This window comes from Bos taurus, chromosome 2, assembly GCF_002263795.3.
Source record: "Bos taurus isolate L1 Dominette 01449 registration number 42190680 breed Hereford chromosome 2, ARS-UCD2.0, whole genome shotgun sequence".
NCBI classification, from domain to species: domain Eukaryota; kingdom Metazoa; phylum Chordata; class Mammalia; order Artiodactyla; family Bovidae; genus Bos; species Bos taurus.
The window spans coordinates 41,488,110-42,641,542 of record NC_037329.1 but is presented as its reverse complement, the minus strand read 5'-3'; the positions used below and the strand labels follow the sequence as shown (position 1 = coordinate 42,641,542).

The following is a 1,153,433-nucleotide window of genomic DNA, read 5'->3' as shown; positions in this document are numbered from 1 at the left end:
CTTTTGATTTTTGCATCTACTTTGTTAAAGTTAATTCCAAGGAAAAACAGTCAGCAAGTGAGGGAAACAATAAGTGTCTTTCCCTTCCTCTTGTGTTTAAATACACTCTCTGGACCTATGACCTCAGGTCATCTGGTGACGATTGATTTCCTTCTCTGGGAGGAGTGAAGATTGTCCTTGTGCTCCACAGGTGACCTCTTTGAGTCAGAGTGTTCTTTCAGGGCACTGGCACATGGAGTAATAAGGTAAGTAGCAGCCACAATGTTCTCATCAGTTAATACCTTTTTACTGCTGTTGAAATAAAGGGCCAAGAAAAGCATGCAATAACTCATGCCCAAGCTTGATTAAAAATCCCTGACCACTGAACATGCAGAGAAGTTCTCGGAATGATACATTGTAGCCTGCAGCATCCTATTTTTAGATTTGCAGAATAGGCAGTTTTTGCCTCCACAGATTTTTTTATCATTATTTCATCCTGATAGTCTGCCCAATGTTTAAAACCTGCATGATTTTAGACTTTAAAGTGAAAAAGCTGCTCAGAGCCTTGAGTGTCATTGGTGCATCCCCTTCCCACATTAGAGAAATAGGGCCTGTACCAGACTCCAAACAGGGAGAAGCAGGTGGCTGCAAAGAGGCATGAAAGATGCAATCTGTCCAATTTCTCAGCTTCAGCTCAATTAATATGAGGCAGGATTATATCTTTCATTTCCATAGGACAAGTGTGTACTGTTTTCCTTGAACATATAAAAATATGAAGGAGAAATCAGACTGGAAGCGAAGGAAAACAAAATCTTTCCCATAGCATGTTAAATTTAGACTTTTGTATTTGAACTTAGAAGATTTATGTCTTCTGCAAATGTGTACACACAGTGGAAGGAGACAATGAAAGTCACCTATTTTCAGATAACAAGCAGGAGTGGTGGTTTTAGTATTCACACACTGATAATAGTGGCAAGAGGAGTCGTCCAACCTTACTGAACACACATCTGTGATTCTGCAGTGGAAAAACATATATCTTTAAAGACATTTTTAAAAGTCAGTGTGATAGATGTCACAGAGCAAGTCACTTACCAATATCACTGCTCAATTTCCTTATCTGGAATCCATTTTTCTTTACCCTCCCAAGATTTTTATGACAAATAATTAGTATATTGTTATGGACTATTTGCGATGGCACCAGTACTCTTGCCTGGAAAATCCCATGGACGGAGGAGCCTGGAAGGCTGCAGTCCATGGGGTTGCTGAGGGTTGGACACGACTGAGCGACTTCACTTTTATTTTTCACTTTCATGCATTGGAGAAGGAAATGGAAACCCACTCCATGTTCTTGCCTGGAGAATCCCAGGGACAGGGGAGCCTGGTGGGCTGCCGTCTATGGGGTCGCACAGAGTCAAACACGACTGAAGTGACTTAGCAGCATGGACTATTTAGGGGTAACAGAGAAGCCTGGTGGGCTGCAGTCCATGGGGTCGCTAAGAGTCAGACATGACTGAAGTGACTTAGCAGCAGCAGCAGCTACTATGGACTGAATATGTCCCCCTAGAATTCATATGTTGAAATCCATCTTATGATGGTTTTAGGAGGTAGGACCTTTGGGAGGTGATTAGGTCATGAGGGATGCGTCCTCATGAATGAGGTTCAGTTCAGTTCACTTCAGTCGCTCAGTCGTGTCCGACTCTTTGCGACCCCATGAATCGCAGCATGCCAGGCCTCCCTGTTCATCACCACCTCCCGGAGTTTACTCAAACTCACGTCCATCGAGTCGGTGATGCCATCCAGCCATCTCATCCTCTGTCGTCCCCTTCTCCTCCTGCCCCCAATCCCTCCCAGCATCACTTTTCCAATGAGTCAATTCTTTGCATGAGGTAGCCAAAGTATTGGAGTTTCAGCTTTAGCATCAGTCCTTCCAATGAACACCCAGGACTTATCTCCTTTAGAATGGACTGGTTGGATCTCCTTGCAGTCCAGGGGACTCTCAAGAGTCTTCTCCAACACCACAGTTCAAAAGCATCAATTCTTCAGCGCTCAGCCTTCTTCACAGTCCAACTATGAGGTTACTGCCCTTATTAAAAAAAAAAAAAAAAAAAGACTGTTGTTTAGTCGCTGAGTTGTTTTTCTGGTTCCCTGTGGAGTGGCTACTTTGACCCACTCCTTCTATGTCAGAAAAGGCTCTTGCTTATATTAGTAAAAGTATGGGTGCTATCCATTACTTGTAGCTGAATATAATCCCTCTTTGTTTTCCATTTTGTTTGATTGTACAGAATTAAAAATAAGTGCATTTTTCTGTGGAAAAAAGACTCCTTTCCACCATGTGAGGTTGTGTGGAGAATACACCCATCTCTGACCCAGGCAGAGGGCTTTTATCAGACACTACACCTGTCACTAATTTGATCTTGGACTCCCCAGCCTCCAGAACCATGAGAAATATGTTTGCTGTTTTAAGTCACAGAGTCCATGATACTGTTGTTATAACATCCTGAAAGGACTCAGACAAGAACTAAGAGATGCAGTCTCTGAACCTCCAGTAATTGGGAAGGAGGACCAGTTCAGTTCTGTTCAGTCTCTCAGTCGTGTCTGACTCTTTGTGACCCCATGGACTGCAGCATGCCAGGCCTTCCGGTCCATCACCAACTCCCAGAGTTTACTCAAACTCATGTCCATTAGTCAGTGATGCCATCCAACCATCTCACGCTCTGTTGTCCCTTTCTCCTCCTGCCTTTAATCTTTCCCAGCATGAGGGTCTTTTCCAGTGAGTCAGTTCTTTGCATCAGGTGGCCAAAATATTGGAGTTTCAGCTTCAACATCAGTCCTTCCAATGAACATTCAAGACTGATTTCCTTTAGGATGGACTGGTTGGATCTCCTTGCAGTCCAAGGGACTCTCAAGAGTCTTTTCCAACACTACAGTTCAAAAGCATCAATTCTTTGGCACTCAGCTTTCTTTATAGTCCAACTCTCTCATCCATAAATGACTACTGGAAAAACCATAGCTTTGACTAGATGGACCTTTGTCAGCCAAGTAATGTCTTTGCTTTTTAACATGCTGTCTAGGTTGGTCATAACTTTCCTTCCAAGGAGTAAACATCTCTTAATTTTCATGGCTGTAGTCACCATCTGCAGTGATTTTGGAGCCCAGAAAAATAAAGTCTGACACCTTTTTCACTGTTTCTCCATCTATTTCCATGAAGTGATGGGACCGGATGCCATGATTTTAGTTTTCTGAATGTTGAGCTTTAAGCCAAATTTTACTCTCCTCTTTCAGTTTCATTAAGAGGCTCTAGTTCTTCTTCACTTTCTGCCATAAGGGTGGTGTCATCTACATATCTGAGGTTATTGATACTTCTCCCGGCAATCTTGATTCCAGCTTGTGCTTCTTCCAGCCCAGTGTTTCTCATGATGTACTCTGAATATAAGTTAAATAAGCAGGGTGACAATATGCAGCCTTGACATACTCCTTTTCCTATTTGGAACCAGTCTGTTGTTCCATGTCCAGTTCTAACTGTTGCTTCCTGACCTGCATACGGGTTTCTCAAGAGGCAGGTCAGGTGGTCTGGTATTCCCATCTCTTTCAGAATTTTCCACAGTTTATTGTGATCCACACAGTCAAAGGCTTTGGCATAGTCAAGAAAGCAGAAATAGATGTTTTTTCTGGAACTCTCTAGCTTTTTCCATGATCCAACGGATGTTGGCAATTTGATCTCTGGTTCCTCTGCCTTTTCTAAAAGCAGCTTGAACATCTGGAGGTTCACGGTTCATGTATTGTTGAAGCCTGGCTTGGAGAATTTTGAGCATTACTTTGCTAGCGTGTGAGATGAGTGCAATTGTGCGGTAGTTTGAGCATTCTTTGGCATTGTCTTTCTTAGGGATTTGAATCAAAGCTGACCTTTTCCAGTCCTGTGGCCACTGCTGAGTTTTCCAAATTTGCTGACCAACAGAGACAAATACTTTAGACCATAGTTATCCTGGAATGTGAAGTCAAGTGGGCCTTAGAAAGCATCACTACGAACAAAGCTAGTGGAGGTGATGGAATTCCATTTGAGCTATTCCAAATCCTGAAAGATGATGCTGTGAAAGTGCTACACTCAATATGCCAGCAAATTTGTAAAACTCAGCAGTGGCCACAGGACTGGAAAAGGTCAGTTTTCATTCCAATCCCAAAGAAAGGCAATGCCAAAGAATGCTCAAACTACCACAAAATTGCACTCATCTCACACGCTAGTAAAGTAATGCTCAAAATTCTCCAAGCCAGACTTCAGAAATACATGAACCGTGAACTTCCAGATGTTCAAGCTGCTTTTAGAAAAGGCAGAGGAACCAGAGATCAAATTGCCAACATCCGCTGGATCATCGAAAAAGCAAGAGAGTTCCAGAAAAACATCTATTTCTGCTTTCTTGACTATGCCAATGCCTTTGACTGTGTGGATCACAATAAACTGTGGAAAATTCTGAAAGAGATGGGAATAACAGACCACTTGATCTGCCTCTTGAGAAATTTGTATGCAGGTCAGGAAGCAACAGTTAGAACTGGACATGGAACAACAGACTGGTTCGAAATAGGAAAAGGAGCATGTCAAGGCTGTATATTGTCACCCTGTTTATTTAACTTATATGCAAAGTACATCATGAGAAACGCCGGACTGGAAGAAGCACAAGCTGGAATCAAGATTGCCGGGAGAAGTATCAATAACCTCAGATATGTAGATGACACCACCCTTATGGCAGAAAGTGAAGAAGAACTAGAGCCTCTTAATGAAACTGAAAGAGGAGAGTAAAATTTGGCTTAAAGCTCAACATTCAGAAAACGAAGATCATGGCATCCGGTCCCACCACTTCATTGGAAATAGATGGGGAAACAGTGGAAACAGTGTCAGACTTTATTTTTCTGGGCTCCAAAATCACTACAGATGGTGACTGCAGCCATGAAATTAAAAGACGCTTACTCCTTGGAAGGAAAGTTATGACCAACCTAGATAGCATATTCAAAAGCAGAGACATAACTTTGCCAACAAAGGTTCATCTAGTCAAGGCTATGATTTTTCCTGTGGTTATGTATGGATGTGAGAGTTGGACTGTGAAGAAGGCTGAGCGCCGAAGAACTGATGCTTTTGAACTGTGGTGTTGGAGAAGACTCTTGAGAGTCCCTTGGACTGCAAGGAGATCCAACCAGTCATTCTGAAGGAGATCAGCCCTGGGATTTCTTTGGAAGGAATGATGCTAAAGCTGAAACTCCAGTACTTTGGCCACCTGATGGGAAAAGTTGACTCATTGGAAAAGACTCTGATGCTGGGAGGGATTGGGGGCAGGAGGAGAAGGGGACGACAGAGGATGAGATGGTTGGATGGCATCACTGACTCGATGGACGGGAGTCTGAGTGAACGCCGGGAGTTGGTGATGGACAGGGAGGCCTGGCGTACTGCGATTCATGGGGTCGCAAAGAGTCAAACATGACTGAGAGACTGATCTGATCTGACCTGATCTGTAGGAGAGATAGGAAGAACATCTAATTCTTACTGGACATTGGAAGAGTGGTGGAGAAGGATCAGTATCAGAGGGGTTAGCCAGGTGAAGAGTGCTCAACCCATCAAGGTGTGAGGAGGTGCATTATACTGTTGTGTATCTGCAGACAATTCTGTATTTTTGGGGTGCTGACAACTACAAGATGTAGAATGATTAAAGAGTGCAGAGAAGCCAGACCATGGAGGGCTTTCATGATGTATTATGGAATTTGGATTTCCACTTGTAAGCCAGAGGGGTACACTGAAGGGTTTTAAGTAGCAGAGACAAAAAGTCATAATTTATAAAGAATCTTTCCAGGCAGTGCTAAGGATGATTAAGGTAAATGAGCCTCCATGAAGAGTATATAGTCTGTGATATTAAATAAACCCCACCAGAGATGCCTTGTAGCCCAGTGACAGAGGTGGCTCTTCATTTCCAGAACTGCATTATGTAACTCACAGAAGACAGCATCCAGAAAATAAACATGCACTTTTGGTTTTAGTTTCTTCCATGGTGCTGGACGTTTTTGTGAAAGAGGATTTGTCTCTACAGTGAACCTGACTGAAATGGCCAGAGAAGGCATTTACACCCTTTAAACATCAGTTCTTCCTCTGTCGTGACTGCTGCTCTAGCAGTCTGTCTGCATTCAGCATGTCACGCACATTCGCAGTGCGCAGTAACTCTGAGTCCTCCCTGCTGGGGTGTTCTTTTAGGCACTACGTGTCTCTCAGCAACCCAGAGCCGTAATACTCTGCTTCAAGTGGAGCATTTGTGATGCTTTCCAAATATCTCTTCTTCTTTTTTTTTTTTTTGCAGGCTGCTGTATGACCCACTTTCACTTTGATAGTTATCAACCAGTTCCTTGTCCTTCTCAGCTAATGATGCCTTTGGTGGTTCATGAATCCATCTAGTAGTCTGATTGCATTCTGCAAAGCCTTTACTGGAGAGCCTACATTGTGTTTAACCTCTATGGAGCCTATGGAGTAGCATTACTGAACTTCATCCAAATTCTGGATGATATATCCAAAGCTATTTTCAATATTGGAAGACTTAGACAATTGAGAATCCCAAGAGGAAAAAAAAATAACAGAGCCTCATCCCATCCCTCTTTCAAAATTGTTAATCCCTAAATGTTAAATCGGAGAAGGCAATGGCACCCCACTCCAGTACTCTTGCCTGGAAAATCACATGGATGGAGGAGCCTGGTGGACTACACTCCATGGGGTCGCTAAGAGTCAGACAGGACTCAGCGAATTCACTTTCACTTTCCACTTTCATGCATTGGAGAGGGAAATGGAAACCCACTTCAGTGTTCTTGCCTGGAGAATCCCAGGGATGGGGGAACCTGGTAGGCTGCCGTCTATGGGGTCGCACAGAGTCAGACACGACTGAAGCGACTTAGCAGTAGCAGTAAATGTTAAATATCTCTTCTTGCCCCATATTATTATGTTCAAGGATTTTTTTTTTTTTGGATAGCACTTAGGCATTTAGAGAAAAATTGGTGGGGTATGCTTGCTTTTTCTTAATCTTAGCTTATATTTTATTGTTTCAGGGTAGACTGTCAATAGTAATTACCACATACAAGTGAAATTGCCTCCAAATGTATTTTCCCCCAGCTTTGTTGAAGTATAAATGACAAATAAAAATGGTATTATTTTTAAAATATACAACTGACATGATGTTTGGATATATGTATACATTGTGTACTGATTATCACAAGCTAATCAATAGGTCCAACTCCTCATATCATTACTGTGTTTTGGGGGAGGGTTGTGAGAATATTTGTGATCTACTCTTTTAGTAAATTTCAAGTGTTCAATATATTATTATTATTATTAGCTGGCGGCGGCCAAGACGAGCTACCCCGTGCCCAAGGTCAGGGGCGGCAGCCAAGAGGAGCAACCCCGCGTCCAAGGAGCAGCAGCTGCGTGGGTGCAGGAGGGCTGAGAGGAGCTACTCCATGTTCAAGGTCAGGATGGGCAGCCGTGAGGAGATATCCCTCGTCCAAAGTAAGGAGCAGTGGCTGTGCTTTGCTGGAGCAGCCATGAAGAGATATCCCACGCCCAAGGTAAGAGAAACCCAACTAAGATGGTAGATGTTGCAAGAGGGCATCAGAGAGCAGACACACTGAAACCAAAATCATAGAAAACTAGCCAATCTGATCACATGGACCACAACCTTGTCTACCTCATTGAAACTAAGCCATACAGTGTGGAGCCACCCAAGACGGACGGGGTCATGGTGGAGAGGTCTGACAGAATGTGGTCCACTGGAGAAGGGAATGGCAAACCACTTCAGTATTCTTGCCTTGAGAACCCCATGAACAGTATGAAAAGGCAAAATGATAGGATACTGAAAGAGGAACTCCCCGGGTCAGTAGGTGCCTAATATGCTACTGGAGATCAGTGGAGAAATAACTCCAGAAAGAATGAAGGGATGGAACCAAAGCAAAAACAATACCCAGCTGTGGATGTGACTGGTGATAGAAGCAAGGTTCGATGCTGTAAAGAGCAATATTGCATAGGAACCTGGAATGTCAGGTCCGTGAATCAAGGCAAATTGGAAGTGGTCAAACAAGAGATGGCAAGAGTGAATGTTGACATTCTGAGAATCAGCGAACTAAAATGGACTGGAATGGGTGAATTTAACTCAGATGACCATTATATCTACTACTGTGGGCAGGAATCCCTTAGAAGAAATGGAGTAGCCATCATGGTCAACAAAAGAGTCCAAAATGCAGTACTTGGATGCAATCTCAAAAACGACAGAATGATCTCTGTTCGTTTCCAAGGTGAACCATTCAGTATCACAGTAATCCAAGCGTATGCCCCGACCAGTAATGCTGAATAAGCTGAAATTGAACAGTTCTATGAAGACCTACAAGACCTTTTAGAACTAACACCCAAAAAAGATGTCATTTACATTATAGGGGACTGGAATGCAAAAGTAGGAAGTCAAGAAGCACCTGGAGTAAAAGGCAAATTTGGCCTTGGAGTACAGAATGAAGCAGGGCAAAGGCAAATAGAGTTTTGCCAAGAGAACGGACTGGTCATAGCAAACATTCTCTTCCAACAACACAAGAGAAGACTACACATAGACATCACCAGATGGTCAACACCAAAATCAGATTGATTATATTCTTTGCAGCCAGAGATGCAGAAGCTCTATACAGTCAGCAAAAACAAGACCGGGAGCTGACTTTGGCTCAGATCATGAACTCCTTATTGCCAAATTCAGACTTAAATTGAAGAAAGTGGGGAAAACCACTAGACCATTCAGGAATGACCTAAATCAAATCCCTTATGATTATACAGTGGATGTGAGAAATAGATTTAAGGGACTAGATCTGATAGACACAGTGCCTGATGAACTATCAATGGAAGTTTGTGACACTGTACAGGAGAGAGGGATCAAGATCATCCCCATGGAAAAGAAATGCAAAATGGCTGTCTGGGGAGGCCTTACAAATAGCTGTGAAAAGAAGAGAAGTGAAAAGCAAAGGAAAAAAAGGAAAGATATAAGCATCTGAATGCAGAGTTTCAAAGAATAGCAAGGAATGATAAGAAAGCCTTCTTCAGAGATCATGCAAAGAAATAGAGGAAAACAACAGAATAGGAAAGACTAGAGATCTCTTCATGAAAATTAGAGATACCAAGGGAACATTTCATGTGAAGATGGGCTCAATAAAAGACAGAAATGGTATGGACCTAACAGAAGCAGAAGATATTAAGAAGAGGTGGCAAGAATACACAGAAGAACTGTACAAAAAAGATCTTCATGACCCAGATAATCACGATGGTGTGATCACTCACCTAAAGCCAGACATCCTGGAATGTGAAGTCAAGTGAGCCTCAGAAAATGTCACTACAAACAAAGCTAGTGGAGGTGATGGAATTCCATTTGAGCTATTTCAAATCCTGAAAGATGATGCTGCAAAAGTCCTGCACTCAATATGCCAGCAAATTTGGAAAACTTAGCAGTGGCCACAGGACTGGAAAAGGTCAGTTTTCATTCCAATCCCTAAGAAAGGCAATGCCAAAAAATGCTCAAACTACCACAAAATTGCACTCATCTAACATGCTAGTAAAGTAATGCTCAAAATTCTTCAAGCCAGACTTAAGAAATATGTGAACCGTGAACTTCCAGATGTTCAAGCTGCTTTTAGAAAAGGCAGAGGAACCAGAGATCAAATTGCCAACATCCGCTGGATCATGGAAAAAGCAAGAGAGTTCCAGAAAAACATCTATTTCTGCTTTATTGACTATGCCAATGCCTTTGACTGTGTGGATCACAATAAACTGTGGAAAATTCTGAAAGAGATGGAAATACCAGACTACCTGACCTGCCTCTTGGGAAACCTGTATGCAGGACAGGAAGCAACAGTTAGAACTGGACATGGAACAACAGACTGGTTCCAAATAGGAAAAGGAGTACATCAAGGCTGTATATTGTCACCCTGTTTATTTAACTTATATGCAGAGTACATCATGAGAAATGCTGGGCTGGAAGAAGCACAAGCTGGAATCAAGACTGCCGGGAGAAGTATCAATAACCTCAGATATGCAGATGACATTACCCTTATGGCAGAAAGTGAAGAGGAACTAAAAAGCCTCTTGATGAAAGTGAAAGTGGAGAGTGAAAAAGTTGGCTTAAAGGTCAACATTCAAAAAACTAAGATCATGGCATCTGGCCCCATCACTTCATGTGAAATAGATGGGCAAACAGTGGAAACAGTGTAAGACTTTATTTTCTTCAGCTCCAAAATCACTGCAGATGGTGACTGCAGCCATGTAATTAAAAGACTCTTACTCCTTGGAAGGAAAGTTATGACCAACCTGCTGCTGCTGCTGCTAAGTCACTTTAGTCATGTACGACTCTGTGTGACCCCATAGACGGCAGCCCACCAGGCTCCCCCATCCCTGGGATTCTCCAGGCAAGAACACTGGAGTGGGTTGCCATTTCCTTCTCAAATGCATGAAAGTGAAAAGTGAAAGTGAAGACGCTTAGTTGTATCCGACCCTCAGTGACCCCATGGACTGCAGCCTTCCAGGCTCCTCCATCCATGGGATTTTCCAGGCAAGAGTACTGGAGTGGGGTGCCATTGCCTTCTCCGATGACCAACCTAGATAGCTTATTAAAAAGCAGAGACATTACTTTGCCAAAAACTGTCCATCTAGTCAAGGCTATGGTTTTTCCAGTGGTCATGTATGTATGTGAGAGTTGGACTATGAAGAAAGCTGAGCTCGGAAGAATTGATGCTTTTGAACTGTGGTGTTGGAGAAGACTCTTGAGAGTCCCTTGGACTGCAAGGAGATCCAACCTGTCCATTCTAAAGGAGGTCAGTCCTGGGTGTTCATTGGAAGGACTGATACTAAAGCTGAAACTCCAATACTTTGGCCACCTCATTTGAAGAGTTGACTCATTGGAAAGACCCTGATGCTGGGAGGGATCAGGGGCAGGAGGAGAAGGGGATGACAGAGGATGAGGTGGCTGGATGGCATCACCAACTCGATGCACATGAGTTTGAGTGAACTCTGGGAGTTGGTGATGGACAGAGAGGCCTGGTGTGCTGCACTTCATGGGGTCGCAAATAGTCGGACACGATGAGCCAGTGAACTGAACTGAACTGAATAGTCATCATGCTATACATTGGATCTCTAGAATTTAATAATATGTATTTCATAACTGAGAAGGATCTGGCAACCCACTCTAGTATTCTTGCCTAGAGACTCCTGTGGACAGAGGAGCCTGGTGGGCTGCTGTATATGGGGTCGCACAGAGTCGGACAGGACTGAAGCAACTTAGCAGCAGCAACAGCATCTTATAACTTTTGTTTGTACCCTGGATGGATTTTTCCCCATTTTTCCTATCCCACCAGCCCATAATAACCACTATTCTAATCTGTGTCACTGTGATTTTTTACTTTAAGATTGTATTATAAGTGAGATCATGTAGTATTTATGTTTTTCTACCTGGCTTATTTTTGTTAACATAATATCCTCCAGGGTCATTCATTTTGCTGCAGATGGCAGGATTTGCTTCTTTTCTTAGGATTAATAATATTCCAATGTATGTATGTATATATTTGTGTATATTTAACAATTTACTTATTTATCCATGGATGGGCACTTAGGTTGTTTCCGTATCTTGGCTGTAGTGAATAATGCTGCAATGAACATGAAAATGCAGATATCTCTTCAAGACAGTGATTTTATTTCCTTTCCTTTGTATATATACCCAGAAGTGGGATTGCTGAATCCCACTTTTTTTGAGGAACTTTCTTTTTTTGAGAAGCTTTCATAGTGTTTTCCGTAATAGCTATGCCAATTTATATTTCCACTAACAGTGCACAAGGGTTCCCTTTATGTTCTTGTCAATACTTGTTCTCTTTTAGCTTTCTGATAATAATCATCATAACAGGTGTGAGGTGCTATCTCACTATGATTCTGATTTGCATTTCCCTGATGGTTAGTGATGTTGAGCATCTTTTCACATATCTGTCATCCATTCATATGTTTTTTGACAAGTGTCTATTCAGGTCCTTTGCCCATTTTCTAAAAGATTATTTATTTATTTGCTATTGAGTTTTATGTGTTGTGCTGTCACTTCAATCATGTCCTAGTCTTTGTAACCCTGTGGACTGTAGCCTGCCAGGCTTATCGGTCCATAGGATTCTCCAAGCAAGAATATTGCAGTGGGTTGCCAGGATGCCTCCAGGGGATCGTCCCGACCCAGTGTTCGAACCCACATCCCTTAGGTCTCCTGCATTGGCAGACAGGTTCTTTACTACTAGTACCACCTGGGAAGCCCATTGAGTTATATGAGTTCCTTGTATATTTGAACATAAAAACCTAATCAGATATATGATTTTCAAACATTTTCTGCCATTCCACAAATTGCTCTTTCATTTTGTTGCAGGTGGCTCAGACAGTAAAGCATCTGTCTACAACGCAGGAGACCTGGGTTCGATCCCTGGGTCAGGAAGATTCCCTGGAGAAGGAAATGGCAACCCACTCTAGTACTCTTGCCTAGAAAATCCCATGGATGGAGGAGCCTGGTGTCCATGGGGTTGCAAAGAGTCGGACACGACTGAGCGACTTCATTTTCTTTATTTTCTTTCTTTCTTTATTGTGCAGAAACTTTTTAGTTTGATGTAGTTCCACTTATTTTTTATTTTGTTGCCTTTGCTTTTGGTATCAAATACAAGAAAAATCATTATCCAGACTAATGTTAAGGAGCTTAATACTTAAGTTTTCCTCTAGGAATTTAACAGTTTCAGGTCTTTGTTGAAGTCTTTAATACATTTTGAGTTGATTTTTGTGTACAGTGTAAGGATATTCTCATTCAGAATAGACCACATGTCTTCTGGTGTGCTTAACAATTTAAGTTAGAAAATCGAATTATTACAAATTAATCAGAGAGAAGGTGAGTTATAGAATAAATGGTGCTGTAATTTGTCTGGATTAAATTAAACCCAATTAGATCCCTATCCTATGTCATATATCAAAATAAAACCCATTCCATAAATGAATCATAATATCTAGACTCAAATACATACTTAAATCTCCTACATTCAAATGAGTTCTGTTCTGAGGGCATATTCATAAGTCCAGTTTGTTTGTTAAGTCCAGCAAAATTAGCCTTGGTACCCAACTTAACACAATCAGCTATATGGTACTGTATTATAATAGGTTTACAATACTTTTCACACAAATAATACATAAAAAACAAACAAAAATAAACCAATTTTAATGTTGTAGTGCAGTACTTGAAAATTATAGTAGTACAGTACAAGAGCTGGCATACAGGGGCTGACATCAAATGAATAGGCAAGAGTTACTGACTGGAGGAGGAAGAGGAGATGCGAGATTGTAGAGCTGAGGATCATCAGCAAGAGGAAAGAGAGGGCAAGCTGCATTTTCACTCTTCCCTAACAGTGATGGAATGCACGTTCATATTTCCGGAAGTTCACAACTTGAAGGTTTGTCTGTAAGGGACTTACTGTAAAGGGATTTCTAATAATAAAAGTAACAGAAAGTGAACAAATAGCATTTGACTACATTGAAACTACATACAAACAAATCCTCAGCACATTTTTTGACTACATTCAATGTAATTATTCTAAAAGTTAATTTAAAAGAATAATTTTACAATCACAGTGTGGAAATTGTAATGCCTCTCTAAATTAATCTGTGTCCGCATCCCTAGAACCTTTGAACATGTTACCTTAGATGGCAAAGGGGATGGTTGCAGATGCAAGTAAGGTTGCTAGCCAGTTGACCATAAAATAGAGGGATTATCCTGGATTATCTGGGTAGGATTAATGCAATCACAATGGTCCTTAAATGGGGAAGAGAGAGGCAGAATAGGTCAGAGTAATATGAAATGAGAACTTTTATCACTATTGCTGGTTTTGAAGATGGAGAAAGAGGGCTATGAGCCTTTAGAAGCTGAAAAGGACAAGGGAATGGACTCTCCCCTTCAGCTTCTAGAAAGTAAAACAAGCCTGCCAACACCTTGATCTTAGGCCTGTGAAACCCATTTTGGATGCCGAGGCCACATGATAACAAATTTATATTGTTTTAAACCATTAAGTTTGTCATTATTTGTTGCTTTGGTCATAAAAAATTATGATCTAGAGGTAATTTTCAAATTCATAAGAATATTGTCTACAGCTCTATGCAAATACAATTTAAAGGGTTGTTGATTTGTTATACAAATGTAAATTATCAAAATTGGCCCAAGAATTAAAAAAAAACCTCGCAGGTTTAAACTCAGGTACTATACTTGAAAGGTAATCAAAATTCTGCATTCAGAAAAGATATATGATCATTTTTATACACTAACAATGGAAGAGCAGAAAGACAAACTAAATAAACAATCCCTTTTACCATCACATCAAAAAGAATAAAATACTTTAGGAATAAACCTACCTTAGGAGGCCAAAGGTCTATACTCTGAAAACTATAAGATGCTGATGAAGGAAATTGAAGATGATACAAACAGTTGGGAAGAAATGCCATATTCTTGGATTGGAACATCATTAATCTTAAAATGGCCATAATACCTAAGGCAATCTATAGTCACAATGCAATTCCTATCAAAGAACTGATGGCATATTTGACAGAACTAAAACTAAAATTTAAAAATTTGTATGGAAACACAGAAGACCTCAAATAGCCAAAGAATCTTGAGAAAGAAGAATGGAGCTGGAGGAATCAGATTTCCTGACTTCAGACTATGCTACAAAGCTATAGTCATCTGAACAGTGTGGTACTGACACAAAAACAGACAGTATATCAATGGGACAGTATAGAAAGCCCAGAAATAAATCCACACATCCATGATCAATTAATTAATCTATAATACAGAGGCAAGGGTATACAATGGAGAAAAGGCAGTCTCTTCAATAAGTGATGCTGGGAAAACTAGACAGCTCCATTAAAAAAAGATTAGATTAGAATACGCTCTAACACCATATTCAAAAATAAACTCAAAATGGATGAAAGACCTAAATGTAAGAGCAGATACTATAAAACTAGAGGAAAATATATGTATGACACTCTTTAACATAAATTGCAGCAGTATCTTTTTTGATCCATCTCCTAGAGTGGTGGAACAAAAACCAAAAATCAAAGACTAGGATGTAATTAAAGTTAAAAGCCTTTGCACAGAAAAGGAAGCCATAAAAAAAAAGACAACCTACAGAATGGGATAAAATATTTACAAATGATATGACTGTTAAGGGATTGATTTCCAAAATATACAAACAACTCATACAGCTCAATATTTAAAAAAAAAGCAAACAGCCCAATCAAAAAGTGACAGAAAATTGAAACAGATGCTTATCAAAGAAGACATCCAGATGGCCAACAGGTATATGAAAATATCCTCAACATTGCTTATTATTAAAGAATGCAAATCAAAACTACGATGAATACAACTTCACGTCAGTCAGAATGGCCATCATCAAAAAGGCTATAAATAATAGATGCTGGAGAAGGTGTGGAGAAATGGGTTCTTCCTACAGTGCTGGTGGGAATGTAAATTGGTGCAACCACTATGGAGACCAGTAACAAACAAAGTGTGATCCAGTGATTCTACTCCTGGCCTATATCCAGGAAAAACTATAGATCCAAAAGATACATGCACCCCAATGTTCATGGCAGCACTATTTATAACAGCTAAGACATGGAAGCAAACCAAGTGTCCACCAACAGATGAATGGGCAAAAATGATGTGGTAGATTTACACAATGAAATGTTACTCAGCCATAAAAAACGAATGAAATAATACCATTTGCAGCAATGTGAATGGACCTAGAGATTGTTATACTGAGTGAAGTAAGTCAGACAAAGACAAATATCAAATGATATTGATTATATGTGCAATCTAAAAAACTAAGCTAATGGTTACCAAAAGGGAAAGAGGGGATACATTAGGATTTTGGAATTAAAATATGCACACCACTATGCATGAAATAGATAAGCAACAAGGACCTGGTGTATAGACACCTACTGTATAGACACATCTCTTGTAATAACATTTAATGGAAAAGAATCTGAAAAAATATATGTAACGGAATCATTTTCCTATATACATGAAACTATACATCATAAATCAACTGAATTTCAATAAAAATTTAAAAGCAACAGCAACAAATTTGAGGAATACTTGGAAGATGGCAAGAAAAGAAAGATACTGGCCCTCAACCATCTTACTCATGAATTAAATCAGGCTTCCAAGAAGCAAATGTTCTCATGCTCTATAAACTGTAAAGTCTCCTTATAGATTTTATAACTATGGCTTCACCATGATACTGTAAGCTTGGAAGAATAATATACCAAAAGTAAACCACATTCTAACCTTACTTAAGAATAAATACAAAATTATAAAGAAAATATCTGTTAATTCAACCGTATAGTATAATTCTATTCTCCAACAAATTATTATATTAGAAATAAGTGAATTAATACTATAAAACATATTAATATATTATATATTAATTTGTTATATAATATATGAATATGATTTTTCTTGTTAGGGGGTTACATGAAAAATGTCAAATGATCAATGTGCAATAATTTTCCTTTAACCCAGTGATAACTGATTATAATACATGGGAAATGAATCACTTCGTGACAGCAACGAAACATACCGTGCATAAAATAAACTTAAATGTGAAACTTTACAAAGAAGAACTTTAAAACTTTACTGGAAAACTTAAAAGAAAATTTGCATAAACAAATAATGTACCACATTCCTAGATGAGGTAGTTAATACGGTTAAAGACCTTAATTCTATCTAAATTCTTGTATAAGGTACAGGGTTATTTCAGTCAAATCCCAAAGGGACTTACTTTAATACTTATGAAAATATTTGAAATCATTCTGATAGTTATACTAATGAGCATAGACTTTCCCTGTAAGAACTGAACCAGTACAGTAGTAATGAAAAAAAGGCCAGAAGAGCATATAAAGAAACTCGGAAACAGATCCAAAGCATACTATGTTTATTTCTATATTAATTAAGAATTTCACATAAAAAATGTATTTATTATATATGGACCCAGGGAAACTGATTGTTTGGGGAAACATAAAATTCCTATTCTGATTTAAAAATAAATTATAAAAAGTAACTAAAATGATAAATTACACATAAAGGGAGAAATATAAGTAAAATGTTCAGAGGATTCTGGGAGGATGATGCTGATGTTAGTATAGTTTATGTATCTTTGCAAACCCCTCAATTAAAAGACACAGAACAACTTAGTGTATGAAAATCAAACCCTAGAGCTGTATTTACAACAAAACGAGGTGACAAAAATATCTCCATTAACTCTAAAATATAAGGCAAATCTCCGACAGCTGTAAGATGCTATACATTATCAGCATCTGTGTAGGAAGAAATTGAGAAAAGCAACAGAATATCTGAAGGACATGAGAACACCAAATTAACTCACAGGTACTCATCCAAAAGATCAGTGAAGCTGAGTGAAGCTAGTGCTTTAATTGGTTGGCTTGCAAAATCCAATAATGAGTGAGTACAAGTGGTCCACAGAAAACATTTAAGGAGCTAACAGGAGAGTCAGAGATCATGACCTCTCAGATGAATCAGCCAAATCTCCCATCCATGTCAAAGCCCTATCCAATAGGGAATAGAAAACAAATTGAGCAGAACAGGAGCAGCAAAAGAAAATGGAAACAATGTTCATGTAAAAATGGAGATAGTTATAGAGCTCAGTTCAGTTCAGTTCAGTTGCTCAGTCGTGTCTGACTCTTTGCAACCCCATGAATCGCAGCACGCCAGGCCTCCCTGTCCATCACCAACTTCCAGAGTTTACTCAAACTCATGTCCATCGAGTCGGTGATGCCATCTAGCCATCTCATCCTCTGTTGTCCCCTTCTCCTCCTGCCCCAATCCCTCCCAGCATCAGGGTCTTTTCCAATGAGTCAACTCTTTGCACGAGGTGGCCAAAGTATTGGAATTTCAGCCTCAGCATCAGTCCTTCCAATGAACACCCAGGACTGGTCTCCTTTAGGATGAACTGGTTGGATCTCCTTTCAGTCCAAGGGACTCGCAAGAGTCTTCTCCAGTACCGTAGTTCAAAAGCATCAATTCTTCGGTGCTCAGCTAAGAGAACTCAAAAAAATAAGCTGGAACTATTTTGACCAAACTGATGTTTATAGTGGCTCAGAGGGTAAAGAGTCTTCCTGCAATGAGCTAGACCCACATTTGATCCCTGAGTTGGGAAGATTCCCTGGAGCAGGGCATGGCAACCCATACCAGCATTCTTGCCTGGAGAATTCCATGAACAGAGAAGCCTGGAGGGTTACAGTCCATGGACTTATAGAGTTGGACATGACTGAGCGACTAACACTTTCACTTCAGTTCCCTTCCCTTCCCTTAATAACTATAGAATAGACTTTTCTTTAGGAGAAGGCAATGGCACCCCACTCCAGTACTCCTGCCTGGAAAATCCAATGGACGGAGGAGCCTGGAAGGCTGCAGTCCATGGGGTTGCTGAGGGTCGGACATGACTGAGAGACTTCACTTTCACCTTTCACTTTCATGCACTGGAGAAGGAGATAGCAACCCACTCCAGCGTTCTTGCCTGGAGAATCCCAGGGACGGGGGAGCCTGGTGGGCTGCCGTCTACGGGGTCGCACGGAGTCGGACACGACGGAAGTGACTTAGCAGCAGACTTTTCTTTAGTATATGTGATACATTCACCAACCTAGACCATATGTTAGGCCTTAAACTAATCTCACTAAATTTAAATATATTAAAATATTATAGACCATAGTTTCTGATGGTAAAACAAATTAGAATTTAGTAATAATGAAACATGTGTGAAAACCCCAAATATTTGGAGAATTCAGCAACCCACTTTTAAACAACCCATGAATAAAAGGAAAAATACAAAGAAGGTAAAAATTTCAAACTTAATGATAACAAGAAAGCAATATATCAAAATATGTGAGATATAGCAAAAGCAGCATTTAGGGAGACACATAACTTTAAATGTTGTTAGATAAGAAGGGCCCAAAATGAATAACCTGAAGTTCTACCAGAAGAAGCTAGAAAAATAAGAGCAAAATAATCCCCAAATAACTAGAAGGCAGGAAGTAATAAAGCTAAGAAATGAAATCAATGAAATAGAAAAGCAAGTGAACAGTAGGGAAAATTAACACAGAAACCTGGTTCTTTGAGGATATAAACAAAACTGATAAACTTCAAGCAAAAATGATCATTGTTTTAGTGAGAGAGAAATAAAATCATAATATCAGAAATGAAGTAGCGTAAAAATAATAAGTGGAAAATGAGAAAATGTTGTCAACAACTTTATTCCAAAAAATTTACAATTTAAATGAAATGGACAAACTCATTGACAAATACAACTTATTAAAATTGACATAACATGAAATAGAAAATCCTCCTAGGCCTGTAATTATTAAAGTGAATTTTTAAAATCAAAAGACCTTCTTATTTCAGGCAATTTCACTGTGGAATTTTGTCACAATTTAAAGAGGGGAGGAAAAAACAGTCCTAAAGAAAATCTTTCAGAAAATACAGAAGTAAAGAAAGAACACTTCCCAACTCTTTTTATAAGGCCAGCATGATCCTAATACCAAAAGCTGACAAGACATTACAAAAATAAAAACATTATAGACTAATACTCCTTATGAACATAGATTCAAAAATCCTTAATAAAATATTAATAATTCAAAGCTAACAATATATGAACAGGAAAATATATTGGGTCAAGTAGAGTTTACTTACAGGAATGTAAGCTTGGTTTTGATATATTAAAAACATTAATCAGTGTAGTTCACCATGCTAATAGAATAAGACAAAACAACATATTTTTGAGAGATATGTATAAAGTATTTGATGTCATAGTGTTCAGTTACCAATTTCTAATAAAAACTCTCAGAAACTAGGAATAAGAAGATACTTTCTCAATCTAATACAAAGTATTTACAAAAAACTCACAAATACCATTCTGAATATTTTCTCTTTGATTGGGAACAAGAGGAGCATATGCTCTTATTAATTTCTGTTCAAGATTTCACTGGCATTTTAACTCTCTGAAAGTTAACTTTAGCAAAACAGAGGTAAGCAGCATAGTGGGAGAAAATATGCATACCCAGAATATATACCAGAGAAGGCGATGGCACCCCACTCCAGTACTCTTGCCTGGAAAATCCCATGGGCAGAAGAGCCTGGTAAGCTGCAGTCCATGGAGTCAAAAAGAGTTGGACACGACTGAGCGACTTCACTTTCACTTTTCACTTTCATGCATTGGAGAAGGAAATGGCAACCCACTCCAGTGTTCTTGCCTGGAGAATCCCAGGGACGGGAGCCTTGTGGGCTGCTGTCTATGGGGTCGCACGGAGTTGGACACGACTGAAGCGACTTAGCAGCAGCAGCAGCAAATACATACAGTACTCTTACAAGTCAACAGTGAGACTGGAAACCTAATATAGATGGACAGAAGATTTAAATAGACACTTCTCAAGAAAATGTATCAGTGACAGTACAATGGAAGATTCTCAATATCTCAGCTGGGAAAATGCAAATTAAAACCATAATAAGATGCAACTATAAATCTAATCAACCAGGTGAAAAAATAGACACAACTTTACTTCATTTTCTTGATTATTTGGCTTTTCTTCTTCCTTTATTGTTATGGTTTAAATTTAAAAGGTGAAAACGCTAAATATTGGTGAAGATATGAATGCTCGTATATCATAAAAAGGACTGTACAATGGTACAGTTACTTTATAAATCTATAAAATGTTAGACATTCACCCACCATAGGATTAATCCAGTCATTTCCTTGGAATTTACCCAAGAGAATACAATATTTGTCCGTGAAAGGACTTATCCAAGGGTAATGCTGCTGCTAAGTCACTTCAGTCGTGTCCGACTCTGTGTGACCCCATGGGCTGCAGCCTACCAGGCTCCTCCATCCATGGGATTTTTCAGACAAGAGTACTGGAGTGGGGTGCCATTGCCTTCTCCAATCCAAGGGTAATAATAGTAGCTTAAGTCATGGTAGCCCAAACCTGGAAACAACCCTACTTTCCATCAAGATATAAAATGGGTAAATAATTCTTTTCTATATATACAGCAGAATGTCTCAGAAAAACAAAACAAATAGCCCAAAGAAACCTATTGATGCAAACAGCAAATTGGACAAATCTCAAAATGCTAAGTGAAAAAAACAATATATTTACAAAAGAATGCACAATGTTTGGTGTTGTTTATTTAACATTCTGGAGAATGCAAACTAATTCATAGTATCAAAAAACAGAACAGTGATTTCCTGTGGCCAGGAAGGAGTGATGGAAAGCAAAGGGGGCATCAGGATTTTTTTGTCTTGATTTTGTTTATGATGGCGGTTTTCTGTGTTTATACGTGTGTCCAAACTCACTGAAGGCTGACTTGATAGGAAGAATAACTTTCCACTGCGTGAAGTTTGCCTGAAGCAACCTTGCACAGAAGGAGCCGGAAAATAAATATCCTGACCTCACTCTTCTTCTTCCTTTTGTCTCTTGCCAGACAAGGCTCCCATTGACTAATAGCTGACAGGAAACCGGAGGTTGTGGCAGCCCTGTTGATGTTGTCCATACAGATCTGTCTTCAGCAGCAGAAAGCAAGGTGGTGAAGGGAGGGGAGTAGAAATGAATGAGGCAAATGGAAACACCCAGCACTGATGGTTTACCAATGTTCAGACAGGATTTTAGGGTTTGACTCTCCCCAAGCCTCATTAACAGATTGTTACAATCTATTTTTCATAACACTTCATAACATAATCTCTTTAGCTCAGCAAGTCCAGGTAAGCCACGGTTTCTCCTAAGACAATTCTTTTAGAAACTTTTCTTTTCAAGGAGCCCTAATGGCAAAAGAGAATCAATACTTACCTCTGGGAAATCTGTGCATATAGCTTAAAGAGTACAGTGCACATGAAATGTCTTCTGTTTCTTTTTGTTTCTTTCAGCTAAATAATTTATGTGGATTTTGAATCGTACTGCATAAAACATGCATTTGTTTTTACATCAAAACTACTTACAAAAAGGAAAAAAATCAAAATTAAACATACCATAGATTTCTAATATAGTCTTTTCAGATCTGTTAATTTCTGACATTAAAAATTAAGATCATGTTTTTTCATAAATCTATAAAATATTAAAAGCTGTAAATATTAAACCTTCACATTCCAAGCATCCACTGCCATTTCTTCTACTGCTTTTCAATAGAACTCTGTTCAGTGCAAGACTGGTGTTCCTTAAGAGGGTATCATTTGTTAAATAAGACATAAGAAGCATTGCACTCTCCTTTTAGAGATTTACAGCCCAAAATCACACGTTAAAAACTGAGAAATTCTAAAACTATGCTTCAACAAAAGCAACTTTTTAAATACTCAAAAATTTATCAGTCTTATTCAACTATGTGATTCTTTTCTGCTGAACACCTATTAACATCTCATAGAGCACTAACTGTGCTTTATAAATTTTGCTATTAGCTAAGGAAGGACATAGATGAGGAAACAGTGGAAACAGTGTCAGACTTTATTTTTTTGGGCTCCAAAATCACTGCAGATGGTGATTGCAGACTTGAAATTAAAAGACACTTACTCCTTGGAAGGAAAGTTATGACCAACCTAGATAACATATTGAAAAGCAGAGACATTACTTTGCCAACAAAGGTCCGTCTAGTCAAGGCTATGGTTTTTCCAGTAGTCATGTATGGATGTGAGAGTTGGACTATGAAGAAGGCTGAGCGCCGAAGAATTGATGCTTTTGAACTGTGGTGTTGGAGAAGACTCTTGAGAGTGCCTTGGACTGCAAGGAGATCCAACCAGTCCATTCTAAAGGAGATCAGTCCTGGGATTTCTTTGGAAGGAATGATGCTAAAGCTGAAACTCCAGTACTTTGGCTACCTCATGCGAAGAGTTGACTCATTGGAAAAGACTCTGATGCTGGGAGGAATTGGGAGCAGGAGGAGAAGAGGACGACAGAGGATGAGATAGCTGGATGGCATCACTGACTTGATGGATGTGAGTCTGAGTGAACTCCGGGAGTTGGTGATGGACAGGGAGGCCTGGCATGCTGCAATTCATGGGGTCGCAAAGAGTCAGACACGACTGAGAGGCTGAACTGAACTGAACTGAAGGAAGGACAAGTTATAAACCACCTCAAACATAGAAGGAACATATCTCAACATAATAAAAGCCATATATGATAAACCCACAGCAAACATTATCCTCAATGGTGAAAAATTGAAAGCATTTCCCCTAAAGTCAGGAACAAGACAAGGGTGCCCACTCTCACCACTACTATTCAACATAGTTTTGGAAGTTTTAGCCACGGCAATCAAAGAAGAAAAAGGAATAAAAGGTATCCAGATTGGAAAAGAAGAAGTAAAACTCTCACTGTTGGCAGATGACATTATCCTCTACATAGAAAACCCTAAACAGCACCAGAAAATTACTAGAACTTATCAATGAATATAGTAAAGTTGCAGGATATAAAATTAACACACGGAAATCCCTTTCATTCCTATACAGTAACAATGAGAAAACAGAAAGAGAACTTAAGGAAACAATTCCATTCACCATTGCAACAAAAAGAATAAAATACTTAGGAATAAATCTACCTAAAGAAACAAAAGACCTATATATAGAAAACTATAAAACACTGATGAAAGAAATCAAAGAGGACACGAATAGATGGAAAAATATACCATGTTCATGGATCGGAAGAATCAATAGAGTGGCAATCTATAGATTCAATGCAATCCCTATCAAGCTACCAATGTTATTTTTCACAGAACTAGAACATATAATTTTACAATTTATATGGAAATAGAAAAAACCTCAAATAGCCAAAGCAATCTTGAAAAAGAAGAATGAAACTGGAGGAATCAACCTGCCTGACTTCAGGCTATACTACAAAGCTACAGTCATCAAGACAGTATGGTATTGGCACAAAGACAGAGACATAGATAAATGGAGCAAAATAGAAAGCCCAGAGATAAATCCATGCACCTATGGATACCTTACCTTTGACAAAGGAGGCAAAAATATACAATGGAGAAAGACAATCCCTTTAACAAGTGGTGCTGGGAAAACTGGTCAACCACTTATAAAAGAATGAAACTAGAACACTTTCTAACACCATACAAAAAATAAACTCAAAATGGATTAAACATCTAAATGTAAGACCAGAAACTATAAAACTTCTAGAGGAAAATATAGGCAAAACACTCTCTGACATAAATCACAGCAGGATCCTATATGAGCCACCTCCCAGAGTAATGGAAATAAAAGCAAAAATAAACAAATGGGACCTAATTAAACTTAAAAGCTTTTGCACATTGAAGGAAACTATAAGCAAGGTGAGAAGACAGCCTTCAGAATGGGAGAAAATAATAGCAAACGAAGCAACTGACAAAGAATTAATCTCAACAATATACAAAGAGTTCATGCAGCTCAATACCAGAAAAATAAATGGCCCAATCAAAAAATGGGTCAAAGAACTAAACAGACATTTCTCCAAAGAAGACATACAGATGGCTAACAAACACATGAAAAGATACTCAACATCATTCATTATCAAAGACATGCAAATCAAAACCACAATGAGGTACCATATCACGTGAGTCAGAATGGTTAAATCTGGTTAAATGGTTAACCAGATTAATGGTTAAATGGTTAAATGGTTAAATGGTTAAATGGTTAAATCAAAAAGTCTACAAACAATAAATGCTGGAGAGGATATAGAGAAAAGGGAACCCTCTTACACTGTTGGTGGGAATGCAAACTAGTACAGCCACTATGGAGAACAGTGTGGAGACTCCTTACAAAACTGGAAATAGAACTGCCTTATGATCCAGCAATCCCACTGCTGGGCACACACACCAACGAAACCAGAATTGAAAGAGACACATGTACCCCAATGTTCATCGCAGCACTGTTTACAATAGCTAGGACATGGAAGCAACCTAGATATCCATCAGCAGACGAATGGATAAGAAAGCTGTGGTACATATACACAATGGAGTATTACTCAGCCATTAAAAAGAATACATTTGAATCAGTTCTAATGAGGTGGATGAAACTGGAGCCTATTATACAGAGTGAAGTAAGTCAGAAAGAAAAACACCAATACAGTGTATTAACACATATATATATGGAGTTTAGAAAAGTGGTAACGATAACCCTATATGCGAGACAGCAAAAGAGACACAGATGTAAACAACAGACTTTTAGACTCTGTGGGAGAAGGTGAGGGTGGGATGATGTGAGAGGATAGCACTGAAACATGTACATTATCATATATGAAATAGATCGCCAGTCCAGGTTCGATGCATGAGACAGGGCACTCAAAGCTGGTGCACTGGGATAACCTTGAGGGATGAGATGGGGAGAGAGGTGGGAGGGGGGTTCAGGATGGGGAACACATGTACACCCATGGCTGATTCGTTTCAATGTATGGCAAAAACCACTACAATATTGTAAAGTAATTAGCCTCCAATTAAAATAAATAAATTAATTTACAAAAAAAAATAGATGAGTTTTTTAACGAAGATGAGCTATATTTCTTTGGTGCCTGATGTCCATGGTTTAAATCCCTTCTGAGCCTCTTCTTCTATGCTCCCACAGGTTTTGTGTATAACTCCATGTTTCAATCTCTTGCTGCCTTTGACACATACAGAAGGCACTCAATATCTATATGTTAAGTTAGCTAATTTTTAATTTCTTTAACTCTCTTCCACTCCCAACATTTTGTAGAACTGGGACCATGTTTAGTCATCAAATCCAAACATTTCCATTCAATGTTAGAATTTGGGAAGGAGGGAGCTAATGATGAAAAGAAAAACTATAATGTTTTGTAGTTTAATGTATAAAATTGCTGAGGAAGTTGAAAAACTATTTTTATGGATGCAGCTGAACAAAATACCAGCGACAATGTCTGCTGTTTGGGAAAAACATCTTGAGATTATTTCGTACCTGTGCTAATATTGCCTGTAACAGTGGAAAAAAAAAAATCAAATTACAGCCAATATTTCAGGTCGTACAGTGACACCTAGTGTGTGTATGAGATAATATGCTAGATTCACATATCCACCTGACTCCCAAAAAGATAGAACTTTTAATTTTTTAACCTTTAAAGATTTTGTCCTAAAGTTGTAAAGGTAATGATAAGTTCTGTTAATAATCAAGAGCTTGAAACTTTCTGTGTAATTAGAAGATTTTAATGTACAGGCAGTAAATAAAAAGCCTGGATAAAATATTTAAAGTTTAGCAAATAAGTTGAGTAGACAGAATTCATTAAAAGTATAGTTGTAGATGGTCATTTAGTTGCCACCAGTTAAATAGGAGGTGTCAAATTTCAGTATTCAACATTTAACTCTGTGTGTGTGTGTGTGAGATCTTAGTGTAGCCAAGGGAGAAGCTGACTCTAATGGTTACTAATTACAACTAGTTCCTTCCTCTCTTGGGGTTATGCAAAGCTTTGGCCCCTAAGAGACGCACAGAATTGACTCTGGCAAAAGGCCTTTTCTTTTTTGGCTCAGAGGATTATAAAGTTTTTCAGGAAGAAGTCCAACTTCATTTCATTAATTGCAGGGGACAGGGGAGCTGGAGTTCTTGTAATTTAAAATTTTTAGTGCAGATAGAGGACTGAATTTGGGTTTTAGTGAGATTTTTTGCTATCCAATATAATTTCATTTTTATCTTGTACTATGTTATTTGATTTTACTTATATGATGACTGTTTTGGTATCAGTATCAAGACTTATCTCTTAGAAGCTATGGTTCTTTAGGGTTTTAAAGAATTTAAAGAAAAAGAGAGGACTTAAATGCAAGCAGAAAATGTTCCAGCTCAAGCGTGACTCAGAGAATACAAATCTCACAGTGATTTATTTTAAGCCACAGTAATATTTTTTTTTAGTCTTGTCCCAGTTTCCCCACCCAAATCAAGGGAATAATCCTAATGAAAGGGGCAAGGGCAAAGATTTCTGAGGTATATTGTTTCCAAAAGTCATGTGTGGTCTTCTGGTGTTCCATGACCTACAATAGCACCATATAGATTATGGCTAGAATCCTTAGCTTGCCAGCTGGACTCATTTGTTCAAAGAGTGATCACTGAGTGTCTACGATATGCCAAGAATCATTCCGGGCTTAGATAAAATATCCTGCCCTTGAGGAGCTTGTATTTTATTTGGAAAGAGTGAAACACACATACAATACAAAGATGGATAATTGGAAGTGTAGTTTGAAGGGATTCTTTGTCATGGCTCACTGGTTAAAGAATCTGGCTTCAAGGCAGGAGACACAGCAGAAGTTAGTTTGATCCCTGGGTCAGAAAGATCCTCTGGAGAAAGAAATGGCAACCCACTCCAATAGTCTTGCCTGGATAATCCCATGGACAGAGGAGCCCCGTGGGCTACAGTCTGTGTGGTTGCAATGAGACATGACTGAGCGATTAAGCAACAACAAGGGAAAACCTTGGTGATAAAATAGCATTCGAGTAAGTTGGGGAGATATTTGAGAGAAGGAGGTTCCAAGGGAGGTGGACGACCAAGGACAAAAGTAGGGGTGTACTGCCATGCTTTAGGAATATTACAATATTTAATGTGCTTGGAGTGGAAAGTATAAAAGAGTGTAAGGAGATGAGTTTGGAGTAGAAGCAGGGACGCACATTATAAAGGAGTTTAGGTGATTGATGCCATTAGTCTTCCTAAGGGATGGCAGGACATGATCTAAATAACATTATAAAAAGACCTAACTGTTGTCTTTGTGCAAGGGTAGAATCAAGAAGACCAGCTATAAATTAAGACAACAGTGCAGTAAAAGAAGATAAGGGCTAACAGAGTTTAACATGGAGAGTGGTGAGAAAAGTAACCACATCTAGATTTATTCTGAAACAGAATTGGCTGACAATTTGGAGATAGAAGAGAGAGAGGCATAAATGATGACTCCAAGATAACATTTACCTCTGTGTGAGTCCATGTAACTGGACAGATGGAATTGCTAGTTACTTAGACAGGGATGAGTGCAGGACACGTCACTTTGGGAAAAATATTTTACATCCACATGTAGATGGCAACAGGGAGTCATATACAGAATTCCAAGTTTCAGAGGAAAGGTTTGAGCTGCAGATATAAATTTAGAAGCCACCAGGCACTGATGGTATTTGAAGTCAGGAGGTTGGATGAGATCACCTAGGGAAGTATAGATGGAAAACAGTCAAGTTCTGAGATGGAGCCCTGGGGCACACCAGTATTTACAGCTGTAGTTCTCAGCCTGGCTACACATTGGAATCACCTGGGAAACCTTTAACAAAATTGCCTAAGCCGGTTACCTTGCCCTTTGAGATTCTGATTTAATTAGTCGAGATGAAGCCTGGGCATCAGCGTATTTTAAAAACTTACCAGGTGATTCTTATGTGCATTGAGAATTGAGAGGCACTGGTTTAGAAGCGAAAGAAGGTAGAGTGTATTAGCAAAGGAAACAAAGATAATGTGGTCAGTGAAGTAGCAAATGGGAGAGAGAGCTGCATTACAGGTTTTAGCCCAAGAAAATGTTTCAAGAAAGAGAGTAGTTACTAGTCAGACACTGCCCAGAACAGAGCCTTGGCTGGTGTACGTTATATAGCAACGAGGAGGTCACTGCTGGACACACAGACTTGTTGGAGAGGTAAGAATGAAAAATCTCTCTCCCTTTCCCCTTCCTTGCTTTCTCTCTCTTTTGATAGGAGATATTAAAGTATGTTTGTATGTTCGTGGGAATGATCCCACAGAAAGGAAGAAACTGCTGAGACAGAACAAAGGAGAAATTTCAAAAAGAATGTCTTTGCATATGGAAGAGGCGCTGGGATCTGGTACAAAAATAAAGGGAGTGACTGTAGCTTGGCGCTGAAGCAGGTCATCCATAGGTCCTAGGAGAGAAGACAGAATGTATGAGTACAGATTCAGGGGGCTTTCAAGAAACAGTGGAACTTCTCTTCAGATTATTTTTGTTTTGTGTTAATGAAATATTAATAGAAAGCCAGAGAGTGGAATGTGTCAGATGTCTGAGGCAAAAGAATAATATAACTCTAGGAGACAGGGAGTGAGAATGGACCAGGACTAGATGATATTAATGGCTATGTATTAAGTTTATGGTAGCTCGTGTGGTTGTATATTTTTCACTAGTCACTGTCGTCTATACCAGTACAGGTGCAGAGAACATGAAGTAAGTGAATTTATAAATGAAGTAAGTTGATTTTTACCAGGGTTGAGGGCTTGCCAAACACATAACAACAAAACGAGGTGAGAGCCCGAGTTTCCTGGGTGAATACGAAGTGTTGATAATGATGAAGCATTTAATCTAACATTGGTAAGAGAGAAGCTAAAACAGGAAGGAAATGTAGGAGCAAGAATAGGTGGTCAGTCAAATAAATCAGGTCCCAGTGAAGATGAAGAGTAATTGGACTCTGGGTACTAAAATTAGTGTGTTGGAAAGCTAAGAGGCTGTGGTCAGAGAGCAGGTTGCTTGAATAGGAGATAATGGAGGAGGTACAGTTATGGTTAATATATGCACGACCTACTGCATGAGCTAGGGTGAGAGGGGCTGAGGTATTGTGGGAACTGGGTGGTTGGAGGAATCAGGGCTAGCTGAACTGAGAGGCCAGGGAATTGGAGGGTTATCTGTGCAGACACTGAGAATGCTAAAACCCATCGCCAGGGTAGTAGTTGTAAGAATGGCGTGTCCAGGTGCTCAGTGTTCAAGGAAAGGAGCAGGACCGAGTATGGGGTTGATTGCCACAAAGCAAAGTAGCTTATGGTAAAGACTGATGTTTTGAACTTAAAAGTGGGTTTTTTGGGAAGGAGTGTCAGTTGTTTGGAAGCAACAATGAGAGGTGTGAAGAATACCTACACCTCTTTGAGGCATAATGAGCTAAGTCGGTGGAAGGATAAACAGTCGCCATTTGAGAGGGCTACAGATGAGAATAAGAGCAACCTTTGTGAATTCATTGACAGCCGGGATGTGCATGAGCTCTGGAGACTAATTGTTTATATTCCAGTCACAGCTGCTTTACTTATTAGCTTTGTGATATTAATGCCTTAGTGCCTTGACTCCTTCATCTATAAAACTGGGAGAATAACAGTATCTGTCTCACAGGGTTACTGTGCAGAGTAAATGAGTTAATACACATTAGCAGACTTAGGGTAACACCTGGCTCATGTTAAGAGCATGTGGTCGATAAACAGACATGATGATTACTCATTTTTAATTTGCCTTTGAGGAGCAAAAGAGATTATTATTGCTATTATTATTATTACTCATTCTTAATTTGCCTTTGGGGAGAGAAAAACAGATGCCGGGCAAAGGAGAAGTGAAATAGTTTTCTGCCCAGCTGAGTTTACTCCAGTGTTGTTTGAACATTTGGTCTCCATATGATATATATTAGACATCTGTAGCATCAGGCTCTGCAATATTAATTAATAAATCTCAACATATGTTATTTGTTAATTTAAAAAAAAATCTAAAATCTTCCGAGGAAAGAAATCCCAAAGAAGTAGGTGATCTATTGGAAGCTTGAACTTCGGACATAGTATTGAATTTTTTAAATAGCCACTGAATGCATACTGATAAAGATAAACAATTGAACAAATATACCGTTCCCCCTTTTCTATTTTCAGTCTCTGTATTCTTTTGGGTTTAATATATTTGCTAAAGACAGTGCACTGCTGGTCCTTTCCTCCTAATTTGAGAGTTTCTAATCTCATTTAGTTACTTTTATAGATTTATATTTATTGAAATTCATGCTTTCCTAAAACTTAGTTTTTCCATCCTATTGAGCGGATTTTATTTCCCATACTTTCTTTCTTTGAACAAATCAGATTCCTTTGCTTCTTACTAAATTTTTGGTCTAAGTTACTCAGATCAAAATTTTCACTTGTTTTCCCTATTAATCTCTAAAGCTTATCAATATCTATGTCTAGTAAATAAGAAAGTAATCTGAACAAATTTTCACATCCCTCAGAAAATTTCTACCCTTTAAAAAAACACACTTTATTGAGGCATAACCAACACATTAAAAAGCTGTACATTTTTAGTGTATATAATTCAATGAGTTTGGGAATAAGTATACACCTGTGAAACCCTCACCACCATCAAGACCATAAATATATCACCACCCAATGTTTCCTCTTTCATTAACTGCACACTTCTTTTGTCAGTTGGGTACCTGAGTTTTGGATGTGTTTATTTTTCCTTTGACCATCACTCATCTAGAAAATAAAACTTTTATTAATTCAGTTACTCCTGTACTTTCCAATGGAGAAGGAAATGGCAACCCACTGCAGTATTTTTGCCTGGAGAATTCCATGGACAGAGAAGCCTAGCAGGCTACAGTCCATAGGATCGCAAAGAGTCGGACACAACTGAGCGACTATTGCGTTTTACTTTCCAAATCTGTTTCTTCCTCCTGGACAACCCTTTCTTTGTGCTAGAGAACAACCTCTATATGTGTTTTTGTTTCTCAGAAAGGAGTTACTTTGTAAATTGCCCAAAACCTAATATACCAGAGAATATCTTTGTTTTACTTATGAGTGAAATGTTAACTCTAAGATGTGAATTCAAAGTCCTCTTCCTTTCAAGCTATGAAAAGAATACGCCATTAGCCTCTTTAATCTAGTTTTGTTAATGATAAATTTAGTGTCACTTTCCTTCTTAAGGGCTTCCCTGATAGTTCAGTTGGTAAAGAATCCACCTGCAATGCAGGAGACCCTGGTTTGATTCCTGGGTCGGGAAGATCCGCTGGAGAAGGGATAGGCTACCCACTCCAGTATTCTTGGGCTTCCCTTGTGGCTTAGCTGGTAAAGAATCCACCTGCAATGTGGTAGACCTGGGTTTGATCCCTGGGTTTGGAAGATCTCCTGGAGAAGGGAAACACTTACCCACTCCAGTATTCTGGCCTGGAGAATTCCATGGCTGTATCGTCCATGGGGTCACAAAGAGTCGGACATAACTGAGAAATTTTCACTTTTTTCCTTCTTAAGTGAGCTTTATCTCTAAAAGCTTTTAGATTTTGTTTGTGTGTGTGTGTGTGTGTGTGTGTGTGTGTGTATGTGTTTATGTTTGAATTTTATTTATTTATTTTTTTAATTTAAATTTATTTATTTTAATTGGAGGCTAATTACTTTACAATATTGTATTGGTTTTGCCATACATCAACATGAATCCACCACGGGTGTACACGTGTTCCCCATCCTGAACCCCCCTCCCACCTCCCTCCCCATACCATCCCTCTGGGTCATCCCAGTGCACCAGCCCCAAGCATCCTCTATCCTGTATTGAACCTGGACTGGCGATTCGTTTCTTATATGATATTATACATGTTTCAATGCCATTCTCCCAAATCATCAGGAGTACTGGAGTGGGTTGCCATTTCCTTCTCCAGGGGATCTTTCTGACCCAGGGATTGAACCTGAGTCACCCTAAGTCCATGGCACCCCACTCCAGTACTCTTGCCTGGAAAATCCCATGGTCGGAGGAGCCTGGTAGGCTGCAGTCCACGGGGTCACGAAGAGTCAAACACGACTGAGTGACTTCACTTTCACTTTTCACTTTTATGCATTGGAGAAGGAAATGGCAACCCACTCCAGTGTTCTTGCCTGGAGACTCCTAGGGACGGGGGATCCTGGTGGGCTGCCGTCTAGGGTCACACAGAGTCGGACACGACTGAAGCGATTTAGCAGCAGCAGCATCCTAAGTCCATAGTTTATGTTAGGGCTCACTCTTAGTGCTATACATATAGTTGGAATCATACAATAGTAGCCATTTTAGATTGGCTTTCACTTAGTAAGATGCATATAACTATCCTCCATTTCTTTTCATGGCTTGAAAACTCATTTCTTTTTGGCATTGAGTAATTTTTCATTGTCTGGAAGGACCACAGTTTACTTATTCACTCACCTACTGAAGAACATCTTGATTGCTCACAAGTTCTGGCAATTATTATAGATAAAATTGCTATATACATCCATGTGGAGGCTTTTATGTATATATAAGTTTTCAGCTTCTTTGGGTAAATACCAAAGAATGCATTTTTGGCTGTTTTAAAAATAAATGTACTATTTTATTTGTTGGTGTTAATGCGGCAGAGAGTATGTCTTCTATCCATTTCTACTGGATCCAGTTTATGGATCTTCCCACAATTGCTTGGCCCCTCCTGTTCAGTTTTTGGCTACTTACCTAAGGAACATCCTGGACTCCACTAAGCCTGATGGCTGTCTCAACCTTCCTGAACAAAGTCCAGAACTTCCATACAGCCTTGATTATGCCCACTGCTGTGGCTTTCTTGATCAGGGTTGACCTGATGGGACTTAGGGAGGCTATGAGTTTTCCCACTACCTATAATCTCAGAGTAAGTACAGAAGTGTAGGCAGCCTGGTTGGAGGGTAGGAGGGGCACATAACACAAGTCAGAAGTTCAGGGAAGTTTATGCCTTGTGAGGCAATGAAGTCAGAAAGCCGGAGGAGTTGGCAGATAAATCCTGTTCTCTGAGATGCTCACTTGTCTGGAGTATAATATATATAACCGAGCACCAAGCTGTGATTTATATTTGCAAAGCTGTGGCGAACTTGGAAAAACACCACCTTGTATCTGCTTTCCCTCTTTCTTCACTTCCCTTTTTCACTCATTTTTGCCACCCTTGAATTGCAGTTTCCAAAAACTCTTCAGCCTGTGAGTGTTGCTTTAAGTTCTGTTTTCTAGAGGATATTTATAACACTGCATTATTTTCAATCTAAGTTTTTTTTTATTTTTCTCTACTTCTAGGGAATTTTTTTTTTCATTATCTTCAAATAATTCTGTTTATTCTTACTCTGGAATTCTTTTAATGTTGACATTTTTCACTTAATCCTCATCCATTTTATTGCCATACTTCCTCCCTCTATCTTTTGCTCATTTCATTTTCAAGAGTTCCTTGTCCTAATCTTCCATCTTAGGAAATCATCTTTAGGTCTATTAAGTTACTAAATCTTTTTAAACACATCCATTGATTTCCTTACTTCAGTGACTGTATTTCCCAAGCTCACCATCACCAATTGTTTGTTTTCTTGCTTCATGTTCCTTCTTTATCCTGCCCATATCTTTCCCAGCTCTCTGAAAACAAATGGTTTTCCTATATGTTTACTTTTCTCTGTTCCATAGTTCTGCCACCTCTGTTTCAGACTTTTGTAATGACTGGACATCTTTTCAGCTACTTCTTGCTAATAAAGGTAACTTCAGGGGAAGAAAGTAAAAGCCTGGGCTTGGACTCTTTTCCTCCAGAAGAGTTGCAGGTTTTGGGGATGAGGGCCTTATAATGGATGAGCATTTCTAGAGTTAGAATCTCATTTCAAACCATCCCATCTCTTCTCCCAATTCCTCACCTCCACTCACTCCCAGGGAACTTCTGCTCCAGTCCTTGCTGTGTTATCCAGGGACAATCACATCTGTGTAGTTTTCCATGATTTGTAAAAAGTCAGGGTCCAGGATGGTCAGATGCTTCTTTGTGCTGTTGACTTCTTCGTTCATCCTGTTAGAAGATTATGATTCTGCTGCCTCTAGCAGATGCTATGCTCAGAATGTTAATTTCCTACCCAGTAATCCTGGTCAATAATCAGTCTAGGGCAATGTTGGAAAAGAAATGTTCGGTTGACCCTTCATCAGTTTTGGAGTTAGCTGACCCTCCCCTCAGTGAAAAATCCATTGTATCTGCAGTTCTTCCAAATCCTCTGTTCCTCTGCATCAGCAGATCCCACCCACCATGGATCATGAAGTACTGTAGCGTCTACTATGGAACAAGACGCACGTATATGTGGACCTGCCCAGGTCAAACGTGTTGTTCAGGGGTCAATTATACACGTACAATGCTTTTCCATGGCTATCCATTCCTTGACCCACATCTTCCTAGTCTCATGTCTTTTGGCCTTCTCTTAAAAGTACAGATCTTTTATCACCCCACCCCACGACCTAGGGGTTTCTAAATGTTATGGTTAAATGCCAGGTATCACCCTAAGATACACTGAGCTTTCAATCTTTCTGGTCCATTTCCAGGTTGGATTTTGGGAAAGGGATTGTAGCCCCAGCTTGTACACTATCTTTTCTTCATAAGCAAAATCAGAGGGGTTTAAACCCTTCATGACTTCCCATACACTCTAAAGTGTAAGCTGCTCAATAGATCTTTTTTTCCTGGTCTATCTTCTTTACAGCTTAATGCCCCTACTTCTCTGGCCCAGCCCCCTCTGCTCCATTAGCAGGGAATCCTTTGCAGTTCCTTGAACATGAGTTGCTGTTTCAGGCTTTGATGCTTTATACTTGCTAGCCCCTTATCTCTGGAAGTCTTCCTCCTTTATCCACATAATTCTTAGAAAATATTTACCCAACCATTCACAGCCAGCATAAAATGAACAACCCTGATCATCCATTTAGTTAGCAATATGTACCAAAAACTAACATATAAGACAACAATGGTCAGAAAGATGTTTCTTAGAATCTCATTTGGTGAAAAAAGGTGGCTTTTCATCAATATAAAGTAACGAATATAAAGTTGTAATACCATGTGATGTGTGCTACGATCAATATGTGATTCTATGGGATCACTTAGTGCTGGTGCCCAGTGTAGTATAACTACAATGAGTTAAGGAACCTTTGCTGCTCCAAGTAACCTAAATATTAATTAGGAGTTAGCTGGACAAAAGGGATCCAGATGATCCAGAGACAAAAAGAATATTAATTTATGTTCAAGGATTCAATGGTAAGAGGAAAAATAAGTGTCTGAGAAATTAAAAGAGCTCATTTTTTGGTGAGAATGTATGCTGGAAGAGTGGAAAGAGATTAAATAGATGTTCAAGTGCCAAGCCACTGTGAACCCTGGTAGGCACATTAAAGATCTCTGCCTGCATCTACAAAAGGCCCATGGCGATTGCATGACTAAGTTTATTTCTGAGGAATCACTCTGGTTACTACATACAGAAAGAACTGTGGTGTTGGGATGCCTAGGAGAAAAAGACTAATCATGAATCCATTGCATTCTAGTCCAAATAAATGATATGACTTGAATTAGGGTAGGAAGGGCAATATTCTCATTCCTTGATAATGCTTCTGACTAGAAATGTCCCATTATTATCATATTTAGAGCTTGGTGTCTTAAGTATCTGTTTACATATATGTCTTCAAAATTTATACTTGACCTGTTTAATATAGCTATTATGCTTTTCTGGACCATGACTTCTCAGTACTTAAAATATAATAAATCCTCAGGAACTATCTCTAGAATGAGAGTGAATTACTTTGCTGGATAATTAATTTGGTTGAATGAATTAGGGGGTGAAGGGTCTGAAGGCAGAGACCTTATCAATCAGGAGATAGAGAATTTGCAGTAGTTGGGAGATGGAAAAGGATGAGTGTTAGCCTTTCATAGAAATAGGGATGCTTTCAGTTCAGTTCAGTTCAGTTCAGTCGCTCAGTCGTGTCCGACTCTTTGCGACCCCATGAATCGCAGCACGCCAGGCCTCCCTGTCCATCACCATCTCCCAGAGTTCACTCAGACTCACGTCCATCGAGTCAGTGATGCCATCTAGCCATCTCATCCTCTGTTGTCCCCTTCTCATCCTGCCCCCAATCCCTCCCAGCATCAGAGTCTTTTCCAATGAGTCAACTCTTCGCATGAGGTGGCCAAAGTACTGGAGTTTCAGCTTTAGCATCATTCCTTCCAAAGAACACCCAGGGCTGATCTCCTTCAGAATGGACTGGTTGAATCTTCTTGCAGTCCAAGGACTCTCAAGAGTCTTCTCCAAGAGATGCTTTACTCATAGTAATAAGGTGAAAAGAGAAGTGTGAATATAGCTTTGGGTAGATTGCAAGTTAGGTGGTGGGCAGAGGAGGGATTTCCTGTCTAGTTGCTTCTGTTTTCTCAATGGAATATAAAGAGGGAGCATCAGATGGATATGGGTGTACATATGATATTTGAGATAGGAGAAATGTGAAATAGCCATTTTGGGAAGTGAGAACATATTAGAAAAATATGATAGAAGTGCTATTCATTAAGTCCTTTTTATGTTTGAGAAGTTGTTAAATAATCTAAATATTTAGACATGAATTCCATTCTTTATTCATATCCAGAGAAGAACATTAAAAGGGTCAAATTCAGGGCCCACAAAAATACTAATGGATTCCCTCGACTCTTCCAGTTCTCTTGTGCATAGTATTTAGGTGGGGATCTTTTATTTTCTTCCCACAAATAAACAACTTGTCTTCTTATGAGGTTTAATTGTGTCTTCTACTATTTTCTTAATTCTTTATTTTTTAAAAATTTAGTAATTATTCTCCTAGATTCTTGGCATTTTTCTCTACAACTAGTCTTCTCTGCCAAGGTTTTAATTCTAGGTAAAACGAAGGTGATAGCTGATCTGGATAAGAGACTGGGAGAGTCTGGGAAATGAGATAACTGGTTTGTTTTAGAGGATTGTCTAGCAGTGGGCTAGTGGTAGTAGCCGGATGTCTATAAAGATTTTCACCTTCATTTTTATCATGTTATAAAAATTGCAGACATTTCCCATGCCATTCAGGATCATGACTGTCAACCAGGAAAATGCACATGCTTACCTATGTAGCTTTTTAAAAATTCAGGTATGTAGGCTGCATCTTCTGGAGAAGGCAATGGCACCCCACTCCAGTACTCTTGCCTGGAAAATCCCATGGACGGAGGAGCCTGGTGGGCTGCAGTCCATGGGGTCTCTAAGAGTCGGACACGACTGAGTGACTTCACTTTCACTTTTCACTTTCATGCATTGGAGAAGGAAATGGCAACCCACTCCAATGTTCTTGCCTGGAGAATCCCAGGGACGGGGGATCCTGGTGGGCTGCCGTCTATGGGGTCACACAGAGTCAGACATGACTGAAGCGACACAGCAGCAGCAGCAGCAGCAGCAGCAGCAGCAGGCTGCATCTTCAGAAATTCAGATTCGATAGACCTTCTGTGGTTTCAAAGGCCCACGGGTGAATCTAATATGCACTCTGAATTACATATTACTTTTATTGTCTAATAAAAGGAACCAGAGATTCTAAGCAAAGTGGTTGGTTTCAGGTCTAGAACAGTAAAAATATAAGCCTTGAAACCTTTGTGGATCCAGATAACAAGGAAATGCTCAAAAAGATAGAGATTTGTCAAAACAACACAAGGAGGCAAAACTGGGCGGTCTAGTGGCCAAAGATGGAACAGTTTGATCAACAAAAAGCTAATGACAGTATTGAATTTTAACTCCTAAAATAAATTTCCATGAATCCTTATTAATATAGATGATTGAGTAAATGGGAGTTAAGAGCATTTCCTTGGAATAGAATTTCAATTAGTGAATGTAGGAAAAAAGAAAAATAGAAAATAACCATTAGGCAAGTACCACAGTAATAGATACTGCAGACAAGATCTGCCAATGGATGTTGAAATTAGTGGGCAAAGATCAAATGGGATTTGTATCATCTCCAAGTATCTCCATCAAGATAACTATCAAGTACAGAGGGAAAGTAGTAAATGTGCATAGAAGTCAGCCCGCACACAGCAACTTAATGATGTGATCAAGGTACACATCACTAGTAATGAAACATATAGATAATCTGAAATATTTGATATGATATACTGAAAAGGATACACCATTTTTAAATAATTTCTGAAGAAAATGAGTACAGTGATGAGAAAACATAATTCTGCAGTCATATGTTTTTTGTTGTTGTTGAATGGATTTTCTCTGTTTCCAGATACCTTCCCAACACACATACTTTGTACTCTTGATAAGATTGGTTCTCATTTTTCATTTCTGTTCTTCCACAATTTAGACATGTTCTTTGACTAACCAATATAAATATTTCCCTATTTTTTTTTTATCATAGTTCTTTCCTTGTAGTTCTTATGAGACTTACACTGTCTGTTTACTTACTTAGTGTCTGCACTCTGTGCTCCTTGACGGAAAGGACCCCTTTTGTTTTGTTCATTAAGGTATCTAGAATATATTTTTCTGTGAAAAATGCCTTTGGAATTTTTATAGGGATTGTTGTTCAGTCACTAAGTTGTGTCTTACTCCTCTTGACTCCACAAACTGCAACACACCAGGCTTCACTGTCCTCTACTATCTTCCGGAGTTTGCTCAGATTCATGTCCACTGAGTCAGTGATGCTATCTAACCATCTCATTCCCTGCTGCCCCTTCTCCTTTTGCCTTCAATCTTTCCTGGCATCAGTGTTGTTTCCAGTGAGTTGGCTCTTCACATCAGGTGCCCTAATTACTGAAGCTTCAGTTTCAGTATCAGTCCTTCCAATGAATATTGAGGGTTGATTTCCTTTAGGATTAACTGGCTATATCTCCTTGCAATCCAAGGGGCTCTCAAAAGTCTTCTCCAGCACCACAATTTGAGAGCATCAATTCTTTGGTGCTCAGCCTTCTTTATCATCCAGCTCTTCTATCCATACATGACCACTGGAAAAACATAGCTTTGACTATATGGACCTTTGTTGGCAAAGTGGTGTCTCTGCTTTTTAATATGCTGTCTAGGTTTGCCATAGCTTTTCTTCCAAGGAGTAAGTATCTTTTAATTTCAAGGCTGCAGTCACTCACTGTCTGCAGTGATCTTGAAGCCCAAGAAAATAAAATCTGTCATTGTTTCCACTCTTTCCTTCTGTTTGCCTCAAAGTGATGGGACTACATGCCATGATCTTAGTATTTTAGTGTTGAGTTTCAAATCAGATTTTTCACTCTTATTTCACTGTCATCAAGAGACTCTTTAGTTCATCTTCACTCTCTGCCATTAGAGTTGTATCATGTGTAGTTGTTGATATTTCTCCTGAAGCCTACAAGAGACTAACTTCAGCTTTTAAGGACACATGTGTACTTCAAGTGAAGTGATGGAAAAAGATATTCCATGCAAGTAGAAACCAAAAGAGAGCTGGGATAACTATACTTATATCAGACAAAATAGACTTTAAGCCAAAAACAGAAACAAGAGACCAAGTCAATATATAATGATAAAGTGGTCTATTCATTAAGCAGATATAATAATGAGAATATATATGCATCCAACACTGGAGCACCTGAATATATTAAGCAAATGCTAACATCTCTGAGGGGAGAAATACACAATATAATAAAAGTAATGAACTTCAGTCTCCTACTTTCATCAGTGGACAGATCATCCAGTCAGAAAACCAACAAGAAAATATTAGAATTGAACTATATTTTAGACCAATAAACCTAATAGACATATACAGAACATTTTATCCAATAGCTGTACCTACATATAGTAAATGCCTTATATGACAGATTGAAAGTAGCTCAGAGTGTCCAACTCTTTGTGAATCCATGGACTACACAGTCCACGGAATTCTCCAGCCCAGAAAACTGGAATGGGTAGCCGTTCCCTTCCCCAGGGGATCTTCCCAAAACAGGGATCAAACCCAGATTCCCTGCATTGCAGGCATATTCTTTACCAACTGAGCTATCAGGGAAGCCCCTGATATATGACAGACCCTCAGCTAAGATCATAACTAATGGTGAAAGGCTGAAAGCTTACCCTCTATGATAAGAGGGACAAGAGTACTATCACTTCTTCTATGCAACATAGTCACGGCAGTGCAAGTCAAGGCAGTTAGGAAGAAAAAGAAATAAAAGGCATTCAAATTGGAAAGAAAGACTTAAAACTGCTTTGGTTTGCAAATGATATGATCTTGCATCAAGAAAATCCTAAAAACTCCACAATAGCTGTTAGAACTAATAAATTCAGTGAAGTTGCAAACATACAGAAGTCAATTATGTTTCTATACACTAACAATGAAACATCTGAAAAATAAAATAATTCCATTCATAGTAGCATCAAAAATAATGAAAAATACTTAGGACTAACTTTAATCAAGGAGGTTAAAGATCTACACACTGAAAATTATCAGACTTTGATGAAAGAAATTAAAGAAGACACATTTAAATGGAAAGGTTATTCCATATTCATGAACTGGAAGAACTAACATTATTAAAATGTGCTACATACAGTCCATTTGATTGCCAAGAATCAGACATGACTTAGTAACTGAACAACAACAATAAAAGGGTACATATAGTTGGGGCATGTTTTTTAATCCACTTGTCAACTATCTATGCCTTTTGATTGAAGAATTCAATCCATTTACATTTTCAGTAATTATTGATAGTTAGTGACTTACATGGGGCTTCCTGGTGGCACAGTGGTAAAGAATCTGCCTGCCAGTGCAGGAGATGCAGGAGATGTGAGTTCAATCCCTGGGTCAAGAAGATCCTAGAGTAGGAAATGGCAACCCACTCCAGTATTCTTGCCTTAAAAATCTGTGGACAGAGGAGCCTGGTGGGCTAGAGTCCATGGGGTCACAGAGTTGGGCACTACTGAGTGACTTAAGGGCATGAGGGACTTAAGCAATCTTTTATATTGTTTTCTAGCTCTTTTATAGTTTTCTTTTTATAGTTTCTTCCTCTGGGCCATTCCTTTGTGAATTTATCTATTTTCATCATGGTACACTTTGATTCCCTTCTTTCAATCTTTTTAAAAAATACTGTTTGTCTTTGATTTGTGGTTCTAATGGACTTACATAAAACATCTTAGAGATAGGAGAGTCTATTTTACACTAACAGTTTAACTTCAGTGTAATATAAAAATCTATCCTTATACTCCCTCCTTTTATGTTTTTGATATCACAATTTATATCTTTTCTTTTTTGTAGTCACAAATTATTGTAGCTATAGCTATTTTAATACCTTTGTCCTTTAACCTATAGATTTAAGTGGTTAACACACCACCATATTACAGTGTTAGACTTCTGAATCTGACTCTATTCTTACCTTTACCAGTGTGTTGTATATTTTCATGTTTTCAAGTTAGCATCCTTTCGTTTTTGCTTGAAGAACTTCTTTTAGGATTTCTTATAAGTCAGTTCTAGTGGTGATAAACCCCTTCAGCTTTTGTTTGTTTGGAAATGTCTTTATCTCACTTTCATTTCTGAAGGACAACTTTCCTGGGTAAAGTATGCTTGGTTGGCAGTTTCTTTTAGCGCCTTGAATATATCATCCTACTCTCTCCTGGCCTGCCAAGTTCTCTGCTGAGAAATCTGCTGATTGCTTTATGAGGGCTCTCTTGTATTAAAAAAAAAATTTTTTTTTCTCTTGCTGCATTTAAAATTATCTCTTTGTTTTTGATTTTAGACTGTTTTATAATAATGTCTCAGAGAAGGCCATTTTGAATTGAAATTTTGGGATAACCTGTTGACTTTGTGTACTTGGATGTCCAAGTCTTTTTTTAGGTTTGGTAAGCCGTCAGCCATTATTTGGCAACCCACTCCAGTGTTCTTGCCTGGAGAATCCCAGGGACAGGGGAGCCTGGTGGGCTGCCATCTATGGGGTTGCACAGAGTCAGACATGACTGAAGCGACTTAGCAGCAGCAGCCATTATTTCTTCAAATACATGTTCTATTCTATTCTTCTGAGGCTAGAGACAATGGTGTGCACCTACTGAGCTGCGGGGTCCTGTGGCAGGTATTTGTGTATGTGAAGGACAGACACACATGTAGTGGTGGATGCCAGGGCAGATAGCATGGGCCAGGGCCAACTGTGGACTCACTAGCACCTGCAGAGGCCCTGGCTGTGGGCTTGCAGGCATGCGGCTTCTAGGATTCATTGAGGATGCATAGTATTGGAGGCTAGTGATTGGATTCAGGCTGAAGGTGCGAAGATACATAACTGGAGGGTTACTTGCAGGTGAACACAGTGATGCAAGCCAATGACAGAAGACAGAGACTGATCTGGGCCCACAAGCAGCTGCACTGGTTCTGGCTGTTGGTGTGATCTCCCACGGCTGCCCGGTCTCTCCTTGGGCAATTGCATGCAGTGGAGGCCAGTGATGGGTGTCAGGACTGACGCATACAAGTTCATTCACGGACTAGCTCCAGGTACACACACGGTGATGGCGGCAGCCGGAAAGGTCTAGGCTGGCATCTTGCAATCACATAGCCACAGAAGTCTGGACTAGCTGTCAGTTCAGCTCCTGGGCTCCAAAGGTAGTGGTGGGGGTGGGGAGGGACTCAGGTGGCTGTTCTTAGTTAATGTGAATACCTGTGGGTCAAAGCTAGTGCAATCTGCAGGGGGTCCATGCAGGCTGCTGGTCATTGGTTTTTTCAGTGTTGAAAGCTGCTGGGTTTATCTGTAGAGCAGGTCACTGTGGACCATGATTGTTTCTGCTGTGTGGCTGCTACTGGTAGCTCCTGCTTCTCTTCCTTGTTCATGTTTGTCTCTTTATGTCTTAGCTTTGCCAGTTCAGGTGGAAGCAGGATGTTTTGGGCAGTGCCCTAAAAGGCTATGGAAGCTCCTGACTCTTTTTGCTCTTCTTTTTCTGGTGAGAGGAGCACTTCATAGGTGGGAAGTTCGCTGATTGCATTGAGCAGTGCCAGATTAGATGATGCAGGCAAAATTAAGCTGATTTTCTTCTCTACCTGTGTGGTTATTCTCTGGCTTTTTCTTCCACATGTTGCTAAAGTCTCTTACCTGGACTCCAGAGCTCTCCCAGAGCTGTTTTTGTTCTTGGCTAGCTGTTTCATTATTGATATTTGTCAGGAGATGAAGGTTTCTTACACTGCCATTTTGGTGATAGCACTCTGGGGCTTGTTTTTCATATCATTTCTAGAGATGACAAATTGATTTCGTCTGAAGAAAGAGCTGTATTGAAAAAAAACAAAAAAGGTTTGATTTAGCTCAGAACAATTCAGTACTATAATTGGTTAGTGATTTCTGCCTTAGACACATAAGTGTGTATAATACTCATATGTTAACCAGATTATTTAGAGCCTTGCACTAAATGACTTATTTTGTTCCTTAATTTTATTAATTTTGTCATTCTATACATGTTAACGGAGAAGGAACTGGCATCCCACTCCAGTATTCTTGCCTGGAGAATCCCATGGACAGAGGAGCCTGGAGGGCTAGAGTCCATGGGGTCCCAGAGTCGAACACGACTGAGTGACTGGCACACACACACATACATGTTAAATTACTTATGTCTATAAGTGTCCCTTCGACATATACTTAGGAGTTAATAAGTGAGTCTATTGTGTCCAAGGCTCCTGTGATTGTTTGCTACCCATTTAACCTAACGTTACATTAAAGTGCTGCCAGTTAGTGCATTTTAACATCTAAATAGGACTCTTTTTATAAACTGTAAAATTGATATTTTCTAAGGTTTAAATGGCTTTGCTTAATAGTCCACAGGACTGATAATATGTTTATTATAAAATATTGAGAGTTGATATTTTTAGCAGTTAATCGATCAGTTCCGGAGGTTTTACAGTTTCCTTTGAGTCCTTTGCTTATTAGGGAAAAAAACTGGGTACAGCATGAAATGAACCACGATAAAAAGAGGAAAATTTCAAATAGAAAATTAGAGGTAAAGAGGTAAGTAAACAAGACAGCAAAAGTAGTTCATAAATTTCCAATGACTAACATTGGTGGATTCCAGCGCCACCTGCTGGTCAGAAGAAATGTCTCATTACTGTTTGGTGAGTTTGTTGCCCCTTGGGTTGTTCCATGTACCTTATCTAGGTATGTAGAATTTATTCTCATAAAATTTATTTTTCAATTACTTGAAAAATCAAGCTGTTCCAGTGCCAGCTCATTCTTGTTATAAATTATACAGCAATAGGCTTGAATGGAAAATATTTCTGTAACAAAAATTCTAAAACACAATTTCCCCCCATGTTATATCACAAATAGAATGCTACTGTCAGAAGCTAAAGTTGTGGGAGTTAGAAAATGAAATGACAAGGCACTGGCAGGATATATTACATTTGACTGCTCTGAGTTTCGTTGAGCACTTTTGTATTATTTCTTGGATAAATCTAGAATACCTAGAGTGTTCGGGATCTATCATAAATGATGCTTAGCCTCCCAGCATCACATAACATGCCTGAAGATCTTTGCTTTTTAGAGAATTACTGCTTTCATGGCTATTAATGCTGGCAGATGTCCATCTTTAACCTTTTTCCATGTTGGGATGGCTGCAGATGCCAAATTAAGTAAGTAAACATTGGATGATGTAAATATGAGCTGGACACCTACTTGTATTTCTAGAAAAAAGAAAACCCATTTAAAAATTATATGTAACAATGTATTTGAGCTATTATTTAGATTAATTATTTTTATAGGTATAGTGACTTAGGTTTCAGGCAGGAAGACAACTAAGGACTGGATAATTATAGCATCTCTGTCTCCAGAGATCATAAATAAGATGCACACTAAGACTGTGTGGAACACAACAAACTAGAAAATTCTTAAAGAGATGGGACTATCAGACCACCTGACCTGCCTCCTGAGAAACCTATATGCCGGTTAAGAAGCAACAGCTAGAACTGGACATGGAACAACAGACTGGTTCCAAATCAGAAAAGGAGTACATCAAGGCTGTATATTGTCACCCTGCTTATTTAACTTATATGCAGAGTACATCATGAGAAACGCTGGGCTGGAAGAAACATAAGCTGGAATCAAGATTTCCGGGAGAAATACCAATAACCTCAGATATGCAGATGACACCACCCTTATGGCAGAAAGTGAAGAGGAACTAAAGAGCCTCTTGATGAAAGTGAAAGAGGAGAAAGAAAAAGTTGGTTTAAAACTCAACATTCAGAAAACTAACATCATGGTATCCAGTCCCATCACTTCATGGCAAAAGATGGTGAAGCAATGGAAACAGTGAGAGACTTTATTTTGGGGGGATTCCAAAATCATTGCAGATGGTGACTGCAGCCATGAAATTAAAAGGCGTTTGCTACTTGGAAGAAAAGCTATGACCAACCTAGACAGCATATTAAAAAGCAGAGACATTATTTTGTCAACAAAGGTCCATCTAGTCAAGGCTATGGTTTTTCCAGTAGTCATGTAAGGATGTGAGAGTTGGACTATAAACAAAGCTGAGCACTGAAGAATTGATGCTTTAGAACTGTGGTGTTGGAGAAGACTCTTGAGAGTTCCTTGGGCTGCAAGGAGATCCAACCAGTCCATCCTAAAGGAAAGGAGTCCTGAATATTCATTGGAAGTACTGATGCTGAAGCTGAAGCTCCACCTTTGTGAAAGGTGTCCAGTTAATGCAAAAAAATGACTCATTTGAAAAGATCCTGATGATGGGAAAGATTGAAGGCAGGAGGAGAAGGGGACGACAGAGGATGAGATGGTTGGATGGCATCACTGGCTCGATGGACATGAGTTTGAGTAAACTCTGGGAGTTGGTGATAGGGAAGTCTGGCGTGCTGCAGTCCATGGGATCTCAAAGAGTCGGACACAACTTCATGACTGAGCTGAACTGAAGCAATTCAGGCAGGTTGAGTTGCTGATTTCTTAGGAAGATTAGTGGCTAAATTTAGTGACCTCAGGAGAGTCATTTGAAGGTCATAATTCCCCAAAATTTTCTGGTGACTTAAGAGTTAAGATCTTTTTTTCAAGCTTAATTTGGGTTCTCAAAAGCTTAGGAATTGTTAGCTTCATTGAGGATCTAAGGATTTATACAAAAATGCAATCAAAAGGAATCTGAACTCAGTCTATCCTCAGTAATGCTTCTTTTTTTTTTTTCTTCTCTAAGAGGAGAACTCATTAGTTGTTCCAGGGATGGGTTTCATCTTGATGCTTGAGAAATTAAAGTAAATACTGAAGGGCTGGCATAGTGGCTCTTCCCATTTCTGGATACTGCTACCCTACTGCTTTTCACTTTTCTTATTAAAAACTCATTTTAAAGACATTTTCTCTTCTATTTTGATAGTTTCCAAAACCAGTTTAAGAACCCTTTTAGTGGCACATTATTAGCTTGATCGGAATCATTAGAATGTATTATCAGAGTAATTCCCTGGCCATTGACAAAAGTATATGGACAGAAGACACCATGAGATGTTAGTAAATCACAAATAGGTTATTTTATTGATAAATATGAGCTCATTGAGATAATTGAATGGAAACTGCTGCTAAACTGCATATTTTTATCAGTGAATTTTTATGTCATCCATTATAGCTTCAAAAATTTCCTTTTGATGCACAACAATTCAATTATAATCCTGTTTTATACTCTTAAATGTGCTTATTTTCTCTTAAAGGAAGGCATATACATTTAGAAAGTATATCTATTAATGAAAACCACCATATAGAGGATATTTATAAAGATTATTTAGTATAGATAGGTATCTCAGTGTATAGTGCTTCTTCTGATAGAACTTCAAGCATTTTTAAAAAGTCTAATTAATTTATGCAGGAACACTATGCAAAGCGGATGCTAAATACTATTAGATCATGTTTCTAATAGAAAAGGTACAACATAAAACTTAAGTTCTCTGCCTAAGTTTATATAGTCCAAGGGCATAAAGTATATCAGTTTTTAAGTTAAACCACATATTTGCTTCTTATTTTTGTTTTTCATGATGATAATCCTTCCCACTTTAGTTTGTCATTTGTTTATTCAATTATACACTGAGCATCTAATCATATAGAACACTTCATTATGAAACAAGTGATAATTTCTACTGTTAAAGTATTTACATTTTGGTGGGAAGACAGACATTTTAACATAAGACATTTTAACAGTGAGATAAAGGTTTCAGTCCAAAGATAATTAATTATAAAATTGTGAAAATAAGACAATTATAAAAAATGTAAAGAAATAAAAGATAATATAATCACCTATGAATAAATACATACTTATGAAACAGTGTAATTAAGGCTCTGACAGTATTTTGCCTCCAGTGCTATGTTCATTTAGTTGAAAACTAACTGCATCTGACCGGGGAATCACTACACAAACTTTTTTTCCAGCTTTGAGAGATAATTGGTATAACATCGGAGGTGCATAATGAGCTGCATTTTGAAGGAGGGTGGGTTTTAGTGGGCACAGTAGGGGAAGAGCCAATCCAGTAAGAGAAACCTGTGTGTGTGAATGCCCAGAGGCGTGTGCTGTCTCCTGTATTCAAGGAAGCACATCTATTTCTCTCTGGGTACATGGGAGGAAGACAGGAGGCTGCAGGGGCTGAAAGGACATGAAGATGAACACTAAACTTGATTTGGGGGGAATCAGTGAAATATTTTTAGATCGTTCATGGCTGGGTTTTCCAAAGAGCACTCTGGACCCTGTTAAACACTGTTCCAACTGCAAGGTATAATAAGACTGTCAGAATGGGCAGCTGGCAGATCTGTTCACAGGACAAAAGCATTCACCTCTGTAGGATAGATTCTTTGGTAAGTGGGTGAATGTGGAGGAGGAGTGCATCCTTCATCTTGAGTGGCTGTTGAGTACCAGTGTCATCTGCCAAGTTGGGGAAGAGACTAAAAGGAATAGATTTGATGAGAAAGGTTATGATTTGTACCCATTGTTTGGAGAGGCAGCCAATATATTTTTTATTTTGCATATTTTTCACCTCACCAATAAAAATACATATCCAATACAATCCTGAGCTTGCATCCAACTTTATATACATTTATAATGATTTAAATACCTATAAATTTTGTGTGTAATGTGCATTTCATATAGAAATTGTAAAAGACTGAGGTTGAAAAATACCATAGATAGAAATTCTGATATTTTCTTCCAACATTCCACTGATGGCCTTGCAGTTTACAATTTGGAAACTGCTGCTTTAAAACAAGTCTGTAGATGAGGCCCCCAAGAATAATTATTGAATGAAAAGGATAGGGAGGGGAAGGTGGATGCTCAGCAGTGCCCACACCTAAGAATTTAGTTAAGCATTGAACAGAAGGAAAGGAGACTGACTACAAAGGAGACTGAGATGGTGTGGTCAGAGGCTCAGCACAGTCTCACAGAGGCTGAAGAAAGACAATGATTACCGTTTATTGCACCAATCCACACTTTATTAATGAGTGCGAGTTCCGTGGCAGAAACATTCAGAGGGTGAAGGGCTGGAGACTCAGTGTAAAATGAGAAATTGTCCTTGCCTGAGAGTGGCAAGAAGTAAATCAATGATAATATTACAGGGTAATAAGTACTTTAATAAAAAGCACATATTCTGCATTCTTAAAATGTATGTTAGGGAGGTGAGATGCTTAAGAAAGTTTCTTAGAAAAGGTAGTAGCCGAGGGGAGTTTTTTTTGTTGTTGTTGTTGCAGTTGTTGGGCAGGAGTTTGGCAGAGAAAGCTTCAAACATCTGTGACTTTGATCTCGGAGAACACAATTTTCAGTACCATACAAGGAACCATCTTCCTTGCTGTCTGTCATCATCATGAATACATGCAAGTACTGGCTCATTTATATTCCTAAAGAGTATTGCATTCTTGCAAATTGTTACAGATAACAGTACTCACATTTAAATGAGAAGTTTTAAATACCTTTCTCTATTTATAGCAGAAGGGAAAGAAGTTTCCCCCTTCTGCTCCCTGGAGGCGTTCATTAGGGGAAGTTTAATGAAGCAGGCAAACAGGTGCTTTTTATGTGCTTCTTATAAAGGGTTGCAACAGTGTCTTTCCCATCCCCTCAGCTTCCAACTGGGAGCACACGTCATCCGCTGAGCTAATAGCTCACAGCAGGGCTCTTTCCTGTGTTCCACATAAATATTCAGAGTTTTATAAGCCTCTGCCTGGTGATTGATCATAAGCACAATAGAAAAAAATGAAAAAAAAAAAAACAAACAAACAGAAAGATAAATCTAAATCTGTCTTAAATCTAAACCAGTTAGTTTTAGCACAGTATGATTTAAGAAATAGACCTTGAATTTGGGGTTCATGCTTGAGTTAATAAAAATGCTGCTGATTAATATTAGAGTTTCCTAAATCCCCAATATCCAGGGAGAAATAATTTGTTTGTGGCCCTCTCTCTCTTCCATTGCTTTTAGATCTCTTCCTCTTGCTAACAATTCATAAGTCTGTGGGCACTTATAACATTTACAACCATTCTTAACAGATCGGACGTTATAGTAACATTGCATAAACTCTATTGGTTTCACTTAAATCAGGAAGTTAACATCTTAATCACTGGGATGCTTGAATATGTGTGGAAGGACTGCTTCTTTCTAACATCCAGGGTGGAGCATCACTTTAATTTATTTCCCAGGTTCACTGAAGAAATAACTAGAATGAGGGAAATTAACAAAAATTACTGTCCAAGTTAGATAGCAACCTATGATTCAAGTGAGATATTTTTTATTTACTTGTAATTGACTTGGAAAAATTTCCTGAACCAATTCTACTGGATTACAAAAACGAAGTGGTGTGTAGCTGAGAATTCAATTTCTCAATAATAGGGGAGCCTGGGATACAGAGTTACATTTAGATGTCAGCTATTGCTGCCTCATTTCTGGAAAGGAATCGAATCTTAGTAAGAGCAATTACAATCCTGTTGAGTTCTGTAAGGGAAGATAAAGCTATGTTGTTCTTGTTGTTTAGTTGCTAAGTCGTGTCCAACTCTTTGCTACACTATGGACTATATAGGCCACCAGGCTCCTCTTTCCATGGATTTTTCCAGGCAAGAATACTGGAGGGGGTTTCCATTTCCTCCTCCAGGGGATCTTCTGGAGCCAGGCACCAAATCTGCGTCTCCTGCATTGCAGGTGGATTCTTCACCACTGAGCCACCAGGGAAGCCCAAGATAAAGCGATGACAAAGGGCAAACACTGAAGAATATCCTTCTCAAATAGTTTAAAGGCAAACGTTGTTGAGGCAGGGATACTGAAGGAAGATAATGGACGTTCATCTTCCCAACAAGGGTCAGTGGTGAGCACACAGCATAAATATTAGGCTGTACTTTTTATGCTGTGCTTAGGAATACAGTTTGGCTGTGAAAAAGAGATCCAGAAAAGAAAGGATTAAGTGTTTAAGTTGGACATCTGTTTCTCTGTTTCCTTAAAATGAGGTAGGCAGTCTACTGGTGAGGTGACTCTGTGACATGAAATCCTAAGAAACTCCATTCCTTTGAGCTTCCTGCTCAGTCATCCCTGAAGTATGGCCCTTGCTCTTGAGGTTCAGAATGACATCTGCAGATACAGATATCTGATCCGTGTTCCACACAGAAGAAGAAAAGACGAAGGATAGACACACACACTGATTCCATTCACACAACATTAGCCGTGACTTAGTCGCACTGTGTAATTAGTTGCAAGGCTGACTGAAAAATGCCTGCTACATCCCAGGTGTCATTCTGTCCAGCTGAAAGTCCAGGGTTCTGTTCCTGTAGGAGAAGAGGAAAATGGCCACTGGAAGACAAACAGCAGTCCCTATGCAGCTGCCTCTATGGAGAGGATGTGTTAGTAAGCAGAGCTGTGTCATGCTGTGGACCAGTGCAGTGCATAAGCCCCCAGGGATGAGTGCTAGGTTACTACTTCTCCACCCTCTGGAACCCAGCTCACCCAGCCTCCTCCTCTTTACCCCCACTGAGTCACTGCTGCCGGAGAGAGGGCTTGAGTGTGCGTGTGGGTGTGGCAAGGGTTGGGGTAATGACCTTGCATCACGGGAGCAGCCATCCCCACCCTGGTGTGGCAGCATCGCAGCCACCTCTCACCACCTGATCCAGGACTCAGGTACTCAACACTGATGTTGTGATGGGCTTGGCTGTGATGGGTTGGAGTGGCAGAGGCATATCTGGGGGAGAGTATGCGCCTGGTTCAACTTGCCCGCCCGGCCAAGGAGGAGCCTTTCAGTCTGGTTGCTGGCAGGAAGCAGACACCGGTTGTGGTCAGGTTCTAATATGTTAGCCCTGGGGTGTGAACTGAGGCTCTGGCAGTGGTGAGGTCTGTGCTGGTCTTATGAGTGTTCACATTGACCTTGGGGAACACTATTTTCCTGACTCTGTCTTGAGTTTGTCTCTTCTAGTCAGTTCCAGACACTCTCAAGGGATAAGCCACAAAATTAATTTCAGTATTCCTAATATGATTTAAGTGCTCTGTTAATGGCATTTAAAACTGGCATTTCATCAAACTATTACATTTGGAATGGATAAACAACAATAGCACAGGGAACTATATCATCTCCTGGGATAAATCATAACAGAAAAAATATTTTAAAATGTATATATGTGTATGGGCTTCCCAGGTGGCGCTAGTGGTAAAGAACCCACCTGCCAATGCAGGAGATATAAGAGATGTGGGTTCCATCCCTGGGTCAGGAAGATCCCCTGGGGAAGGGCATGTCAATCCACTCCAATATTCTTGCCTGGAGAATCCCATAGACAGAGAAGCCTGGTGGGCTACAGTCCATACAGTCTCAGACTCAGACACTACTGAAGCAATTTAACACACACACATATATAACTGAGTCACTTTGCTGTACAGCAGAAATTAGCACAGCACTATAAGTCAAATATACTTCAACAAAAAATAATATAAAAATAAAAATCTTTCATACAAAGATGAAAAAATGTTAATATTGTTTACTTAGAATGAAATTAAGTAGAAAGTACAATATCATGACAAATTGGAAGAGGGACTGAAAGATAAGAAAAAAGACTTACATTTTAATGCCTTTACTGGAATTCTCTCCCCTACCTTGACCTCTGCTTTTTTGAATAGTAAACTCCTCATTTTAAATTTTCACTTGGCCCCACTCATGTGGTGAGTTTCCCTACTGAAATATAAGAAAATTTTGCTTTTGGAGTTTTGAAGGCAAGTTTGTAAAATTTCATGAAGAGATTAATTAGAATAGCTACCCTTTGGCTGTGCAGGTGTGCCCTTCTTAACAGGTGTCAAACAAGATTATATGCTCACCTTCATTTCATTACCTATTTAGCCATTTACCATCCATAGCCAGTTGAGATAGTCTCATTAATGCCAATAAGACGTATGTGCAGATCAATTTGATATTAGTGTTAGATGCAAAATAGCTTTGTCAATAAATCAGTGTATACTGCCTCAATAACCACAATGAAATTTTCAGTATGTCTGATATAGATTTATCTCTTTTTATTATATTAAAGAAATACTGAAGATCTTCTGTGTTTTCCTAAGTGGTTTTGAGTAATTGTACCATTTCCTACCTCTTTCTAATTCTGACAGTTCCCATACATATAAAAGGAAAAGACAATTTCTGCTCTAAAAGATGAGATTATATAAATGAATTTATTCTCTGGTTTTCCTTGGGCTATGGCCCACCTACTCAGGGTTCTATTTATAAAGCTAGCTTTGCATGTAATTTGGTTGCCTAATGAAATGGCAGTGAGTAACAAGTGATACCACTGTAGAATAATCATGTGTAAGATGGATGAAATAGAATGTTTGGTTACAAGACTCCCTGCCCTATTGTCCCCCTGGGTAATACATCTTAACTTCTCCCGAAGCATACTGTACCACTGGCACGCTGCACATTTTTAGTTCTTGCAAAATACACCCACGTGCCAGTCCTAGGCTGATGTTTACACATTGATGTTTCCTAAGGAAAGAACAACTGACAAGATACATTTTTAGCCACAATATAGCTCCTTGAAGGTTGCAATGTGTCAAAACGCCCTGTGATAAGATGGCATGGTGAGGCACCACTGCCGATGTTTGACACTGTATTACTTCTATTTCCATTGAGGAGAAATGCCTCGGTGCCATAACAAACCAGCCATCCACATTCACACCACAGGTAAAGTCCAAGGCTGAGCAGTTGGAAGAGATAAGTAAAGATTAAGTTTTGCCCATTTTAATAAGCTAAAGTTTTGGTGCACAAATTAGTTTCCTTATTCAGGAAGTCTGGCAAGGGCTTAATACATGTTAGGTTCTATTCTAAAGACTGGCAGTGACAAGGATAAAAATCCTACCCTCATGGAGCTTTAGTTCTCATGAATAGGTAAAAGCATATGTAACTAGTTAAGGAAGTTTAGAAATTGTACAGAATAGAACTTATTTCTTTTTCTTCCTTTTTTATGAATCAGACTCTGGGACTACTCTTTGCATAAATTACTAGGAAAGGTAGAGTAATGGCAAAGAACGTGAGCTCTAGGACAAAATGAGCTGAAGTTTGACTCCTGGCTTTTTCTCTTAAAAGCTGTGGTTTCTGGTAAGGAGCTTGAAGCCTCTGAGCCTTGCTTCAGATATCTGTAGGACAGGGCAAAAGTAGTTGACTGCAATAGGATGGAATAACAAAAGGCCTGGAAAGCATGTGGCTAGTGCCTGAAGCACAGTTGATACCCAGTCATTATATATGTATATTATTTAATGTCTGTAATCTCCCTGATGCCGGGAAAGATTGAGGGCAGGAAGAGAAGGAGGCGACAGAAGATGAGATGACTGGATGGTATCATTGACACAATGGACATGAGTTTGAGCAAACTCTGAGAGATAGTGAAGGACAGAGAAGCCTGGCATGCTTCAGTTTATGGGGTCGCAAAGGATCAGACATGACTGAGCAATTGAACAACAAATTCACAAAAGACTTTGATCAGGAAGCTAGGCCTCTAGCTTTGTTCTGTAGGAGGTCAGTGAATTAAGATTGCTATATGGCATTGCTTCTCAAACTTTAATACACATGAAATTTCATGGGGATATTGTTCTAATGCAGGTTCCTATAAAGTAGATCTAGAGAGCCTGGCATTTCTAAGAAGCTCAGGGATAATGCATATGCTGTGGTTACTGCTCTGTGGATCATTCTTAGGTAGCAACATTATAGAGCACCTTGATTTGACAATGGTAAGAGGAATGCTAAGACCTGGCATTATGGGTTGATGTGAAGCACAGTGCGTGCCTCCAAACAACAGGGGATGTCAGTGGCCTCAGTTGTGAGGTATTCATAACACCAAAGGACAGTAAGAGAGACGCCTCGTTTATTGTAATAAGCCTGTCCATGTGGGTGGTGGAGTATGTAGAGGATTCACGGTCACGGGGACAGATGTCACTGTCCTCCGGCTTCTGCCTCTGGAGGATTGTCCTGAGCTTGGAGCACAGTAGTGAATTTGAACTTGCTGGGATAAGGGCTTTCAAGCTTTTCCATTTGGCTTGCCCTACTAGAAACAAATATAAAACTGAAATTTTATTATCACCTCAATATCTATAAGATATAGGAATGGAATTTTATTCTCATCTCAGTATCTATAAGAATGTATAAAACACATCAGTATGTCTCAGTCAAGCATCCATATAGTAAAAAATACTGACTATAAATGTATATCAAGACCTGACAATCCCAATTCCCATGTATACCCCAGAGAATTGAAAACATGCGTTCATACAAAAATCTGCAGACAAACGTCCATAACAGCATAATCATATTAGTCCCAGAGTGGAAGCAACTCAAATGTCCATTAACTGGTGAAGGGATAAACAAAACCTGGTATATTCATACAATAGAATATTATTCAGCCAAATAAAGGAATTAAATACTGTATACCCTTACAATATGGATGAACTCTGAAAACACTGTGGTAAGCTAGACACAAAAGGCCATGTATTATGTGATTTAATTTATATAAAATCTGAAAAAGGCAAATCCATAGAGACAGAAAAAAGATTAATGGTTGGGAGGGGCTGTGAGAGGGGAGAATGTAGAATGACTGCTAATAGGCATGAGTTTCTCTTTTGAGGTGATAAAAATCTGGAATTAGATCATGATGATGGTTATGGAACTCTGTGAATATACTAATAATCACTGAATTTCACACCTTAAATGGTGAATTTTATGAAATGTGAATTATATATCAATAAAAAAACGCCCAAAGTAAAAGAATATCAAATGCCAAATGCCTCAACAACTGGAGACCCACAAATAAAATACTTGGACTTTACTCATATTCTCTAATTCTGATTTAAAGGACCCAGTTTCATTATATAGGTTAATGGTAGGTTGAAAACACAAATAAATACATTGTGATTCCTCAACTCAAGCAGTGTGAGGTCTGTTTCCCCACTTCTTGATGCTGGAAAGGTCTCTTGGCTTGGCATGCCCTGTCTAATAGAATGTGGCAGAGACTGATATGTGAGAGTTCCAAGCCAGGGCCTCAGGAGAAACTATGCTTCCACTCTTGTTTTCTTGGATGACTACTGGCATGTGACAAAGCATGAGAAAGAGTGATAGGAGAAGAGTTTTAGTTTTCCCAACCATCCCAGCTGTCTTACCAAAATGGGATCGGCAGAGACAGACTTTCCATGCAAAACCCAGTTCAAACTGCCTGTCCATGGCTTGAGCAAATAAATGGTTGCTATGGTTGCTGTTTGAAAACGCTCAGTTCTGGGTCATTAGTAACAAAGCAAATTCCTATTTGATAGGATGACTATCATTTCTTAATAGGAGTTTGCTGTTGACCATACTGAAAAATAAGACAGACTAAAATATCTGGTAGCATCTGATCAGACTTTTCTTTATATCTTCTCTATATCCTCCTTTTTCTCTCCAACCTTGGTTTTGTAAGAGGTTTCTAGCTCCATCTTCTTCTGATTGCATAAAGGCCTGACCTCTAAAAGTGCACAGTGTTTTTAAGAGATTTCATGGGATAGGTCCAAATGGGCACCTGGCCTAATGCCAGAGAGAAGGATCTTGACTGAAAGACCTGGAGGTCATTCCTTTTCTGCTCCCTGTTTACTAGAATTTCATTTGAGAGCCTGGCTCTATAAGATGCCAACTAGCTAGTAACAGTGATTTATAAGTTTATTTTAGGCAGTTATTTCCATACATACTAATATTTGCAGGTTGACAATGTATAAAAGCAGTCTCGGTAACTTATTGGTCTCAACTTTTGACTTAGCCATTAAGGTCTGCAGAGCAGTATTCCCTGGTTCTTGGAGCATTCAGTAGGTACTACTATAATGCCCATCACTGTTGCCATTGCTAAAAGCAGGTATTTTGTGAGTGCTTGGTACTATAATGAACCTTATCTACATCCAACCTAGTCTGCAAATACATCTATCATTGGTAATGTTCAACTTCATGCAATGTATATAATTCCTTATCTTCAATGACAAATATATGAAATAATGATTCATATATAATTATATAAGTTATATAATTAATCTTAAAAATATTTATTGATTGACTACCAAGTTTGGCAATTTTCTAAATTTTCTAGACACAGGGGATACAGCAATGAATAAAAAGTTACTGCTTTTCTGAGGAATATACTCTAGTTGTGAGTGGAAGGGGATTACATATTAAATCTGTATATTAGAAGATATGCCAGATAATAAATATTATGGAGAAAAATAAAACTGAGGTCTAGAGAGGATTGTTGGTATGGTATTATAGTTTTAAATGAAGAAAAAAAATTATGATGCAGGCTCACAAAAACCTTGACCAACCTAGTTGGAGTCTCTGGAGCAAATACAGTCCATCAGAGTTGTCCCACTTCAGGCCAAAGTGACCCTGCTTTGCTTAGTCATTGAATGCAGGTGAAGTTGAAGCAGATCCTGAGGGAGTGACAACTTGAAGCTGCCCACTGACCACACTATCTACATTTGGGCCACACTTTGCTCATTAAATGGGATCCTGATAGTACATCTTCATGTTTATCCCATGAATCAGTAGGGCATTCGGGCAAAAGAGTAATGAAACATGACTGGTAACATAAAACAACACAATGGCTTTAGTGCTGTGAATAGACTGTAAGAAGGAGGCAAAGAAGCTGAGAGGAGACAGGGTGAACTATTTCATATGGGCAAGAGGTGATTATGGTTTGTATCAGGGGAGTAGCAATGGTGGTGGTGCAAGGTGTAAAGTTATCAGTTCAGTTCAGTCGCTCAGTCATGTCTGACTCTTTGTGACCCCATGAACCGCAGCACGCCAGGCCTCCCTGTCCATCACCAACTCCTGGAGTCCACCCAAACCCATGTCCATTGAGTCAGTGATGCCATCCAACCTTCTGTCATCCCCTTCTCCTCCCGCCCTCAATCTTTCCCAGCATTAGGGTCTTTTCCAATGAGTCAGCTCTTTGCATCAGGTGGCCAAAGTATTGGAGTTTCAGCTTCAACATCAGTCTTTCCAATGAACACCCAGGAGTGATCTCCTTTAGGATGGACTGGTTGGATCTACTTGCAGTCCAAGGGATTCTCAAGAATCTTTTCCAGCACCACAGTTCAAAAGCATCAATTCTTTGGCATTCAGCTTTCTTTATAGTCCAACTGTCACATCCATACATGACATTGAAAAAACCATAGCCTTGACTAGACAGACCTTTGTTGATAGAGTAATGTCTTGCTTTTTAATATGCTTTTAATATGCTTTTTAATAACTTTCCTTCCAAGGAGTGTCTTTTAATTTCATGTCTGCAATCGCCATATGCTGTGATTTTGAAGCCCCCAAAATTAAAGTCAGCCACTCTTTCCCCATCTATTTGCCATGAAGTGATGGGACCAGATGCCATGATGTTAGTTTTCTGAATGTTGAGCTTTAAACCAACTTTTTCACTCTTTCACTTTCCTCAAGAGGCTTTTTAGTTCCTCTTCACTTTCTGCCATAAGGGTGGTGTCATCTGCATATCTGAGGTTATTGATATTTCTCCTGGCAATCTTGATTCCAGCTTGTGCTTCCTCCAGCCCAGTGTTTCTCATGATGTACTCTGCATATAAGTTAAATAAGCAGGGTGGCAATATACAGACTTAATGTACTCCTTTTCCTATTTGGAACCAGTCTGTTGTTCCATGTCCAGTTCTAACTGTTGCTTCCTGACCTGCATACAGGTTTCTCAAGAGGCAGGTCAGGTGGTCTGGTATTCCCATCTCTTTCAGAATTTTCCACAGTTTATTGTGATCCACACAGTCAAAGGCTTTGGCATAGTCAAGAAAGCAGAAATAGATGTTTTTCTGGAAGTCTCTTGCTTTTTCAATGATCCAGTGGATGTAATGGATGCTAAAGTTTGTGCTGACAGCATTCACTGACAAATGTCAGATAAGAGAAAAGAAAGCAAACAAAAATAACTTAAACTTTGGCGTGCTGAACAAGTGAAAAATGCAGTTTCCTTTACTGAGATTAGCAAGTTTATGAGAGGGATATTGGAAATTCGGTTTGGGACACATTAAATTTGTGACTTCCATGCTATGTCACAGTACAAAGTTGAGTAAGTAGTTGGATATACAAATCTGCAGATCAGGGCATAACTGTACGCCACAGATGTCAGTTTTGGAGTCATTAGCATATAGATGATAATTAAAGGATGATTGACTGAATCAAGTTAGTGCAGATAGAAAAGAGAATACGAGGCTGGAGCCTGGGGTGAAGCACTACATAATGGTTTATGGAGATGAGGAAGAATTAGCAATGGAGCCTCAAAAGGAGAGTCCATGTTAGTAGTAAAATATCTAGGTCAGAGGAAGATCCTGAGAATCAAACAAAATGGTGTTTCAAAGAGAAATGGTCAGCTTTGTCAAATGTTACTTGTAGGTCAAATTCCAAAGTCATTTTCTATGTAAATAAAACAGTACTAAAATCTGTATGAAAGAAGAACAAAACTGGAGACTTTATTTCCTGATTACAAAACTATAGTAATCAAAACAGCATTGTACTTGCATTAAAACAGACACACAGGATAATAGAACAGAATTGAGAGCCCAGAAATAAACCCATGCACAAATTGTTAACTAATATTTGACAAGAGAGCCAAGTACACTCAATGAGGAAAAGATGATCTCTTCATTAAACGGTGCTGGGAAAACTGGGTATTTACATGCAAAAGAATTAAACTGGCTCCCTGTATTACACCACTCACAAAAATAACTCAAAATGGATGAAAGGCATTAATGTAAAACCTGAAACTATAAAACTTCTAGAAGAAATCATAGGGGAAATCCCCTTGAAATTAGTCTAGTGACCTAGTGCTTTTGGAGTATGACAAATACAAAAATAGACAAAAACAAACACCAAAATAAACATATAGGACTGCATCAAGCTAAGGGCTTCTGCAAAGCAAAATAAACAATCAACAAAATGAATAGGCACCCTTCCGAATGGGAGAAATATCTGCAAATCATGTATCTGATAAGGGGTTACTATTCAAAATATATGAGGAACACATAAACTCAATAGAAAAAAGCAAATATCCTGATTAAAAAATGGGCAGAGAAATGGAACACATATTACAAATGGCCAACAGTTACATGACAATGTATTTAAGAATTGATGCTTTTGAACTGTGGTGTTGGAGAAGACTCTTGAGAGTCCCTTGGACTGCAAGGAGATCCAACCAGTCCATTCTGAAGGAGATCAGCCCTGGGATTTCTTTGGAAGGAATGATGCTAAAGCTGAAACTCCAGTACTTTGGCCACCTCGTGCGAAGAGTTGACTCATTGGAAAAGACTCTGATGCTGGGAGGGATTGGGGGCAGAAGGAAAAGGGGACGACAGAGGATGAGATGGCTGGATGGCATCACTGACTTAATGGACATGAGTCTGAGTGAACTCCGGGAGTTGGTGATGGACAGGGAGGCCTGGCGTGCTGCAATTCATGGCATCTCAGAGTCGGACACGACTGAGCGACTGAACTGAACTGAATCCTTGGGGAAATACAAATCAAAACCACAAGGAGATATCACTTCATGTACAGTAGGATGGCTGTTGTCAAAAAGGTAAGAGACAAGTGATGGGGGATATGAGAGAAATAGGAATTCTTAGAGGCTATTAGTGGGAATGTAAACTGGTACAGCCTCTATGAAAAACTATGAGGGTCTTCAAAAAATTAAAAATAGAACTACTATATGATCCAGCAATCTAGGTATATATCCAAAAGAAATAAAATTCCTACCTTGAAGAGATTTCTGCACCACCCCATGTTTATTGCAGAATTATTTACCATTATTTACCATAGCCAAGATATGGAAACAACTTAAGTGTCTATGAAAGAATAGATAAAGAAAGTGTGGCATATATATATAATGGAATATAGTCTGTCTCTGTTAATTGCTCAGTCATGCCTGACTCTTTGCGACCGCATGGACTCCTCAGCCCACCAGGCTCCTCAGCCCATGGGATTTTCCAGGCAAAGATACTGGAATGGTTTGCCATTTCCTTCTCCATAATGGAATATAATACTGCCATAAAAAAAGGAAATCTTGCCATTTGCAACAACATGGATAAACTTTGAGAGAACAATGCTAAGTGAAATAAATCAGAAAAAGACATAATGCATGATCTCCTAGAGATGAATTCTTAAAAAATGAACTAAAAAAAAAAAAGATTGGTGAGTGCCAGAGGTGAGGAGAGGGTGGTAAGGGGAATGGGTGAAGGTTGTTAAAGGGTACAAACTTCCAGTTATAAGGTGAATAAATTCTGGGGGTCTACTCTATAACATGGTATCTATACAGCAGTTAAAAATACTGTATTGTTTATTTGAGTTGCGGATGGCAGAGTGGTGAAGAATCTGCCTGCTAAGCAAGAGACTCGGGTTGGATCCCCGGTTCAGGAAGAAATCCTGGAGAAGTAAATGGCAATCCACTCTGATATTCTTGCCTGGGAAATCCCATGGACAGAGGAGCCTGGTGGCCTACAATCCATGGGGTTGCAAAGAGTTGGACTTGACTTGACAACTAAACAACAAGAGGGCTTAAAAGTTCTCAGCACACAAAAGGAGTAACTATGTGAGGTTATGAGTTAATGGATATGGTAATTAATTTTGCTGTTGTAATCAGTTTGCAATATATACGTAAATCAAATCCTCATGTGGTACACTGAGAATTTACAAAATGCAGTGTGTCAATTATATCTCAAAAAAGCTGGAAAAAGTGTTTCTTGCTAGGTCAGATGTAATGATCAAAAAATTTACCACTGGATTTAACAACATGGGTGTTATTTGGAGACTCTGAAAAAGGTTTCAGTGGAGTGGTGGGACATAAACATCTGTTTAAATGGGTTCAAGAAAGAATGTAAGCAGAAAGCATTAACAGTATAACAGAATTCTCGGGGGGAAATTTACTATAAAGGATAGAAGAAAAAGAAGGCAACAGGTAAGGAAAATGTGGGTCAGAAACCATTTTTTTTTGTTTTTTTTTGCAATGAGAGATATTTCAACACGTTTATATGTCATGGAATGACCAGGTAGACAGGAACAAATTGAAGATGCAGAAGGGATAAAGAACAATTCCAAGAGTGGTGTAGTTGAGCTGGGGGGAAGGGGCAGAGCTAGGACTGAACACACAGGGGAATAATTCTGATACAGAAATAGTGAGCACTACCAGTTCCCCTGTAATGTCAAGAAGGTACTCAAGGTTTATAAACACAGATGCATACTGGTGAGCAGTGGTGCTAATGGGACTTTGTGAAGGTTTGTTAATTGATTTCCCTCATTTTCCTCCATGAAATCGGGAACTGTGTCACCAGTGAGGATGAGGATTATGGGAAGGAGGTTTGGGAAGTTGAGAGAAGGAATCGTATAAAATTGTTTTCTAGGGAGTAGAGAAACTGTGGTTAAATAGTTGTTGAATTAGGTGTTTTAAAATGACTGACTAGAAAAACAAGGATATAGTGGTCAGTGAGTAAGATGATGGAAACTAAGACATAGAGGTTATGTTTACTGGTAATAACAAAATTTAGATTGCATCAAGTGTGTGAAGCTGGATGTAAAGTCCATTGGAAGGGCACAAGTCAATTTATGACTAGGTGGTTTGCAGGATATTAAAATAACATCAAGAAATATGAGAATATTCTTGCATGTGTGTGCATGCTCAGTCATGTCTGACTCTTTGCGACCCTATGGACTGTAGCCCACCAGGCTCCTCGGTCCATGGATTCTCCAGCAAGAGTACTGGAGTGGGATGCCATTTTCTCTTCCTGGGGATCTCCCCAAACCCAGGGATCAAACTGTGTCTCCTGCATTGGCAGTCAGGTTCTTTATTGCTTAGCCACCAGGAAAGCACAAATATATTTTTGGAAGGTATGAAAGTGATTGTGGAGCTTGTCAAGGAATAAGGACAGGTCACCTTAATGGTAGAGTTTGAAAGGATAAAATTAAAACCATGGATTTTAGGGAAGAGAAAGTGCAAAGGTTTGAAAATGGATACAAGGAAATCGGGATGACAACTACCCACTTCCTGGGGTATGAAAGGAAGAAGCTTCATTTGAGAGGGCTCAGGTGAAGCAATGACTTTAGGGGAGAGTTAGGTTTCAGACAAGGCAAGCAGGTAAGGGTTTTCCAAGGATGCTGCAGGTACAGGAGGCTTTGTCAAGAATGGACCTAATCTACTGAAGTTTCCCAAGTTGGGGAGTAGATGGTAGTCCTGGCAATGAGGGATGTCCTGAGCATTGCGGGTTTCTTTAGAAGTTTGGCATATACAGAGGTACAGGGAATAATGAGGGCGAGCTGCTGGGTCTTCTGAGAACAAGCTTGAATATCGAAGTTTTCTGATACCCTCAAATTAAGAGGAAACAAAACCTGGTCTGCTGCCTCTAATGTGGTACTTTGTGCTACACAAATGAGAGAGCCAATCATGACAGAATCCATTTATGAATGTTCTTTCGCTCCTCAACTCGGTGTGTTTTTTGTAATTTTTCTGAGTTTTTCCAAAATATATTTGAAAGAAATGCTTGTAGAACTTAAACTAGTCCTTACATTATAAATCAAGCACTGGGTTAAACCAAATATCATTCAGATCAGATCAGTTCCTCAGTGGTGTCCGACTCTTTGCAACCCCATGAATCGCAGCACTCCAGGCCTCCCTGTCCATCACCAACTCCCGGAGTTCACTCAGACTCACGTCCATCAAGTCAGTGATGCCATCCAGCCATCTCATCCCCTGTCATCCCCTTCTCCTCCTGCCCCCAATCCCTCTCAGCATCAGAGTCTTTTCCAATGAGTCAACTCTTCGCATGAGGTGGCCAAAGTACTGGAGTTTCAGCTTTAGCATCATTCCTTCCAAAGAAATCCCAGGGCTGATCTCCTTCAGAATGGACTGGTTGGATCTCCTTGCAGTCCAAGGGACTCTCAAGAGTCTTCTCCAGCACCACAGTTCAAAAGCATCAATTCTTCGACACTCAGCCTTCTTCACAGTCCAACTCTCACATCCATACATGTCTAATAAAAAGGGCTTTTACCAAAACCAGAGGCCTTGGGTGCTGTGTACAAGTACACGTACACTTGTTTGTCTTCACACACACACACACTCTGTAAACTATGGACTGTATTTTTGCCTAACTTATTCAGAATTGAAGTGATATTTTCTTTCTGTGTTAATGCCTAACAGGAATCATGTCCTCCTAGTATACTTACATGATGCCCTATGTTTTCCTTTAATAATTTTCTTTCAAAATGTGAAATTATTGTTTGTGTGTGCATCTGAGAGAAAGAGACTCTGTGGGGGGCATGAGGCAGGTAGAGGGGAGGTTTATTTAATGTCTGTCTCATCAGAATATGAACTGTGCTGGGGCAAGTAGAGACTGATCAGTATCCCTAGGCATAGCGTATTGCCTAGCACATAGCAGATATCCAACAATATTTGGTTGACTAAGTGAAAAATGTTATTAAAATCTGTTGTGCCTTTCACAAAATGTCATTTTAGAGTGTTTCTGTAGCTTACATGAGTGGAATGAATGGCATTGTTCTCCTGTCTTGATCTTTTGGAGTTACTATAACAAAATATCACAGATTAGGCAGCTTATAAGCAACAGAAATGAATTTCTCACAGTCTGGAAGCTGGGAAGTCCTCCAAGATAAGGCTCAGGGAGATTTAGTGCCAGATGAGGACCTGCTTTCTGCTGCATTTTTGCTGTGTCCTCATTTGGTGAAAGAGGAGAGGAGTTATCTCCAGTCCTTTTGTAAAGACCCTAATGCGGTTTATGAACTTGATCCTCATGACCCAATCACCTCCCAAAGATCCCACCTCAGAGAACCATCAATCAGAAATTAGATTTTCAACAAGTGAGTTTTCAGAGGTCATAAACATTCAATCAATAGCATCACTCAGGTATATTTTGGTATCATCTTGCTTATAAATTTATTAATGGGAAACAGAAGCTTTGCCTTTAAATAACAAGAGAAGTAATCATAAAAGATAACAGGTGTTTATTATACCTAGATGTTATTCTGAGCATTTATAGTGATTAATTTGATTCTTTGACAACCCCAAGAGGTAGTTACCATTATTATCTCATTTTACATATGAGAAACCTGACACCTAAATATTAATATTTAAGTAGTTGGAAAATGACTGGACACTGGAACCCAGGCAGGTCTGGACCTTTATTGTGCCTGCTCTTAACTGCTTTGTTACAGTGCTTCTGAATGATAATTTTTAACATACTTAATTTTCTTCTGATTTATAATTCAACCACTATTAAAAATAATGGAGAATGGTGACTATATAAGAAGATTATTATTAGCATATAACTAATTTGAATACTCATTAATTCATTGCGTTAAACATAGCATAATGCCTTTGCCTAAAGCTAAGGAAAATAAATTTGTTGTGAAAGGACAAATGCCACTGTAAATTATTATAAAGTTTGCAGATGGATGATGATTCTTTGTCATTCTAATAACTCTTTCTGTAATTGCAGTAAAATAACTTTTTTCAGACAAGTGCTTCCACACATTTTCAATATTTTTCATCTTGTATCTTTTCATAGATGGTGATGCTTGAAATTCTATAATGACTTTCTACTTTTTCATAATTAGACCATGAAGGAATGAAGAATTATATATGATATCCTAATGAAACAATTTCTATTATATTTAAAGTTTAGGTTATTCTAATTAGAGAAAATGACAGTAAGATGCAGTTTAAATTAAAAAACTATATACATCATTTAAACATCTGCTTCTCCATTAGCCTATATATTTTGTATTCTTTGTTACATCAGAAAAAAATCATATATATTTATAATACATAAATGATAATTCAGATACTATCATATACATCTTTGAGTAAAAATATCATTTTCATAGTATAATTTTATAAATTTTTTCATGAAGATATTAATACTTCTAAAAAAAGATTTCTTGGCTAACCTTTCCTACTTCAGCCATTTTCTCATTCTCCTTTGCAGGCTTCATATGTCTCTACTCAAATGTCCTATATAAATGAAATTCCTGAAGACTATCCTACATCCTCTTCTTTATCAAGCCATATTGTGAAAACTCAAATGCCTTCAAAATCAGCAGATATTGCAAATGTGTTAAAATGGCTGAAGTGAGGGAAAATTGTTGAATTGGAAAATTCATGCAATATCTAAATATTGATACTTTTAAATTCAGAAAAATTTAAAACATTTGGCTGGTAAAAATTGAACAATTTTTAAAAAAGGAATCCTCCCTGTTGGCTTGATTCAGCTCACTGAGGGCCCTGTTCTCTACTCCCTCCCCTTAGTACATCTCATTTATGCCTCTGGCCTTATTTACCATCTGGCTAATGACTCTCAGATTTCTACACCTTTTTTAATATTTTAATATCCACTTGCCTGTTTGACATTTCAAAGAAGGTATCCTGTATTTAACATATCTCAGACCTATTTGCAAATATAGTTTTCTCCACATGTTCCACAAATTGTCTCCCATTTATTAAGTTGCACAAACAAGACATCATTAAAAAGTCTGCGAATAACAAATGTTGGTGAGGATGTGGCAGTTTCTCAAAAAAATAAAAACAGAGTTGCCATATGACCCCGAAATTCAACTCCTGGGTGTATATCCAGACAAACCTATAATCTAAAAATATATGCGTACCTCTATGTTCATAGCAGCACTATTTACAATAACCAAGATGTGGAAAAAAACCTAAATGTCCATTGAGAGACAAATGGATAAAGAAGATGTGGTACATATATACAGTGGAATGTTGGCCATAAAAAAGAATGAAATGATGCCATTTGCAGCAACATGCGTGGACCTAGAGAGTATCATATTAAGTCAAGTAAATCAGACAGAGAAAAATAAATACCATAGGACATCACTTATATGTGGACTCTAAAAAAAAATGATACAAATGAACTTGTCTACAAGACAGAAACTGACTCATAGGCAGAGAGAACAGACTTGTGGTTGCCAAGGGTGGAAAGGGGTGGGGGAGGAATACATTGGGAGTTTGAGTTTAGTAGATGCAAACTATTATATATAGAATGGATAAACAACAGATTCCTATTTTATAGCACAGAAAATATATTCAGTATCCTGTGATAAACCATAATGGAAAAGAAAAAAGAAATCTAGGGGCTCCCTGATGACTCCCTCTGCCTTACTTCCCTTCGCTTCTTTCACCTTCCCCAATCTAATCTCTTACCAAGACCTGTCAGTTACACTTTCTTAACATGTCTTTTCAGCCTTCTCTTCACCCCCACTGCCACCAACTTTGCTTCATTTTCTATAATCTCTTGCTTGGACATTGGCAACATCCATTTACAACCTTTTCATCTTCAAGTTTTTCTATAATTCATTCTCCACACTGAAACTAATCTTTTTAAAATATAAACCTGATCTTATTACCCCACTGCTTAATATCATGAGATGACTTTCCATTGCTCTTAGAATTCGAACTCCTTAAGGTGGCTACAGTGTTCTGTAGAGGCAGCTTACCTCGTTCTCAAACTGCATCATTCTCTTAGTTCTTTGCACCCTAGCCCATCTGGCCTCCTGGTGGCAGCAACTTGACTCCATCAGTCCCTTCTGCCTGAAAAGTTTCTGCTATGCTAACCCTGCCCAGAGCACACTTTTCTTTCAAGCCTCTGTTAAGTGTCATTCCCTAGGAAAACCTTTCTTGAAACCATCCAGCTAGAAAAGGATTCCCTTGATCCATTCTCATGAAGAAATGTCTTTCCTTATAACAGTTTGTGACTATGTGCTCATTAGTGTGATAATTTGGTGAAAGCATGTCTCTCTCACTTAGCTGGAAGCTCCAGAAAGCAGAATTTTGCTTTTGCTCAGAGATTACATGCATCATAAGTATTTTGAGTGAACAGATGTTTAAATAAAGTGTAACCGCTCAGTGCAACCAGTACTTAGAAAGACTTTCAACCTAGAAAAACTGTAGGAACACCTAATAAGCTGGCGAGCTCCTCAGGCACTTACTGTTTGGGGATGTGTTAGGGGATTCTGTTATTTTCCACTGCTCTGCTTGAGCCTAAGGCAATTGCATCTATCCTCTGTGGGTAGAGTTTGCAGTTAGACCTAACTGGGGCTCTCTGAGAACAGAGCCAGCAGTGGCAAAGGAAGAGTTGTTCTGTTATTTGCAATAGCTCCTCCAGCTATTGCAGCCCACACATCTTAGAGATAGCATTGTAATCATCCACTGCTGACCTCCTTACTGTGATTTCCAACAATGGTTTGTACCTTAAGCAGCAAATTGAGCTTTACTGTTTTCCCTTCCCAAATTCTATTGTAGGTTGACATTTGTAAGTCCTCACCCACTTCTATTGTTTTTAAAGAATAATCCTAAAACAGGTGTAGGAGAAATCAACTGCCTTCAGGCAATGGTCTCCTCCAAATGGGAAATAATTCTACAGAATTCCTGTATATGGATACCTTCTGTGAAATATATTTTAGTCATATATTTCTCAAAATATTGTGTTCTAGCCCCACTGAAAAATTGTAAACTCTTACAGGTCAACTGGTCATCAATTTCACTTTCATTTCTTTTCCAATAGACAAATGCAGTGTTTTAAACACAAACATATGCAATGTTTTGAACACAGTGGAAATTTCATAAATATAGATAACTGGAACATCAGGAACACTGGCCAATTATAGCAATAAGATATGATAGTCTGCCTGGGAAGCTGGCAGATATTGTGGCATATAGGAATTTCATATATTTTGAGGGTGATAAAAATTAATATTAGCAACTCTGAAAACAAGGATTACTGTGTTTTCAGGTCTATATTAGGGCAAATCCCAAACATTATATTAATTCACCCTTTAATATATGAGTATCCATCTCTAGTGAGAAAAAGGCACTTATTTTTGTAATATAACCAGCATTATTACAGCTAACAAAATTAACAATAATTTCCTAATGCTATTTACTACCAAATTTTTGTTGAAGTTTTCCTAATTGTCTTTAAAATGTCTTTTTTACAGTTGGTTCGAATATGGATCCAAGCAAGATACCATATTGCTTTTGATTTTTTATGTCTCTTAAGTATTTTCTGCTCTAAGAACCTTTTTTTCCTCCATGCCACAGTTTAGTTGGAGAAATTGAATCTTTTATCTTGTAGAATGTCCTACACCCTGACTTTGGCTGATTGTTTCCTTGAGATATCATTTACCATGTCCTGGCATCCCCTGTATTTCTTATAAAATTGTAGTAATATATGGGGAAATAACTGAATTCAGATTCAGTTATGACATGATGTAGGTTGTGCTCTGTACTTTTTAATTCATCACCTTAGGAAGCTTCACTTTTAGTGATTTTTACAGTTAAGTAGTAAAAGCCTGATTCCTCTGATAAAACATTCACAGCAACTTTTTTCCTAGTAATTAAAATCCTCGATTATTACTCATATCCATTATTTAATTAGTTTGCAAAATGGTGATTTTTCTAACTTTATCATTTATATGCATTTATTAACTATAGCTCTTCTCTAAAGAACTCATTTTATTTGGCTAGTATATTTTTTAATTTTTCTCTTTAAAGGTCAATTTTCAAGCTAATATCAATAAGTTGTATTATAGCAAGTTTTATTATATTTAATCAGTTAACATATTATTTCTGACTCAGAGGTTTTACTCTATCAAGTGTTTCAATACACTGCAGTTTTTACATGTCTGATGTTCAATCTCAGGTGACTTAGATCAGTGCAATGCCTCCAGGTTTGCTCTTGTAACCTTTAGATCTGGTGCCCTGGGATCATTTTCTGTATTTCCCACCTGAGACCAGTCATCAGCCATTTCTCCTAAGAACACTCTTTCCTTTTAGTGAGAAACAATATTTAGAGACTACAGTCTGGGCCCTGAAGGTATCCTTTGCTCGTGAGTTGACATTGCTTTCAGGCTTTCTCAGTGGACAGAGCTATGCTATGCTATGCTAAGTCGCTTCAGTCGTGTCCGACTCTGTGCGACCCCATAGACGGCAGCCCACGAGGCTCCGTCGTCCCTGGGATTCTCCAGGCAAGGATACTGGAGTGGGTTGCCATTTCCTTCTCCAATGCATGAAAGAGAAAAGTGGAAGTGAAGTCGCTCAGTTGTGTCCGACTCTTAGCGACCCCATGGACTGCAGCCTACCAGGCTCCTCCGTCCATGGGATTTTCCAGGCAAGAGTACTGGAGTGGGGTGCCATTGCCTTCTCCAGTGGACAGAGCTAGACAATGTAAATACATTAAGGGATTTTTTTTTTTTTTTTTGAGTGCATGTGAGGTTTTAGTATCAGGTATAAAATTCTCTCACTGAGTACTTTTTCATGATTTTCTTTGCTGACTATGGTCATTTATTCTTTTTATGAGCTTTATAATCAACTTGCCTTTTTTCCAAAGAACAATATCATGGTATTTGATGGGGCTTTGATTGTATTTACAAAACTATAATTGACACCTTTATAAAGTTGAAATTTCGTATTTACAAATATGGTATACGTTTCCATTTGGCCATATATCTTTAATTTCTTTGATGAGCATTTAGTTTTTCTTCATGTCTTTTAATGCACTTTTGAAAGTTTCTGCTTAAATACATCATCATCATCATCATCATTTTAATGTAAATAGAGCCTTCCTTTAAATTATGTATTGACAGTGGTTATTGCTATAGTTTGGGAATGTTAATTTTATATCTTGACACTTTATAAACTCTCTTGTGGTTTGTAATAGATTTTAATTGACTCTTTTGGGGTTTTAGTTGTAATATGATAACTTCTGCATGTAGTCCTCCAAATTCCTATGAGATAAACATACACATCCCAGCTGGGTTAAATAATGTCTCCAGTTTAACGTGAAACACAACTGAAGATGCTCGGTATTGCAGCATAACCTGTATTCTTGCAGACTTCATTGGTAATACTGCTAGAGTATTCCCATTAATTGTTAACTTCTGAATTGGAATAATAGAGATTTTATTATATTTAGGAAATTTCTTTTTAATTATGAATTTAATGAATTATGTTTTTCTTAGCTATACTTATATGTGTTATGTTAAATTTTCAAATTTTGATTCAAACATACATAATAAGAATATTTTGGTTATTCATATTTATTGACAAGGGTTTTCTGTTCTTCAGAGGGATGTTCCTGTGATGATGTGTGGATCAGGGTAACTTTATTTCTTGATAGCCCTCTTCCATCATACAGCATTAAAAATAGATCTTCCTTGTGTGACCATATCCACAGCTTTAAGAACTCCTTCCTGGGGTTCTTCTCCCATCTGCTACTCAGAATCTGAAAATTCTTACTCCTTTATTCCTAAGATTTTTTTCCTCAGTCAGTTTTCTAACTATTCACAGAATTTTTGTTTGTTTGTTTTTTACCCCTTTAGATCTCTGTTCTTCCATAAGAGAGTTTTGTTCAATAATTCCAAACTCCTTCATAGGCAAACTTAACTAGTGCCTCCTGATATTTTCCTTTTTTTGGAACTAGTCTCAAATTGGAGCCAGTATATCTTTATCCAACTTTCAGGAGTATCCCTAATTTTGGATGGCTAAAGATTCCAGAAAAAGAGTTCTTTCTTTTTGCATGTAATTTTTTTTTGAGGGGTAACTTATTGTTTCTCAGCTCTTACTACCACTGGAGTCCCTTTCTCTATACTATTAAATATCTTCGTCCCGCACAGATCATGTTACCAGTGATGGTTTGACACCACCAACTTGTATTCTCAGAAGTTGAATACAAGGAATAGGAATATTTTGTCACTAGATTCTTTTCAGATGTTTATGGATTTTTTTTTCTTTTCCCTATTCTGGTTATTTGTTTTATGGAAAGATTGGGGAAATTTGAAAAATATACTAATAAATGTCATTTTTACACTCTGCACTCTCAATTCTTTATCCTCTCCACTTTCACAAATTTCTGCAAATATTAATGCTGTACTAAAATAACATTCATCTTGGCTTTTAAAAGAAATGGAAAAGTAGAAGTATATCTTCATTGTCATTACAGAGAATTACTTTTTGGTATAATTTTTAAGCAAAAAAGTGATATTCTCATGAGATCCATGCTGGTTTTTGACAGCATCAATATTTTATAAAGTGCTTGTCAATCAAACTCGTGAAAACAGTAGATGTAAATATTTAAATGACCCTGTGGAGATAAAGTTCAAGTGGGGTCAACATATTAGCATTAGTTTCTTTTTTGAAGTTAAAAACATTGCTTATGATTTAAATAAAAATCTCAGTGGACTCTGTTTTATGGCTGAAGGTCAGCAATGTAGGTTGCTAGTGATCTTTGGAAAAGAGTTCTTAGCAAATTACTATCATACAGTGTAGCAGACACACCCTAAGTTGGTTCCCAGTGAATCAAATCCTTGTGCCAAAGGTTGTTCCCTTCATTAGATTATATTATATTGCCAGGTATGGAAATGTTCCTCCTATGGTTTTGTTTATGTTGTGTAAGATGCTGTGTTAGCAGAGTGGACCCAGAGATTCTTCTGCTGGATTTGAAGAAATAAACAGATAAATTGTGAACTGTCTATGGAGAGGGCCACATAGCTAGGAGCTGTGGGAACCACTGGGCGTGAGGGTGTCTCCCAACAGGCACAGTGAAATGCATTCTTCTAAGAGCTAATGGCTACATGCACATTCTTACCTAGTTGAGCTCTCAGATGAGGACCTGTGGAAGGCTGAGCAGAGGACCTTCCCAAAGTTGTTGTGCCTTGAATTCTGACCTATGGAAGTGGTGAGATAAAAGATGTGTGTTGTTTTAAAATACTAAGGTTTTGGTTGCTTCCTGTCCATCAGTAGAAAACAAATATATACAGCATTACAAAGAGAAAAAGTGAAGGGAGGGGAAGAAGGAAGAGTGAGAGAATAAAGAAAATATACATTGATATGAGTGCTTTGACTATGTGATCTCAGTAAGTGCTGGAACCTCTGAAATCCAATGGCTATTCTCCAAATATAGTAGAAAGTGATAGTGAACTTTCAGAATTAAAATTAATACGAAGTAGATGTATTTTCTTAGTGATTTTGTGCAATATCTCTTTCCTTACAGATTATTTTTTTGGGGAAGTCTTAGAGCCTACGACTGAGCGACCTCACTTTCACTTTTCACTTTCATGCATTGAAGAAGGAAATGGCAACCCACTCCAGTGTTCTTGCCTGGAGAATCTCAGGGACGGGGGAGCCTGGTGGGCTGCCTTCTATGGGGTCGCACAGAGTCGGACATGATTGAAGCGACTTAGCAGCAGCAGCAGCAGAGCCTAAAAATTGTGTGTTTGTGTGTGTGTGTGTATATGTAGATAAGAGCACCTATTTATATCTCTATTGTTGTTGTTTAGTCACTAAGTTGTGTCTGACTCTTTGTGACCCCATGAATTATAGCATGTCAGGCTTTCATGTCCTTCACGATCTCCCAGAGTTTGCTCAAACTCGTGTCCTTTGAGTCAGTGATGCCATCCAATCATCTCATTCTCTGTCACCCTCTTCTCTTGCCCTCAATCTTTCCTACCATCAGGGTCTTTTCCAGTGAGTTGGTTCTTCATATCAGGTGGCCAAAGTATTGGAGCTTCAGCTTCAGTTCTTTCAATGAATTTTCAGAGTTGATTTCCTTAAGGATTGACTGCTTTGATCTCTTTGCTGTCCAAGGGACTCTCAAGAGTCTTCTCCAACACCACAGTTGGAAGGCACCAGTTCTTTGATGCTCAGCCTTAAGGTCCAACTGTCACATCCATATATGAGTACTGAAAAAAAAACCAAAACAAAACATAGATTTGACCATGTGGACCATATGGGCCTTTGTTGGCAAAGTGATGTGTGTTCTTTTTAATATGCTGTCTAGATTTTTCATAGTTTTTCTTCCAAGGAGCAAGAGTCTTTTAATTTTGTGGCTGCAGTCACCATCCATGGTGATTTTGGAGCCCAAGAAAATAGAATCTGTCATTGTGTTGACTTTTCTCCCATCTATTTGCCATGAAGTGATGGGACCAGATGCTATGATCTTTGTTTTCTGAATGATGAATTTTAAGCCAGCTTTTTCACTTTCCTCTTTTACCCTCATCAAAAGTCACTTTGGTCCCTCTTCCTTTTCTGTCATTAAAGTGATATCATCTGCATATCTGAGGTTGTTGATGTTTCTCACAACAATCTTGATTCCAGCTTGTGAGCCATCCAGCCCAGCATTTCACATGATGTACTCTGCATATAAATTAAATAAGCAGGATTACAATATATAGCCTTGACATACTCCTTTCCCAATTTTGAGCCAGTCTTGTCTGGTTCTAACTGTTGCTTCTAATTCTGCATATAGGCTTCTCAGGAAACAAGTAAGATGGTCTGGTATTCTCATCTCTTTAAGGATTTTCCAGTTTGTTGTGATCCACACAGTCAAAGGCTTTAGCATAGTCAATGGAACAGAAATAGATATTTTTCTAGAATTCCCTTGCTTTTTCTATGATCCAATGGATGTTGACAAGTTGATCTCATTTTCCTCTGCCTTTTCTAAATTCTGCTTATACATCTGGAAGTTCTCAGTTCATGTACTATTGAAGACTAGCTTGAAGAATGTTGAGCATAATCTTGCTAGCATGTGAAATAAGCACAATTGTGCAGTAGTTTGAACACTCTTTGGCATTGCCCTTCTTTGGGATTGGAGTGAAAACTGATCTTTTCCTGTCCTGTGGCCACTGCTGAGTTTTCTAAATTTGCTGGCATATTGAGTGCAACAAAACATCATTTTTTAGGATTTGAACTAGCTTAGCTCAAATTCCATCACCTCCACTAGCTTTGTTTGTAGGGATGCTTCCAGAGGCCCACTTGACTTCACACTCCAGGATGTCTGGCTCTAGGTGAGTGACCACACTATTGAAGTTATTCCAGTCATTAAGACCTTTTTTGTATAGTTCTTCTGTGTGTTCTTGCTACCTCTTCCTAATCTCTTCTGTTTCTATTTGGTCCTTGCCATTTTTGTCCTTTATTGTGTCCATCTTTACATGAAATGTTCCCTTGGTATCTCCAATTTTCTTGAAGAGATCTTTGGCCTTTCCCATTCTATTGTTTTCCTCTATTTCTTTGCATTGTTCACTTAGGAAGGCTTTCTTATCTCTCCTTGCTCTTCTCTGGAACTCTACATTCAGTCAGGAATATCTTTCCTTATCTCTGTAAAAGATAATATATCTCTAATATATCTTGTGCACACCCAAGTATGTACCTACACATACATACATACATAATGAAAATTTCTGTTCTGCATGGTTTATTAATTATTTCATGCAAAAATAAATGAGAAGAAAGTACAAATTCAAAATAAAGATAGGAAGGTAATAAATGTATAGTGAAATACATGCAACTTTATTGTACTGATGCTTTTAGTATAGTTTTATCTGCCTTTTTATACTTTTTTATTTTATGGTTTCAAAGTTTATTCAGTACACATTTAATAATAAAATACTTCTTTTGCTATTTTAAACAAAATTATTTCATAATTTTGACAGAAAGAAATGAATGATAATTATAAACTTTAAAATAGCATGGTAAATAACATTTTTAAACAGAATTCTTTATTTGTAAAATATGTTTATGATAACATAGGCTCCTGGAGCTCTTATGATAAGTCTTGGTGCTGAACTACCTATGGTAAGTAAGATTCAGCCACTACTGAGCCCCACAAGTATTTAAAGACTTTTCCCAAAATAACAGGTAAGGTAAGTGTAGTATCTAGAACTGGAAGATACCTTAGACATTTCTATTAAAATAGAAATAAAATCACATTTCCTAGAAAAGAAAATGTCAGGTTAAGTCACTTATCCAAGGTACCACAGTAACAAGAAGCCAAAGTAGGATCTGAAACTGTCTTGATTTACTTTTGTGTCACTGTTCTTTCCATTATTCTGGGACTTTTCTAGTTAGACCAGAAGATCCAAAAGTAAATATGTGTGGTGGTAAATATTTATTGTGGGCCTTTTATGTTCTGAGTAATATCCTAATGGCTGCTACTGCTGCTACGTCACTTCAGTCGTGTCCGACTCTGTGTGACCCCATAGACGGCAGCCCACCAGGCTCCCCCATCCCTGGGATTCTCCAGGCAAGAACACTGGAGTGGGTTGCCATTTCCTTCTTCAATGCATGAAAGTGAAAAGTGAAAGTGAAGTCGCTCAGTCGTCTCCGACTCTTCACGACCCCATGGACTGCAACCTACCAGGCTCCTCTGTCCATAGGATTTTCAAGGCAAGAGTACTGGAGTGGGGTGCCATCACCTTCTCCAGAGTCAACCCTAATATTATCTGCATTTCGTAGGTGAGGAAACTGAGGCTGCTTGAATCTGTGTCTGATATCACATGATGAGTAAATGGGAAAGTAAGATTTAAAATATCTACCCAACTCTGGAATCCAGAGTCTTCACCATGGTTCTAGCAGTCAATTGTTTGTCCCTCATTTCCTTCTGACTAAGTCATGGACATACCCTAATTATTCTCCTGAACCTTATGACTTTAGTAAATAAATGAAATTTTACTCCCCTAAGTATAGAGAACTCCTGATCTAATTCAAGTAAACCATTTTAAAATAAGGAAACCAACATGGTTTAGTGATAAGTTCCAAAGTCACATGGTAAGTTTTGAGAATAAGTCAATGTCTAGGACAGTGGTTACTCCTTGGAAGGAAAGTTATGACCAATCTAGATAGCATATTCAAAAGCAGAGACATTACTTTGCCAACAAAGATCCGTCTAGTCAAGGCTATGGTTTTTCCAGTGGTCATGTATGAATGTGAGAGTTGGACTGTGAAGAAAGCTGAGTGCCAAAGAATTGAACTTTTGAACTGTGGTGTTGGAGAAGATTCTTGAGAGTCTCTTGGGCTGCAAGGAGATCCAGCCAGTCCATTGTAAAGGAGATCGGTCCTGGGTGTTTGGAAGGACTGATGCTAAAGCTGAAACTCCAATACTTTAGCCACCTCATGTGAAGAGTTGACTCATTGGAAAAGATTCTGATGCTGGGAGGGATTGGGGGCAGGAGGAGAAGGGGACGACAGAGGATGAGTTTGCTGGATGGCATCACCAACTCAATGGACGTGAATCTGAGTGAACTCCCGGAGTTGGTGATGGACAAGAAGGCCTGGCATGCTGCGATTCATGGGGTCTCAAAGAGCCGGACACAGCTGAGCGACTGAACTGAACTGAACCGAGGATAGCCAAAACCTGGCTTTTCATATTTTTTTTAAAGCAAAGATAAATGGATACACAGTGACTGATTAATCAGGGCAAAGCCAGAATAAGAAAATAGTGGAGAAAGTGGTTATAGCAGTAATATCTTCTACAAAGGTGACTTCAAAATAACAGCTGAATGAGAAGCAGCAGTGAAAAACTGCTCTGACATGTTCTTCCTTTTATCTCATACTCCTCTTTTTGTTTCTCACATTTTCTTTTGCTTTTCTCAGCTTTTCCTATCTTTTATTTCCATCTCAATGCCTTGATGCAAGCCCAGGTGGGTCAGGATTTGGAAAATATTGTCAACGATGGAGAATTCCAGGGTGTTTCTTGTCCTGTTGCATCCTCAGTGTGGCTGAGTCAAAAATAAATGTACTGTGTTCTTCATTTCTGTCACCTTCTTGCTGGAGTTTTCAGAAAGGTCTGGTTTAGATGGTTGTGACCCAGAGTTGAGAAGGATCCAAGGGCTTGTCATTCCTCTCAAAAGTCAGCAGTATGAGGGTTTCTAGAAGGTCAACGTATAATGCTTATCAGACTTTTGGGTGTCTTAGGATACCTTCTCATGTGAGGTGAGACAGTTGAAAAAGTTGGAAACTAGCATTGGTAGAAGTCCATGCAGGGACACAGAGGTCTGGTGAGGAGGAACAGGTGAATGTCCTGGCTTGCAGGCAAATCAGAGTTTCAGTCAAGGTTGGGAATAGGCAGTAGTAGTTCATTATCCAGGGACACACTGGCTATCAGCACTAAGCAAATCCAGTCAGAACCACACAGACTGTGGGCCTCTGGAGAATGGAAAGGAGAGTGGATCATCTGCTCAGAAAATGCCAAGACGGGAGGCAGCACATCAAGTAGGACGCTCCTGGACAGATCACACCAAGCACAGCCAACGAGAGGGAACTGGGTTACCAGGGGAGAATTGTTTCACAAGGAGAAGGCAAGAGCTGCTTATAAAGACAGGTTGTATGTTAATAAAAGAAGAACAATCTGTAAAAAACAAATAGTGCTGGCCTAGTGAAATATCAAGAACTACAGGACTGGTATTATCAAACTGCTGAACTCCTGGATAGGACTCTTTAAAGATCTCCCTACATTTTGACTCTAAAGATTTCCCTACATTTGATTCCAGGATCTGTGGCAAGCCAAGCACGTAGGTCACAGAGCTTAATTCGCATTTGGTATGGGCAGGACAGAGAAGTGCTTCAGCCTCCTTAAGTCTTTTGCTGAATTGTTGTCTCTAGTTCTAGCCAGGTGGTTTCTGTCATTTCTAACTACACTGAAGGAAATTTTCAAATGGTAAATTGGGCCTGAAATTCAAACTTTGGATTTAGTCTCATGAAGGCAAGGTTTAACTTTTGATATGCTTCAAATCCTAAGCATAGATTGTGTCAGGAGGCCAAAGTATCATTATTTGTTTCTTTGAACATGCTATTTTGCATATTAACATTTAAATATTTTATCAAGGCTTTTATTAACAAGATATGTCTCACAATAAAAAGCTAGCCCTATTAATCTAATATTGTCTATTTCTTACTAATAAATATATTCTTCAAGTCTAAATTTTTCTCAGTACCATTTGAATTTCATCCATAATATTGAAAGAAGCTTATAGTTCATTTATTCACATTGTTGTGTAGTATTTCATTTGACAAATATGCCATTCATTCATTTATTTGGGTGAACATTTGAATAATTTCTGACTTAGGGCTATTGTGAAAAGTGCTGCTATGAGCATTTCAGTGTATGTTTTTTGGAAAACCTGTAAATGTATTTCTGTTAAGTGGAGTGGAATTTTGGGTCATATATTATGATCTTGTTCAGTTTTAGAGGAAGCTTCCAGATAAGCATTGCTTGAGAGTGTGAGTTTTTCTATATCCTTGTCAATACTTATTTTCTGTTTTTATCATTTTGGCCATTCTGGAACCTGTTTACTAATGTTTGAGGTTTTAACCTTAATTTTTTTGATAACTGGTGAACTGAGCAGCTTTTTATATGTTTATTAAATAGTTGAATCTACTCCTTTTTAAGTTTGTCTGTTTTAGGTTTCTTTTGCATTTTTGTTTAGTTGCTTTTTATAATTTTGAGGTTTTTTTGCAAAATTGTATATGCATCTTTGTTGAATATACATGGTATAAATGTCTTCTGACACTCTCTGAGGTTGCCTTTTCATACTTAGAGGTGTTTTTTGATAAGCAGAAGTAATTTTAACAGTTAAATTGATCTATTTTTGGTCATTGTTGGTGTGTTTATATCCTATATAAGATACCTTTGTTTACTGTAAGGTTCAACAGATGTTCCCTGTTTTTCTCTAAATGTTTCATTGACTTGCTTTCTACATTTACACAGGAAAACCACTTTGTATTTATTTTTCATAAATGGTAAGAGGTAGCGGGTCAAGATATTTTCACACACCTCATATGAATATTAATTGCCTCTGAGCTATTTATTAAAGACACCGTCTTTTCCCCACTGTATTGTACTGGTATATTTTCTCATCTCATTTCTAGAGAAATGTTTAAAAGAAAGACATGTTCAAGGCACATGCCATTACCTTTCCCACTGATACTTAAAATTTTCTTTGACTTATCCCAAGTTTTATATTGCAACCAAAAAATAGTCTTGTAATGTGGCTTAAAATTTTAAGGCCATGGTATCAACGAGTTGCTGGATTGTTTAGCCTTTAGAAGCCAAACATCCTTTCTTTCTTAGACAGTCTGTTTCCTTATTACTGATCTTCCAGTCAATTAATTAATTTTAGTTAATTTGCTTTTCTAACTCACAGAATAATTACTTCCTTTATCTGAAGCAGAAAAAAATTAAAAAATATATAAATATCCATATTAAGCCCTTAAAACAATTTCTTTTTTTGTATTCGTTTCCTCAGTTTTCCTTGAATATTACAAACTCCCTCTCTCTCTTTATATACATACATACATATATTTACAAAAGATGTTCTTGTTTTAATCATCAGAGAAGCTCTGTTTTAATCATAGTCTTGGACAAAATTGGACTGGTAGATTCAGGCCACTATTTCAAACACAACATTTCTTTCATAAAATACTGCATCCTTGTAATGAACAAAATATTTTTTGAAAAGTCAAAATGTCTTAAAGATAAATCTAAGATGTTGTGTAGCAATGTCTGAAAAATTTTACTTAAATATATTAAGTAAAGGCATATTGATTGAAATTTATTCTATACTTTAAAGATAGTGAAAATCCATCTCTATATATCTTTCTAATCATACATATGTTCACACATAAGTACATATAAAAGATTCTTTATTCAACAAAATTGTAACCAAAATGTATTTCTGTGCATAAATTTACATACAATTTTATACCTATGTATATTATTTTCTAAGTATTCATATGTCTTTAGAGTCTATTAAAAATGTTTTAAACTCTAAATTCCTAAGGAAATCTGGCTTTAAAATAGTTCTCTTTGCACATTTATCACAACACCAATATATGTAATAAGTGATTTTTATGTCAGTTCTTGAGGTTAAGCCTCAAGTTTAGGTCTATAACTGAGTCGATAAAACATTTTTACTTTCATGCTAGATTGTTATAGTTTAATTTTATCTCAAGGAAAATAGTATATACAAAAGTAACTTTAATCTTGAGCCTTATTCCAGTATATAACCTAAAATTGAAATTCATAAGATGTAATATCAACACTAAGAAAACACATTTGGCATAGAGTGATTGTAATAGCAGACAAGGAGATTTGATAGCATTAGACCATGAGGAAGTCAAATTACTCAGAGTAGAAAATGATGCATCACTTGTTAAGTCAAACCTCTTCTCCAGCTGAAAATTTACAAAGGGAGAATGAAGTGCATGAGGAAGACTGATTCTCAACAAGATTGACTATAGACCTGTCAGAGTAGAAATAAAGACCTTATGATTCTGAAGGCACAAAGCTATAGCTGTTTAAACCTAACCAGAAGACACAGGATGAGGACTAAATTTGACTGTTATTTCATCTTAAGAGATGAGAACGTTTTTGTTTGCAGCATTGCAGAAATCCAGGCTTCCCTGGTGGCTCAGATGGTAAAGAATTGACCGAAAATGCAAAAGACTGGTTCGATCCCTGGGTGGAGAAGATCCCCTGGAGAAGGGAATGGCAACCCATTCCAGTATTCTTGCCTGGAGAATCTCATGAACAGGGGAGCCTGGTAGGCTACAGTCCAAGGGTCGCAAAGAGTCAGACACGATTGAGCAACTGACACACACATGTGTACACACACACACACACACACACACACACACAGGGACTACAAGTCAGCAGAGCATGATGAATGTGGTATGGTCTATTGTCGTGGTCAGTAAGTGATATTTTATAAACACACAATTGCTAACATTGGCCAGGTGTGTGAAACACATGGACATCACTCCTGGGATTATTAGCAGTTACCCACAATTAAAATGGATTAAAGACCTAAATGTAAGACCAGGAACTATAGAGCTCTTAGAGGAAAACATAGGTCAAACACTTGATTACATAAATCAAAGCAAGATTCTCTATGACCCAGTTCTAGAATAATAGAAGTAAAAACAAAAATAAACAAGTGGAACCTAATTAAACTTAAAAGCTTTTGCACAGCAAAGGAAATTATAAACAAAGTGAAAAGACAACCCTAAGAATTGGAGCAAATAATAGCAAAGAAAACAACTGACAAAGGATTAAATTCCAAAATATACAAGCAGCTCATACAACTCAATACCAGAAAGACAAACAACCCAATCAAAAAGTGGGAAAAAGACCTAAACAGACATTTCTCCAAAGAATACATAAAGATGGATAACAAATACATGGAAGGATGCTCAACATTGCTCATTATTATTAGAGAAATGAAAATCAAAACTTCAATGAGATTTCATCTCATACCAGTCAGAACAGCCATCATCAAAAGGTCTACAATCAATCAATGATGGAGAGAGTGTGGAGAAAACAGAACCATCTTGCTCTGTTGGTGTGAATGTAAATTGTTACAGCCACTATGGAAGACAGTATGGAGATTCCTTTAAAAACTAGGAATAAAGCCACCATCTGACCCAGCAATCCCAATCCTAGGCGTACACCCTGAGGAAACCGAAATTGAAAAAGACACATGTACACTGATGTGCATTGCAGCACTATGTACAATAGCTATAACATGGAAGAACCTAGATGTCCATTGACAGATGAATGGATAAAGAAGCTGTGGTACATATATGCGATGGAATATTACTCAGACATAAAAAGGAATGCATTTGAGTCAATTCCAATGAGGTGAATGAACCTAGAGCCTATTATACAGAGTGAAGTAAGTCAGAAGGAGAAAGATAAATATTGTATACTAAGGCAAGACTACACAGAAGAACTGTACAAAAAAGAGCTTCATGACCCAGATAATCACGATGGTGTGATCACTCACCTAGAGCCAGACATCCTGGAATGTGAAGTCAAGTGGGCCTTAGAAAGCATCACTACGAACAAAGCTAGTGGAGTTGATGGAATTCCAGTTGAGCTATTTCAAATCCTGAAAGATGATGCTGTGAAAGTGCTGCACTCGATATGACAGCAAATTTGGAAAATGCAGCAGTAGCCCCAAGACTGGAAAAGGTCAGTTTTCATTCCAATCCCAAAGAAAGGCAATGCCAAAGCATGCTCAAACTACCGCACAATTGCACTCATCTCACATGCTAGTAAAGTAATGCTCAAAATTCTCCAAGCCAGGCTTCAGCAATACATAAACCATGAACTTCCAGATGTTCAAGCTGGATTTAGAAAAGGCAGAGGAACTAGAGATCAAATTGCCAACATCCGCTGGATCATGGAAAAAGCAAAAGACTTCCAGAAAAACATCTATTTCTGCTTTCTTGACTATGCCAAAGCCTTTGACTGTGTGGACCACAATAAACTGTGGAAAATTCTGAAAGAGATGGGAATACCAGACCACCTGACCTGCCTCTTGAGAAACCTATATGCAGGTCAGGAAGCAACAGTTAGAACTGGACATGGAACAACAGACTGGTTCCAAACAGGAAAAGGAGTACGTCAAGGCTGTATATTGTCACTCTGCTTATTTAACTTCTATGCACAGTACATCATGAGAAAAGCTGGGCTGGAGGAAGCACAAACTGGAATCAAGATTGCTGGGGGAAATATCAATAACCTCAGATATGCAGATGACACCACCCTTATGGCAGAAAGTGAAGAGGAACTAAAAAGCCTCTTGATGAAAGTGAAAGAGGAGAGTGAAAAAGTTGGCTTAAAGCTCAACATTCAGAAAATGAAGATCATGGCATCTGGTGCCATCACTTCATGGAAAATAGATGGGGAAACAGTGGAAACAGTGTCAGACTTTATTTTTCTGGGCTCCAAAATCACTGCAGATGGTGACTGCAGCCATGAAATTAAAAGACGCTTACTCCTTGGAAGGAAAGTTATGACCAACCTAGATAGCATATTGAAAAGCAGAGACATTACTTTGTCAACAAAGGTCCATCTAGTCAAGGCTATGGTTTTTCCTGTGGTCATGTATGGATGTGAGAGTTGGACTGTGAAGAAGGCTGAGTGCCAAAGAATTGATGCTTTTGAACTGTGGTGTTGGAGAAGACTCTTGAGAGTCCCTTGGACTGTGAGGAGATCCAACAAGTCCATCCTAAAGGATATCAGTCCTGGGTGTTCATTGGAAGGACTGATGCTAAAGCTGAAACTCCAATACTTGGCCACCTCCTGCAAAAAGTTGACTCATTGGAAAAGACCCTGATGCTGGGAGGGATTGGGGGCAGGAGGAGAAGGGGATGACAGAGGATGAGATGGCTGGATGGCATCACTGACTTGATGGACATGAGTTTGAGTGAACTCCAGGAGTTGGTGATGGACAGGGAGGCCTGGTGTACTGTGATTCTTGGGGTCTCAAAAAGTTGGACACGACTGAGCAACTGAACTGAATTGAACTGAACACACACACACACACACACACACACATATATATATATATGTGAAATCTAGAAAGCTGGTACTGATGAATTTATTTGCAGGGCAGCAATGGAGAAACAGACACAGAGAACAGACTTATGGACATGGGGGGATGGAGAGGAGAGAGAGAAATATATGGCGAGAGTAACATGGAAACTTACATTACCATATGTAAAATAGATAGACAATGGCAATTTGCTGTATGACCCAGGGAACTCAAACAGGGGCTCTGTAACAACCTAGAGGGATGGGATGGGGAGGGAGGTTCAAGAGGGAGGGGATATATGTATACTTTGGCTGATTCATGCTGATGTTTGACAGAAAACAACAAAATTCTGTAAAGCAATTATCCTTCAGTTAAAAACTAGAGTTATACGAGAAACCATAACACAGATGTAAATGCTACGAGCATTACATAATACAGTTTTCATTGGTAACATGTCAACTAAATCAGATAATTAACAAAAATTTTCTTGGCTGTGCTAGTTATTTGTTTTTTTTCTTTTTCCCCTAGTGCAGGATTTCAAGTTCTTATTTGCCAATATAGGCTTCCAAGTCTTATGACTTCTGTTTTAAATGAAGATGATTATGAAACATATTGTTAAACCATTAATAGAAGTGAGGTTAATCAAATATAAAAAGTCATATGTCTTCTGAGGAACAACTTGGCGAGGGAATATGCTACCATTCTGATTACAATGTTATTTTGAATAATTTTTAATTTATAAAATAAACAAGTGATCTGTAAGGCATAATGCAAGATGATGGAGTATAATTTGAGACAAGAAGTAGGATGGCACAGATGTTTTCCTGTTTATTCTTTACAGGATTTTTCATAATTTGTTGACTTAAATCTAGTGAATTATAACCCACTTCCATCTTTGTCATTTCTTGAGATAGGGAAAGCATGCTATCTCGAGCACTCAAGGAAAACTCCCATATATTTTAACTTAGCTCAGACACAGACACTCTTGGCTGTGCTATTTATCTGTCTAACAAATCCTAGCGAGTCTCAAGTAACAACTTTAACCTTAAGGTTCTACTGACTTCCAGGGTCTCTTAGGCAAGTTGGTTTGTACTGAGTGGGAAGCAGGGCAATGGCAAATTTGATTTTTGGTCTTTTCTCTTCTCTTCAGGGAAACAAAGTGTCATAGTCACATGAAACACAAAATGGGAGGTAAAATGAACCATTTAAGTAGATCCTAAGTTTTCTGCCAAGTAAGGCATCTTACAGAAGACCTGAGTCCTCTGTAAGTTATTTCATTTTGTAGAAAATTTCATGGTTGCAGAGAAATTTCTGAACTAGCCAACTTGAAAATGCTAACAACACATAAATTTATTTGACCAAAAACAGTGCTGCTGGAGATAAGCCACACCATCTTGTTTCCAGTTCTCATTGGAGAACTGAGGGAATAATCCATAGGCCCACCTGGAAACTCAACTCTAGCTGAGGGACTCCAAAACATCTGCTTATATATTAGGTAAGAGAACCAAGATAATGCAATATGGACAATCAACTTTCTGCTAGAAAAATCTAAACTTAAGTGGACAATTGATGCAGGAAGAGTGAGAGGAGGCAGAAGGGAACATAAATTTCAAAAGACAATACAGAAAAGAAGAAAATGAAAATTATTTTTTTCTGGTTTTATTGAGATATAATTGACATATTTGTTTAAGTTTTATAATGTAATAATTATACATACATACATATATATGGCTAAATGATTATAAGTTTAATATCTGTCACCGTGGAGGCGTTTTTTTTTTGTAATTAGAACTTTTAAGATCTAAACTTAGAAAAATTCAAATATACAATATACTATTGTTAACTATAGTCAACATGCTATATGTTACACCCTACAACTGAATTGTCTTATAACTGGATTTTGTACTTCTTGAGTACCTTCACCCATTTCCCCCACCTACTCCCTGCCTCTGCTGCTGCTCCTGCTGCTGCTAAGTCGCTTCAGTCGTGTCAGACTCTATGCGACCCCATAGACGGCAGCCCACCAGGCTCCCCCGTCCCTGGGATTCTCCAGCCTCTGGTAGCCATCGATTTGTTCATTTTTTATGAATTTAGTTTTTAATATTCCATAGGGAAGCCTGGCACGCTGCAGTCCATGGGGTCCCAGAGAGTCGACACGACTAAATGACTGAACTGAACTGAACTGAGTGAGATCATATAATATTTGTTTATCTCTTACATTTCATCTAGCATAAAACTATAAATGTCCATCCAGGTTGCAAATGGAAGAATTCTTTCCTTTTTATGGCTGAGGAGTATTCCATTGTGTGTGTGTGTGTGTGTGTGTGACATTTTAATCTATTCATGCATCAGTAGATAGTGGTTTCCATGTTGTGACTATTGTAAATAATACTGCAGTGAACATGTGGGAACTGAAATCTCTTTGAGAAAGTAGTTTTGCTTCCTTTTTTTTTTTTTTTGCAGATGCAAACTATTTTTTTTTCTCCTTTTTTTTTTTAAATTTTTTATTCCTTTATTTCTCATGTGTTTCCCATCCTGAACCCTCCTCCCTCCTCCCTCCCCATACCATCCCTCTGGGTCGTCCCAGTGCACCAGCCCCAAGCATCCAGCATCGTGCATTGAACCTGGACTGGCATCTCGTTTCATACATGACATTTCACATGTTTCAGTGCCATTCTCCCAAATCTTCCCACCCTCTCCCTCTCCCACAGAGTCCATAAGCCTGTTCTATACATCAGTGTCTCTTTTGCTGTCTTGTATACAGGGTTATCGTTACCATCTTTCTAAATTCCATATATATGCGTTAGTATACTGTATTGGTGTTTTTCCTTCTGGCTTAGTAGTTTTGCTTCCTTTGGCTATATATCCAGAAGTGAGATTGCTAGATCAGGTGGTATTCCTATTTTAAATATTTTATGTAGCCTCCATACTGTTTTTCATACAGGCTGTGTTATTTTACATCTCCAACAATGGTGCACAGGGTTTCCAATCCTCCATATCCTAACCAGCCCTTGTTATCTATCTTTTTGATAATAGCTACTCTTGTGAGTACAAGGTAATATCTCATTATGGTTTTGATTTGCATTCCAGAATAATTAGTGATGCTGAGCTCTTTCCATATACTTGTTGGCCATTTGTATGTCTTACTTGGAAAAATATTTATTCAAATCCTCTGCCTATGTTTTAAATAAGATTTTTTTTTTTTTTGGTATTGAGTTGTCTGAGTTTCTTGTATATGAATCATTGTCAGATGTAAAATTTGCAGATATTTCTCCCATTTCGTATGTTGCCTTTGCATTTTGTTGATGGTTTCCTTTGTTGAATAGAAGTGTTTTAGTTTGCCATCACTCTGCATGTTTATTTTTGCTTTTGCTGTCTCCACTTTTGTGTCTAATTTAAAAAAAGTCATTGCTAGGACTGACAACACAAAATTTACCTAAGTTTACTTTTTGTAGTTCTACAGTTTCAGTTCTTATACTTAAGTCTTTAATCCATTGTAAGTTGATTTTGTGTATGGTATGAGATTAGAACCCAATATCATTCTTTGGCATGTTGACTGTCCAGTTTTCCCAACACCATTTATTGAAGAGATTATTTTTTCCAAGTTGTGTATCTTGACTACTTTGTTGAAAAGTCATTGACCATATATCTGTGGACTTATTTTGGACTCTGCATTCTGTTCCATTAATTTGTGTGTCTTTTTAAATTCAAGTAGAGTTAATTACAATAGTATATTAGTTTCAGGTGTATAGCATAGTGAAATGATATTTTTATAAACTATACTTCATATAAAGTTATAAAATATTGTTATATTCCCAGTGCTGCATATTATTATCATTGTATCTTATTTTAGACCTAGTAATGTGCACCTCTTAATCCCCTTCCCCTATCTAGCCCCTTCCTCCACCCCTTTCCTGTTGTAAGCATGTTTGTTCTCTGTATCTATGAGTCTGTTTGTATTTAGTAATATTCATTCATTTTAATTTTTGATTCCACATATAAGTGAAAACACATGGTATTTGGCTTTCTCTGTATGACTTAGTTCACTAAGCATAACCCTCTAGGTCTGTTTATGTTGTTACAAATGGCAAAAATTTATTCTTTTTTATTTCTGAGTAGTATTCCATTGTGTATAATCTTTTTGTATTTGTATTGTTTTTATTTTTTATTGGCATGTAGTTGGGTTTGCAAACACTTTCTCTCTTCAAGAAGAAGTTAGAGTTGGAAGTTCCCTCCTGACTGCATGTTGCTGTGCTGGGGATAGGGTTTATGGCAAGAGTGTGTCTCAGCCTCTCCAACTGTTTTGATGTGGGTGTTTTCTTGTTGATCTGGTGCTTATGAATCTTTCAGCCAGTTTCTAGACTTCTTTCAGAAGGAGTTGCTCCATGTGCACGTGTAGATATGGTGAGCCAATAGGAGGAAGCAAGTACAGGAGAAGATCCCCTGGAGAAGAAAATGTCAACCCACGCCAGTATTCTTTCCTGAGAAATCCCATGAACAGAGGAGTTTGGCGGCTACAGTCCATCGATCGCAAAGAGTTGGACATGACTTAGCAACTGAAAATGCACGGTTATTGTTCAGTCACTCAGTCATGTCCAACTCTTTGTGACCCCATGGACTGCAGCATGCCAGGCTTCCCTGCCCATCACCATCTCTTGGAGCTTGCTCAAACTCATGTCCATTGATTTTTTTTTAATTTAATTTTATTTAACTTTACAATATTGTATTGGTTTTGCCATATATCAAAATGAATCTGCCACAGGTATACATGTGTTCCCCATCCTGAACCCTCCTCCCTCCTCCCTCCCCATACCATCCCTCTGGGTCGTCCCAGTGCACCAGCCCCAAGCATCCAGTATCATGCATCGAACCTGGACTGGCGACTCGTTTCATATATGATATTATACATAGTTCAATGCCATTCTCCCAAATCATCCCACCCTCTCCCTCTCCCACAGAGTCCAAAAGACTGTTCTATACATCAGTGTCTCTTTTGCTGTCTCGTATACAGGATTATTGTTACCATCTTTCTAAATTCCATATACATGCGTTAGTATACTGTATTGGTGTTTTTCTTTCTGGCTTACTTCACTCTGTATAATAGGCTCCAGTTTCATCCACCTCATTAGAACTGATTCAAATGTATTCTTTTTAATGGCTGAGTCCATTGATTTTGATTCATTGATTCCATCTAACCATCTAATCCTCTGTCACCCCCTTCTCCTCCTGCCTTCAATCTTTCCCAGCATCACGGTCTTTTCCAATGTCAGCTCTTCACATTAGGCGGCCAAAGTATTGAAACTTTAGCTTCACCATCAGTCCTTCCAGTGAATATTCAGGATTGATTCCTTTAGGAATGACTGGCTTGATCTCCTTGCAATCCAAGGGACTCTCAAGAGTCTTCAACACCACAGTTCAAAAGCATCCATTCTTTGGCACTCAGCTTTATTTTATTTATGGTCCAACTCTCACATCCATACATGATTACTGGAAAAACCATAGCTCTGACTATATAAATTTTGGTTGGCAAAGTAATGTTTCTGCTTTTTAATATGCTGTTTATGTTTGTTGTAGCTTTTCTTCCAAAGAGCAAGTGTCTTTTAATTTCATGGCTGCCATCACCATCTGCAGTGATTTTGGAGCCCAAGAAAATAAAGTCTGTCACTGTTTCCATTGTTTCCCCATCTATTTGCCATGAAGTGATGGGACTGGATGCCATGATCTTTGTTTTTTGAATGTTGAGTTTTAAGCCAGCTTTTTCATTCTCCTCTTTCAGTGTTATCAACATGCACAGACAACAGTAAAATGAATATTGTAGTAGTAATAGCAATTCCAGCAGTAGAATATTCTCCAGTCTCTTCTGTTTAGGTATATATTTGGTTGCATATAAACGAGTTATTTTGGTTACTTTTTTTCTGAATTATTAAATATTGTCCAAATGAAACATTCCTACAATCATTCAAGGCCTAATTTCAAATGACATCTCAGCTCCTGACTTCACTGATCTAATCCAGATCCTTCCCACTTAGGAATCCTTCTGCATCCTCTATTTTAGTGTTCAAGCGTTCTTGTGTTACAAGTCATTGTTACATGTCTTTGTCTTCCTCATATTTTATGTCATATTTATGACCTTTCTTAATGTCTTGTTTGTATTTTCAGTATTTGGGCAGCGTATGGGACATTGAGTTGCCTAATAAATATTCATTAGGTTATCAAACCTATTGACAAAGGACTCTTCTCTAGACTGGCACCTAACTTTTTAATAATTCTCTTTTTGACTCAGAGTCATTTATTAGTGAATAAATATTAATTCAGTTCAGTTCAGTCAGTCAGTTGTGTCTGACTCTTTGTGACCCCATTGACTGCAGCACAACAAGCTTCCCTATCTGTCACCAACATCCGGAGCTTACTCAGACTCATGTCCATCAAGTCGGTGATGCCATCCAACCATCTCATCCTCTGTCAACCCCTTCTCCTCCTGTCTTCAATCCTTCCCAGTTTCAGGGTCTTTTCCAATGAGTCAGTTCTTTGCATCAGGTGGCCAAAGTATTGGAGTTTCAGCTTCAACATCAGTCCTTCCAAAAAATATTCAGGACTGATTTCATTTAGGCTTGACTGGTTGGATCTCCTTGCTGTCCAAGGGACTCTCAAGAGTCTTCTCCAATGCCACAGTTCAAAAGCATCAAATCTTTGGCGCTCAGCTTTCTTTTATACTCCAACTCTCACATCCATACATGACTATTGCAAAAACCATAACTTTGACTACATGAACCTTTGTTGGCGAAGTAGTGTCTCAGCTTTTTAACATGCTATCTAGGTTGGTCATAGCTTTTCTTGCAAAAAGTAAATGTCTTTTAATTTCATGGCAGCAGTCACCATCTGTAGTGATTTAGGAGCCCCCAAAAGTAAATAAAGTCTCTCACTCTTTCCATTGTTTCACCATCTATTTGCCACTCAGCAGTAGCCACAGACTGGAAAAGGTCAGTTTTAATTCCAATCCCAAAGAAAGGCAATACCAAAGAATGCCCAAACTACCACGCAATTGCACTCATCTCACATGCTAGCAAAGTAATGCTCAAAATTCTCCAAGTCAGGCTTCAACAGTATATGAATGGTGAACTTCCAGATGTTCAAGCTGGATTTAGAAAAGGCAGAGGAACCAGAGATCAAATTGCCGACATCCATTGGATCATGGAAAAAGCAAGAGAGTTCCAGAAAATCATCTACTTCTGTTTCATTGACTACGCCAAAGTCTTTGACTGTGAGGATCAAAACAAACTGGAAAATTCTCAAAGAGATGGGAATACCAGACCACTTGACCTGCCTCCTGTGAAATCTGTATACAGGTCAAAAATCAACAGTTAGAACTGGACATGGAACAACAGACTGGTTCCAAATAGGGAAAGGAGTAGGTCAAGGCTATATTTTGTCACCCTGCTTATTTAACTTATATTCAGAGCACATCATGTGAAATGCTGGGCTGGATGTAGCCCAAGCTGGAATCAAGATTGCTGGAAGAAACATCAGTAACCTCAGATATGCAGATGACATCATACTTATAGCAGAAAGCGAAGAAAAAATAAATAGCCTCTTGATGAAAGTGAAAGAGGAGAGTGAAAAAGCTGGCTTAAAACTCAACATTCAGAAAACTATGATCATGGCATCAGGTCCCATCACTTCATGGCGAATAGATGGGGAAACAATGGAAACAGCAACAGACTTTATTTTCTTGGGCTCCAAAATCACTGCAGATGGTGATGGCAGCCATGAAATTAAAAGACACTTGCTCTTTGGAAGAAAAGCTACAACAAACATAAACAGCATATTAAAGAACAGAAACATTACTTTGCCAACAAAAATTTGCATAGTCAGAGCTATGGTTTTTCCATTAGTCTTGTATGGATGTGAGAGTTGGACTATGAAGGAAGTTGAGTGCCGAAGAATTGATGCTTTTGAACCGTGGTGTTGGAGAAGGCTCTTGAGAGTCCATTGGACATCAAGGAAATCCAACCAGTCCATCCTAAAGGAAATCAGTCCTGAATATTCATTGGAAGGACTGATGCTGAAGCTGAAGCTCCAATACTTTGGCCACCTGATGTGAAGTACTGACTCATTTGAAAAGACCCTGAAGCTGGGAAAGATTAAAGCAGGAGGAGAAGGGGATGAAATGGTTAGATGGTATCACAGACTCAATGGACATGAGTTTGAGTAAGCTTCAGGAGTTGGTGATGGACAGGGAAGCCTGGTGTACTATGGTCCATGGGGTCACAAAGAGTCGGACACAACTGAATAACTGAACTGAACTGAACTGATGTGACTGGATTCCATGATCTTAGTTTTCTGAATATTGAGCTTTAAGCCAACTTTTTAACTCTCCTCTTTCACTTTCATCAAGGGGCTCTTTTTTGCTTTCTGCCATAAGTATGGTGTCATCTGCATATCTGAGGTTATTGATGTTTCTTCCATCAATCCTGATTCCAGCTTGGGGTTCATCCAGCCCAACATTTCTCATGATGTACTCTGCATATAAGTTAAATAAGCAGGCTGACAATATACAGCCTTGATGTACTCCTTTCTTGATTTGGAAACATTCTGTTGTTCCATGTCCAGTTCTAACTGTAGCTTCTTGACCTGCATACAGATTTCACAGGAGGCAGGTCTGGTGGTCTGGTATTCCCATCTCTTTAAGAATTTTCCAGTTTATTGTGATCCACACAGTCAAAGGCTTTGGTGCAGTCAATAAAGCAGGAGTAGATGATTTTGTGCAACTCTCTTCCTTTTTCCCTGATCGAACAGATGCTGTCAATTTGATCTCTGGTTCCTCTGCCTTTTATAAATCCAGTTTAAACATCTGGAAGTTCATGGTTCACATACTGTTGAAGCCTGACTTGTAGGATTTTGAGCATTACTTTGCTAGCATGTGAGATGAATGCAATTGTGTGGTAGTTTGGACATTCTTTGGCATTGACTTTCTTTAGGATTGGAATGAGATCTTACCTTTCCAGTTGTGTGGCCACTGCTGAGTTTTCCAAATTTACTGGCATATTGAGTGCAACACTTTCACAGCATCATCTTTTAGGATTTAAAGTAGCTCAACTGGAATTCCATCACCTCTACTAGCATTGTTCATAGTGATGCTTCATAAGACCCACTTGACTTTTCATTCAAGGTAAGTGATCACACCATTGTGGTTATCTGGGCCATGAAGGTCTTTCTTATATAGTTATTCTGTGTATGTTGCTACCTCTTCTTAATATCTTCTGCTTCTGTTAAGTCCATACCATTTCTGTCCTTTATTGTACCCATCTTTGCATGAAATATTCCCTTGCCATAATTAATTTTTTTGAAGAGATCTCTAGTCTTTCCCATTCTAATGTTTTCCTCTATTTCTTTTCATTGATCCCTGGAGAAGGCCTTTCTATCTCTCTTTGCTATTCTTAGAACTCTGCATTCAAACAGGTATATCTTTCCTTTTCTCCTTTGCCTTTTCCTTCTCTTATTTTCATAGCTATTTGTTAAGGCCTCCTCAGACAACCAGTTTGCCTTTTTGCATTTCTTTTTCTTGGGGACGGTCTTGATCACTGCCTCCTGTATAATGTCACAAAGCTCCGTCCATAGTTCTTTTTTTTTCCACTTTAATTTTATTTTTAAACTTTACAAATTGTATTAGTTTTGCCAAATATCGAAATGAATCTGCCACAGGTATACCTGTGTTCCCCATCCTGAACCCTCCTCCCTCCCCATACCATCCCTCTGGGTCGTCCCAGTGCACCAGCCCCAAGCATCCAGTATCGTGCAACGAACCTGGACTGGCAACTCGTTTCATACATGATATTATACATGTTTCTATGCCATTCTCCTAAATCTCCCCACCCTCTCCCTCTCCCACAGAGTCCATAAGACTGATCTATACATCAGTGTCTCTTTTGCTGTCTCGTACACAGGGTTATTGTTACCATCTTTCTAAATTCCATATATATGCATTAGTATACTGTATTGGTGTTTTTCTTTCTGGCTTACTTCACTCTGTAAAATAGGTTCCAGTTTCATCCATCTCATTAGAACTGATTCAAATGTATTCTTTTTAATGGCTGAGTAATACTCCATTGTGTATATGTATCACAGCTTTCTTATCCATTCATCTGCTGATGGACATCTAGGTTGCTTCCATGTCCTGGCTATTATAAACAGTGCTGCGATGAACATTGGGGTACACATGTCTCTTTCCCTTCTGGTTTCCTCAGTGTGTATGCCCAGCAGTGGGATTGCTGGATCATAAGGCAGTTCTATTTCCAGTTTTTTAAGGAATCTCCACACTGTTCTCCATAGTGGCTGTACTAGTTTGCATTTCCATCAACTGTGTAAGAGAGTTCCCTTTTCTCCACACCCTCTCCAGCATTTATTGCTTGTAGACTTTTGGATCGCAGCCATTGTGACTGGCGTGAAATGGTACCTCATAGTGGTTTTGATTTGCATTTCTCTTATAATGAGTGATGTTGAGTATCTTTTCATGTGTTTGTTAGCCATCTGTATGTCTTCTTTGGAGAAATGTCTATTTAGTTCTTTGGCCCATTTTTTGATTGGGTCATTTATTTTTCTGGAGTTTAGCTGTAGGAGTTGCTTGTATATTTTTGAGATTAGTTGTTTGTCCGTTGCTTCATTTGCTATTACTTTCTCCCATTCTGAAGGCTGTCTTTTCACCTTGCTTATAGTTTCCTTTGTTGTGCAGAAGCTTTTAAGTTTAATTAGATCCCATTTGTTTATTTTTGCTTTTATTTAGACACTCTATCTATCAGATCTAATCCCTTGAATTTGTATGTCACTTTCACTGTATAATCATAAGGGATTTGATTTAGGTTATACCTAAATATTGATTAAGTGTCTAAAATTTCAGGCATGCTGCTACTCCAGTGTGTTCACAGTGAGTATCTTTGACGTTTTTCTTATCTCTTCTATTTATTTTTCTTCCACAGTTCTTTTACTGGCAAATACTGAGCTGTTTATTTGTACTTTGTCTTAATTCATATTCTCTTTGTGGTAATGGCGGTTTAGTCACTAAATCATTTCTGATTCTTTTACGACTTCATGGAATGTAATCCACCAGGCTCCTCTGTCCATGGGATTTCCCAGGCAAGACTACTGGAGTGGGTTGCCATTTCTTTCTCCAGGGGATCTTCCTGACCCAGGGATTGAACTTGCGTCCCCTGCATTGTAGGTGGATTCTTTACTGACTGAGTCACCAGGGAAGCCTTTATTTTACTGTTAGTCCTTTTGTTATTAGTAATTCTGTATCCTCTTTACAAATTTGCATGAAATAAGTGCCCCAAAAGGAAACTAAAAGCTAATACTTTTCAAAAATAAGTATTAGAACCTAAGACTTTCATCTTCTGCGTGTGTCTCTGTGTATCTCTGTGTGTTTTACTGTTTTCTTTTGTAGTATCTATAAAGACTGAATCTATTATAATTAGAAGTAAGATTCTGAATATTCTTTAGATAAAAGTAAAAGGTTGGGATATAAGAAAAACGTTGGATCACCTTCACTTCATTCATTTAACAAAGATGGTGGCATGCAAATAGCCTAGGTTTTGTTCTCAGAGATCATTTGGTTCCCTTCCTATCTCTTCTGCAATAACAGGATATAGAATAATTTTGGTTCCGTTTATTTATTTACTCACTGCTTTGGCCTTCACACATCTCTTCATAAAAGAAAATATTTAGAATTTATTGTTTATAAAACTAAGTACTGGAAGAACATTGAGTCTTCTCTTCAGCTGTCACTTATAAGGCAAAGCAGAGCCTCCAGTTTCTGTGAGGTGAGGGAAGTTTATTCTATGCACCTTTTAGAATCAGTATGTTTATTTGGTGGGAACCTCTAGAATATTTGGGAAAGTGCTCAAAGGTTTCTGAATATTTGCCAAAGTATTTCCAGTTTCATTGCATGCTTACCATGCAATGCAGAATCAGTCAGCCATTTTTCAGCTTACTCAAGATATTATTTATAGTTCCTAAACCATTAGTTGCATTCAATTTTCACTTGGCTTGTTTAATATTCTACATTGATGACTGTCTCAGGAGTAAATACACACTTGTCTTGTCTGGCATATAGTGATTTCTAAGGGATTTTATTTATACATGTAAATAATTATTCTATTATATGCTATTGAATTTTGAACCATTCAAATACCTGAGCAGAGTGTTTTTAAATTAGTCTATTAGAATTGATTATAACTGAGTAATAAGGAAAACTCAGGTAATACAGTAATTCAGAAATTCAGTTTCCAAAAACCATTTAAAGTTTTGGCCGGAAGAAATATACTTACCCTGTTTAAAATAAATCAGAAACTTATTTTAAGAAGTATTCTATTACAGAAATTTCAGCAACCACTTTCTACCATCTTAAACATATTTATAAGAATAGGGTTTAAATTATTCGTATGTCTCAAAATTGGGAAATTCAATGGATAGAAGAAACTGGTGGGCTACAGTCCATAGGATCACAAAGAGTTGGACATGAATGAAGTGACTTAGCACGTAAAAATTATTTATGCCTTCAGAATTGCTATCTTTGATAGCAGGATCTATAAATAACTGTCTTTTAAATTCAAGTAACTATATCTCCTTGAAATAAAAAATAACAGAAAAATAAACATCCATTTTCTTTTTTTTTTTTCTGAGTTAAATTCAATCATCTTTTTTTTTTCTTCTTTTTTTTTTCCAGTATGTTTTTAAATTTTTATTTTATTACTAAGAAGCTTGAATATACATGGTACTTTAAGCTTTTTCTTTATTATATTGTAGTTTGTGACTTTAATAGGTAAAAAATTTTAAGTGCAGAATACATTTATTGACTATAGAAAGAGTATTTTGTTTTTTAAGATAATTCATTTCATGTATCTCACAATTATTTGACACATGCTACAGGCCAGACGTGGTGCTGAAGATAAAACAATAAACAAACCAAACATGGTTTCTGCTTTCATGTTTCTTTAAGTTTAATTGACAAGTCAGACATTTTTAAATAATCAGAAACATAATTTTAAAATTATAGCTGTTCTACCTGGCAAAGGAATGTGTTTGAATATCCATAGTAGAGAGATTTCATTTATGGAGGTTGCTGAGGTCTGAGTGTTTGTGTTTCCTCAAAATTCATATGTTGAAACCTAATCTCTAACATGAAGATAATTTCAAGTGAAGACTTTAGGAACTTTTTAGGTCATAACATTGGATCCCTCATAAACGGGATTAGTGCCCTTATAAATGAGGTTCCAGAGAGATCCCTGCCCTTCTGCCATGTGAGGACACAGAGAGAAGTCAAGAGTCAATGACGAAACAAGCTCTCACCAGACACTGAATCTGTCAGTCTCATGAATTTAGACTTCCCAGCTTACAGAACTGTGAGAAGTAAATGTCTGTTGTTTATAAGGTACCCCGGTTATGATATTTTTGTGATAGCAGTACAAATGGATTAAGATAGAGGTCAAGGAAGGCTTCTAAAAACAGATCAGTCGCTCAGTCGTGTCGGACCCTTTGCGACCCCATGAATCGCAGCATGCCAGGCCTCCCTGTCCATCACCAACTCCTAGAGTTCACCCAGACTCACGACCATCGAGTCAGTGATGCCATCCAGCCATCTCATCCTCTGTCGTCCTCTTCTCCTCTTGCCCCCAATCCCTCCAAGCATCAGAGTCTTTTCCAATGAGTCAACTCTTCACATGAGGTGACCAAAGTACTGGAGTTTCAGCTTTAGCATCATTCCTTCCAAAGAAATCCCAGGGCTGATCTCCTTCAGAATGGACTAGTTGGATCTCCTTGCAGTCCAAGGGACTCTCAAGAGTCTTCTCCAACACCACAGTTCAAAAGCATCAATTCTTTGGTGCTCAGCCTTCTTCACAGTCCAACTCTCACATCCATACGTGACCACAGGAAAAACCATAGCCTTGACTAGATGAACCTTTGTTGGCAAAGTAATGTCTCTGCTTTTGAATATGCTATCTAGGTTGGTCATAACTTTCCTTCCAAGGAGTAAGCGTCTTTTAATTTCATGGCTGCAGTCACCATCTGCAGTGATTTTGGAGCCCAGAAAAATAAAGTCTGACACTGTTTCTACTGTTTCCCCATGTATTTCCCATGAAGTGATGGGACCAGATGCCATGATCTTCGTTTTCTGAATGTTGAGCTTTAAGCCAACTTTTTCACTCTCCTCTTTCACTTTCATCAGGAGGCTTTTTAGTTCTTCTTCACTTTCTGCCATAAGGGTGGTGTCATCTGCATATCTGAGGTTATTGATATTTCTCCCAGCAATCTTGATTCCAGCTTGTGCTTCTTCCAGCCCAGCATTTCTCATGATGTACTCTGCATATAAGTTAAATAAGCAGGGTGACAATATACAGCCTTGATGAACTCCTTTTCCTATTTGGAACCAGTCTGTTGTTCCATGTTCAGTTCTAACTGTTGCTTCCTGACCTGCATACAAAGTTCTCAAGAGGCAGATCAGGTGGTCTGGTATTCCCATCTCTTTCAGAATTTTCCACAGTTTATTGTGATCCACAGAGTCAAAGGCTTTGGCATAGTCAATAAAGCAGAAATAGATGTTTTTCTGGAACTCTCTTGCTTTTTTCATGATCCAGTGGATGTTGGCAATTTGATCTCTGGTTCCTCTGCCTTCTCTAAAACCAGCTTGAACATCAGGAAGTTCACGGTTCACATATTGCTGAAGCCTGGCTTGGAGAATTTTGAGCATTACTTGACTAGCGTGTGAGATGAGTGCAATTGTGCAGTAGTTTGAGCATTCTTTGGCATTGCCTTTCTTTGGGATTGAAATGAAAATGGACATTTTCCAGTCCTGTGGCCACTGCTGAGTTTTCCAAATTTGCTGGCATATTGAGTGCAGCACTTTCACAGCATCATTTTTCAGGATTTGAAAGAGCTCAACTGGAATTCCATCACCTCCACTAGCTTTGTTCGTAGTGATGCTTTCTAAGACCCACTTGATTTCACATTCCAGGATGTCTGGCTCTAGGTCAGTGATCACACCATTGTGATTATCTTGGTCATGAAGATCTTTTTTGTACAGTTCTTCTGTGTATTCTTGCCATCTCTTCTTAATATCTTCTGCTTCTGTTAGGTCCATACCATTTCTGTCCTTTATCGAGCCCATCTTTGCATGAAATGTTCCCTTGGTATCTCTGATTTTCTTTAAGAGATCTCTAGTCTTTCCCATTCTGTTGTTTTCCTCTACTTCTTTGCATTAATCGCTGAAGAAGGCTTTCTTATCTCTTCTTGCTATTCTTTGGAACTCTGCATTCAGATGTTTATATCTTTCCTTTTCTCCTTCGCTTTTTGCTTCTCTTCTTTTCACAGCTATTTGTAAGGCCTCCCCATACAGCCATTTTGCTTTTTTGCATTTCTTTTCCATGGGAGTGATCTTGATCCCTGTCTCCTGTACAATGTCATGAACCTCCGTCCATAGTTCGTCAGGCACTCTATCCATCAGATCTAGGCCCTTACATCTATTTCTCACTTCCACTGTACAATCATAAGGGATTTGATTTAGGTCATATCTGAATGGTCTAGTGGTTTTCCCTACTTTCTTCAATTTAAGTCTGAATTTGGCAATAAGAAGTTCATGGTCTGAGCCACAGTCAGATCCTGGTCTTGTTTTTGCTGACTGTATAGAGCTTCTCCATCTTTGGCTGCAAAGAATATAATCAGTCTGATTTCGGTGTTGACCATCTGGTGATGTCCATGTATAGAGTCTTCTCTTGTGTTGTTGGAAGAGGGTGTTTATTATGACCAGTGCATTTTCTTGGCAAAACTCGATTAGTCTTTGCCCTGCTTCATTCCGTATTCCAAGGCCAAATTTGCCTGTTACTCCAGGTGTTTCTTGACTTCCTACTTTTGCATTCCAGTACCCTGTAATGAAAAGGACATCTTTTTTGGGTGTTAGTTCTAAAAGGTCTTGTAGGTCTTCATAGGCTTCTAAGAGGAGGTATCATTTACACTGCAATCCGAGAATTAATAGAGTCCATGGGAGCTGATAGCTCCATCTTTACATTCTTTCAATCTTATACTCCCTAATAAGGGAGACTTTCTCAATTAGAATTTAAATATGAGAGCTTTAAGTTCTGCTGCCTTAACAAATTCATTGTTTCAAGACAATGGATGTATCACACATAAATAATTAATTTTCTTATGCAGCCTCTTAGATGGTAATAGTGAGGTACTATTTGGGAGAGAACTGAAAAAGTAGATATTGAAATAATTATCTGTGATATGGTTCAGAGAGGAATTCCAGCTGAGAAGGAGGGAATTCTAAAAGTATCCAGATCTAACTTAATTGTTTGAATTATTCCAGATAATCCTCCATGATTCGATCATTATAGCCAGAAACATGAAACATATAGACAAATTGACCAGGCTTAATGCATCTGAACATCATCGACTGGATGGCTTAAACTACAGAAATGTATTCCTCACAGTTTGTGAGGCTTAAGGTTCAAGATCTGGGTGCTAGCATGGTCAGGATCTTGGCTTGCAGATGGCTACCTTATCTCTCTGTCATCACATGGAACAGAGAGAGGGATGGTTCTCTCCCTTCCTCTTCTTATAAGGATGCTAATACCACTGGGGGAACTCCACCCTCATGACATCATCTAAACTAATTAGCTCCCTAATGTTCTACTCCCAAATAATATCACACTGGTGGTTTGGGTGTCAACATACAGATTTAGAGAGCACACCAACATTCAGTCGGTAACAATCAGAAAAGGAGTCAAAACTAGCCAATCATAAACAGATTGTGAAAGGAGAAATAATGGCTTTGGGAAAGAAATACAAGACATTGCTAATTAGAGAATAGAAAAAGATGTTGAATGTTAAATAGGACAATAAATCTTTACCACACCATATTTAGATGTACTCAGTGTCTTCAAAGTTACTTCTTTCTTAGGCTTTTTTATTCTGCCAATTTATAGTGCAGTTAGAAATTTCTCTCTAAATCAAGAACTATTTTAAGTGCTTTGCCCAGTGAAGAGTGTTTATGCCATAATTTCAATATTACATATTTCTGAAACAGTTTATATTAGTGATTATGGCAACATATTGTCTTCAGTGATTTGAGACTATACCATACGAAAAATATATATTATACTTAAATAAACTATAATAAAAATAGGTTGCAAAAGATGCTGACAGTTTTAATTGCTAAGAAACTTGATATATATGCTTTTTGCTTGAGGAGAGAGCAAAAAAATGGCATTTTTTCCTTTGACAAAATTTCACTGTTTTTCTTTTCTTTAACTTTTCTTTTGGTTTCAACACTCCCACATATTTCCTTTCACTTCATGTCAGATGCAATTTCTCAAGCTGAACAGGAGTAAACTCTATTCATTTCCACATTGTCACTCCTGTTCAGTTTGGTTATAAATGAAATGAAAGCATATTGTACAATAGACCCTTACATCTGCTGTAATGCCAGAAAATGATTTCAATGCACAGAAACAACTGTTAGGTATACTTAGGCCTTATATTACTTTTTAGTATCACATGGGCACACACAAGATGCTCCTTACTCTAAAGAAAATTGCAAAAAAGTCTCCACCAAATAATAGAAGACAGAATGTAGATTGAAAGAGAATATATGTCAAACAGTCTTAAATATCTAGGCAAGGAAGAGCTGTAGAATGCTGCATTATTTCTATGTAATCAAGGGACTTAACCATGCTGAATCACTTGATTCATTCAGCCCTGTGTAATAGGTCAATTAAAATGCATAGGGATTCCTAGGTAGCACGGTGGTAAAGAACCTACCTGCCCAAGCAGGAGATGCCAGAGACACAAGTTTGATCCCTGAGTCAGAAAGATCTGCTGGAGTAGGAAATGGCAATCCAGTCCAGTACTCTTGCCTGAAAAATTTCATGGACAGAGGAGTCTGGCAGGCAACTGTCCATGGAGTTGCAAAACACCCACTAAAATGCACACATTGGTAAATTGTCCAAAGAGCAAATATTTAGTCTGATATGGATCCATATCCAACTGATATATTATTAGCACATATATAAAACAAAATTAAGAAAAGGCAAAGAGCAAACTGAGGCAAATTATAAATTAGTAAGTCTCCTTTAGTTACGGATCTGACATAGCAAACAGAAGGGTAGATATGAGGAGTTCACACAGGTCATGTTTTATGCTTTTTAAGCTAAGATATAAAACATGTTTTTAATAATTTTATGCATCTTCTATGTTATAAGTACTACTATAGGCACTAAAGATGAGTAAAATCTTCACCCCCTGAATATCCTGCTTTCCTGGTACTTATTTGTAGTTTGAGAAAACAGAAAATAAACCAATTACATCTTATCAGTGGTAGTTGGTGAAATGGGCTTGCAAGAAAGGGGGATTTAGATTATATCATGGGTGAACGGCTAATTTTCAAATAGTTAACACCCTACCAGAAGGTGACACTGGAGAAAGACATGAACAGGGTAAGGGAGTTAACCATGCGAATATATGGGGCAAGAAGTTTTGAGGAAAAGAAACAGCAAAGGCAAAATCACTGAGGTAAGGATATTCTTTCTGTGTATAAGGTATCAAAGTAAACAATTGTGGCTGACAGGAGTGAGCAAAACCTCAGAGAACTAGGGCATGAGAGGAAGCGATAATGGGCAACCTGATTTGATAAGTTTTGGAGATCATCAGTTCAGTTCAGTTCAGTCACTCAGTCGTGTCCGACTCTCTGCGACCCCATGAATCGCAGCACGCGAGGCCACCCTGTCCATCACCAACTCCCGGAATTCACTCAGACTCATGTCCATCGAGTCAGTGATGCCATCCAGCCATCTCATCCTCTGTCGTCCTCTTCTCCTCCTGCCCCAGCATCAGAGTTTTTACCAATGAGTCAACTCTTCGCTTGAGGTGGCCAAAGTACTGAAGTTTCAGCTTTAGCATCATTCCTTCCAAAGAAATCCCAGGGCTGATCTCCTTCAGAATGCACTGGTTGGATCTCCTTGCAGTCCAAGGGACTCTCAAGAGTCTTCTCCAACACTACAGTTCAAAAGCATCAATTCTTCGGCGCTCAGCCTTCTTCACAGTCCAACTCTCACATCCATAAAAAAAAAAATAGCTTATTTTTCTCCAATCAGAATGTCTGTATGAAAAGGAAGAGAAGGATATATTCCCTCCCTAGAAGACATTTCCTTGAAAATGCATACGGTACTTCTCATGTTCTATTGATCAGAACTTAATTATAAGATTACACCTGACAATAAGCATAGCTAGGAATCATGGTCTTTACTGTAAGTGGTCAATGACACTGTAAATATGTGAAATAAGGGAGAAGGCTAGAAGACTATAACACAACCCTTATATTTGAGATGAATCATAAATATGTTATTAAACTACCCAAGATATAATAACTGCATAGCTAAGACAATCAAGACATATTAAATATAGACCTATTTTTTAAATGTTAACATGTGAACCCATTGTTTAGGTCCTTGATTAAAAGATGACACTAATAATGCTGGGCTGGATAAAGCACAAGCTGGAATCAAGATTGCTGGGAGAAATATCAATAACCTCAGATAGGCAGATGATACCACCCTTATGGCAGAAAGTGAAGAGGAACTAAAAAGCCTCTTGATGAAGGTGAAAGTGGAGAGTGAAAAAGTTGGCTTAAAGCTCAACACTCAGAAAACTAAGATCATGGCATCTGGTCCCATCACTTCACAGCAAATAGATGGGGAAACAATGGAAACAGTGATTTTGGGGACTCCAAAATCATTTCAGATGGTGACTGCAGCCATGAAATTAAAAGATGCTTACTCCTTGGAAGGAAAGTTATGACCAACCTAGACAGCATATTAAAAAGCAGAGACATTACTTTGCCAACAAAGGTCGTCTACTCCAGGCTATGGCTTTCCAGTAGTCATGTATGGATGTGAGAGTTGGACTGTGAAGAAAGCTGAGTGCCAAAGAATTGATGCTTTTGAACTGTGGTGTTGGAGAAGACTCTTGAGAGTCCCTTGGACTGCAAGGAGATCCAACCAGTCCATCCTAAAGGAGATCACTCCTGGGTGTTCATTGGAAGGACTGATGCTAAAGCTGAAACTCCAATACTTTGGCCACCTCATGCGAAGAGTTGACTCATTCGAAAAGACCCTGATGCTGGGAGGGATTGGGGGCAGGAGGAAAAGGGGACGACAGAGGATGAGAGTGTTGGATGGCATCAGCGACTCGATGGACGTGAGTTTGAGTAAACTTCAGGAGTTGGTGATGGACAGGGAGGCCTGGCGTGCTGCGATTCATGGGTTCGCAAAGAGTCAGACACAACTGAGTGACTGAACTGAACTAAACGGCACAGAAATGAAGAAAATAGCTGGAATCCTGATGAATTTATGAATCAAACCTGACATATATATGCATCAAGATGAATTCTAACTTTGATTCATTTTGGAATGGGTATCCAGATGTCACCGTATGTTTGTGTGTGTAATCAGTTTTTAGAAAATAGTGATGTGTCTTACGATAATAATAACCCTCATCTTTTTATTTTTGTGTAGATGTGATCACAGTATTGTCTACAGACTAAAAATTTTCAAGATTTCATTTATTTTCAATTTTTGCTACCATAGACTTTGCTATGAAAGTAATTACCTCTCAACTTTTCCTGTTAGCCAAGAGAAAAGAATGTTCTCTGTTGCATTGTGTTGTATCTTGACTACCCAAATTTTCCTTTAGGCTATTTTAATATTTTAAATTTAAAAAGCTTGAGGTGAGACTATACTTGATGTAGAAACAGTAAAGGAGCTTCACGCTGAGGTCTCAATAAAATCAGCAGGTGGTTGAGGGTCTTGTTTCAACTTGTAGTCCCACATTTAAAATGCTGGATAGAAGAACATTCAAAGGAAGTCCTTGAGTCTTCTGTGTATTCATCATTATCTGTTGTATCTTTGTTAGGAGAATTTTCTTATCAACACAAATGACTTTTATATTTGTCTTTAATATCATTTCATTGGTAAAATGGTTGAATCACCTTCACTCTCAAACATCAAATGAGTTATTTGTAATGTAAGGGTAGCCAGAAGTCAATTGGGGCCAGAAGCCAATATCATTGGCTAAGAAGAAGGTGTAGCATTTGCTGAGATTTTCCTCTTTCCTTCTGCAATTGTCTCCTCTTGCTAACTTACATTCTGACTGTCTTGGGGCCATCACTATATATCCATAGCCTTTGGTTATACTAAGTGTCACAAATGACTTAGCAACATACTCCATCTCTTTGAAAGGGGAATTAGTATAAACTGAAAATTTGTGAAAAATAAATAGCATGTCTATTATAGGCATGTGAATCTTTTATGAAAATATCATTTTTACTACTCCCCACCCCCATATCTGGATGGGACCTACAGAGAAAAAAATACTATTAGACTTCAGTGCAACAGATGATTTGGTCTTATCTTTTGTTTATTTTGCTTTTGACCATTTTTAATGTTAAAGTTTCAGCTGAAACAAATTTCACTTCCTGAGTAAGATGTCTTCTTAAATTATATCCAGACAAAGCTTCTGGAAAACTATTCATCACACTTACTAGTTAGAGTCTATGTCAAAGTGCTATTTCAATTAAACTTAATATCTCAACTTATGTGTGGCTACTTCAGTTATGTAAATCTCAGTTGTCCAACTCTTTATGCCCCCATAGACTGTAGCCCCTAGCTCTGTCCATGGAATTCCCCAGGCCAGGATACTGGAGTGGGTGGCTGTTCCCGTCTCCAGGGGATCTTCCCAACCTAGTAATCAAACCAAGGTCTCCCACATTACATATGGATTGTTTGTTGAGCCACAAGGGAAGCCCAAGAATACTGGAGTGGGTGGACTATCCCTTCTCCAGTAGATCTTCCCAACCCAGGAGTCGAACTGGGGTCTCTTACATCAGGTGGATTCTTTACCAACTGAGCTATCAGGGAAGCCCTAGTTCAGTGTATCCTCTCAATTTATTTTAATAACTATCTTAATCTTTAGAATATATATGAATAAGCATGATGCTTTTCTCGTAGGAGAAATGTAACAAATAGTTTTTCTATTCACATAAGAAGTATTTATTGGATGCCTGTTGTTGCTGGGCCCCTTGCTAGTTACAGAAGCTAAAGAAGGAAACTTGTCCTTGTTTTCCTGAGGCTCATAGACTAGAGCTTAGAGACTATCTAATTCAATATTTTTTCATTTTTATGGTTGAGGAATACAAGGCTGAGGTAAGTTAAATGACATTCTTGAGATCATATAATTAGCCAGGACCAAAAGACAGATCTTCTAACCACCCGTTTGCCCAGTGCAATTCTACTTCTACAGTATTTTGGCTTCCTCTGTCCAATCTGGGTGCTTTAAAGCAGGTATCCCCGACCTCTGGTATTCAATGCCTGCTGATCTGAGCTGGAGTTGATGTAATAATAAGAGAAGTAAAGTGCACAATAAATGTCATGCGCTTGAATCATCCAGAAACCAACCCCACCTCCCACGCATCCTTGGAAAAATTTTCTTACACAAAACTGCTGGTGCCAAAATGGTTGGGGACCACAGCTTTAAACCACAGGAAAGAAAAACTCTATATGCTCAGTCCATTTTCCTCCATTCCTGAAATTCCAAATAGCTTTTTGGCAGCTGTCTATTCTGCTCAGTCTAAATCCTTTTCTTTTTGCTATCAGGTAGCAAGTAATAGATAGGCTCTTTACACAGAACTGGTAATCACTTCTTGATTGACTCCAGACCAAAATTAAACTCTCCTGCTAAGCAAGCTCATCTGGCTTTATGGACAGAGACTTTTCAATTATCCAAGACCATCAGACCTGCTCCTAAAATTGTCTTGTTTTCTCTATTGTTAAGAATTGCTTCGGCATGCAGTAGTGAATTATTAGCAATAAAAAAAAAAAAAGAAAAACTTTTAGCTTCTTATATGTAAGGATCCTCTTTGAGAGACTATGACATATTTGGTGAAAGTTTTTTAGTAGATTTTTTTCCCTTGACTGGTTCAGATTCAAATAGTCTAAAACCAGTTCCTCTGGAGCCACTTGTCATTTCTTGTCTTCATTTTAGCAATGCGAGTGAGCATGTGTCAGACTTTACTTTTACCAGAGTTAAAAAAAAAAAAAATCAGTTATCAGTTCTTGGCCTTTCTTCCACTGCTGTATAAAAATAAATTGCTCTATCCACACATTTAAGGAAAACTGTCTCCAAGAGATGTTTGGTCAGAGTTTTGAGGATATGGTAAGTAAATATATTTCTGTGTTTAGACAATTCAGAATACTTAAGCTGTTCTGAGTTAAACCAAAACCCCTTTGAAAGAAGCTCAGAGGAGAAGAGGGAGCCAAATTTGCATTCATGCTGAGATTTCATGCAGCATCCTTATAGATCATGTACTTGATGAATTCTGACAGTAGAGGGTCTGTGAGATGTTGTCAAGGCCCTCATCATTAGAACAATAATGAGGATGAGGAAGAGGAAAAAGAGGAGGGGAAGAAGGCAACCAGAGGCCAGTTCTAAATCAGGCAATATTCAGTTTCTCATATTTATACTGTTACATCCCTCTGTTGAGGGCAATAATAGTGAAGGAGTTTCATGCAAGAGCCATCAGTACCCATTAGATCCAAAGTAGGACATGCTTATTGTATGTAGAAGACATCAATAAATACTACCCAATGATGAAGGAGTGAAGGAAAGGAGGCACCCTTGAATTTACTCTAGGGAGGTTGTCTAACCTCTGATGTCACTCACCAGAAAGAATATATATTACACATGACATAAATTATATAATATGTACTACACATAATATATATTTATATATGTATCAAATATGTATATATGTGTTTTATATATATATATGTAAATTATATATACTATGCATATAGTCAAAGCCTTGGGAATCTATTGAAGATATTGTTTCTATAGGCTATTTCTGGTTATTGGAAACAGGCTTTTAAGAGAAGTCTGCTGCATCAGTCAATAAGCCCTACTATAAGATGATATTTTGGAGACCAAGAAGATATGACTTTGAATTTTCAAGCCAAACTGAATGTGCCTAATGGATTTCCCATTGTGAACCCTAACCTAAACAATCTTCAAATTGGTGTGACTGACTAGTCATGTGGTCCAGACTTGAGTCCTCTCTTCCTCAAGTTGGAGATCTGGCTCCAGGTCACCTGTGTAGTCTCCCTTTTAATTTCTCTCCTCTTCACAGTCTGTTCTCCAGACTTATTGAGCTACTTTGTCAGTTTTCATTCCAATCCAAAAGAAAGGCAGTGCCAAAGAATGCTCAACTACCGCACAATTGCACTCATCTCACACGCTAATCAAGTAATGCTCAAAATTCTCCAAGCCAGTCTTCAGCAATATGTGAACCGTGAACTTCCAGATGTTCAAGCTGGTTTTAGAAAAGGCAGAGGAACCAGAGATCAAATTGCCAACATCCGCTGGATCATGGAAAAAGCAAGAGACTTCGAGAAAAACATCTATTTCTGCTTTATTGACTATGCCAAAGCCTTTGACTGTGTGGATCACAATAAACTGTGAAAAATTCTAAAAGAGATGGGAATACCAGACCACCTGATCTGCCTCTTGAGAAATTTGTATGCAGGTCAGGAAGCAACAGTTAGAACTGGACATGGAACAACAGACTGGTTCCAAATAGGAAAAGGAGTATGTCAAGGCTGTATATTGTCGCCCTGCTTATTTAACTTATATGCAGAGTACATCATGAGAAACGCTGGACTGGAAGAAACACAAGCTGGAATCAATATTGCCAGAAGAAATATCAATAACCTCAGATATGCAGATGACACCACCCTTATGGCAGAAAGTGAAGAAGAACTCAAAACCCTCTTGATGAAAGTGAAAGTGGAGAGTGAAAAAGTTGGCTTAAAGCTCAACATTCAGAAAACGAAGATCATGGCATCCGGTCCCATCACTTCATGGGAAATAGATGGGGAAACAGTGGAAACAGTGTCAGACTTTATTTTTCTGGGCTCCAAAATCACTGCAGATGGTGACTGCAGCCATGAAATTAAAAGACGCTTACTCCTTGGAAGGAAAGTTATGACCCATCTAGATAGCATATTCAAAAGCAGAGACATTACTTTGCCAACAAAGGTTCGTCTAGTCAAGGCTATGGTTTTTCCTGTGGTCATGTATGGATGTGAGAGTTGGACTGTGAAGAAAGCTGAGCGCCGAAGAATTGATGCTTTTGAACTGTGGTGTTGGAGAAGACTCTTGAGAGTCCCTTGGACTGCAAGGAGATCCAACTAGTCCATTCTGAAGGAGATCAGCCCTGGGATTTCTTTGGAAAGAATGATGCTAAAGCTGAAACTGCAGTACTTTGGCCACCTCATGTGAAGAGTTGACTCATTGGAAAAGACTCTGATGCTGGGAGGGATTGGGGGCAAGAGGACAAGGGGATGACAGAGGATGAGATGGCTGGATGGCATCACTGACTTGATGGACGTGAGTCTCAGTGAACTCTGGGAGTTGGTGATGGACAGGGAAGCCTGGTGTGCTGCGACTCATGGGGTTGCAAAGATTCGGACACGACTGAGCGATTGATCTGATCTGAAACATTCTGTGTGATCTTTCTACAAGTATTTTTCATATACTAGTGGGTTCTGTCTCAATGCCCTGCATCAACCACTTCTGTTGTCTTTCTCATTTCACCTGAATAATACCTATGTGTGGTTCTAGTGGTGAAGAACCTGCCTGCCAATGCAGGAGATGTAAGAGATGCTGTTTTGATCCCTGGGTCAAGAATATCTCTTGGAGGAGAGCGTGGCAACCCACTCCAGTATTTTTGCCTGGAGAATCCCATGGACAGCGGAGCCTGGTGGGCTACAGTCCATTGCGTAGCAGAGTTGGACTGAAGCAATCTAACACACACATGATTCACATTTCAGTGTGTGTATCCAATTCCTCTGGCCTAGTGTGTGAGGCATCTCTCAGCATTCTCCCATAATGCTTAGCACAATCTCTGTATGTGCAGTTACTGAAGTTGTTTGTCAGACTTTTATCCACTAGGACCCTATGTTCCATGGCTTCTTTGTCATTAAAGTCTCAGAATTAACAAATTGTAGTCATCATGACTCACTTGCTGAGTGACACTACAAGTTAGGCAAGTCCTTAAGTGGCTCAATTCCTTCATCATTGATACTTATTGGTGTCTTGTATACACAAAGAATTATTCTAGGCACTGCATAAATGATGATGACTAAAAGATAACATCAGATAGACAGTAAAGCAGACTGCCTTCATGATATGTATAGCCTTGTTTTCTAAATACAGAAAATCATCAGATAAAATCATATTGAATGAATTATTCTGTGGTTTAAGAAATTTTTGCCTTGAATAATACACAGCAAAGGTTCAAGTATGACTAAAGCCAGAAAATATTCAATAAAGTAATTCTTATAATCACAACAGCACCGCCAAAAGAAGATTAAGAAAACTATTGTTATTTTTCATTTCAACTGAAGTATTATAGTATTATCTAAAATTTAAAAAAAAATTCCTAGAAAGTACAACATTGTGGACAAAGCCTAAGTTGAATATAAGTATATATTTTCTTTGAAATGAATAAAACTCTGTTCCATTTCTTTTAATTTAATGAGCTCAGCTATCACGTATTTTTGGCAGGAAAAGGTAGTGATGTTTGATATTAATAAAACTATCAAATGATTATTTGTAACTTTTGTAGTTATGATCTCTATAGCTCTTAGACATACCCCAATATGGGGGGAAATCTTCATGGATATTTCCATCATAATTTAAAAGAAAACTGTATTATGGTGTTGGGAACCAAACATATGAAACAAATGCCCCATGAGGGGATTCCAGAAAAAGCGTTATGAACACTTATTGGAAAGGGAAATACGTAGAATTTGAAGTCATTATCTCATTTTGATCAGGCTAAAAAGATGTTTTTTTTCAGTTCATACATATATGAGTTCTTGTTTAAGGTGCTAAGAAGTAACAGATTTTATTTTCTTGGCTCCACAATCATTGCAGACAATGACTACAGCCATGAAATTAAAAGACACTTTCTCCTTGGAAGGAAAGCTATGACAAGACTAGAAAGTGTATTAAAAAGCAGAGACATTGCTTTGCCAACAAAGGTCCATCTAGTCAAAGCTATGGCTTTTCCGGTTGTCAGGTATGGATGTGAGAGTTGGACTATAAAGAAGGCTGAGCCTCGAAGAATTGATGCTTTCAAATTTTGTTAATGCAGAAGACTCTTGAGAGTCATTTGGACTTCAAGGAGATCAAACCAGTTACCCTAAAGGGAATCAATCCTGAATATTCATTGGCAGGATTGTTGCTGAAGCTGAAGCTCCAATCCTTTGGCCACCTGATGCAAAGAGCTGACTTACTGGAAAAGACTCTGATGCTGGGAAAGATGGAAGGCAAAAGGAGAAGAGGATAGCAGAGGATGAGATGGTTAGATAGCATCATCAACTCAATAGACATGAATTGGAGCAAACTCCATGAGATAGTGGAGGACAGAAGGCCCTGGTGTGCTGCAGTCCATGGGGTTGCAAACAGTTGGACACAACTTTGTGACTGACCAACAACAAGGAGTTTAACTAGAGTAAATAGCTAGATGTGCTTTATAATATAGCTGTTATTTAAAGAAAAAGCCACACATATTTAACTAGACGCACTAAAGTTTTATTTTGTTTGTATCCAATACATAGTTTTCTTTTTAAAAAATGTTTTCCCTTAGCAGCCTACCAATGGCACCCCACTCCAGTACTCTTGCCTGGAAAATCCCATGGACGGAGGAACCTGGTAAATTGCAGTCCATGGGGTCGCTGAGGGTCGGACAGGTCTGAGCGACTTCACTTTCACTTTTCCCTTTCATGCATTGGAGAAGGAAATGGCAACCCACTCCAGTGTTCTTGCCTGGAGAATCCCAGGGATGGGGGAGCCTGGTGGGCTGCCGTCTATGGGGTCACACAGAGTCAGACACGACTGAAGTGACTTAGCAGTAGCAGTAGCAGTAGCAGCCTACCATCAACTCTCTTTCTGTTCTTAAAGTGGAAATGCAGCTACTGGGAGGAACAAGGACTGTTTCAAACAAGCACCAGGGTCTTTAATCTGAAATGTTTATGGCAGATAGTCAGATTCTTAAAGCCTTCTAGATTGTTCCTTGTTCAGTGACAATATGCTGCAGAAGAGGTTAAGAGATTAATAGCAGATGAATCACATTTTAAATATCTTCTTACAAACTGTATTTAAGCTTGTGTCTGCTTCTATAACGTATATAAAGGTGTTTCATTTCTCTGAAGGATTAATAAAAATAAAAGTGACAAGTGTTAATTTTTAAGTCCCACAACTTTTATCTCCTACATCCCAAAATGTACTGAAAATAGATTGAGAAAAAATAAGATTATATGGCGATTTCAAAACAGGTCGAAAATTAAAAGGGAAATAATTTTTTTTTTTAAACATATTCACACTCAGTGTTTGGTTTAGCTGCTTCTGAAATTCTAAAATGATACCTGAGTACCCATCATGATGATAGTTCTTCTGATTTAGCAGCATTTGTGTAAAGGGTTTGAAGATAATTATTTTAGTGCTACCTTATTCATATCCGTGTGTGTATATATGCATGTGTGTACATGTATATATATATGTATATATGTATGTATATATCTATATATATATGAGAATACATATTCATATTAATGTATTATTCATATATAGATGCATGAATTTGAAAATCCCAGAGGTACATATATCTTCTTTGTGGCTCAGCTGGTAAATAATCTGCCTGCAATGTGGGAGACCTGGGTTCGATCCCTGGGTGGGGAAGATCTTCTGGAGAAGGAAATGTCAACCCACTCCAGTATTCTGACATGGAGAAATCCATGGACTGTACAGTCTATGGGGTTGCAAAGAATCAGACATGACTGAGTGACTTAAAAATATATATGTATTATTCATATGTAGATACGTGTATCTGAGAATCCCAGAGGTTTACAAGAACAACAAAATATTTTTTAAGCCATGCTAAGTTCTGGGTCTTGGATTACTTTCCTTTACTGAGAAAAGAGTGTTAGGGTAAATGGAGTGATGATTTTACTCATAACCAGATATATTACCTCTTCTTCCAAAGCTTTCCTGTGCTACACTGTAGGAGTATAACCAAATTTTTTATCTGATGTCTATTGTTGACTGATGGGAGTGAGGTGAAAGTCCCATGGAAGGTGCTCGTAATCTTATCATTCATAGTGAGGATTAGTTAATAAATACTGTCAATGTTAATGAAAAATTAAGATTTTAAATCTATTATATAAAGCTAGTACTATAGCTAGTCGGAGAAAGCAATGCACCCCACTCCAGTACTCTTGCCTGGAAAATACCATGGATGGAGGAGCCTGGAGGGCTGCAGTCCATGGGGTCGCTGAGGGTCGGACATGACTGATCGACTTCACTTTCACTTTTCACTTTCATGCATTGGAGAAGGAAATGGCAACCCACTCCAGTGTTCTTGCCTGGAGAATCCCAGGGACGGGGCAGCCTGGGGCTGCCGTCTATGGGATCGCACAGAGTCGGACACGACTGAAGTGACTTAGCATGTAACATAGCATAGCTAGTAGAATTAAAACCAGATGAGAAAGTATCTAAAATATCATATTGTCTAAACAAATGCAAACAGACACAGGAAACAAAACAAAACAAAAAACCCTTCATTTATTAAAGGAAAGAAAACAAAAGATTAGAAACAGAAAACTTGACATTAAAGAAAGTATTTTAATATGTATAAATAAACAGATGGGGTAAAAAATCAAAGCCCAACTGTAAGCTTCATATAATAAATGTAGCTAAATAAAATGTTTCAGACACGTATAAAGTAAAACATTATAGTGAGAATAAAGACATACTAGGAAAATGTCAACAATAATGTGAATTGTATTGTTAATATTAGAAAATGTCAGTGCCAAGATTAACTTTTTTCAATGACAAAATGAGGAAAAGAAACTTTGTAAGAAATTACCATCCACATTGGGCCTCAATCAATTTTCTTGGACAAAAATGCATAGTTTGAAAATAAATGAAAAACTATAGGAAATACAAGGAAATGAGACAAATGGAAAGGCCAGAAACACATAATTCAGATAAGGAATGCATTTATGATAAAGATCACATTTTAAATCAGCAGGAAAAGAATTATTATTTGTCTTAGTGGTTTGGGGACAATTGACTGACCATTTGAAAATAAAGAGTTATCCTCCTAAGTTGTATTCTGTACCAAATTAAATCCAAATGAATTGAAATTTTACCTGTAAAATATGTGATAAAAGTACTAGAAGAATAGTCAAGTATTGTGAGTTATAAGTAACTTGATATTAAGTCAAAATGAATTTAACTGTTCTAAATGACACATGTAATATTTAGCTGACTGGGATTTGAGCCTAGGCAAACTGGCTCCAGGGTCAATGCTTTTAAAGTATATTTTGGGTAAAAAAAAATAGACCAAGAAACCATATGTAATCCTAGCATAGAAAGTGCATTTTAAGAGTTACATGGAAGATTGACTCTATGAGGAAAACTTGATGGATTTAACTCCATGAAAACTGCAATCCTTCTTATGTGAAAAAATACAGAACAAAATTGAAATTCAACTGAGAAAATAGTTACAATATGTATGAAAAAATGTTAATATCCTTAACACATTAGAGGTCTTTTGTTAATAGGAAACCTGAAGAAAAATAGGCAAAGTACATGCAAGAAAATATACAAATGGTTTAATAATTTTTGTAGTCACAAAATTGACAGTCAGTAAGAATGACCTTGTGAGACTTCATTTCATGGAAAGATGAGCAACCTACTGTTAAAAGAAAAATGGCAGGCTATGGAAATAATAGGATAAAATTTATGCATTAATATTATCCATGCTATATATACATATATGGCCTAGAAAAATTAGTGTATAATTTTTTTAACTTTATCTCTCCTTGTCTCCTTATAAAGGTTTTCATTTGCTTGTAGGATCTTTTGTAGGACCCCAGGTAGGAGTGGTGAATAGTGAGGTATTTCAAGAATGAGAGAGAAGCTAGGTAGACAGGGAAGGTAATAGCTGCTAATGGTTTCTTACTTGAGTATGTTTCTTCTTCTTTCTGAACAAATCAACATTTTGTCAGGTACTACATGGGCTCTTCGCCAACCTCGTGACTTGACCAGCTAATCATAGTTATTCCATTCCTCTTGTTGTCGTTTCGTTGCTAAGTCATGTCCAGTTCTTTTGTGACTCCATGGACTGTAGCTCCTCTGTCCATGGGATTTTCCAGGCAAGAATACAGGAATGTGTTGCCATTTCCTCCTCCAGGGGATCTTCCCAACCTAGGGATCAAACCCACATTTCCTGTGTCTCCTGCATTGGCAGGTGAATTATTTACCACTGAACCACCTGGGAAGTCCTCCATTCCTCCTTCCTGTGGTTAATTTATTCATGAGTACATGTCAAAATCCTAACTAATGAGACATTAGAATATTAGTGGATATTTCTGAGAAAATGTACTTTATTCTTAAAAAGGGTCATAAATAAGGGGCTGAGTCCTAGTTCTACCTTTAGATGTTTTGATATAAGAAGGTAATATTTGGAGTTGTTGCAACCATCTTATTGCCATAAAAAAAAAAAAAAATTGCAGACCAACCAAACTGAAAGCCTCACATTGATGAGCTGTTAAATAACCACTGTGCCCTCATCTTGCCTCTACTCTTTTTATGTATAAAGGTAAATTCCTCATTATTTAAGTGATTCTTGTCTAAAATTATATTTATTTACTTGCAGCTGAAAGCATCCTGATACAGAAAGGAAGATACTCATGCAAAAAAATTAATTTGGAAGTTAAGAAGAAGGAGAAATTGAAGAAGAAGGAAATAGAATTAGCACAGATTTGAGATTTTTCTAGAGCATTTTGAAGGCAAGAAAGCAAATAGATTTTTTTAACAGATAGCATGGGAATTTGACAGAGTACACCAACAGTGTATGGAAGTTTTAAATCAACTTTGTTGTATGTAAATTTAATATAATTACCCCTCTGCTATCAATTTTAGAGATTTAGTAAAGCCATGCATTACTTTCTGAATATTAAGTTTGGATTTATCTTTCTATTGGGTGTAACACTGCATAACAGAGTGGCACTCAATAATTCAGCCTTATTAGGGTTATTATCTCTTATGTGAGATGAGAAGGCATTTTCCTTTTAATAATAAACCTAAGACATTTTCTAGGAAGAAAGATTTCATAACCAAATTAGTTCAGGAAAGTATATATACTATTAACTTCTTAGAACTTTAAAATGTTCATCTTTTAGAAAAAAAAAAATAAGAAATCCTGACATAAGAAAAGCATAACCAAGAATTTGACAAATTTAAAAATGGTTATTACTGAAGAAATTCCAGGAACCATTATATGAGTGATTCGTAAATGGGGATAAAGAATGAATGAAGGGGTAATTATTCTTTTACAGTGATTTGCAAATACTCACTGTCTAGGACCTCTACAGATGACCAGTGCCAAATCAATAATAGCATTAGAGTGAAGTCCTATGTCAGCTTTGAAGACATTATGCGTAAAATGGAATTCAAACAATCCTTACTTTATAGGATTGTTGTGAGAGTTAAATTGAATTATTATGAAGATTACAGGAAATATTTCATTTAGGAAGTACTTACTACTACTACTAAGTCACTTCAGTCGTGTCCAGCTCTGTGCGATCCCATAGACGGCAGCCCACCAGGCTCCCCCATCCCTGGGATTCTCCAGGCAAGAATACTGGAGTGGGTTGCCATTTCCTTCTCTAACGCATGAAAGTGAAAAGTGAAAGTCAAGTCGCTCAGTTGTATCCGACTCTTAGCGACCCCATGGACTGCAGCCCATCAGGCTTTTCCGTCCATGGGATTTTCCAGGCAAGAGTACTGGAGTGGGGTGCCATTGCCTTCTCCAGGAAGTACTTAGCCCATTATAAATATAAATTATTATTAATTATTACTACTATTATTATAATTATCATTTGTGAAGAAACTAGTAGAAGAATGTGGCTTTCTCCAGAGTAGTGGGGAAAGTGATTTAGCATCCTCTAGAAGATTGGAGTTGATGCCTTAAGTCAGAGGTCAGGGTTCTACCTTCAACTTGAGTATAGGCACAAGGACTTTTGGAATCTTTGTTTCTAATTTAATTTTATGCTAATTATATTGTTATTTTCTCAAAATGTTTTTGAATTTCTGTTTTGGAAATGCTATCAGTCCTTGACTGCATTGGTCTTGGATAGTAATACAGAGTGAAACCTTAATTTTTGGAAACAGCTTAATTTTAATTAGAAGTTAGTCTGGTAAAATGTGAGTGATAGATTGGACATACCATTTTTTTAAAGTAAAGTATGACTATAAAGGATTCTTCCCTGATGGCTCAGTGGTAAAAAGTTTGCCTGCAGTGCAGAAGACCCAGGAGATGCAGGTTCAATCCCTGGGTCAGGAAGATTCCCTGGAGAAGGAAATGGCAAGCCACTTCAATATTCTTGCCTGGGAAATCCCATGGAAGAGGAGCCTGGCAGCTACAGTCCATGAAGTTACAGAGTCAGATATGACTGAGCAACTAAACACACACATGAGTAAAAAGGGAAACCCAAAACTAATGAGTATTTACCCTGATATGGCTAGTGTTTTGAAAAAGGTAACATCATCAGAATTCACTTAAAGTGTTTAAGGTGACAGCTTTTAAGAATAACACGGATATGTAAGTTCTAGCATATTAATTATAAATAAATATTACTACTTTTTAAGACACACACACACACACACTAAGATTTTATTGTGATATTAGAAAAAAAATGTGACAAATTTCAGAGATCAAAAGTCTTATTTACCAAGATTTTAAATGATTTTGGCAGGTAAGTGAGTTATATTAATTTGTAACTAAGAGGTAAGAGTAAGGTCATATTTTAAGATATTCCTGAGACCTGCTAAGGTAGTTGCTTGAATCATGAAGCATTAAAATAGTCATGAAAGCACATTTTATGGCATTTCTTTAGAAATTGAGTGAGCATGTCCTCTCAAGGTTGAGGTGAGGCAAAGATGATTTGTGTATTTAATTTATGGTCTAGCCAGAGGGCCAAGGCACTGTGATTGTTGGTGCCACAGACATACATAATAGATATGAAAATGGACATCCCATAAATTTTCCTAGAAAGATCCAAATATCTCAGGAAAATCCAAGCACAATGTCCTTTATCAGCCTTCTGGTGACCATATTCATATTTATTATGCATTCCCAGAATTGTACACAAAATGTAAAAGTTCTTATTAATAAAAGTTATATCTTTAATAGATAATGTTCAGCAGTCTGATTCTTCATAAGTTTCTACAATGAGCTTATTGCTAAACTATATTTTGCTTTTATCTTTACCTTCAATGATAAAGTTGCATTATGTGGCAGATAAATAATAATAATTTTCTTAACCTTATATGTGAAATTAACAGATGTACTTCGCCCTCGGAATGACTTCTTGGTAAATAAATGAATGATGTGGCCGTTTCTGTTGCAAATAGAAAAGCTTAGGGAAATCGTGAGTTCTATGATAATGTAAATTTTCTAGTTTCTATGTTTAATATGTGCATTGAAATGATGTGGGTACTGTGACTGTTCTCTATTAATTTTGATGCTCAGCTACTTAAATTGGTATTCCCCACTGAAATAGGTTCTTGTGACAGAGGCTATTTATCTCTGCAATAGAAACACTATAATATGAGTGAGTGGTTTATAATTTCTATTATTCTCTTTTTCTCTATAATCTATTAGGGCTTTATTCCAAGATCTACTTCGGACTTCTTTGACATTGGGCAAATTACTTTATACTCTTCCTCACCTTGCTATCCCTCATCTGTAGAATGAAAATACTTAGCTCTACTTATCTCAACAGGAAATGTATTTTATTAAAGGCTTATTAACTTTTTGAAGTATAAAATTATAGTTTCGGTAGAGTTTGCTTTACAATGGCACTTGGCATCAAATCTTTTGAAATCTTTCTAAATGGCTCTCTCTGTACATGTACTTTCCAAGGACAAATGGAAAGTAGTTTGTTCTGCTACCAAAGTAGAAACTGCCTTTCTTCTAACAATATCTGAACCTAAGCCAGTCCCTTCCAAATGATGGCAAACACCTTTTTAGGCCTTTAAATTAAAATAAAAGTGGAAAAACTTATATAGAGAGAATAGGATTAAATATAACTGTTATAGAAACACATCACCTGAATGATAAAGAATAATATGCTTTGGTTTATTAAAAATGTTGTTTAACTTGGAGATTTCATGTAAATAAGAAATATTTGAATTTCTAGGGAGAGGTATATGTAAGGGATGATTTAAAGATCAGAGACAATTTTTATATACCCTTAAAAATGAATTTCCTTCTTGTTTTTTTACATCTTTACTAATATTCTTATTTAGGATCTAATGAGGCAGGTACTTGTTTGATAGATGAGCAATTGTAGAAATTTCTTTAGGGATAGTACACTCCACAGAGTTCATACACAAATGGGCCTAATTATAACACCTTCTGCATATGTTATGTGGATGTCATTTAAGAAAGACAACTACAGGTCTTCAGCTTTCTGTTTCAATCATGAAAATACCTTTATCTCCTCTAATGAAGATAGTGTAGAAAACTCAGGTGAAGGAGATGATGTGGATAGCAGAAGAAGAAAATGAACTATTTAACTTACTTTAGATGCTATCTTGATTATTTGAGCACTTTATTCCTAAAGATTACAAAGGTAAATGAAAAACGGAAAGGCTTATTGTGATTCTTTCTATCCTATTTGAGAGCTTTTCTTATGATCCAGGGAGTAACTCATTCATGAAATGTACTTCTTACAAGGAGCTTCCTGCTACACAGCATTTTTCTGAAACTATATTACGTTGTATGGGGCTTCCCAGGTGGCTCAATGGTAAAGAATCCGCCTGCCAAGCAGGAGATGTGGGTGCCATCCCACGTCAGGAAGAGCCCTTGAAGGAGGAAATGGCAACCCAGTCCAGTATTCTTGCTGGAGTAATCTCATGGACAGCGGAGCCTGGCAGGCTACAGTCCATGTAGTCGCACAGAGGTGGACACGAAGTAGTGACTAAACAGCAACAACAGTATTAAAATGCAGGGATTTCCCTGGCAGTCCAGTGGTTAAGACTTCACCTTCTAAAGCAAGGGCTGCAGGTTTGATCCCTGGTTGGGGAGATAAAATACCACATGCCCCACAGACAAGAAACCAAAACATACAACAGAAGCAATATTGTAACAAATTCAATATAGTCCACATCAAAAAAATTTTTAAAAAGGTGTATTCACTCCCTCTCTTTACCTCTCCACCACCTATTGCCCTGTGACCAGGTCCCTCCCTCTGGTGGGACATACTTCCCTGTCCTCTTACGGTGATGGATATAAACACATATGACATAGGTTTTGAAAAAACTTTCACGGTTCATTTTAACCTCTTTCTTTGGCCTGCTGCCATAAAAGCATGTCCCAGGCAGGGAAGATATCTCCACAGTGAGTCCAGAAATGAGAGGGCCCACAGTAGAATCAACCAGAATTAAACACTGACACAGCAGCCATAGCCCAACCATAGTTTGCATGTAACGTGAGAAAAACAAAATGCTTATAAGGCAATCCATTGAGCTATGGGGGTTATCTGTTACAGCAGCAGAAGTGTTCAGTTGAGCAAATAGCTGCTAAACCTTGTGGGCTGCTGTAACAAAAATGCCTAATGTATGTGATAAAGCTTTTTTTCTGGATGCTGGAGGAAGAGAAACTATTATTGGAAACTGGAAAATTGTTATACAGTGCCAAAATGTTCTGTAACATTTTTGTTTGAGATTGTTTGGAAGGCAGCTGATATACCGTGAAGGGCTATGGCTTTGGGGAAAAAGGTTTCAAAACAGTACATTACTAGCATGAATTGGTTGTTATTAGGTGCATTTGAGAAAGCACTGCAAGAAAGCTGAGGTTGGAAAAGAATTGATGTTTGAAGGTAGGGATGAAAGGAGATACAGATCCCAGCATTTCTGGAACTTGCAGAATTGTAAAATGGAATGGTTCTTTAATGCCCATCAGTAAAACATAAAAGTTAGGAAATCTCTTGAACTACAGTCTAAATACCAATCATGTCCTTGTTATGCACCATGTTATGATTTTTGAGTAGATTAAGGTGGTCTTTCTGGTGGACTCTGAAAATTGCTCTGCTAAAAAGGACATAATTCCACCAAAATCTGATAGTCTCAAAGCATGGAAATTAAGTTAGGAGAAAGAACTATGTTGAAAAGAAATTGTAGAGGAGTGGTTATGGAGCTGACTGTAATAAAATATAATTTTATTTTTTATTTTTTTAGAAAGACCGTTTTTGAAAACCTTGTATTGTCAAAATAAAAGAAAAAGCCTGGAACAAAGACCCTGTGACTATTCAAGATATTAGTAAACCTTTGATCCTCCAACTTTTATCTTTATTATATCATCATCATCCTTGGCTACATCTAAAGAGCATAATGGAGAATCTCTAAATATGATTTCTCGATTCATCTTGGTCTTCTCTTTTGTCCTCTGCCATAAAATCAAAACATCCCAGATAAGGGCTTTTGCTTCAGTCTGTATTCCAGAATGAAATGATGGTGAATAGCTGACCAGTCCCAACACAGGCATAGTCTGCCTTCAGCATACATGTCACACAGGTGGAAAAAATGATCATGTAAAGCACCCCTGAAATCCTGGGGTTGCTTCTTGTCCAAAACTGATTAAGGTGTCACATCTCTTTAGGACCTCCCTGGTGGCTCAGAAGGTAAAGCGTCTGCCTGCAATGCAGGAGACTAAGGTTCGATCCCTGGGTTGGGAAGATCCTCTGGAGAAGGAAATTGCAACCCACTGCAGTACTCTTGTCTGGAAAATCCCATGAATGGAGGAGCATGGTAGGCTACAGTCCATGGGGTCACTAAGAGTCGGACATGATTGAGCCATTTCACTCATTCATCTCTTTTATTCATAAACTAACTTACATATATGTACTCTTTCAACTTTCTGAATTGGAAACTTGTTCTAAAGTGAAACTACAATCTTTCAAGGGTATGATATATGCACCCTCATGGGAGATGTGGACCATGGAGATGCCACCCTAACTATTCCACCAAGATCACAAGCTCTATAATGCCACATAAGGAATTGGTTCCTGAATGCATATACAAAGATTGTCCCAACTTGCTCAAAGAAGAAATGTAAACTTACTCATGGAGCACACTGAAGGTGAATAGTCAAAAGAAAAAGAACCCAACAGAAAGAAAAAGTGTTATCATAATAGAAACACATAATTATTCACACAGGCTTCAACATGAAGATAATCAAGGAATGCATGCTATTTGAAAAGAAGAGCTAAATAAGGAACATTCTTCTGAATATGAGCTTTAAAACAAGATTTCTGGGTGCTACTTCTCTTCTATAAGGAAGCTCTGAAATCTAAAGATTCACTGTACTCAGTGATTTCCCGTAATTATATAATTACTTTCTCAGTGTAGTACTTCTTGTCAGAATAAGAACCTGGCTCACTTATGCATAATTGCAGTCTCCATGCCTGGCACATAGAAAATGCTCAATGATTATTTGTTGAATTGAATTATGTTCATGATAAAAACATAAAACATAGTATAGTTTATCATCATTATTTTTGAAAGCCAGTTTTTGCTCAGCCTTAAAGCTATGAGTATTTTTTACATTTTTAAGGAGTTGTAAAGAAAAACAAAACACAAAAATATGCAATAGAGACAGTATATGACCTGCAGAACCTAATATGATTGCTTTCTTCCCCTATACAGAAAATGTTTGCTGACTTTTGGTCTAAATTCAAAGAATATTAGCTGGACTTAGTCCCAGACATAGGGAACCTATGCAATGACATGCATATTTTTATTTCAGGTGATGAAACAATGTTGCAAATACAAGAAGATGCATAAAGAGGAAAATGCTGAAAAGTTACTCTCAGGCTTAAGATGGGACAAAGTGCAGTCTTTCTTTTATTATTGTGTGGGGATATAATGCTTTAGGGTACTTGTAGCCATCTTGAGACCATGAGGAGACAAGCCTATTGATAAAAGCCAACACATTGAGGATTGTAGAATGGAGAAAATGAAGAAAACCTGGGTCCTTAATAGTGTCATTAAACCTCAGAATTCACCAAACCTAGAAGAATCATAAGCATGTATCTTGCTATGACTAATAATTTCTCCCTATTGTTTGTCAGTCCATTCATATTTTATGTTCCTTGCATCTCAAAGTATTCTGAATAATAACTATGATTGAAATCTGGTTGTAAAGTATAAGTCAGACATTCTTTGAAATAGCCATTTAAAGTTTGTAAGCTACTTAGATAATATCAGATGGCTAATCAGGAAAGCACCTCAGGTATTTTAGCTTATCAAGGAAGACTCAGTGTGATTTATTTAATTGTTGTCATGTTCTTATAATGAGCAAGTAAAAACAGGCTCAGTAATGTGTAAGCCATGATAATCCCAATTAAAATGAATGATCAGAAAATATAGGCCATTCTTGGCAAGTCCACTCTATAGCAATGTTTTGGAAGACAGAAACAAAACTTTTCCATGACCACAAAAATGACTTGAACATCCCCTCTTTTAACTAACATAAGTGACTACTGCTTCTTTGCCAATGATACCTATAGACTAGCTTTAATCTTCCAGCTTTTGGAGTAAAAATTATTCATATGCTTGTTGTTCCTACCTCTGACAGCATTCAAGCCCAAACTGACCATGGCTTCTCTTGTTCCTCTTTAAAATTAACAAGCTCAGTCTTATAACAAGCTATTCCCAAGACCCTAAAGTTTCTCTGGTTTATGTTTTCTTGCTATAAAAAGTGAATTCTAAAGTTTTTTTTCCTTTTTCTTTTTCTTTTTTTTACTACAAATCTTTTCCTGGTGGCCTTTTCTTTATTTTTTAATTATTAGAGTGTATTTTTAGAGTACTTTTAGGTTTACAGGAAAATGAAGCAGAAAATACAAAGAATTTCTATATACTCTTCCTCATCTGTCTTAGGTTCCCTCCATTGCTAGCATCTTGCATTGGTGTGATATGTGTGCTACAAATGATGAACCAATATTGACATTGTTAACTAAAGTCCATAGTTACGTGAGGGTTAACTTTTGTTGCACGGTTTGATAGATTTTGCCAACTTCATAAGGTCATGTGGTCACAATTACATTATCCTACAGAATAGGTTCACTGCCCTAAAAGTCCCTGTGTTCTACCTATTCATCCCCCACCGCTACCATGTGCCCTGGAAACCACTGATATTTTTTAGTTTCTGTAGTTTTCCCTTTTCAAAAGTTCACACAATTGGAATTATATGGCATGTAGCCTTTTCAGAATGGCTTATTTCACTTAGCAATATGCAAGTAGGGTTATCAGCCTTCTCATGACTTGGTAACTCATTTCTTTTTATCACCGAATAGCATTCAATTTTCTGAATGTACCCCCTTTTATCCATTTATCTACCAAAAGACATTCTGGTTGGTTCATGTTTTGGCAATCATGAATAAAGTGACTGTTGTAAATATTCTCATGTAGATTTTTGTGTGAATATAGGTTTTCAAACTAGTTGGATATACACCAAGGTGTATGACTGCCGAATCATATGGTAAGACTGTGTTTAGCTTTGTGAAACCTGTCAAAATGTTTTCCAAGGTGGCTGTAGCATTTTGCATTCTGTTTTGCGGTCCCTGTAGCAATGAGTAAGAAATTTTGTTGTTCCATACCCTCACCAACATTTGGTGTTGTGTTTGCTGGAATTTAGTCATTCCAGAAAATATGAAGTAGTTTATTGTTGTTTTAATTCACAATTCCCTAATACCATATGATACTAAGTATCTTTTCATATTCTTATTTGCCCTCAGTACATCATTTTGGTGAGGTATCTGTTTAGAAATTTTGTTCACTTTTTAATTGGGTCGTTTGTTTTCTTGAAAAGTGAAAGTCGCTCAGTCATGTCTGACTCTTTGAGACCCCGTGGGACTATACAGTCCATGGAATTCTCCAGCCCAGAATACTGGAATGTGTAGCCTTTCCCTTCTCCAGAGGAATCTTTCCAACCCAGGGATTAAAACCAGGTCTTCCACATTCCAGGCAGATTCTTTACCAGCTGAGCCAACAGGGAAGCCCAAGAATACTGGAGAGGGTAGTCTATCCCTTCTCCATTGGATCTTCCCAACCCAGGAATCAAACCAGGGTCTCCTGGATTGCAGGCGGATCCTTGTTTTCTTACTGTTGAGTTTTAAAAGTTCTTTTTATATTTTGGATGCAAGTCCTTTATCAAATATGTGCTTTGCACTTGGTGGTCTTTTTGAAGTGGGCTTTTAACAGCAGAGAAACTTACTTTCTGAACAAGCAGATGCAGCCAAAATGGAGAAATTGTTTAAAAAGGACTAGAATTGGAGGTGAAGAACAAAGGATGTTTTCAAACATTATATCATCACAGAAACAAATCTAAAAATACCTCTCTTCATTATTCCTATATTTCTAATGGAGATCTGCTTGAGTTCTTCTCGGGTGATAGTTTCTTGCTTAATGAAACTTCTTATGAGGTTTTTGATTCTATTATTAATAACACTCTCCCTTTCTGTCTATTCTAGAATTGTAAGAAAATCAGCAGGGTACAAAATAGCTGTGTTGATTTGAAAGAGTGGTCATGCCTTTTGCTTCTCATCAAGCCATCCAACTGAAATTCAAGGAAATTGCTAAGTATAGTTTTAATTTCCAACATATATAAAATAGGAAATATAAGCTTTGTCATCCCCCACAAGGTTGAAATTGTGTACAGTTCAATTCATATTTGTAAATTGCACAGCTGAGAACATAAAATATTTTTGGAAGAAATAAATGTGTTTAAGCTAGAGGAAAAAAGGCATTGTCTCACCAAGTGGTCTTTTTTTTCTCATTCAATTTATTTCCTTTCATCATCGCAGATGATAATAAACGAGTAAATATTAGTCTTTTTCCCTTGAAGTTTTTAAGACTGTTCCAATTACAGAGAGACTAGAAATATATTTGGACTTTCTTTTATTTTTAGACACTCTAAAACCATAGCTTCCAAAAAATGTCTTCTTTTTGTTTGCCTATTACAATATCACACCGCCCTCAGCGCTACCAGTAACATTCATCACTTGGTGCTGAGTAACCTACTGCGGTTTCTTAAGAAATTGGTCCTCTTTGTCATGTTTTTGAAGAGTGATTAAGTAATGGATCCAGTGGGTAATCTGTTTGTAAGTATAGTGCTCATTGCTTATTTGTAGAATACACCAATTTTTTGAATTCTGTTACTGGAGATTTATGAAAGGCTTTAACATTTCCTTGGCATCCTATATAAAAGCCCCTGAAGTCTCCATAGCAAAATATTTAGAGTACTTTTTTCCCTACTGTGTGGGCTTATAAATATCTTGTTGTAATCAATAAAGTCTGTAGACAGAACTGTCAGTCTCTTTTCTTTTAATAATTCCCAGTGTCTGACTTTTAAATTCTATAGAGCCTAAAGATTTGAAAATCTAATTAGCTATCTTTTGAGTGCTGTTGACATAAAGATCATGATTTTCCATCGTTTCACTGAAAGATGTCACATGCAATGTGGAATAATTTCTATAAGTTTGTGTGGTATATTGACAAATTGTCAGAAAAACAAACAGAAGTTATATAGGGGCTTAGTAGTCCAGAACCACTGGGGAAATTAAGTAAAAGTCATATTTTAATTGTAAATTTTATGATTTTCCCTGGGAGAAACACATGTTGAGCACAGTTAAGTAACTAAGTATAAATAATTAACCACACTAGAATTTTTACCTTGTATGTTACCTACAATTATATATCCAGAAGGGCATTTTTGTTGGAAGTAGCATGAGTGTTCAAAGCAATAGAACGTTGTAGCTGTCCATTCAACTCTAACTGTTCTCTGATAATAAATATACTGTTGGTACATTTTTATTAGTGTTCTTTATGGTACCCACTCCAAGAGGTAAATACATAAAATCTCTATAAGACTCTCTTCTTCATCCATATATCCTTGAGAAAAATCCCACATTATGTCACTAACTTGTGAATATGATTTAAGGATTAGAAAGCAAAAATAAAGTTCTTTACTGAGCATAGATTATACACTAAGCACTGTGATAAATTTCTCACATACATTGTCTTGTCTTGGTGTTATCTTACCTCTGGGAGGCAGGCATCTTTAGCTCCTATTTGGAAGTGTGAACATTGAAGCTGAGAGACATTAGGTGCTAAAATAGAGTGATTTTTGAAAAGCAGATTTTCTAGGAAGCATGAGACTCACAGTTACTTTGGAGGAGAGCGGATATTGAAAGAGAAGAAAAAGTAATTTCTGAGAAAGGGAATGGAGGTGAGACTCTTGAAACAAAACATATGCTTTATTATTTTCCTTTGTCTAGTCCTTTGAGACACCCAGGTCTGGGTGTCTACCCAGCTGAAAATCATTTTTTCTGAGAACTTTCAACACTCCTCAAGTGGTGGTCATTGAGCACAATATTCTTCACAATATTTTTCTTTTGCTTTGAGTAGCTTGAAGTGAGTTCCTGGTATTTTAACCAAAGAACTTTATACAGATTTTTTTTTTTTTTTCCTTTAACCTTCTACCCATAGCATTGCAAAAAAATTTTTATTTTCATTTTACTTTTTCAGCCTTCAAAAGCCAACAAAACTATTATTTTGGATGACTAAGCTAGGGCAAGAAGTTGGAAATGGAGATGTTTTAAAATTTATTCCAAAATATTTAGGCTAAGGATGAAGTTTGAAGAGATAAAGATGTACCTCTCACTCTCTTAGGAGTCATTCATAATCTTTGCCATGGAAAGGTCTGGTGGTTCTGTTGCAGGAAGGGGGACCCCTTCCAGGGCCTGAAACTGGGCTCTTGTCTAACACTCAGAAGTGACTTGTCCAAGGAGACACATGTGCTGACAAAGCAAGAGATTTTATTGGGAAAGGGTACCTGGGTGAAGAGCAGTAGGGTAAGGGAACCCAGGAGAACAGCTCTGCTACAGTCTTGGGTTTTATGGTGATGGGATTAGTTTCTGGGTTGTCTTTAGCCAATCATTCTGACTCAGAGTCTTTCCTGGTGGTGTATGCCTTGTTCAGCCAAGAGAGATGCCAGAGAGAAAGATTCTGGGAGGTAGTCAGACATGTGGTGTCTCCTTTTGACCTTTCCTGAACTCTTCCAGTTGGTGATGGCTTATTAGTTCCCTGTTCCTTACCAGGACCTCTTGTTGTAAAACAACGCATGCAAATGGTTACTATGGTGCCTGGCCAGGGTGGGTGGTTTCAGTCAGTGTGCTTCCTCTAACAGTTCTGTTCGTTTGTTCGTTGCCTGCTCTGCCCAAGGCTCTACTAATTTTATGCTACTAACTAGAGATCTGTGAATTATGTGCTTCTACAGTTTCCATATCTTGTAGGTCAATGAACTTCAGTGGACTCAAAGGACTCAGATTATTTGTGGGGGTGGGTGGGGGGATGGAGGGTGTCTAATTTGTTTCTAGTATTTATATCATGCGTGTTTTAGAAAATGAGTTTTTTAAATATCAAATGCCTTGAGACAGGGAGAAAAAGAAACGAGGAATACTTCATTTGAATAACATATTAAACAGAAACTAAGTGTGTAAACACGAGAGGGGTGTGTGTGTGATGGGAGGATTGTAAAGAGGAAACTCCAGACTCTGTGCATTTCTATATCACATTTGGTGATTACATTTTTAGCATGCTGGGAAGAAAATCATCCACAAAATACCCATTACATAAGGAGATTTTTTTTCTTTCTAATTCCCCTGCACCCTGCTGAATACATACCCATTTATGTTTAATTCCACACAATTGAAATATAGTCACATCTTGAATGGGAAAACAGTTTAAACAAAGACAAGCAGTTAACTAGTTATCTTTTTATATTGTTCTCTCCTCCCTATTACTGTCTTTAATGAAGAAATGAAGAGCATAATACACATTTTAAAAAATTAAATATGTCTTAGTAAATAAGTTCAAAGACTCAGATTTTATATGATAATTTGCAACTCTCCCCAAAACAGAAAATTAGTATTCAGATATTAGTGTGTAAAAAAGCCTCCTGTGGCTTTTATTTAATTGGCACAATTTCCCTTTAGTCTACGTTTAGCAGGAAATACAACAATATATAGTTACAAAATGTTTTATATTTCAAGAAGCATTTTCCTACTCCAAAGTCTCCATTAGATAAAATGGGATGTTTCTCTGGTTTTTAAAACTTGTAAAAGTTAAGACTCAGGGAGGTAAGTGCTTTGCCCAAGGCAACTCTAATGAGTAATTGAAATTGTACTACAATCCAGGCCTTTCATCCCTTAGGTCAGGGCTCTTACTACTTCTCATTGTGCATGATTTAGACCCTCTGAAATGATATGTCCAGTTATGTGTTCCTAACTATCTAGAAATTTAAGAAAGAAAAAACAGAATTTAAGGAAATTATTATGAAAGAAAGTAAAATCTGTGAAGGAAAGATGGAGCAGTTGAGATCATTTAGCCTGGAGAAGAGAAGGTTGAAAGGTGACTTGATATGTATGTGTCTTTAAGTAAAATGCTCCTGTGGAGAGGTGGTTTATGTTTCTGTCAAGGAGATGGTATAAATTACAGTGATGAACTACTGGGTCACATGTAAGATAACATCTATGGACAACGGGTGAATTAAATTCAAGAATAGGCAAGAAAAGGAGTGAAACTTCCTTTTACATTGAGGTAAAGAAAATATACTCTTAGAATCCTTTTTACTTGATTGTATTACAACACTGTGGTTATTCAAGCTTGCCATATTATTTCTGTGGTCATATGCCAAATTACTGAATTTCTAAAATGCTTAAATCTTATGTATACAGATATCTATATGGTGTGTTAATTCATTTTGAAGTCCACATGGCCTCATCCCAGTTGAATGAATATTCCAGCTGGAAGGAAGCTCAAGATACTGGAATCTATTGCATGATGTTTAGTTAACCAGCAGTACCTCAGAGTAAGTCCAAAAGATCTGCACACGCAGTAGGAATTCCAATTCTGATTTCCCTTCTTCTGCCTGTTTTCTCTTTTTGCTTCAGTTGTTCTTCTTCCACATTTCATCACTGGTAAGCTCCTCTCTGGATGATAGGATAGAACACAGTAGAATTGAGAATTCAATATTTCTTAATGAGATTACTTCTTAATTGACTTTGCTTTAAAAAATAGCAGGAAGAAGAGAGGGAAACAAATATCACATAAATATCACAAAATAAACAACAATTTGTTGCGTTTTCTTGGTGCTTTTAGATCCATGCCATCAATGAGTATTTTAACCTATATACAAGATTTTATGAGCTTCTATCAGTAATTGAGCAGTAATTAAAGTACTGTGGCAAATATAAATCTAAAATATGGTCTCCATGCATGAGAAGTTCTTAGTAGTAACTATTGATAAAAAATAACCTTATAATTAAATGCTGACATGATACATACATGATACAGACTTTGTTATAGATGCTTGTAAGAGGACAGGATTGATTGCATCATGCAATAACATTTGAGCACATGCTGTACCTATTCATTCATTCATTCACACATTCAATAAACTTTTATAGAGTGCCTACTAAGTGTCATGTATAATGGACAGAGCTATGACTTCTTATCAGGAAGCTATAATTTTAATAAAAGTTGAAGTGATAAAACATATAATAAGGGCTTCCCTCAGAGCTATTAGTAAAGAATCCTCCTGCAATGCAGGAGACCCTGGTTTGATTCCTGGGTCGGGAAGATCTGCTGGAGAAGGGATAGTCTTACCCACTCCAGTATCTGGGCTTCCCTGGTGGCTCAGCTGGTAAAGAATCTATCTGCAATGTAGGAGACCTGGGTTTGATCCCTGGGTTGGGAAGACCCCCTGGAGAAGGGCTACCCATTCCAGTATTCTGGCCTGGAGAATTCCATGGACTTCTTATCAGGAAGCTATAGTTTTAATAAAAATTGAAGTGATAAAACATATAATAAACATGCAAATAAATAATCGGATATTAGTGAGTGTTATAAAGGAAACTAAAGTAAATTAAGAAAACTGGGGAGTATTATGGGATATGAAAGAAGGTCGCCATTTTATGTAGAAGCTAAAAGAACAAGTCTTTTAGATAGGTTGACAGGGTCATTCCAGAAAGAAGGAATTTAAAGGCTTAGAGACATTGGAGGTGATTGGAATAGAGTGAATTTGGATCAGAATAGAAGAGGAGATGTGAGGGGTACTGATGGGCAGCTCATCTGAGTCCTTGTAGATCACTGTAAAGACATTGGCTTGATTCCTGTGTTGGGAAATCATTGGAGGAATTTAAGTAGATAAGTAAGATCATCTGACTTATTTGTAATACAGTCATTTTGTGTGTTCCATTGAGAATGGGCATTGGCAACATGAGAGGGGAAAGGAAGCACGGAGACACATGAGTTTACTGTAATAACCAGGCTGAACAAACTGATTACCTGGACATTAACAGTAGCATTGGCAATGGTTAAAAATGGTTATGTTATTGCTATATTTTAAAGTTAGGCCTTCCCTGGTGGCTCCAGATGGTAAAGAGTCTGCCTGCAATACGGGAGATGTGGGTTTGATATAGATTGTGAAGTAGGAGAAAAACAATGAAATAAAAAATAAACCTCAAAATTTTTCATGTAGTTAAATAAAAATATGACATTTCAATTTTTTGTGTTTGGGATAGTGGTATGAGGATCAGATTGTGGCTGGTGGAAAATCAGAAATTTGATTTTTTGAAATGTTTAGATTATGATACCTACTAGCCATCCAAGGAAGGATATTGAAAAAATATTTGTACATACGTTTTGAGTGAAGAGGGAGATATAGGCTGGAAATATAACTTTGAAAGCCATCAGCTTAAAAATAGCTTGTCAAACATAAAACTAAAAAATAAAACTACATGATTTTATTAATATAAAAGGTTTGAATGTCGAAAGAGAAGAGGTATATAGACTGATAAGTGCAGACAGAAAAGACCCCACTGAGGTAGGATGAAAACCAAGAGTGTGGCACAGAAGGGGAGAAAATATTTTGGTGAAGATAATTTATTAAGTCCAATGTTGCTGTTAAGTATATAGGATGAAGACTGATCATTGAATTTAACACTATTAAGTTCATTGTTTACCTTGAAAATATGTGTATTTTTTTGTGTGTGAATCAGTAAGAGCATACATTTTCTTGAAGTTTGAAAGAGAATAAGGATAGAGGAATTTGAAACATTAAAACCCAAACAAACATTTTTGACCAACCCAGTATAAATGCTTGAGAAAGTTTGATGAAAGGGGGAACAGAGAAATGAAGTGGTACCCAGAAAAGAGCTTAGATTATATTTTTGGTCAATGGGAATAATCGCTAAAGAATGAACAACTAATGAAGTAAGGACCAGAAAGAATTTCTGAAAGAGTAGATCTTTGCATAGGTGAGAGAAGATGAAATCTAGTCACAGGTTGGGGGTTGGTTATGAGTAGGGAAATGAGCAGTTCCTCCATACTAAGAACAAAGGTAAGAGGACAGTTTGTAGCCATAATTTTAACCTTAAACCTCAATTATGTGACTACAGTGATCGAGAGGTGGTTAGGTATACTGATGGGATCTGTAGATCTTCTCTTCTATTGTCTCTGCCTTCTCAGTGGAGTAGGAATAAATGTAATTCCCTAAGGTAAAGTTTGGCTAAAGATACTAGTGATTTGGAGAAAATGCAAAATGTGCATTTTTCCTTAAAGAGAATGAGAGAGTAAATGTACTAGTACAGTGAAGCAGGATTGTTGAGCAACATTAAGAGTAACTTGAAATTTTGATCATGAAATGAATGTAAACTAGAGAATACATTTATCTGCTTTTCTCCAGTCATATTTAATTGCATATGTCTAGATAAAGAGTCAGAGAAGGCGAGGGCACCCCACTCCAGTACTCTTGCCTGGAAAATCCCATGGATGGAGAAGCCTGGTAGGCTGCAGTCCATGGGGTCGCTAAGAGTCAGACACGACTGAGCGACTTCACTTTCACTTTTCACTTTCATGCATTGGAGAAGGAAATGGCAACCCACTCCAGTGTTCTTGCCTGGAGAATCCCAGGGAGGGGGGAGCCTGGTGGGCTGCCGTCTATGAGGTCACACAGAGTCAGACATGACTGAAGTGACTTAGCAGCAGCAGCAGCAGATAAAGAGTGCTTAGAGAATTAGATTTAATCAGAATTGTATTTATGTCAGGGACTATTGTAAAGAGAGGAATGCTGAAGGCAGCAATAAATAAAAGTGGGTGATTGTAATTATGGTACATGGTTTTTAATGAGTGAAAAGGAAGGACATGAGGGTGACTAGGGCCAAAGAAAAGGAGCTTAGGATCAATAGGTCTGTATCTGGGTCTAATTAAACACTTACTGGAATTGAACAACAAAACTGAGTTAGCTTGAAGGCAGTGAAGTGACAGGTAGATGAATCAAAATGCAATACATTATCATTTTGGAGGGAATATAGTAATATAGATAACGCCAAGATTTGTAAGAATAGGATTGTGAATGTCTGATCCAGGGTGAACAACTAAATTTTTGGAAGAGAAAAAGTCAGGGATCTGGATGGCCAAGAATTTAAATTACCACATGCATGAACATTGAAATCACCAAGAATAAAACAGGGGTGTTGTTGGAAAGAGTGACAGCAATATACAAGGGACTTAAATTATCAAGAAGTGAGAGAAAGTGACCATGACAGCTCTGCCAGGAGATTCAAAGCTAAGATGGTATAGAGTTGAAGAAGAATGCTCTGCAAGTGGCAATGAGGAAGAATCCATTCCACCTGAAACACTGGAGACAGGAAAGGTGAGGGTATATTTTCCCTTCTTAAACTGATTTTGGTTAAATAAGAAATGGAAGGAAACCTTCAGAAGGGTTGGAGGATGTGGGAGATTCTGCTGATGACTGGCCACCAGTTAAGAGGATCCAGTTGTGAAAGTGTTTCAGGAGGTGGATGGGTTTAGAGGATGGAGGCAAAAGAGTTGATGGCAATACAAGGCAATCTGAGGATTAGTTTTGAGGATGAGGGATGACCTGGGAATTCTTAGTTTCTGATAATGAGGATACATTCAGGGATAAGGGGCAAAATGGGATTGTCCTCATGATCTCAAGGCAGGCACTGATGGAGAGGCTTGAGAGCTGATAGGAGGGCAGCTGAGGCAGTTTCAAATTATACTGTGTTCCAGGGGCCTGACTTCATCTAGTAATGGTGACATGGAGATTGAGAGAATTGATCTTAAATGGTGCATCAAAAGCTCTGTGGCTCCCTCTTGTCTCTAGCTCTGGAAGATGAGGAAGCTGGAGAAAGGCAGTCTGTAGCAAAGCTCAAAGGGCACCAATATTCCTTCTTGGCTCCTTCCAATGGAGACCAGGTGGCCACAGTAGGGTTACTATATCTTTAGCTCACGGACCACTCCAAAGTACAGGCAGGGATAAAAGGTGGGATGGGAAATAGCCAAGAAAGATAAGTGCTCCACCCTGATTTTGAGAAAGTGTTCTTCAGAAATTATTCAACTAAAAAAAAAAAAAGAAGAAGTTATTCAACTGAGCTAATATATATATTGACCATTTGGGGATATAAAAATTCAGTATAATTCAATGAGGAGACAGTAATTAAAGGTATTGTGGGAATATGAGAAGTTGTCAGATGCAAGATGGTCTTTGTTTCAATGGAAGACATTTATTGCCAAGTTGTGGAGAATGATGTTAGCTTAAGAACTTTCTGGACTTCCCTGGTGGTCCAGTGGCTAAGACTCCAAGTTCCCAATGCAGGGGGCCCGGTTCAATCCCTGATCAGGGTTAGATCCCACATGCCACGACTAAGACCTGTACAGCCAAATAAATAAATACTTAAGGAAAAAAAGAAGTGGCAGTGTTCATATTAATCTTGAAAGATTACAATATGTAGAGAGAACAAAATAGCATTATTTCTTTCCAGCTCTTTCTTGTCATGACAGGAGACAAAAGACTGTAGGAACTCTCTTTGGTGTAGTCTGAACTGTATAACTTTGTGTATATCTAGTACAAGAAGAAAAGTGAAGTGTGTGAGATGGCAGCGCTTCAGATATTCTCTCTCAAATAATCTTTTCTTGTATCTAACCTTGTATTTGAGTAATCATTCCTTACAAACTTAATAAGCACTTCAAATATTATCTACTTTAAATCTTAATGCTCTGAGTTATTGTACAGTTTGGAAAAGTAAGGGTCTACCCTAATATAAATGTCATAAGAGCTGAAACTCTTATTTATACCATATCTTGTGTCTGATAGTGTCTCACAACTGCTAAGTTCCTTATAGATATTTGTTAAATGAATAAAATTTATTCAAATTTATCCAAACTGACACACAGAAAATAAAACAGCATACAACTTTCCATGGATCATTATTGATATTTTTATGATCTATTAAAAAATATCACTGTCCTGATAACTTTGTCTATTTCATCTCTTCCTAATTCTCACTCATTCTCTCCACCCTATTTGTAATTGCCCCAAATAGGAAAGAAGAGTTACAATTTTTGTTAGTTGAATGTAATGTCAATACTTGCTCTGTATTTACTTGTGATAGGGGCTATTGTATGTTAAAAGATTACGCTTATGGGTTTAGCTCTGAGAGAGATGGTGAAGGGCAGGGAAACCTGGTATGCTGCAGCCCTTGGGGTTGCAAAGAGTTGGACGCACTAAGTAACTGAAAACAATAGCTCTCAGAGCAACTCTGATAATTTATACAGTTTCCTTTTTATACATGTCATCTTCTAGTTACATCATTTTCTTAATGGTTACTTAGATACTCTTCACAAATCTAAAATCTATTTGGGAATATCGACTGAGAAAAAGTACAAATAAAATTGTATATTTCTTTTTAATTCATTAAACAGTTATTCCTGTTATATTTTCCAGCTATCATTTATATTATTCTTTTTATAAAATTTATATCACAGTTATTCTACTTAATAACATTTCTGGAGAACTAATATTTTCTTCAATCATATAGATATTTAGGGTTTGGGGATAGAGTTTTTGTTTTCTTAAATTGGCTAGGTTGTTTATTCTGGTGGGAGTATTAAGGTATTTAAATTATTTTGTCTTCATACTACACTTTAAAGTCTGTGTTTTCAAACCCTCAATTATTATTATTTTCTCAAAATTTCTTAGCTATTCTAGCTGACTAATTCCTGGGCTTTTAATAATTTTTAATAAATCTTTAATGTTTTTCAAGTTTATTCTTATTAAATTGAGGTGGCCTTATTTTGTGTTTTTATGTGTATATTCCCTGATGGCTCAGTAAGTAAAGAATTTGCCTGCAGTATAGGAGCCACAGGAGACACAGTTTTGATCCCTGGGTCAGGAAGATCCCTTGGAGAAAGAAATGGCAACCTTCTCTGTAATTTGCCTTGGAAATCCCATGGACAGAGGAACCTGGAGTCCAGGGGGTTGCAAAAAGTCAGGCAAGACTGAGCATGACCACATGTTAATTGTGATAAAACTCATTTTACTCTAATTCTATATGTTGTTTATAAGAGACATTGACTATACAAGAATGTGGAAACATTTAAATAAAAGAGTGAAAATAGATACTGCAGGAAAATACTATCCAAATAGCAAGTACCAGTTTTAATCAGATTAAATGCTGACAAAGTCATTCCTATAAAACAAAACTCAATTCACTACAAAATGATGAAAGTTTTTAATTCTCTAGAAAGATACAGCAATTCTGAAATTGTATGTACCAAATAGCGTATCTTCAAAAGCATATACAGCAGAACTTCACAAGACTACAGGGAAGAAAACACAAAAATACCATATAGGAAGAGATTTCCCCAACTTTCTGTCAATTATTGAAATAACAAGCATTCAATAATTATTGAGTAACACAGTAACAATTTTGCCTTAATTAAAGCTAAAATTAAAACATATATGATTTTATTATATAACTGAAGCCTTTACAAAAGTTTCTCATAAACTAGGTAATAAAGAGAGTTTCAACAAAATTCAAATATAGATATAATCACACCTGTTCTCCAATCAAAAGCATTTGTATTAGAACTAGATAAAACATATATAAAACCATATATATTTGTTAAGAAACACATCTAAATAATAGACCAAGAAATGTAATATAAATTTTTTAAAGTATTAGAATTTACTAGTAATTTAAATACTACCCATTGTAACTTGCAGAGTAAAGCAGTCCTAAAATTAAAATGAAGTTAGAAAAATGTAATGACGTAAGCCCAAAGAAATTAGAAGTAAAGATATGTAAAATTTAACAGCAGAAATAGTAAAATAGAAAATAAAGAAAAGATCAAGTAGATCTACAAAAAAAAAAAAAAAATCTCTGTAAAGACTGGTACAATAGACAAAACTCAAGTAGGATTGATTTGGAAAAGATGGAAGAAGCATAAATAAAAAATTCATTATGATTTTTAAAGGGACCATATCTATAAATATATCAGCAATTAAAGAGTCAATCAGATCAGATCAGTCCTCAGTCGTGTCCGACTCTTTGCGACCTCATGAATCGCAGCACGCCAGGCCTCCCTGTCCATCACCAACTCCCGGAGTTCACTGAGACTCACGTCCATCGAGTCAGTGATGCCCTCCAGCCATCTCATCCTCTGTCGTCCCCTTCTCCTCCTGCCCCCAATGCCTCCCAGCATCAGAGTCTTTTCCAATGAGTCAACTCTTCGCATGAGGTGGCCAAAGTACTGGAGTTTCAGCTTTAGCATCATTCCTTCTAAAGAAATCCCAGGGCTGATCTCCTTCAGAATGGACTGGTTGGATCTCCTTGCAGTCCAAGGGACTCTCAAGAGTCTTCTCCAACACCACAGTTCAAAAGCATCAATTCTTCGGCACTCAGATTTCTTCACAGTCCAACTCTCACATCCATACATGACCACAGGAAAAACCATAGCCTTGACTAGACGAACCTTTGTTGGCAAAGTAATGTCTCTGCTTTTAGCTATATATCAATGATACTAAAACAGAATAACTGGAAACATTCTTTAAAGCTATAATTTAGCAGGAGTGACTCTTGGTGAAAAAGAATGTGTATATAATTTTATAAAAATTAGATGAAATGAATTTGCATTTAAAATCTTAGCCCAAAGAAACTACCAGACCCATATTCTATCAAATTTTCAAAGAACAAGTAACTCTGTTCTTATACAAAATTTCTACATTATAGAAGAGTAAAGTTCTTGAAATTACTCTAAGATATTAACATTCCCTAATAATGGCTAGAAAAATAAAAGAGGATGGAAATTTTAGTCTAATTTCACTCAGAAATATAATTAAAACACTTAGAAATATTAGCAAACTGTGTCTAGGGTATTTCAAAAGATAAATACATCAGAATTAATTTTGGTTTATCCTAACACTGAAATGGTAGTTTGATATTACACTGAATTTATTGTATTAGCATGTCATCTCAGTAAATGCAAAAAAAGTTTGATAAAATTCAGTGGTCACTCACTATAAAATATTTTGGCTAATTGACAGTAGAAGAAAATAGTTTAAACTTCATAAAAATATCTAACAAAAACCTAGAACAATCATTCTTAATAGTTTTCTGTATTGTTCTCTTCAATATCGGGAAGAAGGCAGGAACGTCTATTGTCAACATTTCTGCTCACTGTTTTGGAGGAGATCTTAGTAAGGTAAGTCCTTAAAAGAAATGAAAACTATGAGCGTTGGAAATGAGGGAGAGACACTCAGTATTTGTAGATTATGTGATTGTTTAACTAGAAACAATTGTTAATTGTTTAACTTAGAAAGCTAAGGTAGCAACAAAAATTGTTAAAACCAATGAAAAACTTCAATAAGCTACTGGATATAAAAATATATATATAAGGTATATTTCATTTTTCCTACATAATTAATACAAATACTACGTTAAAGCAGAGAGCATCCTATCTAATATATGCAAAATACAGGAAATAAACATATTCTAAATAATGGTTCTTTAACTTTTCCCTCCTGAACCATGAGAATGCATTTTTTTTTTTTTTTGGCCCTTTCACTGTTTAATTTGATTTTATTAAAATCTTTTCCTCTTCTCTGAAGCTTAAAGCCTGGTTAATTTTAAGACCAGTTCAGTTATCTCTCAGACTGAGGTAAGTGGAGAGAAAACTGGAAATCTGAGCTGTACTAGTAGGATTTCCAGAATTTTGGTGTCCATCTTCCTCTCTTAACCCTCTCTATGACTGTTACCTAGGCTCCAGGGCCATTATATATGAGTCTATTAGTCCAGGGCTTCCTTGATAGCTCAGTTGGTAAAGAATTTGCCTGCAGTGTGGAGACATGGGTTTGATCCCTGGGTTGGGAAGATCCCCTGGAGAACGGAAAGGCTACCCACTCCAGGATTCTGGCCTAGAGAATTCCACGGACTGTATAGTTCATGGGGTTGCAGAGTCAGAGATGACTGAGTTTCACTTTCACTTTCACTTTCCACTCTAGAAGTGAGGTGTAAAACTATCTGACTTCCCTTCTTCCAATCTTGGCAAACCTGAGCCTACCACTTGACTCGCTGATTGTATTTTCAGTCTTTCTGGTCCTGTAGAGTTTTCTGACGTTAGATTCCAATATTGTATTTAACTATATTTTCAAGATCAGGCAAAGTGTATGAAAATTCTACATTCAGCCAATGACAGCACCAATCTGTCACTATGAAGATTCACTTCTTGGGCTTTTAATACTCTTTCTGTCCACTTTGCTTCATGAACAAATGTATCCATGGGGCAAAATCTGTTGGCATGATATTCTATATGTCCCTTTGCTGTGCTCACATTCCCATTTTTACTATTTCAACACTACTGTGAAGTGTTTGTCAGTGTGCTTCTTTTAAAATTCACGTCAGAGAAAAAACTCTATCTGCATGTGGTAAGTGCCCAGATCCTTACTCTTGTGAAACATTTTCCTTAATTAAAAACATTCATAAAAATTAACTCTGAAGAGTTAGAGGCAAGGTTACTTCAGATTATATCCTATAAAAATATGAAGAAAAATTGTGCTTCATGGTATAATGCTCTCTGCTGAGCAAGAGGCTAGATGTGGCTTTGCTCAAAGCTTGAATTATATACTTAATTTTGCACATTAAAATTTAATGATATTTTAAATGTAATAAGCCTTTCCCAAACAGAATTTCTTTCTTTTCCAATAGCCTAAATAGTATTGTAGGAATAATATTTTGGACCACAGTCGAAAGTTTTTTCCCTAGTATAACATTAATATTTTTCACTGATTTTAAAAAAGCCTTTTCTTTAATAGCACTGCAATTTTTTCCAGTTCTGCAAAAACTCTGAAACAAAATGGTTTAAAGCAGAATATGATGCCTCTTTTGGGTAGGAAAAAATTTTAGATTATGCAAGTACACTACTTTTCATTGACTCATTAAATCTATCATCATATGTACGTACAGAGCTATTTTCATTCATCAAAATTTATGGGTTTTGTAAATTAAGATAGCCTTGTATTACTGAACGCTTATTTGAAAAAAGTTCCTCCAGAAAACTTCAGGGACAACTATCAATAGATAAGGAAATGTATTTTAATAGGCGGTGGGAGGAAAGCTTATTTCACAATAGCAAACTTATTTCCAAATGTTCCTAGCAAGACTTTCATGGGCTCTTAATTTTACATTTCTTTCTCCTGTGCATTTTTTCATTTCCCACCCAACAAATTAAGTAGTGAAAAAAGGTTATAGAGCAGCAGGGAGACCTGTTGTTGCACTAAGTATCTAGGCAATGAACACCATCTAGTGTTTCACACAATGTGCTACTAAAATCTTGAATTTGTGGACAGTGCTTTACACTTCACAAGGTGGGTTCACATAGGTGTGATCTCACTTGACCCCTGCCTTGTGAGGTATGAAGGAAAAATACTATCTTGTTTCTATTTAGTAGTTAACATTGCAAATATAGAGTAGACTGAAGCTGTTTCAGATATTATAATGAAGATAAAATTTGTCCCAGGAATCCTGATTCCATATTCGTTCTTCCTTTCCCTCACTGCACACAGTCAACTTTCAAATAGTTGTTGGCTGATTGATTGAATAAAAATAGACTACTTTGTCACAGCTTAAAATCATGCACATTTTAAGAAAATTTTAATGGCCACTGAAAAATATTATTCACTAGAAGATTATAATCTAAAGATTTTGGAAGCACTTGCATTTCCAATGAAAGTATTATTTACTCTAATAATAAAGAAAAATGTTCAGCAACTAAAAGAAAAAAATCTACAAAATGAGATAAGGTAGAACTCTGGATGAATATTAAGGTCACAAGGTTTCTTAACTGAAGAACCATGTTTAAACTGTTTTGAACAAAGTGCTTATCCCACTCAGTTTTAAGTATTATAAGATTAAATCTTGGGTGTGGTGTGCATTCATATTCCCCATGGTCAAATTTGTACTATTGAGACTGGCTTGACCGATATCCAGAGTGAAAGTATTAATCTGACTTAAGTGAGATAACAAAGTGTTCATGCGAATAAAGAAAGAGAGAGAAGAAATGCTGGGGTGTAAAAGAGGAGTCTGGAGAATTGCTAGGAACTGGAGGAGAGGATCAAATTTATAGGAAAGTGTCTGTTTCCAGTTTAAGAATAAAGATTTAATTAATGTAAGGACAAATTGGAAGGAAGAAACCAGGGATAATGCTTGATTATGGGTAGTAACTTTTGACCCTTGAAACAGGGCTATTGTAACTGAATGAAAACACCCTTCAATGCTCAGGGCAGAATAGTCTGGAGAATTGCTAGGAACTGGAGGAGAGGATCAAATTTATAGGAAAGTGTCTGTTTCCAGTTTAAGAATAAAGATTTAATTAATGTAAGGACAAATTGGAAGGAAGAAACCAGGGATAATGCTTGATTATGTGTAGTAACTTTTGACCCTTGAAACAGGGCTATTGTAACTGAATGAAAACACCCTTCAGTGCTCAGGGCAGAATAGACAATACTTCCCCCAATATCCTAGATGGCATTCTCTTTCCATGGTAAAGGTTATCTTGACTCCACCTGCACACAACTCTTAAATTTTTTTTTTTAATTTTTCTTAAATCGGCAATTCTCTTGAAGTGGAAAGCATCTATTAGGTGGGAAGGATAATCTTCACCATTGGAGTGAGCATTGGAGCCGACTGTGGTACTGGTGAAATAGACTGTTCCTAATACTGCATTCTTTTTCCTTGTAACAGATTTTAGCAAGGGTTGAGAAATGGTATGTGAGGAAAGTAGGCTTCTCTGATGAGCAGAATAGACAAATGCCACTAGGTTGATAGTATCCATTACTGAAAATATATTAGGTGGTGGTCTTACACTTTTATCAAGGGAGAAGATATAATATCAGTATATCCTTTATTTGTATATTCACTTCTGGTTACCAACACCAATATAACTTTTGCATAACGTTTCAGGATGAGTTGGTGTCTTCCTGAGCAAATGACCCATAAGCTTTCCAGTATTATCTAGATGATGGGGTTGCAAGTTGTGAAAAAAAGTGACTATTATAACCAAAGACAGAGGCAGCAAGAGTCATCATTTCAAAAATTTTTTCTATCTCTTTCAGTTTAGTCTATAATAAATGACATTTTTGCTGTATGTGTCACATAGGTCTTGTACAAGGCTTGACATGCTAAGCTTTTCATTTTGGTGATATCTTGAGACTCTAAGCAAATACACTTTGTAATAAACCTATACATTCAAATAACTAAACCCACTGTAAAATTTGCGAAAGTATTTTACAATGAAGTTGAACTTGATAATTTATGAAAAAGACACATAAATTTATAGGCAAAAACCCAGTGACTGTGACTGATATGCGTTCCTTTGTACTCTTGCTGTTAGTTTAAACATGAAATTCAAAATGATACCAGGTCTTCTAAATGTAATTAGTCCAATATGCATTTTGAAATTCCGTCAAGTTTCTTTACCACCTGAAGCTGAAATTCTGATATTCTAAAATAGGAAAAACCTAGATTCTGATTAATACTGTGTTATCAAGGAATTCATGATGAGGCAGTAGAAAATTCATAGAAAGGATAAAAATGTTCACGTTATTTTTCTCTTTAAAAAAATTGTGGGTGTAGCTATTGGTAATAAAAATAAGGTAGTCTAAGCTTTACATACATTTATATGAATTTAATATGAATTTATAGACTAGCAGTACATCAACAACAATGCATATAGTAGGTAGAACATAATTTTGAGAGATTATTCTTGCAATTGGATCAGATAGTCAAGCAGTTTGAGGGTCAAATTCATGGAGTATTTGTGCCATAGTTTGGTTCCCTGAAAGCAGATGCTGAAATAGCAATTGGGGTGAAATATGTTTATTAAGGATCAATACATGTGAAAGGAAGGAGAAGCCTGACTGGACAGAGGGAAAAATGAATTGATTCATGTTCAACAAACTCTCCATTAACCCAAAGGGAGCCTGTGAAGACAAAATTGCCCTTTAGAGAATCCCACAATGAGATAAAGTGGCTGAACCTTTATAAACTTTTCTCATTTCTGTCATAAGATGTGAGGAATTATTGTGAAATTATTTGGTTCTAAATATTGTGCTTATGTTTGAAAAAGAGTCCTTATTTTTAAGAGATACTAAGATATTTATGAATATAATAGCATGTTGTGTGACATTAAAATAAAGTTGAAAAATTAGAGAAAGATCAACTTCAAGTGTTTTCCAAGGACCAAAGAGGAGACTATTTGAGAATGCCACCCCGCCCAAAAGACCACAAAGTATCAACATACCTACTTATATATTTTTTCATAATAATATTTTAAAAACACATCATATTGAGAGTTGGTTGCACCTACTCATTATTTTGAAAATAAATGAAACAACCTAGCACTTTTTCTGCCTCTCTTGTACAGATATATCTCAGAGTAACCAAACATTTGAGAAAAAAAAAAAAAGATATTTTCAGGTAATTTCTTAAGGAGGAATGGTCAAATTGGAAAAAAATTATCATTTAGCAACACAATAAAATAGTGGATTTAGGAAATGCTCACCAAGGAATGCTCAAACATTAGGAGAAACATTGATAGAGAAGCTAATTGATGAAACAACTGAACCAGCCACTCAATCTTACCCAGATGGACAAATATATTCTTCCTGGCAAAATGCATTAAGACACACATGGCACCTCCTATGGAGTAGCTCCACCAATAATTAATCCTGTATCTGATTAAGTCTCTAATTGTGCTTATAGGAAATATGGGGGATAGAGAAGCCATACAGATAACAGCCAAATACTAAAGCAAGAAGGTGAAAAATATTATAAGACAGTTTTTTTTTCAATAAGTAATTGATATGAAAAAATGGAAAGAATTGTTATAAATTTAAAAGCCTTTTAAAACATATAATCCAGAGGCAATTGTGCAAATCTTGTTTGGATCTGACTTGAACAAATCAACTATATAGACATTTTATCATGGAATAAGTATTAGATGGTATTAACAAAATATTGTGAATTTCAGAAATATGATAATGTCAAGAATGGCATTGAAACATGTATAATATCATATATGAAATGAGTCACCAGTCCAGGTTCGATGCACGATACTGGATGCTTGGGGCTGGTGCACTGGGACGACCCAGAGGGATGGTACGGGGAGGGAGGAGGGAGGAGGGTTCAGGATGGGGAACACATGTATACCTGTGGCAGACTCATGTTGATATATGGCAAAACCAATACAATATTGTAAAGTTAAAAAAAAAGTCTTGCTTATTATAAATGTACACTGAGTTATTTTTTCCAGCTTTATTGCCATATTATACACCAAGTTATTTAGGTGCAAAGATATAAATTGGTGGAGAGGAGGGGAATAAATAAAATTACATTGGCAAAAGTTGAAATTTGTTGGAATTGACTTACAGATAACAAGCACATGAGAATTATTGTAACATTCACTTTTCTACATGGTGGAGAATTTATTTAACTGTTCAACTATTAAGCTATTTGCATTAACATATAGCAGACATTTCTTATGAAAATAATACACCAAAAAATGTCATATGACACAAACTATGTTGAATGACAAATCTGGTTCAAAGGAATCTTGGCAATCATCACTGTAAGCTAAATCCCACAAAATAAAATTTAACATGAATAAATGCATTGCAAATTTTTGGGATGAAGGTAAGTAATTTAACTGGAATTTGTGAAAAAGAGCAAGCCCACGTTATTTGAAATGGATTACATCATGTCTCATATTGAAGATTTTTTAAGTCAATGTGAAGAAGTAACTTTTATTTTGTTCTTATGTTGTAATGAGATTGCTTAGTTCTGCAATTTTAGTTGGTATGATTAATGAGCTTGAAAATTCTTATATTTGCTTTCTTATCTCTTAAATAGCATATATTGGGCAAAGTTTATATACTGTCTTGATGTCTAACATCATCATGGCTCATTAATGTACTTACTGATATGTGACAATCCCTTTGGACATTGAGTTGGGTAGAAAAATTTGCTTTACTGTAGCTAGTTCTGTTACTCTTACTGCCTCCTTGGCTCATATCTAAGTTCTCACTGCTTAGTAGTTTAGCTCCTTGGGTTCAGGTCATACTCACTCCCCAAATGCCCAAATATTTGATAATGGAGTAATCCAGCTCTACTTTTCCAAGTCAAAGTTTAGTTTGAGTATAGTTCTCTTTCACAAGAGTAAGTAAACTAGGTATTCTTTGGGAAGGTTGTATTTTTTTCAGTCTCCCTTTTTCCCCTGAAAAAATTTTATCCAGCTAGCTGGAGTTGAGAAAAGCAAACACCTCACTTGAACACAAAAAAACAAGGGGTAGTGAAGCCCCATCTGGGCTTCCTAGATGGCTCAGTGGTAAAGATTCCACCAGCAATGCAGGAGACCAGATTCAATCCCTGTGTTGGGAAGATTCCCTGGAGAAGGAAATGGCTACCCACTCCAGTATTCTTGCCTGGAGAATCCCTTGGACAGAGGAGCCTAGTGGGCTACAGTCCACGGGGTCACAAGAGTTGGAGATGACTTAACAACTGAGCAATGACATTAGTGAACATAGTAATTATTTGCACTGTAATACATTTTTTTTTTCCCTATTGGATTTAAGTCTCTGGAAGTTCAGTCCTTGGCTTAGAAAATCCAAGGGTTGAGAGCAATATTTGATACTTGCCAGTCAAGATTTCCCAAACTTGAGTCATTAGTATAAAATTCTTCACAATTTTTTGATAGATAGATACAAGTATATATAAAATATACTTTATTAAATTAAATCCATTTGTAACATAAATTTATTTAAATGGAGAAATGATTATCAGCACCATGATTTTGACCTTTTTTTTTCCTTGCATTAACAAAGTGTTTTGAGATATTTACAATGAGAAAAAAAATTCAACTGTATGCTACCTAAAATTATCTTTTTACTGCAGCTAGTAAAACTTTAGTAGATTCATGTGATACCTGGATTTTTGCCACCGCCATATTACATATAAATTTCTGCTGCTAGAGATATTTTACTCTAGTTCTCAATAACCTTAGCCTGCTATTTAGATTACATTAGGACTCAGTACGGAGAAGGCAATGGCACCCCACTCCAGTGCTCTTGCCTGGAGAATCCCATGGATTTAGGAGCCTGGTAGGCTACAATCCATGGGGTCGCTAAGAGTCAGACACGACTGAGTGACTTCACTTTCACTTTTCACTTTCATGCATTGGAGAAGGAGATGGCAACCCACTCCAGTGTTCTTGCCTGGAGAATCCCAGGGACGGAGGAGCCTGTTGGGCTGCTGTCTATGGGGTCGCACAGGGTCAGACACGACTGATGTGACTTAACAGCAGCAGCAGGACTCAGTAAGTGCTTTTTTTTTTTTTTTAGTAAGTGCTTATTAAATGTTTATTGAATGAATAAATGTACATAACTGAGGATATCATAATTTGAAAATCCATGTTATTACCAACTGTGATAAACTTTCAGTTTGAGGAGTGGCATTATTGAAATAATTGTCTTCTACATCCTTTCTCACCAAATTCCTAGATTATTCTATTGGCAAACATTGCTCCGTGTTCCTTTGAGAAATAACACAGATTTAGACTATAAAGTTAACATCTTCATACATATAATTCATCTACCCCAAAACACTTGACATATTAAACATTTTTGTATGTGTTAGGAGAGAGAATGTAACAGTTGCAGAAAGCAGATAATTTCCTCACTACTGAAAGTATTCAGTAGACTTTATGATCCCACAGGTATATTTTTTCCTGTAAAAGTTATGTTTTTAAATTTTGGTTTCCTCTAACAGCAAATTTTGACCCTTTGATTTAAGAGATTTACAGTTTTTGGCCATTAAATAATGTTGAAATGGTCATAAAAAGGAGATTTTTATGACTACCAATAAGTAGATCCAAATTATGAATTCATATTCATAATAATTATAGATAGCTATTGATTTGGAAACTACCACCCTAAATATCAGGAAATATGGCCCAAGTGAAGGAAGAACAGGGCATGTAAAGTTATTTAGAATTATTAGTGCTTTGAAGATCTGGGAATAGACTATTTGTGTATTTATGTCCAAGAGGAAATTAAAAAATCATTATAGAAGCTGAGATATTTAGAAGCTGAGAGCTTTTAAATCCTATTTTATATAAGAAAAAATTTCACTCTTATTAATAGAATATTTGATAAGTATTCATTTTCTTGTAGTATTAAGTCTGATTGATGGATGGGGAAGGGTGACTGAAATTCAAGAGGTGAGATTAAGGTAGATGCCACAAATTTGAGCAAAATTATATCCAAGGAGTATGTAATATAATTTGAGATATTTTAAAGTAAGTCCTTTAATAGGTGCAATGATTTCATATATAAACATTTTCTATCAGTATTCCATTTAATCTTTGTCATTGGAAGAACTTGCTTACTATATTGAACAAAATATAAATAGTAAGTTTTAGCAATTGAATATTTTAATTAGATTATGAATTCAATTTAAATGTCTTAGTAGTAAAGAGCTAATTTTTAAATTCTACCAACAGGTTTATTAATTCTGCATGTATTTATTTAGCAGCTAATTTACAGAGATGCTCTGCCAGATGATATAGAAAATAAGATGAATAAGACAACTAGACAATGTGTATACAGGTTGACCACAGTGACTGTCACAGTGCGTTGTGATTGCTTTTTTGCACGTTTGACCACCTTTGTTTTTTCCATTATGTGTGTGCATGTGTGTATGTGGTTATAACGTAAGAAAGTATTCTACCTTGGCAGTAATTAAAATTACGTTTGAAAAATATTGAACTTAACTGAGCTGCCTCAGAACAGAGAACTGTGTGCTGTGAGAAGAGAAACTTTCCTCTGTTTCTAGCACAACCCACAATAAAGCTGGAGCTTTATAGACCCTCAGTGTTTGCTTAATCATAGGCAAGAGGAAAAGGGGACACTGCTTTTGGAACAATGATAAACTTCCTTTAACCATCAAACCTCAAGACAAATGATGCCATACAAATAAATTTAGATTATTTTTGTTATAAATACCAGCTGGGTAATTTTAAGGCTTCTATATAGGGGAATGAAATGTCAGGGAGAAAATTCCATCATGATTGTTGTTGTTCAGTCACTCAGTCGTGTCTGATTCTTTGCAATGTTATGGACTGCAGCACGCCAGGCTTCCCTTTCCTTTGCTATCTCCCAGAGTTTGCTCAAACTCGTGTTTTTTGAGTTGATAATGCCATCCAACCATCTCATCCTCTGTTGTCCCCTTCTCCTCCTGTCCTTGGTCATTCCCAGCATCAGGGTCTTTTCCAGTGAGTCACTTCTTCACATTAGGTGGCCAAAGTATTGAAGTTTCAGCTTCAGCATCAGTCCTTCCAGTGAATATTCAGGACTGATTTCCTTTAGGATTGATTGATTTGATCCTCTTGCTGTCCAAGGGACTCTCAAGTTTTCTCCAACATCACAGTTGGAAAGCATCAGTTCTTTGGTGCTCAGCCTTCTTTATGGTTCAACTCTCACATCTGTACATGACTACTGGAAAAACCATAGCTTTGACTAGACAGACATGTGTTGGCAAAATGATGCCTCTTCTTTTGAATATGCTGTCTAGGTTGATCATAGATTTTCTTCCAAGGAGCAAGTGTCTTTTAATTTCATGGCTGCAGTCACCTTCCACACTGATTTTGGAGCGCTAGAAAATAAATTCTGTACTATTTCCATTGTTTCCCCATCTATTTGCCATAAAGTAACTGGATGCTATAATAATCATTTTTTGAATGTTGAATTTTAAGCCAGCTTTTTCACTGTCCTCTTTCATCTTCATCAAGGGGCTCTTTACTTCCTCTTCACTTTCTGCCATTAGGGTGGTGTTATCTGCATATCTGAGGTTATTCATATGATGGAGAATTTTTTTGGAATGGATTGAAATTTATTGAGGAAGTGGGCAACAGTTGGACCTTGGGATGAAGTTTAAGTGAGATTAGAACCCTGGGATACAGGTGGACCAGGATGTGCAGCTCCTGGGCTAAGTGACCAGATGATGAGATTTAAAAAAATTGAGAAAAAATGGGTAAGGGGTGAATGAATTTTGTGGTGGGGTTCAGGTAGTAGTGATCCTTCAGATGAATCTCCATGAAGTTATTGGCTTTGAATAGCCAACACAGAGCCTATTGAGAAAAATTTAAGATGTGTCAAGTTAGGTTCAATGAGGATGTTCTAGAAAAATGTACACCAAAGGCAGGTCTCAGGAACTCTAGGGTAAGGAAAGGATGAAGTTATTACTAGACATTGGGGGAGTTATTAATTTTTTTGAAAAAAGATTTAAGATCAGAAGTGTACCTTATGACAGTGTCTAGAATAAACAGAAGAGAGAAGAGAATTAAGATTGGAGTGGTAGGGAACTGTTGCAATAGTAGAAATTATAACCTTTGCTATGTGACAGGCAGAATACTAAGCACTTTATGTGTATTACTCTCATTTGATCTCACAATAATCTTATGAGGTAGATAATAATTTTAACCTTCATATTATAGTTGAGAAACCTGAAGCACAGAGAACCTATGTGATACACAAAGCCGAGAAGCCAGTCACTCCTATGTGATGCACAGTCCTAGAAGATGAGAGAGTACAATTAGGAAGCAGTGTCTCTTTGGGTATTAAGACTGAGCTCTTAATTACAAGCCACATTACCTCCATGGAGAGCATTCTACCTCCAGAAATCTATTCATTATGCATTTTAGAACTAAATAGCTCTGTGAATCAAGTTTTTCACAGTTTAACATATTTTTTAATCTCTAGTTAGGCTCTTATAGCTTAAACCAATTAGGCATATGTTTGAGACCAATTTGGCAGATTTCATGATAGTGTAACAAGCCTGGGCTCTTATTATCCCTTTCATGCATGTCCTTTAGAGCCTTAGATACACCCTCTGGCTGACTTTGGATATTGATTCCATTATGCTGCCAACATCCTTCAACTGATGTAGAAGATCCAGGCTGATCTATTAATATACCCAAGTCTACCTTCTGCAGCACAGACTTGAAGTTAATTTTTAAAGAATGTGCTTGCAGGCAGCTGTATTCTAGACCTTTCAAACATAGGATCACCTGCAACTTATTGTCCAAAAATACAGCACTAGTCTTATTCAAGAACCCTCCAGAATTTTATCTTATAAAACTCCTCTAGCTACATCTACTGTTATTTTATATCATTTTTTCATTCTATCATTTGACCTGCTACTGCTGCTGCTGCTAAGTCGCTTCAGTCATGTCCGACTCTGTGCAACCCCATAGACGGCAGCCCATCAGGCTCCCCCGTCCCTGGGATTCTCAAGGCAAAAACACTGGAGTCAGTTGCCATTTCCTTCTCCGATGCATGAAAGTGAAGAGTGAAAGTGAAGTCACTCAGTCGTGTCCGACTCCTAGTGACCCCATGGACTACAGCCCACCAGGCTCCTCTATCCATGGGATTTTCCAGGCAAGAGTACCGGAGTGGGGTGCTATTGCCTTCTCCATCATCTGACCTAACCACCCTCTATTCTTTAAAATGCTTGAATACTATGTATCCTTTTTACTATATTCATTGTATATCTGAATCCCACTCATTCCTTCAAAATCACCATCACATCCCACCTCTGTTGGTGACCAACTACCTAGGCTCTGGTGTTACCTCTCTATACACACAGCACTGATTAGAAGTAGCATTTATCAGTTATTTCATCCTTGATTCCCTTATATCTGTTTTAGTTCAGTAGATTATAGGCAACTAGAACAGAGTCTTGCCTTTAACATACATTTGTATTTTTGAATACTCTGCTGCTGCTGCTGCTGCTGCTGTGTCGTTTCAGTCGTGTCCGACTCTGTGCGACTCCAGAGACGGCAGCCCACCAGGCTCCCCCGTCCCTGGGATTCTCCAGGCAAGAACACTGGAGTGGGTTGCCATTTCCTTTTCCAGTGCGTGAAAGTGAGAAGTGAAAGTGAAAGTCGCTCTGTTGTGTCCGACTCCTAGCAACCCCATGGACTGCAGCCCACCAGGCTCCTCCATCCATGGGATTTGCCAGGTAAGAGCACTGGAGTGGGGTGCCATTGCCTTCTCCTTTGAATACTCTACAACACAGTAATTGCCCCATAGACCTCCAATAAGTGTTTTTATTTTATTGACATCTTTAAAAGTCATAAATTTAATATATTTTATTATTAAATAGCAGCATAAATTGTATACATATTGTTGAAATCCTAGACTCAAAGACAAGATAGATAAGAGTTTAGCAAGTAATTTGGAAATTACATGTTTTACCTAAGATGGAAAAGAGTACCTTATAGGGCAGACTATTCTAACATCAGATCAGATCAGATCAGTCGCTCAGTCGTGTCCGACTCTTTGCGACCCCATGAATCACAGCACGCCAGGCCTCCCTGTCCATCACCAACTCCCAGAGTTCACTTAGACTCACGTCCATAGAGTCAGTGATGCCATCCAGCCATCTCATGGCTGTCGTCTGTCGTCCCCTTCTCCTCTTGCCCCCAATCCCTCCAAGCATCAGAGTCTTTTCCAATGAGTCAACTCTTCACATGAGGTGGCTAAAGTACTGGAGTTTCAGCTTTAGCATCATTCCTTCCAAAGAAATCCCAGGGCTGATCTCCTTCAGAATGGACTGGTTGGATCTCCTTGCAGTCCAAGGGACTCTCAAGAGTCTTCACCAACACCACAGTTCAAAAGCATCAATTCTTCGGCGCTCAGCCTTCTTCACAGTCCAACTCTCACATCCATACATGACCACAGGAAAAACCATAGCCTTGACTAGACGAACCTTTGTTGGCAAAGTAATGTCTCTGCTTTTCAATATGCTATCTAGGTTGGTCATAACTTTCCTTCCAAGGAGTAAGCGTCTTTTAATTTCATGGAGTACATATTCAGTGTTACAAGATGTTTATTTTTCAAAACAATCCAGAAATCCATACTTTTATGATACATTTTTTCAATGAATATTTGCTGAAATAAGTTTTAAATATCATGCAAGGCAAAATAAGCACATCTTTTGGCCCATCTATTAGCCCACATGTTTGTGCCTTCTAATGTATGTGTATCTGAAATTTCAATATCATATTTAGAAACTGTACTCACAAGCATAACCATTATAATTTAATGCATTAATATACACTATTTATTCCTACAAACCAGAATGTAATCTAAAATAAAGCAGCAGTATTAAAAAAGTCCATCCCATGCAAATATTTCAACAAGATTTGAGGAATACTTTCCTATCTCATTGAAACTCAGCAGTGATGGGAAATGCAACCATCAGTTCTAGCATGAATTACTATACCATTTATAGAAGAATTATTAATACAGATATTTGTCAGGCCCTATAGCAGTTGCCAGATTCTATATCTACAACAATCAAACATCTTTTTGCGGAAACCTAAGAAAGTATATTTATTGCTCTCTTTTATTTTTTTCTGAGTTTAGATTTCAGTTCAATTCAACTAATATATATTGAATGTCAGCTTTGAGTGAGACCTCATAGCAGGTGCTGTACAGAACATAACAGTGAGTGAAATGATTTGCCTTCTGTGCACCTTTGTTCTCATCTTTTTGGCCTATCTAAATTCTGCCTACTTCCTCAAAACCCGGATCTAATCCAATATCTCTTGGGTCTAGTTAAGGGGCAAGACCAATACTCAAATAACTATGCAAAAGACACTATGGCAAGTTCTTTAAAGGAGATAACAAAAGTTATCTGTGTCTCTAAACATTTTAGTATATGAAAATAAGATAATGTGCTAGAAAGTAGCAAGAACTGAAAGCAACATTATTTGGCTTGGTCATACAAACTCTTTTTGTGGAGAAGGTATTTGGGCAGAATTCTAGTAATAAGGGGTTAACCAGATCTGTTATCAGGAAACCAGGCATAGGACACAAGCTTCACGTATTCTATGAACAGAAAGAAGACAAGTGGGACAAGAATCAGGGTCAGCAAGAAGGAGACTGGTAGGAAATAAAGGTAAATCACATGCGGTCTTGTTGATGAGCAGAAAGACTTTGGAAGTCCTCTGAAGTGTAACGGGCAGCCATTGATGGGTTTTAGGCAAGGAACCAATATGATATAATTTGCATATTTAAAAGTCCCCTTGGCTTAAGTGGGCTGAGTAGATGGCATTCATTTATTGAGATAGAAAATGTTGGTGGGAGCAACAGCTATAGAGTGTATTAATTTTTCTGTGATAACAAACCCCAAAATGTCTGTGGTTTACCAAACCATTTCTCAACCACATTGTCTGTCAGTTGCTGCTGTTCTGTTGTATGGATCTGCTCTTGGTGCCTTTTTATCACTTGGTCAAGTTGAAGGAGCAACCTAATTGGGACATGTTAGTCTCAAAACAGAGAACAGAGAACAAGAGGTGGAGCCTAATTTTGAAATTGCCCTTAAAGTTTCTGCCCAGATGTGTTATAAACACATTCACTTCTGTTGGCCAAAGCAAGTCACATGGCCAGGCATGACCACAGGCTCACTGTCTTCTTCTCTAGGGAGGCAGGTGCTGCAGGTCAATCAGCAAAACATGAGCTTATATTACAAGAGAAGGGAATAAATATTTGGATATACATGGTAGTAACATAATCCTTTACAACAGGTAAAGGGGATAGGTTTAAGTGGGGAACTAAAAAGGTGTTCATGGGAATACAGATGAGTACAAATGTCCATGTAACAGGAGGAAGAGTTACCTGGGATCTAACCTTGCTAACAAACTTGTGACCCTGAGCAAGTCATTTAACCTACTTGCTCACTTTAACCTTGCTAACTAACAAACTTGTGACCTTGAACAATTCATTTAACCTACCTGGGCCTTATTTTCTTCATATGTAAAATAATAAAGTTATATTAGATTTAGGGAAGAATAACTTGACTTTTGAGAGGCTCATCTCCCCTAATATTGTGGTATATAGTTATCTTTTTATGATACTATCTGACTATTTACATGTTCTGTGAAAAGAATGTTCAGGTAATCAAAACACTGGAACCTGAAGAAGGGTATAAACAACCAGGGGAAAATGACTTTTAATATTTACAGTCAACTTTTAAAACATTACTTACATACCTGATGAGACACATAGGATCCCCAAGGTTAATGAATCTTTTTTTTCCATTTCCATCTTTTTTTTTTTTTCAATTAAAGCATGTTGATATAACAAGAAAACCAATACAAAGAAACAATTAATAGTGTCTTAACAACCAGTGAATAATTGATATTTACCCTCTGATATGAATCTTTCTGGGTTTCTCTGGTGGTTCAGACAGTAAAGAATCCGCCTGCAATGCAGGAGACCCAGATTCAATCCCTAAGTCTGAAAGATCCAATGGAGAAGGGAATGGCCATTCCAGTGTTCTTGCCTGAAAAATTCCATGGACAGAGGAGCCTGGCTGACTATATACAGTCCATGGGATTGCAAAGAGTCAGACACGACTGCACGACTAACACTTACTTATGAATACTTCCATGTTATTTTCCATGAATGTGGAAGCATATATAGCCACTTTTATAATGCATAATTTAAAGTGTGCTTACTTCTTACAAAACAGATAATGCAAATAAATTTAAACCAAACATTTCCACAACTTTCTTCCTACTATGTAACATATTGTGAAGATCCTTTTAGAGTAGAATATATTATATACTAATTTATCTTCACTAGCTTTATAATTATTCATGGTGTGAATGCACTGTAATGCATTTGACTATCCACCTATTTAAGCACATTAAGATTTTCTTCATAAAATTTTTATTATAAAAGCATTATAAAAAGATATATAAATATCTCTACATATAGTTCTTTACATGTTACTGCCTCTATGTTTTTATGATAGATCCTCCCAAGGATTGTGTGCCAATGGTGTGCACACTCTCACTTGTTGCAATAGTGAATGTCATGATTCATTGCACAGGTCTCCCCTCTAGGACTATGGCATTCATTTCCCAGCAACTGGGAATGTTGGTGGCTAACTTCTCTCAGGTGAGTTCCTCTCTGGATGAAGAGAGTTGAATAACCCCAAAATTATTGGACTATGACCCCAAAGTTATTCAGTTTTGACAGGTCATTCCCCTATCAAGAGTGCATTTCACATCTAATGACTGGTTGATGCAGAGATATAAATGTCTAGTCTTCTTGCCCCAAACCGGAATGAGTTTAAAGGGCAATCCCAGCTCTATCTCCCAATATGACTGACTGGGTCTTTGCTGTAATTGCAACAAAGTTCAACTATTCCTTCTGCCTAATTTGGCTTCCTTCATTCCCTCCCACATACCTATACTGTGAGTATTCTTCAATAGATTGCTGCATGTTAATCCCACTAATCTGTATCTCTGCTCCCCAGGGAACCCAGCCTGTGACAGTGGCACACTGGTCTGAACAATGACTACTTATGTCTTTCTGACAATCAGGAAGTCAAGACTATAACATTGCTCTGTTGACTTATTAACAAAGCATAGTTACCATAGGAGGGCGCATCCTGTCGCTCGACTTCCTCAGCAGCTATTTGTCTACTGATTTTACTGTTTTCTCTAATGAAAGCCCACTGCCACAAATGATTTGTTCACTTTGTTCAAATAATAATCATCTTCTGTAATCAAAGTGCCTAGTTAAAAGATATTTATGTAAATCATTTGTTTTATATCAATTGTCAGAAAAATAAGGGTTTACTGCTTACAATAAATGAGGCAAATGTTTACAAAATATTTGCAAACCAGAATTTATATTGATTAAGTATACAGATCCAAAAGACAAAGTTTTTATATTTACCTTCATTTTTCTGTGCACAGCTAGATTTCAACCATTTTGTTTCAAACCTCAATACTATTTCCCAGAGCCAGATTGTTAAGTAGGAACTTGCATGCCACCCATTCCCATAGCAACCATTTCGAGGTGTCCCCAGCTCTCCTTTCAGTGATACGCACAGACCTGCACAGGGAGACTTGTGGAAGGAAGATGGAAGGAAAATAGCAGGGTGGGAACTCTTCAAAGCAACAATAAACTCTGGGATTGCTTTCTCTGTGAGACTGAATATCTAGCAGTAATTTTGTCAAAATATTTGACATTTCAATAGATATACCTGATTTGAGAAGTATCTATAACTATTAAGTTTTACCTTTCAAAGTATAAAGATAATATAAAAAAAAGTGTATCCAGAAGCATATGAAATGTGCCCAGTAAAATCAGCAGAAGAGTATGGTAAATATAATAACTAAAATGTTGTAAAGCTAGGCGTTTCAAGATTTCCTTTAAGTGGGTAAGAAAGGGCTGATGTGGAAAGACTATACTTTAAGTTTATAAGCTTCCTTGCAGTGTATTGACAATAAATCACTATTTCATTTTGGCCATGTCAGAAAAAAGTGAAAAGAAAATGTTTACTGAGCTTTAAGCTATTCCATGTACTGCACAGAAATACAGTAGATCGATTTCATTACCTGAAAGTAGATGATTGACATTTTGAGGGTCAGTTTGAAATGTGACTGCAACAAATATCATTCAATTAAAGAACTCCCCCCCTGCAAAGAACAATCTTCTGTAGCTCTATACTGAAGGACAGCATTGTGCTTATGATAATAACCTAAATGGCAGCAGCTGAGAGTAGAGTGTTCCACCCTTACTGTTGACATCCTGCCCTGCTAATGAGCTTAATTTCACCCTGGGAGAGCTGTCTGTCTGGGGCAGGGAAGTTACTCTTTCTCATTGCCAGCTTGCTTCTAATTCCTTCCTGAAAAGAAGTGCCAGTCATGCTTAATTGCATTAAATTAGGTGTGATAGTTTAAAACAGCACCAAGTCTTTTTAAGGCTGGACAAAATCACTCAAGTTCTCACTTCTTTCTGAAGTCCCAGGTTGGTATTTTAAGTCATGTCTCAGAAGTATAGCTGGGAATTAAACAGCATATGCGTCCAAGGTCACCTAACTTATCTTCTGACCACATGTCATAAGCATTGTCACGAGGAATTAAATAACACCAAGTGTACGGAGCTCTCCAAGGAGCAAGCAGAGCAACAGAGGCCTTGACAGGGCTCCTTCAAAGAATTCTAAACCAGACAATATGGTCGATCACACACAAGTGTAGTGATGAATAAAATGTCTTTATTAATTTAAATTTGATTCCTTTGGAATCACTAATCATTCATACCACAAATTTTATCTCATCTTTAAAGAAGGAATTGCTAAGGAAAGTTAACAACACAAAGATTTCTCAGAGCAAGCTTACCTACATAAAGAAATATGCCTGTATTCATTTTTGCATTCATTTATGTGTGAATTCATTCATACAAACTTAGTTCTAAGTATTTATAGAATGCCTTCAGTGGTCACATAGGGATGGTAAAGGATCTGAAATGATACGCAGTAAGGTACAGTGAAACAACTATAGCTTTTGAGAAGCTGGTCATTTAGTTAGAATTTACAGATATTTGTTGTTAATAAAACTGACTTGAACTAATAGAACATATCCTTTCAAAATTTTTCATATGTTTACATTTAAGTTTAAAGTTTAGTTTTGCAGAATAAAGCGTGTTTTTTTTTTAACCTGAGATGCTTCATTCCAGCTGATATTCACAATTAATTCCAAGAGAAGTATTATTACAATGTTATCTAAATTTGACAGACACAGTTAACAGATTCTGAGATAAACGACATTCACAAAAACTAAATATGCATTATATACCCATCCAAAAATAGGTATGCATAGATTCTAAGAGCATTTATCATAGTACCAGGCACAAAATATGCATTCAGTATGTTAATTTACCCAATAAAATTTTGAAAGAAAAAATTATTTCAGTATTGCAGTCAACTAGCTCAGCTTGACTTATAGAATTCTTCAAGACTTTGAACTTTCTCAGAATTCTCATTTCATTTTATAGCCCAGGCTCCCTGTACCAGGCTCCCTGTACTCTTACACCTGAAAGAGACGTGAGTGTCAGGAAGGGGGTCATTGCAGCATGTAACTTCTATACTGTTGGTAAAGATATTCTATATAAGTGAGGCTTTATGCTACAGTAGAAAAAGTAAAGCCACTTTTGAACTTAATCCATTTCTGCATAATTAAGGCATTAAAGGATGATCTTAATATTTACTGTGATAAGTTAAAATGAAGTCATTATATTCCTCTATTAGTTCATCCAGCTATCAGCTACCTGTTTGTCCACCTGTCTTGCCAGACAGCCATCCAATCATCTAGCTGTCTATGCCACTAATAACTTCTGTTCAGTAAAATGTCATAAATTTAGGGGTATAAATACAAGATATATTCACTGCATTAAAAAATATATAACAAGTACAAGAAAAATAACATGACTCAGACTTGCTGAGATTTAAGACAGTAGATAGGACAATTTAAGGTTAATGAATAGTTTGATGACTCAAGAAAGGGAAAAATTTACCTTAGGAAAAGGCATTTGAATATGCTTTTTGAAATCTGAAGCACCTTAATATTTGTTGAATGAATGAAAAAATAAAGGAATGAATTAGAATTAAAGCAAAATCTAAAAATAGAAAAATCTTGGTAGGAAAAAACACAGGCTTAAGATGTTATTGGAAGACAAAGCACAATAAGTACTACTGCTCATACTTGAAAAAAAACACACAGTTATTGGAAAATTGTGAGTAGTCCAAATGAACAGAAGTCTATAGAATGTGAAAGGAATCAAAATCCATTATCATAGTTTTTTTAAAATATGATCCCAGGTTCTTCAACATTCTTCCATCAGAAGTTAGGGTCAGGATGGGGAACACATGTAACCCGTGGCGGATTCAAGTTGATGTATGGCAAAACCAATACAATATTGTAAAGTAATTAGCCTCCAATTAAAATAAATAAATTTAAATTAAAGTAAATAAATAAAAAATAAGTTAGGGTCAACACACCCTTTTCTTGAAACAAGTCAAGCCTGTGTCTGCTTTGACCAGTAAAGTGGAATTAATGATATTTAACTTCTGAAGCCAAGCTGAAAAAGACCATGTAGCTTCTTCCTAGTTTTATTAGGATATTCACTCTGGTGGATGCTAGCCACCATGAAAAAAAATATGATCACCTAAGACTGCTGAGCAGAGGGTGGATAGGCACTGGAGTTAGCCCATCTGAATTCCAGTGTCAACTTCCAGTCGTGTAAGTAAGCCATTCTTTATAATCATTGCTCCAGGCAGCACACTGACACCTGTGCCAACAGCTGACTACAACCTAATGAGAATTTCCCAAGTGGGCCCTTTCCAACTTATGGTGAGCAAAATAAAATAAATAGTTATTATTTTATACTACAAGGCTGTGCACTTTTATAGGCAGCAATAGTAACTACAATAAGATTTTGATACCTAAAATTGGATTCAGACTCACACAAGTATTGACTACCTGGCCAGTTTGAGCTTCTCATACCAGTCTATCAATAGGCAAGGAAGAGGGATGTTGGATGGGTTGACTTATCCTGACATTTAAGGAAAAACCAGGTTGCCTCACATACTGGAATTAGGGAGGAGAATGTTTAGAATAAATATCCTCTGAAGTCTCTGCCCTTGGTTGTTGTTGTTGTTCGGTCACTCAGTTGTGTCTGACTCTTTGTGACCCTGCGGACTGCAGCATTCCAGGCTTCCCTGTCCTTCACCATCTCCTGGAGTTTGTTCAGACTCATGTACATTGATTCAGTGGTGCTATGCAACCATCTCATCCTCTGTTGCCCCCCATCTCCTCCAGCCCTCAGTATTTCCCAGCGTCAGAGTCTTTTCCAATGAGTCGGCTCTTCACATCAAGTATTGGAGCATCCACTTCAGCATCAGTCCTTCCAATGAATATTCAGGACTGATTTCCTTTAGGACTGACCAGTTTGATCTCCTTGCTGTCCAAGGGACTCTCAAGAGTCTTCCCCAGCACCACAGTTCAAAAGCATTAATTCTTCCACGCTCAACCTTCTGTATGGTCCAACTCTCACATCTGTACATGACTATTGGAAAAACCATAGCTTTGACTGTGTGGATCTTTGTCGGCAAAATGATGTGTCTGCTTTTTAATATGCTGTCTAGGTTTGTCAGAGCCTTTATTCCAAGAAGCAAGTATCTTTTAATCTCATGGCTGCAATCATCATCTTCAGTGATTTTGGAGCCCAAGAAAATAAAGTCTGTAACCATTTCCACTTTCTCCACAACTATTTGCCATGAAGTGATGGGACTGGATGCCATCATTTTCATTTTTTGAATGTTGAGTTTTAAGCCAGCTTATTCACTCTCCTCTTTCGTCAAGAGGCTTCTTAGTTCCTCTTCTCTTTCTGCCATTAGGATGGTGTCATCTGCATATCTGAAGTTATTGATATTTTTCCCAGAAAGCTTGATTCCAGCTTAAGCTTCATCCAGCCCAACATTTAGAATAATGTACTCTGCCTAGAAATTAAATAAGCAGGGTGACAATACACCGTCTTGATGTACTACTCTCTCAATTTTGAATTAGTCAGCTGTTCCATGTCCAGTTCTAACTATTGCTTCTTGTCCTGCATATAAATTTCTCAGGAGGCAGGTAAGATGGTCTGGTATTCCCATCTCTTTAAGAATTTTCCACAGTTTATTGTGATCCACAGTCAAAGACTATAACATAGTCAATGAAGCAGAAGTAAATGTTTTTTCTAGAATTATCTTGCTTTTTCTATGATCCAGTGGATATTGGCAATTTGATCTCTGGTTCCTCTGCTTTTTATAAATCCATCTTATACATCTAGAAGTTCTCAGTTCATGTATTCTTGAGGGCCGGTTTGAAGGATGTTGAGCATTACCTTGCTAGCATGTGTGAAATGAGAACAATTGTGCAGTAGTTTGAACATTCTTTGGCATTGCCCTTCTTTGGGATTGGAATGAAAACTGACTTTTGCCCAGACCTGTGACCACTGCTGGGTTTCCAAATTTGCTGGCATATTGAGTGCAGCACTTTCACAGCATCATCTTTCAAGATTTGAAATAGCACAGCTAGAATTCCATCACCTCCACGAGCTTTTTTCATAGTAATGGTTCGTAAGGCTCAGTTGACTTCACACTCCAGGGTATCTGGCTCTAGGTGAGTGATCACATCATTGTGGTAATCCTGGTCATTAAGAACTTTTTTGCACAGTTCTGTGCATTCTTGCCACCTCTTCTTAATCTCTTCTGCTTCTGTTAAGTCCATACTGGTTTTATTCTTTATTGTGCCATTTTGCGTAAAATGTTCCCTTGGTATCTCTTTTCTTGAAGAGATCTCTAGTCTTTCCCATTCTATTGTTTTCCTCTAATTCTTTGCATTGTTCAATTAAGAAGGCTTTCTTATCTATCTTTGCCTCTCTTTGGAACTCTGGATTCAGATGGGTATATCTTTTCTCCTTTGCCTTTTGCTTCTCTTCTTTTCTCAGCTGTTTGTAAGGCCTCCTCAGACAGCCATTTTGCCTTGTTGCATTTCTTTTCTTGGTGATGGATTTGGTCACCACCTCCTGTACAATGTTATAAACCTCCGTCCATAGTTCTTCAGGTATTCTATCAGTCAACAACAACAAAAAAGCTACAGCCCCAACAGGCAGCACTATTAATGTCCCAGACATTTAAGAAATTAGATTTTGGGTCACCTTACCTGACAAGAAACTGTGATCAGCTAAAGTGCTTCCTGAAAGAAAAGAGAACTTACAATGGGTAACAGAAAAAGCAAATGATAAATATCAGATCAACCACATGATGAGTTGTAAAAACCAGGATCTGCAATAGTTATGAATATTTCTTCATTTTTATAATAATATATGTGTAATATGAGTCTACTTTCTTTCTCTAACACATCCTCCTATTTAACATAGACTGTATTAACAATTGCCAGCATCAAATATCTTCATTTAAATTACAGATATCAAAAGAGAAGAATGATTCACCTAGAAAAAGAATAAGCATTGTCCAAAGATGGATAAATGGACCTGATAATCTTTTTCTTAGGGGGAAGGGTCAGATGTTTTTGGTTGTATATGGCATACTTGCATCTTACTGAGTGAAAGCATACTTTGGCTCTTGTGTTTATTTGGAAATCTTAGACATGATTAAAAGAATTACTTAAGCTCATATAGTGCTGAATTGTCAAGGATAGACTGTGGTGGCTTTGTGTTCTGTTAACTTAGCTAACTTGACGCAGAAGGCAATGGCACCCCACTCCAGTACTCTTGCCTGGAAACTCCCATGGATGGAGGACCCTGCTGGGCCGCAGTCCATGGGGTCGCTAAGAGTTGGACATGACTGAGCAACTTCACTTTCACTTTTCACTTTCCTGCATTGGAGAAGGAAATGGCAACCCACTCCAGTGTTCTTGCCTGGAGAATCCCAGGGATGGGGGAGCCTGGTGGGCTGCCGTCTATGGGATCGCACAGAGTTGGACACGACTGAAGTGACTTAGCAGCAGCAGCAGCAGCAGCTAACTTGAAACTACATTTTTCAGAATTCCCGTCCTGTTTGTTTCCTAGTAGGCCACAAGAGAAATTAACTCAGGGCTTGGGAAGTGAAAGTTAAGCAGCTGCCAACTCTTTATGCTCAGTAGGTCAGGTTAGAGCCAAATATGTATCACTGAAACTCATGCACTTTGCCAGGTCTGCTGGTTCACCTAGCTTATGTGGGGGCAGTGTTTGTGTCATCAGCTTCCTAGGTTCTGTTGCAGCTCCTCCTGTTGGATCAGCTTCTCTGAATTCTGAGCCAAGTACATGACCAGTTATGGAGGAAAGAGAGCCAGCTTATCATGTGTACCATCTGCATCACTCTAATTGGAGGTTGTGCAAGAGAGACGTGGATACCAGTTTGTCTTTGGGGGTTCCTATTTGTTTTACTCAGGAATTCTAGCTTTTCCTTGTTTCCCTCTATGCACATTACATTTCCTTCCCAACCTCCAGCCTTGCTGATGACGGGAAAACACCAGCTGTATGTGCAACAGCATTACACTAGATTGCCTAAGTAGCTCATATGACTGCATAGAGATTAATTTCTACAATAAATCTTACAATCTGTAATACCCATAGTGATTCTGCTTCTCTGATCCAACCCTGACTGTTCAAACTTAAGAATCATATAACAACAGTTTGATGAAGAAGGCTCAAAACATATATTTTTCTCCTGTCTGCATCACTGACCCTCTAAATACATCATGGCAAATATCTTTACCCAATTTCTTAATCTCTAAAATGAGAAGATAAGCTAAATTCATCACAGAAATATGTGCATTTTATGCATAATCCATGTCATTCATTTTTATATCTTCAGTTTTGATAAATCTGAATTTTGGAATTGGATAATTCCTGTCCTTTTTTGAGACTATCTTCACCTGGTTATCCTTTCCACAACTTAAACGTAGTATGACCCAAAACTAAATTCAAGATCTTCCTTTTCATGAGTTTTCCCTCTGCCTTTTTAAAGAATGAAGTATAGGTTTCATATAATATATATTAGTTTCAGGTGTACATCCTAGTGATTTGACATTTATGTACATTACAAATTGATGATGACAATAAGTTTAGTAACCTTCTGTCACATGCAAAGTTATTGCAGAATTATTGACTGTATTCCCTATGTTGTAGTATGCTACCTCTCTGTAACTTATCTATTTTTTAACTGGAATTTTATCCCTGGTGGCTCAGATGGTAAACAATATGCCTGCAATGTGGGATATCTGGGTTTGATCCCCGGGTTGGGAAGATCCCCTGGAGAAGAGTATGGCAACCCACTCCAGTATTCTTGCCTGGAGAATTCCATGGACAGAGGAGCCTGGTGGACTACAGTCCCTGGGGTCTCAAAGAGTCAGACACGCCTGGATGACTAACACTTTCACTTGTACCTCTTCATCTCCTTCACCTATTTTGCCTGACCTCTCACTCCCCACTCCCAACTCCTCTGGCAACCGTCAGTTTGTTACCTGTATTTGTCAGTCAGTTTCTGTTCTATTTTGTTTGCTTGTTTGTTCTGTTTTTTAAGATTTCATGTATAAATGAAATCATATGGTATTTGTCTTCTTTTGACTTATTTTACTCAACATAATACCTTCGATGTCTGTCTGTGTTGTCACAAATGTCATGATTTCACTCTTTTTAATAGTTGAGTAATACATCATTGTGTGTATGTGTATGTGCTTCACATCTTCCTTGTCAATTCTTCTACTAGTGGAAACTTAAGTTGCATCCATATCACAGCTATTGTGAATAACATTTCAAACAACCTGAGAGTTCAGCCATTTCTTCTGGTCTGTGATATTTCTGTGGGAAAACTGACTGATAGTCTATTGTTCAGTCACTCGGTTGTGTCCAACTCTTTGTGACTCCTTGTGTCACAAGGACAAAAAGATGTCCTTGACCATCTCCCAGACTTTGCTCAAACTCATGTCCATTAAGTCAGTGATGCCATCCAACCATCTTGTCTTCTGTTATCCCCTTCTCCTCCTGCCTTCAATCTTTCTCAGCATCAGAGTCTTTTCCAAAGTGTTGGCTCTTCGAATCAGCTGGCCAAAGTATTGGAGCTTCAGCTTCAGCTTCAGTCCTACCAATGAATATTCAGGATTGATGTCCTTTAGGATTGACTAGTTTGATCTGCTTGCAGTCCAAGGGACTCTCAAGAGTCTTCTCCAGTACCACAGTTCGAAAGCATCAATAGTCTTATGGGGGTTCCCTTATACATAACAAGCTATTTTTCTCTTGCTGCTTTTAAGGTTCTCCCTTTATCTCTAATTTTTGATGTTTTAATTGTAATATGCCTTGATGTGCATCTTTTTGGGTTCATCTTGTTTGGGATTCTCTGCATTCTCTGGACTTGGGTGTTTGCTTGGCTGGGTTAAGGAATTATTCAGCTGTTATTTCTTTGGGTAGGTTTTCTTTAGTTTTCTCTCTCTTCTCCTTCTGAGATATCTATAATGTGAATGTTAGCACACTTGATGTTTTCCCAAGGTCCCATACAGCATCACTTTTTTTATAAAAAATACTTTTTAATATTCTAATTAGGTAATTTCCACTACCATGTCTTCCAGATCACTGATGATTCTTCTACATTCTCTAATCTCCTATTGATTCACTGTAGTGCATTTTTATATCAGTTATTGTGTTATTCAGTTCCAGTTTTTTTTTTTTTCTGAAACTTTATTGAAGTTCTCACTGAGTACATCCATTCTTCTCCTGAATTGAGTGAGCATCTTTATGACCATTACTTTGAACTCTTTATCTGGTAAATCATTTATCTCCATTTTATTTCACTCTTTACCTGAGGTTTTATCTTATTCTTTCCATTGGAAGATGATCCCTTGTCTCCTCATTTTGCGTAATTCTCTATATTTGTTTTTATATATTAGGTACATGATCCCTACCCCTCCTGTCTATGAGTTGCTGTTGTTTAGTTGTTAAGTTGTGTCCGACTCTTTTGTGACCCCATAAACTGCAGCCTGCAGGGCTCCTCTGTCCGTGGGATTTCCCAGGCAAGAATACTGGAGTTGATTGCCATTTCCTTCTCTAAGGGGATCTTCCCCACCAAGAGACTGAACTGCATCTCCTGAATTGGCAGGCAGATTCTTTACCACTGAGCCACCAGGGCCATCATACAACTCATCTATGAGGCCTGGATCCAAATGGTACAAGTGCATTCTTTAATGCAGGGTTGGCTCTTTTTCCAGCTGGCTGTGACTTTGTAGGGTTGCCTTCTGGGTAGGACAGGGTGGTAGCCAATTTGGAAGGGCAAGTCCTCAGGGGAGTGCTGAGAAGGGGTGGGTGCATGGTATTAACTAGGATGATGAAGAGTGAAAGAAATGGCTCCCACCAGTACTTGGGTCAGCTAGGTGAAAGGAGATTTAAAAAAATTTTAAATGGCACTGGTCTCAGCCTATTCTCAGAGCAAATTCTATGAGTTCCCTGCCCTTCCAGAAAATACCCTTAAACTCTTCAACAAGTCTTCTCAAGTGGCCCAAGTACTTTTCAAGCTGTTGCCTTTATGCTGGGACTTGGAGTTACGTGAGTTTTGTTCACAAGCCTTATAAGAGTAGAGTCTTGATTTCCCACAGCCCTCTGGCTTTCCTTGGCATTCTCTCCATTGGTTTTCAAAGCTAGATATTATGGAAGATCATCTTCCTGGTGCAGGATATGGAGCTTGCCAAGCATCTGGACCCCTTGCTCCTAAAGGGGATCTCTGCAGTCTGTGATATTTCTCCCACTTGTGGTCACTGCACTAGAAGTGCCTAGACCCTATCCCTGCCACTTGCTTTGACCTTTCTTTATGTCCTCAGCTGTAGGAAATCTGTCCTGCTAGTCTTCGGGTCATTCTCAGGACACAGGTGTTTTATGTGTAGTTGTAGTTTTGTGTATCTGTAGGAGGGGGTGACGGAGAAGACAATGGCACCCTACTCCAGTACTCTTGCCTGGAAAATCCTATGGACGGAGGAGCCTGGTAGGCTGCAGTCCATGGGATTGCTAAGAGTCAGACACGACTGAGTGACTTCACTTTCACTTTTCACTTTCATGCACTGGAGAAGGAAATGGCAACCCACTCCAATGTTTTTGCCTGGAGACTCCCAAGGATGACAGAGCCTGGTGGGCTGCCGTCTATGGGGTCACACAGAGTCAGACACAACTGAAGCGACTTAGCAGCAGCAGCAGCAGGAGAGGGTGAGCTCAGGATCTTCCTACTCTGCCATCTTGACCTGTACTTTAGCCTTTTGCTAAAGCTGTTAATAGTGTTATTGTTTTACTAGTAGTCCAGACTTCAGCAGATCATTTTAATACTTTAAATCATTATAAGTTTCATTCTACAAATCCTTTGAATTTTGGATATGATATGACTGCTTCTCATGTATTCTTTCCCACTTATCTTGTATCCCCACACTCAGTTCTTCAATCTCAGTCTAAATTCAGTTCCTTTAAAGAATTTTGCTTAAACTTTCTCAAGACATACCCTTGCCTGCAAAACAATTCCACTCTAATGAAATCCTTCATTATTCTTAGCTTTATGATAGTTTTTCTCTTGTAGAATTTATCATCTCACCAAGATTTTATTGTTTCATATATTTATCTCTTGTCCTCCTACCACCATCCCCAAAGGCTATGCATAGAGACCATGTTTCATCTTTAAGAAAACACTAAATAGATAATTTTTGTTGAACAAATGATTGAATAAATGAGTAAATATAGGAAAAGATATGGAAAAAGAAAAGTTTAAAAACAAAATAAGTGGAGGACGTTATGAAGTGGGTAAATGTTGTATCATGGCATGTGATAAATGAGAAACAGAGTTATAAAAAGGTAGTGGCTGTTTTATCTCTTGTCCTGTAGGGAGAGAAAATAAATGTGCTTATTTCTACTACCCCAAAGGAAATTAATAAAAGGATTTACCCCCTACCTGGAGAAAAAATGATTATAATTTTTTAAAATGGAATACAATAAACAGCAGGAAATGTGTGTGTGTGTGTGTTGTGTGTGTGTGTGTGTATATATATATATATAAAATGAGAATTTGAATAACAGTGGAAATACACTCAATGTGTAAATGTGTAAGTGGTAAGAATACAGAAATTATGGATTCCTCTCTCCATGTAATGCATAACCAATTTCAAAGAATAATAGAATGCCCATTGAATGTCTTAAACTTGATCATCTCTGATTTAAAAATGAATAAAATCTTTTTTGGGGATTCCCTAGTAGCTCAGCTGGTAAAGAATCTGTCTGTAATGCAGGAGACCCCAGTTTGATTCCTCAGTCAGGAAGATCCCCTGGAGGAGGGCATGGCAAACCACTCCAGTATTCTTTCCTGGAGAATCCCCATAGACAGAGGAGCCTGGCAGGCTACAGTCCATGATGTCTCAAAGAGGCAGAAATGACTGAGTGACTAAGCACAGCACAGCATCTTCAGACTGCTGTTTACAAATTTAGTAAGAGTGACCATGAAAATTCTAATTGCCTTTATGGGATTTTTTTTTTTTTAACCTCTCTGCCCATGTGACCCATATTCTGTATTCCTAGGCCAGCCACTTTCTTTCATTTAAGATTCTGTTCAATATTGTGTGTTGGCTCGGATGGGAGAGAAGTTTGGGGGAGAATGGATACATGTGTATGTATGGTTGGGTCCCCTGCTGTTTATCTGAAACTATCACAGCATTGTTTGTTAATCAGCTATACAAAATAAAATAAAAAAGTTACAAAGATTATAACATTTGTCCATCCTGTGGGAGGGCAACTGTTTATGGATATCTTATCACATTGCTCTTTTCACTATGAGTCCACACCATTAAAACAACATAAAACCCAAATACAATTAGCATTAGTTTGCTAGAAATGGCCTTTAGTGAAGCTAGATTTTTTTTTTCCTAGCATCTTTTTTTAACCTCCCAGGCCTTTAACCAAAAGCCAACCTCTGACCCTGTGAAGATAAGGTTGTAAAGATAAGTCCTCCTACAAATTTGGTTATGTAATATCACCAAATTTCCTGGGGACATTGACTGCAGTAAATCCGAGGAACTAAAAAGACCTCTTAATGAAAGTGAAAGAGGAGAGTTTACAAGTTGGTTTAAAACTCAATGTTCAGAAAAATAAGATCATGGCATCTGGTCCCATCACTTCATGGGAAATAGATGGGGAAACAGTGGAAACAGTGTCAGATTTTATTTTGGGGGGCTCCAAAATCACTGCAGATGGTGACTGCAGCCATGAAATTAAAAGACGCTTACTCCTTGGAAGGAAAGTTATGACCAACCTAGAGAGCATATTCAAAAGCAGAGACATTACTTTGCCAACAAAGTTCTGTCTAGTCAAGGCTATGGTTTTTCCAGTGGTCATGTATGGATGTGAGAGTTGGACTGTGAAGAAAGCTGAGTGCCAAAAAATTGATGCTTTTGAACTGTGGTGTTGGAGAAGACTCTTGAGAGTGCCTTGGACTGCAAGGAGCTCCAACCAGGCCATCCTAAAGGAGATCAGTCCTGGGTGTTCATTGGAAGGACTGATGCTAAAGCTGAAACTCCAGTACTTTGGCCACTTCATGCGAAAAGTTGACTCATTGGAAAAGACTCTGATGCTGGGAGGGATTGGGGGCAGGAGGAGAAGGGGACGGCAGAGGATGAGATGGCTGGATGGCGTCATCAACTCAATGGACATGAGTTTGAGTAAACTCTGGGAGTTGGTGATGGACAGGGAGGCTTGGTGTGCTGCAATTCATGGGGTCTCAAAAAGTCAGACACGACTGAGAGACTGAACTTAACTGACTGAAAGTTGGAAGACAGGCTCCATCCTGTCTATCATAGATAGAGTCATTTTGTATAGCAGGAAATGAGAACAAATCCTCTGTCCTGCAGGGATTACACTTGATATAAATTGGGAAATTTTCCTGATAGTGATGCCTTTAAGAGATAACCTGTAGGTTATCTCCTATAACTAAGTAGATACAGGATTCTGTGCTGAAAAGAACTGAATGTGACCTTGGATTATGCCATGGTGTTATGAGTCTTAGAGATCTCTGCAGTTTTTTGTCATTATTGTAATCTTCTCTGGAATACTATTCTATCTATTACTTCCTGTCTTCAATACTTTGCTCTTCAGTACTAAGGACATCCCTTCAATCTATAGATAAGCTCATCCCCTCACTCCTCATCATTAGAAAAAAAGAGAGAGAGACAACCAAATTTTCCTCTTCATGTACTGCCACCATTCTCAATTCCCCTTCAGTGTCCTCCTCAGAATAATCTTCATTCACTGTCTCTGTTTCCTCATTCTGCTCCTCTATCACCCTCCCTTTGACACTTTGCAACTTGTTCTCTATTGTCAACATTCTACTAAAAATGCTCTTTTTATCAATCACATTGTGATATCCGGTGAAACCTGGTGGCTATGTGATGAGATCTGAATATCTTCCAAAAGTTCACATTTAAGCGATGTATACCAAAGGCATGATGTCAGATTTTCCTTCATAAGACAAAACGGTCTAGCCTTAGAATGCCACAGGGCATAGAGTGCTTATTCACATATGCACAAGTAAGTTACTAGCATGGAAACCTCAGTTTCAGGAGATAATCCTTGATTCTATCTTTAAGCTATTTCTCCTATGCACCAGAGTTGGATGGCGTGGACCACTTTCTGTGGAATAAGGGTTTTAGACATTCTTGCCTAGCATCTAAGCATCATCTCAAATGTTCAGTGTTATAGTTTAGACACTGGTATGTATCCCATGCTGTTTCTCTTTAGATAATTATATTGAGATCATCAGAGTGTATTTTTGGAGACTTGTCTATAGATGCTCCATAAACTCTTCTTTATCCCTGTTTTGCTTTTTGCCATATTTGTGACATTTGCTTAAAAGTGGAAAGTATACTATTCCCTTCTTTTAGTCTCTGTTTTCTCTTCTTTAAACTTCTCTTGTTACATATGATCACCTAGATTTCTGTAATATCCAAGTAACATTTACCTGTTATTTTATACTCACCTCCTTGACTATTTTGTAATTCAGCCATCTCCCTTATGCTGATTTCTAGCTAAGTCAGTATCTTACAAATGTCTTCCCTCTTGAACTCCAGCTTAGGTTTCCAACTGCTTGCTTGAATTACCCACATACATATACTACTATTCGTGCAAACTATGTGCACTTTTCTATCTTCCAAAGGCAATGAGAAAACCTACCCTCACATAAGCACATGTAAAACAAATTAACAAGATAGTTCCTTAGAAATGTATATTCAACATTTTCATCAGTAATTGAGACCCCAAATGACTTTCTTACAAAATCTGCAGATGGCAGGTAATGTACTATTGTTATGCATATTAAGTTTTGTCTTGAGATATTTAGCAGGTTGAAATCATTTATGTGTATAATCATATAAAATGTAATTGGGAAAAAGTTTAAATCTTACTCTTGGTTCTGAAATATACACATGCACACACACAACAGAATATGTTGTCATTTTTGAACAGCACGGTTCGGTGTTCTAAAGTAACAAGATTCCTGTCCAACTTAATTAGAAATGAAGTGACTAGAAGGGAGAGCATGACTTTCCCTATGCCGGATCAGTTAGAACACATCTATATTATTATTATTCAGTTATAGTGCCTACACTTAAAGATCGTGCACAAATGGAAAGAAGAATTTTGTGAAAGACATGTAAATTATTAGAGAAAAAAGAAAAACAAAGCTGAGTATACTTTGCTTGAGGGAGCATCACAAAGGCTCCATTAACTGATTTCAAATATTTAAAGGGTCTTGGTATAGATCAGAGAGACATGTAGCATACTAAATAACGCTGAAGTTCTGATAGCAAGCAAATTTGGATTCAGATCTTGGCTGTAGCTTCCAAATTTGTATAAAATTTGAGCAGTTCATTTAAATCTCCAACCTTTAGCTCCTACATCTTCATTAAGTGATTGGTGGTTTGATGGTTTAGTTGCTAAGCTGTGATCCCATGAACCGTAGCCTGCTCGGCTCCTCTGTCCATGGGATTCCCCACACAAGAATACTGAAATGGGTTGCCGTTCCTTCTCCAGGGGATCTTCTCGACCCAGGGATCAAACCTGTGTCTCCTGCATTGCAGGTGGATTCTTTACCAGTTGAGCCACCAGGAAAGTGGTTAGAAGCATTAAAATGAAAAATACAAGTGAAGTGCTAGGCATAATGCTTGACACATATTAAGTGGTCAATAATTATTTTCAGGTGAGTGAAAACTAGAAAACCAATTTTAGCTTTAAAAACTTTTCATAAAAATGTCTAGTTTGTATGTACATAATTGGAAAGTTTAACTTCAAGAAATTTCTCTTGATAAAGTTCAAGGTTATCTTCATCTCAACACTTAGTGCTTTTAAGGGGATTAATGAATTGTACTATATAATGTCTAATGTCTGTTATAATCCTAATCCATTATGATTCTCCATTGTTATTTATCTGCTATGACACTTTTTTTGGGAGGAAAGCGTAGATAAATATATTAACAAACCCAGTGAGAGAAGTGTTCTTTTGATGCCTGTGAAATTGTATCACTGCTCCAAGGAGGCTGCCAGTGCCTTCAGGTACAATCTGCTGACATAGGCCTTGAACTAAATGGAAAAAATATCTTTTGCCAGTTTTCATCTTTTTAATCTTTTGAGAATAATTGCTTTTTCTAGGATCTCTATATCCTCAATGGTAAATGTTTTGACATCTCCTAGGAGCTTTTGTTTTTTCACTTCAAATCAGTGATGTTAGAAAGAAGCAAATAAATGGATAAAAGTATATTATAAGAAAATATTACCCCTCACATTCAACTAGCATTGTCTTTCAGAAGCTGGAAATCAGAATTTTAAAAATCACCTGGTAGGAGTTTTTGGTGAAATCATCAACTCTTACTGAAATATCAATATTTCCTCTTTATGATAAGAATACGTATATATCACAGGGTAGTAAAATAGTCAAAGTATTTATAAAGTTTTACATTTTACAGATAGCCAGTGGAAAATTAAAATTTGATATAGATAACACAGAAAAATAAGTGAGATATTGGGAGCAATGGAATGAAATTTATTATGATAATTATTATCGTGAATTTATATGTATGTTCTTTTCATGTTGTTTTCACACTGTTCATTGTTCCTGGTCTATTTCCATAAGAGTTGTCCGGGGTATTGTGTCTGTTTTATTCCTCTTCTGACTATCATTATTCATGAACTGCTCCTTGCTTCATAAGGGAAAGTGGGCCATTTTATCCGAACTAAATGCTACAAAAGAGATAATTAACCTCTTTTTTTTTTTTTTTTCTGCTGGAGAATCAACTCAAATTACATACGAAATTATTTGACTTGGGTATCAGAAATCTCCATTAGGCATTCAACCATGAGGAATAGTGACAAATGGTGTGAAGCATCATTATGACATACATTTATTATGGCCTCAATAATTCTCTCAAATTATTTGCTTGTTCTTGATTGATTTCATTGTTGATAGTGTGAGAGGAAGAAATATTCACCTCTTCTTCAGAATTCTACGTTAATTTTTTTTTTTCTTATTATGGAGCTTGGCACTCACTCATGAGTATACTGTTTTCATCTGCATAATAATTCATAGTAATTTACTAAATCCTGATGTAGCTTTAATAATTCTGTAGTGCAGTAACTTGGAGCCAAGTAAGAATACCAACCCTATAAAAATCAATATAATCATAGTATATATAGAAGAATCTCTCTGATCTTCCAAATATAAATATCTTAGAAAATATCCCCAAAGCACAGATTATCTTTAAAAATTACAAAAAATGGGAAGTAGGAAACTTATCAAAAAAAGACAATTTGGGGTATATTTTTTACATATCCTTTCACATTCTGGTTTATGAAAATTAACAGCTGCTTTTCAAGATCTCATGTTTACAAAAAATCATAGGAGACACTAAGGTAAATACTGATTTGTTGTTGTTAGTGTCCAAGTCGTGTCTGACTATGACCCCATGGACTGCAGCATGCCAGACTTCCCTGTCCTTCACTATCTCCCAGAGTTTGCTCAAATAATGTCCATTGAGTTAGTAATGCTATCTAACCATCTCATCCTCTGCATTCCTTTCCCATTTTGCCTTCAGTCTTTCCCAGCATCTGGATCTTTTCCAATGAGTTGGCTCTGCATCAGGTGGCCAGAGTTGGAGCTTCAGCAATAATTCTTTCAATGAATATTCAGGGTTGATTTTCTTTAAGGTTGATTGCTTTGATCTTCATGCAGTCCAATAGACTTGCAAAACTCTTCTCCAGTACCAAAATTAGATAGCATCAATCCGTTGATGCTCAGTCTTCTTTGTGGTCCAGCGCCTACATCCACAAATGACTATTGGAAAAACCATAGCTTTGTCTATACAGACCTTTGTCCACAAAGTGACAAAGGTCTTTGCTTTTTAATATGCTCTCTAACTTTGTCATAGCTTTCCTTCCAAGGAGCAAGTGCCTTTTAATTTCATGGCTGCAGTCACTATCCACAGTAATTTTGGAGCCCATGAAAATGTTAAAATCTGTCATTCTGTCGACTTTTTCCCTTTCTATTTGCCATGATGTGATGGGACCAAATGCTATGATCTTAGTTTTTTGAATGTTGAGTTTTAAGTAAGCTTTTTCACTCTTCTCTTTTACCCTCATCAAGAGTCTCTTTAGTTCCTCTTCACTTTCTGACATTAGTGTGGTATTATCTGCATATCTGAGGTTGTTGATATTACTCCCAGCAATCTTGACTCTAGCTTGTGATTCATCCAGCATTTTCCATGAGGTACTCTAAATAGAAGTTAAATAAACAAGATGACAATATACAAGCCTTGATATACTCCTTTCCCAATTTTGAACCAGTCTAATTCTAACTGTTCCTTCTTGACCTGCATACAGGCTTCTCAGGAGGCGGGTCAGGTGGCTTGCTATTCCCATTTCTTTAATAATTTTCTCCTGTTTGTTGTGATTCAAACAGTCAATGGCTTTAGCATAGTCAATGAAGCAGAAGTAGTTTTCCTGGAATTCCCTTGCTTTCTCCATGATTCAGTGAATATTGGCAATTTGATTTCTGGATTCTCCTCCTCTTTGAAACCCAGCTTGTACATCTCTAAGTTTTCAGTTCATGTACTGCTGAAGCCTAACTTGAAAGATTTTGAACATAACCTTGCTAGTAAGTGGAATGAGCCCAATGGTATGATAATCTGAACATTCTTTGTCATTTCCCTTGTGTGGGATTGGAATGAAAATGGACTTTTTCCAGTCCTGTGGCCACTGCTGAGTTTTCCCAATTTGCTTACATCTTCAGTGTAGCACTTTTTAACAGCATTATCTTTTAGGATTTGAAATAGCTCTGTTGAAATTCTATTACCTCCACCAACTTTGTTTGTAGTAATGGTTCCTAAGGCATAGTTGACTTCCTACTCCAGAATGTCCAGGTCTAGGTGAGTGACCACATCATTGTGGTTATTTGGGTCACTAAAACCTTTTTTTATATAGTTCTCCTTTGCATTTTTGACACCTCTTCTTAATCTCTTCTGCTTCTCTTAGGTCCTTAGCATTCTGTCCTTTATCTTGCCCATTCTTGCATGAAATATTTCATTGATATAGTTATTACTCCCAAATGTTAAAAATATGCCAAAGTAATCACACAGTTGTTTTGTTGCTTTTAATTGCAGTAAAATTCAGATTATTTTCAGGATGTTTCTTCCTGAGAGTAGAAGGTCAGCAAATCATGGCCTACCACCTGTTCTTGTAAGCAAAATTCTTTGGAACATAGCCTCATCCATTCATTCACATATTATCTATGGCTGTTATCCTGCTGTGATACAGAGTTCAATAGTTGCAAGCGACTGCATGACCTTCAAAGCCTCAAATATTTACCATCTGGTTCTTTATAGGAAAAGGTTTGCTGATCTTGTCTGGAAACTTGTGATGGAATAAAATGTTCCTAGAATATGAATAACTTGAGGGACCACCATGTTATCTAACTTTAACAGGATAGTAGATTCTCAATATTAGTAAATAATTTTTCTCTATCTTAAATTTTTTAAATGAGATTTTAGTGAAATTTCTATTGAAACACACACAACAAAAGGGCTGAAAATGAACATGGTAGCAATGATAGAGAATAAGTGTTGGTGAGGACATGGAACAGCTAGAAATCTTATATGCTGCTAGTGGTCATGAAAATTAGCACAACCACTTTGGGGAAAAAAAAAATGTTTGGCAATATTTAGTAAATCTGAGCATATACATGTTCCATGAGCCAGAAATTGTGTTCCTAGTTATATACTCAACAGTATACTGATATTCTCCAAAAGATATGTCTTAGAATGTTCATAGAAGTGCTATTTGAATTTGCCAAAATTAGGAATGATCCAAATGCCCACTAATAGTAGATTGTAAAATAACACATAATATATTTTCATAATGTAATACTGCTACTGCTAGGTCACTTCAGTCATGTCTGACTCTGTGTGACCTCATAAATGGCAGCCCACCAGGCTCCCCCATCCCTTGGATTCTCCAGGCAAGAACACTGGAGTGGGTTGCCATTTCCTTCTCCAATACATGAAAGTGAAAAGTGAAAGGGAAGTTGCTCAGTCATGTCTGACCCTCAGTGACCCCATAGACTGCAGCCCACCAGGCTCCTCTGCCCATGGGATTTTCCAGGCAAGAGTCCTGGAATGGGATGCCATTGCCTTCTCCGAATGTAATATTACACAACAATAAAAATTAAAGAACTACAACTCCACATAAAAGTGTGAGTAAATCTCCCAAGTAAAATATAGGGTGAAAGAAGCAAGATACAATAGAGTACATTATATATTATTCCTTTTATATAAATGACATAAACAGGTAGAACTAACCTATTTTGTTAGAGTGAGGATGGTGGTTACCTTTGGGGTTGGTAGTGACTGAAAAGGAGCACAAATGAGGTTTCTGAGATGCTAGTACTATTCTGTTATCTGACAATCTGGCAGCTGGTTATATGGTGTGTTTGTTCTTTAAAATTTATCAAGATGTATACTTATGTATAATTTTTTAAATGAAAAAAATAGTGTATCTCTAGAAATATCATAGATTGGTGTCATCTTCAAAGACTTAAAAACAGTATATATGATGATTCTTTTTGGCCAGTACAGAAGAAAAATAGGTTCTTGGAGAGTGACAGTTTATTATCATAATAAACTAGATCAAGTCTTGCTACTATTTCAGATATTGTTTCTTTAGGTGGACTAAATCAACTCGGGCTCTGGTTCCTGGTCTGCAGCTATTGATCTGGCAAAAGCTATTTTCTCTGTATTGATTAGCAGAGACCACCAGAAGCAATTTGCCTTCATCTGGCAGGCAGCAGCACACCCTCGTTGTATCACCTTTGACTCTTTGTATTAATCTAGTACCCAGTGACCGTGAGCAAACTGCCATCCTACATGTACTGGGAACATATATTTGTTGTCTTACCTCTGGCTCTTTGTTTTAATCTAGTATTCAGCAAGCTTAATCAACTTGCCATTCCACATCTACTGGGGACATATGTGTGGTCTACTATATTGACATTTTACTGTTTGAAAATGATCAAGTTTCCTGTGTGTAAGAGGGTAGAGATGATTATGCCTCATGAAGACTCTTGCATTGCTTCCTTGGGAAATTTCTAGAGCTCCAATGGCAAGGTTTATGTTGCAATATCACCTCCAAGGGAAAACAATGTTGCACCCTGCACCCTTTCTCAACACTGAAAGTTTGGTGGACACTTTTTAATATTAAAGGTGATTTGAAGGATGTCTGAATGTGCTCCACAGTTTGCTTAATATTTAATTCAGCTTTGAGAGGATGCAAGAGCAAGAAAATGCTCTGAATCTGGTTCTACACTAGAATTTTCTGACTCAGCATATCCAATGGTACTTGAAATTGTTATGGTAGTTAGAAATGCCTACTAAAATATCTTTCAAGCCCCAATAGTAGAATTATAACACAGACCCTTTGGATTTGGTATGGGGAAAGTCATGCCTTCTTCAAATAACTATTCTATTTTTGTGAAAAGGATAAAGCTTTACTGCTGAGCCCTCATTCTAAGAAGCTCATCATCAGTGGGTATTGTCCTTCTCATTATTCCATAAAATTGGCAGGTATAGCAGCCTGAGATCAAATACATCTTAAATTGTGCTAAGCAGCTCCTCAAGGTACAAAGAAGTTGCAAGTGTGGGTAAGTCTAGGATCCCATGTACCTATGTGTTTTGCTTTGTCTGTTCTTAAACTCCATATATGACCTCAGAAGAATTGCCTAAGATCTGTTGAAAGAAATTTAAAAACTAGTGCTACATATAGTAATATATGTCAATCACACAGATATAATGAATAAAAGAAGCCAGATACAAAATGCTATATACTGTATGATTTCATTTGCAAACTTTTAAGAACAGACATAACTGTTCAATGAAGTTAGAAGTCAGAACAGTGTTTAACTTTAGGAAAGTATTGATAAGATCAGTTCAGTTCAGTTCAGTCACGCAGTCGTGTCCGACTCTCTGTGACCCCATGAATTGCAGCACGCCAGGCCTCCCTGTCCATCACCATCTCCTGGAGTTCACTCAAACTCACATCCATCGAGTTGGTGATGCCATCCAGCCATCTCATCCTCTGTTGTCCTTTTTTCCTCCTGCCCCCAATCCCTCCCAGCATCAGAGTCTTTTCCAATGAGTCAACTCTTCGCATCAGGTGGCCAAAGTACTGGAGTTTCAGCTTTAGCATCAGTCCTTCCAAAGAACACCCAGGGATGATCTCCTTTAGAATGGACTGGTTGGATCTCCTTGCAGTCCAAGGGACTCTCAAGGGTCTTCTCCAACACCACAGTTCAAAAGCATCAATTTTTCGGTGCTCAGCCTTCTTCACAGTCCAACTCTCACATCCATACATGACCACTGAAAAAACCATAGCCTTGACTAGATGGACCTTTGTTGGCAAAGTAATGTCTCTGCTTTTGAATATGCTATCTAGGTTGGTCGTAACTTCCCTTCCAAGGAGTAAGCATCTTTTAATTTCATGGCTGCAGTCATCGTCTGCAGTGATTTTGGAGCCCCCAAAATAAAGTCTGGCACTATTTCCACTGTTTCCCTATCTATTTCCCATGAAGTGATGGGACCAGATGCCATGATCTTCATTTTCTGAATGTTGAGCTTTAAGCCCACTTTTTCACTCTCCGCTTTCACTTTCATCAAGAGGCTTTTTAGTTCCTCTTCACTTTCTGCCACAAGGGTGGTGTCATCTGCATATCTGAGGTTATTGATATTTCCCCCAGCAATCTTGATTCCAGTTTGTGCTTCCTCCAGCCCAGCTTTTCTCATGATGTACTCTGCATAGAAGTTAAATAAGCAGGGCGACAATATACAGCCTTGACGTACTCCTTTTCCTATTTGGAACCAGTCTGTTGTTCCATGTCCAGTTCTAACTGTTGCTTCCTGACCTGCATATAGGTCTTTATAGATCTTCCTTCTTTCTAATGGGCTAAAAATGTAGGACCTACATTTCTCAGACTTTCTTGTCTCTAAGGATCTGAATTCTGCCATACTTTGCCAAGGAGATGTACTCTCATAAGAACTGACAGGGGAACAGGGGTCAGAAGCCATTTTCTGAAAGTAATAGCATAGATTTATGGGCTCTTGCAACTGTGAGGATTTGTAGAAGACTTTATGTGTTTCCTTGAAGGTAACCTGCTCTGTTTCAAGGGTATCTGATTGCAGGGGTAGCTCCCACAATTCTAACTAGCATAAGAACAGCGATTTCTTTCTTCTAGGCATCACAGTGATGGTGGTAAATTGCAAAGGCAGCAGTGGTCTCTTCTGTCTGTTTCTCCTCTAGCACTTAACATTGGTTTTGTAAAAACCTAGTCCCCTACATTGGGCCTTCCCTGGTGGCTCAGATGGTAAAGAATCTGCAGGGAATGCCGGAGACCTTGATTCGATCCCTGGGTTGGGAAGATTCCCTGGAGGCGGAAATAGCAACCTACTCCGGTATTCTTGCCTCCATGGACAGAGGGAAATAGCAACCCACTGCATTATTCTTGCTTCCATGGACAGAGGGGCTTGGTGGGCTCCAGTCCATGAGGTCGCAAAGAGTCAGACACAACTGAGCAACTAAGCACGATGCCCTACATTAAATTCTTTCTGCTTATAAAGCCAAATGTGGGTCTGCTTTACTTGATTTTCTGTCTATGTTTCTTTTTTTTGATTATACATTTTGGAATCTCGTGCCTTCTTCAAATCAACACATTATTCTGTATTTACCACAGCAAGAGAAAAGAAAGATAAGAATGTCATATAGGGCTTGACTGAGAAATGGCATTACTTTCACTTACATTTAATTGCCTATAAATAGTTACATGCTACCCTTTGCCCCTCAGACAATAGGAGCCCAATGAGGTGTAAGCTTCAGTATGCTCAGAAAAGAATGGAGAACTAGATGTTTATGAACATGACATGTGAATATGTGAGGAGAAAAATATTCCAGATAAAGTAAAGTAAATTATTAGGAACTTTAGACAGGAAAATAATGAGTGTATTCAAGAAGCGGTGAGGATGCCAGTGTGGTTAGAGTAACAGGAGATAAAGTCAGGGGTAATGGTGTGTTAGATCACAAAGTAATTCAAAGATCTTAATGAAGATTTAGACTTTGAATCTGAATAACTTGCAAATGTACTGGAAAGTTTTAAACTAGGAATGGCATAATCTGACTTCTATTTTAAAATTGATTTGCATATGTCACTCTGGAAGGAGACAAGTTGTTTGGAGTTTACTGGCATAATCCCAGTGAAAGATAATGGCTTATACCAGGGTGTTAGCAGCAGTAAGAAGTAGTGTGCTTCTGTATATATTTTGAGTTATGTAGTCAACAGGATTTAATTGATAGACTGGATGTGGTATATGAGAGAAAGGAATGAATTAAGGGTAACTTCAAGTTTTAGGCCTGAACAAAAGCAGGAATAGAGTACCCATTCAATTGGATGGTATAGTCTTCAGAGGAAGCAAGTTGGGGGGATATTAGGAGCTTGGTTTTAGATGCGTAAAGTTTGAAATTAAAATTCCAAGTAAGACAGTTAATACGTATGTGCAGGACTAAGATCCATTTTAGATGAGGCTGTACCAGCAAAGATACTAAGAAGCAGAGGCTGGTGAAAAAGAAGAGCAAGGCAAGTAGAGTATCCTGGAAACCAAGTGAGGGAGATGATTTGATGGGGAGAATGAATGGATAAGTAAAATGATGCTGCTAGTGAAGTAACAGGAGGCTTGAGAATTGACTTTCAGCTCAATTTGAACATCTTGATAATGGCGATTTCAAAGAAATGGTGTGAGTTAAAAACACGATAACAGTTTTCCATACAGTTTTGTGATTTCCAAATATCTTACCATGATTCTTTTTCCTCTTCATTAAAGAAGTCACCTTAGTTTCTTCTTCTAGGTGACTGCCTGTGCTCCTACTGTATCTCATTTATTATTTCTTAATGGTGTCATTTTTGTCTTAAATTTTCTTTATTCTTTTATTCTTGCTTCATATTCTTTACATTCTTTTCCATTCCTAAAGGAATGGAATTGGCATGAATTTTTCTTCTATTTCCTGAAGGTCTGTTTCCAGAACATACTCTTTTATCTTTCCTTTCTTCCTTCTTCCTTTTGCTGTTATTCTGCTTGCCTGCCTTTCTTATTGCTTTTGAAGAGTTGCTTTTTGTAGTACTTAGCTTGTTCATGAACATATCTAGTAGAATTTTTATTTGCCTGAATGTAGGGTGGTTAGATGGTATTAAAATCTGTTTCCTCTTTGTCCATCTTGTCTGGGCCTTACTTACTTTATCTTCATCAATCTAAGATGAAAGTAAAGTCAAGTTAATTTTGTCTTACACTTCCTTTCATAGCGGCTATCAGAAAAATAGCTCACAGACACCAGTATACACTCTGCTTAGTTAGCAACTGTCAAATAATGGAAATAGCATGAGTGATACTACCATGGAGGAGCACTCAAGTCACACGAATCGCTGTGGCACAGCTTTTCCAAAGTGAAATAAGGTATTAGACTCAATCACTTTTAAAGCCGCTCCAGATGAAAATTTCTGTCTCTAGTTACTTAAACATATTCCTTGACATAGAATGGAATTTTTCATTTTTTAATTTCACAAATGTTTTATTACATTTTTCAATATATTAAATCTTAAAGACACCAGTGTACTTTGTTCTGGATAAAAACTTACTTTGCAGAGATATTAATATAATAAGAATTAGAGAAGATAGCTGACTTTTATATATAAGGCAATATAACACCCCAAGCTTTCTTTTCTTTCATCACCAAAGCATTTAAGCAGGAATAACATTCAACAGCTTAACTCATAGAGGTCAATTTTTTAGTTTAATTACAAAACTTTCTGATTAAATGCTAAAGCATTTATAGATGCATTAAGTGGGTTATTATTTTTTTTTACTTAAAAAAATTATATTTAAGGAAATAAGCTATCCACTTGACTGACACTACAGCACAACTGTATGTTTTGAGCATTATATTAACTTTTCCTTAATACCTTCAAAAACTACCACTGATTTTATTCTAATTCTCAGGACACAGTGAGTGACATGAGTGTAATTTTCTCAGTGAAAACATAATGTATTTTCCTCTCAGTGTACAAATGCACCTCAGTTTTCAATACAGCAGAGTAAAACCTCTCTTCCCAAAGCTTTGGAGTTTATTGCAATTATAATGAAATAGGTAAAGTGGTTTATGTTTGAGTGCACATGTGAAAAGTTCTTTGGAGAACTGCTTTGGAATGAATAATATTTTCATTTTTCTGCTTCTCAACAGTAGCTACCTTCTTTCTGGGATATAAATGCCACTTGAACTTTATGATTTATTTCCAAACAGATAGCAAATGTAGCCTGAATTTCTTGCAGCTAGGTTAATAGAAAGAAACCCAAATATTTTCATCAGATTACCAACACAGGGGTTTATTGCAGCATGAGAACAGAGCATTTATTCTTTGCAATATTTATTTTTAAATATAATAAGCAGATCCAGGTGACTGCCACCAAATTAGCCCTTGGATCCATTCACTAGTCCTATAATAAACACTAAAGTAAAGCTAGAATTGTGAGGAAATTCAATAATCTCATTTATACTGATTGAGTTAATTTTGGAATGATCATGTCAGCCACTGGAATATTGCATGCCTCAGTGTTCTTTAGAGTATCCAAGTATGTTAAATGTACTAAATGTTTTGCCATATGTGCAGATTTAGCAGAAGATGTTGATTTACTGCAGAAATGTGTTTTTGTACCATGTACCTAACACAAATACTGACAATTAGTAGGCTTTTGAGGAGAGCACTGAATTGGGAGTCTAAAGTTGGTTTTGAATTTTGATTTCTCCACTAACTAGTCTTGGGAGAGTCACTTGACTTTCCTCAGTCTCTGTTTCCTCCCCGTAAAATATAGATTATAATACTATCTGTCCTAACTAACCCTTAAGGTGTATTGATGAGAGCCACAACAGCACTTCCAGGTGAGTTTATGAAGAAAAGTCTAATCTTTGATGGATGCATCACGTTAAACAAAGAGATGAAACTATTACCACTGATACCATAGCCTACATTAAATGACATTAAAATGCCAGACATTCTTTGATATAATGGAGAGAAAGGAATCTGCAGATACAGGGAGAAAGATAGGAGTAGATTGGAGTAAATTCAATATGATGAAAGAGTTCTTTACACCCCGCTTTTTCCCCCTCATAGAGGGAAATCTGGTTTACTTGTACATTTTCAATTCTGTATCCTGAATAAGGTACTCCTTGGACAATCTTTATTTTGAAATGGAAAAAAAAATAAAGTAATTTCCATTAAAAGAGAGGTGTAGACTAGAGGACAGAGGGCCTCCTGCAGCAGCTGGTGTCATGTTTGCTCTCTGTAGAAAAGAGAAAACGCATGGGTAACAGCAAGGTATGAGTCCCACAGTCTTCTCAAGGGTCTAAAAGCTGCTTTCTTCTGCCAGATAATCTTACTCTTGTGGAGCATGTGTGTGTGTGTGTGTGAGACTGAGTATAAAATGAAATTATTATCTATTCTTACCTGTTATACAGTACAGTGACAATTAAGCATTTGATTATGTGTGTACCAATTAGTTTCATCTTATGTACAAGCAACTCAAAATCTATCAAATCATTCGGCCTTCCAATTTCATGACTTGAAAGAATATCTGCTAATAACCTTTAAAAATGGAAGGACTGTTAGATTTAATGTAAATCAATGGTTCTCAGGATAGCTTTACTTACCTCACCTAAATTTTTTGAGGACTCAAAGAGGTTTTGTTTATACAGTTTTGTCTATTCATATTTATCAATCAGAAATTAAAACAGAATTTTTTAAACCACAGAAATACAAACATGTACATTCCATTTGCTATCACAAAGATGGTATTATCATGTATCATATAGCCTCTAGAAATTCCATGTATACTCGGAAAGAAAGAGAAAAAGGAAAATATCTTGATGTTATTATGAAAATATTTTTGAACCTTGTGGATCCTTTAAAAGATCTCAGTGACCCCTAGGAATTCCTGAACCACACTTTAAGAACAATTAGTGTAAATGATCCTCTTTATCATCTGAACTGCACACATTAACCTTAAAAGGGGAAGGAATATATATTTTGATTTCTCAATTAGATTATAGCTCCTGGAGGAACTATTTTTGCTTTTTCTCTACTGCACAATATTAAGCATCTAACCATCCAACAATCTATGGTCCATTTACTCTGCATGCACTTCTTGAATGCTGCTATCAATTTGTCAATAAGATGATTATCATAGACACTGGAAACTATTTAAGTGACCTTGATGATAAATGAATATATCTGTTATGATAACAAGTTCATTCACTTCCTTTCTTATTGCCATTGTGAATTTGATTACTTTTAAGAATCAAGTGGTCTCCAAGAGTAAAATTTCCAAAAGCAGCACCATCGTATGCTAGTCACTGTTTTCCACTCTATTTGTATTCTTAATCTGTTTCTTTTAATAATAAATGTCTTGGAAATTGGACTTGATGTCAATCAAAAATAAACAAGAAACATTTGTACTATGAGTGAAAAGACCTGCCCTTAAAGCAATATTTTAAGGTCCTTTTTTTCTGAGCTTTTCCATGGGAACTTTGTTGTACAATTACTCAGCTCTAAACACAGCTCTCTCAACCATTTGCAGTCACTACCAAAGCCAAGTTTTTGAAGGAACCATTTATCAAAATTACTAAGCTCAGGATGCTGAAATGGATTCATAAAAATTGCTATTATAATTTGGCCTAAATCTGTAGCTGCATAACATTCATAGTGTGCATGGGGTTACATTAGTGGAAACATTAACTAAAAACCTGGCCTCAAGTTAGAACTTGATGTCATCATAAGTAACCTGAAATAGCTTAAGCTACAGTTTGCTCTAGAAGGTAATTATAATAAAAGCTGCCATATATTGTGTAGCTTAATAAAACTCACTAGCAACTGTGTTCAGTTCTTTATATGTCTCCATTGTAATTGATGCTGCCACCTTGGGATGTAGCTATCATTATACATATTTCATAGATGATGAAATGCAAGTTCAGAAAAGTTGAGAATCATAGCAATAATACCCAGGTAAAAGGGCAGAATCAGATTTGAACTCCTGTTTGAACTTAAAGTTCTGTTTTCATATAAATGCCCAGGTGCGAAGTTAAATAATTATACTGAGTGGGAGACTTCAGTTAGTAGTTACAAATAAACCCAAATTTATAGTGTCTGCAAAGCAACTGAAGTTGCTCATGCTACATATCTCTCATGGGGCAGCTGTGGTCTCTTCTCCTTGTTCTTACTCAGAAATGCAAGTTCACAAGGTTCTACCCTTTGGATTATCAGTGTTTGCTGTGCCAGGGTAAAGGGACATGGAAAATTGTGAACTGGCTGTTAATTTTATGTGCCAGGGCAAATGTCCATACCTAACTTTAAAAGCCTCTTGATGAAAGTGAAAGTGGAGAGTGGAAAAGTTGGCTTAAAGCTCAACATTCAGAAAACGAAGATCATGGCATCTGGTCCCATCTCTTCATGGGAAATAGATGGGGAAACAGTGTCAGACTTTATTTTTTTGGGGCTCCAAAATCACTGCAGATGGTGACTGCAGCCGTGAAATTAAAAGACGCTTACTCCTTGGAAGAAAAGTTATGACCAACCTAGATAGCATATTCAAAAGCAGAGACATTACTTTGCCAACAAAGGTTTGTCTAGTCAAGGCTGTGGTTTTTCCTGTGGTCACATATGGATGTGAGAGTTGGACTGTGAAGAAGGCTGAGCGCCAAAGAATTGATGCTTTTGAACTGTGGTATTGGAGAAGACTCTTGAGAGTCCCTTGGACTGCAAGGACATCCAACCAGTCCATTCTGAAGGAGATCAGCCCTGGGATTTCTTTGGAAGGAATGATGCTAAAGCTGAAACTCCAGTACTTTGGCCACCTCATGCGAAGAGTTGACTCATTGGAAAAGACTCTGATACTGGGAGGGATTAGGGGCAGGAGGAGAAGGGGATGACAGAGGATAAGATGGTTGGATGGCATCACTGACTCGATGGACATGAGTTTGAGTGAACTCCGGGAGTTGGTGATGGACAGGGAGGCCTGGCGTGCTGGGATTCATGGGGTTGTGAAGAGTCGGACACGACTGAGCGACTGAACTGAACTGAACTTTAAGGAGTTAGGCAGGAATATGCCTCCTGTATACTGGGAAGGAGGAAAACCATAAACACAGTACTCGTTCGGAATTTTTGAGTAAAATGCATGACTTCTCCAAATGTCACTTCTTTTGATACCAGTAGAAATAAAGCAGAAAACTGTCTGCTGGTTTGTGATTATTTTTGAGGTGATAGACTGTTATACTTAAAATTGTTATTTTCCCCCCTTCTTTAGAAACTTCATGGATAAAGTATCTATTAATAGAAAATATCATAAAATATCCAGAGAAATAATTAGTAATGCTTATACCTCCAATTTTTATTAACAAGTTTGGAAGTACAATATTTATATTATTTCAATATGATAATTACATTATTGCACATGACATTCTTAGAAATCTTGGCTTGCCTTTTGAAAGAAGCTACCACTTTCTTAGTCCTTCAAAGAAAAATAGCCTCATTGTGATTTAATAAATCCATTTCTTTATGTTTCCTTTCTCAGCCCTTAACTAATATAACTTCAGTCTCTATCCAGTCTACCCCTCAGTTCTTATCAAAGCTCACAAATCACTGTAACAGTAAGTGTTTCATCTACAAAAAAAGGAATCTCATTATATCCTTGAAGTTGTAACTGCACTCATTTATTTATTATAATTAGAGAATAAGTTATTGGGTTGAAAAGAATGGATAGAACGTGGTGCTAGCATGGAAAAGCCTCGGGCTTTTTGCCTGGTGATTTGTGTTAAAACTTGTTCCTCTTGCATTCAGAGAGGTGAGGGGGGAACAGAGGCCTGCCACCCCAACACCTGATTGTTTCTGCGTGTATTCACAGGCAACTTTGAGGTACACTATATGGAAATGATCTTTTTTAAGTGTCACAAAGACTGCTTTCACGCATGGCCATCTCCTCTACCATCACTTTTGAAAACGATCATCAGTGACAGATAGTTTGTATCTAATCATTGGAGCTAACTTTTGAGAGTCAGTCCAGGCAGAGCCATGTTGGCCCACCATTTTGAAAAGGCTGTCCCATGCTGCCCCACAGGGGAATTTAAACAAATAGATTCACTTCAGCCTTCTTGTAAAAGGATGTGTGGAGGCCAGCACAATAAACAATCTGTACTGTGGAAACTTGTTTTCCAAATGTGCAGAAGTTCCTACCAAGGCTGACACAGAGATGAGTCCATCCAGGTATTTTGTTAATGGCATGAACTGAGATTTATGATGGATAGAGAATTCAAATTGTAGAGATACATAAGTTAAAGATTAGTTGGTAAAATAGCAGCATTTCTGAGACCAGAATAAGTACTACAATCAAATATTTTTTTCAGATAAAAGATAAAAATATGTCTTACCATTCAACTTTATATGAAATAGATGCTACTCTGATTTAGAACCTTTGGACAGATGGGCCTGAGAGCACAAAACTTGATCAGCCATGTCTGGGCTACTGATGCCCCACCATCCACTCAGGAACATCACTGCTGCTGCTGCTGCTAAGTCGCTTCAGTCGTGTCTGACTCTGTGTGACCACATAGATGGCAGCCCACCAGGCTCCCCCGCCCCTGGGATTCTCCAGGCAAAAACACTGGAGTGGGTTGCCATTTCCTTCTCCAGTGCATGAAAGTGAAAAGTGAAAGTGAAGTCGCTCAGTCGTGTCTGACTCTTAGTGACCCCATGGACTGCAGCCTACCAGGCTCCTCCGTCCTTGGGATTTTCCAGGCAAAAGTACTGGAGTGGGGTGCCATTGCTTTCTCCGCAGGAACATCACCAGAGCTACAAATACCCTGATTCCTGGGTTTCGTCCCTGTTGGTATCTCAGTGTCTCTCACACTGTTATTTGGCTGAAGTCAGTTCTTTTCTACCAGTCACTGTCTGTCTCTCATGGCTCTGTGATTTATTCTACCACAGCTTAGACCTCCAACTTCCCTTCTTGCCAAAATAGTCTCATTTACTGCCTCTTCCATTTCCTGACTAATGTCATCTTTGAAGAGAGCTACCTCTTCTCCAGCAATCGATACTGCCCTAAATAACTTGTTCTCTCTCCTCCAAGTGACCAAACTTTAAGACCCCATCCCCAAATCTGAGGAAAGTTTCTAGGGGCTAGGAATAAGGCATTGAATGACACCACTGTTGTATTGGAACATCAATCCCCCCTGTAATTCCTATATCCTAAACAAATCCCTTAAATCTACCCTACATCATGATGAGTTCTTGCTAACCTGGGACCCTCCTCCAGAGATTTAGACACATAGGTTGCTTTTTTACTTATGTTGATACTTCCACTGAAACAGAAGATATCCTTTCAAAATCCCCATGACTTTTTCACCTGGGAGAGCCTTCACATGCAAAAGAAAAATATGGAGGTGTGTTCTTTATCACTGAGTTTTTACAGTAAGTTTTGATTATGTAATCAAATATAACACTGTATAGGCATGTATACAGCTATCATTTTTAAAATAATGAATGAAGTCCTGCTTTTACTAAACCAACTATTTCACCATAAACTTATAACATTTTCCCACTATTTTGCAGTATTCAAGAGGTCACATTCTAATGTACAGCCCTGGGCTCTGAAGCTATGTTTCCCACTATTCTAAAAGTAACAAATATATCATAGCCATAGACCTTTTTTTAAAAAAAAAAAAAAACATTGGAACTGTTAAGCTTAAACAATTCACCATGTTATATAAGGAAGTAGAAAATAGGCAATGATCAAGTAGTGCATAAAAAATGCTTAATGTGTCTATGCAATCTTTCCAAGAGCCCCCTCCAGTCTAGATGAAGCAAGGCAAAGTGAAAATGGCAAAGGCTAAAATCATGGGCCTCTGCACTTTGAGTTCTAAGGCTTGTCTATTTCATTTTACTATTTAGTCTACATATTAATTGTCAAGGAAAAAAAAAAAACTGGAAATGCTACTTTAAACTCAGCCCTTGTCTCCCTCATTATGCCTTTTCTTAAAAGCCGGTAGTACAGAATATTGCCATAAGCTGTTAATTGAGAGCTAATTAAAATTTCAAGTGCCAATGGGAAGTTTCACATTCCTTATTTCTTTAGTTTATCCATGAATATAAAATACATGTCTGAAGTAGTTCATTTTCTCTGTCATCATCTAACTTCTGTCATTCTATTCTGCCGTGGCTCTAGGGGGCAACACTTTTATTGAAGGACCAGCTTTCAAGGAATAGGAGGGCTCAAGATTTCACACTGGTTTCACTCAAAATACGTCAGTTGTAAACTTCACTGGGATGTGTGCAGTTTATTATTTTAACTGATATATAAGGGCTAATTGTAATCAAGGGTATTTTCATGTGCCCACTAAGTGTTAATTGTCACCAGTGGCTCTAGTAGTGATTGAATCCAGGAATAAAGTCTAGAACAGTCAGTCTTTGGAAGCATAGAGGCTCAGAGGCAGTAGCTGATTGCTCTGCAGCCCTTCAGACTCCTTAGCTCCCGTGGGTTTCTGCTGGCTATGGTCCTTCTACAGTGTATTGGCAGCTCTCTCAACTGTGACTGGTGCACTGCCTTTTTAACAGCTTTAAAGGGTAGATGCTAATGACTTTGCAATCTTGCAGTTCTCCCAGCAGGTTTTGGCCCCTTGTATTATTTTAAACACAATGTACTTTGAAAACATACATAAATTAAGTCTATAATTCCATCTCCAGGCTTTGGCATGTTTTACTTGTCAACTTTTCAAAACACAAATGACTGATGTAAGGCAGCAGACTGCGGTCGGAGTATTTCCTCCCTCTACTTCCCAACTATGTCCTGGACTTTCAATCTTTAACCCATCTATTGCTCTTTTCTTACCCTATGTTTACACCCTCAGCTCAAAATTCAGTCTTTTTGTTTTGTTCTTTACCTTTTAACTACACCTTTTCTTTCTCTTTGTTTTATCTGATTCATGGCTTGGCTCTCAGAGCTGAAAGCGGCCAGTTTCACACTGGTGTTTTCCCGTTTTACACACATATAAGGAAAGGGGTCAGGAGATGGTTTCCTGGGCAAAGGACTTTGAGATACTGATTATTCTTTTTATTCTAGTAACATAGAAAAGGCAGCAATAAGTGTTTCACTGGTAACAGAGTTTTGAGAATTAAGAAGTGATAGGGAAGGTGCAAAGAAAACCCTTGCTCTGTTGAGTATCACTTGGGCTGGATACTTTCTCATCTGTGGCAGTACATACCACCATTAGGTAAAGAAGTGAGTGGAGACCAGAGAGAAAATGAGATGGAACTTAACTATAGGGAGGAGCTTTGGTCATCCTGGATATCTCAGATCCTTTAGAGTTTCTCAATGGGGAATGGTAATTTCCAGTCAGCCAAGGTAGCCAATCATGACATTTAATTCTGAAGTTCAGAAATAATGGTTTTTATTAAACCTCTCTGTGCAGGAAATATTCTGTATTGAATACAGTTCATATTAAAAATTTTAAGTAAAGTATTGCATTATTGTGCATCAGCCTCCATTGAAGACCTAGGTTGCATAATGACTGAATCTAGGGAACATTACAGTGACAACCAGAGACCTTTTAATGGCTCACTAATGATTTATAAATTTTGAATGCTGTACCAACACTACAAAAGAACTGCTATGTCTAATAAACAGGACTGTGAGTAGTAAAATTACCCCAGCTCTATTGGAAAGAGATCTGTAAAATAAACAGCGTCAAGCTTTTCTGTTCCTAAACCAACCAAACAGGAATGCCTCCTACTCAAAACATATAGTAGAGGGTAGTATTTTCATGTTCTTCATAAAGAGACTCTGTTCTTTTCAAGATGATTCCTAACCACTGACTCCAAAACATTGATTTGCCATCTCATCTACCATTCTCTGAACCACACCCTTGTCACTTTATGTGTAAGAGTGAAGATTAAGGACTAAAAAGTGTTTTAATAACTTTGCTCAATAATACCAGGGAACCTTGGAAGCCATGAAGCTTCCTTTTCTGGGTGGCAGTGTTTATTCCCCTGACATAAAAGCATTCCCTGATGAACCTCTCAAAATAATAAACATTCTTCTTTGCCTTTTTCTCCCCCTGCTCTTGGCTGTTTGTTGTTTCTAATTGCTAGCAACGTTTCCACTTACAGGAAATACAAGTGCATGTTAGTAAGTTCTGCTTCCATTTTGTAGGAATTCCATTTCACTTCAGCATTCTTTCAGAAAACAAGTGAAGCAGACTTTCTGCTATTACCGTGGCATTTTTAGTAGAGATTTAAGCATCTACAAATGAGATAACTTCTAAATTATTCTACAACATCAATTTATGCATTTTAGGTAGGATTTACCCATTTTAGGTTTGCCTCATAAATTATTTGTTTTTTTGTTTGTTTGTTTTTTGTTGTTGTTGTTGTTTTTTTTTTGGTGGACACTTGAACATGATGTTATGCAGAGAAAGAACACAAGAAATAATAACTTAAAGAATCATGACAACATTATCATTATATAACAATAGTGCCTGCATTTAATCTTTACAGTTAATTCTTAAATTTTTACATGTAAATTTTAAACCTTTGTGCTCTAGTGGAAAATTTCATAGCAAAAAAAAAAAAAAAAAATGAGGAAGGAGCTCAAATGTTTAATATTTCAATAACATTTGAATATTTAAAGATGGAGGCTTTTGTAATGACTGTTAAGCTAATCTAATGCCAGTCTCTTAACTGGCTTACTCTGAATAAGAATTGAACAAATTGTATAGCAAGAAGCCAGAAGTCACATTTAATCATCAAGTCAAAACTTTCTCAACATTTATCACTGGGTTATCAATTATTTACAGTTAGATTTACTTACAAAATTCTCAAACCTAGAAGAGGTAAGAGAAAAAATACCTAAAAATTAGTAATTTTTTTACTCAAGGCCACAGAAGGTCTATACAGTCTTCTTTTGGTGTTTCTCTGGAATCATTTGAAATTATGAGAATACTGCTCACCTCAACTTTTCCCTTAACTACATCAATAAGACTCAGTTTTTTTTTTTAACTTACTGAAAAATTATGTGATTTTCAAAAAATACATTTGAAAATAAATGCAATTATTATTACTGTCACATTTCAAATCTAACATAAATGCTTACAAAATAAGCTAAGAGATCATATGAGAGGTGAAGAGATGAAAATGATTGCAAAAGCAAAACAGTCAAATGCTGAACAAAATAAAAATCAGAACTGAGACTGATCAAAAGCTAGGACCAGGACACAAAGTAAGATAAAAACATTTGTTTTCATTGTCCTTCAGTGTCTCGCAATCCTGTGGAAGTTCTGTAATCAAATCCCCATGGCCTTCAAAGTCAAATTCCCTGGGGGTTCTCAGTCCCTTTGCCTGATCCCCAGGTTGGGCCATCTATTGTGGGCCCTAGAACTTTCGCAACAGTGTGAGAACTTCTTTGGTATAATTGATCTCCAGTTTGTGGGTTACCTGCTCAGCAGCTCTATAGTGCAGCTAGTGGCAACCTCTTCCAAGAGGACTTATACCACATGCCACACCTCCTAGGACTTCCGCTGCCAGAGGCCCTCTCCTCGCAACAGGCCACTGCTGACCCGTGCCTCCTCAGGAGACATTCAAATGTTCACAGGCAGATCTGGCTCAGTCTTTGTGGGGGTCACTACTCCTTTTCCTCAGTCCTGTTGCACCCAAGGTTTTGTTTGCACCCTTCGAGAGTCTCTGGCAGGTATGAGGTTTGATTTTAAAAGAGATTGTGACCCTAATACAATCTTGTTGCAGCTTCTCATTAGCCCTTGGACTTGGGGTATCTTTTTTTGGCAGCATCCAACATTCTCCTTTTTCATACTGTTCATACTGTTCATGGGGTTCTCAAGGCAAGAATACTGAAGTAATTTGCCATTCCCTTCTCCAATGATAGGATACTGAAACAGGAACTCCCCAGGTCAGTAGGTGCCCAATATGCTACTGGAAATCAGAGAAATAACTCCAGAAAGAATGAAGGGATGGAGCCAAAACAAAAACAATACCCGGTTGTGGATGTGACTGGTGATAGAAGCAAGTTCCGATGCTGTAAAGAGCAATATTGCATACAAACCTGGAATGTTAGGTCCATGAATCAAGGCAAATTGGAAGTGGTCAAACAGGTGATGGCAAGAGTGAACATCGACATTCTAGGAATCAGCTAACTAAAATGGACTGGAATGGGTGAATTTAACTCAGATGACCATTATATCTACTACTGTGGGCAAGAATCCCTTAGAAGAAACGGAGTAGCCATCATGGTCAACAAAAGAGTCCAAAATGCAGTACTTGGATGCAATCTCAAAAATGACAGTATGATCTCTGTTCATTTCCAAGGCAAACCATTCAATATCACAGTAATCCAATAATGCCCCAACCAGTAACTCTGAAGAAGCTGAGGTTGAACGGTTCTATGAAGACCTACAAGACCTTTTAGAACTAACACCCAAAAAAGATGTCCTTTTCATTATAGGGAACTGGAATGCAAAAGTAGGAAGTCAAGAAACACCTGGGGTAACAGGCAAATTTGGCCTTGGAATATGGAATGAAGCAGGGCAAAGGCTAATAGAGTCTTCCCAAGAGAACACACTGGTCATAGCAAACACCCTCTTCCAACAACACAAGAGAAGACTCTACATACGGACATCATCAGATGATCAACACTGAAATCAGACTGATTATATTCTTTGCAGCCAAAGATGGAGAAGCTCTATACAGTTAGCAAAAACAAGACTGGGAGCTGACTGTGGCTCATATCATGAACTCCTTATTATCAAATTCAGACTTAAATTGAAGAAAGTAGGGAAAACCACTAGACCATTCAGGTATGACCTAAATCAAATCCCTTGTGATTATACAGTAGAAGTGAGAAATAGATTTAAGGGCCTAGATCTGATAGATAAGAGTGTCTGATGAACTATGGAATGAGGTTTGTGACATTGTACAGGAGACAGGGATCAAGACTATCCCCATGGAAAAGAAATGCAAAAAAGCAAAATGGCTGTCTGGGGAGGCCTTACAAATAGCTGTGAAAAGAAGAGAAGCAAAAAGCAAAGGAGAAAAGAAAGATATACCATCTGAATGCAGAGTTCCAAAGAATAGCAAGAAGAGATAAGAAAGCTTTCCTCAGCGATCAATGCAAAGAAATAGAGGAAAACAACAGAATGGGAAAGACTAGAGATCTCTTCAAGAAAATTAGAGATACCAAGGGAATATTTCATGCAAAGAGGGGTTCGATAAAGAACAGAAATGGTATGGACCTAACAGAAGCAGTAGATATTAGAAGAGGTGGCAAGAATACACAGAAGAACTGTGCAAAAAAGATTTTCATGACCAAGATAACCACGATGGTGTGATCACTGATCTAGAGCCAGACATTCTGGAATGTGAAATCAAGTGGGCCATAGAAAGCATCACTATGAACAAAGCTAGTGGAGGTGAAGGAATTCCAGTTGAGTTATTTCAAATCTTGAAAGATGATGCTGTGAAAGTCCTGCACTCAATATGCCAGCAAATTTGGAAACTCAGCAGTGGCCACAGGACTGGAAAAGGTCAGTTTTCATTCCAATCCCAAAGAAAGGCAATGCCAAAGAATGCTCAAACTACCGCACAATTGCACTCATCTCACACGCTAGTAAAGTAATGCTCAAAATTCTCCAAGCCAAGCTTCAGTAATATGTGAACCGTAAACTTCCTGATGTTCAAGGTGGTTTTAGAAAAGGCAGAGGAACCAGAGATCAAATTGCCAACATCTGCTGGATCATGGAAAAAGCAAGAGAGTTCAGAAAAACATCTATTTCTGCTTTATTGACTATGCCAAAGCCTTTGACTGTGTAGATCACAATAAACTGTGGAAAATTCTGAAAGAGATGGGAATACCAGACCACCTGACCTGCCTCTTGAGAAACCTATATAAAGGTCATGAAGCAACAGTTAGAACTGGACATGGAACAACAGACTGGTTCCAAATAGGAAAAGGAGTATGTCAAGGCTGTATATTATCACCCTGCTTATTTAACTTATATGCAGAGTACATCATGAGAAACGCTGGGCTGGAAGAAGCACAAGTTGGAATCAAGATTGCCAGGAGAAATATCAATAACCTCAGATATGCAGATGACACCACCCTTATGGCGGAAAGTGAAGAGGAACTAAAAAGCCTCTTGATGAAAGTGAAAGCGGAGAGTGAAAAAGTTGGCTTAAAGGCTCAACATTCAGAAAACGAAGATCATGGCATCTGGTCCCATCACTTCATGGGAAATAGATGGGGAAACAGTGGAAACAGTGTCAAACTTAATTTTTTTGGGCTCCAAAATCACTGCAGATAGTGACTGCAGCCATGAAATTAAAAGACGCTTACTCCTTGGAAGAAAAGTTATGACCAACCTAGGTAACATATTCAAAAGCAGAGACATTACTTTGCCAACAAAGGTCTGTCTAGTCAAGGCTACAGTTTTTCCAGTGGTCATGTATGGATGTGAGAGTTGGACTGTGAAGAAAGCTGAGTGCCAAAGAATTGATGCCTTTGAGCTTTGGTGTTGGAGAAGACTCTTGAGAGTCCCTTGGACTGCGAGGAGATCCAACCAGTCCATTCTAAAGGAGATCAGCCCTGGGTGTTCTTTGGAAGGACTGATGCTAAAGCTGAAACTCCAGTACTTTGGCCACCTCATGCAAAGAGTTGACTCATTGGAAAAGACTCTGATGCTAGGAGGGATTGGGGGCAGGAAGAGAAGAGGACTACAGAGGATGAGATGGCTGGATGGCATCACCGACTCAATGGATGTGAGTTTGAGTGAACTCCAGGAGTTGGTGATGGACAGGGAAGCCTGGTGTGCTGTGATTCATGGGGTCACAAAGAGTTGGACACGACTGAGTGACTGAACTGAACTGAACATTCTCCTGTCAATGGTTGTTCAGCAGCTAGTTGCAGTTTTGGTGTTCTGCAGGAGAAGATGAGCACACATCCTTCTACACCACCATCTCTGCCTATCTTCAGTATCCTTGCCTTGAGAACCCCATGAACAGTATGAAAAGGAAAAAAATGACACTGAAAGATGAACTCCCCAGGTCGGTAAGTGTTGCAATATGCTACCGGAGAAGAGTGGAGAAATAGCTCAAGAAAGAATGAAGAGATGGAGCCAAAGCAAAAATGGTGCCCAGTTGTGGATGTGTCTTGTTGTGAAAGTAAATTCCAATGCTGTAAAGAACAATATTGCATGGGAAACCAGAATGTTAGGTCCATGAATCAAGGTAAATTGGAAGTGATCAAACAGATGGCAAGAGTAAACATTGACATTTTATTAATCAGTGAACTAAAATGGACAGGTATGGATGAATTTAATTCAAATGACTATTATATCTACTACTATGGGCAAGAATCCCTTACAAGAAATGTAGTAGCCCTCATAGTCAACAAAAGAATCTGAATTGCAATACTTGGGTGCAATCTCAAAAAATGGCAGAATGATCTTGGTTTGTTTCAAAGGCAAGCTATTCAAAATCACAATAATCCAATTCTGTGCCCCAAACACTAAGGCTGAAGAAGCTGAATTTGAACAGTTTTATGAAGACCTACAAAACCTTCTAGAACTGAACCAAAAAAAGTTGTCTTTTTCATCACAGGGGAACTGGAATACAAAAGTAGAAAGTCAGAGATACCTGGAATAACAGGCAGATTTGGCCTTGGAGTACAAAATGAACCAAGGCAAAGGCTAGCAGAGTTTTGCCAAGAGAAGGCACTAGTCATACCAAACATGCTCTTTCAACAACACAAAAGACAACTCTACACATGGATGTCACCAGATGGTCAGTACCAAATCAGATTGATTACATTCCTTGAAGTCAAAGATGGAGAAGGTCTATACAGTCAGTAAAAAGAAGACCAGGAGCTGACTGTGGCTCAGATCATGAACTCCTTATTGCCAAATTCAGACTGAAATTGAAGAAAGTAGGGAAAACCACCAGACCATTCAGGTATGACCTAGATCAAATCCCTTATGATTATACAGTGGAAGTGACAAATAGTTTCAAGGGATTAGACCTGATAGACAGAGTGCCTGAAAAACTATGAATGGAGGTTGGTAACATTGTATAAGAGGCAGTGATCAAAACTATCCCCAAAAAAAGAAATGCAAAAAGGCAAAATGGTTGTCTGAGGGGGCTTTACAAATAGCTGAGAAAAGAAGAGAAGCTAAAGGCAAAGAATAAAAGGAAAGATATACCCATCTGAATGCAGAGTTCCAAAGAACAGCAAGGAGATATAAGACAGCCTTCCCAAGTGAACAATGCAAATAATAATATAATGGGAAAGACTAGAGATCTCTTCAAGAAAATTAGAGATACCAAAGAAACATTTCATGCAAATATGAGCACAATAAGGGACGGAAACCGTATGGACCTAACAGAAGGAGAAGATATTAAGAAGAGATGGCAAGAATACACAGAGGAACTTTACAAAAAAGATCTTAATAACCCAGATAGCTATGATGGTCTGATCACTCACCTAGAGTCAGACATCCTGGAATATGAAGTCAAGTGGGCCTTAGGAAGCATCACTATGAACAAATTTAGGGGAGGTGTGGAAATTCCAGCTAAGCTATTTCAAATCCTAAACTATGATGCAATTAAAGTGCTGTACTCAGTATGCCAGAAAATTAGGAAAACTTGGCAGTGCCAAAGGACTGGAGGAGGTCAGTTTTCACTCCAATCTCAAAGAAAGGCAATGCCAAAGAATGTTCAAATTACCACACAGATGCACTCATTTCATGTGCTAGCAAAGTGATGCTCAAAATTCTCCAAGCTAAGCTTCAACAGTATGTAAAATGAGAACTTTCAGATGTACAAGCTGGATTTAGAAAAGGCAGAGAGCCAAAGATCAACTTGCCAACATCTGTTGGATCATATAAAAACCAATACACAGAGGAGAATTCCAGAAAAACATCTACCTCTGCTTCATTGACTATGCTAAAGCCTTTAACTGTGTGGATCACAGCTATGGAAAATTCTTAAAAAGATGGGAATATCAGACAACCATAACTCCCTCCTGAGAAACCTGTATACAGGTCAAGAAGCAACACTTTGAACCAGACATGGAACAAGGGATTGGTTCAAATTGTGAAAGGATTACATTAAGGATATATATTGTGACACTGAATATTTAACTTATATGCATTATACATCATATGAAATGCCAGGCTGGATGAAGCACAAACTGTAATCAAGATATCTGGGAGAAATATCAGTAACCTTAGATATGCAGATGGTAGAAAGTGAAGGGGAACTGAAGAGCCTATTTTTGAAGGTGAAAGAGAAGAGTGAAAATGCTGCCTTAAAACTCAGCATTCAAAATCAAAGATCATTGCATCTTGTCCCATCACTTCATGGCAAATAGATGGGGAAACAATGGAAACAGTGACAGACTTTATTTTCTTGGGTTCCAAAATCACTGAAGACAGTGACTGCAGCCATGAAATTAAAAGATGCTTGCTCCTTGGAAGAAAAGCTATGACAAACCTAGACAGCATATTAAAAAGCAGAGCATTATATTGCTGACAAAGGTCTATCTAGTCAAAGTTATGGTTTTTCCAGCAGTCATGTGTGGATGTGAGAGTTGGACCATAAAGAATGCTGAGCACTGAAGAACTGATGCCTTCCAACTGTGGTGCTGGTCAGAGTCCCTTGGACAGCAAAGAGATCAAAGTCATTCAACCCTAAAGGAAATCAACCCTGAATATTCTTTGGAAGGACTGATGCTGAAGCTGAAGCTCCAATACTATGGCTACCTGGTATGAAGAGCCAACTCATTGGAAAAGACCCTGATGCTGGGCAAGATTCAACTCAGGAGGAGAAGGGGGAGATAGAAGATAAGATGGTTGAATGGCATCACTGACTCAATGGATATGAGTTTGAGCAAACTCCAGGAGAGAGTGAATGACATGGAAGCCTGGCTTGCTGCAGTCCATGGTGTCACAAAGAATGGAACTGACTGAACGACTGAACAGCAGTGTCTCCCATTAACTGTCTTTCTGCTAAAAGGTGTTCTGGTATAAGGATAAAATTTTTGTTTTATCTGATTTAACACGTTATTCCTAAGAAGTTGGAAATCTGTTAAACTCCCTAAGAATGAGTCACTGTTCTGGAGTTTGAGGCTCACAAAGGTAATGGAGTTGCTATCTGCAACTATGAGTCTTCTAGCTTTCCTCCAAAGCACATTCCATAGACCCTCTGCACATTCATTTATGTCCATGAGATGAAAAGGCAATGAAATGTGGTCAGGATGAGTATGAGAAGGGATCCCGGGTGGAGGATTTGTTTTCATTCCTCACCAGCTGTGAGAACTTCTAGTGTCTACCTCTATGAACCCTGTGTAGTGGTTTAGTGGCTAATTTAGTGGCAAATTAGCCACTCTTGCAACCTCATGGACTGTAGCCTGCCAGGCTCCTCTGTCCATGGGATTTCCCATACTGATGTGGGTTGCCATTTCCTTCTCCAGGGGATCTTCCTGACCCAGGAATTGAACCCAGGTCTCCTAAATTGTAGGTGGATTCTTTACTGACTGAGTTATGAGGGAAGCTGCCCTGTGCCCCCTAGCTTTCTCATCTATATGTTGTCAAGGATAATAACATCTATTCTGCTGACCTTGCAGAACTGTGAGGATCAGGATTAGAATGTATTTTGAAAAGCAAAAGGCACTATATACACATAATGTGCTGCTATTGAGCAGGATATTTAAATTCTGTATCTAAACCATATGTCTTTATACTCAATGTCTCATTAAGTTCTAGCATTCCATCTTTATGAAAGAAGAAATGCCAATGGAAATTTCCCTTGAGTTCCAGGGAAGTATTGTCTATTGATTGTAATTAGACCAGGTTAACTCCCACTGGGACCCCTTCTCTGTTTTTATTCTACTGAATGTCTGATAAAGATGGCAGGGAGCGTGAGCCTTAGTTTTCTGTCTTTACATTTGGTGCGGATACTATTAGGGTGATTGCAACCATCTGATCAGTAGTGGTTTAAAAAAAACTGAGACTGTTTAGCTTGGAAAAGGGAAGACCAGGATGATATGTTGAGATAGAAATTATGTTTTTGTGTTATGTTATTCAAGGTTCTCCAGATAAATAGAACCAATAATATATATACAGACACATATGTGTGTGTGTGTGTGACAGAGAGAGATTTATTGGAGGAATTGGTTCACAAGGTTATGGAGGCTGAGAGGTCCCACAGTCTGCTGTCTGCAAACTGGAAATTCAGGAAAGTGGTATAGTTCAGTTGAGTAAGGCTTGAGAACAGGGTAGTGAGGTTGGGAAGGGGGCACAGAGATGGATCTTTGTCTACGTCCCAGGGACCAGCAGACTGAGCACTGGGGACTCTGATATCAGAGGGCAGGTGGGGATGTTCCAGCTCAAGGAGAGAGAGAATTATCCCTTCTTTGTTCCATTTGGACCCTCAAGAGATTAGATGATGCTTGTACACATGGGTAAAAGGGGACTTTATTCAGCCTACTGATTCAAATGCTAACATCTAATCTTTTCCAGAAGCATTCTCAGAGACACTCCCAGAAATAATGTTTTACTAGCTCTTTGGACATCCCTTAATCCAGTCAGGTTGACACATAAAATTAACCATTGCAGATGTTATCAAATGTTTGAATTCCTGTCACACGAAAAGAGATTGGATTTATCTTCCATCCCCTCCAACTCATTAGATTCTGCATTTAAGCGGCTAGCTTGCAAAAGTCCTTTTTTTGAGGGCTTAATTGACATTGACTGAAAGGTACCTCTTTAATGTGTAATTGATGATGTGGAGGTATTTGCTTCTGTATTTGTCCAAAACCCCTTTGAAAATAATATGACTAAGATGCAGTTTCTCTGCCTTTAAAATCCAAGATAATATAAAGTCATGGAAAATTTTCAAAAATGCATGGTTAAAGGTAGGCCAAGAAAGTTCAAGGAGACTTTTTTGGGGGAGGGTAAAACATAAAGCTTATGATATTCTACCTCATAGTGTCCAAAAATCTGGTCCCATGCTGCCAGCCTCACAGATGTTACTTTTGAGGAAGATGGATGCCACTGGCAGTTGGTTCAAAAAAATGTAATTTGGAACTTTAATTGGCATTCCTAATGTGCTACACAGCTTAATCACATGAAAAAGGGGTATTTTTTTGAATTTCCACTCTACAGAGTGTTAACTTAATGCTTAATATTTAAAAGGTCCTTTTTTCCCTTTTGTTTGGAGTATATTATAAAACATTCTTTGTACTATCTTTTGTGTGCGAATGTGGTAATCTTAATTAGCAATAATTTTTTAGGGTACTGTGTTAATAGGAAATGCTCAGAGCCTCTATTTTTTCTTTAACAATCTCTTTTGTATTGATATGGAGTTTGTTATTCTGTTGAGGAGGATTTTAATCCAAACATAATAAATCTAAAAATGTTTTCTAAGGAAAATATTAACATATTTCATGTCTATTTAAAATAGCTTTTATAGAAACTCTCAAACACACATACTACAAACATACATGGAGAAACTATCCAAGTGTGGTATTTATCTTCACGTACATGGTCATCATATGTTAGTTATTCTAAATCATAACCTGAGCCATTTGTGAAGGTTCAATTAACATGACTGATTGGAATGACAAGTCAATGTTATGTTTAGTTACTCTCACAGACATAACTTGTGTAGGTTTTAAAAATGGCAATTTTTTTTCCATTAGAATCAATACTTTAGACAACCTTTGATGCAATCATAATTTGTATGAATGAAATATGGCTTAGAGAGTCATATTGCATAAAATTCCTGTGAAAAGTAAATTTGATAAGGGATACTCCAAGCTAGGTGTTAATAGGCCAAATAAAACTCATTCATACAATGAAGGCCCAAGTTTCTGCCTCTTCTCTTTTCCACATCAGAAATTTAGTTTAAAGTTACATACAACCAAAGCACAGCATTTAGCTCACATGCTTCCCCCACCTTTTTTTGCGTTAAAGAAATAAATGCACATTAAATAGCTTGTTTCTTTTTTTTAAATTTATTTATTTACTTTGCTGTGCTGCTGCTAAGTCGCTTCAGTCATGTCCGATTCTGTGAGACCCCATAGATGGCAGCCCAGGCTCCCCCATCCCTGGGATTCTCCAGACAAGAACACTGGAGTGAGCTGCCATTTCCTTGTCCAATGCATGAAAGTGAAAAGTGAAAGTGAAGTTGTTCAGTCATGTCCGACTCTTAGAGACCCCATGGACTGAAGCCCACCAGGCTCCTCTGTCCATGGGATTTTCCAGGCAAGAGTACTGGAGTGGGGTGCCATTGCCTTCTCTGAATTTATTTATTTTAATTGGAGGCTAATTATTTTACAATATTGTAGTGGTTTTTGCCATATATCAACATGAATCAGCCATAGGCACACAAGTGTTCCCCATCCCATCCCTCTGGGTCATCCCAGAGCACCAGCCCCGAGCACCCTGTCTCATTCATCGAACCTGGACTGGCAATCTGCTTCACATATGATAATAAACACATTTCAATGCTACCCTCTCAAATCATCCCACCCTCGCCTTCTCCCACAGAGTCTAAAAGACTTCTTTACACCTGTGTCTCTTTTGCTGTCTCATGTATAGGGTCATCATTACCATCTTTCTAAATTCCATATATACACATTAGTATACTGTATTGGTGTTTTTCTTTCTGAATTACTTCACTCTGTATAATAGACTCCAGTTTCATCCACCTGATTAGAACTGATTCAAATGCATTCTTTTTAATGGCTGAGTAATATTCCATTGTGTATATGTACCACAACTTTTTTATCCATTCATCTGGTGACGGGCAATCTCTTTAACAAGTGGTGCTGGGAAAACTGGTCAACCACATGTAAAAGAATGAAACTAGAACACTTTCTAACACCGTGCACAAAAATAAACTCAAAATGGATTAAAGAGCTAAACGTAAGACCAGAAACTATAAAACTCCTAGAGGAAAACATGGGCAAAACATTCTCTGACACAAATCACAGCAAGATCTTCTATGACCCACTTCCCAGAGTAATAGAAATAAAAGCAAAAATAAACAAATGGGACCTTATTAAACTTAAAAACTTTAGCACAACGAAGGAAACCATAAGCAAGGTGAAAAGACAGCCTTAAGAATGGGAGAAAATACTAGCAAATGAAGCAACTGACAAAGAATTAATCTCAAAGATATACAAACAGTTCTTGCAGCTCAATTCCAGAAAAATAAACAACCCAATCAAAAAAAAATGGGCCAAAGAACGAAACAGATATTTCTCCAAAGAAGGCATACAGATGGCTAACAAACACATGAAAAGATGCTCAACATCACTCATTATCAGAGAAATGCAAATCAAAACCACAATGAGGTACTACTCACGCCACTCAGAATGGCTGCCATCAAAAAGTCTACAAACAGTAAATGCTGGAGAGGGTGCAGAGAAAAAGGAACCCTCTTACATTGTCGGTGGGCAGGCAAACCAGTACAGCCACTATGTAGAACAATATGGAGATTCGTTAAATAGCTTGTTTCTTGTTCAAAAAATAGTAGCAACTCATGGGGTCCCTGCTGCTGACCTGAAATCATACAATTAAAGCTTCTTAACCATAATATTGCAAAGAAGGCAATGGCAACCCACTCCAGTACTCTTGCCTGGAAAATCCCATGGACGGAGGAGCCTGATGGGCTATAGTCCATGGGGTCGCTAAAAGTCGGACACGACTGAGCGACTTCACTTTCACTTTTCACTTTTATGCATTGGAGAAGGAAATGGCAACTCACTCCAGTGTTCTTGCCTGGAGAATCCTGGGGACAGAGGAGCCTGTTGGGCTGCCGTCTATAGGGTTGCACAGAGTCGGACACGACTGAAGAGACTTAGCAGCAGCAGCAGCAGCAGCAACCATAATATTGAGCTCTGTGTAACATTACTATTATCATATGAATTTCAGTTATTGGATAGATTCTAAAGCTTACTTTTCACAGAAAACTGTGATTAAAAAAATCACACCTAAGGTTATTTTGAACTCATTTATTTATTTTGCACTTTCTTAAATCCTGCTCCATTGCCAATATTAACTTGGTCATGGGTAAACAGTACTCTGATTTCTAACAGAAGACATAGTTTTTTTCTCTATAGAAGCTTTGCACAATAGAATTGCAAGTTTATTGTTTCTGGATTCTTTTGCTAAAAAATAGGTTTATGATATTTACCATTGTTTTGTGCATAGTTTTACATTATTCAATCTAATTTTTGTATATTAGTTCACTTTTTTGTGAATAGGCCATGATTTATCCATTCAGTTGTTAGATACCTGGTAGTTTTTTTTTTTTTTTTTTACTTCCTTTGACTATTGCAGATAGAGCTACTATGAACATTTGATATTCATTTCTGTTATGACTGAGTGGAATGGAGTTGCTGGTAATAGTGTATTCATATTCAATTTTAAAAATACTGTCACAAAGTCTTATAAAACAGCTTCACCAGTTTCCACTTGTACCAGCAGTTTATGAGTCTGAGTTTCTCAACAGCTTGACAGTGAGTATTTTCTGTATTTTTCATTTTCACTAGTCTATTCACTAGGTATGTAATAGTATCTCATTTTAGTTTCAACTTGTATTTTCTTGTTTCACATTGTATTTTACAATGACTAATGTAAGTTGAGCACTATTTCTGTGCAGTAAGCATACAGTAGGGTCATTTGGATATTTTCTTGTAGTGAGTATCTATAAAAACTTTTTGCCACTTTCTTAACTGGATATTCTCACCATTTCTTACTAATTTGTAAAAATTAAGGTATTTCAGATATGAATATTTTGTCAGATGTATGTATTATTATGAATATCTTTTTCCTTTTATGAATTGACTTTTCACTCTCAATATTACCTGTAAGAACATAAGTTCTTAATTTTAATATAATTTATCATTTGTAATTGTATAGTTACTGTTTGTTGGGTCCTGTTCCAGAAATATTTCTCTGTTTCACTATGAAGTTATGTTTGTAACTTAAAGCTTTATGTTGTTACCCTTTATATTTAGATCTGCAGCCCTCTGGAGTCAACTTTTATATAAGGGTGGGGAGTGGATTAACTTTTTTTCCAATGAATTAGTGTTAACCCAACACCATGCATTAAGATTAACCTTCCTCCAGTGTACTGCAGTATATCTTATTCACAAATCAGATGTATATATTAATATCATGTGTTAAATACATAGGGCTTCCCTCAAAGCTCAGTCAGTGAAGAATCTGCCTGCAATGCAGGAGACCTGGATTCGATTCCTGGGTTGGAAAGATCCCCTGAAGAAGGAAATGGCAACCCACTCCAGTATTCTTGCTTGGAAAATCCCATGGACAGAGGAGCCTGGTAGGCTACAGTCCATGGGGTTACAAAAGTCAGACACGACTTAGTAACTAAGCCACCATTAAATACATAGTGTTGATACATGTATCATATACATATATATATGTTATATGTAATTTTAAAAATTATAGATTGTATTTTCTTTTTCTGGTCAATTATCTATGCCAATAAGACACTATCTTAACCATCATATTTTATAAAAATTTTTGTTCTTTGGTAGAGAAATAACCCAGGTTTGTTCTTCAAATTTCCCTTGACTGTTCTTTTTTTTCTTGACTTCTACTCTTCTGTGAAGGTTTTAGAATCAGATTTAAAAATTCTACAAAACATTCTTTCAAGGTTTTACTTTTATGTATTGAATCCAAAGAGCAGTTAATTGAAGACTTCCAATCTATGAACGTGATACATTTTCATTACTTGTTTTCTTTAATTTTTCTCGTTTATAATTTTCAGTATAAGAATTTGGTTAACTTTGAACCATGTTTCCAATGCATATAAGATCTCTCAAGTAATTAGCCCCGGTGAATTGAATTTTGAGTTAAAACAACAACAAAAACCAACTGACCTAGGTACAAGAATTGGGTTTTAGTTTTAGATTTGCTCCCAAATTGCAAGGAAGTCATAAACAGTCCTCCTCAACTACAAAACTAGGTCAAACCTGAAATCTTGTCCAGCTATATGATTTTAAATATATAAATTCAGAATATTTATATGAAGCTGGGAAGGTATATGGATGCTGTTTTATTAAGTATGAAAATATTGGAATTATTTCTTATTTAGTAAGAAATTCATTCCATGTCATCCAGATTGCCCTATTCATGTCTAAACATGGTAGAATCAGATTGGGGACTGAGTTTAATATCAGAAAAACATGTGATTTCAGTGGTTTCATTACCTTACCCATTTGCCAGGCCCACACATGACTGACAGTGACGCATGGCATTGCTGAACTGTGCTGTATAAATAGAGAGTGACATAAATATGGATTCAAAATTCACCGTGGAGGAAGCCAAGTCTATTTTTATTGGTTAAATCTATTTTTAAAATAATTTTTAATTGTTACTGTGACACTAAGATTTCAAGCTAAGGACTGAGATTAGGAAATGATATACACTTGTCAGTTTCAAATTTGGCATCATTTTGTCTGCAGTGTGGAGCTATTCTAAACCACTGTGAGAAAGATACCCTCTAAATAAACTGGAGATTTGATTTCTTGATTGGTGAAGAGACTAAATGCACATAACTATTTGGCATTGTTTGGTTTTGTTGTAAGCAATGTGCTTTACTGAGATATTTATCTGCCACCACTGACATTCCCAGTGCTAATAAATAGTGATAGAGTCATGAACTGCTCTTTGAAATGAACAGAATACCTTTTTTTCTCATTTTAGAAATAAGAAATATATCAAGTCCTTGAATTATCTGTTACTCTATAGACGCAACACAATGAGTTGCTTCATAACAGCTCAGGAAAATTTATCTTTTTTAAAAAAAAATTATTTTTTAATGGAAGGATAATTGCTTTACAGAGTTTTGTTGTTTTCTATAAAATCTCAATGTGAATCAGCCATAGGCATGTGTGTGTATATGTATGTATGTGTGTATATATATATATCCCCTCCTTTTTGAACCTCCCTCCCATCTCCTTCCCCATCCCACTGCTCTAGGCTGATACAGAGCCCCTGTTTGAGTTTCCTGAGACACACAACAAATTCCTGTTGGCTGTCTATTTTACATATGGTAATGTAAGTTTCCATGCATGTTACTCTTTCCATACATCTCACCCTCTTCTCACTCTCCCCATGTCCATAAGTCTGTCCTCTATGTCTGTTTCTCCATTGCTGCCCTACACACAAATTCTTCAGTATCATTTTTCTACATTTTGTATACATGCATTAGTATATGATATTTATCTTTCTCTTTCTGATTTACTTCACTCTGTATAAGGCTCTAGGTTTATCCACCTCATTAGAACTGACTCAAAGGTGTTCCTTTTTTGGCTGAGTAATATTCCATTGTGCATATGTACCACAACTTCTTTATTCATTTATCTGTTGATGGACATATAGGTTGCTTCCGTGTTCTACCTATTGTAAATAGTGCTGCAATGAACAATGGGATACATGTGTTTTTTCAATTTTGGTTTCCTCAGGTTATATGCCTAGGAGTGGGATTTCTGGGCCATATGGTGGTTTTATTCCTAGTTTTTAAAGGAATCTCCATATCATCTTCCATAGTGGCTGTATCAATTTACATTCCCACCAACAGTGTAAGAGCATTTCGTTTTCTCCGTACCCCCTCCAGCATTTATTGTTTGTAGACTTTTTGATGATGGCCATTCTGACTGGTGTGAGGTGATATCACAATGTAGTTGAAAATTTATCTTTGTAAAGGTTTTTCTGGACTAAAAATATCACTGGATGGTGTAGGAATTTAGATAAATTTATATATGCTAAATTGTTAAGTGGGGTTCAAGGATACATCCCTAAGTTTTTGAGACAACATTATAAACAGAGCCAAGAACATCCTTTTGTTCCATCATCTTCTGATTTCATGTTTGATAGTTTTGAATCCTTTGCCTAGCTCATGTGAGCATATGAATGTGTACATTAATTCTACTGAAAGAAAATGAATAGAGAATTGCACATTATAACTGAGTTTGGGAATGTTGTCACAGTTGGTTATCATAAAGGTTAATGAGGCAGAAGGTGTGTGTTTAATTTTTGGATAGACCAGTTTTTGTGTTGTATTATAACCATGAAATCCACCCTAGCACCTTTCAGACTTGAAAATAAGTACAGTAGCTGAATCAAGGTCCATGTAAGAGGGTACAAATTTATTTTCTATATGGATAGAATAATTAAAACTGTATATTTTTCTATGAGTAAATGAATGGGGACATATTTGTATAAGAGAAACACATACCACTTAAAGTCTGCAAATGGGTATTAAACATACAAAATCTATGGTTGCTTATCCAAGTAATCCCTCCTTCTGCAATAAACAAACCCTGATTATTTCTTTAGTTATATGTGTGGAGGACTGAATTTCAGGAAAGGTGGATTTAGTCGCCATACTGGGGATAGGTTTTTGACCTAATCTAGCCAATAAAATATAAAAGAAAAACTGTCAGCTGGAAATTCTGGGATATTTTTCTTCTTAGTGAAACCATATTGATAGAAAAGTTCTTTCTCAGTTGTGGCCATTTTCCTACCCTTTTTATTCTGAGGTGTTGTGTTACTTAGAGTTGTAATAGCCATGTTGTAACCATGAGGCAACAAGCCTAAGGATAAAAAGTCAACATTTAGAAATGGCAAAGTAGAAGAATGGAAAGATGTTGGGATCTTGAATCATTGAGGAGATGAACCTCAATGTTATTTGAGGTTAAAGGAGATGTTAATTGCTACTTACTTTCGTATCTCTTGTAATGCAAGGGAAATTGAATCCTTGTTTAAGTAATGAGTTACTATGGGTGAAAGCATTCCTACCAAACAAAATATAACCATTGTTGTATTGCTGTTGTGTTGGTCACTTAGTCATGTCCGACTCTTTGTGATCCCATGGACTGTAGCCCATCAGGCTCCTCTGTCCATGGGATTCTCCAGGCAAGAAAGAATACTAGAATGGATTGTCATTTCCTTCTCCAGGGGATCTTCCTGACCCAGGGATCGAACCTAGGTCTCCTGCACTGCAGGCAGATTCTTTATCATCTGAGCTATCAGTTCAGTTCAGTTCAGTCGCTCAGTCGTGTCCAACTCTTTGTGACCCAATGAATCGCAGCACGCCAGGCCTCCCTGTCCATCACCAACTCCTGGAGTTCACCCAGACTCACGTCCATCGAGTCAGTTGTGCCATCCAGCCATCTCATCCTCTGCCGTCCCCTTTTCCTCCTGCCCCCAATCCCTCCCAGCATCAGAGTCTTTTCCAATGAGTCAACTCTTCGCATGAGGTGGCCAAAGTACTGGAGTTTCAGCTTTAGCATCATTCCTTCCAAAGAACACCCAGGGCTGATCTCCTTCAGAATGGACTGGTTGGATCTCCTTGCAGTCCAAGGGACTCTCAAGAGTCTTCTCCAACACCACAGTTCAAAAGCATCAATTCTTCGGTGCTCAGCCTTCTTCACAGTCCAACTCTCACATCCATACATGACCACTGGAAAAACCGTAGCCTTGACTAGACGAACCTTTTTTGGCAAAGTAATGTCTCTGCTTTTCAATATGCTATCTAGGTTGGTCATAACTTTCCTTCCAAGGAGTAAGCGTCTTTTAATTTCATGGCTGCAGTCATCATCTGTAGTGATTTTGGAGCCCAGAAAAATAAAGTCTGACACTGTTTCCACTGTTTCCCCATCTATTTCCCATGAAGTGATGGGACCAGATGCCATGATCTTCGTTTTCTGAATGTTGAGCTTTAAGCCAACTTTTTCACTCTCCACTTTCACTTTCATCAAGAGGCTTTTTAGTTCCTCTTCACTTTCTGCCATAAGGGTGGTGTCATCTGCATATCTGAGGTTATTGATATTTCTCCTGGCAATCTTGATTCCAACTTGTGCTTCTTCCAGCCCAGAGTTTCTCACGATGTACTCTGGAAGTCCCATAACCATTATCACATTGCAGATAATCTATCCTCTTCATCCATCTTGCGTTCATTGACGTAGAACAGACTATGCAAGAAATTGAGCTAGTGAAGTTAACCTGCCTTTCATGTTGCTCTGTAAACTTCAAGAAGGCAGGACCTGTGTTTGTTTATTCATATTCAGTTCCTGATAAAGTTCCTTACAGATAAAAACATTTTAATAACTACTTGTAGAATGGTTTTCTTTAAGGCACAGTGATCTGTTAGGTGCAGCTCCTCTTTTTCCTAATTATCCCCTTTCATATTCGGTACTCATATGCATACATATTTGCACCTTCATGCTGCCATGTTTCTTTCCTGTATAAAAGGGCTTATTTCAGCAAACTTGGAATTCAGCTCTTTTCAGTGAAGACTTTTAGAATGAATATTATTAAATCTCCCAAGTAGTTTCCTCTCTGTGTAAGGCATTTGCAGCTGCTACTGAGCAAATGGTTATTGGCAATATCATGGGGGTCTAAAGTAGAAGCCACTGCAGGCATGTAGTGGTAAAGTGTTCATTTCATAGCAGGTAAACTGGTGGAATAAAGCTTAATGTACGCTAAATCATTGTGAGTAACACAAGAGTATGAACTCAGGGCCTTCAGTGGATTTTCCAGCAGACTGTCCATTTAAAACATATAAATCCCTTCCCTTCTGTAACAGTGTTCTCTTAGATTGCTGAATTCATCGTAGGGCCATTTCTTTTCATTTCTTCAACGTCTATACTTTCTTCCTTTTCAGGAAGGTCGTAGGTTGTTTAATTGTCTCAGACACTCTGGCATACCACAGGATCCTGTTGGATGTCTATTTGATTGCTTTGAAGGATGCTGTTTCAGTCACAAAGGCTGGTGACTGCCTTAAACTATGTAAGCCGGAAACCGTGTTTTAAGTACCTCAATTAAGTTTACTGGCCTCTCTTTGCCTCCATGTGCACCCCAAAAATGTGCTTGTTTTTTGTTCTGTATGTAGAGGCTTTTTCCATAGCTCCATAAAACATTTACCAGAAAGAGGTTTTAAATTTTCAGTTTCATAATGTGTTGTAATTAACATACCTTCACATAAACAATTGTTGTCCCTTTTCTCTCATGTGTGAGTTCCTTGTGATACCCTCCACTAGAAAAATTATAGCTTCTACTGAGAACAAAAAGACAATCATGAATTGTTTGACTTACTGACTTATCAAAACACAACTTTGCAAGTCTTGTCTCCTGAATTTACTGTAGAAAAATAAAATCGAAGTGCAATCCAAAGGGACATAAGCAAGGGGTCAGGGATAGGTTTGCCCACAAGAGCAGCTTGCTTAAACTGCAGGCTGTTAATAGATGTGCATAGTCAATTTCAGGCACATCTATTAACATCCTAGAGACTGACGAGTTGCTTTTTCTATTTTATTTTTTAATGTAAACATTTGTATTTTATATTGGGGTATAGAAATTAAAAATATTGTAAGTTTCAGGTGAACACAGAAGGGACTCAGCCATGCATATACATATATCCATTCTCTCCCAAACTCTCCTCCTGTTCAGGCTGCTAAATAACATCGAGCAGAGTTCCATGTGCTATGCAGTAAGCTAATTGTTTTAAATACACCAGTGTGTACATGCCCATCCCAAACTCCCTAACTGTCCCTTTCCCCCATATTTCCCTCCGGTAACCATAAGTCCTTTCTCTAAGTCTGTGAGTCTCTTTCCATTTTGAATCATCTGTATCATTTCTTTTTAGATTCCACATATAAGGGATGGCATATGATATTTCTCCTTCTCTGTCTGACTTACTTCACTCAGTATGACAATCTCTAGGTCCTTCCATGTTGCTGCAAATGGTATTATTTTATTATTTTTTAATGGCTGAGTAATACTTCATTGTGTATATGTACCAAATCTTCTTTATTCAAACCTCTGTCCAGTGCTGCAATGAACATTGAGGTGCAGCTATCCTCTCAGACCATGTTTTTCTCTGGATATATGCTCAGGAGTGGAATTGCCGGGTTGTATGGTGGCTCTATTTTTAGTTTTTTAGGGGACCTCCATACTGCTTTCCAGAGGACTTTACTAGTTTGCATTCCCACCAACAGTGTAGGAGGGTTCCCTTCTCTCCACACCATTTCCAGAATTTATTGTTGTGGATTTTTTGATGACAGCCATTCTGGCTGGTGTGAGGTGACATCTCATGGTAGTTTTAATTTGCATTTCTCTTAATTAGCCATGTTGAGCCTCTTTTCATGTATCTATTGGTCATTTGTATGTCGTTATTAGAGAAATGTCTATTTAGGTCTTCTGCCCATTTGTTGATTGGGTTGTTTGTTGGTTACAGAAGGGATGGAGGCTAACCAGTGACTAGGGCTACTACTTTTTTAGTAGCAACCATGGGGCTTACATCTACATAACATTCATTTCTCTCTAGGCTATAGCTCTAGATACAGTTGTATTCTGTGCTGCTTTTGAGGTCAGAAACTATACTCAGATGAAACTAATATACTTTGGCCTAAGTCAGAGTTAAATATTTCTGGGACATTTTGTTTCTTTGTTTAAAATTTTACATACACAATTTGTTAATGTGGTGTATTACATTGATTGATTTGCGGATACTGAAGAACCTTTGCATCCCTGGGATAAAGCCCACTTGGTCATGGTGTATGATCTTTTTAATGTGTTGTTGCATTCTGATTGCTAGAATTTTGTTAAGGATTTTTGCATCTATATTCATCAGTGATATTGGCCTGTAGTTTTCTTTTTTTGTGGCATCTTTGTCAGGTTTTGGTATTAAGGTGATGGTGGCCTCATAGAATGAGTTTGGAAGTTTACCCTCCTCTGCAACTGAATTGAATTTTGAACAGTAGCTTTTGAATTTTGGAGGATAGTTTAGTAAGGATCCACAATCAAGACCTGTATTTTGCTTTTCATGTGCACCTCCCTGAGTATCTGGGGATGTAACCTTGAACCAAGAATCTCCATCAGTCTCTGAAGCTCCTTGGCTATCCAGAGGTGACAGAACCACTTTTTGATATTACCTGAGGACAAAAGACAAGTGTCACAGCTGCAAGGATTCTTTACAGTGTGTTCTGTGTCATATTCAGAAATGCATTTCTGAATTTTTATTTTCAGAGAATTTAATTAAGATCCATAGGCATGCCCTACCTGCTTTTATTTCTGAGACCAATTCTTGCTTAATGGAATTTTTTAAATAAAAGCACTTTGAATTTGATCTCAAGGGCTCATTATTATTATTATTTTAAATGGTTTTACATTGTTGTTCTACCAAGAGAATAGACTTTCCCCCCAAGCTCCCATGTATCAAAAGCATTAAGTTGTCAAGTTGCCAGATACATAGAATTTTCTGAGTGACACACAAAATAAGCTGCCTTTTTAAGAAACTGCAATTTAAAAATAGGTAAAATTGATGTTTCTGGAAAGAAAATCTAAATATATATTTTTTCATATTGTGATAATACCTGTAGGCCATCTCAATGATGACAGGCATTGAATTTGCCTTTAGTAATAACTTTGATCCAATCCAGGTTCAAGTGCTCTGTTTTGTTGTCATGTCTTTTTAGTCTCCTTCAGTCTCGAAGAATCTCTCAGGGCCCCATTTGGAACAAGTTTAGATCACAGGGTAATAATTTTGCAGAATGTCCCTCAACCTGAATTTTCTGATGTTTCTGTATGATTAGATTCAGACCAAGCATTTTTGGCAGAGATAAAACAGAAGTGATGCTCTGATCACTGTGCTGCTTTTTTAGCAGGTAATGCATGGATTTGATTTGTCCCATTGCTGGTGATATTATCTTTGATCACTTAACTTCAGTTGATGATTGCCAAGTTACTCCATTGTAGTGTTTTTATATTTGAAATTAATAAGCATTTTATGGGGAAGTACTTTGAGATTATCTACACATTCCATTCATTATCAGACTTTCACCTGCTAGTAAAAGTATCCATTACTTTTTGTTTCTTGGTTACCAAAGATGAGTTTCCATTTTTACTATTATTTCTCTTGTACTTGTTGTTTGGTATCCATCACAAGCAAAAGCTTTGTCTTCTCATTCATTTATTTATCCATTCATTTCAATCAGGATGAACTCATGGATTCTCATTCTACTCATTGGCTTTTAATCTATTGCTATGATTATTTCTTTTGATGTCCAAATTATCTCAGATTTGGTCAACAGGAGCCACTTTAACAGAGCTCCTGTGTCCTTTTGACATGCCCTACCAGTCTGTTACAAGTTCACCCTGTTCGCTTCCCTTCTCCAACCCTGGAATCAAATATTTCTCTCCTAAGAACCTTGGTTCCTCTTAATGTTGAATTGTGTTTGAAAACCAAGATCTAGGAACTAGATGTGTTTATTGCTATTAGGATATTGCTGCTTGTATGTCCTGTCAGTAGACAAAATTTGGGACTATGTGTATAGGTTTATATATTCAAAAGAAAACACCAACATTCTTATGCCTCTCTCTGTCTCTGTCACACAGATACACACACACACACACACATCTCTTTAGAACTTTAGTTTGATACTTATATATCCAACTGTAACCCACCTCCATAGGATTCATTTTACACTTCATCTTTCCAGCTACTCACATATTTTCCTGGTTTATCTGACAGTGACAAATCTGTTACATTGTTTTACATCTCTCTGAATGTAAGTCTGGGCCCATTACTGCTGTCATTGATGCCATGTGCTGCCATGTAGATGCCCCTGTCATCACATGTAGCCTAGCTCTGGGCCTGCTGTCATTACTGTGTCCCTCTCTATGTGGATTCCTCTTTACTCCCATAACCTCTGACATCCTATCCTGGGCTTCTGTTATAGTTTCATTATTGCCCCCTCAATACTGTAGGCTGATTCTTTACCCACTAAGCTTTCCCAGTGGTTCAGTGGGTAAAGAATCTGCGTACAATGCAGGAGACACAGGAGACGTAGGTTCAATCCTTGGGTTGGGAGGATACCCTGGAGGAGGAAATGGCAATCCACTCCAGTTTTCTTGCCTGAAAAATCCCATGGACAGAGGAGCCTGGCCGGCTACAGTCCACAGGGTTGGAGAAAGTCAGACATGACTAAGCACATACCAGGCACTCATTGCCCTCCCAGTGGGAAAGTCCTCCTTCAACCCACTCAGTATTCAATATCCCTTGCTGGGATATTGTAATTTCTGCCATCCTCTTCATCCTAGTCAGGCTCTAACATCCCACACAGAGCTAGGTCTTCCTTCCAGGCATGTACTCTTAAAGCTGTGGATTAATTTATTCAGGGAGGCAGGAAGGAAGTCATACAGGAAGGAAGGGAGACAGGGTGACAGAAAGAGAAGAATTTTAAAACATTAGGAAAGTTGAGACCCAAGAAATCTTTACAAAAGTATTTTTACATTTTTAATGGCTTGTTAGGGGGAGTTCCAATTTTTATTTTTCTACTCTTAATAACTATGTTCAATTGTGTTGTTTTTCAGGCTTTCTATGTATTCATCGGAATGTATTGGGTCTTTTCATTTTAGGTGGTCTAACATATTTTCAGTGTTTTGGACATTCCTCATTAGAGTTTGAAAATAAAACACATTTTCTGTTTTCATTGTATAAAATTGATAAATATCTATGAGGTTTTATTTATTCCTTAGGATTTTCAGATTTTATTCTTCCTTGCTTATCTACTATCAACTCTATTTAAGACTTTAAAAAAGTATCAAAGTCTTACATGGCATTTCTATTTCAATTTCTCTTTTATATTCAAACAGTTTTGTTTCTGTATTACTCGGTTCAGTTCAGTTACTCAGTCGTGTCTAACTCTTTGCAACCCCATGTATTGCAGCACGCCAGGCTCCCCTGTCCATCACCAGCTCTCGGAGCTTGCTCAAACTCATGTCCATTGGGTCAGTGATGCCATCCAACCATCTCATGTTTCTGTATTATGAAACGATATTATTTAGCATGTGAAGATCTAAGAAAATTTCCCACATTGATTAAGAGCACAGAGTAGAAGTCACATTTAACCACTGTATTACTTAAACTCTACAGTTTCCTCATTTGTAAAAATCAGAATAATACTGGGTTGGCCAAAATGTTCATTCAGTTTTTTCGATAAGATTGCTCTAGTAGTGCTTAGTTGTATAAATTCATTTGAAATAATTTTGTCAGATTATATTGACAGCTGTGATATCAGCATCCATTAAAAAAAATAAAGTTTTTGAATTTTTGTATAGCCATTTTAATATTGAAGATGAAAGGAGGAAAAGCAATGTTTTCAGTATATTATGCTTTATTGCTTCATTAAAGGGAAAAACACAGCTGAAATAAAAAGATTTGTGCTGTGTATGAAGAAGGTGCATGACTGAATGTATCATAAGTGGTTTACAAAGCTTTGCGCTGAAGATTTCTCACCGGATGATGAGATGGTGGGGTAGACCAGTTGAAGTTGATGGCAATCAACTCGAGACTAATTGAGAACAATCAACATTATACCATGTGGGAGAGAGCTGACATACTCAGAATATCCAAATAAAGTGTTGAAAGTTATTTTCACCAGCTTGGTTATGTTAATCACTTTGATATTTGAGTTCCACATAAGTTAAGTGAAAAAAGCCTTCTTAACCATATTTCTGTATGCGATTCTCTCCTTAAACATAATGAAAATGTTCCATTTTTAAAGTGGATTCTGTATAATAATACGGAATGGAAAATGATCATGGGGCAAGCAAACTTAACACCACTAGTCACACCAAAGGCCAGTCTTCATCTGGGCAGGCAAGCACATATTTCCTAAAACGCTTAGCAATTCTCATCACATTATCAGATTTCCTTAAAGAAACCTCTAGCCTTTCGTATTCTATTGGTTTCCTCTATTTCTTTGCATTGTTCACCAAAGAAGGCTTTCTTATCTCTCTTTGCTATTCTTTGGAACTCTGCATTCAGATGCATATATCTTTCCTTTTCTCCTTTGCCTTTTGCTTCCCTTCTTTTCTCAACTATTTGTGAGGTCTCCTCAAACAACCACTTTGTCTTCCTGCATTTCTGTTTCTATTTGTAAACTCATTGAGCTATATTATTCAAATTAAAATGGAAAATGGCTGATTTTGATATCCAATGATATAATACAGACAAGTTTGATTTTATACAAGTGTTTAATGGATAAAAGTTACAAGGAGCTGGATGACTGGAAAAAAAAAAAAGTGCCTGAAAAATATAAAAGGACAATAGAAATAAAGTGTAGGGCACTGGGCACATATTTTGAATTTTTGCTGAGAAAGGCCTACCTGTGGTCCCTGAAGAAATGAAACATAGGTCTGACAACTTTGACTAAACGTTGTAAAAACACTGATCTAGAATAGAAGACTTAGTCAATGGTGAGTTCTAAAATTATTTGGCTGGAAAACAGAAAAGGACGTTGAAATACAGATAAAATGTTCTTCTTAGTTAGGAAAATACATGCCCAACATTACTGAAATAAAAGGAAGGTATTTGAAGCATGTTTTGTTTCTTTCTTTTGTAGTGTTTTCTGTTTATTTTTTTTTTTAAGGAAAATCTTACAATGTGATTTAAAAACAAGCTCAAGTTTAAATAAATTAAGCTGATAAAATGTCAGTTACTGGTCTTGTTAAGTTTTACTTCAAGGAGACCAAAGTAAATTGAAATGCATTTAACTTTATGAAACAATTATTGCCACAAAACGTGTCACCTTGAAATTGATTCATTTAACAAAGCAAAGCATAGCATATAAAGACTTAAATTAGCATATTTATTGACATGGCTTATAAATATGCTTTCTTTGTCACCAAATTATTTTTCCCTTTTTGGTCAAAACAAGGCAAAATATTTATTTTGATAATCGCCTTTTCTATAAAAAACATTCAATTGATCTCAGTAAATGATTTATGTATGTGATCTTATTTATACGATTGCCCTCCAAGGATAATGAATGCTTTGTACTATTAAATGCTATTTAGTTCTCAATTAACTTTAAGAACTTAAGAAATATAAAATGTATATTTATCAAACTTCTGCAATTTTATTGTATAATCTTTTAACTTAATTTTTTTGCTTGTTAAATTAAAGGTTTTTGTAGGAGCATACTTTTCCAACAACCTGCTTAAAGATCATTCTCTGTTGGAAATGTGGTAGAGAATAACAGGAAGCAACTTCTTGCAAAATCAATATGATACAAACATTAATCAGGAATAATCACTTAAGGCCACAGGAAGTACCCATTACTCTATCCTCTGGAGAAGTGGCTAAGTGGAAGATGACGATTTGGGCACTTATTGTAAGATATTTTAAAATAACCAACCACAATAAATGTAGTCCAGTTAAATAAAGAAATAAAATTTGAATATTCATCAAACCTAAATTGCTAACTATGCTCTAGGGAAAACTGACAAACCCTATTTCTGGAGAAAGTTATGATATAGGTGCAAAGTCATAATTTCCCTTTATAAAAGAGCTTGAAATAAAGATAGGAAAATAAAATACAACAGTAACACTGAAACTAAGCAATGGTTCTATATTGACACTATAAAGTGTAAGAAACATTAGTTGGCTATACATATTGAATTCTTTACTCAACAAGAAGAATATATTAAGCATTGACCATGTTAATTGAATATTAGGGGGTAAGAAAGACTGAGAAAAGAAGATAACCATAGATGTTCTGCAAAACCAGAGTACAAAAGATGGATTTTAAAGTCTAGGAATCAGAATAAAATTATATAAATAATTATATATAACAACTGTTACATATAAAATTATATACAAATATTATTAAAAATAACAATTTTTAACAAAGGTCCATATAGTCAAAGCTATGGTTTTTCCAGTAGTCATGTACAGATGTGAGAGTTGGACCATAAAGAAGGCTGAGTGCCAAAGAATTGATGCTTTTGAACTGCTGTGCTAGAGAAGACTCTCGAGAGTCCCTTGAACAGCAAGGAGATCAAACCAGTCAATCCTAAAGGAAACCAACCCTGAATATTCATTGGAAGGACTAATATTGAAGCTCCAATCCTTTGGTCATCTGATGTGAAAAGCTGACTCGTTGGAAAAGACCCTGGTGTTGAGAAAGATTGAGGGCGACAGGAGAAGGGGGTGACAGAGGATGAGATGGTTTGTTGGCATCATTGACTCAATGAACATGAGTTTGGGTAAGCTCTGGAAGATAGTGAAGGACAGGGAAGCCTGGCTTGTTGCAGTCCATGGGGTCCCAAATAATAGTCAGACATGACTTAGGGACTGAACAACAAAAATAATACCTCAATGAGTTTTAAAAAATATTTAATATTAAAGCCCTGTGGTATAGAATATAAATTTCCCTTATGCAAGTAATTTCAACTTTCATGAAGAAATCTCTCTGATTTCTCTTCTTTTTCTTCTTTTCTTCTTACTTATTCTTTACTTTGCATTTCAAGAGAAGAATGGCACTTACAGCATCTATAAGGTCATGAAATGCAAGTGGCTGCCTCAATATTTAAAATTCTCAGATAATTGAAAAATCAAGTAAATTAAATATAAGACAATATTTTCATTTAATCTTTTTCAAGACAGTGTTGCTACTTTCAAAGTTTAGTTAGAATATCTAATCAAACTTGTGGAGAGTATTGCAACTTAATAGGCTGCTGAAGAAATGTAGAGTGTTTGGAGAAGACTTCAAGGCACACTTTACTCTGTTTGACAACTATTATTTATGGTGTGTTTCTTTCCACTAATCTTAACCCTTACCTTATTCCAAAACTTAATATAAACTCACATCCACACACTTTTGGGTAACAATTCTGGGCCATAAAACCTAAATCTAAAATAATCTAAAAGCAATTTTAATACCAAACTATGCTGTGCTGTGCTGTGCTTAGTCACTCAGTCATGTCTGACTCATTGTGATCCCATGGATAGTAGTCCGTCAGGCTCCTCTGTCCGTGGGGATTCTCCAGGCAAGAATACTGGAGTGAGTTACCGTGCCCTCCTCCAGGAGATCTTCTCAATCCAGAGATAGAACCCAGGTTTCCCACATTGCAGGCAGATTCTTTACAATCTGAGCCACCAGGGAAGCCCTACCAAACCATATACAACCTTAATTTTTAATTTGACCCTAATGTTAATTGTTTTATAGACCCAACTCTAACTCTACTAACAAGTACTAATATTAATGCATACTTAAATCTAGAAGTAATTTAGAATACCCAGAGCCAGGAACACCAAATGTATGTGTAATTATTCCCTTATTTATGCCTATTGCTATTAGTTAATATAATTGATGATAAATAATAGATTATTAATTTTAATTAATTATATATTGCCACTGGGATATATATTATTTTTAAGCAACATTCCTGGAAAAGTAATTGAAATACATAGTATTGACTATTATGTTAAAGTATATATACTAACATATACTTACAGCATTTAAATTATATATATATAAATAATTTTAAATAATAGTGAAACTAATCATAACCTATCTAATATATCATAAATAGGTATGAATAAATCATGATGAATGTTATCTTGAAAAAATGAAAAAAAATTCTGAAATATGACAAATTTGTTTAGTGGGCAGCACTGAATACTGGGCTTATAAGTGATGTTTCTTTTTCCCTCTCTTTCTATTTTTTCTTTTATCCAAATTTTCTCTAATATGTATAAATTAATTTCATAATAAAAACATATTTAATAAACGATGCTACTATAATTATCAAAAAAAATAGAAGGTAAGTTATAAATTTAGTTATATCTAACATAACAGAAGTTCTAAATGCTTTTTAGGTGAATATAGAGTTTATTTGATTCAGCAAAGATTTATGAAGGTATAAAATCCAGATTTATACTTTTCCATAATCTCTTTGACAGGAAAATTCCTTTTGTGAGAACTTACCCATGTTAAAACTTACTGAAGAAATAAAATAAATTATCATAATTACTTCTGATCAAATTCTGCAAATGTGCAAGCATTTTTTCTGGAAGTAGAAAGCATCTAAATTGTGTGTAATTTTTACAGAGATATAATTAATTAATCCAAAGAATTTTTACAAAAAGGAATATTGGTTTACCGAATCAAATAATATATAATGTTATTTTTAAAAATAAATAAGTGCAGGAAAGTTTCTCTTCTGTTTAGGACACCTTATGCATTACTAAACTAACATGATGCAGAGTTTCAAAAATAGGCCACAACGCTTTCATTTCTTAAAACTTATTAGGACATCAATTTGGATGCAATACATTGATAGAAACAAAGTCAAATATTGATACAGAACATAATATTACTGAATAAATATTGATTGATTTACTATGGCAAATTTGAAACCTAGTTTTTAAAAGTATTATCAAAATCAATAGGGAGGGTACACAGTAACCCGCGCTGCCTCATTCAGTTGTTGACATAGTCTACTGACTTTTCAAATTTCTATTAAAGGAAAGATTCACAGTTATTAGATGCAAAGCACTCATATTGTCATACGAACTATTCACTTACTAATAATACCTCATCTCTTCCTTGTAAACTTTCTTCATTCTTCTCCCAGATGTGAACCTATTCTGGACCAAAATATATTATTTCCAAGAAAGGTTAAGAACAATAACATCTTTTTTCTTCATCATGTACTCTGTTTGTATCATACTACTTATATTTAATTTCATCCTGTTTTAAAAATATTCCAAAATGGTACATTTATCTAAGACCAAGAATCATTATTTTTCCTCAAACACCATGAAGTGTGCTGAATTATACTGAATGATAAGTCCTGTCCAATTGCCAGAAATTGTCCATACTAAATATACATCTCTACTATTTCTTTGAGGTTTTTCTTCTTTCCTTTTTTAATCTATTCTTTGCTTGTACCTTTAGTAAAATCTAGGATTATTCATTAGAAAATATATTCATAATATAAATTATGAAATCACCTTTCAAATGAAGTGACGACTTCCTAACTGAAAATGCACATGATTGCATAGGAAACAGGAGAAGAAAAATCTTATTATAGATACTAGCATTAACATAAGGAAAATCTATTCTGCCCATTCAAGCACTTTGTATTTAATACAGAACTTCTACATAGGTATGATTATTATTGTGGAAACCAAGCAAAAGAAAAAGATGTATAAAATCTACCATTTCCTTTCAAGTATGCTTTAATCTGAGAAAGTAGTTAAGGACAGAATACTTTTAAAAGTTCGTATCTAAACATTGTTAAAAATCAAGGTGGAAGAAGGGGAAGCTGTTTGTGTTTTACTTCTCACAACTGGTTGTATGCACTTATTCTAAGATGATCTATCCTTTTAAAAGCTATAAAAATTCTCTTGAAATACATTCTGTAAAGCTAAAAGAGCACCAAGACTTTGGGTCCCCCCATGGCCCATTTTATCCTCCCCATAACAATCTGTTGGGCTTCTCTGGTGGCTCAGTGGTAAAGAATCCATCTGCTAATGCAGGAGAGGCAGATTCAATTCCTGGGTTAGGAAGATCCCTTGAGAAAGAAATGGCAACCCCCTCCAGTATTCTTGCCCGGACAAGAACCCCATGGACAGAGGAGCCTGGCAGGCTACGGTCCATGGGGTCACAAAGGAGTCAGACAAAACTTAGCGAGTGAAAACTACAAGCAGTCTGTTAGTTTTCTCCAAGGACAAAACATACTCAGTGCTTCACTGAAGCTATTAAATAACTTTTTGAGACTCCAAAATGTCAATTCCAGCAAAGCATTAACATCTAAAAGAAACTTCTTTCAATTGCTACTGCCTTTTATTCCTGATGCTGTCTATCCCAAAGATTCCTGGACTAACTACCTCTAACTCACACATTACACATTTACTGAAAACAGTTGTAAAGAGAATGCCAAAAAAAAAAAAAAAAAAGCCTGTCACCCTCCATAAGCATCTTTGTAGCTTCCCTTTGCTGTGCAGCCCTGACATTTCAGTAATTGCTTTAACCTTAGTGCAGCCGGGCTTTGTGCCTTCCCTAGATGAAACATTTCCTAGACTACTTATTTTAGAAGTTCTCTGCTTTGATTACTAAGGCACTAACTTTCTCCTCTGCCCTGGCCAACGCTGCTTTTAGCCTGTCAACATGTCTTAATCAAGTTTTGTTTTGTTTTTTTTTTCAGTGAAAATGGAGTACCCATGGTGAAAAGTGGTTTCATCATTTCCTGTCTTCTTTTAAGGCTCAGTCTGGTAGACTAAATTTACTTTATGAAGCTGATTGGCATTTTGCAGTAACTGCAAATTTAGTGGGAAAAGATGTTTATAACAAGTACCTATGAAAGTAGCTTCTTTATAAGGTTTGTTGACAATCAAGATTGTTTCAAATTGAAATAAACCATGTAAGGTATTATAAACACTTTAAAAAATTGTCCCTATTATCTTTGTTTCAGGGCACCAAACACTTTTCAGTGTTTCTGAGTGTTACCTGTTCTCGTGAGAGGTGGTGGCATACGGAGGGGAGTGGAGAGGACTTAGATCATGTACATTTTAAAGAGTAGTAGTTTTTCTAGAGCAATCTAATACAATCCTCAAATAAGTTTAAAAGTAATAAAAGATGAGATCAAGATACTAGTTAAGCAACTAGTTACTTGGTTAAGGGCATGGTTGCAAAACCTCTAATGGCGATAGTAATTTAAAAAATTTAAAACTTTGAAATCCTTAGAATATTTTTTCATACTACTTCTTCATTGGGAAATGGCCCATAATGTTACTGATGGTGTTAAATGGGACAGTATTGTAATTAATACTCCCGTGTATTTCCTCTTATATTTTATTTTTATTCATGACTATTTTCACATGCAATCAAGTAAGTGCTTCTGCACCAGGTTTCAGGGAAGGGATCATGCTATAAAAGAAAGAAGAAACAAGAACAGAGATCATTCTTGGGTTTTGAATTTGACAGTCTATGGTACAGACAAATAGAAATATCCAAGCTATAAGCAATAGATTTCAGGTGCCATAAAGAACACTAGCAAAGTTCCCCTGGCATGAACTCTACTTCTTATTCTTAGTTTATACTAGGTAGTATTCTTGATTATAAGGGGAAATAGATTGAGGGCTAGTAAGGATGGAGAACCTTACTTACAACCCACTCCAGTATTCTTGCCTGGAGAATCCCCCTGGACAGAGGAGCTTGGTGGGCTACAGTCCGTGGGTTTGCAAAGAGTCGGATACGACTGAGCGACCAAGTACACACACACACACACACACACACACACACACACACAGATGGAAAAAAGAGCTAAAATGCTAAATTTAATGATTCAACTTATGTTCTAAGCTTGTGTACTAAGGTGTGAGCCCAGAAATTACCACATGGTATTTCCAAACAAAAGGGGCCTGAGGCAGCCTCTCAGAATTCCTCTATACCCTGGCATTGCCCAGGACCAGTAGGTCTATTCTCGTTCCTTTAAAGGTGGCAAGTTAATAGTGCAGTAATTCCTGCCCTCTTCTGTTATACTTGTGAAGAACAGAAGTATAGGATAGAAAAAGATTAGACTCCAAGATGGCTTAAGATCCAAACTAGGGACCACCCAGCTTGTACTTTGTGAGTTTCATTGGTCAGCAGTGAAGATACAAAGATAAACCAGGTATGCCGACCCAAATTTTGTGCTACCTAGCCCACCTCTTCACCTAAAACCCTAGGATTTAAAGATGAGTAAATGGTCAAGTGAGGCAATTTTAAAATGGTTTGATTAAGAATCCTCAATCCAGTGAAAGTTGAAGTGAGAACTCATACTAAAAATTAAGAAGTGTTATCAGAAAATAAAGTTATATTTTCTTCTCTGAGTTAGTGAACTAAAACTACATCATCATTTGTTTATAGAGTGGCAAGCAAAATTTCTTGGCATGTGTGTAATATGTAACCATTATTACATATTGTATTTAAAGCCAAAACAGAGAGACTATTCTAAGAATAAGCTTAATATGAGAAGATAAAAGAAAAAAACTTTATATAATTTTCAGAAGCATGGAGTTATTATATTAGATTCACAGCTAGTCCTAGTCTAACCAAAGAAAATATGATAGCTTTTTTTTTTAATTTGGCAAGCATTTGAGTTCACAATAGATAAAGGAGTCAGAAATGCTCTCCTCTTGTACTAAATCTCCTATTCTTCTTTCCAACTCTATTTAGCTGTGTAAAACTGCAGCAATAAAGTGTAATAGTCATGGTTTTCTATTTCCTCCTTATTACTGCTTTCTTCTCTTCCTTAGTTGTTTTTATTTCTCTTGCATTTTCTATGCATAATCTTTATCTTACTTCCTGCTCATTCAGTTTCTGCACTTCTCTCTTCTCCCTCCTGTCTTCTCATAAATCAAGATAAATGTAAAAATATAACATAGAGCAAAATGAGTTTAGATACAAGACCATTTATTTATTTTTTAATAAGCTAAATAAACCTTCTCCACTTACATTAATTACTTTAAATAAATGATAAGAAATTATGAGCAAATTGTCAATAAGATTTTAAATGAAAACAATCTTATTCATAATTTAAGGAAAAAAATCAGTGAAAGATATAAAATTTCACATACCGGATTTGCAAAATTTTAATTGGTGAAATTATATAGGTAAAGTAATTTAAAATTTTATTTATCAACATATCTGTCTCAATAAAACTGAAAAAAAATTGGCAAAACCTAGTTCAGGTTAAGTAAGGGATGGAGAAATAGCTATACACACATGCTTTGGTAGAAGAGTAAATGGATGCAATGTTTTTTGGCAATAGCTATCCAAATAATGAAAAATGCAGAAAATCTTAAATTCAGCAACTCCAGGTGTAAGAATTTAACCTGAAAGACACATTTTCAAATTAATGACAAGGTATATGAAAAAGGGTATATTATAATATTGTTTTATATTGCAAAACTAAAAACTCCAATATCCTCTGGTAGAGCACTGGTTGAATAATATGCTTGGTGACTTTCTAAAGGTGAGATAAGTGCTGATATGGAAACTTTTCAGAGTTATTATTAAGAGAATAATAATTGAGGTATTATATTTATATGATATCATACCTTTCAAGTACAAATAATATGTATGCTAAATACTTCAGTTGCGATGCCCTCCTCCAGGGGATCTTCCTGACCCAGGGGTTGAACCCGATTCTCTCACATCTCCTACGCTGGCAAACAGGTACTTTACCACTAGCACCACCTCGACTATCAAGAATATATCTAGCTTTCCAAAACTACATGTAGAATCTTTCTACTATTCATGTAGAATACTAGAATAAATATTTACTGTTGTAGTCTGCTATTTTCATTTAGTATTATACTAAGAGTGGTTTTCCATATCAATAAATATTTTCTTTTTATATTTACAAAAAAAAAGAATATATCTATATGTATATCTAGGATTGTGTAATATAAACTTAAAGGAAGATAGACACAGAGTTAGAATGTTAAATGACAATAATTTCTCAAAAAGATATATAAGAATTGATTTCTGTGTGTGTGTATGTTGCTCAGTCGTGTCAGACTCTTTGCGACCCCATGGACTGTAGCTCACCAGGCTCCTCTGTCCATGGAATTCTCCATGGTAATATACATGTTTCAATAATATTCTCTCAAATCATCCCACCCTCACCCTTTTATCCACACCTTCTCCAGCATTTATTGTTTGTAGACTTTTGATTAACTGTTTAAATATTGGGACATGTGTATTTGTCTCTTTTTCCTAACAAAAGGTGTTTTCTGGGCTGGGACATTAATACATGTTCATATTCATTTTATGCTTTTCTGTACTAAACAAAACCACATACATGTTATTTTTTAAATGGAAAGATAACCAGTTTCTACCTCACATCTCTTATCTACTTTAAAGTATAAGGTTTTAAACAATAGAATCTTTAGTACAATCTCATTTGGGGCCCTGCACTGAAATTAACTTTAGGGTTTTCAACACTCTTCTTTTTATCATTCTTTTAGATTCTTTAAATATTAACCATTTTTTAGATTCTTCCTGCCCTCATTCAGACCTGGAGTTGCTCAGACACTTATACCACATGCCTGCCTAGTATTTACATGAAATTACTGTTAGCTACAAGTATTTGATTACACTAAATTGTCAGTAATTGATCATTTTTTATAACATCCTTACAAAAGTATTTGTACTTTAAAGACAAAAATGGTTAATAGAACATTTTGTCTTTTATGGTAGAATATTAGATATGATTTACGTGTTAAAAAGATATTCTTTAGAAAGAATTCCTATTTTCCCTGAAATAGGGGCATATAAGAATGGCAGTCAGTTTAGGGTTAACAGGGTTTGTATAGGTCAGGATGGGGTAAGGTTTTGCTAAGGTAATAAAATGTAAAAATCTCACTGGCTTAATACAATAAAACATGTCAAATAAGTTCCCTTGACAGTAATGGCAAAAGAATGGACTGGAGAATTGAGCCAAAATAATTCCGTGTATCCATAGACAAAACTGACCCATTTCTATCCACTTCACATTTCACTGGCTAACACAGTCACATGGCTTACCTAAGTCTAAAAGGCATGGAAGTGCAATTTTCCCTCCATAATGAAAAGAGAACAGGATATTGGAAACAGTAGAATTGTTCCAAAAGTGGGCTTTTATTTAGCCTATCAAACTCTATTTCCAAGTATTTGAAAACTACTAGTAGAAGAAACAGCACAAAATTATTATATTAAAATAATTTTCACTTTGCTAAATAATTTTAGCACTTCTCAATCTCTGTTGTTGTTGTTGTTTAGTCACTAAGTCATGTCCAACTCTTTGTGTCCCCATGGACTGCAGGGCAACAGGCTCCTCTGTCTTTCACTGTCTCCAAGAGTTTGCTCAAATTCACGTCCATTGAGTTGGTGATGCTATCTAACCGTCTCACCCTCTTCCTCCTCACTTCTCCTTTTGCCTTCAATCTTTCCAGCATCAGTATATTTTCCAAAGAGTCACTCTTTGCATCAGATGGCCACAGCGTTGGAGCTTCAGCTTTAACATCAGTTTTTCCAAATGAATATTCAGGGTTGATTTCCTGTAGGATTAACTGGTTTGATTTCTTTGCAGTTCAAGGAACTCGCAAGGACCTCCTCCAATACCACAGTTCAAAAGCATCAGTTCTTCACTGGTCAGCCTTCTTTAGATCAATTATCATATCCCTACATGACTACTGGAAAAACCATAGCTATGAAAATACAGACTTGTCAGCAAAGTGATCAGATCAGATCAGTCGCTCAGTCGTGTCCGACCCTTTGCCACCCCATGAATCGCAGCACGCCAGGCCTCCCTGTCCATCACCAACTCCCGGAATTCACTCAGACTCACGTCCATCGAGTCCAGTGATGCCATCCAGCCATCTCATCCTCTGTTGTCCCCTTCTCCTCCTGACCCCAATCCCTCCCAGCATCAGAGTCTTTTCCAATGAGTCAACTCTTCGCATGAGGTGGCCAAAGTACTGGAGTTTCAGCTTTAGCATCATTCCTTCCAAAGAAATCCCAGGGCTAATCTCCTTCAGAATGGACTGGTTGGATCTCCTTGCAAATTGATGTCTCTGCTTAATACACTGTCTGTGTTTGTCATAACTTTCCTTCCTAGGAGAATGTCTTTTAATTTCAAGGCAGCAGTCACCAACTGCAGTGATTTCTAAGCCCAAGAAAATAAAATCCGTCACTGTTTCCACTTTTTATCTTCTATTTTCCATGCAATGATGGAAGTGGATGTCATGATCTTAGTTTTTTAAATGTTGAGTTTTAAGTCAGCTTTTTCACTCTCATCAAGAGGCTCTTTAGTTCCTCTTTACTTTCTGCCATTAGATTGGTATCATCTGCATATATGAAGTTGTTGATATTTCTCCCAACCATCTTGCTTCCAGCTTGTGCTTCATCCAGCCTGTCATTTTGCATTATGTATTCTGCATAAAAGCTTAATATTAGGGTGACAATATACAGCCTTGTCATACTCTTTTCCCTATTTGGAACCAAACAGTTGTTTCATGTCCAGTTCTAACTGTTGCTTCTTGACCCACATATAGATTTCTCAGGAGACAGGTAAGGTGGGCTGGTATTCCCATCTCTTTAAGTATTTTCCACTGTGTTGTTTTTTTGTTTTTTTGTTTTTTTTAATCCACACAAAGTCTTTAGCATAGTCAATGAAGCAGATGTAGACTTTTTCTAGAATTCTCTTGCTTTTTACACGATCCAACAAATAGTGTCAGTTTAATCTCTGGTTCCTCTGCCTTTTCAAAACCCAGCTTGTACAGCTGGAAGTTCTCAGTTCATGTATTGCTGAAGTCTAACTTGAAGGATTTTGAGCATAATCTTGCTAGCATGTGGAAAAAGTGCAATTGTATGGTAATTTGAACATTCTTTGACATTGCCCTTTTTTGGGACTGAAATGAAAATTGCCCTTTTCCAGTCCTGTGGCCATTGCTGTTTTCCAAATTTGCTGGCATATCGAGTGCAGCACTTTAGAGCATCAACTTTTAGGATGTTAAAGAGCTCAGCCAGGATTCTGTCACCTGCACTATCTGTGTTTGTAGTAATGCTTCCCAAGGCCTGCTTGACTTAACACACTAGGATGTCCAGCTCTAGGTTATTGACCACATCATCATGGTTATCTGGTCATTAAGACATTTTTTTCTATAGTTCTTCTGTGAATTCTTGCCGCCTCTTAATGTCTTCTGCTTCTGTTAGGTTCTTACTGATTCTGTCCTTTATTGTGCCTATCCTTGCATGATGTGTTCACTTGGTATATCCAGTTTTCTTGAAGAAATATCTAGTCTTTCCCATTCTATGGTTTTCCTCTCTTTCTTTGTATTGTTCTTTTAAGAAGGACTTCTTATCTCTCCTTGCCATTCTCTCAAACTCTGCATTCAATTGAGTATATCTCTCCCTTTCTCCCTTGTCTTTGACTTCTCTTCTTTCCTCAGGTATTTGTCTTTGACAACCACTTTGCCTTCTTGCATTTCTTTTCATTTGAGATCATTTTGGTCACCACCTCCAGTGCAATGTTACAAACCTCAGTCCATAGTCCTTCAGGCAGACTTCCACCAGATATAATCCATCAAATCTGTTCTTCACCTCCACTGTATGAGCATAAGGGATTTGATTTAGATCATACCTGAATGGCCTAATGGTTTTCCCTACTTCAATTTATGCCTGAATTTTGCAGTAAGGAGCTCATAATCTGAGCCACAGTCAGCTCCAGGTCTTATTTTGGCTGCCTGGATAAAGCTTCTCCAACAAAATCAATCTGATTTTAGCGTTGACCATCCGGTGATATCCAGCTGTGGAGTCATCTCTTGTGTTGTTGGAAGACGGTATTTGCCATGACTAGTGCATTCTCTTGACAAAACTCTATTAGCCTTTCCCTGCTTCATTTTGTACTCCAAGGCCAAACTTGCCGGTTATTCTGGATATCTCTTGACTTCCTGCTTTTGCATTCCAATCCCCTATGATAAAAAGGACACCTTTTTGGTGTTAGTTATAGAAGGTGTTGTAGATCTTCATAGAACTAGTCAACTTCAGCTTCTTTGACATCAGTAGTTGGGACATAGACTTGGATTACTGTGATGTTGAATGATTTGCCTAGGAAATAAACAGATCATTCGGTTTTGTTTTGTTTTGAGGTTGTACCTAAGTACTGCATTTTGAACTCTTTAATTTACTATGAAGGCTACACCATTTCTTCTAAGGGATTCTTGCCCACAGTAGTAGATATAATGGTCATCTGAATTAAATTTATCCCTTTCCATTGATTTTAGTTCACTGATTACTAAGATGCTGATGTTCATTCTTGCCATATCCTGCTTGACCACATCCAATTTACTTTAAATCATGGACTTAACATTCCAGGTTCCTCTGTAATATTATTCTTTACAAGATCAGCTTTTACTTTTACTACCTGACCTATCCACAACTGAAAGTCATTCCTGCTTTGGCCCAGCCACTTCATTCTTTCTGGGTCTATAGTAATGCCCTCCTCTCTTCTCCAGTAACATATCGGATACCTCCACACCTGGGGGCTCATTTTCTAGTGTCATGTCTTTTTGCCTTTACATATTGTTTATGGGGTTCTTATAGCAAGAATACTGGAGTGGGTTGCCGTTTCTTCCTCCAGCAGACCATGTTTTGTCAGAACTCTCCAGTATGACCTGTCCATTTTGGGTGGCCCTGCATGGCATGGCTCAGCCCATAGCTTCACTGAGTTATGCAAGCCCTTTTGCCATGACAAGGCTGTGACCCATGAAGGGGTCAATCTTTATTACAAAGTCTATTTCTCAACTTTTAATTAATTTTCCTTCATATCTTTCCGAACTTCTCTTTGAAAGCTAGAAGTTAATCCATAGAGCAAAGCAAGAACATAGAAAAGTAATAGGAAACCAAGTATTCAATACAGAGCTAGACTCAAATCTCAGCTCTAAAATTTACTAGCTGTGTGGTCTTCGACCCATTAATTAATCTTGGAACTTGACTTTATCAGCTAAGTTTTGGAATGACATATTATTAGGGTTTTACAAAGGCCAGCTAATGTTTATGTGTTAACTCATTGCCCAGTACGTAGGAAGTACTCACTAAATGAATTAACTTCAGAAAGGGGCACGTATATAAGGCAAAGACATTTTCCTCTTGCTTTCTCTGTAAATAATTCTATGCATAGAGAGAAAGAATGCAAATGCATTTATGCTGTTCATTGAAAATTTAACCTGAGTCTGTGAAGAGTTGCTAATTAACTGTTAAAGTGTTAGAAGTGTGTTATCTTTCTATTAAAAACTGAACCAATGGCACTAACACAATACTGATGTTATAGTTTTGCTACAGTTGCTGCAATGACACCAATTCAGATTCTCAGGTGTCTCTTTTTAAACATTCACTGTTGCAATTCAATTCTTAAAGTGCACATGCCATGTTATTAGTAATTGGATTCTAAAACTTCAGTAAAATGGAATATAAAATGCAACTCAAATAAAGTATCCTTTAACTTCATCTCCCATGATATAGAAGAAAGATTTTTTAATAGTACCTTTATTATTTCAGTATATTCTTATGAGCACGGCTTTCAATGTTAGTCCCCAATGCATCACTGTGTTCCATTTTTATATCAGAAGATAATATAGAAGGCAAAGCTGATCTGTATATCTCCAGACTCACAGTAAAATGAGGTGTAATTTCTCATGAGTGATGATTTTACTAGAGACTGCAGTTTTCATAAAACATCTGGATTACAATAGCGAAACTGGTTTTGATTTTTCTTAGATGTAAATATAATATCCATATGTAGCATAACAAGATTTTCAGCTTTTCTCTTTTTGTCAGCCCCTGTAGTTGTTGAATAAATCAAGAACTGTTTACATTTTGTTCAACGTTCAGCTTCATTTCCATCTAGTGTAACATGTGTGGTGAATGTAATGTATTCATTTTTCAAGAAAATTTTCTATTCTTCTGACACCATGCATGATTCAGCAAGACACCATCAAAGTCAATGATAGCTTTGCTGAACTGTCCTTCTATCACAATCTGAATACCATAATAGTCCTATAAAGTAGCTAACATTTTTTCTCTTCCATACCAGTAATCCATTATATAATGTTTCCATATAGCTCATATCTTAAATCATGCCTTCTTTACTAGCATAATCTTCTTTTGGACAGACTTTTAACATTTATACCTGTGAAGCTATCTTGCTGCACATCTGACCTTAATCTAATTCCTCTTAAACCTCACTTTAACCTATTTCTCAAACAACCAAAGTCATTTAAACTATCAGTGTGGGCTACTGCTGATCCATCAGTGCTGAAAATTGTAATCACACTGGGCAGTCCTTGCTTATACCTAACCTCTTATTGCTACAAATCTTACCCAACTTCAAACTTTTGGTTCTGTGTTCCCAATTTTAATCATATTTCTGGTTCTTGGGATTTAGTTCTTTGTTTTTAGTAACCAACTCATATAAAAGAATCTCTTGTTCTCTCTACATATAATATCTTCTTGATGCTTACAGAGCCAAAGCTTAACACCAACCATTATATAATACCTTATTAGTTAGAGAAATTAGAGAAATAACTCTGTGTGGGAGGGCTATAGGACATGCAATCAGTGCTCATTCAGGGGATATTTCCTTTTTTAATGATATGCCCAAAATATTGACCACTTTTCACCCAAATTTGAGAGCAATGAAAATACTGCCTATGCATTTGTTGCAAAAGTTTGAGATCCTGTTGTGTGCCAACCAGTGAACTAGTGCCCAGGATACAGTGATCACTAACAGAGACGTGATTTCTGCCTCCTAGTTCACAGTTTATTTGGAAAGATGGATAATTAAGTGTGAGATTACAATATGGTATGATAAAACCCAGACTCCCCTTGGTGGCTCAGTGGTAAAGAATCCACCTGCCAATGTAGGAGACATGGGTTTGATCCCTGGGTTGGGAAGAATCCCTGGAGAAGGAAATGGCAACCCACGCCAGTATTCTTGCATGGGAAATCCCAGACAAAGAAGCCAGGCGGGCTATGGTCCATGGGGTCACAACGAGTTGTACATGGCTGAGTGACTAAACAGAAGCAATAGTGACAAACTTACTTGTTGGTGACAACATGAAACACTCAGACGAATGTTCCCAAAGTACAAAGGTAAGCTCTGAGAGATAATTAGGTGTTAGCTCAGTGAAGCAGCAGTGGTATGAGCATTTCTGAGAGAGGAACCATCATGTGCAAAGGGACTGAGGATTTTTGTTCACTTGCTTTTGCTTTCTACAAATTGAAGCCTTGTTGCATAAAACACTAGAATCATCCCATAGCCTTAATATTACATTTTTTCTACTTTGGAGGGCAGCCTATTGGATTGAAAGCAATCACAGTGTCAGAAACTATAAAGTTGTCACATTAGTTCTGCCATTCGGCAGGTTCAGGAGTGTGGCATGACTTTCTGTGGCCTCATTTTCCTCATCCTCACCCTGCCATCTTGTACTGTTACAAGAAAATACACTTACAGACTTCTCGGTGTCACAGAATTAGAATGAACACACCTGTAGAGAATTGATTTGTTTTCTTTCTAGTTGAGATGTACAACATGCACTGGATGATGAAGCTTTGGTGTGCGTGCCAGGCAAGAATAAATAGGCAGGTACCACCCAGAGCATGCATTCCTCTTGGTGGCTAGGAAAACTGCCATTTGAAAAGGAGCCTTTCATTTAGCCAACATATGAAGCTAGATATTCTTGATTTTCACAGATCTCAGAAAGAATACTAAAAATGGGGCACTTTTTTTTTTTTTTTTTTGCTAGAAAAACCGCCTTCAAATTTTAAAAAAAGCCAAAAAGCCTAAATCTAAATGGAACAGGGTATCAGATCTGACATTCTCCGTTGTCCCAGAATTAGTCAACAGGAGTCAAAGCTGAGACATGGGGTGACAGTTACTACAAATTCTACAGAGAATTAAAAACAATTGGGATTAGACACCACTTCTTATGAATAAAATATGGTGAAAGTGACAGGGTGTCACACCCCAAGTTTTGGCTGCAAGAAGACTCTGGCTTATGTTTTACTTACTGTCTCAATTTTTATCTTGCTCTCTATGAGGGAAGCTAGCTACCTAGTTGCAAGCTGCCCATAGACAGGCCCTCAAGACAAGAATCTGATATCTGCAGTCAACAGCTAGTGAGAACTTGAGTCCTGAATTGTGTCCCCTCCCCAAACTCATATGTTGAAGAGCTAACTCCAAGAACCTCAAATGTGACTGCATTTCGAAGCAGAGTCTTTTCGGAGGTAATTAAGTGAGGTCATTAGCATGGGCCTAATACAGTGTGAACCAAGTCCTTATAAAAAAAGGAAATTTGAATACAGGTACAGAGGGAAAAGGAAGTGAAGACAACGGTAGAAGACCAAGGGCTGATACAGAGCCTCCTCACAGACCTGGGCAGGAACCAACTCTGCCAACGCCTGGTCCTCAGACTTTCAGCCTCTAGAACTGTGAAAAAGTAAAAGCTTTTGTTTAAACTACCAAGGCTGTTGTACCAAAGAAACTAACAACACCATCCAACAACCATGTGTGTGTGCTTGTCAGTAGATCTTTTGTGGCCTGTCAAAAGTCAGAAGACTGAATTTGGAAGAAGGTCCCCCCTCAGACTGAGACTTGAGAAATTGTTACAGATGTATTGGAAATAGGAACGTCAGGAAAGGGAATCTAGTGTGTGGTGAAAACGATGTATGTATTAGGTGTGGTATAAAGATGGAAGTGATTTCACCCAAAGGCATCATGGATATTTGAGACTGGACTTTAAGAGTGAGGTCCCTTCACAATGGTAGAAACATCTCTACCTTGAGAATATATTACATATTTGATATAGAAAATATATAGCTGATAATATCAATGTGGAAATAATAAAACTTTGGAAAATAGCATAAAAATGGAAGAGAGGATCTTCCTCTCTTTAATGATACAGGAAAATCACTTTAATGACCAAGGAAGAAAAGCCAAGAAAGGAAAAATCCTACAAGTGAGATAGCTACAAATGTGTCTTGAAACCAAAGGGAGATGACCAAATTTGAAGCTACAGAAAAAGCTGAAAATAGATTTCTGTTTCTTTCTGTAGTTGGGTATATATACCAGAATCTTCTCCACTTCCCTTCTTTCATTAGTAGTCTTTGAAGGTTCCTCCTTATTACTTTGAGGGTGCATTTTAACCTCAACCAGAATTTCTACCCCTCCTATCAATTGGCCAAAGCCAAGTCCCATATCTGCTATGTGTATGTCATCTCTCTGCTCTGTCTCATTATATCTCCTTATTACCTCCTCTTACGTACAGTTTGTGCGTGTGTGCTTACTTGCTCAGTCGTGTCTGACTTTTTGCAACCCTATGGACTATATCCCACCAGGCTCCTCTGTTCATGTGACTTCCCAAATAAGAATACTGGAGTAGGATGCCATTCTCTTCTCCAGAGGATCTTCCTGATCCAGGAATTAAACCTGCATCTCCTGCATTGTAGGTGGATTCTTTACCATCTGAGCCACCAGGGAAGCCTATATATAGTTTACTATTTCTAATTCCATGGGCTTCCCTCATAGCTCAATCAGTAAAGAATCTGCCTGCAATGCAGGAGACCCAGGTTCGATTCCTGGTTCAGGAAAATCCCCTGGAGAAGGAAATGGTAATCCACTCCAGTATTCTTGCCTAGAAAATCCCATGGACAGAGGAGCCTGGTGAGCTACAGTCCATGGGATTGCAAGAGTTGGACATGACTTAGTGACTAAACCACCTAAACCACCACCATTTCTAATTCCATACCTCAAAAAAGTAATATATGCTAAATTTGAGTGTGTGTCATTTGTATCATTTTCTGAACATTTCTGTGTTTGAAATATTTTATAATTTATAAACTCAACCAACGTAAAAAGTATTTAGGAGCCATGGGAAATAATGAATATTTTTTTATAAAAAAGGAATTGTTCAAATTCTACTATCTGTTGGGAACCACCATAAAATGTTGGCAAATATCTTTTCAGCCTTTTTCTATATATGTCTACATATAATTATTTTATTGAGTGTTTATAATATTTATGTTGTGATTATCCTTTATAGTGTAGTACAACCTACTTTTCTCATGTAAAATTCATACTGAAACATTGTATTTTTTATAAATATTTTGATAAATATTTTCTGAGCATGGTCTTTGAAGGCTACATGTTAAATCTTTGCGTGCCCGAGTTTATATATTGAGTCTGCTACTATTGGTCAGTCTGCAAGGAGATCAAACAGTCTGTTCTAAAAGAAATCTGTCCTGAATATTCATTGGAAGGACTGATGCTGAAGCTGAAACTCTAATACTTTGACCACCTGATGTGAAGAACTGACTCATTGGAAAAGACCCTGATGCTTGGAAAGATTGAAGGCAGGAAGAGAAGGGGACAACAGAGGACGAGATGGTTGGATGGCATCACAGACTCGATGGACATGAGTTTGAGCAAGCTCCAGGAGTTGGTGATGGACAGGGAAGCCTGGTATGTTGCAGTCCATAGGGTCTCAAAGAGTCAGATACAACTGAGTCACTGAACTGAACTAAACTGACTATTGGTCATGAAAGTAATCTTCCTGTGTCATAGAAACGTTTATTTGTATCACACTTTGTCTTTATTTTATTTTATTTTTTTGTCTTGTCATCTCTTAACTGATTTTTTTTAATTTAATTTTATTTTTAAACTTTACAATATTAGTTACAGTGTTAGTTACAGTATTAGTTTTGCCAAATATCGAAATGAATCCGCCACAGGATTCATTTCTATCATTGTCCCATCCTGGATGGGACATTGTCCCATTCAGGATGTTCCCCATCCTGAACCCTCCTCCCTCCCCATACCATCCCTCTGGGTCGTCCCAGTGCACTAGTCCCAAACATCCAGTATCATGCATCGAACCTGGATTGGCAACTCATTTCATACATGATATTATACATGTTTAAATGCCATTCTCCCAAATCTCCCCACCCTCTCCCTCTCCCACAGAGTCCATAAGACTGTTCTATACATCAGTGTCTCTCTTTCTGTCTCGTACACAGGGTTATTGTTACCATCTTTCTAAATTCCATATATATGCGTTATTATACTGGATTGGTGTTTTTCCTTCTGGCTTACTTCACTCTGTATAATAGGCTCCAGTTTCATCCACCTCATTAGAACTGATTCAAATGTATTCTTTTTAATGGCTGAGTAATACTCCATTGTGTATATGTACCACAACTTTCTTATCCAACACTCTGTCTTTAAAATAAATAACTAGAAGAGGATAAAAATGTTTGTAAGAAATTTATTTGTCAGATAGTTCTCCGGAAAAGTTGTATAATCAATTTGGGAAGAATTGGCATATTAACAATATTCATGCTTCCTGGCAGAAACATGGTAGATTTCTCCAATTTTTTTATTTGACTTTGGTGTTCTGAGGTATTATTTTATAGATTTTTACACATGTTTTATACAGTTTTTCTGTGAATTTTTAATATTCCTCTTCAAGATAGAATTGTCCTTGCATTTTCTCTCTACAATCAAAACCCAAGACATTCTTCAGAAAATGAACACAGTGTTCTACAATAGATAACTTAGCTTATTAACCCTTTAACTGTAGAATGTTTCTCAACTGTATTTCCTCAAATGACAAGCTATACTACTTCCTACTGCTTTTTCTCTCTGCTTTCTCACTTCTGGAGTCAAAGCTGTAAGACTGTATAAAAACTGTGAAAGAATATTTTGAAAATACTCTTCAAACATTGGACAATGGTGTTAGTTTTCTTTATTCTTTGCCTTCCTGTTTGACATGTTATATATTGAAGGAAATGTCACATCTTTGGATTTAAGGATGAATAATCTAAGCCAGAAATAAAATCAAAAAAGAGCATTTCCTTATATTTTATCCCAACAGTATTCCATGCATCTCCAAAAAAAGCTAAAATACAAGCAGTTAAACAGATGAATGAATACTCTAGAAATTTAGTAGTTACAGGATGTAATTTCCCACAGCATACATGGATATTCTCTTATAAGGAAGTTGATTCTGTTAATGCTATACATATTGCAGTACCTCTTAGCAGATTACTTTGAATTTTCAAAAGGTGAAAGAAATGTCCTTTTTACTTCAAAATGTCTGTTTTAGCAGTCAGTATCAAACTGTTGAGTTCCATTTCAAACTTAAAGACAGGAAACAAAGATCAGTAGCTTCAATCTTGAAATTTAAAATTACTCATCAAAAAGGACTTTCATTTCACTGTCTTATGATCTAAGTTATTATAATAAGCTTTCAAATTAAATCTCATCTAAAATTCAAAAGAATTTTTAAAAAGATCTTAAAATTAAAATATTAGTTGTAATTTAGTGTCTTACAAACTTATTTTTAATTTAGAGAATTTCAATGGAAGTTTTTTAAAATGTCTCTCCTTTAAAATTTTTTATCTTTTAGAATTAGTTTATTCAGTTATTCAGAAAGATCTCTAGCACCATAAAAAGTAATTTAATATAGCAACCTGCAGCTAAAGATAACCATGCTTAATTTTTTTTAAACCAATACATATTAGTTTAGTTTGTAATCATATAATCTTTTAAGTATATTAGGAAAATTTTACATTAAAACAATATATCAGAAATTTTTCAAAGCATAAATAAGATGAATTTAGGCAATGACAAACATAGTAACAAGATTTGTTATTTCTATTTCTGGTAAGGAGTCCTTTCACTTATCAGCAAAACAATGCTTCAGCATAGTTTCTTCCATTTTGTTCTTACCATAGTTTCAAAATACAAGTGACATGAAAAGGAAGGTAAGAAAAGACTAAAGAAACCCAGCAAGTATGGCTTTTATCTGAGGGCACTGCTGAGTGGCCTGAATTGTGTGTTGGAAACTTTCCTCCCTGTGTTAGTTTGTATTCATTTCTCTTTTAAATAATTGCATTGCTAATACCTAGTGCTTGATTGACAATCTCTTATAGTACTATAATTTATGGACAAAATAATGCTCCTGCATTATTTAAACTCTTTAGTTTGGTTGGGAAAATAGCCAAAAATTGAATCCACCTGGAGGAAATTATAGCCCAGGGGCTAATTTTGCAGAAACCTTACCTACAAAGGTAGTAGGAAATGTACTCCCTGTTTACTACCATCAAAGCTGAAGGGATTATTCTCAGTGGAGAAAACAGTGACCTGAATGACCTGACTTGGGACCTGCTGCACACCTGCCAGTGATCATGGGACCTACCTGATGAACTCCTGAATCCAAAACAAGAAATATATTCAGAAAAACAAATCTAGTTAGGCATCTTTTTGTCCCATTCATAAAAACAAATCTTTGGTAACTTCCTTTATGACTTCATAAAAAATACACATAATTTCTTCTTGGATTCCATCCAGTTTAAGGTTTTAATTGATTCCTCAAAAAGAGCCAGTTGTGGATATTCACTAATGGGCAAGATTGTTTCATGCTTTTGTTACCAGGTTTGTTTGCTTTATTACAGTTGGTTTAAGGTTACTCTCAGTGTCATAAGCTTCTTAGATTCACCTGCTATGTCAAAGATGAAAAGGATGCCACAGGCAGTCAATTCACAATTATTTCCTTAAAATAAGCTACTGGTGGAGCTTTTATACCCAGTATAGAGCATGGAGGTTGAAGTGCTCTCTCCTAAGCATGATTGCTTTCCTCCACTCTTGACTGAGTGCAAGAAAAAAGAGAGGCCTTTCTTACACACCATTGATCAGAGAGTACAAAACTCACCTCGACTCCTTTCTTGCACACATGCAACTTTAGTAATGAGAGCACTTCTGTGCAGATGAGTTTATGTAGATGATGTGTTTCACACAAGAAAGGACTCATTGCAATGCACAGCATCAGTGTTGTCCATTCAACCAATGACTCATGGTCAGGCAGATTTTGAGATGTAGCAGATTGGGAACATATGAGACTAGCTGTTGTGGAACAGAGGAGAGAAGGGAGGGTAGAGTAGAAAACATTTTCTCCCTAATATAATGTGAATCTAAAAAAAACAAAAAACAAAACACACACAATTACCTGTACTGTGGTCTGCACTATGCATTATTTAATAAGACAATTTATCATAATTTAACAAACTCCAGTGTTTATATTCTACAAGCAATCTAGTGACACTCAAGTTGCTCATATGGAGTAACTAATTTGAAGCTCTGGCTTATCAATTGCCATGGCAAATGATCTTTTACAACAACGATGATCAGTTAAGCATACCAGAGTTATATCATGAATTTAGTACACTGAAATTTAAAGAAAATATCTTTGGCTCTATAAAATGTTTGAAATTGAATGTGTGTTTCCAAGTAAACATAGAAAACATTGCTATAAAAAACTTTTTTTGGTCAAAATGTTGTGTTTCCAATGTAATGATGTATCTACTTATAGAATTTATTGTAGTATCTCATGAAGGTGAACGTGACCTTGTTGTCTCTCAGTATTTTCTTTGGTGCCATGATTTTTTTAAGAAAATTATTGTCTGGCCTTCCTCTCATGCCTATTTGATTACTCGGCCCTTTCATTGTAAACAAAAAATATATTTTATATTTTCAGCAAATAAATGTAAATCACTAAAGGGAGTAAATTTATCTTGCCTTACCTGTTTTATGCAATGAATTAAAAGGTTTATTTTTTATTTTTACCATTATTTCATTTTAGTCACATTTTTTGACAAATGGAAAGAGATGTTATAAGCTTTAGTTTTGTATGATCTTGTGATATCAAATGGAATAGTTAATAATGCATTTGATGAGCATTAACATGAAAGCCAGCACACTGTCCACAATTAAAGCTTACCTCGTCAGCAGACACGAAAAAAAGGTGAATAGCAGAGAGTCTAATGGCAAGTCTGTTAAGTGTGTTGCGGACAGAAGGCTTTAAAAATTTTTTTAAAACAGTAAAAGCATCTGGTACCCAGTCTGAGAGAGAAAAATGTCGAAAAGCATTGCCATTAGGCTATAAATCACTCTTGGAAAGAGTTAAGCTGTGTTTCCATAAGTGGTTTTAAAAAATGACTTGGGTGATGTTCTTGGCCTTTTAAAAAGTGTTAGGTTATCATCTGACCAAAGGTCCTTTTTGAAACACTCTCTGAACTGACAAAATAGCATCCACTCTACACAGTTTTCAGACGATGAACTCTCCTAAGAATTAATCACGTTGGCTGGCATGTTAAAGCTCACAGGATCCCTGTAAGACATTTCCCGTGAGTCTGCTTCCTATTTCACCTCCAGTCAGCAGGTGTAGAAATGAGAGGCTTACTATGTTTCCCTGAAGAGCCCACCAGTTGCATTCTTTTTGGTCACTGCTGCTGATGCTGCTGCTAAATCGCTTCAGTCATGTCCGACTCTGTGCAACCCCATAGACGGTGGCCCACCAGGCTCCCCTGTCCCTGGGATTCTCCAGGCAAGAACACTGGAGTGGGTTGCCATTTCCTTCTCCAGTGCATGAAAGGGAAAAGTGAAAGTGAAGTCGCTCAGTCGTGTCCGACTCTTCGCGACCCCATGGTCTGCAGCCTACCAGGCTCCTCCGTCCATGGGATTTTCCAGGCAAGAGTACTGGAGTGGTCACTAGTAAGTGCTTTATAAAAGCATTAAAATCTTCCCCTTGCAGTCACAGGTAGGACTCCTATGGGATTCAGTTATACCTTCAGTCAAGAATCTTTGAAATAAAGTAAAGATAAAATTACAACAAAGACAAGTAATGCAAAGGACTGCTGTTTGACCTTACTGAGACCCGTATCCCATTGCTATTGTTGGCCTAGGTTTATTGAAGTATTCTTGTAAATAGATTAGAAACACACATATTTGGCCTCAAGCTGGTGGAAGTAGGTGGTGTTGAGTATCAGAATTCTGGAGTAATTCTGACATAAGTTCTAGCATCATCTAGGACCTGGCTACTGGTGAACCACAACGTTGGAATTATATGGTATCTTGTTAGAAATGAAGAATCTCAGGCCCTTCCCAGACCTATTCAACCAGGACATGTATTCTAAAAATAATAATAATAATAATATCCCCCAGATATTTAAGTGCACAATGAAATTTTAGAAACCGTACTCTGTATTGTCCCTACTTGATTTAAATGAACACATAACTTCCTCTATGCTAGCCAAAAGCTTCTTTTAATATTACAATTCAGAATTTCCTGTGCCTTTTCTCCTATTGCTTTTTAATTTTCACTGAATGCATAGAAGGGTTTCTCTGATAGCTGAGTTGGTAAAAATTACTTAAACAATTTTTTTTTCAATTAAATTTTGGGGACTTCCCTGGGGTCCACCCTTATGGCAGAAAGTGAAGAGGAACTAAAAAGCCTCTTGATGAAGGTAAAAGAGGAGAGTGAAAAAGTTGGCTTAAAACTCAACATTCAGAAAACAAAGATCATGGCATCTGGTCCCATCACTTCATGAGAAATAGATGGAGAAACAGTGGAAACAGTGTCAGATTTTATTTTGGGGGGCTCCAAAATCACTGCAGATGGTGACTGCAGCCATGAAATTAAAAGACGCTTACTCCTTGGAAGGAAAGTTATGACCAACCTAGAGAGCATATTGAAAAGCAGAGACATTACTTTGCCAACAAAGGTCTTTCTAGTCAAGGCTATGCTTTTTCCAGTGGTAATGTATGGATGTGAGAGTTGGACTGTGAAAAAAGCTGAGTGCCGAAGAATTGATGCTTTTGAACTGTGATGTTGGAGAAGACTCTTGAGAGTCCCTTGGACTGCAAGGAGATCCAACCAGTCCATTCTGAAGGAGATCAGCCCTGGGATTTCTTTGGAAGGAATGATGCTAAGGCTGAAACTCCAGTACTTTGGCCACCTCATGCGAAGAGTTGACTTACTGGATAAGACTCTGATGCTGGAAGGGATTGGGGGCAGGAGGAAAAGGGGACGACAGAGGATGAGATGGCTGGATGGCATCACCAACTCGATGGACGTGAGTTTGAGTGAACTCCGGTAGTTGGTGATAGACAGGGAGGCCTGGCGCGCTGCGATTCATGGGGTCGCAAAGAGTCGGACACGACTGAGCGACTGAACTGAACTGACCTGAACTGGGGTTCCAGTGGTTAAGTGGACCTGGGGGGTCCATGCTTTCACTGTAAGGGACACAGGTTCAATCCCTGGTTGAGGAAAAATAATTTAAAAAATAAATTTTGAACAAATTTTGCTGTCTTATAATGATCTGTATAACAAAATTAGAGTAGAATGATTAGAGATAAAGCAGAACATATAGGTGAAATAGATTTTTGAGTTATTTCTGAGAGTGTGCATGTGTCACTGTTTAATCCTGTGTTTTGTGTGCACTTATCTCCTAAGATAGTTGCCATGTTTACTGATGATGATGCAGTAGTAGTAAATTGGATTACAAAGTCTTCAGAACTAAACTAGGACTTTAGCTAAGAAACATAAACATGTCTTGTTAGATTTCATAGAAGTATATTTGTAATCAGTTAGCTCCTGTTTCTTAGTGGATAGAGAATAATTAAATTTAAATAGAGAATAAATTAAATTAAAAAAAAAAGACTCCTTGAAGAACCAGTTTTAAGGGGAAAAGTTCACCATAGTATTGTTGTGTAGGGAAAGATTCTTCTACCTAAGTTGTTATAACAGTTGTATTTATCTTCAAGTGGGACTCAAGAAAAACTAGTGTTTGGTGTCTGTCCATGGTATCATTAAATTAATAGTTATTTAGATTTTACTATATTTTACTTAAAAATAGTTAAACTTATTTTTCCACATTTCTATATGTATAGCATTGAGTGTATTACTGCTGAGGTTTTGAAGTGGATATTATAAATGTTTGTGAATAAGCATGTATGTACATCTGAGAAGTACTTGTAGATTATTTTCACACCATATAAACACCAATTCTATATTTTTTTAACTGTTCCTGACAGGTTTTAGTTTTCTAGAAGGCAAAATGCCAACTCATAAGTCCACCTCATCTACTGGGTGACTTAATAAGGTGAGAAATGAGGATAACGGAGAAAAACAAGGATAATGAACCCAATAAGAAGAGCCAAATACATTTATAAATAAAGTAAAAATACCATGGATATTTTCTGCTAAAAGTCATATATATTTTGTCAAGTTGAATGCTGTTCTTGTTAAATTTAAAGCATTAGTCTTGCTCCGTTTCCTGAAAGGATGAAAAGGGCAGCTGCATAAACCAGAACTACTTGGGGCTTCTTAATACCTTATTTAGTTGGCTCCAGACTCTGTTTACCTCCCCCAGCCTCCCTGACCAGAAAGGCACCTAGATTTGTTAGAAATTTTATTATCTTCTCCATACTCAAACCCTGAAAGCATTTGTATGTGCTAATAAAATGGAGTGATGCAAAGGAACTAGACAGATACCCAGGAGTCTCAATGACCACCAAGTCAAACCTCCTCCAGAATCAAGAATTGTCAAGTAGATATCCATTGTTTCCTATTCTATTGCACTGCCATAAAAGGTAACTGTCCTCAATTATCAGTTATATTATTGTTCCAAATTACTTACAGTCTATTCCTATGAGGGAAAAAAAAAAAAGAAAGAAAACTTGTATTTTCCTGCCACATATCCCTATATCAGCCTTGATTATATGATTTAGTTTGGCCAATGAAATGTGAGCAAAAGATGACAAACACTATTTCCAAACTCTCTCTTTAGAGGATATAAATGCTCTCTCGCTCTGTTTTCTTGGCCATGAGAGTGTACCTGAGTTCTAGAATGAAGAAATGGAACAAAGCTACAGCTAGAGTATTACTTATGTTGTACATAATGTGAAGGAGAAATAGGCAAATTTTTTGTTAGACATTGAAAATTTGGATTGTTTGTTATAGTAGAATGATCTTGCCTACTCAGACTGATAAGGACAGCTATTCTCTATCACTGTCAACTAATTTCTCTTCCCTTTAGTACTCTCCTCACTCTTGCTCTCATGTGTTCTTTCTTTTATAAATATGTAACATTTTCAGTTCAGTTTAGTAGCTCAGTTGTGCCTGACTCTTTGCAACCCCATGGATTGCAGCATGCCAAGCTTCCCTGTCCATTGCCAACTCCCAGAGCTTGCTCAAACTCATGGCCATTGAGTTGGTGATGCCATTCAGCTGTCTCATCCTTTGTTGTCCCCTTCTCCTGCCTTCAATCTTTCCCAGCATCAGAGTTCATATCCTACATGATCTGTTTGCTCCATAAGAGCTGTCTTCAATGAAAGCACTACTATGTGTCAACAGGCAGTGTCCTAACATGCCCTGTATTGCAGAGACCGTGTGTAACAGTGCAATGCAAGATAGATGTGGAAGGAAAAGAGAGTCCTTTGATTACATATTTGCCAATTTGGATTGTAAATCAAATTTTCAGTTCAGTTCAGTTGCTCAGTCATGTCCAACTCTGCCACTCCACGGACTGCAGCAGGCCAGGCTTCCCTGTCACCAACTCCCGGAATTACTCAAACTCATGTCCATCAGTCGGTGATGCCAACCAGCCATCTCATCCTCTGTTGGCTCTTTCTCCTCCCACCTTCAAACTTTCCCAGCATCGGGGTCTTTTCAAATGAGTCAGTTCTTCACATCGGGTGGCCAAAGTATTGGAGTTTCAGTTTCAACATCAGTCCTTCCAATGAATATTCAGGACTGATTTCCTTTAGGATGGACTGGTTGGATCTCCTAGCAGTCCAAGGGTCTCTCAAGAGTCTCCTCCAACACCACAGTTCAAAAGCATCAATTCTTCAGTGCTCAGCTTTCTTTACACTTCAACTCTCACATCCATACATGACTACTGGGAAAACCATAGCCTTGACTAGATGGACCTTTGTTGGCAAAGACATGTCTCTGCTTTTTAATATGCTGTCTAAGTTGGTCATAACTTTTCTTCTAAGGAGCAAGCGTCTCTTAATAGCATGGCTGCAGTCACCATCAACAGTGATTTTTGAGCCCCCTAAAATAAAGTCTATCACTGTTTTTACTGTTTCCCCATCTATTTCCCATTAAGTGATGGGATCATGCGGGATGCCATGATCTTTGTTTTCTCAGTGTTGAGCTTTAAACCAACTTTTTCACTCTTTCACTTTCATCAAGAGGCTATTTAGTTCTTCTTCACTTTTTGCCCTAAGGGTGGTGTTAGCTGCATGTCTGAGGTTATTGATATTTCTCCTGGCAATCTTGATTCTAGCTTGTCCTTCCTCCAGCCCAGCGTTTCTCATGATGTACTCTGCATATAAGTTAAATAAGCAGGGTGACAATATACAGCCTTGACATACTCCTTTCCCAATTTGGAACCAGTCCATTGTTCCATGTCCAGTTGTAATTGTTGCTTCCTGACCTGCATACAGATTTCTCAAGAGGCAGGTCAAGTGTTCTGGTACTTCCATATCTTTAAGAATTTTCCAGAGTTTGTTGTGGTCCACACAGTCAAAGGCTTTGGCATAGTCAATAAAGCAGAAGTAGATGTTTTTCTGGAACACTCTTGCTTTTTTGATGATCCAATGGATATTGGCAATTTGATCTCTGGTTCCTCTCTCTTTTCTAAATCTAGCTTGAACATCTGGAGTTCACAGTTCATGTCCTATTGAAGCCTAGCTTGGAGAATTTTGAGCATTACTTTACAAACGTGTGAAGTGGGTGCAATTGTGCAGTAGTTTGAGCATTCTTTGGCATTGCCTTTCTTTGGGATGTAACATTTTACATACACATATATTTTTATTTGCCACCTGACAAAGAGCTGACTCATTGGAAAAGACCCTGATGCTAGGAAAGATTGAAGGCAGGAGGAGAAGAGGGAATCAGAGGATGAGAAAGTTGGATAGTATCATTGATTCAATGGACATGAGTTTGAGCAAATTCCAGGAGATAGTGAAGAACAGAGGATCCTGGTGTGCTGCAGTCCATGGGGTCACAAAGAGTTGAACAGAACTTAGCCACTGAACAGCAACATTATTTTTATTGTTTCTGCTTATGTATATAATGTTATGACTTCTATTGAGACTTCAGTTTTGTTTTTATTTTTTGTTTTGTCTCCTATGTCTTTTCCCTTCTAACAACTACTACCAGTCCTCTGAGTCTCATTAAAATTCCCAAGAGTATATCATTTTATTATCCTTATTGAATGGAATTCTCATGCCCAGCCAGTTAATTGGCTACTAGTCAGCCTTTGTATTGGTATATATGAGAAATCTGCTGTGGCATGCCATTTACTATGTGGATAATATTTTGGTAGCAACTTCCATGATTGAAAAAAATGTTGCATACCTTTAACTGTTCTTAAAAATAATGAATATTATTATTTCTCTGTCTTGAAGGCTTTTTCAAAACATTAGTATCTATTAATGGAGTAATTATACTATAGTACCATGGAATTTATTAAGGAAATCCAAAAGTAATCAGAAGCTATAATAAAATTGCTATGTTATGAATCCGTCTAATCCTTAAAACCACCTTTTAGGTTTACAATTCTTAAAACTTCAGTAGATATGGATGCCAATTTCATGAAACATCCTTGAGAATAATACATCCTGAGTTATTTTTGTAACTTAGAGTATTCATCCTGCAGAAGAAAAAATAGCTTCAGTCTTCTTTCATTTCTGTTCAATTTTCACAAATTAATATTCCTTTGCAGGCCTGTTTCATTTAGTTTCAGCATTACAGAAACCAAAGACTCAAAATACTTTTAAGAAAAACCCTCAGAAAAACTGTGAAGTTTATAATGGCAGCAAAGGGAGTAGGTGTGTGATCTTCACTTCTCTGAATTTCAGTGCTCAAAACCATAACACAAATTAGATTCTGTACTCAGTACAGCTGACTCTTATTTTGATGACATCCTATATTCCCCTAATTCAATGTCTACAATTACAGGCTAACTCTGTAAACTTAGTCTTCCTCAGGAGCAATTTTAGCCTATTAGACTGAACAGTGTCTTATACTTTTCATCTTAAACTCATCATTCCCTTGCCCAAATATAGATGGGTATTTTCATTGTCATATTTTTTGTTGCTCAGTTGCTCAGTCTTGTCTGACTCTTTGTGACCACATGGACTCTAATCTGCCAGGCTAGTCTGTCCATGGGGTTTTCCAGGCAAGAATACTGGAGTGGGTTTCCATTCACTTCTCCAGAGGATCTTCCCAACCCAGCAAATGAACCTGCGTCTTTTGCATCTCCTGGATTGGCAGGTGGATTCTTTACCACTGAACCACCTGGGAAGCCCATGTCATTCCCAACAAAACCATTACCCAACTAAATGCAATCCAATCTTAGTAAATCCTGATCATGCATAGTTTACTCACTTCAGTACTTTTTCATTTCTCATACTGAAATGAGAAATGTCTTCTTTTACTGAAAACACATCCTACTTGCCTTAAAAATTTTTTCACATTAAGTTACTTTTTCTGTTGACAAATTAGTAACAGAATAAGGTCTTATTTTATGTCTAATAAACCTAGGTACAACAGAAGTATACTTAACACAATGGTTCTAAGGACATGTTTAGATTAACAGATAAATATTAATACCAGGTATTAATTTAATATGTCATACTTAAGGAATGAGTTTATTTCATTGTGCTAATGCTATGGACTGAACTGTGTTCCCATTATTTCATATGTTGAAGCCTTAACTCCCAACATGACAGTATTTGGATATAGGGCATTATGGAGATAATCATAGTTAAATGAAGTCATAAGAATAGAGTCATAATCGATAAAATTGGTGGTCTTATAAGAAAAGGAGGAAAGAGAGATTTCTGTATCACCAAACACACAAAGAGGTCTTTTGAGCACATAGCAAATGGGTAACCACCTACAAGCCAAAAAAAAAATGAGGCCTCAGAATTAAACCTACTTTATTGTCATATTGATCTTTTGGATTTCCCAGGCTCCAGAACTATAAGAAATAAGTCCCTATTGAAGCTACTTAATCTATGGTAATAATAATTTGCTTCCCAGGTGGCTCACTGGTCAAGAACCCACCTGCCAAAGTAGGAGATGCAGGAGACATGGGTTTGATCCCTTGGTCAGGAAGATCTACTGGAGGAAGAAATGGTATGCCATTCCAGTGTTCTTGCCTGGGAAATCCAATGGATAAAGGAACCTGGTGAGCTTCAGTCCATGGATCCTAAAGAGTCAAACATAACAGCACACACTCACAAGGCAGCTTGAACTGATTTAAATAATTAATCACTACTCTACCTTTCATCCCCCTTATACACAAGCAGCTAGAGTGAATGCGTTTGCTTTGGTGGTGGTGGTGGTGTAGTTGCTAAGTCATGTCTGACTCTTGCGACCCGTGGACTGTAGCCTGCCAGGCTCCTTTGTCCATGGGATTCTCCAGGTAAGAATACTGGAGTGGGTTGCCATTTCCTTCTCCAAGGGTCTTCCCAACCTAGGAATTGAACCCAGGTCTCCTGCATTGAAGGCAGGTTCCTCACCAACCGAGCTACGAGGGATGCCCCAAAAGTCTCTTTGCTGCTGCTAAGTCACTTCAGTCATGTCCGACTCTGTGCGACCCCATAGACTGCAGCCCACCAAGCTCCCCCGCCCCTGGGATCCTCCAGGCAAGAACACTGGAGTGGGTTGCCATTTCCTTCTCCAATGCATGAAAGTGAAAAGTGAAAGTGAAGCTGTTTAGTCGTGTCTGACTCTTTCTGACCCCATGGACTGCAGCCTACCAGGCTCCTCCATCCATGGGATTTTCCAGGCAAGAGTACTGGAGTGGGGTGCCATTGCCTTCTCTCAAAAGTCTCTGTAGACATTCTTAAACCAATGACATGCCAAAAATAGAATGTCTTGGAACATGTAGGAGGATACAAATTCGTGTTAATATAGAAACAATAAAGGAGCAGATATAAGATTCTGCCAACAAGAGGTATGTGTCACTAGTGACAAGACTTATGTGAAAAACCCTCAATCTGATGATTCTCCTGTTCTCCTTCCTTGGTTTTCAAAAAAAACTAGTGACTAGTTAGAATGGAAAAGGAAGAGTATATTTCTTTCTTAATTTTTTAAAGAAAACGTTTGATATTTTCCCTCTAGTCTGATGAAGTTCTGGGTAGATGATATAGAAATAATTAGAAGAAAATGTAATTATTTCATGTTAAAATGAATGACAGAGAAGTATAATGTCAAAACCCACACATTTTTCATAATATAAAAGAATGGATCAGAATGACATCTACAGAGAATAAAGTGAACCAGAAAGATATATGAATATGAAAAGTTTCACATTTTATCTTTTAATGAGTGGAAAGAAATAAAAAATATTATAAAATAAAAGAAATAACTTTAATAAGAATTAGAAAAACTTGCAAAATGAATGACAGGATTTAAGAAAAAATAGCATACAAAAGAAATTATTATTTAGAAACTAGATTAAAACACAAGAACAGATGAACATAAATTTGGAATATAAGTATATATATATAATTATGCAATATGTATAATATAGCATTGAAATATAATGAATAATGTATGTGAATTAAAAAGTAAAATATTAAAAGGAGAAAAATCAAAAAAGAATGGAAAGGGATGAGAAGATTAAATTAGGAAATGACAGCTATAAATAAGTACAGAGAAGCAAATATATGGATAATAGAAATGGCCCCCCAAAAAAGCAAGGGTATAAAATAAATACTAAAATATAGCAAGTATACTGAAAAGAAAAAAAAAGTATATTGTCATTAAACTTTTCCATTCCAGTGATTTATATCAAGAGAAGACTGAGCTGTATAGTAAGATACTCAACAAATGAAAAACACGAGCACTAATTTTACAGCTAGCACACTTACTTTTTCACATAAGGCAACAGACTTACTGCTGTTGACACATTTAAACTTGGAAATTTTTCCCTTTTTAGAGAAATCTATTAGAGGACAATCATCTAATAGAAAACCAAAATGACTGCATTGACATAAGAACTCATAATGAACAGTACACATAGCTATTTGTAGAATTAATTTTAAGTGAGACTTAAAAGGGAGAGCCTATGATATATTCAGACTGTCTAGTTATACTAAAAATGAGCAGAGAGTATGTGAATAATATATGCAAAAATATTTTTTTGAGATTTATCAGTGGAAATGATTTTAATAGTGCTATTATAAAACTTTAGTATATGTAACGTGTGGGGGAAAATAGTCTAATTGTTTTTTTTTTATTTCTATAATAATTTTTTATTTCTATAATTCCCTATGTTCTTTAAATCAGAATTCTAATCCATGCTGCGGAAGAAAATATATTTGGATTAGTGGCAATGGCACCCCACTCCAGTACTCTTGCCTGGAAAATCCCATGGATAGAGGAGCCTGGTAGGCTCCAGTCCATGGGATCACTAAGAGTCTGGCACGACTTTGCAACTTCACTTTCACTTTTCGCTTTCATGAATTGGAGAAGGAAATGCCAACCCACTCCAGTGTTCTTGCCTGGAGGATCCCAGGGACAGGGGAGCCTGGTGGGCTGCCGTCTATGGGGTCACACAGAGTCGGACACGACTGAAGCGACTTAACAGCAGCAGTACAAATAATTAATTTTAAAATCTTATAGTACTAAATTTGAAGTGGAAGTATGAAATTAAGAGTATTTATTCTGATACACATTATATGTATATATGTAATATTTACATGCAAGATATATATATATAATGTAATATGTACATACATATTTATAGTATGTCTATGTGTATATATATATACACATACATACATATAAATATAAGTGAATTATGACTTTACCACCGAAAAGCCTAGAAACAATGACCAACTCAGAAGTAATGAGAAGCTTTACCACCTAGCATGTAGGTTGTAGTCTTGAAATACCACTTACCGTCAAAGTACTAGAGGTGCTTGGACAAATATCTGAGTGGAGTCTGGAGCATATGTCCCAGCTAAACCTAGAACACTTTATTACAGTGGCTGGTAATGAAGCACCAGAAATTACTAAGTTAGTGTATAACACTAGGATTACATCAATTTGAAGAAGCTCCCACTGACTAAAGACAGGCTAATTTATACTTCAATAAGGATAATAAATTTAACTTAAATTTATTGATAAAATATTTTTTAAACAGTTAAACAAGGAGAAAGTATATATCTTGTACCACTGAGTAACTAAATAATAGACGAAGAGTATCTCTTTTAATAATATTTCAACTAAAAATAAGCAATAAATGATGGAATTGAAATATTACTAATTTGGCAGCTTTTCGATGACTATATGGTGTTTCTTAGTATGATCCTATAATTATTTACTTTAATTATTTTATCAAATACTGTGTATTTACAAGGGAGAAGGAACTGGCAACCCATTCCAGTATACTTGCCTAGAGAATTCCGTGGATGGAGGATCCTGGTGGGCTGCTGTCCATGGGGTCGCACAGAGTCGGACAGGACTGAAACGACTTATGCATGCATGCATTGGAGAAGGAAATGACAACCCACTCCAGTATTCTTGCCTGGAGAATCCCAGGGACGGAGGAGCCTGGCAGGCTGCTGTCTAGGGGGTCACACAGAGTCAGACATGACTGAAGCAACTTAGCAGCAGCAGTAGCAGTGTATTTAAAAACATAAAAATATGAAAGGTACAACAAAGACTTGTGTTCTATCCCCAAGTTTAAGAAATATGTCAATAACTTTGAAATTCTCTATATGTCAGATGTCCCATTGTTTCTCATGGGTCATTTCATAGGTAAACTTGGCTGTTCTCAAAGTTTCTTGTTCTGTGCTATCTGCAAGATTTTATTTGATTTCTTTACGTATACTTATATATAGTTCTTTTAAACTCTGTGTCTGAAAATTTCAATATCCAGTCTTGAGGCCTTGACATTATATGTCTAGTATTTCCATTTGACCATGAGATCTTCTTGTAGATTTTGTCATTTTTTTTCTCCCATGTGTCCAAAATTTTTGTATCTTTATTTATGAAAATGCAGTTTGAACCTTAGTTTAAAGGTGAGTCTTTTCCTAAAGAAAATGTGCCTATGCTTGGAAAGATATCTGGCTAAACTATTAACCTGGAATAATTTTCAAATGAATTCTCAGCTTGAGGTTTTTAAGGCTACACCACAAAGGTGAATTTTCTTGTCACTGGCTCTTCAATGTCTACTTAAGAGTACATGGAACAAAGGAAAAATCAATACAAACAGCCAAAAGAGCTATATTGAATCCTGTGGTTGGCACTTTAAAATGTGAGTTACAGGGATATGACTATGTTTTCTTGCCCTATAATACTGACAGCCTTCTTGTGCTTTATACTTTATCTCATTTTATCCTCAAACTACTCTAGACAGTCAACATCAGCGACATCTATTCTAAAAAACTAAAGTCATAGAATTTAGCTAACTTTCCCCACAGCATTCTCGGTTTGTGCCTGGTTTTTCTGTCACTTCCCATTCCTATAGGGCTTGGAGGTGGTGTGGTTTCTACTTAATTCTCATTACCATTTTCAGCAGATTTCTCCTTTCTGCTTGCATTTTTTTTTTAAAGACAGTCCTTCAGAGTGCCTGATTTCAGACTAGGTCTCCTATTAGTTCTCCATTTTAAAACTTTTCAAGGTTCTTTTCTTGGTTAGTAAAAATCTTAGTCCCTAGTCCATTCCCTTTTCAACTTTTTGCTTGTCATTTTCCCATGACTTTACCCTCCATTTTATTGATATGTTCAGTATTTAGCCTCTCAAAAATGTTATATATAAGCACCCTCCTCTGGCCACTTCTATGATCTCTTTCCAATTCACTTTAGCTTCTTCTCTCCAATAATTATTTTGCCTCCATTGAAACATCCTATCCCTTGACCCAAACTATTCTTCACTGTCATCTGCCTTATCTTCCTCTCAATTTTCTCTTTAACCATGCTAGCTTCCATGATTAATCACTCCCTTGTAGAAGCCCTCTACTCCTTTGCTTTTCTCTAGTGCTTTTAGAATTTGCCTGGCCAAATGCCAAACCTGATTAAGCTCATAATTCTGCTTACTCTGTGCATGCACCTGAATATTTGAACATGCCTGGAGAGAAAACAGAACCACGCTGACTTTTTCACACTTTAAATTCATAGTCACTAATCTTCAGGGCACACTTAAAAGTGCTAAGCAATCCTATAATTCCCCAGTAAATTTACTTGTCTACTCATCAAGTTGATTCTTTCTTATTTCCCTCCTCTCAAACATCTTAAACCCTCTCATTTTCCTCGTGGACAATCAGTAACATCAATTCTTGCTTTGCTGATAACACAGAAGCCACTAGGAGACAATTCCTTTGGCTTTTTATCATCAAATCTTTCAGACTACATTCACATGCACCCAATGCTCATTGAACCTGTTAGGATGCTTTAACAGCAAGCAGCAAAGCACTAAAATGTTAAGATAGGGTTTTTGACATTTCATTAAAGAAAATCAGAGATATGTGATTTCAGGAATGGTTAATTAAAAGTCAACCCACCCATTTACCTGCTGAATCCCATCTCCTTTTGTTTATTCAAGGATCTTTATCTGTCAACTAACCCCTGTTTCCTTTGCATCAGCAATTTCCCCCTTTCTAATTAATTATTTCCCTTAACATTACAACTATGCTATAGTATTACTTAGTTGAACAATTCTTCCTTTTGACAGGAAGATCCCCATCAATTACACCAAAGAAATAAAAATTTTGGAAAGTGTTGTATATGGTCACTGTCTTCACTTTCTCTTTATTCCCTTTAATCAGATTAAGTTATTACTGACAATCTACATTACATCTTATGAACTTTTATCTAATTAAAATTATTATATTATTGTGGTTTACTCTCATCAGAAGTGTTACAAATGTGTTTACTAAGTTCCATTGACTTTCTCTTCTTACTTGCATCTTTGTTATTTTACAATAGCATCCATTATTTCACTTAATACCAAATGGAATAAAAGAGGGCTAGGGAAGAGAATTAAAGAATAAGGAGAGGATAAATGAGTTTTGGGGAAAGATCAGCAAGATCCTTGGAAAGGTATAGGAAAAGATGGGTGAAGGGAAGACGTCTTATGAGGGCCTGTCATGGCCATCAGCTTCAGAGTCATTACCTTTTGTTAACACAACACAGAATACTGTTCACATCTTTATGGACTCCAGTTTGTCCAGTAAAATGCCTTGTTTATAAATAGCTACAAAGTAGTTACTTTTCCATTTAAAGTTTTCAAATTGCATTTTCAGAAAGATTAACCAAACATCATATGTGATTTGCACAATCTCTTGGTGAGGTTGGGGCTTCCCTGGTGGCTCAGTAGTAAAGAATCTGCCTGCAATGCAGGAGTCGTGGGTTCAACACTTGGGTTGAGAAGATCTCCTGGAGGAGGGCATGACAACCCACTCTGGTATTCTTGCCCGGAGATCCCATGGACAGAGGAGCCTGGTGGGCAACAGTCCATAGGGTTGCAAAGAGTGGACACGACATGTGACTGAGCATGCATCCATGTTGGTGAGGTACACTAAAAAAAATAGTAATTTTTGTTTTACTACATGTGTGATTTGAGGCCAATCATTTAACCTCTCTGCACTCTAATTTTATCATCAGTAAAATGAGTAAACTGTTGATACGAACATGGTAGCATTAGTGAGGATTGAATTAATTTAGTACCCAGCACATAGCAAGGGTATTTATGTTATCTTCTAAGATGATTGTCATTATTATTTTAAAGAAAGGAAAACTGATGTCCATAAAGGTTAGAATTACCCAACTGGAGAAGAGAATGATGAGTTCTGGATCAAAATCCATGTATTTTAATTTTTCAGTGATCTACTTTACCCTATTGTTGAATTCAGAGGATATCACTTAGCATGGGTTTAAACATAAATTCAATTCCAAGCAAACTTTTATTTCCTTTAGGAGACTGATATTTGTCTTTCCTGACAACGAGAATTAAAAAACTGATTAGCTTTACCTCTGTTCACTGGCTGCTGAGAAGCTGAATCAAATTTAAAGTGTAATCATTGCAATTATCTGTCTTTATTGCCTTTATCTTCATTGCTTTTATCCATGTCTTATTTGTATTCTGCTTTTCCCTGGTAATTACTTTTTATATATGTATTTTTTTATTAGCTGTCCTTCTGAATTTCTTAGAAGAATTACTTACCATTGTTGAACAAATAAATCTTCTACTATTGTTGGAAGTTGTGAGGAAGAGTTGCCCACATGAGAAGTAGATAAATTGCAAGCCAAAGCCTACAATTTGAAGCTTCCACCCTTGTGGCTCTTTATTTAGAGCTCATAATTGAAGCCACTATTTGTTTTCTCTGTCTGTGATGTCTTAATATATGCAGAATAGTTCTTCCAATTGTCAGTTACACAAGCCTTTTTTGTTTCTCGGGCTCAGCTGCTCTGGGGGACAACAGTCTTTCTTTTGAAGTGCTCACACCAGGGTTCTCCGAAATTAACACATTTGCCACAGAACTTCTACCTTTTTTCAATCCTCTGTCTCTTTCTAAATTGAGATACAATATACAGGGTAAAGTGTATAAAGTATATTACTCAATTATGCAGTTTAAGAATTATTTGCATGTTTACATCCTTTTAACCACCACTCAGATCAAGATATAAAATATTTCCAGCACTCCATAAGATTCCTTTGTGCCTATCTTGTCTACACCACTGCCCCCAAGAGGTAACCACTATTCTGAGTTCTATCATCATCAATTAATTTTGCCTGTTCTCGAACTTTCTGTAAGTGAAGTCATGCATAGACTATAGACATTTTTGTGCATCTAGCTTTTCCCCCCACTTCACCTATCTGTGAGATTCATTCCTGGTTTGGTTTTGTTTTTTGTGCCTGTGTTTGGCAGGTATTGTTTGTTTGCTTGCTTGCTACACCTAAATAGCTCTATTCAGCTCATACAGCAGATTATTTTATTGTTATGTCCTAACCCATTGTATGAAAATACCTCAATGTATATTTCCATTCTCCTTTTGATAGGCATCTGGCTTGTCTCCAGTGTGGGATTATTATGAATAAAGCCACTCTGAATACTGTATATTGGCTACAAATCCACCTGGGCACTTAGATGATGTAGAAGAGGTAAAATTATAGAAGCATCCATCGTTTCCATCTCTCCCGAGTGTTTGTTATGAAACTCCTCAGTTCTTTGTGAAGCTATGATAAAGAGACAAGTCTTACAAAAGAGGAAGAGAGGACCTAAAATATCAGTTAGAAGGATAGAATAGGAAAATTTCACTTGTTATGAAAAATATATCTCCACAATTCCTTTATAATCACAAAACTAATGGGCATTTTAGTGTTCTTTACACCCTGTTTTACTTTGTACCCACAACATAATAGAGGAAAGAAAAGGTTTATTTAGCAGTGGCCATCTCTTATAGATTATTTTCCTCCCCAGTCCTAATTTATATTCCTTTCTCTTTAATATTGACCCTTACTCCTCTGCTTATCTGAGGCAGAGGTAGAGGATACCCAGTGGTTTTCCTAATCTGATCTTATCTGGGGCGCACTGGTAATTTCTCTACTGTTTGTACTGTATTCTCTATGCACAGAAGTTGTTCCCCTTCTTATCTTATGTAAACGGTGACATCTTACAGGAATGTGACTTTAAAAAATCCTACAGGTTTTCTTCATCCTTACAAATTTATCTGAACCATTTTACATACATATTGTTATTTTGTTATTCACTGATACTGCTGATAGATTAAAACACATTAAAAAGAATTCAAAATGGTTTTCCCCTTTCATCTTACCTTTTCTCTTTTTATCTAGACATACCATTTCTTATCAACGTTTTACAGAGATCTGATTTCTTATTGGGTTCATCATCACAATATAATTCTTTACTTACTTTATTTTATATATGAGTTTTGAATTCTTATCTATTTTTTTTTACAGGGATTCAGAATCTAGCATATAGTTCTCTGTTACAAACCAGTGGAAGAATATCACAAAGTGGAGGTAGAGAGGTGTGAACTTATGTAACACTGTTTTTCAGGATCTGGTAAAACTGAAGCATTTATATGTTGATAAACTTATTATGATGTAACATAGTTGCATTGCTACTTACAATATATTTTAAATATGTATTGGCTATCAAGAGAGTTAGATAAGTATCCTCAGTTCTCCTAAGTCTTATACCTAAGCAACTCTGAGTAAATGCTGGAATTAGAAAGAAGCAGATTACCCAGACCATTTCCCCTGCCTCAGTCAACTCAGGCTGCTGTAACAAACTACCAAAGTCTGGGTGTCTTAAACAGCAGAAATCTATTTCTCACTGTTCTGGAGAATGAGAAATCCAAGATCAAGGTACCAGTGAGTCAATATGGTTCCTGGGTGAGAGCTCTCTTCTTGGCTTGTAGACAGCTGACTTCTGGCTAGGTTTTTACTATGTTCTGACTGGCTATATTCTTACACATCATCAGAAAAAAAGAAAGAGACAGAGAGACAGACGGAGGTAAAAAAAGAGAGAGAGAGAAATTTCTTTCTCTTCTTATAAAACTACAAATCTCATTTTGAAAACTCTACAGATTAGAGCTGTTGCTCTAAGTGAATATTGTCATAGCGGTCATTCACTCAGCTGCATTGATGGGCAGCCTGGCTGTGCCTGAAGCCCCACAGAGGCAATTTGGTGCTCCCCCACATTATCTCTCTTTCTTTGCAGTGTCTCATCCTTTAGGAGTGTCTACATGGCTCTCACTCCAGCAGACTAATCTGTAGCTCCCTGTAGCATGGCAGCCACCTTCCAGAAGAGAAGACAGAGCCACCAGGCACCTTCATCCAGATCCAGAACAGGCACGTCATCACTCCTCTACATTCTGTTTATTGAAACAAGTCACTAGCCATCTAAATCAAGGGGTGGGAGGGGGATAATAGAAACAGACTCCATTTCTGGATGAGAGGAGCCACAAATTTCATCGCCAAATGTGGCAAGACAGAACATCATTGCAGCCACCTTTGGAAATGCTCTGCTGCATCCAGAATGTAATAAAGTCAGCCAGGACCACCTCTTCTCCCTTACAATCTGCCAATCAATGTTCCGGATTGTTTTCATTACAATCTTTTCCTACCCAGTTGCAATGACCTTAAGACTCAGGCCTTATGAGATTATGAATGAATTCTAATCTTGATTTTTAATTCTGGCCCCAATGAATTTTTAATAATGTATTATTAAACTTTATTTTTTAGAGCAGTTTTAGGTTCATCTCAAAATTGAGTGGAAGGTACAGTGATTTTTCTTGCTGCCACCCATGCATACCCTTCCCCATTAACAGCAGCACCACCAGAGTGACACATTTGTTACAGCTGATGAAGCTACCCTGACATATCACTATGTTTGAACCCCAAAGCCATAGTTTACATTAGGGTTCACTCTTGGTGTTGTACATTCATTGAGTTTGGACAAATTTATAATGATGTGTGTCTGCCGTTATAATATCACCTGGCCCAAATGAACTTGGTAAACATTTGTATTTTTCTGAAGTACAGTTTTGCTCATTCTTTTAACTGCCTGAGGTTGAAAATCCCACTTCACTGAGAGGAAGTAGGGAAGAATTGAACAGTGTTGTCAGAAGGATTCTGCACAGAGTGACTACAGTTCAACTCTCTGTAAATATTGCTAATTGTTCTCAGTGCTATATATAAGCTTTGTTTAAGAATTAAACACTGTTAGCATGCTCCCATCTAAACTTTTGCTTGCTCTTTGCTAAACATCCCTCTCCTCTGCTATTAATGCCAGTCTTCATTAGCATGACCATTCTCTTACCTGTGGACTTCATTTAGCTGATATATCTCATAATGGGTGTACAGTTCATTTGAACGGGCTGGGCAGTGCGAAATAGATGGTATCATCAATGCCCTCGTTCTGGACGCCATAAGTCTATTGACATTCCTGTCTTTGTTTAAGCCTGTGAACAAACAAAAATTCTTAGGCTTTGTTCACAATTTCTGTTCAGTTATCTCTCCCTCATCCTAGAGATAATATATCAATTTTGTTGTGTATAAACTTAAGTAAAGTGTCTAGGGACATTTGAAGAACTACTGAAAATTTACTTTCACCTCACTCTGTTCAGATAGAGAACAAAAAAAAATTAAAAGTATATAGATTTTCTAATAAAACTTATAAGTGAGAAACTCATAATTTTAAATACTGCTAAGATTTACTCCTTCAGACTCATTACTCTCCAAATATACAAATCTTGAACACTGTTAGGTAATAGCTATACGCTACTTCATAATGGAGACAGTACAGATCTGGTTGTTAAATAAGGTCATTAACTCTGCATGTCTTAAAATAAGAATGGTTCCATTCTTAATAAGTTTTTGCTAAACATAATGGAGCATTTAGGAAAGTGTTCTCAAATAGTTACTTGTCATAAAACCCTGAGGTAAGATTTGGTTATAGGTCTCAGCTCCTATTATTGTGTTCCATTAAAATGTGCTGATGGTTTATTCTTTTGTATTAAGAAAAGTCTTCACACCTGGGATTCTTTATTCTGATACCCACCCAAGTTTTTAATCATACCCGCTAAGATACACTTATTTATTCAGTTAAAATGTCAGTTTCTTCTTTGTATAAAATGACTACCCATGATCATACCTCTATTTCCTTCATTGTCTCATTCAGCACCTGTGCTAGATGGAAGGCATATACCAGTGACCCGGGCAGGCATGTTCCATGATTCTGTGGAACTTACATTCTTATGGGGAAAAACTAGATAAAAAGGTGCAGTATGCCACTGGATTGCCAGGATTTTGGAGGCCATCAAATGATGTAAATAGATGAGGAGATGTTGTAAACCACTCACTTAAATCTAAGACATTAAGAAGCTGGCAACCAAACCCACAGGCCTTGAGAATTTGACTCTCCATGAATTACATGTATTCAAATCATCCAGGTATATTTTGGAAGACTTTTTAGAAAACTCAAGAGGTTCCTGGAAGCATGGAAAGCAGGGCAGTGTTATTTCTTCCAAGTTGTTTTAGTAAAACTCTATTAAAATAAATGTACATGAATTGACCAGAAAAAATGTGTATTATAATTTTAGATACCAGTTCTATAAAGAAATTAAAAGGAATCAGAAAGCAATGCAGAGCAAGGAGAGGTGAAAGGAAGGAAGAAAACCTACAGGGCAGTGGAACAAGGGCTTTCTGAATCTGTGGTGGTGGCATTTGAACAGAGACCTGACTCCTGAGGACATAGTCTGAGGAGATGTGCAGTCATTCAGGTCAGAGGCACAGAATATGAGAAGGCTAGAAGGTGGGTCAAATTAAGGAAAGGGAGAGTGGTAGGAGCTGAGGTTGGGGAAGTGAGGAAGGATACGTCATGAAGTGATTTGCATGCCATGAACATGTTGCTCAGCTTTTAGTTTTGAATACAATGGAAGTTATAGCAAAATGGCTGGTGCTACACTTAGAAGTATTCTTTGATCTATTTATCAGGCTACTCAAAAGACTGCCTTTTTGAGCAGGATCTGCAACAAGAAGCAATTCTGTGACAAATTCAGATTGTGGTACAAGCAGTTTTGCCACTTGATGCATAAGTTATGGCAAATTCCAGAGTTCTTTAAGCATCTGTGGTAAATAATAGTAACGTATTGAATCTTGGGGAACACCCAGGAAGAGATTTCAAAACAAAATCTTTAGGTTCTGAAGCAAGATTGGACAGTATGCAGAAGAGAAGCCTACACTGTTCAAAAATCATCTCCTGCCATGGTATTGGACCCTGGTGGAGAAAGTGCCTGACCGTAGCATATCAAAAGTCTATGCAACCAGAGTTTTCATCATAAATTAGTTATTTTCACTCATCAAGTTATAAGGTCTGGCAGGAACAGCAACAATCTACCATACAAGAAAAGGTCTGCATTTGGGATCATTCCTGAACAGACAGCTCAGAACCCAATGACATTCCTTGCACCAGTGACTCTGAGTATAATTACACTTAGGATTTAATAAGGTATTTATTAAGTTTCTGTCTGATAGAGAAGGAAAAACCTGGCCAGGTTCAAAGGTTTATCAAGCCACACAAAAATTTGTATACATCAATGTTCATAGCAGTATTATTTATAGAAGCCAAAAAGTGGAAACAATCAAAATGGTATCAACTGATAAAGAAAAACATGTGATATATTCATAAATGGATATTATTCAACCATATAAAGTACTAATACATGATACAACATCGATAACTCTTAAAAATATTGTGTTAAGTGAAAGAAGTCAGTTACAAAGGACCACATACTATATGATTCCTCTTATACAAAATGTCCAGATTAAGCAAATTCACAGAGACAGGAAGCAAATTAGTGATTGCCCATTACTGGGTATAGAAGGTTTGGAGGATGATGGTTAGGAAGGAGGGTCATTAAAATGTGCTAAAATGAGTTGTGTGATGAATGCACAATTTTGCGAAAATATGAAAAGCCATTACATTGTATAATTTAAATGGGTGGGGCAATTGTATGGTGCATGCTTTATATTTCAATAAAGCTGTTTTAAAAGAAGATGTATTGGCTTGTTAGCATGTCAAATGCTTAAAATTGGTTACTAATACATTACAGCTCTACATAGCAATGCTCATGAAAGACAGCAATGAGGGGGAAATCCTTTCAATTGTCAGAACTTCAAGCAGGTCTCCTAGGCATCAATTTAGAGGGGAGAGAGAAAATGTTGAAATTAAGAATATATACAGATTCTTCATCAGTGGCAAATAGTTTGGTTGTTTGGTCAGGGACCTGGGAGGAACAAGTCTTAAAGCTACAATGCAGTAAGTTCTGAGAAAGGAATATATGGATAGATCTACAGGAATGAACACACAATGTGTGGATCTTTTTATCCCACATTAACAATTACCAGGAACATCCACCATACTTAAAATCAGTGGATAGAATGATCATCCCACAGAGCTTCACCAAATGCTACCCTCACCCACTTCATTGCTTGCACAACAGGCCCAAAATGGAGAGGCCCTGGGAGCAAGGACGGAAAATATGTGTAGGTCCCCAACTGAACTAGCTACTGTCGTTACTGAATGTCAAACTAGCATTGGAAAAAACTCTGAGATCCCCATTAATCCAGGAGATTAATAAGTAACTTGGAAAACATTGATCACATCAGACCTACCTCTTCCATCTTTGGAGGGGCATCAGTTCATCATTATTTAGATACAGATTATGAATATGGGTTTATCTTTCATGCCAATAGTGCCTGAGCTAGCATTGCTATTAAAGGGTCCTGAGTGTTTATCAGATAGGATCCAGCGTAACACAGCTTTGGACCAAGGAATCCACTCTTTTTGAAGGAAGTATGATGATGGGCATATGACCTTGGACCCCATTGTTTCTGCCTTATACCATATCATGGTGAAGCTAAAGATTGATAGAAATTTGGAACTGTTTGATAGTCACAATTTTAAGATATGTCCCCAAGAGTTTGATCCCCTGGTATATACATATCTTTGCCCTGTTATTCAAACACTAATCTAGTTTTTCAGTAGAGGGATTTACTTTTGAAATTAATATTCCAAATCAGTTGATCTTAAGATAGGGTGACCATCTGGATCAATCTATCGCATGAGCCCTTAAACACAAACAATTTACTCTGGCTGGTGACAGAAGGGGAAATTAAGAGATTCAAAGCAATGGCATGATGTGGTGTACTGTTGCTGATTTGGAGATGGAAGGGGACACTTGGCAAAAGAATTCAATCACCTTTGATGAGCTGAATGATCACCCTAATATCTAGCAAGGACTTCACAGGGGACTTTAGTCCTAAAACCACAAGGAACTGAATTTTGCCAACAACCTGAATGAGCTTAGGAGTAGATTTTTTTTTTTGTCCCTGAGCCTCCAGATGAGAACTAACCAAACCAACTCTGATTTCAGCCTTGTGATACCCTGAATTTAGTCAAGCTGTGCTGAACTTCTGACCTATAGGAAGTGAGTTAATAAATGGGAGTGGTCTTCACTCACTAAGTTTGTGGTAATTTGTTACTCAGCTATAGAAAACTAATACAGGTGGCCTCTGAACTGTACACCTAGAAGGCCAGGCTTATGGAATTAGAGCATTTTCTTTCAAGCTGCAGTATATATTTTGAATTATCAACTATTATATGATGTTATGTCCCACCAGGTAGAATAATTAGGTCTGGGAACAGAGAGGTGGAAGTCAGGGTGGACTATCTCATTGTCACTTTGTACTTTTCCTCTCCACAACTTTAGGCTCATTTGGACTAGAGATCCTGGTTCCAGCCATGATGTGATGGGGCCTTCCACCAGGAGATGCAGGTAAGGTTCCCCTAAACCTAAGGCTATGATGGCCACCTGGTCATTTATTGATCCTCACACCAGTAAGTACAGGTAAAAAATGAAATTGTTTTACTGACTTGAAGAAATGAGCCTTATTTTCATGAAGAAATAGTGATGCTATGTAATGGAGACAGACATGATTATGCTTGGAACTCAGGAAGTCCCATAGGGCTCTTCCTGGTTTGGGTCTTTTTCACTCCCAGTAATAGCCATGATTAGGCAATTAATCAAAAGCCATGATTAGGCAGTTAATCAAAAGCAACAGCTCTAGCCTGTCAGATTTAGCCTGACAAGCGTATACTAATGAGATGTTCAGACCCCAAGAGTTCAAGGTAATGATGATCCAACAGGCTATTCACCTAGTGATTTTCAGCTTGGAGAAGGGGTAAATTTCCCCCACTGGGGTGCATTCGGCAATATCTAGAGACGTTTATAATCACAATTTTGGGGAAGAAGGCTATGGTTTTTCCAGTGGTCATGTATGGATGTGAGAGTTGGACTATAAAGAAAGCTGAGCACAGAAGAATTGATGCTTTTGAACTGTGGTGTTGGAGAAGACTCTTGAGAGTCCCTTGGACTGCAAGGAGATCCAACCAGTCCATCCTAAAGGAGATCAGTCCTGGGTGTTCATTGGAAGGACTGATGTTGAAGCAGAAACTCTAATACTTTGGCCACCTCATGCGAAGAGCTGGCTCAGTGGAAAAGACCCTGATACTGGGAAAGATTGAGGGCAGGAGAAGGGGATGACAGAGGATGAGATGGTTGGATGGCATCACCAACTCAATGGACATGGGTTTGTGTGACTCTGGGAGTTGGTGATGGACAGGGAGGCCTGGTGTGCTGCAGTTCATGGGGTCACAAAGAGTCGGACATGACTGAGTGATTGAACTGAACTGTACTACTGGTTTCTGTGAGTTGAAGTCAGGGATGGTACCTAACATCCTCCAAGGCATCTCCCATAACAAAGAATCATTTGTCCCAAAATGTTAATAGTGCTGAGGTTGAAGCATTCTAACTTAATTCAACAGAAATACTGACCAAAGTTAAATGGAATGTAGAAATATTGATAGAGATAGATGATAAATATTTGGGGAGTGTTGAAGAGGAAAAGAATAGCTGTATTGCTTTGCCAGGCAAAGGGGGCCACAGTGGGCTAATGCTCTCAAAACTGTGCCCCCAAGGAAAATGATAAATATTTATCTCCACCTTGAGATCAATTTCAGGAATGGACTTATATTGTACCATCTGAGCCACCAGGGAACTCCATTGTATTCTGTATGTATATAACTGCTACTGCTAAGTCACTTCAGTCGTGTCCAACTCTGTGCAACCCCATAGACGGCAGCCCACCAGGCTCCCCCATCCCTGGGATTCTCCAGGCAAGAACACCGGAGTGGGTTGCCATTTCCTTCTCCAGTGCATGAAAGGAAAAGTGAAAGTAAAGTTGCTCAGTCGTGTCCGACTCTTCTCGACCCCATGGACTGCAGCCTACCAGGCTCCTCCATCCATGGGATTTGCCAGGCAAGACTACTGGAGTAGGGTGCCATTGCCTTCTCCCATATGTATATAAAGAATATAACAATTCAGTTTCTTGAGATTAAGTAAGTTGTGCATGAATCAGAGTGGCACAAAAGGTGCACTGTCATTTAGCTCTCAGGGTTCTATCCTTGATGGGCCTTAACTTTCCTAGGCCCTCAGACCTGCCTTCCAGTTTCCAGTGTCTTTTACTTTGGGCTTGAGTGCACTGTCTCTGCCTCTTGGTCCACTCGAGGTGTTACACATGAATGAGTGGCAGGCCAGAAATGCTGAGGAATTAATGCCTGTGGTCCCCACCTGCCATCCCTTGTAGGAACAACCTCAGCAAATGTCTAAGAGGAACTGACTTCTTTGTTCATGTAAGCGGGATTCCTTGAGGCACATGCTATATGCTGACTTCTAGAATTCCCTATGGGATTCACTTGCTCATAGTGGCAGTTTGCTTGATAACACATTGTTTATGACTTCCCTTTCTCTGTGTTATGTCCCATCTGACTGATGTTCCTTGGGATCAGCTGTCAAATAAACTCTTTATACCTCAGTCCACACCATGGTGTGATTCTGGGGAAACCTAAATTAAAACAGAAATTTTTGGAGATGTTTAAGTCAGAGAATGACATCATCTAATTGATATTTTTAAATAGCTCCTGTAGCTGTTTTATAACAAATGTGTAGTTGAGAGGGCGAGCAGTTTTGAGAAATGCTGAGGGCTTGAACTCAGATAGGAGCATAGGTTTGGATTACAACTGGGTATATTAACAGTAGAATTGAAGATAGAGAAAAATGTGAAAATTTGGCCTGAATAATTAGATGTGTTCTTGAGAACATGTGGAAAAGAAAGCTGCTGATGCAGGGGTGCTGATGATATAGAACAGGGCAGAGGGAATAAAAATTTATTTCTTTACATATACTCATTTGGTGAATTCTGACTTCTAAGGTTACGTGTTAGGTAACAGTTAAATGTGTAAATCTGGAGGTCTGAGAATTCAGAAAATTAAGTTGGAAGTAATAAACATATGAATGGCATTTCTCCTGTTACATAACAGAAAAAAGTAGAATTTTATGATTAACATTTGACAAGTGCTACAAAAAATGCTTATACATTATTGAACTTAAAAGAACTGGAATTTGATATTTAGAGAAGTCTGAATTATTTTATTTTACTATTATAGAAGTCTCAAGGCACTCCAGTTATAGTTTGGGGGATAATGAGGAAATCTATTGGATCTGAGAATGATGTCCAAGCTCTGAGTAAATATTTCCTTCTTATATGAAAAAAAACAATTATACTTCAGCAGTAAGATTTTATAAATGGCAACTTTTAAAACATATTTTAAGAAGTAAAATGATCACAAATCATGTTACCATAATGAAAAAATAAGTATTAATTTTTGTACAATATCTATTAATGTCATAACCAAAACACTATTTTGTTTTTAATTTTTACTTTGCATGTCTTGAAAGATTTCTGAGTTTATCAAATGTTTATTTTTAGAACATGATTTTCAATCACTACAACTCATTTCATCATATGGTTTTAAGACAATTTGCTTATAGTTAGACATTGAGTTTATTTACAATATTGTATTATAATAATGTAGTACACACTTACTAAGCCTTTGACTACATGATCATTTTCTTTGGTTACATACCTAGAAATGAGAAAGTTATTTAAGGTTGCATGGCATATATTGTTATCATGTATTCTAAGTAGGCTGTGCCAATTTAATACCTGCTGTGCCAATTTTATACCTGTCCTTATTATTTGCCAGCATTAAGGATTGCCTTGGCCAATTTGAGATATATATATACATATATATAATATCAAATATATATTTGTGTGTGTATATACAATGGCACCCCACTCCAGTACTCTTGCCTGGAAAATCCCATAGACGGAGAAGCCTGGTAGGCTGCAGTCCATGGGGTTGCTGAGGGTCGGACACGACTGAGTGACTTCACTTTCACTTTTCACTTTCCTGCATTGGAGAAGGAAATGGCAACCCACTCCAGTGTTCTTTCCTGGAGAGTCCCAGGGAGGGGGGAGCATGGTGGGCTGCCGTCTTTGGGGTCGCACAGAGTCGGACACGACTGAAGCGACTTAGCAGCAGCAGCAGCAGCAGCATGTATACATATATACATATAAAGTTTTTATTTTATCTGCATTTCTCAAATTACTAAAGAGTATTAACTTTTTTTATATTTTTGCCATTTTTATTTCTTCTTTCTCATTACATATTCAGATAGTTTGCCCACTTTCCTAAGGAGAAATTTTTGTAACTATCATTTATTTGTAAAAATTTGCTTGATAAGAACTGTATCTCTTTTTTTCTACAAATTCACAAAATTGTCCCTATGTACTATCACTCTTTCATTTTTGCATACAATGACATTGTTTACAAAAGTTACATATTATGTATAGTCAGTGGAACTCTTCCTTCGATGTTTTCCTTTCTTTGTATGCCTATGTTTTATTTCCATACTCTGAACAAGTAAACAGTAAACATTATTTTCTTCTATTTTTTTAGTGTCCTCATTTTATATATTGATACTTGAAATTTTAATCCAACTGATAATAAATTTGGTTTCAAGTAGGATACATAAATGATATCTAAGATTTCTTTTTAATGCCATATATTGATTAATCATTACAAATTTGAAGAAATAATAATCGATTTCTCAACAGTTTATTTTATTTAATTAATTTCACTATTTATATTTTGGAATGTTATTTGGACTAGTGCTTATCATGAATTTTCATTTTCATAATATAAAATCATTTTTATTATGTTTGTTGATTATCTTTGCCAGTTTTTAAAAAATTACTATTAAACTTTAAAATATTTTAAGTCACCATCATTCCGCTACCTGAACCACTTATCTATAAATGTACTTGGTGAAAGTGGACATCTGTTGTGAATTTACAGTGCTGTGCTACACCCTGCCTTGTGATGCTGGAGCTCAGGCTCCACAAGCCACACTTCCTCTTTGTGTCAGGTTCCTGGAGGGACTCTATAGGCAGAAGCAGATCAAGGAACTAGCTCCTTCTTATCTGCTTCCTGTGGACTTGGGTAAATTTCTATTCCTGTGAGCATCTCCCTAGGAATACTTCTCCACTTTGGTAGTAGCAATTTCTTTCTATAAAAGCAACTGTATTCATTTTACAGATTTTCCAGCCTTCATACAATCAGCCTAATCATGTCCTCTCAGAGATTCCAGAACCAATTGCCTGTGTTCCCTTCTCAAAGTTCTTTCAGTTCTATGAGACCTCTACACACTTCAAAGTATTAATGAATCCAACTTTTTCCCTTTGTTTCCTCATCCCTAGGAGTGGTAACTGCTTTTGAAATTGCTATCTTTGTGAATTACAGAGTTCTCTTTTTACTTAAGTCATCTGGTTAAGAGCTTTATACCTTTCTCTTTTAATTGGGTTATTTTCCTCACTGGACTCTTAATAACTGGAAAAATGTATTTCTCCCTGTATTAGTCAGGGTTTTCTAGAGAAACAGCACCAACAGGATATATACTTACATGATTATATACAGTGATGAGATGGGCAAGTGCCAAGATCTTCAGGGTGAGTCAGCAAGCTGAAGACCCAGAAGGGTTGCTAAACTCACACCGGTTTAGTTCCTGTGTGCAGTCTGGCAAGCTTGAGACTTAGGAAGAGCCAGTGTTCAGTTCAAGTCAGTCAACTTTTCTGTTCGTATCTTCACTGATAAGAGGAGCCACACCCACACTGAGGGTCAATTTGCTTTACTTTGTTACTTGCAAGCAAAAGGGCTTCCTCAGTGGCTCAATGGTAAAGAATCTGCCTGCAATGCAAGAGATGCAGATTAAATCCCTGGATCAGGAAAATCCCTGGAGGAGGGCATGGCAACCCACTCCAGGATTCTTGCCTGGAAAATTCCATGGAAAGAGGAGTCTGACAGGCTACAGTCTATGAGGTCACAGAGTCGGACACAGCTGAAGTGACTAAGGACGCACTCATGCACTGATGCAAAAACACCCTCAGGAAAACACCCAGAATAAGGTTTGACCAACTATCTGGGCTGGAGAGGGCCATGGCACCCCACTCCAGTACTCTTGCCTGGAAAATTCCATGGATGGAGGAGCCTGGTAGGCTGCAGTTCATGGGGTCACTAAGAGTCGGACATGACTGAGTGACTTCACTTTCACTTTTCACTTTCATGCATTGGAGAAGGAAATGGCAACCCACTCCAGTATTCTTGCCTGGAGAATCCCAGGGACAGGGGAACCTGATGGGCTGCCATCTATGGGGTTGCACAGAGTTGGACACGTCTGAAGTGATTTAGCAGCAGCAGCAGCAACTATCCGGGCAACACAGTGCCTAGTGAAGTTGATATATAAAATTAACCATCACATCCACATTTATTGACTTCTTTTAAGAAGAGTTGACTCATTGGAAAAGACTCTGATGCTGGGAGGGATTGGGGCAGGAGGAGAAGGGGACAACAGAGGATGAGATGGCTGGATGGCATCACCGACTCAATGGACGTTAGTTTGCGTGAACTCCGGGAGATGGTGATGGACAGGGAGTCCTGGCATGCTTCGATTCATGGGGTCACAAAGAGTCGGACACGACTGAGTGACTGAACTGAGCTGAATTGAAGTCTTTCAACAGAATGTCATAGTTTTATCTATATGTTCTATATTACACATTCAGAGTTAATTATGATATATTTTCAATTCAGCTCAGTCGCTTAGTCATGTCTGACTCTTTGCGACCCCATGAACCACAGCCCGCCAGGCCTCCCTGTCCATCACCAACTCCCGGAGTTCACCCAAACTCATGTCGATTGAGTTGGTGAGATATTTTATACCTTGTTATTTGTGTGCAGGGAGTAGCTTTTCAATATACTTTCTAGCTGATTATTGCTGAGATAAAGGAAAATTTTATTTCCATTTTCATATTAAGTGTTTTCTTCTTCTGAAGTTAAAGAAAGAAAAGAACTATATATTGAAAGGATAATTATGTTTCTAACAGTATATATTAAAAGCTTATGCAAGCATAAATTGAAACTATCTGAAACTTTCATTTGAAATTGAAACTTTCAAATTGAAACTTTTCAAATTGAAACTTTTGTCAACCCTTGAGCAACCTGACTGTCTAGGTGAAGGTCTATATCCTAATACATATCCACCAGGAAAAATGGGGAAGGCATAGTGGAGACTACACGAAAGACAGGAAATGTCACAGGAGGCATTGCTAAAACTGGCAATTGTTTCCAAAAGAAATTCTATTTATAGGTAGATACAAATCTTATTATAGATGGATGTGATGTGTGAAGGCATAAAATAAAATTTCATTTTTTCAGTATGAGATTCTTGATTGGTCAATTTTGCTGTGATCAAAACAAGTTTAAAAATAAATGGTATTATTATGGGGTGTTAAGTTGTTCAGAGAAGTATGTATAGAGATGTGAAAGATCTTTATTTTGACCCAAATGCTTATCCAGATGAGTGTGATTAACATAATATAAAATTTGGGGGTCTTAGTTACAGAATGGCAGAGTTGGTTGTTTGCTAACAGATTTCAATGTGAATAAATTCCATTGGTGATAGTGTTGTTCTTCATTTCAACCGAAGTCAAAATGAGGTGATTAAACTGAGCCAGAATTTAGATGAGAGAGGAGAACTTGAATTAGAATGGCCAATTTGTGATATATTTATATAACATATTAATATTTGTAATGCATTTATTTAGTATGTCTGTCATTAGAATTGGGATAGACAAGCTTTTTCTGTGGAAGTGTCTGATAGTAAACATTTTAGGCTCTGGGGACCAGTCTTTGTCACAGTTACTCCACTCTGATGTGTTAAAGCAGCCACAGACAATAATAAACAAATGGACAAAGCCGTGTTCCATCAAAACTTTGTTTACAAAAACAGGCAACAGGCCAGACTTGGGCCCTGGGCTGTAGTGTGCCAATGCTAGCTTTAGAAGACTAAAAGCAGAGAATGTACAATTGACTTGCCAGGGAGAAATGTTTGAGGGTTTCTCTATCAAAATATGGTGAGAGTTCAGAGCTTTGCACCACCAAGTTTTCTAGTCCATGTGATCCCCTTCCAAGGCTTCTACTAGGTGGCTGCACCCTACAGTCTTCTGACATACTGGCCTGGAAAAGGTTGTATGATTTCTAAGTCATGTTACTGAGAAATGTTGTTGAATCTTCCTCCAACAGAATTTTTCTTTTGTTATATAAACATGTGCATGCAGGTGTTCTAAGCCGCTTCAGTCATGTCCAACTCTTTGTGACTCTATAGACTGTAGCCCACTAGGCTCCTCTGTCCATGGGATTCTCCAGGTAAGAATATGGGGGTGGGTTGGCATTTCCTCCTCCAAGGGATCTTCCTGACCTAGGGACTGAACCTATGTTCTTCTATTTCCTCCATTGGTAGGTGGGTTCATTAAAACTAGTGCCACCTGGGAAGTCCTCAGTTCAGTTCAGTCGTTCAGTCGTGTCCGACTCTTTGCGACCCCATGAATCGCAGCACGCCAGGCCTCCCTGTCCATCACCAACTCCTAGAGTTCACTCAAACTCATGTCCATCAAGTCAGTGATGCCATCCAGCCATCTCATCCTCTGTCGTCCCCTTCTCCTCCTGCCCCCAATCCCTCCTAGCATCAGAGTCTTTTCCAATGAGTCAACTCTTCACATGAGGTGGCCAAAGTACTGGAGTTTCAGTTTCAGCATCGTTCTTTCCAAAGAAATCCCAGGGCTGATCTCCTTTAGGATGGACTGGTTGGATCTCCTTGCAGTCCAAGGGATTCTCAAGAGTCTTTTCCAACACCACAGTTCAAAAGCATCAGTTCTTCAGTGCTCAGCCTTCTTCACAGTCCAACTCTCACATCCATACATGACCACTGGAAAAACCGTAGCCTTGACTAGATGAACCTTTGTTGGCAAAGTAATGTCTCTGCTTTTCAATATGCTATCTAGGTTGGTCATAACTTTCCTTGCAAGGAGTAAGCGTCTTTTAATTTCATGGCTGCAGTCACCATCTGCAGTGATTTTGGAGCCCCCCAAAATAAAGTCTGACACTGTTTCCACTGTTTCCCCATCTATTTCCCATGAAGTGATGGGACCAGATGCCATGATTTTCGTTTTCTGAATGTTGAGCTTTAAGCCAACATTTTCACTCTCCCCTTTCACTTTCATCAAGAGACTTTTGAGTTCCTCTTCACTTTCTGCCATAAGGGTGGTGTCATCTGCATATCTGAGGTTATTGATATTTCTCCCAGCAATCTTGATTTCAGCTTGTGCTTCTTCCAGCCCAGCGTCTCTCATGATGTACTCTGCATATAAGTTCAATAAGCAAGGTGACAATATACACCTTGACGTACTCCTTTTTCTATTTTGAACCAGTCTGTTGTTCCATGTCCAGTTCTAACTGTTGCCTCCTGACCTGCATATAGGTTTCTTAAGAGGCAGATCAGGTGGTCTGGTATTCCCATCTCTTTCAGAATTTTCTACAGTTTATTGTGATCCACACAGTCAAAAGTTGAATGTGATCAAATTTGTTTTCATTATAATGTTAATATACTGATCTGCCTATCCTTACCCTCTTGCAAGGGAAATTCTATCACCTTTGTCTGTGTATGTGTTAGTCACTTAGTTGTGTTCAACTCTTTGTGATCCCACAGTCTGTAGCCCACCAGGCTCCTCTGTTTATGGAATTCTCCAGGCAAGAATAGTGGAGTGTGTTGCTGTTCCCTTCTCCAGGGGATCTTCCTGACCCAAGGATTGAACCGAGGTCTCCTGCATTGCAGTCAAATTCTTTACCATCTGAGCCAGCCTTCTGTTAATAAGGTAGATACATTACCTGTTCTAAAGTTACCCTCACTTTCAGGATCAGGAGAGTATGGTTTATTTTACAGAAGCTCAGTCACAGAATGGTGTTATGATGTACCTTGTGTGCCAAGATGAGATAAACCAGGAGATGCAAACTGGAAAGCTCCCAGAGGCCAGGCAGATAATGTAAAAGACAGAAGGAAGCCAGGGTAATCAGCAGTTCACTTCCTGCTGCTTAGAAGCTCTCCTCTAAAACAGGTCAGTGCGTAAAGGCAAAGGTAAAAGACAAAAGAATTTCAGCTTAGCATGGGTCACAACTGGGAGAGCTGGGAACCTCTATCTAGGAGGCTATAGCTAATCAGCCCCAAGTCATTCTTACAGTGAAAAAAAAAAAATGTCTAGTGTTGCTGGAATGTCTTCCCCTTCAACCCCACCCACCCAAAGGATAGTAGAAATTATTATGATTATTGATAGAAGTTTTCAATTTTTACATGTTGGGATTTAATTCAACTGTTTTAAACCCTTTGATGGGATCAACAATATTTGAGTTTAAAACAAAACAGATCAAGATGGTTTAAAATAAACCTCGAGTTATAATTTACAACTTCTATAGCAAAGAGTAATTTTCTTTTTGGAGAATTTAAATTTGCAAACATAAAGAGAGATAATAGGCTTCTATAAGACTCATAATATGAAGAAAGAAACTGACAGAAAATGAGACAGAGTTGAGGCCAGAGCAAAATGAAATCATCTGTACCTAGAATACAGGCAGTGCCTAGTAAATATTTGCTTTTCAAATTGAATACATTGAATAAACAAATCTTCAAGTTAAATATTTGAGCTACCATAAAGTATGAGTAAGCAGAGTAAGTCAATTGGCAGTAAGTCAACTGAGAGAAGATCAGAGAAGAAATGCAAAGAAAAATAGAAACTCAAAAGGAGATCATTTGCTGTATGAGAGAAAAAGAAAGAGAGTCGAGTCACTGGAGTTACTTCTTTTTGTGATGCTTTTTCATTCTAGTTCTGGACCTTTACCATAGGTAAGTTTACATAAAGTCTTCTTACCCTGGGCTAAATTCAGTTGATTTCTTTGTAACTTAAACTATCTTAACCAAGCATATAACATTATTGAGTATCTCTGCTGCTGCTGCTGCTGCTGCTGCTAAGTTGCTTCAGTCGTGTCCAACTCTGTACGACCCCATAGATGGCAGCCCACCAGGCCCCGCCGTCCCTAGGATTCTCCAGGCAAGAACACTGGAGTGGGTTGCCATTTCCTCCTCCAATGCATAAAAGTGAAAAGTGAAAGTGAAGTTGCTTAGTCATGTTTGACTCTTAGCGACCCCATGGACTGCAGCCTACCAGGCTCCTCCGTCCATGGCAGGAGGAGCATTTTCATTTCCTCCGTCCATTTTCTAGGCAAGAGTACTGGAGTGGGTTGCCATTGCCTTCTCCGTTGAGTATCTCTAGTTGCTGTAAAATCCATGAATATAGGATCATGGTGGTTAATATTCATAGGATCCAAAGACAGTAGATAGGCAAAATATAATATATGTGTAACTCCTAAACATAAGAATTGCTTATCACCCAATGATGTACACTGCTGTCAGTTCATTTAAGATTCACTTCAGTTCAGGTCACTAAGTCATGTCCAGCTCTTTGTGACCCCATGGACTGCAACATGCCAGGCTTCCTTGTCCATTACCAACTCCCAGAGCTTGCTCAAACTCATGTCCATTGAGACTGTGATGCCATCCAATCATCTCATCCTCCCTTGTCCCCTTCTCCTCCCGCCTTTTATCTTTCCCAGCATCAGGGTCTTTTCCAGTGAGTCAGTTCTTCGCATCAGGTGGCCAAAGTACTGGAGTTTGAGCTTCAGCATGAGTCCTTCCAATGAATATTCAGGACTGATTTCATTTAAGATTGACTGGATTGATCTCTTTGCAATCCAAGGGACTCTCAAGAGTATTCTCCAAAACCACAGTTTAAAAGCATCAATTCTTCAGCACTCAGCTTTCTTTATAGTCCAACTCTCACATCCATACATGACTACTGGAAAACCATAGCTTTGACTAGACAGACCTTTGTTAGCAGGTAATGTCTCTGCTTTTTAATATGTGGTCTAGGTCGGTCACAGCTTTTCTCCCAAGGAGCAAGTGTCTTTTAATTTCATGGCTGCAGTTACCATCTGCAATGATTATAAAGCCCAAGAAAATGAAGTTTGTCACTGTTTCCATTGTTTCCCCATTTATTTGCCATGGAATGATGGGACTGGATGCCATGATCTTAGTTTTTTGAATGTTGAGTTTTAAGACAGCTTTTCACTCTCCTCTTTCACTTTCATCAAGATACTCTTTAGTTCCTCTTCACTTTCTGCCATAAGGGTGGTGTCATCTGCGTATCTGAGGTTATTGATATTTCTCCCAGCAATCTTGATTCCAGCTTGTGCTTCATCCAGCCCAGCATTTCACATAATGTACTCTGCATATTGTTGTAGCCACGCGTTCTGGGAAACAAACTCACTGAGAAGGACAATGCAGATAGTGAAGTGCAGTTTGTTACACCGGTGGGCCCAAGGCAGAGTCTCCGCTTAGCCAAGGACCTCGACCAGTTTTTGTGAAAACCTTATATACCCTAAGTGTACTAGCTCAAACTCACCTCCCCAAATTCCTTGAAACTAGTCTAGACAAGGTAAAAGAGAGATACGATCAAAGTTAATCCATGATACATGTGTCACAAGACTAGATAAACAGTGGACATTTATCAATAGGACTGTGGTCATATCCGGATAAACATAATGGAATTTACAACTTTGTTCTGTTACAGAGATAATTAACATATTCTTTTAGGCAACGGAGAGTCCAAGTACAAGTCCTGAGGCTCTTTTATCCAGGGAGTCTGGTTTCCCATTGGTATGCTGCTTCTATAGACACCAGGCACAAAGTTCAGAGTCCATTGGGAGGGTGACCATGCGTAGCCTAATGTTCGCAGCCTGGCCTAAGATGGAGTCCAGCTCTGTCTGTTTCCTCCTTCAATATTAGTTAAATAAGCAGGGTGACATTATACATCCTTGATGTACTCCTTTCCCAATTTGGAACCAGTCAGTTGCTCCATGTCCAATTCTAACTCTTGTTTCTTGACCTGAATACAGATTTCTCAGGAGGCAGGTAAGGTAATCTGGTATTCCCATCTCTTTAAGAATTTTCCAGTTTGTTGTGATCTATACAAAGGCTTTGATGTAGTCAATAAAACAGAAGTAGATGTTTTTCTGGAATGATCTTGCTTTTTCTTTGATCCAACAGATGTTGGCAATTCGATCTCTGGTTCCTCTGCCTTTTCTAAATCTGACTTGAACATCTGGAAGTTCATGGTTCATGTACTGTTGAAGCCTGGCTTGGAGAATTGTAAGCATTACTTTGCTAGCATGTGAGATGAGTGCAATTGTGCAGTTGTTTGAACATTCTTTGGCATTGCCCTTCTTTGAGACGGGAATGAAAACTGACCTTTTCCAGTTCTGTGGCTACTGCTGACTTTTCTGAATTTTCTGGGATCTTGAGTCCAGCACTTTCACAGTATCATCTTTTAGGATTTGAAATAACTCAGCTGGATTTCCATCACCTCCACTAGCTTTGTTTGTGGTGATGCTTCCTAAGGCCCACTTGACTTCTCATTCCAGGATGTCTGGCTCTAGGTGAGTGATCACACCACTGTGGTTACCTGGGTCATGAAGATATTTTTGTATAGTTCTTCTGTGTATTCTTGCCACCTCTTTTTAATATCTTATGCTTCTTTAGGTCCATACTGTTTCTTTCCTTTATTGTGCCCATCTTTGCATGAAATGTTCCCTTGGTATCTCTGATTTTCTTGAAGCAATCTCTAGTCTTTTCCATTCTATTGTTTTCCTCTATTTCTTTGCATTGATCAGTGAGGAAGGCTTTCATATCTCTCCTTGCTATTCTTTGGAACACTACATTCAAATGGGCATATCTTTCCTTTTCTCCTTTGCCTTTTGCTTCTCTTCTTTTCTCAGCTATTTTTAAGGCCTCCTCAGACAACCATTTTGCCTTTTCCATTTCTTTTTCTTGTGGATGTTTTTGATCACTGCCTCCTGTACAATGTTATGAACTTCTGTCCATAGTTCTTCAGGCACTCTATCAGAAATATGAAACTTACACTGTATAATCATTTAAGATTATTAATGTCATTACCTGTCATTCAGACTCTGATGCAATCTTTGGTGCAAGTGAAACTTTTAATAATTAGAAAATAATCCATAGAAAGAAACAAGTTCTGGGAAAAAAAATAATGAAAGAGATTTTGGTTACCCAATAAAAGAATATATTTTAAATATTATAATTTCTGGCAAACTGAAATCTTCAATTTTTTTTTCATTTTAAAGATATTATATTTACTTTAAATTGAAATTCATTAATTAGAATCTTGATTTCAAAGAATATAAATTCTTTATTATCCAATAAGTCTAGACTTCATGATAGAAAAGAGAATATTCAGCGATCACATATATTTATATCATCATTTTAGCACTATTATTTCATGTCATATTAAAATATATTAAATATACATTTCAAGAACAGATTTTAAATTTATGGATGTTAGTGCCAAAAACTCAGCCGCTGTGCACTGGTGCCAAACCAAATCTAAGTTACAGAGTGTTTGATGAAGTAGAAAAAAATAACTTTGTTGTTTTGCCAGAAAAAGGGGGACCAAGTGAACTTTTGCCCTTGAAAACTGTGTGTCCCCACCTAGGAGGATTTGGTAAGGGGTTGTATAGCTGTAGTTCAAGGGCAGTCCTGCTAATGAGATTAGGGTGTGCCCAGGGCTTGCACCCTTTAATCTGGCCTCAGGTGATCTCTTGATGAGCTTCTCTGGTCCCTTTAATCTGGCTTCAATTGGTCTTCTCTGGAGTGAAGAATGTTACATCTTTCATGGGGTGGATGTGGTGGGGGCAGGTTGTTCTATAAAAAGGCTTCCCTGGTGGCTCAGATGGTAAAAAATCTGCCTGCAATGTGGGAGACCTGGGTTCCATTCCTGGATCAGAAAGATCCCCTGGAGAAGGAAATGGCAACCCACTCCAGTATTCTTGCCTGGAGAAGCCCATGCACTGAGGAGCCTGGAGGGCTACAGTCCATTGTTTTATGTATTCCTTGAAATGGAACCAGGACCCTGCCCAATTGCCCTATTGTTTCCGGCTGCTCCTCCCTTGTCTCTGTATTCCCTCCTTTTTCTGATTAGCAACTGTTGGAATCTGCCTTTTGGAACTCAAGGAAGTTGTCCCTGGAGGGAACTGGAGACTACTCCCTACAAGAAACAGGGGACACAGGGAAGAACCAACACAATATTGTAAAGCAATTATCCAACAATTAAAAATATATTTTTTTTTTAAAGAAAGAAGTAGGGAACACTTCCAGACTCCCCTGCCCAGGAATACCACAGGGTCCTGCTCAGTTTCAAAACTAACAGATTAAATCAGATTTTGGTGGGTAATGAGGCTACTTGTTCCACATTAACTATAGTATCAAGTATTAGTCGCTCAGTGGTACCCAACTCTTTGCGACCCCACGGACTGCAGCCCACCAGGCTCCACTGTCCATGAGATTTTCCAGGCAAGGATACTGGAGCGCATTGCCATTCCCTTCTCCAGGGGACCTTCCCAACCCAGGGTTCAAACCCTGGTCTCCTACACTGCAGGCAGATTCTTTAATGACTGAACTACAAGGGAAGCCCCAATGACTTGAGGCAATTTGGCTACTCTAAGGTTGAATATGGGATTAGTCTACCCTTAATCCGTTTTAGTCATGCCACTTTTTGGAATAGTGAATTTAGCAAGAGCATTGAATTTGCTTTAATGTGGGAACCAGAATAAAGCAATATAGATTGATCTTTTATACCAGTCCTTGTTTAAGATAATGTAATCTTAAAGACTTTAATTTTAGACTTTCACTTCCAGTTGGAAAATTATCAAAAAATATCTGGAGAAAACATGCAGTTTTAGCTATGGCTTCAAAATCTGAATGCAATGAAGCTGAGATAACATAAGAAGAATTTATTGATGTTCTAAGATAAGGCCTTCCCTGGTGGCTCAGACAGTAAAGCGTCTGCCTACAATGTGGGAGGCCCGGATTCGATCCCTGAGTCAGGAAGATCCCCTGGAGAAGGAAATGTCAACCCACTCCAGTATTCTTGCCTGGAAAATCCCATGGACAGAGGAGATTTGTTGGCTACTGTCCATGGGGTCCCAAAGAGTAGGACATGACTGAGCGATTTCACTATCTAAGATAAGAACGGGTATATCTGAAGGAAAGTTACAGGGCTCAAAATATCCTGGAGTTAAAACCCCCCTCCAGGTCCTCCCCACCATTCTATGCAAAACAAAGAACTCTCTCACCCGAAGAAGAAAAAAATTAAAAAATGGACATTAGGTTGAGAGCTCACAGCTGGTCCAGCCTTTAGGGGATCTCCAAAATTCCTTGCCCCAGCCATCTAAGAGATAACTACTCCTAACAACCTTGGCTGTATATTGTCACCCTGCTTATTGAACTTCTATGCAGAGTACATCATGAGAAATGCTGGGCTGGAAGAAGCACAAGTTGGAATCCAGATTGCCAGGAGAAATATCAGTAACCTCAGATATGCAGATGACACCACCCTTATGGCAGAAAGTAAAGAGGAACTAAAAAGCCTCTTGATGAAAGTGAAAGAGGAGAGTGAAAAAGTTGGCTTAAAGCTCAACATTCAGAAAACAAAGATCATGGCCTCTGGTCCCATCACTTCATGGGAAATAGATGGGGAAACAGTGTAAACAGTGTCAGACTTTATTTTTTGGGGCTCCAAAATCATTGCAGATGGTGATTGCAGCCATGAAATTAAAAGACGCTTACTCCTTGGAAGGAAAGTTATGACCAACCTAGATAGCATATTGAAAAGCAGAGACATTACTTTGCCAACAAAGGTCCATCTTGTCCAACTATGGTTTTTCCAATAGTCATGTATGGATGTGAGAGTTGGACTGTGAAGAAAGCTGAGTGCCAAAGAATTGATGTTTTTGAACTGTGGCGTTGGAGAAGACTCTTGAGAGTCCCTTGGATTGCAACGAGATCCAACCAGTCCATTCTAAAGGAGATCAGTCCTGGGTGTTCTTTGGAAGGACTGATGCTAAAGCTAAAACTCCAGTTTTTGGCCACCTCATGTGAAGAGTTGACTCATTGGAGAAGACTCTGATGCTGGGAGGGATTGGGGGCAGGAGGAGAAGGGGACGACAGAGGATGAGATGGCTAGACGGCATCACTGACTCGATGGAAGTGAGTTTGAGTGAACTCCAGGAGTTGGCGATGGACAGGGAGGCCTGGCGTGCTGAGACTCATGGGGTTGCAAAGAGTCGGACGTGACTGAGCGACTGAAATGAACTGAACTGAGCAAGACAACCTCAAAGAAGAACAGGCCCCCTTAAGACAGTAGCTTTCCACATACATACCTATATATACTAACTCTTTTCTTGGGTAAGGGCAGCAGCTCACTAATCTGACTACTGCCCCTTCTCACCTCATTAAAGGTGATCTGTTCCTGTAAAGTGCTGGTCTCGTTCTTATTCTGAACCTTGCCTTCTCTAACTCTGTACCCTACAATATCTTTCCTTTTCTCCTTTGCCTTTAGTTTCTCTCCTTTTCTCAGCTATTTGTAAAGCCTCCTCAGACAACCATTTTGCATTTTTGCATTTTTTTTTCTTGGGGATGGTCTTGATCACAACTTCCATCCATAGTTCTTCAAGCACTCTGTCTATCAGATCTAATTGCTTGAATCTATTTGTCATTTCCACTGTATAAGAGATTTGATTTAGGTCATACCTGAATGGTGTAGTGTTTTTCCTTAATTTCTTCAATTTAAGTCTGAATTTGGTAATAAGGAGTTCATGATATGAGCCACAGTTAGCTCCCAGTCTTGTTTGTGCTGACTGTATAGAGCTTCTCCATCTTTGACTGCAAAGAATATAATCAATCTGATTTCGATATTGATCATCTGGTGATGTCCATGTGTAGAGTCTTCTCTTGTGTTGTTGGAAGAGGGTGTTTGCTATGACCAGTGCCTTCTCTTAGCAAACACTCTTAGCCTTTGACCTGCTTCATTTTATATTCCAAGGCCAAATTTGCCTGTTACTCCAGGTTACTCTTGACTTCCTATTTTTGTGTTCCAGTTCCCTAAAATGAAAAGGACATCTTTTGGGGTGTTAGTTCTAGAAGGTATTGTAGGTCTTCATAGAACCATTCAACTTCAGCTTCTTCAGCATTACTAGTCAGGGCATAGACTTGGATTACTGTGATATTGAATGATTTGCCTTGGAAACGAACAGAGATTATTCTATCATTTTTGAGACTGCATCCAAGTACTGAATTTCTGACTCTTTTATTGACCATGATGGCTACTCCATTTCTTCTAAGGGATTCTTGCCCACAGTAGTAGATATAATAGTCATCTGAGTTAAATTCACCCATTCCAGTCCATTTTAGTTCACTAATTCCTAAAATGTCAATGTTCACTCTTGCCATCTCCTGTTTGACCACTTCCAAGTTGCCTTGATTCATGGACCTAACATTCCAGGTTCCTATGCAATATTGCTCTTTATAGCATCAGACTTTACTTGCATCACCAGTAACATCTACAATTGGATGTTGTTTTTACTTTGGCTCTATCTCTTCATTGTTTCTGGAGTTATTTCTCCACTGATCTCCAGAAGCATATTGGCCACCTACCAACCTGGGGAGTTCATCTTTCAGTGTCTTATCTTTTTGCCCTTTCATATGGTTCATGGGGTTCTCAAGGCAGGAATACTGAAGCGTTTTCCATTCCCTTCTCCAGTGGACCACATTTTGTCAAAACTCTCCACCATGACTCGTCCATCTTGGGTGGCCCTACATAGCATGGCTCATAGTTTCATTGAGTTAGACAAGACTGTGGTCCATATGATCAGTTTGGTTAGTTTTCTGTGATTGGTCTTTTCATTTTGTCTACCCTCTGATGTATAAGGATAAGAGGCTTGTGGAAGCTTCCTGATGGGAGAGACTGACTGAGGGGGAAACTGAGTCTTGTTCTGATATGTGGGGCCATGCTCAGTAAATCTTTAATCCAATTTTCTGTTGGTGGGGAAGGCTGTGTTCCCTCTCTGTTGTTTGACCTGAGGCCAAACTATGTTTGGAGGTAATGAAGATAATGGCAATGTCCTTCAAAAGGTCCCATGCATGCACTGCTGCACTCAGTTCCCCCGACCCTGTAGCAGGCTACTGCTGACCCACACCTCCACCAGAGACCCCTGGACGCTCAGGGGCAAGTCTGGGTCAGTCTCTTGTGGGGTCACTGCTCCTTTCTCCTGGGTCCTGGTGCACACAAGTTTTTTTGTGTGTGCCCTCCAAGAGTCTGTTTCCCCAGTCCTGTGTAAGTTCTGGCAGCTCTATGGTGGGGATAATGGTGACCTCCTCCAAGAGGGTTTATTCTGGAGAAGGCAATGGCACCCCACTCCAGTACTCTTGCTTGGAAAATCCCATGGATGGAGGAGCCTGGTAGGCTGCAATCCATGGGGTCGCTAAGAGTCAGACACGACTGACGGACTTCACTTTCAGTTTTCACTTTCATGCATAGGAGAAGGAAATGGCAACCCACTCCAGTGTTCTTGCTTGGAGAATCCCAGGGATGGGGGAGCCTGGTGGGCTGCCGTCTATGGGGTCGCATAGAGTCGGACACGACTGAAGTGACTTAGCATAGCATAGGTCTGCTGCACCCAGAGCCCCTGCCCCTGTGGCAGGCCACTGCTGACCCATAGCTCCACAGTAGGCACTCAGGCACAATTTTGGCTCAGTCTCTGTGGGGGTCTCTGGGTTGTGGTGTGCACAGGTTTGTTTGAGCCCTCTGAACATCTCTAGCATGTATGGGGTTTGATTCTAAATGTGATTTAGCCCCTCCTACCATCTTGCTGGAGCTTCTCCTTTGCTCATGGATGTGAGGTATCTTTTTTTGGTGGGATCAACATTCTCCTGTCAATGGTTTTTCAGCAGTGAGTTGTAATTTTGGAATTCTTGCAGGAGAAGATGAGCACAAATCCTTCTACTCAGCCAGTTGACTTACAAATGTCTCTCTAGCCAAAGCTATGGTTTTTCCAGTAGTCATGTATGGATGTGAGAGTTGGACTATAAAGAATGCTGAGTGCTGAAGAATTGATGCTTTTGAATTGTGGTGTTGGAGAAGACTCTTGAGAGTCCCTTGGACTGCAAGGAGATCCAACCAGTCCATGCTAAATGAAATAAGTCCTGAATATTCATTGAAAGGACTGGTGCTGAAGCTGAAACTCCAGTACTTTGGCCACCTGATGTGAAGAACTGACTAATTGGAAAATAGCCTGATATTGGGAAAGGTTGAAGGCAAGAGGAGAGGGGGACAACAGAGGATAAGATGGTTGGATGCCATCACTGACTTGATGGACATGAGTTTAAGCAAGCTCCAGGAGTTGGTGATGGACAAGGAAGCCTGGTGTGCTGCAGTCCATCGGTTCGCAAAGAATCAGGCATACCGAGTGACTGAAGTGAACTAAGAGAAGAAAAAACTGTTATAAGTTTTTAATTATGAAATCATCTTGCAATATTTTTGAACTTTAAATCCATGTATCTAACAAATTACTCATAACTTGTAGCTTTATTCTATGATGAACTTTTCCTGAACTATATTGAAATGTACATTTTTAATATTTTTGAAATTAATGATAAAATTAGAAACTGGAAAATATGGACATATATTAGATGTACTTTCTCTTCAAGATCACTATGGAGTCTTCTAATGTTTATGAACTAAAAGACTCATGACTTCAAGACAAGGAGTAAGGAGTAGATAAAACACAATTTTAAAGTTAGTAAATATACTGAAACAGTCATGAAAATATGGCTCTAAAAGAGTCTAAATTTGCCACTTGAGGATCTCTTTAGAATGAAAATAACATAAAGTAAGATTTTTTTTTTTTTCAAAAAGTGGCTACTCTATTTCTTCTAAGGGATTCTTGCCCACAGTAGTAGATATAATAGTCATCTGAGTTAAATTCACCCATGAGGGGAAGGTACTCTTGGTATGACTATGCTTATTTTTCTCTACTGACAATTAATGTGGTTGGCACATATAGCTATTGTTCATTTACTTGCATTTTTTTCTGTGTAAATTTGCCCCACTGTATTGAAGCACTTTAATTATAAACAAAAATAATATACAAATAAAGTAAAAAATGATATAAATCTATTGGCAATAGTATTTTGTTGAATCATTTTGAACACATTATTTTACTCCGGGTTTTCAAAATGTTTCGCATTATGCAATTATTATCCTAAAATATCTGTTTACAGAAATTTAGTTTCACAATTAAAACTACATGTTAAGAAACAAAATTAGGAATAGGTGACATTATACAAGAGTGATTGAATTTATGAACATACTTGAGAAGTAGATCATTCTATATAATCTGTGTAGTAATTTTCAGCAAGATTGTTATCTGATCATATTGAGAGCAAAAATTGTTGAGTAGAGAACCACAAAACTCTAAGCTTTCAGTTGTGTGTAAACAGAAAATAGATGAAGCTTGCAACTGGATAATTAAAAAAATATAAAAAAGCTTAGTAAAAGGAAGAACAGAGGTAAACCACAGGTATAGTGTGGCACCCTAAGGCTTATAACAACAGCTGTTAACAGCTATGTGGTGAAGACATCCTGGCATAAAATATAACCTTAAGGAAACAATGTGAGCACAGAGTGACCATGAAGGGAGCTGATGCAAAGATTATATTCCTTGACCTAACTTTCCTGCCCTCCTCTAGCTCCTGATAATGTTGCCCTTTGGGTAAAGTCAACTAGAAGCCTTTCAAACCACAGTGCAAGACACGGAAGGATGGAGGGTGCAACTGAAGAAGTAGATCAAAAGTATTCAACACAGATTCTAATCTTTTATACTTCGGCCTTTGTATGTGTGTAACCTTCAAAACTTACTTAACCTTTCTATGTCTGATAATTCTTATCTTTTAAATACCATCCCTTACTTTTCTAAACTATCATGATTCTCTGAATATAACTTCAGAATCAGTTGTTTTAATTTGCAAGGCTTTATACTAAAAATTTATTTTAAAAATATATTTTAAAAATCTCATTACAACTTAAAGGTTAGTAGTTGCTTTCAACTACTTCTAATTATTATATGCCTTTATAACCCTGTTACTTACTCTTGGCAATTAACCTAACCCTTAAGCACAAAGGCTTTCCAATAAGAAATTTAGCTATTTAATATTTTTCCTTCCTATAAAGGAATTCTTTTGAACCTTAAATCATCTCTCTTTTATAGAAACTTTTACCACCTTTAAATATTTGTTTAGGTTTACCTTAAAATAATCTATTCCCTTATCATTTTAAAACCCAGAATTCCAGCATAATTGTAATTTATTCCTAGATACTTTTACTTAGCATGAAAAATTATTTCCAAAGAATATGAATAAGTGACTAATATTTGTTGAGCAGTTTGAGTCATGCAAATTTTATTATACATATTATACCTATTGTTTCATTTAAACTTATAAAATCCTTATTTTACATATGTATTAAAGGCTGATTTGGGATTCCCAGGTGGTGCTAATGGTAAAGAACCTGCCTGCCAATGCAGGAGACATAAGAGACATGGGTTCAGTCCCTGGGTCAAGAGGATCCTTGCTGGAGTCCAGCTCCAGCAGCCAGGGAATCAGCCTGAAGGGGTGAGCCCTGTTGGTGGACGATGATGTAGTCTCTGACTCATAGTACAGAACTACATGTTTATTTCAAGCTTCTCTTCTATACTTTGACAAAAGCATTAGGTCAGAGGTTTGATGTTTTTAGTTTCCCCCACCCAGATTTACTGTACTTAACTTGTGATTACACTGTAACTCATGCTACATTCTTCAGTTTATTTCTTATCTTTCTAAATCCTGTTTGCCCCTAGTATCTTAAGATCACTATCTCCTAAAAAGGCTTCTATCTATTCTTAACTATTCCTAAACCCTAAACTCAGCAATCTTCTTTTGCCACAATTATTTCCCTCACAAACAGGTCTCAGATAACAATCCTTCCCATGACCTCAAGCTGCGGCCTAGGTGCTCAATCTGGGATATTCTTTGTAAAAATCCTTGAACAAATGTCAATGGTTACTTTACAGATTATTTACTCGCACAACTGCAGAAGGCTTTGTGCTTTCTCATGCTTCCCTCAAGTACCTTAACATTCTTTCCAGCCAACTCAACTGAAGAAAGGAAAGAACAAATCAGAATCACAAGGCCTAACTCCTTCATCCTGGGACCGTGCCTGCGAGATGAGGAGAGGGGGTTGGGGCTGTGCCTCCATTTTGTCAGTAATGCCTAACGCGGCTTCCAACAGATCCTCTGGGGTAGGGGTGGTGGGGCATGGAGACCCACTCCAGTATTTTTGCCTGGAGAACCCCATGGACAGAGGAGCCTGGTGGGAGATAGCCCATAGCGTCACAGAGTCGAATATGACTGAAGCAACTTAGCCTGCACAAACACTGATTTAACAGAAAAGGAAACTGAGGAATAAAGACATTAAATCCTTGGACACATAGGTAATAAGTAATCAGCCAGGATTTGAGTATATATCCATTTCATCCCAGAGCTGAAACACTTCCTGAAATATTCAGCATAGTATTTATACTTTTCCCCAACTTTCTCTAATAATTTTTACTATAAAAGACATGTCTATGGTTTGAGAAAATCTCATGAGCATCTGTGTTATGGTTAGATGTAAAGTTCAAAGCAGAACATCTGTTAAGTACAGAATTATAATGAGGTCCTTGTTTAGTAAGCAGTCTGTGTCTATAACAATGTATTTTTGAGATCTAAAGAGTTCAGTCAACACTAAAAACAAAGTACACAAAAGGTGGTGTTTACATTTTTTAATTTTCATTGTTGATGTAGTTCAGCTTTAAGATTTAAGCTTGTTGATCTAAGGGAAAACAAATGAGGCAAGTACAAAAATCTTAGGGGATGTGTTTTCCTATACAAAAGAAAGTACAGTGGGTATGGAGGTGGAGGGTAGAAGTTTAAAGAGATTACATTTCCAATAATAGTAAAAGAGCTTGTTGAGGGACATCTTTGCCACTGAGAACAGCTAGAAAAGATGAGTCTTATGGACTCTGTTGGAGAGGGAGAGGGTGGGAAGATTTGGGAGAATGGCATTGAAACATGTATAATATCATGTATGAAACAAGTTACCAGTCCAGGTTCGATGCACGATACTGGATGCTTAGGGCTGGTGCACTGGGACGACCCAGAGGGATGGTATGGGGAGGGAGGAGGGAGCGGGGTTCAGGATGGGGAACACATGTATACCTGTGGCGGATTCATTTTGATATTTGGCAAAACTAATACAATATTGTAAAGTTTAAAAATAAAATAAAATTAAAAAAAAAAAAAAAAGATGAGAAAACAAAAACAAAAATCTGACCCACATCAGAGAACTAGCAAGATAGCCAGAAGGTGGAGAAAGGGAAATAAATTGAAATAAGCCTGACATTTAATCCCATTTAAAAAACAAAAATTCTTTGCTAATTCATATCATACAGAGCTGAGAGACCAAGAGGTTTTAGAGAAAAAGGCACCTGGTAGGTGAGAAACTCCACAGATTTTCAGACGTCTGATAACTTGATGAGACAAATATTGCAGAACAGAGACTATCAAAGAGAAGAGGCCTGGAGAGTACGTTTGGGAACCTGCAAGTGTCACAACCTGACCACAAGGGTGACCTGGAAACACAACAGCTTTCACAAAGGACTGAAAAAATCTTAAAACTAGCTCAGTCTCCAACTGGATGATGGTGTATTCCAGGAAGATGTAGACTTCTAGGCACTTCAACCTCTCCAAAAATCAAGGTAGCTTATGTATTCCAAAGGGAATCCTTTAGGATGGTCTCAACTGCAAGCCAGAAACTGGGAGATTCAAAGGTATTTGAGAGAATATATGTACCATAGAGGAGGGATTTAAGCTGCTCTGCTCTTATGAATCTTCATGGATGATGTAGTTTCAGTATCCTGAATTCTCTGAGAAAGATTATAGCTATACACTGTCAGCAACAAAGAAGATGAAAAGTAGAAGATGGTTATATAGCACCGGTAAAATGAATACGAGAGGATTTGTGCGAGACATCGATGGTATCCACCAGTTACACTGAGACTGAAAGTTAATCTCTAAGATTCCATCTCAAGAAGTCAGAAAAGTATAAGTAAATTAGATGTAAATGCTGTAGACAGACAAAAATAGTAAATATAAAAATACAAATTAATGACTAGAAAGGAAATATGAAATAGAAAAAACCAACTAGGCCAAATATGGCTTCTTAGAAAATGCTAGTGAAATTAAAATCTGGAAATATCAAGAAATTTGAAGAAATAAAAATTGCTAGTATCAGGAATTTTAGAAGAGGTGAATATCATTTTAGATATTATAGGTAATAAAAACATAAGAAAATAATGAAAAAAAAACTGTACCATACAAATAAAAATTTAGAGAAATATAAAAATTCTTGTAGCTCAGCTGGTAAAGAATTCATCTGCAATTCAGGAGACCCTGGTTAGATTCCTGGGTTGGGAAGTTCTCCTGGAGAAGGGATAGGCTACCCATTCCAGTATTCTTGGGCTTCCCTGGTAGCTCAGATGGTAAAGAATCCACCTGCAATGTGGGAGACTTCTGTTCGACCCCTGAGTTGGGAATATCCCTTGGAGGAGGGTATAGTTACCCACTCCAGTATTCTTGCTTGGAGAATCTCCATGGACAGAGGAGCCTAGAGGGGTACAGTCCATGGGGTCATAGAGTCAAACATGACTGAGCGACTAAGCACAGCACCGCCTAAATGTAAAGAAACCCCAAATGGAAACAATATGAAACAATCTGAAGTAAAGTAATCAGATCTACGTTTTAAAACCTTCCTAAAGAAATTACTGGCTCAGATGGGTTTATTGGTGAATTTGACAATATATGTAAGAAAGATACTGTACTATTCTGAAAACTCTTTTAGAGAATAGAAAAAATTTGTTTTCCAAAGCCAGCAAAATCTTGATCTCAAAACCTGACAAGGACATTAGAGGAAAGGAAAATTACAAGTTATTCTCTCTTATTTATTTTGCTATAAAATTATTTAAATACAATATCAGCAATCAAAACCAATGAAATATGGGAAAAATAACTATATCAAGATCAAGTTGGATATATTCCAGGAGTATAAGATTGTTTTAATATTCAATAGTCAATGTAATTCACCACACTAACAGAATAAGAAAGTAAAAATTATATTGTCATTGCTATTGCAGCATTCTATTGCTGCAATAGAAGCAGCAAAAGCACTTGAAAAGTTAAAACATTCAAGATAAAACCAGGAGTAGAAAAAAGTACCTTAAACTGAAAGAAGAACATCACAAAATTCTGCAACAAAAGTCATACTAAATAGTAAACTATCTGGAGCTTTCCCTTAGAGGATAGGAATAAGACAATAATGTCTACTCTTTAGCCTCTTAAGTCAATAATGAACTGAATCCAGTATTGCATTCTTGCTTAGCAGTAAAATGAGGCAGAAAGGGGAATAAAAATAAAAGGGTTAGAATTCTGCTTCCAGCAAAATGTATGAAAAAACAGTTTTCAGACAATGATGATTGAGCAATGGAAGATACTGATCACTGAGAAAGCAGGAAACAACAGGGTGAGTTCTATAATTACCCTAGATTGTGACCTTGACAACCAAAGCTATGGTTTTTCCAGTAGTCATATATGGTTGTGAGAGCTGGACCATAACAAAGCTGAGTGCTGAAGAATTGATGCTTTTAAACTGTGGTGTTGGAGAAGACTCTTGAGAGTCCCTTGGACTGCAAGGAGATCCAACCAGCCCATCCTAAAGGAGATCAGTCCCGGGTGTTCATTGGAAGGACTGATGTTGAAGCTGAAACTCCAATACTTTGGCCACCTGATGCGAAGAGCTGACTCATTTGAAAAGACCCTGATGCTGAGACAGACTGAAGGCAGGAGGAGAAGGAGATGACAGAGGATGATGGTTGGATGGCATCACTGACTTGATGGACATGAGTCTGAGCAAGCTCCAGAAGTTGGTGATGGACACGGAAGTCTGGCAAGCTGCAGTCCATGGGGTCACAAAGAGTCAGACATGACTGAGTGACTGAATTGAGCTGTGACCTTGAAAATGTAGGGAGGGGAAACCAAGGTAGATCTCAGTGGTCTCCTTGAATTGAGGGGGCAGAACTAAGAGTCCAGGGAGATAGGAAGGCCAGGGTGGTAGTGTTTGCAAGGCAAAAATGTGGAGAGCTGCATAGAGAACCATAGAAATATGTGCTGGGCTCTTTAAATATTCAGCTGATACCAATAGCACATATGCATAGACACTACCTGGGACTGCAAAAGCAGAGAGAAGTCCTTGAAGTTCACACAGGTCTGGGAATAGATTCTGTTCCTTTTAGTAGGACACAGGATCAAGTCATCAGAATGATTTCATCTCTATAATGGGGAAAAAACCTAGCATAAAAGCTCTTCTAGTCCAGCCTAACAAAACTCAACATTTAGCTTCAAACTATCACCAGAAAAATTAGCTGTGATAGAACAAAGTCAAAGTAAATGTGCATGCATGCTAAGTCGCTTCAGTTGTGTCCAACTCTCTGCAACCCTATGGACCGTAGGGTCCTCTCCTCGTGGGATTCTCCAGGCAAGAATACTGGAGGCGGTTGCCATGCTCTCCTAGGAAGCCCTCCAAGGAAATGTATAGAAATTCAAAAATATCCAGCATTCAGTGTCTGTCAACCAAGGAAAAATTGCCAAGATAGAAGCTAGAAAATATAAATCGTAATGTGAAAAATCCATCAGTAGAAATAGACACAAAGGAGAAATTTATGATAAATAATAGACATGGACATTAAAACAATTTTTATAACTATATTCCACTTATTTAGATGATAGGGAAAGATTGGGCATGATTGGAAAATGCAAATATACAAAAAATTAACCAAATCAAACATCTAGAGGTGAAAAATAAAATTTCTGAGATGAGAAATGCACAGAATAACATTAACTGCAGATAAGACATTGTAGAAAAAATTTAGAATAATAACAGAAACTAAAAATAATGATACAGGAGATGAAAGACTTAAAAAACTTGAAGAAGCTTTAGTATCTGTGAGACATCTTTGAGTATCCTTAATGTGAGTAGAGATCCCAGATGAGAGTGGAGGGAGGTGATAGAGAAAATGTTAAGAAATACTGACAGTTTACCACATTGGATGGAAACTACAAACTCATAGTTCCAAGAATCTCCATAAGAAAAAAGAAGAAAACTACATTCTAGCTTATCATAATCCATTTGCTTAAAATAAATAATAAAATCTCAGAAGTCCAAGAGAAAAAAAAAAAAAAACATACTACATTTAGAGCGACAAAAATAAAAATGACAATGTAATTCTTATTGGAAACAACTCAAGCCTAAGGGAGTGAATGTCACTGAAATGCTGGGGAGAAAAAAAAAAAGCAAAAAAGCCCACAAGCAATCTTGAATTCTTTATCCTTATCATATATAAGGGAAAATATCTTTTTAAAATGTAGCTAAAATAGGGCTTGTAGAGACAAAAAAGCTGACAGAATTAGTTGCCAGCAGACTGCCAGTATAGCAAATTTTAATGAAAGCTCTTTAGGCAGAAGAAAAGTGATGTCATATAAAAATCGGTATCTATACAAATGAGCGAAGAGCATAAAATATGTAAATATGGTAAGTAAATATAAAAGACCTTTTTTCTTGATTTTAATATCTTTTTAAAGATAATAAACTATTTAAAGCAAAAGTAATAACAATGTGTGATAAAATTTACAACCTATAAGGAAATAAGACATATAACAATAGCACAAGGGCTAGACGAGGAGAAATAAAGTATACTCTTGTAAGGTTTACTCTATATGCAACCTGAATATATTATTACCTGAAAGCATACTATGGTAAATTAAAGATGCATGTTGTTAATCTTAAATTATTTGTCAAAAATAACAGAGTAACAGCTAATAATGAAAAAAGGGCTATAATGGAGTTATAGAATTACTCAGTCTAAAAAGAATAAGAATAGAAGAAAAAGGAAGCAAGTAATAAATACACAGAATAAATAGAAAACGAAGTGCGACATGATAGATTTAAATCCAACCATATTAACAGTCACATTAAATGTAAATGGTCTAAACACAAAAATTAAATGGCAAAAAATACCAGACTGGATAAATTGTTTTTCAAAAAGACTCAAATATACACTGTCTACAAGAAAGACACTTTAAATATGTACATGCAAACATTCAGTGGCTGTAGTAATACTACATGAAGTAGATTACCTAGTCAATAAGATTTTCAGAGTTTCAAAATATATAAAGCAAACTGCAAAGAACTGAAAGGAAAGATAGAAAATTTACGAATATTTAAGGAAGAGTATAAATCATAGCATCATATAGAATACTATACTGCTTTGTTAATTAATGATCTACTTGCAACAGAAGGATACATTTCATAAACACAAAAATGAGAGAAAGAAACCATATGTGAAACAGTGTATATGATTACTTTTTATTAAGGTTAAAATATAGATGTTAGAAGTCAGATCATCTTTGGGAAAGGAAAATAGTGATTTGAGGGAGAAACATGATAGGGTTTCTTGGGTTTTAGTGATATGTTGCAATTGGCTTGCATCCACTTGCAGGAACTGATTGTTAAATTTTTGAATTTTGCAAGCTGGTTGGCATCAAGTTGGTAGCTTCAAACAGGCCTTGTTGGAAGTAGTCACATTATAGAAATTATATTTTTTCAATGTGTTTTTGATTTTTGCTTTGTTTTATTTTGAGGTGAAGGGACTGGTTGTAATATATTTAATACCATAATCTTGGTCCAGGATGTGTTCCCTTTGTGAAATCCAGTTATGCACATGTGAGTTGTGAACTTTATGTTCTACTTCAAAAGAAAATTCATATTTCAAATGAGAAAAAATGGAAGTCTTTATAATTTAAAACAAATATCTTTAGTATAGATTAATCCCAAGAGTTTGGGTGAACTCCGGGAGTCAGTGATGGACAGGGAGGCCTGGCGTGCTGCAATTCATGGGGTCGCAAAGAGTTGGACACAACTGAGCAACTGAACTGAACTGAATTGAACTGAATCCCAGTTAAGAGGAGGTGGAACAGGAGAGCTAGGTAGACAGCTGAGGGAAACAAAGGGGCCAAAGCACTGATACAATCATTGATTTATCCTTTTTTACCACTTAGGTCAAGGGTCATGGCCTTCTATTTTTAAAGGTCAGACAAGTAATATAAAAGAATGAAAATAGAGTCTGAGTATTTATTCACATAGGAATATTCTGCACCTCCACAGATAAATGTCTCCTTCTATTTTCCTTGAAAATCACATACCTCTTCTTGATATATTTGTAACCTGATTACTACGATATTGAGCCCTTATATCGCACTAACAAGGTTTGAATATAGCCTTTTTGTCTTTTAGATTTGTGATCTTGGACGAATTATATAATTCTAGCTTCTAGTTCTGTCATTAGCAAAGTGGTGAAAATAATCATACCCCATCACTTAATTCATTCAAAGAAATAGGGCTATGTGCCAGATATGATTCTTCGAGAATGAGATATAGCAAAAGTAATATGCATTGGGTTGGCTGAAAAGTTTGTTCAAAGTTTTTCTGTAACATCTCATGGAAAAATCCAAATGAACTTTCTGGCCAACCTGCAAAGATTCTTTATCTAAAGTTGTTTCTATTATAAGATGGGCACAAAATAAATAAGTAAGTAATATTTGTATGTGGTGATAGCTGTGAGGGGAAGTCAACTGGGAAGGGAAAATGGGGTGTCAGTGACTTAATATTCAATTATGTGGTTGGTTTTCACAGAGAAGATGACGTTTAAGTCAAAACTTAAGTTACAAAAGGGCATTATAGGCCAAGGGGGAAATGCACAATCATGCCTGAATTATTTGAGAAATATCAAGGAGGCCAGTATGACTGGAGTAGAGTGAGAAAGTATCAGAGAGGTGGGCCACCATGAGAATTTTGAGAGGTGAGAGTGTGCAGAGTTTTGAACAGAATATTGATGTATCCCAACGTGGGTTTAATGGGATCAGTTCAGCTGCTTTCTTAATAGGTTCAAGGAAGGCAAAAATGAAAAAAGAAGACAGTTATAATATCCACATGGGAAATAATAGCTTCTTGGTCTAATGAAGTAGCTCCATTTTGTATTTAGCAAAGTAGGTTCAATTTTCCTAGATCTTCTAATTTTTAAGATAAGCCACATATCAAAGTTTTTAGTGAAAAATATCCTAATTTTCTAATATTGAAATAATTTTTTTGTTTTAATACATGAAGACACATATACAAAAACCCATATCTACAGATGTTTTACTGGAATCATTGCATCAATGGAATACTGCTACTAAATCTCATGACTGCTGTTTGTAGCTAGGTCTTTGCTATATAAACATGTGATTCTCCGATCAGATTCTGGCTTGATGTTTCTCCTTATTTATTGCATACTATTGGGTATTGGTTTTCAGATCCTGTACTTAATCTTTTTTAAATTTTCTTTTTGCTTTGGCTGCGCTGGGTCTTTGTTGCCGTGTGCAGGCTTTTCTCTAGCTGTAGTGGTTTCTCATTGTGGTGGCCTCTCATTGCAGAGCATATTATAGGGCACACAGGCTTCAGTAGTGGCTGCACATGGGCTTAGTTGTCTGGTGACATGTGGGAATTTTATTTGCTGGACCAGGAATTGAACCCATGTCCCCTACATTGTCAGGTGGATTCTTAACTACTGGGCCACAAGGGATGTCCCCTGTATTGAATCTTGAAATATGACACATTATTAGAGAAACGTATCCCTTACTAGTAGAAACAAGAAACTGACTAGTATCCTTTTAGCCCTAGGGAGCTATTTTTGGCAGTATTTTTCTGTGCTATTTATCTCAAAATATGAGAGGTTAAAAATTGACAAAGTAAATAGATGACTAAAACACTATCCAAATACTAATATTGAAAAAAAAAAAAGCAACAACATAGATTGGCTCTGAACCTTAGCTATTTATTATAAAATGCAAATTGGGGAATACTTTCTAATGTTATTGACATATCATCCAAATTTCTATTTAAAAGTGAGTATTTTTACATCTAAAAGTCATCATTTCAGAACTTTATAATGGAAGAGTTTGCAAAACTTCATGGTAAATACTGCAATATTATTCAGTATTTATAGAATAATTGGCTTAGAATCCAGTTCAAATAGCTCTGTAGCACATAGTTTCTCACAGGGAAGTTCATAATTAGTATGTATAAAATCAGCTCCTCTTTCCATTGGCACTGATAGCAAAAAACTCAATAGTTTAAAGGAGGATTAAAAAAGAAGGGAAAAGAAGCCCTAGATCATCCACTTCTCAACAATGGGTAAATAAATTGCATTCAAATACATGAATTTGTTCAGTGATTTTATACTTTTTTCTGAAACTTTGGAAACTGGGCTGTCAAAAGGTAAACTATTGTGCTAAAATGAAAGTTATCTTTCATAATTCTTTGCAAAGAAAATTTCTGAATTTGCAAAATGTTGGAGTTATTATTATCAAAGTACCTTGGGTCCTGGAAAACAGATCCTGTCTCTGTTCTTGTTTCTTCTTAAAAGCTTCCTACACTTTCACACTAGCCAGTTTTGGACATCTTTGTACTTGCTACAGTTAACTATGCAAGTTCAGTTCAGTTCAGTAGCTTAGTCATGTCTGACTCTTTGTGAACCCATGGACTGCAGCACGCCAGGTCTCCCTGTCCATCACCATCTCCTGGAGCTTGCTCAAACATGCTCAAACTCATGTCCATCGAGTTGATGATGCCATCCAACCATCTCATCCTCTGTTTTCCCCTTCTTCTCCTGCCTTTAATCTTTCCCAGCATCAGGGTCTTTTCTAATGAGTCAGTTTTTCACATCAGGTACCAAATTATTGGAGCTTCAGCTTTAGCATAGGTCCTTCCAATGAATATTCAGGACTGGTCTCCTTTATGATTGAGTGGTTGGATCTCCTTGCAGTCCAAGGGACTCTCAAGAGTCTTCTCCAGACCTAAATTCAAAAGCATCAATTCTTCAGTGCTCAGCTTTCCTTATAGTCCAACTCTCACATCCATACATGAATACTGGAAAGAACATACCTTTGACTAGATGGACCTTTGTTGGCAAAGTAATGTCTCTGTTTTTTAACATGCTGTCTAGGTTGGTCATAACTTTTCTTCCAAGGAGGAAATGTGTTTTAACTATGCAAACTTCAGGCCAAACTAGGAATATGAGATAGAGTTACCTGCTTATTTCAGTTCAGTTCAGTTGCTCAGTTGTGTCCGACTCTCTGTGACCCCATGGACTGCAGCACTTCAGGCCTCCCTGCTGCTGCTGCTGCTGCTGCTAAGTCACTTCAGTCGTGTCTGCCTCTGTGCGACCCCATAGACGGCAGCCCACCAGGCTCTGCCATCCCTGGGATTCTCTAGGCAAGAACACTGGAGTGGGTTGCCATTTCCTTCTCCAATGCATGAAAGTGAAAAGTGAAAGTGAAGTCGCTCAGTTGTGTCTGACTCTTCTCGACCTCATGGACTGCAGCCTACCAGGCTCCTCCATCCATGGGATTTTCCAGGCAAGAGTACTGGAGTGGGTTGCCATTGCCTTCTCCGCCAGGCCTCCCTGTCCATCACCAAATCCCAGAGTTTATTCAAACTCATGTTCATCACATTGGCAATGCCATCCAACCATCTCATCCTCTGTTGTCCCCCTCTCCTCCTGCCCTCAATCTTTCCCAGCATCAGGGTCTTTTCCAATGAGTCAGTTCTTTGCATCAGGTGGCCAAAGTATTGAAGTTTCAGCTTCAGCATCAGTCCTTCCAATGAGTATTCAGGACTGACTTCCTTTAGGATGGACTGGTTGGATCTCCTTGAAGTCCAAGGGACTTTCAAGAGTCTTCTCCAACACCACAGTTCAAAAGCATCAATTCTCTGGTGCTCAGCTTGTTTTATACATCTGTGTACAAATATGACCTTAATCCTTGTACAGGGATAAACCACCCTGTGAGAGAGGTAGAGAGAGGGGAGCAGGTCCTTTTAAAACATCTGCATTTGAGGGTTAACAGAGACAGGGGGTGAGCCACAGGAGGGCAGAGGGCACACTGTGGCCTCTCAAAGACCAGAGGGAATGAGTTTCAAGTAGGAGGAGGTGGTCAGTGGGATGGAGTGCTTGGAAGAAGCCCAAGCTTGGGCTAGACCAGGTTTTGGGGCACCCCTCGCTGCAGTCTTAAGGATGCAACAGAATGCAGGTGCAAGGGGTTCAGAAGAGAGGGGTTGATGGGCAAGAAGAGGTGTCTCTGTCCTGAATTTTGGCCTTTAGAAGAAAAAGAAAACTGGAGAGAGGTCAGCAGAAGCGAAGGATGTTTTCTTTTTTGGGGGGGGGGCTTCCTTTTGTTTGGTTTAGAATGAAGAGGCTGTGTATACCTGTAGGCAGGGGGAGGAATAGGTTGAGAAAGAGAAATAAGAAAAAACAGAGAGGACCTTTTCCCACAGAAGGTAATGCCCTTGGACATACTGTATATTTATTTATATACCTGCTTATTAGTCCTAAATTGGTTGGATTATATCTTCTTTTATGTGCAAAGTTGTGAAGAATTCATCAGCTGGTTGTAGGCAAGATGATCTTCAGAGAAGAGCTTTGCTGTTGTTTAGTTGCTTAGTTGTGTCCGGCTCTTTTATGATCCCATGGACTGTAGCCCACCAGGTTTCTCTGTCCATAGCATTTTCTAAGCAAGAATACTGGAGTGAGTTGCCATTTCCTACTTCAGGGGATCTTCCTGACCCAGAGACTGAACCCATGTCTCCTACATCTCCTGCACTGGCAAGCAGATTCTTTACTAATAAGCCACTTGGGAAGCCCAAGTGCAAAGATGGCATGTGCTTAAGCAGAAGAATGTTCTTTTTCTTTGTAATACATGCTGAAAGAAATATTTGGGGGATATATATAGTGAGAGAGTGAGAGGACAGAAAACAAATGTCGCAAAAATTTAACAATTGGTAAATCTGGTTGAGTTGGTGAATGATTCACTACATTCTACTCTCAACACTTCCATAGACTTAAAATTTTCAAAATGTGAAGAAAACTGTAGACCTTGAATTTCTACACACCTAGGTTTTAATCCCAGTTTCACCATTTATTAGTTGTATAATCATTAGTAAATTAGCCTAACTGAGCCCATTTTCTATTCTATTGTTAGTTACTCTTGTTAACCTCTTACTATTGTTGTATTGTTGTTTAGTTGCTAGGTCGTGTCTGACTCTTTTGTGACACCATGTAGCCCACCAGGCTCCTCTGTCCATGGGATATCCCAGGCAAGCATATTAGAGTGGAAGGCCATTTCCTTCTCCAGGGGATCTTCCAGACCCAGGGATAGAACCCATATCTCCTGCATTGACAGATGAATTCTTTACCATTGAGCCACCTGGGAAGTCCCCTATATGTGATACATGCTATTTGGCCCTTATTAAGTGGCAGGCACTCAATTCTGTCCACTGGGACATTTCTATGACAATGAAGACAAAGTCCATGGAGCTTACATTTAAAAGTGGGAATCTGTATGCATATGTGTGTTGAAATATGGTTGTGTGTGTGATGCTTGCACATGAGCACTTATGCAAATGATGGGGTATTAATTAATTCTTATCAATTATTCACAGTATGAATGTTTATTCTGATTCTGGGTTCACTTCAGTTCAGTCGCTCAGTCGTGTCCGGCTCTTTGCGACCCCATGAATCGCAGCATGCCAGGCCTCCCTGTCCATCACCAACTCCCGGAGTTCACTCAGACTCACATTCCATCGACTCGGTGATGCCATCTAACCATCTCATCCTCTGTCGTCCCCTTTTCCTCCTGCCCCCAATCCCTCCCAGCATCAGAGTCTTTTCCAATGAGTCAACTCTTCACATGAGGCGGCCAAAGTACTGGAGTTTCAGCTTTAGCATCATTCTTTCCAAAGAACACCCACGGCTGATCCCCTTTAGAATGGGTGGTTGGATCTCCTTGCAGTCCGGGGGACTCGCAAGAGTCTTCTCCAACACCACAGTTCAAAAGCATGAATTATTCGGTACTCAGCTTTCTTCACAGTCCAACTCTGACATCCATACATGACCACTGGAAAAACCATAGCCTTGACTAGACGGACCTTTGTTGGCAAAGTAATGTCTCTGCTTTTCAATATATCTAGGTTGGTCATAATTTTCCTTCCAAGGAGTAAGCGTCTTTTAATTTCATGGCTGCAATCACCATCTGCAATGATTTTGGAGCCCCAAAAAATAAAGTCTGACAGTTTCCACTGTTTCCCCATCTATTTCCCATGAAGTGATGGGACCAGATGCCATGATTTTCATTTTCTGAATGTTGAGCTTTAAGCCAACTTTTTCACTCTCTTCTTTCACTTTCATCAAGAGCCTTTTTAGTTCCTCTTCACTTTCTGCCATAAGGGTGGTGTCATCTGCATATCTGAGGTTATTGATATTTCTCCCTGCAATCTTGATTCCAGCTTGTGCTTCTTCCAGCCCAGCGTTTCTCATGATGTACTCTGCATATAAGTTAAATAATCAGGGTGACAATATACAGCCTTGACATATTCCTTTTCCTATTTGGAACCAGTCTGTTGTTCCATGTCCAGTTCTAACTGTTGCTTCCTGACCTGCATATAGGTTTCTCAAGAGGCAGATCAGGTGGTCTGGTATTCCCATCTCATTCAGAATTTTCCAGTTTATTGTGATCCACACAGTCCAAGGATGAGTCCAACTCATGTGAAGAGTTGACTCATTGGAAAAGACTCTGATGCTGGAAGGGATTGGGGGCAGGAGGAGAAGAGGACTACAGAGGATGAGATGGCTGGATGGCATCACTGACTCGATGTATGTGAGTCTGAGTGAACTCCAGGAGATGGTGATGGACAGGGAGGCCTGGCGTGCTATGATTCATGGGGTCGCAAAGAGTCAGACATGACTGAGCGACTGAACTAACTAACTAACTATGTATTTCAGGCTTATTAATGAAAAATCATAATACATGTTCTCATTTTACATTTATATTTAATATGAAGTGTAACATGGACCACTACTCTTTCAAAATAAAGTGAAGTATATTTTTATTTAAGCTTCATAAGTTCCTCACTATTAATTGTAGTCACCTTTCTCTACTAAATGGTAGTCATTCTTCTGTTGTTTAATGTTGAAACAGCTGCCTCTTCAGATAAATTTGGCAACACAGATGGATTTAAAGTGAAACAGATTCTCTCCTTTTTATCCAGTTTCTAACAAGCTATTTAGATAGAATTCAAGACAAAAATTTGTGACACTTTACTTGATACTTTCTACTTCCTCTTCCCTGTTATACCTTAAAGAATTATGAACTTGACTATTTTATTGTCCAATATACATAAGTTTTTTTGCACATTGTGTAGGAACATAAATAGTTTTCTTTGAATAGGATAGCCAAAGAAAATGAGGCCAAGAAAGAAAACCTAATGTGATTCTGGGAATCGCTTATTAAAACATTTAAAAATAGTGGCTTCAATACTTTTCCTTGTCCCTTATATCTGACTTTAATTCTGTAAGACAATAGTTTTTAAATCTGTGCATTGATGAAATAAAGAGCTATGGTAGCTTCTTGTTGGCTGAAAGATTCTGTGGTTGTTACATTAATGTTATATTAATGTTACTCATACTGGACTTATGAGTAAAGCATCAAATAACTAATTAAAGTACACTCGAAAAGTCTTCATTGCAAGAGGGTGATGTTTTAAAATATAACTTTAAAATATGAAAATCAACAAAGTTTACCTGCTATATAGTTTTTTTTAATAATAAGTGTTCATATTCAAATTTTAAAGTGACTATTAGATTCTTAGATGTGAAAATAATTTTGTCAATATAATGTATTTTTCCTGACCTTTAATTAGCAAGTGAAATATTATTGACAAGATAATGTAACTTAGTACATGTATTTAATGAATATGTGCTAATGCTTGTTATGTGCCAGGCACTGTACTCAATCCTGGGAAGCAGTGATACAATTCCTGCTTTTCAGTAATTTATCTTCTAAGAAGTGTTATGTCCATATGGTATATGGAGGTGAAAAACTCTTGAGGTTGTGGATATGTAATGGTTTCAAGCTCTTTGATCGTACTTAACATTTTACTTTATATTTGCCTTTGGATTTAACAGAGAAAGAGAGAGGTTAAATGATAGCAAACCCATATTCCCTTAAGTGAATGCCAGTGCTTTTCCACATTGTTCTGCTTTTTATCTATTTATTTATCTCTTTTTAGGAATTCCTAATAGTGGCTTAGTTAGTCTTTGCCACATGTCCTACTTACTATCTATTTATGTATTCTTGTCAATTTATGTTAAATAGTAGCATAGTCAGACTAGAGTGACCACAAAGTTGATTGTGAGAGACTCATTTGCCGCTCTCCATGGTGCTGAAAGATTTTCGTGGGCTAAAAGTTTCTTCTAATTTTTTCCCTAATTTTTTGGCACGAATGGTTACTGCCCAATCAAGAATTCAAAACAAGGAGGGAAAAAGTAGTGAGGAAAGGGAAGATAAAAAAGATAAAAGTTTATAGAAAATGCATAGCTGTTGATTAAGAGGTGGTTGGATTGATTTATTCATTAACAGAAAAAGTTTTCTGTACAACAGGCACCTCACTTGGAGTGAAGTTACAATAACTCCCTCCACCCCCACTGCCACCTTATAAACTTAAACTGTGAGCTGGTGTATCCCATATTATATTGGAGAAAACAGGCATTAATCACACAAATATGGACAACTGTAAGTTTGCAACTGTCAGGTGCTAAGAAGGCCACAGGGCTTTATGGATCATGAGATAAATAGAGCAAATATTAGTGTATTAATATGGAGCTTGGCCAAAAGTTGATTGAATTTTATTCACACTATTAAATTATTATATAAAAATAATATGTGAAAAAAAAGATAAGACCTACAAAATTGTTTCTTTCCAATAAAATCTTCAAAAATATTTTAATGAGATATTGCTTCCATGAACTCACCTTTATATTAATTGATTCTATACTTGAAATAGGTATAAAATTTCCTGATCATGACATTTTCAATGATGATATAATAGTTGGTCAACACCAAAGGTGAGAAAACTTGTTTGCATAAGTAGGTGAAAATATTTTAAACATTTACTTTTATGACTAAACATTTATATCAGTTAAATTGCTATTTTAAAAGCATCAGCACTACTTTTCTTTCATTAAAGTTGTGATTTTAAATTTTTATGTATATAAATGGATTTCAAATATATTCAAAATATTTATCAGAAAAAATAAAAATTATAAAGGCTGGAATTTGAAGAATGCCCAAGTATTATTAGAATAGCCAATCTGCAGCTGACATAGCTACCACAAAAATAGCAAATTAGCAGCATACAGAATAGGATTATCTGATATTTATGCTGAAACTTTGGGTCATTAACTGGAACTTTAGATCATTAATTGGAAATATGCTCACTAGAAGTTCCTGCCAACCTCCTTGCATCCGATCTACAATGGTGAATGTGATGTTCCTTCATCATATGATATTCTTTTGCTCCTGAAAAAAAAAAAAAATCTTCAAACTATTCCATGAGCCCTTGTCAGTTGTCTGCAACTGAATGTTATAGCAGATGTCCAGAAGTAGATACCTGTTTATGTATGCCACAGGAAGAATTGGACACACACTCACATAACACTTGCTTAGGCCATTCTCCATAGAGGCCTGAACAAGTCTCTTATGATCAGAGGCTGCCTAGCTATGGACTCTGGCAATCTGAGGCCACTGTACTTGGTCATTCCTGATGGGTAAGGTGATCAATATATTATGTGACATGTATAAATGATTTGTGGCAAACTAGTTTGAAAGCTCAGCTCTTAGCTTGTTTCAGTTTTCTTCTTAGAATTTGTTACCTCCTGACAGAATTACATACTTATTTGTTTAGAATATAGCACAACAAAATGTGGCATTCGTGAAAGCAGTCATTGTCTTTTTGCTCACTGTTGTAAATCACGTTGCACGATGTAAGTATTCTACACATATTCACTGGGTGGAGGATTAGACTCTAAGTTCAATGGGGCTGTCTTTATTCTTTATCTTCAGTGCCTACCCCAGTGTTTAGCTCATTGTAGGTAATAAGGAGATAACTAGGGACCAGATTATAAATGTCTTGTAGGTCATGTTAGGAATTTTAGACTATTTACTAAAAACAATAAGAAGCCACTGAAGTATTATAACTAAAAAGATGTATTATTAGATTTTCACTTTAAAAAATAAAATTCTTACTTTCTGTTTCTCTTAACAGAGAAACTATTGGGCATCACCTTTCTCCTACTCATCCAATCTTAACTCTCTAAGTTATATAACACATTTCCCCCTCTTCTTCACTGCTAATAATTTGTCCAAACCTGTCAATTTATTAAATTAATTTAATTTAATTTAATACATTTGTCTGTTCAGTCACTCAGTCCTGACTCTTTGCAGCCCTATGGACTGTTGCCTGTCAGGCTCCTCAGTCCATGGAATTTTCCAGGCAAGGATAGTGGAGTGGGTTGTCACTTTCTACTCCAGAGGATCTTCCTGACTCAGGGATTGAACCTGAGTCTCTTGTGTCTTCTGCACTGGCAGACAGATTCTTTGCTAGTGCCACCTGGGAAGCCCAATTTTATATATACATACATATATATATATATATATATATGTCTTTTTTTGTAACTATAGGATGGGCAATTATACCTGATAAACTCATATTCATGTCTTTTATTATATTCTCCATCTAGTCACTTTATGCCTTATAACTAATTAATTGTGCAGTGTTGGTCATCCCATTTATCTAAATAAATACTTGCAATAATTCCGGATTAATTATGCTTCTAGTTTATTATTTGAAAAAAGTACAGTATAATTTTTACTATATTTAATACTCATTCACATTAATTGTTGTATCTAACCTTTTTGTTTTTCCTTCCATTTGAAAGAAAAGAAAAAGAAAGGAAGAAAAAGAGAAGGGAAGGAGGAAGGAAAAGGAAAAGAAAACAGCAAATGTTGGCAAGAATGTGGAGAAATCAAAATCCTTGTGTATTGTTGGGAATGTGAAATGGTGCAGCTGCTGTGGAAAATGGAACGAAAGAGTAAAAACAGACTAACCATAAAAACTAAAAAGTAGAATTTCCTTATATTCTTTCACCAAATTTAACTGTTAAAATAATTTTTTTTTCTGTAGGTGTTTCTGAATCATTCTGAACAAATTGCAGCCACTACGCCCTTTTTACTCCAGAATAGTTCATGATAGCAATCACAGCAAAATTATCAAAACCAAGATGTTTAATGTTGATATAAAATCAGTTGTAATTAAACATAGATAAAAACCTAGAGATGAGATATTTTAGAGTTTATTCATATTTTGCCTATTGTCCCAATGTCCTTATAGTTATGTGTTTTTTTCCAGTTGTGTTTTCACTTAACATTGTAGTATATGTTGCATTTAGTCATTGTGTCTCTTTAATATCCTTTAGTCTGGACCAGTTCTTAAGTCTTTTTTTTTTTTTTTTTGACTTTCATCACAGTGATATATTTGAAAAGTACACGTATTTTGTGGTTTCTCTCAGTGTAGGTTTGTCTTTTGCTTCCTTTTGATTATACTTGATTATGCTTTTATTTTTTGGTCTGGAATACTATTAATAATAAGTTCTATTGTGTACTTCTTAGTTCATCACAGCATGAAGCACATGATGTCACCTGATCCCATTATTGGTGATGTTAATCTTGATCACTTGGTTAAGATGATAACTATCAGATTTATTCACTATAAGGACTTTTAAAATTCCCTTGTCATTAAGAAGAATCTGAAAATTACAAAAATGGCCTTATGTGCTTCTTCCCCCTCGAGCGTGCGTTCTTCTTTGCAATACAGTTTTGCAGTATCTCCCATCAAGGACATGGAGTATGTTATTTCATCCTTTGAATCTGGGCATGGCCATGTAGCTTCGTTCTGTGTTTTAGCAGAACTTTGGAAAGTACTCTACATTGGAGTCTACACTCCATTGTTGCTTTTCAGAATCCAGCAACCACCGGTACTCAAGGATACAGGACTAGCCTGTTGAAGGATGACAGACAAACAAAGACAGACAAACATCTTAAACAAAGATGATCCATCCCAGCTGAGTCCTGCCTCCAATTAGCTTGCCAACCAGCAGACAAGTGAGCGAGGCCATTATTGACCAGCCAGTCCAAATTGAGCCTGCCAGAGCAGAAACCACCCTGACAACTCATATAACCTTGAGAGTTTATAGATGTTTATTGTTTTAAACTGCTAAGTTTGAGGATGATGTGATAAATATCAAAACATAATTCTCAGGGAGATATTTTGAGAGTACATACATAACTGAATACATGTATAACTTTTACCTACTAGTTTTATGATTCTCGTCCTGGTTAAATATTACTACAAAGGTTGCAAAATGGTGTTGCTACCTTTTTTAGAGACGAAGAATGTAAGAACTGGGGCTTATGTGTTTTGCAAGCACATATGACAAATAAGTGGCTGTGTCAGCCTTAGAAGCTTAACCTTTTACCTGGTGGTCCATAACTTTTCTCAATATGCCATGGATATGTGAATGACGTGATAACAGAACTGACAAAAGCAAGCAATAGAGAAAAAGACCAGTGTCCTTGGTGTTAAGAGTGGCACCCTGTGTCCTCACACAGGACAGAAACACTAATTGATGAGGGTGGAAGTGCTGCCCAGGGTGGACAGTGTAGGAGGGAAAATTAAATATAGTTATTATCATACCAATTTAGGTAATCATTGATTCATGAAAAGATATAAAGATAATGCCTCTAAAAATTGCCTTTCGTGGATATAATCAAGAATGTCACTGATACCCTAGATTATAATTAATAATAGACATTTATGCAACATGACTCAATATTTTTGGAGTAACTCTTATATCCTCCTCTAGTTTTCCCATATAAGCTAAGAAGAGGGAGCTAAGATAACATGAGGTGGCCTACATTATCCCTCTTAAAATTAAGAAAACTGAAACGGTATTAAAAACCCTAACTAACCAGGGGTCAACAGTGAATAAATGGCAAAACATAAACCTGAACTCAGCAATCCCAATTTCCCAGAAGAGTCCCTCCCACATGGCAGAGGGGGTTAGGTCCCAAGTCTTCAGATGCTAATAATATCTGAGTCTTAAGTTCGTGCCTCTTTCCATGCACTATTCTAAAACCCTTACAGATAATTTAATTCACTCAGTCTCATGGACTTTCTACGACACTACACATTAGCTTTACACTGAAATGCAGACATTCAGGTGCTTCAGTGTATGTGTTTTTGCTGTTAGAGACCCTATCTTCTTGACTAAGAAAGGAATTCAGAGCCTTGCTTTTTTCTTTACCGCTCCCTGAAAAATTTAAGAGCACAAGGAAGCCTTTTGCATTTCCAGGTCTCTTACAATGATTTCGGTGGCAGCAGCTGTCTCTAGCCAGAACACTAGGATCCTGCCAGGGTAAACGAACTGTTATGGACAAGAGGCCAAACTCTTGTCTGTCCTTTCTAATTCAGGGAGCCTAAACCTCAAGTTCCCTGCAGCTTATCTCCAATGGAGAGCCGACAGCTGGGGTGGGGTTGCTGGAGCTTTCCTGAGGACAGTCTGCACCCCAGCACCCCTCTAGAAGGTTATCCGGTGCTCTGGGCTAACACAGTGTACACAGCCTGTTTTCGCACAGTGGGACCCCAGGCCGGCCAGGGATCGCGGGGCGCTCTGGGGGGAAAGGACCCGACCCCTCGGTTGCTCTTGGGGGCCGTGACTGCCAAGTATCGCGGGACTTGTGCACATCGCAGGAGCGGCAGCTCCAGGAGCAGCTGGAGCGCGCTCTGTGCGCACCACCCCAGCCCGGGGAGGAGCGGGAGCCGGGAGGGAGGAGGGTTCGGGGTGCTGGTTACGTAAATTATACTAGCCCAGTGAGAGGCCTCCAGGCTGGGGCTACGGGAGGAGGAGGAGGGCCCGCGCAAGGAGGAGGGGCTGAGAGGCAGCGGGCCGGGGTGGGAGGGGGGCGGGGGCCGGGGGCGAAGTGACCAGGCGGTGGCGGCGGCTCTGCCGAGGTGACAATGTGTTAGGAGCCCTCGCTCGGTCTCTTGCGGCTCCTTGGCCTTGGCGCCCGCTCTCGAGGAGCCCTCCAGCCCGCCGCTGCGCTATGAGGGCGCCTCTCCAGGGCTGGCCGAGGCCGGAGCCGGCTCGCTCTTCTCCCGGGGAAGTGTGAGCAGAGAGGCGCGGGCGGGAAGTGGGACTGCGCGCGGCGCTCGCGGGCCGGCGCGGGTTCCAGGTGAGCACGGGATCGGTGTGCCCCACACTCGTCGCAGCCGGCCGGCACCTGCCGGGTTGGGTCGGAGGCTAAATTCCGTGCGTGGACCGCCGTTCCCTCTTCGCGGGATCCCTGGCCACGACAGCAGGTCTCCGTCTCTCTCACTCTCTCTTGCTTCCCCTCTGATTGTCTGGGAACAGTCCTCTTTGGGTGGCCCGAGTGCCTGGGTGGGCGCCTCGAAGTCCCGCAGCGGGTGGCAGCGCACGGAGCCGAGAGCTCCGAACCAGTCCCAGGAAAGGGGCGCCGGCGAACCCGGTACACCGGCCTCTCGGGCTCTCGAAGCGCGCTTGCTCGCCGCTGCAAGTGCGGAGGAAAGACCGCCAGGCGCGGAACTTTCTACCGCTGCCCGCCCCCTACCCTGCTCTCTCTGCTCCCCGGCCAAGCTGGGGGGCGCCGGCCACCCTCTGCGCTTCACTGGCGCTCAGCCCCGGGGGGACATGGCCTTCCAGCCCCAGCAACTTTCTCCCACCAGCTGCGGGCGGTGTGGCGCTGCGGTGCTCTGACGCTTCTACACCGGGCTTTCAACACCGGGGACGCGCTGGGTCTCGGGTGTCGTCCTCGACGGTTGCCTTCCTCTATATTTCTGCCTTCCTTTGCGTCTTAGTCTCTACTTGTCCGTGTCTGAGTCAGTTTCTTTCTCTAATTCTTGATCTGGCTTACCGCATCCGCTCCGGGTTTGTCTCTCTCTCTCATTCTCTTTCCCCCTGTTTTTCTTGGGATGTTCCCGCGTCTCCGTTACTTTATCTTTTCCGCTTTCTCTCCGTCTTACCTTATTTTTTTATGTTTTTTTCCCTCTCTCTGCCTCTCTCCTCTCATCTCTCCTGCCTCGTCCCCCCGAACACCACCAGCTCCCATATTCCGAGACTCCTTGTCCGGCCCTCCTGGGCACCTCCAGGTACAGAGACCTCCTTTCTCAGAGCCGGAGGAGACTTGGGGATGGAAGCGGAGTGCTCTTGTCTGGGCTGTCGTGAGGGGACTGAATGAGAGTCGCAAGGGCCGCCTCCCCGCCCCGGGTCCGAGGGCTCTGCGCTGCTGAGAACCCGGGCTCACGAAGGCTGCTGTTTGGACAGCGTTAGCTGCGGGTGCCCCTCCTCTTACTCCGTTCTTTGCCTAGAATCAGTTGAATTTCCAGGTGGAGAGTCTACATCTCCACTCTTTACAGGCAGCCACGGGAGGAGACAGTGGGCAGATGAATACAGAAGCTTCGGGATCCAGGGACATCTAACCTGGAAAGGGTGGAAGCTTTCCTGAGGCAAAGGTGTTGCTGTCTGAGGAGCACTGGGGACTGCCTGCCTTCAACTGTCGTAACACTCAATCCGTGAGCGGTTTCTTTCGGAGAGACAGCCGTCACTCTTCCCTGAAATGCATCATAGGGATTTTATTTGCAGGGTTAAAGACACTGACTGCCCCAGCCCCTTGAAATTTCGAGTATCCTTGGGGCCCCGGATCTTCAGCTTTATATGAAGACTGCTTTTGCTCAAGGTTGCTCCCCCCGCCTCAGTGTGTGTGTGTGTGTATGTGTGTGTGTTTGCGTTCCTGCCCTCTAGTGTTAGAGAAACCTGCTGGTTTGAGAATATTGAAAAGTAAGGTGAACCTATTGGTGACTTACTTTTGATCTCTCCCCTTCTCAGGTCGTTCTCCTTACCTTCACCCATCCTTTCCTTTTCTTCATCTTGACTTTTTTGTTGCAGTAGTAATCTTTCCTTTGCCCTGATCTCAACAAACTCCTCTCCTGCAGAATTAGAACCTCAATATTGAAACATCATTTGAGTCCTTAAGAGGTGGATAGATTTGGAGAATTTTCATAGCCTAAAGCAGGCTTTCAACATAAGAAAACATGCCATTTTTCTGCATCGTTCAGTGCAAACCAGGATTTCACATCTCTTCCTTATGCCCCTGCCCACATTCAACTCCACTGAGAATTTTCCCTGGCTTCTCCTCCTTGTTTAAATAAATGCTTTTCATTCACCATTTCTGTGATGCTCATCCCATTCTAGGGCTTAAGCTGATTGCTTAAGTAGAGGCACTAAGCAGTTTTGGGAAGAAGAAAAGAAAGGTTTTCCAAAGGAAACAAAGTGCTTCTGGTATAGATTAATTCTGGATCCCAGTGTCCAGAGTGGGGCCAGGTGCTGTCTCAGATATTCAGACCCTAGCACAGTGTAGGAAAACTAGTAAATGCTTCCCAGAAACTTACTGGTTGATTGATTAGCATGGAGCTAATCATAGGCTTTGAAGTCACCTAGCTATGTGAATGTCTACATACAAGAAGTTGAATTCTACCTCTTGTTTGTTTGTTTCACTTAGTCTTTTATGAATGGGAATTGAGGACTAGCAGAAGGTGAAACATGAGTCCTCTGTGTCCTTAACCCATTCGCTACTTGAATTTGACCTTCTCTGCAAGTCTTTAACTTGGCTGATGTTCTTTAATAGTCAGTGCAGAATTGAGGAAATGAGTTTAGAGGCTCTGATGGTGGCATCTCTCAGCCTTCTTACCTAAAAGTAAACTAGAGCATGACATTTGTGAGTGAATACTTTCCGGTGGTTTTCACACGTGAAAAGTTCTCTTTTTTTAATGTAAAGAACAGATGTATCAGCTTAAAATATTTGGGGCCCATAAATTAATCTGCAAACTCAATCACTAAATAATTTATAGGTTCCTTTATTGCTTGAAATGTATGTGAGAGTGTGATACTACATGTGTATGAGAATTTGCAAAGTACCTGGAAATGTAATGCCTCCTGATACAAGTTTCTAGTAGGAATCCCTGTGCTGCTGTATTGTTTTCATGATGCCATGACAGTCACCTCTTAAAATAGTTGAGGATTTACCATGAATATTGTTCTGGAGCGTGTTCAAGGCCATTTTGCTTTTAAAACATTACTTATAAATCAGCTCCTACTCTATCCAGTTTTTCATATTTAAAAATAGCAAAGACATAGTGAAGATGGAAATTCTAATATTGGTTGAGATACATTCTGATCTCTTAAGAATATTGAGACACATTTAACTTTTTAAAGATGTACATTACTTTCAGGTTTAAGTTATGTCAGAGTGAAATACAGTGTTTCCATTTTGCCAACTTGATTCTAAGAAGTGGTAGTTGTACAAGAACATTTCCATCTAATAGAGATTTTGTAACTTTTTAAAAATTTTGGCGTTTTAGGAAGAGGGTGCGAACAAGGAATAAATGGATACTTTTATTCTTTCTGGTTAGGAAAATGAAGAAGATATTGATATTTCTGAATAAAAAGAAAATTATAGAAGATGATTGAGAGTAAAGTATGAATAAAGTCCTGCCATGTGAAATAAATAACAATGCTACATGTCTCTGATAAGTGTTTTTGTGCTTTATGAAAATGAGCAGATCCTATAGTTTTGTCCTTTAATTTGCTTTATTAAGCATCCTATTTTCAAGATGCAGCTCCTGCAATAAGCAACAAATTCTTGATTGTGACTTTTAATACATTGCCTCTTGGGGCTTGTGTTGATATCAGTAGGAAAAACATGTAGCCCTCTTAAATCTAATGAAATCTAGCAGGATCACTACTTTGGAGTCTGAGTGACCATATGCCTAATTATCCAAGAATTTTAACTGGCCTTTGTTTTTTTAATCCTTCCTGTCATCAGAGTAAACATATGTGGAACATCAAATCAAGACTTATATATATATACATATATATGTATATGCTGCTGCTGCTAAGTCGCTTCAGTCCTGTCCGACTCTGTGCGACCTCAAAGACGGCAGCTCACCAGGCTCCCCGGTCCCTGGGATTCTCCAGGCAAGAGCACTGGAGTGGGCTGCCATTTCCTTCTCCAATGCACAAAAGTGAAAAGTGAAAGTGAAGTCGCTCAGTTGTGCCTGACTCTTAGAGACCCCATGGACTGCAGCCTACCAGGCTCCTCCATCCATGGGATTTTCCAGGCAAGAGTACTGGAGTAGGGTGCCACTGCCTTCTCTCTCTCTCTCTCTCTCTCTCTATGTATATATATATATATAAGAGAAGTGCTACAACTACCACTTCTTAAACTCAAGTTGAAAAAATAGAAACATTGTATTCCACTCATATAACTTTAACCTGAAAGTAATGTACGTTGTTAAAAAGTTAAATGTGTCTCAATATTCTTATCATTAGAGATCAGAATGTATCTCAACCAATACCAGAATTTCCACCTTCACTATGCCTTTGCTATTTTTAAATTTTATATATATATATATCTCTCGGAGAAGGCAATGGCACCCCACTCCAGTACTCTTGCCTGGAAAATCCCATGGACGGAGGAGCCTGGTAGGCTGCAGTCCATGGGGTCGCTAAGAGTCAGGCACAACTGAGTGACTTCACTTTCACTTTTCACTTTCATGCATTGGAGAAGGAAATGGCAACCCACTCTAGTGTTCTTGCCTGGAGAATCCCAGGGATGGGAGAGCTTGGTGGACTGCTGTCTGTGGGGTCACACAGAGTTGGACACGACTGAAGCGACTTAGCATAGCATACTGTATATATATATACTGAGTCTGACAGTCTACTTGATGATATTTCATAATATTTCCTATGCTGCACTACAGACACACTAAGCATATATCTGAATACATAAATCACATTTAAAGATCCTATACTGTCTGCTTTGATAAACCATTTTAACATTTTAAGTCATTTTAACATTTTAGACTAATATTTACAATTTATATATTAAAGCACATTGTTTGGTTAAATTTTTCTGCCATTCAGTTACAGACATACATATTTTTGAAGAGTCCAGCTTCCCATTGTGAAATTTAGTACTTAGAAAATTCACAGAAATTTGTGAAAATGAATATACACATGAATTTACTAGTAGTTGGTCATCGTTTGGGGCATTATAAGCAATTATCTTTGGGAACAAAGTATAATAAAATCGATTTTATTTATTTGATATTTATTTCTTTTTGATTAAGATTTAGACCTATGTGTATGTTCTCAAGGTAGTATATTTACAATAATATGTTTAATTGGTCTGAGATAGTTATCAAGAAATTATTACAAATGGCTAAAGACATTTATGTGATTAATATGTGTTCTAATGTCCCTTTTAGATACAGTAGCTAAAATTCATTTTTAGCTATTAGTTTTCCAATTTTATTTATCTTTAATATATTTAGGGCCTATTTAAGCTGAAATTCTTAATTTTTAAAAATTATTGCTACAGGTTATTAAGAGATTGCTGGCATCTAACTTTCCTCTGAGGACCCAAATATCCAAATAATTATAAATCTCATAAACTATCAGGTTCTCTTTTAATGTTTGTTATTATTATCCTCCACAATTGACCTGAAACAAGATGCAAAATATTGGTTGTTAAACATTGTTCCATCTTAATGGTTAACCCTCCCAACATGGCTTGAGAGGGATGTAGGGGAAGTGGTGACTGTTACCATCATCGCAGGAACATATTTGTGATCCGCTTTTAGGTGAGAAGATGTAAAACACTGTCCAGATAAATATTCACGCTTCTTTGTTTTTTCTTCGAGAAGTACTTACTATTAAGATAGATGGGAACTCTCCAAGATATTCCAGGGTTTCTACCATGATGTAGAATTAATTGGGATTCTATTTAGTACATTAAACTACATTGAATTGTCACTTAAATCTTGTTTAAGATCTTGTAGAACATTATAAGAAGAGTGTGATTAAACTGTTGTTGGTACTCTGGTGAACAATACATGCGCTGAGTAGCCACTGTAAACAGGAGAATTTCAGACAGAGCTTGCACATTCAAAATCATCTAAATTATACCTCAGAGACTGTAGCAAATGTCAACTTAGTCTCTTGCCTAATATTAATTGCTTTGCTATTATAAGCTCAGTGCCATTTTTTTTGTTGTTATAAATGAATTTTGACATAGGAGGAGGATTATCTTCTTGTAGACCAGAAGCATAACAATTTAATTTCCTTTTGAGATTTTTATTATATAATTAGTTTCAGATAGAGAGGATGGGATTTATATGACTATCAAGACCCCTGTGCAGTACCACCATTAGGCTAATGAAAACAAAATTGGGAACAAATACTTGGAAACAAATATATGTAAAGGTTGTAGCCATTTTGATTTATTGATGAGGGAGTTAAAATGATGAAGAGTTACAAAGTGATAAAATAACTAAAATTTATTGGATACATACTTTGACTTGTATTGTGAGTAAGTAAATATCTAACAGCTCGTACTATAGTTTATCCTCAAAATACTATGAATTATATGTAGTATTACTATCCCCACTGATAAATGAGGAAGCACATATGCAATATCACACAGCTGATCTGTATTAGGGGCAGGGATCACATCAGTTATATCTATCTCTGAAGCCAGTGCTCTAAGAGTTCTCAAAATGACATTTTCACTAATAAAATTTTTTTTTAAATGAGTGTCAACTTCCATGTGGACATTTTCTTTTTGCACAATGAGAATAATTTTTAAGTCTATTTATATCACAGTCATTTTATCAAAGAATGGACATTGTAACAACAATAAGATGGCAGAACTAAATCACAAAATATAGTCCTTAAAGTAGAATAAATTTAGCTTCCTGTACTTTCTACATTGCATTTATTTTTCTAATTTAACAAAGACTGAAGAAAATTCATCACAGTCTGGTAATTTATTTCACCACATTCTGTAGCCTGCGATTGGAACCCTCCTTAGTCTGAGCCACTCAAATATACTGCTACCCAGTGGGTCCCAAGCACCCATGCAACACAGGCCAGCGTGGGTGTGATATCTGTGACTTTGTCCTTATAGTTATTCCTTTCTCTTTCTAGTTGCAAGTCTGGGCAATACGATTTGTATCTAGGAAGGATGGTAACAGTTACCCTAAGCCTCAGTTTACTGCTTCAATTTTTTTTTGAAAAAATTAGAGAATTGGAGGCAATTTGATCTTTTGTGGTAGTTAACCACAAATCATTATTACTAAGACAGTGCCAATCTGTGTCCTTGGATAAAGAATGAATACTGGGCGAAAACAAAAGGAGCATGTCTCAAGAACTTATTCTATCCTCTTTAACCAGTATGTCCCAGTCTTTAGGGCTCAATTTGATCCCTTTTTTTTGCATGTTTATTTTCCTTGATGAGGACAAAGCAGTTTTGCTTTAGGTAAGAAAGAAAATTCCAAAGCTAAACTTCTAACTGCTTTTGTAAAACTGACTGATGCTATTAAACCCCAAGTTGCTTTGGACAGTGACTGTTGTGGCCATGGAAGGGGAAGTGGACACTGGTGGACTGTGTGGGATATAATTAAATTGACTTGAGACGTTGTTTAATGTCATTGCCAGCAAACCAGTTTGGAAACTGAAATTATCTCAAGAGGTTTTGTTTGTTTGTTTTAATATAGGTTGTCAGATTCCACTGATACATATTCTCATTTGCCTGGGGTAGATACATAGGGATCTATCTTTATAAATATTTTTCTAGATAAGTTTGATGTACAAGGTTTCAAGCAACTGAACTACTTCTAGAACACGTTTCAGATTTAATAATTTTTAGTCAATTAAACAAATATAGAAGTTACTATGTCCTGGACATTATTCAGAATACTTAACAGATATTAATTAATTCATTTAATCATAACAACCCCTGAAAGTAGGTTTTATTAGTATCTCCATTTATAGACAAGGAAATTGAGACACAGAAAGGTTAAGTGAGTTGCCCAGGGGAAGTTGCTGAATGGTGGAGCATGGACTATGCTATTTTGATGAAACAGTTAATGGTCTGCTTTAAGTCACAAAGCTTGAAGCAATAGAAATGAAAATGGAACCCAGATTTCTGTGTTTTGTTTCCTATTTGAAGAATTTTTGCCTTTAAAAGTAAAGGAAGAAAATCTGATGAACAAAGTCAAAAACAAAACATGTTTACCCTTTAGAAGTCATAGCACCAGATTAATAAAGAAATTTAATTATGAAAGATAATAAATGTGGAAAAACAGTAGCTTTCTTCAAGTAGATTTATTCTTGACTTTTCTTCGGTGCAGACCCACCCACCCTCTCCCCACCATCCCTAGCAAAAAAAAAAAAAATGAAAAGAGCAAGAAGTTAACACAGAGATGTAGACAAAAGGAAAAAACCTGTAAGAGGGATTTCTATATAGAGATTTCAATCTATAACTAAGATCTACCTTAGTTAAAATAAAAAATACCTTATTGTCCTGCAATTACTGTTCATAAATTATTTAGATTACACTAGGAAATATTAATATTTTAAAAAGGATTGGGGAAATCCTGCTGAAAAATCTTGATATTTTTCTTAAATAAGTTTTGTGAAAGCTTTATATAATATAGAGTATCTATACTCATTTGTAATCACTGTTAATTTATAGAGAATTGATGTATTTATCTTTGAGGAGGTGCTCCTTCTGATATTTGGTTGATTTTTAGCAACTTTCTATTATCTATTCTTGTTTAAAGAACTTATGTAGTATTTAATGAGCTTTCTTCAGTTTTAAAAATATTATTTTAAATGGGTACTTGATTAGATTGTTATAAATTGTTTAAATTAGATACCCCAGTAATGAGTCATTCTACCTGCCTGGTATTTTAAAACGTAAAAATCTACACTTAAAAACAATTCTGTTTTCAGATTCTGTAAGTGAAGTGAGAGGTATGAGATTACTGACTGAATTTTAAAACTCACTTCTACAGTCTTCTCTCTTTCTCTCATGGTAAATTCCACCTCTTTTTCTGAATCCTCAAAGCTCATATTTCTTTGATTCTCCTGATAATTCAGTCTCAAATGGGACTATACATCACTTGTCCTGAAAAATATTAGAAACCAGCCTGTGCCTAATCATGGTTCAGATTTCACTCATATCCTGTAGATTTTCAGGGGAGCTCTGTCTTTCCTTCTGAAATAAATACTGTTTCATAATTTCTCAATATGCTTTTTCTTCTGTATTTTTTCCTGGCTCCTCTCTTCCTTCTTCATGATGCTCTTGACTTTAAATTGTCCTTCTTCTGTGGCTTAATACATCCTCATAGAGCAGGGCTGGACTTATCTATTAGCTTTTTTTTTTTTTTTTCCTTTTTTGATTCTATAAAAATGTAAATAAAAAAGCTTCTGTTCATTTCATCATCTAGTCCCTGAGTAGGTAAGAGACAGACGCTCTAGCTCTTGCATCTGGGTCATTTAGCAGGAGGCTTGGGATGCTAAATTTGCATCTCATTACCTTTGTCTACTTTTAGAATGGTGTGCCTGGGCCCTGTGGTCAGTTGGCAGTATGCAGCCCTGGCTCCAAGGGAATGCTATGATACTTGAGGGGATGCCAATTTCAGTTGCCATCCAGTTCTCACATTCCTTGGTCCGATTTTCCTTATAAGATTTCCAATATATGTTTTATTATTGACTCTATACTATTGACTTCATGTCAGAAATTCATTGTGATATTAATCGATAGGTTATGATGAACAACTTTTATAATTTATATTCCATGGCTTCTATTCTCTGACTTCGGGATAATGTTTTTCCTATTAGGTAAACCTAGAGCAGGCATTTTGTCACAGATTTTTTAAGAGTTTTATTGTTGTGTCCTATGTTGAGATGAATTGTAGGTAATTGGATGGTGCAGCTGAATTAACACATTGAATTGCTGGTTATGAGACACTTCATTTGCTGTTGCAGACAACAATAGGCCCATTTTGCTTCTACAATGCACAAATTCTTATTATCTGTATAAAATTCTAATTCTAGTAGAATAACATGTATGCATCATTTCCATTCCTTTTGTGAGGGAAAATAACTTCAACGAATGTAAGATATTTGCCACTATTTCATTAAATAATTTTGAATTTCAATACAGTTTTTGTTTGAGAATGTTAATCAGTTGCCCACAAAAATGACCCCTCAGAACATGAAATCAGGAGTCCCACTTTTACCCTGCATACCCTAAAATGTGTGGAGGTGTGCAGTTTGCATTAATTTTTGTGGAGAGCCTCACTTGAATGATTCTGAACAGCATTGCTGTCATCAGGAGTATGGTGATATGCAACAGTGTCATTTTTAGGCTTCTTACAAGCATAACAAGAATTACGTTTGTTCTTGGGTTTTTCTTCATTTTAGGTGTTTTAGGGGCAACTTCTCTAGGGAGGATGGAGACATATCTTTATCTAAACTTTCTCCTGAAAACTCATTAACTTAAGCATTAAATTAAGGAGTTAAAAAGATATCAAACTGTTACAAAGTGTATGAAGTAAAGCCAGGCAGAGGAAAACTGCTGAAGATGTGGGGAAGAGGGTGCTGCTTTGTTCTGAGTAAGCCCCAAAAGGCTTAAGTGAGAGACTAGGGCTGAAACAAAGTAATCAGCTGGAATGCGGGCACGCGTGCTAAGTCACATCAGTTGTGTCCGACTCTGTGCAACCCCATGGACTGCAGCCTGCCAGGCCCCTCTGTCCATGGGATTCTCCAGGCAAGAATACTGGAGCGGGTTGCCATGCCCTCCTTCAGGGGATCTTCCCAACTCAGGGATTGAACCTGTGTCTCTTATGTCTCCTGCATTGGCAGGCAGGTTCTTTACCACTAGTGCCACCTGGGAAATCCTAGTATTAGTGGTTCAGTTGTGTCCAGCTGTTTGTGACCCCATGAACTGTAGCCCATCAGGTGCCTCTGTCCATGGAATTCTTCAGGCAAGAATACTAGAGTAGGTAGCCATTCCCTTCTCCACTGGATCTTCCCGACCCAGGGATTAAACTCAGGTCTTCTGCATCAAAGGCAAATGCATTACTGTCTGATGGGATAGCTGGCCTTTTCTTCACTAATTCTACTTCCTATGCAAATATCCTTGTAGCAAGTTTTTTTTTTTTTTTTTTTCACTTTCTCTCCTAACTATCCCGCTTTACATAGACTAATGGAATTATATGAGCTGCTAAAAGACAAGAGGGGCAACTCAGGATAAAGCATCTTACAACTGTGGAATAAATTCCCTTTTATTTTGACACTTGGGATCTTCAAGCCTAATAATCAAATCCTTGCTTACCCAAAAGCAAAGTCTTCTAAACAGCAAGACCCACTTAAGTACAGAAGGTTCAGCCATTTCTGTTCCTTTATTGTTAAATAGAAAGCATCAACCAAGTATCACCAGACATTTAAGAAGTATTTTATGAAAAAATATTAGTAAAAAACTGCAACACAAATGAAACTAAGAAAGCTGAAAACCAGTGACCAATGAAATGACCTTGCATGGACCAGATAATTAAAAAATCATAAAGGAGACCAAAAAGTAAAATTTTTGAAGCGTTTCTAGAATATATTACATTCATAAAACAAGAAGATGATAGGGAAGAGACACAATAAATGAACAAGAAAAACTATTGGAAATTAAAGATTTTCAGATCAATAGTTTAAGGGAACATTTTTAATTCAAATACACAAAAAACCTGAGCAATGCAAAGGAAAAGAACAAAAAGGTAAAAAGAATCACTATAAATCTCCCTGAAGCATGACTTCCTGCTAATTGGAGTTCTGATTATGAGAAAACAAAATATATAGTTAGAACTATTTTAAAAATTAATAGAATCATTCTCAAGTTTATGAAGGAAGATGATTTGCAACTCAAAATTCCATGTCCAATATCCATTCAAAATATCAATCAAGTGCAAGGGTAGAATTAATACATTTTCGGGCATCTAATGATTAAATATGCTTTCCTCAAATATAATCTTTCTTATAAAATTACTTGAGGTTGACCCCCATCAAAGTATAGTTAAGAGAAAGAGAAAGATACACCATAAAAGCTATGAAGTAATCCTATAAGGCAAATGATTCATATTACTTTAATCTGATACAGAGTTAATGCAAAAGAAGTAGAAAGCTTTGTCTGGTGGGAGGCTCTAGGATAAAGGGGGATATTATGCAACCTTTAAAGTCCAAGAAATATTTGAGAAGACAAAGAAAAATAGTGTAAAAATGAAAAAAGAAGTGTAAACTCCATCCAAGAAGAACCAAAATATATACGAGAAAGGAAAGTAACCATAGAACTCTAGTTGGCACTGAAATGAATAATATTTTTATATTACTTAAATATAAGTGTTTTTTTAACTTTTTTTTTTTTTTACTGATTTTCAATTTTCAGTATCAATCTTTAGCTAAAAAGTGGAAGAGAATCATAATTATAGACAGAATGCAAATATTAGCAATGGCATTGCCACAGTAAACATACAGATGGAAGAGGTTGGGAAGTAGGTATGATGCTTGGAGAAAACAGAAGGAAAGGACAGAAATTGGAAGATTAGCGTATTACAAAATAGGGGTCAAGAGATGGTACCTACAGTTGCTGCAAGTTAATTTTACATTCCTTAAAATTAAAAAAAAATCTAAGAGAAGGAATAATAATATTAATAAAAATATAGAGAAACGTGGAGTGTGGTATGTGAGATAATTTAGATAATGTCTGAAATATTTTGGGTCCGTTTGTTTGGTCAAAATATGCTTTAATTTTTTTTTTAAATGTAGTTGCTTTTGGTGTGTCTCTACTCTCCAGATTTTCACAGATACCAATCACTCTCTGTTAAATCACCTTGATCTGTAAAGACATTTAAATTTAACCATTTTGTTTTAGAACTAATACATAATTAAAGATGATTCCCTCTGGGGAGAGGAATAGTTTGGAGTTAACGGAGGGGACTCCAAGCTATAAAGAAATAGAAATACTTGGAAATTTTATTATTAAACACAGTATCAGTCATCCCTTACAGTATTATAAAAATTATGGGACTAAGAGGAGAGAATTGGATTATGGTCATGGTAAAACCCTTAATAAATTCTGTAGCATGTCATTTTAAATTCTTTGGATCTCAGTTTTCTCATCCTTGAAATGATGCAACTGGTAATACAAAAACAAAAAGCATGATATGACTGTATTCTAGTGTTTATTTATTTTCCAAATGTAGGCCTATCATTTTCTTTGAAAATGAAAGAACTATATGTTTTCTAGGTCTTATTTTCTTATAATTAAAAACAAACATTTTTTGTGATGTAAACATGCAAAGCATTACCAAATGATTCTCCAGAAAATCCTATTTCCATTCCACCTCTGTTTTCCTAAACATTTAATAGCTAGCACTCAACAATAATTTTAAACAACATTTTGTAGTGGTTTCCAGATAGAGACTGTAAATTTTATAGTCCTCTGTGTTATTAAATTGTACCAGTTACTCTGATTACCTGATGTGTCTGCAGATTCACAGAGGAATTGAGAGATGAAGGATGGCTGTTTCAACATTACACAGATGTGAGAATATTGCCGTCTTAGATCGGCAGCTGCTCTGGAAGTTCTCATTGCTTCTTCTTATTTGGGCTAACACTTTAATTTTGTAGCTAATCAGAAATAGTTGCTTTAAAGATGCTAGCTATTCCTAATGAATGTGAGAACACAGATGTGTCCCATAAGAAATGTCTAACCTGCTGATTGTTAGAAGATTTCTGTGTGTGTGTGCTTTAGCATCTTTTAACTGTGAACATTTATTCAACAAACTAAAAGAAAATTGTAATAACTTTCTATAGATAGATAGAAATAAAGACATTGGCAGAAAGAGAGATAGAGACCAGAGGCAGACAGAGAGAGAAGAGAAATAAGGAGTAATGAAGGTTCTGGTCTCTCCATATGCCCCCACTCTGCAGTTTGGGCCTTGTATAACGTAAAAAGTAGTGAAAACTGAGAACACAAATTACATATTAATTAATATGTTACAATCTAGTATTTTTATGATATGGAAGGCTAGGAGATTCTGAAGTGAGAAAAAACAGGTCAACAGTGAGGCATTCTTTAAAGCTGTAGGGGTCTGGTTTCTGTTGACAGGTTGTAATTATAACCCCTTGGGTCACCTCTTTTCACTGTTTTCTGAGTGATCTGGCTTTTGGACAGTGACTGGGGGAAGTGAAGAGGATGCTTTGTCCCTTTATCTCACCTGGTTCGATGAATCAAAGGTCTATTAAATTTACTTTTAAAGGTGGAGTTCTTGACAATGAGTTTGAGCAAGCTTCAGGAGTTGGTGATGGACAGGGAAGCCTGGCATGCTGCAGTTCACGGGATCACAAAGAGTCAGACATGACTGAGCAACTAAACTGAACCAAACCCTTGGCAATTAATTATAACCTTTAGCTTATGAATCATACCTTAATTCTTAAGTAAAAAATGCCGAGATTCGAGTTTGCAAGAGGCAGTGGAACATGTTTGTGTTGAAACTACAAGTTTAAGACTGTGGTGCCTGCGTACATGTAGTTCAGAAATTTTGAACTATCCAGTTGCTTAAGCAGGTTAACAAAGCACAGTTAGATAGCTTCTGTGGGATTTAAGTATTTCATCTTTAAAATGCAAGTGACAGCGATCGTGACTAACACTAATACAACCCAGGTTTGTAATTGGTTATAAGGATTTCTTTTAGGCGCTTTATGTAATATTGGCACATTGAATTCTCACAATTCTAAGAACCAGATGTTTATTTTCATCTTCCTAATAATTATAACTGCTTTCATGGGTTGAGGTGATTATGCATGTAATGTACTGATTACTGTCCCTGGCACTTAGGAAGTGCTTAACAAATGCTAGCTGCTATTAGTGTATTTCCCCTTCTAGGGTCCTCCACTGGCATGTAGTATGTCAGGTGCCTAGAAATCTGATCTGCTTAACCGATTTCCAAGATAAAATTCTCAGACCTGCAAGAGTTATTGTGCAGAGTAACTGTAAAATCAGATCCCAGGAGGCAATAAATAAATAGCAGTTAAAGATAGGATTGAAGCCAAGCAAAATAGAAACCCAGTAAAACTGTTTTAGTGAAATATTTAGAAATCTTATTTAAGAGAGAATTGAAGGTAAATGAAGGTAGGAAAAGAAATATCATATCATGATGAATTGATCATAATATTGTACAAATTGTATCCAGTACTAAACCCTGAAATGCTGCTTTGCAGAAAGTGTATCTAGCTTAGAAAAAGGGTGATAAGCTTCTATTCCTTTTAACTTTATTTGGAAAATTTTAGCTTCACTGCTGATTTTTGTGAGGTGTTCTTGGCTAAGTTGAGCAGTCATCTTCCATTTTCCCCTTAGTTTTTTGATCAGCTTTGACTGTATTATTTTGTCTTGGCTGATTCTTAGAGTAATTGAAAGATGAGTGCTTTTTCTCTGTGTGAATATGAAAAACAGTAACCATTTGAAAACATATTACTATTCTAGCCTTAGTCCTTTGAGTGAAAAAGATGAAACATTATTGTTATATTTTTGTTCTTTAGTGACACAGACTTCATTTTAAGTATGTGATGTCTTATTTTAATGATTTTTTCTAAGTGCTTAATTGAAGAGTCTTCATTTTTTAATGTAGAAAGACACATAATTTGAGATAACAAATTGTAACTGATTTCTCATTTAGAAATATTTGAGTTCCAATTCTCTTGTCTTATCATATGAGAATAATATGTTGTTTTCAACACTGAGTTTGTCAATTCCTTCACAATAATTTGTACACATGATAATTATACATAAATTAATAAACTGCTGGTGGTAATCTAATGATGCATCATGCTGTTTCTGATTTATTTCTGAATCATTTGTGGTCTATTGAAATGTACCAGGACTAATTATTTAATGTAACCTGTAACTTCCTCAACTCCAAAAATATGTTCTGTAAGATAGAATATTTATTTTTAAAAAACGATGAAGGAAAAGCTTATGTTATGTTTAGTAAGAGTTTATTATATAAGAAATGGTTATATAGGTTGCTGCTGCTGCTGCTAAGTCATTTCAGTCGTGTCTGACTCTGTGCGACCCCATAGATGGCAGCCCACCAGGCTCCCCCATCCCTGGGATTCTCCAGGCAAGCACTGGAGTGGGTTGCCATTTCCTTCTCCAATGCATCAAAGTGAAAAGTGAAAGTGAAGTCGCTTAGTCGTGTCTGACTCTTAGCGACCCCATGGACTGCAGCCTTCCAGGCTCCTCCGTCCATGGGATTTTCCAGGCAAGAGTTATGGAGTGGTTATTAAATAGCAAATGTGTTTTATTTGTGTTTGAAAATCATTTTCATACTAAAAATAATGAAATTACTTAAATGAGCTTTTACTACTTTTCTTATTGTGATCCAAACAGTTTTCTAGAGCTGCCTAAAATAATGTGGGATCATTAGTTTACATTTGCTTAGTCTTCCTGTTGCCTTCCATACTGAAGTTTTGTGTTTGAATATATTTTACAAGTAATTAAAAAGAAAAGTTTAGTCCAAATTTCAACAATCTTGTAAGGAATTTCTCTGTGAGAAATAATTAAAATCAAGTAATAATTCCTGCTGTGTCTGAGAATCATGCATGAGGTTAACTCTTTTCAACCAAGGTTGCATTAAGTCACAGACAGACAATTGATTTTGTTGTATTGTTGCATCTATTTGCCAAAATATTACACCATTCGTGTAGTATGATAGTCCATTGATAACTAACCTTGTAAATTCACTTTGTGACTAGTTTTCATTTTATTTAACAATGATTTGGGAGTTAGTACTCACAGAAAATATTCACTGTAGTTATAAATATAAAAACAAGATATAGAAATATTTAAAAATATGATTGATTTTGCAGTACATTTTTTGTAGTTCTTTTTTTAATTAGAGGATGATTACTTTACAATATTGTGATTGTTTTTGCCATATATCAACATGAATTGGTATTAAGTATACATATGTCCCCTCCCTCTTGAACCCTCCTCCCACCTCCGTCCCCACTGACTAATACTAAACCAAAGATATACTGTTTGCTTTCAGAGGACAGGACTGATGCCCACCAAATATGTGTATACATGTGTGTGTGCGTGCATGTGTTCCCCAAAGGGTTTCTACTGAAAGCTGAGTTTTTATTTTTATGTGTTTCTTAGGTATTTATCTATTTTTTAATGGGAGAAGACTCTTGAGAGTCCATCCCTTGGACTGCAAGGAGATCCAACCTGTCAATCCTAAAGGAAATCAGTCCTGAATATTCATTGGAAGGACTGATGCTGAAGCTGAAACTCCAATACTTTGGTTACCTGATGCAAAAAACTGACTCATTAGAAAAGACCCTGATGCTGGGAAAGATCGAAGGTGGGAGGAGAAGGGGCCAACAGAGGATGAGATGGATGGCATCACTGATGCAATGGACATGAGTTTGAGTAGGCTCCAGGAGTTGGTGATGGACAGAGAAGCTTGGCTTGCTACAGTCCATGGGGTCACAAAGAGTCGGACATGGCTGAGTGACTGAACTGATGGTTGATTTCCTGGCTTCCCAGGTGGCGCTAGTGGTAAAGAACCTGATTGCCAACACAGGTAGATGTAAGAGACGGAGGTTCAATCCCTGGGTCTGGAAGATCCCCTGGAGGAGTGCAGACATACAGATATGTACAGCAGCCCACTCCAGTATTGTTGCATGGAGAATCCTCATGGTCAGAGGAGCCTGGTGGGCTACAGTCCTGTGGGTCACACAGAGTAAGACATGACTGGGCAAGCATGTCCTACTCATGACTAAGCACTGGAGTACTACCATGGTTGATTTATAGTATTGTGTTAGTTTCAAGTGTTACAGCAAAGTGATTTAGCTATACTTCCATATATATGTCTACACATACATATTATTTTTCAGGTTCTTTTCCATTGTAGGTTATTATACGATATTGAATATAATTTCTTGTGTTATACAGTCATTGCTTACTATGCAGTAGTGTGTATTTGTTATATAGTAGTGTATATCTGTTAATCCCAAACTCCTAATTCATCCCTCTCCACTCTTCCCTGGGCTTCTCTGGTGGCTCAGCTGATAAAGGATCCTCCTGCAGTGTGGGAGACCTGGGTTTGATCCCTGGGTTGGGAAGTTCCCCTGGAGAAGAGAAAGGCTACCCCTTCCAATATTCTAGCCTGGAGAATTCTATAGACTGTATCGTCCATGGGGTTGCAAAGAGTCGGACACGACTGAGCAACTTTCACTCACACCCTTCCCCTCTGGTAATGATAAGTTTGCTTTCTATGTCTGAGGTTCTGTTTGTTTTGTAAATAAGTTCATTTGTATCACTTTTTTATATTCCACATAAATATAAGTGATATCATATAATACTTGTTTTTCTCTGTAAGACTGACTTTACTTAGTATGATAATCTCTGGATCCATCTATGCTGCTGCAAATGGCAATATTCCATTCCTTTTTTATGCCTGAGTAATATTCCAATGTGTATATCTACCATGTTATCTTTATTTATTCCTTTCCTAATGGACATTTAGGTTGCTTGCATGTCTTGGCTATTTTGTAAACAGTGCTGCTATGCACACTGGGCTATCTATATCTTTTCCAATTAAAGTTTTCATATTTTCTGGATATATACCCTAGAGTGGGAATGCTGGATCATATGGTAACTCTGTTTTTGTTTTTTTAAGGAAACTCCATACTGTTTTCCACAGTGACTGCACCAGTTAACATTCCCATCAACAGTATTGGGGGATTCCCTTTTCTCTACACCTTCTCCAGCATTTATCATTTGTAGACTCTTTGATGATGGCCATCCTGACAAGTGTGAAGTGGTACCTCACTGTAGTTTTGATTTGCATTTCTCTAACACCTAGTGATGTTGAACATCTTTTCATGTGCCTCTTGGCCATCTGTATGTTTTCTTTGGAGAAATGACTAATTTAATCTCCTGCCCATTTTTTGAATGGTTTGTTTGTTTGCTATTGAGCTATATGAATAGTTTATTTATTTTGTAAATTAAGCTATCATCAGTAGCACCATTTGCAAATATATTCTCCAATCCCATAGGTTGTCTTTTCACTTTGTTTATGATTTCCTTTGCTATACAAAAGGTTATAAGTTTGATTAGGTTCCATTTGTTTATTTTTGTTTTTATTTCTTTTGCCTTGGTAGAATGATCTAAGAAAATATTGTTGTGATTTATGTCGGAGAATAGCTTGCCTATGTTCTATCTAGGATGTGTATGTTGTCACATATTATATTTAAGTCTTCAAGCCATTTCGAGTTTATTTTTGCATATTGTGTGAGGGAGTGCTCTAACTTCATTGATTTACATGATTTAAATTGATTTACACATGATTTACATGTTGCTGTCCAGTTTTCTTCAGGGTATTTTTTTTTTATATATATAACATTCTTTTTTTTTTAATTTTATTTTATTTTTTAACTTTACAATAAAAGTGTGAATCTTCACAATCTCTTGAGTATTGCTCAGATTACTTCTTTTATGATAATGCAGATTTATTCTTGACTTTGAGTTGTTTTATTAACTTTCTAGTCATTTTGACCATTTGTTGGACCATATTAAGTTTTGGTTCAGCTTTTTTTGATGTCCCTATCTAAAACCTAATCTTCAGTATAACTTTCTTTTCAATCTTAATTTAATGGTTTTGAGTTTTTAGCCAACCTTCAATTTAGAAATTTTATGAATTCCTATCTTTTTTCTGATACCCATAGATAGAGCTCCCTTTGCAGAGCCAAGTAAGTTTATCAACATGGCCTGACACCAACACCATCAACTCTTCCCTTTCACTGTTCTCGCTCCTCTTCACAGTAATACCCCTAAAACTCCATCATTTAGTCATTTTTAGCTGATTTATTTTTTGTCCTCTATTTTAATAGTATAAGTATTTGATGCTTGCCAAAGAAAAAAATATTATGTGATTTTAGTCATTTTACACATCTGTGTTTTATTTAAGTGAAGATGAAAGTCCCTAAGTCATGTCCAACTCTTTGCAAACCCATGGACTATACAGTCCATGGAATTCTCCAGGCCAGAATACTTGAGTGGGTAGCCATTCCCTCTCCAGGGGATCTTCCCAACTCAGGGATTGAACCCAGGTCTCCTGCATTGAAAACAAATTCTCTACCAGTTGAGCCAGCAGGGAAGCCCAAGGATACTGGAGCAAGTAGCCTATCTCTTCTATACCGGATCTTCCCAACTAAGCAATTGAACCAGTGTCTCCTGCATTGCAGGCAGATTCTTTACCAGCTGAACTACCAGGGAAGCCCTTCTAAATAGCCATGTACTTTTAATTTGCCAAAGGACTACATCTCACAATAACTTGATGTATAAAGTTGTGGGCCAGCAAAATATTACCATATTTTAATACAGAAGCATACTTCCTTGGTGGGTGAAGTGATTCCTACTTAAGTAGTCAATATATATAATCAGTTAATAAATAGGGCTAGTGGTTTGGGGATCTATTTGGTTTAGGGCAGTATGTAAATGCAAGGTCAGCGACATGTACATGTTGGTATATTTAAAATGGAAAACCAACAGGGACCTACTGTATAACACAGGAAAGTCTGCTCAATGTTATGTAGCAACCTGGATGGAAGGGGAGTTTGGGGGAGAATTGATACATGTATATGTATGGTTGCATTGCTCTGTTGTGAACCTGAAACTATCATAATACTGTTAATTAGTTATATTTTAGTATAAAATAAAAAATAAGACAAAAAAAACCCCAAAATAAATAAATACAAGATCAAGTGCTTCCAAAGTCTCATTAACAGACACATACCTACAAATGAGTTTTTAGCAGTGGGTTCTTGTGAAACCCTGGGGGTCCATGTGGTGAGAGCCGTTTTTCTTTTTGTCTGCCCTACTGCTTTCTTTCTGTCATGTCTCTTCCTTACTGAAGTCTCATGCTGTTAAAGAGAGGATTTTTCTCATTTCTGCTTCTGGGGATTATACCTCATTCAAAATGAACAACATCTGCAAACTAGAGCTACATATTTTCATAAGGCTAAGCCATTCTGTCAAAAAAAAGGGCCTCTTATGCCATGAAAAATATAAATGTCATCTTTCTATATGAACAATATTACAAATTTATGAATAAGAAGCACATTTCTACATGTTATCCTGTAGAGTTTTTACTTTTTATTCTCTGTATCTTTCAGCAAATTCACCCACACTGTGTTATCTGTGGCTGTATTTTACAGGAAGATGTGTGCCTTTACCACTGTGCAGGGGCTTCAAGGACAGTGGGTTTCTTCAGTGTCTAAAGCTCTTATCTGATGATATACTTGGCTGATTGCCATCAAGCAAGCCGTTCAGAGGACTTAAGAATTCAGATTTCACACAGCGTGCGTCAGTCTCAGGGATAAAATTGAAACTTCTTCACGTGTTACTCTCTCAGTACAGGTTCACACCTTCAAGTCATTAGAAATTTCATGAATGCCTACCTTTTTGAAAGGTAGATCCACATATAGGTCCATGCACATATAGATCTCTCTAGTCAGGGCCACGTGGCCCAGAACCAACACCAACAGCAGCACAAGGGAAGGAAGGAAAGAAAAGGAACTTGTGTCTCTAGATTGGTGCAGTGTTGTGGTTGACCTCTTCCTCCCTTCAAGCAGCTGCAGTCATGTGGCTTGTTGTACCTTGGACTTCTTGTGTGACCTTGGCTTATAGTGATGTCCAGTCTGAACAGGGTAAAAATTTCCATTTTCCTCCCAGCCAGTTTCAGGTGTGAGATCATGTCACTGAAATTTATCCTCTGACATTCGGCTCCATTTCCCCTTGAAATGGAACTGATCAAGGAGTTGTCCCGCTCATTATTGATACTCATGAAGTATTTAATATAAGTACCTACATTTTTGTCGGTTTCTGCAGTTAATAAATCCTTTCTTTTATCTTCCCAAATTGTAGATGTATATCTACATCCATCTGTCTTTAAAAGATCATAAAATCCACGAAGGCAGTCCAACATGGTTTTTTTTATGCTGTACCTAGCAAAATGTCCTACACAATTATGTCTTTCCTACACACATTAATTAGATTGCACATGTACAGATAGATCCCCTAGGCCTTCCAAAGCCAGAGACGCTACTTTGGAAAATGATGCAGGCCAAAAAGGATTTAGGTCAGTCAAATTTTTATCTGGCTCTCCCAGAAGGATAGTTGAAAATGCCTTTCTGCTGTGCTCTATTAATCTCTTCCTTGTGATTTTTTTCCTTCTCACATTCCATTGTCAGCTCATCAGAGATTGTGGATTTCCTGTACTTCTTATCAAGCTCATTGGGTATTTGAAATGGCAACGTCTTTGTGATATTCACCAGAGTGGCCCAAGAGTTCTTCCACATCTGTCATTAAAAAAAAAAAAAAAAAATTATCTGCAATGTGTTCCCTTTGCAAGAGGCATAAGTCACAGAGTTTAAGATGGAAAGGGATCTTGAGGGGTGATCCTGTCAGCCCACCCTCCCTCAGTCTAGGCTATGCCTAATCTAAACCCAAAGCTGACATGTTTCTTTAAAATAAATTTACTCCACATTGTATAGTCCATTACCTACTCCACATTGTTGGTAGAGGGATCTCACTAAAAATAGTTCTGGGCATGTAACTCCTGGGTATAAAAACCTTTGAAAGCCCTACTGGTTAAATTTCAAAATTTTCAGCATGTCATTCAAGACCCTTTATAGAAATCTATCCCAGTGAGCTCACTTCTCATTTATTACCCTCTCCTGATCTATTTTAAGAATTCACTGTATTAATTTGTTACCTAGGCATGGTATAGATATCTATGACTATTTCTTTGCTTGTACTGTTTTGTAGCCTTGAAATACTTATCTTTTCATTTCAAAGATCAGCTTAAATTCTACCTCTTTTTAAAAGATTTTCCCAAATTTTCAAGGCAGAAGCTTTATATTCCTTTTTCCAGTTTCCATAGTACTCTGTTTCTATTGTTGTTGCTGACTTACACCATGTTATCTTAGTTGTATCCTCCTCTGTCTCCCACTTTAAATTATAATCTTTTTCACAGTGGAGGCATCACATTCCTCATTGTTCCCTGGAGGCCTACCAAAGTCCATAATATAGCTAGTTATTCAATAAATGTCTTGAAAAATTGTTAAATATTGATTCAGTAGGAGAAAGGGCTGTGAATTTAATGATACTCTATTGAATGAATTTTTGTGACACTTCTCATGTCTCTGTTTCTAGAATATGATAAGGATATAAAATATTAGCTAGTCCAAATATATATATATATATATATATATATATATATATATATATATATAATATAGTCCAAAGTTAATCACTGCAAATTTATCAAAAGTGTGGGTTTAAAAGGGTATTTAAAAAACTTTTCATTCCAGCAACCAGTAGAACTTGAAGTCCCTTTCAGCATTTCTGGAGAATGAACCTTCAACTTCTTCTTTCACTCTTCATTTGGCCCTTTTTTGGGAAGCCCATTCTGTTTTGTCATTCTTTGCAGTAAGTCATTTTCCTTATTCTGAGCTTAAATTTGATTTCTTGTGATTTTTCTCATTGGTCTTACTGGTCTTCCTTCTCCTTTGGGGGAGCACAGACAGCAAATTTAAACTGTTTTCCACACTGTCAGTTCTTCACATAGGAACAGCATTCAGATTTATGCTGTATGTTCAGTTTTACAGGTTGAGTGGCCCTAAACCACACTGTGTGTGTGTATGTGCATATAAATACATATACATATATACACATGTTTCATATATGTAATTAACTCCTGTGTTAGTGCACAACCAGTCAGAAAACAGTTGAAAATCATTTTAACTGGATATAAGATAACTTGCATAGACACATGTAGAGATAGAGACAGAAAAGTAGATTACCATATAAACAATTCACATTCTGGTCAATGTGATTTATATATATATAATTTTAGATTTTACATAGATAAAAGGTGCTAGATATTACATTATACTTCTAGATTTTGAATTCCAAGATAATCAGATTTTTTGGTTATTTTATTGCCATGCAAGAAATTATCCATAAATTTAGTGGCTTAAATAAAGCCATCGTAATCTCTCATAGTTCTGTGGGTTAAGGGGGCTCAGCTGGGAGATCCTCACTTGGGAGCTCTCCTGTAGCTGCCATCAAGTGGTGTCCGGGACTGGAGTCACTAAAAGCTGAATGAATGGGATGTCCACATGTGAGTATCCTTTACTCGCATGTCCCATGCCTTGTGCTCCACAGCATGGCTGGCCTCTCCAGCAGAGTGACCTGAAATTTTTCCATGGCAACTGAGCGTGCCAGGAGGCAGAAGACAGAAGAGGCTAGGCCAGTTAAGAGTTACTCCTGGACTGGTACCCTGTTGCTTCCAACCTAGCCTCTTGGTCAAAGAAGTCCTAGCCTCTGCTCAGATTCCAGGAGGGAAAGAAATAACTTCATCTTTTGATGGGTAAATGTCAAGGTCACGTTGCAGAAGTCCATGCAGGATGGTCATCTTTGGAAGATCCAACCTGCCACACCCTATGTTTGGAAGATATAGTAAAGTTAAAGATGCACTTTCTTTTTTTTTTTAATTTTAATTTTATTTTATTTTTAAACTTTACAATATTGTATCAGTTTTGCCAAATATCAAAATGAATCCACCACAGGTATACCTGTGTTCCCCATCCTGAACCCTCCTCTCTCCTCCCTCCTCCCTCCCCATACCCTCCCTCTGGGTCGTCCCAGTGCACCAGCCCCAAGCATCCAGTATCGTGCATCGAACCTGGACTGGCAACTCGTTTCATACATGATATTATACATGTTTCAATGCCATTCTCCCAAATCGCCCCACCCTCTCCCTCTCCCACAGAGTCCATAAGACTGATCTATACATCAGTGTCTCTTCTGCTGTCTTGTACACAGGGTTATTGTTACCATCTTTCTAAATTCCATATATATGCATTAGTATACTGTATTGGTGTTTTTCTTTCTGGCTTACTTCACTCTGTATAATAGGTTCCAGTTTCATCCATCTCATTAGAACTGATTCAAATGTATTCTTTTTAATGGCTGAGTAATACTCCATTGTGTATATGTACCACAGCTTTCTTATCCATTCATCTGCTGATGGGCATCTAGGTTGCTTCCATGTCCTGGCTATTATAAACAGTGCTGCGATGAACATTGGGGTACACGTGTCTCTTTCCCTTCTGGTTTCTTCAGTGTGTATGCCCAGCAGTGGGATTGCTGGATCATAAGGCAGTTCTATTTCCAGTTTTTTAAGGAATCTCCACACTGTTCTCCATAGTGGCTGTACTAGTTTGCATTCCCACCAACAGTGTAAGAGAGTTCCCTTTTCTCCACACCCTCTCCAGCATTTATTGCTTGTAGACTTTTGGATCGCAGCCATTCTGACTGGCGTGAAATGGTACCTCATAGTGGTTTTGATTTGCATTTCTCTGATAATGAGTGATGTTGAGCATCTTTTCATGTGTTTGTTAGCCATAAAGATGCACTTTCAATCAGTTTTTCTTGTCAGAAGAGGTAAATACAAATGTGGTACATTTAAACAATGGTGTAAAACATGAAGAAAGCACCAAAATTGACCATAAAACAATAGAAAGCTAACTCACATCTTCTACCTGAAGTTCATCACATATTTACACCACATTTCTAATTGAATCTCATGATTTGAAAGATCTCAGTTCTAAATTTAGGCTCAAAAGAATCTTCACTTAAAAAAAAAAGAAATAACTAGTATGAGATAACTAGATTACTTAATCTTAGTTTCTGGAAATTCATCTCTGGTGTATAATATAATCTCTTCTGCTACTACTACAAATTAAAACAAATTTGTTACTTGGAAGCTAACTCTAAAAATAATCCTTCATACAATTAAATAAAACTAAACTACTAGATATTTCCTTTTATGAAATATAGATTTTTCTATTTGAGCCATTTTAAATATTTTTAATTTCCTGAATGTTAATTCTTTCTATTCCTCTCCTCTGAATTCCTTTGAATTTTTCTTCATTTTAATTTTTGCTTGACATATGAACCCTAATATCTGCTATTAATAATTTATCCTGGTCAAATAATCATTAAACCCATGACAGAGAAACAAGCCATATTTACAATAGAAAGTGTACAAGGCATTGGCTTAGGGCTCTTAAGGGCCAATGAAAATGGGGAGACAGAGAGAACACATTAGAGAAGACTTTAGAAGTTATAGATCAATCAGCTTGCTTTGATATCTAGGAAAATAGGGGAATAAATCAAAGAGACATTTGATTTTTCATACACCTCAAAGAGGAGAACAAATGTGGGTAACAACCAACATTGCTTTGAAAGTATTAAATCACTGAGTTCATCTAATTTTATTCTCTGACATCATGACAGGACTTAAATATGAAGGGAAACAAAAGAATTCATATATCTTCACTTCAGCAAGGTTTAATTTTTATCTTGTATGATGTTCTCATCAGCCAGTTAAGAAAATGCAGTCTTGAATAAAGGAAGGCATGGTTTGTTTTGTGTCATTGAATCAGTGACCTGCCAGGGCAGACCAGTTGAAACTCTCGAAGGGGTTGATTGGATGTTTATAATGAATATTATTTGTATTAATCTCCAGAACTTAATAATACAAGATATGAAGTCTATGGACTAGGAAAGTTAAATTTAAAGCTAAATCTATGTGAATTTGAAAGAATACAAAGTATAGATAGGAAGAAAAGTGGCTGAAGTATCTTGAAGTTTGACGAAAACCTCCAATTAAAGTCGCACTTAACATGCTAATGTCTAATATAGTAAAAATGTAAATGGTAATATCTAGGCATACTGACACACTGTTGCTATAAATTAAAAATAAGACTTGGTAGAGGGCTTGGATTATCCAGAGCGGTCTGTAGCATTTCCTGTCTTTGCTTGCATCACTTGTCACGTAGTAATCAATCCTCTGGTCTGTTTTCAGTTACAAGACTGTAACACATTTTCATCTATCCTCTTTAGGTCCTGTAAAACATTTGACTCTGCAACAAAATAGGAAGTGTTAATTTCTCAAAAAAAAAAAGCTCTTTTACTAAAGTTGCTTTGTTTCCATGCTTTTCCATTTAAACAGTTTTATTTCAGTGTCATATTTTTGGATAACCTCTTTGAACATATTTTAAAAGGTAAACTCAACATTTGTAACAACAAGAATGCATAAAACTCAATTCAGGACATGACAATATGAAGACCTAAGGGCCAAATCAGGCAGCAAACACTATGTCATGGCTGCAAATGGATGCAGTGACTGTAAAAATATAAACTGGTTGTGGGGTTGCTCAAATACGGAAATTGTGTACATCTGTGTTAATAAGATACAGTTTAGCAAATTTTAAAAACCTCATGCTATTTGATCCAGGAGTTTGCTTCTGGATATTTTATCCTGAGGAAACAATCTTGCTGTGGCAGAAGATATACTCAGAAGGAACTTTACAGTGGTTTTTATTTTTTGGTAGCTGATATTTGATAACAAGTTATAGATCTTTAAATGATGGCATGTATGGGATGCCAATCAGTAAAATTATTTTGCATTGTAATGATAAACATAATATTGAAGAAATGAAGGAAAAAATAACCTAATTATGAAAGAATTTATATTGTACAATTCTTTAAATAATGGTTTGGAAATAAAAATAGTAAATATATTGTTTGAAATTAAATATGTTGTTTTAAGAATTAAGGGAGATTTTTATTTATGTTTCATTTTTTTTTTGGAATTTGAAAAATGGAAGTTGATAATTCTGATTAAGGAAATAGCTATATAAAGAAAAAAACCACTGATGACCTTTAAGGACTGTTTGATAATCTTTTCTTTTTTAATTGCTGATAAATTTTATTTGTGAATGTCACTTCATTATTTAACTTTACATTGCTGTATTCATGGACTATAGTATTATTGTATGGCTTATTTAAAAGTCCAAAGCTAGATTCCATATTTACTTTCATTCTCCTTTATTTTATGGATTTAATATGCTTATATAAATATGTTATTAAAATATAATATCTTTGATTTAAATATATGCATATTAATGTATAAATTATACATACACATATATAAAATAGAGAAGACTGTATTTATATACTGTATATATCAGTTCACTTCAGTTCAGGTGCTTAGTCATGTCTGACTCTTTGCAACCCCATGGACTGCACGCCAGGCTTCCCTGTCCATCACCAACTCCCTGAGCTTGCTCAAACACATGTCCATCGCATCGGTGATACCATCCAACCATCTCATCTCATATATATATGGAGTTTTGTTATTTTAGTTGTCCAAGAACATTGAACAATGATGCTGATTTGTTTTTTAACTTCTTAATGTTTTTCTTGATTTGAAACACTTCACCGATTATCTCTTTGGCTATTTTTCTGTGATTCCAAAATATCTCAATGAAAGCAAGACATTTATTTATTTCTACCTATTTTCCCTAATTTACAATTTTGGTATAGCTTCAAACATACAGAGAATTTGTAATTATTATACTTAAGAATCCTGATTACTCTCTGTCCAGATTTGTATTTACATTTTACCCCTGTGCATTATTATTTCTGCCTGTTCTTTCTCTCTCCATATATTTTTATATATATGTATATATATACACACACACACACACACACCCCTGTGTAGGCATTCTATAACTGCATAATTATATATGCATATGTATGTGTACATATAGATAATATTGCCCTGAATCTTTTGGGAATAAGTTATAGACATCATGCTTCTTTTTTATTTTTATTCATTTATTTTTAAAATTAATTTAATTGGAGGATAATTACTTTACACTGTTGTGATGGTTTTGCCATAAAGCAACATGAATCAGATCCAGGTATACATGTGTCCTCCGTATCCTGATCCCCACCCACCTCCCTCTCCACCCTGTCTCTCTGGGTTGTCCCAGAGTGCCTGCTTTGCATGCTTCTTTACTTGAAGTACTTTAGTGTGTATTTCCTAAGAATAAGTACATTTTCCTATATAACTATAGTACAATTTTAACCATTAAGAATATCATTTTAGCAAAATGCTATCATGTATTAATAACTCACAGAACCTCTAGGATCACACGTGTATTTGGTTGTTATGTCTTTTTTGAACTTCAGTTTTTAATGACTTTGATGAGTTCAGGTCAGATATTTTTAGACTTTCGTCAGTTTGCATTGGCCTGATATTTCCTAATGATTGATTCAGTTTGCACATTTTTGGCAGACATACCACAGAAATCACGTTGTGTCCTTCTCAAGTGCATCATACTTGGAGGCTTGTTTTGTGGGTTTGTTCCATTTTGATGATTTTTCCTTGATTATTTATTTAAGGTGGTCTTGTTTCTCCATTGAAGGTTACTGTTTTCTTGATTGTAATTAATAAGTGATTTGGGGGAAGATACTTTAAGACTATGGAAATATCCTGTTTGTCAACACCCTTTCACCTACAAGTGCTAATCCAGAGATATTTTCCTGACTTAATCAGTTAATTATAATAATATTAATAATATGTGTTTAATGTTGATTTTCTAACTCTAAGGTGTATTCTGTGCAAGGAAAGAATTTTCCAATTCTTCCTTATATACTTTATTCATGTATTTTATTTATAATTTATATTCTGTAATGAAGTTTAATTCTTTATGATAATTATTTATTCTGGTTTTCCAACTTCCCAGATTTGATTTGTGAGAATTTCTTTAAGCTGAGGCCAGGGTCCTTTTGAAATAGCCCTATCATTTATTTTTTTCCTATTTTTTTGGCTGCTCTGCACATGGCATGTGGGATTTTAGTTCCCTTACCAGTGATCAAATGCATGCCCCCTGCAATGGAAGCATGGTGTATTAGTGACTGGACTGCCAGAAAAGTCCCAGCCCCACCATTTCAAAATGCCTTACTCCTCTCTGAGGAAAAAACAAACAAAAGAAGGCATCACCTTGAATTCTATATCTTTTTAAATATTCTCCCTATCTTTGTGTTCTAATCTGTCAGGATAGTTTTTCAACACTATCAGAGTTTCAGTGGACTTTCAGCTGGTGAATTTTATGTCACTCTTAGGATCTTTGTTTTCTTTGCTTCTCTCCCTCAGTTTCTAGACCCTTTAGATCACTGTCGTACAGCTTGAAAGATACTTCTGTTAGAAATTGGTGTTTAATTTTCTGTTTACTGGTAATCTGACATTTTTATTGTCCTCCAACTTCTAGTTATGCTGAAGGCCTAGAATTTGTGTGTTTTTACTTGTTTTTGTTGGCTGTATATTTTACAGTATGTGTGGAAAGTTTCAGATTTAGGTGGCTATTATTACCACAACTACCTCAAATTCCAGGCCCATATTTTTTAAGCATTCCACAAAACATATTGGTATTTTAAGTTATTTGCCATATGCCATGATGTAACCAGACTTTGTGGCTGCATTGCCTTACCTTTAGCGGTCATCGTTCTCTTAACCTAGATTATTTAAATTGAAGGCTTTTTTCTTTATTCTTATAATTATTTTATTGAATAGCACACCTCTCAACCCAGGAGTTGTCTCTCTGAAAAATGTGTCCACTGTAAACAAAAAAATTATGATTTGAGATGATTGAAACTTACGATTATGTACCAGCCAATTGTATTTTAAAAATTTCTCCTTTAGATTTAAGATTTATCAGCTATGTATTTAAATACCTGGAAATTCAACCCCCTGACTTTTAAAAATGTATATGTATGTAGAAATGAGGTATCTAATCAATAACATCTGATTATGACAATATTGTGAAATGTAGTTAGAAGCAGTCACTTAAACTAATGAAATATGCTCTTGGAACATATTTAATATCATTCTTTCAGTTTCACTGCAAAGAGGTCTGATCATGGTTGGTAGGTAATGGGGGTTTGGATCAGGAGCAAAACATTCTGATGTTTGAAAATTACAGAGTAGGACAGAGTTTGCAAATTAGGAATTAGATGAGGCAGGAGGCATGTCTCATGCAAGAGCAGCAATCATTTTTCTGCTTTCTGGAAGCTGTGAACCCAGACTTAAGATATATTTGCTCTTCCAAAAAAAAGATAGAAATTAGGACTCTTATGAGAAATTTCTTGCTTTTGAACATTTTTTAATATTTTAAAATCATGGTGTAGAATTTTAAAAAAAATTACCGTACACCAGTTTTGGTTGTTATGCTCCAGTTTGCAGCTTCTGCTCTGCATGAGGTGTAGGGACTAGTAGGTGTTGTAGTGAGAAGAAATTGAGGTTGAAAGTGGCTGGCTCTACGCCCAGGATCACTGCTTCTTAGCTGTGTCAAATTGGGCAAGTCATGGGATTAAGGTTAGTTTGAATTCTCTTGCCTAGGAGGATGACTATGCTACAGCATGAAGGAATACACAAATCTGCCAGTTGTTATAACTTCGTAATTCTATTGAAACAATATGTGAATGTGAGTTTGTATCAGTCTATTCTATTTAAACTCTGAGTTTTAAACTTAGAAAAATGAAATTTATAAAAATACAGGGTTTCATAAAATTTCTTGATTTACTTTTGACATTTACCTATGAACTCAGTAACTATCTCTCAGTTCAGTTCAGTTCAGTTCAGTCCAGTTGCTCAGTGGTGTCCGACCCTTTGCAACCCCATGAATCGCAGCATGCCAGGCCTCCCTGTCCATCACCAACTCCCAGAGTTCACTCAGACTCACGTCCATCTAGTCGGTGATGCCATCTCATCCTCTGTCGTCCATTTCTCCTCCTGCCCCCAATCCCTCCCAGCATCAGAGTCTTTTCCAATGAGTCAACTCTTCGCATGAGGTGGCCAAAGTACTGGAGTTTCAGCCCCAGCATCATTCCTTCCAAAGAAATCCCAGAGCTGATCTCCTTCAAAATAGACTGGTTGGATCTCCTTGCAGTCCAAGGGACTCTCAAGAGTCTTCTCCAACACCACAGTTCAAAAGCATCTTTTGAACTATCTCTAGTTTCATCTTATTTGAGAAGCTCCCTGTTGAGCATTAGTACAATCATTCGTTCCTGTGCAAGGCAGAGGCCAGTGCCATCCTCTTGTCTTTCACACACTAGAAGATCGATTAATTAGGTGTTCTACTCATAATGCCTGTTCTGCTTGTTGAACTGTTGATTTGTTAAGCCAGTGTTTCTGCTTCATCCTACAAAGCACCAAATCTCTGGGCAGAAATTCTACTAGCTGCTAAGAACGAATGTCTCTCTAAAGATGCTTGCTACTTAATTTTTATTTGTATGGGTCTATAATGTGTTTGAACTGTTGGAAACAACACATTGTACTTTGAAGGGTTACTTTAATTATCATTAAGTTGTGTTTTGTTTTATTTCATTTGAACAGTTCTTTTATAAAACAAAACAGCATACCCAGAAGCATAAAATTCACTTAAGTTTTGAAATATTTTGTACTTCGAAATTACTGTCCTTTCCCATACATCTTTCCTTTAAACAAACACGTTAATTAATGAAATCTGATTAAATAACTTTCTCCTTATAATTGGCTTTCTGAAAAAAAAAAAAAGAAATGTTTGTTTATTTTTGTGAGGTGTGCAAGTGGCATGTCTGTGCTTTTCTCAGTACCTAGTTTTCAATTAGAATTGAAGCACATTTACAAAGTGAATCAGTGTAATTCTCTGAATAAATCAAGCAGAATTCTCCTTTGACTCAGGGATTTTCATGTATTAGACAGAAGTACATTTTCAAAACTTGAATTATGTAACAACCACCTAAAAACTACAACTAAATTCACTTACAAATACCTCATATTTTTGAATTGCTCTTACGTTATTCTGGCTCATTCTGGGGGCCTGTGTTTCTTACACGGATTTTGAAAGTCCACATGCAGACTCATCTCAAGAATGTCCTCCTTGACTGATGTGTAGGAAGATTTGCATATAGTTGGGAACATTTCTGTTTTTAAGCCTACTATAATATGCTAGATGTATAATCTATATTTTGCAAAACCTTATTTCAGTATGTTAAAATATGTGATGTCTGAATGAGTGTTGGTCTGGATTAGAGTTTCTGTGACCTTGGCAAATTGCTTACTCTTCTGTATTTCTTTCTTTTCACAGATGCATTTTGTAGGAGTATTCTGAGGATGAATGTTTGCAAATCATTCTGAAATTGCCAAGTGCCACATACAGTAAGTAATATGTATTTTTATTTTTCCACTCAATTGCAGTCATGCTGAATAAATTTGGCACACAGTCATAAAAGAATACATTTCTATTTACAGTTCTTGATATTTGTGAATACTGAGGAAAACTGTATGTAAAGGAGAAAAATTTGAGCTATTTGCTAGTCTCAATTAAGTTGCATAATTTCATGATTTCTGATGATTGATTTTACTTTTGTTCTATGTACATAACTGGTACATAATTTTTATCACTTATTATTTAAGTGATTCTTTTCCCTTTTAATCATAGCTTGAGAAGCATGTAGAAAAAAAATAGTGTTATTAGCCAGTGTTGCTATGGAAATTTTAAAGAGGAGTATTGAATTAAATATTTGGATTTTCTAAGGATTAAGATTGGCTATGTATCAGGCAGTTTATGTATTTTGTCTTAATTCTTCCCCAATTAAAGATCACTATTCTTATTCCCATTTTATAAATGAGAAAATTGAGATCCAAGATGTTTTAATACCTGCCCATTATCTATTCAAAGTGAAGTCATTGGCTTTGATGAAAACACAGGCTTTTCAAAAAATATTACCTTCACCAATAACTTAGAAAAAGTAAAATTAATTTTAGTTAAGAGTCTGAATATTTAAGAATACAAATATTTTGTAATTATTTCTTTGGATTTTTGTTTTGTGTAAGCAATATCACAGAAGTGTTACAGATTTTTTTTTTTCTGTATTATCTATCATGTCATTACTTCCATTTCAAGTAATGCTTCCAATTCCTGACTTAGATTGCTTTAACTAGTAGGAAATAAGTGAAAAAACTTGATTCTGAAAGGAAGTTTATAAATCATCTAAATTATTCTTTGATGAAAAGTGTTCAGAATTAGACTTCTGAAGCTCTCTGAAAGTCCTATTTCATATACTGAGAAAAAAACACGCGTGCTCTTATATTATTATTTTAGAGTTGAAAAGAAGCATAAGATCATAGAGTCCTAGCCTCTGTGAGCTCAAATTCCTTGTTTGATGAACTGGGATAATCTGGTGTATGATTCAAAATAAAATTTCCGAAAAATGGAGAGACAATAATGGCCACATTGATATATGTATGTTGTTTTGCAGTATAACTGCTTTTTTCAAGAAGGTGGCATAGTGTAGTGTTTTAAGAATTTTGACTCTGGATTCAGACCACCTGGATTTAAATTCTGGGTTTATCACTTATTCAGTGTTTCAGCTGTGTAACTTTGAATAAATTACTTAATGTATCTTTAAAATGGGTAAAAATTCAGTTCAGTTCAGTTTAGTTCAGTCACTCAGTCATGTCCGACTCTGTGACCCCATGAATCACAGCACGCCAGGCCTCTCTGTCCATCACCAGCTCCTGGAGTTCACTCAAACTCATGTGCATCGAGTCAGTGATGGCATCCAGCCATCTCATCCTCTGTCGTCCCCTTCTCCTTGTCCCCTCAATCTCTCCCAGCATCAGGGTCTTTTCCAATGAGTCAACTCTTCGCATGAAGTGGCCAAAGTATTGGAGTTTCAGCTTTAGCATCAGTCCTTCCAATGAACACCCAGGGCTGATCTCCTTTAGGATAGACTGGTTGGATCTCCTTGCAGTCCAAGGGACTCTCAAGAGTCTTCTCCAACACCACAGTTCAAAAGCATCAATTCTTTGGCACTCAGCTTTCTTCACAGTCCAACTCTCACATCCATACATGACCACTGGAAAAACCATAGCCTTGACTAGACAGACCTTTGTTGGCAAAGTAATGTCTCTGCTTTTGAATATGCTATCTAGGTTGGTCATAACTTTCCTTCCAAGGAGTAAGCGTCTGTTAATTTCATTAGTGCAGTCACCATCTGCAGTGATTTTGGAGCCCCCAAAAATAAAGTCTGACACTGTTTCCACTGTTTCCCCATATATTTCCACTGTTTCCCCATCTATTTCCCATGAAGTGATGGGATCAGATGCCATAATCTTAGTTTTCTGAATGTTGAGCTTTAAGCCAACTTTTTCACACTCCTCTTTCACTTTCATCAAGAGGCTTTTTAGTTCCTCTTCACTTTCTGCCATAAAAGTGGTGTCATCTGCATATCTGAGGTTATTGATATTTCTCCCGGCAATCTTGATTCCAGCTTGTGCTTCCTCCAGCCCAGTGTTTCTCATGATATACATGATATACTTTGCATATAAGTTAAATAAGCAGGGTGACAATATACAGCCTTGACGTACTCCGTTTCCTATTTGGAACCAGTCTGTTGTTCCATGTCCAGTTCTAACTGTTGCTTCCTGACCTGCATTCAGGTTTCTCGAGAGGCAGGTCAGGTGGTCTGGTATGCCCATCTCTTTTAGAATTTTCCACAGTTTATTGTTATCCACATAGTCAAAGGCTTTGGCATAGTCAATAAAGCAGAAATAGATGTTCTTCTGGAACTCTCTTGCTTTTTTGATGATCCAGCGGATGTTGGTAATTTGATCTCTGGTAAAAATTAGGAACTACCTAATTTATGGTGAGTTTATACATGTAAACTATAGCACAGTTCTTATTGCCTAGTTAATGATCAATAAATGTACATGGTTATTATATTGGGACTGATTCATTTGGATATTTCAAGTATGTATGTTAATAAGTGTCTTAACTTCATGATTATGTCATATAAAATACACAACAAAGTTTCTCAGTGAATACTGTCAGTTGACGTGCTCAGAAGGAAACTAAACTTTAGCCTTCTTCATACACAAATCAAGATGCTTTTAGTAGCTACTTTTCCTCCTTTGAACTTTTAGTGAAGAAACAAACTATTTAGTCAAACAGAATGTATGGCCTATTCTGTGATGGTTGCAAATCTAGGCCCAAAGCATGTTTGTGCGCTCTTTGAATATGAGAGGTGGGGAGTTTTGTGTTTATTGAATCTTAAATGCTTGTTTTGAAGGAGCCCAGGCAAACTTATAGATACAGATAAAGAAAATTGTTAAAACAATTGTCAAATAATTGGGAAAATTTTCATCCAATGTTTTTTTTTAAAAATTCATGGAAATTGAAGAGCTATGGGCAAGAAAAAAAATCCATATTAAGTATCAATTCTAACCCTTGTACCTTACATTCAATATCTCAGTTAATCTAAGCAATGATATAATGAGGTAGGTATGTTATTACCTCTATTCTTCATACAAGGGAAATGCAGCACAGAAAGTTTAATCTATCATTCATGGGAGCAAAGCTTGAGGTTGATCTAATTTTGTAATATAAATTTATTTATTTATTCATATTGGCTGTGTTGGGTCAACAAAAAGCAAGGGCTTTTCTCTGGTTGCGGTAGCAAGGGCTACTCTTTAGTTGCAGTGCACAGGCTTCTCTCTGCAGTGGCTTCTCTTGCTGCAGAGTGGGGACTCTAAGACGCACAGACTTCAGTAGTTGTGATCCACAGGCTCAGTAGTTGTAGCTCCCAGGCTCTAGAGCACAGGGTCAGTAGTTGTGGCCCTGTGACATGTAGGATCTTCCCAGACCAGATATTGAACGCATGTCTCTTGCATTGACAGGTGGCTTCTTTACCACTGATCCACCAGGGTAGCCCTGATCTAGTTTGTTTTATTGAAGCATAATTGGCATAAACATTGTATCTGTTTCAGGTGTACAATATGATTCAAATATTTGTATATATTGCAAAATGATCACCACAGTAAGTTTAGTTAACTTCTATCACTATATATCCTTATAAATTTTTTTTCCTGTGATAAGGACTTTTAAGATTTATTCTCTTAGCAAGTTTCAAATATGCTATAATTTTGTTAATTACAGTAACCATGCTGTACATCACATTCCCATGACTTTTTTATTTTAGAGCTGGATGTTTATACTTTTGATCCTTATCACCTGTTTCTCCCACCCCTCATCTTCTCTTCTGGCAATCACCAATCTGTTCTCAGTATCTATGAACTTGGGTTGTTTGTTTTTAAATCACACATGTAAATGAGATGTTATGGTATTTATCTTTCTCTGCCTGACTTAATTCACTTAGCATAATACCCTCAAGGTCTGTTCATGCTATTGCATATATTTCATTCTTTTTCATGGCCAAATAGTATGCCACATATATGGCATGTATATATACATATACACATAAGCATCACATATACACCACATCTTCTCTATCCATTCACTCATTAGTGGATACTTGTGTTGTTTTCATATCTTAACCATTGTAAATAAAGCTGCAGTGATTGTGGGCCTGCATATATCTTTTTAAGTTAGCAGTTTTATTGATAAATACCCTGAAATGGAATTGCTGGAGCGTGTGGTATTACTATTTGTAATTTTTTGATAATCTTCCATGCTATTTTCCACAGTGGCTGCACAAATCTACATTTTCACCAACAGTGCACATGGGTTTCCTTTTTTCCAAATTCTTGCCAGCATTTATTATTTCTTGTCTTTTTGATAGTAGCCATTCTAATATGTTTGAGATGATACCTCATTGTTGTTTTGACTAGTATTTTCCTGATGATTAGTGATGTTGAGCATCCATTCATGTGTTTCTTTACCATCTCTATGTCTTCTTTGAAAAAATGTCTATTTGAATCTTCTGGTTTTTTTTTTAAGAGGTTGATTTAATGCTATAGCATTTTTTCTTTATCCTCTTAATCCAATATTAAGCACTAAAATTCAGTGACTGGTCTTTCTTTATTTGCATAAAAACCTTACTCTTCAACCTCAGATCATAGATAGTAATTCTTTAGTAAATAAGTAGTTTATGATTGAATTTCAACCAAACAAATAACAATTGCCTTATGCTAAATGTTGGTAGGACCACTCAGCAACCCAAAGCTGCCTTGAAAAAATGCTGTTTGAGTAAAGAAATCCTGGGGGGGAAAAAAAGTTTCTTCCCTAAGGCTATAGACCTATTTTATGCTTCTGTTAATCTTACTTCTTAGAATTTGAAGTTACTGGCCACACCCTTTTCTTGCAGTTCTTCAGCCACTTCATACAATACAGAGAGGTTCAAATTGGAGAGTCCATCTTGACTTAATCTTCCTCGCTATTCATCATTTTCAGGTGTGTCTGAGCTCAGGCACATCCTTTACAGCACACCAGCCACACTGATTCCCTTTCACTCATTAGTGATCTTCATCTTTTGCCATTTTAGTCATCTACCAATCCCAGTGCCTTTACACATCACCTCTTGAAATGAACCATTAGCAGTATTTTACCTGAGGGATATTCTCAAGCTTCTTAGTATACAAAATATTTGTACTCTAAAAATGATTGAGTCAGGTCTTTGGTTGTTCTCATACTCATCTTGGTTTTGAGCAAAGGATTTAGAGAATATGTCTACTTTTGTTTTCCAGAATTGGTCTCTGAAAGACAAAGCTAGTGTTCAAATTTAGTATTTTTATTTAATTTAACTCAATAAATACTTGTCACATGCTACTATAATATGAGAGGCACTGTGTTGGTTACAAGAGTAGGTGCTTGTTGAGTATCAGTTTAGTCATTCAGTCGTATCTGACTCTTTGTGACCCCATGGACTGCAGCAGGCAGGCTTCCCTGTCCATCACCAACTCCTGGAGCTTGCTTAAACTCATGCCCATCAAGTTGATGATGCCATCCAACAATCTCATCCTTTAGTCGTCCCCTTCTCCTCCTGCCTTCAATCTTTCCCATCATCAGAGTCTTTTCAAATGAGTCAGTTCTTCACATCAGGTGGCCAAAGTATTGGAGTTTTAGTATCAGTCCTTCCAATGAATATTCAGGACTGATTTCCTTTTAGATTGAGTGGTTTGATCTCCTTGCAGTCCAAGGGACTCTCAAGAGTCTTCTCCAACTCGACAGTTCAAAAGCATCAATTCTTTAGTGCTCAGTTTTCTTTATGGTCCAACTCTCACATCCATACATGACTAATGGAAAAACCATAGCTTTGAGTAGACAGACCTTTGTTGGCAAAGTAATGTCTCTGCTTTTTAATATGCTATCTAGGTTGGTCATAGCTTTTCTTCCAAGGAGCAAGCGTCTTTTAATTTCATGGCTTCAGGAGGAGACAAAAAATGACTTTCAAGAAAATTCTGTTTGTAATTTGAGGAAATAAGATATACCCAGGCATAAAGAAAGCAAAGGATGTGGTATTAAGATATGATATCATCAAAGTAGTCTAAATTAGTCAAATTAATAAAGTCATTTCAAATAATTTAAGGAATAATCAGAAAGGTTATATAAACATTAAGGAGATTTAAGAAAGGAGATACAATTCTAAACTGCACTGGTTCAAGATTTCACCCTGGAGATTGTTATAGATATTTATGCAGGTGGACAATACTAACAGAGAAGTCAAGGCAGTAGTATATCCAGGATTGGGTGTGAAAAGGCATGCTTCACATTCATTGAATGGCTAATTAACTAGTTTGACAACAGAATAATTTTTTTGTCTTGAACTGAAAACAGATAACACTAGAAAAAGAGGCTGAAGCACATTGGTAGGAGATACTGATCATTGGAATTAGAAAGTTGAGTCTAATTAGTAGACAATTGACAAAACAAAGAGAATATTTCGTAAGGCCAATCATGTGAATAAAAGTTTCTTATTTGAATATTAATCTGGTGTTCTCTTCACAATGGATTCCAGTTGTAGTCAGAAGAACAATTTGCAGAAATATGTAGCACTATAAGAAGAACGAGATGAGGGTGATACCAAGGTTGTTGCAGTGGGAATGGAGAGAAAAGAATAGATGTGGGTGAGGTTTTAAAGGACATAGGGTCAGGGAGTAATAATAGTAGTTAACACTTGTATAGCGTTTGCTGTGGGGAAGCCTGGTGGGCTGCCATCTATGGGGTCGGACACGACTGAAGCGACTTAGCAGCAGCAGCAGCAGCAGTCTCTATTTTGGGCTTCCCCAATGACTCAGTGGTAAAATGCGGGAGACATGGTTTAATCCTTGAGTCGGGACCATCCCCTGGAGAAGGAAATGGCAACCCAATCCAATATTCTTGCCTGGGAAACCCCATGGACAGAGGAGCCTAGTGAGCTATAGTCCATAGAGTTGAAAAAAATCAGCCATGACTACAGCAACTGAGCATGTACGTAGGCAGGCTCTGTTTTGAATGACTTGTATTTATTATTTAACTTAAACTTCAAACAACCGTGAATGAGAGACACTAATGTCTTCCCCATTTGCACAATAGAAACCAAGGCAGAATCTTAAGTAAATTGTCCCAGGTCAGATAATTAGAAAATAGCAAGGCTGGCACTTAAGCCTACCGAGTTAAACATCAGAGGATCTGCAGTTAACCACTGTACATCATTTCTCTAAAAAATAACCGAGATTTCCAGATTGAATTGGAAAGTGACATTACCAACAGTCAAAGAAACAGATTTTTTTTTTTTTAAGAGTTTACCTTTTGTTTAGTTAAGTCTTTGGTAGGGAGAAAAATATTCTGACCTTTGGGGAAGAATTTCCCTATGGAGAGTGATGAATCTTATGTACATTTTCACTTCTATGCTGGGCAACAAGAACAGTGTAATTTATGATATTGTTCAATTATAAATTAGAATAGTAAATATGTCATCTTAATGTGATTTGTCTTCCTTCCTTAACAGAGCTTGAAATGAAACAAGGATGAAGTGCTGAATTAAAGATTTAGTATCTTGAGCCCATCAGATCAGTATTTCAGACTTAGTTTACCAATCATGCTAAACAATAATTTTGACAAGAGAAAAAACTAACACCCAGCATAGGGAGTATCTCTCTTTTTCTATATTGGAGAAGTGGCATAATGCACTACTTAAGAGCCTATGGACTCCAGAACCATACTAGTGCACAGGTTCAGATCTTAAAATGAGGCCTTGAACTGTGTGACTCCTGTAAACTACATAAGCTGTCTCTGCCTCAGTCTTTGCACCCCTGAAATGTGACACTAATGCCTTTGGAATATGTAAAGATTAACTAAGATAAGGTACTTACAGTGGCTCCTACCAAAGTAAATTCTCAGTAGACATTAGTTATATTCATTGAACTTTATCTCATATACAGTTGACCCTTGAACATCATGAAAGGGAAGTTAGATGTGTCCATTCCCATGGAGTTGCAAATCTGCCTTAAAAATAAAGGACTTGATAAATGATTCAACCAAAGGCAGGAACTTCAAACAGTTTGTATTAACAATCAGGACTCAAATACTGGTTCTTTTAATTTTATGTACTATGATTTCTGATGGAATACAAACTGTTTTCCATACTTAGTTAATTTAAAAATCTATGAAATGAAAATACAAGTACTATATTTATTTTAAAAAGTCTATGTAATTTATATATAGTTCAAACCTATGTTGATCAAGGCTCAATTGTATATTTTCAATTTATAAACTTTAATTATAGAATTATTGCTACTTTAAAATTTTTTTGCTGTGAATTTTTATATATTAAGCATAGAAAACAATAGCTTTTATAAGCAAAGACCCATGCTTCCATCATACAGATCAAGAGATAAGACATTTTCTGCATTCCAGAAACTGCTTTTTCTGCTCCTGAACATTAACCTGTTTTCCATCAATTGCCTGACAAATAAGTTTTGTAATTTTTGCAGTAATTATTTCCTTGCTTTGCATGATAGTTTTAACCTTTCATTGTTGTTATTGTTGTTCAGTCACTGTCACGTCCACCTCTTTTGCAACTCCACGGATTATAACCTGCCAGACTCCTCTGTCTATGGGATTCTCCAGGCAAGACTACTGGAGGGAGTTGCCATTTCCTTCTCCAAGTGATCTTTCCAACCCAGGCATCAAATCTGTTTCTTTCATTGGCAGGTGGATTCTTTACCACTGAGCCAGTGAAGCCAACCTTTCATTATGGTCCCTAAATATAGAATTTTAAGTTAGCATGATTTATGTACCTACATACAATATGTAGTCCTTTGTGTTTGGTTTCCTTTCCTGAACATGTATTTCTAAGTTTTATTAATATCTTTTGTGGTTCATCAATTCTCATTGCTACATGGTATTCCATTGTATAAAAATATTCAGAATATAAAAATATTCAGAATGTGCTGTTGATGCACATTTGAGCTGTTTCTAGGTTTGGGAAATTATGAATAATGCTGCTGCAAACATTCTTTTAAATGTTTATTGCTGCATATTTACATGCATTTATATTGGATGTATATTCTCCAGTGAAATTGCTATATTTTATGCAAATTTTTTAAAATTTAAATTTATTTATTTTAATTGGAGGCTAATTACTTTACAATATTGTATTGGTTTTGCCATACATCAACATGAATCCGCCACGGGCGTGTACACGTGTTCCCCATCCTGAACCCCCCTCCCACCTCCCTCCCCTAATTTTTAATTTTAGTAGATATTGCTAGTTTTCCCAAGTAGTTATACTAGCTATACTCCAGTCAGTAGTATATGAGAATTCTGTTTCATCCTTACCAATACTTGATTTAATCAGTCCTTTTAATTTTAGCCATTCTGATGAAAGTAGAGTTTATATTTCCTTCTTGAAAAAGGCAGTCATGTTATATGATTTAATTGCCATATGGTTATAATTGCCTATAAATTGTCTGTCCAGATGCTTTTGCTTATTTTTCTACTGGTTTCATTTTTTAAAAAATAGTTATTATGCAGAAATTAGTTATATTTGAATTAAACACTGTATAAATTAAATAACTTTTCCTTCTCTGTGACTTGCTTTTGCAATTTCTTAATGGAGTTTTTGATGAGGAAAAGTTTTAAATTTTAATATTGATTATATTTTTACCTCTTTACATTTATATTTTTCCAGTTCAGTTGATTTTCATGAATGGTTTAAGGTAGAAGTGAAATCCTGTTTTCCTTCCAAACAGATATCTAGTTGTTACAGAATCATACTGAAAATTCTCTCCTTTGCCTACTACTCTTCATTGCCAATATCATAGATTAAATATCCACATATCTGTGTTTTAGGGAAATTATTCTTTTTAATTGCTCTATTAGTCTCATCCTACTACTTATGACAGCATTTTAACTATGGCTACTTTTTAATTATTCCTGTTATCTATAAAACACATTCCCTGGCTGATTTACTTGGCCTAAAACCCTAAAGTTTCATTGATGTTGTTGAAATATATGTGGAATATAAGAAAAATGAATACATGAACAAACCAAATCAAAACCAAACACATAGATATAGAGAATGGAGTAGTGGCTACCAGAGGGGAAGGGAGGCCTTAGGGGAAGGGGACATGTGTAAAGGGGCTCAGGAGTGTGGTCGCTTGTGGGACTAGACTTTTTAGGTGGTGAGCACACTTGTGTGTACAGTGTGTACAGAAGTCAAAATACAATATTGTACACATGAAACACAATTTTACATATCAATTAAAAATATCATCCCATCATATTTTTATTCAAGGAATCTTGACTTTGCCATATTTCATATGAATTTTAGAATTATTATGTAAAATATGACCAAAAAGTTAGGGTTTTGGTTGGGATTGTATTCAGTCTATTATTAAATGAATTCCTGAAGATTCAGCATGATTACAATATGACTTGACTCCTTTAATCTATGAATATATATATAAAGTACTGCTGCTAAGTTGCTGCTAAGTCGCTTCAATCATGTCCGACTCTGTGCGACCCCACAGACGGCAGCCCACCAGGCTCCCCTGTCGCTGGGATTCTCCAGGCAAGAACACTGGAGTGGGTTGCCATTTCCTTCTCCAATGCATGAAAGGGAAAAGTGAAAGTGAAGTCGCTCAGTCGTGTCTGACTCTTCGCGACCCCATGGACTGCAGCCTACCAGGCTCCTCTGTCCATGGGAGTTTCCAGGCAAGAATACTGGAGTGGGGTGCCATTGCCCTCTCCGATATAGAGTACATCCTTTATTTATTTAGATCTTTTTGGTTTTCCTTGATCATATTTTCTGGCTTTCTGCATAGAAGTCTTACTCATTGTGGTTAATTTGTTCCTAGAAGTTTTATACAGCTTAATATTATTATGTATTACATATTTTTTAAAACTTAATTTTCTTTCTGCTTTTTATATAAAGAAATGTGATTTTTGTACTGACCTTGCATACAACAAATAGTAAACTCAGTTATTAATTCCAATATTTTTTTAACAGATTCTTTTGGATTTTCTACATAAAGAATTACACCGTGGTCAAAGATAACAGTATTTAATAGTTGTCAAGTTTTATACTTTTTTCACATCTTATTGAATTGAATAGAATGTTTAGAACAATGCTGAATGAGAATGGAAAGAAAAAATTGTTGTTATTCTCAAATCAAAGGGAAAACTTTCACCATTTTACTATTAATAATGATCCTTATTATAGTGTCTTTTGTAAATATCATACAGCAGGTTAAGAAATTTATTTTAATTCTGATTTTGCTGGGATTATAAGCAACAACTGAGTTTTTCATTTCATCAGATGCTTCCTCTGTATCTGCTGAGATTATCAAATGATTTTTCTTGTTTTGTTTGTTCATCTAACTGCTTACAATGAAGGATTTTTTTTAAGACTTCCAATTCCAGCAGTAGTACTGTTGTTTCCTTGTGCTTCGTGTGGGCCTAGAGGGCCAGAAAATTTTTCTCAGCATTTGTTCTCTGCCCTCCTAACCCTTGCAAAGCAATTGTTTTCATCCAATCACTCAGTAATGTCCGACTCTTTGCAACCCCATGGACTGCAGCACACCAGGCTTCCCTGTCCTTTACCATCTCCCAAAGCTTAAGCCTCTTGATGAAAGTGAAAGTGGAGAGTGAAAAAGTTGGCTTAAAGCTCAACATTCAGAAAACAAAGATCATGGCATCTGGTCCCATCATTTCATGGCAAATAGATGGGGAAACAGTGTCAGACTTTATTTTTTGGGGCTCCAGAATCACTGCAGATGGTGACTGCAGCCATGAAATTAAAAGGCACTTACTCCTTGGAAGGAAAGTTATGACCAACCTAGACAGCATATTGAAAAGCAGACACATTCTTTGCCAACAAAGGTTCGTCTAGTTAAGGCTATGGTTTTTCCAGTGGTCATGTATGGCTGTGAGAGTTGGACTGTGAAGAAAGCTGAACGCAGCTGAGCGCCGAAGAATTGATGCTTTTGAACTGTGGTATTGGAGAAGACTCTTGAGAGTTCCTTGGACTGCAAGGAGATCCAACCAGTCCATTCTGAAGGAGATCAGCCCTGGGATTTCTTTGGAAGGAATGATGCTAAAGCTGAAACTCCAGTATTTTGGCCACCTCATGTGAAGAGTTGACTCATTGGAAAAGACTCTGATGCTGGGAGGGATTGGGGGCAGGAGGAGAAGGGGACGACAGAGAATGAGATGGCTGGATGGCATCATTGACTCGATGGACGTGAGTCTGAGTGAACTCCGGGAGTTGGTGATGGACAGGGAGGCCTGGCGTGCTGCAATTCATGGAGTCGCAAAGAGTCGGACATGACTGAGTGACTGAACTGAACTGACTGAACTGAAAAGCTTGCTCAAACTCGTGTCCATTGAGTCGGTGATGCCATCCAACCATCTTGTCCTCTGTCGTCCACTTCTCCTGCTTTCTATCTTTCCTAGCATCAGGGTCTTTTCCAACAAGTCGGCTATTCTCATCACATGGTCAAAGCCTCAGCTTTAGCATCAGTCCTTCCAGTGAATATTCAGGATTGACTTTCTTTAAGATTCACTGGTTTGATCTCCTTGCAGTCCAAGGGACTCTCAAGAGTCTTTCTCCAAAACCACAGTTCAAAAAAGCATCATTGTCCAGCTCTCACAGTCATACATGACTACCGGAAAAACCATAGCTTTGACTATATAGCCCTTTGTCGGCAAAGTGATGTTTCTGATTTTTAATGCACTGTTTAGGTAGGAAGCCTCTTGTCCCATCTTGTCCCTCCCCCAGGGGTAGACTGCTGGCTTGTTACTTGGTGCCATACTCCTGGTGGGGATGGGAAGGTTCAAGGATACTTTATTCCAGTGTTAAGGTTACAGTGTTCTGTGCATCTGGGCCTTAGCCATGTAGCTTTTTCAGTATCCCTCCCCATTCCTCTCATGATGTTCAAACTCTTACTTGACTCTGGAGTTCTTTGGTGGGGACACGTGTCCTGCTTTTTCCCTAGTGGGAGCAGATCTCTGCTTTGTGTCAGTGTGAGATTCTGGGCCCGAGAGAGTGACCATCCCTCCCCGTGGTCCCTAGGACTTTTGCTCCTACCTCTCTCCCAGATACTGTGCATCTTTTCCAGGGCCCTCAGGAGTACGAGGGTTTTCTGTCTTAAAAGGTGTTGTGTTAGACAACAGAGTGGGGAAGCAGAACTGGTTTTGTGCCTTTGTGATACCAACATGCTCTCTCTGGCTTCCTGCCCTCACCTTAATCTTTCTGATGAGCTGCCAGGAAATGCCTTAAAAAGAAAAAAGAGCTTCTGAATGAGTGTATATCCCTTTGTGTCTGGGGGATCCCTGGGTGTCTGTACTGTTCTGTCAGCCCCTTCTGGCTGACAGAAGAATTTGTTACCATTTTAGCTGTTTTCTTCTTACCCACTTCCAAAATGAGCACATGTCCCTCTCATGAACTGTCAGAAGTGAAATGGTCCCTATGTCCTATCTCTCCTCAGAATGGCTGTTACCATTTGAGATTTAGTTAATTTCTTTGCCTTGTGACCCCAGGTCTCTGATAAGCTCAGGAAAAGTTATGATTTTATAGCTTATCTGACCTTTTCTCATTGTTAGGATAAGTGTGATATTCTCTTCTGGCCTTTGACCTAAGTGGTAGCAAAACTGCAAATTTTAAAAAATACACACACACACACACACACACACACACACATATATTTGTCCCAGCTTTTTAAGTTTCCCAAAGAAAGATCAGTTGATTTTTTTTTCTCTCTCTCTTCATGCATTACCTAGTCTGCACTTGTCAGAGCTAGAACACTTGAGTCAGTATTATTTTTAGTAGTCTTTACAAACAAAATTAATTGTTGCTCTAACATTTTTGTGAGCAACTGAGGCTCAATGGATTTTATATAACATAATTTCATTGCTTTCAACAAGGTAGAGTTCAAGTTTTCTTCTGCATAAAGAAGTCTGGTAACTGGCATATGGGGCTGGAATTGTACTTTGATCATCAGGGAATTGTTTCTTTAGTTCTGTTCCAACACTTTAGCAGAATGACTTCATCCTCAAGGATTTTCCAACAGCTAAGCTGATGCCTGGAGCCTAGCCATCTTATTTGTGTTCTGTGCAGCAATAGCGAACAAACAAAATGCAATGGCAGAGGTCATGCTACCAGCAGGTTTGTTGTTGCTGTTCAGTCGCTAAGTTATGTTTGACTCTTTGCGACCCCATGGACTGCAGCATACCAAGCTTCCCTGTCTTCCACTATCTCCTGGAGTTTGCTCAAATTCATGTCCATTGAATTGGTGATGCTATCTATCCATCTTATTCTCTGTTGCCCTCTTCTCCTTTTGCCTTCAGGTTTTCTCAGCATTAGGGTCTTTTTAAATGAGTTGGCTCTTTGCATCAGGTGGCCAAAGGATTGGAGCTTCAGCTTCAGCAACAGTCCTTCCAGTGAATATTCAGGGTTGATTTCCTTTAGGATTGACTGGTTTGGCCTCCTTGCAGTCCAAGGGACTCTCAAGTCTTCTCCAACACCACAATTTGAAAGCATTGATTCAGTGCTCAGCCTTCTTTATGGTCCAGCTCTCACATCCATACATGACTACTGGAAAAAACATAGCTTTGACTCTACAGACCTTTGTCAGCAAAGTAATGTCTCTGGTTTTTAATATGTTGTCTAGGTTTGCTATAGCTTTCCTTCCAAAGAGCAAGTGTCTTTTAATTTCATGGCTGCAGTCACCATCTGCAATAATTTTGGAGCCCAAGACTATAAAATCTGTCACTGTTTCTGCTTTTTCCCCACCTATTTGCCATGAAGTGATGGGACCACGTGCCATGATCTTAGTTTTTTGAATGTTGAGTTTCAATCCAGCTTTTTCACTGTCCTCAAGAGTTGCTTTAATTTTCTTCACTTTCTACCATTAGAGTGGTATCATCTGCATATCTGAGGCTGTTGATATTTTTCCTGGCAATCTTGATTCCAGCTTGTGCTTCATCTAGCCTGACATTTTGCATGATGTACTCTGCATATAAGTTAAATAAGCAGGGTGACAATATACAGCCTTGACATACTTCTTTCCAAATTTTGTCCAGTCATTTGTTCCATGTCCAGTTCTGTTACTTCTTGACCTGTATAAACTAGCTGGTTTAACCCCCCTCAAAAATGTTCTTCAGAAACTACCCAATATTTTCTTCCTGAGTACCATTTGTTTGTTTGTTTCAAACGAAGCTGTTATGCATAGTGTTTCTGTTGCACACATAAATCCTCGGAATGTGTCACTAGTAGGGAAGGGGAAGGTTAGTATTGGGTAGGTTCTTAGCTGACTCAATAGAAAAGACCCTAATGGGAAAGACTGAAGGCAGGAGAAGGGGACAACAGAGGATGAGATAGTTGGATAGCATCACTGACTTAATGGACATGAGTTTGAGCAAGCTCCAGGAGATGGTGAAGGACAAGGAAGCCTGGAGCACTGCAGTCCATGGGGTCACAAAGAGTTGGACACAGCTGAGAGACTGAGCAACAATAGGCTCTTAGCAGTCTCAGTCACAATTAGAGGATGGGGACTACATTTAAGTAATCAGATTTCTAAGGCAGGATGGTGTGGGTTAAAATACACAGGATCTATCATGAAACAGAGCTGGGGTTTGATCTCAGCTGTGCAAATTACTAGCTACGTGACCTTGAGCAAGGTCCTTATCCTAACTGGTCCTACTTTCTCAGCAGTAAAAGGACATGATATTAATAGTGACTTCTTGAAATATTTTTTGTGAAAGATATATGCAAAGGGTCTATTACATAGGAGAAGATTAATAAATGATATGTTTTATTTCACCCACCTATATTAATATAAATTCAGTTATTTAAGGGAGGGAAGGGTCTATTCATGCCTAGTACTGATCGAGAGGGTAGAAAGGCAGTTTGTGTTATTTCTTCTGTGTAAAGCTTTTTCTCTTAGAGGGGATGGACAGTCTCAATTTCTATCCTTAAATAGATCAATTTTATCCTTTGAACTATACTGAAATATTGCTCAAAATTTAGGCTTAGGATAACACTTTATATAATATCAAAGCAAGAAACAGATAAAAGGAGTTCCAGTTTGAATTTTACCACTGGAAGTTATGAAACTTGGGAAAGTCATCAGAACCTACTGGATCTCAGTGTTGTCAGCTGATAAATAGGTGGTCCAACCTTAGCCACCTATTGTGTCTTAAACCACCACAATTCTATGCAGTTTTATTTGCCCTAGACAAATAGTTCTTCTTGTCAAAAGAAATATCCCAAAGTCTAGCAAATATGTGATAAATGTTTATTTATTTTAAACAAAGTTGAATTTTTATAGGAACTGCCTTTGTGTAGAGGCTTTGCCTAGTCCTGAAATGAAACAATAGGATTCATTAAACCACATGGTGTTGTGTGTTAGAAAACTGGCTTCACATTCTGGTTGGGAAGATTTCTGGCTTAGACGAGTGTGTCATTTGGGGCAAGTCACTTAAACTCTCTGAGCCTTAGATTGGACAATATATTTTAAAGCCATGATGAGCAGCAAATGAAATAAGAAAATATAAAAGTACTTTTAAAAACTGTACAAGTTTAATGCTAAGCTCTTTAGAAGGTCCAGCAGATAAAGTATAGAAAGTAACCTCATTCTTTGGCATGGAGATTGTATGGTTTTATAAATAAAATACAGTAAAATAAAATACAATAAAATAAAGTAAATAAGTAAAATAAAATAAAGTACAATAAAGTACATCAAATAAAGTACAATAAAGTACATCAGATAAAGTACATCAGATAAAGTACAATAAAATAAAATATATTTTATAAATAAAATGCAGTAAAAATAAAGCTACTAAAGACCATTGCTTTAAAGTTTGTGTTAGATTTCCCAGTCAATTTTTCTGTCCATGTTATGTTGTAGGAAGTGCTGGGTCTAGTGTAGCCCACAGAGGCCAGAACAGTGTATACTTCATGACTCTGTATATGAAGTCTGTCCTTGAGGTGAATTTCCAGATGTGATCTTTCTCTGCATCCAAAGCATTCTGCTTGCAATCCGGTAAGGCTGGAACAAATAGCAAATCATCTGCAATGCGTGGCTATTAGGGCTGTCTGCTCTCCTCAATGTGCTCAGCTGAATTGACAGTTAAGCCTCCTTCTCTATAAAAAGCAAGTTATTAGTAAAAGCATGGTTGCCATATGACAAAATCGTCTCTATTGTTAAACTAATTAAATGTAACTACAATGCCTGGTCTTTAAGAAGATGTTATGTTCTTTAATGACAAGCTAGAGATCATTTTGGCTTTCAAACATACATCAAGGTTATATAGCCCCTATTTCTATATGTTTATTTACCTTGTCAGCACCTTTTAAAACTAGAAGCATGCCACGTTTATGTTAAATTGTGCCCTAATATAAGTATACAGATTGATGGATTTTTACATAGTTATGCACTGTGTTTTTACTACCCGGATCAAGATACAGAGCATTTCCAATCCCCAACAAGTTCCCCTTTATATCTTCTCCCCATCAATAACCTTTTGGTTTATCATATTCTTTAAAATTTTGGCTTTATGATAATGAGCATCTGAAAAGGTAGGAAGTTTTCTGAAGGGCAATCCAATCTCTTGAAAAATTTGGGAAATATTGATAATTGTTTCAAAAAAGAAAAGCCTCTGAACAATGATGAATAGTGCAATAAACTATATTAATAATATTGAAGGCAATCAACTATATACTCACTGGAAACAGAATTGCAATGTGAAAACCTCATGATATTCTACCCAAATCTCCCACCTGCTAACCAAAAAATAGAGCCACCACGCAGCCTGGTGAGTGTTCCATCAGTCATGTTGCCTGGCAACCTCAGCTAGTATGAGAGACACCCAATTGAGCAGCAGAGAGTCAAACTGGAAGGTATCTTGGAAACAGTAGGGTCCAGCTGAAAAAGAGGGAGAGAGGATGATAGAGAGAGGAATAAAAAAGGAGTAACTTGACCATTGATCCATGTTAGTCATGACCATGAACAGTTGTTGTTGTTTTTTTTTTCCTTTTCTCTCTAGTAACATGCAACTAGCTTAGAGCAAAATCCTTTGGGTTTCTTCTTCCTTTACTGAGCTTTCCTCCTCTGCTGTGTCTGCCGGTATGAGTGCAAAGGTTTGGCAAGATATATCATTATTAATTTTTTAGGAGGGAAGAATGTTAATAGTCATTTTCAGCACATTCAAACCATGTTAACTAAGAGTTCACTGAGATTTGCATCATATGCAGTATTCTGTTTGCTTCAGTCATACTTAATCTGGTTTTTAAATTAATATACTTTTGCTAAAAAATGAAAAGTAAAGGAGATCAAACCAGTCAGTTCTAAAGGAAATCAACCCTGAATATTCATTGGAAAGACTGGTGCTAAAGCTCCAATACTTTGGCCCCGTGATGTGAAGAGCAGACTCATTGGAAAAGACTCTGATGCTGGGAAAGATTGAAGGCAAAATAAGATGAGGGTGGCAGAAAATGAGATGGTTAGATAGCATCACCAACTCAGTGGACATGAATTTGAGCAAACTCCAGAGATTTGGTGATGGAGAAGGACAGGGAAGCCTGGAAGCTGCAGTCCATGGGGTCGCAAAGAATTGGACACAACTTAACAATTGAGCAACAGCAACAATAAAATAAAATACCTTCCACCTAGAGTAAACCCCTTTCATGGATAGAGAGGGAGACATGCCTCAGTCCCTCTAGGGGGACATCAGAAATGATATACACCAGGCACACAGAGTGAGAATCTGAGATGACAACTTTAGCTGAGGCCTCTACTTTGAGATACAACTTTTATGTATTTTTCTATGTATATCTTCCATCCTCCATAATTCGGTATAAAACCTTTGCTGCTGTCCTGTGCTCTAACCCCACATTACTCTCCTTCCTTCCTTCTTAAAAGATGACATGCAGAGAAAATAGCATCTGTGGATTACAAGGTTCCTGCTAATTTACCTCTGTCCATAAATTCTTTCATTTTTCCCTCCCAGTGCGTCTTCCTCCATTAGACAGTGCCATCACACATGCTCCTGACCTTATACCTGTATGTGTCCTAAGAGTCCTGACTCAAATGAATATTTTCTTCCTCTTCTGTATCTTCAGTTTTCTCCCTGTCTCCAAATTTCCTTCATTGGCATTAAAGATGTCAAAATATTTTTCTGCTTAAAAGCAAAAGAGTATCTATTCACAAATCCTCCCTTCATTCCAAGTCCACCTTTAGCTGCACATTACCTCTTATCTCTACTCAGAGTTAAATGTTTCTAAGAATTGTCTATATTCTTTGTTTTAAACCTGAGTCCTCCATTCACACCTCAACACACTGAGCCTTGCTTTCTCAGCTTGTCTGAAACTGTTCTTTCTTAGGTCACTGAAATTAGTCCTGGAACTGTGTATTGTCTACAATTCTTTGATCTCTTAGCATGATTTTGTACCATTAATCATGCTCTCTATTTTTCAGTATTATTTTTATTGGAATTATAACACTATACTCTCATTATTTTCTCTTCTCTTGATAGCCCTTGCCCAATTGAACTTGTGGGCTTATCTTTCTTTAAATTGGACTCTATAGGATTCTTTGTGGAAATTTCCATGGCTTTAATTAACATTGGTTTGCAAACCCCCTCATCTTTTACCTCTCCTAAAATTCAACTTCTATATTCACCTGCCTCTGGGAGTCCCAGTTTATGTCCCATGAGTGTATGCATGCCAAGTCACTTAATTGTGTCCGACTCTTTGCAACCCTATGGACGGGTGCCTGCCAGGCTCTGCTGTCCATGGGATTCTCTAGGCAACCATACTGAAGTGGGCTGCCGTGCCCTCCTCCAGGGGGTCTTCCCAACCCAGGGATCGAACCCGTGTCTCTTAATCTAACCTGTATTGGTAGGTGGGTTCTTTACCACTAGTGACACTTGGGAAGCTCTTTATGTCTAATAGGTGCCTCAAAATCATCAAAGTCTACTGATAAATTTATGAATGCTCCTAATTTTTCTATAAAAGACTTATTTAAGATATATAAAAAGATGGAATGCATAAAGAATAAAATAAAAATAATAAAATTGATACTCTTATCAGTGGATCTGCTCTTAACAGGTCTTTGATTTTATCTGGAAATATCCAACATTTTTGTGGATACAGAAAAACCCAAGCAATGTTTTGGCCAACCAATATTATATTAAAAGCTCTGGGAGGTAAAATGCCCCAAGCATCTAGCAGAGGGTTGAAAGCCTTTAGGTACTTAAATTTGCCAGATAAATGAAGTAAATAGCTTATATTTGAATGAATCTTAAACACTTTTCTCTTTCTGAGTTGTATGAACAATTTTGCTCATTGTAATACTGATCATGATAGTAGCAATGGCTAAAATGTACTGGTTAGTTGTATGTGCCAATTCCTCTGATTCTCATTTTATGGGCATACTCTTTACCATGACTTTTCAAGTAGGGAGAGCTCTTATTATTTTGTAAACCTGAGAGCAACCGGGCTTAACTGGCAAATTAACCTTTCCAGTCAGTCAGTCAGTTCAGTCGCTCAGTCATGTCCAACTCTTTGCGACCCCATGAGTTGCAGCACGCCAGGCCTCCCTGTCCATCACCGACTCCCGGAGTTCACCCAGACTCACGGCCATCGAGTCAGTGATGCCATTCAGCCATCTCATCCGCTGTCATCCCCTTCTCCTCCTGCCCCCAATCCCTTCCAGCATCAGAGTCTTTTCCAATGAGTCAACTCTTCACATGAGGTGGCCAAAGTACTGGAGTTTCAGCTTTAGCATCATTCCTTCCAAAGAAATCCCAGGGCTGATCTCCTTCAGAATGAACTGGTTGGATCTCCTTGCAGTCCAAGGGACTCTCAAGAGTCTTCTCCAATACCACGGTTCAAAAGCATCAATTCTTTGGCACTCAGCTTTCTTCACAGTCCAACTCTCACATCCATACATGACCACTGGCAAAACCATAACCTTAACTAGATGGACCTTAGTATCTCCAAATTAAAGTATGGCAGAGATGGGACTTGAATTAAAGTCTATCTAATACCCCAACCATGCTACTAATGCTTAATTTTAAGAAAAAGCAACAGCTTATATATTTCTGGCTCTTTCACACAAATGTTCATTGTTCTGATATTTTTGCTGTTATTTGGCATCTTCAGTGTCTTAGTAGTGGCACATGATTACAAATACTGTCTTTCTTACATATCATCAATTGTAATTTTGGTTTTGATTGAAATAAAGAAAGAACTTAGAATATGTATTCAGATGCTGAGTAAGAAATGGAACTTCTGTAAAATGGCAAGTAGAGATTATGGAGAAATTTTGGGATGGTCAAGAGAGAGTGATGGTGTTTTCTGCATAGAAGAGGAAGAAACTACAGGAAAGCTGGAAAAAAATGGGAAAAATAATTGACATGTGGAAAAAATGACTGACAAATATATCCTACAAAGCCAATTGTAAATTGAAATGAAAAATCCTGGTTAGATGACTTTTCTAATTAGAAAAGGAGGAGACTATGGGGAGAAAATGAGATGAATGAAAAAGGAATATAAGAAATATGATTAAGAATACTATGATTAAATCTGATCAAAGAGATATAATTTAATAAAGTGAGAGAGTGTGAATAACCAGGAATTAAAATTGACATAAAGAAAAAAAATTCCATGCTTTAGTTAATGGGTTTCATTGATTCAGATTGCTGCCTTTATAACTATCTGCTAGAAATGTAAAGCAAAAAGAAAAATAAAGCATTGATTGCTGTTCTGCTGGGGTGGTGCTGAATAGATGTAGGAAATCTGAGAATTTTCATACTGATTATGGTTTTTTGCAAGAGAAGAATCATACCAATATTTTCTTTCTGAGGTTGAACACTGTTTCATTCCACAGAAATTAACAGATAAGAGATTTTGGAGCAGAGGACACCTACTGATTTGTTCAGATGTCAATCACTAGTTGGAATTATTTATTCTGCTTATCAAAATCAAAAGAAAATATTATAGCTATTCAGCTACATAAACAGTGGAGCTTTTCCTTGGACTAACAGATGTTATTGATCTTGATGCTTTATATTTTTGCTGTTTGAGCTATGAAACTATAAAGCCTTTGCAAAAAATTTATGAGTAGTTTGCTTTCAGAATTTGAAACTTAAAAATAAGCTATAATAAGAAAAACTGTCTATTTACAACATTGTTTCTCGCTGCTATGATATAAACTATAAAAATACCATTTATAGAAAGGAATCTAACCATTGAGGTTAATTTGAATAGGGTGATAATCACTTTTCTCCTGCCCCTTTCTACTCCCCAGTCCCCTACCATATTCCCATTGCTAATATCTGGTGAATAACATGGAAAGAAAAATTGTTTCCAGAAGTTGGTTTAATTGCCAACAACAGGAACAATGTGATACGTGAATATATATTATTTTGGTGTCCCAGAGACATAATGTTATATAATTATTGCCTTAAAATGATAATTAGGGTAACTTATGATAGTATTTTTGGATTGGACATTTAAAAACTGTAGTATAGATTATATTAGTTGTATACTACATCTGTTATTTTTCTTGTGGTCTCTGAAAAAAGAAATATGCTGGGGTGCTTGCTTTTAACAAGGAGGTTTTCTTGCTCATGGTAATTTGATTTTCAATCTAACCATTTTTGGTTAGATTATTATCTTAATAATGATTTTTTAAAAATTAAAATATACTTTTAATATTGATACGAAACTGCTTTTCTATAGCAGTAATCACTGCACTTCTCAGGTACTTCAATTAGCATGCCATTTTAATCTAAATCATGTATAAGGGAAGAGCATTTTAGGATCTGAGTAGGTATGTCTTCAAAATATTACAATTTCTTTACACAAGTGAAATAGAAAATCCATTTGTGTCGTCTCTTTTGTAAAAATATAGTTGGATTTGATGAAATACAGGCTGCGACAATGAGAGTGATTAGAAGTGAATAGTCTTCCCCACTTTGTGTGCATGAGTGCGTGCTCAGTCACTTCAGTCGGTCTGACTCTTTGTGACCCCATGGACTGTAGTCCACCAGGCTCCTCTGTCCATGGGATTTTCCAGGCAAGAATACTGGAGTGGGTGGTCCTGTCCTTCTCCAGGGATCTTTCAGACCCAGGGATTGAACCCAGGTCTCCTGCATCTCCTGCACTGCAGGCGGATTCTTTACCATTGAATTGCTTTTAAATATTGGTCCTGATGATTTTGAGTGTATTTATTTGGAAGAAGGTCTACAAATACAAAGAAACAAGCAAAAATAGTTCCTGAATCTTGGGTGAGACCCCAGGTTTGAAAAGTTAGCCACTTTTAAAAAAGGAATGTGGAGTTTTAATAGAATATGGCATGTAGGGTGAACTTTTATCTTGCACATAATTCTGTAATACTGTAGACTAGCTGAAGAGAAAAATTCTGAAACAGAATCCTTAAGTCAAGCTTTATTTTTAATGAAAGGTTCTGCCCTCCTTTTCTTATTTATTCCATTTTGTGAATAACTTTTGACAATCCTTTGGGTCTATTTGTTGTATTTTATCATAACTATGCATTCCTGTATACCCTATTTATAAATTATGCTGCCATAATTGTGCACAAACGTTTTCTTTAGTATGGGGTTTTTTAACAAAGGAGTTTTGCAGTGGAGAAATCACTAGTTCAAAGTACAGGATTTTTTAAGAAAGCAGGTCAAAGGTCATTTTTAATAAATCACATTTCTTTCTAAAAAAAATTTTGCCGATTTACATTTCTACCTGTAAGGACCCATTTTATCCCATTTTTAAAATAGTTTTATCAAAAACAGTATTTAATTTTAATTTATAGTTCTTTAAGTGGTACAATCCCTAATTAAAGGAATTTTCATATTTTCCCCAGATAATAGGGAAAATGTAGCCTTGTTTTCCACTTGCCTTAATATGTGCTTCTTAGATATAATGGTAATCTCTGCTCAACTTTAGAATCTTGTAAAGAGGCATGTTTTTCTCTTTCTCATGTGTTTTTGGCAAATAACTTTACAATATTTCCATGTTTTCTATTATCAGATTATATAGTTCATTATATTAGATTGTTTTATATTGATTAACAAGTTACAGTTTTTAACAATTTCAGATAACAAGGTTACTTTGCTAATAAGAAGATGAACTTTGATGCTTTAGGGATTTAATAATTTCACTTTAAATTAATTGGGGGCTAGTTATTCAGTATTCTGATTTTTAATTCTTTACTTCTTCCTTCTGATTGTCTACCTTTTGAGGCACTTAATATATGATTAAAAACTTCACCAGGAAGGGTGCAGGAAAAAAAAAAAAAAAGAAACACCCGAAAACTGAAGCTGCAAATCAAACTATTATGTAGGGATACTGTAGTTTTAATAAAGTGTTTTTTTTTTTTTTTGAGTGGAAGAAGTTGAATATTTCACTTGTTAATATTTTTAAAATCTTAAGACAGGTATGTCTTTCTCTCATGTATTAACTATGGTAAAACTTTTACTAAACGGAGATGACAAATAAACTTTTATTTATATTTGTGTAATTTTAGGGTAGAATTTTGGAAAGCAGCTTTAGTCGGTTTTACTTTTGGAACTTTCTGTGACCAAGTCCTCTGTATCCTCTCCTGTGTGCTGTTGGAGTCCTTTTGTGCCCTAGAGCTCTGGGGTTTTGCTTCATTATACTTCACTTTCTTTCCATCTCCCACTAATTGCCTGCTGGAGCAGACTGACTCTGATGTACTTTTATAAGCTAATATGATATTATTCTTCTTTATTTTCTACAAATAAACATTTGGAAGAATGTCTAGACAAGAAATAGCCATACTACCGTGCATATTTCAAAGGAGGAACACTTGTAATTCATTCCTTAATCTTTTGTCGTGAATAAATCAGAATCCTTAAGACCAGCTAAGAAGTAGGAAGCTGAGGTTAAGATTTTCTAATGGTTTACTGTCTCAGTGGCATTATTTATTTTCTTTGTAATCATGTTATTTATGGCAGAAGATGGCTAGCTTGCTGGTAAATGTCAACTGGGAACTGTCTAAATCCCCTACTGCTCTCTTAAATCTCTGGGTTTTACATCCAGATGAACATTTTGGATTCCTGTTTTCCTGTCTCATCAACTATTAATGAACAAGCTTAATTCACTGGTATATCATGTTATAAAATGAATACTGTGAGTGCTCAGTCGCTTCAGTGTGACTGCCTCTTTGCGACCTTATGGACTGTAGCTCACCAGGCTCCACTGTCCGTGGGATTCTCCTGGCAAGAATATTGGAGTGGGTTGCCATGCCCTCCTCCAAGGGGTCTGTCTGACCCAGGGATCGAACCTGCATCTCATGTGTCTACTGTACTACAGATAGATTCTTTACCTACTGAGCAACCTGAGATGCCCAGAATGAATACTGAGCAGGTATTAAATACCTAAAACAAAGAAAAGATGAGCATTTTTTAGGTGGATGAATATAGTTTTTAAAACTTAATACAGTATACTAATGCATATATATGGAATTTAGAAAGATGGTAACAACTGTGTACAAGACAGCAAAAGCGACACTGATGTATAGATCAGTCTTATGGACTCTGTGGGAGAGGGAGAGGGTGGGAGATTTGGGAGAATGGTATTGAAACATGTATAATATCATGTATGAAACGAGTCGCCAGTCCAGGTTCCATGCACGATACTGGATGCTTGGGGCTGGTGGTGCACTGGGACGACCCAGAGGGAGGGTATGGGGAGGGAGGAGGGAGGAGGGTTCAGGATGGGGAACACAGGTATACCTGTGGTGGATTCATTTCGATATTTGGCAAAACTAATACAATATTGTAAAGTTTAAAAATAAAATAAAATAAAAAAAACTTAATTTCATTACTTTTTGAGGGTCATATATTGCTTTTTGTGAGATTTTTCTGGAGGACTTAATTTCAAGGAGATCAAACCAGTCAATCCTAAAGTGAATCAATCCTGAATATTCATTGGAAGGACTGACGCTGAAGCTGAAGCTCCAATACTTCGGTCACCTGATGCAAAGAGCTGACTCATTGGAAAAACTCTAATGCTGGGAAAGACGGAAGGCAGGAAGAGAAGGGGACGACAGAGGACGAGATGGTTGGTTGAAACACCAACTCAATGGACATGAATTTGAGCAAAGTCCAGGAGATGGTGAAGGACAGGGAAGCCTGGTGTGCTGCAGTCCATGGGGTTGCAGAGTTGGACACGACTAATCAACTGAACAGTGACAAGGTGGCACTAGTGGTAAAGAATCCATCTGCCAGTGCAGCAGACTCAGGTTCAGTCCCTGGATGGAGAATGTCCCCTGTAGGAGGAAAAGGCAACCCACTCCAGTATTCTTGCCTGGGAAATCTTGTGGACAGAGGAGCCTGGTGGGCTACAGTCCATGGGGTCGCAAAAGAGTCAGACATGACTGAGTGCCTGAGTGACTTAACACACATTGCTTGTAGAGTCTCATTAACATATATTTCAGACTTTAATATTCACAATATCATCATAGAATGGTTATTCATATACCCAAGAGTGACTTAGAAGACCAATATGTAACAAACTGCCTTGAAAAATAACGTCTATCTTATACACATTCTCTGTAAAGCTTCATCTTTCTTTCAACCTCTATGCACAATTATTCTATTGCTGTATTCTCTTAACATTAATAGTTACAGATTATAATTATATGTTGAAAAGAGTTCCACATCTTGGAATCACTCCAAATATTTCACTTACATCTTTTCTTATCCCTACTCTGATGCTCTTGTCTGTCTCCCCTCCTGGATCCTAAATAAGAAGGAAGAGATTGTATCTTTTTATCTGTTTTATCTTTAGTACCTAGCATAGGTGTTGGCATCTGTATCGATAATCAATTTTATCTGTAGGATAAATGAAGGGTGTACATTACTTTTTTATAATTAAAGTGATAGTTTTATTCTGGAAGTAATACATGCTGTTATTAAAAATTCAGTACTACAGAAGACTATAAATCAGTTCTACTCCTCAGAGATTATAAAATTTAGCCAGTGTATCCTTTTAGAAAAATTTCTGTATGTATGAAAATGCACACATACGGACTTGATTTTTTCTTTGTGCAATGATTTCAGGTCTATGAAGGGCCTCAATTTGATTGTACTTAATGAAAAACTGTGCTTCCCTGGTGGCTCAGATGGTAAAGAATCTGCTAATAAATTAGCTTGTTACTGGTTCACAGAGGTTGGCAGAATAGACTCCTATGTCAGAGAAAAGGGCATTTTTAGTCATGGCACGGCAGGTTCTTAAGTTTCAACATGTTTGTACCAGCTCCCCTTACCTACCAGATCCCCTGGAGGTAATATGGACTGCCCCACTGCATACTGACAATATGATGAGGTTGAATTTCAGGAAAAGAACAAAAACCATAGCGAATCCACCATTTTATATAAAGCAGTAAAAGGCTGCTCTTGGTCCTAGAGAAAAATCTCATCTCATTCTTTACATTGCTCACCGTAAACACAGCCCTGAGAAATGGCCTGGGTGAAGAGTGACGGGGACCTGAATCTAGGCGAGTGCGAGCCATCCTAAGGAGGAAGGTCTTCCAGTGATAGCTACCCTGGGCCTCCCGTCATTTTGGCTTCTGGTGAAATTTCACATGAGTATGCCATTCCATTCAATGACTTGATTAATCTGACAGAGGCTGAGGATAATTTTCTTCAATTTTTCTCATACCATATTTACTTGAGGTTATTATAAATAGGACATAAAGCAGCAGGATTAGGTGAACCTGCAGTATTGCCTTTAATCAGGTCTCCCAGATCATGGACTCAATCATTGTAAATAAGTCTCAGAGGATTTCAGTATGTCTTATTTTTATACAGGCCAGATGTAGTCTAGGCCACCTTATTATCCATGTGACTAGTGCCAGGGAATTTAGCCTGATGTGCTGATCCTTGGTTTTCATTGCAAAAGACAATCAAGTACCTCAGTACCAATTGCAAGATAGTCCATGGGCCATCCTGCTCCAGCTACAAACAAAGTCTAAAGGGGCATGGTTCACTCCAGTTCAATGTTTTTGGTTAAACTTGATTTGGATCACCACTACACTGATGTGGCTAAGCATGTGCCATATCACTGAAGATTTCTAGCCTGGATTGCCATATGGAGCATAACCCAAAGCTTCTCAGAGAAGTAGAGAAGGGATCCCTTTTTGGAAACTTCCATTGAAAATCAGGCACAGCAGAGTAGTTAAGGACTGGTCTATATAACTTTTCTGTTTTATAGCACATGGATAAGGTGGGAAAGAAACAGTAGGTCAGATTGCCAGCTGCAGAAGCTGCTTCACTGAGGTAGGCCATGTGATTATCCTGCCAGGCTCTAATGTCGGGGTGACCAAGAGGACAACATGAATTAGTCTCCCACTCCTTCCTTACACCTCTTCAGACACGATTTGCTTCCTCCTCAGATATCAAGGTTGCCAAGTTCCCTCCATAGCCATGACGTTTGTGTGTCCCAGTCTAATAAATATAACATCACCTCTTTTTTCAATCATCTTTTACTCAGACCCAGATCTTTCATAGAGGAGAGTTAAATATGAGTGGGACAAGGGCATTTTTACAAAACATTACAAATATCTTCTAGGTTGACCCACGTGGAATATTGTAGTGGGATTTGGTTAACAATGTACGCAACCAAGCACTTCTTATCCTCATGGTCTAGGACCATGTCAATTCAATAGAAGAGTCCAGGTGGTGGGGTCAGAATTAACTTTTAATACTCTAGGCCTCCTTTTGGCTTCACTGTCAGCTAGAGGCATGCCATCTGGGCTGGCTCGAGATTGTTGTTGGGGAAAGAAAAGTCCACCATGTTCAGGAATGGACAGGGTGGAATCTGTGTTTTCAAAATTAATTTTATAAAATTCCCTACCAATTTTATCCTGATCATTAGTCAGCAGGTAGCCAAGAGAAGATGAACTTTCTTTTGGGAAGGCCAAATTCAATAAACCGATTCTCTTGCTTAGATGGGTGTACCAGGAGGTGATTAGAAGTTTGGTCATATATCTTTTTCAGTTTTTAAAGAGATCATTCCAATATTCAACAAAAACTTTGAACAGTAGAAAGTATGGGAAATCTAATTGTTATTGTTCAGTCTCTGAGTTATGTCTGACTCTTTGTGACCCATAGACCGCAGTACACCTGGCCTCCCTGTCCTTCACTATCTCCTGGAGTTTGCCCAAGTTCATGTCCATTGAATCTGTGATGCTCTCCAACCATCTCCAAGGAAACTATATCCAACCATGGAAAATCTAATACCTTGATTGTCATTCCATTGTTGAATGGCCTTTGTGACAAAAGACACACAATTGTCAGACTGTAGGTGGTCTGGAAATCAGAAAACATGACTCAGGTTAGTTCCATGGATCACATATTGGAGGTAGTTTATTGGACTAGAACAGCAACAGTGTAACCTAAGACTGGGTAGTATGATGACTTGAGTGCCTGTACCAAACAGAGCTGTACTCACACAGAGCTGTAGGATATATACGAACTTCAGTCTGCTCTGTTAACAGGCTACTTCAGCTTCACCCTTAATTATGTTTTTGTCTTAAAGCAGTTGAGGTTTGGGTAGAGGAGACCAGAAGTATCAGAGGGCATGGAACAAGAGAACAGCTTTATGTAGTGAACAATTATTTTCAGTTTAGAGGACCATTCACCCACAGCTCGAACAAATGAATGTTTAATACAGTGTTTTCAGTTTTCATTATTATTATTACCAGGGTTTGTATAATTTTCTCTGCGTTTTTACCAGACCTTTTACTTCTCAGTCCTTCTTGCATTGATTCATTCAACAGATGTTGATCGAGCACCGATTTTGTGCCAAAAAATGTTTTTGGTATCTTAAGGATATCACAGAGAATAATAGATGCAATTCCATGGTGAGAATCAGGCAGTAAATAAATAAACAAGTCCTAGTGATACATATTCTGAATCAACCACATAAGTATATTGCATAGATGGTGGAAGGGCATTATCTTAGATAAGTTGGTCCAGAAAAGAACTCCCTGGGGATACTTGAGCAGTGATCTGAATAGAGAAAGGGTGAGAGATTGTTTGATTACTTAGGAGAACAGTGTTCTAGAGAGTACTTCAGGCATGAAGATTCTGGAGTGCATTAAGTAAAGGAAAGAGTTAGAAGATGAAATCTGAAAGGCAGTCAAGGTCCATATTTGGTTGTTTTATAGGCAAAGTTAGGGAGTTGGAATTTATTTTATTGATATATGTAATAAAAAGCCATTGGTCAATAATGATCAGAACTTAGAAAAGATCTGATTAAAATTTAATTTTAACATGACCAAATTTCCTTCTGTGTGGAGAATAGGTTTTATGGGAATGTATTTAAGAAAATTGATCCCACTCTTACATATATACTCAAGAAACACATATGTCCATAAACACATATGTCCATATGTATTTGTCCATATATCAAAACTTGTACATGAATGTTCATCACCAAATTATTCATGGTAGCCAAAAAGTGGAATTAACCCAAATGTGGATCAACTGATAAATAAAACCTGATATATTCATGCAATGGATATTATTTGTCAAGACAAAGAAGTGAAATACTGGGATGTACCATAGCACGGATAAAATCTTGAAAACATTATACTAACTGAAGAAGACAGTAACAGAGGACAGCATATTGTATGACTTTATTTATGTGGAGTGTTCATAATAGGCAAACCTATAGAGATAGATACTCAGTTAGTGGTAACCTAGACCTAGGGGCAATGGGAGGATTGGAGGGTTACAGTAAAAAGGAGTTGTTTTCTCTCGAGGAAATGGAAGTGTTCTAAAGTTGATTGTGGCAATGGATGCACAACTCTGTGACTATACTACAAGCCATTGCACTGTACATTTTAAATGTGTGGATTGGACTGAATAGTATGTGAATTCTATCCCAATAAAGCAGTTTTTTTTTTTTTTTTTAAGTTAAAGCAGTATATCAAGTTGGTGATTGGGTAGGTTAAATCTATAGGTAGAAAGTGAAAGTGTTAGTGGCTCAGTCATGTGTCCAACTCTTTGCAACCCCTGTCTATGGAATTCTTCAGGTAAGAATACTGGAGTGTAGATGGAGCCAACAGAATTTGCTGCAAGGTCAAATAGGGGTGTGAAAAAAAGAGCTGTCAGAAAATAGTACAAAGTATTTTGGCTAAGTTATGTCAAAACCTGCTTAGGGCTTATGTAAGATAATGACTGAGAACTGACCATTGGATGGCCATGACTGTCTCAGATAATGGTGGGAGCTAAAGACTGTTGGGTTTAAAATAGAATGGAAGGACAAGGATATGGGATGTATAGGCAATGATTATACATAGTTCTTTCCAGGAGTTTTGCATTCAAGATGAGCAGAGAACTGGAAGCATAGATGAAAAGAGATGTGGAGTCAAATTAGTTTAAGATGATTATTCACATAGCATCTTTGTACTGATAGAAATGACTTATTCAAGGAGGAAAAACTGAGGCAGAAGAGACAAGTGTATCAGTAAAGCCCATGAATGTGTGGGATCAGAGGATGTTATACTCCTTAAAAGATAGTTCATACATCATCACACTCAGACTTGCAGATTTAGGCGTGGCAGTCATAGGAACTAGCAAGTTAATACACTCAACATGGCATTAAGCAAAATCCTCTTCTGATTGTTTATATCTTCCTGCTAAATGTACACATGTAGTGATGAGCTGAGAGAAAACAGTGTGGAGATGACAGTCTAAAGGCAATCAAGGTGCAAAGTTATCTGAGGAATGGAAATTGATTTGACTAGAGCTTTTGTAGGATGGCTCTGAGGCACTGCAAGTCCAGTATGAGTTCATAGATTTAAAATGAGAACAGGCAGCATATTTTTGGGGTTTCTTTCTAGTCATGTTCATCTGTTTGCATGTAGGAGTGGTGTAGGGGAAAGTTAAATTTAACCAGTATATTGGTATGCTAAGGCTGCCATAACAAAGTATGACAGACTGGGTGACTTAAACAACAGAAATTTATTTTCCAACAGATTTCAGAAGTCCAAATCAGTGTGTCAGTAGAGTTAGTTTCATTATGAAGCCTCTTTCTGTGGTGTGCAGATGATTGCCTTCTCTGTCTTCACGTGGCCTTTTTCTGTGTTTGTGTCCTAATAACGTCTTCTCATATGGATACCAGTCATATTGGATGAGGGCTCCTTTGTATGACCTTATTTTAACTTAATTACCTTTTGAAAGGATCTATCCTCCAATATAGTCACATTCTAAAATACTGGGGGTTAAGACTTCACATATAAATCTTCTTGAGGAGGGAGGCACACAATTCCACACATAACAACAATGCTGGAGTTTTAAAATTTAAATATATTTTTGAGGTGAGAGAGGGCATATGTAAAATGTGCAATCTGGTTTTCAAGGAGTTAATTATTTAAGAAAAAGAGACAAATGATAAACAAACATTTTCAAAAGTACATTTAAAAAATATGTTAGGAGAGTATTAATAGGTACCAAGAGTAAAATAAAGTGAGCTAAGGAAATACAGAGTGATTAAATTGTGTGCTATTTATAGGTTGATAGGAAAGCTCTCCGGATTTGACTAGAAAGTAAGATTTGAAGGAAGTTAGAGCAGGAAGCCATGACTGTATCAGTGGGCAGAGAACACAGCATATGCACAGCGCTGGCGCAAGATAGTCATTGGTATGTGTGAGGAAAAGCCAGGAGACCCAAGTGACTGGTATGGAGAACAATGGTATGAAATGAGATCAGAAGGTAGTATCTGATGCAGTTGGACTATAATTTCTTTAGTTGATAAAATTTTGAGTAAATCAATGAATCATGCAATAGGGACATAAATATTTTGGTTTCACCTTTAAAAAATGAAATATAATTTACATAGAGAGATGCACAGATCCTAAGTGTACAGTTCAATGAGTTTTAACAACTGTAAAATCCTGTGTAACTCATATTCCATCAGCAACTACATCTGTTAAATATATGTCTAATAAGTAAATATAAAATATATTTCAGTTCAGTTCAGTCGCTCAGTCATGTCCGACTCTTCGCGACCCCGTGAATCGCAGCACGCCAGGCCTCCCTGTCCATCACCAACTCCCGGAGTTCACTCAGACTCACGTCCATCGAGTCAGTGATGCCATCCAGCCATCTCATCCTCTGTCATCCCCTTCTCCTCCTGCCCCTAATCCCTCCCAGCATCAGAGTCTTTTCCAATGAGTCAACTCTTCACATGAGGTGGCCAAAGTACTGGAGTTTCAGCTTTAGTATCATTCCTTCCAAAGAAATCCCAGGGCTGATCTTCAGAATGGACTGGTTGGATCTCCTTGCAGTCCAAGGGACTCTCAAGAGTCTTCTCCAACACCACAGTTCAAAAGCATCAATTTTTCGGCACTCAGTTCTTAAATATATTTCAATATAATATAAATATTAATATATTTGTAAATACTGAACATATCTGTGCTTCTCATCCTGACTCCTGACCTCCTGAACACACACATACTGAATGTGCACTGCTTCTCTAAGGATTAGGGAAGAGAATTCTCATTCATTTTTTCTTGTTCTTTCAATGCTATTCATGATGACAGTAACTATTACTGTTCAGTTCACTTCAGTCACTCAGTCATGTCCGACTCATCGCAACCCCATGAACCACAGCACGCCAGGCCTCCCTGTCCATCACCAACTCCCAGAGTTCACCCAAACTCATGTCCATTGAGTCCGTGATGCCATCCAGCCATCTCATCCTCCATGGTCCCCGTCTCCTCCTGCCCTCAATCTTTCCCAGCATCAGGGTCTTTTCAAATGAGTCAGCTCTTCACATCAGGTGGCTGAAGGATTAGAGTTTCAGCTTCAACATCAGTCCTTCCAGTGAACACCCAGGACTGATCTCCTTTAGGATGGACTGGTTGGATCTCCTTGCAGTCCAAGGGACTCTCAAGAGTCTTCTCCAACCCCACAGTTCAAAAGCATCAATTCTTTGGTGCTCAGCTTTCTTTACAGTCCAACTCTCACATCCATACATGACCACTGGAAAAACCATAGCCTTGACTAGATGGATCTTTGTTAGCAAAGTAATGTCTCTGCGTTTCAATATGATGTCTAGGTTGGTCATAACTTTCCTTCCAAGGAGTAAACGTCTTTTAATTTCATGGCTGCAATCACCATCTGCAGTGATTTTGGAGGCCCCCAAAATAAAGTCTGACACTGTTTCCACTGTTTCCCCATCTAGTTCCCATGAAGTGATGGGACCAGATGTCATGATCTTCGTTTTCTGAATGTTGAGCTTTAAGTCAGCTTTATCACTCTCCACTTTCCCTTTCATCAAGAGGCTCTTTAGTTATTTTTCACTTTCTGCCGTGAGTGGTGTCATCTGCATATCTGAGGTTACTGATATTTCTCCCATCAATCTTGATTCCAGCTTGTGCTTCTGCCAGCCAGTGTTTCTCATGATGTACTCTGCATATAAGTTAAATAAGCAGGGTAACAATGTACAGCCTTGATGTACTCCTTTTCCTATTTGGAACCAGTCTGTTATTCCATGTACAGTTCTAACTGTTGCTTCCTGGCCTGCATACAGGTTTCTCAAGAGGCACTACTGTGCCTCAAGTACTGTTATTACTATTAACAATTGCTATTACTACTATATATTGAACTCCTCCTATGTGTCAGGTACCATTATAAGAACTTTGTATGTAGTAACTAATTAGATACTCAGAGCCTTATGAGGTAGCTACAAAAAATATACATTTGGTTATTCAGATGACCATAATACATTTCTCAGCTATATTTTGGGGCTTCCCCAGTGGCTCAGTGGTAAAGAATCTGCCTGCATTGCAAGAAATGTGGGTTTGATCCCTAGGTTGGGAAGATCCCTGTAGAAGGAAAAGGCAACCCCCTCCAGCACTCTTGCCTGGGAAATCTCATGGACAGAGGAGTCTGGAATGCAGTCCATGGGGTCTATGAAAAGTAAGATATGACTGAGTAAACAACTACCGTTCATATTTTGTGAATATAAAAAGGCATAGAACATTTAGGTATCTTGAATTAAGTTATACAGTAAGTGAGTGTGGAACTCAGATTCAGATTATGGCATCATAACTCGGCAGGTCTTATGCTTGGTTTCCTACTAATAGTCAAATTTGATGTTATGAATATGTGAAGTTTCCTTAAAGGCAAGTGAGGGCATTTTTCTCATTTTTTTCCACTATCTTTCCACATAAGGCATTCATTTAACATTATCATTGGCTGTTTCTTTGTCTCTTACTGTATCTTTCCTTGTGGCATGGTTTTTATGGTTTACAGTATTTTTTTACAGTGCACTGTTTGATTTAGGCTATAGGTAGATTCCCCTAGTCCACCTGAATTTTAGATTTTCATTTATGTGAAGACCAGTCTTTCTGTCAATAAGAACTGTAATTAATTCGGGGTAACTTTTTCAAAGCTTACTCACTATAATTTTTAGTCATTAAATCAAAATGCATAATTGTCCAGTCATCAGCTCCCAGAAGTTCCTGCCTAACTACTTAAAACATTTAAAGTGTGTTGGTAGCCAGAATGTTCTGGAAGCACTGCCAAAAGTTTTCCATGAGCTTCATTCATCCTTTGGGAGCCTCATAAAATAGATTGAATATATTTGCAGCAATTATGTAGTTTTCTACAAAAGAAAACATTTGACTAGAGATAAAAATGTATCTAACAGCAACTAAAGTAGACAACCCCCCCCAACCCAGGTAAGTGATAACCTTATAATTAAAAAAAAAAAAAAAGTCTTTCTTATTTTAAAAACATACTTACCAAACTTCTAAGCATTACTTAGATCTTATTTTTTTTTATATTTGAAACCCTTTTTTATAGAATAGTAAAATTGGTGCATGTTTTCAAACAAAAATTCTGTAATATCTCAAAGTCTATGGCTAATACCATTATTTAGTGGACAAGAAGAAAAAAAAGGAAAAACAATATGATTAGCAAGATGATACTTGATAGCTCTCTAACTCCTGATTTTTTTACTATCTAGAGAAATATTTTAAAGAGGGGAATACTGTGTTCAAAACTTTGAAACAATTAGAAAAGAATAGAGAGCCTGTAGTTGATGCAATGTTAGCCATGTTCCACATTGATTTGGCAAGCCAGAACTTGGATTTGGCTTGAGAAACAGAGTAGTGTTTGTAAATAAATAGGGTCTTACTGGAATAGAACTGTAATACAGATGCTGATTCTCTTAGATAAACTTGGGACACCAATTGTGCTTATGTTGGTTAGTGTTAGCACAAGCTGGAATCAAGGTTGCCGGGAGAAATATGAATAACCTCAGATATGCAGATGACACCACCCTTACGGCAGAAAGTGAAGTGGAACTAAAAAGCCTCTTGATGAAAGTGAAAAACAGTGAAAAAGTTGGCTTAAAACTCAACATTCAGAAAACGAAGATCATGGCATCTGGTCCCATCACTTCATGGGAACTAGATGGGGAAACAGTGGAAACAGTGGCAGACTTTATTTTTTGGGGCTCCAAAATCACTGCAGATGGTGACTGCAGCCATGAAATTAAAAGACTCTTCCTCCTTGGAAGAAAAGTTATGACCAACCTAGACAGCGTATTGAAAAGCAGAGACATTACTTTGCTAACAAAGGTCTGTCTAGTCAAGGGTATGGTTTTTCCAGTGGTCATGTATGGATGTGAGAGTTGGACTGTAAAGAAAGCTGAGCACCAAAGAATTGATGCTTTTGAACTGTGGGGTTGGAGAAGGCTCTTGAGAGTCCCTTGGACTGCAAGGAGATCCAACCAGTCCATTCTGAAGGAGATCAGCCCTGGGATGTCTTTGGAAGGAATGATGCTAAAGCTGAAACTCCAGTACTTTGGCCACCTCATGCGAAGAGTTGACTCATTGGAAAAGACTCTGATGCTGGGAGGGATTGGGGGCAGGAGGAGAAGGGGATGACAGAGGATGAGATGGCTGGATGGCATCACTGACTCGATGGACGTGAGTCTGAGTGAACTCCAGGAGTTGGTGTTGGACAGGGAGGCCTGGTGTGCTGCGATTCATGGGGTTGCAGAGAGCGACTGGACTGAACTGAACTGAACTGAACTGGTTAGTGTTACTTTGTATATTGTGCCATCCTTCTGCTCAATCTGTTTTGTTCTTAAGAAGAGTATTGAAACAGTGTATGTGATTACTATTTTACAAGTACTAGCAGATAACAAGTGATAAAATTTAGTATGTTTTCAAGGTAGAGGTATTTTCACAGTAAATAGAATTAAAAACTTGATATATATAAGGAAAGATTGTTTCATAAATTAAAATATTTAAAGAGCAACTTAGTTTTATCACATAATATAGTAAAGTTAGAGTTTTCTCAGTGTTAATATCTTGATATATAGATCTAGCAGGGTATGAAATTACAATAATTTGAATAATGCTTGAAGTGGTAATAAGATGTGATTTTCACTTTCTATTATAGTTAAAGTTTAAGTTAAATTCTCAATAACCTCAACTATTAGGCTCTTATTAGGAAATGACTTATCTTAGACATTTTAATGTTTAATATTAAGTGATTTCAGATTTTGTATTATAATATTCTTTATATTTCTTTTTAAAAAATGTTCTCATACATTATCTTGCTTAAGTATCACAATTTTGTGAGGTAGATGGGGAAGGAAATATAAGTAAAGAAAATGAAGCACAGAGAGGCAAAATGCTTACTTAAATTCATAATTCCATTTTATGACAGCTAGTCATGGTTCTTTTTATGTCTTTTATTATAGATCTTTATGATAAAAGATCCTATAATACATAGATCTTATATAACGTATAGATTTTTGTATTATGGGATGTTTTATTTTAAGGTTTTCCTTCTAAATCTGGGAATGGGCATTTAGCTACCATCAGTGTAATATATACTTTTACACAGGGCTCTTTTCCTACAATAAACTAAAGGAACCTGCTCCATCTTATGTCCAAAGAAAGACAGAAAATTAAATAGGTTGAATTGTTTCAAATCTCATATTCAGTGACATACACATAAAGTAACAGGAAATATATATGTGGGAATCCTTCCCTTGTTGTCAGGTTTCAAGGCTGAGTTCCAATGTTTACTTGTAATTTTTACAGAAAAATGAAGTTAAAATGAAACAAAATAATTAGCATGCTTTTTTTCAAGAAAAACAACCAGTGTCAAATATTATGCATTCCTTAGGTTTGTATATGTTCTATTTTTTAAAAATATTTGTTGAATAAATGTAAATTTTATGTAGATGTTGAAAGTAGGCTCTGTTATAATAATTTTTTAAATTGTAACCTTATGTAAGCTTTGAATTGTTCCTACTCTGATCAGATTGTGATGGACAATAGCATGTGTTGCTTTTGTTGTTGCTTTATGAAGCAAGGTCAGCTGCCATTAATTTAAACAACTTCTGCCTCAGCAAATTGTACTTTGATGTTTTTATTTTGAGACAAGTATTTCTGAGATGGTCCAAGTATCTTTGTATTTAATAGCTGTTCTCCTCAAATATCTGTCAAAATTGTTACTTATCTTATTCACATAAATAAATTTATATTTCAGTTTCTATTATTTTAATGTGGCCAATGATATGAGACTATTTTGTGTTGATATAATTATTCTATAGATAGAAATAACAAGGTAGTTATTATTGTTCTATATAGTATAAATAAAACAAATAAGTATATGTTATTAATTCCACATTTATTTTAAGTATATCTTAATAATTGCACCTACATGTCTTTGTTATGGCTTTAGAATTCTTGCTCTAGTTATTTTCTTTTAAATCACTTTACATTTAATGTATTATTCACTGATAATTTTATGAATGTGTGCTAACCTTTCTCAAATGCATATCTGTAGTGGTTATTTTCTATGCAGATCAGATGGGTTTTTAAGGATAAATAACTGATGACTTATTTCAATTAATTGCCTTTTTGTCAAATATTTTTTAAAATGTCTTAATGTTAATGACTGTATTCTGCAATAAGGTTTACAAGCATTATAATTTTTGGTCCTCATAGCAAATCTTTATTTTTGGCACTGTTAGTTTCATTTTATAGATGAGAAAACTGAGGTTTACAAAGTCTCCCCTATGTAGGAAGTGAATAAGTCCAGGCCTATCTGTGTAAAGACCAGCTCTTAGCCATTGCAATATATAATAACTCAGGATGACTCTAGTTCAGCAACACTGGCTCCTTAAAAGTGCTGATTCATGGTAAATTCAGAACTGCACTTTTTATAACCTAGTGCTTTACAGAATATGGTGATAGAACTTTAAGCAAAAGGCAATACAACATGAAGAAAGCAAGTGGTTCCCAGGGCCCCAGCAAAATAGTGGCAGATCTAGGATTAATTGTTTCAATTTAAGCCCCTTGGCTTGCTTACAACTCTCATTTATTTGGACTTTTAATTCTGAACTTGAAGGCCAAATGCTGATATATATGAAAGCATTAAATGGTCATATGTTTCATGTTATATCACATTTATGCAAAATAAACTGTGAGACAATTATTTTTTCTTCTTCCTTTTTTTCCCCCAAATACAGTGGGATGCATCCTGCTTTTATCCGGGAGTTCACCTCTGTGGCTTGGATTTGTCACAGCCGTGTCTGTCTTTGATCTCTGTGTTAACTAGAAATCAAGGGAAGATATGAGGAGGTTTGTTTACTGCAAGGTGGTTCTAGCCACTTCACTGATGTGGGTTCTCGTTGATGTCTTCTTACTCCTGTACTTCAGTGAATGTAACAAATGTGATGACAAGAAGGAGAGGTCCCTGCTACCTGCACTCAGGGGTAAGTACTTATGAAGCAGACATTTCTTTTATGCAGATAAGAATGGTGGTGACTCATGATAAAACATGACATTTCAAAATAAGAGTTCAGTTTATTGACTTATTTGGCAGAACTGTTGAGGTACATTTAGCCATGGGAAAGCTACCATGGGAAAGCTACTTTACTTTTCTTGGCCTCAAGTGTTTTGTTGGAAGAAATGAGGAATTACCTCACCTCTAAAGTACTTCCAATTCTAATAATTCCAACATTTTGTGACTGTACTGAGCATGTAAATTGGACAGAATTTTAAATTTAGGCTTTCAGAAGCATAAGCCTTTAGAGATCGAGAACATAATGTAAAAAAGGAAAACTACTGAAGTGAGATGGTGAGCAAAGTAGCAAAATGAGACTACATTACAGCCCTCAAAACTTCCAAAAGCAATAAAAGAAGGACACTTTTTAAAAAGCAAAACATGTTGGTGGCTAGATTTAACTTGTGGGCTATCAGCTTGCCGCCCTATCTTAAAGGCAAAAGATAATTTTAAGTGTATTACAAACTCATTTTCACTCAATATTCCCTCTTAAGGAACCAGTGTCAGTGACTAGATAAGCATGAATGCTGAAGAAACATAATAATTTATATAAATGGTGATTTATTAAATATAGTGATTCATTTCCTAAAGTTATTTCATGTAATTTTTCTGTTTTCTTTTGGCTTAAATGTCATTAATTTATTTCTGAAATATTCCTAGTGAATGAGTGCTTCTAAAGTACTTGAGCATGCTTGAAATTAGTTTTAGTTATTGTTTTATTCAGTTGCTAAGTCGTGTTTGACTCTTTACAACCCCATGAACTGCAGCATACCAAGCTTCCCTGTCCTTCACTATCTCCCTGAGTTTGCTCAAACTCATGTTCATTGAGTAAGTGAAGCCATCCAACCATCTCATCCTCTGCTGCCCTTTCTCCTCTTGCCCTAAGTATTTGCAACATCAGGCTCTTTTCCAATGAGTTGGCTCTTCCTATCATGTGGCCAAAGTTTTGGAGCCTCAGCTTCAACATCAGTTCTTCCAATGAATATTCAGGGTTGATTTTCTTTAGGACTGACACCTTTGATCTCCTTGCTGTCTCAAGAATTTCCTCCAATACCACAGTTCAAAAACATCAATTCTTGGACACTCAGCCTTCTTTATGGTTCAACTCTTACACCCATATATGACTACTAGAAAAACCATAGCTTTGGCTCTACAGACCTTTATTGGCAAAGTGATGTCTCTGCTTTTTAATACACTGTCTAGGTTTGTCATAGAATTTCTTCCAAGGAGCAAGCATCTTTTCATTTCCTGGCTGTAGTCACCGTCTACAGTGATTTTGGAGCCCACAAAAATAAAATCTGCCACTGTTTCCAATTTTTCCCCATCTTTTAGCCATGAAGTAATAGGACTGGTTGCCATGATCTTCATTTTTTGAATATTGAGTTTTAAGCCAGCTTTGTCACTCTATTTCACCTTCATTAAGAGGCTTTTTAGTTCCTCTTCACTTTCTGCCATTAAGGTGGTGTCATCTGCATATCTGAGATTGTAGATATTCTTCCATCTTGATTCCAGCTTGTGAGTCATCTGTGCTGGCATATTACATGATGTGAAAATTGTGAAAATGAAATTGTTAGTCATTTAGTCGTGTCCAGCACTTTGCGATCCCATGGACTATAGCCTGCCAGGCTCCTTTATCCATGGGATTCTCCAGGCAAGAATAATGGAGTGGATTGCCTTTCCCTTCTTCAGAGGATCTTCCCAATCCAGGGATCAAGTCCAGACCTCCTGCATTGTGGGCAGATTCTTTACCATCTGAACCATCAGGGAAGTAAGAGTACTATAAGAAAAAAGTTGCAAGAAGACTGGAATGGGTTGCTGTTTCCTTCTCCAGGGGATCTTCCCACACTGGTAATTGGACCCACAACTCCTGCATTGGCAGGTGGGTTTTTTACCACTGAGCCACCTGGGAAACCCCTTCACATGATGTACTCTGTATTTAGGTTAAATTGTCAGGGTAAAAATATACAGCCTTGATGTACTCCTTTCCCAGTTTTGAACCACTCCATTGTTCCATGTCCAGTTTTAACTGTTGCTTCTTGACCTGCATATAGGCTTCTCAGGAGACAGATAAGGTGGTCTGGTTTTCCTACCTCCTTAATTTTCCACAGTTTGTTATGCACATAGTCAAAGCCTTTAGTGTAGTCAATGAAGCAGAAGTAGATAATTTTATTCTCCTTGAATTTTTTTCTTAACATTTTTTAAACTTTTTTCTTAAAATCTAGTTTATATTAATTCCTTACTTAGCAAAAGTTTTCTTTATAAGCATGACAAAAGGTAAATTTTGAAGCCCAGTTGATATATTTGTACCTTTTGGAAAAGTGAATCTAATTTACTGACTTGAGGTTTCCATTCATTTAATGAATGTATTCTGCTTCTAATATATAGATTTTTTGAGGTTATTTATTAATCAAAATATTCTAAGAAAGAGAATTTCATTGATACTATCTCATTGTATGAGTAGGAAAATTCAGAAAAGCATTTCTAAAAATTAATTTTTTGTTGTGTGATTTTGTTGGACATCTTTAGTTTACTTTGTAATTATACTCTGGTCCAGCTGGAGAAATTATGATTATCTTCTTTTCAAAATGAGTCTAATTCTTTCAGTAGAGTTTCTGACTAGCACAAGAAATTGAGAGAAAGTAATATGAAAGTGACTGAGCCTAGACCCATTTAGTTTATATACATTTTTTATGCTCTTTTATTAGAATTATTCAAAGAGGAAAACTTTATGAGTCCATCAGTTTTTGATAAATGAGCATGGGGATTGATTTGCTGATCTTTGGTTAAAATCACAGAATAAATCAGCCTTTTCTGCTTCTTCGTTAGAACTGGTTGAGCTGCTGCTTGGCTGAAAGTGGAAATGTGATTTGATGGATCACGTCAGTTTAGTATGATCACTTGGTCATTTGTTGAATGGAGACATCTAGATTGGTCACAAAAAATTTTATGATCTGATTCAGCAAAACTATGACAGCCTTTTCTGGAAGTACCTAAAGAGCAGTTTTGCTGATTTAAGTTCTTAATGTTCAGTTTCAAATCTCAAAATGTAAAATTTGATGATGCAAGGCAAAAATAGTAATTTTTCCTTGTACTTAAAATGTAAAATTAAACTATATTCTCTTACTTTTAATACTTCTTTAATGTTATACATTAATATTTGTCTTGAAAATGTGAAAATTAGGCTTTATAGTTTTAGTTTCATCTTCTATTGTTACTCATTATTTCAGAATATTACTTTATTTAGGAACTCATACTGTGTATTTAAAATATTTTATTTACATGTAGATGATATTGTACAAAGTGCACGTGGCTGGAATTCTCAGGTTCTAGATATGTTAAAAACAGGATTTTTTGACCAAAAATGTTTATATTTCTGGACGTTTTTATTAAAATAAAGCTTTGGACTAGGTAGTTTCTAAGATGTCTTCTAGTTCTAAATTTTAAACCACTTGTAAATACCCAATATTAGCAAACACTCTGAATTAATTTTTGAGATACGTTCATTCATTTACCAAATCATTAATTACTTAAGTGCTTCTCAAGTTAACATGTTGTATATCTTAAACTTACACTAATTATACACTTAGTTATAAACTTAAACTTACACTAATTATATCTTAGTTATAAAAAAGAAGAACATAGTCTGGTAATGGGCAAAAAATAAGAAGCAATCCCGAGTATCAGCACCTCAGACTTCACAGGGGGCATAACAAGATAGATCACCCCATGGTTAAAAACCCAGCTTTATTGACTAATCTGGTCCTCAAGTCCTCCCCTGTGAATTATTAATAGCTGTGTGACTTTTAGCAAATTCCTTAACAAAATCTTGGTGTTCCATTTAAGATGAGAACCGTAAAGTCAATAAATTTTATTTCACAGAGCTGCCTTGAGAATTAAACCTGATGATGTGCTAAGCCTCTTAGTGGAGTGGTAGCTCATTGCTGACCCTTTATCAGTGTCTGCTAAACATTGTGAAAGTCATTAAAGGTCTGAATGAGACTCCACCAGACTCTGCTGTCCAGGTCCACAGCACGGGGCAGTTATTCTGGGTATAGCCCCCCAAAAGGAAGTAACTCTTCAAGAAAAATCATGGACTATGAGCTAAGACCTGGAGATCCAAGGGAAACAAGGTCTCTGTTATCATGCAGCTTATTTGTTGTTGCTGTAGTTCCGTCACTAAGTCATGTCTGACTCTTTGTGACCTCATGGACTGTAGCATGCCAGACTCCTCGGTCCTCCTCTATCCCCCAGAGTTTGCTCAAATTTATGTCCATTGAGTCAGTGATGCTATCTAACCATCTCCTCCTTTGCTGCCCTCATCTTCTTTGCCTTCAGTCTTTCCCAGCATCAGGGTCTTTTCCAACAAGTTGGCTCTTTGCATCAGGTGGCCAAAGTATTAGAACTTCAGCATCAGTCCTTCCAGTGAGTGTTCAGGGTTGATTTCCTTTAGGATCGACTGCCTGGATTTCCTTGCCCTCCATGGACCCTCAAGAGTCTTCTCCAGCTCATAGTTAATACTAAAAATTTCTTTCTCTCTCTGTCTCTTTCAGTAAAAATGTCATTTAGAAATGATTACAAAGCACAGAGAGTATTAGGATGAGGAAGAACAATGCTCTGAGTAGAGCATCTAAGGTATTAGAAATGGATCTCGGGTACTAGCTAAAACTTCTTAAAAGACTGTGGCGCTTAAACTGAGGTCTAAAAGATAAAAGTAGAAAGTAAATAGTTAAAGAAGAAAACACTAATTTTTATGGAATTATAAAGATAATGGAATACCCAAGATACTTCTGAAGGGAAAAAATACAGAGATCTTACAAAATTTGAGTAATCAGGACTGTAATATTTGCACAAAGGGTGGCCCAAGTCCCCAGAGGAACAGAATAGAGACCCTAGAAGTACACTCACATGTTTGGAACATTCAATATATGACAGAGGAAGCACTGCAAATCAGTAGGGGAGAGAAGAGCTCTTCAATAAATACAGTGAAAATCGTGGTAATATGCATGGAAAATAGATGAAACTGGATGCTTCACTCATGTCATAAACCAAGATACGCTTTGGAAGTATTAGTGTCACAAGAAAACTTTACTTTTAGCAGAAAATAAAATAGGCATTTTTAGGACTCTGAATTAAGGGACAATTCTGAAATACTATACAACATGATTGACCATAAAAGATACTATTGATAAATTTGACTATATTAAAATTCAGGAAGTTGGTTCACTTGCATATACCTTAAAGAAAGTAAAAAGAGATTAAAAACTGTAGAAGATGTTCAAAGAACATGTAGCTGAAAGATTATTGTCAAATATATATAAATAACTCCTATTAATAGTAAGGAAAACCCACATAGTCCAACAGGAAAAAAATGGGCAGGAAATAACATAAATACACATTTCTAGGAAAAAAAGAAACACATATAGCAAAAAAGAAAGTTATGATAAAATACTGAACATTGATTGTGAGAGGGAAATGCAGATCAAGACTACAATGATATATACATTCATCAGCAAAAATTAAAAAGGCTGCTAATACCAATTGTTAGAGGTGATGTATCTTCACATCTTTTAATAGTAACTTCAGATAATGGTTTGACATTGCTGCTGATATCTACAAATTCATGAATGAACCAGAATCCATAGTCATATACTTATAAAAATCTTTCCACATAAGCAAATATTTTACAGTGCTATTGTTCATAAAAATAAAAGTTGAAAATAATCCATAGGCCAATTAATGCAAAATCTGATGAATGAATAGATGTATGGAATATAAGAGAATAATATATTTTAGTCAAAATGAATGAGCTATAGCAATTTGCACCAATATGAATTAATCATGATAATACAATAGTAAATTAAGTATAGAAGTTATATCTTTCAGAGATGATATACAGCATGGTACAGTTTGATAAGTTAAAATCAACTTAGTTTTTCAAATGCATTCTTTAGAACTGTATAGAGATGCATCAAGACTTCATATAAAGCAAGTAAAGCTAACTGTGATCATAAGATTGTCGGACGTTGATTGACATGTGTCGGGGCAACAGGTGCATGGGGTGGGAGTATTTTGACTGACTATGGGGCATTCCTAGGGTCCTAGGTGTGTTTTGGATGTGGGTTTGATGTGTCTGTAATATAGACAACTAAAGTGAGTGAATAAGAACCATTGAATGGATTTGAAAAAAAGGGGAAGCCACTGAATGAGTTTAGAATACAGCAGACATGATTAGCTCTGTGTTGTGGAAAGTTCATGTGTGGACTAGATCGGGGAATAGACAACTCTACAGGGAGGTGGGGTAGGTGGTGGTGGTGGCCTTTCATGAGTTCTGTGTGGGAAGTAAGTCCTGCTTAGAGCATAGTAGTGCCAGTGAGATGTGACAGAAGTGGGTGAAATAAAGAGGTATTTGAGATACAGGATTAAGAGACCTGGGTGCTTGACAGACTCTGGTGGGTGGAGGAGATGGAAATGTCAAGGACACGTTTCAAGTTTCTTGCAGGACATTATTTGATCCAGTTTCTTGATAGGTGAGATGTAGGAGGAGTTGAGGTAGCTACTGAGTCTATTTTGTATGTGTTGAGGTTGAGACATGTGTCAGGCAACTGAATGGAATTGTTCAGTAGGAAGTTGACTACATTAATAAACTCTTAAATACCAGACTTAACACCATCATTTTTTTTTCCTAAGGTGGATTACATTCTTTTTCTTCCTTATTAAATGGAGTATATGGAATAGAATTGAATCTTTGCTTCTGAGTCAGCACTGTCATTTTATATATCAATTATTGAGTGATGCTATAAAATTTATTATTTTGAGGGACTTCCTGGGAGCACAAAGACTTGTTCTAATATTAGATACAGAGCCATGAATCCTTTTGCTATTTTCTAAAGGAGTACCTTTGGGTGACATAAGTTCTTGTTAGGGAAGTATAACTCTTTTATGCCACTCTGGGGCCACCTAGAGCTAAAATGCACTGAAGGATATTTCTGACTCCTAACTGGTGTGGAATACTAAGTGATGCTGCTCCAGAGTTGGAGGAGTTAGAATAGCTATTTGAGAGAGTAGATATTTAAAAGACCAATGTTGCTGCAGTGCACCTACAAATGCTTTGGGAAAATTTGAGGTTACGTGGCCAGTCTGCATCATCTCTGTCCTCTAGCTCCTTCACTAAGAGCCCATGTCCTTAGGCAAGTTAATTTGTCTCTCTGGGCCTCAGTCACCAGGTGTAAAATGAAATGAATATGAATCATGGTTTTCATTCATGAAAACATGTTCTTCAGTTGTATCTGACTCTTTGTGACCCCGTGGAGCCTGCCAGGCTCCTCTGTCCATGGGTTTCTCCAGGCAAGAATGCTGGAGTGGGTTGCCATTTCCTTCTCCAGAGGATCTTCCTGATCCAGAGACTGAACCCGGGTCTCCTGCTTTGCAGGCAGATTCTTTACCATCTGAGCCACCGGGGAAGCCCTGGTTTACATGCTCATTTCCAAATGAAAGATTATGTTTCTAGCCATTTTTTCTCAATAAAAGTATGGAAAAGGAACTATTTTGTTCAGTCCGTGGAAAATGTATTGTCTGCTAGAAGAAGTGATGATGTGGAAGTGACATGGGGAGAGAGCTGCTTGGCAACCCCAGGAGAGCCTTCTCATCACAGAGGACAAAGGGATATAAAATTATGATATTCAAGGAAGGAAGGAACCTTCCATTCTTTACCTGATCCTGAATATTGAACATATTACACATACTTAGGAAATGAAATAAAACTTACCTTCAAAGAAAGGGAGATGAAAGAATATTTAAGAAAGACTTGTTGCTGGTATGTAAACAAAGATAAGTATATTAGCCAATAATAATAAAAATAAGTCTAAACTATGATTATTCTAAATTATGTATACGTTCTAGCTTAATTATCACACAAAAAAATGTGGCGACATTTTTCTTCTTTTACGAGGCAGAGTGAGTGTATGAGGAAATCACTTCCATGTTTTTCTTCTACTCATGTGCACAATATTTCTAACACCAGACGTGTTGACTTTTCCCCAAACAATTCTCTGCAACACCAACTTGGTGTTCTACAAGTCTGACACTGTCTACCTGGACTGAGCATCAGACGCCACAAGTTAAGGACTCAGTCCCACAAAGCTGCCACCACTTCAGACACCAATTTAAGATCCCATCTCATCCTCAGTACTTCTGACCAACCAGCTATAAATTGGCACATCCACTGAGTTTGATAATTTGCTAGAATGCCTCCCAGAACTTATGGAAACACTTATTTACATTCACCAGCTTATTATAAAAGTTATAATAAAGCCAGATGAAGACTTTTGCAGGTTGAGGTCCAGAAAGGCACCAAGTGCAGGAGCTTCTGTGTCCTTGGAATTGGGATATGTGACCTTCCTGTCATGAAGATGTGTTGAACATTGTAGAAACTCTCTGAACCCCATACTTCTCAGATTTTTATGGAGGTTCCATCATATAGATATGTTCAGTATCAGCTCAGTCTCCAGCCTGTCCCTCCTTCCTGGAAAATGGGAGCTGGAACTGAATGTTTCAAGTGTCTAATCATGCCTTGGTCTTTCTGATGACAAGCCCCATCTCAGAGCTATCCAGGAGCCCAAACTGAATCATCTCATTTGAACAAAAGATGCTCCTATTACCCAGGAAATTCCAAGGGATCTAGGGGCTTCATATCAGGAACCAGGATCCAAGACCAAACATCAGATGCTTCTAGTGTATAACTTAGGAAATTATAAGGGTTAGAGTAACTCTGAGCCAGGAATTGGTGGCAGAGACCAATGCCTGTATCTTCTATTGTTTCACAGTGTGGTCAAGAGGAAGTGATGGAATTTTAACAACCAATAGGACAGAATTTGGTTATTGTAGTGTAAGTGTAATAAAGGACTTTGTTATCACTTAATGCCAGTTTTCATTGGAATTCAAGTGCCATGCTTTCACTCAGATACCAATATGGAGCACAGAGTCTGAAAATTTGACTTGAGGGTTTTGTCTTCGCTCTCAGAGGCATCCTAGACTTGACCAAATCTCCCTGGCTAGTATATATATATATATAAATCACGGTCAGGAAAATATTTCCTAGGTACCCTTCTTGTTTCAGATCATTTATGAAGCAATATTGCCATATCTGGCATTTTAAGGTTTTGCAAAGTTACTTTCATGCCCTTGTGTCCCCCAAGACCTCCTTGCTGCTGCTCTGAATTGGAGAGAATCAAGAAAATTAATGGAATTGTTGACTGCAATCTTAATTCCGTCCCTCCATGTTTCCCTTTAGCTCTACCTGGGAGACTCCCTGGTCTCTTCTCATAAATCTGGGGATACAGGTAGCCTTGCAGGATCTTAGTTGTTTGACCAGGAATGGAACCCCAGCCCTGGCAATGAAAGCACCTAATTCTAATCACTGGACCACCAGGGAATTCCCTCTTTTGTTTCTTTCTAAGTGATCTCTTCATAACACTAACATCTTGCCTTGTACTCATTTACTAAATAGAAAATGCTTGTTGACCTTGTTTGATTAATCTTTAGTGCTTTAAGGGAGAATTCTCTGTGTAGGTGTGAGAGGAAACTGAAAAGTAGTAAATTAAAGTGTTAAAACTAACATCACTTTTTTCTTGTTTTTTAAAAACATGGCTTCACCTTTAATGGGGGAGGGTAGAAGAGCGTAAGTGATTACAATGTATTGGAATTGTCCTGAATAAATTTTGATGACTACTGGGACTTTCAGGTGATAATATTTATAGTCATACAAAAGGTAGGACATACAGGCTCAGTCAACTTGGAATAGGACATATATATGTCCCAGGTAATTTTCAATCGAGTTTATAAATAGTATTCAAAAATTAATAGACTTTATAAAATTTTGACCTTTGATGTTCACTTTTGCCTTCCATGGTTTTGTTCACAATTCATTCTGATCCCTTCTCTAATCCAGACAGACACATCAGTGTCAGGAAGAAAAATACATTGTAATAATGAACAATTGTGAGGTTTACTGTGGCAGCTACTTTGCATATACTGGTTCATTTAGTTCTCACAGGTGCACTGAGTGTAGATATGATTGTTACTCTCATTTATATATAAGAGCCTGAGATATGAAAGAGTTAATTAATTTCCCCAAGGTCACAAAACTGACAAGTAGGAAGAAAGGGCTCTCAGCCTGCTTTGTCAGACTTTTGAGCTCAGACTTTAAACCACAATGTTATGCTGTGTCCCTGACTCAAGTGCCTAGACCTCTTTAAGGCAAAATAATCATATCATTTACATACTATTTATAAAGTAATTACAAATATTGGAATATTTCTGGAGGAAAGAGAAGGAGGTGGCCACTGACCTTGGGTAATAATATGTCTTATTTAATTATAACTTAGGAGAATAGTAGTCTGGCAAACTTACCTGTCTGAAAGGTAGGCTTTCAGACTTTAGCAATTTTGTATTTGTTGAGTTGTTACAGTATACTGATTAATTTAGGTTGCAATTTTCCTTAGCAGTTTCCTTTGGAGCCAAGCCTCTTAAATCTTACAAAGAATGATTAAAAGTTGTGAACAGTAGTGAAGCACTATTTTTTCTCAAAATTTTAACAAGAATGATTGAGATAATCTTTCATCCATTTATTTGTTAAAAGTACTGGTGTAGGAACTATGAAATATACAAAGCTTAATTAAATAGAACATCTGTCTTGAAGAATCACACAGTCTACCGGAGACATGGCATGTACATAAATAACTACATTACAAAATAGGAAATGGTAACTGCTATAAGAGAGATACCAAGTAAATTGCTGTGAGAGGCCCCAAAGTATATTAATTATGTGGACATGTGTAAATTGGGAGGGAGTAGGTATCCGGAAAATAAATTATCAGGAGAAGGCTATTGGCTTCCTTAAAATGAGGATATAAGAAATCAGTGAGTTGGTTGATTGAGGAAGAATCAGACATAAAGAGGATTTACAGATTTTAGGTTGAAAGTTAAGATAAAGAGAGATTTTAAAGGACTTTAAGTGCTGGGGAAATGAATTTTAATTCTCTTCTCTAGGAAATGGGAAATTGTTGAAGGTTTCTGGAGAAGGAAAGATGTGTTTAGCATGAGATGGAGTTCAGAAGGAGAATGCAGTGTTGTTTAGTACATGTGCAAGATAACACTAAGATGTTTTTGGCCACCAAAATTTTATTCATTAATTAAAACCATTTAAATTAGATGGCAATTAAAACCAATTGAATATTAAGTCATTTAAATTCTTTATTCTGAAAATTAATTGGTAAAAACAATAAAGTTTTCTGTTTTGTAAAGTCAAGTTTAAAAACAGTTTGAAGAAGTAAATACTCATATCTTTACTTATTAGTATGAAATAAGATGAGCCAATTCACTCAACACACAATTTGAAGGCTTGATTTGTGTCAGAGCTGGAGATAGGAAGGTAAGAATCACTCTTATTTTAGAATGAAATGTCAGCATATAAATACTGTGCTATCAGGAGGAGATGAAATATACAAAATAAAGAGAAATACATCATTAAGACAATACTTATCTTTTGAGGGCAAGCTCTAATTTTCAATTTCATAAAGATTAGAGTTGATTGAATAGAGAATGAAGGACAAAGCTTATTACCAAATAGTCCATCAATAAAATGGAAATGGACACATTTTTATCTCTACCCATTGGAAATCATGGGCACTAAAGGGCTGTGTTGAGGCAGAGACAGCTGCACATCGTATATGCTCAATTAATAATTGTTGAATGAATAAAACAATTAAGGCATGATCAGTGTGGCAGATTCTGTTTTCATAATAGACTATCCAGTATAGGTAGATGATTAAGAATCTTGAAACAACTGTATTATCATGGCAAACATATTTTTATTGTTACTCTTTCCACCTAGAGTCCAAACTTTGTCTTTTATCTTTCATTTTCTCATAAAATTTGATCTCACACACTAGCAAAGTAATGCTCAAAATTCTCCAAGTCAGGCTTCAACAGTACATGAACCGTGAACTTTTAAATGCTTAAGCTGGCTTTACAAAAGGCAGAGGAACCAGAGATCAGATTGACAACATCTGTTAGATCATCAAAAAAGCAAGAGAGTTCCAGAAAAACATCTACGTCTGCTTTATTTACTATGCCAAAGCTGTTGACTGTGTTCAGTTCAGTTCAGTCGCTCAGTCGTGTCTGACTTTTTGCGACCCCATGAACCACAGCATGCCAGGCCTCCCTGTTCAACACCAACTCCCGGACTTTAGACAAACCCATGTCCATTGAGTCGGTGATGCCATCCAACCATCTCATCCTCCATCGTCCCCTTCTCCTGCCTTCAAACTTTCCCAACATCAGGGTCTTTTCACATGAGTCAGTTCTTCGCATCAGGTGGCCAAAATATTGGAGTTTCAGCTTCAACATCAGTCCTTCCAATGAACACCCAGGACTGATCTCCTTTAGAATGGACTGGTTGGATCTCCTTGCAGTCCAAGGGACTCTCAAGAGTCTTCTCGAACACCACACTTCAAAAGATCAATTCTGCACTCAGCTTTCTTTATAGGCCAACTCTCACATCCATACATGACTACTGGAAAAACCATAACCTTTACTACATGGACCTTTGTTGACAAAATAAGGTCTCTGCTTTTTAATATGCTATCTAGGTTGGTCATAACTTTCCTTCCAAGCAGTATGCGTTTTTTAATTTCATGGCTGCAGTCACCATCTGCAGTTATTTTGGAGCCCCCCAAAATAAAGTCTGACATTGTTTCCACTGTTTCCCCATCTAGTTCCCATGAAGTGATGGGACCAGATGCCATGATCTTCGTTTTCTGAATGTTGAGCTTTAAGCCAACTTTTTCACTCTCCACTTTCACTTTCATCAAGAGGCTTTTTACTTCCTTTTCACTTTCTGCCATAACGGTGGTGTCATCTGCCTATCTGAGGTTATTGATATTTCTCCCAGTAATCTTGATTCCAGCTTGTGCTTCTTCCAGCCCAGTGTTTCTCATAATGTACTCTGCATAGAAGTTAAATAAGCAGGGTGACAATATACAGCCTTGATGTACTCCTTTTCCTATTTGGAACCAGTCTGTTGTTCCATGTCCAGTTCTAATTGTTGCTTCCTGACCTGCATATAGGTTTCTCAAGAGGCAGGTCAGGTGGTCTGGTGTTCCCATCTCTCAGAATTTTCCACAGTTTATTGTGATCCACACAGTCAAAGGCTTTGGCATAGTCAATAAAGCAGAAATAGATGTTTTTCTGAAACTCTTGCTTTTTCCATGATCCAGCAGATGTTGGGAATTTGATCTCTGGTTCCTCTGCCTTCTCTAAAACCAGCTTGAACATCTGGATTTCACAGTTCACGTATTGCTGAAGCCTGGCTTGGAGAATTTTGGGCATTACTTTACTAGCGTGTGAGATGAGTGCAACTGTGTGGTAGTTTGAGCATTCTTTGGCATTGCTTTTCTTTGGGATTTGAATGAAAACTGACCTTTTCCAGTTTTGTGGCCACTGCTGAGTTTTCCAAATTTGCTGGCATATTGAGTGCCGCACTTTCACAGCATCATCTTTCAGGATTTGAAATAGCTCAACTAGAATTCCATCACCTCCACTAGCTTTGTTCATAGTCATGCTTCCTAAGGCCCACTTGACTTCACATTCCAGGATGTCTGGCTCTAGGTGAGTGATCACACCATCATGATTATATTGGTCATGAAGATCTTTTTTGTATTGTTCTTCTGTGTATTCTTGCCACCTCTTCTTAATATCTTCTTTTTCTGTTAGGTCCTTACCATTTCTGTCCTTTACTGAGCCCATCTTTGTATGAAATATTGTTTGACTGTGTGGATCACCACAAACTGTGGAAAATTCTTCAAATGATGGGAATACCAGACCACCTGACCTACCTCCTGAGAAATCTGTATGTAGGTCAAGAAGCAATGGTTAGAACTGAACATGGAATAACAGACTGCTTCCAAATTGGGAAATGAGTACGTCAAGGCTGTATATTGTCACCCTGCTTATTTAACTTATATGCACAGTACATCATGAGAAATGCTGGGCTGGATGAAGCACAAACTAGAATCAAGATTGCCAGGAGAAATTTAAGATATGCATATAATACCACACTTTTGGCAGAAAGCAAAGAAGAACTAAAGAGTCTCTTGATGAAAGTGAAAGAGGAGAATGAAAAGTTTGCTTAAAACTCAACATTCAGAAAACTAACATCATGGCATCTCATCCCATCACTTCATGGCAAATAGGTGGGGAAACAATGGAAACAGTGTCAGACTTTATTTTCTTGGGCCAAAAATCACTGCAGATGGTGACTGCAGCCATGAAACTAAAAGATGCTTACTCCTTGGAAGGAAAGTTATAACCAACCTAGACAGCACATTAAAAAGCAGAGACATTACTTTGCCAACAAAGGTCCATCTAATCAAAGCTATGGTTTTTTCAGTAGTCATGTATGGATGTGAGATTTGGACTTTACAGAAAGCTGAGCACCAAAGAATTGATGCTTTTGAACAGTGGTGTTGGGGAAGACTTTTGAGAGTCCCTTGGACTGCAAGGAGATCCAACCTAAAGGAAATGAGTCCTGAATATTCATTGGAGGACTGATGCTGAAGCTGCAACTCCAATATTTTGGCCATCTGATGTGAAGAGCTGACTCATTTGAAAAGACCCTGATGCTGGGAAAGATTTAAGGTGGGAAGAGAAAAGCCCAACAGAGGATGAGATGGTTGGATGGCATCACTGACTCAATGGACAGAGTTTGAGTAAACTCCGGGAGTTGGTGATGGACAGAGAAGCTTGGGCTGCTGCAGTCCATGGGGTTGTAGAGTTCGACATGACTGAACGATTGATCTGAAAATTTTATTTACAATTCAAATTGGCAAATACATAACCAAAGGACTCTTTTTGCCTTCGGAATCTGTCTTCCATTGCACTGTTACACACTGTCTCTGCAATGCAGGGCATGTTAGGACACTGCCTGTTGACACGTAGTAATGCTGTCATTTAATTGAGCTCTTACGGAGCAGACAGATCATTAGGATATGAACCAATACAAGGAGGACCCAAAGGAACATTTATGAAGTTAGACTGAAGAATATTGAAAAAGATGCACATGTGTGGTAGATTTTATTCGTCTATGAAAGAAGATAAGGAAGATGAAAATGATGGAAAATTAATAAAAGAAAGTCATGCTGAACAGTTTTAAAAGTGAAATAATGCAATAAAAAAAGAAAATTACCAAGAATAAAGTGATGGAGTTGTAGAAGAGGACCCATGGTTAGTCAGTAAGTTAGGCTCTATATAAATATATCTTTGGGAATGACTGAGGATATTAGTTAGATAATTTAATGAATGTCATTTCTCAATAAATTTTGTTGAGTTGTAACATTAATGCTCCCTTTTAACTGTGCAGTTTGATGAGTTTGACAAATGAATCTCAGGGTTCAACCTCACAAGGATGATCCCCTCTAAAATATCCCGTATACCCCCAGGCAGTCCAATCCCTCTAATCTAGCCCCAGACAACTACTGATTGATTTTTTGTGACTGTTGGTTTTGCCTATTGCAGAAAATGTGATGGATGACTATGCGTTCTTGTGTGTCTGGTTACTTTTGCTCAGCATATGGGTATTGAGATTAATCCATGCTCTTGACTGTATCAGAGGTTTTATTGCTGAGCAGTACTCTGTTGTATGTATTTACTACAGTTTATCTTTTCACCTGTTGATGGATATTTGCATTCTTTCCAGGGTGGTTGTGAATAACATTGCTACATTTGTACATAAGTATTTGTTTACATATGTGGACATATGTTTTTACAACTCTTGGGCAAACATCAAGAAGTGGTAGTGCTCAGTCATTGCTAAGTGTGTTTTAATTTTGTAAGATCCTGCCAGTCTGTTTTCCCAAGTTGCTAGACTATTTGGTATTCCCATCAGTAACATAGGAGAGATTTAGTTACTCACATCCTGGCCCACACTTCCTAGTCAGTGTAATTTTAGCCGTTTTCATAAGTTTGTAATGTTTCTGATGATGGTTTTAATTTGCATGTCATAGTAACCAATGATAGTGAGTATTTTTTCATAGTTTTTTTTTTTTTTTTTTTGGCCATCCTTCTTTTATAAAGTATTAGTCATATTCTTTTGGCTATTTTGTAATTGGGTTGTTTATGGCTTGCCTTTTATCTATTTATTTATTTTTTTGTATAAACATAAGTTTTAAATTCTATTCTGGGAAATACCACAGAATTAAAATGCTGGGTTGGATGGTAGGTATATTTTTAACAAGAGACTACTAAACCATCTTCATAAGTAACTGTACCATTTTTTGCTTGCACTAACAATGTATTATAGTTCCAGTTGCTACTTTTATTTTTAGCACTTCCTATTTTCAGGTTTTTAATGTGCCATGTTGTTTAATAGATGTGGCTAATTGCTTATCAAAGATATTTACACATACATATGCATGGGCTTCCCAGGTGGCTCAGTGGTAAACAACCTGCCTGCTAGTGCAGGATATGCAGGAGACATGGGTTTGATCCCTGGATCCAGAAGATCCCCTAAAGGAGGAAATGGCAGCCCTCTCCAATATTCTTGCCTGGAAAGTCCCATGGACAGAGGAGCCTGATGGACTACAGTCTAGGGGTTGCAAATAATTGGCTGCAATGGAGCACACACATGTGTCCTGGAAAGAAATTAAGTGTTAATTCCCCCCTCCAAGATTGATATGGCTTTATATTTGTTTAGTTAATACAGCATTATCTAGTTATTTATTTTTAATTTCATTGGAATGTATTTGCTTTACAGTTTTAAATGGTATCCTTCAAAGAACAGAGATTTTTTATTTTGATGAAGTCCAGTGTATCTTTTCTTCTTCTATTGTTCTTCTGGTATCCTACTTAAGAAATCTCTGCCTATGCCAAGGCCACTCTATATTTTCTCTAGAAGATTTATGGTTGCAGTTTATAAGAGTTGAGTTAATTTCTGTGTATGAGGTGAAGAGAGTCAAGGTTACATTTTCCAAAATAAAAATCCCACCATTCCAGAAACATTTGTTCCTTGATGGTAAAAAAGGAGAGGGTTTTAGAAATAAGAGCAATGCTTTAATATAATATTTCTTAGTATGAATCTGTAAGTTTTTCTATTGCTTACATGTATGATTTAGTTATAAATATTTGAGTTTACTTTCTAAAATTCATTGCACATTATATTTAATTGGTATAAAATTTGTTATGTAGCTTGAAAAGTATCCAAATGTTACTAAGCAAATCTTCTTTAGATATTTTGACTTAAAAGGCAAATGAAAATCTAATTTAGAGCATTAACATGAAAAACTTTTTTTCTGATAATAATAAATACCTATTGTAGTAACATGTAAAATACAAATAAAAATAAAGAAGAAAAATAACTTGAGATGCCACCCAGAGATTTCCATATACTTAAATAAAATTTACTATTTAAACTGTTATGACCAGTACATCATGAGCACTTTTTCCTGCATGAGATATTCTTTCAAAACATAGTTTTAAAGCCTGAGTAATATTTTATTATGTGTATTTATCATAATTTCCATAATTAGCTACTTTTCATTAGTTTTCATGTATATTACTGCTAAGTTTTTTTTTACCACATAATAATGTTATGAACATTTTTAGGAAGTTATTTTTAAACATGTTGCTGATTATATGCTTAGGCTAGATTCTTGGTTATGGAATTTAGTTTTTAAAGGTGTACATATTTTTAAAAGGCTCTTGATAGACGTTTCTAATGACTTTCTGGAAAGCTCATTAGTCCTTATATTTCATCACTGATATATGAGGATACTTATCTTACCATGTCATTTATAATTTCATTTAAAACACATTTGATAATTAGAGTACTTTCTAATCACATATTTTAAAGCATTTTTATGTTTTATTATTCTTACATTAAAATTTTACTATTAAATACGGAGCATAAATACATACTGGCTTCATGTTCAGAGTTTTGAATATAAAGATAAATGGATGATGGCTTAAAGGATGTGATGTATTAAACATTGTATAATATATTAAGCAATTACAGAATTTGGGTGTTGGTAAAATTCTAAGTATATCACATTTATTGGTACCAGTAAACTCTGTAGGAACAGGAAGATAAATATGAAACTTTTGGCTGTAATTTAGGGGAAAAACCTTCAGGACTGAACTGAGAGGTACATGTCTTCACAAATTCTTTGAGGTTTTCTGTTGTTAATTTTTTTCACATTAAATTATTTGATCTATATGTAGCTTATTTTTTGTAATAATGAAGATGTATATTTTCAGTAATTACTTGTGACACATCTTTCCTGTCATTGCTGATTTATAATATTGAAATCGCCAGTCTAGGTTTGATGCAGGATACAGGATGCTTGGGGCTGGTACACTGGGATGACCCAGAGGGATGGTACGGGGAGGGAGAAGGGTGGTGTGTTCAGGATGGGGAACACGTTTACACCTGTGGCGGATTCATGTTGATGTATGGCAAAACCAATACACTATTGTAAAGTAATTAGCCTCCAATTAAAATAAATAAATTTAAATTTAAAAAAAATTGCTGTTTTTGTTCCTCAGTTGTGTCTGTCCAACTGTTTGTACCTCCATGGACTGTAGCAAGCCAGGTTCCTCTGTCCATGGAACTTTCGAGGCAAGAATACTGGAAGCTGTTGCCATTTCCTTCTCCAGGGGAACTTCCTGACCCAGGGATTGAACCCACATCTCTGATGTCTCTTGCATTGTCAGGCAAATTCTTCACCACTGAAGCCCAGTGTTAAAATTAACATATAGAAAATCTTTATATCTACCAGGGTCTTCATATGGTCTATTTATTTGATTCTTTTGGTTCCTTTCCATATGATTAAAAATGTTATGATTTTCAATTGTATTTGAGTTATTTTAATTATTTAACTTTATATTAACTGACAAATAACTTGACAAGTTGCAAACTGCTCTAGTCTGGAAAATGAGTACATTATAGTTCTAATCTTGGCTTTGCTACTTTTAGTGTGTATCCTTGTATTTTTTTAGTGTGTCTCCTCTGCCTTATTCTATAAAACGAGAGGCTTGGAGTAGACCTACTCTTCTGTATCTAAATTTCATGATTTTTTTCATGATAAATGAATGTAAAGTACTGTTATCATTGAATCTTGCCATATTTCTAAATAGAATCAGGATGTGGAATGTGCCAGAATATTCATCTTAAAACTATATTTGGCATTACTAGAACCATTATTCTTTATCTTTTTTCTTTCTTGCTTATTGGAAGTACTTTCAAATGAGTTTTCTTATAGATCTGTCACCCTGCTTCTATGAATTGGTATAATGAGTGGGAAGTGGGAATATTGGATATAAAATAGTATAGTGGCAAGAACACCAGTGCTATATTTGGAAGATCTGGACTTTATCGTGACTCTGACCTTAACTAGACATCTGATCTAAACAGAATCTCACTTTCTCCGCCTTTTGAAGGTTAAGTAGATGTAGTAGAAAAATAGGTATCACAACAAAACTCTACAAAAAGAAATTAATACAGCCTCCCCCCGATATACCTGAAGTTAATGGTTCTCAAAATCTTATTCCTTTAAATAAAAACACTTTAAAAATACAGTTATTATTAAAAATCTCTTAAATATAATACATGCTTCCTTCTTTGGAAGATTAATTCTTTCTTTCAAGTTATGGTAACACACAGTCTTTATTTAAAAAATATTCTTTCAGTGTAGAAAAATATAAGAAAGGGTATAAAAGAACCTAGAAGGCAACCATATATAAGTTATTATAATTAAAGTTTTGGTTTATTTCTTTATATCTCTAATAGGGATCCTATTTTATTTCATTTTTATATTATGCTTAGTCTTTGAATTTATACTTTGGATATTTTCTTGCATCAAATATTCCTTAAGATAGTTTTACTGGCTGTACATTATTCTATGTAATACATCATAATTTTTTCCCTCTAACTTTTAAAATGAGGATAAAGGAGTATAAAAAAATCTTCATAACTGTCTTTATTATTTGCCACTGTATGGCACCCCACTCCAGTACTCTTGCCTGGAAAATCCCATGGACGGAGGAGCCTGGTGGGCTGCAGTCCATGGGGTCTCGAAGAGTCAGACATGACAGAGCAACTTCACTTTCACTTTTCACTTTTATGCACTAGAGAAGGAAATGGCAACCCACTCCAGTGTTCTTGCCTGGAGAATCCCAGGGATGGGGGAGCCTGGTGGGCTGCCGTCTATGGGGTCGCACAGAGTTGGACATGACTGAAGTGACTTAGCAGCAGCAGCAGCAGCAGTATGTCTCTATTGTAGTTTTCTCTTTTTCTTTAGAGTAACTGATAAGTTATAATTTATTTCATTATTAATGTACCTATTTCTGGTATGTCTCATTCTGCTTATTGTTTATTACACAGGAGATAGACTGGATCTCAAAAGATAGATTCCTGGATGTGAGAAATGGTTGTTGAGGAGATTGACACTCCTATAGAATTACAAGGTTCTGTGTGTATTGTTAACGACATCTTTATCATCATTAGAGCTACTACTAATTGTCTAATGTATGCTAAGCCTCCACTCTACCATGTACTATATCATTCAGTCTTCAGAAATCTCTATGAAGAAGTTAAGAGGAAATCATCCTGATAGAGTTTTCTGAACTCAGTTTTCAATTAAACTACTCCAATCAGTTTCCTTCCACTATGACTTTACCAAAAAGACTTTTTATGAAGACTACTTACATCCTCCCTTATAGTAAATCCAATAGCCAATTCTCAGCTTTTATATTACTGACTATGAATAACATCTGAAATGCCTTAATCATTCGTATCACCCTGCAATACATTAGTGACTTGTCTTAGAGGTAACACACTGTCCTGAATTTCTACCTCATTGACTACTCCTTCTCAATCATCTCTTCAGGTTTCCTTTCTTCATGTCACCTTTTAATATTGAGGAAGCTCAGGAAATGGGATTGGATTTATCTGTTCTTTATCTATGCATATGTGCACACTGAGTCACTTCAGTCCTGTCCAACTCTTTGTGACCCTATTGACTGTAACCCACCAGGCTCCTCTGTCCATGGGATTCTCCAGGCAAGAATACTGGAATGGGTTGCCATTTCCTACTCCAGGGGATCTTCCCGACCCAGGGATCGAACCCAAATCTCTTATGTCTCCTGCATTGGCAGCCAAGTTCTCTACCACTATTGCTACCTAGCAAGCCCATTTTTATCTATGCTCACTATCTTAGTGATCTCATCTGATCTGATTTCATTGCTTTATATGCCATCTCATAGTTTTAAAACTTGCAAATTTTATGTATCCATCTTACACTTATATCTTAAATTTTGGACATGTGCAATCGAGGCTTACTGTATATGTTCTTTTAGATTCTTAGACAGCTCAGACACTGTTTTCAAAACTGAACTTCAAATCTTCCACCAAAGACTTCTCAACGTGCAGTCTTCTCTGCCTCAGTTTTAGCAGCTCTGGCATTGCAGTTGCTTAAACCAAAAATCTTAGTCATTCTTAAATTTTCTCCTTCTCTTCCATTTTATACTAGCAGATACCATTTTTCTTCCTTTAAATATATTCAGAATTCCAGCATTTCTTACCAATTCATTGGCCTCCCTGTTTCTACCCTTGCTCACCTATAATCTGTTCTCAATAGTTCAGCCAGAGTGATTCTTTAAAACTTATGTCAGATCATGGCTTTCCTCTTCTTAAGCCACATCACTGGCTGTCACTCACTCAGCTGGAAGCAAGATTATTTTTTCTTTTCATATAACTTTATAATATTAATAAAAATTTGCACATTGATATATATATATGCTAATTTTATATGAATCGGTAGAATATTTCACAACCACTTTAATAGGCTGAATAATGTCTGAAAAAAATTCAGGTTCTCCGGGAACCTTAGAATGTCACCTTTTTTAGAAATAAGATCTTTGTAGATATAATTATTTAAGATGAGATCATATTGCCTTAGGGTGGACCCTAAAGGCCATGAATGATGTCCTTCAAAAAGAAAGAGTAGATAGAGAAACAGAGGAAGGAGAAAACCAAGTGAAAATGGAGGCAGAGACTGGACTTATGCTGCCAAAGACAAGGCATGCATTCCAGAAGCTGGAAGAGGCAAAGAAGGACTCTAGAACTTTCGAAAGGATTGTGGCCCTGCTGACAACTTGATTTTGAACTTCTATCTTCTAGAACTGTAAGAGAATACATCTCTGTTGGTTTCAAGCCACCAAGTGTGTGGTAATTTGTTATGGCAATGCTAGGAAATGAATACAACCACTAAGAACCATTCTTAAAATGTTCCCTAGTCATGAAAGCATGGAAAGAGTGAAGCATGACTTGTCCCAAATCACATAGTAGCTCAGTCGGGATTCTGTTGGTGATATTAAGAAGTCTCTATCAGTAATTCAAGGTTCTATCTCAAATGCACTTCTCCATCTTTCTAACTTTAATATCAAGATTAGAAATATTTTAGGGTACTGTGGGAATACATATTTCAGAAAGTCACCTCTGTTAGAAAAGAGTTAAGAAAAATTAAGACTATATATACATTTACCAGCTTATATAAGCAGGCTACTGGAGTGATTGTTTTATTTCATAGTTTGAAGTTCTCATTTCTCATGACAGAGAGAGTTGGAAATGAGTTGGAAGCTATGTCATGATATGTGCATGCAACCTTTTAGCTACACAGAGTAAAACTTTCTAGTATGGATTACTCACTGTAGTCCACACAATGACCTTGTTGATAGAATTTATATCAATATAACATTTTAGAATTGATACCCATATGACAAAAAGCATGTGAGATAGGGTTACTGGTCAATAGGCTTTTTTTCGCAAACAAGAAATGAATATCCAGGGAGATTATATTAATTATCAAACTTAAAAGAATAGTAGAGGCCAATATAAACCTACTGAGAACCTGATGATTTTAACCTAGAGCCATGTTTAAAAATTAGAGTGACCATGAAAGGGCCTGTAGAATTTTCAACCTTGCTGTCGGCCTCTTGGGTTTTATAATGTTCCTTCCAGAAATGCATCACTATTGTTATACCTGCTGTACCTAGTACCATTAAAATTTAATTTTGTTTACCAAGAATCAAACACAAAATCCATTAATCCGTTATTCTGGATGCACTTTGGTGTAGTATATTTTATCCTCAGTTACTAGCAATTCACAGAAGATTTCTACAGTCCCAAATATAAGGAAATCCTTTGGTCCTCTTAATTCACATGGTACTTTATCTAAGTGTCTTTCATTATAGTCTCTTTGTTTTCAGACTCTTTATGTGCATTTTGTTTTTGTTATTGTTGTTCTTACTAAGGGCACTTTGTATTCAAAGTTAAGATGCATTTGTGACTCAGTTAATAATCCACCAATGTGTTTTTCATAAGTCAAGTACGGAATCAATATTTGATAATGAATAAGCTTTGATCTAGTCTGGATACCCTTTTCTGCTTTCACTTTTATTTTTACTGTGGTTCTTTGAAGATCTTTCAGTTTACCTGTGCTATTCACATGCCCACCAAGTAGAATGAAATGGGCATGCCCATGTATAGATGATCTTGTCTTCTTACTTGACATAAAATGTTTGATAGACCATGTTGATGACTATTGTGTGCCCTCAATAAATATTTGTTGAATGAGCATTTATAACTGGTCTGCATTTCGAAGGTGAAGAATAATTTGCTGTTACCAGTGATGTATAGACTTTATTTTGACTAGTTCCTGAAATTATCTGGACGCTGTACTTTTTTCTTTGAACTATCTTGCTGCCTTGATATTCTTCTCCTTCCTATCTGTTCTCTACAATGATAGCAGATAAATCTTTTTGAAACACTACTTTGATGCTGTTACTTGCCTGCTCAGTGTCCTTCAATAACTTCCAACTAATGGCAGCTCAAAGTCATAACTCCTTGCTCTGGCACTAGAGGCTGTCTACAGTCTGATCACAGCACAAACATCTAGTCTCAGCTTCAAATGCTATACTGAAAATTAGTGTGTAGTGTTTAGCACACACAGACTTTAGGGTGAAAAAATAAGCATTTTAGTCCTAAACTTATTATTACCTAAAGATATGTCCTTGTACACTTCATTTACCATTTTGAGCCTTAGTTTCTTCATCTGAAAAACAGGAATAATGACTACACCTACTTTCATTCCATTCTTCCATAAGTATTCATTTAGTAAAGTTCCAACTATGTGCTAGGCACTTCTCCAAATGTTGGGATAAATCAGTAAAAAATTAGACTAAAAATATTGTGGAGCTTACATGCTAATGGGGAGGATAGTCAAGGAATAGAATAAATGAATACATAGCTTAAATTAAACATAAGAAACCTTATTTCAGAGGTATTTCAGCTTTGAAAAAATGTTGGTAAGGAATTTTAAGAATTGAGAAGAGGTGACAATGAAGAGAAAGGATTGAAATCAGTTGTGGAAGTACTGAGGTATTTTTCCCGTCTTACTCTTCAGAAATCATGGAGCTACCAGAAGAATTCAGATTTTGGAGATAAAACTGATTCAAGCTTCCTATTACTTGTTTTGCCAGAAGGTCCAAGGAAATTGGAGTTATGTGTCAGGAAAAGAAGTTGGTTTTGACAGTTTAATCTTCTGGGGACTTTGTAACATAAAATAGTCTAGATGAAGAAAAAGTGATTTTTTTCTTATGTGGTGAGAAACTTTCAGAATTCTTGACTAATATGTTAATATGGGCATCACTATTAGAAAGAGTAGAAAATATTTTATAACATTCTCTGCTTGGCATATGACCATCTTTATTTTTTCTGTGTTTGAGTATAAATATACAAATTAGGTAGAATGAAAAACACATGGTGAATCTGGGCAAAGTATTTATTCTGAATCTTAATTCAAGACTATATACATCTTCATGTTATTATTGATTTCCCTATAATAACTCCATCATGGCATTTCTTGGTGATAGACTAAAACCAAAACTCTTATTGTGCCTTCAAGTATGTGGATCATCGGTTCTTAATCTGGAGGGCTTGAAAACAAACGCTTTTTGTATACCACTTCTCCCACCCTCTGCTGCTGAGGCTTCTAGTGGGGCATAGACACTGGTGCTTTGTACAGTTCCTCAAATGACTTCATGTGCAGTCTGACCTGAGAACAGCTCATTAAACTGATCTAGGTTCTGCCTCTCTTCAACCTCATCTCCTACTATCCTACTATTCTCTCCATAATTTACCTTTCTCTGGACAGAGGCCTTTTTTTCCATCTCCCCAAACTGCAAGTTACACTCATCTCAGGGTCTTTGTATTTTCTACTTTACTGAAAATGCTTTCCCACAGATGTGTTCATTTAACATTTCAACAAATATTTATTGATCACTTTCTCTTCCTCCTGTGGATAAAACTGAAAAAGAATCCCTCCTAGCTTGTCTGCCTCTTTCTCATTATTGAATAATTCAATTTAAATATCAGATCCTGATACACCTTCCCTAGCCAGTTCTGAATTATTCTATGTTTCTCACCCTTTTAAATTTATGGCTCTTATCTTATGAGTTCCAGGTTTGTCTTACCTATTCACATACTATTGTGTCTCTCATCCTCGGTCATCCTCTTCTCCTCCAGCCTTCAATCTTTCCCAGCCTCAGGGTCTTTTCCAATGAGTCAGTTCTACGCATCTTACTGACCATGAAGCTATTTAAGCATAAGCTTTAGGGTCCATATGATCAGGAACAATTTTCAATTTTATATTCTTTATAAAGGGTTCCTCCAAAATCAATTTGTTTCAAGCCTTGTAAACCTTGATGTCACTTACATCTCAACTTAATATTCTTCCAAACTAATCAGGTATTAATTTATTAGAGCAATATTTGTATTACCTTAATTACAAAAGTAAAATAATTCTCCTTTAAAGAACAGACTGTGTTTGTATCATATGCGGTGAGTGAATAAAGATTTGGAACCAGAAATAAATGTTTGAGGTAATAGCTTGCTTTGGAAAATAAGAATTCATTTTAGCTTTTATTTCAGAAACAAGTTTTTCTGTCAGTCTTCTATGCTGGGCTATTTACAATAACTTAGTAAATATATTTAATTTCATACTGTTAATTAATTAATTGTGGCAGAGCATTTGATATTTGCATATTAGATAGTTTTGGTAAAAATAAATGACATGGAAATAGATGAATTTGCAGTCTTCAATGCCTGATTGAAAGTGATATGGTACTTATATGAATGTTAAAATTTTAGAAGTAAAGTCCAATTTTTAAAATTGTAAGTGTTGTTCAAGATCACATTCACACCTGTACCTATTGAAGTCTTTCCTGAATCCTCTAGAGCAATGTAATATCTCTAACTTAGGAATTATTATAATTTTTTAAAAATATTATATTTTTTAAGCCTTTAACTCCTATTATTTGTATAGAGATTTCTTTCTTGAGGATGATATTCATGCCTAAATCATTCCCTAGCAAAAGGGGTTTCATAGATTTCCTAAAAGTGTTCTGTCAGTAATATCTATGCTTCCCAGAGCATTGCAAATGGACTACTGAATTTAGTGCAAAATAAATTTCTCTGAGGTAAGAAGACAGAGCATTACCAATAAACTCCATAAGCTGTTGATTAATCACTGACATTGCTGGTTCTGAGTGGGAAACTTTTCATCTTTTCCCTCCTTGACTAAGATGGTAATGGAGGAAAGCAACGCTGAAGAAGCTCCCTGTATTTTCATTATGGCTGAGACTCTATAGTTATGCTTAGATGATTATCTCTACTTGCAATGAGGTACCCTGGGTGTGAATTTTTCCTCTGTGTGATTTTTGGCAAGTGTATTAGTTTTATGAGTCTTAGCTTCCTCATCTATTATATAGACTTAATAACAGTACAGTAATATACTACTTCATAAGGTACTTCATAGAGTTATTATCAAGATTAATTTATGTAATATCTGCAAAAAATTTGCATAGTCCTTAGAACATTTTGAAATAACTATTGTTATTTTAGTAGTAGTGGTAGTATTTTATTATTTTAAATCCAGGTTACTTTAGTGTAGCTATCTAGGGAAAACTCTTAAAATTAATTTATATTCACCTTTAATAAAATTACTCAAAATCAATGGTTTTGAACTTTAAATATGGATGATTTCATGAACCTTATCAGTAATTCAGCTAGCCACACATTTAAATAATTGCCAGGTTGCTGAGGGGCAGAGGATGAAAAATTAATGTAGTAATAAAGGCTTCTTTGCTTTTGAACAGATCAATATCTGTAAGTGAACTAGAGGCACTTACAACTAAATATCCAGGAATGAATTAAAAATAGATTCACTGTTATTGAATGGAGCTAGGGATCCAAGATTATGGTCTCTGCCAAATCTTAGTGGCCTGAATACATATTTCTCTGCTACCATCTCCCTTTCTGTAATTCTTATTAATTTCAATACTGTTGATATGCTTGGATGCTTAAAATTATATTAAAGAGTCAAGTTCCTTAATCAGCAATAGCTTTGATAATACAAATGCAAATCACAATCATTCTGTAGTAGAATCTTTGTACCTACAATCATACGCACAAATAAAACATCTGTATGTATGATTCTGGGCTTCCCTTTTAGCTCAGCTGGTAAAGAATCTGCTTGCAATGCGGTAGACCTGGGTTCAGTCTCTGGGTTGGGAAGATCCCCTGGAGAAGGGAAAGGCTACCCATGCCAGTATTCTGGCCTGGATAATTCCATGAACTGTATAGTCCATGGGGTCTCAAAGAGTTGGACACACTGTATGATTCTAGAGATTCTTCAACTTCATTGAATATATAAGATAGTGGACATAGAAAAGAGCAATTTCAGACTCTAAAATGAGGCTTTTTTTTTAAAAGAGCCTAAGAGGATTTAAAACTTTAACTCTTATCAAAAGTCTATAAAAATAAAATTAAAGATCAGTTGTACTCTTTTCCAGATCTCAGATTATCACTTACTAATTCAACTGATAGAGACTCATGAAGCTCTACTCTGTGCAAGACAATAATGCCACGTGCTGGGATATAAGTGTAAGCCAGATAGTCCAGTCAATGTGGAACATAAACTTTAAAAACAGAACTGTATGTTGATTTGTAGTCGTGATGAATGCTTCTAATCCAAAGTGATATGACAGCATTTAAATAAATGACCAGGTCTTATCTGTATAAAGGCCCAGCGGCAAGGAGGAACTGACAGATTTACAAGACTGTGAAGATGCTAGCTAATATTGCTGGAGGACAGAACCCAAGGAAGCTCGTAGTGTGACCAAGTCATTCTAGGTTATATTAAGATGTTTGCTTTTAATTTTAAAAGCAGTAGGACACCTCTGAAGGATTTTAAACAGGGAAGACCTAAGGTCATAATTAACTGCTATGTAAAAAGATAGATTAAAGAGCTTGAGAAATGGCTGGGAAGGAAGACCTATTGGGAAGTACTGAAGGAGACATAATGGTAGTTTGAATCATTTTAGTGGCACTAGAGATGGAGAGTGAGAGAAATAGATAGACTTGAGAGAGAAGGATTTAAGAATAGAAATGTGCCTAGCTTTGAGATAATTAGAAATGAGGATGAGCAAGAGGGAGAGTGATGAGAATGATAACCAGGTTTCCTTCCTGAGCTAGTACCTGAGTGATTGTGATCTTTGCTAAGAAAGTGAGTTTAGTCTTGGATTTGTTGCACTTGAGATGCCCTTGAAGGATTCATCGGAAGTGTTGAGCAGGCAGTTGGATATATGTTTCTGAGGCTTAAAGAACTAAGAGGCAACTTTAAAATTTGAAAATTATCATTTTAAGGCAAATAAAAGAAATACCTCTATACTCATCATATAAATGTAGGAAGCCTATCATTTTACTTTTCTTGAAATGTGAGTAGGAAATAGGAGTAGGTTTCCAAAGGATTCAGATGCATGTAATGGTTTGCAAGTTTTTTTCTTTTCCCCCTCAGAACCATAATGTACTATGCAGGAGCCTCAGAGCATCTTGTGTACTAAGGTGGTATCTAGGCATAGAAAACTAGACCCTTGAGCTCCTTTTCAAGGCAGTGAGTTTTGCTCTTATTTAAAATGTGAGTTGCAATTTCAAATAATACTATACTTTTAAAAGGACTCATTTTTTAACTTAAAAAAATACTTACATTCCGGATTGGAAATGCTCTGATATGTTATTAAAGATGAGTGAGGACTCCCAGTTCACAATCCTAACACATGAGGATGAAGTCTTGAAGGACAACTACTCATACTTATCTCCCAAATTATTTTTTTGGAGACTAAATATTAGATTGGAAAGACTGTTCTTTTAGCCTCATTCAAACTTCTTTTCATATTTCTGATATTTATAAAAGATTATTTCCATAAACAATAAGGTGAGAGTTGCATCAATTTTCAGTTTCATATTGTGAGTTTTACCTTATCACCTGAGATCAACAATTGGGTGAACCAGACTATCTCCTTTCATCTGGCAGATTTTTTTCTAGTTGCATGGTTTATAGACTGGTGGTCCAATCCAGTGTTCCTCTTAATGAGATGGAATGGCCTGAGATATATCTTGTTTTGTACAGTTATTTTTTCTATACTCTTATTATTAATTTAATATACATTTTATCATGTCTATTACTGTAATGTCATTTGCAGGGTTAGTGGGTAGTCATGCCCATTTTCTGGCTACAAAGGACACTTAACATGCAAAGAATGCCCCTTTACTATAGGAACTGTAATGGTGTAATGTCAGCTTTCTGATGTCCTTTCAAACTGACACTCAACTCTAACAAATCTATGCTGGCAGAAATTAGCATTTCTTTTTCTCTCATATTTCACTACAACCTGCAAGAACAAACAGAGTTTCAACAACTGATCATTTTAGGTCACTGAAATGTTAGAAATCGAAGTGACAGGCTCAGAGAGAAATTATGTTGTGGAATTAAACTTTATGATCCATTTGCATGGATGAAATGTATGTGGCTCATTTTAGTAAGTAAATACTGTGAAATTTATTTAAATATTGATCTGTTTTCAGTGGATGGATTAAATGAATTTCAAAATGGGGAGGTTATAAATATATGCAAAACATTTTCGACTGTGATACAAATTCTGTGCTGTTTCCCTTTACAAGTCTGTAAATAGATTGCTGATAACTGCAAATTCTGTTGTGAGTTACAACCATCATCTATTACCAAGTGTCCATGTTAAAGTCAGTGTTTCTAAGAAAAAAGGGTGACGGACAGATTAGTTTCTTCATAGCATCTGTCAGTGTAGATAGCTAACTCATTTTATAGGTGAAAAGCTTAACTATCTTTAGCAGGTAATATAGGACTGACTCTAAGATTCACTCTCTATTTCCTTTAACAAGTTGCATGATAAAGCTATAACTTCTAACTTGACTTTCAGAGATATGTTGAATTATCTTAACCAAACCTTATGTTTCATTTTTCAGGACAGTTTGTAGGGTTTTTCCAGTAGTCACTTGTAGATGTGAAAGTTGAACTATAAAGAAAGCTAGGCACTGAAGAATTGGTGCTTTGAACTGTGGTATTGGAGAAGACTCCTGAGAGTCCCTTGGACTGCAAGGAGATCCAACCAGTCCATCCTAAAGGAGATCAGTCCTGAATATTCATTGGAAGGACTGATGCTGAGGCTGAAACTCCAATACTTTGGCCACCTGATTTGAACTGACTCATTGAAAAAGACCCCGATGCTGGGAAAGATTGAAGGCCAGAGGAGAAGGGGACAACAGAGGATGAGATGGTTGGATGTCATCACCGACGCCATGGACATGATTTTGAGTAGGCTCTGGGAGTTGGTGATGAACAGGGATGCTTGGCGTGCTGCAATCAATGGGGTTGCAAAGAGTCGGACATGACTGAGTGACTGAACTAGTGTAACTTTATACAAAAGAATAAAACAAACACCACACAGACAACAATAGCTACAACAAAAGCCCCAAAACAGATAAAAGTAGTTTTTAATCTGCCTAGAGGAAAAAATAAACAGTTTTAGTTTTTTCTGTATTAGGGTGTTGAGTGTATTTAAGGTACTAGGTATATTTAAGATGCTGAGAATTTTTGTTAGCACTTAGAAAGAAAGGAAACAAGATTAAATTTACTTAATTTATTAAAAAGAGAGTTATTTCTATGTAGAAATGATTTAGGCAATAATAAGATACATTTTCTAGAGTTAATTTTTTGATATGTCTATTTTAATCTATAAACTGTCTAATTTTCTCAGTTATGTGCAGAATGAAATTTGGTATCAAGTTTGATTTAGTGAAATTTACTACAGTTTTCTGCATTTTTACTGTTTTTAAAGCAAATACACGTTACTTTAATCTTTACCAATTCTGAGCTTTGAAATACTATCTCCAAATTATATAATTTTAAGTGAAAAAAGGATTTCCTATCAAATATATATCTTATTTATACCTAAAAAATAAGATATGTTAATCAGGCTACTGTAGATATTTATTTACAAACTTTGTAAATATGAGAAACTACAACTTAGATTATAAATTTTGTTGTTGTTATTTTTCAGTCTCCGTGTCGAGTCTGACTGTCTGCAACTCCATGAACTACAGTACACCAGGCTTCTCTGTCCTTCACTTTCTCTCTGAGCAAACTCAGAAAATTCATTTGAGTCAATGATGTAATCCAACCATCTTATCCTCTGTTGCCTCCTTCTCCTCTTGCCCTAAATCTTTCCCAGCATCAGGACCTTTTCCAATGAATTGGCTCTTTGCATCAGGTGGCCAAAGTATTGGAGCTTCAGCTTCAACATCAGGCCTTCCAATGAGAATTCAGGGTTGATTTTCTCTAGGATTGACTCATTTGATTTCCAGCTGTCCAAGGGACTTTCAAAAGTCTTCTCCAGCACCATAGTTCAAAAGCATCAGTCTTCTAGCGCTCAGCTTTCTTTATACTCCACCTCTCACATCCATACATGACCACTGGAAAAACCATAGCTTTGACTAGACAGACTTTTGTGGGTAAAGTGATGTCTTTGTTTTTTAATATGCTGTCTAGGTTTGTCACAGCTTTTCTTCCAAGGAGCAAATGTCTTTTAATTTCATGGCTGTAGTCACTGTCCACAGTGATTTTGGAGCCCAAGAAAATATCTCTCACTGTTTCCACTTTTTCCCATCTATTTGCATGAAGTGATGGGATCAGATGCCATGGTCTTAGTTTTTTGAATGTTGGGATAAGCCAGCTTTTTCACTCTCCTCTTTCACCTTTATCAAGAGGCTCTTTAGTTCTTCTTTGCTTTCTGCCATTAAAGTAGTATCATCTGCATATCTGAGGTGGTTGATATTTCTCCTGGCAATTTTGATTCTGGCTTTTGCTTCATCCAGCCTGGCATTTTGCATTATGTACTCTGCATATAAGTTAAATAAGCAGGGTGACAAAATACAGTTTTGACACTCTCCTTTCCCAATTTTGAACCAGTATGTTTTTACATGCCCACTACTAACTGTTGCTTCTTGACCTGCATACAGGTTTCTCAGAAGGCAGGTAAGTTGGTCAGGTATTCTCATCTCTTTAAGAATTTTCCACAGTTTGTTGTGATTCACACAGTCAAAGGCTTTGGCATAGTCAATAAAGCAGAAGTAGATGTTTTTCATGAACTCTTTTGCTTTTTCGATGATCCAGTGGACACTGGCAATTTTATCTTGTTCCTCTGCCTTTTCTAAATGTAGCTTGTCCAACTGGAAATTCTCAGTTCCACATACTGCTTATTCCTAGCTTGAAGGATTTTGAGCATAATCTTATTAGCATGTGAAATAAGTGCAATTGTATGGTGACTTGAACATTCTTTGGCATTGTCTTTCTTTGGGATTGGAATAAAAGCTGATCTCTTCCAGTCCTGTGTCCACTGCTGAGTGTTCCAGTTTTGGTTGCATATTGAGTGCAGCACTTTAACAGCATAGTCCTTTCGGATTTGAAATACTTCAACTGGAATTCCATCAACTCCACTAGCTTTGTTTGTAGAAAATACTTCCTAAGACCCACTTGACTTCACATTCCAGAATGTCTGGCTCTAGGTGAGTGATCACACTATCATGGTTATCCAGGTCTTAAGACCTTTTTTCTACAGTTCTTCTATGTATTCTTGTCTCCTCTTCTTAATCTCTTCTGCTTCTGTTAGGTCCTTGCCATTTCTGTCCTTTATTGTGATTGGGCCCATCTTTGCATGAAATGTTCCCTTGTTATCTCTAAATTTCTTGAAGAGATCTCTAGTCTTTCCCATTCTATTTGTTTTCTCTATTTCTTTGCGTTGTTAACTTAAAAGGCTTCTTATCTCTCCTTGCTATTTTCTGGAACTCTGCATTCACTTGGGTAAGTCTTTCCCTTTCTTGTTTGCCTTTTGCTTCTTTTCTTTTCACAGCTATTTGTAAGCCCTCCTCAGACAACCACAATGCCTTCACCCATTTCTTTTTCCTTGGGGATGGTTTTGGTCACCACTTACTGCACAGTGTTACCAACCTTCATCCATAGTTCTTCAGGCATTCTGTCTACATCTAATCCCTTGCATCTATTCATCACCTCCACTGTTTAGTCATAAGGGATTTGATTTAGGTCATACCTGAATGGCCTAGTGGTTTTCCCTACTTTCTTCAATTTGAACCTCAGTTTTGCAATAGGGAGCTAATGATCTGAGCTACAGTCAGATCCAGGCCTTGTGTTTGCTGACTGTATAGAGCTTTTCTATATTTGGCTGCAAAGAATATAATTAGTCTGATTTTGCTATTGACCATCTGGTGATGTTCATGTGTAGAGTTGTCCCTTGTGTTGTTGGAAGAGGGTGTTTGCTATGATATGACCAGTGCATTCTCTTGGCAAAACTCTGTTAGCCTTTGCCCTCTTTCATTTTGTACTCCAAAGTCAAACTTGCCTGTTATTCCTGGTGTCTCCTGACTTCCTACTTTTGCATTCCAGTCCCCTATGATGAAAAGGACATCTTTTTTGATGTTATTTCTAGAAGGTCTTCAGGTCTACATAGAATCTTTCAACTTCAGCTTCTTAGCATTAGTGGTTGGGCATATACTTTGATTACTGTGATATTGAATGGTTTGCCTTGGAAATGAACCAAGATCATTCTGTCATTTTTGAGACTGCACCCAAATACTGCATTTTGGACTCTTCTGTTGATGATCAGGGCTATTCTGTTCCTTCTAAGGGATTCTTGCCTACTGTAGTCAATATAATGGTCATTTGAATTAAATTTGCCCATTCCTATCCATTTTAGTTCACTGATTCCTAAAATGTTGAGGTCATTCTTGCCATCTCCTGTTTGACCATGTCCAATTTACCTTGATTCATGCATCTAACATGGCAGGTTCTTATGCAGGATTGTTCTTTACAGTATCGGACTTTACTTTCACTCCCAGACATATCCACAACAGGGCGTCATTACTGCTTTGGCTCAGCCTCTTCATTCTTTCTGGAGCTTCTTCTCTGTTCTTCCCCAGTAGCATACTGAACACCTACTGACTTGGGGGATCATCTTTCAGTGCCATATCTTTTTGCATTTTCTCACTGTTCGTGGGGTCCTCAAGGCAAAAATACTGATGTGCTTTGCCATTCCCTTCTCCAGTGGACCATGTTTTGTCAGACCCTGCCTATCAGGGACATGTCCTTCATGCCTTTCAGCTGCTGCATGTAGCCAGAGGTCATTCCTGGTGCCCTGGTTGTCCCACTTGGGTGTGTAAACCTGCATCAGTCACTGGGTGTTGATCCACGTGCTGCCTGGGGCTTCGGCAGGGGCCCTGGTGGAGTTTTTGGGGCTGATCAATGTTGGAGGATGCTCAGAAGTAGAGGATTCCTGGCCTGTCTGCTGCTGCTGGCTGTCCTAAATTAATTACATAATGTAATTTAGTTCCCTTCACCCTCTTTTCTTCATTTAAGTTTTGTGTTGTGTTAGATTATATGATAAAGTTGGTCTGTGATAATTTACTGAAGTGTCCATCGGATGGTTTAAGTTGACAGTAATGAAAGATTTAGGCTTTAAATATTGTCCCAAACTGATTTCCAAATACGACAAAATAAAATGAAGTATCATTTACATAAGGAAATAATAAGAAAGGTTTTGATTGAGAGTTATTTCATTGCAACCCTTGATGTCCTTGACAGTCTGTTTTAACTTTTAATGCCCATTTAACATGTGCCATTATGGATGGTCTCAAGGAAATAAACACATTTGTAGCCTGATATACTGGCCATTTAAAGAAAGGTGGTGTCACGTACCTTGTTTCCTTTAGAGAAAATATTGTTACCTCCTAAAGGAAAGGATATTCATAAGGACAGAAATGGTATGGACCTAACAGAAGCAGAAGATATTAAGAAGAGGTGGCAAGAATACACAGAAGAACTATAAAAAAGATCTTCATGACCCAGATAATCACGATGGTGTGATCACTCACCTAGAGCCAGACATTCTGGAATATGAAGTCAAGTGGGCCTTAGGAAGCATCACTATAAACAAAGACAGTGGAAGTCATGGAATTCCAGTTGAGCTATTTCAAATCCTAAAAGATGATGCTTTGAAAGTGCTACATTCAATATGCCAGCAAATTTGAAAAACTCAGCAGTGGCCACAGGACTGGAAAAGGTCAGTTTTCATTCCAATCCCAAAGAAAGGCATTGCCAAAGAATGCTCAAACTACCACACAATTGCACTCATCTCACATGCTAGTAAAGTAATGCTCAAAATTCTACAAGCCAGGCTTCAATAGTATGTGAACTGTGAACTTTTAGATGTTCAAGCTGGATTTACAATAGGCAGAGGAACCAGAGATCAAATTGCCAGCATCTGTTGGACCATCGAAAAAGCCAGAGAGTTCCAGAAAAACATCTACTTCTGCTTTATTGACTATGCCAAAGACTTTGAGTGTGTGGATCAGAACATACTGTGGAAAATTCTCAAGCAGTTGGGAATACCAGACCACCCGACCTGCCTCCTGAGAAAACTGCATGCAGGTCAAGAAGCAACGTTTGGAATTGGACATGGAATAACAGACTGGTTCCAAATCAGGAAAGGAGTACGTCAAGGCTGCATATTGTCACCCTGATTATTTAACTTATATGCAGAGTACATCATGAGAAATTCTGGACTGGATGAAACACAAGCTGGAATCAAGATTGCTGGGAGAAATATCAATAACCTCAGATATGCAGATAACGAAGAAGAACTGAAGAGTCTCTTGATGAAAGTCAAAGAGGAGAGTTAAAGAGTTGGCTTAAAGCTTAATATTCATAAAACTAACATCATGGCATCAGGTCCCACCACTTTATGGCAAATAGATGGGGAAACAGTGGAAACAGTGACTGACTTTATTTTTTTGGTCTCCAAAATCACTGCAGATGGTGACTGCTGTCATGAAATTAAAAACGCTTACTCCTTGGAAGGAAAGTTATGACCAACCTAGACAGCATATTAAAAAGTAGAGACATCACTTTGCCAACAAAGGTCCATCTAGTCAAAGCTATGGTTTTTCCAGTAGTCATGTATGGATGTGAGAGTTGGACTAAGAGCTTAAGAAAAGAAAGCTGAGCACCAAAGAATTGATGCTTTTGAAGTGTGGTATTGGAGAAGACTCTTGAGAGTGCTTCGGACTGCAAGGAGATCCATCCAGTCCATCCTAAAAGAAATCAATCCTGAATATTCATTGGAAGGACTGATGCTGAAGCTGAAACTCCAATACTTTAGCCATCTGATGAGAATAACTGACTCATTTGAAAAGATGCTGATGCTGGCGAATTGAAGGAGGGAGGAGAATGGAACAACAGAGGATGAGATGGTTGGATGGCATCACCAACTCAATGGACATGAGTTTGAGTAAACTCCGGGAGTTGGTGATGGACAGGGAGGCCTGGCATTCTGCAGTCCACGGGGTCTCAAAGAGTCAGACACGACTGAGCTACTGAACTGAACTGAACTGAGCTGAAAGGAAAGGAAAGATAACATGAGACTAGAAATAGGGACTCAATGGACATTAGTTTGAGTGAACTCCAGGAGTTTGTGATGGACAGGGAGGCCTGGTGTGCTGTGATTCATGGGGTCGTAAAGAGTCGGACACAACTGAGTGACTGAACTGAGAAATAGGTAACTCTTTAATCATGTCACAGAATTGCAATATTGCAGTTTAGCTTAAGAAAAGCTCTATCATATTTGATTATATCTGTTATCTTTAATTTTAGTTTTAGTTTTTATAGTAAAATGCTTCTTAAAGGAAATTCATTGAATGCTAATTTTTTATTTATAGGAACTACATTTAAAAGTTTAATGATATGCCTAAATTGTAAACTATAATGTGGTCAGAGGTGATTTCTAATAACATACTGCTTTATTTGTGTCCTTATGCCTTAGGATTTTTGTGGAATTTGAAATTTTAAAAAATCAAGGCCAGATTTATGGAAACCTTATATTATTTGTGTAATTGAATACTTAGATCACCAGCAATAGTTCTGATATAGAACACAATCAGTGTGTTTCATCCCAGATACTTGAATGTGTATTTGGAGGCTTGTATAATAAAAGGTAATATACTAGTTCCAGAAGCCTTTGATATACTGGCTGCACCTAGAGGTTACATTCACCTAGATATATACTTAAAGAGAAATTTAAGCAACAATTACCTTTAATATAACCTAAATATTGCTAGTAATATTATAAATATTAACATTAATACTAGTCATGTTGTAGTAATATTAGTTAATATTACTATTAAATTAATAATGAAGTGAAGTGTAGTGAAAGTCACTCAGTCATATCCAGCTCTTTGCGATCTCATGGACTATAGCCTGCCAGGCTCCTCTGTCCATGGAATTCTCCAGGCCAGAATACTGGTGTGGGTAGCCATTACCTTCTCCAGGGGATCTTCCCAACTGAGGTATCAAACTCAGGTCTGTTGCATTGCAGGTGGATTCTTTACTGTCTGAACCACCAGGAAGCCCACCTTTAATAATATAGAACTCAGTATGTAAATTACATAAATTTCAACTTTTAATTTCCATGAGTTGTGTCACAGTCTTTTTTTAAGTCAAATGGTGAGTTAACTTCTTCTGTTGTTTTTTTTTTCTTTAATCAGCTTACTAAAGTATACTTTATAAGCAGATATATTCATCAGCTTTAAGGGTGCAGCATGGTGAGTTTCAACAAACATATACAGACAGTCACCAACACTGTCTTTCCCCTCACCCTGCCCCCTGGAAATCACTGACCTGGTTTTGTTAACTACAGTTTATTGTCTAACATATCACTGCTGCTTCTGTTTTCTTCTTAAGGTGTTTTCTTTTTCTCTATTTGTTTCATTTTGGACAATTTGAATCACTATCAGTTTCACTGTTGTCTTCTGTAATATTGAAACTCTTCTTGATTCTACCCAGTTTATTATTTGTATTATTGTATTTTCCAACTCAATAAGGACTTCAGGAATAAAATATGCATATTTTTTTCAAACAACTATGTGGCATCAAACGCTATCTCTGATGTTTGACCTTAGGATATTTCTTTTTTTTTTTTTAAGATTTATTTATTGTGTTTTTTGACTGTGGTGGGTCTTCATTGCTGCTTGCAGGCTTTCTCTAGTTGTGGTGAGCAGGGGCTGCTCTGTGTTGCCCTTTTCAGGCTTCTCATTGTGGTGGCTTCTCTTGTTGCAGAGCACAGGCTCTAGGCATGAGGGCTTAGTAGTTGTGGCTTGAGGGCTTCATTGATCAGCAGAATTGAGATCTTCCTGGACAGGGATCAAACTGGTGTTCCTTGCATTGCAAGGCAGATTTTTAACGACTAGACCACCAGGGAAGCCTGGGGTCTTTCATTTGTAAAATGAAAAAAAAAATATATATATATATATATGCTTCATAATAAATGCAATTACATATGTATAGCTCTGAACAGTAAATAGGAAACTTTCCAGGGGTATTCTCCATGTTATTTTTACCAATATTTAGTATTCATGACTAATACTACTTGGAGAAGGAAATGGTAACCCACTCCTGTGTTCTTGCCTGGAGAATCCCAGGGACGGGGGAGCCTGGTGGGCTGCCGTCTATGGGGTCATACAGAGTCGGACATGACTGAAGCAACTTAGCACAGATTCATGACTTACTAAATAGCAATTCTTAGATAACTAAATATGTTTCTAGTTATTTCTAGTTGAGAGCTAAGAACATCACTTTCTAAGAAAAGGCCCCTTGCTTCCTAGTTAACTCTTCTTTCCAAAGTTCAAATGTTAATTTCTTTGAAAAGTTAATTTCTGTTGAAGTTCAAAAGTTAATTTCTTGACAGCATTTTGCACAGACTACTCTCCTCACATACATACAATATACCTTCCCTGCTGGTGCTTGGTGGCAAAGTAATGTCTCTGCTTTTTAATATGCTGTCTAGGTTGCTCATAGCTTTTTTTCCAAGAAGCAAGTGTCTTTTAATTTCATGGCTGCAGTCACCCTCTGCAGTGATTTTGGAGCCCCCCAAAATAAAGTCTCCAACTGTTTCCATTGTTTCCCCATCTATTTGCCATGAAGTGATGGGACCATATCCCATGATCTTAGTTTTCTGAATGTTGAGCTTTAAGCCAACTTTTCACTCTCCTCTTTCACTTTCATCAAGAGGCTCTTTAGTTCTTCGTTTTCTGCCATAAGGGTGGTGTCATCTGTGTATTTGCAGAGAAGGCACTGGCGACCCACTCCAGTACTCTTGCCTGGAAAATCCCATGGATGGAGTAGCCTGGTAGGCTGTAGTTCATGGGGTCACTATAAGTTGGACATGACTGAGCGACTTCATTTTCACTTTTCACTTTCATGCATTGGAGAGGGAGATGGCAACCCACTCCAGTGTTCTTGCCTGGAGAATCCCAGGGACGGAGGAGCCTGGTGGGCTGCTGTCTATGGGATTGCAAAACGTCTGGACATGACTGACATGACTTAGCAGCAGCAGCAGCAGCAGCAGCAGCATCTGCGTATCTGAGGTTATTGATATTTCTCCTGACAATCTTGATTCCACTTGTGCTTCATCCAGTCCAGCATTTCGCATGATGTACTCTGCATATAAGTTAAATAAGCAGGGCGACAATATATAGCTTTAACGTATTCCTTTCCCTATTTGGAACCAGTCTGTTGTTCCATGTCTAGTTCTAATTGTTGCTTCTTGATCTGCATATAGATTTCTCAGGAAGCAGGTCAGGTGGTCTTCCCATCTCTTGAAGAATTTTCCATTTTGTTGTGATCCACACAGTCAAAGGCTTTGGCATAGTCAATTAAGCAAAAGTAGATATTTTTCTGGATCTCTCATTACTTTGCCAACAGAGGTCTATCTAGTCAAAGCTTCGGTTTTTCCAGTAGTCATGTTTGGATGTGTGAGTCATGTTTGGAGGCTCAGTTTCTATAAAGAAAGCCGACTGCTGAAGAATTGATGTTTTTGAACTGTGGTGTTGGAGAAGCTTCTTGAGAGTCCCTTGGACTGCAAGGAGATTCAACCCGTCAATCCTAAAGCAAATCAGTCCTGAATATTCATTGGAAGGACTGATGCTGAGGCTGAAACTCCAATACTTTGGCCACCTGATGTAAAGAACTGACTCATTGGAACAGACCCTGATGCAGGGAAAGATTGAAGGTGGGAGAAGGGGACAACAGAGAATGAGATGGATGGATGGCATCACTGACCCAACGGACATGAGTTTGAGTAAGCTCCGAGAGTTGGTGATGGACAGGAAAGCCTGGCATGCTGCAGTTCATGGGGTCACAAAGAGTAGGGCACGACTGAGCAACTGAACTGACTCACTGACTAACTGGTGCTTGAGTTTTGTGAAGAATTCCATTCGTTTTCACTTGGTATTCTTTTTTATATCACTTTTTATACTAAATGTGGATTTTTTATGAATTCCTCTCCTTTGGACTGGGAACTCCTGGAGAAGTTGGTTTTCACTTTACTTGTATTTTCAGTATAAAACATAATATCAAGCATAATAGTTATATAATAATGAAGGGAAATATATAAAATAATAAGAAAATTCTGGAAAAAATTAATTTTAACTTGTGTCATTTTCATTTAGGTAGTTTTGTTGGACTATATCAACTTCACATGTCAATGGCCTTCCTTCTTACCTATTATGAAAAATTGTAGAATATGAAAAATTTCCCCTAGTAGCTCCTTGATAATACTTGAAAGCATGTCCTCACCAGATGTCTCAGGAAGCATTCCAGGCCTGTTTGTCCAATGCATTTCTCTTTATCAAAATGATGAGGAAAAACAACTTTTTCTTTTGGAGACTTTTAACAGTTTTTCTTCATTTCTAAGTCCTCTCATTCATTTCAGTTGCTCAGTCATGTCCGACTCTGTGACCCCATGGACTGCAGCAGCATGCAGTGCTTCTCTATCTCCTGGAGTTTGCTCAAACTCAAGTCCATCAAGTCAGTGTTGCCATCCTACCATCTCATCATCTGTTGCCCTCTTCTCCTGCCTTCAATATTTCCCAGCATCAGGGCCTTTTCCAATGAGTCCTCTCTTCACATCAGGTGGCCACAGTGTTGGAGCTTCAGCTTTAGCATCAGTACTTCCAATGGGATACTGTTTCTTTACTTATTAAAAAGCTATTCAAGAGGCCAAATTTGGCGATAGTTTGCAATGCTGTATTTATTGGAAATCTTTGGTTTTATGTAATTTCTTTGGTGTAAGTTGTTATGTGATCTCAGCACAGATTAGACCACTTCTCTAGGCAATGGCACCCCACTCCAGTACTCTTGCCTGAGCCTGGTAGGCTTCAGTCCATGGAGTCGCGAAGAGTTGGACAGGACTGAGCGACTTCACTTTCACTTTTCACTTTCATGCATTGGAGAAGGAAATGGCAACCCACTCCAGTGTTCTTGCCTGGAGAATCCCAGGGATGGGGGAGCCTGGTGGGCTGCCATCTATGGGGTCGCACAGAGTCGGACACGACTGAAGCGACTTAGCAGCAGCAGCAGCTACTGTGTTAGTTGTGAAATTGGCCCTCAGCCAGCTTATTAAGCATTATCAGCAAGTAATATGAAGTTGCTGGGTAGCATTTCCAATGATGATGTATTGATACACTGAGCAGGTGCACCTGGGAGCTAGCTTTCTCCTACTCTTTGATTCTGGCAATGAAAAAACAACAAAGTATCTGTGACTTTGCCTCTTTTCCAAATCATTAACTTACATTTGCTTTTTATAGTAAATAGTTGGCTTCCAAATATCAAATGCCACAAGCATTGGTATGGAGGGTGGTTTATTCTGGAAGAGTGTCACTTAGAGATTATGATATTTTCTTTTTGACTTTCAGCTTTTAAATCAGAGGAAAAACAAAACTAAATTTACTTAATTTATTGACAGGAGATCTATTTCTATCTGGAAATAATTTAGGTAAAAAATAAGATACATTTTCTAGAGTTAATTTTTCAGAAACATAAAAAGCAGTTTTATGTTTAAGCAGATATAGATCTATTTTATCTATAAACTGTCTAATTTTCTCTATTTGTTTATACATATTTAATAAGATATGTATATATCATATTAAAACAAAAGAATATTGTTACTGTTCCAAATTATATATTTTAGCTTTAATTGTGTTCAGTCTCTTATTAGTTTCCAACTTTCTGTGACCCCATGGACTGTAGCACACCAGCCTTCCCTCTCCTTCACTGTCTCCTGGAGTTTGCTCAAATTCATATCCATTGAGTCAGTGATGCTGTCTAGTTATCTTATACTCTGCTGACCCCTGCTCCTTTTGCCTCAGTCTTTCCCAACATCAGGGTCTTTTCCAATGAGCTGGTTCTTCACATCAGGTGGCCAGTTTTAATTAGTGATAATTCATGAGTACTAGATTACAATAGGAGAAGGCAATGGCACCCCACTCCAGTACTCTTGCCTGGAAAATCCCATGGACGGAGGAGCCTGGTAGGCTGCAGTCCATGGGGTCGCTAGGAGTTGGACACGACTGAGCGACTTCACTTTGACTTTTCACTTTCATGCATTGGAGGAGGAAATGGCAGCCCACTCCAGTAATCTTGCCTGGAGAATCCCATGGACAGAGGAGCCTGGTGGGCTGCCATCTATGGGGTCACGCAGAGTCGGACACGACTGAAGCGACTTAGCAGCAGGAGCAGCAGATTACAATAATATATTTGATCATAAAACAAACATCAACCACGTAAATGTAAGGATTGGGCTTCCCTGGTGGCCCAGATGGTAAATAATCTACCTGCAATCTGTGAGACCTGGGTTGGATATCTGGGTTGGGAAGATCCCCTGGAGAAGAGAATGGCGGTCCATTCCAGTATTCTGTATAACTGTATATGCTTGTTGAAACCCATAATGGTGCACCCTTAAAACTGATGAATATATTTGTTTATAAAGTATATGTCAGTAAACTGATTAAAGAAAAAAAATACAGAAGAAGGTAAAAACACCATTTGGCTTAAAAAAAGACAGATACAACTCATGGAAATTAAAAGTTGGAATTTATGTAATTTAAATAATAAAATTGTATATCATTAAAGGGGTTCCCTGGTGGCTCAGTTGGTAAAGAATCTGCCTGCAATGCAGGAGACCCAGTTCAATTCCTAGGTTGGGAATATCCCCTGGAGAAGGGAAAGGCTACCCACTCCAGTATTCTGGCCTGGAGAATTCCATGGACAGAGGAGCCTGGAGGGCTACAGTGCAAAGGGTAACAGAGTCAGACACGTCTGAGCAACTGAGCACACACTCATGGAGGGAAGCAAGAGTAGAAACATGAGGACCAATAACTAGACCATTACAGCAATCCAAGGGAAGAAAAGATGGTTTGAACTTCGGAGGAGGAAATGGAGATGGAGAGAAATCGGTGAAATTGAGATTCATTTATACACAAATGTGTGTTGATAATATATTGGATCTGAAAGATGAATGAGTGGGAAGAATGAGGATGAGGTTCACATCTCTGGCATAAACAATATATAAATGCTGAAGTCATTGGAATATAAATTGGACAGTTTTATTTGTGGGAAGAAAAATTGATTGAGAGTACAAGGAGTGAGGGTGTTGTGAAAGCCCGGTTTGGTGTTGGCTATTGGATTTGAAAGTTTCATAATCCATCCAAGTGGAGTTGTTAGGTAAGTGGTAGAAAAATTAGTCTGGGATTCAGTAAGGATACTTTGCTGCTGCTACTTAGGAAACAAATACTTCACAAGAATGAAATGACCTATCCAGACATGAAAGGGGATAAATATTATTAGACAGTCTTTGTATTTAAAGATCTTATATTTTAATTGGAGAGATCCAATATACATATATGTTTAAATAGTCCCAGGATAGAGCCTATTCTTGTGCTTATTGTGAGGAATTTGGGCATTTTAGCTCATGCCAGGGCAAGACATAGGGATTATATAAGTGTAAAATTTCTTTGAAGAAATCACGCTACAAAACCAGGTGCTGAAGGTGAAAAGACAGCCTTCAGAATGGGAGAAAATAATAGCAAAAATGCAACTGACAAAGAATTAATCTCAAAATATATAAGTGGCTCATGAGCTCAATACCAGAAAAATAAATGACCCAATCAAAAACTGGGCCAAAGAACTGAACAGACATTTCTCCAAAGACTTACAGATGGCTAACAAATGCATGAAAAGATGCTCAACATCACTCATTATCAGAGACATGCAATGAAAACCACACTGAGATACCATCTCGTGTTGGTCAGAATGGCTGCTATCAAAGTGTACAAACAATAAATGCTGGAGAGGGTGCGGAGAAAACAGAACCCTCTTACACTGTTGATGGGAATGCAAACTAGTACAGTCACTATGGAGAACAGTGTGGAGATTCCTTACAAAACTGGAAATAGAGCTGCCATACAATAGAACAGCAACCCCATTGCTGGGCATACACACCGAAAACCAGAATTTAAAGAGACATGTGTACCCCAATGTTCATCACAGCACCATTTACAATAACTAGGACATGGAAGCAACCTATATGTTCATTGGCAGATGAATGGATAAGAAAGCTGTGGTACATATACACAATAGAAGATTACTCAGCTACTAAAAGCAATTCATTTGAATCAGTTCTAATGAGGTGTATGAAACTGGAGCCTATTATACAGAGTGAAGTAAGTTAGAAAGAAAACACCAATGCAGTATATTAACACATATATATGGAATTTAGAAAGATGGTAATGATGACCCTATATGAGAGACAGCAAAAGAGACACAGAGATAAAGAACAGACTTTTGGATTCTGTGAGAGAAGGCGAGGGTGAGATGATTTGAGAGAATAGCATTGAAACATGTATATTGCCATATGTGAAATAAATCACCAGTCCAGGTTTGATTCATGAGACAGGGCACTCAGGGCTGGTGCACTGGGATTACCCTGAGGGATGGGATGGGGAGGGAGGCGGGAGGGCGGTTCAGGATGAGGGACACATGTACACCCATGGCTGATTCATGTCAATGTATGGCAAAAACCACTACAAGGCTGTAAAGTAATTAGCCTCCAATTAAAATAAATAAATTAATTTAAAAAAAAAAACCCAGCTGCTGAAAGATAAGCTCCAAGACTTGGCTGCATAGAAAATCATAGAAATAGGATTTATCCCTTAATTTCCTGGGCATACCAGTTGGAATGGAACTCACCTTGAGTTTGGGGATAATGACTTTAAGCCAATGGAGATTTTTTTTTCAGAAAAGATAGTTATGGAATCATTCACTTGTTTTTCTGACCAACTCTATCACCCTTCTGCAATAGAATTAAATGGAAAAGATTTTGTCAAATAAAAGTTTTGTAATACTAACGGCTCTTTGGCAATCCATAAAGTATGACTAAGCTCTTTAAAGGAGAAGGACATGGCAACACACTCCAATAGTCTTGCCTAGAGAATCCTGTGGACAGAGAAGCCTGGTGGGCTGCTGTCCATGGGGTCGCACAGAGTTGGACACGACTGAAGCGATTTAGCATGCATGCATGCATTGGAGAAGGAAATGGCGACCCACTCCAGTATTCTTGCCTGGAGAATCCCAGGGACAGAGGAGCCTGGTGGGCTGCTGTCTATGGGGTCACAAAGAGTCAGACACGACTGAAGCAACTTAGCAGCAGCAGCAGCAGCAAGCTCCTTAAAAACATTATAAGAAGGAGCATTATGAAGCAGGAATTAAATACATGGGCAATGTTGGGAAGAAGCATTAGCAGTGATGACTGAGTCACTGACATCACATGGTTGTGAGCAGCGTGGACATTGGTGGTGCTCTGAGTAGTATGTGTCTACCCTTACCCCTGAGAAAAGTTGTAAAATTTGAGAGGACGAATTCAGGCTGAGGACCTAAAGCCTTAATATGTAGTGAAAGCTATATGTATGTATACACACACACACACACACACACACACACACACATACTTTTAAATCATTGAATTACTTATTTATTACCTTTTTTTATTTTTTTACTGAATCCAGGTGACTAGTTGAAGTGGGTAATGTGGTTTATGCAAAAACCAGGAAACATATTGAATCTATAAAAGAGTAAATGCTAGAAATGATAGTGATAATAGAATGATCCTCTCTCCCTGAGAAAGTTATTGTGTTGGATTTAAACTGAACCATGGAAGATGGGATAATTTACATTAAATTTGATTAATTCTGGCCATGGTATATGCTTGCAATGATAGATAGAGGTACAGTTATGGAGTAATTATTTGATGTTATTGGTAAAATAGCTTTACCAGTGTATCTGAAATTCTTGAATCTTCTCTAAATCAGTTTCCCAGAAATTTTGTTAGGAATTAATGCATAATAATTCAAACCAAGGCAAAGCAATGCTTTATGAAGATAGGTTTGGTTCTGTTGAAAACTCTATAATCTTATTTATGGCCTCAATATTCTATACTCAGAGTACAATGATAGGTCTGCAGTGTGTATTTTAAGCTCTAAGTATAAACCTAAGTTTCAAATCATACTTCTCTATTGCTTGAAAAGGCCACATCCTTTAGGGCTAGAAGTTAAGAAGCATAAAGTGGAGAGTGCTTAGTCTTTGCTGATTATTTATATGCCTTCCTCTGAGCCATCAGTTATTAAATATATGTGGCCCAATTATGATGATAGAAGTCAACTCATTAATTTTTCTCCTGTGGTGTGGTGTGCAAGGAAGCATGGATATAAAGTGGTGAGGACACTCTTCTCTTTGAAGCAAACTGATGGGTAAATTTTGGATAGCTGTAAAGTTTTAGAAGATCTTTGCAAGGTAGATTGTGTGAGGAAATGTGTACGAATGTGGAAAGTCCAGGACAGTTTCTGGGAGAGAGTGAATATCACAGAGAACTCTTTTTTGATCATTTTACATATCTGTTAATACTATAAAATACTGTAGCAGTGAAATGATGCACATCCTTTTTCCTGCTCTTATATGCCTTAGGAAAAGTCTAGAGGTAAATAAACTTGTCAGAAGACAATGGAATTAGTTCCATTATGAGAAGCATGATATCTGTAGAAAGAAAATTAAACAAAAAAGATCAACAGTGTATCAAAAAATGCTCATTGAAATGGAGCAATACATGAGAGTTTAATCTTTCTTGATCTAGAGGAAGTATACTATTGTTAGCAAAATAAGTGGCATTATTTAAGGCTTCTAATGGACAGTTCTATATAGCATGAGCATTATTTTCTCTAGCTATAGGTTGGTGCTTCACTTCTTCCCTATTTTTTAGATATATAAAAAAATTAAGTCACACAGAAGTTAAACTTGTACAGATCATACAATTAGTAGTAGAGCTGGCATTCTCAAGGAGTCAGCTATCATTTAAGAAAAGATTAACAGGAAAAAGATATAAAAATGTGGCAAGCTATCACAAGAACAGGAGAGAAGATCTATTTAACAATTGTTCTTCATATCATAATTTGTACTTAGACTTTCCACACTTAATTATATGGATTGCCAATGTGCTGTTGTGGCTCAGATGGTAAATAATCTGCCTGCAATGCAGGAGACCTGGGTTTGATCCCTGGGTCAGGAAGGTCCCCTGGAAAAGGGAATGAGAATCCACTCCAGTATTCTTGCCTGGAGAATTCCACAGACAGAAGAGCTTGGCGGGCTACAATCCATGGGATCACATAGAGTTGGACATGAATGAGTGACCAACATTCTCTCTCTCTCCAGTGTTAGAATCCTAAATCTCTGTGTTATATGGCATACTCAGAATAAATAAATGAGTAACTAATATGTACTTTCGGTTTCTGATAACAAAGTTTTTCCACATTTAATGTAGAAATGAAAATGAGTCACTGGAGGATGATAAATTTTAGAGATCTTTGTTACAAGGGAATTAGGTTCAGTTAGTCATATTTTAAAAATATGTTTCAGAGTCTAGTATGACATTCATTACATAGAGTGGTGCTCTGTTACTTTGGAAAGTAATAACAATAGAGTGGGCTTGAGAATATGGAATGAAAAATGTCCCAGAGCTGTGCTAAAAAGCAGTTTAAATGAATAATCTGATGTGTACTTTTCTAGCCATACAGCTTACAAAGCAGAACTTAGAGCTTTCTTCTGAAACTTTGAGGTGGTTCAGACTAACATTTTAGAAAATTGGTGTACAAATGGCGATAGCTATTGTCTCAATATTTGATGAACAGACAGAAACATAAAATCGGCTATTAGCCTAAAGCTTAAATAATTTTTAGGAAGGGGAAAACTAACTGAAACTAGCCAATTGCTTTCCATTTGAGATGGGTGCCCTGGGTTCTGATTAAACTCCTTTGTGGTAACTTTGAGACATACGTTCAACTGACCTTTAGAAAATGGAGAAAAGAGAGGCAGGACAGATTTGTATAAAACCACCGTCAGAGTTTTACTCAGCAAAACTTTCTCCAGGATAGTCAACCAGAACAAATCATCACATACATTTCATAGAAATTGAAGCCTAACTCGGAGAAGGACAGAAGCATTCTTCCATAATGTTGGGAATGGTGTGCAACTCATTCCAATAAGCCATCAGCTGGGTCTGGATTGTGGTGACAAAGATTGTGAGAAGGAGCTGATTCCAGGCTGAATGGAAAGGCTGGGAGTGGAGAGGACTGAGGGTGAGCCTGAATAGGTTAGTAGAGAGAGACCAAGAGTACAGAGGATCAATCCAAATCAGATACGTTATGAGACCTGAGACCCGCTGGAGCACGTGGGCAATATTCAGAAGACAAAAGGTGAACTTTGTCCCAAGGTCCAAGTCAGGGAGGAATCTATGGGCAGGGGAGTGTAAAGCCGAGGTCCCCAACCTCAAGGATCTAATGCTTGATGATCTGAGGTGCAACTGTGATAATAGTAATAGAAATAAAGGTCACAGTAAATGTAATGTGTTCAAGTCATCCCAAAACCATCTCCTGCGCCCCAGGACATGGAAAAATTGTCATCCCCAAAACTCATCCCTGTGCCAAAAAGGTTGGGGACCTCTGGTGTAAAGAGCATTTCTCCCTCAGAGGCTGCTTTTCACTCTTCAGAGAATAAGCTATAATTCAAGAACTGTTGGGTTAAGCTATAAGAAAAGAACGGATCTGGTGTAGTTCATGCTGTTGAAGCCAGTGGTGAATATAGATCTATAAACATAGAATTACCATATAATGCGTTAAACAGAGACATTATGATATAGTGGCAAGGAAATAGTTTTGACCTTTCGTTTGATTCTTATTTCTGCCACTCCTGGCCAAGTTAATCTTGAGGGATTATTTATTTTTTAAACTTCTATTTCTACGTCTTTAAAAGGGGTTAATAGCATTACTGATGTTGTTGGGCTGTTGTTGTGGATCAGTATGTTGAAGATTATCAAACTCTTCTAATTCACTAGGAAAAAGATTAGACAATGCTAAAGGTAAAAGTAAATACTGTGGAAGACTGATGGCATCAATAATGTTTGAAATAATGTGAGAGTGAAATTACACTATTGAAACATTAATTTGATAATTGTTACTCTCCTTTGGAAAACGAAATCTTTTAGAGAAATGATAATGTCTGATTATTTTTTCCTAAAATTTGATGAGTGAATTAATCATCATTGCTAAATTTTTATGCTGTGCTTTCAATCCATGAGTTCTTCTAAATGATGACATTTTTAAAATAAATAAATAAATAAATAAATGATGACAGGAAGTATCAACCCTTTTGTTTATTTAAATATTTGAGTATCATGAGGTAAAAGAACTCAAAAATGAAGTAATGATTAATACTGATAATTAATTTTAATATCTAATATGTATGCTTGCATTTAGTGTGCTAAGATAACATGTACTTGTTCATTTGACTGATTTCTAAAGGAAAAGTTCCAGCACAAACCATGCTTTGATGAAAATAACAGTGAATGTCAGTAATATTTAAAGCTACTCAGAATGCATATTACAACCCACCTCAGTCTGTAAAAACAAATGGAATTAAAATAGAGTAGGACCCAGTAATTTAATACTAAATTATTCATTTCATATATAATTCATTGAAAAATACATGCATGGGCAAAGTTGGATTCAACCTGAACACTGAATGACTTGACTGTACAACTTGGTTTTGGGTTCCTAGGGTCACAGAACAGGTTTCCTAGTAATAAGGGTAATTCTGGAATAAGTGTATCTGTTTCTCGTAACTCTCCTAAAAATCAAAATGCATTCGTAATATGTTGTCCTGGATTATCATTTGAGTTTGGGAAAACATAATAGTACTCATAATTGTTTTCTAAACATTTTAGAAAATAAAGATGGAATAAAAACACAGAAAACTCCTGGCAGCACTAAGAGCAAACCAATGTGCTGTAACTGCTGCTTCATCACTCATCCCTATTAGGCAAGTTAATTTTTCTCCTTGTGGCCCATAGAAGTAAACTAATTTTCATGATTGTGTTTCTTGCACATTTTATATATTTTCCTACTTCTCAATTTTCTCATTTCATTAAAACTTTAAAGCCTTACAAATTTCTACTTTATAAAAAAAATATACTGTGAAATCAGACATGATATATAGTCTGGGCAAGTATTTACTTGATTAGGAAATGTCAGTCCAAGCTTCTCTTTACAGAGTAATTTTGAGAAAACCAGAAGGTGCTATCTTAGGACTAATATATTCTATAGTCTTACCAAGGGCAAAAAGTCAAGTTTTAGACACTCACCAAGAAGTTTAGACAATTCAAACACCAGAGTGTTGAAACAATTAAATATTTTAATTTGCTATATTTAGCAACTATAGATTTTTGCAATAAATTAAATATCTAGTTCATGCTAAATAGATGGACAAAATTTTTAAATGGCTATAAATTCACTAAATAGAACAGATTAAAATATTGATATATTTAATATACTGAATTTGATAATAGCTATACTAGAAAAAAAACAAATGAGTTTATTCCAATATTCACAGTAGAAGCCAATATAATTAATATGGTTATATTTTATTAGCACTTTAGAAGAAATGCTGCAAAAATGCAAACATTTTGTGGTAATGATTTTTGTGCTTTTGATTTTCAAAAAATGTGTGTAAGCCCATTGTGTATCCATTATCATATTTTAATTACTTAGAATAAAAGAATATAATTTCTTATTATTTAACTCATGTTTTTTCAAAAAAACATTTACTAGTATTATAAAATATCAAATCATTTAAAAATGTTGAGGTCTTATGGAATGAACCCATATATATCTAAGATAAAGAGTATTGTCAAGGATACCTCTTAGGTTAGGATGATGCTTTTGAATTATTGTGCATACAAAAATTATATATCAACTTTGAAATAGATTAGTTATAAACACTTGCTTATCTGTTTGAATCTTTTCATTTTTTAAAGTTCATTTATATATTTTACAATTTTAAGACACATACATTGATAACTTATGTAAAATATACAAATCAACTCATGAATTGCTTATGTGGTTAAAAAAAAACTTTAAAGAACTTTCACCTCATTTTAACTAAAATACATTTCATTTTACTTTACTCTTCCAAACTTACTTCTGTGTCAGCTATGTAAATAAACAACTGCATACTAATGTTGGAATCAATGAGGGTTTTTCAATAAATTAATAAGCCATTACTGTTCCTTTAAACTGACTTACAATCAACTTAGACATATTTTCAGTCATTCCATAACTAACATTTTAATTTTATTTTAATCATGTTGAACACAAAGTCTTGTTATCTACCTTTGATTTGTTTTTCCACAGGAAAATTATTATTGCTAATTGTTACTAGTTTTATTTGTAATTGCTGCTAGTTTACTATAGAGTCTCCAGATACTTTATTCAGTTTCCCTGAAATTCTAAACAATTCACTATGGACATAACTTGATATAATGGAGTTAAATATAGTACTTTGAAAATGAGATTAGTTTCTGACAGAACATGGCCCTTAAAATAAATATGGGTCAGCTTTTCTCAGTGTTAATATGTAATGGGTCAACTTTTCTTATGATATAGTGTAAATTGATCTTTCCAAAGTGTTTTTATTTGCTGCTACTGTCTCAGTGGGTCTGTAGATTAGTAGTTATCTTTAGTGGTACCCATGCAACAAAAATTGATCTGCTTTTGCTCAATTAGCTCATAGATGGTATAAGGTGAGCAGGTATTACAACTGTTTCATTGATGTGGAGCATACTTCTAGCATAATAATGTTTCAAATGTATATTCTTGATTGTGAAGATAATAAATCTTTACAAATGCTAATTAGCAAATAAATATACCAGGTGGATAGTGGCTCTGGGTTTTCTGTATTATTTTATTGCTTGTAGTTTCAGGAAAACATTTAATCACTGAAGAGTTATATTTCAGGTTAGAGGAGAATGGAATGACAAATTTAGTAATTTTAAATGCAGGAGTTAAGAATTATATTTCAAGTTAGAAAAAAATGGAATGGCAAATTTAGTAATTTTAAATACAGAATTTACATAATATGTAGCTTTAGAATTTAGTCACTATGAGGGAAGATGATCATAATCTGTGCATATTTCATTTTTGAACTTTACTGTTTTAATTTTGGTGAATACTATGTATTTTTGAATTTTGTCATTTTAGGTCATTAAAAATATAAATCTTAAATTTATATCATGGTTTTAGATAAAATGATTTAAATTGTTGTTTGATGAAATGGCTAATTCATGTTGATATTGATATACAAGCAGTAATTTTCTTACCTTTTAGAGGAATTTTAAGAAAGATACTACTATATCATAGTTTGGAATCTTGATTACTTATTTTTTTTTTATTGGTTGCAAATTTTATGTTCAGGGTTATGCTTTTATTCTCTGAGAGTCTTGGTGTGTTAGAACCTGGTGCCCACTGTTATATTTTTTTTAAAAATCTACTTTAAACTCCTCACTACATAATCTCCAGGGCTGAAGTGCTATCTCTGAATTATTGTTCACTTGTTTGCACTATGACAGAATTTACAGCCCCAAACCATCATGTGAAAGTGAGAAATAACATCTGAATCTACATTCAGTCTGGGGCCCTTTGCCTTGTGTCCCAGAGGTTTATCCAAGCCTGGGGTGGATTTATTATCCTCTTCCTTCTTGATGGGACAGCTTATAGACTAATACAAAGATGGGCACACACCTAAGGGGGAAATTCCACACACGTGCTTTGATCTCTTTGTTTTGTGGTTGTTAAAAATTCCATCTATCAAGATGAGCTAGATATATGCGTCTCAAACTTTAGCATGCCTCAGTATCACATGGAGAGACGGGTAAGACACAGATAATTTAGCTCTAACCCCCAGAGATTCTAATTCAGTAGGTGTAGGGTTAAGTTTCTTAAGCTCAAAGGGATTGCTGATGTTGCCTGTTCATAGACCGCTTTGAGTAGCACTGATGTGGATAATGTTAACCAAGCAGAGATATCAACCAAATGTATAAAACTTTGAGGAAAATAAATTACATTTATTAATTAGGCACACAGAAGCATCTTCCACATGTTTGAATGATAATAATTAGCAGAACTTTAAGTGTTCAAATTTGGTGGTAATTATGCTGAATGTCTATTTTGTTTCATAAAAATTTTACATTAAAATAATCCTGTGAGAGTCTTAATTCCCAAAGCTCACTGGATTAGTTTAAGCATCAAAATGAAAGCTGCTTCTTTGATCACTTATCAAAGAAAAATAATAACATGCAAGTTATTGATTATTTTTAAAATATTTTTAAAAATTATTTTTGATGCATACATTGAAAATTTTGGTTAATGTCCTTGGTGGTGTGAAGTATTATCAATAAAATTTACATTTAAGTAAATGTTTAACATTAAGAGATGATTTTAAAAATTATTTTCTAATTAATTTATCACAGATGTTACTGATAAAAAAGAGGTTAGCTTTATGTCAAACTTTACCACTTGCTAGCTTATTATTGGTGTGCTTCATCTTATAAATTCCATTTGCAAATAAAATCTTACAAGATACTTGAATAATCAATTTTGGGTTCCAGTGATGGTGAGCCGTCTTGTTGCAGGTTGTCAGCATTAACAAGAAGGAGCAGAAAACATGGATGCTACTTTAATAAATACATTTAGTTAACATGCGTTTGAAAATCAAGCCAAACAGGGAGCACTCAAGGGGCCCAGAATCCTGCAAAGAAGGGAAGCTGAGATGGGAGTCCAGCATTCAGAGTTATTTTCCAGGTAATTGCTAATTTGTAAGTGATAGTTACTAGACTAGAAAACAAAAGCAGAGCTTCTGATCTTCCAGGGCTATGGTATGTACCAAGCATCCCAAGGAGGAGCGGTGATAAATACCCAAAGTTTCCACTTGAAGCATTGAAGGGCCCACATTGAATATAGGGGGTGTGCTAGGCAGAGTTTTAAGAAGGCTCCATGACTCGGCAAAATTCTAAGGTAGCCTGAATGGTGCACATCCTTGGATCAACCCCCTTGTCTTGAGGGTTAGAGGAACTCCGAATATGAGCTATCACCCGGTGATTAGATTTACCTGTGATTAATTAGAAAAAGGTGAAGAGAATTTGCAGCTGATTTTGAGTTAATCACGTGGAAACTTTAGGCCCTTCCTAGTCAGAGACATTCTTCTACAGGCCTTGAAGTTCAAAGCAGCCATGTTTTGAGGGCTCCTTGGCCTCTAGAAATTAAGAACCACAGGCAAGAAAGCGGGGACTTTATTCTTATAACTGCAAAACACTCAGTTTTGTCTACCATCGTGTGAGCTTAGAGAAGGATCTTAAATTCCAGAAAGGAACATGGCCTGACTAGCAAACTTAATTTCAGCCTTTTGAGGCCCTGAGCAGTTGGCATAGTTCTACTTTTCCCTGGACCACTGAGCCGCTGGAGACTGTGAGAATCTTCAAAGGTCAGATGAAAGGTTTTGTTTAAGTAATTTATATTAGAGCTTTTCATTTCTAAACGTTGTATTCCCCAATTGTGTTAATGTTATATCCTGAATTGAGGTTTTTAGAATGGACTCTGCCTGAAGAGATTTGTACTTTGTTTCTTTGAAAAGGATTTTGTTTACCTAGGAAAAGCTCTATGAAAAAAAATTTGCCAAATTCTTAACATTTGATGCTATAGTGCCTATATTAGGTGTAGGATTAGAAAGTGCTGGATGGATGGGAAAAAGCAAAGAAAACCCTAGCATTTTCTTTATGCTCTTTTATACTTTTTTTTGTTTCAGGCTTGTTTACTCTTCAGTTTCTTGCACCCTGATATCTGATACTCACATTAGAGCCAAAAATTACCTTCCATATGCAGTCCTGAGGAAATCCATTACTAACTATAGCCTCACCTAGACTTAATGATGGTGGGGAATTCATTCTGTGTTCAGTGAAAAGAAAGAACCTTCATGTTACCTCTTCCTCCATATGCACTTCTTCAGTGCTTCCAGATTCAAATCAGTTTCATCAAATTTTGGTCTCCTGATGTCCAACCTCAGCTTATAATTTACTTCATTATTCTTTATTAGAATTTTATATTTGGTAGAGTATAATCCAGAATCTTTCTCTCAAGAGAGAATGAAGTCTACTCATTTTATCCCCCTTTAGGGAAATTAGGTTTACTCATTATCTTGCAAAAGAAATGCCATATTATTTTTCTATCCGACCTTAGTATATTATTACTTGTGCTGAAAATTTATCCCTATTTGGGGTCAATTTTCTAGTTGTTTTTTTCTGAAACTTTTTATCTAACAGTTACCTGTTATCTACCTGACTAAATATACCTATTAAAAAATATGTAATTTCCCTCTATTGGCACATGTATGAAATAGAAAAACAACATGCACATACTATGTACAGAAAAATGTTTATCCAATCTTTATTTATACCAGGAAACAAGTGTTCATGTATGTCAGCACAGAAAATTTAAAAAGGAAGATAATAGGTACTGCTTTTCTAACACCAGGGTTTGAGTGCTTCAATTTTTACAGTACTTTAAGATTTGCTGTACTAACTTAAAATATAAATTATGCCATCAAAAGAAATCTAACTTAGTAGATTTAAGCATTTTATTTTCAAGTTATGAGTGGAGAATGAGGGAAAAAAATAATAAGATTACTTACTTCCTGATACTAGATAAGACCCAAGGCATGTCATCACTGATTAATTTTTTAAGAAATTCCTTTGCTGAAGTAGGGGTTTGCAGTTAATAAATGGGATTCAGCTATTTATAAAAGTACTAGGTATCTGTAAACTGTGGCTGTTGACATTACTATCTCCCCTTTTAACAATATCTCAGTGGTTTCTCAATATTCCTCTAAAAGAAAGCACAACTCTCAGTGAACAGCTTTCCTTATTCTGGATTTTAAAAACTAATTTTTTAAACATTTCTACTTGGAAACATGTTGCTCACTACACTAGTCACTCTGAGGCTTAAAGGAAATGAATAAAAGCTTAAATTTTAAAAAGATAATGTCTACAGGGAGGATTTTACTCAGATATTCTGAATTTTACTCATTACAATCAGGCTTTTTTCCTCCAGGTTTAGCTAGTTAGTGTCATGCTTTTGTACTCTACTCCCTGAGAAATAAATCCAATGTTGTTTATTTAAACTTTTAGATCTTTGTAGTCTCCCCAACAACTCACATAACAAAAAGCAAGTACCTGTTACTATGTAAATTCTGATGTGAAAAATGTGAAAATTTTAGATACAGCCCGAAGTGCCAACCAAAATGAAACTAATCGGTATCTATTTGTTTTGGCAGTTACCATTGGCAGATGTAGCAAATTAGATTATTCTTTGGCTTAGTATACATTGTTGGCCTCAAGTAAATAGAAAATTTACTGTCAGGTATTTCTCCAGCATAGATGAGTTTATTTGGGATAAGCAGAGAATTGTAGTTCAGAGTCTGCAACTAAGAAGTCATGAGCAAGTCCCCTCAGTATAAGGGAGGGAGAATCCTTTTATAGAGAAAAGAAAAAGGAAATCGAGAGGGCTATAGTAACCAGAGTTCAAAATTATATGGTCGCACTCTAGAGAAATACCTGACAGACAGACATGAAGCCCTTGAGAAACATATGCCTTTGAAGTAGAAATTTGAATATTATAACTATAAATTAGCTTACTACATTCTAAATAATTGTAGATGGCTCGCTCTCAATTTTCCATGAATAATTGTTCTTAGTTGCCAAGATTGGAAGCTGGGACAAAGTGAATGAAACAGAAATTCAGTTGTATATAGTATTATAGTATTGGGTATACAATAACGTAATATTGGATTATTCATTCATAAACAGAGAGACAATATTTACAGATTTAGTTTTTGAAATTTAAGTTTTTAGTGTTAGCCTCCTCAGAAGAGATTGGGCAGATTATCATTCTGCCAGATCCTTAAATCAACAATCAAGACAACCAGATAATTTGAATGACTTATATGAGACAATGAGAAAATTGAGTAACAGTAATAATTTCTACTTTTAAATGAGATGATAAATCAATAACTGAATGCTAAAGAAAGGAAATGAAAGTGAAGTTGCTCAGTCGTGTCCAACTCTTGACGACCCGATGGACTGTAGCCTACCAGGCTCCTCTGTCCATGGGATTTTCCAGGCAAGAATGCTGGAGTGGGTTGCCATTTCCTTCTGCAGGAGAACTTCCTGACCCAGGGATTGAACCCTGGTCTCCCATATTGTAGGCAGACACTTTATCATTTGAGCCACCAGGGAAGTCATGAATGCTAAAGGGTGTGATGTAAATGATCATTATTGAAAGGAAAAAGTCGTAAGTGAAGGGGAGGTTTTTCTTAACGTGCTAGAGTTTAAAGGATGAAGAAAATGTAGTTACTAAGAATTTTCTGAGAGTGTAGGAAAGTACAGACAGAGACTTGAAGGAATTGTATAATGTACTCATATCTGGCAGGATTATCACACACATAATAGAAGACTGATGGGGAACCCATGGTCTTGGGAAGAACAAAGAACGGTGTATACATAGGCAGCGTGGTATCCCATAAAAAGCACTACTAGGGATTCAGAGGCCTCCTTTTTTATTCATAAAGTGGGAATTGTTGATTCTGTTTAATAAAATGTTGTGAGTGCACTTTTAAAATTGTAAGTTATATGAATGTTATAATTATTATTGTTGCTTCCCTGGTGGCTCAGATGGTAAAGAATCCACCTGCAATGTGGGAGATCTGGGTTCGATCCCTGGGTGGGGAAGACCCACTGGAGGGGAGGGCATGGCAACCCCCTCCAGTATTCTTGCCGGGAGAATCCCATGGACAGAGGAGCCTGGTAGGCTACAATCCATGGTGTTGCAGCGAGTCAGACACGGTTAAGCATGCACATAATAGTTATTAAACGTGTATTGACTGTAAGCTGAAATTATATCCACGTGTACTTTTAACTTACCTTTATAAGTAGAAATGAGAAATGTGGAAGTACTAGTTTGGAATCTTACTGTGCTTTTTAAAAAACCATCAAAAGCTATTCTCTTCTTAAATAAATCATTGATTGCTATGATGATACTGTGTAAACTGAAGAACACTATCTGAGGAAATAACAAACATACTACTCTAATTATTATTCAAAGCTTTGTTATTTATAAATACTAAGGTGTTATTTGTGATAGTAGCATTCAGAAATCTACATAGTTTAAAAGTAATTTGGCAAGGATATAATGAGTAGTATTTTACTCCCCAGATGCACAAAACTCAACATGATATATATGACAAAAGTATTTAGAATTTCCTGCCAAGCAGGAGCAAAACCAGCACTTTTCTGAAATAATAGGATTAACTTTTTTCTCTAAATAACCATTTTTAATATTTTTGAATCTTACTCTGTTTGTATCTTGCCACTGCGAATTGACATGTACAATGTGGACTTCGATTCTTCATATGGAGGATTATAACTGCCTTCTGAAGTGCCGAAATGAGCTTTACTTAGGTTACATACTGCCTTCATATGCTAACTTGTATTTTTAGTACCTACAAGTGAAAATGAGGCTATTTGTTGACACTTGGCATTGTGTATGGCTCACATTTATGGCCCTGAAGTGTTTTTTTTTTTTTTTTTATCAGTGTACCTTTATCCCACTTTAGTTTTAATAGCAATACAAAGATATAATCATGCCATATTTCATTCTTTCCCTCTTGCAATTGAGGAAACTGCTGGTTAGAGAAATTATTGGGTTTTATAATTGCCACATATATTTTAAATGGGAAAACTGAAATTAGACTCAGGTTCTGATGTCATGCCTGGTGGTTTTTACTATGTATCTCTCTAATTTGTTATTAATATAATGAAATTGGAAGATTTTAGAGAATTAGATAACTGTGTAGTCAAGTGGAAGACCAAATAATGTATACTGATAAACCACTTTACGTTTGCAATATTTGTTCTATTGTTTCTGCATTTTTTAAAGTGAAGTATAATTGATTTACATTGTTAGTTTCTGGTGTACTGCAAAGTGATTATATATACATATATATATATACACACACATATATGCTTTTCCACTGAGGGTTATTACAAGATATTAAATGTAGTTCCCTGTGCTATATAGTAGGACCTTGTTGTTTATCTATATTATATAGTAGTGTGTGTCTGTAAGTCCCATTTCCCAATATATTATTTGCCCATCCTTTCCCTCTGGTAACATTAGTTTATTTTCTGTCTAAGGAGTCCATTGTGAATAAGTTCATTTGTAACATTTTTTTTAGTTTTCACACACAAGTGATATGACATTTTTCCTTTTCTGACTTAATTCACTTAGTGTGATAATCTCTAAGTCTATCTATATTGCTGCAAATGTCATTATTTTTTTTTCATTTATGGTCAAATACTAATCTGTTGCGTGTGTGTGTATGTGTTTGTGTGTTTGTGTATACATGTAAATATGTATTGGGCAGATTCTCATTGTGCCAGAAACTTACATATGTATACATGTATTGTTGTTATTCAATGGCCCAGTCATATCCAACTCTTTGCAACCCCATGGACTGCAACATGTCAGGCCTCTCTGTCCTTCATATCTCCTGAAGTTTGCCCAAGTTCATGTCCCTTGCATTGGTGATGCCATCCAGCCATCTCATCCTCTGTTGTCCTCTTCTCTTTCTGGCCTCAATCTTTCCCAGCATCAGACACTTTTCCAGTGAGTCAATTGTTCGCATCTCTTGACAAAAATACTGGAGTTTCAGCTTCAGCATCAGTCCTTCCAATGAGTATTCAGGGTTGATTTCTCTTAAGATTGACTGCTTTGATCTTCTTGCTGTCTGAGGGGCTCTCGGGAGTCTTCTCCAGCACCAGAGTTCAAAGGCATAAATTCTTCAGCGCTCCGCCGTCATTACAGTCCAGCTGTAACCATACGTGACCACTGGGAAGACCAGAGCCTTGACTTTTGTTGTCACCTTTGTTGGCAGAGTAATGTGTCTGCTTTTCAACCTACTGCCTAGGTTTGTCATAGCTTTCTGCCATAAAGCAAATGTCTTCTGATTTCATGGCTGCAGTCACCATCCACAGTAATTTTAGAGGCCAAGAAGAGGAAATCTGTCACTACTTCCACCTTTTCCCCTTCTATTTGCCATGAAGTAATGGGGCCGGATGTCATGATCTTAGTTTTTTAATATTTAGTTTCAAGCCAGCTCTTTCATTGTCTTGCTTCAGCCTCATCAAGTGGCTTTTCAGTTCCTCTTTGCTTTCTGTCACTAGAGTAGTAAAATCTGCATATCTGGGGTTGTCAATGTTTCTACCAGCTATCTTGATTCCAGCTTGTAACTCATCCAACTCGGCATTTCTCTTGATGTACTCAGTGTATAGATTAAACAAACGGGGTGACAGCAGACAGCCCTGTCATACTCCTTTCTCAATCTTGAACCAATCAGTTGTTCCATACATGTTCTAACTGTTGCTTTTTGACCCGCATACAGGTTTCTCAGGAGACAGATAAGATGGTCTGGTATCCCCAGCTCTTTAAGAGCTTTCTACAGTTTATACACAGTCAAAGGTTTTGGCACACTTGATGAAACAGAGGTAGATTTTTTTCAGGAATTCCATAGCTTTCCCTTTGATCCAGCAAATGTTGGCAATTTGATCTCTGGCTCCTCTTCCTTTTCTAAACCCAGCTTGGACATCTGGAAGTTCTTGGTTCACATAATGCTGAAGCCTAGTGTGCAAGATTTTAAGCATGACCATACTATCCTGGCAGATTTATGCAAGTGTCTGATGGTTATCACATTCTTTGGTACTACCCTTTTTGGGAATTGGGATGAGGATTGACCTTTTCCAGTCCTATGGCCACTGCTGGGTTCCAGATTTTCTGATTTATTGAATACAACACCTTGATGGCACCATCCTTTAGGGTTTTGAATAGTTTTGCTGAAATTCCATCGCATCCACTGGCTTTATTAATAGCAATGTTTCCTAAGGCACTTGACTTCACTCTCCAGAATGTCTGGCTCTGAGAGGTTGACCCCACCATCATAGTAATCCGGTTCATTTGGATCTTTTTGTACAGTTCTTCCTTGTAATCTTTCCATCTTGATCTCTTCAGCATCTACTAGATCTCTACTGTTTATGTCCTTTTTTGTGCCCATCTTTTGGCAGAATGTTCCCTTGATATCTCCAGTTTTCCTGAAGAGATCTCTAGTCTTTCCCTTTCTTTTGTTTCCCCTTAGTTTTATATACTGTTTATTGAAGAAGGCCTTCCTGTCTTTCTGTGCTGTTATTTGGAAATCTGTGTTTAGTTGGACATATCTTTTGCTTTCTCACTTGCTTTTTACTTCTTTCTTTAGCTATTTGTAAGGCCTCATCAGATAACCACTTTGTCTTCTTGCTTTTCCTTTTCTTTGGGATGGTTTTGTTCACTGCCTTCCATACAGTATTATTGACCTCTGTCCATAGTTCTTTAGGCGCACTGTTTACAAGTTCTAATCCCTTGAATCTATTTGTTACCTCCACTGCATATTCATAGGGGCTCTAAGTTGTGCCTGCCTTGCCTAGTGGTTTCCTGTACTTTGTTTAGTTTAAGCCTGAATTTTGCTATGAGAAGCTGCTGATCTGAGCCACAATAAGCTCCAGGTCTTGTGTTTGCTGACTGTAGACAGCTTCTCCATCTTTGGCTAAAAAGAATGTAATCAGTTTGATTTTGGTATTGGCCATTTGGTGATGTCCATGTGTAAAGTCATCTCTTGTGTTGTTGAAAAAAGGGTATTTGCTATGACTAATGCATTCTTTTGGCAGAATTCAGTTAGCCTTTGTCCTGCGTCATTTTATTCTCCAAGGCCAAACTTGCCTGTTACTCCAGGTATCTCGACTTCCTACTTTTGCATTCCAATCCCCAGTGATGAATAGAACATCTTTTTTTTTTTTTTTGGTATTCGTTCTAGGAGGTCTTCTAGGTATTCATAGAACTGATCAACTTTAGCTTCTTTGGCATAGGTGGCAGGGGCATAGACTTGGATTACTCTGATGTTGAACGGCTTGCCTTGGAAACAAACCAAGATCATTCTGTCATTTTTGATGTTGCACTCAAGTACTACATTTCACACTCTTGTTGATTATGAGGGCTACTCCATTACTTGTATGGGATTCTTGCCCACAGTAATAGATATAATGGTCATCTGAATTAATTTGCCATTCCATCCATTTTACTTCACTGATTTCTAAGATGTTGATGTACTCTTGAGAGTTCCTTGGACAGAAAGGAGATCCAACCAGTCCATCCTAAAGGAAATCAGTCCTGAATATTCATTGGAAGGACTTATGTTGAAGCTGAAGTTCCAATATTTTGGCCACCTGATGTGAAGAACTGACTCACAGGAAAAGACCCTGATGCTGGGAACAATCAAGGGCAAGAGGAGAAGGGGATGACAGAGGATGAGATGGTTGGATGGCATCACCGACTCAATGGACATGAGTTTGAGCAAGCTTTGGGAGTTGGTGATGGACAGGGAGGCCTGGTGTGCTGTAGTCCGTGGGGTCTCAAAGAGTCGGAGACGACCGAGTGACTGAACTGATGTTTATTCTTACCATCTCCTGCTTGACCAATTCCAATTTACCTTGACTGATGGACCTAATAGTCCAGGTTCCTATGCAATACTGTTCTTTGCAACATGAGATTTTGCTTTCATCACCAGACACATCCACAACTGACAACAAATCTTTTAATTCATCTGTTAATGTATGCTTCAGTTACTTCCATGTCTTGGCCATTGTAAATAGTGCTTCTGTGAACATTGGGGTGCATGTATATGGAGTTTTCATCTTTTCTGGACATGTGCCCAGGAGATGGATTGCTGGGTCATATGGTAACTCTATTTTTAGTTTTTAAAGGAACTTCCATACTGTTCTCCATAGTGGTTGCTGTTATATTCCTATGAATAATGTAGGAGAGTTCCCTTTTCTCCTCACCCTCTTCAAGTGTCTTCTAATTTCATGGCAGCAGTCACCATCTGTAGTGATTTGTAGCCCGAGAATAATAGAGGCTGTCACTGCTGCCATTTTCTCCCCATCTATTTGCCATGAAGTGATAAGCTAGTGGAGGTGATGGAATTCCAGTTGAGCTATTTCAAATCCTGAAAGATGATGCTGTGAAAGTGCTGCACTCAATATGCCAGCAAATTTGGAAAACTCAGCAGTGGCCACAGGACTGGAAAAGGTCAGTTTTCATTCCAATCCCAAAGAAAGGCAATGCCAAAGAATGCTCAAACTACCACACAATTGCACTCATCTCACATGCTAGTAAAGTAATGCTCAAAATTCTCCAAGCCAGGCTTCAGCAATATGTGAACTGTGAAATCCAGATGTTCAAGCTGGTTTTAGAAAAGGCAGAGGAACCATAGATCAAATTGCCAACATCTGCTGGATCATGGGAAAAGCAAGAGAGTTTCAGAAAAACATCTATTTCTGCTTTATTGATTATGCCAAAGCCTTTGACTGTGTGGATCAAAATAAACTGGAAAATTCTGAAAGAGATGGGCATACCAGACCACCTGATCTGCTTCTTGGGAAATTTGTATGCAGGTCAGGAAGCAACAGTTAGAACTGGACATGGAACAACAGACTGGTCCCAAATAGGAAAAGGAGGACGTCAAGGCTGTATATTGTCACCCTGCTTATTTAACCTATATGCAGAGTACATCATGAGAAATGCTGGACTGCAAGAAACACAAGCTGGAATCAAGATTGCTGGGAGAAATATCAATAACCTCAGATATGCAGATGACACCACCCTTATGGCAGAAAGTGAAGAGGAACTCAAAAGCCTCTTGATGAAAGTGGACAGTGAAAAAGTTGGCTTAAAGCTCAACATTCAGAAAACGAAGATCATGGCATCTGGTCCCATCACTTCATGGGAAATAGATGGGGAAACAGTGGAAATGGTGTCAGACTTTATCTTTTTGGGCTCCAAAATCACTGCAGATGGTGACTGCAGCCATGAAATTAAAAGACGCTTACTCCTTGGAAGGAAAGTTATGACCAACCTAGACAGCGTATTGAAAAGCAGAGACATTACACTGCCAACAAAGGTTCGTCTAGTCAAGGCTATGGTTTTTCCTGTGGTCATGTATGGATGTGAGAGTTGGACTGTGAAGAAGGCTGAGCGCTGAAGAATTGATGCTTTTGAAGTGTGGTGTTGGAGAAGACTCTTGAGAGTCCCTTGGACTGCAAGGAGATCCAACCAGTCCATTCTGAAGGAGATCAGCCCTGGGATTTCTTTGGAAGGAAGGATGCTAAAGCTGAAACTCCAGTACTTTGGCCACCTCATGCGAAGAGTTGACTCATTGGAAAAGACTCTGATGCTGGGAGGGATTGGGGGTAGAAGGAGAAGGGGACGACAGAGGATGAGATGGCTGGATGGCATCACCGACTCGATGGCCGTGAGTCTGGGTGAACTCTGGGAGTTGGTGATGGACAGGGAGGCCTGGCGTGCTGCGATTCATGGGGTCACAAAGAGTCGGACACGACTGAGCAACTGAGCTGAACTGAACTGATAGGACCAGATGCCATGATGTTCGTTTTTTGAATGTTGAGTTTTAAGCCAGCTGTTTTGTTTTACTCTCCTCTTTCATGTTCATCAAGAGGCTCTTTGGTTCCTCTTCACTGGACTTCCTCCTTCCTGGACTGCCAGGGAAGCCTCTTATTTGTATAATTTTTGAGGATTGTCATCCTGACTGCTGTGAAGTAGTGCCTCATTGAGTTTTGACTTGCATTCCTCTAATAGTTCGTGATGCTGAGCATCTTTTCACATGCCTGTTGAAGATCTGGATTTTTCTTCAGAGAAATATCTACTTAGGTCTTCTGCCTGTTTTTTGATTGGGTTGTTTTTTTCTTGTTATTGAGATGTTTGAGCTGTTTTTTATGTTTTGGAACTTGCACTCTATTTATCACATTGTTGGCAAAAATTTCCTCCCATTCTGTAAGTTATCTTTTTCTATTTTTATATATAAGTATCCAAAGGTGATAACAACCTGAGCACTGTCCTTTTGGAGATCTCTGGTACAGTTCCAGTTATAAATTCATAATCCTGGGAAATATATGAGTGAAAGTTTTTTTTACATTTTCATTTGTTTTGCATTTATTGTTTAGAATTTATTCTCTCCTATAAACCTGCTCACAACTATAAGGGGAAAAAAATGGATTTGTAAAATGTGTTAGCCCTTCCCCAGCAACCTAGCCATAGCTGATTTGCCACACATTACAAGCTGGGCCAGTCAGATTTCTTTCAGAAATTTAGAATTGCAATTCTCTGATGTTAATCTCTATAGTCACTCAAACTAAAGTAATATAAACTCATAATGCAAAGGTTCAGCTTTGCTTGGCCTATGTGTATAAAAAAGCAGAGAAATTCAACCCATAGAGGGAGTGAGGAGAGGGGGAAATTCCAGGACAAAACCAAACAAACAAACGAAAAAAACCCAAAACAGATATATGGAGAATAGCATGATTAAGAGATTAAATATCCTCAGAAAAATAAATGTCCAGGTTGCAAACATCTTCCCCCCACCCCCCCCGACTCTAGTTTCCAGGATCTTGGCTGAACTTTTGCTCTTGCCTTCCCTGTGTTGCACCTATATTGTCTGTTCATTTATTTTGCTTCATTCTTACAACACTAAGAACCTTGTGTGTGTGTGTTAGTGTCTCAGTCATGTCCAACTCTTTGTGACCCCACAGGCTTCTCTGTCCATGGGATTCTCCAGGCAAGAATACTGGAGTGGATTGCTGTTCCTTTCTCCAGAGGATCTTCCCGACCAGGAATCAAACCCTGGTCTCTGGCATTGCAGGCAGATTCTTTACCATTTAGGCTACAAAATAGGCTACAGGTTACTGTTTAGACCTCAAGAACTTTGACTAAGACATAAATCAAAGATTTTGTGCCTTATGACCCAGCAATCCCACTGCTGGGCATACACACTGAGGAAACCAGAATTGAAAGAGACATGTGTATCCCAATGTTCATCACAGCACTGTTTATAATAGTCAGGACATGGAAGCAACCTAGATGCCCATCAGCAGATGAATGGATAAGAAAGCTGTGGTACATATACACAATGGAGTATTACTCAGCCATTAAAAAGAATACATTTGAATCAGTTCTAATGAGGTGGATGAAACTGGAGCCTATTATACAGAGTGAAGTAAGCCAGAAAGAAAAACACCAATACAGTATACTAATGCATATATATGGAATTTAAAAAGATGGTAATGATAACCCTGTATGTGAGACAGTGAAAGAGACACAGATGTGTAGAACAGTCTTTTGGACTCTGTGGGAGAGGGAGAGGGTGGGATGATTTGGGAGAATGGCATTGAAACATGTATAATATCATATGTGAAATGAATTGCCAGTCCAGGTTCGATGCAGGATACAGGATGCTCGGGGCTGGTGCCCTGGGATGACCCAGAGGGATGGTACGAGGAGGGAGGTGGGAGGGGGGTTTAGGATGGGGAACACGTGTACACCCATGGCGGATTCATGTTGATGTATGGCAAAACCAATATAATATTTTAAAGTAATTAGCCTCCAATTAAAATAAATAAATTTAAATTTAAGAAAAAGATGTAAAGATTAAGATTTTGTCTTTTAAAAAATTTTTAAAAAATATTTAAGTCTATTTGCTTTTTAAAATATGAGACTGGTAAATCTTTGAAGAACCTTGACTAAGACATAAAGATTTACCAGTCTCATATTTTAAAAAGCAAATAGACTTTTAAATATTTTAATCTTGTTTAATATTTTACTTTGCTGTAGAAATAAATTTATTTTCATATTTTAAAATACATTTTTAATAAGAAAATTGCTTGTAACCCCACCATCTGGAAGTAGCTTCTGGTAATGTTTGATATATTTCATTGTAATCTGTATATGCCAGCATGTACTTGAGCACGCACACATATACACACTGAATCATAATCAACAGCAAGCATAGTTTTGGTTTGCTATTTTTATTTAACAAAATGATATTTGGGGGTGGTTTTTATTTACTGTAACACCATTTAATGAACCATTTCCTGTTTATGATCATTCTGTTTTTTAATTAAAAAATATTAATTGTAGTTTCTTTGGTTCTTTGATTTTTTTTCTTATTCAGCAAATCTATATTAAGTGTCCACCATATATCAAATATCTTTGATACAATTAGCTCATAAGATATGTTTCCTTACCTTAAGGAAATTAGAGCCTTAATGTAAAAGAGCAATATATTCATCAAATTTAGATCAGTCAGTTCTTTGAGGGAAAAGAGGTTAAGTGCTTGTTAGTGGGAAATTGGATTTTGGACTGAATATTGACATATGAATAAATATCTAGAGAAAAGGGTACATGTGAAGCAGCAAGAGTTAAATTAGAAAAGCAAGCAGGGCACAGATCATGGTGAAGGGAGACTTACTTCCCATTATATAAGAAATGGATAAAACTGATAGTTTCAAGGAGGAGGGGTAGCTTGGGAGATTTGCATTTTCAATTGATTATATGGCAGCAGAAGATGGATTGCTCAGGTGTAAAACTTGATGTGAGGAAGCTACTGGAAGTGAGAAATCTACTGAAATAATCTATGTAGAAAATGAGATCCAATATCACTATATTAGGAATGGAGAGAGATTAAGTTATAGATATATTGAAAAGATAGTTTATGGTATTTGATGACTGGTGGGCTGTCAAAAAGTGAAGAGTGAGGAGAATCCCAGATTATTCTGTCTTCTGGCTTGCTATGATTATTTGTTACATAGAATACAAGAGAAGGGGCAGGTTAGCAAAAGATTATGAGTATTAATTTAGATATATTTGTCTTGAATTTCCTATTGGACATCTAAGTAGAGATCATCAGTACTCAGCTACTGCGCTAGTCAGTTCAGGCTGACTATGAAACATACCATAGGTTTGTGGTTTAAACAATAGAAATGTATTTCTCATAGTTCTAGGGGCTGAAAGTCCAAGATCATGATGCCATCATGGTCAGGTTCTGGTGACAGCTCTCCTCCTGGCCTGCAATGGTCCCTTTCTGTCCTCACATGGTGGAGAGAGAGAAGGCAAACTCTTTCACTCCCTCTTCATCTAAGGCCACAGTCCTCTCTGATTAGAGCCCAGCCTTTATTACCTCATTTTACCATAATTTATCTCCTAAAGATCCTATCTCCAGATACTGTCATCTTGGGGCTTACGGCTTTAGCATATTAATTTGGGTGTGACACAATGTAGTGCTTAGATGCTAGAAATAAACCTGAAATTTAACTTTTTGTAAGTGGAGAGATAGTTGAGTTTGCCTTATGAGAATAGATCAGAGAAGGCAATGGCAACCCACTCCAGTACTCTTGCCTGGAAAATCCCATGGATGGAGGGGCCTGGTGGGCTGCAGTCTATGGGGTCACTAGGAGTCGTACACGACTGAGTGACTTCACTTTATTTTTTCACTTTCATGCATTGGAGAAGGAAATGGCAACCCACTCCAATGTTCTTGCCTGGAGAATCCTAGGGATGGGGGAGCCTGGTGGGCTGCCGTCTATGGGGTCGCACAGAGTCGGACATGACTGAAACGACGCAGCAGCAGCAGCAGCATGAGAATAGATGAGTCTGCCCAGATTGGGCATTCAGAATAAGAAAGGAAATGGATCAAGAACTCAAAGATTCATGAATCTTGCTTTCTATGATTTTGTTACATTGTCTGTAATGAACAATGTTATCAGCACAGCATTAAACTTGCCTACTTTGTAGAATGTTGTTGATGTCTACTCTTCCATAATCAGTATATAACAAATGTAATGTTAGATCTTTAAAAAAAGATCCTTGATTAAAATTTGCATGGGATTAGTAGAGGCTGATTATTAAGTAGACAGACTTATATCTAAGTGAAGAAAATCTATCACAGATAAGTCCCCCTGCAGATACTAAACCATGATGGTTCTCTATTTGTAGTCATTCAAATGATACATGAGATCTATAACTCATGAGCTGAGAACTGTTCAGCATGAACTTTCCAGAAAGAAGTAAATATTTTAAAAAAGAATTGCTGTTTTCAGAAGGAAATATATTGAGAATGTTGACAGCTTAACGTTATTAGTATTAAGAAAAAATTTTAGGAAAAGATTTATAAAAGAAATTCTGTATAATATTAGAAATATAATGAGGGAATATATATGTAGGAAATGGGAATCTGTCCCAGATATTCCACAGAACAGTTTGACAACAGCATTTCCATAAACTTAAATTGAACATTATTTTGAATTAAAAAAATAAGAAATTAAACAGTAGTTTTTGCAAAATTGCATCTCATGTTATTAGGTATGATATATCAAAATTTTATGTAAATGACATGAATCTTCTTTTTTTGTAATCTTTGCCTATAAAATTTTGGTTTTTGCCATCAAACATGAGCCTTGGTCATCACATGTTAATAACCATATCTCTAGAGCATTGTGTCCCAAGTATGACAAACTTTTAGGTAACGCTGAACCTCTAGCCTGTGAGGGCATCTGGGGTGCTAACAGTGGTATGAACTGAAAGGAATACTGACTTTGTCCTATATATTATTTTCTGGATTTTTAAGAATGCTGAGGGAAAATCAGAAGCTATATAAAGTCACAATATACTGCAACTTATTATATTGTCTGTGCTAGTTTGCTGGGGAAATAAATTTGATTAGTTTAATTTATTCTTCCCAAGGGCATGATGATTTTTTTAATTCAGTAGCCTGTAATTTTATTAATAGCTTGCAAACTGATTTTTTGTTTAGTATACAGTATATTTTCATAAATATACAAATGGAGAAGGCAATGGCACCCCACTGCAGTACTCTTGCCTGGAAAATCCATGGACAGAGGAGCCAGGTAGGCTGCAGTCCATGGGGTTGCTGAGGGTCCGACATGACTGAGCGACTTCACTTTCACTTTTCACTTTCATGCATTGGAGAAGGAAATGGCAACCCACTCCAGTGTTCTTGCCTGGAGAATCCCAGGGACGGGGGAGCCTGCCGTCTATGGGGTCGCACAGAGTTGGACACAACTGAAACAACTTAGCAACAGCAGCAACTGTATGTATTATACAGTATTATACAGTAAAAAACCAGTATATTTTACCAGTATACTGTAAAAAACCAGTATATTTTCAAGCATGAAACTTTACATTAAGATCCCTATCAACTGGGGTATTATGCTTTGATTTACTTCTTTCTACATAAACAGATGGCTTTAAGAAATGTAACATTGCCCATTTCCAATCTTCTAACATCTTAATGATATTCCATGCATTCTAATAAATAATAGGTTAACTGTTCTGTGATTGTATTTACCACTTCTTTCAGGTAATTAGAGCTTTGCCCAGAGTACATAAAATTCATTTATACTTTAACCTGACATGTCTTTATGAGAATTTTCTTATACTTTAGTCATTGCTTTTAATTCTGATGCATTTTAAGGGACATGATGATTATGCCTTTATAAAGACATATAATACAGTGTATGGGTTAATAAGTAAATAAGAAACCTATAGTTTCTGCTTGGGATGTAACGCTCTGGAAGGGGCATTACTGTCACCTTTAAAACAGCAGTAACAAAAAACTGGAGCATCTGCAAATTCAAAATTTTTCTTAAACACATCAGGGAGCTGAGGTGATAGGGCAACCAACTAACTCAACTTTTAACACAGGGCAGGATCACTTTTTTGGCTGGGGCAGATCCCATCAGCCATCAGTAATGTAAGATACCACTTGTATGTGGAATTTAACTCAAAATAAGAGAGTACAATGGTGCTTACCAGAGGCTGCAGGCTTACAGGAAAGGGAGAGATGTTTAAGTGTATGAATTTGCATCATGTAGAAAGTAAGTCCTGGAGATCTAGTGCTCAGTCTAGTGAATAGAGACAGTTGTAGTGTAATAATCAGACATTCTAAGAGCCTAAACTTAATGATTCTAAGCACTAAGAAGAGACAGTCATTATTTGTGATAGAGGTGCTAATTATTGCTGTAATAGCAATTAAATTGCAAATATAAATGCCTCACATTAATGCTATACACCTTACATTTGCAGTTATGTCAAATATATCTCAATAATAAATTTAAAAATGAATTTAAACTTTATTAATAAAGGCAGTGCAGGTTAGAAAGAGAATTTAGTGTCTAGAGGCTGCGGATATAAAACAGGCATTTTTGTTCACTTGTGTACTTTTCTATATGGATCTCATGGGATGCTCATGGAGAAAAATAAAGATTGGCTAGAGTCTTCAGAAAGCAGCTCTTCTAGCACAGACTTAGTATAGAGTACTGGAGCCACTCTGGGAAAGGCAGGAGATGCCATCTGGATTTTTCCATTCCTCCTGAAAAGTTTTAAACTGCTAGGGGAAGGATGAACTGTGACTCTTAGGGTCCTATCTGAAAACCCACTGAAGCAAGGGAAAGACAGCAGAAAACACCCCTCTTTCATTTAAAAGGCAATGCGAATATCTCCTCATCTCAGATCTGTAGCTGGACGAAGATTGACGTGCTAAAAGGACCCAGAGCTACAGAATCTAGTTAAGACTGAGAGTCAATCAAAACAAAAGAGAATGAATATCCATCATCCTGGTCTGCCACCAGCCAGGCTAACAAGCTTCAAATAAAATAACAGTGGAGCACTACTAGGTGAGTAGAATAACATGCAGAGAGCCTTTTCAGAAGCACAGAGCAAAGGAAAGACTAAAGTTGAGGGTAGAGAAGCTTGAGAAAAATCCCTCAATCCAACTAGTCCCTACCCTAAACATAAGATAATACAAGAAGAATATGATTCCTGAAATACAGACAATAACTTTGGTAATAGCAAATCTCAAACCTAGCTCAAATCCTGAGTAAATTGATTCAAACCCTGGCACTAACAGAAGGATAGTCACTCTCATTTAAAAGCATAAGAACCATTTGCTCAGTCTCTAGTGTCCAGCTTTAAGCAAAATTTATGAGGCCTACAAAATGGCACAGTAAAACGGACAGACTGCCAAGAAAATTCAACCGACTAGACATATGACCCAGATAATAGAACTATCAGACACATTTTAAATAACTATTATTAATATTTTATAGACCCTAATGTAAAAGGTGGATACTATGCATATCACATAGGTAATTTTAGCAGAGCTGGAAACCATAAGAAAGAATCAAACAGAAGTGTTACCGATGAAAACCACGGTAATGGAGTTGACGAATGCCTTTAATGGGCTCTTCAATATGCATGGTACAGCTGAGCAAAGAATTACTGTACTTGAATGTAGGTCCACAGAAATTACTCACAATGAAAAACCAAGACAAGTTTAAAACATAGAAAAATCAGAAAAAAAAACAAGAGTTATGTTACAGTATCAACTAGTGTAATTGAAATACCAGAAGTAATTTTACATATGTGTAATTATAATCCAATATGGAAAAGACAGAATGCAACCAAATAAAATTTGAAGAAATGATGGCAAGTATTTTTTAAAATTAGTAAGGAAAACATTGAGAATTTAATGAGAAAAATCAATGGGAAACACCAAAGCATGGATTGAAGAAGCGTAAAGAACAAATTACAATCAAAAGATAAATTAAGACAAATAGAAAGTATTGAAGACATCCAGGAAAAAATGCATATTATACACAGCTGACTTCTCATCAGAAATAATCCAGAAGACAAAAGAGTTGAAAGTCAAACACCAGTATTTAGTATAGTCTACAACTTTAAATTGCCCCAGAACTAGGTTATTTCACCTACACTGGTTAATGTCATGCGACTTGTTTCTCTATCACTGAACTGTATATAGTAAGAACATTAGCAGTTGTCTAGCATGTTGTGATCAAACAAATCTTAAAGTAGGAAAACTATTTCAAAGGGGAATGGTTTAAACTACTAATTGATTTTTTTAAACAGTATTTTGATCCATGAAGGCAGATATTTTGATCACTATTATTTATTAATACCTGCACCAGTGATTGGAATATAGTAGATATCTGATGTTTATTTGTCAAAAAAATTGTTGAATAAATTAATCTATAATGCTGTTGCTGCTGCTAAGTCGCTTCAGTCATGTCCGACTCTTTGAGATCCCACAGACGGTAGCCCACCAGGCTTTCCCGTCCCTAGGATTCTTCAGGCAAGAACACTGGAGTGGGTAATCTATAATGAGAACACATCATAACTAAATATAACAAAACCATTTTTCTAAAGCATGCTTTAGGAAAATCTAGAATCTATCTATCTATAAAACACGCACATACCTAGAACATGTTTTAGGATTTTAGCATTATTGTGTTACAAATGTTAATTGAATATTAAAAAGTTGGAATGAGGAGTGAAAAATTTGCTTTGAGACAAAGACCTTCCATGCCCAATAATTTTTGCTGTTGATAGACTTAAAAACTTGGCTTTCTATTATGTACTGATTTCATTTTTCTTTTTTCTGATATTTCTAATTTGCCCTTAATAAGAGTTGAATGGTTATTTCTCCTTAAAATCTATGCGCGCACACATACACATATATATTAGAAGAATTATTAAGACAAATTTTTCCCATTTATTGATGCACTTTGCCACATCTTAGTGTTCATCTTTGGAGAAGGCAATGGCACCCTACTCCAGTACTCTTGCCTGGAAAATCCCATGGATGGAGGAGCCTGGTAGGTTGCAGTCCATGGGGTTGTGAAGAGTCGGACACGACTGAGCGACTTCACTTTCACTTTTCACTTTCATGCATTGGAGAAGGAAATGGCAACCCACTCCAGTGTTCTTGCCTGGAGAATCCCAGGGACGGGGGAGCCTGGTGGGCTGCTGTCTGTGGGGTCGCACAGAGTCGGACACGACTGAAGTGACTTAGCAGCAGCAGCAGTGTTCATCTTAAAAACTGTTACAGCAGCAGTGACTTCTCTAGAGATCTTCAATCTTAAAGTGAGAATAGTTAACATTATAGTTCCTTTGTTTAAATTTATCAATACTGAAAATAGCAGAATTGATCCCTTGATATATACTAATTGCCTAGAATGTGACCGCAAATTCTGCATTGCAGGTACCATCATGGTAAATGCTGTTTAACTTATGCAAAATTTATAGAATGATGACAAAACAAAAGCTTCTGAGAGAATAATTGTTTCCCCACAAGGTGAAACATCTTAGACTCCATTCCTAAAGTGAAAATCAGCCTTGACTTATCTATTGACTCATTTGATGCATACAAGTAATGGCAAGATAATATACAGTATTAAGATATATTCTACCCTTCATGGCCTGGGTGTATGTATGTGTGTGTAGGTATGTCTGTGAGTGTGCATGTATGTATATATGTATGTACTTATTTTCATATACTTTCTTTTAACTAACTTTTTCATTTTCCTTTACATCATCATGTGTTGTTGCTTTAAACTTTACAACCTGAGTCTGCCCTCTAATTCAATAAGGGAAGAAAGAAAACACTGCAAGAGTCTACAAAAATTCAGAAGGATAGTCCACAAAATTGGCTGCTTGTTGAAAACACTTGTGGATTTCTAAAGAAATATTGATGTCTTGGTTACAGCCCCGGAGATTCTAATTTAAAATTTATGGTGTGTAAATGGGATATTAGGATTTAAAAAAAAATCAGCTCCCCAGATGTGCCTTATACGCAATAAAGTTTGAAAACCACTGCTCTAGAAAACGTAGTTTATATAAGTACGTTTATATAAGTACCTAATAAGCAAAGATTCATGTGTAAATTAAGTAACCATTTTATTAACCTTTTATGATTTTAAAAATCATAAAAGTGTGCTGAGGTTATTTTTATTGAGACTTAAAGTGATTTGATGTACTATATCAATCTTCAAGAAGGGGTGTGTTCTTTTTGTGGAGTGTATAGAATTACCCTCATTAAAAGTCAGAAAACATGGATTTAAGTGGTGATTCTATTGCTTCCTAAGTATACTGCCTTGACTGGACTTCTTACGAAACTTCCTTATGTATCAAGTGCAGACAGTATTTTATTCCATATGGTGTTTTGCAAATTCAGTGGAGTATGTGAAGGAAATTCTTAATAAACACAGTGCAGATTTTGAATGTAATTGTTTCTAGCCTTTTTGTATACAGTGTATGTTTTTGAGATCATTTTACTGAATAACATATTTACTATTAACTCATTCACATGTTTTCATTAAGTAATCCTTTATTCAAATGCCTACTATGTTTTTCGGACACTTGCTAGTAGATACAGAGCCACACCTAGTTCCTGTCTTTCAAATGAATCACTAATACAGAAGAAATGCACACACACATTTGTATTTTTGATGAGAGGAAGCTAGAATTCCAGGATATGCTTCAGTAAAACATAAATGCCACATCAAGGTCATTTTATAATTTTTTAAAGTCCAAACAAAATGCATTCATGTATAAGACATTTTTCTAATACCTCTTGGGCATTGACATTTTGGTGCATTGAGTGGAATACATTGTGATTTAAAAATGTGTTTATTGGGAGGTAGTATAAATTATTAATGGATAAAGGTTAGCTCTGAAATCATATTGTCTTGGTTTAAATCTTTGCTTTACTGAAAGTCAGCTGCACAACCTCGGGCAGATTTTTAAATTCTGTGTTTCACTGTCCTCATCTGCAAAATAAGATAGCAGTGCTTACCTCTAGGAATTGTGAAAATCAATGAGATAGCACCTTTGATGTGTGGCACATGGGGAATGGGCATTATTCACAATTTATTGTAAAATCGCTTTGATATTGCTTAGTCAGGGAGAATATCCTTTTTGTTTTTTTACACATCAAAATGTTTAAGTGGAACTATATTGTACTTAAGGTATGTGCTAGGCATTACAGAACTAGAGAAAATGTGATTTCATTAGCCAGAAAAAGGAAAAAAAGTTGGCAAACATGAAATATTTTATGTTAAGTCAACATATCAATATTTTCTTTTTCTGCTTTATGGCTTAAGCCTATTATTCATCAGACATTCATATCCTTTATTATGCCTTGTAGTAATTTTAAAGAGAACATCTGTTTTTGTAGAAAGTCTGCTATGAAACTACATCAGTAGAAAAAGTAGTAAACCTAATATAAAAAGTTGAGGACTGCTGCTAAGGCATGGGATTATATTGATTTACTTTGTCTTCTATTATGTGTAGGACACAATTATAAACTAACCATACATTTCAGATGAGTTGGTATTGTAAATTCAGTGGTTATTTTGTTCTTTGATAAAAATCTATAGATTTTAGGGTTTGTGAATGGTCTTATGAAATGTGGCTTCTTCCATGGCTGTATTGTGTCATAGAAATTACTCCAGCTAACTTAAATGGGGAACTCTCTGGATATTTTTAGTCTGAGATACTTTGCTTGTTTTTCCCAATAAGTACACTGTGACTTTTAGGCATTAAACCTTTGCTTTGCTTCTTTTATATATATACACATATATATCTATATACATGTGTATATCTATATATAGTTATGTTTGCATATATGTAATGGATATATTTATATTCATATATATATGTGTGTATATATACATATATTTAAGAGGGAGTCTCTGGATTCAGATAATACAAATTTTTCATTGCCTATTAAGTATTATTTTTATCTTAGAAAATGCTATGGTTTTCTTTCTGGGTTGATATGACAGAATGGGTCAAAACCAATGTAAACACAATATTAACTTTATGAGAAAAGTACACCAATATATAAATTGAAGTATATAAAAAAGTATGTAAATTGATGATTGATTTATATATATCATCAAGATAGCCATAAAACCTATTCACAAATGAGAAGTTCAGAATTCCTGCAGCCTGGCTTATCCTGTTAAGAGAACATATATTTTTAAACAGACATAAGAATTTATATACAGGGTCCAGAGGGAAGCCCTTCTGTTACAGTATAAAATACGCTTTGTATACTGTTACTGCTGATATAGGAAGCTTCTAACATCTTCCCCAAATCATCATGATGTTGGAGATGAGCTTTATAACATACCTAATTCGGATATAGATTTTATTGCTTTTTTCCTTTGTTTCTAAACCATGTGATATACTGATCAAAGATAGAACTGAACTAAGGTTGGATTTTTTTCCTGATTGCAAGGCTATGTCTAAGACTTACTATTGGTGGTGGTGGTTTAGTTGCTCAGTCGTATCCGACTCTTGCGACCCCATGGACTGTAGCCCGCCAGGCTCCTCTGTCCATGGAATTCTCCAGGCAAGAATACTGGAGTCGGTTGCTATAATCACCATAATTTTGTGTACAGCCACAGATCAGCTATTGATTTTACTTTTTTTTCCTGAATTTTACAAATAAAGACAGAGAAAAAAAATCAGAATAGGTGAAACAACTTTATCAATTTGACAGGAAACACCTAGCTTACTCAATTAAACAGTATATTGGTTCTTTTCCCTTGCATTATAAGCTTCAATAAGCCTTTTCAGGCTAAAGCTTGTGTGTGTTATTTTGTTCTGTACTTGAACAGCCCTTTGAACTTTTGAATGCTGCTTCTCCTGTGTTCATCAAACTTCATTCCTTAGATTGTTGTTTATAGTTAGTTTTTCTCATATTTGTCTCCTAGACTAGTTTTTCTCATATTTGTCTTTCAGACTAGTTTGTAAACCTCATGACAATAAAATATTTCTTTCCATGGCATTGTATCAAGTAGGTGTTTGGTGAATGCACTGAATAGATTTAAACCTAACATTTAAACCTGGAATGTTTTGTAATTGATTTAAACAAATTACAATGCAAGTGATACTCCTTCTATATAATAACTATCTTCATCTATAATAAGCAAAATAACTATGTGACTTGATATAGAAGACTTGTTGGCTATATATCATAGCTCTTAAAAGAAGGAGCAAGATCAAGATTTTGATGGGTGAAAGACTGGAGAAGGAACTCAAGTAGAACTTGGGTTCTGCTCAGAATATCCATTATGATTTAACTTCTCTGGATCTCTTACCTTGCACTTAAGTTGAAAATGATCACATTTGCACCATTAATCACATAGTTGTTTTTTTTTTTCCTCAATCACTTTAGAAATACATACTGAGCACTATTATATGCTTCCCATGATTCTAAGTACTGTGGATTTAATCCCTACTTTCAAAGAATGATCTTACACTCAGTGGGGTAGACAAACTAGCAGACTCTTTTACTACAGGGTTACATGTTACAGGGCTTCTCTAGTGGCTCAGATGGTAAAGAATTTGCCTTCAATTCAGGAGACTCGTGTTAGATCCCTTTGTTGGGAAGATCCCCTGGAGAAGAACATGGCAACCCACTCCAGTCTTCTTGCCTGGAGAATCCCATGGACAGAGGAGCCTGGCAGGCTACAGTCCATGGAGTCACAAAGAGTCGTATATGACTGCACAACTAACATTTACATGTTACAACATTATTATTTGAGTCTTATTGTTTGGTGACAGCTTAAATGGCACATCTTCAAAGAGGAGATACCTGACTTACCCACCCTGTCTAATGTTTATCCCCAACAGTATCATGATCATCTTTAAAGTGAACAACACTCTCTAAATCTTCTTTCCAAACAGTCTATTTTGTTTCTCCCAAATGAAATGTCAATCCTGTGACAACAGATGCCATTTTATTCACTTCCCCTCTCCCAGTTTTAGTGAAGAATAATTGACTACATCAGTGCATAAGTTTGAGCTGTACAGCATAATGGTTTGATTAACATACATTGTGAAATGCTTACCATAATAGGTTCAGCTGACATCCATCTTCTCATCTATTTTTTTTTTGAGAAAACTTATTTATACATTTATTGCAAATGAGTGAAATCATATTAAAATATAAAAATCATATAAAATATATATTCCATACCTTATTTTTTCTCAGTAAATTCAGTGACCAAATAACATGCAATAGTCAAGGGATTCTGTTTGTTTCCTACTAAAAATAATTGGCTTTCAACTGTGATGGTATACAAAGGACGTATTGTAATGTGAAATTTAATTTAATAAAGACCTTATTATGTTTTGGCTTTGTTCAGAGACAGTCAAAAGAATATAATTTTATTCCCATTGTGTAAAACATAGAGCACGTCTAACCAAGCTAAAGGCTAAATTTTTTATTTAGTCATAGTTAAAAGGACTATAAGCACAAATTTTATTTTATATGGAAGATTACTGTATACTGAATAGTGGAGCCCATCTGTCTTTCTTCATTTCCTCTTTTCTTCCTTCTTTTTTTTTTTTTCTAATTTTATTTTTAAACTTTACATAATTGTATTAGTTTTGCCAAATATCAAAATGAATCCGCCACAGGTATACATGTGTTCCCCATCCTGAACCCTCCTCCCTCCTCCCTCCCCATACCATCCCTCTGGGTCGTCCCAGTGCACTAGCCCCAAGCATCCAGTATCGTGCATCGAACCTGGACTGGCAACTCGTTTCTTACATGATATTTTACATGTTTCAATGCCATTCTCCCAAATCTTCCCACCCTCTCCCTCTCCCACAGAGTCTGTAAGACTGTTCTATACATCAGTGTCTCTTTTGCTGTCTCGTACACCGGGTTATTGTTACCATCTTTCTAAATTCCATATATATGCGTTAGTATACTGTATTTATGTTTTTCCTTCTGGCTTACTTCACTCTGTATAATAGGCTCCAGTTTCATCCACCTCATTAGAACTGATTCAAATGTATTCTTTTTACTGGCTGAGTAATACTCCATTGTGTATATGTACCACGGCTTTCTTATCCATTCATCTGCTGATGGACATCTAGGTTGTTCCATGTCCTGGCTATTATAAACAGTGCTGCGATGAACATTGGGGTACACGTGTCTCTTTCCCTTCTGGTTTCCTCAGTGTGTATGCCCAGCAGTGGGATTGCTGGATCATAAGGCAGTTCTATTTCCAGTTTTTTAAGGAATCTCCACACTGTTCTCCATAGTGGCTGTACTAGTTTGCATTCCCACCAACAGTGTAAGAGGGTTCCCTTTTCTCCACACCCTCTCCAGCATTTATTATTTGTAGACTTTTGGATTGCAGCCATTCTGACTGGTGTGAAATGGTACCTCATAGTGGTTTTGATTTGCATTTCTCTGATAATGAGTGATGTTGAGCATCTTTTCATGTGTTTGTTAGCCATCTGTATGTCTTCTTGGGAGAAATGTCTATTTAGTTCTTTGGCCCATTTTTTGATTGGGTCGTTTATTTTTCTGGAGTTGAGCTGTAGGAGTTGCTTGTATATTTTTGAGATTAGTTGTCTGTCAGTTGCTTCATTTGCTATTATTTTCTCCCATTCTGAAGGCTGTCTTTTCACTTTGCTAATAGTTTCCTTTGATGTGCAGAAGCTTTTAAGGTTAATTAGGTCCCATTTGTTTATTTTTGCTTTTATTTCCAATATTCTCATCTATTAATAGGTACAATAAAAAGAAAAATGGAAAACTCTTCTTATAATGATGAGAAAACTTAGTATTTACTCTCGTAACTTTTCTATGTGTCATACACCAGTGTTTGCTACAGTTATCAGGTTGTACTTTATATTCTAGTACTTATTTATCTTATAATTGCAAATTTGTATCTTTTGACATCTTTCCTGTATTGTTCCCTCCCTCATCCTTCCCTTCTGGTAACCACAAGCCTAATTCCTTTTTCTCTGAGTTTGGTTTTTATTTTAAGTGAAATCATACAGTATTAGTCTTTATTTGACTTATTTCACTTAGCATAATGTCTTCAAGGTCCACTCATGTTTGTCACAAATGGTAGTATTTTCTTATTTTTAATGGCATAATATTCCCATGAATATTTATACAACAACTTCTTTATCCATTTATACATTGATGGAAACCTAGGTTGTTTCGGTATCTCACTTATTGTAAATAATGCTGCTATGACTGTGGGAGTGCAGATATTTTTCCAGTTAGCATTTTTCTTTCCTTTGGATATAATCCCAGAAATGTAATTGTTTAATTATGTGGTGGTTCTATTTTTAATTTTGGGGGAACTTTCATACTGTGTTGCATAGTGACTCTACCAATTTACAAGCCCATCAGCAGTGCACAACGATTCCCTTTTTTCCACATCCATACCAGTGTTTTTATCTCTTGTCTTTTTGATGATGGCTTTTTTTTTTTTTAACAGATTTGAGTTGATATTTCATTGTGGTTTTAATTTGCATTTCCCTAATGACTCGTGATGTTGAGCATCTTTTCATGTACCTGTTGACTTTTTGCATATCTTTTTAGAGAAATGTCTATTCATGTCCTTTGCACTTTTTTAAGTTGGGTTATTTTTTGCTATCAAGTTGTTTGAGTTCTTTATATATTGTGGGTATTAGCCCCTTATCAGATACATAGTTTGCAAATATTTTTCTATTCCATAGGCTGTCTTTCACTTTGCTAATGGGTTCTTTTGCTGTGCAGAAGCTTTTTAGTTGCATGTAGTCCCACTTGTTCATTTTCTATTTTGTTGCTTATGTTTTACATGTCATATCCAAAAAATCATTACCAAGGCCCATATCAAGAAGATTATTTTTGTATTTTCTTCTACGATTCATTTTATCTATGTTCATTGTTTTGGATCTTACACTTAAGTCTTTAATCCATTGCAAGTTAATTTTTGTGAGTGATGCAAAATACGTAAGTTCAATTTCATTCTTTAAATGTGGACATGCAATTCTTCTGCCATCACTTATTGAGGGGACTTGCTCCATTGAGTACTCTTGACTTGCTAGTGAAATATTAATGAACTGTATATGCTTGGGTTTATCTCCAGGCCTTCAGTTCTGTTGTGTGGGTTTATCTGACTATTTTAACGCCGGTACCACTATGTTTTATGGCTACTCTTCTATAGTATAGCGTGAAATCAGGAGAGTTCTTCCTGCTTTGTTCTTGTTTTTCAGGGTTTCTTTGGCTTTTCTGTGATTCTATATAAATTTTAAGAGTGTTTTTCCTACTCTGTAAAAAAAAAAAAATGCCATTGGAATCGTGATAGAGATTTCACTGAATCAATAGATGACTTTCATTAATATTTACATTTTAAAAATATTCTTCCAATCCATGAACATGGAATACTTTTTCGTTTCTATGTGTCTTTATTTTCCTTCATCAATATGTAGTTTTTAGCATAGAGATCTTTTGTCCTTAAATTTATTCCTAAGTATTTTGTTGCTTTTGATGCTATTGTAAATGATTTCAGATAACTATTGTTAAGTGTATAGAAATACTACTGATTTTTGCAAGTTAATTTTTTATCTGCAACCTTATAGAATTTATTGATCAGATCTGGCAGCTTTTTGGTTTAGTCTTTAAAATTTTCTATATATAAAATCATGTCACTTGCAAAGAGACAATTTTACTTCTTCCTTTCTGGTTCTGATTACTTTTACTTTCCTTGCCTGACCTGATTGTTCTAGCTAGGACATCCAGTACTTTGTTGAATAGGACTGGTGAGAGGTGGCACTGTTGTCTTATTCCTGATCTTAGAAGAAAAGCTTTCAACCTTTAACCACGAAGTATGATGTTAGCTTGGGCCTTTATTATGTTGAGATATGTTCCTTCAGGCCTACTTTGTTGAGAGTTTTTATCATGATTGGAGATTGTTTTGTCAATCTTTTTCTGCATCTATTGAGATGATCACTTGATTCTTTTCTTTCATTCTATTAATGTAATGTTTCACATTGATAATTGTATGGTGACTTTCTTTGTCTCTTTTTACCAGTTATAATTTAAAGTATATTTTGTCTGATATAAGGATAGCTATTTTTTTTTTTTTTTTGGTTTATCATTTGTTTGAAATGTCTTTTCCCATAACTTCAGTCTCAGTCTGAATCACGCACCTGAATCTCTTATAGGCAGCATGTTGCTGGATCTTGTTTTTTCAACAATTTAAGCCATTCTGTGTATTTTGCTTGAATATTTTCATTCATTAAAAATTAAAGCAATTCTTAATAGATGAAGACTTACCGTTGCCCTTCTGTCAAATGTTCCTGGTTGTTTTGTACATCTGCTATTCCTTGTTTCTTATCCAGCTCTTTTTTTGTGTGTTTTGATATCTTTTGGTATCAGTATGTTTTGACTCCTTATCATGTTCTTTATATAATCAGTACAGGATTTTTTCCACGGTTACCATTAAGCTTACATAAATATCTTAAACAAATGAAGATTTTAAATTGATAACAAATTAACTTCATTACAATGTTACACTTTTCCTTCTGCTTCCCTTCACATTTTAGGTATTGCTGTTACATTTTTTATATTATGTAGCTAATAACAAATTATTGGAATTGTGGTCACTTTTACTACTTAGAAACCTTTTAAACTAGAGTTTTGACTTATCCATTGCTTTTAGCATCACTTTGGCGTTTCCTGTAAGGTAAGTCTGGTGTTAATGAACTCCCTCAGTTTTTGATTGTTTGGGAATGTCTTTATCCCTCCATTGTTTCTGAATGACAGCTGCACTGAATATAGAATTTTTGGTTGACATTTATTTTGTTTCAATATTTTGAATATTGTCATCCCATTTTCTGGTCTGAAGAGTTTCTGTTGAAAAATCTGCCACCAATCTTATGGAGTTTCCCTTGTATGTAGCGTTTCTCTTTTCTCCTGATGCTCTTAATTTTTTTCTTAGACACTTGATAATTATAATGGATCTTGGTGTAGCTCTATTTAGGTTCTGCCTACATGAAGTATTTATGGATCTGAGTGTCCATTTTTCTCCTCAGGATTGATAATTTTTTGCCATATTGCTTTAAATATACTTTCTGTCCCTGTCTCTTTCTCTTCTCCTTCTAGACATTCCATAATGTGATTTTTTTCATTGTGTTTCATAATTTCCATAGGATTTCATCATTCTTTTTGATTCTTTTTGCTCCTCTGACTGGGTAGTTTCTAATGTCATATATTCTAGGTCACTAATTCTTTCTTCTGATTAAATCTACTTTTTTGATACTCTATTGAATTCTTCAGTTCAGTTATTGTATTTTTCAACTATAAGGTCTTTGTTTTTGTTTCATATTTGACTGTTGAACTCATGCATTGTTTTCCTAATTTTGTTTAGTTGTCTATTCTTGTAATTCACTAAACCTCCTTTGCCTAATAGTTCATAGATACCCATTTCTTTAGGGCCATTTTTGGAGCTTTCTTAGTTTCTGTTCATGTCATATTTATATGACTTTTCATGATCCTTGATTTCTTATCTTGATATCTGCCCATTTGAGTAATGGGGCTCCTTTTCCAAACTTGACCAGTTTGCTTTAGGAGAGACCGTTCTTCACCACATCAGCTCAATTTAGGTTTCCGGGTTTGTCTGCCTAAGGATAGGTGAGCTTTGCTAGTATGGTCTATTTTGGGACAAGGGAACCTTTTGAATTCTGCAGCTAGAGATGGAAGGTGTAGCCTTGACTAAGAATGTTAGATAGGACTACTGTCCTGGTTTCCTACCAAGTGAGACTGCAGGATATGTTCTGTGGTTGCCTGGATTCTCTAGTTCGACTGACTAGATGGTCAGGACTAGATGCTATATTCAGTAGTAGATGGGATTGTGAGTAACTTCTCTGCTCTGGCAGGGCAGCAGGCCAGGACTTAGGACCTGTACAGCTCATTGTTTGGGAACCTGAGTCAGGCCTGAGTGTATACTGAATTCCCTGATCAGGTAAGGCTATCAATTTTATTCTGCAGATGAGTCGAGCTACCTGCCGTTCTCTCTGTTCAAGTCACTGTATGTAGGGCTGTTGAACGGGCTTTGCAACTTCCCATGTGATCTGCTAACATTCCCTCAACAGACACATTATAAACTGTATTTAGCAATGAGTAAGGATATGGATACAGTAAGAGATACAGATACAATATTCTGCCTGGATACAGTAAGAGAAGCAGCTCTAAAACCAGAGCTCTAAAACCAGCAAAGCACTTTGTTGTCTTAACTCAAACTGACCTGCACTCCAAATTTCTGGATGAACAGGGGTACTGGCTTTGCTCTACAAAACTACTGAGTCTGCCTGCCTTTTTCTCAGCTTGAGCTCTGCTGGGCCTCATTTATTTCAAGTATATTTGCAAATAGATGAAGACACATAAGGCAACTTTATTCATTTGATGAAAATTTATTATGCGTTGGCTATGTCTCAGGGTTACCCCGGTAGATCAGTCAATAAAGAATCTGCCTGCAGTGCAGGAGACCATCTGCAGTGCAGAATGTGGGTTTGAACCCTGGGTCCAGAAGGTCTCTTGGAGAAGGAAATGGCAACCCACTCCGGTATTATTGCCTGGAAAATAGTCCAGAGTGGCATACAACCGTATAACAAAATACCTAACCTGAGAGATCAGAGCCTTTTGAGAAAGTTTCATTTGGGCTAAAACTTGAATGATTTGTTTGTACCACCATGCAAGGGTGGTAAGGCTTTCATATGCAAAGGCACTGTGGTGGTGACAAGTGAGGTGTTTTAAGAAAGTGGAAGAGTTATGGATGAATGCTTCACAGTACATGGTACAGTAGGAGTGGTGTGACTAAGATGCTGAACCCAGAATGTGTAAAGCATTTAGTTCCATATTAATAGTTAATATCAAAAAGCAAAACGTATATGGCGGAAAGAACATAAGAAAAGGAAAACACACAAAGAGCAATACATAGAGGCCTCATTCTGAGCTGTAAGAGGATTACTTTGAAAATCAACATTTTCAAAAATCTCTTCTACTTTATTGTAAGCATTTTAAAATTGTTACAAGTATACCCATTGCACATAGAAATAAGAAATCTATGAAACAGTTGTCAGCATTTTTTTGCTAGTCACTTGTTTTGAAATGGATAAATCTTTAAAAAGCTATCTGTCCAACTGAAGTAAAGTGAACTGTAAAATATGTCTATAATAAAAAAGAATAGAAAATTGAAAATGAATTTATCAATATCACTTCAGTTGGTCAGTAGTGTCTGACTCTTAGCAACCCCATGAATCGCAGCACACCAGGCCTCCCTGTACATCACCAACCCTCGGAATTTACCCAGACTCATGTCCATTGAGTTGGTGATGCCATCTAACTATCTCATCCCCTTTCGTCCCCTTCTCCTCCTGCCCTCAATCATTCCCAACATCAGGGTCTTTTCAAATGAGTCAGCACTTTACATCAGGTGGCCGAAGTATTGGAGTTTCATCTTCAACATCAATCCTTCCAATGAACACAGAGGACTGATCTCGTTTAGAATGGGCTGGTTGGATATCCTTATAGTCAACGGACTCTCAAGAGTCTTCTCCAACACCACAGTTCAAAAGCATCAATTCAAAAAAAAAAGCATCCATTCTTCCATGCTCAACTTTCTTTATAGTCTAACTCTCACATCCATACATGACCACTGGAAAAAACATAGCCTTGACTAGACAGACCTTTGTGGACAAAGTAAAGTCTCTGCTTTTTAATATGCTGTCTAGGTTGGTCATAACTTTCCTTCCAAGGAGTAAGCATCTTTTAATTTCATGGTTGCAATCACCATCTGCAGTGATTTTGGAGCCCAGAAAAATAAAGTTGGACACTGTTTCCACTGTTTCCCCATCTATTTCCCATGAAGTGATGGGACCGAATGCCATGATCTTAGTTTTCTGAACATTGAGCTTTAAGCCAACTTTTTCACTCTCCTCTTTCACCTTCATTAAGAGGCTTTTTAGTTCTTCTTCACTTTCTGCCATAAGGGTGGTGTCATCTGCATATCTGAGGTTATTGATATTTCTCCTGGCAATCCTGATTCCAGCTTGTGCTTCTTCCAGCCCAGCGTTTCTCATGATGTACTCTGCATAGAAGTTAAATAAGCAGGGTGACAATTGCAATCTTGACAATACTCCTTTTCCTATTTGGAACCAGTCTGTTGTTCCATGTCCAGTTCTAACTGTTGCTTCCTGACCTGCATATAGGTTTCTCAAGAGGCGGGTCAGGTAGTCTGGTATTCCCATCTCTTTCAGAATTTCCCACAGTTTCTTGTGATCCACACAGTCAAAGGCATTGGCATAGTCAATACAGCAGAAATAGATGTTTTCCTGGAACTCTCTTGCTTTTTCAATGATCCAGTGAATGGTGGCAATTTGATCTCTGGTTCCTCTGCCTTTTCTAAAATCAGCTTGAACATCTGGAAGTTCACAGTTCATATATTGCTGAAGCCTGGCTTGGAGAATTTTGAGCATTACTTTACTATTGTGTGAGATGAGTGCAATTGTGTGGTAGTTTGAGCATTCTTTGGCATTGCTTTTGTTTGGGATTGGAATGAAAACTGACCTTTTCTAGTCATGTGGCCACTGCTGAGTTTTCCAAATTTGATGACATATTGAGTCAGCACTTTCACAGCATCATCTTTCAGGATTTGAAATAGCTCAACTGGAATTCCATCACCTCCACTAACTTTGTTCGTAGTGATACTTCCTAAAGCCCACTTGACTTCACATTCCAGGATGTCTGGCTCTAGGTGAGTGATCACACCATCATGATTATCTGGGCTGTGAAGATCTTTTTTGTATAGTTCTTCTATGTATTCTTGCCACCTATTCTTAATATCTTCTGCTTCTGTTAGGTTCATACCATTTCTGTCCTTTATTGAGCCCATCTTTGCATGAAATGTTCCCTTGGTGTCTCTAATTTTCTTGAAGAGATCTCTAGTTTTTCCCATTCTGTTGTTTTCCTCTATTTCTGTGCATTGATCACTGAGGAAGGCTTTCTTATCTCTCCTTGCTATTCTTTGGAATTCTGCATTCAATGGTATATCTTTCCTTTTCTCTTCTCTTCTTTTCACAGCTATTTCTAAGGCCTCCTCAGACATCCATTTTACTTCTTTGCATTTCTTTTTCTTGGGGATGATCTTGATCCCTGTCTCATTTACAATGTCACAAACCTCCATCCATAGTTCATCAGGCAGTCTATCAGATCTAGTCCCTTAAATCTATTTCTCACTTCCACTGTATAATCATAAGGGATTTCATTTAGGTCATACCTGAATGGTCTAGTGGTTTTCCCTACTTTCTTCAATTTCAGTCTAAATTTGGCCATAAGGAGTTCATGATCTGAGCCACAGTCAGCTCCTGGTCTTGTTTTTGCTGACTGTACAGAGCTTCTCCATCTTTGGCTGCAAAAAAAAAATGATCTGTCTGTATTTGATGTTGACCATATGGTGATGTCCATGTGTAGAGTCTTCTCTTGTGCTGTTGGAAGACGGTGTTTGCTAGGACCAGTGCGTTCCCTTGGGAAAACTCTATTAGCCTTTGTCCTGCTTCATTCTGTACTCCAAGGCCAAATTTGCCTATTACTCCAGGTATTTCTTGAGTTCCCACTTTGCATTCCAGTCCCCTATAATGAAAAGGATATTTTTTTTTGGCGGGGGGGTTGGGGGGGTGTTTGTTCTAAAAGGTCTTGTAGGTCTTCATAGAATCTTTCAACTTCAGCTTCTTCAGAGTTACTGGTTGGGTCATAGACTTGGATTTCCATGATATTGAATGGTTTGCCTTGGAAATGAACAGAGATCATTCCTTCGTTTTTGAGATTGCATCCAAGTACTGCATTTTGGACTCTTTCATTGACTGTGATGGCTACTCCATTTCTTCTAAGGGATCCCTGCCCACAGTGGTAGATATAATGGTCATCTGAGTAAAATTCACCCATTCCAGTCCATTTTAGTTCGCTGATTCCTAGAATGTCGATGTTCACTCTTGCCGTCTCCTGTTTGACCACTTTCAATGCCTTGATTCATGGATCTAGCATTCCAGGTTCCTATGCGATATTGCTCTTTACAGCATCAGACCTTGCTTCCGTCACCAGTCCCATCCACAACTGGGTATTGTTTTTGCTTTGGCTCCATCCCTTCATTCTTTCTGGAGTTATTTCTCCACTGATCTCCAGTAGCATATTGAGCACCTACCGACCTGGGAGTTCATCTTTCAGTGTCCTGTATTTTTGCCTTTTAATACTGTTCATGGGGTTCTCAAGGCAAGAATACTGAAGTGGTTTGCCATTCCCTTCTCCAGTGGACAACATTATGAATTTATAAATAAGTCCAAATATATATTGATATCTACTTGGAATGTGTGCTATGTGCTTAGTCAGTCATGTCCGACTCTCACAGCCCCATGGACTGTAACCTGCCGGGTTCCTCTGTCCATGAGGTTTCTCCAGGCAAGAATACTGGAGTAGGTTGCCATGCCCTCTTTCAGGGATCTTCCAAACCCAAGGGATCACACCCATGTCTCTCACATTGCAGGCAGATTCTTTACCATCTGAGCCACCAGGGAAACCCTACTTTTCATAGAAGAGATAAAACACCTAGTTCTACTTTCAAAAAATCCACCAAGAGTTAAAACTTAAATAAGTGAAAAGTATCTTAACAAACACAAGGCTAATGCATAATTTAAAAGGGAGGAGATGAGTGAGATCTGGTAGTTAAGTATTTAAAGCTTTGCAGGGGATTAGATTTGGATTCAATTTGGAAGAAAATGTATATTAATGAATAAGTGGAGAGAATGGGGAAAATGTTAATAACAAAGGCACAAGATCCAATTCATAAAAATAAGAATTAGCAGGATATGTAAAGTTTACACATAGATTGATTTTTTTTTTATGAAATAGACAAAAAAGTTAATTTTATTTTTCTTTTAAAAAGTATTATATGCACATGGTTATATATAAAAAAAGAAAACAACCTAAGTTGTAATTTGGCCCAACATTCTGAGGATTCCTGATTCCCTTATCTTGTTTTCAAAGTAATGTTTATATTGAAAATCCTTGAAGTATCTATTTTTGACATTTTCTTTTAATTTCTATTATGAAAAATGAATATTTAACGAAAAAACTAAGTTCAGGAGTATAAAAACCAAAACCTTAATAAAAACCTATCTTGCCAAAATATTGTAATGAAGTAGATTTTGCACTATGAATTACCAAGAGAAAATAATTCAGCATTAGTAAAATTCTAGAAAAAGTTGCTTAAAAGGCTTTCTAAAGCATAATATTATCATTTATGTATTAATTACAACTGTGAGTTATCTTTATGTGTAATATAAATTGATGTCCCTTAAAAATATTGCCTTCAAAATAATTTTCCTGTTTTGAGATAAACACCTTTCTTTTTTCATGGAATTGCTTCTTACTTAACACCCTAAATTTTTATTTTCAAAATTATTGAGCATAATTTTTTCTAAAACACAGGTTTCATCATAAGGCTTTTAAAACAACAAAATATTGCTTTTGTTTTGAATTTGTTACAAGCTAGTTATTCACTGATGTAGTGGGTATTGGTTTGCTACTAATTTTATATCTCATGTAACTAAGATCATGGCATCTGGTCCTATCACTTCATGGCAAATAGATGGGGAAACAATGGAAACAGTGGGAGACTTTATTTTGGGGGGCTCCAAAATCACTGCAGATGGTGGCTTCAGCTATGAAATTAAAAGACCCTTGCTCCTTGGATGAAAAGCTTTGACCAACCTAGACAGCATATTAAAAAGCAGAGACATTACTTTGCCAACAAAGATCCATCTAGTCAAGGCAATGTTTTTTCCAGTGGTTATGTATGGATGTGCGAGCTGGACTATAAAGAAAGCTGAGTGCCAAAGAATTGATACTTTTGAACTGTGGTATTGGAGAAGACTCTTGAGAGTTGCTTGTGCTGCAAGGAGATCCAACCTGTTAATGAATCCTAAAGGAATATTCATTGGAAGGGCTGATGCTGCAGCTGAAACTCCAATACTCTGGCCACCTGATGTGAAGAACCAACTCATTGGAAAAGACCCTAATACTGGGAAAGATTGAAGGTGGGAGGAGAAGGGGACAACAGAGGATGAGATGGTTGGATGGCATCACTGACATACTGGACATGAGCTTGAGTAGGCCCCAGGGGTTGGAGATGGACAGGGAAGCCTGGTGTGCTGAAGTCCACAGGGTCGCAAAAGTCAGACATGACTAAGCGACTGAACTGAACTAAAAGGTAAGATATTTTCTTCTAGGATTTCCATGGGATATTTCGTAAGGCATCATGTCACATGTAGTAACTCATAGTTTTTGTTTAAAATATTGTTAGAGTAGTATACTCCTATACTTTTTAACATAAATCATAAGATACCAAGTCTTACCCTTTTCTTAAGGCTTAGAAATTAAGTAATGCTTTAGGTTTTTGAGTAAAAAATCAGGATTACTTTCACCTATACAAGTAGTTTTGGAGAAGGCAATGGCACCCCACTCCAGTACTCTTGCCTGGAAAATCCCATGGATGGAGGAGCCTGGTAGGCTGCAGTCCATGGGGTCACTAAGAGTCAGACACGACTGAGCGACTTCACTTTCACTTTTCCCTTTCATGCATTGGAGAAGGAAATGGCAACCCACTCCAGTGTTCTTGCCTGGAGAATCCCAGGGATGGGGGAGCCTGATGGGTGGCCGTCTAGGGGGTCGCACAGAGTCGGACACGACTGAAGTGACTTAGCAGCAGCAGCATACAAGTAGTTTGTGGATTTTTAAAAAAAAATTCTTCCAATCAGTATGGTTTCCTCTTATAATAGTTCAAGCAGTAATGTAGGGGAATAAAAGTGAGTGTTGAGAGCTGTGATGTGGGAAAGAGGAAAAGGAGATGTAGGAGTGTGTATAGGTTGATACTGAAACTGGAGAAGTTGCAAAAAAAAAGGAAGGATGGTAGAAGGTTGACAGCCATGTTCCCAAAATAGGTGGCTCATGATGGTGGGAGTGGGGCTTGAGTTGACCAGAATTTGGAGTCAGTATGTGAGGCAATTTTTTTCCCTCTTAATTTTTCTAAACATGTTTAAGGCCATCCCCCAAATTGTTGGATGTCACTTGTCTCTACCCCCATCCCCAGAAAAAATGTTAACTGAAGTTGATGTTTATTTGAAACTCTGTGAATTTTAACTTAGGTAAAGCCTGTCTTTCATTAAACTTTTGTTGAGTACATTCTTTTTAGAGATTGGAGCTTGTGAAAATGACTATGGATTCAAAGGTGACAGTTTTATACTGACCTTTGCAAAGTGTTCACACAATTTTGCTTGGGAATTGGGCTTTTGGTGTATCCAATCATTGCAATAGTATTTGTTGCTTATTCTTAACAACTTTGTTTTATAAACTGTGTTTGGTAGCAGATCTTAGAAATTACTAGATTTCTACAGACCCTAAAATACCCATGTACTGGGTAGAAATATACTGAGAAAATTCAAGGAGAAATACATCTTATATGATTTGAGTTTTGCTTGAGTAAAACTTAGAAAACCAATAAACTTTATTTTCTTTTTCTTATCATTTATTATTGTCATAGAAGTGATCTATGAAAGCTAATGAGCTTCAGTGATCAGAGGATGTTAGCAAAAGTCATAATGTCCTCACTTGGATTTTTTTCTTTAGACATGACACAATGCTAATTTCCATAGACCTGTAATTTTGTAAACTATACAATGTATTACCTATGTTACATATTAATTATATGAAGAATATACATTTTATTTCATCTTTTCCTGAACCAGTGTCCAAGACAGTTTATAGGAAATTACTTGATCAGAAATATCAATGAAACTATGTTGTAGGACTTCTTAAAAAATCTATCACTTCATATGAAAATTCAATGTCAATTTAAGTACAAGTCTTTTGATTTTTTTAAAAATTATTTATTTATTTTTTGGCTGTGCTGTGCCCTTGGAAGTGAAAGAATGAGGTCCTAACCACTGGACCTCAAAGGAATCTGAGTCTTCTGATTCTTAAATTATATGTGATATACACTGTTGTACAAATTTCTGTTATTACTACTCTGATAACCATTGTAATTTTACATTAAAAAACAATATGAATAAATATTTCTAAAGGTGTCAAGTCTTGATTTCTAAAACCATGCAGTATGGATTCTGCTGTTTCATTTGAACTTGCCTTTCTCACATTTTTGCTTTTTCTTTCCATCTGTTATTTCTCACGTAGGTAATTTTTTTATAGTCAGAGAGAATTGAGTTGAGTAACTTTCCCTGAGGATACTGTCAAACTATTCAATTAGTATTATTTTGGAACTCCAGAGTACGTATGTTACAGTCAGTAATTAAACATTTTTTAAGTGATAGTGATTTCATCCATTTGAAACAGCAGAGCTCTGAGGCTCAGAATAATTGTAATCATGTACACTAAGCCTGTGAGTTTTATTCAGGAACTACTTACTGGAATAAAACACATTTTTCAACCCCAGTAGAGTTGTTTATGTAATTTTATTTTTTTTTTAGCCCACAGATTACAAGATTGCAAGATCGGCCATTAGAGTTAGGCACACTGACAACTTAAGTGTCATCTTATTTCAAGGCTATTGAAGAAGCTCTATTAAGTATGTGAAACTTTAAAAGGCAGTGTCATTACATGGAGACGTACAGTCCTATAATTATTAACTTCTGAGGGAATCACAGTGTTGTAGATCGGGATAGCACTGGTCTGTCACAGTGATGATGTTAATCAGGAATAAATTTTACTCTGTGTACTGTGTTTTAGGAATTGAATTAAGAAATTGATATCTTTTTAGAAGATTTTTATGAATTGTTTAGTCGCTAAGTCATGTCCAACACTTTGCAACACCATGAAGCACTCCAGGCTTCCCTGTCCTTCACTGTCTCCCTGAGTTTGCTCAAACTCATGTCCATTGAGTCAGTGGTACCGTCCAACTGTATCATCCTCTGTCATCCACTTCTCCTCTTGCCCTCAGTCTTTACTAGCATCAAGATCTTTTCCAACAAGTCAGCTCTTTGCATCAAGTGGCCAAGATATTGTAGCTTCAGCTTTAGCATCCGTCCTTCCAATGACTATTCAGGGTTTATTTCCTTACTGGTTTGATCTCCTTGCTGTCCAAGGGACTCTCAAGAGTCTTCTTCAGGACCACAGTTCAAAAGCATCAAATTTAAGAGTAAATGTTTTCAAAGCTTTGTTAATAAATTTCAGTTTTCTAGAAAATTCACTTAAGAGAACTCCTCTGATATCAAGAAAATGGTGCTGGCTGTGTATAGGCTTTGTTTTATTTTATTGCTTTATCTTCTTATTTAATATTTCAAGAGGTTACTTCCCACATAAGAGTCTATTACATTTAATATTTGATAATAGTAGTAATTAAACAATTGTCTAAAGACTAGCACATTTGTTGATGAAGGAATTTTCAGAGCAGATAATTAGAATTTGTAATTGACCTTTCTCTATGAATCAGGTGTATAGTTTTGAATCCTGATGGTAATAGTGAGTCTCCGTTCTTAGCGCAGCTGAACATCCTGAGGTGAGAAGTGTTTATTTCTGTTTTAGATTTTCTCTGTGGCTTTGCTTACCTTCTCAGCCTCTTTTAGCCTTCCCTGGTAGCTCAATTGGTAAATAATCTGCCTGCAGTGCAGGAGACCTGGGTTCGATCCCTGGGTCAGGGAAGATCCCCTGGAGAAGGCAAGAAAACCACTACAGTATTCTTGCCTAGAAAATCCCATGGACAGAGGATCCTGATGGGCTACAGACCATGGGATCACAAGAAGCAGACACAATTTGGTGACTAAACCACCACCACCATAAATTTATTAGGTGACTAATAGTTATCAGGCATCTGTTTGATATCTTCTGTGGAATAATTTCCTGATATATTCCGGGAATATATACATGAAAAAACTGCATTACTCCCAACCTTGCCCACTAGCCACTTGCTAGAATAATGTACAAGGAATACATGAAAAGATTACCAATGTCAAAACAGAGTTTGTACAAAATAGAATTTTGGAGATGACATGACCAGGTCTGCCCATGAAGTCAGGGAAGACTTCTTCAAGCTTTAAACTGCTTGAAACATGTTTAAGAATTTATGTGAAAGATAATGAAAGAAAGGCATTTTAGATTGTGGCCCTCCCTGTACGAAAACTTAGAGACATTCACCATTAGTCATGGGCCAGGAAGATATTGCTGGCTTGGGGATGTCATAGTGGTGGAAGCTGACCACTACTCCAGAGTCTAGATCGAGATGGGCTTTGGTTCCCATGCTACAGAGCTATAGTTTGGTGAATTAAAATAGGATGAAGTGACACTGAAGAGGGTTAGGAAACTAACACCCTGGGCTAGGTGAGAGATGGTGAATAATGTGATAAAGAACACAGAGAGACAGTACTAGATATGAAAGAATTTTAAAGAGATATTTCAGTCAGGTTTAATGAATGACTGGATGCAGGGGAGAGTAGAGGGGAGGGACAGTGAAGGTTGATTCTTAGGTCTCTCTTGGCTGAGTATATAAAAGAAACTCTGGGGGCAGGAACAATTATTTTTGGAGGCAAAAATGAATTAAATGTTATGTTTAATCTGAGATAATTTTGAGAGATACAAGGTAAGATATTCAGAAGGTATATGGATTGTTAGCTTCAGCTCTGATGTTATCCTCTCAGAAGCATAAGTTGGAAATGGACTATGGACTGGCTACTAGCTAGGTTTCAGCAGATGAGGTGTTGGCACTTCCCTAAGGGCCTAGTGGTTAAGATTCTGTGCTTCCACTGCAGGAGATGTGGGTTTGATCCCAGGTCAAGGAGAAGACAATGGCAACCCACTCTAGTACTCTTGCCTGGAAAATCCCATGGGTGGAGGAGCCTGGTGGGCTGCAGTCCATGGGGTCGTGAAGAGTCGGACACGACTGAGCAACTTCACTTTCACTTTTCACTTTCATGCATTGGAGAAGGAAATGGCAACCCACTCCAGTGTTCTAGTCTGGAGAATCCCAGGGATGGCAGAGCCTGGTGGGCTGCCGTCTGTGGGGTCGCACAGAGTCGGACACGACTGAAGTGACTTAGCAGCAGCAGCAGCAGCAAGGAGGTAAGATCCTACATGATGCAGTGCCCCCACCCCCTCCCAAAAAAAAAGAGAAGAAAAAAACTAAATCAGAAGATAATGTGTCTATGGTCAGTGCAAGGGGAAAGGGAAGATATTTTAGGCTGACTAGTGACAGGATCTTGGAATAATGAGACTGGCATTACTTAACTCGGTGTGTGCTGAAGTAATGAATAATAAGGGTGGATCACGAATCCGCAGGGTGAGGCCAAATTGTGGAGAAAAGTAACAGTAATTAAGAGTTTATGTCCTTTTTAATTGAAGAGACTTAGAAAAGGGGAATGAAATCACATGGTGAAAGTGCTGTTTAAGCATAAGTAATCAAGTTGAGGTTGAACGGGGAGAATTTATTACAGTCAAACCCATGTGAGTTTGGGTTCCTGCGGTTAGACGAGATGGCAGAAGACCATTTTAGATGTGATATAGGAGACTAAGAACAGGAATGAAATGGCAAATTACATTAGAATGACAGTAGATTGATAATTGTATTACTGATTTGCTTATTCTTAACAAATATTCTTTAGTTATCATGCTTCTTATCTTGTTCCAATTAGCCCTTTTTCTCAGAGAACACTCCTCTGTGATGCTTGCTTCAGTCATCTCTCCATTTGGTCTTTATCTTCTATCCTGCTTGACTCTCATATTTTCTTCTTTGTTTTTACTGTCCTGCTGAGTAGACAGACAGCTCTGGAGGCAAGTTGTGTTGCTTCAAGTACGAGGGAGAAAAACATGTCCTGCAGTCATGATCTTGCTTTCTTGGCAGGCACAGAGAAACAGGCTTTAAATTCTAGTGAGAAACACTGCCTTAGACTCAAGGCAGCACTTCTGATGTTCCTGTGGGTTTACAGGGGGAAAAAATGCAGGAAGAAACAAGCAAAAAAGAAACCTAACTAAAAGCAGAGGGACTCCAGATTGCACTTAACTCTTCCTCACCTATACTAAGATCCAGTACACTTTGACTATCAATGCATTTTGGCTATTGCAACCTTTCATTTATTTATTCTTCTGTGTAGTAAATGTAGAGAAAATGTTACAGGGCTACTGATGAGACCATGACTACCATGTATATACACAAGCAGATTTCAATATGGGTCTGGGAAAAGTTGAATCTTGGCCATCCCCTTTAGGTTCTAGCACCTTGAACTGACACAGTGCCATCTATTTTTATAAGTCTTCTATAGATTTTCCCTAATATCTGACAAACTGTTTGTTTAGTCCTCCATGAGAATTCTAGGCAGGCCCCATGTCTTTTTAGTAATTGTTCTTGGCATATATTTAGCATAATTATGTACCAGTAAAATCTAGTGTTGAGGTCCTAACCTCCAGTACCTTAGAATGTACCTTATTTGGAATAAGGTCTTTAAATAGGTAAAAATGAGGCTGTTAGTTTGGGGCCCTAATCCAATCTGATTGGTGTCCTTTTAAGAAGAGAAAGTGAAACAAAGGTTGTGAACACAAAGGAAAGGCCATGGGAAGGCACAGCAAGAAGACTGCCATCTGCAAATTAAGGCAAGAAGCCTTAGGAGAAAACAAACCTGCCAACACCTTAACTTGGACTTCTAGCCTCTAGAACTGTGAGAAATAAACGTGTTGTTTAATCCACCAAGTATTTTGTTCTGGCACTCCTAGAAAATGAATACACCATACTTTCCAATTAGTAAGTTTGTATTATTCCTGAGAGGATTTTTGGTAGCTGTAATTCTCTCTGCTATACTGAAAATGTGAGACCTCCTGATGATTTGATGAGCCTTTCTCTTATTTTAACTTGCTTTTACACTTGTAATATTATTCCAGAGCTAAGTAGTTTCTGTTCTCATTTTCTTGTTAGTGTGATGTGTTTCACTTAATTGCATTTTTCATTCTTCTTGACATTTTGAATACGTTTACTAAAGCTGAAATGAGAATTTCGATAAATGAATAAATAATGATTTACTGACATCTGCAGTGTCTTAAACTTTTATCGATCTTCAAACATGAGGTTTTCTAATACAGAATAATACATCAGAGGTTTCTATAGATTTTATTAAATGTGATACATTTTAAAAAACCTATATCAGAAAGCATGTTCTCAACACAAAGACAGTAGGGTTGACCCTTGAACAATGAGGAACAGAGGCACTAACCCTCTGTGAAGTAAAAAATCTGAGTTCAACTTTACAGTGGGTCCTCTATATCCACAATTCTGCAACTTCAGATTCAACAACTTCAGACTGTAGTTTCTAGTATATATTTAGGAAAAACAAAATCCATGTGTAAGTGGACCTGTGCATTTCAAGCCAAAGTTGTTCAAGAGTCAATTGTATAGTGATGTAGTCAAGAGTATATGATTTAGAGTTAACAGGCTATGGTTGAAATCTTATCTCAACCTCTTGGAAGATAGGTAACACTCAGCAATAAAATTACGTTAAAGTCTCATTTTGTCATCTGTAGAATAAAGTTGATAAATAGTGATGCTTAACGCATAGGACTGTGGTCAGCACAGATAAGTGAATTAATAAAACAGCACCTGGTTCATGGCTAATACGCCCTACATCTGAGCTATTATTTTCCTGAATCTTATTGCTTGCTGGTCTGAAAAATCATCTTGTATTAATTTTGTTCTTATTAGAACCTTATTATGATATTAATTTCAGGCAGAGTTTCTTATCCTTGGTTCTGTTGACATTTAAACCTGGATAATTCTTTACTGTGAGGGCTATCCTGTGCATGCAGATTGTTTAGTAGCATTCATGGGCTCTATTAGATTCCATCAGTCAATGGTCCCTAGTTCTGACAACTAAAAACATTGCCTTGACACGGTCAGATGTTCTTGGGACAAAATTGTCTCCTGTTGAGAATCACTGGGAAATATTTGACTAAGAAAAAAAAACTTGATTTGGAAAATATTATACCTATTGCCTGTTGTTTAAGTAAGCTAATATGATGCTTGGTTTATTCTAAAGTGTTAGGATTTTGTAAGATAATTTTTCTTTTAAAATACAATTAAACTATGCTAGCTGAAATGTAACACAATTTCTTTTATTGTGGCATAAGGTTAAAATATCTTGTTATGTCTTTTTTCTAAAATAATGTATAGTAATGGAAAAGTATAATGGACTTAAAAATTGATCACATACATTGTCATGAAGACCTCTATTCAGATAAAGCAAATTATACCTACTTATTATCAGAGTAAGCTCAAATATTATCAATAATGGAAGTAACTACTGTCTGATGTTTCTCATGTACTGTAGAACACTTTGACTAAAGTAGCATTGAGTGTAGGAGAGAGAAATTTAAATATTTATCAAAGTGTGCTACCATGTTTCATGGTCAAAAGTGTAGAAAGATGAAGTATGTGGGGAATTTTAAAAAGTATAGATGTATTATTGTGTTAGAGACATAAAATACATGGTGGTTATATGGATATGAATAATTACCACCCTACCACATTACAGTATTAGTGTGATGTTCTTGTGTTTTAAACAGTAGAACCCATAAAACAATGGAAAGCTTTTTTTTTTTTAAGTTCAGTGCATTTGTATAAATCTGTCTGTATAATAAATGTATCAAATCTTATCTGACATTTATTTGGGATCAATCAAATGATTAACACCTGTCAATTACCATTCCTTACTCCTTTGCTCCTTGCAAGATGGGATGTATCATTACTGATATACTGTTCCATAGAATAGTATATTCCACATATTATATATTATAAATATAAGTATCCTATAGTTTTTATCATTATCAGAATTTTATATTTACTTCTTCATTTTCATTTTCTTGGGTATCTTTTCTTTTGGATCAACTTCAGGAAGTCTTTCCAAAATAAGACTATAGCTCAGTCTAAACATATCTTCATTCCTCGGTTATCTTAAATGTTTATTACTGGTTTTTTCCTCAGTGTGTTATTCTAATTGTGCCACCAAAAAATTAGATGCAAAGTTTTTCAATCCTATGTCTTTTCTCTTTTCTTCCTTTTGTCTTACAAAGTCAATGTTGCAATCGATAATGGAAAAATTAAAGATTTTAAATGTAATAACAGTTTGTATAATTTTGCCATACATGGCAAAATTAAAAAAAATTTTCATAGTAGTGCAGTGATGCAGATGTAATTATTTGTGGTGGAAAAACTTGAGCCTGTGGATGGAACAAGGCTTAGCAGGTGTAAGCAGTAAGAGGCAGAAGTTGATTACTCTGACACAGTAGCCAGTGCTCTTTTGTTCCATCACAGGGTTTGCTGGATAAACTTCTCTCACACTTGTTGCTGAGAAAATAAACTCGAATTCCTTATTGTAATGTGTAATTCCTCTTGGTAGAGCCTTTGAAAGACCAATAAAGAGAGCCACAAACTTGGAGAATGATGAAGTACTATTCCGCATCTCCCTTTTAATTTCACTTTACAAAGCCTTTAGGATCTCTCCTTTGCTGAAAGACACAGCAGCCAGTTTACAAGGGAAATAATATTGAAATATAAAATATGCATTTTAACAGTTAAATATCAGATATGATGGCATGCTCAAAGCAGCAGCAGTAGATTACTGCTTTCTTTTCAAGGTTTAAGAGCATTAGGAAATATACGTGTAAAAAAAATATGTATATATATATATATGCTGCTGCTAAGTCACTTCAGTCGTGTCCAACTCTGTGCAACCCTATAGACGGCAGCCCACCAGGCTCCCCCGTCCCTGGGATTCTCCAGGCAAGAACACTGGAGTGGGTTGCCATTTCCTTCTCCAATGCATGAAGGTGAAAAGTGAAAGTGAAGTCGCTCAGTCGTGTCCGACTCTTAGTGACCCCATGGACTGCAGCCTACCAGGCTCCTCCATCCATGGGATTTTCCAGGCAAGAGTACTGGAGTGGGGTGCCATTGCCTTCTCCATATCCAACCAGTCCATCCTAAAGGAGATCAGTCCTGAGTGTTCATTGGAAGGACTGATGTTAAAGCTGAAACTCCAATACTTTGGCCACCTGATGCGAAGAACTGACTCATTTGAAAAGACCCTGATGCTGGGAAAGATTGAGAGCAGGAGGAGAAGGGGACAACAGAGGATGAGATGGTTGGATGGCATCACTGACTCGATGGACACAGGTTTGGGTAAACTCTGGGAGTTGGTGATGGACAGGGAGGCCTGGCGTGCTGTTGTCAATGGGGTCGGACATGACTGAGCAACTGAACTAAACTGAACACATTATGTCATCTGATATGATATATGATATAATGTGTATATATACACATTTCTGATATGTATATATGATATACTGTGTATATATACACATTTCTGATATATATATATGATATAATGTGTTCAGGACTGATCTCCTTTAGGATGGACTGGTTGGATCTCCTTGCAGTCCAAGGGACTCTCAAGAGTCTTATATGATATATAGATATATATACTTTATATTCCACATATAGTAGACAGAAAAGTGAGGTGTTTTACTTCATGGGATCTACTATAGTGAAATGTTTTAATGCTTAATATTTTTGTCATTGCATTGTCCTACATACTCATCATCTTCAAAATCAATCAATCATCATTTCAGAAATACTGTGCCCTTATATTGTAGTATACTGGAAAATCTCTGAATATGTCTTAAAGTTTAAATGAAATCACATGTCATTTGTTTCAGTAACCAAAGCTGAATATTTTCTGTCTGTCTGGTAGCACAGACACAATATTTGACCCCCACTGTGAGGACAGAGGACATTATAACCTCCAGAACAGAACGTCTGTCGGAAACTTTGGGAGCATTGTGTCAGACTGAGGGGAGGTGCTCAGATAAGAGCCAGCAGTAGGTCTAACTGTTAGTAACAATATCTGTCCTATCGTCTCATGAATCGGACATTGTCTGAGTGGAAATCAGAAGATATTGCCAAGGAGACATCAAATGTGCAGAATGTTCTGTTCTGTGTAGTGCAACTTGTTAAATTTCACTCCTGTTTATATTTCAATTACTGAAAAAAGCAGGTGGGGGAAAAACATCTCATTCCTTCTTGAAGTTGAAGCTCTTAACAATTACTTATTAGCTGGGGTTTGAATTTAGTTAAAAGAATCTAATTTGGTTTCTTTAAATAGTACATATTCACTGCTGCTGCTGCTGCTAAGTCGCTTCAGTCGTGTCCAACTCTGTGTGAGCCCACAGACGGAAGCCCACCAGGCTCCCCCGTCCCTGGGATTCTCCAGGCAAGAACACTGGAGTGGGTTGCCATTTCCGTCTCCAATGCATGAAAGTGGAAAGTGAAAACTGAAAGGGAAGTCGCTCAGTCGTGTCCGACTCTTAGAGACCCCATGGACTACAGCCTACCAGGCTCCTCCATCCATGGGATTTTCCAGGCAAGAGTACTGGAGTGGGGTGCCATTGCCTTCTAGGAGAAGTATTTTTAGATGAATGGATATCAGTAAGATGTACAGATACAGGATACTCTCCTTTTTTAGATAAATATAGTTTAAATTCTACTCCACCAAATGAACTTTATGATCTACGTGTAAACCATGTGCTTCTCCTATTTAGCAAAACATTTGATTCAGTATACTGTCACATCCAAATACTAAACTTCAAAAGTCTATTTAGAAATGAATTTCATTTACAAAACATTATATGTTTCTCATTGTTCACACTTTTTAGCCAAATCAAAGGATGCAAGACAAAATAGTTTGATTTTTTTTTTTTACTTGTATTCCTCGTTATATTCCTCTACCATCCCACCTCCCCAAACTAGCCTGACTGCTTGAAAATCTTCAAAAACAACCATTGCTTTTTGAGTAAAGTCCAATTCCTAAGCCTCTGTACTCTACCTCCATGAGGGCAGTCACTTTGTGTGTCTTATTTGGGGCTAATATTGTCAGTACTTGCTGTCACACTTGTCTTTTCATAGGTACTCAGGAAATATTTGTCATAGCAAGAATTAATGTCATAGAAAGTGAAGTGAGTGTAAGTTGCTAAGTTGCAATCATTACTGCCCTAAATAACTTGTTCTCTGTCCTATAAGTGACCAAACTTAAAGGCCCCATCCCGAAATCTGAGGAGAGTGTCTAGTACCAGGAGTAAGGCATTGAATGACACCAAAGCTGCACTGGAACATCACTCCTCCCTGTAATTCCTGTATCCTAAACAAATTCCTGAAATCTATCCTGCTTTATGGTGTGAAAGTGAAGTGAAAGTTGCTCAGTTCAGTTCAGTTGCTCAGTCGTGTCTGACTCTTTGCGACCCCATGAATCGCAGCACGCCAGGCCTCCCTGTCCATCACCAGTTCCCAAAGTTCACTCAGACACACGTCTATCGAGTCGGTGATGCCATCCAGCCATCTCATCCTCTGTTGTCCCCTTCTCCTCCTGCCCCTAATCCCTCCCAGCATCAGAGTCTTTTCCAATGAGTCAACTCTTCGCATGAGGCGGTCAAAGTACTGGAGTTTCAGCTTTAGCATCATTCCTTCCAAAGAAATCCCACGGTTGATTTCCTTCAGAATGGACTGGTTGGATCTCCTTGCAGTCCAAGGGACTCTCAAGAGTCTTCTCCAACACCACAGTTCAAAAGCATCAATTCTTCAGCACTCAGCTTTCTTCACAGTCCAACTCTCTCATCCATACTTGACCACTGGAAAAACCATAGCCTTGACTAGACAGACCTTTGTTGGCAAAGTAATGTCTCCGCTTTTGAATACGCTATCTAGGTTGGACATAACTTTCCTTCCAAGGAGTAAGCGTCTTTTAATTTCATGGCTGCAGTCACCATCTGCAGTGATTTTGGAGCCCAAAAAAATAAAGTCTGACACTGTTTCTCCATCTATTAGCCATGATGTGATGGGACCAGATGCCATGATTTTTGTTTTCTGAATGCTGAGTTTTAAGCCAACTCTCTCTCTCTCCTCTTTCACTTTCATCAAGAGGCTTTTGAGTTCCTCTTCACTTTCTGCCATAAGAGTGGTGTCATCTGCATATCTGAGGTTATTGATATTTCTCCCAGCACTCTTGATTCCAGCTTGTGTTTCTTCCAGCCCAGAGTTTCTCATAATGTACTCTGCATAGAAGTTAAATAAGCAGGGTGACAATATACGGCCTTGACGTACTCCTTTTCCTATTTGGAACCAGTCTGTTGTTCCATGTCCAGTTCTAACTGTTGCTTCCTGACCTGCATACAGATTTCTCAAGAGGCAGGTCAGGTGGTCTGATATTCCCATCTCTTTCAGAATTTTCCACAGTTTATTGTGAACCACACAGTCAAAGGCTTTAGCATAGTCAATAAAGCAGAAACAGATGTTTTTCTGGAACTCTCTTGCTTTTTCAGTGATCCAGCAGATGTTGGCAATTTGCTCTCTGGTTCCTCTGCCTTTTCTAAAACCAGCTTGAACATCTGGAAATTCACAGTTCATGTATTGCTGAAGCCTGGCTTGGAGAATTTTGAGCATAGTCGTGTCCAACTCTTTGCGAGCCCATAGACTATACAGTTCGTGGAATTCTCCAGGCCAGAATTCTGGAGTGGGTAGCTGTTCGCTTCTCCAGGGGATCTTCCCAACCCAGGGATCGAATTGCAGGCGGATTCCTTACAAGCTGAGCCATGAGAGAAGCCCAAGGGAAGTCATAGCAAGGCACTGCATTATTTGTTCTCAGTCTACTTTTCCAAGCTTATCTTCCATCACTTATCTCCACATATTCTATGTTTTAACTCAGTGAGTTTATTTTCCCTGTTCCCTGAATATACACCACTTTCTCCATGTATTTTAAGTGCTTCTTCTCCTTAACATGGCATGTTATCATATCTGCTTCTTGTTCTAAGAGCAACCAGCTCAGGTGTAGTCTGTTCCTATGGTTTCTCTGATCTTATCTAGATTATTTTTGTGTTCTTAAAACTTCTTTAGTATATTGCTTGCATTTCTTTTATTATTTTTCTTTTCCCTTTCAAATCACAGTTATTGGATATATCTTTTCTTTCCTCCCTGAAGTACTTGAGTGTAAGATATAAGAGTATGTCTTAACTCCTTTTTCTTCAGTGGTACCCAGCATAGACCCTTCGATGTGCTGATGCTCAGTGAATGGTTGTTGATTGAATGGACACATGGCTTCCTTCTCCATACTTCACTAAAAAACTGATTAATCTTTTAGTTGTTGCTTTTTCCCTAGATATCTTAAAAACTTCCCACAGATCATGTGATTAATTAGGAATTCAATAGAACTTGGCTCTTAGAAATAGCTGAATAACTTTTGACTTGAGATGCATGACAGGATTGAACATTGAACTGGGAGGAAGAATCTTGACTTCTGTGATTGGCTTCTCTATAAACTGATTGTATAAACTGGTATCAGAATCAATGATTAAAAATAACTAATATCACATGCAAAAACACCTAAAGTATATTTAATAATAATATGTAATAATAGGTGGTCAATAAATGTTCATTTTTTTCATATTCTATTATTCTTTTCCTCACTTTCCTATTTTCTTCTGTCATCATATTTAAAAATAGTAATTCTCTTAAAGTTTAACCCTTTTAAACTTCTGTTTGAAAACTTTTATTACCTTGGTTTTCTATCAATTCATTAGTGCCTTTGATTTCCCATATGTAAAAACTGGAAAAAAAAATCTATTTGCTATGTATTTATTGTATAATGCAGAAGACTAATGAGACTATAGTACTCCTAGGATGAAGTATTTGAATACAGCTATTTTAAAAAGACATTATTTGTGGGCAATATCTAGATATATTACTAGCATCTATCCTCTAAGTCTCCTTCAGAATGAGTTTGTTTAAATAGAGAGGTCAGATGTAGACTCACATATATATGGTCAATTGATTTTCAAAAAAGGTGCAGAGGCAATTTACCCAAGGAAGTAAAATCTTAGTTTTACCTGAATGCCTGTATGCAAATGTGTGTGTATGGTGTGTGTGTGTGTGTGTGTGTGTGTGTGTGTGTGTGTGTGTCTCTTTGTGTGTGTGTGCTCAGTCATGTCTGACTCTTTGCAACCCCATGTACTGTAAGCCTGCCAAACTCCTCTGTCCATGGGATTCTCCAGGCAAGATTACTGGAGTGGGTTGCCACTTCCTCCTCCAGTGGCTCTTCCCAACCCAGGGGATCGAACCCATGTCTCTTGCATCTTCTGCACTGGCAGGCAGATTCTTTACCACTGAGCCCATGGCATTTGGTCCCATCCCTTTATGGCAAGTAGATGGGGAAACAATGGAAACAGTGATAGACTTTATTTGGGGAGGGGCTCCAAAATCACTGCAGATGGTGATTGCAGCCATGAAATTAAAAGATGCTTGCTCCTTGGAAGAAAAGCTATGACCAACCTAGATAGCATATTAAAAAGCAGAGACATTACTTTGCCAACAAAGGTCCATCTAGTCAAGGCTATGGTTTTTCCTGTGGTCATGTATGAATGTAAGAGTTGGACTGTGAAGAAAGCTGAGCACCAAATAATTGATGCTTTTGAACTGTGGTGTTGGAGAAGACTCTCGAGAGTCCCTTGGACTGTAAGGAGATCCAACCACTCAATCCTAAAGGAAATTGGTCCTGAACACTCATTGGAAGCACTGATGCTGAAACTGTAGTTCCAATACTTTGGTCACCTAATATGAAGAATTGACTCATTGGCAAAGACCCTGATGCTAGGAAATATAGAAGGTAGGAGGAGAAGGGGATGACAGAGAATGAATGGTTGGATAACATCACTGACTGGATGGATATGAGTTTGAGCAAGCTCTGGAGATTGGTGATGGCAGGGAAGCCTGGTGTGCTACAGCCCATGGGGTCGCAAAGAGTTGGACACAACTGAGTGACTGAACTGAACTGAGCTGACTGGGAAGCCCGTATGCAGATAGAGCAACTCTGTTCCCAATCACTTGCCAAACACCCAAGTGTCCTTCAACTAGTGACTGGATAAATTAACTGTAGTACATCCATATAGTACTATACTTCTCAGCCACTGGTCAGGAAGATCCCTTAGGGAAGGAAAAGTCAATCCACTTTAGTATTCTTGCCTGGGACTTACCATGGACAGAAGAGCCTGGCTGGCTACAGTCCATGGGGTTGCTAGAGTCAGAAATGAGGTAGTCACTAAACCACCACCACTGATAAATGAAACAAAAAGCTTTCACATTCATTATGCTGAGTGGGAAAACTGGAATCAAAAGACTCTAAACTCTATGATTATTTTTATATGATATTCTGGGAAAAAAAATTATAGAGACAGGAAACAGATCTTTCATTGCCAGTGGAAGGGAGTAGAGAGTGAAATTTTCTACACAAGGGCACGAGAGAGTCTTGTGGGGTAATGAAACTGTTTTATGTCTTGTGATGGTAAGAAACACAGTTTGGAAACAAACTGTGTTTGTTTACCAGAACAGATAGAACTATATACCAAAAAGGGTGAATTTGGGGCTGGTGGAACTACTATTTTATATATCTGTTTTGGTGGTGATTACATGGCTGTAACTCATAGAACTATACATAAAAAAATGGTAGGTTTTGCTGAATGTAAATTATGCTTCAGTTAAATACAAAATTCTTTCTTAATCATTGGGAGAAAATTCACTTTTGCATACCTTGGGACCCAAATTACATTAGTCAATGCTGGGTGAATTCTGGTTTAAATAAATCATTAGAGGGCAGGGACCAGTGTTGGCTTAACTGATGCCATTTCTGGGCCTTATTTTGGATATTTCTACCTCTGCTAAGATATCCAAGAGGTTAAGAGTTATTGGTGGTGGTGGGTGTTTTTATTTGATGCAAAGATTGAGTAGGCAAAGAATATTGACTGGAAGAGCTTGCAGGAGGTATGCTGGCCTTGGCCGATCAAAATGAAACTTTCTCGCTATGCGGGTTCCTTAGTGAATGGACAGAGTCAAGTCTTGCATGGCTTCCTTTTTATATTTGTGAATTCAAGAAGAGAAATGTTCTATCCTCAGAGACAAGTACATGTGAATAAACATGAAGTAGAAAAAAGAAAGCATATTTTTTAAGAGAAAAGATCTCTTATATCATCATATTGCTTCATAGGATGACTCACTCAGTGGTGCTACTTAATTCAAGTTGATTTTGTTTGAAAACGAGATAATTTAGCTATTGTGAAAAATTTAAAGTAATTTTTAAAATAAAGGGAAATTGAGGCATAGCAGAAAGGCTGAATAGTTACCTGTGGTCACATTGCTAATTAGTTGCCAGGTCAGCCCTTTAACATAGGATGATTCAAGAGTAAAACTCAGCCTTATGAGTTTTCCCACATCAGTTTTACATTCTTCTTACCTCCTCCAACCTATAGGACTTAAATACCTTGGGCAGATTACTTAACTTTTTTGTACCACAGTTTCTTGAAATAATTATAACAGATGCTCTTACCTCTTAGAATCATTATGAAATAATGCTTGTAAATAATAGTGTCGACAAATTATTAAATAAGATTTCTTCTTTTTCATTAAAAAAGTTTTCTTTATACAGGACTATCTTGCATCCCTGCCCGAGACAGCTAGCATATCTAACATCAAGTTCTTTTTCTATTAGAGTACTTAGATCTTATGTCAAACAGTTATGGTGGTTCAGTTGCTCAGTCATGTCCGACTCTTTACTATTCCATGGACTGCAGCACACCAGGCTTCCCTGTCCTTCACCATTTCCCAGAGTTTGCTCAAACTCATGTCCTTTGAATAGGTGATGCCATCCAACCATCTCATCTTCTGTTGTCCCCTTCTCCTCCTGCCTTCAATCTTCCTCATCATCAAAGTCTTTTCAATTAAGCAGCTCTTTGCATCAGGTAGCCAAAGTACTGGAGCTTCAGCATCAGTCCTTCTAAAGAATATTCAGGGCTTATTTCCTTTAGGATTGACTGGTTTTATCTCCTTGCAGACCAAGAAACACTCAAGAGTCTTCTCCAACACCACAGTTAAAAAGCATCAGTTCTTTCATGCTCAGTCTTCTTTATGGTCCAACTCTTATATCTGTACATGACTACTGGAAAAACCATAGGTTTAACTATATAGACCTTTGTTGGCAAAGTGTTGTCTCTGCTTTTTAATATGCTGTGTATATTTTTCATAGCTTTTCTTCCAAGGAGCAAGTGTCTTGTAATTTCGTAGCTGCAGTCACCATCAGCAGTGATCTTGGAGCACAAGAGAATAAAGTCTGTCACTGTTTCCATTGTTTCCTAATCTATTTGCCATAAAATGATGGGACTGGATACCATGATCTTTGTTTTTTGAATGTTGAGTTTTAAGCCAGTTTTTTGACTCTCTTCTTTCACCTTTGTGAAGAGGCTCTTTAGTTGCTCTTCACTTTCTGCCTTAAGGGTTGTGTCATCTGCCTGTCTGAGGTTATTGATATTTCTCTGGGTAGTCTTGATTCTCAGTTCGTTCAATCACTCAGTCGTGTCCAACTCTTCATGACCCCATGAATCACAGCATGCCAGGCCTCCCTGTCCATCACCAACTCCCGGAGTTCACCCAGACTCACGGCCAACGATTCAGTGATGCCATCCAGCCATCTCATCCTCTGTTGTCCCCTTCTCCTCCTGCTCCCAATCCCTCCCAGCATCAGAGTCTTTTCCCATGAGTCAACTCTTCGCATGAGGTGGCCAAAGTACTGGAGTTTCAGCTTCAGCATCATCCTTCCAAAGAAATCCCAGGGCTGATCTCCTTCAGAATGGACTAGTTAGACCTCCTTGCAGTCCAAGGGAATCTCAAGAGTCTTCTCCAACACCACAGTTCAAAAGCATCAATTCTTCGGCGCTCAGCTTTCTTCACAGTCCAACTCTCACATCCATACATGACCACTGGAAAACCATAGCCTTGACTAGACAGACCTTTGTTGGCAAAGTAACGTCTCTGCTTTTCAATATGCTGTCTAGGTTGGTCATAACTTTCCTTCCAAGGAGTAAGCATCTTTTAATTTCATGGCTGCAGTCACCATCTGCAGTGATTTTGGAGCCCCAAAAAATAAAGTCAGACACTGTTTCCACTGTTTCCCCATCTATTTCCCATGAAGTCATGGGACCGGATGCCATGATCTTTGTTTTCTGAATGTTGAGCTTTAAGCCAAATGCTTCACTCTCCTCTTTCACTTTCATCAAGAGGCTTTTTAGTTCCTCTTCACTTTCTGCCATAAGGGTGGTGTCATCTGCATATCTGAGGTTATTGATATTTCTCCTGGCAATCCTGATTCCAGCTTGTGTTTATTCCAGCCCAGCGTTTCTCATGATGTACTCTGCATAGAAGTTACATAAGCAGGGTGATAACATACAGCCTTGACGAACTCCTTTTCCTATTTGGAACCAGTCTGTTGTTCCATGTCCAGTTCTAACTGTTGCTTCCTGACCTGCATACAGGTTTCTCAAGAGGCAGGTCAGGTGGTCTGGTATTCCCATCTCTTTCAGAATTTCCCACAGTTTCTTGTGATCCACACAGTCAAAGGCTTTGGCATAGTCAATAAAGCAGAAATAGATGTTTTTCTGGAACTCTCTTGCCTTTTCCATGATCCAGCTGATGTCGGCAATTTGATCTCTGGTTCCTCTGCCTTTTCTAAAACCAGCTTGAACATCAGGAAGTTCACAGTTCACGTATTGCTGAAGCCTGGCTTGGAGAATTTTGAGCATTACTTTACTAGTGTGTGAGATGAGTGCAATTGTGCGGTAGTTTGTGCATTCTTTGGCATTGCCTTTCTTTGGGATTGGAATGAAAACTGACCTTTTCCAGTCCTGTGGCCACTGCTGAGTTTTCCAAATTTGCTGGCATATTGAGTGCAGCACTTTCACAGCATCATCTTTCAGGATTTGAAATAGCTCAACTGGAATTCTATCACCTCCACTAACTTTGTTCATAGTGATGCTTTCTAAGGCCCACTTGACTTCACATTCCAGGATGTCTGGCTCTAGGTGAGTGATCACACCATCGTGATTATCTGAGTCATGAAGATCTTTTTTGTACAGTTCTTCTGTGTATTCTTGTCACCTCTTCTTAATATCTTTTGCTTCTGTTAGATCCATACCATTTCTGTCCTTTATCGAGCCCATCTTTGCATGAAATGTCCCCTTGGTATCTCTAATTTTCTTGAAGGGATCTCTAGTCTTTCCCATTCTGTTGTTTTCCTCTATTTCTTTACATTGATCACTGAGGAAGGCTGTCTTATCCCTTGCTATTCTTTGGAACTCTGCATTCAGATGCTTATATCTTTCCTTTTTTCCTTTGCTTTTCACTTCTCTTCTTTTCACAGCTATTTGTAAGGCCTCCCCAGACAGCCATTTTGCTTTTTTGCATTTCTTTCCATGGGGATGGTCTTGATCCCTGTCTCCTGTACAATGTCACGAACCTCATTCCATAGTTCATCAGGCTTTCTATCTATCAGATCTAGGCCCTTAAATCTATTTCTCACTTCTACTGTATAATCATAAGGGATTTGATTTAGGTCATGCCTGAATGGTCTAGTGGTTTTCCCTACTTTCTTCAATTTAAGTCTGAATTTGGCAATAAGGAGTTCATGATCTGAGCCACAGTCAGCTCCTGGTCTTGTTTTTGTTGACTGTATAGAGCTTCTCTATCTTTGGCTGCAAAGAATATAATCAATCTGATTTCGGTGTTGACCATCTGGTGATGTCCATGTGTAGAGTCTTCTCTTGTGTTGTTGGAAGAGGGTGTTTGCTATGACCAGTGCATTTTCTTGGCAAAACTCTATTAGTCTTTGCCCTGCTTCATTCCATATTCCAAGGCCAAATTTGCCTGTTACTCCAGGTGTTTCTTGACTTCCTACTTTTGCATTCCAGTCCCCTACAATGAAAAGGACATCTTTTTGGAGTGTTAGTTCTAAAAGGTCTTGTAGGTCTTCATAGAACCGTTCAACTTCAGCTTCTTCAGCGTTACTGGTTGGGGCATAGACTTGGATTACTGTGATATTGAATGGTTTGCCTTGGAAACAAACAGAAATCATTCTGTCGTTTTTGAGATTGCATCGAAGTACTGCATTTCGGACCCTTTTGTTGACCATGATGGCTATTCCATTTCTTCTGAGGGATTCCTGCCCGCAGTAGTAGATATAATGGTCATCTGAATTAAATTCACCCATTCCAGTCCATTTTATTTTATTTTTTATTTTTTTTAATTTTATTTTATTTTTAAACTTTACATAATTGTATTAGTTTTGCCAAATATTATTTGAATGTCTACATTCACTCTTGCCATCTCTTGTTTGACCACTTCCTATTTGCCTTGATTCATGGACCTGACATTCCAGGTTCCTATGCAATGTTGCTCTTTACAGCATCAGACCTTGCTTCTATCAGCAGTCACATCCACACCTGGGTATTGTTTTTGCTTTGGCTTCATCCCTTCATTCTTTCTGCAGTTATTTCTCCACTGATCTCCAGTAGCATATTGGGCCCCTACTGACCTGGGGAGTTCCTCTTTCAGTATTCTATCATTTTTGCCTTTTCATACTATTCATGGGGTTCTAAAGGCAAGAATACTGAAGTGGTTTGCCATTCCCTTCTCCAGTGGACCACATTCTATCAGATCTTCCACTATGACCCGCCCGTGTTGGGTTGCCCCATGGGCATGGCTTCGTTTCATTGAGTTAGACAAGGCTGTGGTCCTAGTGTGATTAGATTGACTAGTTTTCTGTGAGTATGGTTTCAGTGTGTCTGCCCTCTGATGCCCTCTTGCAACACCTACCATCTTACTTGGGTTTCTCTGGGCGTGGGGTATCTCTTCACGGCTGCTCCAGCAAAGTGTAGCCACTGGACGAAGGGTATCTCCTCACTGCTGCCCTTCCTGACCTTCAACGTGGGATAGCTCCTCTAGGCCCTTCTGCGCCCATGCAGCCACTGCTCCTTGGACCTGAGGTTGGTCCTCCCAGCCGCTGCCCCTGGCCTCGGGCATGGGGTTGGTCCTTCTGGCCCCCACCCCTGGCCTTGGGCATAGGGTAGCTCCTCCCAGCCACCGCCCCTGACCTCGGATGCGGGGTAGCTCCTCTTGTGCTGCATTCAGCTGGGCATTTTGCATGATGTACTCTGCATATAAGTTAAATAAGCAGAGTGACAATATGCAGCTTTAATGCACTCCTTTCCCAATTTGGAACCAGTCCGTTGTTCCATGTTAGTTCTAAATGTTGCTTCTTGAACTGCATACAGATTTCTCAGGAGGCAGATAAGGTGCTCTGGTATTCCCATCTCTTTAAGAATTTTCCAGTTTGTTGTGATCCACACAATCAAAGGCTTTAATCAATGATGCAGAAGTAGATGTTTTCCTGAAATTCTTTTGCTTTTTCTGTGGTGCAACAGTGTTGGTAATTTGATGTCTGATTCCTCTGCCTTTTCTAAAACCAGCTTGTACATCTGCAAGTTCTTGGGTCACATGCTATTGAAGCCTAGCTTGAAGGATTTTGAGCATCGCCTTGCTAGCATGTGAAATGAGCACAATTGTACAGTAGTTTGAACATTCTTTGGCATTGCCCTCTTTGGGACTGGAATGAAAACTGACCCTTTCCAGTCCTGTGACCACTGCTGTGCTTTCCAAATTTTCTGACATATTGAGTGCAGCACTTTCATAACGTCGTCTTTTAGGATTTGAAATAGTTCAGCTGGAATTCCATCACCTCCACTGTCTCTATAGTAATGCTTCCTAAGGCCCATGACTTCACACTCCAGGATGTCTGGCTCTAGGTGAGTGATCACACCATCATGCTTATCTGGGTCATAAAGCTCTTTTTTGTATAGTTCTTCTGTGTATTCTTATCACTTCTTCTTAATAACTTCTGCTTCTGTTAGGTCCCTACCATTTCTGTCCTTTATTGTGCCCATCTTTGCATGAAAAGTTCCTTTGGTATCTCTAATTTTTTTGAAGAGATCTCTAAAGTCTTTCCCATTCTATTATTTTCCTCTGCTGCTTTGCATTGATCACTGAGGAAGGCTTTCTTACTTCTCCTTACTAGTCTTTGGAATTCTGCATTCAGGTGGGTATATCTTTCCTTTTCTCCTTTGCCTTTTGCTTCTCTTCTTTTCACAGCTATTTGTAAGGCCTTCTCAGACAACCATTTTGCCTTTCTTTTTCTTTGAGATGGTTTTGATCACCACCTCCTATAGAATGTCATGAAACTCCATCCGTAGTTCTTCAGGCATCTATCAAATCTAATCCCTTGAATCTATTTGTCTTTTCCACTGTATAATTGTAAGGCATTTGATTTAGGTCATACCTGAATGGTCTAGTGGTTTTTCCTACTTTCTTCAATTTAAGTCTGAATTTTGCAATAAGGTGTTCATGATCTGAGCCACAGTCAGCTCCAGGTCTTGCTTTCACTGACTCTATAGAGCTTTTCCATCTTTGGCTGCAAAGAATATAATCAATCTGATTTCAGTATTGACCATCTGGTGATGTCCATGTATAGAGTCTTCTCTTGTGTTGTTGGAAGAGGGTATTTGCTATGACCAGTGCATTCTCTTGGCAAAACTCTGTTAGCCTCTGCCCTACTTCATTTTGTACTTCAAGGCCAAACTTGCCTATTATTCCAAGCATCTCTTGGAGTGTCAAGGGAATAGATGTTTTTAGATATTAGAGTATTGGTTTAGTCCTTTAGAAAATTTGTGGTTTCGATTCTAAAGAAATAGGATTTAAAGAGAAGAAACTTGTAGTTTGAATCTGGGCTGAGAATGGATCAAACCAACATTGGGAGTCACTTTGAAGTAAATGCTCTTTTTTGTTTTCTTTTTCTGACTTTTCTTATAAAATCTGAGAGTATATGTGTTCTATGTTTTAGGTGATGATAACATTTAACAGAATGGATAGATTTTCCTATTAGTGTACCTACAGGGAAACACCAGGTTCTTGACACTTCACTTTCTCCTTTTATCACTTTCTTTCATAATCACAGTATTTTTCTTTGCTCTTATTCTCTTTGCATGAACATAGTGCATCATTTTTGCATGGAACATTTTTAATATTCACTTTTAATATTTTGTCATTTGAATTTCTATTACACTGATGGGAAATTTTCTATGTATGATTATTTCCTTTTTATAGTGCAGGTTCAGTGTCTATATATATTACATTTATATTCATATTTATATAAGAGTTTCAGGTATACAGCATAATAGTATAATTTGGCATCTCGATGCACTGCAAAGTGATAAGCACAAATGTAGTTACCATTCATCATCATAAATCTGACCTCCGTCACCCATTTTTCACACCCTCCAACCCCTTTCCCCTCTGGAAACCACAAATCTGTTCTCTGTATCTATGAGTTTTTTGGTTTTGTTTTTTTTTTTAATTACACATATGAGTGAAATCCTATGGTATTTGTCTTTCTCTACAAAGCTAGTGAAGGTGATGGAATTCCAGTTGAGCTATTTCAAATCCTTAAAGATGATGCTGTGAAAATGCTGCACTCAATATGCCAGCAAATTTGGAAAACTCAGCAGTGGCCACAGGACTGGAAAAGGTCAGTTTTCATTCCAATCCCAAAGAAAGGCAATGCCAAAGAATGCACAAACTACTGCACAATTGCACTCATCTCACATGCTAGTAAAGTAATGCTCAAAATTCTCCAAGCCAGGCTTCAGTAATATGTGAACCGTGAATTTCCTGATGTTCAAGCTGGTTTTAGAAAAGGCAGAGGAACCAGAGATCAAATTGCCGACATCAGCTGGATCATGGAAAAGGCAAGAGAGTTCCAGAAAAACATCTATTTCTGCTTTATTGACTATGCCAAAGCCTTTGACTGTGTGGATCACAAGAAACTGTGGGAAATTCTGAAAGAGATGGGCATACCAGACCACCTGACCTGCCTCTTGAGAAATCTGTATGCAGGTCAGGAAGCGGACATGGAACAATAGACTGGTTCCAAATAGGAAAAGGAGTACGTCAAGGCTGTATATTGTCACCCTGCTTATGTAACTTATATGCAGAGTACATCATAAGAAATGCTGGGCTGGAAGAAGCACAAGCTGGAATCAAGATTGCCAGGAGAAATATCAATAACCTCAGATACACAGATGACACCACCCTTATGGCAGAAAGTGAAGAGGAACTCAAAAGCCTCTTGATGAAAGTGAAAGAGGAGAGTGAAGCAGTTGGCTTAAAGCTCAACATTCAGAAAACAAAGATCATGGCATTCGGTCCCATCACTTCATGGGAAATAGATGTGGAAACAATGAAAACAGTGTCAGACTTTATTTTTTGGGGCTCCAAAATCACTGCAGATGGTGACTGCAGCCATGAAATTAAAAGATGCTTACTCCTTGGAAGGAAAGTTATGTCCAACCTAGATAGCATATTGAAAAGCAGAGACATTACTTTGCCAACAAAGGTCTGTCTAGTCAAGGCTATGGTTTTTCCAGTGGTCAAGTATGGATGTGAGAGTTGGACTGTGAAGAAGGCTGAGTGCCAAAGAATTGATGCTTTTGAACTGTGGTGTTGGAGAAGACTCTTGAGATTCCCTTGGACTGCAAGGATATCCAACCAGTCCATTCTGAAGATCAGCCCTGGGATTTCTTTGGAAGGAATGATGCTAAAGTTGAAACTCCAGTACTTTGGCCACCTCATGCAAAGAGTTGACTCATTGGAAAAGACTCTGATGCTGGGAGGGATTGGGGGCAGGAGGAGAAGGGGACGACAGAGGATGAGATGTCTAGATGGCATCGCTGACTCAATGGTTGTGAGTCTGAGTGAACTCCGGGAGTTGGTGATGGACAGGGAGGCCTGGCGTGCTGCGATTCATGGGGTAGCAAAGAGTCGGACACGACTGAGGGACTGAACTGAACTGAAGTTATTTGACTTGTTATATACTTCAGGGTCCATCAGGTTGTTGCAAGTGACAGAATTTCATTCTGTTTGATGGCTAAGTAATATAAATATTCAGACATTCTTTATCCATTCATCGGTCCATGGGCACTTAGGTTGCTTCCAAATCTTTATTGTAAATAATGTTGCAATAAATACTGAATATAGTGGTACATATGTCTTTTCAAATTAGTGTTTTTGTGTTCATTAGATAAATACTGAAAACTTGAATAGCTGGATCATATGGCTGGATGGCATCACTGACTCAATGGACATGAGTCTCAGTGAACTCTGGGAGTTGGTGATGGACAGGGAGGCCTGGTGCTGCGATTCATGGGGTTGCAAAGAGTCGGACAAGACTGAGTGACTGATCTGATCTGATCTGATGGTAGATCTATTCCATAGTTTTTTTGAAGACTATCCATAGTGTTTTCAATATTGGCTGCATCATTTTACAGCCCTCACCAATTGTGCATGAGGGTTTTTTTTCCTCCACATCCTCTAATGCTTGTTTATTTTTTATAATAACCTTTCTAACAGGTGTGAGGAGATCTAATTGTGGTTTTTATTTTCATTTTCTTAATAAGTAGTAATGTTGAAAAGTTTTTCACGCGTGTGTTGGCCATCTGTATGTCTTCTTTGGAAAAATGTTTATTCAAATCCTCTGACCATTTTTGACTTAATTGTTTTTGTCATTGAATTGTATGAGATGTTTATATATTTTCATTTTTAGCCCCTTATCTGATATGGTTTCCAAATATCTTCCCCCATTCAGTAATTTGCCTTTTTGTTTTCATCCTTCTCTGCAGAAGCTTTCTGGTTTCACGTAGTCCCCTTTGTTTGTGTTTGTTTTCCCTTGCCTTTACATTCAGATCCATAGAATCATTGGTAATTCAAATATCAATAAAGTTACTGCCTGTGTTTTCTTCTAGGAATTTTTTGGTTTCAGGTACTACACTGGAGTCTTTAATCCATTTTGAGTTAATTTTTTTGTATAATATGGGATAGTGGTCCAGTTTCATTCTTTAGTATGTGGTTATTCAGTTTTCCTAGCACTGCTTATTGAAGAGACTATCCTTTTTTCATTGTATGTTCTCTTACCCTTGTTGTAAATTTATTGTCCATATATATGTGGGTTTATTTCTGAGCTCTGAGTTCTGTTTCATTGTTCTGTGTGTCTCTCTTTTGTTCCAGTGCCATACTGTTTTGGTTATGGTAGATTTGTAGTATAGCTTGAAATTATGGAGCATGATACATTCAGCTTAGTTATTTCTCAATGTTGTTTTGGGTATTCAACATTTTTTTTCTTGGTTTTCTGTTTGGTTCTCCCCCTTTCCCTGTGAATATTTTCTGTGCTTTTTTCCGTACTTTTTTTCCAGAATGCTTTCTGAAAAAGCATGTCATGAATTTTAAGTAATATACTTTTATGCTCTGAGGTGATATTCTATGTCTCCACTATTGTCCATATGAGAAAAAAAAAATAAGATGAAGAGTAATAAAATAAACTCCACTATCAAAGTTACTGCCAGTTGATTACTTATCTAGTGTTTGAGATTTATTCATGAAATATTTTGTATTTCACTTCAGAAACCCATGTTATATTGGAAAAATGCATATATTCATTTTAAATTTTAAGGTATAAATTGTGTGCAGGCATATGCATAATTTCTTAAATTGTGTTTGTGTACAAATATTCACAAGAATGATTTCCCCTTTCTTTGACTCCCTTCTTTGCAGACAGGAACCTAAATGCTTTGTGTGTGTTAGTCACTCATGTCATACTCTTTGTGACCCACAGACTATAGCCCACCAGACTTCTCTGTCCATGGGATTCTCCAGGCAAGAACACTGGAGTGGATTGCCATTCCCTTCTCCAGAGGATCTTCCTAACCCAGGGATAAAACCCTTATCTCCTGCATTGCAGGCAGATTCTTTACCATTTGAATAAATGCCTCATTCTTCCTTTTATAACATCCTTTGAGGAATGTATGTTGGTACCCAAGAGAGCAACATCTTTGTAAGAGGAAAAACCAGTCAGGCTGATCAAATTCACAAGAATTTTTTGGTATAATTTTCTTTACAGGAAGCTTTATGAACTGAAAACTATATCCATAATAAAATAAATAATTAGAAATTATGGGATCATCTTAAAATGGTCTTAAAGTGTCCTGTATATTTCAGTGGGCTGTATGACATATTCAGTGTCTAATTATATTGGTAAAATGTCATGTGAAACAAATTTTGTTAAAAGCAAAAGAATTTCTATTCTAACTCTTTGCAGATGTATGCCAAATTACTGTGCTTAGGCAAAGTTAAGTGGAGGCTTGATCAAGGATCTAGACTCTGGGTCACTAAATCCCACATAAATCTTCATCTAATTACATGGTTTCTCTTATAAGTAGGAATTTTTGCCATATAACATTTTCTTTTGCTGCTTATGTAAATACAGCTATTTCTCTGAAGTAGTAGTTCTCCATATAAGAAGGCAAGATAGTATCTGTGATAAGTTTATCCACAGCAGGAGTCCTTCTTGAGCCACATTTTCTAGCCTGTAGCTCTTTGTTTCCTTTTTTTGTTTAAGCCAGTGTTGTTCATGGAAATACAAGCTGAAATAAATATAATGCCTTTTTTATGGGAGTGAGTGTGATCAGTCCCTTAGTCATCTAGTATTTATTTTCTGACCACAGCATTCACAGTAGTTTAAACATATTCCTTCCTCTGCAACTTGTACATTTTCAGGGATAAAACAAATGTTTAATTATTAAAATGGGGATAAGCACATAATTCAAGATTGCACTGAGTTTTGGCTATAAGAAGGGGAGTGACTATTTGGAGGAAGTATCCTACATGCAATTTTACAGAAGAAAGTGCTCTGGATAGGAGGAAGAATTCTGTTCTGTAGAATTAAGACAGCCTGAGTAGAGGTGGTTTGCTTTGAAAAATAAGAAGGTAGGGCCTTCCCAGTGGTCCAGTGGTTAAGACTCTCTGCTTCTAAGCAGGGGACGTGGCTTCAATCTCTAGTCTGAGAACTAAGATCTCATACGCTGCAGAGATGCCAAATATAAAAACAAACAAGAAAAGGAGCTAACTACAAAGACAGCACAAAGGCAACTACAAAGATACAAGAGTGTCTGTCTTCATAAACATATGCTTGTTAAATTTCCACAGTTTCAGATTCATTCTCCTTAAGAATATTGCCTTTCAAATAGGCTTTTAGAGGCTTGTAACCTCACCAGAACAAAAGCAATAGGGTATGATCTAATGGTCATTCTCCAAATTTAACGGATAATATATCTTTCTACTGGATCAAGCATTCTCTATTCCCTCAGACAAAGGAAATTAACTGAAATATAAATTTGGTTGTTAAATAAACGAATAGGTTTTATCTTTTTAGTTATTATACAATTCTGTGATAGACTTTTCTTCATGATAGAATTACTGATTCCCCATAAAGATAAAAGCTTAGGTAAGAAAAATGTGTTAAACTGATTTTCTCACTATTTTTTTTATAACTGTGCATCTTTTTCTAGTTGAAAAGAAAAAAAAAAAAAAACACAGCTATTTTTCTGGATAAAATAATTGAAAAACATGTTGGCTAAAAGTCAATACAACCCTTAGTTTGTTCTCCAAAAATGCCCTCCAGTAAAAAAAAAAAAAAAAAATCCTAGGTTGATGGTACACTGTATTTGCCTATAATGATTTAAGTGTTACTAGAGACTCAGGTTTATTGTATTCATCACAGCAATATCTTAGTAGCATCCTTACATTTTTTAATCTAAGGCAAAATATTGATCAGCCTATCCTAGGATGTAGTTAATACATTAGCTGATCAATTTAACTGTCTTGATAGCTTCAGATTCATAGATCAAGTGCTTTTTATAGTACTTAGAAAACCTTGAATTCTTGATATTTATGCTCAGATTAATTTTCAGCCTTTCTTCTTACAGTACTTAAAGTTATTGTTGGTAGAGCCATCATTAAATGGGAATTTGAAATCAAGCCCACAGCTGACACCGATGATAAGAATTGCTCAAATTTTAGTTAAGCTCTTAACATGCCTTTGCTTAGAGCTCCATGACCCAGGTTCCCTGAATTTGTTATAAACTCGTATTTTTTTTTTTATGGTACTCTAGGGATTATCGGAGAAGGCGATGGCACCCCACTCCAAGTACTCTTGCCTGGAAAATCCCATGGATGGAGGAGCCTGGTAGGCTGCAGTCCATGGGGTCACTAAGAGTCGGACACGACTGAGTGACTTCACTTTCACTTTTCACTTTCATGCACTGGGGAAGGACATGGCAACCCACTCCAGTGTTCTTGCCTGGAGAATCCCAGGGACGGGGGAGCCTGGTGGGCTGCCGTCTATGGGGTCACACAGAGTCGGACACGACTGAAGTGACTTAGCAGCAGTAGCAGGGATTATAGAGTGTCAAAATAATAAAAGTGTTAGCATATTTATGTAATGTTTTGAAAATAGTTAATTACCTATGTGTAGTAAAGCTAAAGCATTAGAAAAATTAATTCATTTTAGTCTTAGGTTGAGTTTTCATTCTTTTTTTTCAGGATTTTATATACTAAGTCTTTGACTACTTACAACTGAAGAAAACTTTATGAAAAAGGCAAGAAGTAAACTTATTTTTCTCAAATTTAAAACAATTATATATTGACAGGTTGCACAAAAATGTGCAGGGAGGTCTGTGTACTTTCTTACTCTTTTCTTTTTCTTTTTATTTATTATACATTTATACAGTAGTGCCTTTAAGTGTTAGGGAGACTCAGGTGAATGCAATAGACATAGCCCTGGAAAACTTCATAATTGACTGTGGAATATAGAAATGTTAAGAGATAACCTCAATCAAATATATTAAATGTCATGCTGGAATAAAGAGAAATAGAACCATGTAATTCAGCTTTGGAGCCAAGATGGGATTAGTGAGCAAATATGATGAGATAAATCTATATATTCTTGTTTGTTTGAAGCAAATGTATAGAAATATTTGAGTAGAATTACTCAAATTAGAAAATCTTTTTTATGGTAAAATGTTAGTATATTATGATTTCAATACCATGTGGATATTCAATATCAATAACCTACAGAATAAGTGTTTATTAGAAAAAAATACTTTTAAGGTATCTAACAGTTTTGGAAACAAACACTCAATATATTTCTTTTGCATGTACTAATGCATCAATTCATTCACCAAATATTTATTAAATATTTGCTTAATTCAGTCATTTCATTTGATTTATAGGAGGCCATAAATAATATATGGAATACATAAATGATATGTAAAGTTTTAAGACAGTAATTCTTGTGGCACAAAGAAAAAAAGAGTGGGTGATAGGGAATGGTTGGATGAGGGACATCTTACAAATGCTAAGTAGAGGTCTGGGTAGACCCCTTGAAATGGTAACAATTAAGAAAATATATATATAGTTTGTTTTGCAGTCTTTTAAAGTTGAGAATTCCAGGCAGTGAGCATAGGCAGTGTAAAAGTGGCATCATGCCTGCTGCATTTGTGGGGTGGCAAGGAAACCAGTTTGGCTAGAGGAGAGAAAACATGTTGAAAAATGATAGGCAGTGAGTTTTGAGAGATAATGGGGAAAAAAGTCACATAGGGCCTTTTAAGCAAGTGTAGACTTTGGTTTCACTCAAAGTAAAACATATTGCAGAGTTTTGAGAAGTGTAACATAGTCTGCCTTACTTTTAAAGGGATTGCTCTGGCTAGTGTGTTAAGAGGTATTGAGTGACCAGACAGAACCAACAGTGCCATTTGGAAGGCTATTATAGTAATCTAGGTGAGAGAAGGTAGTTCAGATGAAGATGGAGCAGTGGAGGAGGTGACGAGTAGTCAGATACATTTGAAGTCAGAAGCAATAATTTTTTGCTGATAAATAGGGTTTGAGGTGTGAGACAGGGATAGACTTTAGGATGACTCCGAGATTTTGAGACTCGCAAAGAGTTGGACATGACTGAGCAACTGAACAGAACTGAACTAGAAGATGGAGTTAAAATAAACCAAATTAAAGAAAATGTCCCCTTTTGCCTAATCCACTGATATTAATATTCAGTGGTTGAATTCAGGTAGATTTTGTTAAAGAATATAAACAAAATAATTTGAGGAAAATGGAGGTAAGATAAAAATTAGGGAAAATAGCAATGTTTTGTATTTAAATTGCTTTTAGATACTTTGACCCTTTCTTTCCCTTGCATGATCTTTAGTATATTAACCATGGCTGAAAGGAGAGTGATAAAGTTTGAGTGATATGCTTTAAAATACATATGATCAGAAATAGCGTAGGCTTTGTTTTGGTCTTAAGGTATTGCTTCTGACATCTATATATAAATATTTAATCCCTACCTAACTATAGATGCACTGATACATCATGCTACCCTAGAGAAATCTTTCGAGAAGACATATGATGCTATCTTCACACAGTAAAATTAGTTTCATTCATTTTTTTTTGTCTGTGAAACTGCCCATGTAGATATTTCAAAATGATTAATGTTTCATACTGCTTGAAACTGACTGTAGCTGACTTTTGGCTCAGATCATCAGCTTCTCATAGCAAAATTCAGGCTTAAACTAAAGAAAATTGGGAAAAACAATAGGCCAGCCAGGTATGACTTAAATCCCATATGAATTTTCAGTGGAGGTAAACAATAGATTCAAGGGACTAGATCTAGTGAACAGTGGGCCTAAAGAACTATGGACAGAGGTCATAATATTGTATCAGGTCAGATCAGATCAGTTGCTCAGTCGTGTCCGATTCTTTGCGACCCCATGAATCGCAGCACGCCAGGTCTCCCTGTCCATCACCAACTCCCGGAGTTCACTCAGACTCATGTCCATTGAGTCAGTGATGCCATCCAGCCATCTAGGAGATGGCAAATAAAACCATCCCAAAGAAAAACAAAAGGAAGGAGGAGACCTTTATCTGAGGAGGCCTTTACAAATAGTGGAAGAATACAGAGAAGTGAAAAGCAAGGCAGAGAGGGAAAGGTACATCCAATTAAATGCAGAATTCCAAAAATAGCTGGAAGAGACAAGAAGGCCTTCTTCAATGAACAATGCTTAATAAAAGAAGAAAACAAAAAAAGTTGAGAGGCTAGAGAGCTCTTCAGGACAACTGGAAACATCAAAGGAGCATTCCGCCCAAAGACGGGCACAATAGAGGATAAAAATGGTAGAGACTAGAAGACACTAAAGAGATCAGGATGGAAAGAATTCATGGAAGAACTATATAACAAAGTTCTTAATGAACTGGATTACTATGATGGTGTGGTTAGTCACCCAGAGCCAGATATTCTGGAGTGAGAAGTCAAGTGGATCATAAGAAGCACTGCTGTTAATAAAGCTAGTGGATGGGATGAAATTCCAGCAGAACTATTCAGATCACTAAAGGAGGATGCCATCAAGGTTTTGCATTCATTATGTCAGCAAATCTGGAAGATCCGGCAGTGGCCACAGGAGTGGAAAGGTCAGTCCTCATCCCAGTTCCCAAGAAGGGTAATACCAAGAATGTGCTAACTGTCGGACAATTGTACTCATCTCCCATGCTAGTAAGGTCATACTTAAAATCTTGCATGCTAGACTTCAACATGATGGGAACCAAGAACTTGCAGATGTCAAAGCTGGGTATAGAGAAGGAAGAGGAACTAGAGATCAAATTTCCAACATTTGCTGGACTATAGAGACAGCAAGGGAACTTAAGGAAAAAACATCTACCTCTGTTTCATTGACTATGCTAAAACCTTTGACTGTGTGGATCATGACAAACTGTGGGAAGCTCTTGGAGAGATGTGAATACCAGAACATCTTACCTGTCTCCTGAGAAACCTGTATGCAGGTCAAGAAGCAACAGTTAGAACTCTGTATGGAACAACAGATTGGTTCAAGACCAAGAAAGGAGTATGACAGGGTTGTGTGCACCACCCTGTTTGTTTAACCTGTAAGCTGAGCACATCATGAAAAATGCCGAGCTGGATGAGTTACAAGCTGGATTCAAGACAAGTTGGAGAAATATCAACAACCTCAGATATGCAAATGATACCACTCTAATGGCAGAAAGCAAAGAATAACTAAAGAGCCTCTTGATGAGAGTGAAGGACGAGAGTAAAAGAGCTGCCTTAAGACTAAATATTAAAAAAAACTAAGATCATGGCATCCAGCCCCATTACTGCATGGCAAATAGAGGGGGGAAATGTGGAAGTATGACAGATTTCCTCTTCTTGTGCTCTAAAATCACTGTGAATGGTGACCACAGCCATGAAATCAGAAGACAGTTGCTCCTTGGCAGGAAAGCAATGACAAACCTAGACAGTGTGTTGAAAAGCAGACATTACTCTGCTGCCAAACGTCTGTATAATCAAGGCTATGGTATTCCCTCAGACTTCCCTGGTGGCTCAGATGGTAAAGAATCTGCCTTCAATATGAGAGACCTGTGAGAGCTGGACTGTAAAAAAAAAAAAGCAGAACGCTAAAGATTTGATGCCTTTTAACTGTTATACTGGAGAAGACTCCTGAAAGTCCCTTGGACAGCAAGGAGAGCAAAACAGTCAATCTTAAGGGAGATCAACCCTGACTATTCCCTGGAAGGACTGATGCTGAAGCAATAGCTCCAGTATTTCGGTCAACTGATGCAAACAGAAGACTCATTGGAAAAGTCCCTGATGCTGGGCAAGATTGAGGGCAGAAGGAGAAGAGGATGTCAGAGGATGAGTTGGCTGGACAGCATCACTGATGCAATGAACATGAACTTGGGCAAACTCTGCAGATGGTAAGGGACAGAAGGCCTGGTGTGCCGCAGTCAGTGGAGTTGCAAAGAGCTGGACACGACTTGGCAACTGAACAACGATGCTTTCTTAACATAAATTAGTTTCATCCATTTTTCATCTGTGAAACAGTCCATGTAGATATTTTAAAATGATTAATGTTCCATACTACTTCACTGCTTCTGTTAATAATTGTTTTTGTAATATACATTTTTCAAAATATTTTCAGTATATAAGTATATTCCATTTTTTGTAGGTTTTTTGTTTTATGTGAGCATTATGTACCAGACAGGATCCCTGAAAGAAAGATATAACACACTCAAAAAAAAAGAATGACTAGGGAAAGCTTAAAAAAGGGACTGTTTATAAACGTGTATGCAAGGTTATTTTTTGGGCTCCCAAATCACTGCAGATAGTGACTGCAGCCATGAAATTAAAAGACACTTACTCCTTGGAAGGAAAGTTATGACCAACCTAGAGAGCATATTCAAAAGCAGAGACATTACTTTGCCAACAAAGGTTCGTCTAGTCAAGGCCATGGTTTTTCCTGTGGTCATGTATGGATGTGAGAGTTGGACTGTGAAGAAGGCTGAGTGCCGAAGAATTGATGCTTTTGAACTGTGGTGTTGGAGAAGACTCTTGAGAGTCCCTTGGACTGCAAGGAGATCCAACCAGTCCATCCTGAAGGAGATCAGCCCTGGGATTTCTTTGGAAGGAATGATGCTAAAGCTGAAACTCCAGTACTTTGGCCACCTCATGCGAAGAGTTGACTCATTGGAAAAGACTCTGATGCTGGGAGGGATTGTGGGCAGGAGGAGAAGGGGACGACAGAGGATGAGATGGCTGGATGGCATCACTGACTCGATGGCCGTGAGTCTGGGTGAAGTCCAGGAGTTGGTGATGGACAGGGAGGCCTGACGTGGTGCGATTCATGGGGTCGTAAAGAGTCGGACACGACTGAGTGACTGAACTGAACTGATGCACGGTTAGAGGAAACCAGCTGGGATAGTGAAGCTTGGGCAGTAGGCTCACAAGACTAAGGTTGCTGTTACCTACCTGAAGCAAGGGACAGGAACATTTTTGCAGGTTCCTGAAGATTGAGTTGTAGCTTTAAGTACAGTCATATCCGTTCAGGTGTGCATATATGGTAAGTCATGTCTGACTCTTTGCGACCCCAGGGACTGTAGCCCACCAGTCTCCTCTGTCCATGGGATTTTTCAGGCAAAAATATTGGAATAAGTTGCCATTTCCACCTCCAGAGGATCTTCCTGACCCAGGGATTGAACCTGTGTCTCTTGAATTGCAGTTGGATTTTTTATTGGTGAGCCACCAGGGAAACCCCTAATCTGTTCAAGGACACCACTTTAAAGAAATAGTAGACTTAGCATCCGTGTGTGCTAAGTCACTTCAGCCATGTCTGACTCTTTGCGACCCTATGGACTGTAGCCCGCCAAGCTCTTCTGTCCACAGAATTTCTCAGGCAAGAATACTGGAGTGGGTTGTTATGCCCACCTCCAGCGGATCTTCCCAATCCAAGGATCGAATCTGCATCTCTTACAGCTCCTGCATTGGCAGGCAAGTTCTTTACCACTCGAGCCACAGACAGTAGACTTTAGTAGAGGAACAAAGCCTGGAACAAAGCAAGTTTGACCTGAAATTTCACACATGATGATCCTCCTTGCATTCTCATTGGCTAAACACAAGAGAATACTTAAAGAAAAGGGAGACCATTTGTACAATCATAAAGGTCAGTCTCCAGAGAAACATAGTGACTGTGGAGAGCCAGAGACTAGATTTGGAGGAACAGAGAAATTTATTCAACATGAAATTATGTTTTGTAAGGGAGGAATTGGTTTATATTGAGAGCCACAAAAATATCAAATATCATGATCCGCATCATGCTCCCCAATAAATACCTTTTGCAAATAATACTGCTTTCTTAGTTTATACATATTTTTGAATTTTTCTTAGAAAATGTCTTCAAACTTACAGAAAAGTTGCAAAAATAAGAGTATTACAAAGAAGATCTGTATATCCTTTAACTAAATTTCTTCTTTGTAAGCATCTTACTACTTTTGTTTTACCATATGCTCTGTTCCTCTTTCTCTAATAAATTTTGTTATTCTATCCTAAGAATGTGGACAGCCAGTAAGACCTGTGTCCTTGACTTACAGCTTCCCCAAAGACTGCTGTGCACTGACATGTACCAAGTCTGATGTGGGCAGCCTTCTGCCACGAGGTCCTGAAAGATCACACACCAGAATTTGGCCAGACTCTTCAATACTTTGTCACAAATTATAATTTCACGAATGTTACTTTTCTACCTGTGAGTCCACCTTTGTTTTAGTCATAATTCTAAACATAAATGTATGGAATGCTCACCATCAGTCCCTGTGCAAGTTTTTTCATTTCTCTTTTGGTTGGATGAAGCTCATGCCCAAGTAGACTCTTCAGGAAGTATACATGTGTACAGTACTCCCTGAGTCCTTGCACATTTAAATTTGTTTTTCAGTATTCTTGATAGTTTAAGGTTTAGACTAAATATATTTGGTCACACTTCTTTAATTTTCTTGAAAATACTACTTGCTTTATGTTTGTTTTTGAGAAGTCTGTTAAGGATCTAATTCTATTGAATTTGCATTTCTTTGCTGAAAGGTTCTGAGGACTTTGTCTTTAAACTTTAATAGCTTTGATAGATACGTACCAGAGTTTAGTGTGCCAATCGACTGAAACTGTTTGCTATTTCAGTATGTGGAGTTCAGGTATTCTTATTTTCTGATCATCATGGTAAATATTGAAATGTCAATTTCCTTTCATTCTTGTGATTTTCCTTTCCATGGACTGTAATTGTATGTGCTTTGGACTGTTGTTGATTATCTTCCAATTCAAACACTTGCTCTCTGACTGTTTTTACTTATTTTTAAATATCATTTTTATTCTCCTGGTGATTTTGCTTCTTGTATACAATGGCCTTTATTAAATTTTCATTTGAACTTCTTTTCCTATCAAAATCTTTTCCTTCAGTGCTTATTTCTGATATGTTATTCTTTTTCTTCTGTTTATTTAGTGAGTTCATTCAGTTCTCTTGCCTTTTCTTCTTGTTTGTCCATTTCTGGTATTAGTTTTTGTACATATAATTCAAGGTGTTTTGTTTTTTTTCCATGACCCCAAATACATGTTTTAGGATATTTGGTTCAATTTGGAATGCTTTTGTTATTTCTCTTAGCTTCATGTTTGTTTTTTAGGACATAGTTTTCACCAGTAGAATTGTTTTAGTCACAATTTAAAACTTTAACAACCATTTCATATTGATATTATCTGTTTTTTCTATTATTCTTTGAATAGGATTCCTAACTTAAAAGTAGAGTTTGTAATTTTTTGCTCTTTTCTGCTCTGTTTTTAAAAGAATAGTGTTGTTGATGGTGAGGGAGAGAGGAAGAGTTGGTGTTTTGTCACATCTTTTCCTGCAATAAATATGATTTTCCCTGTTATTTTCTCATTTTCCTTCATGCCTCATTCTAGCCCCTCTCTGTTTCTCCTCAATAAGCAGTACTTCTTCAGGCTGCCACTGACAATCCAGCTTATTGCCAAGTCCTCTATAGCTAATGCTATATTCAACCACAGTTTACTTGAATTTATTATTTTGAAATACAATGCTGCAGTTTGGAGAAGGCAGTGGCACCCCACTCCAGTACTCTTTTGCCTGGAAAATCCCATGGATGGAGGAGCCTGGCAGGCTGCAGTCCATGGGGTCGCTAAGAGTCCAACACAACTGAGTGACTTCACTTTCACCTTTCATTCTCATGCATTGGAGAAGGAAATGGCAACCCACTCCACTGCTCTTGTCTGAAGAATCCTAGGGACGAGGGGGAGCCTGGTGGGCTGCCGTCTATGGGGTTGCACAGAGTCAGACACAACTGAAGCAACTTAGCAGCAGCAGCAGCTGCAGTTTTGTTTTAGGGAATGATTTGGTCTGTTTCATCTATGTCCTCTGTTTCCTTCACAGTTTTTCTTGGGGGTCTCATGCCTTTTCCATCTTACTTTTCATACCCACAGGCATAGCATCAGGTGACTGGTGAAAACTCTGCTGGAATTTTCTTTGCACTCTCTCTCTTTTTTAAGATTGTTGTGTTTTGTCTCTTAGTGATGTTGAAGTCCTGGGTTAGTTTTGGATTTACTTGCCATTAATGTTATTTTTATGATTTGTTTGGAAGATGTGTGTGGAGGTAGAGTGTCAGTTGGCCATCTTTGTTCTCCAAATCTAGCAATTCTAATTTATTTTTATTGTAAATAACACAATCAGCAGCAGTAGACTTCAAAAAATTTTGGTTATTTTTTTTAAATAATCATGTAAAGTATTACTATTAAATTGCTGATTTTGAAATGAGACAGTTCAGTTCAGTTCAGTCACTCAGTCATGTCTGACTCTTTGTGGCCCTGTGAACTGCAGCACGCCAGGCCTCCCTGTCCATCACCAACTCCCAGAGTTTACTCAAACTCATGTCCGTTGAGTCGGTGATGCCATCCAGCCATCTCATCCTCTGTCATCCTCTTCTCCTCCTGCCCCCAATCCCTCCCAGCATCAGAGTCTTTTCCAATGAGTCAACTCTTCGCACGAGGTGGCCAAAGTACTGGAGTTTCAGCTTTAGCATCATTCCTTCCAAAGAACACCCAGGACTGATCTCCTTTAGAATGGACTGGTTGGATCTCCTTGCAGTCCAAGGGACTCTCTGGTTTCAAAAGCAAGGGATTTTTTTGGGGGGGCAGATATATGTATTCTATAAAAAAGCAGTATAAAAATCTCCCTTCAGCACTGACAAGTGACCAAAGGCATCCTTCTTTAGAATTTTATTCTAATGACATTTAAATATATGTGACACAAAGCTAATCTGCTTAGTTGTGATATACTTAATCATGAATAACATTAAGGATAGATGTTCAGTATCTAGAACTTATTTGCAAAGTTCCTGAAAAAATGTTAAGTATTCTAATTTATCTCTTATTTTTTTCTAAAACAGTTGACATATTTACTGTTTTGACTACATTGACAGGGCATTTAGTCTTTCTACCAGTTTGATAGACATTTTAATGTAATTAGCCACTTTGAATAACATTATTATAACATAGAATATTTAGAAGTCAGTACGATCTAACTTTAATGACTGTCAAAAACTGAATATCAATTTAGGTAGATTGTTCCCACCTTGAAAAAAAATGAGATAACTTTTAAATAAATTTCCCGTTTGGTAGAATGAATTTGATGATAGCATGCCATTGTTGTTACTGAGAAAAGTTGGGAGAAAAATGACAGTTATATTACAGATTCCTCCTTTTAAAGGTCAGCAGAAAGCTATGAAAGCAAACAGTAGTTGGGTTAAAGTTTCAAAGAGTTTTTCTCAGGTGTCTTGAAACTACTGTTGTTGGCTTTTCTTCTCATTCACTTTCTCTCTCTCTCTCTTCCTCCTGCCCATGCTGGATACAGGGTGAGTTTAGGTTAGACAGAGTAAGTCTAGTGGAGAAAATGAAATATCAGAGGAGTTGTTCCTGTTTTGTTATGTCACATGTTGAAAAGTAGAGGATAGCCAAATGGCAACTCTACCTCGTCCCTCCCTCATGAGCATGTGCTGAGTTCTGGTAACATAAAGAAGAGTAGGTTCTTGGTTAGGAAAGTCAGCACGACTTCCCTTGTTATAATGGTGCTTGGGAAACAAAGTCCCACTAGAAAGAGGAGCCTGAAATAACCGCAATACACATTTTATCTTTCAGATGATTGAAAATAGAGTGGGCTAAGTGTAAGTAAAGTTCTAACCCAGCTTCCACTCAGCTTCTAAGCTACCTGCTTAACAGAACAAATACAACCCACTTAGGGAATTATTGTAGGAATTTTCTCTCAAACTTTGTTTTTGTTGTTGTCCAGTCGCTCACGCTTGTCCCGCTCTTTGTGACCCCATGGACTGCAGTACACCGGGCTTCCATGTCCATCACCAACTCCTGGAGCTTACTCAAACTTATGTCCATTGAGTGGGTGATACCATCCAATCATCTTGTCCTCTGTCATCTCCTTCTCCTTGTGCCTTCAATCCTCCTTGTGCTTTCCCAGCATCAGGGTCTTTTCCAATGAGTTGGATCTTCTCATCAGGTAGCCAAAGTATTTTAGCTTTGGCATAAGTCCTTCCAGTGAATATTCAGGATTGATTTCCTTTAGGAAGGACTGATTTGATTTCCTTGCAGTTCAAGGGACTCTCAAGAGTCCTCTCCGACACCACAATTTGAAAGCATCAGTTCCTCAATGTTCAGCCTTTTCTATGTCTACTCTCACATCCATACATGACTACTGGAAAAAACCACATGGACCTCTGTCAGTAAAGCACTGTCTCTGCATTTTAATCCACTGTCTAGCTTGGGCATAGCTTTTCTTCTAAGAAGCAAGTGTCTTTTAATTTCATGGCAGTAGTCACCATCTGCAATGATTCTGGAGCACAAGAAAATAAAGTCTGTCTGTTCCCATTGTTTCCACACCTATTTGCCATGAAGTGATGGGACCTGATGCCATGCTCTTAGTTTTTGAATGTTGAGTTTTAAGCCAGCTTTTTCAATCTCCTCTTTCACTTTCATCAAGAGGCTTTTTAATTCCTTTTCCCTATCTGCCATAAGGGTGGTGTCATCTGCATATCTGAGGGTTTGATATTTTACCCAGCAATCTTTTTCTAGCTTGTGCTTCATCCAGGCAAGCATTTCGCATGATGTACTCTGCATATAAGTTAAATAAGCAGGGTGAAAATGTGTAGCCTTGACACATTCCTTTCCTGATTTGGACCCAGTCCATTGTTCCATGTCCAGTTCTAACTGTTGCTTCTTAACCTGAATACAGATTTCTCAGGAGGCAGGTAAGGTGGTCTAGTATTCATATCTCTTTAAGAATTTTCCAGTTTGTTGTGATCCACACAGTAAAAGGCTTTAGTGTAGTCAAGGAAGCAAAAGTCTTTCTGAAATTCACTTGCTTTTTCTGTAATCCAATGGATGTTGGCAATTTGATCTCTAGTTCCTCTGCCTTTTCTAAATCCAGCTTGAACATCTGGAAGTTACTGGTTCACGTACTGTGGAAGCCTCGCTAGGAAGATTTTGATCATTACTTTGCTAGCGTGTGATATGAATGCAGTTATAGGGTAGTTTGAACATTCTTTGGCATTGCCCTTCTTTGGAATTGAAATGAAAACTGACCTTTTCTAGTCCTGTAGCCACTGCTGAGTTTTCCAAATTTGCTGGCATATTGAGTGCAGCACTTTCACAGCATAATCTTTTAGGATTTGAAATAGTTCAGCTGGAATTCCATCACCTCCATTAGCTTTGTTTGTAGTGATGTTTCCTAAGGCCAACTTGACTTCTTCGTCCAAGATGTCTGGCTCTAGGTGAGTGATCACACCATCATGGTTATCTGGGTCATTAAGATCTTTTATGTATATTTCTTCTGTGCATGTGCGTTCTTGCCACCTCTTCTTAATATCTTCTGTTTTGTTAGGTCCATAATGTTTCTGTCCTTTAATGTACCCATCTTTGCATAAAATGTTCCCTTGGTATCTCTTATTTTCTTGAAGAGATCTCTAGTCTTTACCATTCTATTGTTTTCCATGTCTTTATATTTTTCACTTAGGAAGGCTTATCTATGCTTGCTATTCCTTGGAACTCTGCATCCAGATGGATATAACTTTGCTTTTCTCCTTTGCCTTTTGCTTCTCTTCTTTTCTCAGCTGTTTGTAAGACCTCCTCAGACAACCATTTTGTCTTTTGCTTTTCTTTCTCTTGGGGATGGGTTTGATCACCATCTCCTATACAATGTTACAAAGCTCTGTCCATAGTTCTTCAGGCACTCTGACTACCAGATCCAGTCCCTTGAAAATGTTTGTCACTTCCACTGTATAATTATAAGGCATTTGATTTAGGTCATACCTGAATGGTCTAGTGGTTTTCCCTACTTTCTTCAATTTAAGTCTGAATTTTGCAATGAGAAGTTCATGATCTGAGCCATAGTCAGCTCTCAGTCTTGTTTTCACTGACAGTATAGAGCTTCTCCATCTTTGGCTATAGGGAATATAATAAATCTGATTTCAGTATTAACCATTTGGTGATGTCCATGTGTAGAGTCATCTCCTGTGTCATTGGAAGAGGATGTTTGTGTGTGTATGTGTGTGTGTGTGTATGTGTGTGTGTGTGTGTATATATATATATATATATATATAAAGTAGATGTTTTAGAACTGAAAAATACAATATATGAAATTAAAGATTTATTGAATGAGGATTAAGTGCAATCTTGATAGAATTTTGAACTCAAGTCAGGCCAATGGAAAATATGCAAACTGAAGCCAAAGTGGAAAACTGAAGAAAAAGGAAATATACAGTTGGAGAGATTTATTGTGCCATAAAAAGGGAAAAAATACAAATGGCTAAAATCTCATAGAAAAGAGAGTCACAATGGGACAAAGCAATATTGGAACATAATACCCGGGATACTTCTGAATCTACAGCTTTAAGAAATTTGTTGTTGTTCAGTTGCTAAATCATTTCTGACTCTTTGAGTGACCCCGTGGACTGCAGAACATCAGACTTACCTGTCCTTCACTGTCTCCTGGAATTTTCTCAAATTCATATCATTGATTTGGTGGTGCTATCAAACCATCTCATCCTCTGTCACTCCTTCTCTTGCCCTCAATCTTTCCTAGCATCAGGATCTTTTCCAATGAGTCAGCTCTTCACATCAGGTAGCCAAAGTATTAGAGCTTCAGCATCAGTCCTTCCAATGAATGTTCAGGGTTGATTTCCTTTAGGATTGACTGATTTGATCTCCTTGCTGTCCAAGGTCTCCCAAGAGTCTTCTCCAACACACTAGTTCGAGGGATGGTATGGGGAGGGAGGAGGGAGGAGGGTTCGGGATGGGGAACACGTGTATACCTGTGGCGGATTCATTTTGATATTTGGCAAAACTAATACAATTATGTAAAGTTTAAAAATAAAATAAAATTAGAGAAAAAAAAAAAAGCATCAATTCTTTGGTGCTCAGCCTTCTTTATATTCCAATTGTCTCATCCATGCATGACTACTGGAAATTTAACAATCCCTAAATGGTTCAGATAGAAAGAAAACACTGCCATGGCATAGCAGAGCCAAATATTTGGTACCAAAAGTTGAAAGAAAATCTTGAAAATAGAGTTAAAATTTTTTCTTTTAAGAGCAGCAATAAGACTGAAAGCTGACTTTTTCATTTTACAATGGGAAAACATGATATTTTAAACTTCTAAAAGAAGGGGAAAAGTTAAGGGTTATATACTCAACTGAAATATTCCTCAAAAATGTATGCAAAATAAATTCTTTTTAAACAAAACAATGTGTCTATAGTAACTTTTACTATAAGAAATGATAAGGAAATTTCTTTGACTTGAAGGAAAATAACTCCAAATGGAAGCACACAACTACAGAAATAGTAAAACAGCTCTGGAGTGGTCAATTATAGGTACAGGTCAACATATAAAACTCCCTTCTACTTTTATATACTAGTAAAAAATAATTGCAAAAATGAAATTTTAAGAATGCTATCAGTGACATTATAATAATAAAAGCACAAAATACCCAGGAGTGAACTTCATAGATGTGTGAGACCTCTATATTGAAAGTCTTAACAATATTTAATGAAGAGTTAAATGAGAATATAATTCATCCATAGACTTATTACTATATATCTAGGTTTAGTTTTTCATTTTGGTGGGTATTAACTAGATAACTTTAATGTTGGTGTGGAAATTCAAGTTTGAAGCATAGCTTGAATGATGTTTAAGAATAATACATGCTATGAGATTTCATAACTCATCATAAAGTTTGAGAAGTTAATAGAGTAAAGGATTACTGCAGGGTTCAACAGGTTAACCAGTAGGATAGCCTGGAGTATAGAAATAGACTAACACATATGCATTTGGGAAAGGATAATCTCTTAATGAAAATTGTGGTTCTTTCTTACATAAAATTAATGAGAATAGCAATTGACTGAAATATAAGTATCATTCATATTCTATCCCAGGTAACTCACACAGTTCAAGATACATATCGATATTGAATAAATAGTTGATAAATTAGTAGCACAACATAAACATCATTAAATTTTATTAGAAGTCTTAGGATCAGCAATCTGACTGACCTAGGGTTTAGGATCCTGGAACCTTCCTTATTGAGGGTTGGAGGAATAAAAATGAGGGCTGTTCCTTCAGGTGTTTGATGTATGACCTCAGGTTTAACTTAAAGTGATTCATAACTGAATTGTCATCCAAGGATTTATAGTTTTGCATTAAGTGAACCTATCACTAAGCAGAGTTCTTACTTGCTGTTGAAGTAGAGCAAAGGAAAAATGGAAGATGGTCTTTGGCATTGCTTCTGTCACTCAATAAGAGAAACTTCTTCATATAAGATTATTTCTTAAAGTTGTGAGACTTCACATGATATTATCATACAGTTACACATACTGATAACTCCATACAAATTATTTGACTGCTGCTGCTGCTGCTGCTGCTGCGTTGCTTCAGTCATGTCCAACTCTGTGTGACCCCATAGACGGCGGCCCACCAGGCTCATCCGTCCATGGGATTTTCCAGGCAAGAGTACTGGAGTGAGGTGCCATTGCCTTCTCCATTTGACTGCAGAAGATTTAATCTAAATTAGCGTGAAACCAGATAAGGAAAATTAATATGGATGAAATAACTTGGGACTGGTATCTTTTAATGAAAGGTATGAGAGGACTTTACGTACTGTTCATGGTGCTCTCAAGGCAAGACTACTGAAGTGGTTTGCCATTCCTTTCTCCAGCTGAATTGGTTCTGAATTGGGAAAGGAGTATGTCAAGGTTGTGTATTGTCACTCTGCTTATTTAACTTATATACAGAGTACATCATGTGAAATGCTGGGCTGGAAGAAGCAAAAGCTGGAATCAAGATTTCCAGGAGAAATACCAACAACCTCAGATATGCAGATGACACCATCCTTATGGCAGAAAACAAAGAGGAACTAAAGAAGCTCTTGATGAATGTGAAAGAGCACAGTGAAAAAGCTGGCTTAAAACAACATTCAAGCAATGAAGATTATGGCATTCGGTTCCATCACTTCATGGCAAATAGATGGGGAAACAATGAAACAGTGACAGACTATTTTCTTTGGCTCCAAAATCACTGCAGATGATTACTGCAGCCATGAAATTAAAAGATGCTTGGTCCTTGGAAGAAGAGCTATGATAAACTTAGACAGCATATTAAAAAGCAGAGACATTACATTGCTGACAAATGTCCATTTAGTCAAAGCGATGGTTTTTCCAGTAGTCATGTTTGGATGTAAGAGTTGGTCTATAAAGAAAGCTGAGCGCTGAAGAATTGATCCTTTTGATCTGTGGTGTTGGAGAAGACTCTTGAGAGTCCCTTGGACAGTGAGAAGATCAAACCAGTCCATCCTAAAGGAAATCAGCCCTGAATATTCTTTGAAAGGACTGATGCTGAAGCTGAAACTCCAGTACTTTGGCCACCTGATAGGAAGAGCCAACTCATTGCAAAAGACACTGATGCTGGGAAAGATTGAAGGCAGGAAGAGAACAGGACAACAGAGGATGAGATGGTTGGATGGCATCATTGACTCGATGGACATGAGTTTGAGGATCTCTGGGAGTTGGTGATGGACAGGAAAGCCTGGCTTGCTGCAGTCCATGGGGTACAAAGATTTGGACATGACTGAGCAACTGAACTTAAAGAGAAGACTTAGAAATAAAGAAAAACTTAAAAGTCTCCCCCCAAAAAGTTATTTTTCCTCTTTATTTTGATAAAGCAAGATTCAAGTGTGAGATAAGAGAAGCTGTGGCATTTAGATATTATTAAGGGATATTTAAATACTATGGATGATTTAAAATGGATAAAATGAAGTTTTTCTATAAATGGTATTTCTACATTTGATTGCCTTTTCTAAAACTTCTGGAATTAATCATGGTCAGGTAAATGCTAATTTTCCAAAAATGAATTTTCAAAGTAGAAACATTTTCTGATTTATGACTTTTTTATTCAATTTGCCATTTTTCTTTATTAATTCAAGCATCATAGCTTTTATACCAATATTTTATTCTATACTAAAAACTGAAAAATGAAAGTGTGAAAGCGTTAGTTGCTCAGTTGTGTCCAACTCTTTGTGACCCCATGGACTGTAGTTTATCAGGCTCCTCTGTCCATGGGATTCTCCAGGCAAGGATACTGGAGTGGGTTGCCATTTCCTTCTCCAAGGGTTCTTGCCAACTCAAAGACTGAACCTGGGTCTCCTCTCTTTGTAGACGGATTCTTCACCATCTGAGCTACTAGGGAAACCCACTAAAAACTGCACTGATGCTAATAACTGCAATTTATTTTTTTATTGGACTTATATCAGGCATTGATACATTTGGATGAGAGCCTGTCATTAAAACTGTCCGGAATTTCTTGGTTTTTAATGTTCCATCATAAGTAACAAGATATTTTAATATTGTTAATTGTAATACAGTGTGAAATATCTCTAAACATTAGAAATTTATAGGTGAACACTCATTTCTTAAAGGAAAAACAATATACTTGCAGTTTCATCTTTCTATTCTTAATTATATCATTTTCATAATTACAAATACCCTTGAACTTTACATGCTGTATAAGTACAGTCAGCTCTCATTATTTGTGGATTTTATATTTGTGAATTTGCCTACTTGCTAAAATGTACTTGTAACCACAAAAATTAGAAGTGATGGAAATTTTATATTTATTCTTGCACATATTCAGAGCAGCAAAAATTTTAGTTGCCCAATATACACATTCCTAGCTGAGAAGGTAATGGCCTGCCTTCTTTTTTTAGTTCTTACGCTTTAAAAATTCATCCTTTTAGCAGTCTTTCTAGTCATATTTTTTGCTGTTCCCCTCCCCCCATGGGGGGTTTTCTGTTGAAAATAGCCCTCAAACATAGTGCTGAAATGCCAGTGTTCCTATGTGCAAAGAGGTGTGATATGCCTTAGGGAGAAAACATATATGCTAAATAAGCTTTGTTCCCATGAGTTATAGTACCGTTGGCTCTGAGTTTAATGTTAGTGAATCAACAATATAGTCCATCCAGAAAAAGAGAAAATTCACTGATCTCTGCATGGTCTCAGCCACTTTACAAAGTGGTAAACTAATGGGTAGTACATGGTGAAGCTATGGGAAAGACTGGAGAGTGCTATACCTGTGTGTTCATGAGATGATGGCCAATTGAAAGCATATTGAAGAACATTATTGTGAGGCTGATCGCCAAAAAAACTTACAATCATGTTACCCAGTGTCAGGAAAATGCTAAACACTTCTTGGCTACTGCTGGTGAGTTTGCTCATTTCAAATGGTGATACAGAAAGATGTTGTTAAAGGTCCAAGTGTGGCAGGTTCTGCAGATAGTAGGCTGGAGAACAATTTTTAAAAACCTGATGAATATTATACAGGATAAGGCTTATATAGAAGAGTGAATTTTCAAGGCAGATGTGTCTACCTTATTTATAAGGAATTTAGCAAACAAGTCTATATGACCAGATAGTGTTTTGAATGTCAAAAATGTTGTGATCACAGGCTTGCAGGAACCCAACTCTATTTCCTCTGAGAGGAATACTTTGGTATTAATTTAATATTCACAGAAACTCTGTAGAACATAACTACTGCAAATAACGGGGAACAACTGTACTTCATCCACATATGTGTGAAGTCATCATGTTTGAGCATCAGGCTTCTGTATGAGCATCAAGCGTCTGCTATTCATATTGAGGGTGGAAAAATTTGGCATATAGCTTACAGTCTGTTATTCACTTTCAAAGAGACTGAAGCTAGTTGCAACTTTTTCTGTGTTTTCAGGATGACAAAAATTACAATCTAGCCCTAATAGTTCATAACTGTTAGTAGTTTATCAGAGCCCACTTCTATACTTCCATGTTTAATGTTTCCTCATCTACAGTGTTTCACCCAAGGGATTATGTAATGCCTTAACAGACTCAGTTGAGCATTGTTGCCTTTTCATAAGTACAAAAGACTGAGCTACACATCTGTCTACCCCTGTAATCCTTACAGCAGGTGGAGGTGGGTGTGCAGCTTCAGAATGTAAAGTTGATGTGGTGAGATTGCAATGTGCTAACACATTTTTTATTGGAAAATTATTTACTGGCCATTAGGAAAACAAAGAGTTAAATGAATACAAGAGAAATTTATTTTAGAAGATTAAAGCAAAGTGTAACAAATTCCGTTCAAACCTGAAACAGTAAGAATATGTTAAAATTTGCATGACTCTAGGACTAGACTATGTTCTATGTTGGTGATTTTCAACTTGTGGTCTGTGGACCTCTGGAGATCCCTGAGATCCTTTCAGAGGATCCATGAGGTCAGCATTTTTTTTAAATAATAATATTAAGATATTCTTTGCTCTTTTCATTTTGTTGAATTTGTTTTTATGGAGATAACACATGGTGAGTAAAAGTGGTGATACATTCACAAACATGAGTTCAGTGTCTATATAAATTAATGATAAAATGGAAAGTAAACATAAAACATTTTTTTATAACTCATACTGTCTATATAGTGGCTATCTAGAGTAAAATCTCTGTGCAGTTGCTTGAATAGTAAGCTGAATTAACTATTCTTTTCATAGCATCATTTTTAAACGGAAGGATGACAGAGAAGCTATGAGTATTCCAAGTTAGGTAATGGGAAGATATTTTCCTTGAAAGATAAAGTGAACCATTTACCTCAGGGAATACAAATAGCAGTATTTATTGCCAGTGATAAAATTTGAGATTTCAAGTGAAAATTAGAATTTTGGAAAACTTGTATTTCTTCACTGTGTACTTGATAGTTCTCTAATATTTAAAGGCTTTTCAGAGGAGATCAGTGATGATATAAGCAAATGTGATATGTATATGAAATATCCCACATTTGGAAGATATGAATAAATCAATAAACCAATATTCCCCGTGCATAATGTTACAGTGCATAATGTTATTAAATTATTCATAGATAAAAAACAATTCAAAGTTCAAAGTAGACCAATAAATTTATTCTACTCTAGTGTGAAATATTCATTATTATGGCTTCAATTTCTTCATTGCAAGTAATCTTTAAGAAACTATTACTTCCAGTTTTTTAAGGAATCTCCACACTGTTCTCCATAGTGGCTGTACTAGTTTGCATTCCCACCAACAGTGTAAGAGGGTTCCCTTTTCTCCACATCCTCTCCAGCATTTATTATTTATAGACTTTTGGATCACAGCCATTCTGACTGGTGTGAAATGGTACCTCATAGTGGTTTTGATTTGCATTTCTCTGATAATGAGTGATGTTGAGCATCTTTTCATGTGTTTGTTACCCATCTGTATGTCTTCTTTGGAGAAATGTCTATTTAGATCTTTGGCCCATTTTTTGATTGGGTCATTTATTTTTCTGGAGTTGAGCTGTAGGAGTTGCTTGTATATTTTTGATATTAGTTGTTTGTCGGTTCCTTCATTTGCTATTATTTTCTCCCATTCTGAAGGCTGTCTTTTCACCTTGCTAATAGTTTCCTTTGATGTGCAGAAGCTTTTAAGGTTAATTAGGTCCCATTTGTTTATTTTTGCTTTTATTTCCAATATTCTGGGAGGTGGGTCATAGAGGATCCTGCTGTGATGTATGTCAGAGAGTGTTTTGCCTATGTTCTCCTCTAGGAGTTTTATAGTTTCTGGTCTTACATTTAGATCTTTAATCCATTTTGAGTTTATTTTTGTGTATGGTGTTAGAAAGTGTTCTAGTTTCATTCTTTTACAAGTGGTTGACCAGATTTCCCAGCACCACTTGTTAAAGAGATTGTTTTTTCTCCATTGTATATTCTTGCCTCCTTTGTCAAAGATAAGGTGTCCATATGTGCGTGGATTTATCTCTGGGCTTTCTATTTTGTTCCATTGATCTGTATTTCTGTCTTTGTGCCAGTACCATACTGTCTTGATAACTGTGGCTTTGTAGTAGAGCCTGAAGTCAGGTAGGTTGATTCCTCCAGTTCCATTCTTCTTTCTCAAGATCGCTTTGGCTATTCGAGGTTTTTTGTATTTCCATACAAATTTTGAAATTATTTGTTCTAGCTCTATGAAGAATACTGTTGGTAGCTTGATAGGGATTGCATTGAATCTATAAATTGCTTTGGGTAGTATACTCATTTTCACTATATTGATTCTTCCAATCCATGAACATGGTATATTTCTCCATCTATTAGTGTCCTCTTTGATTTCTTTCACCAGTGTTTTATAGTTTTCTATATATAGGTCTTTAGTTTCTTTAGGTAGATATATTCCTAAGTATTTTATTCTTTCCGTTGCAATGGTGAATGGAATTGTTTCCTTCATTTCTCTTTCTATTTTCTCATTATTAGTGTATAGGAATGCAAGGGATTTCTGTGTGTTGATTTTATATCCTGCAACTTTACTATAGTCATTGATTAGCTCTAGTAATTTTCTGGTGGAGTCTTTAGGGTTTTCTGTGTAGGGGATCATGTCATCTGCAAATAGTGAGAGTTTTACTTCTTCTTTTCCAATTTGGATTCCTTTTATTTCTTAATCCCACTGCTGGGCATACACACTGAGGAAACCAGAAGGGAAAGAGACACGTGTACCCCAATGTTCATCGCAGCACTGTTTATAATAGCCAGGACATGGAAGCAACCTAGATGTCCATCAGCAGATGAATGGATAAGAAAGCAGTGGTACATATACACAATGGAGTATTACTCAGCCATTAAAAAGAATACATTTGAATCAATTCTAATGAGGTGGATGAAACTGGAGCCTATTATACAGAGTGAAGTAAGCCAGAAGGAAAAACACCAATACAGTATACTAACGCATATATATGGAATTTAGAAAGATGGTAACAATAACCCTGTGTACGAGACAGCAAAAGAGACAGTGATGTATAGAACAGTCTTATGGACTCTGTGGGAGAGGGAGAGGGTGGGAAGATTTGGGAGAATGGCATTGAAACATGTAAAATATCATGTATGAAACGAGATTCCAGTCCAGGTTTGATGCACGATACTGGATGCTTGGGGCTAGTGCACTGGGACAACCCAGAGGGATGGTATGGGGAGGGAGGAGGGAGGAGGGTTCAGGATGGGGAACACATGTATACCTGTGGTGGATTCATTTTGATATTTGGCAAAAGTAATACAATTATGTAAAGTTTAAAAAAAAAAGAATGTGGTTGCAAAAATGCTTTTAATAAACAGATACGCTGAGTAATAAAAAAAAAAAAAAAAGAAACTATTACTTGTTGAGTTTTGATGTAGTATCCAAGCAGGGTATCCACAATTATTGCCGAAAAGCTATAAAAATACTTGCATTTTCTGAATATACATGTGAAGCAAAAAACATATAACCAAAACAATATATTGCAACAAATTGCCTTCAGAGACGATATGAGGCTTCAGCTGGCTTTTTTAAAAGATAGACGTTATAGATTTTTTTTTAATACATGACATATCACTCATAGTTTCTGGAAAATATAATGATTTTACATTATAATATTATGTGTTAACATGTTTACCAGATTTATTATTTTTACACTCAAAAATAATTTTTCAAATGGGTAGTCTTAATTTGTTATACAGTCAGTGTTGATAGCTATGACACAAAAATATGCTCTTTGAGTCTTTAATCATTTCTCAAAGTAAAGGAGTACTAAAAGCAAAATATTTAAGAGCTGCTACACTTTGTATTGGAGATATCTCTCTCTATATATAATTTTTCATATGTACACACAGATACACACACAGAGATATATATATATACACACACATACATATGACTAAATGAATCAAATAGTTAAAGCTATCATAGTGAGATGTATCAGAGAAGGCAATGGCACCCCACTCCAGTACTCTTGCCTGGAAAATCCCATGGATGGTGGAGCCTGGTAGGCTGCAGTCCATGGGGTCGCTGAGAGTCTGACACAACTGAGCGACTTCGCTTTCATTTTTCACTTTCATGCACTGGAGAAGGAAATGGCAACCCACTCCAGTGTTCTTGCCTGAAGAATCCCGGGGACAAGGGGGAGCCTGGTGGGCTGTCGTCTATGGGGTTGCACAGAGCCGGACACGACTGAAACAACTTAGCAGCAGCTGCAGTTTAGCTTTGGGGAATGATTTGGTCTGTTTCATCTATGTCCTCTGTTTCCTTCACATTTTTTCTTGGGGGTCTCATGCCTTTTCCATCTTACTCTTCATACCCACAGGCATAGCATCAGGTGACTGGTGAAAACTCTGCTGGAATTTTCTTTTCTCTCTCTCTCTCTTTCAAGATTGTTGTGTTTTGTCTCTTAGTGATGTTGAAGTCCTGGGTTAGTTTTGGATTTACTTGCCATTAATGTTATTTTTATGATTTGTTTGGAAGATGTGTGTGGAGGTAGTGTCAGTTGGCCATCTTTGTTCTCCAAACCTAGCAAAACTAATTTATTTTTATTGTAAATAACACGATCAGCAGCAGTAGACTTCAAAAAAGGGGTCGCACAGAGCGGGACGCGACTGATGTGACTTAGCAGCAGCAGCAGCAGTGAGATGTATAATCCTTTCATAAGGAGGGCAACACAATCACAGTCATACTTTCAATGACTGACTGACTGACTGAAAGTTGCTCAGTTGTGTCTGACTCTTTGCAACCCTATGGACTATACAGTGCATGGAATTCTCTAAGCCAGAATACTGGAGTGGGTAGCCTTTCCCTTCTCCAGTGGATCTTCCATCCAGGGATTGAACCCAGGTCTCCCGTGTTTAAAGGTGGATTCTTCAGCTGAGCCACAAGGAAAGCCCAGTGGGGAAACAGCTTTCAATGGGGAAGGAAAAATATTACCTTTTTCATAAGGAGGGGTGGCAAATATTTGGGAACAAAAATATGATCTGTCACATTAGATACCATGATTTTCCACATTTTTATGGATGAGAAAAACAGTTCTAATTATTCTAATATTGAAAAACAGCATGTTTAAGTAACTTGTCCTTACTCAGAGATTTAGTGAATGATGGATCTAGGGTGCAAGCTGAAGCACTCTGACTTTAGAGACTATGCTCTGGGTCCAATAGTACACAATAAATTACATCCAGTAAAAATTACCTAGCACCTCATAGTATTTTATAAATATGGCAATCTGTAATTTATTGTTCAAACCTGGGCACGTTATTGATAAATGCTTAGCTGAATGGTATGCATATACCAGTTTTAACCTAAAGCTGTCCCAAGGAAAAAAAGATGAGTGGTTATACTGGAAACAATTTTTATAAAACATTGTAATACTATTTGGCAGTAATTAAGGGCTTTGGCACATTAGATAAGGAACACTAATCCTGTAAACAACAGAGATTGTGAAATACATGAAGTAATAGCATTCAAGGCATAGTAAATGTCTAAGTTGGCTTTGCTTCTTTGATGTACACTGTGAGTGAAACTTACTAATCTTTGTAGGCACTAATCTTTTCTAATATAGGCACTAAAATTGGTTCTATTTTAGCTCATTTTAACTACTCTCTGAAGTAATAAATATCCCTAAAGGATGCCAAATAATAGTTCTAAAGTTTTAATAGCTAGAGTAGAATGAATAATAAAACTTAAGCTAAGAATTGATTAGTGTAACAGTGAAAAGGACCTGAGATTCTGTGCGTATTACTTTGTGTGCTTGGTGAAGGGATTTATAAATGTAGCTGAGTATACAAACTGCAAAAGCTTATTAATTTTAACATTGCTTATTCATGTACTAGAAACCTTTAGAGGAGTTTTGCTTTGCAAGCTTTTATAAGCTAACCAGACTCATTAATTGTACTGGTATAACTTTTATTTATAAGATTCCTGTTGACATATATAACATTTGAGATTTGAAAATTTTAAAGTAAAATATAAATCCCACATAGAGAACTGATCTTAGTACCTGAAGTAAGCAGATTACTCCTAGAAGAAATAGTAAACAAACAAATATGTTTTATATCACTTGTGCATTATTTATGAATACTCCTTTAAGTTAAAATGAAGACACTATTTTCATCTACCAAGTGGGCAAAGATTAAAAAATATAACGTTCAGTGTTGGTGAGGCTGTGGTCACATGATCATTCTCATATACTGCCATTGAGAGTTTAAATTGACACACCTTTGTGGGAAAAAAGTCTGAAATACTAGTAGAGCAAGCTTTTATAAATATTTCTGGACATTGACAGCAAGGAATTTATCCTTTGCACATACTCATAAATTTAAAAACATATTTACCACCATTATTTATAATATTAAAAATCTGGAAATAGTAATGGAAGGTAAAGCAAATCATGGTTTTAGGAAGTTTCAGTCATAATTTTATCAAATATACTTTTGATCCTATTCTGTCTGTCTTCTCCTTCTGGGGCCTTGCCCCCTGCACCCCAATGCAAAAATCAGTATGTTTGTTGTTCCAGTGGTTCCTTAAGCTATTCTCATTTTAAAATTAGTTTTCCTCTTTGCTGTTCTGATTGAATGGCTTCCATCATTTTGTCTTCCAGGTCTCCTCTGCCTTCTGTGTCACCTAAGCTGCTCTCCATTTCTTCCAGTGTGTTTTTCATCCCACTTATTGTATTTAGCAGCTCTGATTGGATCTTTTTTTTATTACCTAGTTCCTTGTTAAAATACTCAGTTAACAGTTTTATTACTGATGCTTTGAACCCTTTATCTGGTTAATTATTTATCTCTGTTTCATTAGTTTTTTTTTTCTTCAGTTTTTTCTTATTTTTCACTTGAAACACATCTCCTTGTCTTCTCATTTTGTTTAAATTTCTCTGTCTCTGTGAAATTCTATGAAAAAGTTACCTATCCTGGTCTGGAAGGGGTGTCCTGGTATGGGAGCATCCCTATGCAGTCTGTGTGTGTCCAGTGGATTTGGTGGGAGAGTTAGATATGAAGTGAGCACTGGTTGGGTCTTCCCCAATGGTGTGCTGGCAGTTAGTACCTTGGTGGGATGTGGGGCTGGACATGAAGGGGCTAGAGTCAGGGTCAGGTGTTAGCTGAGGCTTCTTTTATATCCAGTGGACATCACCACCCTATCAGAGGTGTGGTTGTGTCCCATAGCGCTGAAGCAGAAACCACGAAGGTGGGATCTCAGCTGGCGCCACTGTTCCTCTAAGTGTGCACTCTTCCTCTCCCAGCAATGGCACCTTTACCCCAGAGGGAAGCAGAGATGAAGCAGAAGGGGCTTGAAGGAACTCCTGACGCAGGCTAGGTCATGCACTGGGTCAGTCCCTGCATACCAGCCAGAGTTCTAGACAGCTCCAGATCCACTGCCTCCCTGAGTACTGTAATCGCCACCCTTACCCTGTTCAAAAAGCACTGCTAAATCCAAGCTGGCCCCGTCCCTCCCAAGTGTGCACTGTCCTGGGAAAAGCAACTTTTAACCTAGTGGGAGCTATGCTGGAGTCAGAGGGCCAGAACCCTGGGCAGTGTCAACTGCTTCCTCCACGATGTTTGTAGGAGTAAACAAGCATGTCTGTGCTCGTCACAAGCTGAGCCTCGGTTTCTTATAGCCCTCTTATAAGTCCCAGTGATTCCCAAAGCAGCTAAGGGAACTCATCTTCCTGGTGTCTTCCTTGGACTTGGGTCTTCACTATGTGGTTAACACCCCTCACTCCCCAGGAAGGATCTGCAAGCTGGTGATATCCTTCTCCTCTTCTGTGACTCCTCCCAGGAGGGCGAGTTCTTACTGACTGCTTTGCTCCCTTCCTACCTGACTGTGTGTGAACTTTTCTTTACAGTCTTCGTTGTGGAAGAGCCATTTACCGGTCTCTAGTCTGTTTTCAGAGAGAGAGCATCTACATGCTCTATATGTAGATGTATTTTTTACTTGCTCATGAGGGGAGGTGAGCACAGTGTCCGGCTCCTCCATCTTTTCCCCTCCCTTTTTGTGTCTTTTCCAACTACCAAATACATTGCACGTGTGAGATAAATGATCGAGAATAAATTACTAACACGTGTTTGCATTCGTGCAGCCAGGCAATATGTAGCGGTTTAAAGAGCAGACTCTGGATCCAGCTCTTTTGTGTTTGAATCCCAGCATATATTACTATGTGACCTAAGGAAAAGTACTTAACTTCTCTGCCTCAGTTATCTTGAGTACACTGATATGGGGAAAACAATGCTAGCCTTCTTCAGAATTGAGAGAACTGCATGAGTTAATGCTTACAAACACTAAGAATATTGCCTGGCACATAGTGTGCTTAGTTATTATAATTTCCTTTCTCAATGACTACAGTGATTGCAGTACAAACATAAATGTATTCAAATCTTGGAATAATTTGTTGGGAGCTCTACTGTTTTATGTAGGGATATTGAAGATAGTCAACATGTAGGCTGGTCATCAAGAGATTTTTGGGTATAGAGAAATGTGTGATAACCTGAATGTTTTTGATTAATTTATAATTATATAAAAATTATGAATGTTATGGGATGTTATTAAAGAGATTTTAGAGGAGGAAAATCTTACAGCATGTTGATAAGTATTGGTGAATCAGGATAAAAACAATATTGATAGACATGCAAATAGTTTTCCTTAATTGAAATTTTCTTTTTTTAAACTTAGATAATTAAAAAAAGAATACTTTGAAATACAGAAAATAACCTTTTAACTCATTTACAAATGTAAGATGTTACAACTTATTAATAACTATCATTATAAAATATAAAAAATGAAAGCAAAATTAAATAACTTTGATCCCTCTTTAACAACACAAAATACTGAGAAGAAATATTGAGCTGAATGAACATTACATAGTACTCTTTTATTTTATTTTTTTTTAGGTAATCAGTATTATGGACGTGAGAATATTTAAATATAATGTGTCCCCAAAATACTTTGGACCTTCTATACTTCTGTTTTCTTAACAACCTTTAGTTAATAGAATTGATGATCTCTGCAAGCATCATTTCAACAAAGGGTGCTAGGAAGAATTATACTTTGGAAACCTTTAACTAGACATCTTGGCTACTTTACCTGGCATTATTCATTTACTCCATAAAAATTCACTGGATATGAACTAGAATGGATTTCTAGGTGGTTCAGTGGCAAAAATCTGCCTGCCAACACAGGAGACACAGGTTCAATCCCTGGGCTGTTCCCTGGAGGTGGAAATGGCAACCCACACCAGCATTCTTGCCTGGGAAATCCCATGGACAGAGGAGTCTGGCAGACTACAATTCATGGGGTCTCAAAGAGGCAGACACAACTGAGCTACTAAACAGCAACAACAAATGGATTAGAATACAGGCAACTCTCATCCAGTCATAACTGAATGAAGCTAAGTGGGGGAAAAAAAGAATTAGGGATGATCTTGATGACCAAGGTATTGGAAAGCTTGCTTTAGAACTTAATTAAGAGAACAGAGAGTTAAATAGCAATAAGGAAAAGTTAAAATTCCGTCTGGGTTAGGATGTCAATCTGTAAATATAATGAAATTCTAGAACCAACGATCAATAGAAGGAAATTTTAAGATTTATTTTTTAGGGTTCTTTAAAAACATGATTTTCGTATAAGGAGGTGGAAAGGGGAGGAGTATTTACTTGATTTCTAACTTGGCACCCTCTTTAGCATCTCCTGACATATTACATTGGCAAATTCCTGCATATCCAGAGTTCAAAGCACCTTTCCATACTTTACAGGCACCTCTATATTTGCTGTCTCCATAATCCTTTGAGTATTCTAATGCTGTTATCAAAGTATGATGATTTCAGCTCTTTGTGAGTTGGGACCCTTGGTTAGCAAAAGTATATCTGTCATCACACTAATTTTTAGAAATTTTGCAGTTCCTCAGGTAAAGTCAAACATTATGATCTCTAAGCAGAACATTATATTTATTCTCTGAGAAAGAAGATCAAAAATGTTGGATTTTGAAGTTTATTTTTTAATGCTTTTCATGGTGTCTAATATATCACCATGTTATGTAATCATTTTGAAGCATTTGGTAGTATATTTTATGTTGCTGTGCATATAGGATTCCCTAATATTTCTCATACATACTGAGTTTTATGCTCTTGCTGCCTGGGTGTACCTGGGGAACGCCTGTAATCCAGTTGATTTTTAATATAAACTCCACAAAGAAGTTATAAAGCCTGCAGACTCCTCCTCTATCTAAATCTCTTTCACTTCTGGATATTGATCTCTACCCCAGTACCTTTCTCTTGACTTTTTCATTTTTAATTTCCTTCTACAGTCTTTTCATATTTTATACCATGTCAATATTAGCATGCAGACCTCTTTTTGAAACAGAAACAGGCATTATTTTAGGCTTCTTTGTCTGCTCTCTGTTCCATGGCTGCCTCTGTTCAGGACTCACCTTCTTCTATTGACTCGTGTCAGTTTTAATTAAGCAGTGTCCTTGTGTCATCTTACCAGAAATCCACATCACTGCCCCTGAGTTCCTTTTATGCGGCAGTACCAGCAAGTCTGTTTTAGTCCTTGCTGTGAGTGAAAAATCATACAAAAATGCACTCTGATGGACCAAGCACATTCCTACCCAAAACTGAGGTCATAGACACATGAACACACTCTGAAATACTTGCTACTGCTATTCTACCCCAAATTCTACCCCTTAAGCCCACACTGCAATGATTTTTCTATTACTACTGAGCAACTTCCCATGAATATGAATGCTATCAGAAACCAAATGCAGTTCGCTCTGAAGGTAGACCATTGTCAAGTGACCATTGATTTATCTTATTCATGCTTGGATAATATGTCTGGTGTTTAACAATATTAAGTAGCCTCAAACTTAAATGGACACTTGTGGTTGAACCACAATAAAGCAGTGTGCTTGAGTCTTGGGTTCTCTTAGTCTCTGGACTGTAATTCAAGCAATTTCCTGTCTATACAACTAAAAAGATTCTTTAAATATTTTGTGCATGTGACAGATTGCTTCTAAAATAACATAGGTAATTAGTACCTCGTTCCTGAGTAAAATCCAGAAACCAGTTTACTATTCCCTGTTCAAATAGATTCCCTGGGTATAGGACTGTTAATCACTAGGAGTCTCTCATATCCATGAATGTAAAGAAAAGAACACAATCATGGTTTTACGAGTGACATTTGTTCAAGTATTGTGTCTTCAAAGCTAGAAGTTTCCTCTACTTTAGGTTACAGAGCAGTTGAAGTTTCTATATGGCATTAAAAATATTTGTATTTATTTCATGAACTTTGAAGATTAATTTGACTATCGATTATATTAATGCCCTTTATCTTTGTTTCCTCACTTCTTATTTAAGGTTGTTGAACACAGTGGTGTCTAAAGATCTTTAATGCTCTCACTTTCTGCATTAGCAGGGAAGTTTGTGTGTTGAATACACCTTATATTGATCTGTTGTTGTTTAACCACTCAGTTATGTCTGACTCTTTGTGACCCCATGAATAGAAACTTTCCAGATTTCCTTGTCCTTCACTATCTCCTGGAGTTTTCTCAACCTCATTGTCCATTCCTCTCCAGGAAGAGAAGGGGATGACAGAGGATGAGATGGTTAGATGGCATCACTGACTCAATGGACATGAGTTTGAGCAAGCTCCAGGAGATGGTGAAGAGCATGGAAGCCTGGTGTGCTGCAGTCCATGGGCTCGCAAAGGGTCAGATATGACTGAGCAACTGAACAACAACAACAGTGTGTCTACTGAGTCGATGATGGCATCCAATCATCTCATCCTCTGTCGTCCCCTTCTCCTCCTGCCCTCAATCTTTCCCAGCATCAGGGTCTTTTCAAATGAGTCAGCTCTTCGCATCAGGAGGCCAAAGTATTGGAGCTTTGGCACCAGTCCTTCTAATGAGTTTTCAGGGTTGATTTCTTTTAGGATTAACTGGTTTGATCCCCTTGCAGTCCAAGGGACTCTCAAGGGTCTTATCAAGTACTACAGTTCAAAAGCATCAATTCTTCAGTGCTCCGCCTTCTTTATGGTCCTACTTTCATATCTGTACATGACTACTGGAAAAACCATAGCTTTGACTAGATGGACCTTTGTTGGCAAAGTGATGTCTCTGTATTTTAATATGCTGTCTACGTTTGTTATGGCTTTTCTTCCTAGGAGCAAGCATCTTTTAATTTCATGACTGTAGTCACCGTTTACAGTGATTTTGGAGCCCAGGAGTGTAAAGTCTGTCACTTTTTCCATTTTATTCCCCATCTATTTGCCATGAAGTGATGGAACTGGATGCCATGATCTTTGTTTCTTGTATGTTGAGTTTCAATCCAGCTTTTTCTCTCTCCTCTTTCACCTTCATCAAGAGGCTTTTTAGTTCCTCTTTGCTTTCTGCCATAAGGGTGGTGTCATCCATACATCTGAGGTTATTGATCTCTCTCCCAGAAATTTTGATTCAAGCTTGTGAATCATCCAGCCTGGCATTTTCCATGATGTACTCTGTGTGTACATTAAATAAACAGGATGACAGTATACTGCCTTGATGTACTCCTTTCCCAGTTTTGAACCAGTTCATTTGTCCATGTCTGCTTTTAACTATTGCTTCTTGACCTGCATGCAGGTTTCTCAGGAGACAGGTAAGGTGGTCTGATTTTCCCCTTTCTTTAAGAATTTTCCAGTTTGTTGTCATCCACCCAGTCAAAAGCTTTAGCAAAGTCAGTGAAGCAGGAGTAGTTTGTTTTTTTTTTTTAATTCCTTTGCTTTTTCTGTGATTCAACATATATTGACAATTTGAACTCCAATTACTCTGCATTTTCTAAATCCAACTTGTACATCAGAAAGTTCTTAGTCACATACTGTTGAAGCCTAGCTTGAAGGATTTTGAGGATAATCCTCCTAACATGTGAAATGCTAACAACTGTATGGTAGTTTGAACATTTTTAGCATTACCTTTTTTGTGGGGATTGGATTGATGACAAATCTTTTCCAATACTTTGATCACTATTGAGTTTTCCAAATATGCTGGCATATTGAGTGCAACACTTTAACAGCATCATCTTTTAGTATTTGAAATAGCTTAGCTAGAATTCTATCACCTTCACTAGCTTTGTTCGTTAGTAATGCTTCCTAAGGCCCACTTGATTTCACATTCCAGGATATCTGGCTATAGATGAGTGACAACAACACTATCATGGTTATCTGGGTCATGAAGATGTTCTATTTTATAGTTCTGTATATTATTGCCACTTCTTCCCAATGTCTTCTGCTTCCATTAGGTCCTTGCTATTTTTGTCTTTTATTGTGCCCATCTTTGCATGAAATGTTCCCTTGGTATCTGTAATTTTCTTGAAGAGATCTCTATTCTTTCCCATTCTATTTTTTCCCTTCTATTTCTTTGCATTGATCACTTAAGAAGGCTTTCTTTTCTCTCCTTGCTGTTCTCTGGAACTCTGTATTCAGTTGAGTGTATCTTTCCCTTTCTCCTTTGCCTTTCACTTCTCTTCTTTTCTAACCTATTTGTAAGACTTCTTCGGACAACCACTTTGCTTTCTAGCATTTCTTTTTCTTGGGGATAGTTTTGGTCACCACTTCTTGTACAATGTTATGAACCTCCGTCCATAGTTCTTCAGGCGCTCTGACTACCAGATCTAATCCCTTGAATCTATTCATCACCTCCACTCTGTAATCATTAGAGATTTGATTTAGGTCATACCTGAATGACCTAGTGGATTTCCCTACTTTTCTCAATTTAGGCCTGAGTTTTGCAATAAGGAGCTGATGATATGAGCCAGTCAATTCTCAGTCTTGTTTTTGCATACTATATAGAGCTTCTCCATCTCCATCTGTAAAGAGTATTACATGTATCTCTTGACTTCCTACTTTTGCATACCAGTCCCATATGATGAAAAGGACATCTGTTTTGGGTGTTGTTTCTAGAAGGTCTTGTAGATCTTCCTGGAGCTGTTTGACTTAAACTTCTTTGGCATGAGTGGTTGGGGCATATTATGTTACTGTGATATTGAATGGTTTACCTTGTAAACAAACTGAGATCATTTTGTTGTTTTTGAGATTGCACCCAAGTACTGCATTTGGACATGGAACAACAGACTGGTTCCAAATAGGAAAAGGAGTATGTCAAGGCTGTATAGTGTCACCCTGCTTATTTAACTTATATGCAGAGTACATCATGAGAAATGCTGGACTGGAAGAAGCACAAGCTGAAATCAAGATTGCCGGGAGAAATATCAATAACTTCAGATATGCAGATGACACCACCCTTATGGCATAAAATGAAGAGGAACTAAAAAGCTTCTTGATGAAAGTGAAAGTGGAGAGTGAAAAAGTTGGCTTAAAGCTCAACATTCAGAAGATGAAGATCATGGCATCTGGTCCCATCACTTCATGGGAAATAGATGGGGAAACAGTGGAAACAGTGTCTGACTTTATTTTTGGGGGCTCCAAAATCACTGCAGATGGTGACTGCAGCCATGAAATTAAAAGACACTTACTCCTTGGAAGGAAAGTTATGACCAACCTAGAGAGCATATTGAAAAGCAGAGACATTACTTTGCCAACAAAGGTCCATCTAGTCAAGGCTATGGTTTTCCAGTGGTCATGTTATGGATGTGAGAGTTGGACTGTGAAGTAAGCTGAGCACCGAAGAATTGATGGTTTTGAACTGTGGTGTTGGAGAAGACTCTTGAGAGTCCCTTGGACTACAAGGAGATCCAACCAATCCATTCTGAAGGAGATCAGCCCTGGGATTTCTTTGAAGGAATGATGCTAAAGCTGAAACTCCAGTACTTTGGCCACCTCATGCGAAGAGTTGACTCATTGGAAAAGACTCTGATGCTGGGAGGGATTGGGGGCAGGAGGAGAAGGGGATGACAGAGGATGAGATGGCTGGATGGCATCACTGACTCGATGGACATGAGTCTGAGTGAACTCCGGGAGTTGGTGATGGACAGGGAGGCCTGGCGTGCTGCGATTCATGGGGTCACAAAGAGTCAGACATGACTGAGCAACTAAACTGAACTGAACTGCATTTTGGATTTCCATTGACTATGAGGGCTATTTCATTTCTTCTAAGGGATTCTTGTGCACAGTAGTAGATACAATGGTCGTCTGAATTAAGTTCACCAATTCCAGCCAGGAATTCACTAATTCCAAAAATGTTGATATTTACTCTTGCCATCTCCTGCTTGACTACATCTAACTATTTTGATTCATGGATCTAACCTTCCAAGTTTCTATGCAGTATTGTTCTTTACAACATGGGACTTGACTTTCACCACCAGACACATACATAGGTGAGCATTTCTGCTTTGGCTCAGCCTCTTCTTTCTGGAGCTATTTCTCTGCTCTACCCCTAAAGCATATTAGACACCTACTGACCTAGGAGGCTCATGTTCCTATGTCATATATTGCCGGGAGCCGGCATATTGCATATTGAGTGCATATTGCATATTGAGTGCAGCACTTTTCAGGATCTGGAATAGCTCAACTGGAATTCTATCACTGCCGGTAGCCAGCGTGAGGAACTCCGCCCATGACAAAGGTCATGAGGAAGGAGGCTTGGCATACGCAAAGGCGGGATCAAGCCTCAGGAGTCTCCCTGGAAATTCTCGAGCAATCTACCCCCAAAACCAGAGTCTGCCTACTTTCTGCTTTGTGCTTTCACCTACACCTCTGACTTTACGGGGGGCTGTCCCCCACTACCTCTCTGAAAAAAGTTAGCTTACAGCTCCAGTTAATAATTCCTGGGTGTGACAGTGTTTAACCTACAAACTCCTTTGGAAATCCTCTAGCCTGCCTGAATAGGTTTTTCCGGCCACATGTGATTGTTCAGAGCCTCCCAACTGTGAGAGGCAGGAGATGTTCTAAACTGTCTAAACACAGATTCTTTTGAGTAGTTAAAAGATTGATTAGAAATTGTATTAGTGAAGGGATTTTCACTTGTTGGGCCAATGTTTGCTGCTAAGTTTCCATATCCCTTACCTGCTGTGTCCCTGGCAGTGTATTGGTTAATATAATTGGTGTAAATAGTAGCTTTAATGTTTGTAACCTGGGACCCTTGAGTTAATTCTTTTTGTAGCCCACCACACCTTTGCGCTGTACGAATGCAACTTTATCTAATGCTTTTGGAGGGTGGCTCCTGACCAATCACCTTTAGAGAAAAATAAGTTTTCTGAAGAAAAGGTCTTAAAATGTTAACAGGCCTCCGGGCCAGAAGATGATGCAAATCACCTAAGCTTTTGCATATGATAAGTTTGCAGGAAGAAAGCCTGGTTTGCTGCAAGACTCTACCCCTTCCCCCATTATCCTCTGTGCATAACTTAAGGTATAAAAACTACTTTGAAAAATAAAGTGCGGGCCTTGTTCACCGAAACTTGGTCTCACCATGTCGTTCTTTCTCTTACCTTCTGGCTGAATTACTCAGCCTCTTTTCTCCACTGAATTTCCTCACTGAGCTATCCTCATTCTATTACTCTTTATATCCTTAATTAACGTTTAATTAAGCAGTTGTTTCCTGATCTTCGCCTACGCCGTCTCTCCTTCGAATACCCTGGTTCAGCCGGGGCTGGTCCCCGGCAATATATATATTTTTTTTGCCTTTTCATTCTGTTCATGGGGTTCTCGAGGCAAGAATACGGAAGTGTTTTGCCATTCTCTTCTCCAGTGGACCACATTTTGTCAGAACTCTGCACCATGATCTGTCCATCTTGCGTGGCCCTGCATGGCATGGCTCATGGCTTCTTTAAGTTACATAAGGCTACGATCCATGTGATCCTTTTGGTTGGAGAGAATTACTCTATATGTAAATAGACTGCCTCTGGAATACTATAAATATATATCTTTCTGTTTTTTTAATTGAAGAGATTTAAATGCTATCTGCTGGTGGCTATTTTTAGAGTCCCAATCAGTAATGGTTCGAAAGTAATACTGAAATTGTAAATGTCACTTTTTATTATAATAGATTAAAGCATAATACAAAATCATTTTTATTAAGTTCCTTATATCTGTGTGCTTAGGAATTCATTATATAATCTAATTATGAATTTATTGTGGGAAATTTGTTGCTGAACTGGTTAACAAAATTTTTGGTTTATGTAGTTCCTACTTTACAAATAATACTTGGATTTTATTAAAAAAGATTGGGTGATATATTTGAGTAGGAAAAAGACTGTTTAAAACTAAGTTCAATGCATAAAATAGTTACAGTAGTAACTCTAAGGTAATCTCACTGTTTCATGAAATTAAATATGGCATCCCTAAATCATTTGAATATTCTTAGGTCACATTATGTTTAAATCTATGATAATACTAATGCTTTCAATTGCCTCTATCATAAATGCTGAAAATCCATATATTAAAACAAATTCATCTTTTATGCCAACTTATAACTAAGGTGTTTATTTTACCTAAAATAATAACAAACCTTGCTCTTAATGTTCAGAGAAGACTTCATATACTGCCAGTATGAAGATAACTTCATGTATTACAAAGAATTCCTTCTTCATTCATTTCATAAAAGAATGCTGTTAATTTTTTTACTCCTTGACATAGATCAATTATTAGTCTCTTTGTATTTAAAATTGTTTAGAAATCTTTTATACTTTGAGTAATTTACCACAAGCATCAATTTTGAACATTCACATCAAATTTTGAGGTTAAAAAGTAATTCCTATATTCTCTGTCACTGTTTTTTTTTTTCTTTTGCTCACTAATGCAGTTTAATTGCTTTCAAGTAATTTCAAGGTCATGCTTAATTATTGATCCTGTGTGTGTTCCTACAGAAGATTTTCTATAATGAAAATGCCAGAGAACCCAGTTCCACACAATTGATTTATATTTATATTCCTGCTGAGCTCTGTTAGTCTCCCTTCACCCACCCCTCCACTTGCTCAGGAAATAGAAATATTTGGCAGGACTAATTCTCAGAAGATAAAGACACTCTAATGGAAGAAAGATACCAATTTAGATAATTTGTTTGAATAAAAATAACATTCCTTATTTCCTTGCTTAGGTTTGGAATAGTGGCAACTGAAAACTGGATTGGTACTAATTGTTAAGATAGTGAACAGTCATGATTTAAATATAAGCTGAATGCCTAGTATGTGAATGACTTTCTTTGTTTCTGTAAACCTTTGTTGTTTTCAGGAGCAGCATAGCCTCACAAAAGCTAGTTGCAGAAATAACTAGATCCAGATGAACGAATTGGGAAAAATGCACTTAGAGGCTTCATTCAGAATTCACTGACTTTATGAGAGACAGGGTAGTATGAAAGTCTGCCCTAACTGAGTGCAAAGGAGGCACTAAAGCCTGGACAGTTCCAGTGTCTTGGGTTTGATTTCTGCTTCCATCATTTAATTGAAGTAAACATCAGACAAATTACCTAAATTGTGAACCTCACTTTCTCGTTGATCATATAACAGAGTTTCTATGAGGATTACATGTAATATATTTCAAGCTTTAGGCATAAATAAGGTGCATCTCCCACCTTCTGATTTTGTTCAATGAAGATTCATTCATGAAAATTTTATCAAGTCCTTTGTAATTTCGTTAGTTTAATTTTATAGTGCCATGATTAGTCTACATTGAAAGTTATTATACTGTGGTTGTTACTTGTTTTCAGTAGACAGACTTTCAGCAAGCTGTAGTGTGGAACTGACCCTTCTTCCCTTTTTTTCATGAAATATGTTTTTCTTTGCACAGAAAAATCTTTTTATATTTACTATTATGAGTTTATTTCAACTAAAGATATGAGTACTTATGGATTTATAAATGTAATCAGTATTCTACACACTCAACTACATAAACTTTTGATTGTATGAATTTTTATTCAAAACACTGATTTTATTTTTCTGTCAAATAAATATAACTGTCCACAGAGGATTTATCTTTGAATTTGGTTTTGGTGATACCTTAAACTTGGAAATTATTTCCTAAAGGTAAAGGTATCAGTTCAGTTCAGTTGCTCAGTCATGTCCGACTCTTTGCGATCCCATGAATCGCAGCACGCCAGGCCTCCCTGTCCATCACCAACTCCCGGAGTTCACCCGAACTCATGTGCATCAAGTCGGTGATGTCATCCAGCCATCTCATCCTCTGTCGTCCCCTTCTCCTCATGCCCTCAATCCCTATCAGCATCAGGGTCTTTTCCAATGAGTCAGCTCTTTGCATGAGGTGGCCAAAGTATTGGAGTTTCAGCTTTAGCATCATTCCTTCCAATGAACACCCAGGACTGGTCTCCTTTAGGATGTACTGGTTGGATCTCCTTGCAGTCCAAGGGACTCGCAAGAGTCTTCTCCAACACCACAGTTCAAAAGCATCAATTCTTCGGCTTCAGCTTTCTTCACAGTCCAACTCTCACATCCATACACGACCACAGGAAAAACCATAGCCTTGACTAAACGGACCTTTGTTGGCAAAGTAATATCTCTGCTTTTTAATATACTATCTAGGTTAGTCATAACTTTCCTTCCAAGGAGTAAGCATCTTTTAATTTCATGGCTGCAATCACCATCTGCAATACCCATGTATATTTCTAAATTTTATCAACATAATATAGTGGAATCCAACAGATTTATAACCTCAAGGAAGTAACAATATTCCTTAAAGAAGATGGAAGTCATTTATAGGTATACTATTAAACATAATTGAAACAGCTTTCTAGATGGAAAATAACAAATCTAGTTTGTGATGAAATAGGTGGCATTAGTTCACCATATATACTCTATCATCATCATTTGTTTTTCATGAGGAATTTAGTTATTTATATAGAAACCTTAACTCTTCATCCACATAAATGCTCTTCTAACAGTATTACCTATACCTTTGGCTCAATTGGCTAATTTTTCAGAAATTGTACAAATTAGTGGAGTCTTAAACACTATGATACATGATTAAAAAAAAAAACTCTTTGAATCATGCAAGTCAAAATACACTGCATATTAACTGAAGGCACATTGTATGTGGAATTCATAGCACTTATATTCTGATTGTAAAGAGACTTTGTTTTTTAAAACCTGGTTCTTTTTTCTTTGACATTTTTAAGTCTACCTTGGAGTTTCTTCAAGTTCTTTTTATTTTAATGAGACTGAATTGATTTGCTCTCATAATCTATTGCAAGTTTACTTGCCTGGATCCTGCTGTCATTTTGTCGCCACCACTTCTTGAATCTTTATTCTTCTAAAACGTGATTATATTTGACTAGTAATCTTCAAATATATTTATTCGTGTGCCCCAAAAAATAACTGAAAAATTTTGTAAATTTGATAATATTTTCAGCTTCATCAATTCAATTTAGGATGCCACTTTACTTACGGAGCATTTTCCCGTCATGATTATACAACATCCGCAGAACAAGGACTTGGAGATGTTACTTTCAGACCTCAGTGCTGGAAAAGACTGACCTTCAGAGCAGCAGTATAATTTTGGGGGGCTAAACTGTGTAACTAAAGCTATTCATGTTTTTCTCTTTTCTGTCAAAAAAGAGTCAGAGCTAAATCTGTATCTTGACTTCACAGTCAAGATATTTTGAATATATTATTTGAAACTTATTTTTAAAGAATTATTCATGGCTTTATGCTACTGATTTTCGCTTTCCGTTAATGCTTTTGTTTCAGAGCATATTCAAAGTTTTTCTGTAAATTGCCTTGTATCCTTTTTGAATGAAGTAGATTATAAGTAAATAATTGTAGACATATAATTATAATACAGTGTGAAAAGTTTTACCATTTGATGAAAATGTATTTACAGAAGCGGTCACAGATTTTGCCCCTTATACTATAACTTTTTACAATGGCCTGGAGTCTCTAATTTTGTAGAAGTAACCATGGCTTTCATCTTTTATGTTATAACCTATATATTCTTTTTTCTTGTTTCATCTTTGGTAGATATGAAGAAGAAACTATTCTATAGTTTAACTGAACTAGATTCAGACCGTATTTTATTTTGCCCGTTAATCCGATTTTAATCTTCCATATTCTATATATGTTAAAAATTGATACACATTTCCTAGAAAAATGCTCTATATACAGTTATTTCTGTATTCAGTTTACAAGTAGAGGGTAGAAGTAACAATATTTGTTTTAAAATAAATATCAGGACAATTTGGGGAAGCATTTTTACACAGAAATACCAATGCTCTTTATGCTCTTCAACATCAATTGCCAACTGATTGCTCTATTGTTTTCTAAAATACATGGGAGTATAAATTGCTCCAGAGACTGTCCAATTACACTCTTCGCAGAGGTAATGTCAGAGACTAGTCTCCGAGGTGTGTTCTGAGCCCAGGAGAGCTCTTGTCAGTTTCTTTTTCTGGATACCAGCCCCCTCCAGTTCTCACTTCCACACACCCCATTGTTAGAGAATGCCTTTAGGCTTGATTTTCTTTGTACTTGTCCCAAACAAAATTGCTTCCTTTGGAAAGAACTTTGAGCTCTCTCTTTCTGTGTAAGCCAGACCTGGCCAGAATCTCTGTGCCTCTGGGCTCCAAAGCTGAGGGAGGGACAGAGGTCTACTTTTCTTAGAGACGACACTCCTCCTTCACAAGAAAGATAATGATGGAGATGGTAGCTTTTGATCTTAGCATAGATCTTTTGGCCTATGAGTGTGTGGTGAGGCAAATGTGATCAGAACCCCAGTATTCTTGGTCACTCAGGTGTTTTTTTCTCCTTGCCATACCTGGGTATGACATGACCAGGCCTCTCAGCCCTTGTTGTCTGGAATAGAGCTGCTGCAGCACAGACCTGGGGGTGGGGAGATAAGAATGTTGTTTGTCTGCAGTTTAAAATTTATTTCATCAATGCAAGCCCCAAATACAAGCTCATTAAAAATAGCAAACTCGATTTAACCATTCTATCCTTTTTGAAAATCCAGATTTCCTATTCTACAAAGTGTACCTTCAGCACTTTTCCCAGTCTATTTAAAAATAACCTCTGTGGTTGAGCTTATTCCACAGTCTCAGGAAGCTGTTCCATAATGCATTTATTGTTCATAGCCAGGAAGTTGCTCTGGATATGAAACTCAAATTCCCTTTACTGTTATAAGAATAAGTTTTCTCAATTAGAAAGCTTTATATTTATTCTACTCACTTATATGCCTCTATTTCTTTCCTCATTTTGCATAAACATTTATATTATAGTTATCCAAAAGAAATATCTATATCAGCACTATTTAAAGTTTTAAAAAGTTTAAATGCAACATTAAAGAATGTAATGTACCTTATAGGATAAGATCTCTTTGCTGTAGGAAGAAAACAACAAATATTCTCCTTATAATCTTTTGCATAATGATTTGGGTTCTTAATTTGATGAGCCAGACTAAATATTAAATATACAGTTATCAATATTATTATCAGGGATGAAAGGGATAATTCAGTAAGAACCAACTGTTGTCATAAAACTTGCTTAAAATGATTTAACTACATAAATACACTATAACATTGTAATGATATGCAATAATCCTTTTCCTCTTTTATAGCTAAGGTTATATTTGAAGTCTAGTGCTCAAAATATTTCATGAAGCCTCTCAATATTCTTGCTGAGAAGTTCTTCACTTTAGAATAGAGACAATGCAATATATCCTGAATGACATGTTTATGTAGGTTTATTTACCTACGCTTACATAGGTTTAACTTGTTTACCTGTGATAATTTTATTTTTAATATTTATATAATTTTGTATACGTTTATAGATGTATAAGTAAATTTTATTTGTATTCAGTTTTTATTCTTCTACTCTTATCACTGATTAGAATGACGATAAAAGGGAATGTTTATCACATGTATATAAGACGGTCAACTTGGGGAAGAGTTGGTTATAATGGCCCAAAACTCAAGACTCAAAATAATCTTCACAAGCTAAAGAAAATGGTCATATCTATGTACACATACAGTTTGTGTTAAACATTAAAATTAAGTAAAAGGGATGATCTTACCTTTTACCATTTTTATAGCATATATCATATTTTCTGATTATATGTTAACATTAGACTTGCTTTCAACAGTTTTAAATGAAGAATTGAAGATTATTAATCAAAATCTGTATTTTCAGCATCATTTGTAATAGGGAATTATTATATTAAACCATTTGAAATAATCTAATTTATATAGAAAAATATTCATAAATCCTTTCCTCAGAATTACAAGCATTTCTGTCAGACAATGACATATAATGCTAAACTGAAAAGTTTTATTTTTCACTCTGTTGAAGTGATGATGCATATTTATTGAGATATTAATTAATGGCTTAATGAGACCGAGTGACCAGTGAAGTTTCTATAGTCAATAACTAAATGAATCAGTTAGATTACAGAACTGCTTTGAACTAATCAAATATTTAATGGTATTCTGAGAGTTTATTATCAAAATTTAGATAGGCAGAAGTCATGCCTGGCAAAGCTGTTATCACAAGCTAAGTATAGAGGGTCTTGCTGCCAGTGGATGCATTTCATGCTTCATGTCTCTAAAAAATGCTGTAATTCAGTTGTGTATGGTTGTTCTGATGGTTTCAAGTTGGTGCTTTGACTGTCTAAGTTCCAGCTGCTTAGGCCTGTGAGTCCTCCTGTGAAAAATTATAAACTCTCAGCCAAATTAACTGCAGTAATTTTTGATAGATTTCATTTATATTAGTAGGGATTACTCTACACTGCTCTCTTTAAAACTAATTTGTTTCTAAAATGAGAGACAATTAAAATTATTACGAAGAAAATTGAGGCAACATTTGACGTTTTGTATGCATTAGAAGGCCCTGTCTTTTCCGTGAAGGTGTTTTGCTAGCTAAATGAGATATGCAAAATGTCTCCTATAATATGCATATTTTGGAGTTTAAAAGCAACAACCCAATTTGAAATGCAGGCTCCATGTAGGCTATATCTTCTGGAATGCTGAAAATATCTTCTCTAATTAACTTAATTAACTGAAAATAACCGAAAACTGTCACTGTTGGAACTGCACTGGCATAGTCGAGTACTTAAAATGTACAGTTATTCTTGCTAAATCAGAAGTTGCTTTAAGAGGACCTAGGAATGTACTTAGTATCAAGACTAAGAAATTTATGGTTGTACAGAAACATCGTTTATTCCATAATCAGTGCTAACAATGGTAACTGAATGTGGTTAGGTTAGCACTTGATTTTCAATGAGAAAAATAAATTGTGTGTATTTGATAAATCACAAGCATGAAATAAGAGTACAGGGAACATTGTAGGATGTAGGCAGCTAAAGGTACGTCTTAGGTTTAAAGAACTCCTTGTAGAGAAAAATGATTAATTTCTGTGCTGTACCCAAGCAAATATCTGGATTGTGTTCCACTGCTTGTTCAAAAAATATAGAATATTCAACACATCTACTTTTATAGCACTAAGCAGAAAAATTTTAAATATAAATTCAAATACTTAAAGGCTCAAAAGATTTCATGTCTCATTAAATGAAAATAATCCCACTTACATCTCAGTAGAATCTAAATTGCAGAAGAAATAAAATAGTATGAATAAAGAAAATGAGATGTGAAATAGCTTGTAAATGCTGAATATTTCTTTTAAACTGTATTTTTATAAACTATTCACAGGTAGATAATTCTTTTTTTCTTGGTGCCTTTTAAAAGTGATATTTATAACCAAAATATTAGTGATTATGGAGATTAAGAGAGACCGAAAATATAGTTAATGCTATCTGAAGAAGAATACCCTTAAGCATTAAAAAAATTAATTTTAGTTTAATGCAATTCATCAGTATTTGTTTAGCATCTCTGATATACTATGCTGTGCCAGTACAAAAATGAATAGTACACAGTTGCTGTGTGTTTAGTGAGGAAGATGAATTAGTTACTCATTTGCACTAGCTACAAAAAGAACATCGAAACTGGGGAGACTTGTTGGAAGAGTTGCCACAGTAAAGGTAAAATAATTAAATAAAAATGAATACAGAAAACCATTTATGAAATATTTAAATAATGTTTCCACATTGCTTGAATCTCATGGAGATTCCAGACATTTCACAGGTTAGTTATTTGACTCATTTTGCAAATGAGAAAATTTCTTGTAATAGGATGAATATCCTTGCCCAATATTCATATACTTCCATATACTATTAGTATATCAGAAAGATTAACTCCAGCCCAGGAAATCTTGTTCTACATACTTCATCGACCTCTGCTCCAAACTACATGAAGCTGTTTGTTATACTGAATAAAAATAGTATATCTATACAGCTACATGAGGAAATAAGCAGAACTGCCTGTTGACATGTTTTAAAAGCAAGGTCCCTTGATGTGATGATTTTGTAGACATTCACTACATGTAGAATCTGTCACTGTTTAGAGTTTGGCATTCAATTTTCCCAAGATGTGGCATATGGACTTCCCTGGTTGCTCAGACGGTAAAGCGTCTGTCTACAATGCGGGAGACCTGGGTTCCATCCCTGGGTCGGGAAGATCCACTGGAGAAGGAAATGGCAATCCACTCCAGTACTATTGCCTGGAAAATCCCATGGACAGAGGAGCCTGGCATACAGAGTTATCTCATGGTTCATAAATGTAACGTGTCTTTAAAACTGGGCTCATGTCCGAGGTAGAGAAGTTATTATTATTGTTTTTCTCAAGCTTGTCTCTTCTGTATAAAATTCAATGCTATTGAGCATCCACTTAAAGCCAGCTGGACAGGTTCCTATAAAACTAGGCCACAGTTTCCAGGGTTGAAAAGTGTAGTGGCTTCCCAATGAGAAGAGCAAAATGTCTAGTCACGGAAAGAAATATTTAGGCAATGAGGTTCCCTTCTGTGAGTTTGTTGGCTGGGCTCAAAGCCTTGATGTAATGCTGTACACCTTCAGGATTGTATATTCTGATCATCCTTTATTACCCTGAAAAGTGAAAGTCATTCAGTTGTGTCCGACTCTTTGTAACTCCATGGAGTGTATAGTCCGTGGAAATCTCCAGGCCAGAATACTGGAGTGGGTAGCCTTTCCCTTCTCCAAGGGATCTTCCCAACCCAGGGGTCGAACCCAGGTCTTCTGCATTGTGGGTGGATTCTTTACCAGCTGAGCCACCAGGGAAGGCCAAGAATACTGGAGTAGGTAGTCTATCCCTTCCCCGGGGGATCTTACCAACCCAGGAATCTAAATGGGGTCTCCTGCATTGCAGGCGGCTTCTTTACCAACTGAGCTACAAGGGAAGACTTAGATGCCTATGATTAATAAGGCATTGATTTTAAGGCACAATAGGATAACAAAGTATACAAATTATTTGCCAGCAGTAATCGGAGAAGGCAATGGCATCCCACTCCAGTACTCCTGCCTGGAAAATCTGATGGACAGAGGAGCCTGGTAGGCTACAGTCCATGGAATCGCTGAGGGTTGGACACGACTGAGTGACTTCACTTTCACTTTTCACTTTCGTGCACTGGAGAAGGAAATGGCAACCCACTCCAGTGTTCTTGCCTGGAGAATCCCAGGGATGGGGGAGCCTGGTGGCTGCCGTCTATGGGGTCACACAGAGTCGGACACGACTGAAGTGACTTAGCAGCAGCAGCAATCCTTGTCTTAAAATTGCCACTTAAACTCTGAAGACATATTTTGTTGAAGCAAAAATGTATCTTTTCAAATAAAAATTAAGATAATTGATTTTAATTTTTACATATAATCTTGTAATCAATTTTTCTTTCTCTGTCTCTCCTCCCTTTTCTCCGTCTTTCCCTTTTTCTCTCTTTCTTTATCCCCAAATACATTCCAGTATTTAACTTGGAACTGAGTAGTTACGTACAGTAGTTAATTGTCAGACGGGCGTCACTTTTGAAGGAAAATATTACTCATTTAACATATTCTTTTGGTTTACTTGTTAACTATTTCTCTGCCAGTTAATTATCTTGCTTGCCTTCATCTTCAATATTTCTGTTTTCAGAGATTTCAGTCTTACATAACCTATATCCATAAAACTAATTTATTTGTTGTATTAAGGAGAAAGTTGAATAAAATAATTTTATGTTTAAAATAATACAATGAATATTATTATTTTTTGTCACCATTCAATGCTTTCTATCAGTTAATTTCCCAATACCTATACCAATTTCATTGAATCTTGGTCCATTTTAAAAAGCTGAACATTTTTGAAGAATATGAGAAAGAACATATATGTGTGTGTGTATATATATATGTATGTAATGTATGTGTGTGACTCAGTTTTATATATATATATACATAAAACTTTGAAATCACCAGAAACTGACACAACATTGTAAATCACATATTTTCAGTTTTTTTTTTTAAAAGCTGGACATTCTTTTGGTCAATAGAAAAGAAATATTTATGGAAGATGAATGTCTATCAGCACTACCTGATGCACAATTGTCTGTGAGTAATGTTTTTTGAAGTGAGAATTCCTATTGCACATGTCTAATACTTAATAAATCTACCATGTATTGTTCATATATAGCTAATGTAATGTCATAGCAACAGTTTTAGTGGTTAGAACATTTTTGCAGTTCTTTCAGCTCTTTGCTTCTTATCCAGATGTTCTGATATCTTTAGGTATCATTTAGTCTCATCTCTACTTCAGAATAGGAGAAGGCAATGGCACCCCACTCCAGTACTCCTGCCTGGAAAATCCCATGGACGGATAAGCCTGATAGGCTGCAGTTCATGGGGCCGTGAAGAGTCGGACACAACTGCAGCAACTTAGCATGCATGCATGCCTTGGGGAAGGAAATGGCAACCCACTCCAGGGTTCTTGCCTGGAGAATCCCAGGGACGGCGGAGCCTGGTGGGCAGGCTGCTATCTATGGGGTTGCACAGAGTCGGACATGACTGAAGCACCTTAGCAGCAGCAGCAGCTACTTCAGAATTATTGAAGACAGTAGATTTGCTACTTGGTCATGATATATGATGAGTTATCAGAGAAGAATTTATGTTTGCTATATCACAAGTTTGCTTTTTTAATATTTTACTATTTTACTATTGTTTTATTATACCCTTATATTTTATTTTATATATTTAAAACATTAATCTGCAAAGAACTATAAGAACTTCACTGGAATGCCAAATTGCTATATGGAACAAATGAAGGATGATTACCCCTATTTTTAAAGGTTTAATGTAATATTTACTTTCAAATCATTGAAAAAACAGACTAATTTTTTGCACTCCACTTCCAACTCATTCTGTCTTCAAATTTCTTTCTTTATTCATAATGCATATGGTCTCTCTATAACAAGAGAGAAGGAAAATAATAGCCTTTTCTTAATAGCTGAATAGGAAGTATTTCTATTTATTTAGTTCTATTTTTCATGGGCCATATCAAAAAATGTTCTATTTATTAAACTTAGAATTGAATAGCAAGGATTACTTATGAGATTATTTAGAATTTGCATATTTTTATTTAAATTTTAGAAAAATAAATATATTTTAAAGGGTACTGGTTTTAAAATTTATAATATTGAATGTAATAGTTTTGATTTTGTAAATTATGAAATGTTTCAGTATTAATCATGAATCCCTAAAAGTCAAACATTGTCTTTTTCAAAGTATGCCTATCAACTCCTACAAATCATAAAATATGTAGATTCAATAATTAATTTATTCTCTCCAGATACCACATCTATAAAACATGGATGATAGTGTTTATCTTCTTGGTAGTGAGGTGCTAGACATGGGAATGATTTGAAGTTTCTCTCAGATATGAGAACAGGTATTTTATTCTGTATGAAAAAAAAAAAAGTGAAAGTGTTAGTCATTCAGTCATGACCAACTCTTTGGAACCCCATGAAGTGTAGGCTACCAGTCTCTCCATCCATGGAAATCTCCTGGCCAGAATACTGAAGTGGGTAGCCTTTCCCTTCTCCTGCGGATCTTCCCAACCCAGGTCTCCCACATTGCAGGCAGATTCTTTGCCAGCTGAGCCACAAGGGAAGCCTAGGAATACTGGAGTGGGTAGCCATTCCCCTTCTCCAGGGGATCTTCCTGACCCAGGAATCAAACCAGGTCTCCTGCATTGCTGGCAGATTCTTTACCATCTGAGATACCAGGGAAGCCCATACTATTAGTTAATGTATAGTAAGGAAAAATTAGTCCCTTGGACTGCAAGGAGATCCAATCAGTCCATTATGAAGGAGATCAGCCCTGGGATTTCTTTGGAAGGAATGATGCTAAAGCTGAAACTCCAGTACTTTGGCCACTTCATGCGAAGAGTTGACTCATGGGAAAAGACTCTGATGCTGGGAGGGATTGGGGGCAGGAGGAGAAGGGGATGACAGAGGATGAGATGGCTGGATGGCATCACTGACTCGATGGACGTGAGTCTGAGTGAACTCCAGGAGTTGGTAATGGACAGGGAGGCCTGGCGTGCTGTGATTCATGGGGTTGCAAAGAGTTGGACACGACTGAGGGACTGAACTGAACTGAACTGAAGGAAAAAGTATATTTATCCTTAAGATATCATTTTATTAACATTTTTATTAAAATGCATAATTTTAGACAAGCAAATTGAAACAGAATTTAAAGTTTTTCAACAGAATTTATGTTGTGTATTAAAAGAAAATAAAATCACAAAATAGTGTTTTTCATCCCCATTCCTTATACCACTCTTGGCATTAGGTATATACCCACTTTTCTTCTGTCTTTAGAACATAGAATGGAGAAAAGAGACAAATAATTTTGTTATGAATCATGAATTCATAAGAGACATGCCATCTTTCCAAATGGCTGTGGGCAGTGACATTGAAATGGCTGTAGTAATCTCAAACTGATCTAAAAATAACAAATATGTCTCAACACTGAAATGTTTCTCAAGCCTCCACTTCTCATATATGCAGTGACTCAGACTTGAATATGCAGAGATGATTATCACTGCTTACAATATTTTCTCAAGTGATATTCTTGCTTCTCATTTATATCATAAACTACCATTCCTTTTAGTAACACTGATAAGGTATAAAATACATTTACATCATGTAGTTCAAATACTGTTAATAACTTCTTACTGCCTCTAGGATAAATCCAAAATTAGTAGCATAGTTATCAAGTTCTTGTGGGCAGTGCCTGTGGGGAGACCAATAAATAGTGACCCTCTTCTCCTGCATGGATTCTAAAAAATTGAAAAAATATTTAAAATATGTTAATAGTTGCAGGTTTGTTAAAACAGGACTTCTATTAATGATAAAGATTAAATTGCAAGACATCACTTAGTATGAGAGCTAAATGGTTCTATTAAATGAATCAGAGAATCAAACAGACCTTTGCAATATGACCCAGGCTACTTTGGGAGTACCTATTTTATGCCATTAAATTAAATAAATGAATAAGAAAACAAATCTTTTTTAAAGCCTTAAAACACATAGCAAGTCACATCCTGAGTTTCTTATGATTGTCAGTATTTTAACAGGAAATTTGCCATACATTTACACATTTTTATTCTATCAAATGAGTATTAGATTACTTCATTAAAATTTTACTAAGTGCTTACTCTGTTGAAAGCATTATACTAGGTTTAATTGGGAAAAAGAGACTAGGAAAGTCTCTGTCCTCCCATAGTTCTTAAACTAGTGAGCAAGGTGGATGAATAAATAAAAACAATAACACAAAACCTCTGGGATGACAGCAAATATAGGAAATCCTATAATATGTGAGTGATGTGCTATGACAATAGGAAGGAAAAAGTTAAATTTCTGTTCACCAACAGATCCTACTTAAAAGAAAAAATGTTCTAAATAAATCTGAATTAAGAAAAGGCTTGATTCTATATTTATCTTGATAAACTTAACATGGAAGATAATACACCGTATTCATTACAATAATCAACTTTTTGGAGCATCTCCAGAAATATTTGGAAATTTGAAACTATAGTAACTATACCATTATGACCCTTCATCAAATACTGTAGACTAATATATAGTATTTGTTAAATATGCCTATTATATTAACTGTTAGGTTGTGAAAAGTGCTTCAAAGGTAGATTTTGCTTAGAAAAAAAAATGTAAGAAGCTTAAGAAAATCTTATTTTATATATATATATATATATATATATATTTATGAAGAACTTGGACAGGATTTTAAGTTTCATTGGACAGTCTAGAGAATCTAGACAGTGCTATCCCATAGAACTCTCTGCAGTGACAAAAATAGATATATTTTAACATTCTCACTGTCCACTAAGCACCTCCTAGCCCCATGGAATCTTGAGTACTTGATATGTGATTGCTGCAACTGAATGACTGAATTTTTATTTTATTTCAATTAATTTAAATTAAAGTAGCCACACATGGCTATTCAGAACAGCTTTAGAGTGTATTTATGAAAACTATCTGGGGTGCTCGTGAGTAATTGATGAGGAAAGGAAGCCATAATGACAAACCAAGGTAAAAACCAGTGAAGTTTACCTAGTCTCTGAAGCCCATTCAGTCCTCACTCTCCTCTTTCAGTGCAAAACTCATATAGTAGGCCTCCCACTTGATATGCTGCTGCTGCTAAGTTGCTTCAGTCGTGTCTGACACTGTGGGACCCCAGAGATGGCAGCCCACCAGACACCTCCATCCATGGGATTCTCCAGGCAAGAACACTGGAGTGGGTTGCCATTTCCTTCTCCAATGCAGGAAAGTGAAAAGTGAAAGTGAAGTCACTCAGTCGTACATGACTCTTTGCGACCCCATGGACTGCAGCCTACCAGGCTCCTCTGTCTGTGGATTTTCCAGGCAAGAGTACTGGGGTGGGTTGCCACTGCCTTCACCGCCACTTGATATGAAGAATAAGTAAAGGGACAAGTGATTCAGAAAATTGGAATCATGAAAAATCATGCATCTAATAGGTGGCAAAGTGAAGCCACTTGCACCAGGAAATCTACAGCTAATGAATTTCATAGTTTTCTTACCTATGTACATGTCCAATAGGAAACACTCCATTCTTTGCTGAGTAGATCATTAAGCAAAGTGAATTAACTCTATACTCATAAAGTGAAGGTGAAGTCACTCAGTTGTGTCCGACTCTGCAACCCCATGGAGTGTAGCCTGCCAGGTTCCTCAACCATCCATGGGAATTTCCAGGCAAGAGAACTGGAGTGGGTTGCCATTTCCTTCTCCAGGGGATCTTCCTGATCCAGATATCAAACCTGGGTCTGCTGCATTGTAGGCAGACTCTTTATCTTCTGAGCCACAAGGGAAGCCCATAAAGGGGTAAATAAATGAGAAAGATTGCAAGTAGAATGAATAGCATTTGGCAATTAATTAAATGAAGCAGCTTTGCAGAGATTGGTTCAAAATTGACCACAGAGGAAAATTGGGTGCCATTTACAGAATACCTAGGGAAAAAAATTTGCTTAAAGAACAAGATGATACCATGGAATTTACTTGAAGGGCATAATTATGTTGGTCTACTTTGGTAATGTTTCAGTCAGTCAGTTCAGTTCAGTCGCTCAGTTCAGTTCAGTCGCTCAGTCGTGTCCGATTCTTTGTGACCCCATGAATCGCAGCACGCCAGGCCTCCCTGTCCATCACCAACTCCCGGAGTTCACTCAGACTCATGTCCATCGAGTTAGTGATGCCATCCAGCCATCTCATCCTCTGTCGTCCCCTTCTCCTCCTGCCCCCAATCCCTCCCAGCATCAGAGTCTTTTCCAATGAGTCAACTCTTCGCATGAGGTGGCCGAAGTATGGAGTTTCAGCTTTAGCATCATTCCTTCCAAAGAAATCCCAGAGCTGATCTCCTTCAGAATGGACTGGTTGGATCTCCTTGCAGTCCAAGGGACTCGCAAGAGTCTTCTCCAACACCACAGTTCAAAAGCATCAATTCTTCGGCGCTCAGCCTTCTTCACAGTCCAACTCTCACATCCATACATGACCACAGGAAAAACCATAGCCTTGACTAGATGGACCTTTGTTGGCAAAGTAATGTCTCTGCTTTTTAATATGCTATCCAGGTTGGAAATAACTTTCCTTCCAAGGAGTAAGTGTCTTAATTTCATGGCTGCAGTCACCATCTGCAGTGATTTTGGAGCCCCCAAAAATAAAGTCTGACACTGTTTCCACTGTTTCCCCATCTATTTCCCATGAAGTGATGGGACCAGATGCCATGACCTTCATTTTCTGAATGTTGAGCTTTAAGCCAACTTTTTCACTCTCCTCTTTCACTTTCATCAAGAGGCTTTTTAATTCTTCCTCACTTTCTGCCATAAGGGTGGTGTCATCTGCATATCTGAGGTTATTGATGTTTCTCCTGGCAATCTTGATTCCAGCTTGTGCTTCTTCCAGCCCAGCCATTTCTCATGATGTACTCTGCATATAAGTTAAATAAGCAGGGTGACAATATACAGCCTTGATGTACTCCTTTTCCTATTTGGAACCAGTCTGTTGTTCCATATCCAGTTCTAACTGTTGCTTCTTGACCTGCATGCAGATTTCTCAGGAGGCAGGTCAGGTGGTATGGTATTCCCATTTTTTTAAAGAATTTCCACAATTTGTTGTGATCCACATAGTCAAAGTCTTTAATGTAGTCAATAAAGCAGTAGTAGTTGTTTTTTTGGAACTCTCGCGCCTTTTTGATGATCCAACAGATGTTGGCAGTTTGATCTCTTGTTCCTCTGTCTTTTCTAAATCCAGCTTGGACATCTGAATGTTATTGGGTCATGTACTGTTGAAGCTTGACTTGGAGAATTTTGAGCATTACTTTGTTAGCATGTGAAATGAGTGCAATTGTGTGGTAGTTTGAATATTCTTTGGCATTACCTTTCTTTGGAATTGGAATGAAAACTTACTTTTTCCAGTCCTGTTACCACTTCGAGTTTTCCAAATTTGCTGGCATATTGAGTGCAACACTTTCACAGCACCATCTTTTTGGATTTGAAGTGGCTCAACTAGAATTCCATCACCTCCACTAGCTTTGTTTGTAGTGATGCTTCCTAAGGCCCCCTTGACTTCACCTTCCAGGATGAAGGTGTGTGATCACACCGTCATCATTATCTGGGTCATGAAAATATTTTTCTATAGTTCTTCTGTGTATTCTTGCCACCTCTTCTTAATATCTTCTGCTTCTGTTAAGTCCATACCATTTCTGTCCTTTATTGAGCCCATCTTTGCATGAAATGTTCCCTTGACATCTCTGTTTTTCTTGAAGCGATCTCTAGTCTTTCCCATTCTATTATTTTCCTCTATTTCTTTGCACTAATCACTGAGGAAGGCTTTCTTGTCTCTCCCTGCTGCTCTTGGAAGACTTCATTGGAAGTCTGCCTTCAAATGAGTATATCTTCCCTTTTCCTCCTTTGCCTTTAGCGTCTCTTCTTTTCTCAGCTATTTGTAAGGCCTCTTTAGACACCATTTTGCCTTTTTGCATATCTTTTTCTTGGGGATGGTCTTGATTACTGCCCCCTGTACAATATCATGAACGTCCATTCATAGTTTTCAGACACTCTTGTCTATAAGATCTAATCCCTTGAATCTATTTGTCACTTCCACTGTATAATCGTAAGGGGCTTGATTTAGGTCATACCTGAATGGTCTAGTGGTTTTCCCTACTTTCTTCAATTTAAGTCTGAATTTGGCAATAAGGACTTCATGGTCTGAGCCACAGTCAGCTCCTGGTCTTGTTTTTGCTGACTGTATAGTGCTTCTCCATTTTGGCTACAATGAATATAATCAATCTGATTTACACATTGACCATCTAGTGGCGCCCCTGTGTAGAATCTTCTCTTGTGCTGTTGGAAGAGGTTGTTTGTTATGACCAGTGCATTCTCTTAGCAAAATTCTGTTAGTCTTTGACCTGCTTCATTTTGTACTCCAAGGTCAAATTTGTAGCCTTTAGGATTACCATTGTTGTGTTTTATTTAACAATTATGAGGTACACAAGGTGAAATAAATACATTAGTTTTCATAGGCAGAACAATAGTGGAAATGAAAGTATTCGTGGCTCAGTTGTTTCCAACTCTTTGTGACCACATGGATTCTAGCCCAACAGCTTCCTCTGTCCATGGGAATCTCCAGGCAAGAATACTGGAGTTAGTTGCCATTTCCTTCTCCAGGGGATCTTCCTGACCCAGGGATCTAACTCATGTTTCCCACATTGCAGACAGATTCTTTACCATCTGATTCATCAGAGAAACCTGATAATACCTTAAACATTAAAATGAGAACTTTTATTGTTTAAAGGAATCATCAGAAATCAATTATGTACATTAATGGGCTGATAGAGCATTCAAGAACTCTTCCCAAATATATATGTGTGTTTATGTATATGTGCATATATATGTATGTGTATATATATATATTTATATATATATATATTATACACTCAGCCTGTATATAGGAACCTCTCAATATCTTTTTTTTTTATATCTGACACCATATATTTCATTTATTTATAGAGAATGTAGGAGTGTAAATCTTTTCCCTTCTTCATGGCTCTTTGGCTGATTTAATGATTATATTGGCATAAAACAGATTAACAAGAAAAATTTAATTTTGTATGTATGGAAGCCTCATAGAAAATATGAGACTTAAAGAAGTGACTGAGGTATGCACCCTTTATATGTTTTAAACAAAGAAACAATACATTTGTGAAGAACTTACAAGACAAAGTAGTTTGGGTGTGGGGTAATAAATTAGTGAGGATGTAGCAGGGTTTATTTATGTAGCCTCCTTCCCCCTAAATTCCCTATCTCTTGTGAGAAGGATGTCTCTCTTCTTTCTGTTACAGGAGGATATCTTTTACGTGGGAAATTTATTTTCTCCTTTTGGGGGAAGAGAGAAAGTTCAGAGTGTCCTTCTTGCACTGGCTGTTTCTCAAACAACTTTAATTCAAAATAATTCATATGCTAAAAAAAAATAATAATTCATATGCTAAAGTGGTAACTTTGGGGGTGCCATATTTTGCTTACCTTCAAAAAAAAGGATGACAACTTTTCATGGAAATAATATGTAAAATAATGCATGTTAAGCTATCTTTAGTAATATATCTTAAGCTTCGTAAAATGATTTTGCATTGTTAGCAATCTCATTTTGGCTCAGTGGGATAATAGATATATTGAAGTAGACTTGAAAAGGATGTTTGAGAGAATGTTATATATATTTATTTCTGTTAAGTTTCTGTGAAATTTTGATTGAATCAAATCGAGGCTTGTGATGGTGCTTTGGTCAGAGGTTATGTTGTTTATTTCATTGTTACCAAGGGATAAACTCTGGGTCAAGGCAGTGTTCAGAATTGAATCATTTAGCACTTCACATAATAAGTTCAAGCTGTTTATATTGCAGTAGAAGTACTATGAGAAATGAAAAATGTATGGGTAGAAACAAATACACAAAATTATGAGGAAACTAAAGTCTGTTTCTCTAGCTGAATTTGTCTTTGGCAAAATAACTAGAATCAGTAAAATGGTAAAATAATATGAATTACTACTATAAAAATAAATAGTGTAATGTAATTACAAAAATGTTGCTCATGAACTTTGGTGACTACAAATAAATCTGTAAACATTCACACATGGGTTTTTATGTGAACAAAGCTAGTGGAGGTGATGGAATTCCAGTGGAGCTATTTCAAATCCTGAAAGATGATGCTGTGAAAGTGTTCCACTCAATATGCCAGCAAATTTGGAAAACTAAGTAGTAGCCACACGACTGGAAAAGGTCAGTTTTCCTTCCAATCCCAAAGAAAGGCAATGCCAAAGAATGCTCAAACTACCGCACAATTGCACTCATCTCACACGCTAGTAAAGTGATGCTCAAAATTCTCCAAGCCAGGCTTCAGCAATACGTGAACCATGAACTTGCAGATGTTCAAGCTGGTTTTAGAAAAGGCAGAGGAACCAGAGATCAAATTGCCAACATCCGCTGGATCATGGAAAAAGCAAGAGAGTTCCAAAAAAACATCTATTTCTGCTTTATTGACTATGCCAAAGCCTTTGACTGTGTGGATCACAATAAACTGTGGGAAATTCTGAAAGAGATAGGAGTACCAGACCACCTGACCTGCCTCTTGAGAAATCTGTATGCAGGTCAGGAAGCAACAGTTAGAACTGGACATGGAACAACAGACTGGTTCCAAATAGGAAAAGGAGTATGTCAAGGCTGTGTATTGTCACCCTGCTTATTTAACTTATATGCAGAGTACATCATGAGAAATGGCTGGGCTGGAAGAAGCCCAAGCTGGAATCAAGATTGCTAGGAGAAATATCAATACCCTCAGATATGCAGATGACACCCCCCTTATGGCAGAAAGTGAAGAGGAACTAAAAAGCCTCTTGATGAAAGTGAAAGAGGAGAGTTAAAAAGTTGGCTTAAAGCTCAACATTCAGAAAACGAAGGTCATGGCATCTGGTCCCATCACTTCATGGGAAATAGATGGGGAAACAGTGTCAGACTTTATTTTTGGGGGCTCCAAAATCACTGCAGATGTTGATTGCAGCCATGAAATTAAAAGATGCTTACTCCTTGGAAGGAAAGTTATGACCAACCTAGATAGCATATTGAAAAGCAGAGACATTACTTTGCCAACAAAGGTCTGTCTAGTCAAGGCTATGGTTTTTCCAGTGGTCATGTATGGATGTGAGAGTTGGACTGTGAAGAAAGCTGAGGGCCGAAGAATTGATGCTTTTGAACTGTGGTGTTGGAGAAGACTCTTGAGAGTCCCTCGGACTGCAAGGAGATCCAACCAGTCCATTCTGAAGGAGATCAATTCTGAGTGTTCATTGGAAGGACTGATGTTGAAGCTGAAACTCCAATCCTTTGGCCACCTGATGCGAAGAGTATAGAGCTATGTGTAATAGATATAACTATAAAATTTGTAGGAGAAAATCCAGTGACTTAAGGTTGCTAAAACATTTCTAGCAGAACACATATAAGCAAACAATAAAGGAAAAAGACATTGATAAATTGGACTTGATAAAAATTTTGAATTCTGTTTTTCAAAAGATACTGTTAAGGAAGAAAATATCACAAAGTGGCAGAAAATATTTGCAAAACAGTATCTAATAATGGGCTTTATCCAGAGTACGTAAAGAGCCCCTATAATTTTATGAGATGACAGAATACCCAAGTGAAACAAATGGCAAAAATTTTGACCAGCACTTCACAAGAGAAGATCATTTAATGGCACATAAACAGATAAGCACATAAACAGATGCTCAACATAATACCATTAGGGAGGTTCAAGTTTTATTCAAAATAAAAACATACATGTACTAAAGTGGCAGAAGTCAAAAGACTAAAAATACCAAGTTCTGACTAGAATGCAGGGCAAATAGATATTTCATTATTTGCTGGTGAAGATGGAAAAAAGACTCATTTTGGAACTTCTTGTAAATTTAACCGTATACTTACCATATTTTCTACCAATCCGGTTCTTTAATATTTTATCAGGAGGTTGTGTCCACACAAATACCCATATGCAGATGTCTATATCTGCTTTATTTTTAACACCTAACAACTGAAAATGATCAAATGCCCACTAACTGGTGAATGAATTAAATTTTGATATGTACTTAGAAATACTACTTAATAAATAAATACACAAAGAAACATGGATAAATATCAAAAACATCATGTAAGATAAAGGCAGACACACAAAAATAGAAAACTGAATAGTGTGCAATTCTATTTTATATGAAATTCTAGAATAGTAAAAATATAGGAACACAAGACAATTATAGTGGTTGTTGGGCTGGAAGTGAGAAGCAGATTTTCTGCAAATGAGCACTTATGAAACTAATTGAAATCCAGACTTCAGAGTAGTCTATATTTTGATTTTGGTGGTGATTATATCTGTATGTTTTTGTGGTTGTTCACTCGCTCAGTCTTGGCTGATTCTTTGAAATCTCATGGCCTGCAACACAACAGGCTTCCCTGTCCTTCACCATCTCACAGAGCTTGCTCAAACTCATGTCCATTGAGTTGGTTGTGCCATCCAACCATGTCATTTTCTGTTGTTCCCTTCTGCTCCTGCCTTTAATATTTCCCAGCATCTTGGTCTTTTCCAATGAGTTTGTTCTTCGCATTAGGTGGTCAGACCTTTGGAGCTTCAGATTCAGCATCATTCCTTCCAGTGAATATTCAAGGTTGATTTCCTTTAGGATTGACTGGGTTGATCTCCTTGCAGTCCAAGATACTTTCAACAGTCTTCTCCAACACCACAGTTTAAAAGCATCAATTATTTAGCACTCAGCCTTCTTTATTGTCCAACTCTCAAATTCATACGTGACTACTGGAAAAACGATAGCTTTGACTATATGGACCTTTGTCAGCAAAGTAATGTCTCTGCTTTGAATATGCTGTCTAGCTTTGTCAATGCTTTTTTTCCAAGGAGCTAATGTCTTTTAATTTCATGGCTGAAGTCACCATCTGCAGTGATTTGGAGCCCCAGAATATAAAGTCTGTCACTCTTTCCACTGTTTCCCCATCTATTTGCCATGAAGTGATGGGACCAGATGCCATGATGTTCATTTTTTGTATGTTGAGTTTTAAGCCAGCTTTTTCACTCTCCTCTTTCACTACCATCAAGAGGCTCTTTAGTTCCTCTTCATTTTCTGCCATAAGGATGGTTTCATCTATATATCTGAGGTTATTGATATATCTCCTGGCAATCTTGATTCCAGCTTGTGCTTCATCCAGCCTGGCATTTTGCATGTTGTATTCTGCATATACTTAAATAAGCAAGATGACAATATGCAGCCTTGATGTACTCCTTTCCCAATTAGGAACCAGTCTGTTGTTTCATGTTCGGTTCTAACTGCTGCTTCTTGATCTGCATACAGGTTTCTCAGGAGGCAGGTCAGGTGGTCTGGTATTCCTATCTCTAAGAATTTTTCACAGTTTGTTGTGATCCACACAATCAAAGGATTTAGCGTGGTCAATGAAACAGAATTAGATGTTTTTTTTTCTGGAATATCTGTATACATTTGTCAAAACTAATCTTAATAAGGATGAACTTTATCACATGTAAATTATATTAATATATCTGATTTAAAAATCTTTAATAGGATAAACGGAATAAGCATCAAACAATCCAATTCTTGACCAAATTATCATAACTTCTCATAGTAAAGCCCTATTTAGTTCAGTATTTATTACCCTCTACAAGGTTTGCAAGAGAAATATCAACAATCTCAGATATGCAGATGATACCACCTTAATGGCAGAAAACAAAGACAAACTAAAGAGCCTGTAGGTGACAGCTTAAAACTCAGCAATCTAAAATCTACAATCATGGCATGCAGTCCCATCACTTCATAGCAAATAGAAGGGGAAAAAGTGGAAACAGTGACAGATTTTATTTTCTTGGGCTCCAAAACATCACCGTGGATGGTGACTACTTGCTCCTTGGAAGAAAATTGATGACAAACATAGACATAGACATCACTTTGCTGACAAAGTTCTGAATGGTCAAAACTATGGTTTTTCCAGTAGTCATGTATGGATGTGAGAGTTGGACCATAAAGAAGACTGAGTGCCAAAGAATTGATGCTTTTGAACTGTAGTGCTGAAGAAGATCCTTGAGGGCTCATTGGACAGTGAGAAGATCAAACCAGTCAATCCTAAAGGAAATCAGTCCTTCATATTTACTAGATGGACTGATGCTGAAGCTCCAATAGTTTGGCCACCTGATGTGAAGAGCTGACTCATTGGAAAAGACCCTGATGCTTGAAAAGGTTAAGGGCAGGCAGAGAAGGGGGCGACACAGGATGAGATATTGGATGACATCACTGACTTGGACATGAGAGTGAACAAACTCTGGGAGATGGTGAAGGAAAGACAGGGAAACCTGGTGTGTTGCAGTCCTTGGGGTTTCAAAGAGTCGGACCCAACTTAGCTAGTGAACAACAACAAGTGTGCCTTTCAGCAAAAATTTGTAAAGCATGTCAAAAGGCAAGATAAAACACAGTCTGAACCAGTGTCATCATTAGAATCAGACTGAGATATTTATGATATTGTATCATACACCTTAGTGGAAAAAAGTAGATAGCATGCAATATCTCTTCGATAATGTCAGCATATAAAAACTGTGACAAAAATTTAAAAGGAGATATTATAAATTAAAAACACAGTAAAAGAAGAGTGCATTTAATGTGCTCCTAGTAGACTTAACCAAAGAAACAAAGAATAACCTTGAAAATAGGACACTAAAAATTACTCAAACTGAAATGCAAAAGAAAAAAGTTAGGATAATCTTAAACAAAAAAAGAGAAACTGTGATGGCCAAGACTGTAAGACCAAGTAAAAAATGCAATACTTGTGTAATTGGAATGACAGAAGGCAAAGAAAAGGAAGACAAACAGTTAAAATATTTAAATATTTTTCCATAAACCACAGATACCACAAACTTAGAGAACACAAACAGGATAAATAACAAAAAATACATACCTAGGCGTTTTATATTAAAATTGCAGAAAACCAAAGAGAAACAAAATTTTGAAGGCAGCAATAGAGGGGGAAATACATAATAAAGGATTAAGACTTGCAGCAAACTGCTCATCAGGAACCACATTAGAGTGCAGTGAAATCATTAGTGTTGGAAAAAAGTAGAAAAAACAAAGTAGACTTCTGTATCTAATGAATTATCTTCCAGTAGTGAAAGTGAAATAAACATTTTCTCAAAAACATTGGAAATTGATTGCTTACAGACTTGTAATGTAAGAAATTTTGAAAAAAGTTCTTCTAAGGAAGTAAAATAACATGTCAGAAAGTTGCTTCTACATAAAGGAAATGTGTCAGAAAAGAAATAAATGAATATCAGTATATTGATAGTGTTCTACAAGCAAAAAATCTATTTTTATAAATGAAGACCATGAGATAGAGGTGGTATCTATAGGAACATCTGAGATTTCAAGAAAAAAATCAGTTGAAAATGGGACCATGATTAAGTGACACATGGAGATGCATAGGTCAGCTTGGATGATGTCAACTTATAGAAAGCAATTTTTGTCATGTGAATATAAAATGTATTTCCATAATGTCCTCTATTGAACTGTGTAGGGGACTGAAGGTAATTGTTTCCTTTTTGGTGCCCCTACAAAACCTCATTGTAAGCTCAGCTCTTTGCCAGATAGAACTCAAAATAACAAATATAACATTCATAGTATTTGACTAAATATTTGTAGTTTATAAATCAATATTGAATTCTCAAATGAAATATATTTTCCCCTTAGAACTTCCTTGTATCTCAGATTGTAAAGAATCTGCATTGCAGGAGACCCGGGTTCGATCCCTGGGTTGGCAAGATCCTCTGGAGAAGGGAATGGCAATCCGCTCTAGTATTCTTGCTTGGAGAATCCAATGGACTGAGGAGACTGGTGGGCTACAGTCCATGGAGTCACAAAGAATCGGATATACCTGTGCAACTAACACTATTATTACTACTACTTAGAATAAACAGTGGGAGAAGGCAATGGCACCCCACTCTTGCCTGGAAAATCCCATGGACGGAGGAGCCTGGTAGGTTGCAGTCCATGGGGTCGCTAAGAGTTGGACCCGACTGAGCAACTTCACTTTCACTTTTCCCTTTCACGCATTGGAGGAGGAAGTGGCAACCCACTCCGGTGTTCTTGCCTGGAGAATCCCAGGGACCGTGGGGTCTGGTGGGCTGCTGTCTCTGGGGTCGCACAGAGTCGGACACGACTGAAGCGACTTAGCAGCAGCAGCAGCAGCAGCAGCAGCAGCAGAATAAACAGTACAATGAGATACATAATACCCATTTTTAGGGCCAAATCAAAAAGGATAAAACATCTAGTAGTGGTGAATATGTGGGAAAACTGGAACTCGCATACTCTGCTGGTAGGGATATGATTTGAGGAAAGGTTTGCAATTTCTTATCAATTTGAAAATACTCTTAGCATACAATCCAGCAGTTTTCTTCCTAAGTATTTACTAGAGAGAGATGACTACTGATACACTCAACAATACAGATGTATCTTAAAGATCTGCTGAGAAGAGGGGTCAGACACAAAAAGGCTACATACTGTATCATTTTATTTGTACAGATGCTACAAAAACAAATCTGAACTCTAGTGACAGAAGACATATAAGTCTGAGCATCTGTGACTGGAAGGAGCACATGGCAACTTTGAGAATGATGGGTATTCTGTGTTTTGACTGGAAGAATGGTTAAATAGGTATATACATTTGTTATAATTCAATGAACCGTACACACAATGAGTGTATTTTATTGATTTAAGTAATATTTCAATAAGATTAGTTTTGAAAAATATATCTTAACTATGGGGGGGAGCAAGAATTAACCTTAAAACTAGTGGCATTTCTGGATTTTCTTTTTTCCCCCCTTTTAACCTAAGTATCGGCATAATTAGAATCTAATTCATTATCTTAAGAGATATTTATCATCTAAAGGAGGGCAATCTCTTTTATACAGGTGATAGGGAAGCTAGCTATATTTGTATATAATAAGTATATGGATATGATTTTAAAAAAAGAGATACAGCATTCCAGGTTTCTAGTCAGGAGGAATATGCTCACGGGATTGGATCAAAAGATTGAGCATAAAATTCAGGTACATGTGTCATTATGTACTAAACTGATTTACCTACTCTGATGCAGTAAGGTTTGCTTTTTTATATTTTGTTATAGGTCTGTGCCCAATTAGCAATATGCAAATTAAGCCGCTGTGTAAAGGGACTTTATGTTTCCTGCAGAAGTCATTACATAATTATTAGAATCATTTGTAAGGATGAAATATTTGGACGTATTAACTGCCTGTGCTTTGTCACAAGCCAGAAAAGTCATGACATTTGGAAGTAGTCAAATATATACACTATTCTGTTGATACAATATATCTCTCACTTGTAGAGAAAATTTATTTTTCTACAGATATGAATTTTCTGATTTAACATGAAGAATGATCAGTTCAGTATGAAAGAGGACCATTTTAAATCAGTGACCATGAGATTAAACTGATTAAGAAAGGGAGAAATACTGTGCTCTCAGAATTATTCAGTAGAATTTGATGCCTTTAGATTGATTTTAAATATACAGCATGTGTGCTGTGTTTAGTCGCTCAGTCATGTCCAGCTCTTTGCGACCCCATGGACTGTAGATCTCCGTGCTCCTCTATCCATGGGGATTCTCTAGGCAAGGAATACTGGAGTGGGTTGCCATGCTGTCCTCCAGGGGATCTTCCCAACCCAGGGCTTGAACTCAGAACTCCCACACTGCAGGTAGATTCTTTACTACCATGTGAGCCACCAAGGAAGCCCAACATACAGGTAATTTCAGCCAAATGTGAGATTCTGATTAAATTTTGGATTGCTCTGGTTTCAAACAAATAATTAAAGTAACCACATTAAAAAGAATGTCATGTAAACTTTTATGGAAGATTTTGGGCTAATTAGCTATGCGTGTGTGTGTGTGTATGTGTATGTATAAATAGCACAGTCTCTGAGGTTAAGCTGCCTGGTTTGGATCAGGACTTATGAACTGGTCAAACTTTGACATTATTTAAGCTTTCTGTATTACTTCTTCCATGAAATTGGAATGGTGATAACTAGTGTACATTTTATTAACTTGTTATGCAGATTAAGTGAGTTAATGTATATAATATGCTAAGAACAGTGCCTAGCACATGAACACAGCTTATGTTAGGTGAAAGCACAGAATGCTTTCACTTAGTGATACCACATTCTTACTTATAAGGAAGAAAATGTACCATCTTCACCATTGCAAGGCCTGTTTTGTTCTTGTTTATATTAAACAGTAACACAACTTTCTGAAGAAAATGTTCTAGTGGTACTGGTAAGAAAGATATAATAGAGAAAAATGAAAACTCTTGGTTGGAGAAGCATAACTGTGGAATATATAAGATTAAAGAAACACTAGGGTAGAATTTTTTTTCTCTATTCTTCATTGACATATGCCAGGCATCTCAAATAGAACCTGGCATATTAAAGTCAGTAAATGTTTGTTGAATTAAATTGAAATGAATATGAGGAGATGGGTTTGTCATATTTTGCACTTAAAAGATTTAAACATTTAACTGTATCAGAACAATTATAACTCAACATGCAAGACACACAAAATAGAAATTGTTTAATAAAATACCATCCCACATTTAAAAAAGGAAATCTGTATGAACCTTATAATTTGTAGGTAGAAAGGAAGACTACAAAATGTCTTGATAAGTCTTTGGGAATCTCACAAGACAAAGAGAAATTAATGGTAATTCACATTACATGAGAAAAAATGGGGGGAAAGGAAAAAACTCTAGGGAGAAAATTTTTATTGATCTATGAAGTTCCCAGTGTACTCTATGGGAAATATATCCTGAACCTTGCACAGTTAAACTTGACAAAATTTGGTTCCATATACCCTGCTTCCTTTTTATTTCTAATCTGCATAGTTTAAAATGATCAATATGAATAGAGATTACTATTAACTAATTATCTAGTTAATTATTTAACTAATAATTAGTTAACATTTAGTTAATTATTAATTAATAATTAATTTAGTTAATAATTAATTAATAATTAATTTAGTTAATAATTATTTAACTAAATAATTAAATAGTAATCTTTATTAGTTAAATAGAGATTAGTTAATAGTAATCTCTATTAATTAAATAATTAGTTAATAAGTATAGCTCTGCCTTGCACTTCTACTTAAGCTTGCTTTAAATTCATGGAAATATCTTTTAATAAGATCAGAATGCTTTCACCTAATGATGCTATATTCTTTCTTATAAGGAAGATAATGTACCATCTTCACCATCTCAAGCTGTGGACCCTACCTAAGTAGTCTTCAATGACTGAATAAATTCTGTCAGTTAATGTAAGGCAATGATAAGTTGCTGCTATCACATGATTCTGCTTTGTTGGATGTGATATTAAATATGTGAAGGAACTTTATTGCATTACTCTACCTGCTCTATTTTCTCATCAATCTATTTTTCTTTTTCTTGAGACACTTTTTATCATAGTATCATAAAATATCAATAAGATCATAAAGGTGAACTTGCAACACATTTGCAAGCTAAACTCTGTTTTGAAACTTGAATAAGTGAGGTAAAGAAAATACTCTGGCTCTAAAGAATTCTCTGTTGAAAACACTCTTGTGCATTCAAATTTCTAACCTTGAGCTATTGTGAGTCTTAATTTTATAATATATATAAGTGTCTGGAATGAATGCAAGTCAATATAGCAAAACAGATGATACATATAAGCTATCCAGATTAACTTTTTTCACCCAATTGGTCTCCCATTTGAGACTGTTTGAATTAGTGCAATATAGGGGGAAAAAATAAAATAAAATAAAACAGAGGCCAGAATGAAGAAACAGAGCTGGAAGGAACAATATCTAAAGGATAGTGAAATGATTTTTGCTGTGCTGCTATGGAAGATGAACTAAAATTTGATCAATAAGCAATCTCAAAGTCCACTTATTAAAAAACTCATAGCTTCACTTAAAAAAAGGAAGCAAAAAACCCCACTTCATTTCAAAATCACTAGGGTAATTTACTTCTTTGAACTATAAAATAAGAACGGTAATAATTCAAATCAGTTCATTCATGCAGAGGAATAAATATAAAATGACTGAAAATAAAACAATATAATGATACATATGAAAATAATTGCCCCTTCCCAGTAGAAGGAATAAAAACCTATTAACCAAAAATCACAATGAAATTGCCTATTGGATGACATTAACTTAAAATAAACAAATTTTAAAGTTTTTTCCTAAAATGACTGCTATTATTCCTGTAGAAAACTGGATCTATTACAAATGTTGAAGGCAGCAATGCCAGAGTAAACTTCTTTTCCTTCAGGTTAAAATAATTTCATGGGAAAAATTACTCAAGATTCATAGTTACCTCAAAACTCAAGTCTTAGTGCAAAATCTCCATAAATAAATTCTAACTTCAGGTTTGTAAATAGTAGAGGATTAAACTAGAAATGTGTATGTAATGAAAATTAAACTCTTTGATAGGTAGTCATGAAAAGGAGATAATGAAATTAAATATGAAAGAAAAAAGTGTTATCGGTAAATATATTTTTAAAATGACCATTCCCCCAAATCTGTATATATGTTTATGGGTATGCATGCTGCTAAGTCACTTCAGTCGTGTCCAACTCTGTGCTACCCCATAAATGGCAGCCCACCAGGCTCCTCCATCCCTGGGCCTCTCCAGGCAAGAACACTGGAGTGGGTTGCCATTTCCTTCTCCAGTGCATGAAAGTGAAAAGTGAAAGTGAAGTCGCTCAGTCACGCTGACTCTTAGCGGCCCCATGGAGTGTCCGTGGGATTTTCCAGGCAAGAGTACTGGAGTGGGTTGCCATTTCTCCATTGGGTATGCATATGTTTGCACAAATATATACGTATATGTGTGTATATGCATACATATATATACTATATATTATATACAGTCAGGTAGAATGTTAAGGATTTTAAGAGTAAACTATAAAGAAATAAGAAGGAAGGGGGTCATTATTGTTTCTCATGCTCAGATCACTGTCATTTTTTTATTGGTTCACTCTTTTAATCTGTAGCTCATCCAGGGGACTAAACATCCACAATTTGCCCTGGACATTATGATGTGACCAAAATTTTCTTTAACTAAAAGTTTAGATAATAAAAGCCAGGGTATATTTGGCAATATTTCATATAGATCTGATGAGTTTTAAGAAAGAAAGTGTTCATTTAAACATGTACCTTACTGGTGGTTGAACATTAGGTTGATTTTTATAATAGCCTTTAATTTTAAAGTTACCGTATATCTTTGGCACATACAGTAAATGCTTATTAAATGAGTGTTGATTTAGTCCTTGTGTATTTTGAATGGTGAGTTCCTGTAATATGTGGATACTTGAAAATATTTGCAGTGTATGATAGATTTCTGAAACTTTCATGTGAAATGAAGTGAAAGTCGCTCAGTCATGTCTGGCTCTTTGCAACCCCAAGGACTATACAGTCCATGGAATTCTCCAGGCAATGATACTGGAGTGGGTTGCCATGCCCTCCTCCAGGGGATCTTCCCAACCCGGCAATTGAATGCAGGTCTCCCACATTGCAGACAGATTCTTTACCAGCTGAGCCACAAGAGAAGCCCAGGAATACTGGAGAAGGTAGCCTATCCCTTCTCCAGCGGATCTTCCTGAGCCAGGAATCATACTGGGGTCTCCCGCATTGCAGGCAGATTCTTCACCAACTGATCTATCAGGGAAATGTTGATAACATATTTGCATTATTAAACCATATTGCATTATTAAATATATGAAATAATATATTCAATTTAATTATATTGACTATTAAATAAGTCACCCTTTATTAAAGTATATTGTTAGTGTTTTGATTGTTTTTTATTATTATTAACCTACAGAAAATGCCTGGAGACAATGAAAAACTCACAACTTAGAAAATTAATGCTAAGCAATAAGATTTATAATATCTGCAAATAAATGCAAAGATCAGCAGCTGGTTTATACAGATGGCCAATAAAATGCTATAATGCCCAAAACATAAGCAGTGGAGGCATGAGACAGGTAGTGATTAGCTGTGTGATCAGTTAGCTTTTAGTTTGGGTAGAATATTGGACTTCTTTTTTCTTCTACCAGAAATTGTCTCCATAAAAATAATTATCAAAATATTACATTTCACATCATGGTGCCTCTTGCAGCAAATTTACATCAGTTTATTTTGATGGCCTGAAATTATTGCTGGAGCTTCTGAAAAAAAAGATCTGCTTTAAAAATCAAGTAACCATTTAGGTAATAGGAAATTTGAGTTCATTACTTAACAGCTAAATTAAAGAACTGACATAATTTCATTTTTCTGAATTTACTGATAAAAATGTGAGCTTCCTCTCAGGGTAACATCTGATCATTCTTACATGCAAACCTTACAAGCCTTCAATTTATCCCCATGATGTTTTTAGTGTCATAGAAATTGGCACTATTTCCTACTTCAAGGAATACATTTTGATTAATACTTTAAATAAATGAAACAAGAAATTTTACTTTCATGATTTGACTGTATGTGCCCCACCATTCTAATCTTCCTTTCTTGGTTTTTCTCCTCCCCCTACTCAAGCCCACTTACCATTCCACATCAGAATGCACACATATATACACTATGTTAACACACCTTATTCCAATAAATGTGACTGTGGTTTTCAGCAAAGGCAGCAGAGCATGTCTGTCATTTGAACTTAATCCATATATTTGCCCTAAGAAACCCTATCCAGTAATTTTATATTTTTCTTGATATTATACTATTAAGGCTAATCAGTAAGAAGGTCAACCCCATGCCTAGTGTCAAGATGTGAGTACCAAAAATGAAGTAGAACTTGCATAACAACCATCCAGTGATCACAACAGACAAACTTTTTTGACATCAAAGTGTCTTGAGACCAGAAGAAATGCCTGTTACCACCACTGCATCTACAGTAATTTCCAAAATGTGTTGTACATACCCTATGTTACTTCATTGGAGTGAGAGAAGAAAATACTAGAATTTTTCTTTATTTTTTGTGTTACTGCTAATGTTTTAATTTGGTTTACTATAATATCTGTGTCAATCATCAACAAAAAATATAATTTATTGCAAATATATACTCATGCATTTTTTAAATTGATTGGAGAACATGATTGAAAAAATGTTGAAGACTGTTAAGAAAGTATATTATAGAGTTAAAGTGAAATTCAATCCAGAGAAAATGATAGGTTGAACCATAAACTTTGTCATGTAAGTGGGGAATTCACTACATCTCCCACATACCTTTTTAAACTTTAATCAGCAGGAAACAGATGACACTTTCAAGCAAGCCACCAAGGAGAGTATAATACAAGAGTTGTTTTCAAAAGAATCAACAGAGTTTGGAGAACACAACAAAAGATGGTTGTATATGGTGGCTCTTATCAGGGGTTAAGTCGCTACCACTTTGGACTTTAAGTGGAGGGGAGGAAGCGATTATATGAACTGATTAAAAAGTACATCTTTAGTTTGAGTACAGAGTCATTTGTACCTGTGACACAAGGGAGAAGTGAAGGAGTAAATGACTTAATTTTATTTTTGTCTAACTGTTCATCTTCTTATTGCTTACTTTCATTGGCCAAATTCAATCTGAGGCCAGAGAATTCCACAGACCTAGTCCATTCAAATCACCCTCCTGGGGCAGAGTTGGAGAAAGGTTAAGAGTTGAGTGTGAATCTGGAAGAACAAATGGAAAAGTTACTGCATTCCATTTCTTTTTTTTTTTTCCCCCAGCATATGAGCTTTTTTAGATGAAAAATATATGTCCCAAGTATAAGGGATATGTAAATACCATCAACTACCATATTCTTATGAATTGATGTTCTATCATTTTCCCAAACAAAATCTAATATGTTAGTAAACCTCAGTGCTCCTTGTAAAAGGTAATCTAGAAAAAAAGTGTAGGGAAATGAATTAACATAAAATACAGTTGTTATAGTCTTATGATATAGAGCTGCTCATGAAGTCTTAGATGATAATTATATATCCTTTTAGCTACAATTATTCTATATGTATCCTAAGCTGTGTCAATAACTAGTCTGTACAGTATTCTATACCTGATGGTATGATCCTGTGTGATAAGCCTTGTTGATCTGCCTTTATTGTGTGCTCAGTTGCTCAGTCATGTCCTGACTCTTTGCAGCCCCATGGACTGTAGCCCGCCAGACTCCTTTGTCCATGAAATTTTCCAGGCAATAATAGTGGAGGGCATCGCCGTTTCCTATTCTAGGGTATCTTCCTGACCCAGGAACCAAACCCACGTCTCTTGTGTCTCCTGAATTAGCAGGCGGATTCTTTACCATTAGCTCCACATGGGAAGCCTCTACCTTTATTGTGTTGCTCCTTTATTCTATTACCCAGCCTATCACAGAAATGAGACACTCCAGAGTAACCTCTAGGTTCAGAAATTGTTCTCTTACCCACCGCTTATGTGGCGGCAATCTCATTTTCTATTGGTGAATAACATCAATCACTTCAATCATGATGTGTTTCCTTTCTCTGCAGAGAAGGTTCAACAGCTTAAGGAGCTCATAAAGAGGGCAGACTCAATTTCAAATTTTGCAGAGCCTTGATTATGTTCTCTAGTGGAAGCATTTCCCCCCCCCCCCATGGAAACTAGTATCCTTCTCCCCATAAAAGCTGGATTGTAGTGATAGAAATATTGCATCAGCGACTTTGCTAAAAGAGGCCATTTTTACATCCTCCTTTGGTTCCTGGACCTGTGCATTCTGTTTTAGGAGATACGACATCATGCATTGAATAGTGCTTTAAGGCACATGACATCCTGAAGGATGCCATCCCTAATCCACAAGATTTTGTCTCAGCAATGTTGCTGTCATAGTCTTTAGCAGATTATTCCATTCTATCAAGTCCATTGAGAGCTTGGGAGCAGTCAGTTGTTTTTTTTTTTTTTTTTTGCTGGACCCATAGTCATGTTTTATTTTCCCCCCATAAATTATTTTCCCCAGTCTATGGTAAGATTATGTCAAAACCCAAGGAAAATAAAGATTTTGAAAGTCTACAAATGGTGGCACTGACAATATCATGACTGGAGAAGGCAGATCCCAGATATCTGTTTCTCCCTTTGAGAAGACATTTTTTTTTTCCTGCAGTGATGAAAGCGATCTGATAGAATCTACCTCATATAAGTGGGGTCTTCCCAGGTGGTGCTAGTGGTAAAGAATTCTCCTGCCAGTGGAAGAGACCTAAGAGATGGATTTGATCTCTGGGTTGAGAAGATCCCTTGGAGGAGAACATGGCAACCCACTCCAGTATTCTTGCCTGGAGAGTCCCTTGGACAGAGGAGGCTGGCGGGCTACAGTCCATAGAGTTGCACAGTCTGACACGACTGAAGCGACTTAGCATACGTGCATACAAGTTGGTCAACAGTGGTGCCATATAAATGGCTTATATTATTGGCAAGTTGGGTGGTCATATCATATCAACAGTGTTGAGAAGTTCGTGTTATCAAACCAGTGTGCAGTCTTCATAAGTGTCATCATGACCTGTTAGTACCTCTCCCATTGAGCAAGCACTGGATTAACTGGGGGGAAAAAAAGTGACAGCTATAGGAAGGATAATTCTGTCCATGTGATCATTGAGAGGCTCCTCTGCCATGGAGGATTCTCTGGAGGATTCCATGGGACCTGAATCTTCATCTCATTTGCACATTTCAAGGGAACCACTCATATACTCCTCCATCAAACCTCTTTGCCATTGATTTTCCAGTCTTGGTGTTTTTAGTCCCCTACAAATTGTCCAACTTGTTAGCCACAATTCATAAATGAATGTAGATTCCTAACTCAAACCATCTCTCTGTCACACAGTATTCAGCCAAATTTCCTCTCTGACTTTTTGCCTGATAGGGGTTTTCCTTTAAGTGAAGGTCGCTCAGTCATGGCCTACTCTTTGTGACCCCCTGGGCTATAGAGTCCATGGAATTCTCCAGTCTAGGATACTGGAGTGGGTATCCTTTCCATTCTTCCCAACCCAGGGATCAAACCCAGGTCTCCCACAGAACTGACCCTGAGTAGATGTGAGGTAACAGCTTTTAGCAAGTACCAGTAGATTCTTAGTTAATCTAGGCTTGTACCAATTTTTCCTTTATTAACTGGTCATAGGGCACTCCCCATGAAGTAAATTATTGTTGAGAAATGAGAGAACCAACTATCAGCAATCCCACAGAAAGGAAACCAGGGAAACAAATACCCCCGACTCATCCATCTCCTAATCCCTAATATCCCTCCATCTCCTATTCCCTAATGTCTATCCATTTCCTATTCCATAATATCCTTCAGTGCCTTCCCTACCAGACATCAAAGGACAAGGGAACTTGGATGATGTGAGAGGTCAGCCACCCTTGGCACATCAGGCTGGAGTTGGTGTAGAGGAAGGCCGGTATGTATATATGTGCTCAGTTGTGTCTGACTCTTTGAGCCCCATGGACTTTAGCCCGCCCTGCTCCTCTGTCACGGAACTTCCCTTGTAAGAATTTCAAGGCATTGACTTTTCCAGGAAATTTCTAGGCAACAGTACTGGGGTGGGTTGCCATTTCCTAGTCCAGGAGACGTTCCCAACCAAAAGATCAAACCTGCGTCTCTTGCATCTCCTGAATTGGCAAGTGGGTTCTTTACCACCAGCACACCTGGGAAGCACAGAGGGAGGCCTCGTGGGCCAAATAAAGACACTCAACAAAATTGCAATAAAAAAACCCCACAATCCAGCAGGTGATGTAATTTTATGACTTAAAATACTTTAGGGTATTTGAGATAATCCATTTTTCTGCTCACAGTATTTTATAATTTTTAATTGCAGACCTCTATGAAGGATTTTTTTTGCTTCTAACATATGCAATCATAAGAACCTACCAAGTAATATTTGCCTCACATTTTCTGTGACTAATAGTAGCTAATAAATTTTGAGCATTATTGGACATCTTATACAGCTTCATAATAATTAAAATGTTACATTCAGAAATTATTTTAAAGACATGTCTTTACTGCCTCAATTAGATGCACAGTCAATGAATGCAGTGCTCTTTCATTTTTTGGCTAAAGTGGGTATATTTTTGTGCACTTAATGAATCACACATGTGATGATATATCGCATGCTGAAAGTTTATTATTGTGTATCTTAGGAATAATTGTAATGTTTGGTAACCCAGGGGGCTTCTTTAAAATGGTCATTGGTCCACTGCAGTTTCACCTTACAAAGGGGGGTTTAAAGCCAAAATTGGTGCTTTTGTTTCCAAAGATTTTTATTTATTTATTTTTTTTGCCATGTAGAGAGAGGTGGGAGGATGGGGAAATTTCCTATTTAAAGCTGAAAGTTAGGCTATTACTAGAGCTATTGCAAGCTGAAGGCAATTTAAATACTGTGAATGAGGAAGCTCATTTTTAATGCAGGAGGAAATAGTTTCATGTTTCAACATTATTTTATCACTTTAGTGAACATTTTAAAAGTTGGATCCATTGCTTCCAGGAAACATTTATGACTAACATATGCCTAACAACCTCTTAGCTGTACATAAGAATAGACATGTCGAGTGTTTTTTAAGGATGACTGTGAAAAAAAGAGGAAAATATTGATACTAATATAAAAATTTGCTTCTTCCTAAAAAGGAACCAAGAATTTTGCTATTTGTCCCTATATGTATGTGGGTATGCTCTGTTGTGTCTGACTGTTTGCAACCCCCTGTAACTGGCAACTGTAGCCTGCCAGTATCATCTGTCCGTGGAATTTTCCAGGCAAAAATACTGGAGTGGGTTGCTATTTCCTTCTCCAGAGGTCTTCCTGGCCCAGGAATCTAACCCAGTGTCTCCTGAATTGGCAGGTAGATTTTTTGCCACTGAGACATTTGGGAAGCCTTTTAATTTTATTTTTTGTTCCTGCTCAGCTGCTCAGTGTTTCCCTTAATTCCTTAACTGTAAATTGTAGTGAAGCTCCTATGAGGAGTTTTTCGCTAAAACAACCATCATTCTTTGATACTCTTCTACCTGCTTGTCATCTTATGTATATTAAGTAGCTTTCCTCCCTTCAGAAACTCCACTCAACACTGATCCCTTCTTTTTCATGCCCCTAATATCTACTAACAATTTCAGTATCTGTCACTGTAAAAGCCATGTTATATCAATCATCACTGAAACCAGAGTTTTGGTTAATGCATGGCTGCAATCACCTTATTAGGTACAGTTGAACTGATTTAAAAATAACGATGATACTAAAGAAAAAATGTAAAAGGTTTTCTAATGAACTACTGTTAGTCTCCCTTGACATATGTTTATATGTCACATAGATTTTTTTATATAGAAATTGGCTTATTTTGTAACATTATTTCATGACCCGTTTCTTAAGTATAATATGAATATCTTTTACATTATTAAGTGTTCTATAGCATAATTTTAATTACCTTTTGTTTTCTGAATGTGACTATAACAGTGTATTTTGCATTTAAATATATATATTATTTAGCATAGTCCATATGTAGTACACACAGTATTTAACACAGTCTATCTATATGGAGAGAGAGAATTTGTACATTTTCTCCAGCATGTAAAAACACAAGATATTACTTTAATCATCTATGCCAGTAAAACTTTGTACATATCTTTATTTCCTTAGAATGTGTTCTTATACAAGAATTCAGAGAAATAGTTTATAAGCTATGTTTGATTGTCTTTTACAGGATATTACACAAATGAATGATATGGGTATCTACTATAGTACATATAAGCATTGGCATATAAATTCCATTTATACAACACTAAAGTTATTTAAATATTTTATTTGTAGTTGCTCAGTTATGTCTGATTCTTTTCAATCTCATGGACTGCAGCACCCCAGAATTTCCTGTCTTTAACTATCTCCTGGAGCTTGCTCAAATCATGTCCACTGAGTTGGCAATGCTATCTAATCATCTTATCCTCTGTCACTCCCTTCTCCTCCTGTCTTCAATCTTTCTCAGCATCAGGGTCTTATCCACTGAATCAGTTCTTCACATCAAGTGGTCAAAGTATTGAGACTTCAGCATCAATCCTTCCAATGAATATTCAGGACTGATTTCCTTTAGGATTGACTGGTTGGATCTCCTTGCTGTCCAAGGGACTCTCAAGAGTCTTCTCCAACACCACAGTTCAAAACCATCAATTCTTTGCCACTGAGCCCTCTTTATGGTGCAGTTCTCACATCTGTACATGACTACCGTAAAAACCATAACTTTGATTATACAGATCTTTGTCAGCAAAGTGGTATCTCTGCTTTTTAATACACACTGTGTAGGTTTGTCATAGATTTTCTTCAAAGGATCAAGCGTCTTTTAATTTCGTGGCTACAATCACTGTCCTCAGTGATTTTGGAGCCCAAGAAAATAAAATCTGTCAGTGCTTCCACTTTTTTTCACATCTATTTGCCATGAAGCGATGGGACTGGATGCCATGATCTTAGTTGTTTGAATGTCAACATTCAAATATTTAATAGAAGAAGAATTATGGATAAGAAAGACAGATGCATGATTATAAGACTAATAGCTGCATATATTTAAGCAGTCATGCTTTGTATTAAGTTACTATCTAGAACCATTTGTAATAGTTAAACTGCTCTTTTTATTAAAAGTTACAATTGGGATTTGAAATAGATTAGTTGCATACTCTGCTTTATTTAAATGGTTTCCTTAACAGTCTGCTTAGGATCTAATTTGTAATCTAATGAAACACTCTTCAGGCCATATTCTTTGCACATTTTAATTGTGTACCACTATCAGTAGGAATTTCTGAACCTGTGTTAATGTATCTAAATTTATTTATAATGCATAAATATAATATTCTCAACCTAAATATTAAATGGTAGTGAGGACTAATTTTTAATACAAAAGTAGATATGAAGTAGAGATTTTACATTTTTCAGTACCACATGGATAATTTTATACATCAGAGTTCTCTGTCCGTGGTATTCCCCAGGCAAGAATACTGGAGTGAGTTGCCATTTCCTTCTCCAGGAAATCTTAACCCCAGGATAGAATCCATGTCTCCTGCATTAGCAGGCAGATTCTTTTACCACTGAGCCACCAGGGAAGCCTGATCTCTCACTTAGCTGGTGGAAAATGCTATCTTATTAATATCTAACAAGAGGCACTATCCTGTTGGATAGTAGCTAATATCTGCTGGACTTGACCCCATTTAAGCTTGCTATTTGCAACATTTTTACTGCATAAAAATTTAGTTACTGAAATTTAATTGGAAAAAACCAGAACACCACATATGGCCAAGGTAAAAATTAAAAAAAAAAATATTGGCAGATGAATCAGATTTTTAGAAATGCATGGATTTTTCCAAAGGTGTAATAAATGAATTACTATTTCCACATTAAATAAAAAAAATATATATATATTAAGCTATGTATTATAATATTGATACTATTATATTGATATTTGAAGTCTATTATGGCTTTCCTGGTAGCTCAGACTATAAAGAATCCTCCTGCAATTCAGAAGAATTGGGTTTGATCCCTGGGTCAGGAAGATCCCCTGGAGGAGGAAATTGAAAACCATTCCAGTATTCCTGCCTAGAGAACTCCATGGGCATAGAAACCTGGCTGGCTACAATCCATGGGATCACAAAAAGTCAGACATGACTGAGCAACTAACACACAAGAGAAATGGGCCAAAGCAAAGATACACTGAGTTCCTTTATTTTAACAAGAATTATCCTTGATAAACTCAGTATCTGTGGCTTGACAAAAGAGCATGGGCCAGATAACACTGAATGGAAGGCAAAATGGTTTGGATAGTGAGACAGTGTCCCCAGTGCTAGCGTGATTCCTCATCTTCTGACTCTGCTACAAACACATTTATGATTGACAAGATGAAAAGTATTGTCTTAAGGAAATGATTTATTAGCAATGAAGTATGAATATTCAAAGATGAGAGAAATTAAAAGTCAAGATACTACATTTATTTCAGTTGACTATTTCAAACTGATAAAAACTAGAGAAGAGCTGGAGTGTATACAGAAATTAACAACTGAGTAGATCTGCAGATGGAAATACAATTTGAAAAAATTTGTTGGAAAGTATGCTATTCAGGATGACATTTAGATTTTGGTCCAATGTCATGCTTTTACCAGTATGCATCATATATTACTATGTTCTTTAACATAATAAGTTTAAAAATGACCTAAATTTTTTTACTCAAGTTTTTTCTTTTCCCCCTAAATACAAGAATCTCTTTTTATTCTTTTCAAATAGACAGTGCTTGTTGTTAATTGGACATTTCTTCAACTGAAAAAGTGTTCATAATGCAATGTACATAAGCAAATATTGCAGTTAATATGTTCCTTTTGGTAGACTGATCAGTTGGTTGATTTATATTTTGGGGTTTATCATTTTTATCAATGCAAATTCTATGATAAAATAAATCAAATTTAATCTATACAGTATGCACTATGTTAAAGAAAATGAAAAATATGTTATATATATATGTGCATATATAATGATTCTGCTTTTATATTTCAACCAGTTTTGTAGTGTCATTTTGGGTCAAGTTATCATTTAAGTGATTTAATCTTATAATTAGAAAGGATATAACTTCTAGCATAGTACTTAAAAAAATTTAATTGGAGGATAATTGCTTTACAATATTGTGTTGACTTCTGCTATTCAACAAGATGAATCAGCCTTAAGTACATATATGTCCCTTCCTTCCTGAACCTCCTGCCTCGACCCCATCCCTCTTGCACTGTTGGTGGGAATGTAAATTGGTAACAGCTACTATGGAGAACAGTATGGAGGTTACTTAAAAAACTAGGACAAAAACTACCATATCACCCACCAGTCTCACTACTGGGCATTTACTCTGTGAAAATAATAATTGAAAAAGACACATGTACCCCAGTTTTCATAGCAGCACTATTTACAATAGCTAGGACATGACAACATAGTATATTAATCTGTTTATACAGTCCAAACCAGGTTTGGAATTGGGCTATTTCCAATCATATTTAAGTGAAGTCAAGATATAATGTAGATTTAGTTGCCTTCTCTATTATATTTGCCTACCAAGACTTGAAAAGTAACACCAATACTTCAGTGACAGTTCTTTTTGTTTTTCGTTTTGACTGTGGAGGAGCATGGTATTTGGTGAGTGTGTGGGTGAATATTTTTTTTTCTTTAAACTATGTAGAGGAGAAAAATAAACAGGTGAGAAAAAAAATTGAGGTTGGTATTTAAAGGTACTGGAGATACCTCATACTAAATTGCACAGTCTTTTCTATTTTTTGTTTATATTATTTGAAGAAGAAAAAAAAAACCTGTTTATTCTAGAAAGATGTATTCTGCCAGGTAAGAGCAGGAAAAGAAAAAGGCTTCTTCCACAGTATAATCACTTAGCATTTTTTTCTTGAGCAAGGTGAAAAACACCAATAAGTCTGCTCATGCATTAAAAAAAAATTGTAAAATGTCAAATATGCATTCATTAGAGGCTATTATAGAAAAATATATTTAACTTTGGGGAGGAGACACTTAACCTGATACACATTAAGTTGTCATCTACATTTCACTAAGAAGCTGAGAGTAATTAAGGAGAATGTTAATATGTGCTTGCAAACTAGTTATAGGAATAAGGATCCTGTTTGTGATGATTTTATTTTTATTGATAGCACTGCAAGATTATACACTTACTCTGTCACTGACAAAACTATAATTTTCCTAATACTCAGCAAGGACATGGTTACAGCTTTGAATATATTACAAAAAACAAGTACTTCTATGTGCTGTAACTTGATCTTCATGCTCCACAATGATGTAGTTGAGCTCCATGATTTTCTACATAGACTAGAAGTCAATCCTATCTGTTTCATAGTCTTGGTAGCATTGCATTGATGCTATTTTCTACAATGTAATATATTTTTGTTGGAATTTATAGAGGACATTTTAAAGACCTGTGAATGGTAAATGAATTACTTCCTTAACTTCTAAAAATTATAATTTTTTAAATCTCAAATTCTTTAAACTCTTTAATGTAATAAAAATCAAACATCCTTTTTTCCAGAAAAAAAAACATTGACCCTATATTTTCTGACATTTAAAGTTATAGACCAGAATATGTAAAATATCTATTTATCTATCTCTACCAAACTAGATTGAGAATCTATCTTCTTATAGATACATATAGTTATAGATACAGATACAGACACATACATAAAATATCTGTTATCAAGGGGTATCATATAGCCTGATTAAATCCTTTGCTTCAGAATTAGATTCCTAAGGAAACTATAGAAATTCCTAATAATTTCTATGCAATCAAAACTTAAAAAAATAAATCAGAGAAATGAAAAGTACTTGGAGACCTATCTAAGTCCACAGTCTAATCAGCAACACAACTTCACCCAAAGCCAGCTCCAACAACTCCATATGATTTTAGTGACAATAAACTTACTAACTCCCGAGGAAACATATTGCAGTTACAATTTTAATTGAACGTGATATACTTTTTCATAAAATTCCTGTCTTCATATCTACTTTTGCTTGTTAAAGTGAATGGAGTCTTCATTAGCTATAAGGTAATTTGTTTAATAGTTTGAAGTTGCATACAGATATCTTTTTCACTTTAAAATTTCCCAGTCCTTACCATTTTTCTACATATAAGAGGATTTACAGGCTAATCACCTTCCTGATACCGATACCTGAAGTTCCCCAGAGTGCCTAATCTCTTTTATAGTTTGGCTCATGGCATTACAAAGTCAGAGTAACCTTTCACAGAAAGTAATTGACTTGAAAATGTATTGTATATTAGCACCAGTAATATTAGTCTTGATGTTTTATAACTACGGTCAAATCAGAAAAAATTCTCCTTGTTGTGTTCTACCCTAGTTTTCACTGTATTTCATTATTTTATAACATTTTATAAAATGCTATAATTTATGGATTATTTCCACATACTTTGTATTCTTTAATTTTTTTTTATTAAAATATAATTGATTTACAATATTGTGTTAATTTTAGCTGTCCAGCATAGGGATTCAGTTTTTGGTTTTTTTTTTTTTGCAGATTATATTCCATCTTAGGTTATTATAACATTGGGTATAATGTCCTATACTCTACAGTAGTCATTGTTGCTTACCTGTTTTATGCATCAGTTCAGTTCAGTCTCTCAGTCGTGTCCGACTCTTTGCGACCCCATGAATCGCAGCACACCAGGCCTCCCTGTCCATCACCAACTCCCGGAGTTTATTCAAATTCATGTCCATCGAGCCGGTGATGACATCTAGCCATCTCATCCTCTGTTATCCCCTTCTCCTCCTGCTCCCAATCCCTACCAGCATCAGGGTCTTTTCCAATGAGTCAACTGCATAGTAGTTTGTTAATCCCATAATCCTAACTTGTTCCTCTCCTCCCCTGTTACCTTTTTAGTAACCCTAAATTTATTTTCTATGTCTATGAATATGTTTCTGTTTTGCATGTACAAGTTATGACCAACCTAGATAGCATATTGAAAAGCAGAGACATTACTTTGCCAACAAAGGTCCATCTAGTCAAGGCTATGGTTTTTCCAGTGGTCATGTATGGATGTGAGAGTTGGACTGTGAAGAAAGCTGAGCACCGAAGAATTGATGGTTTTGAACTGTGGTGTTGGAGAAGACTCTTGAGAGTCCCTTGGACTGCAAGGAGATCCAACCAGTCCATTCTGAAGGAGATCAACCCTGGGTGTTCTTTGGAAGGAATGATGCTAAAGCTGAAACTCCAGTACTTTGGCCACCTCATGCGAAGAGTTGACTCATTGGAAAAGACTCTGATGCTGGGAGGGATTGGGGGCAGGAGGAGAAGGGGAGGACAGAGGATAAGATGGCTGGATGGCATCACTGATTCGATGGCCGTGAGTCTGGGTGAAGTCCGGGAGTTGGTGATGGACAGGGAGGCCTGGCATGCTGCGATTCATGGGGTTGCAAAGAGTTGGACACGATTGAGCAACTGAACTGAACAATTGTATTATTTTTTAGATCCAAGATGTGATTAATATCATATGGTATTCATCTTTGTCTGTCTTATTTCATTAAGCATAGTATTTTCTAGGTGTATCTGTAATTTAGCAAAGGCAATATTTCATTCTTTTTATGGTTTAGCTATATATATGTATGCACATCTTCTTAATCCAGTCATGTATAGATGAGTACTTGGGTTGCTTCTGTCCTTTGGCTCATATAAATAGCACTGCTAGAACATAGGGGTGCATGAGTCATTTCAAATTGGTATTTTAGTTTTTTCAGGATAAATAGCCAGGAGTGGAACTGTTGGATCACATGGTATTTCAATTTAAAATATATTTTAAAGTAATCTGGGACCAAATCTTTGCCTTTTAAAATATATGGAAATTAAACTCAGTAAGATTATATTGTAATATAGCAAAATATAATAATATTTTATAGATAAAAATGCAAATTTAAATTATTATATAAAATTAACATTTTAAAATATTTTAATTTTATATAAAATTTAATTACACTAATATAAAATAATATAGAAAATGTTATATATTATGTATATATAATATATTTGCTATAATATAGCAAAAGGATGGAAGAGTCAGAACCACAGCTACATTTCTTCACAGTACCTGGTTTAATATCATTGTGAAAAGTAAATCAAGGGTAGATTAGGTTAACTAGAACCTCGTCATCTTATTATATGTTAACATACATACAGATATATGTATGCACAGGCCTATACATACACACACTGAGTCATGTATTTTATACCTAGAAGGGACATTAGTGTGGTGGTAACTTGGAGGAAATGCAAGAACATTAGCCTGTGTGTAGATCCTTAAGGTCTTAATAAAAACACTCCAGCCCAGAATACTTCTGTGAAATTTCAGTTATGAAACATGTAGCCTCCAAATCCAACTTGACATTTAAAATTGTATGTCACTGCTATGAAAGTTCTTTCTACTTATTTGAAAATGATTTGACAAAGGAATAAAAGGCTGATGGGGATAAAACATTCTCAACCTTACTTGCTTTCATAAAGATATAATGGCAATAGATATTTGAAATAACAAAAATTTTAAGTGAATGTGAAAATAAACTAATCTTGGTATATATTCAAAATTTCTCTTTCATTATTTTGCACAACGTAGTATGCCCAGAGTTCAACTTCATCCTCTCTAATAAATGTATTAAAAAAACATGAAAGAGAAGTATGAAGTTTTGGTATTTTGTGTTGCTTATTTATTAAATCTTAATGATTAGTTAGATTATATAATATGTGATAGATTTGAAGGACAACATGCAGCATTGAGTTAATGAATTAAAATAAGTTGTTTCTTTAGAGTATGGCTTGTAAGTAGCAATAGAGACTTGACAATTGTATTATTAGGCCAGTTTATAAATAATACACTTTAGAATCTGATCCAACACAAGTTTGTATATTCAGTTCATTATCTGTATGTTTGTATGTATATATGTACCTGTGTGTGTCTTACAGCTGTTATTTCAAGAAACCAAGAAGGGCCAGGAGAAATGGGAAAGGCTGTGCTGATTCCTAAAGATGACCAGGAGAAAATGAAAGAATTGTTTAAAATCAATCAGTTTAACCTTATGGCCAGTGATTTGATTGCCCTTAACAGAAGTCTGCCGGATGTAAGATTAGAAGGGTGAGTTTACATTTGTTGTATAATCTAATATACTAGCAATCTCCAAAGTTTAGAATATCTTGAAAGTTCAGTTAACTCAGATTATTTGAATCTAGAGCTATATGGTTCTGAATACCTATGCCACCGCAGGAATTAACTGTGTGTGCATATGGTAAGAGATATGAACTGTGTCCTTCTCTGGGAGAGCAAAATATCTTACTTGCAATGGCATTGCAGAATATACAACCGAACAGGACTTTTTTGCCTTCATTAAATATCTTTTTATTTTGTTTTGCTTTATTTTGCCAAAAACAGAGCAAATGTGATCTGTGATAAATTGTTTTCTTGTCTATGTAGAAAGCTCTTACATTTGCTTTTAAAAAATATATGTTTTGCTATTTCAGCATAAAAATAACCTATTGCCTGTGTGATTATTGACACTTTAAAATGATTTATTGAGGATTCTTTAGCACTTTATGATGTTATTTATAATTAGAATGCTCAGTTATCAGCCATGGAGGATATATACTCATTTAGAAATAATACTGTATGAAAAATTATGTTGAAGATTCCAACACTTATGTGATTAACTGTAAGCCATGCTTTATGTAGTTGAACATATTTTAAATGGATGTAGTAAAAATCATATTTAGTGACAGTATTGTCATCCTTATATATAGTCCTAACAAAGTAAGCTATTGGCACTTAGAAAAGAAAATCTCCAAGTTTACAAATATCCTCCAGAACACACTTCTTTTTATAAAGAAGTTGTTCTTTAGGCATGTAATGACTTTGTCTATATAAAATAAAATCATAATTAATGCATATTTTGCTACATTTAATGAGTTATGTTACATTAGGGCTATGGTGACATTAATATATTTACTAAGTATGAATTTTTTTCCCTTTCTGAATTATTTCAAGTAAGATCAAAATAAAGTAACTCAAGTCTTACTGATACACTAGCCTAGGTTTTCAGAAGATTCATTTGATAGCCAAGTATTAGTAACTGGTTTTGTATACCCTTGTATGCTTTTGAAATGTCTCTCTCAGCAAATCACAAATAACTACTTATTATGGATGTTTTGGATTCCTAGCAAATTGCTAAAATGTCAAATTTAACATTTGTGCATTCCAGAGGATTTTTACAGGTAGTTCTGTCCATATTTGTAATGTATTTGTATATGTGTAGATATATTTGAATTTTTAAAGATATACAATGAGCATATACTTTTAAATAATTTTGAGTATTTTATATGCTGAGTTCATGTTTTAATTTTGCATTTATTACCTTGTTTTATTTTGATAAAATTGGTAAATGTGATACTTAAAACCATGTATTCAGTAAAACCATGTACACACTATTTCAAATTTTTTTAAATCAATTTAAAGATTTAATATAATATATAAGTGTAAATTACATATCAGATCTGGAATGATTATGGTAAGAACTATTTTAATACAGAACTCTCACTTAAAAAATCATTACTGAGCATCCATTTAAAATATTTGTGGCCAGTGGTTTTTACTTCTTTTAAGAATTACTTAGTGAAGACAAAGGCACCCCACTCCAGTACTCTTGCCTGGAAAATCCCATGGATGGAAGAGCCTGGTAGGCTGCAGTTCATGGGGTCGCTAAGAGTCAGACACAACTGAGTGACTTCACTTTCATTTTCACTTAGCATAATAAGTACTAGAAGAATTAAATCTTAAACTTATATACAGTCTGTGGAACAATTCTTCATTTAAAACAACTGTTTGATTCAAATTGCTCAGTATAAAACCTGTAAAAGATGCCATACCTACTATAGATATTTTTGCTTGAATTTTCAAATTTTGCAAATAATAGTAGTGAAGTAAATCATTTTATGTTTTATTTTTGTGACATCACAGTGTATGCAATTAGTAAAGTAAAAATAAATACTATCCACAATTCCTAGGCAAATCATAAAGTGTATATGAAGTTCACTGGGGACATTTGCAAGTCATTTTGAATGACTCAATTTTGTGACTGCCTGGGAATAACTACTTTTTAGAAACACACTATGAGTCAGCTATCCAAACATTTTTAAAAATGTAAAAAGCTGTTAATACTCATTTGATGTAGAAAACCATTTTCCAGTTTTGGTATTACAGTTCAGTTTTTGAACAGTTATATCTCAAGACATATGACACATTAAGCTAGTTTCAGTGATGATTGATATACCAAGATATTAAAAATGCAATTTATAATTTACAAAGATCTTTATTTTAGTGAAAAATTGAGTTGATATTTATTTAGAAAGGGTTTGAACTGCCAAACAGTGGATTCATTAAAATATCTCAGACTATTTTACTAGAATATATCTTTAAACTAGCTTGACTGAATTCAGAAAATTGTCCAAAAAGTTTAATGTTGTGTTTGACCTTAATATCTGTCTACAAATATTTGAAGATATATTCAGTGTTGGCCTGAAACAAATAGACTGCCAGATATTTCTCCAGCAAAGATGGGTTTATTTAGGATCAACAGAGAATTGCAATTCAGTGTCAGCTACCCTGGCAAGCCACAGGCAAGTCCCCACATAGCAAGAGAAGAACACTTTTATAGACTGAAAGAGGAAGTCAGGAGTCAATCCTAACTTCAATCCTGGTCTCCCACTTCATCTTCCCACGTACATTCACACATCCATTCTCTATGTCTGCATCTCTATTCAATTCAGTTGCTCAGTTGTGTCCGACTTTTTTGTGACCCAATGGACTGCAGCACACCAGCTTCCCTGTCCATCACCAACTCCTGGAGCTTGCTCAAACTCATGTCCATCGAGTCAGTGATGCCATCCAACCATTTCATCCTCTGTTGTCCCCTTCTCCTCCTGCCTTCAATCTTTCCCAGCATCAGGGTCTTTTCCAGTGAGTCAGAAAGCCAGACTCTTTGCATCAGGTGGCCAAAGTATTGGAGCTTCAGCTTCAGCCTCAGTCCTTCCAATGAACATTCAAGACTGATTTCCTTTAGGACTGACTGGTTTGATCTCCTTGCAGTCCAAGGGACTCTCAAGAGTCTTCTCCAACACCACAGTTCAAAAGCATCAAAATGTGACAAAACGTGGTCCATTGGAGAACGGAATGGCAAACCACTTCAGTATTCTTGCCTTGAGAACCTCATGAACAGTATGAAAAGGCATCCCTATTGCTGCCCTGCAAATTAAGTTCATCTGTAGTTTTTCTTGATTGTACACATGTGCATTAATGTACAATGTTTGTTTTCCTGACTTCACACAGTGTGACAGATTCTAGGTTCATGCACATCTCTATAAATGATGTATAATGTTGTTCTTTTTATGGCTGAGTTATAGCCCATTGTGTATATGTACCACATCTTATTTATTCATTCCCCCTTTGATGGACATTTAGGTTGCTTCCTTGTACTGGCTATTATAAATGGTGCTGCAATGAACACTGGGGTTCATGTGTCTTTTTAAATTATGATTTTCTCAGGGTGTATGCCCAGTAGTTGGATTTCTGGGTCATAGTGTAGTTCTATTTTTAGTTTTTTAATAATGATTTTTAAGAGAAACAAATAGACCTTTGAAATATTGGAGTATCTCTGCTTTTAGCAGTTGTGACTCTAAAGAAGCAGAAGTCAAGTGCATTGAGCATCCTTTCACTATCTCAAAAGGTGACGATGGCAAATACCGTGCTGAGTATGCTACCATCATTTGTTTTGATGGTGCTGAGGCAGCATCTTTAATCTGTGGCTACTTCAGCTCAACGGGATTTAGTTTTCCTTTTGCAAATGAAAAATGGTGAATTTGGGATATAGAAGAACCAACACAGTGCTTTTGGACAAGATATTTGGAGGGCCTCTACAAATTTTGTCAGTTGAGTCTTAATGATGGAATTAGATTACTCATCTTAACCAGAAAATTGGTGCAACAATCCACACCAGTGTGAATGTCATAAAACCAGCCAAACAGCAAAGACTTGTCAAAGTACCTAGCCAATAAAATAGATTACTCAAATACCATGAAATTCAAGAAGAGTTCTACTAGGAAGGAATCATCTTTCCTAACTTTAGTCACAGAAAAGACAGTAACCAGTCTACAGGAGAACATTTCAGTCCAGTGTGGAAACATATAGACTGTGACTGAAACATTTATATCTATTAGAGGAAATTGTATGAAATCCAGTTGCCAACCTCATATAGACCATTTGCAAAATACCAGAGAGCAGTAGGTATTTGAATACCTGAGAGTAGTAGAAATAGACTTCCCTGGCTTGTACTTGGACAAGTGGGACAGTGAGGTAGGCACTGCTTGTGGTCTTGTTAATGTTTCCCTACCATATTGATTCATGAAACTTTTTTGGTCAGTAGACCAATGGTTTAATGCACGTACAGTGGTGAGGAGTGGGTATGTTAGAGTCTCAGGTAGGACTGGGTTCTTATTGGTCCAAACTAGAGCTTTCTCTTTTTATCAAACCAATAGTTGGTGCATTTCCAATCTTATTTTTTGCTTTTCGGAGGCCAGTTGCTGGACTCTCTAACCAGTTTTACTAAATTATAATTTGGATAATTTGGAAATACCTTTTGAACCATGACAGATGCTTGGCTACTGTTGGTCCTTTTAAGGACAACATTCCTTGCAGAAGTATCAGCAAGATCATTCCTCTTAGCTTCAAGAAATTTAAGTTTAGAATATACCAAACTGTTAATAATCGCTAAAGTGGCAGGTAGGATGTTTACATGCAATAATTCCTGACCATCAGATCCATTATAAATTTATTTCCACTGGAAATAAGGAGGCCATGTTGCTTCCACAACCTTCCAAAGTTGTGAGCCACTTCAAAAGAGTTTCTACTGTTAGTATAAGTATTGGCAGTTTTGTCCTTGGCTTAGGTTCAAGCTCATGTTAAGAGCATGTAGTTCATCCTGTTGAGCTGAAGTAGCCACAAATTAAAGATGCTGCCTCAGCAACATCAAAACAAATTATGACAGCATACTCAGCACACTATTTGCCATCGTCATCTTTAAAATAAAAACCATTGGTGAACCTTGAAAAGTCAACATTATCCAATGGAATTTACTGTAGATAATTATGAGGGGACAGGAGGTGGTGCACCAGTGTTAAGCAGTCATGAGGAGCCTTGTGGGTGATGGAGGGGGAAAAGAGTAGCCAGGTTAAGGTTATCATAACAGAAAAGAGTTCTGTGAAGGGCAGTTAAGAAAAGGGCTTCATAGAAGGTAAGATGAATGCATTCAGGAGAGGATTCAGGAGAGCTTCTACTGTATCAGATACAAAAATGTTTAAACGGATCACACAAACATTTTCTTGGTGGCCTTAACCGAATGGACAGTAGTCTGTACGGCATTAAGGCAAGGCAGTATCCTAGTGTCCATGGTCTTGTTGCTAGCTTTAATACTTTATAAGTTGGTGATTGGGGTCTGTGTTTTGGGTGAGTAATCCAAAGGTGTTCCCTTCCTTTTCATTTGCAAAAAGGAAAACTAAATCTGACCGTTCTGATGCCCAAGGGTTGGTGACTTCATCCAACTCTCCTTTAGGACCTGAAAACTGTGTCTTCCAGTCCATCCCCTAAATTGGATTAAATTGAGTTGGGATTATTTTATTTATTTTTTTATTGTGTATAGTTGCTTTACAATGTTGTGTCAGTTTCTGCTATACAGCAAAATGAATCAACTCTGTGTATACATATGTTCTCTCTTTTATGGATTTCCTTCCCATTTAGGTCACCACAGAGCATTAAGTAGAGTTCCCTGTGCTCTACATCAGGTTCTCATTAGTTATCTGTTTTATACATAGTGTATATATGTCAGTATATGTATGACAATACCAATCTCCCAATTCATCCCAGCGTCCCTTTTCCCCATTAGTGTTCATCCATTTGTTCTGTATGTCTGTGTCTCTATTTCTGCCTTGCAAACAGGTTCATTTGTACCGTTTTATAGATTCCACATGTGTGTATTAACATATGATATTTTTCTCTTTCTGACTTACTTTACTCTGTATGACAAGACTCTAGGCCCATCCACATCTCTACAAATGACCCAGTTTCATTCCTTTTTTATGGCCAAGTAATATTCCATTGTAAGTACCACATCTTCTTTATCCATTCATCTGTGATGGACATTTAGGTTGCTTCCATGACCTGGCTATTATAAATAGTGCTGCAATGAACATTAGGTCCATGTGTTTGTTTTTGTTTGTTTATCTTTTTTCAGGTCACCTGCCCAGTAGAGGGATTACTGGATCATGTAGTAAATCTATCTTTAGTATTCTAAGGAAGCTCCATACTGTTTTGCATAGTGACTGTATCAATTTACATTCCCACTGACAGTGCTAGAGGGTTCCATTTTCTCTACACCCTTTCCAGTGTTTATTGTTTGTAGATTTTTTTATGGTGACCATTTTCACTGGTGTGAGGTGATATCTCATTTTAGTTTTGAATTGCGTTTGTCTAATATTCTCTAATAATTACTGATGTTGAGCGTCATTTCATACGCCTCATGCCTTTTCCATAATCATTTACTGGTCTTAATCTTAAAATCATATTTTGCAGAAAGGCAATTTTAGGCTTCTTATAACATTGGAAAGCCTCATAATACCAATCAAAATAAGTATTCCATCACTTCTGGAAATTTTTAAACCAGTTCAATTTTAAGGAAATGAAGTTTGGGGATTTCAAAAGTTCCCCATCCTTGCCATTGAGATTCTATTTAAATTGCCTTTGGTCAGCTCTGTCTATTTATTTAGAAATGTACATGAGGAAGGACCCTTGTTTTTAAACATAAAATCAACCAGAGACCCTGTAGATAAAGCACTCTCAAAATATTAATAGTTAAGTGACTGGGATCCCATTTCCTGAGGATTTTCCTCTAGAGCAAAGAAAATTTTCAAACAGTTTAAACAGTTTGAAACACAATTGGTTTAATTCAAAAAGCTTACAAATCAGGCCTTAAAAGATAGCTTGGTCCTGACGGAGCTAGACTGAAGGCTTTGGTTTTTTAGCCAGTCTTCAGAGGACAGCCCCCAAAGGAATAGGCCAAAAGTTGAAAAACCAGAAGTTTCATCTGAAGCAGTCCCGTCCTGAAAGAATTGATCCAAAGGCCATTTTCAGCCAGCTTCAGTTGAAATAGTCTGATCTCAAAATCAGACCAAAGTGTCAAAGGAGTAGTCACATACAGAACAAAACATTAACCAGAAAGGACAAAACCTTTAAATAGATCCTGGAGAAAGCTTGCAGGGCGTCAGACGCTAAAGGATGTGAGCTCGAATCCAGGGAAAAGATATACATTCAAACTCCAGGGTTGGCGAGAAATGCAGTGAATGGCAATGGGCTTAATTGTGGGTACCACGCTTATTTGTTCACCAGCCCTGGAGCCATAGGGAGTCTCCTCTGGTTTCTGAAAGAACCACCAGAATTTTGACCTGAAAGAAATAGACTGGCAGTTATTTCTCTAACAGATGGGTTTATTCAGGATTAACAGAGAATTGCAATTCAGTCTACAACCATGACCAGCCACAGGCAAGTCCCTGCACAGCAAGGAAGGGGTACACTTTTATAGAGAAAAAGGAAGCTGGGAAGGCAAGGACAAAAAGTCCATGGCTTTTCATTGGCTGAGTTGTTGCCATGAAAGAGAGTCAAAAAAAAAAAAGCAAAACTTAATTTTATTGTGGAGTTTAGCCGGTTAACAATGTTGTGATAGTTTCAGGTGGATAACAAAGAGACTCAGTCATACACAGACATGTATCCATTCTCCAGAATGGGAATCTTTCATCTTCCTGTTGGTCTCTGCTGTCAGTGTAGGGTGTGAGAGCTCTCCCTTCTGCTGTCTGACTCTGCTTAATCGAGGTTTCTTTTTATTAATTTTTTTACAAGAGGAATAAATCTAAATATCTCATGTTTCCAAAGAGAAGAAACTAAATATAAAATGTGTTTTATTGAAGGCAATTGTGATGAAACATCAGGACAATTTGGAATTAAGTTTGAGAATGTCCATCTTTGGAGATGTTGAAATTTTTATATCAATTTGTTTATTTACTTAATATATTTAACTTATTAAATTGTATAATACATTTATATATTATGTTCATTTATGGCCATAAATAATAGAATCACAAATGATTATGGTATTTGATATTTTAAGTACAATCAAGGCTGAATGAAGCAATAATAGTGAAAGTCACTCAGCTGTGTCCGACTCTTTGCAACTCCATGGAATTCTCCAGGCCAGAATACTGGAGTGGGTAGCCTTTCACTTCTCCAGGGGATCTTCCCAACCCAGGGATCGAACCCAAGTCTCCCACATTGCAAGTGGTTCTTTACTAACTGAGCCACAAGCAGTAACCAAATTTATTACTTTTTTTTTTTTAAGGCTCTCAGGTTCTGCGATTCTTATGTTTGAATTGATATAAGTATAAATAAAATTCCAGACAGCTGTAACCAGCCCTTTCTCTTCTTTGCCCATCCTCCATAAATTAAAAAATAGTACAGTGTCATAAAATTATATTCAGAACTTTGTGAAAAATGACTAGCAACTTGTGTTGATGGATCAGCATTAGGGATTTGTTAGCATGTTTCTCAACTGTTATGGGTCTAATACTTTGTAAATTGATATAGTTTGAATTGAAGAAATGAGGCCTACATATTTCTGCTTCAGAAAGCAAGCAAATAGGTGTCATTTTGTTTGGTTTTCTATCTAAAGGTTTAAAAATAATATTTAACTAAGAGAGAAAGGGAGAGGGACAGAGAGTCTTTATAACCAAACTAAGGAAACCCATTAAGTGATATTAAACACATTATTTTAGCAATTAATATACTGATGTATGCCAAATACTGTTCTGTGTGCTGAGGATATAGCAGTAAACCAAACTAAGCCTCTGCTTCATGAAACTTAGAACAAATAAAAGAATGAAGAATGGTAAGGAATAAAGAAAGATTAATAAGAGAAATCCTTTTTAAGACACTTGTATTTGAGTGACTTAAGTGGACCTTAAGCACCTAAATGTTATAATTTCATTTTCCTAATACACAGAGCTGTAACATATTTTCTAGAATCTTGAAACAGACCATGCCAGAAATATAGCAGACATATGGTTGTATAAAACTCCATGAAGATACAAAAGCAAACGTGTAGATGTATGTTTGCCTGTGCCTGTGTGCATGTGTGTGTAATTGTATCATTGTTTGAAAAGTGTTCAAACTGTATTTCCGTGAAATGCAGCAAAAATCACAACCTGGTTTGCAAAAGTCATCAGTAGTCAATGCTATCCTCTAGCGCTAGGCTTTCCTGAAATAGAGAACACAATATGGTCATGATTAATCAGGTACTGACTCTATTCCATTATATGTAAAACAAATAGGAGGAACAAAAACCCAACTTTGGGGACATTTTTCAAGTAATAAGGGGGAAAATCTCTAGGTATGGAGCCAAAGAACATAGGTTTAAGATCTGACTCTGTGGCTTCTTATTGGATCTTGGGTTTAAGCGATTAATTTTCTAAGCCTCAATTTCCATTCACTGATGAACTCAGGTTGTGGTTTTTCTGTCGTTCAGTCACGTCTGACTCTTTGCACCTCCATGGACTGCAGCATGCCAGGCTTAACAGTCCTTCACTATTTCCAGAGTTTGCTCAAACTCATGTCTGTTCAGTCAATGATGCCATCCAACTATCCCAACTTCTGTCGCCCCCTTCTCCTCCTGCCCTCAATCTTTTCCAGCCTCAGGCTCTTGGCATCAGGTGGCCAAAGTATTGGAGGTTCAACTTCAGTAACAGTCCTTCCAATGAATATGCAGGTTTGATTTCCTTTAGGATTGACTGGTTTCATCTCCTTGCTGTCCAAGGAACTCTTTAAGAGTCCTTCTTCAGCACCACAGTTAAAAAGCATCAATTGCTAAGTCCTCAGCCTTCTTTATGGTCCAACTCTCACATCAATGCATGACTACTGGAAAAACTATATCTTTGACTATATGGACCTTTGTCAGCAAAGTGATGTCTCTGCGTTTTAATATCTGTCTAGGTATGTCATAGCTTTTCTTCCAAGGAACAAGTGTCTTTTAATTTCATAGCAGAAGTGACCATGGTCAGTGATTTTGGAGCCCAAGAAAATAAAGTCTGTCACAGTTTCCATTTTTTTCCCCATCTATTTGCCGTGTAGTAATGGAGGTGATGGAATTCTAGTTGAGCTATTTCAAATCCTGCAAGATGATGCTGTGAAAGTGCTGCACTCAATATGCCAGCAAATTTGGAAAACTCAGCAGTGGCCACAGGACTGGGAAAGGTCAGTTTTCATTCCAATCCCAAAGAAAGGCAATGCCAAAGAATGCTCAAACTACCACACAATTGCCTCATTTCACATGCTAGTAAAGTGATGCTCAAAATTCTCCAAGCCAGGCTTCAGCAGTACATGAACTGTGAACTTCCAAATGTTCAAGCTGCTTTTAGAAAAGGCAGAAAAACCAGAGATCAAATTGCCAACATCCGCTGGATCATGGAAAAAGCAAGAGAGTTCCAGAAAAACATCTATCTCTGCTTTATTGACTATGCCAAAGCCTTTGACTGTGTGGATCACAAAAAACCGTGGGAAATTCTGAAAGAGATGGGAATACCAGACCACCTGACCTGCTTCTTGAGAAACCTATATGCAGGCCAGGAAGCAACAGTTAGAACTAGACATGGAACAACAGACTGGTTCCAAATAGGAAAAGGAGGACGTCAAGGCTGTATATTGTCATCCTGCTTATTTAACTTATATGCAGAGTACATCATGAGAAACGCTGGGCTGGAAGAAGCACAAGCTGGAATCAAGATTGCTGGGAGAAATATCAATAACCTCAGATATGCAGATGACACCACCCTTAGGGCAGAAAGTGAAGAGGAACTAAAAAGCCCCTTGATGAAAGTGAAAGAGGAGAGTGAAAAATTTGGCTTAAAGCTCAACATTCAGAAAACTAAGATCATGTCATCTGGTCCCATCACTTTATGGGAAATAGTTGGGGAAACCGTGGAAACAGTATCAGACTTTATTTTTGGGGGCTCCAAAGTCACTGCAGATGGTGATTGCAGCCATGAAATTAAGACACTTACTCCTTGGAAGGAATGTTATGACCAACCTAGATAGCATATTCAAAAGCAGAGATATTACTTTGCCAACAAAGCTCCATCTAGTCAAGGCTATGGTTTTTCCAGTGGTCATGTATGGACGTGAGAGTTGGACTGTGAAGAAAGTTGAGTGCTGAAGAATTGATGCTTTTGCACTGTGGTGTTGGAGAAGAATCTTGAGAGTCCCTTGGTGCAAGGAGGTTCAACCAGTCTATCCTAAAGGAGATCAATCCTGGGTGTTCATTAGAAGGACTGATGCTAAAGCTGAAACTGCAATACTGTGGCCACCTCATGTGAAGAGTTGACTCATTGGAAAAGACCCTGATGCTGGGAGGGAGCAGGAGGAGAAGGGGACAGCAGAGGATGAGATGGCTGGATGGCATCACCAACTCGATGGACATCAGTTTGAGTGAAGTCCGGGAGTTGGTGATGGACATGGAGGCCTGGCGTGCTTCAATTCATGGGGTTGCAAAGAGTCGGACACGACTGAGCAACTGAACTGAACTGAATGGGCCCACATACCATGATCTTCGTTTCTTGAATGTTGAATTTTAATCCAGCCAACTTTTTCACTGTCGTCTTTCACCTTTTTCAATAGGCTCAAGTAATCAAGTAATTAACCCACCAATCCCTGTCATTTAGCTAATATAGGCTTAGCCTTGAGAACAAGAAAATGGATATAATATCACTAACTGTAAGAAGTAAAAAGAATATATTTACATAAACAATAATTATAATATTGTATGGACACATCAAAAATGATGAAGGATAAAATCGTGCTGAGTTCCTAGTGTAATTTTTATGTTCATTATCATTCTGTAGAATTCTTTCATACCCTAACCTTTTTTTTTTTTTTGACTAAGCAAGGAAACTTTTCAAGCTCCTGGCTTCTCTCTTTACTCTGCCACTCTTTTTGAATAAGAAATTAACAGTAATTATTGGGTGAATATTTATAAAATAGCTGTAGGCAATTAAAACAAAATGTTAAGGTTCTTTAGCATTTACTTGTATTCAGACATTTAATAGCACTTTAAGTTCTGATATTGAGTTATTTGAAGGTTATAATGCAGCTGGCATTTAAATATATTTCATCAGGGGAAAAATGAGAAAATAGGAAATTTATTTCAGCTATTTATAGCTCAGACCGAATAGCTGCTTCTTATGTATGCGTACTTGCAAGCTGATAAACAGAAAAAGAGTCTAGCACACTTGCATTATTAGTGCAAAGATGCTGTACCATACAAATTTTGAATAAGATGCTCTCAAAGGACAAAGACTTTATTTACTTTATCACACAGAAGTAAACCATAGTATATATATTTTTAATGTGGTCAATCTCATAAGTGTACCTGTCCATTTATATCGATTGCCTTTCCCATGAATTAAAATACAATAAATGTAGCATTGATTGCACAAGTAGACATAGAAATGAGAATATTAATTGGATTTCTGATCTCTGTTCCATATCTTTTCAATTTGAGAATTGCTACAGCTTTCATATGCTGGCAAAATTTTTGCCTGTGAAGATAATAATAATAATTTCTCTAATACTTTGATTTATGTAATGTGTTCATGTGTAGAATTAATTTCACTTCCCCAATTAGAAGTAGTGTGTAAGTACTCTGTCTGTGTGTTTGTATATGCATGTAAATATGTATACATATATTTGTATATTAGAAGAAGTTAGAGATAACCAGTACTGTTACTTTCCTTTCCAGTAAGAAATAACTTTTCTTTCAAGTAAGAAAATTGAGTAAAACATATCTAGGTATGTTTTCAGGGACACATTTGTATACTACTGTAGGCAAAAAGCATGCTGCATAATTCCATTTACACCTGAACTACCCCTTAACAGTTTCCTTATTTAATTTTCTAACACACTCTGAATCTTTAAAAATTATAGTAAAATATATAAAACATAAAGTTGACCATCTTAACTGTTTTTAAATGTATAGTTCAATAGTATTAATTATGAAGGCAGTCAGATGTGCCATATTTAAATATACCACTTTGGCATGAAAATTATTTTGAGCTAAAGGCAATTGAGGGAAAAGAGACACAGGAAAAGCTCTCTTCTCTCCCTCATCTGCCCCAAAGAAAGGCAGGTTTCCCTTTTGACCCTGTGGTGCCCTGTCTCTTGAGCAAGAAAGGGAACACCAGCTTTTATCACTCATGATGGAGATGGCACTGAGATGACTCTGCCTAAACTCAACCTTATTAAATAACCCTTATCTTCCATTAGCTCCCCCCATATATTTGTCTTCCCACCTTTTATCATCCCTTCAAGCTCAAATACTTTTTCCTTTGTCTTTTTTCCCTTTGTTAAAATGACATCTTAAGTCTTTGAATCTAACCACTTCTTTTCAGTGGTCTTCTTTTATTTCTAAAAGACCTCCATATACATAAAAACTAAAACATTAACGTCAAAATAAAACTTAGATGCCTTTTCCCAAGTTATTCTTTTGTCAGTTTAATTTGCAGTCCTGGTTTATTAACCCAAGAGGAATGATCCAAAATTTTTCACTAGCCTACAAATATATTCACACTGTTGTGAGGCCAATCTCCAGAATTCTTTTTGTCATGCAGAATTGAAGCTCTGTAAGCATTAAACAGCTCCATATTCTCCACTATCCCTGGACACTGACAATTGCCATTCCAATCTTTGTCTCTCTGAATTTGGGTACGCTTTATATATAGTTGAAATCATACATCATTTGTCCTTTGACTGACTGACTTAGCATAATGTCCTCAAGGTTCATCCATATAGCAGCTGCTGCTGCTACTGCTAAGTCACTTCAATCGTGTCCAACCCTGTGCGACCCCATAGACGGCAGCCCACCAGGCTCCCCCATCCCTGGGATTCTCCAGGCAAGAACACTGGAGTGGGTTGCCATTTCCTTCTCCAATGCATGAAAGTGAAAAGTGAAAGTGAAGTCACTCAGTCGTGTCCGTGTCCGACTCTTAGCGACCCCATGGACTGCAGCCTACCAGGCTCCTCCATCCACGGGAGTTTCCAGGCAAGAGTACTGGAGTGGGGTGCCATTGCCTTCTCCACCATATAGCAGCATATGTCAGAAATTCCTAACTTTTTTTAAGGTAAATAATATTCTACTATATGTATATACCACCTTTGTTTATCTGTCGAGGACACTTGGTTTGCTTCTGCCTTTTGGCTACTGTGAATTATCCTACTATGAGGATAGCCAGCTGTGCAAATATCTCTTTCAAATACTGTTTTCAGTTCTTTTGAATATACTCTGAATAGAAATGCTGGTTCATATTCCAATTCTGTGTTTTGAGGATGCACCACACTGTTTCCTATAGAAGTTGTACCATTTTGTCTTGTTTTTATTAAATTTTGTTGACATGAAAAAAGTCCATGACTTATTTTTAAATGAGAAAAACAAATTGCAAGGCAGTTAAAAATCAAAAGACAAGTGAGGAAAGTAAAATTATTGATCACTTCTAGCTTAGAAACAGAGGCCAACCTTGTCTCATCACCTCTGTAATATTTATTTAACTCCTACCTCCAATTGGACCTATATACTGAATTTTTTGTTACAGTGAAGCAAATATCTCATTATAGGTATGTGGAAAAAGTTCTCCAGAAGTAGCTGAGCTAGCTTGGTTGTGAAAGCCTTAGTCCAAAGACCTAAAGATCCCTGGTTTGCTCCCAGGGTTTGGTAGTTGTTTTATTATTTTTATTTATTTGTTTTTTATTGAAACATAGTATACAATATCATATTAGTTTCTGTTACACAGCATAGTGATTCAGTATTTTTATAGGTTATGTTCCATTGAAAATTATTACAAGATAATGACCATAATTCCCCATGCTATATAGTATAGCCTTGCTGCTTATGTGTTTTATATACAGTAGTTCTATCTCATACCTCTAATGGGCCCCTCCTCTCTTCCTTCTCCTCACTAGTAACAACTAGTTTGGGTTTCTAGTCTATTTCTATTTTCTATATACATTCATTTCTATTATTAGCAGGGCTTCCCTTGTGGCTCAGCTGGTAAGGAATCCACCTGCAATGCGGGAGACCTGGATTCGATCCCTGGGTTGGGAAGATCCCCTGGAGAAGGGAAAGGCTACCCATTCCAGGATTCTGGCCTAGAGAATTCCATGGACTATATAGTCCATGGGATCGCAAAGAGTCGGACACTACTGAGCGACTTTCACTTTCACTGTAAGTGATATCATACAGTATTTGTGTTTCTGGGAATTTTTCACTAAGCATAATATTCTCTAGGTCCATTCATGTTGCTGTAAATGGAAGAATTTCATGTGTATATTTATATACATATATATAGAATATATTATTTTTTCCTATATTCTGTCTCTCGTGAATAGTACTGCTATGAACATTGGGATACATATATCTTTTCAAATTTATGTTTTTCCTTTTTCAAGCTATATATCCAAGAGTAGAATTTTGATAGTTCTATTTCTCATTTTCTGAGAAACCTCCATATTGTTTTTCATAGTAGCTGCACAAATTTATATTTCCACCAAAAAGGTTAAAGGGTTTCCTTTACTCCGCATCCTCTTCAGCATTTGTTATTTGTAGATTTTTTGATGATGGTCACTCTGACAGGTGTGAGACAATACCTTATTCTTGTTTCAATTAGCATTTCACTAATGGTTAGTGATGTTGAACATATTTTTCATGTGCTGTTAGTCATCTGTATGTCTTCTTTGGAAAACCATCTGTTCAGGTCTTCTGCCCGTTTTTGATTGGGTTGTTTATTTCTTGATTTTGAGTCCTATGAGCTGTTTCTATCTTTTGGATATTAGCATTTCATGTATTTTCTCCCATTCAGTAGGTTGTCTGTTCATTTTGTTAACAGTTCTCTATGCTGTGCAAAAGTTTTGACGTTTAGTTTGGTCCCATTTGTTTATTTTTGTTTTGTCTCCTTTGCTTAGGAGAAAATGGTGTGATTTATTTCAAAAGATGTTCTGCATTATCTTCTAGGAGTTTTATGGTTTCAGGTCTCATATTTAGGTCTTCAATCTATTTTTAGCTTATTTTTGTATATGGTATGAGTAAATGTTCTGATCTCATTGTTTTATATGTAGCTGTCTAGTTTTCCCAGCACTATTTATTGAAGAAACTTTTCTTCATTGTATCAATGTATTCTGGACTCCTTTGTCAGATTAATTGCCCATATGTGTGGGAGTCTATTTCTGGGATCTCTTTTTGGTTCCATTGATCTATATGTCTGTTTTTATGCCAGTACTGTGCCATTTTGAATCCTGTAGCTTTTGTATAGACTGAAGTCACGGAGTATGATATCTCCAGCTTTGTTCTTTTTTCTCAAGATTGTTTTAGCAGTTTGGAATCTTTTACAATTACATATGACTTTTAGGATTATTTGTTCCAGTTCTGTGAAAAATTTCATGGATATTTTGATAAGGATTGTTATAGATTACTTTGTGTACTATGGCCATTTTTAAAAGTAGCACAAGACATCTTCCCATTTTTCTGTATTTTTATATTCAATTTCAAAATTGTATGTGTTTTCAGAATATAGGTCTTTCACCTCCTTGGTTAAGTTTATTCATAAGTATTTTTTTAAATTTTATTTTATTTTTAAACTTTACAATATTGTATTGGTTTTGCCAAATATCGAAATGAATCCGCCACAGGTATACATATATTTTTAAATGTGATTTTATATGAGATATCTTTTTGCTTTCTCTCTATGATAGTTTATTATAAATACACAGAAAAACAACAGAAATTCTATATATTAATCTTGTATCATAAAACTTTGCTGAATTCATTTATTAAGTCTAAGAGTTTTCAACTTTTATTCTTTGAGTATGGTATTAGTAGAATTTGTCATAAATAGACTTCATTATGTTGTTAATCCCTGCATGTTTGTTCTTGACCATTTTTATTTTTGTAATTGGTTTTTAGTTTCATATTATTGTAATTAGAAAAATGCTTCATATAGTTTCTTTTCTCTTAAATTTGTTGGGACTTGTTTTGTGGCTAACATATGATATATTGTGGAGAATGTTCCACATGTACTTAAAAAGAATGTATATTCTGTTTTTGAATGTAATTTCTGCGGATATCTATTAAATCCAAAAATTTTATTGTGTCACTTAAAGCTATTGTTGCCTTATTGATTTTCTGTCTGAATGATCTGTTCATTGATGTACATGGAGTGTTAAAGTCCCCTACTATTATTTTAGTATTTTCATTTTTTCCTTTTATTCCCACTATTTGCTTTATATATTTAGTGCTTCAATATTATGTATTAACCAATGTAATAGCCTCTTCTTGTATTGATTCCTGTATCATTATAAAATACCCTTCTCTGTCTTTTCTTATAGTCTTTGTTTTAAAGTCTACTAATATCTTGTCTGAAAATAAGGATTGCCACCCTTGCTTTCCTGTTGTTTCCATTTGCATCAGATATTTTTCCATCCTCTCACTTTCAGTCTGTCTTTAGCTCCAAAGTCAATCTTTTGTAGGCAGCATATAAAAAGATCATATTTTCTTTTATCCAGTCAACTACCTTTACCCTATGTCTTTTGATTGAAGAATTTAGCCCATTGGCATTCAAAATATTAATTGATAGGTATGTACTTATTGCCATTTTATAAATTTTTCCAGTTGTTTATGTACTTTTCTGTTCATTTATTCTTCTTTTGTGGTTTGATTTTCTTTGATAGCATGCTTGTGTTCCTTTCTTTTCAGTTTCTGTGTGTCTATTATAGATTTTCAATTTATGATTACCATGGGGTTCATATTTGTTGACTCATAACTATATCTACTTGTCTCAAACTGGTAGTCATTTAATCTTGCTTGGTAGAATATTCTATGCCACAGGTTTTTCCCTTTCAGCATTTTGAGTATATTAGGCTACTGCCATCTGTCCTGCAAAGATTTTGCAGAGAAATCAGGCAACAGCCTTAGGGAGGTTCCCATGTATATAATCCTTTGCTTTTTTCTTGCTGCCTTTAAAATTCTCTCTCTAACTTTTGCCATTTTAATTATGGTGTATCTTGGTGTGTGTTTGGGTTCATCTTGTTTGGAGCCCTCTGTGTTTTCTGTATCTGGATATGTTTTTTTCTTTTTTCTTTCCCCTTTTTTTCTTCAGGTTTAACATTTTCAGCCATAGTTTCCTCAAGTACATTTTTGATCCATTTCTTTGTCTCTCTTCTGGAACCCTTGTAATGTGAATGTTGCTACACTTAATATTTGAGATCTTCTAAATTGTTTTCACGAGGAGATCCAACTAGTCCATTCTGAAGGAGATCAGCCCTGGGATTTCTTTGGAAGGAATGATGCTAAAGCTGAAACTCCAGTTCTTTGGCCACCTCATGCGAAGAGTTGACTCATTGGAAAAGACTGATGCTGGGAGGGATTGGGGGCAGGAGGAGAAGGGGACAACAGAGAATGAGATGGCTGGATGGCATCACTGACTCGATGGATGCGAGTCTCAGTGAACTCCGGGAGTTGGTGATGGACAGGGAGGCCTGGCATGCTGTGATTCATGGGGTCGCAAAGAGTCGGACACGAGTGAGCGACTGATCTGATCTGAAATTGTTTTCAACTTCTTAGAGATGTCTTAAGTTGTTTTCAGTTTTTATAAATCTATTTTTCTTTTGGCTGTTCTGATTAAGTGAATTCTATATTTTTGACTCCAATATCACTTATGTGCTCTTCTGTATCACTTAGTCTGCTATTCATTCCTTCTAGTTCCTTGTAAAAGTGCTCACTGTATGCATCATTTTCCTCCTAATCTTATAACATTTTTATTAGCAATGTTTTGAATTTTCATCTGGTAAATTATTTATGTTTAATTATTTTTTCAAAGGTTTTCTCTTATTTTTTCAATTGACAGTAGTTCCTTTACCTTTTCATTTTGCTTAACTTTCCCTGCCTCTTTAAACTTAGGTTAAACATTTAGTAATTGTGATCTTGATGGTGAGCTCTTGTGTGAGAGCATCCCTATGCAATCTGCATATGCCAAATGCCTCTGATATGAGAGCTGGATTTGATGTGGGCCTGGAGATAGGTGGGCTAGAGCTGGCACTGGGTGTGAGCTGGGACTTCTTTGCTCAGTGGCCATCACCACTCTATAAAGGGTGAGGTCTGATCTCAAGTTGCTAGAGCAGAACCCCTGAGGGATGAGTCTCCTTTAAGTATGTATTTTCCCCTTTCCCTGTACTGGTTCCTTGCCTCAGAGAGTAAGGGTACATAAACAAGTAGAACTCATGTAGACACTGAGCTTGGTTTGGCTGCAGATAAAGTTCTGCTTCACTACTTGTACAGGTGACCATGGCTCTGCTCAGATGCAGCCTTGGATCCAAGTTCCTTTTGTCCTTTACACCTGCTCTCAGCCTCCACTGCTGCCACCCTTTTATAGAACTGTTCTGCAGGGTGAGTGGGGCCTTGTGGACTCTCAATGTGCATGGGGCGATCTGCAGTTTAGTGGCTGCCATCAGAGATCTGGGCTGCTTTTATTGCACTGTTTGAGTAATCTTCAACAGCAATGGTATGCCTCCCCATTAATGCTAAGCCCTGGGACCGAGTCACATCTGTGTCCCACAGTCAAATCTTCTCCCTCTTCATGGCTGCCCCAGATCCAGTCCTGCTCTGTGATGTGGAGTGGGGCCAAAACTTTTGTCCATCTTGGGCTGAAGTGTGCTGTGGGGAAGTCTCAAGAAACTCAACAGCTTTTAGAGAAGACCTCTCTCCTCCCTGCCTCTGGGGTAAATCAATGTGTGTACTCCCTATGAGTAGGGTCTGGGATCCCCACAGTCCTTCTGTTAGTCCCAAGTCCTCCAATCAGCCAAGGAGGCTTGTCTCTTCCACATTGGACCCCAGGACTGGGGTGTCCAGGATGTGGTTTGAACTGCTCGCTCCTCAGGGTGGCTGTCCCCACTCTCTTGTAATCTCTGTTTTCCTCTGAATCCTGTCCCAGGGGCACAGTTCCCAAACTGATTGCTTTTATTCCCTTCATCTTTCTTAAAACCTTCATTGTACAGGAGTTCATCTGGCAGTCTTCAGTTAGTTTTCAGTGAAAGCTGTTCCACATGTAAATGTATTTTTGATATATTCAAAGTGGGAGATGAACTTCATGTCATCTTACTCCATTATCTTGATCAGAACCTTGGGACTGTAACATGTGACATCCCAGTGCACAAGGGTTCCACTTTCTCCACATATTTGCCAACATTAAATATATATATATATATGTATATATATATGTGTGTGTATATATATATAGTAACTATGCTAATAGGTGTGAAATGGTATCTTGTTGTAGATTTGATTCGTGTGATTAGCAATGTTTAACTTCTTATGTGGTTTTTGGCCATTTGTGTATCTTCTTTTTTTTTTAAATTTTATTTTATTTTTAAACTTTATAATATTGTATTAGTTTTGCCAAATATCGAAATGAATCCACCACAGGTATACCTGTGTTCCCCGTCCTGAACCCTCCTCCCTCCTCCCTCCCCATACCATCCCTCTGGGTCATCCCAGTGCACCAGCCCCAAGCATCCAGTATCGTGCATCGAACCTGGACTGGCGACTCGTTTCATACATGATATTATACATGTTTCAATACCATTCTCCCAAATCTCCCACCCTCTCCCTCTCCCACAGAGTCCATAAGACTGATCTATACATCAGTGTCGCTTTTGCTGTCTTGTACACAGTTGTTACCATCTTTCTAAATTCCATATATATGCGTTAGTATACTGTATTGGTGTTTTTCTTTCTGGCTTACTTCACTCTGTATAATAGGCTCCAGTTTCATCCATCTCATTAGAACTGATTCAAATATATTCTTTTTAATGGCTGAGTAATACTCCATTGTGTGTATGTACCACAGCTTTCTTATCCATTCATCTGCTGATGGGCATCTAGGTTGCTTCCATGTCCTGGCTATTATAAACAGTGCTGCGATGAACATTGGGGTACACGTGTCTCTTTCTCTTCTGGTTTCCTCAGTGTGTATGCACAGCAGTGGGATTGCTGGATCATAAGGCAGTTCTATTTCCAGTTTTTTAAGGAATCTCCACACTGTTCTCCATAGTGGCTGTACTAGTTTGCATTCCCACCAACAGTGTAAGAGGGTTCCCTTTTCTCCACGCCCTCTCCAGCATTTATTGCTTGTAGACTTTTGGATCGCAGCCATTCTGACTGGCGTGAAATGGTACCTCATTGTGGTTTTGATTTGCATTTCTCTGATGATGAGTGATGTTGAGCATCTTTTCATGTGTTTGTTAGCCATCTGTATGTCTTCTTTGGAGAAATGTCTATTTAGTTCTTTGGCCCATTGTGTATCTTCTTTAGAGACATGTCTATTCAAGTTCTTTCTCCATGTTTTAATTGAGATTTTGTTGTTGTTGTCCTTGAGTTCTATGAATTCTTTATATATTTTGGATATTAACCCTTTATCAGATATATAATTTGTTCATATTTTCCCCATCTATAGTTCTTCACTCTGTTGATTTTATCATCTGATTAAAAACAGAAGTTATTTTTAAATAGTCCAGTTTATTTTTATATTTTGTCTGTACCTTTGAGGTCATATATAAAAAATATTGCCAAATCTAATGTCATGAATCTTTTCCACTATGCTTTGTTCAAAGAATTTTAGATCCTATGATTAGGTCTTTGATCTACTTGAGTTAAGTTTTTGTATGTGATATAAGGTAAGGGTCCAACTTCATTTTTTCAGCATGTATATATACAGTTTTACTGAGAGTTCTTGAAGAGTTCTGTCCCCATTGTGTAGTTTTGGCACTCTTATCAAAAACCATTTGACTCTATCTGTACGGGGTTACTTCTGGGCCCTCTTTTTATGTTCTCTTGGGCTATGTGTCTGTTGTTATGCCACTGCTAGATTTTTTTGATTAGTAGCTTTGTAATAAGTTTTGAAATCCAAAAGTGTAAGACTTCCAACTCTTGAACATTTTTTTTAAAGATAGATGCTTTCTTCCCAGAATTTGCAGTTAGAATTTTCAGCTTTCATTCACAGCCTCATCTTTGTATACATCAAATTAGTAAAATTATTTTATATATTTGCACTTATAAAGATCTAATTGTGTGACCATGAAAATGAAATGATACAGTTCTCCATTAGATAATGTTATACATACATGCTAGAAAATGTGCTAAAAGGGCAGTATTGGGTTGGCCAAAAATTTCATTTGGATTTTCCATAAAATACCCAAATGAACTTTTTAGCCAACCCAATTCATGGAATTATGAGTTTTAAAGAACCATTGTGTGGAGGTGAGGTAAAGGAAAGCTTTGTAAAAGGGTGTATTTGGAGTCAGGCTGTACAGGGTAGGTGTGTGTGGAACTGCATTAAATAGAAAGTAGATAACTTTCTGGGAAGGAAGAAAAGCATATTGAGGATAAAGCCAGTTCTGATAAGAACAAAGATGTGAAACTACTTATTAAAAATAAAGATTATAAGCAAGCTTAGCTTTATATCTGGATATTATGTCATTTTTACTCTTAAGAGTTTATATATTTAATCTGGCCAAATACAGTTTTTCCTTTTGTTTTATAAATTCTGACTGAGAAAGCAGAGAAATTAATTATTATATTATAAATCTAGCATAGTAATTGTATTTTTATTTACATATTTTTCACGTAATTTAGTACTAAAAGGGTTTTTATACTTACCTATTTCATGGCTGTTGATGTTTTCTTATGTGTGTGTATATATACACACATACATATATTTATATAATTTTCTACATATGGATTTTCCATGATTTGGGGCAGAATGTGTATTTTTTAAACTTCATTATAAATTAAAGCTCATATCAATAAAATGAGATAGTTTTTGTTTTGAAAAAACTAAAATTTTAAAAGGAAATGAGGAAAGAAATTTTTTAAATGCAGAAATTTTGGATAATTAAATGGAAGAAGGTGATATAGTCTAGACTGAAACTGTATGAGGCTTTGTTAGGCTTTGTAAAACTAGAATGGAAGTTGTAACCAGCCATTCTGCATTATAGGCCTAGAGGAGATGACAAAGAATCTTAAAAATATAACCTCTGCTTTTTAGACATGTCATAGTAGGCAATTTGGAGGTGTTGGAAAAGAAATATGCCATGAATAAAACAATACTTTAGGAAGAGGCATATCTGAAGTTTTATATAGCAGACTTTATAGATAGGAGAAGCTTGAATTTAGCAAAGAATTCCTTGTTGGCTATTATATTCACATAGATATGATGAGATAGGACATTGATGATAGCAGTTATCTTAGAAATATTAATGATGAAGACCAAATTCAGGATAGCTTCAGGAGACATGAACATGTAATTAAAGTTTTAGTCTATGTGTGTGGATGTATTTTAAACCTGAAGTAGATAAGGAGCAGGGACAAAAACTATAAGTAGAGATGATCCCAAGTATATTCTGAAGTGATATTTCCAAACTGGTGACTGACTGAATATAAGGCAAAAGAAAACAGAAGCCAAGGATGACTCTATTGTTTCAAATCTTAGTGACCAGGAGATGGATGGTATAGCTGATTTCATACACACACATAATCCCATACACACATACACTCTTTCACACATATGGAGGCATACATAACACTTTTAATATAGGTAGTGAAATTAACACGTACATATTATATAAAACCAGGTGTTGCAGAAACTTACCTTTAGAGGCAGAGTTTCTGCCAGCATCTGAAATCTGTACTAATTCTTAAATTAAAAGGAAAAGATATGTAACTAAGATTAGAAGTCCAATTAGTATTCTCACTTTATATTTATATTATATATATTTTTATATTCATAATATATTTATAATTATATTATATTTATATTATATTCTTTGTGAAATCATTGCTACATTTTATCTGTACAATGTTAGCAAAATTGAGTAAAATATAAATTAAGAAAATTTTTAGATTCTAATATTTCTAAAATTGCAAGTCAATAGAGGGCGATGGCACCCCACTCCAGTACTCTTGCCTGGAGAATCCCATGGACCGAGGAGCCTGTTTAGGTGTGCAGTCCATGGGATCGCTAAGAGTCGGACACGACTGAGCGACTTCACTTTCATTTTTCACTTTCATGCATTGGAGAAGGAAATGGCAACCCACTCCAGTGTTCTTGCCTGGAGAATCCCAGGGATGTCTGTGGGGTTGCACGGAGTCGGACATGACTGAAGTGACTTAGCATTTCTCATTAAAATGTGCATTTTTTTCTTACTACATGAAAAGAATGTGATTTAAAAAGAAAAGATAGTTTCTTAAGAAACACTTGCATATTGATTCAACTTAAGGAAGTACAAAAAAAAAAAAGAAAGTATGTAGTTTAGTTCTGCTATTGCTAGAAAAATCCTATGCAAAATGAATAATGACTTATATTTTAAAATATTCCTATTTTTCCATGGACAGATATTTTCTGTACATATATTAGTGCCTTGAAAGGAGGCTAAATTGTTCTAATGCCAACTTACAATGTGATTTTGCTGAGGAAGAATTTGATTTCATAGTTAATATAATTTAACCATGAAAGTGAGAGAGTTTCATTGACATGGAGATGTTAACAGGTCTAAAATCCACATAATAAATTGTAATTGATATTTTCATGACCTTGAAAAGTCTCCTATAGAAATAAATCCATTTTCTGCATGACAGTTGCCATACAAATAAGACAGTTTGTGTTTGGTCTTTGAATTTAAATGCTTAATATCTTAATTTCTATATAACTTTGTTGTATTAAAACATATTGAAAACAGTCTCAAAAATAGATTTTATGTACACTCCAAGTTCAAGTTGAACTATATGGAACATATGTAATGATTATAATTTTAAGATAAGGAAAGATATGTGTACAAATACATTTCCCATATACCTTTATTTATTGCATTTAATGCCTCTTGCTCTATTTTTCCCTTGAGGAAAGGCATTTTTCCTTTTTGGTCTTTTTCTTTCTTGGTAGTAAAAAAGTATAAACAGAGTCATTGTCACTAAAATGTCATAGGAAGTTATTTGATTCTGCTTAATGAGATTACTTTCTAAGATTGTATTCTAAGAAATTCAAATGGAAGAATCCAGTATAAAGTAATTATTTTATCATTGTACTAAGTAAGATAAAGTTAAAATTTGCAATATAAGTTAGTAAGTAAAATTCAGCTTCATAAACACCTATCCAGAACCTCCTTTCTGATCAGTATTTTGTGAGAAATTATATAAGCAAATATAGCTCTCCATCTCTACCCTTATGAGCTTATTAACATATTGGTTAGGGAAAGATATTTTCATCCATGAATTAATTAATATACATGAATTAATAAATTCTGTAATAATAGTGAATGTAGTTAGTAGTCAATATTTGTTTAATTTTTATTACCTTGCAAACATTATATTAAGTAGTTTAACTGCATTCTCTCATAGAATTCTCAGTAAAAGTTCCATGAAATATATTGTATGTTTTATGGTGTTTGTCTTCTGGATTTAGAAACATACCCAAGAGGTGAAGGAACTTCTCCCAAGGTCATGCAGCTGACATCTGAATTGAGGCAGTAGAACTACTATTATGTGTTCTCAACCACCAGAGAACATCCGTGAATGTCACACGGAAAAGACATGATAGGTACCTGACAAAAAGCTTCACAGAAAACATGAGCCATGGGTTAGCCCTTGAATAATTATGTACAGATATGTACAGATAATTTCATACAGATAATGAAGGAAAACAGAAAAACTCCAAGGGAGGAAGAGGAGATGGACAAAATAGAATGACTATAATATGTGCTGAAGCAAATGATCTAATACAATAGTGAGATCCTCTAAGGATTACACAGATAATCATGCTGACTACGCTTAAGGAGGCCCCTAATGATGTCCATCAATTATATAAAACTTCCCATGTCTATTTTCTCTTCCACTTTGTGATTTATTATTTCATTATTTCAGCACTTCTTTCACACCTTCAGTAACTCTTCTTCAATCCTCACTATCAGCTTATGATATCACTGCCTTTTTAATTGAGAAAACAGAAGGAAATAGAAGAAAGTCTCCTCTAGTGCCCCCATAGCATCCACTCCCTTACTTGCATTCACAGCCCTGTTCTCTGTCTTCTCTCCTGTTATTGTGAGTTAATGACAGTCAGCCCATCCACTGCACTCTAGGTGCCCTCCCCTCTTACTTACTCAAGTGCATTGTTCCAACAACTCTGTTCACCCCTTCAGTCATCAATCCTTTTTTCTCTCTTGGGTTATTCCTAGCATGCGAACAAACTGTTTATTCTTCCTTAAAAACAAAACATATAAACAAAATACTTCTTGAGACAACACTTCTCCTTGTAGATATGTCCACTTCCCTTCTTGTTGAAGGGATTGTCTATGTCTTGAAAGAATTGTCTATGCTCACTGTCTTAAACCTCTCCCCATCTCCATTTTGTCCTAAACCCACTTGAGTTAACTTTATTCTTCATAATAGCAGCACTACTGTTCTTGCCAGAGTCGAACCCAGGTCTCCCACATTACAGGCAGATTCTTTACCATCTGAGCCACCAGCGAAGCCCTTTTAAGACATTATGCTGTCCTAATTTTCTCTTACCTCTGTGGTTAGTCTTTCTCTATGTTATTTACTAGTGCTTGTTTTTTCCTCCCTAAACTCTACACGTAGGAATGTCCTGAAGACATGTCCTTGGAGATGGCCTATTTTCTCTCACTCACTCCCCTGGCAGTTTCCTTAGTGTCTTCATATTAAATATCCTCTCACCCTCCAATCTAGACTTCTCCTCTGACATCCAGAACTGAACGTCTAATAGTGATATCTTCAGTCGAATATGTAACACTCATCTAAAACCAAACATGTCCCAAACTCAGCACCTGATAATTGCCAAAAAGCCGCCTCCTTTCATGAAGTCTATCATCTTAGGAAATGATGTTAAACCTTGGAGTCTCGTTTGAGCTCCCTTTCTTGCAACCCATGTCTGACACATCAGCAGTTTCCAAGCATTAGCTCTTCTCATCATTTACATTACTGCCATCTTAGTCAAAGTTACCAATATTTTCACCTGAATTATTGTAATAATCTCCTAAGTGTTTTTTGTTTGTTTTGCTTTTTGCATTTCCTTTGGTTTACCCTATAGTCTCTAATTAAATATAATGCTCAAAGTGATCCTATTAAAATTTAAGCTACTTTTTGCTGCTACTTTGTTTAAATCTCTTCAATGCCTTGCATCTCCTTCAGTGAAAAAAACAAAATCCTTTCAATGTCCTATCAAGCTCCCATTACTTCTCCCACATCCTGTGTTAGTATTTATGTACCTTCTCAGTTGCAGGTACCGTGAACACTGGAACACATGACTAATACTCCGACTGCAGGGCTTTAGAACTTTGTATTCCCTCTGTCTGAAATGTTTGTTCCCTGAATATGCTTATGGTTTGTTTCCTTACCTTCAGGTCTTTACTCAAATGTCACTTTCTCTCTGGAATCTTCCCTGGCCACATTATATAAAATTATACACCTATGACACCATCTATCTTCTTTCTCTGCTTTATTTTTTTTATATACTACTGGCTACTTAATATAGAGCATGTTTCTTTATTATTTGCTTCAAACACTGGAGGATAAGTTCATTGAGTGCAGAGATCTTTTTATATTTTATTCACAGCTTTATCCCCAGTTCTGAGAAGAGATTTTGCTGTATGGTGGGTAGTCAATAAATACTTGTTGAGCAAGTATTTATAAATAAATTAATTAAATTTATAAATTTAAAATATAAATTTAAATTGTGAGTTAATGTCAGTCAGCCCATCCACTGCACTCTAGATGCCCTCCCCCCTTACTCAAGAGCATTGTTCCAACAACTGTTCACCCCTTCAATTATCAATCCTTTTTTCTCTCTTGGGTTATTCCTAGCATGCTAACAAACTGTTTAATAAATTAAATGATATGTATTCTGGTGGTATATAGAGGATGTGATGGGGGAAAAGCTTGACCTTGATTTTGTAATCATGAAGAGAGCTGTTACAGGTTTTCAGAGGGAAACTGACATGATGACAGAGGTATGGATCTGCAGTGAGCTAAGCTGGTATTTTTGTCATCTTTTCTTCCAGCAGAACAGTTACCTAGAGCAGAATAAGAAAAAAAAATGAAAATTAGAAATAGTTCCATGCTCAGAATACTATAATGTGCTCTATAAAAAAGATCAGAAAAAACTGAAGTAGCTGGAATTTAGTGGTAGCTAAGAGAGAGCTGACATTGTTAAATTTAAATTTGAAGTGTCCTCCTCTATTTTTAGCTTCAATTTATTGAGAAACTATTGGGTACATTTGACTATACTCAGTGCTTATAAGCTCTCAGCTTTTAGTCCTCATTTCCAGTTCTCCAATTAGGCTGTAAAAGTAAGTAAGTGGCACTATTCCCATTTTAGAATTATGGAAACTCAGGGGAGAAGATACATTTGTTTGGACTAAACTACTGGAAATGGCTTTCTTCCATAATTTCCTCTAACCTTGCTGCCAGATTTCTCTTCCCAGTTTTGGATGATTGCTTTATCTGCATCTTCTGGGTATTTTCAACTAGTACAAAGGTCACATTTCCAAGTAGTAATGGTGTACCCTGGTTTCGGGGTAAAAGTAGGTGGTCATCACATTTGCCAGTGTGGTAGACATCCACGTTTCCATTTTTAGTGAGGGGCATTTTGGAAACTTTGTCACTGAACAGTTGCCAGCATGGACCAAGGACTCCTAGCTGACATCTTTCTGTCTCCCTCCCCAGTGTAGGATTCTGCTTCAGACAATAAAACACCCAAAGACTTGCTTCTGGGGCTTCCTACCTCAGCAGACAGCCCCACAGAGTAGAACCTAATCGAGAGGACTTGAACCCAGCTACCTTTTACTCTGTCCACTTGGAAACTGAGGCTCCTTGCCACAAGAAGGAACTTCTTCACCCACTGATACTTCTTTCCACCCAGTCCTTTACAGACTCTTCTAGGATACTTCCTACCTTATATATCTCTAATCATCAAGGAAATCAAGTCACAGTTCCCCAAGTAACTTTCATATTTTTAAATTAACTTATTTTTTATTGAAGGATAATTGCTTTACAGAATTTTGCTGTTTTCTGTCAAACCTCAGCATGCATTATTTCAGGTTACAGATTCACAGTCAATAAATATCTATATAAAAGTGAGGTACTGATCTCTAAAAAGCAGTCACAACCTCTGAAAAGAAATCTCTTGGTATCCCTGTAATTTGGCTTGATAAGTGCAAAATATCTTTCTCCTTTAACCGAGAAGTAGGAAATCCCACCACATACCTAGTGACTTTGAATTCCCTTACTTCATTGACTCTTATTCAACTTTCTAATTTCCTCTAATAGAGGCAGGAGGTAGATGATAGAGATTTAGAGTCACAGTATCAGTATCATCTGATATCCTTCCAGCAGCTTTTTTTTTTTTTTTTTTTTGGAATCACCTATCACTTGCTGGCTTTAGAGACTTGCTGCAATTCCCGAAGTTATTTTTCCTATCCTACTATCATTTATCTGTTACCAGTAGTGTATACATTGCAAAGTCAGAATCTGTACAAGGATCTCTGACACCATAGTGGTGTCCTTCCTGATATTCATTACTTGTGTTCCTTGAGAGGGCAGAGGACAAGGAAATATGTGTAGAGAAGTGAGGGGGCAATGGTGAGAAGATTGAGATTCTAAGGACAGGCATACATTTGCAAGGCTGCAGTGTACCTTGTTCAATGAATGTAAACTTGAGGACCAATTAATGTGTTCTGTGCTATTGATGAGTAGTCAGCTAGAATGGGTATGTCTGCATTTAAGGCACCTAGAAGTTCATGCCAAATGCATCTCAAGACCAGATGATTTAAGTGGACTCTGGACTAGAAAGGAAAATGAATGTCAGTCCTACAGTGGTATGATTTTAAGGAACCCAAAATTGATATGCATTGTGGTGGGAGGGGGGACAAGTGAAGAAAGGAATGATTAAGTGGGTGTCTGAGACAGATGGTGTGGACTTCAAATAAACCCGCAGGGTGGTGGATAAATAATGATGAGAGCAGCACTGGTGAGTAAGGAAAAATTGGACAACCCCATCCCAAGAATTTGGGAGGTGTAGGATGAAATAAGACCTTTAAATGTTTACTCCCTTTGGAAATAAAAAAATTGTGCAAGATCAAATAACACTTGGAAAAACATTTTTTTAGTGTTTTTGTTATAACCTCTCATTATAGTCAAGAAGATCAGATAAGAAAAGATAAGACTGAGCAACATATCAGAATCAAGTATTTTTTTTAGAAAAAATTGTTTTTCCATCCTAACATAAATACTCAATCAGAAACAATAAACAAAAAAAGCTGAATTTGAATGAGAAGCTGTCATATACCTGGAATTTAAGTAATAAATAAAATTTTATTGGTAGAAGAATTACCAATTTGGATATGTGGGGAAATGTTCATTTTACAGTGAAATTTTTGTCATGTACAATTCCAAAATAACATACTAACTTTAAAAAGAAAAGACATTTAGTGCCTTTCATAAACAGTTTCAGTCATCTGAGAGTCAGTTCAGCTGTGAGTGATTTTAACAAGTAAATTGTTTCAACTGTGTGTTTAATAGACTGTGTCACAAAACTGCAGCCCAAAAACAGGAGGCTGGGAGACAGGAGGTAAACGTGAGATGTGTATGTTACAGCCGTAGCCTGGCCGTAGCACATACTTTTTGGGAGAACCTGACTGGGGTACCAATCTACCATATTTTCATATTTATTCTTGACAATAGGGGTGATAGACATAGATAGGGTCTACCTAGTAAAGCATATTCATTTTTATATACGCAAGAAATATTTGTGTCTTATAAAGAACACTATTAGAGAAAGAAAGTTAAGTAACACAAGGTACCTATATCACTATGCTTAAAAATGGCAACCTAAACTACTGGTAGATGATTCTTTTTCCCTTTATGAAATTATAATGATGAAAGTTTTAGTTTGGTGCCACCTTAAACATGTGAATAGACTTCACACTGCCCATATTGTATTTATAGTCACCCTTTTGGACAATTACTGTGATCATTATTGTGACTTATATTTCCCACTCACATGTTTTATTATACTCCGTATACAAAACGTCAGATGACTTAGTTCATCACTTTTAGTGGCTATCTGAGTTTCCCAAGGCTGTTGATGAAAAAAGGTCCATACTGTGTCACAACCACAGTCTTTGAATAAAGCAAGTATTCCACTTTTCATCTCACTGCTGTTGTCCATTTGACACCCAGACTGCAGCAACCATGTGATCACTGGGGCAGTTTTCCTTTGGACATTGAGTACCTGGAGTGGCTGTGCATTGTTTGGGAGAGAACACACCAAACTAATTCAGTTAACTCGTTCACTAAATACATATTAGAGCTGACCACATGCCAGGAACCAGCGCCAGATCCTATGATTGCAAATGAGTTAGACATATTCCCTGCCATTGGATTTTACTTTCTAGTTGAGGAAAGCAGAATCATACTCAAGAAACACCTTGTACATTAGAAAATGTAGCATGATCAGTGGATCTGCTTCTTAAATGCACACATTTTTAAAGGCTGTATTTTTCAAGGGCTGATAGAGGAATTCTAGTACTAAGGGAGCTTTTGATGATTAAGCAGCTTTAAGGAATTAGTTTAAATGTCTCAAAGTTTCAAAAGAAGAGGCAACTTTTGAATGAGATTTTTGAGAGTGGTCAAAATGACAGCATTCAATGTAAAGCAAAGGCTTTTTTTTTTTTTTTTCCCTTTCTCCTTTCCTGTTCATTCCTTTCTCTTCCTGAACATTTGGTCCAAAAGCCATTATGTGCAGCTGAACATAGGAGGAGAACTGTTTTCAGTCAGTCAGTCAGTCAGAAGCCATGCAAGATGAGAAGGGGGTCCTAGTCAGCACTGGGTATCAGAACCTGTAGGGTACAGGACAAGCAACCACATGAGGATCAGAGTCCAAACAGGGTGAGAAGAAAGGCATCATAGCAAAGAGCACTTGTATGGGCTATCAAGAGCTGTGTAAGTCTAGATGGCAATCCCAGGGAAGGTGGCCTGGAATAGCATCTCAGAATATGAACAGCACTAAGAAAACATCATCCCCATAGGAGAGCTATCAAGAATGGATAGCGTCTGAGTGAAGGGAAGGGTCCTTCACATGGGGGCCAGCCTGTTTAAGGTTTCATAGCCAAGTCAGATCTTCAGGATATCAGTGTATGAGGAGAGTCCACGTGGGATGAGTAGGTTTCTATGCAGGAGCTGGCTTAGGGCAGGATGTTGGATCCTCAGTAAGTTGAGGGGGCCACAGGACTAGAAAAGGTCAGGTTTCCAAAGAAATCCCAAAGAAAGGCAATGCCAAAGAATGCTCAAACTACCAATTGCACTCATCTCACATGCCAGCAAACTAATGCACAAAATTCTCCAAGCCAGGCTTCAATAGTATGTGTACTGTGAACTTCTACATGTTCAAGCTGGATTTAGAAAAGGCAGAGGAACCAGAGATCAAATGTCCAACATCTGTTGGATCATTGAGAAAGCAAGAGAGTTCCAGAAAAACATCTACTTCTGCTTTATTGACAATGCCAAAGCCTTTGACTGTGTGGATCACAACAAACTGTCATAAGGACCACTGGCGTAAGTAGGCTTCTGCCTCTTCCACTGACCACAGTGGCCACAGCCTACGGGCCACCACCCCAGCGGTGCCCTCACCTCCCACCATAGTGGCTGTCTTGGACACAGAGGCCCCCAGCTCCCAGGCTGGTCAGCACAGCTACCTCCAGGCTAAGGGCCCTTCCTAGACCAGCTACCACCCAGAAGCCTGACATCTCTGAGAAGAGCACCCTGCCCCTGGGGACCACTGCCCATGGACCCATGGAGGTGGCTCAGACCCCAACTCCAGAGTCCTTCCCGACCACCATCCGGGATAAGCCAGAAATGCCAGCGAGCGGGGGACCCAGTGGGGACTTTGAGCTGTCAGAAGAAGAGACCACACAGCCAGACACAGCCAATGAGGTGGTGGCTGTGGGTGGGCCACAGCCAAGCTATCACCTCTACCTGGGATGCTGCCCGAGGGTGCCCACCCAGGCCCTGGCCTCCTGGACAGTGTTGTTGACTCAGGCAGCTCAGGGGCTCAGCTTTCCCAGAAGAGCATCCTGGAGTGGAAGAAGGTGCTTGTAGCTGTGATCATGGGTGGGGTTTTAAGTGCCCTCTTTGCTGCCTTCCTGGTCACACTGTTCATCTGTGGCATGAAGAAGAAGAACAAGGGCACCTACACGTTGGAGGAGCCCAATCAGGCAAGCGTCACATACCAGAAGCCTAACAAGCAAGAGGAGTTCTATGCCTAGTGGAGCCAGAGTACCTCCCTGTAGCCTCAGGGCCACCCCTAATCCAGTCCCTGGCCTAGCACCACCAGCCCTGGCCTGGGACTGGGCCTAGGGGACATCCTGGCCCCACTTCATCTATGCCACCCTCCTGAGGTCTGCTCTGACTGCCAGCCTCACACAGCTCTTCCCCAATGGACAGGGGGCACTGCCATCTGCTCCAGACTGTGCCCTTAGGAGCTCATCACTTGTTCCACATACTCGTCCCCCAACCACCAGCTTGGGGCTTTAGGACCTCACATCAGATGGACAGGAGGAAGGGAACTCCTGATTTGCTGGTAGATGAAGGGGTGGAATTTCAGCCCCAGCCTGGCCCGACAGGGCTGCCTGAGGTTTCCTTTTGGAGGCAGAGAGGCACTCGGCTGGTTTCCAGGACAAGCATTTGGCAAGCTCAGCCCTTAAAATCACTGGGACACTGCACCCTGGTGCTCCTGTCCCAGGCTCACTCTCTGCCTGGGTGAGACAGCACCCCTCACCCACCAGCCTGTTTTGTCCTGGCCTTTCTGGGATTGTGGGGTCATTTCCCTCACCTCTGCTCAATGCATACACAACCACAGGCTTCAGTTCCTTCCTGGTCTACCCCAGCTTCCTGAGAGTGGCTCTGGCAGCCGCTTGTGAGAAGGGGCTTGCACCTCCTTCTTCCTAGTAGATTCTGCACAGACACCTTCTCTCACATGGTTACACATATTGTCACACACAAAGAGAAAAGCACACAATAACAAAATCACATGCAATCTTGACCACCTAGCTAATCCAGATATGTCACAGACACATTCTTCCAAAGATGTTTATTCTCATATATTTATTATGTGCCCCCTACAAATGCTTATGGAAATGCAAGTACTAATCACCATAACCTAATGGTTAAAAAAAGAAAAAAACCCCTGAACATTCAGAAACTAAGATCACTGCATCTGGTCCCATCACTTCATAGCAAATAGATGGGAAAACAGGGGAAACAGTGACAGACTTTATTTTGGGGGGCTCCAAAATCACTGCAGCCATGAAATTAAAAGATGCTTGCTCCTTGGAAGAAAAGTTGTGACCAACCTAGACAGCATATTAAAAGCAGAGACATTGCTTTGCCAACAAAAGTCCATCCAGTCAAAGCTATGTTTTTTCCAGTAGTCATGTATGGTTGTGAGAGTTGGACTATAAAGAAGGCTGAGTGCTGAAGAATTGATGCTTTTGAACTGTGGTGTTGGAGAAGACTCTTGAGTATCCCTTGGACTGCAAGGAGATCCAATCAGTCCATCATAATGGAAATCAATCCTGAATATTCACTGGTAGGACTGATGCTGAAGCTGAAATTCTAATACTTTGGCCACCTGATGTGAAGAACTGACTAATTTGAAAAGACCCTGATGCTGGGAAAGATTGAAGGCAGGAGGAGAAGGGGACGACAGAGGATGAGATAGTTGGATGGCATCACCGGCTCAATGACATGAGTGCGAGTAAACTCTGGGAGTTGGTGATGGACAAGGAGGCCTGGTATGCTGCAGTCCACGGGGTAGCAAAGAGTCAGACACGACTGAGTGAGTGAACTGAACTGAAGGTGATGGGGGGCTGCTGGGTGGCAAGGTAGTCCAGAACTGCAGGCCAGAGCAGGATAGAATGACAGGAAGCTGGCCACATAGGGTTGGGGAGGCACCCTACGCTGAGTTTCAGAAATCATGTGTAGTGGGGAGAAGATGGCAGAGGGGATGGAAGATTGGTTTCATACAGTGGGATTGATTGAGCAAATCAGGATACTTGCTGTCAAAAAGGAAGATAAAACATGGAAAGGAAATTTTAGAATGAACCCTGTGGAATTAAAATGGAGCTGGGAATATCAATATTGACTTCTAAGTTCTATTATAGAAAGAATAACAGATTAAAACATTTTTAAAATAGTGTTTCCACGCATTATATATGTTTGAGTATGTGTACACACACATACCACACACACAGATATTCCTATACTTCTGTCCACTGAGAGGGCTTGGAAACAATGACATCCCAATAACAGTGAGCACTCCTGCACCTATATCTTGAATTTCTTAATAAATCTACTGGAATCAGATCCTTAGAGAAATGCCTGATTGCTATCTTGGGTCAGTGGACATATGAGTGACTTTAGAACATCTTGTACCTGAGAGCATAATGAATGATGGAGGATATAGAAGCCAAGGTACAGGGGCTCCAACAAACCAAATTTGGGACAAATTGAGCATCAAAATAAATAATGATGTGGATGAATTACAGACTAATGAAAAATAAGATTCCATTAGTCTATATTGCTATGAATAAATGAATGAGAAACATTTTGGTGAGCAATGGGACATCTAAACAGCTTTAACAGTCTTCTGAACAAAGATAGTTAATTACAAAGCTAAAATAAAGGACACTGTCTTAAGTGATAAAAGTGAACACTGTCAGCAATACAATGAGTCAAAATCCTGCCCCACCTGATACTGTGTAGCATCTTATTCGATATTCCTGACAGAGATGCATAATTTGAATCTAATCATGAGAGACATTAAACATATCTGCACTGAAGGACATTCAGCAACAACATCAACAACAAAAACTGGTCGGTAAACTTGCAAATGTCAAGGTCATGGAAGTTGAGGACTGGCAGAGTTTGAAGAGCCTAATGAGACATGACAGTCACATGCAACTCATGCATTTGAACTTGAGCCTTTTGCTGTAAAGGCATTACTAGAACAATTGGTGAAATCTGACTAGTCTGAGGATTAAATGGTAGGAATGGATCAATTCTAATTTATTAATTTTAATTGTTATATTGTAGTTTTATAAACTACATATCCTTATTTCCAGAAAGTTCTTAAGTATTGAGGTTGATGGCTCATTATGTTAGTAACTGAATTTCTTTTGTGCTATTGTGTTATTTTTAATTACATTTTATTGGAGTACAGTTGCTTTACAATGTTAGTTTCTGCTGTACAGCAAAGTGGACCAGCTATAAGTATACATATATCTGCCCCTCGCCATTTGCATTTCTTTTCCATTCAGGCCACCATAGAGCATTGAGTATTATTCAGTAGGTTCTCATTGGTTACTTATAGAGTTTTTGAGAAAGTAATTTTTTAAAGTCTGAATTGAAGATGGGTTGTTTTTACAGCAGGTTTATTAGTGAGTATTCTTGGGATTTGTATCTTTGGGCAGGAAGAGAAATAAGCAGGATTGTGCAGATGGAAAATCCCAGTAGTTTGCTGATAAATGTTTAATATATGGTTCTCTGAAATAATAATGATATTTTTAAAGTCCTGATTTATATTGTTTGTTCTTTCCCATAGTGAAAATACTCTTATTGTGGCAGATTTTAAGATACATACTTGGCATCACTGACTGTAATGCACAGATCAGCTCTAATATGCTGGTACCAACCAGCTCCAGCACGTCATTGAGTTGAGCTGTGATGTCTGAATAGAAGCTTCAGGCAATCCTATGGGGGAGAGTTTGAAGATAGAATGCACGTTTAAAATGGTCCCAGATTGGCACAAGTGGGCCGGGTCACTGACCCATGGACTGACCCACCACTGGATACAGGTACCTTAGGAAGAAGGCACACCACTGAGAAAATTATCTCTCTTCCCTCAACACAGTCTTGAAAGCCAGCCTGGCAATTGAGGTGTTTTCTGGCCGCACTCAAGTGGTTTAGATGTTTGTGTATTTGCTTCCTGCCCTGGTTGAAGAATCTAGGGAGTGCGTCATAGCACCCATTATGTTCAGTGATGAATCCTCATACCTGGTTTTTAACCAGATTCAACCAACCTCATATTTGGTTCTTAACCAAATTCATAAGAAATTGCTTCCCAGGTGGGGCAGTGGTAAAGAATCCACCTGCCAATGCAGGAGACATAGGAGATGCAGCTTCCATTCAATCTCCTAGAATAGGAAATGGCAACCCACTCCAGTATTCTTGCCTGGAAAACTCCATGGACAGAGAAGTCTGGCAGTCCATGGGGTCATAAAGAGACAGAGACAACTGAGCACACACACACACACACACACATGAGTGTGTGTGTCTTTAAAAATCTCATTCTCAACTCTGTATCTGCTCACACCATATCAGGCCTTCCAATAAATTTTATTTAAAACTCTTAACTAGTCATTAAATGAAGTTAAAAACAAAACAATTATGAAAGATAAGTGTTAACTTCTGATGAATCTTTATAAGTATAATGGATAATCTGGAATTTATAGAAAAAACAATTTTGTTTCTGTTTGGAAGTAGCTTTTTCCAATGATCTTTATGTCCATAGTGTTTCATTAAGTTATATTCCCCTGTCTGTCTGTATGTATGTCTACATCCAAATCCCCAGAACCTGTGAATATCATCTTGTATAGCAAAAAGGACTTTGTGGATGTAATTAAGTATATATTGAGATGGGGAGATTATCCTGGATTATGTGTGTGGTCCCAGGGTAAGAGGGTGCAGGAAGAGTCAGAGTGAGAGAGGAGGCCATGTGATAATGGAAGCAGAGACTAGAGGGATGCAGTTTGACTGTGGAGGGAGGTTTACAAGTCAAAGACTGCAAGACCCTTTCCAGGCTAGAAAAGGCAAGGAGGTGGGTTCTCCCCGCAGAGTCTGCAGAAGAAGCCAGCACTGCTGACACCTTGACTTCAGCCTAATAAAACTTAATTTCAGATTTCCAGCTTCCAGAACTCTAAAAGGATACATTTGTGCTGTTTTAAGCCACTATATTCATGTGATTTGTTACAGTAGCCAAAAGACAATGAAAATACCAACTTACCCTAGTTCAGTTCAGTTCAGTTCAGTCGCTCAGTCGTGTCCAACTCTTTGCGACCCCATGAATTGCAGCACGCCAGGACTCCCTGTCCATCACCAACTCCCAGAGTTCACTCAAACTCACGTCCATGGAGTCGGTGATGCCATGAGTCCCAAAGGTGTTCTTCTAGGTTTGCAAAATCTGTTTAAGGTTTACAAGGACTTGAGATGCTGATTGTAGCTGATACACAACTTTCATGGTATAGAAGCAGTTCTCCAGGTTGACCTTTGTACCAACAAGTTTTCTTTGGTTTCAAGGATGAGAAGCCATTTATAACTGAAATAAATGGTAAATATATTTATAGTATATGAGGTAACGCACTCCATGGGAAGAGGAAGAAGTGAATGTCTGAATGTGTAGGAACCCAAGTGTATCTAGAGATCTGGGGAGCAGAAGCAAAACTTCTAGAATGAATGAAGTCACCTAACTCTTGGGCAATCCAAGATTCAGACTCCAAAAACCGTTTTTTGTATTGTCTGACTTGAGTCACAGAAAAGCTGTAGTTTTCTTTGCTTATTTTTTTAATTAACTTTTATTGGAGTATAGTTGCTTTACAATGTTGTGTTACTTTCTACTGTACAGAAAATGAATCAGCCACATAAGTACATATATCCCCCCCTCTTTTGGGCTTCCTTCCCATTCAAGTTGCGACAGTTCATTAAGTAGAGTCCCCTGTGCTATACAGTATGTTTCAATTAGCTACCTATTTTATACATATTATGAATAGTGTATATAGCCAAGACATGGAAGCAACATAGATGTCTATCACAGAGGAATAGGTAAAGAAGATGTGGTATGTACACAATGGAATATTACTCAGCCATAAAGAAGAACAAAATTGGGTCATTTATAGAGATGTGGATTAACATAGAGAGTGTCATACAGAGGGAAGTAAGTCAGAAGGAAAAAGATGTATTTTTAACTGATAGGTCCCCAAGAATATGATCAATGAGAATGTATACGATATTCTGGATAGCTATCCACTTGGTTAATGGTGGCCAAATATTTGATTGACTCAAGTCTATACCTACTGCCTGGAATAATTATTAACAGCCCAGTATGGACAATAAATCTCATAGTTATTATAACTCTACCACCCCTGCCAGAGAGGCAGCATAGCATAGTGGCTAATGACACAGATTTTTTCTCTCATCTGTAATATGAAAATAATAATAATGCCTATATTTTAAGATTGTGAGGAGATCTGAATGAGCTAAATATGCAAAAATAGATATACTAAAGTACTGGAACAATATCTGGGTATTATTACATTTTCCTTGTGATGTCATTTTATATTTTATAAAAACATGGAGAAGGAAATGGCAACCCAATCCAGTATTCTTGCCTGGAAAATCCCACGGATGGAGAGGCCTGGTAGGCTACAGTCCATGGTATCGTAAAGAATTGGACATGACTGAGCGACTTCACTTTCACTTCACTTTCTGCTTTATTGATTGCACCAAAGCCTTTGACTGTGTAGATCACAACAAACTGTGCAAAATTCTTAATGAGATGGGAATACAAGAACACCTTACCTGTCTCTTGAGAAATCTGTATGCAGGTCAAGAAGCAACAGTTACTTCTGTTGCTTGGACGTAACATGGACATGGAACAACAGAATGGTTCCACTGGGAAAGTAATATGTCAAGGCTGTATATTGTCACCCTGCTTATGTAACTCATATGCAGATTACATAATGAGAAATGCAGGGTTGAATGAAGCACAAACTGGAATCAAGATTGCCGGGAGAAATATCAATAACCTCAGATATGCAGATGACACCACACTTATAGCCAAAAGTGAAGAGGAACTGAAGAGCCTCTTGATGAAAGTGAAAGAGGAGAGTGAAAAAGCTGGCTTAAAACTCAACATTCAAAAAACTATATCATGGCATCCAGTCCTATCAGTTCATGGCAAATAGGTCAGGAAACAACAGAAACAGTGACAGACTTTATTTTCTTGGGCTCCAAAATCACTGCAGATGGTGACTGCAGCCATGAAATTAAAAGATGCTTGCTCCTTGAAAGAAAAGCTATGACCAATCTAGACAGCATATTAAAAAGCAGAGACTTACTTTGTTGACAAAGGACCATCTAGTCAAAACTATGGTTTTTCCAGTACTCACGTATGGATGTCAGAGTCGGACCATAAACAAAGCTGAACGCGGAAGAATTGATACTTTTGAACTGTGGTGTTGGAGAAGACTCTTGAGAGTCCCTTGGACTGCAAGGAGATCCAACCAGTCCATTCTGAAGGAGATTAGCCCTGAATATTCATTGGAAGGACTGATGTTGAAGCTGAAACTCCAATACTTTGGCCACCTGATGTGAAGAGCTGACTCATTTGAAAAGACCCTAATGCTGGGAAAGATTGAAGGCAGGAGGAGAAGGGGACAACAGAGGATGAGATGGTTGGATGGCACCATCGACTTGATGGACATAAGTTTGAGCAAGCTCCAGGAGTTGGTGATGTACAGGGAAGCCTGGCATGCTGCAGTCCATGGGGTCGCAAAGTGTCAGACACAGCTGAGGGACTGAACTGAACTGATTATTACATTTTCCTTGTGATGTCATTCTATATTACCCCTAAATGATTAAATAATAAAATGACCTTGTAATAAATTCCGACATAAAAATATCCAGCACAGAAGGTTAAAAGGAAGAAAAATTTGATTTAACAGATGACAGTTGCAGAACAATTTGTGTAGTTTTGTTGGAAAATCTTTGGATTCAGAGGCTTTTTTCAACTCCAAAATGGAACAAGCAGTAGTTGCACCTTGGGTATTTTACTTCAACTTTCTTAGCCTCTCTTTTCTCAATTGTTCAGTTGTTGATCAAAAATAATACTTTAAATCATAAAGTATCTGGTTGGCCTTCTTAGACACTCAGCTATGTTAATTTCCTTTTCCTGGCTGAAAGAAGTGACTACTAAGGTTAGAAATTCTTTGCACAATGAACAACTATATAGAGGGCTTGGAAGGAGTCTTCTAAACTTTCCTTCCCATGCAGAGGAACTCCAACCACTCCTTAAAAAATTCTCAATCACAGAGTAGGATGAGAAGAGTTAATCCTATACCTGCTATTCTAGGAACTTGTCCTCAATCCCACTTGCCTCCTACCATTTCTCTATAACTTGAAACATACTAATGTATAATATCTACTTTGTCATTTTCATGCTTTCAGTCTATAAAATGGTTCCACAAGCTATATTTCAAAGGAATTTCAAAACAGCACACCAGTTCCCAAGTCAGATAGCAATCCCATTTCACAGATGGGAGAACCAAAATTCAAAGAGGTTAATTGACTTGACAGATAATATAGTGTATAACTGGAAGATATGGGCAGGCTATGAAGCTATTTTCTTGACTCCAAAGTGTCTGTCTATTTTGAACACTCTGAGGTCCTTGACTTTGAAATAGAAGCTTATGTCTTATTAAGGCAAGCACCAGTGAAGTAGGAACACGTAAGTGCTAAACTGTTTCTCAGCTTCACAGCTTGTTTTATCAGCTATTTTGAGATTATTCCACTTGACAGTTTACTTCTGGCCTGCTATGAATCACTAATTATATAATCCATTTGTGGAAATGATAGTAAATTGTGGGTGATGATAACTTTGCTAGAAGTTTCTTATTAATTAGTTGCCCTCACTTTCCATCTGATACTTCATTGTTTTAGTAGACATTATATTTGTGTTTAATACACTGTGAAATACACAAATGCCTACATATACATACAATGTTAAGCAAATGAGTTTTTACTTTACTTAACCTCCAGTTTGAGTATCAACTATGAATCTGGATTCCTAAAAGTTGTATTTTATATAACTTAAAATAATTGTTTGGGTCAGTTTCAAATGACCATTCCCAATGAAAATCTTCTTTGAACTTAAATTAGATAGGCCTAACTGGTACAAGTTCACAGTGTATGATTTTCTTAGCTTGTCATATTCAGGAAGGGAATTTAAGATACCTTGAAACTGTGCAGACTCAGTATCTTCACTGATAGATTGAATGATTGAAGGGTAGCTAGATGATACATCAGTATCTGCAAAACTTTTATCACATACTAGTGTCCATGTTAAGGGGATGTGGAGTGGGGCAGTTACAATCAATGTCTGAGCTAGGATGCACAGCCCAAGCCTAGAGCACATCTGTGGGGCCACACAGAAAGCAGATACCAATCTGTAGTGTGAAGAAGGCTGAGAAATAAGGGAAATATGGGATGTAGGGAGTACTATTAAGTAAGAAATTCAGAGAAATAAATTTTAGGACTGTCTAAGCTTTCATACAGTTCTGTGGGCATGTTGGAAAGGATTTAATGGAGTAGCACACGTAAAACTTGAAAACTTGTCTAAAATAATCCTTTCCAGTCAAAGGATGTTTTTAACCAAAACCAGTAAAAATGTTTGGCTTTTATTAGATTTCCTTGATGGCATAACTTACATATTTTATCCTCTATGTAAGGTGACTTTTCCGGTACAAACGTTTTAGATTTGAGATTGAGAATAAAGCTGAAACTTTTGGGAAATTCTAAGCAATTGTGAAAATGAGATTTTATTTTGTTCTTTATATCTCTCATTTTTTATTATTGACTATAATATATCATCACCATACTTTTCTGGCTGCATATCTATTATCATAAGGAAATGTTTTTAGTCTTGGGGAAATAAGATTCTTCTTGTCATATTACTTCCGATACACTTGAATAAAAAGTCTCTCCTTATTAAAAAGATATTTATCATGAGTTCTTATGAAAACTTGAGCTGATATTATTTGATTTTAATTTGGTTGTAATAATGATTACCTTTTTCCTTAGCAAATAGTGTTAATATTTCCTATCATTTTGTTAGTTTGACTAGAGAAGTTGTAAATTCAGTATTTGAAAAGAACTCGTGAGCCAAACTTCTGCATATTCATACCAAAAAAATCTCTGACATCATTAGGAATTTAATAATTTGAAACTTTTTACTTTTAACTTCTCACTTTTTGAGGAAATTTGTTTTATGCAGTAAATATATCTGGGTGTGGAATAGCTAACCTGTTAATATTAGTTATTCTCCTGATCAGTACTCTGGTCAAATCAATCCCTATAAAGGGACTCACATTGTTGATATGGGCATGACACCTTGACATATGGAGGTTCATTCAGAAAGACCTGGGTCTATTGTCTGAATAGTCATATGTCTAAAGTACACACCAAATATAAAAGTAATCAAACAGCAGGAATGAGAACTATTCTAGATGGAATATTTCAAGACAGTGGATCCTTTGGGCTAACTTGGAACAGGAAAAATATTTTTGCCAAGTTCTTAGGCTTTCTTAAACTTGAGGTATCAAGGATTCCTTTGGATATCTGGTTAAACACATGGGTCCTTTCTCAGAATGTACAAAATATGAAGAGGAAAAAGAAGTCAGTTAGATAGAAAAATACTCACCAAACTATTTTAAAATAAATTTTGTAATAGGATAATATGTGCTGCCATATTACTACTGTCTTAAGATACTTTTAATAAAACTACCACAATTTCAAAATAGTGCTAAGTATAGATAATTCCAGATACCTGCAATTATGATAGGCTTATGAAAGTATTTGTGAGTACTATTAGTGTCAAAGTCACAGGTACTATAATATGTTCATAGTTTGTTACTTATATTTATGATTAGTAAATGCTGGGTCTCATTTGGAAATGTGCATATCCAAGTTTATGAACCTCTGATTTATATCCATAGACTCCTTTTGGAGTAATAGAAACCCACAATAGGAAACTTTGTGTAAGTTATTCCTCTGAGAGGTGGTTCAGTCACTCAGTCATGTCTGACTCTTTCCAGCCCCATGGACTGTAGCATACTAGGCTTCCCTGTCCTCCACTGTCTCCTAGATTTTGCTGTAACTCATATCCATTGAATTGGTGATGCTATCCAACCATCTTATCTTCTGCCATCCCCTTTTCCTCCTGTCTTCAATCTTTCCAGCATCAAGGTCTTTTCCAATGAATCAGTTCTTCACATCAGGTAGACAAAGTACTGGAGCTTCAGCTTCAGCATCAGTCCTTTCAATGAATATTCAGGGTTGATTTCCTTTAGGATTGACTGGTTTGATCTCCTTGCAGTCCAAGGGACTCTCAATAGTCTTCTCCAGCACATTTCAAAAGCATCAGTTCTTAGGCGCTCAACCTTCTTTATGGTCCAGCTCTCACATCTGTATATGACTACTGGAAAAACCATAGCTTTGACTAGATGGACCTTTGTCAGCAAAGTGATGTCTCTGCTTTTTAATACGCTGTCTGTGTTTGTCATAGCTTTTCGTCCAAAGAGCAACTGTCTTTTAATTTCATGCCTGCAGTCACCATCTGCAGTGATTTTGGAGCCCAAGAAAATAAAGTCTGTCACTGTTTCCCCCTATTCCCCATCTGTTTGCCATGAAGTGATGGGACTGGATGCCACAGTCTTAGTTTTTTGAATGTGGAGTTTTAAGCCAGCCTTTCACTCTCCCCTTATATCCTCATCAAGAGGCTCTTTAGTTTCTCTTTGCTTTCTATCATAAGGATTATGTCATCTGTATTATCTAAGGTTATTGATATTTCTCCTGGCAATCTTGATTCCACCTTGTGGTTCATCCAGCCCAGCGTTTCTCATGATGTACTGTCCATATAAGGTAAATAAGCAGGGTGACAACATACAGCCTTGATGTACTCCTTTCCCAATTTTGAACCTGCCCATTGTTCTATGTCCAATTCTAAGTGTTGCTTCTTGACCTGCATACAGTTTCTTGGGAGACAGGTAAGGTGGTCTGATATTCCTACCTCTTTAAGAATTTTCCAAAGAGATATTTTCCAAATTATCTCTTTAAGAAAATTCCAAAGAATTTTCCAAAAAAAGAAGTTTGTTGTGATCTACACAGTAAAAGGCTTTAGTGTAGTCAATGAAGAAGTTTTTCTGAAACTCCCTTGCTCTCTCCATGATCCAAGTTGATCTCTAGTTCCTCTACCTTTTCTAAAACCAGCTTCTGCATCTGGAAGTTCTTGGTTCACTTACTGATGAAGCCTAGCTTGAAGGATTTTGAGCATAACTTTGCCAGCATGTGAAATGCCAGCATATGAACATTGCCATTTTGGGGGATTAAAACGAAAACTGACCTTTTCCAGCTGAAGTTTCCAAATTTGCTGACAGATGGAGTGCAGCACTTTAACATCATCACCTTTCAGGATGTGAAATAGCTCACCTGGAATTCCATGACCTCTGGTAGCTTTGTTCCTAGTAATTCTTCCTAAGTCCCACTTGACTTCACACTCTAGGATGTCTGGCTCTAGGTGAGTTACTGCAGCATTGTAGTTATCTTGGTCATTAGGACATTTTTATATAATTCTTCTGTGTATTCTTGCCACCTCTTCTTAATCTCTTCTATTTCTGTTAGATCCTTACCGTTTCTGTCCTTTGTCATGCCATCCTTGTGTGAAATTTTCCCTTAATATCTGCAGTTTTCTCAAAGCGTCTTCTAGTTTTTCTAGTTCTATTATTTTTCTCTATTTCTCTGCATTCTTCATTAAAAAGGCCTTCTCATCTCTCTTGCTGTTCTCTGGAACTCTGCATTCAGTTGGGTATATCTTTCCCTTTCTCCCTTGCTTTTCACTTCCTTTCTTTCCTGCTGTTTTTAAAATCTCTTTTGAAACCACTTGGCCTTCTCGGCAAGAGCCTTTGCTACACCAAGGCTGTGAGCCATGAAGGGAAATTGTGTGAATGGTTTTGTATAAAATGGAATAGGGGAAATGATTCTAGTGATGTTTCTTTATTCTGTAGTGCTTCTATTACAGTTACTGTTGTATTCATAGTCCCCTAAAAAAAAGTGGATGTTGTAAAGTAGTGTCCATTGTGTCTCATTTAACATATCAACTCAAGCTAAGGAAAAATCCTTCATGAAAATACTGTCAGTGAGTTAATGTTATCTAAAAATTTTTCATAGGCTGTGTTTATGGTTTGGATAATGTAGACCAATGTTAGTCAAATTGTGGGCCAGGGACCAGCAGCATGTGCACTGACTGGACGAGTGTCAGATAGGTACGTTCGTGAGCTTCCTTATGATCTATTGAGTCATAATTTGGGGGAGTACGACCAAGGAATCAGTGTTTTAATAGATGCAGAGAATGGCAAACAACAGTAACAGCAATTAGTTAACAGTATTTAACCAATAAAAAAATCTTCACATTATAATTACATAGAATTTTCGTCTTTTGAAAAAACCAATTTTCTGTGTTACATCCAGGCAACAGAGTATTATTCAGTGATAAAAAGAATGAGCCCTCAAGCTACAAAAGAACATGGAAGAATCTTAAATGCATAATGTTAAATTGAAGACAGCAATCTGAAAAGGATATGTATTATATTATTCCAAGTACTTGACATTCTGGAAAAGGCAGAACTATGGAGACAGTAAATATTCAGTGGTAGCCTGGGATTAGGGGATAGGGACGAAGGGATGAATAGATGTAACATCAGGCTTTAGGGCCATGAAACTCTTCTACATGATTCTGTAATGGTGGATACATTTCACTGTACATTTGTTAATAATGATGTCTATAAATTGGTTCAGCAGTTATAGCAAATGTACCACACTGATACTTTGGCCATCTGATGTGAACAGCTGACTCATTTGAAAATACCCTGATGCTGGGAAAGATTGAAGGCAGGAGGAGAAGGGGACAACAGAGGATGAGATGGTTGGATGGCATCACAGACTCAATGGACATGAGTTTGAGTAAACTCCGGAAATTCGTGTTGGACAGGGAGGCCTGGCGTGTGTAGTCCATGGAGTCGCAGAGTCGGACATGACTGAGTGACTGAACTGAACTGAACTGATGCAAGGGGTTAGTGATAGACACCATGAGTGAGTGTGTGGAGAGTGTTGGGACTGTAGAGGGAACACTCTATCTTCTGCTCATTTTTTTTTCTGCAAGCTTAAATCTAATTTAAAAAGTAAAGTTTGCTAAATATATATGTAGACACTAGACCAAAAAATGATCTGGCAACACTGGGCTAGATTTTTATGTTGATATCATCATACCCTGTATCTCAGTAATATCCATTCTCTTCTGAAGAGTCCAGAGACATCAGTTTGCCTCAGTGCCCAACTTGCCATTTTAGGAATTTGTTGTGTATACTCCCAGCCCTCATATCATAATCATTCATGTAATTCAAAAGCAATCTTTAAGAGTATAATGTTCATTAAGGTCATTCCGTAATTGACACCCAGTGCTCTTGAGAAATCTCAGTTAAATGACTTGCCACCATATCTGTTACTCCTCCAGCTAGATATGGTTGGTCATTCCTTGGATGGACCAGGAAAATGCCTTGCTTGTTCAAGGTTGTTTACTACTCTTGGGTTAACCTCTATGAGTTTGGTGCTAAAAGACGAAACTGAATTCCTTGAGGTCCTAGGAGCACTAAAAGGAAGTGGTAGTAGCAGCTGTCTACCTCCCTACCAATAGACAAAGCCAGTGCTCAGTATCACCAGCCTTGACCAAAATGTCCCTGACAATTTCTGGATTTGACAGGGTTGACAAGGATTTTTTCAAATAGGAAGTAGACTACAAAATGAGGAAATAATGTCTAAAACATGGGAACTGCTAAGTGAGAAATAACTCAGAATTTTTAATGTCTTCCCTATCAGTCACCCTGAATATTGATAGTCAGATCAGTCAGTCCGTTCAGTTGCTCAGTCGTGTCTGAATCTTTGCTACCCCATGGACTGCAGCACGCCAGGCCTTGCTATCAATCACCAACTCCCAGAGTTTACTTAAACCCATGGTCATTGAGTGGGTGATGCCATCCAACCACGCATCCTCTGTTGTTCCGTTCTCCCACCTTCAGTCTTTCCCAGTATCAGGGTCTTTTCAAATGAGTCACCTCTTAGCATCAGGCAGTCAAAGTATTGGAGTTTCAGCTTCAACATCAGTCCTTACAATGGATATTCAGGACTGATTTCCTTTAGGATGGACTGGTTGGATCTCCTTGCAGTCTAAGGGACTCTCAAGCGTCTTCTCCAACACCATAGTTCAAAAGCATCAATTCTTCAGCACCCAACTTTCTTTATAGTCCAACTGACACATCCATACATGACTACTGAAAAAACCATAGCCTTGACTAGATGGACCTTTGTTGGCAAAGTAAGTCTCTGCTTTTAATACGCTGTCTATATTGGTCTTAACTTTTCTTCCAAGGGGTAAGCGTCTTAAACTTCATGGCTACAGTCACTATCTGCAGTGATTTTGGAGCCCCCCAAAATAAAGTCTGCCACTATTTACCCATCTATTTCCCATAAGTGATGGGACCGGATGCTATGATCTTACTGTTCTGAATGTTGAGCTTTAAGCCAACTTTTTCACTCTCCTCTTTCACTTTCATCAAAAGGCTCTTTAGTTCCTCTTCACTTTCTGCCATAGGGTGGTGTCATCTGCATATCTGAGGTTACTGATATTTTTCCTGGCAATTTTGATTTCAGCTTGTGCTTCATCCAGGCCAGATTTCCCATGATGTATTCTCCATATAAGTTAAATAAGCAGGGTGACAATATACAGACTTGATGTACTCCTTTTCCTATTTGGAAACAGTCTGTTGTTCCATGTCTAGTTCTAACTGTTGCTTTCTGACCTGCATACAGATTTCTCAGAGACAGGTCAGGTGGTCTGGTATTCCCATCTCTTGTACAGGAAATTTCCCACAGTTTATTGTGATCCACACAGTCAAAGGCTTTGGCATAGTCAATAAAGCAGAAATAGATGTTTTTCTGGAACTCTCTTGCTTTTTCCATGAACCAGCAGATGTTGACAATTTGATCTGTTTCCTCTACCTTTTCTAAAACCAGCTTGAACATCTGAAAGCTCACAGTTCATGTATTGTTGAAGCCTGGCTTGGAGAATTTAAGCATTACTTTACTAGCATGTGAGATGAGTGCAATTGTGTGGTAATTTGAGCATTCTTTGGCATTGCCTTTCTTTGGGATTGGAATGAAAACTGACCTTTTCCAGTCTTGTGGCCACTGATGAGTTTTCCAAATTTACTGGCATATTGAGTGCAACACTTTCACAGCATCACCTTTAAGGATTTGAAATAGCTCAACTGGAATTTCATCACCTCCACTAGCTTTGTTCGTGGTGATCATTCCTAAGGCCCACTTGACTTCACATTCCAGGATGTCTGGCTCTAGGTGAGTGATCACACCATCGTGATTATCTTGGTCATGAAGATCTTTTTTTGTACAGGTCTTCTGTGTATTCTTGCCACCTCTTAATATCTTCTGCTTCTGTTAGGTCCATACCATTTCTGTCCTTTATTGAGCCCATCTTTGCATGAAATGTTCCTTTGATATCTCTAATTTTCTTGAACAGATATCTAGTCTTTCCCATTCCTTTGTTTTCCTCTATTTCTTTGCACTGATCACTTAGGAAGGCTTTCTTATCTCTTCTTGCTATTGTTCTTTGGAACTCTGCATTCAAATGGGTATATCTTTTCTTTTCTCCTTTGCTTTTCACTTCTCTTCATTTCACAGTTATTTGTAAGGCCTCCTCAGACAACCATTTTGCCTTTTTTGCATTTCTTTTTCTAGGTGATGGTCTTGATCCCTGTCTCCTGTGCAATGTCAGGAACCTCATTCCATAGTTCATCAGGCACTCTGTCTATCAGATCTAGTCCCTTAAATCTGTTTCTCACTTCCACTGTATAATCATAAGGGATTTGATTTAGGTCATACCTGAATGGTCTAGTGGTTTTCCCTACTTTCTTCAATTTCAGTCTTAATTTGGCAATAAGGAGTTCATGATCTGAGCCACAGTCATCGCCTGGTCTTGTTTTTGCTAACAGTATAGAGCTTCTCCATCTTTGGCTGCAAAGAATATAATCAGTCTGTTTTCAGTGCTGGGCTTCTGGTGATGTCCATGTGTCGAGTCTTCTCTTGTGTTGTTGGAAGAAGGTTTTTGGTATGATTCGTGTGTTCTCTTGGCAAAACTCTGTTAGCCTTCATCCTGCTTCATTCTGTACTCTAAGGCCAAATTTGCCTGTTACTTCAGGTGTTTCTTGACTTCCTACTTTTGTATTCCAGTCCCTTATAATGAAAAGGACATCTCTTTTGTTTTTTAGTTCTCAAAGGTCTTGTATGTCTTAATAGAACCGTTCAACTTCAGCTTCTTCAGCATTACTGGTTGGGGCATAGACTTGGATTACCGTGATACTGAATGGTTTGCCTTGGATAAGAACAGAGATCCTTCTGTCATTTTCGAGATTGCATCCAAGTACTGCATTTCGGACTCTTTTGTTGACTGTGATGGCTATTCCATTTCTTCTAAGGGATTCTTGCCCACAATAGTAGATATAATCGTCCAATAGTAGATATAATCGTCCTTTGAGTTAAATTCCCCCATTCCAGTCCATCTTAGTTAGCTGATTCCTAAAATGTCAATGTTCACTCTTGCTGTCTCTTGTTTGACCACTTCCAATTTGCCTTGATTCATGGACCTAACATTCCAGGTTCCTATGCAGTATTGGTCTTTACAGCATCGAACCTTGCTTCTGTCACCAGTCCCATCCACAACTGGGTGTTGTTTTTGCTTTGGCTCCATCCCTTCATTCTTTCTGGAGTTACTTCTCCACTGATCTCCAGTAGCATATTGGGCACCTACTGACCTGGGAGGTTCATCTTTCAGTGTCCTATCTTTTTCCCTTTTCATACTGTTCATGGGGTTCTCAAGGCAAGAATACTGAAATGGTTTGCCATTCCCTTCTCCAGTGGACTACCTTTTGTCAGAACTCTCTACCATGACCGGTCTGTCTTGGGTGGCCCTACACAGCATGGCTTATAATTTCATTGAGTTAGACAAGGCTGTGGTCCATGTGGTTAGATTGGTTTGTTTTCTGTGATTGTGGTTTTCAGTCTGTCTGCCCTCTGATGGCAAAGGATAAGAGGCTTATGGATGCTTCCTGATGGGATAGACTGAGGGGGAAACTGGGTCTTGTTCTGATGGGCAGCTCCATGTTCAGTAAAATTTTAATCCAATTTTCTGTTGATGGGTGGAGCTGTGTTCCCTCCATTTCCCTGGGGCCAAACTATGGTGGAGGTAATGAAGATAATGGTGACCTCCTTCAAAATATCCCATGCTTGTACTGCTACACTCAATGCCCCCAACCCTGCAGCAGGCCACCACGGACCCACGCCTCTGCTGGAAACTCCTGGACACTCACAGGCAAATCTGGGTCAGTCTCTTATGGGGTCACTGCTCCTTCTCCTGGTTCAGTTTGTGCCTTCCGAAAATCTATTTCCCAGTCCTGTGTAAGTTCTGGCGGCTCTCTGGTGGGGTTAATGGTGACCTCCTCCAAGAGGGCTTATACCTTACCCAGGTCTGCTGCCCCCAGTGCCCCTGCCCCTGTGGCAGGCCACTGCTGACCTGTACCTCCACAGGCGATGCTCAGATGTCCTTAATTCTATCAATGACATGGTCCTCAAGTTTCTCTCTACTTTTCCAGTTGCACTGCCCTCATCATTTGCTGCCTGAGGGTTTGCAGTAGCTCCTTAATTTATCTCCCTGTTGTCAGCTTTGTGGTCAACTCTCTTCCCCATTCAGCCAGCTCCAATTTCTTTCACAAATCTGGTAGAATTATCTTCTAAATGCAAATATGGTCATATGGCTCCCTACCTAACATCTTCCAGTGACATCCTAGATGAAATGCCTTGGCATAATTTAAAACTCCTTCAGACAGCCTTTCTAAGTTCATCTGCAGCCACTGCACCAAAGGTGCCTTATGATCCAGACATACAGGACACACTTGGAGTTTTTAAACAACTCAGGTTTCCTCTTGCTAACATAACCCTTTCACTATGTTGTTCTCTCTTCTAGAATGTCCTTTCTCACCAAATCTGCCTGATAACCTCTCACTCATCCTTTACCACCCAACAGTCATCTCCCTCTGAAACTTTTTCTAATTCCTTCTACCCCCTAATTCACCACTTACATCTTTTTAATAGCACTTATTATGCTATTAAATCATAGTTCGTTATTATGTAATATAGCAACAGTTCATTATGATTTTTTTACATGTCTATTTTCCCACACTGCAGTTCAAATCAGGGACTATAGGGAAAACAGACATGTAAAAAAATCATAATGAACTGTTGCTATATTACATAATAACAAACTATGATTTAATAGCATAATAAGTGCTATTAAAAAGATGTAACTGTAGTAAATATTTTGAAGAAGGCGATGGCACCCCACTCCAGTACTCTTGCTTGGAAAATCCCATGGGCATAGGAGCCTTGTAGGCTGTAGTCCATGGGGTCGCTAGGAGTCAGACACGACTGAGCGACTTCACTTTCACTTTTCACTTTCATGCATTGGAGAAGGAAATGGCAACCCACTCCAGTGTTCTTGCCTGGAGAATCCCAGGGATGGGGGAGCCTGGTGGGCTGCCGTCTATGGAGTCGCACAGAGTTGGACACAACTAAAGTGAGTTAGCAGCAGCAGTAAATATTTATTAACTGTTCAGCCAACAGATACATGAATACATGGATGAATTAATCTGTGTGTGAAATACGTAATATTATTTTTTTAGCCTGATTTCATTACAATTAATTTACAAAAAGGGAAATTTTGTGGCAGATTGCACATATGATTTAACTTCTTGTAGATTTTCTCATAGTCATTTTAAAACCAGAAGTGTGCGTAAGGTTTTCCAAAGTGAGAGAGGATAAAGAGAAATTATATAAAATGTGGAAGATAATCCTTTGAAACAGAGTGATTTTTCCAGGATTGTAAGTTTGAGTGTCAAATGACTTTACTAACACACTTGTTTTTTTTTTTTTTTTCCCTGAAATAAGCCATGAAGGCATACTCAATGTTAATTTTTAAGGGTTGTTCCTTTCATCTGACATTTATAACTTAAAGAGGCTTCAGCAATACTTTCATATCCAGGCAAAGCAGCTTTTCAAGAAAAACATTTAACTGTCAGTGTTGTTGGGTTTGCAGCTCTCTTTCATGATGAAAATTTTGAAGAGTGTTTCAGCTAACTCTGACATAATTCTATTTGTTACTTGACTGCATATCCAATTAGATACTTTGGGAGGCAGATGTTTTTGGACACACATTTCTCTATAGCTGACTTAGAGTGAATTTTATTATGTGCTTGATTTGAAAACAAATTTCACAGCAGAATTTACAGAAATACGCTGCTTAGTTTGTAGTGCAATTCACATACTCAGCATGAATACTCAATTTATGAAGGTGTCATCAAGCTGTTTAAACCAACCCAAACACACATAATACAGATGGCACTGAAGGCATCAGTGCCTGAAAAATAATTTGTGACATCTGTAGCTTTCTCACAGTCATTTCAGGTTTTTGTGCTTTTTGTTCAGTGACTATTTTAAGCTATCTCAGATACATAGACACTCATAGCAACATGGAAATTGTTTTCCTGAGTATTAAAAATTAAAAAAAGAAAACTCTATATCATTATTGTTCTTTAATCTTCTATTACTTTAACTACTGTATAAAACATGCTTTGCTGGTTCATTTTCTTTCTTTGTTTTGTGTGTGTGTGTGTGTGTATTTGTGTGTGGTTTTATTTTTCATCAGCTCAGCAAACCAGTTGTCTTAAAAAAAATCAGTGTAAATATTGCTTTTAAATATCTACAGCTATAATTTCTTAATGAAAGGTACACATTTCTATTACTATGTATTTTTTGAAGCAAATGGATTTAGTTGATTTCTGCTTATAATTATAATAAGGCATTTTTCCAGAAAATTATAACCACATATTAAAAAATCTAAACATTACCACCCAAAATAAGCATAAACATTTGCTATTCATGATTCCAATCTTCTTTCTCTAAACTAATATCCTTATATAACTATCTCTATCTGTATATATGATTAGGCAATTTATCTATGTATTACTTAAGCAGATTTTATGAGTATATTTTAAAATTTGCTCTGTACATTTAATTTCCTGGCTATCTTTCAATATCCACTGTAAATCTTCATAAGTATGATAATAATAAAACAAGTATTCAACAGATACACTATTTAATCTTATATTGTTGTATATTGAGAAATTTTATGTTTTTATAGACGATATTGACAATAAAGGATTTAATAGCAGAATAGATTTTAGAACTAAGATCAGAAAGCAGGAGCATATTAACAAAATGAGAGTTTAGTCTTTAAAAATTATCTTTCCTTTGATGAAAAAACATTTTTGGACTTACCTACCAGTAAAGCATTTGTTTGATGCTAATATTTATAGCATTTCTTCTGTTTACATTAACATTTTCCTTTCTGGTAGGTACTTTAGTGAAATAATTTTAGGTTTTATTACTTTATTTAAATTTAATATGTGCTTTTCCCAAAAAAGATAATTAAAACTTGAAAATGAAGCAGTGTCATTTTGCTTTTTTAAAGCCAGTAATTTTGATAACTTTTACAACATGTGATATAGCCTTCAAAGTTTTAGCTACAAAACACTTTTTCAGGTCACTATTAACAGCTACTGGATTTCATAAGTAAAATATAAATCATTTATTTTCCTATGATCCAGGATTGATGCAAGTTACATTTACATATCTCTTGGAGATTGTCAATAACTTTTGTCACTTTTAAAAAGCCTTTACAGGGAAATGCTTAACATTAAAAGTATTTCACCATTTTGGTCATCCCTTTAATATCTAAACTAATATTCTGAATCTCAAAGTCCACTAATTAGTGTGTTCTTTAAGAACATTTTCAGATGTCTTTTTTTACTCTTATGTATATTAGTATCTCTCCTCTCCCAGAAAGTCTTTAAATCTGGAAACCTAATAAGAGTAGCAATAATAGTGATAACATAACAAATACAATTTAGAGGATTCTTACTGTGAGGTGTTATGCTTAATATCGTATATGCATTGTCTATTATATCTTCTTAGAGCTATTGAGGTTGGTACTCTTTGCTTATAAAGAAGCAGACATATTATGTACAGGTTAAATAAGTGGACCAGACTGACAGAGCTAGTAAATTGAGAAATTGTTTGAAACTCAAGCTGTCTGACTTCCAAAGTTGTGCCAGTCATTTGACTACCAACTCATTCGTTGACAGTGTTTTATTTCCTCCATGCATATCTATTTACGTAAATGGGAAAAGCACAGAGTACTGCAATTGTTTTATGAGTATGGTGGCAGAATTTGTAGATGTTTAAAATCTTTCAGCCTACTCTACATACCATGATCAGAACTAGTCTGAGCGTCAAGGGTTGCTCTTGTCTACAATGATGTTGGGTCTATTCTAGAGTCATTAAAGGATCCTTCTTTCCCAATATCAATGTGAGGAATAAATGAATCCCAAACTTTAATCTTAAAAATTGTTATGGAATCCTCAAATTGTTTATATAGAGAGAGTATTACAAACAATATTTATTGTAATATAAAGCAGAAAATTTTAAATATATATTTGATTCATTTAAAATAACAATAAACCCCATTATTTGTTGAACAAATATTTTTATGAAAAGTTTTTTATTTTGCAAATTTAGAAACTGAGTAGTATTAATCTCTTTAATGTCTGTCTTAGAAAACTGTGGAAGTCTTATATCTGCTTGTGCATTCAGTCTGTTAGAAATGTTAGTTTGGTTTAGGCATATGACGAATATTAGAGTTCACAGAGATGTATAGTTGGAAGGGAAGATATATTTTAATAGTCCTTGAAGATAAAAAGTATGGCTATTTGAAATTTGATACTTTACCCAAACTCAAAGATACTGTACCAAAACTTTAAGAAAAATTGTTTCTGAAAGATCACTTGCAGTACAGCATCTGAAACAGTATCAGTGAACTTTCTATACTCTGCTATATTTAAGTCTGTTACTCATGCAACACCTGGTAACATTATTTATTGTTTATTGGGGAAATATCTGTTCACTGAATTATGTTTGTTTTCCAAATTGAACCCCTTGCCTATTATACAGTTAGACAGTTTTACAATAGCAAAAATATTTAATTGGTTAATATCACAGCTGGCCATATCAGATAACTTACATAGCTGTTAAGTTCTTTATGAAATTCTCAAGTTCCAAGTGAAGGATCTAAGTTCTCCAAAATTGTAATTTTTGCCATCTCTTGACTTTTTATCACAGACAAAAATCTACTACTGTCAATTGTCTTCCTTAATAAAAACGAAATCATTTTTGTTAATTTTCAAGAAAACATCATGCAAAACCTCAAAATGGTAGGTTCTTAGTTGTTTCTTCAGATAACAATAGTATTTCAAGAAGCAAGCAGCTAGTTAATTTGCAATTCAGATGATCTCAAAATTGCTTTTCTTTAGACAACCATTAAATGTTGGGATGTTGCAGGAGTGCTTTAGGCATTATAGTCCTGGTTTGAGGCCTTTAGGCATTCAGTCCTGGTTCTCCAGAGAAGGGACCCAGAGAAGGCGTGTGTGTGTGTGTGTATGTGTACAGAGAGAGAGAGAGAGGGAGGGAAATATTTATTATAGGAACTGACCTAATCAAATATAGAAGCTGAGAAGTCCCACTGTCTGCTGTGCGCAAGCTAGAGAACCAGGAATAGGAATGTGGGTGGCATAATTAACTCTGACTAAAATTTGAGAATGGGTGTTGGGCAGAGAGGTGGGGGGATGGATAGTGAGTAATGGAGGCATATGGTGTAAATTCCTATCTGAGTCCAAAAGCGCAAAAAGACCCAAGAGTCTCTTGCCCAAGGGCAGGATATCTTAGCACAGTTCAGTTCAGTTCAGTTCATTCGCTCAGTCATGTCTGACTCGTTGCGACCCCGTGAATTGCAGCACTCCAGACCTCCCTGTCCATCACTAACTCCCAGAGTCCACCCAAATCCCTATCCATTGAGTCGGTGATGCCATCTGACCATCTCATCCTCTGTCATCCCTGTCTCCTCCTGCCCTCAATATTTCCCAGCATTAGGGTCTTTTTAAATGAGTCAGCTCTTCGCATCAGGTGGCCAAAGTACTGGAGTTTCAGCTTCAACATCAGTCCTTACAATGAACACCCAGGACTGATCTCCTTTAGGATGTACTGGTTGGATCTCCTTGCAGTCCAAGGGACTCTCAAGAGTCTTCTCCAACACCACAGTTCAAAAGCATCAATTCTTTGGCACTCAGCTTTCTTTATAGTCCAACTCTCACATCCATACATGACCACTGGAAAAACCATAGCCTGGACTAGATGGACCTTTGTTGACAAAGTAATGTCTCTGCTTTTTAATATGCTGTCTAGGGGTCATAACTTTCCTTCCAAGGAGTAAGCGTCTTTTAATTTCATCTGCAGTCAACATATGCAGTGATTTTGGAGCCCAGAAAAATAAAGTCAGCCACTATTTCCACTGTTATCCATCTATTTGCCATAAAGTAATGGGACCAGATGCCATGATCTTCATTTTCTGAATGTTGAGCTTTAAGCAAACATTTTTACTCTCCTCTTTCACTTCCATCAAGAGGCTCTTTAGTTCTTCACTTTCTGCCATAAGGGTGGTGTCATCTGCATATCTGAGGTTATTGATATTTCTCCTGGCAATCTTGATTCCAGGTTGTGCTTCCTCCAGCCCAGCATTTCTCATGATGTACTCTGCATATACGTTAAATAAGCAGGGTGACAATATACAGCCTTGACGTACTCCTTTTCCTATTTGGAACCAGTCTGTTGTTCCATGGCCAGTACTAACTGTGGCTTCTTGAACCGCATATAGGTTTCTCAAGAGGCAGATCAGGTGGTCTGGAATTCCCATCTCTTTCAGAATTTTCCACAGTTTATTGTGGTCCACACAGTCAAAGGCTTTGGCATAGTCAATAAAGCAGAAATAGATGTTTTTCTGGAACTCTCTTGCTTTTTCCATGATCCAGCAGATGTTGGCAATTTAATCTCTGGTTCCTCTGCCTTTTCTAAACCAGCTTGAATATCTGGAAGTTCACAGTCCATGTACTGCTGAAGCCTGGCTTGAAGAATTTTGAGCATTACTTTACTAGCATGTGCTATCCCAGGCTATGCTAAGTCACTTCAGTAGTGTCTGACTCTGTGCAACCCCATAGGTGGCAGCACACTAGACTTCCCCATCCCTGGGATTCTCCAGGCAAGAACACTGGAGTGGGTTGCCATTTCCTTCTCCAATGCATGAAAGTGAAAAGTGGAAGTGAAGTCGCTCAGTCATGTCCGGCCCTCAGCAACCCCATGGACTGCAGCCTTCCAGGCTCCTCCATCCATGAGATTTTCCAGGCAAGAGTACTGGAGTGGGGTGCCATTGCCTTCTCCATTCTAGCATGTGAGATGAGTGCAATTGTGTGGTAGTTTGAGCATTCTTTGGCATTGCCTTTCTTTGGGATTGAAATGAAAACTGACCTTTTCCAGTCATGTGGCCACTGCTGAGTTTTCCAAATTTGCTGGCATATTGAGTGCAGCACTTTCACAGCATGATCTTTCAGGATTTGAAATAGCTCTACTGGAATTCTGTCACCTCCATTAGCTTTGTAGTGATGCTTTCTAAGACCCATTTGACTTCACATTCCAGGATGTCTGGCTCTAGGTGAATGATCGCCCCATCATGATTATCTGGGTCATGAAGATCTTTTCTGTATAGTTCTTTTGTGTATTCTTGCCACCTCTTTTTGATATCTTCTGCTTCTGTTAGGTCCGTACCATTTCTGTCCTTTATTGAGCCTATCTTTGCATGAAATGTTCCCTTGGTATCTCTAATTTTCTTGAAGAGATCTCTAGTCTTTCCCATTCTGTTGTTTTCATCTGTTTCTTTGCACTGATCACTGAGGAAGGCTTTCTTATCTCTCCATGCTATTCTTTGGAACTCTGAATTCAAATGGGTACATATTTCCTTTTTTCCTTTGTTTTTTGCTTCCCTTCTTTTCACAGCTATTTGTAAGGCCTCCTCAGACAGCCATTTTGCTTTTTTGCTTTTCTTTTTCTTGGGGATAATCTTCATTCCTGCCTCCTGTACAATGTCATGAACCTCCATCCCTAGTTCATCAGGCACTCTGTCTATCAGATCTAGTCCCTTAAATCTGTTTCTCACTTCCATTGTATAGTCATAAAGGATTTGATTTAGGTCATACCTGAATCGTCTAGTAATTTTCACCAGTTTCTTCAATTTAAGTCTGAATTTGGCAATAAGGAATTCATGATCTGAGCCTCAGTCATCTCTTGGTCTTGTTTTTGCTGACTGTATAGGGCTTCTCCATCTTTGGATGCAAAGAACATAATCAATCTGATTTCAGTGTCGACTCTCTGGGGATGTCCATGTGTAGAGTCTTCTCTTGTGTTGTTGGACGAAGGTGTTTGCTGTGACCAGTGTGTTCTCTTGGCAGAACTCTATTAGCCTTTGCCCTGCTTCATTCTATACTCCAAGGTCAAATTTGCCTGTTACTCCAGGTGTTTCTTGACTTCCTACTTTTGCATTCCAGTTCCCTATAGTGAAAAGGACATCTTTTTTGTGTGTGTTAGTTCTAGAAGGTCTTGTTGGTCTTCATAGAACTGTTCAACTTCAGCTTCTTCAGCGTTACTGGTCGGGGCATAGACTTGGAATACTGTGATATTGAATGGTTTGCCTTAGAAATGAACAGAGATCATTCTTTTGTTTTTGAGATTGCATCCAAGTACTGCATTTCAAACCCTTTTGTTGACCATGATGCTACTCCATTTCTTCTAATGGATTCCTGCCCACAGTGGTAGATATAATGGTCATCTGAGTTAAATTCACCCATTCCAGTCCATCTTAGTTCCCTGATTCCTAGAATGTCGACGTTCACTCTTGCCATCTCTTGTTTGACCACTTCCAATTTGCCTTGATTCATGGACTTAACATTCCAGGTTCCTACGCAATATTGCTCTTTACAGGATCGAACCTTTTCACCAGTCTTATCCACAACTGGGTGTTGTTTTTACTTTGGCTCCATCCCTTCATTCTTTTTGTAGTTATTTCTCTACTGATCTCCAGTAGCATATTGGGCACCTACCAACCTGGGGAGTTCATCTTTCAGTGTCCTATCTTTTTGCCTTTTCATACTGTTCATGGGGTTCTCAAGGCAAGAATACTGAAGTGGTTTGCCATTCCCTTCTCCAGTGGACCATTCTGTCAGACCTCTCCACCGTGGCCCATTCATCTTGGGTGGCCCCACACAGCATAGCTTTGTTTCATTGAGTTAGACAAGGCTGTAGTCCATGTGATCACTTTGGCTAGTTGTCTGTGATTGTGGTTTCAGTCTGTCTGCCCTCTGTTGCTGCCTACCATCTTACTTGGATTTCTCTTACCTTGGACGTGGGGTATCTCTTCATCGCTGCTCCAGGAAAGCACAGCCGCTGCTCCTTACCTTGGATGTGGGGTAGCTCCTCTCGGCCGCACTTGTGCGCTGTCGCAGCCGCCACGCTTAGCACAGAGAGAGAGCAAATTATTCCTTCTTCTGTTTTTTGTTGTTGTTGTTCTACTCAGGCCCTCAGGAGATTAGATGATGCTCACCCATGTTAGGTAGGGCCATCTGCTTTACTCAGTTCACCAATTAAAATGCTAATCACTCCAGGAAGCATTCTTATAAACCCAGAAATAGCATTATACCAGCTATCTGGATATCCCTTCACCCAGTCAAATTGATACATGAAATTAACTATCATAGGCGTACTTTCCATTTCATCACATGGAATATTTAAAAGGTATTTGTCACTGTTGGTGTTGCTTGTTTGCTGGGAGGTGTGTTTTTGTGCTTTTCACTGGCAAGTGTATTGAAGAATTTAATGATTCTTGTACAGTTTGGTGCTGAAGGAGCCAGTAGTTCATTTTACACAATCAGTGCAAATGTCAGCTCTGAAATAAAGGCAAATAATATCTTAGTTTTGTTATGAAATTATTTGAGAGGCACTGCAACAATCCATCCACCTTTATTGATTCTCCTTGAAATTAGCTATGGATATTGGTGAGCTAAAAATGTAAAATTGTTTTTCCATTTTAAGAAGATTTGCAGTTTAAACCTATGACTTTGATCCTGAATGCACAGGACAACTAATTTAGAATAATGGATTTCATTATTTGTGGTCCCTCTTTTTTTCTTTTAACTTAACCTAAACCATATAGGAAGACAGATGTCAAGAAAGTGTTCCAAGATCTCTTCACAGTTTATGTATAACGAACTATTTTTTAGGAAAGTGCTTTCCTCACTAACCACTGTATTATCCTGAGTAGATGTAAGATGCATGATAAAATAACAGGACCAAAAGACACTTAGTCTATTATGAAAATGAAATTGCACCTAAGTAGTATTGCAATATTTCTAGCTTTATACATTTTATAATACCAGGACTTCCCTGGGGGCTTACTTGGTAAAGAATCTGCAATGCAGGAGACACAGGTTTGAGCCCTGGGTCAGGAAGATCCCTTGGAGGAGGAAATGGAAACTCACAGCAGTATTCTTTTTTTTTTTTAAGTAATTAATTTATTTTAATTTGAGGATACTTACTTTACAATATTGTGGTGTTTTTTTGCCACACAATGACATGAATGAGTCACAGGTTCACATGTGTTCCCCCATCCTGAACCCCCCTCCCTCACCCCTCCCCACCCCATCCTTCTGGGTTGTCCCAGAGCACCAGCTTTGTGTGCCCTGCTTCATACATTGAAATTGCACTGATTATCTGTTTTACATATGGTAATATTCATGTTTCAATGCTTGTCTGTCAAATCATCCCACCCTTGTCCTCTCACACATAGTTCAAAAGTCTGTTCTTTACATCTATGTCTCTTTTGCTGCCTTGCATATAAGATCATCGTTACTGTCTTTCTAAGTTTCATATAAATGTGTTAATATATTGTATTGGTGTTTCCCTTTCTGACTTACTTCACTCTGTATAATAGGCTCCTGTTTCATCTACCTCATTAGAACTGACTCAAATGCATTCCTCTTTATGGCTGAGTAATATTCTATTGTGTATACATTCCACAACTTCCTTATCCATTTGACTGCTGATGAACATCTAGGTTCCTTCCATGTCCCGGCTGTTGTAAACAGTGCTGCAGTGAACATTGGGGTACATGTATCTCTTTCGATTCTAGTTTCCTTGGTGTTTATGCCCAGCCATAGTATTTCTGGGTCTTGTGGCAGTTCTATTTCTAGTTTTTTAGGGAATCTCCACACTGTTCTCCATAGTTGCTGTACCAGTTTGCATTCCCACCAAGGGTAAGTGGGTTCTCTTTTCTCCACACCCTCTCCAGCATTTATTGTTTGTAGACATTTTCATGGCAGCCATTCTGATCTGCATGAGTTGGTACCTCACTGTGATTTTGATTTGCATTTCTCTAATAATGAGTAATGTTGAGCATCATTTCATGTGTTTATTAGCCATCTGTATGTCTTCTTTGTAGAAATGTCTGTTTAATTCTTTGGCCCACTTTTTGATCGGGTTGTTCATTTTTCTGGTATTGAGCTGTATGAGCTGTTTGTACATTTTGGAGATGCTTTGTCAGTCATTTCATTTGATATTTTTTTCTGCCATTCTGAAGGCTGCCTTTTCATCTTGCTTATAGTTTTCTTCATTGTGCAAAAGCTTTTAAGTTTAATTAGGTCCCGTTTTTTAATTTTTGTTTTTATTTCCATTACTCTGGGAGGTGGGTCATAGAGGATCTTGCTATCATTTATGTCAGATTCTGCCTATGTTTCCCTCTAAGAGTTTTATTGTTTCTGGTCTTTTATTCAGATCTTTAATCCATTTTGAGTTTATTTTTGTGTATGGTGTTAGTAAGTGTTCTAGTTTCATTCTTTTACACATGGTTAACCAGTTTTCCCAGCACTACTTGTTAAAGAGATTATCTTTACTCCATTATATATTTTGCCTTTTTGTCAAAGATGAGGTGTCCATATGTGTGGACTCATCTCTGGACTTTGTATTTTGTTCCATTGATCTATGTTTCTGTCTTTGTGCCAGTCTTGATGACTGTAGCTTTGTAGTATATTCTGAAGTCAGGATGGTTGGGATTACATTGAGTCTATAGATTGCTTTGGTTAGTATACTAATTTTCACTATATTGATTTTTCCAACCCATGAACATGTTATATTTTCCATCTATTTGTGTCATCTTTGATTTCTTTCATCAGTGTTTTATAGTTTTATATATATATATATATATATATATGTCATTTGTTTATTTAGGTAAATTTATTCCTAAGTATTTTATTCTTTTCATTGCAATGTTGAATGGGATTGTTTACTTAATTTCTCTGTCTGCTTTTTCATTGTTAGCCCATACCACTATTCTTGCCTAGAGAATTCCATGGTCAGAGGAGCCTGGTGGGCTACAGTCCAGGGGCTCACAAAGAGTCAGACAGGATTAGGTGACTAACACTTTCACTTCACATTTTAAACAACAATCTAAATTAGTGAATTTACTGTGTAACAGAAAACTGTCATGTTTTATGAAGAAGAGCAAATTCTGGACTACCAGTCTGTGTTGCTTGCTCGAGACATTTGTTGTTATTTTTTACTCATTAAGTCATGTTCCAACTTTGCAACCTCATGGGACTGCAGCACATCAGGCTTCACTATCTCCTGGAGTTTGTTCAAACTCACATCAGTTGAGTTGGTGATGCCATCCAACCATCTCATCCTCTGTCACCTGCTTCTCCTCCTGCAAGTGTCAAAGTCTTTTCCAATGACTCGGCATTTTGCATCCAGTGGCCAAAGTATTTGAGCTTCAGCATCAGCAACAGTCCTTCCAATATTCATTCAGGGTTGATTTCTTTAGGATTGAATGGTTTGACCTCCTTGCTATCCAAGGGACTCTCAAGAGTCTTCTCTAGCACTACAATTCAAAAGCATCAATTCTTCAGCACTTAGCCTTCTTTATGGTCCAAATCTCACAGCCATACGTGACTACTGGAAATACCATAGCTTTGACTATATGGACCTTGGTCAGCAAAGTGATGTCTCTACTTTTTAATATGCTGTCTAGGTTTATCATAGCTTTCCTTCCAAGGAGCAAGTGTCTTAATTTCATGGCTGCAGTCAACATCCACAGTGATTTTGGAATTCAATAAAATAAAATCTGCCACAGTTTCCGTTTATTCCCTAGGCATATGCCATGAAGTGATGGAACCAAATATCATGATCTAATTTTTTTGATTGTGGAGTTTTAAGCCAGCTTTTTCACTCTCCTCTTTCAACTTTATCAAGAGGCTCTTTAGTTCCTCTTCACTTTCTGCTGTTAGAGTGGTATCATCTGCATATCAGAGATTGTTCATTTCAACTAGTGATTCATCTAGCCCATCATTTCACATGGTGTAATCTGCATATGTTAATTAAGCACGGTGACAAATACAACCTTGGTGTACTCCTTTCCCAATTTTGAACCAGTCCATTGTTCCATGTCCTGTTCTAACTGTTGCTTCTTGACCTACATATAGGTTTCTCAGGAGACATGTAAGTTGGTCAGGTATTCTCATCTCTATAAGAATTTTCCACAGTTTGTTGTGATCCACATAGTCAAAGGCTTTAGTGTAGTCAATGAAGCAGATGTTTTTCTGGAATTATATTGCTTTTTCTATTGTAACAGATGCTGACAATTTGATTTCTGGTTCCTCTGTCTTTTCTAAAGCCAACTTATACATCTTGAAGTTTTCAATTCACATAATGTTGATCCCTTGCTTGAAGGATTTTGAGCATTACTTTGCTAGCATGTGAAATGAGTGCAAATGTATGGTATTTGGACATTCTTCTTTTGGACTGAAATGAAACTGATCCTTTCTTGATGCTTTGTGTCAAATATTTCTCCTGGGAAATCTGTATTCAGGTCAAGAAGCAACTGTTAGAACTGGACATGGAACACCAGACCGGTTCCAAATTGGTAAAGGAGTACATCAAGGCTGAATGTGGTCACCCTGCTTATTTACCTTATATGCAGAGTACATCATGCAAAATGCCAGGCTGGATGAAGCACAAGCTGGAATCAAGATTGCCGGGAGAAATATCAATAACTTCAGATATGAAGATGACACCACCCTTATGGCAGAAAGCGAAGAACTAAAGAGCCTCTTGATGAAAGTGAAAGAGGAAAGTTAAAAAGCTGGCTTAAAGTTCAACATTCAGAAAACTAAGGTCATGGCATCTAGTCCCATCATTTCATGTCAAATAGATGGGGAAGCAATGGAAACAGTGAGAGACTTTATTTTCTTGGGCTCCAAAGTCACTGCAGATAGTGACTACAGCCATGAAATTAAAAGACACTTGGTTCTTGGAAGAAAAGCTATGGCCAACCTAGACAGTACATTAAAAAGCAGAGACATTACTGCCAACAAATGTGTGTCTAGTCAATGCTATGGTTTTTCCAGTAGTCATGTATGGATGTGAGAGTTGGAATATAAAGAAAGCTGAGTGCTGAAGAATTGATGCTTTTGAACTGTGGTGTTGGAGAAGACTCTTGGGAGTCCCTTGGACTGCCAGGAGATCCAACCAGTGCATCCTAAGGGAAATCAGTCCTGAATATTCATTGGAAGGACTGATGCTGAAGCTGAACCATCAATATTTTGGCCACCTGATGCAAATAACTGACTCATTTGAAAAGACCCTGATGCTGGGGAAGATTGAAGTCAGGAGGAAAAGGGGATGGCAGAGGATGAGATGGTTGGATGGCAACACTGACACAATGGACATGAGTTTGAGGAAGCTCTGGGAGTTGGTGAAGGACAGGGAAGCCTGACCTGCTGAGGTCCATGGGGTCTCAAATTGTCAGACATGACTGAGTGACTGAACTGAACATATACCTGGTTTCAATTATTTAAACATAATTTTAATAACTTTTTTGTTTAATCATTCTTAGAAACTTCTTAAATAGATGAGTAAATGAATAAGGATGAGATAGAAGAAAAAAAAAATCTTGAAACATGTGTAACTCTCTGAAGGAATCAAATTTGAGGGCCCTGAGCCAGACCAAACATGTAGTATGTCAGTGCTCACTTCTTGGTGATTTTGGATATCTCCCTCTTTTTGAAAATGCAGATTTAGGCTAGTAAGCCCAGTGGAGCATTCATAAATGTATAAGTGTATCCTTTATAATTACCATAGTACATAACTCAATAATCATACAAAAACTTAGTTACATAGCTTAGTAATCATACTAAAAATTCCAGTTGTCTCTAGAGATTAGTTATATGAGTTCAAAACTGGTTGAAGACTTGAACAGCAGCCTGAGATGACAGTTAGAAATTAAAACCTTAGAGTGGGGAAAGAAGTGCCAGTAATTTGAAGTATGAATTCAATATATCAATATGGAATTTTGTTTATATTACAATTAAAAGTAGTAAAAATCTTTTCCTATTTCATTTTTTTAACTTCTTTTAAGTAACAGAAACATAACTCATACTATTTCAGCACAATGAGGTAAATAATGTACATTGTTGTTCTCTATTAGTGTTAATGAGAAGAATGTCTTTATTTTACAGAATAATTAAGCCAAAGAAAGAGCAGTGATACAGTTGAGAATCGGACATCTTTCTCTGTTTCTCATTTCTGCTCTTTTCTCTGCATTAACTTCATATGTTCACACTGTTGTGAAAGGTCGCCAAATGGTGGAAAATATGGCTTTCCAAAATCCACCTTAAAGTCACTTGACTCCTCTGGACAGATGCCCAAAAATGAACAGGGAAGGGACTCATTGGACCACTTTTTGTCTGAGGAATACTCTAGATATCATAAATAAATGGAGTATAGGATGATGACAGTCCCCAGTTAAATGATAGTATTGTCCCTGGAGAACTGAGTAAGTACTAGGCTGAAAAAATAAAGGTGTGCACTGCAGAGATTCATTGTAACAAGGTTTTTTAAGTTTGTCTGTATGTACCTAGTCACTCAATAGTGTCCGACTCTTTGTGACCTCATGGACTGCCAGGATCCTCTGTCCATGAGGATTCTCCAGGCAAGAATACTGGAGTAGGTTGCCATGCCCTCCTCCAGGGGATCTTCCAAACCTAAGGATGTAACCCAGATCTCCCACATTGCAGGTGGATTCTTTACCATCTGAGCCACCAGGGAAGCCCAGTCTATTAAAAGTTATTATAAATTAAAGTATAAAATATAGCAATTTGAATAAAAATAAAATCCACTACTAGGCTGATTACCAGCTGGGGAAAACAAAAAGCAACCAAAAAAAAAAAAAAAATGTGATTATTAGCCCAGCTGAAGCTTTCCATGTAAGTTAATTAGTACTTATTAATGTTAAAGCAGGAAGGATAAGCATATTAATCTCCTAACAGCAAAGAACATTTGATAAACAGCAGGCTATTTCTAAATTAGGTTGGTAAATGTTTCATTTGTACTTACATATAACAAATGGAGTAAGATGTAAGTATTATTATTTTTGTTTACTTTTGTGTTGGAAACAAAAAATCATCATAGGGAAAAAAAATTTCATTCTTAAAAGTACAAAGTGTTATCTCACACACAAGATATGGATTTTCATTTTTCTGAATGTTGTTCCAAATTAAAATTATTTTAAGTCTCTTTCTCTACTTACTAACTATAATTGTCTTGAAGCAATTATTTACATGATTTGCATGTAGTATGCCTCAGTTTGCTGATATAAAAAACAGATCTAATAATCCTATATCATAGGGCTTCCCCAGGAGGTAGCTCAGCGGTAAAGAATCTCACCTGCCAGTGCAGGAGACATAAGAGAAGCAGGTTCGATCCCTGGGTTGGGAAGATCCCTTGGAGGAGGGCATGCCACCCCACTCCAGTGTGCTTCCCTGAAAAATCCCATGGACTGGGGAGCCTGGTGGACTGTGGTCCATGGAGTTGCAAGTAGTCGGACATGACTGAAGCAACTGAGCATACAATCCTATATCATAAAAGTTTTTTTTTTTTAATCAGATGATGTAAAGGAAATATTTTGAACTGGGATAATTACAATGTTTTTTTCCATACATAAATCTTCTGACCTCTTTTTTTTCCTAACATTTTTCCTGGACCTATATATAGAGAAAATGGGAACATTCTCAGTCATAAATAAGATGTATAAAACTAAAAAGTGTGATAAGAACTAGTTGATTTAGAAAAATATTGAGTTGAAATGCATATGATAAGAGTGATGCAAACTTACATCTTACCACCCACATCACCTACTCTTACTGAGGTGGAGTGTAGGGAGAATGCTTGGTGGTAAGTAAAGCTGTTTTACCAACTTTAGCAAAAATATATTTATTTTTAATATTTTTACCAACATTAGCAAAACAATATATATATTTCCTCATCTTGGAGGGAAAAAAAAGAGAAAGATACTATGTTTATAACTGCATCTGTTCTGCTTAAATTTTTCTATCATTATTTTTAACTTGAAAAATGCAAGTGGTTATCAAAACTATAAAAATAAAAGTCAAATAAGCCAAAGTGTCCAATCATAAAAGAAACCATATTGGCTGTTCTTCTTGTGTGTTTTTCCTTTCAGTGTCTTGTTCTCAGTGAAATTCTCTCAAATGTTCCTTAGAGGCAGCGTGCTTGCAGCAGGTTTCATGATGCGAGAGGACTGTAACTCAATTTTCTGATTTAATAGTGCAGGGCTATTCAAGCATGAAATTACCTCCTTCATGTAGAGCAATCCCCTTTGCCTGACAAGTCAAGGCTCAAAAACTTGATGTCTACTGTGATTACAGCTGTTGACCCAACCAATTGTTGCTGAAATCAGAGTTAAGCTTTTCTGTATACTGTACTGAAGAAAATATGCCTCTTCAGGCAGTTAAAAGGTGAAAATAGATATGGGGCTTTTATTAGAATCTAAGCACTATGTGATTAAAATGTTGGGTTAAAAAGAACCAGATTTGATTATAGCATGGATGGAAACTGTTGTATTTTTTAAATTGACTAGAAAATGCTTTCATGAGATATACACATTCCTTTAATAAAAATTCTAACAGGTTTAAAAATTATGAAGGAGGCAGAGTCTGGCTCAGCTTTATCTCTGACCATCTGCTATTCAGTAAACAATCAATTTGTTTTTTCCTCATTAACTTAATCGAACACCCTAAGTGCTATTTTTTTTTCCCCCTACTGAGGCCTCTGAAGTCTAAACATGGTAATAGTGTACAGAGCTGTTTAGTACTAATCTAACTTTAACCACAAATGTGAGATGTATATGCACTTTTATTTTTCTAGGCAGTCACTTTTTGAAAGTGAAAAGAAACAAGTGAAACTAATTTCAATAGTATATATTTCAATTTATCCAATATATCAAGTATATGAACATTTCAGCGCAATCACTAACAACATTTAATGAGAGATTTTAGATTTTTTTTATGTACCAAGTCTGGTTATAGTTTATACCTATTGCACATCTCGATGTGGAGTAGCCATATTTAAAATACTCAGTAACTTCATAATTCTGTTATTGGGTGGTGTAGGTCCATCGTCCTTAAAATTCTGAAGCAATCTGGACTCAAGGGTAATTGGAACACTGCAGTAAGTGGCAGAACTGGAGATGTGGAGTGGTTGAGAGGATTGACAATGATAATTATAGTTGGGGCTTTTTCAATATGATAAGGCTATAAAGGATGTTTCATTGAGTAGGACAAGGCTGTGGTCCATGTGCTCAGATTGGCTAGTTTTCTGTGATTGTGGTTTCAGTCTGTCTGCCCTCTGATGCCCTCTCTTAGCACCTACCATCTTACTTGGATTTCTATTACCTTGGACATGGGGTATCTTTTCACTGCTCCATCAAAGCGGAGCCACTACTCCTTACCTTGGATCTGGGGTACCTCCTCTTGGCCATGGCTACACCACATAGCTGCTGCTCCTGTGCCATGGATGAAACTAAGCCACGCAGCGTGGGGCCACCCAAGACTGCTGGGTCATGGTATAGAGGTCTGACAGAATGTGGTCCACTGGAGAAGGGAATGGCAAACCACTTCAGTATTCTTGCCTTGAGAACCCCATGAACAGTATGAAAAGGCAAAAAGATAGGACACAGAAAGATGAACTCGCCATGTCAATAGGTGCCCAATAGTGAAGTCGATAGTGAAGTCACTCAGTTGTGTCTGACTCTTTGCAACCCCAAGGACAGTAGCCAATCAATCTCCTCCGTCCATGGGATTTTCCAGGCAAGAATACTGGAGTGGGTTGCCATTTCTTTCTCCAGGGGATCTTTTCGACCCAGGTATCGAACCTGGCTCTCCCGCATTGTAGGTAGACACTTTACCATCTAAGCCACCAGGTAAGGCTGGAGATCAGTGGAGAAATAGCTGCAGAAAGAATGAAGGGATGGAGCAAAAGCAAAAACAATACCCAGTTGTGGATATGACTGGTGATAGAAGCAAGGTCTGATGCTGTAAAGAGCAATATTGCATAGGAACCTGGAATGTCAGGTCCATGAATCAAGGCAAATTAAAAGTGGTCAAACAGCGGATGGCAAGAGTGAACGTCCACATTTTAGGAATCAGTGAACTAAAATGGACTGGAATGGGTTAATTTTACTCAGATGACCATTATATCTACTACTGTGGGCAGGAATCCCTTAGAAGAAATGGAGTAGCCATCACGGTCAACAAGAGTCTGAAATGCAGTATTTGGACGCAATCTCAAAAATGACAGAATGCTCTCTATTCATTTCCAAGGCAAACCATTCAATATCACAGTAATCTAAGTCTGTGCCCCAAGTAATGCTGAAGAAGCTGAAGTTAAATGGTTCTGTGAAGACCTACAAGACCTTTTAAAAGTAACACCCAAAAGAGATGTCCTTTTCATTATAGGGGACTGGAATGCAAAAGTAGGAAATCAAGAAACACCTGAAGTAACAGGCAGATTTGGTCTTAGAATACGGAATGAAGCAGGGCAAACACTAACAGAGTTTTGCCAAGAAAATGCACTGGTCATAGCAAACACCCTCTTCCAACAACACAAGAGAAAACTCTACACTTGGATATCACCAGATGGCCAACACCGAAAATAGATTGATTATATTCTTGGCAGCCAAAGATGGAGAAGCTCTATACAGTCAGCAAAAAGAAGACAGGGAGCTGACTATGGTTCAGATCATGAACTCCTTATTGCCAAATTCAGACTGAAATTGAAGAAAGTAGGGAAAACCATTAGACCATTCAGGTATGACCTAAATCAAATCCCTTAAAATTATACACTGGAAGTGAGAAACAGATTTAAGGAACTAGATCTGATAGACAGAGTGCCTGATGAACTATGGAATGAGGTTCCTGACATTGCACAGGAGACAGGGATCAAGACCATCCCCTAGAAAAAGAAATGCAAAAAAAGCAAAATGGCTGTCTGAGGAGGCCTTACAAATAGCTCTGAAATGAAGAGAAGTACAAAGCAAAGGAGAAAAGGAAATATATACCCATTTGAATGCAGAGTTCCAAAGAATAGCAAGGAGAGATAAGAAAGCCTTCCTCAATGATCAGTGCAAATAAATAGAGGAAAAAAAAGAATACAAAAGACAAGAGGTCTCTTCAAGAAAATTAGAGATACCAAGGGAACATTTCCTATGAAGATAGGCTCATTAAAGAACAGAAATGGTAGGGACCTAACAGAAGCAGAAGATATTAAGAAGAGGTGGCAAGAATACACAGAAGAACTATACAAAAATGATCTTCACAACCCAGAAAATCACAATGGTGTGATCTCTCACCTAGAGCCAGACATCCTGGAATATGAAGTCAAGTGGGCCTTAGGAAGCATGACTATAAACAAAGTTAATGGAGATGATGGAATTCCAGTTGAGCTATTCCAAATCCTGGAAGATGATGCTGTGGAAGTGCTGCACTCAATATGCCAGCAAATTTGGAAAACTCAGCAGTAGCCACAGGATTAGGAAAGATCAGTTTTCATTCCAATCCCAAAGAAAGGCAATGCCAAAGAATGCTCAAACTACCACACAATTGCACTCATCTCACACACTAGTAAAGTGATGCTCAAAATTCTCCAAGCCAGGCTTCAGCAATATGTGAACTGTGAACTTCCAGATGTTCAAACTGGTTTTAGAAAAGACAGAGGAACCAGAGATCGAATTGCCAACATCTGCTGGATCATCAAAAAGCAAGAGAATTCCAGAAAAACATCTATTTCTGCTTTATTGACTATGCCAAAGCCTTTGACTGTGTGGATCACAATCAACTGTGGAAAATTCTTCAAGAGATGGGAATACCAGACCACCTGACCTGCCTCTTGAGAAACCTGTATGCAGGTCAGGAAGCAACAGTTTGAACTGGACATGGAACAACAGACTGGTTCCAAATAGGAAAAGGAGTATGTCAAGGCTGTATATTGTCACCCTACTTATTTAACTTATATGCAGAGTACATCATGAGAAACGCTGGACTGGAAGAAGCACAAGCTTGAGTCAAGATTGCTGGGAGAAATATCAATAACATCAGCTATTCAGATGACACAATCCTTATGGCAGAACGTGAAGAGGAACTAAAAAGCCTCTTGATGAAAGTGAAAGAGGGGAGTGAAAAAGTTGGCTTAAAGCTCCTCTTTCAGAAAACTATGATCATGGCATCTTGTCCCATCACTTCATGGGAAATAGATGTGGAAACAGTGTCAGACTTTATTTTTGTGGGCTCCAAAATCACTGCAGATGGTGATTGCAGCCATGAAATTAAAAGGCACTCCTTGGAAGGAAGGTTATGACCAACTTAGATAGCATATTAAAAAGCAGAGACATTACTTTGCCAACAAAGGGCCATCTAGTCAAGGCTATCGTTTTTCCAGTGGTCATGTATGGATGTGAGAGTTGGACTATAAAGAAAGCTGAGTGCCGAAGAATTGATGCTTTTGAACTGTGGTGTTGGAGAATACTCTTGAGAGTCCCTTGGACTGCAAGGAGATGCAACCAGTCCATTCTAAATGATATCAGTGTTGGGTGTTCATTGTAAGGACTGATGTTGAAGCTGAAACTCCAATACTTTGGCCACCTGATGTGAAGAGCTGACTCACTTGAAAAGACCCCGATGCTGGGAAAGATTGAGGGCAGGAAAAGAAGGGGACGCAGAGGATGAGATGGTTGGATGGCATCACCAACCCAATGGATATGGGTTGGGTGGACTCCAGGAGTTGGTGATGGACAGGGAGGCCTGGCGTGCTGCAGCTCATGGGGTTGCAAAGATTCAGATGTGACTGAGTGACTGAATCAAACTGGTAAAGGAAGTTTCCTTGCATGTGCCATGGAAACAATAGCAAGCATTCATAGGCACACACACACATACATACATACACATATACACAGAGCACTTATTTCCATGACTCACTGGCTTTTCTTGTCTTTAGCAAGGTATGGATTAAGAAGCTTTATTTAGAGTTTAAAGGTTAGAAAACTATTGTTTCAGAATAAAAGACAGATGGAAAGGGTACAGTGGGAAGCATGAAAAGTGTCATTGTTGGATGAGGTTTAGCAAGATGGATCAGAGATGTTGAAGGAAGAGAGAATTTCCTTGTGAAGTAGAATGCAATCCCTCTGGGTTATTCATTCCATTGCCTCTGGTAAAGATTTAAATCACTTTTCAATTTCATGAGATGTTGAATTAATGGTTTTAGAATGTGACTTGATACCCAGGTAGACTATGAAGCTGGCTAGGTTTATTTGAGTTACATTTGTACTCACAGAGGTTAAGTGACCAGTGGTTTGTGTGCATGCTAAGTGGCTTCAGTCGTGTCCAACTCTGTGTGACTCTATGGACTGTAGCCCACCAGGCTGTTCTGTCCATGGGATTCTCCAAGCAAGAATAGTGGTATGGGTTTCCATGCCCTCCTCCAGGGTATCTTCCCAACCAAGGGATCAAACCCACATCTCCTGCGACTCCTGAGCCACCCAGGAGGGGTTAAGTGACCAATGGAATAAGTTTATTTTTAAAAAATGTTTAGTCTGCCTATCACCAGTTAAGTAGTGTATAAACTTTATAGAATAGTATAATTATTAAACCATGTCTGACTCTTACAATCTCATGGACTGTAGCCCACCAGGCTTCTCTGTCAGGATTTTCCAGGAAAGAATATTGGAGTGGGTTGCCATTTCCTTCCCTAGGGGATCTTCCTGACCCGGGATTGAAACCATGTCTCGAACCCATGTCTCCTGCATTGCAAGCAGATTCTTTAACTCTGAATCACCAGGGAAGCCCTAAACTGTTTATACTTGACAGCAATGTGAATTAAAATTATGTGTTTCACCTTTTTGTCATTGTGAATGAACTTGACACAGCATTTTACATTGCTCTTTATAAAATTTGCTTTTTCATTATCTTTCTTAGCCAGAAATTAGGCTGTTTTTCATAGAGTTTTCTAATAAACAGTTTTCATTTGTTTATGTCAAATATATGAAATTTTCACAAATACTTTTTAAACTTTTTAAAGACCGTACTTGGAAGCCTAGAAATTTTTAAGTAAATTCTATTAAGTTGTAAGTTTGTTGTTTTGTGATTTACTTTAGACTTATGTATAGCTTGAATAAAATGTTAAAATATTTTTGTTGTCAAGGGTTAATTTCAGTATTTTAGAAACAAAGTACTTAAAAGTTGCATTAATAATTCTGATTAATAACTCACATTCACAAGAGTTGAAATGCAAAAGTTGAAATTTGTCAAGTTCTTTAAATTGGCTCTAAGTTCCATTTCTTGAATAGAAGAGCTATTGACAAACATTAATTAAAATAGAGTAAATATCACACATGTACTAAAACATTTTGACAAAATATTTTTGTGTGCATGTATGTGTTTCTGAACAACAACAAAAAAATAAGCATGCAAGTGTTTTGCTTCAGCTCACAATAATAAATCATATCTCTATTTCTGAACAATGTTGACAGATAATTTTATTTGAAAATACCTATAAAGAATCTATAATCCTTACTCACAGAATTAAATGAGCATAGGTATGTGTATATATGATTCACCCCATCTTCTCTCCAACAACTTAGATGGTACTGATATCTCTAACTGGTTGTTTTCCCTTTATCAGTAAGTAGAACTCATGGACTCAGGCTGGGAGGCATCCAAGTTTGTGTTGTTCGACTGTTATCTCCAGAGTTAGGGCAGCCATCTTCCTGGGAGAGTTGCTGGCCTTCCTCGGGGCTGACCACTGTGATCTAGACAGTTCCTGAGGAACCATGGCCATGACTAAATATCACTTGAATGTTGGAAGTGTTCTTCCTTCTACACCTTTCCTCAGGGGATGTGATTTCCTCCAGATATCTGTTTCTTAATCACTCACAATCCTGATCTTGATAAGGTCTGACAGAAACCTGTTGCTCTATGCCAAGAAGCCCCCACTGTAGTGCTGTATAAAATTCCCCTTGGACAGAAAGATAATAACTAATGATAATTTTCCTCACCTAATTTACCTCCACTAATTCCTTGAGGGTGAATGCCAGAAGTTTGCTTTGCTTTCTAATATTTCCAGGAAATAAGTTGCCTCTGGAGTCAGACTTCATGATTTTCAGTCTCAGCTCCACTTCTTATTAACCATGCTGCTAGTAACCTTTCTTTGCCTCAGTCTCCTCATTATGAAATGGAATAATAATAGCAACTGGCCTTTTAGGATAATTGTGAGGATAAGATTAGTTGAGGGTGTGTTAATTCACATAAACTACACTGAATAGTGCCTGGCACTTAATAAATGGCCAGTAGGTCATGACTATCATTGTAGGATAGTGATATGTTCTCAGAGCAGTGACTTTAGATTGCACATCAGAACTACTCAATTAAAAAAAAAATTCATAGTATTTTAGCCTCAATCTAGACTTACTGAATTAACATCTTGAGAAGTAACCCCCCTCCATGTTTTCTTTTAAAAAATCCAACCTAGATGTCCATCAGCAGATGAATGGATAAGAAAGCTATGGTACATATACACAATGGAGTATTATTCAGCCAGTAAAAAGAATACATTTGAATCAGTTCTAATGAGGTGGATGAAACTGGAGCCTATTATACAGAGTGAAGTAAGCCAGAAAGAAAAACACCAATACAGTATACTAATGCATATATATGGAATTTAGAAAGATGGTAACAATAACCCTGTGTACGAGACAGCAAAAGAGACACTGATGTATAGAACAGTCTTATGGACTCTGTTGGAGAGGGAGAGGATTGGAAGATTTGGGAGAATGGCATTGAAACATGTATAATATCATGTAAGAAACGAGTTGCCAGTCCAGGTTCGATGCACGATACTGGATGCTTGGGGCTGGTGCACTGCGACGACCCAGAGGGATGGTATGGGGAGGGAGGAGGGAGGAGGGTTCAGGATGGGAAACACATGTATACCTGTGGCGGATTCATTTTGATATTTGGCAAAACTAATACAATATTGTAAAGTTTAAAAATAAAATAAAATAATTAAAAAATCCACAAGTGTTTCTGATATGGAACTATGTAACTGACTACTTTATGGAAACATTATCATTCTAATGAGTGTTCAGGTTTGAATAGTTATAAGCCAGTCATGTACTAACAGTGACTGTGCTGTGTTCTGTTGTGGAGAGCTCATGTGAGAGGGTGAGATGAATGTTATCTATGCCATACACGTGCCATGAAAACAGTGGGATTGGAAAAAGGAACAGAAGGGGTCAGTCAGTGTTTATCCATAAAAGAAAATGTAGACAGAGAAATCCAGATTTCTGTTAAGCTCCTTGGAATAAACCATTATTTCCTGGGAGATTGGTGGTAAACTGATTGGGTCTATTTGAACCAGATGGTGCATCTGAAACTATCTTTGTTTTCTCCAAGATGTCCCATAGTCCCTTCCAGATCACAATTGCATTCTATTCAGGATAAACATCTCAAGTTACCTCCATTATTACTATTACGTAAGATTTACTAAAGGCAGTCAAGCACTATTTTTGTTGTTGCTATTTAGCCGCTCAGTCATGTCTTATGCTTTGCAACCCCATGGACTGCAGCATGCCAGGCTTCCTTGTCCTCACCATCTCCTGGAGCTTCCTCAAACTCATGACCATTGAGTCAGTGATGCCATCCAATCATCTTGTCCTCTGTTGTCCCTTTCTCCTCCTACATTCAATCTTTCCCAGCATCAGGATCTTTTCTAATGAGTCAGCTCTTCACATCAGGTGACCAAAGTATTGGAGCTTCAGCTTCAGCATCAGTCCTTCTAATGAATATTCAGGATTGATTTCTTTGCGTATTGACTGGTTTGATCTTCTTGCAGTCCAAGGGACTCAAGAGTCTTCTCCAGCACCACTTGTTAAAGAGATTGTCTTTAATCCATTGTATATTCTTGCCTCCTTTGTCAAAGATAAGGTGTCCATATGTGCGTGGATTTATCTCTGGGCTTTCTATTTTATTCCATTGATCTATATTTCTGTCTTTGTGCCAGTATCATACTGTCTTGATAACTGTGGCTTTGTAGTAGAGCCTGAAGTCAGGTAAGTTGATTCCTCCAGTTCCATTCTTCTTTCTCAAGATTGCTTTGGCTATTCGAGGTTTTTTGTATTTCCATACAAATTGTGAAATTATTTGTTCTAGCTCTGTGAAGAATACTGTTGGTAGCTTGATAGGGATTGCGTTGAATCTATAAATTGCTTTGGGTAGTATACTCATTTTCACTATATTGATTCTTCCAATCCATGAACATGGTATATTTCTCCATCTATTAGTGTCCTCTTTGATTTCTTTCACCAGTGTTTTATAGTTTTCTATATATAGGTCTTTAGTTTCTTTAGGTAGATTTATTCCTAAGTATTTTATTCTTTCCGTTGCAATGGTGAATGGAATTGTTTCCTTCATTTCTCTTTCTGTTTTCTCATTATTAGTGTATAGGAATGCAAGGGATTTCTGTGTGTTGATTTTATATCCTGCAACTTTACTATAGTCATTGATTAGTTCTAGTAATTTTCTAGTGGAGTCTTTAGGGTTTTCTATGTAGAGGATCATGTCATCTACAAATAGTGAGAGTTTTACTTCTTCTTTTCCAATTTGGATTCCTTTTATTTCTTTTTCTGCTCTGATTGCTGTGGCCAAAACTTCCAAAACTATGTTGAATAGTAATGGTGAAAGTGGGCACCCTTGTCTTGTTCCTGACTTTAGAGGAAATGCTTTCAATTTTTCCCCATTGAGGATAATGTTTGCTGTGGGTTTGTCATATATAGCTTTTATTATGTTGAGGTATGTTCCTTCTATTCCTGCTTTCTGGAGAGTTTTTATCATAAACGGATGTTGAATTTTGTCAAAGGCTTTCTCTGCATCTATTGAGATAATCATATGGTTTTTATTTTTCAATTTGTTAATGTGGTGTATTACATTGATTGATTTGCGGATATTGAAGAATCCTTGCATCCCTGGGATAAAGCCCCTTGATCATGGTGTATGATCTTTTTAATGTGTTGTTGGATTCTGATTGCTAGAATTTTGTTAAGGATTTTTGCATCTATGTTCATCAGTGATATTGGCCTGTAGTTTTCTTTTTTTGTGGCATCTTTGTCAGGTTTTGGTATTAGGGTGATGGTGGCCTCATAGAATGAGTTTGGAAGTTTACCTTCCTCTGCAATTTTCTGGAAGAGTTTGAGCAGGATAGGTGTTAGCTCTTCTCTAAATCTGGTCAACCACTTGTAAAAGAATGAAACTAGACCACTTTCTAACACCATACACAAAAATAAACTCAAAATGGATTAAAGATCTAAACGTAAGACCAGAAACTATAAAACTCCTAGAGGAGAACATAGGCAAAACACTCTCCGACATATATCACAGCAGGATTCTCTATGACCCACCTCCCAGAATATTGGAAATAAAAGCAAAAATAAACAAATGGGACCTAAATAACCTTAAAAGCTTCTGCACATCAAAGGAAACTATTAGCAAGGTGAAAAGACAGCCTTCAGAATGGGAGAAAATAATAGCAAATGAAGCATCCGACAAACAACTAATCTCAAAAATATACAAGCAACTCCTACAGCTCAACTCCAGAAAAATAAACGACCCAATCAAAAAATGGGCCAAAGAACTAAATAGACATTTCTCCAAAGAAGACATACAGATGGCTAACAAACACATGAAAAGATGCTCAACATCACTCATTATAAGAGAAATGCAAATCAAAACCACTATGAGGTACCATTTCACACCAGTCAGAATGGCTGCGATACAAAAGTCTACAAATAATAAATGCTGGAGAGGGTGTGGAGAAAAGGGAACCCTCTTACACTGTTGATGGGAATGCAAACTAGTACAGCCACTATGGAGAACAGTGTGGAGATTCCTTAAAAAACTGGAAATAGAACTGCCTTATGATCCAGCAATCCCACTGCTGGGCATACACACTGAAGAAACCAGAAGGGAAAGAGACACGTGTACCCCAATGTTCATCGCAGCACTGTTTATAATAGCCAGGACATGGAAGCAACCTAGATGTCCATCAGCAGATGAATGGATAAGAAAGCAGTGGTACATATACACAATGGAATATTACTCAGCCATTAAAAAGAATACATTTGAATCAGTTCTAATGAGGTGGATGAAACTGGAGCCTATTATACAGACTGAAGTAAGCCAGAAGGAAAAACATAAATACAGTATACTAACGCATATATATGGAATTTAGAAAGATGGTAACAATAACCCGGTGTACGAGACAGCAAAAGAGACACTGATGTATAGATCAGTCTTATGGACTCTGTGGGAGAGGGAGAGGGTGGGAAGATTTGGGAGAATGGCATTGAAACATGTAAAATATCATGTAAGAAACGAGTTGCCAGTCCAGGTTCGATGCACGATACTGGATGCTTGGGGCTAGTGCACTGGGACGACCCAGAGGGATGGTATGGGGAGGGAGGAGGGAGGATGGTTCAGGATGGGGAACACATGTATACCTGTGGCAGATTCATTTTGATATTTGGCAAAACTAATACAATTATGTAAAGTTTAAAAATAAAATAAAATTAGAAGAAGAAAAAAAAAAAAAAAAAGAGTCTTCTCCAACACCACAGTTCAAAAGCATGAATTTTCCTGAGCTCAGCCTTCTTTATGGTCCAACTCTCACATCTATACATGACCACTGGAAAAACCGTAGCTTTGACAATATGGACCTTTGTTGGCTAAGTAATGTCTCTGGTTTTTAATATGCTGTCTATGTCTTTCATAGCGTTTCTTTCAAGGAGCAAGCATCTTTTAATTTCATGGCTGCAGTCACCATCTGCAGTGATTTTGGAGCCCAAGAAAATAAAGTCTGTCCATGTTTCCACTGTTTCCCCATCTATTTACCATGAAGTGATGGGACCAGATGCCATGATATTCGTTTTTTGAATGTTGAATTTTAAGCCAGCTTCTTCAGTCTCCTCTTTCATTCTCATCAAGAGACTCTTTAGTTTCTCTTTGCTTTGTGTCATAAGGGTGGTGTCATCTGCATATGTGAGGTTATTGATATATCTCTCAAACACTATTGGGAATCAAACATTGTCCTGTGGGCTTTGTATGATTTTATCACAACAGTGCAATGAACTGGGAACTGCTAATATCACCCTTTTACCTATAAGGGACCTGTGATCAAAGAGATAAGCAGCTTACCCAAAGGCACACAATTTATAAGTGATACAGCCAGGATATTAAACATTTTAACCTTAAAGAGTCAACCCGAGAGACACATTTATAACCACTGCTGTGTGCTATTGCTCCCTCAACTTCACCTCTTCAGCAAGATCCTTTGAAATAAATACATCCTTTTATATAAACAACTGTTTCAAGAAATAAAAATATTCTTACCTAAAAATTTCTTTCTCTCTTCTGACTTATGTCTTCAGCTCCTAGATTTAGATACTACCAAGCCTTTGACTGTGTGGATCACAATAAACTTTGGAAAATTCTGAAAGACATGGGCATACCAGACCACCTGACCTGCCTCTTGAGAAACCTGTATGCAGGTCAGGACGCAACAGTTATTGTGCATCGAACCTGGACTGGCGACTCGTTCCATATATGATATTTTATGTATTTCAATGCCATTCTTCCAAATCATCCTGGATGCTTGGGGCTGGTGCACTGGGACGACCCAGAGGGATGATATGGGGAGGGAAGAGGGAGGAGGGTTCAGGATGGGGAACACATGTATACCTGTGGTGGATTCATTTCGATATTTTGCAAAACCAATACAATATTGTAAAGTTTAAAAATAAAATTAAAAAAAAAATAAGGAAGCAACAGTTAGAACTGGACATGGAACAACAGACTGGTTCCAAATAGGAAAGGGAGTACGTCAAGGCTGTATATTGTCACCCTGCTTATTTAACTTTATGCAGAGTACATCATGAGAAATGCTGGGCTGGAAGAAGCACAAGCTGGAATCAAGACTGCTGGGAGAAATATCAATAACCTCAGATATGCAGATGACACCACCCTTATGGCGAAAGTGAAGAAAAACTAAAGAGCCTCTTGATGAAAGTAAAAGAGGAGAGTGACAAAGTTGGTTTAAAGCTCAACATTCAGAAAACTAAGATCATGACATCTGGTCCCATCACTTCATGGCAGATAGATGGGGAAATAGTGGCTGACATTTTCTGGGCTCCAAAATCACTGCAGATGGTGATTGCAGCCATGAAATTAAAAGACATCTACTCCTTGGAAGGAAAGTTATGACCAACCTAGACAGCATATTAAAAAGCAGAGACACTACTTTGCCAACAAAGATCCATCTAGTCAAGGCTATGGTTTTTCCAGTGGTCATGTATGGGTGTCAGAGTCGGACTATAAAGAAAGCTGAGTGTCGAAGAATTGATGCTTTTGAACTGTGGTGTTGGAGAAGACTCTTGAGAGTCCTTTGGACTGCAAGGAGATCCAACTAGTCCATCCTAATGGAGATCAGTCCTGGGTGTTCATTGGAAGGACTGATGCTGAAGCTGAATCTCCAATACTTTGGCCACCTGATGCGAAGAGATGACTCATTTGAAAAGACCCTGATGCTGGGAAAGATGGAGGGCAGGAAAAGAAGGGGACGACAGAGGATGAGATGGTTGGATGGCATCATTGACTCGATGGACATGGGTTTAGGTTGGACTCCGGAAGTTGGTGATGGACAGGGAGGCCTGGCGTGCTGTGGTTTATGGGGTCGCAAAGAGTTGGACATGACTGAGCGAATGAACTGAACTGAAACCTCCTTAAGCTGAGATTGTCATGCTTAGCATTTCAAGTTAAAATATTACTGAGAACTGTGTTCCATTTTCTTCCAAAAGCTTACCGTGGGAAAAAGACAGCCATTTTCCCTTCAGGGTTCTTTCCTCTAGACATGATTAAATAATCTATATCAATAAATGTACTGAGCCAGGTGAAACAGAGAATTCCTAAGACACCATAATTCTCAAAAGTTTTAAGGCTGCTTCTCACTTCAATTTGTTCAGATAAAATACTTCACCTTAAATTCAACTTTGATCATATCTTTCTAATATTCTCTGCCCTTAACACTTCTCAGATTTCAGCACTTTGGTCTGACAAAGCATGTTTTATATATGTTTCTTTGTTTAGCGCTCAAGGCATTCCAACAGATGGGGAATATAGTACATAGCTGCTGCTTACCCATAATTAAACATGAACTTCTTCAAATTTTGAAAAAGCCACAGCTATTGGACTTAAATGAATTATTCTTTTCAACTTTTAGTCTAGTGGATAATTATATGTGCAAACAAACCCTGCACAACTGAGCTCTTACAGGGAAATGATTTTGCTTCTGGCAAGCATTCTTCTTGCTGCCCATCCACTTCATGGTACTAGAACCCCTATTTCACTCTGAAGGACTGTCCTACTTCTATTCACAGGTCTGTGTTTTAGGTAATACTGACCCAATCAGTCTAGGAGCTGAATTTGTAAAGTCTGTTCTCCTACTCACGTTCATTTTATCAGACCTGGGCCTGTGAATGAGTCAATTTGAACCAATAGGACGTCACAAGTATCTGCTGGTGTCCACCCAGGTGGCGCTAGTGGTAAAGAAGCCACTTGCCAGTGTATTAGATGTGGATTCCATCCTTGGGTTAAGATCCCTTGGAGGAGGGCATGGCAACCCACTCCAGTATTCTTGCCTGGAGAATCCCATGGACAGAGGAGCCTGGCAGGCTCCAGTCCATGCGGTTGCACAGTGTTGAACATGACTGAAGCGACTTCATGTGCACTAAGTACGAAGCTTACTCTTTCCTCTGACAGCTATGGGGAAATATGGATTCTTTTCTTTTGGATATTAGGATATAAGATTTTAAAACCTGGGACTTTTGCAGCTATTTGCTATAGAAAGAGTAAAGTCATTCTTAGAAAGAATATGATATTCATGGAACACAAAAAAAATATCTCTAAAGCCACTGCAAGATTTCAGATCAAACATATGGGAAGTCAGAGAATTCTGAACTGCTCATTCTTACAGGTGTGTTGTCTGGGATTTGGGTTACAACATAAAAAGTCCTAATAATAATTCAATTAAGAAGAGTTCATTCTTGAATTATAGTCTTTACAGTAGTTCTTTTGTTTTTATTTATTTATTTTTTCAATCTACTAGTGTTGGTGGCTCAGGTGGTAAAGCGTATGCCTACAATGCTGGAGACCTGGGTTCAGTCTCTAGGCTCATGAAGATCCCCTGGAGAAGGAAATGGCAACCCATTCCAGTACTCTTGCCTGGAAAATCCCATGACAGAGGAGCCTGGTAGGCTGCAGTCCATGGGGTCGCAAAGAGTCGGACACAACTGAGCGACTTCCCTTTCCCTTTAGTGTTAGTCTAACAAAAGACAAAGGGCAGTGAATTTCTTATCCTATCATAGAGTCAGAGGTAACATCAAGACAGAAATGTATGAGTCAGTTCAGTTCAGTCACTCAGTCATATCCAACTCTGTGACCCCATGAATCCCAGCACGCCAGGCCTCCCTGTCCATCACCATCTCCCGGAGTTCACTCAAACTCACATCCATCAAGTCGGTGATGCCATCCAGCCATCTCATCTGCTGTCGTCCCCTTTTCCTCCTGCCCCCAATCCATCCCAGCATCAGAGTCTCTTCCAATGAGTCAACTCTTCGCATGACGTGGCCAAAGTACTGGAGTTTCAGCTTTGGCATCTTTCCTTCCAAAGAACACCCAGGGCTGATCTCCTTTAGAATGGACTGGTTGGATCTCCTTGCAGACCAAGGGACTCTCAAGAGTCTTCTCCAACACCACAGTTCAAAAGCATCAATTCTTTGGCGCTCAGCTTTCTTCACAGTCCAACTCTCGCATCCATACATGACCACTGGAAAAACCATAGCCTCGACTAAATGGACCTTTGTTGGCTAAGTAAAGTCTCTGCTTTTGAATATGCTATCTAGGTTGGTCATAACTTTTTTTCCAAGGAGTAAGCGTCTTTTAATTTCATGGCTGCAGTCACCATCTGCAGTGATTTTGGAGCCCCAAAAGATAAAGTCTGACACTGTCTCCACTGATTACCCATCTATTTCCCATGAAGTGATGGGACCGGATGCCATGATCTTAGTTTTCTGAAAGAGGAGCTTTAAGTCAACTTTTTCACTCTTTTCTTTCACTTTCATCAAGAGGCTTTTTAGTTCCTCTTCACTTTCTGCCGTAAGGGTGGTGTCATCTGCATATCTGAGGTTATTGATATTTCTCCCAGCAATCTTGATTCCAGCTTGTGCTTCTTCCAGCCCAGCGTTTCTCATGATGTTCTCTGCATAGAAGTTAAATAAGCTGGGTGACAATATATGGCCTTGACATATACCTTTTCCTATTTGGAACCTAGTCTGTTGTTCCATGTCCAGTTCTAACTGTTGCTTCCTGACCTGCATACAGGTTTCTCAAGAGGCAGGTCAGGTGGTCTGGTATGCCCATCTCTTTCAGAATTTTCCACAGTTTATTGTGATCCACACAGTCAAAGGCTTTGGCCTAGTCAATACAGCAGAAGTAGATGTTTTTCTGGAATTCTCTTGCTTTTTCCATGATCCAGCAGATGTTGGCAATCTGACCTCTGGTTCCTCTGTCTTTTCTACAACCAGCTTGAACATCTGGAAGTTCACGTTTCACATATTGCTGAAGCCTGGCTTGGAGAATTTTCAGCATTACTTTACTAGCGTGTGAGATGAGTGCAATTGTGTGGTAGTTTGAGCATTCTTTGGCATTGCCTTTCTTTGGGATTGGAATGAAAACTGACCTTTTCCAGTCCTGTGGACACTGCTGAGTTTTCCATATTTGCTGGCATATTGAGTACAGCACTTTCACAGCATCATCTTTCAGGATTTGAAATAGCTCAACTGGAATTCCATCACCTCCACTAGCTTTGTTCATAGTGATGCTTTCTAAGGCCCACTTGACTTCACATTCCAGGATGTCTGGCTCTAGGTGAGTGATCACACCATCGTGATTATCTTGGTCATGAAGATCTTTTTTGTACAGGTCTTTTGTGTATTCTTGCCACCTCTTCTTAATATCTTCTGCTTCTGTTAGGTCCATACCATTTCTGTCCTTTATCAAGCCCATCTTTGCATGAAGTGTTCCCTTGGTGTCTCTAATTTTTTGAAGAGATCTCTAGTTTTTCCCATTCTGTTGTTTTCCTCTAAATGTATAATATAACTCAATTCCTGTTTAGTTTAAGGGCTTTGATTAAATCAGCATAATGATCAGTGTGTATATGAAAACAGTGATGAAACTCAGAGGAAACTGCTGCTGGTCATTTTTGGTAATTTTACTTTTAATATCAGCTTTGTGATAATTACAAATAAAACCATGTTTGAATAGTCACATTCTCATTTTAAATGTGGACTTCCTAAAAATAAGGTTATTGTTTTTTGATGGTTTTTGACTTCTGATTTAAAATAATTAAATTCTCTTAAAACTATCATTTCACGAGCTTTATATTGAATACCTTTGGCAATGTAATTGCAAGGGGGTCATCATGCTATGTTTAAGTCCCATGAGTTCTAATTTTGATTACTTCTGTTTTTCTCCTGCTTTCTACATCAAAACATGAATTATTACATTGCTATCCCATTCCCTTGTTGCCCAATAGAAATTCTATTTACACATGAAAGCCTTTTAGCAATTTAAAGATATCTTTCCTAACTGTCTTTTCCCCAAATTTCTAACATCTTCTTCAAGATAAATTCCCTCAACATCCTCCAGTTTGTTTGTTTGTTTTTTTTTTTTTTGATTTTCAATGTGTTATAAGTATAACAAGGTATTTTCTCACAATCATTTGACTACCATCTTGGAACAGGAAATTGGGATGGAGAAGGTACCTGAAAGTGATTTTAACTTCCTCCTCTTTTATGGAATGAGATTTACAGGTTTAAGGGATACTTCTGGTCATGGAGCCTTTCTCATCGGGATTACAGAAAAGAATAAAAATGTTATTAACCTCAACAAAATAAACAGTAAAAATGACAGCAATGGGAAGACAGTGTGGGGTAGAGTTCAAGGGTTGAGGAGTTAATATGCTCATCTTAAAAACTGAAAAATCAACATATACCCTTTTTGGTTGATAGAGCAAGAAATAGAAATTTAGATATGGTATTTATAAATATACAAGTACCACTAAGAGTAATTAAAACTGTATTGTTAAGAGGAGCATGATATAAATGAACCAAATATTAACCTATTATAGCTGAATTTCAATAGTTAATGTTAAATAATCCAATAAAATTGAGCATATATATTCATTTTAAAAAATAATAGTTTATTGTTTACAGTTATGGAGTGATAACAATAGAAAGGGCCTCCAAGTGTACACATCTGAGGAGGTTGACATAGAGTTGGAAGTCTAATCAGGAAATTGCAACTTTTAATTATAAGTTCCTCTATAATTTCTTTAACCATTTTCATATATTAATTTTATTAATAAAATCATTTTGTTAAGTTTAGAACAGTGACTTTGTTCTGCCACTTATGACTCTCTTAAATATGTGTTTATCTAAATTTTAATATTTTTATTAATGGAACAATGTACCTATTATAGGATTATTGTATGGAATATAAGGGAAAAGGGGGAGTGTTTTCACTCTAAGAAGTAGGATAAAATACATTATAAAAAATGTTTTTAGGTTTAGTATATTTGAAATAGATTCCACCTAGCATTTAGGAATGGAGAAGGCAATGGCACCCCACTCCAGTACTCTTGCCTGGAGAATCCCAGGGACGGGGGATCCTGGTGGGCTTCCGTCTCTGGGGTCACACAGAGTCAGACACGACTGAAGCGATTTAGCAGCAGCAGCAGCAGCATGCTTCCTTCATAATCAAACACAGGCACAGAATGTGTATGTTAAACTTCAGGAAGCTTCAGATTTAGTCATTTTTCTTAACACTTTTTCTAATATCACAACGGTTTACTTAATTTGATTTTTAAGTTTTATGTAATTTAAGACAAAGTAGTTAGATAGTTTTACAATTGTTTAACAGTAGAAGTTAAACAAGGTATGTCTGAGTGAAGTAAGTTTTGCTTATTTATTTATTAGTGTAAAAATAATAAAATAATCAGCCTTATAATTTTGCCATAAAATTTGATAAGGAACATAAAACTGAGATTGTAATATTGTTTGAATTTGGAGACTGCAATTTTTTTTTTTAAATCACATTTTGGAATGTGTCTCTTTTGGATTCCAAACAAGATATTTTGACCCTAGGTAAGAAATCTTTCATCTGAGCTCTGTCTTGAATTTTCTAAGATTTGTCATAATCAAGACTTGGACTGAAAGCATAAAACATTATTCAGATATGCATTATGTCCTTAATCTTGTAATTGAAGAGCAAGAATCCTAGAGAAGCGCAGAATTGCTGTATTCCACATAGACTCCTCAGAAATCGTATCTTCAATATATGTAAAATTTTTCCTACTAGCAAGACAATTTTGGCCAAAGGTGGTAGAGGGATCAACTCCAAAAAACTTAAATATTTAGGCATTAAAATTTCTATAAATCATTATCCTTAAAACTTTTCTTTTAGAAATCAGTATGCTATCAGTGAGCATCGAATTAATATGACCTTGCATACTGAAGTCATTTCTCTAGATATTATTAAACTTATGCATGAAAAAGATTTTTTCTTACCTCCTTTACTTCTTTAAAAAAATTTTTTTTTTCCCCGCTATGCTGGATTATAGTTGCAACATGCAGGATATTTGGTTGCAGCCTGCAAATTCTTAGTGATATGTGACATATAGTTCCCTGACCAGGAATCAAACCCAGGCCATATTGCGTGGTATATGTGTAAATAATATGTGTTGTATTAGTTCTTGAGAGCTATTATCAAGTTCAGCTGCCTAACTGAAGGAAACATGGTCAGCTTATGAGGAGTTGTCATAGGTATTAATAATTTAAGCTGATTGACTGTTCAGTGATGAAATTATAATAACAGTAATTAATAAAGACAATAGAAAGTCTTGCATAAATGTATATTGATGGCAGTATGGGAGAATAATTCTCTCTAGTGCACTTTGAAACCCTGGCATGTCATATAAGCTTTGTCTGCTTTGTTAATATTGCTTCCATGACAGAAATTCAATTTAGGAAGGAAGTTCTAAGACCAATGCATCTGTTACCTGCTTTGTGAAGCATGGCATTGAAAACTCTCATACCTATTAGCCATCATGATGAGAAGACATTCCCGATGATAGCATACATGTATATCATCAGCCTCTGACTTCATTTGGAGTGACATGGGATTGATCCCCTCAAATAACTGTCCCAAATGAGCTTAGATAATTTTTCCACTTAAACACAGAGATAATCAAAACCATAAGTCATAAAATGTTGCTCTTTAGATCACATTTTTTTAAGCATCCTTCATTACCTGCTCCTTTTATAGATTTCTTTTATCTTCGTTTCTGTTCTGATAACAGTAAGAGTCAATACTACATGGCTTTTTGCCATAAGCATGTGTACTTGAGAATTCTTTGCTTTTCACTTACAGAACTGGCTTCTAGTTGAGCAGATATATGCAAAAAGATTGATTTGTCTGGCAGTGTTTTCCCTTTACCTGAGTTGTTGTTCAGTTGGATTAACTCATAAAGATGGATACTGGTGCTGTCCGTGATTTGCCCTTAACATCTCCAAGACTCTGAAGGATTCATCTAACTTTATTATTGCTGTTTGCAGTTTATCTCTTGACAATCATATTTTCACAACTAAGCTGCATTGAGGAAAATAACCTTCCAGCATTTATACTGCTGACTTCTTTCCCTGAGATTTAATTCAATCTAGAATGCTTTTATGAAACACCTACTATACATCTGGCTGCAAGAAAAGCTGTTTTGTGTCTAGCAGGGAAGACAGATTGATAACTACATGACAGAAAAAAAAAGCAGAAATGTATAAAGTTTTAATGGAGTATCTATAGTGGAAAAAATGAAAACTTGACTCTTTCAGTGGAAGAGGCTCAATTAGGGTAGTCAAAGAAACCCTAGTAAGGTAATATTTGAACTAGACTTTGAAACATGCATGTATTTTACCTGTATATAGTGAGTATTGCATGTTACCTGATTAAAGATCTTTATTTCCAGGGAACATGACATCTCTGAATGTCCTTGAAAGTACAAGTCTGTTTTTGGATTAACATAGTGAATGGAAGCAGCGATTTTTAAATACAGATACTACAGGTGAACTCTTCACAGACTAGGATGAGGGCTAACAGGATCATCTCTCTTTAACCAGGGTCTAGGAAACCCAGAGTAACTTAAAACCATATGATAAAGTAATAGATTATTCACCTGAGAGAATTTAGGAGTTTTATTGGCTTTCTGATATCCAATAACAAGGTCCAAGCCTCCATCACTGAAATATTTACTAATCTCATATTTGTATCCATCTTTCCCCACCATGACATTATAAATAAAGAGTTTCTTTCTGTTTAGAGTCTAGACTCTTGATATTCCAAATAGGCTAAAACCATATTCTTTAATACTTCAGAATATATATTAATAATCCCAGTTGACCACTGTGAGTGATTTCAGCCTCACCAGGCATCAGGTTTATCCACAGAATTTTTTTTTTTTTTTTTAATTCAGAACCTTGAGCCTAACATTGAATATTTTGCTGTAGTAGATCTGGGGAAGAAAAATAAAGCAAGGTGTTTGAATCACCTAAATTTCATATTCAGGTTGGCAGCCTGGAAACCATTGATTTAGATTTTGTATACTAGTGGGTGAAATATTCCTTTCTTACATTTTCTAGTCTGTGCTTTTGTTTTCAGGGGCTGTGATTAGCTCCCAAACAAAAATATCTCAGAACTTAAAAAACTTACTGCATCCCAGTTAGGGGTGAGGAGATACTTTATAATGAAATTCTTCATGAGTACTCAGAACCAGTCAGCCATTTTTGCCTTGAGCAGCCCTGGCAGAAGTTGATGGAGGAGTAAATGTGAATGTTTGTATTCCTCCTTGTTCACTTCCAATTCTATTTTCCTGTTAACATCTGGATGATTAATACCTTATTAATATTCTGCCATAGGAAGTTCTTAATTTATCGAGCTTGCTATCAAACTATAGCAACACCTATAGTTTGATAACAACTTGTTATCAAACTATCAGGATTGGCATCCCCAGTTGTAACTGAACTGTCTTTTCTGTGATATGTCTCATGTCACATTTCTATATTTTTAATATCAGTTTTCTTTTGCTTCAGAACTACCTCCAAGTCATGTAACTTCTTTCAAACTCATTTACACTAGAAACCTGAGGCTCACCCTAATTCCTAAATCCTAGAGGACCTGCTTCATTTTTTATCCTCCAGTCTTCGCTATTGTGAGTGAGTGACAACACCTTCAACCCAGTGCTTTGGGAAAAACTTCAGGAGTTGTTCTGGAGATTTCCCTTTCAGTTCTAGCCCACCCTCATTTTCAGCTCTCTGAAACCCTTATTCATCCGACTCTGAAATTCATCCTGAGTCAATCCTCTTGTCTCTGACTCCTAGGCAGTCAACTTTCACTGCTATTGACATTGATGCAGTATCTCCATCCCTCTATCCACAAAGTAGCAAGAGGGACTTCATAAAAAATATGTATACTAATGGCACTACTCAGTAACAATTTCCCAGTAGATTCTAATTGCATTAATTGAAACAAAAAATCATTACCTAGTAGGTAATCAACAGTATGACTTCTGTCCACCTCTTTTACCATATGTACCACATTCCCACAAGCTCACTAAGATCAGGCATACAGGTCATAATACTGTTCTTGGACACTGAAGTTCATACCCTCTGGACCACTGACCTTTTATCCTCTGAGGTACTTAACTCCTGACTGACTCCTTGTTAATCAAGTCTAAGTTCACAGAGCAACCGCCACAGTCAAATAGCTTCACTAATCAGCCTAACTAATACATTCTGTCTCAATACTTTATCCCATCTAATTGATTCATGGAACTTATTTTTTTTATTGTATATTTAATCAAAATTCTTTCCCAGGGAAATGTAAGATTTTGTCTGTCCCATTATTACCATATCTCTCACCCTGGAAAAGTGTCATATATGTTGTAAATACATAATAAATATTTTTTGAATACATGAATAAATACATTTCAATGAATGATAACTTTAATCCTAGACTTTTTTCCCCATTCTATAATCTCCTGAATTATAAGAGGACTTTGGTATATTTTCTTTTTTAAGCATCCAGTTATTAATATTCTACAATTCTCCTTTCCCCAGTTTTGTTGTTGTTGTTCAGTTGCTCAGCCACGGCCAAGTCTTTGGACCCTGTGAACTGCAGCACATCTGGCTTCCCTGTCCTTCAACATCTCCTGGAGTTTGCTCAAACTAATGTCCACTGAGTCAGTGATGCCATCTAATCATCTTACCCTCTGTTGCCCGCTTCTCCTCCTGCATTCAATCTTTCCCAGCATCTTGGTCTTTTCCAATGAGTTGGTTTTTCACATCTGGTGGCTAAAGTATTGGGGCTTCAGTATCAGTCCTTCCAATGAATATTCAGGATTAATTTCATTTAGGATTGACTGGTTTGATCTCCTTGCATTACAAGGGACTCTCAAGAGTCTTCTCCAGCAACACAGTTCAAAAGCATCAATTCTTCAGCACTCAGCCTTCTTTATGGTCCAACTCTCACAAATGACTACTGGAAAAGCCATAGCTTTGCCTAGACAGAACTTGTTGGCAAAGTAATGTCTCTGCTTTTTAATACGCTATCTAGGTTGGTCATAGCTTGTCTTCCAAGGAGCAAGCGTCTTAATTTCATGGCAGCAGTCACTGTCCACAGTGATTTTGGAGCCCAAGAAAAAAACCTGTCACTGTTTCCATTGTTTCCCCATCTATTTGCCATGGAGTAGTGGAACCACCTGCCATGATCTTCATTTTTTGAATGTTGAGTTTTAAGCAAGCTTTTTCAGTCTCCTCTTTCATCCTCATCACGAGGCTCTTTAGTTCTTCTTTGCTTTCTGCCATGGTATCATCTGCATATCTGATGTTACTGATGCTTCTCCTGGCAATCTTGATTCCAGCTTGTGCTTAATGTAGCTCGGCATTTCTCATTATGCACTCTGCATGTAAGTTAAATAAGCAGGGTGACAATATATAGCCTTGATGTACTTCTTTCCCAGTTCTGAACCATTTATTGTTCCATGTCCAGTTCTAACTGTTGCTTCTTGGCATGCATACAGGTTTCTCAGGAGGCAGGTAAGGTGGTCTGGTAGTCCCATATCTTTAAGAGTTTTCCACAATTGGTTGTGATCCACATAGTCAAAGTGGAGAAGGGAACGGCAACCCACTCCAGTATTCTTGCCTGGAGAATCCCATGGACAGAGGAGCCCAGCGGGCTCGCAAAGAGTCAGACATGACTAAAGCAACTTAGCACACATGCACGTACATAGTCAAAGGCCCATTTTGATTACTCTGCAATTCATCTTACACGAAATTGCCAAGTTAAATTTCTAAACCAGTAAGATGATAAACTTTTACAGTTCCCCAAATCCATAGGATCAGAGAAGGCAATGGCACCCCACTCCAGTACTCTTGCCTGGAAAATCTTATGGACGGAGGAGCCTGGTAGGCTGCATGCAGTCCATGGGGTCGCTAAGAGTTGGACACGACTGAGCGACTTAACTTTGACTTTTCACTTTCATGCATTGGAGAAGGAAATAGCAACCCACTCCAGTATTCTTGCCTAGTGAATCCCAGGGACGGGGGAGCCTGGTGGGCTGCCCCCCAGGGGTCACACAGAGTCAGACACAACTGAAGCAACTTAGAAGCAGCAGCACTCATCTGATTTAACTATTTAATACTGAAATATCCTAAATCCTAATATTCTAAATCCATAGATAAAGTCGAAAGTCCTGATCAGGATCTAAAAGCATTTTATATATTTCTACCTTCATTTTTAACTACTTCCTCCCTGTGAACTCTACTATCCAATCTCATAAAACTATGTATAGTCTCAGATATTCCATAGTATTTTTCTACCCATGATTTTGCCCATGTGAGTATATTATTTCTATGAAGGTTCACCTCATGTCAGTTCTCCCCTCTTCATGGGCAGTTAGTAATTGTACAAGTCTCTATCTTAACATTTATTGTGCCATATGGTAATTAACTCTTTATGTGCTGTTCTAGTTCTGGAAAGTAACATAGTGATCAGCATATATTCCAAATGTGGAAATTGAGTGAGGGATGGATAGATGGATGGATTGATGGATGGATGGATGATTGGAAGGAAGATAGCTTCCCACTAACCCAAAAGCATCATGTGGACAGAATTCTTTTTAAAATCATCTGAATTTTGCCCTGACACAGCCCTTTGTGCCAAGCTCTTTTTGTGCTAAGGGCTTAACACTATTTATCAAACTTTGTGTTAGTTGATGGTACTCCCAGGTGGCTCAGTGGGTAAAGAACCCATCTACAGTTCGGGAGACACTGGAGATACGGGTTCAGTTCCTGGGTTGAGAAGATCCCCTGGAGGAGGGCAAGGCAAACCACTCCAGAGTACAGCCGAGAGAATCCCACGGAAAGAGGAGGCTGGTGGGCTACAGTCTATAGGCTGCAAAGAGTCGGACACAACTGAAGCGACTGAGCACAGCACACAGCACCGTTTGATAAGAGGGATTAATCAGAAGAACTATTTCCTTAGTTCAGATGTCACATATCATAATAAACACTGCAAAACTGGAAAACCTTTTACTTTGTTCTAGAAATGAAACAACAAAACTGAGAGTATTTGCTTCTAGGTTATTAACTTAATAATATTAAATGAGAAAACTCTTTTAGGTTTCCTAAGAATAGTCTAAGCTGGATTGCCTTTTATGATGTCAATCAGTTTTACAAGCACATGATGCTCTGCTTTAGATTTATCCCATATGCTATCATTTGATACTGGATTTATGTAACCTTTTTACTGCACAGTATTGAATTGATATCCTTTGCAAAGGTAACAGTAATTGAACTGTAATTACACATTGAAATGTTAATAATTTGGACATATTGAGTTGCATAAGGTATATAATTAAAATCAGTTCATCTGTTTTTTTCTTTGATTTGGCAACTAGAAAATTTAGAATTACATGTGTGATTTGTATTTTATTATAACTGTAGTTCTTTTTTCCAAAATGTCTATTATTTGTTAACAGCTGTCATTTCTGACTCACACAATGTTTATCCCCATGATGCTCCTCTGTTTCTGGGAGTTCCTCCTTTCATCATATTTTCTTTTGTCAGTATTAAATAATTAAATCAGATGAGTGTCTCTATTTATCATTAACTCTCCCAAGTCATAATAATTAAGTGATTCAGTTTCATTTTTACCTCCACCTCCTGAAAAATCTAGAGATTATTTATTTCCAAAATTTTGGATTATGCTCCACATTAGTATCAGAAAAAATATAGCTTTAGTTTTTTTATTTAAATTTCATTCAGCTTTATTTGTAAATATTTGACTTTGCATTATGTTCTATGTATAAGATCAGCCTTACACAGTTTAAGACATTTATGATTTTTATGTTTACTGTTTGTTTATAGAAAGGCAACATTTTTATGTTTTTTTTTTTTTATTCAGCTGGATGAAATTTATATTTCTAAATAGGTCTGCTTATTCAGGCACAAACATATACCTATAAAACATCCTAATATTAGGGTCACATTTATCTTGACATGTGACAGGAGGTGGGCTTTGGTGTTAAGGAATAAGCATAGGTCAAGAGGAAAGAGACTACATCATCAGGTAGAATCAGTCACTGGGTTGTATGTATCAATTTGTTCATCTTCCTCACCTCTGATACCATGTCTTATCTTAGAACTTTCTTGTATCTACTTGGATGACAAAAAAATCTAACCACTATCCTTTCCTCCAATACTTGCTCCATCAAATTTTCTAATTACACACAGTATAAGAGAGGTGATTAAATATTTATAATCTTAAAATACCACTTTTATAAGTAAGAGCCCCTGTTAATCTTTAACAATGAGCTCATTAAGTACAGAGATGAAGTCTAAACCCTTTGATAGGACACTCGTGGCTGCCATGTGGTTGCATTTGTGGCTGCTTCTCCAACCTTGTGTCTTGCTGGCTACTTTTTGTGCTGTGCTAAGTCGCTTCAGTCATGTCCAACTCTGCGATCCCATGGACCATAACCTCCAGCCTCCTCTGTCCATGGGACTCTCCAGGCAAGAATACTGGAGTGGGTTGCCATGCCTTCCTCCAGGGGATATTCCTGACCTAGGGATTGAACCCACATCTCCTGTGGCTCCTGCGATGCAGGTGAATGCTTTACCACTGAGCCACAGGGGAAGCTCACTCTCTACTTCCTGGCATATTTTCTAGTGGCATCAGTTGCGTCTTCCTCTTTCTCATCTCCGTACTCAGGGCCTCTGTTTGCCATTGCTCAATTCTTTGGTAGTTCTCTCCTCAATAATGTGTTACTTTACTTATCATTTTCAAACCAATTTTATTATGAATCTGTTTATTATAAATCACCCAACTTGAGTGTTCTAGGGCTGAGATCTTGCCTTAGTTTTTATGGCTAAGTTTCCTCATCAGAAAAACAAAGGGACTTCCCTGGTGGTCCAGTGATTAAGACCCTGTGCTACCATGAAGGGGGCATGGATTCAATCCCTGGTCATCGAACTAAGATTCCCCATGACACATGGTATGGCACCCCTCCCCCAGAAAAAGAAAAATAAGGATGACACATTACTTTGTAGGAGGAGTGAATGAGTTAATGTATGTACCTGGTGGATAGTCAATGTTCACTGCATTAGTTATGTTGAGCTTTTTATTGTCATCATTATAATTATCAATAACAGTGGTAGTTTGTTATTGTCACATCATTGTCACACATTAGGCACTCAGTAAAGTGTATAGACTGAATAAAATCAGGTAATCAACTTGATTGAGGAATGCAGGAATAAAGCACAGGAGGAGAACTGATTGAATTAAGAAAGACAGAATGGTATAAGGAAAGATTGAGGCCAGAAAACTTCAGCTAAAACTAGTCATGCCTGCATCCTTGTCTGAACCTCAATCATTCAATTTGACTGTCCCCTAAGGAGTCATTTTTCACATAGTCATTATAAGTTCCCTCAGAGACCATAGTAAGTATTAGGTGATGTTGGATAGGACTAAAGGAACATATGTAGTGCTGAAATGAGACTTTTCAATGTACCCTCTATAGGAATATCCTGATTTACTTCTACAGTTCAGTACTACTAATTTGACTCTTTTCTGCTTGAAAAGTGAAAGTGAAAGTCGCTCAGCCATGTCTGCCTTTTTGCATGTCCAACACTATACACTCCATGGAATTCTCCAGGCCAGAATACTGGAGAGGGTAGTTGTTCCCTTCGCCAGGGGGTCTTCCCAACCCAGGAATCAAACCCAGGTCTCCCACATTGTGGGCAGATTTTTTACCAGCTGAGCCACAAAAGAAGCCCAAGAATACTGGAGTGGGTAGCCTATCCCTTCTCCAGGGGATTTTCCCAACTCAGGAATCAAACCAAGGTCTCCTGCATTGCAGGTGGATTCTTTACCAACTGAGCTATCAGGGAAGTCCCTATCTTGCTTAAACAATAAATAAGGTAAGTAAGGTAATTTTTAAAACAACCAATAAAGGTGTTGGCAATTTTTACTAAATTTTCAATTAGATGAAAGAGAGTCTATATTATTAGTTCAGTTCCGTTCAGTCGCTCAGTTGTGTCTGACTCTTTGTGACCCCATGGACCTCAGCACACCAGGCCTCCCTGTCCATCACCAACTCCCAGAGTTTACTCAAACCCATGTCCATTGGGTTGGTGATGCCATCCAACCATCTCATCCTCTGTTGTCCCCTTCTCCTCCTGCCCTCAATCTTTCCCAGCATCAGGGTCTTTTCAAATGAGTCAGTTCTTCACATGAGGTGGCCAAAGTATTGGAGTTTCAGCATCAACATCAGTCCTTCCAATGAATATTCCTGACTGATTTCTTTTAGGATGGACTTATTTGCTCTCCTTGCAGTCCAAGGGACTCTCAAGAGTCTTCTCCAACATCACAGTTCAAAAGCATCAGTTATTCAGCACTCAGCTTTCTTTATAGTCCAACTCTCACATCTATACATGACTACTGGAAAAACCATAGCCTTGACTAGACAGACCTTTGTTGGCAAAGTAATGTCTCTGCTTTTAATATGCTGCCTAGGTTGGTCATAACTTTTCTGCCAAGGAGCAAGCATCTTTTAATTTCATGGCTGCAGCCACCATCTGCAGTGATTTTGCAGCCCCCCAAAATAAAGTCTTTCACTGTTTCCATTGTTTCCCCATCTATTTGCCATGAAGTGATGGGACCAGATACCATGATCTTAGTTTTCTGAATGTTGAGCTTTAAGCCAACTTTTTCTCTCTCCTCTTTCTTTTTCATCAAGAGGCTTTTTAGTTCTTCTTTGCTTTCTGCCATAGTCTATGTTATGTTGTTTCTAAAAACAGCATTAATAACCAAAAGATAATTTCATAAAAAGTTGTAAAACAAAAAATGAGTGCTGTGTGTGTTCATACATGTGTGCATGCTAAGTCACCTCAGTCATGTCCTACTCTTTGCAACCCTGTGGACTGTTGCCTGCCAGGTTCCTGTGTCCATGGAGTTCTCCAGGCAAGAATACTGGAGTGGATTGCCGTGCTCTCTACCAGGGAATCCTCCTGACCCAGGTATCGAACCCACATCTCTTATATCTCCTGCATTGGCAGGTGGGTTCTTTACCACTAGCATCATCTGGGAAGCCTGCTATATGTGCTCGATCCTGTCCAACTCTTTGTGACCCCGTGGACTGCAGCCTGCCAGGCTCCTCTGTCCATGGAATTTCCCAGGCAAGAACACTGGAGTGGGTTATTATGCCCTTCTCCAAAAAATATTCCCCACCCAGGAATTGAATCCTTCATCTTCTGCCTCAGCAGGCAGATTCTTTACCATTTGAGCCACTTGGGAAGCCCAAAATGAATTATTCCATATTAATTAATAACTAGTTCTTTGTACCTGGCACTCATGATATTATTCCATAAGCATGACTTATAGGATGGACCTAGTTCCTGGGCTTTTGAGTATGTATTAGTATCTTCCCTGTTGCTCAGATGGTAAAGAATCTGCTTGCAGTGCAGGAGACCGGGGTTCAATCCCTGGGTCAGGAAGATCCTCTGGAGAAAGGAATGGCAATCCACTCCAGTATTCTTGCCTGGAGAATCCCATGGACAGAGGAGCCTGGCAGACTACAGTCCATGGGGTCAAAAGAGTCAGACACAACTGAGTAACACTACTACTATAAGAAAAATAGAACTTAGTCTGAAAAATTAGTCTGTGTATTTATTGCTGTTGTTTAATCGCTAAATCATATCTGAGTCTTGAGAAGCCATGGACTGTATAGCCTGCCAGAATCCTCTGTCCATGGGATTTCCCAGGCAAGAATACTGAAATGGTTTGCTAGTTCCTCCTCCAGGGGATGTTCCCATCCCAGGGATCAAACTTTTGTCTCCTCCATTGGCAGGCAGATTCTTTACCACTGAGCCAATAGGGAAGCCCAATCTGTATATTTCTTTTATTTAAAAATAAAGATAGCAGTATTGAATATATATTATTATAAATGTAAAGAACTCTTGCTTGGAAAATCCCATGGATGGAGGAGCCTGGTAGGCTGCAGCCCATGGGGTTGCTAAGTCGGACATGACTGAAAGACTTCACTTTCACTTTTCGCTTTCATGCATTGGAGAAGGAAACAGCAACCCACTCCAGTGTTCTTGCCTGGAGGATCCCAGGGACGGGAGAGCCTGGTGGGCTGCCATCTATGGGGTCACACAGAGTCGGACACGACTGAAGTGACTTAGCAACAACAATGTTTAAAAGAGTGTGTGAAATCTAATAATAGTAGATAATTTTATTGATCATTTATTATGTTTTCATATTTAATATTTGCAATAATACGGGCCTAAGATTAAGTATGTTACCTGGAGACATGAGGTCATAGAAACACAAGGTTCAACTTAGATCTGTTTGACCCTGGAGTCTGATATTTGAAGCACTTCACTGTCTTAGTCACTTATGTGTGTGCATGTATGTATATGTAGCTTATTGAATATTCATGTCTAGAAGAGTGCTAGTCATACTTTAGATGAACATCATATATTTTTATTATGTCAAATGTTCTCATGTCCACTTCATAATCACTTACCATATTTTGTCTCATGATCCCTTTGAATCTATGTATATTTTTATATCCCATCTAAATACTGTTTATAATAAGATCCATGATATGTTCTATGCATTGAAATACAAAGTAGAAATTCTTTTTATTTCATTTAACTTGGCCTTTGTTGTGGTACAAAGGGTACCCATAATGATAGTACTTAAGAATTTGATGAGTACAGCCATATATCTCCTTTTTATTTTTTGTATGACTTTAAAAATGCTGGTTAAGTCCATTCTAACCTGTCTTAATCCCAGATCAAAGTGTCAGAATCTTGGGGAGTTGAGGTGTTAAAACAAAGACAGGAAGAATTATGATTTTCTGAAGGAAAAAAAAAGAAAACTTTTATGAAAGTTCAGGGAAAAATTAATAAATGGTAATAAATGGGGTTTCTAGATAAAATGAGAATACCCAAATCCTTCATAAAAGGCAATTTAATTAAATCTCAGGATACATGGGAGCTCTACTGTTATGGTTTTTGTTGACCTATTTTTTGGTCACAAACCTCAAAGGAGGATTTAATGAAAGCTCAGATTCTTTTTTTCCAGGCAAAATGTATGTTTGCAAGTAAATACAATTTTTTTCATATAATTTCTGGGGATAGGACCGGAAGGATGGACCTTAGGTTAATAACTTCTGGCTAAATCTATAAATTAGGATTCACTTTACAGCAGTGCACTCAGCATCCACTCTTTCCTGCTAATGATTTTTTTCCTCCTAAGCCATAACCTTTTTTTATTTTTGTTTACTGATTTAGCACTTATCTCCTCCCATCATTTATTAATATATAATGCTGATGCTAATCTCTCCAGCTCTGCTAGAAAGTTTGTTTCTAGGGAAAAGTTACAAAAAATATCCAACCTTTCAAATATTGTCCTGCGTGCCCAGGACAGTATTTGTAAATTTTCTGAGTAATCATTGCAAGTTTCTTCAATACCAGATGTATTTCTGTATATCACTCGTGACAAAATCAGTAAATTTAAACTTGTTGAAGGATATTATGTCAACTTTCTATCCTGGTTTTTACATTAGAGTGATATGCAGTCTTTCTGTATTTTAACTTTCTGACATGTTTGTATAAAAATTATACATCATTGAATTCCTTGAATATATGGACCGTATATCTTAACAATAGTGTTTATAGTTTTTTTTTCCTGTTTTTGGTATTTTTCTCATACTTTATAAATATTTAGTTACTGGAAAATGCTCACAACACTTGATGATAAGTACATTTTAACTAGTAACATTTTACTAATTTATAAGCTTACAGAATATATGTGCCCAGGAATTTGCCAGATACTTGGAATACAGTATGATTGATCCAAAATAGACTGTGTCCCAGTGAGGTCTATAATTTAGAAGAAGATAGCTTGTAAATCATTAAGCCACTAAAGGGACCTGTAATTATATAGTTATTTATAATAAATGAAAATGAAAGAATGACAGAGTATTATGAGGTAAGATAATATATGAAGGGACTTATTTCACAAGCATATTTTGGGAGTAATATATATTTATAACATTGGGGGAATTTATATATTTAAGCTGAGGATAGTAGAATGACTAGCTTCTGGCCAGGTGGAAAATGGAGAATAAAATTTGCATTAAAGAGAAAAACTTGACTTGAAGCTGGAACAATCTTGGCACATTTAAGGAAGTAAATGAAGGCTAATATGCATATATATATAAATTATTGGGAGAATGTCAGACAGTGTGATTTGAGATATAGGCCTGATCTGTATTACACAAGGTCTTGAGGGCCATGTTAAAAAATTTGTATTTCATTATGTGTAATGAGGGCCATTTAATGGTTTCACATTGGTGAATTATATGATCATTATTCTGTTTAAAAAACATTGGGTGAATGGTTTATGAAAAGTGGGTTGGAATTGGGCAAATACGGTGGCAGGTGTTGACTAAAACAATGCACAACATGAGAATTGTGAGTTAAGTTATATTTGAGGCAAAGTGAGGAAAAGGGGACGACAGAGGATGAGATGGCTGGATGGCATCACCGACTCAATGGACGTGAGTCTGAGTGAATTCCGGGAGATGGTGATGGACAGGGAGGCCTGGCGTGCTGCTATTTATGGGGTCGCAAAGAGTTGGACACAACTGAGCCACTGAACTGACTGAGGACTGCAGCCCAGGAGATAGTACCTCAGATAGCACTAAGAGACTGCTCCAAAGAGGCAGTGGGAAGGCAATATGTAGATTTTCGTGAAGAGTTATGCAATCAAGCACTTAATTTACAGAAGGTTTTCTGCTAGTCATGAGGAACTGATATCACCATGAAGGGATTTAGTGCTTTTCTAGATAGGAGGAGATACAAGGATTGGGAGCATGAAATCAGTTTCTGAAAAATACCAAACTATCTAAAGATCTGCTCTGCCAGTTTCCCTGGAGCATGAGCACCTCACTCTCCTCCCTGAACTGCCTTCAGGGTGTGTTGAAGATCAACAGATGCAGCAGCACAGGGTTCAGTCTCCACAGAGGCAGATGGCAAATGCACCTGGCAAGTGCCAGTTTGTAGCTGACACAGGGAAAGTGTTTAGGAGGCTATTTTTCTAGTACTGTTAAGTGAATTATGGTGATTTGAACTAAGAAGGTATGGTGATGATAAGAGTATATAGACTCAAGACATATTTAGGAAATATAGTTAACATACTGAAGGCAAGTAGAGGCAGTATTAGAAATGACTTTTGGAAGTATTGCTGAGCTGAGTACTGTATATATGTCAAAAGTTTCTGGTGGCTAATTCTGCAGCCACATGTAGAGAGAGAAATCAAAGAGAAAAATTGAACTCAGATGGAGGAGAGAGAAGGCTGCAACTTTTAGCCCCATCCTCTGACCTCCACGGATTTAGAGGGGCTAGAAATTGAGCTCAGTCACCACTGGTAAATAATTTAACAAATCATACCTATGGAAAATTCTGAAAGAGATGGGAATACCAGACCACCTGACCTGCCTCTTGAGCAACCTATATGCAGATCAGGAAGCAACAGTTAGAACTGGACATGGAACAACAGACTGGTTCCAAATGGGAAAAGGAGTACGTCAAGGCTGTATACTGTCACCCTGCTTATTTAACTTCTACGCAGAGTACATCATGAGAAATGATGGGCTGGAAGAAGCCCAAGCTGGAATCAAGATTGCCGGGAGAAATATCAATAACCTCAGATATGCAGATGACACCACCCTTATGGCAGAAAGTGAAGAGGAACTAAAAAGCCTCTTGATGAAAGTGAAAGAGGAGAGTGAAAAAGTTGGCTTAAAACTCAACATTCAGAAAACGAAGATCATGGCATCTGGTCCCATCACTTCATGGCAAATAGATGGGGAAACAGTGGAAACAGTGTCAGACTTTATTTTTTTCAGCTCCAAAATCACTGCAGGTGGTGATTGCAGCCATGAAAATAAGACGCTTACTCCTTGGGAAAAAAGTTATGACCAACCTAAAAAGCAAATTGAAAAGCAGAGACATTACTTTGCCAACAAAGGTCCGTCTAGTCAAGGCTATGGTTTTTCTAGTGGTCATGTATGGATGTGAGAGTTGGACTGTGAAGAAAGCTGAGCACCGAAGAATTGATGCTTTTGAACTGTGGTGTTGGAGAAGACTCTTGAGAGTCCCTTGGACTGCAAGGAGATCCAACCATCCATTCTGAAGGAGATCAGTCCTGGTGTTCATTGGAAGGAATGATGCTAAAGCTGAAACTCCAGTACTTTGGCCACCTGATGCGAAGAGTTGACTCATTGGAAAAGACTCTGATGCTGGGAGGGATTGGGGTCAGGAGGAGAAGGGGACGACAGAGGATAAGATAGCTGGATGGCATCACCTACTCGATGGGTGAACTCTGGGAGTTGGTGATGGACAGGGAGGCCTGGCATGCTGCGATTCATGGGGTCACAAAGAGTTGGACACGACTGAACTGAACTGAACTGAACTGAGGGACTAAACTGAGCTGAGCTCATCCAGCCTGGCATTTCACATTATGTGGTCTGAATAGAAGTTAAATAAGCAGAGTGAAAATATACAGCCTTGAGATATTCCGTTTTCAATTTTGAACCAGTTATCTGGTTCTAAGTGGTGCTTCTTTACCTGCATACAGTTTTCTCACAAGGCAGGTCAGATGGTCTGGTATTCCCATCTCTTTAAGAATTTTCCACAGTTTGTTTTGATTTACACAGTCAAAGACTTTAGCATAGTTAATGAAGCAAAGTTGATGTTTTTCTGGAATTCTCTTGCTTTTTCCATGATTCAACTGATGTTTTCAATTTGATTGCTGGTTTCTCTGCCTTTTCTAAATGCAGCTTATACATCTGAAATGTCTCAGTTCACGTACTGTTGAAGGCTAGCTTGAAGGAGTTTGAGAACTCTTACCTTACTAGCATGTGAAATGAGCATAACCGTGTTGTAGTTTGAACATGCTTTGGCATTGCCCTTCTTTGGGGTTGGAATGAAAACTGACCTTTTCCAGTCCTGTGGCCACTGCTGAGTTTTCCAAATTTGCTGGCATATTGATTGCAGCACTCTAACAGCATTATCTTTTAGTATTTTAAGTAGCTGAGCTGGAAATCCATCACCTCCTCTAACTTTGTTCATAGTAATGCTTCCTAAGGCCCACTTGACTTCACACTCTAGAAGTCTGACTCTAGGTGAGTTATCACACCATCATGGTTATCCAAATCATTAAGACCTTTCTTGTACAGTTCTTTGTATGCTTCCACCTCTTCTGAATGTCTTCTGCTTCTTGTAGGTCCATACCATTTCTGTCCTTTATTGTGCCCATCTTTGCATGAAGTGTTCCCTTGTTATCTCTAATTTTCTTGAAGAGATCTCTTGTCTTTCCCTTTCTTTTGTTTTTCTCTATTTCTTTGCATTGTTCATTTAAGAAAGCTTTTTCTATTTCTCCTTGCTATTCTTTTGAACTCAGCATTCAGTTGGGTGTATCTTTCCCTTTTACTTTGCCTTTTGCTTCTCTTCTTTTTTCAGCTATTTTTAAGGTCTTCTCAGACAATCATTTTGCCTTGTTGCGTTTCTTTTTCTTTGGATTGTTTTAATCACTGTCTCCTGTACAGTGTTACAAACCTTTGCCCATAGTTCTTCAGGCACTCTGTATATCAGATCTTATCCCAAGAATCTGTTTGTCACTTCCACTCTATAATCATAAGAGATTTAATTTAGGTCATACTTGCATGGCTTAGTGTTTTTCCTACCTTCTTCAATTTATTTCTGAATTTGGTTCAAATACTAGATTCTGGGAAATAAAAATAATAGAAATTTGGTGAAGCAGCTAGTCCATAGCAGGTCTAATATATAGATCAGTGAACCCAGAAAGAGAATGCTCTGACCATGGAGTTTCAGTAGTCATCCTGGGACACTGGCATTCAGCAGAATTATATTTACTCAAGTTACTCAGAAACTGTGAAGAGATAATACTATACATTCTTGTATCAGCCATAGATAGAAACATGTAAGTAAACACATTTCTTTCCTCATTCTTTGAAGCTCTTTCCTACTGACTCTTTCCTCAGCCTACAACCACTCTGACCTCACGTCTGTCATATAAACAACCAGGTAAGTAAGCTCACACAGAAGAAATATGTCTTCACTTAACCCCAATCTTCCATATGTTGCACTAGTTCTCACTTTTTCTCAACAGTAAAAATTGTAGATAAAGTAGTCTTCATTGACTGTGCCTACTTACTTACCTTCAGATTATTACTCTAGCCAGTGTAATCTTTCTGTCACCCAGGATACTGTATTGAAATTTATCTTACTGCTACTGCTAAGTCGCTTCAGTCATGTCCGACTCTGTGCGATCCCATAGACGGCAGCCCAGCAGGCTCCCCCGTCCCTGGGATTCTCCAGGCAAGAACACTGGAGTGGGTTGCCATTTCCTTCTCCAGTGCATGAAAGTGCAAAGGGAAAGTGCAGTCGCTCAGTCATGTCTGATTCTCAGCGACCCCATGGACTGCAGCCTTCCAGGCCCCTCCGTCCATGGGATTTTTCCAGGCAAGAGTACTGGAGTGGGGTGCCATTGCCTTGTCCTGAAATTCATCTTATGAGGGTTAAAAAGGGTCTGGGGGTTGGGACATCCAGCAGGGACTTCTCAGTCTTTCTCTTACAATGTGCTACTGACTATGCCTTCTATGAAATCTCTTCCTCTTGAATCTTATCTAAATTCTCTGAGTTCTTTCCAAGGTTCCTCCATGATTTATTTTGTCTCTCACATCATAAGCATTAGAATTCATTCTTGACACATTTTTTCATACATAGTCTGTTGATAATTTCCCATTATCTGGCTCAACATTTGACTAACTCCAGAGCTTCAAAGTCAAATATTTAATTCTTTGCTTTTCATATTTCCTTGCTTCCTTCAAAGTCAACATATGACCTAAAATGGTACATGATCTCTCCCTTTGCCTCTCCCATACCTCCATACCTCTTAGGGTATTGCTTATGTCCATTTGTGATACTTGAAAATCTGAAGTCATCTCAAACTCCTCCATTAATTTTGATGTGGTAACACATCAAATTATCTCAAACTCATACCTCCATACCTCTTAGGGTATTGCTTATGTCCATTTGTGATACTTGAAAATCTGAAGTAATCTCAAACTCCTCCATTAATTTTGATGTGGTAACACATCAAAATTAATCTCTAAGACCCAAGTGTCTATTAAGCATATCTTCAATTTTTATCTGCTTTCTAGCCTATTTTAATCATCATCATCATCATCATCATCATCATAGCAAACATTTACTGAGTTCTCACAATGATTCAGTCACTATGCCAAGTGCTTTAGATATTTCAGTTCACTTGAGCCAACATCTTTATGAGATGAATGTTGTAATTCCATTTTTAAAATGAAAAAAAGATGAAAGATGATATGGTCACTGTACCAATTTGCTCTCCCAAGTAAATGATGCGGTCAAGGTTTGAGTCCAGTTGTTTTTCTTTTTTAATGAATTTATTTATGGCTGTGCTGGGTCTTCATTGCTGTGTGTGAGCTTTCTCTAATTGCAGTGAGCAGGGCTACTCTTCATTGCAGTGTGTAGGCTTCTCATTGCCGTGGCATCTCTTGTAGCAGAACGTGGGCTCTAGATTGTGGGCTTAGCAGTTGTGGTGTGAGGGCTTATGTCTGGGGCATGTAGAATCTCCCCAGACCAGGGATCGAACCCATGTACCCTGCATTGGCAGATGGATTCTTAACCATTGGATCAACAAGTAAGTCTTTAGGTCAAAGTTTGAGTCTAGGCATTCTGATTCCAAAGCATACCTCCTAATCTCCTTACCTGTCTGTATCTTTCCAACATTACCACTTCCCAAACTTTAATCTAAATTCATATTTAAATTTTGCTATGCATATTTTAAGGCAATACCAGTTGGAGATCCACATTAATAGTGTGTTTTGCACCAAGGCAATGGCAACCCACTCCAGTATTCTTGCCTGGAAACTCCCATGGTCAGAGGAGCCTGGTAGGCTGCAGTCCATGGGGTCGCGAAGAGTCAGACATGACTGAGCAACTTCACTTTCACTTTTCACTTTCATGCATTGGAAAAGGAAATGGCAACCCACTCCAGCATTTTTGCCTGGAGAATCCCAAGGACGGAGGAGCCTGGAAGGCTGCTATCTATGGGTTCGCACAGAGTCGGACACGACTGAAGCAACTTAGCAGCAGCAGCAGCAGCAGCATGCCCCAAGTTTGGTTTCATCTTTTCAAAAGACTCTTATAAATAAACCACTTCAGCTTCTACTTACAATAAAGCCACATCTCACCAACCCAATCCTGCTCCCAGTTGAGCTGTTTGGAGGTGGCCTTGGCCTTGGGAGCTCTTTGGGACTCCCAAAGAGCTAGTTAAAACTAACAAAGTTTTAACTCTCCTTTATAGTCTCTGGCCCAGAATGTGCCATAGTCATACCCTATTCCATGCTGACATGGAAGAATGCCACTCTCTACCTGAGAAGTGATGGTTTTTAGCAGAGTTTGTATTTTCCTGAAATATTTAGTGCTTAAATTTCAGTGTGTGGGCACATATGACCTCTAGATTCCTGATACACTAAGACAAAATCGTGCTCAGCAAGCAGTAAACTAATTTTCAATAAGTGAGGGATGATAGAACATCTCATATTCTTCATACTCAGCTTCCAGAGCAGATATATGTTTGAATAAAAACTTGGGGATTGAAAAAAAAAAACTATTTTGAGGTCTTCTTTAAGAGAAAAATAGTAAAAAATGAAATTATAGAATTTGATAGTGTGTTGAATAGGCTGTGTAGTGGATTCTGATGCTTGATCTTTAGCTTTATGGTATGTCTGCCTCAATGCACTTCATTAAGTACCAGAATCTTATTGACTCAGCAGTTTTCTCCATGAGCAAATGTTCCATATGTTCCCAGGGATAAATTTTATCCTTGAACCATAAATGAAAGATCTTAGATACTTTAGATTTTAGATACTAACTCTACTCTTGAAGCCTTTCTTATGATATGGAGACATTCTGTTTTGAAATGCAGAGATTGATATTAACACAATTTTGTTCTTGTCCTGGCTAAAAACATGTCCTGTTTCTCTTGCTATAGCAAGCCATGTGTTTTACTTTTTATGAGTTTGAAGTGGAGCACAAAGTGGCCTTTCAGTTTTTCAAAGAGGCTACAGTACTGTAGTCCTCCAAGAAATGGAATCACCCCAACATTTCTCTGAAATAGCTTGTAGTTCCTCCATAGTTGTCTCAGTTCAAGCCTTGTTTGTTATAGTGGGAAAAAATTTAAATGCAAGATGTAAGTGCCTTTTTACTAACATTTCAGGAACATTTTTATCCTTGCTCTTCACCATTTGTTTTCTATATACATTTGTGTTATTCTTGCCTGCTCTTTTTATCTTCTCATCATTTATTCTCTATATAAGATTATTCTATCCCTGCCTGCTCCCTTTGTACAATTCACAGGTTGATCTCACTCTCCATGGAGAAGAAAGCCCTGAGTATTCAGTCTATATGTCCTACATAGGAAATCTTATTGCACTCAAGTATTTAATCTAGATGAAAATTAAATTCCCAAAGGATTCTATAATAAATTTTTCAATGAATTATAAAAAAAAAATCAATGAGGAAATCTTGAAAAGTTTCACTGCTTTTCCTAATCACTACTATGTCATTTAAATGAGAACATATATCTTAAACAGCCAATATTATGAGAGATAAAGTTTAATAGTAAGAAAACCAGATAAGGACAGAATATACAAAAATGAAATAAAAGTATATTATAGTAATCCCTAGAATTATTTTTGGTAAACCACTGAATGAACTTTCACCTGTTTTTAATCTGTTATATATTTCAAAGGAGGTGTAACATGCAAAGCCCTTGGTACTGACATTTCATGGGGGATTTCCCCCAGTAGCTACTAAACACACTGAAGAAGCAAGGTCACTGTTCAGGGAGTTCAAAGACCTAAATTCTGGTCACAGCACAGCCACCAACCAAGTATCTGATAGATTTTGTCAGGCTGTTTTATTTGTCTGTGATGCAGTTTCCCCTCCCTAACATTAAAGTTATTAGATACTCTATAAGGCACCTTCCTTGTCTGTGGTTCTGCGGATACTATTGCAAATATAAGTGAAAGTGAAGTCTCTCAGTCGTGTCCGACCCTCAGCGGCCCCATGGACTGCAGCCCACCAGGCTCCTTCATCCATGGGATTTTCCAGGCAAGAGTACTGGAGTAGGGTGCCATTGCCTTTTCCAATGTAAAACGAGGGAACAGGAAATATACACTCATGAATAACTCTGCTCATGTAGCAAGAAGCATGATTTCTTAAGGGTTTTGGTTACTTAGCAAGACCCAGTCTTGATATCAGTCATTTCTCCTCCTCTTTTGCTAGCTTTCACCTTGGCTCCCTACATCATGGGGCTGAATGTCTCCATGGATGTAATTCTCCAGAAAGGAAATTGGGTTAACTGTCCCAAGGAGTAAATTCCAATTCTGGTTCCAGGAGTCTAAGCCATCTGGAAACTAAATGAAACAGGGGTTGCAATAAAAGCTAAATCTCCCAATGTGATTATCTTCAGGAAGAGAAATTAGGGGAAAAAAAAAAAAGAGTCAGTGCACATATGTTGTCCCTTCAAGTAGGGACTGATTGAGCAAGTGTGAGTGCATGGAGTAGGTTTATGAAGAGAGCAAAATTGGCAGGGTAGGAGCTACAGATGTGAACCAAAGAGAGGCAAACAGTTTTTCCTTTTCCCCACCTCTACTTTGTTCAGAAAGCATTTAAGAACAAAGCAAAGGAGCACATTGGTTTACTGATCATGTGCTGTGCTCGACACTTCATTCGTGACCGGCTCTTTGCCACCCTATGGACTATAGCCTGCCAGGCTCCTCTGTCCATGGGATTTTCCAGGCAAGAATACTGGTTGGGGTGCCATTTCCTTACCCAGGGCATATTCCTGACCCAGGGATTGAACTGGCATCTCCTGTATCACCAGCATTGGTCAACAGATTCTTTACCACTGTGTCACCTAGAAAGCCCTTGAATGAATCATCAGTTCAGTTCAGTTCAGTTGCTCACTCGTGTCCGACTCTTTGTGAACCCATGAATCGCAGCACGCCAGGCCTCCCTGTCCATCACCATCTCCCGGAGTTCACTCAAACTCATGTCCATCGAGTCAGTGATGACATCCAGCCATCTCATCCTCTGTCATCCCTTCTCCTCCTGCCCCTAATCCCTCCCAGCATCAGAGTCTTTTCCAATGAGTCAACTCTTCGCATGAGGTGGCCAAAACATTGGAGCATCACCTCCAGCATCAGTCCTTCCAATGAACACCCAGGACTGATCTCATTTAAAATGAACTGGTTGGATGTCCTCGTAGTCCAAGGGACTCTCAAGAGTCTTCTCCAACACCACAGTTCAAAAGCATGAATTCTTTAGTGCTCAGCTTTCTTCACAGTCCAACTCTCACATGCATACATGACCAATGGAAAAACCATAGCCTTGAATAGATGGACCTTTGTTGGCAAAGTAATGTCTCTGCTTTTGAATATGCTGTCTAGGTTGGTCATAACTTTCTTTCCAAGCAGTAAGCATCTTTTAATTTCATGGCTGCAGTCACCATCTGCAGTGATTTTGGAGCCCTAAAATATAAAGTCTGCCACTGTTTCCCCATCTATTTGCTATGAAGTGATGGGACCAGATACTATGACTTAGCTTTCTGAATGTTGAGCTTTAAGCCAACTTTTTCACTCTCCTCTTTCACTTTCATCAAGAGGCTTTTAGTTCCTTTTCACTTTCTGCCCTAAGGGTGGTGTCATCTGCATATCTGAGGTTCAGATCAGATCAGATAAGTGGCTCAGTCATGTCCCACTCTTTGCAACCCCATGAATCGCAGCACGCCAGGCCTCCCTGTCCATCACCAACTCCCAGAGTTCACTCAGACTCACCTCCATTGAGTCAGTGATGCCATCCAGCCATCTCATCTTCTGTCATCCCCTTCTCCTCCTGCCCCCAATCCCTCCCAGCATCAGAGTCTTTTCCAATGAGTCAACTCTTCGCATGAGGTGGCCAAAGTACTGGAGTTTCAGCTTTAGCATCAGTCCTTCCAAAGATATCCCAGGGCTGATCTCCTTCAGAATGGACTGGTTGGATCTCCTTGCAGTCCAAGAGACTCTCGAGAGTCTTCTCCAACACCACAGTTCAAAAGCATCAATTCTTCGGCACTCAGCCTTCTTCACAGTCCAACTCTCACATCCATACATGACCACAGGAAAAACCATAGCCTTGACTAGACAAACCTTTGTTGGCAAAGTAATGTCACTGCTTTTGAATATGCTATCTAGGTTGGTCATAACTTTCCTTCCAAGGAGTAAGTGTCTTTTAATTTCATGGCTGCAGTTACCATCTGTAGTGATTTTGGAGCCCCCAAAAATAAAGTCTGACACTGTTTCCACTGTTTCCCCATCTATTTCCCATGTAGTGGTGGGACTGGATGCCATGATCTTCGTTTTCTGAATGTTGAGCTTTAAGCCAACTTTTTCACTCTCCTCTTTCATTTTCATCAGGAGGCTTTTGAGTTCCTCTTCACTTTATACCATAAGGGTGGTGTCATCTGCATATCTGAGGTTATTGATATTTCTCCCAGCAATCTTGATTCCAGTTTGTGTTTCTTCCAGTCCAGCGTTTCTCATGATGTACTCTGCATATAAGTTAAATAAACAGGGTGACAATATACAGCCTTGACGAACTCCTTTTCCTATTTGGAACCAGTCTGTTGTTCCATGTCCAGTTCTGACTGTTGCTTCCTGACCTGCATACAAATTTCTCAAGAGGCAGATCAAGTGGTCTGGTATTCCCATCCCTTTCAGAATTTTCCACAGTTGATTGTGATCCACACAGTCAAAGGCTTTGGCATAGTCAATAAAGCAGAAATAGATGTTTTTCTGGAACTCTCTTGCTTTTTCGATGATCCAGCGGATGTTGGCAATTCGATCTCTGGTTCCTCTGCCTTTTCTAAAACCAGCTTGAACATCAGGAAGTTCACGGTTCACATATTGCTAAAGCCTGGCTTGGAGAATTTTCAGCATTACTTTACTAGCGTGTGAGATGAGTGCAATTGTGCGGTAGTTTGAGCATTCTTTGGCATTGCCTTTCTTTGGGATTGGAATGAAAACTTACCTTTTACAGTCCTGTGGCCGCTGCTGAGTTTTCCAAATTTGCTGGCATATTGAGTGCAGCATTTTCATAACATCATCTTTCAGGATTTGGAATAGCTCAACTGGAATTCCATCACCTCTACTAGCTTTGTTCATAGTGATGCTTTCTAAGGCCCACTTGACTTCACATTCCAGGATGTCTGGCTCTAGGTGAGGGATCGCACCATCATAATTATCTGGGTTGTGAAGCTCTTTTTTGTACAGTCTTCTGTGTATTCTTACCACCTCTTCTTAATATCTTCTGCTTTTGTTAGGTCCATACCATTTCTGTCCTTTATCAAGTCCATCTTTGCATGAAGTGTTCCTTTGGTGTCTCTAATTTTCTTGAAGTGATCTCTAGTCTTTCACATTCTGTGTTTTCCTCTATTTGTTTGCATTGATCGCTGAGGAAGGCTTTCTTATGTTTCCTTCCTAGTCTTTGGAACTCTGCATTCAGATGCTTATATCTTTGCTTTTCTTTGCTTTTTACTTCTCTTCTTTTCACAGCTATTTGTAAGACCTCCCCAGACAGCCATTTTGCTTTTTTGCATTTCTTTTCCATGGGGATGGTCTTGATTCCTGTCTCCTGTACAGTGTCACAAACCTCTGTCCATAGTTCATCAGGCACTTTATCAGATTTAGTCCCTTAAATCTATTTCTCACTTCCACTGTATAATCATAAGGAATTTGATTTAGGTCATACCTGAATGGTTTAGTGGTTTTCCCTACTTTCTTCAATTTCATTCTGAATTTGGAAATAAGCAGTTCATGATCTGAGCCATGGTCAGCTCCTGATCTTGTTTTGCTGACTGTATAGAGTTTCTCCATATTTGGCTGCAAAGAACATAATCAATCTGATTTTGGTGTTGGCCATCTGGTGTTGTCCATGTGTAGAGTCTTCTCTTGTGTTGTTGGAAGAGGGTGTTTGCTATGACCAGTGTGTTCTCTTGGCAAATCTTGATTAACCTTTGCCCTGCTTCATTCAGTACTCCAAGGCCAAATTTGCCTGTTACTCCAGGTGTTTCTTGACTTCCTACTTTTGCATTCCATTCCCCTATAATGAAAAGGATATCTTTCTTGGGTGTTAGTTCTAAAAGGTCTTGTAGGTCTTTATAGCAGGGAAGGCAATGGCACCCCACTCCAGTACTCTTTCCTGGAAAATCCCATGGATGGAGGAGCCTGGAAGGGCAGTCCATGGGGTCGCTGAGGGTCGGGCACGACTGAGCAACTTCACTTTCACTTTTCACTTTCATGCATTGGAGAAGGAAATGGCAACCCACTCCAGTGTTCTTGCCTGGAGAGTCCCAGGGATGGGGGAGCCTGGTGGGCTGCCGTCTATGGGGTCGCACAGAGTCGGACATGACTGAAGTGACTTAGCAGTAGCAGGTCTTTATAGAACTATTCAACTTCAGCTTCTTCAACGTTACTGGTTGGGGCATAGTGAATGGTGTGTGATAGTGAATGGTTTGCCTTGGAAATGAACAGAGATCATTCTGTTGTTTTTGAGATTACATCCAAGTAGTGCATTTTGGACTCTTTTGTTGACCATGATGGCTACTCCATTTCTTCTAAGGGATTCCTGCCCACAGTAGTAGATATAATGGTCATCTGAGTTAAATTCACCCATTCCAGTCCATCTTAGTTTGCTGATTTCTAGAATGTTGACATCACTCTTGCCATCTCCTGTTTGACCACTTCCAATTTGCCTTGATTCATGGACCTGACATTCCAGGTTCCTGTGCAATATTGCTCTTTATAGCGTTGGAACTTGCTTCTATCACGTCACATCCACAACTGGGTATTGTTTTTGCTTTGGCTTCATCCCTTCATTCTTTCTGCAGTTATTTCTCCACTGATCTCCAGTAGCATATTGGGCACCTACTGACCTGGGGAGTTCCTCTTTCAGTATCCTATCATTTTGCCTTTGTATACTGTTCATGGGGTTCTCAAGGCAAGAATACTGAAGCGGTTTGCCATTCCCTTCTCCAGTGGACCACATTCTGTCAGACCTCTCCACCATGACCTGCCCATCCTGGGTGGCCCCACAGGGCATGGCTTAGTTTCATTGAGTTAGACAAGGCTGTGGTCTGTGTGATCAGATTTGCTAGTTTTCTGTGATTATGGTTTCAGTGTGTCTGCCTTCTGATGCCCTCTCGCAACACCTACTGTTTTATTTGGGTTTTTCTTACCTTGGGCAGGAGATATCTCTTCACGGCTGCTCCAGCAAAGCACAGCCCCTGCTCCTTACCTTAGATGAGGGGTATCTCCTCATGGCTGCCCCTCCTGACCTTGAACGTGGAGTAGCTCCTCTCAGCCCTCCTCCAGTGCAGCCACCACTCTTTGGACGTGGGGTAGCTCCTCTTAGCAGCCTCCCCTGACCTCGGGCGTGTGGTAGCTCATCTCGGCTGTGGCCATAAATCATAAAGAAGTCTAAATTATGAAAAATTTATGGGTCTAATCCAGAGATTGTGTGTGGCAGAGGAGAAATGCTTATTTTTAAAAATGCTTTTTTAAAATACAAAATCATTAGCTCCTTGTTAGTTTATTGAGGATAATATCTATAATTTCTTTAGCATATAAAAGTATAAATGTTTTCACCATAAAGTATTGAATTAGGTGATATTAAATCTTGCATATGATTTAAAAGAAAAACACATTATACTTATATTCAATTTGTTTTTTAGTCCTTTCTTAATATATTACAGATCTGAATTCTTTTAATAAAGAAAGTAATGAACATGTACCATGTTTTAGATACCTTAATAAAATAGATATCAACAACATGTAATGGCTACTGGACAGATACTGAACCTATTTGATAGTAATTATAGTCACTATTTCTCTTCACTAAGTAATTGTAGATGAATAGTGATCTACTTTGCTTGGATTGATTACTTCATTTTTAATAAATCATTTGGAAATTATCTTATTACAGGTAAAGTATTTATCATCCAGGATTCTCATTCTTTAATAGTAATAGCTGCTCTCAACTAACATTATATTGAAATTTAGAATAGATATATGTGACATTTTGATATTGCTTGCAGTCACTGAAGCATGATATTTTATGTTACATTTAGCAATAACAATTGAGACTCTGGGCATTTATGAGATGTTAATGATGAGAAGGGAGGAACTGATATATGGAAATTGCTTTGACTTTAGGTATTCTTTGCAATTCAGAAGATGCTTGGTAATAAGGTTGTTCTTCAGATATTTTAGATAAAACAAGAAGTTTAATTTTTTTTTTTTTTACTGTGTGAGCATGTGTGTGAAGAGAGAGATTGAGAGAGAATATAATGTGTTATACAGAAGAACACATGCAATATATATACTTCATAGTATTTAAATTTTTCACTAAAAGAAAAAACTAAGAAAAACAATTAAAAATCAAACTCTAGTTAATAATTATACTTCAAAATTTAATGGGAAGTATACTGATACTTTGAAATTCATTAACATAAGATGGATAGAGAGACTCACACAGAGAATAAACATACCAGGATAACAATGCCAAAAATAAAGCTGTAAGAGAGAACTAGGCTTACTATTCAATGAAACATAGTATAAAGCTCTATAAATAAAAGAGTGCAATAGTGGGTCATGCATAAAAGGAAATGAAATAGGATGCATAGAGATAAATAACAAGAATAAATGGATGTTTGAGATAACAATGTGACATCTTAAAATCACTCTCCTGGTCGTAATAATAATAATTGTTTAGTCATTTGGAAAAATATATAATTGGATCCATTCCTCACTCCATACTAAAGCATAAGTACCATGTCAATCAGCAATCTAAATTAAAAAAAAAAAAAAAAAAACCTGAATTCCTCTATAACCTTGGCAGAGAGAAATGATATATTTTTCATTATAATTCATATGCATGAAAGAATATAGCAATACATTTGAACACATATAATAAAAAGCCTTTCACATGGAAAAATATAAGTAGAATAAAAATACAAGTATCAAACTGATAGAAAATATCAGCAGGTATATCATAGATAAAAGAATCATTATTTCTATAATTAAAAATTTCTGAAAATTCCAGGGACACAAAAGAAAACAAAGAAGCAAAGAAACAAAACACCTTCAAAGCAAAAATGGGCAAAAAACTAGAACAGATATTCATTCATACACACACACAGAAAGTTGACTTTTAAACATACTAAACACATTGAAGAATGTTTGACTTCATTCCTAGTTAGAGAAATGCATGTTAAAGTGACTGAGATATTTTTACCCACCCATCAGACTGGTAAAAATTTTTAAGTTTGGTAGCACATTCTGTTTGCAAAACTACAGGAAAACAAAACTGTCAAGCACTGAGATGAGAAAGCAAATTGGTACAGCTTTTATAGTACAGAGATTTGTCAATATGTTATAAAATTGTGTCTGCATTTACCTTTAAATCAGCTATGTTACGCCTAGAAATTTACTGAGACCACTATGCATGTATATTATAGGCTTGGCTGATATAATTAGGAGTTAAATTTTGATAAAGACAAAACATTTTACAAAATCTCAAGTAGTCTCCTCACAAGGTACTTATTGTTACAATAGGAAAGCACCGTACATTAGGGAAGCCTGGCAGACTCCACTCTATTCAAGTGGTCAACATTATATTAGTAGTAACATAAATCAGCATCATGAGCCTCCTGTTATGATGCACTATGAATTACAAAGCATTTCTTCAGTTGTACTCTTGCCCCCAAATGTTGACCTGAGTCTAAAGATGTGGAAAAATCAGACAAAACTCTCTTCTCCCAAAATGATGTGCATATTGTTGCCATCGATAGAAATGGATGTACTTAATGAGAAATAATACAGAGAGAAAAGGAAGTATTTCTCATTTTAAAATGGGTGGGAGAAATATAAAAGAGAAGAAATTCATGATGTGTGTAGTCTTTTAATTGATACTTAATTTGGTAATGATTAAGCCTTGCCATTGCTATTTGATATTTTTTTAAATTTTATCTTAATAGATAATGAAGCTTGGTTTCTGTTTGATTTCTTCACTTGTTTCACATGTGAGACTTTGATCTTAATTTTGTTCTCATTCATGGATTTAAAATATTTTTGTAAAAATATATAACATGGTGTTTAAGTTCTGTGATAGGGAACAACTTATAATTATTCCGTGAAGCATTTCTTTAGTGTTAGAAATCTATGCTATTTAATTTCTTAGAGTATTATTGACTATAACATGTATTTTATAAGTAAATATAGATGGATATATAGATATAAAGTGCCTAATAGTAAAGAAAGCTAAAAATAAATGAAGACACTGTCTAAGCCAAAGTGAAAAAAAATGAATTCTCACAAAGCCCCCATACTTTACTTCATATAGATAGGCTCTCCACATTGACCCCATTCAAATAAAGTACAATTACCTGTTTGATTTTCTGCCCCACTATTCATTCTATCCCCAGTTCTAAAGATACAACTGTGCTTCTGAAAATAGAACTAATCATCTCTGTAAATCTGGGTATGTGAAATGTTTCAAGGCTTAGGGCACGCCTGTAGGGTGGTCCGCTGTGCGCACGGCACAGTCACCCACCTGAAGGAGTGAGTGGTGTGGTCTTCTAACCATGTTTTCCACCTTGGTGAAGGCTGTGTCTCACTGGAAGAAAGAGGGCCTCTTTCTGGGCACAAAAGCCTAATTTGCTTTTAAGTTTGTGGTGGCACGATTCCACTGTCCAGGACTCACACATTCTTCTAACCACACAAAGCATGAACTAGTTGTGGCCCTAATTCTAGTTGAAAACTCTGTTTTACATTTTGCCTGATCCTGTGTATCACCACAATTACCATTTTGATCCTAAGATCTAATTTGTATATTATCCTCTAATCCATAAACTGAGCACATTTCCTGTACTTGTGTATTAATATGTTTGGCGCAATAAAGCAGAAAACTTTTTTTTTTTTTTTACGAGTGAGTTCTTTACTTTCTCTAAGCTTTCAGATATTGAGTTCTTCCAAATCTGAATTCATCCCCTAGATTTGATCCTTGTTCCTTGATACTAGGTCCCATAAATATTACCACTTTTCTGTTAGTATCTGTCTTCTGCCTGTTGCTGGGTGCCCCATGGCAATGCTTTCTCCCCTTGCCAGCACTTCACCTCTTGACACAGAGTTTTGCCTGAAAACACTATCCATCATGATTCATTCTGCATATAGAGCCCCACTTCACCAACTGAACTTTCTTTTATTATCTATAACTCTATCTTTCCTCAAGAATGTTTTATAATATGTGTCTGTGTGTGTGTATTTGATAAGCAAGTGAATATTTTAGATTCAGAGAATTGTTTAGCTAGAAAGTCTCTTTAGAAGAATACTGAGAAGAAAGGAATCTTTTCTGGGAACATTTCAAACCTTTTCTTAAAATAGTAGCTACAGTACCATAGAGAGTTTTCCACACACTTCAGAATGACTCCATTCTTGATATGAAAAAAATGTTATAGAGGAGGGAAGGGAGATAAATGTATAAAATGTTCTGGGAGTTTAGGTGAGTGAGCAGTTGGATGTCCTGGGAGGAAATATGGTTTCATTGAGGAAGTGTGACTTGAGCCCCATGGTGAACAATGTGTGTGAACACTTCAGGGAAGACAGCAATCCAAATACAAGGAATTCTAGAGACTGAAAAAGATGAAGGCATGGGAGAGCTATGTTTCCTGAAGGAACTTTAAGATGTTCGATATTGCTGAGGAGTTAAAGGCCATCATGAGAAGAGAAGGTAATATATGTGACACTAAGCCAGGAAGAATTTTTATAGAATTTAACATTAGACAATTAAGAGCCATCAAAATATTTGAATAAATAAATGCTTAGATTTGCATTCTGGTCTGCTATGAGAGGGATACACTTTAAGAGTCAAAATGTCCCCTAAATGCACCGTATTGGTTCCATGCAATAACTGAGAGAAAGGGTGATGATCATCTATGTAGACATAGTAGCAGCGAAGAATAAGAAAGATGCTGAAGGAGGACTCATCGGGATTGATGACTCATGATGTCAACATCATCATCATCATGTCAAAATCAGAGTCCTGTCTGCCAACCTGTGTGGTAGTTTTATTATCTCAGAGAAGTGAAAACCACAAGGCTCAGAGTGGTCCGTTGACTTGAATGAGGCCGTAAATGAGGGTGGAGGTAAAGCTTGTTCCTAATTCCATGCACATTAAAGTCAGTGTTATTTTACTAGCAAATGTGAAAGTTTAAGCTTATAAAAGACAAAACTGAGTGATTTTGTTGCAAAGTCACTTTAATTATAGTTACCGCATTCAAGAAACACATTTTAGACAACTCATTGTTAAGTACTTTCAATAACATGAAAGAATTATATTCAGAGCTCACAGAAAGAGAACAAGCTTCTAAATTCATGTTTCAAAACAACAAAGGCCATAAGACCTACTTGAATGGTATTCTTTTGCTTTTAGATACAGAGTTGAATTATAGTTCATTTCCAAAATTAGAGTTCTACACAATAGAAAGAATATAAAACTTTATTGTACAATACTTATTTTTATGTACTGGAAAAAAAGAGATTGTTTAGCAACTATTAACATTCAAGTAACACTGGTAGGAGTATATGGTTGCCACTTATTTGGTAGAAAGAGATCTAAAATAAGTTTTATTTTTTAATATAAATCAGATATCAACTTAGTGTACCCAATCTGTTAAAGTCAAGATAAGTTAGCTTCAACCCTAAAGAACAGTCTTTCCAAGATTGATTCAGTTCCCTGGGGGACTTACTCTTTTGTGACTGCTTTTTCTTTCTCAAAATCCAATCCAGATACTATACCTGTCTTCTTTCTTAAATGAGAGATAAACTTATGTAATCACCAACACAGTGCATTTATTAGTAGGACAGATTTAATGGATGATAGAGGGTGAAGTTATAATGCATTATAACACTGTAGTCAAATGTAGACATAGTGTTAGTTGCTCAGTCAAGTATAATTCTTTGCAACTCCATGGACTGCAACCCACCAGGATCCTCTGTCCATGGGATTTTCCAGTCAAGAATACTGGAGTGGGTAAGCTGTTTTCTTCTCCAGGGGATCCTCCTGACCCAAGGATCAAACTCAGGTCTCCTGCATTGCAGGTGGATTCTTTACCACCTGAGTCCCTAGGAAAACCCTACTTTAGACATAAAGTGAAAAGTGAAAGTGAAGTCGCTCAGTCGTGTCCAATTCTTTGCGACCCTATGGACTGTAGCCTACCAGATTTCTCCGTCCATGGGATTTTCCAGGCAAGAATAATGGAGTGGGTTGCCATTTCCTTCTCTAGGAGATCTTCCTGTCCCAGAGATTGAACCTGGGTCTCCCGCATTGTAGGCAGATTACCATCTGAGCCTCATCTTTAAAATCTCTTACAGTTATTACATCCTGAGGAAAGTCCACAGGTCACTTTTGCCTCTCATCATTTTACTTGCTCATTTCCTCTCCCCAGTTCCTGTTTCCTCTTAGCTTTAATCTTTCCCACTTCAAGTGCCCACCTTTCTGGAGCAAAGTAAAGTTTCCCCTTGTCTCATTCAAAGCAGTTACTGTTTTCCTGGAAGGCACACCTTCAGGCTCCTTGTCTGCTTCTACAAGTACCTTATCTAAGAATTCTACCTAACTGAAGGCAGTTTCTTCCCTAAATGAGAAAGGGCCTTATCTTATCAAGAAAGAGGTACATTAGCAGATTTTGGGGGAATATAATCTCTTTACAATCTTGTATTTAACTCTCCATATCCCCTGGCAGAGGGCACTACAAATGGCTCTGGAATTCTTGCCTGAAGAAGCCCATGAACAGAGAAGCTTGGCAGGTCATGGTCCGTAGGGTCATGAAGAATAGAACACGACTGAAGCAATTTAGCACGCACACATGCACTCTGAATGTATGTTAAATAAGCAGGGTGACCTTATACAGCCTTGAGGTATTCCTTTCCCAGTTTTGAACCAGTCTGTTCTGGTTCTAGCTGCTGCCTCTTGTCCTACATACAGATTTCTCAGGAGATGGGTAATGTGGTCTGGTATTCCCATCTCTTTAAAAATTTTCCACACATTCTTGTGATCCACAGAGTCAAGGCTTTAGCATAGTCAATGAAGCAGGAATAGATAGTTTTTTGAATTCTCTTGTTGCAGTCCGTGGGGCTGCAAAGAGTCAGACACAACTTAAGGACTGAAAAAACAAAGTAACAACAACAAAGGCATTTGCCATCTACCTATGCTGCTGCAGTTGCTGGTTTTTGACACTCCTTGAGGGGAATTTAGAATGGAAAGTGAGGCACTCAGTGTTCCAGAAAACTATTGAAACAGGTCTTTAGATAGTTAGGTATTTTCAGTACCTGGTTTCATGATCCCAATCCTTGTATCTTCTCACATCTAAAAAAGCATTAATTGCCTTCATGGTGACATCAGATCCTCATGAAGAGCAGAAAACCTTTTGTAAAATAAGTGCTTGATTTCACTGAACTCCTCCTTCACAATATCTTACATATTGACCTTCCTTCACTACCTCTATGGAGCAGCCTCTCAGAGCTATCTGGGGTGCTGTCTCCCAGGCTTCCGTCCTCCTTTTGCCCCAATAAAACTTAACTTGCAGCTCTCAGGTTGTGCATGTTTTTAGCTGAGAATTGTTGTCATTCAGTTGCTCAGTCATGTACAACTCTTTACAACCCTGTGAACTGCAGCATGCCAGGCTTCCCTGTCATTCACCATCCCCTGGAGCTTGCTCAAACTCAAAACCATTGAGTCAGTGATGCCATTGCTCCTTCTGCCTTCAACCTTTCCCAGCATCAGTGTCTTTTCAAATGAGTCAGCTCTTTGCATCAGGTGGCCAAAGTATTGGAACTTTAGCTTCAGCATCAGTGCCTCCAAAGAATATTCAGGATTGATTTCCTTTAGAATTGACTGGTTTGATCTTCTTTCAGTCCAAGGGACCCTCAAGAGTCTTCTCCAACACCATAGTTCAAAAGCATCAAGTCTTCGGCACTCAGCCTTCTTTATGGTCCATCTCTCACATCCATACATGACTAATGGAAAAACCATAGCTTTGACTATACAGACCATTGTCGGTAAAGGGATGTCTCTGTTTTTTAATATGCTCTCTAGTTTTGTCATAGCTTTTCTTCCAAGGAGCAAGCATCTTTTAATTTCATGGCTGCAGTCACCATATGTAGTGATTTTGGAGCCCCAAAATTAGTCTGTCACTGTTACCATTGTTTCTATACCTATTTGCCATGAAGTGATAGAACCAGATGCTATGATCTTAGTTTTTTGAATGTTGAGTTTTAAGCCAGCCTTTTCATTCTCCTCTTTCACTTTCATCAAGAAGCTCTTTAGTTCCTCTCTACTTTCTGCCATAAGGGTGGTGTCATCTGCATATCTGAGGTTATTGATATATCTCCCGGCAATCTTGATTCCAGCTTGTGCTTGATCCAGCCTAGCATTTCTCATGATGTACTCTGCATAGAAGTTAAATAAGCAGGGTGACAATATACAGCCTTGATGTACTCCTTTCCTAATTTGGAAGCAGTCTGTTGTTCCGTGTCCTGTTCTCACTGTTGTTTCTTGACCTGCATATACTTTCCTCAGGAGGCAGGTCAGGTGGTTTGGAATTCCCATCTCTTGAAGAATTTTCCCCAGTTTGTTGTGATCTACACAATCAGAGGCTTTAGCGTAGTCAGTGAAGCAGAAGTAGATATTTTTCTGTATTTCTCTTGCTTTTTCTATGATCCAGTGGATCAACAGCAATTTGATCTCTGGTTCCTCTAACTTTTCTAAATCTAGATTGTAGATACGGAATTTCTCAGTTCAGGTACTGTGAATCCTAACTTGAAGGATTTTGAGCATTATTACCTTGCTAACATGTAGCCAACATCAGTGTTGCCAAAATCTTGGCTCTATTTGCATTTGTGCCAAATAGAAATATGGAAATAGAGTCTTGGAGGAGAAGGAAAGAGTGGCTTTATTACTTTGCTAGGTGAAGGCACAGTATGCTCGTGCCTCAAGAACTGTGTCCCTTCCTAGGTGAGTAAGGTGAGGTTATATAGTCAGGCAGGGATATGTGATAAGGTTCAAGGGAGTAACATTCTCTCATGCTTTTTTTCTTCTGGAAATTTTCCAAACTGAGGTTCTATGCAGGGTTTTAGGGGTTAGGTCTTCTAATCGTGATGAGCCTCTCTGATCCACTTAATCTAGCCTCAGGTGGTTTTGTAGTTGCTCTTCCTTTGACTAGTAACTGTTCTGCCCTTTGGAAGTCACTGAAGGTCATGGAGACTGAAGTCTTGCCTATGAGATGGTGAACAAAAAGGCATCCAAACTCAAGAGACCCAGAGCAGTAGTGTGTACATATAACAACACTACTCCTCAATTCTTCCCCTGTCTTCTTCCCGGCATCTTCTTCCTCCTCCGTGTCCATTATTCTGTTCTCTATGTTCATCAGTACCATTTTTCTAGGATCCATGTATATGCATTAATATATGGTATTTTTTTTCTCTAACTTAATGTAACTTAAATTATGTAACTTAATATCAGATTTCCAGGGTTTGAAACCCATGTCTGTTACTTAAAGCAAGTTACTTGACTGATGTTCAGATTGTCATTATCAAATGGGAGTAATTTGGAATCTTATAAGGATTGTAGTTATAATTATTTTAAGAATAATTATATGATTATATAACATATAATTCTTAATTATTTTTATAAGAGTATTATGAAGAGTCCATAGAAGATCACCAGAATATCCACCACCTTAACAAACAGTTCTAGAAGTTGAGGAAAGGGAAGCAAATATAGATATTTATAGAGATTGGGAGTCTGGGTTTAAGTGGATTAAGACAGGTCTTTTAATGCAGGAATCTTATTGAGACTGGTTAGTGGCAACTAAAAAGATGCACAAGTTGAGAGTTAAATTTTATTTGGGACAAAATGATGACGGAAGCCTGGGAGACAGCATCTCAGATAGCTCCGAGAAGGGAAGGTCAATATATAAAGTTTTAGTGAAGGGGGAGTTCAATACCATTAAGCACTTATTTTGCAAAAGGTTTTTTGTTAGTCATGAGGATCTGATGTCACCATGAAGCGATTTAGTGCTTCTCTAGATATGAGGAGATGCAAGGATTGAGATCATAAAATCTGTTCCTAAAAACATCCAACACTCTAAAGACCTGTCCCATCAGATTCCCTGGAGCACAGAGTGCCTCACTCCACCCTGATCCCTCAGGGGTTGTTTAAGGTCAGTAGCTGTAGCAGCAAGGGGTTCAATCTCCACAGAGGCAGATGGCAAACGCCATTGTTGTTCAGTCATTGGCAATGCTCTTGGTAAGTGCCAATTTGTAGTTGACATCAGTGTGTGATGTAGTAGTTTAATACTGGTGGGTATATTGAGGGGAAAGTTTTGAGGTCAACTGATAAGCAAGCAGTCTCTCTATATATTGTTCTGAGAAGACAACCAAATAACCTAGTCTCCCTAATAAGTGAATTTTTTTGACCAATTAATTGTTTGAATAGTTTTATTTTCTGGAATTTTTTTGAAGCATGAAACCATTTATAAGTTCATAGCCTTCTCTTAGTTCTGATATTTAACCTGTGTCATTGCAGATTTCAGTTCGTTGTCAAGGTCAAATGAGATGATCCATAGAAAACATGTAGCACAATGTCTGCTATGTAATTAAGTGTTCAATAAATGTTTAATGCTTAGTACTTCTTTCTTATGATGCTTTTTTTTTTCTTAAATCAGGGTTTGACTACAGGAGGAGATGGCCTAACCCTAGATGAGGAATGCAAGTTTTGATAATCAGATTCACTATAGGGTGAAGGAAGTTGTGGGGAGCTATTCCAGCTTTGGTAATAGGACAGAACACAAGTTAACAGACTTAACTAATGGGTATTGAAGAGCAGGCAACAAGCAGAGATCTCAGCAGAAATTCACCTTTAGAGATCTTCTAGCAGAAAATAATAAGCAGAGATTAAGATAAGGGAGCAGGAAGATTTAATAGCAGACAGCCACAGCCAGCCATAGAAATTTCTGATTACAACAATAAATGACTTTAAAGAACTAAAAGGGAAAGTGGCAGGACCTTGACTCCACACTGCTACACTGGACAAAGAAGTAAAGCAGTTTTCAAGCCAGGATGGTCTAGGCACCAAACCTATTGAAGCTGCATTGAAAATGAAGAATAAAACAGATGCTTGGCACAGAAACTAAGAATAAAAGGCGAGTTAACATGGCTGTGATCAGAATCCTATCAGCAGTAAGGCTGAGCCAAGTAATTATAAGACCTTACCTATAATATCTTATATATGTGTGTGTTAGTCACTCAGTCATATCCAATTCTTTGTGATTCCATGGACTGTAGCCTGCAAGGCTCCTCTGTCCTTGGAATTTTCCAGGCAAGAATACTGGAGTGGGTTGCCATTACATTCTCCAAGGGATCTTCCTGACCCAGGGATCAAACCTGGGTCTCCTGCACTGCAGGCAGATTTTTTACCATCTGAGGCACCAGGGAAGCCCATCTCATATATAGTGCTTTATAATATAAGAATATAATAAAAATTACATTCATATAATTCCTTAATGATTTTATTCATTTCTTCAAAAACCCCAGAATATAGATATAGCAAGCAGTTTTACTCCAATTTGATGACAAAACTGAAACTTCAGGAGTTTGCTCACAGATCCTGAATGGCAAAATGAAGATGTAAACATAGAGTTTCCAGATACAGAGCCTTCTCAAATATATCAAAATAGAATGATGCCACTTATGTTCAAGAGGAATGTGTTATAATAGAATGACTTGTAGACCAATTTTCTTACATTCTTTCCCTTCCCTAACCCTTACTCATTTATTTGTCCTGGCTCTACAAGCTTAAAAACCAAAACCAACTGAAAATATAAAAAAGATGTAGAAAACTTGGCATTTCTACACCTCTAGTACAGATTATAATAGTATAGAATTATGATTGGGACATCAATCTACTGATTAATACAATAGCCTGCCTTGTCAAGTTTTCATTCATCAACATCTTATAAAATATACTTTGTGACTTGCAGAATACTACCTTCCAAAGAGAGAGACAAATAAGATTAACCTCCTCTTGTTAAAAAATCTCCTAGTCTATTGTATTAGTTGTATTTATTGTGAAAGTGTATAATGAGGAAAATGATTGAGTCATACATGAAGTGCAGGATTGCAGAAGGGGGCTGAGTAGTCTTCTCTGGCATTAGGGAAGTTGAGAGAAAGAAGCTCCCTGTTCCTCCTTTTTCCTGCATAGCACACCCTACCCGGGGTCCTCATGGCATGTTTCATACAGAAACCGACAAGCAGAAGAGTCCTGGGAAAAAGTCCTGCTCAGTAACCCTCCTGTTATGCCCACCCCAATACATCAAAGAGAACAAGATCAACTGTGGGAGAGGGAGAGGGTGGGGAGATTTGGGAGAATAGCATTGAAACATGTATAATATCATGTATGAAACGAGTCACCAGTCCAGGTTCGATGCATGGTACTGGATGCTTGGGGATGGTGCACTGGGACGACCCAGAGGGAGGGTAGGGGAGGGAGGTGGGAGGAGGGTTCACGATGGGGAATGTGGGTATACCTGTGGCAGATTCATTTCGATATTTGGCAAAACTAATACAATATTGTAAAGTTTAAAAATAAAATAAAATTAAAAAAAAAAAAGATCAAGGAATGGATATGACAGCAAATAGGCCAAGGATGAATACAAGGTCAGTTCATGCTGTGTGCTAAGTCACTTCAGTCCTGTCCAATTCTTTGCCACCCTATGGACTATAGCCCTCCAGGCACCTGTGTCCAGGGCATTCTCCAGGCAAGAACACTGAAGTGGTTTGCCATGCCCTCCTTCAAGGGACCTTCTGAACCCTGGGGTCAAACCCGTGTCTCTTATGCCTCTTGCATCAGCAGGCAGGTTCTTTACCACTAGCACTACCTGGGGAGCCCAAGTCCACCTGAATTTAAAACAAAGGTGTTTGTGGCAAGTGTTTATCAACTTCCTTGGTGGTTCATATGGTAAAGAATCTGCCTGCAATGCAGGAGACCCGAGTTTGATCCCTAGATTGGGAAGATCCCCTGGAGAAGGGAATGGCTACCCACTCCAATATTCTGCCTGGAGAATTCCATGGACAGAGGAGTCTAGCTGGCTACATTCGACAGGATAATGAGCCAGATACACTTGAGTAACTAACACTTTGTAAAAAAAATTTTTTTTAATTAGTCAAGTAATTATGATTATAGGAACTTAACTTTTGGAAGGTTTAACACAATGTGTATACAAAGAAACATATAGGATACCTTGCAAAATTAAGTGCTTCATTTTACTTGAGGCTCCAAGCTTTCAGTTATGAAAGAATCACTTTCCTGTTGCCCAGGCTTTTGTTGCCTGGATGCATTAGAAAATGATGAAATTTCTTTCTGTGAATATAAATGTTAAGGAATTGGGAAACATTGAAACCACCCATAATTCTGAAAGGTTCAATATAATTCCTACAGCTCTTAAAAATAAGAAGTATAGAGAGGACTTATATTGTAAGTCTTCATTTTAAATTACTGTTATTAATCTTTGTTTGAGCCAGTTAAAAGTAGCCACTGACTCACTGAGCCGCATTTCAACAAGTCATGCAAACTACAATGTTGACAGCCTTTGTTTGGAGTCCTAAATGGATTGTGTCTAACTAAACCACTGTGTAATTATGGATCCTTTGTGATTTCACATTCTCATCTTATAGTCAATTTTTCTTTCTTTGATGTGGTGTGTTGTGTTCAGTAGCTTATATGAAAACATCAATATAGCTTTGAAAAGGATAAAATCAAATTGTAACAATCTATGTTTCTCTAATGTGGACATAGCCAAGGGGAAAGATGGTAAATAGGAACACTATCTCACTGTATTTCCATGTTCCACAGGGAGGAAATGTGATTCTATCACCATATTCTCTCCAAAGAAGAGCAGTTGCATTTATTTCTCCTACATTTATAAGTCAACAGCTGATGCACAGAAAACTGGATAAGCATTAGTATATATCCAGATGACAGAGGAGATTGTAAATTAAGTAGAGAAGACTTTCTGACTCCAGTATTTATACTGAAAGGAAATAATGACTTATTTTAGTTCATAAACATAGAAAAAGATACTAACATTATATATCCTATTTTAAAATGTTGATGTAAGCAAAATTGTATATTGATGTATATATATGTGTCATATCAGTGGTTCTGTTAAATAAATTTGGGTAACTGATCTGTTTTGGCTGCACATTTGAATGCCCAGGAGAGATTTCTTTTTAATCTTATTATCCATAGGCACATCCAGACACCTAAATCAGAATCTCTGAGGATAAAACCCACATACCAGTTTTTTTTTTTTTCATTCTTATGGGATGATTCTGATGTGCAGCCAAGATTTAGAGTGACAGATAATTACAGAATTAAAAGGAAATAAACTTTGATTTTCTTTCAAGTATTATAGATTTAGAATGTCAAAATATAATGCAAATATGAAATTCTGCTAGGATAAAGCTTATGATCTTATTGGAATACCAGATTCCAAGAGCTCAATTTGAGTATTGGGTATCAGATATCTTTCAAATTGATTAAAATTGCTATTGCAGTCTGACACATTTACTCTCAAAGTTAATTACATATACATTGTGCTCTCACAATTATGTCAAAATTTTCAATTCTATTTAGATGTTTACATAAAAGATAAATAATGTCTTCAAAAGACAGCTGAGTATTTGATCCATATATAAATAATTTCAGTGATAGCTGACTTTCTATACTTAGTTTTAATTAAATGATCCTAGGGAATCTACTTCTCTTTTTATAAATATATATATTTATAAATATATAACTTATTTTTTAAAGTACATAGAAATTTTTTTCAAATTTTCGGACACCTACAATATCATTTAAGACATTTGATCTGGTATATATTATGGAGCAGAAATCATTACCATTACTAATATTATTAAATCATAAATTACTTTATTAGCATATCATTTATTACTTTATTATGCAGGGTATTGAAGTAGCTCTGTGACTTGAGATTTGTATCCTGTGAAATAAATATTTGGATTAGTCAACTTTGAAAAGTGAAAGTGAAAGTGTTAGTTGCTCTGGTATGTCTGACTGTTTGTGACCCCATGGACTGTAGCCTGCCAGGCTTCTCAGTCCAGCCAACTTTGAAAGTCCTTTCCAATTCCACCTTTTGGAGATTCTGAGCTTTACTCTGTTGTGAGGCATACATGCTAAGTCATGTCTGACTCTTTGCAATCCCAAGGACTGTAGCACACCAGGTTCCTCTGTCCTTGGAATTCTCCAGGCAAGAGTACTGAAGTGGGTTGCCATTTCCTCCTGCAGGGTGTCTTCCCTACCTGGGAACTGAACCGGTGCTTCCTGTGGCTCCTGCATTGGCAGGCAGATTCTTTACCACTGGCACTTCCTGGGAAGCCCACTCTGCTGTGTAGATCAAGCAATGTCTACCACACATTTCAGAGTACATCATTCAGTTGCCCAGTCACATCCTACTATTTGTGACCACATGGACTGCAACACAACATTTTAATATGATTATGTGAGAGAGATAAAAGCTGAAGTGGTAAAATTCTTCCTGTTGTTTATTCACTCAGTTGTGTCTGACTCTTTGCGACCCCATGGACTGCAGCACATCAGACTTCCCTGTCCTTCACCACCTCCAGTAGCTTGCTCAAATTTGTGTCCAATGAGTCAGTGATGCCATCCAAGCATCTCACCCTCTGGCGTCCTCTTCTCCTCCTGCCTTCAATCTTCCCCAGCATCAGGAGCTTAAGGAATATTGCCTACATGACAACTGTAACTAACCATCAACTATGAAACTCATCCTGAGTAAGACACATGAAAGGTAAAAAGCATACACTTAAAAGATCATTAGAGAAGTCAAAACTACAGAATTATTTTCAGTACCTCCCCCCAATCCCATTATATAGGACTTCCCTGTGGCTCGGATGGTAAAGCATCTGTCTACAATGTGGGAGACCTGGGTTCGATCCCTGGTTCGGGAAGATCCCCTGGAGAAGGAAATGGCAATCCACTCCAGTACTATTGCCTGGAAAATCCCATGGACAGACGAGCCTGGTAGGCTACAGTCCATGGGGTCGCAAAGAGTTGGACATGACTGAGCGACTTCACTTTCACTTTCAAAGAAGTCAAAACTACAGAATTATTTTCAGTACCTTCCCCCAATCCCATTATATAGGTTCCTTGTTGTATTTTCCTTGTTTTTAATTTTTTTTATGAAAAAATCACTGACTTAAAAACTCTTCCAGCTTTGATACTAAAAGCATTTTTAAAAAAACTAAAAAAATCGAACAATACTTTAAGTACTTTTCTATGGCTAAAGAAAAAATTACTGTATTTACCTGTTTTAAGTATACACTTTCTACCTTTCATGTGTCTCACTCCAGATGAGTTTCATAGTTGATGGTTAGTTACAGTTGTCATGTAGGCAGTGTTCCCGAAGCCTGTGTGAATGTGGTAATGCTATTCGTATAATCAAGCCTCAACTAAGTTATGTGCACTATTTATATTCTGTGTGTGAAGTTTGTCATTCATTATTTCTTTAGAAAGATTGCAATATGATTCTTTGTTGAAACAAAATGTTATAGTATGAAAAGAAAGGAAGGAAATAGTGGCAAAAATTGAATTTTATAAGATGAAGCCAATGTTTAGCATTGGAGCAATGACTACAGTTTCTCTTGCTTATCAACAGCTGACTGATAGCCTTATTATCAATTATTTATTATGTCAACTCAGGGCTAGCAGCGTCCACATTGCCAGGAGTCTTACTAGAAATTCACAGCCTTATTCCCATACCAAATCTACAGAATCAGAATCTGAATTTTGTCAAGATTTCCTTTGCCACTAAAAGTTTGCAAGCACAGTTTTATAGTACCAAGGAGGATACTCACAAGATGAAATTGTTTTGTATTAATATTTTGTTACCGAGATATATGCTAAATGTATGTCTCTCATTTGTTAAGCAATACAACCCCAAACTAGAGAAATCCCTTTAGAATAGATGAAAGAAATTTCAAAGCAACAAGAAACTAGTGTGACTGATGTATAAGCAAGCTTAAAATATTGATGGGAATCTATGTCCAAATAAATTGGAGAGCTTTTTCTATAGGCTTTAGGTATTGAATAGATCCTATTCAAGATAACAAAGCATTTTATTATGGTTTGACAACATTTTTCTTTCCTAGTGGTGCACAAAATAATGATGTATGTTACCCTAGGTGACAAGAGGTTTTAAGAATTATAGGCAATAATTCTAGTTCAATGTATCATAAATCTGTTAAAGATTATAAAAATAAAAAAAGAACTCTTGTTCATATATATTTGTATGCTTCAGTAACTGGATCAACAGACATAGAAAATGATTAATTTGTATAATAAGAATTATCCTATAAACTATTTTATTATACAAAGTTTCTTTTGCAAAATAACTGTTTATATAGGAGAAAGAGGATGAATTAATAAAATATTAACCACATTTTATTTTATGCTACATTAAATAATGACATAGTGGAAATTTTCTCTAAGCAAAATATTATAGCTGTATTATTAGTAAATTAGTTCATTATAATGTTGTCACATATAATGAATATAAAATTAACATTTGTTAGTAGATTTTTTTAACCACAAAAATAAGGCATGATGGAAATAAGTTGAGAAGCTGGATCTAAGTATCTGCTTTTATTTTATATTATAAATTATTTATTTGACTAAATATCTTGTTCACTTTTCTTTATTAGCATTTAGCATAACATGCAAGAGGTTTAATTTAAAAGCAATGTTTTATATACAAATGATAATAAGTAGCCTCCATAGACTATTATCCTTGGATTAAACCAGTAGTTGCTGACTGTTGGACTGATTTCAGCCTGCTTTTTCAGTTTTGCTTCTTTATTGAAGATGACAATCATCTTTATGACTCATTTTGTTCAGCATGCTGAAAGTGAGGGGGTGTTTTGATGAGGCAGAAGAACGGAGGTTTGAGGAGAATCTCGGCGAGGACCTTTCTGACTTACCAAGACAGCTTTCTAAGTTTTTTTAATGATAAACTGCCTGGAAGACCAAGTCAAATGATGATGAGACATATATTAGTAGAAACCACTTTAATCTTGCTACCAGAATGGGAAAAGATGACTATGAATCAACCTACCACTTCTACCTTACATTTGAACTTTTTTTATATACACAATGTTTTATATAGTGTGGATGCTTAATGAATGTTATTCAAATAAATATATACTGAAAAATGGTTAGACATATGTACATTCTTTCCTGGCTATATTACAGAGAACTTCACTGAAGAGGTGTTATTTTAGACTGCTGTAAAAAATGATTTGAGTCTCTGCAGGCATATAGTTGATATTTAGTTTATTACATGCCTTTGATGCCCACACTTTATTGGATTTTTTTCACTCACCTGTGAAGGGGACTAATTTTAACCATGCTAATTTTGTGTCAAGGATTAGGTCATTTATTGGTGGCAGGGTGTATCTGGTTCATTTCACTTTATGGAAAGATTTTAATTTTCTTGCTCTTCAGCATATTTTACCAAGAAAAATACCATAAGGTGAATAAACTTCTATTCCTGTCTGGATACCCAGTGACATTTTTGCAAAATACTCTATAATCACAATGATTTAACAATATGTGACAAAAATGTCTAAAAGTTGACAAGTGGATATGGCTGAGAGCCACTTGCACATTAAAATTGCAGTGACCACCGAGAACATCTGCATGATGATGGTTTAGTCGCCAAGTTGTATGCAACTCTCTGTGACCCCATGGACTGTGTAGACCGCCAGGCTCCTCTGTCCACGGGATTCTCCATTCAGGAACTCTGGAGTGGGTTGCCATTTCCTTCTCCAAATATCTGCATATTATTTATCAAAATGTACCTTACAGGTTTGATGGCTTGAAAAGCAAAATCTGGACTTCTTTTAATTTATCAGCAAAATTAAGTTTTTTTTTTTCCCAAAATATCAAGTTCTAAAATTAATAACAATTATGATGCAGCCTTTTACTTAATCGTGTGTTCCAGGGATCAACAGCATCTGAATCACCTGGAAACATTTTAAAACCTGTATATTCTCAGGCTGCACCCTAGATCTGCTAAACCAGAAACTGCATGTTACCCAATCCCCAGGTGATTCCTCTGTACATTCAAGAGATGTTCTGGAAGCCTATACCCTTTTGTCAGCTCTGATTTTGTTTTGTTTTGAGAATCTTTGAAATGTATCTTGACCCCAACATCTTTCCCTCAAAGTAGATATGAATTATGGCATTCTTCAACAGAATGAAAAATGTACATGACTAGATTTTAGAAGAAAAGTAATCTCAGTTTTACAAGCTTCAAAGCCCTGTGCACATATGTCTATTTATGTTCTCAGGAATTTTTGAGTTATACAATAGTTCTTTTTTCTAAACAAAGACAATTATATCTACTAAATGAATTCCTTTAGTACCTGGTCTTCTATTGATAGTCTCATAATGTTGTTTTAGCTTTCTTAGACTTGTGTCCAAATCATGCCCTTTTGTTCCCTAGAGTTAATGTAAAATTAAAAAAAAAAAATAGTCAGTTCAAATAATACGAGTAAGTATTCATATTTAATTTTCAAAGTGCCAAGTGAATACCCACAACATATATAAAAAGGAAAATAATTTTAAATAACCATAAAATGTTGTTGTAATAAGGGACTTTTGAGTCTAATTTTGTGTCAAAATGGATATTTTTATTACAATGATCAGAAGGAAAAATGAACTTAATAGCTTGTCCTTCTTCTTTCCTTTCTTCCAGATGCAAGACAAGGGTCTACCCTGATGAACTCCCAAACACAAGTGTAGTCATTGTATTTCATAACGAAGCTTGGAGCACTCTCCTCAGAACTGTTTACAGTGTTATAAATCGGTCCCCACACTATCTGCTCTCTGAGGTCATCTTGGTAGATGATGCCAGTGAAAGAGGTACAATTATTTTTCTTGTATATATATTTTTTAATTATAGGGCTTTATTGTGTTCAAAAAGATAACAGGGTAATGATCCATATTTTCCTTGTAATTATACTAACCCTGAAACTACCTATCAATTTTTTTTAGTATATCTAGTCAGTGCCACTCCAGAAACAAGTAACTAATTCTTTCAGTTTACCTCATGATTCCATTTGGTTCTTACTAACCTAAGAAATCAGCCAAAATGACTTTCCAAAGTATTTCTCTTTTTTCCCAACTCAATTGATCATATGACTGAACATTTATATGACACAGTGGGTATTTGGCTCTTTTTTTTTATTGTAGGTAAAAGAAAAATAACATATTTAAGAAGACTGCAGTTGCCAGTGTGGCCCAGTTTATGAATTACAGTCTGGTATATTAACTTCCTAGTGTAGCTTATCCTTGTCAGCCAAGTGATAGAGTCATAATGAACTATACACTGATAGTGATGAAATCTCTGTATCTTTTTTTTTTTTTAACCTAATGCAAAGCATGTTGATAGGAGTTGACCATCGCTTCTGTGTGTTGAATTTCCATCTAGATAGTAGTTTCCCTTCTCTGTCTTAAAAGAGTTTCAAAACCTTATAAATTCTTAATTGCACATTACAGATTTTCTCAAGTTAACATTAGAGAATTATGTGAAAAATTTAGAAGTGCCAGTAAAAATTATTAGAATGGAAGAGCGCTCTGGGTTAATACGAGCCCGCCTTCGAGGAGCAGCTGCTTCAAAAGGACAAGTCATAACTTTCCTGGATGCACACTGCGAATGCACATTAGGATGGCTGGAGCCCTTGCTGGCAAGAATAAAGGAGGACAGGTAAGAATGCATATGCTCTGTCTGTCTGGATTTTGACTGAACTTGTTAGGACTGTTATGGCTATCCCTCAAAACTTTTCTTCCCAAGCTGCTATTTTCAGAATGTTTATTTCCTAGCTTTTAAAAAAGAAGTCCCCTTACTCCTTATTTAATTAAGATCTTGGTTTGTTTATGCCCACCTGAATATTTGATTAAGAAATTCAAACAGTAAAGATGCTGAATATTCATTTTATAGGTGAAGGAAATCAGTCCAATCAGAAATAGTAGTATATTTTACAAAATATATTTTCAAAGCAGCTTTGTCTTCACAACCACTCTGTGAGGTAGATAATAAAGATACTCTTCTCTGTATCTGATGATAGGGAACAGATGAGTTAAATAGCTTGTCCTAGAAATTGTAAATGATGAGGACAACAATTTAGTTCTCCCCACTTCCAGAACAATCTTCTCTCTACCTAGTCACTGTTCTTAATCAAAGTCGAGTACAAAGCCACCTTAAAGATCTTTAAAAACTCATATACACTCATGCACCCCACTAAAATGAAATCATGATTTAAAGAAAAGCGCAGCTGTAAGAATGCTTATTTAAATAGTATTGCCATTCTGTACACACATATCATGAAATCTGAAAAGTTCAGGAATACTTTATAGAAATTAGAAACCCTCATAGATACCTACAATTTTTTCCCATGTGATATTATGAAGTATAAATGGATTTCTTGCAGTTATTCATAACTATTGATGATAAATGAGTATCATTCCTAATGAAGACAATTATGCCAATTGCTGTCTGAAATAATAGCAAAACATTGCATAGCACCTTGCTTGCATAGTCATTTCACCTACAGTAGAAAGGTCTACTTAGAATTGAAGTTTTTAATTAAGGCTCCAAGACAGGGGCTGCTTTGTGTGAGCTAGTGCAGCTCTATCACATAAACGGCATGATTTGGTATTTGCCAGGAAGATGGATGGAGGTTGTCAGTAAAATGAACCATAGCAGTTGAAGAAAGCAGTGGGAACCTTTTAGTCTACTGAGTGTAATATATGGGTAATAACATTTTTCCATTCTGTGTATTGTACAGGAGGGTAAGGCTGGCAAAGTAAAATGAACTTGGAACATCTTAAATGCATTTCCTGGCAGCTTTTCATACATTATGCTGCTTTTTAAAACACGTGTTTCATATTCAACTTAGTGAGATTATAATATTGCTTCACTATGGTCATGAATAGATCATTTATTTTTTAATCTAACAACATATTTAGATTGTATAGGCATATAATGAACTCTAATGTCTTATCTTGCTTATATGTTCTAAAGTTGCCATAACTAGATAATAAAGTTCTATTGAAGGTTATTAGATCTAATGTCATCTCCCTATAATTTAAATGATTACATTTAATGAAGAAAGAAAGATATTGTTTTTATAAGGACCAGAGTTACCAAGAAGCTTTTCCAAGGCTACGTGAAACCTTTTAAGTTCTTTTTTTTTTTTTTAAGATTCATTTGCTTATTTTTACAGCTGTGCTGGATCTTTGCTGCTGTGCGTGGGCTTTCTCTAGTTGTGGCAAGCAGAGGCTACTCTCTGGTTGCTGTGTGTAGGCCTCTCATTTCAGTGGTTTCTCTTGTCGCGGAGCACAGGCTCTAGGCAAGGGGGTTCAGTAGTCACAGTGTGTGGGCTCAATAGTTGTGGCTCCAGGGCTCTAGAGTGCTGACTCAGTAGCTGTGGTGCACAGGCTTAGTTGGCCCACAGCATCTGGGATCCTCCCAGACCTGGAATCAAACCTATGTCCGTGGCATTGGCAGGTGAATTCTTCACCCTGAGTCACCAGGAAAGTCTGAAACCTTTTAATTTCAGAGGACTCTAGACATTGGTCAATGGTGTGGCATATAAGACCTATTAGAAATTGAGCGTTGGCGGTATAGGTGTTGCAAAACCAGAATAAATAATGGGCAGCATTTCCTTGTTATCCATATCTGTGGGTGATTCTAGAGCATATTTGTGTATTTACTTTCTATCTTATGTGAAAAACAAGCTCTACTTTTTGGAATTAGCTATAAACAAGGCCCAGTTGTTTAAACATGTACTTTGGAGATGACAGATGGTTGACACCATAATAAACCATACAGGCTTGCAATAGAGGTAGACTAGAGAAAGTGCAACATGGATTAAAAGAACCCCTAGTGACCTCCCATGGTGCAAAGTTCCTTATCCTAAAAAGCTAACCATCAAGAATGTCAAATCTATGTGTGTATAACTTAATCACTTTGCTATACAAGGTGATATATATAGTATAAATTAGCAACACCGTAAAGCAACTTTACTTCAATAAAATAAATTAAAAAAGAAAAGAATACCAAATCTCCTGGCTCTTCCTCTTACTTTAAGAAAACAATGGGTCATAAAACTCCAGAGACTAAAGTTGCTTATCTTTTCCTATTTTAAAACATGTAGATTGTTTGTGTAAACTGCTGTCTAAGATGATTCACTCAGAAATTGTCATGAACCTAATATCTTTCATAGGAAATATTTACTTATACTGATGATCATGATTTTTATTGTTGCTTCTCTTTGTGGGTTTTCATTTGTTTGTTTTTCCATGAACATTTTCTCTGAGCCATCTCTTTAAACTATCGCCTTTGAGAGTCAAGCTACCAGATTGAATTTGCTATTATTCATCCTTCACTCCCTGCACACTGTTGCTTTTCAGTGGGCTATAGCTGAAATGCTGCATAATATCAAAGCAGTCTACTAGTCATGCTGTGGGGAGAGGTTTAATGAAAAATAGGCCATGTTCATCCTGCTGAGTTAGTACTTAGAATGCATTTGGAAATTAGCTTGAGGATCAATCTGTATATTTGATTAGATTATACATGATAGAATAAAAGTAGACTGAAGTCAGATGTAGTAAAAGGAAGTAATTCCGTGGAGAAAAAGGGTAACATGACAATAAAGGCGAATTAAAGTCACAAAATAATTAAGTTTCAATGTATCAGCTATATGATGTTTAAAAAAGCTAATGAAACATTTAAACTATAATTTTTACATCAGCTGATTTTAATTTTTCTGCAGGAAGACAGTTGTATGCCCCATCATTGATGTGATTAGTGATGACACCTTTGAATACATGGCTGGGTCAGACATGACTTATGGGGGTTTTAACTGGAAACTGAATTTCCGTTGGTATCCTGTTCCCCAGAGAGAAATGGATAGAAGGAAAGGAGACAGAACTTTACCTGTCAGGTATGTGGAGCATATCTTCCAAAGCATAGCATGTGTATTCCTATAACAATTAAAGAATATTATATACCTATGTATTCATTCTTTAGGCTTTCAAAGACATCTACTTTTTATTCAAATACATATATGTATTATCATGAGCATGATCATCCTAGAATCAATGGAAATATTAATTCTAGTTTAAGTCAGCACAGACAAATTTAAGTATTTGCAGAGTACCAATTCTTTTTTGAAACTTTGTGTATTCTTATATTCAAAGTATATGTATTGTTAATTTTCTATGTGACAAACATGTATTAGCTTTGATACTTCAGGTGTAGATATATACCTACCTAAATGTAGCTTATAACTGGGGTATGCTCAAAATTGAACTAACCAAAAAATGTTTTGGTAACTGTTTTAAATTTTCCAACCTTAAAGAGCTACTTTCCCTATAGATACAATGAATGATTCATTTGGAGAATTTTAATATATTAACAATTGTGAGACATTTTTCCAAATTATTTTAAGAATCTGCTTAACTTGAAATAATTACACTTAAAATATGTATGTCCTTAACTGAGAATATACACATATACATCTATAGGTATACATGTATACCTATCATATACATCTTCAGTTTTCTAGACAAGCATTATCACCTTCTTATTTTAACATATTGTTGTATACCTCTTACCTGCAACTAAAAAATGATTCTCTGAACAATACTTGGGGAGGAAGTTTACTAGTTCAGCTCTTTAAGATGAATTTGGAAAATCATCATTTGATTGGAAAGATAGGCTTTTCCAGTGGTTCAGTGGTAAAGAATTTGCCTACAGTGCAGGAGATATAAGAGACATGGGTTCAATCCCTGGGTGGGGAACATTCTCTGGAGGAGGAAATGGCAACCCACTCCAGTATTCTTGTCTGGAAAATTCCATGGTAGAGGATCCTGGAGGACTACAGCAGAGGGTTGCAAAGAGTCGGACACAACTGAGCACATACATACAGATGACCAAAGAGAGAGAGAATAGAGAAATACCCTAATGTTTTAAAACAATATATATAAAACCCATTATCTAAACAACAATGTCTCCTAACCTACTGAGAGAATGGCTTATCCATTGTTAAGACTAATTATATAATGAATTGATTGAAGCTAGCTCAAAAAAAAAAAAAAAGTTAATAGACGAACTCTAACTGCTTCTTATTGAACAATTAAGTATTGGGACTGTTAACCCTCTTGAGATATTAATTACATCAAAGAAAAAAGTATTTCTAAACAGTTGCATAAGGATGTGAAATTATTATGTCAATATGTAGAGTATAATTTAGTAGTCCTTAAGGCTTGCTGTCATCTTCACATTCACCATGTCTTATTGATCCTTGGCTTTAACAACTTCAAGGAATACAATGGCTCATATTACCATTGTTTATTTAGAAATACTATTTCCCTAGATCATAGCTTTATTTATTGTTAGATGCTTTCTCAGCTTCAGATCCCAAGTGGAAATTATCAAAGTACTTGACCAGTACACTCCAATAGAGATAGTGTGTTTATTTATTTGAAAATGAAGTTTAGAAGAATGCATGTGAGTACTTATTTTTTAACATGTTGGCAAAAGTTCTGCTTTATTTAATTATTTTCTCCCAAATTCAGAACATACATAATTAAGAGGTAGCCATTATTCATACTAAGAAACTGCCAGTCTTATTCATAAAATTAAAGATCTATGGCAAAATCAAACATTATTTCTCATCTTTAACTGAAAAGAGGAAACATCTAAATTGCTATGTTTTAATCTCAACTTATGTGATTTTATTATAATAACATGGAGCAATGATGGAATCTGAGTATGTTTATTTGTTTGCCTCAGTAAATTGCACAGTATTTTCACTGCGAAGGGAACGTACTTCAGTGCTGAGGAAGCTAAACCCAGAGAAACAGAGAACTCAGTCTTTGCTGAAGTTTCTAGATTTCTATGGCAAAAGGTTAATTAATTCACAGGCTGTGTTGTAACAGCCTGCAGGTAATTTTCATCAGCATAGCTGTAATGTGAACTTTCTCTGTACTTGTAATCTATTACTTGAAGGTGTGATCATTTTTCTCACATTCATACAAACAGATAAATCATTGTAAGTGTTAAAGACACTTTTTTTTCTACTTGATTAACAGAATTCTGCATAGCTAAAGTGATTAAAATGAGGTTGAAATTTTGGTTTTCGTAGCAGAATGCTTCATTTAAAATGTCAGTTATGACAGAACTTTCTAGGGACTATAATTGGCTAGTTAGTCATCATTTAGAAATACAATCACACATCTGCATACACAGAGAAACAACTTGAACTTGTAACCTAACCTTAGTTATGCTGCATTTAAAGTAAAGTTTATGATGGTTATATTTATTATTCTATTGTCAACCTCTGGTCTTTGATATTTTCTTTTTGATAATAAATGGAGTTGATGAAATGCTTGGCATTTGTGAAGTTATGAGTGTGGAATAATAGCATACATAATCCAGCGTTGTTCTTTCTATTTAGTTTTCTGTAATCAGTAAACTGTCCTTGACATTTTAGTCATCAGATTATATGACTTTTCAGAAATATCTCAACTATATGTACAACAATATAGTAATCAAATTATTAAACCAGAGGTCATTAACCAGAGCTTGTGTGTCAAATATGCTCTATAGATGTGTTTTCTTTGGCCTATATAATGTTCGGCATTTATTAAAATTACCAGTGTTTTTAAAATGAGATATTTAAAATAAAAATCTAAATTTCAAGCTATTCTTTAGAAATAAGAAGATTTTGCTACAATGGTCCAATATTCCTACTTGGCATAATCAGGAGGAATTGAGTAAAAGATGCCCATGTAGAAATAGCATGAAACTTTAGCCCAATCCCCCAGTTCCTTTTTTAATGTGTGTCTCCCTGATTCTGAGGCTGAGGATCAACTGTCATTTTTCATTCTTGCACTTGGAGAAATGTTTCTCTGGATCTGTGTCCCAATCACAGGTGAGAGAAGTATGCTTATTGCAACTAATTGGCTTCACATATTTTTATTTGCATGGCTGTCATCTTTTAAAGGGCTTCCTTGATGGCTCAGACAGTAAAGAATTCGCCTACAATGTGGGATCGATCCCTAGGTTGGGAAGATCCCCTGGAGGAGGGCATGGCAACCACTCCAGTATTTTAGCCTGGAGAATCCCCATGGACAGAGGAGCCTGGAAGACTACAGTCCATGGAGTCGCAGAGTCGGACATGACTGAGCAACTAAGAGCAGCACAATCTTTTAAATCATTTATAATCTTTGATTGAGAGGCTACTGCCTGAAAAATGGCTGAGTTTGAAAGTCATCGAACACACAAGCCCTGCTCAGTGTCTGGCATCAGCCATAAGTCTACTGGATAAGGAAAAGGCCAGCACAAGTGGAGAGAGTGGAGGTACAGGATTTAAACAAAGTCAGCTGATAGAGAGGTGTGTGCTTCTGAAAAAGAACCTGACTCTTAAATCTTACTGATTGTGTTTATCTCTTAAGTATGCCCTGCAAGTAACCCTAAATAAATAGTTATAAAGATATTAGTTTCTACTTTAATTTCTCACTGATTAAAATAGATTACTTAATTAAAAGTCTGCAGGGTTATTTATCAAGTCTATTTATCTTTCCCCTTTGTGTCTTACTTAATGGACTTCTTTTTTCACATTTTGTCATTATTAATATTCTTAGTAAAACTCCATTCTTACTTTGAGTACCATGTTCAATATTTTTCTCAAGCAAAACAAGAGTTCTAGATTGTCTTCTAATCCATGCTAGCATAATACTGAATGAATGAAGCATAAATGCCATGATCAGTTTTTTATTTCTGACACATTTTACTTTGTCCATTTTTGTTAACACTTGTATAATCTCATACATGTATTTTTCTCTCAATTGAAATTAGGAATTTATAAAGAAAATCAAATAAATTAAACAATAGTATTAATAACAACTTGGGTTACAATTATTATTAATTACTCATAGTGTTCATGTATATTATTTCCTGTGTCCTTCTAATATGATATGACAGAAGGGGCATTGAAGTTGGCTTTGGAGGCTCTGAGTTATATTTCAAGCTCCTCCTATTGAGAATTTACCAATTCTTCTTAACACTGAAATGGAAAATTATCCTCCTTGCCTTGCTTTTAACTGGTGAAGTGCTATAAAACATTACATGAAATTTGAGACTATTTTAAAGGTAATTTTAACTTTATTTCTGATAATATAAGATACATGGATTGAAAAATAAATGTGAAAAATATCTGTATTTTTAAACAGAACACCAGTGAGCCAGTTCTTTAGTATTTTGTTATATTTACTTCCAGCGCATTTCTTTCCAAATACATTTCTCCACACTTTAAAAGTTGGTATATTAACTAAGTATCTTTCTATGCCATTAAACATTTTCACAGATAAAAATTTTAATGGTTGGTAATATCTAAATTATTTACCAAGCTCTTTTTCAATTTTCAATAATCAAAGTCAACCTGAGAGTTTTACACTTTATTTTTTTGCCATTTGCATCTGTGATCTACAGTTTTTGCATATAATATAGTCTCTTTAGAATTATGCATTCAAGCAATATGAAATTTGTTTTAATATCCTGATACCTTTTGCCAGTTTGATTTCCCACTCCCCCCAAATAATCACTGACTCCAATTTATTAGGAAGTATAATAAGTGAAATACACTTATTCTGTAAAATCTGAGACAATATTTGTTATTATATACTAGTAACTTGTGATATATTTCTTAGTTTTTAGCTATCGACTTTATTTTCCTCAGTCCAGTGAAAATTGCACTTTTAAATTGGATAAAAGAAGCAGAGATAATGCCTGTGAGACACCTCTTTAAAATAAGAGATGCTAAAGAAACAGCACAGAGAAAGTGAAGTTTGTGCATAGAGTAGATTTCAAAAGAGTTGAACTTAAGAATGTTCAACAGTTCAACATTCATACCTACTTGTATTGAAATCTAATATATGTTGATTTTGAGAAAAAAATATTCTACCCCAGGTGGAATCTTTATATTCTTTGGAGAAAATAGCACCTTTATAGTATATTACTTCCTAATGGTTTAGGGGATAATTTGCAAGAGTTTCCTAGCAATCTGTTGAAATGAGATGGAAACAAGACTAGTACAGAAAGTTTACATGGTGATAAATAAACTATCATATTTATATATGGAATAATTAATTAACAAAAACATTTTTAAACATCTGGCCCCATTTTTTATTTTGACCCATCTAAAGCATTAAATGAAAAAAAATAAGGGAATTTGCACCATTTACTGTATATCCTCTTTGGAAGTTTAGAGTTTTATCAAGTGCTGAGGATTATGAAAAAGGATTTAGGAAAAAGAAAAAAAACTGTTCCTTCTTTGGGACTATAGGTCCTTAAGCACAAGTTAATGTATTTGATTCTAGTACTTCTTGATAAATGGATTCTTTGGCAGAAAAACAAGCCATTTGTCCCTATTGGGCAGAACTTTAATTTTTTTCTTATCCTTTAAATATAGCTTTGAAATTATTTGTGTTCCATAGACTCTGCAGGATCTGAACAAGCTTCCTGCTCAGAGCCTAAGTTGGCATAACTCTTAAAGTAACAGTTTCTTCTGTACCAAAAGCTGCATCTTCTTACTCAAACATATGTTCAAATCAGTGTTGTGATGTGCAATATTCCACTAAACTTCCTGCTTTTTTCTATCCAAAAACCTTTAATTACATTCAATATGCAATTATTCATTATTTACTCTAGTAAAAGAATAGTTTATGCCTCTGCTTCCTTTCTTTCTTTTCTTCTTTTTTTATATTAAGTATAGTTGACAGAATACAGAAGGAAGGAGAGAAACTCAGTGTCTAAATTTCCTTTAGTTTCTAAACATTCACAGTGGTTAACCAATTGAAGTCATTATTTTTTTTTTATGACTTGAACAAAATCAAACTTATGGAACTATTTCAGCTATTTGCCTCACATTTGTATAAATAATAAAATGTTTATGCTTTTCATTTCTCTTTATCATGGTTTATAATATGTGAGAAATATTATTAATGCAGAGCTAAAACTGATTGTCTAGATACTGTGGAATTTGACCACTGCAAATAACAGCCGAAAGCTGAGCTATAGTCTCACAAATCTTCTTCAGACTTTTCTCCAGAGACCCTGGTTATTTGCCAAGTAAGATTAAATAGAATCCTAGTATATCAAAGGATTAGTGAGAAGAAGTGATGTTTCAATAACTTTAAAAGAAATTGCTTTGAAGAGCAGTACTAACATTCACAGAAAAACATGGTACATAAATTTGGAGCTTGAAATCAGGAAAAGACTTTCAAATTAGCTATATCAAATATTTTGTTGTGTGAGTTATATGGATAACTGGAAGCTGGTTAGATGGAGAGATAGATGATTGATATATAGAAGGAATTTTTTTCTCAACTGGACCATCAACTACTTAGGGGTCCCTGAACAAAATATTCAAATACACTGCAGTTATATTTGGTTGATCAAATCTGTAGGGATTTTAAAGCACTAAAATATTACACTTCTAATAAAAATTGATTAGAGTCTGAAAATAAGATAAAGCTGATTATCATCTTGACAAACAGATGTTTTTCTCTTCTTCACTAAAACTAAAATTTAAGCGTGCAGTACTTGCTTAGTGCTGATACTATTCTAAGAGTATCACATACATTAACGCATATCCCCAACTTATAGATGATCAAATTAAAGAACGGAAAAGGGACTTGCTGAAGGTCACATTGTGGAATTGAGCTTCACACCTAGTCAGTCCAGATACAAAGTCCATACTCCTAAAACTAACTAGCTTCATCTTGGAGTCTCTTTACTGTGTACCTTCTTTTCATACACACGGTGCTTATACCAGCCCAGTGTAAAATACAGGATATATCGTCTTATTGGTGAAAATGCATCATTCCACTTTAGCATTACTGAATAATAAAATGTATTCTATCACAATTTCTTTTGCCTTATGAAGTTTTGATGAAAATTGTCAGTATTTTTCCTTGTCAAATCCTTACTTTTCAAGTTCTTCACTACTCTGTGTTGTTGTAAAGCTTTATATCTTTATTTCTTAAAATACTATCAAACTCAATTCCCAAAATTCTTACTAGATGATAAGGTCTTTAAATATCCTGGAATTCATGAAGCCATCTTTATTATCAATTTAGCAGATGTAAGCAAATAATTTTTTTTTTCACAGTTTCAGAAATACAGTTGCAGGTAACTTTGACGATATGGACACGGGGATACATATTCTTTCTTTTTTATTTCACTTATTCAATAAATGTCTATTACTATTAAACCAATATATTAACTGTACTTATAAAAGTGGTAAGATGTTTATAGTAATAAATATAATACTCAATAAGAAGTGACAGTTGCCTCAAGAGAAACAGTGCTATAGTACAAGCAAGAAGGGAAAGATGACAACCAGATTGGAGGGAAGAGGTTTGTACCAAAGCCAGCCTGTATGGACTACATAAATATTACATCAACCTGGAGCAGGTTTAAACATTTAAGGGGAGTTTACAAAGGAAGATTTAAGTGGCAAATGGATGAATAGATGTACTAAGGTTTGAAAGTGTGAAGCATTTACTGCAAACAACTAAACTTTTTGCATGTGTACATGCTTAATTGCTTCAGTCATGTCTGACTCTTTGTGACCTCATGGACTGTATGCCCCCAGGTTCCCTTGTCCATGGGATTTTCCAGGCAAGGATACTGGAATGGGATGCATGCCCTCCTCCAGGGGATCTTCCTGATCCAGGGATCAATTGAACCCATGTCTTCTGTACCTCTTGCTTTGGCAGGCAGGTTCTTTACTACTAGCGCCACCTGAGAAGCCCACTAAGCACTTTAAATACATAAAGATAGTTAAATGAAGGAGCTCATTGGGTAGCTCTAGGTCACTGATGGCAAAATAATATAAAATCTGAAATTTTTTAAATACAGATTTTCGAACATCTGGTTAATGTTTTAAGAGGAATTTTTATTTAGAGAAATTAATCAGGCTATGGTTTGTAGAATACATTTTGGAAGTTGCAGACTGCAGAAGCAAGAACATTCCATAACAAATAGTTAGAAATAAGGATGAAAATTGGGTAAAAGAGATGTGTCAAAAAATACTTAAAAAGGAGGAAGTATGTGGGAAATGACTGAATGAGGCAAAATGATAAAGGTGCTGAATAGTGGTTTGATGAAATAAAATCTGATGAATAAAGTCTTAGGACTTTAGAAGGAAATAGAGGTCTTTGAAAGAGAAGCAGACATGGTAGCACTTTCTCTGTTATATACACTGAGCAGAGTCAGGAGGAGTTTTTTAAAGAAAGCATCTAATTAGTTATTGAAAGAGCACAACCAATGCAGAGAAGAGACTACCTAAATTAAGAGTCAACCTCATAGAGGTGACGCTAAAGGCATAAGACCAAGTAAAGAGTTTAGAAAGAGAAAAGGTCCTCTGAGAGACCCTTGAGAAGACTACATTTTGAGATCTGACATCCAGCAATGGAAAGGAAGGGGCATCAATAAGTATCATACAATATTCAAATTGGTAGAAGGAGAAAACTCTCTAGAACAATGCAGTGGGAGTCAGAGGTGAAAAGAATTTCAAGCAAGGAGGCTGATAGATTGTGTTAAATGCTTTCAGAGGAAAGGCTATTGAAGTTCATAATCAATAGTCTCTTCCAGAAAGAAGTTATTGCAGGGATGGGAGAAAGATCCAGATTCTAGTTAGAAGGTCAAGAGGAGTTGAGGGAGTATGTAAAAAGCATCCTTTCAATAAGGTCACCAGTGAAAGATACAGAAAATAAATGTCCCTGGTTTAAATGAGCAATAGAATGGAGTGAAGATGTAGTTTAGGGCAGAACTTAATTGAGCAGTTTTGTAAGCTCAAAGGGACAATCTAAAAATCAAAGGCATGACATACAGATGTAATAGTCAATGAACAGAGACTTCCCTGATGGCTCAGCCAGTGAAGAATCTGCCTGCAATGCAGAAGACCTGAGTTTGATCCCTGGGTTGGGAAGACCCCTTGGGGAAGGAAATGACAAACTACTCCAATATTCTTGCTTAGAGAATCCTATGGACAGAGAATCTCATGGATAGAAGAAGCTGGCGGGCTACAGTTCATGGGGTCACAAAGTGTCAGACGTGACTGAGCAACTCACTTTCAATAGTCAATGAACAGGTAGCTGAAAGGTTGCAGGTATACCTTAGAGGTTGTGGGTTTGGCTCCAGGCTGCTGCAATAAAGTGAATATTGGGTTAAAGTGAGAAAGACATTTTCTGGTATCCTGGTGCACTTAAAAGTTATGTTTATATCATGCTGTAGTCTATTAAGTATGCAAGAGCACTGCATCTAAAGCAATGTATATACCTTAGCTAAAAAATACTTGCTAAAAAATTCTAACCATTATCTGAGCCTACAGGGGTGAAGGGTCTTGCCTGGATATTGCTGTTTATGCCTACTGACAAATCAGGGTGGGCTTACTAGAAAGTTGGTGTGATTGTAGAAATTTCTTAAGACAGTAAAGCTTACCACATCGATTGACTCTTCCTTTCACAAACTATTTCTCTGTAGCGTGTAATGTTATTAGATAACATTTTATTTACAGAAATCCTTTCAAAACTGGAGTCAGTCCTCTCAAATCCTGTCACTGCTTTATCAACTAAGTTTATATAGTTTCTAAATCTTTTGTTGTCATTCCCCAGTTTTCACAGACTCTTCACCAGGAATAGATTCCATCTCCATAAACTTTCTCTGCTCATTAATAAGAAGCAATTCCACATCATAAAGTTTTCTTATGAGTTTGCAGCAGTTCAGGCACATCTTTAGGCTCCATCTCTAATTCTAGTTCTCTTGATATTTCTACCACATCTGCAGTTGTATCCTGCACTGAAGTTTTGAACCCCTCAAAGTCGTTCTTGAGGATTGCAATTAACTTGTTCCAAATTCCTAGTAATATTGATATTATGACCTCTTCCCATGAAGTGTGAATGTTCTTAATGGCATCTAGATGGGTGAATCTTTTCCAGAAAGTTTTCGATTGATTTTTCCCAGATCCGTCAGAGGAATCACTACCAATGACAACTACAACCTAATGAAGTGTATTTCTTAAGGATTAAGACGTGAAAATCAAAAGTACTGCTTGATCCATGGGCTGCAGAATGGATGTTGTGTTAGCAAGCATGAGAACAATATTAATGTTGTTGTACATCTCCATTAGCGCTCTACAGTGACCAGATGAATTGTCAATGAACAATAATATTTTGAAAGAAATCTTTTTTTCTGAGCAGTAGGTCTCAATAATGAGCTTAAAATATTCAATAAACCGTGTTGTAAACAGATGTGCTATCATCCAGGCTTTGTTGCTCCCTTTAGAGGTAACAGGTAGAGTAGATACAGCACAATTCTCAAGGACTTTAGGGTTTTCAGAATGATAAAGTAGCATTGGCTTCAACTTAAAGTCACCAGTTTCACTAGCCCCTGATAAGACTGACTATCCACTGAAGCTTTGAAACCCAAGCATTGACTTCTCCTCTCTAGCTGTAGATGCTAAGATGGCATTTTCAGCCAATATAAGGCTGTTTAATCTACATGGAAAATATGCTGTTACTATAGTGACCTTCCTTAATTATCTCAGCTAGAGTTCCACATAATTTGAAGCTTCTACATCAGCACTTGCCTCTTCCCTTTGATTTTTATGTTATAGAGACAGCTCCTTTCCTTAAACTTTATAAAGCAACCTCTTCTAGCTTCCAAACTTTCTTCTTTCTGGCTTGATAAAAGTGAAGAGAGTTAGGGCCTTGCTCCAGATTAAGTTTTGATTAGGAAATGTAGCTGATTTGATTTTCTATGCAGACCACTCAAATCTTCTCCATATCAGCAATAAGACTGTCTTGCTTTCTTATTATTCATGGTTTACTGGAGTAGCACTTTTAATTTTCTTCAAGAAGTTTTTCATTGCATTCACAACGTATTTATTTGGTACAAGAGACCTATCTTTAGGACTGTCTTGACTTTTATCACACCTTCCTCACTAAGCTGACTCATTTCTAGTTGTTTATTTGAAGTGAGATATGTGTGACTTTTTCTTTCACTTGAACACTTAGAAATCATTGTAGGGATACCAGTTGGTCTCAGGGAACAGAGAGGCCCAAGGAGAAGAAGAGAAATAGGGGAAAAGTTGGATGGTATTGAAGTCAGGACACTAACAGCATTGATTGATTCTTGTTTAGTTGCTCAGTCATGTCCAACTCCTTGCAACCCCATGGACTGCAGCATGCCAGTCTTCCCTGTTCTTCACCATCTCCCACAACTGCAGCATGCCAGGCTTCCCTGTCCGTCACCATCTGTCAGAGTTTACTCAAACTCATGCCCATTGAGTTGGTGATGCTATCCATCCATCTCGTCCTCTGTCATCCCCTTCTACTACCTTCAATCTTTCCCAGCATTAAGGCCTTTTCTTATGAGTTGGCTCTTCACATCAGGTGGCAAAAGTATTTGGAGCTTCAGTATCAGTTCTTCCAATGAATATTCAGGGTTGAATTCCTTTAGGATTGATTGATTTGATCTCCTTTCAGTCCAAGGGAATTTCAAGAGTTTTCTCCAACACCACAGTTCAAAAGTATCAATTCTTCAGTGCTCAGCCTTCTTTATATCCATGAATAGTGGACTATAGTCTACATGAATACTGGAAACACCATAGCTTTGACTACGTGGTACTTGTGGTGGTGTCATCTGCATATCTGAGGTTATTGGTGTTTTCCCTGGCTTTGTTGATTCCAGCTTGTACTTCATCCAGCCCAGCATTTCACATGATGTACTCTGCATAGAAGTTAAATAAGCAGGGTGCAATGCACAGCCTTGATGTATTCCTTTCCCAATTTGGAACCAGTCCATTGTTGCATGTCCTGTTCTAGCTGTTGCTTCTTGACCTGCACACAGGTTTCTCAGGAGGCATGTAAGGTGTTCTGGTATTCCCATCTCTTTAAGAATTTTCCAGTTTGTTTTGATCCACACAGTCAAAAGCTTTGGTATAGTTAATGACTCAAAAGTAGATGTTTTTCTGGAATTCTTTTGTTTTTTCTATGATACAAAGGGTGTTGGCAATTTGATCTGTGGTTCCTCTGCCTTTTCTAAATCCGGCTTGAATTCACTGGAAGTTTTTGGTTCATGAACTTTTGAAGCCTAGCTTGGAGAATTTTGAGCATTACCTTGCTAGTGTGTGAAATGAGTGCAATTGTGTGGTAGTTTGAACATTCTTTGGCATTGCTTTTCTTTGAGATTGGAATGAAAACACTTTTTCCATTCCTGTGGCCACTGCTGAATTTTCCAAATTTGCTGGCGTATTGAGTACATCATCTTTCAGGATTTGAAATAGCTCAGCTGGAATTCCATCATCTCTACTAGATTTATTCATAGTGGTGCTTCCTAAGCCTTGACGTAACACTTCAGGATGTCAGGCTCTAGGTGAGTGATCACCCCATCATGGTTATCTGGGTCATTAAGATCTTTTTTGTATAGTTCTATGTATTCTTGCCACCTCTTCTTAATATCGTCTGCTTCTGTTAGGTCCATAACGTTTCTGTCCTTTATTGTGTCCATCTTTGCATGAAATGTTGCTTTGAAGAGATCTCTAATTTTCTTAGGAGATCTCTAAGTCTTTCCATTCTATTGTTTTCCTCTATTTGTTTGCATTGTTCACTGAGGAAGTCTTTCTTATCTCTTCTTTCTATTCTTTGGAACTCTGCATTCAGATGGGTATATCTTTCCTTTTCTCCTTTGCCTTTCGTTTCTCTTCTTTTCACTGCTATTTGTAAGGCCTCCTCAGACAACCTTTTGCCATTTTGCATTTCTTTTTCTTGGGGATGGTTTTGATCACTACCTCCTGTACAATGTCAGAACCTCTGTCCATAGTTCTTCAGGCGCTCTGTCTATCAGATCTAATCCCTTGAATCTATTTGTCACTTCCACTGTATAATTGTAAGGGATTTGATTTAGGTCATACCTGAATGGTCTAGTGGTTTTCCCTACTTTCTTCAATTTAAGTCTGAAATTTGGCAATAAGGAGTTCATGACCCGAGCCACAGTCAGCTGCCAGTCTTGTTTTTTGCTGACTGTATAGAGCTTCTCCATCTTCGGCTTCAAAGATTATAATCAATCTGATTTCGGTGTTGACCATCTGGTGATGTCCATGTGTAGAGTTGTCTCTTGTGTTGTTGGAAGAGGGTGTTTGGTATGACCAGTGTGTTCTCTTGGCAAAAGTCTGTTAAACTTTGCCCTGCTTCATTCCATACTCCAAGGCCAAATTTGCCTGTTACTCTGGGTGTTTCTTGACTTCTTACTTTTGCATTTCAGTCCTCTATGATGAAAAGGACATCTTTTTTTCGTGTTAGTTCTAGAAGGTCTTGTAGGTCTTCATTGATTGATGAAGTTGCCAGTTTTATAAGGGCGTGGTTCATGGTGCCCAAACTACAATAGTAATGTCAAAGATAACTGATTACAGATCAGCGTAGCAAATATAATAATTTAAAAGTTTGAAATACTATGAATTTACCAAAATTGACACAGAGACATAGTGTAGGCAAATGCTCTTGGAAAAATGACACCAGTAAGGGCTTTCCTTATGGCTCAATCAGTAAAGAATCCCACTGTAATATATTGACCTGGTTGGGAAGATCCCCTGGAGGAGGGCATGGAAGCCCACTCCAGTATTCTTTCCTGGAGAATCCCCATTGACAGAAGAGCTTGGTGGGCTATAGTTCATTGGGTCACAAAGTGTCAGACACAACTAAGCAACTAAGCACAGACTTGGCTCAGAGTTGCCATAAGCCTTCCATTTGTAAAATACACAATATTGTTGAAGCTCAGTCAATCAATGTGTGATTTTAAAACAGAAAGAAAAAGTGTGCTTATAGTCAGAAAAGAGCTGACTGAGGCAAAAGAATGAATACTATTCCACATTCAGAGGAGAGGAGACATCCCCCACCCCCCACCAAGACAAGAAGAAGGAAGAGGCCCTGAGAAACACACAATATTAACATAGAAATTGAGAGAGGTTAGACTTCAGGACTGAGAGAATTTAGGTTTTATGCATTGATTTACTCTTCAGTTTTTTGAGAAGAGTCTGAAACTTTTGGGGAAGATTCATATAAGATGAGACAAGGTAAACAAGTAAACAGAGAAAAGGATTGATAGCTGTTCATGGCCTGAGCAGAGAGTCAATAACATGGACTTTTATCATGACCAGATGACCTCAGCCTGTTGCTATTTCAATGATTCTCAAGGTTTTAGGAACAGAAGTGGATGAGGAATGGTAAGTTTACCCAAGAACTAATATTTCTTGTTGTTGTTCAGGCGCTTGGTCCTGAATACTCTTTCTGACCCCATGAACTGCAGCAGGCCAGATTTCCCTGTCCTTCAACATCTCCCGGAGTTTGCTTAAACTCATGTCCATTGATTCGGTGATGCCATCCAACCATCTCGTCCTCTGTCATCCCCTTCTCCTCCTGCCCTCTATCTTTCCCAGCATCAGAGTTTTTTCCAATCAGTCAGCTCTTCTCATCAGGTGGCCAAAGTATTATAGCTTCAGCTTCAGCATCAGTCCTTCCAATGAATATTCAGGACTGCTTTCCTTTAGGATTGACTGCTTTGATCTCCTTGCAGTCCAAGGGACTCTCAAGAGTCTTCACCAGCACCACAATTCAAAAACATCAATTCTTCGGTGCTCAGCCTTCTTTATGGTCCAACTCTCACATCCATAGATGACTACTGGAAAAACCATAGCTTTGACTATACAGACCTTTGTCTGTATAATATTAATATTGATAAAAAGAATGTAGTCAGGCAAGGACAGAGAACCTAGTGTGCTCAGCCAGGTGTTTACTGACATAGTAGGGTCTTGGAGAGTGGGTGGGAGGAGGGAAGTAAATGATTTTTAAAGGGAGATCATCTGTGAGAATATGGAGTAGCTAAAGAAACATCATCAAAAGGACTTCCAAAGGATTTAAATAGGAAGGGTTAAAAAATTGAAGCTTTTATTCAGTGAAGCAGATTTCAAAGTTCAGCATCTTAGATCTGAAGTGTTTTTAGATGATTTTGCAATCCAAAATGAGAGCATTATAGGGAGCCAAAATTAATTGAAGGACACTTAAGACTTTTGTTTGAATGATTAACATTAGCAACTATAAAGATTTATTACCAAGCCATTTGGGTGATTACTTCCCCCCGCCCCCCATGTAATTGATTGAATTGGTTGGTGTGACATTGTAGAGATGCTTAAAAAGATCATCTTAGCTAACTCAACTATAATGAAGGTTTTATACTTTCTAAATACCCTGAACACTTAAGGTCTGCACAGGTGTATGTAAATAGTTCATGTGTGACACTACAGAGCAGTTAACTTAGAACAGAACATGCCACATAGCACTGGCTACAGCTGTAGATATTATTTAAGGCAGAATAATATCTCTGAACTGTTTGAGAGAGCTAACTGCCATTTCAAATACAAAAAAAAAAAAAAGTCCTAGTAGCATCCATCTTCAGAAAATACAGGATTTTTTTTTTTTTTTGAGCAATTGCAAATTTTTGCAAGATTTTGTTACTTTTCAAGTAAAAGTGAAACTTATTTGAGTCATTCTTACAGTTAACATGTAATTTATTGTTGCCATTTATTATATATTTCTCACATATTTGTAGGAATCATCACCAACTATAAGATGAAACTCAATACACGTATTTAAGTTAAATGCATTTGTTCTTTACTAGTAAATATACAAGTGAATGGGCACTCTGAACTGATCATTAAAAATGCATCATTTAACATTCTTAAGCACTTAGTTACATTATAATAGGATAATTGTAGCAATTTCTGTTCCTCATTTCATTAAATAGAGTATTCAGCAGTGTGGTACCTTACATAGTTATTTCCATGGACTTCCAAAACCCCAGTCATGTGAGGGTCATGGCTACGTCATAATTAGCATCTGCTTAGCTTTATTACTGTTTCTCATTACAACTCAGTAGGTCAATGATACTGTCCATGATAGGAACCCAGCAAGACTAGAAGTAATAAAACAGCTCAGACCAAGTGAGGCTCTGCTGCTCCAACTGATGGACAGTTAATTGCCTGAGTGTAAAACAGTGATAGCACTGGGAGAAATAGAGAACTCTGTGATATGGTAGGTGTCCAAATACAATATTATATTGCGGTTTTCAATGAAATACACTGTTCAGTTAGAGGACACGAGCACATCCTATGGCAGAAGAGGACATAATTTTGAGAAAAAACATTGAGTTTTCTAACAATCTCAAACTACCATTGAATAACACAGAGGTTAATCTGAGTATACTTTATACCAGGCCCTTGGTATCCAAGGTTCCTCCACATCAGATGACTCACCCAACACTGGATTGTGTAGTTCTGTGGCATTTACTATTTAAAATATTTGCATATAAATGGACCCAAGCAGTTCAAACACATGTTGTTCAAGGGTCAAGTGTACCTGAATGAACATCCTAAATCTAAGTTACTAGATCAGTGTTTCCGATCTAGTAAATTTAGCAGCACAGTAGAATCACTTAGGACCTTTACACAGTATCAAAGATCTGGCCCCATTCCCGGCCAATTAAATCTAAACCTGAGAGAATTACCCAAACATGGAAGTGTAGTTTTTTCAGGGTGTGTCAGGGGCTGCTAATGTGCTATGAAGCTTGAAAATCTCTATTCAGAAATAATCATTGGTTGTATAGATAGATTCATTTGTGAACTAGAATTTTCTTTTTCAGTTTCACTGTATACTGCTTTTACAGAAAGACTTTGTATAGGTCACATATTAACTACTGATTTAATTAATCTTTTAAGATCAATAATTATTCCTTGTGAAAGTTAGCACCTGATTTCTTAGTTTCTACAGAGAAAGTTTGAATGTGAGAACCAAAATCATTTATTCCTAGTAAAAAGTTTTGGATCTGTGCCAAATGTCCTAAACCTGTGAATAGTATACAGGATTTATGTTTGTCTATAGGGTTATATGATTCATTTTATCATTGTAATTAGGTAAAACAATTAGCTGTAGACAATTAGATGTAAAGCTATTATGATACTTATGTAACTATTATTAGATACTTATTGCCTATAAATATTTCACAGCACTTAGTTTTTCCTATTCAAATAGATTGTAGATCTTTTCATAGAGAAACCATTTCCATAGGTTTCTAGAGTTCATATTAAAATAATTTATAATTAGGTGACAGGATCACAAGTAGAAGTTCCATGACTAGTTCAGCTCTTTAAGGACAGTGATAAGAACACAGATTTCTCTTCACTACACCTTTCACACAGGATGTATATGCCCCTGTCTTAAATGGCCAGTGTTCCTTATATCTATTTGATCACCCATAAGAAAAACTATAGACTAATCTAAGTTTAGTTTTACAGAAAATGTGAAATAAAATGCTATTTATTAATTTTAAAACCTCTTATAATTTGGCTTTATGTTTTCAGTTTGAAATTTTTAAGTATACTGCTTTTTATTTAAAATGTTTCAGAAATATTTGCTATAGTCTCATTAAACTCCACACATTGTTTTCAAAAGATATTCTTTTGTTTTTGTTTTTTTTTTCAACTAGGACCCCAACTATGGCTGGTGGCCTATTTTCTATTGACAGAAACTACTTTGAAGAGATAGGAACTTACGATGCAGGAATGGATATCTGGGGTGGAGAGAATCTTGAAATGTCTTTTAGGGTAATTTCATTTTACTTTATTTTTTGACTCTGAAGATACTATGCTGTAGCATGCATGTGTAGACTCAGTAATTTACTGTCAGATCTTTTTTGTGAAGTGATACAAATTACTGATCAGTTGGTCATTGTAATACTTGTTTAGAAGCTAGAGTCTTTTTGCATGCAATATTTACCATTAAATGGGAAATTAGAGGCATTTTTAAAATTTTCAAAATAATTCTTGTGTACATAGTTCAAAGGTATTAGGGCTTTTAGTTTTTTAAATAAAGAAGGGTTTTATTTTTGAAATAAAGCATTACCCTTGGTGTTTTTGAACTGAAACTTGAAAGTGTTATGATATCTATATTTAAAAGTGCTGCTTGAGGTTATTCTCAAATACATTTAAGAATAACCTGTGTTCAAAGGCATTCTGGATAATTCAAGTAGCATGACTGTTTTCACAATCATAGACATTATTGTTTGATGAATGAGTTGTAATAATGCAAATGCACTTTTTAAATGGCCTTGCAAGTAAACAAAAATTAAGAATTAATCCATCATATATCTGATACTAGAAAGTATATTAATAATTTTAATGTTGCATTTGAAAATTTTAAATATGAACACATAAATGTTCCTTCTAACTAAGAAATCATGAGGAATAACATACTGTTTTTTTCTTCAAACCACATTCAATATCATTTAAAAATTAGTTGTTAGTAATACTGTTGTTTTTTCTTTCTATAATTTGACATGTTATTTGAAACCCTATTGTTTTGCTGCATTATTTGTACAACAAAATTATTACAGATTAGATATATTTATCTATGAAGTTTAAGAGTTATGCCTTTTAATTTCTCATTTAGAAAGTAAGCTTTATTGTTCACAAATATAAATATATTTGATGTTGTGTAAGCAAATGTCAAAATCTGAGAATAAGAATTACTTTGAGTTTATATAATGTGAAATTTAATGGATCTTGGATAACATGGATTATTTTAGAAGCACTAGGATGTCTTTGTTATACAACTTTTGCCTATAAATCATCCTTACAGTCCAGTGTCTGAGATCATTAGTTAATGGAATTTTATTCTTTCTATATTTGTTTATATACTTATAGTCCAGTGGAACTTGCCCCACAAGGCTTAGTAGCATACTGAGGAATGTCTTCTTCCTGTCAAGTACGTGATTCATCTTTGCACAATGTTTGGAACATTTGGAGACCCCAATTTTTTACTCAGTGTGGTTCTCAAAGTACAGAATAGAAAAGCTAACAGTTAAAAAAGGAAGAACAAAGATGGAAGGAAGGGAGTTAGGAAGGAAAGAAAGTATACTCAAAAGATTAAAAACAGTTTTCTCATATGCTTAGACTTAATGAAAAGAGTATTTATACATTAATTAACCAATATTCCTTGAATGCTGTGGTTGAAATTCATAAGGAAAAAAAAAAAAAACAATGTAGCAACATTAGTAATATCTAGTGATCCTGTTGCTCATCTTTTTTTCCCCTTCTTTTCTAACAGTCTTATTCACCTTCTTTCTGCTCGCCTGTTAAGCTTGATTCTCTGTCAATAGACTCCCCTTATCTTCATCACAGAGCTCTCAGATTGGACGGGTGATCTTCACCTAACTGACTGAAAGATGTGTTAGGGAAGAATTTAGTTAGGAAAGAATATAGTGGAATAATATGATGCATCTTCTTTGTAAGAAATGAAGTACTCATAAGCAAATAGTCTTTGAATGTTTAAAACATTGATTGTCTTTAGTTTCCATATATTATCAGTAGAAACAAAGTGTGTATTTTTCTCTTTATTAGTCTCTTGATTAGTGTTTTACTTTTCTTTGTGTGACATGGATATGTGTTTATTTAATAGTTGGTACCCTGGCTGAGGAAGATGTTGAATAAGAGAAAATATTAGAACAATATATTAGCAAAGGGATGACACTCTCCTTTAGATTAATTTCATAAAAAGATATATGACTTAATGAAATGAGAATATGTTAGGGATTCATAATCAGAAGATCTGTGTCTAATATCCAGCTTAATTATTATACAGCAAACGTATGTGGAACATGTAGTATATTTGCCGCACTTTACAGATACTGAGGCTGCAAAAATGAATAGGGCCTGGTGCTTTTACTCTTATAGGCCTTTCCAGATGGCGGTGGTGGTAAAGAGCCCACCTCAGTGCAGGAGGCATGAGACTCAGGTTCTGTCCCTGTGTCAGGAAGATCCCCTGGAGAAGGTCATGGACACCCACTCCAGTATTCTCACCTGGAGAATTCCATAGACAGAGGAACCTGGCAGGCTATAGTCCATGGGGCTGCAAAGAGTCAGACTCGACTGAAGCAACCTAACACACTTTTACTCTCAAAGAAGCAATACATAGGCATTATTGTCAGTAAAATTCAATAGTATTTTTTTTATACATGAGGTTTTCTTGTCACTGACATGTTAGTATAGGAAAATTTTTATTGTGTAGTCACTTAGTCATGTCTAAATCTTTGCAACCCCATGGACTGGAGTCCGCCAGACTCCTCTGTCCATGGGATTTCCCAGACAGGAATACTGGAGTTGTCATTTCCTTCTCCAGGGGATCTTCCTGACCCAGGGATCAAACTCCTTTCTCCTGCATTGCAGGCAGGTTCTTTACCATTGAACCACCTGTGGAGGCCATATATAGGCAAATTACTTAACCTTAACTGTGAGACAGTGATTTAATAGTAAAGATGGCAGAAAGTGAAGAAGAACCAAAGAGCATCTTGATGAAATTGAAAGAGGAGAGTGAAAAAGTTGGCTTAAAGCTCAACATTCAGAAAACTAAGATCATGGCACCCGGTCCCATCACTTCATGGCAAATAGATGGGGAAACTGGCTGACTCTATTTTGGGGGGCTCTAAAATCACTACAGATGGTGATTGCAGCCATGAAATTAAACAACGCTTACTCCTTGGAAGGGAAGTTATAACCAGCCTAGACAGCCTATTAAAAAGCAGAGACATTACTTTGTCAACAAAGGTCCATCTAGTCAAGGCTATGGTTTTTCCGGTAGTCATGTATGGATGTGAGAATTGGACTATAAAGAAAGCTGAGTGCTGAAGAATTGATGCTTCTGAACTGTGGTGTTGGAGAAGACTCTTGAGAGTCCCTTGGATTGCAAGGAGATCCATCCAATCCATCCTAAAGGAGATCGGTCTTGGATGTTCATTGGAAGGACTGATGTTGAAGGTGAAACTCCAATACTTTGACCACCTGATGTGAAGTGCTGACTCATTTGAAAAGACTCTGCTGCTGAGAAAGATTGAGGGCAGGAGGAGAAGAGGACAACAGAGGATGAGATGGTTGGATGGCATCACCGACTCAATGGACATGAGTCTGGGTAAACTCTGGGAGTTGGTGATGGACAGGGAGTCCTGGTGTGCTGTGGTTCATGGGGTCACAAAGAGTCCGACATGACTGAGCGACTGAACTGAACTGAAAGATAGAGTTGTCTTGTAGCTCTGGTCTATGTAGACTTGAGGATGAAAAACTGAGAAATATTAAATGCCTGCAAAATATTATTATTATGGCTGGTTTATAGATATTTAAGTCAATCCAAAGGTATATACTTTAGGGGATTTATTTATAACAGTATCACTTGATCTTTGATGCCCAAAGTATTGTAAATACTGACAGACTTTGAACATCTGATCCAAATGATAGACCTTCCAAGAAAGAAGCATCTAGTCTCCTATACACCATAGGTTTAAATACAGTTTCAAAGCACTGAAAAAACACTTGAAGTCTCTGGATAAAAGTTCTTGGCATAAAATAATAGTGACTTCTAATATGTATAGAACTAGTAAGCAGAACAGTTGAAAATTGAACCCCAGTATTCTGAGACCAGTGACTGTGCTGCTGATTTCTATACCACTACTGCCCCTAATTAGATTCATCCCTCCATAACATGACAGCCCCCAAAATAGTGGTATTATCAGGAGAAAGAGAAGTTAATATATAAATGCAATCTTCTTCCAGAATACTGAGAATGTGGTCTTATCTAGTTCTTTAATCTTTTTCTAATAGACTGTAGCCTCCTATGCGTAATGCATGTCCAGTGAAAATACGTACAAGTAGATCCAAGTGCTCTTGAAAAATTAGTCTCAGATACTGTTTTCTACTTCATTACACAACAATCATTGAAATAACATAAGTCCTCAGATATAAATGTTAATTTTTAACTGATATTTATTTCCTGCTCAATAGGTGCAGGGCATAGAGTTGTGAACAAAATAGACAAAACTGTGTGTCCTATGGAACTTATATTTTAGTGAAGGATACAGACAGTGAATAAGAGAAATAAAATATGTTACTATGTTAGTGATAGTGTTTAAGAGAAAAAAACTAAGGAAGGGAAGAGGAATATAAAGCAGCAGATGTTGGAAATTCTTAGTGGTTGAAATTCTAGATAGGAGGAACTCAGAAATGAATATCCATATAAAATAGTTTATGACAAAATTAACCTATGACTTTATCATCAAAGGTGTCATGTATTTTTAAATAATATCCCTGATGGCAGCATCAGTACCATCCAAAAAGCATCACCACCAAAAGTCCTTGCCTTGCATGAGCCAATAGCACAAGGGCAGTATTTCTAAAACCACACAATATATGAGATAATCTGCATTGTAGAACCAACTGAGTCATAAAAAGTCAGAAGGCAGAAAAGGACTCAGAAGAGTGTCCCCCTGCCCTGAAATGTGGTGGTTGTGGTTTAGTCACTAAGTCGTGTCTGACTCTTATGACCCCATGGACTGTAGCCTCCCAGGCTTCTCTGTCCATGGGATTTTTCTAGGCAAGAATAGTGGAGTGGGTTGCCATTTCCTTCTCCAGGGGATCTTCTCAAGCTAGGAATTGAACCCAGGTCTCCTGCATTGCAGACAGATTCTTTACCAACTGAGCTACAAGGGAAGGTTACAAGTATGGTCTGGAAGTGCCCATATGTGTGCTAAGTTGCTTCAGTCATGTCCAACTCTTATAGCCACATGGCACTGTAGCTCACTAGGCTCCTCTGTCAATGGGATTCTCCCAGTAAGAATACTGGAGTGGGTTGCCATTTCCTACTCCAAGGGATCTTCCCGACCTAGGGATTGAACCTGCATCTCTTATGTTTCCTGCATTGACAAGCGGGTACCCATGGCAAGTTCCAATTTGTAGTTGACAAGTCCAGTGTATGTTAATTATACTTCAGTAAAGTTGATAAGTATTAAAGCATACGTGTGTGCACATGCACACATGTGTGCGCACACACACACACACACACACACAGAAAAAAAGAAACATCTTCCAAAGAGAAACAAATGAAGAAAAAATATAACTGATGATATACAGTCAGCTATAGACTTCTACAGTCTAGCTGAGATTCTCATTGTATCTTAGCCTAGTTTCTTTTTAAATACCCTCAGTATAATTCTAACCATCTACCTCTCAGGACAACTATGTAGGTTAAATAAGACAATACTTATTGAATTTTTTATGAACTGTACCATACTATGGAAATTTTCATTTTATTATTATCACTACCCTTAAAAAATAAGCTCTTTTGACAACAATCAGTAGTTTAACAGGATGGGATTTACTTCAAATGCCCCAATTTTCTGTCCTTCTAGATCACTATAAAAGTAGCAATATATTTATCTGAAGAACATGTTTCATGATGTGAAGTCCATTTATATCAAAATTTCACAAGCAATGAAGTAGAAAAGAAATTTGAGTTGACATAATATATAATGGAAAAATGAAAGGCAGAGGTTCTTATTGAACAGAATAGCATGGTAAATGAGGTGAAAAGTTTGTAGACTTTTGGGGGATTGTATTACTAAGGTTTGTGAAATTATTGAAAGTAATGAATTTTCTAAAAAAATCCATGCAATTATAATTTTTACAACTGAAAATGTCAATCATAATAATTTATTAAATAGAAATAAATTTTGACAAAAGTCTAGTTGAGTTATATCTGTTAGAACTGTTTGCTTTATTTAAATTTAATTCATGTAAATTTGAGCATATTGGATTGTCTGTCAGTATGTAAAACTTGACTGTATTTGTTTTATTTGGCTAGTCATAGAAACTAGACTATAATAGAAATCTTTTAACTAAATTAACTTAATCTAAGTTCATGTGTTATCCCCAGTTTTGGTGAAGATGGTTTTGTAGAATACTTTTATTTAAATATTATAAAGTACTGACAATATTAACATAGAAACTTCCTAGCCTCTTTCCCTACTCCAGATATATTGGCAAAAATTGTATCTATTTGAGTTTTACATCATGATGCTATACATATGTGATGTGGGAAATGATTACCACAATCAAGATAATTAACATATTCTTCACCTCACATAGTTAAGATCTACTTTTAACAAATTTCAGGTATGTAACACAGAATTATTAACTATAGTCACCAAACTGTACATTAGATGTTAGAACTTATAACTGAAAGTTTGTATCTTATTAGCCTCTTTTAAAGTCTAAAAGGTCATAAACAGACCTAAAAGTCTAAAAGATTTTGTTCATGTATACCTCCATAAAAAATATAAACCACTAGCAATTATTTAGTCCAGGTGCAGGATAAACCTTAAACATGCTGCAGATGGCTTAAAATTTTTACTTCTGTGCTTACAATGAGATTTTCTGGGATTTGGGCCACCACTCTAACTTAAACAGTTGTTTAAACATATCTCTTCAGTCTCTCTATTCTTCGTTTAATTGAAATTATAGAATAACGATCATATAATATTTAATTTAGATATATACAGAAAACTCTATTTTCTAAAACAAATGTTTTAGAATTTTATTTTGAATGTTAACCATAATGCATACTTGATTTCCTTGCTCCTTTAGAAAACACAAGTGAACAACAGGAAAATTAGATATTAACCAAACTTTAGGATAATGTTAGAAAATGTTAGCAGAACTTGTTTTGTTTTTAACGTTATAATACCCTAAGGCTTAGTCATTTTGATAACTATACTTCTTCATTTGAACTTTCTAGTTCACAAAAGCAAAATATGAGAATAGATATTATGTTGGATAGTCATACATGTAATGTTTAACCTCATAAACATATGCTACACTGAGATGTACTTTGTTTTAGAAATATAAATCATTGTAGGGGACTTAGGTACACTAGAACTTGATATTAATCTCTGGTTCTTTTTTATAGGGCTTCCCTTGTGGCTCAGCTGGTAAAGAACCTACCTGCAATGCAGGAGACTTTGGTTTGATCCATGGATTGGGAAGATCCCCTGGAGAAAGGAAAGGCTACCCACTCCAGTATCCTGGTCTGGAGAATTCCATGAACTGTATAGTCCATGGGGTCGCAAAGAGTCGGACACGACTGAGCGACTTTGATTGACTTTTCCTTTTATGGTCAGTTATTCAATGGCACCCCATTCCAGTACTCTTGCCTGGAAAATCCCATGGATGGAGGAGCCTGGTAGGCTGCAGTCCATGGGGTCACGAAGAGTCAGACATGACTGAGCAACTTCACTTTCACTTTTCACTTTCATGCATTGGAGAAGGAAATGGCAACCCACTCCAGTGTTCTTGCCTGGAGAATCTGGGGTCGCACAGAGTCGGACATGACTGAAGCGACTTAGCAGCAGCAGCAGTTATTTCTAAAAGTGATTTTTTTATAAAAAATATTTTTTGGAGGTAATAGTATAGCTCACAGTTTAGTGCCTTCTTGAACTGATGACATTCACTGCTGCTTTTTTGTGACCTGAATTCTTATCATGAAAGTGTTTCTCTGATAATGTAAATGTACACTATATTTGTCAGCCTGCATATATAAGCATCTGAAATTCAACTTATTCTGTTTGCTCTGTTTATTTTATTTTATCCATCTATCAATCAATCATCTATCTACCTGTATAAATTTATGTGTGTTTGAGTCTGAGTGCAAATAGTTAAATATTCACGAAGACCCAGATATAAGTTAATTGTAGTTAATATATAGTGTAATAATAAAAATATTTATTTTTTAAAGTTTACAATATAATATCTATTGCAAATGAGTCGTTGAGAGGTATGCTTATCAGGTGGCTCAGATGGTAAAGAATCTGCCTACAGTGCAGAAGACTCACCAGACATCCAGAAGGTGTTAGATAATTAAGAAAATTCAGGAATTATGAAAGTTTGAAGATGGATATGTATGAAATGCATAAAATGGGGGAAATGGGGTTAAGATTATATGAAAATAGTAATCTGTAAAATCTGCATTTTATTTCCATTAATATATAAACCAGAGTTGAATAATTCTTTATGGGATTTATTCAGAAATACTCACTGGGATAAATTTTAAGATTAAATTTTGGCACTGTTTTCTTGAATTAAACCATTAAATGGAAGCAAAAATACAGAAAAGAAAATCTATGATTTCTAAAACTTGATAAAAACATTTTGGACAATGTTTTTCTTTAACAAATGCAGGTATCTTTCAAAGATACTATGCAGAATTTCCTTGTAGGAGGCAATAGCAATAAACCAGATTCACTTAGCTTTTTAATGAATTTTAGCATATTAAGAAACCAACAACCTTTATTAGGGACAAATATCTGAAATGTTTCTTTTGTAAAACACAGTAATTCTGACTGTTTTTTGGACTCTTCTCTGCTAATGTGTAGGGAAGAAATATTAACCATATTCACATTAACTATAATGTGTATTCACATTAACTATAAGAATCCTTATGATTCTAAATATGAAGAACCTCAATTTAACTATTTGAATTTATGGCAATAAAAAGAACTTTCTGAAGAGTTTAATGTGCTCAGAATTATTGCATGGAAGAGTTTGACACTTCCTGTCATGGCCATATTTTACTAAAGCTTCCCATTAAGTGTACTTAATCATATGAAATGGCACTGATAATTAAGTCAATTATGCTGCTGATTTACATTTAAAGTGCACCTAAGATATTTTGATAATGAAATGTTTAACATCCTTTTTGTATCTAAATATGTGCTCAGTGAATTGACTTTGAACTATTTATTTTATAAATTAAGGTCCCATTTTTTTTTTCCCTTAATGGACAGGGAGAGTTAAATAACTTCCAAAACTATTTCGAGTTTTGAAATTTTAAGGATCATTTAAATTATATATCCTGGGTTTGAGGAAATGAAATAAACCTGCCATTAAATTCAAGTGAAGTTTATAAGTAAATTTACTTCGGAGAATTTTTTAATTTAATTTATAAATATTTCTTAGTAATTGGACATACAGACCTGTAGAAGATCAGTCCATAGTCTCATAGAACTTGTGCCAGAGGGAGATATATGATAAATGAATAAACAGAAAAAAAAAAAAAGTAGTCTGTTAATTTCAAATAAAGGTGAGTGCTTTGAAGAAAATCCAGTGAGAGGTGGAGCATTGCATTATTTTGGAGTGGTCAAGGAAGCCCATTCTAAGGAAACATTTTAGCTGAGACCAAACTGACAGGAAGGATCCAGCTTTGCAAGGATTTGCAAAGAGAACATTCACTGTGGAACATAATGCAAGAGTATCACATCTCTCATGCCAAGTCTGTAAGAGCATAAATATCCTAATGCTTTGGGTAAAGGAAAGCTTTCCTATTTTAAAGTTAGGAACAGCTTATTCTCTCAGAACAATAGGTCCTCAAATGAACAAAACTCCTCTAGGAGTTTATTTTTTGGTGAGGCTTTACATTTGAATAGTGCCTTATAGAATTCTTTTACATGTATTATCGTAATGGATCTCAGAAGGTTCTTTCTCCCATGTGTTTGCTTTTAATTTTAATGCATCAATAATGTTTGCATTATACTTTAGATTACCTTTATATGCTTATGTATCAGTCTACTCTCATTTTACCTATCAATCAATATAGATAATTATATACCTAGACCTGCACTAGACACTGTGCATGGTGTATCTGTAGATAGATCACCCCTAAATTTATTGAAGGCTTGGAGAGTATAATATAGTTTAGGATCATTTCAGGGTACAAATATAAAGCTCATTAAGTTCAAAGGAAAAATTTCTATGATCTAAGATAACCAGGGAAGAATTTATAAATTAAAATTTCAAGTCTTGTAGACAGGAGGGCAGGAGAGGAGCAGGGACCTGAAATCAGTGAAATCTCAGAACCTGGCTACTGTGTTCATTCCTTCTTTGTGCTTTGAACCACACCTAAGTTTAGGCTAGAATATCTGGTTCCCCTACCTTTTGTTTTTCCTCTTGAGAATTACTTTAATAAAATATCACTAAACGAGGGATTGGGGGCAGGAGGAAAAGGAAACGACAGAGGATGAGATGGCTGGATGGCATCACCGACTCAATGGACGTGAGTTGGAGTGAACTCCGGGAGTTGGTGATGGACAGGGAGGCCTGGCGTGCTGCAATTCATGGGGTCGCAAAGAGTCAGACATGATTGAGAGACTGAACTGAACTGAACTGAAACCATTAAAAAAAAAAAAAATATATATATATATATATTTGCCAAACTAGGCTTCACATGATGAAGTAATGAAGTACCCATTAAAAACTCCAGGAACTGAATATATTATTTTTTTTAAATATACCTATGTTTGATCCCTTAAAGATTTCTGGGACAAAATTCCAAAATTGTTGTGCCTATATATCTGCATTCAACTAGGAAAGCTGGTGCACCTTGCTAACCAAAATGAATGCATTCAAAATGAAATTCATGTACTTTGTATTAAAGAGCCAAATTTAAGTCTCTATGGTAACTACTGCAGTAAATGTGCAACATCTTAAGCTATGATTATACTGTCACTGTTGGTGATGTCTGTCTTAAGTGCATGACTACCAATCATTTCACTGTTGTTCTAGTCAACCAGAAATGTAGTTTAAAAAGGAAACCAATTAGGAGATTTATTTAAATAAGGCTGAATGATTTCAGCAATAACTGGTTCTAGATACCAGCAATGATTCTTTTGAGGATGTGAAATAATATTGAGGGAAGATTGATACAACTGTTCAGAATTTGAATATTAATTATCAGTAAGATTGAGTTTTAAGTGCCATTGAAAAGGTAGTTGGAGATTTTTAATAGATTTTTAAATTACCTGTAAAAATATATTCATCTTAATAGATTTCATTATATCTGCAGGAATTCAAACTTGATTGATTACAAATTCTTAAAATATTTTATTATCAAACTAGCCACTGATTTATACTAGAAATATGCAAAAATTGAAATAAATATTATAGTGTAGCATTTCTCTGTTGCCACCATGTTGTACCTGGATACTAAAACATGTTTCTACATGAGTTCCTCCACTGTCAAAGATTTGATTACACTTTTCCACTCGTTTTGTTTTTTCATAGTTCAGCAATATGCAGTCTTGGTCTTATATATTTTCTCCATTTGGTCAACCAACATTTTATTTGTTTTTTAATTTTATTTTTTATTGAAGTATAGTTGATTTCCAATGTTATATCAATCTCTGTTGTACAGCATAGTGACTCAGTTATACATATTAGACATTCATTTTTTATATGTTTTTCCATCATGGTTTATTATAGGATATTGAATATAGTTCCCTATGCTGGATTGTAGGACCTTATAGTTTTACTTATGATTTTACATTCTGCACCTTAATTGGTAAAACAACTTTATATTCTATTTTTTTTTATTTGGGTTTGAGAAATTATCTTAACTTTTGTAATTTCTGAATTAGATAGGAATATAGAAATTAACTGTTTAAGGGTAAAATGTCCCACTCTAACACTGGAATGATGAGTGATAATTAGACCTGATGAAAATCTAGTGCTCCTTGAGCATTTCTCTGACTTTGCAAGAGAAGGCTCCAGGACCTACAAGCTTTCCTTTCAGTTTTGAGGAACAGAATGGAAACTCTTGACTCTTTAAGGTCATAGAAAGTTAAAGGTATATCTGAGGAAATTGAAAATGTGCTGCAGAGTGGGGGCAAATTATTGTGTAAGAAAGGTGACATATTTGAAAGTTAGGTTTACAGAACTTATAATTAAATAAGTATTTGAGCATGGATATTTGCCAAGAAAGAGAATACAGAGGGCAGAATAGCAAAGCATGTCCTTAGGTAGCACATACATTTAAGGGTGGGGGAAAAAAAGAGAAAGTGAATGCAAAATCAGAGCTGTCAGGAAAGAAGAAAAATATATCAGAAGAACTTAGAATGTAATGGTGATTGTCAGCAGTGTCAAATGCTGCAGAGAAGTGATAAAGAATTATGAAAGCTCATAAAAAGCTTCATGTACAAATTTAGATGATAGGATCAAGAAAAATACTAGAATATAAGATGTCAAGAAAATCGAATTGTAAAGATACATAGAGAAAAGAAAAACTTTTTAAAGAAGATTCACAGTAATTAGGGAAGAAAATGCATAGTAACTTAAAGGGTAAATATGATCAAAGTAATTAGTTTATATTTGCTATTCTTATTTTATCATAGATAAAGTAAGATGCAAGCTGATAGAAAGGATTTAAAAATCTAGGATATAGTGAAGAAGAAAGAGGAAGGAACAACTGATCAGATTAATGCCTACAGATATTGGAAGAATATTCTAAAGATATGGAAAAGTACCACTTTTTAGTTTGCAACACAGTTTTATGCTTATTGTTTCACTGTGTTCTTACCAAAGCACTGTGAATGAGTATTGTTGTCTTTTTCTATAATTAAAGGTTTTGAGTTGCAAAGAAACTAAGTCATGCAGCTAGAAGTTGTCAGGGCTGAGCATCAAACCCACACCTTTTGCTCCCAGTCTAGTGTTCCTCTATTTGAGTTCAAGGCCAGTCTTAAGGGCAGAATTTAGCTTTGGAGAGTTGACTCTCCCTCCTAAAATAGAAAGAAACAACTAAGCCTATATGAGAAATTTCAAGGTAGAAATAAATAGAAATTTGGGTCAGCTTCTTTGAGCTTAAGAAGAGTAGAAAGCAGAAGATTATCTACAGAGAGGATGGGGTTGATATTGGAAGCTTGGTAAGAGGAGAAAATTTTGGATTAAATACAGCTTCTTCAGCAAGCACCTGAATGAGCATTGATGTTCTCTATGAAACGACCTTTAAATGTCACAAGAATGACATGTTGCAATTTTAATGAGGAAATTATCTTCACTGTGCTTTTAGCATCAGATCTGGAGAAATAAACCATGTGCCATCTTCTTCTGGTTTGTGACTTATTAGTCACCAGCCAAGTAAGTCCACAAGCCAGTAAGTCCAGTAAGCCAAGTAATAGTCTAAGGGTTGCTATTTCATGTTTCCTTCTTAATTCATCTTCTAAAGTGTAATGTAACCTATGTTGACCACTACCAATTTATTTTTAAAAAATCAAAAACTGTCAAAGTAGAGTATGACTTCCCATCACAGTGGGTTTTGTGAGTATTTGTAATGAGTGCTTCATATCAATATGGATATTTTATATGTTTCACATTTATCTGACTAAAAGTTTTACAACATATAAGAAGATATATGTAAGGTGATTTATGTAAGAGAATCATAGTTTTCCATTCATGGCATTAGAGTTTTATAGGTGTTCCCTAGGAAAAGGGACACATTCTGCTTCTTTATCTGAAGTAGAACTTATAATTTTGTTTGAAAATGTCTCAGGTCCTTAATATTAAACAGAATGTCTCCAGATGATTGAAGACCAGGAAAAGAAAATGCTGTCCATGAAGGGATTATGGTTAGAGTGAGTCCCTCTTAAGACAGTCCTTTTCTTGTTGGCATGGGAGACTGCTCTCAACTGTCAAATGCAAGCTGATGACTGGACCTTAATATGCCTGGTTCTTACACTCACAAAACTAGACTGGCTTGTGAACTACTTGAAGATGGAGAACCATGTTTTATTATTCTTTCTCCATGCCCCAGAGTCCAGCATGGTGCTTGACACAAAGTCAATGGCTAGTAAATATTTGCTCGGTAGATGCCAGCCAAGTCCCGAGGGAAACTGCTTGAGAATTGAGAGGTCATTCCCTTGCCTCATACTGATCACAGGCCTTCCATTTGAAAAGGCTTGACCACTTTGCAAGTTACATAGGAGGTTCATTTAAACTAAACTGCAGTCAGGGGAGGTGGATGGTTTACGATGGAGAAATTCAGTAACTGAGGGATGACTCTTTTTGGAGGTACCAGGTTTTCTTTGCCTTCCGCATCCAAGTTCTTTTTCTGTATCTTTGGCATTAATGAAAGAGCAGGAGATGTGGTTACACACTGTAGCTGGATGCCCAGGTGGTCTACTGATATTCAGAGGTGACTGTTCTGGCTTGAATTCTAGGGCAGGATCACACAGCTGTCATGAGCTGCTCTGTGACTGCTAGCAGCAGATGTTACCGATAACTGACAGGCAGTCAGATCATCAGATATGGGAGGACAGCAATGTAAAATGTAGAATATATGACCCAAACCTCATTTAATAATCACAGACCTTTAGTTAGAATCCATCTAGTTCTCAAAAATCTCATCTATATGCAGTTTTTCACAGTTGAAATTTATTTGTAGGATTAATTATACCATGAGAAAAGCATAAATTCCAATAATTCTAGATTTTTCTTAGTAGTCTCCTTCAAAGCACTAAATATTAGAAAACCTCCAGTATTATCAAACTTTAAGATTATTATTTGATAGATGAAAAAGTATCACTGTATCACATATCTCTTGTGCTCTTTTTTTTTCATGAATTATCTGCTTGCAACCATCTATGCTAATAGAAAAGCAATACTTTTTTTGTAAATATGAAAAGTTTGGTACTAATTTTCTTAAGCAAAACCACCTTATATTACATAGGATTTTCAATATCTGGTAGGCTGCTTGATATTCTTCATTTCTTGCCTGCTATATTCACAAGTCATTTGAGCATCAATTGGAAGACTTGCTATAACATAATCAAGACAGTGTGTTGCTCTGTTGATCTAAAGGAGAATTGAGAATTTCTGTATTATCAGCAATCCCAATAAGATGTGGAATAATGACAAGTAACAGTTCTCCTCATGCCAGAAATTTCAGCGGCCATGATGTGTAATTCTGAAGGTCAGAATGCTCTGAGGTGAAGAAAGTTGTTGAGAGGCAAAAAGTAATAGTAGAATTTATGTTATAAAATGTTGGCACGTGTGCTTTAAAGGTATGTCACTCTTCATGTTAACTGCTGCGAATGGGTGCTTGTGTTTGTGAAGAATGGGAGACAAGGTTAAAAGGACTCCATCTATGACCACAGCTACCTCATTATACTTGTGATACACAGTGGTTCATACATAGACTGCCTAGTTCCTTTTCAGAACAGTTCTTCCACTTCTAGTCACACCCAGGATAAGCACACCTTTTCAAGCTTCTGCTCTATTTTTCTTCTCTCCCTTCCTTGTGGCTCATCCCCTGCCCCTTAGCCCCCAAGAGTCACTTGCTAAGTCTTTGGCAAAGGAAAAAGATAAACTAGTTTGGGAGATTTCCCTTTAGGAAATCAGGATTAATGTGTTATGTCCTGTATGAAGTGAGTAGGTATAAGAGGTCCATTTTGAATTTGGGACTTTCAGGAAGTTCAGTTCTAATTTAAGATACAGAGTATTTTATAAAGGAAAGTAGTTGATAAATAGATTGTTTTAGAACCAATATGAAATAGTATGCTGCTGCTGCTGCTAAGTCGCTTCAGTCATGTCCAACTCTGTGCAACCCCATAGATGGCAGCCCACCAGGCTCCCCCATCCCTGGGATTCTCCAGGCAAGAATACTGGAGTGGATTGCCATTTCCTTCTCCAATTTATGAAAGTGAAAAGTGAAAGTGAAGTCACTCAGTTGTGTCTGACTCTTAGCGACCCCATGGACTTCAGCGTACCAGGCTCCTCCGTCCATGGAATTTTCCAGGCAAGAGTACTGGAGTGGGGTGCTATTGCCTTCTCCATGAAATAGTATAGATTCAGATTAAAATTTTCTACATCTCATACCAAGGTGAAAATAAAATCTTCAAACAAATTGCTCTAATATTTGGATATTTCTTGAAAACCTCTGGAGATTGAAAGTGATTTGGTGGTTTTCCTTGTCTTTGTAACATCTGTGACATTTCTAAAATAGAACTATCAAATTTGAGAGGAGAAAACACATCGATTGCCTCATAATAAGTTTTATAAACTCAGACTTTCTGCTGTCCAGAGAAAAGTGTCTTTACTATATACTCCTAAGACAGCTAAGGTAAAGTAAGCTGACCCTAAAGAGGAAAATGTTGAGAGTTTTATCATTCCCATCTAAAAATCTGGTCTCTAAAAGTGTCATTTGCTTCATAGAAGGAGATTGGTCTGAATCCTAGAACTCCAAAGGAAAACTTAGTCATTATTAACCTCTCTTCCTCTTCTTTTACATGTGAATTTTCCAAGGACTATCCAGATTGACTTGTTTCACATTCTACAATCAGTTATTGTTTATTTCAAGTTCAGAATCTGGCTTACAGTTCTAAATCTGATGCTTTTTTCATAAAAATGATTCTATTAAAATTTAAATTATCTATTACTGGATAGATGCATTAGATATGTTGAATCTGATTCTGGCAATTCAAGTGAGTACTTTAAAGGCCACAGCAGCTTGATATGCAAGAGTCTTCATCTTGAGATATGATGATAATATCAGGATGTGACTTGAGCTCTGGAAACCTCTTCCAGACCATACACTGTGAATTAAAAACTAGGTTAAGAGACAAACCAACCAATTAAATGAGACATTTATCCAAATCAAAATGATTATGAAGAAGAGCTTACAAGTTTCTTGTCACGAATGAAATAGAAAATGCCTACAGAGCCCCTTCTGTCTGCCCCTTTTGAATAATGACTTCCATACCTCTTGTGTTTATGCCAACTTATCAAGGGTCACAGTGCCTTCAGGATCTCACTGCAAGCTCTTTTAGACTTTGCTTCAATTATAAAAATGAAAGGATTTGTCATCAGTCTACTTGAATATGTATAAACAAAGTAGAGAGTTGAAGTGCTGACAGGGATTATTTGATACAAACAATGACTATAAGTAATAGGTGAAAACTGAGTCATAGTATCTTGTTTCAGTTGTCCTTTTGCCAGAAGTAAGAAAATAAGAACTTGTGTTCCTAAATCCACTTTATGATAGACACACATTTGCGTATACTGTGTACTTTTCCAGATTTCCCTATACAATATTAATAGATCAGTTAAAATATATCTAGAACCAATATTTTAAGCATTTTTAAACTTTGTAAAACACCGATATAGCAGTATATAAGTTGTGATTATTTTCACTGTGTGAATTATACCATTTACATAAAGTGAAGTATGTGATGATGATACTCAATTTCATAAAATAACTTTCATGTGATGCTGAAGTTCAGTTTCATTAAGTGAAATGTGTGATTTTTTTCTCAAAGAGATAATTATGTGGTTGGGGAGATAAGATTAATATATATATTTTGTATATATACATGTAAATATATATATTTTGCTTAGTCGCTCAGTCGTGTCTGACTCTTTGTGACCCCATGGACTGTAGCCCACCGCCAGGCTCCTCTGTCCATGGGGATTCTCCAGGCAGGAATACTAGAGTGGGTTGCCATGCCCTTCTCCATAGGATCTCCCCAATCCAGGGATCGAACCTAGGTCTCCAGCATTGCAGGCCGATTCTTTCCCATCTGAGCTATCAGTGAATATATATATTGAGAACCAATATTTTAAGCATTTTAAGCTCTGCAAAACACTGATATAGCAGTATATGTAAGTTGTGATTTTTTTTTCACCATGTGAATTATACCATTTACATAAAGTGAAACATGTGATGATACTCAGTTTCTTTTTTTTTTAATTTAAATTTATTTATTTTAATTGGAAGCTAGTTACTTTACAATATTGTATTGGTTCTGCCACACATCAACATGAATCCGCCACTGGCACACACATGTTCCCCATTCTGAAGCCCCTCCCACCTCCCTCCCCGTACCCTCCCTCCGGGTCATCCCAGTGCACCAGCCTCAAGGATCCTGTATTGAACCTGGACTGGCAATTCATTTCTTATATGATATTATACATGTTTCCATGACATTCCCCCCCAAATCATCCCACCCTCTCCCTCTCTCACAGAGTCCAAAAGACTGTTCTATACATCTGTGTCTCTTTTGCTGTCTCGCATACAGGGTTATCATTACCATCTTTCTAAATTCCATATATATGCGTTAGTATACTGTATTGGTGTTTTTCTTTCTGGCTTACTTCACTATTTCATAAAGGGCTTTCATGTGATGCTGAAGTTCAGTTTCATAAAATGAAATGTGTGATTTTTTTTTTCTCAAAGAGATAATTATATGGTTGGGAGATAAGATTAACATATATATATAATATATTTATATATATGTATATGGGTGTGTGTTTATATATATGCCGTGCTTAGTCTCTCAGTCATATTCAACTCTTTGTGACCCCATGGGCTATAACCCACCAGGCTCCTCTGTCCATGGGGATTCTACAGGCAGGAATACTGGAGTGGGTTGCCATGCCCTCCTCCAGGGGATCTTCCCAATCCAGAGATCGAACCTAGGTCTCCTGTATTACAGGCAGATTCTTTCCCATCTGAGCCACAAGGAAAGCTATATATATATATATATATATATATGAAAGTGAAAGTTTCTCAGTTGTATCTGACCTTTTGCGACCCCATGGACTATAATACCTTCCATGGAATTCTCCAGGCCAGAATACTGGTGTGGGTAGCCATTCCCTTCTCCAGGGGATCTTACCAAGCCAGGGATCGAACCTAGGTCTCCCACATTGCAGGTGGATTCTTTACCAGCTGAGTCACCAGGGAAGCCCAAGAAAACTGGAGTGAGTAGCCTATCCTTTCTCTAGCAGATCTTCCCAATCCCAACCCAGGAATCGAACTGGCCTCTCCTGCATTGCGGGCAGATCTTTACCAGCTGAGCCACCGTGTATATATGTGTGTGTGTGTGTGTATACATATATATAATGTATTTATATCAATATACATACACCTAAATATACATACGCACACATACACAAATATTTATCAAGATGGAAAAGTATACAGAAGAGCTAAATGAGGCAGGTAGGATGATATAAGTAGTAAATGTTATGACTCAGTGAAAATGGAGATCAATGCAAGATAGCATAGTTAAGTACTGTTTACTGGAAGAAAATGTATATGATATAAGTTTATTAGAGAGGAAATGATACATAAGGGAAAGCACATACATTAATTTTTTTTTAATTTTAATCTTTTAATTTTAATCCCCCAAATTATGTCAGATTATTGAATTTCTCTGTTTCTCTTGCCATCATCACTCTGGTCCAAGTCATTCTCATCTCTTTTCTAGATGATTATAATAATCCCTTTACAAATCTCCCCTGTTTGCTTTACTCAAATTCATTTTCACATAAAAGTTTAGTATTGTTATGTGTGCTGCTTCCCTTGCTCCTCACAACATCCTCTGGGGTAGATTCTTCTAGTCTCATCTTGTTACCTGAAATCAAAGCACAAAAAGATGACTTCACCCAGCTAGTGGATGTCAGAGCTAAGATACAATATTGGGAACTAGAGCCTACACACTCATAGCCATTGTGCTGTGTGTCCTTCATGTATGTTGTGGTGGTTGTTATTAAGTCCATATTAAACAATGACTTTGTACCAGTGATAGTATGTGTGTGGGTTGAGGGGTAGGGAGGATAAAGATTGTATAAAAACAAGCAGCTGCATGAATTTGGCACAACAGCCTGTAAAATTAGAAACAATAGTAGCACTAGAACTGAGATTGCTAAATTGGAGTTTATGAAGTTTATGAACCTTAATTAAAATGTCACTGATGTAGGTGCCAAAAAACATGAAAAGAGTAATGTATGTTAGTTAATTGTCTTCTATCTAGGGGAAGAAAATCAAGCACATTATCAAATGAGCAATGGGTATTTTACGTTTTGATTAATAACCTTCTCCATCATCAGAATCTCATAAAAATATTTGGAAACAAAGGTAAGTAACCAGCTAGCTTCAATCCTCTGTGCATAAATGGACAGTTTGTGTTTTACACATGGTCAAAATTTCTTTGAGATAGGTAATATACAAATATTCATCTTTTGGAAGCCAAGGAAATAACAATCAGATATGTTCAGTGGTACAAAACAATTCATGCATCACATATTCATGTGGATGATACATCATGTTTTATTTAGTTTAAATTGTTTGTTTAGACGTTGTAAATAATTTCAGAGAACAAAATTCAGTATTCTAATTGGAAACTAATTGGCTATTCTTTTAAACTCCTCACGTAAACCCCTAAACATTGATAGTACAGTTCTAAAAAGAGGCAAAATTCACGAAAGTTTAATTTTTTTAAGAAGAAAGAATCAGCTAATAATCTACAGATTTTGGTTTTCCTTGATAGCAAAAACAATGAAAGTTACTGCTGCTACTGCTAAGTCACTTCAGTTGTGTCCAACTCTGTGCGACCCCACAGACGGCAGCCCACCAGGCTCCCCCGTCCCTGGGATTCTCCAGGCAAGAACACTGGAGTGGGTTGCCATTTCCTTCTCCAATGCATGAAAATGAAAAGTCAAAGTGAAGTTGCCCAGTCGTGTCCGACTCTTAGCGATCCCATGGACTGCAGCCCACCAGGCTTCTCCATCCATGGGATTTTCCGGGCAAGAGTACTGGAGTGGGGTGCCATTGCCTTCTCCAATGAAAGTTAAGTAGTATGCAAATGACATTTTATTTCTTTCCATATGAAGTGTCAGGCATAGTGCTTAATAAGCACAATTTCATTGAAGTCTTAGGAAGTAGTTATTATTATCCCTATTTTCTAATGGAAACATTAAAGTCTTGAAGACATAAATAATTTTCAAAAGTGTACTAGATAGTAAGAGAGCTGCTAGAAAATTATTTTTGCTTATTTCTAAGCCCAAGTTCTTAATGATCGTGTCACACTCTTTTTTTATTTTTTCTTCTTTCTTTTCTTTCTTCCATCCTTCCCAAATATTTATTGAAGATGCTCTAAGGGAAATTATCATAGTCATTAAGGACTCCACTCAGTTGGAATTTTCTCCATTTTAATATTTAATCATATAGTTTTCTGGAAACTATTTATTTTTTAATCATTTCACATTCCCCAAATGTCTACTAAGTACTTGGTAACTGTCTGGTCAGTTAAATATTTTGTTTTTATGTAAACTAACCAGGGATTATCATGGTCAGATATCAGCTTAACTAATGCATAATGTTATGCTTTTCTACCTTGATCTTTTTATTTCCATGCAAGTATGGGGGAGATGCTTTACTTAGGAATTGCAATATTAATATTTATTTACACATTGTTTGAGCACAGATGGCAATGGGAAAAGTATACACTTTATTCCAGGAGTCAGTAGTATATGACCCACAAGCAAAACAGGCCAGTATTCACTGAGTATGGAACAGTTACTTCTACTTCTCTTGTCTCTCTTAAATATACTACAGAAAGCTGCCTCCATCTGTGAGAATCCACAGCAGGGACAGGTTTTCCTTCTGTCTTGTAAATCAACAGTCATTACTGCATTTAGTTCAGTTCAGTGGCTCAGTCGTGTCTGACTCTTTGTGACCCCGTGGACTGCAGCGTGCCAGGCCTCCCTCTCCCGGAGTTTATTCAAACTCATGTTACTCAAACCATTGAGTCGATGATGCCATCCAACCATCTCATTCTCTGTCTTCCCCTTTTCCTCCCGCCTTCAACCTTTCCCAGCATCAGGGTCTTTTCCAGTGAGTCAGCTCTTCGCATCAGGTGGCCAAAGGATTGGAGTTTCAGCTTCAGCATTACTGCATTATGCCTATACATGGACACACAAAGTCTTATTGCAAGTTAGAGGACCACCTAAGATCAGCTCTTTCATGTTACGAATGAGAACACTGGAAATCTACTTTTAAAGGATTTCAGACTGGATATTTTCCCTTTCTGTGTGCATGCTCAGGGCATAGAAACCATAATCCTACAGAACCAGGGTAAGACCAAGAAGTGGCAGAGTAAAAATAAGTGCCCTCACACAACCACAATGCTAATCCAATATTTGCAAAAAGAGAAATTGGGAACCCTGAAGACAGCTGTAAATCACTGGTTTGTTTGCAACAGAGTTTATTGCATAGTCTGAATTTTAGTGAGTATACAAACTTAAAATGTTATTTTTTCTCCAATTGTTGTATCATGCTCTGAAGAATATTCCTGTCTAATCTGACATCATTTAGAACAGATTCTATGTATTTCTGGTCTCTTTCAGTTATTAAAAATACTAGTAATGTTCAGCTTAAAGCTTTAATTCACAGTGCAATGAGAAACCATTGAAGGATTAAAGCAGGGGAATAAAATGACAAGATTAAAATTTTTAAAGATCACTCTGATTTCTCAGCACAAAGCAAATTATGGAACAGCAATAGTGAAAGTGGAAAGACAAGAGTCTATTACAGTTGACTGACAAGACTTGTTGATGATTAGGACAAGCATGATGGCAGTAGTGACAGAGATGAATATGTTGAGAATTATTTTATAGATAACACCACCAGGATTTGTTAATGGATGAAACATAAGTGATGAAAGAAAAAAAGAAATCAGTGATGACTTCTAGGGATATTTTGGGGGGTGGGGAGAGAAGAGAAGGGGAGTTATGTTGTCTTTTTTTTTATTTGTTTTTCAATTGAATACCTGGTGAATAGTGGCTCCATTTATTGATGATTTAAAGAAACAAAAAAACTGAAAGAAAATAAGACCTGGTTGACAAGTGGAGATATATCAACAATTCTACTTCAGATAAATTTAACTGGATGCCTCCGAGTCTTGCAAGAGGAGGTAACAAGTAGATGTTTGGATACACAAGTCTGGATCCCACAAGAGAAGTTTGGGCTGAGATGTTACTGTTCGGGTTTTGAGTATTCAGAACATACATAAAGTAATAACAAGTAAGACCACTGAGATAGCAAGTAAAGAGTAATACCAACATTTAAATAGAAATTCAGAGTGAAAATGTATAAATAGTGACGTAGTAGGATGGAAAGCAAGAGAATCCAAGAAAGGAGTCTGCTAAGTATTCATCAAAGGAAAAAATTGTGATTGTCATTATGGCAATTTTGTGGAACTATAGAGATAGACAGCATTTCACAAATGAGTAGGAAAATGGATGAAAATCGAGGAAAGGATATAATATATATCTATAAAATTTTTATATTAATTACAGTGAAGGGAAACAAAAAATATTGGATGGGAATATAAAGGGGTGGATTTTTGTTGTGTTTTATAATTTTTAGTTTGTTTATCTCTTTTAAATATGCTTGAAAGATAGGTGTTAGAAGATACTACACAAAGATAGGCATAATCTAATAATGAGGAAAGTAATTGATGTTTCAGGAGAAAATCAAAGGGAGGACTAAACCAGTAGTTAAGATAGACTTAAAGGATATGCCCTAGACTGACATACAAGTATTGATTTGTCTTTGATGGGAGAGGAATCAACTTTTTCCATTTGAGTAGAAAGGAAGAATATAAAGAGGTGTGTGTAATTAAAAGAAAGTATATGGACTTTTTGTTAGAAAGATGAGAAGATTTCTGATCAGTTAAGTAATTTGATTATTTAAGAAAGAACTATCCTGTCTTTCTAAGAGAATGGTGAACTCCATTCCTCTTTTTTATTGTCCATCATTTCAGTGTTGGGTTGGAACATATTTTCTATTAGCAAGACATTGCTTAAATAATTAAAAAATGAAAAAGAATAGATTGTGCATGTAATGTACAACTATTGATGAGTATAATTTAATTATCATATTTTTTCTAGAAAAATTAAATGTCTCCTACTGATACCCAAGAACAATCGCTGCCCTCTTCTAAGATGAATATTACTTGAGAGATCTATAGGAGAAAACTTTTTCTTTCAAAATAAGAATAATATTATTTACAGCATAAAATCAAGTCTTTCCAATTAAAAATAGCAATAATTATGAGTTTTATTTATTGGGATGAATAAATGAGTATATGTGCATATATATCTATATATTTATATGAACATATGTAATGAACACACACTATTGTAACCTATGGCTATATAATTTTGTAGGAATAAATGTTTTTAAATTTTAAATTAAATATGAATTTTTTAATGATAAAAGGTACAATTTACAAAAAAGATAAACATCATAAACCATTAGACACTTTAATAACAAAGAAAGAACGGTTTTATGTATACTTAATACCTAGCCCCAACTGAAGAGTAAATCTAGGATACCAAGAAATATAGGGCATATGTCTTTCAAGAGTTTATAGTTTTAATGAAGCAACAGTGAAGTAAACAGTTGTTTAAAATACATTATAATACATTCTTAATACAAGTGTGTTTAAATTACAAAAGTCACATGATACTAAGTATCCCCACAGAGCTTCCTAAAAGAAATGATCTTAGGAGTGGGCTTTAAAGGTTTCATAGATGTTGAACAGATATAAAGGATACTTATCATGTTTTAACAAAAACATAGTCAAAGGCCTAAGATACAGGGGATATGGACAGCTGAAAATAAATAGTTATTTAGAAATCCAGGTGGTTGGGTACAATAAATTGATTTTCTCCAAATCAAATTCAGTTACTGAGCATGGCATTCATCATGTACAAATTCAGTTATTAGAAAATTTTGAGTAACAAATATGTATTAAATAGAAATTAGGTTAACTCTAATACCAAACTAAAACTTTGGTAGTCTAATAAAGGCATGTAAAAATAATTCCATCTTACTTCCCCAATTCCAATACTACAATATTTAAATATATCAAATCTTCCAGATTAGAAGCCTTTGCCAAACCCAAGTGTACTAGTTCTGCATCTTACGTCCATGTGATGTTTGTTTGAACCACATAAGATCTGAAGATTTGGCCTTAACTGAGTTAGTCTCAGTTGCTTCTCAGATAGTATTACTGCATTATCTACAATGATTATTATGCAATTGCTCTCTCTTCTAGATTTGGCAGTGTGGAGGCTCATTGGAGATTGTGACTTGTTCCCACGTTGGTCACGTTTTTCGGAAGGCAACTCCCTACACATTCCCTGGTGGCACTGGTCATGTCATCAACAAGAACAACAGGAGACTGGCAGAAGTTTGGATGGATGAATTTAAAGATTTCTTCTATATCATATCCCCAGGTAAGCCATTCTGACATCTTTTTTCATCTGCATGGGAAAACCAAGTTTTAAGAATGCTGATTATATGTTACATTATTGCTGTTATTCCACTCCTTTAAATAAGGTATTGTTTATCACTGTAATATTGTAGAAGATTGTGTTTGAAAAGTTGTCCTGTGAGGTGAATCTTGACCTAAAATGAAAAAGACTATTCTTGTCGCAAATGCCTGAACATTCTTTTCTCGTTTGTTTCTTTATGAGTACAAGTATTATGCTAAAAAATAAAAAAATGAAACAAGCAATATACAGGAGATCCAAATTTAATTAACATGTATCAGTTCAATTTAAGAAAAAAATTTTAAAAGAAGTCTTTATTTCTATGTTTCACACATAATGCTGACTGGGTTGGTAAGAAATGTTTTTAATGTTGTTACAGAGATTTTTTTTCTGCATTATTTTCTTAAATACCTGAGTAGGGAGAGAGTGAGTGATTTCCCACAGGAACAAGATGGAAAATTATGCAGATATAAAAACTACTTTAAATAATATTTAAAACAGTAAATTACTCATCTATATATGTGAAAAAGCAATAATATATGACAATAATATAGCATCCTACTTTAGTTACAGAGTAGGATAGATATGGAAATAGAAGTAAATGTAGGATATCACTGGGTGGTGAGGTTATGAGTAATTTCATTAGTTCTTTTATTATTATTATATTATAACATTATTTATCAATTTCTATATATTATAAATTTTCTTTATAATGCATAATATTTATTTTTCAAAATTGATTGAAAACAAATTTTAAAAGAAAACAAATAAAATATTAAGAGAGAAAAATTTTAAACCTGTTAAAAGAGAAAAAAATAAATCATTGTGAGAAAATTCCATTACTGGATGATGTTATTATGAGTGATTTCATTCTTTAAAATTTTATAGAATATCTCCAACAGCCATATTTCATAAAAAAAAACTGAGATATCACATTGTTTTTAAGTAAAAAAATGAAACATTATGACAAGATACAAATAAGAGGAAGACAGGGTTGCCTTTACGATCTCCAATCTAGACAAAGAAAGCAAATCATAAATTATATAATAGGAATTCAGCTGTATTGGTAAAATAATTTGTTGTGTTCTATTTTTGATAGTTTATGATAGGACTTATGTCATCAATGCCATTATTATGTAGCCTGCAAGAACAGCAACAAAAACCTATGCCCACAACCTCTTTTCTACATTATCATCCATCACAAGTTTAGAAAAGTCAGTGTGGGTTCTAATTGACATGCTCAGGTTCTGAAAGTAGATATGAAACTGTGAAAATCCTTCTTTTATAGATGAAGAAGAGAATGAGCAGTATGAGCTTTCTTGTTAAGATCAGTATTACTCTGTAGAAAAGAAAAATTGGTGCAGTGCATGTGTAAATGTGTGATTAGGAGAAGGACTTTCTTCACACGTTTTTAATCCTCCCCTGTGTCAAGAAGCTATTGCCAGGAACACTGTTTCTCATATAGATGTATGTCTTGTTAATAATAGAAACCCAGTCCAGATGTTCACAAAGTTGAGCTCTCTCACAAAGAGAGAGCATGCAAATTTGCAGCAAAGCAGTGACATTTATATAACCTTTCATTTTCTTTTGATGATACTTTTTGAATTCAAATCATTACTTGAGAGATACATAAGCTCAAACATGAAAAAAGAAGTAATGGAAGAAAGAAATGTGTTATGTGTGATTATATACAGTATACATTCAGGAATATAAGTAATTGCGAATAATTGTAACTATGTGTATTATATTTACTCATGAATATTATTTGTGAAGCCAGGTGTTAGTCTTTTGTATAATTTCACATTGAATGAAAAAGGCAGATAAATGGTAGAACCATTTCTCATAATGTAGTGAAATGACAAGCTTCAGAGTTTAAAGGTGAAAAAGAATGCCTGCTATCTGGAACTAATGACTTGCTGCTCAACAGGGACTGTTTGTATATTCTGGAAAATGTAGTTTTTTCATTACAATAAATATCATTTGGAAGGTTTATTCTTATAAAATTGGGTCATTTAAGCCCAGAAAGGTACTTTGGAAAGCGATAAAAGGACTTCTGAGTTATACGCTGAAAAATATCTGGGAATTTCCTTAGGGGCATTTATGCTTTTGTATGTCTCAGAGACAGCATTGCTGAGTGTGGAACCTGCCTGCTCCATATGGGCAAAGAGAGAAAATCACAAATCTGAAACAAAAATTGCTTCTCAGTGGAAAAGGAAGATGGGAAGTAAGCTGGAAACTAGAGTTGGATGCCTATAAACAATTCTAGCCCTAGGCAGGTTTCAGATCATGCAAAAACAGATAAAATAGGTTGTATTGAGGAAGTCAGGAATCTGTCATTTGTATGATGGAAAGCCTTCTTTGAGTGGGTAACTATTTTTGTCATTACTGACAGTTTCTGTGACTCTTCAAATCATAAATTTCTTTGCTATCATCTAAAATCATGGGGTTTCTGTTTTTCACTTAAGTTTGTATGAAGAGAAATTGGTGTGGGGGTAGATCGGAGGGATACATGCATGTGCATTTACACTTAGAATTACATCCTTTTCTATAGTGTACATAAACACACACACACACAAATACAGGTTTATGAAAAATCTAAAAAGTTTATAGTAAATTTTAACTCTCCAGAAACTCCATAAAAATCTGGTTAAGGAAAATGTTACAGTTCTTTCTAGAATTACCTCTGTGTATCTGTTCATTTTTCCAAAATATTTTATAAGGAGACTCCCATTTTTTATACCAGGGCTTCTAGTATAAAATCTTATTCTCCACTTATGTAGTTGTTCAAATGTGATCTTTAAGTACTGAGTCTTTGTGATTGAATGTTGACAATTTTGCTTCCTTCCAATATGCTCTATAAAATACTACCTTTCTACTTTATTGATTGGTTTAAGGATGCTTCAGTTCTGTCTTGAACTAAATGGGTACTCTTTCTCTGCCAAAAGTGTATTTCTTGCAGTTTTGATACAATGGCCAATCAATTCTTACTGTGTGCTATATTGTTTTATATTTATTACCTATCTCTATAGCCAAAGTAGTTCAGAGACCAGTGTTACAGTGCTTAGAAACCTTCCTGTCACTTTATAGTCCTTGAAAAATATGTGTTGAATAATTAGAACAATAAGTTCTGAATGAATGACTGAAATTTTAAAGGGGGGTCTGTTTTGTTTCTTCTTTTCTATGGAATTCTCTATGGATGTCTGCTCTGTATCAAGGAATCCCTTCATAATAATCGCAGCAAATCGGAACACTTTGTCCCAGCTCTCTATTCCAACCCTTGATAGCAGATCCACTGACAAAAGAGTGGTGAAACATACTTTTCATATACCTGCATTCTCATTCCTCTGACTCTGCCACCAGAAAAGGTTCCATTGGCTTACCTGTGTGCTTTATGTTATATGATTCTACCATAATTATTGGCACATACAGTCATATGTTTGTATCTTCCAGGACTAATATAAACATCTAATAGGCACAATTTAGGAGGACAATAACATTTTCTAATAAAGCAGCTTAAGAGCTCATAAACTTAAAATGATTACTTTTACACATGTCGATTTATGTTTTCTCATGACCCCCAATAATTTAACGTTAAAAGGAGACATATAAATAGATACATGTGTGAATTACTTTTACTTGCTTTTTTCAAAATATTTACTATATGTCCTGTCTTCCGTATGCCCATTACCCTTTGGCAATATTGATAGAGTTGCAATGTCTAATTATGTCCCCTAAATGGATATATGAATGAAGAGAAGCAATACTTTGAAATAGTGCTGAGGCATGCATTTTCAGCATTTGTTTAGTTTGCTTTTCGGCTGTCTTTTTAAGGATGCAAATACTATAGCATCATCGATTTTTAAAGCCCTGTAGGCTTTTAAAGCCTGAGGCGGTTCTTACTAGTAATTGGGCTGTTTCAGCTTGAGCCAATCTGATTGTCCTAGCAAATCCTTTGAAGTGATGTGATGTAAGCAGAAACCACTCTACACAGAACATCCCATTATAAATGGCAACATTTTTTTTTTTTTTTCCTATTGGTCACAGGTAGAAAGCTTAAGAACTTTAATAGAGTGGAGTCACAGCACTGACTGTATATTTGACATGCTGGCTGTTCTATAAATATTGATTTTCTTTCTTTGGAGAGGTAGATTTCTAACTGTGTATCAGTTGACATGATGATTAGAAGCAGCTGTCCTTATATAACCTCCAGTTGTTCTTCTTCCTTTTCTTAATAGGCCGCTGTGCTCTTGTTTTGAGCACAAATTGAAAATAAAATGGTAAAGACTCCCAAACAAAGGTATTTATATGTAACTGGGAAAACAACTTATTTTCCTTGACGTTATTATCATATTTTCATCTGTATCTCATGTAAACATAAACCACATATTTAAAGAAGGTTTGTTGAACTTATTTTGAAAGTTAACTCTCTAGTGCTAACCTTTTAAAAATACTTTAGGAAAATTAGCTCAGCAAAGGTAATCTTTATTAATAGCATTTTTGGATCTTTTATTAATGTTTAAGGTCCACGTTAATTTCTATTGAAATTTGTATCTGAAAATACAAATGTTTTCAGCATGCTGATTTGTTTAAAAGATAACAATATTTAATAACCAGCCCTTTGAGTGTAGGGCCTAATTTCTTTCATAAGTCATAAAAATGTAGTTTCTGGCTGATATCATAAGCACAGGTTTTGATGTTTCCAGCAAAATGTGCAGCATGCAGGTTTTTTAATAATCCGTGTATATCAGTTTTGGGTTGAGTTAACACGAATACATCTGAAGAGAGTATGGCACGTCTGAAAACACATATGTACCTATGAATTTTGAATTTTTGTTACTTAATAAGTGTTTTTTCATCAGTATCAAACATGATATCACTGAGTGAATATGATATTATGAGGAGGAAATTCTCAATCATTTTGACATGCTTTATTGTAACAACACATAATTTATATGCCTCTGTGATCCCTTGAAATGCTAAATGTTGAAGTAAATGATGACACTTGTATTCAATATTGTTGGTGTAGTGGACAGACAACTGCTTTTCCTCACTGTGGTCAGTCACTGGTCAGTTTTTATTGTTGGTTTTGTTACTAGTATTTCATATGTATTTATTTGTATTTTTATAATAATGAACCTGCTTTGCTTCTGTCTTCATCTGATGAGAATTATTAAGTTCTTGATTTGCACTGTGCCAGGAAAAGGGACACAGCATGAAAAAAATATTGCCTTTGCCTTTAAACAGTGAACTGCCTAGATCATCACAGTTAATTAGTTTAAATGGAAAATATTATTAAGTACTTAGTGCGTGAGGAACATACAGATGAGAATTGAAGGGGATACTTATAAAAACTGTTTACATTTTCCTAGTTTCCTATTCCTCACTCAGAAACTTCAAAGTCAAATGAGTCTTCAAGTTCTTTCTATTCTACTTACTGAGTTCTCTCTGCTGCTAAGCTGCTAAGTCACTTCAGTCGTGTCCGACTCTGTGCAACCCCACAAATGGCAGCCCACCAGGATCCCCCGTCCCTGGGATTCTCCAGGCAAGAACACTGGAGTGGGTTGCCATTTCCTTCTCCAATGCATGGAAGTGAAAAGTGAAAGTGAAATCGCTCAGTCGTGTCCGACTCTTAGCGACCCCATGGACTGCAGCCCACCAGGCTCCTCTGTTCATGGGATTTTCCAGGCAAGAGTACTGGAGTGGGGTGCCATTGCCTTCTCTAGTTCATCAGTTATCTTCATTTTCACACGAATCCTGCATCCTGATAACTTCTTGATTGTCCTGATGGTTCTCCCTGCCTCAAAGCTTGCCCACATTGCACTCACTCTTACAGTGCTACTAGAGAACCTTCATAAACTTTGATCTCTCACTCACCTTAACGCAAAGTCAAAAGTTTAGAACATGGCCAACAAGGCCCTATGTGATTTAGTTAACTTTTCACCCTATACTTTCAACCCTAGCAGTCCACATACCAACCATGTAGAACCATATTCAGACCCAAAGCTCAACACGCTTCCTGACACTTTTAGGTTTTTGCATATGTCTAAAACAGTATTTAATGAATGAGTGAATGCTGCCACCTCCTCCTAAAATACCATCATCATCCATGAATCAAGTTTGATATGATTTCCCCCCAGGAGCTCCAATGGTTCCATGTACTTCCCCAGTTGTAGCATTTACCTATTTTTAAAGTACTTTTTTTTCCCTCCACTAAGCTATAAAGGAACTGTATCTGTTATTTTTTTAATGTGTTTGTTTGGTTCCATTTTTATGTAGCGCTCATTGAGCTCATATTTTTAAAAATTGTAGTATATATATCAGATGCAAATAAAATGCTTTCATCACCACCCCTGTCAGCCTTCCTTCAAATCCTCTTCCTATGCATTTGCATGAATATACATACATATACACACATATAGAAGTAAATAAGAACATATAATGAGTACTATTTTCATTTTTTTTAACTGAATATGTTCTTCAGTATTTTATGTTTAATTCACAAAAGATTGTATCATTTGACTCTGTAGCTAAATTGTATTATAATATATAGACGTATCAAAGCTTATCTAATCATAGCAATATACAGCATTACCAGTTGTTTGCTATTATAAAAAATTCCAAAAACATTATTGAAATAACATTTTGATGAACTTGGGAGGTTAATTCTGAAAAATGTAGCAGCATTAAGAAAGAGAATCCTGGAAGCAGACTGCTTGGGTTAGTTCAAATCTTGGTTCCATGTAACCCCACTGTATTTACTTAAGCTCTTTGTACTTACTTTCCTAACTGTCAAATGGGATTTATAATAATATGGCCATCCTCAGAGATTTTTGAAACTAAATGAAAAAAGATATATAAATCACTTAGAACAGTGGCTGGCAACTAGTGTTAGATATCATTTAGTGTTAGATATTTCTGTTATTATTGACTAGATATATTCATAGAAGTAGATTTATTGGGTCAATGGATTTGACCCAAATCATATTTTGGTAGATATTTTCAAAAACTTCCATCCAAAAAGACTGAAGCCATTATCGCTTTCACCAACAGTGCTTGAGCACTTATACTATACTATCAACATTCCAGATCCTCAGTCCTTCTTTTTTTCATGTATATTTATCTGTGTCTACATATATACCTACATTTATTTACATTTGGATATATATTTTCATGTGTATGCAATTTCTCTTCCCACACTTTTACAAGGAATGAAAGTCTATTGCCATTTTTTGTTATTTGGATTTCATACCTCTTGTTCATTTGACTTTTGGGGATATCTATGGTTCTTTTTATATGTATTCTGGTAATTGATCTTCTGTCTGTTGTATACATAGCAAGGGTTTTCTCCCAAACTACTACATATGCTATAATTCAATTGATATACAAAAAGATATTTAACAAATTTTTTTTAAGAATTTGTTTATGTAAATTCTGTTTATCTTAGTCTTTATGGCATTTATGGTTTTGTGTGTGTGTGTGTGTGTGTGTGTGTGTGTGTGTAAAAACAGTCTCTCCCAAGCCTAATACATTTTAGGTGCCCCATTAATATTTGTTGAATGATTTAGGTTTGAGTTGAGTAAAATGCATGGTTTTTCTTAAGTTGTCAGTGATCTCTCTGGGCAATAAACATGAGCAGAAATGCCAGATGAGATAACTCTCATTATGTAAAATATTATCATCTTTATCCATGGGGGTATAAATAAAAGCATCAACCATAAAATTTCTGATTTTAAAGCTATTAATATGATTATATCAGTTCCCAATATAGTAATTCTCGCCAAGTGTCTTGAATTGTATTCATGGTTCATAAAATTAATAAACAGGTGATATAAATAATGTTTATTGAATCTTTCCAAAATATTGAATTTGAACAGTAAGGGTGGATCACTGTATTTCAGAATCTTTGATTAGCAATTCACAACTATTTCAGATAACTAACCCCTTAAATAATTTTATTATTATCAAATCTGGGCAAGTTCAAAGTATTTCTAGAGTGAATAAATGTAGCAAGTTCTAGTGAAGATCTGTTCGCAGAATAATCACTACCTTCTAGGGTTTAGATACCAAAATTATTCAGGCATTAGTTTTTGCTCCCTGCTCCAACTAAGTGTCATATAGCCTTTGTCTAATGGGTGTGTGTTTGTATGCAACCCATTCATTATTCTGAAGTTTCCAATTAGAAAATTCAACCCCAGCTGGATTGGATGGATCATGATTAATATTTATATCCTTATGACTTGTTCCAACAGTCAAAGTAAAAAAATTCAGTGTTTTTAAATTGGTACAAATGGTCAAGAACCCTTGTGTAAGATGTGTGTGTTTTTACTGTTAGGAGTTGGCTAAGAGTTTTTGTTTGATGTAAAAACATTAAATGTGAATCAAACATGATTCAGGTGCATACAGGGGTTTTATCATAGCTACTTTCATCTTGTCATCTTCAGAGTTCCCTAACTTCATTATTTAACTTTAAAGTACTTAAAACTGAACACCTTAAAATTTTTATAGTCATTTATGTCTCAATTCCAATTCTTAATTGAATTGAGGGAATCACTCTGACAGTCAGCAATAGTCATGTCATAAACAGATTGGTTGTCCCGTGGTTACATATTGCAGATTTCTTATTTCTAATACTCTCAGGCTAAGGCCCCTGGATTAAGTGTTCTGTAGGGTCATCTTTGCCTAATTCCTATGTTATCATCATCTTTTGCTATTTTACATAAAATATGAGTTTAATTCTGGAGTTGCCTAGTTAAATATAATCTTTTTTTTTCTTTTTTTATTATTTTATTTTATTTTTTAACTTTACAATATTGTATTGGTTTTGCCATATATCAAAATGAATCCACCACAGGTCTACACATGTTGAAAGTAAGAAGTCAAGGATAATTTTTAGAGAATTAGAAAGGAAACACAGTCTTTCCTAGATCCAATAATGATCTATCATGTAGTTTAAACTTTCCAGATGTGCTCAATTGGGGGTCTTTGAATAGTTCCTTGCAAAAATAAAACCAAAAGCAACAAAGTAAAATCATAGCCACATACTTGCCTATCAAATATTCAACTCTAATGTCAGATTACCTTAGCATCCTAATAATTTACAATCCAATACCCTTGAAAGTAGATCTTCTTTACCATAGCAACACAAATTCTCTAGAAAATTAGAGTATTACTTTTAGCAATTGTTTTTATCCAGTGTGCTTCATTTTCAAGGCAAACCATTCAATATCACAGTATCCAAGAATATGCTCCTACCAGCAATGCTGAAGAAGCTTGTTGAACAGTTCTATGAAGACCTACAAGACCTTCTAGAACTAACACTCCAAAAAAAAAATGTCCTTTTCATTACAGGGGAGTGAAATGTAAAAGTAGAAAGTCAAGAAATACCTGGAGCAACAGGCAAATTTGGCCTGGGAGTACAGAATTAAGCAGGACAAAGTCTGGTAGAGTTTTGTCAAGAGAACATACTGGTCATAGCAAACACTCTCTTCCAACAACACAAGAAAAGACTCTACACATGGACATCACCAGATGGTCGATACTGAAGTCAGACTGATTATATTCTTTGCAGCCAAAGATAGAGACACTCTATACAGTCAGCAGAAACAAGACTGGGAGCTGACTGTGGCTCAGATCATTATTATTATTGCCAATTCATTATTATTACTGACAATTATTATTGCCAATTATTGCCAAATTCAGACGTAAATTAAGAAAGAGGAAGCCACTAGACTTTTCAGGTATGACCTAAAGCAAATCCCTCATGATTATACAGTGGAAGTCACAAATAGATTCAAGGGATTAGATCTGATAGAGTTCCTGAAGAATGAAGAACTATGGACAGAGGTTCTTGACATTGTACAGGAGGCGGTATCAAGACCATCCCCAAGTAAAGGAAATGCAAAAAGGCAAAATGGTTGTCTGAGGAGGCCTTACAAATAGCTGTGAAAAGAAGAGAAGCGAAAGGCAAAGGAGAAAAGAAAAGATATACCCATTTGAATGCAGAGTTCTAAAGAATAGCAAGGAGAGATAAGAAAGGCTTCCTCAGTGATCAATGCAAAGAAATAGAGGAAAACAACAGAATGGGAAAGACTAGAGATCTCTTCAAGAAAATGAGAGATACCAAGGGAACATTTCATGCAAAGATGGACTCATTAAAGGACAGAAATGGAATGGACCTAACAGAAGCAGAAGATACTAAGAATAAGTGGCAAGAATACACAGAAGAACTGTACAAAGAAGATCTTCATGACCCTAAAAACCACAATGGTGTGGTCACTCACCTAGAGCCAGACATCCTGGAATGTGAAGTCAAGTGGGTCTTAGTGAGCATCACTATGAACAAAGCTAGTGGTGCTGATGGAATTCCAGTTGAGCTATTTCAAATCCTTAAAGATGATGCTGTGAAAGTGCTGCACTCAATAGGCCAGCAAATTCAGAAAACTCAGCAGTGGCCACAGGACTGGAAAAAGTCAGTTTTCATTCAAATTCCAAAGAAAGGCAATGCCAAAAAATGCTCAAACTACCACACAATTGCTCTTATCTCACACACTAGTAAAGTAATGCTCAAAATTCTCCAAGCCAGGCTTCAACAGTATGTGAACTGTGAACTTCCAGATGTTCAAGCTTGTTTTAGAAAAGGCAGAGGAACCAGAGACCAAATTTGCCAACAACTGTTGGATCATCAAAAAAGCACGAGAGTTCCACAAAAACATTTACTTCTGCTTTATTGACTATGCCAAAGCCTTTGACTGCGTGGATCACAACAAATTGTGGAAAATTCTTAAAGAGATGGGAATACCAGACCACCTGATCTGCCTCCTGAGAAATCTGAGAAATGCAGGTCAAAAAGCAACAGTTAGAACTGGACATGGAACAACAGACTGGTTCCAAATAGGAAAAGGAGTACGTCAAGGCTGTGTATTGTCACCCTGTTTATTTAACTTACATGCAGAATTCATCATGTGAAATGCCAGGCTGGATGAAGCACAAGCTGGAATCAAGATTGCTGGGAGGAATATCAATAACCTCAGATAGGCAGATGACACCATATTTATGGCAGAAAGTGAGGAAAACTAAAGAGCCTCTTGATGAAGGTGAAAAAGGAAAGTGAAAAAGTTGTCTTAAAATTCAACTATCAGAAAATTAATATCATGGCATCTGTTCCCATAACTTCATGGCAAATAGATGGGGAAACAGTGGAAATAATGACAGACTGTTTTTTTGGGCTCTAGAATCACTGGGTATGGTGGCTGCTGCCATGAAATTTAAAGATATTTGCTCCTTGGAAGGAAAGCTATGACCAACTAGATAGCATATTAAAAAGCAGAGACATTATGTTGCCAAGAAAGGTCTGTCTAGTCAAAGCTATGGTTTTTCCAGTGGTCAAGCATGGATGTGAGAGTTGGACTATAACGAAAGCTGAGTGCCAAAGAATTGGTGCTTTTGTTTTTTTTTTTTTTTTTTCTTTTTTTTTTAATTTAATTTTATTTTTTAACTTTACAATATTGTATTGGTTTTGCCATTTATCAAAATGAATCCACCACAGGTATACATGTGTTCCCCATCCTGAACCCTCCTCCCTCCTCCCTCCCCATACCATCCCTCTGGGTCATCCCAGTGCACCAGCCCCAAGCATCCAGTATCGTGCATTGAACCTGGACTGGCGACTCCTTTCATATATGATATTATACATGTTTCAATGCCATTCTCCCAAATCATCCCACCCTCTCCCTCTCCCACAGAGTCCAAAAGACTGTTCTATACATCAGTGTCTCTTTTGCTGTCTTGTATACAGGGTTATTGTTACCATCTTTCTAAATTCCATATATATGCGTTAGTATACTGTATTGGTGTTTTTCTTTCTGGCTTACTTCACTCTGTATAATAGGCTCCAGTTTCATCCACCTCATTAGAACTGATTCAAATGTATTCTTTTTAATGGCTGAGTAATACTCCATTGTGTATATGCACCACAGCTTTCTTATCCATTCATCTGCTGATGGACATCTAGGTTGCTTCCATGTCCTGGCTATTATAAACAGTGCTGCGATGAACATTGGGGTACACGTGTCTCTTTCCCTTCTGGTTTCCTCAGTGTGTATGCCCAGCAGTGGGATTGCTGGATCATAAGGCAGTTCTATTTCCAGTTTTTTAAGGAATCTCCACACTGTTCTCCATAGTGGCTGTACTAGTTTGCATTCCCACCAACAGTGTAAGAGGGTTCCCTTTTCTCCACACCCTCTCCAGCATTTATTGCTTGTAGACTTTTGGATCGCAGCCATTCAGACTGGCGTGAAATGATACCTCATAGTAGCTTTGATTTGCATTTCTCTGATAATGAGTGATGTTGAGCATCTTTTCATGTGTTTGTTAGCCATCTATATGTCTTCTTTGGAGAAATGTCTATTTAGTTTTTTGGCCCATTTTTTTATTGGGTCATTTATTTTTCTGGAATTGAGCTGTAGGAGTTGCTTGTATATTTTTGAGATTAGTTGTTTGTCAGTTGCTTCATTTGCTATTATTTTCTCCCATTCTGAAGGCTGTCTTTTCACCTTGCTTATTGTTTCCTTTGTTGTGCAGAAGCTTTTAAGTTTAATTAGGTCCCATTTGTTTATTTTTGCTTTTATTTCCAATATTCTGGGAGGTGGGTCATAGAGGATCCTGCTGTGATGTATGTCAGAGAGTGGTTTGCCTATGTTCTCCTCTAGGAATTTTAGTTTCTAGTCTTACATTTAGAACTTTAATCCATTTTGAGTTTATTTTTGTGTATGGTGTTAGAAAGTGTTCTAATTTCATTCTTTTACAAGTGGTTGACCAGTTTTCCCAGCACCACTTGTTAAAGAGATTGTCTTTTCTCCACTGTATATTCTTGCCTCCTTTGTCAAAGATAAGGTGTCCATATGTGTGTGGATTTATCTCTGGGCTTTCTATTTTGTTCCATTGATCTATATTTCTGTCTTTGTGCCAGTTCCATACTGTCTTGATGACTGTGGCTTTGTAGTAGAGCCTGAAGTCAGGCAGGTTGATTCCTCCAGTTCCATTCTTCTTTCTCAAGATTGCTTTGGCTATTCGAGGTTTTTTGTATTTCCATACAAATTGTGAAATTATTTGTTCTAGCTCTGTGAAGAATACCGTTGGTAGCTTGATAGGGATTGCATTGAATCTATAAATTGCTTTGGGTAGTATACTCATTTTCACTATATTGATTCTTCCAATCCATGAACATGGTATATTTCTCCATCTATTAGTGTCCTCTTTGATTTCTTTCACCAGTGTTTTATAGTTTTCTATATATAGGTCTTTAGTTTCTTTAGGTATATATATTCCTAAGTATTTTATTCTTTTCATTGCAATGGTGAATGGAATTGTTTCCTTAATTTCTCTTTCTATTTTCTCATTATTAGTGTATAGGAATGCAAGGGACTTCTGTGTGTTGGTTTTATATCCTGCAACTTTACTATAGTCATTGATTAGTTCTAGTAATTTTCTGGTGGAATCTTTAGGGTTTTCTATGTAGAGGATCATGTCATCTGCAAACTGTGAGAGTTTTACTTCTTCTTTTCCAATTTGGATTCATTTTATTTCTTTTTCTGCTCTGATTGCTGTGGCCAAAACTTCCAAAACTATGTTGAATAGTAATGGTGAAAGTGGGCACCCTTGTCTTGTTCCTGACTTTAGAGGAAATGCTTTCAATTTTTCACCATTGAGGATAATGTTTGCTGTGGGTTTGTCATATATAGCTTTTATTATGTTGAGGTATGTTCCTTCTATTCCTGCTTTCTGGAGGAAAGAAATGGACAAATTCTTAGAAAAGTACAACTTTCCAAAACTGGACAAGGAAGAAATAAAAAATCTTAACAGACCCATCACAAGCACGGAAATTGAAATTGTAATCAGAAATCTTCCAGCAAACAAAAGCCCAGGTCCAGACGGCTTCACAGCTGAATTCTACCAAAAATTTAGAGAAGAGCTAACACCTATGCTACTCAAACTCTTCCAGAAAATTGCAGAGGAAGGTAAACTTCCAAATGCTAACAAGTATGAATGGAGAAATTAACAATAACACAATAATAGTGGGAGACTTTAATACCCCACTCACACCTATGGATAGATCAACTAAACAGAAAATTAACAAGGAAACACAAACTTTAAATGATACAATAGACCAGTTAGACCTAATTGATATCTATAGGACATTTCATCCCAAAACAATGAATTTCACCTTTTTCTCAAGCGCACACGGAACCTTCTCCAGGATAGATCACATCCTGGGCCATAAATCTAGCCTTGGTAAATTCAAAAAAATTGAAATCATTCCAAGCATCTTTTCTGACCACAATGCAGTAGATTAGATCTCAATTACAGGAGAAAAACTATTAAAAATTCCAGTATATGGAGGCTGAACAACACGCTGCTGAATAACCAACAAATCAAGAAGAAATCAAAAAAGAAATCAAAATTTGCATAGAAATGAATGAAAATGAAAACACAACAACCCCAAAACTGTGGGACACAGTAAAAGCAGTGCTAAGGGGAAAGTTCATAGCAATACAGGCATACCTCAAGAAACAAGAAAAAAGTCAAATAAATAACCTAACTCTACACCCAAAGCAACTAGAAAAGGAAGAAATGAAGAACCCCAGGGTTAGTAGAAGGAAAGAAATCTTAAAAATTAGGGCAGAAATAAATGCAAAAGAAACAAAAGAGACCATAGTAAAAATCAACAAAGCCAAAAGCTGGTTCTTTGAAAGGATAAATAAAATTGACAAACCATTAGCCAGACTCATCAAGAAACAAAGGGAGAAAAATCAAATCAATAAAATTAGAAATGAAAATGGAGAGATCACAACAGACAACACAGAAATACAAAGGATCATAAGAGACTACTGTCAGCAATTATATGCCAATAAAATGGACAACGTGGAAGAAATGGACAAATTCTTAGAAAAGTACAACTTTCCAAAACTGGACAAGGAAGAAATAGAAAATCTTAACAGACCCATCACAAACACGGAAATTGAAACTGTAATCAAAAATCTTCCAGCAAACAAAAGCCCAGGTCCAGATGGCTTCACAGCTGAATTCTACCAAAAATTTAGAGAAGAGCTAACACCTATCCTACTCAAACTCTTCCAGAAAATTGCAGAGGAAGGTAAACTTCCAAACTCATTCTATGAGGTCACCATCACCCTAATACCAAAACCTGACAAGATGCCACAAAAAAAGAAAGCTACAGGCCAATATCACTGATGAACATAGATGCAAAAATCCTTAACAAAATTCTAGCAATCAGAATCCAACAACACATTAAAAAGATCATACCCCATTACCAAGTGGGCTTTATCCCAAGGATGCAAGGATTCTTCAATATCCACAAATCAATCAATGTAATACACCATATTAACAAATTGAAAAATAAAAACCATATGATTATCTCAATAGATACAAAGAAAGCCTTTGACAAAATCCAATATCCATTTATGATAAAAACTTTCCAGAATTGGTGCTTTTGAACTGTGGTTTTGGAGAAGACTCTTGAGAGTCCCTTCGATGGCAAGGAGATCCAACCAGTTCATCCTAAAGGAAATCAGTCCTGAATATTCATTGGAAGGACTGAAGCTGAAACTCCAGTACTTTGACCACCTGATGCAAAGAACTGACTCATTTGGAAAGACCCTGATGCTGGGAAAGATTAAAGGCAGGAGGAGAAGGGGAAGACAGAAGATGAGATGATTGGATGGCATCACTGAGTCAATAGACATGATTTTGAGTAAACCCTGGGAGTTGGTGTTAGACAGGAAAGCCTGGCATGCTGTGCTCCATGGGGTCACAAAGAGTCATACATGACTGAGTGACTGAACTGAACTGAATTGTGGTTATGAGTGAAGAGAGCTTTGCATCAATTTGTTGAAAGGAGTGAACGCTGAACAATGGATACCGACCAGGATGAAAAGGAGACATGGGGAGGGCTTTCGAAAGGAAAGGGGAAACAATTTCTGAAAAGGCAGGATACCCATTTAACAAATAGGCTTTTTGCATAATTTATTTCAGAAGTAGAATTACTATGGAGCAGTAGTAGTAGTTATTTAGCCACTAAGTCATGTCCAATTATTTTGCGACCCCATGGACCTTAGCTCACCAGGCTCCTCTGTTCATGGGATTTCCCAGGCAAGAATTCTGGAGTATTCCTGGAATAGGTTGCCATTTCCTTCTCCAGGGCATCTTCCTGACCCAAGAATTGAACCCGTGTCTCCTGCATTGGCAGGCATATTTTGTACCTCCAAGCCACCAGGAAAGCCCTTATGTGGTGTAGTCACAGTTGATGTGGATTGTCAATGCCTAAGAGAAAGTGGTTGCCATATTGATAACTGACTGGTTCAGAATCACTTCATGGAAAGCTCTACACTAGCATCTACTTGGCTCTGTTTTCTTTCTTTTGACTTTCTCATGTTTAGAATCACTGTATTTTATTAACAAAGCAGTGAACAAGAAGGAAATCAGTGAGGGATGGGCTTCTTGGCGGGCTTTCAACGGCTTGTACCATAGGGACGTTGTCCATAAATATTTGTGTCAGATGCCATAATGTGCTCACAGAAGTCTTTTTCATCATGGATGTCAGTAAAGAGCAATAGAGAAGGTTGGTGGGTATGTGGGAAAAACTAAAAATGCTTGGTCTAATACAAGTCATACCATAAAAACTATATTTTATTTGTAAAAATACTAGTGTTCCCAATGGTAAACCTTCTTCACTCTATCTCCACAGCTTTCTTTTCTTTCAGCAGCCAGTCTAGACTGTCCTAGGCATAGACCAGAGAGGTTGAAGAAGGCTTTTTCTTTACTTATACTTCCAGATGCCATCTCACTCTGGTACTAAAACCCAGATATTTCTCTGCACAATCCTGTGTCATCCAAGATTCTAAATTTGATTGCTAGCTTCATCTCAAATCAGACTCCTCGGGGCATTAACATTGAAAGGATGGTTTTTACCTGTAGAATATTTTCCAGTAAGAGTCACTTGATGTTTTGGTTTCCCATTTTCTTCTGGTATTTATTGATCTCTCTTAGGAAAATCCTTATTATGTAGATGGGAAAGACAGTGAAGAGAACCATCTTAGGGAAAAGGTATTAGCCACTAGCGTCATAAATGTATTTTGCTTAAGATTTGGCCAGGTAATGTAAGATGAGAGGGAATGCTGGGGTCTAAAATAGGTGATTTTAGCCCAGGGAGGAGTGGAAACGGAAGAGAAAAAAGATACCCTAGGGTTGTAACTCAGGAGCCAGCCTGGCTACATCATGATGACGGGCACCAAATCTGGATAAGACAGACTTGAAACAAAAGTAGCTGTTTCCCACTGGTGGAACTTAGGTGATGTTTTCCATTGTCAGCCTTTCTTCCTTTCTTGTAATCCATGATCCTTGCCAAGTGACACCTATTTTCCCATACTTGCTTCAAGCTTCTTTTGTTCTACCATCTTTTAATTTTTTTTAGTTAAATATAACCATTAAATTCTATTTCTTCTCATTCTTTCAATTTCTTTATAAATTAAAACATTAATAGAGAAAACATTTCAATATTTTTGATCAAACAATGCAAACAGGTATACAGAAGTAAATCATATTCCAGAAGTAGCTATGTAAGATTACACAATTTATAACTTTACTAGTCATATAATCTCTTTATCCCTCAGCTTCTGCATCTATAAAGTGGGAATTTTATTATATTTACCACACAGAATCTCATTTTGACATGTCATTTATCTCACATATTCCATTTTTGTGAGCAATAATGAGATAAATTATATATAGATATTGAACTGTATCTGAAGCATACTAAGGACTTAACAAATTATAAATAATAAATATCTGAAGAAAATAATAAAAGGATGCACTGGCCAAGGATTTTATATATAAATATGTGTGTATTCTATTATTTATGAAAGGTTATTACTTAAAATATTGTTGATAAATAACATACATGTGACAAAATATTTATAAAATAAAATGACACTTTCTTTTATATAAGATACATTTCTGGGCAGAGATCACAGACTACTTTGAGAATTTGTGAAGTCTATAAAACTTTTCCCAGTTGGATACATAAATATACAACTTTGTTCATAAGGGTTTGGAATTCATGGAAGCTTTGATTCCTACTTATGGATTTCAAGGGCATGTAGGATTCTAGGACCTCAGGTCTAGGACTCTGGCTTTAAAGGCAAATTAGAAACCTTGAATTTGAATTTAATATTTAAACATGTAGATTTGTTTAATAATGTTGGGAAAGTGACAGTTTCTCAGGTATTGAATATTTTTATTTAAATTAGTAGCTGAAAATGATCATCTCTAAGTTCCATTCTATCTCTCTATATTCTTCTGAAACAACGAGCTTTCCTACTTCTTTTGAAATATGAGACCATTTTCTGCTCCCTGATTATGTTGATATAAACAGGATGATTCAGAAGCACTCACTAAGGAGGGATACATTCCACTGACTCAGGTCTTTTAACTTAGGGTAAGAATCGGGGGCAAGAGCCAAAAATAAAGAGGATCAGAACTTTGCTCTCAGACCAGGAAAAAATTAAGTAGGCATGTCACTGGATATTGTGGCAGCCTTAGTCTGAAAGAGCTCTGACTCAGGGTAGGAAGCAGTTTCAGAATTTTTAATAGTATTTTGTTTATCTTTGTCTTTCAGCCTTCATAATTTTATTCTTGAGACCTAGACTTTAATTGGTGGTGTGCATGTGTACTTAGCCATGTCCAACCTTTTGCGACTCCATGGAATGTAGCCCACCAGGCTCTTCTGTCCATAGGATTTTCCAGCCAAGAATACTGAGTTGCCATTTTCTACTCCAGGATGTCTTCCCAACCCAGGGATTGAACTCACATCTCCTGTGTCTCCTGCATTGGCAGGCAGATTCTTTACCACTGCACTACTTGGGTAGCCAAAACTGGTAGTCAGTTTTTATTATCAGTTTGTGCTGATTCTTGCTTTCTGTTACTGCATTGCAAATTACCCAAAAACTTGATAGCTTAAAACAATATTTTATTATATCTCATGATTCTGTGGATCAGAAGTTCAGGCAGAGCTCAAAAGGGTGACTCCTCTGCTCCATGTGGCATTGACTGAAGTTACTCAGTAGTATTCAACCGTAACGCAGGTTGGTCTGCTGAGTCCACGATGGCTTTTCTTGCATATCTGGCACCTTGCTATGATGGCTAAAAGGCTGGTCTGAGTTGGATGGTCAACTGAGGTGCTTGTTGTTGTTCAGTCGCTCAATCATGCCCAACATTTTTGAAACCCCATGGACTGCATGCACCCTGTCCTTAACCATCTTCTAGAATTTGCTCAAACTTGTGTCTATTGAGCCAATGATGCCATCCAACCATCTCATCCTCTGTTTCCCCCCTTTTATCCTTCCCTCAGTCTTTTCCAGCATCAGGGTCTTTTCCAATGAGTCTCTCTTCACATCAAGTGGCCAAAATATTAAGAGCTTCAGCTGAAGTGCTTATCAGTGGCCTTTGCAGTATAATGGTCTAAAGGTACTCAGATAACCTTCAAAGAAGTTGACTTCCCTTTGAGTAAATGTTTCAAGGGGCCTGGGCAGAGGTGCAAGGATTCTGATGAGAGGCTTGAGAATCCCAGAATGTCCCTTCAGCTACATTCTGTTAGTTTAGGAAGTCATTAAAGCAAACAGAATCAAGGAGAAAGAGTTTAGACTTTGTATCTATCTCAAACAAAGGAATAGCCAAGTATCTGTGACCATCTTTCATCTATCAGATTTTCCCCCTAAACTTTGAATAAAGAGGATTCAGTTAATCATACTTTTTGATTCAATGGCTATGATTTGCTTTCTTTTTTCTTTCTTTTCTTTCCTCCCTTCCTTTGTTCTTGTTCCTCGCTCCCTTTCCCCCTCCTCTTCCTCTTTTTTCTTCCTTTTTTTTTTCTTTCGCCCTCATTATAGATAACATTACATTTTGTTTAATATGTATATATTTTTCTTTATAATTATACTTTTGAGAGTTTTTATATGAATATTTTCTCAAAAACTGTATTGTTTGTGGTTAATTTATTTGTAATTAGTATAAATGGCATTTAATTATATTTCATTATTTTTCTTTTCTTTATACCACAAATATTATCATTTTAACACCCACTCTAGGTTTTTAAGCACACATCTATATGCTACAAAGCACTCAGTCATGGAAATCCACTGCATTTTAACTATTTGTCCTCTTAATGATGGTTGGAATCTTCCCTGGTGGTTCCACAGTAAAGAATGTACCTGCCAATGCAGGAGACATGGGTTCAATCCCTGGGTCAGGAAGATTCCCTGGAGAAGGAAATAGCAACCTACTCCAGTATTTTTGCCTGGAAAATCCCAGGGACAGAGGAGCCTGGCAGGCTGCAGTCCAAGGGGTCACAGAGTCAGACATGACTTAGTGACTAAAGAAGAACAACAAAATGATGGTTAATCAAAGTAGTTCCAGTTCCCTGCCACCATTAATTTTAGTTTCTTTACCAAATAATGTCAAATAATATTAACTGTGTGACAGACATGTCTAAGTACTAACAACATACATGTTTTATGAATTTATATAAGAATGGGGAAGGGGATTTATGCCTAGGAGTAAAATCTGTGAGTCATAGAATTTTGTCAGATGTTTTTCATAATTCTAGCATGTATCTCATTGCAGGTTTCCATTAACTTTGTCCATGCTTTTTTCATTAAGCTAGATTTTTTTTCAATTTTTAAATGTTTATTGTATTTTGAATATGTAATAAATTCACATAGTTCAAAAATGAAAATAATATAAAGCAAGTTAATGTGGAGAAAATCTTGATCCAACCCACTTCCACCCATCCCATTCCTCTTTCATGCTTTATCTTAATTACTTTTGCATCATTACAATGAGAGATCCTTGATTTTGATGTAACCTAAATTTATTGTGTTTGCTTCCTGCCTTTTGGCTTATGCTCTTGAACATTTTTAGAAAACATTTTCTTGTATTTTTGAAAATTCTTTTCTTTAACATTTCCTTCTTTATCATCTTATTAATATGAGATATTTTATCTTATATAATCCCAATTATGTCTTGATCTTACTAACTTTAAAATTATGTGCAAAGGGCACAATTTTACTTTACTAATTTTTTCATCCATTGAATCTGATCTTTGTCCTCTGGAGGTTATTGAGCAGCACAATGCATAAAGATTTTTATTTTTATATTGTGCTGTATTTAAATGACACATTTGCAGATAACTTGGCAAATGCTACATCAGCATCTGTTTTTGTAGCTCTGGGCTGTAGAGATAAGGCAGACTGATTTGCCTGAGGGGCCCATGGTTTTCATAAAGGGCAGGAACCAATCCTTTTTCAAGTTCCACATTTAAGGGGTTAAACTAGGGTGGCCACAAGAACAAAAGTAAATTGCAGAGAAAGTAGGGAGGACCAGTGGGCTTCCCTAACTGTGAATCAGAAAATGTGGGAGAGGGCACAATGGCTCTGGTGCACAAAATAGAGATGAGGCCACTCGCTGTAACTGAGAGCTCCTGGGGCTGGTGCCCTCAGCAGTTGTGTGATCATCTGGGACTGGCAAATGGGAATAGTAGGTGGGATTATTCAGCCCAGCCACAATGCCCTGGACATGGCCTCCAGAAGCAGTAGGTGATTTCCAATGAAGAGACTCTGCATTATTTGTGAGATGTTTCACCCTGGTGAAAGTGTTTCCTCACTTTCCTTTCTGTCTCTTTATGGGAGACTCAGGAAGCATTCCTCCCTGAGGTCTTGAACCTGCTGGTACTGGCCCACTGTGGTTGGAATTTCCACCACCTCATCTCTACAAGGCTAAACCCTGGGGTATCTTAGCGCCTCATAGAAATGGTTGGGTGAGGAAATCAAAGGTACTTCCCACTAGAGAGCCTGGCCAGTTTGAATAGGAACATCCTCATCCCTGAACCTGAAAAATGATCCATGCCAACTTCTCAGGAGAGCAGGGTTACCACTACCACCTCGGAACTCCTGGCCTTCTCAGAACAGAAAGCTTTGCTCCTGCCCCCAGTGTGAGATGCAGTTATTCAAAACAGCACTTTATTAGATATTTGAAAGATCTTCAGTGATTCTTGTTCATGTTAAAGTTTGAGAGAAGCATTTGGTCTCATTTTTATCTCCTCTGGTTGGCTCTCTTGTTCTCCCCTGGCCCCTCGAATAGATGCACAAGTATTTGGCAGCATTGAGCCTCTTAAAGCTAAGACCAAATAACTAAGCTTTTTATATGATTTGTCCATTTATGAAGGGATTCCAGTCCCCTATCCCCCAACATAAGACTCCATGTTAAATTTGAATGTCAGTCCAACAACAAATAATATTTTAATGTCCTGAGAAATACTTGATTCTTGGATCATATTTATGCCAAGTAATTAATTGTTGATAATATGAAATGCAAATTTAACTGGACAACCTGTATTTTTATTTTCTACATCTGGAAACTCTATCTACAGTAACAAAATTACCCCTTGTATAGCTAGTAATTTCTGCCAGCATCAATATGAATATTTGATAAAGCAGCTATATCTTTTTATATAAGGTTTTCACTTCCTTTTTGAAGAGACAGAAGTTGAAATCCTAGTCTCTGCCCTCTACCAAGCCAGCATCGATATGTTTTTGTATACCTACAGAAGATGTCATTGAACAGAGATATATTATCTTAAACAGGAACTGGCTCTGAGATACAAAACACTCTACTTTCTAACACTTGTCAGAAGAAAGCACTCAAAATTAATTGTGGAAAGAAAAGAAAAAATCTGTTTTGAAAATATTCCCTAACATAAAGTATCAATATTAACTAACTCTGTAGTAGATTAAATCAAGTGCCAAGAGTACATTATACAACTGAGTCATTCTGGGTTGCCTGTCAGGAATGCTTCTTGCTTTAAATGTGATACTCTCTCTGCTGGATAACTGCTAAAGTTTCCTCTAGTCTTGGAGGATAGCTGGTAACACCTGCTTTGAGTAGGTTTTTGTTTAGGTCAAAATTGCCTCTGCTATAATCTGTGCTGAGAATTTGCAGTTGAATACAGGACTGGTCCTGGGGGCTGGTAACTAAGATGCTTTTTTGAGGAAATCTTTTACGGGCTGACCTTGGTTGGGCCAAACTCTATGCGAACATAAAGTGCGCTTTTATTTCCATGAGAGTACCGGATGAGAGCACTCTTTAATTTCAATAATGCAAAGTCTGTCCCTGCTCGCCAGATTTCCAGAACTTAGATAAATGACCTTAATCAGCAATATTATTACTGCAATTTAAACTCTATAATTTGTAGTTTCTACCCAAGTCTCATAGAAGATAATTTAAGGAATATGCTGCTAACAATGCACTTCTCTGTATGTTTAAGGTCTATTTATGGATCAAATTAGAACATGAGAGTGCTGTAAATGTAATCATATCACTGACAGAATGACCTCTTCTGATTTCTCTTTTTAGGTTTTGCCTTCAAATTTTATCAACTGTTGTTTCAGATATAGTCCTGTGCATTTAGTTTTTAATTTTATTTATTTATTTTTGACTGTGCTAGGTCTTGTCTTCGTTGCTGTGAGGATTTTTCTCTGGTTGCAGCAAGCAGGGGCTACTCTCTAGCTCTGGTGCATGGGCTTCTCATTGCCCATTGCCATGGCTTTCTCTTGTTGCAGAGCACAGCCTCTAGGCACGCAGGGTTCAGCAGTTCCAGCTCCTGAGCTCTAGAACACAGGCTCAGTAGTTGTGCCATACAGGCTTAGTTGCTCGATACTGGCATGTGAGATCTTCCCAGATCAGGGATCGAACCTGTGTCTCCTGCATTGGCAGGCAGATTCTTTATCACTAAGCTACCAGAGTAGTCCAGTCCCACGTATTTTGAAATTTTCACTTTTTAGCTTCTTGTTAACCTCATTTCCCCTCTTTCTATTACATTTACATAATATTTTCATTAATTTATGTGTGTGTGCTTAGTTGCTCAGTCATGTCCAACTCTTTGCAACCCCATGGACTGTAACCTGCCAGGCTACTTTGTCCATAGGGATTCTCCAGGCAAGAATACTGGAGTGGGTTGCCATGTCCTCCTCCAGCGGATCTTCCCAACCCAGGGACAGAACCCAGGTCTCCCACATTGCAGTCAGATTCTTTACTGACTGAGCCACCAGGGAAGCCCTACGTTAATTTATATCATCTTTATTTTAGGGACATTGTGTAGAAGATTTTGTGTGTTTTTATGATGAAAATGGGCATTCATGTGATAAAGTAAAGTTGAAAGAATACTATCAAAGTAAACATCTTTGTACACAAATCCTGGGTGTGAGAGTTGGACCATAAAGAAAACTGAGCACCGAAGAATTGTTGCTTTCGAACTGTGGTGTTGCATAAGATTCTTGAGAGTCCCTTGGACAGCAAGGAGATCCAACCAGTCCATCCTAAAGGAAATCAGTCCCAAATATTCATTGGAAGGACTGATGCTGAAGCTGAAACTCCAATACTTTGGCCACCTGATGCAAAGAACTGACTCATTTGAAAAGACCCTCATGCTGGGAAAGATTGAAGGCAGGAGGAGAAGGGGATGACAGAGGATGAGATGGTTGGATGGCATCACCGACTTGAGGAATGAGCAGGTTCTGGGTTGGAGTTGGACATGGAAGCCTGGCATGCTGCAGTCCAAGGGGTCACAAAGAGTCGGACTAGACTGAGCAACTGAACTGAACTAATAGCAATTGATGTTTACATATCAATCTTCTATGCAGTCATTTTGTTAATGAGGTTGAACTTTAATTATTTCTTGGCCATCAATATTTCTTCTCTTAAAAGCTTGTTCATAATTTTGTTCATTTATTCATGTTACCATTCCCTTATTGATATTATGGTATTCTTATGTATTCTGTACACTGTTCTTTTGTTGCTTAATAAATGTTGAAAGTATTTTCACCCAGTTTGGGCCTTGTGATTTTAATTTCTTTGTGAGGTTGATAATTAACTGAAGTTCTTATTTTTAAATAAGAAAAATAAGTTCTTATTTTTAATGATCAATTTTTATAATGGTAGTCAGGGTGTTTATCCATGTGTACATGCAGGCTTGTGTCTGTGCTTCTGTGCTTTGCCAGTTTAGTTCCTCTGGGTATCTAATTCTTTACATTTTTGAAAAGATAAGACATAGTGAAGTTCCCATACCCTAATTCACCCCCTTTATGTCATAACTAGTGAGTTCCAGGTGGTAAAATTGTACAGAGAGGGAAAAAAATAGCCAGATGGGAAACCAATATTACATCATAGCCAGACAGATGATATGCATCCATACTCAAACTGAGATTCCAGAGCAAACACAGTCTTACTAGGACCCAGTTACAGGAAATTAACACATACACACACTTTAAATATAGAGAGATTGACCAGCACGCGTTCACTGACCACAAGCAAACAAGAACTTCTCGGAGACTAGAGCTCCTATCTCTGCTCTGGGCTCTAAGAAACCTATCCATTAGTATATATGTTCAGTGAATGTTTGTATATAGCTGAGCCCAATCAAATTAGCAATGCCTATCTGGTAGCTCAGTCAGTAAAAAATCTGTCTGCAATAAAAGAGACCCGGGTTTGATCCCTGGATCAGGCAGATGCCCTGGAGAAGGAAATGGCAACCCACTCCAGTATTCTTGCCTGGGAAATCTCATGGACAGAAGAGCCTGGCAGGCTACAGTTGTTCCCTGGCGGGCAACAAGGGCAATTGAATGAATATAAAATCATCACTTGTTGGACAAAGCTACTGTGGTGAAATGCGGGAGACAGTAATCACCTCATTCCCCTAATATATATACCTCTGTCTTCTTTTATCTTTACTAAGCCATTGAACTCTGGTCAATTGAGAGAGAAGCTAATCTGATTCCCAGCTTCATAATGCTGCTGCTCTTGCATCCAGGAATCAACGGTTTTGGGTATTTATGTCTTCGTTCCAGAAATCTCTCTAAAATGGAGATTTTTTGTAAAATCTCCATAAAAATGGATCTCAATAAGACATCAGTTTTTACTCTAACCACAGCATACCATGGATCAAAAATTCACATCTTATTCTAACTCCTATTTTACATTAGATTCAGTTGTGTTGGCCAGTATATTCACATGAAAAGGTATGGGTTCAAGTAACAAAATAAAATATGACCTAAATTTAAACAATATAATCTTGTCCTTCCCATTAGTTAGTTCCTATTGAGTACTTTTAAACCCCAGTCCTTTTGTAATAATGTATATTTAAAGGGATTACACTACAAATACTTTTTTCTCACTATTTTTTCCCTTGTCTCAGCCAGAAGTGTGACAAGGACGAAAGATCACATGACAAGAGCTGAGTTAGGGTAATTCGTATGCCTAGACACTTGGTATTTCATCATTATAAGCATTATGAAAACTTAAAGAAAAACTTAAAGGTCATCATAAATATTCTCTTTATAACACTATTTCTTTTCCTTATTAAAATGTAATATACAATAAAACTTTAATCAAGGCATTGGCTATACATGAAAAAAAATAATGCAAGCTTTTGAAACTGGGGAGAAATGTATGTGGCAACAGTTTGATAAGATTGTCTCTTAAACTATCATTAAAAAATCTATTAAGTAACCACATTTTCTTGCTTATAAATTTCCCTGTGTGTCTACTGAGAAATACTCTTTTCATACAAATAAAAATTCCTCTAGAATTTTAGTGAAAATACATTTCTAGGAAGTTATTCAGAGAAAAGTGACAATTGAATCTAATTTTGACAAAGTAACGTATATGTACTGTTTTATATACTCTGAAAGATGTCAGGCTTTATCAACAACCAGGAAATCTTAATATATGGGCTTCTGTCTCAGAGTGGTGAAAGAGACAAAAGTTCTGGAGGCAAATGCCCAAGGCAATCTTCATTAAGAAAGAAATTCATTTGACTAGTTTGAACAATTTAAACAGACGATACCTGCTGTCATTAATGTTATCTGTTTTAGGCTTCAATGCAGTTGTGGGTTATATAATTTATTTTATCTTATGGAAAATATTTGATGTTACAACCTCTTGGAATCAGCATTCAAAATACCATGCTTTCCCCACCTGGTGAGCAATCCACACACTTAACCTCTGTATCTTTAGACACCCTCTTGTTTCATTCCAGAATGCCCTTATCCTTTATTCATCTGAAAAATGCCCTTAAGATCCTATTTACTGCTTGTCTTTTTGCTTAGTCTTAACCTATGGCACTTTATCTGGATTCCTAAAATTGCATTTATAAAAACATAATATTTTTATTTATATCTTTAATTCAAATGGCAGCTCCTCAAGGGTATGGACTTTGATTTATTCATGTGTCTCTGCCTAGTATCTGGAGCAAATTCTCCCCTATAGAAGAATACATAGGAGAATGAGCAAGTGGTAAATGAACAAATGAACAACAGTTGTATTTATGTTTTCAAACATATTTGAACATGATGTATTTATAATTTGTCTAATTACCCAATATTGTCCAGTATGCAAGTTGTTTCAAACATTATGAACTATAGAAGGGTTTGCTGGTATTAAAGACAGAAGAATTGAGGCTGTCATTGTGTGAGAATATGAATGTTGTATATGTATATGGATATGAATGTTGTGTAAGAGAAAGAGATACTGTTTTCTGTGTGCTGTGCTTAGTTACTCAGTCGTGTCCAACTCTTTGCAATCCTATGAACTGTAGCCTACCAGGCTCTTCTCTGTCCATGGGGACTCTCCAGGCAAGAATATTGGAGTGGGTTGCCATTTCCTTCTCTAGGGGATCTTCCTAACCTAGGGATGGAACCCAGGTCTCCCGCATTGCAGGAGAATTCTTTACTGTCTGAGCCACCAGGGAAGCCTACATCAGCCAAACCTAGAAATAAGGAACATAAACTCTGACTTTGTAGCCAGATGATTCAAGGCTTGGTTTTACAAGACTTGTCTAGTTACAATAAATCCTTGAATCTTAATGGGTCTCAGCAACTCATCTCGACAGTGGGAATAATACATTCTGTCCTAGCTACCTCACAAAGAAACTCTGAGTATCTAACCAAGGGAGATTTTTAAAGGAAATGGTAAGTGGCCTATAAAGCTCTGTTTCATGGTTTGCAAGGGAAATATCTCTATCTGTCTCTCTCTTTTCTTAAGTAAGATTCTTTGCTGGGCCCAATATTCTGGATGCTGAGAGTTCAGACAAACAAGTGGAGGAGTCTCTTTACAGTAACACACCTACCTCTCCTGGTTGCTCGCCCAGTCATATAAGTATCACCAGAAGGTGAATAGGTCTTCCTGTGGCAGAGTGGGCGGGGGCTCCCTGTGCTCAGGCTTGAAGTAGCTGCAACCTATGCTTCTCTCCTCCCAGAGCCAGATGACTGGGAAGATTCTAATGGAGATCCAGCAAATTTATGAAATTAGATTCAAGCCTAAAGTCAAATGAAGAAAATTCATTTCTTTTCTTATATGACTGTAAAAGAAAATGAATGGAATATAAATCTATTTATTCATATATGTTTCCTGATATTGACATATTTTGTTGTAGGAAAATTTAAAAAACAGAAAACACAGAGGTGTGTGCTTCCTCCTCTTGAAAGCTTTTCTGAATCTCATATCTCCTTTTCCTAATTCTTTCCAAGCAGAATTAGTCACTTAATTTCCAGTGCTTCTGTAGAAATGCTCAAACCTTAGATTTGAGACATCACAGTGGTTTGAAATGATCTGTTTATGAGTCTGCCTTTTCCACCAACAGGGAAGTTGTTTAGAAGGTCTGTCTTTTTCTTTTTGTAAGACCAGATCCCACCTAGCTCTGCACCTGGGAATCAGGAAGGCCTCGAGAAACACTGACTCTTGAAAAATAATGGACATTTTTAATCTTTTCCTGCAGGCCCTTTAGTATTAAGCATGTTCTAAAAAAGGCAATGATAGAAGAGAGCTTGAATGCATGGTAGAAAATGGAGAGGTTTGGGAAAGAAGAATCACATGACTTTATTTTCCAAAAACCTTGATAATAAGAGAAGACTGTGTAGCTGCTTCAAATTAGTCAGAGAAAAGAAGGTTTTTCACTTGTTGAAGCTATGCTCTCTATTCACATGGATGCACTTACGGAAGGGGCATAGGAAAGAAAGAGCCACTCCAACAAAGACGATTACAGAGAAAGCTCCTAGGAGTCTGTTATTAAGCTTAATATCCTTGTTGTTCTGGCACTATAGGGATTCAGCTGTAGAACAAACAGGAAACAAGCCAATGAGAAAAATGGATTTTATTTCTACAGAAAGCAGAAAAGTCCCCAGCCTTTGAAAGGAGAGAGGGGAAAGAAAAAAAAAAAACTTTGGAAAAGTATAAAAGAAGAATAATGCCTTTGGAATGATATTATTTTAGACGCTTAGGACAGAGCTAAGGAATTCCAAGCCCTAAGCTGGAAGAAAATTAGGTAGTTCTATTTATTTGGCAACAAATTTGAGTTGTAATGAAACATATATGAATAATTTTTGCTTTGACATCTTGAGTCCATTTTTTTTTTTTTCTTGAAGAAACGTCGAATTAAAAATCCCCATTCTTATTAGTGTTACCACATGAAGGTGAATGAAGACAAGTAAATAAGGAGTGAGGATGCAGTTTTTAAAGTAGGATGGGAGATGGAGAAATGCACAACAGAATGTTTAGAAAGTCTTCTAAAAATAGCTTTAGGAGGCCAGAGCAGTCTTTCTGAGTGAAGCCATTTCTAAGCCAAAGCATAAATGATATGCAGAAGTTAGCCAGGGACAGGACACAGTGGGAAAAATGGACTTCTCCTGACAAAAGAATCAGAATTTATCACTTCAGAGAATTAAGAGAGCATGATGCTTTCCAGGAACTAAAAATGAGAAATTTAATACGATTGAAAGAGTTAAGTAACAGCATGAAATTTATTTCAGAGGGACAAGGGTGTCATTGAAACACGTAAGTGGAAAATGAATTATTTTGAGAGATCACTCTTGACTGTTATATGGCAAAGGAATTGGAGTGGGATAAGACTGAAGGTTGAAGGATGTATTCTAAACCAAGTGTAAAATGTTGACAGCCTAAATTTGTATAGTAGTGAGAATGGAGAGTTGTACAGAAAGTTCAAAAATACTGTGAAATAGAAGAAACAAAATGTAGTGAATGCTTGAAATTTTTAAGAGAGAGAGAAGTCAAAGATGGTGGCAGGTTTTCTGAAGTAGATAACCAGATGGATAGTTACTGCCTTGGTTTGAATGGGGACCCCAGGATAAAGTTCTGTGGTAGTGGCTATAGGGTTTGGATGACAAGGACTGACAATCCACATCAGTGACTCAACATTTTTTTTATTATGTCATATTTACAGTTCTAATTTCTCAAGTGCTTAGAATACTTCTAGTTCTGATTCAGTTTAAATATTGATTATTGATTTCTTAGACATCAATGAGTTATCTTGGCAGAAGTTAAAGGAATCCATATTGAACTTAGAGTGTATTGGATGCTATGATATCCTATAGTGTTTCAAAGTGCAGGCAGAAAAAAAAATCTCAATAGGGAATTTTATTATTTAATTTGAGATTAGCTTGAAGAATCATATCTTGAACAGTATTGGAATAAATAAATGTCTTAGTTTTCTTGGCAAAGAAAATCTGATGGGGATCTTCTAGAGTGTCATTTGTAAGGAGACAGAATGGAATGTTTAAACATCTTATGAAAGAGATGAAAAAAGAAATGTCCATGAGGAAACATGACAATGAGAGAGTTCAAAAGCTGTATAAATGACTGGCTATGTGATTGGCAGCTCCAACATAATGAACTCAGCTGTCTGTGAAGCTTTGTAAGTTACTACAATTGTAGATAAAGGCTTTATGATATTATCCTCCATGATTAGTATCCAAGCAAATACACTAGATGAGTTTCATTTGTTAAAACAAAAGCCTAGTTTCAAACAAAGCATCAGCTGCCATTTTTAGATTCAGTTGGAGAACCACTTTTTCCTTTAACAGGAAGAAATGTTCATCATTTTAATTTGTCGAGAAGGGATAAGCTGCTAATTGCCTTTGCAATAGCAAGAACTATTCATTTATAAGTTAGTCATTGTTCAACACTGATATTTTGAAACATTTTTTTGCATTGCTTTTGTAAATCAGAGATATAAAGAATTCATTGCTATTTTAAATGAATTCAAAATTAATATTATAATATGAAATATTAGAGGAAAATAAGGCAGTGTTACAGGAAATAATTGTCTGCACAATTAAAGATTTGCAAAATTATTTGCTTCTTTCAATGACTTTATTCAACAAATAGCAAATGCTAAACATTATTATTTTGAACCCAATAATACAATTGTATTTCTTAATTCAAAGAATAAAGCATTTTAGATAAAACCTTTTCTTTAATGTATTACTGGAGCAACTAAAGAATCACTTTAATCATCAAACCATTTAATTTAATCATTTTTAAGAATTCATATTTCTGTTACAAAAAGAATATGTCTGTACAAGAAAAGTAGAAATAAAAATATATTGTTTAAAGGCAATGATAACTATAAATCTAATACCAGTGATAGTCACTGTGAAAATTTTTGTATACATTCTTGTAATATCCAGACAGAAAACAAGAAACAAAATCAAGTAATTTACATATCTTGAACATCTTCCCATTCAGAAATTATATTTACACTTCATCATGACTGTATTATTTTAAATTATATGGCTTAATCAAAATTATTCACTCAAACCCTAATTACCAGGACTCTTGGTCATTTAAAATAAGTTATAAACTGTATAGCAGTCAACATTTTTTAGATTTAAATCTTTACCTAACCTTAGTATAAATTATTAGAAATTAAAATTTTGGGATAATTAGTAAAATATTCAAATTTCCTCATGATCTGATAGCTTTATCTGTCTCATCTGCTGTAAGTCTATATTTATGTCTTTTTGTATCTATTCATTAAGTATCCACTTGATACTTTGATAGGAAACCTTAGGAATTCTAAGATGAGTAATGTATAGATAACGGCTATAAGGCAAGGAAGCCTGGTATGCTGTAGTCCATGAGGTCACAAAGAGTTGGACACAACTTAGCCACTGAACAACAACAACAATGGTTATAAAGAAGCAAATGTCTATCAGGATGAATGGCAAACACTCAATAAAACCAAAGGGCAGAATAGCGTGAATAGTGGGTCAGAGAAAGAATTGAGTGCCACCTGCATATAGAACTACCAAAGTGAAAAAGCACACCTAGAATTCTGATTCAGTGAGCTCCTGCTATGTTTAGGATTAAAAGAACAGACTGTGAGGCACAACTGGGATGGTTAGTGGTAGGATTATTTTAAATTAGAGGTACAGTTTGCATAGTCAATAGTCATAGACTTTTGATTTTCTTTCGAAAGTGGCCTTCACCTTCCAAAGACCATCAGGGATACCAGAAAGCTTTGCCAACCTAGGCAATTAGACAGTGTGCACATGGATAACTCCTGCACTCTAATCAAGGATATTCTTGGCTCCCAGCTCATTTGTGAGACCACAGGGGTCAATTTAAATTTCAGATCTTCAGTTGAGGTTGTTTCATTTGTAGAACCTTTCCTGTTAAGCACTAAAGGACTACAAAGTCATTCTTTAGCCAGAACATTTGATTTGAAGTATGATTATATTTAAATGGTGCTTTTAGAATTCAATTTAGAATGCAGAAATCATGGACAATTTCTTTTGTCTAAGCAAACTAATAAAACCACAATCTTTTAAATATAATTATAACATTAGTTTGAAAATGGTCAGATTCTTTTTCTGATTAAAAGCCCTTGGTTTTAATTATAACTTGGCATCTAGTTTAGAATTTTAATGTCCCAATATTTATTAATAAGGAATGCTATGGTGAAATTAATTATTTCTCTGCAGTGGGATTTCCTACTACAAGAAACTTTTGATCTACCTTACTGTGTAAATCCCTGGTGCAAGAGTTCTAATTAATTCAGGATATTAAAGTTCTTTTATGGGAATATGACCACAATGGCAGAGTAGGAAGACCCTGAGCTCACCTCCTCCCAAGGGCACACCCAAATTACAACTATTTATAGACAACAATTTATAAGAACAATCTAGAGACTAAAAGAGAAGATTTTCCACATCTAAAGATAAAAGGTAGGAGGGGCAGAGTTATAAGATGGCTAAGACTCACACCCCCAGGTAGATGACCCACAAATAAGAGGATAATCACAATTTCTAAGGTTCTCTCCAAAGTTACTGAAACAACTGGAGAGTTTATCAATACATAAATGGATACAGATAATGTGGTATATAAACAATAGAATATTAGTCAGCTGTTGAAAATGAACTCTTGTCATTTGTTACAATCTTGTCATTGCCATAATATTCTTTGGATAGATCCATAGAATATTATGGTAATTAAAATAAATTGGAGATAATTGGAATACCACATTATCTCATTTACATGTGGAATCTAAAAAAGTAAAACAAAGTGAAAGCAGACTCATTGATATAGAAAACAAAAGAGTGATTGCCAGAATGGAGCAGGTGGAGAGGTGGATGAAATGGATGAAGAGGATTAAGAATTTAAAATTCCAATTATATTCTAAATAAGTCACTGGGATATAATATACAGCATTATGAATATGATCTATATTATAATAACTTTGTATGCAAACATATGGTTATTAGACTTGTGCTCATTTCACAATATGTGCAAATGTCAAATCATTATATAGTACACCTGAGACTAACATAATATTGTATGTCCACTATATTTTGGTAAATAAATAAATCAATGTTCTTTTCTGCTTTCATGCTCTAAACATTATGTAACCAAAAATAGTTGTAATCAGTAACTTTGCAAATATACTATCTCTAATTATTAATAAATGAACATAAATCTTAAATGGTTAAATATTTCATTATAATGGCTTATGTACACATTTCCATCAAAGAATCCTTGATATGCCTGGTAGCCTCTGGTGGAATTTCACGTCCCATATGTTAAGCATTCCACATTAGGGCTAAGGTTTAAGTGGAAATGCTACCATTTAAAATATAAAGTAATGAGGCAAATTAGCATCAATTCAGTATGATGAACATCAATTCATTAAAATGCCACACCAGGTATATTCAATATGGTTTTCTTAATTACAAAGTAATATACACCAGACATTTTTTAATATAAATGGATGATAATGGCATTATAGGTAAATTATAGGAAGGAAAGAAAAGGAACAAAGGGGCTTTTAGCTGTATTTGCAATGTTTTATTTTTTAAAAAGATATCTGAAGCTAACATGGTGAGCCTAGATTGTGGGTAAATAGTTTATCTATTTTTAATATTAAAATTAAAAACCTAAAAGATGACATTTTAAAACACCCATAAACTCACCACATAGTGATATTCACTCAGTGTTTTAGTGTTTAGCCTTCCAGCCTTTGATGTAAGAATAACCAAATACACATTTTGTCGTAAATGTGGACTGTAGTTTTTAATATCTTTGTTTGAACATTGTATTATATTAATGCTTCTATGTAAGATATTACATATCATATATGGACATATATCTAAATAGATAAAATTTATATCACTTTATTCCATTAGGCATTTTAGGTGTTTTTTTTTTTTCCTATCACAAATTGAGTTAATTGTTGCAGTATTGATTTAAGTACTTCCAAAATGTCTTTTGGACTTCGCTGATGGCTCAGATAGTAAAGAATCCACCTATAATGCTAGATACCTGGGTTCAATCCCTGGGTCTTAGGACATTTGCACAAAACTGTCCTCAGAATGGAGCTTCCCTTGTGGCTCAGTGGTAAAGAATCAGCTTGCCAATGTAGCAAACGCAGGTTTGATCCCTGGGTACGGAAGATCCCCTGGAGGAGGAAATGGCAACCCACTCTAGTATTCTTGCCTGGAAAATCTCATGGACAGAGAAGACTGGCGGGCTACAGTCCATGGGGTCGCAAAAGAGTCAGACACGACTGAACAACTCAACAACAACAATACTCAGAATGATAAGTTAAAAAACTTTTGCCAATTTCATATGTGAAAAATCTCTCATTGCTTTCATATGAAATCAATTTTTTCCCCAAATGTGGAGTTTGCTTCATTTGCCCAAAGTTTCAATGAAAATATTGTCCCACAGAAACTCTATTTTAAGGGTACCAGTGTTTATTTCAATCAGGTATGATAAAACATGTGGACATGGAAACGACTCATGAGAGAAGTCTGTTATACTCACAGATCCCTAGAAACAGGAGACCTGGCATGCCATACAAGGAGCAACTTGGAAAAATGACAGAATCAGTCAGAATTACTCAAGAGGCAGAGGAAGTGAGAAAAACGTGGACAGGAGCCTCACCTGTGATTTCCACAGGAAGGCAGGGTGAGCTGGTTTAGGATTGGCTAATGAATATTCTGAAAGAGATGGGAATACCAGACCACCTGACCTGCTTCTTGAGAAACCTATATGCAGGTCAGGAAGCAACAGTTAGAACTGGACATGGAACAACAGACTAGTTCCAAATAGGAAGAGGAGTTCGTCAAGGCTGTATACTGTCACCCTGTTTATTTAACTTATATGCAAAGTACATTATGAGAAACACTGGGCTGGAAGAAGCACAAGCTTGAATCAAGATTGCTGGGAGAAATATCAATAACCTCAGATATGCAGATGACACCACCCTTATGGCAGAAACTGAAGAGGAACTCAAAAGCCTCTTGATGAAAGTGAAAGAGGAGAGTGAAAAAGTTGGCTTAAAGCTCAACATTCAGAAAACTAAGATCATGGCATCCGGTCCTGTCACTTGATGGCAAATAGATGGGGAAACAGTGTCAGACTTTATTTTTTTGGGCTCCAAAATCATTGCAGATGGTGATTGCAACCATGAAATTAAAAGATGCTTACTCCTTGGAAGGAAAGTTATGACCAACCTAGACAGCATATTAAAAAGCAGAGACATTACTTTGCCAACAAAGGTCCATCTAATCAAGGCTATGGTTTTTCCAGTGGTCATGTATGGATGTGACAGCTGGACTAGAAAGAAAGCCGAGTGCCCAAGAGTTGATGGTTTTGAACTGTGGTGTTGGAGAAGACTGTTGAGAGTCCCTTGGACTGCAAGGAGATCCAACCAGTCCATCCTAAAGGAGATCAGTCCTGGGTGTTCATTGGAAGGACTGATGTTGAAGCTGAAATTCCAATACTTTGGCCACCTGATGCAAAGAACTGACTCATTTGAAAAGACCCTGATGCTGGGAAAGATTGAGGGCAGGAGAAGAGGACAAGATGGTTGGATGGCATCACAAACTTAATGGACATGAGTTTGGGTAAACTCCAGCAGTTGGTGATGGACAGGGAGGCCTGGCGTGCTGCGATTCATGGGGTTGCACAGAGTCGGACACGACTGAAGTGACTTAGCAGTAGCAAAGAGTCGGACATGACTGAGCAACTGAACTGAACTGAACTGAATGAATGTTCTCATTAGGCTCTAATATTATAAGGGCTTCCCTGGTGACTGAAGGGTTAAGAATCCACCTGTAATGCAGAAATATACTGATTCAATCTCTGGGTTGGAAGATGCCCTGAATAAGGAAACAGCAACCCACTCCAGTATCCTTGCCTGGGAAACACATGGACAGAGAAGCCTGGTAGGCTACAGTTTATGGGGTCCCAAAAGAGTTGGACACAACTTAGTGACTAAACAACATGACAAGAAAATCAATATATATGGACTTCCCCTTGTTGTCTGGTACCTGGCTGTGGAATGACTGAAGCAAGCGATGGTGACCCTGGAGTGTGAGAGCCCTGTAGAGGCGGCGGTTGGGGTGTGGATTCTGTACTGGTTGGTTTGCATTGGACAGACACACTGCCTGAGCCTGCTAGGTTGTGTATCTATAGAAATTGACTAAACCTGGAAAGGGCAGTCCATCTAGGATCAGCAAAGTCTCAGATGTCAATGTATCAAATACAGAAAATAAGAAAGCATGGTTAATACAAATTAGTATTAAATGCAGTGCTTTTAAAGAATGAGCAGTCATGCATAATGCATTGGGAAATAAAAGAACAAGACCAGAGATAAGATGGTTGTGAAAAATATTTATTCATGTATTAAGCAGTTATTTTACATATTGAGCATTCAGTCATGGGCAAAACCAGAAGCAGGCTCTCCTTTCATTCAACTTATACTCTAAACTTCATTTTCAAATACATTGTACTGGAGTAGTTTTTTCATAGATTATACTAATAGAGGATGTTTCAAAACCAAGAGTAAGTAACATGCAGTTAGTACATCTACTGTTGTCTTCTATATTCTCTGTATATGACAGTTTTTTTCAGGTTTGCTTACTCTTTAATGGAGATAATGCTGTTTATAATCTATTGATTAAAATTTGGAGGAATTGTTGATAATTTCAAGCTTATTTTGCAGTGACTCCATACACTACTAAATATATTTTAGGCTAGTATTCCATTATACTTGGAATGAAACTACAGATATTTTCCTCCTAATATAGATGTTATACAGACATATTTGACTGGAAATAATGAACATAAGGGTTAACATGTGCTTTGCGCTTTTAGGGAGAGTTTTAGTTTTGAATTGTATTCAATTCACATGCAGAAATTGATATCCATTTTAATGATGTTGGGTATTAAATGATTAGGTTTTGCCAATTACTGATTTAAATTCTATTTCCCTAGGAATGATTTGAACCCTATTTGGTAGTGAAAATTCTATTTTGATCATTAGTTTTCTTACCCAAGCCTTCTCTCTCTGTGTATACAACAGTTTTTTGGATTGATGGCTTATTTCCCAATTACTAGAAGGGATTTTTATGTTTAATCTACTAGAAGTTTATTGTTAGATAAAATACACTTTCAGTTATAATATGTGTTTTATAAACATATTTCATGTTTGTTTACCACAGGAATATTTTGCATGTAAATTAGGTGATACTATATGAACTGACTTTAAAAGCAGCCCTATTCCTTTTTTTAATTAATTAAATTTATTTTATTTTTAATATAAATTTATTTATTTTAATTGGAGGCTAATTACTTTACAATATTGTATTGGTTTTGCCATACATCAACATGAATCCTCCACGGTTGTACACGTGTTCCCCATCCTGAACCCCCTCTCCCACCTCCCTCCCCGTACCACCCCTCTGGGTCATCCCAGGGCACCAGCCCTGAGCATCCTGTATCATGCATCAGCCTGGACTGGCGATTCATTTCACATATGTTATTATACATGTTTCAATGCCATTCTCCCAAATCATCCCACCCTCACCCTCTCCCACAGAGTCCAAAAGACTGTTCTATACATCTGTGTCTCTTTTGCTGTCTCTCATACAGGGTTATTGTTACCATCTTTCTAAATTCCATATATATGCGTTAGTATACTGTATTGGTGTTTTTCTTTCTGTCTTACTTCACCCTGTGTAATAGGCTCCAGTTTCATCTACCTCATTAGAACTGATTCAAATGTATTCTTTTTAATGGCTGAGTAATACTATTTCTGTTTTTAAATAATAGACAGTAAAAGAATTGAATGTTATATGTGACTTTGAAAATAGTAGAACATGTTGACACTATCCAAGCCAGCCAGCATAGAATTGTGTTATTCCCATTGCCTGGCTAATAGCAGATCTCTATTGCCCCAACTTTCTAACTTGATTAGGAGGCCATGGTTCCTTCTAAGAAGAAGGTGGGGAATGAAGGAACCATGGCCTCCTAATGTCCTTGACCCATTGTCCTTGAACCTAATGTCCTTGAACCGTTTCATCCCATCTCATCCTGCCCCATCTGAATAGTACACATATATTCTTCAATGCAGTACATGAAAAGAATTTGACTTAATGCCACTGGACACCATTTTCTTTGTTGTTGTTTAGTCACTCAGTCACGTCCAACTCTCTGCAAACCCATGAACTACAGTGCACCAGGATTCCCTGTCCTTCACATTCTCCCTGAGCTTGCTTAAATTCATGTCCATTGAGTTTGTGATGCCATCCAACCATCTCATCCTCTGTTATCCCCTTCTCCTGCCCTCAATCTTTCCCAGCATCAGGGTCTTTTCAAATGAGTCAGTTCTTTGCATCAGGTGGCCAAAGTATTGGAATTTCAGCTTCAACATCAGTCCTTCCAATGAACACCCAGGACTGATCTCCTTTAGGATGGACTGGTTGGATCTCCTTGCAGTCCAAGGGACTCTCAACAGTCTTCTCCAACACCACAGTTAAAAGCATCAACTCTTGGGCACTCGGCTTTCTTTATAGTCCAACTCTCACATCCATACATGACTACTGGAAAAACCATAGCTTTGACTAGATGGACCTTTGTTGGCAAAGTAATGTCTCTGCTTTTTAATATATTGTCTAGGTTAGTCATGGCTTTTCTTCCAAGGAGCAAATGTCTTTTAATGTGTGGCTGCAGTCATCATCTGCAGTGATTTTGGAGCTCAATAAAATGAAGTCTGTCACTGTTTCCATTGTTTCCTCATCTATTTGCCATGAAGTGATGGAACCAGAAGCCATGATCATATACAGCCTTGACATACTCCTTTCCCATTTGGAACCAGTCTGTTGTTCCATGTCCGGTTCTAACCATTGCTTCTTGACCTACATACAGTTTTCTCAGGAGCAGGTAAGGTGGTCTGTTATTCCCATCTCTTTAAGAATTTTCCACAAATTATGTAATTCACACAGTCAAAATTTTAACATAGTCAATAAAGCAAACGTAGATGTTTTTCTGGAATTCTCTTGCCTTTTTTTTTTTTTTTTTAATATTGTAATGGATGTTGGCAATTTGATCTCTGGTTCCTCTGCCTTTTCTAAATCCAGCTTGTATATATGGAAGTTCTCAGTTCACATACAGTTGAAGCCTAGCTTGGAGAATTTTGAGCATTACTTTGCTAACATGTAAAATGAGGGCAAATTGTATGGTAGTTTGAACATTCTTTGGCATTGCCTTTCTTTGGGATTGGAATGAAAACAGACCTTTTCCAGTCCTGTGGCCACTGCTGAGTTTTCCATATTTGCTGGCATATTGAGTGCAGCACTTTAATACCATCATCTTTTAGGATTTGAAATAGCTCAGCTGGAATTCCTTCACCTCCACTAGCTTTGTTCATAGTGAGGACCACTTGATTTTGCACTCCAAGATATCTGGTTATAGGTGAGTGATCACACCATCACCATCGTGGTTATCTGGGTCATAAAGACCTTTTGTGGATAGTTCTTCTGTGTATTCTTGCCACTTCTTCTTAGTATCTTCTGCTTCTGTTAGGTCCATACCATTTCTGTCCTTTACTGTGCCCATCTTTGCATGAAATGGTCCCTTGGTATCTCTAATTTTCTTGAAGAGATCTCTAGTTTTCCCCATTCTATTATTTCCCTCTATTTCTTTGCATTGTTCTCTTAGAAAGGCTTTCTTATTTCTCCTTGCTTTTCTTTGAAACTCTGCATTTAGATGAGTATATTTTTCTTTTTCTCCTTTGCCTTTTGCTTCTCTTCTTTTCTCAACTGTTTGCTTAATGATTTCATTTACTTTTTTATTAATTTTATTGGAGTATAGTTGGTTTAAAATGTCATGTTAGTTTCAGGTGAACAGCAGAGTGAATCGGTTATACATATACATATATAGCCACTCTTCTTTTTAGACTCTTTCCCCAGATAGGCCATTACAGAATATTGAGTTGAGTTCCCTGTGCTCTACAGCAAGTCTTTATGAGTTTTCTACTTTATATATAATGGTGTATGTATGTCAATCTCAGTCTTCCAATTTATCCCGATCCCCACCCTTAACCCTTGGCAGTCATGAGTTTGTTTTCTACATCTGTAATTCTATTTCTGTCTTGTAGATAAGTTCACTTGTACTTTTTTTAAGATTCCATATATAATCAATATCATAGGATACTTGTCTTTCTCTGACTAACTTCACTCAGTATGACAATCTCTAATCCATTTGTGTTGCTACAACAATGTTATTTTGTTCTTTTTTTAATGGCTAAGTAATATCCATTGTATATATATGCCACATCTTCATCATCCATTCCTTTGTTGATGGGCGTTTAAACTGTTTCCATGTCCCGGTTATTGTAAATAGTACTTCAGTGAACAATGCGGTGCATGTATTTTTTGAATTATCATTTTCTCTTAATGTATGTCCAGAAGTGGGGTTACTGGATCATAAGGCAGCTCTACTTTTAGTTTTTTAAGAAACCTCTACCAGATCAGATCAGATCAGATCAGTCGATCAGTCGTGTCCGACTCTTTGCGACCCCATGAATCCCAGCACGCCAGGCCTCCCTGTCCATCACCAACTCCCGGAGTTCACTCAGACTCACATCCATCGAGTCAGTGATGCCATCCAGCCATCTCATCCTCTGTCGTCCCCTTCTCCTCCTGCCCCCAATCCCTCCCAGCATCAGTCTTTTCCATTGAGTCAACTCTTCGCATGAGGTGGCCAAAGTACTGGAGTTTCAGCTTTAGCATCATTCCTTCCAAAGAAATCCCGGGGCTGATCTCCTTCAGAATGGACTGGTTGGATCTCCTTGCAGTCCAAGGGACTCTCAAGAGTCTTATCCAACACCACAGTTCAAAAGCATCAATTCTTCGGTGCTCAGCCTTCTTCACGGACCAACTCTCACATCCATACATGACCACAGGGAAAACCATAGCCTTGACTAGATGAACCTTTGTTGGCAAAGTAATGTCTCTGCTTTTGAATATGCTATCTAGGTTGGTCATAACTTTCCTTCCAAGGAGTAAGCGTCTTTTAATTTCATGGCTGCAGTCACCATCTGTAGTGATTTTGGAGCCCAGAAAAATAAAGTCTGACACTGTTTCCACTGTTTCTCCATTTATTTCCCATGAGGTGGTGGGACCAGATGCCATGATCTTCGTTTTCTGAATGTTGAGCTTTAAGCCAACTTTTTCACTCTCCCCTTTCACTTTCATCAAGAGGCTTTTTAGTTCCTCTTCACTTTCTGCCATAAGGGTGGTGTCATCTGCATATCTGAGGTTATTGATATTTCTCCTGGCAATCTTGATTCCAGCTTGTGTTTCTTCCAGTCCAGCGTTTCTCATGATGTACTCTGCATATGAGTTAAAGAAACAGGGTGACAATACACAGCCTTGACGAACTCCTTTTCCTATTTGGAACCAGTCTGTTGTTCCATGTCCAGTTCTAACTGTTGCTTCCTGACCTGCATACAAATTTCTCAAGAGGCAGATCAGGTGGTCTGGTATTCCCATCTCTTTCAGAATTTTCCACAGTTTATTGTGATCCACACAGTCAAAGGCTTTGGCATAGTCAATAAAGCAGAAATAGATGTTTTTCTGGAACTCTCTTGCTTTTTCCATGATCCAGCGGATGTTGGCAATTTGATCTCTGGTTCCTCTGCCTTTTCTAAAACCAGCTTGAACATCAGGAAGTTCATGGTTCACATATTGCTGAAGCCTGGCTTGGAGAATTTTGAGCATTACTTTACTAGTGTGTGAGATGAGTGCAATTGTGCAGTAGTTTGAGCATTCTTTGGCATTGCCTTTCTTTAGGATTGGAATGAAACTGACCTTTTCCAGTCGTGTGGCCACTGCTGAGTTTTCCAAATTTGCTGGCATATTGAGTGCAGCACTTTCACAGCATCATCTTTCAGGATTTGAAATAGCTCAACTGGAATTCCATCACGTCCACTAGCTTTGTTCGTAGTGATGCTTTCTAAGGCCCACTTGACTTCACGTTCCAGGATGTCTGGCCCTAGGTCAGTGATCACACCATCGTGATTATCTGGGTCGTGAAGATCTTTTTTGTCCAGTTCTTCTGTGTATTCTTGCCATTTCTTCTTAATATCTTCTGCTTCTGTTAGGTCCATACCATTTCTGTCCTTTATCGAGCTCATCTTTGCATGAAATGTTCCTTTGGTATCTCTGATTTTCTTGAAGAGATCCCTAATCTTTCCCATTCTATTGTTTTCCTCTATTTCTTTGCATTGATCGCTGAAGAAGGCTTTCTTATCTCTTCTTGCTATTCTTTGGAACTCTGCATTCAGATGCTTATATCTTTCCTTTTCTCCTTTGCTTTTCGCTTTTCTGTAAGGCCTCCCCAGACAGCCATTTTGCTTTTTTGCATTTCTTTTCTATGGGAATGGTCTTGATCCCTGTCTCCTGTACAATGTCACAAACCTCATTCCATAGTTCATCAGGCACTCTATCAGATCTAGGCCCTTAAATCTATTTCTCACTTCCACTGTATAATCATAAGGGATTTGATTTAGGTCATACCTGAATGGTCTAGTGGTTTTCCCTACTTTCTTCCTGTTCTCTATAGTGGCTGTACCAGTTTACATTCCCACCAACAGTACATAAGGGTTCCCTTTTCTTCACACCCACTTCAGCATTTATTGTTTCTAGATTTTTTGATGGTGGCCATTCTGAGTAGCGTGAGGTGATATCTTATTGTAGTTTTGATTTGCAAAATAATTATTGACGTTGAGCATCTTTTTATGTGCTTTCCAATCATTTGTATATCTTCTTTGGAGGATGTCTATTTAGGTCTTCTACCCATTTTTGATTGGGTTGTTTGTTTTTTTAAATATTGATTTATTTCATACACCTGTGCCCTGTGTCACCTGATGTACTGTGATGTTGATGGTGAAATTGTATTTTATCATGAAAGTAATATGTTAGGCAGTTAAAGAATATCTTTTAATTTTATTGTATAAATGTATATATGTGTATGTATGTATACATATGTGTGTATATATAAGTATATATCTGTAATTATAACAGATAACTTTTAGTCATACAAATAAAACCGTAAGCTATAGACTTTTGAACTTACTGAAATGCACACAGATGTAAAGTGACATATTCAAGACTAGAGCCCAATACATGTGTCTCTTGATCTAAAAATCCACCCTACTTTTTTTCTTTTTAGTAAGATATATAGGTATGCAGAAAGAAAAGATACCAAGATTGCCCACAATCCCATCATGAAAAAAATGCTCAATTATTCAGCAAATACATTTTGAATTCTTACTATGCTAGGCACTGTTCTGCTCTACTAGGGAGAACTACAGTAAAAGAAGCAGATAAAGATTTGTGCTGTCAGGAAGGTTACATGCTAGTAGGGTGATTTAAGTAGGTAAAAGATGGAGTACTTTTCAAATGATGAGAATGTCGTGGAGATAAATAGGAAAGCAGGAAGGTGTTGGCATTGGAGATACAGTGTGTTGTGTGAAATCAATCACTAATCAAGAAATGCCTCATTGATAAATTAGCATTTGAGCAGAAACCTGTTTCCAAACATTAGATACAGTATTCCAGATAAATGTGTGGCTGTCATGCTGTAGCACAGTGAGCAGCAGCAGGAACTGAGGAAGATGAAGTCAGACAGGTTGGAGGAGGGGGAGCAGAGGTCATGAGGATTGTAGGTAAATTATATAGGACACAGCAAGGATTCTGGCATTTTCCTGAATGAAATACATCCATTGGGACATTTTGAATACATGAGTGACACAATCTAGCTTAGATTATAACAGATCATTCTGAATCTTATATTGAGAATAGATTGTAGCTGGCTGAGGGGTGGGGGTGGGGGTGGGGATATAGTGGCTCCAATTAGGAGCCTATTGCAATAATTCAAGTTGGAAATGGTGATAATAGTAACAGTAGAGATGACATGAAATGATTATATTCCAGATATACTTTGAAGTTATAACCAAGAGTATTTGCAGGTGGAAGGATGTGTGCCATAAAACAATAAAATTAAAGAATCAAGGATAGACTCAGGTTTTGGCCTGAAGAAATAGAAGGCTTGCCAAAAATTGGCATAATACAACTGTGAGAGAAACAAGTTTAGGGGAAAGATGATGAGGTTAGCCTTGGCCATGTTAAGTTTGAGATGAACTTAAGATTTCTCTTTGGAGATGTTAAGTAGGGTTTTCAAACTATGAGTATAGGTTTTAGAAAGAAAAGTTCAGGTATATATAAATTAGGGCACCATCAACTTGTAGATGATTTTCAGGTTAGAACCCTGGATGAGTTCACCAAGAGTAGGTGTAGAGAAAATAATATCTAGTAAGAGGTGAGTACTAAGGCAATTCAAAGACACTAACTATAAAAGAGTTAATTCATGTCTCAAAAGGTGATTGAGTTATTAAGTCATCATATAAGGAAGAAAAAGTGTATAGTAAACATTAATCTTAAAAATTCCCTTTATCACCCACCAATTTCAGTATACATGGCTTGGTTTATGCCAGAGATTGGCAAACTATGGCCATGGGACACACTCAGTCTTTTTTCTTTTTTTAATGAAAGCAAAGAGTCGGACATGACTGAGTGGCTGAACTGAAGAATGTTTTTTACATTTCTAAATGGGAAAAATCAAAATAAAATTTTATGACACATGAAAATTCTATACAATTCATATTTCAGTGTCCATAAATAGCATTTTGTCATAGTACAGCTATGCTCATTTTTATGCATTATTTAGGCCTGCTTTAATACCTCAAGAGCAGAGCTGAATAGCTGCAACAGAGACTATATGTCTCACAAAATCTGAAATATTTGCTTTTGACTCTTTACAGAATAAGACCTGACTTATACAATTCTATACATTTGTAAGTATGTATGTTCAGTAAAATTCATTATATAATTAAAATTATATACTTATATATTATATGCAAAATATGTCTTCAATGTTTTTAAAGACATTAAAATATTTTTTCTTTATGATGAATATACATGTAATTCAGAAGCTATCTGCCCTTATGGTCATGTCTTGAGCATCTGGTATATGCCAAGTACTCCTTTAAATTATCTCCTTTAGCATGAATTTACTATATATTTCACAGACAAGAAAGTTGAGGATTGGAGAGGTTGAATAAGTTATCAGAATACAAATCCAGGCTTATATGGGCTTTAAGGCTAGGATCTCTTTTGCCCTACCACAACCCTGCCATGTGGCCTGCTAAGTTGCTTCAGTCATGTCTGACTCTTTGAGACCCCATGGACTGTAGCCCACCAGGGTTCTTTATACATGAGATTCTCCACATGAGAATACTGGAGTGTGTTGCCATGCCCTCCTCCAGGGGCTCTTCCTGACCCAGGGATCAAACCCAGGTCTCCTGTATCTCCTACACTGCAAGCAGATTCTTCACCTCTGAGCCACGGGGAAAGCTCCACTGCCATGTGGAGCTAAGTACATGGGGTGTCAGCACCTGATATACTGTATGCAGGTCCAGGTCCTCGCAAAGGAAATCCAGAGATTTGGAGAATATTCAGAAACTTGGAGAAAAGTGAGAGACATGTTTTTAACATGTCGATATTAACAAGTTGTTACCTGACTCAGAAGATGATTGAGAACTATGTGTTTTGAGTGATATAGTAAATACATACATTTACTCATTCTTAAGTTCATTCCTAGACAACGTATTAAAAAGCAGAGACATCACTTTGCTGACAAATGTCTGTCTAGTCAAAGCCATGTAGTCATGTATGGATGTGAGAGCTGGACCATAAAGAAGGCTGAGAGCCAAAGAATTGATGCTTTCAAATTGTGGTGTTGGAGAAGACTTGAGATTCCCATGGGCAGCAACGAGATCAAACCAGTTAATCCTAAAGGAAATCAACCCTGAATACTCATTGGAAGAACTGTTGCTGAAGCTGAACCTCCAGTACTTTGGCCACCTTATGCATAGTTGACTCACTGGAAAAGACCCTGATGCTGGGAAAGATTGAGGGCAGGAGGAGAAAGGGGCCACAGAAGATAAGACAGTTGAATGGCATCATTGACTCAATGAACATGAGTTTGAGCAAACTCTGGGAGATAGAGAAGAACAGGGAATCCTGACGTGCTTCAGTCCAAGTGGTCACAAAGAGTTGGACATGACTGAGCGGCTGAACAACAATGACAAAGTTCATTCATTTTAAGAAAGGGGTTTTAATATATTGTACTAGTCAGTTTCCTGGAATCTAAAGATAAAAAGGTAAGTGATATGTTCCTTGACTCCAAGACATTTTCAAACCAGTGAACTGAGAAGCAAGCAACTTTATTATGAATAAGGAACAAATAATTAGTGATCTCATAGGCCTGATGCATTAAAATGTGAGACATTTCAGGTTTTTTTAAGTATATTTAGATATTCATCCCTAACCCTTGAAATGTACAAGAATTCAATCAACAAACTATAGCTGTACCCTTTCCAGCATGCCTTTTGTGGCATCTATGAAATGGCATTCTGTCTTGAATGAACCTTAAATATGATAGTGTCCTGAAGTCCCAGGTAATTTTGAATGTGCTATTCTAAATTGTGGCTACAACATCATGCTCAGTAGAAATGCACTTATTATTATTGGTATAATTAGAAAGAGACAGGAGTCCTCCTACAGGTTTTCATTGCCTTCTCCGGTTGAAATGAGATAGTAGATTATGAAAATATTAAAAAAAAATATTTTATGAGCTATTGAAGCTCAGGAAGGTGGCTGTACTTACTGATGTTACTGCACCTAATTGAACCCCTGAGAAGAACATTTTTCATTTTGAGAAGACATGTGATTCTGCCACTTGTCTGTTTATAGGAAGAATACATTTCAGCATTTTGAGTGGCACCTTGGTGGCTTGGAAATATGAATACTGCTCCAAATATCCACTATTTCATCTTCCTTTTGAGAGCCTGATGACCCTTTATGTGATAGAATATGTTTCTAAAGAAGAGGTTTTATGCATCCTGTCTCTATGATCTTTACAAATTCTTTACTAGGCAGTGACATTAACCTCACATCTAAAATTGTCTGCTTTTAAGATACAAAGACTTTGTTTCTGAACTGTGTAATTACATGGTGTTAATATATATAATTTAAAATAAATTAGCTCATACTACACAGCTGCAAATAGAAGAGGTTCTTGCTTGTTGACTGGCCTGACAAACACTTTTAACATGCCATTATGTTGCTGTTGTTGTCATCCTTTCATCTTCAAGCTAACAAATAGTATTCAGACAGTGTTAAAGGACATCTGAATTTTTCTGCAAAAAACAACCCTGAGCTGACATCAATGCTTTCACAAAAGCATAAAAGAAAAACTGGCAAAGATATTAGCTTGACATCATGGGGAAAGATTGTTAGAATGGATTATATCCAAGTCCATTATCCCATTTAATCTTCACAAAAACCATGTCTTATAGTATTATCATTTCCATTTTTCACACGAAGAATGCAACTCAAGATAGTTAACTATGCCTGTGGCTCTGTAATTAAAAGATCGTGGAGGGACAACCAAACTCAGATTTTCTTACTCCTTTTTTGCCATAGTATAGTCTTGGGGAATTTCTTGGCAGTCTAAGGCGTCATGCTTTCACCAAAGGGGGCCCAAATTTGATCCCTGCTTGGAAAACTAAAAAGAAAAATTATAGAGTCTTGGAATACTACTCCCCACACCAGAAAATCCAAGTACTTTTGTTTCTAGAATGTTATCATTATCCCATTGCCATTAATCTTTAAGTCAGATCAGATCAGATCAGTCACTGAGTCGTGTCCAACTCTTTGCAACCCCATGAATCACAGTACGCCAGGCCTCCCTGTCCATCACCAACTCCCAGAGTTCACTCAGACTCACATCCATCGAGTCAGTGATGCCATCCAGCCATCTCATCCTCTGTCGTCTCCTTCTCCTCCTGCCCACAATCCCTCCCAGCATCAGAGTCTTTTCCAATGAGTCAACTCTTCACATGAGGTGGCCAAAGTACTGGAGTTTCAGCTTTAGCATCATTCCTTCCAAAGAAATCGCAGGGCTGATCTCCTTCAGAATGGACTGGTTGGATCTCCTTGCAGTCCAAGGGACTCTCAAGAGTCTTATCCAACAACACCGTTCAAAAGCATCAATTCTTTGGCGCTCAGCCTTCTTCACAGCCCAACTCTCACATCCATACTTGACCACAGGAAAAACCATAGCCTTGACTAGACGAACCTTTGTTGGCAAAGTAATGACTCTGCTTTTGAATATGCTATCTAGGTTGGTCATAACTTTCCTTCCAAGGAGTAAGCGTCTTTTAATTTCACGGCTGCAGTCACCATCTGTAGTGATTTTGGAGCCCAGAAAAATAAAGTCTGACACTGTTTCCACTGTTTCCCCATCTATTTCCCATGAAGTGATGGGACCGGATGCCATGATCTTAGTTTTCTGAATGTTGAGCTTTAAGCCAACTTTTTCACTCTCCACTTTCACTTTCATCAAGAGGCTTTTGAGTTCCTCTTCACTTTCTGCCATAAGGGTGGTGTCATCTGCATATCTGAGGTTATTGATATTTCCTGGCAATCTTGATTCCAGTTTGTGTTTCTTCCAGTCCAGCATTTCTCATGATGTACTCTGCATATAAGTTAAATAAACAGGGTGACAATATACAGCCTTGACGAACTCCTGTTCCTATTTGGAACCAGTCTGTTGTTCCATGTCCAGTTCTAACTGTTGCTTCCTGACCTGCATACAAATTTCTCAAGAGGCAGATCAGGTGGTCTGGTATTCCCATCTCTTTCAGAATTTTCCACAGTTTATTGTGATCCACACAGTCAAAGGCTTTGGCATAGTCAATAAAGCAGAAATAGATGTTTTTCTGGAACTCTCTTGCTTTTTCCATGATCCAGCGGATGTTGGCAATTTGATCTCTGGTTCCTGTGCCTTTTCTAAAACCAGCTTGAACATCAGGAAGTTCACGTTTCACATATTGCTGAAGCCTGGCTTGGAGAATTTTGAGCATTGCTTTACCAGTGTGTGAGATGAGTGCAATTGTGCGGTAGTTTGAGCATTCTTTGGCATTGCCTTTCTTTGGGATTGGACTATAAAGAAAGCTGAATGCTGAAGAATTGATGCTTTTGAACTGTGGTGTTGGAGAAGACTCTTGAGAGTCCCTTGGACTGCAAGGAGATCCAACCAGTCCATCCTAAAGGAAATCAGTCCTGAGTGTTCATTGGAGGGACTGATGTTGAAGCTGAAACTCCAATACTTTGGCCACCTGATGCGAAGAGCTGACTCATTTGAAAAGACCCTAATGCTGGGAAAGGATTGAAGGCAGGAGAAGAAGGGGATGACAGAGGATGAGATGGTTGGATGGCATCACCGACACAATGGACATAGGTTTGGATGGACTTCGGCAGTTGGAGATGGACAGGGTGGCCTGGCGTGCTGTGGTTCATGGGGTCGCAAAGAGTCAGACACGACTGAGCGACTGACCTAAAATGAACTGAATACAGACAAGAAGTAGTTAATGCAATTAGCTGGAGAGAACAGAAATCTAGAAAAATATATTTTGTTGGCCAGTGGAGGCATAGAAGAGGCAGGATAAGTTTTAAGTTTGGGAAGGTTCACTTGGATCAGTGATGGACTTTAGGACCATGAGGGGATATTTTATGGGCTCCAAGCATAGCACTTCTAATGTTGTCAAAACAGCAAAAGCTTAAGAAAACTTAATTTATAGATGTTCACTTTCCCTTGATTTATCACCATCCTCTTTCCAAAATCTCTATGGTAGTCTGTAGTAACACTTTGTTCTTTATCACTGAAATTCATATATCAATACTTTTTATATCCAAGTCAACAGAGTGTGAAGCAGAAGACCTTCAGCTGGGAGACTTAGGTGGAAGCCCTAGCTAGCTGTAGGCCTACAACTTCTGAGCTTGGGGTAGGGAATTATTTAACCTCTTTCATACTCAAAACCCTTGTCTGTATCACTGAAACTGTGTGTGTGTGAGAGAGAGAGAGAGAGAGAGAAACAGTAAAGAGATTAAATGAGAGAAATATATATGGTAGTGTTTTCCAAAAAATAAACAGAATACTAGGAAAATCTCAAACATTACAATTACTTTGTCAGTAATCTACTTTCTCACAGACTTCCCCCTTCTTTGGATCCCTTATATCTTATATTCACAGCACATGTTATTTTTTAATGTATTTTAAAATATAATACCATGCATTTACTTCTTAATGCATAGATTCTCTCTTAGACTCTGATCAAATATCTGTGCAATGTAGTTTTCAGAAATATTCTCAAAATGATACATAATCACTGTACACAGCACCCAGCTGTGCATTCCATGGTCTCATTTTGGCATGGTAATTGTCCACTTTTCCAAATCTGTTTATCTATTATCCAATTACTTATTATAAAAGTTAAAGTTAAGAATAGTATAACCTCATTCAGAAAATTTGAAAGGGGAAATTCAGTGTTAGAAAGTTTTATTAGGCATCATCACCAGTAGTCATTATTAAATTTTAAATAACATCACCAGTAGTCATTATTAAATTTTAAATAACAGGTGATTAATCCTATCTCAATATTTTAGTTTATATCCTTTGATTAATAAAAATTTTGAATATTTTGCTTTATGTTTTAAATAGTTATATTTCCTCTTTTGTAATCTCTCCTTTTGCCTATTTATCAGGGTCTTAGTGTATTATCATTCATATGAGCACATAATATATAAAAGATCTCTTTGATCTATCATGTTTGTTGTAAATTTTCTTTTTTTTTTACTCAAAATGCCTTTTTTGTTCTTACTTTGGTAACAGATATTTTGAACACCTGATTTTTAAAATTTGTATGTACTCAAACCTGTAATTATTCTTCTCTGTATTTTTTTTTTGTTCTTCTCAATTTTATAAATCATTCATCCTTCAGTGGTTTAACCATTTATTATTAAATCCTAGTCTCTCCAAATCAGTCACCACATATTTTGTTTGTTCTTAACTTTGTTTTTGCCACTAATATTAAAGCTAGTAGAATTAAGAGCTGTTACTGTCAGACAGGAGTCACGGAAGAATACCCAGTCTTATCAGTTCTGCCCAACTGAAATGAAGGACAAAGATTATAGCAATAGATTTTCAATGAAGGCAAAAGGGACCAGCCAGGTACCATGTGCTTGGCATGTGTGACCTCATTTCATATTCACCACAGCTCTCAAAAGTAGGTATTATTATTTTTTACAGAGGAAACAACTGAGGCTATGAGAGGCCAAGCATAGTGGTGAAATCATAGAGCCAGAAATCAGTGGACCTGGTTCCCTAATCCAGATCCAGTTGGCCCAAAGTCAGTATTATCTTCACCACGCTGGCATTTGTTTCTAAGGTAACTCTTACTTTGCCAGGACTTTCTCTTTATCTAATACCTGCATGTTAATAATAATGATTAAGAAGTAGCTAATAATTATTGACCTTCCTTGGAAGCAGGTACTCTGCTCCAGCTTTGGCATGCTTTATCTTATTTGATATTCACCACAGTAATATAGAGTGCTATTATATGTTTATTTTTAAAATTAGGAAATGGATACTGAAGGTTATAGAGTTATGAAATATTAGAGGCTTATTATCATGGTCTTGTTCCTAACTTCTGGCCCTTAACCATTGAACATTCTTGCTTTGTACCAATTCTGTACTTGATTCTTATCTCATACTTTAAATAACTTTGAGAGTAGAAATACCTACTCTTATGAACAGTTGCCCAAATAATTTTTTTAGCACATTTGTTTGATTAGGCACTCTGAATATATATATTCACTGCCAGATTAATTGTGTAAGTAGTGCTTAATAGTTTCACAGTGTTAAAATGTGCTTTCTTTGCTTTTTTTTTTTTTTTTAAAGCATTTTTTACCAGTGGAATTGTCAGTCAGAAGGGAAAAACACCCACACAAGTGTTAGGTTTCCTAGCATGTCCTGGAGCTCCTTTGAAAACCAGTATGCATTCCCTCCTCACAGGGGTGCTGACCCTGAAGCCTGTCATATTCATAACAAAGCCGTGGCATCTGTTTCATGTTTGGTCCTGGCCTGTCTCTGATGTGCTATGAGTTGCCCCCCAACTGTGTGTCTCTGTAGGGGAATCTATTTGAGGAAGTCCCAATACTATTTTATACTAGACAGTAGCAAAACGTTCACAAAACAATCCCTGACACCTTTATTCTGCAAGGTCTTGGAAATGTACTTAAATATCTGGCTCTCGGGAGTCTGCACGTTATTCAGAGGTGAGCATTAAGGATGAAAGAGCATAGTCGGAATCAAACAGAGCCTTTCTAGAACTTTTTAAGGGGTCATGGAAATGAAAAGACTAGTGGATTCATTCTAATAATTCTGCTTTTCTCTATCTTCCACTAAATTTCTAGAAATAAATACTGCAATTTCAAAGTTGACCACTGTTGGGCATTCACTAAAATACTTTAGATACCAAATTATTTAAAAGTATCATAATATTTTAAAATATCATAACAAATTAAACTTGCTCTATTAAATGCCATTCTGGAAAATACCAAGAATGTCCCAAAGAATGTTCATGTGAACAATTATCAATAAAATGATTTGTATAATCCAAGGAAAGAGCCATAAAGCAGGAATCAAAGTATCTCCACTTAATTATCATCAAAATTAAACACATAAATGAGGGAACATGTCACTGGTTTATACTGTTGTAATTTCCTATCTATAAAATGTGGACAAAATAAAAACATCTTCTCTTGCTTACAGAAATATTGCAAGGATCATGTAAAGTACCATGTAAAATAATTTAAAGCACTTTTAACAAAAGGGACTCACTTCTAGGTTTTTCTCCTCCTTGGACAAAACACAGATGAACATGATAAAAAGTTTTTAACTGTAAATATTTCCCTTAAAAGATGGAAGAAATCAAAATGGTCTTTGCATAAAGTAGAATTATTCACAACACTGTGTTAGATCCAACATTAAAACTGTTACAAGTCACATTTTAGGGTGTAGCTGATCATGGCTCAATTTACTGTGAAATCATTCAGATTGGTAAGGACCTGAGAACTGATATCAGTCCAAACCCTAGGATGACACAGGTGCAGAAAAAGAAGCCAGGAGGGAAGGAGATGGACATACCCAGAAACTAATGCTCGAGGTGTCCAATCTAGCAAACAGATTTCATGTCCTAAATCTGTGGACACTAATAATAAGTGGCCATGCATGCGTGCATGCTCAGTCATAAAGTTATGTCCAACTTCCTTCAACCCCATGGACTATAGCCCATCAGACTCCTCTGTCCATGGGACTATCTAGGCAATAATACTGGAGTGGGTTGCCATTTCCTCCTTTGGGGGATGTTCCCAACTGAGAGAATGAAGGTACATCTCCTGAGTATCCTGCATTAGCAGGCATATTCTTTACCACTGAGCTGCCTGGGAAACCCCAATAGGTGGCCATCCAGGCCCAAAGGCAACATAAAATGGATCCAGTGTTAAGTCAACTTTAAGTCTTCCACATGATTGCAGAACATAATGAGGCTGGATGAAAAGTAGAAGGAGGATCATGCCACTCGAGTCTGCTTGAAGCATCAGAGCTCTGCTCATTAGACTGTGTGCATTTCAGAAAGAAATGACAATACTCTTTGTTGTTACTAAGAGCAAGGGTTATTGAGTCTCTACTCAATAACCTCAAGCATAGGAGATTCAATGACAAAAGAACAAAAACAACTCTATTAAAAATAGATAATTAATTCAAAGTTAGAATAGCAGTAAGGAGAAGACTCTTGAGAGTCCCTTGGACTGCAAGGGGATCCAACCAATCCATTCTAAAGGAGATCAGCCCTGGGTGTTCTTTGGAAGCAATGATGCTAAAGCTGAAACTCCAGTACTTTGGCCACCTCATGTGAAGAGTTGACTCACTGGAAAAGACTGATGCTGGGAGGGATTGGGGGCAGGAGGAAAAGGGGACGACAGAGGATGAGACGGCTGGATGGCATCACCGACTCAATGGACGTGAGTCTGAGTGAACTCCGGGAGATGGTGATGGACAGGGAGGCCTGGCGTGCTGCGATTCATGGGGTCGCAAAGAGTCAGACACGACTGAGCGACTGAACTGAACTGAACTGAAAGATGAGATTTATTTATTCATTTGTTCATTCAACAATATTCATGAATTCCCTACTATGGACAAATGAAAATACTGGTTTCAGGAATGTAGAAATAAAAAGCTCACTAGTTCTTATATGCTCATATTCTAATTAGGAGGCATATGGGCAAACAGGCCAGAAGGAGCATTGTGTGGCAGGCAGCACAGAGCATGTGGGGTTGAGGCAATAGCATCACAGAGAATGTCACACTTGCATCATGTTTCAAGAAAGAGGAAGTGTCTTTGTGTGTGTGTGTGTGTGTGTGTGTGTGTGTAAAAGCTTGAAATAAAAGTAAAAAGTGTTAGTCTCTCAGTCATGTCTGACTCTTTGGGATCTCATGGACTATAGCCCATGAGGCTCCTCTGTCCATGGAATTTCCAAGGCAAGAATACTGGAGTGGGTTGCCATTCCCATCTTCAGGGAATCTTCCTGACCCGGGGATTGAACCTGGGTCTACCACGTTGCAGGTAGAATCTTTACTGTCTGAGCCACCAGGGAAGCTTGCTTTATAGTAAATACTTTGCTATTACTAAAGATTAAGATGTGTGTATGTGAAATGGGGTTCAGACTGCAGTTGGGGATGCAAAATTTGAAGCTGAAGAGAAAGGAAGCTTACAGTTTTGTGAAGATCCATGTATGCCACGTGGAGAGCTCTGGTTTCTATCATGAAGAACATAGGGAGGCACTGAAGGACTTTTAAGTGCAGGAATGCCTTAGCACAGTTTTCATCCTGATTCAGTCTAAGCATTAAAGGCAAAGTCATGCGATATCTTTTGGAAATGATGTAAACATGACATTATTTTTTTGGAAAGATCTCAGATTTAATAAAGCTGAACAAATTTCACTTGGAAACATGAGTTAGCATTGTAATATTTTTTGCATCTTGTAGAAGTTGGCAATTATGAGCTTTAGAGCTGAGTTGGAAAAAAAATCCAAATCCAATAAAGACCAGAGTTCTACCTTATGAGATCACTCAGTCCTTAGTATACAAATAAATCTCTTATAAGATCGTATTGATCCATGCATCTCTATCACAAGGAAAATATAGATTCTAAACACTTTGATCAATAAAACAAGTAGTTTTATATAAGCATATAAAAAGGAAAATAAAATACATGTATTAGTCAACCATAGAAACCATAAAAACTATCATGTTTATTTTTCCTTGAAACAAACTAAGTGTACCCTCTTTCAAGAAGTCTATTTCATGTGAAATTTTTCTACATTCTAGTTCCATGAGGATAATTTAATACTTTTTTCTGTGGTGTCTGGCAATAATAAACAAAGCTAGATCACATTTTTAAGTACATTTATACAATTTTATTTGGTTTTAAGTCTTATGCTATGAAATAAATATCACTACCTGTTTTGATAAAGGAGTGAACTGAGGCTGCTGCAGGAACAGAGACTCACTCTATCACTTGCTATGCCCATCTCAACTCAGTTGACACCCCCTGTGCTCTAATAGCCAATAATGTGAACCGTGGATGTATCATTGTAACTGCCCAGCTGCAGCTTTACCCAACCTGCTCCTCTTTTGGGCCACTAGCTATCTAACTCATTGCTAACTTTGGTTTCCCTAAAACTTGGCTCTGATTGTCAGGTAAATGAAGCAGGTGTTTACCTTTGCACACTGAAAAGTAAACTGGCACCTTTAATCAACAAATGCTGCTATTTATTAAGTGCTTGTTAACACTGTTGGACATAGTTCTAAGCACTGTCCATGTGTTATTTTATTTAAGGCTGATAAACCATGAGGTAGACCTTCTTATTTTTCTCACTTTACAAATGAGAAATTGGAGTATCAAAAGAGGTGGAAGACTTCTAGCCATCTGCCACTTAGGACTTTGTAGTGCAAAGCCTGAAGTGAAGTCAAGTGAAGTGAAGTGAAGTCGCTCAGTCGTGTCTGACTTTTTGCGACCCCATGGACTGTAGCCTACAAGGCTCCTCCATCCATGGGATTTTCCAGGCAAGAATACTGGAGTGGGTTGCCATTTCCTTCTCCAGGGGAACTTCCCGACCCTGAGATTGAATTGTAGGCAGACGCTTTACCATCTGAGCCACAAGGGAAGCCCCCCAAATCAGTCTGACTCCCAGGTTCTTGTACATGGCCACCAATACAAGAAATAATCCTCAGCCCCCCTCCTTAGCCCCCTGCCTTCTTGCAGCCGCTAGTGTAGTAATCTTCAGTATCCCTCCTTCTCAATGTCTCCATTTGCTCTTCTACAGTCTCTTCAACTGACACAATCCTCCTTCTACTTTTCATGCAGCCTCACTGTTCTCTGCAATCATGTGTACAACTCAAAGTTAACTTAATGCTGGATCCATTTTATGTTGCATTTTGGGCCTGAATGGCCACCTGTTATCACTGTCTGTACATTTAGGATCAGTTCAGTTCAGTCGTTCAGTTGTGTCCGACTCTTTGTGACCCAGTGAATCCCAGCACGCCAGGCCTCCCTGTCCATCACCAACTCCCAGAGTTCACTCAGACTCATGTCTATCGAGTCAGTGATGCCATCCGGCCATCTTTTCCTCTGTCGTCCCCTTCTCCTCCTGCCCCCAATCCCTCCCAGCATCAGAGTCTTTTCCAATGAGTCAACTCTTCACATGAGGTGGCCAAAGTACTGGAGTTTCAGCTTTAGCATCATTCCTTCCAAAGAAATCGCAGGGCTGATCTTCTTCAGAATGGACTGGTTGTATCTCCTTGCAGTCCAAGGGACTCTCAAGAGTCTTTTCCAACACCACAGTTCAAAAGCATCAATTCTTCGGCATTCAGCTTTCTTCAGTCCAACTCTCACTTCCATACATGACCACTGGAAAAACCATAGCCTTGACTAGACGGACCTTTGTTGGCAAAGTAATGTCTCTGCTTTTCAATATGCTATCTAGGTTAGGATATAAGCTATTTATTTAGCCTCCTCAGGCACTTTGAGGACTTAAAAGTGCAGTACAGAATCTAACTGGGTACATCATTCCTGGGTGGCACCCAGTTAGTCTTACTGGTGGTATCTTTACTTATCTGTTGCTGTGGTTTTCTAGCAACTAGATACTAACTTTCAATGACAGCTACTTAGGAGTGAGTGCTGGCCTTTATCTCTGGTGAACAGGTAAATTTCTTATATTATGGAAAGACCATGAGTTTTGAATTACAAAGACCCAGTTTCAAACATCAACTCAGCCTTTTAGTAGTTGTGCAACTTTCATCAAGAATTTAAACTCCTGAGCTTAATTTTACCAGCTGTATAATAGATATTGTAATACATATGATATCAGGCTTACTGTCAATTCAAATTAAATAATGGATATAAATGACATTAGCAAAGTCCCTCCTATATAGTTAGCCTTCAATAAGCCCTTCTTGTTATCAAATTTCTTAACCCTAGATCCTTACCAGTTCTCTCCTTTCTACTTCAGCTCTGTCATGCCTGGGTTCCTCTACTTGAATAATAGTGTTTCTATGCCTGGGACATTCCCTTTGTTTCTGTGTTACCAATTGGATCTCTGCTATAATCTGTTTGGATCTCTGCTATAATCCTTCCCAGACTAAAATTATAGTTGGAATCTAATAATAATCATATAATTCCTAATGTCTGGGAACTGATTTGAATTTACAAACAACTTTTAATCTTTAGTCCCTACTCACCTGCCAATAAAATAATGTACCCCAGGCTTGCACCCATACTGAGCCCCATGTCTTGCCTCTTCCAAGCTGAGGCTATATTGCCTATAGATACATTTATACTGTACTGAGTCCTTTTGGATTCACCATGTCATTTGATTCTTTCAGTAAGTCACTTGAGGATGTGTAGTGGGTCAAAGGAAGAAATAGAGACTTGCATTTTTAAAACAATATTTCATAAAACCATATGAAATTGCTGATATGTGGACATTTTTGACCTACACAAACAATTTCGTATGACTCAATCTTGTTTCTCAGTTGCTAAGTCGTGTCCAACTCTTTGCGACCCCATGGACTGGAGCATGCCAAGCTCCTCTGTCCTTCAATATCTCCGGGAGTTTGCTCACATTCATGTCCATTGAGTTGGTGATGCTATCTAACCATCTCATCCTCTGCAAACCCCTTATCCTTTTGCCATCAAATCTTTTCTAGCATCAGGGTCTTTTCCAGTGAATCTGCTCTTTACATCAAATGGTCAAAGTTCTGGAGCTTTAGCATAAGTCCTTACAATTAATATTCAAGGTTGATTTCCTTTAGGATTGACTGGTTTGATCTTCATGCAGTCCAAGGGACTCTCAAGAGTCTTCTCCAGAACCACAATTTAGGAAGAATCAATTATTCACCTATCAGTCTTCTGTAAGGTCCAAATCTCATATCTATACATGACTACTGCTAAAACAATAGCTTTGTCTAGACAGATGTTTCTCAGCAAAGTAATGTCTATACTTTTTAATACACTGTCTAGGTTTGTCATAGCTTTCCTTCCAAGCAGCAAGGGTCAAGAGACTCTTTAGATATTCTTCACTTTCTGCCATTAAGGTGGTATCATTTGCATATCTGAGGTTGTTGATATTTCTCCCAGCAAACTTAATTCCAGCTTGTGATTTATCCAGTCTGCATTTCACGTGATCTACTCTGTATACAAAAAGCAGAGACAATATTTTGCTGACAGAGATCCATATAGTCAAAGCTATGGTTTTTGCAGTTGTCATGTGTGGATGTGAGACTTGGACCATAAAGAAGGCTGAGCACTGAATAACTGATGTTTTTAAAATGTGGTGTTGGAGAAGAGTCTTGAGAGTCCCTTGGTCAGTAAGGAGATCCAATTTGTCAATCCTAAAAGAAATCAACTGTAAATATTTATTGGGAGGACTGACGCTGAAGCTGAAGCTCTAATACTTTGGTCACTTGATGCACAGCACTGATTCATTAGAAAAGACCCTGATGCTGGGAAAGATTGAAGGTAGGAGAAGAAGGGGACAACAGAGGATGAGATGGTTGGATGACATCACTGACTCAATGGACATGAGTTTGAGCCAACTTCAGGAGATGGTGAATGACAGTGATACCTGTTGTGCTGCTGTCGATGGGGTCACAAAGAGTCAGACACAACTGAGCAACTGAACAACAACAGTAACTCTTAATATAAGTTAAATAAGCAGAGTGACAATACTTGACATACTCCTTTCCTAATTTTGAGCCAGTCATTTGTCCATGTCCAGTTCTAATTGTGGCTTCTTGACTCACATACAGCTTTCTCAGAAGACAGGTAAGGGGGTCTGGTATTCCCATAACTTGAAGAATTTTCTGCACTTTGTTGTGATCCACAGTCAAAGACTTTCTTATAGTCAATGAAGCAGAAGTAGATGTTTTAATGGATCTCCCTGCTTTGTCCATGATCCAACAAATGTTGGCATTTTGATCTCTGGTTTCTGTGTGTCTTCACAACCCAATTTTTACATCTGGAAGTTCTTGGTTCACATACTGCTGAAGCCTAGCTGAAGGATGTTGAGCATAACCTTGCTAGCATGTAAAATGAGCACAATGGTACAGTAATTTGAACATTGCCCTTCTTTGGGATTGAAATGAAATCTGACTTTTCCAATCCTGTAGCCATTGCTGAGGTTTCCAAATTTGCTGATGTAATGAGGGCAGCACTTTAGCAGCAGCCTCTTTTAGGATTTTAAGTAGCTCCACTAGAATTCTGTCAACTCCACTAGCTTTGTTCATAATAATGCTTCCTAAGGCCCACTTGACTTCACATCCCTGTATGTCTGGCTCTAGGTGAGTGACCATGCCAATGTGATTATTCAGGTCAATAAGACCTTTTGTGTATAGTTCTGTGTATTTTTGCCACCTCTTCTTATTTTTTTATCTTTTAATTTTTTTATTGAAGGATAATTGCTTTGCAGAATTTTGTTGTTTTCTATAAAACCTCAACGTGAATCAGCCACAGGGATACATATATCCCCTCCCTTTTGAAACTCCCTCCCATCTCGCTCCCCATCCCACCCCTCTAGGCTGATACAGAGCCCCTGTTTGAGTTTCCTGAGCCATTCATCAAATTCCCGTTGACTATCTATTTTACATATGGTAATATAAGTTTCCATGTTACTGTTTCCATACATCACAACCTCTCCTGCCCACTCCCTATGTCCAGAAGTTCATTCTCTATTTCTGTTTCTCCAGTGCTGTCCTGTAAATAGGTTCTTCATTACATTTCTTCTAGATTCCATATATATGCGTTAGAATATGATATTTCTCTTTCTCTTTCTGACTCACTTCACTGTATACAATAGGTTCTAGATTCATTCACTTTTTATGGCTCAGTAATATTCCATTGTGTATATGTACACTACTTCTTTACCCAATCATCTGTTGATGGACATATAGGTTGCTTCCATGTTCTAGCAATTGTAAATAGTTTTGCAATGAACAGTGGGATCAGTTCAATTCAGTTGCTCAGTCATGTCCGACTCTTTGCGACTCCATGGACCACAGCATGCTAGGCCTCCCTGTCCATCACCAACTCCCAGAGTTCAGCCAAATTCATATCCACTGAGTCAGTGATGCCATCCAACTATCTCATCCTCTGTCATCCCCTTCTCCTCCTACCTCCAATCTTTCCCAGCATCACAGTCTTTTCAAATAAGTCAGCTCTTCGCATAGGTGGCCAAAGTACTGGAGTTTCAGCTTCAACATAAGTCCTTCCAATGAACAATCAGGACTCATCTACATTAGGATGGACTGGTTGGATATCCTTGCTGTCCAAGGGACTCTCAAGAGTCTTCTCTAACACCACAGTTAAAAGAATCAACTCTTCAGCACTCAGCTTTCTTTATAGTCCAACTCTCACCTCCATACATGATTACTGGAAAAATCATAGTTTTGACTAGATGGACTTTTGTTGGCAATGTAATATTTCTGCTTTTTAATATGCTGCCTAGGTTGGTTGTAACTTTCCTTCCAAACAATAAGCATCTTTTAATTTCATGAAAGCAATCACCATCTGAGGTGATTTTGGAGCCCCCAGAAATAAAGTCAGCCAGTGTTTCCACTGTTTCCCCATCTATTTGCATGAAGTGATGGGACCGGATGCCATGATCTTTGTTTTCTGAATGTTGAGCTTTAAGCCAACTTTTTCACTCTCCTCTTTCACTTTCATCAAGAGGCTCTTTAGTTCTTCTTCACTTTCTACCATAAGGGTGGTGTCATCTGCATATCTGAGGTTATTGATATTTCTCCCAGCAATCTTGATTCCAGCTTGTGCTTCATCCAGCCCAGCGTTTCTCATGATGTACTCTGCATAGAAGTTAAATAAGCAGGGTGACAATATACAGCCTTGACGTACTCCTTTTCCTATTTGGAACCAGTCTGTTGTTCCATGTCCAGTTCTAACTGTTGCTTCCTGACCTGCATACAGATTTCACAAGAGGCAGGTCAGGTGGCCTAGTATTCCCATCTCTTGGAAGAATTTTCCTCAGTTTATTGTGATCTACACAGTCAAAGGCTATGGAATCTTCAATAAAGCAGAAGTAGATGTTTTTCTGGAACTCTCTTGCTTTTTTGATGATCCAGCAGACATTGGCAATTTGATTTCCTCTGCCTTTTCTAAAACCAGTTTGAACATCTGGAAGTTCACAGTTCACATATTGCTGAAGCCTGGCTTGGAGAATTTTGAGCATTACTTTACTAGTATGTGAGATAAGTGTAATTGTGTGGTAGTTTGAACACTCTGGCATTGCGTTTCTTTGGGTTTAGAATGAACACTGACCTTTTCCAGTCCTGTGGCCACTGCTGAGTTTTCAAATTTGCTGGCATATTGAGTGCAGCAGTTTCACAGCATCATCTTTTAGGATTTGAAATAGCTCAACTGGCGTTCCATCACCTCCATTAGCTTTGTTCGTAGTGATGCTTCCTAAGGCCCACTTGACTTCACATTCCAGGATGTCTGGCTCTAGATGAATGGCCACACCATTGTTGTTATCTGGGTCACTAAGATCTTTTTTGTATAATTCTTCTGTATATTCTTGCCACATTTAATTAATATATTATGCTTCTATTAGGTCCATACCATTTCTGTCCTTTATTGAGCCCATCTTGACATGAAATGTTCCCTTGGTATCTCTAATTTTCTTAAAGCAATCTCTAGTTTTTCCCATTCTATTGCTTTCCTCTATTTCTTTGCAATGATCACAATGGGGTATGTGTATATTTTTCAATTTTGGTTTTCTCAGGGTGTATGTCTAGGAGAGGGATTGCTGCGTCATATGGTGGTTTTATTCCTATTTTTAAGGAATCTGCATACCATCTTCTGTAGTGGCTGTATCAATTTACATTCTCAGCAATACTGCAAGAGTGTTCCCTTTTCTCCACACCCTCTCCAGCATTTATTGTTTGTAGATTTTGATGATGGCCATTCTGACCACTGTGAGGTGACATCTCATGGTAGTTTTCATTTGCATTTCTCTAATAATGAGTGATGTTGTGCATCTTTTCAGTGTTTGCTAGCCATCTGTATGTCTTCTTTGGAGAAAAGTCTGTTTAGGTCTTTTTTTACTTTTTGATTGTTTTGTTTGTCTGTTGTTTTTCTTGTATTGAGTTGTATGAGCTCCTTCTGTGTTTTGGAAATTAATCCTTTGTCAGTTGTTCATTTGTTATTATTGTCTACCATTCTGAGGGCTGTCCTTTCCACTTGCTTATAGTTTCCTTTGCTGTGCCAAGGCTTTTAAGTTTAATCAGATCCTACTTGTTTACTTTTGTTTTTATTTGGATTACTCTAGGAGGTGGGTCATAGAGGATCTTGTTTTGATTTATGCTATCAAGTGTTCTGCCTATGTTTTCCTCTAAGAGTTTTATAGTTTCTGGTCTTATATTTAGGTATTTAATCCATTTTGAGTTTATCTTTGTGTACGGTGTTGGGAAGTGCTCTAATTTCATCCTTTTAAATGTAGCTGTCCATTTTCCCTGGCACCATTTATTGAAAGAAGCTATCTTTGCCCTATTGTATGTTCTTGCCTTATTTGTCAAAAATAATGTACCCATAGGTGCATGGGCTTTTTCCTGGGCTTTTTATCTTATCTCATTGGTCTATATTTCTGTTTTTGTGCCTGTACCATACTGTCTTGATGACTGTAGCTTTGTAGTATAATCTAAAGTCAGGAAGGTTGATTCCTCTAGCCCCATTCTTCTTTCTTAAGACTGCTTTTGCTATTCAGGGTCCTTTGTGTTTCCATATGAATTGTGAAATTTTTTGTTCTAATTCTGTGAAAAATGTCATTGGTAATTTGATAAGGATTGCACTGAATCTGTAGATTGCTTTTAATGGTATAGTCATTTTCACAATATTGATTCTTCCTATCCAGGAATGTGGAATATCTCTCCATCTGTTTATGTCATCTTTGATTTCTTTCATTAGTGTCTTATAATTTTCTGTGTACAGTTCTTTTGTCTCCTTAGGTAAGTTGATTCCAAGATATTTAATTCTTTTTGTTGCAATGGTGAATGGGATTGATTCCTTCTTTTCTCTTTCTGATTTTTCATTGTTAGTATATAGAAATGCAAGTAATTTGTGTGTATTGATTTTGTATCCTGCAACTTTGCTAAATTCACTGCTTAGCTCTAGTAATTTTCTGATACTATCTTTAGGGTTTTCTATGTACACTATCATGTAATCTGCAAAAAGTGAGAGCTTTGCTTCTTCTTTTCTGATCCAGATTCCCTTTATTACTTTTTCTTCTCTGATGGCTATAGCTGGGACTTCCAAAATTATGTTGATTAGCAGTGGTGAAAGAGGACACCTTTTTCTTGTTCCTCATCTTAGGGGGAGTGCTTTCAGTTTTTCACCATTAAAAGTAAAGTTTACTGTAAGCTTATCATATACGGCCTTTACTATGTTGATATAGGTTATTCTGTGCCCAGTTTTTGAAGGGTTTTCATCATAAGTGGGCCTTTTCTGCATCTATTATTATCATATGGTTTTTATTTTTCAATTTGTTAACCACTTCATGGGAAATAGATGGGGAAACAGTGGAAACAGTGTCAGACTTTATTTTTCTGGGCTCCAAAATCACTACAGATGGTGACTGCAGCCATGAAATTAAAAGACGCTTACTCCTTGGATGGAAAGTTATGACCAACCTAGATAGCATATTCAAAAGCAGAGACATTACTTTGCCAACAAAGGTCCGGCTAGTCAAGGCTATGGCTTTTCCTGTGGTCATGTTTGGATGTGAGAGTTGGACTGTGAAGAAGGCTGAGCACTGAAGAATTGATGCTTTTGAACTGTGGTGTTGGAGAAGACTCTTGAGAGTCCCTTGGACTGCAAGGAGATCCAACCAGTCCATTCTGAAGGAGATCAGCCCTGCGATTTCTTTGGAAGGAATGATGCTAAAGCTGAAACTCCAGTACTTTGGCCACCTCATGCGAAGAGTTGACTCATTGGAAAAGACTCTGATGCTGGGAGGGATTGGGGGCAGGAGGAGAAGGGGATGACAGAGGATGAGATGGCTGGATGGCATCACTGACTCGATGGATGTGAGTCTCAGTGAACTCTGGAAGTTGGTGATGGATAGGGAGGCCTGGTGTTCTGCGATTCATGGGGGTCACAAAGAGTCGGACACGACTGAGTGATCTGATCTGATCACATTGATTGATTTGCATATGTTGAGGAATCCTTGCATTCCTAGAATAAACCCAACTTGATCATGGTGTGTGAGCTTTTTGATATATTGCTGAATTCTGTTTGCTAAAATTTTATTGAGGATTTTTGCATCTATGTTCATCAGTGATAATGGCCTATCGTTTTCTTTTTGTGTGTTATCTTCAGGGTGATGGTGGCCTCATAGAATGAGTTTGAAAGTATTACTTCTTCTGCAGTTTTTTGAAAGAGTTTTAGAAGGATAGGTATTAGCTCGCCTCTAAATGTTTGATAGAATTCTTCTGTGAAGCCATGTGGTCCTGGGCTTTTGTTTTTTGGGAGATTTTTGATCACAGCTTCAATTTCAGTGCTTGTAATTGGGATGGTCATAATTTCTATTTCTTCCTGGTTCAGTTTTGGAAGATTAAACTTTTCTAAGACAAGTTCATTTGTCCATTTCTTCCAGATTACCTATTTTATTGCCATATAGTTGTTCATAATAGTATCTTATAATTATTTGTATTTCTGCATTGTCTTTTGTAACCTGTCCTTTTTCAGTTCTAGTTTTGTTAATTTGATTCTTCTCTTTTTTATTTATGAGTCTCACTAAAGGTTTGTCAATTTTGTTTATCTTTTCAAAGAAACAGCTTTAGTTTCATTAATCTTTACTATTGTTTCTTTCATTTCTTTTTCACTTATTTTTGCTCAGACCTTTTGGACTTCTTTCCTTCTTCTAATTTTGGGGTTTTTTTGTTTTTCCAGTTGTTTTAGGTGTGAAGTTAGGTAGTCTATTCGATGTTTCTCATGCTTCTTTAGGTAAGATTGTATTTCTATAAACTTCCCTCTTACAACTGCTTTTGCTGCATCCCATAGGTTTTGAGTTGTTGTGTTTTGACATTTGTGTCTAGAAATCTTTTGATTTCCCTCTTGATTTCTTCAATAATCTGTTGGTTATTTAGAAATGTGTTGTTTAAGCTCCATGTGTTTGTGTTTCTTACAGTTTTTTTCTTGTAATTGATATCTAGTCTCATACCATTGTGCTCAGAGAAGATGCTTAATACAATTTCAATTTTCTTAAATTTACTGAGGTTTGATTTGATTTGACCCAAGATGTGGTCTGTCCTTGAGAATATTCCATGTGCAGTTGAGAAGAAGGTATATTCTCCTGCATTTGGATGGAATGTCCTGAAGATATCAATGAGATCCATCTCATCTAATGTATCATTTAAGGCTTGTGTTTCCTTATTAATTTTCTGTTTTGATGATCTATCCATTGGTGTGAGTGGGATGTTAAAGTCTCCTACTATTATTTTGTTACTGTCAATTTCTCCTTTTATCTGTTAGTGTTTGTCCTATTATTGAGGTGCTCCCATGTTGAGTGCATAGATAAAATTGTTATCTCTTCCTCTTGGATTGATTCCTTGATCATTATGTAGTGTCCTTCCTTATCTCCTATAATCTTCTTTAAGGTCTATTTTGTCTGATATGAGGATTGCTACTCCATCTTTCTTTTGCTTCCTATTTGCATGGAATATATTTTTCTATCCTCTCACTTTCAGACTATATGTGTCTTGAGGTCTGAAGTGGGTTTCTTGTAGACAGCATATGTATGGGTTTTATTTTTGTATCCATTCAGCCAGTCTCTGTCTTTTGGTTGGAGCATTTAATACATTAACATTTAAAGTAATTATCAATATATATGTTCCTATTTCCATTTTCTTAATTGTTTGGGGTTGATTTTGTAGATTTTTTTTTCTTCTCTTGTATTTCTTGACTATATAAGTCCCTTTAACATTTGTTGTAAAGCTGGTTTGGTGGTACTGAATCCTCTTAACTTTTGCTTATCTGAAAAGCTTTTTATTTCTCCATCAATTTTGAATAAGATCCTTGCAGAGTACGGCAATCTTGGTTGTAGATTTGTCTCTTTACATACTTTAAATATATCCTGTCATTCCCTTCTCGCCTGCAGAGTTCCTGCTGAAAGATCAGCTGTTAAGCATATGGAGTTTCCCTTGTATGTTACTTCCTTGTTGCTTCTCCCTTGCTGCTTTTCATATTCTTTCTTTTTATTTAGTCTTTGTTAGTTTGATTAGTGTGTGTCTTGGCTTGTTTCACCTTGAGTTTTTCTTGTATGGGACTCTTTGTGCCTCTTGGACTTGATTGACTATTTCCTTTTCCATGTTCGGGGAATTTTCAACTATAATGTCTTCAAATATTTTCTCATACCCTTTCTTTTTCTCTTCTTCTTCTGAAAGTGAAAGTGAAGTCAAACAGTCATGTCCGACTCTTTGCAACACCATGGCTCCTCCATCCATGGGATTTTCAAGGCAAGAATACTGGAATGAGCTGTCATTTCTTTCTCCAGGGGATCTTCCAAACCCAGGGATCCAACCTGGGTCTCCTACACTGCAGACAGATACTTTACCTTCTGAGCCACCAGGGAAATCCCAATAACTTAAATGTTGGTGCGTTTGATATGGTTCCAGAGGTCTCTGAGAGTATCCTCAGCTCTTTTCATTCTTTTTTACTTTATTCTGCTCTTCAGAACTTAGTTTCACCATTTTGTGTTGCACTCACTGATTCGTTCTGCTTCAGATATTCTGCTATTGATTCCTTCAAGAGTATTTTTAATTTCAGTAATTGTGTTGTTTTTCTCTGTATGTTTATTCTTTTATTCTTCTAGGTCTTTGTTAATTAATTCTTGCATTGTCTCCATTTTGTTTTCAAGGTTTTTGATCATCTTCACTATCATTATTCTGAATTATTTTTCAGATAGTGTGTCTCTTTCCTCTTCATTTATTTGGACTTCTGTGTTTCTATTCTTTCCTTCATTTATGTAGTATTTCCCTGCCATTGCATTATTTTTTTTTTTTTAACTTACTGTGTTTGAAGTCATCTTTGCCCAGGTTTCAAGGTCTAATTCTTTCTTCCTTTTGGTTTCTGCCCTCCTAAGGTTTGTCCATCCATTTGTATAAGCTTCATATAGGGTGAGATTTGTGTGAGTTTTTGTTTGTTTTTCCTCTGATGGGCAATGTTGAGTGAGTTGGTAATCCTATCTGCTGATGATTTATGTTTTGTTTGTTTAGATGAGGCATCCTGCCTCTGTTTAGATGAGGCATCCTGCCTCTGTTTAGATGAGGCATCCTGCACAGGGTGCTACTGGTGGTTGGGTGATGCCAGGTCTTGTATTCAAGTGGTTTCCTTTGTGTGAGTTCTCACTGAACTGAACTGAGTGTTAGTTCTCTGGTAGTCTATGGTCTTGGAGTCAGTGCTCACACTCCAAAGGCTCAGGGCTTGATCTCTAGTCAGGAACGAAGATTCTACAATGGTTTATTATGGCATTAAGGGAAATTAAAACAAATATCCAAAAACGAGAAACCAAAGATGAACACCAGACAAATGGCAGTAACAAAATCAGGCAAGTAATAATTAAAATAATGGAATATACACAATACCCACGTGCAAACTGAAAACAATCCAACAAAAATTAAGGTACAGTAGACTGACCCAGTGAACAAAGGAAATAAAAAATTATATTTACCAGTCAAGAACAAAACTAACTAAAGCACAAACTGGAAAACAAAAATACACACCGAGGAAATCAGAATTGAAAGAGACACGTGTACCCCAAAGTTCATCGCATCACTGTTTATAATAGCCAAGACATGGAAGCAACCTAGACATCCATCATCAGATGAATGGATAAGAAAGCTGTGGTACATACACACAATGGAGGATTACTTAGCCATTAAAAAGAATACATTTGAATCAGTTCTAATGAGGTGGATGAAACTGGAGCCGATTATACAGAGTGAAGTAAGCCAGAAAGAAAAACACCAATACAGTATACTAATGCATATATATGGAATTTAGAAGGATGGTAATGATAATCCTGTATGCGAGACAGCAAAAGAGACACAGATGTATAGAACAGTCTTTTGGACTCTGTGGGAGAGGGAGAGGGTGGGATGATTTGGGAGAATGGCACTGAAACATGTATAATATCATATAAGAAACTAATCACCAGTCCAGATTCGATGCAGGATACAGGATGCTTGGGGCTGGTGCCCTGGGATGACCCAGAGGGATGGTATGGGGAGGGAGGAGGGAGGGGGGTTCAGGATGGGGAACACGTGTACACCCGTGGCAGATTCATGTTGATGTATGGCAAAACCAATACAATATTGTAAAGTACTTAGCCTCCAATTAAAATAAATAAATTTAAATTAAAAAACAAAACAAGGTGCCAAATGAGAAATAAAGCAATGAAAACAAAACTAAGAAATATGTTGAGAGGAAAGGAAAGAAAGAAAAGAGAGAAAGAATAGACATGCAAAGTTAAACAGAGGTAGATGAAGAAGATTTATATACATTAAAGATTAACTGCAAGGGCAAAAGAACAGTAGGAAAGGCAAACAAAGGAATAAATGTAGATAAAATATAATAGGTTTAAAAAATTAAAATTATAAAAAAGAGAAAAGAAGAAAAAAGAAACGAAAGAAGAAAGAAAAAAAAGAAAACTCCATAGACTGTAAAAGCCCAATGTAGAGGCAGAGGTTTATAATAACAACAAAAAGTGTGACTGAATATACACATATACATATACACCCATAAACAAAATCAAAACAGTCCAACAACAACAACAAAAAACAATAAATTGACCCAGCTAACAAAGGAACCCCAAAATTATACCTACCAAAACAAAACTAACTAAAGCACAAACTGGAAAACAAAGGTGCCAATTGGTGAATAAAACAATGAAAATAAAACTAACAAATATGTTGAGAAGAAAAGAAAGAAAGAAATAATAGATATGCAAAGTTAAATAGAGGTAGATGAAGATTTATATACATTAAAGATTAATTGCAAGTGGAAAAGAATAGTAGGAAAAGCAAACCAAGGAATAAATGTAGAAAAAATAATAGATTTAAAAAATTAAAAATTATAAAAAGAGAAAAAATAATTAAAAGGAAAGCTCCACAGAACTGCAAAAGCCAAATGTAGAGGCAGAGGTTTATAACAACAATAAAAAATGTGACTGAGGGAAAAAAAAGCTCAAAAGCTTAATTAGATTTCATAGTGCCAATAAAGTTGACAACTACAATGGTGGGGGGATAAAAGGAAAAAAAAATCCAGAAGTATCTACAGAACAAGTCAAAACATAAGAATAATAAATGTTTTTCTTGAGTCATTGCTGTCCTTTCCCTTGCTGGGAGACACAGTCCACCTCACCTCCCTAGGATGCCCTCCAACACTTGTCTGATCTCTGGACCTGGTGTGGGGGCAGCTCAGATTCTAATCTGGTCCTACTCCTGTATGTTCTTGCCTCCAATTCCACAGCTATCAGAACTATTGAGTTTTCTTTTGTGGGAGCTCTCAATGACCTTTTATATATTCTATAAACACAGAGTCTGCCTAGTTGATCATGTAGATTTAATCTGCAGCTTGTACAGCTGGTGGGAAGGTTTTGGTTCTTCTTCCTTAGCCACACTGCCCCTGGGTTTCAATTGTGGTTTTATTTCCACCTCTGTATATAGGTCATCCACTGGGGTTTGCTCCTGAGGCTGCCCTAGAGGGCTTGGGTTTGCCCTGTGAGGGCCAGGTGTGGAGGTAGTATAGCTGATTGGGTCACAGAGGTTCTGGCAGCACCAGGTACTCAGTGGGGCTGGCGGATAGGGCAGCAGGAAATATAGTGCTCTAGAAGGAGAAGGCAATGGCACCCCACTCCAGTACTCTTGCCTGGAAAATCCCATGAATGGAGGAGCCTGGTAGGCTTTAGTCCATGGGGTCGCTGAGTCGGACACGACTGAGCGACTTCACTTTCTCTCTTCACTTTCATGCATTGGAGAAGGAAATGGCAACCCACTCCAGTGTTCTTGCCTGGAGAATCCCAGGGACGGGGGAGCCTGCCGTCTATGGGGTCACACAGAGTTGGACACGACTGATGTGACTTAGCAGCAGCAGAAGGGTATGGCAATCAGTATTGGGCAATACACTCCAGTATTCTTGCCTGGAGAACCCCCCTCCCTGACAGAGAAACCTGACAGGCCACAGTCTACAGAGTCGCAAAGAGTTGGACACGACTTAAGTGACCCTGCATACATAGACACAAGACTTTTTTTTTTTTTGCCTGTGGCAGCTCTGCCCCAGTGAGAGTTGAACATGAAGGTGGCGCAGCTGCTTGGCTTGCAGGGACCCTGGCAATGCCAAGTGTATAGGGACACAGACCCTCTCTGCTGCAGGAGTTATGGCCCTATCAGAGTCTTTTTTCAAGCCTCTTTTAGCTGGTGATCAGAAGGCTTCTTTGACCAGTCTTTCTCTGTAGTTCCATCCCCATTCAGGTGCTTAGAGGGCTCCCTTGCCCAGGGTCTTTCTCTGCTCCATGTGTCAGGTACATAGAGGGGCTCCCCTGGCTGGTGTCCTATTCTGTAGATCTGTGCATCAGGTACTTAAAGGGGCACCCTGAGTGTGGCCCAACTCTGTAGTTCAGTGAGCCAGCCTCTCTGTCGTTCAGCTGCTGATGCTGGCGTGTGGGGAAAGAGAGGCTATGGTGATGGCTCTACCCGCTATGCATGACTCAGCAGTATCGCCTTGTTTCCATGGCTGCCCAGCTTTCCTCCACAGGCATTTCCCACCACAATCTCCTCCCTCACATCCCCTCCATCCGTCTCTCCACAGTCAACAGCAGCTCTTGCCCTGGGATTGCTCCACAATCCCTAAACTCCAGCTCCCAGCCACTGTGCCTTCCAGGGGACCTGCATCCCTGTCTGAGGTATGTATGGCTGCGGCAAGGACTGTCTGATTCTCATTCCATTTAGGCTGCCACAGATCAGCTATTTCACTCTCAGCCTTAAATGTTTCTCCTCTGACTCAGACAAGTGCTCCACAGGGATCAGACCCCTGCCTCAGTTCCCCCACCGGCTGAGGGCAGGTCCAGTCCTACTAAGAGTCCTGTTTTTCCCCCTAGTTCCTTTGTCCTACTGAGTTTTGCATGGTTCTATATATTCTTTCCCACTGGTCAGGTACTCCTGTCTGCTCTCAGCTGGTGTTCTGCATGCACTTGTGTGTCTGAAGATGTATTCCTGATATATCCATGGAGAGAGATGTTCTCAACATCTATCTACTCCTCTGCCGTCTTGTTCTCTGCCACCTCTTCTTAATCTCTTCTATTAGATCCTTACTGATTCTGTCCTTTATTATGCCCACCCTTTCATGAAATATTCCCTTGATACCTCTAATTTTCTTGATGAGATCTCTAGTCTTAAGCTTTTTATTGTTTTCTTTTATTTCTTTGCATTGTTCATTTAACGAGGCCTTCTTATCTCTCCTGGCTATTCTCTGAAACTTTAATTGAGTTGGGTTTATCTTTCCCTTTCCCTTTTTCCTTTGCGTTTCACTTCACTTCTTTCCTCAGCCATTTGTAAAGCCTCCTCAGACAACCACTTTCCCTTTTTGTATAGGATTTGATTAGGTCATATCTGAATGGCCTAGTGGTTTTCCCTACTGTCTTCAATTCAAGCCTAAATTTTGCAGTAAGGAACTCATGATCTGAGCCACAGTCAGCTCCAGGTCTTATTTTTACTGACCATATACAGCTTCTCCATTTTTGGCTGCAAAGAACATAAACAATCTGAATTTTGTATTGACCATATGGTGATGTCTATATGTAGAGTCATCTTTTGTGTTTTCAGAAAAGTGTGTTTGCTATAACCAGTGTGTTCTCTTGACAAAATTCTGGTCACCTTTGCCCTGCTTCATTTTGTACTCCCTGGCCAAACTTGCCTGTTATTCCAGATATCTCATGACTTAACTACTTTTACTTTCCAATCTCCTATGATGAAAAAGGCTTTTTTTTTTTTTTGGCATTAGTTCTACAAGGTGTTATAGATCTTCACTGAACCAGTCAGCTTCAGCTTCTTTGGCATCAGTGATTGGGGCATAGACTTGGATTACTATGATGTTGAATCGTTTGCCTTAGAAACAAACTGAGGTAATTCTGTCATTTTTGAGACTGCACCCAAGTACTGCATTTTCAACTCTTGTTGACTATGAGGGCTACTCCATTTCTTTGAAGGGATTCTTGCTCACAGTAGTAGATATAATGGTCATCTGAATTAAATTTGTCCATTCCCATCCATCTTATTTCACTGATTCCTCAGATGTCAGTGTTCACTCTTGCCATCTCCTGATTGACCATGTCCTGTTTACCTTGACTCGTGGGCCTAATATTCCATATTCCTATGCAATATTGTTCTTCACAGCATGAGACTTTACTTTCCCCACCAGACACATCCACAACTGAGCATCATTTCTGCTTTGGTCCAACTGCTTCATTCTTTCTCAAGTTATTAGTAATTGCCCTCTACTCTTTCCCAGTAGGATATTGGACACCTTCCAACTGTAAGGGGAAGTGCTCATCTTCTGGTGTCATATCATTTTGCCTTTTCATACTGTTCATGGGATTCTTGAGGCAAGAATGCTGGAGTGGGTTGCCGTTTCCTCCTCCAGTAGACCACATTTTGTCAGAACTCTTCACTATGACCCTTCCATCTTGGGTGGCTCTGCACAGCCTGGCTCATAGCATCATTGAGTTATGCAAGTCCCTTTCCCATGAGAAGATTGTGATCCGTGAAGGGGATGTTTCAGTCTAATACCTTCCTAAACATGCAGAATGTGAGTTCTTTTTCTAGATGCGGAAGTGCATCAGCATAGGTACCTGTAAATGTCACACTCCATTCTTACGGTATTTGCCACACTGAAATGAGAGAAGCCATCATTAATTTTCTTTGGCACAAAACATGAGATTCCAAGGGACAGAACCATGTTAATGTCTTCCATTGGCATAATATGAAACCCTCTTCAGCTTATCACTTCTCTTGTAGAATTCAGGAAGCTAAATTCCTGGTCATACTTCGAAGGTTGTCTAGATGTTCTTTACTAGACTTATATCTTTTAATGGTTCCAGATTACATAAAATAACTTAATCAGGTAAACTTAATGAGTACTGTAAGTACATTAAATTTTTATTATGTAAAATAGTTTCATATCTATTCTGTGGTTAAAAATAGAACTTCAAAGTAAATGATTTCTGAAATATATTTGTTCTGAGATATCCTCTTATATATATTAGCTAAATCATGTTACCAAAACATTAATTTTCTCAAGGTAGAGAAACATACATCATGTATGTATGATGATAACATACATCAATTCAACACTGTGCCTTAAGCACTTTATTTAAAAGCATTTGTGTTTTTATTTATTTATTTTATAAGTACTTCTTAGCACTACTGAACAATATTCTTGAGGGTCTCATAGGTTTTTTTTCTAAATGCAAAAATAATTATGATTCAGTTTAGTTCACTTCAGTCGCTCAGTAATGTCTGACTCTTTGCGACCCCATGAATTGGAGCATGCCAGGATTCCCTGTCCATCACCAACTCCCAGAGTTCACTCAAACTCATGTCCATGGAGTCAGTGATGCCATCCAGCCATCTCAACCTCTGTCATCCTCTTCACCTCATGCTCCCAATCCCTTCCAGCATCAGAGTCTTTTCCAGTGAGTCAACTCTTCTCATGAGGTGGCCAAGGTACTGGAGTTTCAGTTTTAGCATCATACCTTCCAAAGAACACCCAGGACTGATCTCCTTTAGAATGGACTGGTTGGATCTCCTTGCAGTCCAAGGGACTCCCAAGAGTCTTCTCCAACGCCACAGTTCAAAACCATCAATTTTTGGTGCTCAGCTTTCTTCACAGTCCAACTCTTATATCCATACATGACCACTGGAAAAACCAAAGCCTTGACTAGACGAACCTTTGTTGGCAAAGTAATGTCTCTGCTTTTGAGTATGCTGTCTAGGTTGGTCATAACTTTCCTTCCAAGGAGTAAGCGTCTTTTAATTTCATGGCTGCAGTCACCATCTGTAGTGATTGTGGAGCCCAGAAAAATAAAGTCTGGCACTGTTTCCACTGTTTCCCCATCTATTCCCATGAAGTGATGGGATCGGATGCCATGATCTTCGTTTTCTGAACATTGAGCTTTAAGCCAACTTTTTCACTCTCCCCTTTCACTTTCATCAAGAGGCTTTTGAGTTCCTCTTCACTTTCTGCCATAAGGGTGGTGTCATCTGCATATCTGAGGTTATTGATATTTCTCCCAACTATCTTGATTCCAGCTTGGGCTTCTTCCAGCCCAGCATTTCTCATGATGTGCTCTGCATATAACTTAAATAAGCAGGGTGACAATATACAGCCTTGACGTACTCCTTTTCCTATTTGGAACCAGTCTGTTGTTCCATGTCCAATTCTAACTGTTGCTTCCTGACCTGTATACAGGTTTCTCAAGAGGCAGATCAGGTGATCTGGTATTCACATCTCTTTCAGAATTTTCCACAGTTTCTTGTGATCCACACAGTCAAAGGCTTTGGCATAGTCAATACAGCAGAAATAGATGTTTTTCTGGAACTCTCTTGCTTTGTTGATGATCCAACAGATGTTGGCAATTTGATCTCTGGTTCCTCTGACTTTTCTAAAACCAGCTTGAACATCTGGAAGTTCATGGTTCACGTATTGCTCAAGCCTGGCTTGGAGAATTTTGAGCATTACTTTACTAGCGTGTGAGATGAGTGCAATTGTGCCGTAGTTTGAGCATTCTTTGGCATTGCCTTTCTTTGGGATTGGAATGAAAACTGACCTTTTCCAGTCCTGTGGCCACTGCTGAGTTTTCCAAACTTGCTGGCATATTGAGTGCAGCACTTTCACAGCATTATCTTTCAGGATTTGAAATAGCTCAACTGGAATTCCATCACCTCCACTAGCTTTATTCGTAGTGATGCTTTCTAAGGCTCACTTGACTTCACATTCCAGGATGTCTGGCTCTAGTTGAGTGATGACACCATCGTGATTATCTTGCCATCATGGTCAACAAAAGAGTCCAAAATGCAGTACTTGGATGCAATCTCAAAAATGACAGAATGATCTCTGTTTGTTTCCAAGGCAAACCATTCAATATCGCAGTAATCCAAGTCTATGCCCCAACCAGTAATGCTGTAGAAGCTGAAGTTGAACAGTTCTATGAAGACCTACAAGACCTTTTAGAACTAACACCCCCAAAAGATATCCCTTTCATTATAGGGGACTGGAATGCAAAAGTAGGAAGTCAAGAAACACGTGGAGTAACAGGCAAATTTGGCCTTGGAATATGGAATGAAGCAGGGCAAAGGCTAATAGAGTTTTGCTAAGAGAACGCACTGGTCATAGCAAACACCCTCTTCCAACAACACGAGACAGCTCTACTAATGGATATCACCAGATGGTCAACATTGAAATCATATTGATTACATTCTTTGCAGCCAAAGATGGAGAAGCTCTATACAGTCAGCAAAAACAGAAACAAGTCCGGGGGCTGACTGTGGCTCAGACCATGAACTCCTTATTGTCAAATTCAGACTTAAATTGAAGAAAGTAGGGAAAACCACTAGACCATCCAGGTATGACCTAAATCAATAATTATGATTATATTCTAATTAAATTCAAAGCTTGCATTTAAAATCAAAAGCAAAGGTAGTTTTCATATGAACACCCTTTCACTGAAGTTGTGATGAAAGATGCATAGACAAGTAATAAAAAAATACTGTTCATGCTTTAGTTTATAAATGAAACTGAGTGCCTCCTACCTTCCCTTGAGGATGTTATTACAGAATTTAAATGATTTCTATAATTTAAAAAAGAAAGAAAGAAAAAGAAGTAAAATCTTATTGGTGAGTGTGATGTTTAATGAGGAAAAGAGAAGTTTTCAGTATGTTATTATCAAGCCAAATTTAATGAATATTATCACTGTCCGTATATTCTCCATATTGAAGTTTAGTTCAGTTCAGTCACTCAGTCGTGTCCGACTCTTTACGACCCCATGAATTGCAGCACACCAGGCCTCCCTGTCCATCACCAACTCCCGGGGTTCACTCAAACTCACGTCCATCAAGTCGGTGATACCATCCAGCCATCTCATCCTCTGTCGTCCCCTTCTCTTCCTGCCCCCAATCCCTCCCAGCATCAGAGTCTTTTCCAATGAGTCAACTCTTCGCATGAGGTGGCCAAAGTACTGGAGTTTCAGTTTTAGCATCATTGCTTCCAAAGAACACCCAGGGCTGATCTCCTTTAGAATGGACTGGTTGGATCTCCTTGCAGTCCAAGGGACTCTCAAGAGTCTTCTCCAACACCACAGTTCAAAAGCATCAATTCTTTGGCGCTCAGCTTTCTTCATAGTCCAACTCTCACATCCATACATGACTACTGGAAAAACCATAGCCTTGACTAGATGGACCTTTGTTAGCAAAGTAATGCCTCTGCTTTTCAATATGCTACCTAGGTTGGTCATAACTTTCCATCCAAGGAGTAAGCATCTTTTAATTTCATGGCTGCAGTCACCATATTGAAGTAGAGCACCATAAATTGTGTTTTGTGGTCATATGTTATCCAGTATATTTTTAAGTGGCCTAGCAGTGCTTTTACCTGTTTACTATTCTATTGTAGATAAAATAGTATATTTTTTCCTCAAAATTTTTTGAAAATTTTCAAACACATAGCTAAGTTGACAGAGCTTTGCAGAGAACAGTGGTAAATTCAACCAGTGATAATCTGCTATTAACATTTTACTGATTACTTCCTTTATCACATAGCCATCTACCTGCTACTGCTGCTAAGTCACTTCAGTCATGTCTGACTCTGTGCGACCCCTTAGACGGCAGCCCACCAGGCTCCCCCATCCCTGGGATTCTCCAGGGAAGAACCCTGGAGTGTGTTGCCATTTCCTTCTCCAGTGCGTGAAAGTGAAAAAATAAAGTGAAGTCGCTCAGTCATGTCTGACTCCTAGCGACCCCATGGACTACAGCCCACCAGACCCCTCCGTTCATGGGATTTTCCAGGCAAGAGTACTGGAGTGGGTTGCCATTGCCTTCTCCAGCCATCTACCTAGGTTTCTTTAATAATCTCTACTGTTTTTAATCAACTTAAAAGTAAACTGAAGACATCAATACACTGCCCTAAATACTTAAATTTAATACTTTATGTAGATACTAAATATTTAAGATTAAATATTTAATTACTTTAAAATCACTAAATACTTAAATAGCATCTACTAAAGTCAATATTTGTCTAGAGGTTTTTTTGAGGTGAAATTTATATACAGTTAATATAAATATCTTAAGTGCATATATCTGAGTCTTGAAAATATACAATTGTAAAAACCAAAACTCTATTCATATTATAGTACATTAACATCACGCAGAAAATTCTCCTGGACCCTTTACTTTTTAGTCCATCTTCCCAGTCAGCCACGACTCTGATGTTTTTGTGCCATGGATTAGTTTTACCTGGTCTAGAATGTCATATAAATGAAATCATATAGTAAAGCCTCTTTAAGAAAAATTTTGGCCATGCCATAAGGCATGTGGGATCATAGTTCCCCGATCAGAAATTGAACTCATAACCCCTGCATTGCAAGCACAGAGTCTTAATCACTGGACAGCCAGGGAAGTCCCTGAAAGCCTCTTTTATTGTGCATTTTTTTAGACATATCTATGATACTGCATGTCTCAGTGATCTCTTTCTATTGCTAAGTCAAATGCCATTACTAGAGTTTGTTTATCCATTCTCTTTTTAATGAATGTCTGAGCAGTTTCCCATTCTGTTTTGTTTTGTTTTGCCATTATGAATCAAAATGCTATGAATATTTATGAACAAGCAGTGCCAAGGCAGCAATCAGGTAGCTGATGACACTTAAGTTATTTCTGTTTAACCATTCTGGGGTATGTATGGTGGTATCTCTTTGTGATTTTAATTTTAATTGCCTGGTACCTAATGATGTTGAGTACTTGTGTATTTATTGGCCATTTGAGTGCCTTTATTTGAAATATCTGTTTAGATATTTTCTAGTTTTAATAGAGCTGTCTTTTTATATTACTGATTTATATGTGGGCCTTATCTTGTATATCAATCCTTAATCAGATATGTTTCAGAAGTATTTTCTGTTTGGGTTTTTTAACCTATTTTTTAAGTGTCTTTTGATGAGCAGAGTTTTTTAAATGTTGGCAAAACCTAATTTATCAAAGTTATCTGGTGATATGTAAGAAACTTTTTCCCTATAACCATGTCACAAAGTTATTTTCCAATGCTTCTAAAAACTGTTTGGGCCTAGCTTTTATATTTAAATTTGTAACCAATCTTATTTTTTTAAACTGTAGTGTAAGGTAATATTTGAGTATTTTGCTTCATTTTGTCTGTACAGTTAGTTATTTAAGCACCATTTTTGAAAATTTATGTTTTCACCTTGTTGGTTTGGCACGTTTGTTGAAAACTGAACAGCTGTTTAAATACATGACTATTTCTAGACTCCTCAGTGTTTCACACACCTGTGTGTCTTTGATTTTGCTTATACCACACTACTTTGATTACTATAGCTTTACAAGCCTTAAATCAGGTAGTTAAAAATCTTCAAAACTGCTTCTTTTTTAAGATTATGTTGGGTAGAGTATGTCCTGTCATTTTAATAGTCCATTTAAAAATAATAATTTGGAGAAGGAAATGGCAACCCACTCCAGTATTCTTGCCTGGAGAATCCCATGGACACAAGTGTCTGATGGGCTATAGTCCATGGGGTCACAAAGAGTTGAACATGACTGAAGTGACTTAGCATGCACAAAAATAATAATTAGCCTTTTACACTGTTTGGAGGTATAGCAGGTACTGACAAAGAATATTCACTTTATATGAATACTTTTTGATTTTTGTTTTTAAGTGTCTGTATATCTAAAGGGCTTCCCAGGTGGCACTAATGGTAAAGAACCCTCCTGCCAATGCAGGAGACAGACTCAGTTTTGTCCCTGGGTTGGGAAGATCCCCTGGAGGAGGGCAATGGCAGCCCACTCCAGTATTCTTGCCTGGAGAATCCCATGGACTGAGGAGCCTGTCGGGCTACAGTCCATGGGGTCTCAATAAGTTGGACACTACTGAAGCAACTTAGCACCCATGCACATATATCTAAAAATTTAGAGTTTTCTCATGAATGGATTCAGAGAAGGCGATGGCACCCCACACCAATACTCTTGACTGGAAAATCCCATGGACGGAGGAGCCTGGTAGGCTGCAGTCCAAGGGGTCGCAAGAGTTGGACACAACTGAGCAACTTTCAGTTTTCACTTTTAAGCATTGGAGAAGGAAATGGCAACCCACTCCAGTGTTCTTGCCCGGAGAATCCCAGGGATGGGGGAGCCTGATGGGCTGCCGTCTATGGGGTCACACAGAGTCGGACACGACTGAAGTGACTTAGCAGCAGCAGCAGCATTAATGGATTAGTCATCTTAGAAAAATGTAATGTTTCAAATATTTCCCTAGAAAGTAGGGATTTTTTTAAAGCCTCTAATAAGATACTGTTCAATTTTTTAAACACAATTTAAAGTAATAAAACATGAAAAGCTTCTCCAAGTTTGAAAAGTAACATGATTTTTGGTATAGGAATGAATACAAGAGACTTCTGATTATGTAAATATAATGTCAGTTCTTGAAATGTTCATGTATTTCGGCTATTTCTTATTCATCTCTGTACTACTGCAACTCCTAAGATAACTAGCAGTTGTTCATGGACCTAATTTATTGGCCTTATCGATTATTTTCACTATTGAGTCTAAAAGAAGATGCCATGTCTTCTTAATGAAATTGATGGGAAAACCCAAAGTTTTGCAGGAGACATATTCTTTCTAGGAACCTAACAGGTATTTGGGATGTGTTCAAGGTACTACTGATGAAAGCATCAAATTCCTTGAACCTTCATCACTACTGCAGATATTTCCAGATTGATTTCTCACTATTTTAGATAATGTGGTTATTGTCTCTTGAGGCAAGTGTAGTTTTCCTTAAGGCATGTGAGATAAATTGCAACTCTGGTTGGCACTGTTTTAAATTTGTCTTTAGAAAATATATTTCAGATTTTGATGGATGAAAGCTCAGAATACATGTTACATATTACAGTGCAGTCTGCCTTTAAAAATCATCTCTGAAATCATGTATATGAAACATAAACATAAAACATATGTACAATATCATAAAAGTTTATTATAGAACAGTGAAACATAAGTTGTTCATTTTCATAATTGCTGATATGCTTCATGATAAATAAACTCTGATAATCCCAGAGTTTATTTATAAATATAATGATAAAATTTCACAGCATCCACAGGACAGCTTTATTTTGAGAGACTGCATGAAAAGAGTACCTTCCTCAAGCAAAATTATCTACTTCATAATGTTCTAGTATGTTAGACACTATGTTCTGAGGCTAAATTGTTTTTGATAATGGGCTGTGAGGTCACATTTTCTTTTTGCTACCAGCAGATCAAGGAGAGGATTTAAAATTTTGCTGGTTATAGTCTCAGCATTCTGCCTTTCTGCTGGCCAGTTTGTTTAGTCTCCAGTTGAACAGAATTTCTTGTTTGTCACCACATTCCCCTTGAAATTAAGGAATTTCTGCCTAAGTTTACATAAGACAGTTTAAATAAGACAGTTTTCCTATAATATTCAAAAGTTTGTTTTTAATAATTTCAAGGATTGTTGATTTGTAAAATGTTGAGAATATAAATTCTTGTTATAGGAAACTACATTTTTTACAATGTTGGCCCTAGAGAATTGTCTTTGTTCACATAAAACTGTAAACCATGAAAAAATAAATAAATAAATAAAATGGTTCCAAGCATCTCTATTGGACTTCACTTAGGCCTGATATTGTTCACTAAATCTCTACTAAACACAATTTCTAATGATTTCTCTTTGATCACCACTCTATTATTATTTTTGAGCGAAGTCTCTGAGTGTTGGTTTAAAACCAGTTTGCTTTATTTTTGACAAAGTTATATACAGATTTTCCTACTAGCTTTCTGCTGTTAAGCGAGTAAATTTAAATCTAACTGCTATTAAGTAGATTTTTCTTAACACTCCCTGAAAAAAAAAATTTGAAGAAGTGTGACTCTGGCGTATTATTCTGATTTTCTAAACTCAGATCCTAAAATCCTGTTTTCATTTAAGAGCCTGCGAATTGCCAGTTTTCAGTGTGTTCAGATTAGATTTTAGTTGTAAGAAATCTAGACCCAAGGAAAAAGCAATATATGAGATATAAACCATTTTGAAGAAAATATATAGGGTAGATATCATGCAGTATCCTAGCTCATTTCATATTTAAGTAAGTTATTTTGTTACTTATGCTAAATTATTTTATTTAGGAAACTGATCACCAGTACAACTTCTGCTAAATACTCTTCTCAATTATATATGCCCAATATATTCTATTTTAGATCAGTATTCCCTCAAATTATGTCTTTATGTCATTACTTTTACCACTTACTGTTCATTCAGGAAGTCGTGTCCAACTCTTTGCGACCCTATGGGCTGCAGCATGCCTAGCTTCCCTGTTCTTTACTTTCTCCCACAGTTTGCTCAGATTTATGCCCACTGAGCCAGTGATGCTATCTAACCATCTTATCCTCTACCGCCCTCTTCTCTTTTTGCCTTCAATCTTTCCCATCATCTGGGTCTTTTCCAATTAGTCAGCTCTTCACATCAGGGGGCCAAATTATTGGAGCTTCAGCATCAGTCCTTCCAATAAATATTCTGTGCCAATTTCCTTTAGGATTGACTAGCTTGATCTCTTTGCAATCCAAGGAATTCTCAGTCTTCTCCAGCACAATAATTTGAAACCATCAATTTTTTAGTGCTCAGTCTTCTTTATGGTTCAGTTCTCACGTTTGTACATTACTACTGGAAAAACCATGGAGTTCCCTGGTGGCTCAGATGGTAAAGCGTCTGTCTGCAATGCAGGAGACGTGGGTTCAATCCCTGTGTCGGGAAGAATCCCTGGAGAAAGAAATGGCAACCCACTCCAGTACTCTTGCCTAGAAAATCCCATGGACGGAGGAGCCTGGTGTCCATGGGGTCGCAAAGAGTTGGACACGACTGAGCAACTTCACTTTCACTTTCACTGGAAAAACCATAGCTTTGACTAGTAAAGCTAGTTAACTAGCTTTGTTAGTAAAGTGATGTCTTTGCTTTTTAATATGCTGTCTAGGTTTGCCATAGCTTTCTTTCAAGGAGCAAGCATCTTTTAATTTCATGGCTGCAGTCACCATCTGCAGTGATTTTGGAGGCCAAGAAAATAAAATCTGTCACTGTTTCTACTTTCTCCCCCTCTATTTGCCTTGAAGTGTTGGGACTTCAAGGATGCCATGATCTTAGTTTTCTGAATGTTAAGTTTTAAGCCAGCTTTTTCATTCTCCTCTTTCACCCTTATCAAGATGCTCTTTAGTTCCTCTTCTCTTTCTGCCATTGGAGTGGTATCATCTGCATATCTGAGATTGTTGCTATTTCTCCTGGCAGTCTTGATTCCATCTTGTGATTCATCCAGCCTGGCATTTCGCATGATATACCCTGCATATCAGTTAAATAAGCAGGGTGACAACATATAGCCTCATTGTACTCCTTTCCCAATTTTGAACCAGTCAGCTGTTCCATGTGATGTTTTTTTTTTTTTTTAATTTTAATCATTAAGCTTTTTTTTTTTAATTTTATTTTATTTTTAAACTTTACAATATTGTATTGGTTTTGCCAAATATCAAAATGAATCCGCCACAGGTATACACGTACTTCTTGACACACATACAGTTTTCTCAAGAGACAGGTAAGGTGGTGTGGTATTCCCCATCTCTTTAAGAATGTTTGACATATCCTAATATATATTTGCTTTTAACACAAATTGATTTTAAATATCCTCACCATTTAACTGAGCCTTAAACTATGAAAATGTAGGTTGATACATATTAAGTAAATACTTAACTATCAGGATATAAAATGATATCCATATACTACCTAAAAGTCATCCTTTTTTCCACTAGTGGTGCAGGTATCTCTATTTAAGAAGAGCTTATAGTTGCCTTATGTGCTCTATATAAATTCATATATTTGACAGTACGTGGTTGTATTAATCTGATGATTGATTGAAAATAAAGATGTGGATACTCAGGCAGTATGTTGAACATAATATTATATTGGAAATTAGATAAATTAGATCTACCTTCTAATTGCCTCTGTATCTCTTTTTTGTAATATGATTTTGAGTACATATTTTTTCTGAGGCCAGATCAGTTGTTGCATCTCCACATTAAAAGTAGAGATTAACTAAGAGACTCTTTAAGATCCTTTCTAGCTTTTAACCTTCTAGGAGAGTCAAAAATGCTTTATGGCACTCTTGAAAAATGAGTGCTTTTTTTTTTGGCAATGCATTTTTTAAGTTGCATTACTATTACTATTTTTTATAGTACTGATAAGAGTACTACAAAAAAAAGTAGTACTCTTTAATAATCCATCTGAGTTCTTATAACCTCATTAGAGTTCACTGTCTACCTTGGGATCACAAGTCTATTCTTGGTTTCTCATTTGGCTACATGTTTGGTGTAGATCATAGGGTGCTTCTGATATTTAAAGAATGCAAACTCTTTAGTTAGCTGATTTGAGTCACTCCAGGAGGCATTGATGAGGCACTGTGCTTTGGCAGAAAACAGTTGGAGAAAGACTTGACTTAGATATTCTTTGTAACATTGGGTACGCTACTCAAGTACTCCAGTCTTCCATATTCTCACATGTAACAAAGCTTCATTTATTAAAACTGCCATGAGAGTGTCAGTCAAGGAATAGCGGTTCAGTAGGGGTGATCAGGACACTCTCTTAACACCACAATGTCACTTATATTTGACGTTCAAGTGGAGTGATGGCTGTGGTAGGTAGACATCATTGGTCTTTAGGTGTGTGCCATATAAATGACAAAGAATGACAATGTGCACCTCTGTTGTGTTCAAATGGGCCTTAAAAGGAGATTGCTAATTAAATGACTAAGATAAGTTAAAAATATTTTATATTTTAACTTCTCTTTTTATTTAAATTTACTCATTTTTCTTTGGCCCTCTGTAGTAAGGTTCCAGCTTAGTCACATCAGTAAATTTTTAGTATATCTGAGTTTTAAGTAGACTATGCCCTTGCAAACTGTAAACATTTCTGTAGAGTGTGAATATTTTTACATATTGCTTAAGGAATACCTGACTTTTGAAAATCATCCTCTGATTTGCTTTGCCTTGACACAAGTTACATGGTGCTCTAAATATACATATTAAAAGCAAGAATGCTGCTTTTCCAAACAGCAAGTTTTGTTACCATAGAAGAGTGATCCAGTTATCTTTGATATTATTTTTCTTCCCTCTTATTTATTTGAAAAATATTTCAGAAAAATCTGTCATTGTTTTCATTACAGGTGAATTGTGGTATTTCAAAAAAGTTGTTTTTTCTACTTTTCATTATATGAACTCAGACCTGTTTCTTTTTTAAATTAATTTTAATTTTTTTTAAATTGAAGGATAATTCTTTACAGAATTCTGTTGATTTCTGTCAAACACCAACATCAATCAGCCATAGGTATACATATATCCCCTACCTCTTGACTCTCCCTCCCACCCTCCTCCCCATCCTCACCCCAGGTTGTTATAGATTCCTGGTTTGAGTTCCCTGAGGCATACAGCAAATTCCCATTGGCTGTCTACTTTACATATGGTAATGTGAGTTTCCATGTTTCTCTCTCCGTACACCCCACCCTCTCCTTAATTAATTAATTAATTTTAATTGGAGCATATTTACGATAATGTGATGGTTTTTGTCATACATCACCATGAATCAGCCATATGCAAACATGTGCCCCCTCATTCCCAAACCCCCCTCCACCTCCTTCCCCACTCCACCCCTCCCTCCAGGTTGTTGCAGAGCACTGGCTTTGGGTTCTCTGTGTCATACAGCAAATTCCCACTGGATATCTATTTTACATATGGTAATGTACATTTCAATGCTATCTTTTCAAATCATCCCTCCCTCTCCTACCACTGAGAATTGTTTCTTTTACAAAATGCCTCAGTTACAGATCAGCAAACTGAGAGATCACTTACAATACTAAGATGTTTCTGTAAGCATCCATAGGACTATCTTCATTATTATGTAAAATTTTACATTAAAAATGTCTAGGTTCAAAATCACTTAATTTGGTATTTCCATGCAATATAAGAACTTATTGTAAAAATTGGGAAAAGGTTACACAAAACTAAAAGAGTAAGAACCTTAATTGGTGCTGTTTTGATTTTATTTGTTACTTATTTCCTTTTTATTTCTTTTTAGAATTAAAAAAAATGAATCTTACCGTTTTTCAAAATAGTTCCTCATTTGCTGATTTGATTCACAAATGTGTATGATCTTTTCACAAAGGACCTGCTCATTTTCTTTACATTGTTCCAATTTTTATACATCTAACTATAGTACTTAGATACTTGCCAAGTGCAGTCTTCAGCATTTTTAAGTCTATGAGAAGCTACAATGAAAAAAATTCATGGGCTGCATTCATGGTACTATGAATTTTTTTTTTTAGCTCAATGAAATTCACTAAAAACAGAACCTATTTTTAGCCATTCCTTATTTCAATCTGCATTCCTTGCCTGAATAACTGTAACAAAATAGGACAAAACAAATTTTGATGGGCAATTTCATCTCAGCCCATCTGTTCGGTTATGCTGTGAGGCAGAAACCTGGGCTTATCTGTTCTGCTGCTTGTAGGACTGCCTTACTAAAGTGCAGAGAATCAGAACAACAACATAGTTCACTTATTTCCACTCCTATCGCTGTTGGTTGACTCCCCTTCCCCTCCCTTCACAGCAGCACTAAGGCAGGTTGCTGGTGATACTGGAGATGAGAGTTCAAATGGAGTGGAACTAAACTAGGTATCCTGTTCAAGATGGTCCTGACCAAAGATCATTAGTGGGATGGATCCAACTCTAATCCACTAGGGACAATTGAGATTCAAACACTAGAGAAACCAACTATATACTCCAAATGAGGGTTGAGAGCCAAGAGTGAGCAGGTGGGCAGAGACCAGATCAGCCCCGAAGCTGGTCATAATGCAGCAAAGAGGATTGCTGCCTGGATCCATGGTAGCTAGAACTACTATTTTCCAACTGGAGGGTTCCTAGGATTAAAAGATCATGTTGTCATGAAACTGTTGACAACTGCCTCAGTACTTGAGGACTAAAACTAGGTGAAAGTGAGACAGGACTTTCCCCTGACTTTTCTGATAAAATTCTTCAGCTATTCTGCTTCATTTGACAGACTAAAGGAAGACAATCTGCTTGTGATTCATGGGTCACTTGTTCTTTCTCCAAATTGGCCTTGCACATTTTATTATATTTTATTTGAATGTAAACACAATTACTGAGCAGTGAATAATGATTTTCCCTACCCATTGATTACTGAGTGCATGTTGATGGCACAGATGAATTGATTTGTACAAGCCCAACTTAAAATAGAGCAGGTGGGTATGTAAAGGTTTACTCAAAATCAATGTGAATTAGATTGCTGCTCCCCAGTAAAATAGATTATAAATTAGGATGGCTATTTTCTTAAACATAATGTGATAGAATGCTGTCTAAGGCAATCTGTTAAGGTGGACTGACTCAAAATGTAGCCCTTGATCTTAAGAGTCAGCATTGCAGAAGAAACATGTGATTTAATGAGCAGAGATATACATATCTGATGAAAGGACCATATTGTGTCTCTGAAAGTGTAGTTAATGAATTTCAGCAGATCTCAGGAAAAAAAAAATGCTTGGCAATAAATCTTGTACAAAAGAAAGATGATCATATTTTATTATATTGTATGGTATTATATCAACTGTTTTCTTCCTAGATTGGGTATTTGCAAATATTCACATATACATATGTTACAGTAGTTTAATCATTGTACTGTTCTGAATGCAGAAGTGCTGACTGGATGGCTTTAGTTAAGGAACACCATTAATGTTTATATCCTTGTTTACTACTATTGCTTACAATGTAAAGAAAATAATAATCCGTGTACAGTCCATTGGCTCCCTATTCAGGCGACTTCTTTGCTATCACATGAAAAAGGTCTAGCTATTGATATTAAGGGAATAGACTATTCTTTGTCCAAGTATTTTTCGAAATAAATCTTCAGTTCAGTTCAGTCACTCAGTCGTGTTCGACTCTTTGCGAACCCATGAATTGCAGCACGCCAGGCCTCCCTGTCCATCACCAACTACCGGAGTTCACTCAGACTCACGTCCATAGAGTCAGTGATGCCATCCAGCTATCTCATCATCTGTCGTCCCCTTCGCCTCTTGCCCCCAATCCCTCCCAGCATCAGAGTCTTTTCCCATGAGTCAACTCTTCGCATGAGGTGGCCAAAGTACTGGAGTTTCAGTTTTAGCATCATTCCTTCCAAAGAAATCCCAGGGCTGGTCTCCTTCAGAATGGACTGGTTGGATCTCCTTGCAGTCCAAGGGACTCTCAAGAGTCTTCTCCAACACCACAGTTCAAAAGCATCAATTCTTCGGTGCTCAGCCTTCTTCACAGTCCAACTCTCACATCCATACATGACCACAGGAAAAACCAAAGCCTTGACTAGACGAACCTTTGTTGGCAAAGTAATGTCTCTGCTTTTGAATACGCTATCTAGGTTGGTCATAGCTTTCCTTCCAAGGAGTAAGCATCTTTTAATTTCATGGCTGCAGTAACCATCTGAGGTGATTTTGGAGCCCCAAAAAATAAAGTCTGACACTGTTTCCACTGTTTCCCCATCTATTTCCCATGAAGTGATGGGACCGGATGCCATGATCTTCGTTTTCTGAATGTTGAGCTGTAAGCCAACTTTTTCACTCTCCTCTTTCAATCAAGAGGCTTTTGAGTTCCTCTTCACTTTCTGCCATAAGGGTGGTGTCATCTGCATATTTGAGGTTATTGGTATTTCTCCCAGCAATCTTGATTCCAGCTTGGGCTTCTTCCAGTCCAGCATTTCTCATTATGTACCCTGCATATAAGTTAAATAAGTAGGGTGACAATATACAGCCTTGACGTACTCCTTTTCCTATTTGGAACCAGTCTGTTGTTGCATGTCCAGTTCTAACTGTTACTTCCTGACCTGCATACAGGTTTCTCAAGAGGCAGGTCAGGTGGTCTGGTATTCCCATCTCTTTCAGAATTTTCCACAGTTTTTGAGATCCACACAGTCAAAGGCTTTGGCATAGACAATAAAGCAGAAATAGATGTTTTTCTGGAACTCTCTTGCTTTTTCCATGATCCAGCAGATGTTGGCAATTTGATCTCTGGTTCCTCTGCTTTTTCTAAAACCAGCTTGAACATCAGGAAGTTCATGCTGCACATATTGCTGAAGCCTGGCTTGGAGAATTTTGAGCATTACTTTACTAGCATGTGAGATGAATGCAATTGTGCGGTAGTTTGAGCATTCTTTGGCATTGCCTTTCTTTGGGATTGGAATGAAAACTGACCTTTTACAGTCCTGTGGCCACTGCTGAGTTTTCCAAATTTGCTGGCATATTGAGTGCAGCACTTTCACAGCATCATCTTTCAGGATTTGAAATAGCTCACCTGGAATTCCATCACCTCCACTAGCTTTGTTCATAGTGATGCTTTCTAAGGCCCACTTGACTTCACATTCCAGGATGTCTGGCTCTAGGTCAGTGATCACACCATCGTGGTTATCTGGGTCGTGAAGATCTTTTTTGTACACTTCTTCAGTGTATTCTTGCCATCTCTTCTTAATATCTTATGCTTTTGTTAGGTCCATACCATTTCTGTCCTTTATCGAGCCCATGTTTGCATGAAATGTTCCCTTGGTATCTCTAATTTTCTTGAAGAGATCTCTAGTCTTTCCCATTCTGTTGTTTTCCCTATTTATTTGCATTGATTGCTGAAGAAGGCTTTCTTATCTCTTCTTGCTATTCTTTGGAACTCTACATTCAGATGCTGATATCTTTCCTTTTCTCCTTTGCTTTTCGCTTCTCTTCTTTTCACAGCTATTTGTAAGGCCTCCCCAGACAGCCATTTTGCTTTTTTGCATTTCTTTTCCATGGGGATGGTCTTGATCCCTGTCTCCTGTACAATGTCATGAACCTCACTCCATAGTTCATCAGGCACTCTATCTATCAGATCCGGGCCCTTAAATCTATTTCTCACTTCCACTGTATAATCATAAGGGATTTGATTTGGAGGTTTGGAAAAGATATGCAGGGGAGGAAGGTGTTAAATGGTATGCAGTAACAGGGTTTATAGCCCAGTATAGTGAACTGCTTTGACACAAAAGCGAAATACATTCTAAAATGATTGTGAGCTTTTGGTTTTCTGATGTGCTCATCAGATGAGCTGTGCTTATGAGCCCATGTCCATTTGAAAATGATTTGGGACAGTGTACCTATGTGTGGAAAGATGTCTCCTGCCAAAGTCCATTTTCATAAATGAGACTACTCAATAAGTATATAGTTTGTATGCTCAATAAAACACACTACTTGGTACAAAATATATACTTAAAAAAGACATGTAGTGTGCTGCACATCCAGGATTTAAAGAAACAATAAGCAGAGCTCCTGCTTTCAAGGAACCCACACTTTAGTGTGGGGTCATAACGATTAGGCCATATAAACTCTTTGTAAGATGTATGAATACAATTTCCCAAGAACTCAGAGAAGGTGTGATACTAATCCAGCCAAGGAGGGTCACAGCATTTAAGTTGGGTCATAAAGATGAATCATACTTTGGAGGACTGGTATAGCAGGGTGAAGATGAGATTGGTGAAAAGCTAGGGAATTCAAAAAGTATATAATGCAAAATTTGGAAGGGTGGGTTATATAAGTAATTAGAATGTGGAATGATTCATGGGAAAAGAAGGCTAGAGGATTCCTGAATAGATAACCTGTTTCCCTGTGTATTTTTCAGACTTAAAGTTATTTATATATCTCTGATTAGTTAATTTTGAGGAATATTTTATTGAGCAGAATATGATCAACACTTCCAGGTATGACAAAGAGTAAGCATATTTGTAGATCCATAGACTTAATATATTTATATACAGTTTACATATATTTATGGTATAAATGTTCCTTCCCAGGTTGATGTGTGTATAAGCTTAATTAGATTATACTTCCATATCTGACACTGGTCAAGTAAGTAATTTTTGCTTAAGTTGTTTACCCCTTTGAAATGTAACTGTTGTTGTTCAGTTGTTCAGTCATGTTTGACTCTTTGCAACCCCACGGACTGCAGCTTGCCAGGCTTCCCTGTCCTTTCCTATCTCCTGGAGTTTGCTCAAACTCATGTCCATTGAGGCGATGATGCTGTCCAACCATCTCATCCTCTGTTGCCCTCTTCTCGTCCTGCCTTCAATCTTTCCCAGCATCAGGGTCTTTTCCAGTGATCAGGTCTTCGTATCAGGTGGCCAAAGTATTGGAGCTTCAGCTTCCATACCAGTCCTTCCAATGAATATTCAGGGTTGATTTCCTTTAGGATTGACTGGCTTGATCTCCTTGTTGTCCAGGGGACTCTCAAGAGTTTTCTCTAGCACCACAGTTTGAAAGCATAAATTCTTCAGTGCTCAGCTTTTTTTATGGTCCAATTCTCACATCTGTACACAACTATTGGAAAAACCATAGCTTTGACTATATGGACCTTTGTTGGCAAAGTAATATCTCTGCTTTTTAATTCACTGTCTAGTTTTGTCATAGCCTTTCTTCCAAGGAGCATGGTACTGCATACTCACTCAGTTGAGTCCAACTGTCTGTGACACCATGGACTGCAGCCCTCCAGACTCCTCTGTCCGTGGGATTTCCCAGGCAAGAATACTGAAGTGGGTACCCATTTCTTTCTCCTTGGGATCAAACCATTGTCTCCTGCATTATATGTGGATTCTTTACCACTAAGCCACTAGGCTTACTTGGCTAGATTCATCATAGCTTTTCTTTCAAGGAGCAAGCGTCTTTTAATTTCATGGCTGCAGTCACCATCTGCAGTGATTTTGGAGCCCAGAAAAATAAAGTCTGACACTGTTTCCATTGTTTCCCCATCTATCTGCCATGAAGCGATGGGTCCAGATGCCATGATCTTCGTTTTTGAATGCTGTCTTTTAAGTCAGCTTTTTCACTCTCCTCTTTCACCTTCATCAATAAGCTCTTTAGTTCCTCTTTGCTCTGCCATAAGGGTGGTGTCATCTGCATATCTGAGGTTATTGATATTTATCCCAGCAATCTTGATTCCAGCTTGTGAGTTGTCCAGTTGCAATGTAATTAGATGGTCTCTAATATTTATTTTGAAAATTTGGCTCAGAACAGAATACTTGAAGTCAGACTGTCTTGGGTTCAAATCCTAGCTCTGATGCTTACCAGCTATGTTAATGTTTTTATTTTGCTACAGTATCAGGCACTCTAATTCTCAAATTTCTCTTGTATAAAATAGGATTTGAAAAGTGCCTACATGTTGAATTTAGAAAAATGGTAACCATGATCCTAAATGCAAGGCAGCAAAAGAGACACAGATGTAAAGAGAAGCCTTTTGGACTATGTGGGAGAGGGGAGGGTGGGATGGTTTGAGAGAATAGCATTGGAACATGTATATTACCATATGTAAAATAGGTCACCCAGTGCAAGTTTGATGCATGAAGCAGGGCACTCAAAGCTGGTCCTCTGGAACAACTAGGGGGAGGGAATGGGAAGGGAGGTGGGAGGGGGGTTCAGTATGGGGAGACATATGTGCACCTGAGGGTGATTCATGTAGATGTATGGCAAAAACCACCACAATATTGTAAAGAAATTATAACAAACACATGAAAAGATGCTCAACATCACTCATTATCAGAGAAATGCAAATCAAAACCACTATGAGGTACCATTTCACACCAGTCAGAATGGCTGTGATCCAAAAGTCTACAAATAATAAATGCTGGAGAGGGTGTGGAGAAAAGGGAACCCTCTTAAACTGTTGGTGGGAATGCAAACTAGTACAGCCACTATGGAGAACAGTGTGGAGATTCCTTAAAAAACTGGAAATAGAACTGCCTTATGATCCAGCAATCCCCCTGCTGGGCATACACACTGAGGAAACCAGAAGGGAAAGAGACACGTGTACCCCAATGTTCATCACAGCACTGTTTATAATAGCCAGGACATGGAAGCAACCTAGATGTCCATCAGCAGATGAATGGATAAGAAAGCTTGGTACATATACACAATGGAGTATTACTCAGCCATTAAAAAGAATACATTTGCATCAGTTCTAATGAGGTGGATGAAACTGGAGCCTATTATACAGAGTGAAGTAAGCCAGAAAGAAAAACACCAATACAGTATACTAACGCATATATATGGAATTTAGAAAGATTGTAACAATAACCCGGTGTACGAGACAGCAAAAGAGACACTGATGTATAGAACAGACTTATGGACTCTGTGGGAGAGGGAGAGGGGGAGGGTGGGAAGATTTGGGAGAATGGCATTGAAACATGTAAAATATCATGTATGAAACGAGTTGCCAGTCCAGGTTCGATGCACGATGCTGGATGCTTGGGGCTAGTGCACTCGGACGACCCAGAGGGATGGTATGGGGAGGGAGGAGGGAGGAGGGTTCAGGATGGGGAACACATGTATACCTGTGGTGGATTCATTTTGATATTTGGCAAAACTAATACAATTATGTAAAGTTTAAAAATAAAATAAAATTTTAAAAAATAAATAAATAAAATAAAATAAAATAAAATGCCAAAAAAATAAATAAAATAAAAAAAATTGACTAATTAAAAAAAAATTTTTTTTAAAGTGCCTCCTTACAAGATTGCCTTCAGAATGAATATAAAGTGATTGGATTACTTTCTGCCACAGAGTGACTGCTTAACAAATGCACTTTATTATTATTATGATACTGTATTGATTAGTAGAATAACAACATCCACTTAATTTCTTAGCCTGAAACCTGACTATCAACATTACTCACCTCAGCCTTGGGTAGTGACACCTCAGGCCTGAGTTTAGTTCTCACTTTCCTAAGACTTCACAGTTTAGCTTTTGGTACTCCCCCTAAGGCTCCATTTATTTTTGGAAAACTAATTAGATCCATTTCTTATGGTTACATTTCCTTAACTGCCAAATTCTATGTAGTTATTTGCGGTTCAAGGTAAAAGCCCAGTCACGTGGAATTGACACTGACTAGGCTATCACTTCAGAAACGGGAAAGAAGCAGTAAAGTAGGCAGTGAGGATGGGTAAACAACTGGGGGACCACAGAGAAACCTGACACATGATTTTCACAGAAACAAAAGATTGGCGTGGTCCTTAGAAGTTTGAACTCTGACATACATTGTGAGAGATGAAAAAAAAAATGACCATAAATTCTTCCCTTCCCATCAAAAGTCAATCTAATTTTCCACCTCTTGAATCTAGACTGGTCTTATAACTTTGCCTTTGTGGCATAAGTGACATAGAGTAAGTTGTGAACTTAGAATTAAGGAGAACTGAATACTTCCTCTCTCCCTCCAGAAAAAGAGATGGCTTGCCATGCAAGGAGGAGCCAGTTCTAGCCCACTGGATTCTCTGAAAGATACATGGAGAGATGCCTTATTATCCCCCTGCCTCCACAGTCAAAATCATCAGCAGCCAGCAGCCCCCACCAACCTAGCAGCTCCTCACAAATACAAGAGGGAACTTGAACCTGAAAAGAAAGGAAGGGGAAAAGTCCAGCTAAACCCAGAGAGATTACTTACTGTCTCACAGTTGTGAGCCAAGCAATCGGTTACTGGTTTAGGCACTAATTCCAGGATGATTTGTGCTGGAGCAAAAACTGCTGCACTTAGCAATGCATGAATCACCTCTCGGACATCCTCCACCAGCAGCCAACTAGCTTTTGCATTCAAAAAGAGATTCCATTCCTGTCCGCATATTCACTTTCAAGACTGAGGAGACTTTATTGTCTCAATAATTAGCTTTGGTCAACCTTTAAAGTCCTTAAAAAATGTTAAATGCATTAATTGAGGTTTCCCTATAACAGATTTTTCCCCATAGGAGATTGCTGGCTAGATGGCAACAGTTGTGTTTTGGCCCAGTTTGGGAATATCGAGCTGGGAGATCACTGAGCTAGCAGGATTTAACTCCACTGCCCGCTGTGGGTTTTGTGCTATTTTCCTGACGGTCTCCTCCCTCCACCCCTGTTGTATTCCATCTCCAACCTCTAAATAAGAACTTTATTGTCCTTCCTTGTACCACCTTGTACTGTGGGGTTGGGTGGTAGAAGCACAGTAACATATGTAAATCACAAAATTTGTGTGTGTTTTATGGGGTACCAAATTCCATTATGCAGCTTTTAAAGTGTCATTGTCCAGTATTCATTTTGATGTCTGACTTCACTTTAACCCTATTTTTTAGGCTTAACTGAATTCAAAGCTTGTTTCTCTGTTGTATTTGTTTGCTTTCTCGCCAAGTATTATGGATCTGTTTTCTGAATCCAGTTTTTCTTTTTCTGACACTCTCTAGCTGTGTCATCCTTTTGTGTCAAAAACCCAGTAGTCTTACTAAGCCAGATGTGTGCTTGTCCAACCTGTTCAGCCCATTTTGAATCATTACTATTTCCTCATCCCTGTCTTCCTGTTATGCTTTAGATGTTCTCAAACGTTGCCTTGCCTCCAGCTTTTTTGGAGCGGCACTCTGAATTATGCCTATGGCATTTGTTTTATCTTTTGTGGGGGGTAAATGATCATTTATTTTATGGATTTCTGTGATGGACCTAGTGAGGATTCTGCCAGCCATAGTTCTCTCTATCCATCCATCAGCTAATTGTACAACCTTTTCTTAAAAATGCAATTTCACTGCCATCACTGTTCTGCACACTCTGACCCATTATAATAATGAAAGAAAATTAAGCTGCACTCTGAAATATGAAAAAAAAAACCCTAAGAGCAGCATGATGAAATGAAATGATTATGTCCATAGCCTGAAATTTAAATGCTGGGCAAATTCTTTGTCTGTAGGGAGTTTTTATGTGAAACTCTTATAGAATAAATATAAAAGATAAAGACTACAGTTAAATAGAAGTGTTGAATTGACTCTGCAGACCTGTGCCTTACACATCATGTTTATGCAATTGTGTTTTTAAGTCAATGTCTTTATTCATCTGAAAATATCACCCAGATGCTTTATCCCATCTACAAAGGATTCACATTTGAGCACTGCTCAGTGGGTTGCTATAAAAGTTTCAATCCCTTTATAACCATCAGAGAAAACTAACTGGGGGTCTAAAAAGTGAAATACTCTCAATCATTTACCTTTCAATAATTATTTTTTGATGTGAAAAGCGTTTAAAATTCACTATCCTTGAGCTGCAAATAGCATAAGCTAAAAATCACACAGGTTATGTATTGAATGGAGTACAATGAAAAGTACATTGAGCAAATAGAGGTGTGAAACTGTTTCCTATCTTTACAGAATTCAAATGATAACAGAATACTTATTTGTAAGCAAGCAATATTCCATTGAGAGACAAAGAAATAATTTGTAACTCATAATTATAGAAAGGTAATTTAAATTTTTTATCTCATTGAGTAAAATATAAATTTTCAATTAACCTCAGTTCTGAGAGCATTAATAATACAATCTCTTTGTTAGCAAGAAGACATTTAACCTGACTGTATAATTCATTAACATATTTTTCAATATCACTTCTCCTGTGGGAAATCAGCAAAATGTGATGATTATGGAGGAGTGGCCTTAAAGGTTCAAGGGATAACATAACATTTCCAGTAATTCCACTAAGGCTATGTGAATAGTGTGATAGCAATTACAAAGTACAGCAAAGTAATATCCTAGAAAAGACTACCTTGGGCCCAATGAAATCAGATCTCACCTAAAATGTTTTCTCATGATGTGTTTTAGAAATTAACTTTTAATCCATTTTCTTCTGACTATTAAGGATTATTATCTTACCTTTTTTATGTACATTTTCATTTTTATATTTTCTGCAAAAATATAAGTGGAAATTTTGTAGCTCCTAGATTATTTAATTCAATGCCCCTTATTTTACATATAAGAAATAGAATCCCATTCAGCTGGGGTGATTTTCCTAGTCTACTGCTTTTTTCTTCTTGAGTGGGTAAAATCAGTAAATTAATCGAAGCTCTATTTATCTATTTACTCCATTCACTAAATGCCTTTGTCAAGTTTGTTATTATATTAGGTTCTGGAAATACAAGAATGGGCATGTTCTTTACATAATCCGATCAATTGTTGGATATAAACAAATAGTTTTCATATAATCAGTTCCTCTATAACCTTCAATTTAAACAAACCCCAAAACACAACTATACATTATTTAAAAATAGAAAAAAAAATTGTTCTCTGTATAAGCTTAAAATATTTAGAAAAGAGAACAAAAAATGTTGAACTTATGTTAGAAAGCACTATGTGTATCACACCAAGTCCCTTCAGGCTCATTTGTGCTCTATAAAGACTCTCATACCAAATAACTTGAAAGGATAAGTTTTCCTAATAACGTTAAGGTTGAGGGTACAAAAATCAGTTTCATAAAGTGATGTGGACTACTGTGACAAGATCATCCTGTAAATGGACCAAGACTTGACATTCTCACTGGTTTTACTCAGAACAGGTAGGAATAGCCATAGACCTAGGATTCCATCTCCCATGTTCTTTCCTGTTAGATAGTCAATATGTGTAATTAGATTGATCGGCTGGCAAAACAGTCTTATTTACTACACTGAGGGAACTATCGCTATAAAAAGGAACCCCTTTTGTACCCAAATCTTCTGAAGGAAGTCTTCAATGGAAAGAATGAGTATTTTTCTCTAGAGAAAACTGATCTAGTATAGTCTTGGTGAAGAGATCTAGACCCCTGTCCATTACTGTAAAGTCAGTGCTACAGACAGTCATCAAATGCTTTTATCCTTTCTACTAGAGTACTTAAGAAATAACATCAATAAGAACTAAAGTCTGTTGATGTGTTCCTGTGATTAATCTTAATTAATAATACATGAAATATTTCCTGATTGTGTGCACACACATCATTTAACATTAATTTATGCCAAAGCCATTAGGAAGAATTTTGCAGCATATCACAGCCAAGGTTAGTCTTTTATTTTTTTTTTCTTCCCTACCCATCAAAAAGTGTCCCAGTTACCAAGAATGAACTAATGATACTTATTTTTTGAAAGTATGGCTCCTGCCTTCTTCTTCAAAAAAAAAAAGATTTCAAAAATTGTGTCTTTGTCTAAATACATAGTTTAGAAAGTACTGCATAATAATTTGTATATATGTGTGTGTGCCTGTCTCTCTCTATATAAATATGTATACAAATTATATATATATATATATAACAGAATTCAATCATGAACCCCATGCCTGTCATACATGCATAGCTTCAGACAAAAGTCATACTAGGTTCATATACTAAAAACAGGAATATGATTCTGACTACCAGAACCTTGTAGGAAGACTTGGTAAACCAACTGACATCTCTTCTTTTTGGCTAATAGGATGACAAGTACAATGAATTAAGCTGTTAAAGCAAATTCAAATCTGCTCCAAATCAATACTAATTTTCAAAATTTGTTATATAATATCAAGACTTCTGAGCAGGGTTAATCAAGTGAAAATTATCAGGGGCAAATCACGGTGATTTGTAAAGGACATAGGGAGATGGAAACATAGGACACAGCAAACAAGGGCAGATGGAAAGAGACTGCGGTGAACAGTGACCAACGTGTGAAAGGAAGTTACCAGGGAGGAAAGGAGGAGAGAATAGTTACACAAGAAAAGGAAGGCCAAACTGAGGTCAAACAGTCATACGTGAGTCACTTCCTAGATGTCACTAAAGGTGCAGGAACCCTAAACTGGGTCAAATATTGAAAGCAAGCATGTGGGGACTGATTAGTTTGGATTATGGGTGATGTAAATAAAGAAATTGTGTGGAGTACTCTTTCCCTGATGTCTTGTTGGAAACTGAGAAGAATGAATTTCATTGCCGCTATCTTTTAGCTTCAATTATCGAGGTACCACAGGTACTGTGGTATCTTTCTTAAATCCTGGGTATCCATAACCAAATTACATAATAGAATCCAAAGTTGATTTGGTCTGCAAATAGAATTTATGACTATATTTTTGGAGGACTCATAATAAAGTAGTGAAGAGTACAGGTTGGAACATCCACCTTTAGAATCAGACTCCAATCAGTTATTAGTTATATTACTTTCAGAAGGAAATATTGCCTTTTCATATTCAGCTTTTTTATATATAAAATTAAGAAAATTTTATCACAAAGATTTGAAAAGATTAAATGAACCAGTAAGGTGATTTCACCACAAAGGTTGGAACATAGTGAAATCTTAATAAACGATTGCTGTTGTTGTTATTTATTAGTGGTGTAACCTCTAGTTTTAGAGGTTACCATTAAAAATACACATTAAGAAAATTAAAGACAGAAAGAATCCTAAAAGAATGGAAGGCAACATGTTGCAATTCAAAGAGAAACATATCAATCAATTAAATAAAGTGTTTGAAGGCAATTAAAATGAAGAAATGAACTTTGTTTTTTAACTGAAATTTCCACAGTGGGGTAGAAATAGAATTTGCTTTATATAGTTTGGAAAGTTCCTGGTTTTGAAACAAGGGACATTTAAATGAATAAAGAGATAAAACACCAATGATGCAAATCTAAGCAAGAGCATTCTGCTTACTGGCAGGCAACAAAGGAGTTCAAGACTTTAAGAACCTTCATAGATGCAAAGAAATGGAAATTAACCATATCAGACCTCTCCACCCAGAATCTGAATGTGGTTCCTGGAAATAGAGAAACAGAAAAATAGCAGAAATTCCCTGGTGGTCCAGTAGTTAGGACTCTGCTCACTGCTAAAGACTGAGGTTCAATATCTGGCTGAGGAACTAATATCCCACAAGCTGCACACACACACACACACAAAAAGAAAGAGAATCTTAAGAAGTTAAAAGAAAGTTAAGGAAAGGAATGGATAATGTAGACAAAAGGTCCAGAAATGAGTCATACAACAGAAAGCCTGAATCTATTAGCCACTAGTTACACACAGCTGGTTCCTTGTGTCCTCAACCAAGTAGTTAGTAAGCTTTCCTGATAACACTAGCTGGTTACCAGCAGATTGTGAAGGTTTACTCTTTGAACCCAAAGGTCAGCATTGTTTTTTTTTAACCTGATATGCAATTCCATTATTTATAATTTTAAGAGTAAAAAATAACAACGAAATTAACTGTTTTTCCAACCTGCATAGTTTGAAAAATAAAGTTTTCTGATTTCTATTGCAAATATGAATAATGCCAGTCCTGACTGCAAAACAATCTAGAGGCTATAACTTCTACTTTAATGAAAAAATAAGGCTGAGTTTTTAGGACCTTGTCATTTTCTCTATTGATAAAGCAAGAGCAGAAAGGGTAGAGATGATCCGGAAACATTTTTAAATGACAAGTGTGGATAAAAAATTTCTCAAAGTAGAATACTTATGGAACAAAAGCATTTAAGGATGAAAACATCTGTCATGGGAAATGGAAATACTGGGGGATAAAAAGAAAGTTCAATAGTAAAGCATGAAAATGTATGATAATAGAGTTTCTTATAATATTTTCTGAAATGTGGTTGAATAAAAAAATGAGAAATAGTAGCTTGTAGTAGTCAAAAGGCCAGTAATACAGATAGGGAAGACTGAGTTTGGGGAAAGAATGAATTTTGAAATGTGGATGTTTGGGTTTTTTTTCCTCCTAGAATGAACTATTTGTGTCTGTCTCTTATGAATTCACTTTGATTATAAGAAAATTCAATGGGTAATAAGTTGTATAACACATGTGACAAAATATTTCTGGCTCTGATGAAAAATCTCACACATTTGCTACCACAGCATATTATTACTTCTTGATAAGAAGCCTACATGAATTTTTTGTCTGATATTTTTAATAAGAGCTTGTTTCCATAGGAGATTAGATGATAAAAAAAGCCAGTTTGCTCAGAAAAGCTGGTCACAACATAGAAATCCCTGCCAATACTGAGAAACTAGCACAGCCCTCCCTGGGTGAGTGGTTAACCAGTGCAGACTCTCTTTTTCTTAAGGAATCATGGGTCCTGCTCATGTGGAGTGAAAAAAATTCTTCTGTGAAGGACATTCAGTCAGATATTTCCCTGACATTACAATACTTCATGTTTTCATTGTGGAGTAAAAACTTACTGAGTTTTAACTTTGCAGTATTTTGCTAATCAGAGTCAAGGAGATGGATTGAGTTGGCCTAAAGTGGAGGCTACAGAAGCCAGAACCCTGAAGTCAGATTTGTCATCTTGACTCCTGTTTCCCTCATTCCTTTGTTGTTGGATGGTTCACAGTTAGTTGATTTCTCTGAACCTCAGTTTTCTCATTTCTAAAATAGAGGTAACACATTATGCAATTATAGGAACAGGACTTGGGACAGAAGAAATGCTCAATAAATGTTGCCTATTTTCATTGTAACTTCAGTGTAACATCCAGTAAATTCCCCACAACTTTCTGGAAGCTAGTAAAAGATGAGGACAACAAGATGCTACAGGGCTACCATTTTCTTTCACTTCCATTTAAGGGCAGATCTTGCTGTTTGGAATCAGTACTCAATTGATCAGGTGAATGTTCGATTGTGTTCTAGAATTGTAGAATATCTGGTGAAGACTTTAAAAGGCCGCCAAGTTTACCTTCTTGAGAGTTTATTTAATTTATCCAAGGCCAATGTTTCCTTGGGGAACCCTAAATGCTTGAGACTGAGTTTCTTTCAGATAATATTGTGTCTAGTTGTATCGAAAAGGGACTTTGAGAGAGGTGACCTGGCACTGTTCAGAGAGCACACACTTATTAAACAGACCACGCTAAATCCTGCTTCCTTACTAGTAACTTAGGTTAAGGTTCACTGATAAGAGTTTCAGTTTCCTTAAGTGAAAGGAATTCGTAATACATATATGCCTGCAATTTGTGAAAACTATTTAAAAAGCAAGTATATAAGGACTATACAAAATTTGTATCCAGTCAGTGCCAGCTCTCAGGAAAGAAAGTCAATGACCTCTGTGTAATTATTACACCTTTGCCAACACTGTATCAATACCTCAGATAGCTCTTTCAGATCACTTGAATATTTTCCAGATCATGGAATTTGTCTCCTTTTTAATAAGGCCTTTTGGCTTTATTAATTTTTGGTTTGTGCTCCAGATATTTACTCATCCAACAATTATCTATTAAGCTACTACTATATACTAGACATTGTTTTAAATGCCAGTGATGCATTTAGTGAACAGGCTAGACACAGTTTCAGCTTTCATAGAGTTCAAATTTACTGGAGTAGATGAATAATTTACAAGTAAGAAAATAAATAGGACAGTTTCAAAGACAAAGTGCTGTTGAGAAAATAATGTTAAGAGCAATTAGAGGAGATAGCTGCTTTTGGTTGAATGGTTCAAGAAGACTTCTCAGTGAAAGTGGTGTTTAACTAATGAATAGGTGCCACCATACAGCAATCTGGGAGAGAATGTTTATGGCAGGAGACAAAGTGCAAAACCCTTAGATAAGGATGAGTTTGATACTTCTGAGGAAAAATAATAGAATTTGTCTTAGTTTTCTCAGTCTGCCATAAAAGAAAACTATAGACTGGGTGGCTTAAACACCAGAAATTTATTTTCTCACAGTTCGAGAGGCTGAGTGCTCTAAGATAAAGGTGTCAGCAAGATAGCTTCCATGCTGAGGCCTTTTCTCTCGGCTGGTGGCAGCGGCCATCTTGCCGTGTGCTCTAAACCTCTTTGTGGGTGCGTGGTGAGCTCTCCCCCTCTGTCTCTCTCTTCCTCTTCTTATAAAATCTGTAATATTATAATCCCTATTGGATTAGGACTCCACATTAATGACCTGCCTAACATTAATGATATTCTAAAGGCTGTATCTTCAGAACAGGCTTCCCTGGTACCTCAGTCGGTAAAGAATCTGCTTGCAATGCAAAAGACCCAGGTTTGATCCCTGGGTCAGAAATATCCCCTGGAGAAGGGAATGGCAGCCCACTCCAGTACTCTGGCCTGGAGAATCCCATGGACAGAGTAACCTGGCAAGCTACAGTCCATGAGGTCGCAATGAGTCAGATATGACTGAGTGACTAACACAGACATCTTTAGGATAGTCATATTTGAGGTTAGAGTGTGAACTTATGAATTGGGGGAGTCATCAGCCTGTAGCAGCTAGTGAGGCATAATTAGTGAGGGAGGGATTGATATAACATAGGTGGAGAGGTAGAAAGGGACTTGGTCATGTAGGGCCTTCTAGATTATTCTAAGAAGTTTGCTTTTATCCTAAGTGATGGGAACTCATTGGAGGATTTGTTAAGCATATTAAAGTCTGACTGACATTTTTGAAAAATTACTGTGGTGGCTCTGTAGAATATTGAAAGTACAGAGGAAAGAGAATAACCGAGAAAATCAGTGTGAAGGCTACTTTCATAAAGAACTGATGGTAGCTTCAACTGGCACAGTAAGAAGAAGGAGGGTGTAAGTGATCTGAATTAATATATGTCACAGGGGTAGTCAACAGGGTTTGGTAACTGGATGGAGAGAAGCAGTAGGAAAAACAAAAGTAAAGTTTTCTATATTAATTTAGTTATGATCTACTGGGTGGTTGGAGGTGCCATTTGCTAAGAAGGAGAGATTGGACGAAGATCAGTTTCAGGTTCGGGAGGGCTGAATCTGGAGTTTTGTCTTGGATATGTTGAGGTCCCTCCTAGGTATTCAAGTGTAAGTGTCAAATAGACAGTTGGACTCAATTCTTGCATTATTAAGATTAATGTTAACACTTGGAGTGTCACCTGCATATGTATAGCATTTAAATCCATTGCACTCAATGAGATTACTTATGAGAAAGTTTAGATTAAAACAGAGTCTCAGAATTTAATCTCAGGACATAGCAATGCATTGAAGGCAAGCCTAAGAGGAGGCACCAAAGAGAATCTAGGGCTGTTGTTAAGATAGAAACAAGGCCAGAAAAGTGTGGTTTGTAGACTCTAAGAAAAGATTAGCTGGCAGAAAGAGAATAATCACTTGCCTGGAATGCTGCTGAGAAGATAAAGTGAGGGCAAATAGTGACTATTATATTTGGTAGTGGGCTAGTGGGCAACTAACCTTGCTTACTTTCAGTGCAGTGCTATTGTAGGAAATCTTCTGAGAAGACTGAAGATGGAATGGGAAGTGTGGGATTGCAAACAGAATCTAGACCCATTTTTCAAACCGAGTCACCTTAGAATCACCTGTTGAACTCCAGAAATTTCCAGTACCTGATCTCAGACCAGACTAATCTCAAATCAATCATAAAAGAGCCTCTGGGAGGGAGATGGAGGACCTTGGAAGTATTTTTAGGAGCTGTGAGTATTTTTAAAGAATTCCCAGATAATTCTAATATGCTGCCAGCACTGTGAATTACCTTTATCAAAAAATGTTTTTGGAGTTGTTCTTTTGTGTGTGTGAGAGAGCAGAAAGTTGACAGTGTGGCAAGAAAGTATTTGTTTTTGTTATTATTTTAGTTTTGACTATTTTTTTAATCAGAAATACTGGAGGATATTTAAGTATTCATGAGAAGATCTAGTAAAGAGGGACAAATTGATGATTCAGGGTAAAGATAAATAATAGCAAGAGCAAAGTCCTTGAGGAGGCCAGAGGGGACAGGAATTGTATAATTTCAAGTATCTTATCTTCTCTTAGCAGGAGTAGATATTTTCATTCCTATCACTGGAGGAATACATTTACCCGATTTGTAGCTCTAGTCTGATCCTGAGTGGGGAAAAGGCATGAAACAAGTCCTTAATTTAAAAAACAAAATGCTTTCTCAAAAGCAATTTTAAAAGCTGTCTGAAATTTTAATATCTTTTAAAAAATAATTTTAAAAGATAGCTTTCATACATATTAGTTCTTTGGATAAATATTAATTTACCATAGAAACATTAATCTTTTGGGGTCTTTATGATCAAGAGCCTGGGTATAAAACATAAACATTCATCTATCCCATACTTAGTTAAAAAGGACTGAACAATTTATTCAGTACAAAGTTTTTCAGAGTTTAAGAGCATATGCTTGAGCTTCTACTTCACCCAGACAAACACATAAAACAAGAATGAAAATCCATTTGCTAAAATCAAATTTGATAAATTAGGAAAGAAGAGGTGCTTTCATCAAAATTGGCAGATACAATAGGCTACTTTTTGGTCCAGACATCTTTGTAAAGATTCTGAAGATTAATGGCTTTATAAAAAACAAATAAGCCTTTTTTCAGTTTATAAAAAAATTACTTGGATTTATATAAACTGGATGGTTTGATTCAAAATTTCCAAGAGTCATCAAATTGAGTGAGGCTTTATTGTCACAATAACTTGGTTTGTTTAGGGAGGAGAATAGAATTTGCTCAAACTAATAATCTTGAAATTTCATCTCAAGATCTTAGGGTATGGAAGAATTCACCATCTCCTCTGAAGCCCTATTAAGAAGAGGTTATTGCAAAATTTATGCAAATATCTATTCACAAATGTATTTTTCACAGTGTCATTTGTAATAATGTTCAAGATAAGATCTGACAACAGTAGGGATCTGAGTATCTAAATGATGTTATATTTGATAGATTATCATGCAGACATTGAAATATTTACAGTGTATTTTATTAGGAAATTTCCTTGGAAACAAAATAAAATAAAACCAAAAATGCAAAATACCATAGATTTTCAGCTAGATGAAAAGCATATAGATGATAAATACTAAAAAGAAATATGATAAAATATTTCTCATTTTGTTCACTTTGGGTAGTGGGATTCTTGATTATTATGACTTCATTCTTTCTTTTCTGTATATTTTCTTTATATCCTTTCTTTCCATAGATTCCACTAAAACTTGGCACAATGAAGGTAATGACTTTTATAAGTGGAATCAAATCATAAAAATATTATGAATCAAATCATAAAAACGTTATAAAGAGTCACACGTTTTATTCCTTTTCAATGTTAAAAGAGTCTATCGTTCATATAAACATTAATATATGTCTAAAAATATCTTAGAGCTTTTTTAAAGAATACTATTTCTAGGAACTAAGATAAACTAAAATTGAATTTTAGTTTTAAAAAGTCAAAACATTTAGTTTTAAAAAGTATTTTAATGCCAAAATCAATTAGCGTCATGAAAACATTATGAAAAATGAATACTGTGCAAAAAGAATTCCTCAGTTTATGATAGAGCTTCACCAATTATAATTTATTACCAGATGCTAGTGCTGAGACTAAGACATCTGGCATAATACATGAGAAAACATACTAATTAAAAAGGGAAAAAATCATTGAATTAGCTATTTTAGTAGTCAAACTAAACACAGGAATGACATGACAAAATTGAAGTTGTATTATATGTAAGTCCTCACAATTTAAATTGAGACTTGAATCTGAATAACACCAGAATATTTCTGCCCCTTTCTTTGATTCTATCTACATCTGTATAATTCAAAGCCTAAATGGTATTATAAAAATCATTTAATCCAGTTACTTCCTCCCAATTTACTAAAAAATAATGTCCCAAAAGTCATATTCCTTGTTGAAGATCACAAAGATAATAAGAGATAGAACAGAGCTTCCTCATTAGATTTATTTTTCTTCAAAATCTTATATAAAAACAATACCTATTTTGTATTTTATTTATTGAAGTACAGTTGACTTACAATATTATGTTAGTTTCAGGTATACAATGTAGTGATTTGATATTTTTATAGAAAACATACCATACAAAGTTATTATAAAATATTGACTGTATCCCCTGTATGGTATATTACATCCTATTGCTTATTTATAACTGGTATTCTGTACCTCTTAATCCTTTTCATTTATTTTGTGCTTCTTCCCACCTCTTTTTCCTCTGATAACTATTAGTTTGTTCTCTGTATCTGAGTCTCTTTATGTTTTATTATATTGTTTTGTTTTTTATTTTCCATATGTAAGTGAAAATACATGGTATTTTCCTTTCTATGTCTGACTTATTTCACTAGGCATGATATCCTTCAGTTCTTTCCATGTTGTCACAAATGGCAAGATTTCATTCTTTTTTATGGCTGAGTAGTATTCTGTTGTATATATATGTGTGTGTGTGTGTGTGTATACACACACCACATCTTCTTTATATATTCATCTGTCAGTGGGCACTTAGGTTTCTTCCATATTATGGCTGTTGTAAATAATGTTGCAGTGAACACGGGGGTCCATATTTTTTCGTATAAGTGTTTTCATTTTCTTCAGATAAATACCCAGAGGTAGAATTCCTGGATCATGTGATAGTTCTAGTTTTAATTTTTTGAGGGTCCTTCATACTGATTTCCATAGTGTCTGCACAATTTACATTCCCAGCAACAGTGTACTACGGTTCAAGTTACAGTAACCAAAAAAGTGTTATATAGGGATGAAAGCAGACACCTAGATCGATAGAACAAAACAGGGAGTCCAGAAATAACCCTACATATGTGGTTGATTAGTCTATGACAAAGGATTCAATAATACATACTGGGGGAAAGACAGTCTCTTCAATGATTAGTGTTGCGGAAACTGGACAGCTACCTGTAAAAGAATGAAACTAGAACATTTTCTTATACTGTATACATGCATAAAATCAAAATGGATTAAAGACTTAAGTGTAAGAAACCGTAAAACACCTAGAAGAAAACATAAGCAGTATGCTTTTTGACATCTGTCTTAGCAATAATTTTATAGTCTGTATCCTCAAGGAGGGGCAGCAAAAGGAAAAATAAATAAACAGGACCTAATTAAACTTAGAAGTTTTTGCACAGCAATGGAAACGGTACACAAAAATACAGTCTACAGACTGGGAGAAAATATTTACAAATAGTGTGACCAACAAAAGCTTAACTTCTAAAACATACAAGTAGCTCATACAGCTTAATATCAAAAAGTAAATAACCCTATCAAAATATGAGCAGAAAACCTAGATAGACATTTCCCCAGAGAAGCATACCAGATATGGCCAACAGGCACATGAAAAGATTCAACTAATCATCAGGGAAATACAAATCAAAATCACAATGAGATAATGTCTCACACCTGTCGGAAAGACTGCCATCAAAAAGACAAGAAATACCTGCTTTTAAAATAAACAAGCATCCTGTGTTTAAATTTTTCAATTTAATTTTTTAAAGCTTGCTTTTTCTTACAAAATAGCTGAGTCAAAGACACAAAATTAGTTTTGAACACAAGAGTGGTAACATCAAATGCTTTTCCATCTTCAGTATAAATCTCACTTTGGCCTTGTAGTAGTGGTTTACAAGTGTGGTAGGAGCATTGCTTTGATGACTTTTAAGGATTTATAAATGGAATGTGAGTAAGAACAAAGATATTCAGAGCCCTGTGTGATTTATGTATCAGTTGTTTTGTTTAAGTCAGATTTCATACACCCGAGTGCCATTTTTGGTCTCTTAGTAGTGGGGTTATAGCAGTGTCCACTTAAGCTGCTGCTGCTGCTGCTGCTGCTAAGTCGCTTCAGTCGTGTCCGACTCTGTGCGACCCCAGAGACGGCAGCTCACCAGGCTCTGCCATCCCTGGGATTCTCCAGGCAAGAACACTGGAGTGGGTTGCCATTTCCAGCTCCTCAAAACTTTTTGTGAGTTGCTCCTCCCAACTTGTCGGCTGAGACAGTTCACCAATTATATCAGAGTATTATCTTCATTTCTGGCCTCCTCCCCACTTTTCCTCTTTCCTTCTTCCTTAGTACTTGTGCAGGACAGAAATTTAGGCTCTGCTAGATGAAATCCTCCATTTTGCAAACTGGAGTATTATTTAACTGTATTGTCATGAACCATCTAGATACATGGTGAAGCCCCAGTATTGGGCAAACAACAACCAAATGGTTTACCCAGATGTCTTCCTGCTAAAGAAAGAACACTTACATACTATTAACACAGGGAAGTTGTTATAGTTGTTGCTTTTCAAGTCTTAATTCAGTATATTTATTGCCTTTCTGTCCTTAAATGTATATAGGAGATGGTTAAATCAGTTTTCAGTGAGACATGAACTGATGACTCTTGCTTATTAGTACAAGGAAAAGTGATGAGCAGTTAAAGCTGTTAGAAGCCATTACCAAAGATAAGGCACTAAATTAAAGCTTAACTGTAAATGTCAAAACTGAGTTAACAAACACAAGTGGAGGACCCAGTACTTAATTGTAATGCAATTCAGTGAACAGAGGGTGCTGTTGATGTCAATATCCTGGCTGCCCTGCCCTTACACAGATTGCCACAGTTTCATTGCTTCAATTTATAAAAATGAGAACACCATCCCATTGCATCTTTTAGAATTAAAGAAAATTGTGTTCTTTTATGCCAAATTCCATATTGAGATTTGAACTGTAAAAAAATACTCAGACTATAAATGGGAATGCCCTAAACCCATATTTTTTAAACTGCCCTAGCTTTTATTCTCTTTCAAAGAGCAGATGTGCATGCTCAGTCACATCTGAGTCTTTGAAACCCCATGGACTGTAGCCTGCCAGGGTCTCCTGTCCATGGGATTATTGGCAAGAATACTGGAGTGGGTTGCCATTTCCTCCTCCAGGGGACTTACCTACCCAGGGATCAAACCCCCATCTCCTGTGGCTCCTGTAGAGGCAGGCAGATTCTTTTACCACTAAGTCACCTGGGAAGCCCATCTTTCAAAGAGACAGAGAACTAAATAACCAATCTAATAGACTAATCTTGATTTAATTCACTTAATGATTAAATCTGATCAGTTCTTTAGAATACAATCATTCATTCCCTGGACAGTCAAGTGTAAGGATAATCTATGGATGTTCTCAGAGATAATGCTCAGGAATCTGGAAAGAAGGCAGAGGTGACCGTTTAACAGGCAGAAAAGTGAAAGTGTTAGTCACTCAGTCATGTCCGATTCTTTGTGACCCCATGAACTGTAGCCCACCAGGTTCCTCTGTCCATGGGATTTTCCAGGCAGGAATACTGGAGTGGGTAGCCATTCTCTTCATGGGATCTTCCCAACCCAGGAATTGAACCCAGATCTCCTGCACAGCAGGCAGATTCTTTACCATCTGAAACACAAGGGAAAGAAAGAGGCCATAAAGAAGGCAGCCATGCATGTGAGCCTCACCCTTCAGGAGAATCCTTTGCTCATTCCTCAAAGCCTAATTCAGAATGTCTTTTTCTGCTTATCTGAAGATTGCTCCAAAGAACTCTAATGTAAGGAAACAGATGTAACCACTAGCCTAAGGAATGTGTCACTGAGAAAGGGCAACAAGAATGTGGACAGTAATGCAGGAAGACAGACAAAATTGCAACCACCGAGAGCCTGGCTTCAGGGGTCAACAATTTATTTATTCTTTCCTTTCTCGTTCACCTCATAGGGGTCAAAACAACTTGACTTTGATAATGCAATTTTCAAACCACTTACAAAACAGGTAAATTGTAGTCTTTCTGATATGCTCTCAGGAGAGCAAGTGTTTTTTTCCCCAGCTATTTCCAGCTACTCTTTCAGCAGGAATGGCAAATCCAAACTGCATGCTCTGGAAGCAGTTTGAGTTTTAAAAGGGAAAGGCTTCCATCTACTGGATTCTTTGAGTAATAGTTTGAGAGTTCACAGTAGATTTTCTTTTGTTGTTGGTAATGCATAACCTGACATGTCTACTTAGAGGCTTCATAATTCTTTTAAATGGCATTTTATTTCAAGAATCGATTGGTTAATGAACACATTCAGATTTACAAAACATAAACCCCACTTTTATGTCCCACAAAGCAATCAAAAGGAATATATAACTTGCCTTGCTTTTCATTTGGAAAAAGTGATATAGAGAAGTAGTATATTCAACAAAGTTTTATTTACTGAGAAAATACATTATAAAATAACTTTTCCTGCAATGTCAAGATGATTATAAAAAATGAGGTGTGTTTTTATACAGATGGTCACTTCACTTTTTTTCATTTCTAAAAATCATCTTTTCATGAGCAAATCTCATCTTCATTAAAGTGCCCCTACTCTGAAAAGGAAATGGCAACCCACTCCAGTATTCTTGCCTGAAGAACCCCATGGACAGAGGAGCTTGGTAGGCTACAGTCCACGGGGTCGCAAAGAGTCAGACATGACTGATTGACTTCACTTTCACTCTGAGTTCAGTTAATGCTACTTAATGACATCATCTTGCTCATACGTTGCATTACCCAGTTAGACAATGGCAGGGTTCTTTTGGGGACCTATTTTGAAGCACACTAGAGGATATATATACAGTTTAAGATAATTTATGTACTACTTCTTTTCTGTAGTCTTTCACTGAGTCAGTACAAAGAGGTCATTTTTTTCCTCAGTAGAGTTGGATTCTTAAAAAGAATGTAAGTGTTTAAAGCTTTTATTTAAAACAAATTAATAGAATGCAGATGTGGGTGCAGCATAACTTTGGGGTGTCTGGTCTTATGTCACAATCATACTGAAGATCTTTTACAATGAATGAAAGTGAGCACGAGTCAGCAGGTGAATATCTGTATATAACTATGGCCATTACATGTAAAATAAAATTTTAAAATCATGATAATTTTTTTACTTCAAACTCATAGATATCTAAGACAGATCTGTGGGTTTTTTATGATTGCATGAGGCTAGATTGAAGAAATAAAGCAGAAAAATCTTAAGTTGTGTCTCCTAAGCTACAACAAATGTCTAAGAATTCCCAGATGGATTCTCTATGGTTTTAACTAACTCCTTCCTGTCTAAATTAGTGAATATAATTTCACACCTAGAAAAGAATATATTTTGGTAAAGTAGAATTCTGTTAGGGTTGTGATAGACTTCATTTTGAAAACTCTTAGCGCCACAATCTGGACTATACTAGAATGTGAGGACCTAACCAATCAAGATATGAAGTTGTTAAGTGTACCTGCAAGATTTCCTAAAGTAGGACTTTTGATGACAGTGCAATGATTTGCTGGGAATAACAGGTGATGTAAACAGTTTATGTTTACATACATGTTAGCTTAAGTATATGTAACAGATATTAAATTATAAAATGATGTGATAATAGTTTCTCTTTAGTAAGGATCTGTTTTACCTTTGTGTATTTTCCTCATTTTGAGTTTTCTGGGTTCTGTTCATTATCTTTCTGTGACCAACCTTTTCATATATCTGTCACTCAAATGTTGATTGATTTTGGGAATTTTTTATTTTTTAAAGTAGAAGATTTCTTGGCATTTGATTGAGAGGTCATTTCTTTGCAGTTAGTCCACTAAAAAATCAAGTCCAGACCCTCTAAATTTAACAATAAAGGAAGAATCACTTTACAACCTTAGTCTGTACATTAACCTTAAATTATTTAAAGGAAATCTTATAAAGAAAATAAAAAGTCATATAGAAGTAGTTCATCTGACTTAAAAGTAATAGTTCATTCACGCATTCACATAACATTCATTATTTAATATACACCAGGCTTTCTTCTAGGTCCTGGGGATGTCGATGCACATGAAACAGACAAAAATCTTATTTTTATGAGCTTACCTTGTAGCCTGAAGACAAACAATAAATGAGATACATAAGTAGTATGTGTGATTATGATAGCAGCTAAAGGTATCAGTAGATAATGAAAGGGAACTAGGTGGAATGGTCATGCTATTTTAGATAGGGTAGTCAAGACAGGCCTCACAGAGAAACTGTAGTGATATGAGCATCCTGGCACAGTGGCCTCTTGCTGGAACAAAGCTCAGGGGTCTCTGAGGACACGTCAGCCTTTCAACATCCCTTTTTAGCTGACCTACCTCCTTGTGACCAGGTGCACATGAACCCCATAATCTGGGAGTACCCTTGAAGCCAAGTAGACTACTCAAATTTCAGATCCAAGGACCATCTCACCTCCAGTTTCCCGTCCAGGGAACTGACAGGGAGTACCAATTCTCTGTAAGAGAATCCTATTCTTTGTTATCCAAAAGGCTGACAGAAATCAAAACAGGTTTCTCTGCTAACCTGATCAATGTTCAGAGTAAAATTATTTGTTCCAAATGATACTGTACTCTTCTGGGGCTATATTATGAATGATCTGAGATATGTATTCTCTTGAGATAATCCAGAAGTGTGTATATAACTAATATTTTATGTTACAGAGAATGGCTTCTTCATGAACTTCCTTCTAATAAGAGAGCCTGACACTAACTCAAACCTCTACTTTGTAGACAATATCTTATTTTTTCACAATAATTCTATGAATTAATTACAATTATTATTTGCACTAAAACTTACACAAGTAGTTTATTCAAGCTCATATGGCTAGTATGTGAAGGACTGGAATTCATACTCAGGTGGACCATTAACATATTCAGTACTTCAAAACTATCATTCAGCTTCTCTTTTGTAGATTCCTAATCTAATATAGTTTACACATGCATGAAAATTGTATTTCCTTTTTTATGTTAAACAGTGCAAGGGGCAGGTTGGTTGCAATGATTTCTTGTATTAGAAAGGTATTATTTAAAGTTCTGTATTACAAAATCAGAATTTTTCTCTGATTAACCATTGATATGTACCATTCTTTCATATCTTTACATTGTCTTACATAATTAAGAATCTTCTCTCTGCACTTAAAATTTGATAAATTTTGATTTTTAAAAGAATGATAAATGCCCAGTTTTATGAAGATTTATTATGCTATGGGACTATAATAGCAGCAGTAATTTCACAGAGCATGTAATATGTGGCTGGAAATATATAATGTATATTTAATAGATGATACCTAGCTCTTTTAAAGCAGAAAACAAAACTAAATCAGTAACATTTTTCTTTTGAAAACCACCTAAATTTCAGTCATTTGCCCATCTCAGTAGGACAGTTGAAAAAAATCTGTATTTATGCATGATAATAAAACATATGTTGTATTGGCTAAGGACTAACAGAATGTCCTAATAAAATAAACCCACCATCTAAAATTCCATGTAGCTTTTCCTCCTTTTTAAAAAAGCTTTAAATTGGATTTTTATTAACAAGGTTTGAGAACATGTTCTTACTTTTTTGTTGATGTTACTATTAACCATCTTTAAGGGTAGAAACATGAGTTATGAAGCTATGAGTGAAGTTAAAACATTGCTTTAGTGCAAATAATTTTAAAGTAATTCATCTTTGGTCTATTAACATTGCCAATATTCTCCCACTTTTCAGTTTCTTAGAAGACTGTTGGATTCTCATATTTCTGAAAGAAACTTGAAATAGATATTAAATGTAAAAGCATACTGATGTGTTAATAACTACTAAATAGTATTTAATTACCTACTATTACTCAAGTCCTGTAGTGTCTTTATTCTGTAAATGTTGGAAACAGCTTGGTTTATTGTCAAACAGAAGTCTATAATTATACCATTTAATAACCATACAATTTTAATATTCTTAAAAATTTGTGAATTTGGTAATACGGCCTTGCAGAGTACTTCTTAACTCAGTAAAAACACTAGGTAAGAAGGAAAAATACAAGATTGAGGACTACATAAAAAAGATTAAATGGATTAAGACTGGTGAGCCCTGTGAAACTATTAATAAAACAGTCCTAATGACTGTTATCTGAAGTAGCAAAAATCTTAATCCATGACTCAAATCACTAAAAATTGCTCTAAATTTTTTTCGAGCCAGCAGAAAGATGTAATTATATTTTAAAATATTTCTCACTCTTATCTAAAATTTCAAAAAGTGAAATGAGACTGTAATGTGTTATTAGATTATAAAATACTTGACTGCATAGTTTATATAAATGAACAAAAGGCATTTATAATTTTTTGACAATAGTTAAAATATCTGAACTCTCACTTTGTGCCAGTGTACTTTGCATACAATACCTCATTTTTTTCACAATAATTTGGTGAAGTTACAATTATTATTTCCACTGAACCTTACACAAGTAAAGTAGTTTATTCAAGTTCATATGGCTAGTATGTGATGGACTGGAATTCATACTCAGGTGGATCATTAACACATTCAATACTGAAATTAGTAATTTAAATCTCTCTTGGTCTAGTTTTCAACCTAATACTTTTTAGACTACAGTATGACATTACAGAAAAATGATAGAATATCTTCCTTTATATATTTCCTAAATGGATCATGTATTGATACTTCCAAATTTTCAACTTTAAAAGACTTTTTGACAGTATATATTAAGAAGTAAATGATGATCTAAATAATTTCAAAATATTTAATCTTCTAGGAAATTTTTATAAAATGTTAGAGGACTTAATGCCATGTCAAAAAGAAGATACTTCAAACAGTCTGAAACGACTCAAAAGGGCAATAGACTAGTTATCTATTGATGTGTAAAAAATTACCACAAACCTAGTGGCTTAAAACCATACATATTTTATTATCTCACATGTCCTGTGGGTCAACAGTCTGGGTAAGGCCTAATGGGGTGCCCTACTCATGGCTACAGTCAACAAATCAGGGTTCTGTCTCATCTCAAGGCCCAAGCAGGGAAGGATCTGCCTCCAAGTTCACACGATTGTCAGAATTTAATTCCTGGCAGATGGTCAGAGAGAGAGGTGCAGTTCCTTGCTGGTTTTGCCAGCAGTTTCATGCCATGTGGTCTTCTCCATCTAGAGAGTGCATGTTGTAGCTTACAAGGCAGCTTAATTTACCAAAGCCAATAGGGAGAGAGACAATGGGAAATATGCTAGCAAGATATTAAGTTACAGTCTTAATGCAACACTGTCACCTTAGTGAAATCCCTTCACCTTTGTCTATTCTCTTGGTTAGAAGCAAGTCACAGATTCTTCCCATGCTCAAGGAAGAGGGACCACACAGTGGCCTGAATTACAGGAAGTATGGACAGTCAGGGCCATCTCAGAGGATGTTTGTCCCAGAAAATAATTATGAAATAAAGAAATGACTCACCCTTGGTAGTAGCCAAAGAAAAACAATTTCCCCCCCCTAAGTGTTCCTAAAAAATAAAACCAGATGGCATTTTGTGTAACACCAACCCAATTCACTGTCTCATCTCATCCATAATTCATTAACATTTTAGCTCAATGCTTTCTTCCTTGGAGAAGCCTCCTTACCTCTCCTCTCTTCTTTACGCCAGTGGATCAGCTGCCTATTCTGTGTTTTTATACCTTGACCATCTCTGAGAAACAATTTGTAGTTTACATTTGGTAATTTTCATTTGTGTAGGTTACCTGATTAACTACTGACTAAGTTATGAAGGAAGAAACTGTGATATAGTTTTTGTTCAACACTTTATTTCTATCACAGAGCACAGTATATAACATAGAGAGAGAAACAATGAAAACACACTGGATGAAGAAAAAAAAAAAAAAAAAAAAACACTGAAGTGGAAGAGACATAGGTTCCAATGAGAGCTCTTTCATTTATCAGCTGTGCTACTTCATGTGAGTCCAGTTAGCTTTCTGGAAAGGTCAATGGAAGGTCAGTTCTACCTCAGTTATAATTTTGATGCAAACTTGTGGTTTTATGGGCTTCCCTTCTGGCTCAGCTGGCAAAGAATCTGCCTGCAATGCGGGAGACCTAGGTTCGATCCCTGGGTTGGGAAGATCCCCTGGAGAAGGAAAAGGCTACCCAGTCCAGGATTCTGGCCTGGAGAATTCCATGGATTGTATAGACCATGGGGTTGCAAAGAGCTGGACACGACTGAGCGACTTTCAGTCATGGTTTGTGGTTTTATACAATCGTAAATCAGTAAGTTTTTGCTGCATTTTTTTCTCCCCAGAGTTTTCAGGAACTACCACTTTTATTTTTTGATCAATGATTTTTGATGTTTTAACCTTTTCGCAACAATCAAAGGCAGAAGACAGGAGAAATAATGTGAGATACTTAAATCAACATTTGCAAGTTTATTTATAACTTAAGAAACACTCCTGATATTCTTCAGTTTGTATATTTGAATACCATAGCTATGATATGATTCAAAATGCTTTTCTTTCCCCTAGAAAAATCAAACCCTCACCAGGAAATAACTACATTAAACACATGCTATTCCTTTCCAAATGTTGGCATTCTTCCTTCTCCTGGAGCTGCCCATTTGGTCCCATTATGGTCCCAGAGGGTTTGTTGAATTAAATGGTAGTATAGACTCAGATCGATGACATCCTAAGAAAAATACAAAACTCTGAAAAAGAGAGGCATGTTAGAATTCTCTGTGTTATAGAGTACTAGACTATAATGTAGAAGAATATTTTAAAATCACAATAGTACAGCTGACACACTCGGCCTGTTTTCATCATTACTGAATGTTGCCCTTCCTCAGTAACTGCTGAGAAATTCTCCTATTAAGCAGTGTTGTCTGGTTTGTGAACTGTATCCTATGTATGCAATAAACTTTGGTTTGCTTTCACTGTCAAGTCTTTGACACGGCTGGTGCTAGAAGAAGATAAATACTGCGTAGGAAATCCAAGAGCAATATGTTACTCTACCTTTCACCCGAATCATAAGTCAAACTCATGTTTATTGAAATTTTTGTCTTGGGTTGCTCCACAGTAAGAGTGCACAGTGTCCCAGAGGTAACTAATGATTCTCCTGTAGCCTTTTCAGCTCACTCATTTATAGTAGTTCAAAACAGAAGAGGGAAATTTGTTGACAGTGGAAGTTGAGAATATTTTTATAATTTTAATTTCAAAACAAAAATAGACATCTTCTTTTAGAACAATTTTTCTTCTTTTAATCTGAATTTCTACTGTTATTATTACTGTATCTTCTTAAGTGAAAAACCGTAATTATGGAATTTGTGGTTTTTCTTGTGTGACATGTATCAAAATCACCATAATGCACAAACCTGAGAGGAAAATGTAAAGTGCAGAGATGTGTGGAGCTTCAACTTCATTTTCCTAGTAATTTGGGGTTAGAAAAATGTTGGATAGAGGTCTTAAATGATACCTGCAGGAGTACTATTCTGAGAAGACTTAGAAGTGATGTATGCTATGCTTCTCACTGAGAGGGCATCAGATCAGATCAGTCACTCAGTCGTGTTTGACTCATTGCGATGTCATGAATCCCAGCACGCCAGGCCTCCCTGTCCATCACCAACTCCCAGAGTTCACTCAGACTCACGTCAATCAACTCAGTGATGCCATCCAGCCATCTCATCCTCTGTCGTCCCCTTCTCCTCCTGTCCCCAATCCCTCCCAGCATCAGAGTCTTTTCCAATGAGTCAACTCTTCGCATGAGGTGGCCAAAGTACTGGATTTTCAGCTTTAGCATCATTCCTTCCAAAAAAATCCCAGGGCTATTCTCCTTCAGAATGGACTGGTTGGATCTCCTTGCAGTCCAAGGGACTCTCAAGAGTCTTCTCCAACACCACAGTTCAAAACCATCAATTCTTCGGTGCTCAGCTTTCTTCACAGTCCAACTCTCACATCCATACTTGACCACAGGAAAAACCATAGCCTTGACTAGACGAACCTTTGTTGGCAAAGTAATGTCTCTGCTTTTGAATATGCTATCTAGGTTGGTCATAACTTTCCTTCCAAGGAGTAAGCGTCTTTTAATTTCATGGCTGCAGTCACCATCTGTAGTGATTTTGGAGCCCAGAAAAATAAAGTCTGACACTGTTTCCACTGTTTCCCCATCTATTTGCCATGAAGTGATGGGACCAGATGCCATGATCTTCATTTTCTGAATGTTGAGCTTTAAGCCAACTTTTTCACTCTCCTCTTTCACTTTCATCAAGAGGCTTTTTAGTTCCTCTTCACTTTCTGCCCTAAGGGTGGTGTCATCTGCATATCTGAGGTTATTGATATTTCTCCCAGCAATCTTGATTCCAGCTTGGGCTTCTTCCAGTCCAGCATTTATCATGATATGCTCTGCATATAAGTTAAATAAACAGGGTGACAATATACAGCCTTGACGTACTCCTTTTCCTATTTGGAACCAGTCTGTTGTTCCATGGCCAGTTCTAACTGTTGCTTCCTGACCTGCATACAGGTTTCTCAAGAGGCAGGTCAGGTGGTCTGGTATGCCCATGTCTTTCAGAATTTTCACAATTTATTGTGATCCACACAGTCAAAGGCTTTGGCATTGTCAATAAAGCAGAAATAGATGTTTTTCTGGAACTCTCTTGCTTTTTCCATGATCCAGCGGATGTTGGCAACTTGATCTCTGGTTCCTCTGCCTTTTCTAAAACCACCTTGAACATCAGGAAGTTCACGGTTCACATATTGCTGAAGCCTGGCTTGGAGAATTTTGAGCATTACTTTACTAGCATGTGAGATGAGTGCAATTGTGCGGTAGTTTGAGCATTCCTTGGCATTGCCTTTCTTTGGGATTGGAATGAAAACTGACCTTTTCCAGTCCTGTGGCCACTGCTGAATTTTCCAAATTTGCTGGCATATTGAGTGCAGCACTTTCACAGCATCATCTTTCAGGATTTGGAATAGCTCAATTGGAATGCCATCACCTCCACTAGCTTTGTTCGTAGTGATGCTTTCTAAGGCCCACTTGACTTCACGTTCCAGGATGTCTGGCTCTAGGTGAGTGATCACACCATCGTGATTATCTGGGTCGTGAAGATCTTTTTTTGTACAGTTCTTCTGTGTATTCTTGCCATCTCTTCTTAATATCTTATGCTTCTGTTAGGTCCATACCATTTCTGTCCTTTATCGAGCCCATCTTTGCATGAAATGTTCCTTTGGTATCCCTGATTTTCTTGAAGAGATCTCTAGTCTTTCCCATTCTGTTGTTTTCCTCTATTTCTTTGCATTGATCGTTGAAGAAGGCTTTCTTATCTCTTTTTGCTATTCTTTGGAACTCTGCATTCAGATGTTTATATCTTTCCTTTTCTCCTTTGCTTTTTGCTTCTCTTCCTTTCACAGCTATTTGTAAGGCCTCCTCAGACAGCCATTTTGCTTTTTTACATTTCTTTTCCATGGGGATGGTCTTTATCCCTGTCTCCTGTACAACGTCACGAACCTCATTCCACAGTTCATCAGGTACTCTACCTATCAGATCTAGGCCCTTAAATCTATTTCTCACTTTCACTGTATAATCATAAGGGATTTCATTTAGGTCATACCTGAATAGTCTAGTGGTTTTCCCTACTTTCTTCAATTTAATTCTGAATTTGGCAATAAGGAGTTCATGGTCTGAGCCACAGTCAGCTCCTGGCCTTGTTTTTGCTGACTGTATAGAGCTTCTCCATCTTTGGCTGCAAAGAATATAATCAATGTGATTTCGGTGTTGACCATCTGGTGATGTCCATGTATAGAGTCTTCTCTTGTGTTGTTGGAAGAGGGTGTTTGTTATGACCAGTGCATTTTCTTGGCAAAACTATTAGTCTTTGCCCTGCTTCATTCCATATTCCAAGGCCAAATTTGCCTGTTACTCCAGGTGTTTCTTGACTTCCTACTTTTGCATTCCAGTCCCCTATAAGGAAAAGGACATCTTTTTTGGGTGTTAGCTCTAAAAGGTCTTGTAGGTCTTCATAGAACCGTTCAACTTCAGCTTCTTCAGCATTACTGGTTGGGGCATTGACTTGGATTACTGTGATATTGAATGGTTCACCTTGGAAACGAACAGAGATCATTCTGTCATTTTTGAGATCGCATCCAAGTACTGCATTTCGGACTCTCTTGTTGACCATGATGGCTCCTCCATTTCTTCTGAGAGATTCCTGCCCGCAGCAGTAGATATAATGGTCATCTGAGTTAAATTCACCCACTCCAGTCCATTTTAGTTCGCTGATTCCTAGAATGTCGACATTCACTCTTGCCATCTCTTGTTTGACCAGTTCTAATTTGCCTTGATTCATGGACCTGACATTCCAGGTTCTTATGCAATATTGCTCTTTACAGCATCGGACCTTGCTTCTATCACCAGTCACATCCACAGCTGGTATTCTTTTTGCTTTGGCTCCATCCCTTCATTCTTTCTGGAGTTATTTCTCCACTGATCTCCAGTAGCATATTAGGCACCTACTGACCTGGGGAGTTTGTCTTTCAGTATCCTATTATTTTGCCTTTTCATACTGTTCGTGGGGTTCTCAAGGCAAGAATACTGAAGGGGTTTGCCATTCCCTTTTCCAGTGGACCACATTTTGTCAGATCTCTCCACCATGAGGGTCATAGTTAAGTTGTTGATTTCCCACACCATTCATCTAATATACAATAGAAGTGCACAGGCTCAGAAAATAACTAGCCTGGTCTTCTATGTGGGGGTGATGTACCACTTGAGGTCAGATCCACAGTAAAACAACCGCAAACATAATAGGTAACACTTGTGAAACACTATGTATCATGAACTGTTTAAGTGTTTTACATGTTAGCTCATTTAATAATCACATTAACACTCTGAGGAAGATGGGCATAATGCCCATGGAATAAAGGAAAAAACTAGGCCTAAGAGGTTACATATATAGGTCAATATCACATATCTAGTATACTGCAGAACAGAATTCAAACCCAGGAAGTGAGAATCAGTCTCTAAGTAAACCACTGTGCTCTTAATCTCCTTTAATCATATTTCTATATAGTCAGAATTATATTCCTTTGCTGAATAAATATTTAAAAGGTATAGAAGTCATATATATATATATATATACATATATATACATATATATACACACACACATACAAATATATACCCACCCTTATGGCAGAAAGTGAAGAGGAACTCAAAAGCCTCTTGATGAAAGTGAAAGAGGAGAGAGAGAGAATTGCCTTAAAGCTCAACGTTCAGAAAACGAAGATCATGGCATCTGGTCCCATCACTTCATGGGAAATAGATGGGGAAACAGTGGAAACAGTGTCAGACTTTATTTTTCTGGGCTCCAAAATCACTGCAGATTGTGACTGCAGCCGTGAAATTAAAAGACGCTTACTCCTTGGAAGGAAAGTTATGACCAACCTAGATAGCATATTCAAAAGCAGAGACATTACTTTGTCAACAAAGGTCCATCTAGTCAAGGCTATGGTTTTTCCTGTGGTCAAGTATGGATGTGAGAGTTGGACTGTGAAGAAAGCTGAGCGCAGAAGAATTGATGCTTTTGAACTGCGGTGTTGGAGAAGACTCTTGAGAGTCCCTTGGACTGCAAGGAGATCCAACCAGTTGATTCTGAAGGAGATCAGCCCTGGGATTTCTTTGGAAGGTATGATGCTAAAGCTGAAAATCCAGTACTTTGGCCACCTCATGCGAAGAGTTGACTCATTGGAAAAGACTCTGATGCTGGGAGGGATTGGGGGCAGGAGGAGAAGGGAACGACAGAGGATGAGATGGCTGGATGGCATCACTGACTCGATAGACGTGAGTCTGAGTGAACTCCGGGAGTTGGTGATGGACAGGGAGGCCTGGCATGCTGTGATTCATGGGTCGTGAAGAGTCGGACATGACTGAGCAACTGAACTGACTGACTGCCGTATATATACAAATATATATACATAGTAGGGTTACATTTTGTTTGGCTAAATAATCAAGAATTGACTATGAATACTTAATATTTGTTTGAAATGTGCTTAACAATGTAATCTCAGGTATTGCTTTAGTTTGTAAAATGTACTAAGCAATTCACACTAGTCCTCCTGAGCCATGTTAGTAAAATTTTGCTGTTTTTCCCCCAATAACTCACAATCCAAAAACATAATTACATTTCCAGTTGGCTTTGCAGACAAGGCTGACAAAAATACAGACTAGGAAAATGCACCTAAATATTTTAAATTGTTAATGATATTCTTTGTTAATGAAACATTCTGGAGCCAAATATTACATACAATTATTTCTTTTTCTGTCTCAATTCTTTTAGTAAGTGTTAAGTAGTAATTTTTAAAAACTTTTATTTATTTATTTTTGGCTGTGCTAGGTCTTTGGTGCTTCACAGGCTTTTTTCTAGTTGCAGTGAGCAGGGGCTACTGTTCCTAGTGGTGCATGGGCTTCTCATTGCAGTGGCTTTGGAGGCTTCTCTTGCTGCAGAGCATAGGCTCTAGGGCATGCAGGCTTCAGGAGTTGTGGTACATAGGCTCAGGAGTTGCAGCTGTGGGAGATAAAGCTCACCAGCCCAAACTCAAGGAGTGGACTTGGAGACACGAGGTGCATCAAGAAGCAAGGCTTTAATGACAGTTTTGCAAAATTGGGTGTCTGGTGGGAAGGCACACCAGAGTTGTTGCAATGGGGTTCTTAGCCTATCGGCATGCAAGTCCCTCCCAGTTCCTCACTGGCTGAGTACTATGAGGTTAACAATCTTCCAGAGAAGTCACCTGGATTTATTACTCTCCCTTTGTCTGGATTTTCTGGCACAAGTATCTTAAGAGTTGTAACATCAGCAGGCCATCACTGTAGGCTAGTTGTCCTTGAAAATGGACCGCTTTAAGTTTCTATTTCTTAAATACCTCTCGTGATCTAGAGCATTGGCTCAACAGTTGTGGTGCACGGGCTTAGCTGCTCCACAGCATGTGGGATCTTCCCGGACCAGAGATGGAACCTGTGTCTCCGGCATTGTCAGGCAGATTCTTTACCACTGAGCCATCAGGGAAGCCTCTGTAAAGCAGTAATTTTAAGTCATGAAAGTAAATAGAGATGTACTACTTACTATTTACTTCTTAAATAGAGAAGTACTTCTTTTTAAAATTTTTATTGGGGTATAGTTAATTTACAATGTTGTGTTAGTTTCAGGTGTATAGCAAAGTGAATCAGTTAAAGATATACATGTATCCACTCTGGTTTGTTTTTTTTTTTTTTTTGGTTATTTTCCCAACAGGCCATTAAAAAGTCAATGGCACCCCACTCCAGTACTCCTGCCTGGAAAATCCCATGACCAGAGGAGCCTGGAAGGCTGCAGCCCATGGGGTTGCTGAGGGTCGGACCTGACTGAGCGACTTCACTTTCACTTTCCACTTTCATGCATTGGAGAGGGAAATGGCAACCCACTCTAGTGTTATTGCCTGGAGAGTCCCAGGGACGGTGGAGCCTGGTGGGCTGCCATCTGTGGGGTCGTACAGAGTCGGACACGACTGAAGTGACTTAGCAGCAGAGTTTCTAGTATTATAAAGCAGGTTCCTATTAGTTATCTGTTTTATATATAGTAGTGTGTATATGTCAGTCTGAATCTCCCAATTTATCCCTCCACCCCTTACCCCCTGGTAACCGTAAGTTTGTTTTCTACATCCATGACTCGACTTCTTTTCTGTAAATAAGTTCATTTGTAGCTTTGTCTTTTGCTGTTGGACTTAGGTCACTATGACAACCTCTAGGTCCATCCATGTTACTGCAAATGACAATATTTTGTTCTTTTTATGGCTGAGTAATATTCCATTGTACATATGTACCACATCTTCTTTGTCCATTCCTCTGTTAATGGACATTTAGGTTGCTTTCATGTCCTGGCTATTGTAAATAGTGCTCAATGAACATTAGGATGCCTGTATCTTTTCAAATCATGGTTTTCTCTGGTAATATGCGCAGAAGTGGGATTGCTGGGTCATGCGGGGCTTCTATTTTTAGTTTAAGGAAACTCCGTACTGTTCTCCATAATGTCTGTATCAATTTACATTCCCACCAGCAGTGTAGGAGAGTTCCCAAGATGCACTTCCTACACAGGAGAAAGTGAGAGAGAATAATAGGGAATGAACATGAGGGAAGAGACAGCATATGTCAGAGATCAGTATACTTGATATTTAAAGATTGACTATTGGCACTAGGTACTGCTCTAGGAACTGAACATAAAGACACCCATCAACAAATATATGTATTGTACTGACTGCAATGGAAACTTGCTAATGAAAAAAATTGAAAAGCATATAGTATTTCCCTCCATGAAAGTTTTTTTCTAAGAGGATCAATCTATGTCCTGTGAATGACTAGTATTTTTGTTTATAGTAAATACAATATAGTCATATTTCTCAAAATGTTCTCCACGGAGTATTCTTATCACAAAATCTGAGGGAAAGGACAGTTAAATTTGGGAAATATCACTTCAGATTTCCAAAATGCACTGTAACACAGTAAAGGTTATGAGAAGTCTTGTAGTAGATACTTGTTTGACTTTTAACTCATTGTTTCTATTAAAACATGACAAGCTAACAAATGTTTAATATGTGCTACGTCACTTCAGTCGTGTCCAACTCTGTGCAACCCTATGCACTGTAGCCCTCCAGGCTCCTCTGTCCATGGGATTCTCCAGGCAAGAATACTGGATCAGATCATTCGCTCAGTCATGTCCGATTCTTTGCGACCCCATGAATCGCAGCATGCCAGGCCTTTCTCCTCCAAATGTTTAATATACTTCATCTAATTTAAGCTCTCATCATTTAAAGATCATTTTCTTACATGCCACTAAGATAAAGTCTCCACTTTATAATGTATCACTTCCTTTTCACTTAAAATTATTTTGTCCCTATTACAGGAATTCTTTCAGACATAAACTGTTCAGATAGCTTTTTGATCATGTCATTCTTGTACTACACAGAATTTGTTTCAAATAAGCAAAATTGGTCAAGCAAGTTTCTCACATTTGGAATCTGACTCTTTAGAATCACTTTCCAATGCTTGCCATCCACTATCATTCTCAGTACCATGAAGATGACTGATAATGTGAGTTTCTTAAAACATTATTATTCCTGGGATTTTCCTTGAAGTCCCTAAAATCATTCACTAAATTTTCATCTTAGTACTTTCTTGATCTTACCAGAAGTATTAAAGTTTTTAGACAATAATCAGGATGTATTTAAATGCTTATTGATTTAAAATTTACATTAATTACTACATCTGTAATTGGCTACAATGAGAAAAACAAGTGTGTACATGTTTAAGTAGTGTCAGCTGCACTGACACTGATACAATGGCTTCTCCCCTCAAGCAATTGTTTAAGATCCCATTTACTATATATATATAAAAAAAAACTCACTACTTCAGAGAAGGTATAATACTAATATTATATGTGTCACAAAGCTGAAGAAATAATTATATCCAGCATCCTGCAGAATGAGGGACTGATAGTATAAAATTTGGGTAGCATTTTATGGAAATATTTTAGTTGATCATTCAATTGCACACTGAAACCTTCTGGCTTGTATTTAATTGTCAAGTCAATAAAATAACTCTCAATTATGTCATTACGGATCATTTATTTCTATGAATTCAAGTTCATCCTGCATCTTGGATCATGTTGATCTGTTAGGACTGGAAAAGTTTGCCAAGTGGAATCTACACTTCAAAGAATGATAATTACCATGTTGTGTTCCACCATCCACGGAAAGATATCTCTATACAGGTTTCAAAATTTCTCCAGTTTTCTTCTTCTTTTTTTTTTTTTTAATCTAGTAGAATGGGCAAGGGCTTGGACTATGATATTAGATGGATGTGAATGACTTCTAATCCTCTCCTGATATTTTCTAAGCAAGCTTGAGCATATTTAATCTTTTAAAGCTCCAATTCTTTCATCCTTAAACAAACAAACAAAAACAATAATAGATAGGGGTATGACAGAGATTTAATGAGAAAATGTGTATGAGTGTCTATAGTCGAGTTTGGGCTTCCCTGGTGGCTCAGCAGTAGAGAATCTGCCCTGCAATGCAGGAGCTGCAGAATACATGGGTTCGATCCATGGGTTGGGAAGATCCCCTGGAAGAGGGCATGGCAACCCATTCCAGTATTCTTGCCTGAAGAATCCACAGATAGAGGAGCCTGACAGGCTGCAGTCCATAAGGGTCACAAAGAGTCAGACATGACTTAGCATACACGCATGCACAGTATAATTTTAAAAGAAAAACATGAAGTGAATATATTTAAGCATGAAATAAAATACACCTGGACTTATGGATATCTTGGTATCTCTAAGCATAATATGAAGGGTAGAAAATATAAAGGAAAAGATTTTTACTACGTGTCTCTAAATTTGAAGTTAGTCTCTTATAGGCAGCATATATAGATCTTTTTTTGTTTTTGTTTTTAGTCCTCTGCTACAGTCTTTTCATTGGAATATTTAGTCCATTTAACATTTAAAGTAATTACTGATAGGTATGTACATACTGACATTTTGTTCATTGATTTCTGGTAGTTGTTTTTGTAGTTCTTTTTGCTTCCTTTCTTCTTTTGTGATTTGATGACTATGTCTAGTGTAATGTTTGAATTCCTTTGTTTTGGGTGTGCATGTATTCTAGGTTTTTGGTTTGTGGCTAGTATGAAGTTCATATACAATAGGCTATATATATACATAAATATTTTAAGTTAATGATCTCTTAAGTTTTAGTGCATTTTAACAATGCTATATTTTTACTCCCCCTTCCTGTTTAATGTTAGTAACATATTTTACACTTTTTTGTTTTAAATATCCCTTACTTATTGTATACATAGGTGTTTTACTACATTTATCTTTACTACTTTAACCTTCCTACTACGTTTAGACGGAGAAGGCAATGGCACCCCACTCCAATACTCTTGCCTGGAAAATCCCATGGACGGAGGAGCCTGGTGGGCTGCAGTCCATGGGGTCGCGAAGAGTCAGACACGACTGAGCGATTTCACTTTCACTTTTCACTTTCATGCATTGGAGAAGGAAATGGCAACCCATTCCAGTGTTCTTGCCTGGAGAATCCCAGGGACGGGGGAGCCTGGTGGGCTGCCGTCTATGGGGTCGCACAGAGTCGGACACGACTGAAGTGACTTACCTTACCTTACCTTACTACATTTAGAAGTGGTTGATTTACTCTGTGGTTGCCTTCACCAATGAGATTTTTCCTTTTGTAATTTTTATGTTTCTAGTTCTGGTCTTTTCTGCTTATAGAAGACTCTTCACCATTTCTTACAGAGCCACTATAATGGTGCTGAACTATTTTAGCTTTTTTTTCTCTGTAAAACTCTTTCTCTCTCCTTCAAGTCTGAATGGTAGCCTTTCTAAGTAGAATATTCTTTATTATAGTTGTTTTCCTTTCATCACTTTGGGTACAGCATGCCAGACCCTTCTGCCCTGCAATGTTTCTGCTAAAGTCAGCTGATAGCCTTTATGGGAGTTTCCTTTAAAAATGTAAATACCTGTTTTTCTCTTGCTGTTAAGGTCTGCTCTTTTATTTTTTGCCATTTTAATTATAAATTGTTTTGGTGTGGACCTTTTTGAGTTCATCTTGTTTGGCACACTCTGTGCTTACTACATCTAGATGTGTGTTTCCCAGGTTTGGGAAGTTTTCATCTATTATTTCTTCAGGTAAGTTCCCTTACCTTTTCTCCTCTTAGGACTCCTAGTATGCAAATATTAGTATGCTTGCTATTTTCACAAAAGTGTCACAAACCATCAGCATATTTTCTTTTTTCTGTTCAGCTTCATTGATTTCTACTACTCTGTCCACTGATATTATCCTCTGTATCATCTGATCTACCCTTGATTCCTTCAAGTATATATTTTATTTCAGTGAGTGCAATCTCAGCTCATTTTGAATCTTTATATTTTCTAACTCTTTATTAAAATTTGCACTATATTCAATCATTATTTTCCCAAGTTTGTTGAACATCTTTATGATTATTACCTTGACATCTCTGTCAGGGAGGTTACTTATCTTCACTTTTCTATGATTTTGTCTCATTCCTTCATTTGGACCATATTCCTCTCTTGCCTCATCTTACTTAATTTTCTGTGTTTATTTCTAGGTATTAAAGAGGTTATGTCTTACAGTCTTTGAAATGTGGCCTCATTTAGGTGAATTCCCCTGGGGCCCAGAGCACACACTCCTCTGTTCACTAGAGCTTTGTGCTCTTTGTGCCCTAGCATGTTTCCTTCTGTTTTGACAGCCAACGGCTGTTTGCTTGCTCTTAGGCAGGGCTGGTCCCTGGCCACGTTAACTGCCAGGCCTTGCTTGGTGTGGTGGCTATTGGCCCACTAGTGGATGGGGTGTGGAAAGCTACAGAGCCCAGTGGGGTGCAGGGCTGGTTCCTGCCTGCTGGTGGGCAGTGCCAGGTATTGAAGTGACTGGCTGATGCCCAAGGATGCCAGGTTTGGAGCTAGCCCAGTGATGGTCCAGGCCAGGTGCCAACATGGCTGACTGTGGGGCCTGGCGGGTCATGGGACTAGTGCTGGCCTGCTGGTTTGCATGGCCGAGTCCCCGCTCAGATATCTGCATACCATGGGAAATCAGGGCTGGTGCTGGTCCACTGGTGGGCAGGTCAGTCCCTGGCACTTTAAGGGTGGAGGTAGGATTTCAAAATGTCACTTGCCAGCAATAGTAATACAGCAGTAAAATGAGCTCTCCAAAATAGCTGCCTCCAGTGGCTGTGTCCTCCTTCATCCCCAGAAAGCTCTCCAGGATTAGCAAATGGGTCTGACCCAGGCTCCTTTCAAACTACTGCTTCTATGCTGATTCAGATTGTGTGAGATATTGCACAAACCCTTTAACAGAAAAGTCTGTTTCCTATAGACCTCCCACTTCCTGAACATAAGCCCTGCTGGTTTTCAAAGCCAGACATTCTAGGGGCTCATGTTCCTGGTGCAAGATCCCTGGGCAAGGTAGCTCAACATGAGGCTCAGACCCCTCACTCCTTGCAGAAAACTTCTATCATTGTGATATCTCTCCCATTTGTGGGTTACCAACCCTGAAAATTTGGGTCCTAACTATACTGTCTCCACCATTCCTACTAATCTTATTGTGGTTTCTTATTTTTAAATTTTTATTGTATATTGGAGCACAGCTGATTAACAATATTGTGCTTCAGGTGTACAGTAAAGTGATGAGGTATACATATACATGTATCTATTTTTTTATTTTTAAATTTTATATAATTGTATTAGTTTTGCCAAATATCAAAATGAATCCACCACAGGTATACATGTGTTCCCCATCCTGAACCATCCTCCTTCCTCCCTCCCCATACCATCCCTCTGGGTCGTCCCAGTGCACTAGCCCCAAGCATCCAGTATCGTGCATCGAACCTGGACTGGCATCTCATTTCATACATGATATTTTACATGTTTCAATGCCATTCTCCCAAATCTTCCCACCCTCTCCCTCTCCCACAGAGTCCACAAGACTGTTCTATACATCAGTGTCTCTTTTGCTGTCTCGTACACAGGGTTATTGTTACCATCTTTCTAAATTCCATATATATGCGTTAGTATACTGTATTGGTGTTTTTCCTTCTGGCTTACTTCATTCTGTAGAATAGGCTCCAGTTTCATCCACCTCATTAGAACTGATTCAAATGTATTCTTTTTAATGGCTGAGTAATACTCCATTGTGTATATGTACCACGGCTTTCTTATCCATTCATCTGCTGATGGACATCTAGGTTGCTTCCATGTCCTGGCTATTATAAACAGTGCTGCGATGAACATTGGGGTACACGTGTCTCTTTCCCTTCTGGTTTCCTCAGTGTGTATGCCCAGCAGTGGGATTGCTGGATCGTAAGGCAGTTCTATTTCCAGTTTTTGAAGGAATCTCCACACTGTTCTCCATAGTGGCTGTACTAGTTTGCATTCCCACCAACAGTGTAAGAGGGTTCCCTTTTCTCCACACCCTCTCCTGCTGTATCTATTCTTTTTCAAATTATTTTCCTATCTAGGTTATTACAGGATATTGAGTAGAGAGTTCCCTGTGCTATACAGTAGGTCCTTGTTGCTTATCCATTTTAATTATTAATATAACTGTGTGTACATGTTAACCCCAAACTCCCAACCTATTCCTCTTCCCCTCTCAGTTAACTATAATTTTTTTCCTCTAAGTCTGTGAGTCATAGTATTTAGTTCCTTCTTTATGTCTTTAGTTGGAATAAATATTTTTTGCTAGTCTTCTGGTCCTTCCCATAGAGTTGTTATGCAAATAGTTGTAATTTTGGTTTGTCTCTGGGAGGTGAGTTTAGGGTCCTCTTACTCCACCATCTATGTCACCTGACCTGCCCAGATTTTTGATGATAAAGATCAGATTGATATAAATAGAGAAGTTTTCTGATATTCACTTCTTCTATGTGATACTGTTCTCAACAGAAGCTATGATCTTTATACAATTCATTATATCATTTTTATTCCATTAAAATAAAACTGAAGTGATAATAGTAAATGATAAGTTCAACAGATAATCACTGTGTATTATTAGCTGGCATGGGTCATCAGCCGCTTAATATAGTTCTAACCATTGACTTCCTAATGAGCAGTTATGAGCCTGGGTAATTTCTGTGCATATTAAGAATGACTAAAAATTAAAATGGCAGGATAAGAGTAGTTTTAAATTAAAAAAAATTCCAACTAATCTGTTAAACTTCTTACACATATAGTACTTAGATACTCTAGAATGCAGTAACCCCTGGTTAGCCTAAAAATGATCTTTTTATTATACTTGAGAAGAAATGCAGATTCTTATTCAAATAACCCTTGATGACAATTTTTTAAGTAAACAACAAAGATAATTTTCTCTTTAAGAGGAATTTTGAAAATATAAAAAATGTTTAGCTAAAACTATATTCATTTAATATGCAAGCATATTGTTAATATATAATTGTATATGGAAAACTGATTAGTTTCACAGTTTTAATTTTTATACTTAAGGATAAAATAGATTTTTAAAGGTTTTTTTTTTTTTCTTTCTCTTCTTTTAGTAGCAAAGGGAATGCACTGCTTTTATACTTCAGTTATTTTTGTTCCACACATTTACTCATTTACAATGATAGTGTAAAAAATTATTTGTATTTTATTTCCGTTTCCCATATTTTATAGACATTTCAATACAGCAATCATATTTTGTCAATTAGGTATACCACTGATTTACTTAAAAATTCCCTTATTGAAGGAAATTATTTCCTCTTTTTACCACTTTAAGCTATGCTACAATATGTATTTTTATGCACAAAACTCAAGAGCTTTAGTCTAAAAGCAGGTATTCTCTCATCAGGTACCTTGATTATAGGTAATCAAAACTGTTAGGCTTATTAGGTATTTACTTGGAAAGAATTTATTTGAGATTATGATGATCTTCTATTTAAAGAATTAAAACACAATTCTTCTACATATCTAGATTATCTAGATTAATACTACCATGAAATAGATTTTAACATGAATAAAAGGTTATTAAATAAAGTAACTGCCCATAAATGTTATAATTTACCTATTAATCAATCCTGCAAATTTAGAGTTAGAGTACTTTTTTATTCTAATTCATCATGAAACTCTAAATGTCAGAGCTTCTCTAGCATTTGTTCAACTTCCATTGAAAGATTTACATTAAAAACCTGTAACTCCTGTAAGCTGCTTTTGGAAAAAAAAAACATAATGCATTAAGATTCCTTCTATTGCAAACTTCTTCCCTCACTCTATTTTTGTCATAGCATGTATCACCTTCTAATGTATTACTGTTTACTTACCTCTCCTTCCCCTTTGAGAAAGATACATTTTTTTGTTCATTGACATATCCCAAGTGCTTAGAAAACATGCTTTGTGTAAAGGCTGGAACACGATAAATATCTACTGATTTAAATGTTGGCTTGGCTTATGCTATCTTTGTCTCTTTCCCTTTCCATTTGTTTATCTAATTCCTGTGTTTGCTTCACTATCTTAGAAGGCATTCTCTATATGGTAGCCTCAGAAGCTCCAGGCTTTAGTCATCTTTATAGCTAGCAATTCCAAAGGAAAGAGAATTTCTACTTTCTAATAGTCCTAGAAAGTTGTCTGAGTATACTTTTATTTATTTATACTTTTGTCACATGCCCACTCCTAAGCCAGTCATTATGATAGGTTGTAAGTAACAATGAGAAATGGGTTGCTTTGATTGTCTTGGGGGTTACTCAGAATTTGACCTGAGGAACAGCAGCATCCCCTGGGAGCTTGGTAAGTATGTAGACTCTCAGGCCTCAGTATAGACCACCTGAATCAGAATGTGAATTTTTAACAGGATTCACTAGTGAAATGCCTTTATTTTGTGATGCTAGTTGGAGCTGGAAAGACAGGAAGGGGTATGAGATCAGCAAGTCACACAAAGTGAAGGTGTGACGGTTGCCCAAGGAAAACTTGAACGCTGTTACCAATATGCAAAATGGATGCCAGGCAGTCAAAAGCAGCAGGTATCCAATACAATATGCAATATGTATTCAGCAGTCCATCCTAAAAGAGATCAGTCCTGGGTGTTCGTTGGAAGGACTGATGCTGAAGCTGAAACTCCAATACTTTGGCCACATCATGAGAAGAGTTGACTCATTGGAAAAGACTCTGATGCTGGGAGGGATTGGGGGCAGGAGGAGAAGGGGACTACAGAGGATGAGATGGTTGGATGGCATCATCAACTCGATGGACATGAGTTTGGGTAAACTCTGGGAGTTGGTGATGGACAGGGAGGCATGGTGTGCTGCGATTCATGGGGTCGCAAAGAGTCAGACAGGACTGAGCAACTGAACTGAACTGAATTATTATATACCACACACAAGATACCTTAGGAATCAAGAGATTAAATTATTTGTCCAAAGCTTTTCCTGGGGAGGCAAAGAGAATTAACCTGTATAGGATATCAAGTACTAACAAGTATGCTGGAGAATGAAGAATAATGGAGGGATAGAGCATTACCAAGATGATGGGAAGGGCGATCATTTTAGAGAGGAAAGTCAGGGTGAGCATGAGGAAATAAATTTTGATTAGAGATTTGGAGAAACAGAAAGAAAGCAAGAAAGGGTGGGGAAGCCAGTTTTGCTACAATGAAGTGAATACAGGTGATTAATTCAAAGAGATAACCAAGGGTCATTTCATAAAGAAACTCTGGCAATGATTATTGATATTGTCAATTATTTCTAGAACAATGGGAAATTGTTGGAAGCTTTGTAGCAAGCGAACACATGATTTTATATTTCAAATATACTGTCTAGAGAGCAGGAAATAGTAAATAAAGGATAAATGGAGAAATACAAGATGTCAGGGAGACTAGTTAGGAGGTGATGGCATGCTTAGTCTTAGGCAAGAGATGAGAGAGACCAGGATGGTAATGGGGATGATAGAGGAGCTCGGAATCTATAGACAGGCCTTGACTCATGATGATTTGACTAAAGTTTTCAACTTTATTATGGTGTGAAAGCAATAGGTATTCAATAAAAACTGTACTTGTGAAACTTTAGAATTTGATATTTTTCCAGGCTAGCAACATACAGCATAATACTCTCTTTAGAAGATGGGCTGCCCCAGCACCCAGTCAGCCATGTGATCAGGAGGGTGAAAACAACAGATACACTTAAAACCATTCTCTATACATTCGGTCACCCTGTTTTCCACTTTCAGTATACTATTCAATAAAGTATGTGAGATATTCAATTTTTATAAAATTGGATTAACATTAGATGATTTTTCCTAGTTGTAGGCTAATGCAAGTGTGCTGAGCACATTTGATGTAGGCTTGGCTCAGCTGCAATGTTTGGTAGGTTAGCTCTATTGAATGCATTTTTTTTTAACTTAAGATGGGTTTCTCAGGATGTAACCCCTCTGTATGTAGAAAGACCCATATTGTGGATTGTTAATGAATTGAATATGTGTGTGAGATAAAAGAAATACTCCTATGTTTTTGCCTTGAGAAAATGGGTGGACACTATTGCTAGTTACTGGAGAATCTTGAAGATGGGTCATGTGGAAAATCAAGAGGACCTTTTTGGAATGTCAAATTTAAGATGCAGAACTGCTGAATTAAATCCTTTGAAGCCGCATTGCCTTTTTTTCCGGGTCCAATAGAATTAAAAAATTTTCAAAGCCACCTATTTGTGTACCACTAAACAAAAAGAAATTCTTTTAGTAATCTATTTTTTAAGTGTTATTGAACCTCTTTTGAAGGCTACATCCAGATTGGAGGTTCTGGATACAATTACTTTGAAAGGAAGTATTTGTCTACAAAGCCCAAGTATCTTTTTATTTTCATCCAAACACTAGCTAGAAAAATCAATATTTTATTGTAGAAGGAAATGGTTTGGCTGCTTAAGCATTTGGGGAAAAAACAAAATTCTGAAAAAAAAACCAAACGGGTGGTGAGGAGTGGGAAGGACTGGCAGGTGATAAGCCTCAAGAGTGCGGCCTCATTTGAAAATAGTAACCTAAATAATGGTATTAGTTATAGACATTTAGACTGTCTAAACAATTGTTCCTTTATTACACATGACTAATAGACTTTGCTGCTTGGTTGGGATAGCATATCAAGACTGGGCCACTTTTTTCCTGTGCCAAAGTGTGGTTGCTTACTGCTCTTAAACACGTTAAACAGAGATCTTTTCAAAAATCTAAGAATTAATTGTCATCTTATAACAGTTATTTAGCCACTTCAATTAAATGTTATTTTAATATTAGTAATGAGCAATTCATGTCACTAAAATTAGTGGTGTTATTTTTATTTCTCAACTAAAAATCATTCTATTATGATCCTCAATGGAAAATTCATTTTAAATTCATCTATTCTGCTATTAAATACAGTTAAGCAATTTTAATAATACACATGTGAGTATATTTCATTTGCTTGTGGTTTCTTTATGCTTATTTATTTACTAACTTACTCAAGGATTTGAAGTGGTTTACACTAACTTATAAAACAGGGAAAAATTAGTAAATAAAAAGTTAGGTCCTAAACCTAGATAAATAAAAATTCAAGAAGGAAAACTTAGAACACAAATGTGTCATCTATTGTGAGGGTCATATTTATGTATATTTCTCATGAAATGCACAAGTAGTGAATTAATGACACTAAAGGAAAAATATGAGGAATAAAAATAGTGAAGCCACTGAAACTTTCATTAAAAAGAAACCACATTATCACACAGCTCAATTAGGCTTTCATTATGAGATGCTAAATTAATACCAACTTATACTGACTTGATTAATTATTCAATTTAAGAAGTACATGTACTTGGTGATAAATATTTACATTTTAAGTCATAACCAATGGAAAAACTTTTTATATCCATTTAATGTACTAATTGGATGTTAGCAAGAATTCAGTGTAGTAGCAGCTGCACATGCAATTCAATTTGATGAAATTTTAATTATAGAGAAAAAAACTGATAGCAAAGCAGAGTGAAACAGTGCTAAAATGAAAATAGCATAAACAGATTTCAATGTTTCTCTGAAAAATTCCAGGTGTTGTCAAAGTGGATTACGGAGATGTGTCAGTCAGAAAAACACTAAGAGAAAATCTGAAGTGTAAGCCCTTTTCTTGGTACCTTGAAAACATCTATCCGGACTCCCAGATCCCAAGACGTTATTACTCACTTGGAGAGGTATGAATTATTTATTTTGGTTAAGTTTTAAATATATTTTGCAAAAAGAGCAATTTCTAAGGAGATCAATATTTATATTATGAATACAATGCTTTAAGGGTTTTTAAACAGACCTATTATAAAAGACTTCTCGTAAATTACAAGGACCATAAAGGTCTATATCACTGGGATTTATAAAAAATAAAAACACAGTTTAAGGTGGAATAAATAGTATTTTCTTGTTTCTTTATAAATAGCTCTAAAACTTTTTAATCATATGGAATTTAAAGTCTTTGAAGTTTACAGCAAATTTTGAGTTTTTCTTTATGTGGGTTATAAGTGTTAATATTTACTGTGGGAAAAGAAACTGGAAACTTTATTAATTTACTAATATAAGTAACATATTTTTGGAAAAGTAAACTTTATAAAGCAAAATAGTATGAAGATTAGGTTATCTACATTTTTTTATAAATTGCATTAAGAACTGGCCAAAAAGAGGTAGCTGGATTCTTGTATCTGCTTTGATATTCATTCAATTATAATACAGCACACCAGGTAACCAATTGAAGATTCCCTATACATTCATGAGAAGTAAGGGTGAAAGATATTATCATAGTACTATTATCAAAATCATACTGACTTTGTACACACATGGAGAACCCCTGATCTGTTCCATACTTTTTCAAAATATAATCTTTATTTTTTTAATAAATATTTTCACTTCTAAGAAAGTTTTCACTCTCACTCATCCAGAAATCTACTTTTTCTAATAACCATATACAACTCAGAGGACAAACCTGCCCTAACTTTATTGTATTCAGAAAACAATGCATTTTTGTTTTTATTTTCTCCTCTGTGAGTTTTTAAATTTTTATTGGAGTATAGCTCATTTATAATATGTTAGTGTCAGATGTACTACAAAGTGATTCATTTATACATATACATATCTCTATTTCTTAGATTCTTTTCCCATATAGGCTACTACAGAGCATTGAGTAGAGTTCCCTGTGCTATATACAGCAGGTCCTTTTTAGTTATCTATTTTATATTGTGTATATATCAATCACAATCTGCCAATTTATACTCCCCTTCCCACCACCCTGGTAACCACAAGTTTGTTTTTACATCAAATATACTTCTGTTTTGTAAATAAGTTCATTTGTACTTTATTTTTTGGATTCCACATAAAAGCACTATTTTTCTTTCTTGCTTCACTCAACACAATTTCTAGGTCCATTCATGTTGCTGCTAATGGAATTATTTCATTCTCTTTTATGGCTGAGTCATATTTCATTATACATATGTACCACATCTTCTTTATCCATTACTCTGTAGATGAACATTTAAGTTGCTTCCATGTCCTGGCTACTGTAAGGATTGCTTCGTTAAGCACTGGGGTGCATGTATCTTTTTATATCAAGAGTTTTCTCTAGATAACATGCCCAGGAGTAGGATTGCTGCTGCTAAGCCACTTCAGTCGTGTCCGACTCTGTGCGACCCCATAGATGGCAGCCCACCAGGCTCCCCATCCCTGGGATTCTCCAGGCAAGAACACTGGAGTGGGTTGCCATTTCCTCCTCCAATGCATGAAAGTGAAAAGTGAAAGTGAAGTCGCTCAGTCGTGTCCGACTCTTAGCGACCCCATGGACTGCAGCCCTCCAGGCTCCTCCTTTCATGGGATTTTCCAGGCAAGAGTACTGGAGTGGGGTGCCATTGCCTTCTCCATAGGATTGCTGGATAATATGAAAGCTCTATTTGTAGTTTTTCTTAGGGAATCTCCATACTGTTGTCCATAGTGGCTGCACCAATTTATATTCCCACCAACTGTGTAGGAGGATTCCCTTTTCTCCAGCATTTATTGCTTGTAGATTTTTTTATGATGACCATTCTGACCAGTATAAGATGTGTCTCATTATACGTTTGATTTGCATTTCTCCAATAATTAGTGATGTTGAGCATCTTTTCATGTGCTTTTTGGCCATTTGTATGTCTTCTTTAGAGAAACGTACATTTAGATCTGCCCATTTTTTGATTGTGTTGTTTGGTTTTTGGATATTGAGCTGCATAAACTGTATATTTTAGAGATTTCAGTCACTTCATTTGTAAATATTTTCTCCCATGCTCTGGGTTGTCTTTTCATTTTGTTTATGGTTTCCTTTGCTGTGCAAAAGCTTTTAAATTTAATTAGACCCCATTTGGTGTTTTGTTTTAATTTTCATTACTCTAGGAAGTGGAGTTTATTTTTGTGTATCTTGTTAGGGAGTGTTCTACTTTCATTTTGTTGTTGTTGTTTTTCACACTTAGCTGTCCAGGTTTCCCAGCACCACTTATTCCGTTTTATCTATTGTATATTCCTGCCTCCTTTGTTGTAGATTAGGGGACCACAGGTGTGTGGGTTTGTCTCAGGGATTTCTATCTTGTTCCATTGGTCTATATTTCTGTTTTTGTACCAATACTGTACTGTCTTGATGACTGTAGCTTTCTACTCTAGTCTGAAATCAGGAAGTTTGATTCATCCAGCTCCATTTTTGCTTTCTCAAGATTGCTTCAGCTATTCAGGGGCTTTTGTGTTTCCAAAGTATTTGCTCTGTTAAAAATTACCATTGGTAATTTCATAGCAATTGCTTGAATCTGTAGATTGCTTTGGGTACCATATATTTAGAGATTAAAAAGTTGGCTTCATCATAACTGTACAAGCATATGGTCATAATACATATTTAACTGATCAAAATAAGAGATATCCCTTTATGAATTATATGCTTCATATTGGTAATTTCCCACTTACTAGGAATTACATTTGAGAAAACTGATTTAGTATTTTATATTTAAAACATTTTAACAGCAATAATACAATGCATTTGGAAATTATTATTTGAATCTGCTATTTTTATAGGTCATAACAGCAGAATATCTGAAAATTCAGTCTAGTATTTTTTGGTTCATTTGCCAAGAAATCTATGAATTTATCCACTCCATAACTATAAACATTCCTTGTGATTCACTAAAAAATAAAGAAAAACATACTATTCATTTCCAGCTGAATTGTTTTTAAAGACTGTTTTTTTGTGTGTGTGTCTTATCCATACACTGTCAAATTTCCACTCACTCATCAGCCAGGTAAATATCTCTCTATAGAATTTTCAGTTTATATCTATTGAACACTAATCTGAATTCTGTAGTGCAAAGGTTCATGTGTAATAACACTGAATATTACCACTTTCTAGGTATAACTTTAGTCCTGTACCTCTGGCTTTTTTTTTTTTTTTAATTATTTGTTTTCATTGGGATGGGAGTGTCATTGCTATTGTTTTTAAATATTCAGTATTCCCATGTTAGCACTAAGTCACACGATTTATTTATATTTAATACATAAAATAGAGTGTTTTTTAAACTAGAGCTCTATGTGCATGCTAGTTATTATAATCTAGTTCTACTAAAGATCTCCAATTAAGTATCTAACACTCATTTCCTTTATGGAAAATTTTGTTGGGCCAATTGTGAATTCGTACCTTTAGAAGAGGGAGTTTTCCTATTCTTGTAGTAGGGTATTCCTCCCATGGTAGTCAATGGACCCAGGTAGTAAGTAAATGCTGATCACTTTTTCTAAAAGAAGGTATGACCAAGACCTGTTAACAAGACAGATATGAGTCAAGCAGAGTTTTTGGAAATTATCTAAGGCCATCAGGGTGACTCCTGAGAGAGACTCAGGACTCTGAGATAGAACCTAGATGTCTACTTCCATTTTAAAAATTCAGTTGCATACTCTCCTGCACTACACATTGAGAAATCTAATTAACTGACTTTCTGAAAAAATGAAAATTAAGTGTGAGAAAATTCCTTTATACAACCTACTGATTTTAAAGGAGCTATCTTCTTTAATGGATCAGATGGCTATATTTTAATTTATAGAAATAATTTGAAAAACTTTTGAAGACAGAAATATACCTTTAGGGTTTTTGAAACATATCCGGGAGAGGCAACGTGGTGTACTGAAAGAACCCCAGACTTTGGAATCAAGCAGAGGAGGGTTTAAATCCTGACCTCCCATTTTAGGACTCAAGTAGCACTGGGTCTGTCTCTGGTACCTAGCAGTAGAAGGAAGGTAATCACAGGTTACAGTGATGACTGAGGATACAGAGCATTGATAACACCACCTAGCAGAGTAGCAGCAGCACCATTAGTTACAGTTATTGTAATTATTAGAGCTACTATTGTTTTCTTCCTATGTCAAACATTATGCTAGATGCTTAAAAATTGTACTTTTTAATTTTTTTATTGTACTTTTTTAAAAAAATCAAAATTTCTTGGCAGGTTTTGTTATTATCCCCAATTAAATATGGAAACCTATATGCAGAAAATTCACACAATTGACCTAATGGTCATAGAGCTAGTTAAATACTGAAGTCAGGATTCAAATATATTTTAGTCTGACAATAATGTTCACTTTTCCTTATAACTAGAAGGAGAAAATGGATATCACTATATGTTATTCATTCACAATACTTTTATTAATTAAGAGCTTAAGCTGTAACCTGTGCTATATGCTAAGGATGAAAAGTCAACAAGAAAGACCTGTACTCTTGAGCCATTCTACTGAAATGGGGGTGAGGGAAAAGGCAAGAGATAATCAAACAGCTAAGAAATTCAGTTGAATTAAAACTGTCCTATGAGGTATTTAAAAAACTAAATAAATTTAAAAATCTATGAGCTATATCTCGTTTTGAACTTTCTGGGATAGTAATGTACTACAGTTTTCCATTTTAAAACCACCCTTCAAGAGATGCAGTCCTGCAACAGTTTCCTTGAAAACAAGGACAAATTCACCAAGCACTGCATTCCAATTCAATTTTGCATAGTCATGTGTAGTCAGAGACACTTTGATATGAGTTTGAGATAAACTATTAATGGACTATATTGGATGACAGTCATTTAAATTTTTTTCTTTCTTACTGTCATTATGTATGAAGGCACTATCTCTCAGATAGTCTCAAAGTGGAACCAGGTGTCCAAAGCTACTTATCTAGGGCACAAAGTTATTTCTTTGAAGTAATTCATATGTACTCAATTTCAAATGAAATTGTTAGGATCTAACAGTTTACAAGGTTTGTAAGTTTCAATGTTTTTCAAAGCCCAGATATTTAATATTGCAGTGCACTGGTGAATATAAATATCTTCACATCAGTTTCTCTTTATAGCTTTCCTTATTATATTATAAGATAGAAGTAAACATGATATTCAGTTTCTATCATTATATATTGTCACCAAAATAATCCTCAGTATTGATATCAGACAACTGTTGTAATTTCTTACATTTGAATTTTATGCAGATAATTGAAATATTACTTCACCCAGCTCATGAATTACATGCAATTTCCAATGGGAAGTTAAAAGCTGAATTGCTTTGAACTAAAACCTTTAAGTAGCTTAATGAAGCATATGCCTTTTAGACTTAGTAAGCAGATCATAATGGAATAAGGAAGAGGAGCTTCCTGCAGCATGAAATTCTCTCTTAACTAACACTAGCTTATGTATATTTAGCTTGTCAGCTCCTGATCTTATAAATATAAAAGCTAATTCAACTATAAGATTGAAAATTGGCTTTCTAAAGTAGTAATGCTTTGCCCTAAATTTTTGGCCTTGGACAGGCCAGCATCTTGGGGAAAAAATGTTTTGTTAATGTGGAACACAAGAAAACAGAGGGCAAGAGGGAAGAGAAGAGGAATTCTGGAGCCAATTGACTTAACTCTAAGGGCTTAATATCTGCATTTGCATGCTACTTGGAAGACATTTTGACAGTAGTCTCTGAATTTTTTACTGCCTACTTGACTCCTTAGCACTTCCTTTTTCTCTTGTATTCTTTAACCTTATCAACTAGTTAAGATCCTTGCACACATTGACACTGTATTCCTTAAACACTGTTAAAGAACAAATTTCAGTAACTAAAAATAGACATCTATTGAAGCTGCTAGGCTGCAGGGATTAAGGATAAAATCAGTTACTGCCAAATCCAGAGGCTAAAACCCTCAGAGTGTTACATGTCTGCTGGTAATCAGATCTATTTATAAATTCACCATCTTCTTGATCTTTTAATAGGATAACCAGTAAAGCCTCATATTTTAAAACATACACAAATGGGGCATTCTCTCTGCCCATGATCATATTCGCAAAACTCTTTGGGACCCAGTAACTGATTTTTATCCCAGTGTAACTAATACACAGGCAAAATATATTAGTCTCCATCACATGTTAACCCTAAAGAATGTTGACCTGGGTATCCCACCTATGGACGAAATGAGTGAGTTTACTACTGGAAAGTTTTTTTTTTTTTTCTTCTGGCTTTACCCTACTGATAAATACATTAGAACAAATTCTGATTTTATTATTTAAATATGTATTGGCATAAGCAACTACAACAAACTATATTCCAGTTAGAGCATTTATGAATTCTCCTAGGATTGATTTTGTTATCCACCAAAATATGTGAAATTGTCCAGTATTCTGTATTTACTGTTTTGTTGAAGGAGGTTAAGATATCACATACTCAGTGTTGTTAAATCTCACAGTCAGGTCATTGGAAACCCAGGTTTACATAAGAGAAGTCAGCTTGGATTTGTTAATTATATAGACTTTGCAAATCTATATAAAACCATCCTTCTGATTTATTCACAATTTGGTAAAGAGAAATGCATATTCACCACAGCAATTATAATATGGAAATATTAACATTAATCTTGAATTCACTGCAAATGTTATTTCCTTTACAAAGTAAAGAGAAACCAAATGAGGTTGACATATTTAAAACAATGATAATGAGTAACATAATATACAGTTGAAGGATAAGCATTATTGGAGTAACTAAAGCCAAAAACAAAAAAAAGCTAAGTTTAGTCTAATTTTAGAATTCATTTTACGTATTAGTTTTGAAATTCAAAGGTGGTGGGGGTGAGAGTTTATGCCTCTTTTTTAGAATTGGAGTTCCCGCTTTTGCTTGCTGTTACAATCCAGCAGAGGGAGCAAAAGCTAATGAATAAACCGAGTAAGTGGTAACATTACCCATGATCCTGCCAAGGAGTACAAACTTTTAGGAAAAAACTTGCTGATTTCTAATATCAAGACACAAGTGGGAAAAATACTTCCAAGTTTATGTCATTGTTCCTCAGGCAATAAAAGATTATGTGTAAACAAAGAAATGTCAAAATAGACAACAAAGTTAAAACTCTGTTGGTCCTACACCACATACTCAAAGCTATAAAATAACATAAGGGATGAGTCACAAGACTTTCCCAGAATGCAGAACTACCCATATGCTCTACTTATGTTGATTCAGGTTGGATTCTGTAAGGAGTTTCTGTAGATGAAGTTCCTCCATGTTTGCCTGCCTAGATTTTTCTTAGGATTAATGAATGGCATGATCAAGCAATTGGTGTTGTCAGGTAATATAATACCAGTGACAAGCTCAGGATCTTTCCTGATATTTCATTTTGTTGCTTACATAGCATTCTTTGGGAACATATATATTTTTTCCTGTATGCCAGTATCTTCTATTATCATTAAGATTAGATCGTTGAGGACTGTCAGAAGACACTAGTAACCATTTTTATGTTTGAAGAAAATATTAGATTTCCAATGTTAGATTCATTTACTTGAGAATACCCTGATGCACACCATGCTGCCTTCTAGGTGTTCATACATTAAAAAAAAAAAATCTAGATATCATAGGACTATTGCAAAAACCTCTCAGACATTGTCTCTATCCAGATGGTATGCTCTTCTCATTTTTTTAAAGTGGATATTGAGAGCCCTGTTCCCTGATACTTCATCCTCTATCATATTTGTATCCAGTGTCATCTTGACAATAGCCAGAAATAATTTTCATGACCTGGACCCAACAGTTTGGCACTCAGCATGGAAACCACTTTGGTTCTCAGGTCTGATCCTAGACCACTTCCATGTTCCATGTGTCTTTGCCATTGTCTGGATGACCTGTCATTTACCTTCGCCTTTATTCAACTGGAACTTAATCCTCCCTTGCTCTTTTCACCCCCTTTCTGAAAAATACTGCCTACCTGTCTAGATGTCAAGACTAGGCAATTTCCAACGTCACTGTAACTTTCAACTACTTATTTGAGCAAACTACTTAGCCTCTTTGTATCTTAATGTTTTCATATATAAAATTAGGGTAATAGGTTGGTTTTAAATTAGTTATTACACATAACTGCTTGGAACATACAACTTCAATTTTATTGTGGTGGTTGTCTTCCCTGTCTCATTCTGACAGCTTTCCTAAGCCACTGACTCCTATCTGTTTCCAGTCTCCCAGAACTTATGTCCAGTTAGCCTCACCAGATTTGACTTGAGTTCCTATACTATATCGTCTTCTAAGGGACAATTAATATTACATGTCTAGAAACTGTCAAACCAATTTTCAGGAAGGTTAGAACATGTCATGAATAGAACAAACTCCTTTCCATGCACTCCCCAAAATGAATGTATTCTGTAATTCTGAAAAAATAGCAGCAGCAGTGACATAGTTTCAATCTTTCTGAATTCCTCAATTGAAGCAGAAAAAGCATCCAAGTTAGCAAAAACAAAAACTGATGGACAAATTTAACAATAAAATTAGACAAGGTATTCTCACCAATCCTAAAATATGACTTGTAAACTTCATGACCATATGATAATACAATCATTACAGTAGAAAAAAAGGGAAGAAACGGGGTGTCTGATGGAAATGAGGCCACACTAACACCTCAGTTACTAATAGATACTCATGAGAAATTGTTTCATGCTAACTTAGTAGTTGAAACTGGGAAAAGTGTTTTCATAAAATCCAGTTTGCAAGTCAGTGGAGTCTCCTCTTTTAATGTCTGAAGGATCTGAGAATTCTACAACCTGTGAACTTTTATAGCTCAATAGCTGAGGCTCTTTTTCAGGAGAAAATTCAAGGAATGAAGCCCTACTTAAGCAGGCAGGTACAACAACAACGGAAACAAAGTCCAGATAAAAGCAGGAGAGGGAAATAGGAGGGACGGGTTACGGGGCAAGGTGGAGACAAAAGGCAGAGTACAGGGACTTGAACTGACCTCCTCTCACAAATCACCAAAATCACAACTAAGTGCTGAACAATACTTGACAAGACTGGAATGTACCAAAACAGATTCTACATCCAAAGACAAAGCCACAACGAGGCAGGAGGAGGAGTGCGTTCATGAAACAATCAAATCCCATACCAATTTGGTGGGTGACCCACAAACTGGAAAATGATTATATCGCAGAGGTTCTCCCACAGAATAAAAAGATGTGACATATATATACACACACATATACACCCAGTGGAATATTACTCATCCATAAAAAGAAAAATATTTTCATATTTTCAAAGATAAATATTGTATGATATCACTTACATGTAGAATCTAATTATATAAACAAACTTACAAAACAGCAACAGTATCTCAGGCTTTGAAAACAAGCTTATGGTTACCAAAGTGGAAAAGTGGGGGGCATAAATTATGAGTTTGCTCAAACATATACACTGCTATATATAAAATAGATAATCAACAAAGACCTACACAGTCAATTCTCTGTAATATCTTATATGGGAAAATAATCTGAAAAATTCTGTATTATTCTTCTGCATACTTTAACCACAACATTGTAAATCAACTCTACACCAATAAAAAATTGGAAGAAAAAAAAAATGTGGAGAGCTAAACAGAACCAGGAATTCTCAAAAAAAACCAAAGGATTTTTTTCCAACTGTCCAAAAACTTACAGGAACAGATCTATCCTTGTGAAGTTAGAAATGGTCTCCAGTGTAAACACGTCCTGTCAGGTACAGCTGGAAATATTTATTCTTAAACATTTCACTTGGTAGTGGCAAAATCAGCTTTGCTATGAAAATGTCCTTTACTTTCCACCAGCACCCAGAGTTCTCAAAATGATTCACAAAATAATCAGGCTTCCAGCTAGGAACTACTTCATTGTGTTCTCCTGATACAAGGAGTTTCAGTCCTGATTATATTGAATTATCTGGGGGATCTTTTAACCGTATTCTGGTCCTACTCCAGACCATTTGAATCAGAATCTGTGAAGCAGAAGCAAAATAGAAGTATATTCTAAAAGCTTTCCAGGTGAGTCTATGTCCAGGTGGAAACCACTGAAAAAGAAGTTACTCAAAAAAGGAAGAGTAACTGTACTGTCACCATCAAATATCAAAATATGTCATACCTTCCTCGAGTATCAGTTCAGTTCAGTTAAGTTCAGTCGCTCAGTCATGTCCGACTCTTAGCAACCTCGTGAATCACAGCATGCCAGGCCTCCCTGTCCATCACCAACTCCCGGAGTTCACTCAAACTCACATCCATCAAGTCGGTGATGCCATCCAGCCATCTCATCCTCTGTCATCCCCTTCTCCTCCTGCCCCCAATCCCTCCCAGCATCAGAGTCTTTTCCCATGAGTCAACTCTTTGCATGAGGTGGCCAAAGTATTGGAGTTTCAGCTTTAGCATCATTCCTTCCAAAGAACACCCAGGACCGATCTCCTTTAGAATGGACTGGTTGGATATCCTTGCAGTCCAAGAGACTCTCAAGAGTCTTCTCCAACATCACAGTTCAAAAGCATCAATTCTTCGGCACTCAGCTTTCTTCACAGTCCAACTCTCAAATCCATACATGACCACTGGAAAAACCATAGCCTTGACTAGACGGACCTTTGTTGGCAAAGTAATGTCTCTGCTTTTCAATATGCTATCGAGGTTGGTCATAATTCTTCTTCCAAGGAGTAAGCTTCTTTTAATTTCATGGCTGCAATCACCATCTGCAGTGATTTTGGAGCCCAAAAAAATAAAGTCTGACACTGTTTCCCCATCTATTTCCCATGAAGTGATGGGACCAGATGCCATGATCTTCATTTTCTGAATGTTGAGCTTTAAGCCCACTTTTTCACTCTCCTCTTTCACTTTCATCAAGAAGCTCTTCAGTTCCTCTTCACTTTCTGCCATAAGGGTGGTGTCATCTGCGTATCTGAGGTTATTGATATTTCTCCTGGCAATCTTGATTCCAGCTTGGGCTTCTTCCAGCCCAGCGTTTCTCATGATGTACTCTGCATATAAGTTAAATAAGCAGGGTGACAATATACAGCCTTGATGTACTCCTCTTCCTATTTGGAACCAGTCTATTGCTCCATGTCCAGTTCTAACTGTTGCTTTGTGACCTGCATATTGGTTTCTCAAGAGGCCGGTCAGGTGGTCTGGTATTCCCATCTCTTTCAGAATTTTCCACAGTTTATTGTGATCCACACAGAATGGTGGTTGCCAAACTTTGCATATTAGAATCATCTGGGGAGATTTTAAAGAACCCGATGGACACTATGTCCCCTAATCCAATTAAACAAGAATAGTCTGGGCATCAGAATAGTTTAAAGATGACAAATCATTACCCCCATCAGGAAGCAATGAAAAGAAAAAATGAAAGGGAGAGAGAGGGACGGAGGGAGAAAAATTATTTCCTGATCAAATTCTTCCTCTTAACAAATCAAGAGAATTTTTTTCTGAAAAGAAAGGAAAAGGATCACTACCATAAGAATAAAGATAATCAAGAGTAAAGTGATATCTCTATGAAAAATGAAACTAAATCAAAACCTTAGGCTCATAAGACAGGAAAACAGATAAATTTTATTATAAAATAAGTAAAATAAAAACATAAATTAAAAAAAAAAATCTGAAATGAGGGCCTGAACTGGAGGAAAGAATTAGAAATTAAGGAATGAATCATTTCAGAAATGGATAAATTTGAAAAAGCAGAGGATTCTGAAGAAAATGCCGTAAGAGTTTTAAAGTGAGGGAAGGAGGAAATTTTTTAAAGATAGTTTTTTTTCTATTGAATAGAAAATGACATATATAAGAGATATATAAAAGATACAAAATACAGAATAGACTTTCCTGATAGAAAACGAAGTAACAAAAAATGAACACTAATAATTCAATTATCTATAATTCAATATTATTCAATATTTACTCCTTGAAAATAAATTTGGAACTACATATTGAAACAGACCACCACCTATCTGGGCAATCTACTGGACTTATTTTGGCATTCAGGCAAAAATATATTTGTAAGAATAAGGGAAAGAAAACAGATTTTCTTCAGCCTTTTCAAAAGCAACTATTTATACTAGAAGTGAACCGAGTAACATCTTAAATATACTCAAGGAAATACATTGTTAGTCAAGGATTTCAGATGCAGCAAATTGATTTTGAAGTATAAAAGCCACAGATACAGTTATCAACATGTAAGAACTCAGAATATTGCTCGCAGTAAATGGAAACATCATCTACTGATCTGCTCAAACCAAAATCTTGTAATGCTTCTTGATGCCTTTGTTTTCCTCTCCTGGCTCATTTCCACTTCAATTGTAAGTCCTACTGGCTCTATCTTAAAAACATCCTAAACTTGACCGCCCCACATCCACTGTTGTCCTTTTATGCCAAATAACCATATCTAATTGGCATGACTCAACAGTCCCCTTATTTATTTCTGTTTCCACCCTTGCCTCCCTCTAATCACTGGGACAGGGCTTGATCTCACTGCCCAGCTCTGCCCAACCCCTTACCAAGTGTGAATTTCAATTGCTGACTGGGGCTTTACTGAAAATCACACCATTTTTCCCAACTCAGGCAACCATTACCTGACCATGGGGTTCTGTACCATACAAAAAAGTTGATTTGTAGAAACCTAATCCAGCCTCTGCAGAAGTTTCTAATCATACTCATTTGCCAAGAGGAAGAAACAGGCACCTGAAGCATAGATAACTAAATATATCCAAGTAATGAGTGAGTAAACAGTAAAATATGTGTCCTAACAAGAGAGAAAAGAACTTTTTGGAAGCAGAGTGGACAAGTGTAAAACATTACTACTTTGGGTTGAGACTAAAGGAAAAAAAATCTAAAACATTTCATCTATTAGACAAGGTTTTCTTCTTTTTTACGTTCACTTGTGCTTGACTTAGTAATTTGGGCATCTTTAAACTCAATAGATGGCTTTCATAAAATTACATTTGGCACAAATGTATATTAACATGTTAATTATGGGATTAATGCAGTGTCTGAGTATAAACCATGAATCTGATGTTTGCAGTTGGCAATTTAATCTTGGTTTTGAAAATTTTTTCCTGTGAAATCACCATTTAGCCTTGTAATAGTTTTTCTTAGGGTCAACTGCTTTCCACTGTTTGGTATTAGGAATGCAAAAAGATGCATGTTTTAGTTAAAAAATTATCAGTGTAATTAATCTTTATAAATGTTCAGAATGGAGCATCTAGTAATGAAGCAACGAAAAATACATAAATTTGCATATCTGACCAATTTGTTTCTATTACTTTGCATAGGGCACTGTAGGACTTAAGGACTTCACAAATACACTATGATTATTTAGGTGCAATTTCGAGACTGTCCTAATTTTCAGAAGATTTGGGGAAGAACTCCTAATTTGTAATACGTGGTTGTTTTCTTCTTCTCTGATACTACACTATAAACAAAGAGTGCCTCTTGACTGGATGCTAATGACAACGCCAGTGCTATGCAAGTTTACTTGAATGGGAGTTTAGACTGTTATACAGATATCAGAATAGACATAGAAAAATAAATATTTAAAGCTTTGTCTTTTCCTTGGAGAAATTTCCTTACAAAAATATTATTTTGCTATCAACAAGGAATTTGAAAATACCAAAGATTTTCTGACTTACATTTTTGTGTTTCCTTTAGATAAGAAATGTTGAAACAAATCAATGTTTAGACAACATGGGCCGCAAGGAAAATGAAAAAGTGGGTATATTCAACTGTCATGGTATGGGAGGAAATCAGGTAAACTCCGTTTTTTATCAGCTTCATATTTGGGGGGGAAGATATTGTGTAAACTATCCAGGTAGATTATGGCTCACTGCCAATAACAATGTCTTAGTAAATTGACAGGCATTCTAATAAAGACTTAATTTATGTCTTTAACATATAATAACTATGTTATTATTCTAAGTATTATAAGAAAACACTGAAGAATTTAATAAGTAGGGCAACATCTTTAATTAGCCTAGAGTGAATGAGGGCAGCCAGATGTTTCAGACCTACTTCCTATTACCATGTATGAGAAAATGAGGACTGCATTTTATTGTTAACTCAATCATATAAAATAATCACTCAGCAATTATGGTTCCTAATGGTGCTTACCCTGAATTTCTTCTTCAAATGTTTCTTGTCTATCATGTTTTCTATGACTTTTGGTGGTTTAATAAAATTTTAAGCACACAGATAAGCATGTTTGTTAACAACTTTGCTTTGGTTATCTGAAGATGCCCTTCAGATCAGGTAAAAATGTATTATTTAAACAAGATTTATACTTAATTAAAATTTTAGGACACCTGTTTTGTGATGGTCCAATTAATTATCAGAAACTTACCAGACTATAACAAGGATTCTTGTGTTTTCTGTAAGCAATGAAAAGCAGCACTGCAAGGTAGAAAAAGTAAAGGCTGCTTGGCTTGAGTCTTGGTGCCACAGCCACTTTCAGAGGTTTAATTTGAAGTTCATGGGAACTTATAACAAAGCACAGTTAAGAGACAGCTGCTCCTTGGTAGACAAGTTGTCTAAAAGGGTCAAGGTGAAGCATATGAGTGAGCTGTTTATCTAGTGTTTTAGAGTGAACTGAGGAAGCAAAAATGATTCTGTTCAGCACAACATGATGGTGATTATTTGTAATAGCTGAATGTTTCAAGAATCCATAGAAAGATCTTCAGGATCAAGATGTCTGCTCACCTACTCCCACAAATACATCAGAAATACATCTATAACTGTAACAATTCACACAGAATATCTACTGAACACTGTCAAAAGACCTCAGACTTCTGAAAGGGCAAGAACCCCTCCCATAACTGGATAGGACAAAAGAATAAAGGAAAAATAAAGTAGTCAAAATGGGAACTGCACCCCAGGGAGGAAGCTATGAAGGAGGAAAACTTCTGTACCCAGGAAAGTCCCTTCTACAGTAGGAAGATCAGCTGGGGTGGAGAGGAAGCTTTGGAGCCAGGGAGGAGAGGGCAGCAACCAGCCTGAGTAAGGCAAGATGAAGAGTAACCTGCACAGACATATCAGTAAGACTGCCTTGTACTCCCCAGCCTGAGATGCTTGTCTGTCAGTATGGACAGGGGCTGGGTGCTGAAGCTTGGGCTACAGAGGTCAGACTCAGGTAGAGACAGGAATCGGCTGTGCAGAGACACCCTGCCAGAGTGGCAACCAAGGACGTACTTGGAGGAAGCCTGGGGGTGCAAGAGAGGCAAGGTGCCAATGTTTGGGAAATACAGGAGGAGAGGGGTGGGACCGCCATAGGAGCTTCTTTCCCTGTGCACACTCGTAGGTAACAAGACACCACCTATAAGAGCTCCCGTGATGGGCACAAGCGACCACTGCCACTAGGCCACCCACAAGCAGTCACCAGTGACTCCCCTGCTGCCCTGGGAGTGCTCTGGCTGCCACTGCTGCTAGGAAACCCAGGAGCAGGTGCGAGCATTCTTCAATATCTGCCAATCAAACAGTATGATATACCACATCAACAAACTGAAGAATAAAAACTAAATGACCATCTCAATAGACACAGAAAGAGGTTTTAACAAAAATCAACACCAATTTATGATGAAAATTCCCCACAAAGTCATCATAGAGGGATGCTTCCTCAGCATAATAAAGGCTGTATATGACAAACCCAGAGCTACCATCACTCTCAACTGTGAAAAACTGAAAGCATTTCCCCTAAGATCAGGAACAAGACAAGGGTGTCCACTCTTATTCAACATAGTTTTGGAAGATGATCAACATCACAAATTAAGAGAGAAATGCAAATCAGAACTACAAAGAGGTTTAACCTCATACTGGGCAACTGGCAGAACACCCATCATCAAAGTCTATAATCACTAAATGCTGGAGAAGGTGTGGAGAAAAGGGAACCCTCCTACACTGTTGGTAGGAATGTAAGTGGCTACAGCCACTATGGCAAACAATATGGGGGTTTCTTTAAAAACTAAAAATAGTTCTATTTTAGTTAAGAAAACCCCATATTGTTCACCATAGTGACTGTACCCACTTACATGATCCAGCAATCGCACTCTTGGGCATGTATCTGGAGAAAATCTTATTCAAACGATGCATGCACCCCGTGTTCACTGCAGCACTATTTACAGAAGCCAAAACATGGAAGCAACCAGAATGTCCATCGATAGAGGAGTGGATAAAGAAGAATTTGTACACATATACAATGAAGCCATAAAAGAGAATGAACTAATGTCATTTCCAGCAATGTGGATGGACCTAGAGATTATCATAAATGAAGAAAGTCAGAGAAAGACAAATATCATATACTATTGCTTAATGTGGAATATAAAAGATGATACAAATGACCTTATATATAATACAGAAACAGACTCATAACAAACTTCTAGTTACCAAAGGGAAAATGTGGGGTAGAGGGATAAATTAGGAGTTTGGGACTAACATAAACACACTACTATACATAAAACAAATAATCAACAGAGACATACTGTATAGCACAGAGTACGCAATATTCCACAATAACCTATATGGGAGAAGAATCTGAAAAAGAATAAATATATGTATAAGTAAATCACTGATGTATACCTGAAACTAACACAACATGTAACTTAACTATAATGTAAGATTTAAAGAAAAAAAAGGATCCATAGAGAAAAAGCCAGAATGAAATGGCCCTGTTGAGTTCTGGCACCATACTTCAAATCAGACTTTTGTACAATTCAATGGAAGACACTAAAATAATGCTTCTCTCTACAACTAAAGACAACTTAATTATTAAAATCCTAATTAGTACCTCACAGTTTAAATTTAAACAAGAAAGTATATGAGTCAAACTTTCTAAATTACAGCATGGGGAAATGACTATATGAAAGATGATGGAAACAATGACATAGTCAGAACAACAACAGAGCATTCAAAAAGGGTCCATCTTATTATACTGATTCACGGTGAGTGTCAGAGGTTTCTATTACCAAAGTCACGATGAATTCAGCCCCAAGTGGCAAAAGCTATCACGGGACTAAATACACAAGGGTTTACTTTTTTCACATAGTATGAAATCTGCCAAGCAGTCAGTTGTTAATTTGTTCAGGTCCTCAATAATTCCACCAAGAAACCAGATACTTTCTATCTTTCCATTCTTATAGTTAAGTCTTAGCATCAGCTGGTCACAAGAGGTCTGCTAAAACTCCAGACATCATGTCTACATTCAAAGCAGGAAGAAGTGGGAATAGAAAAGAGTTGAAACAGCCATACCTGTCCTTCTATTAAGCAAAGCAGATGCCTTTCTAGAGACTCAAAACACCTCTGTGTATGACTCTTTGGCCACAAGTGTGTGATTTTGACACCTCATGGCACAAATACACTAAATACATCATCTCACACTCACACATAGCTTTTCCTCGTAGTTTATTTACCATGGTATTGAGTAGACATTTAGAAGTGTCTCCCATAATGAGTTTCAACAGCTTATGAAAAAAGCTACTCATCATTTGCACCATGATGACATGCAGAATTCTAAAAGAAAACATTATTTATGAGATCACTCTGATTCAAATATAGATGAAAATGAGGGAGGAAGACCCATCAGGTGAATTAACCTCATGGATTCATTAAGATGCCATCAGATCAGATCAGATCAGATCAGTCACTCAGTCGTGTCTGACTCTTTGAGACCCCATGAATCGCAGCACGCCAGGCCTCCCTGTCCATCACCAACTCCCGAAGTTCACTCAGACTCACGTCCATCGAGTCAGTCATGCCATCCAGCCATCTCATCCTCTGTCGTCCCCTTCTCTTCCTGCCCCCAATCCCTCCCAGCATCAGAGTCTTTTCCAATGAGTCAACTCTTTGCATGAGGTGGCCAAAGTACTGGAGTTTCAGCTTTAGCATCATTCCTTCCAAAGAATACCCAGGGCTGATCTCCTTTAGAACAGACTGGTTGGATCTCCTTGCAGTCCAAGGGACTCTCAAGAATCTTCTCCAACACCACAGTTCAAAACCATCAATTCTTCAGTGCTCAGCTTTCTTCACAGTCCAACTCTCGCATCCATACATGACCACAGGAAAAACCACAGCCTTGACTAGACGGACCTTTGTTGGTCAAGCAATGTCTTTGCTTTTCAATATGCTATCTAGGTTGGTCATAACTTTTCTTCCAAGGAATAAGCGTCTTTTAATTTCATGGCTTCAGTCGCTCAGTCACGTCCAACTCTTTGCAACCCCATGATTGCAGCATGCCAGCCCTCCCTGTCCATCACCAACTCCCAGAGTTTACCCAAACTCATGTCCACTGAGTCGGTGATGCCATCCAACCATCTCATGCTCTGCCATCCCCTTCTCCTCGTGCCTTCAATCTTTCCCAGCATCAGAGTCTTTTCCAATGAGTCGACTCTTCGCATGAGTGGCCAAAGTACTGGAGTTTCAGCTTCAGCACTTTCCTTCCAATGAACACCCAGGACTCATCTCCTTTAGGATGGACTAGTTGGATCTCCTTGCAGTCCAAGGGACTCTCAAGAGTCTTCTCCAACACCACAGTTCAAAAGCATCAATTCTTCAGCGCTCAGCTTTCTTTATGGCCCAACTCTCACATCATACATGACCACTGGAAAAACCATAGCCTTGACTAGACGGACCTTTGTTAACAAAGTAATGTCTCTGCTTTTTAATATGCTGTCTAGGTTGGTCATAACTTTCCTTCCAAGGAGTAAGCGTCTTTTAATTTCATGGCTGCAATCAACATCTGCAGTGATTTTGGAGCCCCAAAAATAAAGTCAGCCACTGTTTCCATTGTTTCCTCATCTATTTGACATGAAGTGATGGGACCAGATGCCATGATCTTAGTTTTCTAAATGTTGAGCTTTAAGCCAACTTCTTCACTCTCCTCTTTCACTTTCATCAAGGGGCTCTTTAGTTCTTCTTCTGCCCTAAGGGTGGTGTCATCTGCATATCTGAGGTTATTGATATTTCTCCTGGCAATCTTGATTCCAGCTTGTGCTTCCTCCAGCCCAGCATTTCTCATGATGTACTCTGCATATAAGTTGAATAAGCTGGGTGACAATATACAGCCTTGACGTACTCCTTTTCCTAATTGGAACCAGTCTGCTGTTCCTTGTCCAGTTCTAACTGTTGCTATGGTTACTGTTCAAAAGGATATCCAGTCATATGCTTAAATTTGTCTAAATGACACAAAACACTAGATCATAAATACTTAAAATATTTTAAAAAATATTTAAATGTTTTCATATGTCCAGAAGTAAACTATGCCACTCTACTGTAGACTTCCTATTGGCAGGGCCAGTCCATTCTAAAGGAGATCAGTCCTGGGTATTCTTTGGAAGTACTGATGCTAAAGCTGAAACTCCAATACTTTGGCCACCTCATGTGAAGAGTTGACTCATTGGAAAAGACTCTGATGCTGGGAGGGATTGGGGGCAGGAGGAGAAGGGGACGACAGAGGATGAGATGGCTGGATGGCATCACCGACTTGATGGACGTGAGTTTGAGTAAACTCTGGGAGGTGGTGATGGACAGGGACGCGTGGCGTGCTGCAATTCATGGGGTCTCAAAGAGTCGAACATGACTGAGCGACTGAACTGAACTGAACTGATATCTACTCCACTCTTCATCCCCAGTACCTGGTACTTAGGATATGGTAGGCACTTACTGCACTTAATAAATACTAGTCAAGTAAATAGATGAAAGAATTCATGGTCAGAATAATGGATTTATACCCTAGTACTATATAGACACTGCCAAAAATGTTCTTATTGTCATAGTAACCAAAATTGTAGAAAGATACTAATCTCAGGGATTCAGAAATAAAGAGGACAATTAAAAAGTAAAAAAAAAACCCATACCTACACATTTTCTAATGTCTCTACATTATCTGGTTAATTACAAGATAAACTTTAAAACCAATATTTTTCATCTATATAAAGTTATTCCTGTCTACAAATATGAAAATGCTTACTGGAGCCCATTTTGTCATAACACAAATAATGGAAACAAATATTTACCAAGAGGAGAATGTTTAAATAAATCATAGTGTATCCACAGTAGAGATTACTACTTAGCCACCAAAATGACTGAGAGGTCTAAATGTACTGTCATCAAAAACTGAAAAGAGGGAAAAATAACAGAGTACAACTTACTTTGAATTTGAATGACCTCATTTGTGGAAAATGTCTGAACATTTTTCTCTATTAACAGTATCTGTAATAGCCATATATAAATGCTATGCAACTTATTAGAAATATATAGATATCTATTTGGAATATAAATTACCACTGGAGAGAGGAATAGGAGAGGAATAGGAGAGAATAAGCTGGAATAGGAAATTTTTCTTTTTATCCCACATTTTCCTGTGTGTGTATATACGTGTGTGGGTGTGTGTGTGGGTGTGTGTGTGTGGGTGTGTATATATATATATAATAATTAAACAAATAAAAATGGAGAAATTGAACTGCTGAAATAAAGGAACATCATTTTATAACACTATTCTGATCTGATAAATTGCATACCTTGTACATTACTTAATGTTTTGGAGCTTCAGTGTTTTACCTATAAAATGCATACAAATTTTCCCTCAATTTCTCTAAAGATTAGTAAACTTTATAAAACAAATAACTAGCATAGCATATACTAGACAGCACATTTTGCTCCACTGCTATTAATTATTCTCCTTATTATTTCCATTTGTGTTCTCCATTATCTCAGTCTTTACTTCTAAAAGTAAAAATATTTATTCAGTGCCTAATGCCAGAGGTAAGTTAAAAGCACAAGACACTTTATGGTATTGTTAAAGTCAATAAAAAGAACTGCCTCTCCTGTTATTCTAACAAGTATTATGAAAAATATTAAAGCATCAGATAAATGCTATTCTGGTATCCTTTTTTATGGAATTCACTGTTTCTAGCAGTATTAATACTAGCATGATTTAAAATTTTGACTGACTTTTAAAAAGAACAGATCTCAGGATTTTATTCTCAGAGCTACCTCCCTGTTTTTACTGCTATTCTTTTGTGTTACCATGGAAACAGCATTTATTTTTATGGTTATTTAGCTTTGAATTTTTAAAAGTAGCCCCAACCCCTAAAAATATTCAAATTTATTTCTCCTGCTTTTTACATAAAAGTCAAAACAAATGTTGTTTTTTTCTTTTTTTAGGTTTTTTTTTTTTTTTGCTCATTTACTTTTCTAAATCAAGGGACTTTATATTTCAGGACAGTTATACCTTTCACCATTACTCCTTGCATGGATGTTTTGGTAGTTTGGTTTTTGTTAAATTTTGGAGATATCACAAAGAAACTTACTTTTCAGTAGTTCTTGGAAGTATCCAGCATACTCTTTCTCTCATCATTCCTAGCACTGGGCACAGTGCTTGGGATATTGTAGGCACCTAATAAAAATTAGTCAAGTAAATAGATGAAATAATGCATGGATGTTTTTGTATGAGGAATACTGTGAAACAGGGTAGCAAGTGAAGAATTATTATTAAAATCAACAGTTGATCATCTTGAGGTGTTCTCTTTAAAAATTTAGTAATCCAAGTCTTCTAGCTCTAATAACAAAATTTGATACTCTATTAATTCCTTTCTGTTCTTGAAATGCTTTCTTTACATTAGCAAACCATATCAAAATGATCATTACTTCAAAAGAGTGAAAATAAATAAGAATATGATTAAAACGAATATAACATTTTACAAGTGAAAGAAAGAACTTACAATTTACTGGTAGAAAATATGTTACTAGAAATTACGAAATTATCTTCTTTGTGCTTTTGAAAAGATGACGTGGATTCCTAGAAGTAGTTTCATGTTACTGATGACTCAGATTTATATCTTCACCCTCAGACTCTCTCCTAAACTCTGGAATCTGTTGCTAATTAATAACTGGAATTCTTTACAGGCATCTCAAAATTGAAACTTTCCAAACTGTACTCATTCTCTTCCCCTTCATGCTATGCTATGCTAAGTTACTTCAGTCATGTCCGACTCTGTGCGACCCCACAGACAGCAGCCCACCAGGCTCCCCCGTCCCTGGGATTCTCCAGGCAAGAACACTGGAGTGGGTTGCCATTTCCTTCTCCAATGCATGAAAGTGAAAAGTGAAAGTGAAGTTGCTCAGTCGTGTCCAACTCTTAGCGACCCCATGGACTGCAGCCTACCAGGCTCCTCTGTTGATGGGATTTTCCAAGCAAGAGTATTGGAGTGGGGTGCCACTGCCTTCTCCCTTCCCCTTCATACAATCATACAAAATCAAAATCTGACATAGACACTCCTGAAATTTCATCGGTCCCCAAAGCCCCTATTTCTATGAAAATAATACCCCTTGACTCCTACCTGTAAGTCCTTTTAAAACCAGGATTTCTATCTTTGTCCTGGCCTACATCTTCTTTCACCTGTGTGGTCAAAAAACAACTCATTATTTCCATATATCATAGGGAATTCCATAAATACATCCCATATATGTTACATTAGAATTAAATCAGATTAAACACTCCAGCAGTTCTTCACTGTCCAAAAATAAAGTAAAAATTCCCTAGTTATGACATTCAAAGCATCTCATAATTTCATCCCCATATGGCTTTTCAGCAGTGTCCCTTGATGTTCTAATAGGTCCTTGTACTCTAGACGTGTTTGGTATGTCTTTATTCCCTGCATACTGTGTATTCTTATGTCTCTGCACTGTTCTAATTGCCCTATTGGCCAAATATGGCTCCACTCATAAGCTTAAGACATACTCACTGTTTAAAAGCCAAATAATTTAGCTTCTTTTCTGCTGCTGCTAAGTCACTTTAGTCGTGTCCGACTCTGTGCGACCCCATAGATGGCAGCCCACCAGGCTCCCCCATCCCTGGGATTCTCCAAGCAAGAACACTGGAGTGGGTTGCCATTTCCTTCAGGACATATTTTAATGGATAAACTATAATTTAGATTCAATCAAACCTTTACTGTTTAAGACACAATGTTATTTATAACTTTTCACTGTTACAGTCCAGGCTCATTGGTACTCTTGTAGCTAAAACCTGGTGAGCTTCCATCCATATTTATTTCTTTAGAAATGTCTAGAAGTTAAGTTTGCTAGATCAAAAGTTATACATCATTATAAGGCTTTTAATATATAGTGACAAATTGCCCTCTTTAATATTTCACCAATAGGACAAATAGCTAAAATAGGAAGAGGCACTGTGATAGATACTTAACATACATTATTCTTTTTGATTTTTACAATAATCTATGAAGTGCCTAGTGTTATTCTAATTTTTAAACTCCTCACGAGTTTAATGGAAACCTTGAGATTAATAATGTGATTGAGGTGGTAAAGCCAGTTTGAACCAAAATCTGGCTGACTCCACACCAGTTTTATATTCACTGCATCTGCACTGATTCCCAACCACACTCTCCCAGCACTGTGATTACAGTGGCCAACTCTAATGGGTGTTGTATTTTTCTTGTTTTTCACATTTGCCAATATAGTTTGGGAGAAACATTTTATCTTATTTTAAATCATATATCTAACAAAATCAATGCATGTAAGCATTTTTAAAGTTAGCATTAGTACTTTATGAATTTCATAACCATGCTTTTGCTTATGTTTTCATTGGAGTTTGAGATGGCTCTTTGTTTCACGACTTATAAAAACACTTTATTATCTTCTGTTATACACATTAAATATATATTTCTGACTTGACAGTTTGTTTACATTGCGTTTTCATATACAGACTTTTATATAGTTTATCCCAATCAATATTTGCCTTTATGTTTTCTCTTTTTGATGTCAAAATACCATGCTTTTTTACTGAGGTGCTTTTACATGACATTTAAGATCATCTTACAGGAGCCAACAGTAAATAGGTCTTAGCCTCACTGGATATGTATCTAGTATACTAGATATTTACTCAAAGATTGACACTAATTTTTAGTGACAATTTTAAGTAAAATTTATATAAACTTATATGTGAGTCAAAGTAGATTAATATAATATTTATAAAACAGCCATTTTACTTTGTTAAAATATCAATATAAAAATTTTGAAAGTATATCTTTAATCAAAGATAGGGAGAAAAGCAGCCTTTGTAAACACTGTACTTATTCCTTTTAAAGACAAAGAACATAAAGTGATGGAAAAACACTCACATTTTAGCAAATGCATATATAATGTTTCTCTTTCTCCCTAGAGCCACTCATTTGGAGAAAGCTAGAAAGCACATGGAAACAGTCTGTGTAATTTATTGCAGTACTTGATTCAGTCATTTTTCAAGGTAGCAAGTCTAGAGAAGCTTATGCTAGCCATTTATTAAAACCATATTGTCTGCCGAGATAAAGAGATCATTAGGTATTATCCATACTTTCATACAAATGTCTCCTCTTCCTCTAAAATTCTGTTATTTATACTTAAGAAGAATCCAACATTATGACAGGTGCATTACAAATTTTGATAGTAAACAAATACATCATTCTCTTATTACAGACCCTCTCCTAGAGAAACTTAATTATTTTAGTAATGCTTTCTAATGTACTCATGGATTGTAATAGATATAGTCATTCAAGAGATACATATTCATTTTAAATATTAGATTTCTATAAGTAAAGTTTACATCTTATAATTACTTATAAGCCATTTCTATAATAATTTGGTCACCTTTTAATAACCTGAATACTAGAATTAAAACTCGCCAGGGATTTCACAAAGTAAAATCCCACAATGGCCATTCAATGTTAAAGTGAGTTGGACACATGTGAGCCAGAAGAGGGCAGAGTTATTATAATTTCTGTAGAACTAGGGATTATTCCAAGAGCCTTTCAATCTCATTAATGCTTGGCTGGGAGAACTTGTCTTGTGTCTGGTAGGCTCAGTCTCCTATCGGGGGACTAAAAGATACTGAGGATGGACTGGCAAACTGGCTCACTCACTCATTGACAAACAGCCAACAAAGGTGGTTGTGCCAGTCTGTACAGATACTCTAGATGAGGTTAGTATATGATGGTAGTAGGGGAAAATATATACAAACATCTCACACTGACCTCATTTTTCAGTGGGTCATGCAGTATCTATACTGTTCATCAAGTCCATCAATACAAGAGTTAGTTTCCTTCCAAGTAAGACTCAGCAGGGCCTTCTGTCATGGGATCAGTCTGGTATCAAAAAAAAAACAAAACTTTGGGATACATATACAAGTCAGTGAGACCATTATTTCTATGCTACTCTGGTTATTCTTGAGTCTTTTCATTCTATTTTCCCAGGAAATTAATCTTCTTAGACTTACCTTTATGGAAGCTCCAAAGTCATACCAATTCCTAAAAGCTTACACCAACTGCTTAAAACTGATTGATGCACATTTCTACTTAAATGACCAACTGTAACCTCAAACTCAGTATGTCTGTGATTAACTCACCTTTCATCCAAAGCCCTTTTTCTTCACTCTTTGTATTCATCTGTCTTTTACATTTTCTTCTTTTTTTCTTTTCATATCCTGCTCTTCTCAAACTAAGCACTAAGCCTTATGAATACTCTCTACTTGTCCTTCTTACCTATTCTTTTATTAATAATTCTACTTTCCAAATCTGGGCCTTTATTGCCTCATATTTGATTTATTACAATAGTTTTAGCAAAGCTCCAGATTTTTCTCATATTTACTCGATCTCATTCACTAATGAAGTGAGACTACTTCAAAAATATCATTGCCAAATGGAAAAACAAAAATCTTTAATATCACCAGTTATTACAAGATAAAATTAACATTCTTTACCAGTCAAAGCTCTATAGTCTGATCCCTTCTTACCTTTGAAATTTTTATCTCCTGTTGCTCACCCATATAGACTCTTAACTTTATCATCTCTATTGAGTATAGCCAGAACAGACATTTTAAAAACTGTTACCATTATCCATTTTTTAAAATCATATCTTTGCCTTTTCTTTTACCCACCTGACATCACCTTTCTCCATTTTTTCTAACTAAATTCTAGTTTACATAATTTCCTAGTTTATATCATTCATCTAGTTCCACTTCACCATCCTCCATGTAGTAATTCATTTTTTTCTGATTTTCAATACACACCGGTATTTCCTTTCTCTGAACTCACAATATTTTAAACTTTTTCTCCGTTTTAATTATTCATATATCATATCTCAATGTTTCTCTTACTTTGCGCTCTTATATTTTCATTCAATTATGTATGTTTGTTCTTACCTTCAAAAGCAAATGGTAAATTCTTCTTGAAGCAAGTATTAGTTGATTTCCTTTTCTTAATCCTTCTATAGTAATAAGTGCTTACTGAAAGAATGAATGGGTAAACAAATTCATGCAAAAATTTAAAAGTTACTCAAAGACCTGCTATTAACATAGAAATAACTTCAAAACTTGGAAGAACCACATAAAGGAAAGTCTTCCTGGCAAATGAAACTGCTCTTATTAAAATGCCTAGATCTGAGGCTATAGTAGGCTGAAAAATGACTTCCAAAGGGATCCACATCCTAAGCCTTGGCCTGTGAATGTTATATGGCAGAAGACCCTGCAGATGTGATTAAGTTAAGCATCATGATATAGGGAGATTGTCTCAATTATGTGGTTGGCACTCAGTGCAACCACATGTATGCATATGAGAGGAAGCAGAGGGGAATCTGACACACAGAGGAGGGAAGGAAATGTGACCAAAGAGGCAGAGATAGGAGTGATATAGCTACAAGCAAAGAAAAGCTAGGCTGTTGCCAGAAACTACAAGAGGCAAAGTACAGACGCTCCCCTAGTGCCACCAGAGAAAGCACTGCCTTGCTGGTACCATAACACAACGTAGTGAAATTGATTTCAAATGCCTGACCTCCAGAATTGTGAGGGAATAAATTACCATTGTTTTAAGTCATCATGTTTGTGGTAATTTGTTTCAGTAGCCACAGGAAAATAACGTTCAGTTCAGTTGCTCAGTCGTGTCCGATTCTTTGTGACCCCATGAATCGCAGCACGCCAGGCCTCCCTGTCCATCACCAACTCCCAGAGTTGACTCAAACTCATGTCCATTGAGTCAGTGGTGCCATCCAACCATCTCATCCTCTGTTGTCACCTTCTCCTCCTGCCCCCAATATCTCGCAGCATTAGGATCTTTTCCAATGAGTCAACTCTTCGCATGAGGTGGCCCAAGTATTGGAGTTTCAGCTTTAATATCAGTCCTTCCAGTGAACACCCAGGACTGATCTCCTTTAGAATGGACTGGTTGGATCTCCTTGCAGTCCAAGGGACTCTCAAGAGTCTTCTCCAACACCACAGTTCAAAAGCATCATTCTTCAGTGCTCACCTTTCTTCACAGTCCAACTCTCACATCCATACATGACCACTGGAAAAAACACAGCCTTGACCAGACAGACCTTTGTTGATAAAATAACATCTCTGCTTTTTCATATGCTATCTAGGTTGGTCACAACTTTCCTTCCAAGGAGTAAGCTTCTTTTAATTTCATGCCTGCAGTCACCATCTGGAGTGATTTTGGAGCCGAAAAAAATAAAGTCTGACACTGTTTCCACTGTTTCCCCATCTATTTGCCATGAAGTGATGGGACCAGATGCCAGGATCTTTGTTTTCTGAATGTTGAGCTTTAAGCCAACTTTTTCACTCTCCTCTTTCACTTTCATCAAGAGGCTTTTGAGTTCCTCTTCACTTTCTGCCCTAAGGGTGGTGTCATCTGCATATCTGAGGTTATTGATATTTCTCCCAACTATCTTGATTCCAGCTTGGGCTTCTTCCAGCCCAGCGTTTCTTATAGATGTACTCTGCATATAAGTTAAATAAGCAGGGTGACAATATACAGCCTTGACGTACTCCTTTTCCTATTTGGAACCAGTCTGTTGTTCCATGTCCAGTTCTAACTGTTGCTTCTTGACCTGCATATAGGTTTCTCAAGAGGCAGGTCAGGTGGTCTGGTATTCCCATCTCTTTCAGAATTTTCCCCAGTTTATTGTGATCCACACAGTGAAAGGCTTTGGCATAGTCAATAGAGCAGAAATAGATGTTTTTCTGGAATTCTCGCTTTTTCGATGATCCAGTGGATGTTGGCAATTTGATCTCTGGTTCCTCTGCCTTTTCTAAAACCAGCTCGAACATCTGGAAGTTCACAGTTCATGTATTGCTGAAGCCTGGCTTGGAGAATTTTGAGCATCACTTTACTATGCTGTGAGATGAGTGCAATTGTGTGGTAGTTTGAACATTCTTTGGCATTGCCTTTCTTTGGGATTGGAATGAAAACTGACCTTTTACAGTCCTGTGGCCACTGCTGAGTTTTCCAAATTTGCTGTCATATTGAGTGCAGCACTTTGACAGCATCATTCTTTAGGATTTAAAAGAGCTCACCTGGAATTCCATCACCTCCACTAGCTTTGTTAATAGTGATGCTTTCTAAGGCCCACTTGACTTCACATTCCAGGATGTCTGGCTCTAGGTGAGTAATCACACCATCGTGATTATCTGGGTCATGAAGATCTTTTTTGTATAGTTCTTCTGTGTGTTCTTGCCACCTCTTCTTAATACCTTCTGCTGCTGTTAGGTCCATTTCTGTCCTTTATCGAGCCCGTCTTTGCATGAAATGTTCCCTTGGTATCTCTAATTTTCTTGAAGAGACCTCTAGTCTTTCCCATTCTGTTCTTTTCCTCTGTTTCTTTGCATAGATCACTGAGGAAGGCTTTCTTATCTCTCCTTGCTATTCTTTAGAACTCTGCCTTCAAATGGGAATATCTTTCCTTTTCTCCTTCGCTTTTTGCTTCTCTTCTTTTCACAGCTATTTGTAAGGCCTCCTCAGACAACCATTTTGCTTTTTTGCATTTATTTTCCATGGGGATGATCTTGATCCCTGTCTCCTGTACAATGTCATGAACCTCCATCCATAGTTCATCAGGCACTCTGTCTATCAGATCTAGTCCCTTAAATCTATTTGTCACTTCCACTGTATAATCATAAGGAATTTGATTTAGGTCATAGCTGAATGGTCTAGTGGTTTTCACCACTTTCTTCAATTTTGGTCTGAATTTGGCAATAAGGAGTTCATGGTCTGAGCCACAGTCAGCTCCCAGTCTTGTTTTTGCTAACCGTATAGAGCTTCTCCATCTTTGGCTGCAAAGAATATTATCAATCTGATTTTGGTGTTGACCATCTGGTGATGTCCATGTGTAGTCTTCTCTTGTGTTTTGGAAGAGGGTGTTTGCTATGACCAGTACATTCTCTTGGCAAAATTCTATTAGCCTTTGCCCTGCTTCATTCCATACTCCAAGGCCAAATTTGCCTGTTATTCCAGGTGTTTCTTGAATTCCTACTTTTGCATTCCAGTCTCCTATAACAAAAATGACACCTTTTTTGGCTGTTAGTTCTAAAAGGTCTTGTAGGCCTTCATAGAATCATTCAACTTCAGCTTCTTCATTGTTACTGGTTGGGGCATAGGCTTGGATTACTGTGATATTGAATTTGCCTTGGAAACGAACAGAGATCATTCTGTTGTTTTTGAGATTGCATCCAAGTACTGCATTTCTTACTCTTTTTTGACTATGATGGCTGCTCCATTTCTTCTAAGGGATTCTTGTCCACAGTAGTAGATATAATGGTCATCTGTGTTAAATTCACCCATTCCAGTCTATTTTAGTTCACTGATTCCTAGAATGTCAACGTTCACTCTTGCCATCTCCTGTTTGACCACTTCCAATTTGCCTTGATTTGTGGACCTAATATTCCAGGTTCCTATGCAGTATTGCTCTTTACAGCATTGGATCTTGCTTCTATCACCAGTCACATCCACAACTGGGTATTGTTTTTGCTTTGGCTCCATCTCTTCATTTTTTCTGGAGTTGTTTCTCCACCGATCTCCAGTAGCATATTGGGCCCCTACTGACCTGGGGAAATAACGTGGGTCCTCACAAACAAAACTTCAAGAACTCTCAAGCTCAGTGTTCTTAAGCAATCCATTCCTTCAGAGAAGAGATTTAAGATAAGAAACCTTCCTCAAAGTTATAGACATATACTACTCTATATTGCTGCTTCAAGAAATCAAGTAGTAGGTACAAAGAATGGCTCTAAATTACACTTTTGGAATATTTTAAATATACAAAATTTGGTTTTGGATATTCCATTTTAACCTGAGTTTGTATCTGTTCTATTTTAGTGCAATTGTAGTAATAAATAAAATTGTCAATAGCTCTATATTAATAAAGTTTTTCAAATATAAAAAAGTGAATACATATTGAATTATATCCTTTTCCATTAACAGTTAATAAATTATGCATAAGTCTTAAAACTGTTTTTTTTTTTCCAAATCTTAATTCAAGAACTGAGCAATCAAAAAGTAACATTTTCTTAATCCAAAAAAAATATTTATTTAATTTTTGTATTAATATTAAAGAAACATCTAGTAAGCTTGGAGTTAATTAAAACTTAGAGGAACTTAAACTTATCATCTTATTTTACCTAGTTCTGCCTATCCAGAGTGTTTCCTGGCATAGAAATAAATGTCAAATCTGTTGTGTTCAATCCTTTTCTTCCCCAGTAGGAGTTACTCAAAGATTGTGAGACTGTTTTCTTAATATTTTCAAAAAAATGAGCACTAATATTATCTATTTCTTAGATAAAGCTTTTCCTCTAAGTGTTGTACAGTGTAATTTTATGTATTTCTACTTAATGGTAGATAATAACATCTATCACATATGACACTTTTTTAAAAGCTATCTAAAAATTGGCAATGCAAGTCAATGTAGAAAGCATTTTTACTGTCTTACTGTAATGTGCTTAAAATTAATACCTGAAATCTTTCATTCCTTTAAATAAGCAACAACTTTGGCTCCAAGCTTTCTAGCTGTAAGTACAACACTGGTTATATGAGTCATTGGGTCAATAATATAAAAACAAATCAGCATCCAAAAGATTCAATTATTTCTGGTGTTGAGACGATAAAACTGTCTACCCTGATTCTGCAGAGAAAGTGGACTAAACTTGGAGGAGACAACGATCTTTAGGAAGGCATATAAGCAAATGACGATGGATGTCAAAGTATGTCTGTGCACACAGAAGGACAAGTGTATCAATATCAGCTCATGCTTTAAGGTGCTTAAAATTAAATTTCTATAAAATTTAAATATTAAAGTGCTTTAAGATCTTTGGGAGAATTCACATAAATTTGTATCTATTTTATTAATGACATTTACAGAATATTTTGAAAAGTGTCCTTCAAAATGTGAACTATCACACATTTTCATAAAGTAAAAAATTTAATACTACTATAATCTTACAAAATGCACACATACAAAAAAAATACACACACACACACACACGCCTATATACTTCTCTTATTGCATATCACCAATAGGCTTTTCTTACTGACAAGGGTATACTGTTAGTTGAAATACCTACTGAAAGAAAAATATTTTGCTACTAGCAGTATCAGTCTGCTTCCTCAGTCCACTATGCATTTCTTCTGAAGCTCCTGTTACTTAGAGATGGACTACAGACTTCCTGCTAACTTCACAAGACTACAGACTTTCTGCTAACTTTCTGCTAGGTCTGTCTCCGTTAAACAATTTAGTTCCAGCAGAACCTTTCTCCTCTGTACTTTTTTCCAATCTTCTGAACATCACCCCTTTCTCTATTTTGTCTTCAAGTGTTTTTTTTATCCTGTCTTATGCCTAATTCTTGATTTAGCACCCTTGTCTTAATCATTAAGCTGAATTTTCTTGTTCAAGTCATTTTCCTGCCAAAATTTTAGTTTGTTTATTAAAAAATGTAATGGATTAAATGCACGAATCTACTATATATGAAGAATATTAAGGTTCTTTGAATGATCCCCTCTTCTCCCTCAAAGAGTGTACATGCATAAATTTTACTGAAGATAAAAGTAATTATTTTAAATTACCACTTGAAGCAATCTGTAATAGCTAAAATAATTTTATCTTGGCTTACTCTAGTAGAAAAGGCCACTTTATTAGTTTCTAAGTAAGGTAAATAATGTCTGTAGTTTCTAAATTAACAGTGTTGGCCAGTTTCATACTCACCAGAAGAATCTATACTCAAGATTATTTGCTTTCTTATACCTAAGACATTCTTTATCTTACTGTATTTCCCAATTATATCCTAGTTAATAAAATCTTATAGTATTTGAACAAAGTAATGGGTAAGGGTATTCCCAGGGTTATTTTTTTTCTTTCAAATATGAAAACTTGTTTTTTGGGGAAAGAAAAGATAACACAAGTAAGCTTAGATAACATAAAACTGGATGAGAAATTTATGTTCAAATATCTGACTAATCAATGCAAGGAAGAGAAAGTTCAGGAAAAGGGAAAAAAGTAGACAAATGTGCAAGTCAAATAAAATATCCAGTAATATATTATCAAGTATAATAGCACCAAGATTTTTAAGGCATTCTTTGCTTAATACTCACCAATATTTAAAGGCATTTTTTGCTGAATATTCATGAATTTTTAAAGGAAGTCATCATATATAAGATTTTATTGCATACAACTCAAAGAGGCTAATCAAATGCAAGCTTATAAACTTATAGGGCTGAAAAGAAAATGTTTTAAATATTTCATTTGTTCATGATTAACTATATATCCCATATATATTTTGCCTTGTTGTTAGAAATGCAGATATAACAATAGTGACAGGATAGCAACAAAATATCTTCCACATTTTAATGGCACTAATTATTGGCCTAAATAATATAATGGTCCCAATATATATTCTTTGTTTAAATAAAAAGCAGTTACATCTGAGGTATCATGGCATTGTCATCACTTTTCTGTATAAATTATGAAGAACAAATATTTCTAATTTTTAATAGGTATTTCTCCTAGTTAACAATCTAATCTCATCTTTAGAAACTATTGGTTTTACATCTATGGAAGTATACCTTTGCATGAAATAATTTTCTTTATTTTTCTAGGATGAACTGCATCCTACACTAAAATCAGTACAAGTTGGTTTAGTTATTAGTATTATTTAAGCTCTTCATGAGGATTCCCAGGTGGTGCTAGTGGTAAAGAACTTGCCTGCCAATGCAGGAGATTTGAGACTTGGGTTCAATCCTTGGGTTGGGAATATCCCCAGGAGGAGAACATGGCAACCCACTCCAGTATTCTTGCCTGGAGAATTCCATGGACAGAGGAGACTGGCAGGCTACAGTCCCTAGGGTCGCACAGAGTCAGACATGACTGAAGCAATTTAGCATGCACGCATGCAAGATGGAACTTGAGCAAGAACTTTCATTGTTAAAAGCATCTGAAATTTGTGCTTTTTCATAGTAGTAAAATCTGAGGAATGCAGTCTAATAAAAGGGAGAAAAATAAACTGTTAAAGAGGTAACAATTACACCAATTAAAATACTATGTAGTTATACTGTATTTGGTTTCTTTGTTTAATCTGATTTACAAGAAAATGTTCGAGAATCAATGGAAAATAATGTGACTACATCAAGGCTTCATAACAATAGCTATTCAATATATAACTAGGTAATAATTGTCCTCTGTTTGGCAGTGCCACCTGTACTTTCAAAGCAGAAGCTGGACTTTAAACTTTTTTAGAAAAAATGTGGTATCTGTATTTTTATTTTTATTTTTTTTTTGTTATTTTAGCTATTTCAGCTTTATTTGGATTGTGATAAGAACATGAGCTCTGGAATGAGATAAATTTGAGTTCTGACACTTACTAGCTGTTTGAATTTATGTAAGTCATTCAGTTCAGTTCAGTCACTCAGTCATGTCTCCTTGCGACCCCATGAATCGCAGCACGCCAGGCCTCCCTGTCCATCACCAACTCCCAGAGTTCACTCAAACTCACGTCCATCGAGTCGGTGATGCCATCCAGCCATCTCATCCTCTGTCATCCCCTTTTAAATTATATTTATATTTTTATGTAGGTGGACTGTTGTCTCTTATCTCTCTATATATATTAATATGTGTGTGTATATATATGTATGTAAAATTGTTTAAATCTACTTCCACTTTTCAATGAGATTAAATATAAATAAGTAAATAGGCACAGAATCCCAACCCTCAATACCAATGGGAATACAAAAAAACGATTCTTGAAACAAAGAAGATTTGTACTGTTATACAGAAGGCATTCAGAGAAAAAAAGATCTGATAAAGACAGGGGTGAGTCTAAAAGGCTTCACAAAGCTGTCAGGGAGCACAGAAAATGGAGTGTGTGCAAGGACAGCAAGGATACTGGCCTTAATGGAGTCGAAGGCCTGGACAAGGCAGAGTGGAAAATTCAGCTTTATAAGTAGTAGAGCTAAGCTCCTAAGAGAATGTAAATGTCAAGCAAGGAAATTTTGCCTCTAGGGGACAAAAAGAGCAATAATCTTTCAGACTGCAAAGGTTGCCAAAGGATAGCTTGTAACCTATTTCTAATACAACCTCATGAAATACTTGCACATGTACTTTTGTTATTAAAAATGGCATGGTGAATGTGGCCAAAATGAAAAGGGCTTTTTTTCTTGTTATTTAGTACCAAGAATAATTTCACCACAAGCAGAGCCACACTGTAGAACTTTTTGTCAGTTCATTTATTTTATTCTGTTGTAAAAGGACTTGATCCAATACTGAGCAGGAAGCTACATGTGGTATGCAGAGAAATGATACCTTTTCATTAAAGGATAAAAGGCTTTGGTAGGTTACCATGGAAACAACCTAGAGTCTACTCCAATTTCTAGTAAAGAATCCTAGTCTTCTAATGAAAACCTACCAGATGTATTTCTACTCTCTCTCTAGTTGCTAACTTTCTAAATAGATTTTGAGTTGTTTTTTTTAATTACTATTTAAAAGAAGTAAAATGTGTTTATCTGGCTGCTGCTGCTGCTGCTGCTAAGTCACTTCAGTCATGTCCGACTCTGTGCGACCCCATAGATGGCAGCCCACCAGGCTCCCCTGTCCTTGGGATTCTCCAGGCAAGAACACTGGAGTGGGTTGCCATTTCCTTCTCCAATGCATGAAAGTGAAAAGTGAAAGTGAAGTTTCGCAGTCGTGTCCGACTCTTAGCGACCCCATGGACTGCAGCCCACCAGGCTCCTCGGTCCATGGGATTTTCCAGGCAAGAGTACTGGAGTGGGATGCCATTGCCTTCTCCATTATCTGGCTGAGCTATGCAGAAATTGTTTGAAAGACACTTCCCTCTGCCTCCTCCAAAAACAGAGCAGCCTGCCAATTCAGAGGTGCATTGCCTGGCTGTTGTAACACCAAAGAAAGATTAAAGTGGTATCTGGAGGTCACAAGGACCAATGTTCAATTCACATCTTACATGCTGATGACACCAAGTGCCATTTCTAAGTGGTGGAAATTATCATATTACAATTTACCACTACAGAGATCTTCTGTTCATTCAGTGAGTGAAACAAGGAGCCTATAAGCTGGATATATTTTTTACTATAAGAATCTTAATGCATTACATATAAATCTAATTTAAAGACATGGCCCTGGTTTTAGACTGAGGTTTTTAGAGACATGTTAATATTGATCTCTAAGGTCTCCTATAAAGAGTTCCAAATAGTTTATGGAGACAATCCCTGCTCTAGAATATGGGATTTATCTCTCCTCCCCAGTTGTGTGTGCATTGTGTTTAATGACTTGCTTTTAAAGAGTAGAATACAGAAGGGCTTGGTACTGACTTTCCAGTGGAGAAACCTGCCAAATGCTATCTTGGGTTAGTATTCAAGGTTCTATGCTGTGAGTCATGTTAATACCAAGAACCCTTGATAAAATCTGAGGAGAATGGCATTTCACTTTTGTGATCTTCCCCAAAAAACCTATAACCCCACTCAAATCATGAGGTGAACATTAGACAAACTCAAACTGAGGTGCACTCCACAAAATAGCTAACTAGTGCTCCTCATAACTGTCAGTCATCAAATACGTTAAAGTCTCAGCAGCCGTCAGAGCTGGCTAAGGAGATATGATGGCAACGTGTAATGTGGTATCCTGGATTGGGTGCTGAAAAAGCGAGCATAGGATCATATGGGAACTTTAAGGAAAACCCTGTGAAAGCTGAATAAAGATTGGAGTTTAATTTTTAAAATATCCCAGAAGCAAAATATTAACTATATGGAAAGAACATGGGATATATGAGGTCTGACAGACCACAGTTCAAAGACACATTCTCCCACTTGCAAAATGAATGACTTGGAATTTACCTAACCTTTTCAAACCTCATATTCCTTATTTGAAAAAGTAAAATTATAATACTAACCCTGAAAAGTTATTAAAGAAACATATAATTTATAATATGTGCTGTATCATATTTATGTGTCTTTATGCTTAGTCGCTCAGTCATGTCAGACTCTTTGCTATCCCATGGACTGTAGCCCACCAGGCTCCTCTGTTCATGGAATTTTCCAGGCAAAAATACTGGAGTGGGTTGCCATTTCCTACTCCACAGGATCTTCCTGACCAGTGATCGAGTCTGCGTCTTCCGCACTGGAAGGCAGATTCTTTACCAGTGCGCCAGGTAGAAGCCCATATCATACTTAATATCCTAGTATTTAATATGACTGCTATCTTGCCACATACATGGCAGGTTATCCTGAAATGTCTGCTTTCTCTCCTTCCACCTGCTTCTAGGCTGACATGCAAAAGGCCAGATTCTGTCCCCTTGCCTGATAGTTTTCTCTGCCAGAGGCTGCTCTGCCCACCTTGTCACACCTGGGGAATTAATCAACTCTACTCCCTGGAAGTACACCTCAGGCAAAAGTGGAGGGCAGGTGGTATAATTATCTCAGCTTCTTCACTCTTCCAGGGAACTGAATCTGAGGCTTGTTTTATCTGGTTGCCAGAGTTTCCCAACAGGATTAAGTTCCAGCTACCTATAGTGTAAATAATTTGTAATGTACCCTTTATTGGCTGCTATGCCTTCCCTGCATTCCAACCCATATTTCTTGGGATCATCTACGTAGTAAATTACTTGCACTTGAATCCTTGTTCAACATCAGCTTCTGGAGGAAGCCAAACTACATCTTAATTTAGCCAAACTGATCTTAGTTGGTAGCAATGATGAACTGTCATAAGTAGGATTTCTTTAAGCTTAAAATCACCTAGAAAAATTCAGTATTATTTGATTCAGTGCAAATATTTTGGTAATAATATGAAGGTGAATTTTTTTTTAATTATGTCTAATTTAAACTAAAGGTAGTTTTAAGAAGCAGTTATAGCAGATACCCAATAAAACTATCTTTGTGCTATCTTAAGGATATTATAATTTGCCTTTTGAGACATTTTAATATACTTAATAATTTTTCTCTAATTATGTGCCACATACCAGAGTTACAGCAAGTATCTAAGTAACACAATGTATGTGAAAAGGCCTTGAAATTATATTAAATATCAGTAAAAATATATTCATAGATGATATCACAAAATCCCTTATCATTAATTTGGGGCTAATAAAACAAATACTAAAATGAATATATAATCTATATATACGTATGTGTGTGTGTCATGTGAATGACATTATTGCTGCTATGTTTATTTACATTCACAGGCATAAATGAGTAAGAACCTTAAAGACTAGTTATCTTGATGCTTCACCATTCCAACTAGTGATACAGTCATAAAGGCAAAGTGAAGTGAAAGTTGCTCAGTTGTGTCCGACTCTTTGTGACCCCATGGACTAAACAGTCCATGGAATTCTCTAGGCCAGAGTACTGGAGTGGGTAGCCTTTCCCTTCTCCAGAGGATCTTTCCAACCATGGATCAAACCCAGGTCTCCCATATTGCAGGCAGATTCTTTACCAGCTGAGCCACAAGGGAAGCCCAAGAATACTGGACTGGGTAGCCTATCCCTTCTCCAGCAGATCTTCCCAACCCAGGAATCAAACTGGGGTCTCCTGCATTGCGGGTGGATTCTTTCACCATCTGAGCTATCAGGGAAGCCCTCACAAAGGCAAAGTATGTATTAAGCCACTCCAGTACTCTTGCCTGGAAAATCCCATGGATGGAGGAGCCTGGTAGGCTGCAGTCCATGGGGTCGCTGAGAGTCGGACACGACTGAGCGACTTCACTTTCACTTTTCACTTTCATGCACTGGAGAAGGAAATGGCAACCCACTCCAGTGTTCTTGCCTGGAGAATCCCAGGGACAGGGGAGCCTGGTGGGCTGCCAGATGTCTATGGGGTCGCACAGAGTCAGACACGACTGAAGCGACTTAGCAGCAGCAGCAGCCCATAACTGAAGATAATCCCATCCAAGAATTCACACAGCTAATTTGTTACAGAAAATACAATGAAAAAACCAAGAACAGAGTTCAAGTAGGTAGGAAGAGTGAAGGAAACTCTTAAAGAAATCTTGGCTCTCACTTGTATGTCTGTGTATCAAATTCAAAGTTTCATGAAGGGCCTGTATAATTCGGATAAAGCCTGAAACCTTTAACATTCTCAAAAGTATTAGTTGAATAAATAGATGGATTAATTACTGAATGAATAAATAATACAGACATAGCACAGGAGAAAAGTGTTCCTCATGGTGATAGGAATTTAGTTTTTTCATGCATCTCCTTTACCTTGATGGTCACTCTCTTCATATTTTATTGTTGCATAACAAATTACTACAAATTAAGTGGATTACAACAACACAAAAGTATTACCTCACAGTGCCACAGGACAGAAATTCAGGTGCAGCATGGCTGGGTTCTCTGCTGAGAGTCTCATAGGACTGAACTAAAGATGTTGGCCAGAGCAGTGATCTTACTGAAGGCTCCAGTTCCTCTTCCAAGATTCCTGATAACTGGCAGATTTCAGTTCCTTGAAGTTAGAGGTCTGAGATCTCATCTTTGTCAGACTGCAAAGACAAAGTCTAATGTAATTATGAAGTGACTTTCTTATCATAAACACAGTCTCACTGACATTTAAGTCAGTGTTATAAAGGTAAATATATAAAGGGTGTTATACAGGGCATGTATACCGTGGGACAAGAATCTACCATAATCACATAGAACACAGTCTCTGCACTTCAAGTATTATCTATTGTATCTTTTGGAAGGATTCCTCTTAGGCTTAAATTTGCAATTTATATTCAATATTACAATAATAGAATATGAGTATATATTTGGATAATATTTGAGTATAGAATCCTGATTGTAGATGTCCTTTAAAAGCCTTCAAGGCAGAGTAAAGTATTAAACATACATAAACTTTAACACCAGGAAACTATGAAGTGGAAAGAAAACAGAAACATCAGTCACATTTTCTTATTGTATTAGTGCATTCTGCTTATTATATTACCTTAATCTCTTGCTCTGTTTTCCACAGAGTGGACTAGAGAACTCTAAAGACAAACTGCTTTCATTTACTCAGCAAGTAATTACTGGACACATACTCTTCTCTTAGAATTGTTTCCACAGGTATTCAAAATATATCTCTAGTATTACTATTGGGAAAGCAAGGTTTAAAAAATAAAGATGAGACAAATGTAATCAAATGTAAATAATATGCCTGGATTTTGCACAGATAATAACTAATACTGAGATATCACCTGGATTTAGTACTGTATTTAGAGTTTAGATGAATTACTGCACTCAACCTTTGAAAAAGCCCAAGAAATATCCCTTTTTTATCCCTTTTTCCAGATAAGGAAGCTAAGATTTTGTCAAAGTTTCACAGTAATTCTTTGTTGTTGTTGTTCAGCTGCTCAGTCCTGTCCAATTCTTTGCTACCCCATGGTCTCCAGAACACCAAGCCTCCCTGCTGTTCACCATATCCTGGAGTTTGCTCAAAATCATGTCCATTTAGTTGATGGTGCCATCCAACCATCTTGTACTCTGTCATCCCCTTCTCCTCTTGCCTTCAATCTTTCCCAGCATCAGGGTCTTTGCTGATGAGTCAGTTCTTCGCATCAGGTGGCCAAAGTGTTGGAGCTTCAGCTTCAGCATTGGTCCTTCCAATAAATATTCAGGGTTGATTTCTCTAGGACTGACTGATTTGATCTTGCAGTCCAAGGGATTCTCAAGAGTCTTCTCCAACACCACAATTCAAAAGCATCAATTCTTCAGTGCTCAGGTTTCTTAATGGTCCAACTCACATTTGTGACTACTGGAAAGACCATGGCTTTGCCTCTATGGGCCTTTGTCAGCAAAGCAACAATGTTTCTGCTTTTTAATATGCTATCTAGTTTTGTCATAGCTCTTCTTCCAAGGAGCAAGCATTTTTTTAATTTCATGGCTGCAGTCACCATCCACAGTGATTTTGAAGCCCAAGAAAATAAAGTCTGTCACTGTTTCCATATTTTCCTCATCTATTTGCCATAAAGTGATGGGACCAGATGCCATGATCTAAGTTTTTTGAATGTTGAGTTCTGAGCCAGATTTATCACTCTCCTCTTTCACCTTCATCAAGAGACTCTTTCACTTGATGTGAAAAGTTCCTCTTCACTTTCTGCCATAAGGGTGGTGTCATCTGCATATCTGAGGTTATTGGTACTTCTCCCAGCAATCTTGAATCCAGTTTGTGATTCATCCAGCTCAGCATTTTGCATGATGTACACTGCATGTAAGTTAAATAAGCCAGTTGACAATATACAGCCTTGATGTACTCCTTTCTCAATTTGGAACCAGTCTGTTGTTCCATGTCCGGTTCTAACTGTTGCTTCTTGGCCAGCATACAGGTTTCTCAGGAGGCAGCTAAGGTGGTCTGGTATTCCCATCTCTTTAAGAATTTTCCACAGTTTGTTGTGATCCACTCAAAGTCAATAGAGTAGTCAGTGAAACAGATGTAGGTATTTTTCTGTAATTCTCTTGCTTTTTCTATGACCCAACGGATGCTGGCAATTTGATCTCTGGTTCCTCTGCCTTATCTAAATCCATCTTATAAATCTGAAAGTTTTTGGTTCACATACTGTTGATATGTAGCTTGAAGGATTTTGAGCATTATTTTTCTGGCATGTGAAATGAGTACAACTGTGCGGTAGTTTGAACATTCTTTGGCATTGCCCTTCTTTGCACTGGAATGAAAACTGACCTTTTCTAGTCCTGTGGCCACTGCTGAGTTTTGCAAATTTGCTGGTACACTGAGTGCAGCACTTTAATAGCACCATCTTTTAGGGTCTGAAATAGCTCAGCTGGAATTCCCTCACCTCCACTAGCTTTGTCTGTAGTAATGCTTTCTAAACCCACTTGACTTTGCACTCCTGGATGTCTAGCTCTACATGAGTGACCACACCATTTTAGTTATCTGGGTCATTAAGATATTTTTTGTATAATTCTTCTGTCCATCCTTGCCACCTCTTCTTAGTATCATCTGCCTCTGTTCAGTTCATACTGTCTCTGTCCTTTATTGTGTCCATCTTTGCATGAAATATTCCCTTGGTATGTCTAATTTTCTTGAAGAATATGGAGGAAGGTCAGACTCAGGTCTTTGTCATTTTCTAAAGACCACGGTGTTATGCTGTCCTGCTATATTAAGAAAGTGAAGAATGTACTAAGATTTTAAGGGGGTGGTCTTTTCCTGGAAAAGTGGAATGGATAGTCTAATAATACAATCAGCATATACCAGGTCAGGAATGCAAGAATGAGGTGACTTGCTGAGCACAAATAAGCAACTACCAAATTGTTATATACAGTTATATTGAAGTCAAAGAGGAAAGAGTTAAGCCTTCAGAAGTGATATTGAGAGACTGGTAATACCGAACTTGAGATACACACCCAGCTCATGTTTTTAACAGCAGTCTTTTAGAGCATTAAAACTGTAAAAGACCATAGATACCATGTAGGCATGTAAGACAGGAGTACACAGCTAGAAGCTACCTACATCTCCTTAACCTCCTCTGCACAAATCACTGAGCTAACAGGCTATAAATAGAGTCTGAAATTAAGACAGAAAAAATCTTTCATCTGAAAGCAAAAGCCTCTTTGCTTGGCATCTCCATTGATAAATTCAATTCCACCCATGCATTCTCCATGCTAGGATCAGGAAGATGTGACATAAAGTAAAAGAGAACATGTTAAAAAATAAACCACACTGCTAGGGACTTCCCAGGTAGTCCAGCGCTTTGCCTTACACTGCAGGGGATGTGATTCGATCCTGGTTGGCAAGCTAAGATCCCACATGCCTCACAGCCAAAAAAAAAAAAAAAAAACATAAAACAACAGAACCAATAATGCAGCAAATTCAATAAAGACTTTAAAATTGATCACATCAAAAAACACACACACATTGTTAAATGTCGAATTTTTATTGCTAAACAATTTCCTTTTGTTATTTCCCGAGCTACATTTTTACAGAATGAGGCAGGGAAAAAACTATGTTTACTTTCTTATAATTTGCCCTTCTGGATGGCTGTTAACAGATTCCTTGAATTGTCTGTATTTCAAATACCTAAATAGATTCCCAGAGACCCCAAAGCTCTAAAATTGGTATGTAAAGGGCAGTATAGTCAAGTAAAAGAATAGCAGCAATAAGCCTGGGGTCCAGAGAGACCTCTGTCACTAAGAAGCTTTGGCAAATTGTGTAAACCCTGTAACTTTATTGACTTCGTGTGTGTGTGTGTGTGTGTGTTCAGTCACTCAGTTGTGTTCAACTCTTTGCGACCCCATGAACTGTAGCCTGCCAGGCTCCTCTGTCCATGGGGATTCTCCAGGCAAGAATACTGGAGTCGGTTGCCATGCCCTCCTCCAGGGGATCTTCCAAACCCAGGGATCAAACTTAGGTCTCCTGCACTGCAGGCAGATTCTTTACTGACTGAGCCACCAGGGAAGTCCAAGAATACAGGAATCCGTAGCCTATGCTTTCTCCAGGTGATCTTCTCGACCCAGGAATCGAGCCATGATCTCCTGCATTGCAGATGGATTCTTTATCAGCTGAGCTACCAGGGAAGCTCCTTATTGGACCTCAGTTTCTTCATATAGAAAGTGAAGCAGTTACCATATTGTGACAGAGTGTCTTTAAACTGTGAACTTTTACAGTAAATGTTGTCCTGAGGAACTCATCTGGAAAAGTATTTTATAAATTCAAAACTAAATCTAGGAAAATAACAACCAATATATTTAATAAATCTGAATCAAATACACATGTGAGCCTTTTGATAAACACATATTTTTTGGCCAAATGTTTCTTTAAGGATTAAGGGAAAGAAACCCTATGCCAAGATAAAGCCAGCAGAGGGCGTTTAGTCCCCAAATCTCTTGCCAAAGAAGTGGTCCAGGTCCCAGTAACACAGAACACAGTGTCCTTGGTTTGCAACTTGGACTGTTCCACAACGTTTTGTGAAAGGCTACTTATACTATTTACAGTCTTTCAAAGGGATAAAAAAATGAGTTGTTTGTAGGAAGTAGCTATACAATATTAGGGTTTTAGGCAAGATATAATTAAAAAAAAATATATATATATATATAGACATTCTTTCCATTGTTTGAACTAAAACTAATTTACTGTAGACTATTTTAGGCAATTATTACACAATCCTTAAAAAAATGTTTACATGTTGTTATAATTTTAGATATTTGATGAATCATAAAATGCCTTTGATCATACTTTCCAAAAAGAACAATCCAAAACAAACTGCATGTGTGATATAATGAAAAGGTTTACCTTTTCTGGAAAAATATTAAGATTAAAAGGAACTGAGAATGGACTTTGCTATCATCTTTTATACGTTGGGAGTTATTTCTAAACTCATTTGAGTGCATCAATTCAAAGACAGAAATTAATCTAATCTCAATAAAGTATACATAAAGGCAAGAAAATCATCTAGTCACAGTAAAGAACCATTTTACAAAGATAATATTTAAGTAGAAAAATGATTATGAAAATACGCTCATGCTTTTTGAAAGTATAACTGGATATTACAATTTTAAGCCTAGAAATCAAGATACAATAGATGTGAAACCTAAAGTCTAACTTTCATACCCAGAATTTGCAATGACAATTTGGAAAACTAATCACATTACTTTTAAAGACTTCCACCAGCATTAGGAATTAGGAAGTGTATCAGTTTCCTCAAACTGCTATAGCAAACCATCACAAACTTAGATGGCTTAAACAACAAAAATTCATTGACTCACAGTGTTCGAGGCTGGGAATCTGAAATCAAGGTGTCAGAAGGGGCATATTCTTTCAGAAACCTTCAAGGGAGAATCACTGCTTGCTGTTTCTAACTTGCAGTGTTTCCCAGCAATTGGAGTGGCTTGTACATGCATCAGTTAATTTTTTTTTTTCAATTGCAAATCCAAAGAAAGATAAATTTATTATACAGGGTCAGATAGTATTCTATAGATATATTTCTTAATTGCAATGTAAATTACATATCTATTAATTGACCGAAATGAATCAAAATTAGAATTGAGGAACAAAGAGAGTTTTGCAGATTTCTCTCTAGAACTTTCAATAAAATTTCCAAACTATCATGAGAGACCCAAGGAGAATTGTTCCTCAGGCTGTGATTATGCTCATTATGTAAAATTCATGGTGAATATGGATGCTTTGGTGTTTCCATTTACATTACCATCTGTATACAACTAAAATAAAGCAGCTTCAAAGTGGAAAATTACCCTTTGCATTGAAATAATCCTGTAGTGGGCAAAAGATATTTCTCTAGAAATTACCCTCTAGAAATGTCTACTACCAGACTCATTTATTTAATATGTTTGTAACTATAGTAAAAATACTAATCATATTTGGGAAAATACTTCTCCCATGTGTGTTTCATTTGTTCTTTTAGTTGCTTATTTTCCCATGAAAAGGATAAACTTTAAAAAGTATACACATATACATGACATTTCAAAGACAGGAAATTTTTTTCTGAATTTAACACACAAAATCTATAATATAACTTATACTGTTCAAGTAAATGAACTGTATATATGGCCCAAGTTTTTATATTGTTAAACAGAATGTATAACCTTTGTGAAAATTTTCCTTTTAAGATGTTGGCTTATTTAATAGGGTACTTGGATTCCATCACTGACTTTACATCTTTCTCTTATCAGTACTTGCGACTTTCCTAGAAGCCCTGAGTAGCAGTTCTGTAGAGGTAACCATTTCAAGACTAACTTAGTCAATTTACAGACTAGGACTCAGTTTATAAGTGATCTGTAGAGTTGACTTCCTTAGATTTCATCACATTGCTTTGGGAAATGAAAAGACCTTGAAATGAACTTTCTCCTCATATTCCCTCTTTGCAAAATAAATAAATAAATAAATACCCACAGAATACTGAAGCATGCTTATCATAACAGAAGAAAACTTTTATAATTATGTACTTAATAACCCTCATGAAACTTTAATAATCAATGTTATAATAGTTAACACTAGGAATAATATACATTATTATAATATCATTTTCAATTAGTTAACAATGAGTCTACCATCTGCCTTGACATTTCTTAGATATTTTGAGAAGAATTATAGTCAAGCCCAGCCAAAACCACATTAAAAACATAAACACAGACCCTGCCTTTACAGAAATCTCTAGAGCTAATTCTACAACCTTCAGAAATCCACTGACAATACTTAATAAAATGTATGTGATATACAGGGAAATGTATGTGACATGAAGTCCATGGGGTCACGTAGAGTTGGACACGACTTGGTGACTAAACACATACATATATGTGATGTACTTGCGTTATGGAAAGGAAATTGATGAAAAAACATCATTGTCTCTAGACTTCGGGAATTGGTCATATGGTAGTGGGAACAAGGACTGCCCTTTATGGAGCTCCATGTAGTTTACAAACTTTATTGAGCCTGTTGTATAAGCTTTATAAGGCAAATACAGTGCAGGAAAACAAATGCAAACAAATAATAAGGTATAGTTAACATTATCTAACACCACACACAAAATTAAACTCAAAATGGATTAAACACCAAAATGTAAAACTGGGTACTATAAAACTTTAGAGGAAAACGTAGGCAGAGCACATAAATCACAGCAATACCTTTTTGAATCCATAAACAAATGGGACCTAGTTAAACTTAAAAAACTTTTGCACATCAAAGGAAATCATAAAACAAAAAGACAACCTACAGGATGGGAGAAAATATTTGCATATGATGAGACCAACAAGAGATTAATTCCTAAAATATGTAAATAGTTCTTATAGCTCAATATCAAAAAAAGAAACAGTCTAATCAAAAAATGGGTAGAAGATCTAAATAGATATTTCTCCAAAGAAGACGTTCACATGGCCAAAGGGCACATGCTGCTACTGCTAAGTCGCTTCAGTCGTGTCTGCCTCTGTGCCACCCCATAGACGGCAGCCCACCAGGCTCCTCCATCCCTGGGATTCTCCAGGCAAGAACACTGGAGTGGGTTGCCATTTCCTTCTCCAATGCATGAAAGTGAAAAGTGAAAGAAGTCGCTCAGTCGTGTCTGACTCTTAGCGACCCCAGGGACTGCAGCCTACCAGGCTCCTCCACCCATGGGATTTTCCAGGCAAGAGTACCAGAGTGGGGTGTCACTGCCTTCTCTGAAAGGGCACATGAAAAGATGCATAATCATGAGACAAATGCAAATCAAAACTACAGAGGTATATCACCTTACACTAATCAGAATGGCCATCATCAAAAACTTGAAAAGTTTTTGAAAAGTGTGTGCTAGACAGAGGGTGAAGAAAAAGGAACCCTTATACACTGTTGATGGGAATGTAAATGGATACTACCACTATGGAGAACAGTATGGAGGCTCCTTTAAAACCTAATAGTAGAACTATCACATGATCCAGCAGTCCCACTCCTGGACAATACCCAGAAAAGATGAAAACTCTACTGGAAAAGATACATGCACCCCAATGTTCACTGCAGCACTATTTACAACAGCCAAGACTTGGAAGCAGCCTAAATGTCCACTGACAGAGGAATGGATGAAGAGGATGCAGTATATGAATATATACAGAGGAATATTACTCGGTCATAAAAAAGAATGAAATAATGTCATCTGCAGCAACATGGATGGACCCAGAGATCATCATACTAAGTGAAGTAAGTCAGACAAAAATGAAAGTCGCTCGGTCGTGTCTGACTCTTTGTGACCCCATGGACTATACACAGTCCATGGGATTCTCCAGGCCAGAATACAGGAGTGGGTAGCCTTTCCTTCCTCCAGGGGATCTTCCCAACACAGGAATCGAATCCAGGTCTCCTGCATTGCAGGCAGATTCTTACCAGCTGAGCCACAAAGGAAGCCAGACAAACAATTAACATACATCACTTATAACGTGGAATCTAAAACATGATACAAATGACCAAAACAAAAACAGACTCACAGACATAGAAAACAAACTTCTGCTAACAAAGACGAAAGAGATGGGGTGGGAAAGAGGGATAAATTAGGAGTCTGGGTTAACATATACACTACTATATACAAAAGATAATCAAGACAGAGATACTCAATATGTCATAACCTATAATGGGAAAGAATACACATACACACACCACTGTGCTGTACACCTGAAACTAACACAACATTGTAAATCAACTATTCAATTTTACAAAAATAAAAGGGAAAAAATAAAACAAGTCAGAATTACAAAAATAACAATAATTCAGTTTGTTAAACTGAGAGTTCATAAAAACCTTAAAAAACACATGACATGGTACCTATTTTGTATTTGAGGAAAAGAACACAGAGAGATGAACTAGCTTTCTCAAGATCACATAGCAGAGATCATTTGAAAACACAAGTTTATATGATATGAAAGCTTCCACAGATAAATCTTGCTATACTGCAACATTTTTTAAAAGAGGTATTATTTTATTAGCTGCCTTTTATATTTGCAGGTATTTTCTTATACTGCTGACAAAGAAATCCGAACCGATGACTTGTGCTTAGATGTTTCTAGACTCAATGGACCTGTAATCATGTTAAAATGCCACCATATGAGAGGAAATCAGTTATGGGAGTATGATGCTGAGGTACAGTATTTTCTTAACTTCTTATTTAATGCTAGACTCAGTCATGTATTTCAAATAGTGATCCTTCAAGCTAACTTTCTCGGCATTGAAAGAACTGCACTTTCAAGCACTCATGTTCACAGCTGAAAACATTAGGATGGTATATCACACAAACAGGTTTTTACAGAACTACGCCATTAGTATAAAATATGAATGAGGAAAATAGCCATTTTTATGTGCTTAAAATTTGTTATCACCACAAACATGCTCAACATAAATTAGGTAATGGATGGGCCATGCCCCTCTAAGAGGTTTGCGTGTCCTCTACGAAGATGTGCATACAGGACAATATCAATAATATTTTCAAATGTTAGCTTTTACACTAATGTAATCTGTGATATTTATGCTTCTCAACTTAAAGGAAAAAGAAAAAAGCTACAAGATTAGCATGAATATTCTTTATATTAGTAAATATTTGCAGAATTCAATAAATTATGTACATTCTCAGCTAAGGAGCAATTTACAAGATAGCACATTTTCATAATAGAAGAGAGGGACAGAAAACAATAAAATTACTGTTGGGAATTTATAGCCAGGCAGTGTGTAAAAACCAGATCAACCATCAGATGGAGCTAATAAAAAAGAAATATTTTCCTCTGCATAAGGAAGCTGGAATGGCAACAGCTGCATTTCCTTCAGTTCTCTTTGCTTAGCAAAATTAACTGGTTACCTCTGCTACATTTCCCACATCATTAAATGGTTGGTGACTTATTTAAAGATAAGTAAATTTTATTCTTACAAGATAAATAATACAAGAGAGGTGAATGAATTTCACAAATGCAGTGTTCTATGCAAGCCTGTACTGCTCTGCAGGAGTAACATTTTAAAAAGCAAACTACAGATTGTTGGTATTGTTGATATTTTAACAAGGTCTTCTTTTTAAACACTTTTTGAATGACAATTTAATTTGTAAGATGTTGTAGTTTCTTAAGTGGAATATCAGGAAAACAATGAATTCTGATGTGATTTGAAACTAGTTATGTAGATTTGATATTAGGCTCTAAAATTTATACAAAATTATCAAGCTCCTTACACATCAAATATTTTTCTTCTGGAACATTATTAAAGACAGACACCTTGAATCCTTCTTATATTTCACCAGTGTGTTCCACTTGGATTCTTTTGTCTTCCTAATATGTTATTCATCTTCTCTGTCTGACCACCAAGTTTTTCTCTTCAACTGTTACCATCCATCACCAACCTTCAAGATTGGGTGGGGATTGATGGTATGTACTCCAATAATGGACGTGGATAATTCTGGACCCTGAGCCTCTAACCTCTTCAACAAGAAAAAATACAGATTAAAAGTACAAATAAAGGAGAGACGCTGCAAGTTTTAAAATAAAAGCTTTTGTTGTTCCTTAGTTTTTACTAGGAAACTAGGATTTTATGGGGTTTGTGCTAAAAAACCAACTTCTAGCATATATTAAGGGGGAAATGAATATATATTTTTTTGTGAGATGAATGAGTATAGAATTTCACAATACCACATTAAATCTTTAAACTTTCTGTAATTTTTGAGTAACAAGGCTTCTAAAGTCATAATTCAAATTCCTTCATATTTAAAATAACTATTGTTTACAATTGTGTATACTTGTTTATCGGAGAAGGCAATGGCACCCCACTCCAGTACTCTTGCCTGGAAAATCCCATGGGCGGAGGAGCCTGGTGGGCTGCAGTCCATGGGTCGCTAAGAGTCAGACATGACTGAGCGACTTCACTTTCACTTTCCACTTTCATGCATTGGAGGAGGAAATGGCAACCCACTCCAGTGTTCTTGCCTGGAGAATCCCAGGGACGGCAGGGCCTGGTGGGCTGCCGTCTATGGGGTTGCACAGAGTCAGACACGACTGAAGCGACTTAGCAGCAGCAGCAGCAGCATACTTGTTTATATATTTACCAGCCAGTAGCAAGATTATTGAGGCATTTAGGGATTTTGAAGGAAAGGTTAAAAAAAATTAGGTAGCTTCAGCTAAGATATAGTTTTCTTAGAAATTTACTATTTTGAATACCTAGTAGTTATTCTACTGTAGTATTTTTAGAGCACTGTAATATGAAAGACACATGATAAAGCTTATAATATGCCATAAGTATTGTGAAATGTAATTCACTCATCTTAATAATTATATTCATAGCTTAATTTACTGTTAGTTTTCAAAATTATGATGTTCAACTTCTCTAACTGTAAAATTTTAAATAATACAAATTCTTTTGCCAAATTAAAAAATGTAGAAAACATAATGTAGAGGAGACACATGAAAATAGAATAATTATACAAACAATGTGGTCCACTGGAGAAGGGAATGGCAAACCACTTCAGTATTCTTGCCTAGAGAACCCCATGAACAGTATGAAAAGGCAGAAAGATAGGACACTGAAAGATGAATACCCCAGGTCGGTCAGTGCCCAATATGCTACTGGAAATCAGTGGAGAAATAACTCCAGAAAGAATGAAGGGATGGAGCCAAAGCACAAACAACACCCAGCTGTGAATGGGACTGGTGAAAGAAGCAAGGTCCGATGCTATAAAGACCAATATTGCATAGGAACCTGGAATGGCAGGTCCATGAGTCAAGGCAAATTGGAAGTGGTCAAACAGGAGATGGCAAGAGTGAACATAGACATTCTAGGTATCAGGGAACCAAAATGGACTGGAATGGGTGAATTTAAATCAGATGACCATTATATCTACTACTGTGGGCAGGAATCCCTTAGAAGAAATGGAATAGCCAACATGGTCAACAAGAGAGTCCAAAATGCAGTACTTGGATGCAATCTCAAGAACGACAGAATGATCTCTCTTTGTTTCCAAGGCAAACCATTCAATATCACAGTAATCCAAGCCTATGCCTCAACCAGTAATGCTGAAGAAGCTGAAGTTGAATGGTTCTATGAAGACCCCCAAGACCTTCTAGAACTAACACCCCAAAGAGATATCCATTTCATTATAGGGGACTGGAGTGCAAAAGTAGGAAGTTAAGAAACACCTGGAGTAACAGGCAAATTTGGCCTTGGAGTATGGAATGAAGCAGGGCAAAGGCTAATAGACTTCTGCCAAGAGAATGCACTGGTCATACCAAATACCCTCTTCCAACAACACAAGAGAAGACTCTACACATGGACATCACCAGATGGTCAACACCAAAATCAGAATGATTATATTCTTTGCAGCAAAAGATGGAGATGCTCTATACAGTCAGCAAAAACAAGACTGGGAGTTGACTGTGGCTCAGATCATGAACTCCTTATTGCCAAATTCAGACTTAAATTGAAGAAAGTTAGGAAAACCACTAGACCATTCAGGTATGACATAAATCAAATCCCCTATGATTATACAGTGGAAGTGAGAAATAGATTTAAGGGACTAGATCTGATAGAGTGCCTGATGAACTATTGACGGAGGTTCGTGACATTGTACAGGAGACAGGAATAAAGATCATCCCCAAGAAAAAGAAATGCAAAAAAAGCAAAATGGCTGTCTGAGGAGGCCTTACAAATAGCTGTGAAAAGAAGAAAAGCAAAAAGCAAAGGAAAAAAGGAAAGATATACCCATTTGAAACCAGAGGTCCAAAGAATAGCAAGGAGAGATAAGAAAGCCTTCCTCAGCTATCAATGCAAAGAAATAGAGGAAAACAATAGAATGGGAAAGACTAGAACAAGGGAACATTTCATACAAAGATGGGCTCAATAAAGGACAGAAATGGTATGGACCTAACAGAAGCAGAAGATATTAAGAAGAGGTGGCAAGAATACACAGAAGAACTGTACAAAAAAGATCTTCATGACCCAGATAATCACGATGGTGTGATCACTCACACTCACCTAGGGCCAGACATCCTGGAATGTGAAGTCAAGTGGGCCTTAAAAAGCATCACTACAAACAAAGCTGGTGGCGGTGATGGAAATACAATTGAGCTATTTCAAATCCTGAAAGATGATGCTGTGAAAATGCTGCACTCAATATGCCAGCAAATTTGGAAAACTCAGCAGTGGCCATAGGACTGGAAAAGGTCAGTTTTCATTCCAATCCCAAAGAAAGGCAATGCCAAAAAATGCTCAAACTACTGCACAATTGAACTCATCTCACATGCTAGTAAAGTAATGCTCAAAATTCTCCAAGCCAGGCTTGAGCAATATGTGAACCATGAATTCCAGATGTTCAAGCTGGTTTTAGAAAAGGCAAAGGAACCAGAGATCAAATTGCCAACATCCGCTGGATCATCAAAAAAGCATGAGAGTTCCAGAAAAACATCTGCTTTATTGACTATGCCAAAGCCTTTCACTGTGTGGATCACAATAAACTGTGGAAAATTCTGAAAGAGATAGGAATACCAGACCACTGGACCTGCCTCTTGAGAAACCTGTATGCAGGGCAGGAAGCAACAGTTAGAACTGGACATGGAACAACAGATTGTTTTTAAATAGGAAAAGGAGTATGTCAAGGCTGTATATTGTCACCCTGCTTATTTAACTTCTATGCAGAGTACATCATGAGAAATGCTGGGCTGGAAGAAGCCCAAGCTGGAATCAAGATTGCCGGGAGAAATATCAATACCCTCAGATATGCAGATGACACCACCCTTATGGCAGAAAGTGAAGAGGAACTCAAAAGCCTCTTGATGAAGGTGAAAGAGGAAAGTGAAAAAGTTGGCTTAAAGCTCAACATTCAGAAAATGAAGATCATGGCATCTTGTCCCATCACTTCATGGCAAATAGATGGGGAAACAGTGGAAACAGTGTCAGACTTTATTTTTCTGGTCTCCAAAATCACTGAAGATGGTGACTGCAGCCATGAAATCAAAAGACGCTTACTCCTTGGAAGAAAAGTTATGACCAATCTAGATAGCATATTCAAAAGCAGAGACATTACTTTGCCAACAAAGGTCCGTCTAGTCAAGGCTATGGTTTTTCCAGTGGTCATGTATGGATGCGAGAGTTGGACTGTGAAGAAAGCTGAGCGCCGAAGAATTGATGCTTGTGGTGTTGGAGAAGACTCTTGAGAGTCCCTTGGACTGCAAGGAGATCCAACCAGTCCATGCTAAAGGAGATCAGCCCTGGGTGTTCTTTGAAGGAATGATGCTAAAGCTGAAACTCTAGCACTTTGGCCACCTCATGCGAAGAGTTGACTCACTGGAAAAGACTCTGATGCTGGGAGGGATTGGGGGCAGGAGGAGAAGGGGACGACAGAGGATGAGATGGCTGGATTGCATCACCGACTTGATGGACGTGAGTTTGAGTGAACTCCAGGAGTTGGTGATGGACAGGGAGGCCTGTGCTGCGATTCATGGGGTCTCAAAGAGTCAGACACGTTTGAGTGACTGAACCGAACTGAACTGAATTTTATCTATTGTCTCATGCAATTCTTACAATAGTCGTAAAAGATAATATTATTATTATTTGTATTTTTCACATCAATAAAACAAAGCTTAATGTGGTTTAAATTCCTTACCTAAATGTGTACAGCACAAGTTTCTGGCACTAAATTTAGCCATCTTTCCACTACACTCCACTGCTTCCTGACTGATGTTCTTGACACAGGCCGGGACCCGAGACCCTTTGCTGCAGTGGTGTAATAATGATTGCACCTAGACAAATGTCTCCTCCAGCTACAAATTACAAAGAAACTGTAAGGGACTAGAAACAACTGCACGCATTCATAGCTGGGGCAAATTATGGACCACAAACGCAACGGCCACCTCTGAACAGCCTGGAACAAAAGCACACCCTTACCCTTATCCCATGTAAGGAAAAATCTCACCCCTATCCCCCAGGAGGTCACAGAAGAGAGTGAAAACAAGTAACTGTTTTCCTTTCTTGCTCTCTGGTGGGAGGATCTTTGTATGAGATGAAGATAGGGATGTGTCCAAGGGTCAGGCTAGAGGGGTGGCTTAGGTGTTTTGCCCATCCCTTTGGTGGTATTATGCAGGGGGCATTGGTAGTACCCTGCTTTTGCTCCCTGTTTTTTGGTCTTTTTGTATCTTTTTGTTCATTATTTACCCCAACTGTGCCTGTATGCAGTTCTATTTTTAGTTCCTTAATCTGTAGCTCTGGAAAATCCCATGGACGGAGGAGCCTGGTAGGCTTCAGTCCACGGGGTCGCTGAGTCAGACACGACTGAGCGACTTCACTTTCACTTTTCCTTTGCATGCATTGGAGAAGGAAATAGCAACCCACTCCAGTGTTCTTGCCTGGAGAATCCCAGGGATGGCGGAGCCTGGTGGGCTGCCGCCTATGGGGTCGCACAGAGTTGGGCATGACTGACATGACTTAGCAGGAGCAGAAGCAATCTGTAGCTCAAGGAAATGTCTGTCCAGGTGCAAGCACTACAGCAAGGGGTCCCAGGTCCCAGCATGTCTGGATCTGATAAGCTAACTGTACAGTACTACAAATGAAAGAAATGGTTAAATATTATCAATTATTTTGGTACCAAATTGTATTCACACAGAATTCCTTATTTCCTAAAATAATGAGAAAGATGTACTGCAGTTAAATATGGTCTGTTTAGATAAATGGTAAGTCGTAAGACTATTTTGTCAATGTGGTCTGACTGTTTACAAATTTTAGCCATACATACTCATAATATAATATCTAATTGTTTCACCTTTTATTTGAGTTAAACTAAAGCACATGTTGGTAATAAATACATATCTTTGGCCAACTTTGATTTGAAATACAGAGTTTCCCACTTTCTTAATTAAATATTTCTTAAACAGCACAACCATGAAATTAATTCAGTACCACTTTATACCTGGCCAGATGTGTTCATTTTGGGGGCAACCAAAGCATCATCAGCACAACTGAAAGATCCCCACCTGGTCCAGAACTCTTGAATAAATTACTTGAACACTTTGGTGTAACAAAAGCCCACTGCCACAAAGTTAAAAGAAAAAAGACTAAATTTCATCTCCTTGAAATATTTTAAAGATTACTGTTATAAAGGTCTGTCATCCATCCATTCTCTTATTCAGGTTTTCTTATATTATCCTATTTTGTTGCAACTGTGTTCCAATCCATTTGAAATTTACATTTTACTGCAATAAGTGCACATAGTAACATTTCTTTTTGAACATCCAGGCTGCTACATACAGTGTGAGAATCTAATTTTAGAACAGAACACTTATGTTCCACAAACACTGTGCAACAAAGAAAAAAAGGAAACAAAATATGAAGCTAAAAATAAGTCTCGTGTCTCATGTGACTGAGCAAATTGACTGAGAAAATATTTGTTATGAATTTGATATCCATCTGTATCAAATGTTTCTCAGAGTCATAATATCAGGAATTTTCTTTAGTAGGTTAAATATGTGGGATTATAATTACTGAAATTACAGAAGCTTATATTTAGATTTTTAACACTCCTCTTTTATTTACCTTTATCAGAAAGCAGGTAAATGGGAATATAATTTCAAGGTAAGTCATCTATAGTTGCCAACCCAGCCAATTCCCTGAGTAGCATTCCTAATAAAAATAGTGGCTTGATTTACTTTTTGAAAGCTGTGTGTATCAGCCATGTATTATATTTCCATAGTTCTACTGACCCATAGCTGTGATTTACGTATTATTAGAAACAATTAGTGAATAGGAATTTCAGTAGTTTAGTATTTAGTTCTTGCTTGTTAAATACTCTTACAGACTTGTTTAATACTCATATTCTATTCTAACAAGTGCACAGATCACCTTATTGGGAGATCATACTTAATATTCTGAATAAGAACTTTACTATATTAGTATTTAAATAATCTTTATTCTGTACTTGATCAATAGGGGAAATCCTATTGCTTTTGCTATTAAATTAAATATCTCTAATAGTCCAAGTTTATTCTTACTTTATCATTATATATAGCAATAATTATTTTCATTTCAAACTTTTAGTATGGCATCTTTTAAACTGACACCTGTATGGCTGGTTTTCAATCACCCATGCAGTCACTTCTATTTGTGCATTAAAATATCAAATTTTTTACTAGGTGCTTTTTAATCCAAAGGTACAAAGGTATTACCTAATTTTATGATTCATATTTTGTCACCAAAATTGTTTCCCTTGCCTGAGTCCAGTTGACTTTCAGCTCTAATTGTATCTTTACAATCTTTAAAGGGGTAAAGTTGAAAATACTCCATGACACAGCTTGTAGTAAATAGCAAAACAATGTTTAAAGACAGGAATTAATACTTTTCTTATGTATCTTAAAATAGTATGACTGAAATTTTGTAAATTTTAGGAAATAATTTTCCATGCTTCAGTAAAGAATAAGTAATACTATATTATAAACAAAAAACAATATTCTTAGGGTTCATATTTCCCTGTTCTAGTGAATATTTTAAATAATGCCATGCAAAATGATATTTGGCAGTATGCTGCTTGTCAGCCTGTATGTCATATTGCCTTCAAAACTGAGTTAATATGACAGTTTCCTAAAGTTGTCAGAGGCATTTGTAATAAATATGACAAGGGCTGGTACGCTTAAAAGGAGTATTTAAAAGAAAATATGTACACCCAATATAAAAATATCCACAGTCCTGTATAAAGAGCATAGGCAAAATAAAAATTAACCAATGAAAATGAAAAAGAAGTTATTTTAAATAAATATGAAAAACCATTAAATAACTATATAAAGTCATTTCATATGTGTTCTTTTACCCATATCATTCTTTATCCTGGCCATATGTCAAGAAATGTTTATAGTGGCAACACAGTACTGATGCAGATGCAGTTAAACCAATACAAATACAGTATTCTGACATATAGTGCACAATAAAGCTGCTGCTATTATTACAAAATAATTATTATAGATGTTTAATAGAATTTTTATTTTGCTAATACATATTAAAATGTTCATATCTTTTGATCTTGGGATTTCAAGAACTGAGATACACGTGGAGAGAGATGTTCAGAGATGTCTGTCCCGGCATTCCTCCTAGTAACTCCAAAGTGCATATCCCCAGTGGACAGTTAAATGATTTTTGGCAAGATCCTTTGTAGAAATTATTTTTTAGGTTTTTAGAATATTTAATTTTAAAAATGATGCCCAGAATATAAAGTCAGGCCTATTTAACTAGATGAGCTCAATTACATAAAAGTGATTAAAATTACTAGAAAAAAATATTAACAATTGGTACCTCTTCTATACAGAATACTAAGGAAAAAAATACTTGTTTTTCCAAACAAATGAAGGCACTAAATGTTTTATGTATTTTTTTTTAATGAAAAATAACTTATCTCAAAGGGATTATTTCAGATTTCAAATTTCCTCTGGTTAACGTTTTGTCTGAAGTACCTAGAGAAAAATAATTCACTTAATGCTAAGAGCATTTTATTGCTGGGATGAACGCTAAGCATATAATATTTTCTATCCAAAATAAACTTTTTTCTCAAATGTTTCACCATTTGATCTCAGGCTTTTCTCCATATTCTCAGTCTTATCTTCAGTTACTCCTACTGAAGGGATGTAGCTCAAAGTTCCATGAATGCAATTAGTGTGATGTGTGCTTTCCGTGTTTACCCAGTAGAAATTATATATTGCTGAGAATGACTGATTTATTACTGCCTTTGTACTTGATTTTTGTCATTATTCATTATTTTCTTTGTCAAACAGACCCACACTCTTCTTCACATAATCACCCAGTCCTGTCTCTCAGTAAGCAAAGTAGCTGATGGCTCCCAACAGCCTGCTGTGGAAATATGTAATGATAGCCCTTTGCAAAAATGGCTTCTAAGAAACTATACAAGAATGGAAATTTTTAGAAATATTTTTAAGAATTCTACTGATTACTTTCTCAAATAATTTTGGAGGTTTGTATTGCAGACTTTATAAAATTTTAGTGTTTGTGTTATGCTCTGTATTGAATCTAAACTTACTTCTTTAAAATGTGTTTTAAAAATTTTTATGTGGTATTTCTCCATGGAGCTATTCTTCATCTTTAGGTGCTCATTACTTTGGTGGCTGCATATATTAAGTGGTATTTGCTTATTATCAATAGGTATTTTCCAGTTTTTTCCATATTTCAAATATATATAAGCATAAGTGATGGAATTACATTGTAGCATATAAGCTCTTTTTAGGCTAACTATACCCATGTCTATATGACAAGAGATTTTGTATTACAGCTGGGGGAAAAAAAAACAATAAAAAAACATAGCCAAACATTGTTTTTAGAAGGCTGCAATTATTAAATTTTGTTAATCTGTATTCAGATACATTGTGTGAAAATATAACATATCCTTTCTAAAGTTTACTATTTTAACTGGAAACTTAAATGCATTGTTGAAGACTAATTTTCAAAACCTTTATGAAGTAAATTATTTCTAAGCACTTTCTGTGGTTACTTAAGTGATATAATAATAAAAGCTTTTAAGAACTGTACTTCCATTTCTGACTTGTGTGATTGTGAATATCTTCACAGTAGGCAATAATATAAACCATTATTCAGTTTAAGTCAAAAAACTGGTATGGCATTCTTGTAAAGAGTACAAATATGTACCTGTCCTGGTTCTTGATTTTAAGGGGATTACTGTACTGTAAAAAAAAAAACCTATCATAATGTCCAATTCTTCCCTATGAGAACATATAGGAAGTCAGGGAACTGGTCTGGTTCAGATTAATAATAAAAGGTTGATAGTAGAAGACACAATTGAGCTTGGAATATTTGTGACAAGATTGGAAATGAAGCATGGAGAGGAAAGGAGAAGAAAGAAGGGGTGTTGTTTAGATTAGGCTTACACTTGAGACAAGGGCATTCCAAACATATATTGGAAAGCTGGAGAAGTCTGGACTTTTTGCACAAAGAGAACTTTTATACAAGGCAATTTGCATTGATTATCTTCATTTGTTTTCAAAGGAACAATGGAAAGTGCAATAATGCCCATCAAGTGGTCTTCTCAGATTTAACTATTTAGTCTCACAAGTCAACTTACAGAATGCAAGGGCAGAAACCACACATTGGTTCTCAGACTCTGCAAAAGTTCCATAGCAGTTTTTTTTTTTTTTTTAAACTTTACATAATTGTATTAGTTTTGCCAAATATCAAAATGAATCCGCCACAGGCATACATGTGTTCCCCATCCTGAACCCTCCTCCCTCCTCCCTCCCCACACCATCCCTCTGGGTCGTCCCAGTGCACCAGCCCCAAGCATCCAGTATCGTGCATCGAACCTGGACTGGCGACTCGTTTCTTACATGATATTCTACATGTTTCAATGTCACTCTCCCAAATCTTCCCACCCTCTCCCTCTCCCACAGAGTCCATAAGACTGTTCTATAGCAGTTTATATACTCCTATGAGAGCAAGCTTCTCCACAGGTGATAGTCCTGAGCAAGGGCATGGGAGTGACATCAAGCAGCTGTGGAAAACTACCCTGGTGGAATAGCCTATGCCTCAAAAGAGACAATCTCTCTAACAGCTGCCCAAAACGCGAGGGAATATGCAAAAGTACACTTTGCACTTAGAAAAGCCCACTGCTTGGCTTCCTGTCAGGTATTATAATGCAGTTTATCAGATGAAGATGCAGTAAATCAATCAAAGGTCATGTTTACCATAACTATGCCTTTAAACATATTATAGTTAACAATTTTACCCTTATCGGGTTGGCAGGAGATCACAGATAGTTGACTAAAGGTCAGATTTTTTAAGCAGTAGGGAAAACAGCATTTATATATATATATATAGTAAGTATAATTACATATATATATATATAGTAAGTATAACTAAGCATCTGAAGGAATCTAAGTCTTCAGAATGATTTAGTAGCTTGCCCAAATCTTCATAGCTAGTAACTTGGGGAGCAGAAATTCACATTTATGGCTATCTACCCCTAAAATGACTGATCTTTCTACCCCACTACACCGAAAAGGAGAATACTTTCCTTGGTTGGTTGTTATCTTAACAGCAGTGGCTTTTGACTACTAACGAATTCCTTCAAAAATTTTTTTTAAAGAATACTGTTTTAAAAATTATCATTATATGTGTAGTTGACAATACATATTCAATCTAATCCTTAAAGTCATATACATGTTTTTTAAAAGATCTAATAGAAGCATACAAGGGTAAGTGGCTTTTTTGGAAAAGGACATACATACACAAAGGACCTCAGGTATGTAACAAAAATGAAAAGTATTTTGTTGATTTTTAACTGGAATTTTCTAAAAACAATGCTTTTGTTTTGTATCTTTTTTCAATCTGGCTATTGGTTCATAAACCAACAACATAATTTCTGGCATTATAAGCATAAATCAGCTATCTTCTTGCCTATCTTTGGCCATTTCTTCTTTTGTCTGTTTTTCAGTATAAATGGCCTTCATGTATTGAAAAGAGCAACAACAAAGGCCAAAGTTTTCAAATCTTCTTCACATCTAATAGCCTTGCTCTTTTAATTTCCTGCTTGTTGTCTATAGCATCCTTTACCACAAGCTTATTTTCCATTCTATCTTCTCAGGACAGTGCAGTCCAGGGTGTTTGTAGTCCTAATCCAAAACAAACAGTAAATGTCTGGGCAGTGTTTCTCTCCCACTTTTGTGTGTGTGTGTGTGTGTGTGTGTGTGCACATGCCCCCTGCATTTTTTATCTTCCAACTTTCAATATAATATCAAGAGCCCGTACTAAGTTGCTTCAGTCATGTCTGACTATGTGACCCTATGGACTATAGCCTACCAGGCTCCTCTGTCCATGGGATTCTCGGTGCAAGAATACTGGAGTGGGCTGCCATGCCCTCTTCACGAAAAGAAAGGGGATCTTCCTGACCCAGGGATTGAACCCACAGCTCTCATGTCTCCTGCATTGACACTTTACCAGTTTACCACTAGCACCACTGGGAAGCCCATCAAGAGTCCACCCCCCCAAAAAAAAGTGTTTGTCTGCCTTTAATTTCGGTAATTTGCAACAAAAGTATTTGGCATGTTTTTTTCAAGATACATTTGCAAATCACCTTCCACATTCAACATACCTCTTCTGGCTGGGGAATTTTTCATATAGTATGGTTCTAGACCAACTGAGCAGAACAGTATATGATATTGTATATAATTAGTGCATAAATTATTATGTATGTAAAGCCTTGTGTACTTAAAATGTTTATCTTAAAAGTTCAAAACTATGATGTAAAAATGTAAATATGAACTCAAAAGAGATGTAATGACTGGTTAACATGATGAAATTATTGGAATTACATTTTAGCATTTGGATACTGAGAAGATGCTTATTAATAGATATTATTATGAAAATATATAGATATAATATTTTAAAATATATGTCCATCACATTTTTATTTGATGTTGGTATTTAAGATCCCTAAAAAGGCAAACTAAATATGATGATCACACTATCAAGTAAGACAGATCTTTGTTGCCATGATAATTACTCACCTATAATGAATGTCTCACAATCAGACACTCTATGGCTTATACAGTATTTTGAAATGGGAACATTTCTTGAAGTTTTGAGTCCCAGCAGTGACATCTCTTTGCATGTTTGCCAAATGGTTACTAAATAACACATGCCTAAGAAAACTAAGATTCTGTAAAAGACTGTTAATATTTGCACTCTTCAACTGGACTCTGAACTCACAAATAGGTTCTTTGCAAACGAGTCTGAATTCTTGGCAGTGCAGGATAAATATCAGCCAATTTCTTTAACCATCTGCAAATAAAGGTGTATTAGACAATGATGAAATCGTAACAATGAAAGTTGTATAATAATTAACTCAGAGCCACCTGTGCACAGCTCCTTTTACAAACATCAGCACAATGCTTATACCAAAAGATCATAAAAGATATTTTAGAGAGTAGATTTAATCTGATGAGCTAGTGCAGTTTAACATAAAACATGTTGCACTGATTATTGGTTATCTTTTACAGAGACTCACCTTGAGACATGTTAACAGTAATCAATGTCTAGATGAACCTTCTGAAGAAGACAAAATGGTGCCTACCATGCAGGACTGTAGTGGAACCAGATCTCAACAATGGCTGCTAAGGAACATGACTCTGGGGGCCTGAAGACCATCTCCCCTAAGCCATCAAAGTGTCTACACTTATGTTTTTCCATTATTTCAATTAGGGAAAAATATTAACTTTGTTGAATTGAAAGTTTTAAAATCCTTTTAGTATTCTAAAACAGTTGTTTATAATTCATTTTTAGGAATGTTTGCTTACTTCCCTACTAAAATTTGTATCTGATTAAAAAGCACATAAAAAGAATAAATAACAGCAAACTGTTATTAAACATCAGAACAATGTGAAAAACAAATTGTGTTTGCTTTAAAAAAAATTGCCATGATGTCACAGAATTAGTTTGGGGGTGGGGTTACTTTTCTTGTCATAATGTGGCAAGAGAGACAATGTAAATGCCTTATAAGGTAAATTCATTATGAAATTTTATAAACTCTGTTTCTACTGGACCTTCACGAAAACATGCTGAATTTCTGTCAACATCAAGTACATACACTGAATTATTTCTGAGCAATGAAAATTCACTGTACAAAAATCAGTTCTAAATTTTGTACCAGGAAAAAAAATTAGATATTGACATCTCATAAGGTCTTATTACAACATCACATTTAAACAAAAAAGAGAAGGAGAATATGAAAATTCAATTTAAACTACATGAAATCAGAAGAAACCAGCTAGGCATTGAGGGGAGCAAAATGAAGTTAAAAGGCAATAGCTGAAACATTTGAAAAGATACTCTGTTGGGTTGCAATCATTTCTAAGGCAGGCTAAGTGTAATAATCAGCTTGGTCCCAGAACTGATGTGGGAAACTCAATCTTTAACCACTCTATTTCATAAACTGTATAGTTCTTCTTCTCTTCAGACACTGTGACTTGTCACCTAGGCTACACAGAATTGAAGGTGAAGGGTAGAATATTAGCCTTAATATTTGATTCTTAGGCATTTAGGATTTTGGTTAAGTTACTAAAATCAATTTATTTTATATTAAAAAATAATGCATTAATATCAGAATTTCATTGCTGTGCCAGAATATCTAAAGTTTTAATCACTGGGAGAATGAACTCAATATATACCAATTAAACTTTTAATTGAAATGCCATAAATTATGTCTCAAGGAACACAATCATAATTAAGCTACCTTCACATGTTATTTTTCCATCTTAAAACACTTTGTGTTCAAAATACATAAGTAGAAGATAAGAAAAAGTAGAAAAATCTGTGACACCATTTGATACAATTTGAAACACCTATAAAGTTGCTCTACATATGTATTTTATCTACTGTAAATGTACTCAGCAGCTAAGAGAAATTTGGGGTAGGGGTTTGTAGGGGAAATGGAAGAAGTGACCTCCAGAGTAGAGGATGTCACGTCTTTGACTCTCATCACTTCTTAAAAGGCTCTAATAGAAAATATTAATCAGTTTGATCAGGTTGACTACAGGTTGACTCCCCCCGCCCACCGCCCCACACACAACACACAAACACACAAACAAGCACTGCTTTATAATGACAAGGAGTACAGTTTCTAAAGGCTAGTAAAATCATGTATGATTTTCTTAGCCAACATTTCTAATCTTTTGACTTTAAACTGCTAAAATTCTAAGAATTTTACCAAGAGCACTTCAGGTTTACTTTTTAGAGACACCCTCTTATCTGGAAGTTTCTGGGAATATCTAAATTTTTTTCCCATCTTTAAGACCCTTTGTGTTCAAAATACATAAGAAGAATATACTAAAAGGAAGAAAAATCCATGAAATTTGTGCTAAGTTTTCCATTTATTTTTTAAATTTATTTATTTTTAATTGAAGGACAATTGCTTTACAGTATTGGTTCTACCAAACTTTAAATTTATTTAATTATAAATTATAAGTAAAATTTTAATGTTGGGGCATTTTTTTCTGGTGAGTGAATCGACTGCTTACAGCAAACTTCTAAGGAAGTTGGGACTCCTAAGAGCTAGCTAAACACTGAATTAAATTGATATGATAGTGACCTCACAAGTCAACTGAGATTTGACTTAACAATCACATTTTCCATTTTAACTTCTCTTGTTTTCCTCTTGCCCTGACTAAAATATGATAAAATGTCCCTGCACAGCATTCCTACTTAAACCTAAAAAGCTTAAACACTCAAGGACTCTTATACAATTTGTTTCCCTTATTATGGATTTGTCAATCAAAAAGCATATGTTATCTATCAAAGAGTCAATGACAAGTTTTCAAAAATACAGCTATGTCACTGAAACTGAATTTGACATACTTCAGAAGCATTTGAAGTATTTGAAAGTTCTTATGGTCTTAGCAAAAATACAGGAAATACGAAAACTGCCTGAGCTTGAATGCCAAAGAAGAAATTTCAAAGAATTCTCAGATGGTTTCAGCACATGCTACTGGAGTATCCAACAAACAAACAAAAAAATAATACAAAATATCACAAACCACCAAAAACCAATGACTAATTAAATTTTCTTTTCAAAAATATTTATTGTATTAAATACAGAAAAATCAGGAGTGGATTCACAGTGCATTAATCTAATATACTCTTTGTCTATGCTGCTGCTGCTGCTGCTAAGTCGCTTCAGTCGTGTCCGACTCTGTGCGACCCCAGAGACGGCAGCCCACCAGGCTCCCCCGTCCCTGGGATTCTCCAGGCAAGAATACTGGAGTGGGTTGCCATTTCCTTCTCCAATGCATGAAAGTGAAAAGTGAAAGAAGTCGCTCAGTTGTGCCCAACTCCTAGCGACCCCCTGGACTGCAGCCTACCAGACTCCTCCATCCATGGGATTTTCCAAGCAAGAGCACTGGAGTGGGGTTATGGAACTAGACTAATATATATTTTAATATATTATTTTCCTCATCTGAGAAAATTATTTTAATAATTTTATTTTAATTATTTTAATTTTCCTCATCTGAGGTCTTGTGCATTGAAGATAATGTCAACTCCAGGATTCCAGTGGACAGAGAAGCCTGGCAGGCTACTGTCCATGGAGTCGTACAGAGTCAGTCACGACTAAACAACTAATATTTTCACTTCACTTTTCAGGCTTCCAGATATTCAGATTAAAAACCTAGAGTCACTTTTGACTCCTCTATTTCTCTCTCAACTTTGATTCAGCAAATTTCCTTGATTTTGTACTTGAAACATAACCAATGAATTGCTACCATATCCACTGTATCACTAACTCTAACCTTCAAAATTGCAGTATGCATATAATTTTGTTCCTGAATTTCCCAGTCCTTGTCCCAATAGTCTTTTTTCAATACAACAGTCATAGTGAAGTGAAAGTCGCTCAGTCGTGCCTGACTCTTTCCGACCCCATGGACTATACAGTTCATGGAATTCTCCAGGCCAGAATACTGGACTGGGTAGTCCTTCCCTCCTTGAGGGGATCTTCACAACCCAGAGATCCCAGGGATAGAACTCAGGGATTGAACTGCACTGCAGGTGGATTCTTTACCAGCTGAGCCACCAGGGAAGTCCACGACAGCCATAGTCATTCTGTTAAACATAAATTTGATTGTTTCACTTCTCTGCTCACAACCCCACTATGACTTCATGTTTCTTCAACCAAACTTCTTACAGTGGCCCTTAGGGTCCTTCATGGATGATATCCCTCTTCACTGTGATATCCTGGGTAGAGTTCTTGGTACATAGTAAATATTCTTTAAACATTTACTGAATTAATGAATTGAAGAATGTGTGTTAAGGTTGCTAAGTGCTACTGTATCATATATTTTGCATATGATTTTAAGCATTAAAGTCTAGTAATATATTTAGACAGGAATTTCTATAACTGTATCTAAATATAATTTTCATCCTAACATTCTTCATATTCATGTATGGACTATATTCTGTTCTCTATGAACAAATGCCCTGCCTTATGTAAATGAAATATCACATTTTATAAACATACTGCTATAAGTTGCTCTATTAAGATAAAATAATTTTTATTTTTTAATTGTGTTCAATGGACATTTGAAAGCATAGGCTTTTATTTATAGAGGGAAGAGGGAAGACATAATTCTCATAAGTACCGCTCATAATTCTCATAATTCTCTTAAGAAATATGTATTTTCATGGTTTCACAGGAGCAGTTATTTTCTATGGGCAAGTCTATGAACAAAACACAGTTACAGAAACTTTGAAAGGACTCTATAGATTACCTATTCTTAGTTTACCGTTGACAGATAATAAGCCTGAAACACAGATGTGAAATGTGGTTTGTCTGAAGATTATATAGCTATAAGCAGCGTTGCAGGCCTCATCATTGTTAACATAACCTAGAATACTGTCTTCAATTTAAAAGCACTCAAAAAAAGAAGGCACAATAATGAGAAAAATGTCTTTCTTAAACATTTTGTGATAAGTACACTTATTCTTTAGATATATAAATACTACCTTTCATACATAAATAAGATTAGTTCTATAAAATACTACTGCAAAAAATAAATAAAGGCCACATATAGGCCTGCAGGAAAAATAAAGAGATTAACAGGAAACAGCATTATTACAGAACATTCTAGTATTATTGGACAATAACACCTCAAAAAAGAATCCTCCCCCCTCACTTCTATTTTCCTTATAATTATATTCAAGGTGAAAGTAAGATTGGCCTACAGCTTATACAGAATTGTAAGAAGTAGAAAGTAAGACTGGCCTACAGCTTTCATCTATTAGAGGGACCACTGGAGTAAGTTGTAGGTTACACAGCTTGAAAGACTGCAGTGTAATCACCAGAAACTTGTAAGCATCCCAGTAGGAGCTCTATGGACTGTAGTAAACACAACCCACAATTTCAATTTTGCCATGATGCTTAGAAATAACCTAATACTAAATAAAGGGGAAAAGTAAGAGAGAAAAGAATACAACAAAAAAACAACACCTTTTTTCACCTTTTTTTTTTTTAATCTTTAGGTGGGAGGCTAAGAACATAGTACAGATTGGTTCCAAAAAACTAAAAATTTTGGCTATCCCCTACACTGTTTTCATGACTTGTGAAATGATGATCTGATCACAACCATTTTATTTGCAACTTATTTACAAATGCTAAATCTAGTCTCAAAGGAGGCAAAATTTGTATGCATTCCTAAGATATAAAGCATACTGACTTAATAAATATGAGGAATTCAGGAAATTCAAGATCTTAATGGATGGATCATCATCCGCAATCTATCATTATGCATAGCTGATATCTACAAATCTTGAATAAATTTCCAATCAGTTGGTCAGCAGAAATTCAGTTAAAACTATGTTTCAGGATTCAGCCACTCCCCACCATTTTTTCCCATTTTGCCTCAATATGTCAAAATATGGAATCGATAAAGTCAGCTGCTAAGGGGACGGCAGAGGATGAGATGGCTGGATGGCATCACTGACTCGATGGACGTGAGTGAACTCCGGTAGTTGGTGATGGACAGGGAGGCCTGGCGTGCTACGATTCATGGGACTGCAAAGAGTCGGACACGACTGAGCGACTGAACTGACTGAACTGAACTGATTCTGTAAAGCACACAAACACATCTGGTGTGACACACACTATGTTCAAGCTACTACTAGGTATAAGGTATGAATTTAAGCTACTGAATGAACACCAGCAATGTGTTTTAAATAGTTTGTCTAAATTTGCATCCAACTTTTCCTTTATATTATTCAATAAATTCTAAAGGCAATTTTAATTGTATTTGTTTATAAAAAATCCTTCTGAAATACTAGTTATGCAGGACAGCTTCTCTGTTAACTATCTTTTAAGATAAAGACAACTTCCACGATATTTATTTCATCATTATATAAAGTTACCATTTTGCTTTTGTTTTTGGCTAGGTAGAATGAATCACTTAATATTAGGTTTTTAATGAGTATGAAAAAGGATGGGAAATTAGATGACTAAGGCTATATCTATAATGGTTAAAAAATGAGATGTTCCTCATGCTTTTAATTTGGGGTAAAAATGAATGTAAGCTTTGTTTCAGTTGTACTTTCAGCTAAAAATAGCACAAGTGGGAAAAAAGGACTCGATTTTTTTGGAGCTTTTGCTTTTTCAGTAGGTGTAGCCAGAGCTAAGGAGAAATAATTTCAAAACTGTTTTAGATATATGGTTACCACACAGTTCTTTAACATTTATAAAAGTAGGCTGTGCATCAAGAATTGTAAATTTCAATAATACACAAAAGAAATACACATTTCAAATACTGTAACCATTAATAAAAGGTATACTTGTTCCTTTTCTATAACTTTCAACGTTCATATATTTTTGTAGAATTAAAATATACCAATTTAGTTTTCCTTTGCTATATATTGTCTTTTTTAAAAAAACTTTTGTTAGCATTTAAACTAGACAAATAATCTCAGTATTTTAAGCTTATGTTCCATTTTGTAGATTATTTAAATAAATAGCACATGCTTAATATGGATATCTCTTGGCAGTAAGAAAATATTGTGGTCCCGAAACAATTCTGATACCAAAAATATATAAAATAGAAACAGTAAAATATGCATGATTTTTTAATTTATAATTTTATTTAAAACTAGTTCTCTTTCTGTTTTATAAAAATGATTTGAAGCAGAAAAGTTAAAATGTTTGCTATTATGAAAATTATTTTTTCAGTATGAGTTCCAGAAAAACATCTATTTCTGCTTTACTGACTATGCCAAAGCCTTTGACTGTGTGGATCACAATAAACTGTGGAAAATTCTGAAAGAGACGGGAATACCAGACCACATGACCTGCCTCTTGAGAAAGCTGTATGAAGGTCAGGAAGAAACAGTCAGAACTGGACATGGAACAACAGACTGGTTCCAAATAGGAAAATGAGTATATCAAGGCTGTATATTGTCACCCTGCTTATTTAACTTATATGCAGTGTACATCATGAAAAATGCTGGGCTGGAGGAAGCACAAGCTGGAATCAAGACTGCCAAGAGAAATATCAATAACCTCAGATATGCAGATGACACCACCTTTATGGCAGAAAGTGAAGAAGAACTAAAGAGCCTCTTGATGAAAGTGAAAGAGGAGAGTGAAAAAGTTGGCTTAAAGCTCAACATTCAGAAAATGAAGATCATAGCATCTGGTCCCATCACTTCATGACAAATAGATGGGGAAACAGTGGAAACAGTGGCTGACTTTTTTTTTTTTTTTGCTCCAAAATCACTGCAGATGGTGATTACAGCCAGGAAATTAAAAGACACTTACTCCTTGGAAGGAAAGTTATGACCAATCTAGACAGCATATTAAAAAGTAGAGACATTATTTTACCAACAGAGGTCCATCTAGTCAAGGCTATGGTTTTTCCAGTAGTCATGTATGGATTTGAGAGTTGGACTATAAAGAAAGCTGAGCACAGAATTGATGCTTTTGAACTGTGGTGTTGGAGAAGACTCTTAAGAGTCCCTTGGACTGCAAGGAGATCCAACTAGTCCATCCTAAAGGAGATCAGTCCTGGTTGTTCATTGGAAGGAATGATGCTGAAGCTGAAACTCCAATACTTTGGCCACCTGAGGCAAAGAACTGACTCATTTGAAAAGACCCTGATGCTGGGAAAGATTGAGGGTAGGAGAAGGGGACAACAGAGGATAGATGGTTGGATGGCATCACCAACTCAATGGACATGAATTCGGGTAGGTTCCGGGAGTTGGTGGTGGACAGGGAGGCCTGGAGTGCTGCAGTTCATGGGGTCGCAAAGAATTGGACATGACTCAGCAACTGAACTGAACTGATACATCATACCCAATTCCTTGACTCCTGTGCTGGAGTCCTGAAAGACAGTCTGTCAGAGTTTATAGGGGAAGATTGAGGCTACCCACACTACAGTGAAATGTGATTTCCCAGGACCAACCCTATATTCCTAGCCATACACAGAATCAAGGGAGAAATAACAAAGTACCATTTGCTAAGGTAAAAGAAAGAAGCGAGGAAAGGAGAGAGGAAGGACTCTAATATTATCTATTTTTATAACTTTATTCTGAAAAAAAAAAAAACCCACCTAAAATACTGTATTTCCATGAATTCCAAAGTTCAGTACTTTTTCTACAACTGTCAATAAGTGTAAATATAGCCTAGATTTTATATATTAAATCCAAAAAGGCCCTTCTTGGCTTTCTGTAATCTGATGGTATTCCACGTTATATCTATGTTCTATCTGCTACATTACTTGCTGCTACTCTTGTCTAAGAGAAAAACCTCGTCTTTCAAGTACAAACCATGTTAACCTTAGGTTTCAGTAGTTGTATAACTCACCATGTTTTGCTTTTCTTTAGCACCTGGCAGAAACAGAATGAAACTGCAAGCTCAACAATGGCACTCTCCTGCCTCCTCCTCAGTAACTACTCCTCAGACACTATTCATATCTCTAATATTTCATGCTTTCTAACACAATGGTGATTTTTTTCTACATGTCAGAGGATATTAATTACCAATCTCAGTTTCGACTCTCAGAAAGTCAGCAGTTGGCAGATAGTTGACTGAATTTCTGCTGACAAATCTCAACAGCAGTGAAAACCTTGATAAACATGCAAGAATCTGTTTCACAGTTTTCTGTCACTAAGACACATGAACTTAGTGCAGCAAGCCATACTCATCTACCATGTCATAACTTACATAAATAGAATCTCAGGTATCAACGGAGAAGGCAATGGCAATACAATTCCAGTACTCTTGCCTGGAAAATCCCATGGACGGAGGAGCCTGCGGGCTGCAGTCCCTGGGGTCGCTAAGAGTCGGACACAGCTGAGTGACTTCACTTTCACTTTTCACTTTTATACACTGGAGAAGGAAATGGCAACCCACTCCAGTGTTCTTGCCTGGAGAATCCCAGGGACGGGGGAGCCTGGTAGGCTGCAGTTCATGTGGTTGCTAAGAGTCGGACACGACTGAACGACTGAGCGACTGAGTGACTTCACTTTTCACTTTCATGCACTGGAGAAGGAAATGGCAACCCACTCCAGTGTTCTTGCCTGGAGAATCCCAGGGACAGGGGAGCCTGGTGGGCTGCCGTCTATGGGGTTGCACAGAGTTGGACACAACTGAAGTGACTTAGCAGCAGCAGCAGCAGGTACCAACACTGCCTAGATGACTGAGGTCAGAACTGAAAATAGCCCTCACAAAGATGAATGACACCTGTGCTTTTTAGCTCCTGAGCTCTCAGCTTGATTTCTTTGTGTATACTTGAGGCCTTCAAAGGATGACATGGAGTTATACAACATATGTAAAAACACTTCAAAGTTCTTCCCTCTAACTATATGAACCAAACTGAATGGTGGGTGAATCCATTTTTCTCACGCACTGAGCTTTTGAAAACTCTGGTTTCCATTAGCAGAACTGGAAACATTTGACTCAGCACATCACCATCTCTCCCTTTAAATATATATTTTCTTCATTTCTTGGTTTTACTCCTACTCACTGGTCAACTGATTTCAGTGTCCCTTCTAGACTTGCTCCTTTCTCCCATATCTTAATCCTGGAATGCTTCAAGGTGCAATCTTGGTCATCTCTATTTACCTTAACTCCCTTGGTGATCTCATGCAGAAACATGAATTTGGATACCTCCTTTATGCTGCTTGGGCTTCTCTTGTGGCTCAGCTGGTAAAGAATCCGCTTGCAATAGGGGAGACCTGGGTTTGATCCCTGGGTTGGGAAGATCCCCTGGATAAGGGAAAGGCTACCCACTCCAGTTTTTTGGCCTGGAGAATTCCAAGGACTGTATATTCCATGGGGTCACAAAGAGTCAGACAGGACTGAATGACTTCACTTCACTTTTATGCTACTCACAATGAAGTGTCTCTTCCCAGGTGATAACCTGCTTCAGCATCTCCAACTGGATGACTAACAGATATCTCAAACTTAGGATATCCAAGTCTGATCTCCTAACTTCATCCTACAAATTTGTTCAATCCAAAGAGATTTTCCCGTCTCAATGGATGACAACTCTATTCTTCCAGTTGCTCAATATCTAAAAATCTTGGTGTCCTCGAATCCTTTCTTTATTAGAAAATCATGTTGATTCTAACTTCACAATATTTCCTGAGTCCAATCACTTCTTAACACCCCCACTGCTACCACCCTGGTACAAGTCATCACCTGAATTATTGCAGTAGTCTTCTAATTGGTTACAACCTTGCCTCTTCCACATCTATTCTCTCAAGGAACCATAATAAGGATATAAAATATAACCTAGATATGTCTGTCCTCTGCTCAAAACCCTCCAGTGGCTTCTTATTTTGTACAGAGTAGAAGCCTAAAAGGATCTGCATGATCTGCTGCTGCTGCTAAGTCGCTTCAGTCGTGTCCGACTCTGTGTGACCCCATAGATGGAAGCCCACCAGGCTCCCCCGTCCCTGGGATTCTCCAGGCAAGAATACTGGAGTGGGTTGCCATTTCCTTCTCTGATGCGTGAAAGTGAAGTCGCTCAGTCATGTCCGACTTTTAGCGACCCCAGGGACTGCAGCCTACCAGGCTCCTCTGTCCATGAGATTTTCCAGGCAAGAGTACTGGAGTGGGGTGCCATTGCCTTCTCCCTGCATGATCTACTCTCTGTTAAATCCCTAACCTCCTTTCATATAACATTTCCCCTTGTTCAGTTCATCTTAATCACTCTCCTTGCCATTTCTTTGAACAAGTTAGGTGTGCTCTTGATTTAAAATCTCTGCCTGGAATACTTGTTTCTAGATATCCACATGCCAACTCCCTCACCTTGAAGTGAAGTGAAAGTCACTCAGTTGTGTCCAACTCTTCGTGACTCCATAGACTATACAGTCAAAGGAATTCTCCAGGCCAGAATACTGGAGTGGGTAGCCATTCCCTTTCTATAGGGGAGACTCCCAACCAGGGATTGAACCCAGGTCTCCCGCACTGCAGGCAGATTTTTTATCAGCTGAGCCATAGCTTATATTCTCAATTGGATTTCCCAGGCACCATTTTAAACACGACAGCCTACCTTTCATCTCTTGTCAAGATATGCCAATCCATAACCCTGCTTCAGTTTCTTCATCCCATAGCCTTTATCACCTGTTAATGTATTATAAAATTTATTTATTTATGGTTTCCTTTACTGTGCAAATGCATTTAAGTTTAATCAGGTCCCGTTTGTTTATTTTTGTTTTTATTTTCATTACTCCAGGAGGAGGACTTAAAAAAATCTTGCTGCAATTTATGTCAGAGTGTTCTGCCTTTATTTTCCTCCAAGAGTTTTATAATATCTAGCCTTAAATTTAGGTCTCCAAACCATTTTTGAGCTTATTTTTGTGCATGGTGTAAGGGAGTACTCTAATTCATTCTTTTACATGTAGCTGTGTAGTTTTCCCAGCACCACTTGTTAAACAAACTATCTTTCCTCCAACATATATTCTTGAATATTTTGTCATACATGAGATGACCAAAAGTAGTGTCATTATTTCTGGACTTTTACCCTGTTCTATTCATCTATATTTCTGTTTTTGTGGCAGTCCCATACAGTTTGGATGACTGTAGCTTTGTAGTCAAGCCTGAAGGCAAGGAGCCTGATTCCTCCAGCTCCATTTTTATTTTTCAAGATTGCTTTGGCTATCTGTGGTCTTTTGTGTTCCCACACACATTGTAAAATTTTTGTTCTAATTCTGTGAAAAAAAAATGCCATTGGTAATCTGATAGAGCTTGCATTGAATCTGTAGACTGCATTGAGTAGTACAGTTATCTTGATTATATTGATTCTTCCAATCCAAGAACACGATATATCTCTCCATCTGTATCATCTTTAATTTCTTTCCTATTTTAGAGTTTTCTGAGTACAGGTATTTTGCCTCCTTAGGAAGGTTTATTCCAAGGTGTTTTATAATTTTTGATATGATGGTAAATGAGACTGTTTCCTTGATTTCTCATTCTGATCTTTTATTGTTAGTGTATAGGAATACAAGAGATTTGTGACCTAATTAAACTTAAAAACACTATGCATCAAAAGAAAACCATAAGAAAAATTAAAAGACAACTCTCAGAAAGGGAGAAAATGTTGTCAGTTGCAAACAAAGCAACCAACATATTCATCACCAAAATACACAAACAGCTCATGCAACTCAATTTAAAAAATCAACCCAATCAAAAAATGGGCAGAAGATTCTAACAGACATTTCTCCAATGAAAATATGCAAATAGCCAAAAAGCACATGAAAAGATGCTCATCACTAATTATTAGAGAAATGAATACTAAAACTACAGTGGGTTATCACCTCACATCAATCAGAATGGCCATAATCAAAAACTCTGCAAACAATAAATGTGAAGAAGATGTGAAGGAAAGGGAACCCTCTTGAAGTGTTGGTGGGAATGTAAACAGGTACAGCCACTATAGAGAACAATATGAAAGTTCATTTAAAAACTAAAAACACAACTACCATACGATCTAGCAATCCCACTCCCGTGTGTGTATCTGTAGAAAACCATACTTTGAAAAGATACATGCACCCCAATGTTCACTGAAGCACCACTCACAATAGCCAAGACACGGAAGCAACAAAAATGTCTATCAATAGAGGAATGGATAAAGAGATATAGCACACATGCACACACACACCCTTTGGAGGAGGAAATGGCAACACACACACACACACATACACAAAATCCCCCCTTGAAGGAGGAAATGGCAACCCACTCAAGTATTCTTGCCTGGAAAATTCCTTGGAGAGAGAAACCTGGAGGGCTACATTCCACAGGGTCGCAAAGAGTCAGACATGACTGAACATGCATGCACGCACACACACAGAAACATACACACACACACACAGTGAATATTACTCAGCCATAAATAAGAATAGAATAATGCCATTTGCAGGAAAACAGATGGACCTAGAGATCATCATACTAAGTGAAGGCAGATGGAAAAATATCATATGATAGTGCTTATATGTGAACTCTAAAAAATGGGGGGAGAGAACAAATGAACTTATCTACAAAACAGAAACAGAGCTACAGATGCAGAAAACAAATTTACGGTTACCAGAGGGTTAGGGAGGGTAGGGATAAATTGGAAGATTGAGATATACACACTACCATATATAAAAGAGATAATTAGTAAGAATCTACTGTATAGCAAAGGGAACGCTACTCAATACTCTTTAAAAGTCCTATATGGGATCCCCAGGTGGCACTAGTGGTAAAGCAGGAGATGTAAGAGACATGAGTTCGATCCCTGGGTTCAGAAGATCCCCTGGAGGAGGAATGGCAACCCACTCCAGTATTCTTGCCTGCAGAATCCCATGGGCAGATAGCCTGGGAGGCTATGATTCATAGGGTCACGAAAAAAAAAAAAAAACAGACACGACTGAAGCAATTAAGCACACACACACACAGGAAAAGAATCTACAAAATAGTGTTAAAAAAAAAAAAAATATATATATATATACACACACTGCTGCCACTACTGCTAAGTCGCTTCAGTCGTGTCCGACTCTGTGCAACCCCATAGACGGCAGCCCACCAGGCTCCCCCGTCCCTGGGATTCCCCAGGCAAGAACACTGGAGTGGGTTGCCATTTCCTTCTCCAATGCATGGAAGTGAAAAGTGAGAGTGAAGTCGATCAGTTGTGTCTGACCCTCAGAGACCCCATGGACTGCAGCCCACCAAGCTCCTCCGTCCATGGGATTTGCCAGGCAAGAGTACTGGAGTGGGGTGCCATTGCCTTCTCATATATATATACACACACACATATAATAACTGATTTACTTTGCTGTGTACTGGAAACGAACACAACATTATAAATCTACTGTACTCCAATGAATTTTTTTAGAAAAATATAAAATTTACTTATTCTTTAAAAAGAATAAGTAAAATTTACTTATTTATTGCCTGTAATATTCATGTCCTTATTGCCTCCTCCTCTCCACCCTCCAGTCCCATCAAGCACCCACCACTTGAATCCTGATCCCTTGCATTAAGGGCAGATTCTTTACCAACTGAGACACCAGAGAAGCCCAAAGGGAATCTACCCCAACAAAATAAAGGCCATGAAGGTGGCACTAGAGATAAAGAACCTGTCTGCCAACATAGCAGACATAAGAGATGCAGGTTCGATCTCTAGGTTGGGAAGATCCCTGGAAGGGGCATGAATATCCAGTCCAGTATTCTTGCATGGAAAGTCTCAAGGACAGAGGAGCCTGGCAGGCTACAGTCCATAGCATCGCAGAGTCAAACACAACTGAAACAACTTAGCACACACACATGATAAACCTACAGCTAACATCATTCTGTAACATCTGTATCATTCTGTAACATCATTCTGTTATCAAACTGTGATAATCTGAAAGCATTAACTATAAGACTAGAAACAAGAAAAGGATGTCCATTCTTGTCATTGTTATTCAACATAGTTTTGGAAGTCCTAGCCATAGCAATCAGAGAAGAAGAAAAAAATAAAAGGAATACAAATCGAAGAAGAAGTAAACCTGTCACTGTTTATAGGTGACACGATACTATACATAGAAAATTCTAATGATGCTACCAGAAAACTACTAGAGCTCAAAAAATTCAGTAAAAGTTGCAGGTACCAAATTAATACATAGAAGAGATCAGGTTTCACCTTTAGGTGTTTGGAACTGAGTTGGGAGAGTGAGTTCCTGCAGTGGGTGCTGGTCTGCCCTGGGGTGTGGGGAGACAAAGGGATCCACACTCAAGTTGCCACTTTGCTGCTTTGAGTCTCAGTGCCCCGTCGTCTCGCAGCCCTCACGACAGTGGCCTTGCTCATGTCAGGTGTCTGGAGACAGGTTCTGAGGATCAATGTCCTGATGACTGATGGAGCTTCTACTCCAGGTTCAAGGGCAGTGGTCCTCAGGAGACCCCAACACTTCACATCTTCAGTTGAATATAACACCTGACTCAAAGATCAAGCCCAGAGCCTTTGGAGTGGGAGCACTGACTCCAAGACCCTAGACTATCAGAGAACTAACCCTAGGGAGTATCAAATAGTGAGAACTCACACAAAGGAAACCACTTGAATACAAAACCCAGCATCACCCAACCTCCAGTAGCACTCTATGCAGAATGCCTCATCTAAACAAACAAAACAAAAATACAAACTCAATCATCAGCAGACAGGATTACCACCTCACTCAGCCTTGCCCATCAGAGGAAAAACAAACAAAAACTCAGCACAAATCTCACCCTATACAAAGGTCACACAAAGGACTGGACCAACCTTAGGAGGGTGGAAATCAAAAGGAAGAAAGAATTCAACCTTTTTCAAGGAAAGAATTCAACTTTCCTTGAAGCCTAGGAAAAGGAGACTTCAAACACAGTAAGTTTAAAAATAATAATGAAAAGGCAGAGAAATACTGTGCAAATGAAGAAATAAACTAGAAACATAGAAGTCCAAATAAATGAAGAGGAAATAGACAAACTACCTGAAAAAGAATTCAGAGTAATGACAGTAAAGATGACCAAAATCCTTGAAGACAAAATGAAGAAAATGCAAGAATCAATTAACAAAGATCTAGAAAGATTAAAGAATGAACATACAGAGACAAACAACACAATTACTGAAATTAAAAATACTCCAGAAGGAATCAATAGCAGAATATCTGAAGCAGAGGAATGAATCAGTGATCTGGAAGTTAAAATGGTGGAAATGATTTCTGAAGAGCAGAATAAAGTAAAAAGAATGAAAAGAACTGAGAAAAGTCTCTAAGACGTCTGGGACCATATCAAACACACCAACATTCAAATTATTGGGGTCCCAGTAAAAGAAGAGAAAAAAAAAAGCATGAGAAAAATTTTTAAGAGATTATAGTTCAAAATTTCCCCAACGTGGAAAAAGAAATACACAACCAAGTCTAAGAGGCACAAGAGTTCCATACAAGATAAACCCAAGGAGAAACACACCAAGACATATACTAATCAAACTAACAAAGACTAAACACAAAGAAAGAATATTAAATCAGCAAGGGAGAAGCAACAAGTAATATACAAGGGTAACCCCATACACTGAACAGCTGTTCTTTCAGCAGAAACTCTGCAGGCCAGAAGGGAAATGCAGGATATATTTAAAGTACTGAAAGGGAAAAATCTACAAGTTTACTGTACCTGGAAAGGAAGTCATTCAAAATTGATGGAGGAATAAAAAGCTTTTCAGACAAGCAAAAGTTAAAAGAATTCAATACCAACAAACAAGCTTTACAACAAATGTTAAAGGGATTTATATAGTCAAGAAATACAAGAGAAGAAAAAAATCTACAAAATCAACCCCAAACAATTAAGAAAATGGCAATAGGAACATACATATCAATAATAACTTTAAATATAAATGGATTAAATGCTCCAACCAAAAGACAGACTGGCTAAATGAATATAATAACGAGACCCATAAATATGCTGTCTACAAGAAACCTACCTCAAACCTCAAGACACATATAGACTGAAAGTGAGAGGGTGGAAAAATATATTCCATGCAAATGGGAAGGAAAAGAAAGTTGGAGTAGCCATCCTCATATGAGAAAAAAATAGGCCTTAAAATAAAGAAGATTACAAGAAATAAGGAAGGACACTAAACAATGATCAAGGAGACAATCCAAGAGGAAGACATAACAATTGTAAGCATCTATGGAGAAACAGTGGGAACAGTGTCAGACTTTTTTGGGGGTGCTCCAAAATCACTGCAGATGGTGACTGCAGCCATGAAATTAAAAGACGCTTACTCCTTGGAAGGAAAGTTATGACCAACCTAGATAGCATATTCAAAAGCAGAGACATTACTTTGCCAACAAAGGTCCATCTCGTCAAGGCTATGGTTTTTCCTGTGGTCATGTATGGATGCGAGAGTTGGACTGTGAAGAAGGCTGAGCACCGAAGAATTGATGCTTTTGAACTGTGGTGTTGGAGAAGACTCTTGAGAGTCCCTTGGACTGCACGGAGATCCAACCAGTCCATTCTGAAGGACATCAGCCCTGGGATTTCTTTGGAAGGAATGATGCTAAAGCTGAAACTCCAGTACTTTGGCCACCTCATGCAACGGGTTGACTCACTGGAAAAGACTGATGCTGGGAGGGACTGGGGGCAGGAGGAGAAGGGGACGACAGAGGATGAGATAGCTCGATGGCATCACCGACTCAATGGACGTGAGGCTTAGTGAACTCTGGGAGTTGGTGATGGACAGGGAGGCCTGGTGTGCTGCGATTCATGGGGCTGCAAAGAGTCGGACACGACTGAGTGACTGAATTGAACTGAACTGATGCACCCAACATAGAAGCACCTCTATACATAAGACAAACACTAACAGTCATAAAAGGAGAAATTGACAGTAACACAATAACAGTAGGAGACTTTAACACCCCACTCACACCAGTGGACGGATCATCAAAACAGAAAAGTAATAAGGAAGCACAAGTCTTAAATATACATTAGATGAGATGGATCTTATTGATATCTTTAGGACATTCCATCCAAATGCAGAAGAATACACCTTCTTCTCAAGTGCACATGGAACATTCTCTAGGATAGACCACATCTTGGGTCACACATCAAACCCCAGTAAATTTAAGAGAATTAAAATCGTATCAAGCATCTTCTCCAACCACAATGCCATGAGACTAGATATCAATTACAAGAAAAAAACTGTAAGAAACACAAACACATGGAGATTAAACAACATGTTTATAAGTAACCAACAGGTTACTGAAGAAATCAAAAGGGAAATCAAATAATTTCTAGAAATAAATGACAAAACATAACAACTCAAAACCCATGGGATTCAGCAAAAGCAGTTCTAAGAGGGAAGTTTATAGCAATACAACCCTACCTCAAGAAACAAGAAAAGCATCAAATAGACAACCTAACTTTACAAATAAAACAATTTGAAAAAGAACCAAAAAACTCCAAAATTAGGAGGAGGAAAGAAATCATAAAGATCTGAGCAGAAATATATGAAAAAGAAATGAAAGAAACAATACTAAAGATTCATAAAACTAAAAGATGGTTCTTTGAGAAGATAAAATTGACCAACCTTTAGCCAGACTCATCAGGAAAAAGAGGGAAGAATCATATCAACAAAATTAGAAATTAAAAAGGAGAGATTACAACAGACAATGCAGAAATACAAAGGATTATAAAAGACTATATTGAACAACTATATTGCAATAAAATGGATAACCTGGAAGAAACAGACAGATTCTTATAAAAGCTCAATCCTCTAAGACTGAACCAGGAAGAAACAGAAATTATGAACAACCCAATTGCAAGCACTGAAATTAAAGCTATGATCAAAAAATCTCCCAAAAAACAAAATCCCAGGACCAGATGGCTTCACAGGAGAATTCTGTCAAACATTTAGAGAAAAACTAATGACTACCCTTCTAAAACTCTTTCAAAAAATTCCGGAGGTAGGAACACTTCCAAACTCATTCTACAAGGCCATCATCACCCTGATACCAAAACCAGACAAAGACAACACAAAAAAAGAAAACTACAGGCCAATATCACTGATGAACATAGATGCAAAAACCCTCAACAAAATTTTAGCAAACAGAATTCTGCAACACATCAAAAAGATCATACACCATGATCAAGTTGGGTTTATTCTAGGAATGCAAGGTTCTTCAATATATGCAAATCAATGTGATACACCATATTAACAAACTGAAAGATAAAAATTATAATCTCAATAGATGCAGGAAAAGCCTTTGACAAAATTCAGCACCCATTTATGATGAAAACTCTTCAAAAAATGGGCATAGAAGGGACCTATCCAACCTAGTAAAGGCCATATATGATAAGCATACAGCAAACATTATTCTCAATGGTGAAACACTGAAAGCATTCCTCCTAAGATCAGGAACAAGACAAAGGTGTCCAATTTCGCCACTATTATTCCACATAGTTCTGGAAGTCCTGGCTACAGCAATCTGAGAAGAAAAAGAAATAAAAGAAATCCAGATCGGAAAAGAAGTAAAGCTCTCACTGATTGCAGATGACATGATCGTGTACACAGAAAACCCTAAAGACAGTATCAGAAAATTACTAGAGCTAATCAGTGAATTTAGCAAGGTTGTAAGATACAAAATCAATACACAGAAATCACTTGCATTTCTATATACTAACAATGAAAAATCAGAAAAAGAAATTAGGGAATCAATCCCATTCACCACTGCAACAAAAAGAATTAAATATCTAGGAATAAACTTACCTAAGGAGACAAAAGAACTGTGCACAGAAAATTATAAGACAGTGATGAAAGAAATCAAAGATGACATAAACAGATGGAGAGATATTCCATGTTCCTGGAGAATCAAGACTGTGAAAATGACAATACTACCAAACACAATCTACAGATTCAATGAAATCCCTATCAAATTACCAATGGCACTTTTCATAGAACTAGAACAAAAAATTTCACAATTCATATGGAAACACAAAAGACCCCAATAGCCAAAGCAGTCTTGAGAAAGAAGAATAGAGCTGAGAAATCAACCTTACTGACTTCAGATTTTACTTCAAAGCTACAGTCATCAGACAGTATGGTACTGGCACAAAAATAGAAATATAAACCAATGGAACAAGATCGAAAGCCCAGAAATAAACCCATACACCTATGGGTACCTTATTTTTGACAAAGGAGGCAAGAATATACAATGGGGCAAAGACAGACTCTTCAATAAATGGTTCTGGGAAAACTGGACAGCTACATGTAAAAGAATGAAATTAGAACACTTCCCAGCACCGTACACAAAGATAAACTCAAAATTGATTAAAGACCTAAATGTAAGACCAGGAACTATAAAACTCTTAGAGTAAAACATAGGCAGAACACTCGATGACATAAATCAAATCAAGATCCTTTATGACCCACCTCTTAAAGTAGTGGAAATAAAAACAAAAGTAAACAAGAGGGACCTGATTAAACTCAAAAGCTTTGGCATAGCAAAGGAAAGTATAAGCAAGGTGAAAAGATAACCCTCAGAATGGGAGAAAATAGCAGCAAATGAAACAACTGACAAAGGATTAATTTCCAAAACATAGAAGCAGCTCATATAACTCAATACCAGAAAAACAAACAACCCAATCAAAAAGTAGGAAAAAGACATAAACAGACATTTCTCCAAAGAAGACATACAGATGGCTAACAAACGTATGAAAAGATGCTCAACATAGCTCATTATTAGAGAAATGCAAATTAAAACTACAATGAGATATCACCTCACTCCTGTCAGAATGTCCATTATCAAAAGTCTACAAACATTAAATATTGGAGAGGGTGTGGAGAAAAGGGAACACTCCTGCACTGTTGGTAGGAATGTAAACTGATACAGTCACTATGGAAGACAGTATGGCGATTCCTTCAAAATATAGGAATAAAACCAACATATGACCCAGCAATCTCACTCCTAGGCATATACCCTGAGGAAGTCAAAATTGAAAGAGACACATGTTTCCCATTGTTCACTGCAACACTATTTACAATAGCTAGAACATGGAAGCAACCTAGATGTCCATCAACAGATGAATGGATAAAGAATTGTGGTACATATACACAATGGAATATTACTCAGCCATAAAAAGGAATGCATGTGAGTCATTTCTAATGAGGTGGATGAACATACAACCTGTTATACAGAGTGAAGTGACTCAAAAAGAGAAAGATAAATACCATATTCTAATGCATATATACGGAATCTAGAAAAATGGTACTGAAGAATTTTATTTACAGGGCAACAATGGAGAAACAGACATAGAAAATAGACTTACAGACATTGGGAGAGGGGAGGACAGGGTGAGATATATGGAAAGAGTAACATGGAAACTTACACTACCATACATAAAATAGATAGCCAACGGGAATTTGCTGTATGGCTCAGGAAACTCAAACAGGGGCTCTGTATCAACCGAGAAGGGTGGGATGGTGGGGGGGAGATGGGAGGATGGTTCAAAAGGGAGGCAATATATGTATCCCTATGGATGATTCATATTGAGGTTTGACAGAAAACAGCAAAATTCTGTAAAGCAGTTATCCTTCAATAATCAATAAATAAATCTAAGAAATTAGTACATAGAAATCTCTTGTATTTCTATACACTAGCAATGAAAGATCAGAAAGAAAAAGTAAATAAAAAATGCCATTGCATATTGCATCAAAAGAGAATAAAACACCTAGGAATAAACCTAAGGGGACAAAACATCTGTAGCCCAAAACCTGTAAGATGCTGACAAAAGAAATTGAAGATGACACAAAGAGATGGAAAAATATATACCATGTTCTTGAACTGGAAGAATTAATATAGTCAAAATGATGACAGGACCCAAGGCAATCTACAGATTCATTGCAATCACTTTCAAATTATGGCATTTTTCATAGAACTAAAACAATCTTTTTTTTTTATGGAGAGATTAGCTTAAGATGGCAAAATAGAAGGATGTGAGCTTACCTTCTTCTCTGCAAAATAACCAGAGCAGCAACTAACTGCTAAACAACAACTGATCAAAAAACGCTCGATCCTAGTAAAAACGCTGGATCCATACCCTACATCCAAAGACAAAGAAGAAGCTAAACAATATGACAGGAGGGGTGCAATGGAAATAAAATGAAATCCAAGCCTGCCAGGTGGGCAACCCACAATTACATATATTGTAATATATTAATATGCATATGTAATACTTATAATAATAACTGGAAAACAATTATAACACAGAAGTTACCTCATAGGAGTAAAGGTTCCGAGTTCCGCATTAGACTTCCCAGCTGGGATGCCCACAGGAAGAGGAGGAGTCCCCAGAGAAACTGGCTTTGAATACCAGTGGGATTTAATCACAAGACTTCCAATGGACCAAGGGAAACAGAAATTCCCATTTTGGAGGGTACAAAAGTTTTGTGTGCACCATGACCCAGGGGTTAAAAAGCAGCGACTCCGTAAGATACTGGGCCAGACCTATCTGCTAGTATTGGAGGGTCTCCTGTGGGGGCACAGGCAGCTGTGGCTCACTGTGAGGACAAAGACACTGGCAACAGCAGTCTTGGGTAGTACTCCTTAGTGTGAGCCTCCAAGAGGCCACTATTTCCTTCTTAAGACCAAGTCTCACACAATAGTCTATAGGCTCCACCACTGGGATGCTTAGGGCCAAGCAACCAACAGCCCAAGCCATCAGCAGACAAGTGGTTCAAGGTCTCCCTTACCGTGGCCCTACCTAGCAGAGTGAGGACAGACCCACCTCCACACATCAGTGAGCAGGCACCAGCCACTCTCATCAAGAAGCCTGAACAAACCTCATAGACATCCTCAACCACCAGAAAGCAGACAGTAAAAGCAAGAAGAGCTACAATCCTGCAATCTGCTAAAAGGAAACTACAATCGCAGAAAGCTGAAGAAACTAAGGTGGCAGAGGAATACAACTGAAATGGAAAATACATTAGAAGAAATCAAGAGCAGAATATTGATTTCAAGGAATGAAAGAATGGATAAGTGACCTGGATAACAAAATACTGGAAATCATTTTCATGGAACAGAAGAAAGAAAAAATAATAAAGTAAACAAAGACAATCTAAGAGACCTCTGGTACAACATGAAACATACCAAAATTCACAGTACAGAGGTCCCAAAAGGAGAGGACTGAAACTGAAGCTCCAAAGTTTGGCCACCTGATGCAAAGAGCCAACTCATTAGAAAAGACCCTGATGCTGGGAAAGACTGAAGGTAGGAGAAGGGGGCAACAGAGGACAAGATGGTTGGAAGGTATCACCGACTCAAAGGACATGAGTTTGAGAAAACTCTGGGAGAAGGTGACAAACAGGGAAGCCTGGCATACTGCAGTCCATGAGATCACAGAGTCTGACAGAATTGAGCAATTGAACAACAACAACAAAAAGGAGAGGGAAAAGCGGAAAGCTCTTAGATAATATTTGAAGAGGTAATAGCTGAAAACTCGCCTAACATGGAAAAGGAAACAGTGACACAAGTTTGGAAAGCACACAGAGTACCAGGCCAGATAAACCCAAGGAGGAATGCAACAAGACACACAGTAATTAAATGGACAAAAATTAAAGACAAAAACATGAATAAAGGCAATGAGGGAAAAGTGACAAACATACAAGGGAACTCCTAAAGCTTATCAGTTGATTTCTCAGCAGAAATTATGCAGACCAGAAGGGAGTGGCATGATACAGTTAAAGTAATGAAAGAGAATAACCAAGAATACTCTACCCAATAAGGCTCTCATTCAAATTTAAGAAAGAAATTGAAAGCTTTACAGACAAGCAAAAGCGAAGAGAATTCAGCACCACCAGATCAGCTTTGCAACAAGCTAAAGCAAATTCTCTAAGAGGAAAAGAAAAGACTACAACTAGAAACAAAAAATTATGAATGGAAAAGCTAAGCAGTAAAGGCTAAGATACAGTAGGGGTACAAAATTATCCACATACAGATATTTTATCAAAACTAGAATTTGTGAGGAGAGAACAAATACAGGATATTGAAAATGCATTTGAAATTAAAAGACCAGCAAGTGAAAATAATCATGTTTATACACAGACTGCTGTATCAAAACCTCATAGTAACCACAAACTAAAAGTCTATACACACAACAATGAAAAAGGAAACCAAATAACACTAAAATTAGTGTCACAGATGAGAACCAAAAGAGGAAGGGAAGAAAAAAGGGCCTACAAAAACAAATCCAAGGCAATTAAGAAAATGGCAATAGTTAGAACATACAAATCAATAATTACTTAAACATAAACAGATAAAATGCTCAAACCAAAAGACACAGACTAGCTGAATGGATACAAAAACCAGACCATACATACGATGCCTACAAATCACCTTCCGATCTACGGACATATGCAGACTGAAAATGAGAGGCTGGGAAAAGGTATTCCATGGAAAGGAAAATCAAAAGAAATATGGAATAGCAATGCTCATATTAGACAAAATAAACTTTAAAATAATGCTGTAATACTCAAAGAAGGACACCAAATAATGATCAAAGGATAAATCCAAGAAGATGTAACAATTGTAAATATAAAAAGCAAAAAGGGAAAGATAGATCCAACTGAATGTGGAGTTTCAAAGAATAGCAAGGAGACTTAAGAAAGCCTTGCTAAGTGAACAATACAAAGAAATACCGGAAAACAATAGAATGGAAAAAAGGTCATTTCTTGAATGACTTTATAGGTCACTTCAAGAAAATTGGAGACACCAAGGAAACATTTCATGCAAAGGTGGGCACAATAAAGGACAGAAATTGCAAGGACCCTACAGAAGATATTAAGAAGAGGTGACAAGAATACACAGAAGCACTATACAAAAAAGGACTCAATGACCTGGAAAACCACGATGGTGTGATCACTCACCTAGAGCCAGACATCTTGGAGGGTGAAGTCAAGTGGGCCTTAGGAAGCATTACTAGGAACTAAGCTAGTGGAGGTGATGAAATTCCAGCTGCAGCTATTTCAAATCCTAAAAGACAATGCTATTAAAGTGCTGCAGTAATATGCCAGCAAATTTGGAAAATTCAACAGTGGCCACAAGACTGGGAAAGGTCAGTTTTCATTCCAATCCGAAAGAAGGGCAATGCCAAAGAATGTTCAAACTACTGCACAATTGCGACATTTCACATGCTAGCAAGTTAAAGCTCAAAATCCTTCAAGCTAGGCTTCAACAGTATGTGAACTAACAACTTCCAGTTGTACAAGCTGGATTTAGAAAAGGTAGAGGAACCAGAGATCAAGTTGCCAACATCCACTGGATGACAGAGAAAGCAAGAGAATTCCAGAAAAATCTCTACTTCTAAAGCCTTTGACTAAAGCATGGCAGCCCACTTCAGCATTCTTGCCTGGAGAATCCCCATGGAGAGAGGGATCTGGCAGGCTATGCAGTCCACGGAGTCACAAAGAGTCAGACATGACTGAGCAACTAAGCACACAACAAAACCTTGAAGATTACTACTGTGCAGATTACAACAAACTGTGGAAAATTCTTGAAGAGATGGGAATACCAGACAACCTTACATTCCTCCTGAGAAACTTGTATGCCAGTCAAAAACCAATATTTAGAACTGAACACAAACAATGGATGGGTTCAAAATTGGGAGAGGAGTACATCAAGGCTGTATATTGTTACTTTGCTTATTTAGCTTCTATGCAGAGTACATCATGTGAAATACAAGGCTGGATGAATCACAAGCTAGAATTAAGATTGCTGGGAGAAATATCAGTAACCTCAGCTATGTAGATGATACTGCCTAAAGGTAGAAAACAAAGAGGAACTAAAGAGCCTCTTGATGAAAGTGGAAGAGGACAGTGAAAAGCTGGCTTACAACTCAATGTTCAAAAAACAAAGATCATGGCATCATGTCCCATCATGGCAAATAGATGGGGAAAAAAATGGAAATAGTGACAGACTATTTTCTTGGGTTCCAAAATCAGTGCAGACGGTGACTGCAGCCTTGAAATTAAAAGATGCTTGCTACTTGGAAGAAAAGCTATGACAAACCTAGATAGTGTATTAAAAAGCAGAGACATCATTTTACCGACAAAGGTTTGTACAGCCAAAGCTATTGTTTTTCCAGTAATATTTGGATATGACAGTTGGACCATAAAGAATGCTGAGCACTAAAGAATTGATTCTTTCAAACTGTGGTACTGGAAAGACCCTTGAGAGTCCATGGAACAGCAAGGAGATCAAACTAGTCAATATTAAAGAAAATCTGTCTGAATATTCATTGGAAGGACTGATGCGGAAGCTGAAGCTCCAATACTCTGGCCACCTGATGCAAAGAGCTGACTCGTTGGAAAAGACCGTGATTCTGGGAAAGATTGAGGGCAGGAGGAGAAGGGGATGACAGAGGATGAGATGGCTGGATGGCATTAATGACTCAATGGACATAAGTTTGAGCAAACTCCAGGAGATAGTGAATGACATGGAAGCCTATCGTTCTGCAGTCCATGGGGTTACAAAGAGACAGACACAACTTAGTGACTGAACAGCAACAATGAACAACACACCTAACACAGGAGCACCTCAATATATAAGGCAAATACTAAAAGCCATAAAGCAAGAAATCAACAGTAACACAACAATATTAGAGGACTGTGACACCCCACTTATATCAATAGATCATTCAGAAAGAAAATTAATAAGGAAACACAAGTCTTAAATAATACAGCAGATGAGATGGGCTTAACAGATATTTATGGAGTATTCCATCTAAAAGCAGCAAAATATACCTTGTCAGTACATATGACATATTCTCAAGGATTGACCACATCTTGGGCCATGAAGCAAGCCTCAGTAAATTTAAGTAAACTGAACTCATATCAAGCATCTTTGCTGAACACAGTACTATGTGGTTAGAAATCAATAAGAAAAAAAAAAAAAACTGTTAAAAGAAAACACACACACACCACACACAAACAGGTGGAGGCTAAACATATGCTATTAAACAAGGAGGAAATCGTGAACAAAATCAAAATCAAAACTACCTAGAGGCAAATGAAAACAAAAGCACAATAATACAAAACATATGTGATGCAGCAAAAAAAGTTCTAAAAGGGAAATTTAGATCAATACAATTTTACCTCAGAAAACAAGAAAAATTCCAAATAAACAACCTAACCTTACACATAAAGCAACCAGAGAAAGAAGAACAAGCAAAATCCTAAGTTTATAGAAGGAGAGGAATCATAAAGATCAGTGCTAAAATAAAGGAAATAGAGACAAAGAAAACAGTAGCAAAGATCAATGAAAGTAAAAGTTGATTCTCTAAGATGATAAAATTGATAAGCCTTTAGTCAGACTCAAAAATAAAAAAAAGGGGACAAGAACACAAGTGAGTAAAATTAGAAAAAGGAAAAGTTACAACAGGACACCAAAGAATTACAAAGGATCATAAGAGACTACTACAACCAACTGTATACCAACAATGGACAACTTGGAAGAAAGGAAAAAATTCTTAGAAACGTACAAGCTCCCTCAACCTAACCAGGAAGAAATAGGATATATGAACAGAACAACCACAAGTACTAAAATTGAAACTTCTATTTAGAAAAAGAAAAACTCCCAAAAATTAAAGTCCAGGACCAGACGGCTTCACAGGAAAATTCTATCAAATATTTTGAAAAGATATAACATTTATCCTTCTGAAACACCTCCAAGAAAGTGTAGAGGAAGGAATACTCCTGAACTCATTCTTTAAGGACTCCATTATTGTTAGGCCAATAACACTGACAAATACAGACACAGAAATTCTCAACAAAATACTAGTAATCTGAATCCAACAATACATAAAAAGGATCATACACCATAATCGATTGGTATTTATCCCAGGGATACAAGGATTTTTCAATATCTGCAGATCAATCAGTGTGAAACACCAAATCAACAAATTGAATAAAAACGGTATGATAATCTCAAGATGCAGAAAAAACTTTCAACAAAATTCAGCACCCATTTATGACTTTCAAAAAAACTTTCCATAAAGTAGGCATAGTGGAAACATTCCTCAACATAATGAAGGTAATATATGACAAACTACAGCTAACATTGTACTCAATGGTGAGAAGCTGAAAACATTGCCTCTAAGATCAGAACAAGACAAGGATATCCACTCTCACATCTTCTGTTCAACATAGTTTTGGAAGACCTAGCCTTGCCAATCAGAGAAGAAAAAAGTAAGGAATCCAAGTTGGAAAATACCTTAGTGTCACTGTTTGCAGATGAGATGGTGCTATACATAGAAAATCCTAAAGTTGCTACCAGCAAACTACTAGACCTCAATGAATTTGGTAAAGTTGCAGATTACAAAATTAATACACAGAAATCTGTTGCGTTTCTATACACTAACAACAAAAGATCAGAAAGTGAAATTAAAGAAACAATCCCATTTATCATTGCCTCAGAAAGAAGAAAATACCTAGCCTACCTAAGGAGACAAAAGACCTGTACTCTGAAAACTATAAGATACTAATGAAAGAAATCAAAGATGACACAGAGAGATGCAAAGCTAAACCATGTTCTTGGACTGGAAGACTCAATATTGTCAAAATGACTATATTGCCTAAGGTAATCTACAGATACAATGCAATCCCTATCAAATTACCAATTTGTACTCTAACAAATAGAGACACAACGAAACAGTATGGTACTGGCATTATACACACACACACTGATATACGCAGATCAACAGAACAGGACAGAAAGTCCAGAAATAACCAACGCACCTATGGTCAATTAATCTACAAAAAAGGAGGCAAGAATACACAATGGAGAAAAGCATCTTCAACAAGTGGTACTTGGAAAACTGGACAGCTACATGTAAAAGAATGAAATTAGAATATTCTTTAACACCATATAGAAAAATAAACTCAAAATGAATTGAAAACCTAAAGATAAGACTTGATACTATGAAACATCCAGAGGAAAACATAAGCAGAACACTTTTTGACATAATTCTCACCAGTACCTTTTTTGAACTACCTTCTAGAGTAATGAAAATAAAAAAATAAACTAATGCAACCTAATTAACCTTCAAAGCTTTTGCACAGCAAAGAAATTGTAAACAAAAAGACAACATATAGAATGGAAGAAAACATTGGGAAACAAACTGACCTACAGGGATTTACCTCCAAAATGTACAAATAGCTTGTAGAATTCAACAACAAAAAAACAAACCCAATTGAAAAATGGGCATACAATCTAAGTAGATGTTTCTCCAAAGAAGGCATACAGATGGCCAAGAGGCTCATAAAAAGACTCTCAACATCACTAATCAGAGAAATGAAAATCAAAACCACAATGAGGTATCACTTCACACCACTCAGAAAGGACATCATCAAAAAGTCTACACTCAATAACTCCTGCAGAGGGTGTGGAGAAAAGGGAGCCCTCCCACAATGTTGGTGGGAATATAAACTGGTACAGTCTGTATGGAGAACAGTGTAGACATTCCTTACAAAACTAAAAATATGATTCAGCAATCCCACACCTGGGCATATATCCAGACAACACCCTAATTAAAAAAGATACATGTACCTAATGTTCATAGCAACAATATTTATAATAGCCAGGACATGGAAGCAACCTAAATGTCCACTGACAGAGAAGTGGATAAAGAAGATATGGTGTATGCATACAATGGAATACTACTGAGCCATAAAAAGAATGAAATAATGCCATTTGTAGCAACATGGATGGACCTAGAGATTATCATACTGAGTGAAGTTAGTCAGGCAGAGAATGACAAATATCACATGATATTGCTTGTATGTGGAACCCCCAAAAATGATACAATTGAACTTCAAACAGTAACAGACTCACAGACTTAAACAAATTCATGATTACCAAAGGGGACTTCCACCTTCCATGCATACAGCAATGAATAATTAAATTAGAATTAGTAGGCAAGAAAGAGACTGATTTATTGTGCTTGCTGGATAGACTGATTCAGAATATCAAGAGAAAGTTGGGTTGCTACTACACAATGAGGCTAAGGAAGAGGATAACTTAATTCAGCAGATCCGCTAGGATAATGCTGAGAATGCCCATGTCTCTAATAAGGCACTGATTCTAACAGCCCATGCTTTCATGAATAATGATTCAGGTCCAGGCAAAGCAGCATCATTCATCAAGGTGTTAGCCAAGGACAAGAGGGAATGGTAGATTAATGGAAGAGAGATATATATTGGATGAAAAGTTGAAAAAAGATGGACTGTAATGGCTTTGTTTTGTTTCAACTCCGTTTAGCTGGAAGCAAGTTTCCCAGTGTTCTCTCCTATGCAAAGTTCTAGTTTAGGGTTGGTCACAAGCAAAACTGGCAAAGTATCGAAGACTGGTCAGAATCAGCTGCTAGGTTCACTCACGTCAGTGTGAGGTCAGGAACTGCTGTGACTCAGTTTATGACACTGTGGCGGCTTCTCCAACTTTCCTTAGCTCTCCTATTTCAACTTTCTGAACACATGTGGGTGCTAATGTTGTAGCAAAGTATTCCAGTCTGTTGCAAGTTGCCCACATCATCAAAGTTGAGGGCATGGAAAAGATTCTGTGATCTTAAGATCTGAACCACTGCTGATTCAGATATGAGATCGATGTGAATCTTAGTACTGCATCTTAATAGGTTCTGATTTGCATTCCCCACCTACCTGTCCCTGTTCTCTTAACTTTACATGAACCATTCCTTTCTGACTGCTACTTCTGTTGACTTCAAGTCCAGACTAGATCCAGGGGTACTAGGTTTACACAGACAGCTAAATCAGATTCTATAATTTGTCTAATCCTTACAATAAAACCTTTATATCACCCAGAGTGGTTCTTCATTAACCAAACCCTAACAGATTCAGGAAGAGCTCAAATATCATGTTTTTCTTTTTTTCTAGAGAGAAAAAGTAAAAGAACCCAGTGAGGGAAACTATCAGTAAAACAAAAAAGCAGCTTACTAAACAGAAGATATTTACAAATAATATGTCTGAGAAGGAGTTAATATCTAAAATATATAAAGAATTCATACAATTAAATACTTAAGAAAATTCAGTTAAAAAATGGGCAGAAGACCTAAATAGAATTTTTCCAAAAGTAGACAAACAGATTCCCAATAGGCACTAATTATGAGGGAAATGTAAATCAAAACTATAATGAAATACAGAAATCACTTGAAACATGTCAAAATGGCTATCAGCAAAAAAGACAACAAATAAGTTATTTATTGGTGAGCATGTTTAGGAAAACAAACCCTCATAAACTGTTGATGAGATTGTAAATCACTGCACCACTATGGAGGTTCTTCAAAAAAAATAAAATGGAAGCACCATATGAACCAACAGCTTCACTTCTGAGTACTTACTTAAAGCAAATAAGAACATGAATTTGAAAAAAACATATGAAAGTCAATACTTGCTTCTCTGGTGGCTCAAATGGTAAAGAATCTGCCTGTAATTTGGAAGACCCAGGTTCGATCCCTGGGTTGGAAAGATCTGCTGGAGAAGGGAATGGCAACCAATCGAGTATTCTTTCTTGGAGAATCCCATGGACAGAGGAGCCTGGCAGGCTACAGTTCATTTGACCGCAAAGAGTCAGACATGACTGAGCGACTGACACTTTCATATTCATGATGGTCAATACCAAAATTAGATTGATTATATTCTTTGCAGGCAAAGGTGGTGGAGAATCTCTATACAGTCAGGAAACAAGAATGGGAGCTGACTGTGGCTCAAATCATGAACTCCTTATTGAAAAATTCAGACTTAAATTGAAGCAAGCAGTAGAAGTGACTTAGCAGCAGTAGCAGCAGCAGGAGAAACAACTAGGCAATTCATGTATGATCTAAATCAAATCCCTTAAGATTATACAATGGAAGTGACAAACAGATTCAAGGCAGTAGATCTGATAGACAGAGTGCCTAAAGAACTAGGGACGGAGATTCAAATACTGTACAAAAGAGAGTGATCAAAACCATCCCCAAGAAAAAAAAATGCAAGAAGGTAAAATGGTTGTCTGAAAAGGTCTTACAAATAGTTGAGAAAAGAAGAGAAGAGAAAGGCAAAGGGGAAAAGGAAAGATATACCCAAATGAATGCAGAGTTCCAAAGAAGAGATAAGAAAGCCTTTTTAAGTGAACAATGCAAAGAAATACAGGAAAACAATAGATTGAGAAAGACTAGAGACCTCTTCAACAAAATCAGAGATACCAAGGGAACATTCCAAGCAAAGATGGGCACAATAAAGGACAGAAATGATACAGATCTAACAGAAGCTGAAGATATTAAGAAAATGTGGCAAGGATACACAGAAGAAAAAAGGTCTCAATGACCCAGATAACCATGATGGTGTGGTCACTCACCTAGAGCCAGACACCCTGGGTGTGAAGTCAAGGAGACCTTAGGAAGAATTATCGCAAACAAAGTTAATGGAGGTGATGAAATTCCAGCTAAGCTATTTCAAATCCTAACAAATGAGGCTGTTAAAATACTGCACTCAATATACCAGCAAATTTGGAAAACTCAGCAGTGGCTATAGGACTGGAAAAGTTCACTTTTCACTCCAAAAGAAGGGCAAAGCCAAGAATGCTCAAACTACTGTATAACTGCACTTATTTCACATGCTAGCAATGTAATGCTCAAAGTCCTTCAAGCTGAGCTTCAATAATATGTGAACTGAGAACTTCTAGATGTATACGCTAGATTTATAAAAAACAGAGGAACAAGAGATCAAATTGCCAACATCTGTTGGATCATTAAAAAAAGCAAGAAAATTCCAGAAAAACATCTACTTCTGCTTCATTGACTACACTTAAAGCCTTTGACTGTGTGGATCACAATAAAGTGTGGAAAAATTTTAAAGAGATGAGAATACCAGACCATTTTACTTGTTTCCTGAGAAACCTACATGTAGATCAAGAAGCAACAGTTAGAACTGGATATAGAACAATGAACTGGTTCAGAATTGGGAAAGGAATACATCAAGGCTGTATACTCTCAGCCTACTTATTTAACTTATATGCAGAGTACAACATATGAAATGCTGGACTGCTTGATACTCAAGCTGGAATCAAGATTGCTGGGAGAAATATCAATAACCTCAGACATGCAGATGACATCAACCTAATGTCAGAAAGGGAAGAGGCACTAAAGAGCCTCTTGATGAAGGTGAAAGAGGACAATGAAAAAGCTGGCTTAAAATTCAACATTTAAAAAATGAAGATCATGGCATCCAGTCCCATCACTTCATGGCAAATAGATGGGGAAACAATGGAACAGTTACAGACTTTATTTTCTTGGCCTCCAAAATCACTGTGGACAGTGACTGCAGCCAAAGACTCATGCTCCTTGGAAGAAAACCTATGACAAACCTAGACAGCGTGTTAAAAAGCAGAGACATCAGTTTGCCAACAAAGGTCCACATAGTCAAAACAATGGTTTTTCCAATAATCAAGTACACATGTGAGAGTTGGACCATAAAGAGACTGAGAGCCAAAGAATTGGTGCTTTTGAACTATGATCCTGGAGAAGACTCTTGAGAGTCCGTTGGACTGCAAGGAGATCAAACCTGTCCATCCTAAAGGAAATTAGTCCTGAATATTCATTGGAAGGACTGAAGCTGAAGCTTAGATACTCTGGCCACCTGATGTGAAGAGCCAACTCAGTGGAAAATAGCCTGATGCTGGGACTGATTGAGGGCATGAGGAGAAGGGGGCAACACAGGTTAAGATGGTTGGATGGCATCATCAACTCAGTGGACATGAGTCTGAGAAAACTCTGGGAGATAGTGAAGGACAGGGAATCCTGGAGTGCTTCGGTTACTGGCTACAGTCCATGGCATCACAAATAGTGGGACATGACTGAGTGACTGAACAACAACAAATTCATATCTGACTCTTTGTGACCCTGTGGCTGTCTCCCACCAGGCTCCTGTAACCATGGGAATTTTCCAGGCAAAAATACTGGAGTGGGTTGCCATTTCCTTTTTCAATAAATTAAATGTTACAGAGATATAACATAAAGCATAATGGATATAGTCAATAATATTGTAATAACTTGGTATGGGGACAGATTGTTACTAGACTCATTGTGGTGATTATTTTGTAATGTATGTAAATATACTATGCTTTTATCTGACACTAACATACTGTATGTGAACTTATTTCAATTTTTAAAAGTGGAAAGATAATCTGCAAAGCAATCAAAATGGTTACTTTGTCAGAAATAAAGAGTAAGAAGGGGAGAGGGTGAAGCTGGGAACCTAAACTATTTTGGTTCATAGTTTTGACTTTGGAATTGTGTCAATATTTTTTCTTGATTTAAAAGCTAAAAGTAAGTAAAACTAAAACCAAAGCAATCCTTTAAAAGCCAAAGAACTAAATAGACATTTCTCCAAAAAAGACATACAGATGGCTAACAAACACATGAAAAGATGCTCAACATCACTCATTATCAGAGAAATGCAAATCAAAACCACTATGAGGTACCATTTCACACCAGTCAGAATGGCTGCGATCCAAAAGTCTACAAATAATAAATGCTGGAGAGGGTGTGGAGAAAAGGGAACCCTCTTACACTGTTGGTGGGAATGCAAACTAGTACAGCCACTATGGAGAACAGTGTGGAGATTCCTTAAAAAACTGGAAATAGAACTGCCTTATGATCCAGCAACCCCACTGCTGGGCATACACACTGAGGAAACCAGAAGGGAAAGAGACACGTGTACCCCAATGTTCATCGCAGCACTGTTTATAATAGCCAAGACATGGAAGCAACCTAGATGTCCATCAGCAGATGAATGGATAAGAAAGCCGTGGTACATATACACAATGGAGTATTACTCAGCCATTAAAAAGAATACATTTGAATCAGTTCTAATGAGGTGGATGAAACTGGAGCCTATTATACAGAGTGAAGTAAGCCAGAAGGAAAAACATAAATACAGTATTCTAACGCATATATATGGAATTTAGAAAGATGGTAACAATAACCCTGTGTACGAGACAGCAAAAGAGACACTGATGTATAGAACAGTCTTATGGACCCTATGGGAGAGGGAGAGGGTGGGAAGATTTGGGAGAATGACATTGTAACATGTAAAATATCATGTAAGAAACGAGTTGCCAGTCCAGGTTCGATGCACGATACTGGATGCTTGGGGCTAGTGCACTGGGATGACCCAGAGGGATGGTATGGGGAGGGAGGAGGGAGGAGGGTTCAGGATGGGGAACACATGTATACCTGTGGTGGATTCATTTTGATGTTTGGCAAAACTAATACAATTATGTAAAGTTTAAAAATAAAATAAAATTAAAAAAAAAAATTAAACAGATAAAAATAAAGTGAAAAGTATTTAAATTTAGTAGAATAAACAGATAATGTAAGGGTTATTTCAAATGATATTTTCAAATACTTTTTTTTTTCTTGGCTGAACTGCATGGTTTAAGGGATTTTAGTGCCCCTGACCAAGAACTGAACCACGGCCATGACAGAGAAAGTACCGAATCCTCACCACTGAGCCACCAGAGAATTCTCCCGAAACACAATGCTTTGAATAAAAAGTGTAAACTTACATACTCTAAGGCCTGAAAAGAATCACACAGATTTTAAAATGGTTTCAGTGGGCAATTTTTACTGATAATTGAGGTAAGTATAACTTTGTGTACATACAAAATATTTTATATACATACATATCATAAAACAAATATTGTTATATTAGTCTCTAAAATTTTTAGAAAGGGGAAAGATATGCATATTTTTAAAATCATTTTACACATTAAGTAAAACTCTGTAACACAAATTCCAAATATCAGTATGAATTCAAGATTTATTATTTTCCTAAAGTTTGTATATTTTTTAGCTCTAGGAGAAAAGGGAACCCTCTTACACTGTTGGTGGGAATGCAAACTAGTACAGCCACTATGGAGAACAGTGTGGAGATTCCTTAAAAAAACTGGAAATAGAACTGCCTTATGATCCAGCAATCCCACTGCTGGGCATACACACTGAGGAAACCAGAAGGGAAAGAGACACGTGTACCCCAATGTTCATTGCAGCACTGTTTATAATAGCCAGGACATGGAAGCAACCTAGATGTCCATCAGCAGATGAATGGATAAGAAAGCCGTGGTACATATACACAATGGAGTATTACTCAGCCATTAAAAAGAATACATTTGAATCAGTTCTAATGAGGTGGATGAAACTGGAGCCTATGATACAGAGTGAAGTAAGCCGGAAGGAAAAACACCAATACAGTATACTAACACATATATATGGAATTCAGAAAGATGGTAACAATAACCCGGTGTACGAGACAGCAAAAGAGACACTGATGTATAGAAGAGTCTTATGGACTCTGTGGGAGAGGGAGAGGGTGGGAAGATTTGGGAGAATGACATTGAAACATGTAAAATATCATGTAAGAAACGAGTTGCCAGTCCAGGTTCGATGCACGATACTGGATGCTTGGGGCTAGTGCACTGGGACAACCCAGAGGGATGGTATGGGGAGGGAGGAGGGAGGAGGGTTCAGGATGGGGAACACATGTATACCTGTGGCAGATTCATTTTGATATTTGGCAAAACTAATACAATTATGTAAAGTTTAAAAACAAAAAAAAAAGTCCTAGAAGCAAAAAGCATCCCTAATGCTCATGCTGTCATCTCTTACTGCAACTTTCTAATGACAGGAACCAGGACTCCTTGGACAAATGGCTGATTCAGAGTCAAGGGAATGAAATGTAAAAACCTGAAATGATGAACCTGAAATACACATTTTTACCTAGAAAAGCAAGAAATCAATCAAATAAAGAGGAGCCTAATGCCTCTGGCACTGACAGGATAGTTTGAGCATCAAAAAGAATAATGTCTGTGATGGACTGAAATCATAAAATATCAATATGTTAAAATCCATGAGTTCTCAAAACAAAACAAAAATAAAAATGACAAAACAGAGCACAAATTATTGGTGTCCTTTAGAGTTTACAATGGCACGACATCATAATTTTGAGAACTGGCAAGGAAGAAGAACTGAGCATCTGTCTAACTGTCTTCAGTGGACTTTCAAAGTCATAAAATTGAATATAAAGATCTTTACGTAAGAATCAAAGCTAATAAATATAAGGATCATGCTAAAACTACAAAGATACTATTTTGCAACATCTAATGAAATAATGTGTCTAGGCAATACCATTAATATATGCTAAAAACCTCGGGTAAAAATTTGAAATATATGAGAGAGATGGCATTATTGGAACTTACTGATAAATCTCTATAATAAATTTAGACAAACACATACAATGTGCCTCTTGATGGCATACAAGAGGATGCTAAACAACGAGATCTAGCTATCGATTCACAGAAAATAAAGGAAATTACTGATGAAATAGAGCAGAAAACTTATTATTGTTGAAGCCTGGTTATAGGAACACGGAAGTTTACCTTATTATTCTCTTTATTTCTATGTGTTTTATTGGTGAAGAAATGTTTTAAGGAGCAGCTTAATTTAAAACCCTTTGAAAATCTGCAAATTGTATGATTCATACTTTTCTTCCTTCTCTATCATTTTACAAAGAATGATGTGTATATATTTTATAAAGAATGGCGTGTGTGTATATATATACATATAACTCTATAATGAAAACAAAATATAAGTCAGTGTTGCACTTGAAGTGAGAAATTTGGCAATATTTCTAATATTTATTCAATGTGTGATTTATTAAAAAGAAAAAAAAAACTTCTGGTTTTAAAATGTTTTCAAATTCGTGTTTTGTAACAAAACTATTAAACTGATAGACTTCTGCTTTTTTAAACCTTAAAAAAATCTTACTGGTTAAAAAAATACTTAATAGGTGTGTCGCTGCTATTAATTTTGTTTGGTTCCAAAGTTCAGATTTTTATTTCCTCCTTTTAATATTTTTTTCTAGCGGTCAATTTGTTAAAGTATGTGTCATTTTAAATCAATTAGTGAGTTTTATCTCATGAGCTCAGACTCATAGGGATATGATATAACACTGGCATAATTATAAGGTTAAATAAGTTTGGGGAAATCTACCCTAGAATTTCAAGTTCCCAGTTTCCTTGTAACAGGTAATGAGTGGCCAGGAGCAAGCTTTCAAATCAAGCAGTAATTAGTCAAGGGTATTTGCAAACCCATTTTTCTCTAAAGAAAATGTACCTTGATGACTCTCTCCTTAAAGGGACAGTAATTGTGCCTTTGTGGCTTGCCCTCTGTTCTCCAGTACACCCAGAAACATTATGGTTAACAGGTGGGCAATTAATTAATCAATGAGCCAAGTAGGAGAAATTAGAGATCAGAACACCCAGACAAGATCTGAGAGGTTAACCAACTAAGAGTTAAAGAGGTGCTGAAAAAGGAAAGAGCTGCTCACCACAGCCCCATCAGGGGATGTTTTCCAAGGCAGCTGCAGCTGAACAAATATATCCATCCGAGTAGGGCAGCTTTCACCCCGCAAATGTTTGGAAAATATATCCTCTAGGCTTCTGCCTCCTGCTGTAGATCTGTATGGTATATTAATGGCAGACAAATAGGAGCATGCTGTGTCCAATTGCTCATGGCACTTTTTTCCTCTAAAGTTTGCATCAGGGAATATTTCACAAAATATTTCTAAAGGTCATTTGGAACCTTCTTGAAACTAAGAAAATAATGAGACAGCTGGAAATACTAAAATATTCCTTTCAAATTGTTAGGTGAAACTGTAACAAGCCTATGTTTATGTCATTATCAAGAAAGCCTTCATTTCCCACAGAGATGCTCTCTTCCAAAGGTAAGAACATACCTTCCTTCAGTATTATCAGCGCTGAAGCTCTTAGGACATACGTTGCTAGACACCTATCCCCAAAACAGTTTGTGTGTGTGTGAGTCACTCAGTAGTGTCCAACTCTCTGTGACCCCATGGACTGCAGTCCACCAGGCTCCTGTGTCCATGGAATTCTCCAGGCAAGAATATTGGAGTGGGTTGCCATTTCCTTCTCCAATGTGAATTTTAGTAGTAGTAGTTTAGTCGCTAAGTTGTGTCTGACTCTAGCGACCCCACAGACTGTAGCCTGCCATGCTCCTCTGTCCATGGGATTCTCCAGGCAAGAACACTGGAGTGGGTTGCCATTTCCTTCTCCCAAAACAGTTTACATATTTACAAAACATAATTTCAAGCCAGCCACAAGTAATTTTCTTTTTTTTTTAGTTTTATTTTATTTTTAAACTTTACATAATTGTATTAGTTTTGCCAAATATCAAAATGAATCCGCCACAGGTATACATGTGTTCCCCATCCTGAACCCTCCTCCCTCCTCCCTCCCCATACCATCCCTCTGGGTCATCCCAGTGCACTAGCCCCAAGCATCCAGTATCGTGCATCGAACCTGGACTGGCATCTCGTTTCATACATCTCGTTTCATACATGATATTTTACATGTTTCAGTGCCATAATTAGAAAAGATTTACTAAAACTCAGAAAATCAGAATCCTCACAAATGTAAAGGTGATTTACCCAGTGTTAAGATTCTTAAACACAAGTCTCATTTTTCCCCAGAAAACAGAATTACCATTTAATATAAAATCCTTTGCAACCAACACTTTTCAGTTCTAATGGCATTAGAAATGACAATATTGATTAAAATAATCATAATGGTCAGAATTAATATGCTTCTATTTGAGAAGTATGTTTACTTGCAAACAAGTTAGTATTTACTGCTTATAAATTAGTGGAAAATGTTTACTGTATAATACTGTAGTTATTAGCAAAAATAAAAAATTTGCCTAATTTTGACATTCATTAAAATAATGTCAACGTATTCTAGTGCCAGTACTGGGATCAGAACTTAAACCATGCTTATCTACAAATCAGGGGAAGCAGGAAAGCAATAAGATCAACAGGCATCACTACCTTCTTGGTGTCCAGTCCTCCCCTCTCTGATTTGCAGTCTTTCTTCTGTATATTTATTCTTTATGCCATTTCCAAGTATATGGTAAAAACAAGTCAGGGAAAGTAGCATTTAGATCTGCGGTGACTAATTAATTTAGGGTGGACCCATTCTTTCCGAACTCACAATAAACTCTGATTCCTCTATATCCACCTAGGAGGTTCCTGGACAACAGAGGCCACTCCCTATCAGGATAAGATGAAACAGATATAATACAGATAGTAGCTTCCTAAGGATCAGACACTGATTCAAAACCCTACATATGAATAATCTCATTTAAGCTGCCTGCCTTCCAGAGTTGGTTATCACACATGACAAAAGCAAAGCACAAAACATTTCAAGTGATTAACCCAAATCATAAGCAATAGTGAGGCCAGAATTTCAGTCCAAACCATATGAATCTAGACACTATTCCTAAAACTATTCTATGTTTGATATGAAAATGATACCAAGTTTACAATTAAAGAATATATTCAATTAATTTAAGTTTCATTTTGGTTAATAAGCTCAACTTTAATAAGCATGGGTTTTATCACAACTCATAAGGAGTGACTAATACTTGATAGGATTTTTAGTTCCTTTGTCTTGGGGACAGGATGTGATTCCTATAGTAACTGAATACATCAATCTATACAAAAAAATAGTGTCTATTTTGCATATCAGGCATCAGGTATGGAGATATAATAGGAAGCAGGAGAGATGTTCAAGCTGGTTTTAGAAAAGGCAGAGGAACAAGAGATCAAATTGCCAACATCTGCTGGATCATCGAAACAACAAGAGAGTTCCAGAAAAACATCTATTTTTGCTTTATTGACTATTCAAAACCTTTGACTGTGTGGATCACAATAAACTATGGAAAATTTTGAAAGAGATGGGAATACTAGACCACCTGGCTTGCCTCGTGAGAAATCTGTATGCAGGTCAGGAAGCAACAGTTAGAACAACAGACTGGTTCCAAATAGGAAAAGGAGTATGTTAAGGCTGTATATTGTTACCCTGCTTATTTAACTTATATGCAGAGTACATCGTAAGAAATGCTGGGCTGGAAGAAGCACAAGGTGGAATTAAGATTTCCAGGAGAAATATCAATAAATAACCTCAGATATGCAGATGACACCACCCTTATGGCAGAAAGTGAAGAAGAACTAAAGAGCCTCTTGATGAAAGTGAAAGAAGAGAGTAAAAAAGTAGGCTTAAAGCTCAACATTCAGAAAGCTAAGATCATGGCATCCAGTCCCATGACTTAATGGCAAATAGATGGGGAAACAGTGGAAACAGTCTCAGACTTTATTTTGGGGGGCTCCAAAATCACTGCAGGTGGTGACTGCAGCCATGAAATTAAAAGACACTTACTCCTTGGCAAGGAAGTTATGACCAACCTAGACAGCATATTCAAAAGCAGAGACATTACTTTGCCAGCAAAGGTCCATCTTGTCAAGGCTATGGTTTTTCCAGTAGTCATGTATGGATGTAAGAGTTGGGCTGTAAAGAAAGCTGAGCAGTGAAGAATTGATGCTTTTGAACTGTGGTGTTGGAGAAGACTCTTGAGAGTCCCTTGGACTGCAAGGAGATCCAACCCGTCCATCCTAAAGGAGATGAGTCCTGGGTGTTCATTGGAAGGACTGATGCTGAAGCTGAAACTCCAACACTTTGGCCACCTGATGCAAAGAACTGACTCATTTGAAAATACCCTGATGCTGGGAGAGATTGAGGGCAGGTGGAGAAGGGGACTACAGAAGATGAGATGGTTGGGTGGCATCACCAACTCAATGGACATGAGTTCGAGTGAACTCCAGGAATTGGTGATGGACAGGGAGGCCTGATGTGCTGCAGTCCATGGGGTCGCAAAGAATCAGACATGACTGAGTGAATAAACTGAACTAAACTGAAGAGTGATGTAAGGAAGATAATTTTTTTTGATAAAGAAACAATGAGAAATAAGAATACAAGAATATATTGCCTATCTGTGTTAGACTTTATTTTTTTTTCTCTCTTTGTTTTTGTTTTTTCTAATTTTATTTTATTTTTAAACTTTACATAATTGTATTAGTTTTGCCAAATATCAAAATAAATGTGTTAGACTTTAAAATGCTTTATGAACTCTGTTTAAAAAGTAGAAGAGATTGTAACTTGATGATTACAAAGAAAAAAACTAGACAACACCCAGAAAAAGAAATATGAATACTCCTGTTTTTTTTTTTTAAGAAATATTGAGTGCTGAAAACAGTTGACATCAAAGAACTCTTTTCTCCAATATTGTTTCAGTTCAGTCAGTCATGTCCGACTCTTTGTCAACCCATGGACTGTAGCACACCAGGCTGCAATCTTGGATGCAATCTCAAAAACAACAGATCTCTGTTCATTTCCAAGGCAAACCATTCAATATCACAGTAATCCAAGTCTATGCCCCAACCACTAATGCTGAAGAAGGTAATGTTGAATGGTTCTCTGAAGACCTACAAGACCTTCTAGAACTAACACCCAAAAAAGATGTCATTTTCATTACAGGGGACTGGAATGCAAAGTAGGAAGTCAACAGATACCTGGAGTAACAGGCAAATTTGGCCTTGGAGTACAAAACAGAGCAGGGCAAAGGCTAATAGAGTTTTGCCAAGAGAACGCACTGGTCATAGCAAACACCCTCTTCCAACAACACAAAAGACTCTACACATGGATATCACCAGATGGTCAATGCTGAAATCAGATTGATTATATTCTTGGCAACCAAAGATGGAGAGACACTCTATACAGTCAGCAAAAACAAGACTGGGAGCTAACTGTGGCTCACATCATGAACTCCTTATTGCCAAATTCAGAATGAAACTGAAGAAAGTAGGGAAAACCACTAGACCAATCAGGTATGATCTAAATCAAATCCCTTATGATTATACAGTGGAAGTGACAAACAGGTTCAAAGGATTAGATCTGATAGACAAAGTGCCTCAAGAATTATGGATGGAGGTTCATGACATCATACAGGAAGCAGGGATCAAGACCATCCCCAAGAAAAAGTAATGCAAAAAGGCAAAATAGTTGTCTGAAGAGGCCTTAAAATAGCTGGAAAAAGAAGAGAAGCTAAAGGCAAATGAGAAAAAGTAATATAACCATTTGAATTCATAATTACAAAGAATAGCAAGGAGAGATAAGAAAGCCTTCCTCAATGATCAATCCAAAGAAATAGAGGAAAACAATAAAATTGGAAAGACTAAAGATCTCTTCAAGAAAATTAGAGATGCCAAGGTAACTTTCATGCAAAGATGGGCACAATAAAGGACAGAAATGGTATGGACCTAACAGCAGCAGAAGATATTAAGAAGAGGTGGCAAGAATACACAGAACTATACAAAGAAGGTCTCAATGACCCAGATAACCACGATGGTGTAATCACTCACCTAGAGCCAGACATCCTGGTATGTGAAGTCAAGTGGGCCTTAGGAAGAATCACAAGAAATAAAGCTAGTGGAGGTGATGGAATTCCAGTTGAGCTATTTCAAATCCTAAAGGATGATGCTGTGAAAGTGCTGCACTCCATATGCCAGCAAATTTGGGAAACTCAGCAGTGGCCATAGGACTGGAAAAGGTCAATTTTTGTTCCATATTAATTACAGTAGATGAAAGACCAAACTCTCTTTTGAAGGTATAACCTTCCTGAAAGATATTTCACTGGAACAGTGAAGAAAGAAAGAATATCTTTTTCTTTAGCTCTCAAGAAAAATTCTCATCCTTTTTTATTTTTTATTCTTCCCTGAACAAAGAGTGAAAATATGAGGGAAAAAAACTTTTAAACCTCAGCTTTATATTCCATAAGAGAAGTTTATTTCATGTTTGTTCAGGAATGACAACAAAATTAACAGATAGTAAGACCATCCAGAACATACAACATGGACTGTAATTTAATCTTTCCCCCTCCCAAGATAAATAACAGTATTGGAAGGGGAAAATGAAACATCTAATTAACCTTACAATGGGAAACAGCCATCAACTTGGCACTGACTTATTTATCACATTCTTCTAACACAGTGTACTTCCCCTTCATCAAAATTAGAAGTAAACATGTTCCATGTAATATTCATATAAATTTGACTGAGCATTTCTGAGCTATTTTCTAACAAAATGTTTGTGTCTGTCTACATTTACACATTAGTCTTAGATAAAAAAAATCCCCAGGTTAATTCTCTCCATGCTATTCTAGACCACACATATAATTAGTTCTGAAACTAAAGCTTGCGAAAGAGGGTGACTCATATGCAAATATGTCTTTGCTCCAGTATGAAGCAGGAGAAAAAGCCATCCTCTCTAGTCTCTGCCAACTGCTTTAAATCTCAGCACCAAGATATGATGGTCATTCTTTCCTGAGGTCAAGAGATCTTTTTTCCCTCATAACTGGTTGAGGAGGCACCATTGTGGCTTCAGGACAAGGGCTTGTGTGTGGCCACATCTGTGGGAAAAGGGAGCTTCTGTCTGGGCTCCAGTATCTGAGAAGGGGCTATGCCAACTCTTATCCAGGACATTGGTTTCATAAATAACAGCAGAGCTTTCCTATTTTGACGTTCCCACAAGCTTTACTCTCTACTTCCTCAGGGCTTGAATTTTTGTGAGTGAAAATTCAGAGAAATACAGATTGTACGTGAGTAGTTGACAATGCAATCATAGAATTACAGGAGTAGAAGACATGAGCTCACCTCCTCTCACGAAAATACCAAAATCATCAATTAAGTGTTGAACAATCATTAAAAAAAAAAAAAAACCACCACTGGAACCTACCAAAAATGATGTTCTACTACATAGATAAAGAAGACAACACAAGATAGCGGGAGAGTCAAAAATGCAATACAATTCTCATACCTGTCAGGTGGGGGGCCAACAAAGTGAAAAATAATTATATCACAGAGGTTATCCCACAGGAGTGGGAGTTCTGAGTCCCATGTCAGGCTCCCTATCCTGGAGATCTGGCATTGGAAGGACGAGCCCCCAGAGCATTTGGCTTTGAAAGCCAGTGGTGCTTGATGACAGAAATTCCACAGGATTGGGGGTGGACATCAGAAACAAAAGGAATGACAATCCTGAAGCCTACAGAACAGAGATGGCAAACGTAGAAAATTAGACAAAATGAGACAGCAAAGAAGTATGTTCCAAATGAAGGAACAAGATAAAACACCAAAAGAAAAACTAAGTGGTGATAGGCAATCTAACCAAAAAAGAATTGCAATCTACCCAAAAGAGAATTCAGAATAATGACAGTAAAGATGAACCAAAATCTCAGAAAAAGAATGAAGGCACAGAATGAGAAGATACAAAAAATGTTTAACAAAGAGCTGTAAGATCCAAACAACAAACAATGAGATAAGAACAACAAAATAACTGAAAATGGGACTTCCCTGGAAATCCAGTGGTTAAGACTTCACCTTCCATTGCAGGAGGTGTGGGGTCAATCCCTGGTCAGGGAGCTAAGATCCAACATGCCTCATGACCAAAATACCAGAACACAATCAACAGAAGCAATAAAAAATTCAACAAAGACTTTTAAAAAATGCCCCACATTAAGAAAATCTTTAAAAAACAAAATAACTGAAATGAAAAATACACTATAAAGAATCAATAGCAGAACAAATGAGGCAGATGAATAGGTAAGCAGACTGGAAAGAAGAAAGGTGTAATCATTGCCATCGAACAATCATTGCCATCAAACAAAATTTTAAAAAATACTGAAAAGAAATGAGAACAGATAAGAGACTTCTGGGACAACATTAAAAGTACTAACATTTGTATTATAGGGGTATCAAAAACAGAATATAAAAGGTGTGTAAGAAAATATTTTAAGATATAATTGCTGAAAACTTTCTTAACATGGGAAAGGAAACAGTCGCCCAAGCCCAAGCCCAAAAAGGGCAGAGAATCCCAGGCAGGATAAACCAAAGGGGTAACACAGCAAAACATACAGTAATAAAATTGACAAACGGTAAAGGAAAAAATACTAAAAGCAATATGGGAAAAGCAACAAATAATGTACAAGGGAACTTGCTTAAGTTTATAAGCTGACTCCTTAGCAGAAACTCTGCAGGCCAAAAGGGAGTGGCACAATATACTTAAAGTGATGAAAGGCAAGACCTACAACCAAGGATAGTCTACCCAACAAGGCTCTCATTCAGATTCTAAAGTAATTCAAAAGCTTTACAGACAAGCTGAAGCTAAGAGAATGCAGTAGCACCTAACCAGCTTTGCATCAAATGCTAAAGTAACTACTCTAAGCAGAAAAGACACTACGAGAAACAACACAATTCCAAATAAAAAATCTCACTGATAGATCCAAACATAAAGGAAGGAAATCATCTGCACGAAAATATATCAAAACCAGCAATTGTGAGGACAGCACAAAACAGAATATAAGAAATACATTTGAAATTAAAAAACCAGCAACTTAAAACAATCTTGCTTATATATAGAATGTCATATCAAATCTTCATACTAACCAAAAATTAAAAATCTACAATACACACACACACACAAAGGAATCCAAACACAGCAATAAAGTTATTAATTATATCCCATGAAAAGAGATGCTTCCAAACTATAGTACTGGAGAAGACTCTTGAGAGTTTCTTGGACAGAAAGAAGATCAAACCAATCAATTCTAAAGGAAATCAACCCTGGATATTCATTGGAAGGACTAATGCTGAAGCTCCAATCCTTTGGTCACCTGATGTGAAGAGCCAACTCATTGGAAAAGACACTGATGCTGGGTAAGATTAGGGGCAGGAGGAGACAGGGGGGACAGAGGAAGAGATGGTTGGATGGCATCACAACTCATGAGTTTGAGCAAATTCAGGACATGGTGAAGGACAGGGAAACCTGGCATGCTGCAGTCCATGGGATTGCAAAGCGCTGGATTCAACTGAGCAACTGAACAACAACAACAACAAGAGATCAAAAGAGGAAGAAAGGGAAAAAAACTATAAAAAGAAATCAAAATTAATTTTAAAAATGGCAACATGAGCATGAAAGTAAGTAAAAGTGTTAGTCACTCAGTCCTGTCTGACTCAACCGCATGGACTGTAGCCTGTCCAGCTCCTCAGTCCGCAGGATTCTCCAGGCAAGAACACTGGAGTGGATTGCCATTTACATACTGATAATTACTTTAACTATAAATGGACTAAATGCACCAACAAAAGGACACAGACTGGCTGAATGGACTCAAAAACAAGACCCATGAATATGCTGTCTACAAAAAACCCACATCAGATCTAGGGACACATATAGACTGAAAGTGAGAAAATGGAAAAAGGTATCTGATGCAAATAGAAATAGAAAGAAAGCATCAATACTCATACAAGACAAATAAACTGTAAAATAAAGAATACTACCAGAGACAAAGAAGGATACCACATGAGAATCAAAGGATCAATCCAAAAGAAGATATAAAAGTTGTAAATATATATGCACCCAACATAGGAGTACTCAAATATAAAAGGCAAACACTAATAGCCATAAAGGAGAAATAAACAGTAACACAGTAATGGTGGGTCACTTTAACATCCAATTTTCATCATCGGACACGTCATCCAAGACAGAAAAATCAGTAAGGAAAATCATACATTAAATGACACATTAAACCTGATAGACTTAATCAATATCTATAGAAAATTCCATACCTGTGGCAGATTCATTTTGATATTTGGCAAAACTAATATAATTATGTAAAGTTTAAAAATAAAAAAGAAAAAAACAAAGGCAGCAGAATACACATCCTTTTCAAGTGTATACTGAATATTCTCCAGGATTGACCACATACTGGGCCAAGAAGCAAGTTTTGATAAAATTTAAAAAACTGAAATCATAGTAAGAACCTTTTCTGACCACATACTAAGAGAAGAGCAATAGCCTACAAGAAAAAAAAAAAACTGTAAAAAACACAAACGTGTAGAAGATAAACAATACCATATTAAATAACCAAGGAATCAAAGAAATCAAAGAGAAAGTAAAAATTACCTGAAATAAATGAAAATCAAACTACGACAATCCAAAATCTATGGGACATAGCAAAATCAATTTTCAGAGGGCAGTTTTTAGCAATACTATCTTAAGAAACAAAAATAATCACAAATAAACTTCCTAACCTTTACCTAACCAACCAGAGAAAGAAGAACAAACAAAACCTGAAGTTAGTAAAAGGAAAGAAATAAAGATCAGAGCAGAAGTAAATGAAATGTAAATGAACAAAACAAGAGAAAAGATCAGTTAAACTAAAAGGTGGTTCTCTGAAAAGATAAAAAAGGTAAATAAACTTTAAGACTCATTAGAAAAAATGGAGAGAGCTCAAATCAATAAAATTAGAAATGAAAAAGGAGAAATTACAATGGAAACAGAAACGAAAAGAAATTACAATGGACCCCACAGCGGGGGGGAAAAAGGATCACAGGACAGTACTCCAAGAAACTATAGTACATGCCAATAAAATGGACAAGAAGAAATGGACAAATTCTTACAAACATCGAAAATAAAGGTCAATTTCACTGATGAACATAGATGAAAAATTCTCAACAAAATACCAGGATAGAGAACCTAAAAGCATGTTAAAAAGGATCATACACACCATGGTCAAGTAGTAGTATCCCACAGGTGCAAAAATTTTTCAGTATCTGCAAGTCAGTCAGTGTGACACACCACACAGATACAAAAGTTCTCAACACAAACTAGCAATCTGAATCCAACAACACATTAAAAAGACTATACACTGATATTTAGTGGGATTATTTATCCCAGGGATGCAAGGATTCTTCAATATCTACAAATGAATCAGTGTCATACACCACACCAACAAATTGAAGAATAAAACTATATGATCATCTCAATAGATGAAGAAACACATTTTAATAAAATTCAATATCCATTTATGAAAAAAACTCCAGAAAGTTGGCATATAGGGGACATCTCTTGTTGTTCAGTTGCTCAGTCATATCCTGCTCCTTATGACCCCATTGACTGTAGCACACCAGTATATCCAATCCTCCACTATCTCCTGGAGTTTGCTCACTCATGTTCACCTCAACATAATAAAAGTCACATAGGATAAACCTGGGCTTCCCTGGAGGCTCAGTGGTAAAGAATATGGCGGCCCATGTAGGAGATGTGGGTCCAATCCCTGGTCCAGGAAGATCCCCTGGAGATGGAAATGGCAACACACTCCAGTATTCCTGTCTGGAGAATCCCATGGACAGAGAAGCCCAGTGGGCTACAGTCCATAGGGTTGCAAAGGGTCAACACAATTTAGCAACTGAACAGCAACAACTAAAAAATGACAAACCTAGAGCTAACATCATACTCAACAATGAAAAGCGACCCCATGGACTACAGCCTACCAGTCGCCTCCATCCGTGAGATTTTCCAGGCAAGAGTACTGGAGTGGGGTTTGCCTTCTCCAAATGTAACAGTACAGAAAGCCCAGAAATAAACTAATACACCTACAGTCAATTAATCTACAACCAAGGAGACAAGACTATACAATGGAGGACAGATAGTTTCTTCAATAAATGGTGCTGGGAAAACTAGACAGGTAATTGTAAAAGATGAAATTAAAACATTCTTTAACACAATACACAAAATAAATTAAAAAAGGATTAAGACCTAAATGTAAGACCAGACACTATAAAACTCTAAGAAAAAAACATAGAATACTTTTTGATATAAATCACAGCAAGACCTTTTTTGAGCCATTTCCATAGTAATGGAAATAAAAATAGATAAATGTTACTTAATTAAATTCAAAAGCTTTCCCCGGAGCTTAGACAGAAAGACCTTAGACAAAACGACAACCCACAGAATTGAAGAAGACATTTACAAATAATGCAACTGACAAGGGATTAGTCTCCAAAATTTACAAATGGCTTATGTGGCTCAATATAAAAAAAAACAAAAACAAAAACAGGCAGAAGACCAGAGGAGTCATTTCTCCAAAGAAGATATACAGATGAGCAAGAGTTACATGAAAAGATGCTGAAAGCGAAACTGAAAGTAGCTCAGTCGTGTCCGACTCTTTGCAACCCCATGGACTATACAGTCCATGAATTCTCCAGGCCAGAATACTGAAGTGGGTATCCTTCCCTTCTCCAGCAGATCTTCCCGACCCAGGGATTGAACCCAGATCTCCCACATTGCAGGCAGATTCTTTACCAGCTGAGACACAAGGGAAACCCAAGAATACTGGATTGGGTAGCCTATACCTTCTCCAGCAAATCATCCTAACCCAGGAATCAAACTGGGGTCTCTTGCACTACAGGCAGATTCCCTGAGCCATCAGGGAAGCTCTGAAAAGATGCTGGACATCACTAACGACTAGAGAAAAGCAAATCTAAACTACAATGAGATATCACCTGACAGCAGTCAGAAAGATCCTCATCTAAAAATCTATAAACAATAGATGCTGGAGAAGTTGGGGAGAAAAGGGAATCTTCCTCTACTGTTTGTGGGAAAGTAAATTGTTACTGTTCTTTACTGAAACAGTCAGGAAATTCCCTAAAAACTAAAAATGGAGCTACCATATCACATACCAATCTCACTCCTAGCAAACACCTGGAAAAACACCTGGTTCAAAAGGATACAGGCACCCCAATATTCACTGTAGCACTGTTTACAATACCTGAGACATGAAAACAACCTGTTGATTTTTCAGCAGAAACTCTGCAGACCAGCAGGGAGAGCCACGATATAATTAAAGTGATCAAAGTGAAGATCTACAACCAAGAATACTCTACCCTGCAAAGTTCTTGTTCAGATTTGATAGAGAAAACCAAAGTGTTATACACAAGTAAAAACTAAGAATTCAGCACCATCAAACTAGCTTTACAACTGGTACTAAAGGAAATTCTCTAAGCAAAAAAGAAAAGGCCATAACTACAACCAAAAAATTTATAAATAAGAAAGCTCACAAGAGGAGAAGGGGACAACAGAGGATGAGATGGTTGGATGGCATCACTGACTCAATGGACATGGGTTTGGGTGGACTCTGGGAGTTGCTGATGGACAGGGGGGCCTGGTGTGGTGTGGTTCATGGGTCACAAAGAGTTGGACACGACTGAGCGACTGAACTGAACACTGGTAAAAGCAAAATGCAGTAAAGGTAGGAAACCATCCACACAAAGTGTTGTATCAAAACCAGCAATCATGGGAAAAGGACATTATAAATGCAGGATATTGGACATGAATTTAAAATTAAGAGAACAGCAACTGAAGACAATTTATTATATATATAATATGTACATATATTAAGTTGAACTTGAATGGTTCTATGAAGATTTATAAGATCTTTTAGAACTAACACCCCAAAAAAGATCTCTTTGCATCACAGGAGACTGGCATGCAAAAGTAGGAAATCAAGAGATACCAGGAGTAACAGGCAAGTTTTGCCTTGGAGTACAAAATGAAGCAGGACAAAGGCTAACAGAGTTTTGCCAAGAGAACCCACTGGTCATAAAAAAATGCTCTTCCAACAACACAAGAGATGACTGTATACATGGACATCACCAGAGGATCAATAATGAAATCAGACTGATTATATTCTTTGCAGCTGAAGATTGAGCAGCTCTATACAGTACACAAAAACAAGACCAAGAGCTGACTGTGGCTCAGATCGTGAGCTTATTTCAAAATTCAGACTTAAATATAAGAAAGTAGGCCATTCAGGTACGACCTAAATCAAATCACTTATGATTATGCAGTGGAAGTGACAAATAGATTCAAGGGATTAGACCTGATAAAGTATGTGAATAACTATGGACAGAGATTCATAACACTGTACAGGAGGCAGTGACCAAAACCATCCCCAAGAAAAAGAAGTGTGTGTGTGTGTGTGTGTGTGTGTGTGTCAGAGGGTTGGGGCGGGGGTGGGACATGGTCCCAAGTTGGCAGAGGAATAGGATGGGGAGACCAATTTCTCTCCCACAAATTTATCAAAAGATCATTTGAATGCTGAACAACTTCCACAAAACAACTTCTAAATGCTGGCAGAGGAGCACCAGGCACCCAGAAAGGCAGCCCATTCTCTTCGAAAAGAGGTAAGAAAACTATAAAAGACAAAAAGAGAGACAAATGAGTTAGGGAGGCAGACCCGTCCTGAGGAGGGAGTCGTGAAGGAGGAGAAGTTTCCAAACAGTAGGAAACCCCCTCACAGGCCAGTCTGTGGGGAGTTTTAGAATCTCAGAGTGCAAAATAACCAGGAGGAAAAAAAAAAAAAAAAAAACCCACAGAATACAAGCTGCAACTGCCAGCACAACTGCCAGGGGAGAAGTAGCCCAGACGCTCATGGTCCCCACCAGCCAGTGGAGGTTGGACAGGGAGGCACAGGCTGCATAATCGGTGCTTAGGCTAAGGACCGGGCCTGAATACCCTTAGGACAATCTGAGGAGCTAACGTGAGATAGCAATCCAAACTGTGGGATCACCAAAGGGAAAAAAAAAAAAAAAAACTTGCCTGCAAAAGGCTCTAACACACAACCTGGCCTGCTCACAGAACAAAGGATTGAGCTAATAGCAAAGGAGAGCTAGCCAGCTGTGTACAGGCCACCTGCATGAAGAGCCGACTCACTGGAAAAGACTCTGATGCTGGGAAAGACTGAAGGCAGGAAAAGGGGGCAACAGAAGACAAGATGGTTGGATGGCAATACCAACTCAATGGACATGAGTTTGAGCAAACTCTGGGAGATAGTGAAGGACAGGGAAGCGTGGCATGCTGCAGTCCATGGGGTCACAAGTAGTTGGACATGATTGAACAACACACTGAAGATGACAGGATCCAAAAAGATATTCCATGAAAACTGACATCAAAAGAACACTGAAGTAATACTCATATAAGACAAAACAGATGCTAAAATAGACCATTAACAAAAGACAAGTAAAGAACAGGTGGCACTAGTGTTAAGGAACCTGCCTGCCAATGCAGCAGACAAAAGAGATGCAGGTTCAAACCCTGGGTCAGGAAGATCCTGGAGGAGGGTATGGCTACCCACTCCGGTATTCTTGCCTGAAGAATCCCTTGGACAGAGGAGTCTGGCAGCCTACAGTCCATTGGGTCACACAGAGTTGGACACAACTGAAGCGAGTCAGTACACATGCATGCAACAATCAAAGGATCAATCCAAGAAGATATAATGATGGTATGTATGCACCCAATATATGAGCATGTCAACATACAAAGCAAATGCTAACATCAATAAAAGGGGAAACTGATATTAACACAGTAATAGTGAGGGACTTTAACACACCAATTTCATCAATGAACAGATAAACCAGATAGAAAATTAAATGATATGTTATCCTGGACAGTCTTAATTGATATTTACAGGATATTCCATCTAAAAGCAACAGAATGTACTTTCTTCTGAAGTGCACATGGAACATTCTCCAGGATAGATCACATCTTGGATCACAAACTAAACCTCAGTAAATTTTTAAAAATTGAAATTATATCAAGCATATTTTTGACTACAATGCTGTAAGATTAGAAATCAATTATGGGGGGAAAACTACAAAAAAACACAGATACATAGAAGCTAAAGCATATGTTACTAAATAACCAATGGATCACTAAAAAAAAACAAAGAAGAAATTTAAAAAATACTAAGAAATAAATGAAAACAACAATCCAAAACCCATATATGGGACACAGCAAAACAAGATCTAAGAGGGAAGCTTATAGGAATACAATCTTAACTCAGTAAATAAGAAAAATATCAAATAAAGAACCTAACTTTACACCTAAAACAACTAGAGAAAGAAAAAAAACAAAAAACAAAACCCAAAGTTAGTAGAAAGAAATTTAAAATATCAGAGCAAAACTAAATCAAATAGACATAAAAACAACAATAGCAAAGATCAAAAGAGTAAAAGTTGATTCTTTGAAGAGATAAACAAAATTGTTAAAAACTTTTTAACCAGACTCACCAAGAAAAAAATGATGAGGACTCAAATCAGTAAAATTGGAAATGAAAAGGAAGTTAAACATGATGCCATAGAAATATGAAGGATCATAAGACTTCCCTGGTGGCTCAGATGGTAAAGCGTCTGCCTACAATGCAGGAGACCTGGGTTCGATCCCTGGGTGAGGAAGATCCTCTGGTGAAGGAAATGGCAACCCACTCTAGTACTCTTGCCTAGAAAATCCCATGGATGGAGGAGCCTGGTAGGCTATAGTTCATGGGGTCGCAAAGAGTCGGACATGGCTGAGTGACTTCACTTCACTTCACTTCAAGAGACCATCACAAGCAACTATATGCCAACAAAATGGGTAAACTAGAAGAAATGCACAAATACTTACAAAGGTACAACCTTACAAATGGACAAACACCTTACAAAGGTTGAATTAGGAAGCAAGAGAAAATATAAACAGAACAATCACAAGTACTGAAACTGAACCTGATTAAAAATATTCCAAACAAAAGTCCTCAAGCAATCAGCCTCACGGGCCAATTATATCAGTCGTTTAGAGAAGAGTTAACAACTTCCTTCTGAAATTCTTCCCAAAAAACTGCTGAGGAAGCAACACTCCCAAACTCATTCTATGAGGTATCACCCTGATACCAAAAACTAGACAGAGATACCAAAAAACAAAAAGGAAAAAGAAAATTACAGGCCAATATCACTGAGCAAAAATAGAGGCAAAAATACTCAACAAAATAATAGACGACTGAATCCAACAACATATTAAAAGGATCTTATACCATGATCAAATGGGATTTATCATAGGGATGCATGTATGATACATCACATTGATATATGCAAAATCAACATGATATATCATACTACCAATTGAAGAATGAAAATCATATATTCTTCTCAACAGATGCAGAAAAAGCTATTGACAGAATTCAACACCCATTTATGATAAAAATTCCTCAGAATGTTGGCAAAGAGGAAATCTACCTCAACATTATAAGTGCTGTATGTGACAAACCCACAGGAAACATCATTCTCAATGATGAAAAACTGAAAGCATTTCCACCAAAATCAGGAACAAGAAGGATGTCCACTCTCGCCACTTTCATTCAACACAGTTTGGAAGTCTTAGCATGGCCATCAGAAAAGAAAAAGAAATAAAAGGAATTCAAATTGGAAAAGAAAGAAAACCATCACTGTTTGCAGATTACATGATATTACACACAGGACATCCTAAAAATACTACCAGAAAACTACTAGGGATCACCAATGAATTTACAGCTAGAGGAAAACTTAGGCAGAACACTCATAAATTGCAGCAATATCTTTTTCTATTCCTCTCCCAGAATAATGGAAATAAAAACAAAAAGAAAAAAATGGGACTTGCTTAAACTCAAAAGCTTTTGTTTGCACAGCAAAGAAAACAAACAAAATGAAAAGACAACCCATAGAATGGGAGAAAATATTTGCAAATGATGTGACCGAAAGCGATTAGTCTCAAAAATTTACAAATAGCTTGTGATGCTTAAAGCATCAACACAAACAACCAAATCAACAAACGGGCAGAAGACCTAAATAGACATTTCTCCAAAGAAGACATACAGATTGCCAAGAGGTACATGAAATAATAATTATTAGAAAAATGGAAATCAAAACTATAACAGCATATCACATCACACTAGCCAGAATGGCTATCATCAAAAAATCTACAAGCAATAAGTGCTAGAGAGGATGTAGGGTAGGGAACCCCCCATACACTGATAGTGGGAATTTAAATCAGTACAGCCAGTATGGAGAACACTATGTAAGTTCCTTAAAAAAAAAAAAAAAAATAGAGCTACTATATGACCCTGCAATCCCACTCCTGGGCATATATCCAGAGAAAAACATGATTCAAAAGGATACATGCACCCCAATGTTCATTGCAGTACTGTTTACAACAGCCAAAACATGGAAGCAACCTAAATGTCCTCTGACAGAGGAATGGATAAAGACGTTATGTATAATACACAATGGACTATTACTCAGCCATTTTAAAAAGAATGAAATAATGTCATTTGTAGCAACACGGATGGACCTATAGAGTGTCATACTAAGTGAAGTAAGTCATACAGAGAAGGAGAAATATTGTATGACATCTGTCAGGAGCCGCGTTAGGCATTACTGACAAAATGGAGGCACGGCCCCAACCCCATCTCCTCATCTCGCAGGCACGGTCCCGGGATGAAGGAGTTAGGCCTTGTGATTCTGACTTGTTCTTTCCTTTCTTTGGTTGAGTTAGCTGGAAAGAATGTTAAGGTGCTTGAGAGAAGCATGAGAAAGCACAAAGTCTTCTGCAGTTGTGCCCAGAAAACAGTCTATAAAGTAACCACTGACATTTGTTCAAGGATCTTTACAAAGAATATCCCAGGATGAGCACATAGGCTGCAGCTTGAGGCCATGGGATGGATTGTTGTCTGAGACCTGTTTGTGAGGGGAATGTTTATGGCAAAAAAAGTTTGCTGAGCTTAGGGTTTAGGAATAATTAAGAATAGCTAGAAGCCTTTTTAGGAGATAGTGTTCTTAAGATGCTAGGGGAAAACAGGATATAGAAAGATAAGAAATAAACTGAGGAATGTGGCATGAGTTACAATGTAATCACAAGTATAGGACACATAAGAGAAAGTAGATAATAGATAGTAAAGCACATTCTGAGAGAATCGCTGAAACAGGAACTCTGTTTGTGGGACAACAATGATTTCTGGAGACAATAAATCTCGGTGAGGGAAACTAAAAATGTCAAACCTCTGACCTAATGCTTTTGTCAAAGCACAAAAGAAAACCTGAAGCTTGAAATAAACACGTAGTTCTGTACTATGAGTCAGAGGCTACATCATCGTCCGTCAACACCACTCACCCCTTCAGGCTGATTCCCTGGCTGCTGGAGCTGGACTCCAGCAGACACCCCTTATATGTGAGATCTTAAAAGAAATGATACAAATGAACTTACTTACAAAAGAGACTCATAGACTTAGAAAATAAACTTATGGTTGCCAGGGGGAAAGGATAGTTAGGGACTTTGGGAAGGTCATGTATGTCATGTACACACTGCTATATTTAAAATGGATAACCAGCAAGGATCAATTGTGTAGCACATGGATCTCTGCTCAATGTTATATGCCAGCCTGGATGCTTGAGAGGGGTTTGGGGGAGAATAGATACATGAATACGCATGGCTGAGTCCCTTCACTGTTCACCTGAAACTACCATGACATTGTTAACTGGCTATACCCTGATACAAAATAAAAATGTTCAAAGTTTGGGGATGTGTGTGTGTGTGTGTGTGTGTGTGTGATGCTTGCTCCTTGGAAGTAAAGCTATGACAAATCTAGACAGTATATTAAAAAGCAGAGACATCACTTTACTGACAAAGGTCCATATAGTGAAAGCTATGGTTTTTAAGTAGTCACATACAGATGTGAGAGTTGGACCATAAAACAAGCTGAGCACCAAAGAATTGATGCTTTTGAATTGTCGTGATGGAAAAGACTCCTCAGAGTCCTTTGGACTGCAAGGAGATCAAACCAGTCAATCCTAAAGGAAATCAACCATGGATATTCAGTGAAAGGACTGAATCCTAAAGCTCCAGTATTTTGGGTCACCTGATGTGAAGAGCCAACTCATTGTATAAGACCCTGATGCTGGGGAAGATTGAAAAGGAGAAGGGGGCAGCAGAGGATACAACGGTTAGACAGCATCACGGACTCAATGGACATGAATTTGAGCCAACTCCCGGAGACAGTGAAGGACAGGCGAGTCCATCATGCTGCAGTCTATAGGGCTGCACAGAGTCAGACACGACTCAGCAACTGAACAACACGGAATCATTTTGCTATGCACCTGAAATTAACACAATACTGGAAAAGAACTATATTCCAATATTAAATGAAAATCTGAAAAGAAAGAAAATCTCAGCATCTAAATAATTGAGAAACTTAAATGCTTCCTCTTCCTTACAATCGTTTTGGACTGAGCCATTCTTAAGGGTAGTGGAATTATTTGCCATAATTTATTTGACTCTGGGAGGGCTTTAATACCAAAAAAAAAGGAAAAAAAAAACAAAAACAAAAAACAGCCTGCTGCTGCTGCTAAGTCGCTTTAGTCGTGTCTGACTCTGTGCGACCTCATAGACGGCAGCCCACCAGGCTCCCCCGCCCCTGGGATTCTCCAGGCAAGAACACTGGAGTGGGTTGCCATTTCCTTCTCCAATGAATGAAAGTGAAAAGTGAAAGTGAAGTCGCTCAGTCATGTCCAACTCCTAGCGACCCCGTGGACTGCAGCCTTCCAGTCTCCTCTGTCCATGGGGTCATGCACAATACTTTCACATTTAGTAACAATATATGGCAGGCATTGCAAATATTTCCTGAATGAATAGATGAACCCCTTTTGGCCCAAATTTCAGAAGAACCCTATCAAAACAAGATTAGAGCTAACTGAAATCAAGGTCCTTTTTAAGTAGAGCAGATTAGATCCTTAGAGAGACAAATAAATGTTAAGTGGAGCACCTGGAGGTGATTCACAGGCCAAAAAACCCAGAGGAAAAAGTTTCAAAAACCAACTCTCCGATGTAGCACCTTGGATAGAAGGTCCTATGATCAGAAAATTATGTGTGTGGACCTTATTTATGGAAACTATCAGGGGGCAACACTGGTATTTTTATTATATAAATGGGAATTGTGTCAGTTATGAATTATTACTCTCGTACAACACTAACAATGATCAGAAATGAAGATTTAATAATCCTCAGGGGAAAAAAATGGTTGGTAGCAAATAATTCCACTACCCTCTGTATTTTAAGCATTACAAAAGATCAAAGAAATATAGGGAGAAGGCGCCCACTCTGTATGATGCACTAAAGTGGATGTTATTTTCTGTTGTAACAGATGGGTAAATGAAGCTCTGGTTAACTACTTTGTTTTCTGTCAAGAAACTAAACTAGAAAGTAAACTAGAAAACCATTTACTTTTTTTTATTTGACTCTGAAAACTCATGGCAGAGAAAAAAATGTATAATTGTAGAAATCAGAGCACAAAGAAATTATATTAGTAGTGTGCCTAGCCCACAAGAGCTCACCTAACTTATGCCTTAGAAATTTGTTAGTAAATGAGTAACACATTTAACATACTGATCTTTAAAATATTTTGATTGATTTGTATCACTGACCTAGTACCACTAGAATATCCTTTCAGCACTTACTACCCTTTTGCCTAAATTAGCAGAACAGTTGCTTCTAGTCACTATTTTCTTGTCAACTGAAGAGATTTGGTGAACAGGATCTGCAAGTCTAGCCACAGAGGAGTGACTTATTAAAGATCAAATTAGAAAAGTGTTTTCTCATGCTCTGCCCTTTAAATAACTGGCGGTTTGCATCTTCAGACTCAGAAACCAAATTCTGCAAGTTCCAAAGTTACACAAGAACATGGAACACAGTCTTTAAAAAAGAAGAGAATAGACTGCATTTTAATCTTCAGAACATTCTCATGGGTTTCTTACTGTTTCCCTCAACAAGCTGAAACTATGATTTCAAATGCCCTTGAGGAAATTTATTACATAGCCATGGAGGTGAGTGTGAACTTTGGTCTATTTTTATTCCTCCCTGGAAATTCTCTTTGGTTTTCACAACAAAGAAGTGGTGGAAAGGATGGCACTATTAATTAATCTCTCTGTGGTTTATTTATGTTTTCATACTTAAGAGGCTACTGGATTGAATTTCTTGGGAAAATGTGAAACACGTCACAGTCCTCAAGTATTATGTGAATACCCACCTGGAGATTCTAATACAGTGGGCCTGCACAAAAAACCTATGCAGCAGGTACATGGATTTGTTACACGAATTACCCCATGATACCTGGAAGGAGGATGCTACCTGGGAAGTTTCCTGATGTAAACATTTGAGTTTATAAATAGAAGTAAAAAAAATCAAGTACACTGAGAATTTATCTGCTAATTTTTTTTTTTTTATTGCAGCTATAAAGAGTTACATAATTTGTGCTAGGCAAGGAGACAATTCAGAATCCAGACTCAAGATAAAATACCAACTGTAACACTTTCTAAAATTACCACCTTGGGAAGTTAGTCTCTTCAATCCTTCATTTTTTTTTAATGTGTAAAATGGAGGAAGTAATAATATCTACTTCATACAGTTGTCTTGATAGCTGAATGAGATCATCTATATTTATTAATAAGAGAAGATCTGGTACGGAAGTACTCAAAAATTATTTTACATTTATGATCTTAAATTTTTTCAGATAGCTACAAAATAAGTAGTAGCCTCAAAGTTCTGGAGAGTAAGACTTCATGAAACCAACAAAGGACACAAACGCTTCATTAATTAATTTTTTAAAAATAATAAAAATTAGGAAGAACAGAGTATAGAAGGAAGGTTTTCTTGCCTCAGTACATTCAAGGTTGAGTTATTCTACCCTTAAAAAGTATAGGGAAAGTAAAATAACAACCCCTCCTGTTACTATCAATGGGGATATTTAGTTGACTAGAGTAAGTGACTTTCTCAGGATCACAGAATGGTTTAGTTGCAGATATAAATCAAAGCCTCATGAGTGTTATATACCTGACGTCAAGTCTGGGTCTTTTTCAGGCTTTTCTGTTTTCACATTGTTCTTTCTACTACTTGACAGTAGCACATTAAAAATACTAAGAAATTTTGAGACTATTTTAGGGAACTCCCTTGTGGTCCAGTGGTTAGGACTCTGCACTTTCACTAGTGAGGGCCTGGGTTCAATTCCTGGTTGAGGAACTAAGATCCCACAAGTTGTACAGTGTGGCCAATAATATTAATATTTTAAAATCTACTACATGCTTAGTAAGTAGTATCTATCATCACAAAGTAATGACAACACAAATGACATAATGGTAGTTACTGCTCTTCAGAAACCACAAGGATGTGAGCCAGACCAGGGTTGAATGCACAGAGCCCAGGCTTAGCCAGTATGCCTGACAGACCTCAACTGAGGGAAACAAGCATATTTAATATAAAAAGTTTGACTATAAGCTACATTCCAAGATTGTGTCTACCACTTAAGGTGCATTTTACTTCTTATCCTTGTAAAGGTGATCTTTCACACTGCATGTGCTCGTGAAGATCATCTCTCTCTGCTGCTGCTAAGTTGCTTCAGTCATGTCCAACTCTGTGCGACCCCATAGAAAGAAGCCCACCAGGCTCCCCCGTCCCTGGGATTCTCCAGGCAAGAACACTGGAGTGGGTTGCCATTTCCTTCTGCAATGCATGAAAGTGAAAAGTGAAAGTGACCCCATGGACTGCAGCCTACCAGGCTCCTCCGTCCATGGGATTTTCCAGGCAAGAGTACTGGAGTGGGTTGCCATTGCCTTCCCCCATCTCTCTCTGCTGCTGCTAAGTTGCTTCAGTCATGTCCGACTCTGTGCGACCCCATAGATGGAAGCCCACCAGGCTCCCCCGTCCCTGGGATTCTCCTGGCAAGAACACTGGAGTGGGTTGCCATTTCCCTCTCCAATGCATGAAAGTGAAAAGTGAAAGTGAAGTCGCTCAGTCATGTCCGACTCCTAGCGACGTCACAGACTGCAGCCTACCAGGCTCCTCCGTCCATGGGATTTTCCAGGCAAGAGTACTGGAGTGGGTTGCCATTTCCTTCCCCATCTCTCTCTGCTGCTGCTAAGTCGCTTCAGTCGTGTTCGACTCTGTGCAACCCCATAGACGGCAGCTCACCAGGCTCCCCCATCCCTGGGATTCTCCAGGCTAGAACACTGGAGTGGGTTGCCATTTCCCTCTCCGATGCATGAAAGTGAAAAGTGAAAGTGACCCCATGGACTGCAGCCTACCAGGCTCCTCCATCCATGGGATTTTCCAGGCAAGAGTACTGGAGTGTGGTACCATTGCCTTCTCCGCCATCTCTCTCTAGGGATACTTTATTCAAACTGCAGAGGTTCTGGTGTGTTGTCTAGTCACTTCGGTTTTAAATATACCTGAGTTACTCTTACCTGGTTAACTTCTTTCACTCTCTCTCATCCTGTCACTTCCTCAGGGTGTTCTTGCCTGAGCTTCAGTCAAAAGCAGGTAACTAAGTTGTTTAAGTGCAAGCTAGGCTCTTTTTTTTTTTTTTTCACACAGGGCACTTTTCTCTTAATAATTCGTGTTTGTTACTGAGTTTATTTCATTAATGCTCAACTTCCTGGACTAAATTGCAGTTTCAACCAGAGCAGAGACCATGTTTCCTTTACTCAACAGAAACTCCCCAGTCGATTATAGTGCTAGGCACCAAGTGACATCCAACAGATATGTGGTGACTGAACACTTTGGTTTCTTGGCTTGTCATAAAAACTTTACCCGCTGCTCATTTCTGCATAAAAGATTTATCTGAGAGTAGTATCAACAGTTCTAAATTTTAGTTTTCATGAAACTGCTAATCAATGACACTTTTAGGCTTTTATCCAAAAATAGAGTTTTCATTTGGGTTTAGAAGGAGTCACTGAGTTCACATTTATGGTGGATAAGCAGATAAATTCAAGTGTCAGGTTGGTGATTGGTTCTGAAGTTTTGGTGAAAACTTTCTGTCATATCTGGAGTTGTCTCAGGAGTTCTGTATGTAAGACCAGCATAGACAGGCTGGTTCTTATCACTCTGAGGTCAGCTTCACAGCAAACTTGCTGACTGATACAGGCACGGATATATGAGAGGCAATAGCAGCTGGCATAGGATCTACTGGCCTATGCCTTTCCTAAGAAAAACTAGCTCTTGAATGTTTTCGTTTTTGTTAGTTAATTTTGGTAATTTAAATACAGCTTTAACCCAAAAGTTTGCTAATTTATAACCCCTCACTCAGGACTTAGAGAGCACACCAGGAACTCCCCAGTATTCTCTAGGCATTACCAAGAGATGCCTCCCCTGGACCTTCAAACCTTTTTGTTAGCTTCAGTACCAGTGTGGCTTCCTCCCATCCTGCTTTGACTCCCCCTTGAGTCTTGTCTAATACAGTTGGAAAAATTCTGTAATTTCCATGGCATACATGGAAATGCCTATACCCAATGCCAAGAGACACTGTCTCTCCCTTTCTATGTACCAGAAGTTTAACTGTGGAAAAGGTGCTGAGTTCCATGCAGGAAGAAGGTTCTCTCCAACTTCTAGACATGTCACTAATGCTCCATGTCACTGGACTCTAGTTGCAGAAACTGTTTTTAACCATACAGCTTGTTTGTGCTTTCTCAATAGGATGACACAAAGGCCCCCAACAAAACCTCCAGAATGAACCTCCTAGATTTAAGATATCAGGCAAAGTAGGCTAAAGGTCACAACTTTCCTTGCCCTGATTTAGCCCTGTTTCCAAATTACCTGGTATTGGGCAAAGATACTTTGCAGCTATACTTTGAGAAATATTCAGTGGTCAACGGCCTTAACTGGATCTGACTTGACCCGAGGAAAGTGTGTGTGCAGATGAGACCTGGAGGTGTCAGAACGTTGCCTTTGCTTCATTACCACACTAAGATCTTTGCCCAATGGGGGGGACTTGTCCCCTGCTAGGCGGTCGCTCCAAGGCGCATGCTGGTGGTCCTTGCTGGCTCGGTTTACCTGAGGGACCTGCGGCCAACCCCAGCCAGCGCCGCAGCTCCCTGGGAGCCAGGCCCCAAGGTGTGAGGAGCTGTGGCTGCGCAGGCGCAGGAGGGCCTAGAGGAGCTATCCCACACTGAAGGTCAGGAAGGGCGGCGGTGAGGAGGTACCCCTCGTCCAAGATAAGGAGCAATGGCTGCACTTTGCTGGAGCAGCCGTGAAGAGATACCCCACGCCCAAGAGAAACCCAAGTAAAATGGTAGGTGTTTCAAGAGGGCATCAGAGGGCAAACACACTGAAACCATACTCACAGAAAACTAGTCAATCTAATCACACTAGGACCACAGCCTTGATCTAACTCAATGAAACTAAGCCATTCCGGTGGGGCAAACCAAGATGGGCGGGTCATGGTGGAGAGATTTGACAGAATGTGGTCCACTGGAGAAGGGAATGGCAAACCACTTCAGTATTCTTGCCTTGAGAACCCCACGAACAGTATGAAAAGGCAAAATGATAGGATACTGAAAGAGAAACTCCCCAGGTCAGTAGGTACCCAATATGCTACTGGAGATCAGTGGAGAAATGACTCCAGAAAGAATGAAGGGATGGAGCCAAAGCAAAAACAATACCCAGCTGTGGATGTGACTGGTGATAGAAACAAGGTCCAATGCTATAAAGAGCAATATTGCATAGGAACCTGGAATGTCAGGTCCATGAATCAGGGCAAATTGGAAGTGGTCAAACAAGAGATAGCAAGAGTGAATGTCAACATTCTAGGAATCAGCAAACTGAAATGGACTGGAATGGGTGAATTTAACTCAGATGACCATTATATCTACTACTGCGGGCAGGAATCCCTCAGAAGAAATGGAGTGGCCATCATGATCAACAAAAGATACCGAAATGCAGTACTTGGATGCAATCTCAAAAATGACAGAATGATCTCTGTTTGTTTCCAAGGCAAACCATTCAATATCACAGTAATCCAAGTCTATGACCCAACCAGTAACACTGAAGAAGCTGAAGTTGAACGGTTCTATGAAGACCTACAAGATCTTTTAGAACTAACACCCAAAAAAGATGTCCTTTTCATTATAGGGGACTGGAATGCAAAAGTAGGAAGTCAAGAAACACCTGGCTGCTGCTGCTGCTGGGTCGCTTCAGTCGTGTCTGACTCTGTGCGACCCCATAGATGGCAGCCAACCCGGCATCCCATCCCTGGGATTCTCCAGGCAAGAACACTGGAGTGGGTTGCCATTTCCTTCTCCAATGCATGAAAGTGAAAAGTGAAAGTCAAGTTGCTCAGTCGTGTCCGACTCTTAGTGACCCCATGGACTGCAGCCTACCAGGCTCCTCCGTCCATGGGATTTTCTAAGCAAAAGTACTGGAGTGGGGTGCCATTGAGTAACAGGCAAATTTGGCCTTGGAATACGGAATGAAGCAGGGCAAAGACTGATAGAGTTTTGCTAAGAAAATGCACTGGTCACAGCAAACACCCTCTTCCAACAACACAAGAGAAGACTCTATCTATGGACATCACCAGATGGTCAACACCGAAATCAGATTGATTATATTCTTTGCAGCCAAAGATGGAGAAGCTCTATACAGTCAGCAAAAACAAGACCAGGAGCTGACTGTGGCTCAGACCATGAACTCCTTATTGCCAAATTCAGACTTAAATTGAAGAAAGTAGGGAAAACCACTAGACCATTCAGGTATGACCTAAATCAAATCCCTTATGATTATACAGTGGAAGTGAGAAATAGATTTAAGGGCCTAGATCTGATAGATAGAGTGCCTGATGAGCTATGGAATGAGGTTCGTGACACTGTACAGGAGACAGGGATCAAAACCATTCCCATATAAAAGAAAAGCAAAAAGCAAAATGGCTGTCTGCAGAGGCCTTACAAATAGAGAAGAGAAAAGCAAAGGAGAAAAGGAAAGATATAAGCATCTGAATGCAGAGTTCCAAAGAATAGCAAGAAGAGATAAGAAAGCCTTCTTCAGCGATTAATGCAAAGAAATAGAGGAAAACAACAGAATGGGAAAGACTAGGGAGCTCTTCAAGAAAATTAGAGATACCAAGGGAACATTTCATGCAAAGATGAGCTCGATAAAGGACAGAAATGGTATGGACCTAACAGAAGCAGAAGATACTAAGAAGAGATGGCAAGAATACACAGAAGAACTGTACAAAAAAGATCTTCACAACCAAGATAATCACGATGGTGTGATCACTGACCTAGAGCCAGACATCCTGGAATGTGAAGTCAAGCGGGCCTTAGAAAGCATCACTACAAACAACTAGTGGAAGTGATGGAATTCCAGTTGAGCTATTCCAAATCCTGAAAGATGATGCTGTGAAAGTGCTGCACTCAATATGCCAGCAAATATGGAAAACTCAGCAGTGGCCACATGACTGGAAAAGGTCAGTGTTCATTCCAATCCCAAAGAAAGACAATGCCAAAGAATGCTCAAACTACCGCACAGTTGCACTCATTTCATACGCTAGTAAAGTAATGCTCAAAATTCTCCAAGCCAGGCTTCAACAATACGTGAACCATGAACTTCCTGATGTTCAAGCTGGTTTTAGAAAAGGCAGAGGAACCAGAGATCAAGTTGCCAACATCTGCTGGATCACAGAAAAAGCAAGAGAGTTCCAGAAAAACATCTATTTCTGCTTTATTGACTATGCCAAAGCCTTTGACTGTGTGGATCACAATAAACTGTGGAAAATTCTGAAAGAGATGGGAATACCAGACCACCTGATCTGCCTCTTGAGAAATTTGTATGCAGGTCAGGAAGCAACAGTTAGAACTGGACATGGAACAACAGACTGGTTCCAAATAGGAAAAGGAGTTCGTCAAGGCTGTATATCGTCACCCTGTTTATTTAACTTATATGCAGAGTACATCATAAGAAACGCTGGACTGGAAGAAACACAAGCTGGAATCAAGATTGCCGGGAGAAATATCAATAACCTCAGATATGCAGATGATACCACCCTTATGGCAGAAAATGAAGAGGAACTCAAAAGCCTCTTGATGAAAGTGAAAGAGGAGAGTGAAAAAGTTGGCTTAAAGTTCAACATTCAGAAAACGAAGATCATGGCATCTGGTCCCACCACTTCATGGGAAATAGATGGGGAAACAGTGTCAGACTTTATTTTTCTGGGCTCCAAAATCACTACAGATGGTGACTGCAGCCATGAAATTAAAAGACACTTACTCCTTGGAAGGAAAGTTATGAGCAACCTAGACAGCATATTCAAAAGCAGAGACATTACTTTGCCAACAAAGGTCTGTCTAGTCAAGACTACGGTTTTTCCTGTGGTCATGTATAGATGTGAGAGTTGGATTGTGAAGCAGGCTGAGCGCCAAAGAATTGATGCTCTTGAACTGTGGTGTTGGAGAAGACTCTTGAGAGTCTCTTGGACTACAAGGAGATCCAACCAGTCCATTCTGAAGGAGATCAGCCCTGGGATTTCTTTGGAAGGAATGATGCTAAAGCTGAAACTCCAGGACTTTGGGCACCTCACGTAAAGAGCTGACTCATTGGAAAAGACTCTGATGCTGGGAGGGATTGGGGGCAGGAGGCTAAGGGGACAACAGAGGATGAGATGGCTGGATGGCATCACTGACTTGATGGACGTGAGTCTGAGTGAACTCCGGGAGTTGGTGATGGACAGGGAGGCCTGGCGTGCTGTGATTCATGGGGTCGCAAAGAGTCAGACATGACTGAGCGACTGATCCGATCGGATCTAAGGCAAGACATGCCATATGCTGAGGGATTAAGCAATGCACAAGCTATTCCTGGAAATCTCCGCCCTTTTTTCCCAATTTCTGATTCTGCACTTGCCTCTTACCCTTTAAAAGCCCCTCTCCATGACTGCCCCCCCCCCACCCCTACCACCCTTCTCACCCTTCAGAGAGAAGTTATCTTTAGAACCTGAGTTCCCTTTCTCCATTCTGTGGGATTGAATGAAAGCCTGTTTGGCTTGCACCAAACTCAGTTTCCTCATTGGCAGGGTGGACCAGAGAAAGAAAGAATTCCCTGACTGGGCAGGGGTGGGGTTTTGGTTCAGCTAGGGCCCGAAGAGTAGGGCCTCACATCTAATTTGGTAACAGACCTAACTTCTGATCTGGGAATTGAACTTTCACAAACTCTCCACAGAATTGTTCCCACAGATCTGGCCATAATCCCCATCCAAATATAACCAATTCTATGACAATTACATGCTAAATACACCGACCTAAACTGACACTGAGGAGGGAGATTGATGCAGGTTCCTATCAGTTGCTTTCCTACTCCCCAAAATTCCTGCTACAAAGAGGGCAGAATTTGAATGTAGAAAACTAGGACTTAGCTAATGGTGATTTATCTAGTCTTAATGTTTTCTTGGGCTTCCCTTGTGGCTCAGCTGATAATGAATCTGCCTGCAATGCGGGAGCCCTGGTTTCAATCCCTGGGTTTGAATCCCCTGAAGAAGGGAAAGGCTACCCACTCCAGTATTCTGGCCTGGAGAATTCCATGGACAAGAGTTGGACACGATTACCTAGGCAGTAGTACAGATAAGAAGAGTTTTCAGGGGCAATCTGAAAATTAATATTATCTTTGTCGCCCTCTCTTCTCTGTCTCTTATCCCAACTTTTTCTCTGGAAATGAAAAGCAGATCAATACATACACATTGGCGCCCTGTTTTTCTGGCCACCCTAATATTGAGTTGGCCAAAAAGTTCATTCAGGTTTTTTTATAATTTTATAGAAAAACCCAAACAAACTTTTTGGCCAATCCAACAGTTTCATGTCATCTCTTACCCTTCCAAAGAAAGAGGCTGGGAAAGAATTACATACATTTCAAAGGAACAGAGAAAAAATGTACAACCACGGTTTTTCTAAACATTTAGTTTAGAAAATATCCAAGAAAAGAAGAGAAGTGAAAGGCAAAGGAGAAAAGGAAAGATATATCCATCTATATGCAGAGTTTCAAAGAAGAGCAAGGAGAGATAAGAAAGCCTTCTTAAGTGAACAATGCAAAGAAACAGAAGAAAACAACAGAATGGGAAAGACTACAGATCTCTTCAAGAAAATTACAGATACCAAGGGAAAGTTTCACTCAAAGATGGGCACAATAAAGGACAGAAATGGTATGGATCTAACAGAAGGAGAAGATATTCAGAAGAAGTGGCAAGAATACACACAAGAACTATACAAAAAAGATTTTCATGACCTAGATAACCATGATGGTGTAATCAGTCACCTAGAGCCAGACATCCTGGAATGTGAAGTCAAGTGGGCCTTAGGAAGCATCACTACAAACAAAGCTACTGGAGGTGACAGAATTCCAGTTGAGCTATTTCAAATCCTAAAAGATAATATTGTGAAAGTGCTGCACTCAATAGGCCATCAAATTTGGAAAACTCAGCAGTGGCCACAGGACTAGAAAAGGTCAGTTTTCATTCCAATCCCAAAGAAAGGTAATGCCAATAAATGTTCAAACTACCACACAATTGCACTCATTTCACAGGCTAGCATGGTAATGCTCAAAATCCTTCAAGCTAGGCTTCAACAATACACGAACCAAGAACTTCCAAATGTGCAAGCTGGATTTAGAAAAGGCAGAGAAACCACAGATCAATTGCCAACATCCAATAGATCATAGAAAAAGCAAGGGAATTCCAGAAAAACATCTATTCTGCTTCATTGACTATACTAAGGCTTTGGCTGTAAATATCACAATAAACTGTGGAGAATTCTTAAAGAGATGGGAATACTGAACCACCTTACCTGCCTCCTGAGAACTGCTGGTCAAGAAGCAGCAGTTAGAACCAAAGAAGAAATAACAAACGGGTTCAAAATTTGGGAAAGGACTACATCTAGGCTATATATTGTCACCCTGCTTATTTAGCTTATATGCATAGAACATCATGCAAAATGCTGGGCTAGATGACTCACAAGCTGGAATCAAGATTGCCGGGAGAAATATCAATAACCTCAGCTATGCAGATGACACCACCCTAATGGCAGAAAACAAAGAGGAACTAAAGAGCCTGTTGCTTAAAACTCAGCATTCAAAAAACAAAGATCATAGCATCCGGTCCCACCACTTCATGGCAAACAGATGGGGAAAAAATCGAAAAAGTGGCAGACTATTTTCTTGGGATCCAAAAATCACTGTGGATGCTGACTGCAGCCATGAAAAACACTTGCTCCTTGGAAAAAAAGCTATGACAAACATAGACAGTGTATTAAAAACCAGAGACATCTGTTTGCCAACAAAGGTCTGTATAGCCAAAGCTATGATTTTTCCAGTGGTCATGTACGGATGTGAGAACTGGACCATAAAGAAGGCTGAGCGCTGAAGAATTGATGCTTACAACTGTGGTGTTGGAGAAGACTTTTGTGTGTCCCTTGGACAGCAAGGAGATCAAACCAGTCAATCCTAAAGGAAATAAACTCTGAATATTCATTGGAAGGACTGATGCTAAAGCTCCAATACTTCAGCTACCTGATGTGAAGAGCCAACTCACTGGAAAAGACCCTGATGGTGGGATAGATTGAGGGCAGGAGGAAAAGGGGGCAACAGAGTTTTGAGCAAACTCCTGGAGATAATGAAGGGAAGCCTGGCATGCTGCCATTCACAGAAGCACAAAGAGTCGGATACTACAGAGCACCTGAGCAACAACAAATGCTCTATGAAAAGAGAGGGCAGGGACCTGTGATCAAGAAAAAACTTGTTTAATCAAGCTGAGGAGAATGTTAAAACCATCTTGGTCAGCTACAACTCAGAACTGCCACAGGAAATGTAAAACCAACCAACCAACAAAATCCAAACCAAGAAATCCCTAGAGCCCGTCCCAGACCAATTAAATCTGAAAATCTGTATCTTCAGTGACTTGGGCATCAAAAGTAAACTGCATTTTGGTAAAGAACCCACAGTATGAAATCTACCTTCTTAAAAACTCTGAAGTGTACAATACAGAATTGTTAACTCTATGCAAGTTATTGAACAGATTCCTACAATTTTTACATCTTGCATGATTGAAACTGTAACACATTAGAAAATGTGGTTTATACATAATACATTATTTTGGCTTAAAAGAGAATGACATGTAACATGCTGCAACATGGATGAAGCTTGAGTATATGAGTTTAAGTAAATAAGCTAGCCACCGAAGGACAAATACTGCCCCTCCTCCTTCCTCTCTTCCTTCAACCTGGCCCCCTTTCCTCCCTTTGGAATCTTTGAAGACCCAAGGTATTTCTGTTCACTCTGTTTGCAGTACTTGGATCTGATTTTGAGTCTTTGAAAGAGATTTGTGAGACCCTACAGTCTTTCCTCCCTGTCAGCTGTGCTCTCTGTTCCTGGGGGGTTAACTAGAAGATAGAAGACCTCAGTCAGACATCCTGTTTCTATAAATTCAGTCATTTGGTTGTCCAATGGACTGAGTGCTTCCAGGTGGAAGTGGTTGACATGGTTCTTTACAGTCACACCTGGTCTTGGATGAAAGTTAACACCTTAGACATGTATTACAGGTTAACTTAAATTTATTGAGACCAGCCCTACAGACCCTGTGACTGCACTTACCACTAAGCATTTCTTTTGGTGCATATACAATCAGGTGCTCTGGGACCAAGAGAGAATTTACCACCTCTTTAGAATCAGAAATAGGGACACCTACCCTAGCACTGGTACAAACTATATTGCCATCAAAACTGGAAACAAGCTCAGATTCCCTTCAGACACACCACTGAATTGTCTAGGAGAACTACTAGCTGGATGAACTAAAAATGAAAAATCTTACCAGATACTGCACCCAGGATTGGCTTATCTACTCATTGGGAAATGGATTTAGCACCATTTAACACAAGGGTAAAAACAATGAGTTAACCTATGTCCAAGTCTTTATGTACCTCTACCAAGATCCCCACAAAATGAGAAAATGTAAGCTCAGACACTCTGATAAATGCTCCTTCAAAGTTCTTTTGGCAAAGGTTGGGATGGAAGATGCCCTCAGTGTTCTCCTGATTCTTCCAAAGCAGGCAGGGAGGGCAAAGGAAGTTGTGGCTGCCCTCCAGACTACAAGACCTGGGAGAAAGTCCTTACCACTGCCTCAGGTCTGCCTCCTAATGCCCCTTCTCCCATGCAATTTTGATCAGGAAATAAGCTTTACCTTCCACATGAAGAAAGGTCTCCCTCGGGCAAAATTTGTCCCCAAAGAGAGGTACCAGATGGGGAAGGGAGAACTATGTAGAGTCATGTTCCTTTTCCATGCAAAACATCATTCAATGAGATGCTGGGGGAAAAATGGGTTTCATATTATGAAAACCTCCCAAATTTAGGTGAATTTGGGTGCCTTAAGCCCTCACTTGGAGGGATGTGATGGTCATCCTCAATTGGTATTGCAAGGATAAAGAAAAAGCTATAATCCTAGATCAGGCCAGAAAAGGATCTAAAATCCTAGATCAGGTTGATGAACTGCTGTGGGTGGACACTGAGATAGCCCCTGCAGAAGAGGCAATCTCCTCTGCAAAGCCCAATTGGGACCCCAACACAAATGCAGAGATGGAATCCCTAAGATACGTCATTATTTGCCTACTGCAGGAATGACCCAGTGGGTCCAGAACACCATTAATTATAATAAAAGAGGTTACTCAGGGAGAGAAAGGAAATCTGGCCCTGGTTTGGGGAAGGCTCATGGAGGTGCTCAAAAATTTTATCCACATGAATCTAGAAAGTTATTGAAGGTAGAGTCCTGCTGGTCCATCCCTTCCTAACCCCAGGCAACCCTGACATATGGAGAAAATTATAAAAACTAGAAAACCAGAGACCCCATCTCTGAGCTAGCAGAGAAGGCCAAAAAAAAAAAAAAGGTGTTTCTAATTAGGGACCAGGAGAAAGAGGACATGAGAACAGGAGGAAAGCCCAGTTTGGATACAGGGGCTACCTTCTCTATTTTTCCTTTCCAACCTGGACCTTTAAACTCCCTGACTAAAACAGTGATGGGGGTAGATGGAAAACCCCCAAACTGAACTTTGACTAAGCCCCTCCACATAAGGTGGGCAATTGGCAAGGGACCCTTATATATTCTCAGTTGCTCTGTTCCTCTACTAGGGAGAGATCTTTGCCACCTGTAGACCAGAGTGACTTGGGGAAAGCTAGAAACCAGTAACTTTGTCTAGTACCTGTATGAACATTTGCAGTCAGACACAGGAAAGGAGAACGCCTTCCATTTCTCAAATAAAGTCAATCCCCAGGTATGATATGTCTCCAGCCTGGCACTAGCTATAAATGTCTTACCAGTAAAGATCCTCCTGAAGCCAAATGCTCCCTGCGCCTAGAAAAGACCCCTTGAAATCAGAAGTTCTTGAGGGCCTTAGACCACTAATTAACAAATACTGGGATGTCAAAATCCTAATCACCTATGAGTCTCCCTGAAACACCTCAATCCTGTTAAACCAAACAGATCTTATCGAGTCATCCAGGATCCAAGAGTGGTCAGTGAGACTGTGGTTGCAACCTAACCGCCAGTCTCAAACCCATATGCCCTCCTAACACAAATCTTGGGAACCACTAAGTACTTTTCAGTCCTGGATTTAAGGATGCTTTCTTTTGTGTTCCCCTCCATCCTGAGTCCCAAAAGGTTTTGCTTTTGAGTGGCGAGATCCATAAACAAGGTAAGCCGTATACCAGGGTTTCAGAGACAGCCCCCATGTTTTTGGGACTTCCCTGGAGAGAGAACTAAGGGAATTAACCATAACAAACAGTAGCCTAATACAATATGTAGGTGATTTGCTCATAGCAAGCCCAGACTTTACTAGCTCTTAAATGGATACTAATAAAACCTTAAATTTTCTTTATGAAAGGGGATAGCAACTGTCCCCCTAAGAAAGCTCATATAAGCTTAATCTAAGTAAAATACCTTGGGTTTATAAGGAAAAAGGATGTTACAGAAGGAAAAAGAATGTTGACCCACAGAGGAAATCCTTTATCTTGAATAACCACTGTCCCCAAACTAGGAAACAGTTTTTGGGGATAACTGGAGTTTGCCAGATCTGGGAAATTTATGGGAATCTAGCCCAACTCCTATATGAAAAACTAAACAAGAAGACGGGCCACTTGATTGGGATGAGACCTGTAAGGTGGCCTTTAACACTCTGAAAGAGGCGGTCACTTGGGCCCTGCTTTAGACCTCCCAAATCCAGAAAAGCCTTTTAGGTTGTAGGTCTCTGAACAGGTGGGCCCACTTAGGATGTTGGGACAAATGGAGAGGGCTATATTACAGCCTGTGGCCTATCCCTCAAAACAATTAAATGAGGTAACCAAAGGCTGGCCCACTTGCCTCTGGGAGAAGTAGCCACACTTTCATGGTTAAAAAAACCTCTAAATGGTCCACAGTGGACCCACTGTGGTGGGTTAACCCACTACAATGTACATGCCCCACCAGGTAAAAGCAGTATCAGAGACTAAAGGGGTTAGATGGACGACATGGTGGAGGGGAATTACCCAATACATACCCCTCTCCTTAACACCCCAGCAATAAAACTAAAGGTCTGTCAGACTTTAAATCCAGCCTCCTTAATATGAGATCCCCATATTTCCCCCAATGTGCAATGCATGCATGCACGTTATAGATGAATTTTACTCTTCTTATCCTGACCTACCTGTGACACCTGTAACTGACTCAGAAGTATGGCACAAGGATGCCAGTAGCTTCAGGGAAAAGGAGAGAGGAAACTGGGATATCCACAGGGAGCCCAGAAGAAACCAGGGAGAGTGGGTCTCTTGCCTCAGGCACCTCAGCCCAGCAGGCTGAACTTTTCCCCCTGACAAGGGCTCCAGAACTAGAGGAGGGAAGAAGGATTAACATCTGTATAGATCTAAGTATACTTTCCTCATCCTGCATACACATGCAGCAATCTGGAGCTAAAGACGGATGCTCAGAGCCCAAAGTTCTCCTATTAAACACACAGAAAAGCTCATTCTCAGGCTTCTTGAGGTAGTCAATTTTCTTGCTAAATTAGCTGTCATCTACTGCAAGGGTTAACAAAAGGGAGAAGAAAAGGAGACCCAGGGGAATAGGGAAGTGGATCAGGAGGCCAAAAGACCTGCCAGGGCAGATCTCCCACCCAACACTGCTATCTTCCCCCTTTTTTCCCCAGAAGAACATTCCCAATATGCTAAGCAGACTTGGGAGATCAGGTCACATAAGTGGTTGCAGACTGACCAGGTTCAAATACTACTATTCCTTCCCACTCCAAAGTCTAGAAAATTTTTAACTCCTTACATGAAACACCCATTTTGGAAAAGATAACCTGGAAACTTTACTTAAGCCCATTTCTCTACCATCCCCATATTTGGCTATGGTTACTAGGCAAATAACACAGAGTTGTGATACCCATCCAAGAAATAATCCAAAACCCAGACTTCTGCCACCTCCCCTAATGAAACCTGTCTAATACCAGGGGTCACTCAGGAGAAGACTGGCAGGTGGGTTTTACAGCTATGCTGGAATGGCAAGGGTATTATTTACTAGTTTTTGTTGATGTTTACAAGGTGGATTGAAGCATTCCCTAGTAGAACAGAGTTACAAAAGTCTGTAAAGCTTTATTAAAGAGAGACTGCCTAGGTTTGGGCTGCCCCAGTCACTCCAGAGTGACAAAGGCACCATATTTACAGTCATGATAACCCAAAACTTGGCCTCATGTTTATGAATCAAATATCACCTTCACTCTTCAGAACATGAGACCCCAGGTCGGTTGGTATTCAATATGCTACTGGGGATAAACAGCTCCAGAAAGAATGAAGAGGCTGGGCTAAAGGAGAAATGTCATTCAGTGGTGAATGTGTCAAACATGAAAGTAAAGTCCGATGCTGTAAAGTAAAGAACAATACTGCATAGGAACCTGGAATATTAGAGTCATGAAGCAAGGTAAACGGGACATGGTCAAGCAGGAGATGGCAAGAGTGAACATCAACATCTCAGGAATCAGTGAACTAACATGGACAGGAATGGGCAAATTTAATTCAGATGACCATTTTACCTAGTACTGTGGACAAGATTCCCTCAGAAAATGGAGTAGCCCTCATGTCAACCAACGCTCATAATCAACAAGAGAGTCCAAAATGCAAACTTGGATGCAATCTCAAACACAACAGAATAATTTTGGTTCATTTCCAATGCAAACTGCTCAACATCACAGCAATCCAAGTTTGTGCCTCAACCACCAAAGCTGAAGAAGCTGAAGTTGAATGGTGCTATGAAGACCTACAAGACCTTCTAGAACTATCATCAACAGAAGATGCCCTTTTCATCAAAAGGGGCATGAATGCAAAAGTAGGAATTGAAAAGATAATCCAGGTATCTGGAGCAAAGTTTGATCTTGGAGTACAAAATGAAGCAGGGCAAAGGCTAACAGAGTTTTCCAAAGAGAATGCACTGGTCATAGCAAACACCCTCTTTCAACAACACAAGAGACAACTCTACACATGGACATCACCAAATGGTCAATATAGAAATCAGACTGATTAAATTTTTGCAGTCAAATATGGCAAAACTCTACACAGTAGGCAAAAACAAGACCTTGAGCTGACAATGTCTCAGATCATCACCTCGTTATTGCAAAATTCATGCACAAATTGAAGAGAGCAGGGAAAACAAGTAGGCCATTTAGGTATAATTGAAATCAAATACCTTATGATTGATTATACAGAGGAGACAACAAGTACATTCAAGGGATTAGATCTGGGAGACAGAGTGCCTGAAAAACTATGGACAGATATTCAAAACACTGTACAGGAAGTGGTGACCAAAACTATCCCCCAAAAAAAGAAATGCAAGAAAGCAAAGTGGTGTCTGAGGAGGCCTTACAAATAGCTGACAAAAGAAGAGAAGCAAAAGGTAAAGAAAATAGAGAAAGATATGGAGCTATTAATAGCCTTCTTAAGTGAACAATGCAAAGAAATAGAGGAAAAAATAGAATGGGAAAGACTAAAGATCTCTTCAAAGAGATTGGAGATACCAAATGAACATTTCATGCAAAGATGGGCAAAATAAACATCAGAATGGTAAAGACCTGACAGAAGCAGAAAGGATTAAGAAGAGGCGGCTAGAATACACAGACGAACTGTACAAAAAAGGTTTTAATGACCCAGATAACCATGATGATGTGGTCACTCACCTAGAGTCAAACATCCTGGGGTGTGAAGTCAAGTGGGTGTTAGGAAGTATTACTACGAACAAAGCTAGTGGAGATGAGGGAATTTCAGCTGAGCTATTTCAAATCCTAAAAGATAATTCTACTGAAATGCTGCACACAATGAGCCAGCAAATTTGAAAAACACAGTAGCCACAAGACCGGAAAAGGTCATTTTCATTCCAATCCCAAAGAAAAGCAATGCCAAAGAATGTTCAAATTACCATACAATTGCACTCATTTCAAATGCTAGCAAGAGTACGCTCTAAATCCTTCAAGCTAGGCTTCAACAGTATGTGAACTCAGAACTTCCAGTTGTACAAGCTGGATTTAGAAAAGGCAGAGGAACCAGGGATCCAATTGCCAACATACACTGCAACACAGAAAAAGCAAGGGAATTCCAAAGAAGCATCAGCTTCATTGACTGTGCTAAAGCCTCTGACTGTGTAGATCACAACAAACTGTGGAAAATTCTTAGAGACAGGAATACCAGACCATTATGCCTGTCTCCTGAGAAACCTGTATGCAGGTCAAGAAGCAACATTTAGAACTGGACATGGAACAATGGACTGGTTCAAAATTGGGAAAGGAATGCATCAAGGCTGTATATTGTCACCCTGCTTATTTAACTTACATGCAGACTACATCATGCGAAAGGCCAGGCTGGATGACTCATAAACTGGAATTAAGACTGCTGGAAGAAGTATCAATAATCTCTCATATGCAGATGATACCAGTTTAGTGGCAGAAAGCCAAAAGGAACTAAAGAGCCTCTGATGAAGGTGAAAGAGGTGAGTGAAAAACCTGGCTTAAACTCAAGAGTCAAAAAACTAAGATCATGGCATTTGGGCCCATCACTTCATGGCAAATAGATGGGGATAAAATGGAAACAGCAGCAGACTATTTTCTTGGGCTCCAAAATCACTGTGGATAGTGACTGCAGCCATGAAATTAAAAGACGCTTGCTCCTTGGAAGAAAAACTATGACAAACCTAGACAGTGTATTAAAAGCAAAGACATGTCTTTGCCAACAAACGTCCATATAGTCAAAGCTACGGTTTTTCCAGTGGTCACGTATGGATGTGAGAGTTGGACCATAAGGAAGGCTGAGCACCGAAGAATTAATGCTTTTGAACTGTGGTGCTGAAGGACTCTTGAGAGTCCTTTGGACTGAAAGTAGGTCAAACAGTCAATCCTAAAGGAAATCAACTTTGAATATTCATTGGAAGGACTGATGCTGAAGCTTCAATACTCTGACTGCCTGATGCAAAGAGCTGACTCACCGGAAAAGACCTGATGCCGGGAATGATTGAGGGCACAGGGAAAAAGGGGCAACACAGGATAAGATGGTTGGATGGCACCATCGACTCAATGGACACGAATTTGAGCAAACTCTGGGAAATAGGGAAGGGCAGGGAAGTTCATGGGGTGGCAACGAGTCAGCGAACATGACTGAATGATTGAACAGTAACAACATCCTGGTGGCCCCAAACTTTAGGGAAGGTAGAGCATGCCAACCAGATTCTTAAAAGAGCCCTAGGTAAACTGTCTAGAGCTACTCTTCCAGATGTATGCTATCACACCATGCACCCATCTTGGTCACGGCATAGCCTTTCAGATAAAAGGGGAAAATAGCTTTATGCCCTGGAACCAGCAACACTTGGCTATATTTACCCCCACAGTGACATCTGTAATGCCACTTGAATCCTTAATTTCTCTCTTGATCAACATCCCCTGAGTGGTGTTCCCTATTTTCTTCAAAAAAAAAAAAAAAAAAACAGGAGTGTCTCCAACAGGAGAGTCTGTGGAAGACCTGGACAGTTCACAATGTACAGTAACCTTCAGCATTTGAACTGACAGGAAAAACCAGGATCCAGCAATTGCTCTGCAGTAATATGATTTAGCCCAAAGCCTAGAAATTAGAAGTCAAAAAAAAAAAAAGACACACTACACCTATCCCTAGGTTTGAGGCCCTCCTTAGATGCCATCATCCAGTCTTGAAAATCCATGCTCTGTTCGGTATAACCAACATGTCCCGATTTCTAAATCACCCTGATTTCTAAATCAGATGGGCACCTTTGACGGTTATTATTCCCTTGTAGGGGTCCTCATCCCTGAGAACCGAGCCCTATGGTGGCAATCCACATATAACACTCTCTACCTTGAGGACACATACCAAGATGCCGCTCAGCACTTGAGTCCCTTTCCAAACACTCTTATTGCTCCTGGCTTTGGGGCAAGCAGGGTGACAATTTTCACCCAGATACTGAAGTCTCTACCCTGTCTGTTATGCTGTGTTCCACTTGTAAGAGAGAAGTTCTATCCCCATTTGGCAAAACCATTTTGTCACCCAGCTTGAACCCAGTCATGGTGTCTGCATTATATGCAGGAATAGAGCTTACTTACCTCTTCCCCTTTTTTGATCAGGGACCTGCTCTCTAGGGTAAGTCACACTTCACACAGTTCTGGCCTGGAGTAATGCCTCCTTGCCTCAATCAGTGTATCACCACCAGAGGATATACTGCGTAGTGGTGCTTACCCTCTTGTTTCTGGCCCTGGGATTAACCTCAAGGTTTGGCAGGAACTGCCACCAAAGGGACCTCTCTACGTAAGTTTCAGCAGCTTTCTAGTGACACTGCCGTAACCACAAAAAGACTGTAAGGACCCTCTGATGTCTACAATCCCAAGAAGATTACTTAGCCACTATGATCCTACAAAATCACCAGGCCCTATACTGACCTTAGGACAGGGGAGCACCTGTCTCTCTGAAGGAAGAATATTGTTTTTTTTATTATAACCAGTCTGGCCAGGTCCAAGAAGGTATTAAGGGCCACAAAATAACCACAAGTGCACGGCAGGTACTTGGCACTTTCTCTCCTTCCTCCCTTGGCTCCTGCCATTTCTGGGTATCTTGTTAGGCCTCTGGTTTGGGCCCTGTCTGTTTCAACTGCTCACAAAGTTTAGCAGGCTCCAACAGCTTCAGACTAAAGTGATATTACTAAAGTGTGGCTTCCCTGGTAGCTTGGAAGTAAAGAATCTCCCTGCTAATGCAGGACATGTGGGTTCAATCCCTGGGTTGGAAAGATTCCTTGGAGAGGGAAATGGAAATCCACTCCAGTATTCTTGTCTGGAAAATTCCATGGTTAGAGGAAGCTGGTGGGTTACAGTCCATGGGGTCCCAAGAGCGTCAGACATGACTCAGTCACTAAACAAGAGTGGAAGCCAATAGAATATCTTGATTTAGATCAGGCAGAGAGAGACTTCTACTCTACTAGCCAGGATAATGCCCACTCTAAACAAGAAGTAGTTACAGAAGAGACCTCCTTATGGGAGGTCCCTATAAGGACCATGGAAATGACAAACCACCACCAGTCAAAAGCATTAGTTCAGTTCAGTCGCTCAGTCGTGTCCGACTCTTCGCAACCCCATGAATCACAGCACGCCAGGCCTCCCTGTCCATCACCAACTCCCAGAGTTCACCCAAACTCATGTGCATCGAGTCCATGATGCCATCCAGCCATCTCATCCTCTGTCGTCCCCTTCTCCTCCTGCCCCCAATCCCTCCCAGCATCAGGGTCTTTTCCAAAAGCATTAAGGAAGGGCCAAAAAAATGGAAGAGACACTAGCTCATAATATATCCTGACAACCTCCCAGAAACCTTTCCATTGGAATCCATCTTGGCTAAGTCATGCGCATAACACCAGGAAGGACCCAAATATGGCAAAAGTAAGATGAGTAGCCAGAGACAACCTGGAAACTAATCCATCACCATAAAACCTGAGACTAAATGCCACATGGCAGAGCAGTCCTCCTGGGTTCCCTTACCCCACTGCTCTCCATCTGGGCATCCCTTCCCAATAAAGTCTTTTGCTTTGTCAGTAAGTGTGTCTCCTCAGACATTGCTGAGTGTTAGACAAGAGCTCACTCTTGGGTCCTAGAAGGGATCTCCCTTCCAGTAATATAAGCTCTGAGTGCTCAGATAAATGGATGTGTTCTTGCAGATGCTGTTGGTAACTAACTCTCCTTCCCTCCTCTTTTTGGTTTCTATATTCTCAGCTGTGTTTGTGCAGTAACATTCTCAGGGAAAGCAGAACTCTCACCCAACCATTAACATTCTCAGGGAAAGCAAAACTCTCTCACCCAACCACAGATTCAGGAAATGCAATATGACTGATCAAAGATAAGTAAGCTAAGAGTTACCCCTTTGCTAAGGAGTAAACATGACCTAGTGCTCGCAAATAACATAAGAGTTATATGTTAAGACAATTTCAATAAGAGAAATTGTCCGGGGTTTCTCCTGAGCAGGACTTTTCTCCCTGATATAAGAGAAATCTTTTCTTCTCACTTTAGATGAATTGCACAGCAAGTGACACTTAGAGCTGAAGCAGCCCTCCTGCAACCAGGAAGCATCAAGCTAAATGATGAAAACTCACTACTGAAGATGGTAGAGCAGAGAGGTAAATAAAGAGTCCAAGTTCTTAATGATACTGTGTGACTGTACTCACTACTGAAGATGGTAGAGTGGAGAGGTAAATAAAGAGTCCAAGTTCTTAATGATACTGTGTGACTGTACTCACTACTGAAGATGGTAGAGCAGAGAGGTAAATAAAGAGTCCAAGTTCTTAATGATACTGTGTGACTGTACTCACTACTGAAGATGGTAGAGTGGAGAGGTAAATAAAGAGTCCAAGTTCTTAATGATACTGTGTGACTGTACTGGAACTAAGCACCTACTTCCAGATTACTTTGTATAAGATTTCTTTTTCTTACTTAGCCAGTGCTAGTTTATTATTATTGTACCTTGCATCTGCAAGTATTCGACATGATGATTCGTTATAACATGATGAGCAAAAACAGACTTAGGAAGAGGTTGAAGAAGTCATCGGTACAAGAAAAGTACTATTTCTACATCTTTGCACACAACCATGATTCCTCTCTCTTTCCACAACATAGCAGAAACACATATCAGAGATTCCCTTGCTTTAAAATTACTGATGTGTGTATCTCTCTTCCCTATTAGACTGTGATCCCCTAGAAGGTAAAGGCTATGTTATCTCTCTCTCGGAATCCCCTCCAGCTGTAATGTAATGCTTTGCACGTGCTAACTCAGTAAGTGTTGAATTGAGTGAACTGAAGTTTGAAGTCTGTAGCTGAGTGGTTTATGAAGAATGGGATAATGTGTGAGTTGAATGAGGTTCTCCAGAGAGATAAAAATGTCGGGAGGATTAAACATGTCTTCAAAAGCACTCTATGAAATGAATGTCAAGACATCTTCTGAAATTGGTCTTCATACCATCACCAAGATCCCATCAACACTTGAATTATTAAGTTGAGGTAGGATCCTTGAAAACTTTTCCTTGAATCCTTGAAAACTAGAAAATCCTTGAAACTTTTCATTTGCTTCAGTGATAAACATTTGGTATTCCTCATTAGTTCACTAAAATGGTTATTTATTTGGATTGTGATTCTTTTCTCAGTGTTGTCTACTACCTTAAAGGACCATGTGAACAACTGGCTGCCCCTCTCTCTCACCTCAGCAACAGAAACATCACATCAGTTTGGCTCACTTTCCCAGCAAGGACAGTCATGTGCACTGATAATGGAGTTAAAAATAACTCTCTCTATTTGGAATTCAGGATGGGTAGGGGACGCATCAGCTTCCAAGACCACAGCCTTTCAGAACTGTCAACTGCCACTCAAATGACTTAGCTGCAAAGCATTCCAATAGCAAATATTTTCCCTGCCTAGAAGGATTCAAGGATAGAAAGAAATCCATCTATAGTGACATAAACTCAAGGGGTGTCCTTTGTTAAAGTTAAATAACTCTCATTTAACATTATTATTATTTAATTGTACACAGAGCTTTAAGGTGACTCTGCAGGTTGTATAGTCATGTAGCCTTTGACTCTCAGGAGGTCAGTATCTGCACCATCCATCACAGATTATTAGCTATTCAATTTTTAAAGGTTGTCAGACATGGGGATTTCACTATCATTGAACAGAACCTGACCTGGTGTTAATTAGCAATAGAATAAAGTAGCTATCTCATCTCATCTGTTAAACTCTATGATACTGAAATAAACAGTGTATCTATCTGAAAGTGTCAAGGAGACATGAGAAGTCATTTCAGACCAGCCTAAAAATTTTAACGTTATCACTAAAAAAAAAAAAAAAAAATTAACAGTCCATGCACAACAGATTCTAGACTTTATTCACTTTTGACCAGTTTTATTGTAAATTCTTAAGAAGACTGATTCCATTCATAAGCCTGCCACCACCCATCCAGCCTACTCTTGCAATTCTATCAACATGAACCACAGTCATTTTTCAGAAGACTCTACTGTCTTATTTTACATACCACTGTCTGTAGTGTGCTGAAGTGTGGCTCCTTGCTTTTACTATAAGGTAAAGCCTATAGCTCTCATGTCTCAGAAAACTAGTTTTCACTTTTACATGGTCTTTTAACCAGATAAGGATAAATCTGGAAAAAAAAAAAAAAACAGGCAAGATCTGTGTACACACTGAAATCTAAAAAATATTGCTGGGAGAAATTTAAATGAGCTTTAAAAATGATCTTTATTTTAACTAGTTGAAAGCCTCAATACTGTTAAGATGTTATTAACGGTTCCCTCCAAATAGATATACAGATTCAATGCCATCTTAGTCAAAATCCAAGAAAAAAAAATTGTTTTAGAAATTGAAGTGTGGATTCTAATACTTCTAAGGAAAATCAAAGCGCAAAACATTTTTGAAAAAGAATAACAAGTTGGAGGATTAATATTACTGGATGTTAAAACTTAAATTTTAAAATTTAAAACTTAAATTCTTAAATGACAGTAATTTGGGGAGTGTGGTATTGGTATCAGACAGCAGGGAATCCAGAAATAAATCCATACATATTTAGACAACTGATTTTTGACAAGGTTTAGAGACAACTCGATAGACAAAGGATTTTTTAAAATAATGAGGCAACAAATATAGTTCTGTACGAAGATGATAAAGAAGATGAAGACGAAGAAAAAAAAGAAAGAGCTTCAATCCATAGTTCACATTGTTTACCAAAAAATTAATCAAATATTTAATAAGTGTGGAAACTAAAAAAATGAAATTTCTAGAGGGAAACAAAGAAGAAAAATATTTGTTACCTGAGTTTGGCAAAGACTTCTTTTATGACATGAACATGACACTTAGATGAACACATACAAGGGAACAGCTGCTTCTGCTGGGGTGGTCTGTGAAAGAAAGGAAGGGAACTGTCTGTGGGATAAAGGGAGAAAGGGCTTCGAGCCAAAAAAGAAAGCATTGCAAAGTTAGGATGAGTGAGAGAGCACTCATCAGGGTCAGACCAGAGTTTTGCAGATGTTGCTGAGAGAGAAGACAGGAAAGGTTAGGGCCAAATTGTGAATTCTCAGCTAAAAGAGTGTCTCTATCCTGTGGGCAATGGGACCTACAGAAGGATCTTAAACAGGTGAGTAACATGATCAACTTCATATCCTGAAGAGGGGACTTTGTCGGTGACAGGGTCAAAGACAGTATGTAAGGAAGAGACCGATTAAGGGCAGTTTCCATGCTCCAGACAAGAGATGGCATGAGAGATGGCGACGGAGTAAGCCAGGTTATTAATTGTGATGAAGTAGAGTTTACAGTCCATCACACATGTTGAAGGCACAATGGAAGATTGACTGGATGTGAAGAATAATGGGTTAGAGGAGGGCAGCACCTGCTGATCAAGTAAAGAGAATACGAAGCTGTTTTGTGTGTTTTGGTTTTTTGGTAACTATATGAATGGAGATGTGCATGTGTGCTAAGTCGCTTCAGTCATGTCTGACTCTTTGCAACCCTATGGACTATAGCCTGCCAGGCTCCTCTGTCCACGTGATTCTCCAGGCAAGAATAAGGAGTGGGTTGCCATGCCCTTTTCCAGGGGATCTTCCAGACCCAGGGATATTGTTTATTAATTTAGGAAAAATAATAGAGTAGGGAGTACTTTGTTATTGAGTTTGGGGAGAATTTTAAACCCTTTGAGAATTGTTGTGTCAAATAAGGTATAACAGCACCAGCCTTAACAGAAGCCTCTAGTTTTCTGATTTCTGCTACTACAGAAAACTTAATTATATCAAAGTCAACAAAGTCTAGTGTAAAGGAAGCCCAGTGGAGGAAAGCCACTTCAAGGGAAGAATCACCTATGGCACCACAGAGAGCCTGAAGGGCAAAACACAGACTGGAAGAAGTTTACAATTCATCTGTCTGATCAAGGACTCACTTTAGAATAATCATGGTGTCATAGAGAGAGATTTATTTTATAGTCACTCTATTTGGGGGAAGGTTTTTTGGAAGCATTTTCATGCTGGATCCTTTTTCACCTTTGACGTTTATAAACCCATCGTGGTATTGCTGGATCTGCCTTGTGGCAACTTGGCTCACACTACCTGTGGCATTGCTGGAGGTAATGCATTTGTTAAATGCATCACCTGTTATAATCACTTTTATAATAGGTAATGCATTTGTTCCTGGAGAAAGACGTTTTATCATCATGAATCACTGGGCAAGAGTGGGCGGGATATTCCTGTGGAATTATCTGATGAGATATAGCTATTTCAGATTAGAGAAAATTTACCTCAAAGCCAGTCTCAAATGTGCCCCTGGATTTGGTTGGGCCATGTAGGCTGGTGCCTATATCTTCATTCAGAGGAAATGGAGGATGACAAGAGTTATTTTAAGACAGGATTATTTTTGTGATATCGGTGAACCACTTCAGCTCCTCATATTCCCAGAAGGGACTGATTCATAGAAAATAGCACGGCTTGAAATAATAAATTTGTTGAAAAGAATGGACTTCAGAAATATGAATATGTCTTATATCCAAAAACTACAGCTTTAACTTTTGTAGTAGACCATCTAAGAACCTGCATGCTGCCCATGACATCAAGGTGACATACTCTCACAACATTCCTCAGAGAGGCACCTCCTTCTCAGGGACTTTCTCAAGGAAATCCACTTCCACGTCCACTGATACCCAATGGATACCCTCCCCGCATCCAAGGAGGACCTCCAGCTCTGGTGCCAAAAATGGTGGGAGGAGAAGAAGAGAAGCTGTGCTCCTTCTGTTGAGGAGAAAAGACATTTAGCTTTATGAGACAGGTTGCCATTCCAGCTTGCAAGTCCGAGCCCAGGGTCCTTGTGGTCAAATTGTTCTCTTACTGTACTGGACCCTGCTCAGTCCTGCAATTACCTGCTCATCTATTTGTACAGTTTGTCCAGTGATATTTTATAATCATCACCTCTGTGCTGCAGGAGAGAATATTTGATGGACTGGAGGTCATCAGACTTGCATGTTACCATTTTTTAGACAAACAGCCACGTTTAGGTGACAAAGAAAAATGAGTAAGATTCTAAGGTTCACTGTAAAAGCTTAGGGACATTTTGGAAATGTTTTAAGCCTCTGTAAACTGAGATGTATTTTTGCACAACTATGTCAAATATTTCTAACTACTATTGTTATTTGTTACAAATATTTTCCCTTAATTTAGTGGGAAAATATTGCTATATACATAGTGTTTTTTGTTTTTTTGTTTTTTTTTTTACATCTCTGAATGTAATTTCAACACTGTAGCAGGGAGCAATCACTGTGAAGTAATACAAGCCAGAATATTAGTAAACAATCATCAGGCTGTTAGCAGACATGGTACACACAAGACTGTGTTAAAGGCCCAATCATACTTCCCAACAACTCCCAGACAAGAGGCAGATTTGGGGCTCCTATGCACCGGCCAGATCAAGTGCTGGCACTTAACCATGGAGGTGAAGGCCCTTCCTCTTAACTCCTCTTGGCACTGTCCCCACATTCCTGTCTATGCCACTCAAAACCTTGCATTCTGCCTTAATACCAAAAAAGAGAAACACTTTGTCTTTAAGCTGAACAAAATTCTGATAGGAAGCCCTTAATTGTTCATAAAATCTTTGCATCTAGTCTTGCACTGAGCTAGATGTCAGAAGACCACCTGGGTCATGAGGAAAATAAACCTAGGAAAATAAAACCTAGATGAGACACAAAGAGCAACCACTGGCTCTCCACTCAGAAACCTTAATTTGAATTTTTCAAGCTAGGAATTCATACAGTTTAGTTCTTTGTTTCTGCATAATTCTGCCTGCTTAGTGCTAGTTTCTTTACAGCCTGTTGTCAGGTGTTGCTTTTTTGCATTAAAAACAGTATTTATCAAGCCACTACCTTTTTAAAGGAAAGCATAGCAGAATGTTCTGGTACTGACATCAGAAACTCTCTTTTGCAGTTGCGTCTTAGTTGAAATATTTAAAATCTGCCACAAAAAAGTAAGGTCACTGTATTTTCTATACATGCCTGGGTGTCTAATTTCTGCCATTAAAACAGCAATAATAACATGCTTGCAGAATAGGCCCCATGGTTTAACTTATATTATTCTATTCTTATAGCTTTGACAAATTTTATTCTTACAACCAAAGTGGAGCCCTTTTTTATGACAGTGAGAGATCTCTTAGTTCCAGACTTCTTCCATTAGTAAAATTGAAACCCACTTTTGACCAATAGTAATTTTTAGGCAAACAGCCATTTTAGGCAATGGAAAATCTAGCAAACCAAAAGCACCAGCTCCTTCTGAGGCAAAGAAACTTGTGGGCATTGCTTCTACTCCACTGGAGTCCTGCAACTACTTTTCTTTTTTAATCATAATGGGAATGCGAGTCAGAGCAGCAGAAAATATGGGGCAATTAAAAAAGCCTTTAGGTCTTAAGCAAACCTGTCCACTTATTCCTACCGTGAACCAGTCTAAAATGCTGTTTCTTGCTTTGTGTATTCTTGGCAAGAATACCTTCTCATTAATTACATCACATTTTTACTGAACAATGACTTCCACCCCATGGCTTCCCTTATGTCTCAGTGATAAAGAATCCACCTGCGATGCAGGAGACGTGGGTTCGATCTCTAGGTCTGGAAGATTCCTTGGAAAAGGAAACAGCAACCCACTCCAGTATTCTTACCTGGAGAATCCCATGGACAGAGGAGCCTGGCAGGTTATAGTCCATGCGGATGCAAAGAGCGGGACACGACTGAACACACATACACATGACTTCTACCCTATGGAGGACACAGGTTTTGCTGTGAGCTGGACTTACCATGTAGAGTCTTTCAGAAAGTCCTGGTTGTGGCAGCACTCTGTTGGCACACCATTTTTACTGGAAGAATACTGATTAGCGCCCCTAGTGACATGCCCCCACCTATATATAATTTTTCCCCCGATGCTGTTTTTAATTCTGATGGGGGCTACCAAGTAGTTATTAAGCACATCTGCTCCAAATCCAGCTGTTTAACTTTACTGGTTTTTAAGGTGGTTATTTTTAAGTTTTTTTTTTTTTTTTAACTTAATAAAAGAGATTTCTAATTTAGGTCTAGCTTAGACATCTTTTAGTTATATTTAGAAACAAGAAACAGTTTAACCATCAGCATTACATTTGTCCTGGGTCAGAGAGAAAAGCCCTGTGTTCTATCCACAGGTGTTTATAAGGTAACCCATTCACACTTCCTCCATCTTCTAATGGCCGTTACCTTCAGTTTGACTTTAATGTCATATCCTCGTTAACCCTCTGAAGTCTAAAAAAGGAGAACTCTTTTTCCCCCCATTTTTTTACCTTTTTTACCTTTTCCCATTTTTTTTTTTTTACCATTTAAAGATGTTAAAAAACACCTTTAAGATAACATGCAAACTTTTTACCTACCCAGAATTAATAAGCATTGTACTTGCTCTAAGAGTTATAAATAGTAACTTCAAAATGGAAAAAAAAAAAATGTCTTTTTCAGTGTGGGTTTTTTTTTTTTTTTCCGATAAGGCTCCTTTAAAATTGTAATTATTTATATTTTTCTACAAATAATTATAATTATTTGAGTTTTTCTTCTTTTGTTCAAAAAAAAATTCAAAGAAATATGCACCCCATGACTTGGAATCTAAAATTAGTAACAAAGTATCAAGTAGAGGTTAATGTCAATACTTTGGCCAACTGATGAAAAGAACCAAATCACTGGAAAAGACCCTGATGCTGGGAAAGATTGAAAGCAGGGGAAAGGGACATAAGAGGATGAGACAGTTGCATGGCATCATCAACTCAATGGACATGAGTTTGAGCAAGCTCTGGGAGATAGCGAAGGACAGGGAAGCCTGACATGCTGCAGTCCGTGGGGTTGTAGAGTCAGACACGACTTAGCCATTAAACAACAACAGAGTTTAATGCAGTTTGAATATTGTGCTTGTCCTCAGGGGTGATCCTCTCCCCACCTCCCACTGTGACTTTGGACTCAGCAGCTGCTTATCTGGCTACATCTGGAATCTCACCTCAGTGATAAACTCAAGGGACTGTGAAATGTTTACAGTGCTGTATATCCCATTAATACACCTTTACCATTCAGAAATCTTTGAAATAAAGCAAGTGTAGCTTAAAAAAAAAAAAAGATGGTACTTAGATGACACTGAAAAAAAATCCATATAAGAAAAGATAATCCTACTTCAACCAAAATTAAAGACTCTGGTCTATGGCAAACACAGAAGCAAGAAACTAGAAGAAAATATTTTCAAGTTATAAATCTAATAAAGGAATTATATCCAGAATACAGAACTGTTAAACTCACTATAAGAAAACAAAAACCCTAACAAAATAGGCAAAAAAATTTGGATACTTCACCAGAGAAGATATATGGAGAGCAAAGCTCAATTATTAAAGAAATTCATTTTAAAGCCACTCTGTAATACCCCCCAGGAACCTACTAGAATGATTAAAATGAAGAAGATTGGCCTTACCAAGTTTTGGCAAGGACATGGAGGAACTCACCTTGAGCCAGACATCCTGGATGTGAAGTCAAGCAGGCCTTAGGAAACATCACTACAAACAAAGCTAGTGGAGGTGATGGAATTCCAGTTGAGCTATTTCAAATACTAAATGATGATGCTGTGAAAGTGCTATACTCAATATGCCAGCAAATCTGGAAAACTCAGCAGTGGCCACAGGACTGAAAAAGGTCAGTTTTCACTCCAATCCCAAAGAAAGGCAATGCCAAAGAATGTTCAAACAACTGCACAATTGCACTCATCTCACACACTAGTAAAGTAATGCTCAAAATTCTCCAAGCCAGGCTTCAGCAGGATATGAGCTACCAGATGTTCAAGTTGGTTTTAGAAAAGGCAGAGGAACCAGAGATCAAATTGCCAACATCTGTTGGATCATCAAAAAAAGCAAGAGAGTTCCAGAAAAACATCTACTTCTGCTTTATTGACTATGCCAAAGTCTCTGACTGTATGCATCACAATAAACTGTGGAAAATTCTTAAAGAGATCAGAATACCAGACACCTTGCTTGCCTCCTAAGAAATCTGTATGCAGGTCAAGAAGCAACAGTTAGAATTGGATATGGAAAAACAGACTGGTTCCAAATTGGGAAAGGAATATGTCAAGGCTGTATATCATCAGCCTGTTTATTTAACTTATATGGAGAGTACATCATGTAAAATGCCAGGCTGGATAAAGCACAAGCTGGAATCAAGATTGCTGGGAGAAATATCAATAACCTCAGAAATGTAGATGACACCACCCTTAAGGCAGAAAGCGAGGAGGAACTAAAGAGCCTCTTGATGAAAGTGAAAGAGAGTGAAAAAGTAGGCTTAAAACTCAACATTCAGAAAACTCAGATCATGGCATCCAGTTCGACCACTTCATGGCAAATAGATGGAGAAACAATGGAAACAGGGACAGACTATTTTGGGGGGGGCTCCAAAATCACTACAGATGGTGACTGCAGCCATGAAATTAAAAGACACTTGCTCCTTGGAAGAAAAGCTATGACAAACCTAGACAGCATATTAAAAAGCAGAAACATTACTCTCCCAACAAAGGTCAGTCTGGACAAAGCTATGGTTTTCCAGTGGTCATGTATGGATGTGAGAGTTGGACTATAAAGAAAGCTGAGTCCCAAAGAATTGATGCTTTTGAACTGTGGTGTTGGAGAATACTCTTGAGAGTCCCTTGGACTGCAAGGAGATCCAACCAGTCTATCCTAAAGGAAACAAGTCCTGAATATTCACTGGAAGGACTGATGCTGAAGCTCCAATACTTTGGCCACCTGATGTGAATAACTGACTCATTAGAAAAGACCCTGATGCTGGGGAAGATTGAAGGCAGGAGAAGGGGACGACACAGGATGAGATGGCTGGATGGCATCACTGACTCAACTGACATGAGTTTGAGACAATTCTGGGAGTTGGTGATGGATAGGGAAACCTTGGGTGGTGCAGTTCATGGGTTTGCAGGGTTGGACACGACAATGTGACTGAATTGAACTGATGGAGGAACTAAAACTCTTATGTACTGCTATTGGCAATGTAAGGTAGCACAACCACTTTTGAAAACAGTTTGCAAGTTTCTAGAAAAAAATATACCCACCATATTTATCTAGCCATTCCATTCCTAAGTACTTAAAGAAAAATTTAAGTATATACTTATACAAAAATTTGTGCAAAATGTTCAGAGAACCATTATTTGTAAAAACCTAAACTAGACAAAATCCAAACATTCAACAGAAGAACTGGAGAACAATTTTCTGTATATCTATACAATGAAATATTACTCAGCAACACATATTGATAAATACATAATTGTGAATGAATATCCCAATTATGTCATGCAGAAGGAAGCAGAAAATAAGATTATATACCATATGAATTCTTTCATATAAAATACAAATTAACTTACAAAGACTGAAACCAGATTAGCGGCTGCCTGGGGAGAAGGTTTGGGGCTTCCAAGGTGGCGCTAGTGCTAAAGAACCTGCCTGCCAATGCAGTAGAAGTAAGAGACACAAGTTCTATCCCTGGGTCAAGAAGATCCCCTGGAGAAGGGCATGGCAACCCACTCCAGTATTCTTACCTGGAGAGTCCCATGGACAGAGGAGCCTTGTGGGCTACAGTCCATAGGGTCGCACAGAGTCAGACATGACCGAAGTAGGGTACAACTTAGCAGGACCCAACTAGGCAGGAGAGAAGGTCAGGATAGGCAGGAGGGAGGCTTCAGTCGCTGAGAAAATTTTGGGATTCATTGATATGTTAATTTATCTTCATTCGAATAATGGCACCCCACTCCAGTACTCTTGCCTGGAAAATCCCATGGACGGAGAAGTCTGGTAGGCTGCAGTCCATGGGACTGCTAAGAGTCGGACACTACTGAGAGACTTCCCTTTCACTTTCATGCATTAGAGAAGGAAATAGCAACCCACTCCAGTGTTCTTGCCTGGAGAATCCCAGAGACGGCAGAGCCTGGTGGGCTGCTGTCTCTGGGGTAGCACAGAGTCGGACACGACTGAAGCGACCAGCAGCAGCAGCAGCAGCATACATATGTCAAAATACCAAATTGCATACGTGAATGTGTACCATTTATTCTACGTAAATTAAAAACGTAACTATTTTTAAAAATCAGTTAGATCTTGTCACAAGTTCTATATGTGCAATTAACTAAGTTTCCACTCAAATATCTGAGCCAGCAGCAATGCACTTACCTTAAAAAAATTTTTTTTAACTGAAACATGAAGAGGAATAGGCTAGTTGGCAGTGTGTAAGTGAATAAATGCATGGGCATGCTCATTCAGTCATGTCCAATTTTTTGCAACCCCACAAACTGTAGCCCTCAGACTCCTCTATCCATTGGATTTCCCAGGCAAGAATATTGGAACAGGTTTCCATTTTCTTCTCCAGGAGATCTTCTCAACCCAGGGATTGAACCCACATCTCCTGCATTGGCAGGAGGATTCTTTACCACTGAGCCACCTGGCGAAGTCCACGGACTGAATAAATGGAATGAATCCCAAATATACTCCTTCGTGGTGGATTCCATTTGAGAGGAAAGTGCTATGTAAAGTCTTGCCTTTACCAGTACCACTTATTCAGCTTTGAGAAAGACAACTGACATTTTTTAAACCTAGTTTCTTTACCTCAGGACAGCAACGATATCTATTCTGGCATCTGCAGGTTTTTGGTGATGATCGAAAGTGGTAACTCCATAAAACAGAAACCGAAATATGCATAAACATAAATAGTGTAAACTGAAAAACCAATTTATCACTGTACCAATGTAAGGAAATGCAGTATAAGCACATTACAAAATGGATTTATTTTCTTCCATTACTATTTTCAAAAGCATTTATCAAATTCTTTTTCTCTTTTCTGAATGTTATCTCTTAGATGCGTTAAATATTTCAGTCTCAGGAATTAATTTTTCAAGGTGTAAAACTATTAAAGTAAAATTTCTATTGTTATTTGACTGAAACCCTGCTCCTCCCCCTCACACTTCAGGCCTGGAGGGCGTGGAAGCCAGCAAGGCAAGTGAAACCGTGCAGGACCCCGTGGGGTTCCTGGGCACAAAAGTTTTCCTTGTCCCCCATTTTCTTGTTAGCAGGAAATAGGCTTAATTAAGCCTCCAGGATCTTCCCTAAATTATAAAAGTGAAAGTGCAAGTGTACATCGTTCAGTCCTGTCTGACTCTTTGAGACCCCATGGACTATACAGACCATAGAATTCTCTAGGCCAGAATATCGGAGTGGGTAGCCTTTCCCTTCTCCGGGGGATCTTCCCAACCCAGGAATCGAACCCAGGTCTCCCTCATTGCAGGCAGATTCTTTACCAGCTGAGCCACAAGGGAAACCCCAAAATTACAAGAAGGAGATTCAAACAGTTGCTAATCAGGGTTGAGAGGGGACAGGGAGACAAGGGAGGAACAGTCAGGAAACAATAGTGCAGCCCTAGGGCAGGGTACAGGCTCCCCCTCAAGGAATATATGTAAGAATATCTGAGCTGTTTTGCACTTACTGTTTCTCAGGTGGTGCTAGTGGTTAGGGAAAAAAAAAAAGCTGCCTCAATGTAGGAGACTTAAGAGATGCTGGTTTGTTCCCTGGGTCCAGAAGATTCCCTGGAGAAGGAAATGGCAACCCACGCCAGTATTCTTGCCTAAGGAAGCCAAAGGTCAGAGGAGCCTGGTGGGTTAAGGTTCACAGGATGGCAAGGAGTCAGACACAACTGAAGCTACTTAACACACATGCAGTTACTGAAACCCCTGTCAGGTGAGAGAAGTTAACTGTGTGCGATCCACAAGCACACAGGCCCCAGACTGGTTGGAACCAGAAGGTTAATGATGCTGACTCCCATTTAACTCACCCCAACCAAATAGAAGAAAGCGCACCAGCTGATCTCTGCCTTCTTTGAACCACTGCTATAGAACTCCTCACTACCTTCTCCAGATCAGGACACACAGTTTCCAGACGATTAGCCTACAGCAGCCCCCCTTTGCAAGGCAAAGCTATCAAGCAAATCTTTTCTACTTCACCCAAAAGTCTGCCCCCAAGATTCAATTTGGTACCGGAATAAAGAGACCAAACCTTAGCTACATAAGGGTAATGAAAGGTTGCCTCACTGTTAATCTGAATCATCTTTTCCACCTGCCAGTTCCCTGTCCTGTAACTCCACAGCTGCAAGCACGGTGTTGACCAATTCTAACTTTAATGGTTCTAATTTGTCTTTGGAGTTCTCTGTAACATGACCAAATGCCACTTTTCTTGTGGAGTGGCTGTGACTTTCTAGAAGATCCACTCACCCGTGCCCTCCCACAGTCGACTTTCTCCTCCTAGGCGACAACTTCCTTCGGGCTGGCTCGTCCCTCAGCTCCTGGCTTCTCTAGAGTTGATGTTGACCATCCATTTCGGCCTTGCGTGTGGGCTTCCTTTTAAGAGAAGCCAGTTCTAGTTCTGTTCTGCAGGGGCCACAGTGGACTCTCGAAAAACAAGCACCTCTGGCCGCCCCTGGTAGACGAGTGACTCATTCTTACTGCAGAGTTGTTGTTTGTCTTTTTATAGGAGCAGTTCCAGCTAGGCTTCGAACTAGTTGTTTACATATGAGACATACATAAGTTGTGTGGCCACCCAACTTCAAGGGACACATGTCAAGTTCCCCAAGGGCTTCTTGAAATGTTTACAGAAGCCATGGCAGGAAGTCTTCGTGCTCTCCATTGGCTGCGTGGCCGTCCTCCCATCCCCACGCTGGGACTCCGGTGCCAGGGCGTTGCAACACAGGGCACAGAGAGGTTTCTTTGGCTTCAGACATTCCTGCAGGAATTCAGGGCAAAAGATGCGTTCGCAGGGCAACTGCACTGGCTTCTCAGACATCTCTAAGCACACCAAGCACTCGAAATGGCCCAGGAGGTTGGCTTCGCTCTGACCTCGGCCCTGCAGTGGTGCCGCCATCTTGCTCCCCGCAGCGCAGTGCGAGCTTCTGAGAAGAGGAAACCGAAGGGGCAGGGCTTCCAAGGGGGCGTCCCTTGAGCGCTGACAACTTGATTGCAGAAAAGGAAAATCTGTCCTTTCTCTGAACAGGTGGGCAGGGAGGGAAAGGTAACTCTATGACCATATTCACAAGGAAGTTTCAGGCGGCATTCTTCCTCCTGATGTTCCTCAACCTTCCTTCCCATTGTCTTGAGGTGGAGAGAGGGCTGGTGTCTCTCACTGCTTTAGAAAGCGAGGGCCCTTTGGTATAGCTTGTCCTTAGTTTATTTATCCAGAAATTCCAAACAGAAAGTCTCGTTTTAAAGCTCCTATTAAAAAGACTAAAGTTTGGTTAAAGAACTTAGCAGGAAAAAAGAATGTAGTAGGAAAAAAAAACAAGGAATGATCTGTTGAAAGTATGCATCCGTGTAACTTTTAGGTCCTGGTCATGAAGGGATGCAACTGTACCTCTTTTATTATTTTTATTATTTCATTTTTTGAAAAAGAAATAATGTCTTAGCATACTATAATCGTTTGTAAGCCAGAATATCATGTAAAGATTATTAAATAGGTGATGGCTTTTCTTGTCAAGAATATAAGATGAAAGGAAAGTAATGATTATGGGAAGAGATGTACTGTAATAATTCCTAATTTGGCTAGTACGTGTATCTTTAATTTAAAAAAAAAAAAACAGAATAAATCCATTGGTTTAATTTTCAGAATAATCCCAGGTTGTGGAGTTATTATCTTCAAAGTTAAAACTATTATTATAATTTTGCTTACCCTGGGTATGGCTTTCCAAAAACCATGAAATAATGGGAGTTGATATCAAGATGATAACCATTATTGTAAAGAAGAATATGCACTTTCCTATCCTTTTCATGTGCTATGACCAGAAAGTTCCATGTGAATTTAATACACCAGAGGGGTGTATATATGATTGGAAAATTGATTAATGTATATACATATTTAATCAATTGAATTAACAAAAATAGAATGCTCATTTTAAAATATTTATTTGTAAATACATCATAATATAAGAGTGTTCCTGCCTTAATTATACATCAGATCAGATCAGATCAGATCAGTCACTCAGTCATGTCTGACTCTTTGCGACCCCATGAATCACAGCACGCCAGGCCTCCCTGTCCATCACCAAATCCCGGAATTCACTCAGACTCATGTCCATCGAGTCAGTGATGCCATCCAGCCATCTCATCCTCTGTTGTCCCCTTCTCCTTGTGCCCCCAATCCCTCCCAGCATCAGAGTCTTTTCCAATGAGTCAACTCTTCACATGAGGTGGCCAAAGTACTGGAGTTTCAGCTTTAGCATCATTCCCTCCAAAGAAATCCCAGGGCTGATCTCCTTCAGAAGGGACTGGTTGGATCTCCTTGCAGTCCAAGGGACTCTCAAGAGTCTTCTCCAACACCACAGTTCAAAAGCATCAACTCTTCGGCGCTCAGCTTTCTTCACAGTCCAACTCTCACAGCCATACATGACCACTGGAAAAACCATAGCCTTGACTAGACGGACCTTTGTTGGCAAAGTAATGTCTCTGCTTTTCAATATGCTATCTAGGTTGGTTATAACTTTCCTTCCAAGGAGTAAGCGTCTTTTAATTTCATGGTTGCAGTCACCATCTGCTGTGATTTTGGAGCCCAGTCTGTATTCTTAGGAGGCCACTTGTTGTCAGAGAAGTAATGCTAGGAGGATAAAGCATATGCTGAATAAACTACCCAAACAGCGTATTTCTTTTATTATATTCTTGACAAATAAAGTTACATGATATTAACACCTGGTAGCTCTGACTCCATAAAAGGAGTGTTTTAATTTCTTCATATGTAAAACAAGGAAACAAAAAAAATCAGGCAAGGCATTGCAAATGATGTTACATACGGTGATAAATATTTTATATCTGGTTTCAGAATTGGGTCAAATACCCTAAAAATGTAGTATTTTTAATCACTTGGCCAATGAACAGTTAGGTAAAATTTGACTCAATCATATAAAATGCTTTCTTTAAACACTTGAAAATCAGAAGCTTGAGGATTTAGTTTATTTTTGGGAGTTTGTAAACAGTAATTAAACCTGTGTTTTAAAATAATTAGATTATTCCTGTATGGATGTAATTTGTCAAATTCCCCATGAAGCAGTATTCTTGTCTGAAAAATTCCATAGACAAAGGAACTTGGTGGTCTATAGTCCATGGGGTCACAGAGTCAGGCAGGACTGAGGAACTAATACTTTCTCACCTTCACAATAGCTAAACCAAAATACTTAACCCTCTAGTCTTCATTTGTTGTATCTCCATCTTTTACTCTTATTGTCCATCTTCTCTTCCATTTCACATTTTAGATGCTAAAGTGCTTTTGCTTTCTTTCTTATCTCTTTATTCTTTGAAAACCAAGTTGGCATTTGGAAAATCTTTTTAAACTTGCCAGTTTACAAGCTGATCACCCATTCATTTTAAGGAGTTTCAGCCAATGCCTTATCTCAATGAGCCCTTTGTCTTTTAAAAGTGAAGTCGCTCAGTCCTGCCGGACTCTTTGCGACCCCATGGACAGTAGCCTGCAGCAAGCTCCTCCGTCCATAGGATTTTCCAGGCACGAGTACTGGAGTGGGTTGCCATTTCAAGCCTTTCTAATTGGAAATGTTGACATCAAGAATAATTAGGGGGTTGGAATCATCCTACAGCAATTAATAAGAATCTTGTTAAAGATTAGGATGACTGTAATATAAGGATTGTCAAGGAGATACAAGGTAGAAAGGACTTGTTTCCAGATAATCTTTTTAGAAGTCAAAACTGAGACCAACCGCATCCAGAGTTTAATTTTTAGGATTTGGACGTGAGATCACCTGTGTCAACTTAAGCACTTTTTCCAGGAAATTCTTACGCAGGAAAATAATGCTGTTAAATTATAAATAACTTCAGAAAATTCCCCAAAATCAATTTGTTCGGACAAATTGTCTCACCTGAACAAACAGCTAACTTATCAAATAAAAATTTAATTAAGTCTGAATTAAACTACTGGGATGAAACCCACAGCCCTATAAATACCTTTATCTGATCTCCCACTTCTGAGATCTTATTAAGACTGTCAACATGTTGTTCACCTTTTTTTGAAGTAACTGTAATAAGCTTTGCTTTGCTTGATCAAAATGTTATCCTGATGGTCTTTTCAAGGCAGCAGGCAGTTGGAAATTCTTAAGTTCTGCTTCTGGAGGGGATTGTTATTTGGTTCTACATTGACCTGGCCTGCACAGGTGATGCATTCAATATCCACTGTCCACCCTCTGTCATCCTCCCTATCTTCAGAGAGATGTTGTGGGTCTCTTCTATGCTCTAGTACCACTGAGGAAATACTGTATTTCTAAGACTGTGCCAAAGAATTGACGCTTTTGAACTGTTGTGTTGGTGAAGACTCTTGAGAGTCCCTTGGACTGCAAGGAGATCCAACCAGTCCATTCTGAAGGAGATCAGCCCTGGGATTTCTTTGGAAGGAATGGTGCTAAAGCTGAAACTCCAGTACTTTGGCCACCTCATGCGAAGAGTTGACTCACTGGAAAAGACTCTGATGCTGGGAGGGATTGTGGGCATGAGGAGAAGAGGACGACAGAGGATGAGATGGCTGGATGGCATGACTGACTCGATGGACGTGAGTCTGGGTGAACTCCGGGAGTTGGTGATGGACACGGAGGCCTGGCGTGCTGCAGTTCATGGGGTTGCAAAGAGTCAGACGTGACTGAGAAACTGATCTGATCTGATATGATCTGAAGACTCTGCAAGATTTAATTTTTATTAATATATCCTGACCAGAAACTGTGATTCCTACTATCTTGCAACACTTTCTTATCTCTGATTACTACTTCTAGAAACTACATTTCTAATAGAATTGTCTAATTTTAGGTAATTTAATTAATTTTAATGTGAGACTTTGGGAATAGATAACAACTGAGGTATCTTTGAATGCAAATATTTCAAAATTCTCTGACTCTAGCTTATCCTTGGAATGTGTTCTCTAAAAATAGGCAAGGCAATAGGACTACAATATCTGCCATTCCACTAATTATCATGGTTGATTTAGCAGATTTGCCTGGCACAAGATTTTTCTCATAAGAGCTACATGTAATTTTATATCTGAATCTCAGTGTTTATTTAAAAGAATGAACTTCTTTAGTAGTGATCTATCACAATTATTAGAGTTCAAAGACCAGAACAGTAAAGTGTGAACTCCAGATTGCTGCTGCTGCTAAATCACTTCAGTCATGTCCGACTCTGTGTGACTCCAAAGACGGCAGCCCACCAGGCTCTGCCGTCCCTGGGATTCTCACAGGCAAGAACACTGGAGTGGGTTGCCATTTCCTTCTCCAATGCGTGAAAGTGAAAAGTGAAAGTGAAGTCGCTCAGTCCTGTCTGACTCTTAGCGACCGCTACTCCATCCATGAGATTTTCCAGGCAAGAGGACCAGAGTGAGTTGCCATTGCCTTCTCTGAACTCCAGATTAGCAATCTCTGAATGCAATGCATTTCATTTACTTTACACTCTGAGGTCTTAGTAAGATTATGATAAGGAGACTTTCCATTCCAAATGACTTCCAATAAAAATAATTTAGAAAGTTATTGTGATTAATACGACCTAAAAACCAGTAAAGAATGGACAGACTTAAATAAATAAAAACTTTGTCAGCTGCACTCACTCAGGATGACCAAAAATTTCTTGAAGGGCTTTGATGTAGTAATTTCTGATTTTTGATTGATAAACACATGTATATTTTTCACAAATGAAAATGGATTGTAGCATGTGATAAGTTGGGTTTTAAGATAGTATGAGTAAAATATTTATATATTTTATTTTCTAAAATGTTAAATTATTTGTATAAGAGATATTTATATAATACTTAAATATTTAATAAAAACTGATTAAATTATAAGCTTGGTGAGCATGTATAACTTATTTTAGAGAAAATGATTAACACCCACAATGTATAATAAATCCTACAAAAAATGGTATGAACATTCAAATGTTAAATAGGCAAAATAATTACATTAGAAACATATAAATTGAAATATAAATGGTCAATAATGATATGAAATTATTCTATTCTGTTAACAAATAAATAATTAAAATATCAATTGGATACAACTTTTCAGCTGTCACATTTGTAAAATCTTTTAAAAGTCTGATAGTAGCCAATATGAATGTTCATACACTGAGGATGGAAGTGTCAATTGATGCCACTTGATAAAAATGAACAATTTGGTATTGTTCAAGTATCCTTAAAGTATCCTTAAGTATACATCAAGTAAACTATTCTTAAAGATATTCACACTAACACATAAGTACACAATGATATAGAACTAGGATACTTTTTGAACCACAGTCATTGCATAACAAAGTGGCATGAAATAAATACCCATAGAAATTTGATTTTTTTTTAAATGGAACTTCCATACAATGGATTACCTGCAGCCATTAAAATAATGGCATAAATCTACATATACTGACACTAAGATATGTTCACAATTTATTGTAAATAGAAGACTGCATGCTATAAAGCACAGTGCTTAATATAATCTCAGTTAGACAAAATTAATAGTGTAAAGAGATAAGGATCTAGTTTAACAATGGTAGTTTCTGGAAAGTGAAATTGTAAGAACAAGGTGGAAGGGTTCATTTTCTGTTTTAAACACTTCTTTATTATTTAAATAAGCCTATTTTATTTTATATAAAAAAGAGAAATTTCCATATTAAGAATAAACATTTTGAAATCTCTCTCTGGCAATTATCCATTTCATACTGTCACTTCTATATATTTGCCAGTTATTCTTTGTCCAAAAATTGTCATTCCTACTTATCTCAGGTATTCAAATGTTTCTCTAGTACTACTTCTTTGAAAAGGGCAGTAGGATTACTTACCATTTTATTTGGAGATTCCTAGTATCTGAATCTTTGCTCCTGAATCCACCAAGAAGATAATGTAGAAAGTAGGAAAAGGGCAAAATTAACTCTCCAAATATCTATTTTTCAGAGTTAACAATAGTGCTGAATTGATCCTGGAGAAAAAGTCTTTATAAAATACTATATATAAACATTATATATAAAACAGTGTTGTATATCAGAGAAGTTCATGGGTGCTTATCATTCCTTCTTTGATTTATGAGACTTTGAGTTTTGTTCACTCACTTAGGGTGGTTAAATGCTGCTCTTGAAAATTTCCACCTGATGAAGCAAATACCACCAGTACTCGGAATAATGACCCATCAGGATCATTATATTGGAATGGGTGAATTTAACTCAGATTACCGTTATATCTACTACTGTGGACAAGAATGCCTTTGAAGAAATGGAGTAGCCATCATAGTCAACAAAAGGGTCTGAAATACAGTACTTGGATGCAATCTCAAAAAAGACAGAATGAACTCTGCTCATTTCCAAGGCAAACCATTCAATATTACAGTAGTCCAAGTCTATGCCCTGAACAGTAATGCTGAAGAAGCTGAAGTTGAATGGTTCTATGAAGACCTATAAGACCTTCTAGAACTAACACCCAAAAAAAGATGTCCTTTTCATTATAGGGGTGTGTAATGCAAAAGTAGGAAGTCAAGAGATACGTGCAGAAAAAAGCAAATTTGGCCTTGGATTACAAAAAGAAGCAGGTTAAAGGCTAACAGAGTTTTGCTAGGAGAATGCACTAGTCATAGCAAACACCCTCTTCCAACAACACAAGAGAAGACTCTACACATGGACATCACCATATGGTCAATGCAGAAATCAGATTGATTATATTCTTTGTAGCCAAAGATGGAGACACTCTATACAGTCAGCACAAACAAGACCGGGATCTGACTATGACTCAGATCATGAACTTATTGCCAAATTCAGGCTGAAATTAAAGAAAGTGGGGAAAACCACTAGACCATTCAGATATGACCTAAATCAAATCCCTTACGATTATACAGTGGAAGTGACAAATAGATTCAAGGGATTAGATCTGATAGAGTAGCTGAAGAAAGATGGACAAAGGTTCGTGATATTGTACAAAGGGCAGTAATCAAGACCATCCCCAAGGAAAAGAAATGCAAAAAGGCAAAATGGTTGTCTGGGGAGGCTTTGCAAATAGCTGAGAAAAGAAGAGAAGCAAAAGGCAAAGGAGAAAAAGAAAGATATACCCATCTGAATGCAGAGTAACAAAGAATAGCAAGGAGAGATAAGAAAGCCTTCCTCAGTGAACAATGCAAAGAAATAGAGGAAAACAGTAGAATGGGAAAGACTAGAGATCTCTTCAAGAAAATTAGAGAAATCAAAGAAAATGTTCATGTAACGATGGGCACAATTAAGGACAGAAACGATATGGACCTAACAGAAGCAGAAGATATTAAGAAGAGATGGTAAGAATACACAGAACTATACAAAAAAGATCTTCATGACCCAGATAACCACGAGGTGGTGATCACTCACCTAGAGCCAGACATCCTGGAATGAGAAGTCAAGTGGGTCTTAGGAAGCATCACAATGAATGAAGCTAGTGGAGGTGATGGAATAACAATTGACCTATTTCAAATCCTAAAAGATAATGCTGTTAAAGTGGTGCACTCAATATGCCAGAAAATTTGTAAAACTCAGCAGTGGCCACAGGACTGGAAATGGTCCGTTTTCTTTCCAGTTCCAAAGAAAGACAATGTCAAAGAATGTTCAAACAACTGCACAACTGCACTCATCTCACACACTAGAAGGTAATGCTGAAAATGCTTCAACAATACATGAACTTGAACTTCCAGATGTCCAACCTAGATTTAGAAAAGGCAGAGGAACCAGAGATCAAATCGCCAGCATCTGTTGGATCATCAAAAAAGAAAGGGAGTTCCAGAAAAACATCTACTTTTGCTCTATTGAATATGCCAAAGCATTTGACTGGATCGCAGCAAACTGTGGAAAATTCTTAAAGAGATAGGAATACCAGACCACCTTGCCTGCCTCCTGAGAAATCTGTATGCCGGTCAAGAAACAACAGTTAGAACTGGACATGAAACAACAGACTGGTTCCAAATCAGAAAGGAGTATGTCAAGGCTGTATAGTGTCAGCCTGTTCATTTAACTTATATGCAGAGTACATCATGCAAAATGCCCGGCTGGATGAAGCACAGGCTGGAATCAAGATTGCCAAGAGAAATATCAATAACCTCAGATATGCAGATGACACCACCCTATGGCAGAAAGCAAGGAAGAACTAAAGAGCCTCATAATGAAAGTGAAAGAGGAGAGTGAAAAAGTTGGCTTAAAGCTCAACCTTCAGAAAACTAACATCATGGCATAGGTCCCACCACTTCATGGCAAATAGATGGGGAAACAATGGAAACAGTGACAGACTTTATTTTCTGGGGCTCCAAAATCACTGCAGATGGTGACTGCAGCCAACAAATTAAAAGATGGTTGCTCCTTGGAAGGAAAGTTATGACCAACTGAGACAGCATATTGAAAAGCAGAGACATTACTTTGTCAACAAAGGTCTGTCTAGTCAAAGCTATGGTTTTTCCTGTAGTCATGTATGGATGTGAGAGTTGGACTATAAAGAAAGCTGAGTTCCAAAGAATTGATGCTTTTGACCTATGGTGTGGAGAAGATTCTTGAGAGCCCCTTGGACTGCAAGGAGATCCAACCAGTCCATCCTAAAGGAAATCAGTTCTGAATATTCAGTGGAAAAACGGATACTGAAGCTGAAACTCCAATACTTTGGCCACATGATGTGAAGAACTGACTCATTTGAAAAGACCCTGATGCTGGGAAAGTTGAAGGCAGGAGGAGAAGGGGACGACAGAGGATGAGATGGTTGATGTCATGACCGATTTGATGAACATGAGTTTGAGTAAACTCCAGGAGTTGGTGATAGACAGGGAAGCTTGGTGTGCTGCCATCCATTGGGTCACAAAAAGTCAGACATAACTGATCAACTGAACTGAGGATTGTATGCTTACCAAAGCAAACAAAATCGCATAATCCCTCTGCCTTTATAGAAGATGATTATGGTCAGACATCCAACAGGTTTGAGTTTAATTCCCAGCTCTTCCACGTAACAGCTCTGTGAATTGAGACAAACTATGAAGCATTCAGTTTCCGCATTCAATCTGTATTTTAATAATATTATTAATTTAATAATAGTAGTACCTACCCCATAGAGTTATTTTAATGATTAAATAACACATGCAAATGGTTAGCATAGTACCTGCACAAAGAAACACTCAAACTATTGGGTCTTATTGTTTATATACAGTGGTGTACTGTGCTTAGTCACTCTGTCGTGTCTGACTCTTTGCAGCCCCGTGGACTGTAGCCCACTGGACTCCCCTGTTCATGGGGATTCTCCAGGCAAGAATACTGGAGTGGGTTGCCATTTCCTCCTCTAGGGGATCAATTGTCGATTATTTCCATGCTAAAAAAATAGCATATCTTATAGCCTACATTAATGAAATATAAGCAATGTAAGTAATGAGAAACACTATTCAAATTGTTAATACCGTTTTATTTCTCAAAAGCCTTATGTCTACAGGCAGCTTCAATTCAGTTTTTGAAAACCAAATTTAAATCCATCATACATGGTCACCCTCAAAAATCCATTTTAGTAGATACTGTGATTCTCTGGAATATTCAGCATCAGCCTCAATCAAGGGGAGTTCTACTATGGCAGGTGTGGTATTCCAAGGCAATTTAGAGGAACAGAGCAATGTCCGTTTCCTGGTTTTTGTCAGTGTTACATGCTTCACATTAAGGAAGGTACTGTTGTTGTTCAGTCACTACATTGTGCCAGACTCCTTGTGACCCATAGACTGCAGCACACCAGGCTTCCCTGTCCTTCACCATCTCCTGTACTCAATGCCCATTGAATCAGTGATGCCATCGAACCATCTCATCCTCTGTCATTCCCTTCTCCTCCTGCCTTCAATTTTTCCCAGCATCAGGGTGTTTTCCAATGAGTTGGCTCTTTGCATCAGGTGGACAAAGTATTGGAGCTTCAGCTTCAGCATCAGTCCTTCCAACGTAAATTAATAATCTCATAATCTCTCAGAGAAGGCCTGTCAATCTTCTTCTGAAACAGAGCTATGCCACACTGTGCAGCTAAAAAAAGAAAAGAAAAGAAACAGAGCTCTGAATTAAAAGCTGTGTGGATCACAATAAACTGGAAAATTCTGAAAGAGATGGGAATACCAGACCACTTGAACTGCCTATTGAGAAACCTATATGCAGGTCAGGAAGCAACAGTTAGAACTGGACATGGAACAACAGACTGGTTCCAAATAGGAAAAGGAGTATGTTGAGGCTGTATATTGTCACCCTGCTTATTTAACTTATATGCAGAGTACATCATGAGAAACGCTGGGCTGGAAGAAGCACATGCTGAAATCAAGATTGCTGGGAGAAATATCAATAACCTCAGATATGCAGATGACACCACCCTTATGGCAGAAAGTGAAGAGGACCTAAAAAGTCTCTTGATGAAAGTGAAAGAGGAAAGTGAAAAAGTTGGCTTAAAGCTCAACATTCAGAAAACGAAGATCATGGCATCTGGTCCCATCACTTCATGGGAAATAGATAGGGAAACAGTGGAAACAGTGTCAGACTTTATTTTCTGGGGCTCCAAAATCACTGCAGATGGTGACTGCAGCCATGAAATTAAAAGACGCTTACTCCTTGGAAGGAAAGTTATAACCAACCTAGATAGCATATTCAAAAGCAGAGACATTACTTTGCCAACAAAGGTCCCACTAGACAAGGCTATTGTTTTTCCAGTGGTCATGTATGGATGTGAGAGTTGGACTGTGAAGAAAGCTGAACCCCCAAGAATTGATGCTTTTGAACTGTGGTGTTGGAGAAGACTCTTGAGAGTTCTTTGGAGTGCAAGGAGATCCAACCAGTCCTAAAGGAGATCAGTCCTGGGTGTTCATTGGAAGGACTGATGCTAAAGCTGAAACTCCAGTACTTTGGCCACCTCATGCGAAGAGTTGACTCATTGGAAAAGACTCTGATGCTGGGAGGGATTGGGGGCAGGAGGAACAGGGGAAAACGGAGGATAAGATGGCTGGATGGCATCACCGACTCGATGGACATGAGTTTGCCTGAACTCTGGGATTTGGTGATGGACAGGGAGGCCTGGCATGCTGCGATTCATGGGGTCGCAAAGAGTAGCACGCGACTGAACTGACTGACTGAAGTGATAAAGAGAATATTAGATGTAATGACCATTCTTAATGGATAAAGGGGAACTATCAAGTAGGATGCTATAGAGATTGGTGAGACCTCATATTTATCACCAGAGAAGGCAATCACACCCCACTCCAGTACTCTTGCCTGGAAAATCCCATGGACGGAGGAGCCTTATGGGCTACAGTCCATGGAGTCGCTAGGAGTCAGACGCAACTGAGCGACTTCACTTTCACTTTTCACTTTCATGCATTGGAGAAGGAAATGGCAACCCACTCCAGTGTTCTTGCCTGGAGAATCCCAGGGATGGGGGAGCCTGGTGGGCTGCCGTCTATGGGGTCACACAGAGTCAAACACGACTGAAGTGACTTACCAGCAGCAGCAGTAGCATATTTACCACATCTTACGTTAATCATCCAAAAAAGAAAGAAAACACACATTCATGAAATCTGCAGATGGTACTAAATATAGCTCACTGTTAACTTTGATAGAGGACAACGTTCGTGTAAAAAGGACTCTTTCAGTTAGAAATAAGGTCATAAAATGCCTGAGATATGACTCCCAAAGAATCCATATTTATCAGGCTATTAGCATCACACAATGTTAAAACCAACTACGTTTTATTTTTTTATTCTTCTGCTGCTTTTTCCTCCTCTCAATTTTTCATTACGGAATGCTCATTATGTACAAAATTGAAAATATACATAATTAAAAAGAACAAAAATGAATAGCTCTTATTAACATTTTGTTCTGTGTTTCCAGATGTATTTAACACAGTCACTATCATGTTTGCAAATGGATTGGTTTCTCTAATTTTTAATTTTTAATAGCATTCTATTTCTCCACTTTCAGTAGTCTGTGGCTTCCTGCTGCTTCACCTGATCAAGCACAGGCTCTTACAAGGAAACCACTCATGGAAGCTCAAAATTTCTTGTTCAGGTTATGTCTATACAGTTCTCAGTAGCTGGATGAGCTCTAAAAAAAGTCAGGCAGGTGGATCAGAGAGAGCACAAAGGAATTTCTAACCAGTAGAAGCAAGGTGATTTCATATTCAATTCTGTTATTTTATCTGTAAATGTGCCTGCTAAGTCGCTTCAGATGTGTCCAACTCTTTGTAACCCCATGGACTATAGCCTGCCCAGCTTCTCTGTCCATGGGGATTCTCCAGGCAAGAATACTGGAGGGGGCTGCTATTTCTTCCTCTGAGGGATCTTCCCAGGGATCAACCCTGCTTTGGCAAGTAGGTTATTTACCACTAGTGTCACCTGGGAAGCCCAAGATACGTATTACGTATTAACATAGCCAGAAAACTCAATCACATGTGAGTTCATTCATGTACTTTATAAGAAAGAACAAGGATTTTCATCTTATTTCACCATTTAAAAATTTTTCATTTTTAATTTAAAACTGTGGTAAAATATATATAAACATTTTTACCACTTTGACCATTTTCAAGTGTACAGCTCAGTGCTTTTCAGTACATTTACACTGCTGTGCATCCATCGCCACCATCCATCCCTGAAACTCAATTTATCCTGCAAATATAAAATACTTTTCAGTACCTCTCCATCCATCTTCCCTCCTATCCTTGGCCACCACTGTTTCATTTCCTGTCTCTATGAATTTGACTCCTTTAGGTACCTCATGTAAGTGGAATATACATTACTTGACTTTTGTGACTAGCTTGTTTCACCTATCAGCATGTTTTCAAGTTTCATCCATGTTGTAGCATTTTTCAGAATATCCTTCATTTTGGAGGCTGAATTACGTTCCTTTGTATGTATAGGCCACATTTTGTTTATCCATTCATCCATTCATGGGCATTTAAGTTGCTTTCACCTTTCAGCTATTGTGACTAATGCTGCTGAGAACCTGGGTCTAGTCCATGCTTTCAGTTCTTTTGAATATATATAACCAGAAGTGGAATTGCTGGATAACATGATAATTCTGTTTTTAATTTTTGTTGGGTGGCTATACCATTTTTCAAAGTATATGTACCATTTTACATTCATGCTACCAGTGCTCAAGAGTTCCAATTTTCTTCCAACACTTATTTTCTATTTTTATAATAACTATCTTAATGGGTGAAACTTTATTTCACTTACATTTGACTGTATTTTCATTGAGTTATAATTAGCATACATACTAACTACATTAGATGTAGATGTACAACATAGCAATTTGATGTATTTGTATATTATGAAATGACCAATGCAATAAAAAGTTACCATCACCATACAAAGCTGTTGTAATACTATTGACTACATTCTCTATGTTTACATTACATCCCCTGACTTACATATTTTAGGGTTGGAAGTTTGAAACTCTTAATTCACTTTGCTTATTTTGTCCATTCCTCCATCACCTTTTGTCTGACAACCACCAGTTTCTGTTTCTATGATTCTATCTATGAGTCTGTTTCTCTTTTGTTTGTTCCTTTGTTGTGTGTTTTATTTATTTATTTATTTTAATTGGAGGCTAATTACTTTACAGTATTGTAGTGGGTTTTGTGATACATTGACATGAATCAGCCATGGATATACATGTGTTCCCCATCATGAAACCCCCTTCCACCTCCCTCCTCATTCCATCCCTCAGGGTCATCCCAGTGCTCCAGCCCTGAGCACCTTGTCTCATGCATTGAACCTGGACTGGGGATCTGTTTCACATATGATAATATGCATGTTTCAATACTATTTTCTCAAATCATCCCACCACCACCTTCTTCCACAGAGTCCAAGAGACTGTTCTATATATCTGTGTCTCCTTTGCTGTTTAGATACCACATATAAATGAAGTCATATAGTACTTGCTTTTCTCTGTCCAACTTATTTCAGTTAACATAATACCCTTTAGATGATGTTTTATCATCCTTCAAGTCTTTAACAGAAATTGCCCTATATGTAGGTATATATTCAGTGTGTCTGTGGGAGAGATAAGCTCAGGGTCTTCCTATGCCACCATCTTAGAATTTTCTTGATGGCATTTTTAATTTAAAGTTGAAAAAGCATGATTATTAGATATGTTAGTTTTTGTTTCCATTTTAAGAAAGAACAACTGCTATTTATAAAATAATAATTTTGTAGATTATTTTTGGAAAATGAAATTCCTAATTACTATCCATTGCAAGAGAGAAGTAGATTTGCATTTCCCTGTGTGTATGTGTTGCTCAGTCGTGCCTGACTCTTTATAACCCCATGGACTGCAGCCCATCAGATTCATATGTCCATGGAGATTCTCCAGGCAAGAATACTGGAGTGGGTTGCCATACCCTACTCCAAGGGAACTTCCCACCCCAAGGATTGAACCTGGATCTCCCTCATTGCAGGCATATTCTTTACCATCCAAGCCACCAGGGAAGCCCATATTATGAAAAGAATTAAGAATTCTTCTTAATTCTTTATACTCTCCATTAGAATATTATATTGGATTTAGAAGAACACTAAATTTTTGCAAAGACAAAAAAAAATTTGCAAAGGATAAAATATGTCAACCCACCATTGTTTCCATACTGACCTCGTGTTCTGTACTCGAGTTGACCAAAAACATCACAGATACTTCTTTTAGTGATTAGAAACATGAAATTTTATAATTAAATAATTTAAGTCTTTAAACAAAAAGAATTCACAGAAGAATTTAGGTACAGGAAATGTTTTGTTTATTACATGTCCTACTTTTATTCACTGCCAAACAGCAGCAAACAGAATGTAAGCAAAAAAAAAAATAAATAATACACCAGAAAATAAAACAATAAGCTTGATTAAATCTATTTTGTTTCTCTCTATTATTACTTAACAATACAGAAGCACAATCATCTCCCAGTTACTTAAGCAACCCTTTCTTTTCAAGGCCAGTCATGATAAGCCTGTATGCTATGCAGGTATTGACTGCATACTCCTGAACAAAGGAGTAAAGAGAACACTAATCTAATACACTTAGCTAATATTTATATCATTTAGATGTATATCAATTCTTAGGGAGAAGTGGTACAGTGTGACATTATTAGATTGTCAAACACATAAAATCTCTCACTTATTTCAGTGATTGTAAGCCACTCCAAAAGACACCTGTAATTGCTGACAGCAGAGTACAAAGAAAAAGAGTAAGAGTCAAATAGGAAGCTTTAAATAGAACTATCCTTATCCATCAGACGGCAATAGAAAGAAAACCACAGTCACAGAAAACTAACCAAACTGATCACATGGATCAGAGCCTTGTCTAACTCAATGAGACTATGAGTCATGCCATGCAGGGCCACCCAAGACAGATAGGTCATGGTGGAGAGTTCTGACAAAACGTGGTCTGCTGAAGAAGGAAATGGCAAACCACTTCAGTATTCTTGCCTTGAGAACCCCATGAACAAAATGAAAAGGCAAAAAGATATGACACTCAAAGATGTATTCCCCAGGTCGGTACATGCCCAATATGTTACTGCAGAAGAGTGGAGAAATAACGCCAGAAAGAATGAAGAGATGGACCCAAAGTGAAAACAATGCCCAGTTTTGGGTGTGACTGGTGATGGAAGTAAATTTTGATGTTGTAAAGAACAATATTGCATGGGAATCCAGAATGTTATGTCCACGAATTAACGTAAGATGGAAGTGGTCACACAGAAGATGGCAAGAGTGAACATCGACATTTTAGGCATCAGTGAACTAAAAAGGACTGGAATGGGTGAATTTAACTCAGATGACCATTATATCTACTACTGTGGGCAAGAATCCCTGAGAAGAAATTGAATAGCCCTCATAGTCAACAAAAGAGTCTGAAATGCAGTACTTGGGTGCAATCTCAAAAGCGACAGAATGATCTCTGTTCATTTCCAAGGAAAACCATTCAACATCACAGTAATCCAAGTCTATGCCCCAACACTAATGCTGAAAAAGCTGAGGTTGATGGTTCTATGATGACCTACAAGACTTTCTAGAACTAACACCAGAAAGAGATGTAATTTTAATCACAGGGGACTGGAATGCAAAAGTAGGAAGTCAAGAGATACCTGGAGTAACATGCAAGCTTGGCCTTGGAGAACAAAATGAAGCAGGGCAAAGGCTAATAAAGTTTTGCCAAGAGAACACACTGGTCATAGCAAAGACCCTCCTTCAACAACACAAGAGAAGACTCTAAACATGGACATCACCAATGGTCAATACTGAAATCAGACTCATTACATTCTCTGCAGCCCAAGATAGAGAAACTCTATACACTCAGCAAAAACAAGACTGGGAGCTGACCAAGGTCAGATCATAAACTCCTTATTGTAAAATTCAGATTCATTGAAGAAACTAGGGAAAACCACTAGACCATTCAGATATGACCTAAAGCAAATCCCTTATGATTATACAGTGGAAGTGACAAACAGATTGAAGGGATTAAATCTGATAGAGAGTGCCTGAAGAACTATGGATGGAGGTTTGTGACATTGTACAGGAGGCAGTGATCAAGATCTTCCCCAAGAAAAAGAAATGCAAAAAGGCAAAATGGCTGTCTGAGGAGGCCTTACAAATAGCTGTGAAAAGAAGAGAACAGAAAGGCAAAGGAGAAAAGGAAAGATATACCTATTTTAATGCAGAGTTCCAAAGAATAACAAGAAGAGACAAGAAAGCCTTTCTCAATGATCAGTGCAAAGAAATAGAGGAAAACAATAGAATGGGAAAGATTAGAGATCTCTTCAAGAAAATTACAGACTCCAAGGGAATATTTCATGTAAAGATGGGCACAATTAAGGACAGAAATGATATGGACCTAACAGAAGCAGAAGAAGAGGTGCCACTAGAAGAGGTGGCAAGAATACACAGAAGAACTATACAAAAAAGTTCATCATGACACAGGTAATCACGTGGTGGTGATCACTCACGTAGAGCCAGATATCCTGGAATGCGAAGTCATGGGGGCCTTAGGAAGCATCACAGTGAACAAAGCTAGTGGAGGTGATAGAATAACAGATGCTGCTGGTGCTGCTACTAAGTCGCTTCAGTCGTGTCTGACTGTGCGACCCCATAAACGGCAGCCCACCAGGCTCTGCTGTCCCTGGGATTCTCCAGGCAAGAACACTGGAGTGGGTTGCCATTTCCTTCTTCAATGAATGAAAGTGAAAAGTGAAAGTGAAGTTGCCTAGGCCTGTCCGACTCTTAGCGACCCCATGGACCACAGCCTACCAGGCTCCTCTGCCCATGGGATTTTCCAGGCAAGGGTACTGGAGTGGGGTGCCATTGCCTTCTCCCGAGGAATAACAGTTGAGCTATTTCAAATCCTAAAACATGATGCTGTTAAAGTAGTGCACTCAATATGCCAGAAAATTTGTAAATCTCAGCAGTGGCCACAGGACTGGAAATGGTCAGTTTTCATTCCAATACCAAAGAAAGGCAATGCCAAAAAGTTCAAACAATTGCACAATTGCACTCATCTCACATGCTAGCAAAGTAAATGCTGAAAATTCTCCAAGCAAGGCTTCACATGAACCAAGAACTTCCAGATGTTCAGGCAGGATTTTTAAAAAGGCAGAAGAACCAGAAATTAAATTGCCAATATCCATGGGATAATGAAAAAAGCAAAACAATTCAAGAAAAACATTTACTTTTGCTTTATTAAAAACTCCAAAGCTTTTGACTGTGTTCAGTTCAGTTCAGTTCAGTCGCTCAGTCATGTCCGACTCTTTGTGACCCCATGAACCACAGCACGCCAGGCCTCCCTGTCCATCACCAGCTCCTGGGGTTTACCCAAACTCATGTCCATTGAGTTGGTGATGCCATCCAACCACCTCATCCTCTGTCATCCCCTTCTACTCCTGCCTTCAATCTTTTCCAGCATCAGGGTCTTTTCAAATGAGTAGCTCTTCACATCAGGTGGCCAAAGTATTGGAGTTTCAGCTTCAACATCAGTCCTTCCGATGAACACCCGAGACTGATCTCCTTTAGGATGGATTGGTTGGATCTCCTTGCAGTCTAGGGGACTCTCAATATTTGAAAAGCATCAATTATGTGCTCAGCTTTCTTTATAGTCCAACTTTCACACCCATACATGACTACTGGAAAAACCATGGCCTTGACTAGATGGACCTTTGTTGACAAAGTAATGTCTCTGCTTTTTAATATGCTATCTAGGTTGGTCATAACTTTCCTTCCAAGGAGTAAGCGTCTTTTAATTTCACGGCTGCAATCACCATCTGCAGTGATTTTGGAGCCCAGAAATATGAAGTCAACTACTGTTTCCACTATTTCCCCATCTATTTGCCATGAAGTGATGGGACTGGATGCCATGATCTTCGTTTTCTGAATGTTGAGCTTTAAGCCAACTTGTTCACTCTCCTCTTTCACTTTCATCAAGAGGCTTTTTAGTTCCTCTTCAATTTCTGCCATAAGGGTGGTGTCATCTGCATATCTGTGGTTATTGATATTTCTCTTGGCAATCTTAATTCCAGCTTGGGGTTCATCCAGCCCAGTGTTTCTCATGATGTATTCTGCATATAAGTTACATAAGCAGGGTGACAATATACAGCCTTGACGTACTCCTTTTCCTATTTGGAACCAGTCTGTTGTTCCATGTCCAGTTCTAACTGTTGCTTCCTGACCTGCATACAAATTTCTCAAGAGGCAGATCAGGTGGTCTGGTATTCCCATCTCTTTCAGAATTTTCCACAGTTTATTGTGATCCACACAGTCAAAGGCTTTGGCATAGTCAATAAAGCAGAAATAGATGTTTTTCTGGAACTCTCTTGCTTTTTCCATGATCCAGCGGATGTTGGCAACTTGATATCTGGTTCCTCTGCCTTTTCTAAAACAAGCTTAAATATCTGGAAGTTCATGGTTCATGTATAGCTGAAGCCTGGCTTGGAGAATTTTGAGCATTACTTTACTAGCGTGTGAGATGAGTGCAATTGTGCAGTAGTTTGAGCATTCTTTGGCATTGCCTTTCTTTGGGTTGGAGTGAAAACTCACCTTTTTCCAGTCCTGTGTCCACTGCTGAGTTTTCCAAATTTGTTGACAAATTGAGAGCAACACTTTCACAGTGTCATCTTTCAGGAATTGAAATAGCTCAACTGCAATTCCATCACCTCCACTAGCTTGGTTTGTAGTGATGCTTCCTAATGCCCACTTGACTTCACATTCCTGGATGTCAGGCTCTAGGTGAGTGATCACACCATCATGATTATCTGGGTCGTGAAGATCTTTTTTGTATAGTTCTGTGTTTTCTTGCCACGTCTTCTTAATATCTTCTGCTTCTTTTAGGTTCATACCATTTCTGTCCTTTACTGAGCCCATCTTTGCATGAAATGTTCCCTCGGTATCACTAATTTTCTTGAAGAGATCTCTAGTATTTTCCATTCTACTGTTTTCCTCTATTTCTTTACACTGATTGCTGAAGAAGGCTTTCTTATCTCTTCTTGCTATTCTTTGGAACTCTGCATTCAAATTGGTATATCTTTCCTTTTCTCCTTTGCTTTTCACTTCTCTTTTCACTGCTGTTTTTCACTCAGACAGCCATTTTGCTTTTTTGCATTTCTTTTTCTTGGAGATGGTCTTGATCCATGTCTCCTGTACAATGTCATGAACTTTCATCCATAGTTCATCTGGCACTCTGTCTATCACATCTAGTCCATTAAATCTATTTCTCACTTCCACTGTATAATTGTAAGGGATTTGATTTAGGTCATACCTGAAGGGTCTAGTGGTTTTCCCCACTTTCTTCAATTTAAGTCTGAATTTGGTAATAAGGAGTTCATGATCTGAGCCACAGTAAGCTCCCAGTCTTGTTTTTGCTGACTGTATAGAGCTTCTCCATCTTTGGCTGCAAAGAATATAATCAATCTGATTTCGGTGTTGACCATCTGGTGATGTCCATGTGTACAGTATTCTCTTGTGTTGTTGGAGGAGGGTGTTTGCTATACCAGTGAATTCTCTTGACAAAACTCTATTAGACTTTGCCCTGCTTCATTCTGTTCTTCAAGGCCAAATTTGCCTGTCACTCCAGGTGTTTCTTGATTCCTACTTTTGCATTCCACACCACTATAATGAAAAGGACATTTCTTTTGGCTGTTAGTTCTAAAAGGTCTTGTAGGTCTTCATAGAACCATTCAACTTCAGCTTCTTCAGCATTACTGGTCAGGGCATGGACTTGGATTACGATGATATTGAATGGTTTGCCTTGGAAACAAGCAGAGTTTATTCTGTTATTTTTGAGATTGCATCAAAGTACTGCATTTCGGACTCTTGTTGACCATGATGGCTACTCCATTTCTTCTAAGGGATTCTTGCCCACAGTAGTAGATATAATGGTCTACCATCAATGTAGATATTGACTGTGTGGATCACAACAAACTGTGGTAAATTCTTAAAGAGATGGGAATACTATTTCACCTTGCCTGCCTCCTGAGAAATCTGTATGCCGGTCAAGAAGCAACAGTTGGAACTGGATATCGAACAACAAACTGTTTCCAAATTGAGAAAGGAGTAAGTCAAGGCTGTATGTTTTCACCTTTCTTATTTAACTTATATGCAGAATATATCATGCAAAATGCTGGGCTGGATGAAACACAGGCTGGAATTGAGATTGCCAGGAGAAATATCAATAACCTCAGATATGCAGATGACACCACCCTTATGGCAGAAAGCAAAGAAGCACTAAAGAGCCTCTTGATGAAAGTGAAAGAGGAGAGTGAAAAGCTGGCTTAAACCTCAACATTCAGAAAAGTAAGATCATGGCTTCTGGTCCCATTACTTCATGACATATAAATTTAAAAACAATGGAAACAGTGAGAGAGTTTATTTTGGGGGGTGCTCCAAAATCATTGCAGATGGCGGCTGCAGCCATGAAATTAAAAAACACTTGTTCCTTGGAAGAAAGGTTGTGACAAATCTAGACACCACTTTGCCGACAAAGGTCTGTTTATTCAAAGCTATGGTTTTTCCAGTAGTCATGTATGGATGTGAAAATTGGGCCATAAAGAAAGCTGAGCACTTAAGAATTGATGTTTTTGAACTGTGGTGTTGGAGAAGACTCTTGAGAGTCCTTTGGACTGCAAGGAGATCAAATCAGTCAATCCTAAAGGAAACCAGTCCTGAATATTCATTGGAAGGACTGATGCTGAAGCTGAAGCTCCAATACTTTGGCCGACATATGCAAAGTGACTCACTTGAAAAGACCCTGATTCTGGGACAGTTTGAAGGCAGGAGGAAAAGGGGATGATAGAGGATGCGATGGTTGGATGTCATCACCGACTTGATGGACATGAGTTTGAGCAAGCTCTGGGAGTTGGAGAAGGATGGGGAAGCCTGGTGTACTGCAGTCCATAGGGTTGCAGAGTCAGACAGGACGAACTGACTGAACTGAACTGAACTGATGGTCGATGAACGCATCCGTAAAGTGAAAGTATCTAATTCTCCAGTTGCTGCCACAATTAAGGAGATTTTAAGACCTTGACTTTTGCTTCTTAATGAAAATTGATGTTTGGCTTGCTTTACTTAAATTACTGGTCTTAATTCTAAGCTCTCAAGTCTAGGGTAAAACTACAGACTCCTTCTTTCTGCAGAGGAACCAACATATGTGGAGCATGTGGGATTTGTGAATAATGCACTTTGTTGGGCCAACAGCCTCAGTGCCATCCTAACTGTTCCAAGTAGTGGTTTGTTTCTTAATGAAGATTCCACAATGCAATTGTTGTAGAAAATAATCATTATTTTAGGACAGATGGCAAAGTGGCAAGATGGGGAAATGGTCCATATAATTCTGACTCTCAATCTTGAGTTTGATGAAAGATAAGAATTTGAATACTCCGGGAGGTGTATTTATACAGCTCTGAATCACCCACTTATTGCTCAGCAATTCATTCTCTTTTCTTTAAATAATGCAAACTTTGCCTACAAGGCTGAAAAAGTAAATGACAATGTTTATCCTTTAACTAATTAAACACTTTGAGTAATGCCAAAGCATGGTTATGTTTTTTCCCTCTGTGTATGTATGTTCTAAATTCTGAAATGCAAGAGGGAGAAATAAAACTGGAAGTCCAGATAAGTATATTTTTAAAATTAACACATAAATGACTCAACCATCTGTATTTTTTAAATTGAATATGAATAGCTGTATTTTTTATTTTCACTTTTGTTCCTGTAGCTATAGATCTATATGCAATTATCATATATGTATGTATTTCAAACACATTCCTTTCTGGGACTATGAGCATATGGACATGAAACTTAATGTGATAATGAAAATCTTTGGCACACTGCATGAATAAAACTAACTTTTTAAATAAAACTAATTTTTAATTTACCTATTATTCTATTACTTATTATTATCAATCATTTGTCTTTTGGTTCAATCCTCTACTAAAATATACAATACTACTGAAATTCTTCCTCATGTAACATTGAAACCTCACCTCACCAAGCTTTTGGGAAATTAATAATTGATCATATCAGGAATTTTTAAGGCAAGCTCAGTAAAGGATTGAGGAAATTTTATGTAAAACTATGTGAAAGCAAATGTACTTTTCTTCTAAGTAATTTAATTCTGTGTGTGAATAAAACAGTTAAATACTTTATATGGCTATAAAGACTTTGGACTGCCCAGTCTCTACATGGCTCTACATCCTCAATTTATACAAGCTCTTCTCCCTCACTCACATTTATTGTTCCTTAAAATTATTGTCTTCCTAGCCTGCAAATATAAACTGCCCTTTTTTTCCAGTGGTCATGTATGGATGTGAGAGTTGGACTGTGAACAAAGCTGAGCCCCGAAGAATTGATGCTTTTGAACTGTGGTGTTGGAGAAGACTCTTGAGAGTCCCTTGGACTGCAAGGAGATCCAACCAGTCCATTCTAAAGGAGATCAGCCCTGGGATTTCTTTGGAAGGAATGATGCTGAAGCTGAAACTCCAGTACTTTGGCCACCTCATGCGAAGAGTTGACTCATTGGAAAAGACTCTGATGCTGGGAGGGATTGGGGACAGGAGGAGAAGGGGACGCCAGAGGATGAGATGGCTGGATGGCATGACTGACTCGATGGACGTGAGTTTGAGTGAACTCCGGGAGTTGGTGATGGATAGGGAGGCCTGGTGTGCTGCGATTCATGGGGTTGCAAAGAGTCGGACACGACTGAGCGACTGAACTGAACTGAACTTACTTAGAATCCACTCCTGTGCCCCAAATTTATAATTATTTACACATAGTTCACAACTCAAAATCAACTGTCACTCTCTAGGGACTTTTTTCCATAACCCTAAAAATGTGTTTTGTTTCCCCTGTTTGATATTCCCATGACATTATGTGAATTCCCTGCAAAGCATTTATTATAGTTAAAATTAGACACATAGGTGTTTGGTTATTTGATTAATAGTTGTCCCCTCTTTTGGATACAGAGTTCCACAAGGACAGAAATCCAGTTTTTTCTTGCCCACAATATTGTCCCCAATACCTTTCAAGGAGGCAATAACTATTCTTAGAATAAATGAGTGAATAGGTAAAACAATAAGAAAAATAATATTTTTATAGAGTTAAATCCCAACTCTCATCATTTTCTTTTCTTTTCTACTCAAGATGTCAAGTTGCATTTTACAAACCTGCATAAAATTAAAAAAAAAAAAGGAAAATGAAAAAGAAAAAGAAAAATTGGGGAAAATGCTATATGTATATGTAAACAGGAAATTAATCTCCATTAGTTGTGGGCTATTTACTACAAATGTGCTTTTACTGAACTAGGGGAGTTCATTACATAGAGTTTTTTCCCTATGGTTTCTATAATTAACCAGAAAATATCTGCAAGTCAAAGTAGGTGACTCTTGCAAACCCAGCTGTAATCTGGACCATCCTGATGGCAGCGAATTATTCTCTTGCTAAAACGTTTTATCACCACTGCTGAAAATATGTTTCTGACTAGGATGAAATATCTCCTTTTGCTCCAATTTCCCCAAAAATGTTCAAATTATACTGGGTACATATTTCCAATTACAATTAAATTCTAGTGTTATAATTTGCCTGCTAGACTAATGGTTCTTACTAACTACAATAAAATTAATGAGCTGGAAATGCTGCTGCAGCTTCGCTTGTAAAGGGCATGCTGAGGGGGTATGAACACAGGTGCTCATAGTGAAGAGCAGCCTGGCCCATCTCTCTAGGTGGGAAGTATTTGTGAACACATGAGTTAGCTGCTCAGCATGAACATTTCCTGAAGAGTATTGGTCTCATGCTGTAATAGTTTCCTACTGTGGGCTTCCAACTATTAATAACCTAGAAAGCTTGTGCAAAATGATGATTCTCAGCTCTGATTTGGTTGCTTCAACAAACATCTCAGATAATTCTGATACTCGTCAGTATTCTATGGACTACATCTTCCAGGCACACTGTCCTATGGGATTATGTTCCAACTCCTCAGCATACACAAAATGGAACCTGTGCTTGACTCCTATTGGACTCTCTAGTCTGTCACTCACCCTGCTTCCTTTCCAATCTACTTTCTAGTCCTGCAGAGTTCTAACTTTAACACTGAAGCTGTTTGACTTTCTTCACAATTTTCTTCTTCTTTGACTGACCTTAACCACCTTTGCCATATTGAGGTCCAATTTTCAAGGCTTTTATAGATGTCAACTCTTTTCTAAAACATCAGAGCACCACCCTTCTCTGTGTAAACCTAATCTACACCACAGAGTAAAGAGAGAAAATAGACAACATGCGGTGGACCTTCTCCATCCCATATCTATGGCAATCATCACCAATTGATCACATTTTTGACTCAGTTCCAAACCCTTCTAAACCATGCTTTCAAAGCTATCACTTACCTGTGAGGTTTGGAGGATAAAAAGAAACACGTTAGCCATTCTGGCTACCAGTTTTGAAAATTATTATTATTATATCTGTACTATTCCATAATATTAATTTTTTATATACATGTTTCCTACTAGACAGAAACATGGATCATGATTTATCTTTATGTACCATCAACTCCTGTCCTAGTACCTGGCATGAAGTAGGCCCACAATAAATATTTGAATAATGAGTTCATAATTGAATGGTACTGTTTTCTTGAGGAAGATAAAGATTTTCTGTGTTCACTCTCTTTTAGCTCTGCTCTTTTATCCTTAAGATTATGGCTTCACTCAGTAAAGTCTTTTCTGTTTTTTATTTTGGTCTATTTGCATGGCTTGTGACATTTTAGTTCCCGGACTGTGGACTGAAATCTAGCCCATGGCAGTGAGAGCTCAGACCCCTAACCACTGAACAGCTAAGGAATTCCCAGTAAGGTATTTATAGTCATTGAACTGAGAGTAAAAGCTAGATATAGCTTAGTCTGTCTGAGAAATGTTTTAATTATATCATCTGTATGTCATGAAGATCCCTAAACCAAGGTTTATAACAATGAATCTTTTCTTACTGGTATTTTCAGGAAAGAATTGAATATTGCTCTACATCTGATCATAAAGAGTTAATAGGCAATGAAAAATCTAAGGCTAAATTCTCCTCTGTCTTAATTCTTGGGCAAATGTCATTTCATCCTCATCATAGCAATACCATTTATTGGATATCCTCTAAGCTTCTGACTTTAATATACAAGAATTTCAGTCTGCTGACCTGCCCTTAAACAGATTTAAGAAAGCTTATTCTTAATAGAGTGAGATGATTGCACTAGAATGGAATTGACATAATAAGAAAGAAGGAACCAGGATGAACAAATCTACAGTGCAGACTAGATACAACTAATAAAAATCTACAAAATAGAAACATTATGTTTTTAAAGTCCTTGTTATTAACAAGAATGCTATCATTCATAACATTACTGTGGCTTTATATAAACAAGTATCACCCAAATACTTAAAATAAATGTTCAGTTTTGTGAATTGACTCTCCAAATAATTTATTAATACAGGTGAGAAAAAATAACCTATAGGCCTAATTAGTCTAACTTCCAAAGCTCTTTAAAGTATGCCTAGGCATCAAGTAAACGTTTGGTGAGAGAATTCAGTTCAGTTCAGTCACTCAGTTGTGTCTGACTTTTTGCGACCCCCATGAATGGCAGCATGCCAGACCTCCCTGTACATCACCAACTCCCGGAGTTCACTGAGACTCACATCCATCGAGTCAGTGATGCCATCCAGCCATCTCATCCTCTGTCGTCCCCTTCTCCTCCTGCCCCAATTCCTCCCAGCATCAGAGTCTTTTCCAATGAGTCAACTCTTCGCATGGGGTGGCCAAAGTACTGGAGTTTCAGCTTCAGCATCATTCCCTCCAAAGAAATCCCAGGGCTGATCTCCTTTAGAATGGACTGGTTGGATCTCCTGCAGTCCAAGGGACTCTCAAGAGCCTTCTCCAACACCACAGCTATCAGTATATTAGCAGTGTATTATCTGGTTATTCATTTATGGGAGGTTAGTTTCAAAGACGAAGAAGGCAGTGGCACCCCACTCCAGTACTCTTCTTGCCTGGAAAATCCCACGGATGGAGGAGCCTTGTAGGCTGCAGTCCATGGGGTCGTGAACACGACTGAGCGACTTCACTTTCACTTTTCACTTTCATGCATTGGAGAAGGAAATAGCAACCCACTCCAGTGTTCTTGCCTGGAGAATCCCAGGGACGGGGGAGCCTGGTGGGCTGCCGTCTATGGGGTCGCACAGAGTCGGACACGACTGAAGTGACTTAGCAGCGGCGGCAGCAGCAGCAGCAGCAATTTCAAAGAATTGGAGAAGGCAATGGCACCCACTCCAGTACTCTTGCCTGGAAAATCCCATGGATGGAGGAGCCTGGTGGGCTGCAGTCCATGGGGTCGCTAAGAGTCAGACAAGACTCAGTGACTTCACTTTCACTTTTCGCTTTTATGCATTGGAGAAGGAAATGGCAACCCACTCCAGTGTTCTTGCCTTGAGAATCCCAGGAACAGGGGAGCCTGGTGGGCTGTCGTCTATGGAGTAGCACAGAGTCGGACACGACTGAAGTGACTTAGCAGCAGCAGTTTCAAAGAATAGCACTGTAGTTTTTCCTAAAGCACCAGGAGATTCATTCTTTGGGGGGAAAAAAAAAAAACTCTTTATATATGTTCTTGATTATCACCCTTTAGTTTCCTAAAACTCTGTTCATCTTTTTTTTTTTTTTTTTTAAACATCATCCCCATTTATTCTGTTGGTTTAACAAATGCTCTGAATGGAGCATTCAAGTTTAACCTCTTTGTCTAGTAGGAAATACAACAGTGAGAGACTGGCATATTTCAAAATGCTCTTACTTAAAAAATTTAAAAATCTCAGAATTATAATTGCCAAGAAGATTTATGTGGGTCCTCAGAGAGGTAGCATGATATACGAATAAAACTGAGGGGCTTGGGAGGAATGCAAGATGAAGTAAGTACAAGGTTGTTTATTATAGCAATGGCTTAAACAGCAATGACTGCAAACAACTAAATGCTTAATAAGAGTGGGCTGGTTAACAGATTATGATACATTAATGTATAAGTCTGCTAAGTCGCTTCAGTCCTGTCTGACTCTGTGCAACCCCATAGACAGCAGCCCACGAGGCTCCCCCGTCCCTGGGATTCTCCAGGCAAGAACACTGGAGTGGGTTGCCATTTCCTTCTCCAATGCATGAAAGTGAAAAGTGAAAGTGAAGTCACTGAGTCTTGTCTGACTCTTAGCGACCCCATGGACTGCAGCCCACCAGGCTCCTCCATCCATGGGATTTTCCAGGCAAGAGTGCTGGAGTGGGGTGCCATTTCCGTCTCCGATGTAAAGGTCTAGGTACCCATAATAAAAAAACATAATTTTTTTCTAACCTGATATTGAACATTAGTAACTCTTTTTTAAAAGCAGGTTGTAGGGGAATGTATATTTCACGACAGTTTGTGTTTTAAAAGGAGCAATTTTATATGCACATTTATACCTTTTTGCTTATTAATGCTTACAGATTTTTGCCGGGGTCCAGCCCTGGCTGATCCAGGGTATTCGAAGCGGGGACGGCGTCATCGAGGATCAGGATACAATAGCTTCAATTAGATATTAATTAAAGATGTAAAGAGTAATAGAATGAGGATAGCTCAGTAGGAAAATTCATTGAAGAAAAGAGGCTGAGTAGCTTGGTTTACGAGGGAGACCAATAAAACTTCAAGACAAGAAGCTTGCACCACTTATGTAGGCCGCAGGTGTCCTTCCATTCTCCCAAAGGAAAGGAGACACTGAGGCCTCCCCGGTTGGATCTTAGAAGCCCAGGCATAATTAATAAGCATGGTGGGTTCTGCACTCCAGATGGAGACTCAGCCACAGTGAGAGAGAGAGCGACATGGGGAGACCAGTATTTCGAGAAACTGATCCCAATTCTTTATTTTCCATGGTCTTTTTTTATACATTGAGATGTTATGCAAAAGTCACGCGGGGTCAGCAGTCCTGACTTTTATGAAAGTCAGGTGCTTCGTACAAATGTATACAGAGGTCTTAGGGGTGTTACATCATCTTCTGGCCAGGGGGGCCTGCTGACAATTTATGACCCTCTCCTTGTGACAGCGGTCAGTCAACCAGGACACTTATTTCTTCAGGGGTGATTATTCTTAAAACAGACGCCACCCAAATAAATTTACATTCCTATAGGGTGAGGGTATAGTAGGTTTTAGTTAAGGAAAGAATTTATTTAGCCTAAGGTCTAATGTGATTAATATCAAAGGTTAATACTTATTTCTTCTATATATTCATTAATGTGTGTAAGGGCAGGGGATGTGGAGTCTTAGCAACAAACATTGGCTCAAAAAATGAAAAACCCTTCACCAATACAATTTCTAATCAGCCCATTATACTTATACTAATAGTTTTCTAACTTTTCTAAGGAACCTGTTTTTAGAAGATTTAAAGCATCTCGTGCCTCTCACAGTTGGGAGGCTGTGAGCAATCACATGTGGCCGGACAAGCCTGTCAGGCAGGCTAGAGAACCTTCAGAGGAGTTTGTAGGTTAAAACACTCTTATCACGCCCAGGAGTTTTTATTAACTGGAGCTCTAGGTTAACTCCTTCTCCGAAAGAGGTGGTGGGGGACAGCCCCCCGTAAAGTCAGAGGTGTAGGTGAGAGCACAAAGTAGTAAAGTAGGCAGGCTCTGGTTATGGGGGTAGATGCTCGAGGATTTCCAGAGGGACTCCTGAGGCTCGATCCCGCTTTTGCGTATGTTGAGCCTCCTTCCTCATGACCTTTGCCATGGGCGGAGTGCCTCACTCTGGCCCCCAACAGATTTTCTTTTAGGAGACATCTGAATCTGCTAAAATTGATTACTAATATTTAGAAACTGAACAGTGGAATTATAAAACTTCTTAAGAAATCAGCAAATACAGTTTTAAAAATCATTAGTTTCATTATAAAGGATATGGACACCAGACTATCCCCTGGGTTTGGAGGTTGGATCCACTACTTGTAGGATAAGTGAACTTCAGTAGTTTCACTTTGTGGATCAGAGTCTGGATAATGGGACTAAACTAATGCTTACTCCACATTTTTTGGGAAGGGGAGGGGCTTCCCGGGTGGTACTAGTGGTAAAGAACCCACCTGCCAATGCAGGTAGATATAAGAGACATGGGTTCATTCCTGGATAGGAAAAATCCTCTAGAGTAGAAAATGACAACCTGCTCCAGTATTCTTGCCTGAAGAATCCCATAGACAGAAGAGCCTGGTAGGGTAGCACAGAGTCAGACATGATTGAAGTAACAGCATGAGATAGTACTTCAAAAGCATTTCTGAGCATAACACCACTCAGTAAGTGATGCCACTATTATTAAAATATAATACCTCACTGGGCTTGTTTGCCTTGTTTAATAGCCCTTTCTCTTTCAAAAGTGGCTCAGAGTTCTGGCTGGAGAATTTAAAGAATTTTTCACTTCCCATCAGCTAGGAATTAGAAGGAAAATAAAGGAAAAACTGTGTAAGATCTGATTTTCATAAATCCTTTATCACATAACTCCTAAGAGTCCTGCTTCTCTGATTAATTTCTGACAGATATACAAGATAGCTGTCTTTCTTTAAAAACTTTTTAATTTATCTTTTAAATCTCTGAAATGAAATACTTAAAATGGTATGAGGAAGCATTTTAAATCATTACCATTGATTTTATTTTTACTACATTACATTTTCTGGGACCAATTATGTTTATTAAAATGTACACACAAAATAAAAGGTATGTAGTCAAAAGTATTTATTGACATTTCTGTAGAAGTCTATACTGTATAGTATGGAACGAAGCATAAAATCAATGAAAGAAATGGTCCCTTACTGAAAGTCATTTGACTAAATTTGAAGACTGTATTATTTAGGTACCAGCAGTAGATTTTCAGTGGCTTGAAACACAGAGGCTTGTTTTTGCTTTCATTCTATGTCTGGCTTAGGCCACTAGGGAGATTTGCCTATAGCATTCCTAGGGAACTCAGGTCAATGGAGACGTCATAATTTGACATATGCATTCTTCTAGTGGAAGACACAGTTGGAAGGTTGAACTCTTTTATGCTTTTTCTCAGAAGTGACACATCACTTATTCTTCAGACAGTTAGCCTGAAATATTCACATGCTCTTACCTAACTACAAAGAGGCTGGAAAATGTGAGGGAAAAAATTGAATGTTTCATGAAGACCACTCACTCTGCCACAAAGAAGGAATAAACTTTAAGACCTGGAAGACACTTTAACAAAACACATTATGGAAACTGTAAATAAATAAAAAATAAAATAAATTCTGGGAAGATTCAGAGGAAAGGAGTGATTTAAAATAGTCAATCAATTATTATGGCTACAAGCCTACTTGGAAAATAGGAACATTGAGGCAAGTGGCAAACATTCAGCTGAGCAAATATGAGCTATCATAGATGGGTCAGACTTACTGTTAGAAAAAAACTGAGATTGATCATTAAGTGTTGACAATTAAGTTGAAATCTCATGAAAGAGGAAAGTGTTTAGGGGTGAAAATAGTAAAAGAGAAAGCTTGAAAATTATCTCAAGGGATGATAAGTCGCTAAGTCATGTCCGACTCTCTTGTGACCCCATGGACTGTAGCCCACCAGACTCCTCTGTCCATGGGATTTCCCAGGCAAAAATACTAGAGTGGGTTGCCATTTCCTTCTCCAGGAGATCTTACCAACCCAGGGATTGGACCCACATCTCCTACATTGTTAGGCAGGTTCTTTACCACTGAGCCACCTGGGAAGCCCCTTAATAAAGAAACACAAATAGATAAAAGAAGATAAAGATAAAGAAGGGTAAAGAAGATAAGATTACTATTATGAAGCTGTGCATGATGAGTAGATTTACAGACATAAAATTAAAGACTTCAATGCTTGGCTATAATCTAGAACAAGTTTTATTTGTTCTTAAGATGAGAGAACTGAGATCCAAAAAGGTTGGAACTTACCCAACGCCTTACAAGTATTTTCCTGCCAAGATATAGAATATAATATATAGAATATAGGTCTTCTTTGTTTGACCTCCATAATACACTGTCTAACCATTGGCCTTTAATGCAAATGAGATATCAACACAAATAAGCATTTAGTGTTAACTTTAACCTAGAGGAAATTAACCAGCATCAATCTAGTACTCACAGTGAAGTAATAACAAAATGGATCTAATAGTGCAGCCAGTAGAAATGGAACTTGTTAAAAGAGAAAGAGGCAGCAGATGAAGACTATTTGCACAATTTAGAGAGTATTAATGATGAAATTAAGAGGTATTGGTACTTAGGACATGTGAGGTGAATTGTGGCTTACGCTTTTTTTAAAATTACAATGTGTACTTTATATTTTTAGAACTGTGCAATTTTATTTCTTCCAGACTTTCTTCTGGCATAGCCTGTCACTAAATTCAATTTTTAAAAGGTCAAATCTATTAAAAAGCAAAAGTGCTTGAGCTATTTTCTTGTTCTCCTTTTATACATTCTGCCTTAATTTTGAATGGTTAATTGGAAACCAGCTTCAACTTCAAAAGCCCAGTTGTAGTTGGAGACAGTTACCCTTGTAACTGGTTCTAGCTGACTGTCAGACCTTCTCTATTAGGACCTGTCCTTATTGATTTGGGAAAACTTGAGAGCTGATTTAACCAACTGTGCCCAGTGTAAGGGAGAATAGCCTGGTTTTTAGCTTTGGTGTCAGCAGAGCAAGTAGGAAGTGATCCTTTAACAACTGGTTGTTGATAGTGTTAGAAATTCCTTTGATCTCATGTGCCTGGTTCTTCTTGTAATTAGAAAGGCTCACTTCTTCTTTGTCAGTCCCCAAATAACTTTGAAATCCATTTTGCTAGCAGGTAAAAGGTTGCTGCTGCTACTGCTAAGTCGCTTCAGTCGTGTCTGACTCTGTGCAACCTCATAGACGGCAGCCCATCAGGCTCCCCCGTCCCTGGGATTCTCCAGGCAAGAACACTGGAGTGTGTTGCCATTTCCTTCTCCAATGCATGAAAGTGAAAAGTGAAAGTGAAGTCGGTCAGTCGTGTCTGACCCCATGGACGGCAGCCTACCAGGCTCCTCCATCCATGGGATTTTCCAGCCAAGAGTACTGGAGTGGGGTGCCATTGCCTTCTCCAAGGTAAAAGGCTAGGTGAGTGTATACCCAATCTTTGTCTTTCTGTATGTTTAATACACCTCTCTCTAGGTAAAACCAGAGCCCTGGTTCTCCATAAGGGATATCCTGGCCCCTCTATTTACCAGCTTCTGTCCTTAGGTGGGATATCCAGGCTTTACTTCCTTTAGTCTTAAAATTGAGCTAATGATACAAGCTGCCATGCTTAGTTATGTTGAACATTAAATGAGACAGCATTTGTGAAATCACTAATATACTGTCTTATAAATGCTAAGTACTTTGGTGAAAGCTAATAAATGATGGAGTTTGGATTTGAACTGGATTTTATATCTTTCCTCTACAGTAAATATAATGCTGGGCCCATAAATGTATTTGGTTATCATCATTATAGCTTTTGTTCTCAAGAAAATTTGTTAGTTCTTGTGGAATTTCCAGCTTTAGAGCAGCACAGTTAAAGGGAAATGACCTTCACACAAGTGACGAATACTATTCAGTAGCCCATAATATGTGCCAAATGAGCAATAAGTGTTGGGTATATTAAAATTTGGGTAGAGGGAGAAGTTTCTTAAAGCTGATATAAACAGCCAAACTTTAAGAAGAAGGGATTTGCCTAAACTGTGGGGGATTAATCAAATGTGAATAAGAATAATAAGAAAGTGTATTCCAAGGAGAAATTAAATGAACAAAGACATAGAAGCTGGCATGAATGGGGGGTAATTAGCATATCTGGCTGCTGGAGTGATTTATGTAGGTAAATAATAGGAAATATGTTGAAATAGAGTGACGGTAATGAATGGGAGAGCACTTCAAATACCAAACTAGAGTTTGTGAATAATGGTGAATTGACAAAAGGGCTTAGTACTTTTGACAAAATATTTTATATTACATTCATATTTGCTTTTAAAATGCTGTCTGAAATTGTGCCACGTTTTTGGCTCGTATTGGCCCAAATTTCAAGTGTTAGATAAGAATCTCCATTTTTCTCGGTTTAGTAAAATTTGTTTTTCCGTATTTTTTACAGTGAAAGAAACAAAATGCAGATATGAATCTCCTTAGGAATATTAAAACTTATAAACAAAAAAAAAATTCCTGACAAAATTTTTCAGTAGGAAGAAACAGAATGAATAATTATAGAATAATTCAAAAATAATCTATGTCAAAATTATTTTTACTGTCATGAACATAAGACCACATCAAATCTAAAGCCTGGAAACCCTCTATTATTTTATGGCCACAAGGGATGCTATATTATTATTTAAAGATATTTACTTATTTGACTGCTCTGGGTCTTAGTGGTGGCATTCGGGATCTAGTTCGCTAACCAGGCATGGAACCTGGGTCCCCTGCATTGGTAACTCAGAGTCTTAGTTACTGGCCACTGAGGAAGTCTCAAGAATGCTATATCATTGATGTAGAAATTGATATTGTGTAGGCTATGGGATGGAACTATGGGCTGTATAGTTTTCTTCTCCTAGTCTTCTATAGACTCTGTCTTTGTTAACCTGGTAGGTGATTTATAAAGCTAATTACAGATATTACTTGATAAAGAGAACCCAGATACTATTTCTAAACCTACACAGTCACACCCTCTGCCATGTTCTATCATTCAAGTGTTCTCTATTTTAACAAATAGGACAGTCATCTATGAATTTTAAAGTCTGGTGTTTGTAGGAACATAATCCAGCTCTGTAGTTAATGCTTACCAACTTTTCTTTTTATAAATCTCTACTTTTTAGAGGTTTACCAGTTAGCTTTAAAAATTCTGTTATGGTTTAGAACCAGGTGTACATGAACTCTGTCAAAACAAGATGGTTTGACATCTTTTCTTTTTCTCTTTAAAACAAGCTATTTTGACTACTTCTTAGTTTCAGAATAGCTGGGCTAAAATGAGATTGAAATTTTTATACTTACTCTCTCACAGCTATAAAAATGGCTTCATTAAATGAGTAAAACCATTTTAGGTCATTACACTCTTATGTGAAGGGAAATATACTTAGCATAACAAGAATTTGACATTTTAAATATAGTCAAATTCTAAAAAGTATTAAGTTGCTGGTTGACTGCCAATTATACATGTAATAGAAGTATTTAAACAAAAGTTAGTATTTCTTTTGAGATTTAGAGAATATATTTTTGACAGTCTCAGACTTTATTCTTTTTCAAAATTTGCTACAGCCACCCATGCTTGAATACTTTTTAATTCATTTCTAATTTTTTTACTCACAGAGTCTTAAATTTATTAAAAGTATAAGGAGGATATTGTTTGAGTTTCAGATACAGGGTAAACTTTTTTGTTATTAAAGGAAAAATGATAGTATTTTAAAAAATGACAAAATATTTTATCAATAAATTGCAGATATTTAGTCATTTAAATTTTAGTAGTAAGAAATGTTACTTATATTTTATAAAGCTTAATAGCTTTTAAGTCACTTTCTAACAAGATTATGTAATTTTATACTCATAGTGATAAGGAAAGGAGAAGAAATGTTATCTCCGTTTTACAGCAAGTAGAAATAAAAGCTTCAGAATTTGTAGTTCTTTTGATTCAATCTCTCTTACCTCTCCCTGTAGTCTTAATTGTGAGATCAGGGTACATATCTGGGAACATATAATCATTGCTCGGTCTGGCATCATACTTAGTTCTTCCTGTTTCACTCGTAGACCCAAAATGAGCTGGAGAGTGAGGCTGTGACCTTACTTCTCTGCACAACTGTAACACTGTCATCTCGCCAACTCCAGCCAAGAGAACTGTGTGGCCTGAGCAGGAGGTGGAAGCTGCCATATGCTGTTTTGTCAGTTTCTTCTGTCCTCTATTTTGTTTATACATACTTTCTGGGTTAACATCCAATTTCAAAACCCCTTCATTTTCACTCTTTTTTATTTCATTTCTGCCCATTTTATTTCATTTCTGCCCATTTTTAAATTACCTGATAACACTGTGAATACAGACATATTCACCAGTTTGAGGTTGTGGGTTTTGTTTTTGAGTGTGTGGTTAGTAATACTGCCGCAGTGGTTGTTATAGTAACCAGTTCTCCTCAGCAGAGGAAGGAATATGGGCATTTGACAATGCTTAAAATTTAATAGAAGGAGATGACGTTCCTAGATTTCATAGTTCATTATGAGATGATTCCAGGACAACTGCTGTCTTTTAAAGTCTCTCTTTTTTAAAAAATTGTATTGGGGTATAGTTAATTTAAAATGTTGTGGTAGTTTCAGTTGTATAGCAAAATGATTCTGATATATATATATATATATATCAGATATATATACATATATACTTATTCTTTTCTCATATAGGTTGTCAGAATACAGTAAGTCCTTGTTTGTTGTCTATCCTATGTAGTAATGTGTATATGTTAATATCAAGTTCCGATTTATCCCTTCCCCCTACATTTCCCCTTTGGTAACCGTAACTTTGTTTTCAAGGGATTATTTATTTTAGGAGAAATATAGAGTTCTTGCTGTGTTTCTGGATCATCTTAGTGGATGTATTAACAACAATAATGCTGTGTGTTGTCTGGCCTGGCCTCTGACATGGAGGGGATATGATTTACCACTGACTTTTCACTCCTGCCCAGCATATAACAGCTACTCATGAAGAACCGGAAGAATGGAGGAATAATATGGGAGTTATTCCAGAGGGAAAAGATCTCAGACCTGTGCAAGCATTTGAATAGGGCTGCCCTGTGCCTCCCTGTGAGGGTTCCACACACCTGTGGGTACCTCCTGGGAGCCCTGCCTTGGATCCTGGTCCTCACTGGCTGGAACCCTGGCTTTGTGCTCAAGACTGCTCTGTCCTGTGCCTATGTGTGTTTCAGGCTGTCTGGCCTCTCCGTGCATATGTGTCTTAAGTTTACACATTAATGTGAATCACGTAGACAGCCAGGGAAGCCCAAGATTGTGGAAAAAGCAAAAGGAGATGCTGAGGATAGAGACATAGGAGGGCAGCCCCTGGCTTCCTCTGCCACAGTGTTGAGCCACAAAGGGACAAGTGCTTTTGTGTTAAAAGGAGAGCCACTGGATCTCAGAGATCTGTGTCATGTCATTGGCTTGGAGAGGCCTTAGAGAGGAAGCAGGAACATATAAACACTTCTGTGCTCTTACGTGGGTGTTATGACTAACACTTACGGGGAACTCAACTCACAAAAGCACAGACTGCCATGCAAACTCCACACTCTCTCCTAGCTTATCCTATTTAACTCCTTTATGGCTACCCTCTAAGACAGGCATCACACTCAGAGGTGAGGGAACAGAGGTTCTAACAAGCTCTGAAGCGCAGAGTATAGGGGGGTGGCTGACAGCTCCAGTTATGAACCAGAGTGTCTGAGAACTAACCTCATCTCTGACACGTCCCAGCTGGGTAACTGTGGACATGTGACTTAATGCTTCAGTTCCTAGACATTCTCATCTGTGAAATAAAGTCTCTATTTTTAATAAAGGATAAAGTAGATGCAAGTGCTATCTTCCCACTTCTTTGAATTAACCTGGATAAATTGTCTCCATTGGATAGTTTTGCTTATGTAGTTATTCATCTAATGCATGTCCAGAGATGTAGGCAAAAGTGCCCAAGTTACCAGGAAAAATGAGCAAATCACATAAAGCTGCAAAATTAGTTTTATATGACATGGCCACTCACAGCAGGCAATTTGCAAAGGACAATGACATTCTCAGTGGGCTCTTCCTTCTTGCTTCTTGGTTTGATTTAGCTCATTTGTATTAGTTATTTTTTATTTCAGAAGATTCATCTGTTGGTTTGAAATGCTGTGCTTACTTGTTCAGTCATGTCTGACTCTGCAACCCTACAGACTGTAGCCTGCCAGGCTCCTTTGTCACCGGGGAATTCTCCAGGCAAAAATACTGGAGTGGGTTTTCATGCCTTCCTCCAGGGGATCTTCCCAACCCAGAGATGGAATCCAGATCTCCTACATTGCAGGAGGATTATTCACCTTCTGAGCCACCAGGAAAACCCATGAATACCGAATTGGGTAGCCTATCCCTTCTCTAGGGGATCCACCTAACCCAGGAACTGAACCGGGGTCTCCTGCATTGCAGGCAGATTCTTTACCAGCTGAGCTACAAGGGAAGCCCCATCAATATGCATACTCCTGCTTAAATCATGTCCATATATGTATATGAGGTTTAAAAACACATTTTATCATAGAGCATTGGAGTTACTTTTATTCACTTAACATACTATGGAATACTTCCCAAGTTAATACATGATAATGTATTAAAATAAAAGAGTGCATAGTCTGTTTGCCTATTAATGAGCTGTTAGGTGTCTGCAAACTTACTTCCCTGAGTAACCATGTTGTAATGGGTATTCTCATCTGCAAACTAAGCACTGTTGGAAGAGAAATTGCTGCATCATGCAATAGGAGCATGTCCCGTTTTATAAATATTGCTAAATTGCTATCCAAAGGATGTAACCATTTACAATTCTATGAATGAGCTATAAATGTGCCAATTTATTTACATCCTCATCAATGATAGATATTATTTCTCTTTCAAAAATGTGTTGCCAGTCTGATGGACAAAAATCATATTACGTGGTTGTCTTTATTTTGGAGGAAATAGGGGAGTAAAGACTTCTTTATAATTATAAATATAGATGTCAACCCTTGAATGGGTTTATCATATTGACACATATGTATACACACATATGTATATATATACAGATACACATACACACACACACACACACACACATTCAGGATTTTTTTCCGATGTTACTTTTCTTGCAATTTTTTTACAATATCCTTCATAACACAAAATTTTACATTTTTGACAGTCAGATCTGTTTGATCTTTACTTGGGAGCTTCTCTGTTTTTATATGTTTTAATTCCAGTATTTTATTTTGTTGTATCATTTTAAACTTTAGATCTTTGATAGAACTTGATTAAATTTTCACATATAATATGACACATGCATATAATTTCTCTTCCCAAATAGAAAGCTAAATTTATCAACATTTATTGAATAATTCATCCTTTCCAAATGGCAAGAGAATCACTTAACCATTTACTAATTTCTACATATATAGTGATCTAGTTTTAAACTTCACTTTCATTGATTGATTTAATTCCTGTAATGGTACCATTAATAACATACACACACACACACACTTTATAGGGTAATATGGTATATCTTTACAATATTGTGTCTTCCCATGTAGAAATGTTTTCTCTACTTTTACAGAACATCTCTTATGTTCTTAAATAAAATAACGTATATTCTATTAGGTGGGCTTCCCTCGTAGTTCAGATGGTAAAGCATTCACCTGCAATGCAGGAGACCTGGCTTCAATCCCCGGGTCAGGAAGATCCCTGGAGAAGGAAATGGCAACCCACTCCAGTATTCTTGCCTAGAGAATTCCATGGCGAGACGAGCCTGGTGGGCTACAGTTCACGTGGTCGCAAAGGGTCAGATACGACTGAGCAGCTAACACACACACACATATTCTATTAGGCAAGCCTAGTATATTTTGGACTACATTAACTTTAAGCAGGTTCTAGATTTTTGTTGCTACTATGAGAGGGATAGTTTTAAAAATATGTCCCAATTTTTCTTACCTGTGTGTTGAAAACTTTAGGTTTTTATTGGTTGATCCTCTATCCAAATAGCTTTTTAAATTACCATGTTAGCTCTACTTGCGTAGAAGGCAATGGCACCCCACTCCAGTACTCCTGCCTGGAAAATCCCATGGATGGAGGAGTCTGGTAGGCTACAGTTCATGGGGTTGCTACGAGTCGGATACGACTGAGCAACTTCACTTTCACTTTTCACTTTCATGCATTGGAGAAGGAAATGGCAACCCACTCCAGTTTTCTTGCCTGGAGAATCCCAGGGACGGGGGAGCCTGGTGGGCTGCCATCTATGGGGTCACACAGAGTCGGACACAACTGAAATGACTTAGCAGCAGCAGCAGCAGCTCTACTTGTACTTTACAAGTGAAAGTTGCTCAGTCATGTCCGACTCTTTGTGACCTCATGGACTATACAGTCCATGGAATTCTCCAGGCTAGGATACTGGAGTGGGTAGCCTTTCCCTTCTCCAGGGGATCTTCCCAACCTAGGGATCGAACCCAGGTCTCCCTCATTGCAGGAGGTTTCTTTACCAGCTGAGCCACAAGGGAAGCCCAGGAATATTGGAGTGGGTAGCCCATCCCTTCTCTGGGGGATCTTCCTGACCCAGGAATTGAACCAGTGTCTTCTGCATTGCAGGTGGATTCTTTACCAACTGAGCTATGAGGGAAGCCCTGTACTTTACAAGGTATTCTTTAATGAGAATGTTTCTCATATTTCACCACTTAAATAAATGGTACTGTAAGTTTCTAGATGATACACTTATCAGGTTAAGTTGGTTGCTTTTAAAAACTTGTTAAAAGCAAGTTAAAAACAAGCTTAGAAAAACTTGTTTGGTATTAAGTATTGAATTATGTAAACTTTACAAAATGTATCAAATACTTCTGGAAAATTTAATGCAAGATGGTTAAAATCTATACACTGAAAATTAAAAAATATTTCAGAGAAAATAAAGAACCACACACACACACATATATATACCATGTTTATAAAATGGAATACCTAATACAATGTCTATTTTTCACAAAATCTAAAGATCTAAAGCAATGTCAGTAGAAACTCTAGCAGGTTTTTCTAGAAATGACATAGTAATTTAAAAATGTATTTGTTAAGAACTAAAATAAACAAAGTTTTAAAAAAGAACCATTAGAGATTTTGCCTCACCTGAAATCAAGATCAAATTTTTAAATATAGTAAGATAGTATGACAGTGGGAAAAAATAAACAGATCGAGTACTTGGACTTAATAGAGAAACCAGAAATAGACACAGAGCCTATTTGGTGAAACAACTTTTTCCAAGAGTCAAAAGCAACTTCTTTCAATTAATTTTTTTCCTGTAATAAATGATACTGATATTTTTGTGGGAAAAAGAAAGAACTTTGATTTTTATCTCAGACAATTTAGAAAAATCAATTTGAAAAAGACCATGGACCTAAACGTAAAGTCTCAAATACAGGAAAAAATAGAATATTTTCATAATCTTGGCTAAGATTTTCCCCCTCCTTCCTTCTTCCCTCCCTCCTTCTCTCTTTCTTCTTTCTTCTATTCTCAGGTTCTTTCATTTCTTATTTTTCTTAAGCAAGGCATCACAAAATACATAACATCATATTTACAAATTTGATTCCATCAAAATTATAAAAATAACTACTAAGGTAGTCCCATTAGCAATATGAAAGTAGAGCTACAGATTCAGAAGGATTTCTAGATGGACTACATATTAAAAAATAAAAAAGCTCCAGCAACTCAATAATAAAATGTCACCCCCCCCAAAAAAATAAGTCACTTAGACAAAATGGGCAAAACACATACACAGACACTTGCTCAAAATTAACATATAAACTAAAACATATGAGTGGCCAATAAGTACATGAAAAATTATAAATGATCGGATACCAGGTAATATAAATGAAATCTTCCAGGAGATACTATAACACACCCATAGGAAGTCATAAAACAAAAATGATTGACAAAATTAAAATATTAGAGAGGGAGTGGAACAACCAAAAGTCTCACCCATTGGTATGAGTGTCAAATTGTACGACCACTTTAAAAAACTGTTCAACAGTTTCTTAAAATGTTAAATACAACTTATCAATGCCACTCATAGATATTTATCATTGTTATGTATCTACAAAAAGCCTTTCACTAAAATTTTCATAGTAACATTATTATCATAGCAATGTAATAGACAAATACAAGATCCAGATTTATATCAATGGATAGACAAAAGTGGAAGCTAAGAAGTAATATAATGAACAATCAATACATTCAGTAAAAAGGAAAGAAATATTGCTACATTCAAGACCATAAATAATTTTAGAAATATTAAGCTAATTGAAAGAAAATGAATGAGTCCATTCATATGAAATTTTTAAATATGCAAAACAAACTCATGATGATAGAAACCAGTTGAGTGGTTGCTTCTGTGTGAGGTTGACTAGGAAAGAGACATTTGGTCATAAGAAAACTTTCTGGGGAGATAGAAATGTTTTATATTTTGATCTGAATATATGTAAATACCTCAGTTAAACATACATATTCCTCATCAAGAAGCATTATTAAGAAAGTAAATAGATATGCAACACCTTGGGGGAAATTATTCTCATTACCATATATCAGACAAAGTAGCTTTTATCCAGAATATATAATAAGCTCATTCAAATCAATTTCAAAAATAAAGACAACTAAACTTTTTAATGGGCAAGAGACTTGTGTGGATACTTTACAAAAAAGATGTAGGAATAAACAATTGTCATAAGAAAAATTTCTGCATATTATCAGTGATCAGGGATTGCAAATTAAAACCAAAATGAAATATTGCCATGTACCCATTTAGATTAGAATGACTAAATCTAAAAATACTGAAAACATCAAAATTTGGTGAGCATGTGTACAGCTGAACCCTTATGTTGTTGAAGGGATTAGAAAATGGTACAACCCCTTTGGAAAACTTTTTGGCACTTTCTGATAAAATTAAACATGCATCTACTTTACTATCCTGCAACTCTCCTGGATATTTACCTAAGAGATCTGAAAATCTATACCCACAAAAAGGCATGCACAAGAATATTTATAGTATCTTCATTCATAACAATCCAAAAGTAAGAGCAGTTCATATGTTGATCAACAGGGGAATGTAAAAACAAAGAATGCACTGCTTAGACATAAAAACAGCATGCAGAAACCTCTAAATCACATGTTGAGTAAAAGACCAATACAGGAGAGAATTATAATCATAATTCTGTTTATATGATAAAGAAAAAGCAAAAAAGAAGTCAAAACAGTGGCTGCCTTTTCCGTGGTAGTGTTTGAAAGGGGGCATGGAGAAACTTGGTGTGGTGATAGAAATGTTCTATATCTTGATTGATTAGTAGTTATATGATTGATTACATCAATCAAGGGTTATCAAATGTTTATTTAAAATCTGTGCTTTTCACTATATGTAAATATTAAATATATAGAAATTTTAGTTCTGCTTATGCTACTTAATATTTTGAACAAAATTTATCTTGACCTTTTTTTTTTTTTTTTTACAGTGTGCCAGGGAAATGACGTGTGATTAGCAGGACAGATTATTCTTCTGTGACTATTAAAAGTACTAAAGTGAGAAATCTGCAGCTTGAAATAGAAAAGAAACAAATGTAATCAGTGTTCTCATAGCAACAAATGCTAGAACCATTGTGCTTTCCCATGAACTGTCACGGTGGTATTGAGATGCTAGGGTAATACAAGTGGCAGTAAGTGGTGACTACCCTTGTTTTGTTAGACATTTTCTTCTGTAGCTAACCATTTTCTCCGTCTTTAGCCTTGTCCAAATATAATATATCCTTTCCATGTCAGTGTATTTTAAGGTTTTCAAGATAATTTCTAAAACCTGAAAATTCTATTCAATAAATTCATTTTCATTTGCTACGGATTTGGGGGGAGGGGTATTGAGAGGAACAAGGGATTTCCTGGTGGCTCAGATGACAAAGAGCCTGCCTGCAATTTAGGAGACCAGTATTCAATCTCTGGGTCCTGAAGTCCTCCAGGGGAAGTGGATGGCTACCCACTTCAGTATTCTTGTCTGGAGAATTTCATGGACATTGGAGCCTGATAGGCTACAGTCCATAGGATTGCAAAGAGTTGAACATGACTGAGCGACTAACAGAGAGAAGCAAGAATTTGGAATCAATAAATGAATGTTTCAGTCTTGGCTAAACCAGTTATTAACTCTGGGGGGTCTTAGGAAAATAAATGAACACACTGGAGCTATGTTTCTTGATGAAAGTGAAAGAGGAGAGTGAAAAAGTTGGCTTAAAGCTCAACATTCAGAAAACTGAATCATGGCATCTGGTCCCATCACTTCATGGGAAATAGATGGGGAAACAGTGGAAACAGTGGCTGACTTTACTTTGGAGGGCTCCAAAATCACTGCAGATGGTGATTGCAGCCATGAAATTAAAAGACGCTTACTCCTTGGAAGGAAAGTTGTGACCAACCTAGATAGCATATGAAAAAGCAGAGATATTACTTTGTCAACAAAGGTCCATCTAGTCAAGGCTATGTTTTTCCAGTAGTCATGTATGGATGTGAGAGTTGGACTGTGAAGAAAGCTGAGCACTGAATAATTGATGCTTTCGAACTGTGGTGTTGGAGAAGACTCTTGAGAGTCCCTTGGACTGCAAGGAGATCCAACCAGTCATCCTAAAGGAAATCAGTCCTGGGTGTTCATTGGAAGTACTGATGTTGAAGCTGAAACTCCAATCCTTTGGCCACCTGATGTGAAGAGCTGACTCATTTGAAAAGACCCTGATGTTGGGAAAGATTGAAGTCAGGAGGAGAAGGGAATGACAGATGATGAAATGATTAGATGGCATCACGGACTCAATGGACATGAGTTAGGTTAAACTCTGGGAGTTGGTGATGGGCAGGCCTGGTATGCTGCGGTTCATGGGGTCAGAAAGAGTCAGACACAACTGAGCGACTGAATTGACTGACTGGAGCTATAATAAGACTGAGTGGTTTTAATGGACAGTTACACAATATATATGTAAAGGGCTTTGGTTTTGGTAAAGGCACAAAAATGTCAATTACCTTTTATCCCATTTCTGTGAGTATATGATGTACAAGTCATTCTACTTTACTCATTGCTTATTTAATAATTTACTGTTAATACCAATTATCACACCTGCAGACAAAATTAGTAGTAATATCACAAAAATATAGAAAACTGAGAGAAAACATGAAATAAAGATCAAATTCTAAAAGCAGGCTGCATGCATTCATAAAGGGTTTCATAAACTAACATACATATTCATAATTGTTTGTGAATTACATAAAACATTTTTAGATAAATAAAAGCATACTTTTGAAATAAATTCTGAGACTCCAGTGTAAACAAAGTTGGAGGATCCTGTGTAGTTACTTCCAGTCACTTCCCAAATCTTGTTGAAAAGACAGAAAAAATATGACTATAAGAATAAATTCAAAACAGTACCAGAAAACTGGAAAGGTGCCACCCACAAGCCAGAATAGATAGGAATTTGCTAACTTATAAAGCAAATGCTATCAATTTGAGAAAGAAACCCAAGAGAATTAAGGATTCTGCAATCTCAAAGTGGAAGTCTCTCCAAAAGCTGAATTTCTTTGGCACAACCACAACAGTCCCATCATCAGATGCGGTGATGTGGTGGTGCAAGCAAAAGAAGTGGCCATGTGTAAGAACTTATCTGTGTGTTACATCATTCTCAGATTAAATCTGTGCACATAATTCTCAAAAAAAGGAGGATGTTATTACCAAGGAGCCTTGTGGACTTGATGTTGGGGCCAGATTGGCAGAACAGTGCTACAGCTGCTGAAGCAACAGAAGGTCAAGCATCCTTGCTAGAATAAATGACACATTACCTTCAACACTAAAACCCCCCCAAGGGGCAGCCCTCAGTCTCCTTTGTGTAGCTCCTAGCTTTGAGCTTCCTGTGAGGCTCCATGTACCTCCACATGCAACTAGCTCTTCTCATGATGAACTCCTCTCTAATTTCATGTCCCAGATGGAGTCATCTCTTCAGGGAAGACTTCCATGACCAACCGACCTAGAGTAGACACCCTTCATTTGTTAGTTTCTATCTTAGACCTTTTTTAAATCAGAGCACTTATTAAATGGAATTGGGCTTCCTGGTGGCTCAAATGGTAAAGAATCTGCCAGCAAAGCAGGAGACCTGGGTTTGATCCCTGGTTCAGGAAGATCCCTTGGAGAAGGAAATGGATACTCTTTCCAGTATTCTTGCCTGGAGAATTCCATGGACAGAGGATCCTCGGGGGCTACAGTCTGTGGGGTCACAAAGAACTGGACACGACTGAGCAACTAACACTTTTAATACTTTTTCACATGACTTGTAATTATTTTATTAGACTTCTTACTTCTATTTCTCTTTCAATTCAAATGTAAGCAGCATCCCTCTGACCCTGTTTCTGGTTGATGGTGCTGTTTGCTGCCTTTTTCAGAGCCTGGCAAAACAAATAAGTTGCTCAACAAAAGTATGTTTAATGAATGAGTGAATTAGATAAGTACCTATGGAACATTTAAAAATAAGCCATAGTTTTAGCTACAAGGAAAAATTTATTTCCTTAGAAATAATACATGTTCTTTGAAAGCAATGTAATAGTCTAGAAATTTGTCTCAAAAAGAGAGCAAAAAATGAAGTTTATATAATCTATCTCTATGTAACTATACCCCTTATAACTAACTCAAAATAAAATTACTAGTGAAATTACATCTATTAGAAATGGATGGAGAGCAAAAACAACACAGATAAATGGATGCCTATATGCTTTATAAACTATCTCGTTACTGAATAAATCATGGCCAGGATCCAAAGAAAAAGCAACTATTTCCAACTAATATCATGTTCTAGAAGAAGACCTTAATTGGAATAACCATTTGACCAACCATAGTTTGTAGTATAGGTTCTATTTGTGCCTGTAGCGGCTTCATACCTAATAGTGGTGACATACTTAAAAATCAGTTGAATGGTAATTATTGAATACATATTTGCTTATATAATCATTTTCTGTTTTTAATAAGTAAATTATTCTGGTACAGAATAAAAGCTGTTGAAAGGGACTAAAGGTCTATCAATAGTAACCCGATCCTGTAGATACTCAGAACTCTGTTTCTGAGGACCAGTCCAACATATCATACACTTCCTGTATGATATGCTGTTCCTTCCTTAATAACTCTATTTTATTTTAATAATTGCTCAATGTCTCTCTAGTAGTGTTGCATAAATAAATGTGCCAAATATTTATCAGAGTTCAGTCTTGCACTTACTCTGCCTTGTGCTATGGGCTGAAAACTTAAAATTATATTTCCTAGACTCCTTTGCCAGCTGTTCACGGGTTAGGTTCTGCCAAAGTGAGGCACTTGTGCTAGACTGAAATTTAAAGAGAAGATGTCATTATTATTTCTTCTGTGGCTTCTGCATAGCAGGCTACTGGAGATGCTCTGGTGGTACTGGGGGAAGGCCAGCAACTTCAGACCAATGGGGGCTCCAAGGTCTTGCTCTATTGCCCTGTGGCCTCCTAGCCGCCTGCTTGTCTGACTTAGTGGTATTTGCACCGCACTCCCTGTGGACACGGCAGCCATCCTAGAGATGGACTCTGAATAAACTCCTTTCCTTTTCACTCCTTGACCCTTCTAACACTTTAAGAACCAGTTCCTCTATTTAGTGCTCTCTGTTTCAAATAATTAGAGTGGTTTCAGTTTCTCAGCCTGAATGGATACAGAATGAGATACAGAGGAATTTGAGGACTTGAAAAGGTTATAGAATGTAGATACTCTTGGTCTGAATCCCATAATGCTGCAATCCATGTCATTGCCCAGCTGTTAAACCAAAGAAAGAGCCAGGAGTTAGCCACAGAGACATCACCAATTTATTGAATGGGAAATCTTACAAGTTAAAGGCAAAGGTCCTGTAGCAACACCCCACCATGCCTGGTCTGCCGGAGGCAAGACTCAGCTGCAATATGGCTACACAAGGGAGGAGGAGGCTAGCAGTTATAGAGGGCATGGTGTCAGAAAGGTTCCTTGGTTGCCAAGGTGACTGCTGGCCCACATGCTTCTCAGAAGCTCTTTTCCACAGCTATTGTTTCCTGTTGATGATCAAACATACTGGAGTCCTGGTTCTGGGCTAGAACAATCATTAGCTGGGAGGGGTATGGGAGGTGGGAGGGTCTGTCTGATCATGCAGATGGTTACTGATTAAACTTTCTTGGACTTTTGAGGGCAAGGCAATCATGCCCTTAAGATAAGGGTGAGACAGGGCCAGGTCAAGCAGGGATTGTACAGAGAATAAGACAGCAGCCATCTTATGGGTCCTGCTTATACAGATATGGAATCTGAATATACTATGAAGTGTTATAGTTAAGAGCTTGGGCAATAGTAGTAACTATTATTTATTCTGTTTACTGAACAATAGGAACATTTAAAAATTACTCTCAACTAGTATTTAACTACAAGGGTTTGTTAGTTTTAGGAGAAACAAAAGTTGGAATGTCTAATTATATATGGGCTCTTGCATTTCTTTCATTATCTAACTAATTGGATTAGGACAACTCTGGTAATCTACAACATTCTTTTTGTTCATAGCCCTTTGAATCTATTAGGAAACTAGGTTTCCTTGGGCATGTAAAATTTTTGCTAGTTAGGGTTTTAAGAACACCTTCCTAAGATTAGCCTTGAAAGAAAAATATTCTTGGAAATATATTTACCAAGAATACATGACTGAAGATAAATATTCATCTCAGTGATGTTATTTTTGTAATCATACCAACTTGTACCAAAACATACTCCTTGGAGAGCGTCAGACATCACCTTATTCACTGCCAGGGAGTCCATTAATTCTGAAGAGGTTTTTAACTTTTGCCAAAAATGAATATTCTCTAGCTTTGTCTTTACCGTTTGTAGATTACACCAGAAACCAAAAGATGCCACGAGGGAAGGAGGTTGGGAATGAGTGTGGAGTGAGGTGAGGAAGGTTTTTTAACAAGAGGTTAAATAGAGTGGAGTTTTATGTGAAATGAGTGTCATAAAAGTTATAAAATGCATAGTTTTTGGAAGTAAAAAGCTTACCTATTATTTGAAGTTGTGTATTATTTTTTAAAAGTATGTTCTTTGTATATACAGATCTATTTCGGATCCCTAGTATTTGTAAGATAAGTACAGAACTAGAATACCATACACATTACCCAAAGAACCGTATACTTCAGCCTAAAGTGTAAGAACTGTCCTACTGAGCAAATGGTTCCTGGCAGTGGAAATAATGTTATATGAACTATTTTTAAAGTGGATGGATGTGTCACAAAGCTTTTCAAGAAATACATACTTTGAAACCTAAAGCTAAAAATGTGTGTGCTGTTCCTCTAAATAGAATATCTAATACAGAAAATAGAAACGAGTTAATTTCAGTTCTTAAAATTTCATATGACAAGTCTGCTGGAAATTTTTGTGGAGTTTGGTGTTGAAAACTTGGCACAAAACTTGAGAATTTATATTCTAAAGATGTCTTGCATCCTTTCATATAGACCAAATGAATTGTGGTGAGGGGAAAAAAAATCAGCCTTCTATTTTCTGGATGCAGATTTGAAAGCTAAAACAAATTCTCTTATTAATGTTTAATGTCTCAATTTTTAAATTGTTAAAAATACATGTAAATAAAACTATGAAACTTTCAAAATTGAATTTTGAGACATCTAAATTTATAGTCCTCAAACAACTCATAATTGGGGGTACTATCTTAACCCATTCAGGGTTTTTATACTGGATTATATGAGACCCAGGCAGTAAGAAACCTCTGTTATTAGGGTGTGTGCTTGTGTGCTAAATTGCTTCAGTTGTATCTGACTCTTTGTGACCCCATGGACTGTAGCCCACCTGGCTCCTCTGTCCATGGGATTCTCCAGGCAAGAATACTGGAGGGGGTTGCCATGGCTTTCTACAGGGGATCTTCCCAACCCAGGGATCAAACCATGAACTCCTGCATTGCAGACAGATTTGCTAATGTCTGAGCCACTGAGGAAGCTTGTTAATAGGGTATCCCTACTCTGTTTACAAGCAGGTAAAATCTGCAGAAGTTTTCATGGCCTTCGTAAAACATCTCTGGTCTTGTCCAAAAGCAGAAAGAGCCAGTGGCAAATGGCCTCTTTCTCATGGGGAGAACTACCTCTCCCTAGGTTTTTCAACCACTAGTGAAACCTAAACGTTATACTTTTGAACTACAGTGTTGGAGAAGACTCTTGAGAGTCCATTGGACTGTAAGGAGATCAAATCAGTCAATCCTAAAGGAAATCAGTCCTGAATATTCACTGGAAGGATTGATGCTAAAGCTGAAACTCCAATACTTTGGCCACCTGATGCCAAACTAACTCATTTGAAAAGACCCTCATGCTGGGAAAGATTGAAGGCCAGAGGAGAAGGGGATGACAGAGCATGAGATGGTTGGATGGTATCACCAACTAAATGGACATGAGTTTGAGCAAGCTCTGGGAGTTGGTGATGGACAGGGAAGCCTGATATCCTGCAGTCCATGAGGTCACAAAAAGTCAGACATGACTGAGTGACTGAACTGAACTGAAACAATATACAGAACTCCAGCTAAAATGCATACTGGAAGTAGAAGTAAATAAAAGGAGTGAGAATGAAGATAGTGAATAATCATGTACAGCACATGTATAGAATAAGAGCAATGTAAGTTTTGTTTAATCATGCTGCTGCTTGCTGCTGTTGCTAAGTCGCTTCAGTCGTGTCTGACTCTGTGCGACCCCATAGACGGCAGCCCACCGGGGTCCTCCATCCACAGGATTTTCTAGGGAAGAATACTGGAGTGGGTTGCCATTTAGGTAAGGCAGATCTTACCTAAGGCAATCCTCAAAGGGACTGCCCACCAGGCTCCCCTGTCCCTGGGATTCTCCAAGCAAGAACACTGGAGTGGGTTGCCATTTCCTTCTCCAATGAGTGAAAGTGAAAAGTGAAAGTGAAGTCGCTCAGTCATGTCCCACTCTTCGAGACCCCATGGACTGCAGCCTACCAGGCTCCTCCGTCCATGGGATGTTCCAGGTAAGAGTACTGGAGTGGGTTGCCATTGCCTTCTCCGTGTTTAATCGTAAGAAGTTGAAATATATAGTATATATCCTCAGTCATTTTCCATAGTTGATTTGTTTGTTTACTTGCTTTTTTAACCAATAGGAGATTTGTTATGGAGTGCTCGTGGAGAAAACACTTGTGGGAGGTAAGGAAAGGGAGCAAGATTGGGCAAAGGGGAACTACCTTAAGAAAGCTATCACCTGACTTTACTGGGAATCTCAAAATGGCATAACCTTCAGAGTTATCCTAAAAGCAGGGTCAAAAATGTCAGGTCTTTATCCCATGCCAACTAAGCACTGCTTATTTTCTGCCTTGAGAAGGAAGAATGATGTTAGGTAAGGCGTGCATGCATGCATGCTAAGTCGCTTCAGTTGTGTCCGACTCTGTGAGACCCCATAGATGGCAGCCCACTGGGGTCCTCCATCCACAGGATTTTCTAGGGAAGAATACTGGAGTGGGTTGCCATTTAGGTAAGGCAGATCTTACCTAAGGCAATCCTCAAAGGGGACTGCTAGGTGAGGGATGCCTGCTGGCAACATTTCCGGTAATTGAGATAACAAGGCCTTTAATGCTGAAGACAGTCTAAGTGATAAAGCCCGACTTCCCTACAGACCACTCTCTGTGTGGCTCAGATCCATTTTAAAAATTTTAATTTTTAATTGGTGAAAATTGCTCTACAATTTTGTGCTAATTTCTGCCATATAGCAACATGAATGTCATAATTATATATACATATATATGTACACACACACACACATCCCTTTCCTCCCTCCCCTCCCTCCCCCCGTTCCACCCTTCTAGGTCATCACAAGTACCAGGCTGGGCTTCCTATGTTACGTATCAGCTCCCCACTAGTTATCTATTTTATACACGACACGATATGTATGTCAACTCTACTTCTCAGTTCATCCCACCCTCACCTTTTCCCCCACTATGTCCACAAGTCTGTTCTCTACCATTTTCCTCAGTACTGGTTTTCTAGATTCCATATATATGCATTAGTATATTATACTTGCTTTTCTCTTTTGGACTCACTTCACTCTGTATAAGAGGCTCTAGGTTCATCCACCTAACTACAACTGACTCAAATTCATTCCTTTTAATGACTGAGTAATATTCCCATTATATGAATGTACTACAACTTCTTTATTCATTGATCTGTTGATAGACATGTATGTTGCTTCTATGTTCTGGATATTGTAAATATTGCTATTATGAACATTAGGGTGATATGTCTTTTAGAATGTGGTTTTCTCAGGGTATATGCTCAGTAGTGGGGTTACTGGATCATATGGTAGTTTTACTCCTAGTTGTTTTTTGCTTTGTTTTTTTCTTTAAGGAATCTACATACTGTTTTCCATAATGGTTACATTAGTTTACATTCCCACCAATGTAAGAGGGTGCTCTTTTCTCCACATCCTCTCCAACATTTATTATTTGCAGATATTTTGATGATGGCCATTCTCACCAGTGTGAGGTTATCACCTCATTACAGTTTCGATTTGTATTTCTCTGTCAGGAAGCAACAGTTAGAACTGGACATGGAACAACAGACTGGTTCCAAATAGGAAAAGGAGTACGTCAAGGCTGTATATTGTCACCCTGCTTATTTAACTTATATGCAGAGTACATCATGAGAAACACTGGGCTGGAAAAAGCACAAGCTGGAATCAAGATTGCCGGGAGAGATATCAATAACCTCAGATATGGAGATGGCACCACCCTTATGGCAGAAAGTGAAGAGGAACTAAAAAGCCTCTTGATGAAAGTGAAAGAGGAGAGTGAAAAAGTTAGCCTAAAGCTCAACATTCAGAAAACGAAGATCATGGAATCTGGTCCCATCACTTCATGGGAAATAGATGGGGAAACAGTGGAAAAACTGTGTCAGACTTTATCTTTTGGGGCTCCAAAATCACTGCAGATGGTGACTGCAGCCATGAAATTAAAAGACGCTTACTCCTTGGAAGGAAAGTTATGACCAACCTAGATAGCATATTGAAAAGCAGAGATGTTACTTTGCCATCAAAGGTCCATCTAGTCAAGGCTATGGTTTTTCCTGTGGTCATGTATGGATGTGAGAGTTGGACTGTGAAGAAAGCTGAGCCCCGAAGAATTGATGCTTTTGAAGTATGGTGTTGGAGAAGACTCTTGAGTGTCCCTTGGACTGCAAGGAGATCCAACCAGTCCATCCTAAAGGAGATAAGCCCTGAGTGTTCATTGGAAGGACTGATATTGAAGCTGAAACTCCAATACTTTGGCCGCCTCATATGAAAAGTTGACTCATTGGAAAAGACCCTGAGGCTGGAAGGGATTGGGGGCATGAAGAGAAGGGGACGACAGAGGATGAGATGGCTGGATGGCATCACTATCTCGATGGACATGAGTTTGGGTAAACTCCGGGAGTTGGTGATAGACAGGGAGGCCTGGTGTGCTGCGATTCATGGGGTCACAAATAGTTGGACATGACTGAGCGACTGAACTAACTGAACTGACTGGCCATCTGTATCTCTTCTTTGGAGAAATATCTGTTTAGGTCTTCTACCCATTTTTTGATTGGGTTGTTTATTTTTCTGATATTGAGCTATATGAGCTGCTTATGTATTTTGGAGATTAACTCTTAGTCAGTTGCTCCATTTGTAATTATTTTCTCCCATTCTGAGGGTTGTCTTTTTATCTTGTTTATAGTTTCTTTGCTGTGCAAAGTGCTTAAGTTCTATTAGGTCCCATTTCTTTATTTTTTTTTTATTTCTATTAATATAGGAAGTGGGTCAGAGAGAATCTTGCTGTGATTTATGTCAAAGAGTGTACTGCCTATGTTTTCCTCTTTCCTCTAAGAGCTTTATAGTTTCTGGCCTTAAGTTTAAGTCTTAACTTATTTTGATTTTATTTTTGTGTATGGTGTTAGGAAGTGCCCTAATTTAATTCTTTTTCATGTAGCTGTCCAGTTTTCCCAGCTCAAATAAGGACTGAGACATCTTTATAGAATTCTAGTGGACCTGTCTTCCTGATGTCTTGATCTTCAATTATGAAGGTTCTAGACTTTGGTCATCATATCTTTCTCAACCCATTTATGTTAAAATTGACAAAGGGAGCAAAAGGTGGCACTGAAATTGGTGATTTCAGCACTACCCATATGCTCAAATATTCCCATTGTATAGCACAGCCCACCTCCTCTTCTTGTCTGCTAGTCCCTTGACACAGGAGCTTAAGTGCTCAGATGGCAATTATAGTTTATAGTTTAATGGTACTCTTGCTGTGTCTTTGAGAGAAGTATTCTCTAGCAGATGCATTTATTATTTTGTTAGAAATGTAAAATATTTTGGAAGAATTTCCAACCCAGAATTTTTTAAGAGTGAAAGGGAATAATAGTAGGTACAATGTTCTATATGTTTAGTGTAATCATCTAGGACTCACTAAAAACAATTATGCAACTGCTGCTAGGGAAGAAAATCTTACTTAACATAGTAATACATGGTTTTATTTTAATGAAATGATTGATTTTCTGTATTTTATTATGTTATCGATGAGTATAAAGGGCATATTAATATAGGGTAAAGATATCCTTTCTTATACATGTATACATGTAACATGTATACATATGTGTATACATGTTAGAACAACTATGCAAATTAAGCTTTTGGTAGGTCAATGAGCATTCAGAGCTTCTCAATTTTCACCAAAGTTTATAAAAAAAAGAAGACTTTAGAGAAATATTAACACCATTATCTGTAATTGTAGAAGAGGAAAATAATAGAAATAATGAATCCATTATAAATAAACTAAGAAATTCCTGCTTTGTGCATGCATTTTGGATGAATACTTAAGATATATTTCATTGATTAGATTTTTTTTTAAATATCACTCATCCAATATCAATAAGATGAATGCTTTGGAATATTCCAGGATATTGACTGGGTCAAACTTCCTCTTTTGGGCAATGAGGGAAAAAGGAAGAAAACTAACAGACTATGATATTAAAATACATGTATTGGCATTCATGTATTTATGAAAACTAGATAACTATAGATATATTCTGATGCTGGGAGGGATTGGGGGCAGGAGGAGAAGGGGATGACAGAGGATGAGATGGCTGGATGGCATCACTGACTCGATGGACGTGAATCTGAGTGAACTCCGGGAGTTGGTGATGGACAGGGAGGCCTGGTGTGCTGTGATTCATGGGGTCTCAAAGAGTCGGACACGACTGAGCGACTGAACTGAACTGAACTGAACTGAACTGATAGATATATACATGTAAGAAGAAATTGACTTTTTTAAAAAAGATCAATGTACCTTGTATTCACTATAAACTGGGTCTCTTGCACTGAAATAAAATCTCTTACAGTTTAAGGAGTAAAGATCTAGAATTTTTGACTACTGAGTTACGTTTATAATTTTTGTGTTTTCTCATATTTTTGCTGTATCTTTCCCGTGGATTAATTTTTATTCTTCCATTTATTTAATTAAACATCAAGTTAACTATCCAGTTCTTTTAGTTTCTTGTACAAATAAAGAAGCTTCCCCACAAAGTTTATGTAGAGTCAGCTAGGCAAAATATTGGCAATTTGCCAGCATCTGAGTGATAAATGTGAGTGTTGCACTCTTCAAACATTTCTTATAAATGCTTTGTACGTAACTGTAGAAAGATAATGTATTTGTGCAATTGGATATTTTACATTTTTCATACTTAACTTTGGGGAATGAACATTCCTATAAAGCCAGAAGAGCACACTTTAGAATTTTCTTAACATTTTATGGGTGAATTAAGTGACTGTAACTAAAAAGAAGTAACCCAACACTAAATACCGCTTGTTTTAGAGTCCAAATTTTATCACAGAAAAGCAGTATCATCTTTATTGCCTTTTGGAGGGCTCTTTATTTTTCTAATTATTTCTTGTTTCTTATATTTATTTTTGATATGATTTTCTTAAACTTTTCCAGCAAATTGTATCTCTAACTCTAGTATTGTTTTAAGAGAACTTTCATTGAGAGTATCACTAGAAAATTCTAAGCATTCATTTTTTCCTATTTAGAGTTCAGTCGTTCAGCTTTCACAACAAGGTGCTTATAACATCAAGCATCAAAAACCATCAAAAAGGGTCTATCATTCCTGGTAAGTGAGAATGGATGAGGTGATTTTTTCATGAAAAAGCTGAGGCAGAGTCAGAGGTATAAACAAGGTAGCATTTCTTCAAAAGCATAGGTAACAAGTACTCATAGATGGAAAGATGCAAGTGTTAGAGCAGTAGATCTGAGATACTCTTGAAAATTATGATTCGTCCCTGTAACATAATGATTTATAAACAAGACAGAATCTATCCTCGGATGTTTGGATTCTGCTAAACATTTTAAAATCAATGGTAACAGTCTATCTTCATCATTGGTGATTTTATCATAAGAAATTACATCAATCAAATATTTACTATTGAATAATTCTTCCATGATTTGTACATTTTCTTTTTCAAGGAAGCAGGAAACGTAGGTCGCAACTCAGCCATCAATAACTCAGAGAAGATTTAGTAAACTCAGTGATCATTTCACTATCTAAATTTTACATTATTGTAGCTACATTGATATCCACTTCTTGATATTTATCACAGCTGCAATTTTACATTTTATCAGGTTTGATGGCTACTCTCTCACTAGATTGTGAGGTACAAAACAGGAATTTTGTACCTTAGTTTTATTTTCTTTCTTTTTGGGAGCAGTAAGATGGTGGTTTCATCATTCTACAACTAGTGAATAGTAGCATAGCAAATGAAAGGCCAATGAAATGTTTTTACCTCATTGACTGAATAATAAATAAGATAAGAATTGAAAATCATTACTGATTTTAATGAACTAAGTAGTTGTCAAGGTGAAAATTGAAGAGGATCAAATCAACATAGCCTTATGTAGTTAATTTTATTATCTTCTCTCAAAACATCAGAAAAAAATACCAGTGAAACATAGAGCATATAAACAATATTTTAAAAGGATTAGCTGTGCTAAATAAAACCAATAACTCAAAAAAATGTTAAACACATCTGAATAACAAAAATGGGAAAAAAAAAAAAAAAAAACATAATCAGTGAGTTGGGCATATGCTTCACTGAAAGCTGAAAAAATGATGGATGTGGGTGGATAATGGAGAAAAAGCACCACACAGGTTACAAGGTCCAAAACTAAGGTGGGAAATATGAAAATAGGGAAGTAATGGCCAGTGTAAGACAAATATAAAGATTTCCATCATCATATGAGATCAGTAGCCTAGGTATAGACATTTTTAAAGCTTCCCAAGTGATTCTATTGTGTAATCAAGTTTAAGAACCACTGACTAAGACAAGTTATTTTCACATATAGACATACTTTGTTTTACTGTGCTTTGAAGAGAATGCATTGTCTACAAATGTAAGGTTAGTGTCAACCTCCAACCAACAAGGCTCTTGGTGCCATTTCTTCCAACATTTCCTCACTTTGTGTCATATTTTAGTAATTCTCACACATTTCAAACTTTTTCATTATTATTACTGTATTTATTATAGTGCTCTGTGATCACTGATTTTTTAAAAAGAAATTTTTATTGGGGTATAGTTGATACAATATTGTGTTAGTTTCTGCTATACAGCAAAGTGAACCCGTTATACATATACAAAAATCCACTCTTTTTTTAGATTCTTTTCCCATATAGGCTATTACAGAGTATCAAGTAGAGTTTCCTGTGCTATATAGTAAGTCCTTATTAGTTATCTATTTTATATATACTAGTATGTATACATCAGTCTCAATCTCCCAATTTACTCATTTCCCTTGTCCCCTGGTAACCATAAGTTTTCCACATCTGTAACTCTATTTCTGTTTGTAGATAAGTTCATCTGTATCTGTTTTTAGATTCCGCATATAAGTGATATCACATATTTGTCCTTCTCTGTCTGACTTGCTTCATCCAGTATGACAATTTTTGATGTCATACTGCAAAAGGTTAAGACTTGCTGAAGGCTCATCATGGTTACTATTTTAGCAATAAAGCATTTTAAATTTGGGTATATGCATTTTTGCCTCTTGATGAAAGTAAAAGAGAAGAGTGAAAAAGTTGGCTTAAAGCTCAACATTCAGAAAACTAAGATCATGGCATCTGGTGCCATCACTTCATGGGAAATAGATGGGAAAATGGAAACAGTGACAGCCTATATTTTGGGGGGACTCCAAAGTCACTGCAGATGGTGACTGCAACCATGAAATTAGAAGAGGCTAGCTCCTTGGATGAAAAGCTATGACCAACCTAGACAGCATATTAAAAAGCAGAGACATTACTTTGCCAACAATTGACTAGATGACATTACTTGCCATCTAGTCAAGGCTATGGTTTTTCCTGTAGTCATGTATGGATGTGAGAGTTGGACTATAAAGAAAGCTGAGCACTAAAAAATTGAACTGTGGTGTTGGAGAAGACTCTTGAGAGTCCCTTGGACTGCGAAGAGATCCAAACAGTCCATCTTAAAGAAATCAGTTCTGAATATCCATTGGAAGGACTGATGCTGAAGTGGAAACTCCAAAACTTTGGTCACCTGATGTGAGCTAACTCATTTGAAAAGACCCTGATGCTGGGAAAGATTGAAGGCAGGAGGAGAAGGGGACAACAGAGGATGAGATGGTTGGATGGCATCACTGACTCAATGGACATGAGTTTGAGTAAACTCTGGGAGTTGGTGATGGACAGGGAGGCCTGGCGTGCTGCAGTTCATGGGGTCGCAAAGACTCAGACATGACTGAGCGACTAAACTGAACTGAATTGATATGCATTTTTTAGATATAATGCCTTTGCACATTTAATACACTACAGTATAGTATAAGCATAATTTTTATGTGTACTGGAAAACCAAGGAACTTGTGTGATTTTCTTTATGGCAGTTGTTTGAAACCCAACCCAGAGTATCTTTGAGGTTTGCTTGTACCTAACAAAGCATGTACAATCTCTGTAAAAATATCTGTTACAAATATAAAAATGGACACTCCATGTGTGTAATTCAGAGAATAAGAAATTTTGGCCATAAATAGCCATAAAGTGAAACCATGTAAAAATGTATTCCAGTTAAGTAGGAATCAGAGAAGGCAATGGCACCCCACTCCAGTACTTTTGCCTGGAAAATCCCATGGATGGAGGAGTCTGGTAGGCTGCAGTCCATGGGGTCGCTAGAGTCAGACACAACTGAGTGACTTCACTTTCACTTTTCACTTTCATGCATTGGAGAAGGAAATGGCAACCCACTCCAGTGTTCTTGCCTGGAGAATCCCAGGGACTGGGAAGCCTGGTGGGCTGCCGTCTATAGGGTCGCACAGAGTTGGACAGGACTGAAGTGACTTAGCAGCAGCAGCAGCAGTAATCAGAGAAATGAAAATTAAAACATTGTTGAAAATTATTTCATATTCAGATATTCATAAAGAACTTTAAATGTTAGGATGTAGAGAAATAATGGAAATGTTTTTAGATTGCTAATGTGGAATAAAATTACTGAAGAATGTTTTGAGTTAGGACTAAAGGCTTGAATAGTTTTTTAATAAATTTTGGCAAGAATATTTTATTGATAATGCAGTATTTTTTTAATATTAGATCATAGCAGAAAGCATATGATTTTAGGTGGTACCAGTTTTAGGTTTGATCTTTTGGCTATGTAAGTTACAGCCAGATATTTTCTTTCCAAAAGCTTCACTGTTGCATTTAGAAAGTAATCTAAGAGGTAATGTGCAAGCATTTGCTTCTCATAAGCCTTCCATTTCATGACTTATCATCTATTAATGACACTTGTATGAATCAATTATTTCATTGTGGGTTGCAAAATTGTTATTTTCTAATTCTTTCACTTTTTCTTTATTAGCTGGCATTCTTATTTTTATTAATTTTTATTACAGTATAGTTGCTTTACAGTGTTGTGTTAGTGTCTGCTGTGCAGCAAAGTGAATCAGTTATACATAAACATATATCCATTCTTTTTTAGATTTTCTTCTCATTGCAGTCTTCCCTGGTGGCTCAGACGGTAGAGCATCTGCCTACAATGTGGGAGACCCAGGTTCGATCCCTGAGTTGGGAAGATCTCCTGGAGAAGGAAATGGCAACCCACTCCAGTACTCTTGCCTGGAAAATTCCATGGATGGAGGAGCTGCCTGGTAGGCTACAGTCCATGGGTTGCAAAGAGTTGGACATGACTGAGTGACTTCAATGTCATTGTCTCATTGCAGTCACCACAGAGCACTGAGTAGAGTTCTCTGTGCTGTACAGAAGGTTCTCATTAGTTATCTATTTTATGCATAGTAGTGTATATATGGAGAAGGCAATAGCAACCCACTCCAGTGTTCTTGCCTGGAGAATCCCAGGGATGGGGAAGCCTGGTGCGCTGCCATCTATGGGGTCGCACAGAGTTGGACACGACTGAAGGAACTTAGCAGCAGCAGCAACAGTTGTGTACATATGTCAATCCCAATCTCCCAATTCATCCCGCATTTATTTTGTTCACCTCTGACTCTATTTATGCTTTGTCAGTAAGTTCATCTGTACTATTTTTCTAGATTCCACCTATAAGCAATACCATATGATACTTGTTTTTAGCTGATATTATTACCTAAGGATGAGGAGGGCACAGGAACCCACTCCAGTATTTTTTCCTGGAGGATCCCATGGACAGAGAAACATGGTGGGCAAGTCCAAAGGGTCTCAAAGAGTTGGACACAGTTAAAGCTACTTAGCACTCATTACCTAATGATAAGTCTTTAATCATCCACTATGGTGAATTCCAGTGCCTTACATAAAAATGCAGGGTAAATGATTTATTTTTATCTTTAATTTTCAATTTTAGAATACTGTGTCTGGGCAGACTACTTTTTTGAGAATTTTCATGGTTTATAAAAAAATAAAGTAAGAAAGGGCTTCCCTGGTGGCTCAGTGGTAAAGAATCCCTCTGCCAATTGAGGAGATGTGGGTTTGATCTCTGGTTTGTGAAGATCCCTGGAAAAGGAAATGACAACTCACTCCAGTATTCTTGCTTGGGAAATCCCATGGATAGAGATGCCTGGTGGGCTAGTCCATGGGGTCACAAAAGAGTTAAATATGACTTAGTGACTAAACAACAGCAAAGTAAGATAAAGATATAATTACTTTTAAAAACATAAATATACCTTTCAAAAGAGTACCTTCATATTCTATGAATATATACTAAATGTCCCAAGTGTTTACATGGTGAAAACCTTTTATCTTATATACTAAATGTACTTTGCTAATCAATCAGTCATGTTAGATTGTGGTGCAATAAAATTATGACTCTAGTAATGAATGTCATATAAGTTTTTCTCTTCACATTGCTCAAATAAAGTAGGATATAGAACAAAATTCAGTGATAGTATCCAAAAAAATATCTTTAGGTATGTTGCTTATTTCAGGAGATTATTTTATTAATAATAAGTAATCTCAGGATCAAGGCTAGATTCTTATAAGTTATCCTCTAATTTCCTTTTTCAAACAACATTGTAGTTTGAGTTAATTATTTCTGAAATCTTGGACTTTACTAGAAGCTGTTTCCTAAAAACAATTATAAAGGAATTGTTGGGGGAGTTCTGTTCTGTCTCACCACAGCAAAAAATTGAAGTGACAGATGGACCAGTGTTACAGTCCCGTGTAAATTTCCTCAGTCACAGCAAAAGTTTGAAGTGACGGATGGACCAGTGCTACAGTTCCATGTTACAGCTCAGTTTTATTCAGAAAGGAAAGGAAAATACATCCTCAAGGTGTGAGGGTGGGTCAACCCTAAAGACTGAAGAGAAGAGAAGCCCCTGGCTCAATTTTGGCTCCTCTTTTTATGTTTTTTTCTCCTCCCCCTGAGTCTGCCCTATGTAAACTGGGCTGTTTGTTTTACCTGAGGTCCTCAATCCAGTCCTTTCGATTTTCCTTTGTTCTATTTTTGCGGGCTTTTCCCTTCTTGTCCTTTAGCCACTGCCACTTTGGACTCCTTTTTCCTATTCTAACTACCTAACATTCCCCCCTCAAGAGATGGGAGGCCCAATTCTTTGGGAATAGGTGCGTTGAGGTCTCTCTGGCTAATTCTTGCTGAACTGGGACAGTAAGGGTCATTGGGTCTCCCCCACTTGCTAGTCTCAAGTCTCAGAGTCCTTATAGTGGTGAGTCCATCTAAGGGTGAGTGATATTTTCCATGGTCGGCTGCAGTTTTATATATCCTTGCTGAACTGGCTCTGCATGTTGTAGCTTGTTGATCTGGGCAGTAACAAAATGGGTTAGACAGTTGATAATACATGGAGCAATCAAAAGCAGCATCAATATGATGATAACAAGGATTAATAGGGGCATTCGCCAACTCCAAATTCCCCCTCACCAGGAGAAGGATCCTCCAAAGAGAGATTGTAGCCATCCAAGAACTCTCCAGCTCATTCTTTGAGACATAGAATGTTTTTCTTGAGGACTGTGAGACTTTCTTTAATTTAGCTGGAAATATTTACCCAGAAACAACACATCTCATTCAAGATGGGTCAAGTCCCTCCTTGTTCAGGGATCAGGAGATCTATCTCTTGTCTATTTTGGAGTACAACTCTTGCCAAGCTGTGTTGGCTCTTTAGAGCTGTCCTGAGAAATCTTTTCCCCAGAAACTTAATTTCGGGGGTGTTCCTTAGAATGGCACTCATTTGTAGTCCTGAATATCCTAAGATCTCCCAGGGGCCCACAGGTGTATTGAATGTCCTCCTCTTCTGTTTTCTTCCTTGGCTTGACTCGTGAGTAGTGAATACAGGAATCATGTCCTGGTACACTGACTGCTATGGGGGTAGAAAGTATTACAGGGTAGGGACCCTTCCATGTGGGCTGGAGTTGAGCCTTTGGGGACCCAACTTTCCAGGCTTTAATTAGGACTTGAGTCCTTGGAGCTTAGAGTGGTGGCTCTTTAGAATCTTTTGGGTTCTGGTTGATACCCCCAAGTATATATCTTGTTGGAATTGCCCAATGGCCATGGTATAAGATTGGAGGGTCTGAGCATCTGGATACTAGGAAGAGGTCATTGAGATAAACAAAGTTGTCCCATATAGCATCTCATAAGGACAAAGACCCTTGGGGCAATATGGGTGCCGAGGAGAGCTATTGGTAAAGCCTCCTTCCAACCCAGGGAGGTCTCCTGGGTTATCTTTTTTATCGCTGATTTTGAGAATTGGTTGGCTCTTTCTACTTTTTCTGAAGACTGAGACCTCTAGGCACAATGGAGATAATAAGTAATGCCCAATGCGTTAGAGACCCCTTGGGTGACCTTAGAAGTAAATGATGTCCCATTGTCACTTTGTATTGACCTCAGTTCAGTTCAGTTCTGTCGCTCAGTTGTGTCCGAGTCTTTGCAACCCCATGAACTGCAGCACACCAGGCCCCCCTGTCCATCACCAACTTCTAGAGTTTACTCAAACTCATGTCCATTGAGTCAGTGACACCATCCAACCATCTCATCCTTTGTAATCCCCTTCTCCTGCTTCAATCTTTCCCAGCATCAAGGTCTTTTCAAATGAGTCAGTTCTTCACATCAGGTGGGCAAAGTATTGGAGTTTCAGCTACAGCATCAGTCCTTCCAATGAATATTCAGGACTGATTTCTTTAGGATGGACTGGTAGGATCTCTTTGCTGCCCAATGGACTCTCAAGAGTCTTCTGCAACACCACAGTTCAAAAGCATCAATTTTTCAGTGCTCAGCTTTGGTTATAGTCCAACTCTCCCATCCATACATGACTACAGGAAAAACCATAACTTTGACTAGATGGACCTTTTTTGGCAAAGTAATGTTTCTGCTTTTTAACAAGCTGTCTAGGTTGGTTATAGCTTTTCTTCCATGGAGTAAGTGTCTTTTAATTTCATGGCTACAACCACCATCTGTAGTAATTTTGGAGCCCTCAAAAATAAAGTCTGTCACTGTTTCCACTGTTTCTCCATCTGTTTGCCATGAAGTGATGGGACCAGATGCCATGATCTTAGTTTTCCAAATGTTGAGCTTTAAGCCAACTTTTTCACTCTCCTCTTTCACTTTCATTAAGAGGCTCTTCTGTTCTTCTTTGCTTTCTGCCATAAGGGTGGTGTCATCTGCATATATGAGGTTATTGATATTTCTCCTGGAAATCTTGATTCCAGCTTATGTTCATCCAGCCCAGCATTTCTCATGATGTACTCTGCATATAAGTTAAATAAACAGGGTGACAATATACAGCCTTGGCATACACTTTCCTGATTTGGAACCAATCTGTTGTTCCATGTCCAGTTCTAACTGTTGCTTCCTGACCTGCATACACATTTCTCAGGAGGCAGGCAAGGTGGCCTGGTGTTCCCATCTCTTGAAGAATTTTCCACAGTCTGTTGTGATCCACACAGCCAAAGGCTTTGGCATAGTCAATAAAGCAGAAGTAGATGTTTTTCTGGAATCCTCTTGCTTTTCCGATAATCCAACAGATCTTGGCAATTTGATCTCTGGTTCCTCAGCCTTTTCTAAATCCAGCTTGAACAGCTGGAAGTTCATGGTTCACATACTGTTGAAGCCTGGCTTGGAGAATTTTGGCGTGTAAGATGAGTGCAATTGTGTGGTAGTTTGAGCATTCTTTGGCATTGCCTTTCTTTGGGATTGGAATGAAAACTGACCTTTTCCAGTCCTGCGGCCACTGCTGAGTTTTCCAAATTTGCTGGCATATAGAGTGCAGCACTTTCACAGCATCATCTTTTAGGATGTGAAATAGCTCAACTGGAATTCTATCACCTCCTCTAGCTTTATTCATAGTGATGCTTCCTAAGTAAGGCCCAGTTGACTTCTCATTCCAGGATGTCTGGCTCTAGGTGAATGATCACACCATCTTGGTTATCTGGGTCATGAAGATCTTTTTTGTATAGTTCTTCATCTTTTAGCCACCACCATTTTGGACTTATTTTTCCTATTCTACTACTTAACAGAATGTATTAATTATTGATCTTATTTTTATTTTATTAACCCAGAGTAGGTAAATTTACAATATGTATAGTTTGACTTTTTTATCACTACCTTCAAAATGGTTTTTACACTTTAAGTTGTCTTGCCTCTCTACTCTAAAAATATGGTTTTCCATTATTCAGTGCATGTGTTAGAGAATGGCCTGTTTTAAATAATTAGTCACCTATTTACCTTTCAGCAACTCATGTCTTATTAGTCTCTTCAGGGACTAACTGACTTCTTTAAAACTTGAGCAAGAGTCTTTAAAAAATTCTATAAAAGTAGCATTGATTAGTCAAAAAAAGAAAAAGTAAATTTGCCTTACTCTGTTAAACATTAGCATGGATAAAATTGCTTAATAAAGCTACATTGAAATTTTAATTATCATAATCAAAATATGGCAGCATTCCATGCACAATTCATTTACATTTTTCCCTCTCAAACACATCATGGGAATTAAGTAAAATTGATATGATTATAGTCTACTTTATCTGAGTCAAATTTTAAAAATTAAAAAAACACAGTTTGTTTCCATTTTCAAAAATTATATCTTTAAAGAAATCACAATACTTTTATCAGTTAAGAAAGCAAGGCATAATGGATATATCCTCAATATTTCTATATATCCTCTATATTTTTTCCATTTTATAAAATATTGAATGCATTTATTTCTATAATGAATTTAATTTGCCCAACCCATATTTTTCCTGTATTTGAAAATTGATATTCAAAACTAGTTACAATTTTGCCACACAGGAAATATAGACAGCACAATCATAAATCAAATATTTTTGTCATATAGAAAATCAGATAAAACAATCATAAGTTTAATTATAAAATGTGAATTTAGAAATGAAATTTTATAGAAATAATTATCAATTTTGCAAAAATTTTTTCAAATAGTATTTGCAATATGTAAGTTTCTTATTATTTGGTAATTTATTTTGCAGTTCTGTTTCAAATATTCACATTTCAGTTCATATAACATAATAATCCATACAGCATTTGAACATAGAAACCAAATTGGGAGTTTCTAAACTTTTTACCCTTCCTCACAGTGTGAGAATGGCCTGAATTCTTCTTTTGAGGAAACGTGACTGAGAGATAATATTATCACTTTACTTCAAAATTCAAAACTTTGAGTTCTAAGAAAGATATAAGCAAAGATAATATTTTAGGTTAAATACAAGATAGAAAGGGCTGGAATATGTAATACTTATGACATATAACATCTATAGTATGTTCATATTACTTATTAAAAATGTATTATTCTAAAATTCTGTAACAGACTAGAAAGATAAGGAAGATATTAAAGTCAGAAAAACTCTGCCTCAAATCCTACCATATTCCTCACTTGGGCATATTTCTTAACTTTCTTCAGTGTTACTTTCTTTTCTGCAAAATGGGGGAGAAAGATACCTAATTTATAGAGCTTTTTAGGACAGTCTGAGATAATGTTGTTTAGTCATTAAATCATGAACAACTCTTTTGTGACCCCATGGACTGCAGCCCACCAGGCTCCTCTGTCCGTGAGATTTCCCAGGCAACAATACTAGAGTGGGTTGCCATTTCCTTCTCCAGTGGATCTTCCTCACCCAGGGTAGAACTAGCTGCATTGGCCAGCTAGTTCTTTACTACTGAGCTACCAGGGAAGTCTGGTCTGAGTTAATATATGCAAATGAAAAATGCTTGACATCTTTCTGCTAGGATATCAGTAAGTACTTTCCATATATCAAATTTCCAAAATCTTTTAAGGCAGATTGTATTATTATTCCAAATTTACAGAGAATGGAAAAAAGAAAAGACTGAGGTTCCGTGGGAGTAAACAAAAGGCCTAAAGTCACCCAGCTTGTATAAACAAGAACCCAAATACAAATTAGCTTGGCTTGTCACTTTCATCCTTTAACACACATCAGTGTCTGCAGAGCTAAATATACAGTGGGTGCTCAAGAAATGCTGACTTTCTTCCTCACTCTTTTCTAACATTAAATATCCTGAGGAAGTAGATTCATTTAGACTTTTGACAGATGTGTTGCATTTGCTATGAAACTGAGATACAAACAAACAGTGAGTGATATAAAACCTCACTATCAATATTAAAAAATAGGAACACAATTGTGGAAAACAGACAATATAAAGGCAATTTTTGCCCTCACCTCTATGCTTTATGATACATATGGGACAAAAGTTTATAGGGCAATAAAATTCTCTGCTCAGTGTTATTACCTATGGCACAGTCTATGATCATTTTCTGTCTGTAGTTTGTCATTTGGGTTGAATTTACTGCTAAAGAAAAAGACATATTGTCAAGCCAGGAACATAAAGTCCTCTGTTAGTCTTTCCAACAGACATGTTAATATGTGCTGGGATCCCCACTTGACTTCATCAGCCACTCACAGGTGTATTCTCTGTCTCAGAAGTGATTTAAATTTCCTAACTAGTTAACTTTTTTGAAAAAGTCATGTACTTGGTTGTTTGTTTTGATGAGTCTTACATGTTACCCTTCATTTTCTTATGCTCACTCATTCTCACCTCAGTCTTTAGACTCTGTCACAGAGTGAAGGTAAGATATAAGAACACAGAACCCAAGTCTCCCTTCCATGGGTCTTCTATTTGGATACTCAGTTTGCTCATTCTTAACATGTATATGTCCTGAGGCTGTGGTTTCTTTAAAGCAGAATTAGCAGCTCTCTGCCCTCTTTAAAATCTACACTTAGGAGAATGTGCATGAGAGTTATTAACAAGGATATTACTTCCCTACATTTCTGTAGTGCTTTGTAATGCAAATTTAAAGCTTTCACATGCCTGTTATGCTCCTAACTATACTTGAAGTTAGAAAGGTAGGTCAGAAAGGTAGGTAATATTATCCAAATTCACAAACTGAAAAATTTAGGAGTGAACTCTCTCTAAGGATACCGAGCTGGCAATTAACAATCAATACTCAAACCTGAGTCAGGATTTCTAATCCACTCCTTTTTTCAGCAGATAACAGAAGAATTTATCATAGTTTCATGTCATTTGTTTCTTAGCTGCTTTAAATCATGTTTGAATAACTAGTTAATTTCTTGGCAGTTTCCTAAAAAAAACTGAGATAGTATTTTTATATCTTTTTATCTTATATTTAAAGCAAGATAAAAGCACATGGTACTGTATGAATGAATTGCCTGTCATCTCACTCCTAGACTGAGCATAATTTTCTATAAAAAGAAATTTCTCAGTGTATTTCCATTGAATCTGGAAGCTACTGCAAATATGTTAGGCTTGGCATGAAACTAAATCAGCAGAACAATTAAAAATTGGTTGGAAACATCTGGTTTCAATCCTGACATGTAATGAGGTTAGAAGTCATCACTTCCTTCCTTACAACAAGAAAAAGCTGAGCAAATTGAAAATCAATAACTTTCCTTAGATCCATCAGCAAACTAAGGTTGCAGGGAAAATTACCACCCTGAAATCTGGAGAGACAAGTAAATCAATGGAGCTACAGCTGAGATTTACTTACCTGGTGCAAAAGTCTCTAGAGCCATGTATCCACCACACCTTCTATTTTCTATATTCTGATGTCTTGACATCTCGGGCCTTGCTGACTCTGGAGGGACTGCCCCTATCAAGGTAAGCTGATTCCTAGAGATAGTGAGCCACTTGCCAAGAAACTAAGCTTTTCATATGCAAACCAAACAATTCAGAACCCACACATAACAACCTACTTTACTAGGCTCTTACAGCTATTAAAGAAATGGAAATAAATATTACTAAATAGTTAACACCTGAACAACATGGGGGTTAAGGGTGTGACTCCCATGCAGTAAAAAATTCACTTATAACTTTATCGTCGGTCCTCCATATCCATGATTTCACATCCTTGGATTCCACCAACTATGATCAGGTGGTGTTGTAGAACGTATTTATTGAAAAGATTCCCTGTATAAGTGGGCCTGAACAGTTCAAATTCATGCTGTTCAAGGATCAACTAACTGTGTTGCAAAAAAGAAAGCAAGAGGCTCAGACTTTTTTCTGGGGGAATTTTACCATACTTAAGGAATAAGTGATGTCAATTCTCTATAATCTCTTCCAGAAAATAGAAGTAGAGAAAACCTATTCTAATTTGTTTTATGACCTAATACTAAAACCAAATAAAAACACCACTAGAAAAGAAAACCTCAGATCTATATCTCTAACTCAGATGCAAAAATCTTCAAAATATTAGCAAGTCAAATCTAATAATGTATAAAGTAAATTATACACTATACATGATGACCAAGTGGGATTTTTTTCAGGTGTGCAAGACTGATTAAAGATTTGAAAACAAATCATTCAATATAATCTATTATATTATTATCAACAGGTTAAAAAGGAAAATGAGCATATCAGTTGAGGCAGAAAAATATTTGACAGAATCCAATAGCTATTTATGAATTTTAAAAAAGCACAGAGCAAGCTAGGAATAGAGAGAAATTTTCCTAAGTTGAAAAGAAAACCTAGAAAAATTTCTATAGTCATTTTGATGGTATGTATCTTAAAAAGCAGAGACATTAGTTTTTCAACAAAGGTCCGTCTAGTCAAGGCTATAGTTCTTCCAGTAGTCAGCTGAGTGCCAAAGAATTGATGCTTTTGAACTGTGGTGTTGGAGTAGACTCTTGAGAATCCCTTGGACTTCAAGGAGATCCAACCAGTCCATCCTAAAGGAAATCAGTCCTGAATATTCATTGGAAGGACTGATGCTGAAGCTGAAGCCCCAATACTTTGGCCACCTGATGCAAAGCGCTGACTCATTTGAAAGGACCCTGACGCTGGGAAAGTTTGAAGGCAGGAGGAGAAGGGGACAACAGAGGATGAGATGGTTGGATGGCATCACCGACTCAATGGACATGAGTTTGGGTAAACTCTGGGAATTAGTGATTGACATGGAGGCCTGGCATGCTGCAGTCCATGGGGTCACAAAGAGTTGGATACGACTGAGTGACTGAACCGAACTAATCCTTGAAAAGTTGTGATGTAAATGGAAGTTTCAGTTCAGTTCAGTTCAGTTGCTCAGTCATGTCCGACTCTTTGTGACCCCATGAATTGCAGCACGCTAGGCCTCCCTGTCCATCACCAACTCCTGGAGTTCACTCAGACTCACGTCCATCGAGTCAGTGATGCATCCAGCCATCTCATCCTCTGTCGTCCCCTTCTCCTCCTTCCCCCAGTCCCTCCCAGCATCAGGGTCTTTTCCAATGAGTCAACTCTTCGTGTGAGGTGGTCAAAGTACTGGAGTTTCAGCTTTAGCATCATTCCTTCCAAAGAAATCCCAGGGCTGATCTCCTTCAGAATGGACTGGTTGTATCTCCTTGCAGTCCAAGGGACTCTCAAAAGTCTTCTCCAACACCACAGTTCAAAAGCATCAATTCTTCGTGCTCAGCCTGCTTCATAGTCCAACTCTCACATCCATACATGACCACAGGAAAAACCATAGCCTTGACTAGACAGACCTTTTACCTCTGTGTTTTTCATTTCAAAACTTATAACCTCAGAGTAATCATGGGTAAAACATTGGACAAATCTCCATTGAAGGACATTCTACAAACTATCTGATCGATATTCCTCAAAATTGTAAGGTCATTAAAAACACAGAAAGTTTGAGAAACTCTAACAGCCTTAAGGAGCCTAAGGAGACATGATGACTAAATGTCATGTTTTGCCCTAGAAGGGATTTTGGAACTGAAAAAGGACATTAGGTAAAAATTAAGGAAAGCTGTATAAAGTGTGGGCTTTAGTTAATATCTGTCTGTTAGGTCTTTAGAATAGGAAAAAAGAGTCCAAAATGGTGGTGACTAAAAGACAAAGAAAGGAAAAATCCTGTGAAAATAGAGCAAAGGAAGGTCCGAGGACAGGAGTGAGAACCTCAGGTGAAACAAATAGCCCTCCTGGCTAGCCCAATTTACATAGGGCAGGCTCAGTGGGAGAAGAAAAAAACAAATGAAAAGAGAAGCCAAAATTGAGCCCTGCTCTTCTTTTGGGTTGGCCTGTCCTCATGCCTTGAAGATGTATTTTCCTTTGCTTGCCAAATAAAACTGAGCTGTAACACTGGTCCGCTGTTTAAACTGAGCTGTAACCAAGTTGTAACACTAGTCCACTGCTTCAAATTTTTGCTGCAGCAAGACAGAGCCAAGAAAATTACACACTCCCCCAACACATCAATATTTTGTTCTTTAATTATAATAAATACATATGCTAAGATAAGATGTTAAGGATAGGGAAACTATAGGTTTATTGGGACTCTCTGTATTACTCCTTTAAATATTTCTGTAAATAAAAAACTACTCTTAAAGAGTTTTTTTGTTTGTTTGTTTTTTTAAAGTTACTTATCCACTAAAAATCCAATGGTCATGTATGGATGTGAGAGTTGGACTGTGAAGAAAGCTGAGCACCGAAGAATTGATGCTTTTGAACTGTGGTGTTGGAGAAGACTCTTGAGAGTCCCTTGGACTGCAAGGAGATCCAACCAGTCCATTCTAAAGGAGATCAGTCCTGGGTGTTCTTTGGAAGGAATGATGCTAAAGCTGAAACTCCATACTTTAGCCAACTCATGTGAAGAGTTGACACATTGGAAAAGACCCTGATGCTGGGAGGGACTGGGGGCAGGAGGAGAAGGGGACGACAGAGGATGAAGTCGTTGGATGGCATCACCAACTCGATGGACATGAGTTTGAATGAACTCCAGGAATTGGTGATGGACATGGAGGCCTGGCGTGTTGCAATTCATGGGGTCACAAAGAGTTGGACACGACTGAGTGACTGAACTGAACTGATCCACTAAAAAAAATACATACAACCTAAAAGTTGAGAGTTAGGCTTAATTAGGTGGGCATGTTAGGACTCAAGCGTGGGAGACAGTATCTCAGGTGACCCCTAGAGAGCTGATTTCTGAAGAGGTGAGAGAGGAGCCAGGTTATATACAAATTTGCAGCAAGGGGCATGTAATCTGAATATGAAAAGATTACTATTAATTAAGAGAAAACTAAATCTCACAGGCTTCCCAGGTGGCACTAGTGGTAAAGAACCCACCTGCTAATGCAAGAGACATAAGAGACCCGGGTTGGATCCTTGGGTCAGGAAGATTCCCTGGAGGAGGGCATGGCAACCCACTCTAGTATTCTTTCCTGAAGAATCCGATGGATAAAGGAGCCTGGCCAGCTACAGTCCATAGGGTCACAAAGAGTTGGACAGGACTAAAGCGACTTAGCACACAAGCACAAATCTCACAAATGAAGAGATTTAGTGATCTGTGCTTGGAAAGATCCAAGTGTTTGGACTTGCTGAAATAATTTCTTTCATATGCATCTAGCTATCTGGAGCCAATCCTTGTTTCTTTATTGTTTACATACTAATTCCTTGTTTACCATTAGAGATGGTGAATATGGGAGGTAGCTGCTTCTCACATGCCCCAGCTCCAGGGAGGAAGTAGCTGATGGCTTCCAAAAAGCTGACTTTGTTTCACCTGGGCTCAGGAATTTACATTTGGAAAAGGCTTATTTACTGATAGAGTGTAAAGGATAAAGCATTTCATTTCACATATCCCATGTCAATTTCAACATTTTCCAAACAGTGATGTTTATAAGTCTTTTTTACAGACTATGCCTTAGCTTACAATTAAATTGTATAAAAAGTTTGCTCTGTACTCAGAGGTTGTCTCTGCATTTCTTGTTTTGTGTTTCCTTGTTTGTCACTTGGATAGAGGATTGAGTAATTTGGAAAACTCTCTTAGTACTTGTTTCCTGTTGAAAGCATATCTTGTTTTATCAGAAAAATCATTTCATAATAAAATTCTCTATCCCTTCTCAAAACACAAAGAAATTTTTTTTTCTAATAATGAAAAAGCAAAGCACATTTTCAAAAATATTTAAATGAAATGTTACTTTCTGTCCCTGTCTCCCATATTACGACTTGCCTATTCTAGTCCTTTTTAGGCAAAGGCACTGAGGTTGTGAATTGCCAGATTCAGACCTACCTTCCTTCTTTCTGAGCTAACCATTATTTATTAGTCGTTGGGAGATGGTGAAGGTTATTAACCCTTGGGCATAGCTAGACAGCAAGTCAAGTCCTACACACACTGACTTCCTCTTCTTTCCAAACTGGCCCAGGTAACCCAAGTGCCATAATGGCTTCAGGCTTAGCCTGAAGTAGAAGTTATAATACTAATACAGTGCAGAATATTCTGTCACAAGCAATAATCCAATCCCAGTCTCCCATTCGATGTTTTAGAACAATTTTTAAGTCACCCAGAGGTGTCCTGATGAATATACACATTTTCCAGAGGAAGTAAACACACTTCTGGATCCTCCAACACCTTGATTGTCCTTTCAGAAAGGCATCTTCCATTTGGATTGGCCCCCAAAGACAGGACCATTATCCTAATGCTGAACCCAAATAGCACCATCTTCATTATTAAGTGCTAATGAAAATACTAAATGACTAGCATATTAGAGTGGTTCGTGAAGTACAGTACATAGGAACACCACAGAGTGTCACTGCCTTTTAAGGTCTAAACATTTTATAAAACAATTAGAAAATATGAAGTCTGTGATAAATCCCCACCAAGTATCTAGCCATGAAGATTCTTGGGAGAAGAAGAATTAGAACTAGAAGAAGAAGAACTAGAGGTCACTTGATATAAATAGAGAAGGCTTTAGGGAGAGGTGGTTTAAAGCTGGACATTGAAGGACAGGGAAATATATATTTTCAGAGGAATAAAGTTATTTTTAGTAGGGGAGAAGGCATACTCAAGTCATTATCAGGGGTTCATCTTCTGATCAGACTTCAGTATGTAGCATGAGATAAGAGGCTTCAAATATGAGAAGTCTAAGATTTTTCTCAGACTCAGACAGATTTTCTCAGAAAGATGATTCTGCACACAGAAATCCTGATACAAGGGTCTTATACCAGACCTTACAGAATCTTCAGGAGATTCAGGGATAGTCATCTTGCTCATCCCTTAGCCCTCAAAAGACTCACTCTCAGTATAGCAGAAATGTGGTTTGAATAACTGACATGGACATCCAAGAGTTCTAAAGATCATTTATGGCCTAAAATAATAAATCTTGAATCCCTGAAACTCTAGAGTCATACATTCCAAATGTGGGGCTAATCTGGAATAAAAGACTGTTGATAATGAGAAACCTTAAGCATAACAACATATCTTTTCTAACTTTCTGATCTCACTTTTTATCTAGACAAGTGCCCTTTTTTATTTTACAATTATTATGTTTTTTTCATCTTTGTATTCTGAGGATATAGTAGGTTTATAGTAGAGCACGCTTCTCAAGTTGATGCCCAGTAAATGAGTTTTAGGCAGGAGATCTACTGAAAGATTTTTAGCATAGGATGAGTGAGATCAAAACACTAATTGGAAAAGATGACTTTGGCAGTGGAGAGATGTGAATTGGAGTGAAGAAGACTTGAAAATTAGAAATGTGGTTCGAAGGTTAAGAGCCTGAATTAGGAAGACTACAGAAGAACTGCCATCTGAGAGTCCATGAAGAATCAAGATAATTTGTTTATAATCATAAGTGATAGAAATTGTGTAAATTGTGATATTGGCATCTTGGAAGCTTATTGGAAATGTACTCTCAGGCCCCAGAGGAGACCTAGAGAATCAAAATCTGCATTTGTATGAATTTCCTAGGAGATTTGTATGCACGTTCAAGTTTGAAAAGCATTGGTCAAAGAAGAAGAAAGGCACGTTTCCTTTATTTTCTAGTCAAAGGATGTCTCAGCAATTTCTTTTATTATAGATTTCTTTATAGATTCGTATGAAGTGATATTCAGCCAGGAACTGGTGAAACAGTTGTCTCAAAGATCCAGGGAAACAATTGAGAATTTTTTGTGGAAATAAAGCCCTGTTATCTACAGAAGGCATACACACCTTTAGAAAACTCATAATGAAACATGAAGTAATAAGGTTTGTTTTCTATTGCATTTTTGTGGCAAATGCTTCGTAACTATACATAAGGGTAAAAGATCCATAAGCAGCCTTAATTCTCAGGTATCTCAATGAGGCTTGCAACTCATTTATCTTCCCCATAGAAACTTTAAAAAATCTATTAGTCTTGCTCTTCCAGGCCTTTCTTGGAGCTAAATTCCAATCAGTTAATCGTAAGAGTATACAATGGCCTTCCCAGGTGGCTCAGTGGTAAAGAATCTGCCTGTAATGAAGGAGACATGGATTCAATCCTTGGGTCAGGAAGATCCCCTGGAGAAGGAAATGGCAACCCTCTCCAGGATTCTTGCCTGGGAAAACTCATGGACAAAGGAGCCTGGTGGGCTACAGTCCATAGGTTTGAAAAGAGTCAGACATGACTGAACACACATGCATGCAACATAAGAGTACATAATACATGTAATGTTTATAATATGCCAGGCATTGTTCTAAGCACTTTACCTATATCAACTCATTAAACCTTCACAAGAACACTATGATATAACTAGTATTAGTGTAGTCTTCTTTATTTTACTAGTATCACACTTGAAGAATCACTTCATTATGTAACAAACTATCCCTTTGTGTTTTCTAGTTTTTAGCTTATATAATTGTTTTAAAATTGTCTTTTTGTAGGGAAAAAAAAACCTAGATTCACATGAGTGATGTAAACTGAGAATTCTCAGATACTTTGAAAATAGCATTTTTGAATTAAATAAGAGCTCTTCTGTAATGTCTCATACCAGACGCATACTTGCTGTCTTTCTTTTCAACTAATCCTTTTTCAAAATTCTGTCCAGGCAACTCTGTTCTACTATCTGTCTTGTTCTAATTTTTTTATTATCCCAGAAGGAATAATTTTCCAAATATTTCACGTATGAAAAATGTTAAGTTTTGTTCCCAAAATAAGGGATATAAAAGATTTCAGAACTTTCATAAAAGTGGTAGGAAACCTATGAAACTGAGTTCCTCTCAAAGAGTTCCCCTGCCAAGTTTATCGGAGAAGGCAATGGCACCCCACTCCAGTACTCTTGCCTGGAAAATCACATGGACGGAGGAGCCTGGTAGGTTGCAGTCCATGGGGTCGCTAAGAGTCAGACACTACTGAAGCGACTTAGCAGCAGCAGTAGCAGCCAAGTTTATGATTGACTTGTCCCAATTCAAATCTTTATTCTTTTGTGTTGTTCCCTTTCTTGTTCCCCTCTGACCTCAGTCCTGCTAACTGAGCCATTAGCAACCAGAGTCAGATGTCTAAAATCACTGCTGTCTGTAACATTGTTAACATACAAATTCAGGTTGTTTCTCTAAGGCAAGATGAGCTTACAGATGCCTGGGTCAGGGACAACCAGACCAGACATAGACATGCTGACTCCTAAAACTATGATCAAGAAATGTCACAAGACCATGACTAACCCAGCTTCTTCATTCTTCCCTTAAAAAACCCCCTAAGTCAAAGATCAGGTTGGAGTAGATTTGAAACTTGTCTCCCTCTTAGCTTGGTGTCCTGCAAAAAGCCCTTTGCTGCAAACACCTGCTGTCAGAGCTTTGCTTTCTCTACTGTGGGCACAGGAGTCCATTGCTCAGGTTCACCTAGAAACTGCAGTTGTTTCTGCTTTGTCATTAATCACCTACCTCACATGACCTCTATTTCTTCGTCTGTAAAAGAAGAGTGTTGAACTAAGTCTGTTTCCTTTGTCCTAATCCTGTGTATGGACACAAGATGGAGGGCCAACAATCTCCCATCAGAGATCAGATTAGAGGCCCTACTGCTGAGCCACTTTATGATGTTGCAAGGATACCTGGAGCTTTCTTGTTACTAAAAAGGAGGAAACAAAAGAGAACTCTGCTAGAAGTCTACTCATCATAAATCTATGCAACGGGGACAGGGGACAGTTAATCTCCTCTTCCTATTAATAGATACAGATGCCTAGGGGCTTAACATTTTCCTACTAGCTTAATAAGGAGAAAAAGATTGAAAGGGAGGCAGACAGAGATGCCTAATTGCATAGCTAGCAGCTATGACAGTGTCGCTCAAAGGGACACACTCAAAAACGGAGAAAAAAAGGCAAAAAAGGCAAAATGGTAATTCAGCATAGCCCATGCCGGCAACTTGCCCCAAAGGGAATTAAAAGCAAATCATTCTGATCTGTTTTGCTGCATCTGTAGAAACACATTCAATTAAAACTCTAGATGAACTTTCAGTTACCATCAGGCCTGCCCAGCAATAGAAAACAAAGCTAAACATGGATTGGTCTCCCTGAATATGCCATGGGTTAACAACTACAAGAATAACAAAAAAGAAAAAAAAAGCTAAATGCCCCTGGTTTAACAAAACCATTGTGTTTTTCAGTTCAGGAAGCTATCAGGTCTCATTAGGCTCATATGTTTCCTGGACTTTTGAAGACAGGAAGCTTATAAGAGGGAAAGGGCCTCTTCATATGTCTGTAAAATGAAAAACATTTCATACATGTGTATTGCAGTTTTTCTAGTTCCATTTCTAAAATAAAAAGATTTTTATCACATCTGAAGTACAACACCATAGAAGTTACTTCAGTTCAGTTCAGTTCAGTTGCTCAGTTGTGTCCGACTCTTCGAGACCCCATGAATCGAAGCAGCACGCCAGGCCTCCCTGTCCATCACCAACTCCCGAAGTTCACCCAGACTCACCTCCATCGAGTCAGTGATGCCATCCAGCCATCTCATCCTCTGTCGTCCCCTTCTCCTCCTGCCCCCAATCCCTCCCAGCATCAGAGTCTTTTCCAATGAGTCAACTCTTCACATGACGTGGCCAAACTACTGGCTTTTCAGCTTCAGCATCATTCCCCCCAAAGAAATCCCAGGACTGGTTTCATTCAGAATAGACTGGTTGGATCTCCTTGCAATCCAAGGGACTCTCAATAGTCTTCTCCAACACCACAGTTCAAAACCATCAATTCTTCGGCGCTCAGCCTTCTTCACAGTCCAACTCTCACATCCATACATGACCACAGGAAAAACCATAGCCTTGACTAGACAGACTTTTGTTGGCCAAGTAATGTCTCTGCTTTTGAATATGCTATCTAGGTTGGTCATAACTTTCCTTCCAAGGAGTAAGCGTCTTTTAATTTCATGGCTGCAGTCACCATCTGCAGTGATTTTGGAGTCCCCCAAAATAAAGTCAGCCACTATTTCCACTGTTTCCCCATCTATTTCCCATGAAGTGATGGGACCAGATGCCATGATCTTCATTTTCTGAATGTTGAGCTTTAAGACAACTTTTTCACTCTCCTCTTTCACTTTCATTAAGAGGCTTTTTAGTTCCTCTTCACTTTCTGCCATAAGGGTGGTGTCATCTGCATATTTGAGGTTATTGATATTTCTCCCAGCAATCTTGATTCCAGCTTGTGTTTCTTCCCGTCCAGCATTTCTCATGATGTACTCTGCATATAAGTTAAATAAGCAGGGTGATAAAATACAACCTTGTACTCCTTTTCCTATTTGGAACCAGTCTGTTGTTCCGTGTCCAGTTCTAACTGTTGCTTCCTGACCTGCATACAGATTTCTCAAGAGGCAGGTCAGGTGATCTGGGTTCTTCAAATAATTTGTTCCTGGAGGGGAAACACAGTACCTTGAAAATAACATGTAAATTAAGAAGAAATGAAAGTTATGTAAAAGAGGCCAAATCTTACACACTGAATGAATTTATCTTTGAAGAATTTTTGCTGAATGGTGTTTATTAAGCTTCTATTCTGATATTACAGATAATGTCTTAAAAAACCACACTGTGAAAAACCTAATTTATACCTGGGTGTTACCCAGTAATTTGAAATTGAACAGTCTGTTTTGAAACCTTACTATGAGCCGGGTCTACTACTAGACACTGAGAACAGGTATGAAAAGATCATTGCTTTAACCTAAGTAAGTTAGTAAGGAATCAAGGCTGTTGCTTACAAATAACAAAACCTCTGTTTAACTTCTTGCGTTTCCCCAGAGAAGGAAAATATGTTTAAAAAAAAAAAAAGTGTGTATGAATCCTGGGAGCCCCAAGTTAACTGCTGCTGCTGGTGCCGCTAAGTCGCTTCAGTCGTGTCCGACTCTGTGTGACCCCACAGACAGCAGCCCACCAGGCTCCGCCGTCCCTGGGATTCTCCAGGCAAGAATACTGGATTGGGTTGCCATTTCCTTCTCCAATGCATTATAGTGAAAAATGAAAGTGAAGTCACTCAGCTGTGTCCGACTCCTAGCGACCCCATGGACTACAGCCTACCAGGCTCCTCCGTCCATGGGATTTTCCAGGCAAGAGTACTGGAGTGGGTTGCCATTGCCTTCTCTGTGAGTTAACTAATATCTGCTATAACTTTAACAATGGTTCATGTAATTTAGTACAAATATGAGATTTGCCTCAGGCTGTTTAAGAGTCAGGGAAAAGATGACAGAAGTCCTAGCATTTTAGCATAAGTTTTTTAGAACACTTTCGACTTCTCAAAATATTACCAAAATGTTTGCTAAAGTGGTTGCCTTAATCCACACACACAAGCCATGTAAGAGTTTCTGTTGCTCCACTTTCTAGCCAACAGTTAACATCATCAGACATTTAGAGTTTTGCCAATAGGATAGGTATGAAATTATAAAACATATGGTTTTATTTTGCATTTTTCCATTTAATAGTGAGGTTGAGGATCTTTTATGGTTATTTCATTTTCAGTTTTCCTAATTTCACCTTCTGTGATGTCCATTCATGTCTTTTGTCTATTTTGTGTTTGGATGTTAAATACTGTATTTGTATTCCTCTAATGGTTACTTAAAATTTTTTCTATATTTATGAATTTTAAAGCAAACCAATAACATAAATATTTTTCTGAATAATAAAAAACCTTGAAAATGTCTTATATCTATCCTGTCAGTCCTAACTTAAATGTTATTGTTGTCCAGTGTTTCAGTTCTTCCCAACTTTTAATCCCCAAATAGATGTTATTTGCTATTTAATTCAATTCCTCTTTGATTACATCTTAGTGATTACTTTCTCATTCTTTGTTCACGTTGCTGTGTCGAATGTTAAATATTTCTAAAGATTATCTCCACATTTTCCTTATTCTTGAAGTACATTGTTTAGAAATTTCTTTAGTGAAAGTCTATTGATGCTAAACTTAGCTTCATTTGTCTGAAAATGTCTTAATTTACCCCTGTATCACAATGAAAGTCTTTAGTTCATCCATGTTTTTCAATAAGAATTTAAATGAATATATTTTCACCTGACTTTTTTGTAGCATCTTAAAAATACTTTTCTCTATCTTTTGTCTTCTGCTGTTATTCAGTTCAGTTCAGTTTTCAGTTCAGTTCAGTTCAGTCACTCAGTCGTATCTGACTCTTTGCAACCCCATGAACCACAGCATGCCAGGCCTCCCTGTCCATCACCAACTCCCGGAGTTCACTCAGACTCATGTCCATCGAGTCAGTCATACCATCCAGCCATCTCATACTCTGTCGTCCCCTTTTCCTCCTGCCTCCAATCCCTCTCAGCATCAGAGTCTTTTCCACTGAGTCAAATCTTCTCATGAGGTGGTCAAAGTACCGGAGTTTCAGCTTTAGCATCATTCCTTCCAAAGAACACCCAGGGCTGATCTCCTTTAGAATGGACTGGTTGGATCTCCTTGCAGTCCAAGGGACTCTCAAGAGTCTTCTCCAACACCACAGTTCAAAAGCATCAATTCTTCGGCGCTCAGCCTTCTTCACAGTCCAACTCTCACATCCATACATGACCACAGGAAAAACCATAGCCTTGACTAGATGGATCTTTGTTGGCAAAGTAATGTCTCTGCTTTTCAATATGCTACCTAGGTTGGTTATAACTTTTCTTCCAAGGAGTAAGCGTCTTTCAATTTCATGGCTGCAATCACCATCTGCAGTGAATTTGGAGCCCCCAAAATAAAGAAGCCTGACACTGTTTCCACTATTTCCCCATCTATTTCCCATGAAGTGATGGGACCAGATGCCAGGTGGTCTGGTATTCCCATCTCTTTCAGAATTTTCCACAGTTTATTGTGATCCACACAGTCAAAGGCTTTGGCATAGTCAATAAAGCAGAAATAGATGTTTTTCTGGAACTCCCTTGCTTTTACGATGATCCAGCGGATGTTGGCAATTTGATCTCTGGTTCCTCTGCCTTTTCTAAAACCACCTTGAACACCTGGAAGTTCACAGTTCATGTACTGCTGAAGCCTGGCTTGGAGAATTTTGAGCATTATTTTACTAGCATGTGAGATGAGTGCAATTGTGTGGTAGTTTGAGCATTCTTTGGCATTGCCTGTCTTTGGGATTGGAAATGGTCTTTAGCTTCTATTTTAAGGATCTGATTTTTATGGGGCATACCATCTACCCAATCTTGCTTGATTTCAAAGTCTAGTTTCCTGTTCATAGTGTGACTGTTAAATCAGAAATTTCTCAACTATGGATACTGGTGTATCTCTGAAAACAGATTAAAATTCTTGTTTCCACTCCCTTGTTATTTTTGACCCCTGGGCATATCACTTAATCTGGGAGAATGTTTGTTGTATCTGTTCTAGTATTTCTAGATATCTTATAGTTGGAAGAATTTTTAATCAATCCTGATTCCTAAGTTATCAGAATAGATACCAGTCTTATGTGTTCCATTTAAAAAAGTAATCACATTTGGGGTGTGTGTGTGTGTATGTGTGTGTGCGCACACACATGTGCTCAGTTGCTCAGTCTGACTCTTTGTGGCCCCATGGACTGTAGTTCACCAGGCTCCTCTGTTTATAGAATTCCCAGGCAAGAATACTAGAGTGGGTTGTTATTTCCTACTCCAGGGGATCTTCCCCACTCAGAGACTGAACCCACATCTCTTGCATCTCCTCCCTCGGCAGGCAAATTCTTTACCACCAACACCACCTGGGATGTCTAATCATACCAGGAAGTGTATCTAAATATGGAAGTGTTCAGAAGCAACAGAATGTAATGTTAGGTACTAACTGCTTGGATCCTCACTCTGATCTTATCACTTAGTTTTTGATCTTTGATACATTGCCTAGCCTTTCTCTGCCTTGATCTCCTCATCTGTAAAATGAGGATGATGACTTATGGATTACACTGAGAAGTGAGTCAGTAAGACCAGCATTGTTTACGTGTGCATTAAGTTTTAAATAAATATTACTTAATCAGCACATCTTTTGTAAGTAGAATCACTAAAATACTTGCATAGGAGTTGAAAATGAAATTATCATCTATTGTACAGCTGCTGAATGAGGCACTATGTATCTTCTCTACTATGGTGACAAACATAATTCTCACAAGTCTATTATGTATGCATGTATATTTTATTCCTATTATACCTGTGAAGAAAATTGCTCACCCCTAATTCACACAAGCTGGAATCAAGACTGCCGGGAGAAATATCAATAACCTCAAATATGCAGATGACACCACCCTTGTGGCAGAGAGTGAAGAGGAACTAAAAAGCCTCTTGATGAAAGTGAAAGTGGAGAGTGAAAAAGTTGGCTTAAAGCTCAACATTCAGAAAATGAAGATCATGTATCCAGTCCCATCACTTCATGGGAAATAGATGGGGAAACAGTGGAAACTGTCAGACTTTATTTTTTGGGGCTCTAAAATCACTGCAGATGGTGACTGCAGCCATGAAATTAAAAGATGCTTACTCCTTGGAAGGAAAGTTATGACCAACCTAGATAGCATATTCAAAAACAGAGACATTACTTTGCCGACAAAGGTCCGTCTCGTCAAGGCTATGGTTTTTCCTGTGGTCATGTATGGATGTGAGAGTTGGACTGTGAAGAAAGCTGAGCCCCGAAGAATTGATGCTTTTGAACTGTGGTGTTGGAGAAGACTCTTGAGAGTCCCTTGGACTGCAAGGAGATCCAACCAGTCCATTCTGAAGGAGATCAGCCCTGGGATTTCTTTGGAAGGAATGATGCTAAAGCTGAAACTCCAGTACTTTGGCCACCTCATGCAAGGAGTTGACTCATTGGAAAAGACTCTGATGCTGGAGGGATTGGGGGCAGGAGGAGAAGGGGACGACAGAGGATGAGATGGCTGGATGGCATCACTGACTTGATGGACGTGAGTCTGAGTGAACTCCGGGAGTTGGTGATGGACAGGGAGGCCTGGAGTGCTGCGATTCATGGGGTTGCAAAGAGTAGGACACGACTGAGCAACTGAACTGAACTGAATTCACACAGCTTCTGCATAGTTGAGTAAGAATGAAATCCAGGTTTGTCTTGCTCCAGAATTTAAATCTGACAACAGATGTAAGTTCAAGTCTAGACTCCATCAGTTACCAATATCCAATACTCATACTTTCTATGTGCCAGTTACTATTTAGGAGCATTTTACTCATCTCTTTACCATAATAAAGGTGTGAAAAATGTACTAGCATTTTCATCACTCCATTTTATGAATGAGAAAACTAAAGAATAGAGAGTTTGAGTAACTTTCATGAGTCATTCAGTAAATGCAAAGTAGAGAAAAATTTGAACCCAGAGTGTCTAGTTCTCAAGTCCATACTTTATTAATCTGTGCTATAGAACTTGTTCAAGCATACTATTCTGCCTGAACGTTAGCTTCCTTATCTCTAATATGAAGATTAATGTACTTTAAGAGATTTTTGTGAGAGGATTTAATAACATCATACAGTGAAAGGTTTTTTTTTAAACTATAGCACCTTCAAATGAAGGTTTTTACATGACAGATTTTTGTACTATAGGCAACAATTTAAGCTCATAAAATGAATAAATTGAAATCTTGATAGCTTAATGTTTACTTTGGATTTTCTTCCAAAAGAGATTGTCAACATTGAGATGATAATTTCATCAGCTTTTGTGAAAAAATTGAATTTCATCAGAGTGATCCCATCCTGACTATCATTTATAAATATTTACTTACATCTTCCCCTTTCATTATAACAATGACTAATCACGCATCAATTGATCTTAATTATATGAGTGATTTACAAAACATTGAATTATTTTACATGATTGAGGGTTTGGATATTGAAGGGAGTTGAAAATTGACAAAAGAGGCACCTGTAAATGGAAGAGATTAGAAATTGTACTGTTCATGTTTGAAATTTGGGGGCCAAACATAGATATGGATATATTATAAGTATCTGCATAAACTTCTAATTCCAGTCCCTTCAACTCTCCATGATATGAAGTACCTATACAGACATTGCTACTGCTGCTTTGTCACCAAGTTGTCTCCAACTCTCTTGCTACCCCATGGACCGCAGACTGACAGGCTCTGTCCATGGGATTCTCTAGGCAAGAATACTGGAGTGGGTTGCCATTTCCTTCTCCAGGGGATCTTCCCAATCCAGGGATCGAAGGTCAATTATAATAGTGCTTAGCTGCAAGGCACCCATCAGAAAACTGATAAAACACCTTGATTATGATGCAAGCAATTATGAATATAAACAATAGCAGTTTATAGAATAGGTATGAAAGTCCTCTTTTATATACTTTACAGTAATGGTAAATCAGGCAGCTCACCAGGGCATAGTCCTTTTTCTAAATGACTCATTAGAGTGAAATAGTTAAAAATAAGAAGTGTTTTGTCTGAAACAGTTTCTTCAAGGGGAGAAGTTTCTTCATTTAAACTGAAAACTCAATGTACTTCTCTGTTCTTTTGTTAGCATTTTCTTACAATTTTTACTACTCTTTATATTACTATGTGTGAAACTATTTCCCCAATATGCATGACTGTAAAAACTAAATGAAGTTTTTAAGCATAACAATGTATCTAAGCTGTATTTTCATTCCTATAGAGAGATATCTGCCTTTTTAATTGAATGGCCATGTAATATTTCACAGTAACATGATCAAATGCCATTCTCCTATTAATAAACTTTTAGGCTATTACTATAATTTTTCTATTAGAAGTAATGTGACGATAAGCATGTTTGTATTTTTGTGAACATGTGGCTGTTTGTATACAATCCTAAATAATGAAGTTTCTGGGATAAAACCAATGCCCATGTTAAATATAACAGATACTGTTAACCTTCTCACCGAAAACTTATGCCAATATATATATAAACATAAGCAAGTGAAGGAAGAGGATTTCTCCCCATCCTGCCAAGATTCTCAGCCTATTTTAAGAAAATTTTGAAGAATGTGGTTGTATTTCTTTCTCCACACTCCTTATTTATTTAGGTGTAAGTGATTTACAGCATTAGTTTCAGGAACACAACATAGTGGTTAGATATTTTTACAGTACAAAATGATCACCACAATAATTTTATCTTTTACCATACAAAATTCCTATGATATTATTCACTGCTTTTCCTGTGCTGTATTGAATCCTGTGACTTATTTATTTTATAACTGAGAGTCTGTACCTCTTACTCTCCCTCACCTATTTCCCTCATCCTCCCAACCCTTTCCCCTTTTGCAGATGAGTTTCTTTCTGTTTTTGTCATTTTTGTTTGTAAGTTTCATTTTTAAAATTCCAAAAATAAGTGAAATCATATGTTATTCATCTTTCCGTTTCTAACTTATTTTGCTTAGCATAATACTTTCTGGGTCTGTTTATGTTGTCACAAATGGGAATGTTTCATTCTTTTTTAGGGCTGAGTGATATTCCATTGCATGTATATATATATATACATATATATACACACACATGTATATATATATACACACACACATACCATGTCTTTTTTTATCCATTCATTTATCTACGGACACTTAGGTTGCTTCCATATCTTACCTATTCAGAACAATGCTGCAGTAAACACAGGGACACATAATTCTTTTCAAATTTGTATTTTTGTTTTTTCTGGAAAAATACTGATAAGTAGCATTGCTGGATCATATATTAGTTATATTTTTAATTTTTTAAGAATCTCCATACTGCTTTTCATAGTGGCTGTGTCAATTTCAGTTCAGTTCAGTCACTCAGTCATGTCCAACTCTCTGAGACCCCATGAATCACAGCACGCCAGGCCTCTCTGTTCATCACCAACTCCTGGAGTTCACTCAAACTCATGTCCATCGAGTCAGTCATACCATCCAGCCACCTCATCCTCTATCGTCCCCTTCTCCTCCTGCCCCCAATTCCCCCCAGCATCAGAGTCTTTTCCAATGAGTCAACTCCTCGCATGAGGTGGCCAAAGTACTGGAGTTTCAGCTTTAGCATCATTCCTTCCGAAGAACACCCAGGACTGATCTCCTTTAGAATGGACTGGTTGGATCTCCTTGCCGTCCAAGGGACTCTCAAGAGTCTTCTCCAACACCACAGTTCAAAAACATCAATTCTTCGGTGCTCACAGGCCAGCTCTCACATCCATACATGACCACAGGAAAAACCATAGCCTTGACTAGATGGACCTTTGTTGGCAAAGTAGTGTCTCTGCTTTTGAATATGCTATCTAGGTTGGTCATAACTTTCCTTCCAAGGAGTAAGCGTCTTTTGATTTCATGGCTGCAGTCACCATCTGCAGTGATTTTGGAGCCCAAAAAAAGAAAGTCTGACACTGTTTCCACTGTTTCCCCATCTATTTCCCATGAAGTGGTGGGACCGGATGCCATGATCTTCGTTTTCTGAATGTTGAGCTTTAAGCCAACTTTTTCACTCTCCTCTTTCATCAAGAGGCTTTTTAGTTCCTCTTCACTCTCTGCCGTAAGGGTGGTGTCATCTGCATATCTGAGGTTATTGATACTTCTCCTGGCAATCTTGATTCCAGCTTGTGCTTCTTCCAGCCCCGCGTTTCTCATGATGTACTCTGCATATAAGTTAAATAAGCAGGATGACAATATACAGCTTTGCCTTCACGTACTCCTTTTCCTATTTGGAACCAGTAAGTTATTCCATGTCCAGTTCTAATCCCTCAAATAGTGAAGGAGGGTTCCTATTTTTCCACATCATCATCAACATTTGTTATATGTTGTCTTTTTGATGGTAGTCATCTGACAGATTTGAGGTGATATCTTATTGGGGTTTTGATTTGCATTTCTCTGATGATTAAAGAGTATGAAGACTGTAGGATTGTATTTAAATCACTTTTTAGTACTGCACTTTGATTTGTCCCTCAGGAAAAAGAGAATAAAAATCAACTTATATTGAGCAAACCATGGATAGTGCTCACATTTATTATCCAGACACAGCAAAATATATCTACTGCTATTCATTAAAATAGAAATTTTAAAATTGTCCTTATTCATATATTTATATATTCATGAACATCTATTATTTAATAAAGAAAAACTTGCTTTCCAGTTTCCAAGAAGCAAAAGATAAAATAGAAGTTACATAAAAGGAGAGACGAGAAAGAGGTTTTCAGAAACTAAAATGATTTTTAAAAGCTAGAATAGCTCCTGGCCTTAGAAAATTGAGTAATGTGTGCAAAAAAATATTTTCTACCTTTGGTACTTGATTAATAATATAAACACTAAAGACCAGTTAACACAGTATAGGAATACATGTTATAGTGGTTTCCAAATATGTCACTAATTTCTCTTGAAAACCACTTTACATTTTAGAAGCACCAGCTATGAATAAATGTTTCTATGATACCCTTAATTTCAGGATGTTAGAGTTATCCATAACAACTTGCTGCGTAAAAAGTTGTCACACTTGCAAGTGGGTAAATATTACATAAAGTTGCTAAATAATTTTATGTAGTATTAGTTTCATCAAATAAGTTTTAAATGAAATATGTTTGAGCTACAAATGGAGTGTATCAAGTATGTTACATTTCACAAACTTTGTTTTAAAATTTTATTCTGTATGAGAATTCCATGGTGGTCCAATGATTAGGACGCCAGGCTTCCATTGCAGGGGACACAGTTTCAATCTTTGGTTGGAGAACTAAAATTTTGCGTGCCACATGGCTTGACCAATTTGTTTTTTTATTTTGTAAACTAAAATACTAAACAAAATCTCCCAAACAATATAACAAATATAGCTCTCCCCTGAAAAGATAGTATTATTAATATTTGGTGAAACTAAAATCCAGTATTTTTTAGAAGAAATAAAACTGTGCTCACATAAAGGATTAACTTGTCAAATCAGACTAATAAGAATCATATTTAATCAAGAGAAACAAACTTGCACTGGTGCTGCAGTCTACATGTGTCTAATAACTGGAATTGTGACTAGCTATGGTTCTATAACTTCTGGATTTCATCGGTGTTTCTGTTTCTTGTGGACTTAGTTTTTATAAGTCAAAATTTCCCAGGACTTTGTCAGTTTCATCAATATACATTTTCAAATTTCTTGTTGTAATGTTGTGCATAGTAGTATTTTGATATATTTGTAATGTTTAAAGTTCTGTAGTACTGTACTTTTTCTATTCCTGAAATTGTTTCATGGTGACCTTATTTCTTAATCAGTTTTGCCACAGGTGTGTACATTTTATTTATATCATCAAAAAAATTAATTTATAGCTTTGTGAATCTTTTATTATATATTTGTTTCCATTTTGTTATTTTTTTTCACCTAATACAATGTAAATGCTGTGTAAATAGTTGCAAATACTATTGTGAATGCTATGGGAATAGTTGCCAGTGTGCAGCAAATACAAATTTTATTTTTTGGAACTTCCTGGAAATTTGGGGGGGATAGTTTTGATCTACAGTGGAATCTGAGGATACAGAACACACAACAGTATTTGCATTGGTATTGTACACTTCAGTTCAGTTCAGTCACTCAGTCGTGTTCGACTCTTTGTGACCCCATGAATCGCAGCACGCCAGGCCTCCCTGTCCACCACCAATTGCTGGAGTTGACTCAAACTCATGTCCATCGAGTCAGTGATGCCATCCAGCCATCTCATCCTCTGTCGTTCCCTTCTCCTCCTGCCCCCAATCCCTCCCAGCATCAGAGTCTTTTCCAACGAGTTAACTCTTCATACGAGGTGGCCAAAGTATTGGAGTTTCAGCTTTAGCATCAGTCCTTCCAATGAACACCCAGGATTGATCTCCTTTAGGATGGACTCGTTCGATCTCCTTGCAGTCCAAGGGACTCTCAAGAGTCTTCTCCAATACCACAGTTCAAAACCATCAATTCTTCGGGACTCAGCTTTCTTCACAGTCAAACTCTTACATCCAAACATGACCACTGGAAAAACCATAGGCTTGACTAGACGGTCCTTTGTTGGCAAAGTAGTGTCTCTGCTTTTGAATATGCTATCTAGGTTGGTCATAACTTTCCTTCCAAGGAGTAAGCGTCTTTTAATTTCATGGCTGCAGTCACCATCTGAGGTGATTTTGGAGCCCCAAAAAATAAAGTCTGACACTGTTTCCACTGTTTCTCCATCTATTTCTCATGAAGTGAACTTAGCTCTAGTCATATTTTCTTCATATTTTGTAGCTTAATTTCATTATGTTCAAAGAACTTTTAATGAATAGGATTCTACTGTATAACTGTACAAATCTATTTACTCTTTCTGTGGTTCACACCTGGATACTCACAGATTTGTGTGTGTGTGTGTTTATTCTCCAGATTTGTGGATTTATCTTTAAACTTGTATAACTGTAATCTTATAAACTTTGATAATTTACATAATTTTGTGCATAGCATATATAACATACGATATTCATTTAGCTTTATTTTACTATAAACATTTCTTCATTTATTTTAAATCTGTTTTTAAATGCACGTGACATTCATGCCACGTGCATGCTCTGTCACTTCAGTTGTGTCCAACCCTTTGCAATCTCATGGACTGTAGCCTCCCAGGCTCCTCTGTCCCTGGGATTCTCCAGGCAAGAATACTAGAGTGGGTTGACATTTCCTCCCCCAGGGGATCTTCCAGAGCCAGGGATCAAACCCGCCCCTTTTATATCTCCTGCATTGGCAGCCAGTTAACTGGAAATGACACCCCACTCCAGTGTTCTTGCCTGGAGAATCCCAGGGACAGTGGAGCCTGGTGGGCTGCCGTCTATGGGGTCGCACAGAGTCGGACATGACTGAAGCAACTTAGCATTAGCATGATATTCATTTAGCTTTATATTACTCTAAACATTTTCTTCATTTATTTTAAATCTGTTTTATTAGGTACATATAAATTTAACCTAGTTTTATCTTCTGGTTAACTGAAACTTGGGATCTGGTCTATTTGTTTAGAGAGTTCATGGAGATTGTTTTTCTCCTTTGTTAATTAAATTTTTTTTTTCATTTCTAATATATCTAAGTGGTAAATTTTCTTATACACCCATTCTTACTTTCTTGATTCTTAACCCCCTATTCTTATTAAAAAGAAACCTTTACATATTTATCTCTTTGATGGTTTGTGCCTAAATCACATCTGTGAAGTCTCCTTTGTCACTTAAGGTAACATCCACAGGGATTACGATGTGGACATATTTGGGGTGGAGGCATTACTTGGTGCATTAAGCCCATTTTGGGGGCTTCCCTCATAGCTCAGTTGGTAAAGAATCCACCTGCAATGCAAGAGACCCTGGTTCAATTCCTGGGTCGGGAATATCCCCTGGAGAAGGGATAGGCTACCCACCCAGTATTCTTGGGTTTCCCTTGTGGCTCAGCTGGTAAAGAATCCGCCTGCAGTGCAGGAGACCTGGGTTTGATCCCTGCTTGGGAAGATCTCCTGGAGAAGGCACTATATTATTCTGGCCTTAAGAATTCCATAGACTGTATACTCGATGGGGTCACAGAGAGTTGGACATGACTGAGTGACCTTCACTTTTAAAGTCTACTTTGTTTCATTCATCTATTCCTCTAAGGTACTATCTTATTTACTGTATATAATAGATCTTGTTATATAGTAGAATGAGTATGAGAATTGTTCTTCAAAAGAGTCTGTTATTCTTTGCCCTTTACATTTATTTTTATGATTATTGACTTGTCAATTTTCACAGGTATATATACCTAATGAAATTTTTTTTTGATTGCAAAACAGCTATAAATGAATTTGGCAAAATGTAGCACCTTTATATTTTTGTCTCCAATTATTGGTTTACAAGGTACAATTACATTTTCTCTATTAAAAATTCAATTCAGTACAGTCGCTCAGTCGTGTTCGACTCTTTGCGACCCCATGAATCGTAGAATGACAGGCCTTCCTGTCCATCACCAACTCCCGGAGTTCACTCAGACTCACATCCATCGAGTCAGTGATGCCATCCAGCCATCTCATCCTCTGTCGTCCCCTTCTCCTCTTGCCCCCAATCCCTCCCAGCATTAGAGTCTTTTCCAATGAGTCAACTCTTCGCATGAGGTAGCCAAAGTGCTGGAGTTTCAGCTTCAGCATCATTCCTTCCAAAGAAATCCCAGGGCTGATCTCCTTCAGAATGGACTGGTTGGATCTCCTTGCAGTCCAAGGGACTCTCAAGAGTCTTCTCCAATACCACAGTTCAAAACCATCAATTCTTCGGCACTCAGCCTTCTTCACAGTCCAACTCTCACATCCATACATGACCACTGGAAAAACCATAGCCTTGACTAGACGGACCTTTGTTGGCAAAGTCGTATCTCTGCTTTTGAATATGCTATCTAGGTTGGTCATAACTTTCCTTCTAAGGAGTAAGCGTCTTTTAATTTCATGGCTGCAGTCACCATCTGCAGTGATTTTGGAAACCAGAAAAATAAAGTCTGACACTGTTTCCACTGTTTCCCCATCTATTTTCCATGAAGTGATGGGACCAGATGCCATGATCTTCATTTTCTGAATGTTGAGCTTTAAGCCAACTTTTTCACTCTCCACTTTCACTTTGATCAAGAGACTTTTTAGTTCCTCTTCACTTTCTGCCATAAGGGTGGTGTCATCTGCATATCTGAGGTTACTGATATTTCTCCCGGCAATCTTGATTCCAGCTTGTGCTTCTTTCAGCCCAGCGTTTCTCATGATGTACTCTGCATATAAGTTAAAGAAACAGGGTGACAATATACAGCCTTGACGTACTCCTTTTCCTATTTGGAACCAGTCTGTTGTTCCATTTCTAGTTCTAACTGTTGCTTCCTGACCTGCATAAAAATTTTTCAAGAGGCAGATCAGGTGGTCTGGTATTCCCATCTCTTTCAGAATTTTCCACAGTTTATTGTGATCCACACAGTCAAAGCCTTTGGCATAGTCAATAAAGCAGAAATAGACGTTTTTCAGGAACTCTCTTGCTTTTTCGATGATCCAGCAGATGTTGGCAGTTTGATCTCTGGTTCCTTTGCCTTTTCTAAAACCAGCTTGAACATCAGAAGTTCACGGTTCACGTATTGCTGAAGCCTGGCTTGGAGAATTTTGAACATTACTTTACTAGCGTGTGAGATGAGTGCAATTGTGCAGTAGTTTGAGCATTCTTTGGCATTGCCTTTCTTTGGCATTGGAATGAAAACTGACCTTTTCCAGTCCTGTGGCCACTGCTGAGTTTTCCAAATTTGCTGGCATATTGAGTGCAGCCCCTGGTCTTGTTTTTGTTGACTGTATAGACCTTCTCCATCTTTAGCTGCAAAGAATATAATCAATCTGATTTCAGTGTTGACCATCTGGTGATGTCCATGTATAGAGTCTTCTCTTGTGTTATTGGAAGAGGGTGTTTGTTATGACCAGTGCATTTTCTTGGCAAAACTCTATTAGTCTTTGCCCTGCTTCATTCCGTATTCCAAGGCTAAATTTGCCTGTAACTCCAGGTGTTTCTTGACTTCCTACTTTTGCATTCCAGTCCCCTGTAATGAAAAGGACATCTTTTTTGGGTGTTAGTTCTAAAAGGTCTTGTAGGTCTTCATAGAACCATTCAACTGCAGCTTCTTCAGCATTACTGATTGGGGCATAGACTTGCATTACTATGATATTGAATGGTTTGCCTTGGAAATGAACAGAGATCATTCTGTCGTTTTTGAGATTGCATCCAAGTACTGCATTTCGGACTTTTTTGTTGACCATGACTGTGGCTCAGACCGTGAACTCCTTATTGCCAAATTCAGTCTGAAATTGAAGAAAGTAGGGAAAATCACTAGACCATTCAGGTATGACCTAAATCAAATCCCTTATGATTATACAGTGGAAGTGACAAATAGATTTAAGGGACTAGATCTGATAGATAGAGTGATAAACTATGGAATGAGGTTCATGACATTGTACAGGAGACAGGGATCAAGACTATCCCCATGGAAAAGAAATGCAAAAAAGCAAAATGGCTGTCTGGGGAGGCCTTACAAATAGCTGTGAAAAGAAGAGAAGCAAAAAGCAAAGGAGAAAAGGAAAGATATAAGCATCTGAATGCAGAGTTCCAAAGAATAGCAAGAAGAGATAAGAAAACCTTCCTCATTGATCAATGCAAAGAAATAGAGGAAAACAACAGAATGGGAAACACTAGGGATCTCTTCAAGAAAATCAGAGATACCAAAGGAACATTTCATGCAAAGATGGGCTCAGTAAAGGACAGAAATGGAATGGACCTAACAGAAGCAGAAGATATCAAGAAGAGATGGCAAGAATACACAGAAGAACTGTACAAAAAAGATCTTCATGACCCAGATAATCACGATGGTGTGATCACTGACCTAGAGCCAGACATCCTGGAATGTGAAGTCAAGTGGGCCTTAGAAAGCATCACTACGAACAAAGCTAGTGGAGGTGATGGAATTCCAGTTGAGCTATATCAAATCCTGAAAGATGATGCTGTGAAAGTGCTGCACTCAATATGCCAGCAAATTTGGAAAACTCAGCAGTGGCCACAGGACTGGAAAAGGTCAGTTTTCATTCCAATCCCAAAGAATGGCAATGCCAAAGAATGCTCAAACTACCGCACAATTGCACTCATCTCACACGCTAGTAAAGTAATGCTTAAAATTCTCCAAGCCAGGCTTCAGCAATATGTGGACCGTGAACTTCCTGATGTTCAAGCTGGTTTTAGAAAAGGCAGAGGAACCAGAGATCAAATTGCCAACATCGGCTGGATCATGGAAAAAGCAAGAGAGTTTCAGAAAAACATCTATTTCTGCTTTATTGACTATGCCAAAGGCTTTGACTGTGTGGATCACAATAAACTGTGGAAAATTCTGAAAGAGATGGGAATACCAGACCACCTGATCTGCCTCTTGAAAAATTTTTATGCAGGTCAGGAAGCAACAGTTAGAACTAGAAATGGAACAACAGACTGGTTCCAAATAGGAAAAGGAGTACGTCAAGGCTGTATATTGTCACCCTGTTTCTTTAATTTATATGCAGAGTACATCATGAGAAATGCTGGACTGGAAGAAACACAAGCTGGAATCAAGATTGCTGGGAGATATATCAATAACCTCAGATATGCAGATGACACCACCCTTATGGGAGAAAGTGAAGAGGAACTAAAAAGTCTCTTGATGAAAGTGAAAGAGGAGAGTGAAAAGGTTGGCTTAAAGCTCAACATTCAGAAAATGAAGTTCATGGCATCCGGTCCCATCACTTCATGGGAAATAGATGGGGAAACAGTGGAAACAGTGTCAGACT

General features: G+C 37.4%; 1 protein-coding gene and 2 pseudogenes across 6 annotated transcripts; all 3 read left to right on the top strand.

Moving 5' to 3' along the window:
- The first annotated feature begins 309,129 nt into the window (after positions 1–309,129).
- Positions 309,130–965,639, top strand: GALNT13 (polypeptide N-acetylgalactosaminyltransferase 13). Of its 6 annotated transcripts, XM_024975591.2 has the most exons (15): positions 309,361–309,449; positions 342,118–342,188; positions 359,163–359,297; positions 381,815–382,060; positions 585,115–585,283; positions 719,684–719,850; positions 720,487–720,694; positions 723,765–723,935; positions 741,599–741,716; positions 766,658–766,838; positions 903,322–903,461; positions 917,204–917,302; positions 951,250–951,384; positions 961,017–961,213; positions 965,268–965,353. In XM_024975591.2, exons 4-14 carry the CDS (start codon positions 381,919–381,921, stop codon positions 961,203–961,205), a joined length of 1,719 nt encoding a protein of 572 aa, XP_024831359.1. In that variant the 5' UTR covers positions 309,361–309,449; positions 342,118–342,188; positions 359,163–359,297; positions 381,815–381,918; the 3' UTR covers positions 961,206–961,213; positions 965,268–965,353.
- Positions 617,976–619,068, top strand: LOC526988 (syndecan-3-like; annotated as a pseudogene).
- Positions 965,640–1,049,676: 84,037 nt separating the features above from the next.
- On the top strand, positions 1,049,677–1,050,843 carry LOC100139196 (lysocardiolipin acyltransferase 1-like; annotated as a pseudogene).
- The last annotated feature ends 102,590 nt before the right edge of the window (positions 1,050,844–1,153,433 follow it).

Bases quoted from the DNA above. Each gene is read 5' to 3' on its own strand.
- GALNT13 (XM_024975592.2), top strand. From the start codon at position 381,919: ATGAGGAGGTTTGTTTACTGCAAGGTGGTTCTAGCCACTTCACTGATG. The intron at 741,717-766,657 runs GTAATTTCATTT...TCTCTCTTCTAG, and splicing joins ATCTTGAAATGTCTTTTAGG to ATTTGGCAGTGTGGAGGCTC. The intron at 903,462-917,203 runs GTATGAATTATT...TGTTTCCTTTAG, and splicing joins GTTATTACTCACTTGGAGAG to ATAAGAAATGTTGAAACAAA.